Here is a 1,153,433-nt window from a genome sequence, read left to right as displayed (position 1 = left end):
ATATATATATATATATATATATATAGTTGCAAGATATATATATAAATATATATCTTTACAACTATATATATATATATTTACAAGAAGCGGAGTACAGCGTGAAGAATAGAGACAGTGGAAATGTAATGGTTGTGTGCGATGTCAGAGGGGTAGTGGATGGGGGAGGGGGTTGTCACTGTGTGAGGGGTATAAATGATAAATGTCTATTACATTGTTTTGTGCACCTGCAGCTAATTAAAAAAAACTGGAAAAAAAAACTTTGGTAGACATAGTTCCACACCGGAGTAGATAAGTCATCTTTTTGTTTTTGTTGCTTTGGGATGTTTTGTTTTCTTTTTTATAGCTTCCTCAATGTCCTTCTTACATCAAGCTCAGTGATGAGTTTCTGAGGGATTTTCTTTTTAAGATTTTTATTAAAATATAGCTAACATACATATTATATTAGTTTCAGATGTACACAATAGTTGTTCAACATTTATATACCTAAAGAAGTAATTACCGTGATAAATCCAGCAACCACCTGACACCGTACCGTGCTATCACAATATTATTGACTATATTCCCCATACTGTACATTACATCCTCATAACTTTTTTTTTAACTAAAATATATTGGGGTGACAATAGTGAACAAAACTACATAGGTTTCAAGTGTACAGTTCTGTAATACATCATCTATATATTGCATTATGTGCCCAGTATCCAGAGTCAGTTCTTCCATCACCATATATTTGACCCCTTTACCCTCTTCTACCATTCCCCCACACCCTTACCCTCTGGTAACCACTAAACTGTTGTCTGTGTCTGAGTTTTTGTTTCTTTATTTGCTTGTCTTGTTCCTTCGCTGTTTTCAGTTTTATATCCCACAAGAGTGAAGTCATATGGTTCTCAGCTTTTTCTGTCTGACTTATTTCACTTAGCATAATGATCTCAAGATCCATCCATGTTGTTGTGAATGGCAGTATTTCATCTTTTCTTATGGCAGAGTAGTATTCCATTGTGTGTATATACCACATCTTCTTTATCCAATCACCTACTGAAGCACATTTTGGTTGTTTCCATGTCTTGGCCACCATAAATAATGCTGCAATTGAACATCGGAGCACATATATCTTTACGGACAAATGTTTTCAGATGTTTTGTGTAGACACCCAGAAGAGGGATTGCTGGGTCATATAGTAATTCTATTCTTAATTTTTTTGAGGAAACTCCATACTGTTTTCTATAGTGGCTGTACTACATTTCCACCAACAGTATATGAGGGTTCCTTTTTCTCTGCATCCTTTTCAACGCTTGATATTATTTGTCTTGTTGATGATATGCATTCCAGCAGGTGTGATGTCTCATTGTGGTTTTGATTTGCATCTCCCTAATAACTAGTGAAGTTGAACACTTTTTCATATATCTGTTTGTATGTCTTCTTGGGAGAAGTCTGTTCGTGTCCTCTGCCCATTTTTTAATTGGATTGTCTTTTTGTTGTTGAGTTGTATGAGTTCCTTATATATTTTGGATATTAGCCCCTTATCAGAGGCATTGTTTGCATATATCTTCTCCCATTTTGTCGGTTGCCTCTTTGTTTTATTGATAGTTTATTTTGCTGTGCAGAAGCTTTCTTAGTTTGATATAGTCCCATTTATTTATTTTTGCTTTTATTTCCCTTACCTTTGAGGTCAAATTCATAAAATCCTCTTTGAACCCAAGGTCCATAAGTTTAGTACCTATGCTTTCTTCTATGCAGTTGACTTCTATGTTTTATACCTGGAAATTTGAACCTCTTCTTCCTCTTCACCTTCCCCCCCCTTTTTAAATTTTTCAATTATAGGTGACATTCAACATTATTATTTTTTTTTAACTTTTATTTATTTTAAGTGTGTTTTTCCGGGACCCGTCAGCTCCAAGTCACGTAGTTGTTCAATCTAGTTGTGGAGGGCACAGCTCACACTGGCCCTTGCAGAGATCGATCCAGCAACCCCGGTGTTACGTACATCGTGCTCTAACCAACTGAGCTAACCGGCCGCCTCAATATTATTGTATATTAATTTTAGGTGTACAGCATAGTGGTTAGACATTTATATAATTTAAGAAGTAACTCTCCACACACCCCCTACTAGTCTAGTTCTCACTTGGCACTATACATGGTTTTTACCATATTATTGACTATATTCCCTATGCTTTACTTTACATCCCCATGACTATTTTGTAACTACCAGCTTTACTTCTTAAGCCTTCATGTTTTTTATCCAGCCCACCAACCTCCCTCCTATCTATCACCCAGATAAATCTAGTCCCCACCAGCACTATATATAGTTATTAAAATATTATTGACTATATTCCTTATGCTATACCCTACATCCCCATGACTACTGTGTAACAACCAATCCCTTCCTTTTTTTCACCTACCCCTAAATCCCCTTCCATCTATCAAAATGTTCCCTGAATATATCTGTGAGTTTGTTTCTGTCTCATTTGTTTATTTTGTTCTTTAGATTCTACTAAGAAGTGAAATCATATGACATTTGTCTTTCACTATCTGACTTACTACACTCAGCACAATATTCTCCAGATCCATCCATGTTGTCACAGGTGGCAAAATTTCATTCTTTTTTATGGTCAAATAATATTCCATTGTATATATGCGCCACCTCCTCCCCATCGTTTATTCAGGAGCACCCAGGCTGTCTCCACACCTCACCATTGCAAGCATTGTCTCGATGAACATATGGATGCACATGTCCTCTTCAAGTACCCTTTTTGTTTTCTTTGAATAAATACTCAAAAGTGGGATTACTGGGTCCTTTGTCTTGTTATAATTTTTATTTTGAAGTCTATTTTGTCTGGTATAAGTATTGCTACCCCAGCCTTTTTTGTTTCCATTTTTCTGAAATATATTTTTCTACCCCTTTACTTTCAGTCTGTGTGTGTCTTTAGAACTGAAGTGAGTCTCTTCTAGGCAGCCTATGTAAGGGTCTTGTTTTCTTATACATTCAGCCCCCCCCCTCATCTTTTGATTGGAGCATTTAATCCATTTACATTGAAAGGAATTGTTGATAGGTATGCAGTTATTGCCATTTTATTATTCATACTTTTGAGCTTTTCTGTTTTTCTTAAAGAAGTCCCTCTAAGATTCCTTGTAATACTGGCTTGGTGATGATAAACTCCTTTAGCTTTTTCTTATCTGGGAAAGCTCCTTATCTGTCCCTCCATTCTAAATGATAGCTTTGCTGGGTAGTGTAATCTTGTTTGTAGGTCCTTGCTTTTCATCACTTTCACTATTTCATGTCAATCCCTTCTGGCCTGCAAAGTTTCTGATGAGAAATCAGCTGACAGTCTTGTAGGTGACTAAGTGCTTTTCTCTTGCTGCTTTTAAGATTCACTCCTTGATTTTAACCTTTAGCATTTTAATTATGATGTGTCTGGGTTTGGACCTCTTTGGGTTCTCCTTGTTTGGGACTCTGTGCTTCCTAAGCTTGTATATCTATTTTCTTTGCCAGGTTAGGGAAGTTTTCCATCATTATTTCTTCAAATAGGATTTCAATTCCTTGCTCTCTCTTCTCCTTCTGGTACCCCTATGATGCAAATGTTGGAATGCTTGATGTCGTGTCAGAATCCCCTTAAACTTTGCTCATTTTTTTTTTTTTGATTATTTTTTCTTTTTGCTGTTCTGATTGGGTGTTCTCTGCTACCTTATCTTCTAAATTGCTGATTTGAGCCTCTGCTTCATCTAATCTGTTGATTCCCTGTAATGTACTTTTCATTTCAATTATTGTACGTTTTATTTCTGAGTGGTTCTTTTTTATGTTTCCTCCATTTTTATGTTTCCTATCTCTTTGTTGAAGTTCTCCCTTAGGTCATTGAGCATCCTCATAAGCAGTGCTGGAACTCTGCATCTGGTAGATTGTTTGTCTTCATTTTGTTTTTTGTGTTTTTTTTCTTTTTCCCCTTCTTCCACCTCCTCCCAAACCCCCCACTCTGCTTCAAGCCGTTGTTTCTCAGTCTAGTTGTGTAGGACACAGCTCCCTGGCCCATGCTGGTGTTATGAGCCTTGCGTTCCCGCCAGCTAAGACAGTCAGTTGCCAGTCGTCAGTTGGTCACACACAGCGGCCCACAGCCACTCATGCTGGCTGCTGGCCACTCGCACTGGCCACCGGCTGCTCATGGCAGCACACAGCTGCCCATGGCAGCACTTAGCAGCTCACGGCAGCTCATGCTGATCTCCGGCTGCTGACAGCAGCCCAGCTCCAGGGAGACCTGTTGTTCACAAAGGGCGCAGCTCACTGGCCCATGTGGGAATCAAACTGGCGACCTTGGTGTTAGGAGCACAGCACTCCAACCACCAGAGCCACCAGGCTGGCCCTGTTTGTCTCCATTTTGTTTAATTCTTTTTCTGGAGCTTTGATCTGTTCTTTTATTTGGGACATGTTTCTTTGTCTCCCCACTTTGACTGCCTCCCTGTGTTTGTTTCTATGTATTAGGTAGGGCTGCTATGTCTCCCAGTTTTGGTAGGGTGGCCTATTATAGTAGGTGTGCTGTGGGGCTCAGTGGTGTATTCTTCCTAGTCACCCGAGCCATGCAGTCCAGGTGTGTCCCTTGTGAGGGTTGTGTGTGCCCTCTTCTTGTAGTTGAGCTTTGGCTATTATTTGCACATCAATAGAAGGGATTGAACCTTAGGCTTATTGGTAGGACTGGCCTTGACTACAGTGGAGGAACTGTGCAGGGGCTGACCCTACAGAGTGGGATCGCCTCAGAAGGGCTCTGAGTTGATGCTTGCCCAATACACCCTTTGGGTCTGTTGTCCTTGGGGTCAGCTAGATGATGCCCCAGCTTGTTTTGAAGCTGCCCACTGGGTGTGCCATTCCCCAGGGCTACCTGGGAGGGGATCCACTGCAAGTAGTCAAGTTCAGCCAAAGCCCATACCCCACCCAGGGCCACTGGCAGGAGCCACAAAGCAATCTCCAAATGGCCGGTGCCTGTGTTGTGCTTAGAAATGCCTTGAGAGACCAAGCTGCAAACCAAGGCAGGCTGCCACTAGTGCCAGGCTTAGCGCTGCTCAGCCAGAGGTACGGGACATGCTCAAGCCAGATGCTGCTTGTCTGGGTTCCACAAACACCTGAGAGACCCTAGGAAAATCTTTAGCATGAGCTAAGGCAGGCGGTTTGTACAAAAAAGCCACTGGAAGCAGCTTGAGTGCATCCAAAAGTTGGATAGGACACCAGGGCATGGTGAATGAGTAGGTTAGCCAACTAGATGGAGACTCGGATATGGTGGCAGCCTGTGTGCATGCCAGTAAGGGGGAGGGCTCAACAAAGGAACAATGGCTTCTGCCAGCTCCTCCATCCGGGAGAAAGCTGCCCCTCCAACCCCTGGCCTGAAGCCAGGCAACTCAGTTTTCCACCATATGTCCCTGCCGCCTTTCCAGTTGCTGCCCCAGAGCTGGAGTTCAGAGCCAGTGATTCTGTCAGTGAGTAAGTCCATGCACACATGCTTCAAGAGAAGCACCTGGGAATGCAGCCACCCTCCGTCTCACTCAGCCACACTATCCACTAGTTTTCACAACCAGATGTTTCAGAGACTTCTCTCCCTGGCACCAGAACCCTGGGCTGGGGACAGGTTGGGACTCCTTGCTCCTTTAGGGATAGGGGAAACTATGCAGCCAAGATATCCCTCCCAATTTTTAATGATCACACACAGGGACCACCACATTCTGTGTCTGTGCCCCTCATACCAGTCTCAAGGTGGCTTCTTCTGTATATCGTTAGTTGTAGGGTTTCAGTTCATCAAGATTTCAGGAGATTCTCAATGATGGTTATTTTGTAGCTTAGTTATAATTCTGACATGGTCATGAGAGAAAGTAAGCACAGCATTTACCTACTCCGCCCTCTTGACGGTGTCTCATTGAGCGTCTTCATAACCAGTGTTTGGAACTCTGCGTCTGGTAGGTGCTTGTCTTCATTTTGTTTAATTCTTTTTCTGGAGTTTTGTTCTGTTCTTTGATTTGAGAAATATTTCTTTGTCTCCCCACTTTGGCTGCCTCCCTGTGTTTGCTTCTATGTATTAGATAGGGCTGCTAGGTCTCCCGGTCCTAGTAGAGTGGCCTCATGTAGTTGGTGTCCTGTGAGGTCCAGTGGTGCAATCTCCCAGGTCACCTTATCTGAATGCTCCAGGAGTGTCCCTTGTGTAGGCTGTGTGTGCCCCTGTCTTGTAGTTGAGCCTTGGTTGCTGTTTGCACATCAGTGGGAAAGATTGAGTCTCAGGCTGATTGTTTGTGAGGACTGGCCATGACTACAGTGGAGGAGCTGCTGTGCAGAGGCTGACCCTACAGAGCAGGATTCACTTTAGCAGGGCTGTGGTGCCTGCCGAGTGTGCCCTTTGGGTAGGTCATCCCTGGAAGAAACTGGTTGATGCTTTGGCTGGATCTGAAGCTGGCTACTAGCTGCACTAGTCTCAGGGCCTTCTGAGAGGGACCCCAAGTTCAGCTGCAGGATGGGCCTTGCTTGGGACCACCTGGCATGAGCCACAAAGCAATCTGCAGGTGGCCACCACCCACACTGGGCTTGAAGGTGCCTCAAGAGGCCAAGCTGTGAACCAGGCCCTCTGTCACTGGTGCCAGGCTTGGGACTGCTCAGCCAGAGGTACAGGACAGGCCAAAGCCAGATACTTCTTGTTTGGGTTTTGTGAACCTTTCAGGGATTTTAGAAAAGTCTGCAGCATGAACCAAGGCAGGCCGTTTGTACAGAAAAGCCACTGGAAGTGGCTTGGGTGGACCTGAAAGTTGGATGGGGCAGGATCTCAGGGAATAAGGGCAAATGAACAGTGTTAGCCAGGTAGACAGAGATTCAGACATGGCGGCCTCCTGTGTCTGCATGCCAGAAATGGGGAGGGCTCAACAAAAAAACAATGGCTTCAAGCAGCTCCTCTGTCTGGGAGAAAGCTGCTCCTCCAGCTCTCGCTCTAAAGCCAGACAATTCAGTTCCTCCCTGTATGTTCTTGGTGCCTTTCGAGCTGCTGCCTCAGTACGGAGCTCAGAGGTAGTCCATCAGCAAGTAAGTCCGTGTGCAGGCCCTTTAAGAGGAGCACCTGGGACTCCAGTTGCCCTCTGTCTCACTCAGCCACAATCTCTGCTGGTTTTCACAGCCAGAAGTTATGGGGACTTCTCTCCCTAGCACTGAAACTCTGGGTTGGGGAGCCTAGTGTGGGCAGGGGACCCCTCATTCCCCCGGGGGTGGGGGGTTCTTCACAGCCAAGATATCCTTCCCGATTTTTTTTTTTCTTTTTTAAAGAAAGGCGCAGCTCAGAATAGCCTATGGGGGGATCAAACCAGCAGCCTTGGTGTTATTAGCACCACGCTCTAACCAACTGAACTAACCAGCCACCCCTCTTTCCCAGTTTTTAATGGTCACATATGGGTGTGGGACCAGCCTGTTGTTTCTACCCCTCCTACCGGTCTCAAGGTGGCTTCTTCTGTATGTTTGTAATTGTAGGGTTTCAGTTCAGTTAGACTTCATGCAATTTTGAATGATGGTTGTTCTTTTGTTGTACTTTTGTACTTTTGTAAGTTTAGTTGTACTTTTGCCGTGGTCATGAGCGGTCACAGTGTTTACCTACTCAGCCACCTTGATCAGATCTCTAGGCTCTTTCTGATTATGACCTCAGAGGAGGGCATCAGCTATCATTCTCAAGGAGGATTCAATTAAACATGTCAACTGGATATCCAGCTTTGGGCTCATTGAAGCTTTCATAAATTTATTGTATCTATTTTAATACCTGTACATAGTAAACATAACTCCAAAACACCAAAAGCTGTGCAGTGAAAATAATATCTAATTCCCACCCTGGCTCCACAGAGGCCACCATTTGTACCAGCTTATCCTTCTGGACACACTGAGTCTCTGCAAGAACACATACATATGTATGTATGTAGAGATGCATTTTGGAATACAGACCCCTTCCATGCTTTGATGTGTTGGTAAATGGTTCTGGGGAGGAAGATAAATTTAGGATATATTGCAGTCTATGTATCTCACAATGCATATCAGCATATTACATGTTCTGAGTGTTTCTCAAACTTATTTGAACGCAGAACTCTTCTTCTGGGGGAAATTCTTAAAGACTTTTTGTAGTATTGGCATTTTCTGCCAGTACTTTGCATGAATGCTCATGTGGCAGGGTCATACCTGAAAAATTTGCCAGTGTGTCTTCATTCCTGGTCATTTCTGGTCCCTTGTAACCTTTGCCCTATTTGTGTATCAGCTACAGCAGTCTGGGCTCACAGCCTCAGAGAAAGGGGTTACAGCAACACAAAAATATCCTTTTTGGACTTGTGACTTTCAAACTACATCTTTGAGATGAGAAATAAACATTTTGAATCTCAAAAGTCAAAGCCCCAGGGGACTCCGGGCAGGCGATTTATGGCAGAAATAATAGATTTGGATAAATGTAAGAGAAAAATTATTTTCCTGACCTAGGAGGGATTAAGACCCTCTGAATTGAAGAAAGGGAGAGAAAAGTCAGAAGTGAAGAGAGAGATTAGGCACTGGTGACCATCCCTGAGAAAGGGTGTGCATGATAGAATCCCCAAGTTAGCTTGAAGATCTAAAAGCAAAAGGACCTGTGCTAACTTCCTCTTGGTAACTCCAAGGAGAAACCAAACCTTACAGAGAAGCCCCACATCCAGGACTGCACCATGGTAGAAGTTCGTTCTGCTACAAGGGAAAGAGACCCCACAACAAGGGAATTATACACTTGGAAATTTATTTCTCTCTAAAGTAAAAGTCCAGGTTGGTTGTCCAGAGCTGGAAATACATTCCACACTGCATCAAACCCAGGCTCCTCCACATTGTTGCTTCACCTAGTGTGGCTTCAACATCAAAGTCAAAGTTCTGGGCAGCAGGATGGAGGAAGAGACAGAGAGAGATCAAGGGGAGTGCACCAGCTGTTTCCTAAGAAATGTCTATGGAAGCTCCTGCATATTTCTATCACATTCATTTAACCAAAAGTTAGTCAAGTCACCTGCTATTGTGTCCCTCAAAAAGATATGTTGAAGTCCTAACCCCTGCACGTGTGAAGGTGACCTCATTTGGAAATAAGATCTTTGAAGAGGTAATCAGGTTAAGATGAGGTCATTAGGATGGTACCTAATTCAATATGACTGGTATCCTTGTAAGAAGAGAAGAAGAGACACAGACACTAAGAGACACACAGGAGAGGACAGCCATGTGACAAGAGAGGCAGAGATTGGAGTGATAACTTTACAAGCCAAGGAACTCAAGGATTGTTGGCAAACTTTAGAAGCTAGAAGAGGCAAGAAAGGATTCCTCCCCGAGTGCCTTCAGAGAGAGAATGGTCCTGTGACACCTTGATTTGATTTCAGACTTCTAGCCTCCACAACTGTAAGACAATACATTTCTGTTGTTTTAAGCCACCCAGTTTGTGGGACAAAGTAGACAGTACGGAGCCATTAAGGTTTTCAAGTGGGATAATGACATTAGGAAAGTTGTACTCTGAAGAGACCCAGGATGCCATGACAACATCTAGCAGCAGTATAGGGGCCAGCGGGAACCAGATTGTAAAGGACCTTAAATGGCAGTCTTAGGAGTCCTCTGAGGGTGAAAGTTGCCTGTAATGAGATGCCCTCATTTGCTATTTGAGAGGATCCTGAGTCAAGGTCAATGCTAAAGGGAAGGCCATCAGCAGACCTTTCTATCCCTCTTCTGTCCTTGTATTATATAAATGAGCCAAAGATGGCTTCCCTAGGTTATTTCTTCACTGTGGGCTAAGACACATTAGCTCAATAGCCCACCAGGTTGAAACTCAAATTTTTACACATCCAGTTACTTTTAAAATAGCCCTCACACAGATTTTTAGCCATTAGAGCCTTCTGGTCTTGCATGTACCCTGCGAAGAGTGGCTTACGTCATGTCTGCAGCCATAAATAAGATAGAGATTTGTAGTTATAAGACCTCAAGCTCCCCTTTAATCCAGACACCCCCCTCTGTGCTGCTGAGCAACACCTCCCAGACATCTAAGCCCTCTCCAAGTCCCATATCCCCTGGGAATTCCCTTGGCCTCCTCACCTTCTTCATGGTGGCCAGTGCTCTAATGGTCTCATGCTAGAGGAACTTCCACTCCCATGCACCCTTGTTTAAGCACAACCTTGTTAAAGCTTGTGTGTTACTGCCTCTCATGGTCATATCTTTTGCCTTCACCAGGTCCCAAATCCCTTGACCTCGCACCATGTCCCTGTCCATGCCCCATTTACTCCTTCCTTGGGCTACAGCTCAGGACAGAGCTGAGCAGCCTCCTCAAACCCAGACCTGTTCTCCTGGGGGAATCCTTTGATCCATCAGAGACAGCACAAGGGGAGGGAACATACTGAGAAGGGAGGCTGGGATGGATACCTGAAGGCAGCCCTACGCCCTTGGCTCCTGGCACTGGGGAGGGGCAACTTTTGGGAAATGGTCAGGGTGCCACCAAGAAAGGATACCCTCTTAATGAAATAAGCCAGAAAGAGAAAGACAAATACTGTATGGTATCACTTATATGTGGAATCTTTAAAAAAAAAAAAAAAAGATAAAACAAGTCAATCTCATAGAAATAGAGCAGCAGCATGGGTACCAAGAGCTGGAGGGTGGGGGATCTAGGGAGAGTTTGGTAAAAGGGTATAAACTTCAGCTATCAGGTGAATAAGTGCACGCCCCTTGATCTATCTCTGTCTCTTCCTCCATCCTGCTGTCCAGAACTTGGACTCTGATGTTGCGGCCACACAACGTGAAGCAAAACATGGTGACTATAGTTGAAAACACTGTATTATATAATTGAAATTTGCTACGTGAGTTAGAAAAAAACACAAATATGTGAGGTGATAAATGTTTTAATTTGGGGGGCATCCTTTCACAATGCATACCTATGTCAAATCACCATGATACACACTTTATCTTACAATTTTATATGTCAATTATACCTCAGTAAAGCTAAAATTTAAAAATAAAAGATACCTTCTTTTAGGGCCACATCTGGCCTGATCTGTTCACTGCATTCAGCACAGATGATCCCTTTCAGAGCAGAGGCTGCGGTATAGTCTGGAGTTCAGGTTCTAATGCATCCCCGAATGCAGTCTCCTTGAGGGCTGGAACCTTGTTGTCTCCTTCAGTACTGTATTCCCAGTCCTTGGAACAAGGTCTGGCTCATAGGTGGCCCTTAACACAAACTGAGAAAAGAAGGGAAGGCCCTTCCCCAAGCTGGGCTGAGCCGGGCTCTATAGCCACCAGAGGAATAGCATCTAGGCCTTCTGGGCCCCAAGAATCCTTGATAAAGATACTCTGCCCCCCCCTCCCCCAGTGTGTAGATGTCTGCCATATAGGAACGTCCAGCCTGGCTTCTGTGGCTACAAACCCACAGTTGTCACTGTCTGCTGGCCATCTCCAGCAGGATGAAGTGGAGCCAGGCTGGCATTCAGGCTCTCTACAACTTCTCTAGCCCATCCTCCCCTCCTCCAGCTTAGTTGAGTAGACTTCTCTGTTTTCCAGGGTGGCATTTCTCTCCAGTCAGAAGAAGCCCTCCCCACCTTTACCTCTATTGCTGCCTGAACCCCACTCAGACTTCCCAGTCAGAATCAAAAGTCAGCGGCCGGATTCCTCAGCGAGGCCTTCTCTGCTAATACTCCTTTTACACCCCCAATCCCCGCGCCCAGGGCTATCACTCCTGGAGTTGACCACTGTGCCAGCACTGAAACTGAATTCAGGAGGAGGAGAGGGGTAGGGGAGAGGACACGAGAGATGTCTGTGAGACACCCAGAAGGAGAGGAAGCTGTGTCTTTCTGATCCATCGGGTACCATTCTTCTCAACCCCCGTCAGAGGCTCCAGCGTCTGGCTTAGCTCTCGGCTCACACCTACCCAGCTACTGTTGACGTCACGGAAGTTTCGCTATCTCATTGGTCGATATTTCCTCTCCCTTGCGTGAGACCCAGGAGGCGGTTTCCGTGGTGACTACAAGCTGGATGGTTCGAGGGGCCCACGTGGGCCTTCCCCGCCTTGTCTAGGAGACTGGGATCCCCAGCGCAGAGCGGGCTACTTCTATCGTGCCTGGAAACCTGAAACCGGATCCTCCCTGCTCAGGGCTTGCCGGGCAGCACCAGCGCCGAAGGGAAGCGGGCCCCCATCCGCCATCAGGCTGGAGTCCGATGACCTTGTGATGCGACCTTGTGTTCGCATCATGACCTAGGACTAAGTCCTTTTCTGGGTATGTTTTTCTTGTGTAGTTCCAGAGAGAAGCTACTGTCGGCGATGATTGGCAGGTAGCTTCTGCTTCAAAACGTGAGGTTCTTAACCAGAAACCTGGAATCTAGCCCTGGCATTGCCTCTGGCCTGTTTCATCTGTAAAACAGTGATGAGACTTGGAATGGAGGAGCGGGAGTGCAGGGGCATTAGAGCTCCTCTAGGTCTGTGGTTCCAAACCTTGAGGGGTTCAAGATGAAAGGACTTGTTCAAGGTTCCCCAGTTAGGTAGGTGCTGGGCCAGAACTTAGGTCATTTCCAGCGAGTCTAATCAGCAAGACACTGAGTAATCCTTCAGAGCCTCAGTTTCCTTATTTGCAGACTGAGGCCTGAGGACCCCTCTTCAGTAGAGTGCTCCTAGAATATGTGAAATCACATAGACAGGTGCTAAGCACACAGCCTTTAATAAATGGTCATTCTAATGTCTAATTAATTTTTAATAAATAAATTGAATCTTATTAAATGTGTATTTTGTGTTGGGTCCCATGCTTATTCTATTAACTGTTTCCCCCTCTGGCTAGTCTGGCTTCCCTTGCCCTTCCCCTCTGCCTCCCTCCCCCACTTCTGTAATTCCCAGGGACTCAGCTTTCTCCTTTCTCATCCTGGTTGCTTCACTATCCCAGCCTTGAGGTGTGTACCCAAACCTGCTGTAGAACGGGACCATATCTCCTATGTTCCTCCTGTCCTCACTATCCCTAAAGACAAGGCCACAGAACTTTGCCATAGTTTTTATCATTTTTTATCATTTTTACTACAGGAACACAGTTGAGTGCAAGAAAAATAAAGAACCAGGGACAATTATGAAGCTTAAGGAAATGATACCAAGATCTAATGTGACTCCTCTGCTAGGCTCTTAGCTGTTGGCATCCTTCTGGGTACTGGCCTAAGCTCACTTCTCACCTCAAGTGCCATCTCTGCAGATCGTTCCCAAATTTCTGTTGCCAACTCAGATCTCTCCTGACCTGTGGACTCAACTGAATTGTATAACGCCCTCATTCTTTCGTGCAAGAAAATGGGTCTCTCCTCTTCTCTGAGTGGGTCTCAGAAGGCATAAGCCAGTGAAAGACAAGCCCCACTTCTAATGTATCTGCTTGGAGAGGGGGTGGACTCGGCAGGAGCCTGCCTACCTCTTTCAGCAGGAATGGGGCATGCTGTGTGAGAGAACTGAGCCCCCTAAAATACACATTTTACTTGTTCTGATGAAGCTTTGAGAACCACTAGACTATATTTCCCACCTCAGGGAGGAATTGAAAGTGGACCCCAGAGCAGTGAGGCCTTTGCCCAAGAGGAGTCCATGTGGGTGGGCTAGAGAAATCTTGTGATATGCTGCTTTCTCCTTTCTCAGTCCTCTAGTTACTTTAGGCCTTCTGGAACCCGAGGCTCACGAAACTTTTTATGAAAAGGCCACAGTTTACCTCTTCACGATCATCTCTCATAGCTTCCTTTCTCCTCAAAATGTACCTCGAAGTCTTTGCACAGGGTCTTCCTCTGTCTAGAACATAACCTGCTCCTTTTTCCAGCCCTACCACCTACATTTTCACCAGGCTATTTTCTACCTATCCTTCTGATCTCAGTGTAGATGCCACTTCCTCTAGGAAGCCTTCCTGAACCTCAAAAATTCATTAAATTTTATTTACAGATGCATATCAAAGGGTGTAGGGATGAAGTGACACAATGTCTAGGATAAATTTTAAAAGGAAGGAAGGGAGGCAGCCGGCTAGCTCAGTTGGTTAGAGCACGATGCTTGTAACACCAGGGTTGCTGGTTTGATCCCCTCATGGGCCACTGTGAGCTGTGCCCTCCACAACTAGATTGAAACAACCACTTGACTTGGAGCTGATGGGTCCTGGAAAAACACACTTAAATAAATGTAAGTTTAAAAAAAAATACACTTACTCCAAAATACCACAGACTGAGCTTTAAAAAAAACACTTATTTTTTTAAAAAAGGGAGGGAAGGAAGGAGGTAGAGAGAGTGAGAGAGAGAGAGGAATAATTATCAAGGGTGGCCAAATTTGATACTTATTGAAATTAGAAGATTATTATAAGAAGATTCATTATACTATTCTACCTTTGTATATATTCGAAATTTTATCACTTTTTTTAAAAAAGAGGCAAAGCATACATACACATACACAAAATCTTGGGTAGGAGCGACAAGGCCAGACCCAGACACTTCCACTTTTGCCTCTGGCCAATGTCCTGTTCTTTGTCTTTTTGGTGATTAGCTAAAATTAGAACCGTTTGTCCCCTTGAAACCAGCTAGACACAGAGAAAAACATTTCCTGTTTAGCTGACTGCGACTTTCCCTGATTGCAAAACAATCCCGACTGTAAATCCCCACACCTGTGTCCTGTCTCCTCCTCCCTACAAATGTCTGCAGTAAAACCACCCTGCCTATACATTCTGATCTTCGGATCTAGGCGCGCTCCTGAATACAACAGATGGAATAAATCAGTCTGCTTACTTGTCTGAATTTTGTCCTTGACATGAGTCCCTTCTATGGTTTCCACAGAATTCCTGTCCATCATAGATACCACGCTGAACTGTAATTGCCTAGCTGTCTGTCTGTCTGTCTTCCCCCACATCAAGCACAATACCTGGCATAAAGTAGATGCTCAATAAGTATTTGTTAAATTTAAAAAATGGTCAGTCTGTGACTCTTCTTTCTCGTAATGACAATCTAGCAGACAGCATTATTTTTTATCCAGGCCCTCCCATTTTGAAGGAATAATGTATGCCATATGTTTCTTACAAAATGCTTATCTTTCTGTTCTGTGTAACAGGAAAATGGAACACAGCCCATTTAGAAGTTTTATGTTTTAATAAACAAATTGAAAAGAAGGAAGACTAGGTCATAGCCCTGTGTTGGGTTTGCTAAACAGTTCACGTTGAAGCCTCCCCTTTTCCAATGACAGGCAGCTAAGTGTGGTCTTTACCATTAGCTTACCTGGGAGTTAAAAATAATACTGATACTTGGGCCCCACACCTCCCCGAGATTCTGATGTAATTGGTCCAGGGCATGGCCTGGACAATAGATTTGTGAAGTTCTCTGAGTGAGTCCAATGTGCAGCCAAAGTTGAGAATCACCGTTACATCTGAACGGTGGGACAGCATCGGTGGGACAAAGGAATCAGTCTCTACTCGGTGGCACATCAGTGGGACTGGCAATCTGACTGAGAGCGATGCCAGCAATCTTGGCAATGGCAGCTCTAGACAACTGCAGACAACACAACATCACCAATCTGGACCGATGGCAGGAAGCCATCTCTGGGGTGGATCGAGGTCTGGCGGCTCTGATTTCATCACCAAGAGGCCTGGACAGGGGAGACTGGTCTCTAGCCAGAACACAAAAGCAGCTGAACGAGCTGATGATGACAGTGGAGCAGCAAGGATGGTGCTGCCTAGGGCTGACCGATGGCAACCTCAGTTTCCTCATCTGTAAGTGGGAGATAAAGATACTACATGCCTCATAAGTAGTTATAGGGAATACGAGTCAATGTATATGGAGCGTTACTAAGTGGTATGTAAGTCTTAGCTATCATTATCATTGCTTGGAGTGGTGAGGAGCCGGGCAGCTGTCTCAGTGGATAAAATAGGAAGGCTTCACACACACCTCTTCCCTGCCAGTGTGGTTTCTTTATATGAAGGTGTTCACAGTTTACTTTGTTTTCAGTTCCTATCCTAATGAAAACAATTGCAGTGTTTATACGGTCTCAATGTAAATGAACTTCTGTTTCATAAGTCATGTCATTTTCATGTACTAACATGCTTCATGTTCTGGCAAGCTTCGTTGTATTTTCTTCCTTTGGAACATCAGCAAGGCTTTGGGGTTGATACCAGGACTTGTCATGTTGGGGAAGGTATCTCTTAAGATGGTGGGCCATACAGTACATTTGGGAAGGATTCCAGGTCTCTCTACTAACCAAATGCTGTGCATATACCTGTGGCCTGACCTCCTGGTTTAGCTGATTAGAAAAAGAGATGCTTACAAGGCTGAAACTCTAGGGCCAGGGACAGCTGGGTGTGTCATGCCCTGTCTGTATGAAGTCACTGGGTTATCCACCCTGAATAGAGATGTAGTATTGGAGCCCAACTGCTGTTCTCCAGACTTCTGCTGGGTCAGGTCAGCTGTGTCACCAGAGAGCCACCTGGGCCTTTGGGGTGTTGGCCCTTCAGTTATCAAACTTGAGCACAAGAGCAGCAATTCCACCTGGTGACAGACAGGATTAAACAAGAGATGCCCCTGGAAAACTGGGCATCTTTAGAAATGATTTGTTGTATCTGAAATCCAAATTCGGACTTAAGCTCCTTGAACCTATCAAAAGCAGGACAGTGACATTGATTGGGGTCTTTTGTGTGTCAGCTAATGATAAATGCTTTATATAAGTTTAATCATTTAAACCCCTCTTAACAACTATCTTCATTTTTATTGGTCTGGAAAAGGAAACTCTTAAATTGAGGCAACACCTTCGAAGTAGCCTGGTTCTGGCTGGAACACAATTCTGGATCTGTTCCGAGAGTCTAAATTCTTCAGGGAGGCAACTCATCTGTTTACCAATAGCTGGACTGTCTTAATGTGAATAAAATGACTAAATGTCTTTAAAAATATAGGTTTTGCAGAAAAGTTAGAAAATAGATACAAGCAAGTGGAAAAATATCATACATAATCCCCCATCCAGAGTTACAGCAGAAAACATTTTGGTGTTATATTTGAAAACATCAATACATTTACCTGCTTTTATTGTTACAGAATCCAAGACCGGAAAGAACCCAAGCAGCACTCAGAGAGTTAGGAGAGTCAGCTTTATTACGCTGGCGGGCTCAGCGGGATCCTCAGCCCCTAGCAAGGTTTTGAGCAGGTTTTTATGGGTTGGGGACTTTCTTGAGCCGGACTTTCTTGAGGGGTAGGTGTCATCTGGTGATTGGCTCAAGCTGTGATTTGGAGGAAGTTATGCGGAAGTGGGCTGGGGCTTAGGCTGGGGACCTCTCTCTCCACTCGGGCCACCATTTTAGGTCGGTTCCACATGGCAGGGAACCATTTTAAGGTCAGTTTCCCCATCATTATCATCTGAGCCTTTTTAGTGAGCCTTTTTCTAGGTCAGTAAATGTAGATCTATATCATTGACAGTTGGCTGGATAGCATCTCAGTGTATGCATGTCTTTTAAATTATTCATCTGGTTTGCCTATCATTAGACATTTAGGTTGTTTTTAATTTTTATTTATTATAAACAGTACTTCAGTACATATGTTTGTACATCTTTGGATGCTTTTATTATTGTTTCTTTACGAAAAAATCCTAAAAGTGAAATTGCAAAAACAAATGGAATGCACATACTTTTTTAAAAAACAAATATTTAGATTCAAATATACCATGCATATAGAAAGTGTACAAATTTTAAGTAGACAGTTTGGTCAGTTATCACAAAGGGAACACACCTGTGGAATACCACCGGGATCAAGAAATAGAAAAATATGAACACCCAACCTCTCTCATGTCTCCTCCCAACTTTTACTGCTCTCACCTTTCCAGACATAAACACTCTTTTGATGTTTAACATCATCGGTTGATTTTGACTGTCATTTAGCTTTATATAAATGGAATCATACAGTGTGTACTCATTTGTGTCTGATTTCTTTCACTCAATATTATCTTTGTGAACTTAATTCTTTTTGTTGAGCATAGCAGTAGCTCATTTATTTTCTTTGCTGTATTTTCTGGTAAATTGTATTATCATTATTATTATTATTATTATTGGGGAATACTGGGAAACAGTGTGTTTTTCCAGGATGTCAAGTGGTTGTTTTTTCAATCTAATTGTGGAGGGTGCTGCTCACTGGCCCATGTGGGACTTGAACAGGTGACCTTGGTGTTATGAGAACTGCGCTCCAACCACTGAGCCAACCAGCCGTCCACCAGCGACTCCGCTCTAAGCTCAAACTATTGTTTTCAATCAAGTTGTGGAGGGTGCAGTTCACTGGCCCATGTGGGAATCGAACCGGCAACCTTGCTGTTGAGCTCACACTCTAACCAACTGAGCCATCCGGCCACCCTTCTGGTAAATTCTAATACTGAGTTTTTAAAATGTCAGTATTCAAGTGTAACCATCACACCAGAATCCTCTCTTGTACCCCCTCCTAACAGAAAAATCAAAGGCCAAAATGAGAGGCAATAAGCATTGAACTTGAGATCCAAAAGAATAGCTACTTGGGAAGCATTGATTCAGGCAGAAACCTAACTAGCATTTCAAATAGGAGATAAAGGCAAGGGGGTTTATGAGAAAGGCAAGGGGATTAATTACATGAATAAACGGAAGGACTTTCTATGGGTATTAATAAGCTAAGGAAGGAATTTCTATAGGTGCAATTAAGGTAACATAGTGATGCTAACTCTAAAGGAAGTCTTTAATTTTCAGTCCTAGTCATAACAAATGGTTGTTTGGTATACAATGCTGCTTTAGGCCCAGTACAAAGGTTATTTTGCCCAGTTTTAACATTCCAAAGATTTGAGGAGTAATAGGGGCAAGGCAGTTCCTTTAGGATAGCAGCTCTGACTCCATTTTGAAGTGGCTCGGTTTATATTATTTTTTATACCTCTACCTATCATTACTTCCCCCAAAGGTAACTCCTCTTCCAGTTTCTATCACCATTGATTTTTAAACTTTATATATAACTATTTGGTTGGTGCAAAAGTAATTGTGGTGTAAAAAGTTAAAAATAATTGCAAAAACCGCAATTACTTTTGCACCAACCTAATAGCTCATATATTAATAGTATATTAATGTACTCTTTGATGACTGGCTTCATTCATTGCTGTATCAGATTCACCCACATGGTTGGGTGCAGTTGGAGTTCATTCCTCATTGCTGCATCATTCTTCAAATATATAACAACTTATTTATACATTCTTCTGTTGATGGGTGGTTGGGTTTTATCTAATTTTGGGCTACTATTAATAATGCTACTTTATACATTCTTGTGCATGTCTTTGAGTGTTTGGAGGGGGGCAAGTCCCCCCTCATTACTTTCTTTTTCAAAATTTTTGAACTATCCTTGCATGTCCGCCCCTCATTATTTTCTTTTTCAAAATTTTTTATCTATCTTTGCATATAGATGGACCTTAGTATCATTTGGTAAAAATCCCAGGAAGCTTAATGTTGGCATTTTGATTTGGATACTGCAAAACACATAGGTTAATTTAATATCTTAACTTAGAGAATTCTCATTCAGTGTTTAGTAAAATCCTATCTCTGTTAGCAAAGTTTTATAGCTTTTTTATATCATTTTTACAATTTTTACACATTTATTTTTGTTTATTCCTCAGTGGTTTATATGTTTGGTTGCTTTTGTGAATAGGATCTTCTTCCAGGAAGGGCTTTAAATGAGGCTGTGCAATAAATAAATAAATAAACAAACAAACAAATACGGTTTAGAAGTTCAGTATCTTATAGAAATTTTATTTGTCTTTTTTGTTTCTAAGCAATTATTTCGAATGTTCACAGTTACTTAGTAGCATGTCCCTTGGCTTTCAATTTCATGGTGGAACAAAGATAACCTAGAATTCTGGAGAAATCTAACATGGCATGGTGGTGTTGGAAGCTTTCCCAGTTCTGGCATTGCTGCAGATGTTTCTATGTGGGCTGGCAGGGAACACCCTTTAGGTGTTCACGGGTACTTATTATGTGTCAGGTACTGCTAAGTGCCCTGGAGAGAGTTGTAACCAGACAGATGATCTTTAAAAGCATAGACAGTGGTACCTCAGTTTTCGAACGTAATCCGTTCTGGAAGACTGTTCGAGTTCTGAATTGTTCGAAAACAGCCGACAGCTAGGCCTCAGGATCTTGCAATCAATGGAAGTCGTGTGACATGTTCAACTTCTGAGGCGTGTTCGAAAACCTAAGCATTTACTTCCAGGTTTATAGCATTCGTAAACTGAAATGTTCGTCAATGGAGATGTTCAAAAACCAAGGTACTACTGTATAGATCTTTCGGTCTCCTACAGACAGGCTTTCAGCCAATAATTCAATAAGGTTCCCAGGCAGGGGAATCACATGGGGAAAGGTCCTGAGATGGGAAAGAGCTTAGCACATTCTGAGAAAAGATTCGTGTGGCCAGGATGAACTGAGTGAAGGGTGTGTCCTGAGATGAGGTGACGTGCACGCGGGATTACCTGCTGAGACAGTGCTCTTCCAGCTCTGACTTGACTATGGAGAAGCCACATTCGGGATCCTGTAAACTGAGCACTGGAGAGTCATGATCAGATGACATCGTAACACCCTTTTGGGAAGCATTGCTCCTGACTAGGGGAGACCAGGCAAGTGGCCATGGGTGTGTCGGGCTAATGGGTGGAAGTGGGCAGGGGGCAGGTCTGGCTGAGAGGTGGTGTGGGCCTGGGGAGACTGAGTCAGAGGCTCAGGTCTGCCTCTATCTAACTGTGGAAATGAGGACCAGTCACTTACTTCTCCCTGGCTCTAATATTGAGCTGGACATCTGTCATTTTAGCGTCCTGCCTAGGAAAGTAAAAAACATTACTGGAGAAATGACCACTTAAAGATAAATATAGGAAAAATAATTTCTTTAGCATTATAATTTCAGACTAACTTTATTTTCATTTTTAATGACATTTAATAAGCACCAACTTGGAACACTTCAACTTTTGGTTTCTGCCTCTGTTAAGATTTAAGGATCTGATCTGTAAGTCCACATATGAGAAACTGCTTCTTAGAGGGACCTTTTTGTAATATGGGAAATCTTTTTGTTGCAGCAATAACTTCACCCTCTAATTTGACACAGTAAGACAGGAAATGGTAAGCATTCTGTTTAATCATGCCAAAGACTGCCCAGTGCGGTAGAGTATACATTTATACACACAGATTCCTTCTTTTCACATTCTTCTGTGTCCTGTGTTTTTGTGACAGACACCCAGTCATTCCAAGCACTCCCCTCCCGGAAAGCCATTGTGTGGCCCCAAAGAGAAATGCATGTGAAAATGCTTTTTAACCCAAGCGCTAGACAGGCTGGGGGTTATAATTAAGTTGGGTGACTTCCTGGGGTCCCTGTACATCTGGGAAAACAGGAGACAAGAGGTGCTGGGGGGTAGCCCATTGAGAACGTAGAGGAAGTGCCAAAAATGAGGAGGTAACTGAGGCAGCTGGTGGGCAGATCAGACCTTTGAAATTTGATTTTTTTCCCTAAACTGGCCTGCCAACAGTTCAAAATTTGATACTATAGATGCTCCTAAACTTACAGTGGGATTGTGTCCTGATAAACCCATTCTAAGTTGAAAATACTGTAAATAAAAAATGTATTTAATACACATAACCTACTGTGGGGGTTCAGAACAGGCCCCCCAAGATATGCCTCAGTGGTATAGAGATTACTTTGAGCTAAAGGCAATTTTAGCTTCAGGCTCCAGAGAAACTTCTCCTCCTCCCTTTAACTACCAAGAAGAACTTGAATCAGGGGCCTTGCCCGTAAGAGGTTATCAGAGATACCTTCTTTTGAGCTATCTATAGGGAACAGCAAACTTCCATTTACTAAATGTCTGTTCTTATCATCCTGCAATGACCCTTTGAAGCCCCCAAGGCACCGTGCCTCATCCCTAGCTCAGCAGGTCTTATATTCCTCAATCCCCCTTTCTGTCTCTGACTCTCTCATGTATGTGCGGTTCCCATACATACGTATGTATTAAATGTGGTTATTTTCTCTTGCTAATCTGTCTCATGTCTATTTGATTATTAGACCCTCCAAAGGACCTTTGAGGGTAAAGGAAAGTCCGTTCCTCCCTCACACCACCAAACATCAGAGCTGAGTGTAGCCCACCTTAAATGTGCTCAGAACACTTACATCAGCCGACAGTTGGGCAAAACCACCTAACACAATGAACACACTGATGAATATGGGTTGTCTACCCTTGTGACCGCATGGCTGACTGGGAACCGTGGCTGCCACTGCCCAGCACCACAGGACAGCAGTGGACCTAATATCGCTAGCCTGGGAAAAGATCAAAATTCAGAAATCCACGTACAGTTTCTACAAATGCATATCACTTTTGCACCATAATAAAGTCAAAAATGGTAAGTCGAACCATTATAAGTGTGGTACATCTGTAGTTTCCATGGGAAAATGCTGTCTGCCTCAGGCATGAAACCCCTTTCGCTGGCCTGTCCAGCTCCTATGTGGGCCCAGCCTGGCCAAACCCAGCTCCAGAATGGGAGTGGCCCAAGCGGCCATGTAGCTCAGACCTGGGTGACCACGTCTCCTTCCAGATTGCCTGTGCCACTCCCCTTTGATGCCTGTTGTCCTGGTGTCATTACTAATACTGCCCCTTTCACTCCCAAAGATAGGTGCTAAATTACATATTCTCCTTATTGAGAACTGGACTGCAGTCTGTTACCTCAACAGTTAGCAAGACTTGGCAGCCTCAGATTGGAGAACCAGGGTCCAAGGACACTGCGCTGGTTCCCAAAAGGTAAACGGAAGGGAGAGTGCTGGGGGCGGTGGGGAGGGGGGAGGTGGGCAGGAGTTTTGAAATTGTTCAGCCCAATGTAGGAAAGACCCAGGAGGCCAAGATACTTGTACGTGCTCTGGTTCACCTCCACGTCAGGGTCACCGGGCACCGGGTTTGTTGAGCATCTGTACTGCTGCTCCACGTACTAGGAATCCAGATGCATGAAGCACGGTACACGGACAGAGCCTGTGATCAGGGGAAATCAAACATTCATTTCATCTAATGAGCATTTACTGATGCTCTCCTTAGGGCCAGGAACAGACATAGATCCTGGGAATCCAAAAAGGACTTCAGAAGAGTAAATACTTATAAAACAGTGAGGTAAGTGCTGTGAGGTGAGCTCTGAGTGCCCCAGGAGCCCAGAGGAAGAACTGGCTCACTCTTTCTGGAAAAGCTGTCACAAAGGAGCTGTTGGAGCCTGGCTCTGCAGGACAGAGGAGGTATCGGATATCTCCATGTGGGAAGCAGGGAATTCTGTTTTCAAGAGCCAAAGAGCCACAGTTGGAAGTGTGTGTGAACCAGCAGCAGGACCCAGGCGGGTACATGAAGAAAAGGATGGTATAGTCCTGGAGGGTGGGACTTGTGCTCCTTAGAGAGTCTTTTAGGAACAGCTTGCGACAGGACCTGAGCTGAGGCTGGTTCTGAAGGTCAGTGGCCTCCAGGTGGCCTGCAGGAGGGAAGAGTGGGTCTGACAATTGGGCAGGCTCTGATAATGTTTATCTGACGTCAGATAAACTTTATGGGGAGAGGGGTGGAAATATGGACAGAGTGTGGCCATGCAGAGAAGCAGAAAAAACAAGCAGGCTCCAAGGCGCTGGCTGACACATGACTAGAGGGAAAGGTTTAGAAACAGGTCTAGCTCACCCCAGCAACCCCCTCCCCCCTCCCCGATTTCTCCCTGACGTCTCCAACTGCAGGCTGCGCTCAGTACTGTGATCCAAACGCTGGTAGGTTTCAGGGTCTTCTTGAGGAAACCCTGTGGTTCTCAAGCTTCAGCATCACCTGGGGAGGGAGGGCTGTTAAAACACAGACTACGGCCCCACTCCAGGATCTTTGAGTACCCCAAATTGCACTTTTAGCAAGTTCCCAGTGATGTGATTCTCCTGTTTTGAGAACCACTAAAGTAACCTTGTTTTGACTTCGGCCCTGGAGAGGCTGCCTGGGGCTGAGGAGTGGGCATGGGACTTGCCAACAGAAGGCCCTGGGCATGGGCTGGCTTGACTCCTCAGGTTAATTCTGAGTCTCAAATAAAAGGATAAATCTGAGTCTCAAATAAGACCTTAGATGTGAAAGCCCTTTGTAAACTGAGGTAAGATTCAATGTCAGTTATTGTGGTGCTCAAACCTAGAGCTATGAAATGTGCTTGCTGCTCCTGAAATAAGTGTGGCTTTGACCTAAAGACCACAACTACCTCAGGATCCCCTGGGATGCTGCTTATAATGCAGGCTTTGGAGATCTGGATCTTAGGTTGGGGTCCATCATTACCTTTATGTTTTCAACACATCATGGGTGATTCTTGGGCATCCCAAAGAGTCTGAGAGCCAATAACTTATGTTGAGGAGTGAGTGGGAGATGGGAACAAGTCATTCTCCAGGTTTCTGGTGTGCGGTTGGGCCACTAAGACCTTCCCCCTCCCACCTCACCCGCAGCCTCCTTGCTGTCAACATCACTGGGGGACCCTCTGTCCCCCTAAGGCCACGTCCCACCAGCTTCACTTTTCCAGAAGGCTGTTTCTGGGTTGCCAGGCTCCCAGCTGCATACCAGGTGCCACCTCCTGGCAACTCAGTTTTGTCACCCCTTTTCTCCGATTGTGTTAATCAGAGCCTCCCACGTAAGTGTTCAGAACCTTTTTAAAGTCAGAAAGAAACGTGAGTCTCTTGCATTTGAGAAGTTTAAAGTCTTTTTAAATATCTCAATTATTTGCAATTTTACTATTCCAGTGTTTTGGAATGAGCTATCCAGAAATAGACATTCAAGCATTTAATTTTCATAAGTGAACTGCAGATTGGGTGTGTCTCTTCTCCGTAGAGTGGAATCATTTCTTTGAAAGTGCACATCTGGAGGGGTGTGTCTCATAACACAGCAATTGTCTGCGGTCCCTGGAGGATGTTTGAGGTGTGTACCTATATACATCTCATGGATTCTTTCTGTGGCTTAATTCAGCAGGGTGCATCTTTCTGTGTTCACCCAGCATTTCTTGCAGAAGAAATGCATAAGCAAGTGTGAAATTCCCATTATGCTCAGATAGTTCCCTCATGTATCAATAGCACTGAAACAAATTTGTGTTTTCTCATAGCAAAACTGACTGGACTTCTCTAAGAATGTAATTCAGTCATTAGGAATGTGCTGATATGGAAATACCTCTAAAGTAAATTGTAAGGTGAAAGAAACCAAAGTGCGGAAAAAAAAAGAAGAGCCACATCTCTGTAGCTGGCAGGGAACATGCTTGTGGATTCAGAATACCTACCCAACACCCTGAGACTTGCTCGGAGCCTTCTGTTGAATTGTCTGGTCACTGCATCATGCTGTCCTGAAGCTGAAGGATGGATGTATTAAGAGTTCTTCCCGACTGTAATGTACACACCCAGCAAAAGGTGATGATTAAAAGATAAACCAAGGCACATTAAAATTTTGAAGAGTTTATTTGAGCAAACATCAATTTAAATTGGGTAGTACCAAACCCAAATAGTTAAGAGCCCTCCATCTACAGGAGCAAGGAGAAAGACTTTTATAAAGACCATGCAGAAGCAAAGCAATTACATGAATGGCTATATATAGCTTGAGCATTTCCTTATTTGGGAAAGCCTAGTTGGCTGTTTGTTCTTACATTTTGTTTTATGAGATTTGAGTGCATTGACTCTGGCTTAGGTTTTGGTTTGTTTACATTGATAGATATCAAGGCTTTATATGCACCTCAGTCCATAGTTCACATTAGGGCTCACAATTGGTGTTATATATTCTGTGGGTCTGGACAAATTTATGATGACATATATCCATCATTATAGTATCATGCAGAGCAGTTTCACTGCCCTAAAAATGCTCTGGGCTTTACCTATTCATCCCACCCTCCCCCAACCCCTGACAACCACTGACTTTTCACTTGTCTCCATAGTTTTGCCTTTCCCAGAATGTCATATAGGTGGAATTTATGGGGAAACTGACCTTAAAATGGTTCCCTGTCACGTGAAACTGAGCTGAAATGGTGACCAGAGCAGAGAGAGAGGTCCCCAACCTAAGCCCCAGCCCACTTCCGCATAACCCCCTCCAAGCTATACCTTGAGCCAATTACCAGAGGACACCTACCCCTTCCCAAACTCAAGGAAGTCCCCAACCCATAAAACCTGCTCAAAACATTGCTAGGGTCTCAGTCTTTTGAGAAGGATCCCGCTGAGTCCACCAGTGTAATAAAGCTGACTCTCCTAACTTTCTGAGTGCCACTTGGGTTCTTTCCGGTCTTGGATTCTGCAATATTTGGTTCCCTGACCGGGAACCCAACTGCGCTGGCCCCTTGAGCCACCAGTTTGGGCAGAGGCGGTCCGCAGGGTGGCAGGAGAGCAGAGAGGGGGCTAGGCGTGCCCTGCTGATTTCAGCAGGCCCAGGACCAGCGACCTCCCACCGGCTCCGGCCCGTGACTCCCTGCAGGACCCCAGTAGGGAGAAAGGACAGACAGCCAACCAGGACATCAGACACAGTAAGACCCCGGGGCCCGGACCCAGTTAGGCCTGCCTAAGGGCAGAAAGGGAGCCTGATCACTTCCTGCTGAGTTCCACTTCGGACTCCAGTTAGGACCATTCCGGGGGAGGGCATCTCCCCTCCCTGAATGAGTGTGTCTATGCTTGGTCCCGAACGGGATTCTGTGTGGATCCACCGCCTGTCGGCTACGGAACCTGAGTGAGCCCCAACCTGCGTTTCCATGGTAGCGTCGTAAGGCATAATGGTGATTCGCACTCTCAGGGTGCAACCTGCCCAGCGTTTATACGGGCACACCTTAGCCAAGATGCACCCTAAGTTCCCACAAGGGAAACGGCCAGGTAGACGCCTGATTGAAACCCTTCCCTCGTCCGTGCGACACTGAACATCATGGGAGGGAGTCACAGGAAGCCCACGATTCTAGACTGCATGTTAAAGAATTTCAGGAAAGGTTTTGGAGGCAACTATGGGGTCAAAATGACCCCCAGACATCTCCGCACTTTATGTGAGCTGGAGTGGCCAGGTTTTGACGTGGGATGGCCCCCAGAAGGCACTCTTGACCTCCCCACAATTTGCCAAGTCTACTTAGTTGTCACCAGGACCCCAGGACATCCAGACCAGTTCCTTAAGTTGACTCATGGTTGGAAATAGCCCGAACCCTTCCTCCTTGGGTATGGTTCTGCTCCAATAGTAAGGGACAGTCCAGGATCTACGTTGCACGGAACCCACGAGGCCACACTCAGAAAGACATGGCTAAAGCCATTTACCAGGGGGACCCCGACGAAGAGCTGCCATCACTTCCCTACACAACACGGCCAATGGCTGGCATGGACCGCTGCTTCCAGACACTCTGCTTCCAGCGTCGGCCTCCCCGTGGTCCCAACCCAATCAGCCCGGAGCCCGACTTCATAGGATTAGCGGGAATTGAGTCGGACTAAGGAGGACCGGGCTCGTTCAAACTCGGCCCCCACAAGCCCACGGTTGACTTAGATGTAGGGGGCCAAACAGTGACTTTTATGGTAGATACCAGAGCAGAACACTTGGTAGTCACCATGCCGGTGGCACCGCTCGGGGACTGCAGAATCACCATAATGGCAGCCAGCAGGGATCACGCTAAGAGCTGACAGTTCTGACAGGCTCAGACTTGTAAATTGGGAGGACACACCATGTCACATGAGTTCCTCTACTTACCAGACTGCACAATCCTGCTACTGGGACGCGACCTCCTTACCAAGTTAGGGGTGCAGATCTCCTTCAAACCATCAGTTCAGGCCACCATGTCACTGCAGCCCCCGTCAGAGGGACTTATTCTGTCTATCACCACCCCGAGGAAAGAATGGAGGCTTTATGGGACCAGCAGTGTAGAACAGAACCCGGAAGCATACAGGGCCGATTTCCTGGAAGTTTGGGCTGAAGATAACCCGCCTGGGCTAGCAAAACATAAGGCCCTAGTTTTGGTGGAATTGAGACCCGGAGCTCAACCCCAATGGCTACGTCAATAAGCCATCTCCAGGGAAGCTTGGGCAGGAATTCAAAAACACCTCGCCCATCTCAGAGCAGCAGGGATACTCGTAGAGTGCCAGTCGCCATGGAATATGCCCCTCCTGCTGGTAAGGAAACCTAATGGAGAATACCGGCCAGGACAAGATTTAAGTGCGGTGAACCAAGCTAGGGTTTCCCTACACCCTGTAGTCCCAAATCCGTATACTCTCCTCAGTCGGCTGCCCCCAGAGGCCGATGGTTCATCTGCCTGGACCTGAAAGATGCGTTCTTCTGCATTCGGTTGGCGGCCCAGAGCCAATCACTGTTTGCCTTTGAATGGACTGAATCTGATACTGGCCAGCAGCTCCAGCTGACATGGACTCGGCTCCCACAGGGCTTCAAAAACTCCCCAACCCTCTTTGGGGAAGCACTAGCCTCAGATTTAGCCACCTTCCCTCGAGAAGAATACCGCTGCACTCTATTGCAATATGTGGATGATCTGCTCCTAGCCTGTGCCACCAAGACTGAATGCCAAACCGCGACGCGGGCACCCCTGTCCCACTCAGCCGAGACGGGGTATAGAGTCTCCTGGCAGAAAGCCCAGCTCTGCAGAGAACAAGTACAGTACTTGGGCTTTGTCATCTCCAAAGGACAGCGGGCCCTCAGCACTGAGCGAAAGAAAGTCATCACCTCTCTCTCTCGGCTCACCAACCGGAGAGCGCTCTGTGAGTTCCTCGGGGCCGCTGCCTTCTGCCGGATCTGGATCCCTGGCTTTTCGGCAATAGCCCGGCCCTTATATGAGGCTCTAGCTGGTCAAGAAAAGGCCCCCATTATATGGACAGAAGATCAAGAACATGCCTTCCAGCAGCTCAAGAGCTCACTTGGACAGGCCCCAGCCCTCGGGTTACCTGATGCTGAGAGGCCATTCCACTTATTCATCCATGAAAGAGACAAAATAGCCTTAGGACTGCTGGCCCAAACAGTTGGACTGTGGCTCCATCCCATCGCCTACCTCTCAAAGAAACTACACCCGGTAGCAGCGGGTTGGCCACCATGCCTGCGGGCCCTAGCAGCCACTGTGATTCCATCAAAGAGGCAGATAAGCTCACCTTAGGCCAGAGACTCATAGTTAAAGTACCCCACTCGGTCACCACCTTAATGAATAGTCAAGGACACTGATGGCTGTCAAATGCATGGCTGACTCAGTATCAGGGGCTACTCCTGGAAAACCATCGGATCTAGTTAGAAACTGTGTGCGCCCTGAACCCAGCCACTTTCCTGCCAACCAAGGACAGGGATCCAGAACATGACTGTATAGAAGTTTCAACGAGGTCTACGCCACCAGACCTGACCTCCGGGACAGCCCACACCCTAACCTGGACCTTACTCTGTATACTGACGGCAGCAACTTCCTGAGGGATGGAAAACGTCACGCGGGGTATGCGGTAACTACCACAGATGAGGTACTCGAGGCAGGGGCACTTCCATTGGGATGGTCAACCCAACGGGCAGAACTATGGGCACTAATAAGAGCCCTCACTCTATCCGAGGGCCAAAAAGTCAACAGCTACACCAACTCTCAGTATATCCATGGGGCTATATACAAAGAAAGAGGCCTTCTGACCATGGAGGAAACAAACTACTAAAAATAAACAAGAAATCCTTAAGCTCCTACAAGCCATTTGGCTTCCCCAGCAGGTTGCAGTTATCCATTGTCAGGGCCACCAGAGGGGCAACGAGCCCTCAGCAATCGGGAACAGGCTCACTGACACCACGGCCAAATCAGTGGCAATGGGAAGCCCTAGTGAATTACTCTTGGTCACTGACACTACCACCACGTCCCTCCCGCGGTACACAGAAAAAAAACCCAGATGGGCAAGGTCAGAAGGGGCCACCAGTTTGCCACAAGGGTGACGGCAACTGCTCAACGGAAGACTTGTCATCCCAGCCCTGCTGGGTTCTCAAGTAACCACTGAATACCACAAGTTAACCCACTTAGGAAAACTGCTCTTGAAGGCCTCCTAGCCCAAAACTTCTACATTAACCGGCTGTCAGGTCTTTGCAAGTCCATTGGAAAACGCTGCCTCACTTGTGCAAAGAACAATCCAAAGTCTGGCCCTAGGATTCAGAGGCCCTAGGATGCCCGGGATTCAGAGAAGCGGTGCCGCAACTTTTGAGGACCTCGAAGTCGACTTCACTGACATGACAAACTGCCATGGTACTAAGTACTTGCTGGTCCTGGTCTGTACCTACTCTGTCTGGGTGGGTCAAAGCCTTCCCCACTTGGACTGAAAAGAGCCGTGAAGTAGCCAAGATCCTTTTTAGGGAGATTATCCCTCGCTACGGGCTTCCACTTTCTATCCACAGTGACAACAGGCCAGCTTTCATAGCAGAACTCCTCCAGACGGTAACCAGAGCCATGGGCATCAACTGGAGACTCCATACAGCATACTGACCACAAAGCTCAGGGAAAGTTGAACGCATGAACCGTACCCTCAAGGAGACATTGGCTAAACTCCACCAGGAGACCTCCCTAGGGTGGGTGGACCTCCTACCGCTAGCTGTCCTTTGGGCACGCTGCACCCCTGGCAAATCTGGATTCTCTCCCTTCAAAATTAGGTTCAGGAGGCCCCCTCCCCTGCTAACCAGTCTCCCTGGTGACATTCGCCAGCTGGGGTTCTCCAGCCTCCAAAACCAGATGGCCGAGCTAGGCAAGGTCCTCACAGATATACGTGCTTACATTCTGGAAAGGGCCCCCATTTCCCTCGGTACCCCTGTACACCCCTTTACTCCAGGAATCAGGTCTGGGTCAAAGATTGGAAATGCAAACCCCTCCGGCCCAGGTGGAAAGGCCCTCATACTATAATATTCGTTACTCCCACCGCTCTTAAAGTTTCAGGCATTGTCCCGTGGATCCATCACGCCCGGTTAAAGGAGCCCAGCCAGAGACCGACGCCTGGACCACCCGGCCTGACCCAGCCCGTCCACTCCATCTGACCCTCAAGAAACAGCCCAGATGAGCCTCGCCGTCATCTGCCTGGCCTCCGTCTTCACTGTTATTGGACTCCTATTGTTTCTAATCTTTGCTGGTCTCATTGCATCCTCCCCCCCGAGCTGGTCACCACTGGAAAAGGGACTGTTAGGGTTCTACTTCCTGTTCTGGGCTGCTTGCCTCCTCTCCCTAACCTGTCTTAGGGAGCAACCATGATTTGGCTTTTTCTCATACTATCTCTTCCCCGGAAGGAGTCACGACCTTCCCTTCCTGTCCCTCAGGCTGCTGGGGAAAATTAGCTGGCCACCCAACCTTCTCGTACTCCGTCACCCGCCGGGCCACAGCCCAGATCCTCGCCCTGTGGGGTTATAGTCCTCTTAGCTAATATGATGATCTCTAAGTTGTTACCACTTACGATCATCAACAGGGGCATCAAGATGGGGAAACTGACCTTAAAATGGTTTCCTGCCACGTGGAACTGAGCTAAAATGGTGGCCCGAGCAGAGAGAGTCCCCAGCCTAAGCCCCATCCCACTTCCGCATAACCCCCTCCAAGCCATACCTTGAACCAATCACCAGACGACACCTACCCCTTCCCAAACTCAAGGAAGTCCCCAACCCATAAAAACTTGCTCAAAACCTTGCTAGGGGCTCAGTCTTTTGGGAAGGATCCCACTGAGCCCACCGGGGTAATAAAGCTGACTCTTCTAACTCACTGAGTGCCGCTTGGGTTCTTTCCGGTCTTGGATTGTGCAACAGAATCACACAGTATGTAGCCTTTTCAGATTGGCTTCTTTCACTTAGCAATGTGCATTTAAGTTTCCTTCATGTCCTTTAATGGCTTGATAGCTCATTTCTTTTTAGTGGTAAATAATATTCCATTGTCTGATTGTGGGGACAAAGCCAGGAGTGCAGTTTCCAGGCTTTCGGCCTCACGTGGAAAGGTGCTCACTCAGGTAGTAAATGGCCATCAACTGTGATTGGATGGCCATCAGCTGTGGCTAGTTGGCCGTCAGATGTAACCAGTGAGCCATTGGCCACTAATATAACTGCTGTGGCTATGCTAGCAGCAAATGGGGGCTAACAAGAAGATGGCGGCTGAGCTAGCAAGAGTGGATTGCAGTAGCAAATGAAGTTGGTTGGCAGAGAGAAGTGACGGCAGATTGCGGATCGTGTGGCTCCTGCTCCTGTATCTCCAACCCAGCCGCCAGCGAGAATATAGTGCTATGACTCCCCTATCTATGGCTCTGTGGATGTTCCTTTTTGGCCTCACTATAGCCTGCGTTCTTATGTGGGGAGTGGGAGCTGAGACCCCGCCTGTCACCTCGCATGACACAGGTGTAAAGCAAAAAAGAAGTATTTTGAATTATATTTCTGGGCCTGGGTATGACCTACCCCTCCTCCCACCTCGGCCCCCACCTAGTTCATTCTCAGAATTACCTGGAGAGTTTCATACAATGCAGATTCCATCTGCCCACCAGGGAAGTCTCACCCAGGTGTCTTTGGTATGGCTTCAAAATCCATCTTTCTGTTCATGAGCACCTGTGAGCACTCTGGGGCGGGGCTGGAATAGAGTGAGCCCCAGGGCAGCATTAGGGAAGCATGTGGACGGCCTCCTTGGACTCACCCCAGTCAGGGTCCTGCTCGGGTCTCCTAAAATTGCGCAGGGAAAATTGGGTCTCTCCAGGGAGGTGGAGCCAGTGGCCTGGGTCAGAAAAAACAGGTTATACCTATAAGGCCTCAATTACAATGGGTTTTCACTGTTATCTTTTAAAAACTTATCTTCAATTAGTGGTCACAGCCACAGGGCAATGTTTCCAGTGAACATACACCTTCAGGCCTAGAGATGGCTAGGTACTGTTCATAATTTGTGACACTGACTTTTCTCAAACAAGCTTTTAAAGATGCTATATTATTTTCCCAGGGCTGCTGTAACATTAGCATAACTGGGTGGCTTAGAACAATAATTTATTCTCTCCCAATTCTGGAGGTCAGAAGTCAGAAATCAAGGTGTCAGCAGAGCCACGCTCCCTCTGAAACCTGCAGGGGAGACTCCTTCCTTGCTACTAGCTTCTGCCATGTGCTGACAACCCTTGGCGTTCCGCAGCCTCAGCTGTATCCCCCAGTGCCTGCCTCCATGGTCACATGACCTACCCGTCTGTGTCTCTGTACCTCTGTACCTCTGTACCTCTGTACCTCTGTCTCCAGATCTCCCTCTCCTTATGAGGGCACCAATCATTGAATTTAGGGCCTACCCTAAATGCAGTATGACCTCATCTTTACCTGATTACATCTGCAAAGACCCTATTTCCAAATGAGGTCACATTTGTAAGTTATGGATGGTGTGGGGGCAGAGCCCCAGAAAGTAGTTTCCAGGCTCTCAGCCTCACATAGACAGGTGCTGGCTCAGGTAGTAAATGGCCATCAACTGTGATTGGATGGTCATCAGCTGTGGCTAGTTGGCCATCAGCTGTAACCAGTGAGCCATTGGCCACTAATATAACTGCTGTGGCTACGCTAGCAGAAGAGAAGGAGAGGAGGAAGAATGGGGGCTAGCAAGAAGATGGCGGCTGGGCTGGCAAGCGTGGATGGCGGTTTGCGGACAGTGTGGATCCAGCCTCCAGTGAGAGTATAGTGCCGCCAGAGAGAATATAGTGGTATGACTCCCCTACCTATGGCTCCGTGGGTGTTCCTTTTTGGCCTGGCCGTATCCTGCGTTCTTGTATGGGGAGCGGGAGCAGAGACCCCGCAGGCCGTCCCGCACGACAAATGGCGCAGCGAGCAGGGTCTCCCGCACGACAAATGGCGCAGCGAGCAGGGTCTCCCGCATGACAAATGGCGCAGCGAGCAGGGTCTCCCGCATGACAGATGGACATGAATTTTTTGGGGGGGTTGGGTTCGGGACACTATTCAACGGAGTACTGATGGTTTTTCATTTGATTTGGATTCATTCTCTTCACCTAGCTCCAAATAAGCTGGGGTCTTTTGTAAGGATTTTAATGGATGTTGCTAACCATCTAGCACCAATTTAAAAAGAAGAGAAAATGATATTCTTCTCATAGGTGAGCTGGCACACCAAATTATCCATGGGCTCTGCTCCCCTACAGAAATGCACATTTATAGGGGAGCATCCGTTAGGGTTTCACACCGTGTATTCACTTGTACATTTCCAAATGTAGTTTGCCTCAGTTTATAGTCAGTTGAGCCCCAGGGAGGTCAAGTGATTTCCCAAGTTCACCTAGTTCATAGTCACCTAAAAATACTTATTGATTCTCTCCTGCACGTAAACCTCTATGCTGGGTCATGCAGGGGCCAAACTAGAACCCTGGACCCCAGGTTCCTGGTGACCTGCTCTTCCCCATCTAAAATGCAATTTCAGCTACAGCCTCAAATCACCTGCCTGGGAACACCTGACATTAGCTGTCCTTTCACTGCGCTGACTGATGGTGAAAAGTAGTACTGGTAAGTTTGTTGGTGCCTCAGCACCGATCAAGGCAGTGGCACCAGATGGGACCAGTAGTCACTGCTTTCTTCATCCCCATGCATGGGAAGCTTTTTCAAAAGCCAGTAACATTTAAGAACATTTCTGGTAAAGCTATAAAAAGTCATTTTTCTGGATTTGTCTTATTGCCTTAATTTGATAAAATTTCGATCCTTGCTAATCAAATCTCGATTCCTGTTAATATCCTGTGTATGAAATAAGTATGCATGAAGCACTTTGCTACATACTGAAGTACAGTGATTGTCCAAGAAAAGCGCCTGAGCCATGGTTTGAATTGCAAATTGAACTAGTTGCATTTTTCACGGAACACCATTTTTACTTTCTGAAACAACTCCCAACGGACAAACCAGATTTATTCGCACTTGAGTACTTGGCAGGCATTTCCTCAAAAATGAATGGAGTGAGTCACTTTAAGGAAACCAATTATCAGCACCAGGGATAAAATTAGAGCTTTCAAGTAAAAAATCGAATTTTGGAAAACTCGAACCCACCACTATTAGTACGTGGGACTGGAATGAGTGTTTCCTTATGTAGACCGGGTTCTGTGTGGTCTGATTTTTTGTTGGCACCACAGGAGGGAGCTCATGAGCTTTCCTATTGCCTTCTCAGATCTGGGCAAGAGGAAAAGGGGAGGAGTAGGCTGAAGGATGTCCACGCTCAAATATCAGATGGAATCAGACTCACAATTAAAATTCATCCCTGATATTTGATGACTGAAATGTGTCATGCTCCATTTAATTGTTTATTTTTTTGCTTCTTGCCAGGCACATTAAAGCTTGTACCTTTTCATTTTTTATTTTTTTAAATGTATTTTAAATATTTTTGCACTTTATTTATTTATTTATTTTGATATTCAATATTATTTTATACTAATTTTGGGTATACACTATAGTGGTTAGACATTTACATGACGTAAGAAGTGATCCCTCTGACTAGTCTAGTACCCACCTGGTACTATACATAGCTATTACCATACTATTGACTATATTTCCTATACTTTACATTCCGTGACTATTTTGTGTCATTTTCACTTCTTAATCCCTTCACCTTTTTCACCTTGCCCCACCAACACCTTCCTATCTATCACCTCGATCATTCCAGTACCCACCTCATACCACATATAGTCATTACAATATTATTGACTATATTCCTTATGCTATACGCTACATCGCCATGACTACTGTGTAACAACCAATTTGTACTTCTTAATCCCTTTCCTCTTCTCACTCATCCTCCCAACTCCCATCTGGCAACATCAAAATGTTCTCTGTATCTGTGAGTTTGTTTCTGTTTTATTCGTTTATTTATTTTGTGCTTTAGATTCCACATATAAGCGAAATCACATTGCATCTGTCTTTCTCTGTCTGACATACTTCACTCAGCACAACACCGACCAGGTCCATCCATGCCACTGCAGATGGCAAGTACCCATTCCCTTCCATGGCTGAGCAATATTCCATTGTGTATATGTACTACCTACTCTTTATCCATTCTTCCATCAACAGACAACCAGGCTGCCTCCACATCTTGGCCATTGTAATGGCCAATGCTGCAATGAACATATGGGTGCACCCCTTGAGGCAGTTTTTTGGGTTTCTTCAGATAAATACCCAGAAGTGGGATTACTGGGTCCTTCTTTGTATCTTGCTATAGCCTTGGTTTTAAAGTCTATTTGGTATAAGTATTGCTACGTACCTCAGCTTTTTTTTTTTTTCCATGAAATACTTTTTTTCCATCCCTTTACTTTCAGCCTGTGTTTCTTTTGATCTGAAGTGAGTCTCCTATAGGCAGCATATATAAGGGTCTTGTTTTCTTATCCATTCAGCCACCCTATATCTTTTGATTAAAGCATTTAATCCATTTACATTGAAAGTAATTGCTGTTAGGTATGTAGTTATTGCCACTGTATTATTCATGTTTTTTATTATTTTGTCTTAAAGAAGTCCCTCTAACATTCCCTGTAATATTGGTTTGGTGGTGATGAACTCCTTTAGCTTTTTCTTATCTGGGAAGCTTTTTATCTGTCCTTTGATTCTAAATGACAGCCTTGCTGGGTAGAGCAATTCTGGTTATATGTCGTTGCTTTTCATCACTTGGAATATTTCCTGCCCCTCCCTTCTGGCCTGCAAAGTTTCTGTTGAGAAATCAGATGACAGTCTTATGGGAACTCCCTTGTAGGTAACTAACTGCCTTTCTCTTGCCGCTTTTAAGATTCTCTTTGTCTTTAACATTTGGCATTTTAATTATGATGTGTCTTGGTGTGGGCCTCTTTGGGTTCATCTTGTCAGGGATTCTCTATGCTTCCTGGGAGTGTATGTCTATTTCCCTCACTAGGTTATGGAAATTTTCCATCATTGTTTCTTAGACTTTCAATTCCTCACTTTCTCTCTTCTCCTTCTGGTACTCCTATGATGCAAATGTTGATTTGCTTGATGTTGTGCCATTAAACCATTAAACGCTCCTAATATTTTTGGATTCTTTTTTTTTTTTCTGTCCTGATTGGATGTTTTCTGCTACCTTATCTTCCAAATCATTGATTCAATCCTCTGTTTCATCTAACCTGCTGTCAATTCCCTCTAATGTATACTTCACTTCAGTTATTGTATTCTTTATTTCTGACTGGTTCTTTTTCATGTTTTTTTCTTAAATCTCCATTTTAATGTTTCTATCTCTTTGTTGAAGTTTTCCCTCAGATCTGAGCATATTAATAACCAGTGTTTGAAACTCTGCATCTGGTAGATTGCTTATCTCCAGTTTGTTTAGTTCTTTTTCTGGAGCTTTGTTCTACTCTTTTACATGTTTGTCTCCCCATTTTGGCTGCCTCCCTGTGTGTGTTTCTATGTATTAGGTAGGGCTGCTATGCCTCTCGGTCTTAGTAAAGTGTTCTTATATAGTAGGTGTCCTGTGGGACCCAGTGGTGTAGTATCCATGGTCACCAAATCCAGGTACTCCAGGTGTGTACCTTGTATGGGTTGTGTGTGCCCTCCTGTTGTAGTCGAGCCTTGGGTGCTGTTTGCACATCAGTGGGAGGGACTGACCCTCAGGCTGATTGGTTGTGAGGACAGGCCATGACTACAATGGAGGTGCTGTGGTGCAAGGGCTGACCTTACAGAGCAGGGTTTGTTTCAGTGTGGCCCTGGTGCCTGCCCAGTCTTCCCTTTGGGTGTGTCGTGGCCAGGTGATGCTCCAGCTTGATCAGAAGCTGGCCACCAGGTATATTAGCCCTGGGGCCTCCTGGGAGGGAACCCCTTAAGGCTAATGTTAGCCATAGCCTGTGCTCTTCCTGGGGCCACCTGGTATGGCCGCCACCACACTAGGCTTACAGGTGCCTCGAGGGCCCAATCTGCGAATCCAGGCTGGCTATCACTACTGTGGGCTTAGGACTGCTCAGCCAGAGGTATAGGACACACCAAAGACAAATGCTGCTTGTCTGGGTTTTGTGAACCTTTGAAAGTCCACAGCATGAGCTGAGACAGGCCATTTGGAAGGTACTGGAAGATCTTGGGTGGGCTGGAAATTTCAATGGGCCGGGTCTCTGGGAATCACTGTGGTGGAGCACATGAAAGGGGTTAGCCAATTTGATGGAGACTCAGATATGGCATCTGCCTGTGTCTGCATGCAGTGAGAGGGAGGGCTCAACAAAGAAGCAATGGCTTCTGCCAGCTCCTCCGTCAGAAGAAACCTACCCCTCAGCCCTTGTCCTGAAGCCAGACAACTCAGTTCCTCCCCATATGTCCCTAGTGACTTCTGAGCTGCTGTCCCAGTACCGGAGTGCAGAGTGAGTGATTCCATTGGTGAGTAAGCCCACGTGCAAGCCCTTTTAAGAGGAGTGCCTAGAATTGCAGTGGTCCTCCGGCTCACTCACCTACAATCTTTGCTGGTTTTCACAGCCAGAAGTATGGGGACTTCTCTCCCTGGCACTGGAACCCTGAGCTGTGGAGCCTGGTGTGATGCTGAGAGACCTCTCACTCCTCAGGGGGGACCTCCACAGCCAATATATCCCTCCTGATTTTTAATGGTCATATGTGGGTGTGGGACCAGCCTGTTCATGTCTCCACCCCTCTTACCAGTTTCGAGGTGGCTTCTTCTGTATGTCCTTAGTTGTAGGACTTCGGTTCAGCTAGACTTCAGATGATTCTCAATGATGGTTGTTCCGTAGTTTAGTTGTAGTGGATGTGATCCTGAGAGGAGGTGAGCACAGTGTTTAACTACTCTACCATCTTGACCCAAAATCCCCATTTAATTGAATTGCACTTTGCAACAAATCAGCCATTGCAGTACTCTATGAATCCTATAGCCTGAGACTGGTTAGCAAGTTCTGTTGAATGCCTTGTTCAAGAGCCCAGCACTGCATATTTTGCAAAGTGAAATGCGTGTCTTGGTCACTATCAATTATGTTTGGAACTGCAAAGAAGACAAGAAGTGTCTTGGTGAGCCCTCACATTGTGGTTTCAGTATGTGCAGAAATAGGTGTGACCTTGGTATATGTTTTGGGTATCTGTGAGGCAACAGATTTCCGGAGTTCTTTATCCATAAGGATGCAACTTTGGATAAGGAATTGTTGCTGCCATTGGCTGGCCCAGATGGCTGACCACTGGCAATTAATAGTTCAGGTATCTATAAAAACATGCAGATGAGGCTGATGGTTGGCCAGGGGCCAGTGCCTGAAATCCAGCCAATTATGCTGACCTTTGTGTTCCATCCCTAATTAGGGATGTCCCAGTAAAGAGATGAAAAGCAGCAGCTCTCCAGCAAGCTCCATCATGTATAATAATGGCAATGCTGCCTGTAAAGTGTGCAAACTCCCATTCTATTCACTCTATCAGTTCCCAGGGCCTTCCCAGGTCACCAAGGGGTCTGGGGAGGGGTGACTAGCATGGTAGTATCTGGCAAAGGCTGCCACAAATGACCCAGGGCTACTTGAAAGACAGCCTCAGTCCCATTCTCCAAGCTCTAAACACCAATTACTGAAACATTTTATTTAGATTAGTTCCATCTAGAATAGAGGCTTGGTAGGACACAGCAAATGCAGCACAAAGCAAGACAGCTCAGAGTGGAAGCTCCCCAGCAGGTAGCAGCTCAAAATATATGCTTGGCAGCAGGTGACAGAGCCAGTCAGCAAGCCAAAGCAAAAGAAGAAATATCCTTGGTGGTGGTCACCACCTAGATACCCTGCTCATTATGCCAATTGGTGGGTTCACCCTGCCTTCTTGGGGTGACCACCATAGTTAATACAAAAATTAATAAACATATTTTTAAATTCTCAGTTTTAATTTCCAATACAGTAAATTTCAATAGATACATCCCACATAAACAAAAACATTTTGGGGTCCTCTAAATATTTTAAGGGTATGAAGAGATCCTGAAACCAAAGAGTTTAAGAGTCACTGGCATATATATTTATAAAAGTGAAACAAAAGTCTCACAGAACAATGGTTATCCTTATATCGTGTGATGCATCCTGATGTTTTTTCTCTATCTTATTCTATTTCATCCTTTAAAAAGTGCTGGTCATGCCCATGAATGGTTCATAAGTTACAGCTTAAAAACACTGAAGTAATTAAAACATGAGGATAGTATACTGTAAATTTCTGGGGGGCACTTTTTATTTAAATTAAACATGATAATTGTTGGAGAAAGACGTACCTAAGGTTTCACTGCCCTATAGGACCATGTTCTCACTTCAAAGCAGAGTGGCGTTAGTGAACTAGAATCTCATTAAGAATATGGAGCCAAAACTCAGAGTTTGAATGATCAGAATAACTTCTGTGTGCTGAGCTTGAGGCTGACCAGTCCCTTCTAAGGGCTAAGGCCCTGTCTGCAGATTCTGCGGCCTGACCAGCTAAGGACTGTATCTCAAGGCCCTCTTCCCAGGCCCCCAGCTGTGGCTTACTGGCACTTGATCCCATGGTGACTTATTCAGGCTGCCAGCAACCTCTGATGTGGTCTGGCGAGACTGAGCCAACTAGCTGTGAAAACTAAGTAAGGGCTCCCTGTGGGCCACAGGTAAGGTGAGGGTGTGAAGAAGCCCAGCTGTAAAGAGAAGACAGAGTGGACAGAATCACATGAAAGAAGCAGAGAGGCCATGAGTAAGAGTTCATATGGTTGCTAAGGGAGAAAGGGACAGGCATGTTCTGGATGGTTCTCTAGTCCCATTATACATGTGTTCTTAGAGACAACTCTTTTTCTTGAGATATCTAAATCACGTGAGTTTCTTTAAAGGGACCTAATTTCAACAGGAACTGTGTTTCTAATTAGTACCATTGTTTCTAACTAGGAAAGCAAAACTTTCGTCATTTTAAAACATTCCAGCTTACATACTGGAGAAAAAGTGGTTTAGAAGCAGGCATGCATGTAGGTTTTGAGAGGCCTGAAGCTTATACAGACCACGTGGCCATCTTTAAGAAAAAAATATTTTGAAGTGCTACTTCCAGATGTGTGTGTGTGTGTGTGTGTGTTGTTGTTTCCCCTCATTTTTCATCGCTTAATTTTGGAACGCAAAGGAAAATTTTTATTTTTGGTATTTTCTGTTTTAAAAAACATATTTCTTTTAGAGAATATTGATTTTCCAATTGCCTGTCTTCCAGATGTCTTGCTAATCATTGGAAATTTGGTTTAAGTGAATGGTTTCAAAGAAATCTGTGCTACTCAGTTCTGCCTCACTGCCACTCTAAAAGAATGGTTAAGACAAAAGAATCAAGCGTATGCATAAATAGGAAGCTTAATTATGATATTCTTAGCTGCTGGAGAGCTTACATTTAATCTTGGCCTTTAACTTGTGAGAAAGATACACAAATTAACAGTGTGAGTCAATTCAACAATGTCTCCAGTTTCCTTTGTCTTGCTGGTGAAACCCCAGGATTCTCTCTGAATGTTGGCTGTGCTATATGCCATTCCATGTTATTGCTTTGTTTGTTGTGGATGGGAAAACATGTCTTTGACTTTTTTTTTAATCTGGAAGCAGAAGCACCACATGAAACATGTTTACAAATTTTAAACCCTCCTGGATAGTTGTAGGAAACAAGGCAGGAGAGTAAGGGAATTCACACATGAGAAAATCTAGGATGGGCCTGGCACCATTTCACTCTATAGCTGGGCTCAGGTGCCACCCCATGTTGCAGGTGCGGCCATAGGAGATAGCTAGACTCCACCCTGCCTCTGTAGCAGGCAACCATGTAGGGCAGTGGTTTCCCAAGTGGGGTGCTAGGACCAGCAGCAGCAGCATTACCTGGGAACTTAGTAGGAATGCACATTCCAAGGTCCCTCCCCAGACCTACTGTAGCAGAAATCCTAGGTGTGGGGTCTAGCAATTGCTTTTAACAAGCCCTCCAGGTGATTCTAATGCAGACTAGAATTTGAGAACCACTGTTTAGAGGCTTGTATTTCAAGGTATAAGGATATGCAACACACACACACACACACACACACACACACACACTACCTGGAACGGGATCATAAGGACCTGTAATCCATAACATGCATCTCCCACATTCAGGCCTTTATTCATGTTATTCCTCTAACTAGAATATTCTTTCTCCCTCCATGTCCAGGCCCATCTCTTGGAATCGTGTCCATTTTTCAAAGCCAAACCAGTTCAAAACCTACTTCAAGCTCTAACAGATTTCCCCCATCCATCCACCCCTCTGAAATATGGTGTCTGTATTCTAAAGGGAGTCCAGTATAGAACATATTTGGTCTTGAAGATACTTAAAATTAGAAGCTTGACATAACCAGGTAAAAATAATTTGGAATGAGTGTAGGGGGTTCTCCTCCATAATGACTACTAATTGATGCCCTGCATGGCCCTTTCCTTTGCTTTCTATCAAATCATGCATATTCCTGCTTCAGAGTCTAATTGTTCCCTCTTCTGGAATGTATTGACTTAAGATCAGGGGTCAGAGATCATGGGTCAGCAAATGTAGCCCATAACCTATTTGTGTTTGGCTTCTGAGCCAAGAATGTGTTTTACTTTTTTTTAAAAAAATTTTATTTTATTAAATTTATTGGGGTGACAATTGTTAGTAAAATTACATAGATTTCAGGTGTACAATTCTGTATTACATCATCTATAAATCCCATTGTGTGTTCATCACCCAGAGTCAGTTCTCCTTCCATCACCATATATTCGATCCCCCTTACCCTCATCTCCCACGCCACGCCTCCTGCGCCCCTTACCCTCTGGCAACCACTAAACTATTGTCTGTGTCTATGAGTTTCTGTTTCTCATTTGTTTGTCTTGTTCTTTTGTTGTTTTTGGTTTATATACCACATATTAGTGAAATCACATGGTTCTCTGCTTTTTCTGTCTGACTTGTTTCCCTCAGCATTACTCTCTCAAGATCCATCCATGTTGTCACAAATGTTCCTATATCATCTTTTCTTACTGCCGAATAGTATTCCATTGTGTATATATACCACAACTTCTTTATCCATTCATCTATCGAAGGACATTTTGGTTGTTTCCATGTCTTGGCCACCGTAAACAAAGCTGCAATGAACATTGGAGCACACGTGTCTTTATCTCTAAATGTTTTCAGATTTTTTGGGTAGATACCCAGGAGAGGGATTGCTGGGTCATATGGCAATTCTATTCATAATTCTTTGAGGAACCTCCACACGTGCTTTACATTTTTAAATGGTTAGAAACAAAAAAAATCAAAAGAAAAATATTTTGTGACACATGAATAGTACATGAAATTCAAATTTCATTGTCCATAATTAAGAGATTAGTGGAATACAGCCTCACCCATTCATTTATGTTGTCTGTAGCTGCTTTCTTGCCTAAAGGGCAAAGTTGAGTAGTTGCAACAGAGACTGTATGGCATGCAAAGCCAAAAATATTTACTATTTGGTCCCTTACAAAGAAAGTTTGCAAACTCCTGCTCTAGATAACCTCAAGTTTCAATCCCTTACTTCATTCAGATCTATGCTCAAATGTCACCCTATCAGAGCGATCTTCCTGGACCACCCTCCCTAGATGGAACTCATGCCACACCTGCCACACCACCGCCCACCCTTTGCAACCTTATGATGCTTTATTTTTCTTTGCAGCACTTATCTTCAACTGATGTTATATATTTATTTGTTTATTATAGGTGTCTTTTCTTTAGAATTCAGCTTCATGAGCTCAGAACCTTTGTTTTGGTTCATCATTACATGTCCAGATGCTCATGATAAACATTTAAATGAATGAATAAATATTCTCTAATAAGAATCCTTCCTAAGACATTTCCTGATAGTTAAATCATTTTACTTTTATTTTTGGATGGGACATGGGGTCAATTAAGCGTAGTCTCTAGACTAAGTAACAGTAACAGAGAGAAAATTGGAGATATTGTTTGTCTTACAAAAAAAGACTATAAATTGCAAAATAGTTTTAAATTAAAAGACCTGGAGGTAAAGCCTTCAGGCATGGAGGCCATTTATTTAAATAATTTCTCTGGTTTTTAATGAGAACATCCAGAGTTACCTACTGGAATTTTAGAAATTGATTTTGACCACTTAATTTTTAAGAGGTTTTAGGGACTATTTTGTCCCATTCTGTTTCTGTTTCATTTCAAAATTCTTCCACAATTTTAATCCTATTTTACAGACATAGAATATAGACAAAAATGGGTTACAAGACATGAGTACTGTTTACTTTAGGGTAAGGAATTTGCTAGGGAAGTAGCCAGTATCACTCAAGAGCCTCAAATGATCTTCTCATGCCCTCCCAATTCAAAGTCCAATCAGTTGTTTTTAAAGAAATAATTCATTTGCTTTTCCCTCATTTGTCTAAGGCTTGTCTTCCATAGTTCATCTGCTCAAGACTTTTAAAAAAATGACCCCGGGTTTACCTCATGCTAGATGTTCACTAGGAATATGCCTTCTTCCCTTCCCTGCTCAACTAAGATAGAAGTATCTATCTGAAAGGATAGATTTTATCATTATATTAGGGAATATATACAAATGACTTCTGGAAAATCTGAATTATGAGATTATAAGATTTTGGTCGTTCTCACAGGAAGACTCTGTCACTTTTGGGAGAAGTATGACTTTTATATCAAATTCTGAATGACTTTTTCTTGGCTATCATGGTCTAACCCCCAGAAAACAGAAGTGACTTGGCTGTGCTTACACAGCTAGATGAGGACCATGTGTCCTGTCTCCATCTCTGAGGGCCCATTCCTCCTCCCTGCATCTTTCAACACCTCCCTGAAACACTGTCCTGCATTTCCCCCCTTTAAATGCACATGAAGAGAAAGATGAAGGGAGGCTATCACTGTGTAGACAAAAAAGGGATTCTATGAGAAGTAAACTCACAGGGTGATCTGATCATAAACTAACTGGACAGGTCATGGTAGGTAGTCACACCCCAAGCCTATAACTTCTCAGTAAAAGCTTTAAGCCAGCCCTGTCCATTGTTCTTCTGCATCTAGGTTAGAACACCTTTGAAATAACCAGCCTCAAGAGAGTATATAACCTTGCTAACTACCCTGTAATTCAGTCCTTGCCTGCTTTCTCCCACCTCATGTAATCTCCTTAATTTCTTTTTAAAAATAATTTTTTATTTTTCAATTATAATTGACATACAGTATTCTATTAGTTTCAGGTGCATAACATAGTGATTAGACATTTATATAACTTACAAAGTGATCACCCTGATACATTAAGTACCCACCTGACACCATACATAGTATTGCAATATTATTGACTATATTCCCCATGCTTTACTTTACATCCCCATGACTATTTTGTAATTATCAATTTGTACTTCATAATCCCTTCCCTTTTTTCACCCATTCCTCTCAACCTCCCTCCCATCTGGTAACCATCAAAAATGTTCTCTACATCTATGAGTTTGTTTCTGTTTTGTTTGTTCATTTATTTTGTTTTTTTATATTCCACATATAAGTGAAATCATATGGTATTAGTCTATCTCTGTCTGACTTATTTCATTTAGCATAATACCCTCTAGGTCCATCCGTGTTGTCACAAATGTCAAGATTTAATTTTTTTTTTATGGCTGAGTAATATACTATTGTATGTATGTACCACTTCTTCTTCATCCACTCATCTTTTGATAGAGACTTAGGGTGTTTCCATATCTTGACTATTGGCAGAAAGAATAATGAACGCCACTCAGCAAGACACCGCCACACATGGACACGAACACAGCTGTGAGACGCTGATATTCCAAGGTAATGAGACCTTCCTGAGCTGTTTGTACAGTGCTGCCAATGTAAGCGCATGGTGGCAAGTTCGTGAACATAATTGTCTTTCAAAAAGCCTCTAAATGTAAGGAAGTGGGTGTCCCATAGGAAAAGGAAGAGCCCATCACTGTGGAACTAAACACTCACGTGGCCCAGGACTCAGAAGTCAAAAGAGGCTCCACTGGGGGCTGGAGGGGCTGTGAGCCCAGTGGCTGTCCCTGCCAACAAGACAGCGAACAAGTGGATGAGAGCGATAGGAGGACAGTGCCTCAGACCACGCACCAGTCTACCCAGAACTCCTTCTAGCAGCTGTTTCACTTCTGCCTTCCAAATTCCTCACCAGATGTCTCCTGCGGTCCTTGCCAACCCGGAACTGTGCAGGGAAGGGAATTCCGGGAAATGTAGTTCCAGTTTAACCAAATTGCTACAATCCCAAGCCACATACTTGGGATGGGGACATCCTACTTTTGCTGGGGAAGCGCCACCATTCTTTCTCTGGCTTTCAAAAAGCTGAAGGTGAAAAAAAAAATCCCGTCCAGGAAACTTCCTCTGTTTAATATTTACTTTGTGTTTTGTTTTAGAGCAAAGGTGGACTTATTCCCTGCTGCCAGTCTCTAGTCTGGACACCTGGGTGGGCCCTTCAGAACCACCCATACCCTCTGGCCTTGGGCCTCGTCTCCCCAGAAGTGGGTTATCTCAATCATCACTCAGTTATGATGAACAGGGAATCCCTCACAGTCACCAGGGGTTTTAAAGAGTTTGGAAAGTACAACTAACTTTTTTAAGGATCTTAATTATATAAGCATTATGTTCCAAAATCGATTTTTCCTTAAGTCCTGGAAAACGTCTTCTGAATGTGCCATAGTTACACAGAGCAACATAAATGGCAGTGTAATTATTATAGCTCCCATTCTGATCTCCAGGATAGGTCTAGACCCAAAGTTGCTCTTATTTAAATAATCTAACAATTGGAGGTAGCATAGCCTAGGTCAATGATTGTTGAACTTTGGACTGTGGCAGAACCACCTGGAGGACTGGTAAAAACTCTGCTGGTTAGCACCCCCAGAATTTCTCACTCAAAGGTCTGGGGTGGAGCCTGAGAACTTGCATTCACATCAATTTTCCACATCATGGTGGTGCTGGTCTGGGGGCCATACTTTGAGAACCACTGGCCTTGTGGTTAAGATCACAGGCTGTTAGGCCCGACTCCATAGGTTGGGCTTCCGGTTCACCGTGAGTTTGCCATGTCACTTGGGCTAATTACTCAACATACCCATGCCTCAGTTTCTTTATATGTAAAATGGGGATGATAAAGGCACCTACTTTGGGGGGCTACCATGAGGATTAAATAAATTCATCCATATGAAATATGGAAATTGTGTGTTTCCATAAGGTACTTGATCCATAAAATACTTTATCCACGTAAAATATGGATACAGCATATCAACACTGCAACGTTTGCTATTATTTTAATTCAGAATGTTTTGTGAGTCCGTGATTACGTAGCAAATGCATATTATAAAATATTCCAGATCCACAGATATTCACACTTATAAAGGCTGAATCTGCAAGAAACAGAAGTTTTTTATTTAATTTCTCAGTAATTGGTTTTGACATTTTTATGTCTCTTCATACTTGTCTCTTAAATACTTTTCTAATGATGATCACGGAGTTTGGAAATGCCAAGCAAATGCCTTAGGGGAAATGTATTATGATAGAAATACAGCAAGTGCCAATGCCAATTCTTTTACAAAATATTTTAATGGAAAAGCTAACTTTACGGCAAAGTTTGAGTTTAATTTCTTAGTTGAACACGGGGTGGCAGCACTTCACGGAAATTTGCAGGAGAGTTGCTCTGAGCTGTGTCCCTATCCCGCACTCCACCTCCCCGCAAGAGGCTGGCTTTTTCTTGCACTTTGAACCCAGTTTCCTGTATCTCAGACTCTTTCATATCCTTGTTTAGGTTTTAGACTATTCGTGGACCGAGTCCCCTTCCTGTTGGGGACTCTGGCGTCAGTTCGTGGTTTAGAAAAAGCAGTTTCACCACCGCCGCAAGACTAACCTGACGAGTGATCCTACGCAGGCTCCTGTGCCCCTCTGAGCTTCCGTTTCCCTGTGTAAAACGAGGCCAGTGGAATGGAAGTTCTCAGAGGTCATCAGCCTTGACAGCCCCGGGTTCCAAGTTCAGAGTCAGGGCTTGTAGGAGGTGTCACAGCAGGTGGGGCCATTCGAGCTCCCCATCGAGTTCCAAGTTGCGGGCAGGAATCCAGGGCTCTGCGTCGGCGCCAGTGTGTGCCCGAGAACAACATGGCGCCCTTCGGAGCTTCACGTTTACCCAGCGTAAGACATGTAAAACATTGTCTGCGACATTAAAACAAACCAGGACGTATCAAGAGATTCAGTAGAAAGTCACATCAATTTTTAACGCAACACTGATGACATCAACGAAATTGCATGCCTCAGAAGACTTTTTCAGGGGCCACCAGCCCACTGTCTTTTGTCTTTAGGTACTTCCGTGAAAAATGTCGCTTTGGGCAAGTGTTTTATTTAATTAGAGCCTAACAGGTTTTGTTCAACAGAAACTTCTTTTGGAGAAGAGTGCTGTGGCGCCCTCTGGTGACTTATCGCAAGTAAGGCATCACTCGCCTTAGAACGCGTGTTTCAACCTCTCACACCAAATAATCCCATTTTGCCTTTGAATCCTGTTACCTGCTTCTGGATTTTTGCTTTTACAGCTAATTCTGTGTTTCCCAAGTAGCAGTTGTGAGATTCCACGTTGATAATATGGTGGACTTCAGGCAGGCTCAGAGAGGAAGCGTTAATAAACTAACTTGGTGGAACTGCCAAGTCTTTGGTGTTGGTGAAGGTTGTCAGTCTGAGCAGGGAAAGACAGTGTGTGCCAGGAACCTCACATGTTCTGTGCTGGCAGTCCAGGTGTCTGGCTCTCTGGAACCCCCTGCATTTCCTGTACCTCCCGTGTGCACAGCTCACACAGGCGTTCACCTTGTTCCTCACAGGCTGGCTCCTCTTGGGGCCCTGACATGTATCCTAGTGCTCCAGTGAGTGAGGGGCCAGATCCTGATCCTTGTGCCTGGAAACGTTGCCAGAAATACCAATATTTCTCCAGGGACCAACTGCATCAGAATCTTCTAAGACACCGCCTACTTCCAGACTCCTCGGGTCCTGCCCTGGACTTGCCACATTACACTCTCCAAAGGTGGAGATGAGAATTCTGCTTTTTAAACAAGATCCCTAGGTGATTTTTAGGCAAGCGAAGGTTTAGGAATTGATTCATAGATTTGTGACTCATTGCCATGATACCCTCTGTCCATATAATAAGTGTCTGCATTTCCGCTGCCACTGCGCTAACCCAGCACCAAGAGAATTGCACCTTCTCAGATCTGAGCACCAGCCAGGGAGTGGGAATGTGAGCCTCCTGGCTCCCGTCCCAGGAAACACGTCATAGAGTAAATTTCCCAGCTCTTTCCTGGACCCATTTTTGCTTCCATCAGTCTAGTGTTTCTGAGGTTTCAGTGAGACTCTTTGCTGAGCAGTTTTAAATTATGCTCATAACATTAAAATAAAAACCTGAAGGAGCTTGTAAGGTCATAAAAGCATATATAATCTGATATCTATGTATTCTCAGCATCATTTATATTTAGACAAAAGTTACCTACCTAAACAATTGTGAGGTATTTTGGTGGCTTCACTCAGCTGAGACACTCTTTGTCTTTATTTGTGTCTGTCTTGCTGTGTAGGGTAGTCATGGCACACGGCCGTGCACTTGACGTGAATAGGAAAAACGTGAAAGTGAGCATTTGCCATTTCTGTTAGAAACAGTCAGGTCAGGGGCTTGAAACTCACCCCAAGTCAGGGACTGAGGGTTGGGAAGGACAATAAAATCCAGCTTCTTCCCCGTAGGTGTTGACTTTTGCAGCTGTCTGCCCTTGGACCATGTTCAGGTATACTTTTCATCCAAGTCCCCAGGTGCTTCCTTGCCCAGCAAGCCTCACAAAAGAGGCAGAGAACGAAATAGCCTACGAGTTCACTAACGCTGGTCACTGTGTTGTAAGTGCTGACGCTCACAGACTCTAGAGCAGGGCTGCTCAACACAGTAGCCACAAGCCACAGGAGGCCACTGAGTGCTGGAAATGTGGAACACACCAAACGCTGGAAACATGGTAAGAATCTAAAATATTTCATTAGTAATTACATATATATATATATATATATACTGATTGAATGTTGAAATGATAATATTCTGGGCATATTGGGTTACATAAAACATACTATTAAAATGAATTTTACTTGTGTATTTGTCCTTTTCAAATTTGGCCATTAGGCAATTTAAAATTACATAACAGGGCTCAGACCCTATGGGTCTGAACCTGTGGTGTTTGTATCATGGTCTGTACTGTGACTAACCTTTTGGGGCTTAACCACTTCCCCAGGCTATGTGATCTGTCTGCTTCCTGCTAGTTCTTCCCCCCTGGGCCAGCCCTATCCTACTGCCCATGGACGTGTGTGACACATGACACGTTTTGCTAGAATGCCCCAGGTGGCTCATTCCATTGCTGCATAACCCTAGCTGTTAGAAGATGCAATCTCATGATTAAGCCCAAACATGCCTCCCTGGGACAGCTTTCTATGAGAATAAATGAGTCATGGTTAATGACTAGATAGTAACAAATTTATGCCATTTATTTAACCAGTTCCCTATTGCTAGTTATTTAGTCTGCTATCAGGTTTCTAAAAATTATATTATGATAATCATCCTTACACTTAAATCTTTTTACACATGTTAAATGATTTCCTCGGGGTAAATACTTACTAATATCATCTTTAAAACTTTTGACACCATTCTGTATTACATGAACAACTTTGGATATAATTTTTTTAATCTTTGTAATTATCATAAAATGGTAATTTTTATTAAAAATTTTGCATTAAAATGGTTTAAAATGAGTTTAAAATAGTAATTTATTGTTTTCCTTTGTTTTAGTGGTATGATATTTTTTTTTTGTTTTTTTTTTTTTTGTTGTTGTTTATAGCAGCTTTATTCATAATTGTCAAAACTTGGAAGCAACCAAGATGGCCTTCAATATGTGAATAGATATACAAATTATGATACATCCAGACAATGGAGTATTCACGGCTAAAAAAAAAGTGGGCTAAGAGATCAAATATATGGTGATGGAAAGAGAACTGACTCTGGGTGGTGAACACACAATGTGACACAATATGATATATAGACTATGTATTACAGAATTGTACACCTGAAGCCTATGTAACTTTACCAACAATTGTCACCACAATAAACTTTAATTTAAAACAAAAACAAAAAAAGAAGTGGGCTATTGAGCCATGAAAAGATATGAAGGAATCCTAAATTAACATTGCTCTGAAAGAAGTCAATCTGAAAAGGCACTGTATGATTCCAACTGTATGACATTCTGGAAAAGGCAAAGCTATGGATACAGAAAATGTGTCAGGGGTTAAATAGGTGGAGCACATAATTTTTAGGGCAGTGAAGCTATTTTGTTTGACACCATAATGGTGGATATGTCATTATACATTTCTCAAAACCCATAGAATGTAAAACAAAGAGTGGACCCTAATGTAAACTATGGGCTTTCGGTGATAATGATGTGTCAATGTAGGTTCAATAAATGTACCCCTCTGGTGCAGGATGTTGACAGTAGGGAAAATGGGGGAGTGCAGGGAACAGAATTTGGGAACTCTAGATCCTGCTAATTTTTTTCTGAAAATCTAAAACTGCTTAAAAAAATCTATTAATTAAAAGAAAACCAACTTATATTCTATATGTTATAGCTAAATACCTGAAGGAGCAGTGGCAGTCACTTCTTGGCAGACCTCAAGTACAGAATCCAGACATTCCCATCTGTACTGAAGGCATCAGGCAACACTGAGGATGGCCAGGACAGAGCACAGCAATCATTGGGATACAAATCAATCTATCTGTGAGCTATCTATCCACCATTTATTCTTTATTAAGACATGGCCAATCCAAAAGGAATGATGTGGTTGTGTTCAAACCAGGTTGCTTCTACTTCTTCGTTGTAGTTAATTTTTCCATCATCCTCTTATTCCTCTTAACACAATCGGGGCAGAGCATATTATCTTCTAGGTCTGGGTATGGGAAAGTGCAGGCTGGTAACAGGAAGAGAGAGATCATCTTCTTAGGAGGGTCAGGCACCCATGCCTGACCTGCATAGAACTGCAGGCGAACCCAACCCTCTCTGTCTGCCAAGAGAGGTCTGCCATGGACCACACACCACCTGACACCAGAGGTTTGCAGCAGAAAGTTCTCAGCAGAAGAAGGAATGGGACATAAATTCATAGCCTTAGGTTGAACGGCTCTTGCAGCAAGTCTTGCCCATGCTGCCAACATGGCTTCCTGAGCTGAAGTTATCACCTCAACGCTATTGGTCATTTGCTCTCTCTCACTCATCTTACAACTTTTCTTACTCCTTGCTTTCTTGGTCACCATCTTGCATTTCTTTGAACTTGATTCCTGTAGTGTTTCAGGAATATTTTGTTTTTCTTCCGAGTATGCATGTTCCTTGAGCCTCAGATAAACATCTATTTTCTTGCCATCAGTACTCAAATTAAATTGTTGACACCAGTTCTGCAAAGTATCCCAACGCACTTTATTAATTGAAGGCAAAATGGTCGGCAAGGGGAGCATTGGTTTTGGACAAGCTTTGAACTGTTCACTTGTTTGAGGACGATAACCTTCATCATCTGTCCTAGGAATCTTCCGGTTGTCTTCTGAGATTGAAGAAATGCTTGGTTCCATTTGATGTTCTTCATTAGGTTCCTCACTAACTGGAACCAATGTGAGAATCACACTTTCATCCTCTAATTCAACCTTAAAGTAATCCTTTTCGCTGCTATTAAAATTTGAATTTGCCATTCCCAGGAACACTCAGAGAGAACAGCACAGCCAGCACAGTTCAGTGGTATGATATTTTAACTTTCTTAGTTTATTAAGAACTTAATTTCTTCTCAGCTCCCTTTCTGTTAATGGTAGAAATTAAGTAGAATTCAAATGTCAGTTATTACATGCGTGTTCTCTTTGAGAGGTGTTCTATGCATTTTCCACACAAAGATACAACACAATGCACATTTTCCTATGCCTTTTATTTTCTTTTTTTTTTTAAATCCCAGACTGGCTTTTTTTTTACCCTCTTTAACAAATGTCACCTGTTACCTTAATCTTGCAATAACCACTTGGAGCAGTGAGTTCTTTTCCTTTCCTTTGTTTTTAAATTTTATTTTACTTTATTTTCGTTTGTCTTTTCTTCAGGTGGAAAAGTAGGCAGTCACATCCTGAGTGTCCTGGGGACCCACAATGGACAAGTTTGCTCACCCCTGTGTCTTGTGAACTAAAAAGGGTGAACACCAAGGCCCTGGGCCAGTCTGCAGAACCCTCTCCTCTAAGACCTGCTGGTGGAGGCAAAAGGTGAGAAATGAGAGAGTTCTCCTTCTCATAAGGAAGTCCCAATCTTTCCTCCTCTATGCCCCAGATTCTTTTCTTTCTTTTATCTCTATCTCGGTTTAACAATGCTTTGCATATAATTGGCACTATATAAATGCTTGCTTGTTGAATGAATAAATGAAAATATCAATGGGTGAATAGGGAAATACAGAGTTAGGCTTGTTAAAGTAATATTAAAGATTTTCATCCATGTGAATGGCTTACCATGAATGACCAATGGCAGTGTAGCACAAACACTATTGGGGTACCATGGACTCATATACTGTTAGAGCTGGGAGGGACTCTTGAGCTTTTCATGTCCCAAGGTCCCAAAGTGATGAATGTGATTAGAATTCATTTGGAAGTTGTATTTATTTAGCCTGCATAGTTTTGTTACTGCTGATGTTTTTTACTTTTAAATCAGTTACCAACATATAAATATTGGGAGATTTCATAAAAAGTATTTGGGGGCATTTTTTTTAACTGGAAAATCTGGCACCCTGTAAGTTGTTAGTCTATAAATAGCCTAATTAATTAGGTAAGCTGTGGATGATCTAAAATTGAGCACCACGACCAGTGGGAAGCAGCATGACCAGGAATTCTTTAATGATTTGTTTTCTTCTTATCAGTCCTATCCAAGGCTCTTATTTACTGAAAAAGCATGTCTTAGAGATGGCTCACTCCATCGTTAGAGGAGTGAGCCTCATTCCATCGTTCCCTCCATGGGCCACACTCTCAGCCTTTAACCAGCCTTTAGCCATAGTTTTTGCTTCCTAACAGCACCCAGATTTTGTTTACAAGAATGCCATGCCCACTGGAACCCCCAGGTCTAAGAGTAGGCCTAAGTTTTCCATGGATAATCCCACTGCCCCTTGTCAATGACTAGTTAGGAGTGAGACATGAGGGGAAGTCTATTAGAAGGCTTCTGGGAAAACTTCCCTTATTCATAAGAGAGAGCTATAAGAGAGGTCATCCGTATTTCTCTTGACATTTCCTTTTGAGAATGTGGATGCTAGAATTGCTGCTGCTCTCTTATTATGAGCCCAAGAATGAAGTCAATGCCAAGGGCTTCAGGAGAGAAAGAGAGAAATAATTCCGGTCTTTGGTAGCACATTGAGCTCTTGAATTGACCAATCCTGAAGCATTCCCTACCTTAGTTGAGACTTTTAGTAATGCAAGATAGTGCATTTTCTTATTTTTAAACCAAATTGATTTAGACTCCCTGACATTTGCAGCTTAAAACATCCACATGATACATCTCCAAAACATGGAAGCTATCTTGTACTTAACCATTTATCCCTTTCCTCATAGCCCTAAGATATTGTAGTATATTTTGTTTGATGGTTCAAGATCAACTTTTCATGAAGTGCCTAACATGGGGGTGATGTGACCTGAAAAATAAATTTCAGGAATCAACTACTGTTCAGTTATCTTTTCTAACTCCAATCAAATGGTACATAAAATTATACTAGTCAGCATAGGATAGGACAGGATAGGTTAGGATAGGATGCACTAACACCCCTGAAATCTCAGTGACTCAGCACACATTTTAAAAAGTTTGCTTCTCACCATCACAGAATTTGATTTAGGTGAGTGAAAGTGCTCCATCTGGTGACTCAACAATCAGACTTCTTCTATCTAGAAATGCTGCCCTGTCAATTTGGGGCTTCCAAGGTCACCATGACAAAGAAGAGACTACGTGGAGACAAGAGTGATAGGACACTAGCTCTTAAATATCTCCATCCAGAAGTGACACATCACTTACATTCGCATTTCATTGGCAATAACTAGACACATCTCTTGCTTAATGGCAAAGGAGCTAGGACGAATAGTCTCCCCACATGACAGAAAAAGAAAGGAAAACCAGATATGGATAAACCCTTTCAGTCTCTATAACAATGTCATATACGCATATATATTAGTTTTATATAAAAAAGTGACTATTTCATGAAGAGGAACCTGAGAAAGCACTAGTTTTAAAAAATACTACATAGAATTCTTTGTAATAAGATCAATGAAACATTGCTATTCTATTCCATGTATAATTCAAGGAAACAACTCTGCTATACAGAGCCTTCTTAGTAATCTACTGGCAAAGTGGTCTTCTCTGCTCTGAGTAGTAAAAATTATTTTAAAAATTACCTTTAATTACTTCCACTTTCTAAAAACTAAATATGGGAGTTCAGCATTACTGTTGTTTCACACTAAAGTAGCATTCTTTTAAAAAGGGACTGTAAAAGAAAAGAAAGAGGATGTATTCTCCAAAAATATCAATGTCATGATAGACGAAGAAAGGCTGATGAAGAACTGTTCCAGATTAAAGGAGATTAAAGAGACATGACAACTAATACAACATGTGATCCTCATCTGGAACTATACTAGAGGAAACAAATGATATAACATTACCGGGTCAATTGATAAAATTGAGAAACAGACAAGAGATGAGGTAAAAGTATCTATGTAACATATGCTAAAGTGATAACTGTACTATGGAAATATAAGAGGATATTCTTATTCTTAGGAAATAAACACCGAAGAATTTAGGGGTAAAGGATCATGAGGCTATGCAGCTTACTAAAAACATTACGTACCACATTCACGAATCAGAAGATTCAGTATTTTTAAATGTCAATTCCTGCCAAATTGATCTGTAGATTCAATGCAATCCAATAAAAATCCCAGCAAGCTCTTCCGTAGAAAATGCCAAGATGATTCTAAAATTCATCTGGAAATGCATAGGAGATAGAATGCCCAAAACAACTTTGAAAAAGAACAACAAAGTTGGAGGACTTCCACTAGCTGACTTCAGTACTTATTAAAAAGCCACAATAATGTGGTACTGGTATAGGGATATAGACATATAGATCATTGGGGCAGAATAGAGACTTCAGAAATAGACCCACATATATACATATATACAGTCAATTGATTTTCACCAAATAAGGCTGAGACAATTGGATATTCACATACAAAAAGATGAATTAAGACCCTACATTTCATACCATATACACACAAAAAGACAACTTAGAATGGATAATGAACCTAAATGTAAAATAGAAACTATAAAACTTGTAGAAGAAAACATAGGAGAAAATCTTTCTGGTTAGTCTAAATAAGATAAAAAATGCTCTTAGATATGATACCAAAAGCATGATCCATAAAAGAAAAAATTGATTAATAGGACTTCATAAAAATTAAGAACTGCTCTTCAAAAGACACTGTTAAGAGAAATAAAAGGCGAGCCACTTTGGGGAAAATATTTGCAAATCACATTATCTGATAAAAGTCATGTATCCAAAATATATAAAGGACTCTCAAAACTCAATAATAAAACAAGCCAATAAAAAATGGGTGAAAAGACATTTCACCAAAAGACACTTAATGTCAAATAAACACCTGAAAAGGTAATTAACATCTTACTTTTTAGGGAAATGCAAATGATTACCATGAGATACCTCCACACACCTATTAGAATAGCTAAATTCAAATAGACTGACCATAGCAAATATTGGCAAGGATGTAGAGCAAGTGAAACTGTCCTACACTGCTAGTGGGAGTGTAAAATGATAAAACCACTTTGAAAAATAGTTTGGCAGTTTCTTAAAAAGTTAAACATACACATACTATATGATCTAACCTTTCCACAACTAGATGGTTACCCACGAGAAATAAAAGCATGTGTCCATTCAAAGACTTGTACATGAATGTGCTTCACAGCTTTATTTCTAGTAAGTCCAAGCTGGAAAGAACCCCAATGTTCATCAAGGGATGAATAAGAAAACACTATGTGTATCTATACAATGTAATACTACTCAGCAATAAAAAGGAATGAACTAATGATACATGCAATAACACACATTTCAAACTAATTATGTAGATAAAAAAATACATGCTTTGTGATTCCATTATATAGAATTCTAGAAAATATAATCTGTAGAGGCAGGAAGCAGATTAGTGGTTGCCTGGGGACAGGATAGGGAGGGGAGGGGCAAGAGAAAACTTTTAAGGGTGATGGATGGGTTCATTATCCTGATTGGGGTGGTAGTTCCATGGCTATACAGCTATGCTTAAACTCATCTAGTTATACATTTGGAATTTGGACAGTTTATTGTATGTCAATTATACTGCAGTAAAACTATAAAAAAACAAAATCATGTTACTTACTAATGCACAACCAAAATCTAACATCTCTGACATTAGAACTCTCATCTCTTCTTTGTCTCTCTTCCCTCCTTCACTACTTATACAAGGAGTAATAACCAATCTTATTGGGTAGATTGAAGAAATGAACATGTGTGACTGCTCCCCTCTCATTTGAAGCAGCTTGTCTTCAGTACTTGCGATCTAATTACACTTGTATAAACTTCCTAGAATGAGAATTATCCTTGAAGTGGAGGGGATTTAAGTTCAATTCTGGGAGGAGATTTAAAGAACCCAATTGTAGTTATTGATCAAGCTACATTTTTCAATTCAGCCTCATCACCAAAAAAGCTGATATATATATAGATATAGATATAGATATAGATATAGATATAGATATAGATATATAGATATATATATATAGAGAGAGAGATATATATATAATAAAAATAATAAAATACTTAGAAATAATTTAAAAAATAAGGGAAACACTTGTACACTAAAAATGACATAACTATATATATATATTTAACTTTTAACTTTTATTAATTTTTTAAGTGTGTTTTTCCGGGACCCATCAGTTCCAAGTCAAGTAGTTGTTTCAATCTAGTTGTGGAGGGCGCAGCTCACACTGGCCCATGTGGGGATCAAACCGGCAACCCTGGTGTTATGAGCATCACGCTCTAACCAACTGAGCTAACTGGCAGCCCCAAGAAGCTGATATTTTGATCTCTGTATCTCTCAGATTGTTCGTAAGTGAGAACTTTAACTTCTTAAACACCACCTTCTCCTCCCTCATAGACCATTGGGAAAATAGTGGCACAAAGATGAGAATCAGTGATTTGCCCATAAATATTTAACAGTCTGGGAGGAAAACTACCCCAAGATTTGTAATGTATGACCATTTGCACGGTGCAAATATTTCCACAATGAAGTGGCTGAAACTCAAGTTGCTGAATGCAGTGGTGGGAAGAGAGGCACATGGTTGGCTTTTGTCAGCTGATGCAAACGAGCTCCTGCTCAGCAATGAGAGAACTCAGTGCAGAACTTCGACCACAATCCTATGTGTGAGATGCCGCTGGGCAGCCGCAGTGAATAATAATAATAATACCCTATGATGAAGTAATGTTAAGCCATTTTCTCCAAGTAGAATACAGAATTTGGAACCACGTTCAAATCCCTGCTAGACTAGTTATTTAGTCATTCAACAAACTCGGCAACACCTAAGTGTGGTCCTATTCTAGATGCCATGATAGAGTGATAGAGAAAATAGACAAACTTCCTGCATTCATGAAGCTTATTATATTCCAGTGGTGAAGAAAGACTATAAATAAGGACAGTAGTGACAATGCTATAAAGAAGAATAAAGAATAATTCAGGGTAAGAGGAAAAAGTGTGATGGGTGAGTGAGGGTGAGGGGGCTATGGCAGAAGGCTGACCTAGAAGCCTATCAAGGCAGTAAAATTTGAGCATTCAAGAGTGATAGGAGGGAGTGTCCAGGGAGAAGAGTCTGGAAGAGGATTCTAGGCAGAGGGGACAGCAAGAGTAAAGACCCTCAAGTACAAGGCTAAAAAGGTTGGTAGGTTTGTTGATGGGAAGTTGTGGAAATCCACATCTATTCTCAGTGAATTAAGAGTCAAGTGCACAGTAAGAATGGAGCAGAGGAGGGGGGTCTGAAACAGTTGTATGAGAAAGTGGGAGAGTGAATAGACCAGGGGAAGGTAGGATCGTGGGGCAATGAAAGGTCAACTTGAGGTTTGTGATTGCAAATTTAAATGAGAATCATTTCTCTGGTTGTGTATGCTTCTCCAGACACAGTTCTACCAGATGCAGGCATGGAGAAAGTAGAGTCAAGTAGAGTAAAAACTTCTCCAGGATCCCAATAGGAAACAGATGGCACACTCAAATTGAAATCATTTTAGACTGGTTTAATAAAGGTACAGTTTCAAAGATGATGGGGGTGCTTCTGTGCCAATTCCAGGCCTTGAACCTTAAGAAGGTCTGTCAAATTCTACTTTTGCAGTTTTGGGAGCCATTGAGTCACCAGGCCCAGCTACTTTGCTGGACAGACCATGTGGGAAGACCTTATGGAGGAGCCACACAGAGAGGACCAGGCTAGGGGACTACTTGGGGAGAGAGAGAAGTGTCACTTTCCCCACACTCCAGTGGAGCCCAGCCTTCTTGCTGTCCCCACCCAGGTACCAGACACGAGAGTGAAGACATCTTGGACAGTCCAGCCCAGTCATCATGAGACTACAGTTTTATGAGAGACCACTCAAGAGACCAGCAGAAGAACCGTTCAGCTGAGCTTTAGTCAGCTCACAGAATCATGGGAAATAATAAAATGGTGGTGGTTCTAAGTCAGTTAAGTTTTGTGTTAGGTAACTAAAATAGCCACCAGCCAGGCAGCAACCCCCAGAGAGCGAGCCTGGGAATAAACATTTCCACCTCACTCTTCTCCCTCCCTCTGACCTTGTAGGTGCTCCTCATAAGTTGAACATAGTCAGAGCAGAAGGCAGGGGAGCCTTTCACGCTGTCTGTAAAGGTCAGCCTGTAGGACACAGAGCAGGGGAGAGAAGACTGAAGATTGGATCTGGAGAGGCCAATAAAAGGATATTCTGCAGGGTCCACTCCCTTTTCCCCTCAGGATCGACTCTTGCTCTTTGCGCAGGTGAAAATTCATCTCCCTATCACGGGAGATATTCAAAGTCCTTCAGCTTCTGTATTATCACAGGAAAATGTCTATGCAGTCAATGTCTATGCAGTCATAACCTAAAATATTAGCCAACACTAGTGCTCTTCATATCAAATGGCTAGGCTAAGGGGGGAAAGGGAGAAAAAAAATAATTAACTCATAGAAAACATTACCATCCCTTCTTCGTGACTGATCATGAGGTCTAAGCAGGTGGTAATCACATCTGCTTTCTTTCACATTCCCTTCATATTTCTCTTACCCTCTGATAGCACCTCAGCTGGATGGGGTTCTTTACCTCGTAGGGTAACTCAAACCTTGATTCCTATGAGATTTGAGTCCTTAGTAGTCTTCTTTTATTCCACGCTACAGTTTCCCATTGACTAGAACAACTGGCCAAGTGAGTACTAGGAGACACCCAGTGAATTCTTTGGGCTCCAAATATAGATCTCTGCCTTCTTCGTGTGTCAGCAACCCAATGTCTCCCTGGTAATCAGGATCAATGGCCCCAGTCAGCATAGTAGTCTCATTCTCTGCATTGCTTCCTTGGGCACTAGGATCTCTAAATCCAGAGAGGCCAAGGTCACAGGGACAAAAACCAAAAATTCTTCAAGTGTATGTATGGTGTAATAGAAGGACCACAGTTCCAACTCTTGGTTCCCAGGCTCATGCATTCTGGCTAGGAAAAAGAAGACACCGTATATTGGTCACGGGTTAAAAGCATACCTCAATTTATAGATCAGCAGCCCACCCTCACAGGGTGCTGTCTTCCGGCTGATGTCGTGGCCAAGCTTTCAGCAGGCCATCCCACTGTGCTGTCACACCAACCACTTCTATGTAGTGGAGCCTGTGGTGAGATCAGTGAAGTTCACAGATGCTGAGCCTATTGCTCCACTTCTGTTGCCATAAAATGCATCCGCAAGTCTTAGGGATTTGTTGGTGATGGATAAGGTATTTCAAGAGTTCAAAAACTGGTGGAACTGGCAGAAGCACTGAGATCTTGCCACTGATTTTTCCAGAATTAATTTTTCCAAGTCTCTGACCAACAGAGTCACTGTCTGTGTGTCACTATAGTTCTGTACCTCAGGCTGCTGCATCTTCCGTATGAGGCACACAGCTAGATGCAGCACCCAGAGCTCTGCTCATAGAAATTTCTCTTCACTGCCGGCCACTCTTTGGCAGAGTGCTAATGTGGCCGCCACCACTTCCAGCTGTGATCACAAAACTGGTAGACCACCAATAAATGCAGCCTATGTTTTTCCTCTATTAACTGGCCATACGGAATTCCTCATAGGGCACTAGTGCAGACTGAGGAAGAGGTGACATGGCAGAGGACCACGGGAGTCTGTGCCACATTCTTACACTGTCCTTGTGCTTTCCAGATCTGTTTACAAGACTGGCCATAACATTTTTATTTATTGAGAAATCTTCTGTGCATGTCCAATTTTGATGTTTTGGTGGAATAGATAACACCCAGTTCATGATGGCAGTTTGGGTCACAGGTGTCTGTCAGGGCCCAGTAGTAATCCAGGAGCTTTTCTTTTCTCTTTCATTTCTGTTCTCTCTCTCTCTCTCTCTCTCTTTTTTTTTTTTTTTTTTTTTGAATGGAGACTAATTGAAGGGCTTTCAGGAGCTGAGTCCTTCCAACGAGGGATGGAGCCCATAGTGAGTTCTTAAGGAGTAATAAATATCCTAACTTCACTTTCTTCCCTCTCTCTGACCTCCTTCTGGGTTTTCCATGGGCTGAGCTCAAATGGGACCCAGAGAAAAAGGAGTTCATTGATGACCATATAGGTCACCTTCCCAGGGCACAAAGCAGGGTAGAGAAGGATGGAAGGCAGATCTGGAGGCAAATAGAAGATATCATGCACATCAGGTGACTATAGTAAAGGGAGGAGTGAGAGAATTAAGAGTAAAGCAAAAGATCATAAAACACTTAAGTTAGGTAGGAGAAGTGATGAGGACATGGGAGGAAGAGGAAGGCAGTAAAAAAGTGCAGGATCCTGTAACTATTAGTCCAAAGGAGCATTTATGTGGCGGGACCACAGCAAGTTGGAAAGATAGAAGGTGCCCGTAAGAGAAGGGAATTGCTTGAAATAGAAGTTCTGTGTGAAATATTGGTTATGATAAGGTTTAGAGGAGTATGGTCCAATGGAATTTTCTGTGATGATAGAGGTGCTCTATATCTGTGCTGTCCAATGCTACAGCCATGAGCCACATGTGGCTACGGAGCACTTGAAATGTGGCTCGTGTGACTGAGACTGAATTTTAAATTTTATTTAATTGTGATTAATTTAAATAGCCAAATGGGGCTGGTGGCTACTAAATGAAACAGTGAGGTCTAGACTAGAGTATGATCACATCAGCTGCTTTATTGGGGCTTGCAATCCTAAGGCCGCAGAGTGATAGAGAAAAGGAAGGAGAAGAAGCAAATACATTGTGGTGAGTTACTGAGCTGGTCACAGCTTCACAAGGAGACTCACTAGTTGCTTGACTACACAGGATGTCTCTGGAAGTGCTATGTGGCACTGTTTTATATGAGAAGGAAGAAAGATGCACTCAGCTCCTGGCTCCTACCCATCACCTGCCTCCCGTTGTCTGAGCTTGCCCCCGGGGCATTAATTACCCCATACTTCTGGGTTGTACAGGGAAAACAGTGCAGCTAGTTCTTCATCTAATCTGGAAGTCGTGGAAGAGGCCATTCGGTGGGTCAGTTTGGACCTGGAAGTTGAAGCTGCTGCTTCGTGATTTGCATGAAGGAGGTAAGGCCAAAGCCAGGCCCTTACCCTGGGGCAGTATGAGTTAGTTGGGATGTTAGGAGACTAGGTGAGTTCATTGAACAAGAGGCCAAGGTCAGGGGGTGGGGTCCGTGGGACCCTGACCTGGGAGTCTGGACTGGGGCATAAAAGTAGTGTGTTATGTTGTGAGTGACCTTGGGCAAGTCACCTAAGCACTTCAGGCCTTGTCCCCTCTTCTATGCAATGGGTAGCAGTACCTACCTCATATGCTGGCTTGAATTATTCGTATCTATTATATCAATTATTATTACAAGAGTTTTGTAATAATAGGTGAGGCAGTTATCATTCTTGCCATTCCATGGATATGAAAATTGAGGCTAAGAGAGATTAAATAAAAACCCTTATAAATGGCAGAGCCAAAGTTCATCTGACTCATCCTCCTACTTTTTCTACCATATCACACTTCCCCTTAAGATTTCGTCAGAGAACTGGATTTCAAAACTCTTAGAGAAAGATTCAAGCATGAAAGTGAGCAAAAAGTTACATATGGGTACAGGTATTAGAAAGGGTAAAATGTGTGTTCAACAACATGTAATTCTAAAATTTCTTAATTATATACATATTCAACGCAATTCCTATCAAGCTACCAATGACATTTTTCACAGAAATAGAACATATAATCCTAAAATTTATATGGGATAACAAAAGACCCCGGATATCCTCAACAATCTTGAGAAATAAGAACAAAGTGGGAGGTATAACAATACCTGACTTCAAATTATACTACAAGGCTACAGTAATCAAAACAGCATGGTACTGGCATAAAAACAGACCCATAGATCAATGGAACAGAATAGAGAGTCCAGAAATAAATCCATGCCTATATGGCCATTTAATCTATGACAATGGAAGCAAGAATGTACGGTGGGGTAAAGACAGTCTATTCAATAAATGGTGCTGGGAAACTTGGACAGACACATGCAAAAAGATGAAGCTGGATCACCTCCTTACACCACATACAAAAATAAATTCAAAATGGCTTAAAGATTTAAATGTAAGATCTGAAACCATAAAATTCCTAGAAGAAAATATAGGAAGAAACTTCACAGACATTACCCGGAGTAAGATTTTTACTGATATATCCCCTCGCACGAGGGAAGTAAGAGAAAAAATAAACATGTGGGATTACATCAAACTAAAAAGTATTGTTTCACAGCAAAAGAAACCATCAATAAAACAAAAAGGTATCCTACTGAATGGGAAAAGATATTTGCCAATGATATATCTGATAAGGGGTTAATATCACAAATTTATAAAAACTCACTCAACTCAACTCCAAAAAAACAAACAACCCAATTAAAAAATGGGCAGAGGACATGAAGAGACATTTTTCTAAAAAGGACATACAGATGGCAAACAGACATATGAAGAAATGTTCAACCTCACTAACCATCAGAGAAATGCAAATAAAAACCACAATGAGATACCACCTCACCCCAGTCAAGATGGCTATCATCAATAAATCAACAAACAACAAGTGCTGGCGTGGATGTGGAGAAAAGGGAACGCTGGTGCACTGTTGGTGGGAATGCAGATTGGTGCAGCCACTATGGAAAACAGTTTGGAGGTATCTCAAAAATCTGAAAATGGAACTACCTTATGATCCAGCAATCCCACTCCTAGGTATCTATCCGGAGAAATCCAAAACTCCAATTCAAAAATCTTTATGCACTCCTATGTTTATTGCAGCACTATACACAATAGCCAAGACATGGAAACCACCGAAATGCCCATCGGTAGATGACTGGATTAAGAAACTGTGGTACACAGTGTGAGGGATATAAATGATAAACGTCTAAGTTTTGCTTTGTCCTGTGCACCTGAAACTAAAAAAAAAAAAAAAAAGAAACTGTGGTACATTTATACAATGGAGTATTACGCAGCCATAAAGAGGAAAGAAATCTTACCATTTGCAACAACATGGATGGACCTAGAGAACATTATGTTAAGTGAAATAAGTCAGACAGAGAAAGACAAATACCATATGATCTCACTTATATGCAGAATCTAAAGAAAAGAATAAGTGAATGAACTAATCAGAGACAGTTTTGGAAACATGGAGGAAAAGCTGAAGATTGCTAGAGGGGCGGGGGGGTGGGGATAAGGGGAAGGTGAGAGGTTTAGAAAATAGTCGGTAGCCACAAGATGGCCACAGGGTTTTGAAAATTAATTTGGGGAATGTACAGAGGGATAGTGGATGGGGGGAGGGGGGTCCACACAGTGTGAGGGATATAAATGATAAACGTCTAAGTTTTGCTTTGTCTTGTGCACCTGAAACTAATAAAAATATAAAAAATAATAAAATAAAATTTCTTAATTGATTTTGTAAAGTAAAATGGGTTTTGAAAGCAGTTTTTAAGTAGAGTTTTAGAAGTACTCCAAAAAGTGTTTGTTTTGAAATAACTTATTTTGGTTGAATCACAGTGATCTGTTGAAGCATAATATATAGGACCCATTCATCATTCTGAGCAATTTTCAGGGGACCGGACTCATTTGCTAGGCGAGCACAGCAGGAAGGCGGCTATCTTGCGATCACACATGCTCTGACTTGTCAAGACCTACCTTCAAGTTTTGTCCTGCCAAGTAACAGGCTCAGCTATCATGATCTCTAATCCCTTGGATCCAGGTGCCTCACAGACTGTTAGAGCCAAAGCCACACAGCTTCCACTGACAGCGAACCTCTTTTAAATCTGAGTTCCAAGGGAAAGAAAACAAGATGGAAGGAGTCATTAAGCAAAGGCCCTCCAGGCTGCTATGAGTAAAACTCAATAATTAGAAAGAGCCGTGAACTGTTAGTTTTTTGCACTTTATGTAGAGAAAAATCAAGACTTTTAAAAATAGGGTTGTTACTTTCTAGCCTTCAAACTCTCCAAGTAAGGTGATATGGAAATGACGTTAATGTTAATGGAGGTAAACAGAGCTCTTCACACAGCAGAAACGAGCTGTCTTATAACTGAAGGCTTTTCTTGTAAATTGTATGGACTTCATAAGGCTATGGAAATATAACCTGGCACCTGTTAACTGCTGTTATTACCCTGAGAAGCTAATGCTGGAAGGGAGGAGAAGGTCATTCAAATGTTAGGCTGAGTCAGGTGTCCTGGACACCCAGGGCCTCCCCCACATGACAGAAACAAACAGGGGTTCTACATCTCCAAACGTACTCCCCTAGCCCTAAACCAGAAGGTGGTGGCAGGGCCAAAAGGTACAATGATAATGGATATGGTCTCCTTTCATGGGGAGCTGAATGGGGAGCTACTGATGTAAACATTTACATAGACTATCTCTGAGGCCATTTGTAGGGATAAGGAAGAAGAGTTTCAAATATGTTATACTCTAGGATGGTGGAATGCTCTAGAAGCAAATTTCAAATAAAACTTCCACCAAAAGAGAGAGAAACTGTGCTGTCAGAGAAGAAACAAGTCTACCTACATCTTTATGTTCTGGTGCCCAGAAAGACACCTCCACGGACACAGCAGGACTCAACACATCTTTGCTATCGATGCTGATAGGACAAAAGCTTGATTTAAAAAAATAAACTTGTCCTGAGGTTTCCGAAGTAATTGTTTGCTTTTTACTTTCGGAGGTCAGGGGATGAAAACATGTATGCTTTGACTTCACATTATCTCATGAGGCATAACTGGCTGTCATTTCACAAATAGCTGAGAAAACATGTTTTAAAACTACTTGTGTCTTCTTTAGACGAATTTTCATTTAACCCCCTCTCCTTTCTCCAACATTTACAAATATCACTTAAGGTTCTGCTCCTTGCTAGTTGTGTGATGTTGAGAAAATTACATGATTTCTTTGACCCTATATTTCTATATTAATGCCTATGTCGCAGGGATGTTCTGAAAAGTAAGTGAGTTGTTGTCGGTGAATTTCCTTGGCAGGATTCATAGGATTATTGGATTAAAAACTTGCAAAAAAATGACAGTTAAGTTTTACTGATGATATTTACATTTTCTCTTTTGAATCTAATGGAATATCCGAAGAAAAAGGGAAAGAACCAGGAAGTAGTGCATATTTTAGAAAGTACGTTAGAAGAAAGTCAGTGACATATGACCTAAACCTTTTTCTCAGATTTAGGCCAGTTCTACCTTTTCTGAAATATGAGCAGTTTGAATTTTATTTTTTGAAGAATTTTGTTTAAAACAAAGACCTTTATACATCTAGATTTTTCAGAGTAAATACAAAAAATTATCAGGAAAAGAATCCTGCAGCATTTCTGGTTTCATCTGGGTCTATCTTGTAATGGTTTATAAAATGCAGCAAACTGTTTAATTTTCATGAATTCTGTTTTTCTCGATTAAAGTTTTGTGCAAAAGAAACTAATGCAGTAAGTTCCTGCTCATAAATTCAGAGATGAATGGAAATCAAGTCTCTTTAAAAATCATCAGCAGCGATAAATATTTAGTGATTTCCTACTATTTTATGCAGTATGTAAGCAGTGGGGATATAATTCAAGCTTTCAGGAAACTTACATTTATATCATTGAAAAGGAAAGTTAGGAGAGTTGATTATGAGCACATTATTCTATGAGAAAACAATTCTTTTTGTTAGAAATTTTGTCTTTTTTTCTGTTTGATTTTGTGTAAATGTGGTGTTATACTGGGACACCCCTATGGGTAGTGGGAAGAGAGCATTTGAATGTAAAGTGTTCTGGGGTGGGTTAGGAGAACAGGCAGGGGCTTGATTATTCATCTGGCGTGGGATTTGCCTGTTTTATAAGTGAGCTGAGAACTAAAGTCATTCTTTAGAAACAAAAGAAGAAGCTTTCTCATTAAACCCATGAGATTACAAGTTCACTAGTGAAATTAGGTTCAGAAGAGATGAGTGAAGATGCCAAACTACGATGAATTATTCAATAAGATGCTGTGGAAATACCCAAGATAGTATATAACTCAGCTTTGGAGGGAGGGAGGAGGTCCCTCCTTGGAGGAGGGGCAGACCTAAATTGAACTTTAATGGGATAAGTAGGAGTTAGCCATAGGAAAGAAGATTGAGAAAGGAAGAAAACATGCTCAGGAGCTCAGGTTCAAGGACTAGCAAGCACCGCATTTGGAATGGTAGTTGGAGAGCTGAGAGATGAGGCCAGAAAGGTGAGCAGAGTCATATCAAGAAAGACTTTAACTCTGTCATGAGGCAATGAAGATCCATTAAAGGATTTAGGTTAGGGGAAGGCTGGAAGCAGATGTGTCTTTGATTAAGGTCCCTCAGGACTAATATGGGGAATAGACTGAGGGAGATAGTCTAGATATTGGCCCAGTTTTCCCTCAGTGGCTTAGAGGGAAAAAAGTGACATATAATAAACCTGTTTCCCAAATTTAATCCAATTTTAATTTTTTAATGTTGCTTTTAGAAGCAACTCAGAGATCTTGACTAACTACCTAAATAAATAAATTCAACTTTTAAACTTCATGTAAATGTACACTCCTAATGTATTGGTAGGTTTTTATAGAAACAAGAATTTCAAGAAAAACTGGGTGTAGTTCTAGCTATGATTTTTCCCTTGTGCAATCTCTATGGTTTGATTCGTTTGATTTATCATTTAAAATTATTAGTCATGTCAGATACACACAGTTGTATAATTAAGGATCCTTACTCCCTCTTTGAAGGGCACTAATACCTCCATGAAATACAGATGTCGCTTTCAAGGTTTTTCATAGGCGATGTAAAAATAAAATCAGCAGAATATGTTCTTAATTTTTTCAGTTTCTCAATAGTGTAAAACTTAACAGTGTAAAACATTACTCAGTGATTTCCTTTCCAAAACTTAAAGCGTACTCAGGATTAAGGGCTCTGGTGGTTTTCATTGAGATAAATTCTGAGAAACACAGAAGTGTGGAAACATTCATTCTGTCTGTTCTTTCAAAGGTGCTAAGATATAGTTTTCTCCATAGAGAGGCAGTGCCTTTTGCTACTTCTCCAAATTTTTCTCAGCTATTGGCCTCTTCTATTATTACTGGCAGAAACATTTTTAGTTTCTCCCTTCTAAAGCAACTTCCTCCTAATAGTAATGCCTGTCTACCTTTAAAAATCAAAGAATATAAAAGAACTCATAACAAAAAGCAACAGTCACCTGCCCCACCCCCTGTACCATTTTCCAGAGGCAACTGCTTTGAATCATTTTCTTGCTATTGCTTAATCAATTTTAGACATTTTCTTTTTACTTCCTGCTATGACAGATGAGGGTTTAGCACATTTATTCCATATCTCAGTTCATTTACCTTCCTTCTCATTTCTATTAGTCATATTCCGATACTGTATTTAGGTTCTCTATTGCAGAGATTACAAATGGATGGCCTGGAAACTAGATCTGACTACATATGTATTTGGATTTCAGTGAGTTTAAAAAAAAATAAAAATTGAAAAATGGTAAAGTTTCACATTTCAAAAAAATCTAAATATTTAGCTTCTCACAAATGTCAGATGGAGCATGTTTTCATTTCCTAGGGCAGTTATAACAAAGTATCACAAAGCAGATAGCATAAAACAACAGAAATTTATTCTCACACTGTTCCAGAGACTAAAAGTCCAGAATCAAGGTGTTGGCAGGGCCATGTTTCCTCTGAAAGCCAAAAGAAAGAACACTTCCTTGCTTCTTCCAAGCTTCTGGTAGTTTCCAGAAATCCTTGGTGTTCTATGATTTGTAGCTGTATCACTCAAATGTCTGCATCTGTCTTCACGTGGTGTTCTTCCCTCTGTGTCCATGTCTCTTCATCCAAATCTCTTCTTGTAAGAACACCAGTCATTGGATTTAGGGCTCACCCTAATCCAGTATAACTTCATCTTAACTAATTATATGAAAAAAACTTACTTCCAAGTACAATCACATTCTGAGGTTCCAGGTGGGCATGAATTTTGGGGGAACACTAACCCAGTACATGGCAAATATGGCCCCTATCCCAAGAACTGATCAAAGCCAGTCAAGTGGCTGTACTCTCCACTTGAGAGACACCTACTTAGTATGGGTGCCTACTTAGTATGAGTGCCTACTTAGTATGGGTGCCTACTTAGTATGGGTGCCTACTTAGCATGGGTGCCTACTTAGCATGGGTGCCTACTTAGTATGGGTGCCTACTTAGCATGGGTGCCTACTTAGTATGGGTGCCTACTTAGTATGGGTGCCTACTTAGTATGCCAAAGTTCTCATCACATCTACAAGGTAAACACATACACTAACACCTGAGCCCTTCTTTTCATGTATATTACCTGCCTCACTCCTGTAAACATCTCAGTTTGCCAACTGTGTTATTTGTTATTTTATAAAACTTTTAAATAATATACCAAAAACTTCGATTTCACATTTCATAATCTTTTGTCAATATCTCATGGCTCCTTTTCTGTTTTGTAAGATCAGGATATTAGTTTTTTCCTCTTTTCCCCTCTATTTCTTGTGTTCCTTTTCCATCTCACAGATTTTGTCAGCAGCACCTTAATTATTGTTATCAGTTGATTTATGTCCTCCTTCCCAAAATTCATATGTTGAAGTCTTAATTCCCAGTACCTCAAAATGTGATCTTATTAGGAAACAGGGTGACTGCAGGGTGATTGCAGATCGGTTAAGATGAGATCATTCTGAAGTAGGGTGGATACCTAACCCAACATGACTGATATCTTTAAGAGGGGGAAATTCGGAGATAGAGACACACAAGGAGAATGCCATGTCAAGGTGAAGGCAGAGACTGGAGTGATGCAACAGAAGCCAAGGAACACCAAAGATTGCCAGCAAATCACTAGAGATGAAGCATAGAAGAGATTCTCCCTCACAGTCCTCAGAAGGAACCAACTCTGCTGACACCTTGATCTCAGATTTCTAGCCTCCAGAACTGTGAGACAATACATTTCTGTTGTTTTAGTCTCCCAGTAGGTGCAGCTTTGTTATAACAGTCCTAACAAATCAATACTATTACATTATATTATATTATTTATATTATAAAGTTGTAGCATTCATATTCTATTTCAAGTATATCTTAAGTTCTGTGGTCCTCAAATGTTTGTTGATCCTGGGTTATCCGTTCATATTTAAAAAGGAGGCAATAGACTTCTGCTTCTACTCATGAAGGACTTACCAGTATGAGGCTTGCCATCCTGCTGTAAACAATTAGAAAACTAGAGAAAATGTATGAATTAAATGTTTGAAGCCATTTATTTTCAGCCATTGAAGAAAGGAAACCAACAAATTGTGGTTTCTCCCTGGAGACAATTTCCAGACCATGGTATAGGAAGGAGAAATCCAAATATCACTGGGAGATCTCACTGAGTCGATGAGCGAGAGGTAAGGATGTGGGGGAAGCCGAGGTGGCTGCAATTTGTGGGGCAGAATACTGAAAATGAGGGAGATAGGCAGAAAACAAGATCCAAAAATCTGCATAGGGATTACCTTGATTTTTTGTCAGAATATTAATCTGAATCTGTATAAGATGAAACTACATGAGGCTGGGGAAAGAACAAAAGCTGGGAGCTATGAGCTAAGCAAGCCCTGGAGTTCACATGTGGTTAAGAGACATTTGATCTACTAAGCAGAGTAAGGAGAACACACGAAAAACCCAGGGCATTCAATAGAGAACCAAAAAGTGTTATGTCTTAGTAGTGGAACTAAAACAGCATTACAATAAACGTTACTTTATATTTGCTCTAACAAATCTTAAAAGTAGGCCTTGAAATGATCAAGCTGATCTCCAAGTAACTGAATTGCCTGCCGAGCAAATTAACACTCATTAAAAGAATACAAAATCCGAATATTCAACCATATAACATTAATAATGTTCAACTTCTTGTCAAAAATCGCAAGACAAGTGAAGAAGGTGAATATATGACCCCTAACTAGGGGAAAAATTAACCAATATTCCTAAGGGCAATTGTATGTTTCTAGACTCAGAAATCACAGACATGATGGAATTAACAGATAAGGAATTGAAAATAGCTATTATAAATATGTTCAGATATTTAAAGGAAAACAAAATAATAAAGAAAGCAATGGAAGGAATAAAAAAAGAATCAAATGGGACTTCCAGTGATACAAAAATACAGTAATGTAAAATGAAAATTTCACCACATGAACTTAATAGCAGTTTAGATGCCAAGGATAAAAGGATCACCGAACTTGACACAACAATAGAAATCAGCCATATTGAAAAAATAGAGGAAAAAAACCTGAAAAATAAGTAATGGAGCTTCAATGACTCATAAGGCAATTTGAACGGAATATATATATATTCCTCAAGGGATATATCCTTATATATATATCCTTTGGGAACATATATATATATATATATATATATATATATATATGCATATTTATATAAAATTATAGTTGACATTCATTATTATTCAGCTTCTGCTTCAGGTGTACAGTGCAGTGATCAGACATCTACACCATCCCTGAAGTGGACTCTCTAATAAGACAAGTGTCCATCAGATACCATATATATATATATATATATATATATATATATATATATACACACACACAAGAAGTGGAGTACAGCATTAGGAATAGAGACAGTGGAAATGTCACAGCTGTATGCGATGTCAGAGGGGTTAGTAGATTGGGGGAGGCAGGTTATCACTTTGTGAGGGATATAAATGATAACTGTCTAACTAGTACATTGTTTTGTACACCTGAAACTAATTTAAAAAATAACCTTCAAAATAAAGGCAAAATAAAATATTTTTCAGACAAACAAAAGTCGAATCAATTTGTCATCAGCAGACCTGCCCTATAAGGAATGGTAAATGATATTCTTCAGGCTGAAGGAAATGATATCAGAAAATCTTGGAGCTAAACAGAGTAGTGACAAGCTTTAAAAATGATAAATATATAAGTAATTGTAACAAACTTTTATTTAAGTTTTTATTTTTTAAGGATAATTGAGTTTTAAAGCAAAGAAATAACAATGCATTTGAGGTTCTAGAGTATTTGTAGAATTAAAACTATAACAAAACAGCACAAATAATGGGAGAGAGAAAATGGAAGTATAGTGTGGTAAGGTTCTTACACTATACTGAAGTAGTATACTATTATTTGAAGGTAGATTCTGCTAAATTAAAGGTGCATATTGCAAGGCCTAGAGCAAGCACACACATTCAAATACACACAAGACGTATAGCTAATAAGTAAATAGTGGAGAGAAAATAGAATTAAATATAAATAGACTAAGAAGTCCAATTGAAAGGTAGGGATTGTCAAACTAGATGTAAAAAATCAAGACCCGGGGCCGGCCTGGTGGCTAGGGCGGTTAGAGCTCGGTGCTCCTAACTCCGAAGAGAGCCAGTGGGCTCTCAACCACAAGGTTGCCAGTTCAATTCCTCGAGTCCCGCAAGGGATGGTGGACTCTGCCCCCTGCAACTAAGATTGAATACGGCACCTTGAGCTGAGCTGCCTCCTGGATGGCTCAGTTGTTGGTTGGAGCACGGGCTCTCAACCACAAGGTTGCCAGTTCAATTCCTTGACTCCCACAAGGGATGGTGGGCAGCGCCCCCTGCAACTAAAATTGAACAGGGCACCTTGAGCTGAGCTGCCGCTGAGCTCCCGGATGGCTCAGTTGGTTGGAGCATGCCCTCTCAACCACAAGGTTGCCGGTTCGACTCCTGCAAGGGATGGTGGGCTGTGCCCCCTGCAACTAGCAACGGCAACTGGACCTGGAGCTGAGTTGCGCCCTCCACAACTAAGACTGAAAGGACAACAACTTGAAGCTGAACAGAACCCTCCACAACTAAGATCGAAAAGACAACAACTTGACTTGGAAAAAAAAAGTCCTGAAGTATACACTGTTCCCCAATAAAGTCTTGTTCCCCTTCCCCAATAAAATCTTTAAAAAAAAAGAAATCAAGACCCAAATACATGCTATATACAAGAAACTTGCTTTAAACATAAAGACACATATATATTTAAAGGATAGGAAAACATATAATATGCAGACAATAATTATAAGAAAGCTGGAATAGCTCTAGTAAGATCAGACAAAGTAAACATCAGAACAAAAACTATACTAGATATAAAGTGGTACATTTTAGTATTAAAAAACTAGGAGGGGGTTTAAATTTAGCAGGAAGATAAAATTTCCAAATGTGTATGTACCTAATAAGAGCATTTCAGAATATGTGAAGCAAAGTTGATAGAATTAAAAGAGAAATAAAAATATTCAGTTGCAGTCAGAGATTTCACTCAACTCAGTAATAGATTAAGTGGCAAATCTGTAAGAATATACAAGACCTATAAGCCAAATTGACCTATTGACATTAAGAACACTTTTTTATCAGAGAATACATACCCAACAACAGAAGAATGCACATTCTTTTTAATTTACAGTAGAATAATTACTACAATAGGCCTTATATTGGACGACAAAACAAGTTCAATAAAGTTAGAAGTATTGAAATCATAGTGAGCATGTTCTCTGACCATAATGGAATTCAATTCAAAACCAGTGGCTAAAGTTATATTAGAAAAGTCTAATTATCTAGATAATCAACACATTTGTAATTAACTATGGGCTGAAAAAGAAATCACAGAAGGAATTAGAAAATATTTTGAACCAATTGATAATAAAACAACAACACATCAACTTGCAGGGTACAGCTAAAGCAGAGCTTAGAGGGAAATGTGTAGCTTTAAGTACTTATATTAGAAACAAAATGAAGTCTAAAATCAATAATCTATGCTCTCGCCATAAGAGACAGAAGCTAGTTAAAGAAGAGTAAATTAAACCTAAAGAAAGTGAAAAAAAAAGAAATGGTAAAGATAAGAATGAATTCAATGAAATAGAAAATGGACAAACAAAAATTGATAACTAAAAGCAGCTTCTTTGTAAAGATTTGATGAAAATAATAAGCTAGTAGCTAAACAGATAAAAAATGAAGAGAGAGATATAAATTAAAAATAACAGAGTTGAAAGAGGGGAGACTGCAACACACATTGAAAGATGATAAAATAATACTATGAAGATCTTCATGGCTATAAATTCTACAACTCCAATGAAATGGAAAAAATCCTTGAAGAACACAAATAACCAAAATTGATATAAAGCACAATAACTATTAAAGAAATTAATTTGTAATTAAAAACTTTTCCACAGAAAGCTCTAGGCCCAGATGGCTTCACAAGCCAATTCTATGAAGCATTTAAGAAAAAAATAATGAAATTTTTATACAAATTCTTTCCAAAAATACAGAATGAGAGAATAATTCTTCTCATTTTAAGAATCCAGAATACTCTTGATACCAAAACCTGAAAAGACATTTAAAAAAATGTTTATAGACCAATATCCATCATTTACTTAGGTGCAAAAACCCTTGTGCAAATCTAACAATATATAAAAATGATAATATGCTGATAATATGCATGGCTTATTCAAGGAATGCAATGTTGGTTTACCATTTGAAGAGCAATCGATGCAATTCACTATATTAACAGATGAAAAACAAAAACAAAACAAATCTATATGATTATCTCAATCAACGTGTTTCACCATGTTAGTGAAATAAATGATAAAAAACTCATCTTTGGGGCCGGCCTGGGGGCTCAGGCGGTTAGAGCTCCATGATCCTAATTCCGAAGGCTGCTGGTTCGATTCCCACATGGGCCAGTGGGCTCTCACCACAAGGTTGCCCGTTCAACTCCTTGAGTCCTGCAAGAGATGGTGGGCAGTGCCCCCTGCAACTAAGATTGAACACGGCACCTTGAGCTGAGCTGCCGCTGAGCTCCCGGATGGCTCAGTTGGTTGGAATGCGTCCTCTCAACCACAAGGTTGCCGGTTCGACTCCCGCAAGGGATGGTGGGCTGTGCCCCCTGCAACTAGAAAACGGCAACTGGACCTGGAGCTGAGCTGCGTTCTCCACTACTGAGACTGAAAGGACAACAACTTAAAGTTGAATGGCACCCTCCACAACTAAGATTGAAAGGACAACAACTTGACTTGGAAAAAAAAAAAAAGGCCTGGAAGTACATACTGTTCCCCAATAAAGTCCTGTTCCCCTTCTCCAATAAAAAATTAAAAAAAAACGAAAAAACTCATCTTCATGTCAATAGATGCAGTAAAACATTAAGAAAATTTATACTCATTTATGATAAACTACTCAGCAACCAAGGAATAAAATGAAGCTTCATGCAACTTTAAAAGGATATCTATAAAAAATATACACAGAACATCACACTTAATAGTGAAAGACTTAATGTTTTATGCCTAAGATTAGGAACAAAGTAAGGAAATTGTTGGCTCTCAACACTTTTTTTCAACACTCTACTGGAAGACCATGCTTACTAAAAAAGACAAGAAATGGCAATAAAAAGCAATGCAGATTGAAAAGTAAGAAATAATACACCTTATTAGAGATAGCACGATCATATTTATGGAAAATGCTAAAGAATCTGTCAAGAACTTAATGGAACTAATATGTGAATTTACCAAGCTAAAAGTAAAGCAGGCCAAAATACAAAAATCAGTTGTATCTCTAAATACTAGCAATGAAGTGAAAGAAAATGAAATATTACAAAACTCTTATATGAAAATGTAACTAAAATTTCATGAAAATTAACTAAAAATGGATCATGGACATAATATTAAAATGCAAAAGTATAAAACTTCCAGTGGGAACACAGGAGAAAATATATTTGACCTTGGGTTTGGTGATGAATTTTCAGATACACCAAAAACATGGTCCATGAAAGAAAAATTTGATGTTATACTTTATAAAAATTAAAAACATCTGTTCTTTGAAAGAGACTCAAAGACAAGCCTCAGACAGACATTATTTGCAAAACACATATTTGATAATGCACTTGTATCAAAATATACCAAGAACACTTAAAGCTCAACAGTAGGAAACACCCCAATATTTAAAAATGGGCAACAAATCTGAAAAAAAACCAAAAAAACACATCACAAAAGATACACACATGGCAAATACACATATAAAAAATGCTCAATAACATTTGTCATTAGGGATCTTCAAATTCAAACGATGAGATACCACTACACACACATTAGAATTGCTAAAACCAAAAAACTGACAATACCTGTTTCTGGTAAGGATGTGGAGAGCAGGAACTCTCGATCATTGCTTGTGGAAATGAAAAATGGTATAGATAATTTGGCAGTTTCTTACAAAGCTAAAAATAGCTTAATACAACCTTACCACATGATCCAGTAACTACATGCTTAGGTATTTACCAAACTGATATGAAAAATTATGTCTACAGAGAAACCTATTCACAAATGATTATATCAGCTTTCTTCATGATCATTCAAAATTGTAAACAACTAAGATAACCTTCAATTGGCGAATGTATAAACAAATTGTGGTACATCCACACAATGGAATATTTTCCAGTGATAAAAAGAAATGCACTATCGAGCCACGAAAAGACATGGATAATCTTAAATACATATTGCTAAGTGAAAAACAACTGTCTGATAAGATTAATTACCATATAATTACAATTACATTATAGAAAATGTAAAACTATGGCAATGTACGAGTTTCGCGACTTCTGTCAAGATGGCAGAGTAGGTATATGTTGTACTCGCTTCCTCCCATGACCACGTTTAAGTTACAGAATAACCATCAATGAGAACCTCCTGAGACTAGCTAAACAGTACTCCAATAACTAGGTATATAACGAAGAAGCCACATCAAAATGGTAAGGGAGGTGGAGATGTGGATCAGGAAGTTCCTACACCCATGATGTAGCAGTTAAGAATCAGGAAGGATATCTTGGCTGCGGAGGCCCCCTTGAGGAGTGAGGGGTTCCAGTCCCACACCAGGCTCCACAGCCCAGGGCTTCAGTGCTGGCAAGGAAAGTCCCAATAATTTCTGGCTGTGAAAACCAGTGGGATTGTGGCTGAGTGAGACAGAGGGCTGCTGGAGTCCAAGGTGTTCCTCTTAAAGGGCCCAAGCACAGACTTACATGTTGATGGACTCACTCACTTTGACCACCAGTACTGGGCAGCAGCTCCAATAGCACCAGGGACATATGAGGAGAAGATGAATTGACTAGATTCAGGGTGAGGGCTACAGGGGCAGGGGTCAAGACAGCTCACTCTGGGAACAAAAGTGCTGACAGGCACCACTGTTCTTTTGTTGAGCACTCCTCCAACCCAGCCTGCATATGCAGGTGGGTACCAAATTTGAATGCTCCATTAATCTGGCTAACACTGTTCATCTTGCCCTGGTGATTCCATGAGACTCTGCCTCACCCAAGTCAAAGGCCGGGTGTAAAACTCTTATAGAGGCTTTTCCATGCAAACGGCCTGTCTCTGCTCATGCTTTGGACTTTCATAAAAATCTCGCAAAGGTTAGCAAACACCAAACAAACAGTGTCTAGCCTTGGCATGCCCTGTAGCTCTTCCTAAGTGACCCAAAGCTGGGCACTAGTGGCATCAGACTAGTTCACAACTTAGCCTCTGCCAGGCTCCTTCAAGCCCAGCAGAGATTGCAACCATCTTCAGATCATGTTGTAACTCCTGCCATTTGGCTCTGGGCTGGGCACAGGCAGCAGCTGACCTTGACCTGCAATGGAGCCTCTCCCAAGAGGGCTCAAAACCAACACACCTGGTGACCAGCTTCAGACCTCACAAAATACCTCCCAAAACACCATCCAAATTCCTCCAAAAATGGCACACCCAAAGTGTGGACTTGGCAGGCATCAGAGCCCCGCTAAAACGAATCATGCTGCATGGTGAGCTGTTGCATAACAGCTCATCTGCTGTAGTCATGGCCATTCTTTACAGTCGGTCAGCCTAAGGGTAAATTCCTCCCACTGACATGCCAACAGCAACCAAGGATCAACTATACCAGAAAGGCACACATAATGAACACAAGGGCCACACTTGGAGCATTCAGCTCAGGTGACCAGGGAGACTGCACCATTGGGCCCCACAGGACACCTACCACATAAGGCCACTCTACCAAGATGAGGAGATGTAGTATATCTACCCAATACATAGAAACAAACACAGCAAGTCAGCAAAAATAAGGAGATAAAGAAACATGTTCCAAATGAAATAATAAGACAGTACTCCAGAAAAGAACTAAACAAAATCTACACAAGCAATCTATCAGATACAGAGCTTAAAACACTGGTTTAAAACTGCTCAATGAACTTAGGGCAAGGATAGATGAACTCACTGAAAACTTTAACAAAGAGACAAAAACAGAAAAATGGATACAGAAAACAAACAAACAAGAACCAGTAAAAAAAAAATACAATAACTAAAATGAAGAATACATTAGAGGGAATAAACAGTAGATTAGATGAAGCAGAGGATCAAATCAGCGATTTGAAAGACAAAGTTGCAGAAAGCACCCAATCAGAACATCAAAAAGAAAAAAAAAACCCCAAAATTGAGGAGAGTTTAAGGGGCCTCTGGGACAACATCAAGCACACCAACATTCACATCATAGGGGCACCAGAAGGAGAAGAGAGAGAGTAAGGAATTGAAAAACTTATTTGAAGAAATAATGAGAGAAAACTTCCATAACCCGGTGAAGGAAATAGACATATAAGCCCAGGAGGCAAGTTCCAAACAAGATGAACCCAAAGAGGCTCACACCAAGGCACATCAAAGTTAAAATGCCAAAGAAAGACAAAGAAAGAATTTTAAAAGCAGCAAGAAAAAAGCAGATAGTTACCAACAAGGGAGATCCCTTAAGACTGTTAGCTGATTTCTCAACAGAAGCTTTGCAGGCTAGAAGGGATTAGCATGAAGTATTCGAAGTAATGAATAGCAAGGACCCACAACCAAGATTACTCCACCCAACAAAGCTATCATTTAGAATCAATGGAGTGATAAAGAGCTTTCTAGACAAGAAAAACTGAAGGAGTTAAACGCCATGAAATCAGTAACATAAGAAATGATAAAGGGACTTCTTTAAAAAGAAAAAACATATCAAAAATATGTATAATAAAATAGCAACAACTACATACCTATCAATAATTACTTTAATAGAAAATGGATTAAATGATCCAAAAAAAGACATAGGGTGGCTGAATGAATAAGAAAACAATCCCTATATGCTGCCTACAAGAGACCCACTTCTGATCAAAAGACACACACTGATTCAAAGTAAAGGCATGGAAAAAGATATTTAACACAAAATGAAGTGAGGGGGAAAATCTGAAGTAGCAATACTTATATCTGAGAAAACAGACATGGAAACAAATGCTATAACAAGACACAAAGAAGGACATTTTATAATGATAAGGGGATCAATGCAACAAGAGGATATAACTCTTGTAAATATTTATGCACCCTACATAAGAGCACTAAATATGTAAAGGAATGTTGATGGACATAAAGGGAGAGACCAACAGTGTTACAGTAATAGTAAGGGACTTTCACACCCCATTGACATCCATGGATAGATTATCCAGACAGAAAATCAACCAGACAGGTACACAGTGACCTTAAATGACACATTAGGCCAAGTGGACTTAAGTGATATTTTTAGAACATGTCACCCCAAATCAGCAGAATACACACTTTTAAAAAGAGCATTTGGCTCATTTTCCAGGATAGGCCATATGTTAGGTCTCAAAACAAGTCTCCACAAATTTAAGAATATTGAAATCATATCAAGCATCTTCTCTCAACACAATGGTATGTAACTAGAAATCAATAACAAGACAAAAACTGAAAAATACACAAACACATGGAGGCTAAAAAACATGCTACTAAACAATGAATGGGTTAACAATGAGATCAAGGTAAAAATCAAAAGATACCTAAAGACAAATGATAATGAAAACAAAATGACACAAAAATCTATGGGACACAGCCAAAGCAGTTCTAAGAGGGAAATTGATAGCAATGCAAGCTTACCTCAAGAAACAAGAAAAATCTCAAACAAATAATCTAACCTTACACCTAAAGGAATTAGAAAAAAGGAGAGCAAACAAAGTCCAAACTGAGTAGAATCTTGACCAGTGACAAAAAGATGAGATACTACGAGATTACTTCCAAGGGCACTGAGGTGGAATCCCCAAGGGACTTCAGCAGTGCCCTATAACACAGGTGGTTGTGTTCTGCCCAGGCTATTCCTGCTAACATTTTCCAGCTTCCTGGCTTCCTGGAGTTATTTGGGTCTTTACCTATTTTTCAAACTTGTTATTACAGCTTCCTGTCAATTCATGAGCCCTTTACACTGTTCCAATAAACTCCTTTTTCACTTAATATTGTTAGAGTAGCTGTTATTTTATTTATTTGTTTGTTTGTTTGTTTGTTTGTTTCAGGTGTACAAAGCAATGTATAGACATTTAAACCCCTCATAAAGTGATAACCTCCCCCCAATTTATTACCCCTCTGACATCTTATATAGCTGTTACAATTCCATCGACTATCTTCCCTATGCTGTACTCCACATGCCATGACTATATGTACCTATATATTTAGTTACAGTTGACATTCAATATTATTCCACTTCAGCTCTTCAAGTGTATTGCGTATTGGTCAGGCATCTACACAGTCTATGAAGTGATCCCCCTGATAAGTCCAGTGCCCATCTGGCACCTTACATGATCTTTGCAACATTGTTGATTATATTCCCCATACTGTATTAACTACCAATTTGTATTTCTTAACACCTTCACCTTTTTCGCCCTGCTCCCAACCCCATTCCCATCTATCACCCTGATAGATCTAGTATCTATCTGATACCATACCTAGTTATTACAGTATTGTTAACTATAGTCCTTCTGCTATACCTTACATCCCCATGACTACTGTATAACAACCAATTTGTACTTCTTGATCCCTTCCCCTTTCACCCATCCTTAACACCCCTCCCATCTTAAAGAAGTCCCTCTAAGATTCCTTGTAATACTGGTTTGGTTGTGATGAACTCCTTCAGCTTTTTCTTGTCTGGGAAGCTCCTTATCTGTCCTTCAATTCTAAATGACAGCCTTGCTGGGTAGAGCAATCTTTGTTCTATGTCATTGCTTTTCATCATTTGGAATATTTCCTGCAACTCTCTTCTTACCTGCAAAGTTTCTGTTGAGAAATCAGCTGACAGTTAGTTGTATGGGGGCTCCCTTGTAGGTAACTAACTGCTTTTCTCTTGCTGCTTTTAAGATTCCCTTTGTATTGAACCTTTGGCATTTTAATATGATTTGTCTCAGTGTTGGCCTCTTTGAGTTCATCTTGTTTGGGACTCTATGTGTTTCCTGGGCTTGAATGTCTATTTTCATCACCAGGCTAGGGAAGTTTCTATCATTATTTCTTCAAATAGGTTTTCAATTCCTTGCTCTCTTTCTTCTCCTTCTGGTACCCCTATGATGCAAATGTTGGTACACTTGATATTGTCCTGGAGGCCCCTTAAACTCTCCTCAATTTTTTGGATTCTTTTTTCTTTTTGCTGTTCTGGTTGGGTGTTTTCTACTACCTTATCTTCTACATCACTGGTTGGATCCTCTGCTTCATCTAATCTACTATTAATTCCCTGTAATATATTCTTCATTTCCATTATTGTATCCTTTATTTCTAACTTGTTCTTTTTTATGATTTTCATCTCCATTTTTATACTTCCTCTCTGTTGAAGTTCTCCCTGAGATCATTGAGCATTCTTATACCAGTGTTTGGGACTCTGTGTCTGATACATTGCTTATCTCTGTTTCACTTAGTTCTTTTTCTGGAGCTTCATTCTGTTCTTTTATTTGGGAAAAGTTTCTTTGTTTCCCCATTTTGGCTGCTTCCCTGTTTCTGTTTCTATGTATTAGGTAGAACTGCTATGTTTTCCGGTTTTAGTAGAATAGCCTTATGTAGTAGGTGTGCTGTGGGATTCAGTGGTGCAGTCTTTCTGGTCACCTAAGCCATGCACTCTAGGTGTGTCCCTTATGTGGGTTGTGTGTGCCTTCCTCTTGTAATTAATTGAGCCTTGGTTGATAATTGCACATCAATGTGAGGGACTGACCTGTGGGCTCATTTGTTGTGAGGACTGGCTGTGACTATAGTACTCCTATGGATCAGGATCTGCCTCAGCAGGACTCTGGTGTCTGCCCAAGCTGCCTGTTGGGTATGTTGTACTTGGAGGCAGCTGGGTGATGGTCCAGCTCATTTTGAAGCTGGCCACTGGGGGCGCCAGCCCCAGGACTACCTTGCAGGGGATCTACTGTCGGTCAAGTTCAGCCACAGCCCCGTGTTCCAGCCGAGGCTACCCAGTGAGAGCCAGAAAGAAATCCTCAGATGGCTGCCTCCTGTGCCGTGCTTGGAAGTGCCTTGAAAGGCTAAGTCACAATCCAAGGCTGGCTGCGGCTAGTGCTGAGCTTAGGGCTGCTCAGCCAGAGGTACAGGACACACTCAAGCCAGATGCTCCTTGTCTGGGTTCTGTGAACATTTCAGAGTCTAGGAAAGTCTGCAGCTTGAGCCAAGGCAGGTGGTCTGCAGGAAAAAGCCACTGAAAGCAGCCTAGGTGTACCTGAGTTGGGTGGGGCCAGCTCTCCAATCACCAGGGTGGGGCGAAGAACTGCAGCACCTCAGATATGGCAGCCGCCTGTGTCCACAGGCCTGGAAAAGGGGGAGGGCTCAACAATGAAACGATGGCCTCCACCAGCTCCCCAGTCCAGGAGATAGCCGCCTTTCCAGCCCCTGTCCCAAGCCAGACTCAATTCCCCACCATTTGTTCCTGCTGCCTTTCCAGCTGCTGCCCCTGCGCTGGAGCTCAGAGCGAGTGATTCCATTGGTGGGAAAGTCCGTGCATGGTCCTTTTAAGAGGAGTGCCTGGGAGTGCAGCCATGCTCCATCTCACTCAGTCACAATCTCTGCTGGTTTTCACAGCCAAAAATTATGGGGACTTCTCTCCCAGCACTGGAACCTTGGACTAGAGTGGGGCTGGGATCTCTCACCCTTCTAGGGGATGGGAAGGGACCCCCACAACCAAAATACCCCTCCCAATCTCTAATGGTCAAACGCAGGTGTGAGACCAGTCCATTTGCGTCTCTGACCTTTCTACCAGTCTGGAGGTAGCTTCTTCTGCACGTCCTTAGTTGAAAGGCTTCAGTTAAGCTTGATTTTAGGCGATTCTCAATAATCGTTGTTCTGTGTATTAGTTGTAATCTACTGCACCACCTTGGTTCTAAGTTGAGTAGCTCTTACTTTTAATAGAAGTATTTTAATTGATGAATCAGCAAAATCAATTCATTCATTAATTCTCTCAATATTCATTAAGCACCTAGCAGGTACCATACCTTGTGCCAGGCTTAAGAACATGATGGTGAGTAAAGTAGACACTGTCCCTACTGTCTTGAAACCTACAGTCTATCGGAAAATACAGAGGAGGAAAGAGATGACTGTAGTACATGCCTGTTGCGGAAAGACACTATTCATTGGGAACAAAAAGGAGGAGCATTTAATTCAACCTTACTGATGGCAGTGGTGGGGGTTATCAGAGAAAGCTTCAAGCAATATCTACATTGAGATTTGAGTATGTAAAAATTTGACCTAGTTGAGAGGTAGGAGGTGGGGTAAGTATTCCAAATAGCAGGGATCGCCCATGTGAAGGACCAGAGTTGAGAGAGGTTCATGATCTTCAAAGAACTAAAGCAAATTTTTATATGACTGAAGTGCAGAGTTTGAGCAGAGCTAGAAACATGATTCTGGAGCGGTAAGTGGGCCTTGGATCATGCAAAGTAATGTGAGTCCCATAAAGGTGTTAGTACCTTCTCATATAAGGAGTTGGGAACAATGGAAGGGTTTTAAATGGGATCCTCAGCCTGGTGCCTGAGTGCCTGAGGCAACTGTGTTAGAAAAGCACGCAGAATTTAGGAATGGGAGCAAAAATCTCTGCTATTTCATGACTTCAAAATATTTTTTAAAAAAGAACAATGACAATGTGCTTTCCTTTAGTGTGGACATGATCATCCTGAGTTAAAAATTAGCAGACAGGTTTATTGAGAATTTTTTTAGAAAATGGTAATGGATTTACTGTGAGTCATCAATATTCTACAGAGGATTGCCTATGACCGTGGCCTTCAGGTTTTTTTGCTTGTATTTCCTAAAATAATTTTGAAAGCCTATATATTCCTTTGCATCTTTTTATGTTGACATTTAAACTTTTTTCTTTATAAATTTAAATGGTTGCGAAGAATACAATTTTCTGTCATAAATATTAATATTTAAAAATAAAACTATTATATCACTCTTGTGTGTTTCCAAAAGACTCTCAAACAATAGCTATTTGATACCTACTATCATTCTTTTTAAAAAATGCCATCAACGTTTAATTGGCAGAATTTTACACTGTTCTTTTTCTCTTTGAATTTGTATTTCCATTTTATTTCTCTCACATAATTATCTCCAATTGTAATACAATAACACACTTTTTTGCTTTAAAGTCTTTTTATTGATCACCCTATTATACATCCCTCTATAAAAATATGTATGTAAATGGAAATTTATGTTAATTTTTTCTAGATCGAGTCATAATTTCAACTAGCAATCATATACAGTTGATTAAAACAGCAGGCATATTTCATGTTTTGACTAATAATTTTTAGACATTAGTTAATGTGCCCCCTATAAGTTCATGTATCCATAGAAGAATATTACTTAGTATGAGACAGGTTGTAATGATTAAAAATCTTCTTCACACCAGTGTTTTGAATCATGGCTTGGTTTGCCTTTGTTCTTACACTTTTGGGCAATGTGCCATTAACATTAGAGAATGAGTAAGAATTTTGTCTTTGTTTTGTAAAGTTGGAGAAAGAGAGCCAGCAAGATAACTTGATCACAACAACATTCTTAGGAAGATCAATTTTAGAAGTATGGAAGTTAAGGATCTGAAAACTGATTTCTTCAAAACTTTCCAGCCCATGTACCCCTTGGAATGTCTTTGAGTACCACTAGTGAGTTTGAAAACCGTGAGAATAACGTAGAGTACTGAACAGCAGGCAAAATAAACTTGGCTTGTTTGACAAAGTAGGAGTAGGAACTTAGACATTTGGTTTGTGTAATTCTCAGTTTCCATCAATAAAGGATGGGATTGAGCTAATTTGAAGATTCTTTCCAGCTCTAAATTCCTGCGATTTCCAATGGAAATTTTCAGCTATGCCCAGGAAACTGGAAAGAAGGCCAGGCACCAGTACAGAAAGAGAAAAGGAAAGAAGGATAGCATTTGTGTGGTTACTGAGGACACAATAAAGGACAAGAAAAGGATATTGTTTGGCTATAGATCAAGAAACACTTTTTTAAAAAGTGTTTTTATTTTGTTTAGGATACACAGAGGGTGCCAAAAAAATGTATACACATTTTAAGAAAGGAAAAAGCTGTATTAAAATTGTAATACAATGAATGACGCTAACATTCATTTGATTAACACCATCTTTTGAGTGAATGTCATACTACACATTGCTACCGTAATTCAATTCAACTTTATAAAATAATACATAGATAACATCTCTTAAAATGTGTATACATAATTTTGGCACTCCCGGTATATTTGGGTTAAAATCCCAGTTTCACATTATTGTTTTTGTGGCTGTAGACAACTCAGTGTCTTTGAGATTCACATTGCTTGACTGTTAAATGAGAATAATACTGTATACTTTGCACTTTAAGGTAACCATTCAGTGACAGAAACTAAAGTTTATTCCACTTAGGATAATGCTTTCAAAGTTCATCCATGTTGTGGCATATATCATAAATTCACTCCTTTTTATTGCTGAACAAATACTGTATTGTATGGATATGTCACATTTTGTGGATCCATTCATCTGTTGGTGGACATTTGGATTATTTCCACTTTTTGGTTTTTGTGAATTATGCTGCTATAAACATTGATGTACAAATTTTTGCATGGAAATATGTTGTCATATCTTGTGGGTTCATACCTAGCAGGTTTATAATAGCTGCATCATATTGTAATTCTATGTTCAACATTTTCAGGAACTGCCAAAGTGACTGTACCGTTTTTCCATTCCCACCAGCAATGTATGAGGGTTCTAGTTTCTCCTCATCTCTGACAAAACTTGTCTATTAATTATAGCCATCCTGGTGTTTGAAGTGGTATTTCATTGTGGTTTTTATCTGAATTTTCCCAATGGCTAATGATGTCGAGCATATTTTCATGTCTTTTTTAGCCATTTGTATATCTTTTTTGGAGAAATGACTATTCGGATCCTCTAACCATCTTCAAATTGAGTTATTTATCATTTCGTTATTGAGTTGTAGGAGTTTTTTATGTATTCTAGATAAAAGTCCCCTAACAGGTATATAATTTGTAAATAGTTAATGGGCTGTCTTTTTCACTTTCTTAATGGTGTCATTTGAAGCACAAAGCTTTTTAATTTTGAGAAATCCAATTTATCTATTTTTCTTTTTGTCACTTGTGCTTTTGGTGTCTCATCTGAGAAGGTTTTGTGTAACCATATGTTGTATTTATTCCTATGTTTGTGTCTCAGAGTTTCAGAGTTTTAGCTCTTCTATTAGGTCTCTGATCCATTTTGAGTTAATTTTTGTATATAATATAAGGTAAGGGTCCAATTTCATTCTTTTGCATGTAGCTAGCCAGTTGTCCCAGCATAATTTGTTGAAAAGACTATTTTTTCCTATTAAATTATCTTGGCATCCTTGTTAAAAATCATCTGATCATAAATATAAAGGTGAATCAATTTTTGCTAATTCTAATACTTTTATTGTAATGCTCTGGAAACAAAGATTCACATTCTGGTAGAAATTATTTCCTTTGACCTATTACATCAATAGTGTATTTTAATATTATAATGACCTTATTTATGAGAACTTTTAACACAACATAGATGAATTGTTCATGTTGATTTATGCTTTCTCCATCAATTCTGTTAGTTGATGTAATTGGAAATTTAAAGTGTTGTTCTGTAGTTGAACTTCCAAATATTCCTTAATAGCTATCTCCTAAGAGTATATATTCTTATGAAATTAAATATTAACAAAATATTTATTCCAATTAATTATATCTCCTTTACATTCTGACATAATTCAATGTATTGATTTGATTTATCTCTATAAGGCATAACTAGTGTAACCTAACTATAATGTACATATTTTGTGCCAGGGTACGAATCCTAATTTTTAGACCAACCAATTCCCCAAATAATCACAAAAATTGCTCGAGGACAGGCATGAAAAATAATTTCATTAATGGTACCATCTCTGACCTATTGGCAATGGGCCTCTAAATGTGTAAAAGAGGAGTGTGGGGGCGGCATAGCTATCAGTTCAGAGTTTTACTAGTGAAATTGATCTTCAAATTTTATCATAAATTTTACATTATACTTTCTTTTATTCTGGAATATATTACTCTGTGTGTGTGTGTGTGTGTGTGTGTGTGTGTGTGTGTGTCCCAGACTTTAAGAACAAAGTGATCTGTGATTTTGGGTATTAAAATCAAGAGCATCATTGAACTTCACCTTCCCTCCAATCAGTTCTCCAAAACTCTCTGCCCCAATACCTTTTGTGTTCCCAATTCCTTTCTTATTGAAAGAAAAATGTAATCCCAAAAGTGCTGTTATAAATTTAAGGGTCCTCTTTCTGTAATTCTCTCCTTTTTTCTGTCCTCCATTTCTGGGATGTGGAGACATGTCAGTATGAATACATGGAAGAACCCAGAGTGTGACACACACGGAGGGAAAGGCTTCACTCTCGGGAAAAGGGACTGCGTATAACATAGTGAAGTGAGGGCTCCCATAGCCTGGGGTACAAAGGGGGCCCCGGTGCCAGAGGTAAAAATACTGGTCCCCCTGAGAAAGGGGACCCAGCAGCCTCAAAATCTTCTCATTGCAAATAGCCACTGCTTGGTTTTTTGCTCTTCCAGTGATGGCTGCAGAACCACACTCGGACCATGTCCTCCTGAAGCCTGAGCTGCTGGGTGGTGTGGCTGATCTACTACAGTGTGGGAGTCAGGCACTTACGTTGAGATGGAGTCTGAGGCTGTATTTAGGATGAGCAGGAAGGAGTGCTATCATTAATTAATGATCTCTACCATGGAAGTGGGATGGGAACATGGGGTCACCCTTAATAATTAGAAATTTAGCTATGATAAAATTGGAAAAAGCAGTAGCTTAAACATATTACCATTTTTATATGTATTCTTCAGTCCAGAGCTCATTTGGCAGATCTATAATGTCTTCAGGAAGCCAGGCCCTTGTATCTTTTCTTCACCTAGCCATGCTGAGTATGCGCTTGTTCCTTTGTAGTCACAAGATGGTTGGTCAAACTCCAGTATTGCATTTAAGTTCCGGACATAAAGAAAAGTAAGGGTGAAGGGCTAAAGGCACAGGTCAGCTAACTTGGCCTTGCATTTTAAGAAGCATTCCAAGAAGCCTCAACCAAACACTTCCATTCACATTTCATTGTCTGCAACTGCATAATATAATCATGTCCATCTGCAAGGAGTGCTGGGAGATGTAGTTTCTAGTTAGGCACATTTATACCCCAGCAAAACCAGTCTTCTGTTACTTATGATTGGGGAGAATTCATATTAGGAAGACCTCTAGCAGTTTAGTCCACCATTATTACTCTATAGATAGGTATCCTTCAGCTTTATTGAACAAGCAAGAACTTTCTCCCCCGGCCTCGCCATACACAGAAGCAGCATTTTGCTTCTGCAAAAGGTTCACAGCAAGTGTGGGTCTCTGAACTGTGTGAAGATGAGTGTGGGAAAGACACATCTATCATTTCAGCTGTACTAGTAAAATTGATCTTAAAATTTTATCATAAATTTTGCATTTCTTTTATTCTTGAATATATTACTATAGTTGGGTTTAACATAAATTTCAGGAGCACAGTTATCACTGTGAAACATCTTGTAATTCTTAAAAGACTGAACTACAAAGCTGACAGACAGACTTGGTTTAGGATCCCAGATCCACATTTACTAGCAGTGTACTTTGGGCAAGACATTCAACCTCTCTATGCCTCATTTTCCTCATTTGTGAAATATGAATAATAATTTTTACAGGTACGGTGGTCAGATAATTATATATTTAAATTTGGAAACTTATGTGCTAGAAAGGTGATACTATTAATAATTATGCTTGAATAAGAGGCATAAACTAGGCCCACCTCAGGCCAACCTGGGCCCATAGTCGCTCTACTTATAGGCATTGCTGAGAGAATTAAATGAGAAAATAGACATAAAGCACTTAGCACAGAGCCTGACACACAGTGAGTGCTTCAATAAATACTAGTCACTACTTCTTTTCACCACTGAATTGAAATGTTCCATTATTTCAGCTTTGCTTTTCTCTCTTTTAACAATACAAGGTCAGACAATTAAGTTTGTGAACTCATCCTAGAAAAAGTGCTGCATACCTCACTGCTGAATATCCCTACAGTCACCTTTGAAGCACTCCCCTTTGGAAGCTATGCACCATTACCAGTGTCTAGTCCACCCTTCAAAGCAATTTTGGAACTCTTTTTCTGGAATGGTCATCAGAGCTGTCGTCATATTACCCTTGATATCCTGAATGTCATCAAAATGTCTTCCTTCCAATATTTCCTTTATCTTTAGATAAAGAAAGAAGTCAATGGGGGTTAGATCGGGTGAGTAGGGAGAGTATTCCAATACAGTTATTTGTTTACTGGCTAAAAACTCCCTCACAGACAGTGCCGTGTGAGCTGGTGCATTGTCGTGAATCAAGAGCCATAAACTGGCAAAAAGTTCAGACCGTTTTCATCTTTTTCACGCAGCCTTTTCAGCACTTCCAAATAGTAAACTTGGTTAACTGCTCAGTTGGTACAAATACATGATGAATAATCCTTTTGATATCAAAAAAGGTTAGCAACATCATTGCAACAAGTTCACAAAATTAATTGTCAGACCTTGTATAATATGCTTGATTGTTCTTCCTTATGATAAAAGATAGTGGGCTGAAATAAAGATACCTTAAATTTTTGCAAAACAGAAAAACCTAATTTAAAGTCAAACAACCAACCTCTTTAAAGGAGGAACAATGTAGAAAGACACTGCAGAAATTCCTAGTTATAAAGATTCTGGAATGATTGCACATAACCTATCTGTGAACTATATGTACCATTTGGAAGCATGAAGGGGAGAATCAGAATATTACTAATTTTTGTATTTTGCATTTCTCAAAGATTTTGGTCTGGGGAATCCCTTTACAGTCTTAAATTTAGAGGACCACAAAGAAGCTTTTTAAACTTTGACTTATATCTATTGATATAGAAACAAAAATCTACAAAATTTAAAAATATTCATTTAAAATAACAATGATCCCATCCTATATTAACACAACATATTTAAATGAAAGTAATTATCTTTACAAAACAAAACAAAAATTAGAGGATTATTGCTTTACCTTTCTGCAAATCTCTTTATTGCCTGGTTAATAGAATTGAAACTAATGCTCATATCTGCCTTTTTATGCAATTTGTTGCAATATGTTATTTTGCTGAAAATATATGGATGCAATGTGTTGTTGGAAAAGGAGGGGTGACATATTACTAGCCTTTCAAGATAATTCTGTTTACTCTTTGACACGAGATCAAAAGTACACTTTCTTAAAGGTTAATTGTAAAGTAGAATCTGAAATTATATCAATGAACTTTTTGTTCTGTCACATTAAAACCCATCAATCTGTCTTGTACTTAAAAAAAGATTTTTATTAAAATACAGCTAACATACAACATTATATTAGTTTCAGGTGTACACCATAGTTATTCAAAATTTATATACCTAAAGAAGTGATTGCCATAATAAGTCCAGCAACCATCTGACACCATACCATGCTATCACAATGTTATTGACTATGTTCCCTATGCTGTACATTACATCCCCATGACTTATTTGTTTTATACCTGGAAATTCGAACCTCTTATTCCCCTTCACCTTTCCCATCCCTCCTTTTACATTTTTCAATTACAGGTGACAGTCAATATTATTTTATATTAATTTCAGGTGTACAGCACAGTGGTTAGACATTTATACCGGAGGTGTAAAAAAATGTATACACATTTTAAGAGATGTTATCTTATAATGTGTATACATCTTTTTGGCACCCTCTGTGTAATTCAAGAAGTGATCCCACTGACTAGTTCAGTACCCACCTAGCACCATACATAGTTATTACCATATGATTGACTATATTCCCTATGTTTTATTTTATATCCCCATGACTATTTTGCAACTACCAATGTGTACTTCTTAATGCCTTCATCTTTTTTACCCAACCCTCCTTCCATCTATCACCCCAACAAATCTAGTACCCATCTGATACCATAAATATTTATTGCAATATTATTGCAATAAGAAATATTATTGCAATACTCCTTATGCTGTACCCTACATTCCCATGACTACCGTGTAACAACCAATTTGTACTTCTTAATCCCTTCCCTCTTTTCACCCATTCCCACCCCCCTCCCATCTGGCAACTATCAAAATGTTCTCTGTATCTATGAGTTTGTTTCTGTTTTGTTTCTTTATTTTGTTCTTTAGATTCTGCATATAAGTGAAATCACAGTGCATCTGTCTTTCTCTGTCTGACATTCTTCACTCAGCACAACAGCCTCCAGGTCCATTCATACCACCACAGATGGCAAGAACCCATTCTCTTCCAAGGCCAAGCAATATTCCATTGTATGTATGTACCCCCTCCTGTTCATCCATTCATCCATCAGTGGAAACCCAGGCTGCCTCCACATCTTAGCCATTGTAAACAATGCTGCAATGAACATATGGATGCACACATTCCTTCGAAATAGCATTTTGGGTTTCTTTGGATAAATACCCAGAAGTGGGATTACTAGGTCCTTCTTTGTCTCTTGTTATAGCCTCTGTTTTAAAGTCTGTTTTGTCTGGTATGTCTATTATTACTCTAGCTTTTTTGTTGTTGTTTCCATTTGCATGAAATATCTTTTTCTATCCCTTTGCTTTCAGTCTGTGTGTATTTTGATCTGAAGTGGTTCTCTTATAGGCTGCATATGTAAGGGTCTTGTTTTCTTATCCATTCAGCCACCTTATCTTTTGAATGGAGCATTTAATCTATTAATATTGAAAGTAATTGTTGACAGATATATAGTTATTGCCATTTAATATTCATATTTTTTATCTTTTTTTCCTTTCTTCTTCATCTGCAAGAAGTTCCTCTAAGATTCCTCGTAATTCTGATTTGGTGTTGGTGAACTCCTTTAGTTTTTTCTTGTCTGGGAAGCTCTTTATCTCTCCTTCAATTCTAAATAATGTTATGCTTGATGTTGTTCCAGAGGCCCCTTAAACTATCCTCATTTTTTTGTTTTTGATTCCTTTTTCTTTTTGCTCTTCTGTTTGGGTGTTTTCTGCTACCGTATCTTCTAAATTGCTGATTCGAACCTCTTCTTTGTCTAATCTACTGTTGATTCCCTCTAATGTGTTCTTCATTTCAGTTCTGACTGGTTCTCTTTTATGTTTCCTATCTTCATTTTTATGTTTCCTATCTCTTTGTTGAAGTTCTCGTTATCATTGAGCATCCTTATAACTAGTGTTTTGAACTCCATTTTGTTTACTTCTTTTTCTGAAGTTTTGTTCTTTTATTTGGGACATTTTATTTATCTTCCCATTTTGACTGGCTCCCTATATTTGTTTCTATGTATCAGGTAGGGCTGCTATGTCTTCTGGTTTTAGTAGAGTGGCCTTAGTAGGTGTGCTGTGGGGCTCAGTGGCATAACCTTCCTGGTCACCTGAACTGGGCACTCCAGGTGTGTCCTTTGTGTGTGCTATGTGTGCTCTCCTGTTGTAATTGAGCCTTGGTTGCTGTTTGCATGTCAGTGGGAGGGACTGACCCTTGGGCTGATTGGTTGTGAGGACTGGCTGTGACTACAGTGGAGGAGCTGTTGTGCAGGGGTTGAACCTATGGAGCGGGATTTGCTTTAGCAGGACTCTGGTGCCTGCTCAATCTGCCCTTTGGGTGTGTCGTTCCCAGATTTGACCAGGTGATGCTCCGGCTGGGTCCAAAGCTGGCCACCAAGCATGCAAGCCTCAGGGCTTCCTGCATGGGCCCTGTCATGCGGGGTATCAGGCAGGGTCTCAGCTGCCGCTCCCCACATAAGAACACAGGACATGGTGAGGCCAAAAAGGAACACCCACGGAGCCATAGATAGGGTAGTCATAACACTATATTCTCACTGGCAGCTGGGTTGGAGACACAGGAGGCAGGAGCCACACTATCCATAACCCACCATCCACTTGTCTCTGCCAAACAATCTCACTTACTAGCAATCCGCTTCTCTGCAATCTGCAATCCACACTCCACCGCTTGCTAGCTCAGCCACCATCTTCTTGCTAGCCTCCATTTTCTGCTAGCGTAGCCACAGCAGTTATATTAGTGGCCAATGGCTCACTGGTTACAGCTGATGGCCAACTAGCCACAGCTGATAGTCATCCAATCACAGTTGATGGCCATTTACTACCTGAGCCAGTACCTTTCTATGTGAGGCTGAGAGCCTGGAAACTGCACTCCTGGCTCTGTCCCCACAGGCCCCCACCATAAGCTAAGTTCAGCTTCAGCCTGATCCCTGCTCAGGGCCACCCGGCATGAGCCACAAAACAATCCATTGATGGCTGCCACCTGCTCAGGATTTGGTGGTGCCTCAAGACACAAACCTGCAAATGGAGCCACTGGTTGTCAAGAGGGTTGGGCTTGGGATTGCTCAGTCAGAGGTATGGGACATGCTGAAGCCATGCCTCTGACCCATACCTATACCTTGTTTGGGTTTTGTAAACTTTAAGAGATTTTGGGAAACTCTGCAGCATGAGCCAAGACAGGCTGTTTGAATGGAAAAGCCACTGGAAGTGGCTTAGGTGGGCCTGAAAGTTGAGTGGGGTAGGGTCTCAGGAAATCAAGGTGAATCAACAGTTTAGCCAGGTTAATGGAGACTCAGATATAGTGGTCGCCTGTGCCTGCACACCAGGAGTGGGGAGGCCTCAACAAAGAAACAATGGCTTTTGCCAGCTCCTCCGTCTAAGGGAAAGCTGCCCCTCCAGCCCTTACCTTAAAGCCAGATAATTTAGTTCCTCCCCGTATGTCCCTGGCACCTTTCCAGCTGCTACCCCAGTGCCAGAGCTCAGAGTGAGTGAGTCCATCAGCAAGGAAGTTCATGCGTGGTCCCTTTCAGAGGAGCACCTGGGACTCCATCTACCCTCGTCTCACTTAGCCATAATTTCTGCTGGTTTTCACAGCCAGAAGTATGGGGATTTCTCTCCCCATCACTGAAATCCTGGGCTGAGGAGTCCGGTGTGTGGCTGGGACCCTTCATTCATGACCTCCTCAGCCAACATATCCCTCCTGATTTTTAATGGTCATATGTGGGTGTGGGTCCAGCCTGTTCTGCATCTCTGCCCCTCCTACCCGTCTCGAGGTGGCTTCTTCTGTATGTCCTTAGTTGTAGGGCATCGGTTCAGCTAGACTCAGGTGTTCCTCAATGATGGTTATTCTGTAGTTTAGTTGTACTTTTGATGTGGTCATGAAAGGAGGTGAGCTCAGTGTTTACCTACTCTGCCATCTTGACCAGATCTCCACACTGTCTTGCACTTTGAATGAATCTTTTACTCATGTTTTTCTAGTATCATCTATTAGTCATTTGAAAAATATTGGTTCACTGAGTTATGCAGATATTCCAAGTATTTACACATTTCAAAAACCTAATGCCTTAGAACATTCTAGAGAACATGAACACACAACACACATTCCATTAACCATGAGAATAATGATGTCATAACATGTCGTACTGCCTCTGGAAAACTCCACGGTACCTTTGTAAAAGAATGACAGTGAAAAAGACAAATCATGCCCTTATTATTATGAAAATAGTCCTGTGAGCCACTAAAAAGTTTAAGTCTCAGAGCATATGTTAAGAACAGTTGATATTGTATAATATGATCTGTTAGATAAAGCAAAAAACTTACCACTTTTTTTTAAAACCAGGAGACAATAAATTATAACACAAACAACAAAATACTCCAAAGTGGCAATTTCAAATCTCCTTATATGGACAGAAGTAGACAAGCTTATTATCAAAACAGATGGCTTCTAATTTAAAGGTCTTTCTCATTTTTTTTTGGAGTTTGAAAAATAAATTATTAGTATTTCAATGCATGTGGGCAGGTATCTTTGGGGAGCTCAAAATGCTTAATTTCTTCCTGTTTTATTTACACTAAGGTATGAATGATGGATAGATACCAAGTGTTTAAGAACTAAGAACCAACTGATGGTCTGAACAAATAATCGCGCAAAGGGTGACTATACGTAGCCATTGAAGGGACAGCTTAGCTTTTCAATTGAACCGTATTAAAAGCCAATAAGGCGTTTAGATTTTAATGTAATTATCCTAAGGGCCCAATCTATAAATAAAAGAGAGCTTGGTAATGTAAGAAATGAGACATAAAGTTTCTAAATGAAGTTACTAAGTTACTTTTGGCAGCCCTACAGATTTAGATATTAAAACGAAAGTGGGTGAAGTGCTAAGGGGGCAGCCTTTTTTTTTTTTTTTTAATTTTATTTATTTTTAAAACATTTTTATTAAATTTATTGGGGTGATATTGGTTAGTAAAATTATATAGGTTTCAAGTGTACAATTCTGGAATACATCATCTATATAGTGAATTGTGTGTTTACCACCCAGTCAGTTCTCCTTCCATCACCATATATTTGTCCCCCTTTACCCTATTCTACAACCCCCTCCCTCTTTACCCTCTGGTAACCACTAAACTGTTGTCTGTGTCTATGATTTTTCATTTGTCTGTCTTGTTCATTTGTTGCTTTCAGTTTTATATCCCACATATGAGTGAAGAAGTCATATGGTTCTCAAGTTTTTGTCTGACTTATTTCGTTTAGCATGATAATCTCAAGATTCATCCATGTTGTCACAAATGGCAGTATTTCATCTTTTCTTTTGGAAGAATAATATTCCACTGTATATTTGTACCACATCTTCTTTATCCAATAATGTATTGAAGGAAACTTTGGTTCTTCCCATGTCTTGATCACCATGAATAATGCTGCAATGAATATAGGGGTGCCTATCTCTTTATGGATGTTTTCAGATTTTTGGGGTAGATATCCAGAAGAGGGATTACTGGTTGTATGGTAATTCTATTCTTAATTTTTTGAGGAACCTCTGTACTGTTTTTCATAGTGGCTGTACCAATTTACATTGCCACCAGGAGTGTGTGAAGGTTCCTTTCTCTCCATAATGTCTCCAACACTTGTCATTACTTGTTTTGTTGATAATAACCATTCTAACAGGTGTGAGGTGGTATCTCATTGTGGTTTTTATTTGCATTTCCCTAACAGCTAGTGAAGTTGAGCATTGTCTCATGTATCTGTTGGCCATTTATTTGTTTTCTTGGGAGAAGTGTCTGCTTGTGTCCTCTGCCCATGTTAATTGGATTTTTGTTGTTGTTGTTGTTGAGTTGTACTAATTACTTATATATTTTGGATATTAGCCCCTAATCAGACGTGTTGTTTGCAATATCTACTCTCATTTGGTTGGTTGCCTTTTTGTTTTGTTGATTGCTTTTCCTGTGCAAAGCTTTTTAATTTGATATAGTCCCAGTCATTTATTTTTGCTTTTACTTCCCTTGCCTTTGAGGTCAAATTCATAAAAATCCTGTCTAAATCCAAGGTCCACAAGTTTAGTACGTATGTTTTCTTCTATGTAATTTATTGTTTCAGGTCTTATGTTTAGGTCTTTGATCCATTTTGAGTTAATTTTGGAATATGGTGAGATGGCAGTCTAATTTCATTCTTTTTATGCGAGTTTAGCCTTCATTTGAGCAAGATGTTTACACTTCAAGGCCACTGGTAATAATAATTCCAGGATTTTTCAATAGTTCCTTTTGATGGTACACTTAGTCCCCTGATTAATTTATGGCTTTTTTAGAAAAAGTGAACTTCGATGTTATCTAAACTTGGCACAGTGATTCCCAAGGTGTTTTTAAGTTAAGATGGGGCCTTGGAACTTGCATGTACGTGAGACAGTTTAAGCTTAAAGCTACATCTGCCTTCTATTGCAGGGTGACCACGCTTCTGCTCTTGCAGCTCTTTCAACCTCTGGGCTTGGCTTAAAGTAGATGATGGGAGACTGCCAAGTCTAGGAGGCCACTAAGGACATTTTTCTTCTCAGTCTCTAGATTCTTGGCTCTCGCAGTGACCTTTCAACAAGCAGGCGATGCAGCGCCTGCGGGAGAATCGGAGAGGCATTGCGCGCTGGACGCAAGGAACAGGCACAATTGGCGAACCACCGCTGCGAGTCTCAAGCAACAACAGAGGGCGGTGCACGAAGTCTCTCCTTTCTTTAACCCTACTTCACACATAGTCCCACCCCCACCGGAAGAGGTTACTGTTACGCCACTTCCGGTCCAGATGCCCATCGCTGGCGGGAGCGAGCACGCCGGTGCGCGGCAACTTTGTTCCCGCCTCCTTGTCCCCTGACACCGCTCACCCTCGGCTTCTTCGGAGCGTGACGTGCGTGCGCGCTCCTAGCCTTGCGTCTGGGCCTAGGGGAAAAGCCGACAGAGCGAGGAGAGGGAGGGGTTGTGGAGGTTAGGGTCCAACCAGCAAGTCCCGTCGCCGTCCCTCCTGACGAGGAGCGGAGAGGGAAGGGGAGGAGCGAGCCAGGGCCGGTCGCGCACACCAGAAGCCTCCTCGTGGGAGGGGGGAGCGGAGGATAGGGGCAGCTCCGCCACCTCTGCTCCCGGCGGCGAAGGAAGAAGAAAGTCAGGGCCCATACCCTCCGCCACAGACTCAGAAAGGCCCCCCCCCGCCCCCTTCTCCCCGGAAACAGACCCCCGCCCAGCCCCGCACACTCGCTGCCCCAACCGAGAGCCGCAGCCCGGTCGCCCCCGCCTTGCCCCGCCCCGCCGGCCGTCCCAGCGGGCAGCAGAGTGCGCGAGGCCGTAGGCCGGGAGTTGTCAGGCCCAAGCCACTTCTGAGGCGCCCGCCGTGTGTCGCCACCACCCCTGGAGGACGACGTCGACGCGGAGGAGGCGGCGGCAGAGGCGTGTTGTTGTCTCGCCCACTCCCCTCCCCTGAACTCGCACCCAACGTCAGGGCGCGATGGAGTGAAGCGGCGACGAAGGTGGTACTTCCGCGTTGCGCTGCCTGAGCTGAGAGCGCGGCGGAGGCCGCTCCTCCACCCCGGGGGCACTTGGAGGACTCCGGACTCCCCCGCAGGTCAGCGCCCGGCGCATCTGGTGTTTTTGCTGCTGAGGATAGGACGACGGGCACGGTCGGGAGCTCTGCCGCCCGGATTCCTGCTTCCCTCAGGCCTGGAGGCCGCTGCGTATTCCACTGTGACCTGGAACCCAGGGACCTGAGTCCCGACCCGGATTATCGTGGCGTGTCTCCCGGCCGGCCCTGGTGCTCGGTGTACCTCCGTAGCCGCTGCTGTTCCCGTTTCCGGCGCGGGAGATGGCCAGGATCTGACCCGGGGAGAGGCCGCACCCGCGCCGCGCTCTGCGGCGAGCTCTAGGCGATGCCGAGTAGCTCGGACACGGCGCTGGGGGGAGGCGGGGGCCTGAGCTGGGCGGAGAAGAAGTTGGAGGAACGCCGCAAGCGGAGGCGATTCCTGTCCCCTCAGCAGCCGCCACTGCTGTTGCCGCTCCTGCAGCCGCAGCTCCTGCAACCGCCGCCGCCCCCGCCGCCTCTGCTCTTCCTGGCTGCTCCCGGCACGGCCGCCGCCGCCGCAGCCGCCGCCGCCGCGGCCTCCTCCTCTTGCTTCAGCCCGGGCCCCCCTCTGGAGGTCAAGCGGCTGGCGAGAGGCAAGAGGCGCCCAGGAGGGCGGCAGAAGCGGCGCCGCGGGCCCCGCGCCGGGCAGGAGGCGGAGAAGCGTCGGGTCTTCTCGCTGCCCCAGCCGCAGCAGGACGGCGGTGGCGGTGCCAGTAGCGGCGGGGGTGTGACGCCGCTGGTGGAATACGAGGATGTGAGCTCCCAGTCCGAGCAGGGGCTGCTGCTGGGGGGCGCCAGCGCGGCAACGGCGGCGACGGCTGCCGGGGGGACGGGGGGCAGCGGCGGGAGTCCGGCCTCCTCCTCCGGCACCCAGCGGCGCGGGGAGGGGTCGGGGCGCAGGCCCCGCCGGGACCGCCGCCGCAGCAGCGGCCGCAGCAAGGAGCGCCACCGCGAGCACCGGCGGCGGGACGGGCAGCGCGGCGGCAGCGAGGCCTCCAAGTCCCGCAGCCGCCACAGCCACAGCGGCGAGGAGCGGGCGGAGGCAGCCAAGAGCGGCAGCAGCAGCAGCAGCGGCGGCCGCCGGAAAAGCGCTTCGGCCACGTCTAGCAGCAGTAGCAGCCGCAAGGACCGAGACCTGAAGGCTCACCGGAGCCGGACTAAATCGTCCAAGGAGCCGCCTTCGGCCTACAAAGAGCCGCCCAAGGCCTACCGGGAGGACAAGACCGAGCCCAAGGCCTACAGGCGACGGCAGCGGTCCCTGAGCCCCCTAGGAGGCCGGGACGACAGCCCGGTGTCCCACAGGGCCTCGCAGAGCCTGAGGAGCCGCAAGTCCCCCAGCCCGGCAGGAGGTGGCAGCAGCCCTTATTCTCGGCGGCTGCCGCGCTCCCCGAGCCCCTACAGCCGCCGGCGCTCCCCCAGCTACAGCCGCCACAGCTCGTATGAGCGGGGCGGCGACGTGTCTCCCAGTCCCTACAGCAGCAGCAGCTGGCGCCGCTCCCGGAGCCCTTACAGCCCTGTGATCAGGTGAGCCCGCTGTCCCGTGCGTTCGTCTTTAACTGGACTGGCCAGGTCCCGGAGGCAGGGAAAGTGGTGATTGGGGTCTTCCAAACCACCCGAGACTAGAAAACTCAGCTTCGGACGCGTTTCTAGTAGCGAGAGGCGTTTTGGCGCCTCTGACACCTCTTACGGGGTTGGAGGGACAAAGCAACAGGTCCAACAGAGCTTTTCTCTTTGCTCAGGCAGGAAAGATTTCTAAGGAAGAGTTCAGAGTTTTAAACTTGTTGCAGTAGTATACGAACAGGTTTTTCTCAGCTGCTCGTTGTTTTTTCAGAAGCTAATTTTGGTAAACCTAGAGCTTGTTTAATTTGTGATAATTTTGAAAGCTCTCAAGAGATTTCATTGTTGGAGATTTAGGAATGGACTGCAGTTTAGGGCTAAATATTGTAAAGGAGAATTTGAATCATGTGCTTATGTCAGTTAGATATAGATTGCAAATGTGTCATATGATACAACGATGGGAAAAGCAGCCTTTCTGTAAAGTTCGTTCTTTTAATATGTGAGAAAAGCTTATGTGGAAGCTTTTATAGAACTATAAAGTTCCAAATTCTGAAGATAAGGAAGGTAATCCATTTTGCAATATTCCTGTGTGGAATAATTTCTTACACAATCTTTTAAAGTCGTAATTTAAAAAAAAATTAGAAAAATGACAAGATTGTGGTTTCTGTGTTGGTTTGTGATGACACCCAGTTGCTAATAACATATAAATGCAATCTAGTTGGTGTAATCCAGTGTAACCAAGTGAATGGGTTAGTATATTCTTATGCTTTTACACTATTTACTGTTAAGTTACTATTTACACTTACTTTAAAGTTAAGTAGACCTTTAAATATTAGGATCTTTGCTCAGAAATCTTCAAAAGGTGTAATTTAACCTAGTGAAGTTGGAGTAAATTTCTATATCTGTTATGCCTTCTGATGTATTCTCCAAAAAAAAGGGTGAGCATTGATATATACTATGTTAAGCAGTGTGACTTAAAAATAACTTTTGCATGTTATATTCCTTAAGACGTCTGGAAATTCTAGGCCTTTTAGTTTAGGGTATTACAAAATGACGTTTGCGTTGATTGTGGTTTTCGTATTGGTCTAATTTTCATTAGTGCCAAGTGGATGCTAGGTACCTCTAAGTACAAGTTATATTGAATCTCAGAACAATGTATGTACCTGTAAAATTAGCAGATGTTTTTGAAATGTCAGCCAGGTAAATGTTTGTAAAGATGTGATGATGTGAGTAGAGATATAGATGTGAGTTTGTCTTTAAACCAAAACAGCTGTATGAATCTGTTCATTCTTGTTAAGTGTTCAAGCACACTTAAAATCCTAGTTGATTGATGCTTTAAGCAAAGACTGTCAACACTGAAGACTCATTTCACCAAATTTAGCCTTTACATCTTGTAAGACCTTACGTTTTACTTTTAGTTATTTTAGGTTTGCCAAAAGGTTTGCATTTTTTCAATTGAATTTATTTTTGAAAACTGATTAGTTTAAGTTTCAGGACTTGAAATAGCAATTTTAAGTATATGGTGCAATTTTAAGAATGGATTTTGTGTTTATCAGACCTTTTAGTTGCTGGATACTTTTGCGAGGTCCTTTATTATCTACTTGTGCTATGTGTTTTGTTTATATTATGTAGTAGTGGTAATGTATGATTAGGATTATTCATGATTAGCAAATATTTGTTGAGCACGTATTATATGCCAGATACTGTTCTAGGTACCGGGGTATAGCAGTGAAGAAGGCAACATCCTTTCATGAAGCTTGCATTCTAGAGGACGATTCATTACTGAATCTTTTCATGGTGTTTATATTGACCACTAGTATTTCTAAAGGATTGTATTTGGAATAAGCTTTAGAATATTTTGGCCAACACTACTGACAGCTGGCCATTTGGTATGTGCCTGAATACATCTAGAAGTAGAAACACATTGCTTTGAAGACAGCCTGTTCCATTAGATTTGGGACTCGAGTTCTAGTCTTAGTTTGCTCAGGGTCTTAGCAAGACGTTTGCAGACTCAGTTTCCTAAACTGTAACAGGGAAATACTTGTTTTTGGATGATTTTAAGAAGTAAATGAAAGTTTATGTTTCGCAAAGTATAGAAATAGTGTAGATTATTACAGAAATGTGATGTGGTTGAGATATTGTTGAACAGCTTGAATTCGAATTTTCATATTGAAACAGAAACCCTTCTCTGTATAACTTTCACCCACTGCTTTAAGTTTAAACTTTTGGAATGATATAGAGCAAACCTGTATGCTACCTCTTTAGAATTAAAGGCAGTTGCCATGTCTTCTGAGTCTTTTCTTCTCTTGGCCAAAAATCTGATTTTTCATAAGGTACGTTTTTAGATTTTTTGCATTATATCTAGTTTGTCAAATGTCCTTCTTAAAATGTGGGACCCAGAATTTACAGCTAAAATAGTTGATTGAAAAACTTAAGATTTTTAAATATAACAAATGTATAATTACTGTTTAGGAAACAATTAATTGAACTCTCTTATCCACTTTAATACAAAAAGTTTTACTTTTAGAATTTAGTAATTGTGATACCCCATGTTGTGGTAGCCCATGTTGTTTAATGAATATAGACTGCTGGATTGGGAGCTCCATGAGGGCAACTAGCCTGTCTTGCCCACCATTGTGATCCTAGTGCTCAGCATAGTATCCGGCACAAGTATATTTTTAATTGTTAAATGGGTAGATGAAGAGATGATGGAGTTTACTGAGCATATGAGATACTATTGTGGGCCTGGGATTACGTAAGTATTAATACAGACCATGTGTTTCAGGAAGCAGCAATGTGATCGTTTTCCAGCCTACCTGGGGCTTACCATATTTTGCCATGTGTAATGCGCTCCTGTGTATAATGTGCACCCACGTTTTGGGGCCAAATTTTCAGGGGAAAAAAAATCTTTTGTTTTAATTTTTTAATTCAAATTTTGTTTTTTGTATTATAAAGGAATTTTAACATTTATTTTTTAATACATTATGGTACAAAAAATTTTATGTAATAAATAATTACAAAACATAAGAACAGATACAAGATACAAGGATTTTTATGTACCGGTAACAAATTTACAATATTTACACATCACAGAAGGCCAAGAGCTCTTTGTTGTTGCAAGTTTGTCTTAAGTTCAACAAAATCGATGACCGTAGTCCAGGGTATTATTTTGCATATGGATAGCGTTATTAATTTCTAGAGTTACATTTTTAACTCATAAGCATAAATAAAAATATTAAAAACATTTATATAGATACAGAATTAGTGCTGCGCTTGTATAATGCATGTCCTTATTTTTTCCTCACAAATTTGGGCAAAAAGTTATATTATTATGAATTGTCAGTGTAGATATTTTTAAGGAAGTGCGTACACATTCAAAATACTAGTATTGAAACCATGGTATTGCTGATTTTTGTTTTTTGGTGTTAGTCCCTAGAATAAATCCTCTCCATTTTCTTGATACCTGCTTTACAACCTGCTCTTTGCCTTCATCTGAATCTTTGGTCCTTTGCTCATGCTTTTCTTTTCATTAGTTCCTTCTTAGCTTTACTTTTTCCCCTATGAAACCAGTTTACCATATTTTCTTTATTACTTGATTGTTGGGGTGTGGGAAGTCATAATTTTTGCTGATTGGCCCTATAATAAATGTGAGGGTGTACTGAAGAGAGGAACTGTTTAGTGTTTAGGTAGGAAAGGTTGGGAATGGTACTGACATTTAGGTTTTACTATGTGCCAGTATTGATAAATACTTCGTGTACATTCACCCCCAAAACTCATGTGGTAGTTGGAGACATTCCTATTGATAGATTGGGAAATGGAAACTCTAAAAAGTTAAGTGATTTGTTCCAAGGTCAGCTTAGATTCAAATGCAAGGCTGGTTCTAAAGTACGTGCACTTGATACTATGCTGTATTGAACCTCACCTGGCATTCAGGGGAGCTGACCATCTCACATAATGATCTGTTTTGCTAAAATTCAACCCATTTGAGTATTTATGTATTAATTTCTGTTTCCTGGCTATCTTTGCAGCATTTTGAAGTTTTTTTGGGGGGGTGGTTCTGAAGGGTAGTTCTGTCTATATTCTTGGGATGAGGATTTTAAAAAACAAATTCTATAGATTCTTTCAGTTTATTTTGTCTGTACTAATTAATAGCTTTTATGACTATGATGCTAAAATAATTTCTTAAAGACATTAATTACACTTAGTTATTGATGGAATATTGTAATGGAATATCTTGATCTGAAGTCACTCAAGTCTGATCAGTTACAGTTAGTACAGTAAATTGTTGTATATACTCATAGTTGGTTCTCTCTCTGAACCTGTGGAAGTGTTCTATCCCACAAAGAAGCTGTAGAAGCCTCCATTATGGAAAAATATCCACACCCTGAGAATCTAAAGATGGGTGGACCCTAGATGTAAAGAAGTAAATTTGTTAATATTCACTTCAAGTGAATGTGGGGTATCTCTGTCCTGGAATCTTACTGTTTTGTCTTAACAACTGGTGTTCAAAAATATATAAAATAAAGACATTCCAGAATAAAAAAAAAAAAAAAGAAGCTCCTGTCACAAAATGCTGCTGATTTGATGCGTACTTAATAGAAATATCATGAGTGTCCTTAGATGCATGGAATTCTTAAAATGCTTTTAAAAAGTGTCAAAAATATAGGATACTAGAATAAATGCAGAAACAGATGCTTAGAAGGGTTGGAAATTTATGTAAATTGCTTTAAGTCTCCAAACCTGTAATTACTTCTTTCATTCTCAAGATGGCCTTGTGTTTTGCTCCTTCTCTGGCCAAACTTTACCTGACATTTACATCTATTCAGACCGTACCACATTTTTGTTCTAACGCTAATTCCATTTCCCTTTCTAGCACCTTAGTTCAGGCCCTCATTTTATTTATCACACTTCCTGTTATTCTGTTATTCTTTTCTTCCCTGTTCTTCATTCTTTTCTTCCTAGTTCATTTTTTATCAGGAGAGTTTTCTTAAAATGTGGTTAGATTGTATCACTTCCATTATGTAGATTTAAGTCAAAGCTGTCTAATGCATCTTCAGGAAATGCCATTTTTGATCTTGCCCCATTCTATCTTTTAGAGCCACTTTTATTTCTCTATATTTTTACTCTTGCTGTTCTTTCAGCTTGAAATGCTCCTTTTTCTCTTCTGTGCCTCCAGCTTTGTACTCAAAACCCAACTCAAATTCCACCATCTTGAGACCTTCCTCCTTTCATCTAGAAATATTTCATTCCTTTTTTTTATATTCCTAGAGCACTTTGCTTTATCTTTGTTTAGAGCTTTAAAAAAATTATATGTCATATTTTAATTATTTGAACGGCTACATTTGTGTTTACTAGATTATAAGCTTCTAGAGGACAAATTCTGAAGTGTAATTAGTAGTTGAATTAATTGAAATAGCATTATTCTCCACAAATCAACTTTTGCACAGATACTGATTGTGTCTCTAAACTTACTTGCTATTTTTGGTCCGCGTATACTCTAGGATGGGGAAATTAAATGTTTTGATTTAAAAGGAGAGAATTTAAGAATCTGCTCCTTCTAGCTTCTGCTTTACTGGAATGAGTCAGGGATGCGGGGAGTCGGCTTTCAGTGTGAGTCGAACAAAATCAGACGTGGTGTTTATATTTTTACTCTAGTTGTACTGATCAAGATAAGTGATATGGTTTTCTGGTGAAACTTTTCTGAGCAAACTATATGTTTTATTTCCTAATGCTGAAGAATTGTAGCTATTTCTGAAAAACCAGTTTAAAATTAGTGTTGCTTACTATTCATACTTCAGGTTGTTTAAGTCTTTTACTGTGTACTTTTTCTGTGAATATCACTTAAGTTTTTGTTATTTTGTTTTTGGCTGGCTTTCATATGTAGATATTTGTAAGCTTTAAAGTTGGTATTGGAAGCAAAAACATCAAGCTATAATAGGATCAGAAATATTGTTTGCAGTGGTTTTTGTTCGGTGAATTTCCAAACTGTGTACAACTAAATTGGGGGAGAATCTAGTGTTTCTAATATATTTGAAAAATAAAATGAATGCAGATTACAGGGTAAAATTTCGGTTAAAAACTAGAATTTATATAAAATGGAAATGAAAAGCGTAGTGAGAGGAACTGAAAACTGAAAATAGTTAATGGGTGGCATGCCTCCGCACTTTTCTGTTTCTTCGTTTTCAGTTGGATAGGGTCACTTTCACTGAGGTAGTTTATTGACCCTCCAAACTTAATTTATCTAACATTAAATTAATTATTTCACCTCTCTTGGAGTCATTCTTTTTTCCCCAGATACTGCTGTTTGTTATTTTTCACCTGTTTACAAAGATAATAGAGGCTAAGTCCATGGTAGAAATTTTCCGTTAGTATAGAAAAGTGTAAGATTTTAAATAAGGTCCCCTTGAATCCAAGCTCCTGAAATGATTACCTATGACATTTTGATGAACATTATTCTCAACTTCTCTATGCATATATGTATAGGGTCATAAGATTTTACGTAAATGAGAACATACTACCATGCTATTTTGTATCTTGTACTCCATAGCATATTCTTTTTATTGGCTCCTAGTGTTCTCTGTTGTATGGATGTAATATAACTTGTTTGGCCAAGTCTGTTTTGCTAGACTCTTAGTTTTTTATTTTTGTTTTGTGTATGTATTTATTGCAAATTTTTGTGTGTGCATTTGTCCCATAATATCTTCCAGATTGGATTTCCCAGGGGTAAAATTGTTGGGCCAAAAATGATATGCCCAGTAGTTTTGATATACTGGGCATATCAGTATGTGACTATTGCATCTTCAGAAGGCTTTTACCAGTTTGTATTTTCCAATAGTGTGGGAGTGCTCATTTCCTTAGTCTCACCATCAGTTGGCGTTGTCAATTAACCCATTGTTTCATTTGCATTTCTTTAATATCTAATAAGGCTGAATTTATTTTCATTTGTTTATTGGATGTTCTAACTTATTGATTGATTCATTTTTGTATGTTTTCTTATTAATTTATGAGTCCTGTTTGTATTAGTGGTATTAACTTTTTTGGTTAGCATGAGCAAGTATTTTTCATGAGTTTGTCTTTTGTTTTTTAACCTTGTTTATGTTTTAAGTTTTTGGTGTGCACGCATGTGTTTTAAGTGGTGGTAGTTTCTCCCAGTGCCCAAACTTTAGTAATATTTATCTTTTCTTCCTCCCCACTTCCAATAAATTGCTTGTTCTGTTGGTCCTTTTGCAGTGGTCTTTAGCCCACTCTTAGTTTGAAACTCCTTAGTTTATGTGCTTATTGTTGGGTCTGCTTGCTTTTGGGCTGTTACTCTTTGAGCCCCTCCAGTTTTCTGCATTCAAATTAATCTTAAAATGCCATTTTTTATAAAACATATTTACTGAATCAAATTCCTTTTTTTTCTTTTTTTTAGGTTTTATTGGGGAAAGGGAACAGGACTTTATTGGGGAACAGTGTGTACTTCCAGGATTTTTTCTTTCAATTGTAGTTGTGGAGGGCACAGCTCAGCTCCAGGTCCAGTGGCCGTTGGCTAGTTACAGGGGGCACAGCCCACCATCCCTTGTGGGAGATGAACCGGCAACCTTGTGGTTGAGAGGATGCGCTCCAACCAACTGAGCCATCTGGGAGCTCAGTGGCAGCTCAGCTCAAGGGGTGCCGTGTTCAATCTTAGTTGCAGGGGGAGGCAACCCGGTGGTTGAGAGCCCACTGGCCCGTGTGGGAATCGAACTGGCAGCCTTCAGCGTTTAGGAGCACGGAGCTCCAACCGCCTGAGCCACTGGGCTGGCCCAGAATCAAATTCTTGAACTGGGCATTTAAGATCCCCCACCCCAGACTCATTTAAACTACCCTATTTCCTACTATATATGCTGATCATGATATAAACTGGACTCCTTACTATTTTTTTTTTTTTTTAGAAGGGGGAGATGATAAAGGTTCACTCCATGTGGGTGAATAGAATTTTCCCCTTGCCCTTTATTATATGCCACTCTCATACCTGTTCAGTGTTGCTTTTTGTAAATACAAGCAAATATGAATATATGTTCTTATTTCCCTCCCTACTCTTTTATACAAAAGGCTGCATATTATATAACCTGTTTTGTAATTTTCTGTCCTTAGCAGTATCTCCTGAGGGTCTTTCCATGTTGGTACTGCGAGAGCTCCCTCCTCCTTTTATCAGAGTTGCATAGTTTTCCATTGTGTGGCTGGTTGTCTCTTAGTTTATTGAACCGGACCCTTACAGATGGACATTTGAGTTGTTTCTAGTATTTGCTGTTACAAGCAATACCTCAGTGAACAAAGGCAGTTTTTTAAAAGGTTGCACAGCACTGCATATGCTACTTATAATGAGATTATTTATTCTTAGAATGCTGGTTGTATTTATTGGTTGATAAGTTCCCAGTTACTGCTGTTCATGACTGAAACATTGATGATGGGACTGACGTCCCTTCATAATTCAAGAGTCATTAGTATGACTGCCCCATGGAGGCCTACTGCCCTGTCTCAGGCTTACTTTAATAATAAAAACTTTGGAGATTTTAATAATGAATGCAACCTACTTAAGGCCCTTTGCTGAATAAGTCTGAATCACTGATCACTGCAATTACTGTTATGGCAGCTGTAGAGCAATTTAACAGGGATAAGAATGAAAAGATAAATTACACCTCAGATTCTTTTTTTGCTTTTTATTTTCACTCTCCACCTACTCTCCTCCACCCTTTTGATAACCAACAGCTTGTTCTCTGAATCTGTGGGTCTGCGGGTCTATTTTAAATTGTAAGCCCCCTGTACCTTAGTTTATGCCATTCCCTCCATTGGCCAATCCTATTGCCCATTCTTCTGACCATAGTTCAGGTGTCACCTATGAAGCTGTCATTAATTTCATCCAGAGTGATTAATTTCTTTAGCACTGAGATTATTTTTATGGATACTTCCTACATCCAGGGTTGTATTAGCGTTGTCTCTCCCTCCCACCCTCCTTAGGTATATTGGACCTGTTTTAGACATTCAGTTAAAAAAAAATCAGTTTTATTGAGGCATAATTTACATACAGTATAATTCACCAATTTTAATTGTACAGTTGAATGGGTTTTGACAAGTAGTTACATTTGTGTAACCACCACCACAATCATGGTAAAGAACATTTCCATGGCCCCCAAAAGTTCCCTGTATTCGTTTGCAGTCGGTCCCCTATTCCTACCTGTGGCAGTCTTTGGCAACCACTAACCTGCTTTCTGTCATATTACTTTTACCTTTCTTGAACTTTATACAAATGGGATTATATGGTATGTAGTCTTTGGTGTCTGCGTTCACTTAGCATGGTTTTGAGGTTCATTGATATTGTTGAATGTTCAAGTGGTTTCCTTTTTATTTTTGAGTAGTATTCCATTTATGGTTATGCCATTAATTTGCCTATCCATTTACCCAGTTGAGGAACATCTGAATTGTTTTCAGTTTTTGGCTATTAAGAACAAAGCTTCTGTGAACATTTGAGTCTCTTGTTTTTATTACTTGAGCCTTACAGGTGCTTCACATCCTAAGACTTCTGTTTTTGTCAGTCTTTGATTTTAGCTGTTCCAGTGGATGTGTAGTGGCATATTGTGGTTTTAGTTGCACTTCCCTAATGACTAATGTTGAGTGTCTTTCCATGTACTTATCTGTTCTTCATATCTTTTGTTAAGCGTTTTAAAATATTTTGTCCATATTCTTTATAAACTGGGTTGTCTTACTAAATTGTAAGAATTCTGTACATATTCCCTATACAAGCTCCTTGTCAGATACGTGTTTTGCAAATGGTTTTTCTCAGTCTGTGGCTTGCATTTCCTTAACAATAATTTCAAACAGCAGAAGTTTTAAATTTTGATGAAATCCAATTTTGCATTTTTTTCTTCTATAATTTGTGCTTTTTGTCCACACCTCCCCCGCTCAAAAAACAAAACAAAAACAAATAAAAACCAAAACTTTGCTAACTCACGGTCACAAAGATTTTCTCCATGGTTTAAAATATACATCTTCAATTAATCAGTCTACCTTCATGTATAGTGTAACATTACAAGAGTATACTTCCATTTTCTTCCTCTTTTGCCATGTTCTATTTCTACATATGTATGACTTACGTATGTTATATATAGACATGAAATTTTAAAATGGGAGAAGTCACTTGTATCTACATTAATATGTACCTTTGCAAAAACTTTATCCCTTTGTGGACATCCAGGCTTCTATGTAGTATTTTCTTCTGGCCAAAGGAATGACTGTGAACATTTCTTACAATGCAGGTCTGCTATTTTGTTTGTCTGAAAGCCTCTATTTTGAAAGATATTTTTGCTGGGTATGGAATTCTACATGGACTACTTTTTAGCCTTTAGTACTTTGACTTATTCCGCTTCTGGCTTGGCGCAGTTTGGCAAGGTTTTCCATAGTATTTTGTCCATTGGATTGTAAGTCCCATGTGGTTCTTTTTAACTCTTAGTGTCTCTTAAGCACCCACCACAGCATATGGTATGTAATAGGCACCCAGCAAATGATAAAGTGATTTGGATAAGAAAATATCCAAGACCTCAGAATTAAAAAAAAAAAAATCCTGTTGATACTAACAGGGTCTAATATTGGCCTATGAATAGATTTGTAATGACTAGTGCTAGACTAATCAAAAGTATCTGCCTTTGGACAAATCAAATATTAAGCTCTCCCTCTACTCACCATCTTTTTCCCTCTTCAGCGAAACATGAAGACGAACATGGACTTTATGCTCAGTGAACTGGAACTTATTTGCCTGAGCCAATCTGTAAAAAGTCTGCCATGTGTCTTATTTTTTTTTAACTTTTAGTGTTACATGAGGAACATAAAGGAAGTATACTTTTAGAACAAACAAAACATTTCAGTTTTATGTTACCTTTTTCTAGTTTTAAAAATTACATCTCTTTTGAGACATAATTCACACACACCACGTGATTGACTAATTTTCAATAGTACAATCAGTGGTTTTTAGACTATTCCCAGAGTTGTGCAACCATTACCACTAATTTTGGAACATTTTAATCACTCATTCTTACCTCCCTCAGCTTCTGGGAACCACTGATGTACTTTCTGTCTATGGATTTGCCTATTCTGGATATTTTATACAAATGAAATATAATTCATGGTCCTTTTTTAACCTAAGCATAATATTTTTAAGATTCACCTATGTTGTGCTATACTTCATTTCTTTTCAGGGCAAAATATTTCATTGTATGCATATATCACATTTTATTGTCAGTTTCTGGGCATTTGGGTTTCCATATATTGGCTATTAAGAATTATGCTTCTGTGAACATTTATATACAGTTTTTGCATAGAATTATATATTTTTTTCTCTTAGGTATATACCTGGGAGTGGAATTTTTGGGTCGTATTTCTATTTTTAACATTTTAAGGAATTGCTGTTTTCTAAGGTGTCCGCATTATTTTTATATTCACACCAGCTATACATGAGGGTCATCCATGGCAATAGTTGTCTTTTTGATTATTGCCATCTTGGTGTTTAAAATGGTATCTCATTGTGACTAATGATGTTGAGCATTGTAAGTGTTTATTGGCCATTTGTATGTCTTTTTTTGGAAATGTTTATTCAGATCCTTTACCCATTTTAAAATCGGGTTGTCTTATTACTGAATCTTAAGAATTCTTAAAGTATTCTGGATACAAGTCCCTTGATGTGACTTGTGATATTTCTCCGTCTAGACAGGAATTCTATTCAGGAGAGTCAGTATTAATTTAACACAAAGAAATGGAGTTTTCCTTAAGTGACGTGTTCATAACCACTTTGGCCATTCTAACAGTGTAATTTTGTACAAGTCTCTTAGTTTCTGAGTCATTGTGGTCTCAAAAGGAGAAGAAGAAAAGAATTCCTAGTGCGAAGTGTCAACAGAACAACCACAATACCCACTTAATAGATCTTATACCTTGGTTTAGCTGGGTAAATATCCAGTATAAAGGAAAAAACAAGGACTTAGAAATTATACAGATGTGGATTTAGGTACTTTTGTAGCAGAGCAATATCAAGCAATCAAGCAGTTCCATTTATTTATCGTTTTTGATCCCTGGTCTTTATACTTGTAAAGTGGGATGCATAATGCCTACCTAATAAAAAATCGCTTGAAACAGCCCAAGTACTATGAATAGGGGAGCTGTTAAATTATGGTACAGATATGTGATTTGCAAATATTTTCTCCCGTTGTATCCCTTTTGTTGATATGTCCATTAAAGCACAAAAGTTTTTAATTTTGATGAGGTCCAGTTTATTTTTTCTTTTGTTGCTTGTCCTTTGGTGTCGTAGCTGAGGTTTTGCCTAATCGAAAGTCAGAAAGCTCTTACAGCTTGGTCTTTGATCTGTTTTCAGTTTATTTTTGTGTATGGTGAGATAAAGAGGTCCAACTTCATTCCTCTGCGTGTGGATATCCAGTTGTCCCAATTGTTTCTCTCCATTATATTGTATTGACATTCTTGTTGAAAATCCACTGACCATAAATGTGAGGGTTTATTTCTGAACTCTCAACTCTATTCCATTTATTTATATGCCCATCCTTGTGCCAAGTACCACACGGTCTCGATTGTTATATAACTTTGCAGTAATTTTTGAAACAGGAAGTGTGAGTCCTCCAATTCTGTTCTTTTAGATTGCTTTGACTTTGTTTTTCTTTTGGGGGTGGGAGTGGGGCTTTTCCACGTGAATTTTAGGATCAGCTTGCCCGTTTGTGCAAAAAAGGTAGCTGGGACTTTCATAGAGATTGCACTGAATCTGTAGATGAAGTTGGGAGTATTGTCATAATAATAACGTTAAGTCATCTAATGCATGAACATGAAATGTCTTTGCATTTATTTAGGTTTTCCTTAATATTTTCAGTTGTGTTATGAAGTTTTCGTGGTACAATCCTTGCACTTCTTTTGTTAAATTTATTCCTAGCTATTCTTTTTAAGGCTTTTGTAATGGGCGTGTTTTTTTTTTTTCCATAATTTCATTTTGCTTGTTCATTATTAGTGCATAGAAGTGCAATATATTTTTCTATATTGATCATTTTTCCTGCCATCTTGCTGACTTGTTTCTTAGTTCTAATATTTTTCAGTGGATTCCTTAGGATTTTCTATATGCAAGATTATGTTATATACTACAGTTAGTTTTACTTTTTTTCAGGCTGAATTCCTTTTATTTCTTTTTCTTGCCTAATTGAAATGGCTAGAATCTCAAGTACAATGTTGATTAGAAGTGGTGAGATTGGACTTGCTTTTCTTGTTCCTGATCATATGGGGAAAGTATTTAGTGTTTGTCTACAAAATGATGCTGTGAATTTTTCATAAATGTCTAATTTTATTTTTTGATTAAAATTGTTTCCCTCAGAGTCTAATTTTTGGTGTCAGAAAAAAATTCTGGATGCTTTGGTTGATTCTTAAACATGAGCCTGTGTAATACCCATTATTGTTCTAGGGGCTAGGAGAAGAAGAAATCTATTCATTATGAAAAATTATGTATTAATGTTGATAGCATTTTCTTTATGTAATTAGTGTTACTTAAAGCACTCATGATTTTCTAGATTTAATTCTTGGAAGTTAAGCAGTTGGTGTAGTGAAATAGGAATAAATCTGCACAACCTTTTTCATTTTTATTAAAGAATGTAACATTGATTTTTCATAGTATTCATTTTGGTTTATAGTAATTTCTGATGGTGTTTATCTTTAAACTTTTCTGTATATTTCAGTTTTCTGTAATAAAATTATTTTACTACTTTTAACCTGTACACTCTGTTTAAAACTTACATATGAAATGCTTGAAAGCAGTACAGAGGCATGCAGAACAATATGTGAAAGAAACCCTTTAATGTTTTTTTCATTTCCATTTTCTTCTAAATATATAACCATGTAAGGAGATTGGTATACATACCTTTTCTGTGTATACTCGTATACTTACATACAAGCGTATGTACACATAAACATTAAGAATGTTATGCCATAAATGTTGTTATCTACATGGTTTTTTTTTTCAGTGGTATGATTTGAAGATCTTTCCAGATGGCTACATATAATTCCATAATGAAGTTTATCAAGCTTTAGTTAACCATCAATTGTTGGGCACTAAGCTATTTTTTTCTATATTACAAACAACCCTTTAAAGGATATTGTGTAATAACTTTTTGACAGAAATGGAATTGTTCTTATGAGTGAAATTGCAGATCAAAAACATTTGATAAATACTGCCAAATTGCCTTTTTAAAAAGGCTTAGCAATTTTATATTCTCTGATAATTTATGTGTGACCATTTCTCTGCATTATCAAGAATACTTGATAATTTCAAAATTCCACTTTTTGCCATTCTGATGGATGCAAATTTATTACCATTATTTTATTTTACCTTTTCTGGTTACTAAAGAGAAGGGAGCATTTTAATTTTTTTATTGGTGATTTGTATTTCTAGCGTGACTATTATTTTTCTTATCACGAAGACCCTCTAGTTATTAAAAATAAGGGCTGTTTTACGTTAGAAAAATTAGTTTTGCTCATTAAATCCTAATTGATAATGGATGTCAAATGTTTGATTGTTAATAAAAATAAATTCAGCTCAATGTTTATATGAAGAAGCTAATTAACTAAATGTAATTGTCTCCTAACTTTTTAGTTTAAGTAGAATTTTATCAGTGGACCTATAATCATTAGTTAACTAGATGGATATCAGTTATGCAAAGCGTTCTGCTAGTATTTGTAGCCATTGAGAAAAGTATATAACTTGTTGTTTGCTCTTGTATTCATCAAATCAATAAATGCCTTTTGATCCTTTACTGCATGCGAGACACAGTTTTAGGCATTGGGGATATAATGATAAACAAGACAGTGATGGAGGAGGGGTTATATATGTGCTAATTTATCTTTCTAGTGAAGGAAATGCTCATTGTGGAGTTGATAAATGGAGACCTGAATGACGAGAAAGAGCCAGCAATGTGATGATCTCAGCATCCCACGAGAAAACACTGTGTGCTGAGATACCAAGTCAGGGAGAAAGGTGACCTTTTGAAGAATCAGAAAAGAGCCTCATGAGTGAAGGAGGATGTAATAAAGATGAGAGACAATTTGGGTCTTGTGGATCACAGTAAAGATTTTTACTTTTATTCTAAATGCAGTGAGAAGCCATTGGAGAGTTTTAGGCAAAGGCTTGACATAATGCAGTTTATGTTTTTAAAAGATAAAGATATAAAATACAAGGCAGTGTGTAACAAGTGGATGTGATTTCAGCAAATGGGGAGGTTACAGAGGAAATGGGACTTGAGCTTGATCCATGAAGATAGATAAGAATTGAATAAATTGAAAGGAAGGGTGTAGAATAATAGTGCCTGGATTTAAATTGGAAGACTTGGTCTTAAATATTGACTCTACCCCTTCGTAGCTCCTGGCCTGTAAATAAATGTCTTAACACTTTTTATTTTAGTTCTCCCATCTGCTTTCTCTATACCTTGCTTGCTGTGAAGAGTAAGTCAAATGAAAAATGCTTATAAAAGTGTTTTGTAAACTGAAGTTCAATGGGGTATGTTTGTTCATTCAATATAAGATGACTGCTTGTGTAGTATTATGCTAAGGGCTGTGGAATGATAAAATTAATTAGACCTGGTTTCCACTTCTCAAAGAGGATATAGTCTAGTAGACAATGTGGTAGATAAAATACAAAGTTAAGAGTGATAAAGATCATAAGAAGAATGCAGATAAAGTGCTATGGGGATTCAAAGAAAGAAGAGCATGCTTCTTGGAGTTGGTGGTAAGGCTTTGTGAATAAGGAAGGACTTTTGATCTAGGCCTTGAAAGATGAATAGGACTGAAGTAGAAAAGGGAGGGAAGAGAATTTCTCAGGAGGTGAATCTGGGAGTCAAGGCATGGATGGAAGCATTAGGCAAATTCAGAACTTGATAAGCAACGGTAGATTAGGACCAGCAGACCATGTAGCCCCTTACTACTAGGCTAACGAAGGTGAAGTACATTCAGTAGGAGCACTGTCAGCCGTGTACTTAATTCTGGAAATATTTATTGAGCGTCTGTCATTGCCATGTCTCTGCTAGTTAGGGCTATGAAGATACAGTGATCTCAGTTTAGTTGGGGAGGACAGATTAATTATGATTCTAATGAGGTGGTCAAAGGATGGTAGTAGGATCATGAGACCAGGAACATCTTCAGCTGCCTGGCTTGATAAGGGAAGGCATATGGAGGTGTGGTAGACCTGGTGCTCTGGTATGAAGTATCCCTTTGCTTGGCAAATAAAAGAGGTGAAGAGAGGAATGTGAGAGAAACATTCTAGGCCTGGCACTTTGTGTTTTGCAAAGACTGGACAAGGTCTCTGGGATGGCTGGACAGGGTCTTTATATGCAGTGCAAGCCTGACGTTTTGGTAGAGGGATAACTACTGAAAGATTCAGGTGGTGGTATGGAGAGTAAATTGGAAAAGGCAGAGACTAGAGGTGGGCAACCTGGTAAACGTATATTTTAGAAATGATGTTTTATGTTATTTGGTCTCTATACCAATTGGGCCAAGTGGGAGATGATGTTGGACCTAATGTGAAATAGTAGCTATGGGGATAAAAGAGACGGGAAAATGGGAGAGATGCTTAAATATAGAATTGGCAGGACTTGGAGATCAACTGGATATGGAAGAAGGGAGGAGGGGACCGTGTGGAATATAGAATGACTTCTGCATTTCTGCTATTTCAGTGGACACCACTGCCTGAGAATAGGGTATATTTAAGGAGAAATAGGTAAAGGGGGTGGGTTTGGAGAGGAAGCTTAGTAGTTTTAGCTGTATTTTGTTGAGGTTGCGTGTAGGATAGTTGGGAGTAGGGAGGATGACTTGGGGGTGTAATCAGTATTTAGGTGATGATTTAAGCCATACATAAGCATAAATTAAGTTACTGTAGGAGAATGAGTATAGTGAAGAAGAACCTTAAGGAACACTGAGAAACAGCCAGAGAAGTAAGAAAATAATCGGGGGCAAAGGTAGTGGAAGTGGTTAGGAAGTGTTTTTAAGGGTGTGTCAACATGGTCGTCACAGATAATGATATTTTTAGTTTTTCTTCCCTTCTCCACCTCCCTCCACCCCCAAGAAAAAGTATATGGGCCACTGGTCACCTCAGTCTTTGCGGTGAGGAAGGTATGAGCCAGAATTTGGCTGTATCTGGAAGCAGAGGTAAAAATACAACATCAAGTTACCATCATTTGCTTGGTTTTTTTTCTGGTCTGTTTTTAAATATCTGAGAGACTTGAATTATTTATTCCATGAGGGGAAATAGCAATTGGACAGCAAAGGTTGAAGTCACCAGTAATAGAGTTGCAGTAGAGGAGCCTGGCCTAATGCATCTCAGACTTTAATGGGGATCTAGTGAAACGCAGGTTCGAAATCAGAAGGACTGGGTTGGGGCCTGAGATACAGTGTTTTTGACAAGCTCTGTGTTGATGCTGATGCTGCAGGGCTGTGGGCCACACTCTGTGAAGTGAGGATCTAGAGAGCACGGGACCCATAGCCTGCTTGAGGGCTCAGCCTGGGGTGGGAAGAGAAGCGCCTCTACTCAGGTGGGATGTAAGCTGGATGGAGATGCAGATTCAGTTTGCAGGTAGGAGACATGCCTGATAATCTTTGTTGTTGTTTTTTCTGTGAAATAGAAAAGTAAGGTAATGTTAAGAAAAAGACTGGGAATGGTGGTGTGAGCATGAAGAAAGTTGCAAAGGTTTGGAATAGCTACTAAAAAAGAAGGACAGTGAGTGAATTGGGGACATGTGATAATCACTGAACAGTGGGGATTAGTGTGGTTATGGTGTCTAGAAATAAATGGAGCAGGAAGCTGAGGTTGGATTGTTTCGGGACCGTGAACCAAAGCATGGAAAGTCTTTAGAAGTTGGAAAAGGCAAGGAAACAGGTTTTCCCAAGAGATTGCAGAAGGAATAAAACTCTGGTGACATGTTGATTTTAGCCCTCTGAGACTGATTTTGGACCTCTGACTTCCAGAACTGTAAGATAATAAATTTGTGTTGTTTAAGCCACTAAATCTGTTGTAATTTATTACGGTAGCAGTAGGAAACATGCAGAGATGTATGTATGTAAGGGAATGTAGAATTAGAATCAGTAAAATGAGACAATTGATGGTATGTGGTATGGGCACAAGGGAATTGGGTAGATTTCTAGCCTGGGTAAATGGGTGGAGGAGAGTAGTGAAAGTAAAAATACAGACTGGCAAGGAACTGATGTCAGAGGGAGGTGTTCACTTTGCGTGCAAGTATGGATTAGTTAGGGTGAAGGAAGATTTGAAACAGGAGATAAATTTAAGATGCTGCCATAGTACTGTTATAGTTAATAGATCTCTTATAATCCCAATACACGACATGCTATTTTGATTACTATAGCTTTGTAATACAGTTTGAAATCAGGAAATGTGTTGTCTCCAGCTGTGTTCTTTTTCAAGATTGCTTTGACTGTTCAAGGTCTTTTGTGGTTCCATATGAATCTTAGGATTGTTTTGTCTATTTCTGTGAAAAATGCCATTGGAATTTTGATAGGGATTGCATTGAATCTGTAGAAATCTTTGAGTAGTGTGGACATTTTAACAATAATAATTCTTTCAGTCCATGAGCATGGAGCATTTTTCCACTTATTTGTGTCTTCAGTTTCTTTAATCTCCTGGGTTAAATTTATTTATAAGCATTTTGTTCTTTTTGATGCTATTGTAAATGGGATTGTTCTCTTAATTTTTTTTTTTACAGTAGTTTGTTGTTAGTGTATAGAAACAGAACTGATTTTTGTATATTGATCTTGTATCCTGCAACTTGACTGAATTATTATTCCTAATAACTTTTTGGTAGAGTCTTTAAGGGTTTTCTATCTAAGATCATGTCACCTGCAAATAAAATTTTAGTTCTTCCTTTCTGATTTTGATGCCTCTTATTTCTTTTTCTTGCTTAATTGCTTTGGCTAGGGCTTCCAGTGCTGTGTTGAATAAAAGTGGTGAGAATTGGGCATCATTATCTTGTTCCTGATGTTAGAGGAAAAGCTTTCAGCTTGTCACTGTTGAGTATGATGTTAGCTGTGGGCTTGTCATATACGGCCTTTATTATGTTGAGGCATGTTCTTTTTATACCCAGTTTATTTAGTGTTTATCATGAACAGGTGTTGAATTTTGTCAAATGTTTTTCTCTGTATCTATTGAGATAATAATAGGATTTTCATCCTTCGTTTTGTCAAGGTAATGTATCCCATTTATTGATTTGCATATGTTGAACTATCCTTGCATGGGAAGTGTTTTATACCTTTTTTTGAGGGGTTGTCAACAAGTTTTAGAAATGAACTCAGCTGCTATTAGCATGTGAAATAAGCAGGGTAGAAAAATTAAGCTAAAAAAGTACTGTGAATAGTGGCTACTATATTGGATATCCCACGTATAGAACATTTCTGTCATCCCAGAAAGTTTTATTGGATAGCTGTTCTATATTGTTTTATGCAATGAGGGATTGGATATTATAGTAAAATTTTTGAGAATCAGTGTTTGCTATTTGGGCACAATTTCAGAAGACCTGGACTCAGAGAGATTGTGTGATTTGATCAGGTGAACAGTATACTGTGCTGTGTCTCTCTGTGAGGGACACTAACCTAATTAACAATGAGCATTAAGCAGTTGGGTTTCAGGATGCTGGATTTTTATCCTGGTTCTGCTTTGTGTTGTATGAATTTGGGAAACCTTGTTACAAACATCAAAAGGTATCTTCACTTCTTAAAGAGATCCTATAACCTTAAAAACATTTAACAACAAACAGGAAACAGCTAATACATATTCACTGCAAAATCTATAGTATAAAAGTACTAGAGAAAACATGTTTAAAAAGAAGAAAAGTCTTATCTATAAAACAAGAACTTGCTGTCTATACGATCCTTTTCAGTTCTTTTAGTAAGACATCATGCTGCGATTCGTTATACAGTCTTAGAGATCTACTTCTCTTACCCTCATAACTTTGTATGGCTGAAGTATTAGATCATTAGTAAAAATGACCTAAACTTGAATTTTATATTTATGTTTCATGTTCCCAAATTATGTGTTATAACAGTAAATATAGAATTGAAATTTATTAGCAGATGTGCAGTACCTGAGAGAATGCAAGTTTACTAGGACATGAAATTAAAAAGTTAAGGAACTTTTGAAGGAAATAGAGCAATTGCAGAGGAATGGAGGATGTGTCTAGGAGAATTCAGTTGATAATATACCATAATACGTCATTCCCAAGATATCTTAAGAAAAAAACAAATCCCTTTTATGGAGCAGAACTTTTTAAAAGTCTTTACTGATAGCTCTCTTATTTAGATTCTATCCAGAAAAGAATAATTTAATATGCCAGAGGAGTTAATTGTGTTGGGATTTTTAGCCAATATCTTTGTAGCTCTTAGTAAAATTCACTGATCATAAATTTCCCAGTTAAATAAAATGTATGTGTCTATATGCTAGTGTAGGAAAGTTTATTTGAGAAAAGGTCTGTGCTGTTACCCCTGATGAGATGACAGTCTCTCTGCTTTCTCCTGCTGTGTGCTTTTCTGCTGCTCATCAGTATCTGATCAGGGTGTGGAAACACCACTTATATCAATCAGGCCTGTTTTGAGGTCCAAGACTCTTAATTCTTACTGGGGAGAAAATTAAAAAGGGGCTGATTGTTTCATAATACGACACTTTTGGTTACTATATTAAAGTTATCCAAAATACGTTACAGCCAACTTATCACTTTATATTTAGCCAAACATCGCCTCTCATTTCCATGAATAACTATAAGCTCATTGGTGATTTTAAGGATTAGTGTATACATAGATATCTAATGATACACAAGTGTTAGACTATTTTCTCAATCACTGTCCTTACTAATCGAAAATAATGTGATGAATACTTTATATGAAGTTTGTATGAAGCAGTAGCTCAGTGCTGAATACTAGTTGGCCCTTGGTACATTTTGAAATGTTTTTGAAAGAGTGAATGAGGGAGAAGTTGAATTTATATTATTTGCGTTTATTCTAAACCTAATCATTTTGTTTTTCATACTAGAATTGTGGAATATTTCTACACTTTTCTCTCCATACTATACTAATGTCAGGTAAACAAAAATGTCCAGTTCTTCCTTTTCTACACTTTTCTCTCCATACTATACTAATGTCAGGTAAACAAAAATGTCCAGTTCTTCCTTTTCTTTCACCCATCTTAATTATGGGTTTCTAGAAGTTTATTTGCTTTCTCCCCATTTACGCTCTCTCTATAACTTCCACAAAATGTTAGCAAGAACTTTCTCTTAGGGAGTGTGTTAATGTGTTCATTGTGTTAACTTACCTACTTCAGAGTCAAAAGGTCTGGATTTAAGACCTGGTTTGCAACTAGATCAGGCAAGATTCTAGAAGGAAACTGAATCCAACTCAGATGGTTCAAGAGGCTTTAATGAAGGGCCATAGACATAGGGGTGGATTAAGGAACCTACAAGGAGTGTTTTCACTAGTTACAGTGGGCAGCTCAAAGGGGCAAGGAAAATAATGGTGTTACTGGACGCTGGTGACAGCTGTGGAGAAGGAGGTGCCTGTCAGGTGCCATGGTAGTAGAGGGACACAGCTTCTGTCAGAAAATGTGGCCAGAGAAGGGAGGGAGCTGGGAAGAAATAATCCAGCCTTTCTCTGCCTTCTGATCTTCTGCCACTGACAGATGGCACGAGGACCTAGAAGATGGGTGTATTGAGGGCAGCCTCCCTGATCACAACATAAAGCATATTGGAGGGAGAGGGTAGCGGCGATATGATAATAACCAATGCGACTACTACGCAGCGAGTGCGGAATTGACTTTGGTAACCTAATATTTTAAATTCAGTTTTTTATCTGTAAGCTGTAGATACCTGGGTTGGTATGAGTGCTTTGTCTCGTATTTTGTTTAAGTTTTGATATGGATTTGAAAAGCTCACTGGATTCTGTGCTGCATTTGTTTTAGAGGAGCTTTGGTTGCCACCATGGTTTTAAATGTTAGTTTTATGTTTTCCAATAATTTTTGAGAAGCGAATTACACAGTAAGTATTAAGTATTTTCCAAGATTTAGAGACTTTTACTTATTGCCTAATGACAGGTTTTGTGTTTTTCACTCTTGCTGTAGACAGAGCAGTACTTCTGAGCTTACTGGTGAGGGTGCTTCTGAAATGTAGAGATTGTCTCCCTCGTAGAAGATTGGTCAGAGTTCACCCTACTGCTGCTCTCCTTGTTGCCGGCTTCTGTTTTTTGAGACAGCGTTGATGCCTTGTCACACTTTTTTCCTCCTAATTCTTAACAGTATTTCTACTCACAGAGATCTACCTTTATCCAGCTCCGCCTGAACATTCGTAGGCTAGACCAAGGTTAAGACAGTCACCCTGTTTTAAAGAAAACTATAGCTACCAGATCATCAGATAATATTCATACTTTTTTAAAAAAAAACATACAAACTATATTATGATTTTTAAATTAAATCTCTAAATCGCTTTCATTTCATGGCTCGAATTAGAAGTTTTCATAAATTTCAAACTGAACTTTTCTGAATTCTAACTCTTAATTATTTTCCACCAGACGGTCTGCTAAATCCCGAAGCAGAAGCCCATATTCATCTAGGCATTCAAGATCACGTAGCAGGCACAGATTGTCTAGATCCAGAAGTCGTCATTCTAGCATTTCTCCTAGCACACTAACTCTGAAGAGTAGCCTGGCAGCTGAATTGAACAAGAATAAAAAAGCCCGGGCCGCAGAGGCAGCACGAGCTGCAGAAGCAGCGAAAGCTGCAGAAGCGGCTAAGGCTGCTGAGGCTGCCGCCAAAGCTGCCAAAGCCTCGAACACTTCAACACCAACCAAGGGGCACACAGAAGCTGGTGCCGGTGCCTCACAGACCAACCATGTGAAGGATGCGAAGAAACTGAAGGCTGAGCATGCACCTTCTCCCTCCAGTGGTGGAGCTGTAAAAAACGACAAGGCAAAAACAAAGCCACCTCTTCAGGTAACAAAGGTGGACAATAATTTGATTGTAGATAAAGCCGTCAAGAAAGCAACTATAGTTGGGAAGGAGAGTAAATCTACTGCTGCTACAAAGGAGGAACCAGCATCTCTTAAAGAGAAAAGTAAACCACTGACGCCGAGCATAGGCACCAAGGAGAAGGAACAGCATGTGGCTCTAGTGACCTCTACGTTACCACCTTTACCTTTGCCTCCCATGCTGCCCGAAGATAAAGATGCTGATAATAGGTAAGCACCAAAATTTGGTCAATAACTGTTTAAAGAAAAAAATACAAGTTTTTTTTTTCTTTAAAAAACTTTACAGACTATAAGTAAGTGAATTAATTCTCTTTATTATATATGTCTTAAAATGAAGCACATGGCTTGTAGAATGGCAAAATTATAGTTTAGGCTAAGAATTCCAGGAATGCAATGTATAAATATCAGTTTGAGTTTGGGAATTAGAAATGCCAGTATTTATTTTGGTTTAGTATTTCTCGATGATACTGTCAGAGACAGGACATTTTATGAAAGAGTCTGTTCTGGGTGGTATAAAGCATGTATCTTGGTTATTTCTAAGTTTCTTCAGAAGCCTTTTAATCACTTTTGGTAGCTTTTTGAATTCATCACTTGTTAGTAGTTTTTTCTTGACTTTCAAAAACTTTTTGCAATTAGAGATTAATTACATATTACAGAAAACCCATAATGCTTTCCTTTAACATGTTTACAGATTTCTATTATGAATATTGGGGATGTGGCTTGTTTTTTATTTTGAAACATTTTATTTTTAAGAGAATGAAGGTAAGTTTGTCTAAAGTAAATGCAATTCTAAGAATGTTTCTTAAATGTATGCTAGGATGGAAGCATTATGCTATTGTGTGATATTTGCCTATTATACTACTTAATTTTTTTCATTTTTATTTTTATGAAGAAATTAGAGCTGTTTTCCCCGCTATTTTTTGTTAAAAAGCAGCTATATGGGCAATTTTCCTAGATGACATCTTTATAGAATTTGAAAACAAGTGGATAAAAATGCCATGTGGGCAGGTCTTTCAAGTGCTCACTTTGGTTAGCATTATGAAAATTTTATAACAGAACAAATAAAAAATAAATAACAATTCATGCCTTCTGAGGTGTCCTTTAACTACAAGCAAAAATGTTGCTGGGAGACCCCCATCCAGTTTAATGAAGTGTTACCCCACTGTACGACTCTAACTGTGGTATTTCCAGGTTTGCCTGTTAGGAGCACTGGAGATTCATAATGATAGTGATTTGTAGTTTTGATGAGTGCTGGAATGGACTCTCCAGCACAGGGAGGCATGAGGACAGAATTGAGTCACTTCATTAGTGAGAGAAGAACCCAGTTGCTGAGAATCCAGTGATTCTGGACTAGTGGGACTGCTTGTTCGCTACTTTATTCTTATATGCTTTAGGGATACATTTTTACTGATTATATTTTCAGGAACTCAGGACTGTACCCATGTAAATACTTAAGAAGGACATTCTTTATGCGTTTGTTTTTAAAGAGATGGTGGCACATTTTATACTTGGTCATTCAAAAATTTTTTTTACCCACCTTCTTTTCTGTCTTTTCTGCTTTTCTTTTTTGTTGCATCTTTGCTCTTTTTTAGAATGTATTTGTATGTTTCAGGATATAGAAGCTTCTTTAAGACTCCTGAGTACTACTGCTAATATGTGTGTGACCAAAGATTAATTCAACACCAGTTAGTCACTCTTCCTTTTGATGTTCCAGGTCTGAAATTTGGCCAGTGGGAACTCTTTAAGCTGATTCTGTCCTTTTGACACGACCCTGTTGGTTTTTGAGTGCTTCCTTGTTTCCTAGCCAAGTAATAACTTTTAGGCTCACTTTGAACTTTGCTTGTCTCCCAGACCTGGAATCCATTGCTTTCCAAAAATCATAAGATAGACTGGTATTTATGTTTTCATATAATGTTTTTTAAAAAATATTAGGATCATACTATGTGTAATATTCTTTGACTTGTGTTTTTCATTTACTGTGTTGGATGGAGATTTTTCCATGTTGATATAGATAGGTTCAGTATTCCTATCTATAGGAATGGATGCTTCATGCTCTTAGTAACTCTTTTGCTTAGATTTGTAATTGTTAGCTATTAAACTCCTTATATCAATATTTCATACACATGTGAGAAGTTTTTGTAGTATAGCTGTGAGCAAAATATGCACATTTAAAAATTTGATAGAAACTGGCAAATTGTTTCTCAGTAAGACTGTGTACCAGTTTATGTACCAAAATGTATGAAATTACTTCAGTAACACTGAATATTGTCAATTTTGAATTTTTGACAATCTTTAAAATATGTAATGATTTAATATTACATCTTTCTAATTATTGAGAGATAGCATCTTTTTGAACATTCATTGGCTGTTTATTTTTCCTAGTGAATTGCTTGTTCATATTTTACGCTGGACTTTCCTTAAAATTATTTTCCCTTTTCTCATCGATTTGTAGGTGCTCCTTATGTGAGGGATCTTAACTTAGCCTCTCAGAGTCTGTTGATTTATTCATTTTGTTTTTGGCTATATATTTTTCCTTTTTAAAGTGTAGTTAGATCTTTTAAAACTTCTGAGTTTATAAATTTAAAAAAGGTTAACTCAAATCTCACAGAAATTTGGTTTTGGATTTTATATGAAGAAGAAAGATGAGGCTCTCCTCTATCACCTTGTAGATTAATAGATCCAATTACTAACATTATTTATTGAATAATCCATCTCACTGACTTGTAGTGCCATATATAAACATTCTTACAGATTCCTGTATGTTTCTGCACTCTCTTTTCTATTAACATGCTTTATTATTTATTTGCCAGTACCTTTTGTTTCAACTTCTTTAGATGCATGGTATATTGGCTCTCAAACTCAAATTTCTGTTATAGGGGTAGGCAGGTAATGTAAAAGTGAGGGGATGGGATAAATGACTGACTAGTGAACAGCCCAGATATTCAACCTCAACCTCAGTGTTGCTGTTGCTGTACATGAATTTGGGCCCACTGTTGCTAGAGTTTTCTTTTTTTTTTTAAGAAGCCTGGAATTTGAATGTTTATGTAAGTCTTCTGATTTAAAAATATTGACAAATCATAGTGTTTTATAAACTTTGGGTAGACAATATATGTTCTTTGACTTCAACCAGCCTTTGGCTTCTAGTTTGAGATCTTTTTAGACAGGCTGACCATATGACAGGGCAAATCCCACTTCATTATTCTTTTTTAGAAATTTCGTGGCAGTAGTTTGCTTTTATTCTTAGACAAATTGTAATGTCAGTCAGCTTGTCAGGTTGTATTTAAAAAACTCTTCCTTGGGTTTTGTTTGGGACTCTGTTAATGTAATAGATTAATTTGGAGACTGACAGCTTTACAGCATTATAGTTTCCTATACAAAAACATGTTCTCTTTTCATTCATTCAGATCTAGTTTTATGTTCATCAGTCAAATGTTTTTTAATTTTCTTCTGTTGGCCTAGTAAATTTCTTGTTAAGGCATTGTATTGTTTTTGTTGCAGTGTATGGAAACTTTTTAAAAATCACATTTCCTATTTGGTTATTGCAAGTATTCAGTGAAAATACAATGTTTTTAATTATATAACGTTATTCTTGGAAAGCAATATTTCATTTCTCTTAAGTCGGGGAATCTTGCTGAATTTGATAGTTCATATAATGATATATTTGAATACAGGCAGTCTTTTAAATTTCAAATTATAAGTAAAATTAAGACTTTAGTTTAGTTTTTCCCCCCAAAAAAATGTTGATTTGAATCCTCAGATAAATGAGAATTTTTGAGTAAAGCCTAAATACAGGTTAACGACTACAGTTTTCTAAATAAATTATTTTAAATAGGCTTATTTTCAGATAGAGTTCAAACAGAGTCTTTTCTAGAAAGAAGTTTTTACTGTCTTGGAATCCTGATTTAGTTACCCTTTAGTCACTACATTACTTTGGGTAACTGTTTGTATAGGACTTTATCCTACTGCTTAACTGATGGTGTCTTCCAAAAATCTGTGAGCTTTTTTCTGAGAGGAACAATATTTTAATGCATTTGTTATTGTTTTTGTTGTTACCTCTTCAGTGCCTTATGTAATACCAGGCACATAGGGGTGTGCAATCTGGATTTGTTGAATGGGACAATAAAATTGAAAAGTGGGCTCTGTGATACTATTAGTTTAAAAATAAAACTGCAAACCAATTTTCTTTTGAGCATGTTTTCTCTGTTAAAGAACCTTCTAGGGAGTAACACAGGGTTATGAAGAACAGGTACAATTTTATTATGATTATTGATAGTTTTTATCAGATGGTATTAAAGGAACCATTTGTTCTACAATAATACTAATGTTCAAAACTAATAGAAGGTAGAATTAAAATTAAATGATATGTTGATAACTTTATTAGTAACTTATGACCACAGCAGTGTAGTCTCACTAAACCTTTTCATTACGGGACTCGTAACTGCCATGTAAGTATGTGAAGTCCAAATGTTACTGTCCTTTTACGATTCTCTTTCAACATGTTCTATTATTAGATAACAGATTTTGTAATATCTGGGAGGTTTAAAATCAGTTACCAAGTTCAGATATACTTTAAAAGTCAGAGCTGTTTATTCAGTCATAATAAGTACATAACTAAGCTGAAAGTTTCACTTGCAATTCTAGTAAGCTAGAGCCTTAAAAAAATTTAGAAGAATCAGTGTCCAGTTTAGAAAAATTAACCTGAAAAGAGGTGCAGCTAAATTAGTTGTTTGTGGTTATTTAAATGGGAAAGATGAATAACAGCATGTAGTTTTGTTTATTTCTTACAAGACAACTTTTGTCCCTTCACTGAATCAAACCAGTGCTATTACAAAATTAATAAATTTTCTTGTAAAACATGACCAGTTGACTTTCGATTTTAATGTAGTTTTATAGTAATTATATATAATTTTTAAAAATACACAATTTTTTAAAAACAGTTTTAAAATTACAATGATGCTCTAGGAAGTCCCCGTATACCCTACACTGAGTTTCCTCATTATTAATATATTAGTATGGTGCGTTTGTTACAGTTAAGGGACCATTATTGCTAGTTCATACTTTGTTCACATTTCCTTAGTTTTGCTCTAGTTCTGTATCGTTTTTACCCCCACATTTAATATTTTGCAGTGGATATAGTATATTATTTTAGCTGGAAAGTAAAGAAACTCAGTTTAGTATTTTGCCATTGCATGCTACTTAAGTGTAAAACATGGCTGCATTTTAATTTTTCAACGAAATATTTTTTTGTGTTTTGTTATTTATCTGACTCCTTTCTTTTTTTAGTTTACGAGGAAATATTTCAGTAAAAGCAGTTAAAAAAGAAGTAGAAAAGAAACTCCGATGTCTACTTGCTGATTTACCACTGCCCCCTGAGCTACCAGGAGGAGATGATCTGTCCAAGAGTCCCGAGGAAAAGAAAACGGCAACACAGTTACATAGTAAAAGGAGGCCTAAGTATGTGCTTGCTTTCTACCTGCTCTTAAATTGATCAGAGATGATTCTGGATCATCATAAAATCATAAAACAAAATTAAGATTTAAAATAATAAAAAGTGTATTTATTCCTTAATTTAAGTATATGAATAAATTCTATTAGCGTTTTGAAAAAAAATTTTCATAATTGCCTGCATACCTATTCAAAATGACTAATAAAATCACATTTAATTTTCTGTCACAATTTGTAATGTATTAATTTCTTGGTCTATTGCATGTGTTCAATACAATAACTTCTATAATTAAGATATTTAAATAACACAGAATCACCGAAATTGGACAATGTGGAAGTTGGCATTCAGTGAGCTCAAACAAAATTAGTAATGGGCAAGCTGCTCTGCTTTCCTTTGGTTTTAGCTCCATTTTTTCCCATAAGTGAATTCATTCTTCATTTTGCAAGAGGTGGAATCGAAGAAGGTTTGAAATTTGTGTTATAAATTAGCTTCGTGGAGATAAGTAAGTAAGTACGTGGAGATAACTCTTTCCCTTGAAACCTATTCCTCAGTTAAGGGGGAGAATGTTGATTCCGTTTTTACTTTTATTTAACCAATTGAAAATGTGAGTAAGATTGAGTTAGATCCAATTAAGCATTGCTGTTCAGGTAACAACCCTGAGGAGTATGAGGTGATTTTCTAGTATGGAGCAGAAAGCTAGAAAACTTTTAAGATAGTATCTCCTTGAGTATTAATAGCTTTATTCCTTTTTTTGAATTTGTTATCTACAGAATATTAAAATACTACAGCATTATGTATCTCTTTGAAGAATGTCAGGTATTTATCATATAACACACACGCACACGCACACACTTAAAGTGTGGATTCCTGAGAGTTGATTTTAATACTTCTGTACTCTCTTAGACTAAAAGTCTTTCTGGTGTTTCCATTTTTAAGATAATTTTATCTAGCCGTAAGTCTACATTTGTCTGTAAGCCTTATAGTTAGATTTTTGGTAATGTTCATTATCCAAATTTTATCTTTTGAAAGCTAATACATGTAGTCAAAGAATGAAAAAATTTTCTGGAGGTTGGTTAGAGAACTTTGACTCTTCATACTAGTATCAGTTTTGGCCACTCACTGAAAAATTACGTTTTATTTCTGAAAGTCCTTCATACAAGCTTTACGTCTCTTTCCCAGTTTAAGTGCTAGTCTACAGAAGAAGGGTTAGTGTGGTGAATGATACCTTGACTTTCAAGATAATTTATAATACCAGTCCCAGAGTTGCTTGTCTTAGATCACAAATATGGAATGGTAGGGGAAATAAAGTATATGATTGGGTGGAGGTTGGATATTGAGTATTAAATACTATTCAATTTGCTTGATTGTATATAAAAACTTCAGAACTATATTTGATAGAATATGTGGGCCTCGCTATGGTGAAATCAAAGAGAAAGATATTGACTGGGGAAAACGCTGCGTGGATAAATTTGATATCATCGGAATTATTGGAGAAGGTACCTATGGACAAGTTTACAAAGCCAGGGATAAAGACACTGGTAAGAATGCCAAATGCTGTGGATTTTTGGGCCAATGGAATATCATTTGTATTTCTCTTCTAATTTATCATGTTTTTGTTTCATCTTGTTTTTTATTTTATATGTGCACTTATGTAAGATGAGTACATGTAAATGGGTTTATATATATTTATATATTTTTAAAGTGTTCCTTTAGTATTTGTGAGGTGTAGAACGATGGGTTTTGGTTTCTTTTATGGTGAATAAATTCTTACATTGTTAGTAATCAGAGGAAAAAAGTATCTTGACCTTATTTCTTAGTAGTCAATTTTGTTCTAGTAAGCCTTATTCAACACTTTTATTTTGGCCAAAATATATATATATATATATATATTTTTTCTGTAGAAATTACTCTTTATTTGGAGGCCAGATTTAGCAGCTTAATCTTTCAGAACATAATCAGGAAATTGAGAGACAGTTTTAGTTTTAAAAGTCCTTGCAGAAGAGGAAAAAGTAACTGTCAGATGCTATGTATTTTACTAAGTAATGCACAGAGCCAGTGTATAATCTTATAATTTCTTGTTGAAATAAACCAGTAGATTAAAATCACATAGCTGTTTCAGGCCTTTCAATACAGGGGAGATTACCTTATACTTAGAAACTCCTGAAGGCAATTATAGCATGGAGTAATAATATGATAATGATGCATTATCAGAAAGAGATTAAATTATAACTTTTAAAGCTGTTTATTAAAACAAGGAATCACCCTCATTTTAGAATTCCATAAAAAAGAATCAAATACATTTTAATGATTAAAAGGATAAACATTCTTCTTTTGGAAAATTTGTAAGTACGGAATTCCTTTTCTTCTCCAAAGTAGATTGAACAAAACTTTATTATGATGAATAGTTTCTTATAATAGAAGCTGTGTGTGTTTAATTTAATGTTTAGATTTTATCCAGTACAAACTCACTCATACCTAAATTATGAGGCTATGTAGTATAGGGAGAAAAGTGCATACTTTTGAGACAACTAAACCAGATTTTGAATCCCACTTTCACTAGAGCGTAAATGGGCAACTTTGGGCAAATTACTGTGTCTGAGCATCTGTTCTTACCTGTACAATCTACAAAATTTTCTCATCTGTTCAGAGAGATTTTATGCATATATTAGCATATTATATATGCTATTATATATATTTATCCTCCTGTCCTTTACTTTTTAAAAATGAGACAGTGTAATGTGTCCACTCTTCATCATCCTGCTTTTTTTCATTTAATATATATTGGAGAGCATAAAATAACAATACATATGGATCTACCCTATCTTTGTATACACTTGTATAGTATTCCACAGTTTGGATAAATATCCCATAATTTACTTAACCAGAATGTTAATTTCTTAAACTGTCAACATTATAATTTGGTATATTGCAAACTAAAATATATTTTGTGGGTTGTAATTTCAAGAGGTAGGAACAGAAATTATGAATTAAAATATATTTAAAATTAAGAAAAATGTCATGTGGTAACCTGGTTTTATTTAATTTTCTAATAGGAGAAATGGTAGCCTTAAAAAAAGTACGTCTAGATAATGAAAAGGAAGGCTTTCCGATTACAGCAATTCGAGAAATTAAAATACTCCGGCAGCTTACTCACCAGAGTATTATCAATATGAAGGAGATAGTTACTGATAAAGAAGATGCTTTGGATTTTAAGAAGGATAAAGGTATGTGTGCATACTTACGTAACCAGTTCTGTGTCTCATGATTTTGCTATCTTGCAGCTTTTGTTATAGATATTTGAGTAATTACTAATACATTTCAGTGAGTATTAGATACATAAAACTATATTACCTTAATGTCAAACTTCATTTTTAAATGTAGTTATGTTGAAGAATTATTTTATTTACTTTAGTGGTTTTTGAGTCACCTACATAAACATCAAAGCATGTTTACTGGTATCACACATAAAGTATTTGTTAGTAGTATTTGTCTTTTTGAGCATCAATATAGTATTTAGTCTTCATTTTAGTGATTGAGAAACAGTTTGTAGTACTATTAGAATATATTTACCTTACATTTTTAATGTTATAATGCCTTAATATATAAAGAAACTTTATAGTAGGCTTATATGTTATTTCTAAAAGTGTGGAGGCAGAAATCTTAACCTAAAATAGAACTTAATAAACTGCAATGTTATATGGTTGGCTTTTAACAGAAAACCTGAAAAAAAACAACGATTGGTGTGTTTATTGAAGTAGTTATAATTAGGGCAGCATATGATGGGTGAAAGAAAGTCTCTACTGCCAGTAGGTTTTAGATCTTCAGAGTAAGATTTTGGAGCCAAGGTTAACTTATTTATAATCTGTGGTTTTCGAAGAGCAGAATCCTTTTTTCAAATTAACTCTAACTATAAAAGATTAAAGTAAGTATGTTCTGATTGAACATGGAACTTAGCCTCTTCCTGTCCCTAACTACTCTCTCTCTCTCTCTCTTTCTGTTTCTCTCTCTCTCTCTCTCTCTCTCTCTCTCTCTCTCTCTCTCTCTTTCTCATTCTGGGGAATGCATTGTAAAATGATTGATATAATATATAGTAATTGTTCTGCATAAAGGAACTTCTGCTTGAATGTATTCTGTGTGCGCTGTGGAGCTCATCAGACTCATGCATTGATGTCACTTCCATTTGTTTTTGTCCATAATAAAGCCCATATTCTGTAGCCTGACTTTATAACCCGGTTTGTATTTTTAACCTTATTTTTCATTACTAGTGGTTGAAAGGATACTGGTTTTACTTGGGCTAGTATGTCTGGGATTTGTGACTTAGCTTATTAGCAGTGCAACCTTATTATTAGCAAGGCTTTTAGCCCTTTTGAGCCGGTTACTCCTTCATCCCTTTAAGGGAAACATTTCTCTTACTGTGACGTAAGAATTAAATTAAAATTTTATACTTGAGGGCAAATGTTTTTTATTAACCTCATACTTTAGTCAAATTGATATATTTGTTATTTCTCCCACATACGCTCCACCTCCTGTTTCTTTGATCTGTGGGATCACACCCCTGCCTGTTTTTCCAACTCCATGCCATTTTTCTGATTGCTCACCAAACTTCGGTTACATTGGTCTTTTGAGTCATCAGATAGTCCATTGCAGTTCTCTGCCTTAAAGTCTTTCAACATGCTGCTTCCCTGGGTTTAAACTTCTCTAACCACGCATGCATGCACACACACAAACACACCACACATAAACATGTGCACTCACAATTTGAAAGGCTGACTTCTCATCAACTAGGTCTCTGCCTGGATGTTGCTTTGTTCATTAGTGAGGCCTTACCGGACCAGTCGTCCCACTTTCTACTGCATATAGACACATACAAGTTAAAAGCCCTAGCTAGTCTTTTTCTTCATAACCTTTTCCAGAATAACCTTATTGATTTGTTACTTGTTTCTCCACATGAGGATAGGAACCATACTGTTTTATTCACTGTTACACCCCATTCCTAGCTCAGTGACTAGGCTACAGAAGGTACTGAATGACTAATTGCTGAATCGGTCAATCAATGCTCTCTACTTATAATCCTATCCATCCTTTTTGAAAGACTACTACCTCTGAACATGTATTCATAGTTTCTTTGTATTTGTGGTCATGATTTACTTTCTTTACCAGATTATAAATTCCATGAAGCCTTTGTTTATTATTTTGTTTTATTTTAATTGCTCCACAGTTCCTAGCACTGTATTTTATAAATCATAGCTTTTCATGTATTTGTTCCCTCATCTGTTTTTCCCCACCATAATTCTGTTTGTAATTATGAGTCATGATAAATAAGAAAGTGTGTTTTATTACGTAAAAAGTTAAATTTAGGTGCCAGTTATTAGTTAAATATATTCGAGTATGTGAGGGAGTATAAAATTTAAAACATTATCCCTTTTCAAAATTATTTTATTGAGATATAATTGACATATTAGTTTCAACAACATAATTCAATATTTGTATATGTTGTGAAATGATCACAGTAAATCCAGTTAACATCAGTTACCACAGTTACAGGTTTTTTTTTCTTGTGATAAGAACTTTTAAGATTTGCTCTCAGCAACTTTCAAACATACAGTGTAGCATTATTAACTACAGTCACTATTCTGCGCATTACATCCCTGTGACTTATTTATTTTATAGCTGGAAGTTTGTGCCTTTTGACTACCTTCACACATTTCACCTACCCCACATCTCCTGCCTCTGGCAACCAATTTAGCCTAATGCCCTCAAGATCCATCCATTTGGTAGCAAATGTCAAGATTTTCTCCTTCTTTAAGGCTAAATAATATTTCATTTTATGTATACATACCACATTTTCTTTATTCATTCATCCTCTAATAGACACTTAGGTTGCTTCCATGTCTTGGTTATTGCAATAATGCTCCTGTGAACATGGGGTGCATATGTCTTTTCAAATTAATGTATTTGTTTCCTTTGGATAAATATCCAGAAGTGGAATTTGTAGATCATATGATAGTTCTATTTTTAATTTTTTGAGGAACTGCCATAGTGTTTTCAATAGTGGTTGCACCAATTTGCAGTCCCACCAAATGTGCCCGAGGGTTTGTTCTCTTTTCTCTATATCCTCACCAACACCTGTTATTTCTTTCCTTTTTGAGAATAGCTGTGTGAGGTGATACATATTCCTTGTAATGAATCTATTAATTTTGATGGGAACCATGTGAGGCAGCATGGAAATGGGAAATAGATTTGGAATTTCTCCCAGTTTCATCGAGAAATAACTGACATACATCACTGTATAAATTTAACATTTTCGCTGCGATGTTCATCTGTAGTTGAATGATATTTCCATGCCGCTGACTGCGGCATTCGACTTTACCCCAGGAGCTCAGTGCTCCAGAAAGGAAGTTTAGGAAAGTAGATGTACATTTTTCTATATTTTTGTGTTTTTCAAGAATGAATAACAATAGGAAATTTTAATACTTTAAAGTAATCATTTATTTTAATAAAATGTAGCACCTTAACTGAATTTACTTTAAAATATAAATACTGTAATTATTTTCTGTGGATTTTTGACACCTTTTAGAGAACAAACTTGAAATCAATTAATGCAGTGAAAAGGTTAAGGTGTACAGCCTGATGGTTTGATTTACATATACTGTAAAATGATTACAGCAGTAGGTTTAGCTAACATCAATCTTCTCATGCAGATAAAACAAAAAGAAAGAAAATATTAAAGGAAAAAATTTTCTCCTTGAGATGAGAACTCAGGATTTACTCTCTTAGCAACTTGCCTATGTATCATACAGCAGTGTTAGCTCTAGTCGTCATGTTATACATCATGTCCCCAGTACTTATTTATCTTGTAAGTGGAAGTTTGTATCTTTTGACCACCTTCCTCCAATTCGCTTCTCCCTACCCCCTGCCTCTGTTAACCACAAGTCTGATCTTTTTTTCTAAGAGTTTGGTTTTCTTTCTTTTCTTTTTTAGATTCCACATATAAGTGATACCATATAGCATTTGTCTTTTTCTGTTAGACTTATTTCACTTAGCATAAGGCCTTCAAGTGCATCCATGTGGGTGCAAATGGTAGGATTTCCTTGTTTTTTTATGGTTGAATAATATTCCATTGTCTATATTTACCACATTTTCTTTATTCATTCATCCAAGAACACTTAGGTTGTTTCCACGTCTTGGCCACCGTAAATAATGCTGCTATGAACATGGGGTGCAGATTCTTTTCAAGCTAATGTTTTTATTTCCTTTGGATATATTCCCAGAAGTGGAATTGCTGGGTCATATGGTAGTTCTGTTTTTAATTATTTTGAGGAACCTCCATACTGTTTCCCATGTCGACTGCACCAACTTGCATTCCCACCAACAGTGCACAAGGGTTCCTTTTCCTCCACAATCCTCAACACCTGTTATTTCTTGTCTTTTTGATAATAGCCATTCTAACAGGTATGAGGTGATACATAATACTTTTTTAATGAATATTAATTTTGATGGGAACCATGATGAGGCGGCATGATTTGGTGTAAAGGGAACTAAATTTGGAGTCCTTGAGTTCTAATCTTGACCATTCTGTTTGACATTATACATCAGCCATGCTGGAGCAGAAAGTATGGGAATTTTGATTTAATATTGCATGTTAGAATTCATAAAATTTTAAAAAGTGGAACTAAATACATAAAACAGGTTTAATATGAAAATTACAAACCACAGCAATCAAGTAAAATATGAACTTATACACATTTGCATTATCATAACAAGCCATTGGCTATATAAAAATGGTAGCATAATTTTTTTTAAAAACTTGGCTGTACATAAAAATGGAAAAAAAAAGTCATGAAAACTTGTGAAAATGAAATGTTATTTGGTTTTAAATCATTGTCCTTATGAAAACAGAGTTAAATGGTATCACCAAGTCATGGGTGTATTTTTGTGCAAAAACTTAGAGGTGCTGAAGGAATTTTTTCTGAAATAATTGGGGGAATGAAGGAGAGATAAACTTATTAGGAAGGAGGAGTTTTTGTTTCACAAAGTATTTGTACCTCTAGATCTGTATTTTCTTCAAGTATGGAAGGAGAGTGAGATGCATATACTTGTATTAATTTCAGTACTCTCATGTTCATATTTCACTGTTTTTGAACTAGTATGTGAATTATTTTGCAATAGAAGCTTTGCTTTATTTTCTTACACTGAGGACTGTGAATTTATAGAAAAGTACTTTCTGAATGAGTATAATATTTAATTTAAAATTTTAATGCAGCTTGTAATTCCCTAGAGAATACCTTTTGTTTTGCAGTTACATGCAGTATGAAATAAAAATGCCATCATTAATCTCCATCTCGAGATGTAAATATTTCAGTATTCAGATTTAAAAAACGAAATAATGATGTCACTCCAATAAATTAGTATTTTGATTCTTAAAATTAACAGAATGTCCTGGAAAACCAAAAACCAGTATTTACTATGCACAAATTAAGTTAGCTGTAATACTTTCAATATTAGTATTTGTTTAATGAGGGAATTTGAATGATCTAACTTTGAATTTTTCCTAAAAATCAAGAAAACAGTGTTCTGATAAGTGCTTGTGACAGAGTGTCAATGTATGGTCAGAGAAAGAATTCTCAAATGTCACTTCCTCTGTAGTTTCTGATTCCCACACGGTGCTCTGCTACATTTGCGTTTCATGTTCTACACAGTTCTGTTATAGTATTTTCTATTTTAGTTTGTCATTATGTTTTCATATTGTATTCCTGTCCTTGAGAGCAGGGACTGAATTTTATTTTATTTTGTACTTATAAGTGTGTAGCACATACAGTAGATTATCACTAAATTTTGAGTAAATGAATGAATGAAATACAAAAGTGGTCAGGTTCTGTGGAATAAGTAGAATGTTAAACGTGGGTGCGATTTGGATAGGTAAAGCGGAGTGCATTCTAATTCATAACTGTCATAATTTGTTTTATGAAGCAATGGAAGATTGGCATATCCCCCACAAAATATCTTGCTTTAAAATTACCTACCCTGTGTCATTTTCTTAAAAATGTGAACTCATTCCCTCTATGTAGAACTGCTAATATCTTGTAAGCTTTGTGAAGGAAGCATTACGGTGTGATTGACTTGTTCATTCTTTGACTACACAGATGTTTATTATACTAGGTTCTAGACCTGGGCAAGTTCAGTTCCTTAGTGACATTAGCCACCCCTCAAGTGCTCTGTAGTTACACTTGGCTACATTTCAATAGTGCAGCTAGAGAACATTTCTATCAAATTAGCAAGTTCTATGGAATGGTTCTGAGATTAAAGAAAATAACATCCCTGATTCAGGCTAGTTTCTGGGAACCAGAAGGATTAATACTTGCTAGATCTATATCAGACTAATATATGAATGACAAAATTATTTCTGTCCAGAAGTTTTTCCTTATTGTTAACTCAGTTAATACATAATTATTGGATTTTTAGTTGTAGGTGTTGAGTTTCAAAAGAAGTGGAAAAAAATTAAATATAGGTTGGTGCAAAAGTAATTGCATTTTAAAAGGTTAAAAATAATTGCAAAAACTGCAATTACTTTGGACCAACCTAATACTGTAGGCTGTGGAATCTACCAAATAAACAAGAGAACTTTGTTAATAAAAGGAGTCTGTTCCTACCAACTATAAACTATGTCTTCTTTTTTTTTTTTCCACCTTAAAAAAGAAAGAACTTGCAGGTTATTTTATTAAAAATACAGTTTTCTGTTACTTTGGGCCTCCAGCAGCATATTGAGGCAGGACTGAAAGTCACATGGAAGTTTAAATTTTTTATGTACTGGAGGATCCTACTCGTGTATTGTATTCATTATGTCATATAAAAGATAAAACTTATAGTCTCAGTGTTTCATTTGTATCTGGAATTTTATGTGAAATTTCCAATTAAGGCTCTCAGGCCAGGGATTTATAGTTTTAAGATCCTACTACCCTCTTTTTATGTAGCACTGTTAGTATGTACAGTTTGTAACTTTTTGAGTGGGGCAGAGGAGAAGAAAGGCGAATATTAATGTATAGGCTTTCTGTACTTGATTATAAAAGTAATAAGTTTATTTTTGCAAGTTTGGAAAATAAAGGTGAAATTAAAATGACCCAGGTATTATCACTATTATTTTTCTGTATTTTTCCCCATGTATCTTTTCTCACATATCTGTGATTATTTATTCCCAAACTGAGAATCTGCTTCTTTCATTAATGCAACATGCATTTTTTATTGGCATAATTTATCACATGAATGAACCATATTTCTTGCCGTTATTGTTGCGTATTTAGGTTCTTTCAAGCACTTCAGTACTGTTTCCTATATTGAAATTTTACACTGGGAAATTCTAGCAGTGGTGTGCAACTATTCATATACCTTTACTCAAATAAGGGACTTTATCTGCTAGGAAAAGTCCTGACCAACTCTGAATTACACATTTGGTTAGAAATCAGGTAATGACAGCATTTCTGGAATTAATGAATAGATGTCCCATTAGTCTTAGCAGTTAGTCCATAGACGTTAGAACCAGATTCTTTTCATTCTGTTGTTCTTGTGCATAAAACTCTTACTCACGTCTGATTATTCCCTTAAATACATTAATAGAAATAGGATTACTAGGTCAAAGGATTTAAACTTTGAACTTTCTTGACACATATCACCAAGTTGTTTTCCGGAAAGGTTGTGGCAATTTACACTCTGAAATACAGGGCGGGAATAGAACAATCTAGGAATAGAAGGGAACTGCCTCAACCTGATAAAGGGCATCTATGAAGAAAAAAGAGCCACAAGTGGCTTTTGCCCCTTGTGTTCAACATTTCCAGGGCAATTAGGCAAGAAAATGAAATAAAAGGTAACCTGATTGGAAAAGAGGAAATAAAATTACTATGAGATGTGATCAAAAAATATGGTGAATGTTTAAATAAAAACATTTATTACAGCAAAAGACATAATAGCATTAAACCCCCTCAGAATACTTCCCCTCGTTTCAAACTCACTTATCCCATCATTCTTGCTGCTTTTCTGAAGCAGTTCTGGAAGTAAGTCCGGTTTCGTGAATGTCTTCAGTTGCTCTATTGTGGCTGCTTCGATGTCCTGAATCATTTTGACTTTGGGGAAGAGCCAGAAATGGCATGGTGCCACATCTGGTTAATAAGGTGGATGGGGACACACCGTAATGTTTTTTTTTGACAGAAATTGCCGTACCAGAAGCAATGTGTGACACGGAGCATTGTCATGATGGAGGATGAACTGTTTGATGATTTAATGGCGTTGTTCATGATCCGTGATTTACAGCACACTTTAAAACACACCTCCTCTCAACCATAACTCCCATCTGACTGACTGCACTGAACAAGTAGAAACTTGTCACACACTGTTATTTAGGTTCGACGTACCGCTTCCTGTGTTAAAGATCCCTGCCTTTCCTTTGAATGGCACTCGGCAGCAGCATTCACTGTAGTTTTTGATCACACCCCATATTTCTAATTTGTGTGTGTGTGTGTACAATATAAAAAAAACTCTATGGAATCCATTAAAAAACTCTTTGAACTAATAATAAACAAGTTCAGCAGGATAGAAGATCAGTATACAAAAATCTATCGTAGATCTGTATACCAGCAGTGAACAACTCAAAGCAAAATTAAGAAGAGTTTAGTTTATAGTAGTTCTAAAAAGAATAAAATATCTAGGAATAAACTGACAAAAGAAGTATAAGGACTGGTACCTCGAAAACTACAAAACATCATCGAAAGAAATTAAAGAAGGCCTGAATAAATGGAAAGACATTTCATGTTAATGGATTTAGCTGACTAGGAGTAGAAGGAAAGTCCACAGTTAACATCATATTCAGTGGTGAAGACTGAAAGTTTTTCTTCTAAAATCAAAAAGATACCTGCTTTTGTTACTTCTGTTCAACATAGTGGTGGAAGTCCTACTCAGAACAATTAAGCATGAAAAAGAAGTAAAGATATTCAAATGGAAAGGAAGAAATAAAATTATCACTGTTCATAGAAAACATGATTTATATGTAGACAATCCTAAAGAGTCCATGCAAAAAATATGAGAATAAGTGAATTCAGCAAAGTAGCAGGGCACATAATTAACATGCAAAAATTAGTTGTGTTTCTATACTCTTTAACAGTGAACAGTTTGAAGAGGAAATGAAGATAGTTCCATTTACAGTAGCATTGAAAAAAATAAAATTCTCAGGCGTATATTAACCATGGAGATGAAAGACTTGTACACTGGAAACTGCAAAACATTGCTGAAAGAAGACACCAATAAGTGAAAGACATCTGTGTTCATGGATTAGAAGACTTAATACTGTTAGGATGTCAATACTACCCAAAGCAATCTACAAGTTCAGTGCAATTCTTATAAAAATCTCAACAGTGGTTGTTTCAGAAATAGAAAAATTCATATAGAATCTCAAAAGGACTCCCAATTGCCAAAGAAATCTTGAAAAAGAAGAACAAAGTTGGAGGTCTCCCACTTTCTGATTTGAAAACATACTACAAAGCTACACTATCAGTGTAGTACTGGAATAAAAATAGCTGTATAGACTAATGGAACAGAATAGAGAGCCCAGAAATAACCTCTTGTGTATATGGTCAAGTGATTTTTGATAAGAGTGCTAAGACAGTCAACAGGAAAAATGCAGTCTTTTCAAAAAAGGTGTTGGAAAACGTGATCTCCACATGCAAAACAATGAAGTTAGACCCTTACATAACACCATATATGTGAGGTAGTTGAGGTAGTCAAGTTCATAGAAAGTAGAGTGGTGGTTACCAAGGGATGGAGGGAGGGTGGGAAGAATGGGGAGTTATTGTTTAATAGGTACAGAATTTCATTTGTGCAAGATGAAAAGCGTTCCAGAAATACATGGTGATGGTTGCACAACAATGTGAATATACTTAATGCCACTAAACTGCACATTTAAAAATAGTTAAGATGGTAAATGTTACATATATTTCACCACAGTTTAAAACGAACAAAAAAGGAACCATATATGCTGCAGCATGGATGAACCTTAAAAGCGTTAATGCTACGTGAAAGCAGCCAGTTACAAAAGACTGCATTGTATGGTTGCTTTTATAGATATCCAGAATAGACAAATCCATAGAGACAGAAAATAGATTGGTGATTGCCAGGGACTTGGGGAAGGGGTGGAAAGGGGGGAGTGAATGCTAACGGGTACAGGGTACTTTCTGAGGTGATGAAATGTTGTAAAATTCAGGGTGGTGATGGTTGCACAACTCTGCAAATAAGTAAAACCAATTGAATTATATACTTTAAATGGGTGAATATATGGTATATGAATTAGATCTAATAAAGCTGTTACTTAAGACAAAAATAGCCCAGCTAGCTCCCAAGAATTCTGTGTTCTGATGAAAATACTGTGTAAACTGAGAGGGGTAGCTGTTAGAGGAAATGGTGGGTATGTTATAGAAAAATGAAGCTGGAAAGGTAGGTTAGGACCAAAAATGGTACTTGACCTTAAATACTGTGCCAAGGAATCAAAATACCAACTTTTATTTTTTTCAAAAAAAAGAAAAAATAGCGCAGTGCTTATTGTGTATTTTGACCAGCGTTTATAATTTTATTTGATCTTTGGCAGTTTGATAGGTAAGTCATATATCTTATTAAAAATTATTTATTATATTATGTAGATTAGATAGTTTCTTGTGCAGAGGCCATTTATATTTCTTTACCCATATATTCCCTGTTTACGTCCTTTGCCTATTTTTAAAATGAGGGCATTATTGTTTTTCTTAATTGATTTTAAATACGTTTTTTAAATAGTAAGAATGTTCATCTTTTGAGTGATTTACACTAAAATATCCAGCCATCTGGTTTCCTTGCTCTCCATGTGTTTCTTATGTTAGTGCTCAGTAAATGTCGAGTTGAATTGAGGAGGAAATTATTTATGAAATAGACTGTAGTCCGTTCTAAAATAACCAAATGAACCTTTCATGATTGTGAATTTTGCATAATCAGTAACTAAGATATAGGAAGGTACTTTAGTTATATTCAGTGAAATATAACAAATAATGCTTTTAAAGGAAGAAAAATAAAATCTTAGGAATGACTTCCTTCTCTGGGTCACAAGAAAATGTAGAGTTAGCATCATGTGTTGAAATGTGGAGTTTCAAGAACAGAGAAATCAGTATATATAGGTGCCCACCAGGACATGACCTATGGCAAAAGGATTGTCAGGAGTGTAAGGGAAAAGGAATCTATGGGAAAGTAGGAAAGGGGTTGTGGGAATGGGAAGGGGGTGGGGTGGGGAATACTGCCAGTGTCTTTTCAACCTGGCTGTATTTCCTGAAAAGCTAAACATGAAATATGTTCTTTGGGGGCAGATGTTATAAAGTAATAGTAATGGGAAATATGTGCAGGGCTTAAGAAAGAGTATAGTTTGAATTCTTGCTTCTTCCATCATTATATAATCTGTTTTCCTCATCTGGAAAATGGGGTAATAGTACCTAACTCATAGGTTTATTGTATTAAATGAAATAATGCATGTGAAACAGTCTAGAATATTGCCCATAGTAAGTATGCAGTAAAATTTGCTGTTATTGTAGCTTGGTGGTAGTTTGTGAGGGTAGAAATAAATCAATAATATAATTGTTTATTGTTAAACAGAGCATGGAAATGTGGGAAAAATTAATATTTTAGTTTTAGTTCTCTGGTGAAATTTCATTATGTGGAGATCAGACATCAGGAATGGTGCTGACCCAGAAGTTGGAAAAAAAACAAAAACAACTTGCTGAAAGCTTGCAGTCGTCTCTAATTATTAATAGTAAAAGTTGTCAAGAAGAGTGCAAAACTTTTGCCACCTTTGACTAGCTGTGATTGATTGGTTAACCCACGAGAAGTTAAAAATTGCATTGGATCCCAGATTCCTTCTGAGAAAGATGTCAGAAGAGTGAAACTGAGCAGCAGACGGTAAGACAGATGCTGATTGCAGAAGCCATGGTTTGGGTTTGGAATGGAGAATAGAAGGGGGAAGTTAAGAAGCAGGTGGTCTGACATTGAGAATGTTATGGCTGTCAATAAAGAGAAAGAATTCTGCATTCAATTCTGCAGTGGGGAAAGGCAGTGGGGAGAGGTGGCAATGACAGAGCACCATTTAGGCCTCATCACCATGTAGGGCGGTACCTAAAAGATAGCTGTTATATTGCTCTGGGGTTTTTGTCCTCTCTTAGCAAACCAGTAACTCCTCATCGTTTCTTCATGGTGAAAAGAGGAATGAGGCAGTCAGGCTGGGGATTGTATGTAGTAATAGTGATAATGGCCAAGTTATTTAGTCTCTGTGCCTCATGTGTACAAGGAGATAATACTTTTATAGGTTATTGTAAAGCTTAAATGGACAATATATGAAATATTTTCATCTCTTTAATAGTTTACGGTTCTTTCTTTGTGCTTACCACAGAGTCAGCCGACTTACGAGGATGCCACTCGTACTATGATGTGTTACAGAGGAGACTTAATATAATAGTTGATCTGTTTTGCAATTAATACATAAGACTTTTGGATTTCTTGTTTTTTTTTTAGCTTGTGTGTAGAATTTCGATGAAAGTCAGATGTTAGAATTTGGAGGGTATTATGCCAGGTGGCATTATCTTGAGAGGTATATCATCTAAGGTTTAAAAAAATGTGAACTGTGGCATGAATGCTCTTTAGGCAAAGTTCTCCTTTATAGCTTATAAAAAGTTTAAGAGAAAAAAATAAACAGGCAATAAGACAACAATAGTTTCCAGTAAATATTAGTAAAAATATTCAGCCTTACTATAATAAAGGAAATGTACTATAAATATATTTTTTTCTATGAAACACTGGTAGTGTTTTTAAAATAGCTTTTCTTCCTTATTCTTTTTAGAATTATAAAAATAACATCTGGTTGAATTAAAACACTGAAAATATGAAATAAAAAACATAAATGAGTAGAAGGGAGATGCATGCAAAGATGCTGTGACATTTGGCCAACAGTGAAAGAGACACTAGAGGTTCCCCTCCTTTTCAGTTTCTTTCCAAACTTTTTGTGCAAAACAGGTATACACAGTATTCATGAATTTTTACAAAATTGAGAACGTAGTATGCAGTATTCTGCAAAATAGACATCTCTGCTTATCATTCAGCCATTAAAAAACAAGTTAGGGTTCTGTAGTTTTGTAATTTGTACATGTTTTATTGCACTGGGCTTTTTCCTATAGATGGATTTTTGGTTTTTAGCTTTTACTAAAGCACTGTTAGTAAAAGCTGAAAAGCTAACTATCTTTTATAATTCTAAAAAGAATCAAATACATTAAATATAAATCTGTGCATGTTTGTTTGGGTCTTTCTGTAGAATACTTTTCTAAAAGTGAAATTGTTATGTTAAATGATACAATTTTTTTATGTTAATAGAGAGCCAAATTAACTGATAAGAAAGCTTATACCAGTTTACATTCTCATTAAAATTTTGTATGAGTGCCTAGTTTACTGAAACACATTACATTATTGATTTTACATTTTTTGTCCATCTGATAAGATAAATTAATATTTTTATTACTTGTGAGGTTAAAGTTTTTTCATGTTTCTTCTATTCTGTGAATTGCCTGTTCTGTTTATATTTTCTTACTGACTTGAGAGATTTATTACAATATAGATATTAATGCTTCATGTGTTTCACATATCATAGATAATTTTTCCCGTTTCTGTTACTTGCCCTTACTTTGCTTTTCTGTGTTCCTTTTATTCTAAATCTCGTATGTGGTCATGTCTGTTAGTTTTGGGGTATTCTTTTTGGAGGGAAGGTGGTTTGTCTCATTCTTAGGAAAGCTCAGCCCTCTGGAAAATTATGAGACCTTTTCTGTATATTTTTTTCAACCTCTATTTTCGTTTTAAAAAATATTTAGATATTTACATCTTTTTTTGTCTTACTCTGTTCTGCCATTTTTATCCTATTTAAAGTTCTCCTGTGTTCTGGGTGCTCCTGTTTTATTGATCCTTGTGTATGTCCTGCTACTATACCACATTGTCATAATTATTGCAGCCTTATATTACATTTTAATCTCTGGTTGATAAAGGTCTTCTCATCCCCTTAAAAAAAGATCTTACTTATTTTCATGCATTTAGATGGATATGAAGTGGGAAAACTTATTAATAAAGATTTGACTGAAATGACCTTGAAAATATTTGAGGAAGGGCAAAGATTTTTTAAAAACTTGGTTAGTGTATGGGATCATAAACAGGTATTACTCATGTAATGATTGAGAGTGAAAATTGGTATAACTTTCAGAGTGTATTTAAGGGCATGATATGGTGCCTGGCACATACTAAATGATGTATAAATTCAATGCTGATTAATAATGATTTCTTAAAAATGTAATAAGTTTTAATTCAGCAATTTTATTTTTAGAAACATAAGGAAATATTGACTAAACAAAGGTATAGCTTTGAGAATGTTCTTCATAGTTTGCTTATAATAGCAGAACGTTAAAATAAACATCTAGCAATAGAAAATTATTGAACAGAACTATGCCATATTACTGCGGAATACTATATAGCCATTAAAATTATATAAAAGTTCAATAAGGAAAATTGTTTACCCTATATATTGTGAACTAGGAAAAGTTTACAAAGGAATATGTAAAGCTTAATCCAATTTTTGTATTAAAAATTATTCCAGGAGGACAAAGAAATCTTAGTGGGTGATGGAAATTACCTTAATTGTAGCCACAGTGTCACAGGTGTGTACTTTGTGAAAACTGCTTTAATTGTACCTTCTAAATATGTGCAGTTTATTATTGTCAGCGTATCAAAGCTGTAAACATTTTTCTGTTAAATGTAATAAACGTAAAGGAAACTGTTGAGTTTATTACTTCAAGAAGTAAAACTAGTAGTATAATAGTATGTATACATATAGAGAGAGACTTATTTTAAGGAATTGGGTCATGCAGTTGTGGAGGCGGCACTTCTGAAATTGGTGAAGCTGACTGATGGCTGGGCAGCCTGGCAGGAGTCATTGTTGCAGTCTGGAGTCCACAGGCAATTCTGAAGGCAGAGTTCCTTCTTTAAGGAACCTTAGTTTTTTTTTCTTTTAAGGCATTCAACATTATTGAGGGTAGTCTTCTCTCCTCAGAGTCTACAGATTGAAATGTTAGGCATATCTAAAAATACCTTCATAGCAATTTGTAGCCTGGTTTTGACTGCACAGCTGAGCACAATAGCCTCAGCAAGTAGGCACAAAATTAACCACCGTGCTGGCAGAGTGATTTCAGAAGAGTATTGGAAAATCCAGTTGAAATGGTTTAAAACATATGGGAATCTGTTAGCTTATATATAAAGAGATCTAGAGAGTGGGCAGGCTTTAGGGTTAGTTGATTCATTGGCTTAAGGATGTCATCAGATGCCCAAGTTATGCCATCCATGCGTGTTTCCTTCTCACTGGAGTATGGCTTGGAGTGTGGCAGTTGTTCTTATCTGGTGAGAGGGAGCTTTGGCTTCCCATGGCTTTCTGAAGTCCCAGAAGGGTACTCTTTCAGGGCCCTCCTCAGGCCTCATCGGCCCAAATCTACTTATGAACCAGTCACAGCTGTGAACGAGCCACCAGGAGGAGGGTTACCAAGAACCTATGTAACATAAAATGTACCCAAGTTAGAATATGATATTAATAAAATGAAAAAAGAAACACAGAAAAGTACCGTTTTCCAAACTCAGGAGCTTGGTAGGAGGGAGGGAGATAACTGAGTTGTTCATGGGCCAATTCAGTGACTTTACCTGAAATCTGAAGACACTCAAGTATTATGGAAGAAGACTGAGAAGTTATCTCCTCTGCTAGGCGAAGTAAAAGATATGTACATTTTTTCCATTTAAGTTATTCTATCTCTAGGAGGGAATTGGCAGCCAAATATGCTGAGTAATCAAGTTAATGGAATTACCGACCATTTCTAACTTAGGATGTGGAAAGTTGCATTGATATCTTCTTTAATGTTCTGACTTTAGTGTTTTATTTTAGTGAATGTAATAATTATTTCCCAACTAGTCTTTCATCACTGGGCTTGTTCATTAGGGTTTAACTTCATTTTACTTTGGGTTTTCAGGTACCAAACTTTTAATTTGGGGATTTTGTGTCATTTTAATGTAATGTGATTTTCTAACAAATGTTATACAGTCGTAATATTTGTCCATTTTTACAGATACTTGGTGTAACAGGAATTGAATGATTTTTCACCTTAGCGCTTTTTGTTGTTTCTGGCTTTAAATGATTTTTCTGAAAGTGAATTGAAGTTTTACAGTATGTTCTAGATTTAATATAACCAATAAGCTTTTCAATGTCCGTAAGTTCAGGTTTACTCTTCATTTTTAAACCTCTCCACTCCCCCAGGATATTTCGTTGCATAAGAAAGACTGGACTGGCATGCTCCCTATGCAACGTGAAGTGATTATGTTCGTCCCAGAATGTGACTGAGGTTGCACATGCATCTCATTGTATATTCAGCTCTTACAGCATAAGTTACATTAAATGATGGCAGTTTAATAGGGTGCTCATGATTAAGCTAAATAAAAGTTGTTTAAACATAACAAATATGCTTTAGGTGGAGACAATATAGCTATGGGTAAAACAAGGTATAAGTATAGTTTTTTAAATGCAAGATAAGTTTGAATGATAAGATTGCTTTAAACGTTGATGTTATGAATCATGAAGTTATAAATTAAATGAATCTGAAATTCCCAAAGATCAGTTCATATGCTAGTTTTTAGAAATAATATTTTTGCTCTTTTAACTCTATACAATTCTTTTTGAGGTAGACCAAAAAAATTATGAAAACACCACTAAATAAGTAGACCCAAATATACTCTTTTGAAAATTAATTAGAAAAACTTATAACAAATCTGAAATATGAATTAGTGTGTTATATAACATTAAAAAATGCTTACTGCGGGCCAGGCACTGTCCTAACCTCTTTACATATATTAACTCATTTAATCCTTATTTGAAAAAAAATCCATGAGAAGTGGAGAAGGAAATGAGGTACAGGAAAAATCAGAACCACTCTTTGATACACAAAATACCTGATATATGAAAAATAATCACTAGAAATATTCTTTGTCAAGCAGATTGGTTTTAATAGGATATGGAAAATCTAACTTTGATGTATCACAGTATATTTATGGGAGACAGCATTGGAAATAAAATGTTGAGGCCAGGTACACACCTATGCCCTCCTGCTCCCAGTTTGGTAGCATTAATGGATTTCTACTCTTTCTAGTCTTACCACCTTTCTCGTAGTGGGAGCACGTTTACTTACCCAGCTCACTTTCTCTGGAACTGTGACTAAGTTAGGAATGGAGACCCTGATGGGAAGAGGCAGGAGCTCTCAGGTTTTCTCAGAGTTTGAAACTTAGAGGACTAGGGTTTTCCTTGGACCTCTTTGTGGTGTAAACCCACCCTATGGAACTTACATTCTAGTGAGTATGCTTCTATCAGAAGAGCTGAGGATTGGGGCTGGGATGGGGTTAAGGGAATAGGGAAAAGAAGTTCTTTTCTCTCTGCTCCAACTTGAACAGAACACAGGGTCAGAGGAGAGTGGAGGAATGTCCCCCATCCACCCTCTGTGATAATATATGGCTTGAAACTCCTAGTGTTAGGTCAATTCACTTCTTCCTGTTACAGCTAAAAATATTTTCTGGCAGTTACAGATTAAAGGCAAAGATGGCCACAGGAAGAAGGGTTTTGCTTTCTTTTCCTTTCTTTACAGATTTCAGGCAGAAATGTTTTTGAATTTCACATAAATGTCTTGAAATTTTACACATTACAAATAGTTAGTCTTTGATTCTTTTGCTTGTTTTCTCAAGTAAAGAAAAGTACATTTTTTGCGGCCCTTACTTTTATGGTTAGAACTGTTAACTCATGTCCATTAACTTCCTTGATTATTTCTGATGTTGAATTCGAGAAAGCAGAGTTCCAGTACAACTTACACCTTCCATTTTCATAGAGATATGTGGAGTCGTAATTCTAATATCACTGATACTTGTCTTGCCATACCTGTCCTAACCTTCAGTCTTGGATCGATCACTTTGTTAAATATTAAAGCTGCTAGAGAAAAATCGTACAACTATGTGGGTTATTTTCTTCTCAGATTTGTGGTCTACAGAGCTGGCACTTCAGGGCTGCTGGACAGTCCGTAGTCAGCTTCTTCATTCTACAAAGCAGAATCCTGTTCTCTTAAGAGAAGACATTGCTTCATTCTCTACAAAGAAACTCACTCTGTATCCATTTGACTCTTTTATCTCAGAGCAAGTAGTATTCTTCCTGCTTCAAGGTGGTTCTTTGAAGTTCCTAGGAACCTTGTTGTGTGTTACCTCTTGTGTATTTTCAGACTCTTCCCTCCTCACTGGCTTCTTACTTTCAGCACCAAACCTACTCATCTGTCTCCTATTTTCAACAAAACAAAAAATCTTTCTCTGATTTGAATTGGCCAATGACTCCATTACTCTCTCGTTCCTTTCTTTGTTGCCAGACATTTTGAAAGAGTAATCAGCACTTACTGTCTGTAGTTTCTCACTTTTTCATTCATTAATTGGTCTGAATTACCCTACCGCTTATAGAAATAAGGTCACTAATGATTTCTTGTCAAACCAGTGGTAATTTCTCAGTTTTTTCTTACTTTACTTGGGCAACATTTACTATACTGACTTGCTTCTTTAATGTCTTCTTGGCTCTTCTGGAAAAGCTCTGGTCAGACTTGTTTTCTCTCTGTCCGATTGTTGCTTCATAGCCTCAGTCACTGGCCCTTTCTTTGCCTTTTCCTTAAATGTTGATGTTCCTTAGGGTTATGTCTTTGGTGATCTCTCTTTTTCCCAGATACTCGCATAGCTCTAAGGTGATTGTCATCATGAGCTCTGTGCCATTGTCTCATAAAAGTATTTCTAGGCCTGAGCTCCCGATGGCTACCGCTATTCCCAGATCTCTGTGCTCGCTTTACAAAGAGATCTCAGACTGAGCATGCCCCGTCGCCCCATCCGTCTGCTTGCTCCTAGCCCTGCCTTAAATCTCTCTCCTTGATTCCCTTTCATCTTTCAGGGTACTGTTGCATTTTTTAAAAAAAATTTTATTGGGGACTATTGGGGAGCAGTGTGTTTTTCCAGGGCCCATCAGCTCCAAGTCAAGTTGTCCTTCAATCTAGTTGTGGAGGGCGCAGCTCAGCTCCAAGTCCAGTCGCTGTTTTCAATCTAGTTGTGGGGGGCGCAGCCCACCATCCCATGTGGGAATTGAACCGTCAACCTTTTTGTTAAGAGCTCACCCTCTAAGCAACTGAGCCATCCGACCACCCCCCACTGCATTTTTCAGCCTATCAGTTAAAGCATTATAATACAATTATTTAGTTATCTATCTGCAATGTTACTTTATTAGGCTATTGATATCAGTGTTTCTTATTCATCTGTGTACTTATAAAAAATAAATTACTGTTGGCTGTTTTGTTGAATAGTCTCACTAAGGTAAAATTCTAAAATAACTGATACAGTATAAAGACTTATGTAAAATATAGGTTCCGAAAAATAGGATTTTCAAATGGAAACTTATAGTTTTTTAGTCCACATTCACCATTCTTATTCTTTGTGTCTGCTTCTAGCCATTACTGATTTATTATCTTTAAACAAGTAGGATCTAGGTTAATACAGATCATTTACGGAATGGATAATTGAAAGTAGATTGGTGTCTCACATCCTTTTCTTGAAATGGTTTTTCCATTAGGAATAACCTTCTGTAAGAATTTTGAAACACATTTTTATAAGTTGTGCTAGCTATGATTTCACCTTACCTTTCAAAATGTTTTGGTCATAGTGTAAAATACTGTTTTGGATTAGTAATAAGTGAACAATTTTCTTTCATCTTACTTGAATTGGTGTGCCAGTGAATTTGTTTACTTTCTTGGTGTATTCCCCCCATTTGTTGCCATATAGTTTAATAATATAACAATGTTTCTTGCTAATTATTTTTAGTAACATATTTTACCCAAAATAGCCACAAATATTTTTTCAACATGTAATAAACATTAACATTTTTAGGTGGTGGTTTACATAGTTTTGTACTAAGTTTTCATAGCCACCGCACATCTCGTCTCAGTAGGTCTAGCCACATTTCAGGTGCCCCATAGGTAGTTGTAACTAACGCTTCTGAATAGACAGTGTAGTCATAGACAGAACATAGCTTGATATTGGCCCTTCTTTGGAGTTGACATTGTGTTTGACCTATTTTGGTGTCTCCTACCAATATCTTTCTCTACTTCCTATTTACCTTACTTCCTGTAACAGCCTGGGGCTTTTTGTGGAGGATCCACCTTTTATCTCTTCTAAATCCGTGGAGCTGACTCCACTTCCAGTTCCCTAGGGCTGTGTCACTCAGATCTGGCCACTTAGAGCCTTACAGTTTTCCTGTCCCTGGGTCGGAGACTTTCCCTAAGATTGCTGTATAGAGTGATGTCTTCTTAACTGAGATGTGAGCCTGAGAGCAAGAAGGGGCTGTTGCTGCAGCAAGTGCCTGAGGCCATATGGGTTCTGAGGTGAGAGAGCCAGCGCTGAAGAATGGAGAGAGGGAAACTTAGACTCTTGCCACAGGATTTTTGAAAGTTCTATTTCATTTCATATCCAAAACAAAGGAAAATATTTAGAAGATCGATAAATTAACTCTTTTGGTTTTTTTTGTTCAAGCCAGTGTGCATTGGCTTGTAGAAAGTCCAAGGCTGACTAAAACTTGGATTAGAGGTATGGATTAGGGAATAGCACAGAATTCTTCTGGGGCTGATGGGAGGGTTTCCACCAATTAGAAGTCAGGTCCAAATTGTGATTGCTACGCCTCAAATGCTTGACTTGACTTCTTATCAAGTTGTTCAGACTTTTTGGTGGGGCATATAATGAAGGATTCAACCTAATTATAGTGAACAATAATGATTGTACTATCTTAATAAAGGGGATCAGAAATACAAGCAACACAATAATTTATCCCCCAGGATGTTCTCTTCATTTCATTTTATTGCTTTGCCTATGAGTACAGAGCTTACTGTGATCAGCTTTTACTGAATTTAAAATCTCTTGTATTTTAAGGAGTTTTAACTAAATATTCTTTAATCTTTTCCTCTTGAAAATAAAGTTCCTCTGTAAGAAGTATAAAAGTAAAATGAGTCTTCCATAGTCATTGAAATAATGCCATTATACATGAAAAAATAATTAATTTCCCATTTTCTCTTTGTACATTGTGCCCCACTCAGTGTTAACGGCCTGTTATGTATCCTTCTAGACCTGCTATGCTCAAAAATGGAACTAGAAATAATAGAAGTGTATATTTAAATATATATATTGAGGGAGAGCAAGAGAATCGGTCAATCAGTAAAGCAGAGACACAGTTCAACAGAGAGAGTTCGATGGAGTCTGAGAGAGACCCACAGACAGGGACACAACGAAACAGAGACAGAGACAGAGAGCCACAAGAAATCCCGCAGACCCAGACACACACACACACACACACACACACACACACAAACACACACACGCACACCTTTCACTGTTTGAAAAATCCTCTGTGTTCCACCTATTCATTCCCACCCTCAAAACCTTGGCAGCCACTGACTTTTTACTTGTCCCCTTAGTTTTACCTTTTCCAGAATGTCATCTAGGTGGAAACATACAGTATGTAGCCTTTCCAAATTGGTTTCTTTCACTTAGTAATATGCATTTAAGTTTGCTTTGTAGATTTTCATGGCTTCATACCTCATTTCTTTTTAGTGCTGATTAATGTTCCATTGCCTGGATGTACCCGTTTATCCATTCACCTACTGAAGGACATTTTGGTTGCTTTCGAATTTTGACAATTACGAGTAAAGCTACTATATACATTCGCGTGCAGGTTTCTCTGTGGACCACTCTTGGGTAAACACCAAGGAGCGTGATTGCTGGATCAAATGGTTAGAGTATGTTTGCTTTTGTAAGAAACTTCCACACTGTCTTCAGAAGTGGCTGTATCATTTTGTATTCCCACAAGCAATGAATGATGGTCCAAATCTTCACCAGCATTTGGTGTTATCGGTGTTACAGGTGGGATTTTTGCCATCCGAATAGGTGTGTATGGTATCCCATTGTTGTTTTAATTTGTCATTAGTTTGTTTAATGGCATCTGTTGAAAATGTTTACAAATGCTTATGTGCCATCTGTGTTTTTTCTTTGGGAAGGTGTCTCTTCGTATCTTTTGCCCACTTTTTAATTGGGCTGCTTGTTTACTTATTGTTGATTTTTAAAACCAGTCTTTTATCAGATATATGTTTTGTAAAGATTTTCTCCCAGTCTGTGGCTTGTTTTTTCATTTTCCTAATGGTGGCTTTCTCAGAGCTGAAGTTTTTAATTTTAATGAAGTCCAACTTCTTTCTCAAGAAGACCATTTCTACTTTACAGATTGTGAATTTGGTGTTTCTACCAAGTCATCACCAAGTCTATGTTCACCTGGGGTTTTCTTCTATGTTATGTCTAGGAGTTTTATAGTTTTGCATTTTACCCTTAGGTTTATGATCCATTTTGAGTTAATTTTTGTGAAGCATGTAAGGTCTATATCTGGATTCATTTTTGTTGTCGCATGTCTGTGTTTACCTATTCCAGAGGCATTTGTTGAAAAGACTATCCTTTTGCCACTGAAGTGTCTTTGTTAGGTTGTTGTAGATCAGTTGACTTTTTTAAAGGGTCTATTTATGGGCTTTCTGTTCAGTTCCATTGATCTACTTGTCTGTTCCTTTGCTCATACTACATTGTATTACTGTATTGATTATTGCAGTTTTATAATAAGTCTTGAAGTCCAATAGTATCAGCCCTGTAACTTCATTTTCCTTTAATACTGTATTCACTATTGTGTTGCCTATTCTATATGAACTTTTGCATTTCCATATGAACTTTTTCATTTTGTCAATATCCACAAAATAATTTGCTGGGATTTTGATTGGGATTGTGTTAAATCTATACATCTGTTTGGGGAAGAACTGGCATCTTGACAGTATTGAGTATTCTTATCCATGTACATGGAACATTTCCATTGATTTAGATCTTTGGTTTCTTTCATCAGAATTTTGTCGTTGTTCTCATATAGCTCTTGTACATATTTTGTTAGATTTATACTAAAGTTGTTGGGTATTTTTTTTTTCTGCTAATGCAAATGGTGTAATGTTTTTAATTTCAGATTCCAATTGTTCATTGCTGATATATAAGAAAGCAGTTACCTTTTTGTATACTGTGTTTCCCCGAAAATAAGACCTAGCTGGACAGTCAGCTCTAATGTGTCTTTTGGAGCAAAAATTAATATAAGACCCGTTCTTATTTTACTATAAGACCGGGTCTTTATAATGTAATATGATATAATTAATATAATATAATATAATATAATATAATATAATATAATATAATATAATATAATATACTGGGTCTTATATTAATTTTTGCTCCAAAAGACGCGTTAGAACTGATTGTCTGGCTAGGTCTTATTTTCGGGGAAACATGGTATTAACTTTGTACCTTGCAACCTTGTTAGGAACTAATTGTTTATTAGTTCCAGGACTTTTTTTCTTGACCTTGGGATATCTACATACACAGTTGTGTCATTTGTGAACAAGGCATTTTATTTCTTCTTTCCTAATCTGAATACTTCTTATTTCATTTTCTTGTCTTGCTGCCTTAGCTAGGTCTTACAGTATCATGATGAATAGAACTGGTGAGAGGGGGTATCCTTAGCTTGTTGATGTTAGTGGGAGATCTCTCACCATTATTAAATATGATGTTAGCCACAGGTTTTTGTAGATATTGTTTATCAAGCTGTGGATGTTCTCTATTCCTAGTATGTGAGTTTTGTTGTTGTTTTTTAATCATGAATAGTTGCTGGATTTTGCCAAAAGCTTTTTCTGCATCTATTGCTATGATCGTATGTTTTTTCTTTGTTAGCCTGTTGATGTCATAGCTTATATTAATTTTGATTTTTGCCTTGCATACCTGGAATAAACCCCATTTGATCACGTATATAATTCTTTTTTATACATTGTTGGATTTAGTTTGCTTATTTTGTTGAGAATTTTTACATATATGTTCATGAAACGCATTGGTCTTTAGTTTTCCTTTCTTGTAGTATCTGTCTGATTTTGGTGAGAGTAATTCTGACCTCATAGAATGAAGCTGGGAGGTAGTCTGTCTTTTTGTATTTTCTGGAAGAATTTGTTGAGATTTGGTGTAATTTCTTCCTTAAATTTTTGGTAGAATTCACCAGTATATCCATCTAAGCCTGGTGCTGTCTGTTTTGGGAGGTTATTAAGTATTGATTCATTTTCTGCAGTATGTAAAGGCCTATTCAGATGATTAATATCTTGTGTTAGTTTTGGTAGATTGTGTTTTTTAAGGTATTGATCTATTCCATCTAGATTATCAAAGAGGGCATCGAGATGTTAATATAGTCCTTTACCATCCTTTTAATGTTCTTGGGAGCAATAGTGATGACTTGATATTAGTGATTTCATTTCTGATAATAGTAGTTTGCACCTTTTCTCTTTTTTTCCTTTAGTTAACCTGGTTAGAGGTTTACCAGTTTCTTGATCTTTTCAAAGAATCATTGGCTTTTAGTTTTGTTGATTTTTCTGTTGATTTCCTGTTTTCAATTTTATTGATGTGTTCTAATTTTTATTATTTCTATTTTTCTTTTTTTTTTTTGGAATACTATTTTTTATTAGTTTCAGGTGCACAAGACAAAGCAATACTTAGACGTTTATCATTTATATCCCTCACACTGTGTGAACCTCCCTCCCCCCATCCACTATACCTCTGACATTGCACAGAACCGTTACATTTCCACTGTCTCTATTCCTAATGCTGTACTCCGCTTCCTGTAACCATATACATATATATATATATATATATATATATATATATATATATATATATATATATATAAATTATAGTTGACATTCATTATTGTTCAGCTCCAGGTGTACAGTGCAGAGATGCAGAGATCAGGCATCTACATCATCCCTGAGGTGGTCTCCCAAATGGGACACGTGTCCATCGGATACCCTACATATTTCTATTTTTCTGCGTACTTGGAATTTAATTTGCTTCTTTTCTAGTTTTCTAAACTGGATAATTAGACTGTTGATTTTAGATCTTCTTTTCTAATACATTCATTCAGTGCTGTAATTTCTCTCCAAGCAATAGCTCTGCTGCATCCCACATAATTTGGTAAGTTGTGTTTTCATTTTAATTTACTTCAGAATATTTTAAAATTTCTTTCTAGACTTGTTCTTTGACCTATATGTTTTTAAAAGTTTTTCTTTAAGCATTAGGGTGAAATTTCTTAGTTTTATTATTGTTAGTTGCAGGTATAAAGAACAACAATGATTAGACATTTACACCCCTCACAAAGTGATAACCCTCCCCCTAAGTCTATTACTCCTCTGACATCATACATAGCTATTACAATACCAATGACTATATTCCCTATGCTGTACTTTACATTCCGTGTGTCTCTGTATCTGTTTGTCTATCTATCTATCTATCTTATCTGTCTGTCTACACACACACACACACACACACACACACACACACACACACACGGTGCCAAAAAATGTATACACATAAGAAAGGAAAACTGTATTAAAATTGTAATACTCAATATATATAAAGTGGTTACCATCAATGTCCAGACACTTGTGATGATGGCGAACTACTGCTTGAGCAACGTTGACCAAAGTGTCCACTTGTATACATTTTTTGGCACCCCCCCCACCCGGTACATATATAATTATAGTTGACATTCAATATTATTTTATATTAGTTTCAGGTGTACGGTGCAGTGGACAGGCGTTTAAATAATCTACAAAGAGATTCCCCTAATAAGTCCAGTATCCATCTGACACCCTACATCGTCTTTACAACATTATTGATTATATTCCCCACACTGTATTTTACATCCTCATGACTATTTTGTGACTACCAGTTTGTACTTCCTAATCCCTTTACCTTTTTTTACCCATCCCACAATTCCCCTCCTGTCTAGCAACCATCAGTTTGTTCTGTGTATCTATGAGTCTATTTCTGTTTGCTCGTTTATTCTGTTCTTTAGATTCCACATATAAGTGAGATCATATGGTATTTGTCTTTCTCAGTCTGACTTACTTCACTTACCGTAATATCCTCGAGGTCCAACCATGTTGTTGCAGATGGTAAGATTTTGTTTTTTTATGGCAGAATAATACTCCATTGTATAAATGTACCACAAGTTCTTTATCCAGTGGTCTATTGATGGACATTTTGGTTGTTTCCATATCTTGGCTATTGTTAATAGCACTGCAGTAAACATAGGGATGCATGTATATTTTCATATTAGTGTTTTAGATTTCTTTGGATAAATATACCAAGGAGTAGAATAGCTGGATCATAAGGTAGTTCTATTTTTAAATTTTTGAGGCATCTCCATTCTGTTTCCCATAGTGGCTGTACCAGTGTGCAATCCCACCAACAGTGCTCGAGGGTTCCCTTTTCTCCGTATCCTCCTCAACACTTATTGTCTGTTGATTTATTCATGATAGCCTTTCTGACAGGAGTGAGGTTGGTATCTCATTGTGGTTTTTATTTGCATTTCTTAGATGGTTAGTGACATTGAGCATTTCATATGTCTGTTGGCCATGCATGTGTCCTCTGTAGAGAAATGTCTGTTAAGGTCCTCAACCCACTTTTTAATTGGATTTTTTTTTTTTTTTATGTTGAATAGTATGAGTTTTATATATATATATATATATATATATATATATATATATAAATTTTGGATATTAACCCCTTATCAGATATATCATTGGCAAATATTAAAAGTTTTTTATTTTTTTAAACTAAGTATTTTACGGTTTTCCTGCTATCGTCCTGTTAATGATTTTTAGTTTAATTTCACTGTGGTCTGGTAGCATACTTTGTATGATTTCTGTTCTTTTAAATTTGTTTAGGTATGTTTTAAGGCCCTGAATGTGCTTCATGTTGGTGAATGTTTCATGTGAATTTGAGAAGAATATGTGTTTTGCTATTGTTGGATGAAGTATTATATAGACATCATTTAGATCCACATCATTGATTATTGTGCTGTTCAGCTCAAATATGTCCTTACTGATTTACTTTTTTTTTTTTGCATCTATCAATGAATGTTAGAGAAGTCGTGAAGTCTCTAGCTATAATAGTTTGTGTACTTTTAAAAATTTGTGTGCTTCTATCAGTTTTTGTTTTTTGTTTTTTTCCCCTGATTTTGTCAATAAGGAGTGAAAACCTTAAGGGTTGTTGTGTCTTAGCGAATTGACCCCTTTATCGTTATGCAATTGCCCTTTATTCCTGATAACTTTTCCTTGCTCTTATGTTTGCTCTTTCTGAAATTAATATAGTTATTCCTGCTTTCTTTTGATTAGCAGTAGTAGCATGGTAAAGCTTTCTCCATTTTACTTTTAATCTATCTGTCTGTATTTAAAGTGGAGTTTTTGTGGACAACAGACAGTTGGGTCTTAATTTTTTTAAACACTCTAACAGTCTGTGTGTTTCAATTGGTAATTTAGATGATCGGCATTTAGGGTAATTATTGAGATAGTTGGATTAATACCTACCATATTAGTTATGTGTCCTATTTGTCCTCTTTTTCTTTTACTCTTTTTCTGCCTTCTGTCATCTTAATTAAGCTTTTTATATGATTTCATTTTTTCTCTCCTTTCTTAGCATATCAACAATGCTTCTTTTTAAAATTTCTTTAGTGGTTGTCTTTGTGTTTCCAGTACATTCACAATTTGTCCAAGTCCTCTTTAAAATAACATTATATTCCTTGATAGGTAGTATAGATATCTCATAACAATATTCCCAGTTCCTCCCTCCCATTCCTTATAACGTTATTGTTATTCATTTCACTTACCTACAAGCTGTAATCACTGAAAACATTATTGCTGTTATTTTAACAAACTGTTAACAGTTAGATGAATTAATAAGAAAAATAAAAGATTTTGTTTCACTTTTATTTATTCTTTTCTAATGTTCTTCCTTTCTTTATGTAGATCTGAGTTTCTTTCATATGTCACTTTCCTTCTTTCTGAAGAATTTCTTTGGCCTTTGGCAAGACAAAGCTACTGGGCACTAATTTCTTCACTTTTTGTTTGTTACAGATTGTTTTTATTTCTCCGTCACTTTTGAAGGATAATTTTGCTCGATATGGATTTTTAGTTGACAATTTTTTTCAGTTTTTGTTTGTTTGAGAATGTTTTTATTTCTCTGTCACTTTTGAAGAATAATTTTGCTGGATATAGAATTTTAGGTTGGTGGGTTTTTTCTTTCAACACTTTAAATATTTCGTTCCACTGTCTTTCTACTTGTATGGTTTCTTAAGAGAAATCAGATGTAATTTGTTATCTTTGATACTATATAGGTAAGGTGTTTTTCCCTCTGGCTTCTATCAAGATTTTCTTTTTGTTTTGATTCTCAGCAGTTTTAATGTGATATACCTAGGTGTGGGTGTTTTAGTATTTATTTTCTTTGGTGTCCTCCAAGTTTCCTGGATCTGTAGTTTTCATATCTACTATTAATTGGGGGAAATTTCAAACATTTTTTTACTTCAGATATTTCTTGTGTTCATTCTCTTTACTGTTGTTTCTGATATTCCCATTGTACATTATGTTAACACATTTTGTAATTGTCCCACAGTTTGGGAGTATTCTGTCCCTTTTTTTTCTTTACATATTTTGGTTTTGGAAGTTTCCATTGATATACCTTCAAACTCACTAATTCTCTGCTTGGCCATGTCCTGTGTACTATTACACTGTTTTTGGTTTTGAGCATTTACTTTTGATGCTATCTTAGAATTTCTATTTTTGTCCACTGACTTAAATTGGAGATTGTAATAATTATTAGATATATATTTGGGACTTGTTTTCTAGTGTATATTATATTACAGTGTTCTGTCTATTCCTATATTATGCTGCGTCATATTAATTTCTGGTAGTACAAGTGTTTATTTTCAGAAATGTTTTGGCTGGTACTCTGGTTTTCATTTTCTTCAAGGTGAATTTTGAAATTATTTTGTCAACTTGAGTTCGTAGAGCAAAAGAAAACAAACCAAATTGTTGGTGGTTTTATTGAAATTGTCTTAAAATACAGAATTTCATAGTTTGGTATTTCTTAATGAATTTGTATAATTCTTTTTAAACTTTATTCCTAATCATTTGTAGTATATATTTTTTTCTATTGTGGAGTCATTTAAATTTTATTTTCTAATTGTTGCTGGCATATATGAAGTCTTTTGCTTTTTGTATATGGCTTTCTCTAATCAAACTACTCTCTGTTTATTCTTTTGGATTTTCAGGACGTTCATCTTATCTACCAATAATTATATTTTTGTCTCTTTTAATATTTATACTTTGTCTTTAATTTTACTTCCTAACTCCTAGAACAGTTAGTAATAATAAATTTTTTTGTTTTGTGTACAACACCTGGCATTTTACTAGTAAATATGTTATTAGTTTTGGTTTCAGAGAGATAACCATTATGAACTTTTAAGAAAGAATCCTTCTATTAGAAGTTTACTACGAGATCTTTGCTCTCTTTAATTAGAAACTGTGAACTTTCCTCAGAGTTTCTGACATATTGATAGTTTTCGTTTTTTGACATAGATGTATTGAATTTTATTAGCTTTTCCATTCTTGATTTGCTAAACTAAACTGCTTGATTGAGATATTTTTTGGTATATAGCTTTTGGTTCAATTTGTGCAAGCTTCATGTAAGATTTTTGAATCTCTCATGTACAGTTGTGTATATGCTATGTTATTTTATGTTTTGGTAGCAGGGTTAAGCTGTTTTTATAACTTAAAGTTGTAATTTGTGTGCTTTCAAATGCTCTGGAGCTGTATAGACAGAATTCAATTATATGTTTGTTGAAGGCTTTAAGGAAGTCATTTAAAGTCCAACTGGGCCCAGATATTGTTTTTTTTTAATTAAAAAGAATTCTTTTACCACCTTTAAATTTTCTTTGATGAGCTACACTGATTTTATTCAGCTTCTGCTGAGAGACAATTTGTTCGATATGTAAGACAGTTAAGAATTTATTTTATATTAATCACACCCAGAAACTATGAAATGTGGAAATCAGCAGGGTTGATTTTATGTCATAAGAATTTTGTTGATGAGAAGCAAACTGGGTTAAGATGTGTCCTTGGGGTGTATTAAACTAATATTACATTCAGATAGAAAGAAAGACGTTATTAAAGTGACAAAGTAGCACCTCTTTTCAGGGATTGATTTTCACTCCAGAATTTTATTTAAAAAATTTTGAACCTACAGGAAAGTCGTAAGAATAAAAATTTTTAATGTTGTAATTATTCTTGTTTGTAGGTGCATTTTATCTGGTATTTGAATATATGGACCATGATCTGATGGGACTACTGGAATCAGGCTTGGTTCATTTTAATGAAAATCACATAAAGTCATTTATGAGACAGCTCATGGAAGGTCTGGATTACTGTCATAAGAAGAACTTTTTGCATAGAGATATTAAATGTTCAAATATTCTTCTAAACAATAGGTATGATATATGTGTTCAAAATGAGTGTTATAAAATATATGCCTTGATTTTGTTAAAAGGATTTATAATTTAGGTTACAGATGACCCTTGAATAACTCTGGGGATAGTGGTGCCAAACTTCTGACACACACACACACACACACACACACACACACACAATTGAAAATCAGCGTGTAACTTTTGACTCTCCAAAACCTTAACTACTAATAGCTTCCTGTTGACCGGAAGCCTTACTGACAATTTAAGTAGTTAAGTAATATATATTTTATATGTTATATGTATTATATACTCTATTCTTAGAATAAAGTAAGCTAGAGAAAAGAAAATGTTATTAAGAAAATAATAAGAAAGAGAAAATACATTTACAGTATTTATTAAAAAAAAAATATCTGCATATAAGTGGACCCATGCAGTTCAAAGCCATGTGGTTCAAGGGTCAATTGTACAAGGTGTGATAAAAAAATATGGTGAATGTTTTAATAAAAATTTATTACAGTTAAAGACACATCGCCATTAATCCCCCTCAAAAAATACCCCCTCGCGTCGAACACACTTATTCCATCCTTCTTGTCACTTTATGAAGCAGTTCTGGGAGTCCTCTTTCATGTCTGTAGATAACACTGTTGTGACTGCCTCCATGTCCTGAATTGATTCAAAACGTTTACCTTTTGTGGTCATTTTGACTTTGGGGGAGAGCCAGAAGTCATACTGTGCCAGATCGAATGAATAAGGTGGATGAGGACACACCGTAATGTTTTTATTTGACAGAAATTGCCGGAAGCCACATGTGACATGGAGTGTTGTCATGATGGAGGATGATTTATAGCACACTTTAAAACACACCTTCTCTCAACTGTAGTTCACACCTGACTGAATGCACTGAACAAGTTGAAACTTGTCACACACTGTTACTAAGGTTCGACGCACCGCTTTCTGTATTGAAGGTCCCTGCCTTTCCGTTGGATGGCACTCGGCAGCTGCATTCACTGTAGTTTTTGATCACCCCTTGTATTTATTGCTCAAACTGTTTTAACATAGTCAGCAATATTACAGCTTGGGGTATTTCTGAAATTGTGTTAAATATACTTTAGTTAATTAACTTCCAGTAATAGTTGGTCATATACATAAAATACTTAGTAGTTGACTTCCTTGTTATTTCAAATAATGTGAATGTATCTTCTAATAATTAGTATGATTTTAGCTTTAGTGTAAGAATAGATTTTAGAATTTTTTTATTTAGGTTTTTAAAAACAGTCATTACAGTTTTAAAGTGAACTTTTATTGAAGTGTGTACAGACATACATACACACATATACCTACATACATACATACAAACATACAAAGCTTATGTTGAATATTTTACTGAGAGCATAACCTGAAGTCTGATAATTCCATTGTAATTGGTATTATTTGTTAGTTTAAGTGAAGTATGCCTGGTCCTGATTTTAGTTGATATAAAGTGTTCTATGCACCTAGCCCCTCTGAGAAATGGAAAATTAAACATAAATTTAAAACAGTGGTTTAGTTCTTGAGTATTATTGACTTGAACAGATAATTTGTCTTATTAAGTAGTAGACATCTCATTTTATTTTATTTTATTTTCATTGAAGTACTTTTATAGATAGGAACTAAACAGTACTGAAATATTGTTACAGTAGTACTACTGTAATAATTGTAATAATAGTAAAAATAACACTAGTATTATAGTAGCTGAAATTACTCAAAGAGAAGTACTGATTTTTTACCTTATTTTATCCTGACTTTTTTCTACTTGCCTTTACCTATAGTACCTGAGGTACTGCAGTGTGATCAAAGTTCAAGTTTATATGGGTGTATTTTTGATTAGCTCTGGGAATAGAATATGAATGTGTATGATCAATTCAAAGGAGACTAATAACCTTTTGTTCATTTTACTTCCACCAGAGGGCAGATAAAACTTGCAGATTTTGGACTTGCTCGGTTATATAGCTCAGAAGAAAGGTAAGAGTACTTTCAAATAAATATTATAGACACAGGAGACCAGTTTTAGAAGCTATAGTAAGAAAACCTTATTGATAGTCTATTTGTGTAAGGAAAGGGAAATCTACTTTCATGGTTAAATGCATGGAGTAATAAAATTTTATACCATAATTGGATTGACAGAATTTTACACATTTATCTCAATTTTAAAATAATTTTTTTTTAACACTTAGAGGTAAATATAATTTCTTTTAAAATGTGCCATTTTAACTGTAACTTAAGTGAACTTAAGGATTTTTTTTTTTTTTTAGAAATTTATACTTAAATTTCTATTGCATGTTGAGACATTAAGATATTGGTAATTTTTGTATTTAGTGAAAAACCTTAGTATATACTTTTTATATTGCATGTTTAAAGTTATAAACTTCGTTTTAATTATTATTTTGGACTTCCTTTTTAAAAAATTAGTTATATCTACAGCTTGTTTTAAGCTCCCTAGGACTTTTTATTTAAACAAATTATTGTGAGGAAGTTCAGTATATAGCTTCTCTTTGTGGCGCTTCTCTGGCTCAAGTTGGCATGTTTCCCACTTCGGCGCATTTTGTGCCTGGTGGTAGTGAAATATGACTTGTCTTGTTAGAACTAATACGTAATTTCAAAATAATTGTTTTGTGAAGTAGTGGATTATATGTAATAAAGCTCTAGTTTAGCCAATTCCTTTCCTATCAGACACCATTGTTTCTTCATTTTTAGATACATATTTAATTCTGACATTTTTTATGTATGACAACACTGATTTCTTTAGTGTAATTATATCTAATATATTGAAATATCACTTATTTGGAATTCTTAGAAATAGGTATGACTCTTTGCCAGTTCCTGGTTAGTTGAAAAAAATCCTCTTTTGTTGAATTTTTTTAGAGTGAAAAAAATCTGTTTATTTTGAAACTTTCAGTGCCTGTGACATCATTCTGAAAATTATTTTCATTGTTTGGTGTGTAGAGGTTTTTAAATGGTGTGCTTTGGATCTATTTGAGGTCCATGAAACCCCTCAGAAACTGTGGTATGGATGGATTGTTAATGGGCAGGGCTAATGTCCCTCTACCTACGTTAGCCAGAGCTTTTTTGGTTTTGTTTTACCTACTGCGCTTCTAATTAATATTTTAAGAAAGAGTCGTATAGTTGGTTTTTTTTATTTAAACTTTAAAACTATTCTAGAGCTTAAAAGCTACAACCTTCATTTCACATTTGAGAAAACAGACCCAGAAAGGATTGAGTGAGTTTAAAAATAAAAATATTTGTTGCCAGAGTCAAGAGAGTATATAGTTCAAGGTTTCCACCTCCCAATTTTTTATTCTTTCCATCCTATATAATAGTGCCTCATGGTAGAAATTGAAGGAAAAAAATGAATTGGTCCAAATGTTTACTTAATCCGAAATTTGACTCGAAGTTGTTTTTTTTTTTCTTTTAATTTTTTATTGGGGAATATTGCGTTGGGGAACAGTGTGTTTCTCCAGGGATCATTAGCTCCAAGTCGTTGTCCTTCAATCTAGTTGTGGAGGGCGCAGCTGAGCTCCAAGTCCAGTCGCAGGGGGCGCAGCCCGCCATCCCATGTGGGAATTGAACCGGCAACCTTGTTGAGAGCTCACGCTCTACATCCGGTCGCCCCTCTGGAAGCTCAGCGACAGCTCGTTGTTTTCAATCTGGTTGTGGAGGGCACAGCTCACTGGCCCGTGTGGGAATCCAACGGGCAACCCTGTTGTTCAGAGCTTGCGTTCTAACCAACTGGGCCATCCGGCTGCCCCTGTAAAGCCAAATTTTATCTATCAAATATTTTTAAATGGAATATTGGGTTTTAATTAAGTGTCAGGTTGTGATACGGTCCTTGTCCTGCTGAATTGATACAAGAGTTTTGAGCTTAAAGAAGTAGGAAATTTAAAATCTTGTAACTTTGCATTTTCAGATAGTGTATATTAGATTTTTCTGCTTAATCAAATTTGTAAGGTAAAATTTGGTGTATAAGTTTTTTTTTATAAGCTAATATCCTATCCTTCAGGGGTTTATGTACTCCTTTAAAGCTTTTCTTTTTTCAGATTTGGATAATTCCAATTTCTTTAAAATCAGAAAAGTAGGCTTACTTTAATGGAACTACTTTAAAATACATCTATTGTTCCAGTAAACTTTAATAACATAGTGATTTCTAGCATACTGAAATCTGCCTTTAACAGATTTACTGTATTGTCCCAAATTTTCTAGATATTCCTTCAAATAAACACACAGCAAATGATTTTTCATTCACATTTCTTTGTTACAAGCAGAAAGATAGGGGTTTACCATAATACATTCATCAAAATGTTGTCACTTTGAAGTATTTTCTAAGTAATTAGCTAGAGACAGAATAACTGAAGTGGTCAAGAAATTATTTCAGGGCTTTTATCTGTTTTGAAATAGAGCAGATGTCATCTTACCATTTTGTAGCATCATCCACATTCCCACTCATTTGATTTGGAAAGTCTTTCTTTGAATTTGAGAAAAATTGATGGAGTTACAGCTAGTAGGTAGGAATTGAACATTGAGGGAGTGTTACCAATATGGATCTCCTCTGTCAGGTGTGCTACAATGTAAGAAAGAAGGAAAACCACTGGGTTAAAATTAGAGGGAAAATGATTCCTTTAAACTTGAAGAAGCATTTTCTCATTTTGAATGTCAGGATTCATACTTCGTTCCATTTGGTGTTGGGAAATACAGAACTTGAGAACAGAGGTTTTTGCCCCAGTTTTTCATTGCCCAGTTCATTTTTTTCGGTAGCTATTTTAAGTCCAACTTTTCCTGAGACTTTAGTCACAGTGATATACCCTCTTTGAAGTTTTTATTTTATTTTACTTATTTATTTAACTAAATTAATTAATTAATTAATTAATTTTTTTGCAGTTTATTCCTCAGGGACAGAATGAGGGGGTGGAGGAGGCCCTTGGTTCGTTCCCAAGCAGCTTTCAGGGCTTTTCATTTACTATTTCCTGGACTCTCATAACATCCTTGAAATCCTCCCCAAGCATTACTTTAGCTATAAAACTTTCTTAACCCTTCAGGCACGGCTCCCTAGGCCCCACGCCAAGCCTGTCAGCCCACCCTCGTGGCCAGGTTGCTGAACTTCCCACTCTGATCGCTGACTCCTCTGAGCTTCATTGTTTATCCTCTGGAATGATGATTCCATGTCTCCTGTCTGTGAGTCTCATCTTCTCTCCTGGAAGCTGAGGCCTGTGGCTTATACCCGTGTTATATAGGAGGCAATCCATAGGTGGACACTCACCGGGCTAGCCAGTCACTGGCCCCAGCCCAGCCTTTGTTCTCTGGTCATCAATGGAGGACTATCTACTCCTCCATTGAATTCTCAGAACATTGCCTCTTTTCCCATCCACCTGTCAGTCTGGAGGACATTTTACTCACGGCTAGCCCCTCCAGTGTTGCTGGAGCTGGGGACAGAAAAGATTCTGAAACCAAGAAAATCTCATCGGAGAGAAAGGGTGAAATTTCTGGGCTAACTGGATTTCTGATATTCATGCTTTGCTAGGCTGATGCATGGTCTTCCAGAAGATACCCACATTCTAATACTGGACTTTTTATTTTAACAAATGGTTGCTCCAATGCTTTTCCAAATGATGGGAGTAAATTCTCTTTATGTTACTGTGCCATATGAAAAGTATGTGCCTTCCACATAAGCTGAAATTAATTTCATTTTCTAGAGAAGAAACTATAACTTACCACAATTTACTTTTTCAATGCAAGGAACATAAAGCCCTTAGGCCTGAGTTGGGAAACTTTGGCTTTAGTCCTGACATTGCCATTTAACTAGTTGTACAATATCGGGCAAGTGACTTAATCTCTGTAGACCTCATTATTCTCAACTTTAAGATGAATGACTTAAAGTCTCTAAAAATCCTTATTTATAAGGTATTGAAAAACATCTTTCATGGTTCTAAAAATTAATGTGATCAAAATAAGTCTTTAGAACATTTTGAAGGCAGTATTGCCATCTAGTGGCTTTTCATAAAATTGCCATTAAAAGCAAAACTAAATGTTCCCAAAGCTATGTGTATTGGTATTAATGGGGGAGGAAGAGAGGTATTATTACCTCTTCCTACTTGCCCAAGGACTAGGTGAGATTATATTCAGGATAAAATTACCTCCTTGACGCTGGTCTTTACTTGTGTTCTTGTCTTTTCACTCAAGCTAGAATTGTAATTACTTTAAAGACGGGACTGTCTTTTAAACTTTTGTATTTTATATGCCCTGAAACATAAAATACATTCCTAGTAACTGTTTCATTGATTTTGATCTGGATAAAGGTCATCCTGATTTGGCGGACGCTGCTGGTATAGATTAGTGCAGAGGGCTTTGGGAATTATCTAGGTCACACAGAGGATCTTCTAGGAGACCCTGGGCAATATTGGAATCTTGGAATATAAAGATCACTCAGAACATGAATAACAATAAAGAAGGTGACTAAACAAGGACTGGAAATCTCATTTAGATCACTGTTAACTGTAAGATCAAGGTTAAATTGTATTTCCTTTGGCCCTAATGGAGTAGATTACATTTCGAGGGTATAAAATGGGAAAGGCAATTCAATTCTTTAGGGTACTGTGACCCCTCCTCATATAGGGGGAATCTCATTAATTCCCGTAATGCTGAAAGCTTACAAATCTGAATTTCAAGCCGTGATCTTTTTTCTGATCTCTAAACCTGTGTGTTTACTGGACCCCTCTGGATGATCCAGGTACCTTAAATTTAAAACATACTGTTACAAACCCTGTCTTCACATTTCCCAGAAAAACGCCTATTCCTTTTCCTTTATTCCCCACTTTAGTTAAAGGCATCCAGTCACACACATATATAGATATGTCTCACATAGACCATTGCAAATAAAATTTAATTGATTTTCTTGCCTTTGATCTTTCTCCCTAACAGTCTTTTCCCTTGGCATTCTGACCAACTACCATCCCCTGCCCCCTGGATAATAGTAATGTTGAACTATTTGCAGTTCAGTAAACAAGCTGAGCTCTTGACTACCTTGTGAATCTGTATAAGTTGTTTCCTTTTGTATGAAATTATACTTCGAGTTACCTCCATCTGACAGGTTTGTGTTTTTCCTTCAATGTGCAGTTGGCAATACTTCCTTCGAAATCTGCCTTGAATCCCACAGGCTACACTAGGCACATCTTCGTTTATCTTCTCTTCAGAGAAAAGTATTCATTATTTTATGTAGTACTTGTAGTATATTATTATAATTTATATTGCTTCCAGAACTTTAAGGCTCTGTCTAAATAGCTACAACCATAGTCAGTTGGTTCTTTGGTCCAAGCATCTGTTAGTGCTTACTTAGTACAGTGCCTAGCTCAGAGTTTCAGTCAGTATTTGTTTATAAAGAAAGGAACAAACTTAACTAGCATTTGTGCATGGTGCTTTATTTTATATAGTTCCCCTTCACAAGAATTATTTTAAGAGAAAGCAGTCCTCTGAGATGGGTAGTGTCGATATCATTATTCTTATGCACATTTTAAAGATAAACTGAAATTTAGAAAACTTAAGTGTATTTCCAAGATCACACAGTTAGTAAGTGGCAGAGCTAAGTAAGAATTAAACTTGGATCTTTTGTCAGAAAAGCTGTTTACTTTCATTATACTGGAGTAGTACCCTGTTAAGACTCTGGATCTAACCCGGGCTACCTAAAAGTATCTTCCAGGTGGAGAGCTTTAGGGGCCTCTAAAGTCAGCTTTGGAGATACCATTAGGCTGATGGCAAATAGTCTTTTGTGGCAAATCATCTGCTCAATTTCACGGTCGGTGTTATCTTGTCCTTCAAATATTGTATTTTATTTGTGCCAAATGATGTATGCTCATTTAGTCTTCAGCAGGTTAGCAAGTATGTGATGCTTTCATTTCTGAATCTCCCTTAAAGCTTCTTGAATATCTAATAAAAGGTCTTACAAATGAGAAATATTTTGATACCATCAAATATTTAAAATTAATTGAGATTTCACATGAAAGTTTTATTAATAAAAGTCTAATGACTTTACGTTTTAATATTTTGTTAGCCACATTAAGGTGATGGTTTTTAAAAAAGATGAAGGAAGTGGGGTTTTTTTAGGTGTTACGTCCCAAACTATTCCCAAGAAATAGTTTCTGCTTTCTTTTCAAAAATTGCCAATGAGATTTACGGATGACGATATATAGTAGAAATTGCAATTCAGAATGTTAAACGTTGAGACCATTATTTCTGGATCATTACAAAGTTTAGTTTCTAGACATCCAAGAATAGCAGTTTATTGGCATTTCGTTTCGTTTTTCTCATCTAATGGCAGAGGGATTTTGTGTGTGTGTGTATGCTAGGTTATGGATGTTGTTGCTTGGAATTTAACTTTAATTATGGGAATAAATTGGAGTGGTTCATTTTCTTTCTCCCCCAGCTGCATAACATTCCACTGTATAGTTGTACTAAATAGGTTTCGCTTTTTAAAGTGTATTAATTTATTCTGTAACCTAAGAACCTGACCATATGTTTTTCAGTCCTGTTTCTTTTTCAGTAGGAGTGAATTTGTTTTTTGTGAAAACATTGAGTAGCCATCTCTCAAGAATGTAATTTTTTAAAAATCCATAAGAAAAAAATAAAGCATCGTGCATGTGGTGTCACATCGGTTTGCATTTTCTCTTTGTGATCTAAACAGGACCATTGTTAGAATGTTGGCAATGGGTAGCCAAACCTGGCAGACCAAGTTTGAAATGTTCATTCTGGGGATTCTGGATTTTCATTTATATGTTAAATTTTAGATGGTGTGTTTTCATATTACAATAATAGTACTTTAATTTTCTGGGCTTTAAATGTCCTTGTAAAAAGTGCCTTTTCCTTTTGTCTTTACGTTTGTAAAGACAGCATCCTAATCGTGACATGGAATGTTTTCTTGATAATACTGTGAACAGTTATTAATTGGGTGATTCAAAACTGGCTTTAGTCTCTGCTGACTCCACCCACATTGGAATTTGCTCATATGATTAAGGGCCTTTTGTCTGCAAACTTTCTTGAAGCTTACTTCTTTCTCATTCAACACTAAGGTGGAAAGTGAGGTATGGCACCTAGTTTGCAAAATTTTGGAATAAATCACCAAAAGTATTTTCTTGACTTGGAAACAATCATTTTCATTGTCTCTTGTGAATGTTAACTTCTAAAAGTTTATTAAAGACTAGCTTAATAAAAATCTTATTTAAATTGTTTATTAAAAACATTTAAAGCATAATTATAGCACCACTGTCTTCTTGAAAGTTTTCTTGCTGGCTCTGCTCTCTCCCTGGCTTTATCTCCTTGCTCTCAAAAATGAGCATTTGCTCAGTCTTCTCAGGGAACCGGTGGTTCTGTGTGATTGGAGCAAGAACCAAGTAATAAAGAATTCTGTAAGCCTTTTATGGATATTCTCTAGAAGGCAACAATGTGAGTTAAAAGTGTAACACATTGACATTTTATTTTATACTATCACTTTGACTACACTTCAGAAAATGGACTGACCTTGTAAGTCTGGGAGCAGGGGCAATCAGGAAATGGTTGCAGTAAACCTAGGTAGTATGATTACGGCTAAAACTGCGGAATGGACTTAGGTGTTGGGAAGATGGAGATGAATTATATCTAAGATGTAGAATTGTTAGAACTTCATGGTTGAATGTATTGTTAGCCTCCATTCCTATTATAAAATTTCTGTTTAAGCAACTGGATAAATGGTTTATTACTTAGGATAAGGTAAATTGCTATAACAAAGAGAACCTCAAAATTTAGTAGCTTAAAGAATAAGAAGTTTATATATATTTCTCATTTCATAATTTGAGTGTTTTTGTTTACCTTGGTGTATAATTAAGAATATTTAACCATATCATTAGAACAAGTGGTGATTCTACTTCATACAGTCATTCAAGGATACCGGTGGGAAGACCTGCCATCTTTGTCACATGCCTTCCAAGGCTGTCACCATCTCTGTCAGCCCAAAGCTAGAAAAGAGGGAGGAGTGTTATGAGCCAGACAAGAAATGGCGCCAATCACATATGTTCATGTTCTATTGTGAGAATTTGGTCATGTGACCACACCTAACTGCAGTGAGGATGGGAAATGTAGTGTAGGTGGGCAACTACTATCGAAGAAAGGAAGAACAGATTTTAGAAGACAGCAGGCAATCTCTGCCATAAACAGTAATGCTGTTTGTGGAGGCAGGAAGCAGGTTTACGCCGAAAGATAATAAATTTCTTTTTGGATGTGTTAAGATACAGGTACATAAAGGACTTCTAAGTTTGCATGTATAATATGAACAGACAAATGATTGTAAGATGACATCAATTGAAAAAAATTACTTTTGTTTCTGTGTAACAATGTTATGATACAGAAATTTAAAAGTTATTGTTCTTGGAAAATATCAAAAGGAGGAAAGTGGGAGTGAAAATCGGAAGGAAGAGGGAAAGGACATGAGAACAAGGATTGTGTTTATTGTTATGTAGTTATGGCATTAAGTCAATCAATTAAAAATATTAAGTGCTTACTCTCTGCCAAACACTGACCTAGGTAATACCTGTGGTTTAGGTATTAGAGATACAGCTATGAAAGATAGACCAATTCCATTGTCTCATTTACATGGTGATGAGAAAAAGTAGACAGTGAACCTGGTTAGGTATTATCCTTCTACATGATTCTTTTTTCATTTCTTAGAAGGTTTTTAAACAAAGTTAGCAACTCTAATTTGTAAATTTTAACTGGGATTATCCAGAACCCCCAAATACTTGAAGGGCCTCGGATTTCGCTCTGAGCATCTACTCTGCGTTTTATCTATCTAGACCAGATAGGAGGCTGAGTCACCTGCTGTCCTGGGAATACACCCGTAAGGCAGTGCTGGGTTCTTGGGGGAATACAGTACTGTTTGTCAGGCCCTAAGGTAGGGAAGACCATAGCCATATTTCATCTCTCCTTATCGCCTCAATCGTTTGAATTCCTGGGATGTCTAAGGGCAAAGTGATGGAATCTGTCACTGAACAGATCTCTGATCTCTGATCAGAGTCTCTGATCTCTGCTCTTGATATTTCAGTGACCGTAAAGAAAAATGGCAGGATGGTACTTTGTTTTATTGAAATTATTTCTCAGCCTTTACTTAGTTCTTATTTTTATTCTGACAGAAACTAAGCATTTGGAAATATTTTGAAAAGCTATTAATTTGATACTGTAAGAGTTAAAAAAATTAGTCTAATTTTAACTGCTAGAGATGACTATATTCTAAATGTTGCCTGAAACTTAATACATAGTATATAAAGTAATCTTATTTAAGTACTCCTTTTTCAGTAGAATTTAGTAACCTTAATTTGTGTAATTTCTCCACATAATTCAACATGCTTTTTAAAAATACATATTTCGAAACCTTTTTTAAACATAAAAGGATTTAAAAATTAACTATTTACAAATAGATTTGTGTTAATTTAAACATTTTCTTGAGACTAAATATATAGTTGCACTTTAGTAACAAGATCATAGGTTTCATATGCTTATAGACCCTTGAAATGTTTTAGAAAACTAGTCATCATAATTTCACAAACTTTCTCCTCCCCCCCCGCTAGCTAATTCATGTGTGTCACCTCAAGTTGCAGGACCATGCACACTAAGGCATTGATGTGGGCTTTGTGTGTGGGGTTCATAATAAAGATGGTCTCTGGGCTCTTTTGACTTTTTGGGAAGATAGAAAACAAAATAGAGTGTTCAATACAGTGGTAAGTATGATACAAATTTAAGGATGTGCAAATAAATCTATTGTAAATAGAGATTATACTTTATGGAGATGAGTCTTTCACTATGTCTTGAAGAAGGTATAGAATTGAATAAAAAATAAGGAATTTCAAATTTAAAAGGAGTTAAGCATAAAGAGATGAACATATTTTTAAAAGCTAATTAAGTCCAGTTTAATTAGAATAGCTAGAGTTTAAAAGATCTTACTATATGAAGATAAATGATGCCGGTAAACAAACAAAATCACTTTAATATTATTAGAAAATTCGAATCCTAATTTGCTGTTGAAAATATACATCTTATACTATCCTCCTTATTTCCACAGTTTATACCAAGGTCCCTTACCCTTTTTTCCTTGAGTTTGGCACACTGTTAACTGTAGTTCTATCTGTGGTAATGCTGTGATGTCCAGAGTTTAAATTATTTGGAGAACTTTGGCTGGGTGGGGGCAGAGCACATAGGCCGCTGAGCTCTTACGCTAACTGGATTTTCAGACCTACAATTGGCAAGAGGAAATTGTTTTATAAATAAGTTACGTGCGCCTTTTCCTTCTTCCCCAAACTATTCCAGATCTAAGCCAAAATAAGTGAATGTCTTGGAATACAGCCTTCCTGGGGAATTTCCTATGACATGGCCTTTGCGTCCATATTATTTGGAGGATATCCAGAAAGAGAGGTTTAGCATTTAAAGACATAAATCATCACTCTGAACTATGTAATCCTAACCACAGATCAGTTGAAGAACCACCTCTCACTTCTTAGTGAATCAGCTAGAACATGATCATTCTCTGAAGATTGAAAACACTTTGCCAGAGAATTTATACTGTGGTGGTCCACCTAGTCCCTAATACAACTCCCTAGATAATCTCTTCTGTTGATGAATAAAGAGGTAACCATGTGTGTATGTCCTCTCTGTTAGTTAGACGGTGACAAAGGAAACATCTGGTAAAGTAACATACCTATTGCTAGTGGTTCTTTGCATCATGGACCTCAACTACTACGATCTGCATTTCTGTACTTACTATTCACATACTAAAATGGGTTGAAATCATAGATTACAAAAGATAAGCCCAGTTGAAAACTTGTTAGTTGGTTCCAGTTTGAACTATATCTTGCTACACGTTAGTAGTTTGTCAGAATTGGTCAAAATCAACTCCCTTTAAAAGTTATGGAAAGCTGAACAGTTGAGTTGATTAAAAAGACCTTTCTTTGACCAGATTACAGTTAAAACCAGCCAACTGCTTTTTTTATAGTATATTAAGGGAATTTTTTTCAGTCAATCACATTGCTCTCAGATTTATTTTATGACCACATACTTGCTGTCATAGCATGTCTGTATTTGGTAGGCATATGAAAGTGGTTTTAGTTAGGGTTGGAGGAATGCTTTGATTAGCCAAAATAATATTTCCTAAGAGACTCTCTCTTATTCTGACAGATACTAACTCCAAAGTTGGTTTTGTTTTTTCAGTCGGCCATATACTAACAAGGTCATCACTTTATGGTACCGTCCACCTGAATTGCTGTTGGGAGAAGAACGATATACACCAGCTATTGATGTATGGAGCTGTGGGTAAGATAGGGTTATTGACTGGTTTAATTTGCTTGAAACTTCTGTTAGTAAAGTAAAATATCCTTTGGTAATGGTGGATATTTTTTTTTTTTTTTTCATTAGATGTATCCTTGGTGAACTCTTCACTAAAAAACCTATATTTCAAGCAAATCAGGAACTTGCACAACTGGAATTAATAAGGTAAGCTCATGATTGTAATATTTGCTGGGTGGGGATTATTATACTCTTACAGGAACTTTTAAATCTTTTAGACTGTTTTCAGGAAGAGAACAGCATGGGTCAGACTAATGATTGCTGAATGCAGAAGAAACTGGAGTGCAGGCACTTTGATACTTGATTTAGTAAAATTAAGGATATTAAAGGGCTTGAGGCTGAAAAGATAAGGCTGGAAAGGAGTGAATATCAGAGAGAATGAATGGTAGATAATTTTTTGTTAAGTATGACAGGATGGAAGAATGAATGTTTTGGGATATTGTAAAGAAATAACGTTTATATACATCTATGCGTACATATTTATGTGTATCTATATATATGTGTACACAGCAAAGTATATGCATATATCCACTAGCATAGGTCTTCATTATTTAGAGCCCATCGTTGGACTTAGGTTGTAAGTCACCTTTCTCTTCATCTACTATTTTAAAACAAATTTCTTTTTTTAAAAAAAGAGCTTTGGTTTTCATGTGTAATAATGTTAATTTGCAACTTGTAAGATTTGCATGACTGTTTCAAAATATGGTTGAAAACTTTTAGAAAAAATATTACTATGAGGGACAGATAACCAATATACTATGAATTTTCTCTTCAACAGACTTATTGTATTAATAGATATTTTCCATTCCTTCTGTAAATAGTACTAGCTTAATAACATGGCAAGCTGAATGTCTGCAGCTAGTAGGCTACCACTCTTAGTAAGACTATATAATTATCCCACCAGTTGAAGGGTATGATGACCAAGAGGTAGTTGTTTCCAGTTTTTTATGCCAACTTTTTATTGTATGTTTGTCATTAATTAAATATAGACAGATGCAATGCTTTACAAAGACAACAAAGTTGCTGTCAAATTAATTAGGGATGGACAAGTAACTATAAGTTAGAAAGAAAATGTAAAAGACTTTATACTCAGATTGCTTTTAAATCCTTGATGATATGTTATGGGTATTGTTTGTGCAAGAAAGCTAATGCAGAATCCCATCCAGTGACTCCTCTGTTCAAAGAGAAGGCCTTGGCTCTCTGTCAGAAGATTGAAGAGTAAATGTACATTTATAAATTTTCAGTTAAAATAAAATATTTGCATTATGTATCTGTGTATCCTTTTTTTAAGTGACTACCTTTAACCTATTTTTTCACTTAACCATTTGTCCTTATTGTATCAGATACTAGGGCATCTATTAATGTTAGCATTTATTTAGTTTATATATGATGCTAACATTACTCTAAGACTTTCACCTGAATTGGCCTCAGTAAAGCTTCATAACAACTCTATGTCTTCTTTTTAAAGTTAAGAAAACTGAACCTTACAGAGGTAAAGAATTTGTCCAGAGTCAAAACACTATCATGGTGGTAAAACTGAAATTTAAATGTAGACAGTTTACTTTAGCATCTTTAGCCAATTCTCAGTACTAGGAAATAAAACTTTCTGGAACTTTTTACAAAATCAATGACATAAACACCAAATTGACAAAGACAACATGAAACATTTCTACAGAGTGTTACTCCAAAAATTCTAAAGACGATTAGCCAGTAGTGTCCAGCTTTTCATTAGAAAATTAACTTGTATAGTCAAGTAGATTTTACCCCAATAATACAAGGATGTTTCAATTTAAGAAGTCTATTGTTGTAATTCATCATTTTAATAGAAATAAAATAATATGTTTGTCTTGGTAGGTGTTCAATAGGCACTTGCTAGAAAATATAAACTGCTCATTAAGGAAGTGTAGAGGGATGATTCTTTAACATTGATAAAAATATATATCACAAGCTGATAACCTGAATAATTATTGGTAAATTATTAGAAATAAAGACAAGAATGAAAAAACGTTGTCTTGTATCATTATTTAAGAGTATTTTAGAAGTACTAACCAGGTATCTGGTAGGGTTAGAAAAGGGATCCAATAAGAGGTAATTAGTGGAAAGATGAAGGCAGTATTGTCATACATTGCATATATACAAGGGAATCACCTGAAATGTCTTAAATAAAAAGTTTGGTAAAATGACGTGTGTTAAGAAAATTGTGTGTGTGCATGCACTAGAAAGCAATAGCTTAAAACAAAAATAATACAAGCAATAGCTTAAAACAAAAGCAATAGCTTAAAACAAAATAAAAGCAATAGCTTAAAACAAAAGCAATAGCTTAAAACAAAATAAAAACCAACAATGACCAGTTAGAAACATAGTGGGTGGGAAAGATGCTTTTTAAAAAACCACTACCATATATACCCCAGGAATATTGAAAACTGTAATGTCCCACTTAAAATTGTAAAGATTTAAATAACTAATGGTGAGGCATATCTTGTTTTTTGGCTAGGAAGCCTTAATTATTTTTAAAGATTATCCTGTATCATTATAGTTCTATAGATTGATTTTAATGTTCATTTGGCGGGATAAAAATGAAAATAATGAGGAAAATCTTAAAAAGGAGGAAATTTTGGCATATCATATGTTAAAACAAAATTATAGTCACTAAAACCATTTTGTACTGGCACAAGATATGTAGATAAACCAGTGGAATTATATGGGAAGTCCAGAAATAAAGCAAGCTTATATGGACCTTAGAATATAACACAGAGGACATTTCAAGTTGGGGATTAATTGAACGGTGTTTGTTGATTGCTGGTTGTGTGCCAGTTACTAGGTTCTCAGGATACAACAGAGGGTCAAGGCGGTATATCCTCAGTGCCTGGTAACTGGCACCCAGCTTTTTCTACTTTCTGGTTGGGGTGACAGGCAAAACAAATAAATTAATAAAATATGTCGTGTTTTCCCGAAAATAAGACCTAGCCAGACAATCAGCTCTAATGCATCTTATAGTAAAATAAGACTGGGTCTTATATAATTCATATAATATAGGCCCGGGTCTTATATTAATTTTTGCTCCAAAAGACGCATTAGAGCTCATTGTCCGGCTACGTCTTATTTTTGGGGAAACAGTATAAGTGTGAGGGGATAGAAAGTGTTAGGAGGTAGTGTTGTAGATAGAGTCACGGAATGTCTGCCCCACAAAGTATCATTTGAGCAGAGATCTGAAAGAAGTGAGGGAACAGCAAAGTAATGAAAATCCTGAGGCACAAATATATTTGAGTTATTTTATGAGCATGTCAAGTCAGTAACTGAACCATATGGCAAAAGAAAGAAAGCTCAGTCGATCCACTTAGTGTACAGTTATTAAAAAGGAAATGGTAGATCTGGAGATACTGACTTGGAAAAAAGCAACGTAGTTACAAGACCAATTTTCCAGAAGGCTATGTTCGATTTGATCCCATTTAAGTAAATCAAATTGAATACCTCAAGAGTCTGGAATTGTTCATCTCAACATGGACATTTGAGAGGGCTAAGGAAGGTTATATATTTCAAATTGTTTTTGTGTTGTTGGTAAGATAGCACATATTTATTAAACAGAAAAAGATGCTTCAGCTTTGATTCTGTAGCATTAATTATTTTGAAAACATGAGAAATAAAGGAAGTTTCTGATAAAAGAAACAAGTCTCCCTGATTTGAAGGAGGCAGCAGAGTATATTGAAAGGGGTGGGCTTTGGATTCTCTCAGACCTCGGTTCTAATGACCGCTCAGCTACTTCCTGCTCTTGTGAGTAAGTTTTTTTTTTCCCCACAAGTAAAACAGGACTAATAGTATGTTGAGGGTTGTAAGAATGAAATAAATGTAAGTTTCCTAATATATACTTCTCCCCCTCATCTTATTTGTAGTGCTGCTGGGATATTGGATATTTCTCCCATCTAAAGTCTCAGGAATGATGAGGTCTAGAGTTTGTATTGTACAATTATGTGCAAACTGATCAAGGGTAGGATTACTAATCAGAATCTGTCTTAAAGCGGTTTATATTACTACACTGGTCAAGTTATTTGTATTTTGCTTTGTTCCAGAAAGTATCTTAGGCAGATTATAAAAGTTTTGCTATGGAAGTAACATGGATTAAAAAGTGATGGCTAAAGAGAGTGAAAAATTAAAGGTGAGGACAAATTGGATGAATGAAGGCAAAAATAATTTTACACAGTCACCACTTTTAACTATAAACCTTCCTTATGAAATAAAAGACACAATAATGGAGGAAATTAAAAGCGGATTGGAATAAAAAGAATCCTGCTTCTCTCTATCTAGCCTTCCTTTACTTCCCCTGTTACCCCCCTCTTCCCAAAAGCCTCAGCCTGGATGGTCATACAGGTGAAATTTTAAAAACTTTAAAGGCATCGGCTTTGGTTGTTCCAGAGTATATGAAAAGAAGGAAAGTGCCTATATTTTTAAAAATGAAGCATGTATACCTTCATAAATCAATGGCATAAAAAATTCTGTAGACTTGTGCTTCTTAATTGTTTTGGCCTCAGGACTTCTTTACCCTCTTAGAAATTATGAAACATCTCAGGCGCTTTTGTTTGTGTTATTTGTCTCTATTGATATGTACCACATTAGAAATTAAAACAAATTTAAAATATTCATTTTAAAATGTTAAAAATAACATCTTTAATTGTAAGAAGTCAATATTTTCCAAATAGAAATAAATGTTGGTTAAATGAATAGCATTATTTTACATTTTTAGAAATCTTTTAATATTTGGCTTAATAAAGTACATCTGGGATCCTCACATCTGTGGTATGCCTGCTGTTCTCAATAGTCTTTTCAGATAATTGTGCATATTTTTTTTTGAAACTGCACTAAATAAGTGGTAATTTTCTACAGGTTAGTTGTAATGTGCAGTCTTGAACCATATGAAAGAATATTTTGTACTCTAATATACTGAAATCCACTGGTCTCTCTTGCACTCTTGAATGGATATTTTACAACTGTGATGATTTTGTAACATGTATTGAACATTTGGAAAACACTGTGTCACTGAATTGAGCAGATCTTCCAAATATAACATTTCATCATATTTTTGTTATCACCACTCATCAGAAAAGCCTTTAGGTATTAGTTGTGAAGCTGTCAATTTCGTGGTGTAGAGAATAAGTTTTTTAGTATTCTAATTTTCTTCTGAATGCTCAAATTGTGTAATTGACAGCTGTCTTCCTCGGAGTTGTCTTTCATGGAGTAACAACCTAACTTTGTTCCTTTTCGAGAAATTGGCTGTTAGATACCCGGGTCTGAATTACCATAGTTTGTTAGTTCTTCTCACAGGTAAAAATGTTGATCCATGAGAAAAGCAGCTACTTTAGCTTGCAACTCATATAATTGCACAGGTGCTTTTCAAGATAGCTGTCAGACTTTGTTGTGCAGCAGAACTGCTTTGTTGAGTATTTTATACTTCAGCACTGAGAATATTAAAAAGATGTATATACTCAAGCATTAGGGTTTAATAACATTAATAATTTTGACTGCTTCATTAAGTGTATTCTTAAGTGAAACTGGCTTCCTCCCTGCCCTGAGGTTGTGTGGTCGTGATGGGAACTTAATTGCTCTTGGTTTGGTGCCACTGCCTTGACTCATGCGAGGGAGCTGGTAGGTGTGCCCACATTGGCTTTGCATCATGAGGGCAAAGTCAGCACATGGAAAAAGGCAAATCATGTCTCCATAATGCCTTTAAATGTCCAGACCCTTCTAGGGGGTTCCCGGGGTCTTTGGACTATTTGTGAGGACTGCTGGATACCAATCTCACATGATTATTGATGCAAAACAACAGCATTATACTACAATAAGAGTAGTTTTAATAGGACCAGTTGTATTCCTCATTTGAATGTAAGGATGAATAAACATTAGGAAATCTCAATATAATTCACTACATTAGTGGCCCAGGGAAGAAAATGCAGATAATGATTATAGTAATAGGGTTTCTAAAAATCAAACTGATAAAACTAAAGTATCTTTTAAAAATTTATAAGGCACAAAAATAAAACCCCTAGTAAAAAGAAATAAATGAATGTCTCCTTCACAGGATTTATTTGTGATTTGTGTCTGTAAATATTTTTAAGTATTGTGCTTGTCAAACCAAAGTCGTCATCCTTCCTAGTGGTAAACAATGAAAGTACTCCCATTAAAATCAGAAACCCCAATATTGTGTTGCATCATTACCATTCTGACATTGTTTAGGAAAAGTAAAAGAGAAAACCTATTAAAAAAAATACAGGATCTAATTGAAGGAATGTATATAAAAATGAAGGAAATATAAAAATTGAATATTTCTGGGATAGAAATAGTAAGTTGTGTAAAGACAGCAATTCTTTCTAAATCTATAAATTCAGAGCAGCAGTTGAATCCCAGGAGGATTCTCCTACTTTTGGAGTGTGACAGTATTGATTCTACATTTCATCTGCAAGGAAATTCTGAGAGTAGTAATTAGAGGAATGAGTAGACCAAGGAATTTGTCCTGTCAACCTTAAGAAAAGTATAAAGCTACCATACGGTATTGACACCAGAATAGATAAATCAGTAGATCAGAATACATTTGCAAAATAGACCTTAAATATTTGGGGTTTTGGCATATAAGTCATTTTAAGAAATCTTCAGTAACTGGGTTTGGGATAGCTGGTTGGCCATCAGGCACAGATTTTGCTACTATGCTGTTATCATCAATTACTGTGCTTCCGTGTTTCTACCGTGTTTCCCTAAAAATAGGACCCAGCCGGACAATCGGCTCTAATGTGTGTTTTGGAGCAAAAATTAATGTAAGACTCGGTCTTATTTTACTATAATATAAGACTGGGTCTAATATAATTTGATATGATATGATATATAAACTGGGTATAATATAATACCAGGTCTTATATTAATTTTTGCTCCAAAAGATGCATTAGAGCTGATTGTCCAGCTAGGTCTTATTTTCGGAGAAACAGGGTAGTAATTTTCCCTGCCTCAGTATAAATAGTCCATCCTGCATGCTGCTACCAATTAGATAACTTCAGTACTCAAATGTCTTCCCACAACACATACAATAAAATAATTTAAACTCTTTAGCTAAGAAACTGATTTTTATTATAAGACTATTAATGGACCAGACGCTAGCTCATTTAGTTTCACAGCTTTGAAGTAAAATTAATCTCCATTTTACAAAAGAAGAGACAGATTCTTATGCAATGCAATTTGACCAATATCACACAGACAGGATTCTGTTCTAAACGTTGTTTTTGGAGTTTGTCTTTATTGTACAGTTGGCCCTTGAACAACATGGGGTGGGGCAGCAATCCCCTGTGCATTGGAGCATCTGAGTATAACTTCTGCCCCCGCTGCCCCCTAGAACTTCACTACTAAGAGCCTGCCGTTGACCAGAAGCTTCACGTATAACAGAAACAGTCAATTAACGCAGATTTTGTATATCACATGTATTATACATGGTATTCTTAGAATAATGTAAGCTAGAAAAAAGAAAATGTTACTAAGGAAATCATAAGGAAGAGAAAATACATTTATAGTATTTATTGGAAAAAATCCACATGTAGGTGGACCTGTGCAGTTCCAACCTGTGTTGTTCAAGGGTCAACTATATTTAGGCAAACTGCTTCTTAAACTGTATCGTGTGGCCCTGTCTATGCTTCCAGCTAAACCTGCCTGAGCCCTAAATTCCTCCTATACAGATTTCCTCACTCCTCCTCCCAAAAGTGTGTACGTGGCTACTGCCATGCCTTTGCCTGTGTACTTACTTCTCTTACTTCCTTCCCCACTTGTCTATTGTTTGAGGGACATGATTCCCAAACTGTAATTTAGAGAGAGAAATGTACATGTAAACAACTAAAATACAAAGTAGGATGAAATAGTGTCAAGAGAAACAAGTATCATGCAAAGAGTGACCATTCTGAGTAGTATTGGGGGTACAGAAAACTTCTATGCATAGGTTACTTTTGATCTGAATCTTGAGAAATGACAAGAATTCAGCCAGGTAGAATCTACGGAGAAGGAATATGAGCATAGCTATGGACTTGTGGGGAGAGATGAATTGGGAGATGAGACTAGGAAGGTAATTTGGGACCAGATCATACTAGAAAGCCATGCTCCCAAGCTTGGCCTTCTTTCCTAAGAGAGCCACTATGTTTTTCAGGAGGTTCTGAAAATTGGCTTGTAAGAAACAAGAGATTGGGAATGTACAAAGAAGAAGATCTTATATCTTTTAAAAAGCTTGGGCGTAGGAAAATCCTAAACTACAGTAGTCCCTCCCTTATCTGAGATTTCAATTTCAGTTAACCGTAGTCAACTGCGGTCTGAAAATATTAAATGGAACATTCCAGAAAAACCATAAGTTTTAAATTGCATGTTGTGCTGAATAGTGTGATGAAATCTTATATCGTCCCACCTGGGACATGAATCATCCCTTTGTCCAGCGTGTCCATGCTATATAAGGGTGAATCTAGTCCAATAAGATAACTTTGAGAAAGATAGACCATACATTTTATTAAAGAATATTGTTATAATTGTTCTGTTTCACTATCAGTTATTGTTGTTAATCTCTTACTGTGCCTAATTTATAAATTAAACTTTACAGTACATAGAGAACAACATAGCAGATGTATGGTTGGGTACTGTCTGTGGTTTCAGGCATCCACTGAGGGTCTTGGAACCTACCCCTGCAGGTAGGGGAATTACTGTATATTGAAACAAATAACACAATTTGAGTGACGTAAAGCTTAAAAAACGTGAGAGGTCGTCTCGTCTCGTAATAAGTACATGTTTCTGAGGTAGCATTCTAAAGCTCAGCTAAAGAATATCTGGCAACTTTAGTTTTCATGCTTATTTACATTGGTGCATGCATTTATATGTACGTATGAAATATTTTTACTTTTAGTCAGTGATACATGGACCTTTTCTTTTAACATTTGAAGACCAGTTGACAATTTTATATACAATGTACATTTATCCTTGAGATTCAGTATACTCAAGCATATTTAACCAATTTTTTATCTACATATTACCAACTTCAGTTAGTATTTAACTGTTTACCAGCTGGAGTTACCAATTTGTTACAGCATTCTACAAATTATCAAACAAGGGCTTACTAATTGATACAAAAATAATGAGTGTTTTCAAGATGTAGATAAGTAGAGAGTAAAACAGTTAAAATTTTCCTATACCTTGAAATCAGTGGCACAAATTTGAAGAACTTGTTTGTTTCAGGGATGTTACTTTCAGGGTCCTTCTGCTGATGGGATTCAGCAGTCTTTACAATATACTTACCTTCCTGATGGTAGGATATCTGTTTCTGCTATTATTGCTAACTTTATTATATCCATGAGAAGAGGTAATGACAAGTACCTATAAAAACAGAGAAAGACATATGTTAAACTCGAGTTAATTTATTGGCATAAAATTCTCCATTTTGGTTCAGAATATGTTCAGTATATTTTGAGTGTTATTTGTGCTTTTAGATTTGATTTTGTAAACATTGGAATGTTTGGAGTGTTAGAAGTATTCACTGAAAATAAGTTTATTTCTTAAAACAAGTAATTAAGTTGGATGACTACAATATTTAATGAGACTTATACTCGTATCAGGACTTCAGCTTTTGTGTATTTAAAAATGAGTTGATGTTTTGTATAGCAGTTGTATGTGTTATTTTTTCTGTGTAGTTTATAGTGATGTACTTCTCTTTGTGTGTTTAGCCGTATATGTGGGAGTCCATGTCCTGCAGTGTGGCCCGATGTAATCAAACTACCATATTTCAACACCATGAAACCAAAGAAGCAATATCGTCGAAAGTTAAGAGAAGAATTTGTTTTGTAAGAAGGGGGCGCTTAAACATCCATATTACACTGAGTGATTTTTGTTGTTGTTATTGCTTCTGAATTCTAAATGTCACTCTATCCTCTATTGACCCAAGGTAGACTTAGCACAGTTCTTCTGTGTCATATAATTTTGAGTTTCCCTTTGCTACATGCAAATTACCATGTCACCACCATTATGAAATCAGTGGTTTGGGTTTGTGTGTTTGATTTGGTGCGTATATGAAAGAACTTTAATAATATTTAAAATTTTAATGAAGCAGCTTCTAAGTTACTTGAGCTCAGGTTTTTATTTTGTTGTAGGAAACTGTTTTGTTCAGTTCTTAATTTATGTTACAGATTGCCCATAGGGTAATAAAATGTACTGTTGTTGGCCAAATTTAAAGTTATTTAGAATAATAGTTATAAAATTATGTAAAAATATTTCTTCAAAAACAAATTGGAATTTAGTGGAATAAAGTATTGCAAATGTTATAAAATGCTAGTCTTTGAAAATAGCTGCTAAAGAAACATTAAACGGTGTGAAGAACATGTCTGACCTCTGTAACTCTCCCCGCCAGCATTCCTGCAGCCGCGCTAGACTTGTTTGACTACATGCTTGCCTTGGACCCCAGTAAGCGCTGCACTGCAGAACAGGCCCTTCAGTGTGAGTTCCTGCGGGACGTGGAACCCTCAAAAATGCCTCCCCCAGAGTAAGTGACCTTTTATTATTGTTAGATCCCATATGTAAAGAATCTGGACAGTTTTAATAACACCTGTATATAAACAATCAAAAGCTATTCCATGATTAGTTAAAAGAAATAGAACAAATCAAAATAAATAGAATAATAGTAAAACACATAATTTGCACATTTAGAATACAGAACCTTGTTTAATGTTCAGCTAACCATATAGGACTAGCAAAAGTAGCCTTCCTCTAGCTAATTTCACTAATATATTTTAACTCTAAGAAAATATTACTGCTGTAACTTATTATTCTAGAACTACTTATACCAGTACAACTGCTTATACTCCCAGTTGCTATAGCTAAAATTTTGAGTGCTGTGCTAAACATTTTTCATGCCTACATTAATCTTTATAGTCCTCTCAGGTGGGTATTAGTATTATTATCATCATTTTACAGAGGAGGAAGCAGGCTCAAAGAGGTTAAGAAACTTGCCCAAGAATATAAATCTAGTAAAGGGTGGAGCCAGCTCTTAAATTCAAGTTAGTCCAATAAGAAACAGGAGTTCTGAAATACTTTTTGGCAAACTATGCAATAGAAAATTTTTATCATTGAATAACAATATTAGTATCAAAAGCCTGATTGTATACAATTATATACTGTATACAATCAGTATATAAACTGATTGTAACAATCAGTTTATTGTCCAATGTGGGAAGGGGGTGGAATGCATAGAGTTTGGGAGTGAGAATAGCTGGGTTCTTGAAATGCCCCTCTCTTGTGGCTCCTGTAATTTCTCTAGGATTGATTTGGGGAAAGGGGAGGGGACAAAGCAGTCCATTTGGTTCTTCTTGGTAGGATCTGGAAACTTTGTAGGGATTTTCTTAGTAATTTTTAAAATGATGTTGAGCGTCCTAAAAGCAAGCCTATCCCAATAATAATAAAATGTTTCCATGTAATTCAGTTATCATATTGTAAATGAACAAACGTGGGCTTTGGAGTTCAAATCCTGGCTCTTCCACTTAGATTGGGCTTACTATAATTCAGTGAGACTATCATATTCAACTTAATGAAGTTTTTGCTGTATTTGAATAGCCTTTGTGGGGTTATGTGAAAGGCATAAAGGATCTATCATCTGACACGTTGAGGGACCTGAATCATTCATTGTTAAATTGTTTCATGGGTTTTTTTGTTACCAGTATATATCAGCAGTCTTGAAACTTTGGCTCTAGTATCCCTTCAAATATTTTTAAACTTTTGATTTGGAAAACTTTCAACTTTATGGAAAAATTAGGAAGAATAATACAATGAGCATTCATAGATCCTGAACCTGCAATCAACAGTTTTTAATGTGTGGGCACATTTGCTTTATCACTCTATATAAACTTCTTTTCTGAACTATCTGAATATTACATATTGTGTGACACTTCATTTATAAATAATTCACATGTATCCATAAGAACTAGGACTTAATTCTATATAACTACAGTACCATTATAAAGTATCAGAAATTTAACATTGCAATATCTAATAGTCCATTGTCAGATTTCTTCACAATAATATTTGTAGCCTGTTTTTTGCGGTTGTGCGATGAAGAATTCATTCAGAACTCACACATTTCATTTAGTTGTCATGTCTCCAGTCTTGAATCACTTTTTGGGGAGGGCTTCTATGACACTGACATTTTTTAAAAGTCCGAGCCAGCTGTTTTGTAAAACATTCTACAGTCTGGCTTTAAAATTGCTTTCTAGTAATTAGAATTAGAGTAACTTTTTATTTATTTATTGTTTTTGGCAAAAAGTACTATGTAGGTAGTGATGTGTACTTCCTTCTTTTATCATATCAAGAGGAACATAATGTCATTTTTCTCCCATTATTGGTAACACTAAGTTGATCTCTTGGTTTAACTGGTCCACATGAAAGAATTCGGGTAAAACTGTATCAAAGCACATTTTTAATTGACATCTAAACTTTTTTTAATCGAGGGTTTGAATAGCACAAAAGATGTGATTTTTAGTGTATCATAAGTGTTGACACCTAAATCAAGTAGTTACATCACTTTTAAAAATACATTCAGTGGAATCAGAATATCTTAGTATCTTTATATTCAGCAATATTCACTTAGAAAATGTATGAAGAAACTCTTCAACAATTGAACATTGTTAGTTTTTCATCTTGAACTTACATTGGTTTTGCAGGTTTTTAATTGCAGCATATATTTTTGCTTGAAAGTATTTTATTGATTACCCTATTATACTTCCTTAAAACAATGTGTATATAAATGAAAATTCAGTTAAAAAAATTTCTTCTTACTGGTATAAAGGTCTTGTCATTGCAAATAGTAGTAGTACATATTTCAATTAAAAAAGAAAGATTTAGTTGAAAATTCAATGTAATGAAATAAATAGTGCTGAGATTTCCCCCCCGTGTAATTTGCCTATCTATCAATTAATAGTACTTATTTTAGAATGGCACATAGTTCCACATTAATTGTAATTTTATTTTTATTATTTTAAGTACCCTTATAAACAAGCATTTGAGAAGGCTAGAGTTTTGTCAGTTATATCACTGAGTTCTTTGAACTCATTCCATATATGTCCCCAAAATCACAATGATCGGTCATCAAAAATTATTTTAATGACCTTTAAAATAACAAAGGTCATTTTTTTTTAATGACATTTAAGGGTTTTTTTCCTCCTTTAATTTTTTTTTTGACAGTAAAGAATTGGAAACAGCATGACTGCCAAAAGACACGTATTTTATCTAGTCATTGATCATTTAGTTTTTCAAATTTTGGTGAAATTACTTCAGTTACTGCATTACTGCAGTACATCTGAATTCAGAATATCCCAGCAAAGAAGCTTTACCAATACTTATTAAATGACTTCTTATACTTGTTACTTTTTCTTTTGCTAGGACTTCTTTAATCCAGTATACTTAATAAAGGTTAGAAAGTCAGCATGTAATTTCAGTGCTACTTTGCCAATCAAGTTTATTAAATTGTGTTTCTTACTACATTTTTAAAATATGTTTTTGTCAAAACCTTGAAACTATAGAGATATCCCATTCAATTTATGAAAAATGCCTGCTATATAACCTAATTGGAAACGCTATTCATATTGTCAAAAGCATCACATCACCTAAATTCACTAAAGTTTTTATTAGAACATACTGACTGCATTTTTTCCATTAAAAATAAACGTTAATACGCATCTCGGTGAAAATTCTGTAAACAAGTAATAAATTATTGGATACATCTTGTTAGATAACATCACTAAAGCATTCAGGTCATAATTATGATACTAAACTAATATTTAGATTAAGAGTTATCAATAAAGAACATAACCTCTCAGTATTTTGTAATATATAATATGTACTTAAAATTATAAGTTATTTATGAGGTAAGGACTATGAAGAAAGCCCTTGGTATTCCTTTGGGAACTGTGTATGTACTAAACTCCTCTGATCAGTTTCTTTTAGGAATAATCAAATGAGAGTGGGGCATAAAAAAAAAACCAAACACTCCATTAACTGGATGTCCTGTCAAACTTTTCTGATGTATTTAATGAAAATAGAAAAAGTATATATTGCTAAAAAGTGAATTAGAATGATAGCTAGCCTATAATTTTATTTTTTCTTAATAGCAAATATAAAGCATTAAACAGTTTATAAGATAGAATATGATCAACTGTAATCAGCATAAATATTTCATGATGTGACTTGATAAAAATAGTTTTAAATTACCTTATTGAATGATGATAAGTGGTCTCAAACATGAACATAGGGCCTCCTATGTGAGAGGCGCTGAGTACTTACAGCTGTTAACATACATTACCACTGCCCCATAAGGCATTATTAATCCCAATTTTAAAGATAAGGAAACTGAGGCACAGAGGTCATTACTTGCCTAATAAGATACAGTAAGTGTCTGAGCCAGTATTTGAACCTTCAGAAAAGTACGTAATAATTTGGTCATCCTAGTAGAAAACATTCCTGGTACATACATCTGTGAGTCAGCATTTCTAAATCTATATACTGTTTGAGCTATTTGTTGGGTAATGTTTATCTTTCCTAGAGGTGAGTGTTGAGATCATCCAGAAAGAACCTCACCTTTACATCATGGGAGGGAGAAAAAGCCCTTTTCAGTGGCTTTCTTTGCTTTACTCACGGAATTCTCCTGCAATAGCAATGCATTCATTCCCTGAACATCAGGCTGAAGGAGGTGAAATTACTTCAGTTACTGCATTACTGCAGTACATCTGAATTCAGAATATCCCAGCAGAGGCTAATGCCACATATCTTGTAATACACACAGAGAGAGAGAGGGAAGGGAGGGAGAGGGAAAGCGGGAGAGGGAGAGAAAGGGAAGTCTTTGGCGGGATTATGATGCCTTATAGCTTCCCAATATCAATATTTCAAATTGTCCCTTTGTTTGTTACTCCAGGAGGTTTTTACACGCTGAGGCAATGCACCATAGTAAGATGGCTGAGAGGTATGCCTTTGTTTTGTTTTTGGACCTCAGGTGCATAGACTTGGTTTAATCATAATCCTTGTGTCACTCATCATTGGTCCATGCATGGCTCTCTTTTTTCTTTTAGTTACTTAATTTAGTTATTTTAAATGATGTTGATAAGCAGCCATGAGCCTACCAAATTAAAGCTAGAAGCTTGAAAATAACCTACTTTAATCATATCATACCGTCTCCCCCCCCACCCCCCACAACCTATCCCCTTGCCTTCCTCCACCTGAGGTAATTGTCATTCCTGTTCTCTTTTGTATATATTTTTGTTGCCATCTATATGTACTCATAAAAAGTTATATTTTAAACTTTTAGTTGTTTTTAGTTTTATAAAAGAGTGTCATGCTGTTTGTAATCTTTTGGGAATGACCTTTTTTTTTTTTTTTTTTTTTTTACTTAATATATTACATTGCTAAGATTCGACCATATTGTTGCATATGCCTTTATTTTATAACATTAGATAAGAGTAAATGTGAAAGAGGAGGTATGAAAGAATTTGCTGAATGCGTAGCTCATTCTCAAAGATCAATTTTAGGAAAGAGGACATATGGATATGGAAATACTTTTAAAAACAATTCTAGGTTTACTCCCTAGAAGGTCTTCATGATCCTTAGAAGAAAACATATAGGTTGAAGACTGCAGATATGTATCACCAGGTTGGGGCTGCTTAAAGGAATTTGTAGTTATTCTGGGCAAGTTTATTAACCTTTCCAAGCCTCAATTTTCTCATCTTTAAATAGATATAACAGTAACTTCCCATTAGGTTGTTAGGTTAAGAAGAAAACATTTATAAATCAAATATTTATGTCTTTATTTAAACAAAAGTTATTCTGCAGTGTTGTCAGGTTTATGAAATTACATTCAGGTAGAATTGTTTCAGAATTGTGGGTAATTTTGATAGCTGCTAGTTACTCAGAACTCTTTGTTGATGAGTAATGAGCCTGGATTACCAGTTTTTGAAACTCCTCTATTGCATCAGTTTAATTCTGCAACATTGCTTATAGAGGCAAATACGAGGGTATTAAAAAGTTAAAAGCTCTTACTAGAAAGTTTTGCACAAACATCTAGGCTTACTCCTTCTAATCCTATGTCTACTTTTAGCAAATCGGATATTTTTTGCCTTTTTTTTCATGTCATATTCAGTGTATGATGTATAAAAATTGGCTTTAAAAAATTTCACCAAGGATAATTGTGACCTATTTTTATGACATGTTCTTCATTTATAGTTTTAATAAGTTATTATTTATTGATTATTTAGAAGCCACAGAATAATAGTCTGTCTATGAAAGTGAAGTCCTGAAAGGAGGTGGGGCATCATGGCTGATTTTTAGCGGAAGAGTTTACAAAGCCGATGTATGAAGTCTTCAAGGACAACTTTGGTGTGATGGGGGAGGTGTTGTTAAAAATACTAGCATTTTGTTGTTAAGAAATGTCACTGCAATTACGAACAACTTAATTTTTGTTTTTTCAGTCTGCCTTTATGGCAAGATTGTCATGAGTTATGGAGTAAAAAGCGAAGAAGACAGAAGCAGATGGGCATGACTGATGATGTTTCCACAATTAAAGCCCCCAGAAAGGACTTGTCTCTGGGCTTGGATGACAGCAGAACCAACACACCCCAGGGTGTGCTGCCGACTTCACAACTGAAATCTCAGGGCAACTCGAATATGGCATCTGGTCAGTAATGCTTCCATGGGTTGGTTTTCTTCATATTGTTTTGTGGCTGCTGTTGATTACATTGCTGGAGTGTTAAAGCATTTGTGGTTAAAGTTGAACATTAAGGTTTATTCACCAAACTTGACGTTTCCTTGATACTTGCTTATGCCAGTATAGACATTTCACTGCTACTAGCACCACAATGTTAAAGAATCTCAAGGTAAGATTAATTTATAAAGGAGGTATCAAATTATATGACTAGTGATTAGTCAGATTTCTCGGTTTCCTTTCCCCCCCTAGTGGCGGAACGGGTGTAAGTCTTTTACTCAACACTATTCTCACAGGCTCAGCATCAATGTGTGTGAATGCTTAAGGAGTAAGTCAAAAATTATAATAGAAGCTCTTTTCATACTGTTTATCATATCCTCAGATTATTCTTAATATATTTCCCATAGTACTATAGAATCTCAAAGGTTGGAATCAGATTTTGTGCCAAAAATGACTTGAAGTATGACAGAGAAGAATGTTTTGGGGAAACTTAAATTTCTTCCTCTGACTCAATCTGTTATAAGTGTAAGCATCTTCATGAGAAACCAATCTCTTCAGTGTTGGAAATATTGTTAAACTTATCCTCTCATTTAATTAACTTTTAAAAATATAGAATCTACTCCCTCATTTTGCCTCAGGAATCCAGAAAGCATGCAGCTTCAGTTTTTTTTGTTTTTTTTTTAATGAAGACAGAGACTGATATGAAATAAGTAGAAGCAACTTTGTGTAATTGTGCTACGCTTCATTGCACTTCACAGACACTGCAATTTTTACAAATTGGAAGTTTGTGGCAACTCTGCATTGAGCAAATATATTGGCACCCTTTTTCCAATAGCATTTGCTCACTTCGTGTGTCTGTTACATTTTGATAATTCTCACAAGATTTCAAATTTTTCCATGATTATTATATTTGTTATGGTGATCTGTGGTCAGTGATCTTTGATGTTACTATTGTAGTTTTGGGGCTCCACGATGGTGCCCACATAAGAGAGCATACTTAATTGATAAATATTGTATGTATTCTGACTGCTCCACTGACCATTCCCCCATCTCTCTTCCTCTCCTTGAGCCTCCCTATTCCCTGAGACACAATAATACTGAAATTAAGCTAATTAATAACCTATTATAATGTCCTCTAAGTGTTCAAGTGAATGGAAGAGTTACATGTCTCACTTTAAATCAAAAGCTAGGAAAGATTAAGCTTAGTGAAGAAGGCGTGTCGAAAGCAGAGATAGGCTGAAAGCTGGGCCTCTTGCGCCAGTTACCCAAGTGGTGAATGCAAAGGAAAAGTTCTTGAAGGAAATTAAAAGTGCTACTCCAGTGGACACCTGAATGATAAGAAAGTGAGATAGGCTTAATTGCCGATTTGGAGAACAGTTTAGTGGTCTGGACAGAAGATCAATCCAGCTACAACATTCCCTTAAGCCAAAGCCTAATCCAGAGCAAGGCCCTAACGCTCTTCAATTCTATGAAGGCTGAGAGAGGGTGAGGAGGCTGCAGAAGAAATATTTGAAGTTAGCAGAGGCTGGTTCATGAAGTTGAAGGAAAGAAGCTGCCTTTATAACATAAAAATGCCAGGTGAAGCAGCAAGTGCTGATGGAGAAGCTGCAGGAAGTTACACAGAAGATCTAGCTAAGATAATTAATGAAGGTGGCTACATTAAACCACAGATTTTCAGTGTAGACAAAACAGCCTTATATTGGAACAGGAGGCTGTCTAAGACTTTCAAAGCTATAAAGGAGAAGTCAGTGCCTGGCTTCAAAGGACAGGCTGACTCTCTTAGGGGCTAATGCAGCTAGCAATGGGAAGCTCATGCTCATTTACCATTCTGAAAATCCTAGAGTCCTTAAGAATTATGCTAAATCTACTTGCCTGTGCTTTATAAATGTGACAACAAAGCCTGGATGACAGCACATCTGATTACAATATGGTTTCCTAAATATTTTAAGCCCACTGTTGAGACCTACTGCTTAGCAAAAAAGATTCCTTTCAGAATATTACTGCTCACTGACAATGCACCTGGTCACCCAAGAGCTCTGATGGAGAAGTACAATGAGATTAAGGCTGTTTTCATGCTTTAACACAACACTCATTCTACAGCCCATGGATCAAGGAGTAATTTCAACTTGAAAGTCTTCCTGTTTAAGAAATGCATTTCATAAGGTTATAGCTGCCACAGGTAGTGGTTCCTCTGATGGATGTGGGCAACGTAAATGGAACACCTTCTGGAAAGGACTCACTATTCTGTGTGCTATTAAGAGCGTTTTGTTATTCATGGGAAAATATCAAAATATCGAATTTAACAAGAGTTTGGAAGAAGATGATTCCAATCCTCATGGATGACTTTGAGAGGTTCATGACTTCAGTGAAGGAAGTCACTGTAGAAGATTTGGTAGAAAGAATAAGAGAACTAGAAGTAGAAGTGGAGCCTGAAGGTAGGACTGACTTGCTGCAATCTCATGATAAAACTAATGGATGAGGAGTTGTTTCTTACGGATCAACAAAGAAAGTGCTTTTTGAGATGGAATCTACTCCTGGTGAAGATGCTATGAAGATTGTTGAAAAGACAACAAAGGCTTTAGAACATTATATATACTTAGTTGATAAAGCAGCATCAGGATTTGAGAGGACTGACTCCAATTTTGAAAGAAGTTCTGTGGTAGAGTGTTATCAAACAGCATTGCATGCTGCAGAGAATTCATTTGTGAAAAGAAGAGTCAATTGATGTGGCAAATGTCATTGTCTTATTTTAAGAAATTGTCACAGCCACCCCAGCCTTCAGCAACCACCACCCTGATGAGTCAGCAGCTATCAACATCTAGGCAAGACCCTCTACCAGCAAAAAGTTTACCAACTCACTGAAGGTTAGCATTTTTTAGCAATAAAATATTTTTAATTAAGGTATGTAAAGTGTATTTTTAGACATGATGCTGTTGAGCACTTAATAGACTACAGTCTAGTGTAAACATAATATGTATACGTACTGGGAAACCAGAAATTTTTTTTTTTTAATTTTATTTTATTAAATTTATTGGGGTGACAATTGTTAGTAAAATTACATAGATTTCAGCTGTACAATTCTGTATTACATCATCTATAAATCCCATTGTGTGTTCATCACCCAGAGTCAGTTCTCCTTCCATCACCATATATTTGATCCCCCTTACCCTCATCTCCCACCCCCCACCCCCCACCCCCCTCCCCCCTTACCCTCTGGCAACCACCAAACCATTGTGTCTATGAGTTTCTGTTTCTCATTTGTTTGTCTTGTTCTTTTGTTGCTTTTGGTTTATATACCACATATCAGTGAAATCACATGGTTCTCTGCTTTTTCTATCTGACTTATTTCACTCAGCATTACACTCTCAAGATCCATCCATGTTGTCACAAATGTTCCTATATCATCTTTTCTTACCGCCATATAGTATTCCATTGTGTATATATACCACAACTTCTTTATCCATTCCTCTATCAAAGGACATTTTGGTTGTTTCCATGTCTTGGCCACCGTAAACAAAGCTGCAATGAACATTGGAGCACACGTGTCTTTATCTCTAAATGTTTTCAGATTTTTTGGGTAGATACCCAGGAGAGGGATTGCTGGGTCATATGGCAATTCTATTCGTAATTTTTTGAGGAACCTCCACACTGCCTTCCATAACGGCTGCACCAGTCTGCATTCCCACCAACAGTGTATGAGGGTTCCTTTTTCTCCACAGCCTCTCCAACATTTGTTACTATTTGTCTTGTTGATGATAGCCATTCTGACTGGGGTGAGGTGATATCTCATTGTGGGAAACCAGAAAATTTGTACTGACTTGCTTTATTGCGATATTCACTTTATTTTTGTGGAACCAAACCAGCAGTATTTCCAAGGTATGCCTCTGTGTGTGTGTGTGTAGAGGTGGTAGTTTATTAAACATGAAAAAGTAACCTATATATATTAAGAGATGAGTAAATATTGATTGGTTAGTTGATTGTAACAGATCTGTGAATCAGATTGAGCTATTGGTGGCTGAGTCTAAATGTAGAGTAGATGAGCTGAGAAAGCTTTAGGAAGATTACCATTAATGCTTTCCCATGTAGTCCACAAGCTCATACTTGACCTTGGACAGACTACATTAAAGTGCTGATACACATTACTTTAAAAACCAGAAGCAATTGTTATTTGTTGTAGAAAAGTAGTCTTCAGAGTTTCTTGAAATAGAGAATTCCCCTTATACATGAAAATATTTGATCCACGTAGCTTTGGAAAACACAGCTGTTGTATGCCATGAGGGCTGTCTACGTTAAGTTCAATATTATTTCTTTTCATATTAAAAATGTGTGAAATATAGAGAAAGGCAAAAGAGAAGCAACAGGAAGTTTTCTTAATTTGTATTTAAGTTACATGTTTTACATACCATCTGCTGAAATAGGATTTGAGTGACAAGAAGTTTGAGTGACAAGAAGTTTGGGTGGCAGTCAGTTGTCCTAGGTGACTGTCAGGTCTCCATTTCTCCTCTTCATGGAACTGATGTCCTTTCTATTCTACTGGTAAAGCTGGTAGAATAAAGGGTGGTTACTTGACCCTATTTTAGCTGGTAAGAAATGAGTTGCCCTTTTTGGGCTCATTTCGTTATTGTTTCTTACCTACTACATATTTAACAACCTTATTAATGGAGTGTTTCATATCATATATTGTTTTCCTTTTTTTAAAAAAAAACACTCATTATTAAGTGAGAATTCTGGTTTTTTGAAATAGAAATGTATCCTCTACTCCATTTTCTTCATTAATCAGTTAAGTGTCTTGAAATAAGGAAATGCTGCTTCTGTAAAGGAGACACCATAGTTGAAAAAGAGTAGTTCTCTGAGCTCACACAGAGATTGCCTCTGTTAATAGAGAAAAGAAAGGGAAAATGAGAAAAACTGGCTCTTGGGGTGTAGTAAACAAGCTTGATTGCTTATTAATGTGGCAGGTTACAAGAAGAACTTGCCAAAGTTTGTTTTAATTAATCTAAAAATAACATGAAATAACAAAATGTATCTCAAAATATATAAAGGGAATATAAAAAGATCGCATTAATAATCAGTTTTTCATCTTTTTGGAGTTGCTTTTCTATTATGTGGCTATGGAAATTGCTTATCAGTGTCTGTATTATCACTTAACATATATGACATTATATGCCTTTGAGCCGTGTTGTTATATGTGACTAAGATAAGTTTGCATAAACCTGTATAAACCATCACAAGTCTAAACTGAAAATTGGAAAAACAACTGAATCTGTTTTGCTGATGATCAGTGAATATCATCTTATATGTACATTATAAGAATGCTTCTGTAGGAGGTCCTAACTTACCCAACAGGACTTAAAGTTAATTTGAATAAAACACTTTATCAAAGAGTCTGCCACATCCATGAATTTAACTGCAAGTATAAGGTTAGGTTCTTAGATAATAAACATTATTTTAGATAAGCAATACTGTGAATAGTTAAGAGCTCAGACTCTGGAATCAGAATACTGGGTTCAAATCTCAACTCTACCACTTACAGAGTTTGTGACCTTGGGTGAGTTATTAATATTTAGTCTGTCTGGATGTCAATTTCTTCTTCAGTAAAAGAAAAAATGCAGCTAATAAGAGAGCAGGCCTTTTAAGGTTGTTGTAATACAGGATAGAACCTGCTTAGAAAGCTCCTGACACTGTATCCCTCATCTTCATTATTCCGTTCACATTCCCAGGTGGTATTTCCTGGTTAGAGCCATAGTCGTGGTAGTCTTGATTTTCCTTTTCAAGTATTTGCCCCTAGGGATAATTTATTCAAAATGGACCACAGTTCTATCTTTTGTTGTTGTTATTTTAATTTACGTGCAGTGAAATCTTTACATGAAATTGAACTGAGATTCCCTTTTCACAGTGTTTCTTAAACACTGTCCTAGATGTATATATTCATGTGATAATAATACAGAGCCATTTTGGGTGGTGGGAGGAGATGTGAGTTGTGGCAATTCTAATTAATACAAATTTTGTCTTTAGTAAAAACAGGCCCTGGACAGCAGTTAAACCACAGTGAATTGGCAATTCTACTAAACCTACTACAGTCTAAAACAAGTGTTAATATGGCTGATTTTGTCCAAGTGTTGAACATTAAGGTAAACTCTGAGGCTCAACAGCAGCTAAATAAAATAAACCTTCCTGCTGGAATTTTGGCAACAGGTGAAAAACAGACAGATCCATCCACACCACAACAAGAGTCTTCGAAACCGCTGGGAGGAATTCAGCCTTCTTCTCAGAGCGTGCCGCCTAAAGTGGAGACAGACGCTGCCCAGGCGGCTGTACAAAGCGCCTTTGCAGTTCTGCTGACTCAGATAATAAAGGCTCAGCAGTCAAAGCAGAAGGATGTGCCGCTGGAAGAGAGGGAAAATGGGTCAGGACATGAAGCAGCATTACAGCTGCGGCCGCCTCCGGAACCCAGCACGCCGGTATCGGGTGAGTGGCAGGCTGCAGAGCGCCCACATGGCCCTTCCCCACCGCGGGCCTGCTGTGGGCGGGCGACCATCAGTGTGTACTGTTCAGTGCTTTGCAGATGTCACTGGTCTTAGGGTGGTTTTGTAGTCTGTTTACTCCTAGCAGTTGATTCTTCAGCCAGTTACTCATGTGCGAAATGACTCGATGAATACCATAGATTCTTCTCTTGTGTAGACCTATGGTTACGAAATCATATTTTACTCCAAGAACAGCATGATGACCGGCCAAGGCAGAAACTTGATGTGTACAGTAGCTTTTATTCAAGCAGTGTAAACAGGCATAGATGAGATCGCTTTGAAAAGGCAGATACAATACAGTTTTTGTCACCATAGACTTAAATGGTAGAAGGCAACATTAGTCCTTTTCATTTTCCTTTTTTGTTGTTGTTGTTGTTGGGGGTGGGGGAGGACAGAGATAGAACTTCTGATGCTTTTTAGGATCACCCGTAGGAAATATGAGCTATATTGAACATTTAGTTCTCCAGGTTTTGACTCTCCATTTCGCTTTGTTTCACTTAGGGCAAGATGAGCTCATCCAGCACCAGGATAGGAGGATACTGGAGCTCACACCAGAGCCAGACCGGCCTCGTATTCTGCCCCCCGATCAGCGACCTCCCGAACCACCTGAGCCACCACCAGTCACCGAAGAAGACCTGGATTATCGGACAGAAAACCAGCATGTCCCCACCACTAGTTCTTCACTAGCAGACCCTCATGCCGGAGTGAAAGCAGCCCTCCTCCAGCTGCTTGCCCAGCATCAGCCCCAGGACGATCCCAAAAGAGAAGGGGGTATTGATTACCAGGCAGGAGACACTTACGTGCCCACCTCAGACTACAAGGACAATTTCGGGTCCTCTTTCTCTTCTGCTCCGTATGTTAGCAGCGATGGGCTGGGGGGTAGCTCTGCTCCCCCATTGGAACGACGGAGCTTCATTGGAAACTCAGATATTCAGTCTTTGGATAACTACAGTACTACTTCATCTCATTCTGGCGGCCCAACTCAGCCTTCTGCCTTTGCCGAGTCATTTCCCAGTTCCGTAGCTGGGTATGGAGACATTTACCTCAATCCCGGTCCTATGTTGTTCAGTGGAGACAAGGACCATAGATTCGAGTACAGCCACGGCCCCATCGCGGTCCTGGCTAACAGTAGTGACCCTTCCACAGGGCCCGAGAGTACTCACCCTTTGCCAGCCAAGATGCACAACTATAGCTACGGCGGCAACTTACAGGAAAACCCGGGTGGCCCCAGCCTCCTGCATGGACAGACCTGGACTTCTCCTGCCCAAGGGCCTGGGTATTCACAAGGATTTAGGGGACACATTAGCACGTCAGCTGGCAGAGGTCGCGGCAGAGGGCTACCGTACTGAGTATCTGTTTTTCCTCAGGCACATCATTTTTATCTGGAAAGACTTTTCTAGCTGCAATTTAAGGCAGCAATCCAAGAGACTTGAATAATATTAATTCAACAACAGCTTTATTTTTATGTGGAAAGGGTCTTGCATACAATAGTTTAAAAAAAGACCAAAAAAAAAAAACACCTTTGCTTAAATTCATGCTGTTCTAAAAACTAGATCTATCGATTGTACATCTTCACAAATTCTAGTTAACAATTTTATTTTGTATTCTTGCAGTTTTAAGTGGATGCTAATCTTAGGGACATAAAAGTCTTTTATGGCCCTCTTGCAGATCTTCTGAACTATGCACATTTGTGCTTTTTTTGTAAGTTTGGACCAACTTTTATGTAACAACCAACCAACCCCTCGTTCCCCTTCAGTTTTACAACAATCAGAAAGGGCACTGATTTATTTGGTATTTTTCTTTTTACAAAGCTACCTTTAGTCAAAGGTCACTGTCAGTCTTTGCACCTGCTTTCAGTGTTATTGTGAAAGGTGTACTTTGTGCTCATTTCAGAAAATAAAACACAACCTTTCTCTTGATGCAACAGTTTTATAAAAAAAAATGGTCAATGTTATTTTTGTTTTATTTTGCAGATTATCATAACCTGGCAAAATGCATTCGAATAAAATAGTGGGTTTTATATGAGAAATATGGGTGGGGTGGGAAGGGTAAGTAAGTGCCTTAACAGGTAAGCTTAAAGTCTGAAAAAGTAGTTAACCTTTACACCCAGTTGTCTTCTCAAGGGAATCAGTACATTGTATTGAAGAGGCAGGGAGCTCTGGGGTGTTTAGGGTCTGCTTGTTCAGTTCCTGCTAGATCATTCTCTGCCCATCACACCGTTCTCCTTTTCTGCCTGTCTTTGGGCTGTATTACCTTCCACTCCACCTTCTCTGGATGGGGGACTAGAACTCCATCAGTACCTTTTGTTACTTCTGAGAAATTCTGAAAAGTTTTGTCATTTAAATGGTTGAAAGTAATAACTAAATGGGAATTTTAGAGTACCGTTTCCGTTCAGGCTGCCGTATTGTTCCTGTTTCCTTTTGCCTTGCGTAATTGCAAGACAGGAGCAAAGCATAGTAACAGAATTTGCATAATTCTTTTCAAGTTCGTGGGGAAGGGTGGCAAACACCATATTTGAAGTTACACAATTGCCATTTTAAGAAAAAAATTAACTCTGTTCACTTGTTAACTAGAAACATTGCCTAGATTGAATTTACTGAAGCAAAGAAAAAGTAGTAAGAGAAAAACCTCTTATCTTCCCTCCTCTCATCTTTTGTGAGGTTTATTAGGACTTCTTTTGCCAGACTTAGAGCAACTTTAGTTTATTTTAACATTTTTTTCTTCATTAAAAGCAGCAAAGAATGATGGGCAAATCCTTATTTAAACTAATGGTGTCAAGTTTAACTTTTTGTGCCCACTCACACACACACATATAATAGTTCAAGAAAGGAACCAAAGGTAGATAACCAATGTTTCCATATCAAAAAATGGAAAAATAGATTATGGAAATGAGAGTTGTGCCAATTAACCATTTGTTTTGACTATCCTCCTGGTAACTTATGTTTTTTATTAGAATCTTAAATTGAATCAACTGTTACAGAATGGATATTGCTCTAGTTCTAAAGTCAGTCTTTTAACCCTGTGCCCTCTATCTGACTTGTGAACCTTCATTTAAAACAGTATATGGGAAGCATTCTAGTTTGGTGAGAGTGAGACTATTTTAAAAGTGGATAATTTACCATTTTACTGCTATGAATTGATGTCCGTTGACCGTTTTGTTTTTTGATGGAATTTTTTTGTTGGGGAGAAATGAATGGAAGAAAAATTTATTTTGCTTTTATTTGAATATTAAGTACTAACGACTTACGAAGCTACGTTGCAGGAAGTGAAGAGATATTTTGAAATTTAGCAAAATAGCTACAGTATTCAAGTATCTGAAATTTTAATATGGTGAGTCTTAGAGCTTTAGACTTTCCTGTAAGTGACAGTATCTAAGTTATTCTTAGTAGTCACACTTGTTAATTCTGCTGACCATAGCAGCTAACATAAAATTGACGATATTTATGTGACATGAATAGCCTGTGTTTTAAAAATTAAATATTTTATATAAAATTGAACTGTGTTTGAATAGTTTTTCTAATCAAACATTCTAGTCATGTATCTATGTTACAAGAGTGGCTCAGAGGACAGGGAAATTGTTGCTTGAAATTGAAAATTTGAACTGCAACTTCTAATATTACCCTAAGAGAGTATTGATTGAGAGACATACCAATATTTATGCATCACTTAGAAAAAATGTTGCCAATTAAACCACAACACAATTCTAAATAAGCTGCATCAATTTTAAGATATTTCCCAAATTTGTTAAGTGAAAGAAGCTGTCTTAAAATTGATGAAATATGGTAGTGAAAATCTTAATGCATCCTTCCAGATCATTTAATATTTTAGTGAATTTGGATTAATAAAAAGAGTAGTGGAATCGGGAAACTGCTAATTCTATAGGTTATAGTAATTGCAGTAATTACTGAGTATTTTTGAGTGAAATCTAAGGAACATAAAATCATTGCTCAAGTTTTTTAAGACAGAAACAGGTAAGTCAGGTTGGAAATAAAATGACGAAAACATAAGAGGTTGAACTACCAAAGAAGAAAATATTTGTCTCCATGTGAAATTCCCCTTTGTATTTCCTGACACAGCAAGCTTTCCTACATGCAACTTGTGTTTCTCATCTTCACTATTTGTTGGAAAGGTGCCGTCTCCTGTGTAATTTTAAATAACTCACTTTAAGGGGTTTATTGATTAAAATAGTTTGTGGAATGTGAATTAATATAAACCTTAGCTGTGGTTCAGAGCTTCAAATTCATTCTGTCAGTAGATGTATATCCAGTGCCTACCAAGTGCCAGGTACTAGTCTAGTATGAGCAGGCAGCACTAAACGGGAAAGGCTTTATTAACTCATGCTTCTAGTGGGCTGACTGAGCGGGAGGATTTAAGAAGTGTCTGGAAAAAGTGAGTGGTGTTTGCTACTCTCAGCTGTATTTACACTTAAGTGAATGTAAGAAATGAAAATGTGAATGTATGTAAAATTTTAAAGTCATATTTGAACAGAAGGTGCTGGAAAGCAATAGAACAATTGAAAACTCAGTGATGAAAAAAATTTAAGTTGCATCTAGCCAGTTTGCAGTAAGCCAATCCGTAGGAAATACCAAGATTTCTTGAGAGAAAATAGAAGGTAATTGGGTTAAATGCTTCCAAATTAATCTAACTGGTACTTCTGAGTTCAAGTTTTGCTCTATTTGCTTTGAGCTGAATCCAGTTTTCACCCTAAGTCCTTTTTTTTTTTTTTTTTTTGGAATAAAGATCTATTGATTCCCTGGCATACTGGTTCTGGTATTTTAAAAGTCTGAACAGGACACCCCAATAATATTAAAGCATCTGGTCCATGTCCTCGCTTTACAGCTAAGAAAAGTGAGACTTAGGTGTATTGCCAGTGCTTGTTCCTCTAAGTCATGTCTAAATTCTGTAGTGAATACTTAACTTTTCAATAAGAAAATGGACTAAAAATACCAGTGTTATAGTAAAATAAAATCATTAAATTTAGAATATTGAACAGCTAGTTTAATACAGATGGCTTTAAAAAGTCAACTTAAACAATTCAGAAAAAATAGGAAAATAAACAATTTTAGGAAACTTATTTAATGAGGAGCCTATGGAGACTGTCACATATAAATAGTCTTTTAAAAAGCAGTTCCTTTTCTTTTGAAGACACTAGTAACTTTTCAACAATTAGATAAGACTGAATCTTTTATTAAAGCATTTTCTGTTCTTAGGAGGAAGATTAATATCAGCAGGACTGCAAACACATTCTTTCAAGTTTTTATAATTAAGTTGTTTTACAAGGGGAGCAAAGATTTGCCATGTACCAGAGGTCTCTGCAGATAATTTCTTGAATGTTTCCAGTTTATTTAAAAATAAAACTATTAACAAATTAAGCTATGGAGGGATCCAGTTGAAGATGGAGAAAATAAAATTTTGATCATGATGGTAAAACTTTCCTTTTGAATTATGTAGACTAATAAATTTTGTGGGTCTTACTCCTTTCACCATATCAAATGTCCCATTTATAAAAGAATTTTCTGCTTCTAATTGTTTAATTCAAAATGAGGCTGTGTAGGGGTGGTCCATTAGCTTAGTTGGTTAGAGCGTGGTGCTAATAACCAACATTTCTGGGTTCAATCCCTGCATGGGCCACTGAGCCGCGCCCTCAAAAAGAACAATGAGGCTGTGTAGTGAATCACCCTTTAAATTCTTTCTTCACAATTAAGTTTATTGTAAAGGTGTTCTTTTTCTGCAAGAACTTTTGGTAATGTTTTGTAACTGTTAAACCTAATGTGTTTAATATAAGCCATTTTTTTTAAAGGCTGTATTTGATAGTCTGTAAATTATCTGCCATGAGAATTCCAGCCCATTTTTAGCCTTGTTTTCTTCTTGCTTATCTGCAGAACAGAATTAGGATAATGTCATCTGATAAAGATGACCACTTGTTAGCCACTATGGTATGTTTTATTGACAAACTTAAAACTAGCCCTTATTTTTTCCTTTTTATATTTGTACGTATTTGAAAACATAGGAACAAATACAAAGCTAACCACCATTAATATTTTGCCTTTGAGGAATGTATGTGAATGCATGTCTACTTTTTTTCTTCAAGCCATGGGATTAGATTGCCAATAGCTTTGTAATTAATTTTTCTCAATAATATATTGTGAACATTCTTCTATGTCAATAATTCTACCCTCTTTAATGGTTCTAAATTATTTCTTATAGAACCATAATTTAAAAATTCCTTATTGCTGGACAAAACATATTTCTAATTTTGTTATAAATAATAATTGATGAAAATTCACATAAATATATACATACATACAAGCATACATAATTTCCTTGCAATTACTGGTCTACAGAATGCACTTCTAACATTTTGGTGCATTCTAATTGCCTTCAAGAATAGTGCAAATTTTGTGTTCCTATTACTTCCTGTTTTCATTTAGCTATGTGGTGTATTTAAAATTTTTCAATCTTTGCCAGTTTGACAAGTTAACTCGTTTTAATTAATATTTCTTTGCTTACTAGTGAAAGTCATTATTTCATGTTAGCCAGGTGTCTTTTTTATTAACTATGCTTAATTTTTATTCCTATGCTTAATTTTTAGGTGTTTGTTGCTTTGAAGAGCAGTTTATATAAGGAAGGTAGCCCTTTTTAAACTATAATCTTGAACATACAGAGATGTGTTTTGATAGGGGGTCTCTACATTGAAAGCATAGAATTGTGCGTGTATATGTGTGTGTGTTTATTCCCCTCATTAAAAGTTCAAAATTTTCTTTATAGTTCTGATATGTTGGGTTTTCTAAAACTTCTAAAAATATTTTTGTTCCTTTTAGAAATGGACTCTTCACATGATTATAAGTATTGCAATAATTTAAATGTCACTGCTTATATAGGAAAGCTGTCATGTGATTTTAAAAAAAGTCACATTTTAAATTTTCAGTTGGTTATGATAATGGGAATTCTTGTTTTTGATTTTATTAATTTTTAGTGTTTATAATTTAAACTATAGATTCGAATACTTCATTATGTTAAGAAAAAAGCTTTAGGAAGTCCATTTATTAGGATCAGATGTTAAATGTTTTTATCAGATGCTTTTCAGTGTCTACCACTTGGGGATTTTCTCCTTTGATCTGTTGATGGTAGACACCAGTTGCATTAATAGAATCTAACATTGAGCTTTTTGTTTAAAATGCTGCTCTATTGTATTGACTAACCCTGTATTTAGGATTTTGTATTTATATTTATTCCTAAGAGATGTCTAGTTTTGATAGCTTTCTGGAGTAAACTGGAAAACTATTTCATGTTTTATTTGCTTTATAATAGTTTATATGTCCCACGGATTATCTGTTTACTGAAGTGATGCTGTTTTATTTATGTGCAGATCTACCTGACTCTTTTCTTGAAGGTAATTCTTTCACAATTTTTCTATTTCCTCATGTGTTCTTGCTCTGTTCAAGGTTATGGTTTCTTGACTAAATCTTGGTAATTATCCTTTTTCTGGAAATTCGTCATACAGTCTACCTTGTATTTAAAATGCTTTTAGCATATAGGTGCACTTAATACTTTCCATGTTTTAAATACACATATCATGTATTATTAAATATCTTTTAAGTGTCTTTTCTCATGACTAGACAACTACAATTTGCGCCTTTCTACCTTCATCCACTTTCTTACCACCAGGGAATAATAATCTATCATTTATTTCTAATTTATTTCAGCATTTTGGCTTTGATTCCTTCCTTCTACTTCCCTTATTTATTTCTACGTCTTGAGTTGAATAATTAGTCCATTTATTTTTCTTCCAATTCTAAAAGAAACCATTTTAATGTTATGAATTCTGTGATAATTTCTTTGGCTCCATCTTGTAGGTTAGGAATGTTGTATTTAATTTCATTATTTTCTAAATATTTGGTGGCTGCAAATTTGATTGCTTGTTTGACCCAAGAATTATTTAGGATAGTGTGTTTCCACTTCCAGGTGGTTGGCTTTATTTTAATTTTTAGTTTAGTTTTTGTTAATAACTTATAATTTGTATTACATGTAGTTTGCTTTGCGAATTTATTAAGGATTTCTTTTTAGGTTGCTAATCAAACAACTTTTGTAAATATTTCCCGGATGCTAGAATGGGTATGTCCTTTGGTACAATTTTCATACAACCATTAAATCAATATTATGAATTAAACACTGGTGAGATTCTCTGTATCTCCAAGGAGTAAGACATGTAAAATAAGTTCTTACACTGCTTTGTGTATTTTCATATATATATATATATATGGGTTACCAAAAAAAAAATATGCAAATGGACACTTTGGTCAATGCTCAAGCAGTAGTTCTCCATAATCAGAAGTGTCTGGATGCTGATGGTAACCACTTTGAGCACCTCTTGTAATTGCAGAAGTGACTTGTATTCATCTTTTATTATTGGTATATATTGAATATTACAATTTTAATAGGTTTTCCTTTTTTAAAATATGTATACATATTTTTGGCACCTTCTGTATTTTGCTTTATATGTTCAGTGCTATATTCAGCATATACCAGTTCATAAATGCTTATTCTTTTTTCCATTTATTGAAGTTTCTTTTAACATTTCAAGTTCTGCTAAGGCCGATTTTAATATTAGCACCATTACGTGGGCTTCTGTCAGTTTATGTTATACTCTCTGCTTCCCTTTAAAAATTTGTTTTTAATACTACATTGCTGGCTTTGCGTTTAATCTTTTGGTAAACTGATTTTCATTTCTTTTTTTGTTCTTTGGGGTCTTTTGTTGATTTGTAATGTATACGGACTGTTTCTATTTAGCTTTAAATATTTCAAAGATATTTAAATCTATTTCTTGAATGAATAACTTCAGGAATGAGTTGCTACAGGCTGTTCCCTATATAAAATGAAATTTGCACTTTCACTTTATTCTGAACACCTACTTCCTCTTTTTGGTACTAAAATTCACGATTTTAGACACAGTTAAATAATGATGTTTCTGTCCTGTTATATAACCATTATAAACATTTCCAAAACTTATTGCTAAAAACAGTCTTGGGTAGAATGTTGGACACATTCAAAGATTAGGAATGGATGAGGATGCCCATTATTACGTGTATTAAACATTTTGTGGCTGATCTTTGTTACACAGTTAAGAAAGAGAGGGGCAGATGGAGGGAGAAAGGAAGAAAAAGAAAAACTAGGTTTGGAAAAGAAAAAATTGTTGATGGCAGACTATATGACTGTGTAGAACATCCAAGAGAACCTACAGATAAATTATTAGCATTAATACGAAATTTGAGCAAGTTGCTAGAAACATTTACATAGAAGAACAAAGAGCCAAGAATAGCTAATTTTGAAAAAAAACAAGAATTTGGACTTGCTTTACCAGATATTGAGATTCCTGGAACAGTTTGTTATACACAAGTAAAATAAAGTGAAGAAAAGACAAATGTTGAAAATACGCATTTTCATGGGTCTGAATGACAAAAATTAAAAATACTGAGGAGGTGAAAATATACTTTGACCTAGCAATTCCATTTCTGAGAATCTGTTAATCAGAAATAACCCATGTATCATTTATATAAAGTAATAAGTAAATATCTTAAATATTTATCGGAGAAAAGTATAGTATGACTCCATTTGGTTAAAAAAATATGTCTATATATAGTGCATAGAAAAAGAATTTGAAAACTCAAGCTGGTTATGGGTTATTATAGAGCATATTGGTTTGAAAAGCAGGCGTACAAGCCAGTTCAAATCCTAGCTTTTACCATTATTAGTCTATATAACTTTAGACAAGTTATTGAAACACTGATTCTCAGTTTTTACTTTTGCAAAATGGGTACAATACCTAAAATTTTCAGGAGTGAGTAACTTCATAGTGCCTGGTCTATAGTAATTGCCTTATGAATATTTGATGCTATTAGATTGGGATGGTGTCGTGAAGGGGAAAATTATGTTTCATCACTGAGGCTTATTTTTTATCTCAATAAAAATATGTCTTTGTAATAAATGTTTATGTTGGAAGGTATTGGTTTCAGTCAACAAATAGCAATATTCACCATTAACGTTTTCCACAGAATATAAAATATTTGAACTATCTTCTATCTAGTTCCATCTTAAATATCGGAAAGAAGTGATTACAGGAGAACTGAAGAAAGTTCAGACAGTTCTGAACTGTCTGAAGTATATGTAGTTCATCTGTTCTTTTTCTTTTAAACATTAGATTTTGTTTTCAAATTTAGAGAAATGATTTCTCTGTCTCCATGGGAAGGGATGATGGTAAGCTAATTCTACAGTTGCTAGGAGGAAATGGTATGTCTTCTAGCATTGGAACCATTCACTCGGATATTTTGGTCTCTATCAAGCGTTCAGATTGGCTCTCAGGCCGCACCTGCACAGTCTCATGTGGGCATCAGAATCACATGTTAAGCTTTATTTTTGATTTAAAGCTTTTATGTAAGTATAATGTATTAATTAAGGTAATATTAAGTTCACCTAATAAATTTTTAATTATGTTTGTACACATGTAACCACCTCCTAGATCACGATGGAGAGCATGTCTGTTACTTCAGATGGTCGTGCTCCTTCCCAATCTTTTCTCCTCGAAGGAACTACTTTTCCAACTTTTATCACCTTAGGGTACTTTTCCCTGTTCTAAGCTTTATAGTAAGGGAACCAGACAGTACATACTCTTATTAACAACTTTGAGATAGCATCATCTCAGTAAGGGCAAAAAACTATAAGATTAAACATCCATTTATGATAAAAGTTCTCAGCAGACTTGAAATAGAAGGGAACTTTCTTATTTGATAATAAAATACCTACAGTAACAAAGCTAATGGGGAAATATTGAACACTCTCTCCCTGAGGTCCAGACAAGACAAGGATGTTTACTATCATTACTTCCTGTCAATATTTTACTAGTGGCCTGAGCCATAAAACGTGTAAAGATTGAAAAGGAAAAAATCTGTTTATTCGTGGATGACATGATTTTGTATATAGAAAATATGGAAGAATATCCACAAATAATTCAGCAAGAAAACTGAATGAAAGATCAATATACAAAAATCATTATCATATATATTAGCAAAATTGGAAAATGAAATTCATTAAACCACTTACATTAGCATAAAAAATCAAATACTTAGGAATAAATTCTACAAAAGATGCACTTCTATACTAAAAACTACAAAACTTTGTTGAGAGTAGTTAAAGATCTAAAGCTATGGAGGATGAGAGAGAGCAGAGCGCGAGACAGCGCACTAGCTCACAGGTTGGAAGTCTCAATATTATGTCAATTCTGCTCACATGGGGCTATCAGAAACTCGGCAGATTGGTGTGTGTGCCCGTACTCACGCTAATGTGTAAATTGACATGTTGACATTAAAGTGCAAATGCAAAGGAACTAGTATAGCCAAGGCAACCATGAGGAAGAACAAAGTTGAATTTTTTCTAACCAATGCTTAATATAAAGTAACAGCTATTAAGATAGTGAGGTATTGGCACAAGTATGAACAGAGAGCAATAGAACAGAATATAGGTTGTTGAAGGTCTTTGAAAATGTGACCACCGGCTGACACTGAGCTCCATCTGGGCAGTCGGAGACTCCACACCCCCTGTGCTTGGAATGTAGGTTCTGCCCATTGTTCCCACAGTGGGAGTTTTTAAGGACACAGACTTGAGAGAAATGTTTTGTTGAGCTTAACTGGGCGGTATAGGTGACTGAACTCATTAAGTACTCTATATAAACTTTTAAGATTCCACTGAGAGGGTGGAAATCGACTCCTCTTGCAGAGCCCAAGACAGGCCTCGTACTACGTGTTTCCCCGAAAATAAGATCTAGCCAGACAATCAGCTCTAATGCGTCTTGGAGCAAAAATTAATAGGAGACCTGGTCTTATTTTAGTAGAAGACCGGGAATATAATATAACATAATATAGTGTAATAATAATATCTGGTCTTAATTTACTATAAGACCAGGTCTAATATAATATATAATATAAAAACACTGGGTCTTATATTAATTTTTGCTCTAAAAGGCGCATTAGAACTGGTTGTCCAGCTAGGTCTTATTTTCGGAGAAACACGGTAAGTTCCCTTGCTTTTTACATCTGTTGTCTGCCGATCTGCAGTGGTCTGCTCTTTCTTCAGTCTCTCTTTGCCCTCTGTGTATGGGGGCCTGTGTCAGATTTCACCTGGGAAGCTCCCAAGATTTTGAACTAATACAAGTTCAGAAACAGACCCCTACATACACTTTCAACTACATGAAATTCAGGGGAGATAAGGCAATCTTTGCTAAAAATGTTGCTGGGGTAATTGGTATCCACGTGGGGGGGAGAATGAAGCTTGAGCCCTATATCACATCATATTCAAAAAATTAATTTGGGATAAATCATAGGCCTAAATGCAAAAGGGATAAAAACAAAGCTTGTAGAAAAAAATTGATTTTTTATGACGTTGAACAAAACACAAAAGCACTAACATTCATTAAATTCAGGAAGAAGTTCATGATTCTTGCACTTACTCTAAGTAGTACAAGATCAAGTAGTGAAGATCAAGCTAGATCTTCAGAATTTCCGTCATCATCCTGATAGTTAGTAAAATTGCCTTAACTAAAATATTTCTCTTCAGCTTTCAGCTTTTTATCAAAGGGCACTATAGGAAATCTGAAATTACTACTGCATTTGCTATAGTTGATTCTTTAACCAACACTTTGTGGTGTTTATTGTGGGTTGGGCAGTGTTCTAAACACTTTATAAATATTAGCTTATTTAATCCTCGTAACTCTACTGAGATAGATACTATTCAAAACTACATTTTACAGGGGTGGCCAGATGGCTCAGTTGGCTAGAGCCATCAAGGTTGCTGGTTCAATTCCACATGGGATGGTGGGCTGCACCCCCTGCAACTAAATATTGAAAATGGAGACAGGACTTGGAGCTGAGCTGCACCCTCCACAACTAATTTGAAGGACAATGACTTGGAGCTGATGGATCCTGGAGAAAAACACTGTTTCCCAATATTCCCCAATAAAAAAATATAAAAAATATATAAACAGAAACAAGACAAAAAACTACATTTTGCAGAAGAAGATACAGTAGTCCTCCCTTATCCACGATTTCACTTTCCACAGTTTCCATTACCTACAGTCAACAGTGGTTGGAAAATATCAAATGGGAAATTCCAGAAATAAACAATTCATAAATTTAAAATATCCCACCTGAGTAGTGTGATGAAATCTCACACTGACCTGCTCCATCCCTCCCAGCATATGATTCATCTCTGTGTCCAGTGTATCTACCCTTTATTTAATTATTTATTTTATTATTAGTTTCAGGTTACAAAACAACATGATTAGACATTTACACCCCTCAGAAAGTGATAGTGCCCCCAAGTCTATTACCCATCTGACATCGTACATAGCTATTAAAAAACCATTGACTATATTCATTATACTGTTCTTTACATCATGTGACTATATATATACAGAGGATGCCAAAAAAATGTATACACATTTTAAGAAAGGAAAAAACTATTAAAATTGTAATACTCAATATATACTGATAACGAAAGATAAATACAAGTCACGTTTGACTTCTGCAATTACAGGAGATGTTCAAAGTGGTTACCATCAGCGTCCAGTCACTTCTGATTACGGAGACCTATTGCTTGAGCAATGTTGACCAAAGTGTCCACTTGTATACATGTTTTGGCACTTGCATACATTTTTTACACATTATAGTTGACATTCAGTATTATTTTATATTAGTTTCAGATGTACAGTGCAGTGATTAGGCACTTACATAATTGATGAAGTAATCCCCCTGATAAGTCCAATACCCATCTGACATGCTACATAGTCTTTATAACTTATTGCTCATATTCCCCATACTGGGTTTCACATCCCCATGACTATTTTGTGACTACCAATTTACTTTCTAATCCCTTCACTTTCTACCCATCTCCAAACCCCCTCCCATTCAGCAACCATCAGTTTTTTTTCTCTATGAGTCCATTTCTGTTTTGTTTGCTTGTTTATTCTGTTCTTTAGGTTCCACATATAAGTGAGATCACATGGTATTTGTCTTTCTCAGTCTGACTTATTTCACTTAGCATAATACCCTCTAAGTTCATCCATATTGTTGCAAATGGTAAGATTTTATTTTATTTTTTTAATGGCAGAGTAATATTCCATTGTATAAAATGTACCACCATTAATTTATCCAATGGTCTATTGAGGCATTTGTGTTGTTGCCTTATCTTGGCTATTGTCAATAGCACTGCAGTAAACATAGAGGTGTATATATTTTTTTGAATTAGTGTTTTGGATTTTGTTGAATAAATACCAAGGAGTGGAACTGCTGGGTCATAAGGTAAATGTATTTTTAATTTTTCAAAGAACCTCCATACTGTTTTCCATAGTGGCTCCACCAATTTGCAATCCCATCAACAGTGCACAAGGGTTCCCTTTTCTTCACATCCTTGCCAGCACTTATTTGCTGATTTACTGATGATGGCCATTCTGATAGGTGTGAGGTGATATCTCATTGTGGTTTTAATTTGCATTTCTCCAATGATTAATGACGTTGAGCATCTTTTCATATGTCTATTGGCCATCTGTATATCCTCTTTGGAGAAATGTCTATTCATGTCCTCTGTCCATTTTCAAATTGCATTGTTTGTTTTTTTGGTGTTGAGTTTGTTATCAATTTTGGATATTAACCCCTTATCAGATGTATTATTGGCAAATATCTTCTCCCATTCAGTAGGATGTCCTTTTGTTTTGTTGATGGTCTCCTTTGATGTGAAAAAACTTTTTAGTTTGATGTAGTCCCACATGTTTTTCTTTTGCTTGTCTTGCCCAATATCAGTAAAAATATTACTAAGGGTAATGTCTAACAGTTTACTTCCTACATATATTTTTAGGAGTTTTACGGTTTCGAGTCTTACATTTAAGTCTTTAATCCATTTTTAGTTATTCTTCTTTATGGCATAAGAAGGTGGTCCAGTTTCATTGTTTTGCATATATCTGTACAGTTTCCCCAGCACCATTTATTAAATAGATTGTCTTTACCCCAATGTAAATTCTTGCTTCCTTTGTCATAGATTAAATCACCATATAGACATGGATTTATTTCTGGGCTTCCTATTCTGTTCCATTGATCTATATGCCTGTTTTTATGCCAATACCATGCTGTTTTGATTACTATAGTCTTGTAGTGTAATTTGATATTAGGTAGCATGATACCTTGAGCTTTGCTCTTCTTTCTGACGATTGCCTTGGCTATTCGGGGTCTTTTATGGTTCCGTATAAATTTTAGAATGATTTGTTCTAGTTCTGTGAAAAATGCCATTGATATTTTGATAGGGATTGTGTGGAATCTACATATTGCTTTGGGTAGAATGACATTTTAACTATATTAATCCTTCCTACCCATACGCGTGGTATATGTTTCCATGTATTTGTATCTTCTTTAATTTTTATCTTCAATGCTTATAATTTTCTGAGTACAGGTATTTTACTTTCTTGGTGAAATTTATTCTTAAGTATTTTAAAATATAATTGTAATTGGGATTGTTTTCTTAATTCCTCTTTCTGATAGTTCATTATTGGTGTTTAAAAATACAACAAATTTCTGAACTTTTATTTTGTATCCTGCTTCTTTACTAAATTTATTTATCAGTTCTACCGCATTTCCCCAAAAATAAGACCTCGCCGGACAATCAGCTGTAATGCACCTTTTGGAGCAAAAATTAATGTAAGACCTGGTTTTATTTTACCATAATATAAGACTGGGTATAATATAATATAATATAATATAATATAATATAATATAATATAATATAATATAATATAATATAGTAATGTAATGTAATATAATAATATAATGTAATGTAATGTAATATAATATAATATAATAGTAATAATATAATGCTGGGTCTTATATTAATTTTTGCTCCAAAAGACACATTTGAGCGGATTGTTTGGTTAGGTCTTATTTTCAGGGACACATGGTAATAGTTGTTTGGCAGAATCTTTGGGGTTCTCTATATATAGTATCATGTCATCTGCAAATAATGACAATGTTACTTCTTCCTTTCCCATTTGGATGCCTTTTATTTCTTTTTCTTGTATGATTGCTGTGGCTAGAACTTCCAGTGCTATGTTGAGTAAAAGAGGTGAAAGTGGGCAACATTTTCTTGTTCCTGATCTTAAGGGGAATGCTTATAGCTTTTTCCCATTGAGTGATGTTTGCTGTTGGTTTATCATATATGGCCTTTATTATGTTGAAATATGTTCCCTCCATTCCCACTTTGCTGAAAGATTTTATCATAAATTAGTGCTGGATTTTGTCAAATGCTTTTTCTGCATCTATTGATATGGCCATATGATTTTTATTTTTCATTTTGTTAATGTGGTGTATCATGTTAATTGATTTGTGGATATTGCACCAACCGTGCATACCAGGAATGAATCCTACTTGTGCATGGTGTTTGATCACTTTAATGTATTGCTGAATTCAGTTCACTAATATATTGTTGAGGATTTTTGCATGTATGTTCATTAGGGATATCATCTATAGCTTTCTATTTTTGTAATGTGTTTGTCTGTTTTTCAAATCTGAGTAATGGTAGTCTTGTAAAATGAGCTTAGGAGCCTTCCGTCTTTCTGGATTTTTTTGAACAGTTTGAGGAGAATAGGTGTTAATTCTTTTTTGAATGTTTGGTAAAATTCACCTGTGAAGCCATCTGGTCCAGGACTTTTGTTTGTTGAGAGGTTCCTGATTACTGATTCAATTTTGTTGGTAGTAATCAATGTATTCAGATTTTCTGTTTCTTCTTGATTCAGCTTTGGAAGATTGAATGCTTCTAAGAATTTATCCATTTCTTCCAGATTCTCTAATTTGTTGGCATATAGTTGCTCGTAGTATTTTCTTAAAATGTTTTGTATGTCTGTTGTTACTTCTCTTTCATTTCTGATTTTATTTATTTGGGTCCTTTCTTTTTTTCTTGATGAGTCTGGTTAAAGCTTTGTCAATTTTGTTTATCTTTTCAAAAAACCAGCTCTTGGTTTCATTGATCATTTTTTGGGGGGGGTTGGGGGGAGGTCTCTATTTTGTTTATTTCCACTCTGATCTTTATTATTTTCTTCCTTGCACTCATTTTGGGCTTTGTTTGCTATTCTTTTTCCAGTTCCCCTAGGTTTAAAGATAGGCTGTTGATTTGTGAATTTTCTTGCTTCTTTAGGTAGGCCTGCATTGCTATGAATTTCCCTTTTAGGACTGCTTTTGCCATGTCCCATAAATTTTAGGTTGTTGAGTTTTCATTTTTGTTTGTCTCAAGGTATCTTTTGATTTCTTCCTTTACCTCATTATTGACCCATTCATTAGAATGTTATTTAGCCTCCATGTGTTTGTGTGTTCTTAAGTATTTTTCTTATAATTGATTTCTTGTTTTATATCAGTATGATCATAGAAGATACTTGATATGATTTCAATCTTCTTAAATGTATTGAGATTTGTTCTGTGGCCTAACATGTGGTCTATCTTGGAAAATGTTCCATGTGCCCTTGTAAAGAATATATATTCTGCTGCTTTGAGGTCAAATGCTCTAAAAATATTAAAGTCATCTGGTCCAGTGTGTCATTTAAGGCTGTTGTGTCCCTGTTGGTTTCCTGTCTGGAAGATCTGTCCATTGGTGTCAGGTGGGGTATTAAAGTCTCCTACTATGATTGTGTTACTGTTGACCTCTGCCTTTATGTGTATCAATGTTTATTTTATATATCTATGTGCTCCTATGTTGGGTGCATAAATGTTTACTAGATGATGTCCTCTTGTTGGATTGATCCTTTTATTATGTAATGTCCTTCTTTGTCTTTTATTACAGTCCTTATTTGAAAGTCTATTTTGTCCAATATAAGTATTGTTACCTCCGTTTTTTTCTTGTTTCCATTTGCGTGAAATATCTTTTTCCATTCATTTACTTTCTTTTTTCCCCCCCATTCATTTACTTTCAATCTGTGTGTGTCTTTTGATCTGAGATGGGTCTCTTGTAGACAGCATATGTATGGGTCTTGTTTTCTTATCCACAGCTACCCTGTCTTTTGACTGCAGCATTTAATCTATTTACATTTAAAGTGATTATTTATAGATATATAGTTATTGCCATTTTATTATTTACATTTTTGATCTTTGTTTGTTTTTCCTTTCTTCTGCTTAAAGAAGTCCTTTTAACATTTCTTGTAATACTGGCTTGGTGGTAATGAATTCCTTTAGCTTTCTCTTGTCTGGGAAGCTCTGTATCTCTCCTTCAATTTTAAATGACAACCTCGTGGGTGGTCTTGGTTGTAGGCCCTTGTTTTTCATTACTTTGAATATTTCCTTCCATTCCCTCTGGCCTGCAAAGTTTCTGTTGAGAAACCAGCTGATAGTCTTATAGGAGCTCCCTTGTGAGTAACTAGTTGGGTTTCTCTTGCTGCTTTTAGGATTCTCTCTTTGTCTTTAACCTTTGCCATTTTAATTACAATGTATCTTGGTGTGGGTCTGTTTGGGTTCATCTTGTTTAGGACTCTGTGCTTCCTGGGCTTATATGTCTATTTCCTTCACCAGGTTAGGAAAGTTTTCAGTTATTATTTCTTCCAATAGATTCTATATCCCTTCCTCCCACTCTTCTGATACTCCTATGATACAAATGTGGTTAAGCTTGGTGTTGTCCCATAGGTCCCTTAAACTTTCTTCATTGTTTTAATTCTTTTTTACTTTTGTTGTTCCAATTGGGTGTATTCTCCTACCTTGTCTTCTAAATCACTGATTCGATTCTCTGCTTCATCTAGTCTGTTGTTGTTTCTTTCTAATATATTCTTTATTTGAGTTACTGTTTTCTTTATTTATGACTGTTTCTTTTTTTGTGGTTTCTATGTCCTTTATACCTGCTATTTCTTAGTTGAAATTCTCACTAAGATCCTTAAGCATTCTTATAAGCGGTGTTTTAAACTCTGTCTCTGGTAGGTTGGTTGCCTCCATTTCATTTAGTTCTATTTCTGTAGGTTTTCCCTGTTCTTTCATTTGAGACATTTTTTGTTCCCTCATTCTGGCTGCCAGAATGTATTTGCTTCTGTGTATTTGGTAGATATCCTATGTCTCTCAGTTTTTGCTATTTGGCCTTATGCAGTTATGTGTCCTCTGTGGTCCAATGAAGCAGTTTCCCTGACTCTTGTGCATTGTTCTACAGTGTGTTGCGTGTGTTCTCCTGTTGTAGTTGAGCCTTGATTGCTTTTGGCCCATTAGTGGGTGGGATTGACTCCCAGGTTGACTGACTGTGAGGACTGGCTACGCCCACAGTGTATGAGCTGCTGTGTGGGGGCTGACTTCTCAGAGGAGGCTTCACCTTTGCAGGCTCTTGTGCCTGTTTAGACCCCCCTTTGGGTGTGTCACTTGTGGGACTAACCAGGTAGTGCTCTGGTGGTCTGAAGCTGGCCTTTGGGTGTGTTGTTTCTGGTATCTCTTGGGAGGGTCTTCTGTGCAGGGCAATTTCAGTCTTGCTTGTGACTAGCCCATGGCTACCTGGTAGGACCACAAAGCTATATGTGGTTGGCTGCTGCTTGTGCTGGACCTGGAGGCGTGTGGAGGCAGCCTCACTGTGAACTGAGGCTAGCTACCACCAATAGTGGGCCTGAGGCAGCTTAGCAAAAGGCTCAGAGGCCCCTAGGCCTATTGGTACCTGCTGGCTGCCTATAAGGCCCATCCATTAAAAGAGCCTCCTTAGATGTGCATGCTGGTCTAGTTGATCTGGTGTTGAGAGTGCCCTTGGTGATGCAGCACTAGCTGGGTGGGGTGGAGCCCTATGGAGTCACAATACGTGGCTGGTGGTTGTTTTACAAAGTTCATGCAGATTCAGTTCTTACACCAGTGCCCAGCCTGTGACCACTTTGCACAGTGCCCCAAGAACACTGCAGCCAGCTGCCACATGCCTCAGGCCAGCAAATCCCCAAAAGCTGCCCAAGAATGGCTGTGGTGCAGGTTTGGGTCACTGTCCACCACTAAAATCTCTCCAGGCTGTCACTGACTGATTGCTGCTGTAAAAGTCCTCTGATGATTGTGGGGCAGAGCCAGCCAACCAGGCACCCAGAGTGCGGGCCCCGGCAATGCAGCTCTAGGTGGGTCGGTGGCGGGGGGGGGGGGGGGGGAGCGTCCAGGTTGCTAAGGGTTGTGGTTGGTGGTTTCTACAAAGTCAATGCAGTTTCGGCTCCCGCACTGGTGCTGGGCATGTAACCACCCTGCAAAAATGACCTGAGAACATCACAGCCAGCCACTGCCTTTCTCAGGCCCTCAGGTTCTCAAGAGCTGCACAAGAGATGTGCTCGTCTTGGGTTACTACCCACAAGTAAATGTTTCGCAGGCCATCACAGGCTATCTGCCCACTTCAAACACACTTCTGCCAGCAGCCCAGCAGTCAAGAGTCTCCCAGGTGATGTAGTAACTGCTATACGGATTCAGGGACTCAGGGCATCTCCAAGGTGGTGCGCATGCGTGGATTCCACCAGACAATTGCAATCCCTGACTTGGCCCTTTGCGGGAGGGCTCAGCACTGAAAAGATGGCACCCTCCTGTAGGCCACACGTGTGCAGGCTCCACACAGGGACAACAATGGCTCCTGTCACTCCAGCTCCCACATTGATGCCACACAACTCAGTCCTTCCCTGCACATCCCTGGGCCCAAGCTCTTGCCCCTCCTCCAGAGACCAGGTGAGTGCCCACCAGCGAGTCCACGTGCCAGCTCTGGGTTTCCAGTTGCTCTCTGCTCCACTGGGAAGGGCAGACAGAGTCCTTGCTGATTTTCACTGCCAGATGCCATGGGGACTCATCTTCCTGGCACAGGACGCCTGGGCTGGGGAGCCTGGTATGGGGCTGGGACCCCACCCTCTTCTGGGGGGAACCTCTGCCACTGAGGTGTCCCTCCCGGTGTTCAACCTCTCTCTGAGGGTTTGGGGCCAGCCCGTTTCACATCTCTGTCCCTCCTACCAGTCTCGATGTGGCCTTTTCTTTATATCCTTAGTTATAATGGTTCTGTTCAGCTAGTCTTCAGATGATTCTTGAGGTTGATTGTTCTGTAATTTATTTGTAATTTTGGTGTGATCCTGGGATGCAGTAGGCATAACGTTTACCTAATACACCATCTTGGACTACTTTCAGTATCTACCTTTTATACACTACCCGTCGGTAAGTTGCTTAGTAGCTGTCTATGCCTCAGTTATCATACAGCGTTCGGTACTATCTGCAGTTTCAGGAATCCTCTGCGGGGCACAGTACATATCCTACAAGGATAAGGGGGACTACTGTACTGATAAAGAGACATTATACAAATTGACCACAGTCCCAGGGTTGGGATTTGAATATAGCCATAACAAAATACTACAGCCTGGGTGGCTTAAACAGAAATTTATTTCTCATAGTTCTGGAGGCTGGAAGTCCGAGATCAAGGACCAGCAGGGTTCAGTTTCTGGTGAGAACTTCCTCCCAGCTTGTACATGGCTGCCTTCTTGCTGGGTCCTCACATGGCCTTTTCTTGGAGTTCATGGAGAGAAAGCCAGATCTCTGGTATCTTCTTTTTTCACAAGGACACTAATCCTTTTGGATCAGGTCCCTACTCTTATGACCTCATTTAACCTTCCTTACTTCCTTACTGCATATATAGCTACACTGGGGGTTAGTGCTTCAGTATATGAATTTGTGGGGGGACACTCAATTCATAACAGTCAGTCTGGCTTCAGAGTCCATACAGAACCACTTATTTTAAGGCCCACATGAAAACTTTAAGAAATTGGTGCAAGGACAGACTAGCATATGAGCACACTCTCCTCTCAAAATGTGTGTATGTGTTTGTAACAATTCAATAATAGCACTGGGACATAGGCCTCTGCATCCCAGAAGTTTTTGAAAATTCTTGATAGAGAGCAAATGAAGTTGGAGGAACTAGTATAGTAAACAACTAAAAACTTAGGAGCAAACTACCACATTGTGAAATACTCCAGAGTATTCAAGTTCAGGGACACTAAATATAGGAGGTCTTTCTTATGCCAGTATAATTAGTGAAGCAAAAACCTAGTTACAGAGAATCACTTACAGTGGGGGGAGGAGGAGGGAGAGGGGAAGGGCAGAGGAGAATTCCATAATGGGGAAAAAGTCTGGTTGGTACTTGATCTTCAACGATTATGAAAGCTATGAAAATGAGTATTACATTTATAGTTAATAAAATTCTGGTTATAATTGCAACTATGCTAATGGTTAAAAGGATACTAACTGAATCACCCCTTTTCCTTTTTTGGTATAATCTTTCTGATGAAACAGTGTGATAGCGTAATACAATAGCCTTCATTCCATACTTCGGTTTTGTAACCTATTCATCCCTCTGACCTTCTATTTAATGATATCTGGCCTTAAGGCAATTTGAAACAACGGCCTCGGGTAGGGTAGGAAGGAATGATGTCATAGTCCTATAGATCTGAGAAAGGAGTAACAAAGTTTATCTTTTCTCCCTCAATCTTATCTCCTGCTGTCTTCTATTTCCTGGGGCAGAGAATCAGATTGCAGGCCACAGCTGGAGGGGATGTCTACTTTCAGCTAGGCCTCCTTTAGCTGGATGCATGTTACAAGAAATAACCAACATATTTCAACAGCTTGAATTTTTCCCCTACCATTTTCCATAATACTACACTTCCGTAGGTACCTGGTTAGTGTCTCAATGTGCAAGGTAACAATTTATCATATTTTAAGGGTCATCTGAACCCAATTCTCTATCTCTTTCACCTTGCCAATTCCACATTCTAGGATGTGCTACTTGAAGCACCCCACTTCCTTTAATTACACTCTGTACAAAGTCAGCATGTGTTTGGCTGCAAATAACAGAAAATCCAGCTAAAAGTTGCATAATGAATAGGGAAATTTATTTTCTCACATAAATCCAGAATAGGTTAGGCTTCAGACATGGTCTATCAGGACTGCAGGCTTACTTCTTTGTAGTTCTCTTGGTTCTGTCTTTCTCTGAGTGTCAGTTTCATCTTCAGCACAGTGGCAAGATTGTTGTGGCAATTCCAGGCATCCCAGTCAGACAAAGTTCTCTAGAGCAAGAAGCATTATCTCTTCAGAAGTACATCTCATAAGCCAAAATTGAGCTACATACACACTGCCAAGTCAATCACCGAAAAGAGAACGAAATGACCAGCGTGACTTAGACCAGGGAAGATGAAATGTTGGAGTGTTACCTATAATCATTAGTAAGCATTAATTAAAAAACAAAAATGTGGACAAAAGGATGAATCAGAGTTATTGTATTTAAAAACAGATTGCAAACAAAAAAGTGGACAGGCTGTAAAATAGAATATCCACAGCTGAAGATCAAATTAGTGAGCCTGAATATCAGGCTGAGAGACGCTAGGATGATCCTGTCTAAAATTCACCACTAAAAATTTAAATGAAGAAAAGTGTAAAAGGAAAATTAAGAAACGGAGGATAGATCTAGATATCCCACTGTTCATCTGATAAGAGTTCCAAAAGTAGAGAATGGAGAGAAATAAATAAAGAAATATTGGAAGACAATTTTCCTAGGGTTGAAAGAGACATCAGTTTTCTAATTGAAGAGTTTCATGGAATGCAAAACAAGATGTAAAAAATTTACAGTTGAACTACATCAAAGTAATATCTTGGAATTTTAAATTTAATGGAACTTTAGCTTTATTTCTATTGAGGAATGAGGAACTAGCAAAAACAGATTATCTACAAAAGAAAGAGAATCAGACTGGCATCCGATCTGTCACACTAACACTGGATGCTAAAAGTTTCTGCAACATCTCAGGGAAATAATTTTGACCTTAGAATGCCATACTCAGTGTGTTAAAGTAGAGTTGTGTTCCCTTGGCCTTCTTGCTTTGACTGAAATGTGGCTCTTTCCCGGGGTAAATATGATTGCCCTGCAGCCCTCTCAAGTGATGCCTATTTTCTCCCCATGTACCACGGCCTGGGGTTTATTAGGTGTCATTCTTGATTTTCATTTTCACTTTCAGACCATTCTTGTTGCCTCCTTAATACTACACAGCTTTGACTGTCATGTCGTCAGACTCTATCACTCACTTCTCCCTGTTGCTGTTATTTACTGATCTCTGAGTTATTCTTTTCCTTTCACCCTCCTCAGCATACTCTACTTCCTACCCCTTCTTGTAAGATTTTAGTTCATGGCTCACTATCACTCTCCTATTTCTATCTTGATTTCAACATCCTTGTGGATGATTCTTCAGATCTTGGCTTCTTTGTTTCTTGACCACTTTTCCCACGATCTCATTCTCCACCTCATCTCAGCTACTGATGCTCTTGCCAAACCCTGGACTTTATCAACCACAATTCCATAATCCCCCTTTAAGCCCCAATTTAAAGCAGATTACTTATACTACTCCTTGAAACCCCTCCCCATAAGTTTGCAGCTCACTCCCTCCAACTACCTTTTTCATTATAATCACTCCCTCACTCCCTTATATACATGTTTAACTGCTGTGTCAGCTTCTTGCTTTCTTTTACTCACTTGAAAAAACCAACACTCTGTTTCGACTCAAACTCCCAAAACACTAAATCCACTCTATGCCTACATCCATAGAACTGAACACTACTGCCACATGCAATTTCCCTGCACTTCATGACCACTTATCTCTTGTGGGCCCTTAAGGCTGCCCAACAATTACACTGCCATATTTCACCAAATCTAAAACATACACATTTCACACTTAGTAGCTCTGAAACGAGGATGTGTCTTCCACGTGCCACTGTGGCATGTCCTATTTAATTTGCAGGGTTTTCCCTTTGTTAGTGGAACCTGGAATAACGGTGTGTCTCACAATCACTGGCATCTTAGATTTGATCAAGTATAGCGCAATTCTCGAGTCATTTTCATTCTCTAACACGGTCATCTAATACTGTCCTCCTCTCAGACCTCCCTTCCTGTATTAGTCGCTGGAGCTACCAACGCTGCCATCATGCTGTGTCCTCACATGGTCTTTCCTGTGTGCTCGCATATCTCCTTGTGTATCCAAGTTTCCTCTTCTCACAAGGACATCCGTTATACTGAATTAGAGCCCACACTAAAGGTTTCACAGTTACTTAATTATCTCTTTAAAGACCTTACTCCAAAAATACTCACATCCTGAGGTACTGGGGTCTAGAACTTCAACATATGAATTCTGAGGGGACACAACTCAGCCCATAACGCTATCTCATCCTAAATTTCAGTTGATGACTTTTCCCCATTTCACAGATGGAGAAATAAGAGAAATTCCAAAGCTCTTACCTTTCACTAACCGTCTCCATTTCATGAACATTTTTCCTGTTACTATGGATAAACTATCTGTACTCTTAGAAAATCCCTTCTTGCCAAACAAAGAGCCTCCCTCCAGCTCATACCTCTCTCCTGCATTAATTTTTTCCAATATAAGCTCCAAGGGGTCCAGAGTTTTTTATTTTGTTCTTCTCTACTCCCAGCATCTAGAATTGTGTCTGGTATGTTGTTCAAACTCAATATTTAGTGAACAAAGGCTGATTTTATATATACATAGATATTTTATATATACATTTATATTCTCTATATACATATATATCATAAATATATCCATTTGTATATAACATGAATGGATGTACTAGAAGGGAAACCCTTCACTGGAAGTAGAATTATAACAGTATATTAAGATAATAAAATGGAACAAAATTAAGTCAATCATTCCAAGAAAGGCAGAACCTTCATAAAAACAAGAAGTAGGTAGTTAAAGAGATGCAGTTGCCTGAAGAGAAAAGTCTCATTGCTCATCTCCATCGTCATGTAAGAATGACAAAAGAGATTCAGATAGAACCATGGCTGAGCAAAAAACTCACTTACTGGCAAGATAGGGAGTCTCTGCTATCCTCTTCAGTTAGCGTACGTTATATGAATATGGTGACCATTGTATGTTTCCGTTTCTCTCCCACCCTTGTGGAAGTGTCTTTTTTTTTTCTCGCTTCTTTTCTTTTTTCTTTATCCTCCTTCCCTCTCTCCCTCTCTCCTCCTTCTCCTGTTCCTTTCAATTCTAATTACACTGTCTTCTTTATACCACTGCATATTGAGTATGGTGGAATTGTTTAACTGTGTAATTTAGCTATAATTTGCCATAAGGCGTTGTATTGTATCTAGACTAGAAAACAGAAATCTATATCATCCAGAACTTTTTTGAACTTCAATATGAATGAATAATGAGACTAAAGATGCATACAAGGACTAAGAAATTAGATCAAGAAGCTGGAGACATCTAAAACGCTGGCAAGTGAAAACTCGAATCTCAGGAAAACTACAGTCTTCCTAACCAGTGGTGGCAGCCAGAAGCCATATTGAAGATGGTCTCTGACTCACTTCTGCCTCCCAAATCTTGGGCAAGTGCATCTAACTGGCAAAATGGAATTTATGTTCAGAACTCTGGGTGCAAGGGAACTAGGACAATTAAAAGAAACAAACCCAGTTTTCTAACCTTTCCGAAGAGAAGAAAGGTGAATGAAATAAAAGTTGAGGGCCAATAGAAATATTTACTATATACATGATTTTTATATAATTTGTGTTGATTTTTATAAATGTACACTTTAAGGCATATAAAATTAACTGTTATAGTGACAATTTAATTCTAGGCATTGGCGTATACAAACATTTAACACAGATCATACACAAGGTAATAGCAGGACTGAGAAAACCAAGGAAGGAATCATACTTTTCCCTCACACAGAGATCAGCTGGAGGTCTAACACCTTCCGATTCTTACACCTGGAACCTGCTCATTCCCAGCTCCATGCTCACTATTTTAATGCACGACAGTCTTTAACCATGACTATTTCTGTGGTGTTACTAAATGTCCTCTGGGAATCCACTGTCAACTCTCTATTCTGTTTTCCACACAGAATCCAGAGCAAACCAAAATTAATAGTAATAACAATTAACAGACTTTTTTTTTGAGCAGTTTAGGTATACAGAAAAAGAGCAGAATATACAAAGAATTCCCATATATCCTCCCACCCCCCACCTTCCCTATTATTGGCATCTTGCATTACTGTGGTAACATCTGTTATAATTGATGAGCCATTATTGATACATTCCTAAGTAAAGGCACAGATAAGAGTTCACTGTGTTGTACATTCTATGCATTTCCGCAAATGTAGAAGAACATGTACCTACCATTATAGTAGTTTCAGTGCTGTAAAAATCCTCTGTGCTCCACCCTCCCTCCACTCATCCACCCCTCCGAACTCCTGGCACCACTGATCTTTTCACTGTCTCCACAGTTTTGCCTTTTCCATAATGTCACATTGTTAGAATCATATGGGTATTTCGCCTTTTCAGATTGGTTTCCTTAAGTTAGTAATATGCATTTAAGGTTTCTCCATGACTTTCTGTGACTTGATAACTCATTTCGTTTCATTGGTGAATAACATTCCATTTTACAGATGTACCAGTTTGCTTACCCATTTACTTACCGAAGGGCATGTTGGTTGTTATAAACATTCGTGTGCAGGTTTTTGTGTGGACGTAAATTTTCAACTCATTTGGGTAACAACCAAAGAGTGGGATTGCTAGATCATTTGGAAAGAGCACATTTAGGTTTTTAAGAAACTTCCAAACTGTCCTCCAAATTGGCATTTCCACCAGCAACGAATGAGTTTCTGTGGCTCCACGTCTTTGCCAGCATTTGGTGTTGTCAGTGTTTTAGATTTTTGCCATTGGATTTAACCATTGTAACAGTGGTGTTTCATTGTTTTGCAAATATATTCTCCCCATCTGTGGCTTGTTTTTTCATTCTCATAACAGTGTCTTTTGGTGAAGTTTGAGGAGAAGTTTCAATTTTAATGAAATCCACCTTTTTCTTTTATGGATCATGCTTTTAATGTTGTATCTAAAAATGTCATTGCCAGGGGCGGATGGGTGGCTCAGCTGGTTAGAGCACGAGCTCTGGGCAATGGGGCTGCCGGTTCGATTCCCACATGGACCAGCGAGCTGCGCCCTCTGCAACTAGAATGAAGTCAATGAGCTGCTGCTAGCTCTAAGTGGCCTGATGGCTCAGTTGGTTGGAGCACGGGCTCTCAACCACAAGGTTGCCGGTTGGATTCCTCGACTACTGCAAGGGATGGTGGGCTCCGCCCCCTGCAACTAACTATGGCAACTGGACCTGGAGTTGAGCTGCGCCCTCCACAACTAAGATTGAAAGGACAACAACTTGACTTGGAAAAGTCCCGGAAGTACACACTGTTCCCCAATAAAGTCCTGTTCCCCTTAAAACAAAAAAAGTCATTGCCAAACCAAAGGTCACCTAGATCTTCTCCTGTGTTATCTTCTTTCTAGGTCTGTGTTTTACATTTAGGTCTATGACTCATTTTGATCTAATTTTTGTAAAATCTGTTTCTAGATTCACTGTTTTGTTTTTGCATGTGGAAGTCCAGTTGTTCCAGCACCATTTGCAGAAAAGACTATTATTTCCCTATTGAATTGCCTTTGCTCCTTTGTCAAAGATCAATTTGTGTGGGTCTATTTCTGGTCTCTGTAGTCCGTTCCATTGACCTAGTTGTTTTTATTCTTTCACCAATACCACATGGTCTTGTTTATGGTAGCTTTATAGTAAATCTTGAAGTCAGGTAGTGTCAGTCCTGCAGCTGCGTTCTTCTTCAATATTGTATTGGTTATTTTTGGTCTTTTGCCTTTACAATTAAACTTTATATTAAATTGGTTAATATCCACAAAATAACTTCCAGGGGTTTTGATTGGGATTGCATTGAATCTATAAATCAAGTTGGGAAGAACTGATATCTTGACAACATTGAGTCTTCCAATCCATGTACACGGAATATCTCCATGTATTTAAAATTTTTTATTTCTTTTGCTAGGTTTGTAGTTGTCCTCATATATATCTTGTGTATATTTTGTTAGATTTATACCTAATTAACTTTCTTGGTGCTAATATAAGTGGTATTGGATTTTTAAATTTCAAATTCAAATTGTTCATGACTAGTATATAAGAAAGCAATTAACTTTCGTGTATTAACTGTTTATACTGCAACCTTGCTATAATTGCTTATTACCGTGTTTCCCAGAAAATAAGACCTAGCCAGACAATCAGCTCTAATGTGTCTTTTGGAGCAAAAATTAATATAAGGCCCGGTATTTTATATTATTATTATATTATACCTGGTCTTATATTATGGTAAAATAGACCGGGTCTTATATTAATTTTTGCTCCAAAAGATGCATTAGAGCTGATTGTGCGGCTAGGTCTTATTTTTGGGGAAACACGGTAGTTCCAGCACTTTTTTCTTTTTATTTGTGATTTTCTATATAGATAATCATGTCATCTGCAAATAGAGTTTTATTTCTTCCTCCCCAATTTGTATACCATTTTCCCCTTTTCTTGTCTTACTGATTAGCTAGGGCTTCCAGTATGACGTTGGAAAGTAGTGGTAAGAGGGGGCATCTTTGCCTTGCTCCCAATCCTGGTGGGAAGCATTTGGTTTTTCACCATTTAGCATATTAGCTGTAGGTTTTGTGTAGATGTTCTTTATCCAGTTTTGGAAGTTCCCGTCTAGTCCTAGTTTGCTGAGAGTTTTAATTATGAATGGATGTTGGATTTTGTCAAAAGCCTTTTCTGCATCTATTGATATGATCGTATGACTTTTCTTCTTTAGTCTGGTGATACATGATGGATTACATTGATTGATTTTTGAACAGTGAATCAGCCTTGCATACCTGGAATCCTACTCGTTCATGGTACATTTCTTTTAAAACATTGTCAAATTTAATTTGCTGCTATTTTGTTGAGGATTTTTGCATCTATATTCATGAGAGATACTGGTGTAGTTTGCCCTTGTAAGGTCTTTGTCTGGTTTTGGTATTAGCGTTAATTCTGGCATTATAGAACGTGTTAAGAGATCAGAGTTATATTTCTAAGAAATGAGAAAAGCATATGTGTACCCCATAACCAGCCTTAATAAATCGTAATATTTTTGAAACTTGGATTGGAACACACACCCACCTACCCAAATTTATTTGAAGCCTTCAACTCCCCACCACATCTCCAAATAATTACTGTTATGAATATAGTATTTGTTACTTTTATTCATGTTTTCATACTATTATTTTACACTTATACATCTATAAATAATACAAAATATTGTTTTGCAGGCTTTTACATTTTATGTGAAGACTATCATATAGGCTTGTTTTTTCTTTTCTTTGCTCAAAATTATTTGGATTTAATTAATATTATATCATGAAATTCTAATTAATTAAATTGTTGAATTTTATTACATTTTGCAAATATACAACTTATTCACCCTTTCTCCTATTGGTGGCCAGACTGTTGCTAATCTTTTGATTACTGTAAAGAACATTCTTGAATATGTCTCTTCACAAATTCAAATGCAAGGATTTCTCTAGGTTACATATTGTAAAGGAAAAGAATTCACTTTGTGTCTTACTTCCCTATTTGCAAGAATCATTTCTGCTAGGAAGAGTGCTTTCATATACTTTCATTCAGTAAGAAAATTAACAATATTTTTATGCTGAGTTAATATGAAAACGATGAGGTCATGTTCAGCAGGCTGTTATACAAAGTTTGTGAGCAAATTCAACCTACTATTCCAACTCTAATAAACAAATTTTATGCAAAAATATTTTTAAAAGTTTACTTTTCTATAATCTCATATTGACAGGTAACAATTCTTGGAGGATATTAAATATGAATCTAAGAACGTATAGGAATGAGTCTTTGTCCTTCTGAGTCAACACTTAACAAGTACATCTAACCTAGATTTTATGGTTTCTGCTACATAGTCTCTGACCTTACAAAAAAATCTTTCTAAACATATTTTCATTCCCCAAAGTACTTTTGACAATGTTAGAAAGCTTTCTCATTCTACACTATTCTAACTTGTGGCTGTTTCCAGCTACAATTTTAGGAAAGGCTGAATTATGTTAATTGGGGTTTATAATAATTTTACTCCACAATATCTAGATATGGATTTTCTTGGTTTCAGGATATTGAGCATCTTTGGCTTTACTATATTGCCAAATGCTCTCTAAAGTGATTCTTCCTACCAGTTTATATTCCCATGAGTTGTGTAGGATGCTCCACATCTTCAACACATTGTGTTGTCAGACTTTTACAGTTTTATCAATCTGATGAATGTGATGTGAGGTCATTGTGACTTAAATTTCTTTTTGATTATTAGGGATTCACATGCTTATTGCCCATCTAGGTTTTTGTCTCCTATAATTATATTTCTTGGCCCATTGGGTTGCTTGCCTTTCTAATAGATTTGTAGAAATTGTTTACATATTCTAGATATGAATAATTTATTAGTCATCTGTATTGTAAATAGCATATCCTTTAACTTTATGCTATTTGTTGTGTTTTTAATATTGATAGTCAAGTTTGTCAACCTTTTATGTGCTCTTTGTATATTGTATAAGAAATCCTTCCCTATTCAAGGTATAAAAAATGTTGCCTACATTTTCTTCTAAACATTTTAAAAAATTCTTTTTAGTTTTACTTTTCACATTCAGGCCTTTATTCTACTTGGAATTTCGTTTTTAAATGGTATGAGGTAGGGATATACTATTATTTTTTTCAAAACCATAAACAATCGACCTATTACCACTTACTGTCTGTTCTTGTCCCATTGATCTAGTGCTATCTTAACCATATATCAAGTTTTTATATTTGTGTGAATTTGTTTCTGAAGTCTCTATTTTTTGTTTCTTTAGTCTGTTTATTCTTGCACCAATCAGTGATTAGTTTTACAAGTTTATCTGGTTGAGCAAGCCTGCTTACATTTTTCTTGTTCAACATTTTTTATGGTGAAACTTGACCCTTCCTTCTTTCATATAAATATTGGAATCATTTTTTAAGGTCCACAAAAATTATTTTGAGATTTTGAATGGAATTGGATTGACTTTATAGATTAATTTAAGAAGAATGGACACACATGCAATATTGTATCTTTCCATCCATGAATAATCTACTTAGTCATGCTTTTTAAAAAGTTCTTTAGAAATGCCTTACAATTTTCTGTTGTCTTCCCCTTCTCCACATGCCAGAATTTATTGCAGCTTGCTTTGGAGAGTGGGGCATTTTATTGCATTTTTTTGAGAGCTGTGTGGGAATGTTGTTAATTGTATCATTCTTTGATCCACAGTAGTTCAAAAACATTTGCCTCTCTTGGAGTCATATGCTGACAATATTATCTGGAAACAAGATCAGTTTCATCTCTCCATTTACAAGTCTCAGATCTCTTCTTTTCCCATTTCCTGACAACTTTAGTGTATTTGATTTTAAGCAATTTTTTTCATGTACTGTTATTATAGATCCTCTCATTTAACCAATTAATGAGGTGTATTATAGAAATAAATTTCCAGATGCCGAAATACCATTGTGATTACTGAGATAAACCCCATTAGTTCCTTTTTTGTTTGTAATTGCTTAATTGTGAGGTCTTATTTAGGATTCTTAACAAATATGTTCATAAATGAAATGATCTACAATTTCCATTTTTAGGGTCCTTTGCCAGGTTTGAGATCAAATTAATTCCATAGGTATAAAGTGTGTTGGATTCTTTTTTTTTTACTAAAAATTATTATAATACAGAATTATGTATCCTATGAACGCTTGGTAAATCTGATGTTATTTGTGGGGAGACGACATGATTATCAACTCAGTATCTGTGATGCTTATTGGTTTATTCTTTCTATTTAAGCTGATTATGATAATGTATTTTCTAAAATATTACTTATTTCATCTATGTTTTTAAATGCTTTGGTATAGAGACGGTCATCCTGTTTGTATGATTTTCAAAGCCTTTATTGGTAGTAATAGAATTTCTTCATCTTACTCCTCAGCATACCAGGAAAACAAGTCATCATTTGTCATCTGGGTCCAATGGACCCTTTAATTTTAAAAAATATTTTGTTCTTTAATGAAAATGTAGAGAGTAAAGAGATAGTTAGAAACAACTTTATTAGAAATTTTAATAAGAATGTAAACATAAAAACACAAATTTTTATTTAATATTTTTCTGCTTTTGAAGGTATTTAATACAAAAATGGGTAACATTCCTTAAACACAGCTAGGTGTTCATCAACTGTCATGAACCTAGTATATATTCATCTTATGAATCTTGACTCCAGATTTCAAATGTTTCTCTAATGGGCTCTTGTTTATTATCACTTTGATTCTTTTTGCACTTTCATCTTCAAAATGCAATGTATTTAAGAACTCCGATGTCACATTTTTGTTGAAGAGAGGATGGCGATCTTTTTTGCTTCATAATTGCAGAATATTTTCACTTTCTGATTTCTAAACACCAATTAAAATGGAAAATCCAATTGATTTTTCACTTACATCACCTATTTTTTCAATCACCTGCCTTTAATATTTGTCTACTTACAAACCCTATCAAGTAAATTTATGATGAACAAACACAAAAGATGTTCTTGTCACAAATTATTGTGTGATAAAATCCTTCCTTTTGGATGACTGACTGGATGAGAGTATCATATTTCCTTTTGTCCTTAGAAACATATTGTTTGCTCATTGAATCTTGAGTTTGAGAAAATTTTTTGTCTTGAGATTTTGCTTATGAGTCCAGAGTGCTGATCTTTTTAATAATCATGAAACATCTGTTAATTTTCTTTGCCATTATGGACGAAAAATAAAAAGTGTTAAATTCCTAGTTGGGCCCAAATAAAAGCTTAAAAAATATTTACATAAATTGTGTTGCTAGACTTCTTTTATACCTTCTTTTAAGATGATGCAATATTTGAGGCCATGAAATAAGAAAACTGAAGGGTAATGCAAGTGATAATTTATTTCACTGTTGCATTATTCTTCTAAGTGATCCATCACTTGTTTTCTTACTGCAGTCATTTTTTTTTTTCAGCATAGTTCCTGATGTTACACTCAAGGTTAATATTACTTATATTTTTTCCTCTTGTTCTTTTTTTCATTAGTCTTGGTCTACTTTAACCCAAAGAATAGGCTTTTACTTTTGTTGACAGCTCTATAGTTTGTCTTGTTTCACTGACTTATTTTCTGAGGGAGGGTACTTTTTATTCTTAAATTTATTGAACATTTTGGTCAGAAAACATGATCTGCATATCTATCAAATCTTTGAAATTTGCAGAAACTCTTTGTGATTTAGAACATTAAAAATTTATTCTATACTGTGTATATTTGAAAAGAATACATATATACAGAGGGTGCCAAAAAAAGTATACATTTTAAAAGATTTTTAGGATTCATTTGATTCACACCATCTTTCGAGTGAACATCATACTACACATTGCTACTGTAATTCAACTTTAAAAAGTAACACTACATAGATAACATCTCTTAAAATGTGTACATTTTTGGGCATCCCTGGTATTACATATAATGTCTACTTTATATACCAGTTCTCTGTATCCTTACAAATTCTACATCACTTTTCTAAACTAGCAAACAGATTGATTCCATTTCTCTAATCCAATCTGATAATGTCTTTTAAATTTTTTTTACGTTTTAAAGATTGTTATTACTGAAATATTTGGACTTATTGCTGTCATTTTTTACTTTTTTTCTTCCTTCTCTGACTTCTCTTGGATTTATACAGTTTACTACAGTCCTCTTTCTACCCCCTCTGCTGTGTTGAGATCCTTAAAAATTTTGGTCATCTATTCTTTAAAGTAATTTTGAAAAGTGATGTACTGTTTTATGTATTTTCAAGTCAATATAAAAACACTTTTATCATTAGTTCAAGAAATTGCAAAGGAAGTCATTTCTGTAGTAGTGATATTTTAAGCTAAATCCATTACATTAACCCAATTTAAGTATCACTGCAATTTGATATCAACCATCACTCCTTAAATTAGTAAAAATTTTACACTACTTTATTTGCAATTCATTTCCATTTTACTGCCTCATGTAATTTTTATCTCATTGCAAAATACTGTGATTCGTGAAATCTTTTACTGCTACCCTGTCATATAGCTGCTTTTCAAAATACATAAAAATATATTTATTGAAATAAAAAATATTTTTGGAAATTAAAAAATTCCATTTCTCATGACTGTAAACCTCCAAATGTTAAAGACTGTTGTCTGGATCATCATTAGTATTCAAATGATAAAAACAACAAATATATCAATTTTAATAAGTTATTAAAACACAAAATAAAGTTTAATTGGAAATGTATCTATTAATGAAATGGATAGTGCTGTATTTTTCTATATTCAAGGGTAAATACTGCTCATTGCTAGAATGAGACATCAATTTTATTCCTATTTTTAAAGTATAGATATAAATGCTGAGAACTCATTCACACATATAAATAAAAAGCGAATTTTATTATAGTAATGCCACTTAGTTCTTGGATGCTTTTTATGTAATATACCACAAATCATAAAACTGATCATTATATTATTTTTAATGATCATTAATTGACAATTTGATTAAGGTTTCTTCAATTTTGCTGAAAGCAAAGAATTAAAAACCACTCTTACTAAAGACCTTGTTCAGGCCATTTTCCTTCTCAGCTTTTTGGAGTGTTAACCAAAAGGATTTACTAAGACTTACCTACAACTCTTACACTTAGAGTCACCTTGCTTATTGATCGTTAATACAAACTGAGTAAAAACACCCCCATAAAAACTGGAAGTTGCATAGGTTTTTTTAAGGGTGATTATATTATATATAGATTAGAAATTTTGTTTGAAAACCATTTATGCTTTTTATAGAATTAGAACAGAATTTAAGAATCTGAGAAGAGTTAATCCTAATTGAGTAAAGCTAGTTTTTTAAAGTTAAATGCATTGTATCCTAAAACAGTGTTTTACGGACATTTATGCCTATACCTACCTATATGTAAGTATATGCTCTGCTTTTAAGAGTATTGTTTATGCTATTTCATCAAACTAAGACACACATTTTAACATCTCTGAAATTGGATGGCATATCATAGTTTAGTTGACAGTGTTTTTACTAAGTGGTATATAATGGTGAATCATATAATAATTGTGTCTTAGATTAGAAGAAAAATTAGATTAGACTGTGGAAATTCAGAGCAAAAAGATACTGGGTCACTAATAAATTCAGGGCTTATGCAAGGTATACTGATAGTGATCACATTTTATGACTACTACTGATGACTACTATTTTATTTACCGTAAAACCCACAATATATTTGTTAATTTAAACCTAAATACACAGGAATGAAAAAAGCATAGAAATGGCTTGGAGACAAAGAGCAGGAAATTTTGGCTAGATAAAAAATTAATACGAATTTGCAGAATCTAATAATGAACCTGGGAAACGTTAATGAAAATGTTTCTCCTAGGAATCTGAAAAATGCTCTAGAAAATATAAAACCATGAACTTACCTCTGAAATGATCTTTCAACTTTAAGATGTAGTTATTGTCAGAAATAAACATAAAACTTAACTTCCTCCTCCTTGGAATCATGCAAATTATGCTACTGAGACAGGTTTGAGACATATTCACTGTGCTCTTTACCATTATTGATCGTGGTCCATTTGCCTGACAGCAGATCTACCAAAACCCATCATGCTTTTATACCAATCTTGAATATTCTAAGCTAGATGAGGCAAGCAACCTTATGACTTGTTACCTAAAAATAAGGTGACTTTCCCTCGTGCTCTTTTACTTTCACACTATTCACCCCCAAGAAAAGTGTTTTTTCGAAGTCATGAGAAAAAAGGCAAGGTCATTAAACAAAAACTGTCACCACTCTCTACTTGACAACACATCTAAATTCTGAACATCTCCACATGGGCCAATATAACTCATTTCTAAGATCACACTCCACCCATGATGAAAATACATTAATTTTCACCACACTTCCTTGTTGGAAAGGAAGAAAGGTCTGCTTAGGATCAAAGGGAAGGGACATACTCCACATCTTGATGGGGTAGTGGCAAGGTACTGGAGAGTATGTGGGACCTAAAATATTGTTGGGGTCATTTGAGAAATACAGGTTTCTCTTGTAAAGTGAGGAAGTGTGACTATGAAAAGGCAGAAGGGAAAATGAGCAATTGATCATGGGAATGCTCCTTAGGTAGATCAGTTTTCAGAGAGTACATATGGGAATTGAGGATCTGGCTCTGGATCCCCAAAGCTATCTATGCTTGCACACCCCTTGGAAAGTTGACTACTTCCAGGAGTATACATACCGTTGTTTGAAGACCCAGCTATAGATTATTTTTCCATTCTTTAATTATATGAATATTTAAGATGCTTACTTAACTATAAATTTTTTTTCTAACAAAATTATTTAGTATTTCTGTAGAGGTAACAATGGGTATTCTAGAACACTAAGAAAAATCATTTAAAGAATAATCCATTTTTTTCACTCAGCTAAACAAAAATAGGCTAATAATACAAACAACCCAAAATATCAATGTGAAAAGAACTTGGACAACTGAACACATGACTGACTAGAGCAATACAGCAATGTACCTTTGCTGAAATAAAAATATATTCCTCTAAAGAAAATTAGAAAAGATCAGACCTCTGGAAGTAGATGTTGGTAACGTGGCAGGAAAAAAACTTTAGAATTAGTTGTTTAAAATTACACTTATAAAGTAGTACAATAAAATGCACATAAACCATTACAACAGTTACAGTTTGAAAGTCTTCCAAATATGAAAAACTTTAGCACAAAATCCTTCCTGCCTCCTTTTTTCTTTGCCAATAACCCAGTGATCTCTAAGAGATGGCTTAACAATTATTTCCAAAAGCCATTTCCTACAGATTTAAGCACCTACTATTTTTTCCAGGCATCATTCTAAGAGCTGAGGAGATAGGGGTGAATGAGAAATAGCTTACAATTTATTGAGTGCTTACTATGTGCCAGGCTCTGGCTTAAGAGTTTCACACATGTAAACCCATTTAATCCTCAAACACAACACCTCTATGATATGGGTACTATTAATTTCTTCATTATACATATGAGAAAACTGAGGCATAGAGAAGTTAAATAACTCATCCAGCTCGTAATCAGTGGTAGTAGTCCTGGGTTTTCACGGAGATTTTATTAATCTAAAATCCTTCCCTTTTCATTTTCTTCTTTGCCTCTATGAAAGACCTAGCAAACAAATAGTACTGGGGATGGCTCAAATAGGTGTGGCCATTTCATTTTTAGACATTTATTCTGGGACTGTTTAAGCGAAATTTTAACTAGCTCTATTTTCATGTATTATAACCTCAAAATATCTAAAAAGCCTGGTTAAAAATTTTTTTGGAAAAATCTCTTTATATTTTTCTCTCCATTACTGTAGGTAAACATACATAGCATTCCTTCCTGTGGAAAACCATTTCTCCAACCCAGGTAGGCCTAGCGGGGCTGAGGATCACAGGACCCTATCTCATTGTTGGGGTAGGTCCACTGTTCAAACTAATTAGGCCACACTGCCTTGGTCATAGTTATTGGATCAGGACTACCGAAACATGAGCTAAGCAAGGCTAATCTGTCATCCCTGGGAAATGTCCTCTTCACAATGGAAGTGAGATGGCTGGTAGCCAGTCATCAAGAGAAAATGACTCTACAATACTGAGAGATGTGGAGAAATTCAGACACAAAATACTTTGATCTAGCTATGCAAGAAATAAATATATCCTTGCCCTTTCCAGCTAAATGAATATGAAGGGTTTAAAATTTTTTTTTTTACTTAAGTGAGTGCCTGCGACTTCCAATCAAGTTTCAATGCATTTTTACAAAAGCATTACATAAAACATGCACATAGAACAATTGTTATAATAGGAATAGAAATCTCCTTTATTCACTTCCTTTACCCCACTTTTACTTATGAACAAACATAGAACTGTCTACAGCTCAAAGGATCGTTTATCTCTTCTATTTTCAAACGTAGTAGGCAAAATATTTACTTATGAATTCTAACTAAGTGATTACAAAGCATTACTTTAATATTTCTACTTCTTTAGCATATGACAAAACCACAATATAGCTAGAAAGACAAAATGTTTTATTTTAAAACACTGGAAAAACATTAAAAGACAAATGTCCATTATATTACCAAGAATGTTAACTATTTGGAAACTATAAATTTTCTAATTTGTGGTAGGCACTTCCAAAAGAGCTAAATTTGCAATTTATTCTACCATATGTCTTCTCTAACACCAACAATATTTGATAAGATGAAAAATACCAAGAAGCCCTAACTAATTATTCAATCAAAGTCACCATGTTAGGGTTCAACTTAATTACACAAGTAAAAGTTTTGTCCAAGATGTTCCTGACACATGAGGCTTCCAGTTGAATTTCAGAAATGTTAACAAAAGTATCTTCCTTTTTTGCCTGTGAATGTTTGAGTATTGCTGTATCGTTGGCTTATATCCACTACAGATACTGGTTCTAGGCCAGCCCAAGGGTCTTCAAGCATTGAAGGCTTGAAATAACTTTCCAACTCATTAGATATTCTTTTTTCTCTACCACGCCCTGATCCAAAAGGTGTAGATGTCCTTGGAGAACCCTTTAGAAAAAAAATCAGTTAAAAATAACATTTAGTAACGATAACTGGTACTTTTTCTTTAAAAGCTAGTTGGGATCACATTGCTAGTTAAAAGTTGTGCCCTGAATTCAAATATGTTCAACTTCAAAGTCTTCCTTCAATCTAGTGTTTTTGTTTTTAAAAAGCATTTAAACTAATTTGATATGCTCATTTATTAATAATTCCATGCCCATTGTCACCTCACTTTTGGGTTTCTAATGTAGTAACTTTGCAGAACTATCAAATGGTGAAGTAAGAAATAACTATATTTCATTTCTTCCTCAAAATTTCCAGTGTCTTCTGAAGAAAAATTAAAACTTTTTAACCCTATAGCTTCAAAATTTCTAGAACCTTTCCATCTGATTAGCTCCAGACTCAAAGGGGTGGAGTTGGTTTAGCATAAGGAAAGTTGGAAAAGCACCGAGTACATGCAAATTATAAACCACAGAAATCCTACACACCACAAATACTCTCTCTAATCGTCCCGTATTCACTCTCACTGAGAGAAATGGGAAACTTACAACCATCACCGATTTTCCCTTGAGAGGACTGGTAGCAGAAGCCAGCTTGGTTCGAAAACAAAGGCCGGAAAAAAGTGCCAGCAAATAGAAGGATGGTACTAGCCTATAAACAACGCTCTAAACTAGATGAAGTCTATGTGGGAATTCATTTGCTTTTTTCCCTCTAGAAGACCCGGGCTCAGAATAATTAACTGGGAACAGTCGGCAAAGCCCCTGACAAAGGAGATGGAATTAGGGAAATCTGTGAATGAGTGGCAGTGTAGCGGCTAAAAGCAAGAGGGCTCTAGAAAGTAGGGCTCTGCCACTTTCTAGGGTAATCTAAGAAAGTTACTTAACTTCTCTGAGCCTCAGTTTATTCATCTAAAAAGCAGGGCTAACAATAGTGTCTCACTTCATAGAGGATTAAACAAAATAATCCACCTAAAGGGATTATTAGTCCAATGCCTGCCATACAGTAAGAGCTCAGCAAACGCTGGCTATTTATTACCTGGGGGTGGGTCAGCTGCTGCCCTGGGGAGTAGCCGAATTGCTGCTGGGACCCCGCGGGAGACCTGGAGTAGGAGCCAGGGTAACCGCCAGGGGACGGAGACCCGAACCGGCCCCCCGGGAAGCTGCCGCCGTGTCGCGGAGAGTGGCTGCTCCCGTAGGGTCTAGACCGGGGCCCGTAAGGCGACGTGTGGTGCTGGCTCCCGTACCCGTCCCGAGGGGAGGGCGGCCGTGGTCCGCCTCCGCCAGGGGTACCCCGGAAGCTGCTCCCGCTACCCCAACCTCCTACACCCGGGCCGGGGTAAGGAGGGGTAGGGGGTCGAAAATTCTGTCGGTGCATATCAGGAGACGAAAACCTCACTGCCGTGTTCTCTCCCCGGAACTGCCCCGATCAACCCTTCACAGAGCATTGGTGGTCCTTTACCAAAACAGTCCTCCGGCTGCTAGCACCGTACAACACATTGGTTCCGGACTCACAAAAGGTTCCGCTAGGGGCAGAGGGTTAAGTGGATTATTGAATTGGGTATCGAATGACCGAATTTAAGTGAACAGAGTCGTGGGAGAAGAATTCTCTTCTTTTTCAGGAAAGCCGAACACACCCAGCTCCAGCACGGTCTTCGCAGTCTCGCGGTCTTTGGTCAGGACCCATTAACTAGACGCGTGCCCAGCGAGCGATGCGGCACGGGAGCGCTCCGCCCAGCGCGGCTCCGCCCGGCGTGGCCAGGCCCCGCTAGCTCGGGGCGGGGTGTGAGGTGGCCGTGGGCGCCCCCAGCGGCTGTGGGCGGCGCGCGCACTGGGTTCTCTCCTCACCGCTGGGACCGAGGGTATCTGAGAGGCGCGAGATGCTGGCAACACTGGCGAGGGTCGCGACTCTGCGGAGAACCGGCTTTCTCTCCGGCCCGGGCAGCAGGAGGGAGCTGTGGACGGGCCGCCCGCAGTCAGGTACCCTCCAAGATTCGGTTGGTGCGGCGAAGGGGATCCCAGCCCCAGACCCCTACCTCAGGCGGCATCCTGAGTAGAGCGCCCATGCTATCCTGAAGTTTCTGCTGCCCCCGCAGCCCGCCTTTTGGCCGTTGCCTCCCCGCGCACTGGCTCCGTCGTCCCGCGGCGGGCCTTGCACCGCTCTCCGGCCGCCCCGGGGTCACCCTGGCCCGCACCCGGGGTCGGGAGCTCGCTGCAGCGGCTCGCCCCGCGCGCGGTCCTACTGGCGGACGTCTCCCCTCTCTGGGGTACCCCTACCCTCTCTTCCCCCAAGTGTAGGTAACTAAACATGTACACCCGACCGCGTTTCAGGAGGGAGTTCAGAGTGCCTCTTTAATTTGAGGGAGAAGCTGTGCTAACAAATGCCGGACTTTACTCCCTTCCTTGGATTAGCAGGTTAGGGAGGTGGGTAGGAAGCAGGGATACTCATTTTCAAAGAGCAAAATTTGGCCAAAGCTCTTAAAATCTTGATTCTTTCACAGACTTTTAGTTATAAAGAAAAATGTGATAATTCAAGAATGATACCTAATGTATAATAAAACGCCTTTGTACCAGGCAACTGTCCTAGAATTTGTTTAGAATTTGAAATTTGGATTTACTACAGCTTGATAGAACTTTCTTTAGTCCCTCAGAATGTGGAATGATAATCACTGAGTCCTGAAATAAGCTTGTATGAAACATAAAGAACTTTAGGACTGATTCTTGCAGCTGCCACTCCTCACTGTCTCTTTTACATGTTTTGTGACATGCCTAGCTGGAGTGTGCCTTCTCAGGTTCCATACTCTTTGATGGATGGAGATCCACAATTTTCTTTTGTTGTTCATTCTGAGGGAATTTGGTTCACCAAATTTCTCGTTTGAAGCAAATTGTAGAATCAATCAAGGCAGTAGAGTGTCATCAAGGCTTTCGAAGCAATTAAGGCCCGAGGAACCCAGATTATGTACTTTACTATATACTTATGTTCTGGCCCAAAATTCTCCTTTCTGGGCATTGTCTTTGGTGCTTAGTTTAGTACTTGGTAATTGGGCACTCAGTTCTTAAATGAATGAATGAGTCACATCATACTGGTCAGTGATTCCCACCTGATGTCCTTTTTATATCATCAACCAATCTACTTTTCCTGGGTGGAGGGAGCAGGAAAATGAGGGTGACAGGAATCAGAATGCCTTTATTAATTATTTTATAACTGGCAAATGATTTCCAGAATTGCGTAAAATACTGTAAGTGGTCTTTTTACTTGGCTTATACTTCCAAATACTCTTCCCTATAGTGATATCTTGCTATCTTCTGCACGTATGAATTTGCATTAGAAAAGGGGGAGGGAAAGAAATACAGAGAAAACTTTTTGACAGGTAGGTTATGCATGACAGTGTGCCCTTCATCACCTTTGCAGATATATATGAGGATTGAGGGAGAATAAATTATTAATAATTATCTTGTAGAACAAACAAAAAGAGTCTCGAGGCTTTGGCTAGAAATAAATGATAAAGATTTGTTTAAGGGTCTTAGGGTTTGCAAACAGGAAACACAACTAGGCAATACCCAGAAGAAGACACAAAAGCTGAGTTCTTAAAGTACATTTTTGAGAAGTATTAACCCTGCATTCTTAGCCTCTGGATTGGTTCGAGATAGTAATCCCCTAGATGACTGGTGATCTGGATAATGGATGTCAGGTGGTCTGAACATTCTTTCCTTAGCCCTTCAGGGAATAATCAGAGGGTTATCTGAATAGAATAGTTTCCTCATACTTCAACTTATTTGATTTTAGTAATTTAGCAGCTTGACTATAGTGACTATTTTATTTCTTCACTTTATTCCTGAATATGAAAACTCCATATTCCACTTGGATTACTTCTGAGAATAGGCCACTTCTCAGGTGAGAAACTGGCCTAGAGAAGTTAAGTGACTTGCTTTAATTCACATTGCAAGTAGAGGTGGGACCAGAACTCAGTCTTCTCGCATCTGTTAAACTAAAAGGGGTTCGTTTTGCCTGCACGCATCAAAGCCAAACAAGATATCAGGGGTTTGTAGCAAAAAAAGTAAAGCTTTATTTAAGGAAGTGGTTCCAAGCCGGAGACACAGGTGGGCTAGTGCTTAAAGACCTGGCTCCCCATGACCCCTAGGGGTTAGGTTATATAGGGGAAAGATTATTAGTCATGGTGGCTAAGGGAGTTGGTGTGGTAGGCTCTACTTGTTGGTCAGGGCTAGGGTAGGAGGCAGTTGATATTGCATCAGATCCTGATGTCAGTCATGGCATCATTCTTCCTGGTCTCGAGGGGATGCGGCTGGTCGGGTCCAGTCACCATGGGTCTGGAATCAAAACACAACTGCTTTCGAGATGTTACCTTTAGTTTGACAGAAACTCTGTTTCTGTGGTCAGTAGACCTGAGGCTTTGTTCCTAAGACTGTTTGAGGGTAACCTAAGGGCTTAACGAGTAAGAGAGGGGTCACAAAGGTGGAAGGATAAGGAAAGAACAGAAGCAAGTGAGCCATGGTGCTATTAGACTTTTTGAAGGCCAGTTTGAATCAAGGGGAAAGAAAAGAGAAAAAGTAGTTTTTAAGGAAGTGAAGTTTTTGAAGTGGCTGCTGGATTTTATCAAATGCTTTTTCTGCATTTATTGATATGACCATATGAATTTTATTTTTCATTTTGTTAATGTGGTGTATCCTGTTAATTGATTTGTGGATATTGAACCAACCTTGCATACTAGGAATGAATCCCACTTGATCATAGTATATGATCTTTTTAATGTATTGCTGAATTCGGTTTGCTAATACATTGTTGAGGATTTTTATGTCTGTCTTCATTAGGGATATCAGCCTATAGTTTTTTTTTTTTTTGTAAAGTGTTTGTCTGGTTTTGGAATCAGGGTAATGGTGGCCTTGTAAAATGAGTTTGGGAGCCTTCCGTTCTTCTGGGTTTTTTGGAATAGTTTGAGGAGCATAGGTGATATTTCTTTTTTAAAAATGTTTGGTAAAATTCACCTGTGAAGCCATCTGGTCCAGGACTTTTGTTTGTTTGGAACTTTTTGATTACTGATTCAATTTCATTGGTAGTAATCAGTCTGTTCAGTTTTTCTGTTTCTTCTTGATTCTGCCTTGGAAGATTATATGCTTCTAGGAATTTATCCATTTCTTCCAGTTGTCTGATTTGTTGGTATATAGTTGCTCGTAGTATTTTCTTAAAATGTTTTGTATTTCTGTGGTGTGTGTTGTCACTTTTCCTTTTTCATTTCTGATTTTATTCATTTGGTTCCTCTCTGTGTCTTGATGAGTCTGGCTAACGGTTAACTAAGATTTTTTGGTGTTTCTTTTTTCAGTGGATTTAAATATACATATATTTTGTAGAATCTTGTCTTCAAAAAAAAAAAAACAACACAAAAAAAACCACACCATACTTGGAAGCCCAAAATATGAGCACAGATGGGCTGTGTTTGAAGCAGGAATTGGGATCCTAGAGCCCAGCTCTAACTCAGTATCTCTACTTTAATTGCCCTACTGAAAATGGGCTTCTGGGGCACCTCTGAGGAATTCCCAGGGATTTTTAGTAAGGGTTTGAAAGCGAGTTTTGTAGGAGTTGTCAAGTATTAACGAGTGCTGCAAATATAAATACTTTGGTTAATTTTACTATCTATTATCAAGAAGTGAATATTTTCATGTTTCTGCATGGTCAGGGCTTTCTAAACTAGAAACTAGAACCTGGGTTAAAGGACAAGCCTTGGAAGTTAAAAGATGACTGAATAGATGGTTAAGGAACTCCCAGGAAGTTTATGTTTATATTTCAAAGGGGTATAAAACTCAGAGCCTTGGAGATATTTCCACAGAGTTAGGTTGTAAAACCAGTGAAGTTTATCTTCCCCCTGGAGATATTCCAGAGGGTAAGAACCCAGAAACCTTTCCCTTTTCTTCCCAAGGAAACTTTGCTTACCTTAGGGAGATTAACTTTTTCTGCCTTTTCCAGGGAAGGTGGCAACCAGGCAGCTATCCTATACAGATTGCCAGAGTCATAATTTTGGGGACTTTTCCTGTATGTGTAGGCTGAACAGTTGGCTCTCATTACAATGGCTGTGGCAAATTAGATGTGGGAAATGGTGCGTTTCTTGATATAAGTAACAATAGCTGATCTCTGATCTAGATACCTGTTTACTTTGAAATATTACGAATAAACATAGATATTAAAAACATTTTTGATGTGAAACTTTTTTTAGGACAGGAGAATGAATTAATAATTTCTGTGTATAGAAATATTTGTGTGTATACTTAGAGCATACTTAATATTTATTTCCTGAAACTTTTTAGATTATCTCAGTTTTCCTTATAGAGGTCCTATTGTTTCATGATAAAGCCTGACACTAGTAGAAATGGAAATGCATCTTTAGGAGATGATTGGCTCACTTATTGATAGGGTTAGGCATGCACTGAACACATTAGACCACTTAACTGTCACTTAAGCAATGTTCTCCTTGGTAAATCCAGTATTAGAAACAGTTTGTTCAAGAGTCTGAGTGCCAAACTCTTTGTTGATCCTTTTAATTCTAAGCACATATCCATTGTCCATGGTAATGAAGCACTGGTGAAATGTTTTATACATATTTACTTCTTTGTAGACTAATATTCTTCACCCAGGTGTAACACAGGTATTAATACATTAATTCACACTTAAAAGTTTTCATTGAAAATAATAAAATTGCTGACAGAATACTTCGATATGAAGAAAAATGTAGGAGTATGAATATTGTGTTTCAGACATAAATTTTTGTTTTAAAATGAGTACATAAAATTTTAATGTCACTAGAATTTGTATCTTTCTATTTTTACAGTTATAAAAACAATACATGTTTTTTTGTAGAAAACCTGAAATGTTTGGAAAAATAAGAAGCAAGAAAAAATGTTAATCTCTTATCCAAACAGCAACTACTAATACCGTGTTTTCACGAAAATAAGACCTAGCCGGACAATCAGCTCTAATGTGTCTTTTGGAGCAAAAATTAATATAAGACCCAGTATTATATTATATTATATTATGTTATTTTATATAATACTGGGTCTTATAGTAAAGTAAAACTGGGTCTTATATTAATTTTTGCTCCAAAAGATGCATTAGAGTTGGTTGTCTGGCTAGGTCTTATTTTTGGGGAAACATGGTATTTAAGTAGAGAAAATATACCTCAGTTAGTTTAAATCTTTAAAAAGGAAAATAAAAGCTTTTAAATGGGAAAACCAACTATACATGAATATTTTATATAATCTGGACTTGGAAAAACATGATACCTGTGCAGAAAAGGGTTAATATAGCAGGCTTTAGGCTATTATTTAGAAGGACCCTCTAATAAGTTTGGCTCTTGGTTAGCATCTGAAAACTTGACAATTGAACTGCTTCCTAATTAAAAGGGTGCCCAGATGGTTTGTACAATAAATATAATTTATGATGAACACTTTCTTTTCTTCTGGGAGTCTGGGATTTTGGTACATGGAAAGCAGAGTGCCTGTGAAAAGCCCTTAACAAAAACCTTGGATTCTGAGTCTGTAATAGATTTCCCTGAGCAGAAACATTGCACGTTACCATATTTTTTGTTGTTGGAGAAAGAAGCATGCTTGGAGTGGCGCCTCCGGGGAGGGAGAAGACAAGATGTCTATTCATGGATTTTCCTAGAATCTGCCTGTCTTTTCCCCTTGGTGATCCTATCATGTATCATTTTGCTATAATAATCCTTAGTTTACTTATGAATACATTTATATGCTGAGTCCTGTGAATCCTTTTAGCAAATCACTAGAAGTCTGGGTAGTCTTGAGGAACTCTGGAACAATACCAAAGGCAGAAAGTAGAACAATTGATTTTTTGAAAGTGAAATTCCAAAACAATTCAAAAAGCAAATAGCAGATAGGGGAAAAATACTTTTGTTACTGGAGAACAAACTCTTCTCTGCATGGTATCCAGGATTTTGGTATCCCGAACAAAGAATTGAGCAGGACACCAAAAGGCTGTGGTGAAAGAGCAGTTTATTAAAAGCCAAAGTACACTCTAAAGGATAGGAGTGGGCCTGAGCAAAAGTGTGGCTCAAAAGGTGACGACTGGCGAGGACTTGGAATTTTTATTTCCTTTTCTTCTAGAATGGGCTACTCCTCTCTGAGTGTGGGGTCTCTTGCTGGCACTTATGACTGACAGGAGACCATTACCTCATCTTTTCAGACTGCGCATGTTCCTTCCCAGAATTCAGTCTGTTATAATGATATTAATGAACTTCTGAGCATATGCATGATACTATAATGATGGTATAAAGAGTCCAAGGTGAGATGAAGGTCATTGTGGCCTTTACTGTGCAGATGTGAATGACTCGTCTAACCTAGTTAGGTAGTTTGTGTCTTCTGTCTTCATAGTGGTTAATGGTTATGGTAGATAACGGAAAAATTTGGATGTAGGGGGAGGTTTCTGGGAGGTCTCTGGGCGGTCGCTCTCCATAGGCCATGTAAACACGCAGGAATGTTTGGAGACCCCTTTCCTACCTCTAACTGCCTGCCTCATTTCCCCCTGAGAAACATGGTCCCCATAAATCTCTATGGAAAGTTAAGGGACAGGAGGTCTCTTGTTCTGTATCTGCTTCCTGCTGAATGTGGTCATTGTCCCTACCTATCAGGGATTCATGGAGCTCTCGCCCTATCTGATCTTAGCTGAGAGGAAGAAGGTCTGGGGATCCGCCTGGAAGACCGTGTTGACCTCTTCGGTAAGGATATATGATGGCCCCTAGACGAGGAGAGATAGATTTTAGTTAATAGTCTAAAAGCGCTGGCCCAAGGAGCAGGACTCAAAGTTACTGACGCAGGGTGAAAGTCCAGTTAGCTTCATGGGGCCTATGGCCTTTTCCTCTGGTTTTAACTAGTTATTCAGTTGGCATTGTTTACCCAGGAGTTGGGCCTGGAATGGCCTGGAAAGAATGCTTTTCCACAGTGGTTACAATCATCAAGCATAAATTGCAAGCTTCTGTGTAAGTATCTGAAGCAGGGGGCAGGAGACATTCTATGATTCAGGTTAGGAACAATCTTTTGTTTAAGATTAAAAAACTAATTTAAAAAGTGATTAGGATCAGGGACTGGGAAGCTAAGAAACTAGGGAAAAGGAGACTTAAAATTCCTATAGTGAGGGGGCTCTCCCGTATCACCTTTACTAAATATTGCTTATAAAAGGTTAATGTTTATACTACATAAGGAATCCATACAAACCAATAAGAAAAAGAAAAATGTGCCTTTAAAAATATGGGCCAACAATACCGGTAAGAACAGGTAATTTATAAGAAGATATGAAACAAAGCAGTTAAGAAAAACAACGTTTAATTTCAGAAGTTATTAGATAAATGCAAAGTAAAGTGGAGGTGACATGCAAACATTTTTTTTTTTTTAATTTTTTAAAAAGATTTTATTGGGAAAGGGGAACAGGACTTTATTGGCGAACAGTGCGTCCTTCCAGGACTTTTTTCCAAGTCAAGTTGCTGTCCTTTCAGTCTTAGTTGTGGAGGGCACAGCTCAGCTCCAGGTCCAGTTGCCGTTGCTAGTTGCAGGGGGCGCAGCCCACCATTCATTGCAGGACTCGAGGAATCGAACTGGCAACCTTGTGGTTGAGAGGATGCGCTCCAACCAACTGAGCCATCCAGGAGGCAGCTCAGCTCAAGTTGCGGTGTTCAATCTTAGTTGCAGGTGGCGGAGCCCACCATCCCTTGCGGGACTCGAGGAATTGAACTGGCAACCTTGTGGATGACAGCCCACTGGCCCATGTGGGAATCGAACTGGCAGCCTTCGGAGTTAGGAGCACGGAGCTCTAACTGCCTGAGCCACCAGGCTGGCCCCGACATGCAAACTTTTAACTTCCAAATTTGCAACAAACAATACCCTACGAAACTAAGAGATCATATTCAGGGTTATAAAAGTTGGTGGAGAATACCATTTTCATACACTGCTGGTGCCAGTATATACACATATATATACATATACATATATATATATGTGTATATATATGTATATGTATATATGTATATACTGGCATATACTGGCATGCATATATATGTGTGTGTGTGTGTGTGTGTGTGTGTGTATACACATACATATACTGGCCTGCCTCTGTTCTGTTCTTGGAAACATTCTCGTTTCCCCCTCTCCATTTCCCAAAACTCTAAAAGCCTTAAAGAATAATTTATTTATTTTTATACACACACACACACACACACACACACACACACACACACACATTTTTATTTTTTTATTTTTTTTAATTGGGGAATATTGGGGAACAGTGTGTTTTTCCAGGACTCATCAGCCCCATGTCAAGTCGTTTTTTTTCCGTCTAGTTGTGGAGGGTGCAGCTCACTAGCCCATGTGGGAATTGCACCGGTGACCTTGGTGTTATGAGCACTGTGCTCCAACCATGGAGCCAACCGGCCTTCTGCCAGTATATATTAATGTGACTTTCTGGTGAACAATTGGTATGTATTAAAAGTTTTAAAGCGTTTGGAACATGGACATGGCCTGCCTCTGTCCTTGGAAACATGCTCCTCATTTCCCCCTCTCCATTTACCAAAACTCTAAAAGCCTTAAAGAATAATTTTTTGTCTTTACTTCTTGAAGTGAAGTCTCTGGGAGTGTTCCATAGTCTTTCACACAGAAAGCATCTTAAATTCTCTCTAGGCATCGCTCCTGTTCTTCAGAATTACCCTTGGGATCTTTAAAAAACAAATGAAATCATGAAGTATATGTATCCACCTCACACACTTCTTCCAGGCTTCTCTTCCCCTCCCTTCCCTTCTGTTTCTCCTAGTTAAGTATCTGCAGTGTTCTGCAAAATAGGGCCCACAATTTATTTTGGGTTGAAAGAGCCTGATTGCATTCAGTTTAACGTTGCACCCCTCACCGACGCATGCCACATTTTCTTCCTTGCTGTGATACTTTTAATTCCACCTCAAGTACCTAGGACAGTATTTCATCAACCTAGAGTGGGTGCTGTTTTTTCAGTTGTCCCCTGGAGGGGCTGCCTTTTTCTAAATTGCGCAGAGGACTTGCCTTTAGTCAGTTTTCTCCCATCGGAGAGCCATATTGCCAACACTGAGACATTCAAGGGGCCTCTTGCGTTTGTGAGCACTCACATTCAGGAATTCGTAACTACCATTTACTCCACCAGTTCCTGGTCCAGCCATGTCTGATCCTTTGAGTAGTTGCTTCAGGATGGCCCATTAAAGACGCCTGAACACTGAAGGAGTTTTTTCCTTTGGCTTGCTGACTCTTGGTTATGAATTCTGTAACTATTAGGTTGGTGCAAAAGTACTTGTGGTTTTGCCATTTTTTTTAACATTTGAAACCGCAATAACTTTTGCACCAACTTAATATAAATTGATTTATAAATTGGTACTGTTTTCCACCCTTCCACATACTAATTGATAGCAGTGTTCTAGTTCCTAAATCACTTGAAAAACAATCCGTTGCATACATCAAGTTAATATTTAAAAGTTTTTATCACTTAAGTAAATTTTATATGAACTAAAGTGAGAGTAAGATCTGGGAATTTGCTTCCCTTTTGTCTAGTGGGAGTATGCTTGTTGTGAAAGATTTATTCGTAGCCCGATTGATTTTAGGAAAGAATACGTATGGAAGTTGAATACCTGTATATTGACTTCTTTAAAATGATTCAATATCTCTTGGGAAGGTCTTCTCATATCTCAGTTGGAGGACTGCTGCCAAAGGGACAGTAAAAGAGTCTCCCCGTGAAATGGACTTCCCAGGTGTTGGTTTTGATGCTGTGAAATTGCATAGAGGCTACCATTTCTTTTCCTCCAGTGCTTGGCATCTTTGTTGGTCAGGATAGGCTAGGCTGTGCCGTGGCGCAAATTAGCCCACAGTCTCAGTGGCTTTATACTGTTGATGGTAAATGGGCCACAATGTTAAACCTGACAAACTCAGGAGACTGAAAATAACCACATAGGATGGCGTGAACATAAAAATTACTAATTAAGGTGGGCCATGGCGGGAAGTCACATCTTTAGCCTGAAGCTTCCTTGGTAAAGTCAATCTTTACCTTAAGTGAGCCTGTCTGTTGTCTTTTTGCATCATCTGGGATAACATCCTTGGAATGTCAGTAATCCCTTTCTGGACCAGAGCAGGAAACTACAGAATCCCTCATTATTATTCTTGTCCCCTGATTACCATCTCTACGTGCTGTAAAAAGTGAACTATTAACTATCCTGTACCCACCTATGTAGAAGAAGTAACTGTCTCCAATGTATTTTTACCCAATCCCAGAAGTTTCCCTGCTTTGCTTTCTCCCACCCCCTTAATCTACAACCACTGGATTTCATGTAACCATCCTCCTTTGATTCTACATATCAAATAAGTTGCAAACTGCCATTTTTGGGAACATTTTCTCAATCCATTGAGATTTTGCTTCCTGGCGATCGTTGTCAGTTTGGCTCAAATAAACTCTTACAAGCTTCTTCTTAGGCTGGATGTTTTTTCATTGACAATACAAACAGTGAAAACATTGTTCCGACACATAAAGCTTCACAATTTGAAGCATGTAGCCTGTAAAGTCACTGCAGCAGAATAGAGGCCTAGAGGATTTCAAGGGACATTTTTGAGGGTTAGGCCTAGATTGACTTATATTGCTTCTGCTTATGTTTCATTGGCTGGATTCCAGGTATTTGGCCCCAACCTAACTGCAAAAGAAGCTGGAAATTGCAGAAGAGCAGAGGAATTTGGGATTAGCACTGATTTGTTCTTTGGTTGTGGCATGCTTTACCCATAACTCAAAAGCCTTCTTCTGTTCTTTTTTGCATCATTCATACTGTAAATTTCTCAAGTTTTTATCAAAATGGTAGCAGCTAACATTTCCAAAACCTGTCTGATAGCAAATTCCACAGTAATAATCGAATTCTTGGAGTGAAAGGGCAGTTCTGAAGAAATTGGGTGTCAACAGATGGTGAATCATAAGTTACTATAAATTATTATCCATTTAACTTGTTCTCTGGTTGTCTCTAGATGGTATAATTGCCTTATAACATTAGCATCACTTCCATACTACCTTTTTATAACTCAAAAATTTTAATTTTCCTGGAATGTCTTCCAGTATATACTAATTTTCCAAGTACCCTAAACTCCTAAAATTACCTGCCAAGCTATACAATTAGGAATAGAGCTTTTGTCAAGACTTCTAACGTGTTCTAGAATGAAAACATCCTGCTAACTACTATAAATAAAGCTTCAGTAGATTAAGAGAGCATGCTTTGAAGAGATGTCCATCTTCTGCTTTCTCACTACTAAGTTCTGGTAGTCAGATTCTCTGTAAAATAACAAATAATTCTTTCGGTGTATATCACAAGGTCTGTTTGCTACTGATATTCGATCAGCTTGTTTTTTTGACCTGGCGCTTTTTTTTCTTAATTTTTAATGCCTCAGTAGTTAGCTCGTGTGGTGGGAATCCAGATGCCATGATTGCTGTCACACAAATGAGCCACTTGTGTGTGCACCTGTCAGTTACCTCCACTTTGGTGCTGCTCAAGTTTATTTGTGACCTGAAACCTTAGAGCCCAATACCAGGAAAGTCCTAGAAGCAGCTCTGGCAAGTATAGAGTTGATGGCAGCTTCATTATAATTGTACTTGTTTACATGGTTGCTCAGCTGTACCATCATAACTGGTTTCCATCATACAGGCCAAATAAGATAGAGTGATATACAAGCTGCTCAATGTATCTCAACAAATTATAATGGATGCCCTTTCCTACTGTTTTTCCCCTGTAGTAACCCCTCACTCCCATCCAGCCTATTGTGGTCTTTCACAAACAGGCAAAATATTGGCCGTAGATGTCCTTTTTAAGTATAGAGTATTCAATCATGTTTTTTTCCTATCCTTAAAATAATCATGTATTTTTCTTGTTTTCAAATCTGGATTAAGGTTTTAATAGGTGATGTGACTGTATAATACATATAGATGATGATAATGATGCTGCTGATGACAATAACAGTTGTCAACTTTTAGTAGCATTTACTACATGCCAGAAAGTGCACTAAGCACTTTGCATACATTTCATTTAATCTTTGCAAACTCTTGATATAGAGATATAGATGTTTCAGATGAGGAAACTGAAGCCCTGAGAAGGTAAGCTACCTTGCCCAACGTTGCTTGGGTAGTAAGTAGTGGAGTCGGGAATTAAATCCAGTTTCCAAAGTTTATGCTGTTAAGTGTTCAACTCATTCATTGATTTTGACTTACGTGTGCTCTAGAAGTCCTTTCTGGATGTCTTCTTAGATAGTAAAGGAAACTCTCTTAACTGATGTCAAATGAATTCAGTTGAAAAGTTTTTGCTTCACTGAACAAAAATTTCCTAATTTATTATCACTGTGAGACGACATTAGTAGTGAAATTTAGACTTCTCTTCATAGATTTGTAATAAGATTTATGGGATGGAAAGACCCCTAAACATAGTTCCTGTGTCACTTGAAATAAAATAAAGGCCTTAAAAGAGATCTGAGTACAGAAGACCAGTTATTTTAGAGACTTATGTAACATAAAGAATTACTTGCCTATTCATTCTTAATGATGTCAAAATATCTTTTTATATTTGAGGTCTTTTCTGTTTTATTTTCTCTAAAATATTTTGTTTTCTCTCCCATTTTGTTTATTTTTTATGTCTTCACTTTTTTGCTTTTTGTCTTTTTTTGTGTGCTGATTATACACACAATTACAATTAAGCAATATTACAGAAATATGTAACTTAGCTAGTGAAAGTTCTCCATAAATTGTTTCCCTAAGAGTTGAATACTGATAACATTTTATGAATGCTTCTGCAACTACCAACATATATTATTAATGTTATTTTTTTACAAAAATAAGATCATATACATTCTGTTCTATAATTTTATTTTATTTTTAAACTTAGAAATATATATACAGAGGGTGCCAAAAAATGTATCACATTTTAAGAAAGGAAATAACTGTATTAAAATTATAATACTCAATATATACTGATAACAAAAGATGAATACAAGTCATGTGTATAAAATTTTTGGCACCCCTGGTATGTGTGTGTGTTTGTGTTTGTTCCTTTTTTTTTTTTTTTGAGACTTTTATAAGAGTCTATTTGAGCCAAACTGACAACATACACCAAGAAGCAAGATCTCAAATGTTCCTGAGAATAACTGTTTTGCAGCTTCTTTTATGCATTTGAAATCAAGGAGGATATCTTGGCCAACATTCCATGTCAGGGTTTGTAAATCTCTAGTGTTTCTTAATATCTGCGTGGTATTCTGTTATATGGATTTGCAAGTGCTTATTGAACATTTCACCTGTTGGTGGATTTTTGCATTGTTTTGAATATTTTGCTTCAGTATTAACATTGGGGCAATTCACCAAAGAAGATACATGAATGGCCAATTATTAGATGAAAAGATGTTCAACATCATTAGTCAGGGAAATCCTAATTAAAACCATGAGAAAACATTATATATGTATGAGAATAACTAACATTAAAAAGATTACCAATTCCTGGTGTTGAAAAGATGTGGAGCATCTAGAATTCTCATGCACTGTGATACAACCACATTGGAAACCTGTTTTGCAGTTTCTTAGAAAGGTAAACATACACTTAACCATATCACCCAGTCATTCCACTAGGTATTTACTCAATAGAAATGAAAACATGTCCATACAAACACTTGTACATGAATATTCATAGCAGTTTGATTCACCATACTGAAACTGGAATCAACTCAATGTCCATCAGCAGCTGAATGGATAAACAAATATGGTATATTTCATGTAGCAGAACACTACTCACTTATAAAAATGCAACAGTATGGATGAATCTCAAAGTCATTATGCTGAATGAAAGAAGCCCGACACAAAAGAATACATACTGTATGATTTCATTAATACAAAATTCTAGAGAATGCAAACTAAATTATAGTGACAAAGCCAATCACTGATTGCCTGAGGCGGGGAATGAAGGGAGAGGTGGTTTGCACAGGGACTGAGGAAACTTTCAGGTGATGGAAAGTTCTGTTTCTTGATTGTAGAGGTGACATGACAGGCATGCATCTGTCAAAACTGATTTAAATGTATACCTTATATGTAAATTATTCTCCAACAAAGTTGATTAAAAGACATCTAAAGTATAGCAGAAAATTTATAAAAAAGTTCTGCAATGACATATTTTTATACCTGTGTCTTAGTATACATGTGGAAGTGTGCCATAAATCATCCTCCATCATGACAATGTTCTGTATCACACATTGTTTCTGGGACAGCAATTTCTGTCAAATAAAAACATTATGGCCTGTCCTCATCCACCTTATTCATGGGATCTGGCACCGTGCGACTTCTGGCTCTTCCCTAAAGTCAGAATGATTGAGGACATCAAGGCAGCTGCGACAGTGCAACTAAAGACACTGACGAAAGAGGACTTCCAGAACTGCTTCAGAAAGTGGGATAAGTGTGTTTGAAACAAAGGGGAGTATTTTGAGGGGGATTAGTGGCAATGTGTCTTTTACTGTAATACATTTTTTAAATTTAAACATTCACCATATTGTTTGATCACACCTCGTTTATGAAAGTACCCATTTCACCACACCCTTGCCAATAATGGAGATATAAATGTTTGCCAGTCTGGTGAGAAAAAAATTCTTATTGCTATACATTTAGTTTTCATCTTTTTGATTATAAATGTAATTTCTATGAATATCTTTTGCTATGCATACTGGAAATTTTTATTTATCTGTGAATCAATTGTTCATGTCCTTTTCCTGTTTTCCACTGGGCTTCTTACTGAGTTGTCAAAGTTCCTTATGTGTTATAGAAACCTTTTGATGTTTATAGCAGCTTTCTTCATAATTGCTAAATCTTAGAAGCAGCCAAGAAGTCCTTCAGTAGTAGGTGATGGATAAATAAACTGTGGTATATCCAGGTAATGGAATATTATTCAGCACTAAAAAATGAAGTGATCTATCAGACCATGAAGGAAACTTAAATGCATATTACTAAATGAAATAAGCCAATCTGAAAAGGCTACATACTGTATAATTCCAATGTATGATATTCTGGAAAAGGCAAACTATGGTTACAGTAAAAAGATTGGTTTCCAGGAGTTAGAGGAAAGGAAGTGATAAATAGGTGGAGCACAGAGGATTCTTAGGGCAGTTAGACTATTTTGTATGATGTACTGATAAATACATGTCATTATGCTTTTTTCCAAACATTCAAGTGTAATGGATTTTGGGTGATTATGATGTGTCAGTGTAGGTTTGTCGACTGTAAAAGTGGACTGCTCTGGTGGGGATGTTGAAAGAGGGGGAAGTTTGTGCATGTGTGGGGGAAAAGGGCACATAGGAATTCTCTGTACTTACTGCTTGATTTTGCTGTGAACCTAAAACTAAATCCAAAAAAATGAAGCCTATTGTTAAAAAAATGTGTCGAACCAGTAGTTTCATCATTTTTCTCCAAAAGTTCAATCTGATCTCAGTCATCATGATGTAAATTTTGTAAGGCATTTGACTAGAATTTGATTTTGTGATTTGATGTTAAATATGTTTAGTGAAGTAGTGATATAATTACTGACCTATCGACTTATTTTTAAAGCTGATGGGTGAAGAGAAAAAGGAAATACACATATGATTGTATATTGTTTAAATGTACTATGTAGACTATGCAGAGGCCTTTGTTGTTAGTACTTTTTCTTATTTAGTTTACTTTTTAAAATTAATTAATTAATTAATTTAAGATGGTAAATTTTTACAGCAGTTTTAGGTTCACAGCAAAATTGAGAGGACGGTACAGAGATTTCCTGTATATTCCCTCCCACCCCCTCCATGCACAGCCTCCCCCATTATCAACATCCTGCACCAGAGAGTACTTTTGTTACAACTGATGAACCTGCACTGACATGCACTGACATAGTCACCCAAAGTCCATACTTCACACTGGGGCTCACTCCTGGTGGTGTACATTCCTTGGGTTTGGAAAAATGTATAATGACATATCTAGCATTATAGTATCACGCAGAGTATTTTCAGTGCCCTAAAAATCCTCTTCACTCAGCCTATCCATCTCTCCTCTCACTTTTTATTTTTCACTAGACAAACTATCTTAACTCTAGCTGGGGACTTAATTAATTGGGAATAATCTGGAATTGGAGGCTTTAATTTTTAGTGATTGACTTAATTGGATCAGGTCAATTAATATAAATATTTCTGTATTTATAAAGCAGAAATATTGTAAAGAAAAAACACTTTTTTGGTAGTAATAGAAATTACTTAAAACATAGTATAAAGAATTCTGCAATCTTTTTCTAAATTAGTAATCGATACCCTTCAAATATTTTCTGTTTTGCCAGATACTGACAATGTGAAGCCATTGGAGGGTGTAAAAATTCTGGATCTAACAAGGTTTGTATTGGCTTATCTGTGTTTTGGCTGTTGAGTTTTTACCTTCTCTCAAAAAACATTTACATTTTAGATTATAAAAGGATGCTTATTATCAAAAGTTTGGAAAGAAACAAAAAAAACCTCCTGTAGTTTTATCATTCTAAAGGACAATTAATATAATATTTATTCATTTCTTTCCAATTTGCATATTTATAGTGTATAATTTTTAAATACAAAAATTTGAACCATATTGAAATTACAGTTTTACCCACAAAAATGTAAGATTATTTTATTATATAGTTGTCACAAAATTACTTAGTCATCCCCCAATATTTCACTATTATAAATTAGTCTTCCTTTTACAAAAGTCGTCTCAGGAAATCTTTTAATCTTTTTCCTTAGGATAGAATTCTGGAAGTAGAATTACTGCACCAAAAGGAATAAATATACTTTTTAAAGCTCTCTATACATATGACCAAATTAGTTTTTTGAACAGTTCTAACGATTTTAATTCTTACTAGCATTATATGAGCTGTCTGTATTGACTATTAAGAAAATGATATAAAAATCTTCAAGATGGTAATTTTTCATTGTTTACATTGTAGAGTACTGGCGGGACCTTTTGCTACTATGAATTTAGGAGATCTTGGAGCAGAAGTTATAAAAGTGGAAAGACCAGGTAAAGCTATTGCTCCCTTTAAAACATAGAAACAAGCTAATAAATGTTTTTAATAGTTTTAAAAATATCCATGCACTTATATGTGGGATGAGGAAATAATTGAAATGCAATGATTATTTTCTGTTCTCCATTCCTTACTGTATTTCTCCGAAAATAAGACTGGGTCTTATATTAATTTTTGCTCCAAAAGCCGCATTAAGGCTTATTTTCAGGGGATGTCTTATTTTTTCATGTACAACAATCTACATTTATTCATTTATTCATGTACAAAAATCTACATTTATTCAAATATAGTCATGTTGTCTTCTGGAACTTCATCATAACTCTCCAAACCCTGAATTCCAGTTTGAATTTCTTACGACTCCATTTCCTGTAGAGCCATTGGCCCCAATCTCTCATGTCCAGCAACAGAGCTCTCCTTAAATGAGCACTTCTTGTCCATGTAGCCTGCTCATAGTGCGTTGGCAACACAGCTGACAGTGATTTTATCCCATGAATTCTTCACCCAAGTCACGACCTCTTGCAGGTTAGGCTTCACAAAGTTTCCACACTGATTTCTCTCCATTCTATTTTCAGTGTAGTCATTGAGTTCCATGCTAAAATGGTCCTTGAATGGCTCGTTTATTGCAATATCAAGAGTCTGCAAATAGGCAGTCATTCCTGCGGGAATCATTATTTGATCTTCTCTCTGTGAGGGAGTTCTTCATGTCTTTAGCACGATGAGTGCTGGCTGAATCCCAGACTAGCAGACCTCTTTGGCAACCTCACAAAACTAGTGGCAGCATTAAATCGACCCACTTCCTTATAACTGCTTGTGCGCACCAGACTTTTTTGGTTTCAAGAACATAAATGCCTGGAACATGTTTCACCTTATCTTTCTTGCCCTTAGTGATGATTAGAAGTGGGACTTTCTTTCCATCCAGACGAATTGCCAAAATACAGGTAACGTGCGCTTTTATAACCAGTGGAGGGAATATAGATTGACGAGGCACCCCTCTGATCAATTGTCATTTGAGATCCTTGGCCCATAAACACTGCAGTTTCATTCATAGCAATCATGTTGGAGAGTTGGCATTTAGAAAAGTCAATGCCATCAACAAAGGACTTGAGTGCAAGTGCACGTTTAATAACTTCAGTATCTTCCAGCTTGAACAGTGTTGTCGATCTTAGAGACAGTTCATAACGCTTGAAGGAAGCCATCCAGCCAATGTTGTGATGTTTTGAATTCTTCTGGGGATATTTCTAACTGTGGTGCCATTGCAAGGGCAAATGCTTGAATATTAGCCCTGCGCACAACCAAAGCCTTTGCTCTCCTGTCAGTAGTCCATTCAAAGATGATGTCTTCCAGCTCAGGAAATAATGGTTGCCGACCTGATCCACACTTGCGCTTCTTAGCATTTCCCTCGTCTACCTGTTAACTGAGGTTATCGTACTCTGCTCGCCATTTTCGGACCACTCGGAGATCCAACTTCTTCTCTTTGCAGAAAGCCCTAAGATACTTGCCCCGGGAGTCCTCCACATTTCCTTTCTTGTACTCGATGGAAAAGCTCTTTCTTTTTGCACTCATCTTGTCTGGGGATCAAAATATTATTCCCTTTAAATCTGCCATTAAATCAAGTGTGAATTGAAGACTTACGAGACAGGAGTGGCAACAAAAATGATGACAGTTAAGAATGATGGTCCACACAAAAGCGATGAAAAATTGCAGGCACCAAAATTCAGAAAACGTTTCTTTATTTCACACGAGTGCATTAAGTATGTCTGTTACAACACATGATATGTTGAATTATGAAGATTTATATTAGACACAACCACGTCTGTTCGTTATCAAGTGCACACATTTTTCGTGCATTGTGTCTGTACTCTGTCATTTGGCAATAAGTCTCGAGTTCATCTGTTTACATAGGCGTTTATTTCTTGTCCAAAGGCGCCTGCTTGGGTATTTACAAGTACTTAATTATAATTTATATTATCACTTATTTTAAGTATTAATGTTAATAATATTATTTATAATAATTAAATATCAATATTATTATTTTTAAATTCAATATGTCCATCGTGTGTTGCAATGGATGTACTAAATGCGTCCATCTGGCTGACGATCTTAACTCGGGCTTATTTTTGGGGTAGGGCTTATCAGCATCCTGAAAAATCATGCTAGGGCTTATTTTCCAGTTAGGTCTTACTTTTGGGGAAATACGGTAGTTGCCTCTGAACCTATGCTAATGATCTCGTTTTACTCTTTATAGGTTCCTAGTGCTCAGACTTAAGCCAGTTTCTTCACATGCACCTGGAAGCCCCTGGTAGAAACTGAGATGCAACATGTAACGATGCTAACAACCCTTATCATAGTGCCAGGCACATTTCTGAGCAGTTGCCTATGTTAATTTAATCTGTACATCAACCTTATGGGCTGATGTTATTATTCCTAAATTACAAATGAGAAGACAGAGACAGAGAGAGAAAGCAATTTATCCAAGGTCACACAGCTAATAAGGAATATCCAAGCACTTAGCTCTGATTCTGGCCCTCCTTAGCCCCACACAAGCTTTACACTGAGACAGATTGGAGTGGGCCTGATCATAGTCCCTCACTGTGCGATGAAGTAATGGCAAGGATAAGGGGAAGGTAAAAGGAAGAAACAGGACATAGAGGAAGGAGAGAAGCAAAAGGAGTCAAAGTCCTTCAACAAGGAACCCAAGAGCGGGTTGGGTCCTCTCTGCTCATTCAATGTCAGAAGGTAGCTTGCACCACACATGTCACCCCAGCTAGTTTAAGTAGGGCGCTGTAAAGCCCAGGGTTTGATCATTTTGAGCTGAGGCTTGGGTAGCCCCAGGGCAGTTAGCTTTGGTTCTCAGAGTGGGCGGCATCGTATCACGGATGGGGGCAGCATGTGGGCACTGGGTTGGCTCTCACACCACTGGCTGGTCCAAGCCACTGGAGAGAGTGGGCAGACATTTCTCAGATTCGACTCCAGACTCTGAAACTCAGGTTCAGAACAGGATTAACTTGGATGGTCACACACACTTTGTGTGGCATCCCTGGCCTCCCACCACGTTCAGGCCATGGGTGCCTCTTACTAATTGCTGACTGGCAGTGCATCCTTTGCTCTGAGAGTCAGCTGTTGGTTTAAGACAATTGCTTCTTTGTCCATTTCCTAACTGACATTTTCTAAATGAGATGTAAACAACACTGTAATGTGTTCCTTCCAGCTCTTCCCCTAGTTAAATGACAGTTTCCTTTTGAAGAGCCACCTTTACAAAGCAGTAGTAGCTCAACAATATTAACACCAAGAGATCCCAGGAAAGAGTGAGCAAGAGAGAGAGAGAAAGCTTGCAAGTGAAGGCACAGATGGTGGGTGGGGACGCAGGGTGCTCTCAGCAGGCTTCAGTGGAGATGCATTCACTCCATTGAGGGATGAGGGCACCCCACCAGTACTGTCATGAATTATAACTGAGTATGGGAGTGAGGTCTTAGTGCCTGGCTCACAGCAAATAGACTGCTCTATTTTCCTGAACAATCACCTTTCACCCTTATAAACTCAGAGCACAGCAAAGCAACTGCTGATATTTAATGGTATCACAGTAACCTTTTATGTGTCTAGAAGGCACAGAAACTTTGCAGATGTGCCCAGTGGTGTAAGTCAGATAATTATGAAATTAAATTTTGGCAATGTAAAAAAGGAAACCTTTTACAAGTGATTTGGGGTTCCAGTGAGATAGTTAAAAAAAAAGAAAAAGAAAAAGGAACCCACGCACCCCAACCTAGGTCATTCTTTTCTATTTCTAATAAAGAAACATTTTCCCATTTTATAATTTTAGAGATTTTGAGGGAAAAACACCTAAACTTATATCAGTTCTTTGTTTTTATGTTTTTCATCTAACATCTTTCCCATTCATTCTTCCCCCTTTGTTCACCAAATAAAATTATTCTATGTACACAATCTCACTTTTATTTGGTGCCTTCTTAGCATTTTGGTGTTCAGTTCATGCTAGTATTGGTCAGGTGGCTTAGAAAAGTGTCATGTTGTGTGCCCCTTTCCTCCAACAAGCACTCAAAGGGCAGAGTCTGTGTTCTGTATATCCCTACATCATCCTACAAGCAGTTTTTTGGGGAAGGTTTCAAAAATTAGCATCATTATTTATTCTTGACTATCTAATCCTTGTGGATTTGGAACAGAGTTCCCAAGTCAGTGAAAATGGTCTAGCCTTGAAGAGTGTGCCTGTATTTGTAAGACTCACAAGAGACTATCATGACATCAACTTCTTAATTTACCATATTGATTAAACCTTTAATGTAGAAGGCTTGATTTGAAAGATTCAGCTTTCTGCCTAGTAGCTCTTCTTAGGAGGCCAAAGCAGTTAGCAGAAGATCCTCTGATCAGCATGGGGGATATATATTATATATTTATCTGACTCTGTTTATCAGGTTCCAGGTGGTAGAAGAACCTGATGAATCCTGCTTCCCAGAGATAATGCTTCATTTATCCAGTCAGTTTTGTTTGCTGCTTTTAGTTGTTGCTGGATACATGCTGAATAACTTTCTGGCCGAACATCTTCTTTTTCAGGTTCCAGAAAACTTCTAATTTCAATGTTGTTATCCAGTTTCAGTACCACAGCATGTTCTAATTTCAATCACTGGGTCTTTCATTCCTAGGTAGAGCATCCAATCTAATTTTTCACTATTTCAGGTGATCACTAGGTCAAATATTTGTATTTATGTTAATTTGAGAAATTATTTCCTATTTACTTAGGCCTATTTTTCCTTTGTATTCTTTTGTTTCTATGGAGGGCCACTCTCCTTCGTCTAGGGCTTCATTATGTCCCATAGCTGTACACTTGGTATGAAGCTTTGTTCCCAGCAGGTGTTCATCACTCTTTCCACAGATTCCTCTCTTTTCCTTGACTCTCCTGCCCAATACATTTTAGTGTTCCTATTATACATTGAATTATTTTGGGTTTTGAGGTAGTTATTCAACACAAATATAAGGAAAAGTGACTTGGCAGTATTTTCAAATTTCAGTAGAGAACTAGTCACTTTTTGTGTCCACTTCTCGAGTTCTATAATTAAATAAAATTTGGTTGTAGTTTTCTGACTTAGGACTTAAATTATTATTATTTGTGTATTCAAAGAGCATATCAAGCTTAAGTATGTTCTTCTATTTTTAGATTTAGTCATTGGGTGATAACTCCATGCCTCCAGGGCCAGGTAGGTTACATGAATGAGTGAAGTAGACTGGGTATTTCAGGGTTGTCCCTAGTAGGCAGGGATATGAGAATAGGCATGTTGGTCTTTTGTTCACTGCCGTGTCTGCTCTGCATAGAACAGTGTCTGTGACCTTGGAGATGCCCAATAAATATTTGCTGAATGAGTGAATGTGCTAAAATATCAATTAAGAAAGGCAGTCTGAATTTTTATATGAGATCTCCAGATTTTGAAATCATGGCAGCTAGTTAAAAACTTTAAATTTTGTGTGGGTCAAATGAGATATGTCTCTCCATTTGCCCATTTTACCAGTTTGTGACCTTTAATGTTTATTTCCTGTCATGTGCCGTTGGCATCGATCCTGTGCCTCTCTAAAACCCTGGTTGTATACCAAGGACAGGTCGGGCAGGAAAGCCGAACAGCCCTCTAATTTTGATTTCTGACATTATCTCTCCCTGAGATATGAACACTTACATTGAAAATAAACTGTTTGATTTTAACTTTATCTTGGCATTGCTTCATTAAATTTTTTTTTTTAATGTGTTGGGAACTGCAAAATAATGGAAGTGTCTGGACTTTCTCTTGACTGTGAGAGGTCCTGTTTAATCTTGAAGATCCAGATTCACACATACATTTTCCATGAGGCCTCTGCTGGTTTCCTGCTGGAAGATTCCCTGTGTGGGCTCTTGGAGTTTTTTTTTCCCCCAGATGTTTTGAACATGCTATTTTGTTTGATACTTACCATTTATTGCTTTGTGTTGTTATGGGTTCATCTCCCATTAGAATTAATGCTTCTTTTTCCTCTGTCCTGTGTCTTCTTTCTCTTGTGAGTTTTTTTTTTTCTTAAATAAATGAGTCCATTTTAGTCACTGGTTGTGTTTTCCAAAAGGCTGCATCTATTTTTCTTTGTCTATTTCAGAGGGCTAATAGATTAGGTACTGTGTTTCCCTCAAAATAAGACCTAGCTGGACCATCAGCTCTAATGCGTCTTTGGAGCAAAAATTAATATAAGACCCGGTATTATATTATATTATATTATATTATATTATATTATATTATATTATATTATATTATATTATATTATAGACCTAGTCTTATATTAAAATAAGACCAGGTCTTATATAAATTTTTGCTCCAAAAGACGCAGTAGAGCTGGTGGTCTGGCTAGGTCTTATTTTTGGGGAAACACGGTATATCATTAAAATGAGATTGAAATTTAGGCTTTAACTTACATTCACAAATTCTCTTTTGGGGGGCTAGTGATAGATTCTTCAAGTGTAATCACATATATAGTGATTAGTTTCTTACCTCAATATTTAATCTGAACTTAGGAAATTCTTAAGTGATGCATTTAATTATTGATTCATTTTCTGAGTTCTATCTGTTTTTTGCCAGTTGTTTATTGTGCAAGAAAACTTTTTTCTGTAATTCTTTCTGTCTTTGAATCAAATACAAATACATTTCAGAATTACTTGAAGTAGATGTCTAGATTAAAATACCCTATTTTTTGATGTTTTTAAACTTTTATTTTGAAGCAAGACCTGGAAAACTGAAATTTTATTCTAAGATAGTATTCCAAATTAACTGAATTTGCTAATCAGTAACTTATTTTGCCTTTTCTGATTTTTTGTTGCTACAGACCTTTTTTATTTTATTGAATTTATTGGGGTGAAATTGATTAATAAGATTATGTAAGTTTCAAATGGACAATTCTGTAATACATCCTCTGTAAATTGCATTGTGTATTCAACACCAAAGTCCAGTCTCCTTCTGTCACCGTATATTTGACTCTCTTGACCTTCTTCTACCTCCCCACTACCCATTTTCCCTCTGGTAACCACCATACTGCTGTCTGTGTCTATGAGTTTTTGTTTGTTTGTCTTGTTTGTTTGTTGCTTTCTGTTTTATATCCCACATGTGAGCGAAGTCATATTCTTGACCTTTTCTGTCTGACTTACGTCGTTTAGTGTGATATTCTCAAGATCCATCCATGTTATTGCAAATGGCAGTATTTCATCTTTTCTTATGGATGAGTAGTATTCTGTTGTATATATGTACCACATGTTCTTTATCCAGTCATCCATTGAAGGACAGGTTGTTTCCATGTCTTGGCTACGATGAGTAATGCTGCAATGAACATAGGGGTACATATACCTTTATGGTAAATATTCTCAAAAATTTCAAGTAGATACCCAGAAGTAGGATTGCTGGCTGATAAAATAGTTCTGTTCTTAATTTTTTTAAGGAACTTCCATACTGTTGTCCATAGTGGCTGTACCAATTTACATTCCCACCAGCAGTGTATCAGGGTTCCATTTTATCTACAATCTTTCCAATGCTTGTTATTTCTTATCTTGTTGATAATAACCATTGTAACAGGTGCGAGAGGTGGTATCTCATTGTGGTTTTGATTTGCATTTCTCTAATAGCTAGTGAAGTTGAGCATCTTTTCATATATCTGTTGGCCTTCTTGGGAGAACTGTCTGACAGTTCTTGGGAGAACTGTCTGTTCGTGTCCTCTGCCCATTTTTAAATTGGATTTTGTTGTTGTTGTTGTTGTTGATTTGTTTGAGTTCTTTATATATTTTAGATATTAGACCCTTATTGGAGGTGTAGTTTGCAAATATCTTCTCCCATTCAGTTGGTTGCCTCTTTGTTTCGTTGATGGTTTCTTTTCCTGTGCAGAAGCTTTTTTAGTTTTATGTAGTCCCATTCATTTATTTTTGCTTTTATTTCCCTTGCCTTTGAGGTCAAATTCATAAATTCCTCTTTAAGACCACAGTTCATAAATTTAGTACCTGTGTTTTCTTCTATATATTTTGTTGTTTCAGGTCTTATATTTAGGTCTTTGATCCATGTTGAGTTAATTTTTATGTATGGTGAGAAATAGTAGTCTATTTTCATTCTTTTGCATGTGGCTTTCCAATTTTCCCAGCACCATTTATTTAGAGGCTCTCTTTTTTATTGTATGTTTTTGGCTTCTTTGTCAAAAATTATATGCCCATACATATATGGTTATATCTGATAAAATAGATTTCAAGGTAAAAAAGGTAACGAGATAAAGCTGGACATTTTATAATGATAAAGGGGACAATATATCAAGAAAATATAATACTTGTCAATATATATGCAACCATTCTAGGAGCACCAAAATATATAAAGCAATTACTAACAGAACTAAAGGGAGAAACTTTTTTTATTGTGACAAAAGTCACAATTATATGAGGGAACCTAAATATCCCATTGATAGCTTTGGATAGATTATTCACACTGACGAAAGTGCAAATAGTGGACCTAAATATCCCATTGGCAGCTATGGATAGATCATCTACACAGAAAATCAATATGGAAATATCAGCCTTAAATGATTTATTAGACTAAATAGACATAATCAATGTTTACATAACCATTCATCCCAGAACACCAGATTATACATTCTTCTCTAGTGCACATAGAACATTCTCAACGATAAACCATATGCTGGAACATAAAACTAACCTCATCAAATTTAAGAAGACTGAAATCATATCAATCATATTCTCCAACCACAGTGCTTTGAAATTTGAAATCAACTGCAAAAAGAAAGAGGGAAAAACCACAAATAGATAGAGCTTAAACAACATGCTACTAAACAATGACTCAGTCAAAGAAGAAATAAAAGAAGAGATCAAAAGATACATAAAGAATGAGAATAACAATACGACATGTCAAAATTTTTTGGATACAACAAGATTGGTAATAAGAGGGAAGTTATATCATTACAGACCTATTTCAAGAAAGAAGAAAAAGCTCAAATAAACTAACATTTCATCTTAATGAACTAGAAAAAGAACAAATGAGGCCCAGAATCAGTAGAAGGAAGGAAATAATAAAAGGTAGAGCAGAATTAAACAATAGAAAACAAAAAGCCAATAGAAAACATTAAAGCAACAAAGAGCTAGTTCTTTGAAAAGATTAATAAACTTGATAAACGTGTGGTTAGTCTCACTAAGGAAAAAAGAAAAGACTCAAATAAAATCAGAAATGAGAGGAGAAGTTATGATGGACACCACAGAAATACAAAGGACTGTACAAGAATACTATGAAATACTATATGCCACCAAATTCAACAACCTAGAAGAAATGGACAAGTTCTTAGAAATATATAATCTTCGTAGACTGAATCACAAAGAACTGGAAAATCTAAATAGACTGATCAACAATCAGGAAATTGAAACAATCATCCAAAACCTCCCCAAAAGCAAAAATCCAGGACCAGATGGCTTCACTAGTGAATTCCACCAAACATTCAAAGAAGATTTAATAGCTCTCCTTTTCAAACTCTTCCAAAAATTGAAGAAGTGGCATTATTTTCTAACTCATTTTATGAGGCCAAGATTACTCTGATATCAAAAACTTGCAAGGATAACACAAAAAAGAAAATTGCAGACCAATATCTCTGATGAACACATAAAAATCCTAAACAGAATTTTTTTTACAATTTGTGTATCATTGTTCTATACCTAGGCTCAGATGCCATTTTATTATGAAGCCTAACTGATCATTATTCTGATTTAAATAGTATTTAACAAGCATCTTCTGTAGACTCAACATTTTCTTTGCATATTTAATACCAAGAAACACTTAGAAAGGGCTGACTGACTTGCTTGCCAAAAACAGAGTAATTCCCCCTCCCACCCCAAACTTGCCATTAATGAAATCTGAAGATTGCCAGTAGGACATTACTTTCTGAATTTTGATTTTCAGGGATGGATTTCAGTGAAGGAGGATTTAGGAGGGATTTAGTGATTAACGTGAACAGGTTAAGATTTTGGACAGTCGACTCGCTCCTATGGCCTCCTCTAGGTTTTTAATTCCACTGAATTGAGTAGATTTTGTTCAGGCATCTGTGAATGTACATATATGATGAGTGAGCCTGTTGGTTTGAAATGTCTCATGATGTTTTAGAATTAAAAATTAATAGCTCATATTATTTTCAGGAGCTGGTGATGATACACGAACTTGGGGGCCACCTTTTGTGGGGACAGAAAGTACTTATTTTCTCAGTGTAAACAGAAATAAAAAAGTAAGACTATCATTCCTTTTGTTTCTTTTGCTTTCTTTATGTAATTTTCTTGTAATGATGAAACTTTTGATATCATCCTTGTTTGTTTGCACACTTTTTGTAGATGTAACTAATATTTCACATAAGGTGAAATTTTATTCTTTCACCAGTTACCAAATAGAAACAACAGAGCTTTTACTAATCTTCCTTCTCTACTAACTTAAAACATTTCATGAGACTTTATAATGGTTTTATAATGGAAATAGTTTTATTAAAATCGTTAAATGGTGTTTTACGTTTGTCATTATTTTGGAGAATGGTAGTAATTGCCTAATATTTGGTATTATTATTTGAAGAATTTTTACTATAATCCTTGCTACAGTGTAACATCTAAATTGCAAATAAAATCAGTAAAGATGATTTAAATGTTCCTTTGGGAGGAAAATACATTTGCTTTTAGGGGAGAATCTATGATATGAATGGCTCCCTTGTTGAACTGTCAGTAATAAAGAAAAAACTTTATGATACCATTTTAACATATATATTTTAATTTTTAGAGTATAGCTGTTAATATCAAGGATCCAAATGGGGTGAAAATCATCAAAGAGGTACAGTATGCTCGATGGAGGGCCTCTTACCACCTGGGTTGTAATTACGGATTTGAACCTCGCAGTAAAAGTGTTATAAATTTTATTTCATTGACAATCTGTAATTTTGCTGTAAATGCCATTGTAGAATTTAAGTTTACTTTTACAGTAAGTATAATTTTCTTTATAATTTCTTGTATATTGTGTATCATGTTTCTCCATGAGGGTGTCCAATTGTAGTACTAGCTACCATTTACTGGGTGCCTACACTATATCCAATCATAGGCTTGGGCACGTTAGTTAGATTATCTCCTCAAATCTTCAGAATTTGACTTGTGAATGAGGTATTAGAATCCTCATTTTCACAGCAGGGAAATGAGTCTTATGGGGCTTAAGTTATGCTCTAAAGATCACATATCTAGTAAAGGGAAGGAAGAGCTGGAATTTGGACCCTGGGTAACACATCATGTGAGAACCCAAAGCTTTTTTTAACATTCAGATGGCCGGTATGTCCAGACCTGATCTATCATCTTTCCTTCAGGGGCAGGATTACACAATGGTTTGGGGCATACCTTGCATTCCACTGCTCAGATTCAAGTCCCTTCTCTATTTATTAGCTATGTGACTTCAGGCAGGTTACTTAAGTTCTTTATGACTCTGTTTCCTTTTCAGTAAAATGGGGATAATAATAGTACCTACTTACGGTTGTTGTTAGAATTGAATTAATATGTGTAGGAGAGTGCCTGCCATAGTCAACACTCATTAAATAGTCATTATTGTTATTGTTTCTGATGCACATGAAGTCGGATTCATCAAGTGAGATAAAACTTATTTGCCATCCTTGTTAAAGTTTAAAATGTAATCTAATGTATATATGTCTATTTGATTAGAGAACCAAATCCCAAAATTTGTTTTATACCAAATCATTAACTTTGATATCATTATTCTGTTGCTACTTTCCTTTCTGTTTGGCTGATTGAAAGATAACTTATTAAGATGAGAATCCATGACCATCCATTTTGGTTCTGTTGGATCAATCCAGCAAATTTAGAATTTTTGTTTACTAGATATGTTTTGAACCCAAAGCTTGATGATTGTCCTGATCTTACTGTGTTTTTTCCTATCTCTTTTCTATAGCATAATTTAGTATTTTTTTTTCTTTTTCAGTTGAAACTTAGCTTGATTTTTCTAAATTGTTCTTCATTTTATTGTACCCCTGCTCTGTTTTTCTATAGTGGCTACTCTCACCTCAACCCAACTCCCACTGTCTTCATTTTCAGGTCCTTTTTTTTATCTTCTCAGTAGTTATTATTATTATTAGTAGTAGTCGTAATAGTAGTAGTAGTAGTCGTAGTGTTTTATCTAAGAGATTGTTCTTTTCTTAATTCTTCTCTTTCTGTTCTCAATTTCATCTTCAATGTTCACAGTTTCTGCTTCTTCGCTTTCTTTTCAGGACATTCTGATACTTTATCCTGAATAGTCAAGGTTTCAGATTTGATTGAGCAAATACTTTACAATTTCAGTAGGGCTTTTTGATGAGGCAGTGTTAGGTGGAATTCATAACTCTTATTACTACTGTGTTTCCCCGAAAATAAGACCTAGCTGGACCATCAGCTCTAATGTGTCTTTTGGAACAAAAATTAATATAAGACCTGGTGTTATATTATGTTATGTTATGTTATGTTATGTTATGTTATGTTATGTTATGTTATATTATACTATATTATATTATACCAGGTCTTATATTAAAATAAGACTGGGTCTTATATTAATGTTTGCTCCAAAAGACGCATTAGAACTGATGGTCTGGCTAGGTCTTATTTTTGGGGAAACATGGTAAGATATCAGTGTACATTTGAATATTTTAGGCCTACAGGTATAATTATGACCAAAATAAATAAATTGCTGGGACTTCCTTTTCACTCTCCTTGGATCCTGCCAGTGTCCTCCACCAGACTATAACAATTTTAAATCAAGTTTCATTGTGGGCTTGCTTTCTCCTCATGTCTGATTGATAACAGTAAAGTACGTTTCAACTCATATTAAACTTAGATTGTCTGGAGACATTATTCATGTCTATGATTTTTAGTTGGTTATTTTATTCCTAAGTTATATATCTTACTGCCCAGAAGAAAAATTACTTTTGCCTAGTCTTTTTATTCTTTATGGCGTGTATTTCTTTTTTGGCCTTAAGAATAGCAAAACAACCTCTGCATTCAGACCTTGGTGGCTATGATTGCTAATAAAATGAGTCTAGTTTATAGAAACCGTTCCAAAGTGTTATACAAAGCAATCAGCTGGATGCATGAGGGTTCCAAAAAATATGACTCCTTTGTCAACTAGGTTAACCAAAAATATGTTGTCTGAAAAATAAAATTTAGCTTAGAAAATCTGTGTGGAGCCTGGTATTTTCATGACAATATGATTTGATAACTTTGCAACATGTTGTCTGTATTTTAAATATTTCTCCATGTTAATTAGTTGACACAAAATATCCATACTGTGTGCATGTATAATGGTCCACAGAGCAATGTCATAGGTTTTACTTTCCTCCAACATTTTATTATGAAAAATTCAAATATAAAAAAGTTGAAAGACAGTATAATAATCAGCTCTCATTTACCCTATCCCTAGATGCAACAATTTTAACATTTTCCTATATTTGCTTATTTACATATGTATATATATATATATATATATATTTGTGTTTATGTGTGTATTTTGAACTACTCAAAAGTAAGTGGGAAGTGTTATGAAACTTTGCTCTTAAATCCTTCAGAATACATCTCCTATGAGTAAGGATATTCTTCGATATAACATTTAAAAATTATTTTATGATTTTTTTCACTCATAAATGTTAAATTATTATCATATCTTTCACCTCTATTTCTTACCTTGCTCATCCATTCTGTTCCTAAATTATATTCTGAAGAGAACTCAGAATCAGGTACTCTATATTTCAAATTGATTCTAGTTCTTATTTACTCTGTCACTGGAAGGAAGATTTATTTTTTTTTACTCCCTTTTAGAAAGAAAAAGATGGTGCATTCTGTAACTCATGCAAAATTGTGCTTGTTTTTATTCTGGGCAAAATTCTAGAATAGATTATTAGGTAATTTGTGACCTCCTAGGTGAAGGAGAGGTGATGACCAGTAAAACTGGAAACCAGCATTTTTTTTACTTTTTTATTTAAGATTTTATTGGGGAAGGGGAACAGGACTTTATTGGGGAACAGTGTGTACGTCCAGGACTTTTTTTCCAAGTCAAGTTGTTGTCCTTTCAGTCTTAGTTGTGGAGGGTGCTGTTCAGTTTAAAGTTGTTGTCCTTTCAGTCTTAGTTGTGGAGGCGCACAGCTCAGCTCCAGGTCCAGTTGCCATTGCTAGTTGCAGCGGGCGCAGCCCACCATCCCTTGCGGGAGTCGAACCAGCAACCTTGTGGTTGAGAGCCCACTGGCCCATGTGGGAATCGAACTGGCAGCCTTCGGAGTTAGGAGCACGGAGCTCCAACCGCCTGAGCCACCGGGCCGGCCCGAAACCAGTATTTTTTTTCTCAGTTTATTTCCTAGTAGCTTATTGTGTCAGGGGAATGCAATAAACTTTTGGTCTCCGCTGAAGCAGTTGAGTTGTATAAGACTTAGAGATAGCGTAGAGATCAGTATAACTCAGAGAAAGTTTTCTGATGACTCTGAATTTAGCACTGTTTTGAATTTTTATGAATGACTTTACTAAAGCTATAGGGGACATACAAGTACATGATCTTGAAATGGGCGAATGTCCTGAAACAGAGAGGAAGAGAGAATATGTTGAATGACAAACTCACGAAGAATCAGAATCTATTAAGTGGCTAGTTTTTACTTATTTAAAATAAATATTTATAAATTGGAAAATAGAATAATTTCTTCCCTATATGCTTTTCCAGGAATATTTTATCAATAAATATTAATGCATGCATATTCAGTTCTTGGGTATCATAAATAACTACTGGGCATCTTTATCAGTAGAAATCTTTAGCTCTTAAACTCAACTTTTCCATATTTTTTTAAATAACGTTGTAGAGTCAGACTACATGGAACTCTGAACACATTTTTAATTAAAATTTTTTCTTGTTGCACAAGCAATGTCTGTTCATGGGCAAAAAGATTAATATTTTAGTGTATCATATCACATCTCTTTATACCCTTGTGTACCAATTTCCCCCCCAAAACATGAGATAATACCATGTATATTATTTTTTAATCTTTTTTTTGGTTAATTGAGATATTTAGAATACTTTCTGTTAGCATAGGTTATTCATTATATCTATATTTTTGTCTTATTGAAACAGTGATTTTGTTTGTGGTCCATCTGAATACTTTATGAGGATTGAGATGTGTTGTAAGATTCCATAGAAGTCTAAATATACAAATGCCCTATGTAGTTAAAAAATTCGTTTTTGTTGTGGTAAAATGTATATAATATGACACTTTCCATTTTAACTATTTTTAAGTTTACAATTTAATGGCATTACATTCATAATGTTGTACAACCCATCACTACTATTTCTAAAGTGTTTCATCACCCCAGGTAGAAACTCTTATCCATTATGTAGTAACTCTCTAATAACTCCATTTCCCTCTCCCCAAGCCCCTGATAATATCTAATCTACTTTCTGTCTCTGAATTTGCCTATTCTGGATATTTCATGAGTGAAATCATACAACATTTCTAGTTTTCTGTCTGATTAATTTCACTTAGCATAATAATCTTTTCAAGTTTCATCTATTATGTTTTTACTTTTTATGGCTGAACAATATTCCACTTTATGGATACATCTGTCTGTTGATGGACACAGGTTGTGCCCACCTTTTGGCTCTTGTGAATAATGCTGCTATGAACATTTACATACAAGTATCTCTTTGAGTCGCTGTTTTTGATTATAGCCAGGAGTGAAATTGCTGGGTCATATGACCAGTGTAGAAGCCTAGATGTGTCTGATGTAGTTTGTTTTCTTTAGTGCTTGAAGGAGTGCCCTATAAGTAGTAAATAGAGGTACAAAGAAATTTGTAGAATAAAGTGATGTGTAACTGTAGCTTTGTGTTTTAGTAATACTAAAATCTGCCCTCTGTCCAAACCCCCAAGCAATACTTGGTAGAATCATTAATAAGTGCACCTTTATTGGGACTCTCCCATAGCATACTGCCATGGAGTTTGCCCATAGGAGAAGCAGCTCAATGTTAATTGGCACCTGAAATTTGGAAAGGATACCTATATGGCTTGAGATTTGGGGTGCATACTTAAACTTTTCTGTCTCTGTCTGTATCTTAATACATTTATCATTCCTCTTCTGCAGGTGGTCACCTGGTTCTGGTGCCTCAGTTTCAGGTGATCTTGAGGATGACAGCTTATTTCTTTATTTCCTTGAAATGTCTCCTAAGATTTCCCCCTTTCATCCCAAACTTGGTTAAGTCAGGAAATTCCATATACACACTCCAAATTTGGTGACACAGTAATACACCAGCACTCAAGCTATTTATGTGTTTCCATTTAAAGTTTATGTTACTTCAACCTTTTCCATTTAGAGCAGAGGTTGGCAAACTGTGTGGGCCAAATCAGGTTTATTTTTGTATGGCTCATGGAGTAAGAGTGGATTTTATATTTTCAAAGATTGTTGAAGGAAAATAAAGAAGAATGTGTGATAGGTGATCTGTGTGGCCTGCAAAGGCTGAACTATTTACTATTTTACCTTTTATGGAAAGAATTTGCCCACCCCTGATCTAGAGTCTGATTCTTTTGCATTAGTTGCATGTTTGTGAATGTATCTACACCTATGTCAATATGGCTATTAAAATTTTTGATAAATAATTATTAGGTACTTGGATGTGTTCAAGAATTACTGTAATGAATTTCTCTGGGTGACCTAGAATAATTTATGTGATGACTTAAAAAGACTATAAAAGACACGTAGTCACAATTGAAATTTTGAAAAGAATTTTAAGATTAAGGTTTTCAATGGTTCATTGTCCTCTAATTCCTATGGCAGTGATCTCGGAATCAAAATCTATGTCTTGTTTCAGACAGTTACTGATTCACTGGGTTATAGTTTAATAGTTTTTCAAAAATGGTTTGTTAGATTTAAAACTTTTTGGAAAGAAAGCATCTGAAAAGTATGAAAACATTTCAGAATCACGTTTACATGTGTTAAGTGCCTATATGTGCATGTTGTAATGAGTAACATCAGTTAATAAGGATGAAGAGTAGTAAAAACATTATATTTAGTTTTTTATAAAGGGTTTAAAAAGATGTTTTTCATATATTTTATTATATACTTATATTCTAATTTTTCTACCTAACCTTCTGAAAATATATTTGGACCATGTAACCTAGATATTTCTTACATTTCAGATAATCAAAATCCATTTAATACCATGGTATTTACTGAAAATTTTAATAGCCATGGTTTTATTGGCAGTAATACCTCAAGTAGTTGACCAGCACCTTTATGTTGATCTAATTCTACTTTGTAATTTTACTTTTCCTGTGATTTTTATGGACTATTACAAAAGTGAGTGTCAGTTGTGTTTACTGAAATTAGAATTCTAGAATGTGGGGATTTGTTGAAAGTTTGGAGGTCCTTTGTGGAGTCTGACTCATCTTTACCTCTTCCTTCAGCTTGCAGCTATTTGCGATGTATTTGTGGAAAACTATGTCCCGGGCAAACTGTCCGCCCTGGGCCTGGGGTATGCAGACATAGACAGGATCGCCCCACACGTCGTGTACTGCTCCATCACAGGTATGGCAGTCCCACTCTCAGAGGGCGGGTTTCCAGTTTCTGGTTTTCTTGGTCTATAAGAAACCTCTTACTAGTGTTGGTTTTCTTGAAGCTGTTCTGCTCTCCCTCTCCTCCAAAGGCATTTTAGGTTGCTGAAAATTAACCATTAAAGAACATTAACCTAAATGAATATTTTTCATGTATTTATTGGTAAATTATATTTTTGTGAGTTATCGGCCTATAATTTTTGCCAACTGTTTAAATTGCTATTTTGCAAACATATGCAAAATACTGTTATTAACTCATATATAGAATTGCAGTTGAAATGTTAGCGAACTTATGATAACATAGGAACTCAGCATATTCCTTCAATATATTCAAAAGTGCTAAGCCACATGAAGGAAGAAAGTGCTACAACATCTTCCAGATTGTTCAGCCCTTATATTGAACCTCATATATGTGTGTTTGTGTATGTGTTTAGGCCAAAGGGAAAAAACAGTCATCATATTCATTAGTTTTACATATTTTATAAGCACATAACTATTAGTTAGGGATGTGATGAGGTGGCTCTGAAAATTGAAAGTTACCTTAATAGTTTTTGTCAGAAAAATTCATAATATTTTCAGTCTTCATTCATTCATTCACCAAATACTTACTGCAGGCCTGTTATCTGCCGGGCATTGTTCTAAGGTTCTGGGATACAGCAATGAGCAAACCATATCCGTGCTCGCAAGGAGTTTTACATTCTAGAGTAGGGAGACAGGTAATCAATCAATAAATAAATACACATTTTTTTTGTTTTTGAACTTGAGTTTGGTAGTTTTAAAGACTAATGAGAGAAATAAAACAGGGCAAGGGGATGGGGTGAAGAGGATCTATTTTTTACTGGGAGGTGAGAAAAGCCTTCATTGATAAGGTGGCATCTGAGCAGAGACCTGAATGAAGTAAAGGAGTGAGTCGTATAGATATTGACAGAGGAGGAGCAGTAAGTGCAAAGGACCTGAGGTAGGAATGTGTGGGGCATGTTTGAGAACAAGCAGGAATGACAAGCAGCCTGGGTGAGGGGGAATCTAAGGGGAGAAAGTTAGGCGATGTTGGTTAGCAAGATCTTAAAGGGCCTTTTCAGGAATTTGACTGTTACTCTGAGTAAGATTGGAAGCTACCAGAGGGTTTGAGTAGAGGAGTGATGTGACCTGACATATTGTTAAAAGGATCACTCTAGCTACCGTGTTGAGAACAAACTGTAGAGAACAAGGCTGCAGACGGAAGAACTACGTGTTACGAAGCGATTGAAATGTTCTAGACGAGCAGTGATGGTTGCTTGAATTAGGGTGATCGTGGTGGAAGTAGTTGAAGGGTGACTGGATTCTGAATATGTTTCCAAGGTAAAGGGGATAGGATTTGCAGAAAGATTAGATGTGGTAGCAGAGAAAGAGTACACATGGCCTGAGCAATCAGAAGAATGGAATTGCTATTTGCTGAGTTGAGTAAGACTGTAGAAAGAAGTTTTGGTAGGGAAAATGTTAAAAGTTTGGTTTTGAAAGTTTAGAAGTCCCTTAAGAAGTGTGACTCACCTTGTGATGCCTGTTAGATATGCAGGTGGAGATGTAAAGTAAGGGATATGGCTTGAGAGTTGAAGGGAGATGTAAAGTTTGGTAGCTGTGAGCAGCTAGATGGTATTTGAAGCCTGGCTGAAACCATTTAGAGAGCGAATGTAGACCGAGAAAGGAGAGTCCGAGCGGTGCAGCCTGATACCCTCCAATGACTAGGTGTTTGGGAGCTGACAAGAAAACAGTGAAGACTGAGAAGGAATTGTCAGTGAGGTGGGAGGAGAACCTCCTGGAAGCCAAGTGAAGAAAGTGTCTATTTTTACAGACAGTTTAAGCTTTAAAGTGTAGACGTTTAAGCAGAAGGGCCTGGAATATAAAGCGTGTATAGACCGTAATGACTTGCAGCTCCTGAATTCACCGTGCTGCCTTTCACTTCAGAGCTTTTCCACGTCACGTTCCATTACTTGGAACTCTATTCTCCAATCACACCTGCTGACTCTTTGTCCTTTAGCTCTCGCCGTGGAGGTCATTCTGTGCAGCCTTTGTTGGTCCTTGAAGATTGGGTGGGGTGTTCTCTGTCACATTTTGTATTTGCCTCTCTATTTGCCTGTCTTCTCCACTACCCTGTTTATTCTCAGTTCTACACACAGTGCAGAGCACATGGTAGGGACTCAATGGGAGTTTCTTGAATCAGTGAATAAATAAGCAGAACTTGATTAAAGAGTTTTTAATAGCTGCTATTTTTGTGTGCAGTCCACTTTTTGGAGATAATACCGAGCTGTAAATATTATGTTCACATTTTCCAAATAAACTTTCAGAGGATAGCCTGGGGTTAGTGCATAGGTGGCCTAATCTGTTATTTCTTCTACAGTTTGTCCATGGCTCTATACAGTGATCATTACTGTAAGGTATCAAAAGAGCCTGCACCATGAAGTAAATATTCAGGTATTGTCGTTATGCGTTAGGTTTTTTCCTAAGGCAAGAAGGGGAATTAGTACATTTAAAAAGGTTTTAAAAAGGAACTAAGCAAACATTTTCCTCCTTATAGTTCAATAAATTTATCTTAAAATACATAGCTATGTATAAATCTTGTTATACTATAAAAGCCACAAAAACATGTTATCTTAAAGTATTTATTACTCATAAAATAATAACTATCAAAATACTGTTTCTGTGCATTCAGGTTGAGATATTTTGATACTTTGACTATGACATACTATGTTAGTATAAATGGTGCTTTTCACAATGTAATTATCGTGTAGTGGTATTTTAAAGCTGGAACTGCAAAGTGTCACTGCTTGTTGTTATTTTAGATGATGAGGAGCCTAGCGATTGTTAACTTCTCTACTGAGTGAGCACGAGACACAGGCTCTGTACATAGCAGATGCCTTGGGCACTAGATTTGACTCTTTCTGTATGTACTATTTGATAGATCTGTAATCACACTTTCATTTTTGTGTCACTATCAATATGTGAGACAGGGAGTTTTCCTTAAAATCTTGCAGTCCAATGGAAATTCTGAGGTCTAAAATATTAAAATAGGTAAAATATTACCTTCTGAATTGCCCTCTTACCATAAAAATACTGCATATATGACAAATGCAAAATCATATATGACAATAAATATTCTCATTCCCATGACTGTGGGTTTGCTGGGTTTCTGTGGATCTAGACTGATCAGGTTTGGCTCCGAGTTGTAGGCTGGGGCCTGGTCTGCTCTGTGTCTCATGCCCCTCAGATCAGTGGCTGCCCAATGCCCATTCTCCTCCTAGTGAAAGGCAGGAGCACAAGAGAAGAAGCCCGTTCTCACAAGCAAGGGTAAAGCCTCTGCTTACATCACATCTGCTAATGGAGGAAAGTCACATGACCAAGCCCAATACCACTGGGTGATGAAATATATTCTACTCTAGTGGCAGGAACTACAAAGTCGCATGGCAAAGGACATGGATTCTGAGAAGAGTGAAGATTGGGAATGACAATGCATTTTATCACATCACCAAGCCAAGTAGAATGGGAAGTCTCACACTTCCCAAAGTTCTACATCTGTACCTAACTGTGGTTAGAGTCCAAAGCTCCTCTGGGCCATGGCTTGTGATGGGAGAATCTCTCTTTTCTTTCAGTTCTCAAATCCTGCATTAACATTTTAGTGTGGCAAAGAGCCTAGGAGATAGATTATATAATTCAGAAGTTCTCAGCTAAGGGGAAAATGGGGGTATCATATGCTTTTAAATGATAGGACTGGGGGAATAAAGGGGTGATGGAGAGAGGCATGTGTAGTCTGAAAAAGCAACTCTCATAATTCTATAATCTTCTGCATCTACACACAATCATTAGAAAAACACCCATATAGTAAATACCGTCTCCTTTATTTCCTGATTAGGAAACAGGTCTAGAATAGCTACAGTACCTAAAGTGACACAGCTATGTAATAGCAGATGGGTTTAAAATTTAGGCTTCTTGACTTAATATTAAGTGCCTCTGTGCTTTCCATTCTTAGACATATATCACTGTTAAGTGATGACATGGACTTTGTGATTACAAGACACTGAACAATTTTAGTTGAGAAAAATATATTTTTGCTATTCTCTTTCATTTGTTGTTAATCATATTTGCAATGGTGGGAGTCACCAAAAAATTTGCTCATCAGGGAGTCTAAATTTCAACAGATTCTTTTGGAAGCAAAGGTCATTTATGAGTCATGAGTTTGTGTGTATATAAAGCAAGGGCCATCTCTTTTTTAAAAGTTTGATATTCTTGGTAATCAATGTTTTATTTTTTTATTTTTTAGTAAGACTGATTAGATCAGTCTAAAGTTGCACATGTTGTTATTGGGACCCTAGACTTTCCTGATGTTTCCAGTGCTGTTGCTGTCTTGTCAGTGCTGTCCAAGCCCAGATAGTCTGTTTTCACTCCCGTGTTGGCCTTATTGCTGATGAGAGTAATCTTAGAATGGTTAGGAGATTTACTTTAATGCACTCTGACAGTTGTGTGGTTGAGATTGCCTCAGGCTGTGAAATCTGGTCTGGGAGACAAAAATGCTAGACTGATCACAAGGGAGGAAGGGCCTGATTATTTTTATTAGCACCATCCTTTTATCATCTCAGAGGAAGCTGAGTATGAACAACAGGGGGCAGTGTTTAAAAAGCTATTTCACTAGGAATTTGTTTTTGAGAAAACTGAAGGGTTTCCTGTGTACAACTGGCTACAGAGAATCTCTGAAAGGACCTATTTATATTTTGTAAAAAGTCTTTTTTAAGAGTGACCATTCTCTATCTCTCTATGCTTTTAGAATTATATAAATATTTTCCACAACAACTTAATTTTAAGTTGTGCCTTCTTTTCCTTGTATCTTCTGAGCATGTTACTAATTATAAAGTTTAGCAGTAAGAATTCTTTCTACCACATGTTAAAATATTTATTTTTTTTCTTGTTAACTTCATTATTCTTTTCTTTCTAAAAGGATAAGCATGGCATTTTGATTAGACTAATTTTGTGGTAGGAACATTGCGTATGCTTTTTAATAAAATTTCCTTTTTTTTTCTTTAAGGAAGGGGTTTGCAAAGTACCTTTTTGAGTTTTGTGACTCCCCAATGGCTCCAAGATTCCACTTGGGCCTCATGAGGGACTTTAGGACTCAATTTAGAGAGAACAGTCCAGAGAGTTAGACCCATTCTTTAGTTTTAAATAGAAAAAGTCAGAGAGCTTCACTTATAAAACAAAGGAATAGCGCATATAAAAACAAAGGAATAGCACGTATAAAAACAAATAGCCAAGACAGTTTTAAGGAAGAACATGGGAGGCAGGTTTGCCCTGTTAGGTGTGAAGACCTATTATACAACCATAATAATAAGATTATGTGATATTGGCCGAAGAATAAAGAAATAGATCAGTGGCACTAAATGGAGAGCTCAGAAACATACTGGCACATATATGGAAACTTTTTTTTTTAGGGCTTATACTACAGATCATTAAAGGATGAAATATGCAGTAATTGATGGTAGAACAATTGGTTGTCCTTTTGGAAAATGATAAAATTGAATTTAGGGTTTATTCTGTATAGTGAAATAATGTTTTTGGTCGACTTAAGCCCTATATATAAAAAAGTAAAACTTTTAGAAAATATAGGAAAATGCACTTATTGCTGTAGGGCAACATGCAAAAAGTACAAACTACAAAGGAAAAGGTTGATAAACTGGAGTATATTTTAAAATGAAAACTTTCGTGTATCAAAAGCACTATAAAAAATCAAGAAGACAAGTCACAGACATGAATCTACCCTATGACCTGGAGTTTCACTTCTATGCCTGTCCCCATAGACACTCTGGAACATGCGCAAGGGGAGACATAAAGAAGAATGTTTGTAGCAGCATTGTCTGTAATAGCAAAAAGTTGAAAATAGCAAGCATATTTCAATATGAAAATGGATATATGTGTAATACAATGTGAGACTAGTTAGCAGTGGAAAGCATGAACTGGAATTACATAACATCAGTGTACATGAATTATACAAAGATAATTGTGAAGAAAGCAAATTACAAAAGATGATATAGAATATGCTAGTATTTATATAGTGTTAAAATTATACAAAATATTATGTATTTTTGAGTAATTCACTCATATGTGTTTAAAATATAAAGACATACATGGTAATGAAAAGTTCTAAATTTAAGAGAATGATTACCCCGGGGGGTGTGGGGAGGCAGGGACATAGGGCAGGGAAGGGATATTCACAGGACTTCAGTTATATTTGACAAATAAACATGAGTATTGTTATATTATTTCACCCTCTTATGTGAAGTAAGAAGAGAAGGTTCAGAAATGCTCACATCATTTCCTCTTCCCTCCGTCAGTCCCCTCCCACCCACTCCGACAAATATTTCTCGAGCGTCTGTGTATTCCTGGCTGTGCTGCATGTAGAGGGTGAACATGGTAACATGTACAGGCAGACATGGTTCCTGCCTTTATGGAGTTTACAGCCTAGTGTTGGAGACATTTTATAAAAAGTTGAAAATATAGTTTGGCATGTTCTAACAAATTGTGCTGTTATGAAAGAATCGAACGATACTGTGATGGAGATTAATGGAGGAGGGGATGCATACTGTAAATGGGGTGGTCTGGGAAGGCCTTTCTGGGGAGGTAACATTGAGTAGACCTAAAGTATGAGAAGGAGCCAGCCATTCAGAGAGCAAGGGGAGGAGTGATTTGGGCAGAGAGAGTGTCAGGTGCAAAGGTCTGAAGGTGGGAAGACTCTAGATCCCTCTAATGGCCTAAGTTGGCCCGGACTGCCAGACTGGAGCAGGTGTGAGAAGACACTGCATGGGTGTGTAAGTGCCCTAGCATACGGGAAGGGGTTAAAGGAGTAGAGGGGTTTGATGCAAGTTACATTAAAAATCATCTTTAGAAGAGACAGGAATTAAATACTGGTTGACTCACTGAAGAACCTCCTCATAAACACTGGACATTGAAATAAAGTTCCTATTTCAGAGAGCAGCTACTAAGATAAAATATCTTTAGATTACTAAAGAAATCACTGCACTCACAGAGTCCCAGAGTCAGTAGCAGAGAATTTTGAGCTAGCAGCTTACCCAGCATTCATATCACGGCAGTGACAATACGAAACAGAACACACTGCAGTTGATCGGAGTGAGTTATATTCATCATTTTCTGTGTATTTACCATGTAATCAATCTTCTAAAGAATAATTAGAAGTCTGCTTGCACTGTAAATCCATTAAAATTTTGAAGGGGAGAAAAAGAAGGAAGGGAGGGAGAGAGGAAGGGATCGCGTGTGGGGAAGAAGAAAGAAAAGGGAAAGAATTAGAATTAAGTCTAATGGAGTAACAAGGTCAAGTTTTTTTTAACCTCTAAAAATGGTAATCCAGGTTAGTGCACAGGACATTCACATGGCATTACGCATCATTTCTAGATTGAATAATCGATATTGATATGACATTAAAATGGGTCCTCATAGTCAAAATAATTGGAACTACTGGTCTGAATTATGAGTGTCTCTTCTATCAGGAAATAGTTTTTCCCCAGAATTTCATGGTGTTATGGCCATCTGTCCCACTTTTAAAGTCAGTGATCCTGGACAGAAGGGTGGTTTGACGTATTTACCACTGCATACCAAACTCATTATTTAAACAAACAATGACACCGTCTCTGCAGAGGAAAAGAATATTAGCACATAAATATAAGATTTCAAAACAGAGCCCATAAAGCTAGAGATATAGATTATATTTTGTCTGTAGACATGGACTGGCTCCAGAAAGTGACTTTATGCCTTCATTTTATCCCCCAAGAGCATACCGTTTTTATCTTTAAATACTTTTTACCCTTACACATATAACAGATGTGTCACATGAGCTACACTCAGTGGCGTGTAAGCAGGAACTTCATTCTTTCCCACCCTACCTCTGCAAACCTGCACTCTTGACTCATTTTCCTTGCTCATGGATGAAATCCCAGGCAAGTCCTACAGATTTTTTCCCCACTTATTTCATTTAAAGTATTAAAAAGTCCAGTCCAATCTAAAATAAAGACTTCAGACTCTTGTACAATTTGTGACTTTTCCTTTCCCCAACTTGAGTCTGCCTACTTGGAAACCTGAAGAGGAGGGAGGGCAAAAAGGGGAAGAGGGAGGTGGGTGGGAGAGAGAAAGAGAGAAAAGAAAAGAGAGGAGAGGAGAGGAGAAGAGACGAGAGGAGAGTCAGAGTCAGTTTCTTCATTCTTCCATGATCTGTCTCTTCCTTATTGCTAGTTGCTGTTTGTGATTCCTTTAGAGTCAGGCCCTCTTAGGGAATTGCAAGTGAACTGGTACACAAACCCCATTATCTGACTGGTGTAGTTGGAGCCCTACATTGGAGCCTTCTGCATGCCTGAAGATCAGTTGATGGCTGTTTGTCTTATGGGGCGCTTTGTAGGATTGTCAGAGAGCTCAGACTGTACTCGTTCCCCTCTGGTCCCTGGGTTTTGGTAGTCCTCTATGCGGAGTCTATGTGTTCAGGGAGTCTTGTCCTATAGGCTGCCCTCCTGGGTACAGTTCCTTTTAAATGAACTAGGTCTGCTCTCCTGATGTTCTACTTGGCCCCCAGGGAAAGCTTCCTCTTCTTCACCATTTTAAGAAGTGCAGTTTACTCTCAAATCTGTTAGTTTTGCTGCTTTGAACTGATGTAACCGTAACCTCTTGCTTTGGTATAATTTTCAGCACATGTCAAGTTCTGAGGTAATTTCACATTCTCAGAACACAGGCCAAAACCTCGGATGCTCCTGTTGAAGTCATCCTCATGTGGCCTGAAGTAAAGGGGAGGCTGCTTGCCCTCCACTGTGGCACACAGCACGCTGCTAACTCTTTCTAAGGAAAGCCTTGCTAAAAAAGGTCTTCCTTTTCCACTTTTGCTTGCGTACCCTCAAATGGGTGATAATAAGATAAACAAAAATGGTTTTATAAGTTTTTAGCATGGCCTGCATTGTGTTCTGGCACTTAAGAGATTTTTTTCTGGGTTTGAAGCCTCAGCTGAAATTGAGACAAGAGTCCTGTTTGAACATTCTTAAACTCAAATTTTGTTGAAGAAATATGTTGTTCAGGTGGGAAAGAATAACATTAAGTAGAGCAAACCAGAGATATCTGTCTTCAAAGTTTTTAAATATGAAGAGATAATATTTAATAAAAGTGTTTTAACTAATTTCATGCACACTTTCAATTATTTAAACAGAAATGAAAAGGTCAAGTTTTTCCATATACATAATTTCTAAATAAATGTATTTTTCCAATAGCAAATAACACTTTAAAACTGAAAATGAGTTGTTACTGGGATAAGGACCATTATTACAGTTTTTCTTGGGAACTCTTTATGAAACTATGGGATTAAGAAAATAAAAAAAATAAAAGAAAATCTGTTGGACAGGAACATGGACAAAATGATACTCCATTATGTTAAAAGAGACAGAATCGCTCTTAAAAGAGCTTTGCTGGGTGTCATTATGGATATGCAGTAAGTACCATCTCATGACAAGACTTTATACATAAATGTATGTTTGACCTACTCCAGTTCCCAGATACTTTTATTTTTCTTAACAGTAGTGATCCATAAAAGAGAAGCCCAAGACTTAGAAAGGAGGTTGAGCTATCTTCTCAATGCTTTAAAACTCCAGAAACAAAGACATAGCTTGGGCTTAGAAATATGGTATAAATCTAGAATCAGTTGGTTTTACCTTTGGTCTCTGATTTCTAATATTCGCATATAATGGTTCCCAATTTAAATAACCTCTTGGGGACCAGAGACCAGCAAGAGGGAAAAAGATGACAATGTTAGTTAATGTCAAAGCAGTAGTAATTTCAAAACCTTCACAAGTTGAATGTTTCATAGATCGTGCCAGATAACCATGCCAAGACTTAGCCACTCTCCAAAAATCCTGTCGTCAGAACTGAATTGTTTCCCCTTGTGGTAATAGGCCTGGTAAATAAGTCCATAAATTTAAAGAAGCGACACTAGATAAGAAGAAATGTTATACTTAAAAGGATGAAAAAAATGTTAGATAAAATTTAGATGGCATTTATTTCATGAACGCTAATATTTTCCGTTTTTTGGATAGCTTTCCAAGCATTCATTACTTCAGTATAACAGCTTTCAGTCTTTTATTTAAACCATAGTATCTTTAATCACAAAGGTCAAATGTATGTTGAGTAAGTGATAGTCATGTACCCTGAAAGATCAGGCAGGTCGATAAAATATCAGATTGTGGGATCAGCAAATCTGATTTGTGAAGAACGTAAAACCCACAAAAGTTTATCAAATGAGAAATACCAAAGTTTAAAAACTTTGGCAGACATGTTTGGTTATAAGAAAGAATAGTCTAACAAACAACCCTATTAAAAAAGTGGGCCAAGAACTTGAGTAGACATTTATCCAAAGAGGATATACAAATGCCAATGGGCACAAGAAAAGATGCTCAACATTACTGTTCATTAGGGAAATACACGTCAAAACCGCAATGAGATACCACTTCACACGCATTAGGGGGACTGTTATAAAACAAACAAACAAACAAACAAACACCGAAAGTGTTGGTGAGGATGTGGAGAAATTGGAACTCTTATGTGTACTGATTGTGGGTATGTGAAATGGTGTAAACCACAATTTTCTGTTCCTCAGAAAATTAAACATAGAATTACCACATGATCCAGCAATTCCACTTCTGAATATATTTCCAAAAGAGCTGAAAGCAGGACTTCAACAGATATTTGCACATATATGTTCATAGAGCATTAATAAAATGGTCAAAAGTTGGAAGCAATCTGGTATCTATTGATAGATGGAGAAATAAAATGTAGCACACACATAAAATGGGGTATTATTTCTCTTATTAAGGGAATTCTGATACGAGGTGTGATCAAGCAATACAGTGAATGTTTAAATAAAAAGAAATTTATTATAGTAAAAGACACATTGCCATTAAATCCCCCTCAAAATACTCCCCCTCGCTTCGAACACACTTATCCAGTCATTTTTGCCACTTTCTGAAGCATTTCTGGAAGTCCTCTTTTGTGAGTATCTTTAGTAGCACTGTCATGGTTGCCTCGATGTCCTGAATTATTTTGACTTTGGGGAAGAGCCAGAAGTTTCACAGTGCCAGATCTGGTGAATAAGGTGGATGAGGACACACTGTGATGTTTTTATTTGACAGAAATTGCCGTATACCAGAAGTGATGTGTGACACGGAGCATTGTCATGATGGAGGATGATTTATGGCACACTTTAAAACACACCTCCTCTCAACTGTAGCTCACACCCAACTGACTGCACCAAACAAGTTGAAGCTAGTCACACACTGTTACTAAGGTTTGAGCGCCGCTTCCCGTATTGAAGTTCCCTGCCTTTCCGTTGGATGGCACTTGGAAACAGCAGCATTCACTGTATTTTGTGATCACGATGGAGAGGCTCTGTGTCACCCATTGCTTCTGGTACAGCAATTTCTGTAAAATAAAAACATTATGGTTTGTCCTCATCCACCTTATCTCTGGATCTGGCACTATGTGACTTCTGGCTCTTCCCCAAAATTAAAATGATTTAGGACATAGAGGCAGCCATGACAGTACAACCAAAGACACAAAAGAGGACTTCCAGAACTGCTTCAGAAAGTGTCAAGAATGATGGGATATGTGTGTTTGAAGTGAGCGAGAGTATTTTGAGGGGGATTAATGGCAATGTGTCTTACTGTAATATATTTTTTAAATTTAAACATTCACCATATTTTTTGACCACACCCCATACATGCTACACAATGAATGAACCTTGAAGAAATTGTGCTAAGTGAAATAATCTCACAAAAGGACAACTACTGTATGAGTTCACTTATACCTAAAGTAGTCAAATTCTTTCTGTAGCATGCCAGGGACTGGAGGGAGGGCAGTATGGGGAGTTATTGTTTAATAGATACCGAGATTCAGTTTGGGAAGATGAAAAAGTTTTAGAGATCGATGGTGGTGATGTTTACACAACAATGTAAATGCCACTGCACTGTACGCTTAAAACTGGTTGACATGGTAAATTTTATGTTATGTGTACTTTATCAAAATTAAAAAATAGAAAGCTAAAAAAAGATTTAAAAAGTAAAACAAAAAAAGACAGTCTAAGTCACAAGGTTTACTATGGAAGAACATAACATAATGGTAACATAGTTACAACCACATGGAAATGTTTTACTGTGTCATGAATAGTGGCCTACAAATACAAATATTTGATGACTAGGTATTAAATATGTAAAACACTCCTTTGTTCAAGAATAAATTATTTCAAGGATTTTAGTTTGTATTTCTTTTTAATCTGATGGGATTAGTCTATATGTATTAGCACATAGTTGTCATTTGCTTTGTCAAATGAATTCAAAATGAGTCTGGAGGCTCTGGCTAGAAATAAATGATAAAGACTTATTTGAGGGTCTTAGCATTTGCAAACTGGGAGCACAGCTAGGCAAAAACCCAGAAGTGTTCCAAAGAAGAAAGAAAAGTTAAGCATTCTCTTAGTGAAAAATACATTCTTGAGAAGAATCAGTCCTGTATGCTTAGCCTCTGGATTGGCTGGGATGAAAGTAATCCTCAGATGATTGGTGGTCTGGAAAATGGATGTCAGGTGGTCTTGATATGTAAACATTCTTTCCTTTGTCCTTCAGGGGATAATCAGAGGGTTATCTAGAGATTTGATGTATATCCCAGCATTGATACAGGACTGGAAAGTTCAAATGTTTAATTTTCCAGGCTAGTTAAAGCAAGAATAGAATAATTTCCTCGTACCTCAACCTACTTGATTTTAGTAATTTAGCAGCTTGGCTATAGTGACTCCATGTCACTTCTTCAGTGTATTCCTCAGCTTCATACTAAACACTGACCAATATTCTATGTTTGTTTTTCTTTTTTTTTGGTCAAAATTGTAACCCATATGCTAATTTTACATCTTTAGATTCTATCTTTATCATGCTGTTGAAAATTTATCACTCTAATATTGTCTAAGAAATACTTAAAGGTTTGAGGAAAGTATTTATTCATTTAAATGACTACTTTCTGAAGAGAAGACTTGCCTGTTAGGATAAATAGTTATAATCATGAGAGTTCTATGAGAATTGCTGATTTTACTTCAAGATAAAGATATTATAATTATTTAAAAATTTTCAATTTGACAAAATTTTATGGTCCCAAGTATTTCTAGGAAGGCACATTTCCCCTATTCCAGCTAGAAATTTCAGTCATGTTTCTTGCAGCTCTCCAAGGACAGCCAAAATGGTAGTATGGGGATATGCTGTCACCTCAGTTAGCAAAAAAAAAAATCCAGAATTTTATTTATTCTGTTACCATCCTTGTGTTTTGAATTCTCTGTTCTTTACCCACAATACTTTGGGCTCTTACCTCCCACACACCCTCAGTTCTGTTTCTAACCCAGCATATGGGTGCAGTGATTCCACCTAGCTGTACATGTACATGTCCACAAAAATAGCTCATTTAGATCTTTTACCTGTGAGAGGTTAGTTGAAGGTGCACAGGATCAGTTATCAGCAACAAAGTCTTCAGTCTTTATCTCTCATTGTTTCCTTTGGTTTTCTGTTTCTTTGGATGGTATACTATATGCTTCTGCCCTCTAATCTCTTCACCATTTCAGATCTGGTCTGTCACTTGGATTTGAACTTTTTTCTTACATCTGGAGGCCATGGACATTACTGCACATAAGCCATTTCGTCCATCTTTTTTACTGTCTTGAGTCATGCAGTATCGAAAACAACCAAAGCTAATGTGAAAAGCATAGAACCAGAGACTATGTGGCTCAAACACTTTTCAGGTGAAAGACAGGAAGGAAAAAGAGGAAGATGGCATAGGGGGAATCTCACATTTTGAGATACAGGCATGGAGAGGCCAATGTTACGTACAGTGTATTTTCTTTCAGGCCCCCTCCCCGACCTGTCTTACCACTGCACCCCCAGTGTTTCATTGCATTTGTGCAGGTCCCCAACTCACTTATCCAGACCAGGGGCCTTGAGGGGCCTGTGGGCCAAATCTAAGCAGCTGTCTCCTTTTGAGAATAAAGTTTTATAGGTGCACAGCCATGCCATTGGTTTACATATTGTCTGTGGCTACTTCTGCATTGCAACAGCAGACCCCACAAAGCCTGAAATATTTACTATCTGGCACTTAACAGAAGTTTGCAGGCCCCAGATCTAGAGCATGTGGTGTTTATGGCCAGAAGGCAGGGATGACACCACAAGATGGAGAGAAAAAAGTATTTGTTCCTTTTGAGCCCAGGCCCTGCGGACACTGAGGATAGAAAACGCATTCTGATGTAAAAGCCAGATATCTGAGTCCTGTGCCCACATTCCCAAGAATTAAAACAATTCTCTACAATTAAAATGATTCAAGATGTAGTGAGAAATGGAAGCAGGACAAAAATTACATTTGGTTTGGCTTTATAACAATATCTAATTTATTGAGTGTTTATTATGTGTTAGGTATTGTGCTAAGCATTTATTAGGGATTACCTCATAAAAGAGAATACATAATTGGCATAATTTACGTATGTAGAGGCAAGTCTTGTGTTATCAATTTAATTGTTTATTATGCAAATATGCAGCATAATTTAAAGGTCTCAACAAGGATTTGTGTACTGTGTGACCTTGGGGAAGTCATTATACTGACCTGAACTTAAATGTCCTCGTCTTTAAAATGGGAATAAATCTGCCTCTGCTAGTGAGTCTGAGATATAATTCATAAAAGTTCCACCAAAATTGTAGTCTATAGATATTAAAGACATCGAGTAATTAAATATGTTTCAGACTGTGTTATGTAAATTTTACATTTGGTATGATGCTAATTATACCTGGAACTCTTTTTCATGAGACTGTTAGAATGGAGAGCAAAGAGTCAGTAGTCAGAAGAGTTGAATTCCCAGTTCTATCATTATTGGTTGTGTAACTTTTGTCAAGTTACTTATCTCGTTTAACCTCTGTTTCCTGGTTATAAAATGGGAAGTGGTACAGCTGCTTCCCCTGCAGTGTTATTGTAAGGATTAAATGAGTGCAAATAGAATAATGCATACAAGTGATACATTCTTAACATGCAGTGTATTTTCATACCTGAGTCTTCTACTTTCCTTCCTCCACAGTATTCTGGCCTTTCGCCTTCTTCATTCCATCAGCTCCAGCAAGTACACAGTGAACTCAGACGGAGAGGACACTGCCCTTGAGCAACCTAAACTCAGGGCAACCTTATCTGAACTGTCAGTCCTCATGTTCTAGTATTTCCCACATTCTCTGGCTCATTCTCAGATGCTGTCTACGCTCACTTTGTTGTATGTTGTGGTTAAGTACAGTTATTTTTGCTTTGTAACTGAGCCCCCCCCCCAGAAAAAATACAAATGGAGGAATGTTTTCGAAGTTAAAAAAGAAAGGATTTGTGGAACCTATGCTGAGAGGATAGAATAGCTAACCATTGAAGAAATAGTAATTGACATAGATACTTTGTTAGGTACCTGGAGCATAAAGATTACTAAAATGTGGGCAGCCCACAGCCCCCCGGGAAGGAGACAGTTCCTATGGAACCAAATGGTTACACATCAGTTTCAGGAATGGACAAAAGTGCAATGAAGCACAGATTAGGAGGTGATGAATGCTGTGATAATGGTGGTGTGTAGGCAGGACTTAACAATGGAACAGTTAAGTTGGCTTTTGAAATATGATTAGTTTTGTTCCCAGGCAGAGAATGGAGGGAAAAAGTACTTTAGACAGTGAAATCAATCAAGCAAAGGAATTGAGGCATGTATGACAAAGTATGTTCAAAGAACAGTGCAAAGTCCTTATATGGATAAAGTGTGAGGCGGAAGATGAGGCTGGGAAAGTAGATTGAGGCCCCACAGAAGAACTTTATATGCCAGATTTTAAGCTTCGTCTCCATCTTGTTATCAATAGGAAATCATGAAATATTTTAAACGGGGAAATGTGATGGTCAAATCCATTTTAGGAAGATAATTAACTGCAGGTAGAGAATTGCATTTAATAAGAGAATATCCTGATGGCAGTTGACCAGTTATAGATATATTAAAATAGTATTGGAGAGGAACAGAGAGTCTAAACAAAGCCGACTCAGTGGAGACAGTGGAAACGATGGATTGAAGAATGACTTAGCACATGAACTGAGTGATCAAAAGAAAGGAATTGAGATGACTTAAAATTGTTTAGCTTGAGCCATTGGAGAAGCATCTGGGGATCTGGGAGAAATGAAAAGTGTTAAATAAGTTCGATATCGGGGGCCATGCAGGAGAGAATTTCAAGGGGAAGATAAAATGATTAGTGTGGGTCAGATACTATGCAGAGGGCATTTCTGTCCTTGTACTCCCATAGCCCCTTTTATAGTATCTTAATTTTAACATTGATTAGATTGTATTCATCTATCTAAGTATGCATGCACGCATGCATGCATATATCCACCCATCCATTTATTCATTCAGCAAATAAGTATTGTATCCACTCCATACCAAGCATTGTAATGTAATTATTTAACTGACTTCCTTCTTCCCTCAAGTAAGTCTGTGATCACCTTGAAAGCAGTACCGCAGTACCGTGTCTTTTTCCTTTATGTCCCAGTACGAGTATGATGTCTATAATGCAGTAGTTACTCAACAGATGTTTATTGAGTTAATTATTGAGCCAAATTGGATATGGACTGGAGAAAGAAACCATGAAATTAAATAATTAAGAGGTTAGTGTTAATCCCCCAAGAGCCATTTGGTAGAATGCTGGGAGAAGAAGTAAATTATATGGATGTTTAGGAGTGAATTGGAGGTGGTAAAATAGAGATAATAAGCTTTCAATTCTTCAAGAATTTTTAGGTTAAACGAAAGATGAGTTTGGATGGCAGCTTCCAGGGAAGTGAGGATTGGAAGGCTTTAATAATACATACACAGTCGGACAATTAAGTTCGCAAACTTGTTGCAATGATGTTGTTAACCTTTTTTAATATCAGAGGGAGTCTTCATTATGAATTTGTACCAACTGGACAAGTAGTTAACCAAGTTTACTATTTGGAAGTGCTGAAAAGGCTGTGTGAAAAAGTTAGATGACCTGAACTTTTTGCCAACAAGTCATGGCTCTTGCGTCACGACAATGCACCAGCTCACACGGCACTGTCTGTGAGGGAGTTTTTAGCCTGTAAACAAATAACTATTGGAACACCCTCCCTAATCACCTGATCTGGCCCCCAATGACTTCTTTCTTTACCCAAAGATAAAGGAAATATTGAAAGGAATACATTTTGATGACATTTAAGACATCAAGCGTAATACAATAGCTCTGATTCCTGAAAAAGAGTTCCAAAATTGCTTTGAGGGGTGGACTAGGCGCTGGCATTGGTACATAGCTTCCCAAGGGGAGTACTTAAAAGGTGACCGTAGTGATATTCAGCAATAAAGTATGTAGCACTTTTTCTAGGATGAGTTCGCAAATTTAATTGTTAGACCTCGTATGTTTTCTTGAATGCAAAAATTGTGTCATATATAAATTTTAGAGAATGGCCCCCTCGTGCAGCATTTAAACTGTATACAAGTTTTTAAAAAGTCAGCCTTCTGCTTTGCTATATAGAAAGGACAGTAACTTTGCTGACTGAATGCCCTCTAAGCTGAGGCTGTCTAACGTTCTGCTGACTTCTTCTGGTTATTCAGCAGTCCTTCCCACCCCTAGTCAAGTCCTCATTAAATTCAAGGCAAATGCTTTTCATATTTCCTCCTGTCTCTTTAAGAACCATTCCCCCAGTTTCTCTCAGTTCCATACTCCCAATTCAGCAGATGTCTTTGCTATCAAATGCCAATTTATATGTTCTGTAAGTCAGGGTTCTCCAGAGAAACAGAATCATTAGACTATATACAGATATATGAGGAGATTTATAGGAATTGACTCCTATGGTTATGGAAGCTGAGGAATCCCTCAGCTGAGTCTGCCATCTCCAAGGTGGAGATCCAGGAAAGCCAGTGGTGTAATTCAGTCCAAGTCTGAAGGCCCGAGTATTGGGGGGATGAGAGTAGGAGAGGGGCAGTTGTGTAAACCCCAGTCTGAGTCTGAAAGCTCGAGAACCAGGAGTGCTGTCAGAGGGCAGGAGAAGATGGATGTGTCAGTTTAAGCAGAGAGATAATTGCCCTTCCTTCACATTTTTGTTCTATTCAGGTCTCAACAGGTTGGATGATGCCCACCCACATTGGCGAGGTGATCTTTACTTAGTCTAGTGTTTCAAATGCTAATCTCGTCCTGAGATACCCTCATAGACACACCCAGAAATAATATGTTACCAACTATCTGTGCATCTCTTAGCACAATCAAGTTGACACATAAATTGAATACATGTATTGCCTCAATTTCAAGAATGTCTACCTTAACAAATAACAGCTAATATTTATTCAGCCTTACTGTGGAATCAAAGTGTTGCAGAAAAGCTGTTGTAGGAGGAGGGTTCTTGGCTACACCAAGAAAGAATTTGAGAGCGAGCCAGATGGTAAAACGAAAGTGATTTATTGAGTAAAGATCTACTCTATAGGCAGAGCACAGGTTGCCTCCGAGTGAGAGACAACCTTTACTCGATGTATAGCAGTAATTTTTATTTGGTACGTATTTTATATGGAAATGAAGGGGAGGAATATTCTATTAGTTCTAGGAAATGGGTGGGTTTTTCACAGAATTGGGAATACACCCATTTTTTGTGCTTATGTGGTCTTCAGAAGTTTCATGGCGCTGGTGGGTATGTTATTTAGTGTGGAAATGTATTTTAATGAGGGTGTAATGAGGCTGGAGGTTACTTGGAGGTGAATTGCGTTGCCATCTTGGTCTTGGCCAGTTCTGGCCGGTTTATGCCACATCCTGGTTTACTGTTGCTTTTCACCCTTAGTTGACCTTCTATTGTTTTCTGTCCTTGGGTGTCCTGCTGTGTCCTATCTCAAAAACTTTATGTACATTACCTCTTTAGTCCTCATACAGATTCATGTGGTAATACTAATTATCCTTACTTGCAGTGATGAAACTGAGGCCTAGAATCTTGGCCAGAATCCTAAGTCTAGTGCCAAGACTCAATCCTTAACAATAAAGATAAATTACCTCAATTTTTTGTAGAAAACTGCCATAATAAACTACTCCAAAATCTCAATGACTTTATACAGTGGAGTTTATTTCTTATGTCACAGTCTAGAATGAGTCACTGGGGGCTTTGCTCCATGCAGTCATTCAGGTATCCAGCCTTCTTACCCATTATGATAAATTAAAAAAAAAACGAAAATAAAGTTTTCTTTGGAAACCACCAGTTGTGATGAGGAGGTTAGGAAAGACCCCATAAATGAAGGGGCATTTAAGCAATGGTCTAAAGGAAGTGAGGGAATGAGTCATATAAAATCATATCTAGGAGAAGAGTATTCTAAACAGATTATTAGTAAGTGCAGAGGTCCTCAGGTAGAAGTGAGCTTGCCTTGTTCAAGAAACATTGAGGAGTTGATCTAGTTGGAGTAGAGTGAGTGAGAGGAAAATTAATGAAGATTTGATTAGATGGGTAGTTGGGGACCAGATCCCATGGGGCCTTGTGGGCAGCTTTAAGGATTTTGGCTTTTACTCTGAGTGACATGGCAAGCCCATGAGGGATTTTGGAGCAGAGGAGTGATATAATATGATCTATATTTTGAAAGAGTTAAGCAAGGAAACCAGTAAAGAGTCTATGTGTAAAGAGAGGCTGATGGTGCCTTGAACCAAGAAGATAATAGTGGAGCTGGTGAGACGTGGACATATTTTAAAGTTAGAACTGACAGAATTTGCTGAAGGCTTGATGTAGAATTCAAGAAAAGGAAAGAAATCAAAGATGACTCTAAAGATTTTTGCCTGAACAGCTGGAATGGTAGTATGTTGATTAGGGGTAAACTGCTCTAATAAACAAGTCCCACATCTCCATGATTTAATAGTTTATGTCTTTCTTATGTTTCAGATAGTATGAGTCAGAAGGGGCTTTGTGCTATTTAATCGTTCCAGAATCTAGGTTCTTTCATTTAGTAGCTCACCTATTACGTAGAACATTTGAGTCCTGCATCACATCATCTGAAACCAGCTGTCAGATGAAGAAATAGTGTGTGTAGGATTACTCTAAATCAAAACAAGATAAATAGGAAGAAATCCTCATCTATGCATATCATAATGAAACTATGTAAAATCAAAGACAGAGAAAACATTAACAGTAGGTAAAGGGGGAGGGGAAGACAGATTATTCTCAAAGGAATGAGCTATCTTACAGCTGAGTACTTAATAGCAGCACTGGAAGCTAGAATATAGTGGACAAATATCTTTACCAAGGTGCTGAAATAAAACAACTAACAGTTCTCTAACCATGAAAATATTCTTCAAAAATGATGAAGTCAAAGACGTTTTCCAATAACAATATACTGAGAAAATTCATTTAGTAGCAAGCCTCTACTAAAAACAATTCTAAAGGCTGTTCTTCAGGCAGAAGGAAAATGAACTTAGATGGGTAAATCTAAATGAATGTTAACTGTATAAAGCATAACATCATGTGGGTATTAAGGATATATATGTATACACATATTACATATGCATTAATATATAATATGAATAACACAAATATGACAGCAATAGCAAATAAGTCAGGAGGGGGTGAAAGGGTTGTAATAATGCTTTTGCGTTGTCCAGGAGGAGGATAGAGGTAAAGATTGATAGAGTGATAATTCCAAGGATATATGGTATACTTTGTAGGCCAACAACTGGAAAAATAGAAAAGAGCATAACTTTTATTAAACTAATGCAAGGGACAAAGAATGATAACAGATATGGAAGCAATCCAAAAGAAGACAGGAAAGACAAGGAAACAATAGTTGGAACAAATATAAAGGATCTTAGAAGATGACTGAGGAGTTAAACCCAAATATATGACGCAATTACTTTAAATATAAAAGGATTAAAATTCCCAGTTAATAGCAAAGATTGTCAGACTAGATTAAAAAAAACCCAGAACCCAACTGAATGTTATTTACGAGACACATCTAGAACAAAATAATTCACAAAAATTGAGAAGAAAAAGATGGAAAATGACATAGCATGTAAATAGTAGCCAAAGAGAGCTGGTGAAGCTTTATTAATACTAAACAATAGACATTAAAGGAGAAAACAATATGAAGCAAAAGGGATACTTGATAATGATTTATGGCTCATGATTCACATGATTTATAATGATCAATTCCCCAGAAGTTTGACAATTCTAAAGATATATGTCCCTGATATGACCTCATAATATATAAATCAAAAATTGAAAAAAGCTATTAGGGAAAAAACATAAATTCACAATTATAGATGAGGATTTTAATACATCTTTTTCAATAATTGATAGGACAAATGACCAAAAAAATCATTAAAGTTTGAAAGATTTGGATAATTGGGTAATGATCTTGACCTATTGGAAGGAAGCCTTCAGAATTTTAAAGCAAAATATTTAACCTTGAATTCCATATCTAGACAAATCAAGTGTAAGAGTAGAATAAAGATTTTCAGACATAAAAGTTTTATTCAAATTCAGAAGTTTTACTTCCTTTGCATATGTTCTCAGGAAGATACTGAAGGATGTTTTCCACCAAAATAAATGAATAATAATAATAATAATAATAATAGTAATAATAATAGAGGACTTCAGATCCAGGAAACAAAGCATTCAATAAAGGAGAGAGATGAAGGAAAACCCTTGATGACAAGGTGTAGAGCAGACCTAGAGAGCATCTGGTTCAGCTTGGGCAAGAGGGCACAGGACTCCAGGAAGTTGTCTCCAATGTAAAAAAAATGGAACTGAGAGAGTAGCAGATGTGTTCTGTCATCATATGGGCAAATCAATTCTATTGATTAGAAAGGTAGGGGGAAGATTTAGGGATAAGAACATGGTAAACTAAGCACGCCAAAAAGTGAGAAAGAGGAAGATAATGGAGCTCAGAAATCGCCAATATTTCCATAGTTCTAATAATATAAGTACTGGTCAAAATCTGTCATATAAGTATATGTGGGAAATGATGTGTGATAGCAAAAGCCACACCTTCCATATTAGAAAGCTAATATTTGATGTCTGAAGTTGAAATTCAAGAAATAGTAATATGTGTATCATTTAATGTATTGCGGTAAATACACTGGAGGAAACAGCTAAAAGGGATGGAAGTGGTTGTCTTAGGGTAGTGGGATTTAAATGTAGGGAAATGTGACTATGGTGTTTTGTTATTAATCCTGGAATACTATTTAGCTTACAAACTAAGTATATATATTACTTATATGAAATAAAAATTAGAGCAAACCTGAGGTTAGCAAGCGGCATTAGTGATGTCTGCATTAAATGTATATCAAAGCACTTCTTGCTGGAATTGGGGTTCACATTGTAGTGGGATAATATCAGTTAGTGAACACATTAGATGTTAGGCATTGTTCATCACTTTGCATATATTAATTGATACAATTTTACAACAGCGCATCAGGGTAACTTCTGTAATCATTCATAGTTTTTGAGCAGGAGAACTGCAACACATACAGGTTAAGTCACTTGTCCCGGATTGCTCTGTTGTAAGTGGTAGGTAGAGTCAGACCTTGACCAGGCAGCCTCGCTCAGTCCTGCCTTTATCACGACATAGTCTCCATTGTTTGTTTTCCTGGGAGGAAGTGCAGCTGAAAGAGGTGAGTTACATGTCTATACACCTTTGACCAAACTAATCCCATTGAATTGTATTTAGTAAAAATTCCTGAACTTTAGGCATTTGGAAGGCACAGATGTAGGTTTTCCCCATTTTTATATTTCCTTGGTTATTTCTGTCATAATTGGGAGAAAGGATTGTGATTCCTGAGCTCACTCTCTGGTTGGAAACCCATTGCAAATTTTTAAGGTTGTGATTTATCCCTCTCTCTATGTCAGAACTATGGACTGGGAGCAGGTAGTTGGGATTATGGTGACATTTTTCATTTCATTGTGGGTTTAAACTGAGATTTAGTTAAAGTAGAAAGACTGTATAGAGAGGAGGCAATATGTATATATATGAGCTAATTCAGAGGTAAAATTCATAGGTCTTGATGATGTGGGATATGAGTCAAAGGACTGAGAAAGATCCCCAAAACTTTTGGCATAGGTATGTATTTTTAGGGTCTATCAGAATTAGTGATGTCTCTTTTTTTCTGGGCCATATTATACTTTGATATTTTTAATGACAATGATGAATTTTTAGGATACCAACAAACAATGACTAATTAAAGAGTTTCATATATCATTTCTTATCAAATGCAAATAATATTTAGAGATAGCTGAAGGTTTTTAACATATATGCTATGGATGGTTCTGGATTTTGGAAATACTCCATTACTAAGTAGAAATAGAGGACGACATCTCATAGTCCAGACCTTTTAGGAAATACCTGGCTATAATTACCTTTTGTAGGACAGAGATTATGGAACAAAAATGAAGGCTTCTTACTGCTTTCATCCACAGGAATGCCTGTTCTAATTTGTTTACTTGTTTTGGGAAACAAAAGTGTTTAAAAAGTATTTTAATGTTTTTATTGTTTTTTTCCTTTCCTTTTGTCTTGGTTCAGATATACAGATAGATCACAAGAAAGCATGAAGGAACATGACTGGCTAGTACCCTCTTTACGTAAGAAGGAAAAAGGGATTACAGGGCAGCCAGGAGGTTCAGGCCACGTAAGGATGTTCCTGGTGGAGTTTTCTTTTCCACTCTTAACTGTCCACGGAAATGCTATATTTCCCCTCTCTCAATATTAAATTGAATGGCAAGTTTATAGAATCCACAGCTGAATAGACCAGAGGTTTGCTGCATCGAGGTTTTTAGTCTCTTCTTTAACTGCCCGATACTATGATTAAGCCAGGGCCGCAGATACTGTGAGGTCGGCCCCCTTCCCTGAATTGTTTCCGAATTACTCTTCTCTCCATCTCTGCTCACAGTGCTTTTTCTAGTTATCAAAGCACACCAGCATGCTGTGCGTGTCTACCGATCCTCATCTAATTTCTCCTCTGTTGTGTAGTCTCTGAATGGCCGTAGAAACAGAAAACGAAATGTGGCTGATGGAGGACCCAAATTCTGGTTCTGGAAAATTGGTCTTTTTTTACATGCAGTTTATGGATTCTAGAATTAATGACTGTGCCAGGCTACTATTGGAAAATCTTCCATTTGTGTGCACAGATGTTTGGCTATTTGCCATGTGCTAATCCTTCTGGAAAAAGATGAGTTTGAGAAACCATTGCTAATGTCACACAAGGTTAGGGAGTTCCATTCCAAGAAAACAATTTACACAATTTAAAAGAAAGGGATGAAAGAATGAAAGGAGATTCTGTGAAAAATTATTTTATTTTACTCTTTGGGGAACTAAGCAAATATGCTACTTTGTAGTAGTAATGTTTCTATTAAAGAATAGAAGAAGCTTCGCTCTGAGTGCTCCAAATGAGAAAAAAGAAGGGGTTAATTGGATGTCATCATGATCAATCACCTCAATTATAAGTCAGGTCACTTTGTCTCTGAGAGGTAGTGACCTGGCCAGGTCTGTGGAGATTTTCCATGGATGAACCTCTCTTCACCAGGCGTGCTGGTAGTAGGGATGGTGATTCTGTTGTTTGTACCTTTAAAACAAATGTCAATCAGACACAATAAAACAAAACAAAACAAACAAACAAAAAACTGTATCAGCAAGAACAACAACAAAAAGAAGACAACAACAACAAAAAACAGTGCAGATAATACCTTAACATAGACATTAAAAGGGACCTTGTTAAAAAAAAATCTCTTTAACCCAACTTCTTTCCTTAAAATTCCAAATATTTTGTTTATTACCATATAAAAAGCATCAATTAATTAGGACCTTGTGAAGATAAAGAAATCTATCCTCATCTCTGGCTGGTTTTCCTTAGAATAGGAACATGTGGAAAAAGTCTTTTTTTTCCACTCATTTGAAGGTGGCCTGTGTGATTCTGGTTCAGAATAGAACACACAGGATTTATCATTCAAGAATGTGCTTCTTAAGGCTTTGCACCAACCATACTTTTAGTAGACATTCTCCACTAAAAATGGAATGTGATGTTTTCCTCCCTTTTAAGTTTTTTTCCTTTTTTCCTCCACTTTTGATCTTTATTGTATCTCTTCGTAGGTATTTTAAAAATATTTTTTTAAAAATTGGTTTCAGGTGTACAAAACAACAGAGTTATTAGACAATTATATACCTCACAGAGGGATAACCCCAATAATTCTGTTACCCATCTGACACTGTACAAAGCTATTAAAATATTATTGACTGTATTCCCTATGTTGTACTATATGACCTTGTGACTCTTTTAAAAATTATAGTTGGCATTCAATATTATTTTTTATTAGTTTCAGGTGTATAGCATCGTGCTTAGAAATTCATATAATTTATGAAGTGATCCCCCTATAAGTCTAGTACCCACCTGGCACTAAACATAGTTTTAAAAATATTATTGACTATATTTCCCATAGTGCACTTTACATCCCTGTGACTCTCTTTTAACTACTAATTTGTGCTTCTTAATCGCTTCATCTTTCTCACCCAGTCCCTCAAATCCCCTCCCTACTAACCATCAGTTTGTTCTCTGTACCTGTAGGTCTGTTTCTGTTTCTTTTGCTTATTTAGTTCTTCAGATTCCACATATAAGTGAAATCATACTGTATTTGTCTTTCTCAGTCTGACTTATTTCACTTAGCATAATACCCTCTAGGTCCATCCATGTTGTTGAAAATGCTTAAGGTTTCATTCTTTTTTATGGCAGAGTAATATTCCATTGTATATATGTATGATTTCTTTATCCAGTTGTCTATTGATGGGCATTTCGGTTGTTTTCATATTTTGGCTATTCTAAGTACCACTGCAGTGAACATAGGGTGCACATATCTTTTTGAATTAGTGTTTTGTGTTTATTTGGATAAATACTCTAGAGTAGAATTGCTGGGTCATAAGGTAGCTCTATTTTTAATTTTTTGAGGAACCTCCATATTCCATAGTGGCTGCACCAATTGCAATCCCACCAACAGTGCACAAGGGTTACCTTTTCACCACATTCTCGCCAACACTTGTTTGTTGATTTATTGTTGATGGCCATTCTGACAGGTGTGAGGTGATTTCTCATTTCGGTTTTTATTTGCATTTCTCTGATGATTAATGACGTTGAGTGTCTTTTTATATGTCTATTAGCCATCTCTGTGTCTTCTTTGGAGAAATGTCTATTCAGGTCCTTCGCCCATTTTTTTAATAGGAATTTTTTTTTTTTTTTTTTTTTTGGTTTTGAGTTGTATGAGTTTTTATTTATTTATAAATTTTGGATATTAATCCCTTATCAGATGTATCATTGGGGAATATCTTCTCCCATTCAGTAGGGTGTCTTTTTGTTTTGCTGATGGTTTCTATCGCTGTGCAAAAACTCTTTTAGTTTGATGTAGTGCCATTTGTTTATTTTTTTCTTTGTTTTCCTTGCCTGAGTAGATATATCAGTAAAAATATTACTAAGGGTAATGGCTGAGAATTTACTGCCTATGTTTTCTTCTAGGAGTTCTATAGTTTCGGGTCTTACATTTAAGTCTTTAATCCATTTTACGTTTATTCTTGTAGATGGTGTAAGAAAGTGATTTGGTTTCATTTTTTTTTTGCATGTGTCTGTCCGGTTTTCTCCACATCATTTATTTAATAGACTGTTTTTACTCTACTGTATTTTCTTGCCTCCTTTGTCATAGATTAATTGACCATATAGGTGTGGGGTTATTTCTGGGCTCTCTATTCTGTTCCATTGATCTATGTGTTTTTTTTTTTATGTCAGTACCATGTTGTTTCGATTACTATAGCCTTGTAGTATAATTTGGTATTAGGTAGTGTTATACCTCCAGATTTGTTCTTCTTTTTCAAGATTGCTGTGACTATTTAGGGTCTTTTGTGGTTCCATATAAATTTTAGTATTATTTGTTCTAGTTCTGTGAAAAATGCCATTGCTGTTTTGATAGGGATTGCATTGAATCTGTAGATTGCTTTGCATAGTATGGACATTTTAACTATATTAATATTTTCTATCCATGAGCATAATATATGCTTCCATTGATTTGTATCTTCTTTAATTTCTTTGTAGACTGTCTCATAATTTTCTGGGTATAGCTCTTTTACTTTTTTGGTTAAATTTATTCTTTGGTGTTTTATTTATTTATTTTTGATGCAACTGTAAATGGGATTTTTTTCTTAATTTATCTTTCTGATAGTTCATTATTGGTATATAAAATGCAACTGATTTCTTAATATTAATTTTGTATCTTGCTACGTTATTGAATTGATTTATCAGTTCAAATAAGTTTTGGTGGAATCATTGGGGTTCTCTATAGTATCATGTCGTCTGCAAATAATGACAGTTTCACTTCCTCCTTTCCCATTTGGATGCCTTTTATTTCTTTTTCTTGTCTGATTACTGTGGCTAGGACTTCCACTACTATGTTGAGTAAAAGTGGTGAAAGTGGGCATTCTTGTCTTGTTCCTGATCTTAAGGAGAACACGTTTAGCTTTTCCCCATTGAGTATGATGTTAGCTATGGGTTTGTCATATGGGATCTGACAATTAAGTTCAAGAACTTGCCACCATGTGCTTACATTGGCAGTGCTGTATAAACAGCTCAGTAAGGTTTCATAACCTTGGTATATCAGTGTCTCACAGCTGTGTTCCTGTTAATGTGTGGCAGTGTCTTGCTGAGTGGCCTTCATTATTGTTGCTTGTTTTTGTGTGCTCTTGTGAGAATGTCTGAGCTTGAATTGGAGCAACGAACAATGTATTTCTTGTTAAACTTGGCAAGAGTGGAAGTGAAATCAGGGACATGTTAGTTCAAGTTTATGGTAGTAATGCCATGAAGAAGCGGCAATGTACAAATGGATTAACCATTTTTCTGAGGGGAGAGAACGTGTCACTGATGAAGAGAGGTCAGGGTGGCCAGTAACTAGCAGAACTGATGAAAAGATTGCAAAAATTCATCGAATTGTGCGTCAAAATCATCTGCTGACTGAGAAGCATAGCAGACCAAGTAAACATCAATAGAGAAACAGGAAAATCTTAACTAAAAATCTTGGCATGAGAAAGGTGTGTACAAAAATGGTCCCAAAGGAGCTCACTGATGAAGAAAAGTAAAGGAGAAGAAGTTTGCCAAGACCTTTTGGAGAGAGGCAAGGCAATAGTTTGGGCCATGTTATCACTGCTGATAAAACATGGGTGTACCAATATGACCCTGAAACAAAGTGTCAAAGTGTACGATGGAAGTTAGCCAATTGTCTATGGCCAAAAAAGTTCTGTCAGTCCAAATAGAGTCAAAACGATGTTGCTAATGTTATTTTGATATCAGAGGGATTATTCATTATGAATTTGTACCAACTGGAAAACAGTTAATCAAATTTACTATTTGAAAGCGCTGAAAAGGCTGTGTGAAAAAGTTAGATGAAAATGACCTGAACTTTTCGCCAACAATTCGTGGCTCTTGCATCACGACAATGCACATGGCACTGTCTGTGAGGGAGATTTTAGCCAGTAAACAAATAACTGTTTTGGAACATCCTCCCTAATCACCTGATCTGGCCCCCAATGATTTCTTTGTTTACCTGAAGATAAAGGAAATATTGAAAGAAAGACATTTTGATGACATTCAGGACATCAAGGGTAATATGACGACAATTCTGATGGCTGTTCCAGAAAAAGAGTTCCAAAATTGCTTTGAAGGGTGGACTAGACTTTAGCATCAGGGCATAGCTTCCCAAGGGGAGTACTTTGAAGGTGACTGTAGTGATATTCAATGAAGTATGTAGCACTTTTTCTAGGATGAATTTGTGAACTTAATTGTCCTTATATGTATGAGTCTTATATTCTTATCCATTGCGCTACCCTATGTCTTTTGATTGGAGCATTTACTCCATTTACATTTAAAGTACTTAGTGATAGGTACTAGTTATTGCCACTTTATTATTCATATATGTGATCTTCTTTTGTGTGTTTGTTTTCTTGCTTCTTCTTAAATAACTCCCTTTAACATTTTTAGCAATACTGGCTTGGTGGTAATGAATTCCTTTAGCTTTTTCTCGTTTGGGAAGTACTTTATCTCTCCTTCAATTTTAAATGATAGCATTGCTGGGTACAGTTGTCTTGGTTGTGGGCCCCTGCTCTTCATCACTTGGAATATCTCCTGCCACTCCCGTCTGGCCTGCAAAGTTTCTGTTGAGAAATTAGCTGATAGTCTTGCGGGAGCTCCCTTGTAAGTAACAAATTGTCTTTTTCTTGCTGCTTTTGAGATTCTTTCTTTGTGTTTAACCTTTGGCATTGTAATTATCACGTGTTTTGGTGTGGGCCTGTTTGGGTTCATCTTTTTTGGGACTCTCTGTACTGCTTAGGCTTTTATGTCTATTTCCTTTGCCAAGTTAGGGAACTTTTCAGTCATTATTTCTTCAAATAGGCTCTTGATTGCTTGCTCCCTCATTTTTCCTTCTGGTAACCCTATGATGTAAATATTGTTATGCTTGATGTCCCAGAGGTCCCTTAAACAATCTTTGTTTTTTAAAATTATTTTTTCTTGTTGTTGTGATTGGGTGTTTCCTGCTTCCTTGTCTTCTAAGTTGTTGATTCGATCCTCTGCTTCATCTGGGCTGCTCTTGATTCTTTTTAGTATAGTCTTTATTGCAGTTATTGTATTTTCTATTTCTGACTGGTTCTTTTTTATGGTTTCTATGTCCTTCCTTATCTTTACTCTCTCTTTGTTGAAGTTCTCACTAAGTTCCTTAAGCATTTTTATAATCAGTGTTTTAAACTCTGTTTCTGGTCGGTTGGTTACCTCTATTTCTTTTAGTTATTCTGGAGTATTCTCCTGTTCTTTTATTTGGGACATGTCTTTGCTTATTCATTTTGGCTGCCTCTCTGTGTTTGCTTCTATGTATTAGGTAGATCTTTTAGGTCTCTCAGTTTTTACCAGGTGGCTTTATGTAGTAGGTGTCCTGTGTGGGCAAGTGGTGCAGTCTGCCTGACCACCTGTATATTCTAGGAGTATCCCTTGTATGTGCTGTGTGTATTTTCCTGTTGTAGTTGAACCTTTATTGCTTTTGACACGTCAGGGTTGGGATTGACTCTCAGGCTGACTGGCTGTGAGGGTTGCCTATGCCCACAGTGTATGAACTACTGTGTGGGGCTGACCCCTCAGAGGAGAATTTGTGCCTGTTGAGACCACCATTCGGGTGTGTCACTTTGCGGCTAATCAGGTAGTGCTCTGGAGTGATCTGAGGCCAGCCTCTGAGTGTGTTGTTTCCAGTTCGTCTTGAGTGGGACTCCCATGCAGGCCAATTTCAGCCCTGCCTGTTACCAGCCCATGGCTACCTTTTTGGAGCCTCAAAGCTATATGTGGTTGGCTGCTGCCTGTGTTGAACTTGGAGGCATGTTGATGTGGCCTTACTGTCAACTGAGGCTGGCTGCCACCAATATCAGGCTGGGGCAACTGAGCAAATGGCCCAGGGCCCGTTAGGTCTATTGCACCTGCTGACTGCTGAAAGAGCCTCCTTAGGTGCGCTGGCCGGGCTGGTTGAGCTGGTGTTGACAGCACCCCTGGTGATGCCACCAGATTGGGCTAGGTGGGGTCCTAGGGTGTCATGCGGTGTGGCTGGTGGTTTTCATGAAGTTAATGCAGATTCAGTTCTTGCGCTAGTGCTGAGACTATGGCCACTCCACAAAATGCCCTGAGTATACTCTGAGAATACTGCAGCCAGCCACCACTTGCCTTGGCTGCACAGATCCCTGAGAGCCACCCAAGAAAGGCTGCTGTACAAGGTTGGGATGATCACCCGCCACTGAAAGTTTCTCAGGCTGCCGCGGGGTGTCCACTGCTGTAGAAGCTTCCTGCAGCTTGTGGGGTGGAGATGGCTGCCCAGGAGCTGAGTATGATCTGGGCAGTGACACACTGGCTAGGCAGGGCAGGGTCCAAGGGAGTCACCAAGGTGGTGTGTGTGTGCAAATTTTACCAGACCAAAGGGTTCTCAGTTTTGACCCTTTGGGGGTGGATTCAACACAGGAAATATTGCACCCTCTTGTAGTCTGCATGTGAAGCGGGCTCCACACAGGGACACTGGTTCCTATCTCTCTGGCCCTCTCATTGCAGCCACACAACTCAGTTTTCCCCCATATAACTCTGGTGCCTCTAGAGTTGCGGGCCTTCCTCCAGAGCCCAGGGTGAGTGCTTGCAATTGAGTGATTCTCTGCATGGGTCCTTTAAATGTATGTCTGGGTTTCTGGCTGCCTTCCGTCTCACTGGGACAGACCTCTGGGATTCTTGCTGGTTTTCACTGCCAGATGTTGTGGGGAGTCCTCTTCCTGGCACAGGGCCCCTGGGTTAGGAAGCCTGGTGTGGGTTGGGAACCCTCACTCTCAGGGTACACCTCCATCGTCAAAGTGTCCCTTTGGGGTTTGGGGTCAGCCTGTTTTGTGTCTCCACTCCTCCTTCCAGTCTGAATGTGGCCTCTTCTTTATGTCGTTGGTTATAGACGTTCTGTTCAGCCAGTCTTCCGATGATTCTTGAGGTTGATTGTTGTATAATTTGCTTACAATTTTAATGATATGATGGGAAGCAGAAGACACAGCGTTTATCTATTCCGCCATGTTGGACCCTCCCCTCTCCGCAAGTATTTTGATGGGATGTTGAGGGAAAGCACATGGGATGTCTTTCTCCTGTCATGTTAACCCATAAATTGAAGAACCAGTTTTGATGCATTCCCTGATATTTTATCTGGCTTTAATGATATTCTCAGAGTGTTCCAGATATTTATTTACCTCTGGTGCAAATTTAGTATTAATTAAAAGCGTACAGCTGGCTTTGGAACTACCCTGTCAGGAGGAAACTTGGTATTGGTTCATGACTTTGTGATAAAAGTTTTGCCACGTATTTCAGGCTATCAGACCATCAGGCCAAGTAATGGTCTCTGAGTGATAATGGAGGACATACTGCTTAGCCTGAGTTGTATGTGGAGATGACAGAATCCAAAGGTCTCTAATCATTTCGTCAAGTCCATTTAACTTAGGGCTGCAACAGAAACTACTCTTTGTGCAATAGTTTTTCATATAATATAGGAAGTTTTCTATTCCTGGTAAAATTTCACAAATATATAGATATCAATTTTCTGTGAATCAATGCCAGCCTCACCTTAGTTTGTTATTCTATATTGGTAAATTCAAAATTGTTTTTGGATTAGCCACAGAACAATTCTGAACCTGAGCTGACTCTCTCTGATGCGGAATGTTTTGAATCATCTTTCTTTGCCATTGTTTGGATTATTGAAAGAAAATGTAAATTCATCTTAATATTAATTTAGCTGAAATAATTAGGAAGACAACTTTATTGAAATAAGACTATATTTTTGTATTGAAGATGCACTTAACTGATCACTGTACTGTACACCTGAAGCTGAAGTTGAACAATAATGAATGTCAACTACAATTATATATATATATACACATATTATATCTGTATATTTTATTATATATATATAAAATTACATATATATTTTATTGTATATATATTTTATATATATACATATCATATATATAACATATATTATATATAATGTATATATTTAAATATACATTATATATAAACATATCACATATATACATAAACATCATATATATATCATATATATATATATTTACAAGAAGCGGAGTACAGCATTCGGAATAGAGACAGTGGAAATGTAATGACTGTGTGTGATGTCAGATGGGTAGTGGGTGGGGGGAGGGGAGTGGTCACTGTGTGAGGGATATAAATGATAAATGTCTAACTATTACATTGTTTTTTTAAATTTTTTTTTTATTCAGTGTCTTCACCATCAGGGGCGATACCAAAGATATGAGTGTGGTCAGGTCTCCTCTTAATATTTGCCATGCTTTTATCAAAGCAAGCAAACAAACAAAAATCAGTTTTCATCATTTAGTATTGGGAAATAGACTTTGTAATTATCATTTATTAGAAATCTAATTATAGAATAAACCACATTAACTATGTTTTTTTGGTTTTAATTTTTAATTTTTCAATTACAGTTGACATACAATATTATATGAGTTCCAGGTGTACAAATAAGTGATTAGACATTTATATCACTTACAAAGTGATCACCCCAATAAATCTAGTACTCATTTGACACCATACATAGTTATTACAATACTACTGACTATATTCCCGATGCTATATCCTATATCCCCATGGCTATTTTGTAACTACCAATTTGTATCCCTTAATTCCATCCTCCACTTCACTCATTCCTCCAATCTGGCAACCATCAAAATGCTCTCTGTATCTATGACCTTGTTTCTGTTTTGTTTGTTCATTTACTTTGTTCTTTAGATTCCACTTATAAGTGAAATCATATGGTATTTGTTTTTCTCTAACTGACTTATTTTACTTAGCACAACACCCTCTAGGTCCATCCATGTTGCAGATGTCAAGATTTCCTTCTTTTTTATGCCTGATTAGTATTCCATTTTATATATATGTGTCACTTATTCTTTATCCATTCATCTATTGATGGACACTTAGGTTGCTCCCATATTTTGCCTATTATAAATTATGCTGCAATGAACATATGGATGCATATGTCTTTACAAATTAGTGTTTTGGGTTTCTTTGGATAAATACCCAGAAGTGTAATTACTGGGTCTTTCTTTGTTGCTTATTATAGCCTTTATTTTAAAGTCTGTTTTGTCTAGTATAAGGATTGCTACCCAAGTTGTTTTTTTTTTTTCCCATTTCCATTTTCATGAAATATGTTTTTCTATCCCTTTATGTTTTCCATCCCTTTCCATCTCTATGTATCTTTTGATCTGAAGTGAGTCTCTTGTAGGCAACATATGTAAGGGTAGTTTTTTCATATCTATTCAGCCAGGTTATGTCTTTTGATTGGAGCATTTAATCCATTTACAACAATTAAAGTATTTGTTGATAGATATGTAGTTATTGCCATTTTATTATTCGTGTATTTTATCTCTTTCTTTTTTTTCTTCTCCTTAAAGAAGTACCTTTAACAGTCCTTGTAATACTGGTTTGGTGTTGATGAACTTCTTTAGGTTTTTCTTGTTGGGAGCTTTTTATCTGTCCTTTGATTCTAAATGATAGCTTTGCTAGGTAGAGTAATCTTGGTTGTAAGCACTGGCTTTTCATCACTTTGGATATTTCCTGCCAATCCCGTCTGGCCTGCAAAGTTTCTGTTGTGAAGTCAACTGACAGTCTTATGGGAGCAATCTTGTACATAAATAACTGATTTTTTTCTTGCTGCTTTTAAGATTCTCTCTTTGTCTTTAATCTTTGGCATTTTAATTATGATGTTGTTACCATAGAATCAAAGGGTCTGTTGCCTGTGTGCACTCAAGCTAAATAAGATATGAACAGGAAATTGTAGCAAAGAAAGTAAAGATTTATGTAAGAAGTTTTTGCCAAGCCCAGAGACACAGGTGAGCTAGTGTTCTCAAAAACCTGGCCTCCTCATGGCCTCTAGTAGGGTTTCCAGGCAGGCATTCCCACCTGTTCTCAGGAATTTTTTTCACTTTCCCATTCCCGAATCCCGAGAAAAGTTGGTCGGTAAATCAGGAAAATCGACTCCTTGAACCCAGTAATACCCACAATGGGAAATAAACGTACTACTCACAATGTATTTCTTAGACATTTTTCCTATTTATCGCTAGGGTTTCTGGACGGGAATTCCCGCCTGTTCTCGGGAATGTTTTTTGCTTTTCCATTCCTGAATCCTGAGAAAAGTTGGTCAGGAAATTGGGAAAATTGGCTCCTTGAACCCAGGTGGTTGGTAGTATTGGCCATCACTTTGTGGAAACAATTCATCGTGGAGAACAGAAAACAGCTTATATCTCGGGATTTGGGAATGGGAAAGCGAAAAAAATTCCTGAGAACAGGCGGGAATTCCCGCCTGGAAACCCTAGCCTCTCATGACTACATTATATGAGGGAAAAATCATTAATCATGGTTACTATGGGAGTTGAGGCTGGGGACTCTACTGATTGGTCGGGGCTAAGGCAGGGAGCAGTTGATCACGGCTTCAGGTCCTGGTGTCCGTCATGGCATTGTTTGGTCTGGTTCCAGTGGATGTGGTTTCTGGGGCCGTTCTGCTTTTATTAGTCAGGAGCTGAAAAACAACTGAGGCCAAGGTGTTATCTTTATGTTGTTAAAGCCTTATTCTAGTTTGAGGTTTAGCTATTACATCCTGTCACAGTTTATAGACCTGAAGCTTCATTCTTAAGTGACTTTGATGCTGATCAGAACATAAAGTCCTAAGGGCTTAATGATGAAAAGGAGTGAACATACTGTATATGTACAGGTAGGAGGATTTGAGGAAAGAATGCAAGGGAGTCATAGTTCTATCAGGCTAAACAAAGCTAGCTTGGATTAAGGAAAAATGCATACGAAAGAAATGAAGTTCATGTGCGGTTACAATGTGTCTTAGTATGGGCATCTTTTGGTTCATTTTGTTTGGGACTCTGCGCTTCCTGGGCTTGTATGTCTATTTCCTTTACCAGATTAGGGAGGTTTTCCATCATTATTTCTTCAAAAGTTGAAAAAGATTTCCAATTCGTTGCTCTCTCTCTTCTCCTTTTGGAGCCCATATTATGTGAATGTTGATACGCTTGATGCTGTCCCAGAGGCCCCTTAAAACTATCCTTATTTTCTTGGATTCTTTTTTCTTTTTGCTGTTCTGATTGGGTGCTTTCTGGTACCTTATCTTTTACATGGCTGGTTTCATCTAATCTACTGTTGATTCCCTCTAATGTATTCCTCATTTCAGTTATTGTATTTTTCATTTCTGGCTGGTTCTTTTTTATGTTTTCTATCTCTATTTTTACATTTCCTACCTCTTTGTTGAATTTCTCACTGAGATCATTGAGCATCCTTATAACCAGTGTTTTGAGCACTGTGTGTGGTAGGTTGCTTGTCTTCATTTTATTTAGTTCTTTTTCTGGAGTTTTTTCTGTTCTTTTATTTGAGACATGTTTCTTTGTCTCCTCACTTTGGCTGCCCCCCTGTGTTTGTTTCTGTGTATTAGATAGAGCTGCTGCTATGTGTTCTGGTCTTGGTAGAGTAGCCTTATGTAGTAGGTGTACTGTGGGGCTCAGAGGCACAGTTTCCCTGGTCACCTGATCTGGGTGTTGCTGTGTGGGTTGTTTGTGTCCTTATGTTGTAGTTGAGCCTTGGCTGCTGTTTGCACGTCTATGGGAAGGATTAACCCTTAGGCTGATTAGTTGTGAGGACTGGCCCAGACCCTGCAGTGGAGGGTCTGACCCTAAGAAACAGAATTCACTTTAGCAGGGCTCTGGTGCCTGCAGAGTCTTCCATTTGGATGTGTCATTTGTGGAGGTGGTTGGGTGGTGCGCTCGTGTGGTCTGAAGCTGGCGACTGAGTGTGTTGGTTCTGGGGACTCTTGGAAGGGTCTCTGGTATAGATCAGCCACTGCTTGTGCACTGGCTGGAGCCACTTGGCATGATGTACAAAAATCTGCAGATGGTTGCCACTTTTGCTGGGCTTGGAGTTACCTGGGAGAGTCTAAGCTGTGAACTGAGGCCAGCTGCTGCTAGTGCTGGGCTTAGGGTTGTTGAGCAAAAAGTACAGGGCATGCCGAGGCCAGTTGCTACTTGTTTTGGGTTTGTGAATCTTTGAGAGGTTTTTAGGAAAGTCTGCAGCATGAGCCAAAACAGGCTTTTTGTATGGAAAAGTCAGTGGAAGGGGCTTGGGTGAGTCCGCAAGTTAGGTGGGGTGTGGTATCAGGAAATAACCAGGATGGGGAGAATGTTAGCCAGGTTGATGGAATCTCAGATATGGCAACTGCCTGTGTCTGCATGCTGAGAGGGGCAGGGCTCAACAAACGAACAATGGTTTCTGTCTGTGAGAAAGCTGTCTTTCCAGCCCTTAGAGAAGCCAGACAAATCAATTCCTCCCTGTGTGTTCCTGGGACTTTTACTGATGTTGTCCCAGGGCTGGAGCTCAGAGTGAGTGAAGTCCATGCACAGGCCCTTTCAGAGGAGGGACTGGGACTCCAGCCACCCTTTGTCTCACTCAGCCACAATCTTCTGGTTTTTACAGCCAAAAGTTGTGGAGACTTTTCTTCCTGGCACTGGAATCCTGGGCTGAGGAGGTAGGTGTGGGCCTGGGAACCTTCGCTCCTTAGAGGGGACCTCTGCCCCTGAGATATTTGTCCGTGTTTTAACCACCACATGTGGGTGTGGGACCAGCCTGTTCTGCATCTTCACTCCTACCAGTCTCGGCATGGCTTCTTCTGTATGTCCTTAGTTATAGGACTTCTGTTCAGCTACATTTCAGGTGATTCTCAGTGATGGTTGTTTTGTAGGTTTGTTGTAAGTTTGTTGTGATTGTGGGAGGAGGTGAGCACAGCATTTACCTACTGTGCCATCTTGACTGTAAGTCTAATGTTAGCTATGTTTTTAAATTTAAAACGGTATTGTTCTTTTGTTAATCATAAAAGTAATAAATGTTCATTTTGAAAAACTTTGAAAATAGAGGACTATTAAAAAGAAAAGAATAAGAGTTACAAGCCATCACTCTGAGATAACTACATCAGATTTTGGTACATTTACATAATTTTTAAATGAAAAAACAGTTTCAAAAGAAATAGTTCTACAAAATTAATAATCTCAAGCCAAAGGAAAGGGCCTTCAATGGGACCTCTGGGAGGATTTGGTTTTTGTTCCCTGGAGGTTGGTAGATAAATGGATTGATGTTTGATTTATGCCTTAAATATTTAGAGAGCCAGAGGATGTCTGCGGGGCTGTGGTTTGGGAAGCCATTACAGTCCTGCCAATATTTCCTGTGGATCAGGATGAGAAAGAGGAAAACATTGTGTGGTGGTTTTAGATCCTGTCCATGAGGGCAGAAAGAAGCTCATGGTGTATTGATGACGTCTGGGGCTGAGGAAGGATTCAGAAGTCATCAGCTGGAAAAAACATCAATTCACCAGTGTAAAGAAACCCTAGAGCTGAGATCCCTACCGATGGGTGGGGAAATCTTTGAAGAACCTATTAAATTGCCCATGTGATAAGTAAGCTTTAAACCCCTTCCAAGCCTAGAGAGCACCAACACTAGATCATCACGGTAGATAAAATTAATTAAGACCTTCCTTGCTGACCTCTTCTTCTCTTCCAGCCCCCTCCAGCCTATGCCCAACCATGGAGGCATTAGAAACTATGCTTAGTGGGGGGCTACATAGAGTTGTGTTCTGTCACTATTGGACACTATGGTTTTTCTGAAGTGCTGCTAATTTTCTTGAAAACAATATTTGCGCATTGTAGGTGTTCAGTAGGTATTTTTCAGATTAACATTAGTGGAATAAAATATTGCAACTAGAAATGAAATGACTGTTGAGTTCCTACTTTGGGTTTGAACAGTGTGGTAGGTGTTATTTTCCTTTCCCAAGTTTTGCTTTAAGTCACTGGACTTGGTAAGTGGTTTTAATTAGCTTGTGCTGCCCTCTTTGTAGGCTTAATTTTGTGTCTTTCTGTGTGACACTTTCATTACAGTTTATGGAAAAGTCTTGGAACATTGTGAGGGAGGATAGTGTAATATATGTTGACCCTTGAACAATGTGGGTTTGAACTGCACGAGTCCTCTTCTACATGTATTTAGCATTATTTTAAACATTATTGAAACTTTTCTTCAAGTATCTTACACAGAAGCCTAACACAGATAAAGGTGGAACTGCTCAGATTAAAGTAGAGTGAAGAGAGGAGGGGGCATTTTTCCCCTATAGACTGGTTGAGACATTGGCTCTGCCACTTACAACTTATGTGACTTTGGAAATTTACTTAACCTTTCAAGTGCAATTTTCTCATCTGCCAGTGATAGGGTTATTGTAAGGATTAAATAAGATAATGTGTGTGAAGTGTTTGGCATTTAGAAAGTGTCAGCTATTCCTAACCTTCAGTGCTGCTGCCTCCCCCTCCTGTTCTTCCTCCTCCTCCTTCCTAAAGCACCGGGGCAAGTTAAATGGTTTTCAGGTTTGAGTTAGAACTCATTACTTATAGTCTCTTATTCCATGGATGGGGATATATAAATACTGTTGCTTTATCCTTCTTTCAGCATCCATCCATCCATCCATCCATCCATCCATCCATCCATCCATCCATCATCAATCTGTCTATCATCATCATCCATCTCCTATATCATTTATCTAAATCTATCTACATATTTTATGAACCATATAAAGTAAGCTACAGACTTGTGATGCCCTTTTACCCCTAAATTTCTCAGTTTGTGTTTCATAAAAACATGGAATTCTGTATGTAACCAGAGTACAGTTACCAAAATCAGGAAATTAATATTGAAATAATACTATTATATAATTTAAAGACCTTATTGATAATTTGTCACTTGTTCCAGTAGTGTCCTTTATAGCATAAGAAAATCCAAAAGCTGTATTGCATTTGATTGCCATGTCTCTTTAATCTGGGTCTTTGTAGTTTTTGGGTCTTTTTGTGTAGTTCATGGAGAACATTTTGAAGAGTGCAGGTCAATTATTTAGTAGAATGTCCCTCAACCTGGAATTGTCTGTTGTTGCCTCATGAATAGATTCAATTTAAGTACTTTTGACAATCACACCATAGAAGTGATGCTGCATTCTTCTCAGTGCTTCATATCAGAGACACATACTGTCGATTGTCCATTACTAGCAATGTAACTTTGATCAGTGGGTTAAGATCGTATCCGATAGGTGTCTCCTGGGTAAAGTTATTGTTTTACCCTTTATAGTTAAAAGGGTATATTGTGTGTGTGGGGTATACTTTGTGACTATGTCAGTATTCTGATACTTGCTGAAACTGTCATCCATTATTTTTATCATACATGGATGATTCTTGCCTGAATTTACTATTATGATGATGTTATTAAATGCTGATTTTCTAATTCTACCATTCCTTTACCTCTATTATTTGTCTTTTTATTAAAGGGAGAGCTTTCCATTTCCTTTATTTATTTATATCAGTGTGGACTATTGTATTCATATTTTATTCAATCAGTTACAATCCTTTATTATTATTTATTTTGATGATCAAATTGCCCCAGATTTGGCCAGTGGGAACACCTTCAGGATGTCTCCTGTATCTTTTTAATATGTCCTCATCATCCTTTGTGCATTTTCTTAATTTTTGGCACGAGATGTTCCAAGTTTATCCTGTTTCAGCCCCCATCCCCTCCATTCCTGGAATTGACCATTTCTCCAAGTAGCCCTGGTTCTGTTCAGTGGAACGTTATTTAAGAACCAAGATCTGACCATTAGATGTAGTTAAAACTGCACATTTTAAAACCTCTTATTAGTTTATTCTACAAGTGATTATTAACCAGTGCCATTACATGTTATACTATTTCTCCTGATTTCATGTTATTTCTCTGCCTTTGGATTTGATGTTACTATGTATATTTGCTTATTTAGGAAGCATTGCTTACCCGGAAGTCTGCACTTCAGAAAGGCTTTAATTGCTCCCAACTTTGGGTAGTTCAAATCTTACTGGATTTTATTTGATATCTTCTTTACTTGGATTGCTTTTATCCTTTTGTTTCATTGATCTCTATTAAATAAAGATGTAGACTGTACTTAACTGAATATTTTTCTCTTGGCAATTGAACAAGGCTAAAGGGGATACTTGTTAATTTGTTACCCGACCAAGTTATTCGTTTATCTGGATTTAATTTGAGACAATGTTTAGTCTCTATAAAGAGGTCAGTACTGAACATTTTTGTGTTCTTTGCCTAAAATGTCCTCTCACAGGCTGACGTAGTGCTGCTATTTGGAGTGTGGGAATCTTGCTATAGGAATCTTGCTATTGGTTTTATGTGAGAGTCTGGCTGGATTTTTATTTTCTTTTCTACTTGTTGAGTTTTGTTTTTATATTTCTGTCATTTAAAATTTGATTTTGCTCCTAAATGAAAAATATGTAGCAATGATAATGATCTTTATTCTTTAGTGATTTTTAAGGGGCATCTCTCAGAATGTGAGCTACATTCCTCTTGTCGAAAATGTTGGGGTACAGATGTAACTACTGGTATATTTTCTTTTGAATGTATTCCATGAAAATATATTTGAATTCTTAATTTGAGGGCAAATTCTGCAATTTATTTTTATCATATCAATATGGTTTATAATAGTTTTTTTCCCTCCCTACTTGATTAAGTCTTCTGGAATTTAGGATCTCTCTCTTTCTGTATGTACATCATTGTGGATGTTGTTAAAGGCACTCTTAGCATGATGCACTGGCATGAGCATCAGAGCCTTTGTAATTGTAGACTCCATTTGGATGTTGATGGTTTTGAAGACTTTTTATTATGTTTCCGTAAAAAATAGTGTACATTATAGACAAGATGGTGTCTTGATACCCAGTAATCCCGAACTCCTGTCAATCCTGTAAAAACATTTGTTTTGATAGTTTATGTGAAGCATATCACAGGCATACGTGAAGTAGTATAAAATACAAAAATATGCAGTAGGCAAGTAACAAGTGTTTATTCAGTTCCTACTGTGTTTTTAGTGTTATGCTAAGTAGTTGGAGAAAATGAAACATGCATAAGAAACAATTGTCAAACAAAACATACTTTTATATACTTGTATCATCAAATTGAATATCATAGAATAATGAATTCTGTGATAAGGACATATCAGTGTAAAATTTTCTTTTCTTTCTTTTTTTTTTGGCCTAGTAAGCTTTTGCTGCATCACAGAATACTTCTTAACTTACAAATTTAATTACCTTCTCCGACTAGGACTATGTACCTAATAGTATTATATTTCAGATGTTTTAGGTGCTGTGCAATTAATCAACCAATTTTGCTGCCTCTCCATGATAGAGATTTAAGGGATCTAATTTCAAAGGTTATGGATAACAAACCATATTAATCACATTTTTGGTCTTTGAACAATGTATGAACTGTTGATATTCATGGAAATATTTTATAAAAGTGGTTACATATTAATGAGTGCCAACACTTCAATAATTACTTTTAGAATCCCAGTAAGTAGATGTGTGACTTTAGGTAAGCACTTAGTTTCTCAAAACCTCATTTTTCTCAGTAGTAATTAAAATAGGATTATAAAATTGACCTCTTATAGTTCTTGTAGAGGTAACACACACAAAGCACCAGCATGGTTCCTGGAACATAGCAAGTGCTCTGTACATGTTAACTATTATTATTATTATTATTATTATTACCCTAAATTACCTCTATTAATTGACTGTATAGAGTCCTTGGGTTAAGTACTAGTTGTGATTGGTTAGCAGGTATGCAGGGAGATCTCTTGCTACATTGAAATGTATAGGAATCTCACTGGAATCCCACTGAGGTATGTTATCTTGCACGTAGAAAGGTATTTACCTTACAGCTTGTAAGTGCTGTATCTGTACCCTGAGGGAAAAAGAAAAAAAAAATCCAAATGACGTGTGACTGTGAGAATCTAAATCATTGTACATATGACAGAAGGACAAATCCTATGAAATGGAAGGGATGATTGTGGGAAAACTTTCACAATAGGAAGGTTTTACACAATGCCAATAGAAAAAGTTGAGTGACAAGCCATTAAGAATATGAAACTTGGGCCCATTTACTGAACACATCTCATTTAGTTGTCACAGTGGAAGAAAGAGGCATAAGGGGAATGTCCACAAAACACAGCACACAAATGGAAAAATCCAAAACACTTATAGAGAACTGGCTCTTGAATTTGTTTCTGAATTAATCCTATAAAGTAGAAAGAGGCTAAGAAGGTTCTTCAGAAGAGAATAGAACTCTCCTGTTCAGATGAAGGAGAACCAGATTGGGAAACTGAGAACTTGAATGTTCTAGTTTTGCTATTGATTTGCTTTATGACCTTGGACAAGTCCTTTAACCTATCTAGGCCTTAGTTTTCTGGTCTCATGAGCAAGAATTTTTGTCCAGGCCCATTCAGCTCTGATGTTCCTTACTGTACTTACAGACATTCAAAATGAAATTTACAGGTCGTTCTGAAATTTATTTATTTTTTTGACATTTTGTTGTAGAAAATTTTGAAGCTACATAAAGTAGAGAGGATAGTCTGATGGCTCTTGAGGCACACATATCCAGCTCCATAATGACCATGGCCAATTGTATTTGTCTTTATCGTTGTGAGTGCTTTGGAGAAAATGAAAATATGGTCAAATGTGAGAGAGTGTCTAGACTGGTCAGGGAAGACACCTTTTAGCAGGATATCTTTAAGACCACATAATCAGCAGTAGGCAGCCATGTGCAGGTTGGAGGAAGAAACGTGCTAGGTGGTACCAAGTCCTCGGGATGGGAATAAGCCGTGGCGTGTATTCAGAGAACAGTGAGAAGACCAGAGGGCCTCAAGGTAGAAGGCAGTGGGAAAACTGATGAGAGTTGGCCAGACAGCGGGCGGTGACCAGGTTGTAAAGGACTCTCAGCCAGATTCACTCGGGGTGACTTGGGAAGCCCCTGAAAGCATTAGGCAGGGGCACAGTGCACTCTGGTGGACATTTTAGAAAGATCACTGGGCTCACAAGAGGCAAGCAGGAGGTAGAGAAACAGGAGGCTAATGAAATAGTCTGGATAAGAAACACTGGAGTTAGATGTCTCTGCCTTTTATCATTGGGCCAAAGATCCATTCTGAAGCTCTTAGTTGCTTGGAAGCTAGAAAGGTGTTCTTGATCGGTGCCCTCAGAACTGCCCCGATAACCTGGAGCCTGTGGATGAGCAGCTGTGATTACCGCCAGGCTCCTGAACCTATGGGGGGGGGGGGGGCGTGAATGGGGTGCTGGGAGTACCAGCATATGTTCACTTACTTTCTTCTGGGGAGAGTTCATAGCTTCTTATCAGTCTGTCAGAGGGACCTTTGACCTCCGCAAGATTAACCTAGGACAGAGTGTTGAGTGCTGTGGTGGGTGTCATAGGAGTTACAGAAAAAAGCACCAGTGGGAGCTCCTGCTTTCCAGGAACTCCTAAGTTAGTGGAAAAAGAAAACACTAAATTAGACACAAGAAGAAAAATGAGTGAGATAAGGAGTGGGCAGGCCAGGTCATCTGGTTTTCAGGGCAAATTAAAAGATAAAAAAATCTTTTCGCTTTAGTTTCCTTCCCTTGCATTTTTACTGACAAGTTTGGATATGCGTTTTGTTTGTAGTGAATGTTCATGAAAGCCACAAGATGGAGCAGTCGCTCCTTAAAATTAATGTGAGTCGGTGAGGGGGTGGGGTGGGAGAGGGGAGAGCTAGAGGGAGGGATAGAAAGAGGGAGAGGGAGAGAGAGGGAGAGAGGGAGAGGTGGGGGGAGAGGAAAGGAGAGAGAGGGAAAGCAAGAGACGGAAGAGAGGGAAGGGGAGAGAGGGAGAGAGAGAGAGAGAGAGAGAGAGAGAGAGAGAGAGAGAAGGTGAGGCATAGAGAGGAAGGGAGGGAGAGAGAATGAATCAAGGAATGAGGGAGAGAAAGGGGTTGGGGAGGGAGAGAGAAAGAGAAAGAAAGAGAATGAAGGGTGTTTCTGATTGTTCATAACCTCCTTAATTTTCCTTACCTCCTTATTTGAATATAAAATAGAACCGATATGCTTAAATTTTTGCTCTTTAATTTGGATTTTGATCATAGTTGTTTTTGGAATTGTAAAGTTAAAAATAAAATTAAAAAGAACTATCTAGATCCCATGCTTACCATTTTTCAACTCTTTATTAAATTATTAATGAATAATTCAGTCTTCACATTGCCAACAGAGTGATCTTTGCAAAATACTGTTTTGATAATGTTAGTTTTCTGCTTTAAAATATTCTATTTATTGTCATAAATGTTTGTTGATAGTACTGGTAGTCAGTATTCAAATAGTTAAGGTAAATGTATGTGAAAAGGTAATCTTTGACTCATACTACAAAAATATATATATATATGTACATATATATTTATTATTATAGACAGCTTTTCTAAAATGAACAAGCCCAAGGTTCAAAGTACAACAATTTTCAATTTTAATGGGTTATTAAAGAACATAATTACAATGCTTAGAACATTTATTCTCATCATTTCAACATATCTCAAGGCAGTTTTTGTTATTCTCAATATTTTATGGAAATGGCAAGCTACTATATTATTAGTATATTAATCCATGAACATTTATTAACTAAGTATATTTGGTTCTCGATGTAAAATGCATTTTGTCTATACTTTCGTATCAAGTTGGATCCTCAGATCTTTGAGATAAATGAGTATCGTGGACACTGAGGCTCTGGGAGGGTAAATGAATTGTCAAAGACACAGTAGTTGGCAGAGCTATAATTTGAATCCAGAGTTTTTCATTCCTAAAACACATCCTCTTATTTATTCACCATGCCATACTGCCTCCACGAGAGTAACTATTTATATTTTTCTTTAATAGAAATACTTGGAAGTTGTAATTTGTGTAATAAGACATGTATGATGGTACACTTTTATTTAGCAAGCTGTTTGTTTTCCTGCAGACCTTCATTTGGAAAACTCTGTTTAGAGTTGTGCTGATGGTAGGGACATCTTGTACGTCCCATTTGATGGATTTGGGCTCCAGGCCAGAAGCCTGAGCACCCGAATTTGCCTACGTGGAGCAGACTGAAACTTAATTCCTTCTCTTGCCTTACTGTTGAGATAGCAGGTGTTTTGTGGGCACACAGTGTTCCTGCCTTATGGTGGAGTTTCTCTCTGCTCCTGGAAGGCTGTTTTATGCTGGAGATACCTGTGCTGTAAAACCCATTGTGTTTGGGACTAGAAGCCTGGTCTAGGGTGCCCTTTACAGCTGTAAACTGGCTGCTCTGAAATACAAATTCTCTCATAAGCTTGGCACTAATTTCTGTATTTCTGCATGGAGAATGTTGACTTGTACTTCATTTCCCTTTATATTTCTATCATATCCCAGTTTTGCTTTTCTAAAGATTTAAAAAGTAATAGTTCAGAATTTATGTGATTTGTTTTTGGAAATGGGAGACAGACATGGCAGAGCCTATACTTTTTTTTTTTTAAATATAAGTGGAAGCATTGTATACATTTTAAGTGTGTTTTTTTTTTTTTTTTTTTTTTTTAATGTCATTGGGGAGTATTGGGGAACAGTGTGTTTCTCTATGGCCCATCAGCTCCAAGTCGTTGTCCTTCAATCTAGCTGTAGAGGGCGCAGCTCAGCTCCAAGTCCCGTCGCCGTTTTCAATCTTTAGTTGCAGGGGGCGCAGCTCCCCTATGGGAATTGAACCAGCAACCTTGTTGTTGAGAGCTCGTGCTCTAACCAACTGGGCCATTCGCCCACCCCACAACCTATACTTTAGTGTGATTAGTTTCTACATGAATGAATACATTTTGGTATTTTTTTCCCCCCTTTCTTCCTCCTCCTCCCCTCACTCCGGTTCAAGCCGTTGTTTCTCAGTCTAGGACTGAGCTCCCTGGCCCATGCTGGTATTATGAGCTTTACACTCCCCCTGGCTGAGGCAGTCGGTCACCGGTCATCAGTTGGCTGCTCACAGCAGCTCACAGCAGCTCACGGCAGCTCTTGCTGGCTGCCGGCGGCTCACGCTGGGCACCCGCCACTCCTGGCAGCACACTGTAGCCCATGACAGCACAGCAGCCCGTGGCAGCACACAGCAGCCCATGCCGACCTCAGGCTGTTCACGGCAGCCCAGCTCCAGGGAGAGCTGTTGTTCACAATGTTAGCTGTAGAGGGCGCAGCTCACTGGCCCGTGTGGGAATCAAACCGTCAACCTTGTTGTTAGGCGCACAGCGCTCCAACCACTTGGGCCACCAGGCTGGCTCCCATTTTGGTATTTTTTAAAAAAATGATTTTATTTTTTTATTCATTCAATAGTTTTAATTGAAACAAGCATAATAAGTTTAAGTATAGTGGAAAGAATACTAGCTATGAATAAATATTGAAGTTGGCTGATGGATTTATTATACTATTCTCTACATTTGTGTGAAATTTTCCATAATAAAACATAAAGGAGAGACATGTTGTGACACCTTTTCTGCTGTCAATAATGATAAATATAATTTAATCTTGAACTATTTTAATCTCTTAATATTGAGTGATAATTTTATCTGGGGACTTTGTTTTATATACTCACATTTTGTTTCTTTTTCCCCCCAGACTTATTGAGGGTTAATTGACAAAACTATGTATGTTTAAAGGGTACAATGTGATGATCTGATATACATATACACTGTAAAATGATCATCACAATCAAGTTAACGCATCTATCACCTCACATATTTAACTTTTATCTTTTTTTTGGTGCTGAGAATGATTAAGATCTACTCTTAGCAAAATTCAAGCCTATAACACCATATTATTAAGCATATTTGCCATGCTGTACATTAGCTCCAATTCATTTTATAACTGAAAGTTTATAGGGTTTACTCTTTGACCAACATCTCCCTGTTTCCCCAGCATCTCTCAAACACCATTCTACTGTCTGTTACTATGAGATTGGTTTTTTAAATTTTTTTATTTTTTAGATTCCACATATAAGTGAAACCACACAGTGTGTGTCTTTCTCAGTTCAGTTTATTTCACTTATTATAATGCCTTCCAATTTCATCCATGTTGTTGCAAATGGCAGGATTTCCTCCTTTTTTATGGCCAAATATTTCATTATATACAGGGAGTGCCAAAAAAATGTATATACATGACTTGTATTCATCTTTTGTTATCAATATATATTATTAACAAAAATTTCTTTTTTTAAAGGAGGGTGCAGCTCACAGTGGCCCATGAGGGGTCAAACTGGCAATCTTAGTGTTGTTAGCACCATGCTTTAACCAACTGAGCTAACTGGTCACCCCCAGAGTATTACAATTTTAATACAGTTTTTTCCTTTCTTAAAATGTGTATACTTTTTTTTGGCACCCTCTGTCTATAACATTTTCTGTATCCATTCATCCATTGACAGATACTTAGGTTGTTTCCATATCTTTGCTATTGTGAATAATCCTTCAATGAACACAAAAGTGCAGATATCATTTTTAGATATTGATTTCGTTTCATTTTGACATATATGCAAAAATAAGATTGCTGGATCATATCATAGTTCTATTTTTAATTTTTTGAGGAACTGCTGTATTGTTTTCCATAATAGCTATACCTATTTACATTCCCTCCAACAATGTTCAAGGGTTCCCTTTATTCCCACAACCTTGCCAAGTTTTGTTCTCTCTTGTTTTTGATAATAACCATCTTAACGGGTGTGAGGTGATACCTCATTGTGGTTTTGGTTTGCATTTCTCTGATGATTAGTGAAGTTGAGCACCTTTCATGTACTATTGGTCATTTTTACATCTTTAAAAAATTGTCTATTCAGGTTCTTTGCCCATGTTTAAAATCAGATTATTATTATTATTATTTGCTATTGAATTGTGGAAGTTCCTTTATACATTTTAGCTATTAATCCTTTATTGGATATATGCTTTGCAAATATTTTCTCCCATTCCGTAGAATTGCCTTTTCATTTTGTTGATTGTTCCCTTTGTGGTGCAGAAGCGTTTTAGTTTGATGTAATGTCATTTGTCTATTTTTGCTTTTGTTGCCTATGCTTTGATGTTATATCCAAGAAATTATTGGCAAGGCCAATGTGAAGAAGGTTTTTCCCTATGTTTTCTTCTAGGAATTTTACCGTTTCATATATTACCTTTATGTCTTTAATTCATTTTGAGTTGAGTTTTATATATGGTGTAAGATAGGGATCTAATTTCATTCCTTTGTATGTGGATATCTAGTTTTCCCAACACCATTTATTGAAGAGACTATCCATTCTCCATTGTGTGTTCTTGGCATTCTTGTGCCAAGAATTGATTGATCATATATGTGTGGGTTAATTTCTGGGCTCTATACTGTTCCATTGGTCTATATATTTGTTTTTATGCCTTCACCACCTACTGTTTTGATTACTGTAGCTTTGTAATGTATGTTGAAATCAGGAAGTGTGATGTCTCCTTGCTCTCAATAGCTTTGGCTATTTTCGGTCTTCTGTGGTTCCATGTGAATTTAGGATTATTTTTCTATTTCTCTAAAAGTGCCATTGGGATGTTGATAGAGATTGCATTGAATCTATAGGTCACTTTGGGTAGTATGAACATTTTAACAATGTTAATTCTTCCAATCCAAGAGTATGGGATATCTTTCCATTTATTTGTGTCTTTTTCAATTTCTCTCATCAATGTACTATAGTTTTCAGTGTACAAGTCTTTCATCTCCTTTATTAATATATTTCTAAGTATTTTATTGTTTTTGATATATTGTAAATAGGATTGCTTTCTTAATTTCTCTTTTAGATAGTTCATTGGTAGTGTATAGAAATGCAATTGACTTTTATGTGTTGATTTTATATCCTGAAACTTTACTGAATTTGTTTATAGGTTCTAAAGGTTTTTTTGGTGGAGTCTTTAGGGTTTTCTCTATATAAGATCATGTCTTCTGCAAACAGAGACAATTTTACTTCTTTTTTTTTCATTTATTTGATCTTGCCTCATTTCTTGGGCAAGTATTTTCAGTACTATGTTGAGTAGAAATGTGAGAATGGACACTGTTTCCTTGTTCCTGATCTTAGAGGAAAAGCTTTTAATCTTTCACCACTGAGGATGATGTTAGCTGTGGGTTTGTCACGTATGGCTGAGGTACATTCCCTCTATGTCCAATTTGTTGAGAGTTTTCTTTTTTTTCTTGTTGAGTGTTTTTATCTCAAAATGGTGTTGGATTTTGTCAGATGTTTTTTCTGCATCTATTGAGATGATCGTATGATTTTTTTATACTTCATTTTGTTAATGTGGTGTATTGCATTGATTGATTTGTGCATGTTGAACCATCCTTGCATCACTGGAATAAATCCCATTTGATCATGCTCTTTGATCCTTTATATATACTGTTGAATTCAGTTTACTAATATTTTGAGGATTTTTATGTCCATGTTTATCAGGGATACTGGCCTATAATTTTCTTGTAGTGCCCTTGTTTGGTTCTGGTGTCAGGAGAATGCTGGCTTCCTAAAATGAGGTTAGTGTTCCCTCTTCTTCTATTTATTGAATTTAAAAAGTATTGATATTCTTTTAAAAATATTTGGTAAAATTCACCAGTAAAGCTACCTGTTCCTGGACTTTTGTTTGATGGTTCTTTTGATTCTTGATTCAATCTCCTTATTAGAATTTGGTCTGTTCAGATTTTCTATTTCTTTATGATTCTGTCTTGGGAGGTTATATGTTTCTAGGAATTTATTTCTTCTAGGGTGTCCAATTTATTGGCGTGTAATTGTTCATACTAATCAATTATCGTTTGTATTTCTGTGGCATCAGTCGTAATATCTCCTCTTATATTTCTGATTTTATTTTTTTGAATCCTCTCTCTTTTCTTGATGAGTTTAGCTACAGGTTTACCTATTTTATTTGTCTTTTCAAAGAACCAGCTTAGTTTCATTGATCTTTTCTATTGTCTTTTTAATCTCTAGTTCACTTATTTCCACTCTGATCTTTGCTCTTTCCTTCTTTCTGCCAACTTTGGGCCTCATTTGTTCTTCTTTTTCTGGTTCCTTGACATGTAGAGTTAACCTGTTTATTTGAGATTCCTTGTTTCATGATGTAGGAATTTATTGCAATGAACTTCCCCTTTAGAACTGCCTTTGCTGCACTCCATAAGTGTTGGTATGTTGTATTTCCATTTTCATCTGTCTCAAAGTATTTTTTGATTCCTGTTTTGACCCATTGGTTGTTCAGTAGCATGTTGTTTAATCTCCACATATTTGTGAATTTTTTAGGTTTTTTGTAATTCATTTCTAGTTTCATACCATCATGGTCAGAAAAGATGCTTGATGTGATTTTAGTCTTCTTAAATTTATTAAGACTTGTTTTGTGGCCTAACATGATTTAGCCTAGAGAATGTTACATGTGTGCTTGAGAAGAATGTGTATTTTGCTGCTGTTGGATGGTATGTTCTATAAATGTTTGTTGAATCCATCTGGTTAAGCGTGTAGTTTAAGTCCAATATATTCTTATGATTTTCTGTCTGGATGATCTAACCATTATTGAAAGTAGGATATTATACTCCCCTACTGTTACTATATTGCTGCCTCTTTCTCTCTTCAAGTCTGTTAATATTTGCTTTACATATTTAGGTGCTTCTACGTTGGGTGCATAAATATTTATGAGTATTACATCCTCTTGTTGGATTGACCCTTTTATTATTATATAATGACTGTCTTTGTCTCTTATTACAGTCTTTGTCCTAAAGTATATTTTATCTGATATAAATACAGCTACTCCTGCTTCCTTTTAGTTGCCATTTGCATGGAATATATTTTTTCATCCCTCACATTTAGTCTGTGTTCTTAAAACTGAAGTGAGTCTCTTGTCTCACTTCAGCATATAGTTGAATCTTGTTTGTTTTATCCATTCAGCCATTCAGTGTCTTTTGATTGGACAATTTAGTCCATTTACATTTAAAGTAATTATTGATAGGTATAGACTTATTATTGCCATTTTGTTAGTTATTTCCTGGTTTGCTCCTTTCTCTCTTGTTTTCTTCCTTTGTGATTTGCTGATTTCTGTAGTGGCATGCTTAGATTGCTGTCTCTTGATGTTCTGTGTATTTACTACAGGGTTTTGCTTTGAGTTGTTACTATGAGTTGGCATAAAGTATACTTACAACAATCTATCTTAAGGTGGTAACAGCGTAACTTCAAATGTATACAACAGTTCTACATTTTTATACCCTCGACATTTTATGTTTTTGATGTCACAATTTACATCTTTTTATATTGTGTATCCATTAACAAATTGTTGTAGTTATAGGCAGTCTTAATACTTTTGTATGTTAACCTCTATGCTAGAGTTATAAGTGATTTACCCATCACTATTATAACATTAGAGTATTCTGAATTTAACCATATATTATGTTTACCAGTAAGTTTTGTACTTTCACATGTTTTAATGTTACAATTAGCATCCTTTCATTTAAGCTTGAAGAACTCCCTTTTACATATCTTGTAAGGCTGGTCTAGTGGTGATAAACTCCTTCAACTATTGTTTATCTGGATAACTCTTTATCTTTTCTTCAATTCTGAAGACATTTTGTTAGGTATAGTACTCTTGGCTTGTAGTTTTTTTCTTTTTCTTTCACCACTTTGAATATCTTATCCCATTATCTTCTGGCCGGCAAGGTTATTGTAAAATCTGCTGATAGTCTTATGAGGGTTCTCTTGTATGTAACAGGTTGCTTTTCTCTTGCTGCTCTTAAGGTTCTCTCTTTGTCTTTAACTTTTGAAAATTGAATTATAATGTCTATGTATGACTCTCTTTAGATTCATCATATTTGGCACTCTTTGGGTTACCTAGATACAGATGTCTGTTTTTTTGCCCCCAGGTCAGAGAAATTTTCAGCCATTGTTTTTTTGAATAAGCTTTTGCCTGTTTCTCTCTTTTTTCTTCTTCTGGGACCCTTATAGTGCATATATTGGTCTATTTGATATTCCATAAGTCCCCTAAGCTATCTTCACATTTTCTCAGGTTTTTTTTTCTTTTTGCTCTTCTGGATGTGTGTACTCCACTGTCCTGTCTTCTAATTTTTTTTTAAGATTTTATTGGGGAAGGGGAACAGGACTTTATTGGGGAACATGTGTACTTCCAGGATTTTTTCCAAGTCAGGTTGTTGTCCTTTCAATCGTAGTTGTGGAGGGTGCAATTCAGCTCCAGGTCCAGTTGCTGTTGTTAGTTGCAGGGGCGCAGCCCACCATCCCTTGTGGGAGTCGAACCGGCAACCTTGTGGTTGAGAGGACACGCTCCAACTGACTGAGCCATCGGGAGCTCAGCGGCAGCTCAGCTCAAGGTGCAATGTTCAATTTTAGTTGCAGGGGCAGAGCCCACCATCTCTTGTGGTTGAGAGCCCACTGGCCCATGTGGGAATTGAACCGGCAGCCTTCAGCGTTAGGAGCACAGAGCTCTGACCACCTGAGCCACTGGGCCAGCCCCCTGTCTTCTAATTTGCTGCTCCTTTCTTCCATTTGATCTAGAGTGCTCTTGAACCCCTCTACTGAATTTTTCAGTTCAGTTATTTTACTTTTCAGCTCTTTGCTTTCTGCTTGGTACTTTAAATATTTTCTATCTCTTTATTGCAGTTCTCACTTTGTTCAGGCATTGCTTTCCTGGCCTTGGTGAGCATCTTTATTATTAAGTTTTATTTTTAACTATCAGGTAAATCACTTATCTCTATTTCACTATGATCATTTTCTGAGATTTGTCTTGTTCTTTTATTTAGAACATACTGCCTTGATTTCTTCATTTTCCTTGACTTCCTGTGTTGGCTTTGTGCATTGGCTAAAATAGCCATCTCTCCCAGTCTTGACAGACTGGTCTCTGGTCTTGTGTGGGAGATGAATCTTGTCGATGAGCCCAACCAGAGCTCCTGGTTGCCTCTCAAACCTTTGTAATTGTCCAAGCCACTGTCTTTGCTCTTCATGCCTCTCAGTAGTGACGATGTGAGAAGACCCATCAGTGTCCCAAAGAGGGTGCTTGTGGTCAGCACCTAGATGCAGGCTGATTAGAAGCTGGGTCTGTAGGCAACAATTACCGAAGCTTGCAGTCACACTCCTTCTGGAGGGAAACTGGGAGACAGGCATTTTTGCCATCTCTCTCTGCACTGAGACTGGGTGTATAGCTGTGGGGGTGCTCCCGAGCCTGTTAAAAACTGCCTGTTTGTTTGCTGTAGTCCTGTGGGACTTGTGAATGCATGCCAGGTTGGCAGTCAGAGCTAGGTGATGCAGGAGCTTATCCCTCAGGCAGTAGCTGTAAAAGTTGAGGAACAAGAGACACGTGTAGAAGTTCTTTCCAGAGACACGCTGGTGATGTGGTTTTATTGTTGGCATTGCTGGAGGGGTAAGGTGGGAGAAGTGCCGGTTGCTTCTTTCTGGTTCCTGGTAGGATCACAGTCAGCACGTAGAAGTGTGTTAATTAGCGTCAGGCCCTCAGGTAGCAGCGTATGAAGTACACTATCAAACGCTTACCAGGGAGAGACTGAGAGGATGATGGTTGGCCTACCCCTTGTGTTCTGAGCCCTGGGGCCTAGCTGTGGTTCCAGCTCCAGCGCCCATTAACAACTTCTTTGTTTGTGACAGTTTTGTCACCCAAACTGCTGGCTGTCAGAGCTAGTAGTTTTGGGGGCCTGTCCCTTAGGTGGGAGCCTAAAAACTGGAACACTAAATGTGCTGTTGAAACCATTTGCTCCTAAGAGAAAGTGGGAGTTGGGGGTTCGTCCCAATTGTCTGGCACTGTGGAGAGGGGTTAATGGCGAGAGTGTCTCTGAGCCTTTCCTCCCAATTTTGATGTGGGTATTTTCTCTTGCCCAGTATGTAGGAGTCATTCAACTAGTTTCTGGATTTCTCTTAGACAGAATTCCTCCATGTGTAGCTGTAAGTTCAGTGTGGCCATTGCAGGAGGGAAAGGGCCGTCTGTGTTGCCATTTTGGTCAAGAACAGAGCAAAACGAAATAGAAAAAATCCTCTTTGGTTTCTTTATTAATTTACTTTCTACAGATTACTTGTTTTTTTAAAAATTGTTTTTTATATAACAAGTATTTATTTATTCATTCATTCATGCAATAAATGTTATTGGATTCTATTCTAGATGGTGGGGATACAACAGTGAATTGAATAGAAAAAGAATTCTTGGAGTGTGTATTTTCATAGGGAGGAAGCAAAATAAATTAATAAAAACTACGTTATGTATCTTGTGATAAGGGCTATGAAGACAAGTATAATCAGATAAAGGGAATAAGAATGAGAGTGCTCTTTTCTAAGAGTTCTTTAGGGAAGGTCCCTCTAGTAAGGAAACAGGTGAGTGCAGCCGTGCAGGACGGAGGGAGTGAGGTATGTGGACAGATGGAGCCGATGGCGGGACGGTGCTCCAGGTGGCTGGAGAAGTGAGCAGAGGCCTTGAGGCACCCACCCCTTTCCTGATGGTTCTAAAGCAGAGTATGGGGAATTTTGGCAACTAGCTGATGGGCATGAGAGGCTTTCAGCTGGCCACTCTCTGATTGACACATGGTGTTTAGAAACAGATTCATGTAGCTCATGATGTAACTAACCTTGTTATTCAACAATAAGTGCCAGGGCTGAGGAAAGCAGGAGAAAATACTTTTTGTGTTCTCTTGATTTTTGCTGATGCCAAAAAAAAAAAAAAAAAGGTATACTTTCACTGTCTCTGTAATCTAAAAAGCACTGTTAGGAGATGTAATCTTTTATTTATGTTCAAGATTTTAATCATTGTTTATATTTTCTTTGTATACTTGAGATAACATGCAAACAGAACCTGGGGAGACATTGTTTTGTTTTACTTTGTATATTGTTTGGTATAGAACAATAAATACCCGCAGGAGTCGCGAAGGTAAGTGAAATGAGAAGTGAGGATGAGGCAGAAAAGAGTGAGTGGTGGAGACCTTGCAGCCTTGGAGAATTTATGCCCTGTGTAAAGGGAGAGCTGTTATTAAACTCTGATTGTTGCCGTGTAAGAATGTGAACCTAGTTTGAATTTACTTTCTGATTTTTCAAGAAAAGCCATAAATTTTCATTTTTTGGTGCCATCTCCTGGTTTTCAAATGTTAGAAACTAAATAAAAATATTTCAAGACACTTCAGGCCAGACAAAACATTCGTGCAGGTGTTTTGCGAAGCTTCTGGGGTACACACTGTAATGTTTACTGCCTCCTTCAGGGGATGTGTAGATATAACAGTAACCAAATGCTGCAGGATTTCTGGATACAGATGGTTGTAACACACTGTTCTATTGCTGCTCTCCTGCATGGTGCTGAGTATGTCTGTTCTCGTTTTAGGCTATGGCCAGACAGGTCCACTGTGTCAGCGAGCTGGTTATGATGCGGTGGCTTCCGCTGTTTCTGGCCTGATGCACATCACAGGACCTGAGGTACATACCCTTCTTCAGACTACTCATAATTGTTTTCCGCAGGCGTTCTAAAGGGAGTCACATCTTTACTAACCCATAGGCTTATAGTTGAGTTACTTTTAGAAAGAAGCCAGGGAAAGTGAATGACTTGTTAAAAGTGGAAGTATTCATTATGAATGTGCTTGAGCCTAAGTATCAATTTGGCCCCATGGAAAATAACACTCTTTTTATTTAGCAAGAAGCAATAAAGTGTTAAACACAGTAGGTATTATGTGTATTGTATTATTCCTGCTTAAATAGGCACATCCATGTGATTTAGGCATACTGCTTTTGTAGAATGACCCCCTGGACTAGTCCACAGATGTCCATTCTACCAGAGTGCCTTCATGTGGCCTGTGGAGAGTTTCCTTTTCCTTCTTCTATATTTTAAGAGGTTATGTATTTAAAAATTTCTTACTTAATGCCTTAGGTGTGGTTGTGTGTGATGTTATATGCATTAGATTCTGACAATGAAAGAATTATTTGCTTTTATAATAATCTCTCTCCAATGATGATAGGTTGGGAAGTTCCCAAAAAGTATTTAAGCAACCAAAATGTGGTTGGTTAAATCAAAGACTTAGAAAATGCACTCTGGGAGAAAATAGTAAGAATGTCCTTAAATTAAAAAGAAAAAAATGTGTGAAAACCCAGTAAATAAAAATACTAAGAGACATCCATTTCTAAAACAAGTTAGATTGGTAGGCTTAAATATTTTTTTACCCAGTAGGTGTTTCTTCCCTGAATCACTTTCTTCAGTTAATTCTTCAGAAAATATTGCTGCAGTATTAGGGTAAATAGGTAAAGTGACCCCAAGTGTTCTTTTTTAAAGCCTTTACTTCTTTTTTATGAATTTTAAAGCAGGCGTTCGGATTTCAGTGACTTGAAATATAAAGTCTTTTGTACTTCCTTTCTCTGCTGTTTCATTTTCACAAGTCTTAGAAACAGATGTGTGTGGCCTTCCCTTAAAATGTTCAAGGGCACTGCTCTTCATTCTATCCATTGAGAGAATGGAGCATGGATCTATTTCCCTTTGCTCTATCCCACTGAAGTTATTGTATGTACAAGTCATTATTGTGGGTGGTTTTATTTCAGAGCACTGAATTACATTGTGAATATATGAAAGGATCTGAGGCTTTTACATTTGTGTATTCAAACGTGAAAATGAATGAACACACAAAAGACTGAGCTGAAGGGTTGCTGTAGCTCCTACTGCACTGCACTCTGTCCTCTGACCGGGTGACCACACTGTGTGCTCGCCATGCCTCCTACCAGTCAGTAACTTTATCTCTTGTGTTATCCTGCCTGGGTGAGTTGTGTCCTACCTCACCATAGATTGGGCGCTTACTAGGTGCCAAACATTATTTCATATACTTTACATGTATTAAATTATATAAACTGTGTTTGTTTCACATGGGACACATCTCCCAGTTCTTAATTCATCGATTGAATGAGTGGTAGGGGACATGAGTTCCCTCTGTATGCTGGGAGCTCTGGCAGATGACAGGGTGGGCACAGTCCTTACTGGGGAAAACAAACATTAGCAGCAAATAAGCATTAAGTACAAGTAAAAAGAGCTCTGAAATACAGGGTGCTATTAATATATATCACAGCATGCCTCAGACCATTGTAATACTTCCAAAAATCTCTGCAAAGTGTGGTTCAATAGCAAAGGATAAAAGCAGATTGAAGAGAATCAGGTCGTGCTTCAAGTCGCCCCTGAAGGAGTTGTTTTTCTGTTATCAGCGATAGATCACAATGTCCCAACCCTCTGCAGAGGGCGCGCAGGAGGGGTCAGCTCTGAAAACCCTGGCATATATTTTCACTAGCCAGTGCAGACACACTACTGCCAACTACCTCATGTGACATAGAAACGTTTATCTGGCTACACAGCTGTTCATTTGTGCTGTAGCTTAACTCCATGTTGTCATGTGACTGGTGGGAACCCAGGCTTCTGTACCTCTAGGAGGCCTTCGCCACATCACCTTGTACGGTGTACCTAGTGGTTTCTGGATGGTCGGTCGGGGAAGGCTTCCCTGAGGACCAGATAGTTAAGGGGGGATGCAGTTGGACATTAGCCTGGTGACGAGAGGGCAACACCATGCATGACATCGAAATGCTGGAGAGTCTGGGAGGCTTAAGGAGCCCAAGGAATGCCAGTGTCATCTGATGGTTGTGAGGTAGCAGAGTAGGGCAAAATGAAGTTGGAGAGGTAAGGAGTGGTGGCTGAACTTAGTGTTTATGAACTTATCATATCAAGAGTTTGACGAGATGAGAAGATACATTATTGTATAGACATATTTTTAGTGATGATCTAATATATTTCTGCTTGGAAAAATGGGTGATGTTCCCAAAGTATAGACAAGTATTATGATGAAAAAAACACAAATTGCATATATTTTCTATAACAGAGTATTAATACCATTTTCTCCCAAAGGGGCATCACCTAAATATATAATATAGGATAAAATTTATGATGAGATTGAAGCAAACTAGTTACAGTTGACTTCTATTACATCTAAAGTCTAACCTTTTAGGTGTGCTGTGGTGTTGTCAGGTAAGATTTGTGTTTGATTAGGGAGGAAAAGGGAACTGATATTGAGGACCTGTGTTGGCTAGCCCATTGCTTGGTGTTTTACACATGCTGTTACATTTTGATCCTCATGTTGATCCTTCCAGGTAGGTGTTGATAAATTCTGTAACTGAAGCTTAAAGCCTTAGGTCACTTGCCCATAGTGCCAGATGCATAAAGCACTGAAGCCAGACGTGGAACCCAGGTCTGCTTTACTCCTTCTAGCTATACCATATCCACTCTTCATGCTGCCTGAAGAGCGAGTCCTGACTTCTGCTGTACCTGCATCTTGCTTCTGCGCACTACTGACACGACAGGGTACAGGGGAGTGAGCAGGCCATTGGGTGTCGTGAGAAAAGACTGACCTAAGTCCGGAGGCCTGGCTCTATTTAATTCACTCCTATGTGATGTTTACTGGCTGCTGAAAATGGACCCCAGGAGAATATGAGCCTCAGAAGACCATGGTCTTTGCTTGGTCAAAGCTGTATCTGTGCCTAGAACAGAGCCTGGCACTTAGTAAGCACTTAATATATGTGCTGAGTGAAAGGAAAAGTGAATACCTGGTACTGTGCTCTGTGATCTTGAACATCTCATACAGCTTCTCTGTGTTTCAGTAAAGTAAGTGTATGAGCATCACTTCCGAGTATGTACTACCAATGTAAGGTAGGACACTAAAAATCAGCACTTGCTTGGCATATCTGCAGGTTCCTCAGCTGCACCCTTGTAGATACTGATCTGTGGGTGGAGTCCATGGTATGTATATTTAATGCTGGAGATGGTTTGTGGGTCACACTTGGAAGCTTTATGAGAGGTGTTATTATTAAAAACACCTTTGCATTGGAAGTAGACAGCAGGTATTTTTTCAGAGACTCTTGACAGAAGTTAATGACTTATTAAGGTCTGTATATTTAAAGTATAATATGTGTTTCAAACAAAATTATGTTCATGGCTCTATGCTAACCATTTATTACTCTTAAAGGATATCTATCTATCTATCTATCTATCAACTTTTTAAAATGCATAGTGGTTGGGAATGAAATCAATGAGTGAATATGAGAGATTCTGGAAAGTAAGTGACTCAGACATATGTCATACAAGTACATGCTCTAAGTAACAATTTATCTATAACATCAAGAAGAGTTATATTGGTCAATCAATGAACAAAGATGGATTGACCATATGTATGTAGTATTGTATTAGATACTATAAGGGATTTAATAAATTGCTCTATAAGTAACAATTTATTTGACTAGTTTAGATTTATACTCATGGAAAAATTAGAAAATAATAGAAAACCGTATAAAGTTAAGTACTTGTAGATCATTATGTAGCAAACAATATAGAAAAGTGTAAGGTAGAAAAGACCTCTAACAGGGATCAACAACCTTTGAAAGCCTTTGAGTTTTATTATCCTAGAAGCCTGGGGTTGGGGAGTGTGTGTGTGTGTGTGTGTGTCTACACATGTGATGTTTGCAATGAAGTAAGTTCTTCGCAAGCAGATGAGAGGGTTAGATATATGAGGGCAAATTGGTATGGTGGCAGTTGTCAGCTGTTTCAGTGAGAACTTCCAGGGTGGGGACAATGTCTTAGTCAACTTTATGTCTTCATGTCCAGTACAACAAATGCACTTAAAATGTTTTTTAACAAAATTTAATTAATAAAATCTTTAAAATCTAATTTATGGCTCACATGGGATCTGTTGGAGAGAACTTATTATAACTTGAATAAATAAAATATAAATGTGGCTAAGTGATGGGATTTGAGTTGAATGGTACCTGGAAGGATCAATGGGATTCAGATGGCTTGAGACATTCCCTAGTGGAGATCGCACTGTGAGCAAAGACGGAAGCAGGAAAGAATGAGGCATACTTAGGGAAAAGCAATAGGCCAGTTACGGAAGAGCTGAGTTAAGTTTTCAGAGTAGTGGGGAAAGTTGGTTGAAGCCATACTTGGGAAAGTCTTCAAGGTCAAATAAACAAGTTGGGATGTTGTTTGCTCACAGTGAAGTTAGGGAAATTCCTCCAGGGGAATGACATGATGAAAGCTGTTCTTCATAAAATTAGTTTGGCTCATGTGTGCAGGATGAATTAAATCAAGTTTACAAGCAAGACTTCTTAGATATTTATCTCCCCTTTTAAAAACTGAGGAAACACAAATAACTATACAAAAAGAAAATGCTCTTACATTGTTGTCCAAGGATACTGCATTATATTTAATTTATATTTTATTTGTTTTTGAAGAGGTAATACATTAGCATAATACTAAATCTATAAGAAACACACATATGTTCACCATATGCTTAATCATACAAACCAGGACTCTTAAGAGTGAAAGGGCTCTCTATATGATAGCATTGAGTCATAAACCAGGCTTGTTTTTGTCACCCTATCTAAGAGTCGACAATGTTAATCTTCTTTCCTCTTCCCCCACCCCATCTTCTTCTCTTCTTAGAGACAATCAGTGCTATCACTTTTCTTTTGCATCCTTTTTGAAATATTCATTAAAAAAACAAGCAAAATAGTCCTTTCTCATTAAAAAAAAAATACAATTGGTAATATACTTTCTCAATTTTTAAAAAGTCTGATTAAAATGAGGTATAATTTCTATACAATAAAGTGAAAAATCTTAAGGGTGTGGTTCAATAATATTTTAAAGATATATACATCTGGATAAACACCACCAAGTTCAAGATATAGCATATTTCCAATACTCCAGAGAGTTCCCTCATACCCTTCCCAAGAATTACCACCTCCTCTTAGAGATAACTACTATTTTGATTTCTACTACTATAGTCTAATTTTACCTATTCTTGAACTTCTATAGTTAGAATTCTACAGTATGTACTTTTTTATGTCTGGCTTCTTTTGCTCAACATAATGTTTTTGAAGTTCATCCTATTTTTGTGTGTATCAATGGTGTGTTTTATTGCTGTAGACTGTATTAATATACCACAATTTAATGAACGAGCTGTTTCCAGCTTTTCTCTTTTATGAATAAAATATCTACAAACATTCTTTTGAATGTTTTTGGGTGGTCATGCACAGAGCAGAAGGGTCACAGGTTAGATGCATATTTAGTTTTAGTATACTGTCGGTTTTTCAAAATGGTACCAGGTTATACTCTACTAGCAATGCATGGGAGTTTTAATTATCTTCCGACTCTTGACAATGCCAGTGTTTTTAATTTCGGTCATTTTGGTAGGTTGGTTTTTGTTGGTCGGCGGCTCACAACAGCTCTCGCTGGCTGCCGGCCAGTTACGGTGGCTTGGCAGCCCACGGCAGCCCAGCTCCAGGGAGAGTTGTTGTTCACAATTTTAGCTGTAGAGGGCGCAGCTCACTGGCCCATGTGGGAATCGAATCGGCAACTTTGGCGTTAGGAGCACGGTGCTCCAACCACTTGAGCCACCGGGCTAGCCCAGCTTTAGAGTTTTAATATTCACATTTAGGATTACATAATATTTTATATTATAAACTAAATATTTTATATTGTATTTTATTTCATTTCTTATATCTTGGAGCTTTTTCTTTATCAGTATACTTGCTCTTATTGTGTCTATATCTATGGATGTACCATAATTTATTTAACCATCCTCTTTTTTTTTTTTCTTTTTTTTTTGAGGGGGGAAGGGGAACAGGACTTTATTGGGGAACAGTGTGCACTTCCAGGACTTTTTCTCCAAGTCAAGTTGTTGTCCTTTCAGTCTTAGTTGTGGAGGGCGCAGCTCAACTTTTAGTTGTGGAGGGTTCTGTTCAGCTTCAAGTTGTTGTTCTTTCAGTCTTAGTTGTGGAGGGCGCAGCTCAACTCCAGGTCCAGTTGCCGTTGCTAGTTGCAGGGGGCACAGCCCACTATCCCTTGCGGGAGTCGAACCGGCAACCTTGTGGTTGAGAGGATACGCTCCAACAAACAGCCATATGTGAGCTCAGCGGCAGCTCAGCTCAAGGTGCCGTATTCAATTTTACCATCCCTTGCAGGAGTCGAGGAATTGAACTTGCAACCTTGTGGTTGAGAGCCCACGCTCTAACCAACAACTGAGCCTTGTGGTTGAGAGGATACACTCCAACCAACTGAGCCATCCGGGAGCTCAGCTCAAGGTGCCGTATTCAATTTTACCATCCCTTGCAGGAGTCGAGGAATTGAACTGGCAACCTTGTGGTTGAGAGCCCACGCTCTAACCAACAACTGAGCCATCTGGAGGCAGCTCAGCTCAAGGTGCCGTGTTCAATCTTAGATGCAGGGGGCAGAGCCCACCATCCCTTGTGGGACTTGAGGAACCAAACTGGCAACCTTGTGGTTGAGAGCCCACTGGCCCATGTGGGAATCGAACCGTCAGCCTTCGGAGTCAGGAGCACGGAGCTCTAACCGCCTGAGCCACTGGGCCGGCCCCAACCATCCTCTTCTTGATGGGCCTTTTCTTGATGAGCATTTAGTTTCTTTTTTATTATTTTGCTATTAGCATAAGACTACAGGGAATATTTGCATACCTGTGTTATTTCTCACGTGTCATTATATCTATAGGAAAAAAGTCCCTAGAAGAGGAATGCTGGGTTCATTTGTACTTTCGATAGATACTGATATTCCTGAGATTGAACCAACTTACATTCCTATCAGCAATGTCTGAGAATAAAGACCTATTTTAAATATGAAATATAGTAGAGTTGACCCTTGAACAACACAGGTTTGAACTGTATGGGTCCACTTATAGGTGGATTAATAGGTGAGAAAGTGGAGGCACCTAGGAGTAGAATCTACAACTCTGAGTTCAGAATTTCAGCCATTAAATGGAATTTCCTTCACATAAGGAAATATTACTTTGTGAAATTAATATGTGAATGTCGCTATAAGCACAATTTTAGCATCAGTGAGTGGTTTGATTAGAGTGTGTGTTTAGAAGGTTCATATACTGTGTAGTTCCAGAGTCTGTGCCCATAAATGTGAAAGGAGTGGCTGTGGTGACTGTGTTCTTGAGCATTAAAATCCTCTTTTGATCTGAATATACCAGTCTTTGTTCTCTCTGATGTCCTTTGCACTTCTACCATTTTCCTACCAATTAGGGCTGAAGCCACCTACTTAGAAAGTTTTAACATTTTTGTTCTTTTATAAGTAATTAGGTTGAGTAATATAACTAAAGAAAAAAATGCTTAGTGAGTTTTCAAATTCATACCTCTTTATTGAATATCTGTCCAAATTGATTAATTTCTTATATACTTTTTTATTTTTAACCAAAGGAAGGTTTTAAATAATAACTTAGAAAAACAAATAATTTTTTTCTTCCTCCCATCCTCCCTCCCTTCCTTCCTGTTTTACAGTATATTTCATTTGGCAGAGTCTGAAAGTAGTGGGAATAGATATGGAAAAATGAATGAAAATGTTAAATAGTCTTAAATCGTGTCTGGGAAATAATCCTTGGTAATTTTTTCATTTTATAATATAGGATACTGTGATGTAACAGAAACACCTTTACAGGTGATTTTCCCCCCTCTAGTTTTTGTTTTCTTTTTATCTAGATTGCATTATTTAAAAAAAAATAAAAGGCACTAAAACATTTCTGCCATTAGAAATTGTCATTTTATTTTTTAAAAGAAATAATTTAGGTTTTACTTTATACTTTTTATTTTTAAAAATACTTTATACTTACAGAAAATTTGTAAAAATAGTACACAAGGTTGCTATACTCTTCATTTATACTCTTCTGCATTACCCTGTACTCAATACCCTTCACCACTTTGTAATGTTAACACTTTATAAAACTGGAGTACAATCATCAAAACTAAGAGATTAACACTGGTACAATACTATTAACTAAACTCCATATGTACTTTATTCACATTTCAGTAGTGTTTTCATGAATATTCAGGGTTTACCTTTACTGAGTATGTGAATACATGAGTGAATATTGGGGAATGAAAGAATATAAGAAAACATCATTGATAACAATGACAGTGAAGAAATACATGAATGTATATGGAAAGTGAATAATTGGGAAAACTCTAGTACTCTCATTTTATACTTTGTTCTCCCACTATAACTGTATGTTTTCAGTCTTAAGTAGAATCTTCCTTTTCTTATATCTTTGTTGATGAGAAGTATACCTATTTTAGTTTTACAGGAAAACCATCACAATTTGTTCTTATAAAAGGGTTTTATTAATTTATTAAAAGAGCTAAACGCATTTAAAGTGGTTCGTAAGTGACTATGACAAAAATAAAAAAAATTCTACTCTTAATTTCTAGAACTAAAATTTAGTAAAATAAAAATATTACTGAATTTCTAAAAGTCTACATGGCAGTTTCAATCCATTTCTTTCAGTAAATTAGGATGGGATTCTACAGCATACTGGTTAACAAATTTAGTTAATTACCCATTTTTCCTGAAATGGAAGTTTACTAAATATTCTGAGTGATGAATTCCTATATCTATTGACATAAAGAGACAGTGCCACTCAATTTCTCCCAGATTTGAGAAGGGACACATTGTTTTGTATTGTCATGGCGGTAGGACTCCATCAGAGCTTCAGCTATGAAAGGGGAGTTTCATTCCTTGTGTACACACAGCTGCTTCTCGGATTGTGTCTGGTTGTATAGTACCTGGGAATACTTAGTCACTTCCAAGCCACAATGTGGTTCTCTGTGGTTTCCTGCTGGCTAAATGGTAATTTATTTTCATTTCCTTTTTCCTCTGGCATGCTGCCAATTCTTCGATGACAGGAATATGATTATGAGGGATTTCCAAAGTATGAGCATAGCTACCTCTGAATTATACTAGAAAATGAATGATACGTCTTTAGTTATTGGTACCAAATAGCCTTGAGTGAAATATAACTTCGACAGTTTCTACCAAATACAAATTCTTTAGCAGGCCTTTAAAAAAGACTTTTTATTAACTTTATTTTTATTTATTTCTATTTTTCTGTTTTGTTTAATTACCAGCATTATAATGGTATTTAAAAAAAGAAAAGTTTCATGAAGATGTAGTTCATGTGCCATGCCAGTTACTCATTTAAAGTACACAATTTAATGGTTTTTAGCATAGTTACATAGTTGTGCAACCATCAATCACCACAGTCAATTTGAGAACATTTTATAACCTCCCCCCCCAAAAAAAAAACACAAAAACACCCTGCCCATTAACAGTACTTCCTATTTCCACTTCCTCCCAGCCTCTGGCTTTACTTTCTGTCTCTAGGGTTTGCCTTTTCTGGACATTTCATATAATATGTGGCCTTTGATGACTGGCTTCTCTTACTCAGCATAATGTTTTCAAAGTTTTTCCATGTTGTAGCCGTATCAGTACTTCCTTTCTTTTTATTACCTAAAATAGCCCATTGTATGGCTATTCCACACTTCATTTATCCATTTATCAGTTGATGGACATTTAGGTTACTTCCACTCTTAGGCTTTTGTGAATAATGCTTATATGAAAATTTGTGTGTGTTTTTTGTGAGGACATATGTTTTCATTCTCTTGGGTGTATACCTAGAAGTGGAATTGTTGGGTCATATGGTAACTCTATGTTTAACATTTTGAGGACCCGACAGACTGTTTTCCACAGTGAGTACACTGTTTTACAACCCCACCAGCTACGTGTAACAGTGTTGATTTCTCCACATCCTTGCTAACACTTGTTATTATCTTTTGTCTTCATGACAGCCATTCTGGTGGATGTGATATGGCATCTCATTGTGGTTTTGACTTGCATTTCCCTAATGACTAATGAAGTTGAGCACCTTTCATGTGCTTAGTGGTTATTTATGTATCTTATTTGGACAAATGTGTATTTAAACCCTCTGCTTATTTTTAAATTGGGTTATTTGTCTTTTTATTGTTGAATTTTAAGCTCATTGTGGTTTTGATTTGCATTTCCATGATGGCTAATGATGGTGAACACCTTTTCATGTGCATTATGGCCATTTGTGTATCTTCTTTGGAGAAATGTCTGTTCAAATCCTTTGCCCATTTAAAAAATGGGTTATTTGTGTTCTTATGATAGAGTTGCAAATATACTTTCTAAATTCTGGTTATAAGTTCCTTATCAGATATGTGATTTGAAAAAAGTTTCTCCATTCTTTGGATTGTCTATTTTCTTGAAGCCCACATTTTTAACTTTAATGATGTCCCATTTATCTATTTTTTTCTTTTGTTGCTATTTGATTTCATATCTAAGAAATCATTGCCAAATTCCAGATCATGAGGAATTTCTCCTTTCTTTTCTTTTTTTATTTTCATAGTCTTAGCTCTTATGTTTAGGTCTGAGGTCCATTTAGAGTTAATTTTTATAGAGTGAGGAGGTGGGGTCCAACTTAATTCATTTGCGTTCTTTTCCCCGTTTCTTTTTGGAAGAGACTATTCTTTCCCCATTGAATTGTCTTGGTATGCTTGTCAAAACAAATTGAAAGTAAATCTGAGAGTTTCCATTGTCTGTATATTTGTTTTATACCATGCTGCCTTATTTACAGTAGCTTTATAGCAAGGTTTTTTTTTTTAGATTTTTTTTATTTTTTTATTGGGGAAGGGGAACAGGACTTTATTGGGGAACAGTGTGTACTTCCAGGACTTTTTTCTAAGTCAAGTTGTTGTCCTTTTAATCTTAGTTGTGGAGGGTGTCATTCAGCTTCAAGTTGTTGTCCTTTCTGTCTTAGTTGCGGAGGGCGCAGTTCAGCTCCAGGTCCAGTTGCCATTGCTAGTTGCAGGGGGCGCTGCCCACCATCCCTTGCGGGACTGGTAGAGTTGAACCGGCAACCTTGTGGTTGAGAGCCCACTGGCCCATGTGGGAATCGAACCGGCAGTCTTTGGAGTTAGGAGCACGTAGCTCCAACCACCTGAACCACCGGGCCGGGCCCTATAGCAAGTATTCAAATTGGGAAGTGCAAGTCTTCCAACTTTGCTCTTCTTTTTTCTAGATTGTTTTGGCTATTCTTTGTCCCTAGTATTTCCATATGAATTTTAGGATTAAATTTTGTTTCTGCAAAAAAACGCGCCTAGGATTTTGGTAGGTGAAATTGCATTGAATCTATAGATCAATTTGGGGACTATTGCCATATTAACAATGCTAAGTCTTCTGATTCAGGACAGCTGGATGTCTTTCCATTTATTTAGGCCTTTAATTTCTTTCTTTTCTTTCTTTCTTTCTTTTTTAAATAGTTTTCAGAGTATAAGTTTGTACTTCTTATGTTAAATTTATTTCTATATATTTATTACTTTTGATGCTATTATAATTGGAATTGTTTACTTAATTTCATGTTTGGTTTGTTTATTGTCACTAAGTAGAAGTACAACTTACTTTTATATATTGCCTTGTATCTTGCAAACTTGCTGAACTCATTTTTTAGTTCTAGGAGGTTTTTAGTGAATTACTTAGGATTTTTTATATATACGATTATGTCATCTGCAAGCAGAGATAGTTTTCCTTCTTTCTTTCCAGTTTTACTTCTTTTTCTTCCCTAATTACATTAGCTAAAGCCTCCAGTACAATGTTGAGTTGAAATGATAAGAGCAGTAATCCTTGTCTTATTCCTGATATTAGGGGAAAAGCATTTAGTTTTTCACCTTTCTGATGTTAGCTGTATTTTTTTCACATATGGCCTTGTGAAGCTGAAGTTCATTTCTAATTCTAGTGTACTGTGTATTTTATCATGAAGGATGTTGAGTTTCATTAAGTACTTTTTCTGCATCTGTTGATCATGTTGCACTTCACTTGTCCTGTATTCTAATGAGATGGTAGTGTTACACTAACGGATTTTCAAATATTAAAGAAAGCTTACGTTCCTGAGAAAATTCCAATTGTTCATGTTGTATAATCTTTTTTATATATGGCTGGATGCTGTTTGCTAGTATGTTGTTAAGGATTGTTTTGTGTTCACATTCCTAAGAGATACTGGTCTGTAGTTCTATTTTTTTTATTTTTTTATGCTTGATGTGGCTTGAACTCAGTATATTACTGGCTTCATAGAATGAGTTGAGAAGCATTTCCTTGTCTTCCAGTTTTTGGAAGCATTTGTGAAGAATTAATATTAATTCTTCTTTAAATGCTTGGTAGATTTCACCAGTGAAACTGAAAACAACAGCCTAAGCTTTTATTACTCTGTTGGAACCTTTGGGATCACTAATTCTGTTTCTCTACTGGTCATGTTTATTCATTTTTTTCTATTTATTCTTTATCAGTTTTTGTAGTTTGTGTCTTTCTAGGAATTTGTCTCATCTAGGTGATCTAATTCGTTGGCATATTCCTATAATTCGTATGATTCGTAGTATTTCCCTATAATCCTTTTTATTTATGTTAGGTTGTTTAGTGATGTTCCTTCTTTCATTTCTTATTTTAGTAATTTGATTTTTCTCTTTGTTTTGCTTAGACAATTCAGGTAAAGATTTGTCAATTTTGTTAATCTTTTCAGGGAGCCAACTTTGTGTTTTGTTGACTCTCTCTATTGGACTTCTATTCTCTATTTTTTTTTTTTTTCCTGCTCTAATCTGTATTATTTCCTTTCTTTTGCTTGCTTTGGGTTTAGTTTTTTTCTTTCTTTCCCAATGTCTTAGGGTGAAAGGCTAGGTTATTGATATTAGGTCTTTCTTCTTTTTAAATATAGGTATTTCCAGCTATAAATTTCCCTTAAATACTGCTTTAACTACATCCATAAATTTTGTTATGTTATGCCTTTATTTGCATTCATCTTAAAATGTTTTCTAATTTCTTATGTGATTTTTCTCTGTTACTTTTTGGTGTCTGGGAGTATCTTATTTACTGTCTACATATTTTTTTCCAAAATATGCCTTTGTTGTTGATTTTAATTTCATTGCATTGAGATCTGAGGACATATTTTATATGAACTCCTTTTAAATTTATTTCTGCTTGGTTTGTGGCCTATGATATGGTCGGTACTAGCGAATGTTCCATATGCACTTAAGAAGAATGTACATTTTGTTGTTGTTGGATGGAGTGTTTTATAGATATCTATTAGATATACTTGGTTTATGGTGTTGTTAAAACCTTTTATTTCTTTTTTTAAATCTTTTATCTAGTTCTTCTGTTCACTAGTCATATGTGAGTATTTAAGTCTCCTATTATTCCTGAGGTGTCTATTTCTCTCTTTAAACCTGTCACTTTTTGCTTTTTGTGTTTTGGAGGCTCTATTGTTGGGTGTGTATTTGCTTGTAATTGTTATACCTTCCTATTGCATTGACCCCTTTTTCATTACAAATATTTTTCCCTCTAGTGACATTCTTTTTTTGTCGTATTTTTCCTGACATTAGTAACAGCTACTCCAGCATTCTTATAGCTGCTGTTTGCGTGATACATCTTTTCCCATGATTTTATTTTAACTTATTTGTATCTTTGAATCTAAAGTGTGTTAGTACCTAGTAAAACAAGACCGGGTCTTATATTAATTTTTGCTCGAAAAGACAGTAAGGCGGGTGGGGGGTGGGAGATGAGGGTAAGGGGGATCAAATATATGGTGATGGAAGGAGAACTGATTCTGGGTAGTGAACACACAATGGGATTTACAGATGATGTAATACACAATTGTACACCTGCAATCTATGTAATTTTACTAACAATTGTCATCCCAATAAATTAAAAAAAAAAAGACACATTAGAGCTGATTGTCCAACTAGGTCTATTTTCAGGGAAACACGGTAAGCCTGTTTCAATTAGCGTTTCACTAAAATTATTTAGCAAAAATGGTCATTTTTAACAGTGACAATATTATCTCTAATATATGGGTGACTTAATGTTTGTTTAATGTTCATACAGCTCACATTGTTATTCTGCATAATGTAATAATGTTTTTAGAATATTTATCAGTTATAGTCTCCCCTTTCAGGAAATTGAAGTAAAATACAAAGGATTTATTATCCTATTTATTCCTCTTGGTCTGAGAAGTAGAGCAGATATGATTGTATTCATTTTTGTAGTGAGAAAGCAGATGTCCAAAACCTTAAATTTGAGTTTGTTTCTCACTGTTTGTTTGTTTTTTTTTTTGGCATTCAAGGTGAAATTTTTTTTTTATGTTTATTGGGGTGACAGTTGTTAGTAAAATTACATAGATTTCAGGTGTACAATTCTGTATTACATCATCTATAAATCGCATTGTGTGTTCACCACCCAGAGTCAGTTCTCCTTCCATCACCATATATTTGATCCCCCTTACCCTCATCTCCCACCTCCAACCCCCTTACCCTCTGGTAACCACTAAACTATTGTCTATGTCTATGAGTTTTTGTTTCTTCATTTGTTTGTCTTGTTCTTTTGTTGTTTTTGGTTTATATACCACATATCAGTGAAATCATATGGTTGTCTGCTTTTTCTTTCTGACTTATTTCGCTTAGCATTATACTCTCAAGATCCATCCATGTTGTCACAATGGTCTTATTTCATCTTTTCTTAACTGCCGAATAGTATTCCATTGTGTATATATACCACAACTTCTTTATCCATTCATCTATCGAAGGACATTTTGGTTGTTTCCATGTCTTGGCCATGGTAAATAAAGCTGCAATGAACATTGGAGCACACGTGTCTTTATGTATAAATATTTTCAGATTTTTTGGGTAGATATCCAGGAGAGGGATTGCTGGGTCATATGGTAATTCTATTCGTAATTTTTTGAGGAACCTCCACACTGCCTTCCATAGCGGCTGCACCAGTCTGCATTCCCACCAACAGTGTATGAGGGTTCCTTTTTCTCCACAGCCCCTCCAACACTTGTTACTATTTGTCTTGTTGATGATAGCCATTCTGACTGGGGTGAGGTGATATCTCATTGTGGTTTTTATTTGCATTTCTCTGATGATTAGTGATGTTGAGCATTTTTTCATATGTCTATTTGCCATTTGTATGTCCTCTTTGGAGAAATGTCTCTTCAGGTCCTCTGCCCATTTTTCAATTGGGTTGTTTGTTCTTTTGTTGTTGAGTTGCATGAGTTCCATGTATACTTTGGATATTAGCTCCTTATCGGAGACACTGTTTGCAAAAATCTTCTTCCATTTAGTTGGTTGCCTCTTTATTTTGTCGATGGTTTCTTTTGCTGTGCAGAAGCTTTTAAGTTTCATATAGTCCCATTCGTTTATTTTAGCTTTTACTTCCCTTGCCTTTGGAGTCAAATTCATAAAATGCTCTTTAAACCCAAGGTCCGTAATTTTAGGACCTATGTTTTCTTCTATGCAGTTTATTGTTTCAGGTCTTATGCTTAAGTCTTTGATCCATTTTGAATTAACTTTGGTACATGGTGACAGGTAGCAGTCCAGTTTCATTCTTTTGCACATGGCTTTTCAATTCTGCCAGCACCATTTATTGAAGAGGCTGTCTTTTCTCCATTGTATGTTTTTTGCTGCTTTGTCAAAAACTATCTGTCCATATTTATGTGGTTTTATTTCTGGGTTCTCAATTCTATTCCATTGGTCTATGTGTCTGTTTTTCCGCAAATACCATGCTGTTTTGATTATTGTAGCCCTGTAGTACAAGCTAAAGTCAGGGAGTGTAATACCTCCAGTATTGTTCTTTTTTCTTAAGATTGCTTTGGCTATTCGGGGTCTTTGTGGTTCCAAACAAATCTGATGACTTTCTGTTCTATTTCTTTAAAAAATGCCATTGGGATTTTGATGGGGATTGCATTAAATCTGTATATTGCTTTGGGTAATATGGCCATTTTAACTATGTTGATTCTTCCAATCCATGAGCATGGAATGTCTTTCCATTTCTTTGTGTCTTCTTCAATTTCTTTCAAAAATGTCTTATAGTTTTCAGCATATAGGTCTTTCACATCCTTGGTTAAGTTTATTCCTAGGTATTTTATTCTTTTTGCTGCAATTGCAAAAGGAATTGTTTTTTGTATTTCTTTTTCTGAGATTTCATTGTTAGTATATAGGAATGCAATGGACTTTTGTACGTTGATTTTATAGCCAGCAACTTTACTGTATTCGTTGATTGTTTCTAATAGCTTTTTGGTGGAGTCTTTAGGGTTTTCTATATATAGCATCATGTCATCTGCAAAGAGTGATAATTTAACTTCTTCATTCCCAATTTGGATGCCTTTTATTTCTTTCTCTTGCCTGATTGCTCTGGCAAGGACTTCCAGCACTGTGTTGAAAAGCAGAGGTGATAGGGGACAGCCCTGTCGTGTTCCTAAATGTAGAGCAAAGGGCTTCAGTTTTTCACCATTAATTATGAGATTAGCTGTGGGCTTGTCATATGTGGCCTTTATTATGTTAAGGTTTTTTTCCTTCTATACCTATTTTATTAAGTGTTTTAATCATAAATGGATGTTGTATCTTGTCAGATGCTTTTTCTGCATCAATTGATATAATCATATGATTTTTGTCCTTTTTTTTGTTTATGTGATGTATCACATTGATGGATTTGTAGATGTTGAACCATCCTTGTGCTCCGGGATGAACCCCACTTGGTTGTGATGAATAATCTTTTGAATGCATTGTTCTATTCGATTTGCTGGAATTTTGTTTAGGATATTTGCATCTGTATTCATCAGAGATATTGGTCTGTAGTTTTCTTTTTTTGTGTTGTCCTTGCCAGGTTTTGGTATCAGGGTAAATTTTGCCTCATAAAATGAATTGGGGAGTACTGTCTCTTCTTCAATTTTTTGGAAGAGTTTGTGCAGGATTGGTATTAGATCCTCTTTGAAGGTTTGGTAGAATTCACTAGTGAAGCCATCTGGTCCCGGACTTTTGCTTTTTGGAAGGTTTTGTGTGATTGATTCAATATCGTTACCGGTTATTGGTCTGTTTAGATTCTCCAGTTCTTCATGGTTCAGCCTAGGAAGGCTATATGTTTCTAAGAACTTGTCCATTTCTTCTATGTTATTGAATTTGGTGGCCTATAATCCTTCATAGTAGTCTTGGATGATCCTTTATATTTCTGTGGCATCTGTGATAACTTCCCCTTTTTCATTTCTGATTTTGTTAATTAGTATCTTCTCTCTTTTTATCTTAGTGAGTCTAGCCAAGGGTTTGTCAATTTTGTTAATCTTTTCAAAGAACCAGCTCTTTGTCACATTAATTTTTCCTATTGTCTTTTGTTCTCTATTTCATTTACTTCTGCTTTGATTTTTGTTATTTCCTTTCTTCTGCTGACCTTGGGTTTCATTTGTGCTTCTTTTTCTAGTTCTTTATGGTATAACGTGAGGTTATTTATTTGAGATTTTTCTTGTTTCTTGAGATATGCCTGTAATGATATATAAATTTCCCTCTTAAAACTGCTTTCATTGCATCCCAAAAATTTTGGTAGGATGTATTTTCATTGTCATTTGTTTCTATGTATCTTTTGATCTCGCCTCTAATTTTTAAGAAAAAAGATGACCCGGTCGTTCTTTAAAAGTATGTTGTTTAATCTCCATGAATTTGTGTCTTTTCCTCCTTTCTTTTTGCAGTTGATATCCAATTTCAAAGCCTTGTGATCAGAGAATATGCTTGGTATGATTTCAATCTTCTTAAATTTGCTGAGGCTGATTTTATGTCCCAATATATGGTCTATCCTTGAGAATGTTCCATGTACACTAGAAAAAAATGTATAGTCTGATGTTTTAGGATGAAGTGCTCTATAAATGTCAATTATGTCCATTTCATCTAATGTGTCATTTAGGGCTGCTATTTCGTTATTTATTTTCTGTTTGGATGATCTGTCCATAGCTGTCAATGATGTATTTAAGTCCCCTAGTATAATTGTGCTTTGGTCAATTTCTCCCTTTAGTTCTGTTAGTAGTTGCTTGGTATGTTTCGGTGCTCCCTGATTGGGGGCATAAATATTGATGACTGTTATGTCTTCTTGTTGTTAGTCACCTTTACCATTGTGAAATGTCCATCTTTGTCTCTTGTTACCTTTTTCACACTGAAGTCTGTTTCATCTGATATCATTATGTCTACACCTGATTTTCTCTGGATACCATTTGCTTGGAGTGTCAATTTCCACCCTTTCACTTTGAGTCTATGGTTGTCCTTGTAGCTGAGATGCGTCTCTTGTAGACAGCATATGGTTGGGTTTAGTTTTTTGATCCAATCTGCTACTCTGTGCCTTTTTATTGGTGAGTTCAGTCCATTTACATTTAGGGTGATTATTGATATTTGAGGATTTCCTGTCATTCCATCTTTAGTTTTCTGGTAAGGCTGTGTCTCCATTGTATCTTTGCCTTTTTGTTGTTGTCTATTATTTCTGTGTGGTGGTATTCTATGATGTTTCCCTCTGTTTCTCTTTTATTACAGTATATATTTCAGTTCTGGTTTATTTTAGTGGTTACCCTTAAGTTTATATAAAAGAAAGTTTGATATTTAGAGTAGTCCGTTTTCTTCAGCACGCTTACTTTCTCTGTTCCCATATTTCGGTTCAGGCCTTTACTCTCCCCCTTGTTATGTTTTGGTTGCCACTAATTGTCCCTGTTGATGGTGGTCGAATAGCCTCCTTTAGTATTTCTTGTAGTGCAGGTCGTGTATTAGAAAATTCCCTCAGCTTCTGTATGTCTGAAAAGGTCTTTATTCCTCCTTCATATCTAAAGGATATCTTTGCTGGATATATTATTCTTGGCTCGTAATTTCTCTCTTTCAATAGTTTGAATATTTGGTTCCACTACCTCCTGGCTTGTAGAGTTTCTGCTGAAAAATCTGCTGATAGTCTAATGGGCTTTCCTTTGTAGGTGACCGTCTTTTTTCCCCTGGCTTCCTTGAGGATTCTTTCTTTGTCATTGATTTTAGACAGCTTCAATTCAATGTGCTTTGGAGAAGGCCTGTTGGGATTGAGGTAATTAGGTGTTCTATTTGCTTCTTGGATTCAAGGATCCAGTTCTGTCCACAAGTTTGGGAAGTTCTCATCGACAATTTGTTTGAATATATTCTCTGTTCCCTTCTCTCTTTCTTCTCCTTCTGATATGCCCATTATTCTTATATTGCTCTTTCTGATGGAGTCAGAAAGTTCTTGTAGAGTTCTTTCATTTCTTTTAAGTCTCAAGTCTCTTTCTTCTTCCATCCGTGTCATTTCCAGGTTTCTATCTTTGATGTCACTGATTCTTTCCTCCATCTGGTCAACTCTACTACCTAAGCTGGCTATTTCATTCTTAATTTCTTCTATTGAGTTCTTAATCTCCAGAAATTCTATTTGGTTCTTTTTTAAAATTTCAATCTCTTTCATAAAATGCTCATGTTGTTCTTTGATTGTGTTTCTGAGTTCTTTAAACTGCCTTTCTGTGTTTTCTTGTATCTCGTTGAGTTTTTTCAGAACTGCAATCTTGAATTCTCTGTCATTTAAGTCACATATTTCCCTATCTTTAAGTTCCTTTTCAGGAGACTTTTCACTTTGTTTCTGAGCTATCTTGTTGCTTTAGTATTCATGGCAATTACTGATTTATTATTTCTCTTCCCAGATATCTACAGGAGTGGCTTCTGCAACGGGTTGACAGGAAGAGGTCTTTCTTTTGTTTTCCAGTACTTGTTGGTAGAATGTTTTATTTTCTCTCCGACTGTAGCCTTTTTTTCTCTCTCACACGGTAGTGCTATGTTTTCTCTGCACTATTCCAGCTTCTCATACAATGGGGGGATTCCCTCGGAGATGGGCTTCTCCTCTGTTAATAGTTCGCCTGGGTCACAGGGCGCAGTGTCCGTGTGGGGATGTGGAGAGCTTTTGAAGTTCTAAAGCTCTTCTTGCACCACATTCAGAGTCTGTGTGTTTACGCAGTTCTGTTTACCCCTGCAGGGATCTGCCCAGATAGGTGGGGACAGGGGCGGGGTGAGTTGTGAGAGGTGGCACAAAGTATGGCGGCGACCACCACCACAGCTGGTCCCGTTTACACAGCTCCCTTCCCTTTGCTGGAGCTAGTTGGGCTGCAAATCTGTGTCTGTGGTCCACAGTTCTCAGAACAGCAAATATTCTGTTCTTTTGATCTGACACTGCTACTGTTCTGTTTCTAGTATTGGGCAGTTGGGTCGGGGCGAGCTCTGGGAGGGTAGGGAGGCGGCGGGTAGTCTCAGTGTCTAAGGCTTCTGTTCTCTGCTCGGCAGTGAGGGCTTAAGCCACCATATTCAGCCTTCTTCCCTCAGTCTTTGCTCTGAGGTCTCTGCCGTGAGCATTGGGTTCAGCCATGTTATATGCTGTGCCCTCAGCCCTGTGGGCCATAAGCGGAGCCCTAGCAGTCCGAGTTCTTCTCTCTCCTGCAGCTGCGGTAGCTCCGGGATGCGGCGAGCTCGGAGCACTGAGCTAGATCTGCGTCCTGCGCCCGCACAGCTCCGTCTCTGCACTTCTCCCTTCCCTCCTCCCCTGTTTGCTCAATTTGCCTACCTTTAGGTGAATTAAGTAGTGGGCCTCTTCGTGTTGCCTGTCTGCTGTGCAGGGTGTCCTTTTTGGAGTTATAGCTGTTCCATTTGTTGTAAATTCCAGGGGAGATTTCCAGAGGCTCACCTCACGCCCCCATTTTGATCACGTCTGTGTGTCTCACTGTTAACACATTAAATAATCGTAAATCCCAATGACATTAAATTCTAAATTTACTGATTCAAACTACTACAATACATGTTTTGCCAATAATGATAGTTAGAAAGCTGCCAGAAGTTTCCAATTTTCATAGCATTGTTTTCCTTGCAGTTACTTGCTTTTAACATTATTTAGTAGTGTTGTAAAATGGTTAATATAGTTTATGTGTGGGCTTCAGAAAAGGAAAAATTAGCTTCTGTAAATGAATGGCATAATGAGTCAGGAAGTGAATGAATGAATGTATCAATGAGATGAAGTGTTAAATGTAAGTTTTTTAGGTATTTGGTACAGTGAGAGCCTTAGCAGAATTCAAGGTAGTGGAAAATAGGAACTGTCAGATGTAACTGTGACTGATAATGATGCTGATGATAATTTCGATAGCTAATTTTTAATGGGTACTTATCGTTTGCTGGGTACTGTTCTAGTATCTTTACATATATGGGTCAAGGATTGGATTGTCAAATCAGACTGACATGAATTGTGGATGTTAATCATCATTAAGGTTTACTTGTAATTTCAAGGATACAGCAATGAAAAGACACAGGAGAAGCAGAAAGAAGTCCTGGAAATTGAGAGAGGTCCCCAGATCCTTTCTTCCCACAACAGACAAAACTTTCAATCACAGAGCAGTAGCTAAGATTTCTAATGACATACATGGGTTACTTCATACAAAAGAGAAGAATGCTGCAGGCTGTGAAACATCTCCATTTTATACTCAGATAATTGCATAGCTTATTCCCCATACCCATAAATAATATCTGCTATACTTCTTAGACCAATAAGAATTCTAGGTTTGTTTGCCATAGTAATTTAGTAATTCTAACTCAGGAGTATCCTGATAAAAGCCTTATGTGGGTAAGTGCTTTCTTTTTTTTTTTTTTAAAGCAAATATCATTAGTATATTTGCCAGTTATTAGCATGCTTATAAGGAGATTACACCTTCTCTCCACCCCAGCCTCCTCCCCAACATGGGAAAAATATACTACTTTAACTCTTTCCTCACCAACAGATTGACTCGTTTAAATTCAAGTTCAATTATTTACTATTTTAGTATAAACAAGATAAAATATATTAAGAAGGAACTTCAGACATGTTTAAAAAAATCTTTTATTTCATTTGCTTTGGTTTAGTTTGGTTGGTAGAGGGTGGGGTGAGAAATACAGTAAATATACAGTAAATATAAATATATCCTTACCACCAACAGATATCTATAATAGTAGTTTGTTGTATTTCTTGCATGTTTGTGTGCGTGTGTGCATGTGCACGTCATATGTAGTTCTTTCCTCTATTTGACCTTGGAATATTTGAGAAATCATAGATGGTTTTAATTTTAAATTTTCTCTGTCTTTTTCCAACCCAAATCTTAAATTAGGATGGCGATCCAGTTCGTCCAGGAGTGGCCATGACTGATCTTGCCACTGGCCTGTATGCATGTGGAGCCATTATGGCTGGATTGATACAAAGATATAAAACTGGAAAAGGACTGTTCATTGATTGTAACCTACTGTCATCTCAGGTACCAATCCAAATAACATTTTAGATGGTGGTGTAAAAACATGTATCTGGGTTATATTCTTTCATATCAAATTCAATGGGTGCATCTGCAAAAATAAAAACAAAACAGAAAACACCAAAAAACTGTTTTGTTTTGGTGTACTTAATTGTTGTCATATTAAAATAAATGGACCATGAAGATTTTGTTGTATGTAGATATTGCTGTTGAACTAGATTTTAAGGACTGTAATTAAATAGGTCTATTACTACTTGTAAAATGAGAATACGGTTGTTTCTATTTTATTGTAACATGAATTTGTAACTTCTTTACTTTTTGTGTGCCATGGACCTTTTGGGTATTCTGGTGAAGTCTGTAGACCTTTTCTCAGAATTATGTTTTTAAATGTATAAAATGGTATACTTAGGATTACAAAGGAAGCTAATTATATTGAAATGTAGTTATTTCAGTGTAAAAACCAATTTTGTGTTATACCACATATAATTTTTTATAAACACATCAAACCGCAAGTTCTCTCAGTGGGTCCAATAACTGTTGCAGTTTTGAGGTAGTGTTGAATATTAACGACATTTAAGATACATGCAATAACTGTAATATACAAAAACGTATATGACGTTTATTGGTGATGAAGTCATAGGTACTGCTAATACTCATGTGGTTTGTTGCCTACATTTGTAATTGAAGAAAATGCTAAACTTTATTTAGATGTTGATGAAAATAAAGATATATATATTTTTCCATTCAAGTCAATTAGTTCCCAGAATTCTTTCCATGGACTCCAGGTTACCTGGTTTAGGTAGTTATCAATTATGTTATGCTAAATTCTAAGCTAGTGGAATAAAAAGGTTAACTCACTCTCAAATGGACATTTTACCTCTTTTTTACTGGAGCAAAACCAGCTGCTATACCATATATGGAAGTTGATTCTGACTAGGTAATTTTTCAGGGATAGAAAAAAAGAAAATGTCTAATTTGTAAAAGGAGACATTTTACTGTGGGAAAAGTCACTTTATAGAGAGAGAACTCTGTTGGGAATTAAAGATTTAAATGGTATACATGGGAAAATAGTAAACTTAGAGCAGTACTTTGGAGATTTTTTTCTCTTAGATAAAATTAAGGAGGTATACACAGGGCTAAAGACATCAATATGAATGAAGGTGAAATACTGTGTATATGTTTTCAACACTAGTTTTGAGACAGTCAGAATTTTAATGGTTATATAAAAGGGCAAAGGAATCTCTCCAAATGAATGATCTCTCTCCTTAACAGAGAAACACAAATGTTAGTTGTGGGAATAAGCTGAAGTTTTTTTCTTACTTCCACTAGTTTTGTAGCTGTAAGGAACCTGACATAGGTTAAGTGACTGGTTGAAGGTTGCATGTGCAGTTAATGCCATGAAAATTTCACGGGTGTGTAACCTGTGCAGTCACAGAGGGCCTGAGGCTTAGTTTAATTGTTCTGTTTACATTGCCTTGAAATTCTTAATAACTTTGAACAAGAGGCCCTACATACATTATTCATTTTGTACCAGTATTTGCAAATTTTGTAGCTGGACCTGGATTTGGGACTCTACTAGGTCTGCAGATCTCTACCTAGACTGCTTTACTTCTATGTCAATGATGAATTAGCTTTGGAAAAATTACCTTTTTAGCGTATTGTTGAGTTTAATTCTCTTCTAGCACCTAACACAGTAATTCACAGAATGGAAGTCTATGGTTCCCTGGGAGTTGTTGGTTCAGGTAGGTGTTTCAGAGTGAGGGTATAGTAAGTGCAAACATATGCATACATACGCATACAGACATACATGCCAGCCGTTTTTATTTTTACATTCTAGCCATTTTGGGTGTGTGTCTATAATTGTTGTTTATGTTGCTCCTTGAGACTGTCAGTTTCATAAGTGCAGGAATAGTATTTGTTCTTGCTTACAGTGGTATCCTCAAAGCCCAGCCCAGTATTTGTCAAATAGCAGGCTCACCCAATCTTTTGAGATCAGATGGAGAACTGTATTACCAATGGGTAGGTCTCATTAGCCACTAGGTTTGCTAGGGAAGATTAGAAAAAGGTAGAAAACCATTGACTTAGGATACGTACTTGAGATGATTTGCTTTTGGAAAACATCGTAGCAGTGATTTAGCCTGTTGTGCTTCAGCTAACCTAGTTGGAGGTTGCTAAGATTATTAGTGTATCTAAGACTCATTAACTACCTTTTTAAAAATTGAGGTATAATTGACATGTTACATTAAATTAATTTGAGGTGTACACCATAGTGATTTGATATTTGTTTGTACTGTGAAATGATCAAAAGTTCTAATTAACATCCATTACCATACATGTTACAATTTCTTTTTTTGTGTGATGAGAACTTTTAAGATCTATTCTCTTAGCGACTTTCAAATATACAATTCATTAATAATAACTATAGTCACCATGCTGCACATTACATCCTTATGATTTATTTATTTTATAACTGGAAGTTTGTACCTTTTGATCCCTTTTACCCATTTTGCCTATACTCACTGCCACCTCTGGCAACCTCCAATCTGTTCTCTGCATCTGTGAGCTTGGTATTTTTTAAAAACTTAAAAAAAGTTTTTTTGTATAGATGTTCCCCTACGTTAAGTAGATAACATTTGAACTTAATTTTAGCTGCCTGGAAAATGATTGTGATTTCATACAGTGGTAAAAAACATACCTTTCCAGTCCTTTTGATTGCATTACATAGGATGACAAATGAATGATTGTAACATTTAATATCAGTTGCTAAAAATGAAATTTTGTACTCCCTCTCTTAAAAGCAGTCTAGTGTACAATGGACAAACTACACTTGATTTGAATAGTAGCTAATTATTAACTCAGAGATGATTGCCTCAACCACAATAAAAGTTACATTATATACACATGACAGTTGCCGGGATGTGGTTTTTAGTGGGCACCAAATTTTTTGTAGTTTCATGGCTATAAACTTTTAACCCTTGTCATAAAATTCTTTGGTTTAAAAAAATTTTTTTTAGTCTTTATATGATTTAAAGTTGTCAACTGAAGATTGTCTAACGTCAGCATCTAAACAGTATTCTTTAGATGATATTGGTAAATAACAAGGAAGTGGGTTTGGATATGGTTCCAATTATTCTGTTGCTCTTATTCTTCTGTTGTGGCTTACAGAAATATCTTTGGAAGCCTTAATATCCTTCCTGTACTTAATTGCAACCAGGTTCCCATAATTACTACTACAATGAGTTAGTTTTTTTTTAACACCAAACTTCAGTAATTATTTTCACGTTCTTTCTCCATGTTTATAATATTGTTCATATTTAGAGTAGATAAAATTTTAACTCTCATTATTATAGCACATCTTTATTTGAATTTCAAACAAATATAGTAATCTGAATTTTATCTTTTTTTGTGTTTTTAGATACACCTCTGTTTCTGCTTTTCTTTTTTTATTCTATATATATTTTATTACAATTTCAATGAGTTATATTTTACATATCATAAAATTCACCCTTTTTCAAGTGACTATTTAATAGTTTTCAGTAATAATTGTTAATTACTAGTGGGAGAATATCTGAAAGGAGAAAAGAATAAAATGAGAGAATAAATTTCACAGTAATCTAATTTAATTCTCTTGTTAGATAGTTGGAAATAATTTGGTGCTTTTAAAATGTTTTGAAAAATAGAAATATAATTAACATCAAGATATAAAATAAATTGGAGGAGAAAGATCCATTGGTATTGACAAATATTCACTGAAATTAGATTTTGACCTTGTAGAATCCTATAGAATAATGGATTTAAGTGACTGTTCCTAAAGGTGAGTTTAAGTAGAGTTAGAACAATTTGTTTTCATTGCTAAGTTAATGGATTTCACCTTCATCTTTGTATTTTCTAGAGTCGGAAAATTTTATGTAGAATAAAAGGTAGTAATCGTATCCTTCTGTATTGGCTAGTTAATGGTGGCTCTTTGTCTGCCATAAGTTATGAACCAACTGATCCTAGTGGAATGTGTCCATTTGGCCCTAACTCTTAAACCATCATTGTAGCTGAAGGATAAGTAGCCACTAACATTGAGCATGGGGGCTTAGATTTAATTTCTAGGAAATCACTTCTTCACAGAAGCTGTATGAGGTATAATGGCGAGTAATTTTAAAATATTTTTTAGCCTAGAGTCATTACATGCCAGCAATGTATAATAAGATCTTGATTAGTTGGAGTGCTTAGCAATTTGGGCATTCTGGTTGATTTCATTTTCTAGGTGACTAAGGGCTAGAGGGAAAATGCTTTGGTTTCAACCATTTTCCATATAAAATGTTCTAAAATGCTTTAATTTACTTTTCTATTGTGGTAAATGCCATATACTAAAAATATTTTCACGTGAAGTGTTATTCTGATCTCCATTTTTTTTTAACCTATTGATATTCACTTTAGGGAGTAAGAAATTAAATCAGATCTGCTCCACCCATCTATCCAGCCATCCATTCATCCCTGTTCCTCTATACCAGAGGATACAGTAAATGATAAATAATCACGCAAGTGTCCTGCCCCATGGAATCTACATTGTAGTTGGAGATACACTCGTAGGCAGCAAACAAGTAATAAGTGATAAATTTGCAGAAGGAAATAAACATTTTGATAAAGAAAACAGAGTCACTTCTGTTAGCCAGGGCAAGATTATTCCAGAAAGAGGGAACAGTGCATGCAAAGGACTGAAGCAGGACAAAACGTGGCGTGTTCCAGGAACCGACAGAAAGCAGCCGTGACTGACTGGAAGATGTCCCCTAGAAGGTGACGTTGGCACTGACCATTCATACTTATCTGAAGAATAAACATGGAGTGTAACATTTAAACAATAACTCAATATTGTACAGTTAGTGGGCCCATTAAAAGCTAGGAGTGGTTAACAGACTGTTCTTTCTTGGGGGGAGGGAATTTCTTGGCAGGGTATGAGGTCAAGCCGGTTGAGCAAGAGTTGAGTTCTGGTGCAGTTTTGGTAGAATGAAAATAGAAACAGCACAGGACCGCAGACAGCTGTCATGTTTTCTGCCACTTGGGCAGAGTGGACACGGGTACTGAGAGGGCTGAGACAGGTTCTGGAAGAAGAGTGCTGTAATTATAGCAGAATCTTCCAAGGTGCAGTGTTGGGAGAAAGCTGTAAACATGCTGACTTTGGAGAAGGTGCTGCATTCTACAGGCTGTTTATATTCTCCACAGTTGAATTTTTGAGAGTGACTTGAATAACATAGTAAAATTTACATCACATTTACTTTATGCTAGACCCTGCTCTGAGCACATTGCATATATTTACTAATTCATTTCCCCAGCAGCTCTGTCATTCCCATTTTATTCGGTGAGTGTGTGTCTCAGAGCCAGTGAGGCGCAGAGCTGGGACCCGAGCTGTCTTGGTCCAGAGGCTGTGCTGCTCTTCTACTATCCCTAAGAGTGTAAGGCCCTCCTAGGACTTCTCCATTTATTGAGTGCCCAGTGCCAGGAATGCTGTTATTCCTGGCAATGTTCTGGTGGATAAGGATGTCTGGGAATATGTTTTAGCTCTTAAAAGGGATGTACGAAGATAATACGTCTTGGCTTGTCTTTGGGAGAATGATTTTAATAAGTAACGTGATCAACACTGAGCAATAGAATTTAACATGATGAGTGTACATTGATCTTGTATCTTGCAACCTTGCTGGGCCTAGCTTTTTTAGTTCTAAGAGTATTTTAGTGGATACGACAGGATTTTCATGTCATCTGCGAACAGAGATAGCGTTACTTCTTCCTTTCCAACACCAATGTCTTTTGTCTCTTTTTCTTGCCTCATTGCCATAGGTAGAAAGGACCCCAGTGTACTGTGGAACAGAAGTGGAAAGAACAGACATACTTTTCTTTTTCCTGATTTCAAGGCAAAAAGTTAAGTTTTTTACCAGCATGTATGATGCTAGCTGGGTTTTTTTCATGTACTTTAATCAGGTTGAAGAAGATCCCTTTACTCCTGGCTTACTGAATGTTTTTATCATGAAAAGGTGTAGATTTTGGCAAATGCAATTCCTGCTATTATCTTATTACTTTCCTTGTTTTGCTAGATTTTGGCAAATGCTATTGAGATCATTATTTGGTTTGCTCTTAATTCCTATTAATATGTTTTTGATTACTGGCTAACATTGATTGATTAACAGTTCACATTGATTAGTTTTTGTACATGTACCAATTTTGCAATCCTGGGAAAAAATCTCACTTTGTCATATTATACAATACTTTGTATGTGTTACTGTATTTGGTTTGCTAGGATGTTGCTGATCATTTTGGGGTCTGGATTCAAAAGGGGGAATTTATCTGAAGTTTACTTCTGATGTGTTTCTCAGTTTTTGGTTTTGGTGATACTCATCTCATAAAATAAGTTGTTTCCTTATCTCCTAGTTTTTGAGAGTTTGTGAAGAATCATTACTAATTCTTTAATTGTTTGATAGAATTCATCAGTGAAGCTATAAAAAGCCTGGGCTTATTATTTGTTGTGAGTTTTGTGATTACTAATTCATTTTCTCTTCATGTTATATGTTCATTCAATTTTTTCTATTTATTTTTTGTTCAGTTTTAGTAATTTGTGTCTTTGCAGGATTTTGTGCACATCCTTTAGGTTATTTAATTTATTATTAATACACTGGCATCATGTTCATATATAATTCTTTTCATTTTTATAAGGCCAGTAGAGATGTTCCCTCTTTTCTTCCTCTTTTTCTTAGAACTTGAATCTTTCTTTCTTTCTTGGTCAGTGTAGCTTAAGGTTTGTTAATTTTGTTGATCTTACCCACAAACCTACTCTGATTTTCACTGATTTTCTCTGTTGGTGTCTATATTCTCTTTCATTTATTTCTGCAATTTATTATTTTTTTTCTTGTGCTAGTTTTGGGTTTAGTTTGCTCATCTTTTTCTGATGTCATAAGGTGGAATGTTAAGTTATTGATTTGGGCCTTTTTCTTTTTTAATATAGGCATTTTCAGGTATAAATTTTTCTGTAGGAATTATTTTAGCTTCATCTCCTAAGTTCTAGTTATTATGTTTTCATTTTTAATCATCTCAAATTACTTTCTAATTTACTTTGTGATTTCTCCTTTGTTCCATTGGTTTTTAGGACTATGTTGTTTAAGTTTCACCTGTTTGTGAATTTCCCACATACCCTTCTGTTATTAAAATCCCACTTCATTTCGTTGTAGTTAGAGAACATTCTTTATGTGATTTCAGTCCTTTTAAATTTACTGAGGATTGTTTTTGGCCTAATGTATGGTCCATCTTGCAAGACGTTCCAGGTGTGCTTGAGAAGATTGTATATTCTGCTGTTGTTGTGAAGTGTCATATAGATGTCTCTTAGGTCTGATTGGTTTATATGGTAATGTTATGTGTAACATTTGAGGAATTTTTTCTAAAACAGAGGCACTATTTTACAATCCCACCAGCAATTTATGAGGTTTCCAATTTCTGTACATCCTTGCCAGAACTTTCTATTCTCTGTAATTTTTACTTTAGCTATTAAAGTGTGCAAAGTGGTTTTGATTTGCATTTTTGCATTTCAAATCTTCTGTTTCTTAGTTGATTTTCTGCCTAGTTGTTTTAGCCATTATTGAAAGTGGGGCATTTAAGTTTCATTGTTGGATTGTCTCTTCCTTTGGTTCTGTGAGTTTTGCTTTATGTTTTTGGTGCTTATATGTAAATAATTATGTATGTTTATAATTGTTATTTCTTCCTGATAAATTGACCATTTTAGCGTTATGAAATGTATTAATTTGCTTCTAGTAACAATTTTTATCTTAAAGTCTGTTTTGTCTGATATTTGTATGTACTCCATGTGTTTTTTGGTTACTATTTTCATGATGTATTATTTGCTAAGGCAGCCATAAAAAGACCATAGACTGGATGATTTAAACAACAAGATTTATTTTTCTCACAATTCTACAGGATTGAACTTTAAGATCAAGGTGTTGTCAGGGTTGATTTCTTCTGTGGGGTGTGAGGGAAGGATCTGTTCCAGGCCTCTCCTTGATGGCCATCTTTCCTTGTGTTTTCACATCATCTTCCTTCTGCACGTATCTGTGTCCAAATTTTCTCTTTTTATAAAGACATCAGTTATATTGGATTAAGGCACATCCTAATGACCTCATTTTAACTTGTTTACCTCTCAAAAGACCCTCTCTTCAAATTGGGTCAAAGTCTGAGGTGAGGTTATAACTTCAGTGTACGAAGTTTTGGGGAGAAACAGTTCAGCCTATAACACATGGTATATCTTTTTTAATTTTTTTACTTTTGCTCCTTTTGAGTCTTTGGATCTAAAGTATATCTCTTATAGACAGAATATAGCTGGATTAATTTGTTGTATGCATTTTGCCAACCTCTGCTTTTTAAAAAAATTTGCCATTTTGCTACTGTTTTCTATATGTCTTATATCTTCTTTGTTTCTCTCTTCCTACATTAATGCCCTTTTTTGTTGAATAGATATTTTCTAGTGTACTATTTTAATTCTCATTCTCTCTCTCCATGTATATGTATAATTTTCTGTGTTGCCCCGGGAATTCCAATTAGCATCTTAATCTAAGACAATCTAATTTAGATTAATACCAATTTAATTTGAATAGTATATAAAAACTTTGCTCCAATATAACTTTGCTTTCTCCACTCTTCTTTGTGCTGTTATTGTTATAGAAATTGCATCTTTATGCATTGTATACCCGTCAGCACAGATTTATCACTATAGCTATGCTCAGTTCTCTTTAAATCAGGTAGGAGAAGAAAAAAATTATAAACAAAATACATTTATACTGTCTTTTATGTTTAATTATTTTAGTTAGCTTTACTGGTGCTCTTTATTTCTTTTTGTGGATTTGTGTATTCTCTAGTGTTTTTTTCATTTCAGCCTGAAGAGACTGCTTTTGTTATTTCTTGGGGGGCAGGTTTGCTAGCAACAAATTCTTTCATTTTTTGTTTATCTAGGACTGTTAATTTCTCCTTTATTTTTGAAGGGTAATTTTGCCAGATATAGAATTCTTAGTTGACAGTGTTCCTGATCTCCGCCCCCGCTGCCCCAGCACTTTGAATATGTTATTCCATTGCTGTCTGGCATATATGATTTCTAATGAGAAATCAGGTATTAATCTATGAAGAATCTGTTGCATGTGGTGAGTTGATTCTGTCTTGCGACTTTCAAGATTCTCTCTTTGTCTCTGTCTTTTGCCAGTTTGTTTTAGATGTGTCTAGATTTGGATCTCTTTGAGTGTACCCTGCTTGGAATTAATTGAGCTTCTTGGATGTGTAAGTTAATGTTTTCCAAAAATTCAGGATGTTTGGGCGGCCGATGGCTCAGTTAGTTAGAGTGTGAGCTCTGAACAACAGGGTTGCTGGTTTCATTCCCACATGGGCCAATGAGCTGCGCCCTCCACAGCTAGATTGAAGACAATGAGCTGCCACTGAGCTTCTGGAGAGACGGCCTGATGGCTCAGTTGGTTAGAGCGGGAGCTCTCAACAAGGTTGCTGGCTCAATTCCCGCATGGGATGGTGGGCTGTGCCCCCTGCAATTAAAGATTGAAAACAGCGACTGGACTTGGAGCTGAGCTGCGCTCTCCACAACTAGATTGAAGGACAATGACTTGGAGCTGATGGGCCCTGGAGAAACACACTGTTCCCCATTATTCCCCAATACAATTAAAAATATTGGGGATGTTTTTGACCATTACTTTTTCAAATGTTTATTCTTCCCCTTTTATTCTTTCCTCTCCTCTGGGACTTCAATCTCATGGTTACTCTCACACTTTCCTTTAATTCTTTGGACAGTGGTTCTTTTAGGTCATTGTACAAATTTATGGTAGCTGATTTAAAGTCTTTATCTAGTAAGTACAACACTGGTGCTTCCTCAGAGAGTTTCTATAGACTGCCTTCTCCTCCCGCCCCCCCCCCCCCCCAACTCTGCATGGCCATAGTTTCCTATTTCTTTGAATGTTTCAGATTTTTTTTTTGGTTGAAAACTGGATATTTTAAATAATAGAATGTAGAAACTGTGGAATTCAGATCTCTCCCCTGCCCAAGGGTTTGTTGGTGTTGCTATTTGTTGTTGTTTGTTTGTGACTTTTATGAATGAATTCTATAAAGTTTTTATCCTTTGTCTTGTATACCCACTGAAGTCTGTGTTTAGTTTAGCAAAAAGCTGCTGATTAGGCAGAGAATTACTTAACTGCCTTGATACTTACCAGCATTTGGACACTCTGTGTGTGTTGAGGCAGAGTTTACAACTCTATCTTAGACTGCACTTCATGCTTGTGCAAAATCTTGAGGTTGGCTATAAGTGAAACATTAGACCTTCTCAGGTCTTTCTTGTGTATGCACACAGCGTTGCACGTGCATCTAGCCTTCTAGATGCCAGAGATATGTTGGAACTTTCTAACGTTCCCTATGGACATCTCTTTACCCATCTCTTTTAAGTTTTTGGTCAGCATCCTGTCTGCTCCAGTTGGTATTGCCTCCTTGACTAGCTGTGATACTAAACAGTTACTGCTGATTTTTTTTCACAAATGTTCTCAGATAGCATTCTGCACTAAGTTCTGGGGCAAGTCAAATAAAGCAAACCTGAAAATGGGGCTTTTCTAGGGCGCTGCCAGACAGGTTAATTAGTGACAATTTTCTGGTGATGGTGCTTTTTCATAAGCTAAATTCATTCTACTCACTTCTGTGGCTTCCAGGTTGGTAGTATTCATAACTACCTGTGAGTCTGTTGGTTTTCATGGCTACCAAAAAGTTAGGAGAGGTGGATGGTAATATGGCAACATAAGACATCATAAAGTTTGTTGTTGCTACTTAAATTGAGTTATTTTTCTGAGTTAAAATTTCTGAGTTAATTTGCTGAGTTATAAAAAAGTTGATTTAGAGAATTTTGCCAGTGTTATAATTGCTTTTATGGCACAGATACTTATTTTACCTTTTTTGGAAATTCTGTTTTTATATATACATATCTGCTATTTGTCTGTTTCCCTGGAGAACCCCAAGGTGTGTATACACACACACAGAGGGTGTCAAAAAAATGTTAAGAAAGAAAAAATTTAAGAAAGAGAAAAACATTCTAAGAAAGAAAAAAACTGTTTTAAAATTGTAACGCTCAATATACAGCGGTACCTTGGATTTCAAACGTAATCCATTTTGTAAGACCGTAAGACTGTTCGAATTCTGAAACGTTTGAAAACAGCCGACAGCTAGGCCTCAGGATCTTGCACTCAGCGGAAGCCACATGACGTGTTTGACTTCCGAGGTGTGTTCAAAAACTGAAGTATTTATTTCTTGGTTTATGGCGTTGTAAACCAAAATACTCGTCAACGGAGATGTTTGAAAACTGAAGTACTACTGTATACCGATAACAAAAGATAAATAAAGTCACATTTGACTTCTGTAATTACAAGAGGTGCTCAAAGTAGTTGCCATCAGTGTAATTTTAGTACAGTTTTTTCCTTTCATAAAATGTGTATGCATGTTTTTGGCACTCTGTATACACATACACACACACATACATACACACATATACATATGTGTGTGTGTGTGTTTGTGTGTGTATAAAATATATCTCATATCTAGTATATATATCTCATATATCATGTGTGATATGGGAAAGCCAATGGTGTACTTCATTCTGAGTCTGAAGGCCTGTGAACCAACAGAGCTGATATTCAAGGTCTAGAACACATTTGCCTTTCTTCCACGCTTTTGTTTTATTCAGGCTCTCATTGGATTGGGTGATGCCTGCTCAAATCAGTGAGGGCAGTCTTCACTTACTCTTTATTTAAATGCTGAGTTATTCTGGAAACAATCTCAGAGACACACCCAGAAATAATATTTTACCAGATATCTGGGCACCCTTTATTCTAAGCAAGTTGACACAAAATTAACTATCACAGAAATTCTACATCCATACAGTGTAATTAAAATTTTAGTAATAGCCACATTAAAAAAGGAAAAGGAACAAATTGCATTAATTTTCATTATATATTTTATTTAACAAAATATACCCAGAAGATTTTTATTTCTAAATGTGAAATTGATATGAAAATAAAAAATTAAAAAAACTTTAATTACAGTTGACATTCAATATAATATTAGTTTCAGGTGTACGCATAGTGGTTAGACATTTATATAATTTATGCAGCGACCCCCTAATTAGTACCCACTTGGCACCATATATAGTTATTAGACTATTATTGACTATATTCCCTATGCTGTACTTTACTTCACCATGACTATTTTGTTACTGCCAATTTGTACTTCTTAAAACCTTCACCATTTTCACAAGTCCTCCAGTCCCCATCTCATCTGGCAACCATCACTTTGTTCTCTGTATCTGAGAGTTTGTTTCTATTTTGTTTATTTTATTTTTTAGATTCTCTATATAAGTGAAATTAAATGGCATTTGTCTTTCTCTGTCTGACTTATTCTGCTTATAATACCCTTGAGGTCCATCTAGGTTGTTATAAATGGTAAGATTTCATTCTTTTTTATGATCAACTAATAGTCCATTGTTTGTTTATACATACACACACACACATACACACACACACACATATTTATATATAACTGCTTCTTTAGCCAATCACCTATTCATGGACACAAGGTTGCTTCCATATCTTGGCTATTGTAAATAATGCTGCAATGAACATAGGGGTGCATGTATCTTTTTAAATTCATGTTTTGGATTTCTTCAGATAAATACACAGAAGTGGAATTGCTGGGTTATAAGGTAGTTTTATTTTTAATTTTTTGAGAAACCTCCGAACTGTTTTCCATAGTGGCTGCACCAATTTGCTATTGTACCATCAGAACATGAGGGTTCCCTTTTCTCCACAACTTCGCCAACATTTATTGTCTATTGATTTATTGATGATAGCCATTCTGACAGGAGTAAGGTGATACCTCATTGTGGTTTTAATTTGCATTTCTCTGATTATTATTGACGTTAAGCATCTTTTCATATGTCTATTGGCCATCTTTCCTATTTGGAGAAATGTCTATTCAGGTCCTCTGCCCATTTTTTAATCGAATTGTTTTTTGTGTTGCGTGTGTGTGTGTGTGTGTGTGTGTGTGTGTGTGTGTGTTTGTGTGTGTGTGATGAGTGGTATGGGTTCTTTATGTATTTTGGATATTAATTCCTTATTAGAGTTATTATTGGCAAGTATCTTCTTCCATTTGGTAGGTTGTCTTTTTGTTTGCTGATGGTTTCCATCACTGTGCAAAAACTCTTCAGTTTGTTCGTTTTTTCTTTTCTTTCCCTTGCTTGGGAAGACATATCCAAGATAAATATTGTTAAGAATGATATCAAAGAGTTTACTGCCTATGTTTTATTCTAGGACTTTTATGGTTTGGGGTCTTACATTTAAGTCTTTAATCCTTTTTGAGATTATTCTTGTATATGGTGTAAGAAGGTGATCCATTTTCATTTTTTTGCAGGTGTCTGCCCAGTTTTCCCAGCACCATTTATTAAATAGACTGTCTTAACCCCATTGCATATTCTTGCCTCCTTTGTCATAAATGACCATATAGGCATGGAGTTTATTTCTGGGCTCTCTATTGTGTTCCATTGATCTATGTGCCTGTTTTTATGCCAGTACCATGTTGTTTTGAATACTATAGCCTTGTAGTATAGTTTGAGATCAGGTAGTTGATACCTCCAACTTTGTTCTTGTTTCCCAAGATTGCTGTGACCGTTTGGAGTCTTGTGGTTCCATATAAATTTTAGGATTATTTGTTCTAGTTCTGTGAAAAATGCTGTTGGTATTTTGACAGGGATTGCATTGAAAGTGTAGATTGCTTTGGATAGTATGGACATTTTTTAACTGTTTTAATACTTCCTATTCAACAGCATGATATATGCTTCCATTTATTTGTGTGTTTGTCAATTTCTTCAATGTCTTACAGTTTTCTGAGTACAGGTGTTTTAATTCCGTGCTTAAATTTATTCCTAGGTACTTAATTTTTCTGATGCAATTGTAAATGGGATTGTTTTCTTAATTTCTCTTCTGATAGTTCGAGATTCATGTATAAAAATTCAACTAATTTCTGAATATTAATTTTTTATCCTGTTTTCAGAAATTCATTTATGAGTTGTAATAGTTTTGGTGGACTCTTTAGGTTTCTTCATATATAGTATCATGACATCTGCACTTAATGACACTTTTCTTTCTTCTTTTTCAATTTTGATGCCTTTTATTTCTTTTTCTTGTCTGATTGCTGTGGCCAGGATTTCCAATACTATGTTGAATAAAAGTGGTGAAAGTGGACATTCTTGTCTTGTTCCTGATCTTAAGGAAAACACTTTTAGCTTTTCCCTGATGACTATGATGTTAGCTGTATGTTTGTCATATATGACCTTTAACATGTTGAAATATGTTTCCTCTGTTCCCACTTTGCTGAGAGTTTTTATCAAAAATGGATGCTGGATTTTGTCAAATGCTTTTTCTGCATTATTGAACAATTGTATGATTTTTATTCTTCATTTTATTTATGTGGTGTATCACATTAATTGACTTGCAGTTATTCAACCAATCTTGGATCCCTGGAATGAGTCCTACTTGATCATGGAGTATGCTCTTTTTAATGTATTGTTGAATTCAGTTTGCTAATAATCTGTTGTGACTTTCTCCATTTTTGTTCATGAGGGATGTTGGATTGCCATTTTTTATTTTTGTAATGTTTTGTCTGGTTTTGGAGTCAGGGTAATGTTGGCCTTGTAAAATGAACTTGGGAGCCTTCCTTCCTCTTTAATTTTTGATAATAGTTTGAGAAGGATTGGTGTTAATTCTTCTTTGAATGGTAAAATTCACTTATGAAACCATCTGGTCCAGGTCTTTTGGTTGTAGTGAGTTTTTTGATTAGTGATTTGATTTCTTATGTAGTAATCTGTTCAGATTTTCTGTTTCTTATTGATTCAGTCTTGGAAGATTGTAAGTTTCTAGGAATCGATCCATTTCTTCCAGATTGTTCTATTTCTTGACATATTATTGTTAGTAGTATTTTCTTATAATCCTTTGTATTTCTGAGATGTCAGTTTTTATTTTATTTCATTTCTGATTTTACTTATTTGGATTCTCTCTCTCTCTCTCTCTCTCTCTCTCTTGCTTCAAGAGTCTGGTCAAAGGTTTATCAGTTTTGTTTATCTTTTGAATGAACTAGCTCTTGGTTTCATTGATCTTTTGTATTGTGTTTTTAGGCTCTATTTCATTTATTTTCACTCTGATCTTTATTGTTTTCTTCTTCCACTCACTTTTGGCTTTGTTTGTTCTTTTTTTTTCTAGTTCCTTTAAGTGTAAGGTTATATTGTTTATTGGAGATGTTTTGTTGTTGTTTTTTGTGGTAGGCCTGTATTGCAATCAATGTCCCTCCTAGGACTGCTTTTGCTGTGTCTCATAGATTTGGGGTCATTGTGTTTTCATTTTCATTTGTCTCAATGTATCTTTTGATTTCTTCCTTTATCTCATTGTTAACCCATTCCTTGATTAATAGCATGTTATTTAGCCTCCATGTGTTTGTGTGTTTTTCAGTTTTCTTCTTGTAATGTTTTGTAGTTTCATACTTTTGTGGTTGGAGAAGATACTTGATAGGATTTCAGTCTTTTTAAATTTATTAAGATTTGTTTTGTGGCCTAATGTGGTCTACTCTGGAAAATGTTCCATGTGCTCTTGCAAGGAGTAAATATTCTGCTGTTTTTGGGTGAAATGCCCTAAAAAATATCAGCTAAATCAATCTGGCCTAATGTGCCATTTAAGGCCCCTGTTTGTTTGTTGATTTTTCTGTCTGGATAATCTGTGCATTGATTTCAATGAGGTGTTAACGTCCCCTACTATGAGTGTATTACTGCGGATCTCTCCCTTTTTAACCTTATCAATATTTGCTTTATATACTTAGGTGCTCCTACATTGGGTGTGTAAATGTTTTAGAAGGGTTACAGCCTCTTATTGGATTGATTCATTTATCATTATGAAATGTCCTTCTTTCTCTTTTGTTTTAAAATTTATTTCGGGGTCGGTCTGGTGGCTCAGGTGGTTGGAGCGCCATGCTCCTAACGCTGAGGTTGCAGGTTAGATTCCCATGTGGGCCAGTGAGCTGCACCGTCTACAGCTAAGATTGTGAACAACAGCTCTCCTGGGAGCTGGGCTGCTGTGAGCAACCGGAGGTTGGCGTGAGCTGCTGCGGGCTTCAGAGTGCTACCATGGGCTGCTGTGTGGTGCCATGGGCTACTGTGAGCGGCCGGAGACCAGCGTGAGTGGTTGGCAGCCAGCATGAGTGGCTGTGGGCTGCTCTGTGGTGCCGTGGGCTACTGTGTGCCACCATGAGCGGCCAGCGGCCAGCATGAGTGGCCGGCAGCCATCGTGAGCGGCCCGCAGCCAGTGAGAGCTGCTGTGAGCTGCTGTGAGCAGCCGACCTACAACCAGTGACTGACTGCCTCAGCTCGGGGGGAGAGCAAGGCTCATAATACCAGCAGGGCCAGGGAGCTGTGTCCTACACAACTAGACTGAGAAATAATGGCTTGAACCGGAGTGGGGTGGGGAGGCGGAAGAAAGGGGGAAAAAAAGTCTATTTTGTCTGACATAAGTATTGCTACTCCATCTTTTTTTTGGTTTCCATTTGCATGAAATATCTTTTTCCATCCCTTTACTTTCAGTTTGTGGGTATCTTTTGATCTGATGTGGGTCTCTTATAGGCAGCCTATGTATCTTTTTTCCGCTTATCCATTCATCTACCCTGTGTCTTTTGATTGAAGGAGCATTAATTCATTACCCATTTACATTTGAAGTAATTATTGATAACTATGTTGTTATTTTTAATTTATTCATAGTTTTTCTTCCTCCTCTTCTTCTCCTTTTTCTCTTCCTCCTCCTCTTCTTCCTCCTCCTCCTCCCTTTAACATTTCTTGTAATACTGACTTTTGGTAGTGGTGAACTCCTTTTAACCTTTTCTTGTCTGGGAAGTTGTTTATCTCCCATTTGATTCTAAATAATGGCCTTGTGGGTAATCTTGGTTGTAGGTCCTTGCTTTTCATTACTTAGAATATTTTGTACCAATCCCTTCTGGCCTGCAAAGTTTCTGTTGAGAAATCAGCTGACAGTCTTATGGGAGCTTCCTTTTAAGTAACTAACTGGTTTTCTCTTGCTGCTTTTGAGATTCTTTGTTTTTAACTTTCAATATTTTAATTATGATGTGTCTTGGTGTGGGCCTCTTTGGGATCATCTTGCATGGAACTCTGGGTTTCCTGGGCTTGTATGACTATTTCCTTTGTCAGGTTAGGGGAAATTTTCTTTCGTTCTTTCTTCAAATAGATTTTCAATCTGTTGCTCTCTATTTTCTCCTTCTGGTACCCCTGTGATGCACATGTTGTTACATTTGATGTTTTCCCAGAGTTCCCTTAAACTATCCTCATTTCTTTTCTTTTCTTTTTTTTATTTTTATTTTTTTATGCTGTTCTGGTTGGGTGTTTTCAGCTACCTGTCTTCCAAATCTCTTATTTGATCCTGTGCTTCATCTACTATGGTGTTGATTCCATGTAATCTATTCTTCATTTGTGATTGGTTCTTTTTTATGGCTTCTATGTCTTTGTGTAAGTTGTCAGTGAGTTTATTTATCCTTTCTCTAAGTTCACTGAGCACCCTTATAACCAGTGTTTTGATCTCTGTATTGAGTACCTTGCTTGCCTATATTTTGGTTAGTTGTTTTTCTTGAGTTTTATCCTATTTTTTTTCATTTAGGACATATTTCTTCATGTCCTCATTTTGACTGTCTCCCTATGTTTGTTTCTATGTATTAGGTAGATCTGCTATGTCTTCCAGTCTTGGCATGGTCAGCTTATGTAGTAGGTGTCCTGTAGGATCACTGATATAATCTCCCTGGTCACCTGAACCAGGTGCTCCAGGTCTGTCCCTTGTTTATCCCTTGTGTATGCCCTTCTGTTGTAGATGGGGTTTGATTTCTGTTGGCATGTCAATGGATGGGATTGACCTTCAAGTTGTCTGGCTGTGAGGACTGGCCATGACTGTAGCAGATGGCTGTTGTTTGGTGACTAACTCCACGGAGCAGGATTTGCTTTTGTTGTGTTATGGTGCCTGCTGAATCTACCCTGTGTATGTCATTTGTGGAGCTAATTAAGTGGTGCTCTGGTATGGTCTTAACCTGGCCACTGGGTGTGTTGATTCTGGGGCCTTGTTGGTGGGTCTCTGGGACAGGACAAGGTCAGTCGCTGCCTGTGCCTGGCCACCCTGTAGCAGCTAGAAAGTGATCTGTGGTTGCCCATGCTAGGCTTGGAGGTGCTTAGGAGCGGCAATGCTGGTAACCAAGTCCAGCTGCCACTAGTGCCAGCTTTGTGGCTACTTAGCACAAGGTATAGGGCATGCTCCTTGTTTGGTGTTAGTGGACCTTTGAGAGATTTTGAGAAAGTGTGCAGGGTGGGCTGAGGCCATCTGTTTGTGACAAAGAGTTGCTGAAAGTGGTTTGACCTGTGAGTGAGTTGGGTGGAGTGGGGTCTTAGGGAATCAGCAGGGTGAGGCGAGCAGTGTTAGCCAGGTTGGTGAAGAGTCAGATTTGGTGCCCTCCTGTGCAGGCTGGCTAGATAGGAATAGGGCTCAACGAAGGAAGAATGGCGCTTATCAGCACTTCTGCCTGTGCCTGCTGGTTGTGAGCAGGAAGCGATCAACAAAGGAACAGTGGTTCCTACCAGCACTTCAATCACGAGTGAACCGCCCTTCTAGCCCTTGCCCTGAGACAGTCAATTCGGTTCTTCCCCATATGTCCCTCACATTTTTTTAGCTGCTTTCCCTTTGTGGAGCTTAGAGTGACTGTGAGTGTGAGTCTGTGCTTGGGTCTTTTAAGAGGTCACCTGGGTCTACAGCTGCCCTCTGTCTCACCTGGGGAGGGAATCCCCACTGATTTTTCACAGCCAATGTTTTGGGGACTCCTCCTTCCTGCACTGATGCTCAGGGCTGGAGAGGCTGGTGTTGGGCTAAGACCCCTCGCTCCCCAAGGGGGAATCTCCACAGCCAAGATTTCCCTCCTGATTTGTAGCCGCCAACTATGGTGTGAGGCCTACCCATTGTGCATCTCTGACCCTCCTACCAGTTTCAACATGGTCTCTGTATATTGTTAGTTACAGGAATTCTGTTCAGCTAGTCTTCAGTTTGTTTTCAAGGGTGGTTCGATAATTTATTTGTGTTTTTGATGTGGTTATGGGAGGAGGTGAGCCATAGTGTTTACCTACTCTGCTATCTCAAGCAGAATTCAGAAAATTAATATAAAATTAATAAGGAGATATTTTATATTTTTTTATGTGGTGTCTTTCACCTTTGACATGTATTGTATACCTTTTGTGCATCTTAATTTGGCATATGTTCATCAAGGGCTCAATAGACATATGTGGTTAGTTGCTATTGCAATGTCTGTAACAGTCTTAGAGCACAGAAGTATGGGTAGGTGCATCGAAATTCCAGTATTTCCTTTCTTCCTTCTCCACTTGTGTTGAGAGTGAAAAGTAATGTTTGATCATGCCTATGTCCACTGTCTAACCCTTTCCGGTTACTCCCTATACCAGAGTAAATGATGGCCCTGAAAGATGTCAATGTCCTAATCCTCAGAACACGAGTTATCTTCTATGGTAAAGCAAACATTATTAAAGAGTTTCAGATGGGGAGATTGTCCTAGGTTATTTGGGTGAGTCCAATGTAAGCTCAAGTGTCCTTTTGTGAGAGAGGCAGGAAGGTCAAAGTTGTTAGTTTGAGATGTGACAGTGGCAGCAAGAAGAAAAATGCATCCCATTGGGAGCTGGAAGGGGATGGAAGCAGGTCCTCACCTGAGAGTCCCCAGAAGGAACCAGCCTTGCTGACCCCTAGCCATTAGCCCAGTGGGAGTGATTTCAGACTTCTGACCTCCAGGACTGTAAAATAACACATTGGCGTTTTTTTTGAGCCACTGAATTTGGGGGTAACACATGACAGCAACAACAGGAAACTGCTTCACCACCTTAGCAGGCAGAAGTGGCAACAGAAAGTTTGGTTTTATATATAAACTGTGTCAATGGTGAAGAACTCGCATTCTATACAAGTGAAGGTCTATTGGTTCTGCTTCAATCTTTACATCACTATTAAGGTATTCATTTTAGAGTTACCAATTTTATCTTTTAAGATAGATTTTCTTAGGGGCAGAGGGCTAAAACATTACTGAGAGACAATTGCTAGAAATTTCAGGGTAGCTGTAGAATCCATGTATTTAGCTCTAAAATTCCAGGACTACTGTGTCTTGTTGGTGGAATGGTTTGTTTTCAGTTCAATCAGTTCTTCCTGAAACTGAACCACACTTACGGAATTAGAGAATAATATAGATACATTCTGAAGTTTTCTGTAAAGAAAGCTGTAGAATCTTAAAGCATGATTTGAAATCGTGTAAATCATTGAGTCTTGAAATAATGACTTCCTTTCCACCAAATAGCTCTGTAATTTTTGATTCTGTTGAACTCAAGCCAGGCCGCAAATGAGTAAAATGAGTACATTTTCCTTCTGTCTTCTGTTCAATCTGTAGTCCCAGTTTGTGTCTGACATTTTCGCTTCTTTGAGTAAAGACATGCTTTTTAAATTCTGTAACTGTAGTTTCAGATCCACTGTATTCACATAGGTTGTTTTTCAAGTTTAATAACGTACTGTGTTGTAAGCCACTGAGGGAAAACCAAAAGACTTGACTTAAGAAAGCATCTCACTGAATCATTTTATTTCTTTAATATTGGTGCTTTGTTGAAAATCTAGTTTGTTTTGATACATATTCTGCTTGAACAACTTCTCAATATCCCCAAGCTATTGCAGAATGATTTGTAACAGTATGAAAAAGTGTACAATATCAATTATTGCCTCCATCATATTACGTAGTGAAACTGATTTAGAGCTGATTTAGAGCGTAAATTTTCTGTCAGTGAAGGTTAGACTCAATAAGTTTCCTTTTGTTTGACTCATACTGTTGGAAACCTTTTCTACACCTTTTTTGTGTGTTGTTATTTTGGTAATAAGAATTTTTCCATGTTTAAACCGTACTTAATTCTTTTTATGGCAGTTTGGTAGGTCTCATTTGTTGCCATCACGACCAACTGGGTGTGAAATGTCTTTGTTGTCCTTGTAAAAATCTCAGGTGGAGTATGCCTTGACACCCAGGAAGACTGAATTTGGTCTCTGAGTGGTACCGTGAGTCTTTATAACCAATACTCACACTTGGCTGCACATTGATATCACCTGGGAAATTTCAGGAACTGCTGCCTATGTCCCACCCCAGGGCCTGTGGTGTAATTGGTAATAGGGTGTGGGGTGGGCATTGGAATTGTTAAAAGCTCTCCAGAGGATTCTAATATGCAGCAGTGTTTGAGAGCCACTGTTCCATGAAATGATTCCCAAACTTATGATGTATGAAAATCACCAGGGAGTTATGTTTTTTTAAACTTATTTTTTTCAGAGCAGTTTTAGGTTTACAACAACATTTCCCATATACTACCTGCTCTTACCCCCTTATCAGTATCACTCATCAGAATGGTACATTTTTACCAAGGGTGAACCTACACTGACACATCATAATCCCCCAAAGGCCATAGTTTAATTTAGGGTTCACGCGTGGTATTATGCATTTGGTAGGTTTGGATAAAAGTGTAATGATATATATCCATCATTATGACATCATACAGAGTATGTTCACTGCCCTAAAATTCCTCTGGGCTGCACCTGTTCATCCCACCCACCCTCTACCCCTGGCAACCAGTGATCCTTTTACTGTCTCCATAGTTTTGCCTCTTCCAGAATGTCATATAGTTGGACTCATACAGTGTGTAACCTTTTCAGATTGGTTGCTTTCACTTAGTAATATGTATTTAAGGTTTCTTCATGTCTTTTCATGACTTGAGAGCACATTTCTTTTTAGTACTATCTGGATGTGTCACAGTTTTATAATTATGAATATTCAACGTTTTGGTAATTATGAATAAAGCTATTATAAACATCCCGTGCAGGTTTTGTGTGGATGTAAGTTTTCAACTCTTTTGGGAAAATGCCAATGAGCGCAATTGCTGGCTCATACAGTAACATTATATTTAGTTTGGTAAGAAACCGCCAAACTGTCCTCCAAAGTGGCCGCACCGTTTTGCACTCCCAGCAGCAGTGAGTGAGAGCTCCTGCTGCTCCACAGCCTCACTAGCATTTGGTGTTGTCAGTGTTCCAGATTTTGGTTATTCTAATAGGTGTGTAGCGGTCTAGGGAGCTATTTAAAAAAAATAAATAAACAACAGATTCCCTAACTTCATGTTGTCATGTGTCAGATTCAGTGGGTCTGGGGTAGCACTCAGCAGCCGGCATTTTGAAGCAGCACCCAGGAATCTGACGCAGTAGACCTTTGGGTCACAACTGAAAAAGAAAGTGTGTCTCAGAGTGAACTTGCAAGGTCGCTCTTCCATGCATCATCTTGACACTCTTAAAATTATATTAAAGTTCCCCCAAATCATTTTTAATCAAGACTCCAGTCATACATGTAGCATTTTTTTTGGCTGTCCTGTGGATTTTGTCATGGACATCACTGTGTACTTCAGGTCTTTTTTCTATGAGCTCCATGGGACTTTAGCTAGACAGGGAACTGAAACAACACAGAGTGGTTAGAAAGAATCCTTAGGCTTTCTGACTGGATGGCCCACTGAGCACAACTGCAGGCTGTGATGAGATGGACCCACCGATGGGCCAGCCAGCAGCTGGCTGGTCAATGTGCCTTGCAGTCGTAAGGAGTGTGGGAATTCTTCAGAATGAACCCCTGACTTGAACGGAAATGGCTGCAGAGGGGACATTCCCTGGGGCCACACACACAAACCTCATTAGATTCTACTTCTCACATGCTGATGACCAGAGTTCACATATTTATCTTTTTAATTGTATTTACTCCCATGGGCATGTTATCAATCATGGCATGTTAAAAATGAAAGAATTTAAAAGCTTAGGTGCTAATTGGAAAATATACTTTACAAAATATTTAGATTTGTAAGTAGTTCTGTGGTGAAAGGCATTTGTTAATTTAAGGGAAAGTTATGTTTTATTAGTGTATGTTAAAAATGTCACTTGCATAACAATTGAAATGTATAAGGGATACATAGGAAACAGAAACAAACATGTTACCGTTCTATGTTCCCTCCTGATGAATTTACAGAGCAGAGCACAGGACTTTTCCACACTTTTAACAAAAGAAATACATGTCCAGGAAAAAGATGCCAAAAATATACAAATGTGTAATTTAGTACCGTGTTTCCCTGAAAATAAGACCTAGCCAGACCATCAGCTCTAATGTGCCTTTTGGAGCAAAAGTTAATATTTTACTGTAATAAAAGACTGGGTATAATGTAATGTAATATAATATAATATAATGTAATATAATATAATATAATATAGTATAATATAGTATAATATAATATAATGTAATATAATATATATATAATACAATACCAGGTCTTATATTAATTTTTGCTCCAAAAGGCGCATTAGAGCTGATTGTCTGGCTAGATCTTATTTTCTGGGAAACATGGTAACTAAAAGTTTTTTGTAATTCTACTCGTTAGCAATAACTACTATTACAAGTTTGGTGAATATTTCAGAAAAAAATCTTATTTAAAGGAACTCATTAATGGATCTTTTTTGAATTCCTTCCAGGGAGATATCCAGCTATCTATCTATCTATCTATCTATCTATCTATCTATCTATCTATCTATCTATCTAAATTATTTTGTCTTAGTGGTATAATCAGTCATAATAGTACGGTTTTGGATGAAAACTAAACTTTAGAATTCTGTTCAGTCACAATATACTATTCCGTGTATGAGAATTTTGAAAAAGTAATTACCTTTCTTTTTAGGTGTATAGGTAAATTTTGCCTGTTTGATGCTTGGTCATCTGTGCTCCCTACACCCCCAGGTGTCGCCAGCACATGCTTAAGGTGGCATCTGGTTCCCTCTGGGGGTTCCACCTGCAGGCGCTGCTGATGGGGTGCTACCTACAGTTTGCTTTGCTGTTTGGAGCAGGCATTCCAGCCCTCTGTTACTGACTGCTTCTGAACTCCATAAGTTTTACTGGGCAGCACTGCAGTCCCCTGGACGGTGACAACATTGTGTCCTCACTGGTGACCAATGCTTCCTGAATAGTTGGAATGATTTCTTGAGGAAAACGAAGTACTCTAGCCAATTATCAGCAACCTCTCTTACCCCTCAAATTAATGGTTTGGGTTGGTCTTATCAAAGTCATGTTTAATTAAGAAATAGTAGGGGGAAATTTAAATGTATGGGTAATTTGACGAAAGTCCCAGTAAAGTCAAAGTTAGGTTATTACTAATGTTAGTTTCCCTTTTTATGGAAACATTCTGGAGTAGTTATAGGAAAGATGGTGATAACTTGCAGGAGGATGTGCACGTGATTCTCCTACTTTGTCACCGGATGGCACTGTGGGCCCAGGAGCTGACTGGAGGTAGGGCCTCCGGTGCTTCCCGCATTGTTCCACAGCGCTGGAGGGCTTTTTGTAGTCACTTCTAATATCTAATTGCACTTGTTGCCTCTTTCCTAGTACATATTGAAATTGATGTGTTTATTAGGTAGAACATTTTAATCTGCGTGCAAAATATATATTTTTCCCTATAAAGTAAAACCTCGTTTGTTTTTTTTTAAACTTAATTTTAAAGTTACTGTTGATTTACGTCTTTGCGTTTGGTAATCTTATTCAGGCCTGCGGAGTGGTGGTCAGGCAGGTAACGCAGATTTCAATCTTTAGTTTGCTACTAAGTAGCTGAGGTCCTTGGGCAAGCCTTGAAATGGCTGTCTGCCTCAGTCTTCTCATTTATTAAACAGGGACAATAGCAGTGTTTGCCTAATACTGTGTGAGGATTAAAATGCGTTTCTATGTGTGAAGTGTTTACGGCAGTGCCCATTACATTGTAATCACTACATGTTAGCTTTCATTATATCATTATTGCCATCGTCTCCTCTTAATGCCTCCTTTTTCATTCCCTTTACTTACCTCTTCAGCACACGGGTCACCTTATTCCTACATCCCCTTCGCCCTGGCGTGTACTGATATTGGGAGCATATTGGTCGCAGCAATAGTATATAAACATTAAAAAGGAATCTTTGCTACTGCTTTTTTTAAGTTGAGGGAATGTGCATGTTAACATGCCTCAACCAAAATTAAGTTAAAAATACCGATGACATACTTACTGCTTATTGTAAATATGTATGTGAAGCCCATGGATGCTAGCTGGTACTTAGACTAGGCAGAGAACCGCAATAACTTGTTATAAGTCTTGGAAATACTCTCTAGTCAGCTGCACCAAAGATGTGAGAATTTTGAGTAAAAGTACTTGGGCTCACCTGGAGCTCTCTTACTATGGGAACTCAGTTACTCTTGAGGTAACAGGTCCAGGCCTTTAGCACTGAATTGGTGAAAATCAATGCACTGAACCACAGTTTGACAGAAATTAGTGTAGCTAGTACATATTGCTGAATACAGGTAAACCCTTGTACTTTTTGCTCTTGCTTTTCTTTGCTTTGGTTTTGGTACTATCAGCAAACTCCTACTGACTTTAGTGGGATCACTTCCTGAGCTTCCCATGTACACTCTAGAATATCCCATGATGGGAGCATGTTGAAAATCAGAAGCAAAATTTTTTCACGGTGATCAATAATAACAATATTTGGATTCTACCCCTGCCCAAAATTTACATTAAGAGCAGTCTAAAAGGACACATGACAGTTGCTTTTCTCCTCTTTTTTAACCATAGTCCCTTTCTCTCATGCTTTCTCTCAAAACATGCTCTCCCTCGCTCCCTCTCTGCGTCCCTCTCTCCCTCCTTCCTTCCTGTTTCTTTAAACTCCCTGTTTTCTTGGTACAGTAAAATTGACCTTATTATAATTTTTGGGTTGTGACAGAATTACAAATTCTTGTTATTTTTGAGCATTGTGAAAAAAAGAAAAGACCAGTAACCTTGCTAAAGTTGATCTGAGACTGAAAACAAATCTTGTGGGAGGTAGGGAGGGAAGATGGAATTTCGAAGTGGTGCGTTGAGGTAGACTCCTGACACATGCCCCTGTGGCCCCTTCCTGTGACATGGTGGTGATTACTGCCAGGACAGTCTCCAGAAATATCAACCACTGATGGGAACTGTTTTAGGAACTTCCATGGGTCTGTGTCCTTCCAAAATTTTGTCCTGTGTTTTTGTTCTTGGGACCTTGGAAGCGGTTTCTGGAAAATGCTTTTCTTCTAGCCGGTAGGAGTATGACACTCATGCCCCAAGGGCAGGGAGTGGTAAATAAAGTGTTGCCTTGGGCAGCAGAGACGTGTGTGTATGTGTGTGTGTGTGTGTGTTAGGGCGGGCTGGGCAACAGTCATCTGGGTGTGAACATACGCAATGTGACACGAAAGGGATTTTGCCTGACTACAGTCATACCTGGTTTCGTGTCCAGATATCCTTATTGGTAAAATCATTTAATCAGAGGTTTGTCTTGTGTAGGAATTTTTCTACTCAGGTTTGTAAGGTCTCCATCAAATCTCTGTAAGATCTTCAAACGAACCAAAAGCCTTCATAGTTTTGAGACGCAATCATGACTGCCACCAAGAAATAAAAACTCTCAGTTTTTCATATTTTGTTTCTTAAGCATATACAATTAAATAATACTCTTAATTTTAAAAAAATATCAATTTTTGCTAACTGCTGAATTTATAACTTAAAATCTGTTACAATGTCCTTTTTTTTTTTTGCTTAAATAGCACAATGGTTAGAAAAGGGAGAAGAATGATCCAAAGATGGTGTTTCAGTTTGTCTAACACTGTTGAATTTTAGCCAGTTTTTGTTTTTATGTTTTTAAGTGTCAAGCAAGCACAGTGGCTTGGTTTTTTTCTTTGTTATCATCTAAGAGTTTGTTGTTGTTGTTGTTTTCTTTTTGAATAGAGTATGACTATAAACTAGGACTTGCAAAATTGAATGCTTAAATATTACTGGCAGGTAATTAAAATGAGTGGACTGAGCCAGACAGTAGGGACTAGTGGGGGCTACGGGCTAAGAAGGCACATTCTATCTGAGGGCATCGTCATTACTCAGCCTAGCCCACCGCCACCCTGTGAGAGTGTGGGCCTGTGGAGGGTGTGCTTGTAAATATTTAACTAGCCTTCTTAAAAGAAAAAAAGCTGTGATTTGCATCATTTGCAATTCTAATGGTGTAAATATTCCCACATAGCTTGTGTCAGCCTCTAATGTGATTGTCACTGAACATGTTTGGGAGAGTTATTAACAGTAGGCTCTTGCACAGCAGGCTTCCCATACCACCAGCCCACTGTGGCCAGAGGTGCAATTTTGAAGCAAGAAACCTGAATTTTCATACAAAATTTTTCAGGTTTTGAAGAACTATGTAGGCCGAACAAAACCCGTTAATGAAACGCATCATGCTCACAAGCTGCCAGGTTACAAGCTCTGGAGGTAAACTGGCTATACTTGTCTTAGAAATCTTATTGGAAATCGATTTTTCCTACTTTATAGTCAAACTGCAGATGTTTAATCAGTAGTTCCACTGGTATTTTTCTGAACCAACTGTGTTTTAATGTGTGTTTAATATTTGTAAAAGGTAAAAAATTTACAGTTCAGAAATTCTTCCTTGATTAATAAAAACAAATATACTTGGAATTTCTAAAACTGATTAACCAGGTTTGCCATCTGTAGGAGGTGTTTTTCCTAGATGGATTGTTTGTATCAATGAAAGATGGAAAACACTAATCTAATTAATACAAGTTACTGAATTGTATAATAAAACCCTATGTTAGCTGTTTGGTCTGTATTGGCTTGAATAATATGTTTTTTTAAATGATAAATTTTCATTATTCTTACTTTGGAGTATTTTCAAAGCACTGTTATAATGTTATTCTGTAGCCACACAGACAGCGCTCTGAGGAGGCTGCAGATGTTTTCAAACTTGACTCAGAGCTCAGGATGTTGTACGAGGGGCCTGTCTGAGACTGGGGCCCAGGCCTGTTGACTCAGGCTCCAAATTTCTTTCCACCAAACTGCTTAGGATGTCAAAAAGATTCAAAGGCTGTGCTCTCTTCAGAACTGTCTAGCCCTCCAATTGTGGTTACGGAGTAGGAGGAGGATGTGGCTGAGAGAATGATCGAGTCTGATGAGATGAGAACTGACACTACAAAGCAGTGGCTGCTAGGGTTCTATCACATTACAGTCTTCTGGCGTATAAAACATATCTGTGGACATGTTAGAATACAGGTCATATGCAAATGTGCTGAATTAAGAACATCTGAGAATATGGATACATGATACAATGCATCATCAAAGGCGGATTATGTTGCTGTACCTTTGAGGTCTGTCAGAGGTGATGTTGAAAAGCCCCACACATCTACAATTTGCAGCTTAGATCTTAAAAGCCAATTGACTTGTGCTATGTGGCCTGTTGTTGCTGAGTTCTTACTGTGATCAAACTTAGTGATGTTCTGAAATCAGTTTACTTGATTTTAATCTCTGATGAGATGTGTTCGAACACGGGAGAGATTGGCCAGGCATTTGTATATATAGTGGAATATTCTCATTGTTTCTGTTCCTGTGTAGTGGCTCCCAAATTAATAAAGATGGCCGTTATGTTTGCCAAATGCATTTTGTGTGTGTTGGGAGGTGGGCACAGGGAGGTATGAAAAGAATGTGCTTGTCACTCAAACTCAGCTTTAAGCTGAGTTCCTTAGGCCAGCTTCCAGTCAGATTGCTGCCCCCAAACTACTCATGTCACTGGGCTTCAGGCACGTTAAATGCGTCTTCTCATGAGACTGTGTGTCATGAGGGCAGAGAGTGCAGCTCTTTTTGCCATTGTCTTCCCAGCACCTCACGTACTGCCTAAACAGAGCAGTCAATCAGGAAATATTTGCTGGATGAAAACGTGAAATGTGAATGGAAATTTTTTAAAACTTTCAGATAAAACAGAATTAGTATATAAAATAGAGAATGTGTTTTCTCTGTCTTGGTGTTCTCAGAGTTGGTTTTTTCCACCACTTAGTTGGTTTTTGCTAATTAACACAGCAATCCTTGGCACTGGGTACCTGTATTCATTGTCTGAATTTTTGCTTGAAGTTTAATGACATAACACATATTTTACCTGCTGAATCATATGATCACTGACATCATGTTTTCTTGTCCTAATCCACACCTGGCTTTGCGCCTTTCCCCAGAACTCCCATGAGTTCACTTTAAAGAGTCACCACTAAAGAACTCAGTCCTGTACTGCATTCCAGCGAGTCTGCCCTGTTATTCTGGGAACTGTTCCATGGAAGCTCAGAGGGCAGTGTGACATGGCGAGAGAAGAGTCATCATCAGGCACCTCTGCTTTCTTAGATGTTAGTCAGAACGATAGATTAGGCAGAGTGTAAGTAAATATAGTTTGTTCTCATGCTGGGGCTTGATTTATAAGCTGTTGTGATGCACAGGGTTGTTTTATATAGTTTTGTGACTTAAAGGTTCTAGGCAAATGCCATGAATTTTCTCCCTTCAACCTGGGAAAATGCCTGAAATTCCTCGAAGAGAGATTCTTTCCTTTAGTTCCAAGGCTTTTGAGGCTTCATTAATTTTCTATTAAAATCTCTGTATCTTGGAAAAGGTAACATCATGATCAATCTTTACTTGACACCATTTTTGGTGATTTGGCTATGCATTCCAGCTATTGTTCTCTTTCCTGCTTTTACTGCCAAACTTAAACTATGTGTATTTGAGGTTTCTGCTGCCTACCTACTTTCCTTAACCCCTTATGTTACGATGTCCACTCCAGTTCCTCCTTCAATGGCTAATTTCCTTTTGTTGATTCCAAGATATTCACCCTCATTGCCCTGGACCTTACTTGGCTATTGGACGTACATTCAGCACGATCCTTTTCGCATGCCCATCCTCTGGTCTCCAGATACCACATCTTTCTGTTCCTCTTCCTACCTTTACACCCTGTCCTTCTTTTATCCCCTCCTCATTGGTCTCCAGTGCCTGCCCTTCTCCTCTGCTTTCCCTCTAATTACCCCAGCCTCGTCTTCCACTTCAGTGGTTTCAGAAATGTGTGAGTTTACTATTGCTACATTATAAATTAACACAGATGTAGCTTAAAATAACAAAAAGTTATTATCTCATAGTTTCCATGGGTGAGAAGTCTCGGAAAGACTGGATCCTCGGCTCAGGTCTTAAAAGGCTACAGCCAGTGTCCACCCGACTGCAGTTCTTTCTTGGGGCTCAGAGTCCTGTTCCAGACTCGCTCAGGTTGATGGCAGAATACAGTTCCTTGTGGCTGTGGAATTCATGGAAGCTGTGTCTTCAGGGCCAACATGAACATGTCTCTCTGAGCTTCACCTTTTAAAGGTTCTTCTGATTCCATCAGCCCCACCCAACACAGTCTCCCTTTTGATTAAAGGTTGCCAGGGCCTAAAGGTAGAGGTGATCAGAAGCAGAGGAAAAATGTGACAAATAGAGAGAATTGGAGAAATATCCTGAACTAGCACGACTGAACCAAGTGTATATAGTTCTTCCCCAAATGCACCACACCTTTCTGTCAAAGCAGCAGGCTCCAGGGCTCCGTGCAACAATGGGGAGACCTGCAGGCGTCGGGTGTCAGTCTTTGTTCAGCTCCTTAGCCTCTGACCTGCCTCATGCTCCTTCAGAGGTCCCCCGTTACAGACCCACCACCTCAGTTATGACTTAGGGGGAGACTTGTTATTGTATCTCTCTCCTCCTCCATGAACTTTTCACTTCGGTCATACACTCGCTTTTAGCCCACTGAGGTCTTGACCCCTGAGTATTCCCTTCTTGCTGCCTACACTGCTGTTGTTGCTTTTCTCTCCCTGAGCACAAGGCCTCAGGGCCTGCCATTCCTCTCTATCTCGGCCTCTGTCTATGTTTACCCTCTTGGTCTGTGGTAAAAGCATGGGTGTGCTTGTTCTGTGTGACTCTGCTCGCCAGAACCAGGGTTAGAGGGACAGAGAGGCAAATTTCAGCCTGTCTCCTGTGTATCTGCTTTTCTGTGGGGTTTGCATCTAAGTTTCCTCTTTTTTACTTGAAATATTTCTTCTTCATTAAGATTCTCCTCCCAAATTATACTGTCACTCAGTCATTTATTCACTAGTTTAATAATTACTGAGTGCCTGCAATATGTCTCAGGTAGTTTTCCTGGTGCTGGGGAGAGAACAGTAAACGAATCGTTCTTCCCTCTCGAAGCTTCCATTCTACTGGCCAGAGAGACCAAAAAGTGATTCCATCTAATGCTAAGACTCCACACTTTCAACTATTCATTTTTCTAGCATATTTAAATGAACTTCAGTTTTTTTTTTCGTCCCCCAAAATAAAACTTTTATCTTCCTGCTCAGCTGCTGAGCTGCTGACCAGTCTCTAAGAGCCCATTTGCACAGCCTCTAGATGCTCCTGTGCCCCCACATTCTTTTCATTCATTCCTTAGCCCCCTTTAATCTGGCTTCTATCCCTACTGCTTTATTGATACTGCATCTTAGTGATCAAATATAATCTGGTCATCAAATCTAATGCCTTGTTTCAGTTTTTATATTCATTCATTCATTCATTCATTCATTGAGAAAGATCCAGTACTTTTCCATCTCTGCTATGACTTGGCCTATACTGTTTCTTTACATTGAAGGCTCTTTTCCTTGTTTTATGACTGACTTCCCTTTACCAAAGGGTCAACTCAGATGTCACTCCTTATCCCTACTTGATTTTTTAAAACATGTCCTTTGTGGCACTGATTATTTCTATTTTGGAGTATAGATTTTAACGTTCTTGAGAGATGAAACTCTGTTTAATTCCTTGTGGGGTCGCCAATCACCCCTGACAGCATGCTTTGCATATAGTGCTTATTAAGTATGAGGGGTGCCAAAAAAATGTATGCACATGACTTGTATTCATCATGTGTATACATTTTTTGGGCAACCTCTGTATCTGCTAAATGCATGAAGGAAAGAGCAAAGTAAAGTAACTTTCATTTCCTTCTTAGAATTTCTTTTTAAAACTAGTGTTGCGGAACAATGTACTATTTTATTCTAAAAACAGACATATTTTAAAGAACTAAGTTATTTAAAATATAAAACCCTAGGTTTCCAGTGTACAACTCTGTAATTAAAGAAAATAATTCAAAAAAAAAATTCAAATCATAAAAAAAATATAAAATCATATTTGAAGAAAACTTTTGAAACTGAAGCTGTGGCATCACAGATATAAATAAATAAATCATGTCATTAAAAGTTGCTTTTCTACATTTGCACTTACTCATCACATTTTTTTTTCCAGTTGTTAACCACTTTTTGAGTATAGTGATTGACTGGGTCAGTGGTTTATGTATGGTAAAAAATGTGTTTGATGTATTATCCTAAACATGTTTTTGATATTCTGTCTCTGCTGTCTGGTCTTACCTTCTAGCATTTGATACTCACTTTCCTCATATGTCTGATTTTGATTCAGATGGATTGGCAAAGTTATTCTGAGTATAACACAACTATATCTTTATGTAATAATTAAAGTCAAACTTATCTGTGGAGGTTTACCTTATTGAAAAGGATGCTTAATCACTGTTTTTTTCTTTACCAGGTAGGACAGTCCAATAAAATTTTTCCAGGATCAAGTCCCTTCAGAATCTTAAATAGTCCGATTTAGTATATAATTTAGTATAGAATGCCAGAATCTGGACTCGTTGAGTTCAGGTCCTGCTGACCATTTACTAGGTATGTAACCATGGGCAGATTTCTAAACTGCTCTGTGCCTCAGTTTTCTCATTTGTAAAATGGGTTCATGAAAAACCTCTCTCGTACAGTTGTCATAAAAATTAAATGAGGTAATTCACATAAAATGCTTAGAACAGTGCACGATAAGTGTTTAATAAGTTTTAGCTTTTTAGCTTTAATCCTTAGTAAATACAGACACTTAAAATGACAACTGTGATACGAATAGGTAGAATTCTTATTCTTCTTTCAATATGGGTAGCCAGAATACCTTCTCTACTTCTGAATGTTTTTCTCCTTGGCCCTAGTGGTTCTTAAGGAATTAGTTTACTTTAAGGTGTGAAGGACAAAGTGTAGCAGATTAAATTGCATAGGAAGTTTGACATGCAAAGTAATGGTGTTAGGATGAAAAAGATAGATGTTAGGATCTCAGAAACTCTTTCTGACGTGAGGCTCAGTTTCCCTTCTTCAAGGTGCATTCTCCATGAATGCCAACCTCTTCCTTTCTGTTCTGGCGTGTTTGTCTCAGAAAATCTTATAGTTAGGAAATGAGAGAGGCTGAGCAGACAGAATGTGAGGAGCACCGTCAGTGCAGGTCATGGTGTCTCTCTGAGCAAATGCAGACAGCTGAGTGGTCATGGAGGGGTTGCAGTCCACTCCAGTGATAGGGGGAGGGGTGAGGCTGCAGGGATATCACACGTGGAGCCAAGGATATAACCTACGATGCAGATGTGAAGTCAAGTGCTGCTGCGGCGAGGGGCTGGGAGCAGAGTGGTCAGACAGAGGAGGTGGTGGTGTAGGGGTGGCTTAGAGAGTACAGTGACCTGAGTGCTAGTCATAGTTTTTCCAGTCACCAGCTGTGAGATTGAGATGAGATACTTACCCTCCCTAGGCCTAGTTTTCTCATCTGTAAAATGGAAGTTGTAATGCTTACCTCATGTGAGATATTTGGGTTGCATTCATTGCCCCTTTGTACTCCATATAATGGCCAGGTGATCTAATTATATAAATCAATGGCTTCCCATGATCCTTAGAATAATGCCTCAGGTCCTTACCCAAGCCTACAGGAACCCATGTGATATGGCCTTCGCATACCTCCCTGACCTCACTTTACTACGTCTTTTACTTACTATGGTCCAGTGGCAGTGACCTTCTTTCTGTAACTATATATGGTAAGCTTTTTACCACAATAAAGTCTTTTAATGAGTTGATCTTGTTGCCTGGAAAGATCTCCCTTAGATTTTCACATGCCTTCTCCAGGCCTCACATTAAATGTATTAATAACATCTTCAGAGAGGTCCTTGCTAACCTACGAGTCTAGAAGATCCCTCTGTGTGATTCTGTTTCAATTTCTTCATATCTCTTATCATTTCTTGATGTTTTCCCATTTATTTATGTCTGAATGAACCTCACACTAGGAGTGCGACCCTATCTGTCTGCTATAGCCCCTGGGCCTAGAACAGTTCCTGGCACATAGTAGGTGTGACTTTTGAATAAATGAGTGGATGAAAGAGGTACTGGTTGACACTAAAGTATCAGTTTCCTTTCTTTCTCTGTGACTCCTCTTCCTTTTCTGCTTTCCTGTGAGATGAGAGTAGGACATATAAAAATGAGCCTGGAGCATCTTGTACTGCCATGCAGGACGGAAATGCGGAAAGTACACTCACAATGATGGAGAATATGTCAGGGACACAGGAGCCAGTGTCCTCATAAGGAATGCTGTGAGCAATAAAATAAAGTAGCAGTGGGTTATAATGCAAGTGTGAAGGAAATATCCCTCAGTCTGTGCTGATACGTAACAAATACATGATTGAATAAATATACAAATAGGGGAGAAAGACAGATTTCCTGTGCAGAATTCAAAATAATTTATGTGAACTGTTGAGAAGGAGGATCGTAACTGCGCACCTCTTAAGTGTGGGCTGTGTCAGGTGACTTCCTTCTAAAGAGTACAGTGTGTAAGGGGGAGGAGAAAAGAGCGGTTTTCCAGTGGAGTGGCCTGATAAGCACGACCTCTTCCAGGTGATCGAGTTCAACACCACAAGTGATAAATCATGTTGATAGTAGGTACCTTTGATATGATGTGTTGAAAATGGTACTTACTTTTGTGGTCTTCCTTCCAAAACCCCATAATCCCAGTGTAAGGATCAGAAAAACATTTAAAAAACCCCAGTTGAAGAACATACTACAAAATACTTCATCAGTATCCTCAAATCTGTCAAGGTCATCAAAACCAGGAACGTATGACAAAGCTGTGATGGTGAAGAGGGGCCTACGGCGCCGATGACAGACGAGCTATCAGGTGGCGGTTAATGGGGATGGGACCGTGAAGCAGATGAAGGGCGTGGAGTCAAAGGAAAGCTCAGCATTAACAGTTTATCCAGATTGGTTTTCTCATGGAAAATAGGTATCACACTAATGGGAGATGTTAATAATAGGGAACTGAGGGTGGGGATACTTGGGAACTCTACTCTCTTGGTAACTTTGCTGTAAATCTGAAACTGTTCTAAAATAAAAAGTTTTAAAAAACAGAGTAGTGAACATTTTCTTACATGATGCTGTATCCTTCTGTTGCATCATTTTGAGTGCCTACTTTGTCTTCTATTGTATATATTAATATATTGATATCATATCTTATTTACCCTACCCCCTATTTTGGGGCGTTTAATTTGATGCTAGTAGTGCGTACCTACACCATTGACCATACTTGGGATTAGAGGAAAGTCTATTTTTGACATGGAGGCTTTTCTCCTTTTGTTTTATGTTATTTCTGAGTTCTTATCTATCTTTCTAAATTTCCCCTTGGGAATGACTATAAGTACATTCTATATGTTGATGACTACAGCTCAGGTGATTGTCTTGCAGGCATCTCCAATTTAACACATTCGAAGGTGCACTCTTACTTTCCTTTCCCTTCGACTTGTTCCTCTCTCTGACTTCTTATTTTTGTTAGTGCCTTGGTATTTTACCCGATATTCAGCCAGAAATCTGGGAGCCATGTTTGGCTCCTTCCTCTCCCTCACATCTTCTGTCCATTCTGTCCCTAGAATATACCTTAAAGTCACTAATTTTTCCATATCCACTGCCAGCATCCTAGTTTGAGTATCATCGACTTATGCCTGGACTCTTGGAATCCCCATAACTCATCCATTTTCTCTCTTGCCTTTTTTCAGTTTATTCTTTGGATTGAATTGCACATGCAGTGGGAAGCCCTGTGAGTTTTAAGTAGAAGGGCAGTATGATAAGGTGTGTGATTTTAAAATGAGCATCATGAAAGATGTGCAAAGAATGCCTCCTTACCGTGACCTGCAAGGCTGGCATGACCTGGCTTCTGTCACGCTCTCCCATTTCATCTCCAGGTCTCTTCCTTGCCACCCTTCAGCTACATTGGTCTATTTTCAGTTTTCTGTCCCCCATCTGCCAATCTCCTTCATGCCTTAGGGCTTTAACATGTGTTACTCTCTGTGTTCTGAAAGTTCTCCTCCATCTCCTCTCCCCATGCCAGTTCCTATACCTGTTTGCTTAGCTGACTTCTCCGCTATTCTTAAGTCCAAAGGGGGCAGACTATGCCTTTTCACTTACTTAGGTATATCCAGTACCTAGCATGATGCCTCACACAGAGCAGCCCTTAGCATTTGTTGAACAAGTAAACAGCTAGTAATTACTATTGTCATTCATGCATTAAAAAAATTAGTGTGCAAGCTCTGTGTTAGGTGCTGTGAGAACATAGAAAGGGTTTATAATATAGAATTTTTACCCTGAAATAGTTCCCAATTTAAGAGGAGTGATAAGATGCTAAATAATAGTGCAACATGGAAAAGGGCACTGTAGTTAGTTTGAAGTTCTGCTAGTAGACAGGTGTGTGACCGCAGATAAATTACCTCCCTTCTCTGTTCCTTTATTTATCCATCTGTGATATTAGAGTTTGACTAGATTTTCCTAAGCCTCTGGTTTTATATCTGGTGTGCAGTTAATGTACATTGGTTGAATTATTTACTACCAAGCAGCATCCTTGGAGAGTCTGATGCAGTAGGTCTGGGAATTCCCCAGATGGTTGTGATCACATCTGGGTTTAAGAACTATTGACCTAGGTCTTTCTAGCTTTGCCATCTTATAATTCTAATTGTAGTACAAGGTAGACTGTGACAGTGCAGCAGGAATCAGGCAAATTAAGGTCTTGTATTTGTTAAGAAGCAGAGAAAATATATATATATTTTTTTCTTGGGTGATGGGGAACTTCATGGAAAAGGAATGGACTTTGAAGAATGGATGGAGCTATGGGCAGGTGCAGAAGTGAAACATAATAGGTGTTTCGTCTTAATTAGAGGCCAGAATATATGCAAAGAAGCAGGGGAGAAATGACCCATTTTGATGTAATGGACCATAGTTCTAGCCTTGTTTTCCCTACTTTGTCTGTCATACTTGGTTGTCCTTTTGGAAGTAAAAGATTCTGTTATTGCAGCTGGATCCTCATTTAGTGGAAGTGAACTATATGGTGATAGATCCCATGGGGCTGCTTTGGGAAATAATGGGGCATTTTTATACTTAAGCCTTTTGGGGCTGTGCCCTTTGAGATCCACTTTGACCACCCTGTTGGTTCTCTGGTTACACACAAAGACTATCAGGACCCACTGTGTTATCTAAAATAATAGTTTTGCTGTCAGAATGATTATTATTCAACCAAAGTTGGCTTTTTTATTTAGATGAAACCATATAAAGGCAACATTCTGAGTAAATTATATAGCATCCACATGACGAAATAATGAGCCTAAGTTTAGGGGATGAAAGTAATGATCTAATGCAACATTTAGAATGGATATACACTATGTAGTTATTAACCGAAAAGTCACATCCTGCATTCTTTTGATTTGTGGAAAATTTGTCATTAATTGCCAGGAAGCTTCTGATTTTTTCATACATAATCACATCATAGCTGTTGGCTTTCTCCCCCTTCTCCTGCCTTAAAATACATCCTTGTAAATAGTAGATTACTTTCAGATCTGTAATACCCCTTTTAAACATTGGGTTACTAAGTTTAGTTCAGTTGCGCCCTTTTTAAAAATAAAATTCTTTGTTACCCCCAGCTTTGCCTCTGAGTAGTTACTGACAAATCACGCTTTGTTTTGGGATGACAACTGACTTAAAATCTGATTTAATCTTTTTTCCCAGTGAGAGCCTGCTAGTTGTGAAATGCTTTTTGTTTTCATGAGTTAGCACTGTGTGGAGAAAATGGTATGGTATTCCATTTAGAAACAGTCTGCGAGATGAGTTCTGACCCTTCATTTAAACTCATTCTAAATGTGACTACTTTTATTAATAGTTGTCACAGATAGCTTATCAAGGCAGGGTTAGAAACACAGAAATTAAAATTCAGAAGCAAGAATGAGGTAGTGGGCAAGAAGTGAGGCAGCCAGGTGGGATTCAGTCCATGCCTAACCCCCGGCAGCCGTCTCAGATGCGTGGAGGACTCACAGGTTACCCTGTGGGACCAGTCAGCCCGTATGTCAGGCACCCTTTGCCGATGCTGGTGTACTGACATCAGTTGCCTTCGAAATTCAAGAAGTGGAAACACTAAGCCTGTTGTGATGAATTGCTTGCAAAGAATTACTTCTATTAATGTGAATTCATTGCCTCCAGTAGCACTAGAGCACCTTAGAGAGTGCTTTAACCAGGATGTATTTCAAAAGAACAAACCGCCCCACAACATAGCTAGATGAAAGAAGGACATTTCCTGTAGATAAGAAAATAGAAAACAAAACAGAAAAACCTTAGACTAGAGAAAATATCCCCAAATTCAGGAAGAGCCTTCCTGGGAAAATTGCTACTGTGGCAACCCTGCTATCTGTTATCTACCAGGCTGTTCAGTAGAATAATAGTCAGAAGTTAGAACTTGGAAGCACATTTAAGACCATTTACTGTTTTGCACGTTGCGTTCTGTGTTTATGTTGCCTCTGGTGACATTGTAGGTCAGCCTCTGCTTCATCCAGAGCGCTGGGGGGTGTTATCTGCTTACACAGCAGGATTTCACGTGTTAGGGGATTGGATATGGGAGTTCTGCTCTTTTATAAAGTCTGAAAACCATTATTTTAGGTCGAATGCCCAAGATTTTATAGAGAATGTATCTGATGGTCAAAGTAGTTAAATTATATACCTACAGTTGCACAACTAATTAGAGGTTGACAGAAATTAGAAACCATGAATCTGGACTTCCCATCCAGTGCATTTTTACTACAAAATGTTGATTTGATTTTCCATTTTGAAAGACACAGAAGTGATCTGTGAAATGGTGATTAACACTAGGCAGCCCCAGGCAGCCCTGGAATGCTCCATGGTTCAAATGCGCAAGACCAGATGGAGGTCCAGAAGTGGATGACTCAGAGTTTATTAGTTTTGCCACCTGGGTGCGACAGCCGAACCAGCTGCCATGAGGCAGTTCCAATTTCAACAGAGCAGTAAATGAACATAAAAGTCAGTGTAAATCCCGAGAATACAGGAAAGGAGAATGGCTGCTGTTGCAAGGAGATGCACCCAGGCCGAGCCCTATTTATAGCCCTTGTAGGAGGTGCAGGTGCCATGCCAGGTAGAGGGCAACAACAGGTTGTGTCACCACGCCCTGAAAAATCAGCACTGCGTGTTCTAGGAGGCAGTCTCAGTGAGGTATGTTTGCCTTGCTGGCTTGGTAGATGCCCAGTCACTTCTGATGATCTAGAATGGGACAGGCAAGCCCATGCTCTATCTCGATTATGTTATGAGGCCAGAAGCTTTTTTTCTGGAAATTGGAAAGTTGTTGTTAGGTCACCTCCTTTCCACGTTTCTAGGCCCTTGGAGCCATGGATATTCACTGGAACATAAGCTGCTTATGGTAGATTACCCAGAATCAATCCGTTATCTTCCTGTTCTCATATGGAATTGAATTATTGTGGGTTTTCAAGATCTGTATTAGGAAATATTGTAAGAGTCATAAGTTGACCCTAAGGTTTTAGATGACCTCTTTACTAGAACTATGGTTCTTGAAAATTGAAATGAGTATAGTGAGGACATGAGGCCAGAAGCAAGTTGGGGAAGGTGCAGTAATTTTTGTTTAAATGAGGATGATTCACTAATGAATGAAAAAAGGCAAATAATCTTGATCTGCTGTGTGTGAATGCCTTGGACAGCAAGTAACAGAAACTTGACTAAACTGACTTAAACAAAATAGAGGTTTCTTATTGTTTTATGTAATGAGAAGTGTAGAGGACTGTGGCTCTTTGGTTCAGCTGCTCAGTGATGACACAGCTCTTTTATCTTGGTGGAAGGTCAGAGGACAGGTGGGTGGGGATAGGCCTGTGCTGGTGGCTGGCGTATTTTCCTGTGGCTCTGACGTTCAAGGCTGGGCCAGGTTCATCTGCTGGGTCACCGTCTGCCTTCAGGTGATCTTCTCAGGAGCTCACTGATGTTGGGTTTGTATTTCTCGGTTGACGATTACTCAGGACTTAGTCTCATGCAGTGATGTAATACTGCTTTTCCTTTCTTGATGTCTGCGTATTTTCTAACCTGTTGGGAGTTTTGTCTCTCTCTTTTTTCTTTTACAATGACGTAAATTGAAATCAAATGAGAACTCTCATAATTTTCTGCTTATGAGTATCCATAAACTAACTTTTTCTTTTTTTTTCCCTTTCTGATAGGTGGCATGTTTGACCCAGGTAGCTGCTAATTACTTGATTGCCCGAAAGGAAGCGAAACGGTGGGGCACAGCTCATGGCAGTATTGTTCCTTACCAGGTAAGAACCCAACAGTGCAGCATCGGGCTGCTATAATCTGCAGTTCTGTGCGGTATGAGTTTGAGAAATGATTTCCTTTACAAAGGCTTCCAGGGTATTCTGTCATGTATCTTTGTCTGACTATAACAAGGTTCTGTTGTTCACTTTAAATGCTGTGTTTTACACATTTCTTCATCAGAAGATTAGTAACAGGACACTTAAATGGATCAAAGAAACTCACTGAAAGTGAGTAACTTTTGAACTCATGATGGTTTGCTGTTTTTTTCTTTTTTCACCTAAAAGAGGCACTGATTGTAACCATTTTATAAAGCATGGTTTGTTCACATGTCAATTATAAATCAAATGCTACCTACCCCAGCTGACAGTGATATTCTCACAGGGTTGGAATAAAGTGAAAATTTGTGTGTGATGGATATTCATTGTTGAGCAAAGCACAGGGTTTAGGAACTACTGTTCTTTATTAAGTGTCTAAACTTAGAAATTCTTGACTTCGGTAGTGTAAATGAATATGTGAAGGAATTGTGATCTTCCAAAAATAAAACAAAATAAAAAACTTTAACTCTTCTCCCAAAACTCTAACCTTTGCTTAGCCCAATTGCATCATATCTCTTTATATTTACCAATGTATTTGTCATATTTTCTGTGCTGTGTTGTTACTTTAAGAGTAGAAGTGTCTTTCCCATCATGGTGTCCCTTCTAACATGCAGTAGAAGCACACACTAAATACTATATAAATATCTGTTGAATAAAGAGTAAATTTTATGATAGTCATTTCAATGCTAGTGCTCTTGACAGAACGTTTTCCATTTGCTAGGAAATCCATTAACACTGCTAATCATCCTTTTAGTTTTAAGAACATTATTTCCTTGTGAAAAACTAGTTTCATTTTCATTTTTAATACAGATTTGAGGAAAGACTGGCCCAATGTGAATCTAGACTTCCTTCTTTCTATTTCTGTCTATGGTCCCTCTACACCTGAGACATTGCTGTGATTTCTCTGGAGAATTATGATTTCTCTTTTTCACACATTTAGTTAATCTTTTGGTATAATTACAGTTGTGGCGACATTTTCTTTAGTGCCTTCTGTGTTTTCTTCCACAGTGGTTTTATGGCCACCATTTTGTTCCCCACTACTTTGCCCTCTGTGTTTGCCCCTACACTTCTAGTCAGACCTACTTCAGTTCACAGAAGTGGTATTTTTCAACTAGTTATAAACCATCAAATTCAGCCTTCTCATTTTTCAGGTGAGAAATCTGACACCTAGATTGATTAGGTGGACTCCCAGTGTGATCTCCTGCCTCCTTGTGGAACGTTCTTTCAGATCCTGGTACTTTCGACAGGGGAGTGTAGGATTCCAGTCCCCTCCTTCTTCTCCACCCCATACCCACTCCATCAAACTTTCTCCTAGCTGAGGGGTGGATCACATGAACTAATTAATCTTGCTCATCATTGATAAGGGAGATCCCTCTCAAGGGCATTTTAACAGAGGACAGGACAGTGTTAGAACCCATGGGAATTCATCTCAGATAATGGGAGTCCAGGCTTCAGTTTTTTGATATGCATGGAGAGAACATGTGTAAATGGAAGGCTTTGCAGTGTAATTCCAGATCACATTGCATAGGGAGGTGTTCACGTATATGTTCAAATATAAGATTCATAGTTTATTTTTTGCTTATTTGAAAGAGAATGTCCTTTTAAATAATCTTTTTTTCTTTTTCAATTGCAGTTGACATACAATATGATATTTAGAATGTATTTTTTGAAAGTTTTGTGTAGACCGCAGTTATCCACCTGGGTGTTTGCACCAGAACTGTGGCATCTTGGGTGTGGTGTCAGTTATTTCATTGTGATGTGAAAGAAATGTATACTCTTTGGCTTTTATTACTGTAGGTAAAATACATGAGAACCTCTGTGTGTGCGTATTTGTGTGTGTATTTCTGTTCTTTGAAGAGAGAAATGTATATTTTCTGCTTAAATTGTCCCAGTCACACAAGATGGATAGTGTGCTTATTTGATCTAGTTGATTGCAGCTTTAGTATTGGTAAGAAATAAGAAGATATGCTAGGGTTTTTCCTCAGGAGCCTAGAATTAAATTGTTTTCTCTTGATAGAGAACTGGTTCTGTGATTCAGCGCTGTGATTAAGGAACAAATGCAAATTTAGCCCGAATGAAACTAACATACCAAGATTGGGCCCTAGATACGCTTGTAGGCCCTGATCTGTTTTCAATTTTTAAAATAGACTTGGGAAATATTTTTATGGGTGAATGCCAGGATAATTATAATTCAGTTTTCTATAATAATTATAGCTTTGCATCTAATTTGAGTTGTCTTGAATTTTGAGCTGAAGTCTATAATGGAAGACCCTGATGGTCTCAGGAATTAGTTACAGGGCCCAGCCCACTTTCCTCAATTCTTGTTGAACCCTATCCGCAAGATCACAGACCTTGAATGCATGGAATGTAAATTTTTGAAGAATAGTGATCCTTGATTTGTTATTTTATATACATGCAATTCTTAATTTCTCGGGTTGATTATCCACTTTTGCTCTTTCTTCCCTATTCTTTGCCTGCCCACTTTTTGAGAATGAGTAAGCTAAACAAAAGTAGACAGAACTCTGGTAATCATTTGTTACTTGTTAAACACCTTGGTGGATACTTTTCTGAGAGTTCAGATTTTAAAAAGAATTTTTGGATTTCAATGACTTTTTTGTTCCCGTTATCATTGTATTTTGCCCCTGAGAAGCACCCAGCTCAAGGGATTAATAATTATATAATGTTCATGTTAATATTTTTAATGCACTGGCTTTTGTCCAATACTTGTCAGTGTTTCAAACAATTATATGAGTATTTATAAAGACCGGATGGTTTTGTGGATGGGAGAGGAGAGTGCAGAGAAAGCAGTTAGCTGGTCTTCAGAAAGAATGTGTTTTATTAGGTAACAAAGGTATCAGTGGGGCCATTGCCCTTTAGATTTATGACTAACATGATAATCCCCCTAATTTCATAGACTGTGTATATCTAAAACTCTCTCCCAAGTTTCTTCAACATTCTAAAACCGGTATGTGTATGTCCTCCTCTGCTTTCTAGTCTTGTGACCCACACTGACTTCTGCCTTTCTGCAATGTCACAGGAGATCCATTCACAAATATACTCATGAGGACAGGAGACTATACTGAATATTTTGAAGAAAAACGGGGAAGTTTTTACAGATGAAATTTATAGTCTGCCATGGGAGGCCTCACCTTTCTTAATCAGAGCCTTTGGCTGCTACTGGGGAGTGTCACTGTTGTGAATAGCATAAGACTCTCCTCACCTTCTGTTCCTTTCTTTCCCTTCTCCTTTTTGGCTTCTCTTCAAGAGCAATTAATTCATTTTGTAGGGTATCCGATGGACATGTGTCCCATTTGGGAGACCACCTCAGGGATGATGTAGATGCCTGATCTCTGCACGGTACACCTGAAGCTGAACAATAATGAATGCCAACTATAATTATATATATATATATATATATATATATATATATATATATATATATATATATATATATGGTTACAGGAAGTGGAATACAGCATTAGGAATAGAGACAATGGAAATGTAATGGCTCTGTGCGATGTCAGAGGGATAGTGGATGGGGGAGGGGGGTTCACACAGCGTGAGGGATATAAATGATTAAACGTCTAAGTATTGCTTTGTCTTGTGCACGTGAAACTAATAAAATTATATATATATAAAAAAAGAGCAATGAATTCCTCTGGTCTTATACAGAGTTGTTACACTCTCTAGTGTAGGCACAGATCTTTGGGCGGCTACCTAACTGCTTAACAATTTACTATTTATTTGAAGTGAATCCCTTCCTAAGGGACAAGCTAGTGGATCTAATAGAAGCCTGCTGAGCTCTCTGTGTATCCTGATAAGCATTTCTCTCTGAGTCCAGACCACTTGAGAGAGCTCAGAGCTTCACGTACTCCTTCAGCTACGGTGTTGCTACCATGATCAGCATAAACTGTCGAAGAGACCAATCCAGAGAGTGAGACCACACCAGAACTCTGTCCTCCCCTTAGAAGACTACCAGAATGAATCCCATCATCCCTTACACATTTGCCCCAATTCCTAGCAGGACTCCAAGACTTTCAGACATCTGTTACCACCTGGACGATCATTCTCACATGGCTCTTTCACCTCTTCCTTTGATCCAGCCGTTCCTTCTGTCATCAGTCTTGGTGGCTCTGAAATCCACTTAGGGGACCCAAGCAACAGCCTGGCTTCTTATTTTTTAATCCTCACTTTGTTCTTAATGGTCTTTTCCTGTTTCACTCAGATCCCACTTAGGTATTTCTCAAACTTTAACAGGCACACGAATCATTTAGAAGCCCTGTTAAGATGCGGCTTCTAATTCCAGATGATGCCAGTGCTGCACTATGAGTCATAAGGTTCAGGATCTAGACTTTGTTGTTATTGATGACAGTGCCACCTCCTTTGTATTCAGCTGGCAAATCCCAGTGTTGATTAGACTTCACACTCCATGTGTTCCAGGCCTGCACTCAAGCAGTGAATGTGGGTAGAGGAAAACATAGCTGCCCCATTGACTATCCTGCTCTCAGTTTATGGCTGCCTTTCTCAAGTGTCTCTCTCAGCCTTACCCAATGATCCTGTCACATTTAGCTACACGTTTACCTCTGAGAGGACTTTTTCACATAGGTCTCTCTTCAAGTTTCCCCCCTCTCTACGCATCCTGTGCTAAAGACTTCACCTCTTATTTCACTCAAAAGTGATGCAATCAGAGGAGAACTGCTATATCTTTTCTCTGCTGTACCTCCCAAACTTCTACATGTATATCTGTACGTAGTTCATTTTATTTCCTCCATAATGGCTGAATCGTCTCTTTCCACATTCTGCCTACTTAGTGGCATTGCTTCTGCACGTTATCTCTGCAATCGTTTATGTTATCTGCCAGGGGATAAACATACGATCACGTCCTTCATCTTAAAAGAAACCCAGCAACCTTCCTTACCCCCATGTCTTGTCTTTTTCCATCTTTCATCCCATTTCTCCATGTTCCTGTATTACAAAACTCAAGAGTTTCGGGTGATGTCTGCTTGAAGGAATCACTCCACCATCTCTTTACCAATCCATTTGTGCCTCACAGGCAGAGATTTTATAGCGCTCTGAGGCCTCAGGAGTGTGGGTGCTGGGATAGCTAGGGGAAGTTGACTTTCTGAGCAGTTCATTAATAAGAATATTCTTTTTATGCTTTTTCTTGAGGCTTTCAAATATAGGGTCTTCAAAGGGAATTTTTCCCAATGGCCTGATAATTCACACGGCAATTTCTTTTAAACTTTTTTTTTCTTCCCTGGAGTAGCTTCTAATTCAAGAGACTGAAGAAAACAATTATTCATATGATTACATAAAATCATGTCTCCCTTTCTTCAGTTGGTCTCATTCAACCAAAGAGTACAGCAGGAAGCTGTGCTATTATTTCTGGTATGGACATTATACTGTATATTTAACTTGGCACAGAGACTCAGACTGGCGGTAAATTTCAAGTACGAAGAGATGTAGTACTTTGTTATCATTTCTGAGAAAACATCAGAATGCTTCTAAATCATAGCAGATAGGTAACCTTGGAAACCTTTTTTTAACCTGTGTTAAGGATTTTTTAATAAGTCAAAGTGTAAACAATATACATTTGTCTTTTCTTGGGTGATTTTTTTTTTTTACCATATACTAAAGCATTCACTGAAGTTTGAAAGTACAGTTTAAACAAGTATATGATGGTATTGCATATTTAATTTAATTGGTGCATTGGTAGTAACAGTAATAATATCATACTGGCTTCCACTGAACACACTGTGTAAATGATACGTGTGTGTGTGTGTGTGTGTGTATAAACACACATACACACATATTTTTTTCTCATTTTATTGTGATGAAAGGGACACCTACAGAGATGAAGAAACTTTCTTATGGCCATAACTAGAAAGTCAAAGAACCTGGATTGGAACAATGGTTTTAAGATTTCAAAGCTTATTTCCTTTCTCTCTATATCCAAACTAGTAGGGTTTTTCTTTGTTGTTGTTGTTGTTGTTTTGTGTGTACGCACTTGATACATCATGGACACCTGTCTTAATTTTTTTGGCAGATGATAGAATTCTTCTAATCTGTGTCCATCATCTCTTTGACAAATGACCTACTTGTCATGATTTTAGAAGTTACCAAGCCTACCAAGTGACCTTATGATAGAAGTGTATTTGAATTCTGAGCTATGGGTAGTTATAGGTTTCCCTCTACCATGTTTTCAATTTATGCTTTCACAGGACTCAATAAATCAAATAACAGTTTGTTGAGCCCCCATGGGGTTTTAGTTCCTGAAGGCTTCCAGTTGAGGAAGAACTGGGCCCCTCATTTGAAGACACTGGGAGGCTATCTAGCAGGCACAGCTGGGACAATTTGAGCTGTGGGGTCGGACAGACCTGGACCCATCACTTGACTTACCTCTAATTGACTGTGAAATCTTGAACAAGTCTTTTAGTATCTCTAATGTTAGCTGCTTCCCATCCAAAAAGGTAATAATGATAGTCATTTTCCTGTTTATTGAAGGAATTAAATGAGATAGTGTGTCTAAGTGTTTTGTGTAGTACCTGACTCTTGTAAGTGTTTAATAAAAGGTGGCTCCTATAATTATTTCTGTCGTTGAACTAATAATTATAACTTTGTAAAATAGTTTCTAGGAAACTACGGAATAGTCTTTATGGAAACTATTCATGGCAGCTTAGGGGCAGAGTAAATAAAGATATAATGTACTGTACTTTTCTATTTAAAAAATCTGTTCTCAGATGATTTTTAGAAATTGTAGTATTGAGCCTTTGCCCAAATGTAGTGTTACTGAAGAAAATACAGTTTGAGGAGAATCATATGTAGCAGTACCACTCAATTGTCAGAGGGAATAGGGATTCTAGTTTTACTGAGGTGTCTAGTTAATTGAGGTTTAGTATAAATTCGTACTTAACCAAATGAATCATGACAGAAATGATTTTCAGAAATGATCTCTGAGAAGCCACAAGATGGGAACCTGACTCTATAAAAGATACATACCCACCATTTTGTCACCAGGAGTTGTGGAGATTTCTCCTTTAGTTTTAAAAAGTGAGAGAACTACAGAGCATTTTCAATATCTGTTCTTATAATCTTAAGATTGCAATGAACTTTGATAATGTATACCCAGTAAAAACATACTTGGTGATTTATTGGGAACAAAAGTGTGGGTGATAGCAAATAGATTAAATTACATCTCAGAGGTTTCTGCAAACTTTTGGATTACTCAGTACTGACAAGTTAGAATGTTCAAAGTATGTATGTATGTATGTATGTATGTATGTATGTATGTATTTTACGTTAAGGTATGAATTGTCTGAATTTCCCCAGTCCCTTTTGTTCTAAAGGTTTTGGTGAGGTCACTTTTAAATATTTGCTTTGAAGCTATGTGTGCCTTGAGCCTTATGAATTTGGGATTCTTGTTAAAACAAAACAAAACTGTTTATTTAAAGATCCAGGTTGAAACCATTGACCAGGCTTTGCCACAGTCCTGAGAATATATCATTGGGCAGTCCAACAGGAGATAAAATTAGGGCAGGTGTGCCAGCTACTGACACAATAAGCCTTCTAGGCTTCTCCTTAGAGAAGGTTCAGGTTTCTTTGATTTAAAATAAAATCCCTAAATCTAAAATAAATTAGGCAATATGACGTTTAAGGAGAGCATATTGTCTGAAGAATAAACATATTTATGACTGTTCAAAAACTACTGTGGTTTTTAAAAATCAGAATTGCCTCCAATTGACAAATATGGTATTTTTAATGCATTTCACTAGTAGGTAAAAAAGAAAGAGGCACAAAGAAAGGCAATGTATCTTAAAGAATAAATCTGGAATTTCTTTAGGATCTTAGCAGCTTTTCTTGCATTCTCAATTTTCTCAATATATAGGCAGAATTCATGGAATAGTATGTTGTTTATGCCTATCAAATTTGGCTAAAATTATCCAAAAGAATCAAATGCCATTATGAATATTCAGTTGAATAATATTACTTTTAATATTATATTAATAATAATCATTATAATCATCATTAGAAATAACATTTATTGAATCATTATGTGTCGGTTATTAAGTACATTAAAAATATTAATTCATTCCTCACAGCAATGCTGTGAAATACCTGAGATGCCAAAATTTGTATGCACATGACTTGTATTCATCTTTTGTTATCAATATGTATTGAGTATTACAATTTTAATAGTTTTTTTCCTTTCTTAAAATATGTGTATGTTTTTTTGGCACACTCTGTAGGCATGCTGTTGCCCTCACTTTCAGGTGAGTAAGCTGAGGTATGGAGGGGTTAGGTGACTTGGTAAAGGTCACATGTAAGTGGTGTAGCTGGGTTTCTAACTGAGGCGGGGGGACTATACCCCAAAGGCAGATGATGCAATGCTACTTACTTAAACTGGCATGGTTAGTGTCATTTTCCATCTTCATCCCACGTTTGAGGAAGAATTCTGTGACATTTCCCTCTACATAATTTTCCCTTTAGGACTGCCAAGAGCAACTGAAGAGGTATAAGCAATTCTGTTGTTTACTCATTACAGAGATCCTTAATTATGACTTAAAAGCAAATTTCCTTCAGGAAGTCAGGTTGTACATCTTTTGAATAAACCCTTTGATTGCATGTGCTGAAATTGTATTAGGATCATAATCAAGTCAAGTTACAGGGAAATTGCTGTCTCTCGCTCAATCTGTGTAACGAGAACGGTCCATCCTTGAGCAGCATAGAAGCTTCGTGTGGTTTTAGCTGTTGGGAGACTCATAGTTTCTGGTTTTTAGACTGTATTTTTGTGAGGCTGGTAGGCTGGGGCAGGAGTTGGGGTGGGAAGGGGTATTTTGGGCACGAAGAAGTGTATTCAGGGGAATAGGGTGGGGGGCAGTCTTGGAAGAAACCCAGTAGGCAGATCTCGAGAATTCCAACCCCATTTCAATGAGAACAGCTCTCCTCTTTGTTTGTTCATTTGAAATAGGGGTTCCACTGCTTAAAAATGATTGTTTGTCCAAGATCCATTGACTTGTACTAAAGGATTCTACTGGACTAGAAGTGGGTTTTGTGTGTGTGTGTGTGTGTGTGTGTTTGGGAAAAGAGATTGGTTTTCTTCACTGTCAATGGCTCCTAGAACTGTGACCCAGAACCAAAGAAGGGGTTCTGATTGAGCTGAAATGGAGGCTTTGACAGGAGAGATTTGCGTGGGGCCTGGCACTGGCAGAGCTCCTCTGTGGAGGGGCCCGCACCTTACTTTACAGCCAAGGTCTGGCCTGCTGGCTCTGCACGGAGGCCAAGGCTCTTTGGCACAGATGGATGACCCAGGACTGGATTCTGGGCACAGTGGATTTGGATGTATTGACACATCCTGTTCTGTCTTAGGGGTGTCCCGGAGAAATGCTGAGCTGCTGAGGAGCTGTGCTTAGCACTGCTATAATCCCCCCACCCCGATGGCTCCCTGTCCAGGTGCAGGCTTCCTGGGAGAAAGGAAGGAAACGAGTTCTGATATGGTACAAATTACTGTTATAATTCAATATCCAGAAAATCAAATAATGAAAGGAAACCTGTAAGGTGTTATGTTCTGAGGTTAACCTGCATTGGAGACTTGAACAAATCGTGTCCACATATAAGTGTGTTCTTTTCTTCCTTAGTTTTGTTTCTGGCAGTTAGTTTCCTGAAGGAGTACTGGTGCAGGGACTCTGGTAATGGTAATGCAATGTGCATGCCGAGTGGGCTAGTGAAATACGGTAGTGACATTGAAAAATCATAGTATTAATCCATTTAATCTAATTTTGACCCAGAAATGATTCTCGTGTCCTTTCCTTCTTTTCTTTCCTGAGGGTCAAAGCAGGTGTGGAATGCTCTAGGTCCTCCCCACTCAAAGTGGTTCAGGGAGCAGTGACATTGCATTACATGGAAAAATGTTAGAAATAATAGATTCTAGTTTATTCTGCTGAACCAGAATCTGCATTTTAACAAGATCCCTAGGATCCTTTTTTTTTTTTGTATTTTTATTATTTTTTTTAAATGCTTGATTTTGAGAAGCCTGGCTCTGAAGTGTTTGTGAAATCCTTTCGGTCATTATATTATGAGTCCACTAGATGTCACTCTTGTAACTTGGTAATGGATGGCATTTTTCACTGGGGACTTGGAAGAATCTGTGAACATGATCACATTATTAGGTGATTTCCTCACTATCCTTAGAGCTGCTGATATACACGTTGATTATTTAAGGTAAAACAACCTTTTTCTCTGGTTCAACATCTTGGAGAGAGGTTCCTGGGAATGATTTTCATTTTGTTGAATCAGCACTCTTGCCTTATGTCTTTTCCGCCTTCAGGTCCCCTGTAGCTGGGTTAGTCTGTCATTATATAACCTTAGCACAGAATATGCTGCAGTTGCTCTGACTGCCTGGCTTAGCGAGACAACAGCATGCTCAGCACAGGGACTCAGAATGAACGTACAAGTTTGACCTCTGTGGAAATGATGGAGAGCAGAAAGGAAACAAGACTGTCCTGAAATTAGCATCAACCTCTGTGTGATTGCTGGAGGAAATGCAGATCTTTTCCTGAATTCTTGGAGTGTCTCAATGGTGGTTTTACAAAGAAGATGGAGTCCACTTCTGCTTAGAAAGAAATGTCCCCAGTGTAATCTTGTAGGGTGTTAGTTTCAGCCATGAAGATGAAGGAGCGTTTATAAGTAAAGTAAGATCCAGAGGGAGGTGATATACTTTCAGAGATATATGAGTCCCCTAGGAAAAATCCTGTAACAACTGGTTAGGTCTGCATATTAGGAAAGAGGGCTGAAAACGTTAAGGAAGGACTGTGCTTTAGAATGTCCCTTTTTTTTTTTTTTTGCCAGATGCCCAGCTTGAGAAGATCTTGAAATAAATCAATTCTTTCAAAACACAACTTTCTCTGAGTCTGATGTGGTTTTTCATCTGTTCCAGTTAACAAGGTGGCCAACAAGTCATAGAGTAGCAGTTGTGTGTGTATGTACACCTGGGTATGTTTTGTGAGTGTGTCTTTCCTCTTCTTGGTGTATGTGGGGGCGTTTCACTAAACGAATGAAATGTTTACTTTGATTTCAGTCAAGTAAATGTACTTATTGATATGAAAACAATACGGTTTTAGCATAAATACAATTTTTTGTTAAAAATAATTAAGGTGGCCATAACATTTCCTTCTAAGCTTCAGAGCCCTTTTTGTAACATCATTTGCTATGATGTGATTCTAATGATCAGGAGCATAATTAATTTTAAAGCACTTTACTGAAAATCAATTTTATTTGTGAAAAGCAATTTTTAAGTTGTGGAAAACAAGCCTGAAATTCCCATTCCTAGCTACGGCCTAAATTTCTGCTCCTGCACTGATAGGGATTTACACTACCATCGCCTTACTGTTGAATTTCCTTTTCTCCTTTTTTGTTGTTTGTTTTTTGTTTTAACTGTTGCTGCTGATACTCCAGATGCTGCCAGATATAGGAGCATACTTACTGTATCATTTAAGAGCAAATTGCTTCATTCCACTGAGCCTCCTTTTTCATTTGTAAAACAGAGATAATACTACCTACCCCATGAATGGCAGTGATGATTTATCAAGACAGTGCATATAAAGCGTGTGGCACAGAGTTAGGCACACAGTGTGTGCTCACTAGGTGACAGCTGTTACCGCCCTATGGCACCCACCCCATAGACCCACATCTGGTACTCTTTTCCTTGTCTCTCAGTGTTATGGCTCAGTCCACCAAGTGCTGCAGGAGCCCTTGTTCCTATACTTCTTCCCCACCAGAGGACAGCTCCAAGTCAAGGAGGCGTCTGCCTTTCTTACTGCCTGGCAATGTGTGTGCTGAGGAGGTGAGTCAGTGAGGAGCAGATAGAGTGGTAGGGAGAACGTTGATTCTAGAACTGCAACAAGGAGAGAAGTTCTTACAGGCCCCATTGGAATTGTCAATGAGGATTTCCCTCAGTGTTATAAAGCAACAGAATTGTTAGCACTGTTAGTGTTGTCACAACAGCGACCTCGCAGGCTGGCTCGTGATCCTGTTTAAACATGGTTTCTGAAGAGAAACAAGCCCAGAGACGGAAACTGCCAAATCCCAATTGAATTTTTGCACCGTAAGTTCCAGATTTCCTGATCTTTATTATCTCTACTGCTCTGGACGACCTCTAGGGTTTGAATAGCTGTAATTCATACCTTGGGGTCACTGGGACATTACCTGGTTAGCAGCAGCCTCGGAAAGATACTGTGAGCGAGTCTGAAGAGATCTTCCACGCTGAAGACACCCTTGGAAGAGTCTCTGTAGTTCTGTCATAAGCCCTCTTTTTCATTCGGTAATAACCTATGGATAAAGAACAATGGAGATTCTGGTGTACCCACAACTCTATTAGTGTACAGAAGACGAGGAAAACTATTAAAGAATTATGAGCACTGTGTATCTTCAAAATATACTCATTTTTCTTGCTAGACTTTTGGAAGCTGCTTTGGATTTTTTGCCATATATATATATATATATATATGATTGTTTAAAATACATTCTCAAAAAACCTTAAAAAGGGTGTGGGCTATCCTTTGTTTCTACCACATCGTTCTTGTTTCCATTGCAAGGAGTCAAGTCAGTAAGTTCAGTCCTAGTTCACAGAAGCTGGGGGTAGGGAACAAAACTTATAATGGTGTTACTGTGTAGATTGCAAAAGAATCTGAGGTTTGTTCAGCAAATATAATGGTGCATTGAGGTGTTGTGTTAATGTGGGGGGCCAGAAAATGAGCTCTGTGTGTAGCAAATCTGTTAAGTGGAAGTTTGGTGATTAACCTAAAAATTGGGAGAAAGTTGATAAGTGCATGAGACCCAATTTGAGATTTTGCTAGGGTGATTGTGGTGGGGTGTGGAAGGAGGAGTGAAAGGAGAAGGGGGTTCTGTGATGTGTTGGATGACGATAGGGATGGCAAAATTATCCATCCATATAAACAGGCAATTGACAACTTTGTAGAAAAGCTAAGCCCCAAGTATTTAAATGTGTATTGGATGTATAAACTCTGGAAGTATAAAAAAGAGTGGATAGGATGGTTGGTAGCAAGCAAGGAGCCTGATTCCATTTTCTTTTTGTAGGCTTGATAGAAGGAGGAAGTCTGTAAACTAATGAAAACTGGTACTGCTGCGTTAGAAAATCTATGGGAGTATTAGGGATAGATGGACTGATGTGATTGTAATAACATTTTATATGTAGAAATGAGGAAAACAATAAGCATAATAAAAACAGTGAAACCATGTGCAAAATAATACTGGAGAAGTAAATTCTCTGTGGATGAGAAGTTCATGCTCAGTAACGAATATATTTAGGGATGCTATGGACCAGTGGCTTTTAAACTTTTATTTTCCTCCTAATTCCCTTGAGAAATTAGTAAAAATTATGGAATTTTTTCTCAGAAAAATATACATATACCTGTATAATCTTGCCTGTGATTCCAGGAGCTTCTCATACTTCCTGAGATCCATCCCTGGACCCTAGGTTAAGATTTCCCATCAAAGACCAACTGAATTGGGTAATAATATTGAAATTCGATTGATAACGCTGGAAAATTAGACTAAAGTAGTTATGAGGAAAATCCTATCCTGAGATGGAAAGATGTCACACAAATGTCTGTTTCATAGGTCAATTTTTAGAATTAAGGAAAGAATGAAATTACGCTGGATTTGGACCTAAGATTAGACTGGGATTGGTGCAGGAAATTATCTGTGACTATTGTAATAATGCTCACAAGTCAATTACATGCAACCTTTTGAAGGGTAGTGAGAAACCAAAAAGAAAAAAATAATTCCTATCAGTTTATTACTGAGTTTTGCAGAATGGAACTATGATCAAATCAACATGTGCATGAAGTTAAAATTGAAAGACAGTAATATTTTAAAAAGTCTGTAACTTGTAGGAAACCTGGAAATGCTTTAAACACATTAATGGAAAGGCAGGGAACTATGTCACATACTAGAGATTAGGAGCTCATATAAAAACTTTTGCGTCCATCTCATAAAGTAAAAAGAAGCAAAAATCGGGGGGAAAAGTTGGCAAAAGATGGTTCAAGTGAGAACAGGGAAGGTGTCAAAGTGTGACAGGTCAGGTGTAAATAAGAAACCAGTCAGACACTAAAGGAATTCAAGAAACAGCACATAAAGGACTGCAATCCAGAAAGAAAAGCTTTTTTATACATGAAAGGCAGAAGGTCAACAGGAGAATCAATGGGACCTCTTGATGATCAGGGTGCAAAAGATGTACTCATGGGGAAGAAAGAAGATCTAAGAGGCTCAGTGAATTCTCTGCTTTGATCTGTGTTGAAACATAGAAATTTCCACTGTCATCATGTCTTTTGAAGCAAAGAGGTAAGAGATGTAGTATTAGATCAAACAGTGGTAGGGGACCAGGATGTTCTGTCTGATTGACATGCTTGGTATAAGTCAATTGATGAAACTTTATGGTATTCATTGTAAGGGTGTGAAGAAACTCAAGGGAATAAACTGTGACCAAAATGTGAAATAAGTCATTGCAATTCACTATTAGTGAGTTGCACTCTTGTTTCCATTCTAATGAGGAGACCCTACAGTTTATTGATGGGTGAATCGTATTCATATTGGAGACTCCAAAAGTTGTGGGATCATCAACGACTTAGCCATATACTGATGGAGAAAAGTATTCTATTTTCTATCACATGCTTGAAGAGCTTGAAGAGGTAAATAAGCACTAGGAAAAAGCAACCAATGTAATTGGTTTAGACTTCAAGGAGTTAGTTACAAAGTTTCACAACAAAGCTATTATTCCAAATTGTGTTACCATGGAATTAGAAGGAATATTTTATCCCACATAGGTGTTAACAGAGGAAACAAAAAGTGGGATGTGTGAGCCTGCTGTTGATGGAAACATGTAAACACTGAGGCTCCTCTCGGGATTTCTGCTGGACCTCTTTATTAAACATATTTCTAGATAATCTGGAAGAGTAAGTACACAATGAAATTTCTGAGAGTGCAGGACTGAGCTCTTTGGCTGGTGAAGTTATAAATCAACAGGAATAAGCTTTTGAAAGACTGTATAAGTGCACAAGAAAATGGCGGGGAGGTTCCGGTACTGTCAGAAGCGCTACCCATGTAGAGAACAAGAAATCAGACTAAAAGTGTAGAACTGTGGGCTTTTAATCATGTAGAAACCTGCTTTCATTTAGGAACCAGGAGTGAAATTTGGAGGCACTGTAGTTGCATCCTTCTGAATAGGCCAGCAGAATGCTGGAAGGTTCTGAAACAAAGGTGCACTTGAAACAAACCATTGTGCTCGCTGTGGTTTTAACTGTCGTATCTCAGAAAGGGGTCTGAGAAAGACCTGGTTTTGAATTCTTGCTCAATCTTTAAAGGGTCGTTATGAGGACCAAGTTAAGTGTGTGTAAAAAATTGCCTGGTATGGTGAACCGTGGCAAGCTTTGAATGCAGGGTCTCAGAGGGGACATGATGAAATTAGACTGTCCTAGTTGGCGGAAATCATTTAGTCTCTCACCCGATGCCGGAAAGTCCATTCCAAATGCTGATCCAGACTCTCTCCAACTCAGCTGTAACAAAATCATTTCTTTTGAGGGAGACAATTTACATTTTGAATGGCTCTCATTGTCACTAAGGGCTTCATATTTAGTTGAAAGCTGCCTTTATGTCATTTATAGGACAGTAAACTAATAGGGCAGAAATAACTTAGAGAGATAACTTAGAGAGAACCTCTTACTTTGTGGCTGAGGATGAGGAATATAAGGTGAAGGCACATGAGAGACACATTGCTGTTTGTGAACTCTGATTTTTCAAATGAGTAGTAAATCATAAAGATGGCTACACACAAACCTACACAGCTCTGTTTAGTTAACAGTTACTAGATGTTTAACTCAGAGTGGTAGGCTGTGTGCCAGGTGTGAAGAGTAGTTGGCATTCCATTTTCCAGAGTCTTTAAAAAAAATATTTGGGAGATCTCTTTACCCATATTGACACTTTCAAATCCCAGGATAACAGAAGGTCCTAATATCTTAAAAGTTGGTCTTTCTCAGCCTTGAAAGAATCTAGTCTGCACTGTTTTGCTTTTTTTTAGAAGCATGGCATATAAGAAGCTTTCTATGTGAAGTAATGACTTTTGATAAACATCTTTGCTTGCTTGTTCATTCATTCATTCATTCATTCATTCATTCAATAAATCCTAAGACGGAGCTATGGAATAAGTTCCATAGTTATATGCCAGTACACATGTCTTCATCAGCCTTTCACTCTTAAGTTTATTTCAAAATTTTATCCTAATTCATCTGTTAATTCTGAAGATTATTGTTAGAAATCCCCATTAGCTCATTAACTCGTAGCTATAATAATTACTTGCATAATGTAAATAAATCTGTGTACTAATAATTCGTGACATTCACCTATGATAATTACCAGCATGCCATCCCACAGAATGTAATGGCCAAGGCTATAGAGCAAATTAGAGAGACTTAAGAGTTGGAGCCAGATCTTTCCAAGGCTGAGGGATCAGAAACTCCTTTGGTGTTCCAGTCATGGACTCTCAGGAAAAAAGATAGATAGATGAGGGCACTTCACAAAACTATCAAAAGCGGAATCCCTTGAGCTGACCCCAAACTTGAAAATATATTTTTTCTTCCCACCACCCGAGGCCCCTTCTTTCCACATAAACATTTCTGTTAGTAGAAAGTCTGACCACCTTTCCTCCCTGTCTTCCATGCAAACCTACGCCTGTTCCCAGGAGGCTGAGTAGTGGTCATTCAACCTACTCGCTTCATCTCCAAGTAAATGTGGTGGCTCCAACCCGTGAGATACATTCCGGTTCAATGATGGCATTTTGTTCTCTTTCTTCCTAAAACTTGGAAAATTATAAAATTAAAATGCCAGGTTGGGATGTATTTCCACCCACATGAGTTCATAAAACATTGCCTCATTGATATTTCTGTTTGCATTATTAGTATGTTTATTTTATCTTGATATTTGTAAGACCCCCAATATCCAGGCCCACCTTGATCTTCCATTTGGTTTACATTTTTTACTGCTTTTTTTTTACCTACCCTCGGGCTGATATTTCATTTTCTGTAGTGCAACTGGCAGTCCTTTGGAGCAGGGGTTAGGGGATGGCAAACTATGGCCCATGGGCCAAATCTAGCCTATGCCTGATTTTATGTGCTCTATGAGCTAGGAATAGTGTTTACATTTTTAAATAGTTTTAAAAAGTCAAATGAAGAATAATATTTTGTAACGCATGAAAATTATGTGAAATTTAAATATTGGTATTCATAAATAAAGTTTTATTGAATCACAGTCATGCTCATTTGATTAGGTATTATGTATGGCTGCTGTTGTGCAGTAATAGAAGACATAGACTGTATGGCCTGCAAAGCTGAAAGTATTTATAATGAGTCCTTTACAGAAAAATTTTCTGACCTTTGCTGTAAAGTATCTCCAAAGACCCAATCAACATCACTCTATGTTCTCCCTTGGGCCTTTTCCTCTCTCAGGACTTTTACACCTATTTTCGTAAGGAAGCAGGCCCAGAACTTTCTTTTCTCATATTGTTCTTGTTTTGTTTTGATTTTTGTGTTATTATGTAAGTCTCATAAAATGAGATGGGGAATATTCATTTCTTTTCTGTTCTAAGAAGATTACTTCTAAGAGAATTATCTGTATATTAAACATTAGGTAGAAACAGACTGTTAGACGATATGGGCCTAGTAGTTTTTTTTTTAATTAAAGTTTATTGGGGTGACAATTATTAGTAAAGTTACACAGGTTTCAGGTGTATAATTCTGTAATACATCATCTATGTATCACATTGTTTGTTCACCTTCCAGAGTCAGTTCTCCTTCTATCACCATATATTTGATCCCTTTTACCCTCATTTACCGCTCCCCTCCCTCCTTACCCTCTGGTAATCACTAAACTATTGTCTGTGTCTATGAGTTTTTGTTTTTTCATTTGTTTGTCTTGTTCCTTTGTTGTTTTCAGTTTTACATACCACATATCAGTGAAATGATATGGTTCTCGACTTTTTCTGTTTGACTTATTTCGTTTAGCATAATAATTTCAAGATCCATCCATGTTGTCGCAAATGCAGCAATGCATTAAAAATATTATACATCATTACCAAGGGGGGTTCACCCCAGGAGCACAAGGATGGTTCAACATATGCAAATCCATCAATGTGGTACATCACATAAACAAAATAAAGAACAAAAATCATATGATTATATCAATAGCTGCAGAAAAAGCGTTTGACAAGATACAACATCCATTTATGATTAAAACACTTAATAAAATGGGTATAGAGGGAAAATACCTTAACATAATAAAGGCCATTTATGACAAACCCTCAGCTAATATCATAACGGTGAAAAGCTGAAGCCCTTCACTCTATGTTCAGCAACACGATGGGTCTGTCCCCTATGACCTGTGCTTTTCAACATCGTATTGGAAGTCCTAGCCAGAGCAGTCAGGTAAGAGAAAGAAATAAAAGGCATCCGAATTGGGAATGAAGAAATTAAATTGTCACTTTTTGCAGATGACATGATACTATATATACAAAGGCCTAGTGGTTTTTACATGGCTAGATTTTAAATTACAGACTTGGTTAAAGATCTATATAGCCTTTCTATTTACTTTTAAGTCTATTTTATTGAGTTATAGTTTTTCTAGAACTTTGCCCTTGTAATCTAAGTATTCTAATTTATTGTCATACAGTTAAACGTATTCTTCTATAATTATAAAGAATGCTCTTATGCCCATTGGTTTCTGTTTTCATTCCTAACATAGAGAAAAGAATGATAAGGTATTAGACAAAAGCACAGCCTGTATAACCAGATTGTCTAGGTTTGAATCCAGTTTCCACAGTTTTCTGGTTGTGTGACAGTGAGAAAGTTGTATAACTTTTCTGTGCCTCAGGTCCTCAACTGTAAAAATGATAGTAAAATGGCATCTACCTCATAGGCTGTACTTAGAAGTTAATAAATTTTTGATTATATTTTACAGACTTTTAATAACTTAATATTAATTTTTATAGACAATAAAAATTATATGTATGTAAAGAAGAAAAATTAGCTGAAATCCACCATTCAAGAGAGAACTACAATAAAATATGTGTGCATTTTTTTCGGTCAGTTCTTTCTTTTTATGTGTGTGCATGCATGTTTTTGTGTATATATGTGTATCTGTGTGTTTATTTGTATTTCTAGATTTGGATACACACACACACACACACACACACACACACACAGCCGTATAATACATATCAGTATCTCCAATTTTTTCTTTGTCCTGTGCATCTACCATATCATTATAGATCCTTCAAAAACATGATTTTTTAATAGCACATGGGGTAAAAATGATGCTGTGATGAATAGGCATGTATATAACTTTATCAAAGATTTTTAGAAAAGGAACGATGGACGTTTCCCAGTTTTCCTAAAGTTTGTATGGATTTAATTATTTTTTTTTCACTTGTGTTATTAAAAAGTATAAATAGCACATTTTTATCACTTGAATTTAAGTGTAAATTCCTTAACATATCCTAGAAGGGATCTATCCTCTGCTTGTCTTTCCTGTTTCAAGTCTTGGTATTCTGTTACATTCCCCCACCATTGTTAGCACTTGTTGTTTGTGACTGTGCCATGTGCCAGCTCAACCCTACAGATTTCCTTGCTCTTCTTTCTCTGCAGACACTGCCATTTTTCTATTTGTTACTGGCTACTGAGTTTATTTGCTTGTTTTGTTTATTCTCTTTCTTATTGATTCGTAAAACTTTTCAGATATTGAAGGTAGTAATCTTTTGGTATATAGTTGTAATATTTTTTCTGTTATTTGTATGTGAATTTTATATGTGGTAGTTTTATTTATGTAGAATATGTTGATTTTTTTAAAGTAATGAAATCCATCAATCTTTCTTTTAAAATTTAAATTTTTGGAGTAGTTTATGTTTTCCTATTAATTTTATAATTTTGTTTTCCCACTTTTGAATTTTAAATTCATTTGTAATTTATTGGTATGTAATATGAAGTAAATTTTAACAATTTTTTTCTCTTAATAATATCCTAATTATTCCTGAATATTTGGTTAAACAACCCATTCTTTGTCCACTGTTTAAAGTGTTAATTTTGTCATATATTAAATTTATATATGTTGGGCTTTCTCATCCCTCTATTCTATTTATTCTACTAATGTTTCCTCTTAAACCTGTGTCACGCTGTGACTCAATAATATGCTTTGCTATTCTGTGGTGACTATCTACCACTTGTTTTTCCTTTTCATCATTTACTTAGATATTTTTGTTGGTGATTTTTTTTTAAATAGGTAAAATTATTTTTTTCAAGTTAAAAAAATCTGTTTGAGGTTTTATTAGGAACTGCAGTAAACATATGCTGTGTTTCCCTGAAAATAAGACTGGGTCTTACACTGTTTTTCCCCGAAAATAAGACTGGGTCTTATATTAATTTTTGCTCCAAAAGACGCATTAGGGTGTATTTTCAGGGGATGTCTTATTTTTTTCATGAACAACAATCTACATTTATTCACATACAGTCATGTCATCTTCTTCTGGAACATAGTCATCACGTACTAAATGCGTCCATCTGGCTGACGATCTTAACTGGGACTTATTTTCAGGGTAGGTTTTATTTTCAGGGAAACACGGTAAATTGTTCGGTAAGAATTTTCCCTTTCACTTGCTGATTAATGTATTAATATAATAGATTTTTTAATATTGAGTTAATTAAATATTTCTGTGACCAATTGTCTTTAATCCTAGTTTATTTTTGTTTTTAAATGTTGCCGATCTAATTTGGTAGTATTGTACATCTATTTTTCTAAGTGTGTTGAATCATTACTTTTCTTTGTGTTTTAGGTTGTAGTATGAGGGCAAATTTTGGGATCAAATTAGGCAGTTTTCTAGTTTTATTAAGATTGAACTTTTTAATCTTTTTTATTATTGAGATATAGTTGAAATATAACATTATGTAAGTTTAGGGTGTACAATTGTTGATTTGATGAATTTGTATATTGCAATATGATTGCCATTGTAGTGTTAGCTAGCATCTATTATGTCACGTCATTATCATTTCATTTTTTTCATGTGGTAAGAACTTTTTTTTTGAACATTTAAGAGCTAGTCTCTTAGCAAATTTGAGGTTGAACTTTTTTATGTATCAGGAGAAGTGTATTTTCTTTGAATATTTGATAAAAAAACTTCTAAAACTATCTGCTTCCAGTGCCTTTTCATAGGGGATAATTATTAATTCATAATAGTTGTTTATTTATTCAGCTATTCAGCTTAATTAATGATCATTGCTCTAAATTATGTAATATTGTTTCATAGTTTTATTAATCACCTCTATTTGTCACCAGGTCTCTTTCTAATTTTTTTGTGTTTTATTATGGACCTTTATTCTTTTTTTAATTAAAAAAAAAAATTTTTTTTTTTTAATTGGGGAAGGGGAACAGTGTGTGTTTCCAGGACTTTACTGGGGAACAGTGTGTTTTTCCCGGGACCCATCAGCTCCACATCAAGTTGTCCTTCAGTCTTAGTTGTGGAGGGCACAGTTCAGCTCCAAGTTCAGTCGCAATTTTCAATCTAGCTGCAGGGGGTGCAGCCCACCATCCCATGCGGGAGTCGAACTGGCAACCTTGTTGTTGAGAGCATACACTCTAACCAACTGAGCCATCCGGCCACCCGACGCTCGTATTCTTATGTCAGTTTAACTCATGTAGTTTTTGTTTTATTTTAAGAAATTAATTTTTGATTAGTCAAAGTGATAGCTTCTTTTTCTTTAAATTAAAATTTGCAGCAAGATTGTAAAGTTGGTCTTCATTTAGTAATTTTTTGAGTCTTAAATTTACAAACGTGTCTTCTTTTAATTAGGAAGATGTACTTCCATTATCTTCAGATTATCTTTATTTTGGGTCTCTGTCTGCCCTCCATATTTATTATGTCTCCTCAATTTCATTCTTAGTTTTCTTTCTGGAAGAACTTTTCAAATTTGCCCCCCACATAACTTATTCCAATCTCTGCAGTGCTGAAATTTACTCTTTTTGCTTTTAATACATTTGTGTCATAGTATTCTTATCTGCCTCTATTGTAATTTCTTCTGACCTCTCAGCTAGTGCTGTTGTGTCATTATCTCATGTTTTATCTTATATGTCCTTGGATTTTATTAAGTCGATAAAACAGATGTCATATATAATTTACTTCTTTTCCCTACATAAATGGTTTTGAAATTCTTCTTTTCATAGATTTGAAGTGCTATGTTCTCTTTCTTTTATGTTGTAGAATATTTTATAGGGCTTCTTCATCCCTTCTCTGTATAACTGAACAAGTTCTCATCTCTAGTGTCTGGTGTTTGCTGGCAAACTGGATAGGTGGCCTCACTTCTGTTTAGTACTCATCACTGTCTGGTTGCTGTTCAAAATTCTTCTTTTAACTGCATAAATTATATAAATGTCTAACCACTATGCTGTACACCTGAAAATAATACAAAATAATATTGAATGTCAACAGTAACTGAAAGAAATAATAAAAAAAAAAAATCTTAATGTGAAATGCTCATTGACATAAATTTAGATTCAGGAGGAATTAGAGGAGTGGGCAGTCTCATCAGGGGAATGATATCCCTTTTCCTCCCCTGTGCATTTCATTTAGCTGTTTCCCTAGTGACTAACTTCCTGAAGCTGACTTTATAGTAGTCTGTTTTTTTCAGTTGTAAACGGGTCTCCTGTCTGGAATATTTGAGTCTAGCGCTTATCATTTTGCTTTCTTTTTGGTGATATCAGTGTAGCAATTCTGCTTTCAAATATTGCTTCTTCCTCAGTTGCAAAATGGAGGCTGTGCCACTTGCTCCCCATCTATTGTATCGTCACCTCATACCTTTGACAAGGGCTTCTTATATTTATGTTAGTGTTGTCTTTTAGTTGTATAAGTTATCAGTGGATCCCTGGTGATTTCATTTTTGTTTTTCGGTTCATTTACAATATACCTAACAGAAAATCTTCAAAATTACTATTCCAGTGTTCTTTATTCTAGTACTGTTATTTTTTCTCTTTAAAATTATTTCTAATATAAATAAATAAATCCATTTAAATGGATAGCTAGAAAGAGTAATATGAGTAGGTAATATTTTTCATGTCAACTTCTTACTTATAAGTTACACCTTGTTTAAAAACAAATCTTCGCCTGTTTGATAGGTGGACATACTCATTGCTTTTCTTTTCATTTGTTATATTATTGATTTTGAATGTTTTTTCTCATTTATTATATATATATAATGAATTATATATTTATATTCTTTATCTATTGTGGTATAAGTTTTCTTTTGAGCATTTTACAGATTGACAATATTATGCCTCCCTGATAATTGTTATAACTATTCCTTCTAAGCTTTTCTTTTTTTAATGTATAAAATGTTATGTTAGGCATTAAATTTAATAACTTTTCTTTTTAATGCTGAAAAAGCATTTTCCATTCTGAAATGTGACAATAATTGATCTCTTTTGGTCAAATTTTTATGATTTCACATTTAACAAATTATATATGCTTATTTCCCCCTATTAAAAATAAACACATTATGTTCCTATTTTCTTGAATGGATTATTAGATTTATTTGGGTATTCAGCATATTGTGCTAATAATAATGTGATTGTATTTTATTTTTTTTCACTACTCTTCCAAGATTCTCCAAGCCTTTACCTCATTATCTCATTAATTCACATAACACCTTTGTGGGTTAGGTAATAACTGTGATCAGAGTTCCACAACCTGTTTTTAGAAAATTTGTAGAATAAATAAGGCTTTATTTTGGTAACAAAGCATTTGTAAGCAGCCATTAATCATTAGCTAACATCACACTTCGAGTTAGGATAAAAATGTAGTTCCATTAATGGCAACTTTGCCAACTTTTGTTTTCTGTCTTCATTTTTCAGTCAATGGAAAATTTGCTACTCTTATACCTCTTTCGTAAATGAAGTAGGTTGAGTATGATTGAAGAAATGGATATTTAAAATTTTAGATTAGTGGTTCTCAATTTTGTCTTCATAGTAGAATTATTTGAGAAGATTTTAAAAATATTAATACTCAATGTTTATCTCCAGAAATTACTATTTCATTGTTCTGTGGTGGGACTGGGCATTAAGAGTTTTTCAAAAGCTCCCAGGTTATTTTAATGTGCAGCTAAAGAAGAAAACCATTATTTGACATCAGTGGTTCTCAAAGTGTGGTCCCCAGACTGCTCTCTCTTCTTGGAGCTTGTGAGGAATGTACATTATCAGGCTGCATACTGATCTGCCGAATCAGGAACTCTGGTGATAGAGCCCAGCAGTCTGTGCGTGTGCGTGCGTGTGTGTGTGTTTAACTGTAATTTAGATCATTACAGATTCACATATTATTGGAAGAAATAGTACAGAGACCCAGGTTCACCAGTTGTACGTGCACTCGTGTGTGTCTGTTCTGTGCAGTTTTATCACATGTGTGCTATCACCACAGTCCAGACACAACAGGAATCTGTGTTTTCCGGAGGCTTCAGGGGATTCTAATGCAGCTAAGGCTTGAGAATCATCTTTTAAAATGAAACTACAAGGGCAGGAACGGACAGTTTTTTCATAAGGATTTGTCTATGTACTCAAAATGTGCTAACAGATAAGCGGCAGTCTTACCTGGGAGCTTGACAGAAATGCACGATCTCAGGTCTCCTCTCAGATCTAACGAATCAGAGTCTGCACTGTATACAAGATTCCCCAGGTAATTTGTGTATACATTGAAGTTGAAGGATACCTGAGGAATAGGTTAAAAAAAAAGAAAAAACAAACTCAAGCAAATGAAAAAACCAAATTGGGTTTTTGAAATTTTGTTTAGATATTTATTCTTCCAATCAATAACTCTTGTAGTAAAGCTAAAATCAGTTGTTAAGCAAACTGATATCAATTTTTCTGCTTTTATATCTTAGTCATTTTAAGATTCATTATACTATTATTTTTGTCTGAAGAGGTGTTGTTGTTTTTTTACCACATATGTAAAATTTGATATTTTCTATTAGTCTTAATATTACAACATCTTAAGTGCAAGAATATGACACCCATCATCAGCTTCATCGGTATCAAACTTGAATGTGCCCGAACCCATTTTCTCCATCTCTTTTTTTCACTTCAGTCATTTACTTCTGATAAAACTGGAGATACTGGGTTTGTTTCTGGCTCCTCTTGCAGCAACTTTGATGACTATCATTATTTTCTGCTTTCATTTTATGGTATTTGTTTTTGAGAGTCTGAGAAAGAATTTTAAGGAAAAAGTGCTACAGTGAGGAAAACAAATGAGACCAGGGTGGGTAGCGCTATTAATCAATTTCTGTTTTGTCCATTTTTTAAACTCTCTTCTGCCTGGATCCCCACCAAAGAATAAGTGAGCACATTTACAGTTTTGTCCTCTACACTCTGTAAGGTGTCAGAGAGTAATCAGTGAGACTGGGGATATTTAAAACCACGACAAAATGATGAAGAATGTGTGAGAGGGCCATAAACAAGGGAGGACACAGCTCAACCTAGGGAAGGTGTTGTCAAATAGGCTTTCATAGAGGTGCATCTATTCACACTGCATGTAGAAATCTGAGTAGGATTTTGCCAGACAGATACATCAGTCAGGGTGTCAGCAGAAAACAAATTCAGCTCTGATAGTGCAAATGAAGGCACTACATACACCAGTGTAGGCGGGGGGCAGGGAAGGGAGGAAAGGTGGGAAAAGGGGTGGGGGGGAGCGCAGGCAGGCCTCATTTGATTGCACTATGCTTTATTGCACTTCACAGATATTGCAATATTTACAAATTGAAGGTTTGTAGCAGCCCTGCACTGAGCAAGTCTAGGTGGCATTTTCACAACAGCATCTGCTTATTTCATGTCTCTATGTCACATTTTGGTAATTTTCATAATATTTCAGTTTTTAATTATGTTTGTTATGGTGATCTGTGATCAGTGATCTTTGATGTTACTATTATAATTGTTTTGGGGCGCCATGACCACACCCATATAAGATGGTAAACTTAATCAATAAATATTGTGTGTTTTCTGACTGTTTCACCAACTCACCGCTCTTCCATGTCTCTACGTCTCCTCGAGCCTCCCTATTCCTGGAGACACAACAATATTAAAATTAGGCCAGTTAATAACCCTGCAATGGCCTCTAAGTTTCAAATGAAAGGGAGAGTTGTATGTCTCTCACTTTAAATCAAAAGTTAGAAATGATTAAGCTAGTGAGGAAGGCATGTTGAAAGCCAAGATAGGCTGAAAGCTGGGCCTCTTGCACCAAACAGTTAGCCAAGTCTTGAATGCAAAGGAGCAGTTCTTGGAAGACATTAAAAGTGCCACTCCAGTGAGCACACAAATGATAAGAAAGCAAAACAGCTTTATTAATAATACAGAGAAAGTTTTAGTGGTCTGGACAGAAGATCAAACCAGCCACAATATTCCCTTAAGCCAAAGCCTAATCCAGAGCAAGGCCCTAACGCTCTTCAATTCTGTGAAGGCTGAGAGAGGGAGGAGGCTGCAGAAGAAATATTTGAAGCTAGCAGAGGCTGATTCATTAGATTTAAGGAAAGAAGCTGCATTCATAACATAAAAGTGCCAGGCGAAGCATCAAGTGCACATGTACAAGCTACAGCAAGATTTCCAGACGATCTAGCTAAGATAATTAATGAAGCTGATGGGGCTCCAAAGATAAGTTTTCCTCCCACCTTCTAAGTTCTTCTAGCTGGGCTAATAATTACACTTAACAGAGACAGATTAATAGGAGAAAATGTCCAAAGTTTATTTTACAGATATATATTTGGGGGTCCATAAGAATATGAGACCCATGACAGATCAGGCAGTTGAGGCTTATATGCCATTCTGGAGCTAAGGATCAGGGGGGTTTGCAGTTTGGGACTTTGAAGGGCAGGAATGAAATTTACGTGGAGATGGAAAAGCAAATGTTTGGTAAATAAATGGTTGCTGGGCTATCTCTAACCATGGGACACAGAGAAGACTTTGATCGAATGGGCCTTGCTGGGTTCCTTTCTATCACACCCTAGTTTATATTAAAGTATAGTAATCTGCGATGCTATCTCCCTTCCTACAGCATGTTCTCTAAATTCCTTTTAGGCAGTTAGGGAGAAAGTCAAAGGTTTTTCCTGAGTCTTTTGTTTGTTAAAAACCAGCTTAAAATCAATATCCAAAAGAGGTGGCAAAACTTTGCTTCCCTTCCGTACAGAACACTAAACAACAGATTTTCAACATAGATGAAACAGGCTTTTATTGGAAGAAGAGCCCATCTAGGACATTCATAACTAGAGAGGAGAAATCAGTGGCTGGTTTCAGAGGACAGGCTGACTCTCTTGTTAGGGGCTAATGTAGCTAGCAATGTTTAAGTTAAAATCAATGCTTATTTACCATTCTGAAAATCCTAGAGTCCTTAAGAATTATGCTAAATCTACTCTACCTGTGCTTTATAAATGTGACAGCAAAGCCTGGATGACAACACACCTGTTTACAATATGGTTTCCTAAACATTTTAAGCCTACTGTTGAGACCTACTGCTAAGTAAAAAAGATTCCTTTCAGAATATTACTGCTCATTGACAATGCACCTGGTCACCCAAGAGCTCTGATGGAGAAGTACAATGAGATTAAGGCTGTTTTCATGCTTTAACACAACACTCATTCTACAGCCCGTGGATCAAGGAGTAATTTCAAACTTGAAAGTCTTCCTGTTTAAGAAATGCATTTCATAAGGTTATAGCTGCCACAGGTAGTGGTTCCTCTAATGGATCTGGGCAAAGTAAATTGAAAACCTTCTGGAAAGGACTCACCATTCTAGATGTCATTAAGAACATTTGTGATTCATGGGAAGAGGTCAAAATATCAATATTAACAGGCATTTGAGGAAGTTGATTCCAACCCTCATGGATGACTTTGAGGGGTCAAAACTTCAATGGAGAATGTAACTACAGATGTGGTGGAAGTAGCAAAAAAGCTAGAATTAGAAGTGGATCCTGAAGATGTGCTTGAATCACTGCAGTCTCCAATGTGGAGTCCACCCTGTACGTGGGTTCTTTCTTTATTATTTCTAAAGTCTGATTCTGTGTCAGAACCTTTTGGTAAGAGTCTTAGGAGGTATATTGTATGTATCTTGTTCCTCTTCTGACAGTGTTAGAGTTTTAAATTTATATCAATCATAATCTATACCAATTTTTATACTTTTGTAACCTGTTGTACTTTTGGGATCTATAAACAGTTTGTGCTCCCTGGAGACTGAAATGCTCCATTTTACCATCAACCTTCTTGAGCAGGGGTTGGCAAACCTTTTTGGTAAAGGGCTAGATAGTAAATAATTTACACTTTGCAGGTCAAGAGGCAAGCTAGAGGATATTATGCAAGTACTTGTACAATAAGAGAAAAAGCAAACAAACAAAATTTTGATTGATTAAATTAAAAATATAACAATTGAGTATAATTTTTTTTGTAATACAGATTTGCTAATGAGAAGAATGGAATTCTTTTTGTTTTGGGAGGATAACATTTCACTTAATTTGTGTATAAAGTTAGTGTTCTCTATCATCAGTAGTGTTGCAAATATTTATCTCTTAATACTGATCTGTAATAAGAATTTACGTATTTCATCTTTGAAAATGTCTTTTCACATAGAAAGGGGCTGCCAAATAGTGATATCAGTTCACAACTATCTGATTTTAATTGAGCATATTCATTGCCTGGAAGGCATTCATAGAATTTATTAGAATTTCTCCTGACATTTTCTTTCTACATATCATTATATTGCCAATTAATCACTTACAATTGAGAGTTAGGTGGAAGCTCCTCAAATGCACAGTAAAATGGATTTTGAAATACGGAAATTTCTTTTGCACTTGCATCAAAGTCTGAGTAACACTGCTGTGTTTTAAGCTCAGAAAATGTATCTGCTGCAAATTTGTGTGGGAATGGAAATCTCACTTTTTGTTTTAACTTTTGCCAGCATGGGAAGTACATAAAGTAGCCTGACATTATTTGTGATTCAAACGTTAGTTGTCATTGAAATGACTTTACTGCCATAAAGTTTTGCATGTACTTGCTGTTTTGCCTTGTAATTTCAGGTGGAATTAATTAAAAACATTATCAAGTCCACAGGAAAAGCTAATCTCCAAAGTTATTCAGTGTTCGGTAATAGTGGTTAAGAGTGTGATTCTCCTCATTCAGAAAAGTCTCATTCTTGACCAGGAGTCAGGATATTCAGCTTCTGTTTCTGAGAAAACTTTGTGGGGCTATCAGAGCAAATGAAGATCAGCATTAATACTACTGGTTTAATGTCACATGACAGATCCATATATTTTCCTCAACGTTCCTGCTGATGAATAATACAATGAATAGCCATAGGCTTTAAACACCCTACATTTTTACAAGCTCTGTAAACTAAGTCTCTTTTTGCTCCACACATAATTTTTACCATCCTGTTATAACATATCTTAGCAGATTTTACTTACGTTGTATTGAATTAGTGTTTTTTTCATCTTCTTTGGAAATATTTTTGTTTATAGTTGTTCCCTGCAGCCTAGTCACAGAGGCTGATTCTTCAGTCACTTCAAAATCAGTGTTGACTCCTTGTATAAAGAACAACTGAGCAGTATCCATAACATCTGTCAACTCATCAAAGCCAAGGAAACCACTCAAAATAATGTGTCTCATTTTAAAATTGACTATTGATATTGCTTCCAATGTCTTAAACTCTTTGAACAACTGTTCTTACCAAAAGACTAATAGTCCTAAACAAGTTTGTTTTCTCTGGACATATTGCTTCAGCTGCTGCAATCAAACATGACTTAATTAACTCACCATTGGTAAATGGCTTTCCTTGTTTGGCTAACAAATGAGCCACTCATGAATTCACTTTGGTTACAATCTCATTTTCATTTGTTTACTTTTGTGAAGAAATTCTGCTGTGATGAGATACTCTGTTTTAAATGTTGTAATTTTTCTGATTCCTGCTTTCCCTGTGAGTTGGGAATATTGTGAAGCTTAATCAGGCATGTATTGTATTCTTTTAGTACAGATAGAATGTCATGGAATAATAAACAAAATGCTTTGTCATCTAATTCAATAACTAGATAGTCTATCTTCAGTGTGTGCTAAAAGTATGTCATATTTTCCTCTTTTCTTATTTTGATGTGATAGGTTTGCAGCGGTAATAAAAAAATCGTGGTAAAATAATACGCATGACATTTGAAATGCTGTTGAGTTATAACTGTCACTGATTTGTAGTGCACCAAGCAGGTGTGCAAAGCAGTGAGTGTGAGAATGCCGTATGTGGTCTCTGTCACAACCACTAAACTTTTGTAGTGCAAAAGCAGACATAGATGTCAACAGATGAGCATGGCTGTGTTCTAATACAAGTTTATCTATGGACACTGAAATTTGAATTTAATAGAATTTTTGTCTATCATGAAATATTTTTCTGTTCATTTTTAAAAAACCACTTACGTATGTAAAGTTAATTTTTAGTTTGTGTGTCATATAAAAATGGTCAGCTGGCTGTATTTGGCCTGCGGGCTGTTGTCTGCTGACACTTGCTACTGAGCGAGTGTAGGATCTCAGAGACACTGAAGAACACAGCCAGCAGGTCTTGCTTTCAGACTTGGTATAAAAGTCAGGAAACCTCTGCTGTCTCATTCAGCGTCAGATCCCCATTCAGCAGATAGATGCTCAGTAAGTAGTTTTTGAGTAAGTAAATGATAGACAATTCTGGCATATGATAAGCCTATAAACATCTGTGGGATGAATGAAATGAATGAATGACTTAATATATATCTTATACAATATATGGGATTCTAAAAACAATGAGATTAAAATGGATTGTTTAATTTAGGTTAAAAATAGGGTGGCTAGCCCTGAGAAATACGAAAAAGTGTTCAGTAGCTGGGAATCCTTTAGGCTGGGTTACTCATTTAAGTAATAATAACTGGAGAGCGTATTATTTTGGATAATTCAGGTGTGAGGGAAGTTGTAGCAGATAAATGATACACTCTATGGGCTTTTTCAATAAGACTCTTTACGGTTATGTTTTATAATTAAATTCCTTGGAAAAAGGTATGCAGAAAAAATGAAAATAAAACTAGGAGCTAATAGTGTCTTCCGGGGGGTGAACTCAGTGTAGTTTAGTTATTCAATGTACTGGACTATTTAAATGAAGTCCACCCTCCCAAATTAATGTGTGCTTTCAGGAATCCGGTGTGTCTCTAGGATATGGTAACTCTGGGACATAAGACTGATAGCCAAAGGTACATTCTCCACTACATTTTCAAACTCATTTAGATTGCATGCAGATGAAGTACTCAGTGAGCTTTTAATCATCCCCTTGGGCGTGGGGCTGCACTCTTCGATCAACTCAGAGGCGTTTCTTACTCCAGCAGTCTTAACGTCGTATAGTCACTTACTAGAGCAAGATTGGATGTGACGTGGCGTCAGTCCAAGTTTTTTGTTTGGTTATGTTCAAGAAGGGTTGGCATTCTGGCTTTTTTACATCCTAACTGTGTCATCACAGGCAAGGTGCTTCCCCTTCCAGAGCCTTGGTTTCTTCCTCTGAGGAAAGTTCTAACATGATCTGCTTCAGAGTTTGAATGTAGAGATTAAATGAGACAATATGTGTCAACTGCTCAGCACAGTGCTTGGAGAAAGGTAACGGTAGATATTTATATTCAATGACAGATTTCGTACTTTAATATTTCTTTGTTTAAGATGACTAGGTGACTGTTGACACTGCATAATGTAAGCTTATTATGGACAGAGTTAACAGTAACTACTTACAAATGTTGGGTGAATGAACTACAGCCTTTTCATACCCACAGGATAGCCCATGGGTCTGCTGTGCATGTGTGTACAAGACGTTTTTAACTACTATTTTGTTAACTAGTATTTTTCTTGTTTTCTTACTTTGCTTGAAAGAGGTTAAAGCAAATTTCGTTAATGAGATTTGCGAGAAGGAATACAAGGGCTATTAATCATTCATTAATTTATCCATTCTTTGTTTATTTCAACAAATGCTGATCACTGTGTGCAAGCACTGGGGACAGTGAAGGACAAGATGGGGATCCTGCTCCTAAGGTGCTCACTTAGAGTTGGGAGACCGTCACTCAGTGAGTGAAGCAGTAATAGAGTTAGAGCATGGGATACTGGGAGGAATGGAAGGGGCGCCTATGCTGGCTGTGGGAGACCAGAGATTTCCCAGAGGAAGGAAATCTCTGCTGAAGCTGGTGAAGTAGTGATGAGGGGATCGGACTGGCAGCAGAGGGAGCAGTGAAAGTGCCCGGAGAAGGTGTTATGGGGTAAGCCATCTGATGAAATGCAAGCGCTCGCTAAAGGCAGGAAGGAGCCTGTGAAAGGTTTTAAGCACACAAAAACGTTTGTGTTTGAAATGTGATTTTGGTAGGTGTGCAGGACAAGTGAAGGCTGTGAGCAGGGAGACCACTGCAGAGGCTGTTGCAGTGTGCCACGAGAGAGGAGATTGTGGCTGTGGGGCTAGAGAGAAAGTGAACAGATTCGAGATCTACTAAAGAGTTAGAGTTGATTTTAGTTGGTCCTAATTGAGGGTGGGGATGTGAAAGATGGAGGATTAAATAATGATTCCCAAGGTTTTTACTTCAGCCTCTGGGTGGATGTTAGTGCTATTCACTGAGATAGCTAACCTGAGAGGAAGAGCAGGTTTTGTCGGGAGAAATGAGGAAATGCTGAGTTCTTTTCTAGTCATATTGATTTTTCAGTGATTATGGGACCTTTGGATGGAGATTCCCCTAAACGTCTGCAGTTTAGGAAAGGCATTCTAGCATGTGTTCGATCTCCCAGGAGGCAGTCTAGTCATTTTTTTGGGGGACACCAACAAAGTATAGGCACCTTACCCCTCAAAAAAGAGAGAACATTAGGAAAATCTATAAAGAAGTGACTTAAACTTTAAAATGCTTTTAAGTTTTGTGTCAATTTAGAAAGTATAATTTTAGTTTGTGGTTTAATGTTGCTTTTATTTTGAATGACGAAGGCAGTGAGAACTAGAAGTACAGATTTGTGAGTCACTGCCATAAAGATGATAATGAAAGTGACTGAGCAGATGAGGTTATTCAGTGAGGGAATGAAGAGCAGCAGTTTTCTTTCCTGACTGCACACTGGAATCACTTGGGGACTTTAATAAAATTCTATCACCTAGACCCGTCTCGAGAGGTCCTGACTTAATTGCTCCAGGGTGACCTGGGCCAAGATTTCAGAAGCACTGGCCTGGAGTGGGAAGAGGTCCCAGTAAAGAATATGGAAAATCACAGCAATTAAGGGTCAGGTAAGACAGATAGACTGCCACAGAGTTTAAGGAAACAGCACTCTTCAGGAGCAGGCATATCTGCATCATATGTGCTGGATTCAGATAATTGAGAAGTTCAAAACCAACCAACCAACCAAGCGACCAACCAATCAACCAACCATCATAATCCTCCAAAGTCCCCATCACTACCAACTAAAGTATCCTGCCTGGGATGTATAAAGATGAAAATGACTGCTATGGTTAAAGATTCCATTATAAACCTACATGCTAGAGAAGGGAGCTTGGGAAAGGAATTCATATGCATTGGCCTCAGTATGTATGTATGTATGTGTAATTTTTCTCTGTTGTAGTGTTATATAGCTATAAGTCTTAACAATGATTCAGTCCAACATAGGAGGAAACTTGAAAGTGGAAGCTTAAGTCTGGAAGCAATAATGTTTTTTTAAATTGTGATATGATTCATATATGATAAAACTCATCCTTTTAAAAGTGGTGTCCATTTCTCCATCTGGAAGGACGTTGGTATTAAGGGAGAAAATAGCTACCATGTCTTCCAGTGCTTTGGCGAAACCTCAGATGCATGGCCTTCTGGCCAAGCGCCTGTAATTTCATATTTTTGGAGCAGTCACTGTTTCTCTGGGGGTTGCAGCTTTCTATAAGTTTGCTGTGGCTGAACCAAGGAAGAAGGCGTATGCAGAGTTCTACAGAAATTATGATTCCATGAAAGATTTTGAGGAGATGAGGAAGGCTGGTATCTTTCAGAGTGCAAAGTGATTTCGGAGTGTAAAGAATTTCTTTGAGTTGACTTCCAAGGTAGTTTGTCACTGACCTGTGTTCCAGAACTATGAAACATGGATATTTGGGCTAAGGGATAGTTTCTCTTCATAAATAAACAAATGTTGTAGACAGTAAAAAATAAATAAATAAATAAGATGAAAAAGTCATCCTTTTAAAATGTATCATTCAGTGGTTTTAAGTATATTCACAAGGTTGTACAACTACCACTACTAATTCCAGAAAAAATGCAGTTTTATCCTATGTGATAGGATAAAAATTTGCTTTTAGTCGTCTTATTTGTAAAATATAATTTTGTCTAATAGCATATTATATAAGACCCAGTATTATTTTATATTATATTACATTATGTTATATTATACCCGGTATTATATTATATTATATTAGACCCAGTCTTATATTATATTAAAATAAGACCAGGTTCTTATATTAATTTTTGCTCCAAAAGACGCATTAGAGCTGATGGTCCAGCTAGGTCTTATTTTCAGGGAAACACAGTATCAACTTACTCAACACCACCGAAAACAACCTCTTATTTAAAAAAAGTTATTTTACTTCTATACAGTGAAAACCAGCATCACGTGCCATAAATAGTAGGTAACAGTAAAAATAAATATAATGGAAATTAATAATGTAAGATTCAACTAAAGCAAATATTTATCTTTAATATATGTTGAATCTGTCCTCTCATGTCCACTTACTACCATCACCACTGCCCCCACTTTGGACCACGGTCTCTGTCTCTCTCACAACACTGCAATCCTCATTCTTGTTTCCCTGCTTCCACTCTTGCCTCCCAAGCATTAGAGACTCAATCCTTCACTTGGCCTTCATGTCTGGCATGATCTGGCCTTGGTACCGGCCTGTCCTCATCTCCCACCATTCTCTTCCTCCTTTACTGCACTCCAGGTAAACTGCCTGCTTTCATTTCCTCAGATGAGTCACTTTCCTTTCAGCCTCTAAGGCTTTGTTCCTGCAATTACTTTAATCTTCCTGGAACACTCTCCGCCTCTTCTCTTCACCTAGTAAACTCCTACTCATCCTTCAGATTTCATGTCTGATGTCACCTTCTCAGGAGCTCTTCATGACCACACCCCCATGCTTCCTGCTCTTGCCTCCTGAGTCAAATCACCCATTATAAAACTTAAGTCTAGGGGGCGGCCAGGTGGTTCAGTTGGTTAGAGCGTGAGCTCTGAACAACAGGGTTGCCAGTTCGATTCCCACGTAGACCAGTGAGGACTATACTGAAGGACGACGACTTATATTTCTAGTAAGTTCTCTAGGTAGGTCACATCCAATGAGGTCAGCACTAGACTGCATAGTGGTGTTGGGGGATCAATACTCTAGAAAACTCGACAAAATGTTTTTTGTAACTGTCTTTCCTCTTTGTTTTGGATGTGAAGTGGAGGATAGGGAGGGAGTACAGTACTGTTATATATTTCTCTGGCTTTTCTGGAAAGAAAACGACTTCTAAGTTGACTTCTTCCTGAAGAAACTAATTCCCAGTTATACCTGTAACAATTTCCCTATAATTTCTTCCCCTTTCACACTATCATCGATTCTGTTCTAATCCTGACTCCCCATATCCGTTTGCAGCAGCTTGGTATATAACTGTTTAACCATTTTATATACATTTGTGTATGGCAACTCATGGAATGTTACAGTAGGCCACTGAGAGAAAGAAGGAAGTTGAGATGAGGTAGGTCCACTCAGGGAATGACTGCAGAAGCTTTGGTCACAAGAAGGGGGATGGAGTGGGCGTTAGCCCCAATTATATTCTTCAAGTGGCATAGAAAAGTTGAATCCAATCTGGTTTTAATATCAGAGATTCCAGTTATCATGGTGCCGTGGGCAGGAAATAGCAGTATTGGATAGAGGCCACAGGGAGTCAGGTGGGCCTGAGGATTTCCATCCCAAGGATCAATTGCCATAGACCCGGCTTCTGTGGGTTGTGTGGGTATTCATGTCGGGAGTGGACCAGGTTGTGGAAAGGGAGAGGGAAACTGGTGACATTAAGCATCCTTTCAGAGCAATGGCTAGATGAGGGGATGTTGGCGGCCAGCTGTGGTCCTGGTGGGGACTGGAGGGTGATACTAGGCAGGTGATGGAAATTCAGCCGAGGATACATGGTTCATGCAGCACTTCCCCTGTCATTCCATGCTACTGATTCTACCTCCTAATCTCTGAAGTCTGTCCCCTCAGCTCTTCTCTCCGCCTCCATTATCTCCTTGCCCTACTGCCTCCTCTAAGAAAATCCGAGTGTCACCATCCAGCTCAGAAGGCTTCTTTGGTGGTTCCTGCTGGCCAGTACTTACTGAATATTTCTTAGTGTTTCTATACAGTTGATCCTCATCCTGTGTGGACTGTGAATTTGCCTTTCATGCCATTTGCAGCAGTGTCACCTGTAATGCACGTTCCCAGCTCAGGGTGAACAAAGCAGTGCTCTGCTTGCTGGTTTCAGCTCTCATACTGTAAACTGGTGTCCTTTTGTGGTCTGTTTAATGCCATGGTTTTCACATTTTTGGTCGTTTTTCTTGTGATTTTGCTGTTTAAAATGGACCCAAATTGTGGTGCTGGAATGCTGTCCAGTGTTTCTACAGTGTAAGGAGGCTGTAATGTACCTTACGAAGAAAATATATATGTTAGGTAAGCTTCATTCATATATGAGTTATAGTGCTGTTGGCTGTGAGTTCAACATTCATGAATCAACAACATATATTAAGCAGGGTGTCCTTAAACAGACACACAAAAAACAAGGCTATGTATTAGTGCGTCCGTGGACGTGTCAGGCCAGAGGCTCCCGGAACCTAGCCCTGTGTTTGGACTAATTCAGTGCTCACTGTGAGTTCATAGAAAAAAACTACTGCAAATAACTAGAATTGAGTGAACAGTGACTCAGTTCTTATACACACACTGCTATTATGCCTGTTTTACAAAAGTGGAAACCAAAGCTTAGGGAAGTTAAATAATTTCCTCAAGGTCCAGTGAGTGGTGTACCTGGAACTAAAACTCAGGACAGTTTGACACCAAGGTTCATGCCCGTAACCCATAGGCAGTGTGGTCTCAAAACCTTAGCAGGGCAGATGAGTTCCCTTGGTATGGCTCTAGCCTAGGGACTCTGCAACAGAGAGGGGGGTATGGGAGAAGGGGACCTAGAAGGGAGGCAGGCCCAGATAGCAAGGGGACTCACCTGCCATGCTAGGGTTTTTAGACAACACAGTCCAGTGGTCAAAAGAGAAAAAAGCGAAAATCATCTCACCATATCCTAAAATTGAGAAAACTATAGTTAACACAGTTAGGTGTATCCCCACCTTTCTCTCTGCCACACTTTCTCTCTCTCTCTCTCTCTCTCTCTCTCTCTCTCTCTCTCTCTCTCAACCCTTCACACCCATCCTAAGCATAGTGAAAAGAACCTGAAAGTGAGGATCCCTAGGTATGGTTCTTCCTGCGGCCCCAGCTACATATAAAGCAACCCACTTCATGTAGAGGGGCTCAGCAATGATCCCTCATGGGGGAAAATCACTCCTGATTCTCCAGATTGGACAGTTAGAAGGATTTGTGTGCAGGGAGAAGCAGTTAAAGCTCGGAATCCTATACATCTCCCCTGAAGACTCATTATCCTCTCAGGGATTTCTCAGGAGCCAGTCAGCACCACCACGTCATGCAGAGCCCAGGGGCATCACTCTGTACGTGCTTTTGTAACCTGCTTTATGTTGTTCATATTGATGTAGACTTTAAAATTAGCACTGAAATGCAAGAAGGATAAATATGGATTTATGTAGAATAAGAAGAAAGTAAGATATACGAAGAAAATAGCATGACCAAAAGCAGAGGCCAGAGGGAGGGTGGCATTTTCAAATGAGACCCAGGGTTGTGTTTGTGTATGTTTGACATGATCTTACTGGCTTGATGTCTTTTTTTTTTTTTTTTTTTTAAGATTTGTTGTTGGATTATTATTTCTTTTCCCCGATGGTCTTCCTGTTTTCTTATAAGTGCAGTAATGGAATAACAGTTGAAGAGCTGACAGGTTCACATGAAGACAGTTTTTGTAACATCATCTGTCAGGTGTCTCTCTCTTTCTTAGTAGTCATCTGGGATTTTGAAGACTGACGGTAGCCATTGCACAAATGTATTGCTGACCTTAGACCCTGCATCTTTTTTAAACAATTAATGTTCGCAAAGCAGTTTGCGGTTGATGAAGAAAACTGTCTGTTAAAATGTACTGAATGGTTAACTCTTTTTATATTTTTTCTTATTTACACACCAAATGCATTAATCTGATTTTTAAACTAAAGTGTGTCATGGCTGCTCTTAAGCACGTTTTTCTTTTGAGCTCTTATATGTTATTCACCCTTTGTATATGGGTATCCTCCATAGTTTTGCTTCTTCTGATTTTCCTGGTAAATATATATTCCTGAAGGCTATATATTTTTTTCTCAGCTGGAAAATAGCATCCAAATGTTTTAATTCTTAATAGAATTAATTTTTTTATATCAATGGAAAAATCTTTAAAATTGTTCAGACAAATCATATACAAATATATACATATACATATGTGTGTGTATGTGTATATGTACATATACAGAGGGTGCCAAAAATGTATACACATTTTAAGAAAGAAAAAAATGTATTCATATATACCGATAACAAAAGATGAATACAAGTCACGTTTGATGTCTGCAGTTACAAGAGGTGCTCAAAGTGGTTACCATCAGTGTCCAGACACTTTTGATTACGGCGAACTGCTTGAGCAACGTTGACCTAAGTGTTAACATCTCTTAAAATGTGTGTATACATTTTTTTGGCACCGCCGATATATATAAACTTTGAATGAGAAACCTGTAAAAATCACAGAGAATGCTTTCTAAGAGAACATTATTCCATGAAGTATGCTTGTTTACAAGAAAAGGTAATGTTTGTCTGAAACACAGGAACAAAAGTGACTGTAAGGAGCAGGTCTATTCTTAATCAAATAACTGCAAAGTTTCAATGTGAGTAACCTAGATACACTGTCCTCTAAGAATTCATAATCTCAAATCCATATTTGTTTTCATAAAAAAGTTGTAAAAATATATAAAGACAGAGGATTATTATGTTGCAAGACCGAACTCTAAAATCAATACTTAATACTGTGTATAAAAATTGTATCACGTGCTTTAATTGTGTATCATAACAGTAAGTATTAAACGATTTCAGACAATTCATAGGTGAAAATTACTACCAGTGAAACCTAGAGGAGAAAAACTGTGACAGTATAAATTCCCAGATAGGTGTTTTAAAGTTAGAAAGCTACACTTTTTTTCTCCTTTTACTTTGTATGGACATGTTAAATGATTCTAGAAATAATAGGTATTTAATTTTGTGGTTTTTCATTTAACTGTAATAGAATAAGATGTATATCAAATTGATATCTGTAAATTAACCCTAAAAGTAACCCTAAAGCTTTATAGATTTTAACCATGGAGAGCATTATGAGATTTTAAAATGACTTTTAAGTTAATAATTCCCTCATAATTTGAGGATATTGGTTTTGATGTGTGAGAATTTTCAGCGGGAGAGTATGTACTTCTGAAGAAGGAATATAATACAAGGAAGTTCTCAAATTCAAATTGGAAGATACTGAGTGTCTCCGGACTGGATTCTGTCTATATATGTGTATTTCTGATTGTTCTTGATATTGGAATTTCTAGTATAAGTTTATTTTTATAAGTAACAGCAGAGATAAACAGGTGATTTATCTATGACTCATTCTGTTGGTGGCGAATCAATTTTAGAAAATATCTTTAGGGGTTTTGATGAGATAACTCAGTTTTAGTAGAAATGAGTCAATGACAGGAGTAATAGAAATCTGTTATGATGTTTCAGATATTCTGTAGCTAAAAAGTACTTGCAAGTTGAATTCATTATCATAGAGTTTACTCAGGCAGGTACAAAATAGCTACCATGTTTCCCCGAAAATAAGACGTAGCCGGACCATCAGCTCTAATGCGTCTTTTGGAGCAAAAATTAATATAAAACCCAGTCGTATTTTAATATAAGACCGAGTCTTATATCATATATCATATCATACCATATCATATCATATCGTATATACTGGGTCTTATGTTAATTTTTGCTCCAAAAGACTCATTAGAGCTGATGGTCTGGCTAGGTTTTATTTTTGGGGAAACATGGTATATTAATTTTTTCTTTTTATGTATGTAATTTATTGGCATATACCTAGGACCCCTTCTGCATCTGGTCATATACCACAATGTTTTGGTTAATTATTTTTGTTTTTTAATTTTTTGCTGTGAAGTAAGACTTGAAGTTCTTAGTGAAGTAACTGAGTTGCATGGCACATACTTGGCAGTGCAGGATACTATTGTATAGACGCGGATGGCAGCACGTTAATACAGTGTGTCGGGTACGTAGCTGGGCACGTGCTCATGGAGGATCGAGGAACAAGGAATATTAATCTGGCTGTGGAGCAAGAGCTGTTTCTGGAATGGAGGTGAGGAGAATCTGCAAGTACAGTTTGAATTAACATTTATCTGGTGCTTTTCGCATGTATTTTCTGTATTAACCTTCAAACAAACCTTGTGAAGTAGATGTTATCTTCATTTTACAAATGAGGAAATTGAGGTTCAGAGATATCAATTGCCTTAGTCGTAGGTTAGCAAGTAGATTTAGCCCATGTCTTCTGGCTGCATATTCTTTCCCTTTTCTTTCTATCAAGTTGAGATAGAGGCAAAATATTGATTCAAATTAAGGGGAGCAGCACAAACTTTGTGAGAGAAGTAGTGCCTGAAGGCCTTAAAGGAAAGGTAACATCTGTATGTATGGAGTTGGGATGTCAGAAACTGGATGAGTGGCTTCTGGACTGAATTTAGCCTGCAGATGAGTTTGGTGTGATTAGCCTGGTGTTTTTTTTTATAAAGTCTGAATTTGAATGGCTTAGGGAGAAAACTCATTTTCTAGTTTTATCATTCCCCACTATATTATTTTCATCTGATTGCACTCACTGGTCTGTTGGGACTCTGCCGTTCCTTTAACATGCAATCCAGAACTGAATGAAGCATATGTGCAAGACATGGAAGAAGATGTGAGGGGAGTGTAAAGAGCAATGTCATCTGGCCTGAGCATAGGTTGTTTTCATCAAGGGTGCAATGGTGGAGAGTTGTTAGGGACCAAATTGTAGATGCCATCCATCCACCTTCATCCCCAGTTCCCCTACCTCTCCCATAGAATCTGGATTGGATGGGTTGGCCACATCCAAGGGAGTAGGATTAAAAAGTGTGATTTATGGGGCTGAGTACTTAGACGGGAGGGCCTGGAATTTCAAACTTAATTGAGGTAGGTCCAATTTCTGTGAGAGTACTGGTGCACACAGGGTCACAAACCTCAGTCTTCTGAGTTTGGAGAAGGAATTATGGTGTAGTTGTGGGTAAATGAGGAAAGGTCTGGAGTTTTGCTGTGAACACTGGATGATGTTTGTGTAGTAGTCCCCCTGTATCTGGGGGTGGTGGTAGAGACATTGCAAGACACCTAGTAAATGCCTGAAACCACAGATAGTATTGAACCCTCTATATGATCCGTGTCACACATTGCTTCTGGTATATGGCAATTTCTGTCCAATAAAAACATTACGGTGTGTCCTCATCCACCTTATTCACTGAATCTGACACGATATGACTTCTGGCTCTTCCCCAAAGTCAAAATGACAATGAAAGGTTAACATTTGAATAGATTCAGGACATCGAGGCAGCCATGACAGCACAACTAAAGACACTCATGAAAGAGGACTCCCAGAACTGCTTCAGAAAGTGGCAAGAACGATGGGATAAGTGTGTTCGAAGTGAGGGGGTGTATTTTGAGGGGAATTAATGACAATGTGTCTTTTACTGTAGTACATTCTTTTTAAAATTTAAACATCCACCGTAGTTTATGATCACACCTCATATACTGTGTTTTTGTCTTTACATCCATACCCATGATAAAGTTTAATTTATAAATTAGGCACAGTAAGAGGTCAATAACAATAATAACAAAACAGAACAATTAGAACAATATTCTGTATGTAATAAAAGTTATGTGAATGTGGCATTAAGTACAATAAGTGTTACTTGAATTTAAGCAGTGTGGTGCCATGACATCTGACAACCGGGATGGCTGCTAAGTGACTAATGTGTGCAGAGAGTAGGGAGATAGCATAGATACTCTAGACAAAGGGATGATCCATGTTCCTGGCAGGACAGAGCAGGATGGTGCGAGATTTCATCACATACCTCAGAATGGCACCCAATTTGAAACTTATGAATTGTTTATTTTTTGGAATTTTCCATTTAATATTTTGAGACCATGGTTGATCAGTGTAACTGAAACTATGGAAATTGAAACTGCAGATAAGGGGGAACTACTGTAGTACACTTTTATGGGACAATGGAAGCATGGTGTTTTTTCAATAAAAAATTTTTAAGAGTCAGGGAGAGAGTGGAAAGGTGCAATCATTTTTGTTTGGGTATGTATAAGTTTGTTTCTTGGGATACCTAATTAAGGCAAGTCCCTCTGACTAGCCACTTTTGGAGTAGGAGTTCTTTCTTTTCTTCCAATGGACTTTGAGTTTTTGGAGGAGAAATTACCATATTTTGCTGTGTGTAATGCGCACTTTTTTGCCCAAATTTGTGAAGGAAAAATAGGATGAGATTGTACATGGGTAGTACTAATTCTGTATCTATATAAATGTTTTTAATTCTTTTATTTATGCTTATGAGTTAAAAACACTTTAGAAATATAAAAATGATATCCATATGCAAAATAATACCCTGGAATACGATTATCGGTTTTGTTGAATTTAGGATGAACTTGCAACGGTGAAGAGTTCTTGGCCTCCTATGATGCGTAAATATCGTAAATTTGTTACTGGTACATAAAATTTCTTGTACCTTGTATCTGTTCTTATGTTTTGTAATTATTTGTTACATAAAATTTCTTGTATCATAATATATTAAAAAATAAATGCTAAAATTCCTTTATAATACAAAAAAACAAGTACCTAAATACAAACAAATAAAAATTTGAATTAAAAAATTAAAATGGGGTCTGAACACACAATGTGATATGTAGATGATGTATTACAGAATTGTACACTTGAAATCTATGTATTTTTACTATTCATTGTCACCCCAATAAGTTTAAATTAAAGAAAAAGTTAAAACAAAAATTGTTTTTTCCCTGACAGTTTGGGCCAAAACCATGGGTGTGCGTTATACACAGGAGTGCCTTATACACAGCAAAATACAGTACCCATCTGTGTCTGAATCCATATCCGTATCTGTATCTGGATTTTGAAATCACAGGCTTCTTTTCCACCTCAGTGCCTTTGCACATGTTTTATTTCCTGTATGTTATGTTCTTCCTCCACTCTTAATGGAGCTGATTAGTTCTTATTCTTATGCTTTACCTGTCAGCATAAATATCCCTCCTTTGAAAGTTTGTTTCTGACCGCGCTATCTAAAAAGTAAGTTATACTGCTACCTTTGTTATTTAATCTTTTGTTAATTTTTACCACAACTTTCATCAATTTATAATTATTTTGTCTAGTTATGTGTCTGTAGCTGTGTACCCTCATAGTAATGTATCCCATAGTACTCTCAGGGAATGTCAATTCTGTGAGAGCAGAGACTATGAATTCAGAATCTAGTTCATCGACAGAATGGATGTTCAAATAAGTATTTGTGAATCAATGAATAAATAGCTAGGATACAACTGAAGAAAAAGATACCATGAGTATTGATGAGAGAGCGTACCATAGATTCCTATGTCAGCTGGAAGATGTGAAGATGTTTTTCTAATGTGTATTATAACTGAAATTCAATGTGTAATAACAGCAGGGGATGCCATATAGATATAGATTAGATATATAGATATAGATTATATAGTTTTATACAGTTAAAATAGGACATTGCTTAATTCTTTTAAAAATTATGTAATCAACACATTTGAAAGTAGAAAGTTTAAATCACAGAGAAGGCTGTAAAGGGAAAGTAAAACTTTTCCTTTCCTCTAATTCCAGTTTTAGTTAATTACTATTAATATGTTCTTATATCTTTTGAGAAATTTTATATATGTATCTCTCTATCATTGCTCCATTTATCTTTCTCTAGCAAGTTAACTAGTAGTTATCTACTTGTTATTTAAACCATTGACAGATTATAAAATTAATATGGTTTGGCTATTTGTTATTTTCGTTTAATATATCTTGGGTATCTTTTCATGTCAACACATAAATATATAATTACTCTTTCTTTAACAGTTTGATACTACTCTATTTTTGAAGTGTCATTCTATTATTTTCCTTCTGTCTTAAAAACTTCCTTTAGCAATTCTTTTAGAGCAAGTCTTCTGGATACAGATTTTCTTAGTTTCCATTCATCTGAGAATGTCATTATTTCATCTTCATTGCTGAAGTGTGTTTTCACTGGATGTAGATTCTGAGTTATAGTATTTTTTTTTTTTCTGTCAGAATTTTAAAAATGTTGTGCTAATTCCTTCTGGCTGCTGTGGTTTTTGATAAGAAATCCATAGTCATTTGAATTATTGCCCCCTTAGAGGTAATGCATCATTTTTCTTTGGCAACTTTCAAGATATTTTTTCTTTGTCTTTAATTTTCAACTGTTTGACTCTGTACCTGGTGTGGATTTCCTTAGCTTTTTCATATGTGGGATTCATTCAGCTTGTTCAATCTGTGTTTATGTCTTTCACCTGGGATGTTTTCAGTTATTATAAAAGAATTTTCTCAGCACTGAACCTATTCCCATCCTTTCTTTCTGTTATTCTTATGATATGAATGTTAAACCTATTGTTATTATTACTGTTCATTTTAAAAATCTTCCCCCCCCCTTTTTTTTTAAAGATTGGATGGTTTCTGTTGATCTGTATTCAGGTCACTTACTCTTTCCTCTGTCATTTATAGTCTGCTATTGAGTCCATTTAGTGAATTTAAAAATTTTGGTTATTGTATTTTTCAGTTCTCTAATTTCCATTTGATACATATATAATTTTCATTTATCAAATTCCCACTTGATTGTATATCTGATACTATAATTTTAATATTTGTTTCAAGAGTATTTGTTATTGTTATTTGAAAATTTTTATAACAACTGCTTTGAAGACTTTGTAAGATAATTTTAACATGTGCTATTTCATCTGTGTCTGTTGAATGTCTTCCTTTGTAAGTTGAGGTTTTTTGTGACTCTTCATATGCTGAGTAATTTTTAATTTTATCCTGGATATTTTGAATGTAATGTTATGGAACCCATGGTTATTTAAATACCATGGAGAATGCTGATGTTTTCTTTTAGCAGACATTTGACCCAGTTAGGTTTAGGCTGTAAGTTCAAACTGCCTTCTGTTGACTCTGGTTCTAATGGCAATATATTTTGAAAGTTTTTGCAGTGCCATTTGAATCTGTCCTACATGCACACCACTCAGTGGTCAATCTGGGACCAGGGCTGAGGTCTCTGTTAGTTTAATTTTCAAAGTCTCTGACGTACTAATGAAGGTCAGATCCACACATGTAAAGATAGGGGGTGAGCCCTGAGTTCATAAACAATTTTATGGGGTCAGTTTCCAGACCTTTTTCTTTTCTACTGCCTCTTCAGTTCTTTCTGTTTTCCTGGGCTCTTTTTTATGATCTTCAGACCAGGAACTGGTGGGTCATCCAACCAAGAGAGAGGAAATAAAAACAAGGGGTTGGTGCCACACCATTGCAGCTGCACCAATCAGAGATAAAGTCTCTCTTTCCTTATAGTTCTGACTTTTATGTTACTGGCCACTTTCAATGCCACCACTCTACCCCTCCGACCCCTCTTGGGCAGTATTGCCTCTGGACTAAGGCATGAGAGAATAACAACAACAACAACAACAACAACAACATGAGAGAAAACAAACGCATGGAAATTTTCCCCATAGGTTTTGAACTTTAGGAGTTTCCTTTTCTGCTCTTTGAGCAAGAAAGGAAGGTTCACTCCTACCTCTCTCTCTGTCTGCACCACAGTGCTCACTTTTAGGTTTTGGCTGTCCTGAGTACAGACCAGTGGCATTGGAAGAAAACAAAATGGCAATCTCACTAACAGTTTGATTACACTTTACATTTTGGTGTTCCTTCCTGATTTACCTGCTGTTACTTACTTTTCTGAGTCAAGTAGCTGCACCACGCATCCTGTCCAGGTTTATAGTTGTAGTCATTGGGAAAGAAAGTTGGCTTGTGCTTACTTCACCTTATGAGGTGCTGGAACTCCATCCTATTCTTCATTGTTTGTAGTTGTCTATTTGATATGAAAAGTTTATTCTCAATTTGTTTTCTTAGTTTTTCTTACACCCTTATCATCTTGCTTTTCTTTTAAGAGTAAATAGTAACCCTGAATTCACTACCCATTACTTTTAGCCTAAGCTTTACTTTTGGAATATTCTCATTAAATCTTGTTCTTAGTGAACTATCATAAAAAATCCAAGGAACTTCTCAAATTATATTTTGAAAGAAAACAGTATTGTAAAATTTATAGCTGACTATTGCCTTATATTTTCAGCAGATTGTATAGTGTCCTGTGTACTGTATGATGCCTAATAAAATGTATCATGACCCCTAAAACACATTCACGTTTGTAGTCTGTGCATGTGTGTGCATGTGAAAGAGAGGATTATTTTGCTAACATCTAGGAATAAAAAGGTATAGGATATAATAAAAATAAAAAAGTAGAATACAACTATTTTAGAGTTTGTATATTGTTTGGTTTGTGTGGATAGAAGGATAGCAGAAGGAGGGGGAATACAGATATATAAATAAAGGTTTATAATAAAAATTGGAAAGGGGATTTTCCAGTCAAGATGGCAGACTAGGTAAACTCTGTGCTTACCTCCTCTCATGATCACGTCAGAATTACAACTGAAATGCAGGTCAACCATCATTGAGAATCGCCTCAAGTCTAGCTGAACCGAAGCCCTACAATTACAGACATACAGAAGAGGGGCAGAGATGCGAAACTGGCTGGTCTCACAACCATGTATGACCATCAAAAATTAGGAGGGCTATCTCTACTGTGGAGGTTCCTCCTACCCTGAGGAGTGATGTGTCCCAGCCCCACACTAGGCTCCCCAGCCCAGGGTTCCAGAGCTGGGAAGAAAAGTTCCTATAACTTCTGGCTGTGAAAACCAGTGGAGATTGTGGCTGAGTGAGACAAGGGCAGCTGCAGTCCCAGGTGCTCCTCTTAAAGGGTCTTCTAGATTGGTCATATAATGACAATTCTTTGTTATTGGAGCTATGAAAGATTATCAACCCCATTCTGTATCCACTAGTAGCTGCTAGACTGCTGGTTTACAGTGTGATTGCATACTGTTGTTTTTCAAAGCTACTGTGGAGTTGAGGATAAGGGGATGGGAACAGATCAAGTTAAAATGTTATAAAGTTCACTGTTTTTACTGTAATTCAGGTTTTCTTCTTTTCTTTTTTTCTGAAATAAATGGTCTCTGGATTGCTGCAAGCCTTTGATTAATTTCCAGAGTTCTGAAATAGTTATTGACTATTTTTTGCCAATGTTCTTATTGTTTTATGTAGGAGATGATTTTTGGCGTCCTTACTCTGCCATTTTTGCTGATGTCACCCCAACATGTGGCTTTTGGGCAAAGTGTTACTAACAGATGTCTTTGCCTCACAACTTCTCTTTAAGTTTAGCTTTATTTTTTCCTTCCATTTTGGTAAATCCCTGTTATTATTTATTTGATTATTTATTGATTTATTTTTAATTAAATTTTATTGGGGTAACAATGGTCAGTAAAGTTACGTATGTTTCAGGTATACAATTCTGTATTACATCATCTAAATATCACATCGTGTGCTCACCACCCAGTCAGTTCTCCTTCCATCACCATATATGTGATCCCGTTAACCCTGTTTATTTTTTTGAGGTGATAAAGAGTGTGTAGCCTGCCTCCTAACAAGGGCATAGCCACATGGCAAGTCCTTTGAATCACTGCTTGCTCTGTTTATGGTTTACCTCAGAAATGTCAAGATGCTCAGCTTTTGAGTGGCATTATTTGCCTTTTCTTTGGGTTGATCTCATCCCAGAGATTCTACTTCCTTCCTACCTGGGGGTTATCAGTAAGAATTTTCTGGATTCACTTTTTCCCATGTCCACAATGCTTCTTAATAGCCATGAAAGGAGCTGAAGGTTGATATCAAAAATCTTGTCTCTTGTCTCTGGATGGCACTTATGAAAATTTGTAGTATCAATTGTTGCCTTATTTTTTTTTTTACTGCCTTTTCCTGAAATGATACAGAATTATTTACTTCAAAATAAATAGGTAATGTCCATCAAATGAGATATTTGGTTTTTAAAACAATGAGCATGTAGCCCTTTCTTTCTGGTTGTAATTAGTAAGGCCAGATGCTTACTGTGATCATACCTAGTTTGTGCTACTGAAACAATACCATCTACATGTAAGATGTATTAATACCTATTCTCAATAGGTGGAGTAGAGTAGGCTGTGTTGAGAACAATGAGAGATAGAATCTGTTTTGTTTTCACTCTTTAGATTCATTGAGTCATTTGAGTCTTACAATAATATTGTGCTACAAGTCTATATGACCTTGAATGTTGCTAGCTATAATATATAATAATATATAAGTAACAAATAGTAGTAGTATTAATAGTAGTAATAATAAGAAACTTTTAATAATATGAGTGTGTGTAAATTGTATATTTAGCTCACATATGCAGGAATATTATAAGGCAGTTGTATTATTGAGATTTTATTTTTTTGGCCAGGTCTTATAATACTTTGCTCTTTTGTTCACATGGGTAAAATATTAAAATATGATTATGAAATCTTCACAGTTTTATGTTCTTTAAAACTTCAGTTCTTTTAAAAACTGTCTACAAAGCATTACCATTTTAGCTTTTGTGCCAAAACAAAAAAACAAAAAACCCTAATCTAAATTTGTTGACTTCAGAAAAAAATTGTAAAATTCAGTAATTTTCAAATCAGTGTGATGATGTCTCAGGAGACACCCTAGACTCAGTGGCGTAGTGCTAGTATGAATGTAATGAAACTTAATACATTAATAAGTAATATATTGGTGAATTCATACCATCTTTCCCTGTTCCCCAACCTGCAATATTTCTCCCACTGTACCAAGAATTCTAATTAACAAAAAAATCACAAACACATACACACACAAATCCCATCAAACCAAATAACTATATAACATTTGGAAAAATGTTAGTTTTGGTTAATTAACCGAAGGATGAGTGGTCTTTCTTCATATCAATCATTTGTGCTTAAATTTATTTATTTATTTATTTTTCACTACAAGTAGTTGATTGATTTCACTTACTCATCCTATACATCATGCCAAGTACTGCTGATTACATAGAAGTGGAGTAAACATAGTTCTTACCATCAAGGGAGGGATGCTTGTCGGTTTAACTCTAGAAATTTCTTGAGTGTGGTAATTAAGACACGGATTCTTACTTAATAATGCTGTTTCTATTTTTCAAAAACTGTCTAAGGTATTTGAAAATAGAAGCACTACCCTTTAGTATATTTGTTTCCATATGTCCTTGTATAGCCTGTCTGTTTTAAGAGTTTTATGGGCATATTGCTTTTCTGATAGACTGAGGACGTTTTTCAGAATCTTGCATAATCTAGTGACACTCAGAAATATGTTTTTAGGAATAGAATTTTACTGCTTGTATGTTTACTGTTTATACATTTGTACATGTGATTAAAAAAGTGGAGATCTATTTTAAGGTGGAAGTGAGCTTGGCTTAGTTTACGTCATCCCTTGATAGATCATTACTTGCAAGGATTTGCTACCTCTGCTCTACTTTATTGGATCAGAGGAGGTCATGGGTAACTAGTCTCAGTCAATTTTTCTCTTTTTATGGAAAGGAATATTTCCTAAGTATACAGAAAAGAGCCTGTGAAAGAACATATAAAGCTTTGGATTTGTGGTCTAAGATTATACCTTTAACTCATAATTATATTGCTAACTATAATGGTTTAAGTGAGCTTAGAGAGGAATACAATATTACAGGTTATTAAATCAAATGTATTTACATTAATTTAAATGTGATAAAGAAATAAAGAAACAAATAAGCTTCACATGTTTATATCAAGTTAAACATTTCAAGTTTTTTTTTTTTTTAAAGATTTTATTGGGGAAGGGGAACAGGACTTTATTGAGGAACAGTGTGTATTTCCAGGACTTTTTCCAAGTCAAGTTGTTGTCCTTTTGATCTTAGTTGTGGAGGGTGCAGCTTAGCTCCAGATCCAGTTGCCGTTGTTAGTTGCAGGGGGCGTAGCCCACCATCCCTTGTGGGAGTCGAGGAATCGAACCGGCAACCTTGTGGTTGAGAACTGGCGCTTTAACCAACTGAGCCATCCAGGAGCTCATGGGCAGCTCAGTTTAAGGTGCTGTGTTCAATCTTAGTTGCAGGGGGCTGAGCCCACCATCCCTTGTGAGAGTCGAGGAGTTGAGGAGTCAAACTGGCAACCTTGCGGTTGAGAGCCTACTGGCCCATGTGGGAATTGAATTGGCACCCTTCAGCGTTAGGAGCAGGGAGCTCCAACCGCCTGAGCCACCGGGCCGGCCCAAGCATTTCAAGTTTTATTTCCTACTATGTTGATTAGCTCTATCATTAAGATAAGGTTTAGCCTTTACTTATTTTTACACCAAAGATTTGCAGTTGCAAAAATGATTTCATTGATATTTCATTTATTAAATCATTAAATCTGTTTAATTTATATTTGTTGATTTACAAAATCAAGTATTAAATTGTGACCATTTACAAAGAAACAGTCTTCTTTTTTCCTCTGCTCATAGTAGGGGGCTTACTTTCTACATCCTAAAAAGAATCTCGAAATTTCTATTTTTACCTAATTAATGATCCAAGAAAACACATATGAGGAGTTGTTTAATAGATAAGTTTCTTTCTAGTAAAGAAAAAAGTACAGATAAAAATATCAAAGAGCAGAAATGAAATAAAAGAGAATATTTAATTTAGATTGTATGCTTAGAAATAAATCTATCAGAGAGCATGTTCCTTGAATATATAAACTGATGAAATGACAAGTTAGATGCTTTGAAAATTATGCTAACTCTAGCTTGTGAGAAAAATTGAACTAAGATTTATGATTAATGCCATTTCCATTAAGCCATGGTCAAGACCTAAGAGCAACAGAACAAAAACCCATTAAGCTTTTATGCATTCTTGTATTTACTCAGTGTGTAGTTATAACGTCCTGCTGTGTGGACAACCCTGTGCTGCTTGCGGTGGGAGACACAGAGGTGGGTGTATGTGGACTTCGTCTATGGGTGCTCACCATCTAGTAGGGATTATGAAGCCGTATCTGAATTTATAAAATTATGTTATTTATGCCAACCGAAAGATATAGATAAAATGTGGGAATTGAGATGAGGAAGGGATTATGTCCATTTAGAATGAATTTATGAAAGCTTCTTGGAGGAAATGGTAATTGAGCTGGGTTCAAGCATTAGAACAAAGGCCATTTGGTGCAAAATAAAGTGTAAGATCAAAGGCAAGAAAGCTGTCAGGGTAGCTCCCTGTAGATGACATGTAAATGGTTGAAGGGAGGGATGGGGGAAACCAATTGGGAATATGGATTGAAGCTTGATTGGGGATAAGTACTATAGATAAAGGAGAACGATTATTAAAAAGACATAAACGAGTAGTAGCTGTAGGTCAATGCTAAGTGCACTAGGTAGAAGATGAAGGTTGAATGTGTAGGTGCTTTATAGTATTCAGGGATACAAAGATGAATATATGCAATTTCGGGACAAAAATAAATGTGATGGTATGACACACGGAGAAAGCCATTTGATAGTTTCATGTGTAGTTTTGGGGGATAGCCGTTAGTTCTGTGGAGTCCTCAAAGGCTTTGTAGAAAGGTGGAGTTTTAGTTGCTGTTTATCTCTTGTCTTGGTATTATCTTCTTGAATCATAGGTTTTCTACCAGTCAGTCATAACCCAGCTGTTGACCATGAAGTCTTTTTCTTCCGGGTGCCACCACTATGCCATGCTTCCCTTAGCTCACAAGACTGCCCTAGCTCTTTTGATCATTCATTCAACGAAGGGTTATTGAGAGCCTACTATGTGCCAGGCACTGTGCTTACCTGTGGAGACTAGTGGTAGATGAAGATAGGCATTTTTCCTGTCTTCATGGGTCTTCTTGGCTGGCAGGGAGGACATGTTCAACAAGTAATTAAAATAAGGTATGATCTATATTAAAGATGGAGGGTGTTGGATAGTATGGAAGATAAAGTCAGGACTCTTTTCAATGGTCGTAATATTTCAAGGAAATTGAAAGTAGTCCTATTAGTTCATAGATTGTCACTGTCAGAGTCTTTGATAACCACTAGGAATAATCTATATTAATTCTGAAATGCAATGAAATCTCTTCATTGTGTGAGGCGTGAACAAAGCAGGAGGACTTGTGGCTGGGACGCACGGCGTTGAGTCCAACAGTCCCGACGGATTCAGTCAATACTTCCTTGCTGTGTGATCTTGTGTAAGCTGCCTAATGTCATTGCCTTCCGTTTCTTCAACTGTAAAATGGGGGAAATTATATCCATCAACTAGGGTTGTAAGATTTTAAGTGAGAAGAGTATTTAAAGTATCCTTTCTTGTCTTAGTAAGTGTTCAATGAATGATATCTTTTAAAAAAGGTATAGTGCTTGTAAAAGAATAGGAATAACTAGTGTCTTAATCTCCATGTAGGATTTTTACTCCATCTCCACTAATTACTGTCCTGAGGCAAAAAATCCGAACTTGTGCTGCTGCTCCCTATAAAAGAGGGATCACGTTGCCCCCACCCTTTCTACCAAAGAGGTATAAAGATTAATTATATGATGCACCATATAATTCTTTATTCACTTTGACAGGTGCTACATAGTGTTTTATTCCTTCTCAAGTTAGTTTTTCTACAAAAGTTGAAAATACTTCACGTCTTTTTCTAATTCTGTTTTTTCCCCCCCTTAATGCATGTGGCTGTTTACTTAGCTTTTAAGGTGATGTGTGGACATTGCTCATTAAACCAACAATTTATGTCACTTTATATAGCACTGCCAAAGTCCTTTCTTGACAGTCTTGTGACATGTAACAATTGTTAGGTGGGTTGGATACATATACAGATGCTTAACCAGATTTTATTGATTATAAATAAAATAGCTTAAAAATAAAATTTTAAAAATATAATCACTGCTGCCATTTTCACAAAAAAACTCAGAATAAAGAAATATGGGGTGTTCTCTTAGGGACAGAGGATGGCTTGGTGTTTTCTTCTTTGTACTAGGATACAGGTGCAATCTGGAAAGCCACTTTCAGAACTGTCGCAAGTACAAAATATAGTGTGTCCTCAGGAGTGTGTGGAAAACAGGACGAGAGCTGATCATGACTTTAGGAAGCCCCCTGACTCTGAAAAATGAAGTATTTGTAGGGTGTATGAATCTTCTCAGTAAGGTCCAGTGTATAAGAAACATTGCATTATGGTTTTTGTTGTTGTTGTTGTTGTTGTTTTTTTAGTTTTTTTTAAAAATCAACCTAGATCCAACTCTGAGCTCCCATCCCACCACCTGAAGGGAATTCAGTCTCGGTCCTAGTGGGACTCCCTCTCTCATTCACAAAACTGTGTGGCTGAGGGGCTGTGGCACAGAACAGAGTGTAAGAGTGATCCTTGGTCTTTTAGTCCAAATTAGTTTCTACTTTGATGCTTATTGTCTACCAGTTTCTCTTAACAGAGTGTACTGGCATTTTGGGGGAAACACTTTTGTGGTATAGGACTGTCTTGTACATTGTAGGGTATTTTTAGAGTCCATGATTCTCACTCATTATGATAACCCAAAAAAACAAAGCCTTCCCCTCCTTTCCAAAGCCTTTTGGTTGAGCCCCAAAGCCCTTTGGTTGAGCCCCCTAATGGATGGACCTACTTTTATCTCTGCAGCCAATCCCTTGCAATCTGATGGTGTTGGGGCTCTCATGTCCTCCATTACATAGGGACCTAGTGGGCTCAGGTACTCTGAATAGAGCCTTGTATGACCACATTGCTGTCATTTCCTATGGAATGACATAGGAAACTCTTGGAACTCTGCAAGGGGGAAGCTGTGGGTCCCTTCAATGGAGGTTCCATAGATCTCCAGCCCTTCCTTTTACTTTTTTACATTCTCTTTTCTATTTATTTTTTACAGATAAAAAATACTGGAATAAATTTTTTGATGTATTTAAGGTAACACTATCACTTTCTTTTTATATATTTTATTTATATATTATTATTGAAAATATAGCTGACATACAATATTATATCTGTTTCAGGTGTACACCATATCAATGTTATTCAGCATTTATATATCTAAAGAAGTGATCACCATAAGTCCAGCAACCATCTGACACCGTACCACACTATCAAAATATTATTGACTGTATTCCCCGTGCTGTACATTATATCCTCATGACTTATTTGTTTTTTACCTGGAAATTTGAACCTCTTATTCCCCTTCACCTCTACCTCCCCTTTTTAAAAAGTTTTTTACTTACAGTTAACATTCAATATTATTTTGAATTAATTTCAGGTGTACTGCATACTGGCTAGACATTTGTGTAATTTAAGAAGTGAGCCCCCTGACTAGTCTAGTGCCCACCTGGCACTGTATGTAGTTATTACCAGGTTATTGACTATATTCCCTATGTTTTACTTCACATCCCCATGACTATTTTGTAACTGCCAATTTGTATTTCTTAATCCCTTCATCTTTTTTACCCTGTCCCCCAACCTCCCTCTCATCTGTCACTGTGATAAATCTAGTACCCATCTGACACCAAACATAGTTATTACAGTATTACTGATTATATTTCTTCTGCTATACCCTACATCTCCAAGACTACTTTGTAACAACCAATTTGTACTGCTTAATCCCTTCCCATTTTTCACCCACTCCCTCAAGCCCCTCCCATCTGGCAACCATCAAAATGTTCTCTGTATCTATGAGTTTGTTTTTTCGTTTTGTTTGTTTATTTTGTTCTTTAGATTCCATATATAAGTGAAATCACATCTTTGTCTAATATACTTCACTAAGCACAATACCCTCCAGGTCCATTTATGCCACTGCAGATGGCAAGATCCCATTCCTTTCTCTGGCTGAGCAATATTTCACTGTATGTATGTACCACCTTCTTTTTATCCATTCTTCCATTGATGGACACCTAGGCTGCATCCACATTATGGCCATTGTAAATAGTGCTGCAATGAACATATGGGTGCACATGTCCCCTTGAAGTAGCATTTGGGTTTCTTCAGATAACTACCCAGAAATGGGATTACTGGGTCCTCCTTTGTCCCTTGTTATAGCCTTTTTTTTAAAGTCTGTTTTGTCTGGTATAGGTATTGCTACTCCAGCTTATTTTTATTTTATTTTTTCTTTTCCATTTTCATGAAATATCTTTTTCCATCCCTTTACTTTCAGTCTCTGTGTGTCTTTCAATCTAAAGTGAGTCCCTTCTGGCAGCATAGGTAAGGGTCCTATTTTCTTATCCATTCAGCCCTCCTATGTCTTTTGAGTGGAGCATTTAATCCATTCACATTGAAAGTTATATATATATATGGATGGATATATGTATATAATGGATATATCAAAATTATGAATAATAAAATGGCAATGGATAGCCATTGCCATTTTATTATTCATGATTTTGATCCTTTTCCTTCCCCCCATGATAAAGAAGTCTCTCTAATATTCCTTGTAATACTGGTGATGAACTTCTTTACCTTTTTCTTGTCTGGGAAGCTCTTAATCAGTCCTTCGATTCTAAATAATAGCTACACTGGGTAGAATAATGTGATTGTAGGTCCTTGATTTTCATCACGTTGAACATTTTGTGCTAATCCCCTCTGGTCTGCAAAATTTCTGTTGCGAAATCAGCTGATAGTGTTATGGGAGCTCCCGTATAAGTTACTAGTTACCTTTCTCTTGCTGCTTTTAGGATTCTCTCGTCTTTAACTTTTGCCATTCTAATTATGATGTGTTTTGGTGTGGGCCTGTTTGGGTTCATTTTGTTTGGGACTCTGCACTTCCTGGTCTTGTGTGTCTATTTCCTTTACCAGGTTAAGAAAATTTTCAGTCATTATTTCTTCAAATAGGTTCTTGATCCCTTGCTTTCTCTCTTCCCCTTCTGGCACCTCTATGATGCGAATGTCATTAAACTTGATGTTGTCCCAGAGGTCTCTCAAACTATCCTAATCTTTTTAGATTCGTGTTTCTCTTTGGTGTTCTGATTGGGTGTTTTCTGGTACCGTATCTTCCAAATTGCTGATTTGATCATCTGCTTCATCTAGTCTGCTGGTGATTCCTTCTAGTACAGTCTTCATTTCAGTTATTGTATTCTTCACTTCTGTTTTTTGGTTTTTTTTTTGGTTTCTATGTCCTTTTCTATGCTTCCTATCTCTTTGTTGAAGTTCTCACTAAGTTCCTTGAGCATCTTATAACCATTGTTTTGAACTCTGTCTCTCATAGGTTGCTTGCCTCCATTTTGTTTAGTTCTGTTTCTGGAGGTTTCCCCTGTTCTTTCATTTGGTATGTATTTCTTTGTTTCTATGTATTAGGTAGATCTGCTACATCCCCCAGTCTTGGCCAGGTGGCCTTATGTAGTAGGTGCCCTTGGAGCTCAGTGGCTCAATCTCCCTGGTCACCTTCACCTGGTGCTCCAGGAGTGTCCCTTGTGTGAGCTGTGTGTACCCACCTGTTATAGTTGAGCCTTGGTTGCTATTGGCACATCAGTGGATGGGATTGACCCTCAGGCTGATTGGCTGTGGGGTTTTGCCACGTCCACAGCTTACAGGCTGCTATGCAGGGGGTGTACTCCTTTGAGATGGATTTGCCCCAGTGGACTCTGGTGACTGTTGTGATTGCCCTTTGCGTGTGCCACTTGTGGGGCTAATTGGGAGGTTCTCTGCTGTGGTATGAAGGCAACCTCCAAGTGTGTTCATTCTGGGGCCTCTTTTAAGGGGCTCTGGAGCAGGTGCAGGTTATCCACTGCCTGTGACCAGCCTGGGACTACCTGGTAGGAGCTATAGTGCCGTTGTTCACTACCTGGAGGAGCATGGGAGAGGCCACACTGTGAACTGAGGATTTCTGCTGTCAGTACCAGGCCTGGGGTAGCTCTGCAAAATACCAGGACACCCCGAGGCCTGTTGCCCCCTTTCAGCTCCATTAAGGTTCATCCACTGATAAAGCCTTGTGTGGTGGGAAAGTTAGGTGATGCAGGGTTTCAGAGAATCTCCAGAGTCGGAAGAGTTGTGGTCACCAGGTTAATGTAGACTCTGGTTTGGTGTCAGTGCTGAACCTGAAGCTGCTCAGCAGAAGTGTCACAGCGCACGGAGGCCAGTCGCTGCCCACCTCAGGTCTGTTGGACTCTAATAGTGTTCCAAGAAAGCGTGCAATGCATGCGGTGTTAGCTGCTTGCCAGAGAGGTATTGTGGGAATTGGGTGAGGTGGTGTCCCAGTGAGTTAGCAGGGCGCAGAGCTGTGGAACTCACAGACCAAAAAGATTCAGATTTGGTCATAAATGTAGGGGGCGGGCTCAACACAGGAAAGATGGTGCCTGCCTGCCGGCTGCTGGCTACATGGGAAGCAGGACCCCACACAGGGTAAATGGAGACTGTCCTCCAGCCATTGCACCGAGGCCACACATCTCAATCTGCTCCCTTGATGCCTCTGACGTTCCTTGAATCACCGTCCCTCCTCTGGAGCCCAAGGTGAGTGCCTGCTAGTGAGTCTGTGCGTGGGCTCTTTAAGAGGACACCTGGGTTTCCTGCAGCCTTCCGTCCCACCTGGATGGTTAGAATCCCCATTGTTTTTCACAGCCAGTTATTGTGGGGGCTCCTCACCTGGTCACCAGTACTCTTGGCTGGGTGAGACCGGTGTGGGGCTGGTGTCCCTCACTCCTCTGGGGGGAGCTTCACGGCCGAGATACCCCTCCTGATTCTCAACCACCACATGCAGGTGTGGGGACAGTTCAGCGTCTTTTCCCCTCCTACCAGTCTTGACGTGGCTTCTTTATATCCTTAGTTATATAACTTCTGTTCCGCCAGTCTTCAGATGGTTCTCCAGATTGATTGGTGTGGGGCAGAGTCCCAGAGAGCAGTTTCCAGGCTCTCGGACTCACATGGAAAGGTGCTGGCTTGGTTATTAGATGGCCATCAGCTGTAATCAGATGGCCACCTGCTGTGGCTGGGTGGCCATCCATCGGCTGTTACCAGTTAGCCATTAGCCACTAATATAACTGCCGTGGCTAGGCTAGGGGGTTGGTTGGTTGGCAGAGAAGCGGACGGCAGCTTGCAGCTAGCAAGTGCAGTTAGCAAGCAGATTGTGGGTCGTGGATCGTGTGGATACTACTGTCTGTGTCTTGCTCTGCTGCCAGCGAGATGGGGGTGCAGGAAGACCCCTTGTTGGGGTACTGGCGGATGTTTGCTTTTGTGTCTCAACCATCTGCCAGCGAGAATATAGTGGTATGACTCCCTGTCATGCAGGGTGGCAGGCGGGGAGGCCTTCGTGGTCTCTGCTCCCGCTCCCCAAATAAGAATGCAGGACACGGTGAGGCCAAAAAGGAACACCCATGGAGCCATAGGCAGGGGGAGTCATACCACTATATTCTCGCTGGTGGCTGGGTTGGAGAAACAGGAAACAGGAGCCATACAATTCTCAACCCTCATTGCTCTGCTTGCAGGCTCAGCCACCATCTTCTTGCTAGCCCCCATTTTTCTCCTCTTCTCTGCTAACATAGCCACAGCAGTTATATTAGTGGCCAATGGCTCACTGGTTACAGCTGACGGCCAACTAGCCACAGCTGATGGCCATGCAATCACAGTTGATGGCCATTTACTACCTGAGCCAGCACCTGTCTATGTGAGGCCGAGAGCCTGGAAACTGCTTTTTGGGGTTCTGTCCCCACACTCCCCTACCTATGGCTCCGTGGGTGTTCCTTTTTGGCCTCACCATATCCTGCATTCTTATGTGGGGAGCGGGAGCAGAGACCCCGCCGGATGCCCCCCACGACAAATGGCGCAGCGAGCAGGGTATGGTGCCAGCCAAAGCTCCCCGAAGGGTGGTGGAGCAGTTTGTGTGTATGATCACTCAGTCTCAGGAAGACCAGGAGAAGCAGCTGCCGGAGAGCTGGACCCCTGTGGAGGGGTGGGAGGACGTGGACGGTTCTCCCACCAGCACAGGAAAAGCCATGCAGCTGCTGGAGAGATGGAGCCCCGTGGAGAGGTGGAAAGATGTGGACGGTTCCCCAACCAGCACAGGCTGGAGAAAGCAAAGGTCGTTGCGGCCCTGTGGGCCGGGAAGTTTCTGCTCAGGCAGCCCGGATGCGGGACTTGTCCCAGGAGGTAACGCTTGCTGAGTCCTCCGTGGGAGATGCGGGTGAGGTCAAAGTCGTCCCTCACCCCCAGGACAGCCTTGGTGAATGACTATGGATTATGGGGAACTGCTTTCCATCCCTAATTTAATGGACAGCTTGACTGTTTGTTTGGGAACATACCACCATGTAGTGGAACTGGGGGATGTTTGCTTTTGTGTCTTGACTGGCCACCATTGAGAATATGTAAGCACCTTGATTGTGAGTCGCTGTTGTTCCAGCACAGTACCCTGAGAGGCCCAGAGAGAGTGGCAGTGCCCTGAGAGCCCTGGCTGTGTCCAGGAAGTGTGGCTGTGCCCAGAGAGAGTGGCAGTGCCCTGAGAGCCCTGGCTAAGTCCAGGAAGTCTGGCTGAGCCCTGAGATGCCCTGGCTGTGCCCAGGAGGTTGGGCTGTGCCCAGAGAGAGTGGCAGTGCCCTGAGAAACCCTGGCTGTGTCTGGGAAGACAGGTGGTACCGTAAGAAGTCCAGGAAGTCTGGCTGTGCCCAGAAGCACTGGTGGTGCCCTGAGAAACCCTGGCTGTGTCCGGGAAGACAGGTGGTACCGTAAGAAGCCCAGGAAGTGTCTGGCTGTGCCCAGAAGCACTGGTGGTGCCCTGAGAAACCCTGGCTATGTCCGGGAAGACAGGTGGTACCCTAAGAAGTCCAGGAAGTCTGGCTGTGCCCAGAAGTACTGGTGGTGTCCTGAGAAACCCTGGCTGTGCCCAGAGAGCCTGGCTGTGTCCAGGATATTGCATTCACCTCCAGGCTCCTCGCACAGGGCCCCTCGCGGAAGACGCTTGTCGCGTAGATTGTGAGGCGAGAGCCTGTAGGGGTGGAGTGTGGGGGCAGAGCCCCAGAAAGTAGTTTCCAGGCTCTCGGCCTCACATAGAGAGGTGCTGGCTCAGGTAGTAAATGGCCATCAACTGTGATTGCATGGCCATCAGCTGTGGCTAGTTGGCCGTCAGCTGTAACCAGTGAGCCATTGGCCACTAATAGAACTGCTGTGGCTACGCCAGCAAGAAAAATGGGGGCTAGCAAGAAGAAGGTGGCTGAGCTAGCAAGCGTGGATTGCAGAGAGGCGGATGCCGCCAGCGAGAATATAGTGGTATGACTCCCCTACCTATGGCTCCATGGGTGTTCCTTTTTGGCCTCACCGTATCCTGCGTTCTTACGTGGGGCGCGGGAGCAGAGACCCCGCTGGACGCCCCCCACGACAATCGTTTAATCTCCAGCCATTCCTTATGCTTAGGACAATCTTTTTCTTCCTTTTGCTGCTTGTGCCACGCCTGTCACCTTTTTTTGTCCTCCACTGTCACACCAAATGCAGTGGCTTCTTTTTGTCTCCATAACACAAGGGTTTTGGAACACTATAGCCAGGAAGGGAGGTTTTCTCTAGGTCTCTTATGCTTTAGCCCTGCTGCTTACCCTGTGCAAGGAAGTGCAGAAAGTTTGGCCATCTTCTCAGAAGGTGGGGTGGAGGCAAAATAAAAAAATACAGATCATTTCACTCTTTTGGGCTATTCAATAGCAGCAAAACCAAAGAGCTAATATCTCAGTAAATGATCCTGCTATGTTCCCCACAATAGATTTTGTGTCATATTCCCTTCCAAAATGAATGTTTCTGCCCTACCACTATGGTCTGATTTCTTTACCACAGAGAATCAGAACTCTTTAACTTGGGCAAATGGGACACATGGCTGTCAGTAATGAGGCCAAGGCAAAGAATAATGTGACAGGGTGGAGGGCTGCACTTAGCTTTTTTCTATTGGGGTTCCTCAACTGAACAATGGAACACAGAAAACGATTTGAGCTACTATTTTTCTCAGTTCTCCTATGGCTGGCACTTTCTAGTTTGCTAGGAGAGTAGCTAGTTCATTCCCTGCAGTGGATGCCTTAGGGTATTAGAGTTTATTTCTCTAGCTGAGCTCTGTAAAGTGGTTATGCTAATCCCTGATTATCTGGTCCTGTTATCCTGTGAAATAATCAGAACGGGTTTACAGATGGCTTCTCATCTGTTAAAAGAGGAGGGTAATAGTACCTACCAGATGGGGCTGTTAAAGTATTGACAGAGTTAATGTATGTTAAGTGCCTAGAACACTGCATGCTGGTGGTACGTGCTATTGGAGGGTTTCATGTCCTGCGTCCAGGCACTGCTGAGTACCCTACACCTTCGTGCATGCTCACTTAAGCTCTCTAATCCCTCCTGAGACAGAGACTAATACCCCATTTCAGAGGAGGAATACAAGGCTTCAAGAGGTTTTTACTCGTCCAAGGAAACATCACCAGTGAGTGGATGGGTTGAAACAGGTTGCAAGTACAGAAGGAAGTCACCTCGCACAGGTGGCGCTGAGGGGCTTGGTCTCACCTGTGGGAAAGCCTGCAGCAGCACTGTGCTGAGTTCTGTCCCCTGCATGCCTGTCCACGGCTTTTGACTGAAAGAGGAAATCTAATGAAAATTACTACAATGTTAAGACTGAAAAATCAATCTGGTAAAGCCTGTTGAGTATGGAGCTCACACCTGGAATATGTTTGGTCCTCCTTCCACACTACTGAAAACTATGCTATCATTGCAGGTTTTAATGAAGTGCAGGAGGGCACTTTGGTAATTAATAGATTGCATTGTATTTTCTTTAGGGTAGTGAACAGGTTTATAATATAACGAGGAAACGGGTTTTAGAATTGAACTCAATTTTAATACAAATCATTGGAAAAATACAATTTAGAATGTACAATTTAACATTTTAAAAATTAGCAGATATTCTTGTAGAACTTCACATTTTGTATTTTCACATCATCATACTCTGAAGTAAACTAAAAGCAGGATCTCCTATTATTTTGTGTGTGGATAATTCATAATAATTTAGTATAAGGGATCTTTTTCCCCCCCAGAAAAAGTCATTCATGGTTCTTAGTATTCATGTTTTTATCAGTTAAGAACTTTAAAAATATGTTTGAGATAATTTATTTATTGTGAGAAAAACTGCTCCCCTATCTTTTCATTGGCATTTTAACCAGATTCTCGGGTGACTCAGATGCAGATTCAAGTCTGTGAGGCATTAATCTGCTGTAGGCCGTGCTACCCCCATTCCCACCCAGCTCAGAAAATAAGGGAGCCTCTTCACCCCTCCACGTGTTTCTGACCTATTCATGGAAGCTGGAGAGCATTCCAGAAGAACTCTGTGGGAAGAGGCTATCGTCCATAGGTTCTGAATTGCTTACCAATTCAGATAGTTTGGTTTTAGGTTAAGTACAAGTTGAAAGTTGACATCCTGGTACTGAAATGAGGAGTTCATTTTATATTCTAGCACCTACGGAGGGTCTGTCTTCATACAGAACAGGGTCTTGGAGGCAGGGCCAAACTTTTCTTTAAGAAACACCTTGAATTTACTCAACAGCCTCTAACAAGGACTTTTTTTGAAACTCTGGAGAACTACAGCGAAGAGCATGTAAGAGGTCATCTTAGCTTAGCTTTGTGGGAGGAAAACCATGTAAATCATGAAAGAATATTAAATGTTTAAAAACTACCTTATCTTAAATGACCTCCTCCTTTTTTTTTTTATTGCACAGATTCAAGAAGTGAATTATTTAGCAAATAATACTTACTTGCTTCTAAGACTAATTTCAGGTAAATTGGAAAGAACATTAAAGTGGGACTCAAAAGACCATATTACAACTTGGACATGGGGAAGCCATTTAACTTTTTTTGAACTTTACTTTTTCAATTTGTAAATGAAGATAATGTGTTTTTCAACCAGTTTTCTTTCCAGAATTATTCTAAAGAATAAATACTTGGAATGTGCTCTGAGAAGTATTAATTGATATTCTGATGTAGATTAACCCATGCTATTGTGTGTTTACAAGAGCTAGACTAAGACTGAGTATTTGAGGGCTGACAAAACAACGGTTAGGACTCTCTGAAACACTCCTTGGGCTGAAATGAAGTATTTGTTCTGTAAGAAACAATTGCCTTTCAGCTTCAGTTATTGCTTGTTAGCAGATTTAATTCCCTTTTGACTCTGGTAAGAATAAGATTAATAATGGAATTGAAGCAAGACAAAAATGTTAACTCCCCCAGGATGTGGAGAAAAACCACATGCGTACAAATGTGTTTAACATTGATTTTCCACATTATTTACTTTGGCTGATTTCCTTTTAAACTCACATATATGTGTAAAATTAGGTACCTGTTGAAGAGTATTAAGCATTGACTTATTTTGTTCATTCATCTTTTTTTTATTACCTCATTCCACGTCTTTTGTAAAATACAAACTATTCTTTTTTTAAGCAGTGTTTGGACAAAGAAAGACAAAATGATCACAGGCTCCTAAATTTTTGTGCTATCCTTATTTGACCATAAGGGAATGACTCCCTTCTGACTTTCTACATTCCTTTTCAACAAGTTTGATCTTGTAAAAATTTTAAAATATGAGTACTAACCTGGTGTTAGAACGTGATATGCAGCTGACGGGCCTCACCACCAGACGCGTTCACGTCATGCCACTTGGAAGAGTTGAGAGCCCTGATGATCCATCACTGAAGTGGTTAAAATGCTCGCAGAGTGGTCCTGTCCCGCTGTATCTCCCAGCACACCTCTGTGATGTGTACTTTAGCTTCAGCCAAACCAGACTGCTTCTCAAAAGAGCATGCATTCTTCTGTGGTTGGGACTTTGCTTATAGTGCTCTCTATATTTAGAAAGCCCGTAGCCAGCCAGCCAGCTTTTACTGACCAAATCCCATACATCCTTCAGAGCTCATTTCACAAGCCCCTTATTCACATACTCTTCTAGTCCTACCAACTGGTTGTGATATTTATGTCCGTTGAGCCCCCAAAGCACTTTGTACGTACCTCTCTGATGGCACTTAGTTCATTCCGCCTTATGCTTTGGTTATTTGTGACCTTGACTTCTTTCCTTTGCTAGGCAGCTGGAGAGCAGGGACTACATCTTTCTTCTTGAAACTTTGAAAGTTAATGCTCTTCTTTCCTCAAGATCATGCTTGAGGAATCTAAAGACAGACTGGTCAGAAAAGGGGCAGATTATATCAAAGATAAGTTTCTTTTGTCTTTTAGACAATATTGATCAAAGGGGAATATATTCTATTTAATAAGGGAGTCAAATCAGTGTTAGAAATAGAATATGTAGAGTAGTGAATGAAGAGGCATGTAAAGACTAGAGAAATCCATGAGCTAATGAGGAGACAGAAGAATGTTGGTATCTGCGTGATCACAAGAGGAGGTGACTGAGAGCTCAGCTGGACTGTTGGCGTCCCGCCCATCGCGCTTTTATCCACTTCTGAGCTCTCCCACAGTGGGCAGACAGTTCCTGTGGCCACTGACAGGTCCCATGTCAAGCACCTGTGTCTCTCTGATTCTCTGCCTGAGGGCTTCACCCATAGACGGCTGCTCAGAAGTGCCAGGGATTTCATGCCCCCAAGGACAACCCTCAACCAGTGAGGATGACAGTCTGGTTACATAGTCCACCTTCTCTGTTCCTTGGTGAGGTAATTTTGGGGTATATTGCATGTGATTTTCCAGGAAGTACCCAGTGGGACTGAGTCTTCCTTGGCCACAACAGTAACCTGATCATTACCATGTTATTCATTGGCTTTTCTCCCTTCCTGATCTCACTTTCATTTCTCCCTAACTTAAGCTTCCTAGGATCACATAACAAATAGAGTCTTCTTTTGGGTTAGCCCATCCCAAGACATTCTGACGAAGCAGGGCTGAGGTCTTAGCTAAGAACAAATTACTTCAATTATGAGGTCCCATCTTCATATTAATAATGTGATAATGACAGTGGCCACAGATAAAAAACGACCATGTGGTAATTAGAGTGGGAAAAATGTGGTTAACTTAGGATCGTTTTGGAGAGGATTTTTGGAGAGATTTGGGAAGAATTTGTACAGTGAACAAAGGATGGACTTATAAAGGGATGATCTTGGGTTGTAGAGAAAAGTAATTGTGTTGAGCCTTCCAGTTGAAAATGTAATATATGTTATATACGTCTCCTATCTTCTGATGAATTTGGCCATAATCAGTATAAATAAAACATGTTTTGTACCTCTACATTGCACAAATCTGCCACATCTGATGGCCGTCCTAATCCTATTGCAGTATGGAAAGTGAATCTAGAAGGAGTCCAACAGGTGACTCTGCACTGTCACCCTCTTACATTTGGTGAAGGGGTTTACAGGAGATTCACTTTGATTTGCTAGCTGGGAATTAAAGTTTTTTTAAATCATATTACACTTATTTATCATACATGTATCAGGGTAATATTTACATATACTAATTTCTATGTTGTTATTTACCTATTCAAGGTAGATTTAGAGTCAGTTTTCAGGGAAAAAAGAAAGCAACAGCAAAATAATTCAAAAGTCTGAGCCCTGAGGGGATTTAAGGCATGAAAGAAGTTACCATGTTTTCCCGAAAATAAGACCTAGCCGGACCATCAGCTCTAATGCATCTTTTGGAGCAAAAATTAATATAAGACCTGGTCTTATATAAAACCCGATATTATATTATGTTATATTACATTACATTACATTACATTATATAAGACCTGGTCTTATGTTAATATTTGCTCCAAAAGACACATGAGAGCTGATGGTCCGGCTAGGTTTTATTTTCGGGGAAACACGGTATGAGAAAACATTAGAACTCTTAGGTGATACCCCAAATTGCCTTAAAGTAAAAAGAGAATTTATATAACTCAGTGGCCCCCAGGTGGAACTACTCTCAAGCCAGCTTGATTCGTGGCTCAACCTCACTGGGATCATTTTTTAGGCCCTGCACCAAATGGAGCGATTCTTTTCTCTGACTGTATTGTTGCCCCAGACGCTTGAGGTTCTCTCACCACCACGGGAGACAGCACAGTGGGCCAGAGTTCACACTCAAATTCAGGAGTTGGAGCCTGTTGGCCCAACTTGGGTCAGGTGTCCATCTCTACACCGAAGCAGACTGAAATGAACACATTACTTTCCACTTTCCAATCATATGTCATTAGTTTCTTTTTCTTGATTTACTGCACTGGTTAGGTCCTCCAGTACAATGTTGAGTAGAAAGATTAAGAGCAGGCATCCTAGCTTTTTCTTGATATTAGAGAAAAATAGCATAGTGTTTCATCATACAGTGAGATGTTAGTTGTAGGTTTTTCGTAGATTTCATCTATCAGATTGAGGAAGTTCCATTCTATTCCTAGTTCGCTGAGGATTTCTTTAAAATCATAAATTTGTGTTGAATTTTGTTGTTTTTTTCTGCATTAATTGAGATGATTATGTGGATTTTCTTCTTTATTCTGTTAATATAGTGAATTGTGTTAATGAATTTCACCTTGATTCCTGGTCTAAATCATCCCTACAAGGTCATGATGTATTGGATAAGTTTTATAAATTGCTGAATTCAATTTTTGTGTGCTTAATTTTTATGTCCATGTTCTTTTTAAAATATTATTTTTCAGTTAAGTTGACATGCAATATTATTTCACATCAGTTTTAGGTGTACAGCATATGGTTAGACATGTATATAATTTATGCAGTGATCCCTGGATTAGTCTAGTGCCCACCTGTCACCATACTTAGTTGTTACTGACTACATCTCTATGCTGTACTTTACAGCCCCATGACTATTTTGTAACTACCAATTTGTATTTATTGCTCCCTTCCCCTTTTTCACCCAGCTTCCTAACCCCTCTCCCTTCTAACAACCATCATTTTGTTCTCTGTCTCTATGAGTCTGTTTCTGTTTTGTTTGTTTATTTTGTACTTTAGATTCCACATGTCAGAGATATATATCTATTTGTCTTTCTCAGTCTGACTTATTTCACTCAGCATAATAACCTCTAGGTCCATCCATGTCGTCGCAATTGGTAAGATTTCATTTTTTATAGCTGAGTAATAAATATTCCATTGTATATATGTACCTACTTCTTCATCTAATTGTCTGTTAATGGGTGCATGGGTTGCTTCCATATCTTGGCTATTGTAAATAATGTGTGTCCATGTTTTTGAGTGATATTGATTCATTATGTTATTATTTTTTAAATATCTTTGTCTGGTTTTGGTATCAGGGTAATGCTGGCCTCATAAAACAAGTTAGAAAGTGTTCTGTCTTCCTCTATTTTCTGAAAGAGTTTGAGTAGGAAGATTACTTTAATTCATGATCTTGCTCTGATTCTCAAGGGATACAGTCAGTTTTACCCAAGTGATGATGGGAGAAGGATAATTCCCCTGCAAAAAAAAAAAAAAAAAAAAAAAAAAAAAAAAAGAGGTAGTGTTGCCAGAAGAGAGAAGAGTGGAAGCTAGATGGCACACACAACAGATGACCAGAACAGGACTAGATAAGACTAGATTACCAAAACTAGGTAAGATTCCCTGGGTTGGTAGGGCAGGAGAAATGGAGAGGGCTGGAATGGGGAGGTCGGGCTCTTCACGAGAGGCCAGGAGCGGGAGCAGAGTTTGTATCCAGAGGTTGCCCAGTGTTCACTCTCCTGGGAAGCTCTTGGGACCTACCTTTGTTTCTATCTGAGCAGAGTTTATCAGTGTCACCTGTGGCTAGGGGTTTGCATGCATCACTCTTCTGATTGGCATTTGGTCAGGACTTAGCCCCCTGCCAGCATGTCTTCCACTGACTTCCAGCTGGTGTGGCATGATCCATTTCTGTGCATCCACATTTGACTTACTTCCTATTCTATTTACATAAGTGGCAACCCACCTTTCAATGTCTTTTGATACTCGCTTCAACCCTGTCCCCAGGGGAGTGGTTGGGGTGTGAGGGAGGGCACAGCTACCCTCACCTGTACTTGGATGGTGTGAATAGAGCCAAATGGAACTCTCCAGTGCAGGTGGTCATCAAAAAAGCGACCTAATTCATCCCTTTGAAGTTGCTAAAATGCTTTTGTTTTACACCCTTCTTTCACCTTAATGTTAATCTTTAACTGTGATTTGCTCCTTTCTTGTCAATCTTGAATTACGAATTATTCGTTTTAACTTCTGAGATTAAGGAAAGATAATGGGCTGATTCTTTTGCCTTCTGGACTAGTCTGTATCTCACAAAGCCTCAGATAACATTTAAAAAACAACAACAGTGTTTGGTCTTAAAAAGGACATTTTTTTTTTCATGATCATTTGGCAAAAAATATCTACTTGGGCTTTTTTACCCCAAACCTACAAAATCAGTGTATGACAAGATAGGACCCTGTACGGTGTAGGACACTTTGCTCTCCTCATTCACGCTTTCAAAGGGTCTGTTATACTCGAGGTTAACGACTAGGAAGGGCTGGATGTTGAGGTGGTTTAGACAAGCTCTGCTCTCGGGGGGACCTGCAGCCCTGTAGACTGGAAGTGGTGGGCACTGAGGAGGCAGGGGACAGGACACACAGGAGTGTCACCAATGGGAGACGTTGCTAATGTATTCACTTACGCAGCACACTGGTAAGGCCCACGCAGAGAACAGTCAATGAAACTTGAGAGGTTCTGAAAACGTACGTTAAGGACTCTTTATTATCTGGTATTTGTTCTTCCAATGTTGCAGTCTGGGAGTTGGCTGTTCAGTTAATCTAAGGAGTGATTAAGCCCTAGGGAAAATGGACTCACAATGACTAAACTCTGATTTTAACTATACACTAGTTTAATAACTTAAGTAGCAAATCCTTCTTCCTGGAAGGGAAATTTCCATAAGACCAGAAATATCAAGAGCTATAAATCAAGAAGAGAAATCAGCATGGTGGGGATACAGGATTTGAATAAAGTGCTGCCTCAGGACAAGCCTGTCCTGACTATTGGGGTCCTCTACCCCATTCAGGCAGGCTCCTCTCTCCCAAACCAGGGTCCTGTTTCTTCCTGGTGCTCTTTCAAAATGGCTCCAAGTGGCTCCCTTTAATATTTTTGGTTGAAAGAACTTTTATTTTTAACCACACATTCCAAATGGCTTAATAAAAAACACATTTAGTGAGCACTCAGAACTATAATAGCTAATATTAATTGAGCATTTACTGTGTGCTAGGTACTGTTCTGAATGTTTCATATAGATTGTCTTCTTGATCTCTTACACCCACTCTATGAAATAAGTATTATTACTACCTGCTTTTTGTTCCCAAATGAAGAAACTGAGGCATGTGGAGGTTGAGTTTATTAACCGAGGTCATACCGTTAGGAAGGGTGTTTCTAGAACCTGTGTGAGTAAGCGTTTTGTGATTCTGCCTCAGTATTTCTTTTGAGCTGGTTGGACCTTAGAGATGATTTGGTATAATCTGTTTTCATTTTTAAGATGAGTGACAGAGAATGTTATGGGAGCTCAGTTTATGGCTGACATAGAAAACCAAGCTGCTAGCTGTTCCTGTGCTTTCTGACATCCGATGTCCTGGGAATCAGCAACTTCAATTAAGAAAGGGCTACTTGTATTATAAGAAGCAAACATTTCATTTTTATAAACTTCCATGGAGTAAAATTGATGGTAAGATAGAAAAATAAAGCCCAATAACAATATACTAACAATATACTAATGCAAGGACAATGAAATTTTTGTTTTGGAGATATTATTTATATAAATAAATAAATATTATTTATATGTACCTACTTTCTTTCTGTTCTTTTTTTTTTTTTTCTGTTCCACTTTTGAAAATGTATCTAGCTTTTTTATTTTTGGCCCAGATGTGTTGGGATGGGAATCCATATATATAGTTTATTAAAAAGTTACATTAAATGGTTCTCGAAATAAAATTAATCCCCCCGTCAGATTTCAGAAAGGCCTCTCATTGCTTCATTTTGATCGGGTGGGATCCACCCTGTTTAGGGTGAGAGGAAGTTCAATCTCCAAACAGCTTAAGCTTTGGACTCTCGAGAGGAAGCACTGCGTGCTGATTTATGTATGGTTTTCGCGATGAGGACTACTGTCTTCCGTGGATTTAGGTGAGGACACCAGAGACATTTATTGGAAACTTCATGTTGCATTCACTTAATTTCCAATAGGTTAGAGGCAGCCTGGTATGTGATTTTATGTGCAGAGGCATTATCTGGTCTCGATATCTGTGTTACTTACTACATTTTAAACTGTAACCTTATTCCTTGTGTCCTATGTTCGTTCTTACATGTATTTTTCCATATTCCTTCTTTTGCCTTTGGGGAGTGTATGACTATAAACTATATGTTAAGCACAAATAATTTTCTTTTTGCTGTCAGTTTCCATAATTTTAATAGGTTTTGTGCAGAAATGTAAGTGTTTTTGCCGATGACCTGGCACAAAAATAAAGAAGTTGATAAGCCAAACAATATAAAAATCCTTCTGTCAATAAATAAAGTGTCCCATACAAGTTTTGCTCACTAATAAAATAAGGCTTGTTGTGACGAATGAAGCTGGATAGTGTTCTATCCACTGCACATTTGAATGTGGTACAAATTATATCTCATTGTATTAAAAACAATGATAAGACTTTCAGGAACGCTGACTTTTGCCAGAGGTACTGCAAGCCTAAAGGAACAGAGGAATAGCATTTGCAAAGAAGGAATATTAACTATATTTTAACAGTTAGTATGTTGGGCCAAAGGGGAAAGTTACACGGCATAACAGTGGAGGAGCCATTCTGAAAATCAGGAGGAATGTGTGTATAACCCATACAGGTCACTATGACCTGAAAACCCATCAGAGTAGCTAAAACTTTTAATCTCTGAGTCTGCCCTGTCTCTGGTTTTGATGTACTTAGATGACTCAGAACTGTTTCTACTCAATTTCTTCACAAGAGAATGGAACTAATTTAATGCAGTTTGATGGCAGCATGTTTTTGTTTTCTTGGTCTATATAGCAAACAGGTTGAGTTTATAGTGTGAACATGCCCTTTTAATCGCTTTGAAGGTTAATTTTGGAAGCAGCATCTGCTCCTGGGGATTCTTTTTGACTAGCTTGCTGGCTGATGAAATGTAATCAATCTAGATGGAATCATACATTGCACTCTTGGCCACTTCTTTTGTGAGTTTTCTTTTCCACAGTTAGCAACACAGGAAAAGGAGCTGGGGTGGGATGACTAGCTAAGGTGGGATCAGGAGCGCACAAGGGAAATGCCGCGCGTGTGGCTAGGTCACGATGGAGCTGACACAGCCTTGGGAGCATTGCGCTGTGCGCTTGCTCCCAGGGCCCTGCCTGCCTCTCAGGAAGCGCTGCTTCTGATGGGGTCATCTTGGGCAAGCTGCCGAATTTTACTGGGCTTGAACTTTCTCATCAGAAAGAGGAAACATTAGAGCTGATGAGGTTCTGTGCAGTCACTGTTCCACGACTATAATTAAAAGAGGGAAAGTGACGTTGGTTTTACTCCTTAGGAAGCTGGCCAAGGCTCTTGGCACTTTGTGAAGGACGGGCACCTCGGCAGTGACCATTGTCCTTTGTCCTCCTTGGTCTGAGGAGGACATGCCTTCGGGAGACACCTCTAGTTGCATGTGTTGTTGCTCTCTTTGCACACGGAGGAGATTCTGATGTCTGATGCCTGTACACAGCTTCTTGTACAGAAAAATACTTTTCAGGCCACCAGAGGCTCTGCAGTCTGATCCCATGCTCTGCCAGGTCTGAGCTGCTAACAGAAGTGTGCCCCTGTGGTGCTGGGACTGCAAGGTTTCTGATCCTAATTCTGGGATCTTGATAGAATCAGCTGGGCTTTTTCACCTGAAATACCACACGAAACTCTGTGGTCTTCTGAGCTGGGGTATGTGGTTTAATTTCTAGGCCTCTTCATCACCTAAAACCGAGAACTAAACCTCATCACCTTCTTGCACACTGCACAGGAAATCAAAGAGGTGAGGCCCCCACAGGTCCCAAGAGCAAGAGGAGCTTAAGCAGATAGGCTGCCTTCTGGGCGGTTAGCAAGGCTGTGGCGTCAGCTTACTTCTACGTATCCAGTTGCGTGGCTGGAAGGAGGAAGTTTCAGTTATGAGGCTTCAGTGACCTCATCCCAGGTAACAATCTAGTCTGTGTTTTATGCTGATTTTAAAATGATAGCACATATAAGTGTAATAGGTTGTGTGTCAGACGAATATGGACCTCAGTCTCTCCATTTCTATAATTAGGATAATGCCTTTTCTTTTTCCATTACCATTAAGATAATATGTTTCCTGCTTTTAAATTAGCATTTGGATATGTCATCTTTTAAGTATCACAAAGCACATTTACTTTGCTTCTTACAATATCAATTTTTCTTATTATAGAAAAAATTTTATAAAATTAGCATTTTTAACAATTAGGCAATGTCCCTTTTAATTTAGGAAATCCTATAATGCTATCACAGCAGGTTTTAATCGTGATACCATTAGGCAAGTAAAGTGCTTATTTAGGTTAATTAGAGAGCGAATGGGATCAGGGTTTGTTCGGTTCTGAGTTAATTTAGACAAATCTCTTTTATTCAGAAAGTTGTAACTTTTCATAAAAATATAGCTCAGGGATAAACATGCCTAAAATCTGTTCTAGTCTTTTGAGAAGTTTTTAAAAGAGTAAGTAATATTGCACAATATTTTTGGTGCTCATTCATATTCGGCGTCAGTTTAGAGAATTCTGAATTTTTCCATTGATCATTTGGCTTGGGAGTAGAAACAAAGGACCCCTCTTTTGTTTTCTATTTTTGCTGAGCTTTAAATTATACATAAGGATGGAAAACTGGGAAATATAGTGATAATCTAGGTTCTTGGTTTAAAACAAATGTCGAAATAAAGTTTACCTTACAAAAATAAAACTTAAATACATTTTTTGAAAAAAAAAAAAAAAAGAACGAACAGAGCTTTGAGGCCTTCTTTTAAAAGACGGCAACAAAGAAAACAGAAAATATGAATGGAAATGAGAATTCAAATGTACAAGCTTATACAAAAATACTTACAATTTACCTTATTGTCATAAGATGAATGAATGAAATATGAATGAAAATGAGAATTCGAATGCACAAGCTTATAGAAAAATACTTACAACTTACCTTGTTGTCATAAGATACCATTTTGCATTGACACCTCTTTGCTGATTCAAGAAAAAATTTTCCTGACTTACTGGGCTTTCTGAATAAAAATATAATAAACGTTGCTATATGATATTTCAGGAGCTGGATGAAGTAGCTTTTAAAATTTAAGAACTATTCCAGTTATTTTGTTTTATTAAGATAATAAAAGCCAGAAAGCATTTGTCAGAATGTTATCTGAAATGAAGGTAAAAATTTGTTTAATTGTATATTTTATCTTTTAAGTTGATGAAAACAAAACATGTTTACTACTACTGTGGCAAAAATGAAAAAATAAACTAAATTTCATATATTTTTGGGTGATATACTCCTATATATCTTAAAAGTGGTCCAATTTAAGTTGTAAAAGGATGGAAATAGTTAGCTTCAATACTTAAGAAGATCATGCCAAAATGAATGAAAAAGTTACATTGAACTCTGTAAGTACTGAAGAATGAACAACATTGCCAATACTTTGCTTTTGATCTTCCCTCATTCAGTTTTGGCCATCCTCAGCAAAAGGATTTGGTAGGTCTGAGCATTTAGAAGGCTTTTTAAGGAGTACAGGTAATATGAGTACCCTTTTTACACCACCGCCAGGTTATTTTTGAGTGCACACAGGAGAATTGGCAACAGACTAGGAGAGCATTTTCATTTATATTCTAAACTAGACGATCTTAGCTTCAAACAGGACACATTCTCTGAAACAAGAGACATTCCCTAGTGAGGCTGGGACAGTTTTCTATTACCGTTAACTCACTAACCTACCCTTGAGTTCAGATGTTTGCTTTAGTCTGTTTTACCTATTTCCCTTGGAAGGGTATTAATGATTTGCTGATTTTGAGGCCAGCAAGCTTTTCTAAGTCATTCAAACTAAAGGTACTTTTCTGTAATCTTTTGGTGGTCACTATGTAAAAAAAAATCAGATTGAAGAGCTGCTGGTTAGCTCAGTTGGTTAGAGCGTGGTGATCTTAACAACAAGGTTGCCGGTTCGATTCCCACATGGGCCACTGTGAGCTGTGCGTTCCACAACTAAATTGAAACAACTACTTGACTTGGAGCTGATTGGTCCTAGAAAAACACACGTAAAATAAATAAACGTTAAAAATAAATTTAGATGGAAGGTGATACTTTTTTAAAAAAACTTTATTAGTTTCAGGTGCACAAGACAAAGCAATACTTAGACATTTATCATTTATATCCCTCACACTGTGTGAACCCCCCTCCCCCCATCCACTATCCCTCTGACATCACACAGAGCCATTACATTTCCACTGTCTCTATTCTTAATGCTGTACTCTGCTTCCTGTAACCATACATATATATATATATATATACATATACATATACATATACATATACATATACATATATATATACATATACATATACATATACATATATATATATATATATATAATCACAGTTGGCATTCATTATTGTTCAGCTTCAGGTGTACAGTGCAGAGATCAGGCATCTACATCATCCCTGAGGTGGTCTCCCAAATGGGACATGTGTCCATCGGATATCCTACAAAATCTTTACATTATTGATTATGTTCCCCAAATTAATTTTCAATACCCCATGGCCATCTTGTGGTTACCGACTATTTTCTAAACCCCTCACCTTCCCCCTTATCCCCACCCTCCTGCCCATCTAGCAACCCTCAGTTTTGCCTCTATGTCTCCAAAACTGTTTCTGATTAGTTCATTCACTTACTCTTTTCTTTAGATTCCGCATATAAGTGAGATCATATGGTATTTGTCTTTCTCTGATTGACTTATTTCACTTAGCATCATGTTCTCTAGGTCCATCCATGTTGTTGCAAATGGTAAGATTTCTTTCTTATTTATGGCTGCGTAATACTCCATTGTATAAATGTACCATAGTTTCTTAATCCAGTCATCTACCGAGGGGCATTTCGGTTGTTTCCATGTCTTGGCTATTGTGTATAGTGCTGCAATAAACATAGGAGTGCATAAAGATTTTTGAATTGGAGTTTTGGATTTCTCCGGATAGATACCTAGGAGTGGGATTGCTGGATCATAAGGTAGTTCCATTTTCAGATTTTTGAGATACCTCCATACTGTTTTCCATAGTGGCTGCACCAATCTGCATTCCCACCAACAGTGCACAAGTGTTCCCTTTTCTCCACATCCGCGCCAGCACTTGTTGTTTGTTGATTTATTGATGATAGCCATTTTGACTGGGGTGAGGTGGTATCTCATTGTGGTTTTTATTTGCATTTCTCTGATGGTTAGTGAGGTTGAGCATTTCTTCATATGTCTGTTTGCCATCTGTATGTCCTTTTTAGAAAAATGTCTCTTCATGTCCTCTGCCCATTTTTTAATTGGGTTTTTTGTTTTTTTGGAGTTGAGTTGAGTGAGTTTTTTAATAAATTTGTGATATTAACCCCTTATCAGTTATATCATTGGCAAATATCTTTTCCCATTCAGTAGGATCCCTTTTTGTTTTATTGATGGTTTCCTTTGCTGTGAAAAACTTTTTAGTTTGATGTAATCCCACATGTTTATTTTTTCTCTTACTTCCCTTGCGCGAGGTGATATATCAGTAAAAATCTTACTCTGGGTAATGTCTGTGAAGTTTCTTCCTATATTTTCTTCTAGGAATTTTATGGTTTCAGGTCTTACATTTAAGTCTTTAAGCCATTTTGAATTTATTTTTGTATATGGTGTAAGGAGGTGGTCCAGCTTCATTTTTTGCATGTGTCTGTCCAGGTTTCCCAGCACCATTTATTGAATAGACTGTCTTTACCCCACCGTACATTCTTGCTTCCATTGTCGAAGATTAAATGGCCATATAGGCATGGATTTATTTCTGGACTCTCTATTGTGTTCCATTGATCTATATGTCTGTTTTTATGCCAGTACCATGCTGTTTTGATTACTGTAGCCTTGTAGTATAATTTGATGTCAGGTATCGTTATACCTCCTACTTTGTTCTTATTTCTCAAGATTGATGAGGCTATCCAGGGTCTTTTATGGTCCCGTATAAATTTTAGGATTATATGTTCTATTTCTGTGAAAAACGTTGTTGGTAGTTTGATAGGAATTGCACTGAATATGTATATTGCCTTAGGCAGTATGGACATTTTAACTATATTAATTCTTCCTATCCATGAACATGGTATGTGTTTCCATCTATTTGTATCTTCTTTCATTTCTTTCTTCAGTGTCTTATAATTTTTTGAGTACAGATCTTTTACTTTGGTTAAATTTATTCCCAGGTATTTTATAGTCTTTGGAGCAATTGTAAATGGGACTGCTTTTTTAATTTCTCCTTCTGATGTTTTATTTTTAGTATATACAAATGCAACTGATTTTTGAATATTAATTTTGTATCCTGCTACTTTACTAAATTCATCTATCAGCTCTAATAGTTTCTTGGTGGAGTCTTTAGGGTTCTCTATGTATAGTATATCATCTGCATATAATGACAATTTTACTTCCTCCTTACTGATTTGGATGCCTTTTATTTCTTTTTCTTGTCTGATTGCTGTGGCTAGAACTTCCAGCACTATGTTGAATAGAAGTGGAGAAAGTGGACAACCTTGCCTTGTTCCTGATCTTAAGGGGAATAGTTTTAGCTTTTCCCCATTGAGTATGATGTTAGCTGTGGGTTTATCATATATGGCCTTTATTATGTTGAGATATGATCCCTCTATTCCCACTTTCTTAAGGGTTTTTATCATAAATGGCTGCTGGATTTTATCAAATGCTTTTTCTGCATCTATTGATATGATCATGTGATTTTTGTTTTTCATTTTATTAATGTGGTGTATCACATTAATTGATTTGCGGATGTTGAACCACCCTTGCATACCAGGGATGAATCCCACTTGATCATGGTGTATGATCTTTTTAATGTATTGCTGAATTCTGTTCGCTAATATTTTGTTGAGGATTTTTGCATCTATGTTCATTAGCGATATCGGCCTGTAGTTTTCTTTTTTTTGTGGTGTCTTTGTCTGATTTTGGGATCAAGGTGATAGTGGCTTCGTACAAAGTGTTTGGGAGCTTTCCCTCCTTCTGGATTTTTTGGAAGAGCTTGAGGAGAATAGGTGATAATTCTTTTTTGAACGTTTTGTAAAATTCACCTGTAAAGCCATCTGGTCCAGGGCTTTTGTTTGTTGGGAGATTGTTGATTACTGATTCAATTTCCCTGGTGGTAATCAGTCTATTCAGGTTTTCTGTTTCTTCTTGAGTTAGCCTTGGAAGGTTGTATGCCTCTAGAAAATTGTCCATTTCTTCCAGATTGTCAAATTTGTTGGCATATAGTTGCTCATAGTAATTTCTTAAAATTTTTTGTATTTCTGCAGTGTCTGTTGTCACTTCTCCTCTTTCATTTCTGATTTTATTAATTTGGGTCCTCTTTCTCTTTTTTTTAATGAGTCTGGCTAAAGGTTTGTCAATTTTGTTTATCTTCTCTTAGAACCAACTCTTGGATTCATTGATCTTTTGTATTGTTTTTCTGGTTTCTATTTCATTGATTTCCGCTCTGATCTCTATTATCTCCTTCCTTGCACTCCCTTTGGGCTTATTTTGTTGTTCTTTTTGCAGATCCCTTAAGTGTGAAGATAAACTGTTGATTAGTGATGTTTCTTGTTTCTTTAGGTAGGCCTGCAATGCTATGAATTTCCCTCTTAGGACTGCTTTCGCGGCATCCCATAGATTTTGGGACGTCGTGTTTTCATTTTCATTTTTCTCGAGATATCTTTTGATTTCTTCCTTGATCTCCTGCTTGACCCATTCATTATTTAGTAACGTGTTATTCAGCCTCCATGAATTTGTGTGTCTTCCAGTTTTTTTCCTGTAGTTCATTTCTTATTTCATAGCACTGTGGTCAGAGAAGACAATTGGTATCATTTCAATTTTCTTAAATTTATCAAGACTTGTTTTGTGCCCTAACATATGGTCTATCTTGGAAAATGTTCCATGTGCGCTTGAGAAGAACGTGTTTTCTGCAGCATTGGGGTGAAATGCTCTGAAAATGTCGATTATATCCAAGTGGTCCAATGTATCCTTTAAGGCTGTTGTTTCCATATTGATTTTCTGTCTGGAAGACCTGTTCCTTGTTGTCAGTGGTGTGTTGAAGTCCCCTACTATGATAGTGTTACTGTTGATCTCTGTCTTTATATCAGTCAATGTCTGTTTTATATATTTAGGTGCTCCTATGTTGGGTGCATAGATGTTTACTAGGGTTATGTCCTCTTGTCGGATCGATCCCTTTATTATATAGTGCCCATCTTTGTCTTTTAATATTTTCTTCGTTTTAAAGTCTATTTTGTCAGAGATAAGTATTGCAACTCCAGCTTTTTTCTCATTTCCATTTGCATGAAATATCTTACTCCAACCCTTCACTTTTAGCCTGTGTGTGTCTTTTGATCTGAGGTGAGTCTCTTGTATACAGCATATACAAGGGTCTTGCTTTCTTATCCACTCAGCCACCCTATGTCTCTTGATTGGAGCGTTTAATCCATTTACATTTAAAGTGATTATTGATAGGTACATAGTTATTGCCATTTTTAAATTTGTAGTTAGATTGTTTTCATCTTTCTTCTATTTACAGAAGTCCTTTTAGTATTTCTTGCAATGCTGGCTTGGTGGTAATAAATTCCTTTAGCTTATTCTTTTCTGGGAAGCTCTTTATCTCTCCATCAACTTTAAATGATAGCCTTGCTGGATAAAGCAATCTAGGTTGTAGGCCTTTGTTTTCCATCACTTTGAGTATCTCCTGCCACTCCCTCCTGGCCTTCAATGTTTCTGCAGAAAAGTCATTTGATAGTCTTATGGGAGTTCCCTTGTATGTAACCCTCTGTCTTTCTCTTGCTGCTTTTAGGATTCTCTCTTTGTCTTTAACCTTTGCCATTTTAACTATAATGTGTCTTGGTGTGGACCTGTTTGGGTTTATCCTGGTTGGAACTCTCTGCACTTCCTGGGCTTGTATGTTGGTTTCCTTCATCAGGTTAGGGAAGTTTTCGGACATTATTACTTCAAATATGTTCTCAATCCCTTGCTTCCTCTCTTCACCTTCTGGTATTCCTATGATGCACATGTTGTTGCGCTTGATGTTATCCCATAGGTCTCTTAAACCATCTTCATTGTTTTTTATTCTTTTTTCTTTCTGTTGTTCTGTTTGGGTGATCTCTGCTAACTTGTCTTCTAAGTCGCTGATTCGATCCTCTGCTTCATCTAACCTGCTGTTAATTCCTTCAAGTGAGTTCTTTATTTCAGTAATTGTGTTCTTTAGTTCTAACTGGTTGTTCGTTATGATTTCTACATCCTTCTTGATGTCGTCTCTAAGCTCCTTAAACATTCTTATCATCAGTGTTCTGAACTCTGTCTCTGATAAGTTTGTTACCTCTGTTTCATTCGGTTCCATTTCTGGAGGTTTCTTCTGTTCTTTTATTTGGCACATGTTTTTTTGTTTCCCCATTCTGGCTGACTCTCTGTGTTTGCTTTGATGTATTAGGTAGATCCCCTGGAGTTCTTAGTTCTTCCTGTGTTATTTTATGTAGTATGTGTCCTTTATATTTGATTTGCACTACTTCGCTCTTCTCCTCTGCGTGTGCTCCAAAGGTGACTCTTGTGTTGTGTATATTGTCCTGTTAAAGAAGATCTTTAATTGCTTTTCGCTTGTGAGTAGGTGGGGTTAACTCCTAGGCTGACTAGTTGTGAGATTTGGCCCTGCCCACTGCAGGGTGTTCTGCAGTGTGAGGATTGACCGCTTAAATGTGGTTTGGCCTCTATGGGCTCTTGTGCCTGTAAAGAATTCCCTCTGGGTGTGTCTCTTGTAGGTCAAACCCGGTAGTACTCTGGTTTGGTCTGGAATTTGCCTCTGGGTATGTTGAATCTTGTGCCTCTTAAGCTGGGCCCTGGTAGGGCAGTTTCAGAACAAAGCAAATCACCGAGCACAACAACAACAACAACAAAGAAAAAATCAAATACCTTCACGTGTAAAAACAACCGACAATCCCCACTTAACACAGTCAAATATATCAAAGATATAAAGACAAAGCAAAACAAAACAAAAAGCAGTGCCAGTCTTGGCTTAAGCCCACCAAGTAATCTCCAGGTTGTCCTCTGCTGTACCAAAGAGTCCCCTGCGTATTGTGCAGGCAGAGCCGGTCACCTGGTGCCCAGAGTGACGTTGGGACTGCAGATTTAGATGCGTGGGGCTGAGGGGTCTGGACAGTAGTTTTTAGAAAGCTAGTGTAGTTTCTGCCCTTGCCTGCACATATGCACACTGAGAGTAGCACCACCAGCTCTGTGTCCAGTTCTCCTGAGTCTTAGGGCACTTCTTCCCTGTGTGTGTGTGTGTGGCGGGCGGGAGATTTCTGAGCTGCTGAAAGCTGGGAGCTGTGTCTGCCACTCACTGCTGATCCCTGGGAGTGCCTCCGCAGATGTAATTGCCCTGCTCTAGGCAGGCCAGAAAGGGTGGAGGCTAGGGATGGAGGGGTCTTCTCTTTCCCAGCCCAGCTGTGTCACACTCTTCCTGCAGGCCAGAAACGGTGATGGTTGGGTGCGGAGGAGTCTCTTCTCTCCTAGCCCAGCAAAAACCACACTCCTCTCAGCCTCCTCCCTGGGCCAGGGCCGCCCCCCAGTCTTCCCAGAGCCCGAGCACCAAGGCTCCTCTGCAATCTGACACCACTCCTCAGTTCAGGGGCCAGTTCAAGTCTCTGGAAGGGTGGGGGGAGGATTGGAAGAGTGGGGGGAGGGGCCCAGGTATGGAGTTTGTGTCCTTTTTCCGGCCTAAGGCTTAACTGGAGGTATCAGCTGAGGTTATTGCCTCAAATGCTAGATATGCTGCCCCCTTGGTGGAAGAGATCAGCTGTGGGACACAGGGAAAGAGCCCACCTCCTGGCTTTTGTGTTCTCTCCTGTCCTGGCATCCCCTGCGTCTCTGCAGCTGCGGACGTCGGCCGGGATTCCACCACAGCAGATGCCGGCCGCGTCTCCACAGCTGAAGGGCGAAGGTACGGGCCGTGTTTCCACAGCCGCAGAAATGGGCCACACCTCCACAGCCACAGGTGCGGACCGCGTCCCCACAGCCGCAGATGCGGGCCGCGTCTCCACTCTGCTCCCTTCCTTCTTCCCTCGCTCACCCAATTTTCCCCACCTGCAAGTAATCCTTGCACGAGTCTCTTAGCTGTTCTGCGTGATGAGCAGAGAGTCCTTTGATGGGTTATAAATGTCCCGTTTCTGATAAGATCCGGAGAACTCAAAAAGTGCGCCCCGCTGCCGCCATTCCTATGACGTCACTCCGCTTTTTTCTTTTTTACATGACAGTATTCCTAGACCATTCCTCAAACTTGAAAGTGACTTCCTTATAGTTACCTCCTTTCTTTAAATGACAGATGCTCCTGGTTATCAGTATATAATGAGTATAGTTGCACATTCTGTTTATCATATATGTTGGCGCTTGTATTGAGAACATATTCTTTAGTCATTTTTCTAGACATGTGTGGGGACAGAGCCCCAGAAAGCAGTTACCAGGCTCTCGGCCTTACATAGACAGGTGCTGGCTCAGGTAGTAAATGGCCATCAACTGTGATTGGATGGCCATCAGCTGTGGCTACTTGGTCGTCAGCTGTAACCAGTGAGCCATTGGCCACTAATAGAACTGCCGTGGCTACACTAGCAGAAAAATGGGGGCTAGCAAGAAGATGGTGGCTGGCAAGAGCGGATTGCAGAGAGGAGGATGCTGCCAGCGAGAATATAGTGGTATGACTCCCCATCTGTGGCTCCATGGGGGTTCCTTTTTGGCCTCACCATCTCCTGTGTTCTTATGTGGGGAGCGGGAGCAGAGACCCCGCAGGCCGCCCCGCATGACACATGCTCATCTACCTTAGTAGTATTAATAATTTAGAAGAACTAGTCCTTTTCATTTGAATGTTTTTGTTCCATTTAGAAACAGGCTTATGCAAACTGAGGAGGACTGACTTTTTTTTATTATTCCTATTCTTCCTAGGATGCCTCCCCTTCCTACCTGTGGGGGCAGAGCCCCAGAAAGTAGTTTCTAGGCTCTCAGCCTCACATAGAAAGGTGTTGGCTCAGGTAGTAAATGGCCATCAACTGTGATTGGATGGCCATCAGCTGTGGCTAGTTGGACGTCAGCTGTAACCAGTGAGCCATTGGCCACTAATATAACTGCTGTGGCTAGGCCAGCAGAAAAATGGGGGCTAGCAAGAAGAAGGTGGCTGAGCTAGCAAGAGCGGATTGCAGAGAGGCGGATGCCGCCAGCGAGAGTATAGTGGTATGACTCCCCTATCTATGGCTCCGTGGGTGTTCCTTTTTGGCCTCACCATGTCCTGCGTTCTTATGTGGGGAGCAGGAGCAGAGACCCCGCCTGGATGACTCCCCGCACGACACTACCTGCGAAGGTGACCTCATGGAATACCTTTCTGAGTAGTTCTCATTATAACTTCTCACCAAGCCCTACTTTTCCAAGGCAGTACTCAACCTTTAAGATGATTTTCACCCATTTTTTCTTTCACAGTTTACCAAAGCAATTTTTTTCTCAGATGGTTTTCACTGTGGAATGAATCTCACATTTATAGAATTAAAACAACATATTTTTCTTTGCTAATTACAGCTTTAATTGAATCCACATCATTAAAATAACATTTATGAGGTTTTTCTAATTACAAAATTAAAACATTCTCTTAGGAAAAATACCAAAATGCTAAGGAAAGACCAAACAAACAGAAACAAAACAAAATAAAAATAATTTGTAATTTTACTGCTTAGTAAAAAGCACAGTTTATATTTTTTGTGTGGATTCTACAAATAGTTATTCCATTAACTTATAACCATTTATTAATTTAATCTCTTAATTATGAAAACTAATTTTATAAACACATACACAGAGGCCCACATGATCTGTTTTCCATTGTCTCGGTTAAACGCTATTATCATTATTTTAACTTCAAAACATGTTTAGACATCTGTTTTTATAAACTCTCATGCATTCTTCTTTTTAAATATTTTCTTGCTTATGATTATCTGTGTATACTTTCAGAGAAATTTTGAGGCATAATGTCAAGTTAAAAACATCCTTTCAGATTTTGATTGGAATTGGTTTAAATACAAAAATTTATTTGGTTAGTTGACCTGTAAACCATTACTGAATCTTCTAATCCAGGAAGATGGCACTAATCAACCCTCATAGTATGCCTCTCAGCTAATTTTTATAGGTTTCTTCATACAGATCATATATATTTTTTTGTTTATTCCTAGATATTTTACTTGTCTTGGGAGCTGTAGTAGGTAGGATCTTTTCCCATTATGTTTTCTAACCAGTAACTGTTTATGATATATAAGGCTCATAACTGGCCACATCAACCAATATCCTTTTTATTTTTTATTTTTATTTATTTATTTATTTTTAATTAAATTTATTGGGGTGACAATTGTTAGTAAAATTACATAGATTTCAGGTGTACAATTCTGTATTACATCATCTATAAATCCCATTGTGTGTTCACCACCCAGAGTCAGTTCTCCTTCCATCACCATATATTCGATCCCCCTTACCCTCATCTCCCACCCCCCACCCCCCGCCCCCGTTATCCTTTTTATTTTTAATTAATTCTAATCAGATTTTGGGCTGTATTTTAACCTCTAATTTTACTTAGTTATTTTTAATGATTTTTAAAAATTCAATTTCATATTTTTGCCCTGAATTCTATATTTGTTTGTATGACAAATATTTGTTTGATACAACTTTGACCATAACTGAAGGCAATGGAGAGACATGATAGATCTGCAGGGGCTAAGAGTGTGTATCACCCACATCTGAGCACCAGTAGTCATGGGCCACTTGACCATAGGGACGCGCCAGCCAATTTCATTGTGCAATTATCATAGAGTGCACTTTCGTAAGCCTAGACAATACAGCCTATGACACACCCAGGCTGCATGGTGCAGCCTGTTGCTCCGAGGCTGCAAGCCTGTACAGCATGGTGCTGTACAGCACAACGTGAGATTAAATCAAGTACAAGATGAAATGATGCAATCAAGAGACACAGTAAATTCGAGGTGTACAGGGTGGATGCCAATGTAACAGGGCATCCTGTTTTACCGCCAACTTTTTTTATAGGTAGAAAGAGTACACTCTGAGGATAAAAAGTTTAGTGTAGTAAATACATAAACCAGTAACAGTTATTTATTATCATTATTAACTATTATGTACTGTACATAATTGGATGTGCTGTACTTTCATATGACTGGCAGTGCAGTAGGTTTGTTTGTACCAGCATCACCACAGACTTGTGAGTACTGCCTTGTGCTATGATGTTATGACAGGTACGATGTCACGGGTGATAGGATTTTTCAGCTGTTATACTCTTTTGGGAGCACCATCGTTTATGCAGGTCATTATTGACCTAAACATTGTAATACGGTGCCTGACTACATTGTGGTTAAAACCCGGCCATCCACTTTCGTAACCCTGGCTGGGTTTGTGCCACTTATTGCCTGATTGGCCTTCAGCAAGTTAGTTAACCAAATTGCACCTCAGTTTTATCATCTATAAAATGGGGATGTTTTGAGGAGTTAAGTAAGTAGATATAAAATGCCTGTGGTAGTGCCTACAGTATACTATGCACTATGCAAGTATTTGCTGTTATCATTATTCTTTATTGTAAACTTTTCGGAATAATTTTGATTTAGATATGTCTTTTAAAATATAGTGTTGTCTTTAGTGCTCATTTGTATATTACTGATCTATTTGGTTCTCCTTCTGACATATGTGATTTGAATTTTTCAAAATCGTTTTTACTGTTCCCTTTGTTTTATGTCTTTTGAAACCTTGCTGTGTTGCTTATTTGTTCCTTGTAGTATTTTGGAGGCTATACATTTGCTTTAATTTTTACTAAAAAATTTTTCCTGTTAAAAAAATTTACTTGAAAATATATTTTTCCAGTAACCCACAGGAAGAAACAAACCATGTTGATTGTTTCCCTTGATAAATGGAAGGAATTTGCACCCTTTCACTTTCTTCGCTTTACAACTTCCAGACTTCTGTTTGCATATTTTGTTATTTTTGATCTCAGTTACTAAATTGTTATTTGTAACTCATGTATATTTTCTTTCAATTATTATACTATTTTATATTCATATTTTAGCAGCTATTGGGGTATAATTCTGAGACTAAGGGGTGGCAGTATTCCTTCCCATTTCTTTCATAACTCAATTTGCATGTTCATGAGTTTTTCTTTTTTTTCTCGTTCTTTCTTCCTTCCTTCTTTCCTTCCTTCCTTCCTTCCTTCCTTCCTTCCTTCCTTCCTTCCTTCCTTCCTTTCTTTTTTTTGCCTTACTTAACCTCTCAGTGACTGAAATATTCCTCCAAACATTTTATTTTTCCTCTAGTATACATCGTGGGTATATTTTATAAGCCCTTACATATCTGATAATATATTTCTGTTGTCTTTACAAGTGAGTGACATTTTGTCTGGATATAGAATTCTTGAGAAGCAATCTTTCTCCATATATATATATATATATATATAATTTCACATGTAATATTGTGAAGTGACCTAGGTCAATCTGCCATTTAAAAATACAGACTTTTAAAGGACTATTTCTTTGTCTTTGAAAAATATTCATCAGGGTTTGTCTAGGTTTAATTACTTGTGTCCTGTATAGGGTGAAGATTTTTGTTTGGAAAATTTAGATTTTTATTCAGCTCAGTAATTTTGTTACTGAGAAAACTGATTAAGCTAAAATAATACAGACTAGGAAAAATGACTCATCTCACTCCTCCGTGACCCACTGACATAGGCCAATGAATCAGGCATTTAAAATAAAGAAATTTATTGAGTGCGGTGGGAAAAAAAGTGGCAGGGCATCCTTCCCACCCCTTCACCCTAACCCCATCCACTTTCGTAACCCTGTTCCAGTGATCAAATACTCTTCCTCTTGTTGGGCATTGTTGATGGCAGATATGATGTAAGTGACGTCTTACTCAAAGATGGAAGTCAGAGGCACCAGGAGGGTTTCATATCTGATCATTCCTTTCATGGTGTTCCCAATCCATACATTCTTGTCCATTTTGACCAGAGACTCTGTTAGTGGTTCAGTGTCCTCATGACTGTCACTTCAGAAGCCTCTCCCCTCATTGGCTTATTTCCTCCTAAGTTTGATGCACACATAGAGTGCTTACTTCTTATTGGTGCATCTCCTTATCTTGCTAGGAAGGCAAAGGTTAACTAGGAAGTAACCATTTTTAGTGGTGAAATGTGCTGACCAAGACAAAATTCTTAATTACTGCTTAGAGTAATTGTAATTTGTAAAACTAGCTGATGCTTGTTCTCTTTTCATCATTCTTCCAAGATAAGATTAAACAATACCAACAAGAAGAGCTATTCTTTTAAGGAAAGTTTCTTGTGTAATATTAGATGCTTTTGTCTCATTAAGATTTCTTTTTTAGTAAAATATGTTATTTATATGTCGAAGCTCCGTTTTATATCTTACATAATTTTTTATTTTTTGACCAATTTAATATTTTTGTCCCTTTTTTCTTCAGTCTTGGCCAGGTTTATAAGTTTGTCTGCCATATGACTTATTACATTTTGTGCAATATAGATTCTAACCTTTACATAAAGTTTTAGTTCAATTTTAGATTCTATTAAGGCATTCTGTCATTCCTCTCTGCATTCTTTTGTGAGTCCATCAATTTTCTCTTCCTGTAAGAGTTTTTCATAGATAATCTTTACTCTTTGTTTTGAGGGTCCAGAGTGTTTTCTTTAATTTCCTTCAGAGCATAAATAAATGCTTTCTAAAATTTACTTATGTTTTCTGTTGTATTTACATTAAAAATATGCTCTTCACCTCTTACATGCTGTATTTATTTTCTTTTCTAGGGCATACTGTCTTTATGGGTATCATTTCATCTGTATATTTATACATTCTTAAATGAAAAAGATTTATTTTGAACATGTATTTGCCAGTAAGTAGCATGGATGGAGTTTTTGGGGGTACTGTCAATAGTCTGTTGTGTGATGTTAGGATCCTTCTGTAAGATCTACAGTTAAAGGGCTGGATGGTATAAGTTTATATTAGTGACCCAGAAATCTGAAAGAAGTTGGAGACATGGACATCCAAGCAGGGACATTTCCTCTCTGCTTGGTTTATTTTCTATACGTGGGGAAACTGCTATTCTGTAAGCCAGCTTTCCATAGCTAGTTTCTTTTTCTTCTGGCTTCCCCTCAAAAATACTGTTTGGCTACATTTGACATCCTTCCTGGAGCTCCTGACTGTTGTTTCAGGCAAAAACTCTACTTCAATGGGAGAGTCAGATTCCTAATTCATTTCATTCATCCAAATAAACTCCAGATGGGTTAAAGATTGATATGTAAAAAATTAAAACTTTAGGAGTACTTGTAGAAACAGTGGGAAAACATTCATATACTGTTTGGGCAGCAATGTACATTTTAAGTCCAAATACAAGGGCAAATTAAATGACTGGTAGGTTTAACAATTTAAAAATGTATCACATCTGTATGTAAGAAGGCTCACTCCATGTACACTATTATATAGTAAATAAAAATATAACATGATTTGATGGTCAAGGAGTGAGTCCTCTGTATGAAGAATTTTACAAACTAATAAGGAAAATATGAAAATATGAATAGAAAAATGAGGAACATTAAGAGCTAATTTATAGAAAATAAATACATATGACCCATAAGGGCATGGAAGAAGTCTTTCTATGTCATTATTAATCAAGTAAGTGTAAATCACAGCAATGAATTATAATTTTCTGTGTTATATTGATAAATGTAAAGAAAAGGTAATAATAATTACCCAGTACATCATGGAAATTTCTCTTTCCAAGACCTCATTCTTTGGAATAGTTGTGTAATATTTCATGGCTTAGATGTAACATGATTTATTCCCCTTTTGATGGACAGTATTTTGTTTCCATTTTTTTGGCATTGTAAAAAATTCTGCAGTAAGCATTCTTCTAAATGTTAATAAACTATCGCTATTACCACCAGAGGATAGCTGATCAGGAATGGGATTGCTATAATTTAAGATAATGAAGAAGCAATTCACAAATTTACCAACAATATATGAAAATGTTTTTGTCCTCCTCTAATTTTCTCTAATACTGGGTATCATCATCCTTTAAAATTTTCCCCAACCTAATGGGTAATAAATTGAATAGCAGTGCTATTTTAATATTGTATATTTGCATTTTCTATTCATATTATATTTTTCTTGTTTTAATATTTTTCTTATCAATATGTAGGAACTCTTTATATTAATGATATTTTCCCAATCCATTTTTCATCTTTGACTATGGTTTTATTTTTTTATCTAGCCATGCCTGACTTTTATTCTGGAAACTGGGTTTTCTACCTTTGGTTAAAAAGGCTTGATTAAAAGGTTTCCCCAACATTTATTTTCCTAAATTATTTTACTTTTGTTTTATTTTTACATTTGTCTTTACTCCAATTTGAAATGTTTCTTTATATGATGGGAAGTAATAGCCAACTTAATTTACTTACAGATGGATAGCTTGTTTTGACAGCATTTTGAATAAATATTTTTTTATTATTAAAATAAAGTTCTACCTTTGTCATATTAAGTTCTTGTATATATTGGGATCTAAACTGACTCTTTTCATTATTTCTTGTTTGATTAAGATGATGTTATGGGAAGTTTTAGTAGATGGCTGGTAAGTTCCCAACTTACTTTTTTTCTTTCATTTTTTTCTCTTTTTAGACATTTATTCTTCCATATGAATATTAAAATCATTTTAACCTAATTCCAAATGATTTTGATTCTCATTAGATTGCTTTCAAAATTTATACTTTTTGGAGGATATGTATTCATAATATTTTGGCATCAAATCTTGCTTTCTAAAGACATAGTTTGCTTATGTAATTGTTGAAATCTTATTTTGTATTAAAGAATAAAATTTTATGCCTACGTAGATAGTTTTCACTGTTGTGAAGAGCAGTTTTTTTTCTATTTTAATTTCTAAATGATGTTTGTTTGGACATAAAATTTGGCCTGCATATAACATATCTAGTCACCTTATCAAATTACCTAGTGAATTATAGTAGTTTTATTTTTAGGGTCTTTTGAATTTCTACGTATAAAATATATGTCTAGAATATAGCTTTGTGTCATCTACTATGTATGCCAATTATTTCATTTTTCAATCTTCATATACTAGAATCTCAAAATCCAGTTTTGGATAACAGTGGTGATAAAAGATAATTGTGATTTTTATGATGTTGGTCTTTCTATGTAGTATTTACTATATTTATTTCCTTCCAGTCTTACTTGGAGTTCTTATTAGAAATTACTACTAATTTTTATCAAGTAACTTTTCATACTATTTATAGAATTGTACATAAATGTAAATTTTTCTTCAAGTTTGGATGCAAGAATTTGTTATATTTCTTGACATATTTGGCTTCATACCGTGTTTCCCCGAAAATAAGACCTAACCGGACAATCAGCTCTAATGCGGCGTTTGGAGCAAAAATTAATATAAGACCTGGTCTTATTTTACTATAATATAAGACTGTGTATAATATAATGTAATATAATATAGTATAGTATAATATAATATAATATAATATAATATAATATAATATAATATACCAGGTCTTGTATTAATTTTTGCTGTAAAGGATGCATTAGAGCTGGTTGCCCTGCTAGGTCTTATTTTTGGGTAAACACAGCAAAATAAGCCTTGCATTTTGATTATATTGCATCATTCTTTCGAAATATTGCAAATATTGATAGATTCAATTTGATAATTTATTGACATTATCTGCATATTATCTGCTCAAATGAAATTGGACTATTATTTTCTGTTTTAAAACTTAATTGTTGCTAGTTTAAAATTTAAGAAATTAGGAAGCTTACTATCTTTTACTCCAATCTGGAATAATTTAAATAGCATTGGAATTGTGTTTGAGTCTTTTGAAACTTGGAAAGGGTTCAGTTGTAAATCTATCTGGGCCTAGTGCCTGTAAAATTATTTTTTAAGTGATTGATAATCATGATAATCTTCATCATTAGTGATTTGTTCTTTCTACTCTTTTCATTAAGTTTTGGTAACTTGTATTTTTTAGAAAATTACTCATTTATTTTTTAGAAAATTACTCATTTGAAAGCTAGGCTTTCAAACATGTTTTCATTGAATTACGTATAATATTTTCATAATTTTTTTCCTAATTTCCTCTGTATCAGTTATATCTCTGTTTTCATTTCTTCTTGCCTACTTCAACTATTTATTTTTCTTTCTGTATCAGAGCTGTTAGAATTTATGTATTTTATTCGTTTTAGCAAAGTCAATTTTTGATATTTTTTAATTATATATTTCAGCTTTTTCCTTAGTTAATTTCTACATATTATTTTCTTTTGGTTTATTTTGTGGCTTCTTTTTACATATTTGAAATGTACTTGGTTCCATTATTTTCAGTTTTTTGTTTAAAAAAAGATATTTAATCCTGTACATTTTTCTGTAAGACTTTGTATCTGAAAGGTTTTGATATGAAGTAGACTCTCCTTTTCATTGTATTGTAGATAATTAGTAATTGCTGTTTTTATTTTATTTTTCTAATCTAGGTATTATTTGGGAAAATATTTATCAATTTCCAAAGAAATTTATTTTTTATAAATTTTTATTATGTTTTTCTAATTTATTGGTTTATAATCAGAAAATGTGACCATACAATTTGTCAGGTTTTATATATGTTAGGCATGTTTTTGTGTTCAAGTGTGTGAATTATTTAAAAACTTGTTATAGGGACATTCAGAAATAAAATGTTCTCCATTTATAGTATGTGAATTTGTATTTTTATGTATTTATGAAAAATCTTAGTGGCTGATTATCTTATTCTGTTTTTCTATTAAATATATTATTTGATTTTTCTATGTGATTACACATTTTTAATGTATTAGCTCTGTGGTATTTTAAAAGATGTATATTAATATCTCTATGATTGTGTTATCAGTTACTTGCATTTCTACTAGCTTTTGCTTTATTTTGCTTTGTTTATTTTCTAAGTTATGTTACTTTGTTTAACATCCTCAGTATTTAAATTTTATGTTTTTGGAATTAAACGTTCCTTATAAATCATGGTTTTATTATTGCATACTGCCTTTCATTATCATGTTTTATACTTTTAATTTAAATTCAGCCTTGTTGAATATTACTATTACTACTTTTGCATTCTTTTTGTTTACACTTGAATTGTAGTTGTGTTTTTCTTTTAATTTCACTTTTCTATGTCTATCATTTTAAAAATATATAAATATGTACTTGGGTGTTATTTTTAATTCAGTCTGTTGTATCTGTCTTTATGGAGGCATTCAGCCCATTCACCTAGTGCAGCAACTAATTTGATTTCCTTCTTTCCTGTTTACTAACTCCTTTTCCTTAGGTAACCACTGCACTCCTTCCCATGCCTGGTTTTCCTCTGGCTAGTTTGGAAGTTCTGTGCTTCCTCATTGCATTGGTAGTTATTAGACTATTCCTAACACTCATCAGAAAACATTTTGTTAGTATTATATCAAAATGAGCCAGTAACTTTCCTCTCTTCCCCAATGTGACCTGTTTCCTTCCCTATAGACATATCCATCACCCTTACTCTGGGCCCCTCTTCCAAGTTCCTACTCTTGGCATGCTCTAACCTGTTCTCTATTTGTATAATTTTGTTATATGAATAGAATCATACAGTATGTGACTTTTGGAATTGGCTTTTTTCACTTGCTGTATTTCCCCAAAAATAAGACCTAGCCGGACAATCAGCTCTAATGAGTCTTTTGGAGCAAAAATTAATACAAGACCCGGTATTATATTATATTATATTATATTATATTATATTATATTATATTATATTATATTATATTATATTTATTATATTATATTATATGAATTATACCAGATCTTATAGTAAAATAAGAATGGGTTTTATATTAATTTTTGCTCCAAAAGATGCATTAGAGCGGATTGTCCTGCTAGGTCTTATTATCAGGGGAACACAGTAGTATAATTCCCCAGAGATTTATTCAAGTTATGCATCCATCAATACTTTACTACTTTTTATTTCTGTGTAGTATTCTGTAGGGTAAATATACCTCACTATTTTTAACCATTCACCTAATGAAGGACATCTGGATTGTATTCAGTTTTGGGCTTGGGAATAAAGCTTCTAAAAACATTCATGAGCAGATTTCTGTGCATACCTAATTGTTCATTTGTCTTGAGCAAATGTCGAGGAGTGCAGTTCTTAGGTTGTATGGTAGTTGCATGTTTGGCTTTATAAGAAATGGCCAAACTATTTTCCCGAGGACTGTACCACTTTACATTCCCACGAACAATGCTTGAGTGATCCACTTTCCTTCCTGTTTCCCAGCATTGGTGTCATCACCATTAAAAAAAAAAATTTAGCCATTCTGATATGCATGTAGGTATACCGCCACAATTGTGGGGATTTTTTTGTTGTTGATTTATTGGGGTGACAATTGTTAGTAAAATTACATAGATTTCAGGTGTACAATTCTGTATTACATCATCTAGAAATCCAATTGTGTGTTCACCACCCAGAGTCAGTTCTCCTTCTATCACCATATATTTGATCCCCTTTACCCTCATCTTCCATCCCCCACCCCCCTTACCTTCTGGTAACCACTAAACTATTGTCTGTGTCTATGAGTTTTTGTTTCTCATTTGTTAGTCTTGTTCTTTTGTTGTTTTTGGTTTATATACCACATGTCAGTGAAATCATATCGTTCTCTGCTTTTTCTGTCTGACTTATTTTGCTCAGCATTACACTCTCAAGATCCATCCATGTTGTCACAAATGTTCCTATACCATCTTTTCTTACTGCCGAATAGTATTCCATTGTGTATATATACCACAACTTCTTTATCCATTCATCTATCGAAGGACATTTTGGTTGTTTCCATGTCTTGGCCACCATAAATAAAGCTGCAGTGAACATTGGAGCACATGTGTCTTTATGTATAAATGTTTTCAGATTTTTTGGGTAGATACCCAGGAGAGGGATTGCTGGGTCATATGGTAATTCTATTCGTAATTTTTTGAGGAACCTCCACACTGCCTTCCATAACGGCTGCACCAGTCTGCATTCCCACCAACAGTGTATGAGGGTTCCTTTTTCTCCACAGCCTCTCCAACACTTGTTACTATTTGTCTTGTTGATGATAGCCATTCTGACTGGGGTGAGGTGATATCTCATTGTGGTTTTGATTTGCATTTCTCTGATGATTAGTGATGTTGAGCATTTTTTCATATGTCTATTTGCCATTTGTATGTCCTCTTTGGAGAAATGTCTCTTCAGGTCCTCTGCCCATTTTACAATTGGGTTGTTTGTTTTTTTTTGTTGTTGAGTTGCATGAGTTCCTTGTAGATTTTGGATATTAGCTCCTTATCGGAGGCACTGTTTGCAAAAATCTTCTCCCATTCAGTTGGTGGCCTCTTTATTTTGTCGATCGTTTCTTTTGCTGTGCAGAAGCTTTTAAGTTTCATACAGTCCCATTCGTTTATTTTAGCTTTTACTTCCATTGCCTTTGGAGTCAAATTCATAAAATGCTCTTTGAACCCAAGGTCCATAAGTTTAGTACCTATGTTTTCTTCTATGCAGTTTATTGTGTCAGGTCTTATGCTTAAGTCTTTGATCCATTTTGAATTAATTTTGGTACATGGTGACAAATAGCAGTCCAGTTTCATTCTTTTGCACGTGGCTATCCAATTCTCCCAGCACCATTTATTGAAGAGGCTGTCTTTGCTCCATTGTATGTTTTTAGCTTCTTTGTCAAAAATTATCTGTCCATATTTATGTGGTTTTATTTCTGGGTTCTCAATTCTATTCCATTGGTCTATGTGTCTGTTTTTCTGCCAATACCATGCTGTTTTGATTATTGTAGCCCTGTAGTACAAGCTAAAGTCAGGGAGTGTGATACCTCCAGTATTGTTCTTTTTTCTTAAGATTGCTTTGGCTATTCGGGGTCTTTTGTGGTTCCAAACAAATCTGATGATTTTTGTTCTATTTCTTTAAAAAATGCCATTGGGATTTTGATGGGGATTGCATTAAATCTGTATATTGCTTTGGGTAATATGGCCATTTTAACTATGTTGATTCTTCCAATCCATGAGCACGGAATGTCTTTCCATTTCTTTGTGTCTTCTTCAATTTCTTTCAAAAATGTCTTATAGTTTTCAGCATATAGGTGCTTCACATCCTTGGTTAAGTTTATTCCTAGGTATTTTATTCTTTTTGCTGCCATTGTAAAAGGAATTGTTTTTTGTATTTCTTTTTCTGAGATTTCATTCTTAGTATATAGGAATGCAATGGACTTTTGTACGTTGATTTTATAGCCAGCAACTTTTCTGTATTCGTTGATTGTTTCTAATAGCTTTTTGGTGGAGTCTTTAGGGTTTTCTATATATAGCATCATGTCATCTGCAAAGAGTGATGATTTAGCTTCTTCATTCCCAATTTGGATGTCTTTTATTTCCTTCTCTTGCCTGATTGCTCTGGCAAGGACTTCCAGCGCTATGTTGAAAAGCAGAGGTGATAGGGGACAGCCCTGTCGTGTTCCTAAATGTAGAGCAAAGGGCTTCAGTTTTTCACCAATAATTATGAGATTAGGTGACGGCTTGTCATATATGGCCTTTATTATGTTAAGGTATTTTCCTTCTATACCTATTTTATTAAGTGTTTTAATCATAAATGGATGTTGTATCTTGTCAGATGCTTTTTCTGCATCAATTGATATAATCATATGATTTTTGTCCTTTATTTTGTTTATGTGATGTATCACATTGATGGATTTGCCTATGTTGAACCATCCTTGTGCCCCGGGGATGAACCTCACTTAGTCGTGATGAACAATCTTTTGAATGCATTGTTCTATTCGATTTGCTAGAATTTTGTTTAGGATTTTTGCATCTGTATTTATCAGAGATATTGGTCTGTAGTTTTCTTTTTTTGTGTTGTCCTTACCAGGTTTTGGTATCAGGGTACTGTTGGCCTCATAGAATGAGTTAGGGAGTACTGTTTCTTCTTTAATTATTTGGAAGAGTTTGAGCAGGATTGGTATTAGATCCTCTTTGAAGGTTTGGTAGAATTCACTAGTGAAGCCATCTGGTCCCGGACTTTTGCTTTTGGGAAGGTTTTGGATGACTGATTCAATTTTGTTACTGGTGATCTGTCTGTTTAGATTTTCCAGTTCTTTTTGGTTCAGCCTTGGAAGGCTATATGTTTCTAAGAACTTGCCCATTTCTTCTAGGTTATTTGGTGGCATATAGTCCTTCATAGTATTCTTGGATGATCCTTTGTATTTCTGTGGTGTCCGTGATAACTTCCCCTTTTTCATTTCTGATTTTGTTAATTAGTGTCTTCTCTCTTTTTATCTTAGTGAGTCTAGCCAAGGGTTTGTCAATTTTGTTAATCTTTTCAAAGAACCAGCTCTTTGTCACATTAATTTTTTCTATTGTCTTTTTGTTCTCTATTTCATTTAGTTCTGCTCTGATTTTTGTTATTTCCTTTCTTCTGCTGACCTTGGGTTTCACTTGTTCTTCTTTTTCTAGTTCTTTAAGGTGTAACATGAGGTTATTTATTTGGGAGTTTTCTTGTTTCTTGAGATAGGCCTGTAATGAGATAAATTTCCCCCTTAAAACTGCTTTTGCTGCATTCCCAAAATTTTGGTAGGATGTATTTTCATTCTCATTTGTTTCTATGTATCTTTTGATCTCTCCTCTAATTTTTTCTTTGACCCGGTTGTTCTTTAAAAGTATGTTGTTTAATCTCCATGTATTTGTGTTTTTTTCTGCTTTATTTTTGCAGTTGATATCCAATTTCAAATTCTTGTGATCAGAGAATATGCTTGGTATGATTTCAGTCTTCTTAAATTTGTTGAGGCTGATTTTATGTCCCAGTATATGGTCTATCCTTGAGAATGTTCCATGTACACTAGAAAACAATGTATAGTCTGATGTTTTAGGATGAAGTGCTCTATATATGTCAATTATGTCCATTTCATCTAATGTGTCATTTAGGGCTGCTATTTTGCTATTCATTTTCTGTTTGGATGATCTATCCATAGCTGTCAATGATGTACTTAAGTCCCCTAGTATAATTGTGTTTTGGTCAATTTCTCCCTTTAGTTCTGTTAGTAGTTGCTTGGTATATTTCAGTGCTCCCTGATTGGGGGCATAAATATTGATGACTGTTATGTCTTCTTTTTGTATAGTTTCCTTTACCATTATGAAATGTCCATCTTTGTCTCTTGTTGTTTTTTTTCACCCTGATTTCTGTTTCATCTGATATCATTATGGCTACACCTGATTTTCTCTGGGTACCATTTGCTTCTGTCAATTTCCACCCTTTCACTTTGAGTCTATGCTTGTCCTTGTAGCTGAAATGTGTCTCTTGGAGACAGCATATGGTTGGGTTTAGTTTTTTGATCCAGTCTGCTACTCTGCCTTTTTATTGGTGATTTCAGTCCAGTTACATTTACGGTGATTATTGATATGTGAGTATTTCCTGTCATTCTATCTTTAATTTTCTGGTAAGGCTGTGTCTCCATTGTTTCTTTGCCTTTATGTTGTTGTCTATTATTTCTGTATGGTGGTATTCTGTGATGTTTCCCTCTGTTTCTTCTTTTATTACAGCATATGTTTCAGTTCTGGATTTTTTTTGTTTGTTTGTTTTTTGAGTGGTTACCCTTAAGTTTATGTAAAAGAAAATTTGATATTTAGAGTATTCAATTTTCTTCAGCACGGTTACTTTCTCCATTCCCATATTCCAGTTCAGGCCTTTACTCTCCCCCTTTTTATGTTTTGGTTGCCACAAATTGTCCCTGTTGATGGTGGTCGAATAGCCTCCTTTAGTATTTCTTGTAGTGCAGGGCGTGTATTAGAAAATTCCCTCAGCTTCTGTATGTCTGAAAAGGTCTTTATTTCTCCTTCATATCTAAAGGATATCTTTGCTCGGTATATTTTTCTTGGCTCTAAATTTCTCTTTCAATAGTTTGAATATTTGATTCCACTCCCTCCTGGCTTGTAGAGTTTCTGTTGAATAATCTGATGATAATCTAATGGGCTTTCCTTTGTAGGTTACCGTCTTCTTTTCCTTGGCTGCCTTGAGGATTCTTTCTTTGTTGTTGATTTTAGACATCTTCAATACAGTGTGCCTTGGAGAAGGCCTGTTGAGATTGAGGTAACTATGTGTTCTATTTGCTTCTTGGATTCGAGGATCCCTTTGTGTCCACAAGTTTGGGAAGTTTTCATCCACAATTTGTTTGAATATATTCTCTGTTCAGTTCTCTCTTTCTTCTCCTTCTGGTATGCCCATTATTTTTATATTGCTCTTTCTGATGGAGTCAGAAAGTTCTTGTAGAGTTCTTTCATTTCTTTTAAATCTCAAGTCTCTGTGTTCTTCCATCTATGTAATTTCCAGGTTGCTATCTTCGATGTCACTGATTCTTTCTTCCATCTGGTCGACTCTACTACGTAAGCTGGTTATTTCATTCTTCGTTTCTTCTGTTGAGTTCTCAGTCTCCAGAAATTCTATTTGGTTGTTTTTAAAATTTCAATTTCTTTCATAAAATGCTCGTGTTGTTCTTTGATTGTGTTTCTGAGTTCATTAAACTGCCTTTCTGTTATTTCTAGCATCTCGTTGAGTTTTTCAGAACTGCAATCTTTAGTTCACTGTCATTTAAGTCATATATTTCCATTAAGTTCCTTTTCTGGAGACTTTTCAGTTTGTTTCTGAGCTGTCTTCTTGCCTTGGTTGTTCATGGCCATTACTGATTTATTATTTTTCTTCCCAGACATCTACAGGAGTGGTTCTGGAACAGGTTGATAGGAAGAGGTCTTTCTTTTGTTTTCCAGTACTTGTTGATCGAGTGTTTTATTTTCTCTCCGTCTGCAGTCTTTTTTTCCTCTCTCACACGGTAGTGCTATGTTTCCTCTGCACTATTCCAGCTTCTCACACAATGGGGGGATTCCCTGGGAGATGGGCTTCTCCTCTGTTAATAGTTTGCCTGGGTCACAGGGCGCAGTGTCCCAGTGGGTGTGCAGAGAGCTTTTGAAGTTCCAAAGCTCTTCCTGCATTAGATTCAGAGCCCGTATGTTTCAGCAGTTCTGTTTACTGCTGCAGGGATCTGCCCAGATAGGTGGGGAGAGGGGCAGGGTGAGTTATGAGAATTGGCCCAGAGCAATAGTGGTGACCACCACCACAGCCGGTCCTGCTTCCACAGCTACCTCCCCTTTGCTGGAACTAGTTGGGCTGCAAGTCTATGTCTTTGGTCCACAGTTCTCAGAACAGCAAATATTCTATTCTTTTGATCTGACACTGCTACTGTTCCGCTTCTAGCACCAGGCAGTTGGGATCGGGCAAGCTATGGGAGGGTGGGGGGGGGTGGCTAGTCTCAGTGCCCAAGGCTTCCGTTCTCTGCTTGGCAGTGAGGGCTTAAACCACCGTTTTCAGCCTTCCTCCCTCAGTCTTTTCTCCGAGGTCTCTGCTGTGAGCCTTGGGTTTAGCCGTGTTATATGCTGCTCCCTCAGCCCTGTGGGCCATAAGCGGAGCCCTAGCAGTCCGAGTTGTTCCCTCTCCCGCAGCTGCGGTAGTTCCGGGAAGCAGCGAGCTCGGAGCACTGAGCTATGTCTGCGTCCTGAGCCCGCGCAGCTCCGTCTCCACACTTCTCCCTTCCCTCCTTCCCAGCTTGCGCGATTTGCCCACCTTTAGGTGAATTCAGTAGTGGGCCTGTTCTTCTTGCCTGTGTGCTGTGCAGGGAGTCCTTTGTGGAGTTATTGTTGTTCGATTAGTTGTAAATTCCAGGGGAGTTTTACAGAGGCTCACCTCACGCCGCCATTTTGATGACTTTCTTATCCACAATTGTGGTTTTAATTTGCTTTCTGTAGTCACTAATTATGTTGAACATCTTTTCATATGCATATTTACCATCAGGTAGTGAAATGTCTCTTTATGTCTTTTGTCCATTTTCTCATTGGATTTTTTAATTTTTTTTACTTTTGAATTTTGGAATTCTTTATGTGTTTTAGTCTTTTTTATATTCTACTAATCCTTGGTCAGATATGTAGTCTGCAAATGTTTTTTCCCACTTTGCAGTTCGTCCTTTCATTCTCTTAAAATGGTCTTTCTTAGAGAAAAATCTTTTAATTTTGATGAGGTCCAATTTATCATTTTTTTCTTTTATAGATTATGATATTTTGTCAAGATTAACAACTCTGCCTAACCTAGATCCTGAAAGTTTTCATTCTCTTTCTTCTACAAGTTTTATGTTTTACATTTAAGTCCATGATCCCTTTTTAGTTATTTTTTATATTAGGTATGAGGTTCATTTATCATTCTGCCATTGAGTTGCCACGGCCTGGCCTGTGGATGAGCTGCCAGTGGTGAGGTGCCACTGTCTAACCCCCACCAACTATGGCTAGAGAAGGGTTCTGTGCTAGAAGACCAAGCCACATAGAGTACAGGGGTTATAGGTAGGCAGATTATACAGTACGTGGTAATTGAGGTGTGGTTTGGATGGGCAGTTCAGCTTTACAATCTGTCAGTTACCCAGAGGTTCTTTATGTTTGTAAAAGAGGAGAAGTGATATTTTTTCCATTTGCACTCTGAGTGTTAGACAACTTAATTCTGAAAAGAAATTAAAATGTCTTTTTAAGCATCAGAATTCATAAACTGTAATACATTTCTAACGAGAATTTTAGTATTCATCACGGCCCTGAAATGATGCTTTATTCTTTTCCTTACTCCTTGCCTACAGCAGAGTGCTGTAAATATATTTGGAAGTTATTATGACAAGAGATGTAATTTAAAAGAAGGACACCAGTGTAAAGTATGTTAACTAAGTTTTTTTGGTGTAATGAGATACAGCAGAATCAGAAAGGAATGTGTTCATTTATATAGCAGTGAATTCCTGTTGTAAGGAGCAAAAGGCAAAGTTCATATTACATATTGTAAATGGATAATTTGTCATAGATTTTATTGATTAAGTTTCTTTGGCCAATGATAAAATTACTCAAAAGTAATGTAAAGAGAGATCTGATAGCAGGAATTCATTTTTTTCTTTTACTTAATTAACCACACTTTTGTATCTTGTTAGCCAATACTAAACCCAGATGGAATTCCCAATATACTCATAAATCGCTTGATTCATTACTGGAAAGGGAAAGTAATTTTGTCTTGGATTAGAAGGAAAAGGAGGAGAGTTATAATTATTAATCAATTAAAAGCTACTTTCTCCAAATTTTCTGTTCACAAAGACATACTAAGTACAGTTTGTACTTTGGGTAGGTCTCTCTTCACATTTGGTTTTCTTTGATAAATTTGATATGTTACATTTTGTAAATTTAAGATATATAGTGTGTTATCTTGATACATTTATAAACTGTAATACAATTGCCATTTAAGCAATATTTATATCACTACAACATTATAATGCAATATTATTTTCTCTGTGCATTATGCTGTTCATTAGCTCTCTATTGCTTATTTACTATTCCTTACAAGTTTGTACCCTTAAACACCATCAGTCTCATTCCCCCGCCCCTATCCTCTGGTAACCATCATTTTCTCTGTTTTTTTTTCCCCCAGGTTTGACTTTTTTGATTCCACATAAGTTATATCATATAGTATTTGTCTTTCTCTGACTTATCTCACTTAGCATAATGTGCTCAAGGTCCATCCATGTTGTCTTGAATGGCAGGATATCCTCCTTTCTCATGGCTGAATTGTGTATATATACCACACCTTTTTTTATCTTTTCATCTGCTGACTGGCATTTGGATTGTTTCCGTATCTTGGCTATTGTGAATAATGCTGAGGTAAACACGGTTTGCATATATCTTGTCAAAATCCCGTTTTCATTTTTTTGTGAGGAGGCTATATACCCAGAAGTGGAATTGCTTGATCATGTGGTAGTTCTATTTCTAATTTTTAAAGGAAACTCCATATTGTTTTCTAGATTGGTTGGACTAATTTGCTTTCCCATTATCAGTGTATATCAGTGGGTTCCCTTTTCACCACACCCTTGCTGACACTTGTCTCTTTTCTTTGTGATAGCTTTCTTTGTGATAGCCCTTGTAACAGGCGTGAGGTTTTAGAATCTCACTGTGGTTTTGATTTGCCTCTCCCTGATGATTACTGATGTTGACCGTCTTTTCAAGTACCTGTTGGCCATTTTGATAGCCTCTTTGGAAAGATGTCTATTAATCAGATTGTTTGTATTTTGTTATTTGGTTGTGTTAATTCTTTATTTTTTGTTTTATTTTTTATTGGGGAAGGGGAACAAGACTTTATTGGGGAACAGTGTTTACTTCCAGGATTTTTTTCCAAGTCAAGTTATTGTCCTTTCAGTCTTAGTTGTGGAGGGCGCAGGTCAGCTCCAGGTCCAATTGCCATTGCTAGTTGCAGGGGGCGCAGCTCACCATCCCTTGCGGGAGTTGAACCGGCAACCTTGTGGTTGAGAGGACTTGTTCCAACCAACTGAGCCATCTGGGAACTCAGCTCAAGGTGCCATGTTCAATTTTAGTTGCAGGGGGCGCTGCCCACCATCCCTTGTGGGAGTCGAGGAATCGAACTGGCAACCTTGTGGTTGAGAGTGCACTTGGCCATGTGGGAATCGAACCGGCAGCCTTTGGAGTTAGGAGCATGGAGCCCTAACTGCCTGAGCCACCGGGCCGGCCGGTTGTGTTAATTCTTTATATATTTTGGATATTAACCCCTTATCTAATACATGTTTTGCAAAATTTTTCTCCCATTCTGTGCACTTTGTTTCATTTTCTTACTTATTTATTTTGCTGTGCAGAAGCTTTTGAGTTTGATGTAGTTCCATATGTTGATTTGTGCTTTTGTTTGTGCTTTTGGCGTCATTTCCAAAAAATTATTGCCGAGACCAATATTGATGAGCTTTTCCCTGTGTTTTTTTTTTTTTTTTCTTATTAAGATTTATTGGGGTGACAATAGTTAGTAAAGTTACATAGGTTTCAGGTGTACAATTCTGTATTACATCATCTATATATCACATAGTGTGTTCACCACCCAGAGTCTGTTCTCCTTCCATCACCTTTACCCTCACATATATTTGCTCCCTTTACCCTCATCTACCACACCCCTCCCCGCTTACCCTCGGGTAACCACTAAACTAGTGTCTATTAGTTTTTGTTTCTTCATTTGTTTGTCTTGTTGCTTTGTTGTTTTCAGTTTTATATACCACTTATCAGTGAAATCATATGGTTTCGACTTTTTCTGTCTGACTTATTTATCTTAGCATTATAACCTCAAGATCCATCCATATTGTCGCAAATGGCATTATTTCATCTTTTGTTATGGCAAGTAGCATTGCATTGTGTATATATACCACAACTTCTTTATCTAATTATCTAGCGAAGGACACTTTGGTTGTTTCCATGTCTTGGCCACCATAAATAAAGCTGCAGTGATCATCAGAGCAGCCACTATGGAAGGCAGTGTGGAGGGGAAAAAAAAAATTAAGAATAGAATTCCCATATGACCCAGCAATCCTTCTCCTGGGAAGCTACCCAAAAAATCTGAAAACATTTATCCATAAAAATATGTGTTCCCTGTGCTTTCTTCAAGGCATTTTATGTTATCAGGTCTTGCATTTGAATCTTTGATCCACTTCAAGTTAATTTTGTGAATGGTATAAGATAAGGGTCTGATTTCATTGTTCTGCATGTGTTTCTCCAGTTTACCCAACGCCATTTGGTAAAGAGACTCTTTCCCCCATTGGGTGTTCTGGACTCCCTTGTTGAATATTAAGTTGATTGTATAGGCTGGGATTTAATTCCTGGTTCTCTAATTGTCTCATTGGTCTGTGTGTCTAGTACTGTATTGTTTCTATAACTATGTCATAGTGGTATAGTTTGAAATCAGGAAGTGTGATACCTCCAGTTTTGTGCTTTTCTTCTCAGGATTGCTTTGGCTATTTGGGATCTTGGTTCCATGCAAATTTTAGGATTGTTTCTTCTATATCTGTCAAGAATGCTTTTGGTATTTTGATGGGAATTACATTGATCTGTTAGATGGCTTTGGGTGGTATGACCATTTTCACAATAATTATTCTTCCCATCCATGAATACAGGATATCTTTCCATTTGTTTGTGTCTTCTTCAGTTTCTTTCCTCAAAGTCTTGTAGTTTTCATTGTGCAGATCTTTCACTTCCTTGGTTAAATTTATTCCTAAGTATTTTATTGTTTTTTTATGCTATTGTAATTGAGACAGTTTTATTTATTTCTTTCTCTGATGCTTCATCATTAGTGTAAAAGAGTGCCACTGATTTTTGTAAGTTCATTTTGTAACTTGCCACTTTACTGAAATTATTGATTAATTCCAACAGTTTTTGAGGTTTTCTATATATAAGATCATATGGTCAGCAAATAGTGACAATTTTACTTCTTCTCTCTTGATTTGGATGCCATTGATTGATTGATTGATTGTCTAATTGCTCTAGCTACCATGTTTCCCCGAAAATAAGACCTAACTGTAAAATAAGCCCTACCATGATTTTTCAGGATTACATTCCCTGAACATAAGCCCAAATGTGTCTTTTGGAGCAAAAATTAACATAAGACCCTGTCTTATTTTCGGGGAAACACGGTATGACATCCAGTACTATATCGAATGGAAGTGGTGACAGTGAGCAACCTTGTCATGTTCCTGATCTCAGAGGAAACCCTTTTCATTCTCTCTATTGAGTGTAATGAGAGCTGTGGCTTTGTTGTACATGGCCTTTATTATGTTGAAGCATGTTCCTTCTATACCCAATCTGTTAAGGGTTTTTATAATGAAAGCATATTGCATTTTGTTGAATGTTAGTGTATAATCCTTTTAATGTATTCTTGAATTTGATTTGCTAATACAGTAGTTCACTCTTATCCATGGGAAATATGTTCCAAGAACCCCAGTAAATGCCTGAAACAAAAGATAGTACCAAATCATATATATGCTGTTTTTCTTATACATACATGCCTATGATGAAGTTTAATTTATAAATCAGTCATACTAAGAGATTAACAACAATAACTAATAATAAAATAGAACAATTATAACAATATATTTTAATAAAAGTTCTGTGAATATGGTCTCTATCTCTCAAAATATCTTACTATACCTTACATACAGTGTGGATATGCTGGACAAGAGGATGATTCATGTCCTGGTGGGGAGAGAGCAGGATAGCACGAGATTTCATCACACTACTTAGAACAGTACACAATTTAAAACTTATGAATGTTTATCTGTAGTTTTCCATCTACTATTTTCAAACTGCCATTGACTGGGTAACTGAAACTGTGGAAAGTGAAACCATGGATAAAGGGGGGACTAGAGTATTGTGTTGAGAATTTTTGCATCTATATTCATCAGTGATATTGGTGTTAGCTTTCTTTTCTTGTGGTATTCTGATCTGATTTTGGTATCAAGGTAATGCTGGCTTCATAGAATTAGTTTGGAAGTGTTCCCTCTTCTTCGATATTTTGGAAGAGTTTGAGGAGGACTGGCATTAATTGTTCTTTAAATGTCTGGTAGAATTTACCAGGGAAGCCATCTGACTCTGGACTTTTCTATCTTGGGCGTTTCTTTACTCATTATTGGTCTGCTCAGATTTTCTATTTTTTCCTGATTCAGTCTCGGTAGGTTGGTACTGTTTCTATAAATGTGTTCATTTCTTATAAGTTACATAATTTGTTGGCTTATAATTGTTCATAGTAGTCTCTTATAATTTTCTGTATTTCTGTAGTATCAGTTGTGATGTCTCCTTTTTCATTTATAATTTTATTTATTTGAATCTTGTTTTTTTTCTAATTAGTCTAGCCAAAGGTTTGTCAGTTTTGTTTATCTTTTTGAAGAACCAGCTTTTACTTTTGCTGATCCTTTCTGTTGTCTTTCTGGTCTCTATTTCTGCTCTGATTTTTATCATTTCCTTTTTTTCTGCTAACTTTGGACTGAATTTGTTCCTCTTTTTCTAATTCCTTGAGGTTTAAAGTTAGATTGTTTATTTGAGATCTTTGTAATTTCTTAATGTGTGCACTTTTTTTACTATAAACTTTCAGAACTTCTTTTGCTGTAACCCACAAAAGTTGGTATGTTGTATTTTCATCTTTATGTGTTTTGAGATAATTTGTTCATATCCCTTCAATTTCTTCTTTGGCCTATTGGTTGTTTAGATGTGTGTTTTTTCTGGGTGGCCGGTTAACTGAGTTGGTTAGAGCATGGTGCTGATAACACCATGGTTGCCGCTTTGATTCCCACGTGGGCCACTGTGAGCTGCGCCATCCTTAACTTAATGCCATTTTGATCGGAGAAGATAGTTGATATGATTTCAATCTTAATTTTGCTAAGATTACTTTTGTGGCCTAATGTTCTGTATACATCAAGTCCATTTGTTCCAAATTGGTCTCAGTTCTAAATTGTTCTCAATCCCAACGTTTCCTGTTCATTTTTCTGTTCTGATGATCTATCCATTGCTGGTTATTAAAGTCCCCTTGTATTGTGTAGTTCTATTTTTCCCTTAAGATCTCTTAGTAACTGATATATTTTGGTGCTCAGATATTTGGAGCATATATATGATTGTTATGTCTTCTTTACTTATTAACCTCTTTGACATTATAGAGTGACGATTTTGTCCCTTTTTTGTTATATTTGGCTTGCATTTGTCTGAAATAAGTATGGCTACACCTATTTTCCTTTGGTTACCATTTGCTTGGAGTATCGTCTTCCACACTTTCACGTTGCGTCTGTGTTTATCTTTGGAGCTGAGATGAGTCTCCTGAAGACAGCATGTAGTTGGGTCTTGTTCTTTATCCATCCAGCCACTCTGTGTCTTTTGATTGGCAAGATTAATCCATTTACATTTAGGATGATTATTTGATATGTGAGGACTGACTGTTGCCATTTTATCTTTTGTTTTCTGGTTGTTTTGTATCCATTTTTTCTTTGTATTTCTGTTTACCTTTTTAGGTTGCTGGTTTTCTATGGTGATTTGTTCAGTTTCCCCTTGTTAAACGTTTTGTATCCTTGCTCTCATTTTTTGTTTTGTGGTTACCATGAGGTTTACATAGATAGTCATAGATAAAATCGTCCTTTTTTTTTTTGCTGATAGCATCATCATATGCCTATACAAATTCTGTCATTTTCATTCTTCCCTTTTTCATTTCTGTTGTCACAAATTATTCCTTTTTAATGCTGTGTTTGTTACCAACTTGTAGTAGCTGTATTTTTAATGCTTTTTCCCCTTGAATCTTTATGCTATGATTGTTTAACACTGCATCCTAAAATAGTTACAATTTTCTGATTTTGATTTGTTTATTACCTTACTAAAAGTTTTGTGTACTTCTGTCTTTATTTCAGGTAGAAGAGAGTCTTTCAACGTTTCTTGTAAGGCAGGTCTAATTGTGGTGAATGCTTTTAGCTTTTGTTTGTCTTGAAAAGCCTTTATTTCTCCTTTGTATCTGAAGGATAACTTTGCTGGATAGAGTATTCTTGGCTGGCAATTTTTACCTTTTAATGCTTTGAATATGTCATTCCATTCTCTCCTGGCCTATAGAGTTTCTGCTGAGAAACTGCTGATAGTCTAATGGGGGTGGAGTGTGGTTCCTTTGTGAATTACTTCCCCTCTGTACTCCCCCTGCCCCCACCAAATACCTTTAAGATTCTTTATCACTGACTTTTGACAGTTTCATTACAATGTGTCTTGGAGAGGGTCTTTTTGCATTGAGATAGTAAGGTGATCTATTAGTTTTATGGACTTGTATGTCTAATTATTTCACTTGGTTTGCAAAGTTCTCAGTTATTATTTCTTTAAGTAACCTTTTTGCCCCCTTCTTCTTCTTCTGGTATACCCATTAGTCTTATGCTGGAAGATAAGAGGACGATTTTATCTATGATGTGATATGCTAGCTCTCATAGTATCCTTCACAGTTTAAAAATCTTCGTTCTCTTCCACATGAATCATTTCTAGATTTCTACCTTCCAGATTGCTTATTCTCTCTTCTATACGATTTGCTTTATTTCCGTTGCTTTCTAATGCAGTCTTCATCTCATTTACTTTCTTCAGCTTCAGAATTTTTGTTTAATTCTTTTTTAGGATTTCAATCCCTTTGGTAAAATATTTCTTCTGTTCATTAATTTTATTCTTGTGTTCATTGAATTGTCTTTTTGAGTTTTCTTGTAGCTTGTTGGATTTCTTTATAACAGCTCTTTTGAATTCTCTATCATTTAGATCCTAATCTTCTATGGCTTTGAGATTGGTTGCTGGAGAATTGTCATTTTTGTTCATATTACTGTGATTTTTCCGTGGTGTTTGGTGAGATATGCTTCTGCCGGTGTATTTGAAGTAGCAAACACCTTTCTTATTTAGTGAAACAAACCTTTGTTTATTTTGATTTTTAGCAGTTCAACAGGTTAGGAATTAGAGGCCTTTCTTTTGTTATCCAGTAGGTGGCACTATAGGACAAGTTTTTGGTTACTCTTACCTGGGCTGCTTCATGGCTATATTTGGAAGTGTATACTTTTCACTCTCTGCCGAGGGGTGGTGGGCACCGATGCCAGGTTGGCCAGGGTCACTGAGGTTGTTGGAGTCACGAGGGTTGTGGGTGCCACTGTTGGGGTCACGGTCACCACATCCGCTGCAAAGGGGTTGGTGTTGGTGAGTGTCGCCACAACTCCTGGAACTACTGGGTTTGAGGGCACCACCACTGCTGCTCCCCTGGTTTTGCTGCTGCTCTCCTGGTTCACCACTTCCAGAGGTCCAATTCACCCACCTTCAGACATATAGATGTGTAGATCTTTCAGGCATCTTGTGTGCTGTGCAGAGAAACCTTTGTTAAGTTATGGATTGTATGGCTGTAAATTGAAGGGGAGACACAAAGTGAATGACATGCTGCCATGATGATGCTGTCACTCTTTTCTTCACATCTTCATGTTTGCTATCGGTGGGAAGACATGAAGAATTGGCTCTCTCTCCAGCATGAGACTAATGGGTATACCAGAAGAAGAAGGGCATGGATAGCTCTGTGAATTTACAGTCCGGGTCCACTGTTGAGGAGGGTCACTGCCAAGCGGCATGTCTGGATGGAAGGGGGTGCATGAGGGACAGATATCTTGGTCAAAAGTCTGGTAGTAGTCATTGAACTTGGTGGTTACCTGGGGATGTTTAGTCTGTAACATCACAAGAAGAGTTAATGGAGGAGCTGTATTAGTCAATACTTCTGCCATGTCAGTCACTGCAGTAATTAGTTTCTGTGTATTGTCTTACATATTTCTTAAAGTAGTCCAGTGAGGTAGATATTAGCTGCATTTTGCAGAAGAGGGTAAGGCCCAAAGATGTTATCTAGGTGGTAAATTGCTGAAAAAGGAGCCTGGGCTCTCCTAACCTCTGCATTTGACTTTATTTTCCCCATAAATGGTTATAGTTTTAGGCGAGAGAACAGGAAACCTGAGTTAGCACTTGGTATATGGTGAGCACCTTGGCTGAGACTTAGAAGGCTGCTGTGGGAGTACTCGGACACAGGGAGGTCAAATAACTTCAGGAAAATCAGATGCTGGGGGGAATTTTAAAGCATGAGAAAGAATTGATGAATGAAGAAGGTGGGGAAAGAACGTCTTGGTGATAAGGAATATAGTTCTATGAAGTTATGCGGATGGGTAACTATATGGGGCGTTGACTGCTTCTAACTGCAGTGGAAGTTTCTTTAGAGTAGTGATGGGAAACGAAGCTATGAAGTGGGCAGGAGTCAGATCAGATTGTGTAAATTACTTTTTGCAGAATTATGTCTGCACATTTCATTTGAAATTTCTAAGTGCTATGAGGCGGATTCTCTTACAGGCTCTTTGTGCTGCTGTGGTTTGCATCCCATTGCCATGGAATAGCCCTAGCTCAGTATCTCGTCTTCACTGGCCTGGTGTGCTGTACAAGCTGCACCTCCTCCTCTCGTTTATCTAATATATACTCTCTTGAACCTGGAAGCAAAGCTTTGATCAGGTCTCTCCCCTGACCGCAAACTTATAGAGCCTCTCTAAGGTTTATTGATTAAAATCCAGCTCCTTTGACATGGAAGCTATTGCGGCTCCAACCCATTTTTCCAGCTGTACTCGAGTATCCTCTGCCTAACATGTTCTTATCAGGAGCATCTGTTTACGTTCCCACTCAGTGCTGTCTCGTGGAGCCTGATCAAGCTCAGGGCGGGCTGCCTTCCCACGGCTCTGGGTTTGCAGTCCATCTTGTCTAGCCAGGGAGGTAGAAAGCTGTAACAGGTGCTTTTTAACCCAGTCCTGAGACCTATAGGAGCTACCCTCTGCAGCTCTGGGAAGTTTTATAGCATTTACCTTCTACTTTTCACTTTCATCTTCTTTTCTGAGTTTCCAACTTACTGTCAAATTCCCGGAGATCTGTTGCCTTCCTGTTTCTTTGTTTTCTCCTCATTACCTCACCTCTTGCATCATTAACATTCACACTGAGAAGCCCTAAGGCAAGTGACCCCCTACCCCTAGTCCTGACCGGATGGGACTCCAGGATACTTCACCAGAACCCAGCTCAGCGTTCCTCCTGCCCTCTGGCCTGGAAGGATGATTGACCCTCACTCCATGGCACTGTTCATTTGTTTTGTAATCTATTCCTTCAACGAATATTTACTGATGCCTGCTGTTTGCTAGCACTGGAGACATCCTGTTGAGCCAAATGATAGAGATGGCCCCTGTTCTCTAAGGAGGTTAGGAAATGTTTCCTCAGGAATTCCTCAAGGCTCAAGGCTGAAACTTGTCACCATCCCTAAGACTATGCACTAACCCTGAGCTGTGGCTCATCCACACAAAATGGCAGGTCTTTCTGAAGCGTTGTCAGAGGAGCGTTCTCAGCTTCCATCTCTGAGGTTTTTATCTTGCCCCAACTCTCTCCCTTATGTAGTAAAATATTGACCATGTTTTTGTGATCTTGTGTCTAACATTTGAATTCCAGTATCTTCCACTTGTGTTATCTGCTCCCAGATCAAGACCAGGTGTAGGTGACTCAAGGAACTGTTTGTACCTTGTTTTTGCTCTCTGGAACACAATCAAAATGGATTTAAATGCTTCTAAATTAGTCTTAAATTTATAATATACATGTAATATGGTGGAAGCAAGTGGTCAGTAGAAATATGGTGTGTACTTCTGTGTTTATGTTGGTAATATTCTACTAGTATTTAGAATGGGGTGTGATTAAATTTTTAATAGATAATTTATTGGCTAGAATTTTTGAGCGATTAGTATGTGGCAGGCACTGTACTAAAAGTTACCATATGTATTATTTCATTTAATCCTTCAGAAAAATCAACACATCTTTCACTGAATTATGTATAAATGCTTTCTTGGGCTTTTCACAATTTGGCCTACACCTTCTTGTCCAGACCCATTTTCCACTATCTTGGAACCCCTTATGACAACTAAACATGCTCCTGGCTATTTTGTGTACTGTATTGGCAGCATGTGTTTTCTTCCTCCACCTAGAATACATTCTTTTTTCTTCACATCGAAATCTTTGGAGTTGTTACCTCTTCAAGACACTCCACTCACTAGTGTTGGATGTGATCTTTGGCATCTTCCTTAAATGAAGTAGATGCTCGGGGAAGATTTGTTGAATTAAACATCAGGTCCTTTGGGTAGCTTTGCTAATTTATCACATTTAAACCCAGCAGATGTTCTATAATAGCTGAGTGATTAATATGATTCGAGATGGGTTGCTGCTCTTCATCTCTGCCGTCTTAGAGAACTAACCAGCTATCAAAACAAATAGCCTCTCGAAAGCATATAATCACTAAGAATCACTAGTACTTCATTTTGAGAAATTTCCATGATTTAAGAATAATTTATATTATATTTAAATGAAGCAAGTTCCAAGAAGTACAGTTTATAGCTCTTTCTCCCAGTAGGTGCTCAGTTGTTTTGAATGAATGGATCCTATGATATAGGTACTGTTATTATTATCAGATTAAAAATGGGGTGCCTGTGTAGTACAGAGCAGTTAGATTCCTTGCCTTGGTCACACACAGTAATAAGCAGCAGAGCTAACACCTTTACTTATGTGTTCCTGTCGCCTGGTCCATATTCCCAACTGTTTCAACAGTTTATCAGAGGTATAATTTTAAACTGAGTATCATTTCACATTTAATTCCATTATTACTTTTTGGCATACCACCCTTTCAGGAATACCCAGACTCCCAGATGTTGTGACTAGTGACTAGAAAAATATTAATCTTACTGCTGATGTATTTCATATCCAGTAAGAAAATGCATGTCAAAATTTCTGAAATCACAGATTATTTTATAGAAAACGGTAGGACTGAATTTATTTGGCAACAAACTTCCAAAATATATTTATAAATATGATTGCCAAACTCTTTTGTATGACTTTCCTTTACAGTACCTGTTCTTCAAAATAATTGAAAAAAATCTTCCAAATGGTCAACAGTTGCTTTTATTTTCCTTTTACTTTTTAAAAATGTTACTTACAAAGAACACACATGCCAGATTTCATTTAATTGCATTTTTATGGTCCAGTCATTAACCCACTAAAAAAAAAAAAAGTAGCTTAAATGGAAACAATGACATAAACCTCATTACACTGGCTCCAATGTGTTGCTATCATAAAGTATTCATCTTCTATATGTGTATGTTTTCATAGGATACTATTGAAAAGGTAATGGAAAATTAACGTTGCAATGGAGAATTTGATTCTGTGTATACATTTTTTAAACACTCCAGCACAGTGTATGTTTATAACATCAAGGCCTTTATTTGGAATTAGGTTTATCATAAACTTTATGATATTTAAAACATATTTTACAACTGGTCATGTATTATTTCTGTTCCCCATTTTCAAGTTTTTTCTTATTTCTTTGACAAAATATTTGTTATGTATCTCTCTGGCCTAGTAACAGTCTACTTATAATCAGTTTTTAATAAGAAAGAACAAGTCTTAGGATTTCAAAGTGATCAATTACACTTTCCCTCATAAATTATTTTTTTGACATTTAAATTTTAAAGCATGCCTTGCTGTGGTGGGGTAGTGTGTCAAATGGTAGAAATGGTTGAGCCTGAAATAATCATTTTAAAGATATCACTGTTATTGTCATCATCATCATTATTATAGCTACCTTACCGTCATCTTTGGTCTTACTGGTATGGACAGAGAAACTTGTCAAAGGAAGCCAGGCATGGGGAACTGACGACAACTGAGGTTGTGACAGGGACGTGGGAATGTGTGCAAGCCTGGAGGCAATTTCTTTCCATACGTAGTACTTGATATATGTGTAGATATGTGGAAATAGTAGATGTGGAAGATTTTCATGATTGATTTGAGACTCTGTGGTCATTGCCTTATCAATCCAGTCATCTCCATATCAATTTGTGAAACTTGAGAAGAAATTCATACTTTTCTCCAGATCTAGAGCTTCTGCCACGTTGTAGGTACTTTGCAGGAAGAGGTTTGATGTTTTTTAACAGTGTAACCATAGACAAGTTACTTAACTTCACTAAGGTATGCTTCAGTTTTCCTACCTGCAAGTGGAGATACGCATAAGACTGTCAAGCTGATAGGTTGCTGGGAGGCCTAAGAGGGTTTTTACATAACAAGAATTCAATAAATTGTACTACTATTACTTAGATACTGAGCAGTTTTATTTTAAGTTATTTTGAGACAGAATGGCAGAACAGAGCTTGGTAGACGTGGGTTCTCATCTTGGTTTCTTATTTAATGGTGTTCAGCTAAGCTACTGTAAACTCGGAGGCCTGATTTTCTTATGAGTAAAGTGGGATAATAATATAGACTTGCTAGAAAAATGAGATTATGTATGTAAATTGCTGAGCGTAGAGCCAGACCCAGTAGTGGGTGCTCAATGAATGGGAGCCATTATAATTATTTACAAAAAACACAGTAATAATTAGATTGAGTGCCTAAGGACACTATGTTTTTACAAAACAGCTTTACTTTACCCAACAACATAAAGAACAAAAGTCAGTGTTCTTAGGCACTCATGTAGTTGAACATTACCTCTCAGCCAAAAGAAATATATTACAGAGTAAGTGGTTGTAAATGCTATGTTCTATTTATACGTGATGAGGGTGTTGTGAACTCTGGAGCCACATTTTAAATATCATGTGTGTGAGGGCTTTCTTGTTTTTTACCTCATAAAATATCCTCATTTTAAATGTCTCTAAGTGCATGTAAACATGTATAAAATAGCCCCAAACACTCATATTAAAATAAGCGAGATCTCCTAGACCAGACCATTTTCTTTCTTTTCCATTGTTTTATTGCAGTACTCCTATCAGGATTTCATGTTTGATGTTAAAATCACAGAATTTTATGGTTGGAAGGAACCAGTCCAAAACCCTAAATTTGTAAATGAAGAAACTCTGACCTGACAAGTTTAAGTGATTTGCCTAAGGCTGGATAGTGAGTTAGTGGGAGAATCCTAGTCTCTTGTCTGAGCCAGAGCATTTAGGGATGAGAAATGACAACTGGATCCAGATAAAGTTGAAACTTTTCTAACTCAGGAGAGGTAGTTTTGGAGTCCGACAGCGTGACCCTCAGCATACACATGTATGACGTAAGTCTTACAGCTGAAGAAAGGATTAGGTGAAGCTGGTGCTGGGGACCCTTATCCTGTGGCGAAGGCTGGCTGCTGTGAGGTTATCTGATGGAGTAACATACTGGTTATAAAGGGTATTGTGACCTCAGGTATGTTACGTAGCAATTATGTAGGGCTGTCAGCGCATACCAGAAAGGCAAGTACCACGGAGTGTCTAAATGGGGGCAGTCTGCTAACTAGCAACTGGAGGAAGTTACTTATCTTTAGTGTTTCAATTTCCTCAACAGTACATTTATAATAATGCCTACATATCACGGTTGTGCTGACAATCAAACAAGGTCATTCATGAAATGAATTTATCATAGTGTCTGGCACGTATTGTAACCACTTAGTAAATAATAGCTATCACTATAATTCCAAGTGATCAGTCTCTTTGTGGTGGGAGATCTGTTACAGGGAGATGAAGTCTATCCCTTAACAAAGTACTTGGAGAATTTATTAGGTTCTCAGAGTCTTAGCAAAGTCAGCCACAATTTAGGATTCCATTCTAGTTTGGACAGATAAAAGGGGTGCTTAGTAGAGAAATGGAGGCAGAAACCTGTTCCCTGAGCTTGCCAATCAGGTGGGTATTTAGTATTCTTAGAGAGTACAGCATAGAGAATATTATGTTTCCCAGTGGATACAAGGGAGCTGACTATGCCTTAGACTCAAGTGGCTGTGAGTCTAAGACAAGTTTCAGTGACTTCATCCTGACTGGACTCAAGGGTCACTGGTGGGCTTCCCTCCTGGGTGCTTGTAGAGAGATGCTTTTAAATAACACCAGGTTACTATTTATTGTAATGAGCTACTTTAAAACTTACTGATATTCAGTAAACATCTTTCAGGTATGACATTTCCTGAAGATGTGTGTGTGTGTGTGTGTGTGTGTGCACGCGCGCGCGCGCGTACTGCTGGTCCATAGTGAGTTTTTAACTGTGATGATGACTGGATACAGTTGTATTTAAGGTTTAAGTTCTAAGATGTTGCTCTAGGTTTCAATAATGCCAAATACAAATCCACCTGAACTTCAAAATTCTAAGCAACAAATTTGTCCCCAAGAGATATGAAAATATATAGCTTTTCTTAGCTCTTTATATGGCTTAATTTCTGTTTTGATCATGGATTTTCATGGGAAATCTGTGCAGCCGGAATGAGTGAGTAAATCTTGTCAGCATGACGTGTTGCTAAGCCTGTACACTAAAGATGAACACAATAGGCAAATAAATCCACAAATAATAAGAGACATTTATTTATACATGTTTTTTATCCCATTAGGTCTTCCCAAGTTCTCCTTGGAATGTAGATGTAAACATTGAAAACTAAAGCCAAAGTGCAACCGTAAAAATAAAATTTTGAACCAAAGTGAGACAGAAAACATTTTGTTTTTATTGGCCTTCCAGAATTGTCAGAAATAAATTTCTGTTGTTCATAAGCAACTCAGGTTGTGATATTTTGTTATTGCAGCCTGAATGGTTTTGGAATAATCTGCACAATATCCTATAAGGTGGATGTTACTGTTATTTTATAGAAGAGGTAACTGAAGTTTTGTGACTTGACTGGGTCACACTGCTAAGTAAGTGGTAGAACTGAGGTTCAGACTCAGCTGTCTGATTTCAAAGTCAATGCATTCCCCCTTAACATCTCGTATGATTACGTTATACTATTGAAGAATAACCTCCCACAATTCCGCAGTCTGCCCAGGCCCTGGCAGTCACCTTTGTACTTTCTACTTATATGAGTTGGCTATTTTAGATACCTCATATGTGGGATCATACAGTATTTGTCTTTCTCTGACTGTTTTTTTCCACTTAGTATAATGGCCTCAGGGTTCATTCATGTTGTCGCATATGACAGGACTTCCTTTTTTTTTAAAGGCTAAATAACATTCCATTGTTTGTCATCCATTTTTCATTATCTACTCATCAGTGTGTATTCAGGTTATTTGCACCTCTTGGCTATTGTGAATAATACTGCAATCAATGTGGGAGTGCAAATCTCTCTTTGAGATCCTGTTTTCAGCTCTTCTAAATAGATACCCAGAAATGGGATTCCTGGGTCATAAGGTAGTTCTATTTTTATGGAACCTCCATACTATTTTCCATTGTGACTGCATCATTTTGTGTTCCTACCTCCAGTGTTCAGGAGTTTCATTATCTACATCCTTGCCAATATGTGTTGTCTTTGTTTTTTGATAATAGCTATCATTACAGATGTGAGGTGATACTGTATTTTGATTTACATTTCCCTGATGATAAGTGATGTTGAATATATTTTCATATATCTGTTAGCAATTTGTATGTCTTCTTTGGAGAAATTGTTTCTATGTCAATTCAAGTCTTTCTATGTCTATTCAAGTCTTGAGCTGATTTTTAAATTGGATTATTAATTTTTTACTGCTGAATTATAGGAGTTCCTTTGGATGTTAACCCCTTATCAGACATACGGTTGGCAAATATCTCCTTCCATTCTATAGGTTGCCTTTTCACTGTGTCACTATTCCCTTTGCTGTGCAGAAACTTTTTAGTTTGATCTAATCCTACTTGTTTTCATTTTTGTTGCCTGTGCTTTAGGTGTAATATCCATGACATCATTGCCAAGACCAGTGTCATGAAGCTTTTCCCCAATGTTTTCTCTAAGAATTTTACAGTTTTGGGTCTTACGTTTAGGTCTTTAATCCATTTTGAGTTGATTTATTTTGGTATGATGTAAGACAGATAGATGTCCATGTTGACATCCGGTTTTCCCAACACCATTTGTTAAGGAGACTGTCCTTTTTTAATTGTGTATTCTTGGCAATTTTGTTAAAGATCAGTTGACTGCATGTGCATGGATTTATTTCTGGGCTCTCCATTCTGTTCCATTAGTCTGTATGTCTGTCTTTATGCCAGAACCATACAGGTTTGATTACTGTAGCTTTGTAATATATTTTGAAATTAGGAGGTGTTATGTATCTAGTTTTGTTCTTCTTTCTCAAAATTTCTTTGTCTATTTGTGGTCCTTTGTAGTTCCCATATGAATTTTAGAATTGTTTTTTCTATATCTGTAAAAAAATACCATTGAGATTTTAATGGGGAGAGCAATGAATTTGTAGATCACTTTGGTTAGTGTGAACATTTAAAAAATAGTGAGTCTTCCAGTCCATGAACATGGGATGTAGTTTCTTTTTGTCTTGTTTAATTTTTTGTCATCAATGTTTTGTAGTTTTCTGTATACATGTGTGTTTTTTTTACCTCCTTAGTTAAGTTTATTGCTAGGTATTTTATTCTTTTGATCCTATTCTAAATGGGATTGTTTTCCTAATTTGCTTTTCAGATATTTTGTTGGTGGTCTATTGAAACAAAATTGATTTTTGTTATGTAGATTTTGTAACCTGCAACTTTACTGAATTTGTTTAGTAATTCTAATAGTTTTTTAAATGGTATTTTAAAGATTTTCTATATATTAGTGAAAGATCACATCACCTGAAATAGGGACAATTTTACTTCTCTTTCCTATTAGAAAAGAAGGTGCCCTTTAGTTCTTTTTCTTGCCTAATTTCTCTGGTTAAGATCTCCAGTACTCTAGTAAATAGAAGTGGTAAGTAAGTATGGACATCCTTGCCTTATTCCTGATCTTTCGGGGAAATTTTCCACTGTTGAGTATATTGTTAGCTGTGGGCTGTTCAAATATGTCCTTTATTATGTGAAGACAATTTCATTCTGTTCCTAGTTTGTTGAGAGTTTTTATCATGAAAGGGTGTTGAATTTTGTCAAATGCTTCCTCTGCATCTATTGAGATTATCATGTAATTTTTATTCTTCATTCTGTTAATGTAGTGATTAACAGACATTAATTGATTTTCATATGTTGAATCATTCTTGCATCCCAGAATAAACCCTCTTGGTCATTGTATATGATCCTTTTCATGTGCTGTTGAATTCAGTTTGCTAGTATTTTGTTGAAGAATTTTGCATTTATATTCATCAAGGATATTGGTTTGTTATTTATGTTTCTTGTGGTATGTTTGTCTGGCTTAGTATCATGGTAATGCTGGCCTCATAAAATAAGTTTGGAAGGGTTTTTTCCTCCTCAATCTTTTTTGTAAGAGTTTGAGAAGGAATGGTATTAATTCTTTTTTAAACATTTGGTAGAATTCACCAGTGAAGCCATCTGGTTCCTCTATGAGGGTATTCTTGGATGCAGTTTCCCAACTTGTCCTGGTCCTGATAGTTAATGAATTCAATTTTGATTACTGATTTTGAAGAATTTAGTATAAGAGCTTAGAAGTAGGTCAGTGTTACAAAGCAGATTCCTGTAGAAGTCATGGTTGAATCTCTGGAAGCGAGTGAGGTGACAGAACTGAAAGATAAGGAGAAGAAAGAAGACAGGTGAGGAGAAAAACTCAGGAAATCCCACAGAGTAGGAGAAATTGGAATTAATAGGAAGTAAGATTGTGTAGTTTCTCCCCAGGGTAAAACAGGAGAGTATTGTTACTGGGGGCAAGGAGATCAACCAAGGTGAGGACTTTGAGAAAAACAATTGTGATAAAGATGCCATTTGAGAATAGTTTTGGTGGAGTACTGGGATGGAAGCCATATTACAAGGAGGGCAGGAAGGAAGAAGTGAACGGTAGGGAAATGGAAGCAGAGAGGGACTACTACCTGAGAAGCAAAATAATTTACTATATGTAGTTAAGTAATTAAAAACTGAATTTTAATTTAGTAACATGTGGAGAGAAGTGCCTGAAGAACTTTGCAAGTGTCATTCTCTGCTCAGACCACCTGATTAACAAGATTTCATGGTCATTCACAATTTTATTTTGTTTTAAACTTGACCTTATTAGATGGAAAATACGGATTAAGGTAAAATAAGTCGCAACATTTTTCTTTTGGAATTTAGCTAAATCCTTTATTAGGGACTTGTATAAAATTGCAAACATAGTTTATCCTTTAGGGTATAATAGTAAATCAAACTTTAAATAAATCAGTTAATTTGTGAAATAAACACTGGAGAAAATGAAAGCTCATACTCTGTGGAGTCTTCTGGCTGTCAGCAGGGTCCTCGCTCCTGTACGGCCTGATGGGTTTCTGGCCTTTTCTGTGGAAAAGTCTTCTGGGAGAAATTAATTGGTATGCCTTCAAAAAAGGGCTTCATGATCAAATTAATCTGAGAAACTCCTTTTAAAAAATTCTAGGCCTCTTTTGGAGATTCATAAATTTACTAGCACATTAAAGTTTGAAAAGTAGAGTAAAAAATGCTGTTCAATTGCCTCAAACTTAGTGAAGAAAAGATGTGTGAGTGTGCACACATGTGTGCGTGTGTGTGTGTGTGTGTGTGTGTGTGTGTCTGTGTGTGGTGGAAAGAAGGAAGATTGTAATTAGTACTTTATAGAACAGTGTTCTATGGAACTAGTTTGGGAAATGTCAGTTTAAAATCTCTAGTAAAAAAAAATATATTCAAATACATGTAAGGACTCCTTATATGTCAGGCTCTGTGCTAAGCAAATTGACAATGAGCCCATAAGATATAGACCCAGCCTTCTGGCTCACTGCTTCCCCAAAACTCCACCGTGCAAAGAACTCCAATCATATATTGACCCTGAATTTGCATTATATAACAGTTTAGGAAATCTATATTGAGGTCTTTTTTGGTTCTAACAAACAGAAATGGAGTCAAACCAACTCTGATAAATAGGGGTGGAGTGGATAAGGGGAAGGTTATTGGAAGGCTACAGCGATTTTGCAGAAACAAAAGTGTAGCTGTGTGGTGAGAATCAGGGTGACATCGTGCACGTGCAGTGGCTTAGTCCATATTGTTTCCTTTGCATAGTCTGAGTTTCAGTCTTTCTGAGACTTTCTTTCTTACGTACACCTTGATGGCCATCCCAGCCCCACCTCCACATGACTTTTTGAACTCTCAAGCTGATGTAACTGGTTCCTGGCCAGTGGATCTATTGGCTGGCTTGAGAGTGGTATCCACGCTGTTTTAGTCAACTAGAGGTGAGGAATGGTTGGTCACATGATGCATGAAGCTGCTTCTTCAGGGGGTTTGGGGGGGAGTGGAATAGAAATTAGACACATTTAATGAAATTGGGATGAAGAATTATAGTGCTTGAGGAAATAGGCAGTGATAAATTATTTCCAGAATATTCTGTTAGTATGCATAAAATTTTTTAATTCATTCCCACCTTTATTTATCGAGCATGAATCCCAGAGGAATTAAGATGTAGCAATTACTTAAACAGATAAATAAAGTCTAAAACAGAATCTCCTGCTACCCTTGGCCTTTTAGCTAATATGACCATTGCTAGCAGGGGGGCACAGAAATACCAAATATCTTCTCTGAAGTGGTTATGGAGACCAGAAAGAATGACTGCTTTCTTCACCTTCCGACCTACTGGAAGGACTTATTGAAAATTCTTTTCAGCTTGTTTTGGAAGAATGGTTGTAATGGCTCTGCTGTTAAGTAACTTTGGAAGGAACAACTTCCTAGTTGGTCTAAATTTTGATGCAAAAGAACCTCACTTAACAGCCCCCGGACATCCGTCCTGGTGTATGTGCCTGTGTGAGTCTGCCTTTCTCGGGTAGCCTGTGACAGACACGAATGTGCAGAAAAAGATTTGGAGTGCATCTTGTTTTTTCTTGAGTATTTCATGAAATGGAAATGGTTGAGGTACGTTTTGAGACCTTGATCCTCTAGCAATTCAGCATGACTCCTTCTGTTGAACAAGCCTGGGCTCATTTTTTGCTGCTTCTCATAGCCACACATAGAAGGGTCAATTGATCTTTCCATCATCAGATTCAGGCTTGACTCAGTATCCAGATTCATGAGCACTTGAGACCAGAAGTAATTAATCCATGCTCAACTCTGATAATTTGGCCTTCTGATTATTAATTTCCCAGGGAGAGAATTCATTGATCATATAGTCTTCAAGGGTTCTGGCTGTTAATATAATTCTTTCTCACTATACAGTAGCAATTCATCACTCTGGCATCTACCTTAATCTCACATGCATGTTAGATGGCCTGAGTTAGGCTCCCAGGTCCTAATCACCTAGGTAAAGGAGTGAGTTCTCTAAAGAACCAGTCCAGTCCCTGGAATATGGCAATCTCATCAAAGTCCTGCTAGCTGCTTGCAGCCTACCACCTTTTCCATCACTTGTCTCGTTAGAAAGATCTGTAAATATTTAAGGTGGAGACTTCCCTGAGCTTTTCCTGACCCTGGAGTTGATTTGTGTTAGAGAACGTGGTTATCCCATAAGGACTACATTTCACCTGCTCCTGTGAGATAGCAGGGCCATCCCATAAGCACTCATTCTCTACTGAATAAGCCAAATAGCCATTGGCACTTCCCATGATCTTTGGGCCAAGCCCAATGATGTTTTCAGAATCTGTGTACTTTAGATTCTAAAGCTTCTATACAGGAACCCATTTTATATTTGGATGGAAAATAAATTTTACTTCCAATTCATGTTAGTTACTTGTAGTAGCTATCTGGAGTGATTTCTGGGAAGAATACTAAGGCTGATCCTATATGCTTCAAGACAGTACCAGTTACAGCAACATCTGCCATTGGTGCTGGGTTGGTGTGATGATAGTGTAATTGATGGTTGGAAGTGGTGGCGTATGAGTGGATCTTTGTTGGTCCTGCTCCATGGCAAGCTGCTAGGAGATTTCTTCTGGCCATCCTACAGGATAACAACTTCCAAACACTGTGGCAGGTTGAGAGATCCTTGGCTCTGAGTATTAGGGAGATAAGAGAAGAGATCTTTTGGAAAATTAAATGCCCTCTGAAAATAGAAGAGCTGTCTTGTGAATGGGCTAAATTTTGACCATGGTAGAAAGAATGAGAAGTGCTTAATTAGAGGGATTGAGTTCCTCATTGTTCCAACTACAGGGCACATTTGTCCATCTCCCATGACATTTATGTTCACCCTTACATGTAGTAAGGAAGGAAGTCAGGTGGGAATTGATTCTTAGGGTGTTTGTCATTCCCCTGGGTCCTCATCTTTGGTTCCCTTACAGTGCCTCATATTTTTTACTTCATGCTTACCAGTTTTGCCAACAACTTTTTTGTATATTTCTTGAATTTCCTAGTTTGCTGTGATCCATCATTAATACATTGGACTAGACTGAACAGCATGTGTTAAGCTCCTATTATGCCAAATATTGTCCTAGATATTAGGTGTGACTACAGTAGGTAGCATGTTGGCTCTAAGTTGTCTTGATCTGGTAGCCAGGCTATGATCACCAGAGGTCATTCTCATTGCTTCATGTACCTTTGTTCAAGGTCTTGGGCTTCTGCTTTTGCCTGTATTCCCTGGACTACTCATGTAGTTAACTGCTTGGTTTCAGTCCCTCTACCCTTTGCCTTACTTTCACAGTTCCTCTTGTAGACATTTGGCAAGTCTCTGGGCCTCCTTTCGTAAGTGGGACCTTGAAGCCTCTGCCTGTATGTCTCAGGGACCAGCTTCCTACTGTAGGGCTTTCAAGGATTATTCTTTTGAAATTTCTCACATCATTTTCTTCCCGTACCCCCATAGTTTTTCTTACTGACTGCTTTCCTGAACCATGCTTATTCCACCTTTACATATTCTCCTGTCAGCTGGGCCTATACCCCAGTGCTGCTTCACATCTAATGGGCAGGCCTAATGTCAGCTCCGCTCCCCCCCTACAATCTCAATCTTACTGTGTGTGCTCTATGTCTTGTCATTGATAAATCTTGAGATATAATAGAATTAAGATATGTTTGGGAAACCTTATTGGCAATCCACTTTGTAGTCCACTTTAGAATATTCTTATTTTAACTTTAGTTAATATTATTTTCTAGCTTGATTCTTTGCTTAAAGGTAAAACGTTACAACTTGAATAAAGCGCTGGCCTATGAAGGCTTTTAACTAGTCTGAGATAAATGTAGGCTCATTGTGAGAAATAAGGTTTTATTGTATGATACATTACTAGTATGCTAATGTGATTGAGGTAACATGGTTGAGATAAAATCAAGAGCACTTAAAAAATGCTTACCACATTCAAGGGGTTTTTACCTTGAAGTGCTCCTGGATAATCAATATGGACTTTGCAGTAGAATTTTTTTGTTACTTTTCCATTAAATAGTAGATGCTTTTGGCAGCCTATTCCAAATAATCTGGTTTAAGATTTTTTATAATGCAATTAATTTAGGATTATCAAAACCAGTTTCTGGCTCATACTTTCCAGGAAAAATAACTCCATGTGCCCTTTTACATTGTGTCTGAGATACATGGTGACTGTTTCCTTGAACGACTACAGGCTTCCCTCAAAAAGGACTTCTTCTATAAGAAAAATAATATCCATTGACAATTTGGGAAGAATATAAAAAATTTAAGACAGTTTCCATTTCCTTCCTTGCCATTGTTTCCACACAGAGTATCAGAAACTGAGTGACTGAAAAACCTAGATACATTTGATTTGAAATGAGATTTAATTGGTTTTGAAGAACCTCGAGCAAATCTTTGAACATTCAAACTTCCTATGGAATTTGTAAATCCTGGCTTGTGGGGGGACCGGAAATCAGTACATGATATTGCTTTCAAGGCTACTCTAGAATTCAAGAAAAGGGTTAATATATAGAAATGGGTCCTCAAAATTGCCATTTCCTATGAAAATGTGCAAAGTGAAATAGGTAGTAGGTGGAATTAGAGACTCCCGGGCTCGCTTTCCACTTATCACTCAGTTCCATCCCATAGATGACGCTGTGCTTGAGTGGTAAGCAGTCTGTGCCTCATTGCCATCTGGCTCATCCAGCTTCAGCACCATAAGGTGAACTGAACTGTTAATGGTAGGAAACAGTGCTCTATATTTGTCACAATGTGCTAGCACAGACCCAAAGTCAAGAACTGCTTGACATTCCAGAAATAATTCTCATGGCCGTGAGTTAAACTTCATGGAATGTCTTTTTCCAGTGGATGATGAAATCATTTAGCAATGGTTACCTTTTGTGGAAGAAAATCTTGTTAAAAATTAAGTAGCTCCAAGAAGGCTTGACGTTTGTGCCTTTGTTTCTGAAGTAGACACACTACCAATTGTATGCACTTTACTTAGACCAGAGAAAATACTGATAAATCAATATATTAGCTGAAGGGGGTGACACAGAAAATTTCTGTTTTCCTTTTTTCCATTTGATGAGCTGATGCAGAACTTCTAGAGATCTTCCTGTGGTTTTATATTTAGTCAGCTCAATAATTAGGACACAATTAAAGCAGGTTAACATGCCTAGAAGCTCAGAAAGCAGAGTATCTGGGAAGAAATAGAAACTTCCAAGAACAATGAAAATTCCAGATTGATCCTCCTATTTCTTTGCCTTCAAGTCTGCTCAATATTCTCTGCTCCTGAATCTTACATCTTTACCCCTGTCTTTCAGGTGTGGTCCCATTTTATATCTGAAATTGCTCTGACAAGAGGAACCAAACTGAACCTCCATGTCCTCTTGACTTTTACATGTCACCTGATTTGCTAAGTTGTGCTGTTTCCTTGGGGCATTTCCTAGACACAATATTTCCTCAGCCTGAAAAACACCTCTCTCCCAAGAAAAGAGGTTTATCATGACGAGAATGTGAAAAAATTCATATAATTTCTGTGTGGTTTCCCTACCAATGAAACTTGTCACCCTTGATCGAAGAAGCATAGCTCATAGTAAGAAGCATTTCTTTCCTCAGAAATAATAAAATCTAGTCTTCCATGAGCAAAGGCTTGGTGGTTTTGGCTTTGCCTTTTAAAACTATAGACATTTGAAGTGACATCAGGAGCATGGTGGCATGAAGGGTCCCCGTGAGCTCTCCCCTTGAAGTGGCATGAGTTGAACAGCTGTAATTCAACAAAGGATTCCTTGCACAACATACAAACATGCCTGAGAGATTCATGCATCGAGACATCTGAAGGTGGGCAAATAGGGGCAGGACGAACAGGGGAGGAGGGAAGGGAGAAGCAGAGATGGTGCCATGGATGTAGCCCGGAGCTCACTGCGGTCCCAGGTGGTGGGGAGGATACAGGCTGCAGGTGCACTCTTGTTGGCCCTGAACATTCCTGCCTGAGTGATCAGCATATAACATGACTGAACCCAATGATCAGGGCAGAGACTGAATACAGGACTATGACAGCTATGTTCTAGCAGCTGCTAGAACATTGGAACTTCCTATAGCAGAAAACAAATCCACAGAGCCTGGCCACCTCCCCTAACCCTCCCAGAACTCACCTCCCTGTACCCTTCCAGAGCTAGCTGGAGCCCCAGAAGAAACTACCAGTGAGTTTTGTGATTAAAGAGAGATCATCTCCAGAGCTGGAGAGACAGTTCCTTAGTGGCAGATGCATACTGCGACTAATCTGAGTGGTAAGGGTGGAGATAGAGAGGCAGTGGTGGTCTGGCAGTTGCCGTTACTTGGAGGAGAACAAAGCCACAAACACACCAGCTGGCCTCTTCCAGCCCACCTTTCACTACTGAGCCCAGAAGGGCACCCAAGGCTGCTGAGGCACACAGCTCTGGATCTGGTTGCAGGGGCAGCACTGGGATTTCAGGGGCTCAGAAACCCTGCCCACCACATTCTCCCATGACGGTTGGGCCCTGAGACCAAGGTGACCTGGTCACAAAGGAGACACTCACCTCCCCAGGGAATCTTCCACAGTGAGAAATCAGAGCAGGGCAAGAGAAAATAAAACACTCCAGTACTACCTAGTGGAAAACAAAACAAAGACTCTTTCATATCAATTTGCTGCTGAGCTCATTCCCATAAATATCTAGGAGGAGAAATAACTCATCAAATGCCATGAACAACCAACGTAACAAGGCAGTTCAGAACGAAATTAAAAAATCTCCAGAAAATAAAGACATGGAAGTATGGACTTAAATGACAGGGAATTCAAGATTGCTGTCCTGAAAAAACTCAACGAGATGCAAGGAAACTCAGATAGGAAGTTTAATGAACTCACAAATAAAATCAATAAACAAATATTTTACCAAAGAGATTGAAACTTTCAAAAAGAGCCAAGTAGAAATTTTGGAGCTGAAGAACTCAATAAAAGAGATGAAGAATGCAATAGCGAGCTTAGGAAATACAGCAGACTGGATGGAGGAAAGAATTCGTGATATAAGAGATGGAAATCTGGAAATGATACAGATAGAAGGAGAGACCTGAGAGTTAAAAGAAATGAAAGAACTCTACAAGGCCTATCTCACAGAGCAATATAAGAATAATGGGCATACCAAAATGAGAAGAGAGGGAGAAGGGAACAGAGAGCCTATTAAAACATAGTCAGTGAGAACTTCCCAAAATTGTGGAAAGAACTGAATCCTCGAATCCAAGAAGCAAACAGAATACCTAATTATCTCAGCCTAAGAAAACCTTCCCCAAGGCACACTATATTAAAACTATCAAAAATTAATGACAAAGAAAGAATTCTCAAGGCAGCCAGGGAAAAGAAGATGGTAACTTATAAAGGAAATCCCATTTGATTATCATCAGATTTTTAGCAGAAACCATAAGCTAGGAAGTAGTGGAATCAAATATTCAGACTATTGAAAGGGAAAAATTGCCAGCCAAGAGTAATGTATCAGCAAAGTTACCCTAGAGATATGAAGGAGTAATAAAGACCTTTCCAGACATACAGAAGCTGAGGGAATTTTCTACCACAAGGCCTGCATTACAGGAAATACTGGAGGGGGTTATTCAACCTGAAACAAAAAGCCCCCAAGAACACAAAACTGTGAGTGAGATGACTGACAGACAGAGAGAAGCAGAACATGGCAGCCCCTATTCAGAATAGGGCCCTATACACTTACATATAACATGAAGGTGGAAGGAGGTAAAAACATGAAAAAGAAGAAGAAGACAATGGCTACTGCAACTCAGAAATGAACTCACAGCATAAATAAGGATAATTTGTGACAACAAAAACATATAAGAGGACGGGGTAAAGGTCTGAATTTGAAAAGGGAAATGGAGGTAAGATGCATGCATAAGAAAAAGCACTACTGTATATATGAAACTTTCTTTTACATAAACTCAGTGGTAACCACTCAATAAAAAAATCTAGAACTGAGACACATACATATAAAAAAAGAGGAAACTGGAAAAAAAAAATCACAGAAGCCCAACAAACTACAATAACAGACAGAAAACACAAGGGCAAAGAAACAGTGGGGACACTGAGCTACCAGAAAACAAAAGATAAAATGGTTATAGGAAATCCTCACATATCAATAATCACTCTAAGTGTGAATGGTCTGAACTCACCAATAAAAAGGCACAGAGTAGCAGATTGGATCAAAAAACAAAGCTTAACCATATATTGCCTCCAAGAGTCATATCTCAGCTGCAAGAACAAATACAGGGTCAAAGTGAAAGGTTGGAAAAGGATACTCCAACCACATGACATACAGAGAGAAGCGAATGTATCCATACTTATATCTGAGGAAACAGACTTCAGGATAAACAGGTAACAAGAGACAAAGATAGACATCTCATAATGATAAAGGGGACAAATACAACAAAAGACATAACACTTATCAATATATGTATGCTCCCAGTCAGGGAGCACCAAAATGTACAAAGCAACTACTAACAGAACTAAAGGGAGAAACTGACGAAAACACAGTTATACTAGGGAACCTAAATACTCACATTGACAGCTATGGATAGCTCATCCAACAGAAAATCAATAGGGAAATATCAGCCTTAAATGACACTTAAACCAAATGGACACAATTGACATTTACCGAGCTTTTTAACCCAGAACACCAGATTATACATTTTTTAGTGCACATGGAACATTTCCAAGGATAGACCTCATGTTGGGATCAAAACTAGACTCCACAAGTTTAATAAGATTGAAATCATACCAAGCATATTCTCCAACCACAATGTTTTGAAAGTGGAAATCAACTGCAAAAAGAAAGCGAGAAAAACCACAAATATGTGGAGATTAAACAACATGCTACTAAAGAATGAATAAAAAGGAGCAATAAAAGGACAGGTCAAGAGATACATACAAATAAATGAGAGTGAAAATAAAACATCAAAACTTTTGGGATGCTGCAAAAGTGGCAATTAGATGGAAATTTGTATCATTACAGGCCTATCTCAAGAAACAAGAAGTATCCCATATACACAACCTCACATTACATCTTAAAGAACTAGAAAAAGAAGAACAAATGAAACCCAAAGTCAGTAGAAGGAAGGAAATAGTAAATATTAGAGCAGAATTAAGTGAAGTAAAGAACAAAAAGGCAATAGGAAAAATTAACACAACAAAAAGCTGGTTCTTTGAAAAGACTAATAAAATTGACAAATCCTTGGCTGGTCTCATTATGGAAAAGTGAAAAAAGACACAAATAAAATCAGAAATGAAAGAGGAGTAGTTATGGCAGATACCACAGAAATACAAAGGATCATACAAGAATATTATGAAGGACTATATGCCACCAGATTCAATAACTTAGAGGAAATGGACAAGTTCTTAGAAACATATAGCCTTCCTAGACTGAATCACAAAGAACTGGAAAACTTAAATAGACCATTCAACAATAAGGAAATTGAAAATCATCCAAAACTTCCCCAAAAGCAAAAGTGCAGGACCAGATGGCTTTACCAGTGAATTCTAGCAAACATTCAAAGATGAGTAAATGCCTGTCCTCAAATTTTTACAAAAAAAACTGAAGAAGAGGCAATATTTCCTAACTCATTTTATGAGGCCACCATTACCCTGATACCAAAACCTGGTAAGGATAACACACACACAAAAAGAAAACTACAGACCAATTTCTCTCATGAATACAGATGCAAAAATCCTAAACAAAATTCTAGCAAATCGAATACAACAATACATCACTATCAAGTAGGGTTCATTCCATGGGCACAAGGTTCAACATACGCAAATTGATCAGTGTGATACACCACATAAACAAAATAAAGTTTAAAAATCATATGATCATATCAATAGATGCAGAAAAAGCATTTGACAAGATACAACATCCGTTTATGATTAAAATACTTAATAAAATGGGTATAGAAGGAAATTACCTCATTGTAATAAAGACCATGTATGACAAATCCTCAGCTAATATACTTAATAGTGAAAAACTAAAAGCTTTTCCTCTAAGATCAGGAACAAGACAGGGATGTCCCCCTGACCCCCACTGTTATGCACCATAGTATTGGATGTCCTAGCCAGAGCAATCAGGCAAGAGAAAGAAATAAAAGGCACCCAAATTGGGAATGAAGAAGTTAAATTGTCACGTTTTGCGGAAGACATGATTCTTTACATATACTCACAAAATCCTAAAGACCCCACCAAAACCCTCTTGGAAACAATAAACAAATACAGTAAAGTTGCAGAATAAAAAAATCAATGTCTAAAAAGCCATCTCATTCCTATATTAACAATGGAAATTTCAGGAAAAGAAAAAAAAAATCCTTTTGCAATTTCAACAACAAAAAATACCTAGGAATAAATTTAACAAAGAATGTGAAGGAATTATACACTGAAAATTATAAGACGTTATTAAAAGGTATTGAAGGAGACACAAATTAATGGAAAAATATTCCATGTTCATGCATTGGAAGAATGAACATAGTTAAAATGGCCATATTACCCAAAGCAATCTACAGCTTTAATGCAATCCCCATCAAAATTTCAATGGCATTTTAAAAAAGAAATAGAGCAAAAAAATCATCAGATTTGTATGGAATCACAGAAGACCTCAAATATGCAAAGCAATCCTGAGTAAAAAGAACAAGGCCGGAGGTATTAAAATTATATTGGAAAGCAACAATAATCAAACCAGCATGGTATTGGCAGAGAAACAGACACACAGAGCTATGGAACACAATTGGGAACTTAGAAATAAACCCACGTATGTATGGGCAAATAATTTTCGACAAAGGAGCCAAAAACCTACAATGGAGAAAAGAAAGCCTCTTCAATAAATGGTGCTGGGAAAATTGGAAAGTCACATGCTAAAGAATGAAACTAGACTGCTATCTGTTACCATGTAGCAAAATTAACTCAAAATGGATCAAACACCTAAATATAAAACCTGTAGCAATATAAGCTGCATAGAAGAAAGCATAGGTACTAAAATTAGGCACCTTGGGTTGAAAGAGGATTTTATAAATTTGACCTCAAAGGCAAGGGAAGTAAAAGCCAAAATAAATGAATGGGACTATATCAAACTAAAAAGCTTCTGCACAGCAAAAGAAACCATCAACAAAACAAAGAGGCAACGAACCAAATGGGAGAAGATATTTGCAAACAACACCTCTGATTAGGGACTAATATCCAAAATACATAAAGAGCTCATACAACTCAACAGCAAAAAAACCCTAACAATCCAATTAAAAAGTGGGCCACGGACCTGTACAGACTCTTCTCCCAAAAAGACATACAAACAGCCTACAGATACATGTAAAAATGCTCACCTTCACTAGCCGTTAGGGAAATGCAAATCAAAACCATAATGCGATACCACCTCACACCTGTTAGAATGATTATTATCAACAAGACAAATAATAAGTGTTGTAGAGGCTGTGGAGAAAAAGGAAACCTCATACACTGTTGGTGGGAATGTACATTGGTATAGCTGCTATGAAAACAGTATGGAGGTTCCTCAAAAAATTAAGAATAGAATTACCATGTGACCCAGCAATTCCTCTTCTGGGTGTCTATCCCAAAAATCTGAAAACATTTATCCATAAAGATATATGTTCTCCTATGTTCATTACAGAATTTATCACAGTGGCCAAGGCATGGAAACAACTGAAGTATCCTTCGATAGGTGATTGATTAGATAACGATGGAATACTACTCTGCCATAAGAAAGATGAAATAGTGCCATTTGCGACAACATGGATGGATCTTGAGATTATAATGCTAAGTGAAATAAGTCAAGACAGAAAAAGTCGACAACCATATGACTTCACTCATATGTGGGATATAAAACTGAAAGCAACAAACGAACAAGACAAACTAACAAAGTAACAAAAACAACAGTTTAGTGGTTACCAGAAAGTAAGGGGTTGGGGATTAGTAGAAGAGGGTAAAGGGGGTCAAATATATGGTGACGGAAGGAAATTCACTTTGGGTAGTTAACACACAATGCAGTATATAGGTGATGTATTATAGAATTGTATATCTGAAACCTACATAGTTTTATTAACCAATGTCACCCCAATAAATTCAATAAAAACAAAATTAAAAAACTATAGATATTTGCCCCTGCTCTTTTCATGTAGAAGCAATTGTATTTTCCTCCTGAAGCTTGACTTCCTTATATAAGAGACACCCAAGTGGTGAGTGTTTGCAGCCCAATTCAGTGCTTTTGATTTTAATTATCCCAAAGATGGAAATCCTGCCAGTGGGGTGAGAGCATGGCATGTTGTCACTTACCTTGCCTGATATGGAGAGTGAGGCAATCAAGGGAGTGAGGAGAGAAAGATGGGTGATTTGCAGAGTGGATGAGGGCCCAGGCATCAGGATCTAAAGGGTTAAAATGCACTATGTAGAGCTCAGTATATTAGTAATTATTTAATAGTAATGATATTTATTGAGTCCCAACCTCTTATCAGCAACTATTCTATGCACCTTACACTGTGGCTCAATTCCCTTGAAATTGTTTCATTTCAATAATCACTGAGTGAAGCATTTTACCTTCTGACCATCTGTAGTTTCCTGTTCTACCGTGCTCTTACTATGACTGTTTTTTGACTTCATCAGGATTTATCCACTGACACGTCTCCCTTTGCCCTATCCATACCACCTCCTGTTTTCACCACCTTCCATATCCAGATTGTCCATGGCTCATTGTTCAATAACATCCTGGGTATTTTTCTAATTTTCCTAAATCTGTATCTTTTTTTCATATTATTCTGGCAAAACCCTAAACCTAGTGAATATAAATATTCATTTATTGTGTGTAACTGGGAGATAATGGAGAAAGGCATTCAGTTGGGTTCTCAAATCTTCAGCGTTCCAGTTGTGTTTATCTGGTGACTCTGTTCTACCACTCTCTTCCATGATACATCGGAACGTCTCTGTTCAGTCTTCTAGTCTCATATCTCCCAGCCCTACTCAGTTGATGGCCTCCACCCTTCTTTTATCAGCAAGTACATAGACCCAGTTGGAACTTCCTCAGCTTCCTGCCACCATACTGACATGGGGACCTGCCTCTGCATTGTAGTCAACCTGTATTCTCAGTCCCTTGCTCATTTTCCCCTTTCACAGCCACACTTCTCAAACAGATATTTGCATGTGCTCTCTCCATTTCCTTAACTGTTACTTAGTCCTTGATTCCCTTCAAACTGCATTCTGTCTGCATTGTGACACCAGGGAATCATTTACCGAGATCACGAAAGACCACCTGTGGGCATTCTTTTGCCCCACCTCACTGTCTGGCTAACTCCTCTTCTCCCAGGTCTTCCAGTGGGGATGGTCTTCAGACTCATCCTTAGCTCCTTTTTCCTTTACTCTACAGTTTGAACTCTGTTTCTAAATGGCCCCATCTATGTGATGGCTTTAGTAATAGGTTAGAATCAAATGACTCCCAAGTGTTATCTACAGTTCCGACTTTCATCTGGTCCTCAACTCCTACTCATTTGAAATTTCTCCTGGAATATCTCAAAATATCCTCAGAAACCTAAACACCATACACTCCACCTTCTTCTCCCTTAACCTTCAACTCTCAACCATCATATTCAAGTCATTACCAACTCCAGTCAATTTTACCACTTAGTACTTCTTGACCCTATTTCCTTCCATCTTTGTTGTCAGGGCCCTAATATAATACACCAGCATCTTAAAAAAAAACTTAAAAATATTGAGATAATTTTAGATTTACATGTATTTTAAGAAATAATAGAGACAGATCCTGTGTACTTTTTATCCCGTTTACTCCAATGGCAATATCTTGCAACACTGTAGTACAATATCACAACCAGGATGTTACCACTGATACAGCCAAGATACAGAACATCATCATCATGATAAGGATGCTTCCTGTTGTCTTTTTTTTTTAAAAAAAAACAAAAAGTCTTTTGAGCAGTTTTAGGTTCACAGACAAATTGAACAAAAGGTACAGAGATTTTCAATATATCCCCTCCCTTACACATGTAAAGACTCCCCCACTCCCCTCACCCCAGAGTATGTTTGTTACATCTGATGAACCTACAGTGACACATAATAGTCATCCAAAGTCCATAGTTTACATTAGCGTTCCCTCTTGGTGTTGTACATTCTATCGGTTTGGACAAATACATAATGACATGTATCCATCATAATGGATAGGATCACACAGAGTATTTTCACTGCCCTAAAAATCCTCTGTGCTCTGCTTATTCATCCCTCTCTCTCACCCTGCTCCAGAAACTACTGATCTTTTTACTGTATCCATAGTTTTGCCTTTTCCAAAATGTCATACTCGTATATTTGGGATCATACAACATGGAGCTTTTTCAGATTGACCTCTTTCACTTAGTAATATTCATGTAAGATTCTTCCATGTCTTTTTATGGCTCGATAGCTCATTTCTTCTTAATGCTGAATAATAGTTGTCTGGATGTGTCACAGTTTATTTATTCATTTGTCTGCTGAAGGACATCTCCTTATCAAATGGTCACTTGGCCACACCTTCAATGTTTTCTTCTGACCACATTTTCTCATTTTTCACAGTATAGATAGGCTGTGAGCTTTCCAAATCCTTAATTTCTGTTTTCTTTTTGCTTAACAATTCTGTCTTTTAGTCATTTCTCTTTTTTTTACATCATACTATAACAGTCAGGAGGAGCCAAGTTGTACTTCAGTACTTTGCTTAGGAAGAGCTTTAGCTAAATATCCAATTTCATCACTTGCCAAGTTCTACCTTCCACAAAACACTAGAACATGAACATAGTTCAGCTAAGTTTTTGCCATTTTATAACAAGGATCACCTTTCCTCCAGTTTCCAATAACATGGTCCTCATTTTCATCCTAGACCTCATCAAAATGATCCTTATTTCCACCAGCATTCTATTTAGGATGGCATAGGTATTCTCTAAGAAGTCTAAGGCTCTCTCTACAGTTTTCCTCTTTCTTTCTGAGCTCTCACCAGAATTCTCCTTAAAGTTTTGTTCAAGGCAATGTAGATTTTGTTCCATCATGTACCTCAGAACTCTTCTAGTCTCTACCAATTACCTAGTTCTAAAGATGCTTCCATATTTTTATTTTTTATTTTTGAACTGCAGCACTCAACTTCTCAGTATCAATGTCTTAGTTCATTAGGGCTGCTATAACAATATGTAGACTGCGTGGCTTAAACAACAAGCATTTATTTCTCACAGTTGTTGAGGCTAGGGGGTTCAAGATCAAGGCAGTGACAGATTTGGTGCCTGGTGAGGACCTATTTCCTGGTGCATAGGTGGTCATGTTCTTGCTCCTTATACCATCATATTGGGTTAGGATTTCTTTTTTTTTTTTTTTTTAATTAAATTTATTGGGGTGACAATTGTTAGTAAAATTACATAGATTTCAGGTGTACAATTCTGTATTACATCATCTATAAATCCCATTGTGTGTTCATCACCCAGAGTCAGTTCTCCTTCCATCACCATATATTTTATCCCCCTTACCCTCATCTCCCACCCCCCACCCCCCGCCCCTGTTACCCTCTGGCAACCACTAAACTATTGTCTGTGTCTATGAGTTTCTGTTTCTCATTTGTTTGTCTTGTTCTTTTGTTGTTTTTGGTTTATATACCACATATCAGTGAAATCACATGGTTCTCTGCTTTTCTGTCTGACTTGTTTCGCTCAGCATTACTCTCTCAAGATCCATCCATGTTGTCACAAATGTTCCTATATCATCTTTTCTTACTGCGAATAGTATTCCATTGTGTATATATACCACAACTTCTTTATCCATTCATCTATCGAAGGACATTTTGGTTGTTTCCATGTCTTGGCCACCGTAAACAAAGCTGCAATGAACATTGGAGCACACGTGTCTTTATCTCTAAATGTTTTCAGATTTTTTGGGTAGATACCCAGAAGAGGGATTGCTGGGTCATATGGCAATTCTATTCGTAATTCTTTGAGAAACCTCCACACTGCCTTTCATAACGGCTGCACCAGTCTGCATTCCCACCAACAGTGTATGAGGGTTCCTTTTTCTCCACAGCCTCTCCAACATTTGTTATTATTTGTCTTGTTGATGATAGCCATTCTGACTGGGGTGAGGTGATATCTCATTGTGGTTTTGATTTGCATTTCTCTGATGATTAGTGATGTTGAGCGATTTTTCATATGTCTATTTGCCATTTGTATGTCCTCTTTGGAGAAATGTCTCTTCAAGTCCTCTGCCCATTTTTCAATTGGGTTGTTTGTTTTTTTGTTGTTGAGTTGCATGAGTTCCTTGTATATTCTGGATACTAGCCCCTTATCGGAGGCACTGTTTGCAAAAATCTTCTCCCATTCAGTTGGTGGCCTCTTTATTTTGTCAATGGTTTCTTTTGCTGTGCAGAAGCTTTTAAGTTTCATATAGTCCCATTTGTTTATTTTAGCTTTTACTTCCATTGCCTTTGGAGTCAAGTTCATAAAATGCTCTTTGAACCCAAGGTCCATAAGTTTAGTACCTATGTTTTCTTCTATGCAGTTTATTGTGTCAGGTCTTATGCTTAAGTCTTTGATCCATTTTGAATTAACTTTGGTACATGGTGACAAATAGCAGTCCAGTTTCATTCTTTTGCACGTGGCTATCCAATTCTCCCAGCACCATTTATTGAAGAGGCTGTCTTTGCTCCATTGTATGTTTTTAGCTTCTTTGTCAAAAATTATCTGTCCATATTTATGTGGTTTTATTTCTGGGTTCTCAATTCTATTCCATTGGTCTATGTGTCTGTTTTTCTGCCAATACCATGCTGTTTTGATTATTGTAGCCCTGTAGTACAAGCCAAAGTCAGGAAGTGTGATACCTCCATTATTGTCCTTTTTTTCTTAAGATTGCTTTGGCTATTCGGGGTCTTTTGTGGTTCCAAACAAATCTGATGATTTTTTGTTCTATTTCTTTAAAATATGCCATTGGGATTTTGATGGGGATTGCATTGAATCTGTATATTGCTTTGGGTAATATGGCCATTTTAACTATGTTGATTCTTCCAATCCATGAGCACGGAATGTCTTTCCATTTCTTTGTGTCTTCTTCAATTTCTTTCAAAAATGTCTTATAGTTTTCAGCATATAGGTCTTTCACATCCTTGGTTAAGTTTATTCCTAGGTATTTTATTCTTTTTGCTGCAATTGCAAAAGGAATTGTTTTTTGTATTTCTTTTTCTGAGATTTCATTGTTAGTATATAGGAAGGCAATGGACTTTTGTGCGTTGATTTTGTAGCCGCAACTTTACTGTATTCGTTGATTGTTTCTAATAGCTTTTTGGTGGAGTCTTTAGGGTTTTCTATATATAGCATCATGTCATCTGCAAAGAGTGATAATTTAACTTCTTCATTCCCAATTTGGATGCCTTTTATTTCTTTCTCTTGCCTGATTGCTCTGGCAAGGACTTCCAACACTATGTTGAAAAGCAGAGGTGATAGGGGACATCCCTGTCGTGTTCCTGAACGTAGAGCAAAGGGCTTCAGTTTTCTCTCATTAATTATGAGATTAGCAGAGGGCTTGTCATATATGGCCTTTATTATGTTAAGGTATTTTCCTTCTATACCCATTTTATTAAGTGTTTTAATCATAAATGGATGTTGTATCTTGTCAAATGCTTTTCTGCATCAATTGATATAATCATATGATTTTTGTCCTTTATTTTGTTTATGTGATGTATCACATTGATGGATTTGTGATGTTGAACCATCCTTGTGCCCGGGATGAACCCCACTTGGTCGTGATGAATAATCTTTTTAATGCATTGTTGTATTCGATTTGCTAGAATTTTATTTAGGATTTTTGCATCGGTATTCATTAGAGATATTGGTCTGTAGTTTTCTTTTTTGTGCTGTCCTTACCAGGTTTTGGTATCAGGGTAATGTTGGCCTCATAAAATGAGTTAGGGAGTACTGTCTCTTCTTCAATTTTTTGGAAGAGTTTGTGCAGAATTGGTATTAGATCCTCTTTGAAGGTTTGGTAGAATTCACTAGTGAAGCCATCTGGTCCCGGACTTTTGCTTTTGGGAAGGTTTTGGATGACTGATTCAATTTCGTTACTGGTGATCGGTCTGTTTAGATTTTCCAGTTCTTCATGGTTCAGCCTTGGAAGGCTATATGTTTCTAAGAACTTGTCCATTTCTTCTAGGTTGTTGAATTTGGTGGCATATAGTCCTTCATAGTATTCTTGGATGATCCTTTGTATTTCTGTGGTGTCCGTGATAACTTCCCCTTTTACGTTTCTGATTTTGTTAATCAGTGTCTTCTCTTTTTATCTTAGTAAGTCTAGCCAAGGGTTTGTCAATTTTGTTAATCTTTTCAAAGAACCAGCTCTTTGTCATATTAATTTTTTCTATTGTCTTTTTGTTCTCTATTTCATTTAGTTCTGCTCTAATTTTTGTTATTTCCTTTCTTCTGCTGACCTTGGGTTTTACTTGTTCTTCTTTTTCTAGTTCTTTAAGGTGTAACATGAGGTTATTTATTTGGGAGTTTTCTTGTTTCTTGAGATAGGCCTGTAATGAGATAAATTTCCCTCTTAAAACTGCTTTCGCTGCATCCCAAAAATTTTGGTAGGATGTATTTTCATTGTCATTTGTTTCTATGTATCTTTTGATCTCTCCTCTAATTTCTTCTTTGACCCAGTCCTTCTTTAAAAGTATGTTGTTTAATCTCCATGTATTTGTGTTTTTTCCACTTTCTTTTTATAGTTGATATCCAATTTCAAAGCCTTGTGATCAGAGAATATGCATGGTATGATTTCAATCTTCTTAAATTTGTTGAGACTGATTTTATGTCCCAATATATGGTCTATCCTTGAGAATGTTCCATGTACACTAGAAAAGAATGTATAGTCTGATGTTTTAGGATGAAGTGCTCTATAAATGTCAATTATGTCCATTTCATCTAATGTGTCATTTAGGGCTACTATTTCGTTATTTATTTTCTGTTTGGATGATCTATCCATAGCTGTCAATGATGTATTTAAGTCCCCTAGTATAATTGTGTTTTGGTCAATTTCTCCCTTTAGTTCTGTTAGTAGTTGCTTGGTGTATTTGGTGCTCCCTGATTGGGGGCATAAATATTGATGACTGTTATGTCTTCTTGTTGTACAGTCCCTTCACCATTATGAAATGTCCATCTTTGTCTCTTGTTATCTTTTTCACCTTGAAGTCTGTTTCATCTGATATCATTATGGCTACACCTGATTTTCTCTGGGTACCATTTGCTTGGAGTGTCAATTTCCACCCTTTCACTTTGAGTCTATGCTTGTCCTTGTAGCTGAGATGTGTCTCTTGGAGACAGCATATGGTTGGGTTTAGTTTTTTGATCCAATCTGCTACTCTGTGCCTTTTTATTGGTGAGTTCAGTCCATTTACATTTAGGGTGATTATTGATATGTGAGGATTTCCTGTCATTCTATCCTTAGTTTTCTGGTAAGGTTGTGTCTCCATTGTTTCTTTGCCTTTTTGTTGTCTATTATTTCTGTGTGGTGGTATTCTATGATGTTTCCCTCTGTTTCTTCTTTTATTTCAGTATATATTTCAATTCTGGATTTATTTTGAGTGGTTACCCTTAAGTTTATGTAAAAGAAAGTTTGATATTTAGAGTATTCCATTTTCTTCAGCACACTTTCTCCATTCCCATATTCCGGTTCAGGCCTTTACTCTCCCCCTTTTTGAGTTGTGGTTGCCACAAATTGTCCCTGTTGATGGTGGTCGAATAGCCTCCTTTAGTATTTCTTGTAGTGCAGGTCGTGTATTAGAAAATTCCCTCAGCTTCTGTATGTCTGGAAAGGTCTTTATTCCTCCTTCATATCTAAAGGATATCTTTGCTGGATATATTATTCTTGGCTCATGGTTTCTCTCTTTCAATAGTTTGAATATTTGGTTCCACTCCCTCCTGGCTTGTAGAGTTTCTGCTGAAAAATCTGATGATAATCTAATGGGCTTTCCTTTGTAAGTTACCGTCTTCTTTTCCCTGGCTGCCTTGAGGATTCTTTCTTTGTCGTTGATTTTAGACAGCTTCAATACAATGTGCCTTGGAGAAGGTCTGTTGGGATTGAGGTAACTAGGTGTTCTATTTGCTTCTTGGATTCGAGGGTCCAGTTCTGTCCACAAATTTGGGAAGTTCTCATCGACAATTTGTTTGAATATATTCTCTGTTCCTTCTCTCTTTCTTCTCCTTCTGGTATGCCCATTATTCTTATATTGCTCTTTCTGATGGAGTCAGAAAGTTCTTGTAAGTTCTTTCATTTCTTTTAAGTCTCAAGTCTCTTTCTTCTTCTATTTGTGTCATTTCCAGGTTTCTATCTTCGATGTCACTGATTCTTTGCTCCATCTGGTCAACTCTACTACCTAAGCTGGTTATTTCATTCTTAATTTCTTCTATTGAGTTCTTAATCTCCAGAAATTCTATTTGGTTCTTTTTAAAATTTCAATCTCTTTCGTAAAATGCTCATGCTGTTCTTTGATTGAGTTTCTGAGTTCCTTTAACTGCCTATCTGTGTTTTCTTGTATCTCGTTGAGTTTTTCAGAACTGCAATCTTGAATTCTCTGTCATTTAAGTCACATATTTCTGTATCTTTAAGTGCCTTCTCTGGAGATTTTTCACTTTCTTTCTGAGCTATCTTGTTGCCTTGGTTATTCATGGCGATTACTGGTTTACTATTTCTCTTCCTAGACATCTACAGGAGTGACTTCTGCAACAGGTTGATAGAAAGCGGTCTTTCTTTTGTTTGCCAGTACTTGTTGGTAGAATGTTTTATTATTTCTCCAACTGCAACTTATTTTCTTCTCCCACACAGTAGTGCTATGTTTTCTCTGCACTATTCCAACTTCTCACGCAAGGGGATTCCCTGGGAGACGGGCTTCTCCTCTGTTAATAGTTCGTCTAGGTCACAGGGCGCAGTGTCCCGGTGGGTATCGGAGAGCTTTTGATGTTGGAAAGCTCTTCCAGCTGCTGATTCAGAGCCCGTATATTTCAGCAGTTCTGTTTACTCCTGCAGGGATCCGCCCAGATAGGTGGGGCCAGGGGTGGGGTGAGCTGTGAGAGGTGGCCCAGAGCAATGGCGGCGACCCCCACCACAGCCGGTCCTGCTTCCACTGGTCTCTCCCCTTTGCTGGAACTAGTTGGGCTGTGAATTTGTGTCTGCGGTCCACAGATCTCAAAACAGCAAATTTTCTGTTGTTTTGATCTGACACCGCCACTGTTTCGCTTCTAGCACCGGGCAGGTGGGGGCGGGGCGAGCTCTGGGAGGGTAGGGAGGGGGCGGCTAGTCTCAGTGCCCAAGGCTCCACTCTCCGCTTGGCAGTGTGGGCCCAAACCACCGTCTTCAGCCCCCCTCCCCCAGTCTTCTCTCCAAGGTCCCTGCCGCGAGCGTTGGGCCCAGCCGTGCTACATGCTGTCCCCTCAGCCCTGTGGAGCCCTGGCGGAGCCCTAGCAGTCCGATTTCTCCCTCACTCGCAGCTGCAGTAGTTCCGGGAAGCAGCGAGCTCGGCGCACTGAGCTAGGTCTGCGTCCTGCGCCCGCGCGGCTCCGTCTCCGCGCACTTCTCCCTTTCCTCCTCCTCCCTCCACTCGCGCGAATCTCCCACCTGTAGGTGATTTCAGTCGGTAGTGGGCCTCTTCATGTTGCCTGTCTGCTGTGCAGGGAGTCCTTTGTGGAGTTTTTGTTGTTCGATTCTTTGTAAATTCCGGGGGAGCTTTACAGAGGCTCACCTCACGCCGCCATTTTTCCGGAAGTCTACCTGGGTTAGGATTTCAACATACCAATTGGCGTTGGGGGACATAAACATTCAGTCTACAGTACAATGTAATATTTTTAGAGAAATTTATTTAAAATATATTTATTAAACCACAGTGTAGCAACAAAAACAAGGAACAAATAAGTATTTAAAGCTTTCAGAATCTTACCTTCATTCCCACAAATCTATGTGGTGGTCTTCAGTCTAATTGTATTCTGGTGGCCTAGTTGCTATTAAGTCTTCACTTTCCTGTGATCATTAACTAGTTATCTCTGCCTAAAATGAAAAAAAGTTGGATTTGGAAAAGATGTATTTTATGGTATGGTTTAGGATTACAGGTATTTGTTCATTCATTTAAAGGAAATGAACACACCCCAAAATGTAAACTTGTTGAATATGTCACTAAAATTTTGAAAATCTTTCTGTGCATTATACTTGGCAACACACATTGTTACTTCACATCACTTATCTACTCCCTGACTCACTCTTTCTCTGCAAAAAAAGAGAGCAAACAGCCTGTGTACCTTCATAGTCATCAGTGGTTTGTTGAGACATCTCTGCTCAGAATCTTTTGTCCCTCACTCACAGTTTTATTTCAGATTCCTTTTCAATAGTTTGAGAACACTAATGCATTATTTATAACACTAACTTTGTTTTGTCCTGTGGACAAGGAAAATAAACATTTAAAATAGTGCATGTGATACCTTCTTAGTCATATTATTACCAAATCAAGCAAAAATGTAAATAAAATAAAACTCTGTTAAAGTGTTTTTCTTGATCCATTTTAGCCACAGTTCTTTTACATGGAAGCAGTCATTTGATTCACTCATTAACATTTTACAAGCATTTATTAATTGCCTAATATTCTTCAGATATCATGTTAGGCCTAGTAGGAACAATAAAAGAAAAACTACAGTCTGCCAGCTGCAGTCTAACAGCACTGTGCAACTGTCCAATTTTCTGCAATGACGGAAGTGTTCTCTTTCTGTGCTAATATGGTGGCCACTGGCCACATGTGGCTATTGACTGCTTGACACGAAACTAGTGTATCTGTGGAATCGAAATGTTAATTTAATTTTTCTTAATAACAGCTTTATTGAGAATTCACATACATTTCACCCATTCAAAGTATAGAATTCAGTGGTTCTTAGTGTATTCTGAGTTGTGCAGTCATTACCACAATCAATTTTGAATATTTTCATCACCGACAAAAAAAAACCTCGATATTAGTTAGCAGTAACTCCCAAATTCCCACAATTTCCTCAGCCCTAGGCAGCCACTAATCTTTCTGTCTCCATAGATTTGTCTATTTTGTACTTTTCATATAAGTGGAATCACAATGTATAATCTTTTTTGACTAATTTAATTTTAGTTTATTTAAATTCAATAGCCACATGTGGCTAGTGGTTACCATAAGAAGCAAGTGAACTAAAAGGCCAAATGCAGATGCTTAAGGAATCCTGAAGGCTGAGGAGGAGATAATTCTGAGAAAGAGGCATGAAACAGGTCAGAGAGATTGGAGGTGAACCCAGACAGAGCTTAAGAGATAAGACAGTTCCTGAAGGATAGGATGGGTAATAGTACTAAGTAGTACAGAGGGGTCAAGGAAAGAATCTCAGTGTACTGATAGCATATGAATCCTGATGACAGAGGGCATTGGAATATCACTGGTGGTTGATGAAGAAGTGTAGGCAGCTGGCACTTACATATCATTTAGAGATGGGGGGAAGGAAAAAAATTTCAAGATAGCTTGAGAGGGGTGTCAGGATTGATGGAGATTTTGTTTTGTTGTGGTTAATAGTTTTAATGTAGGCACGAGCCTATATGTAGACAGAAGACAACGATCCAGTGGACGTGAAGAGATTCAAGGTGATTGAGTAGGGTTCTGGAGGATGTGAGTCAAGGTAGGACCGAGGTCATTAGCATAGGAGTAAGCCCTGCCAAGAAAGACGGACATCGTGTTTCTCAGAGGCAGGAGTATGTGGAGAAAAGCAGGCGAAGATCCAGAGCAGTTGCTACATAGAAAGGAAGGAAACTAAAGGAATTCATTTACGTTAAGGACAGTAGGAACAAGTCTTTCTGAGGGTAAAGTTTGGTTCCTCCAACCTGTACTGTGATCACATGTGGAAAGGGAGTGCTGAGTTATCCAGAGGGGCTAGGACTATGGGAGGTGGGAGTGGCCATTGCTTATAGGTGTTGCTGTCCAAATGAATGTGTTTCCGAAAAGGGCAGACATTTTCAGGTACATAAAGCCACATGTGGTCCAGAGATCCAGATGTGTCAATTTTCACTTACTAAAAAGTTAAAATTGCCCAAAGGTTTACATCTGAGATTTTCAAAGATGAAATGTAGCTCTATCAGCTCACTCATCCATCCTTCCTCCTTCCCTTCTTTCTTTCCTTCCTTCCTGCTTTCTTTCCCCCCCACCAATTCTTCTTACACTTTGTAGAAAACAACGTACCCTCTTTCTTTGCCCTAGAAGGAAAAATGGAAACAAAACACAAAACTTTGGGAAAATCCAATATTAATCTATACCGTAATGAATACAGAATTTCATGTTATGAGTTGTAGTAAAACTCCAAAATTCCAGTATTTTCTCTCCCCGCCCCCCCAATGTTATAACATTGGAAGAGCCAGGAAGTGCTTTGAAAATCCCAAATGAAAGTAACTATGCAAATATAAGTGGAAAATATACTGATTAGTTGGTACTGAATTAATAACATTGCTTTAGAACAGGCTTTCTGTATAAGTTTTAGAAATTAAAGCCAACTTTTGTGGTATTCTCAATATATAAAAATATGTATTTATGTGTGTATTTATTTATTTTAGGCTTTTAAAACCAAGGATGGATATCTTGTAGTTGGAGCAGGAAATAACCTGCAGTTTGCTACCCTGTGCAAGGTAATTTGTAGCCATTGGGATGGGTGGATGATACATATAACAACTCATTTAGTTTAAAGCCGGAAGGTTAAATTTTGCCTAGAAAGGTGTTGCTAAGTCTATAACCAACTCAGGACCCCCTGTTAGCACTTAAATGAATGCCATTGTCATACTTAAAAATGCTAAGTACAGGGTTTGAATCAGCACTCTGACTGTATTTTCTTTTTTTTTTGAGGTATCTGTATTTTGAAATGAAGAATCAGAGTAACTTAAATTATCCTAAAACTTGACCTGTCTACCAGTTCAGACAAAAAGGAAATGAAAATAAATAAATAAATAAATAAATAAATAAATAAATAAAAAGGAATTTTTACAGCAGGCTCTTTTTCCTTCTCTCCCTTCCTTTCACAACATGAGATCTAATTAGGCCCACATATAGTTAATCTACTACCAAATTTAATGTATTTAGCACTAGAAATTTTTAAAAAATTTTAAATTAGCTTTTGTTTAATGAGTACCTTTCTGCAAAATGCATGTTTTAAGATTTTAGCAAATAGGTATATCAGAAATATTGCTCCTCAACAAGGCCTTAAAAAAGGCCTTGGAATCATTTGAAATAATTTTATGTTGAATATACTCTAATTTTTAGTATTGCTTAGACATTTCTGAAAATGTTGATGTTTTTGCATTTATCTAGACGTTTTTGGCCTTTTCTTTTAAATTAAGGCCTTAGGTTTCAGTTCACTTTTTCCAGTTGTAACGCCAGGAATATAATCTAGTTTTTAAAAAAATATTGTTTTTGTTTTTCTTACCTGTAGGATAAGGCCTCACCTACGAAGGATGTTTTCTCTGATTGCGAGAGGTTTATTTTTTTGTACTAATCATACTATTATACCATGAGCTTTCAGTTTTATTCAGGATGCTTGTGAGTTCCTTATACAAACCTTGTTTATTGCAGTTAACTTATTATGTACAAAAATTATTTATTACCATGCCTGTTTTGTGTGAGAGTAGAACTGAAAACCACAGCAAAGGGGTGGGAAGTACCATGGAGAAGGTGACAAATGGAGATAGTTCCGATTGCGGGAAGGGCTGTAACATCTGAGGTGGGAAAGAGGGGAACTTTTATAATGGTGACTCTGAGTAAGTGTAGAGAAAATTGATTCAAACATTTGATCTGGGATCAAAGAATCCGTATTATGAACGGTCAATGTTAAAAATATGAAACATACGGAAGCTGTTGCCTATGAAGTCATTTGCGTACTCTAGCTGCAGAGATGCTATAAACGGGTACAGATTTTCTTCCTGGGCCATATGTTTTGGAGTTTGCTCTCTCCAGAAGATGGGGGGAGGAGGGAAGAGAAATCACTGGTTGACATATTCTTCTTCACTTTTGAAAATAACTGTACTGATTTCTTTTTATTTTTGATTCATTACTGCTGATTAATTTGAAACTTTTGAACTTCCTCATAAATATCCACAAGAACATTTTTTGAAAAAAGATTTTCTGAAAGCAGAATATTTGCCATAAGTTTTCGTACTAAAATGTGACTTATTGTCATGATGCATTCTGACACATTGTTTAAAAAGTAAACTATCAGAAGGCGGTAGAGAATGGCATACTTGACCTTGTTTTTTCCATATGTGAGTTAGGAATGATAATCCCTATTATGAACCGTTAAGACAATATCTATAAAACTCCTTAGGATCCTCAGAAGAAAAGTTTTATGAGTATAGGATTTTAATATTATTTACATCATTTGCTAGGCATGTTGAGCAATATTGCAATCTGATTGATTTTTTCAACCTTCATAATTATATCCTTACATGTAAACTTGTCCTAAAACCTTTTTACCTAAGAGAAATCATCTGTGTCCTTATTTTGATGCAAACTTCTCCCCACTCCCATATATAGCTAGTGGGTTTCTTATCTCATTCTGAGATGCTTGTCATTCATTCATGAGGTCCCCAGTTTTTTTTACAGCCCATCAAAATTGTTCTTTTGCCAAATCGGGTCCATCATGAAAGATAGGGCCACTCTACCTCCTGTGAAGAAATGTAGCAGATTGTCTGCCACGAATGAATAGAATTCACTTAAGTCTAATCTCCACCCCAAATAGAATTTGATACACTCTTAACTAACAGTTCTTGGGGAGGCGTCCTCTTAGGGGGCTCTTACTGTCAGGGATTAGAGTGACAGCAAGAGCATTGTGTTCAAGGCTTAGGGTTCAGAAAATCTTCCTGCATATAAAGTGAACCTTGGTTTATAACAAATCCTATTTTATGGCCCTTAACATGATACAGAAGAGTGGGGAATGTGAGCACATGTAAGCTATTTTAAACTGATTGATGCCAACACTAATGGGTATTCCTATTTGAAGTACATTGACATCCTTTTAAAAGTCATTTAGACTGAAAGTTTCTTTTATTGGAGGCAATATGCATTGGTTCTCAACTTCAGCATGCATAGGAAATCCCTGTGAGTTCCATTCCCAAAGATTTTGACTTAGTATATCTGAGATAGGGTACAGGAAACTTCAATTGTAATATGCATTGTAGTTGATTTCGGAGCAGGTGGTCTGAGGATATTATAATAATTCCATGGTATTCTGTAAGTCTCGAAACTAGTCCGATGACCTCTGGTAAAGTACTTAATCTTTGCTAAGCATTTGTGTCTTCACGATAAGATGAAGATTATAACATGTAAGTTTTGTAAGAGATTAGATAAGTAAAATACTCAGTACAGCCCTGGCTCACAGTATGCACTTACAAATAGCCTTTATGAAAATTAGGTGTGGAGATTCTGGTTCTGGGTGAGATGGAATGGGGTAAACACACTTCTCCTTGTCTCTTCCATGGAACACAGAGATAAAACCTGGACAGAATGCATGGAGCATCTATAAGAGGTCTCTGAAAAGTAGAAAATTGGGGAAGAACCCCAGAATTTGAAGTACCTCTAAATAGGCAGGAAGTTTTCCAGTCTTTCCCTCCAGTGTGAACATGGCCACCGTGGAACTTGAAACCTGGCAGTGGGTACCAGGGAACAGAGTTGAGCTTCAGGAAACGCCCTTCATTCTTGGGCGAGGAGCATGAAAGTGAACTCTGAGGTCAGAGAGCTTGTGAAAAATCTCCATTTTTCCTTCCCCATTTCCTCACGGCCCAGCTCCCAAGAAACCCTATAAGGGCAGCAACAGGTGAGCAGGAGCCAAACCTTTTTTCTTTATTGCTGAGCTGGAATCCCAGGAAAGAGGAGTGAATCCTCATTGTTTTATTCACTGTCCTCCCATGGCCTCTGCCCCAAAAGTATGCTGGGCAGTGAGGTAACTAAAGGGGGAGCTGCAAGAAACTGAAAAGAGATTGCAGAGAGGGAAGAGCTTCAGAAAGCGATCGTTAAAGTTGTTTGTGAACTGCTGTGCTCACCCCGGAGCTGCTCATACACTAGTCCAATCCTAATCAACACACCAAAGATGTTGAGAACTGAGTTAACAAATAGATGACTGTCCAGGCTGCTGGATGACCATTAAATGGGGGCACATGTGGGACAGATTTGAATAGTACTGCAAAGACTTTGAAAACTGAACCAATGCTAGAACCGAAACACCCAGAAGCGTGATTGGAATTTGCAGCCTGGACCTAACCAGGTCAACTGCTTGCTAAAAACAATAACAACAAAAAATATCTGTAGGATTTAAACAGACCCAGAGACTCATAATGTAATATTCAAAATGTCCAGGACACAAGCCAAAATTACTCAGTATATGAAGAACTAGAACTTGCATGAGAAAAGACAATCAATAAATGTCAATGCCAAGATGACACAGATGTTGGAATTAATTTGCAAAAAATTTAAAACAGCTATTATAAAAATGCTCCAACAAGCATCACAGACACAGTTGAAATAAATGGGAACATAGGGGATCTGGTCCCAGATGACAGTGTAGGAATATCCTGAACTTACCTCTCCCACAAACACATTGCATCCATACTTATAGGCAGAGAAGTACCTTTGAAAGAAGAATGTTGGGCTGACTGAACACCTTCCGCACATGAGAGAGAACACATAGACATCGATGGTAGAGATGCAGGGTATCTGGGAACCCCAAATGCACTAACGTTAAGTAGGGAGGGATCACTGAAGGGCCCATGCACAGACTCATCCACCCTGAGGCACAGCAAAAAAAAAATTGGTAGTTTAAAAGGCACCTAGACTATATGGGAAGGAAATCCATTTACTAACCATAGAACATTTTCTAAACAGGAAGGGGACTGTGGGAATTCTTTCCAATATCAGAGACCCTAGAGGGTACCATTTGTCATGCTCTCACATTTGTCATGCTCCCATTCCATGGGTGGGAGCATGACATGGGCAGGAACACAATCCAGGTGATCTGGGCACCTGGCAAAGGTCATCCCAGTGTGCTCTAGGCCCCAGTCCCACACCAGGTCTGTGACTTGCCCTCAGGACTCCCTGCAGCCCACACCCCCTCCAACTATAGTTCCCACCCCTGTGAAGCTTGTCTCCTGAACTTCCCACAGTCTAAATCAGCTCCAACTCGCTTACCAATGCGGCTCTGGCACGGCTTGCCCCCAGGACTCCTCGCAGCCTGAGCCGTCTCCAACAACAGACCCAGCCAGTCCGTCAAGGCAGCCTGGGTGAGGCTTGCCCCTGGGACTCCCTATGGCCCGTGCTTTCTGCATCTCCACCTCTAGCTGGCCTGTTACAGATACCTCGTACATGCAGTCTACAAAGGGGAAGCTCCAAAGAAGGCTCTTCCTCAAGACCAGGAGAGGTTGCTGTTTTACCTAATTCAAAGAAACAAACACAGAAAAACAGCAAAAATGAGGAGACAAACTTGTTCCAAGTGAAAGAACAACACAAAACCCCAGAAAAAGAACTAAATGAAATGGAGACAAGCAATGTACCTGATAAAGAGTTCAAAAATAAGGGGGATCGAATATATGGTGATGGAAGGAGAACTGACTCTGGGTGATGAACACACAATGGGATTTATAGATGATGTAATACAGAATTGTACACCTGAAATCTATGTAATTTTACTAACAATTGTCACCCCAATAAATTTAATAAAATAAAATTAAAAAAAAAAAGAGTTCAAAACATAGTTATAAAAATGCTCAACAAACTCAGGAGAAGAATAGATGAACTCAGAACTTCAACAAAGAGACAGAAACTGTAAAAAAAGAACCAGTCAGAACTGAAGAATACAACAAGTGAAATGAAAAAGAAAAACAAACAAACAAACAAACAAAAAAAACACTGTAGGGAATCAGTAGTAGATGAGATGATGTGGAAGACTGAATCAGCAACCTGGAAGACAAGGTAGTGGAAAAATCACCCAATTGGAACAACAAAAAGAAAAAAAAAAACTTATTTTAAATGAAGATAGGTTAAAGGACCTCTGGGAGAACATCAAGCATACCAACATTCATATCATAGGGATCTCAGAAGAAGAGAGAAAGGAACAAAGTCTACTTGAAATAATAATGCCTGAACACTTTATTAACCTGGTAAAAGAAACAAACATTCAGGTCCAGGAAGCACAGTCCCAAACAAGATGAACCCAAAGAGACCCACACCAAGTCACATCATAATTAAAATGCCAGAGAGTAAAGATAAAGAGAGAATCTTAAAAGAAGCAAGAGGAAAGCAGTTAGTTACCTTCAAGGGAGCTCCCATAAGACTGTCAGCTGATTTTTCAGCAGAAATACTGCAGACCAAAAGGGAATGGCATAATGTATTCAAAGTGATGAAAGGGGGAAGCACAGCCTATAACCAAGGATACTCTACCCAGCAAGGTTATCATTCAGAATTGAAAGAGAGACAGAGAGTTGTCCAGATAAGCAAAAGCTAAAGGAGTTAATCACCACTAAACTGGCATTATAAGAAATGTTAAAGGGACTCCTTCTAGTGGAAAAGAAAAGGCTAAAACTAAGAAAATATAGGAATGAAAAAATATCACAGACAAAGGCCACTTAGTATAGGCAGTGGAACAACCAATTATAAATCTTGTATGAAGGTTAAAAGACAGAACTAAGAGCATGTGTATGTACCACAATAAATTAAGGGATACACACACACAAGCTGTAAAATATGATGTTAAAAAAACACAAACATAGGGGTGTGTAAAAAGTGTAATGCTTTTGGGATGCATTTGAATTTAAGCTACCATCAATGTAAAAAATAGATTGTTTTAAACATAGCATGATATATCTAAATCTCATGGTAACCACAAACCAAAAACCTATAATAGAGACACACAAAAATAAAGACAAAGGTCCCAAACGCATCATTAAAAAAAAGTCATTAATATACAAGAAAAGACAGAAAGAGAAGGAGAAAGGAACAGAGAAGAACTATAGAGACACCTTGAGAACAATTAATAAAATAGCAATAAGTACATACCTAACCACAATTACTCTAAATGTAGAAGGACTAAATTCTCCAATCAAAGGCACAGGGTGGCTGAATCAATTAAAAAGAATAAGACCCGTGCATATGCTGCCCACAAGATACTGACTTCAGACCGGAAGTCACACAGAGTTAAAGTGAAGGGATGAAAAAGGATATTTCATGCAAAAAAAAGTGAAAAGAAAACTAGGGTAGCAATCCTTATTTCATACAAAATAGACTTTAAAACAGACTGACAAGAGACAAAGAAGGACATTGGATAAATACAAAAGATTGTAAAACACATGTATACATGTATGCACCCAACATAGGATCACCTACATACATAACACAAATAATTACAGATATAAAAAGAGATTGATAGTAATACAATCATAGTAAGAAACTTTACCATCTCACTTATATCAATGGATAGATCACCCAGGCAGAAAATCAATGGGAAATAGTGTCTTTAAATGACACATTAGATTAGATAGAATTAATATATAGCTGCAGGACATTTCACCCCAAAATAGCAGAACACATTCTTTTCAAGTGCACATGGAACATTTTCCAGGATAGACTGTATGTTAGGCCACAAAACAAGTATCAGTAAATTTAAGAAGATTGAAATCATATCAAGTATCTTCTCTGATTACAACAGTATGAAAAGAGAAATCAATTACAAAAAGAAAACTGGAAAACTCACACACAAGTGGAAGCTAAACAACCTGCTGCTAAACAATCAATGGGTTAATGAAATCAAGGAGCAAATTAAAAAATATCGTGAGACAAATGAAAATGGAAACAGAATGATCCAAAATCTTTGGAACACGGCAAAAGCAGTTCTAAGAGGGAAATTTATAGCGATACAGGCCTACTTCAAGAAACTTACAAGAAAAATATCAAACAATCTAACATTACACCTAAGGGAACTAAAAAAGAACAAACAAAGCCCAAAGTGAGTAGAAGGGAAGAAATAATAAAGATTAGACTAGAAATAAATAAAATAGAGACTTATAAAAATAGAAAAGATCAATGAAACTAAGACCTGGTTCTTTGAAACATAAACATAAACAAAATAAATAAACTTTTAGCCAGACTCATCAAGAAAAAAAACAGGGCCTAAATTAAGTAAAATCAGAAATGAAAGAAGAGAGTCACAACTGATACCACAGAAATACAAAGGATTATGAGAATACAATGAATAATTGCACCCCAACAAATTGGACAACTAGTAGAAATGGATAAGTTCTTAGAAACATAAAATTCCAAAATTGAATAAAAAAGAAACAGAAAATCTGAACAGATCGATTATTAGAAACGAAATTAAATCAGTAATCAAAAAACTTCTAACAAAAGTCCAAGATCAGATGGCTTCACAGGTGAATTCTACCAAACCTTCAAAGATAAATTAATATCTATTCTTGTCAAACTAATCCAAAAAACTGAAGAGGAGGGAAAGCTTCCAAACCCATTCTACAGGGCCAATGTTATCCTGATACCAAAACAAACTATAAAAAAGAAAATTACAGGCCAATACCCTCATGAACACAGATATAAAAATCCTATTAAAATATTAGCAAACTGAATTCAGCAATACACTAAAGAGATCATACAATATGATCAAGTGGGATTCATTCCTGGGATGCAAGTTTGGTTCTATATCTGCAAATCAATTAACGTGGTACACCACATAAACAAAATGAAAGATAAAAATCATATATCATCTCAATTGATGCAGAAAAAGCATTTGACAAAGTTCATTCATTTATGATAAAAACTCTCAACAAGTGGGTCTAGAAGGAACATACCTCAGCATAATAAAGGTCATATATGACAAACCCACAGCTAACATCATACTCAATGGTGAAAAGCTGAAATCTTTTTATCTAAGATCAGGAACAAGACAAGGATGCCCATTCTCACCATTCTTATTCAGCATAGTGGAAGTCCTAGCCACAGTAATTAGGAAAAAGAAATAAAAGGTATCCAAATCAGAATGGAAAAAGTAAAATTGTCAGTTTTTCCAGATGACATGATACTATGTATGGAGAATCCTAAAGGTTCCACCTAAAACCTATTAGAACTGATGAATGAATTCAGTAAAGTTGCAGGATACAAAATTCATATACAGAAATCAGGTGCATTTCTATACACAAATATCAAGCTGTCAGAAAGAGAAATTACATAAAAGAAAAATCTCATTTACCATTGCATTAAAAAGAGTAAAATACCTAGAAAGAAATTTAAATAAGGAGGTGAAACACCTGCACTCTGAAAACTATAAGACATTGAAAAAGAAATTGAAGGAGACACAAGGAAATGGAAGGCTATACCATGGTCATGGATTGGAAGGACTAATATTGTTAAAATGTATATAGTACCCAAAACAACCTCCATATTCAATGCAATCCCTATCCAAATACCAGTGGCAGTTTTCACAAAACTAGAATAATCCTAATATTTACATGGAACCACAAAAATCCTGAATTGCTAAAGTAATCTTGAAAATGAACAAAGTTGAAGGTATCACACTACCTGATTTCAAACTATACTACAAAGCTATAGTAATCAAAACGGCATCATTCTGGCACAAAAACAGACACTTATATCAATGTAACATATTAGAGAGCCTAAAAATAAATCCACACTTACATGGTCAATGAATATTGAGAAAATAGGAAAAATGTATAATGGGGAAAAGACAGTTTTCTTCAATAAATGGTTTTGGGAAAACCTGACAGGTACATGTAAAAAAATGAAACTAGACCACTTTCTTATACCATATACAAAAAAACCCCTCAAAATTCATTAAAGACTTAAATATAAGACCTGAAACCATAAAACTCCTAGAAGAAAACATAGGCAGTAAACTCTTTGACATTGGTCTTAATGATCTTTTTTTATTTTTTTTATTTTTTTTTAAATTTGGCTCCTTGGGCAGAGGCAACAAAATAAAAAATAAACAAATGGGACTACATTAAAAAGCTATTGCACAACAAAGGAAATTATCAACAAGATGAAAAGTGGGAGCTATCGAGTGGAAGATATTTGCAAGTGATATATCTGATAAGGGGTCAATATCCAAAACTTACAAAGTATTCATATAGCTCAACATCAAAAAAAAAAAAAAAAAAAAAAAAGCCCCAAACAAAAATCCATCCAATGAAAAAATGGGCACAGGTCCTGAGTAGACATCTCTTTAAAGAAGACATACAAATGGCCAACAGACACATGAAAAGATGCTCAGCATCACTAATCATTTGACTTACAGGGAAATGCAAATCAAAACCACAATGAGATATTACCTCACACCTGTCAAAATGGCTATTAATAAAAAAGACAACCTATGACAATTACTGGCAAAGATGTGGAAAAAAGGAACAGTTGGGAACTGTTGCTGAGATTGTAAATTGGTGCAGCCACTATGGAAAACAGTATGGAGATTCCTAAAAAAATTAAAAATGGAACTGTTGCATGACACAGCAATTTCTCTTCTGGGTATTTATCTGAAGAAAATGAAAACAGTCTTAAAAAAGATGTATGCACACAAATATTAACTGCAGCATTGTTTACAAGAGCCAAGCTATCTAAGCAATCCAGGTGTCCATCAATAGAGGAATAGATAAAAAAGATGTGGTATAAATGTATACAATGGAATATTATTCACCCACCAAAAGAAAGAGGTATTGTCATTTGTGGCTACATGGATGGCCTAGAGAGTATTTTGTTAGGTGAAATAAGTTGGACAGAAAAAACAAATAGTATAAGATTCTCCTTATATGTGGAATCTAAAAACCAAAACGTGAACAAACAAAATGAAACAGAAGCAAACTCATTGATGCAGAGAACCAATTGATGGTCGCCAGTGGTGAGGGGATTGGGAGATAGGCAATAAAAAGGAAGGGATTTACGTAGTACAAAGTTCCAAGTATAAAACAAATAAGTCATGGAGATGTAATGTACAGCATGGGGAATATAGTCAATAATATCATAATAACTGTATGATGACAGATAATTACTAGACTTATTACGGTGATCTCTCTGTAAGGTATATAAATGTTGAATAAGTATGTTTTCACTTGATATTAATATAATATTATATGTCAACTATAATTAAAAAGCAATAAATGGAAAAGTAGAAGTGTTCAGTAAAGAAATAGAAGATATGAAGAACAAAATAGAAATTTTATAACTGAAAAAATACAGCAACTAAATAAAAAAGAAGCTTTCACTAGGTGAGCTTAATAGCACAATGGAGATGCAGAGGAAACATTTAAAAAACCTGAAAATAGATAAGAAATTATTCAAGCTGAGCTATAGCAAGAAAAACACAATGGTCCCTGTCCCTAAAAATAAAAGAAGGAAAGAACAGATCTTTAGGGACAATAACAAAAATATTTATGTTATTGTAGTTCCAGAAGGAGAGGTGAAAGAACACATGTTGAAAAAAAATATTTGAAGAAATAATGGCTGAAAACTTCCCAAATTTGGTGGAAGATAAAAACCTACAGATTTAATAATTTCAGCCAACCTCAAATTGGATAAAACCCAAATACATCCATGCCCAAAACATCAAAATCTTACTGCTGAAAACTAAAGACCACAATAAAAATTTTGAAATCACCTACAGAAAAATGATCTGTTAGCCATGGGGGAACACTGCCTCAACTGACTGCAGATTTTTCAGAAGCTACCAGCCCAGAGAGAAGTGGCACAATGTTTAAAGAGTTGAAAGGGAAGAACTTCTACCCAGATTTCTACACTCAGTGGAAACATCCCTAAGAAATGAAGGTTAAGTAAAGACATTCTCTATTCTTTTCTCCTTACCTTCCTCTTTGCCATCCTTCTTTTTTGAATAAACACATGCTTTGTTATTTCTTTGGGGGAAAATAGGACCTAGTTGGAATACTTCACATTTATTTAGTGCCTGATATATGAAGCACTTTCCATTTACATTGTTTCATTTTGTCTCAGGCAGCATTATTTATTTTATTTTATTTTATTTTATTTTATTTTATTATTTTTATGTTAGTTTCAGGTGTGCATAACAACATAATGATTAGCCATTTATACCCCTTACAAAATGATAAGCGCCTCCCCCAAGTCTACTACCGATCTGACATCGTACATAGCTGTTACAATACCATTGACCATATTCCCTATGCTGTACTTTATATCCCATGAATATGAATATATATATGTGTGTGTGTATATATATATATATATATATATATATATATATATTTATATATTTATATATTTTTATAGTTGACATTCAATATTATTCTACATCAACTTCAGTTGTACAACACAGTGGTCAGGGATCTACTCAGTCTATGAAGTGATGCCCCCAGAAGTCCAGTGTCCATCTGGCACCCTACATAGTCCTTACAACATTATTGATTGTATTCCCCATGCTGTATTTCACATCCCCATGACTATTTTGTGACTACTAATTTGTACTTTCTAATCCCTTTACCTTCTCCCCCATCCCCCAACCCCCTCCCATCTAGCAACCATCATTTATACAATGGAATATTACTTAGCCATAAAAGAGTGAAATCTTACCATTTACAACAATATGGATGGACGTAGAGGATATTATGCTAAGTGAAGTAAGTCAGACTGAGAAAGACAGATACCATATGATCTCACTTATATGTAGAATCTAAAGGACTGAATAAACGAGCAAACAAAGCAGAAATAGAGTCACAGGCAGCACTCTTTAAAGCACGTAAAAAATGTTTATGATCACAACATGTGAGGCGGAGTCCAGAATATTCTGAATGTGTGCATAGCTGAAGACAGACTTTGACCCATTACTTCACACTGTCAAAGAGAAAAGAGGTCCAATTAGTCAAATTCAAAGCAGAACACACAAGGGCATCTCAGTTACCCTTAAGTGCAGTCACTGAATAGTCGTTTATGTAGCGTATGGTGTATTCCAGGTGAGACCAGATTTATAAATTTCACCTGTGAATCGGTGACGGCACTTGCTTTTTCTTGAAGTGACTTATTTACTCTAAGGCAACGAGGCTGGGTTTGGATTCCTTGACAAGCCTTGAGGCCAATTCTGGGCTCAGGTGTGACAGGGCAGTGTTTAGAAAGGGCACTGTACATGATGTCGCTTTGTAAAATGTGAGAGAGTAATGCTGTGTTTATATTCCTGAAGGAAATGAACTGGTGAAACATGTGAAAGAGAAATCACACCACTGACATGCTCTCTTCACTTCAGGGAGTAGTCTTCACTTCTCTCTGCTGTGTAAGATGATGAATGGATTGATTTTATTTAACCTGTGGGAAACAAATGAAACCATTAAATGTTTATATTTAAAGTAAATACTTAATAGAGGTAGTGAAGCTTTAGGTAGGCTGCAGGCCGTACCCCTAGCCCATAAATACTCCTTCTGACTTTCCAACACAACTGCCAAACTCTGCTTCCACAGATTCTTTTTAAAACTTCTTTTCAATTCCAAAGCCACTGGGTACTTCCACTGTGGTCTTTTTTGAAAACCGCAGGATGTCCAAAGGGACTTGCAAGATAGATTTTGCCTTTGTTGAGGAGGAACAAAAGAGGAAGTATATATATAAAAGCATTTCTATTTGTTATTCCTTCAGGGAGAGATATTAAAGAAAAATAGTGACACTTCTATGGGAAGAATATTTTTTAATTTGACATTGTTTTAATGGTGAGCATTTGGGGCAACTGTACATACTTTCCCTTTATTTTAGCACCTTGTACAACAGCCTGGATAGGACTGCTGGGACAGATAATATTATTTACATGTGGAACAAATAAGTGAATGCACCTCGAAGATATATGTTGATTATGGGCTTCATGTAAGTTCAGACGTGCACTTAAGATACTGGTTCTCAGAATTAGGTCAGTTTTATCCAGTTTTGTACCTCTCTTCATACTCCCTCTAGATGAGAGTTTATGGTGAGAATCTGATAACTCTTTTCCTATATTGTCATATATGAATCCAAGACTTATTACAAGGGTCTGATGACTCCTTTCCTGTGCTCCCACATGTAAAAGCTGTAGTAAGAACTTCTTATAAATGACCAGCCCAGTCACAGCATTACAGCCTAATTGCATGATCCTTCCTGCTGCTTCCCTCTGTTGCTATATACCCCTGTTGAGAGAAGATTAAAGACCAGCTAGGAATGGTCTTGGGACGCGAGTGGTAGACCTTGGACACTAGTACCCATAGGCAGGTACATGAAAAACTTGTGAATTAGACAGTAAATTTTTTTCCCCTTTTAGATCTTGAATGTGCCTGAACTGATTGATGACTGCAAGTATAAGACTAACCACCTTCGGGTACAGAACAGGAAAGAGCTTATCAGAATACTGTCTGCACGGTAAGCTTGGATCTACTGTTTGTACATTTAAGAATTATGTCATTAGCATTTTACTACTGATGTTTTGCGCTGTTCTTTTTTGGCTTATTTAGATCAACTTGTAATTCTCTTCCATTTCCCTAAATTGGTTAGTGGAAAGATATTTTAAAGCTAAGTATTTTCTTCATTTGAAAGCATTTTATATGTCTTCTTAAGTACTGAGTATAACAATGATATAAACAAGAAAGTCACAATGTCTTGAATGTCTGTGGCATGTTGTTTGTGTTTCGTCTGTCATAAATACCAACAACAAAAATAACAATTTAACATTATTTTTTACTTTTACTGTGTTAAAAACTCCACTCCTGATCTCACTTAACCCTTACCATCATCCTGTGAGGTAAGTTTTGTGTTATTTCCCTTTTTACAGATAAGGAAAATGAGACAAAGGGAGGTTAAGTCAAGAGTGTGTTGGCTTTCCTGAGCCTCTCCTGTGAAGTTTGTCATGATGTTTTAAAAACGTCTGAGTGATTTATGGGTCACAAAGGATTAATGTTAATCAATTAGAGTATTGGATTTCCAAATTACTCCATTAATGTCAGGTTGTGCTTTTGTTAAAACCTGTACCAATTTTTCAAGTTTGCCTCAGAAAAGGGTAGTAATTCTTAATATTTTTTATCAGTCTCACTTGTTTTATTTCTACATTTCTCAGTGTATAAAATAGGCTTTGTGGTTTTTGTGTATCTGGATGTCAGCTTGAGCTATTCATCAGGGTGGAACATTTTATTTGTTCTTATGCCAATAAATTAAGTACTTTTATTCGAATACCATACTTTTCTTTTGAAAAGGCCCTTGTATTTCTATGCAGTATATATCAAAGTTCTTAGAAAATAAAATTCTGCAAATGTAATTTTATTTCTGTCGCCTTTATATCTGGGGATCTGTACACGAGTCACTGGTCATTACCTGTTTTCTCCCTCCTGGATTTTAAGCACTTCTCCACACTGCCCGTATCTCCTCCGTGTGCCAAATGCTCTTCCCTCAATGGGGCTCTGCGGGTGGGATTGATTCACAGAGAACAGGCAGTGGGAACCCGGCTCCCTTTCCTGGTCATGGAGTAGAACTCTGACTCTCCTGCAAAGCCTGAGAGCCCGCAGTCATTAACCTTTCCCCACATAAGAACTGGCCATTTATTCCTGCTTTTTGCCTCTTTGCCTATCAAGCAGTTTTTAATTCATTTAATTCATTGATATGACCTTTTCCTTTCACACCGTGGTTACCAAGTTTCAATAATAGGCACTTGTGAGAACTTTATAAAAGCTCTTTGATAGTCTAAATAAATCATATCCATGCTGTAAGAAGAGTGGACCCAAGAAAAATAGAAAACTTAGGCAGACACAAGTTTCATCTTATTATTTAGCTGCCAACACTTGCATAACTTCAAGAACCTCTAAGTTATGTTAATTGGTTTCCTAAGTCCTAAAACTTCTATTCCTTGCTAAATTCTGTTACAGAATTCTGCTGTGAAAAGGCTGTTAGTAGTACCTATAATAGATTAATTTCTGTTTTCCCTCTTTGGGGTGAATTAAATAATCTGTCACCTTCTTTTTTCTACTCATATATACAGAAGGGGAATTCCAGCATTTTGGAACCCATAGGTTTGTACGTCTTCATTTAGACTGAATAAGGGACAAGGAATCAAAGTACAAAGAAGAGAGCAGAGGATGGTCTTAGGACAAGGAATTTCATGGGAGACGTCACATCATAGGACCTGCTGTTACACAAAGTCCCAGGAGAGCCCGTGCTGCTTGCAGCCTAGATTTCCGGCTCCCTTGTGCCAGTGTGCTGACGTTTTTTGGTGCCCTCATGCTACGCAGTTCTTCAGTCCCTTCCAGCTCAAGTCTCCTCTCTTATGGTTGATCAAACAGTGGAGACCAGGGAAAGTTAGGATGGGATACATTCCCACTTATAACCTTGTCCTTTGTTTTTCTGAACAGATGTCACTGGGTTCATTAGTATGGTCTACTCCTCGGCTTTCCAAAGTCTCTGAACATTTTAAAATTTACCATTCTCATTATGTGATTCTGTGTTTTTCTAATATTCAAAGTGTTTAGTGGCTCTCTCCTAACTGTAGTATTAAATCTGGTGTCTTTAGTCTGTTTAATCTGACATCATGGTCTTCCACACCCTGACACGATCTTTTCTTTTCCCCTTTCTCAATATAAAGTGCCTGCTCCAACCACACTCCCCTTCGGTTTCTTTCATTCTCTCCTGGAATGCTTCCCAGACTGACCATTATTCTGAAACAGTCGTGCTTTCAGGTCAGTTCTACAGCTTCATGAAACCATCCTCAAATGTCTCTACATTGGTTTAGAAGACAAGGTGTCCTTTTGTGCCTTGTATCCAGCCCATCAGTTATTAAACACAAACAGAATCCACATGAGTTGTTGTTGGGAATATTATTAAAGGTCTGCTCAACACATTGTTCCTTTCATTTCACAGCAATCTCAGAACTTGTGAATCATAGACATATTAGCTCTCAACCACAAAAAGGAGGTAAGCAGAAAGCAAGGATAGGACCCAGCATTTTTTCAATGCCAAGTAGTTACCAGAAAAGTATTATTAGTATTCCCACTTTACAGATGAAAATTCCAAAGTGTGGGAAGGTTAGTCTCAAGGTCAGGCACATGGTGAATAGTTAAGAATGGGATTCAAAAGGCAATACTTTTTACATGTATCATATTGCCTCCCTGAAGTGGTACATGAAACGTTGCTGTGTCCTTGTTTGTTCAATCACTGAATAAATATTTGTTGAGCACTGGGGATAGAGAAGTAAATGAAACACAGTGAGTTGGTGAAAATGCAGGGAAGGGAAACTAGCAGTGCCAAAAGTTGGGTGTCCGGCTGGCTGGCTAGGGCCTCTCTGATAAAGTGACACTTGAGCAGAATCCTATAGGAGAAGAGAGAGGGAGACCAGCAGACATCTCGGAGAAGGTTCCCCCGGGCGGCTGGTGCATAGTTGGGAGTTTAAGGAGAAGCGAAGAGGACAGTGTGTGGAGATCAGTGATCAAGAGGCAGAGTGGACGTAGGTGGGTCCAGAGAGAGCAGGGGAAGGTGGCAGGCCCATCATGTTGTAAGAGTTATGACTCTAGGATGGGTGGTTTCTTAAACTTGTGAAACAAAGGATTTTGTTTGGTCATAAAATGAGTTTGCTTATCAATGACTTATTTTCTAATTAACCTAATAGGGCATCTTTTTCCCCCCAGTTTTATTGAGTTATAATTGACATATAACATGTATTAGTTTAAGGTGTTCAACATGATTCTATATATATAATATATGTATATATTATATATATATATATTATATATATATATATATATATATATATATATATATATATATATATATCAGGTGTGATCGAAGAACAAGGTGAATCCTGCTGCCGAGTGCCATCCAACGGAAAGGCAGGGACCTTTAATACAGGAAGCAGCGTTCAAACCTTGGTAACAGTGTGTGACAAGTTTCAGCTTGTTTGGTGCAGTCAGTTGGGTGTGAGCTATGGTTGAGAGAAGGTGTGTTTTAAAGTGTGCCATAAATCATGGATCATGAAAAACGCATTAACATGAAATTTTGTTTCAAACTGCAAAATAGTGCTAAAGAAGCACATACAATGTTAAAATTAGTTTGTGATGATGCTGTAGTGACCATGAAGACAGTTTACAAGTGGTTTGAGTGATTTCATGATGGTTGTAAATCCATTGAAGACGATGAGTGATCAGGATGTCCTGAAACATCAAAAACCCAAGAGAATGTTGAAAGAGTAAGTGAAATGATTCTATCAAACAGGCAATTGACTATTAGGGAAATTTCTGTGGATCTGAACATCTTTTATGGTTCCACTCAAAGCATTTTAACAACAGATTTGAACATTAGGCGAGTGAGTGGGAAATTTCTTCCACGCATTTTGACTGTCGAACAAAACCAACAGCATTTGTTAATTTCATCGGCGTTGCATGATCATGCCACTTCAGATTCCAGTTTTTTAAGACATGTCATCACAGGAGATGAAACTTGGGTCTATGGTTATGATTCTGAGACTAAGGTTCAGAGTTCTCAGTGGAAATTACCCAGCTCTCCTTGTGCAAAAAGAGTGCATCAATCAAGATCTACGAGTAACATCAAGGTGATGTTAATTGTGTTTTTTGACTTTGATGGAATTGTGTGGGCTGAGTTTGTACCCAGGAGCACTACAGTGAACTCTGAATATTATAAGGGCTTATTAGAGTGTTTAAGAAACAATGTGCATGGAAAATGGCCTGAGAAATGAGCAAACGGTTTCATCCTCCATCATGACAACGCTCTGTATCACACATCGCTTCTGGTATATGGCAATTTCTGTTAAACAAAAATATTACGGTGTGTCCTCATCCACCTTATTCACTGGCTCTGGAACCGTGTGACTTCTGGCTCTTCTCTAAAGTCAAGCTGACCATGAAAGACAAATGTTTTGAACCAATTCAGGACATCGAGGCAGCCACAATAGCACAACTAAAAACACTCATGAAAGAGAACTTCATAACTGCTTCAGAAAGTGGCAAGAACGATGGGATAAGTGTGTTCCAAGTGAGGGGGTGTATTCTGAGGGGGATAAATGGCAGTGTGTCTTTTACTGTAATAATTGTTTTAATTTAAACATTCACCTTATGTTTTGATCACACCTCATATACATATATATATATATATATATATATAACATGTAATATGTCATATATATATATATATGTATATATATATATATATATATATATCGAAATGATCACCACAATAAGTTTAGTTAACATTCATCACCTTACATTGTTACAGTTTTTTTGTTGTGATGAGAAATTTTAAGATCTACTCTCTTAGCAACTTTTAAGTATATAATACAGTATGATTAACTGCTGTCACCATGATGTATATTACATCCCAGAACTTATTCATTTTATAACTGCAAGTTTTTACCTTTTAATTACCTTCACCCATTTGGCCCACCCTGAAGAGATGTCTTGAAGGGAATACTCTACCTGGTAGAATTCAGTTTTCCAGTAGCTTAGAGGCAGCAACACCTCCTTCCTCTCCTGAGGGACCCAAGAGTTTCAATGGTATATGCTTCTCTTTTATTCATTCTCTCACTCATTAATTCAACAAATAGTTACTTAACATCTACTATGTGCTGGCGACTGTATTGAGCACTAGGGATATAGCATAAAAAAACAAAACAAAAGCTCTGCCCTCCCATCCAGACTTTAATTAGAGTAACTCTTGCAGACTTTCTAGAAGACTAAAAACAAAAACAAACTCTTTCATAAAATCATTTGTTTTGATATGTCTACAAAGTTAGAATTCCATATTTTTCATATAACTGTTTTTAAAATGTTGGTTGACTAAAGTACTGCAGCTATAGGCTGTATAGGTTAGTATTTTATTGTCTTCGTGTCTTTTTGAGCATGTTGATACACATGCTACAATTTTTTTAGTGTGGTTTTCCAATCATTCCTATAGTGAAAGCATTATTTTGGTGACAGTAGCTATATTACCATGTTTTTGCCTGTTGTCTGCTATTAAACATGTTGTAAATATTATGTTATAAATGCTTTCCTTTAATGCTCATAGACACTTTCCTCAGCCTACATTTTTATTTTAGAAAGTTGTTAAAATATGTAAAAATGTAGAGATTTGTGAGAGTGAATTTGCACTGCAGACAACTTTTAAACAAAAAAATCTAGGAATGATGCACTCATGGTTTTCTTGAAACAAACAAACAAACAAACAAACAAACAAACAAAAAACCAACTCATCCTTTTCACCCAATTTGATAGCCACATGTGAAACAGAAGCATTTATGGATTTTTACAAAATTACTTTCCTAAATATACATAAAAAGTTTCCGCTCCTGTTTCAAAATCTTCGTTTCAAAGTGCTTTTATGGAGTAAGTTTTGATTCACTTCCTGAGTAATTTTCCAAGATAACTTCCCCGCCCATGGTAAGCATTTATTTAAATGTTTTAGAATCTGGTGATTCCTTTTGTGTTCTCCTATGAAAGTCACAGACTCTTTTGAAAGTGCCTACTAGAAATGTCAGTCACTTACCTCACTTTTCTGTTATTCTTGCTAAATATATTTGATGCTACTCGCCGGAGCTGTGGGTCTCATTCAGGAAGGCAGCTGCATGGTTTTGTCGTCAAGCGAGTTTTCCTTCCCCCACCAGCCCACGCACATTCCCTCAGCTCTCAGATGTCCCTACTCCCCATCCACGCCATAAGCAAGGGTTTTGTTTTTTGTTTTTTGTTTTTTTTTTAAATTTAAAGGCTGAAGACTTTCCCCTGAGCTTGCCATCTGATCCAGGGTGTTGCAGAAAGTTTGTTTACCCAGCTGCTGATCTTGAAAACTAGGCAGAGCTAAAGCACGTTAAAAGTTCTGACTGAAGCACAGAAGAGGAGATATAATAGAGACCCGTCCAGGGCCTGTTAAAGCAAACCCCTTCTCTGCGACGCCGAGGAATAACAAACTGCTAAAGCAGCAGCGCTCACGACGCATCAGCGTTTTTACCATAGTTAGGACCTCACAAAGGGTGAAGATCATGATGTGCATTGGAACTAAAGAGAAGGATGAAGATGACATATTAGCACTTGGGGAGAAATAATTGGAAAACATGAATGAGGATGAAGGAAGAGAGAAATGATAGAGACAGTAAACCACAATTCATTTTATTTCTCCCCTTTCTCTCCTCACCAACATTGTTGGCCAGGGACTTGGGGCTCTGGTGCTGCAGATGCAGAGGAGACAGATAAGATCTGAGCCCTTGATGGGCTCCAAGGTCTAATTAGGAAATAAAGGAGTACAGCGATGGTTGAGCAGTGTGTGCACAGTGCCAGGCCAGCACATGTGCAGGTGCTGGAGCCCTGAGAAGTGGCAACCACCTCCATCTGGGCAAATCAGGGAAGGCTTCCTAGAGACAGATGCCTCCTGAAGGACAAATAGAATTAGATAGGTGAAGAAAGATAGTTCAACAGGTGAAATAGCAAACTGAGTGTCATTTTATCGGGCAGAAAAAATAATCATAGAAAAATAATCATAGAAAAATAAATGTAGCTTGGAAAGAAACTGCTGACAACTTTAAATTGCTTTTTAAAAAATGCTGTCTATGAGTATACATGTTGAACAAGTCATGTCTGTATAGCCCTAGTGAGGCATTTCTAAACAGTTGGTTACACTACACTGTGATGAATAAAACGAACAGCATTAGATAAATTTAGCTTTTACAGTACTGTGGCAATCCCTTTAGTGAAATGTTATTTTGGGTTTTGAATGATCTGAATTTTCTTCAGTTAAGTTTCTAATATATAATTGAATATTTATGTGTTTTCAGAACTTACTATATCATAGTACCGTAAAATTAAATGCCATAGATCAGGGCCTTCTAACAGAGGCGCTAAACAAATATTTGTTGAATCAAGGGCTTATTAAAGAGCTTCATCTAATCTGATCATTTCCAAAATTAGCGTCAAATTAATGTTAATAGATGTATAGAATGTTGGATAGTTGGACCTGCAGATGTTAGTTTTTAAAAACTGGCATCTTGGTAAATGTGGTCCCTCATGTGCTTTCCTGCGCAGGTCCTTCAGAGACTCTGCACAGGTAAAGTTTAAACCTTAACACATGTAATTACATTTTCCACCTTGTCACCTTACAAGCACTTGCAATTCCTGATAATGTGGCCTGGACTTTTAATCCTCTGTGGCTTCCCACTAGCTCGCTGCTATTCCTTAAACGATGTAGCTTCTTTGTCTCACTGGTTGCTACCACCAGTCCTTTAAAATGAACACGGGTTTCAGGAGCTTTCGTGCCTCACTTGTCTGTTTTAAGGAGTCCCTCCCTCCCTTGCTGCTGTATCAAAGCATCTACGAGGTTAGACACTGAAGTGCGTGAACTCATTGTAGAAAAAGTGCTACATACTGGTTCCTCATTACTGAATATCACTATGGTCACCTTCAAAGTACTCCCCTTGGGAAGCTATGCACCGATGCCAGCCCCTAGTCCACCCTTCAAAGCAATTTTGGAATTCTTTTTCTGGAATGGCCATCAGAGCTATCATCGTATTACCCTTGATGTCCTGAATGTCATCAAAATGTCTTCCTTTCAATATTTCATTTATCTTCTGGTAAAGAAAGAAGTCATTGGGGGCCAGATCAGGTGGGTAGGGAAGGTGTTCCAATACAGTTATTTGTTCACTGGCTAAAAATCCCTCACAGGCAGTGCCATGCGAGCTGGTGCATTGTCGTGATGCAAGAGCCATGAATTGTTGGTGAAAAGTTCAGGTCGTCTAACTTTTTCATGCAGCCTTTTCAGTACTTCCAAAGAGTAAACTTGGTTAACTGTCCAGTTGGTACAAATTCATAATGAATAATCTCTCTGATGTTAGAAAAGGTTAGCAACATCATTGCAACAAGTTTGGGAACTTAATCGTCAGGTCTCGCATTGCACTCAGCTGTCATCATTTACTTCTCTTTCTCCTTTACAAGACTGTAATTTTTTAAGGTAGAGACTATGTCTTTTTTTTTTTTTTTTTTTTTGTAAGACATGTTTTTTTTTTTAGAGCAGGTTCAGGTTCACAGCAAAATTAAGAGGGAAGTACAGAGAGTTTCCCTACTCTATGTCCACACAGGCGCAGCCTCCCCCCTCTCACCATCCCCGCCAGAGTAGTGCTTTTGTTACTATTGAGGAACCTACTGTGACACGTCATAAGAGACAATGTCGTTTTGATTTTTATTTCTAGTGCCTATTTGGGTTTCTGGCACTCAATGAATGTATGAACCAATGAGGGGCAAAGTTATCCAAGTTTGGTGGAACTGGCTAAAGGGAGATGAGAGAAGACCCCCTCCCCCCCAGTGTCAGATGAAAATAAAAAAAGAAGAGCAGTGGTGGTCGGAAATGACAACTTTGTCTGAACTAACCTGAGCTGTCTCTGCTATGATCACAGAATGTCAGAAGCCTGAATTCGTGACCAGAGTCTCCCACTACTAACTCTTGGTCTCGAGCATGTCCCCTGACTCTGCTGAGCCTCAGCTTCTCGTGTACGGAACACAGGCCAATACTTACATCCTAGTGAGCACTGAGAAACAGAAGGGCGTGAAATGGCTAGCACGGTGCTCGGCTCCCAACGGTGCTCAGTCTATTTTAGGAGACTCAGCCCTCAAGAATCAGAAATTACACTTCTGAATCCTTTTACCATCAAAGTTCTCCTATATCATTTTTTAAATTCATAAATTCCATGTTTTTGAGAGATTCTTCTCTACCAAACTGTAATTATGATATTAATTAACTTCCATATTTTTGATTTAATTGTTATTTTAAATGCCAATCAAATCCTAATTAGGATGATTTGTAACTAGTATTATTGTACTGATTTAATTTAATTCTAGCAAAAGTAAAGCATGCCATTCTCGCCGGCCTGTCTAGTCTTATGGTAACTAAATACATGATTTTTCTTCAACTTAAACCAATTTTTTAAAAATAGCTCATGACTGAGGTCCACATGACTGAGGACTGCATTTAACTTTGTATAGCGCTCTTCATAAAGCCTGTTAATAGTGCTTAGTTGTTTTTAAAGCAGAAGTGGACCCTGATAGCTCATACTCTATTCCCTTTCAAGAAATACTTGTTTCTCAGTGTGAGCAATGAATTGGGAACTTGTGAATATTCCGCTGCATTTGTGGTTGTAGCTCATAAAGAAGGAAACACTTTTGTGTGTTCTGTGGTGGCTGTGCTGTGTTCTGTGGTGGCTGTGCTGTGTTAATAGCCTATATGAACAGTTTCAGTCTGGGCCTTTGGACTAAGTGAGTGTGTCATTATGATGGTTACAGTTTTCAAAGTTTTGGTGGCTATCTTTGACCTTCCTGAAAGCTGAAGTCTTACTTTTCTGTTAAACGACATCTATAATATCCTGCATTTTTATTTTTGGTAGAAAATCAAACTCCGACCTGCACGGAACCTCCCGGGAGCCCCATTGGCTGTCAGACCTGGGACATGCATCAGCGTTGACTATGCGTCTGAAGGTGGGAGCCAGACCCTGGCTCCTCCCTGAAGCAATTTGTGCCTGAAGAGGGTTCACTTCGCGTCTCTGGGGTGCCCCCTGTTGGCTGTTCCCAGCCGTGCTCGCTTTTACCTTCTGACCTGACTTTTCCCAGCTCGGTTCTTCAGTGCCCAAGCTCTCTGTCGTATTCGCTCCTCTGCAGCTTCCCGGTTCCACCGAGACCTACTTCCTGCAGCTGCCCGGCCGCCTGCTCCAACCGGACGCAGCAGAGCTGTGGTCCTGGACAGCTCTCTCTCCTGCACTGGCTCTCTTTCCTACATCTCAAATCTTCCTCTTTCTTGGCCAGTTCTTTCATTTTCTGATATGGCTGCTAAGAATTGGTTAATGGATGGTAAATTTTCCAGAAAAAAAAAAGTAAAGCTACCTCATATTTCATTTCTAATAGCTATGTATCTCTTGCCTCTTCCTCTTCCCCCTTTCTTAAATAATCCCCATTTCAATCCTCCCTCCTGCCTTCCTTCCCTGGCCCCATCTTTTGTCCTTACCCGTCTTTCACAATTTAAACAGTTTTAAAATTAAACATAGATATTATGTATCAACTTGCTAGTTGAGTTTTACTTATTTTCGTAAAGGTTTCATTGAACAAGTGGTTTTACTTAGAGAACAGGGAGGATTTTATCAGTGGTCACCATTGTGATATAATTTAGAAGTACTGGAAGTTACCGCTAGTACACAGAATATTTTGTTCATTTCACAGATTCTGCAGTTAGAGATTCTTTTGTTTTGGCTTAAAAGTTTGTCTATTCTTCAGCTTTAGACAGCACAGGGAGAGTAAAAGCAAGAACTCTTATTCTTTAGTGTAAATAAATTTTCCCGAACCTTTTCCTCAGATTCGATTTAAATGTTGAGAAAGTAGAGAAGTCATGACAGCCCTGTCTGCCTAAGGCGGGTGAAGAGCAGAATGAGAAATGAGAGCATTCAGGAGCCCAGAGGTTCAGGTCCCCCTGCCAACACTGGTGCCAGGGCCAGAAGGCCATGGAGTCTCTTAATGCTGGTTAATTGCTCCCCTCTCGAAGCCTCACAACAGTCCACTCTCCATGTCTACATGTTTTTAGTACTCATAGAGAAATTTATTGTTTTCTCCCTCTGAAACTTTTTGGTCGGTCTAATATTGTCTTTCCCATATGATCACATTTTAAAATCTCTTCTGCCAGCCTTTACCCGCTGATTTCTATTAGTATCTTATGAGGCCGTATTTCATGTGATTTATATATATCCTCAACCTACATATTTAGTTTATTGTAACCTCCTCCCAGCCTTTCATAATGCTTTGAATCATATCATTGTAGGTTTATCTGGCATCCACTGCAAAGAGCTGATTTGGGTGAATAGACCTGACATTTGGAGTGGGTCACATTTGTTTTCTTATGCATTCCATGGCAGCTCTGCCATTATCAGCTCATAGATGGTCCCTTGTAAAATCTCTGTATTTTATGTGGTACATTTTCTGAATGTTGGTTATTTGGAGATAGATTTAAGTGGCTATGTGTTGTTACTATAAAATCAGCCTGGAGGGAAAAAGAATGAAACACAGCCCTGGAATCCATGCTTTTGGCTTACAGAATGCAGAGGGAACCACTGCAACTGCAAACAAGCTGCTCCGGACCAGGGCTCTTTCCAACCTGTTAGGAGAACTCTCTGTGACTGAGAATAAAATGATGTCTTTAAGTGAGTCAGGATGGAATGGAATGTCATCCCACTCCTCTGCAGCCCCAGTCCCCATTTTTTTTCCAGGAGGGCTGTAAACCATTCCACACTGCCTTTTAGTGGAAAGAATTAGGTGGTAGTGGTGGGATATTTATGTGTATGGGTAGAGGGGGATGATGATGGTGGGAGGGAGTCCAGCAAACTGTTTCCCTGGATAAAACATTTAATACCCTCGTTTCTCCATTGGAACTTAATGCATAGTTTTAGATTTATAGAATGTTAGAGTTCTAAACTTGGTGAGCTGGATAGAACTTTGGATATCATTGAACTTAACCCATTCTGAAGTGTAAGAACTTAGAATTTAACAGCATCATGGCCAGAGACCCCTCAGAACCAACTCTAGAGGCCTTCCTGTTGGGAGGGTGTAGGTGCAGCTCTCCAGACTTTTCTGGCTGACGTTGTTTTGCTCCTGACTTTTGAATTGGATAGAGAACCTGGAGTTTGACACAGTCCCCAGACACTCTGGTTTACACCCAGACTCCTTTCTGCCTTGCCCGATTTCCTGCCTGTCTTTGACCCAGACTGAATTCTGTGCTACAACTTCTTTGCCCCCACTTGGGTTCTATTCTTATCTCCTCTTAGCTTTGGCTTGCCAGCATAGGCCTTCCTTTGGCCTTTGAGCTTACACCAGCTGATGTTTCTAGTAAGAGCTGGTTCTACCTCTCTTCCAGTGTTGACAGCTGACATCCTTGCTGAGTCTTGATGTCTACCAGCTGTCCAGCATCCTGGACCATTCCCACGTTACCAGCTGCTCCTGACCATCTTCACCTGGACAATGCACAGTAGTTTTGGCAAGCTACTCACTGCTTCCAATGCCAGACTGGACCTACCTTGATTCTACTTTAACATGTTTTCCCCAGTATCACATAGCTCATTGGTGACGCTCAAATTGGAATCTGATTCAATGCCATTTCTACAGTACTTACAGAATAATTGCTTATTTTCCTTTTCTGTAACTATAAATTTTATGTTTAGAATATTGTAGCTAGGAAAAGAGCGTAAGTGATCATTCTGTCCCTCCCCACTTAACACACACACACACACACACACACACACACACACACACACCACATTTAATCATTCAATTTCTATTTTCCTTTCTTAATGATTTTTCTTTCCTCTGTTGTGAATTGTTTTTTTTTCCTCATTTGCTAACTTTGGAAAAAGAAAAATCCAGACATTGGAATGTCTGAGTTTATTTAAGTCTCAGTATGCTGTTCAATTTAATGAAGGGAAACAAAAAAGGAAAATTAGAATGCTGGCCTTGACTTTCCTGGCTGTGGGATTGGTCCTCTTTGGTGGCCACTGATACATACTGTATTTGGAGAATACGAGTAATCGATGGTGCCAAGCTCTTTCTAAACACATCAAAATATAGAAGTTAATTCTAAAATAAATTTAGAACTATTAGAAAGTTAGAAATTGTGGGAAACTTAATTGTTTTATAATAATTTAACATTTTCTAAAATAGATTAAGGAAAGAAAAGGGGACCTATTTAGTTTACTTAATGAGGCATACAAAGTATGATAAAAAGATATGGTGAATGTTTAAATAAAAAAAATTATTACAGTAAAAAACACATTGCCATTAATCTCCCTCAAAATATTCCCCCTCGCTTTGGACATACTTATCCCATCGTTCTTGCCACTTTCTGAAGCAGTTCTGGAAGTTCTCCTTCATGAGTGTCTTTACTTCATCCTCCATCCTGACAATGCTCTGTGTCACACATCACTTCTGGTATCTGGCAATCTCTATTAAATAGAAACATTACCGTGTCTCATTATCCACCTTATTCACTGGATCTGGCACTGTGTGATGCCATGAGGGGTAAACATTTTTAATCGATTCAGGACGTCAAGGCAGCCATGACAGGACAACAAAAGACACTCATGAAAGAGGACTTCCAGAACTGCTTCAGAAAGTGGCAAGAACAATAGGATAAGTGTGTTTGAAGCAAGGAGGGGTGGTATTTTGAGGGGGATTAATGGCAGTGTGTCTTTTACTGTAATTTTTTTTAATTAAAGTTTATTGGGGTGACAATTTTTAGTAAAGTTACATAGGTTTCAGGTGTACAATTCTGTAGTATATTGTCTATACATCACATTGTGTGTTCATCACCCAGAGTCAGTTCTCCTTCCATCACCATATATTTGATCCCTTTTACCCTCATCTGCTAAGTGAAAGTTTTTAAAATTTAAATATTCACTGTATGTTTTGATCACACCTCATATGTCATACTTGGATACCCGGCTAATAGAGAGCATATAGTCTTTTCTAGTGTCTATGAAACATTTACAAACTCTGATGACAGACTAGGTTAACACAATATATCTTAGTAAGCTTCAGAAAAGAATAACCAACTACAATGAAATACTCCAAAAATTAATAACTAATTTAAATATATAAGCCTAGCTATAACTATAAAACAGTACTGTAAGTAAAAAAAAAAAATTAGTGGGATGAAAATCTTAAAACCTTAGATAACTATTGTGCTACAGCAAATGATCCTAAAACCTCTTGCTTTAAAATGGGTTGGCAAACTTTTTCCATCAAGGGCTAGATAGGAAGTATTCTAGGCTTTGCTGACTGTATGGTCTCTCTCCCAGCACCTCTCTCAACTACTGTAGCAGGATAGTAACCACAGACAATACTTAAGTGAGTGAGACTGACTGTTTTCCAATAGAACATGAGTTATGGACACTGAGATTTGAATTTTATATAATTTTCATGTCTTATGAAATATTCTTTAAAAAAAACTGGGCCATTTGAATGTTTTTTATGGTAGAATAAATAGTTCTCTTGATGACTTCAGAAACGTAAGCTGTTTGGTAGTACTCAGAAACATCACACTAAAGGTGGTTTTCCTGACTGGTGTATAGTCTTCAGTAATTATAAGGAGTTTCTTGTAGGAACCTGCTGTCAAACCAATGAGATGGCGTTTATGCATTCATCATTTTCAGGACTGGGCATCTTTGGTAACCTGGGCATATTTCCCCCAAATAACCTTGCTTCCCGTGTCACAACGCCCAACTTGCCCACGTTCACCTCAGTGAGCATACCTTTGGTAATAACACCCAAAGCTGTATAAAGTGAGGATGAGGGACTCTACTTAACACCCGGTACTGGCAGGCAGAAGGTGGCTCTCAGTGAGGAGTGTTACATGGAGCTTACGGAAACAGAAGTCCATCGGCCTGCTGAATCTTTCACATTTAGGTGGCTTTCGAGTAAAGCCATCTCCAGCAAAGCATACTTCAGTAACCATCCTCTTCCATGTTTTCTCTTTCTCTTTTCTGTTCTAATAACTTTTCACACCTCTGTTTCTCCCTGGGCACAAACTTTGGGCAGAGGGACTTACCATTTTCCCCACTTTCTCTTTTTGGTTTTGTTTAATCATACTGGAAAGTAGCTCGGCCCTGTCCCCTCTCTGCCCAGAATATATGCAGGTACCGCTCCTTGTGGAGTCTTTTAATCATTTTTTTGTTTGGTGTTTCTCTTTTCATGCACCTTGATTGTCTTTTTCACGTGCATTTTCTCAGCATAGCGCTGTTTATGGTAGAACTTAGCTTTGAGGCCAGTCATTGTTTTTGCCTTCTTTGAACGTTCATGAGCCTCTTTACCTCCCACCTTCCTTCTTTCTCTTTGTCTCATGGTAATCCAAATGATATCATAGCGCTTATGGTGTGACTCAATATATTAGTTTTGTGACATGGTTACAGCCGCTGAGTCGCTGGGCACAGATCCATCCCCCGCGCAAGAAGCTCTCAGCTCTCGGGTCTCAGAAACTTCACGAGCGAGATAGTCTTTTGATTTCTGTCAACCACTTAAAAATGTAACATCCATTTTTAGCTTAAGGGTTCTACAAAAACACACTAAATGTGGTCCATAGTTTTTGAGTCCCCATTTTGAAACAGCAGTGGTTTTTTATTTTTCCTGTTTCTGAGCATTGTCTTGATGGTTCTGCTGGATTTGGAGTACCCACTTATATATTTGGGGATCCATCTAGGTTTCAGCTAGGTGATCATGTAGGCTGGAACGTCCAGGATAGCTGCACTCACGTGTCTGGTTGGTACTGGCTCTTGGCTGCATGGAGTGGCTTGGATCTCTTCCTCATCTTTTTTGTCCTTCAGGCTGGAGAGCCTGACATGGTAGTAGTTGAACACGTGTTCAAAGAGGAAGGCAGAAGCTAGGAAGCCTCTTGAGGTCTGGGCTCTGGAACTTGCACAACGTCTCTTCTATCCCGTTTTGCTTGTTAAAATGAGTCATGAGGCCAGCCCAGATTCAAACCAAAAGCAATCGTTTATTTTTTTAGAGAATTTCTTACAATCTTAATATTCTAATATATATCACGAATCCCTATGGCGAAATGTAGCAAGCAGTGATTTCCAAACTATGTGACCAGAGAAACTTGCTTTTCTCCTTCCTATTCCATTATCCCCTACTTCGTTAACATATTGAGGGACATTAGTGTGCCTTGGAACACAGTTAGGGAAATCAGAGTATATCATCTAATATAATTTAGGAAAATAAATACTGAAATAATACCAGATAGGATAATAATATATGATTATAATTATATATAAGTATATAATTATAATAGAATAATAATCTATCAAAAGAATAAACCACCACAATTAAGCAGAGCTTATCCCAGATATTAAAGTTATAGAAAACCTTGGAATTGAATTTTCATAGGAGTTCTGAACTTTGCTGTTATATTGCACTACAATAGAGTTATGTAATTCTTGGACTAGTTTGGATTATTTTAATACCAGAACAAAAGGACTGTGCATTCATGCTCTAGTTTAGCTCATAACATAAAACAATCAAAGAATGTATAATTAATGCCACAGTTATCTGTGGTATGCTTAAAGATAAATTATTTAAATTCTTAAAGTAATTAAATTCAGTAATTACTTCAAGCTAGTAGAAGATTTAAGAATGATTCAAAAATAGCATACGGTAGTGTCTTAGTTTGATCCAGGGACTTGGGTACAGGTAATTTATTAGGAAAATGACCTCAAGAAATACAAATAAACAAGGGGCACAGTGAGGCAAGGAAGGGTGCGTTGATGAGCAGGTTGTCATTGTGGGCACCTGTCATGCTGGGGACACTGAAAGCTACATGGGACATGCTTCAGAATCATCTCTGCAGAGGATGGGTATGCTGGGGCATTTGTCCACAGCTCCTACCTCCCAGTGTTGGAAGGCTGCCCCTGGAGGTGCAGGCCAACCAACTCCACGGCTTTAGAGAAAGCCCACCTACAAATCGGAGGTGCGGGCATTGGAGATAGGAGGCTGTCAGCAGGCTGGGACTGTCCCTGTGTAACTGCAGTAGAGCCCTGTTGGTTAGGGCACATGGAATGGGGCATCGATAGCCTGCAGCTGTCGGTCTCAGAGGACAGGAAAGGATGAAGGAATCACGGTTAACAGCAACTGAAGCTCGAATCAGAGAGCTCAGCTTTCAGTATTTGTCTTATTAGTTGTAAGATATTTGGAAAACTGTGACTTCTGTGTTTCAGATTTTTTGTAATTGGGGAATAATAATACAGTAGTACCTCGGTTTTCAAACGTCTCCGTTGATGAACATTTCAGTTTGCGAACACCATAAATCTGGAAGTAAATGCTTTAGTTTTCGGACACACCTCGGAACTCGAACATGTCAAGCAGCTTTCGCTGAGAGCAAGATCCTGAGGCCTCGGCTGTTTTCGGATGTTTCAGAATTCAAATGGTCTTATGGAATGGATTATGTTCGAAAACTGAGGTACCACTGTAACCCTTATGTCTAGAATTGTTGGAGAATTGAAAGGTAAGACTCTCAGAAGAGTGCCTGGCTTAGGGCAAGCACTTGGTAGGGATCCGGCTGGGCAGCAGTATAGTGAGATGCTGCTCAGTGTGTGGGTAACAGATCTGTTAATGAGGTCTAAGCTTTCTGCCCCATTTGGCAGACATGGGGCACGCTGACCTCCATTAAGTACTTACCCCAAAACACTTGCTTTTTTAGACCCTCACTACTACTAAGCTTCATTTGTCTTTGTGCATTTATTATTTTTGGACTTAAATACGTTTTTCATTACTTTTGTTTCAAACAAATTAATTGTTCAAACAACCTGACTGCTGTCTCTACCCATTTCTTGTTATTCATGAATCTGACCAACATGACATCATCTAAATCCTCACTTCGGTTCAACAGCAGAAACCATCCTTTCTCTCCGAGATTGACACTGAACTCTGGGTGTATCCTTGCCTTACTTCAAATTCACACAGTTATGGCATCACGCTAACTACATTTCTCCACCTCACCCACAGAGGTATTCTGAACGACCTTGTTAGTAGTGGTGGTGAAATCCAGCATCCCTTTGCCCATAGTATTTCCCTCACATACCTGTTTAGAACCCAATCAGAACAGAAAATGAGACTGGCTTGGTATTACTTGCCTCTAAGAAAACCATATTAGCTACTAATTCTTACTATTTACTTTTCTAAGAATTAAAAATGTGCTTCAAAGTCCTTCACTCAACAAATACATATTGAGCTCCCACTCTGCCTATCATTATTTTGAGTCCTAGAGTTACTTTCCACAATTCAACATCAAATGAATAAAGCCCAGTTTCCTCATATTAAAAACAGCACAATAATCATGCCTCCTTGCAAAGTCGTTACTATGATTTAGTGAGATAATGGATGAAAGCACCTAGCACAGTGCCAGAGTGGAAAAGGTAGTCCATATGTCCGTTTCCAGAGAGAGTAAACTCAAAAATCTTACACATACGTTTATTGATTGATGATTTATCCATTAGTGCATATGTTCAAGCACCTTTTTGTTGCTCACCACATTTATTGAGGTGTGTAGCATGAGGGGAGGTGGAAAGACCATGGATTCTGGAGCTCATACTACCTGGGTTCTAATCCTGGCTCTATCTCCTACTAACTCTGTGACCTTGGCAAATCACTTAAACCTCTGTAGGCTTTAGGCTCCTCATCTATCAAATGGGGACAATCTAGTATTTATGTTATAGGGTTGTTGTGAGTAATAGATGTGTAATCTATGTAAAGTGCTTACAACAGTGTCTGGCACATAATATATGCCATATAAATGTCAGCGATCAAATGTCAGGCTCTGTCCTGATTTAAGGGCTACACCAGAGACAAGCCAGACTCATTTCCTGCGCTCAGTACTTACGGTTAGTGGGGATCCCCATATTCTGTGTGAAGCCATGAGACTGCTTCAATCGTCCTTTTTTAAAAAGAATTGGAAAAATTTTGAAGCAAAAAGAATATGATGAACACTTAGTTCTATTTATATATTGCCAAATTGTTTTGGAGTTTTGTTAATGTACATACATAATTATATGCACATATAATTATGAGTTCTGTTTTTGAATTTCTTAAGTATTTTTGTGTATGTTGTGTAAAGTATGTAGTGTATAATGGTTATATATTTACTTTAAATTGCTTATGTAATAACCTGTTGTATACATATTCTGCAGTATATGAAGGCATTTTGTTGTTTCCTAGGCATTTAGGGTATTTTTACTATTTTACTGCTATTAGAAGCTTTTGATTTGAATATCACTGTACAAAGGGAATCATTTAAACTGAACGAACAGATTTATAATTCTTATTATTTAATAACAGTTTGTTTTCAAGAAAATTTGAGTTAATTTGTAGCACCTCAGTAATGTGTTATCATTCATTTTTCCCACTTTGTACAGTAAATAGTGATACCTCAAATAGTTTAATTTGCTTTTCTTAAATTATAAGTGGGGCTGAGCATGTTTCTTTGTAATTATTTTCATCTCTTCCCTTTACATAAAATATTTTTCTCCACTGATGAGTAGGCTCTGAATTGTTTAAATCCTTATTATATGCCATATTGAGGAGTAAGTAAAGGATGCAGTAGTGTTTAGCTCATGGAAGAGAAGACTTGTTAGAAGAGCATGACTGTTGTTTTAAAATATTAAAGGGCTGAGAAGAACATGGTATGAGCCTGCTTAGGATTCAACAAGGATGAATGGGAGGAAATTTCCAGATGCAAATTCCAGGATGAATGTGAATGGTTGTATTCTAACATTTACAGCATTGGTTCTCGCCAGAAAGGATCCTTAGAATCTCCATCAGGGAAAGGAGGCTGGTGTGGGTGAGGCGAGGGAGAATGGAGAAAGAACAGAAAGATTGGGAAGCTGGAGTCCTTACTGAGAGATTTCTAAGTGTGTGCTGAGTTACTTCTGAAAGCACTGTTTCCCCCAGCAGAGCGCATCCTATACTGTACATACGTAAGTGCAGCTGGGGGACCACTATTCTGGGTTTCATGTGTTGGAGGAAACTGCCAGTAAAATTCATTCCACCTCTGGCATCCTTTGAAATAAAAAATAGCATTTTACAGCTTATAACTCTCTATACCATTTTCATGTTAGTGTATTGTGTGCTACAACAATATAACGTTCCTTTTCCTGAGACTATTCATTCATGGAAGACACCAGATGAGCACATGGGTAAATTTGTGAAGCCGTAGGTTTTCATGCTTTATTTGAAAATTTCTTTTTTTTAATGGATTTAAATTAAATTCAGTAGAGCTATATTAAAAACAGGATTTTGAAACAAAAAAATTAAGGGGAAGTTGCAGGCTTGCATTTCATGATGTGTTGCTTTCCATTACCACATATATGGATTTAGAGTATGTTTGATATGATGCTGATGGCCTAAATGTGAATTTTAAAGTGGCTTTGGGGACTATGCATGGGCCTCATAAATCCTAGGTGATGTATTTTAATCTAATGAAGGACTGGATTAAAGGAAGCATGAAAAAAATAGAAACTGAATAACAAATGAGTGTCTTTTGACCTTAAAATGGCACCTGAATCGCAGTTTATTAGGAAGCTTCTCCAAATATCTTAAAAATAAAACCAGATGGTGGGGCAGAGGCAGAATACTATTTGGATATTCCCAAATCTCCATATAAAAACAGAGCTACTAGAGAACAAAATGAGAAAAATCATGCAAAACATTTACAACAAAATGACAAGGAACCCACTTGGTCCCCTAAGTATGAGTGGGAACAAACTATCAAAAAACCATATGATGTGAAAAATGTGAATATTTGTAAGGGAGAAAGTGGGGAAAGCACTGGGGTCTCTGATGGACCTGAGAGCAGGTCCAAAATAGCCTACAGGTAATCTTTGGAAGCACAGGGCAAATATGAGAACAGCAACTAGAACTAGGAGGTGAGTAGAAGGGGTCCCTGGTAAGATCTGAAGAGACTAGGGCAGTGTAGCCTTTATGAATTCTTGAAAATCAACCTCCAGAAGAGGGCTCCACACAGAGAAACTGCAGGGAGTGAAATAAAAATTAAACAGGATATGGACAAGAGAGATAAAGACAGAGAAGATACACATAAAAGTGATAGAGGAGAATAGACTCAGGAAATTTTGAAAAGCAAGCTACCATATATAGTTTTTAATACTACACAAAAAAACTAAAGACGGATTTCTATGATAGTAGAAGGGCTATTTGAACGAAGCCACTTTATAAAAGTTCAGGAAAACTAATTTGACATAAAAACTGCAGAGATCACATCGTACAGTGATCACATCCTACACAAGGTTATTATAAGATTTTAAAAAAGGAATAAGCAGAATAATATCCCGATAGGCAATGAAAACATTGCATAAAGACATGTTCATACAACAGATAAAAATGAACTAAAAGACATTAAAAATGATATAAGACATGATAGAACAACTTGACAAAGAATTAGAATCAGGAAAGTATTAGGCAGAAAAGTGAAAAATTAAGATTAAATTAGAAGGCACGCACATGAATCAACAACAGATAATTTTCCAGGAAAACAATGAAAATAAAGAAAAGTTTTTAAAAAGCAATGGAAAAGGATATTACAAGCAAGAATTTGAGAAAGTGTCAAATGTTGAAGATAGTGAAAGACAGTCTAACACACGAATAATAGGTGTCTCCTAGAAACAAAATCAAAGCATGGGAACAGAACAAATACAAGAAGCAAGAGGGTGTCCATAACCTCTGAAAACATAATGTCATTAAAGATATTTTCAATATATAAAACTAAAATAATATCTATGTTTCCAGAATTTTAAGGTCGTTTCTATAATCAAAGAAAACTTACGGGAATTAAAAACTAAAAGAATTTGGAGTTACATAGTATCGAAACAGCCCACCATACGTCATCAAAATGGCAGCGTGAGGTGAGCCTCTGGAAATCTCCACTGGAATTTATAACAAACTGAACAACTATAACTCCACAAAGGACTCCCTGCACAGCAGACAGGCAAGACGAAGAGTCTCACTACTGAATTCACCTAAAAGTGGGCAAATTGCATGTGCAGGGGAGGAGGGAAGAGAGAAGTGCGGAACAGAGCCTTGCGGGCGCAGGACGCAGTCCTACCTCAGTGCTCCGAGCTCGCTGCATCCCGGAACTACCACAGCTGTGGGAGAGGGAAGAACTTGGACTGCTAGGGCTCAGCTTATGGCCCACAGGGCTGTGGGAACAGTATATAACACGGCTGAACCCTATGCTCACAGCAGAGACTCGGAGAAAAGACTGAGGGAAGAAGGCTGAAAACGGCGGTTTAAGCCCTCACTGCCGAGCAGAGAACAGAAGGCTTAGGCACTGAGACTAGCGCCTCCTCCCTACCCTCCCAGAGCTCACCCCGCCCCCACCTGCCCAGTGCTAGAAGCGAAACAGTAGCAGTGTCAGATCAAAAGAATAGAATATTTGCTGTTCTGAGAACTATGGACCGCAGACACAGATTTGAAGCCCAACTAGTTCTGGCAAAGAGGAGGGAGCTGTGGAAGCAGGACTGGCTGTGGTGGTGGTTGCCGCCATTGCTCTGGGCCACCTCTCACAACTCACTCCGCCTCTGTCCCCACCTATCTGGGTGGATCCCTGCAGGAATAAAAAGAACTGAAACATATGGGCTCTGAATCTGGTGCAGGAAGAGCTTTGACTTCAAAAGCATACCCACATGGACACTGCGCCCTGTGACCCAGGCAAACTATTAACAGAGGAGAAGCCCATCTCCCAGGGGAACCCCAATGTGTGAGAAGCTGGAATAGTGCAGAGAAAACATAGCACTACCGTGTGAGAGAGAAAAAAAGGCTGCAGTCGGAAAGAAAATAAAACATCCTACACACACATACTGGAAAACAAAAGAAAGACATCTTCCTATCAACCTGTTGCAGAACCCAGTCCTGTAGATGACTAGAAAGAGAAATAATAAATCATTAACTGCCATGAATAACCAAGGCAACGAGACAGCTCAGAAAGAAAGTGAAAAGTCTCCAGAAAATGAACTTAAAGATATGGAAATATGTGACTTAAATGACAGACAATTCAGGATTGCAGTTCTGAAAAAACTCAATGAGATGCAAGAAAACACAGAAAGGCAGTTTAATGAACTCAGAAACACAATCAAAGAACAACATGAACATTTTACCAAAGAGATGGAAAATTTAAAAAAAGTACCAAATAGAATTTCTGGAGATTGAGAACACAATAGAAGAAATTAAGAATGAAATAGCCAGCTTAGGTAGTAGAGTTGACTAGATGGAGGAAAGACTCAGTGACATCGAAGATAGAAACCTGGAAATGACATGGATGGAAGAAGAAAGAGACTTAAAATAAATGAAAGAACTCTACAAGAACTTTCTGACTCCATTATAAAGAGCAATGTAAGAATAATGGGCATACCAGAAGGAGAAGAAAGAGAGAAGGGTACAGAGAGTATATTCAAACAAATAGTTGATGAGAACTTCCCAAACTTGTGGACAGAACTGGATCCTTGAATCCAAGAAGCAAATAGAACACCTAATTACTTCAGTCCCAACAGGCCTTCTCCAAGGCACATTGTATTGAAGCTGTCAAAAATCAACGACAAAGAAAGAATCCTCAAGGCAGCCAAGGAAAAGAAGACGGTAAACTACAAAGGAAAGCCCATTAGATTATCATCAGATTTCTCAGCAGAAACTCTACAAGCCAGGACGGAGTGGAACCAAATATTCAAACTATTGAAAGAGAGAAATTATGAGCCAAGAATAATACACCCAGCAAAGATATCCTTTAGATATGAAGGAGGAATACAGACCTTTCCAGATATACAGAAGCTGAGGGAATTTTCTAATACATGACCTGCACTACAAGAAATACTAAAGGAGGCTATTCGACCACCATCAACAGGGACAATTTGTGGCAACCAAAACATAAAAAGGAGGAAAGTAAAGGCCTGAACTGGAATATGGGAATGGAGAAAGTAAGCGTGCTGAAGAAAATGGAATACTCTAAATATCAAACTTTCTTTTACATAAACTTAAGGGTAACCACTCAAAAAAAATCCAGAACTGAAATATATACTGTAATAAAAGAAGAAAAGGAAACATCATAGAATACTACCACACAGAAATAATAGACAACAACAAAAAGGCAAAGAAACAATGGAGTCTTACAAGAAAACTAAAGATAGAATTATAGGAAATCCTCACATATCAATAATCACCCTAAATGTAAATTTACTGAACTCAACAATAAAAAGGCACAGAGTAGCAGATTGGATCAAAAACTAAACCCAACCATATGCTGTCTCCAAGAGACACATCTCAGCTACCAGGACATGCATAGTCTCAAAGTGAAAGGGTGCACGTTGACATTCCCAGCAAATGGTATCCAGAGAAAATCAGGTGTAGCTATACTGATATCAGATGAAACAGACTTCAGGGTGAAAAGGGTAACAAGGGGCAAAGGTGGATATTTCATAATGGTAAAGGGGACTATACAACAACAAGTCATCAATATTTATGCCCCCAATCAGGGAGCACCGAAATATACCAAGCAACACCTAACAGAACTAAAGGGAGAAATTGACCAAAACACAGTTATACTAGGGAACCTAAATACATCATTGACAGCTATGGATAGATCATCCAAACAGAAAATAAATAATGAAATAGCAGCCCTAAATGACACATTAGATGAAATGGACATAATTGACATATATAGAGCGCTTCATCCTAAAACATCAGACTATACGTTTTTTTCTAGTGTACATGGAACATTCTCAAGGATAGACCATATAATGGGACATAAAACTAACCTCAACAAATTTAAGAAGATTGAAATCATACCAAGCATATTCTCTGATCACAAGGCTTTGAAATTGGATATCAACTGCAAAAAGAAAGCAGGAAATAGCCCACCATGTATCTGAGAATATAAGTCCCCCAATATCAATCCTAAGACATAGTAAAATTATTGGACTTTAAAGAAAAATCCCTTTGAGCATCGAGGCAAAGAAGAAAACATAATTTATAAAGGAAAGAATATTAAAATCATCACATTTTTTTCAGAAACAATACTTAATGCCACAAAAACACGAGTTGCATTTTTAAGATACTCAAAATAAGAAAACAAAGACTTTTACATCTGCCAAACCTGACCTTAAAGTATAAAATACACAAATTGTTAATAATATACAAACACTTAGTAATGTTCTAAAGAATGAGCTTCAGTTAACAGAAGCACTTGGGACGATAGTCACTTGACCTAAAGACTGATGGTGAGTCTAATTTACATATATATATTTATATATGTATGACTAAATGGAGTCAAAGGGAAAGAATATAATATATAATATGTGATGACTACATAGTCTGACTGTAGATAGAGAGATATAGTACATTAAACATGGTGGTAGAATTGGGGCAGCATAATTAAATTTTTAAAAAACATCCCAACAGGTTTTGGTAGCATTAAGATAGTTATGTTGAGAAGATGTGTATATGATGTAGGATAAAGCAAATGAGTAGTTATATGCTATTCTAATTCTATCATCACCTATGTCCTTGAGAACCAGAATTATTCTAAAAATTCAGTACATTAAAAACCTGGAAATGTTTCATAAACCATAGATAAAAGTTTATGGTAAATGCAAGGCTGGTCTAACATAATGTAAAAAGACTTTTCACACATTAATAAGAGAAAGGAAAACTCGATAGAAAATTGTTGAAAGATTATAGTTATGCAGTTTTGTAAAACAAGATACACAAATAACCAAAAACATCAGGAATTATTGATGCCTTTTCTACTACCAAATTGGGAAAAATCAAATCACATGATAAAAATGATAATACAGAGTTTCTATGAGAGAAACTGCTTATACAATTCATTTGTCAACATTTATTCTTCTCACTGAGACCTTCTCAAGTCACCCTATTAAAAGGTGCAACCCCATCATGGAAGGGGTTTATTTTTCTGCTTTATTTTTCTTGATAGCATTTCCAAAAATATATACATTTTCTTCATTTATCCTCTCCTATAGGCAAGCTCCAAGGTGAGGATTTTTCTTTGTTTTGTTCACTGTTGCAGCCCTAGACAGCATTAGCACTTAGTAGGAACTCAGTAAATAATTTTTCAATGAATGAATATAAAAATGTTTTTAAGTTATATTTTAAAGGATTTCCGTTTCTAAGAATAAAATTATGTATAGAGATTTAGCTACAAAGAGGTTTATTAAAACAGTATTCACATACTTTAGGAAAATAAAACATAAAAATTCAAATAGTAGGTAACTGTTTCTCGACATGGACATATGATTGCCAAATTTGAATGGTTACAAAACATTATGATCTGTTCATCTGTCAGTGGACACTTGGGTTGTTTCAATGTTTTAGCTATTGTGAATAATGCTGCTATGGACATGGGTGTGCAAATACTGTGCTATGTATTTTATAGTCAGAATATATAGCCATTGTATATCTTATATTATTTCCCTTTAACTTCATTTAGTCATATATATGTATATGGTTCAGCACCAGTATTTAAGTCATTATTTCTCAGTTACTTTGTTATCTGAAGTTCATTCTTTAGAAGATTACGTGAAGCCCTGCTTTCAGTTTTTCTGGGTGTACACCTACAAATGGAATTGCTGGCTCATATGATAATTCTATTTTTAATTTTTTGAAGAATCACCATGTTGTTTTTCACAGTGGCTGTATCACTTTACATTCCCACCAGCAATACACAAGGCTTCCAATCTCTCCACATCCTTGTTAACACTTGTTTTCTGGTTGTTGTTGTTTTCCCCATAAGCAGCCTTCTAATGGGTATGAGGTGGTATCTCATTGTGTTTTTTTTTTTTATGTATCATTTTATTTGTACACTTAAAAAGTTGTGCATAGAAACTTATAATACAGTTCTGTAAAACTGGAAGAACTGTCAGAGAAAAGGGAGGATGTTACCTTTCATTGAGTGATCATTAAGGAAGTTAAGAGAAATAAAAACACAGTCAAATATTAAAACTAGAACATTTTCCAGGTACAAATTTTATAAATACAAAAGAAATTCACAAATTACTTTGAAGGCTAAATAAATACCTAGTTAATAAACTCAGACTTTATACCTCTAACCAGCACTGGTACAGCACTTCAGGGATATAAAATTAGTTTAACTCGTGTAGTGTTGAAAGAATGTGCTCATTAAACAATTCTTAAACATATACACTTTTTTCTAAACTGTGCTATAAGAGAAGATTTATCTACGCAGATAAATCTCCCTTAATACTACACTTCTAAGAAAAATCATCAGTGACAAAATGAATCATAGGTGAAAAAATATATTCCAAAATATGGGGCCGCATGAATGTATAAAATGTATAAAAACCTTGGTAAATCAGTATTGTATCCAATACATGTATCAAACTTATTAGATACTGTATTCTCAAATTTAATATTAACCAACACGAGAATGTAGGAAAGATTTCCTTTGCTACAGTTTTGTTCAGTATCGTTGTAGTTTTGATTTGCATTTCCCTAATGATTGGAAATGTTGAACATCTTTTCATGTGCTTTGGAGAAATGTTTATTTAAGTCCTATGCCCATTTTTGAATTGAGTTTTTGTTGTTGAGTTTTCTGAGTTCCTTATATACTCTGGTATTAATTCCTCATCAGATATATTATTTACAAATATATTCTCCCATTATGTAGGTTGCCTTTTTACTCTACGGATAGTGTCTTTTTATCTACAATTTAAAAATGTTTTATGAAGTCTAATTTGTCTATTTTTTCTTTTGTTACTTTTGCTTTTGGTGTCATATCCAATAAATTATTGCCAAAACCAATGTTGTGAAGCTTTTGTCTTATGTTTTCTTCTAAGAGTTGCATTGTTTTAGGACATCTTACATTTAAGTCCTTGATTCTTTTGAGTTAATTTTTGTATATGATGTAAGGTAAGTGTCAACTTCATTCTTTTGCATTTACATATCCAGTTTTACCAGCACCATTTGTTGAAAAAAACTATCCTTTCCCCCATTGAAAGGTCTTGGCACCCTTGTCAGAATTCACTTGTGAGGGTTTATTTCTGGGCTCTCTATTCTGTCTCATTGGTCTGTTTTTATGCCCGTACCGCACTATCTTGATTACTGTTTCTGAACTGTGAATGATCGTTTGTATGGATGTAAATTATTAATATGATAATAATTAGTGTGAGTTGCAAGACATAAAGGCTATTTAGCCTTGTAAGTATCTCAATGTGTTTAAGAGCTAGTTGTATGAAAAGTCCTGAGTGACCTTGAACTAGAAGGCAGTGACTGGATTCCCTGCATGGACTCTTACTTCATATTTTGTGTGGCCTGTGAGTTGACAGAGAGAGCTAGTGAATGCTAGGGGGAAAAAGATACTTTAACCATAATTTATCAGTAATAGGAGTATGGAGAGATAAATTCCCAAGATGAAATAAGGTCTATGGAAATTACAGGAAATATTAAATCTGTGATTCTCTTTATGGTAGAAACACCAACAAATTCCAACTGTTTCTCTGTAGGTTATGGAAGTGTCACAGTCCTGTTTATAGTTACTGCATTGTGGACTCCAGCCTGGATCTTGTGGAATCTCATTGGTTTGCTTTGGGTTTATTCAGATTTGTCCAAGAGACATTTCCTATGGGCAATACATTTATGGAATGTAGCCCTGTGCCTAATTTTTGTTTCCAAAACTTCTGTTTAAGTTTCTTTTACCTCCTGGCCAACACTTTGCCTGCCTAGAAATGTTAGTGTGGTTTTGTTTATTTACCACTAATGTAACACTTAATTGAACTATGCACTGTTCTAAACACCTTCAATGTATTAATTCATTTAATTCCTCATGACAAGCTTATGAGCTAGATACTATTTCTTAAACCAACATGAAAAGCAATAACCCTAAAGGACAAAGAATAACAATATGTCTACATTAAAATTCATAGTTTCTGTATGAAAAAGAAAATAAACCTAAAGACAAGCTATAGTCTAGGAGAAGAAATTTGAGATGCATATGACTAATAAAGTATTTGCATCTAGACTATGTCCACCCAGAGAATGAATGTACCTGTTGAGAAGGGCTCCTGGTGGCTAATTGGACCCAAATTTAAAAACAGAACCTAGCAGCCATTGCTGAACAGAGACCTCTCACACATGCCACACTTCAGGAAGCAGTTGCACTGAACTGCCTGCCTCATGCACTAAGCTGCCTGCCTCCTGAACAGAACTGCCTGCCTGCCTGCATTGTGTTCCTGCCTTGTGAGCCAACCCTTATAAAGGATCTCCTAGGATCCTACATCAACCAATGGGCTGAAGACCTGCCCCCTCCAATCAGAGCTGCACAGCTATAACCTCATTTGCGTCTTCACCAACCAATCAGATAGGCCCCATTCGAACCAATTAGGACAGTGCTTTTTGGACCAATCAAAGTGTGAGGATTTGGAGTCCTTGTTTGCATGAGAATGGACCTATCAGATATCAGGGCTGGGGACTTCTCTCTTCTTAGGCAGAAGAGACCTGACTTATAGGTCTCGGTCAGTTTCCACCAAAGATTGTTTCCCTGGCTGGAGCTGTAAAATGGGAGCTGTCTTGCCTGAGTGGAGCAGAGCAGAGTTGAGGTGCAACACCAGGGGGGCCAAGTTGCAACACCAAAGCCACCTGCCCCAGGGCCACCTCACTCCAGGGTCACCTCACAGCTGTGCTGTTCATAGCCATGCTGTATAATTGAGCTGTATCATAATTGAGCTGTTGCACAGCCACAGTTGAGCAGTTTGCACTGCATAAAGTCTCCCCCTTCAGTGCACCCCAAATTGGGACTCCTTTTGTGGTTGAACAGGCACCAACAACCATTGGTTGGCAATTTTGCAAATATTTCTATAAGTCAATAAGAAAAGAAAAACAGTCCAGCTGAAAAATGGGCAACAGATATGAAGAGGAAAGAAACAATAGGAAAATAACCCATCTTATAGCCATTAAGATTATGAAAAGAAGCTTAATTTCTCTAGTTGTGAGAAATGCAACTTAGTTTAGAGTAACCATGAGATGTTATGTTACTTCTATCAGATTGGCCAACCTTTCATCTAACAATAACGAGTTGGTGAGAATACAGAGTATGGTAGAATCAGAAAGTGGCATCAGCCACTTTGAAGAGCAGTTTGCAAAATCTGAGACAGCTAAAGATGTGCCTGCTGTATGACTCAGTAATTCCACCTCTGTATCTATATGTACCTTAGAGAATCAGTCCCATATGAACAGAGAAAGTATAAGTTTCCAGTGAAACATGGTGTGTGATATTAACAAACTGGAACTAATGGACCATTGGTAGGAGAAAAGATAAATTTTAGAATATTTGTACAGGAATGTGCCCAGTGGATAAAAATGAATGAGCCAAATCTACATGTATGAATATGGATAGATCCTGAAATTAAAATGCTCAATAAGAAATGCAAGTGTAAACTTTAAAGACACACGTGATATTTGCATTGCTTATGGACTCATCCAAACAGATACATGAATAAGTGATACAAATAAAATAACATGAACAGAGAGATGCACATGAACTTTAGGACAGTGGTTACTTCTGAGAAGGAAAAGATTAAGGTTGAGGAAAGGTAAGAAAGGGGCTTTGCCTGTGTGTAACATTTTATTTCTTAAAGATATGAAACAAATATCCTAAGATTTTAACATTTTAATAGTGTGGGTAGGTGAGAGGACATCGGTATTTATGTTCCTTTATTTTCTGTAGTTTTCTGTTCCTACACTTTTTGGCTTGTGTGAAATAGCAAACTAAAAAAATATATTTAATAACTTAAAAAGTAGCTCTAGTGGATAATATTCCTGAATTTTCTTTTAAAAATCTTTGGGAAGCATTGCTGTGATACTCAGATAAACTTCCAAAAACTTTAAAATTATATGGACAGGATGTTTCCCCAAGTTTATATTCAGTTCTTACTGGTTTATAGTGTAAGGTGTTTTGCAATTCTGCATCGTTTATGTTAAGTCTCTGTAAAATGTTTACTTAGTTTTGTTTTTTTCACAAAATTATTTGGAGTTTAAAGGCACAGCTTTCTGAATGTAGTCTTCTGTATATCACGAAGGTGGTGTGCTAAGAGATCTCTGTCTACTATCTTGGAGAGCCACCCTTAGAGTCTAAAAAGGAAATCCACAATTGTAAGTACATTTATTTGTGTAAGGTGATGAAACTGGGCAAATTTTAAAAGATTATGGGTTTAGGTTATACAAATATCAAGACGTACTTTCAGAAAACTTAGGTTGGCAAATCTACAACTCTAGAGATGGTAGAACAAAAATACAGGTAAACCTTTCTGCTTACACATAAATATATGAAAATTTTTTTGTAAATTCATATTTCCAGTTATATGAATAAATCATTGTATGAGTTATAGAGTGCCTTTGTAACATAAAGTCATATGTTAATATTTGGATTTTCATATAAAAACTCTGAAAAGATAACTAACTAGACCTCTCCAAATAACTTACATTTTTAGAGCCTGAATTTTTATGTGGAAAAATAATTGACAGGATTCAAAATTTAGTCTTACTACAGAGTCTCCATGTAAATTTGTCCTTGAAATACTTTTCTGTTGTGACCAAAAGTGGTGAAAAATTCATGAAACCAAGAGGAATTTGATTTCACTATTGCCATAAACTTCATTCTATTTTCTGATCAAAGGACTGAAAATCATGGAAAGAAGTATCTTTGAGAACCTCATAAAGTGTAGCAGGAGATAAGATTAAAGGAAACCTTTCATTTGCTCCAAGTTGCTGTCATTGACTTTTTCTTTTAATTGAGGTAACATTAATTAGTAATAACATTACGTAAATTTCAGCTGTACAATATTATAATTACATATCTGTATGCTCTATTGCGTGCCCACCACCAAAAGTCTAGTTTCTTTCTGTTACCATATATTTGCCCCCCTTTACCCAATTTGCTCTCCCCCATCCTCCTTCCCCTTCATAACCATTATTCTGTTGTCTGTATTATGAATTTGTCTTTCTTTTGTTTGTTTGTTACTATTTTTTATATTCTATATATGAATGAAATCATGTTTTTTTGTGTTTTTTTTCCATTTGTTTATTTCACTTAGCATGGATGGACCTCAAGATCCATCCACGTTGTCACAAATGTCACTGACTTTTAAGTCACCAGGTTTTGGCCAGGGGCACTCCAGGCCTGTTAGGGAAATGAGGCCTCCTCTGGATATGGACACAACATCAGTCCCAGTAGGCATTTTTTCATTACTGACAGGAGTTAAGGCTTTGGACTTGTCTTAACCATTAGGATGAGACAAAAAGACAAGATCTTTAAACCTCTGAGGCCTCTCCACAAACTATATTGATTTTTGTACCCTTTCTAAAATATAATTTTTAGTTTTCAATGACAGTTGACATACAATATTACATTAGTTTCAGATGTACAACAGTGATTACACATTTGAATAACTTACGAAGTGATCACCCTGACCAATCTAGTACCTATCTAACACCATACATAGTTATTGCAATACTACTGACTATAATCCCCATGCTGTATCCTACATCCCCATGACTACGTTGTAATAACCGATTTGTACTTCTTAATTCCCTCCTCCCTTTCACTCATCCATCCCCAATATGGCAACCATCAAAATGCTCTCTATATCTATGAACTTGTTTCTGTTTTGATTGTTCATTTATCCCATTCTCTGGATTCTGTATGTAAGTCAAATCATATGACATTTGTCTTTCTCTGTCTGACTTACTTTTTTTTTTAGCACAATACTCTCTAGGTCCATCCAGGTTATTGTAGATGGCAAGATTTCATTGTATTTTTTTTTTTTTTTTTTTTTTTTTATGGCTGAGCAGTATTCCATTGTATATATGTACCACTTCTTTACCATCCATCTGCAGACACCCAGGCTGCCTCCACATCTTGGCAATTGTAAACAATGCTGCAGTGAACATATGGATGCACTCGACCCCTCGAAGTAGTGTTTTGTGTTTCTTCAGAAAAATACCTAGAAGTGGGATTACAGTATTCTTCTTTGTCTCTTGTTATAGCCTTTGTTTTAAAATGTATTTTGTCAGTATAAGTATTGCTACCCCAGTTTTTTGTTTCCATTTTCATGAAATATTTTTTTCCATTTCTTTACTTTCAATCTGTGTGTATCTTTTGATCTGAAGTTAGTTTCTCGTAGGTAGCATATGTGAGGGTCCTGTTTTCTTATTCGTTCAGCCATGCTATGTCTTTTGATGGAAGCCTTTAATCCTTTACAACAATAAAAGGTAATTGTTGATAGATATGTAGTTAGTTATTGCCATTTTATTATTAATATTTTTGATCTCTCTCTCTCTCTCTCTCTCTCTCTCTCTCTCTCTCTCTCTCTCTCATCTTAAAGAAGTCCCTCTACAATTCCTTGTAATATTGGTTTGGTGGTGATGAGCTCCTTTAGCTTTTTCTTGTCTGGGAAGCTTTTTATCTGACCTTTGATTCTAAATGAAAGCTTTGCTGGGTAATCTTGGTTGTAGGTCCTTGCTTTTCAGAATATTTCCTGCCACTCCCTTCTGGTTGTGAAGTTTCTGTTGAGAAATCAGCTCACACTCTTATGGGAACTCCCTTGTAGGTAACTAATTGCTTTTCTTTTGTTGCTTTAAGATTCTTTCTTTGCCTTTGACCTTTGGCATTTTACTTATAGTGTGTCTTGGTGTGGGCCTCTTTGGGTTCATCTTATTTGGGACTTTCTGAGCTTCCTGGGTTTGAATATCCATTTCCTTCACTAGGTTAGGAAAGTTTTCTGTCATTTCTTCAAATAGGTTTTCAATTCCTTGTTCTCTCTCTTCTTCTGGTTCCCCAATAATGTGAATGTTTGTACACTTGATGTCCCAGAGGCCCTTCAACTGTCCTAATTTTTTTGGATTGTTTTTTCTTTTTGTTATTCTATTTGGGTGTTTTCAGCTACCTTATCTTTTACATCGCTGGCTGGGTCCTCTGCTTCATGTAATCTACTATTTGATCCTCTGTTTCATGCAATCTACTACTAGATTCCCTCTGATGTAGTCGTCATTTTAGTTATTGTATTCTTTATTTCTGACTGATTCTTTTTTATGTGTTCTGTCTCCATTTTTACATTTCCTGTCTCTCTGTTAAAGTTCTCCCTGAGATCATTGAGCATCCTTACAACCAGTGTTTGCAACTCTGCATCTGGTAGATTGCCTGTCTCCATTTTGTTTAGTTCTTTTTCTTGAGCTTTGTTCTGTTCTTTTATTTGGGACGTATTTCTTTGTCTCCCCATTTTGGCTGCCTCCTTGTGTTTGTTTCTATGTATTAGGTAGGGCTGCTATGCCCCACCCCCCATCTTACTAAAGTGTCCTTATGTAGTAGGTATGCTGTGGGGCTCAGTGGCACAGTATTTCTAGTCACCTGAGCCACACACTCCAGGTGTGTCCCTTGTGTGGATTGTATGTGCCCTCCTGTTGTAGTTGAGCCTTGGTTGCTATTTGCATGTCAAGGGGAGGGATTAACCTTTAGCCTGATTGGTTGTGAGGACTGGCTATGACTGTAGTGGAGGAGCTGTTGTGCAGGGGCTGACCCTATGGAGCAGGATTTGCTTTAGCAGGGCTGTGGTGCCTGCTGAGTCTTGCCTTTTGGGTGTGTCATTTGTGGAGGTGGTTAGGCAGTCTCTGGTATGGTCTGAAGCTGGCCACTAGTTCTTTTGAATCTGGGGCCTCTTAGGAGGTGCTCTGGTGAAGGCGAAGTTTAGCTGTAGTCTATGCCTTGTCTGGGCCCACTTGGTATGAGCTGCAAAGTGAACTGCAGATGGTTGCCACTCGTATTGAGTTTGGAGGTTCCTGTAGAAGCTCAGCTGAAACCGAGTCTGGCTCCCTCTAGTGCTGGGGTTGGGGGTACTTAACAAAAGATATAGGGCATGCCAAGGCTAGATACTGCCTATTTGCGGTTTGTGAACTTTTGAGAGATTTTAGGAAAGTCCATAGCATGAACCAAGACAGGTTGTTTGTATGGATAAGACAATAGAAGCAGCTTGGGTGGGCCCACAAGTTGGGTGGGGTGGGGTTTCAGGTAATCACCAGGGCTGGGCAAATGGTGTTATGTTAGCTAGGTTGATGAAGACTCAGATATAGTGGTTTCCTGTGAGTGCAGACTAGTTGTGGGGAGAGTAGAACAAAGGAAGAATGGCTTCTGCCAGCACTTCTGTCTGGGAGAAAGCTGCCTCTACTGCCTCACCTTGAAGCCAGAGAATTCAGTTTCTCTCTATATGTCCCTGAAGCCTTTCAAGGTGCTGCCCCTTGAGCAGAATGAGTGAGTCCATCAGCAAGGAAGTCCATTCACAGTCCCTTTAAGAGGAGCACCTGGGACTGCAGCCACCCTACAGCTGACTCAGTCACAAACTCCGCTGGTTTTCACAGCCTGAAGTTGTGGGAACTTTTTTCCTGGTATTGGAACCCTGGGCTGGGGAGCCTAGTCTGGGCAGGGATCCCTTAGTCCTCAGGTGGATCTCCACAGCTGAGATATCTCTCCCTGGTGGATGTGGGACCAGCCCTTTCTGCATCTCCGCTCCTCCTACCCGTGTTGAGGTATCTTCTTCTTTAGTTGTAGGACTCCTGTTCAGTTAGACTTCAGGCAATTCTCAGTGATGGTTGTTGTGTAGTTGTAATTTTGATGGGTTTGTGAGAGGAGGCAAGCGCAGCATTTACCTACCCCACCATCTTGATTGGAACTCTGATGTTGGTACCTTTTTAAATTGTTTCAACTATCCTCATTGCTATTACTCCCTGCCTGGCTTGAATTTTCTGCATTGTCACACCCTACTACGGGATCGCCAAGTGTAATGAAGGCAGCTTGGGATTCCTGACACTGGTGTCATCACCAATCCCCAGAGGCTTCAGTACAAACACTGATGTTTTTCAGAAAAAGAAATGAATAACAATGAAGTAATATATATATTTTAGAATTCCTAGAAGCTTGGACTTTTTGTCTTTAAAATTTTTTAAATTAGTTTTCCAAGTTGAAATATAATTGACATATAACATTAGTTTTAGGTGTACAACATAATGATTTTATATATATCCTTTCATAACTACTAAATATCTGAGAGATAATTCACAATAAACAGGACTTGGTATAAAATTATTAAAATCCTGTCATTGGATTTACAATTATAGACATATTATTTATATTTTACATGACATTACTACTAAGTATGCACCATTTATTGAGTGCTTAGTATATGTTAAGTGCTGTGCTAAGCAATTTATAGCTACTTACAATTTTCTTAGATGAGAAAATTGTAGCTCAGAGAAGTTAAACAATTTACCCATGGTCTCAGAGCTAGGTCAGGTTAGGATTAAAATTCGGGCTTGTCTTCTCAATAAATTTTATTAAATGATTTCTTATTATCTTTTATAAATGGCAGCAGTGTATAGTGAGATGTATTCTGAGTCTGAATTGTAAAGACTTGGGTGTGAGTCCCAATAATGCTTCAGTTTTTTCATCTTCAAAATCAGAATGATTTTCCCTTTCTCATAGAATTCTTAAAAGGGTCAGATTAGAAAATGGTGACCAATTTTGTGAGATGTTATGGGACGATAGGGTTGATCTGTGGTCAGTGGTCAACAAATCCGGAATAGCTGGAGTTGAGACAAGTCACCCTGTACAGAGGTAATGTCCATCTTTCCCCAAACAGTAGCTCAACTGCCAAAGGCCTAAGTCTGGCACTGTGTGCTAAAATTGATTGGGCTGGTGTGCTGGCATCTAGCCCATCTACTCTACTGAAGCAGCACAGAGAAAGACTATTTCAAGACCCCACCAGCTGAGAAGATTGAGCCTTCTGATCCATATACTTCTACTTGACTTCTCTATGCTTTAGTTTCCTCAATCGTGAGGATCATCACACTCACCTCATGGGCTTATGAGGACTAGAAATAATATATACAAAGTATTTCTGATGGTACCTGGTACATAAAAGCCTCTCAGTTAAGAGTAGTTTCAAGATGCTGTGCTTCCTTTTTTAGGCCTCTGTGGGACTGGCCTTCAGCAGCATGTCACTCACAGAGCTTTGTCTGGTCTGCTGTCCTAGACCTTGCTGCCCACAGAGTTGGGGTAAAAAGTGGTGATTAACTCATGAGCTTTGGACCCAGGTAGACTTCCAGCTTTTCTACTTGATGCTGATATGAGTTTAAAAGGTTACTTAAACTTTCTAAAGCTTGGTTTGCTCATCTTTAAAATGAGCATGATGATGGTGCCTACCTCACAAAATTTTTGTTAGAATTAAACAAAATAATTTATATAAACTTTTTAGCACAGAACCTTGCACTTGATAAATATTTAGTTTCTTTGAGTTGAAAAATTGTGAATGTCATGAATTGATATTTCTATTAAGGTCATATAGATAGGTGCTGGAACTGTGATCAAAACCAAATCTATCCACATCTCATACATTTTCTAGTGTACCTCACTTCCTGTGTATATTTGAATACTTAGAATAGCATTGTTCCCTATTACTAGAAATATTTCAGTATACATAATATGATGATTTAGAAAACAACAGATGATTTTTAAGGTCCTTTGAACTTTGGAGATCATATGATTCTCTGGGTAATGTAGGCATACCCTAAATCGAAACATTATATTTTAAGCATTTATTTGTAAGATGATGCAAACTTGAAATTTATTTTTTGTAAGACATACTTCTATACAGAATTTAGAGATCAGTGTAGAAGAACAAGGAAGAAGAGGAGATGCTGTCATAATTAGAAGGTGTGATTGAAAAACATGGTGAATGTTTAAATAAAAAAATTACAGTAAAAGACACATTGCCTTTAATCCGCCTCAAAATATTCCTCCTCACTTCAAACACACTTATCCCTTCATTCTTGCCCCTTTGTGAAGCAGTTCTGGAAGTCCTCTTTCGTGAGAGTCTTTACTTGTCTTTACTTCATCTTCCATCATGACAACGCTCCATGTCACACAGCACTTCTGGTGTATGGCAATTTCTGTCAAATAAAAACATTATGGCCTGTCATCATCCATCTTATTTACTGGGTCTGGCATTGTGTGACTTCTGGTTCTTCCCTAAAGTCAAAATGATTCAGGACATCGAGGTAGCCACAACTAAAGACACGCATGAAAGAGGACTTCCAAAACTGCTCCAGAAGGTGGCAAGAACTGTGGGGTAAGTGTACTTGAAGCAAGGGGGACTATTTTGAGGTGGATTAATGAGTATGTGTCTTTTATTGTAATAATTTTTTTAATTTAAACATTCACCATATTTTTCTCTCACACTTTGTACATATAAACTAAGAGGCTCCAGTTGTCTTCCTTCTTCCAATCTCTGTATCTAAATAAACCTTTGTATGTGTTGCTTTCTCTCAGCAACATTTTAGGAGAAAATAATCCATCCCACTAATTCAAGCTAATGTGATTGAGAACCTCTCATTCTTCCCAAATAGTCATATATTTATTCATTCAGCAAATACTGAGTGCCAGCTATGTTCTAAGTTCTGGGAGTATAACAGTCAAGAAATACACCTTTTTTCTAGGTTAAGAGAAGATAGTGATCCTGGGGAGGGAGATAGCTGGACTGATTTGAGGCATATCTAAAATTTGTGTTTTGTTAAAGGAGAAAGATTGGAAGGCAATACGTTTTTAATGAACTACTGCCACAGCCCAAGTGTAAAGGATCAAGGGCCTGGATTGTGATAGTAACAGTGGGAATAGAGGAATAAAACTTAACTTTTGAAAAGTTGTTTCTACAGGGCAATTATGTATAAATTATATGTAGTGATGAAAAGTTCCAGATTTAGCCAAGGGTGCGAGTTTCAGCAAGTGTGGGATACTAACTTTATAAGGGAATCAAAAATTGTAGCCATCCACAGACATGTATTTATGGGGATAGGGCGTGTGAGTGGAAATAGCCCATGATAATTAGGAAAAGGGAACTGGGGAAAAGCCAGGGCTAGAAATACTGATTTGGGTGTCTTTTGCGTAGAGATGACAGGATTACTTAGGTGAGTAAAAGAGAACAAAGAATATTGGGATTGGATGTAAAAGGTAAATTAATAAAAGAAACAGAAATGGTCACAGAAGTATTAAAAATCCAAGAAGTTATAGTGGCATAGGATCTAAAGATCAGAGCACCAAATACTGCACAGAGAGCAAGTAGGATGAGGACTGTGAGTGAATATTGGATTTCAGACGTGCTCGCTGGAGACACTTGGGGACTGGGTAAGAAAAGACGTTGGTGACCGAGTCAGATTTCAGAAGCTCAAGCAGTGATGATAGATTCGAAACTGATAAATAAGATAGTAACAAAAGGAGTAAGAATGTCAAGAAAACTTTTTCAAATGGAAAGTTGTTTATGGTTGACAATAATATGGAAGATAATGATAGATTGAAGATGCTTCAGAAGGAGAGAGTATGTTGCCTCCTGTGAAGTTTCTTTATCTCTAGTCTCACCTGTATCCTTCCATTGTCTATAACGATGATGATTATGTCAATCCCCTGCTGAAAGACCCCTCTGGATTCCTCAGTGCCAGTGCAAATCCAGTATCTTTAGCATAACCGACAGGGTGCCTGTGCTCTGGTTCTAGCCTTCTTTTTGCCATTTAGGGCACAGATTTCAGATTATTTCTAGGTGGGGCCTTTGTATACATTGTTCTCTCTCTGTCTCAAAGATCCTCCCTCCCATCTTTCACATGGAAGACTCTAACTCATCCTTTTAACAGCTGGCTGAAATATCACCTTGTTTTTGAACCCTTTCCTGACTCCGAAGTCCAGTTCAGGCTTCCTTTTTGGTGCATCAACTGTAAGTTGTCCATTTATATTTTTGTCTTAGCATTCTGCATCAGTTTCCATAGTTGTGTTCTCCATTAGACGGTATGATCTCTGAATGCAGAAACTTTTTAATTGTTGTCATCCCCATGACTGGCACAAAACAAACTCTTACTAAGGTATATAGATAGGATGGACATGTAGAAGCATCGTAGTACGAAGTGACATAAAACACAGAACGACAAATACTGCATGATCTCTTTTATGTAAAGAATCTTAAAAAAAGGTGAACTCACAGAGCTAGAATGTAGAATGGGGGTTGCCAGAGGTTAGAATGTAGAGGAAAAGATATTCATCGAAGGGTACAAACTTTCAGTTATAAAATGAATAAATTCTGAGAATCTGTTGTGCAGCATTGTGATTATAGAAAATACTGTATTTTACACTTAAAATTTGCTAAGATAGTAGATCTTAAGTGTTCTCACCACATGACACACACAAAAATGGATGTGTTATTTAACTTGATTGTAGTAATCATTTCACAGTGTTATGCAGATTAAATAATCATGTTGCTCTCCTTAAAAATCATATTGTGCAAAGTAAATATATATAATTTTTATTTGTTAATCATATTTAAAAAATTGAGGGAGGGAGCTATATTAGTTTGAGTAAGTTAATTCTCTGAACCTGAGTTTCCTATTGGTCAACCGAGGATAATGCCATGTAGTCTAAATTATTTCCAACTCTCACCTTCATGGCCTGATCTCTTAGTGGTTTCTCTCAGGTCTTTGATTTGGTTGCAACTTTAATCCATTCTCTAAAGAGTTTTTTGTTTGTTGTTTAAGTTAAAATTTGATGTTAAGAAATTTAAACTCAAGTCCATCTTTATGTAGCAGTATTTATTTCATCTACCTAAATGATACAGTCTGATTAATAACACCTAATTGGGCATTAAGTGAATTCAATAAAAATCTAAAATTAAATATAGGGGTCGATTTAGTAATTTCATGATCATGAATTGTTTTATGAGTCTCCAGGAGGAGGCTCTGGCTTTGAGGCTCACTGAACTGGATCTGAGGCCACCCTTCTTGTCTTATCTTCAGGGTAATATTGCTCTGAGTGATTTAGATCAGCTCTTTACATGTTTTTTGCAGATTTTTTGTGGCTAATGAAAACATGAGCTTACAGCTCTTTTGCATAGATAAAGGAAAAGATTCCATATCGGATTTAGATCAAGAGATAGACTTTCAGAAGAAAATGATGGATGTGTCCTCTGGGAGCAGAGGAATGCGGAGATGTTCTGTCTCTGGCTGATGGAGTCTACAGCATTTAAGAAAACTTCCACGCCCACACCCACGCAAATACACAAACAGTGGTCACAACTGCAGCTCCAGACGCTGCCTCCCTCCCCAGTCTCATTTCTAAAGTGCATCTGTTGTTTTCCATAACATGAAATAAATCCCTCTCTTTTGCCCAGTGGTGAAAAGCTTATATAAATACTAAAACTTCAACTATTCCTCCGAGTTTTCTGTTGGCAAGCCTGTAGCTATGGGTCTGTTTGGATATTGACATGCATTTTCTGTGTAGATTTTTCAGGCCACTTGGGTGAGTCCAGTGGTGATAAATTCACTTGTCTGGAAAATTTATCAGACTAAGCCTTCTAACACTCTGTTTATAAAAACTTAAATAATTGACACTGTGATTAAAAAGGCTTTGGTTTTGAAGTATCTCTTATTTTTTCAGCATGTATTATTCTGGTGATATATATCTGTATGTATCTTAGGGAGTCTTGGCCCGGAGATGACTTAACAGTCATTGAAAAGAGAATATGGATGTGAAGAATCGATTAATGCAAGACATTTAATCTTGCATTGTAGTGTTCCCATAAAGGGAATATTTTTCAACATTTAGAAATGAAGTATTGTGTACTAAGTGGAGATAATTAACATTACTGGGCTACAATTAAAATGTATAATGAAAAAACTGTATTCGTCATAATGGAGAGAAAAGGGAAGGCAGTATATTTAAAGACAACGATGCCTGGTGTGTAATAGGCATCTCTAGATGGTAGTAGAATAAGTGGATGCATGATAGGATTAATTACATTCCTAGTGAAAGTTAATACTACCTTCATTAAAAAATGATCAGGGGGCCGGCCCGGTGGCTCAGGCAGTTAGAGCTCCATGCTCCTAACTCCGAAGAATGCTGGTTCGATTCCCACATGGGCCAGTGGGCTCTCAACCACAAGGTTGCAAGTTCAATGCCTCGACTCCTGCAAGGGCTGGCACGCAGCACCCCCTGCAACTAAGATTGAACACGGCACCTTGCGTTGAGCTGCCGCTGAGCTCCCAGATGGCTCAGTTGGTTGGAGAGCGTCCTCTCAACCACAAGGTTGCCGGTTCGACTCCTGCAAGGGATGGTGGGCTGCACCCCCTGCAACTAGAAATGGCAGCTGGACCTGGAGCTGAGCTGCGCCCTTCACAACTAAGACTGAAAGGCCAACAACTAGAAGCTAAACGGCACCCTCCACAACTAAGGTTGAAAGGACAACAACTTGACTTGGAAAAAAAAGGCCTGGAAGTACACACTCTTCCCCCAATAAAGTCCTGTTCCCCTTCCCCAATAAAATCTTTTTTTTAAAAAAAAAAGATTAGATCCTTATTTATATGGACATTTTTATGTAAAAGTATATAAATAATTATCTAAATATTTTATATAAAATATATATGAACATTATTAGATGGCAATCAGAGAAGTATCGTCAAAGTATTGATGCTGTTTTTACACTTTTTATTCAATAATAGAAGTACATTTCTCTAGTATAATTTCCAGTGGAATCTGCAGATCTGAGATTAATTCTAGCTATGCATAAGAGAGTTGAATTAGAAATCCATGAATACTAAATATTTCTATTATATGTGCCCTAGTCCTTCCATATTAATAAAACAGTTTACTTGCTGCCAGTAATCTACTTTAGCTAATACTTTAAAAAAATCTCTTTTCACCTAGATTGTTACTTTAAAAATAGTTTGCTGTTTTAACAATTAGCAATTCTAAAATTCTTCATATGTTACAAACTGTAAGCGTTGAGTTGTCTTTGAGGATCCAAGATTTTGTTCACTGCCTTAACAGAGAAGAAATATAAAACAGTAAATCTCATAAATGAATTATGTCCCCTTTCCTTCCTAATAGAGAAAATAAAGGAAATCAAATAAGCTTTTATGTTTGTGAAATCCAATTTTAAATTGCAGTCAAAACAAAACAGAAGTAAAGGACTTTAAAGAATTTGAGCGTTGTTGCCTAAACTGAGATATCAGTCTTTACATGTCTAGATTTGTTCTGCTTAGTAAGTCACTGTCCAAATAAATAAGTAGCTAAGATTGTTTTTAGGCTACTGGTTGTGGCTGTTAGTTCTGATGTTCTTTAAATGTAATGGTGATACATAGCTTTCTTTTAAAATAGCCATATTAGTTTAGTTTTTGTTTTGAGGAATCATTTAGTATATCAGGGTCTTTCTTCACCTGATATACTACGCCCGAGAGCTAAATAATGCTTTGCACAGTAACATCATGCTCAAAATTGGAATATTATTATTATTATTTTCCTAAAGAGCTCAATGACACATTGAAATTCAATTAATACCATTTTCCATAGAATCTCTCTTCTCCAAGGGTCTCTCTGTCAAAAAGTACATAAGGACAGAAATAGAAGGACTTACATCTGTGAGGGTGGATTTTCAACCATGGGATCTGGGTGGCTATTCTTACCACTACGGTGCAGCTCAAGTCAGTTCGTATCAGCAACATTCTCTCAAAACTAGGAGCAAAGGAAGCCTTGGAAACAGTGTCGGTATTGGTTGCTTCCAAAGAGGGCCACATGAGCAAAATGGTGTTACATTCTTTAGAGTATAAAAATGCATGCTTTTTGTATCTGTTTCTAGGTTTGAGGAAGCAATCACCAGCGAGTGGTTACACCGCTTTGAAGGCAGCGGCATCCCATACGGCCCAATCAACAATATGAAGAATGTATTTGCAGAACCACAGGTTTGGTTTTTGAAACTTTTAGTACACCGCAGTTAAAACACAAATATTTGCCTTTGTTTTCTATCCAGATTGATTCATATAAATGTACATTAGCCATTGGCCTAGCACTTTAGTCATGTAACATGATTTTTTACTATTAAACTGTGGGTCTGAAATATAAAGAATGAGAATTTAGAACTGTGATCATACTTTTATGTTGATCAGATCTAACATATTTTTTCAGCAGCGTACATAAAATTTCCAAGGTCAGGACATTTATTTTTCCTGAAAAACAGAAATACAGACACTGAAAGGTTGGGGTCAAACACTCAGAGATCATTCTCTGTAGAAAGAAATATGAGAACTTTCACAGTTACAGCCCACCTCATAGGTACAATGCAAGTCATAGTTCATTCTGCAAATGAGAGGCTTTTATATGCTCTGATTAATGTGCATTATTCATGAAGAATAAATTGTACTTGAATAGAGATTCATGCTGTACATTGATAACAAGCTCCTTTGTGATGTCCAGAAATAAGGATCAACTGAAAAAAATGTTTCTTGTAAATCATTGTTGAAATGATTATTTTTAGATGATGTCAAAATAACAAGTTTTGATTTTATTAATTTAATACCACTGCAAACATTTTAACATTTCTGAGATTCACATAATCCCAAAAGGTAGAAGAACTCCATTTTTCTGTGAAGCTTTCACTATGATTATTCACATATCTTGTTAATCTCCAACATATACAAATTATAGGGTTTTTGACAGATACTCTTCATTTATAAAGTGGCAGATTTTTCTTTGAAATGAATTACTGAAAATGGAATACATTTTTTAAGGGAGGAGAACTTTACTGAAAACTGATTTAACCCTTTAACTCTGGTAACTTTGTCTTACGTGAATATCTATTTGAAAGAGAATTGGAATATATTTAATATTTACAATATTTGCTGGAGAAAAAAGCGAATGAATTCAGGAATTCTGCTTTGTGCTGTTTTTTTCTGCTAAGATTGTGACTATGGCAAAGATTTGTTCATAATAAAATAATGGTCAATGAGTATTTGAGATGAGGGAGCCCACTTGATATGTACTGAGTTTGTGTGAAAGGGTCCCCACCACATCAGTGGATTTAATGCCTGGTGATTCCTTGCTATGACATAGCAGTGTACACACTCTGAAAGTAGTAGACCAGAAGGCCAGTTTTCTCATTTCCTAACTTTGAGCCAGTGCTTTGGCGTTAAGCTGTTGTGGGGGAACGGATGAGTTTTATTATTACTTTTCTGCTTTAAACGGTACTGAGGTATGTAGGGCTTCACATTTAACTCAGTTTGAGAGCACAGTTGTCTAGAGCTATTTCCTAAGAGTTTTTCCATTAGCATTTCTGTTGCTCCACCTGTGTTTTGTCAGGGATTAAAGTCATCAAAGTAAAGGATGTTATTGCACAAATTATTAGATATTTTCTAACAATACCTATTGTTTAGGCTTTGATGAACCAGGGTCCAAGTTCCCACTGAACACCTTAAAATTGTTCACTTTATGGGCTGGTTCAGAATGAAGATAGGATAATTAGAATTTCCATTCCCAATTTTCTCCTGTAGTTCAGTTTAATTACTTTCACCTGCATATCTCATCTCTTTTCGATCTTCAAGGAATTTCTATTACTGGTCTATGGCGTGTTCCCAGTGCTTAGCCCATCTTCCAAATGGAGAACATTGATATTACCTAAGCCGGGATACCAAGTTTTCTTTCTACCACATCTCTGAAAATTGCCTTCTTAGACTTCAAAATAATAGATTCTAATTGTTACAATTCTAACCTCAAAAATTCTTAATCATGCAGTGATAGTAGTTGACAATTTCACTCTATTTACAAGAGAAGAGTTGGATATATATATATATATATATATATATATATAATTTTATTCTTTCATTCTTTGGAATTTAAACGCTAAAATGTATTTAGAAATTTATCTGATTTTTAGTAAGACTAGAGAGCAATGTAATAGTATTATATTTTAAATTAGCAAAGATGACTATGACAATTGTAAGTAGGACTTTTCCTGCAAAAGAGGCAAGGATACCGTCTCCCCTGTGTTTGGGAATGTTTGGCCCCTTTAGGAAGAAGTCCATATAATTTTGAATTTTGAAAGGAATGTAGAATGTGAAAAATCAGGGAGTTTTTTAAAAAAAATTGTGTAAATTAAATTATTAAAAAAACACCTTAAGATGATACCTAACAGATCACAACTTTGAAAGTGCATTGAACAAATCTTGACTGTACTTACTATGTTCTACTTGCTAGATATTTAGCATGGATTTAGTAATTCTCTTCCTTTCTGAAAAATAAATTCAAAATTGACTTAAGCAGCAGGTGTACAATAAATATTTGTCGCTACACGAATCAACACATGAATGAGTTGCTTCTCTGCAAAATATAGATTTTTCTCAACGCTTAAGTAGCTACTGTGCACCCTTAGTGGGGCTGACAAGCTCTGTGTCTGTAGGCCTGACTGGAAAGCCTTTGGTTGAAAATCTCAGGGACCAAGCATAGCATAATGGTTAAGACCATGGAGTCAAAATTACCGGGCTGTTTTATAAACTTTCTAGGCTTCAGCTTCCTCAGGTATAAAGTGGTGAGATGGGATCTTTTCTCTATATTTTTGTAAGTGTTAAAGGAGGTAATGTTTATTAAGGACACATAGTAGGGATTGCCAAGTGGTAAATGCTCAATGAATGGTAGTAGCTCTGGTTTTGATGGTGCCTTTTATGGTTAGATTTTTGCTTAAAAAAACATTTGCTTTTACTTACCACTGTTTAGTAGATCAAGGCAAATCCAGTGTAGTGTGGGGATAGGGAACATCAGCTTAAAATTGAGCTCTAACACATATCCTTTTAAGAAAATACATCTACAGACTCTGTGCCAAGTTCTCAACCCTTCGTCATTTCTGATTACTGAAAATTCTTTTATTTTTCATTTTCCATAAAAGTATAATTTCCGTTTAAGGTGGACTCCCTTGTTTTCCCCCTGATGAGCTGTGCAGTTTCTTGGCCCTGGGTGCGTGGAGCCGGCCACTTGTGTTCAGATGTGGGGCCGCGTTGCTGGCGCCCACGGCCGGCTCTCCATGTGTGCGTGCTGCGCCAGCACAGCTGCTATTTCAGCTGAAAATTGATTTAGGTGAAGTACAAGGCCTGGAACATGGCGCAGGAAGTGAAACTTTGATGAAATGCAAGGGGGTATGTCTAATAAAAAAAAATTAAAAAAGGATTACAAACATCAAAAAATACGAGAGTGTTTCCTGTGGGCCTACTTACCAAGTGGACCATTGGCATGTCATTTGTGGTCTACATTTCATCTTGGTAGACAACAGAAATTTACTGATGGTAGTAACTATTTCTAAACTAAATAATTTCATCAATGTCTGGAGAAAACTGGATTTTTTGACTCAGTTGAAATGGCAGATGATTTCTCTTTCTTAGATAGATGCAAGTTTCTCTACATTCCATCCTCTGATTTCGTGTGGTAGACCTTTGCACAGTTAAAATGATCCTGCAGTCATCCACTTTTAAGTCAGTCAAGAATACTGTGGGGGTTTGGTCTGTATTTACTGATAACTCTGAGATGTTTGGATCCCAAATTCTTCCAGTGGTAGTGTTGTTTTTGTCTCCCAGTGATAAATTATCTGTTGAAAACTCTTTGCATTGTAGAAGGGTAATATAGATTGTCTGCATATAGATTTTCATGGTCATTTTTCCAAATGGTTTCTTAAAATATTTTCTTTTAATTAGGCCAAAATTGTGTAGTACAATAAGTGAATTCTTAAAAAGCTTAAAAAACATATTAGATGACCTCAGTATGGTCTATTTAACAGACCCTTGGGAACGTGTGCATGAAATACATTGTGGTTTGAGGTTTTCCAACCCAAACAGCTTAAAAGAAAATGCAGCTTTTAATAGAAACTATTCAATTTCCTGCAAAAATAGGTATGGATCTCACCATTGAGAGGATTTAAAAGGATCATTATCTACGATGAGAATCAAAAGAGAATGTGTTATCCTGCCTTTTGTGTTTTGTATGTTTGGCGATTCTAGTGTATCACTGTCTTTGAATGAACTGCTCAATTAAAAAATATATCTAACATATATGTGTGTGTGTAAATATATACGTGTGTGTGTGTGTGTGTGTATGATTAAACCTCTGATTAATGTTTTTCTTTCTCCTTGATGCTGTGACCTTTGGGTGGGGAGGAGAGGGCAAAGGGTGTCACAGAATTGGTGTTATTTAAGTCTTCACATTTGTACCACACAAGTTGAATACATCAGGTGTGAGACATCACCCTGGAGCATCACTTCTGAGAACTATTGGGAGGGAAATATCAGAACTGAAATATGGCAGCTGGCCCTGATTTTAACTGGTGCCAAACACCTGCAGACTCTAAGAGGATACCAAAACAAAACCCCACCCAGTGGCAGCCAGCCAGCCCTTAACAACCCTTCCTTAACTTTGCATCACCATCAAAATTAATTTAACATTTTCTACGGAAAACTTATTCTTCCTGTCCCAGTAGGCCATTACATCTCCTTCAGCAAATCTTTCATGTGGGATAAATATGTCATAGAAACAAACCAAGTGAAGTATTGAAATATTTGATAGCTTAAAATTATCTGTTGTCTTCATATCATAATTTGTGGAAGCCTGTGAAGTTTGAGGTTTTATTAATCTCTAGGCTAGCTCATATTCCCTAAGTGATTTTGTTTTAGCACATTTTGGCAAAATATCTGAGTATCTGGGAAAAAAAGAAGCCTTCAATATTCATATAGTAAGCGCCAGAAGCACCCCAAAACATAGACCAGCTTTTCAAGCCCTTCTAATACACACACACACACACACACACACACACACAATTGATTACTTTCAAAGATTAGCATTTAAATGGCATTAGTTAATATTTATTGAAATTCAGTTGTATAGTCCTGGCAGGGTTATACAAGTCAAGCAAAATTATATCCTTGTCTCTAGTACTGCTGGGAAATATATACATACTATCTCTCAGCAACTGGAAAACAGTTGATGAACATCTGAGGTATAACAGTATGTCTGAAAAATAATTTGTAGTAGACCAAGGAGGTAAAAAATAAATTTTAAGTGTATCTCTGAATACACGTGGCACATTTTAAATGATGAACAAATTCAGATATATTACGTATGTCTGTTTTATGATACCTGGGTATATAATATTTTCAGTTTTTGAAAAAAAATGTATTTTAGACTTCAGTAATTAAATGAAATACAAATTGAGGCTTTAAGGCTTTAATTTCATACTAAAATATAAAGTATAAGGCAATAATTTCCAATTTTATTTTGTTGAGTTGAAAGGAATCTTAATGTAACAGCACCTTGTGTATTATTATGTAAGAGGAAACTCATTGAAATGTCAAATAAAAATTACTGGTATTTTATGTTCATTTTTTTAATATAACCTAAGAAATTTGGATGCACCAGTTTTTCCGAACTATTACACTTCTTCATATTTAGCTATCGAACTGGAATGCCTTGGAATCCAACTGGAATTACCTGATTGACATTGATGGAAATAAGATTGTTAAATTTATGTTAAATAATAAAAGCTTTCTTTAGTTTTTATCTTTTCATAAAAATATGGAAGACATGGTTTAGGGCAAAGGAAACCGTAATCACTTATTCATTCATTCATTCATTCATTCATTCATGTGCTATATGTATATGGCCTTGTATTGGGTATTCTGCCAAGGGGGAGGGATGATGGAAAACAGTGAATCAATAGCACAAAGATGAAGCTATTAAACATTCAAGAAGGATGCATGGTCCATTTCAAAGTAGAAAATGTCCAGCGTCACAGAAAATTACACATAAATGCTCTGAGTATTTTTAGTAGTGAGAAATAAAAGGCATAAAATAGCATTAGATTCTCCCATTGAATGAATTAACAAAAGCTTAAAATCTGATAAAAACTTATAAAATAACTTAATCCTGAAACTTACCAGAGAACTCATTATTCCTTTAAATACTTTTTGTAATTATTTTATCATATTGCTAAGAAATTCCTTCTCAATGATTAAGAGGGCTCTATCTAATGGAAGGTTTCAACTTTTGCTATTCAGCTGTTTTGAAATTATTTGTGACCTGAGAACATCCTAAGGGTTTTTGGTTTTTATAAAGGTTTTTTTCTGTCTGTTTCTCTTTCTCTCACACACACATCTTATTCATCAAATTCCATGTATGTATCTCATATTTAACTAGTATTTCCAAAATATTTCAGAGTAGAGATACATAGTATAATCACTGACTTTTACCAAGGCTTGAACTCTCAAACTAGGTAAAAAATGAAAACCAAGAAAGGGTAACCTCAGGGAAGTGAAATCGGAACCACAATGAGGACCCTTCATACTGTTTTCCACAGTGGCTGTACCAATTTCATTTTCTCCAACAGTGCTCAAGAGTTCCCTTTTCTCCACATCCTCACCAGCACTTGTTACCTCTTATCTTTATGATGATAGACAGCCTAACAGGTGTGAGGTGATATCTTGTGGTTTTGATTTGCATTTCCCCAATGATTAGTGACATCAAGCACCTTTGTATGTACTTACTGACCATTTATATGTCTTTTTTTGAAAAATGTCTATTCAAGTCCTTTACCCATTTTAAAACAGAAATATAGATTAAGTAATTTGAAATTTATCAATACAGTGGAACAATGTATTGCTTCTATCAGGTTTTTGAGGAATGATATGGAAAGAGTTCATTTATAAAGATGGGGAAAAAAAAGCAGCGTACAAAATAATATAGAATGTGATCTCAACTTTGCAAAAATATATGTTCTTTAAAAAAATTATATATTACCTTTTTAATCAGAAAAAAATGGTTAAAATATTCCCATAGCTTAAATAGTTTCTTAAGTGGAAATTTTAAATAAATACTGATTATTTTTGAATAGTTAAAACAGATGCTAATACTGAATGTTATGATTTAAGAGATTTATTCTAGTGAAAATACTTTTTATTATCACTTAATTGTACTTATTTTCATGCATAAAACATTCTAGTTGCATGATTGGTAGTACCGATCATAAATAATGATTGACGGGACTGAGTGCCATTGATATTTTAATAACTTTTCTAAACTGGTTAATGATGAAGGAGGAATAGATACAAAATGGTATACTCGTAGTCTAAGGGGACCATGGAATGGAGTTCTATGTTTTTTGAGAACTCACAGTTAAAAATGGATTCTGGATTTGCAATTTATTTCTTTTATTTTTGCACTTGTGCTTTAGGTGTCATACTAAGAAACCACTTTCAAATTGTAGGGATGTGAATATTTTCACTTATACATTTTTTTTCTAAGAGTTTTATAGTTTTTAAGTCTTACATTCAGGTCTATGATCCATTTTGAGTGTGTGTGCACATGCATTTCTGCATGGTGTGAAGTAGAGAGTCCCAGGTTATTATTTTGCATGTGAATATGACTACATCCAGTTGTCCCAACATCATTTGTCGAAAAAACTGTTCTTTTCCCAGTGAATTTTCTTTGTACTTTGTAAAAAATCATTTCACAATTAATGTAAGGGTTAATTTCAGAACTGTGATTATTTAGGGGTGTCTTATTTTATTTCCATGTTTGTATGTATTTCTCAAACTTGTTAATGTTGATTTCTAATTCCATTTGTTGTATTTGAAAAACAAACTTTGAATGATTTAAGCTTCTTCAGATTTATTGAGGCTTATGTTATGTCCTAACATAGGATCTATTCTGCTGAATGTTCCATGTGTTCTTCAGAGGAATGCATATTCTTTGGAGTATTTCATAAGTGCCTGTGAGGTCTTGTTTGTGTATCCCATTGTTAACTCTTGTATTTCCTTGTTGATCTTCTGCCTAACCATTATGCCCATTATTGAAAGGTGGGTGTTGAAGTCCCCAACTATTATTGTTGAATTGTCTATCTCTCCTGACAATCAGTTTTTGCTTCATGTATTTTGATATCTGCTATGTGCATATATGCTTATCATTGTTTTAGCTTCCTGATAGATTGTCCCTTTTATCACCATGAAATGTCTTTTTTCTCGTAACATTTCTTTTGTTTTAATATCTATTTTCTGTTATTAGTACAGCTACCCCATTTTCATTTCTGGTTGCTGTTTGTATTGTACATCTTTTCCATTCTTTCATTTTCAGCCAATTTGCATGATTGAATCTAAAGTATCTCTTACAGGGATAGTATATAGTTGGATCCTGTTTTTTTCTTAAGCCAATCTGAAAATATCTGCCATTTGATTGAATTGTTTAAGCCATTCTCACTCAATGTTATTATTGATATAACTGGATTTACATTTGACATTTGCTTTTTGTTTTCTGTGTCTTATGTCTTTTTCATTACTCTGTTCTTCCTTCATTGTCTTCTTTTGCATTAAGTGGATATTTTCTACTGTAATATCTTAATTCCTTTAATTATTTAAAAAATATTTTTAGTTATTTTCTTACTATCTTTTCTAGGGCTTATAATGCACAGCTTAATTTCTCAGAGTTGACTTTGGTTTTATACTGACTTAGTTACAGTGAAATATGGAAACTACTATATAGTTCATTTTTTGTGTATAAAGATATAAAACATCTATGTATTACAAACTCAGCAATACACTGTTATAATTATTACTCTATGTAACTTGTTATATAATATTAAGTCTTTCAAGGAAGCTGATAGAAGAAACGAGTGAAAGCCTATACTTACATGAGGTGTGGTCAGAAAATACAATGAATGTTTAAATTAAAAATTATTACAATAAAAGACACATTGTTATTAATCCCCCTCCAAATACTCCCCCTCGCTTCAAACACACTTATCCCATCATTCTTGCCACTTTCGGAAGCAGTTCTGGAAGTCATCTTTCGTGAGTGTCTTTAGTTGTGATGTATTGGCTGCCTTGATGTCCTGAATCATTTTGACTTTGGGGAAGAACCAGAAGTCGCACGGTGCCAGATCCAGTGCGTATGGTGGACAAGGACACACCGTAATGTTTTTTATTTGACAAAAATTGTTACATACCAGAAATGATGTGTGACACTGTGCATTATCATGATGGAGGATTATTTATGGCACACTTTAAAACACACCTTCTCTCAACCATAGCTCACACCCGACTGACTGCACCGAACAAGAACAAGTTGAAACTTGTCACACTCTGTTACTAAGTGTCATGCGGGAGACCCTGCTCGCTGCGCCATTTGTCGTGCTGGGTGGCCTGCAGGGTCTCTTCTCCCGCTCCCCATACAAGAACGCAGGACATGGTGAGGCCAAAAAGGAACACCCACGGAGCCATAGGTAGGGGAGTCATACCACTTTATTCTCTCTGGCGGCACTATACTCTCACTGGAGGCTGGATACACACTGTCCGCAAACCGCCATCCACACTTGCCAGCCCAGCCGCCATCTTCTTGCTAGCCCCATCCTTCTTCTCTTTCTCTTCCTCAAACCGCCATCTTTCTTCTCCTCTCCACCTATATTGTGGCCAATGGCTCACTGGTTACAGCTGACGGCCAACTAGCCACAGCTGATGGCCATGCAATCACAGTTGGCCATTTACTACCTGAGCCAGCACCTGTCTATGTGAGGCCGAGAGCCTGGAAACTACTTTCTGGGGCTCCGCCCCACACTCCACCCCTACAGGCTCTCGCCTCACAATCTCGCGACAAGCGTCTTCCATGAGGGGACCTGTGCGAGGAGCCTGGGGGTGAATGCAATATCCTGGACACAGCCAGGCTCTCTGGGCACAGCCAGGGTTTCTCAGGGCACCACCAGTGCTTCTGGGCACAGCCAGACTTCCTGGACTTCTTAGGGTACCACCTGTCTTCCCGGACACAGCCAGGGTTTCTCAGGGCACCACCAGTACTCCTGGGCACTGCCAGACTTCCTGGACTTCTTAGGGTACCACCTGTCTTCCCGGACACAGCCAGGGTTTCTCAGGGCACCACCAGTACTCCTGGGCACAGCCAGACTTCCTGGACTTCTTAGGGTACCACTAGTTTCCCCGGGCACAGCTAGGATTTCTCAGGGCACTGCCACTTTCTCTGGGAACAGCCACACTTCCTGGACACAGCCAGGGCTCTCAGGGCACTGCCACTCTCTCTGGGAACAGCCCGACTTCCTGGGCACAGCCAGGGTACCTTCAGGGCTCTACTACTCTCTCTGGGAACAGCCCGACTTCCTGGGCACAGCCAGGGTACCTTCAGGGCTCTACTACTCTCTCTGGGAACAGCCCGACTTCCTGGGCACAGCCAGGGTATCTTCAGGGCTCAGCCAGACTTCCTGGACTCAGCCAGGGCTCTACTCTCTCTGGGAACAGCCCGACTTCCTGGGCACAGCCAGGGTACCTTCAGGGCTCTACTATTCTCTCTGGGAACAGCCCGACTTCCTGGGCACAGCCAGGGTATCTTCAGGGCTCAGCCAGACCTCTCAGCGCACTGCCACTCTCTCTGTGCCTCTCAGGGTACCCTGCTGGAACAACAGCGACTCACAATCAAGGTGCTTACATATTCTCAATGGCGGCCAGTCAAGAGACAAAAGCAAATATCCCCCAGTTCCACTAACAACAGTTCCCAAACAAACAGTCAAGCGGTCCATTAACTTAGGAATGGAAGGCAATTCGCCATAGTCCATAGTCATTCGCCAGGGCTGTCCTGGGGGTGAGGGATGACCTTGACCTCACCCTCATCTCCCACGGAGGACTCAGCAAGCGTTACCTCCTGGGACTATAAGTCCTGCATCCGGGCTGCCTGAGCAGGAACTTCCCCGGCCCACAGGGCCGCAACGACCTCGCTCTCTCCGGCCTGTGCTGGTTGGGGAACCGTCCACATCTTTCCACTTTTCCACGGGGCTCCATCTCTGCAGCAGCTGAATGGCTTTTCCTGTGCTGGTGGGAGAACCATCCATGTCCTCCCACCCCTCCACGGGGGTCCAGCTCTCCGGCAGCTGCTCCTCCTGGTCTTCCTCAGACTGGGTGTTCACACGCACAAACTGCTCCACCGTCCTTTGGAGAGCTTTGGCCGGCACCATATCCTGCCGACTACGCCATGTGTCATGCGGGAGACCCTGCTCGCTGCGCCATTTGTCGTGCGGGGAGGCCTGCAGGGTCTCTGCTCCCGCTCCCCATACAAGAACGCAGGACATGGTGAGGCCAAAAGGAACACACAAGGAGCCATAGGTAGGGAGTCATACCACTTTATTCTCTCACATTTCTTTTGTTTTAATATCTATTTTCTGTTATTAGTACAGCTACCCCATTTTCATTTCTGGTTGCTGTTTGTATTGTACATCTTTTCCATTCTTTCATTTTCAGCCAATTTGCATGATTGAATCTAAAGTATCTCTTACAGGGATAGTATATAGTTGGATCCTGTTTTTTTCTTAAGCCAATCTGAAAATATCTGCCTTTTGATTGAATTGTTTAAGCCATTCTCACTCAATGTTATTATTGATATAACTGGATTTACATTTGACATTTGCTTTTTGTTTTCTGTGTCTTATGTCTTTTTCATTACTCTGTTCTTCCTTCATTGTCTTCTTTTGCATTAAGTGGATATTTTCTACTGTAATATCTTAATTCCTTTAATTATTTAAAAAATATTTTTAGTTATTTTCTTACTATCTTTTCTAGGGCTTATAATGCACAGCTTAATTTCTCAGAGTTGACTTTGGTTTTATACTGACTTAGTTACAGTGAAATATGGAAACTACTATATAGTTCATTTTTTGTGTATAAAGATATAAAACATCTATGTATTACAAACTCAGCAATACACTGTTATAATTATTACTCTATGTAACTTGTTATATAATATTAAGTCTTTCAAGGAAGCTGATAGAAGAAACGAGTGAAAGCCTATACTTACATGAGGTGTGGTCAGAAAATACAATGAATGTTTAAATTAAAAATTATTACAATAAAAGACACATTGTTATTAATCCCCCTCCAAATACTCCCCCTCGCTTCAAACACACTTATCCCATCATTCTTGCCACTTTCGGAAGCAGTTCTGGAAGTCATCTTTCGTGAGTGTCTTTAGTTGTGATGTATTGGCTGCCTTGATGTCCTGAATCATTTTGACTTTGGGGAAGAACCAGAAGTCGCACGGTGCCAGATCCAGTGCGTATGGTGGACAAGGACACACCGTAATGTTTTTTATTTGACAAAAATTGTTACATACCAGAAATGATGTGTGACACTGTGCATTATCATGATGGAGGATTATTTATGGCACACTTTAAAACACACCTTCTCTCAACCATAGCTCACACCCGACTGACTGCACCGAACAAGAACAAGTTGAAACTTGTCACACTCTGTTACTAAGGTTCGATGCACTGCTTCCCGTATTAAAGGTCCCTCCCTTTCTGTTGGATGGCACTTGATAGCAGCATTCACCTTTTACCATATTTTGTTATCACAACGGAAAGGCTCTGTGTCACACATTGCTTCTGGTATGCGGCAATTTCTGTCAAATAAAAACATTATGATGTGTCCTCATCCACCTTATTCACTGAATCTGGCACCATGTGACTTCTGGCTCTTCCCCAAAGTCAAAATGACCAGAAAAGGTAAACATTTTGAATCTATTCAGGACATCGAGGCAGCCGCGACAGCGTGACTAAAGACACTCACGAAAGAGGACTTCCAGAACTGCTTCAGAAAGTGGCAAGAACGATGGGATGAGTGTGTTCGAAGTGAGGGGGAGTATTTTGAAGGGGATTCATGGCAATGTGTCTTTTACTGTAACAATTTTTTTAAAATTTAAACATTCATCGTATTGTTTGATCACACCTCGTAGACTTTTTAATATTAATTTTATTTATGATATCTTCTCTTAATTTCTTTCTGTGGCTTTGGGTTATAGATTTGAGTTGGACCTGATGTCCCTTTCTTATTCCAATTGAGCTTTTTGCTCTTATCATCCTACCTTGTGTATTATTGACAAATATATTGTGATAGGCCCAACAGTGCACTTATATACATATTATTTTTGTTTGTTTGTTTATTTATTTATTTATTTTTAAGTTTATAGGGGTGACAATTGTAAGTAAAGTTACATATATTTCAGGTACAATTCTATATTACATTATCTATAAATCACATTGTGTGTTCACCACCCAGGGTCAGTTCTCCTTCTATCACCATATATTTGATCCCCCTTACCCTCATCTACCACCCCCCAACCCCCTTACCCTCTGGTAACCACTAAACTATTGTCTGTGTCTATGAGTTTCTGTTTCTCATTTGTTTGTCTTGTTCTTTTGTTGTTTTTGGTTTATATACCACATATCAGTGAAATCATATGGTTCTCTGCTGTCTGACTTATTTCGCTTAGCACTATAATCTCAAGATCCATCCATGGTGTCACAAATGGTCCTATTTCATCTTTTCTTACTGCCGAATAGTATTCCATCGTGTATGTATATCACTTCTTTATTCATTCATCTGTCGAAGGACATTTTGGTTGTTTCCATGTCTTGGCCACTGTAAATAAAGCTGCAATGAACATTGGAGCACACTTGTCTTTATGGATAAATGTTTTCAGATTTTTTGGGTAGATACCCAGGAGAGGGATTGCTGGGTCATATGGTAATTCTAGTCGTAATTTTTTGAGGAACCTCCACACTGCCTTCCATAGTGGCTGCACCAATCTGCATTCCCACCAACAGTGTATGAGGGTTCCTTTTTCTCCACAGCCTCTCCAGCACTTGTTACTATTTGTCTTGTTGATGATAGCCATTCTGACTGGGGTGAGGTGATATCTCATTGTGGTTTTTATTTGCATTTCTCTGATATACATATTCTTTATTTCAATATCTTTTTAAATCAGTCAAGAGACAAAAGAAGTGTGTAATTATACTGTTTTTTTATAATTGCCTACATTATTATTTTGTTGCTATTTTTTGTGTGTCTCTCTGTGTGGATTCATCGTGCTATATGATATAATTTACTTTCAGCCTAAAGAACTTTCTTTGGTATTCATTATAATGTAAGTCTGCTACTAACAAATTCTATGCTTTGGTTTATCTGGAATTATAGTTTAGTTTGGCTTCACTTGTGAAAGGTAGTTTTACTGGATATAATGTTCTTGTTTGGCAGTTGTTTACTTTCAACATTTTGAACATGTTGCTCCACTGCCTTCTGACTTTCATGGTGTGTGATGAGATGTCAACTATTAATCTTACTGGGTTTTCTTGTATGTAATGAGTCATTTTTATTTTGCTCCTCTCAGAATGTCATGCAGGGTCTCAGCTCCCGCTCCCATATAGAAAAGCAGGATATGGTGAGGCCAAAAAGGAACACCCACGGAGCCATAGATAGGGGAGTCATACCACTGTATTCTCACTGGCAGCTGGGTTGGAGACATAGGGAGCAAATATCTGCCAGTACCCAAACAAGGGGTCTTCCTGCACCCCAGTATAGCTGGCGGCTGGGCGAGACGCACGAAGTAGGACCCACATCATTCTCAGTATGCCGCCTGCTTCTCTGCCAACCAACCAACGCCCCGGTGTAGCCACGGCAGTTATGTCAGTGGCTAATGGCTGATCGGTAACAGCTGATGGCCAACCAGTCACACCTGGTAACCATCTACTACCCGAGCCAGCACCTTTCCATGTGACGTCGAGAGCCTGGAAACTGATTTCTGGGACTCTGTCCCCACACAGGATTTCCTTTTTGTCTTTAAACATCGTGACAATGGTGTGTCTGGATGTCGTTATATTTATCCTGCTTAGAGTTTATTGAACTTCTTGAATATGTAAATTAATGTTTTTGATGAGTTTGCAAAGTTTCAGCCATTATTTTTTTGATATTTTTCATTCCTTCCTCATATCTCCTTCTGGTACTCCCATTATGTGTATGTTGGTGTACTTAATAGTATCTCACATTTCTCTGAGACTCTTCATTTTTTTCTCTGTTTTAGGATTGCATAATCTCTTTGGGACTCTTTAAGTTTGCTGATTCTTTCTTCTGTTAATTCAAATACATGGTCCCTCTAGTGAATTTTTCATTTCAGTTGTATGTTTTGACTGGATTTTCCATTTGGTTCTTTTTAATAATTTGAATATTTCTATCTTTTTATTGATATTATCTGTTTGATGAGATGTTGTCCTCATCTCTTCCTTTAATTCTTTAATCATGGTTTCCTTTTGTTCTTTGAACATATTTATAATAGCTGCTTTGAAGTTTTTTCTTTTTCCCTTAGTCCACCATGTGAGCCTCTTCAAAGGCAGTTTGTATTGCGAGCTTTTTCTTTCTGTGTATTGGTAACACTTTACTTTTTTCTTGCATGTCTCATTATTTCTTGTTCATGTCTGGGCATTTTAGAATCGGGGTTGTTTTGCTTATTGCTTACTAAGTCAAACGTCAGTGACTCGGCTGCACTCGTTCTGTGAAGTCTATTTTCCCTGCAACACAGTCTCTAATATCCCAGCTCAGATTGTTTCCATTTGTTTTTATCTTTAAGTTAAGGGTCACTCGTGGGAGGGCATAAGGCTCTTACTGGTCAATGTTTGTTCTTAGCCAGTTAAGATTTTTATCCTTTACAGTAGGGTGAATGTGAGTTGGAGGCTGCTATCACAGGCCAGGCGGTTTGCTTTTTTCCCCCCCTTCTTTCATCTGGGGACTAGTACTAGTAGCTTGGGGATTCCCTCTGTGTTTGTGTGGGGACAGAGCCCCAGAAAGTAGTTTACAGGCTCTCGGCCTCACGTGGAAAGGTGCTGGCTCGGGTAGTAGATGGCCGTTAGCCAATTAGCCGCTAATATAAGTGCTGCGACTACGGAGGAGAGCCGAGGAGAGTAGAGGAGCAGAGTCGAGGACAGTGAAAGAGAGTCGTCAGTTGGTTGGCAGAAAAACGGACAGCAGGTCGCACGTCCGGTGAACCCAGCCTCCAGTGAGACCATAGTGGTATGACTCCCCTACCTATGGCTCCGTGGGTGTTGGTTTTTGGCCTCACCATATCCTGCGTTCTTATGTGGGGAGCGGGAGCAGAGACCCCGCAGGCCGCCCCGCATGACAAATGGCGCACCGAGCAGGGTCTCCCGCACGACAGTTTGCTTCTCAGAAAACACACCTTCGGGCGTGCACACTGTTGCCCAGACTTTTGGGGATAAGTGCAAATTTATTTTTAAGTATTGCTTCTGTCGTGCGGGGCGGCCTGCGGGGTCTCTGCTCCCGCTCCCCACATAAGAACGCAGGATATGGTGAGGCCAAAAAGGAACACCCACGGAGCCATAGATGGAGGAGTCATATCACTATATTCTCGCTGGCGGCTGGGTTGGAGAAACAGGAAACAGGAGCCACACAATTCTCAACCCTCACTGCGCCTCTTGCAGGCTCAGCCTCCATCTTCTTGTTAGCCCCCATTTTTCCTGCTAGCCCCCACAGCAGTTATATTAGTGGCCAATGGCTCACTGGTTACAGCTCACGGCCAACTAGCCACAGCTGATGGCCATCCAATCACAGTTGATGGCCATTACTACCTGAGCCAGCACCTGTCTATGTGAGGCCGAGAGCCTGGAAACTGCACTCCTCGCTCTGTCCCCACAGCTTCCTAGGCATCGTCCTTGGGTCTGAGTAGCTTACTATTAAGTCAGTGTTTGGTCAGAGGTTGTTTGTGCCCCCATGATAGTAAGGCTTCTGCTATGTTGGTGGATCAGGTTGCAGCCTGGTGAATGTTTTCAGGTCTGCCACCACATCTTGCTCTGATTCTTCTTCGTGGGTGCTGCCAAGCACATGTGCCCTCTTCCCTGACATGCAGGATTGACTGTGATCCCAGGAGGGCTCTCCTGGCTGTCTCTTTCCCCGGTTCTGCTAAACTTCTGGTTGGTCTGCTATTTTGTTTGTATTTTGGAGCTACCAGCTTTCTATTAGTTGCTCTCCACCAAGATCTCTATTGTTTTCAACCTCCTGAGATGCTAGACATGGAGTTCTCCATTCTGTCTTCCAAATAAAGTGAGTTGCCTCAGGAAGAGCTTGGGAGCTCTTCATTCTCATGACCTACTATGTCCTCTTGGCTATGCCTGCCTGGAATGTAGCTTCTGCAGTACAGACTAAGAAGAGTGACAAACACAGCAGCCTGACCCTCATGGGATAAAATCATAGTCCCAGAGTATGAGCTGGGTAGAAAGGAAGCTCCCATCACCTTGGCCTCACCTGCTTGAAATAGAGCACTCAGGTTAAAGCTTTTATAACATGGAGCTATGGAACTTGGTGGTGATGGTGGTGGGGGATGTCAATTGAGTGAGCCATGGCTGAAATGTCATAGACTCTGACAATTATTTCTAAGATTGAGTAGATTTTTTTGAGTGAATATTTTTTTCATTTGCTTTATACCCTTGCATTAATTTCAAGGGAGTTGAAATGATTTTTTAAAATAATTTACTCCATCATTTCAGAAGACTTGCCCCTGTGTGCTTGATCCTGCTTCTTTCCAGGATACACTGAAGTTGTCTCTACCCTATCAGAATATCCATGTGCTAAATTTCTCTTACTTTGTGCTTGGTGCTCACCCTCTTTCCAGTTATATTTGCACCCTTAAGAAAGTCTGACTGTGCCCTGCTAGGGTCCTCATCTCCTTGTGCTTACCCTGCTAGGTTTGATCTCCCACTTATTACTTTTTGACTCCTACTCGTGAAAGTCAAAGTAAATGATTATGGTACTAGAGGGTATTATGCTAAGTGAAATAAGTCAGACAGAAAAAGACTAATATTGTATGGTTTCACTTATATGGACAATCTAAAAACATAACAAACAAACAAACAAAACAAAAACAGGCTTGTAGAACACAGAGACCAAAGGAGAGGGTAGGGGTATGGGTGAAAAATGTGAAAGGGAATGTAGTCAATAATATGGTGATAAGTTTACATGGTGACAGATGATTATTAGAATTAGTGGGGTGATCACATTGTAAGGTATAAAAATGTCAAATCACTATATTGTACACCTGAAACTAATATAACTAATATAATATTGTATACCAACTATACTTAAATAAAAAATTCATAAAGAAAACAAAATTTGTGGTAGTGTTCTTAGGGTAGTCTCCAAAAGAACATCTGGGTCAGAATCATCCAGGGGCCTTTTTTTTTTTTTTTCCAATAATTGTTTTATTTCTAAATTACAGTTGACATACAATATTATATTTGTTTCAGGTGTGCAACATAGTGATTACACATTGCTATAACTTATAAAGTGATCACCCCAATAAATCCAGTACCCATCTGACACATATATAGTTATCACTATATTAGTGACTGTATTCCTTATGCAGTCCTTAACATCTCCAGGATTATTTTGTCACTACCAATTTATACTTCTTAATCCCTTCCCCTCTTTAACCCACCTACCAACCCTCTTCCAGCTGGCAGTCATCAAAATGCTCTCTGTATCTATGAGCTTGTTTCTGTTTTGTTTGTTTATTTATTCTGCTTTCTAGGTTCCACATGTAAGTTAAATCATATGGCATTGTCTTTGATTTACTCCACTCAGCATAATGCTCTCAATGTCTATCCATGTTGTTGCACATGACAAGATTTCATTCTTTTTTATAGCTGAGTAATATTCCATTGTGTATATGTACCACCTCTTCTTCATCCATTCATCCATTGATGGGCACCTAGGTTGCCTCCATGTCTTAGCCATTGTAAACAATGCTGCAATGAACATAGGGATGCACATGTCCCTTGAAAGTAGTGTTTTGGGTTTCTTCAGATAAATACCCAGAAGTGGGATTACTGGGTTCTTCTTTGTCTCTTATAGCCTTTGTTTTAAAGTCTGTTTGGCTGGTATAAGTCTTGCTACCCCAGATTTTTGTGTGTGTATTTTTCTGTTTCCATTTTCATGAACTATCTTTTTCTACCCTTTTACTTTCAGTGTGTGTGTGTGTGTGTGTGTGTGTGTGTGTGTGTGTGTTTCAATCTGAAGTGAGTCTCCGTTAGGCCGCATATGTAAAGGTTTGGTTTTCTTATCCATTCAGCCACACTATGTCTTTTGATTGGAGCATTTAATCCATTTACATTGAGAGTAATTGTTGATAGAGATGAAGTTATTGCTATTTTATTATTCATACTTCTGATCTTTATTTTTATTTTATTGTCTTTTTCTTCTTAAATAAGTCCTTCTAACATTTCTTGTAATGCTGGTTTGGAGGTGATGAACTCCTTTAGCTTTTTCTTGTCTTGGAAGCTCTTTAGCTGTCCTTTCATTCTAAATGATAGCTTTGCTGGGTAGAATAATCTTGGTTGTAGGTCCTTGCTTTTCATCACTTTGAATATTTCAGGCAACCCCCTTCTGGCCTGCAAAGTTTCTGTTGAGAAATCAGCTCACAGTCTTATGGGAGCTCCCTTGTAGGTAACTGGCTGCTTTTCTCTTGCTGCTTTTAGGATTCTCTCTTAGTCTTTAATCATTGCCATTTTAATTATGATGTGTCTTAGTGTAGGCATCTTTGGGTTCATCTTGTTTGGGACTCTCTGTGCTTCCTGACTTGAATATCCATTTTCTTCATCAGGTTAGGGAATTTTTCAGTCATTTCTTCAAATAGGGTTTTAATCCCTTGCTGTGTCTCCTCCTTCTGGTACTCCTGTGATGTGAATGTTGGTATGCTTGATGTTTCCCAGAGGCCCATCAAACTCTCATCATTTTTTGGATTCTTTTTTTTTTTTCTTTTCTGTTTGGGTGTTTTTGGCTACCTTAACTTATGAATTGCTGATTTGATCCTCTGCTTCACCTAATCTACTGTTGTTGTTTTTTTAAAGATTTTATTGGGGAAGGGGTACAGGACTTTATTGGGGAGCAGTGTGCACTTCCAGGACTTTTCTCCAAGTCAAGTTGTTGTCCTTTCAATCTTAATTGTGGAGGGTTCTGTTCAGCTTCAAGTTGTTGTTCTTTCAGTCTTAGTTGTGGAAGGCGCAGCTCAGCTCCAGGTCCAGTTGCCATTGCTAGTTGCAGGGGGCACAGCCCACCATCCCGGCAACCTTGCGGTTGAGAGGACGTGCTCCAACCAACTGAGCCATCTGGGAGCTCAGCGGCAGCTCAGCTCAAGGTGCCGTGTTCAATTTTAGTTGCAGGGGGCGCTGCCCACCATCCTTTGTGGGAGTCGAGGAATTGAACTGACAACCTTGTGGTTGATAGCCCACTGGCCCATGTGGGAATGGAACCGGCAGCCTTCAGAGTCAGGAGCATGGAGCTCTAACCGCCTGAGCCACCGGGCCGGCTCACACCTAATCTACTGTTGATTCCTTCTAATGTATTCTTCATTTTAATTGTTGAATTCTTCATTTCTTTCTTTCTTTTTTTTTTTTTAAGATGTTTTTATTGGGGAAGGGGTACAGGACTTTATTGGGGAGCAGTGTGCACTTCCAGGACTTTTCTCCAAGTCAAGTTGTTGTCCTTTCAATCTCAGTTGTGGAGGGTGCTGTTCAGCTTCAAGTTGTTGTTCTTTCAGTCTTAGTTGTGGAGGGCACAGATCAGCTCCAGGTCCAGTTGCCATTGCTAGTTGCAGGGGGCACAGCCCACCATCCCGGCAACCTTGTGGTTGAGAGGACGTGCTCCAACCAACTGAGCCATCCGGGAGCTCAGCGGCAACTCAGCTCAAGGTGCTGTGTTCAATCTTAGTTGCAGGGGGCACTGTCCACCATCCCTTGCGGGACTCGAGGAATTGAACTGGCAACCTTGTGGTTGAGAGCCCGCACTCCAACCAACTGAGCTATCTGGGAGGTAGCTCAGCTCAAGGTGCCGTGTTCAACCTTAGTTGCAGGGGGCAGAGCCCACCATCCCTTGTGGGACTCGAGGAGATGAACTGGCAACCTTGTGTTTGAGAGCCCACTGGGCCATGTGGGAATCGAACCGGCAGCCTTCGGAGTTAGGAGCATGGAGCTCTAACCGCCTGAGCCACCGGGCCGGCCCCCATTTCTTTTTTTTTAAATTAAACTTTTTTGGGGTGACAATTGTTAGTAAAGTTACATAGGTTTCAGGTTTACAATTCTGTAATACATCATCTATATATCACATTGTGTGTTCACCACTCAAGTCAGTAGATGAGGGATCAAATATATGGTGATGGAAGGAGAACTGTATTCAGCATTTCTGACTGGTTCATTTTATGTTTTTCAATTTCTGTTTTTATGTTTTCTATTTTTTTGTTGCAGTTCTCCCTGAGGTCAGTGAACATCCTTGTAACCAGTGTTTTTGAACTCTGCAACTGGTAGATTGCTTATCTCCATTTTGTTTAGTTCTTTTTCTGGGACATGTTTCTTTGTCTCCCTATTTTGCCTGCCTCCAGCTGTTTGTTTCTATGTATTAGGTAGGACTGTTATACCACCCTATGTCCATAGAGTGGCCTTATGTATTAGGTGTGCTGTGGGGCCCAGTGGCACCATCTCCCTCGTCACCTGAGCCAGTTGCTCCAGTTGTGTCCTTTGTGTAGGCTGCGTGTGCCCTCTAGTTGTAGTTGAGCCTTGGTTGCTGTTAGCACATAAGTGGGAGGAAATGACCCTCAGGCTGATTGGTTGTGATAACTGGCTGTGACTACAGTGGAGGAGCAGTTGTTCATGGGCTGACCCTGTGGGACAGGATTCACTTTAACAGGGCTCTGGTGCCTGCCCAGTCACCCCTTTGGGTGTTATATCTGTGGAGGCAGCTGGGTGGTGCTCTGACTTGTTCCCAAGCTGGCCACTTGGCATGCTGGACCTCAGGACTCTTGGGAGGGTTTTGGCCACAGGTCAATTTCAGCTGCATCTTGTGCCTTGCCCAGGGCCATCTGGCATGAGCCACAAGGCTATCCACTGATGGCCGCCACCTGTGCTGGGCTTGCAGGTACCTAGGAGAGGCTAGGACATGATCTGAGGCTGGCTGCTATTAGTGCCGGGCTTGGGGCTTTTCACCATGAGGTATGGAGTACACTGAGGCCAGATACTTCTTGTTTCGTGTTTGTGAACTTTTGAGAGGTTTTAGGAACGTCTGCGACATGAGCCAAGGACAGCTCATTTGTATGGAAAAGCCACTGGAAGTGGGTGGGCCCACAAGTTCTGTGGGGGCAGTGTCTTAAAATTATCAGGGAGGGATGAAGAATCATATTGAAATTGATGGAGACTAAGATATGGCAGCTGCCTTCCTCTGCATTTTTGGGGGGGGGGGAAGGCTCAACAAAGAAACAGTAGCTTCCAATAACTCCTCTGTCCTGGAGAAAGCTGCCCCTCCTGCCCTCACTCTGAAGCCAGACAATTCAGTTACTCCCTGTAGCCACTAGCAACCCTCAAGCTGCTGCCCCAGAGCTCAAAGCGAATGAGTCCGTCAATGAGTAAGTCTGTGCATGGTTCCTTTAAGAGGAGCACCTGGGACTGCAGCTGCCCTTTTCTCACTCAGCCACAATCTCTGCTGGTTTTCCAGCTAGAAGTTGTGGGGATTTCTCTTCCTGCCATTGGAACCCTGGGCTGGTGAGCCTAATGTGGGGCTGGGTCCCCTCGCTTTTAAGGGGGAAACCTCCACAGCTGGGATATCCTATTTTTAACTGCTATATGTGAGTGTGGGACCAGCTCTTTCCATGTCTCCACTTCTCCTACCAGTCTCCAGGCGGCTTCTTCTGTATAACATTAGTTATAGGGCTTTTGTTTGGCTAGACTTCAGACAATTCTCAATAATGGTTGTTCTGTAGTTTAGCTGTTTTCTGATGTGGTCGTGAGAGAAGGTGAGCACAACGTTTACCTATTCCAACTTCTTGACCAGCCAGGGGCCTTGTTCAAATTCATATTTCTGGGCTTAACAAAGCCCAGTGCTTTCTAATGTCTTTGGATGAGACTCAATTGGCATGATGATTTCCCCAAATTTTTCTGGTACAAACTGCATTTTAAGAACCATTACTGGGAATTGTAGAAGATTAAATTGAAAGTGTAGTTTGGGCCCTAAATGTGAAGCACTTAAAATGTTACTCTAAAGGATTTGGATTTTGTCAGTGGGACCCAGAGTGATTTTAGACAACAACAACAACAACAAAAAACCCCCAAAAAAAGCACTGAGTATCTTTTCATGTCTTCTCTCCTTCCTTGATCTACTTCTGTTTGTGTTCTAGGCAACTTGTGTGCTCCTTGCCCACTCACTAAAGACTTGTCATCTGCAATACTCTCCCCACATGCTAGAAAAAAAGGGACAATAATTTTATACCTCAATTTGAAATATTATTAACCCCCAAAATTCTGAAAGGTGTCAACCTAATATAGACATTGATTTAAAAAAAAGGGAAGACTCTTCTAACAAGGCCACATATATCAAGACATTGATATGTAGAAAATATTAATTTTGATGCTAAATGAAAGGTGATTTGAGGGGTGCTTTTAAAACCTTAGTAAAGAAGACGTCATAAAAAGCTGTTTTCATAGATCAATTAGAAGATTATTTTGCTTAATGATTAATCTAGGCATTAGGTGCTAAAGACTTGAGCTAAATTGAAATTTGGGGTTTTGGAAATAAGAGATATATGCTCATTAAAAAGAACTGATTGGAGTCTGTGACTATTTGAATATTGGGAACTGCAAGTTAGAATAAAAATACCGTAAGTGTCTAGTATCCAGAATATATAAGCAACTCCTTCAACTCAACAATCAAAAGACAATCCAAGTAAAAGTGGACAAAGAATTTAAATAGACATTTGTCCAAAGAAGATATACAGATGGCCAATAAACACATTAAAATACGCTCAGCATCAGAAGTTATTTTAGAAATACAGATCAAAACCACAATATGATGGTTTTCAGGATGACTATAATGAAAAACATAGACAATAACAAGTATTGTTAAGTACAGATGAATTGGAACCCTCACATATTGCTGGTGGTGACATGAAATGGTGGAGCTGCTTTGGAAAACAGTTTGGCAGTTTCATAAATTTTTAAACATGGAGTTATTATCAGACCCAGCAATTCCACTCCTAGGTATGAGAATTGAAAACATAAAAATGTGTCCATGTGTGTGCATAGAAGCTTTTTTTGTATAATAAAAAAAATGAGGAAAAACCAATTTTTTTTCAAGTGATGAACAGATATCAAAATGTGGTTTATTCATACAGTGGAGTTTTTTTTTCTTCAAAAAAAAAATGTAGTACAGGTTCATGCTGTCACCCAAAAAAAAATTATGCTAAGTAGGAGCTAGACATAAAAAAGCACCTATTGTAGGATTCCTTTTTTGTGAAATGTCCAGAATAGACAAAATCATAGAGACAGAAAGTAAATTTGTGGTTTCCAGGGGCTTCGGAAAGGAGGAGGGATGGGAGTGGTTGATAATGAGTATGGGGTTTCTTTTGGGAGTGTGAAAATGTTCTAGATAGTTGTATTGTGCAAATTTGAGAATATTTAAAGTCACTCAAGTGTACATTTTAAAAGAATGAGTTTTATGGTATATAAATTATAGCTCAAAAGAAAAAAAAAGGATACCATAAGGGGTTAGAAAGTCAAAAACAGAAATTAGTCTTGGGAGGGTTTAATATGATGTATGTGGAGGAACATGGAAAATAGACTGAATTAGGTCTTGAGTTTTAGAAAAGAGTAGGATATCTCATATACTCCCTTAAAGCTGATTTCTGTGTATTTGTTGGACTTTGTATCCTCAATTCCAGGCACATTATAGATCTACAGTATAATTGGAAACAGGATTAATAGAACACCCACACATTCTTGAAAATGTGGTATTGTATTTTGATTTGGACTAAATCTTTTGTATATTATTTTAGTAATTACTCCAAGGATTATAATGTACCTAATTAACTTTTCACAATTTACAATAAAATCAGTATTCTAAGTTCACTTCAAGTGGAATATAGAAACTTTACCATGGTATAGGTCTCTACACTCTACTTTTGTGTTATATTTGTCTTATAGATTACATGTACATACATTGAAAAGTCTATCAGACAATATTATAATGTTTGCTTTTAACCATGAAATACATTTTAACGACTTCAGTAGGAAAATAGTCTTATATTTACAAATATATTTACTATTTTTCTTGTTCTTCTTTCATTCCTGATGTTCCCAGTTTCCTTCTAGCATCATTTCTCTCCTGTATGAAGAACCTCTTTAACAGTTCTTTTAGGATTGATCAGCTGGCTACAAATTACCTTAGTTTTCCTTCATCTGAAAACATCTTTATTTCACTTCCCTTCCTGAAGGACATTTCTACTCAGTATAGAATTGTTGGTTGACAGTTCTTTTGCACACCTTAAAAATATGGTGCCATTGCCTCTGGCCTCTGTCTCTGATGAAAAATCCATAATCATTCAAATTGTTGTTCCATTATAGGTAGCATGCCATTGTTTTACTGCTTGATCTGGAAAAAAAAAAAAAAAAAAAAAAAAAAAAAAATATATATATATATATATATATATATATATATATATATATATATTTAATCTTTAAGTTTTAGCAATTCTGAGATGTCTGGGCACAGATTTTTTTGGCTTTATCCTAGTTGAGATTTCCTGAGCTTCTTGAATCTTTAGGTTTTTGTTTCTGCCAAATTTAAGACCTTTTTGGATATTAATTCTTCAAATATTTTTACTGCATTACACTCTTTCTCCTCTACTCCTGAAACTCCAATATGAATGTTAGACCTTTTGTTATTGTCCCACAAATTCGTGAGACCTGTTCATTTTTATTCAATCTTTTTTCCTTCCCTGTTATTCACATGAGATTGTTTCTCTTGATTTACCTTCCACGTCACTTGGTCTTTGGGTTCCTGGAGCAAATTCCAACATGTGTGTGAGGACTTCCCTATACAAACAAGTAATTCTTATACACCAGCAGGGTGTCCAAAAATTCAATTCAATTCTTACATTGTCTACCCAGAGATAGCATCAGATTCCACAGGTTAATGGTTCAGTCCCAGAAGACTGCAAAGGCCAATCACAAGCCCAAGGTGTTATCTATTTTTACTGACTGACAGGCTAAACACTGGATGTTCCAAGGATGCCCTCCAACTCAGGATGACAATTGCAAGTCCAGGTTGTTGTTGGTACTTCTGACCGACTGGCTATAAGTTAGAGGTTCCGATGACCCCCTCTTTGGGTTTCATTAATTTGCTAGAGCGGCTCATAGAACTCAGGAAACCCATTTACTCACTAGATTACTGATTTGTTACAAGGGATATTAAAGGATATGAATCAACAGCCAGATTAAATTCATAGGGCAAGGTTTTAACAAAGGAGCTTCTGTGCTTGTGCAATTTGGGGCCTGGCATGCTGGTATATGGAAGTGTTCTGGCTTCCCAACCTGGACACTCTCTGAACCCCTTCCCTTTGGGTTTTTATGGAGGCTTCATTACATAGGCATGATTGATTAAATCATTGGCCATTGGTGATTGAGTCAACCTCGGCCCCTCTCCCCTTTCCAGGAAATCAGGGTGTGCGATTGAAAGCTCTAGCCCTCTATTATTCATACAACAAGCTCATCCTTAAGTGCCTTCCAACCTCATTATCATAAACTCAGTTGGGGTGGTAGGGGACTTGTTATGAATAACAAGAAACCCATTTCACCTTTATGGCTCTGAAGCATTTTCAAGAACTCAGGACAGAGACCAAATATTGTAACAAAAGATACTCCCATTACTCTTATTGCTCAGGAAATTCTAGGGTTTGGGGGACTGTGAGCCAGGAGCCATGGGAAAAAAAAACATATATATATATATATATATATATATGTATATATGTATATGTGTATATATATATATATATATGTATAGATACACACATATATATGTGTATATATATATATATATATATATATATATATATATATATATATATATGCATTTCTTCTGAATCACAATATTGGACTCTCATTTCAAGGTGATTGGGTTCAAGCCACAAGTTCTGGTTAGCCTCCTGTGAGCAGGGTGAATATCACTTCAATTTTCCAGCCTTTTGTATAGCTGTCTGAATCTGTATGGTGTATACGCCACCTAATAACCAGTCTGGGACCTGGGTGGTGTTGTATCTGTTAGTTCAGTTCTCAAAGTGTGGCTTGTCGAATTCTATATGTGCTTGCACCCAGGAGTTCATGAGCAACTTTACGCGGTCACATTCCCAAGTTCCTCTCAAGATCTCCTCGGTAATTTCCCATTTCCTGGGGAGCCCCTTTGGGCCCTCTGGCCTGCATGTTATCCTCCTGTGCACTTCCACAACTGCGTCTGTCTTTGGGGCCAGGTGGCAGCAGGACAGAGCGAGAAAAAGAGCAACTGGATTTGACGCCAACTTTTGGAATCTGCGGTTGCATAGAACTTAGAGTTCCCTTTTTCTGAGGATTTTGGCTTTTGCTGGTTCCCATTGCCTCTGCTTGTCAAAGCTGCTGCTACCACTGTCACTACAGCATAACCTGAAAGCTAGGGTAGGGGAATGGATAAAAGAAAGAAAAAAATGAAGTCCATACTCTCTTTGATCTAGAACTAAATGGCTTCTCCTAGAGCTTTCCCTATCTATATCTGTCTTACTCCGTTTGGGCTACTTGAACAAAACTACCATCACTGACTGGGTGGCTAATAAACAATAGACACTTATTGGTGGCACTTCTTCTGGAGACTGAGAAATCGAAGATCAAGGTGCTAGCAGATTCAGTGTGTGGTGAGGGCCCCTTTCTGGTTTATAGATGGCCGACTTTTTGGTGGCAGGGGTAAGGGTGTTCTCAATGGCTTCTTTTATAAGGGTGTCCATCCCATTCATGAGGGCTCCACACTCGTGACCGCTTCCCAAAGACTCCACCTCCAAATGCCATTATATTGGGTTTCAACAAATGAATTTGGGGGTGGAGGGGAGAAACATGCATCATTGTTTTCTATGTGATGAGTTCAAACTAGGGGATACAGCAGTAAAAAATAAAAAAATAAAAAATAAAAAATTGGTAAACTTACCTCTGGTGTATATGGTAGTATTTGAATTCTGTTCTTTCCCAGTACATCTGTTGCTGTTTAGTTTTGAATCCTCAAATAGCTGTTCCATGTATTCTGTCCAGGTTTTATAGCCACATTCAGTGGGAGATAATGTAGAGTATACTTGTTTCTCTATAGTACCTGGAACCCAAATGTTTCAACTTTTAGGCAAAAATTTCTTATGATTTAAAAAAAAAATTTCTAGATCATTTTCCTTGAAGAGAACATAGTTGTCAAGTTGAAGCGATCAAAAAGCTCATGTACTTTACAACTACTTATTCATGCAAATTAGAAATTTCATGAAATTTGTAATAAAAACAAAATGTAGAAGCAAATGTTGCAATTTTGAACATCTATATTAATATATTTGTACTAATACCATACACTATTGCTTTTGAATGCTTTATATATTGAGGTTTCGTTTACTTTTTTAATTAAAATGAAGGATTCCTGATGAAAAGAAAGAAAATCTTCTGACATAGGAATGAATAATTACCTTGTTCTTAAACTGCTTTCCTTAAATATCAGTTTTCTGTGTCAGTCATTTGACAATTATCTATCACTATTCAGCATTCTCTGATAGATGCAACATTCTGGAGTATGAGGGAAAACAGGAGTTTGCAGAAAGATGAGTAAGATATCAGAGCCTGCAGTGGTCAAGGAGACTGAGAACAAAAATCTATTTTCTTATTTCTGAGCAGTACTATATCATTCATCCAATTTTTCACAGCAAATATGACATAAACCTGGAACATCTTGTGCCAGTAAGTGAGGAAGTGCCCACAAAACGATGGGAACATGGTGAAAGTACAAAGGAGCCAATGTCAAAGAATTCTCAATGACTATAATGGGACAATTTGAGTAACAAATAAATATAATTATGAATATAATCCATAGAATACAATAAATATACATGAGTCCATACTAACATAAAAAATAATCGAATGAATAAATAAATAAATAAATAAATAAATAAATAAATAAATAAATAAATAAATATGAAAGAATGGAAAGAGCTCTTCATATTGTAGAATTTCAACTAATAAACATAGAAGGAATGAGAGACATAGAAAATAACCTTTAGGTAAACATCATAGTAATGATTGTTGCAGGTAAGAGCCATTGATAGATGCTAAAATTATGATGAAATAGAGGATATTTGTATAATCTCAAAGTATCTCCCCTTCTTAGTTACAAAGTAAAAATTAATAACTTTACAGTGGGGGAATCTTACTGTCACCAGTTTATTTAAGTGACCAAAATTAGTATCACCAGTAATAAGATCTATCAACATCATGAACCCTTTGATATGACACATAACATCGTGCCCAAAATACATAACTTTAATTAAGGGAAAATAGCTCACCAACTCAAATTGAGAGACATTCTATAAAATAGCTGACCAGTACTCTTCAAAAGTATCAAGGTCATGCAAGATAGAGATTGAGGAACTGCCCCAACTGTAGGATGCAGAAAAGACATGACAGTTACACACAGTGTGGGACCCTAGATTGTATCCTAGTCCAGTGAGAAGGACATTCATGTGATAACTGTCAAAATTCAAACCAAGTCTTTAAATTAGTTACTAATATTATATCAACTTTACTGTTTGGTTCTGATAATTTTACCATGGTTCGGTAAGATGTTCATAGTAAAAGCTGGGTGAGGAGTGTGTGAGAACTTATTACCGTCCTAAGGTCTGTGTGCCTTGAAAAGCCAAAACTCACAACATCAGAGTTTGGTGTAAGGAAAGGTTTATTGACTAAGAAGGCGCCAACTGAGAAGATGGGATCCCCCGTGGTACCTCAAATCCATGGTAAGAAAGTACAGAGTTTAGCCCTCTTTTATGTCAGGGGAGGGGGGAATAGGAGGGACAAGAGGTGATTGACACAGACTCCCGGGTACCAGCAGGGGTCCGAGGACTATTATGAAACTTCTTTGTTCTTAGTCTGTTGACTCTAGTTGAAGTGAGTCCAGTCACGAGGTTCCTGCAAATCTTTGATAAACAGTCTTTATTTTTGTATGTATTTCCCTTATCTCCTGGGAGAGGCACCTTCTGGTAACGGACTGTTTTGTAAAACTCAAGTCGCAAGCAGAATTCCTCTAATGATTAGCATGTCTACATGCAAGAAGCTATTAACCCGAAGGCCATAAGAACAAAGCAGGCTTGAGCAAGATGGAGTCAGGAGGCCAAGTATTTAACTCTGTTATAAACTGTGCTTTGCAACTTTGCTGTATGTCTAAAATTTTTTCAAAATGAAAAGTAAAAGATAAAACACACAAAAAAAATCATTTCAAATACCTCACGTTATATAAATGCAAAGACAAAGAACCTTGCACTTAAAAATAAATTTAAAGTGTAAAGTGGTAGGGGGGACGTCCTCTACAGAACATTCAAAAGAAAATTCCATATTTCATTGTCTTTTTCTTATGTTTCTGTCATTTAAAAACAACGCTTATCAAAAATCAGAGGATTCTCATATGTCATTGTTTTTGTTTTCTCACATTTCAAATTTACTGATTACAATTATTCTCCCTTTGCTGTTTCAGGGACATGAAATACTGAGTAGTATGAAGCCTGAACTATTATTAGTATTTCTGCATTATAGTTGAGATTTTATTTCTGATGACTGAAGACCACTAAGACAGCCACACACTCAATCAAATGTTCAGATCTTCTCCACATAATTTTAGTTGATCCCTTGTCAAGAATTTAAATGAAAGATAATTTAAATTCATTTTTCCTTACCAAACAGATTTTTGCTAATTTATAAAATGTAATTAAAATGTTACCAGAATGCAGTTACTCTTGGAAATACTTCTCTACAGATTCTCATTTTTGCAAAATAGATATGTCTCATTTAACTTTTATGAAAAATGGTTAAATTTTCAAAATTGGTTCAGATGTTATCTAATTTCTTGGTTGCACACTGAAGTGTCAATAGTTGTTGTAAGCCCTTCTATATCATCAGCAATGGTTCTCAAGCAGGATATGCATTCAAGTCACCTAGGGAACTTTCTAAAACGCAGACCCCAGAGCTCCAGCCTCAGGGATTCCGCTAGCACAGGTCTAGTATGGATTTGGGGATATTTAGAAGATTCCGCAAGGATTCTATTGTAGAACCATAGAATGTTTAGGAGAGAGGGGAGTGTGGTGATTATGAATGTGGTCTTTATAGTGGAGCAGACCTGGCTTTCATTTGGGCTCTGCTGTTAACTCACTGGGTGACTGGGTAACTACTCAACTTCCCTATGCCTCCGTTTCCTCCTCTGTAATATGGAGGCTTTATGATTTGTACCTCATTGGAATTTTTTTTGAAAAATTTCAATGAGATAATGCATGTAGTGCACTTAAAATGAAGACAATTTTATTGATTAGCTTTTTAAGCTGATTAGGTGTTTTCTGGAAAATGTGATGGGGGAAGGGAAGGTACTTCAGGCAGAAGCAGTAACCAAGCAAAGAAATGGGAGATGTCAGACCCTCAGGTCGTGTGCTATGGCCAGAGCACAGAGTATGGGTGAGACATGGTAAGAGATTCAGGACAGAGGATAAATAAGCCCTCAGGTCCAAGCTACATTTAACACAGCCTCCCAGAAACATGCGTTGTGAGTTACTGGGAACTCAGCTATTCATTCTTCGTTTTCGACCCTGTTAGCCAGAACTCTGGGCCTGAGCCTCCATTAACCTCAAATTCTGGGAGTAATCAAACTATAGATGACCAACAGACAAGCACTGTGCAAAAGTATGCTCCAGGTTACAGGAAATCAGCTACTTTAATATATAGACATGTGTGGGCATCTTGGGGAACAGTGTTTACTGAGATGCAAGTGGATTAACATTTCCCATTCTGAGCCCCATTCCTAACCATCTTGGGTTGTAAAATCTGTTTTAGAGAGCTCTTCCCAGGATAAGATTTACTTTCTAGTCCCAAGGAACTCTATTTTACTTATCCTCAGGTTGTCACTAGAGAGAAGGCAGAACCTAAGTGTGTTGGGACATGCACATGCAGGGGCAGACCCAGGCTAAACAGCATGATCTGTGCTCTGGAGTCCTGTCACAAGGCACGCAGTGACATCAGGCCGTTGAGAATGTCACCTTCATCCAGAAAGTGTTTAGGAATGCAACTGGGGCTTATTTAAATTAGGTGGTTCTCATACAGATAGTGGTGATTTCATGGTATTTGGGCTCAGAGAAGTGTTTTTCTGCAAACTATAGTAGAAGTACGGTTAAATAAGGACTGGATTTTTTCCGAGACTGAGAAACGTGGAAAAGATGCAGCCTTGGATGCCTTGACATGTCATTGTTCTTCACTTGTAACAGTATAACTGGTGTGGAATGTTGACAATAGAGGAGGCTGTGCATGTGTAGCCTGGGGGGGATGTGGGAACTCAAGGTACCGTCCTCTCCAGTTAGCTCTGAACCTAAAACTGCTCTAAAAAACTGAAGTCTTTCAATTACAACAAAGGAAATGCTCTAAATAGAGTCTGAGGCTCCCTTTAGACTGGGCTTCACAGCACTGAGATGCCGCCCCCCCCCAGCTCAGTGCCAGCTGTGTGCAGAGTGAGTGCTCAGCCCTGGGGAGGAAGAATCCCAGTCCTTGGTTGACTCTAAGCAAATATTGAGATTAACGAATAAACAAATCCCAAATTCATTCTTGGCAACGAGAGACATTGCCCCAAAGCCTGAAATACATTATACCGTTTCCCCGAAAACAAGTTCTAGCCAGACAATCAGCTCTAATGCATCTTTTGGAGCAAAAATTAATATAAAACCCAGTCGTTATATTATTATATTATATTATATTATATTATATATTATTATATTATATTATATTATATTATATTATATTATATATTATTATATTATATTATATTATATTTATCATATATTATATTATATAAGACCCGGTCTTATTTTACTATAAGACCGGGTCTTATGTTAATTTTTGCTCCAAAAGACACATTAGAGTTGATTGTCCAGTTAGTTCTTATTGTTGGGGAAACACGGTATCTATCTGCCAGGTATTGAAGAACTCATAGAGAGCCAAGTTAGTCATTAGGACATTGCTGGTAAAGATGAGATTTGAAGACTATTCGAGCTTTCTTGTTTTAATGTTCTAAAACTTTTTGCTTTGAAATAGATTCACAGTGCACTGCAGAGGTGGTACAGAGAAGTCGTGTGGGTCCCTCCCTCAGTCCCCTTAGTGGCTGCATCTTACTTAGTTATAGTGGAGTAGCAAAACAAGGAATCTGGTATTGGTACAATGTGTATGTAGTTCTAGGTCATTGTATTACACCAGCGTGCAGAGTTGTGTCATCATGACCCTAATGAAGATGCAGATCTGTCCCATAACCGCAAAGCTCTCCCTTATGCTACACCTTTGTGGTCACACCCATCACTGCCTCACTCCTAATCCGTAGCAACCATTCATTTGTCTTCCATCTCTGTAATTGTCATGTCAAGAATGTTGTGTGACTTAAAAAAAATAACAGCTTTACTGAGATATTATTTACATACCATAAAGTTATTCTTTAAAGTATACAATCTATTGTTTTTGGCGCATTCACAGAATTATACAACCATCACTACTATCTAATTTCAGAACATTTTCATGACCACTACAAGAAACCCTAGCAGCATTCACTCCTATTTTCTCTCCTCTTGGCCTCTGTTTGTATGTATTTGCCTATTCTGCACATTTCATATAAATATGTGTCCTTTTGTGAGTGGCTTCTTTCACTTAGAATGTTTTCAAGGTTTTTCCATGCTGTAGTATGTATCAGTATTTCATTCCTTTATATGGCAGAATACTATTTCATTGTGTAGCTATACTACATTTTACTTAGCTGTTCATCAGTTGGTGGATGTTGGGGTTATAGCCATGTTTTGACTATTACGAATAGTGCTTTTATATAAGTTCATGTACAGCTTTGTGTAGACATATGTTTTTGTATCTCTTAGGTGTATACCCAGGAGTGGAATAGCTGGGTCATATGGTAACTCTTATATTTAACTTTTTGAGGAACTGCCAAATTGTTTTCCAAAGTGGCTGCTCCATTTTACAATCCCATGAACAATGTGTGAGAGTTCCAATTTCTCCACATCCTTGCCAACACTTATTATCTCCCTCCCTCCCTCCATTCTTCCCTCCCTCCCTCCCTCTCTCTCTTCCTTCCTCCCTTCCTTTCTTTCTTCCTTACTGAAGGGACTGTTCTTTCCCCCATTGCATTATTGGGTACCCTGTTGAGAATCAATTCACAGTAAATGTGAGGGCTAATTTCTGTTCCATTGATCTGCATGTCAATCCTTTTGCCAGTACCACACTGTCTTGAACTATAGATTTGTCAGTTTTGAAATGAAGAAATGTGAGTGCTCTGAGATTGTTTTTCTTTTTCGAAATTTTTTTTTCAGATCCCTTGCATTTCCCTATGAATTTTAGAGGTAGCTTGTTAATTTCTGCTAAGAAGTTGGTTGGGATTTTGATAGGAATTGTGTTGAATCTGCAGGTCAATTTGGTCATGTGCCATTTTAGCACTATTAAATCTTTTGATCTGCAAAGATGGTATGTCTTTCAAGTTTTTTAGTCCTCTTTAATTTATTTCAAAAATATTTTATGAAATACAAGAATACAAGTCTTGTATTCTTTTTGGTCAATTTTATACCTGACTATTTTATTCTTTGTGATAATATTATAAATGAAATTGATTTCTTAATTTTACATTTTAAATTACTATTGCATGAAAATAAAACAGATTTTTGTATATTAATCTTGTATCCTTCACTCTTACTGAACTCATTTATTAGTCCCAATAGTATTTTTGGAAGCAGGACGTGGATTCCTTGGGATTTTTCTATCTGTCCAGTCTGGAAGACTTTCATTTCAATTTTTGACTAATTTCCCTGGGTAGAGCCTCCGGTATAATGTTGAATAGAAGTAGCAAGAGCAGACATCCTTGTCTTGTTCATGATCTGTGGCACAAAGCATTCAATCCTTTACAATTAACGTTTACTGTGGTTTTTTCATAGGTGTCTTTTATCAGGATGAGGAAGTTACTTTGAATTTGTTGTTTATTGAATGCTTTTATCATAAAAGGGTGTTGTATTTCTTATCTGTTGAAATGATGTGTTCTTTTATTTTTTTATTGATATGGTTTATTACATTAATTGATTTTAAGATGTCAAACCAAACTTCCATTCCTGGGATAAATTGCATTTAGTCATGGTGTATATTCCTGTTTTTCGTTTGCTAGTATTTTATTGAGGATTTTTGTTTTGTTTTGTTTTCGCACATAAGAGATATTGGCCTATAGTATTCTTGTTATGTCTTGTCTGGTTTTGCTTTCAGGGTAATACTGGTTTCATATAGCAAATTGAAAATTCACAATAATGAGTTTGCCTTATATATGTATGTGTATATTTTTTTTTTTTAAAAAATTAGTTAATAGGAGAAAGAAGAAGAAGTATGTTTTATTATATCCCCTATATTTTCATATTTGTTTTTACTGGTGTTATTTTTAATTTTTTAAAAAAAAAATATGGACTTGAAGAACTTCCTTTAATATGTCTTATAAGCCAGGTCTGTTAGCAACAAATTCTCTCAGTTTTGTTTACTTGGGAATGTTTATCTAGATATTTTGAAAGATAATTTTGCTGTATATAAGACTTTTGATTGACATTTTTAACTTTCAAAATTTTTCAAAACTTTCAATACACCATCCACTGCCTACTGGTTCATATGGTTTCTGATGAGAAGTTAGCTGCCATTCTTGTTGGTGTTTCCTTTTTGTTTTAACTAATTTTTCTCTTGATTTCAAGATTTTATTTTTCTTTCTTTTTTTTCTTTTTCGCTTTTAACATTTTGGTTGTGATATGTCTCGGTGTAGATCTGTCTACATGTAACCTACTTGGAGTCATTGAGCTTCTTGGATGTGTAGATTAATGTTTTCATCACATTAGGGAATTCTTTAGCCATTATTTATTTATTTACTTATTTATTTTTCTTCTTCTTCTTTCTTTCTCTCCTCTTCCCTGGTACTCTTATTATGCCTATGTTGGTGTACTTAATGGTATCACATTTTTTCTCTGAGTCTCTTTTTTTTAATTCATTTTCTTTTCTCTCTGCTTTTCAGATTGCATAATTGCTATTAATCTATCTTCAAGTTTACTGATTCTTTCTTCTCCTAGTTCAAATTTACTTTTTAGCCTCTCTAGTGAATATTTCATTTTACTTATTGTACTTTTCGATTCCAAAATTTTTATTTGTTCTTTTAAAAATAATTTATCTCCCTTTATTGATAGTCTCCATTTGGCAAGACATTTGCATCATTCCTTCTTGTAATTCACTAAGTATACTTTTCTTCTTCTTCTTCTCCTCCTCCTTCTTTTTTTTCTTCTTTTCCTTCTCCTTTTCCTCCTTCTCCTTCTCCTTTGTTTTTGTTTTCTGAACATACTCATAAGGTTATTTTGAAGTCTTTATCCATTAGGCCTGACATCTGGATACTCTCACAAGCAGGTTCTGTTGTCTATTCTTTTTCTTGTGTATGATTCACATTTTTAATGTTTCTTTGCATGTCTCATCATTTTTGTTGAAAATTGGACAATTTAGATAATGTACTGTAGCAACCTTGCATAAGGATTCCCCCACCACTCCTCTGCAATGTTTGTGTTTATTTTCTTGTTTATTTGTTTAATGGCTTTTCTGGACAGATTTAGTGAAATATTTCCCTCCCCCCCCAATATTTGACACCTCTAACGTTTCCCTTCAGAGTGTGCAGCCTCAGGCATGTGTAGAGTCACTATGGGGTTACAGTAGTTTTAGCAGAGCTCTCTTTGACTTATCCAAATCTCTTTGTTAAATTGTCTGCCTCTGTTGATATCACATCCAGCTGTTAGGCTCCATTAATTGCCAGGTTATTTCTGTATTGTTTTTAGCAATGCCCTTGAGCATCAATAGCTCCACATTCTTATCCTAAATTAGCTCTCATTTGCAGGGATAGATTTGGAGGCCAATCTTTGTGGTTTCTTCTGACCTCAGGAGGGGTCTGTTTAGCTTTCCTGTTCCCTGGCTTTCTCTGGTAAATAAGCTGGCTTCCAGTTTCCTTTTTTTCTTTTTTCTTTTTTTGCTTTTATGTAGCTACTAGCCTCTTATTAATTGCCTTCCAGTAAATCTCCAGTTATTTATTTATTTATTTTTGAGAGGATCTTTATTCATGAACTTCCCCTTGTCTCCCTGGGGAAAATCGCTGAGGCATTGCTCTGGAGCTATAGGCGGGGACAATGGTGGCTTCTCTCAGAGTAACACTCCTTCTTTATGAGCAGGGCAGTAGATAGGAGTGGCAGCTTCTGGTATTTTAGTTTTGCCTTTCCCAGTATGGAACCTCCGTTCTATGAGCAATCTGGGACAAGAGTAACTGGGATCTCAATATTTTTGGCCTGTGTTACCTAGGGTAGAGCCTTGGTTCTATTAGTTGGAGTTTGGTGTAAGAAGACAGCGCTAAACCTGTAATAGATCTTGCCTGAAATAAAGACTGTGTAATACTGAGCTGGGGATTGGGGGCGGAGATGAGAAATGCTGTTGGCATGCACCTTCTGGAGAGATACTGTAGCCTTAGGCTGGGAGCTGGGTGGATAGGGAGCCCTGTGTTCTTGGATGTACCAACTTGGAGTATAGCTTCTATCCTGCCGTTCTCAGGGGCCACTAAGAGAGGTAGGGGGAGTGGGTTGTGGCTCAAGTACCATAGATTTTTGCTGTTCTTATTGAGATTTAGTAAAAATGTGTTTCTTTGCTGTATACCCTTAGGATAACTTAAAGACTTTAAATGGTTGTTTTTAATCTTAATTTTCACCAGCTATGGGTCTTTCACTGAGGAATGGGTCCATGGAGCTTCTCATGTCATAATTCTGGAAGTCTCCAAATGCCCCCCAGAGCCTCCTTCCCTCCCATACATACCTCTGGTAAATTTTAAGTGCATTTTGATATGTGAAAGAAGCCAGGAACAAAGGCTGCATATTATATAATTTCATTTATATAAGACATTCCAGGAAAGGTAAAAATATAGAAAAACCAATTCGTGGAGTAGCAAAACAAAGGCTATAACAAGAGACAAAGAAGGACCCAGTAATGTTACTTCTGGGTATTTATCTGAAGAAACCCAAAACACTACTTTGAAGGGACATGTACATCTATGTGTTCATTTCACCATATTCATTGTAGCCAAGGTATGAAAGCAAACTGGATGTTCATCAAAGGATGAATGGATAAAGAAGAGGTGGTATACATATACAATGGAATATTACTCAGCCATAAAAAAGAATGAAATCTTGCCATCTGTGACAACATGGATGGACCTAGAGGATCCTGTTCTGAGTGGAGTAAGTCAGACAGAAAAAGACAAATGTCATATGATTTCACTTATATGTGGAGTCTAAGGAAGAAAACAAACAAAACAGAAACAAACTTGGAGATATAGAGAACAATTTGATCTTTTATCTGGGGGTGGGGGTGGGGGATGAGTGGAAAAGAGAAAGGGATTAAAAAGTACAAATTGGTAGTTACAAAATAATCACAGGGATGTAAAGGATAGCATAAGGAATATAGTCAATAATGTAATAACTATGTATGGTGTCAGATGGGTACTAGATTTATTGGGTTGATCACTTTGAAAGTTATATAAATGTCTAATCACTGTGTTGTACACTTGAAACTAATATAATATTGTATGTCAACTGTAATTGAGAAATAAAACAATTATTAATACAAGAAAATTACCATAGAACATCACAGTAATAATTCCTATATCCACCAGTGAATGCTTGAATTAGTGTGTGAATGTTTAATGAGAAACAGGATATTTGCGACATAGTACATCCTCTCTCCAAATACGTATTAATTTTAATAGGAGGAATAATAACTTTCAGCAGAGAAAATGTGCAGACAAACTTTAACTCTGTAGTCCTAGCAACATCATAATAATTATAATAAATTTATTATAATAATATAATTAATATTATTATATATTTAAGATACAATTAGCTGTAGTCTATGGTTTAATTAATAGTGTTATATCAATATTAGTTTCTTAGTTTTGATAATTATACCTGAGTATGTAACAGGTTAGAATTAGAAGTGAGGTAAAGAGTGCATAGGAACTGTTTGTAACTGTTTTTTCAACTCTTCTGTATGTCTCAAATTATTTTTTAAAAATTTAAATAATTAAAAAAATACAACAAAACAACCTTGAATAAGAGATGTTGCAAGATGCTATATGTATAGTAGATACAAAATGTTTTTTGAGCTGAGAATAGGGAAATGTTGAGAAAATTCTGACAGCATCTGTCTGAATTAAATCTCTGAAGTAAATTTTCAGAAGAGTAGAATTTATAATAGAAAGGATTGTAATGGGGCCAATTGATAAAAGATAAGACAGGCTATTGATAAATTTTATTAACTTATAATAGCAAACAAACAGACAAAGCTTATTTTTGCTTAATAATACATGTAGGTTTTTCTTCCAGTAGAGGACATATCTTGCCAGGACAGATTCAGTGTGAATTTGATGAAACCTTAAGGCAGAATTAGGATAATTTATAAAAGTGTCCAACAAACTTCAGCTTTTTTGAGAAGGTCATTCAACTACTCATGTATTCCACATAGTGAGTAAATGACAGAGTCACCAATACCATGTGACTTGTTATACTATATGATGCTTTGGTCTTTGGACTATTTTTACAAAAAGGAAGCTCAATAGGTTCTGATTTTAAAGTTTGGAAGACTATGGGATAACCAATGGGAAATTAGCTTAATTAATGCAGACAGAAAGAATAATCAAAAGGAAATAATATGGAATTTTTATATAGGGCTAGAAGAAAAAGAAAAGTCCAAGTAAGGGTTGGCACCCAATTCATACTTAGGGGATACTAATAGCAAGTTTCCTAGACATGTGGAATAGAAAAACAGAAACGAAAACTAAAAGATATATGATACCTTACAATACTAAGAATATCCATAATCTTCAAAATAAAGCATTAAATATAACTAGAAAAGCTAGAGATGAGATAGATCGAAGACATTTTGGTGGCATTAAGGTAAGCTTTCTAGGGGCTTTCATGATTTAGAAAAAAATTGGGTGAGAAAATCTGGGTTTCAATCCTGTATCCTTGAATAAGTCTACCTCTGGGAACCTCAGCTTCATGATTTGTCAAATGGCGATAATATCGATCTCCCAAGGTTATCCTGAAATCAAATGAAGTAATGGATATGAAAGGACTTTGGTAAAATATTAGTCATTATATTTTAAAGGAAATGTGTTGCAAAACAAACAACTAGGACTCTTTCAAGTCATTTGCTCAGTTAGAAAGGAGAATAGAATGAATTCTTCATCTGGACAAACCAAGAGATGAGGCATTGCCACTACAGCTGTGCTCTCACTCTGTAATACTTCCTGTTTGTGGAAAGTCTCCCATCTGATATAACTTGACTCAGGGCTTCATTTTTCCCTTATTAATTGGCAGCACACTCACGTGCCACTGCAGAGTCCCCAAAGGAGGTGTTTATTGCTGCAGTTTAGATGGCAGGAGAAAGGACGGAAACGTTTAAAAGGGACACATTCTCTTTAGTGGTCTTCCAGATTGGCAGGTATAATTTCGACTACTTTGGTTCTAAAACAAGATTTCAACCCCAGGGTAGTAAATAATTTTGTAGCAAGATTGGCCAAAGGATTTGCAATGCCTAGAATTGTCATGTACTGGGAAATACAGGTGAAAAACCTAGATTATGGGACATATGATGAAAGTAAAACTGGATGCAGTCAGATTAGAAGCAAAACTCTCCTTTAACTCGTTTTACATTCGAATGGGGTATGTGTGAGTTTATTGCTGCAGAGTATGTAAGAAGTACTACCATTACTAATTGAAGTATTTCATTTCAAGGACTTCCTTCTCTTGTTTTCTCCTTCCCTCCCTTTTATCTCTTTGCTTAGTAGTCACACACGTGGCTTTTGGAATCAGACAGATAACTGTCTCTGTCACTAGTTATGTGACCTTGGACAAGTCACTTGTCTTTAAACCTTGGCTTCTTTATTTGTAAAATGGTGACTATAATATTGGCAATCGTAGGGTTATTGTGATGATTAAATGAGGTAATCTAAATATTGCTTAGGAAGTACAGTATATGGTACTTAATAAGGCTTCAATAAATATAAGCTACATATTATAATTACTATGACTGTCACTGTTAATTACTATTTGTTGAGTGCCTCCTATGTACCACTCACTGTCGCTGGGTCAATTCACATATCTTTTAATAATCCCAGCAGTTCTGTAGGTAGGTACCATTATAAACTCTCCTTTATTGGGGAACTTGGAGAATAAACTGGACCTACTATTTGTTTGCTTTGCTCCTGCAGTGTTGGCACACGCCTTTCATACACACATCACATTAACATGTTCACCTTCACTCTTCTATGCCTCTGTTTTGTTCACCCTTTTCTGATCTTCTTTTATTGCCATGCACTATCTGTCATGTCTTTCATCTTTGTCTACCCTGCCAATCTCCTTTCAACTCCAAACAGGACTCTGAAATTTTATTACTATCTTCATTTTTTTAAATCAAAACTTCTCTATTACAGGTGAAAAATGACTTCCAATTAGTTCATTTTTTTTACCTCATACCTTCTGACTCTTTGCAGCATTGACCTTGGTGAAAAGACTCACCTTTAAAAGCTCTTTAAAAACAAACAAACAAACCAAACTTTGTTCATAGTGTAATCATATCCCTCCTCTGGTTCCTTCTTTTAGAGACACTGTAGAATAGTGAGAGATGTGTAGGCCAGCATCAAATGCATTTAGGGCAGGGTCCTTGCTCTTTCTGTTTCTGTTCTGTTAAATTGAGGGTAAGTTCCTGAACTTCCTTAAAATTGCCAAACCTTCCTAGGCACCGTTGTCTTATTTGTAACATACTCCATCCCTCTGACTAGGAATTGAGGGAAGATATTTGTGTCCCATGTTCATATTCATTAATGGCTCTCAATAATCAGACAGAGAAAATGACACATTTTTAATGGGTGTCAGTCAGCCCTTTTTCCTCACCACTTTCGTACCTGTTCAATGGGCCTGTGTCCCAAGTAGCCGGTGGTGCAGGGACAGAGATCTCTGCTCACCGAGGCTCCTGTGTAACTTCTGTCTGACCAAGAGCAGAGACTAGTACTGAGCTATTGATATGGCTCCATTTCCCAGGGGCACCAGTCAGCCACTTCATTGTAGGTTGATTATATTGGACCCCTTCTGCCCTGGAGGGGGCGTGATTCATCTACCCTGGAATTGACATGTAATCCTGACACAGATGTACCTTCTCTGCACACAATGCTTTTGCCAGCATCAGCATCCATGGACTCCCCTGAAGCATTATCCACTCTGAAGATGTTCTGTACAACACTGTTTCTGATAACCTCATTTCACAACAGAGGTGTGCTGCAGTGGCCTTATGCCTATGGAATTAATTTGTCTGACCGTATGTGTCCTCACCAAGAAGCGGCTTTCCTAATGGGCAGGTTGAAGGATGGTGCTCTGTGTTACAGGATGCAGAGCCCAATATGTGGTGCTTCTCTCCTGTGGTCAAAATATACGGATCTGGAAATCAAGGAGTTAGGAGTGGCTCCTTTTAAAACCAGAACATTAGATAACCCACTCTCAGATGTTTTACTTTTCTCTGCAGAGCTTTAAGCTCCTAAGAAAGAAAGCATCTACCAGCTGGCACCATCATGACTCAGTGAACTGAAGACGAGACTACCACCTGACTGTTCTGGGATTCTCATGCTGCTAAAGCAACAGACAACAACGGTGGTCACAGCTGGCTGGGGAAAGCGATCCTGATTACCACAGAGGACCAGGGTTGGTGCTACACAGCTGGGGCAGGCAGGGCCGTTTTTGAAACGTAGGGCATTCCCTTGGGAGTGTCTTACTACTTCCCTGTTTAGTAGTAAAAATTAATGGAAAACTACACCAACACAGGATTCAGACACTTCAGGAATGAAGGTTTAGGTTACCTCAGCAGGTAAGAAAAGCACAGTTACCTGCTGAAGTCTCTGCTGAGGGCAGAAGAAATTTAGAATAGATAGTGAAAGGAGGGAGTCGTAAACATCAGTGACAACCTCATGACCAGTTGCACAAATAAAGACTGTAGCAGCTATGTATATTTCACTCTTTGTTTGTTCTGTTTGTATGAATATACATATGTATTTGTATATGTTAACTTTCTTCTATCTAGTCCTTCTTTTTCTTATTTTATAGATGTTTAGAGATTAATTTCCATTTAGTGCGAGGTAAGAGAAAATGCAAATCGACTGACTGAATTTGGGGAGTAGCATTGCATAAGGATGGATACCATGTTTGTTGCAATTTTGTCTCTGAAGAGAGCGTGTCTTCATTTCTCCTAATAGCTGTATTTTGTTAATGGAAACATAGGGTTGTGTTGTTGTTTATGACAGACTGTATGTGGGTGTGGGTTGTGCAGTTTGTGACCAGCGGCTGAGTGTTTCTTACTTGCATATCCATGGTTTTCTATCCTGCTTTGTGGTGTTGGAATGGAATTCTGAACCACACTTCTGCTTTGCGACCTTATTTCCTGTTTGAACCTTACACAGAGGAGGCGCTAGAGGGAGTCAGCAAGGTGGGAGAGGAAGAAAAGACTTCCCTGGTTTTCTGCTCTCTTCCAGGGGGCTCCATTTCCTTTGTGGCTCCCATGATCATCGCCCCAGCAACACTCTTCACCCGACGACAGCACTTCTGCCGTGTGGCAGCAGCTGAATCAAGTCTGAAGTTTTTCTCACACTTGAAGGATTGGCTTCAAACAGGCCTGTCTCAGAGAAACCAGATATAACTGGCCGGCACCTTTTCCTCAGAGGTCTGGCGGTTAGCTCCACAGCTTGGTCCTCTAAGGTTGCAGTTTAATAATTCTCACATTTTCTCCTGTGTCCCCTATCCTAGGAGTGGTGACTGCTTCCTGTGGTTGCTACCTTTGTGATAGGACTTTAGAGTCCTCCTTTTATCTGTGCAGTTGACCACCTAGCTAACAACTTTAGTGGATAATTCTTTTTATTAGATTATCTCTGAAGAGACAAATGGTGTGATTTTTCTCTCCTGACTTGACCCTGAATGGTACTGAAAGTCTCAGAAAAAAGACTATTTAATTGGGAGAAACTTTTGTACAGGGAATAAATAAAATGTACCACAAAGGAAAATATCTCATAAATACTTGAAAATTTCCATCAAGGAGTACCTAAACTGAGCTGTCGGTTTACCTCTTAGTTTGACTGATGAGTAGAATTACTAGCAGTTGCTATAGGAATAACCCCCAAATTACAAGCGAAGTTCTCCCATTTGCATATTTACAAGTTATTTTCAGTCTGCTGCTGAGGGTTTCACACCACTGTTGTGGGCAAGGCTCTAAGCACCTGTGGGCAACACTAACCACTCTGTTCCCCAGTAGTAAATTACATGCAGTTTATTATCAAACCCCAGGTAAGAAATCCCAACTGACACAAACATTTTGCTTACTTTCTAAAAATTTCAGAGTTCAAAATCTATTACGTAAAATTTGTTTTATGCCTGAATGCTCAATGATGCCTAGATCACTAATGTCTGCCAAATACTAAGTGAAGCTAACAACGAAATATAGAAAGTCCGTGTCCCTTTGTATTCCTGTGTTAATAATAATTTTATAACATTAGCTATAGAATTTAGAAAGGTGTGAAGAGTGTGTTAATAGCAAAGACTGAGATATTTAGGACAAAGTTGTGAGTGTTATTTCTTCAAATCGATAATATAAAATCTCCAAAATATTTTTTCCCAACATGGAGACATCTAAAACATCTACAAATTTTAAAGTAGGAATTTCAACAGATATAATGAAATTATGCATAATTAAAAAGAATCAGAAAGTCTTATACCTCGACATTTAATATCTGTTTTAAGAATTGTAATTTGTATCTATCTATTTCCTCCCCTGGAAGGACTGATCTCAAAAGGCAAAAGGATATCATAGTATTTTTATAACCTAATACAATGTCATTGTATTGATAGTCTATTATTGCTGAAACAATTTTCTACATAGTAGTTTAAAATAATGCAACTTTGTTATCCTTTAATTCTGGAGATCTGAAGTCTAAAATGGGTCTCACTGGGCAAAAATCAAGGCATCTGCAGGGTTAGGCTCCTCTTGGAGGCTCCAGGGGAAAATCCATTTCCTTGCGTTTCCAGCTTCTAGAAACTGCCCACAGTGTTTGGCTCATGGCCTGCTTCCATCTGTAAAACCTGCAGTGGCCATAGGATGTTACTTTCTCATAGGATGTTACTTTGAAACTGCCTCCCTTTTGCTTTTATAAGAACCCTTGTGATAACACTGGGCCCACCCCCATGATTCCGGATAATCTCCACACCTCAAACTCCTTGGCTTAATCACATTTGGAAAGTCCCTTTTGCTATGTAAATTAACACATTCACAGGTTCTTGGATTAGGATGTCTGTCTTTGAGGAGTTAGTATTCTGCCAAGTGCACTGATCTATGGCAGGGAACAGATATTACTGACTCAATGGACACAGTAAAGTTGCACCTTGTACCCAAAAATAGGGACAAAAAGTTTCCATGTAAATATTATGCAGTGGTTAAGGGTATTGTGCAATGGTAGGCAGTGCTGTGGTGAGCATTATTTTTAAAGAATCATCTTAATAGTTTTAAAATCATTAATCATTAATTATTTATGTTATGTTATACTTAATTACGTAAATGTCTAATTATTTTTAAAGAATGCCCATGGTATATGGGAATGACAAATTTCTTTAGATGATACAATTGTGACTCAATACACATCGATGAACATCTTCATATTTATCTGGACTTACTTGTGCAAGTGTTTCTATAATAAATTCTTTGAAGTATTATTTCTGGTCGAGTGGGTAAACACAACTTAAAAATTTTAGTAAAAACTACCAAAATGCTTCTCAAAGGTGGTGCTAATTTATATTCTAGTCAAAACTGAATGGAGAATGCTTGTTTACCCAAATCATCACCAAGACTAGATATTATCAGTCTTCACGACTCTCACTAATTTCACTGACAAAAAGATGTGCCATTTGCATTTCATAAACACTACCACTAGCACTTTCAGTTCCTACATGAAAAATGAGAATGAGACTTTTTTATGTCTATTTGTCTTAACTATTAAAATCCTTTGCCTGTTTTCCTATTAGATTTAAGAAGTTTCTACTCTTGTATATTATGGATTATGCCCCCCCCTTCTATATATAAACAGTAACTTTTTTCCCTGCAGGCTGCGTGTCTTTTAACTTTATGTGTGCTTTTCTTATTGTTTTATTTTGTTTGATTTATTTTTGCCAAACAGAACATTCTAGTTTCTAATCAAATAAGTCAGTTTTTTCCTTTATGGCACCTGAACTTTGTGTCTTGCATAAATGGAAGCGCACTTGCTTAAAGTGATTAAAGTAGTCATATTTGTTTTTCCTTTGGTATTCTTATAGTTTTATTTTTAGTTCTTTATTATTTCAAGAATTTTTGACTATGATGTGATTTTCTTTTTTAACTTTATTTTTTTAACAGGGCGAAAAGCTACAGATCCCAATGCCATTTATTGTAGTCTTCCTTTATCTGCTGGTTTGTTATCTTACCATTTTCACAATAAATTTTCTGTATGTTTTTCTGTATTCTCTATTCTGCTTACTGTTCAGTCTATATATACCTGGGTTAGTTTCTTGCTGTTTTTTAATTATTGTATTTGCATAGTACGTTAGGCCAAATTTTCTTTTTAAAAAATGTTGTTGCTCATTTCATGAATCTACTTTACATAGATTTTAGAAAGACATGTGGGATTTTCTTAACTTATAGATTAATTTGGGGGCAAATTTACACTTTTACAATATTGAATCTTCCCATTCAGAAGCATGGTGTTTCTCTAGGATTTAAGGCTTATTTATGTTCATAGCAAGATTGACAGGTTGACAGTATTTCTAAAAATATGTTTTACACATTTTCTTTATCTTTATTCGTAGTTATCATATGAGTATTTTAATTCTGAATGAAATCTTTAAGGGTTTCACCCTCTAATCTGTGATTGCCAGCATGTAAGATAGCTACTGATTTTATGTTGATATTGTTTCCACCTAGCTTAGTAAACTCATATTTATTTTGATAATTTTCTAAATGTTTCACTGGGCATCAAATTGTTGTTAAAGAACGCTAATTTTGTTTCTTACATTACATGCTTAATTCTGTATGTTTTTTTCTGTTCATAGTATATTTGTTATAACCTACTTTTTATCCCTTTTACTATATCCTGGGAGATTTCTTATGATCTTCTAAATCACTAATTGAATTTTTATCCATATCTATCTTAATATTTACTCATCTATTGATTTATTTTGACCACAGTGTTTTTAATTTCCAAAATATGCTGATTATTTCTCTCCTTCCTTCTTTTCCTGTTCTTCCTTCTCTTCCTCTTGTTTTCTTTCTTCTGAACAGCTCTTTTTATTTATTTATTATTTTAATTTTTTAAATAAATTTTTATTCAATTACAGTTGACGTACAATATTCTATTTGTTCAGGTGTACAAAATAATGATTAGACATTTATATCACTTATGAAGTGATTGCCCCGATAACTCGAATATCCAACACCATAAATCTTTATTACAATATTATTGACTATATTCCTTATGATACAGTTTACAGCCCCATGACTATTTTGTCACTACCAATTTGTACTCCCTTCCCCTTTTTCACCCATCCTCCCACCCCCACCTCCCCATCTGGCATCAATACGTTCTCTGCATCTATGAGTTTGTTTGTTTTGTTTGTTTGTTTTGTTTTTTAGATTCTACATATAAGGGAAATTATAAGGTATTTGTCTTTCTCTATCTAAGTTATTTCACTTAGCATAATACCCTATAGGTCCATCCATGTCGTTGCAGGAGGCAAGATTTCATTCTTTTTTTTATGGCTGAGTAATAATCCATTGTATTGAGTATATGAGTACTTGAGTAAATCCGTATGTACCATTTCTTTATCCGTTCATCTATTGTTGGACATTGAGGTAACTTTCATTATCTTGCCTGGTGTAAATAATGCTGTAATGAACATATGGATGCATATGTCCTTTCGAATTAGTGTTTTGGGTTTCTTCTGATAAATACCCAGCAATGAGATTACTGGGTCCTTTTTTGTCTCTGTTTATAGCCTTTGTTTTAAAGTGTATTTTGTCTGGTATAAGTATTGCTACTCTAGATTTTTGTTTTGTTTTTTTTGTGTTTGTTTCCTTGAAATAGCTTTTCCATCCCTTTACTTTCAGTCTGTGTGTGTCTTTTGATCTGAAGTAAATCTCTTATAGGCAGCATATGTGAGGGTCTTGTTTTCTTTTCCATTCAGCCATCCTGTGTCTTTCACCTGGAGCATTTAATCCATTTACACTTAAAATAAGTGTTGATAGATGTGTAGATATTGTCATTTTATTATTCATATTTTATATGTATATTTTTCTTTTTAAAGAAGTCCGTCTAACATTCCTTGTAATACTAGTTTGGTGGTGATGAACTCCTTTAGCTTTTTCTTGTCTGGGAAGCTCTTTATCTGTCCTTTGATTCTAAATGATAGCTTTTTGGGGTACAGTAATCTTGGTTGTAGGTCCTTTTCATCCAATTGAATATTTTGTGCCTATCCCTATGGCCTGAAAAATTTCTGTTGAGACATCAGCTGACAGTTGTATGAGAGCTCCTTTGTAGGTAACTAACTGCTTTTTTCTTGCTGCTTTTATGATTCTCTCTTTGACTTTAAGCTTTGGCATTTTAATTATGATGTGTCTTGGTGTGGGCCTCTTTGGGTTCATCTTTTTTGGTACTCTGCACTAACTGGGCTTGTATGTCTATTTCCTTCGCCAGGTTAGGGAAGTTTTCTATCATTATTTTTTCACATTCGTTTTCAAGTCCTTGTGCTCTCAATGATGGTTGCTTTGTAGTTTAGTTGTAATTTTGATGTGGTCATAGCAGGAGGCAAGCAGTGTTTACCCACCCCACCATCTTGACTGAAACTGAATGGTGCTTTTTAAAAGAATACGATATATTCTTTAGTCTTGTCAATTATAATGATTATAATCCTTTCAAATGTCTGTTTCAGAAATTCATATTTCTTAGGGATTAGTTCTGTTTTGAACATTTTTAACACTTTGTTGGTTTCTCCTAAATGTTGGTGATTCTTGTTAGTTTTTTAATAGTTTTTTTTTTTTTTTGAGGGACTCAGTTGAATGTTTTTGGTAATTAGAGGGCTATTTCATAAGGAAAAATAGGCTTTCTTATTCCTTCAGCAGTTAATTTGGTCGAATCTCAGGAACCTGGGCTCTGGTTCCTGGAGAGAGGAAGAAGCCTCTCTACTTCACGTCTAGAATAGAAGCCCTCTTCCTTTATAAAACTGTTTACTCTTGCTATTTGGAATAGCACTAGCTTAATATTTAATTCAAATGCTGCTATATAGATTAACCAGAGACCAATGTTAAACTTTTAGACACATTATTTTCTCCTAGCAGTTGTAAATTCAGCATAGCATAATAATGAAATTGGAAGCACTGATGTACAATGAAATCTAGGATAAATAGGCTTTAATTTATTTTCTTCCATAATGCCTGTTCTCAAATTGGTATTTTACATCTATTATCTTTTTTCTGAAGCTGTAGAGAGGGATGGAAAAGAGTTGCTAGAACATTCATGACATGTTTGGAGACACTGAATATAGAACTGTGATTCAAGTCTAGGATTCACATAAAGAAATAATTGGAGGTAAAGGTGGAGCCAGACAGTGAAGGTGTTTATATTTTTGTTTAAGGACATTGGACTTTACCCTGTCAGAAATGAAGTATTTTTGATGGGTGTGACCAAGGAAGCATAATAAAAGTGGTTTCATTTGGCAGTGGTCTCCATGTAAGTATGAGGGAACAGGAGATTAAGATACCATTGCGGTAATGTAAGTTGTGGTGCAAAGAAAGTGACATATAGAAGAGTCTGAATGAAATAATTTTAACCTTTGATGATTTCTTGGATGAAGATCGAGGAAAGCTTGAGAAGGTATCAAAGTTTCAAGCCTGGATTACTGAAAAAGATGTAATAAAACTACATAAGGAAACAGCGGTTGCTATTTATTTCCCGATTTTAGCTGTCATTTACACAGACACAATCATGTTTTATATCTTGAATTCTTTTATATATTTTGTCCATTAGTGCTAAGACTATCCATTGATTACCTAAGGCTGTGTGATGGAAGCAAGGATGAAAGTGAGTTTTTGAGCTATGTGCTGGTCAGACTTGAGTATTTAGTTGCAGTATCTGCCGTCTTGTCATCAAAACGATTCAATGCATCCAGCCACCTGGACTCAGTCCTGCTCCCATTCTGGATCATAATGAGGGATATCAGAATGGAGCTGATTGAAGAAGTGATTCATGAAAAAACTAGACCTTGACCTGTTTGACTTTCAAAGAAATTTCAAAAATTTATGGAGATTTTTTCCAGGTAAAGTTGGTGTAAAGGTCCATGAAAATCCTCGTTTCAGGCCACCTAGTAGTGTTCGTTTATGCCTCTATTACTATTGGTAGATATACATTCAAGAAAATACACTTCTCATAATTGCACTGTTTTTTTAGTAACTTAGTTTCACTGTGTCCTGTCTAGCCAATAGAGTTGCATGGTTGTAGTAGTTATGGGATTGCCATAAGGTTTAAATGAGCAAATAAAAGTAATATGTCACAAATGTGCTTAGTGAGCCCTCAGTAACTCTTGACTATTATTGCTATTAGGATTCACAGACTGAAGAAAGTCATCTCTAGTTTTTACTGATCATGTTGTGATGTTTAAGGCAGTGGATCTTAAACTTTTGTGTGCATTGGTATAATCTTTAGGGTTTATTAAAACACAGGTCACTGGACCTCATCCCCAGAATTTTTGATTCAATTGGTCTTAGGTGGGACCTGAGAATTTGTATCTCTAGCAAGTTTCCAAATGATATTGATGCTGCTGGTTGGGGACTCAATTTTTGAGAACCAGTGGTTTGGGGGTGGGGAAGGGGGGATGAAATTTATATTCATAGTGGAGTAAGTTATTTTGTAGTTAGCAATTCCATTCTCTTCTGGCTGTACATTCTGAACCCTAGTCTGCTGTACTCTTTGTTTTCTGAAGCAGCAGTAACCAATCAGCAGGTGACAAATTTCATTACTCCTCTTTCTTTGAATTTTCCCAGGGATTACTAAGTATACCACTGTTAGTGCTGGCACTTTTCTGTTATTTTAAGGATTTCTTGTTTTTTCCAGGGTGGTTTTCCCTTGATGCCAGAAGATGTGAATAGGAACATTATGATGATGCTTGGGTCTATCTTAGTATTTGATATCCTGTAAAGTTTATATTTTCCATTTAATATTAATTTGAATCCATGCTTTTCTTTCTCACATCCTTTTTAATTATCATGTAATTAGTCAGAGTTACAAATGGCATCACTTATTAGCACGGCAATGTGGTTTTCGGCATCTCTGCAATAAAAATTTAAACTACTTGGAACTCTAGCTTACATTCCTTTAAGTCTCTATGAGCTAAATATTCTTTTCCGTGATGCCAAAAGGTTCTGTGTGATCATCTAAAGTTTGAAATTCTTTTTCAAATCAAAGGCACTGCCAAACTCAGAAGCAACTGTGTGAAGAAAATGTGTGGAAACACCAGTCATTACAGGTTGGTTTATAAAAAGAGTTGCAGATTGATAGGTCTTTGAAAAATGTTTGGTGACACAAAACTCTTTCAATCAGTTCCAAATCTGGCAACTCTCTTGTTGCATTAGATTTTCTTTCCTTCACTTTTCTTCTCTCTCTAACAGAGACAGACACATCCCTTTTCCTGCGTCCCATTTTAGATGACTGATGGAAAAGTAAACACCGAATATGAGCATGTGGGGATGGTTTATTTCTTTTTACATTGACTGGATGGCAGTGTTGAAAGGGAGACACTGCTGTCATTTCACAATGTAGGAAATTTAGAAAAGGTGTTAGAGCTGTTTTAAATAATTTCTATTTTTGGATTATGCCATTCATGAGGGTATGTAGTCTTTCCTTTATAGAAGGCATTTGTTTAAAGTATATCTGAGGTCTCTTGGTGACAAATAAACAATGTGTTCAAAAGAAAGCCCTGTAATTTTTTCATTAGATGATTCATGCTTAAAAATGTCAAATGATCAGAAATGAAAGACCCAATGATCGGGTCATTTGAAACATATGGTTCTGGGAATTATTATGCAGGCCAGCTCTAAATATGGAATCTCTGTCCCTTCTTTTGTCCTTGCAAAGAGAACAGAATCTTTGTGCCTACTTCTTTTCTTTTTGTACCGTAAATTCAGTGTCCTCACTTCTCCTCTATTTGTAAGGCTGTACAGGATAGCAGTTAGAGGTAAAGACTAGGGAGTGAGTTTCCCTGGATTTAAATTCTGACTCTACTGCTAATTCATGAGTAATGTGGAGAAAGCCAGCTAGCCTTTCTGGGCCTCCATTTTCTAATTTGTAATATCCAAGATAATGAGTATACTGACCTTGAAATATTGCAGTGAAGATTACGTAAAATAATCCATGTGATGCCCTTAGATCAGTTCTTGACACTTACGAGGCACACTCAATCCATGTTAGTTTTTATTGTATCCTTTGATTGGACTACCTGGTTTGATATTTCCCCCAGAGAGGGAAGATTATGACAACCTCAGTGTAAATTGCTATTTAGGATTTCATTTGGGAATGGTTCAGACTTAAATTACCTTGAATATTATAAATTTAGATGCATCTTTGTGAAAATTGAACATGTGACATTTGGGTCATGGGTTATCTTTCTACAAGAAACCATATTCTATTACAGTAATTTCACCATACATTAACAATGGAAAATTCTTTTGGGCCAGTAGATTTTGGATTCTTTCATTTTGTGAGAAAGGATCTGTGGTCTTTATTTCTATTCTGTTTTCTCTGATGAATGAAACCATTAAGAATGGCTTGAGTTCAATCTTGATATAATATAAATAAATACATTCATTGAAAAGAATTCTTTGGACATGACATGCACACTGACGATATTTGGGGCATATTAAAATGATGTATCTAGATTCCTTATAGCCCCAAGTTCCTATTTGTTCCTTGATTCTCCCAAATCATTAAATCAATATCATTCATTACTTCTTGGGAAGGACAGACTCAGCTGAGAACAATAGAGTCATCATTTGGCATTGAATAGAACAGAATTTGTCACATCTATAGTAAGATGATAATCTTGAAGTAAGCACCTTTTGTTTGCAAAACAAACAAACATTATTTTTTGAGAAACAAAAGAGGGGCATATGTTCTGATTTCTTATAAATCAAAACTTGGAGTGGAGATCAAGCAGTAGAACAGAGAAGAGCAGAGCAGAGCACAAGCCAGAACATACAGGAAGTTCCCACAATGTGGGAAGGAGCGGACCTCCCAGGACTGGAGAGGATACTGAAAGAGTAGTGTCATGCGGGGCGGCCTGCGGGGTCTCAGCTCTCGCTCCCCACACAAGAACGCAGGATATGGTGAGGCCAAAAAGGAACACCCACGGAGCCATAGATAGGGGAGTCATACCACTATAGTCTCACTGAAGGCTGGATTCACACAACCCGCAACCTGCTGTCCGCTCCTCTGCCCGCCAACCCACCAGCTGACCAACCAGCGCAGCCACGGCAGTTATATTAGTGGCTAATTGGCTCACTGGTTACAGCTGACGGCCAACTAGCCACAGCTGACGGCCATCTACTACCCGCGTCAGCACCTCTCCACATGAGGCCGAGAGCCTGGAAACTGCTCTCTGGGGCTCTGTCCCCACAAGCAGAAGGTCAGAATACCTTCACTTCCACACCCTGCCACCTTGGAACTGGGAGAGGAGAATAAAATACCTGATTTGTCTGAATTCAAGAGCACTGACAGTCAATACCCCCAATTATTTGGGAAAAGCCTGGTGAGGTTACAGATCCTTTATCATGGCAAAATGCCCAACCTAACAGGGGGAGGGCCACTGGCTCACGGGGAGGCTAAGGGTCCCTGGGCAGAGCCCCGCATACTGCACTATGCAGCAGAGACAGCAGCTGAAAGTCTCCTTCCCCTTTCCCTCCCCACTGTCCCCATTCTGGAAGGACCACTGGACCTAAAGGTGGGGTGCTGGAAGGTGCCGAGTGCGGGGATTGCCCCACCAAGCACAAGGGCAGGCTCCATGGCCATCAGCAGTGGGTGCCAGCCTGGCACATGAATACCAGGCCAGAGTGATCAGTGTCACTTGTAAAGGATCCCCGTAGAGTGGGCAGACTGAAGGACATCTCAGCAGAAGTCAGAGAGGACACAGAGGATAAAGGAACCAGAGGTGCCTCTTCACCCAGACCGTATGATCGTGGGAAGAAGAAAGAGGAAATAGAAAGTTTTCCTGTAATTGTCAAGTTAAAAGATTTTTTATTCGTTTGTTTTGCCATCAGTAAGAATGAGGCCTGTAAGGAAAACAATATCAGTGATACTAAATCCAGTTGTAGAATATAAATTTCACCCTCGCTACAGCAATTATTAGTTAAGATAATCATTCTGTGTTCAAAAGCATGAATGGTTGAGTTTTCCAAGGTCTGGAAATGTGGCAGTATAAACACAGCTCACTCAGCCCCATCATGGAACCCATGCCCCCACAACCCCGGTGTCTGGAGAGTTTTAACCTAATTGCTCACCTGACTCTAATTTCTCTTTAAATTCTATCCAGCATAGTTCTGCCGACATATCATCTGCCTGCAGTCTGCCTCTGGTGTCTAGTAGTTGCCTGACTCAGGAACCTCAATGATGTGTTTGTTTATACCTAGAAGTCCTGTGATTCACTCTTAAGGTTTATTTGTTTCTTGCTTTATTGCTATTTTTTATTCCTTTGAACGGTTCTAATTATAACTTATGGTGAGATGAGAGCAGTGTTCTGTAATTTTTAGCTACAGAAAATGACTATTTGGAATCAGTTTTCTTTCTTTGTCTTTGCTGTTATTTGAAACATGTACTTTTTGGCATGAAGATATCATTGTTTTAATAAAGAATCAAGCTGACCTACAGCAGGAAGTGTATATAACTCTTCAAATACTGCTCCTAAGCAACTGGAGTCAATGAGAACACTGAAACTTGAGAAAAGCATGCTTACAATTTAGCTTTGTGGGATGGGATATCGAGTCTTGTGTATCAGTTTGCCCATTTCATGGGATTTGTAAGCTGCAAGACCTTGATGCTAACTTAATACAAACAAGACAAAATATTCTTAACAGAATGTGCTGGCCATATGTGGGGTTCATTTGATGACGGTTTTCATTTTCTTTATAAAACACATCTCAGGACCACTAGCAGTGATATCATGGAGAGCAAAGGATCCATCATCTCTAAGGGTTTAAATTTCAGATCCAGTTAACCTGGCCTGAATCCCCACTATACTATAAATGACTAAGCCCGATTTTTCTGTGTATGTCATGTATGCATTTTATCACTCATTCAGGTTTTTTCTTCTGCTGTGGGTTAGGCCTGTGCTAGGTACACATGATGAGCTGGAAGGCATAGTTTAGGAGCTCGAATGTATAGAGTGTGGTTGGGAGTTGGACCAATAAACAGGTAAATGTTAAATATTTGTACAGGTTGAAGTTGGAGCCTAAAGGGTGAGCTGATTTAACTTGGAGGTGGTCAGGGAGGGGTTCCTTGATTGTTTTTTAATTAATCCTTATTATCCAAGTACACAGAGGAAGATGGCATTCAAAAGAAAAAGGACATGAAGGTGGCACCTTTAGGGAAACTTGAGGAGTTTGGTGCGAGCAGAACATAGGATGCACGTCGAGAAAGTGGTTAGATATTGGGGTTGAAAGGCAGGGTCAATCACTTACTTTAAATCTCTTAAGGACTCTGTCAGTGAGGTGGTGTTATGCCTTTTTACAGGTGAGGAAATAGACATCGGAGCTTAAAGAACTTGCTCTGGCCACAGGTGAGCAGCAGAGTTGGCTCTTCTGATCCAGTGCTCATCTCAACAGAACTATCACAACAGAAAAGTTACTGGGTGTTTTAGTTTCTTAATGGCCACTTTTATTTTTAACCATATGATCAGTCATAAAATGTGAGAAAGTGTTGAATTAGAATTGCTTTCTGGTTATGAACAATGCTATTTAGATAACTGGACTACTCAAAAATGTATTAATAATAATTCTTGCTCTTGTTATAGCAGGTGAGAAGTTGCTATCCACTTCCACACTGTATGGTTACAGTTTGTGTTGAGCATGAGAAATTTTAAAATATGTTTCTGCCACATGCATAGGACAGTCGTTTAGTTTAGTTATTCCAAATACCCACCTGTCGGGAAGCCTGGGAGATAAGCTCACATAGCTGAGGAAACAGACCTAAGGGACAGAGCAGGCTAGAAGCGTGGCCTCATGTGCATTTTTATGTAAGTTTGGCCAGTATCATTGCATGAAGTTTTCAGGAATTAGGATCTAACACTGGTGAATGGTTTGATGTCTTAGAGTGGCTTTGCAACAGCAGCAATATTAAAAGAATTTCAGAACCCTAACAAAACAAAATGAAACAAAACAAAATAAGACAAAAAACTTAGCCATGTCTTATGCTCTTTTGAGGACCACAGAGAGAAAATAATTTTTTTTAAAGAGAAAATTGATTAACCTGGGGCTTATTCCTCCTAGGAGAGGTCCAGTATTAGACTTTATCCAGGTGTATGTGTTTGTATAATTTATCTGGAATGAATGGAAGGAACCTGTAGTATTCCTTATTTTCTTAAATGGACTCAGTAAATCATGAAATATTTAGCATTTCAAGTGTGGCATCCCAAACTGAACGTGTGTGTGTGTGTGTATGAGTGTGTATTTTATATGTTTGTGGGTGGCCTCAGATTACTTTTAACTTGTATTGTTGAATTCTCCAAAGTTGATCCAAAGTAAGCAAGCAAGAGGTTTTAGAAGACATTTCATGTTAACATTTGACAAAAAAGATTTTTTTAATATTAAGAGAGGATTTTCATATACTCACGTACTGATTCCATTATGTCATACAAACAATAGTATCAGCATAATGTTCCACAACAATAAAGCTTTTGAACCTATAAGTTAATGTTTAATATGTGAATTATAAACACAATATTTTAATTATAAATCAATACCACATCATCTGTATCTTAGCTTGTGTGACTGAATAGAACTGTAGTCTTTAAATTCAGTTGAGTAGGTTAACAATTTCTACTATTTGTGACAGGCTACTAAATCTCTCAATAGACCCTCTCTTTCACCCCCAAAGTATTTTAAAATAATGCAGAATAGAACATGAGTTGCTATAATAACTGTACAAACTAAAGTAATATACCATGTAATAGCCATGAAATGCAAGGAGCATTATTATGAAGTTTGTAGTAAATAAAGAGCAAAAGTGTATAAAGGTGATTTAACCATAAAACAAATTTAATTTTACGGTTTAACTAAAATCAAAATCTGAGAATCATGTTTGCATCATCTATACAATTTATGCACATCCTCAATTGTTTCTTTTAAATGTTTGTTTCTTTTCAAGATAATGCTGAAGTTTTTTTCATTTTGTTCAAATTATTGGTTTCAAAGTGTAAATTTAAGTTTAATGATATTACATCTAATCTAACTAATACACATTTTAGAATAGTAATTGTATATCAATCTTTCTATAAGAACCATGGAGAAGTATGTAAATAAAAAAACCATAATCTTGTCTTCTCTGAGAATTCAGGCTTTGTTGATTTTTACTTATTCAGAGAATATCTTTTCATATGCTTTCAACTCTTTTGCAAATAAAATAAAATAAAATGAAATAAAATTTGAAATTTAGCTGAAGTTTCTACTTTTGAAGGTGAAGAAAATATCTATGTTTAAGTTCTTTAGAAAGAGTTCTTATAACTTAACATATGATAAAGAAATTTTAAACCAAAGGTAAGTTCAGATTTGAAAAACAATATCACCAAATCCCTTGATTTACCAGTCACCTATTTGTTTGATTGAAAAATCATTTTTTACAACATCAGTGGTTTAATAACTTTTGGAAATGTTTCAGTCACACCTAATAATGCACTATGGTTGTTTCCATGTCTTGGCCAAAATGTCCTTCGATAGATGAATGGATAAAGAAGTTGTGGTATATATACACAATGGAATACTATTCGGCAGTAAGAAAAGATGATATAGGAACATTTGTGACAACATGGATGGATCTTGAGAGAGTAATGCTGAGCGAAACAAGTCAGACAGAAAAATCAGAGAACCATGTGATTTCACTGATATGTGGTATATAAACCAAAAACAACAAAAGAACAAGACAAACAAATGAGAAACAGAAACTCATAGACACAGACAATAGTTTAGTGGTTGCCAGAGGGTAAGGGGGGCGGGGGGTGGGGGGTGGGAGATGAGGGTAAGGGGGATCGAATATATGGTGATGGAAGGAGAACTGACTCTGGGTGATGAACACACAATGGGATTTATAGATGATGTAATACAGAATTGTACACCTGAAATCTATGTAATTTTACTAACAATTGTCACCCCAATAAATTTAATAAAATAAAATTAAAAAAAAAATAATGCACTATGGTGCAAGCCCAGCATGTTTTTAAAAATTGTATAACTTCTTGCACATTATTAATCTCTACTTGTTAATATTTTGAGAAATGGTCAATCTTTTTGCAGATGCATACAAAGAATTGATAGTATTAGGGGCAGTTTGCAGTTCTTTAATTGCCATTTCCTCTGAAAACTTTCTCACTTCTAAATCTAGAAGACATGTATGACAGTATATACACCGAAATTTTGCAACAAAATGTCTACATGTGTTAATGGCATGATGTTAGGCCTGGTTTAAATTTTTAGGAAAATAATTTTGAATTGGTGCAATAAAAAAATAACCTATGTAAGATGATCCCACTATTCATAATGTTTTAAGATGGTTTCTGATGTCAACTGCATGTATCCTACACAAACAAATGGTGTTTTTGTGATATACTACCTATTGTTACATCTGATATTATTGAATAAACTGAAGGATATTGATCTCATTAACAGTATTCAATAAGAAATTGCTATTTGTTTATCAATGATTTCATATTGAACTTGGGCATACTTGTAAGAATCAAATCATGAATTCTTAAGTTAAAATTATTTTTTAAAATCTTTCATTCTGATTTCCAATAATTTCCAAAAACCTTTAGTCCCCGTTGAAAATTTATTTGTGCCATGTTAATGGTAAACATGTTTTTAAGAACTAAGATGTTTTCAACCATACGTTCTGCTGACTTTCTGGTTTTCTTAACATTTTTATAATTTATTCGTGACAGTTGATCACGAAGGGCTTTACTCCAAAACTGCAATGATTTTTATACTTCATAAATATTTTCAGTGTTTTGTAAGTAACTTTTTTTATAAATTATATTTTGATGACAGAACAAATTTATATCCATTTAAGTGTACTATCCCAGTTACCATTTATCTAAATATTAATATACTTTAAAATATATTTTGTCTTAAAATTATTATAATTTGGAGATACAGTTTTGTACATAATATCACTTCCTTTTATGAGTTTCCCACAGTGTACAGAATCCAGGCGTAAAGCACACTGTTCTCTGCCCGTGCGCTGATGCCAGATCTGCAGTCACAGAATCCGCAGCTGTTTCACCTGATGCCATAGCACCATGACTTGGCTCTTCCATTTTTTGTAAAACATTATAACATTGACTTTTATTTTAACATATTGCCAAGTAACTTAAGTTAATAAGAACCCCAAATCATTGAGCATATGTTGTTTGTGCAGAGAGATTTCTGTGGCATGGGGGTGGCAGAGCCCTGGGAGAAGAGGTTTAAGTGTTCACAAAAATGAGGAAACCAGTTGGATTGATCTTCTCAGAAGCTTGGCTGTGAATGGAAGGTCAAAGGGATAATTAAAGAGTGATATTGGGTCAAGGATGGGAGAGACTGACACACTTCAGAAAAGGCACTAACAGCTGGGAGGCAGAGATTGCTTATTCTAGAGAAAGAAGGAGCATACCAAATGGACTAATAGCATGACCATGAAGGAAATGGGAAGGGATCAATTCAGAACCTGGGAGAAAGGGTATTGTATGCTCTGACATTGGCAGAAAGAAGCTGGATGTGGGGGGGTGGATTGAAGGTAAAGGGCCAGGAAATCGAATGAGTTCATACTTTGTTCATTTTCTCAATTAAGTAGGAGGCAAAATTATTTCTGAATGGTAAGAGGAGAAAGCAATGCAGTGTGATGGGTGTGTGAATGGAAAGTTTTGAAATGGCTATTCTCAGAATTGGAGGTGAGTTAGTCAACTGGGGCCAGGCAAGTAGTTAGCCATGGGATGCAAAGACTTGGTTTAACAAGCATTTCCCGAAGGCATGCTCCATGTTAAGCGCTTGGTTAGGCTCTGGGGATACAAAGATGAAAGAGCTGGTTCTGGTCCTCAAGAGTTTGTAGACATGTAAATCACTGGGTACCCGGAGATGCTGCTCTGGGAACTGAGAGGAGGGTATCTTTCTCAGTGTGGGGAGAAAAGGGAAGCTGATACATTTTTCTTAAAGGATAACATCTTAGACCCTTTATATGTTTGGTTAGCTTTCCTTTATGTATTTCAAACAAGATTATCTAGTTTTTAAGCAAATTAGCAGCAGAAAATTCTAACGGTCTAAGTAATGCACTAAATGACATCTGATAGAACAATAGGAAATAAACCACAAAACCGAAAAGAAAAAAAAAATGAGCACTGACATCTTAGTCAGACTTTTTCAGTTGTTAGTGACCAAAATCCAATTCATAGTGGATTAAAGAGAAAACAAAGAACAGGGGTGCAGATTCATACCATTGTAAAAGTCTGGGAGTCACTCCTTGGTTTCAGGAATGGCCACATTTAGGGGTTCAAATAATATCATCAGGTCTTGGTCTTTCTACATTTTTTGAGAAAGGATCCTCTTCTTTACTCCAGCAGTTTCACACTGTGGCACCTCTAAGCCTGTGCATTTCCTTTTGGGAAGTAAAGGTTCCCTTTTTGCCAAAGCAGTGTTGCAGACCCCTGAGCCTTGGGTGTAGGAAAGTAGCATTCCTTGTCACATCTGGTCACAGGACTGGGTGGCTAAGGTTTGCCTTACCATTCCAGACAGGACAGAGAAATGCAGTTATTCATGTTTGGTGTTTCAACTTTGGGTGAAAGTACAAAATCTACAGTTAAAGCTTATCATGAACTTTTTCCTATGGATTAGTTAAGTGTTTTTAAGGCTTTATTCATTACTTCTGACAGCTTCATCTTTATTAACAGTGTAGCCACTGATTACTTCAATATAATTCTGAATACATACCATGTGCAACCCTGGATTTTAGAGTGAATAATTTAAACAGTAGAAAACAGAAATACACATCAGAATCATAGACGTTGTAGACTAAATCATATGTGCTTGTTTGAGAAATAAGTTTTGTGGTTATATAGCTCTGAATAGACGAAGCATTATAAAATCTTCATTGTGGGGTCCCCTTAATATACAAATATACTGGCCTCTTAACAGAGGTCTTGAAGCTTTTGAAGTTAATATAATCCAAATGACTATTAAACACTTTCTAATAATGTTTAATATAGATAGGAATAGTACAAATTGAATATTCCTAAAGAGATTAAAAAACAGTCAAAATGTAGTAGCATATGGCTAATTTTAGACTATATTATAAGCAAGGGAGTTACTATTTGGGGAAGTTGAGAAAATAATGCATATATGTTTTATATCATTATGAGTTATTTTTAGTGTGCCTTATGACCTGTATCTGAATTTCTATACTCTTTCCTTTTTGTTGTTAGAATAATGACCAAGGATATCTACAAAACACATTGTTTTCTTTACCTGATTTACTTTAACCCTTAACACCTCAAGGGCATTCACCTGTAGGAGATTAATTTAACTTTATTATTGATGCTGCTCTTACAATAAGCCAGGTAAGAAAGTACATCTATGGTGAAGCATGCCATATTGTGTTTTGGTGGTTCAATTTTATTACTATGATTAATGACAATAATAACTATTACTACTTTTGCATAATTTAGCATTGGTGTTTTTGACATAAGAAACCATCAGCATGATCAAGGTAATGAACATATTCATCCATTTAGCGTTAATAATTTTTAATGTTTGGATTTTGAAACTATGCTTGAGAGCAGTTTGAACACAGTTTGAATGCAAGCATTAGGATTATTACTGAGAACCAGATCAGTGTCCTTGCATGGAAGATGTGAAACAATGTAAAAAGTTTAATTTAAAGTTTGTATATAACCTATAGAAAATGAAGGCTTATGACTTGATCTTTGCAGTCAAAATATCCTCTTCCCCCCGTCCTAAAATATACCAAACCAGATAAGGTTACTGTCAAGGTCACCAACTTTATTTACTTATTGGAGGGCATTCTGCCCTCTAAGTTTGTGCTCATGGTTGAAACTTCCTAAAACAAAATAAGCACCATTGTTATATAAGCACTACATGTAGGCAAGGTACGTTTAGCTTTAACAGTAGTTTGGAATATTAAAGATTAGAATACGAAAGCTAATAATCTGGGTAATTTTTTCAAGAAGTGCTTCTCAATCAAACAAATAAACAAACAATTAAACAAAAACAAAACAAAAAAGCAAACCCGAAAGGGAAGATTAAGGCTCTGTGCTGACAATACAAAGAAATGATAAGACGAGAGGGATTGAAGTTTCACTGGAGACATCTTCTTGGGTAAAGACAGAACATGCAAGACCCCTGACTCTATGAAGTGGGTGTGCAGATGAAGGAAGGCTGAACGAGATGCTTGGTACTGCCCAGGGGCAGGGGAAAGCTGGCTGTCCTTTAAAAGGCTCTAAAGTGAAGCTTGAGCGCACTCCTCCCTACTCACTGAGATGGTTCTGTTTCCTTATTTTTAACTTCTTTACTCAAGAAGATAAAAGAGCAAGTAGGGAAATCTGGGCAAAGAGAACTATGTGTAAGGAATACTAAAGTAAGCCTGGAAGAGGTGAGAACATGAAAGACAAGATGCTGTGTAGTCCAGCACATTCAGAAGTGACCTCAGCTTTGATTCTGAGGTTTCTAGCAGCCAACAAAAAGAAGGAAACCAGGTCACTTACAAGCATCATGATTTTCATAAGATTACAATAAACAATTGTTCTAGAGAAGCAAAATTCCTCAGTGGAGCTAGAGAGAGAGACTACTTTGGGTAGTCCTAACAGAGTTAGGGATATTGGTGTGCCTTTTCGTTTATCTCAAATGTTACACAGAATCTTCTGATCTCCAAACTTCTAAATAAAAGTTGGACCTCTCTCAATGATAATATAAAAGGTAAAAATTTTGCAGGCATTTTTTCATCCTAGAAAAATGTTTCTGATTTTTTTTTTTAATTAAAGTTTATTGGGGTGACAGTTGTTAGTAAAGTTACATAGATTTCAGGTGTACAATTCTGTAATACATCATCTATAAATCCCATTGTGTGTTCACCACCCAGAGTCAGTTCTCCCTCTATCACCATATATTTGATCCCCCTTACCCTCATCTCCCACCCCCCAACCCCCTTACCCTCTGGTAACCACTAAACTATTGTCTGTGTCTATGAGTTTTTGTTTCTCATTTGTTTGTCTTGTTTGTTGTTTTTGGTTCATATACCACACATCAATGAAATCATATGGTTCTCTGCTTTTTCTGTCTGACTTATTTCACTTAGCATTATAATCTCAAGATCCATCCATGGTGTCACAAATGGTCCTATTTCATCTTTTCTTACCGCCGAATAGTATTCCATGGTGTATATATGCCACAACTTCTTTATCCATTCATCTATCGAAGGACATTTTGGTTGTTTCCATGTCTTGGCCACCGTAAACAAAGCTGCAATGAACATTGGAGCACACGTGTCTTTATGGATAAATGTTTTCAGATTTTTTGGGTAGATACCATGGAGAGGGGCTTCTGATGTTTTGAATCATGGAATAGGTTATTGTTTTCAGCATTAACTAAATGAAAATGATAAACAAGGTGCTGTCAAGCTTTAGAACTCAATGATATTTAGCATGTTTTATGCTATTTTTCAGGTTGCAAAGTGCTCTCACATTTATTATCACATCAAACTTTTACAGTGTCTCTACGCAGTAGATAATATTATCCCTGTAATACTATCCCTTGATAAATGGTAGCTATTTTATTATGCCTATTATTTCTCCACATTATCAAGATTAAAACAATAGATGAAAGTATGCTCTTCATGAGTAAAATAAGTATTAGAGAAAAACATCTATAACTACGGTTTGAGGTCCAGGGAATGGCTCGTGTGAGCTCACACAGCAAGGAAGTGGTGGGGCCAGGACTCATGCTAGCACCAGATCTTTCTTTCTTAAAATGGTATGTTTTTCCCACTATAACAATTACAATGAATTTTCCAAGGAAAAACTTCCCACTGAATCATTTACCGTAGTTATAGATGTTTCTTTCTAACACTTATTTTATATATGAACAGCATACTTTCATCTATTGCTTTAATCTTGATAATGTGGAGAAATAATAGGCATAATAAAATAGCTACCATTTATCAAGTACCATACCATTATTTTATTTGACTATTACAATAGCCCTACAAACCAGTATTGTTTCCACATTTCACATATGAGGAAACCAATGTCGTCAGAAGAAATAAAAAGTAGCATAGCTGGTATGTGGCAGAGAAACAATTCTAACCAGGTCTGTTTCACTCCAAGACCTTGTTTCGGATCACCACACTGTGTGGCTTGGCAGCTTTCATGATAAACGTCATGATGGTCGGGTGAATTGAGTTTGAGACCATTGTTATTTTGCCGTTGTCAGGAAGTTATAGAAAGTACAGCTGTCTGCCCTGGCTGCTGGGGAAATGCCTGCTCACTCTCTAGGGCTCAGTAATGTCGGCCCCCGGGCATGTTCCCAACCAAGCTTTGCAACTGTATTTAGGAGCAGGGCTTCGGAGTTCCAAGATGGAGCTGCCAGCCTAGTTTCCATCAGGTCTTAAAGTGAGTAGTGAGGAGAATGAACTTGCACTTCTGACTTGGGCACCACGTCTGTGTCACAGTAGAACCTGCACTTTAGAATTCAGCACATGGGCACCTTCCTCCTTCCCTTCACTGTGGTATTTGAGGCAGTAACTGGGTGTTGCCATTTTCAGTTCACTTGCTCAAGGGAAGTCGTGGTTTTAGCAAGAAGAGGATGAACCATATCCAACTTATTTTAGAATTCAAAGCACTCATTTTTTTTTTTTCTGTAACAATTCCTATCCGCTCATATTCCCATGCTTTCAATTTATTTTTGTGCACATGGTTTATGTTTTTCCTCAGGAGTTGTAGTAGGCACTGTAGTGAGTGCAAAAATGAGCAAAAAAAATAAGCCCCTACCTTAAAGGAATTTAGGATTTTGCGAAGAGTGAAAAGGACAAGCAAGTATTTTAATTAAAAAATCTCCAGGCGATGTAAGCTAAATGCCCAAGGAAAATAGAACCATGTAGAATTAAATGCATTAGTAAGCAGAGAGATGCAAATGAAAAGAATAAGATGTCAGTTTATACTGAATAAATAGCAAGCATAAGAAGGCTGGATAGAGCCAAGTGTTGGCTGAGATGTGGGGAAACGAGGCCAATGTGCACCTCTGGTGAGAGTACACTGGTGCAGACATTCTGTTGAACAGTTTGGCATTACTTAGTCAATGAACTTACCTATTTCTGTGACCCTGCAATTCTGTGACCCCTGCAAAACTCTTTGATATACGTGGTCAGACAATTAAGTGCGAACTTGTTGCAACAACGTTGCTAAACTTTTTTGATATCAGAGGGATTATTCATTATGAATTTGTACCAACTGGACAAACAGTTAACCATTTGGAAGTGCTGAAAAGGCTGCGTGAAAAAGTTAGGTGACCTGAAATTCTCGTCAACAATTCATGGCTCTTGCATCACAACAATGCACCAGCTCACACAGCACTGTCTGTGAGGGAGATTTTAGCCAATAAACAAATAACTGCATTGGAACACCCTCCCTACTCACCTGATCTGGGCTCCAAGACTTCTTTCTTTACCCGAAAGTAAAGGAAATATTGAAAGGAAGACATTTTGATGACATTCAGGACATCAAGGGTAATACGATGACAGCTCTGATGACCATTTCAGAAAAAGAGTTCCAAAATTGCTTTGAAGGGTGGACTAGGTGCTGGCGTCAGTGCATAGCTTCCCAAGGGGAGTACTTCGAAGGTGACTGTAGTGATATTCAGCAATGAGGCATGTAGCACTTTTTCTAGGATAAGTTCGCAAACTTAATTGTCCGACCTCGTACATCCTAGTAAAATTCCTAAACAGGTCCATAAGGGGCCTTATGTAAAGATATTCATCTGGGGTCCAGGAGTTCATTGTCGGAAGTGTAGATAAAATGTGTGCAGTACGCTCATGGGGTACTGTGCACAGTTAGGAATCCCCATGACAACACGAGGGATCATACAGTGTGGAACAGTAAAAGAAGCAGAACGCAATCTAGCTCAGTATCCATTTAAATGAACTAACATACATGCATAAAAACAGTACATATTTTCCAAGAATCCTTACTAATTAAAAGATTCATATTCATTATATTAGAATGGCTTCGTATGGGAAGCGGAGAATGGGAATGTGGGTTGGGAATGAAAGGGAAAATATGAACAACACAGGGCGTATCCATAAACCAATAATTATAATGGGACATTAAAAGAGGGGTAAATATGTTTAAATCAACCTTAGATAGCAGGAAAAAATACAAACCATGGAGATTCAAGGTAGTAAGAAGTCACAATTGGGGAGTTCAGGAAATACTATATTGAGAAAGAGGCATGTGAGTTGTGTTTTGAAGGATGGATAAAATTTGATAAGAAATTGGAGAGGATAGGAAGCTGGTACAGGTACTAGATACTGGATCTATGAAGACAGCGTTCCCGGGAAAAGCGTCAGGACCAAAAAGTGCTTGGCAGCCTGGTGGCAAGGGCCTGGGTTCAGTGAACAGAAAGGGATTTGCTTTGGTCCAGGTGGGGCACTAATGTTTAGCGCTGAGTGTCAGGCGCCATGCTGAGTCCTTCACCCCTTATCCTCGTAATTAATCCTCATAGTGACCATATGTCATCACTAATCTCATAACCATCATCACTGTCATCATCATCCACTTTGCAAATGGGGAAACCATGTCTCAGAGAGGTAAGGAACTTTCCAGGCACACATCTTGTGCTGGAGTCGGGACAAAAGCCGGGTGAACCTGACTCCAAAGCCTGTGCCCTTGGTCCCATACTGGACTCCCTTCAAGTCCATGTTCTCTGTCCCTCTGGCAGGGAAGTGGTTAAAGTAGTCAGAAGCAGCCCTGTGCTATGCATGGCTTTAATTATCCCATATGCTGATTAGTTTGATAGCAAAGGATATTCTAGAAGGAAGCTGCCCGTATTATAAAGGCCTGCTATATTAGAAAGCCTTTCTGCTCATGTGTCTCTCATTGAAATGATGGAGGAGCTCTGCCAACATCAAGCTAAATAAGGAGAAAACATTTATAAGCACCTCTTTAACCCTGTTAGAGCTATATATTGTGAAATCCCTTCAAGTAACAAATGGTAAGAACAAAAGGGGCAAAACTGGCCTTTCAACTACAGACTGAGATTTAAACTTTAGGGGACCTGGTTTATCATGCTGTCTTGACACAATTAATCTCCAAGCTTCTATGCAGTGAAAGATGGGAGAAATGACATCTCTGAGACAGGGTTCTGAGTCTCAGCATATTGAACTGTAATGTAGCACACCTATTTTGGTCAATGCAGGAATATAATATAATAGTTGGGAATGAATAAGCAGGCGAACATTTAGGCCAATGATTAAATGTTGTCATGTTTTGGAAAGTGACATTTGCAACATGAGAAATGGTTATATATGGAAGCCCATCAATGGAAACCAAACACCAAAATGTTGGGAAAGGGCTTTTAGTGATAGATCCATGTGAACTGAAGTTTTAACCGTCTGTTTTTTATTTATTCCTTCCTCTTTCTTGCCTCTCTACCCATTTCTCAAATTCTTTCTTTGCTATTTACACATCAAAACATCTGGGATTGGGTTTTCAGCACCTGCTATAGGAAGCAGAGATTTTCCTGCTGCAGACATGTTTTTAAGTGGCAAAATAAATGAATATTCCCTATTTAGTTCAAAAAGGGCATGTTTTAAAATCTGATTCTGGACAAATACACAGCTTAAGAAATAATAACAACAACAAAATAATATTAACAAAAGAAATACCCAAACCTGAAAATCTTGATAAAAGAATAAAACAAATGAAGGATTCGACACGCAGACTGAAAACACCCTCCCTAGTTTAGGCCTGGAAGACTCAGCAGTACATCTGGTTAACATCTTGCAGTTTGAAGAACTCTGCCTTGCAAAACCTTCTGTACCAATGGCACACAGAATAAAAGGTTGTGTTATGACTTTCAGATGGAAACCTGCAAAAGTTTATCTGCTGGACTGGGCTCTTAACTCTTACTACTTCTGGTTCCAACTGTTAAAAAGATTTTGTGTGTGAATTATAATTAACTTTTTCAGTTTACATCAGAAACACCAGAAAGAATTTTTACTTGGAGAGATTGCACATGCTGTGGAATGAATAGAATGTTTTGGTTGTGATGTCCAAATGGAACGGAAATCTCCCTAATAAGGATTTATAGGGCGCATTTTGATAATCATGTATGTCTATATATTGAATTGGGAACATAAGCACTGTATTTGAAATATGAGCAGGTTAGAAAACCTCCGTAACTGGCCACGTTCATTGAAAGTTTTGTTGAGATAACTGGAGTCTTCCAAGTATGTACAGAAAAATGCCCTTATATTGATGTGGCAAAAATCACACTTGGTAAGGAGGTACTGTAATCTGGAATAAGTTGTTGACACATTAGAAAACCCTTTTGAGATTAGTTTGCTACCAGAATTTCACTCTATTTGTTTATAGTTTGCATGGCTCTGGGGGTAAAAATAAAAAAGCGCAGTTTCCACACACACAGGTTCTTTGTTTAGCTGCCATGTGGACGTGCGTTTTCTTGATCTGTGGGAAGGAGATACTTCCTTCTTTCCCGGCTGCCCAGGAGGCTCGCTGCCAGCCTCTTGCCTCTGTGTCCCTAGCATCCAGCAGACACCTCTCAGAAAAGCTATTTGAAGCTCCCTGTGCAGCGAGTGGGTGTGTGAGCACAGGAGAGAGATCATTTCCTTCAGAGACATCCACAACCTCCGAGCCGGACTGAAGGAGAATCCGCTGTGGGTGCGGGGGGCTTCCTGCGAGGGGTTTCCATGTGCGTTTTATGCTGAAGCGGACCGTGGTGACAAGTTTCACATTAAATAGCTATCTGTCTTTTCTGAAATTTCACGTTCTCTTGTCTTTGTAAGGAAAGTGATGTCGTACTCTACTGCTCCTGTAAACAGCGTCATTTAATTAGTGTCCGTTTTTCCTTGCGCACCGTGCAGGCTGCATTCTCCTCGCTGGGACGCCTTCACAGACTGGTTACCTGTGCTCTCGGGGACTGCGAGGTGTGTATTCATACACTGTTAGTAGCCAGAAGTTTTCACTAGGGAAATAAGTTTAGTATACTGCTATTATTTTGGTTTAGAAAATAGCTGCAGACTTCTCAGACGAATAAGACATAGCAGAACACATGGTCTTCGTTATTCAATAACTCTCCCTCTGTAAAGGAAACATGGTCTATTTCCCATTTGAGAAGGAGCTTACAACAAACTAGTAAATATGGAAAGAGGGCTACACATGTCCTATAATTTTATTGAATAGTTCTCCCCATGCACTTATATAGCCCTCCCTCACCCCAACACACACACAGCATGTCCAGGGAGACGTTTTCCCAGCTGGTATTAGCATAATCATTACCACATTATAAACAAGCCTGTGGAAAAATAGCCGGAGAGATTTAGATGGCTTGTTTTATAAATGAAGGCAGGTGGGGATGGAGAACCAGATATTTTGGAACAAATTCTTCTTTTTTTCCCATTCTTTAGAAATAATAGGTTAGCTCTCGTAAACCTCAATGAATAGCATGGACTGAGGACATCAAGTTGAAAGGAGTCATGACATATTCAGTATTCCTGGATAAAAGTCAGCGAGAGGTTTACCATGGAGCCCCTCTGCGGGAAACATCGGCCTCTCTTTTTTCTCTCCTCTTGAAGCACAAGTGGAATACTTCTCCTCTGGTTTCATGCAATTCCTGTTGGTCAGGCCGCTGGCTCTTTCCTCCTTTCTCTCTTTTACTTTTTCCTGGAGTGAGTAGATGAGAAATCCGGCCTTACTAGCTAATTCCAAGTTTACTGCCAAGACCAGAAATAAAATATGATGTAAAATATGGCCTTACCTGAAAGCTTCAGGACGTTAAATGCTGTTAGATCCAGGTTTAGTTGGAAAAAGAACCCAAGACGAAGGAAAGAAATTTTATGAAAGTAAGAGCTAGTCCATGTGTCCAAGTTCTAAGAGATCAGACAACAGGCTAAAAAGAGATTTAGTGTGCTGTCCTCTTTTCTTCCTTTCTTTCTTTCTTTCTTTCTTTCTTTCTTTCTTTCTTTCTTTCTTTCTTTCTTTCTTTCTTTCTTTCTTTCCTTCTTTCTTTCTTTCTTTCTTTCTTTCTTTCTTTCTTTCTTTCTTTCTTTCTTTCTTTCTTTCTTTCTTTCTTTTTTCCTATTGATTTTTATAGGCATACAGAGAATAACTATGTGTGCTAGCCACGGAAGAATCATGGGTGTGTTCTTTTCAACTTCTGACTGGGGAAATACCCAGAGAACTGTACGGTTCCGATGATGAAGGCTTTGGTGAATGTGGGTGTGTCAGCACACTCCCTATGGGCTTATGACATCTTCTGTTGCCCAGTGATTGGTTTGTAAGATTGCCTTCATTTGATCAGAAGGACTTAGCTGTGAGTGTATCTATAAAACCAGAATCATATGTAATGTGGATCACATGAATTGGAACATCCAGGAAGTTAATCTTCAAGTACAGTATTCAAGTGTCTCTTGACTTTCTATTCGGAATAGGTTAATACGGCTCCTTTCTCCTAGCCCAGCTTTGGCTCAGATGTAGGTAACTGTTACCTACACAGACCGATGGGAAGGGAATGTGCACGTATCAAACTGGCATCACTGCCTGGCCTACTGGAACCTCACCTAACCCCTGTGCAGTGTCCTTAAAAGGCATTAAGTGCTAACGTTACTTAATGCTTCATTATAAATAAATTATCTGATATGAAATGTGTTATTCTCATAAGTTGGCATTTTCCATGATTAAGAGAATTAGATTAAAACAGGCTTATATCAAAGTAATGTGCTTATTTTTCCATTATATGTTTGTAAAGTTAATAAAATAATTGATAGTGCGAAGACTACCAAGCTTGACAATTAAGCCGTGATGTCCAAAAACCTTGCTTGATGCATTATTTATTGAGCACTGATGGAATATTCATTGTAGTATAAGAACAAAGTTAAGGCAATGTATTCACAGCTTGAATAAAAGCAGCTAAGTATTGTTTCCTATTGATAATAGATCTTAGGTTTATAGAACAAAGAAGGAGGCTGGAGGATTTCTGGTCTAAACAGCTTCTCTTGTAGATGAAGAACTGGAGAGGCTTAGAGAAGGGAAGTGCCTTTCTTACTCCAGGGCATAGTTGCTCAGCTGGAATTAGAACTCAGTTCTGTTCATTCTCTAAGCAGCGGATGCTACCCTTTCCACTTGCCGTACCCTAGGCCATCCCCTCATCCTTGGTGCCAATTTCTGCAGCATCTTTCAGGCTGTATGCTTAGTTTCTGGCCTTCCCCAACTTCAGTCTATCCTGCATAGCACTGTAAGATTAACCTTCTTTTAAACATATTTCTTAGCAAGAATCCCTCCTGTATTAGAGTTCTCCAGAGAAACAGAACCAGTGGGCACGCGCCCGTGCGTACACACACACACACACACACACACACACACACACACACACACCCCGGGAGAGCCAGTGGTATAGTCTGAGTCTGAAGGACTGACAACCAGGGGAGCCAGAGGTGTAAGTTTCAGTTTGAGGACAAGAGAAGACCAGCTGAGTCTGCCAGAAGTTCCCACTTCCTCTGCCTTTTTGTTCTATTCAGGTCTTCAGTTGATAGGCTGAGAGCCACCCACACTGGGGAGGGTGACCTTCTTTATTGGTCTTTGGATTCAAATGTTAATATCATCCTAAAGCACCCTCACAGACACACTCAGATTCACATTTGACAAATATCTAGTACCTCATGGCCCAGTAAAGTTGACACATAAAATTAACTATCATACCTTCCTTAAGAAGTTACAATGGCCATGTCTTCTTATTTTTTCTCTTTTTAGAACAGCATTTTATTCATTTCAAAACTCTTCCATGAACTTGACCTGCTTGGACCTCTTGGTTACAGAGAAAAGGGAAGCGAATGCTGGCTTGGAGTGCCAGATTGCTCTGAGGTACTGAGAAAAGCTTTTACTGATGATTTTTCTTGTTTTAAAAGAAATACGTGTTTATCATAAAGTGCAAGTAATGGAGATAAGCAAAAAAAGGAAATAAATGGTTTCCTTAATTCAAGGATCAGAGGTAACCTCTCTTTATAGCTGTTTAGACTTTTATGTATGTGATTAGTTTTATACAGATCATATATAATACTCATTCTGATAGGTTTTCATTTTTCATTCACACATATCTATGAAAGAGTTATTTTTAATCATCTCATATTATTTGCTTTGTGGGTATCTTTTAATTTATAAACTAATGCACTGTTGGATACCAGGTTATTTCATTTTATACTGAGATATACAGCTTTGTACATACAGCTTTGTGCACACATCTAATTTTTCTTTTAGAAAAAAACTTAGAGATGTAAATTTTATTTTCATTATCACATCAACTCATCTTCTAATCCTAACTATGTTTTTTACATCTTTCTAAAACAAATCTTCTAACTAGTGACCTTCGTCTTATACTGTCTTATAGTCTTTACTTTCTCACAAGTGTTAATTTTAGTTCTCCAAATCAGCTTGTCACAGGGAAGAATCATATTTTATATTTCTGTGTATAGATATAAACAAATATAAAGTAACTGATTTGAGTTGTTAGTAAAACTTACTGTGGGTGGTTAAGCTATTTTCAGTTTAATAGTCTAAAACCTAAAGAAATTATCTAGTACAGTTTCTATCAGCTTTGAAAATCTAATAGCTCACTAAACAATTTAAATATAAATAATGTTTCCCAATCTTTCCATCATTTGACACGTTATTGAACACTTTTTTTTTGAGTACATTGTTGCAATGGTGATGTTTGAGAGTGCAGTGAAACACAAGACACTAGCAGCGATCTAGCTGTGTTTAGACTTAGCGATCTAGGTCATACATCATACATACCAAATCATTTTGGGTACTTCTGTGCTTTCCATGGTATGATGTTCTGTGGAGAAATTGTTTCATTTAATTAATGACATGGATGCTACCCTTTGTGAAAATGACATCCACTGTCACTTTATTGTTTGGACTTTTACTTGATATTTGGTCTAATGATCTAGACTTTCTATAGGTTTGCTTAAGTTACAGATAGAAAACACTGCATACTAAAACTAGCGCTATCTGTGTGATAACTAAGATGAACCACTAATGAGCCTTGAGATGATCATTGATTTACATTGAGTATGAAATTAGAACAAGCATAAAAGTAGTGCAAGTGTTCGCTGGAACTTTTTCAGAAGGAAAACACAAAGATGACAACAGTTCCTCTGCCTAAGGACTGGCTCACTCCGTTGGGAATTTGGACACACAACTCATTCATGTGTCAATTTCAAGTGGTGATTCAGTTTGGCGTTAACAGTGTGATTTGAATGCAGAGGCAAGAACAATTATTGTGACTCAGAGGACTAAGGAAGCTTCATTGAAAAAACGACATTTGAGCCGGGCCTTAAAAGATAAGTGGAATTTTGGTGTGTGAGTTGTGAAAAGTGAATTATACATGTGGGGATAGCATGAAGAGGCAGTTTAAACATCTGACCATACATATTTGTCACTGGAATGTTGAACGGTCCAGTCTAATGGAAGAAAAGGATGAGGGAGGAGGAAAGTGGTAGAAGACAAAGTGGAAAAGTAGATTGGGGTCAGAGTCTGAGGAATATTTAGTGCCATCCTAAGCAGTTCAGGATTCATTCTGTAGGCATTGGGAGGCAATGAGGAGAAGCTTTGAAGCGGAGGATGGCACAATTGGGTTTAACTGTTAGGATCATTACTCTGACTTTGTCACAGAAGATAGAGGGCAAGGGCTAAATACTGGAAATGAGGGCACAGTTGGGAGTCTTTACACACAGTAGTTCAGGATGACTATCCACAATCATAAATTGTTAGTTATAATAGTGACTCTACTACGTGATAAAGAGACACGTTAATTGAGTTAAACTGATGTCCTGGGTCTTATCTTTGACTTTGGGTCTCCCAGTACTTTTATGGGATATCAATATGTTATATAGTCTCTTCTGCTATTGGTTGTATTTCTTTCTATAAGAGGAGGGAGTGTTAGTATCGTCATAGGTATTGCCAGTGGTACTAAGTATTCCTGATATTCCAGAATTCATCTTCTCTTAAAGACTTAGACTTTCAAGAGGTGGCATTTGCTTTCTGGTACAGATTCTGCACCATTCCACCTCTTTCTTCCCTCCTCAGAAGGCAAGAACAGAGGCAGATCCAATTAAGAATGATTTATTCCTGCTTGGGTGGAAGACAGTTATTATTCCCCTCACATTGTGGCAGTTGTTATAATAACAATTTCCTTACAGATAAGTCTTATCCTGAGACTTATAACTAGCAAAGATTTATTTGAGAACCATGTAATCATACACGATGGAGAAAACCTTAACTACATTTATTAAGTGATTATTTGAACATTAAAAAACAAGTATACAAATCTATTTCTCCTTGGTACCCAATTTCAGTTCACTTAGAAGTTTCCCCCAGCCCAACAGTCATTGTTCTTGTCTCTGTCCGTTACTCTCATGCTCTATTTTGCTGCCTTGCAAGGTGCTCTGGATGTTTTGCAAAGTTCACATTCATTTCACCTTTTTTTTCCCTTTTTCTTCAGGACCCATTTATTACATTACAGAGCTCTCCTGATCTGGCTAGAAAGTCTTACCAGAGCACTTTCCCTTCTTCTTGCTTTATCTTTTCCTCTTTTTTTCTGTTTCTTTTTCTTGTGTCTTCTATGTCTGCCCCCGACCCCCCACACCCCATGGCAGCTTGCTCCGTGTTTCATCAGGCTGCAATGTTCTGTTGTCCCAATGACTCCTTGCTCAGCAGCCCTCACTCAGCTGTTCTCAGGCCCTCTGTACTCAAGTGCGCGGACTCTTTAGCTAATGGGTGCCCCTAGGATGCCTCCTGATTGTCTTCTTGGGCCCCTTTGGTTTTTGTGGAGCAGGACTGTGGGGACATAGTCAGGAGTGCAGTTTCCAGGCTCTCGTCCTCATGTGGAAAGGTGCTCACTCAGGTAATAAATGGCCATCAACTGTGATTGGATGGCCATCAGCTGTGGCTGGTTGGCCATCAGCTGTAACCAGTGGGCATTAGCCACTAGTATAACTGCCATGGCTATGCTAGCAGCAAATGGGGGCTAGCAAGAAGATGGTGGCTGAGCTAGCGAGAGCGGATTGCAGCTAGCAAGTGGGGTTGGTTGGCAGAGAGAAGTGGACGGCAGGTTGCGGATAGTGTGGCTCCTGCTTCCTGTGTCTCCAACCCAGCCGCCAGCGAGAATATAGTGGTGTGACTCCCCTATCTGTGGCTCCGTGGGTGTTCGTTTTTGACCTCACCATATTCTGCTTTCTTATGTGGGCAGCGGGAGCAGAGACCCTGCATGACACCCTGCGTGACAAGCACTCTCCTGCTCCCTTGCTCCCCTCTCTGCACAGCCCCCTGCCCCCACTCCTGGCCTGCCTTGGTTACCTCCTTAGTGAGCGAGTGTTCTCTCCTTTGCACTGAAATGCTGCTTTCGGTGTAAAAGACAACTCAGTTTCTGCATAATATAAACTTCTGTTTATTTTCCCTCAGAATAGTCTGTCTCTTTGGAGGGAAAGAATTGGACTTCCAGGCTGAATGCTCTCAGAAATACTATCACTTCTATGGACACATTTAATGTAAACTTCCATTTAACTTTAAAACATGTTTAAACTGTCTCGCAAAGTTTGTAAACAGAGAAGTGGTTTAAATCACGAGGAAATACACAATGTAAGGGAGAAAGAGAAGTAAATATATAGTGCTAGGTTATAACCAATACTGATAATTCATGCGGCAGGACACACATTCATTCACAGAACATACCCCAGTGGAGCACCAAGTGTGTGGGGCTCTGTTGTGGTGGGGAGGGTCTAGTTGGGGAGACAAAGGTAAATTCGGATGATGACAGTGTGGTAGGAGGAGGGCCACAATACAGACATGTGACAGTCATCTTGAGCACACGGGTCAGACAGTGAATAATTGTGCCCCAGCCCAGGAAGCTGCTCCATGGTACTGGTGCTCAGTCAGCCAGCCTGAGAACAACCGAGAGGCTGGAATAAAGGAGCCTCCACAGGCCGGCATCACACCTGTGCTGCAGGCCGTGACAGGGCACTTTCAGCTCACGTGTAGGTTGGTCAGAATCATTACACATGAGCTACCCGTCCTGGGAGACTTGAAGGATCAAACGCGAATCATTCAGATTGTCTAAAGAACTAAAGCACCTCTGAGGAGCTGCAGGCTTGTTCCTGAGAGGTTCTTGGTCGCCATTGTCATGTCACACTGACCCTTAACAGCACAGCAGTAACATCTGTTTCTGTGTGAGTACATGGAAGTGGACAGGCAGGCATGGTTTAGTGCAGCCTGCGTGCGACCTGTAAGAAATTTCATCTGGAGAGAATTCTACTCTGTGGTTCTGAAATTAGGGAAAAGAGGAAGTTGCTTTTATTACTGTGGCAAAGGAGGCCCCTCTGTCCTGGATTCCTCTTTCTTTTTCTAATTTGTAACCATTTCCTGACTGACGTTCATGTTGCATGCTTTTCATGAGCTCCCCATGCTTAAATCAGTGAATGGCTGGGGCTGCGCGTGGAGCCTGGGCCAGTCCCACACCTGGGCTCCCACCGCTGCTGGATCGCAGAGCGCCTGGTGCGTCCTACGAGGCGAGGCCGGATGGAACTGCTCGGCCAGCTTCATCCGGCACGTGACCATGTGCGTTACCATGTGCGGGGGCTCGCTCGCCTGGCTCCTCTCATTTTCTTTGTCAGCATGACCAAGATCAAAGTGCAAGAAGGATACATGAATGATAACCTAGAACTTTGCCCAAACACAGAGGCTACTATCTGGGCAACATCTTCCATCACACTTTCCCCAAAGGCACGAAGGAAAAGGGCCAATTATGTTTAAGTGCAGCCTCTCTCGCACAGCCACTTCCAGCCACCCCCCTGCTGTGTTTCCTGAACCATCATAGTCATATTAATCAATTGGTTCAGGGATTTGAGATTTCCTGACCTAATCACAGGATTTGGGAAACGCTGATTTCTGTTTATATGAGGCTGCCTCTCTGATTGCCGGCTTTGTACCTGGCTGAGCTCACATCTCATTCCATATTCAGGGCCTGAGATGGTTCTGGCCATTTCCCTGAAGAGTGGGTATGAATTATCTCTGCTTGTGCTGTGAGCCGAAGACAATTCACTTCTAGAATGTGTTCCATTTAAAATAGTATTGACAGACCATGTTCATAGTGGCAGCAAGAGTCTGTGGAAGTAACTGGACAGGTAATAATTGCCTTTGGGCTTGTGTTCCAGTTTTAAAAAAAGCACTTCTCAGTGTTTCTAAGTTTACTTCTGTCCTGCTATATATATTTCCTCTTGTCAAAATGAATATTGCTGCCTTAAACAAGGGGAGAGATGAATGGGGGTATGGCCACAAGTTAGGGAGTAACTAGGAAGTAACGAAGGGGAATAATTCTTTTGGAAAAATACCATTTAGATGACACAAAAGGTCTTTATTTGTTTCGCAGAATTTATGTGATTATTCTCTAGATTGGTGTGGTCCCTGAGATGCTGCCTCATATAGAATAGCCCTAGAACGCTGAGGTTGGGTGACGCAGCCCTTGTGTGCTAGCACTGTAAATTCTATTTTCTTTATCAAGACGATTATGTTTTACACAGCACACAAATGGTAATTCCTCCATGGATTTCCAGAAATCACAGCTAGTCCATGTGATCACTCTCATTCCTTTCTGGAAACATATTTATAGATAGATAGATAGATAGATAGATAGATAGATAGATAGATAGATAGATAGATAGATAGATAGAGGTAGATAGACAGATAGATATAGATAGATAGGTATCTACACACACGCACAGTCTGACATCATTAGCTGATAGTGTAGATGCTTCTCACACCACTATCATCTTTACTAAAGCTGTCACATTGTATTTGTGTGGGTGCGTGTATGCACGCGCACACACATGCATCTTCAGTGCTGTCAGCTGTTCTGTATTTCCAATGTTACATTTTCTTTCCCAGAAATATTGGCATGTTTTGGAAATACTGAGAGTGCCCCAGTCAGAGTAACCCTCGTGCTGGACAGTGGAGCAGCACTGCTCTAGGACTCAGACAGTTCCGGTCAGCTCTTTCCAGTGGGCTCATTGCAATTGACACTTAACTCCTCTGGTTCTCATATTCCTCCCCTGTAAAATGGTGATAATAATGACTACCACAAAGGATTTTGAAGAGGATTAAATTAAAAGAGATAATGTATGAAGAGATACTGTTCAGTGCTTTCAACTCTATCTTTTGAGTCTGCAGATGTGGATTTGAATCTTGGCTTTGCTATTTAAAAGCTCTGTAACATCAGGCAATTCATTTAATTTTCTGTGTCTCAGAAAAAAATAGTATAAGGTGTGTAAACAGCATAGTGCTTGGCACAAAGTAAGCACTCAATAAATATTTGCTATTATTATTAAATTATAAAAACTATGTAAATGTTAGCTTTTTATGATGAGCTGATAGTAAGACAATAGCTCTGAGAGTGAATGATTTCCTTAACCTATGCTAACAACAAATCTGGAGAGTTTAGTTCAGTTAGCGTTTTGTTGATTTATAACCTGACAACTTTGTGAGGGAATGAATGTACGTGTATCTGTAAGTTTAAGCTAAAAGTTCAACCGTGTGCATTTGTCTTAAAGACACCTGGAATCATTTAGTTTGTTCATGTTTCGGAACTCTTCTGGGGTAAATATGAAAGTTAAACAGCATTTGTATGGTTGTAGCTTCTCTGAACTATGTTTTGCTGTGGGGATCATTTTAATGACTGTTGTTTTGAGGGTAAGAATGAGTTTACTGTTTCAGCTAAAAAAAAAAAAATCAGACTTTCGTAGAAGTGTATCATATCTATTGATACATGCAGTTTGCCGGAAAATATTCCCCTGTCTTTCCTTAGCCAGATAGTTAATTTTATTTCCAGAATTTCTTGTATATTTTTCTACCTTCCCAGAGTTCTACTTCCAAGCCCCCTACAAGATTTCTCTTCTACCAGGGTCTCTTCTCATTCGTTTTGCACACCTTACCAGAGACACTTACCTAAAGCTCAGGCTCCATTCATTTCACTCTCAGGCCTAATGGTTCCTCATCCTGAACTAGGATGCCTGGCCCCCATATCATATTTCCATGACCCCTTTCTGCATATCCTGTCCCGCTAAACTATGCTAGTTTTTCATAAAGCATACATTTCTGTATTATGTATTCATAGTCACTTCTAAGCCACTTATCTGTAGGAATTATCTGGTCTTCTAGACATTATTTATGATTCCAAGCTATGGTAGTGCCGCCTGTCTTCATCTTCGGTTGGTATAAACCAATTCTGAGGCAGTGTGGGTATCTATGAGCCCCTGGACCTGGCCCAGACCCCAAGGAAGGAGGAAGGGGAAGAACTTCCAGGAGATGGATGGGGAGGATGGCTCCGATGGGGGTTCAGGCCCTCCTTCTGACCAGTACAATTGTTCTCCTCTGTCATTTTGTTCTCACTGAATTGGCCTCGTGGAACTGCATCACCTGAGCCTCAAGCTTGTTGGTTACCAAGGCTGCTCTCCATGTGGCTGTCCCTTCATCTAGTCCAAGTTCCCCTTTCATTCCTATTGTTACTTGCTCACAAGAGGGAGTGGGAGAGTGTGGGGCTGGGCAGGCAGCAGGGTCACAGGTGGCCTTGTGCATGTGCCGTTGAGCTTCCATAGGGCTGTCGTCCAGGTAGTGACAGAAGTGTCTCTCCAGCTACAGCTTGCATCGTTCACCTGCAGGGCTGTTAGAACAGACTGCTGGACCCCATCCTCGAGGATCTGATTCAGCGGGTCTGGGTGGGGACTGAGATTTTACATTTCTAGCTTTTTGGGGAACTCGTTACATTTGGAAATACAATGTTGCTGAGCACCAGGTCCAATGCACCTGTGTAGTGATCTTTATGATTCCCTCAGCCAGGGCCTAAAATAGTAGTTGTATGGTCTCTTCTCTCCAATTTCTTAGCAATTTATTTGCCCCTCATAGTATCTACTACTATCTACTCTATATAAAGTATGCATGTCTTGGCTTTGCTACCAACGTATAGAGTCTAAAGTTGAGTGTATTCGTGGCATTTATCTCACTTCTTCGAATGTTCAATAACTATACTTACACCACATGTTCTGTTGGCACGCTACCCAGATCCCCTCGGAACCACTTTACTATCTCTGTATATCTACCCTCCAGCTTCTGCATAATTTGTTTCTACCAAGTTGAACTTGTAACTTTCTTCAGAGGTCTAAACTTGAACTGCTAGAGGCACTTATCTCAGACACATGGAGAGTTAGAATTGTCTGGAATCTTCCATCAGTACAAAAGCCCAACTTTCTTGCCTTGAACTGGAAATGCACACTCCACAGCTCTCACACGGTCAGGTTGAGCAGGAGCCTCACCTGAAGGTAAGCCCCATTTGGCTTCTTCCACTTTCCTCTCCTGCTTTCTTTACTTCCTTAATGGGTTTCTCCCAGGAACACTTCCTTAAGAAATCACTTGCACACTAACTCGTATTTCAGGGCCTGCTTCTGGCGAACTGACAGGTGTTCTGTAAATGCTTGAAGAAAAGAGTGCATGAAAGGAGTACAGTATCATAGGCACATGGACTCTGGATCTAGGCTGCCTGGGTTTAAATCCCAGTTCTACCAGCTGTGTGACTTGGGCAAATTATTTAACCTCTTTGTGCTTCAGTTTCTTTATTCATAAAATGGAGTTAAAATAGTACTTCATCGGGTTGTTAAGAGGATTAGATAAATTGATATTTGTAAAGCACTTAGAATGGTTCCTGGCACAGAGTAAACGCCAATTAACAGTTTGTAAAAACAAATTTAAAATGCATTGAAAGAAATTAAGAAAACAAATAATTGCAATGACATACTGTATTCATTGATAGGAAGACGCTATTGTTGACAATACCAACCACAGTGACCTATAGATTCAGTGTAATCCCTATCAAAATCCCAATGGCATTTTTTGCAGAAATAAAAACCCCATTCTTTTCTCTTTTTTTAAATATTTTTATTGGGGAAGGGGAACAGGACTTTATTGGGGAACAGTGTGTACTTCCAGGATTTTTTTTCCCAAGTCAAGTTGTTGTCCTTTCAGTCTTAGTTGTGGAGGGCGCAGCTCAGCTCCAGGTCCAGTTGCCCTTGTTAGTTGCAGGGGGCGCTGCCCACCATCCTTTGCGGGAGTCGAGGAATCAAACTGGCAACCTTGTGGTTGAGAGCCTGCACTCCAACCAGCTGAGCCATCCAGGAGCTCAGCAGCAGCTCAGCTCAAGGTGCCGTGTTCAATCTTAGTTGCAGGGAGCGGAGCCCACCATCCCTTGCGGAACTCGAGGAGTTGAACTGACAACCTTATGGTTGAGAGCCCACTGACCCATGTGGGAATAGAACCGGCACAGCCTTCGGAGTTAGGAGTACGGAGCTCCAACCGCCTGAGCTACCAGGCCAGCCCAAAAACCCCATTCTTAATGGACTCTGAATAGCCAAAATTATCTTGAAAAGGGATAAAAAGTTGGAGGGCTCACACTTTCTAATCTCAAAATTTACTACAGAACTATAGTAATCAAAACAGTGTGGTACAAGCATAAGGACAGACACATAGACCAATGGAATAGAACAGAGAGCCAGGAAATAAATCCTCACATATCTGATCAATTGATTTTCACAAAGGTGCCAAGATCATTGTATGGGGAACAGTCTTTTCAACAAAAGTGCTGAATATCCACATGCAAAAGGATGAAGTTGGACCCTTACCTTATATCATATACAAAAATTCACTCAAAGTGGATCAAAATCCTAAATGTGAGACCTAAAACTATCAAACTCTTTGAAAGAAAACAACAACAACAACAAAAACACTGGAAAATCTTCATAACTGGGTTTGGCGATGATTTCTTGGATATAATTCCAAAAGCCCAGGAAGCAAAAGAAAAGACAGATAAAATGGACTTCATTAAAATTAAAAACAAAACAAAACAAAACAAAAACATCTGGACATTGAAAAACACTATTAAAAAAAGTGAAAAGACAACCCATAGAATGGGAGAATATATTTGAAAATCATATACCTGAAAAGAGATTAATATCCAGAATATATAAAGAACTATAACTCAACAACAAACAAATAACCCCATTCAAAAAACGGGCAAAAAACTTGAATAAACATTTCTTCGAAGAAGATAAATAAGTGGTCAATGAACAGAGGAAAAGATGCTCAACATTTTTAGCCATTAGGGAACCCAAATCAAAACCACAATGAGAAACCACTTCACACCCATTAGGATGGCAGTTACAAACAAACAAACAAAACAGAAAATAAGTGTCAGCAAACGTGGAGAAATTGGAACCCTCATGCAATGTGGGGATGTAAAATGGTGCAGCAGCTAAGGAAAACAGTTTAGTAATTATTCAAAAAAGATAGAATTATAATATGATCCAGTAATTCCATTCTTACGTATATATCCCAAAGAATTGAATGCAGATACTCAAACCGATTCTTGTACACCAATGATCATAGCAGCATTTTTCACAATAGCTAAAAGATAGAAACAATCCAAGTGTCCATTACACAGTTGAATGTCTGAACCAAATGGTGAAATATCATTCAGCCATGAAAAGGAATGAAATTCTGATACATGCTACAATATGGATGAATTTTGAAAACGTTCTAAGTGAAATAAGTCAGACACACAATGACAAATATTGTATGATTACACTTATATGAGGTGCCTAGAATAGGGACTTCATAGAAAAAGAAAGTAGAATAGAAGTTACCAGAGATAAAAGAAGAGTGGGGATTTATTATTTAATGGGTACAGAGTTATTGTTTACTGGGTAGAGTTTCTGTTTAGGAAGATAAAAAAAAATTTTGGAAATAGATAGTGGTGATAATTGGACATTATTGTAAATGTACTTAATGTAATTGTATACTTAAAATGGTTACAGTGGTACATTTTATGTTACGTTTATTTTGTCAGATTAAAAAAAGTGCATTAATTCTCGTCTTTCATTTTGCTGTTCCTATTCTGTATCTGGAACTTTGATATCTGTCTCATTAATGTTTCTTTTCTCTCTCCCGAAAGAAGTACATAAAAGTTGTCTGTGGGCATTTAAACAAAGTGGCTGAATAGTGTGAAGTTGTAAACATCCAATTAAAAGCAGAGAAACAAAAAAACACTGTGAATAAACATGAATAAATAAAGGAATAATTAGATTATTTGAAAATTCTTTACGTTTAGTCAGAATTTGCAATAACCCCATGAGTGCAGTGAGTCGGGTTTAATTATCGATGCCATAAAGCAGTCTGAGCCTAGAGTTTTCTTCAGCTTTACCATTTATGATTTTATAAAAGCTATCCATATGGGTCCACTTGGTTTGGGCTTATAGGCAAATTGGTCTCCAGCCAGAAGCTCCATCTTCTTATGTATCACGCCTCTCCATAGAGCTGAAATGTTCCCCTGAAGAAAAACTTTAAAAAATCCCACAAACTCTAATTTAGATTTGGCAGTCACTGTGCTGTGGTGTTTGAGTGTTTTAGACTTAGCAATAAATAATGTTTTAAAACTTCCAATGTCTTAGTTGCTGCGCTCTCTGTAACTGTAGGCAAAAATCTGAGACAAAAGAGTAAATTACATCTGATAGAGTCACTTTGGTTAAGATTGTCCTTCCCACCCCATAGCCTCGGATTCTCCTCATGTTTATCATGAATAGTGAAGGAAAGTGAAAGCAGGGAGGAGAGGAGGTGCGTTTGTTTATGAGCTAGTGTTCCTCAAGGAATCAGCTGACAACTTTGACTAATCTTCATGACGTTTACTCTGACATACTTTTGCTTTTGCTTCTCATACTTTTACATCTTTATCTTAAGACTTTCTGGTCTTCATCTGGGCAGCCCAGTGCCAGGGGTCTGTGAGACAGAGGACTGAACCATTTAAATATGTTACTTAATATCCAATTTCATCAAAAGGGAGACAATGGGAACACAAGGCCAAATTGCATTTGACAGGTTTCCAAACTTCAGCCAGTCTCACACTCATTTTATACAAAACTAAGTCATTTCTGGAAGAAGACAAGACATAAAGAGACAAAACGATATGTCAAACTATTTAATACAAAAAGATTTGGTCTTGGATATGTAATAGGATGTTTTTTAATCTTTATTATTTAGATGCAAATCAGCTTATTTTCCGTTGTTGGTCTCGGATTCTTAGGTGAAATGGTAGTTGGTTATAAACTATCCTGTTTAAAACATCATGATGTTCCTGGAGGATCTGTTCTTAAAGCATGCAGATATGATACATCCCCCACCCTTCATGCATGGAGTTAACTGTAACAGGTGAGTGGCCCTGAGCATATAGCGAGGTTCTCCATGTGAGTACTTAGTCAGTACCCACTGATTGAAAATGTGAGCATTTGGAAAGTCACACACACACACACACACACACACGTGTGTGTCTATACATACATACATACATACATACATACATATGCATATTCCCCCTTCCTTTGGTGCAGAGCGACCTCAGAAGCAATGACATGGCCAATGCACAGACAAAAAGGAATGGCCTCAGGGCAGAGAGCAGCATTGCAGTATAACTTATAGGGGGGGTTACAGGCAATCCCACTATAACACGGCTCTTCTATAACACGGTTTCACTCTAACACGTTTTGAGAATGAGAGAAATCACCGAACAACACGGAGGGTAATAAGAGCTTTTAAGAGCAAAAGGTATCTCATTTGAAAATTTTCATTTGAGTGTGGATGTCGTATCAAATTTGACTGCAGAATTTCCTAAATGAAGATCCTTCCTGAAAGAAGCTGAGTTTGAGAGAGAACTTCACAAGTGCTTAGAACTATATAATGAAATTTATAAAGATCTCTCAGCTAAAAGCAAGCAATCTAAAATAACAGATTTTTTGCAAAAAGTACAGAAGTCAAGATAATGCTGAAGAAAGTTCAGAGGATGAAAATATCTTGTCAAAAAGAAAACACCCTTGGTTAATGGTGCTTAGTAGTGATGTTGAAGAAAACATTATTTAATACATATTAATATGTTCTACTTTTGGTGAAAATTGCTTTAATAAAGATATTTGTCTTAATTATAAAAATATCATAGTATGTTTTTAAAAAAATTTTGGAACCTAACCCCCTTTTTTGTACTAGTTCTTTGTTTCATATAACCCTGATTCACATAACATCGCATTTTTAAGGAATCTAACAACCGTGTTATACAGGGATTACCTGTATAACTTTTAAAACTGGTGTGTAAGGGTTGCTGTTTCTACACAGAGCAGAATCATTCTCACACAGTTAACAGTGTCAGGCATACTCCATCACAGCAAGCTCAGAACTCCTGGGAACTCTCTGAGAAGTGATGTGTCTCAAGTGGAAATCCTATACACCAACAATCTTAAATTCCTGAGTAGAGATTATACAAATAGAGACAAGTTGGTTATTTCCATCCAACCCTCCAAACCTCACTGTTTGGCCCTGTATTGAAATGAATGTATTTATTTATTTACTTTTATTGCAAAATTTGCGTAGTGAAAATTTGTTGATGTGCAGTGAATCCCTAGTGGGAAATTACTAGAACTGACAAAACTAGGAATATTTGTTTTCAAATAAATTTTTAAATTGACCTTGATAGTTTTCAGTGTTTCTTAATGTTTGCAAATCTGCTGATTTTACTAAAAGTCTGTTTCTTGCTGTATTAGAGTATAGCATCACAACAAAATTAGCATTCCATATGTTGTTTTGTTAAACATACTTGGTGACTTTCTTTAAAATCCCTTGGGAAATGTTTTGAAATTTGCTGAAACAAATATGCGACAGTGGAAATTAAATGGTGATCATCACCACATTGTTTTTCTGTAAAGCATAGCCTGTGCTTGGACTCGGGAATGCTATCACTGAACACACACCCTTCAGGAATTACTCACGGTGGGTAAGACCTAGAGAAAAGCATGTTTACAGAGGTGGGTAAAAGCAGCTTGCACAGAATCCCAGCACTGCCATGAAGCACATCAACTTTACCAATGGCTGTGGTGGCAAAAACCATCTAGAAACGCTTTTATTGGGGTTTGCTCTTTCCTAAACTAACAAGAGAAACCAGCTGCCCTTCCCTAAAGTCCCCTTTAGGATCTTAAATAGAAACAAAAGAACATGTTTCGTCTGAAATTGGAGAGCTGGGTTGTGTCCCATTGGTGATCACTTTGACATTTAATCATTTATTGAAACTGAGATGTGGAGAAAGTTGTCATGTCTATGTCTTCATTTCCAACTTAAAATTTAGTCCGCAGACATATTGAACATCTGCTGTGCTCTAGGGGATGGAGTGACTGATAGGAATAAGTCACAGGCCACCAGTACCTCTGCTTTGCAGGCTCACAGCTTAGCAGGGCATCAGTGGGCAGCATGTCAGGGCGCTGGGAGGTACTCGGGGTGATTTCACAGATCAGACGCTTAAGCTGAATCTTAAAAGGTGAATGCGAGTTTACCAGGTAGAAAAGGTGGGAGAGAACATACTAGGATGAGCGGCTGACCGCATAGCGCACTGAGGTGGGAAAAGCTGCAGGATGTTGGTGTGATGGCTGATCGTTCAGGGTCACTGGGGCATGGGGTTCACGCGTGGAGGGACACGCATTTGGAAAGATAGGTGGGCGTGTTTTCTGCCCTTGCGGAGGACCTCGGGCTTTATCTTGTAGAATATGGAGCCTTTGAAGAATTTTAAGAAAGGACAGAAATTGATCAATGTGATACGAGGGGAAGGCAAAGAGACTGAAGACACCGGTGTTTATTAGGAAGCTAGTGTAGTACGCTTGGAGAGGATGACGAGGGCCTGAACTAAAGCATAACAGTGCGAATTAAAAGGCTCTTTTATTAGATCTGAGAAATATCTAGGAAGAACTAATTTCACTTTCAGGAATGAATGTCAGATAGAAGGAGTCACGAGGAACTGCAGAGTTTGTGGTGTGCACGGCGTCGTTCTGTTAGGTAATACGAGGGAGGCGTCCAGAGGAAGAGACGAGAGCTGTTTGCGACACGTGGAATTTGAGGTTACAGTGAAACGTGCTGGAAGGATGGATCTTTGCCTTGGTTCTGATAGGTGAAGCATTTCCTGCCCCCTTAGGGGCTCAAGGCTCTCCTTCCTCGGAGAGAAGGGTCCAGGGAAGTGAGTGGGTTTAACGCTGCCCCCTTACATGTGTGTGCCACCTAGGGGCCCTCTCCCGTCTCCTGGTCGTCCTCAGCCTTTCTAATGAGCACTGGGTAGGTCTGCGTGGAGAAGGGCTCGCTGTCAGTGCAGGCTCCCCTGTCATCTGTGGCTTCTAGTTATTACAATGCTATGCCCTCCTCATACTTTAAGAATTTGTGAAGGTTTTAGCGGTTTCCTTCTTAGCTGCTTTTAGGGCAGTTACCGCTTCCTCCCACGCTCTGCCCAAGGTGACGTAGTTCTGCATCCGGTCTGCCTTCAGAGGGCTGGTCACTTCTTTGGTCCTGGTTCACCTGGCTGCCTTGCTACATTTGCTCTAGGATGAGCTCAAGAAGAGTCACTGTTTGTGATCACTTGGCTTTTTCTCACTGGCAGGGAAAGAACCTCTTGTGGCTTTCTCCATTCTCATCGGAAGAGGTACTCCCTCTATAGAATCAATTTGGATAATTAAAAGAACTGGCAGTTACTTTAGAACATGATCTGAAAGGCAGACTTTGACCAGCTGCTGGCAGGTAGTTAGAGCCAATAAAAAGTGGTTCCTTGAAGATGCTGAGGTTAGAGGTATCTGTCCTCAAATATTCTCAGCAAGAACCTGGATAGACTCTTCTAGATTATTATCCAAATCAAAACTGTTTCCATTACACTGCCTTTACCTACTGCCCTTCTGACACTTCGACACCTTACAGACCTACCTTGCAACTGAGGATAAATAAGCAAAATGCAAAACAAAAACCTAGAGTGTCCCTAAACCTCTCATCCTTCAACGGGGACATAGTGCTTTGGAAACTCATACTATGACCATTGAAAACCTGAGCAAGTTAAGGTGAGTGTGAAAGAGGGAACAGTTAGACACGGGCACAGTATTTTTCTTCTGTGAATTAGATTGGGGGTGGGAGGGGTCAGCAAACTTTTTCTGTAAAGGGCCAGCGGGCTGTAAGTATTTTAGGCTTTGCAGGACTTGCAGCCTCTGTTGCAGTCATTCTGTTGCAACTTAATGCTGCCTTGTAGAACAAAAGCAGCTATAGACAGTACAAAGACAAATAGGCATGTCTGTGTTCCAGTAAAGCTGTATTTACAAAAACGGGTGAAAGGTGGATTTGATTCCACCTGAGTTACAGGATTGATACAGAAAAGAAGGTATACCACCCCTCCATTTTGGTCATGTGGCATCTACATCACAGAGTTTGCAGAGAAACTCATAGAATTCAGGCCTAATCTAATGTAATGAATCCGAATATTTGCCAATGAGATAAGGATCCTACTCTGACATTTAAAATCAATAATAAATGTTCACTGTATGGTCACCCCAAGTGCTTTATGGAACAAGGCAGAGAATCAGTGATTACATAAATATCAGTAGATACATGTAACAAATATGTACATGATGAGAGAAATAACTAAAAATAAAAATACCAAAATATTAATATTTTTTATAACTGAGTTGTGGAATTACTGTTAAAATATGCTAAGTCTCAAACAAAAAGCTTTTATACCTGTATAACTTTCACAATCAACCAAAAATTATTTTAAAATAAAAGAACACTGATATGTATCATAGGGGAAAGGGATGTCCTTAAAATTGTTCTATATAGGAATTAATTTCAATTCATTCTATTTACTTGCTTTAAGTCATGAATCAGAATCTCAGTTTCCTTTCCTGCTAGAGATATGTCCATTCCTTTAGATCACCATTTAACGTCTTGAGAATGAAGATAATGGCATCATGTTAAAAGGGCTTAATATTACTCATATTTACTAATATTAATATCACATGGCCCCTCATAGGAGGAACTGGGTCTAACATTCTGTATCCAAGGATGGAAGGAACCAGATCCCCCCGATGGTCTGTTTTCTTTTCTGTTGGTGAACTGGACACTCCGAGAGACACATTTCTTAATTCAGAGCAGCCTTTTGGTATATTGAGAATGAAGGCACTTTTCCAACCTCCAAAAGGCCCAATATTTGTCTGGTCTCGATAAAAAGCACTTGCTAACTATGTTCTCCTAGAAGTAGAACCACATCCATCTTCTTGTACCCTGGGAAGAAGGTAATCCAGGATGGATAGCCAGGCCTTTCAGCCAGTAAAACTGGGTTCTGGAGAGGTAGGGTGGGCCCTAGACGTAGGCTGTAGAGGTGGCCGTGTGTCATTATCAGGGCTGGCTGAAAAATAGGCAGAATTCATCATTATTATCTTTCCATTCCCCCTATTAGTGACTTGCTCTCAATTCTTTATTTTTACTCATTCATTCTCAAGAATCTAATGCACAGTTCTCATCCCCTAGATCTCTTTGTATTCCAGACATTTATGAAACCGGCTTTCTGCTTGTAGTCACACTAGGCAGAAACTGTTAGCTAATTTATGAAACTCACTGATGACATAAAGTGACTAAATTGTGATTCTGCACAGGTATATTCTGCAGTATAAAAGGGAACATGATTTTGAGGAAAGGAATAAAGGTCTAATGGTGAGTAAGTTTTTACTGGGGCGTAGGCTATCACCATTGCATCTTACACAGTATATGTAAGGTCCATAGTATATATTCAATGCATGTTTGTAGATTGTTGAATGATTCTGCTTCACTTGGTACATCTGCAATTCAGTCTTCTCAATCTTGGGTTCCTGTCTTCTGCCCAGCACATGATCAACTAAACGAAGAAGGAGTAGAATTACTACACTGAAAATATTTATTAAGGGAATTCAATCACAAGTCTCAGTTACTTACCAAAGATATCACGAATGTTAGACCCACAAGTTCCTTTCGTCGAGCCCTGTTTTCAGGACATTTGGCCATTGTGACTTTGTCTTGGCTCTGCTGTTATTTTTCCGTGGTGTTAATGTATTCCTGACATATTTCAGAGACCAGCTTTGTCAGTTACTTTGAGGGGTCCCATGAATTTCTCTCTTACACTTTTGAAATGAAATTTCAGAATTGAATCAAATTTATTGTTTCAGTCAAAATGGATATGATTTACAGATGTCTGATCCCTTAAATACAGGTCTAAAAAAGAAAGCTTTTCTATCAACTTCGGTTTTTGTTTTCTTGTCTCCTCTAAACAAGAACTAACTCTAAGACATTTTCTATAAGACTATATTGTGTTAAAAACATCAGTGCAAGTTAAACTAAGTACATTCTATTTGCTTATGTTTTAAGGTTTGTTCATCGGGGAAGTTGTATAATCCACTAGCAAGTTGTGTGTGCCTTTTCAGAATGTGATTATTGCTCATAAAAGTGGTTTTAATTGAAAATTTTATGTCATGGATAGCCTGTAGCAATCTTAGATCCACATACCTATATTTATGTGTCTATAATTTATTTTTTAAGATTCCCTATACAACAGTATTTTGAAATTACTAAAGCGGTTTTCTTTCTTTTTTTTGTTACTCATAGGGTAACTTAGAAAAGTATTGCTGTTATGTTCAACTGTTGGCACTATTGCAGGCAACTAAAAGCTTAGGAAAATTATCCCCCGCCTTTCCCCTCCAAAAGCCACATCTAAAAAGGTCACAAAAGGAAACACACAATTCAAATAATCTCCATGCTGTATCTGAGATTAACTTGGACACAGATGTTTTAACTTACAGTTTGATCTGGCGTAATATATACATTTAACAAAATCCTGTTTTGTATTGCTTCTATAAACACTGAAGTCCGATAAAAGTATATTGATTTTTCTGCTATTTAAGAGCTTTTGAACCAGTGCTTAAAGCGGGTATTCTCTAAGGCTTAAATTAACTCTTTCAGCTTTGACTATGGTTTTTGTGTAGGGGTATGTGTGTGCATGCAAATATGTGTTGGTTTATGCTTGAAATGGATTAGAATGGCAAACCATTTTGTGGTCTGCAATATTTTACTTGCTAAGGATAATCATTAGACTTTGTTCTTGATTTTTTTCTTAGAAGATGAAATGATTCAACACTGTTCATTACTGCTCATTTCCTAACCACACTGTACTCATTATAGGCCTAGATATTATCTAAAAAGTTTCTGAAAATATTAATGCAACATGAATAGGGTTTTCCTCCCCTACCCTGGGCATTTCAATATGGACATCATACTTCCTCCTCCTGGCCTTCAGGCTTTCTGTCCAACTGACCTTAATGTGAGGGCCCTCCCAGAAGTGGCTCGGTACACACCATTCTTGCTTTCAAAGTCATGCTCACACTCTGTGCTTTCTTGGCAAATATTTAACACCACCAGATTAACTTCTCTCCTTGTGCAGGAGCACGGCAGCCTCCACAACTGTGAACAGCCTTCCCCCACTTACTTGTGTCTTCACACCAGAATTGTAACCTTGGTAACTCCTCGGGGAAAAGACCTCTCCAAATTTAAAACATAAAAAAGAAATGTACATTCAGCAACACCACGACCTTTTGCAGCTACAGAAACTCTTGCTAAGTGGAGTCTGTTATGATGGCATAAGATAGGTTCTGAGATAGACAAGACACTGGCTATTCTGAGGGCTTCTGGGGCGTTGTCATTTACAAAAGGTCATTCACACAAATGATTTCATTTGAGCTTCAGTGTAAGTTTCTGAACTTGGTGTTTCAGGTATCTCTACTTTGCAAATGACCACACAGTCTCTGAGAGATGATAAGTGTAGAGGCAGGAACCTAAATTCTGCATTTCTTTTATTTCACTATGCATAAAGACCATGTGTCTTTGGATATAATGGACAAACAAGCATTTAATTCAGTGCAAAGTTAGTCAAATGGCTATTTTGTGATGTTGGACCACATTTCTTAATTTTTAAATTCATCATCCAGGTATACAGTAAGTATAATGTGTAAGAAATGTATTCCTCCATAGAATATTTATCTACTAATCAGACAAACTCGGGCACACAGACACACACACACACACACACACACACACACACACACACACACACACACACCTTTCAAGGTCAGGGGATAAAAACATAAGCAAAAACAAAAGTTAGAAATCTATAAGGTATTTTGCAAAGGCTTCTTACCTTAAAGAGCTTTCTTGAATGAAACTTATAGAAAATACAAATCTATTTCAGTGTTTGCATAAAAACCACTTGAAAAAGAATTTGCTTCTCAGCTCACAGCGTGGCTGCTTCACTGATCCACAGCGGTCACTGCCAGCTACTCCCCTTTGCAGATCGTCAACACGAGGCAGGGCTTGGCCAGACGTCTGGCTGGAAAATGACACTTGTAGACATGTTTGGCTCAGGAAACCCAGGACATAGTCTCAGGTACAGTTATTATTTGTTGGTGTCAGCATTATAGGATTATTCTGTATATGCTTTTTGAGATTTTCTTTAATTTGTACTTTATAAAAGTAAAATATCTTCTGTTAGCAGAAAATACCTAATAAGTTCCTCAACAAGAATGGGGATTCTATCAGCAATGGTAGAAGGCAAGGAAGTAGTGTAATTATAAAGAAGGTGGGTTTAAATCCTCACTCTCCTACTTACCAGTTGTGCAGTCTTGGATAAATTAATTTTCTTTGAGCCTTGGTTTTTCTCATCTGCAAAACATAAATAATAACATCTATCTTGAAGTGTTGTTTAAAAGATTGTAGAGAATATGTGTATTGGCCCAAGATGACATTTGAAGAACTCAGGTATTTAATTTACGTGAGGAATGGCACTTGGATCGTGAAAAGCCTCACTCGAGGACATATACACTGCCAAGGCCCTGTAACTCCATTACTTGAAACACCAAGTAAGGCAGACGGTGTTCAGGGAGCAGGCCCATTAGACTGGAAGCGGCAGGAACCGTAACCGCAGGGCAGTAAGCCCTCCTCTCCTCTAGGGGCTGCCGAACCTTCGGCCAATGCACCGGCGCCGGATCAGTCACGTGTGAAACGTCATGCTTTTGCACAGTATCTCTTCCCACATGGTTTTGATTTATACTTATTTTATCCACCAAATTCGCTTTTATGATCTTCAGCTCTGTTGAGCCAGCACATCACTGCAGGAACAGGCTGGCTCTGATTCCGCTTCTCACGGCCCTGACAGAACAGTCAGCTTAATTTCCGTCACAAAATCTTGGTGGCTCTTAAGGGTGTCAAAGCTCAGTGCTTCCCATTCCAGGTTAATCGGCAACACAGTGGGGCCCAGAGGAACCTCCTTTAGACTTGCGAACTCAGCAACGTGGATTGACAAATCATTGAGAAGACACAAATGTGGGTTTGAATTTCTACTGTAAAATCTCAGTTATCTGAGTGTCTAAGGATCATAAAAATGAACTTGTAATTAATTCATTGGTAGTTGAGAGTTACATTATAAAAACAATCATACCATCTGATCCCTTTGACCTGTGGTCTATTCTATACATAAAATTGCATTAAAGAACTTTTAATCTTATTAAAACTCCAATCCTAACCTTAATGATAAGGTTGGTATTGCCTTTAATGTAATTAATTGGAAATTAATAGGCCGTTATTCTCTCACTAAAATATGAACTCAGGTACCCAAAGTTGATGGCTTGTAGCTTCCATAAAAATAAAGGCTGCACAGGAACACTGTTATCAAACCTTACATGGAAAATGTGTGTTTCCAGAGAAATGACTACATTGGGCTAGTAGTTCAGTGGTGATCGTATTACATTCCAGAAAATAAGAATTGTTTCAATTACCAGAAGTTGCTGCTGCTTTTAGTAAGACTGACTGATTCTAAACATTTTTGGTGGACATGTTGTATGTATTTCACTCTTTACTTTTTAAACAGAATATATTAAAGATAGTTTTTTCTGAAAGACATGGGGATAACATTATAGATATTTATTCTTTCATTTGTTTAGTCAGCAACTATTGGCTGAATGCCCGTCCAGTAACAGTTACTGTATAAATGGAATTTTGGAGAAAGAGAATGTAGCTATGTGAAGAATGGGGACAAGAGTTCCAAGCAGAGAGAACAGCATGAGCAAAGCCCTGAGGTGGGAAAGAACGAGAGAGGTTGCAGAACTGACCGAATGGGGCAGAGAGTTGGGGAGGGAATGAGAACGATAGATAGGAATGCAGTTAAAGCTGAGGGGTTATTAGTGTGCATAGTAATTGCCCATAATTTAAACATCACCAGGATGCTGTAGATTCTGTGATGCGGGCGATGTCTTTATTTTGGGATGTTTTTAATGTTGTTTTCTCCGGTTTCTTCCTTTACTAATTCTTTGACTTTGTAGCAATTATTGCATCTGATTCTTATAACGAACTCTTCTTTCCAATTTCAGATAAGGAAACTAATTAGAATTATGTCTACAGAGTAAAAAAGTCATGAATTTGGAACACAGACTCCTCTGGGCACAATATGTAAGCTTTCACCAATGGACCACTTTCCTTCTACAGCTCAGTTTCCTCATCTACAAAACAGGCTCATGATAAAAATAACACGTAAACGCTCTTTCAGTGTGTAATTTGACCTACAATGGTTTGGTAAAAGATCTTTAAAAATCAGTTGCATGGTTAATCTTGCTACATTTCAGTTATCTGAAAGTGATAACTACTTCTTTAAATAACAGCACCCCTAAACATTAATATTTCTGCATTTTGGAAATGCATGTAATTATTTCTATTCCAAAAGTCTAGACACTAAACGTTCCATGCATGGACACACAACTATTAACTCTTTGAGGGGAGGAGCTGTCTCTTCTATTTTTATATCAACTGCACTGTTTGCCACAGTATTTTGAGCAAAATAGATGCTCCAGAAAATGTTTCTTGAATGGATCCATAAATGAGTAAAATTTGTTGGCATGAATATGACTTAAATTTTTGCTAAATGCATCAGAAGTCATCACCCTGCTGCTTTTCTGTCTTCAGAAAAGCTTTTGTCTGGCACCAGTTTCTTAAAAATAAAGTGTGTGTATATGGTATTCTAGAATTCTCCGGGAGTATGTAGGGATGTGTAAGATGTTCTTCAATGATCTCAAGAGAAAAGGGCTAGAAAGCAATGCTTTAAATAGAAATAAAACCGTTTCAGACAGTGGCCAACCTCCACAAAGTATCTGCAAAGCAGCAGTTAAATGACAAGTGACTTTTCTCCTTGGTTGTTGTGGTCCGAAGCTGTCCACTTACCTCCAAACCTCACTCCTGGACAACTGCAGGGAAGAGCTGAGTGGAAGGGCAGGGGTGGACGAGTGCTGACAGCTGTCCTGAATGTGGCATCTCATTCCCCGTGGGCCCAGGTCTGCTTAGCATTACACAGCTTAGCTCTGGTCAGGATGTGGTCAGTGTTTGTGGGAAGGTGTATGAGAAATTGGCTTTCCTGGAGGAATGCTCCCGAAAATTTACACCGTGCATGTGAATTTTAGTCTAGAAAATTGCCTACAGAAATTCAGAGGGGAAAAGAAAACTTACTGGTTTGGCAGCAGGGAAAATATTTCTTTGCCTCCCCTAAGACAAAGTCCACAGAGCTCATAGTCTATATGTGAAAAGAGAAAAATTCATTCTTGGAAATATTTTGGGATCACCAGCTCTCAGATGGCTCGGGGTCAATTCATTAGGGGTCCAATGATTCTGGAGAGTTTTATGGGGGTCAAGGAAAGAAAGATGAAGAGTTGGGGTGGGGACCTTGTAAAGATGACGAGTACACTTGTGATAGAGCTTTCCTTGAAGATCATGAGGAAGTCGTGAAAATTACTGATCTGTGCCTCAGCTTAAGGGGGATTTCCTTTAGTTTGAAGAGCCATGGTGGAAGAAGGCATTTGGGGGAAAACCTTCACACTTCTGAAAGAAATTTATGATTTTAATCTTGTGCTATTGCTGTGGTGTTTAACTCTTCCTTAAGCATAAGCAGCTAAGTCGGTGATGTGTGAGTCCTGATGGCTGGAGATTGCGGTGATGCAGGGGTTAATCCAGAGCAAAGGGTGTGTCTGATAAGGACCAGGGGTGTCTCCTTATTTCTACATGGGGTGGTGTCATTGGTAACATCCATTGTGGCATCAGACTTCTGTGGGACCTGAGCAGACGAGATGTTAGCCATGTGAGTAAGTGATTATCCGTGATGGAGAGACCTGTCCTCTGCATTGGGCTGAGAAACTCCTAACTGAGGAAGGATGTTAGAAATGCATCCCATCAGAATGTGTGAGCACAAAGGTTCACTTTTTGTTTCAGCTTCAGCTGTGACCTCTCAAAACTGCTTGCTCAGCCTTTTTTTAACACCAGAGCAACTTAACAACAAATCCCGTCTTTTACCGACGCTGTGTAAAGCAGCTCCTCTGGGCCTCTGGCTTTGACAGGATTGATTCTGAAATGGTCCTGTGTCATCCAACCCCGAGCCATCTGAGAGCTGATGTTCTGTTCTGTTACCCTTAGAACAGAATAATCAGACAAGGTTTTCCAGAGTCCAGCTGTGACTCTTTAGATTGTTGTCATGTTACAACAGAACGACTGTTTGAATGGAAGCCAAAGATGTCCTTGAATCATTTGGTGTCAGGGCACTGATGAGCTCTGCAGACATTTCAAATTCCTCTTCCTTTCCTTCTCTCCATCCCCTTCCACCTTAACCAGGTGTGCCTTAATCCAGTGTCCTTTTCCCCTAAGTAATAAGCTCATGCATGCGTGTATATGTACATACATAAAATTTAGGTATATATAATTGTTTGTATTGTGAAGTGAGTTTTCAAAAAAGTGGGTTTTTTGTTTGTTTGTTTGTTTGTTTGTTTGGTAAGAGCTGGATACTCTCCTGGTCTGTTTTAGTAATAGGTATGTGGAAGTGGAGCTCCAGTTTTCATTGCATCCTATGGCTCTCAGAGCTAACAGATACCCTAGTGATCTGCTAAGCCAACTCTTGGTTATTAGAGATGAGAAAACTGAGGCTCAGAGTGTGAAGAGCTTTACTTAAGATCACACAGGTAGTGAGTGGCTGGCAGAAGTAGACCTGACCCAGGCCGTGGAATTCTGATTCTCTTTCCTCTGGAGCACATGATTTGAGAGCTTTATTCATATATTTTACTTATCACATTTTTCTCCACTTAAAATTATCTATTACAAATGGGCTAGTTTTATTCATCTATGATGTGTCCCTTGTTTTTCATGGTAAATGTATGAAACTATTTTATTCTGAAGTTACGTTACGTGAATACATATAATTTTTGTCTGTCTGGTATGCTCACTGCTGTCTCTCCTTCCTCTCAACACATCTGTCTGAGGAACTCCCACTTATAACCGAGGCCCAAGTCCTCTGTGAGTCTGTTGAAAGTAAGACCTTCTCTGGACAATACTCTCCCCTCACCCCACAGCTTGTCCTGTCTGGCAACCCTTTGGGTATATGACTGAGCAATTTCACATTGTGATCGATCGATCGATTGATTGATTGATTGATTGATTGATTCTCTTATCTCTTTTTATCTCCAGTTCTATAATATAGAAAGTGGATTTTGTGTAGACCAACCTCTAAATAATTTAAAACCCCTTTCCCTTTATTTTTAATTTTGTTTCTAAACATGTACGTCATCTTGAAGGGGATCCTATTAGTTCACTCTCCCCACAGATTATTGGTAAATCAGTTTTTAGTTTCAATTAACTGACATTTATTGAGCACCTAGTATTGCAAATAACCATAGGACTTGATCCTGAAGACATCATCATATTAAATCCTCACTACAGTCCTGCGGAGTGAAGTTGTCCTGTGTGATGTGTGGGTGTGGAAACGGACTTGCAGAGAGTGCACATCTCCCTGAAGGTGTAGTGAGTCTCTGAATCTGAAATTCAAACTCAGCTATTGAAGTCCTTATTCAAGATTTTTCCACGTTACATCCATTCTTGTCTCATTAAGCACTTTGTTTAGTATGCCTATTTTTCATCAAGATACAAGAGTGGCAGGGGGTAGAGATTTTGGAAGTTTTGGTGTAAATTCTTTGGATTATCTGCCATACGCATATCTGTTCAAAAATCACCACCACCAACATAAAAAAATGTTTAAAATGTTAAACTTTTGAAAGAAGTGGATCCTTTGATCTTTTGTTGTTATTGTTATTGTTGCTTTTATTTCTGTTTATATCTGCTCTGATTTAATTTCTTACCAATACTTTTTTTTTTTTTTTTTTACTAGGAACGAGTATTCTAACCAGTAGAAGTTCAGTATTCTAACCATTGGAAAATAGTTAATTATCTAAGGATAATGGACAAGAGAGGATGACAGTTAATTTACTCATTGGTTCAAAATGTGGAATTTGTTGTCTAGAAGCTTCCACTAAATTCTTTGTCAGAACTAATCAATAGCAAATATGAAATTAAGCTACTTGTTTTTTTTTTTTTCTTTTTTCATTTTTTTAAACTCAGAAGTCCTATTGGTTCATTAAGTAGCCATATATAAAATGGCAAAAGGGAAGAGAAGTTAGAACTCTCTCAGGTTTCCTCAAACCAAAGCACCTGCACCTGAAAAGTCGTGAGTCATGTGTAATGCTCTCTGGTGTTGGGAAAACTAGACAGCACTGCTGAGTTGTGATAAATCAGTCTTTTTTAATTCACTGTTGCTCATTTTGGGCATTTATCAATTAGAATTGAACAGTAAAAGATGGGTTATTTTTCTTACATAAACTTACAAAATAAGGGTCGTAAAGCTTATTTAGCTTTTGGAACAACTCAGCTCTCATGGCAAAGCAGAAATGTGTTTGAAACAATTAAAATAATGAAAAGTGTTTCTCTGCTGGTAGAGCAGCAGCATGAAAATTTCATGTGCGCTGTAGCTTTGCAGCGTTTGGATATTAACTCTATTTTGTCTTCTGTCTCACAGCTGTCCACTAAGGGCAGCACGTTTTGAAAAGCAAAAGGGACAGAAAGTAGTGCCTGCTGTCACTGGAGGAAAATACTCCTTAGATGTGGTTTGCTGAGAAGCTATTTCATCCCACCAAAAAGATAAAAATATCTCAAATCTGGTGAGAGCAAAGGACATGTGAATCAGAGAAATCAGAAGGCTCTTGGAGATCTGAGTATTTTCACAGACCTAATGTATGAAAGTTGGAATGAGGTGGGAGGGGAAGGCTGGTTAACATCGTTGCTGGTCAGTATTGTTCAGGTGGTCAGCCATACCAGAACGGAGGAGTTGCCAGAATTGTCCTTAATTTTATAGACAAAGGCTTGGCTGAATTTTGTTAGAGCCATTGTTTTCAACTATTTTTTTTATATTAATATTGATACTTTTACCCTCTTTTTTGCAATTGCCTATCTTTTTGTTCATCTATTAATACTAAATCTTTATTACTTTCTTTTAATTAAAAATAAATCTGATCTGTCAACCTCTTTTTAAATGGGAGAATCATGGCTATTCACATTCATTTGACCACTGATATATTTAGTAGTTTTCTTTCCATTTTATCGTATATTTAATATCTATTTCCTTCTTTTCCCTTTGTGAAAAATGTATACCTATTTTTTGAAATTATAATTTATTTACTTTATTCCCCTTGCTGAATTAGTTTTCTCTTCTAGTAATGGTTATCTTCACTTTCCAGTACTCATGCTCTCACACATGTTTCTGTATTATCACATAGAATCAAGATACCAAAGTTTCTTTTACCAACATACTGTATTTGTCCAGGAAGATAAATGAAACCTATAGAAAACCTTTGCTATCTAATCATCTTTTCCTATATCCTTACCCCAAACTCCTAAGTTTTACTGAGATAGTGTAATATTAGCACAATATGTTTATTAAAATTTCCCTCATGGTAGATCTCTCTTATCTCAGCAGTCCTTATATAACATGTATTTTATACATTTCTAGACAGTCTGTGAGTGTATCATTATCTATAAATGTAATTATATGTTTATAAGATGTGCATATATGTGTATGTATTTATTTCTCATTAATGTTTCCTCTTAATCTCTCTTCTCTTGGGGCTCCTGTTCATGCATATTGTTTCAATAGATTTTTAAAAATACTTTCTTTAGTTGGATGTGTGGATCATTTGTTACTTGAATATCTGCATATCCAAAGATGTGTTTGTTTTTTTCAAGCCTAATAATGAGTGGACATTCTTTGGGTTGTAGTTCTTTAGATAATCGGTAGTTATCATTTTGCTGTCTTCTAATGTCCAAGTGTGCAAATGAGAAATCTGATCCATATAGGATTCTTCTTTTCTTTTTGCAAAGTAACTGTCATTTCAATCTGGAAGACTGTAAAATTTGGTTTTAAATCCTTGTATTTAAAGAATTTTTTATCATATGTGCCTAAATGTATTTTATCATCATTCTATTTAAAACTCCATGGGTTCTGTCAAGTCTTTCTTTTGGAGGATTTTAAAAAATTATTTGTTTAACAATTATTTTTTCTCTATCAGTTACTTCTCCTCACCCCTTCTCCCCACAATTTCCATTCTTCAGATGTTAAGGACCCTTGGGTTTATCTTGAGTTGACTTCTCTTTCTCTCATGATTTCTATCTCTTTGAATGTTTTCGCTTTCATTTCCTAGGCTATTAATTTGACCCTTGACAGAAACCATTCTCTCCTTCAGTGTATGTAACAAATTTTTTCGTTGAAAGATTATGGTGGTTTTGGTTTTGGTTTTTTAAATCCTTGGGTAAGGTGCCACAAGTGGTTGTGGTTGGCGAATGGCAGAAGGGCTGTTGTCTCTGACCTCAGTGCAGTAACGAGCAGGTGGTGAGTTTTATGTCCAGATACCAGAAAGCTTCTCTGACCCCTGGTCTCTACATGCAGTCTGGAATGTTCTTCCTCTTCAGTGGTTCTCATTCCGGGCTGTCCGTTAGCATTGGCTTGGTAACATTTGAACAATACCAGTGCCCAGGCTGCACCACCTTAGCCCAGTGACATCAATCTCTGATTCCTTACTCCCCCAGGGATTCTCACGGGAGCCACAGTTGAGGGGTGTGGTGATCTCACAGCCGGCTCCAGCCACTTAGTGGAAAAGACCCAACCTGTCCACTTAATTTAAATGGGCTCGTCAACACCTCACCCTGACACTTTCTAGTAGCATTGATATTTTCTTTTTTATTTAATTCTCTATTTGTGTATTGTCTGCTTCCTCTTCCCAAATAGAATGTAAGCTCCATGAAGCAAGAGCTTTGTCTAGTTTATCACTGTATCCCCAAATCTCAGAACAGTATCTAGAACATGTAAGCACTCAATAAATATTAATTCACACCTGCAATACAAAATCACAAAATTGTGACTTTATCCCAAACACTGTGTTTGGCCCCAAGGACAGTACAATAATAAACAACAACAAGAGTAGCAACAACAGACAAAAAATTTACTAGCAGACCTCGTTGTATTGTGCTTTGCTGTTTTGTGCTTCACAGATGTTGCGTGTTTTACAAACTGAAGGCAAGACCCTCCACCAGCAAAAAGATCCCCACTTGCTTTGTTGCTGTGGTCTGAACAGAACCCGCAATGCCCCCAGGGGTAGGCCTATAGTGCTCTCTGCCCTCATAGAGCTCACAATCAACTAGATTATGTTTTTTAAACATAGTATCTTGTTAGAACCACCCAGAAAAATAAATGGTTAAACAAATAAAGGAGAAACATTTTCCAGTTTAAAGACGGCCACTAGCATCTTGTCTTTTTATTACAGTTATCATCAACACTCATTTACACAGTTTGATGGACTATGTGGTTTATGGAAACTGAAGTGGTTTGGGGGCTCTGATTCCTTCTGCCCTCCCTTGCAGCTCAGTGCTGTCGGAGCTGGGAGACAGCACAGTCTCCTCCCCCACACAGCCTGTCCTTTTGGGGGGGGGTCCTCTTGGTGGTCCAGGGCCAGCACCAGCCTTCCTGCTGTGGTTGGGCTGCAGGAAGTACTCTGCAGTCCCTCAGTTCAGCCGGACAGACACATGAAAGGGCCCAAGAACACACACAGAGAAAACACATAAACAACAGTACACTCATCCATTTTTATGGAACGGACAGAAATGGTGTGGGGGTGCTTTAGCACATGGGGTGTCTAGATGCCAGAGGGTTTAGTCAGGAGACAGTGGCTAACTCTTGACAGCAGAATTTCAGTGGAGGGAGCTCAGTGGGGGAGAGCAGGACCACAGGCGACAGGCCAAGGGAATGCTATGCAGAGTCCTGGAGACTAGCTACTACATCCTATGAGGCCACAGCAAAGTGTCCTCTTACTGCTCTTAGGGAATCCTGCCTGGACAGAGCGTGCTCACTCGCTCGTTAGGGATTGGGCAGAGGAAGCATTTCCTCATGCTCTCCTTCCTTCTGAGGTCACTTACCAACCTGATCAGATATATTAGAGGACAAAAGAGACAATTTTAGAGCAACTAATTCAACCATTTGAAACAATCTGCATAGCCAGTGTAGAAATTGTAAGAAAACTAACCTCAGCGTTAACTAGCTTATCTAGATTTATTATGTCTTTAATTGTTAAGCCATTAGAAAAGCGTAACTCTAGAGCTTGTTTTTGCAATGCAAACTTACAAAGAGAAATTAATTAGTTGATTGAAACATGAGTATGAACAAGATATATTTTTTCATATATAGTACATATGGTGTATATATAATATAGATTATGTATATATTATATGTGTATATGGCTGTTTGTCTAAATGAGATGACAAAAACCTGCTGTCTGTTTTGCTGCTTATTTAATCATTAATTCAATACCTATTTATTGAGTGTGATGGGCATGGGGTATATAATGGTTAGATTTTTAAAACGTTTACAATTAAGTGAAGGAGGCAGGGCATTAGAACTCTAATTCCAGGTGTGGTCTTACTTGAATAAAAATGGTGCTACGAGAGACTGGTGTCGGGGAGACCACCTAAATGGGGGGTGGGGGTGTTAAGGAACATTTAAGCCTAGAAGGAGTTAACCAGCCAGAAACTACTTTCCATTTAAGGGTTCCTAGAAAATCTGCAAACTTGACATACTTCATAGTTGACTTTCAAAACTAAAGGAAGAAGAGGGACAGTAACTTGTTTTGGTTTTTATTGTATTCTTGGAGAAAGATATGGAAATTAATTTTCCCCCTAAAGTATATTCATTGTGGAGGAAGCCTAAAAATGGACTACTTTTTTTGTTTCAAAATTGTGATTTTATCCCATACATTTAATATCCTACCTCCCAAATGATGTGTGTGTATGTGTGTGTATAATCTCTTCCCTGATACATATTGGGTAAAACACTGTATTTGTACAGGAAATAAGAAATAGGAACACCCACGGGCTAGAATATTTGAATAATTTCCGCAAGATGTAGTACAAATAGAACATAATCTAGGAGGTTCTGCCATGTACAGCAGGGGAGGGAAAAGTTGCCTGGAAAGTAACCAGAGAGAATCTCAGAGTCCCAAATCACCTCCATGTTTGTAAAGACTAGCCTATGAAACTAAAGACAGGAAACCATCGAACACAGAGGTAAATGTACCTTCTCTTGCATGACTAACTTGGGAAAACAAAACTCACGAAGCATCATCATCCTTCTTTCCACTTTCGTACTGGAAGTATTTAACAGGGACACACAAAATCACTCACAGAACCTATTGTAAACTCCAATACTGGACAGACACACACCACTTTTATGAGGATGAAAAGGGAAAAGTCACTAGGAGAGACTGCTTCCAGAAATAACAAGCAAACATAAAAATATCCTCATTTTCCTTACATGGAGTCATCGCAGATTATAAACCTGCACGTATAATGGGGTCTCAAAATGGACTCATTCCTTTGAAAATGGCCTCACTGGCAGGACTGTGAAGTCTGCGTTTTATGATATAATTTATGTTATTTTCAAATTGAGGACATATTAACAAATTGTGTAATGGTTTTGGTGTCTCTCAACAATAATGTATTTGAATTCCATTATTACATTTCACAACCAGAACTAAAGTTCAGTCACTATTTGCCACTAAACAATTATAGTCAAGGCATAGGGTCTTAAGGATATTTTTCATTAATAAAAGTAACATAATTCATAATTTAGGTATTTGATAGTCTTCTGGTGGACACTGGTTTTTATCTGTCCTGAAGATATACTGTGGCCCAAAGTTACAGTGTTCCTACTGCTACTATAACAAAGGCCTTTCATTGAAGGCCTGCTCCTCCTGCCAGTTACTGATGCAAACACAGAATTAGGTTGCTGAGTAAGAGCAATTGCATGGAGTCAGGTGACTCCAATTCTCTGTAACCACTTTGCCCCAATTTCCTCACCTGTACATTGGGGAACTAAGACTGGTTCTTGCATTCGGTGAGCCCTTAGGTTCATGTCTGCACAGAGCATGTGCTCAGTACATATTAGCTCTATATCCAGAAAGGTTAGGAAAGCGATGGTTTAATAATGTCAATATATGGCATTTTCATAATAATAATCATCTTGATTTTATTCTTATATCCTAGATATTGGCATCTTTTTATTCACAAAGAACTTAGGTATCTCTATTTCATGTATAGGTATACCTTCCTTAAAAACTAAACCAACACAATAACAAAAAACTGGCTCACTATGAAGATATGATTTATTGAACACAAAAATTGGCAGCTCTGTAATGGGCTTTACAACATAATACCCTTAAATAACAATTAACTGGTTATCTGAAGCTTTTGAAAACAAACAATTCATTGAATGAGGAGGTACATCAGTAAGGAAGATATACTTTTTAAAAAACCTAAAACTAAGTAAAAAGCAAAGGTGAAAAAATAGCCTTTGAATTCCTGCTATAATATAATAATCTGAACCTTAACGGTTATTTGTTTTCTTGAATATAGAAGGAGACAGATATTTTTGGTAGTCTATAAACTCTTCTGTCCTACATGGATACAGCTTTCCTTGGTTCTTTTAACAAATACATTTTAGCATTACATATTTGTCTTAAAGTGATCATTAAACATCAACTATCCTTACTATCAATAATTCAATGTATATTTTCCAAAAGACACCTTTCTTGGAATTATCTGATGATCTTTAATTGAGTCAGTGATTTTATCTTCACATTCAGATAATTAAACTTAAAATCAAATCTTTTTTCAATTTAAGACTTTTATTAAAATGTAGCTAACATACAATATTATATTAATTTAAGGTGTACCCCATAGTTGTTCAACATTTATACACCTAAAGAAGTGCTCACCATATGTCCAGCACCCATCTGACACTGTACCATATTATCACAATATTATTGACTATATTCCCCATGCTATATATTACACCCCCATGACTTATTTGTTTTATACCTGGAAATTTGAACTCTTATTCCCCTTCCCCTTTTAATTTATCAATTACAGGTGACATTCAATATTATTTTATATTAATTTCAGGTGTACAGCATAGTGGTTAAACATTTATGTAATTTAAGAAATAATTCCCCTGCCTAGTCTAGTGGCTACCTGACACTGTACATAGATATTAACATGCTATTGACTATGTTCCCTATGCTTTACTTTACATCTCCATGACTATTTTGTAACTACCAGTTTGTGCTTCTTAATCCTGTCCCCTTTTTCACTCACCCCCAAACCCCCTCCCATCTGGTAACCATCAATATATTCTCTGTATCTATGAGTTTGTTATGAATTTGTTTCTGGTTTTTGTTTGTTTGTTTCTTAAATTTTGTTCTTTAGATTCCACATTTAAGTGAAATCACATTGCATCTGTCTTTCTCTGTCTTACACTCCACTCAGCATATTACCCTCCAGGTCCATCCATGCCACCGCAGATAGAAGAACCCATTCCCTTCCCTGGCTGAGCAATATTCATTGTATATATGTACCACCTACTCTTTATCCATTTGTCCATTGACAGACATCCAGGCTTCTTCCACATCTTGGCCATTGTAAACAATGCTGCAATGAACACATGTCCCCTTGAAGTAGCATTTGGGTTAATTCAGATAAACACCCTGAAGTGGGATTACTGGGTCCTTCTTAGTCTCTTCTTATAGCCTTTGTTTTAAAATCTATTTTGTCTGTCTGATATAACTATTGATACTTCAGCTATTTTTGTTGTTATTTCCATTTTTGTGAAATAACTTTTTCCATCCCTTTACTTTCCGTTTGTGTGTCTTTCAGTCTTTTGATCTGAAGTGTGTCTCTTGTGGGCTGCATATGTAAGGGTTTTGTTTTCTTATCCATTCAGCCATCCTATGTCTTTAGAGTGGAGCATTTACTCCATTTACATTTAAAATAATGTTGATAGATATGTAGCGATTGCTTTCATTATTCATAATTTTAATCTTTTTTTTTCCATGTAAAGAAGTTCCTCTAACATTCCTTGTAATACTGGTTTGGTGGTGGTGATGAACTCCTTTAGCTTTTTCTTGTCTGGAAAGCTCTTTATGTGTTCTTCAATTCTAAATGATAGCCTTGCTGGGTAGAGTCGTCTTGGTTGTAGGTCCTTGCTTTGTATCACATTGAAAATTTGGTACCAATCCTTTCTGGCCTGCAAAGTTTCTGTTGAGAAATCAGCTGAGAATCTTATGGGAACTCCCTTATAAATTACTAGTTGTCTTTCTCTTGCTGCTTTTAGGATTCTCTCTTTGTTTTTAACCTTTGCATTTTAATTATAATGTGTCTTGGTGTTTGGATTCATCTTGTTTGAGACTCTCTGCGCTTCCTGGGCTTGTATGTTTCCTTCACCAGGTTAGGAAAGTTTTCAGTCATTATCTTTGCAAATAGGTTCTCAATCCCTTGCTTTCTCTTTTCTACTTCTGGTACGCCTAGAATGAGAATGATGTTATGCCTGATGTTGTCCCAGAAGTTTCTTAAACAATCCTACTTTTTGGATTCTTTTTTCTTTTTGCTGTTCTGATTGGGTGTTTTCTGCTTCCTTGTCCAAATCACTGATTCAATCCTCTGCTTTATGCAGTCTGCTGGTGATTTCTTCTAATGCATTCTTCATTTCAGTTATTTTTTTCTTCACTTCTGACTGGTTAGTTTTTATGGTTTCTCTGTCCTTTTTTATGCTTGCTGTCTCCTTGTTGAAGTTCTCACTAAGTTCCTTGAGCATCCTTATAATGATTGTTTTGAACTGTCTCTGGTAGGTTGCTTGCTTCCATTTTGTTTAGTTCTGTTTCTGGAGTTTCTCCTATTCATTCATTTGGGACATATTTCTTCATTTCCTCATTTTGGCTGCCTCTCTGTTTGTTTCTATGCATTAGGTAGATCTGCTGTGTCTCCCAATCTTGTCCAGCTGGCCTGTGTGTCCCTGGTACAGTCTCCTTGGTCACCTACTCTATGTGCTCCAGGAGTGTCCCTTCTGTGGGTTGTGTGTGCCCTGCTGTTATGATTGAGCCTTGATTGCTACTGGCATGTCAGTGAGTGGGACTGATCCTCAGGCTGATTGGCTGTGGGATTTTGCCATGTCCACAGCTTACAGGCTGCTGTGTGGGAGGATTACCTCACTGAGTGGGATTTGCCCCAGTGGGCTCTGGTGCCTATTGAGACTGCCCTTTGGGCGTGCCATTTGTGGGGCTAATTGGCCTGTGCTCTGCTGTGGTCGGAAGCCAACCTCCAAGTATGTTGGTTCTGAAGCCTCTTGCAAAGGGCTATGGTCTTGCGAAGGCCCAGGTCACCCACTGCCTGTGACTAGCTGAGGAGTACCTGGCAAGAGCTACAAAATGATCCATGTTTATTCGCTGCCTGTGCTAACCCTGGAGACATGTGGAGGAGGCTACGCTGCAAACCAAGGACATCTGCCACCTGTACCAGGCCTGGGGTAGCTTCACAAAAAGCCAGGACACTCTGTAGCCTCTTGCCACCTGCCGGCTTCCGTAAGGTTCAGCCCCTGATAAAGCCTCATGAGATACATACGTTGGGTGAGGTAGGATCTCAGGGAGTCACTTGAGTGGGAAGAATTGTGGGCAAGAGGTTATGTAGACTCCAGTTTGGTGCCATTGCTAAGCCTGGAGTGACTCAGCAAAAGTCTCAGAGCACACTGAGGCCAGCTGACACCCATGTGTGTCCTGTGGACTCTGATCGTTTTTCAAGAAAGAATCCAATGAGGTTAAGGCTGGGAAAGTGCCTCTGGTGTTGGGAGAGTTGGGTGGGATGGGGTCTCAGTCAGCCAGCAGGGTGGAGCTCTGGAGCTCAGTAGACCAGTCAGATTTGATTTGGCCATGGTGGGGGCGGTCTCAACACAGGAAAGATGGCAGCAGCCTGCCAGCTGCATGGGAGGAGGACTTCCTCACAAGGAAGTCCTTACTTTGAAGGCACACACCTCAATTTGCCCCTTTTATGCCTCCGACACCCCCCAAGTTACCATCTCTCTGCCGGAGCCCAAGGTGAGTGCCTGCACATGAAAGAGTCTGTGTGTGGGCCCTTTAAGAGGACATCTTGGTTTCCTGCAGCCTTCCATCCCAACTGGGTGGTCTGAATCCCCATTGTTTTTCACAGCCAGATATTATAGGGGCTCTTCTTCCCGGCGCCAGTACTCTGGGCTGGGGCGGCCAGTGTGGGACTGGGATCTCTCACTTCTTTGGTGGGAGCCTCTATGGCCGAGATATCCCTTCCTTCTGGTTCTCAACCACTACATGGACACTTGGGGCTAGCCTGTTTCATGTCTCCACCTCTCCTACCAGTCTCAATGGGACTTCTTCTTTATATCCTTAGTTATAAAACTTCTGTTCACCCTGACTTCAGATGGTTCTCCAGTTTAATTGTTCTATAAGGGTAATTTTAATGTGTTCACAGAAGGAAGCAGACACAGTGTTTATCTACTCTGCCATTTTGGATTTCTCCCTAAAATCATTCTTAAACATATAAAATATAAAGAATGTTTTCATACTGAACCAATGGTTCTTTTCATATCGGTAGCATGCTTTTATTTCTATCACAAATACATAAATTGGCAAAGTACCCTATGGGTTACAATAATCCTGATGACTTAGAACCAATATTTTGTCATAATTGAACAAGTCCTGAGCCCATCTACCCTGAATCTTTGGATGAAGACAAAACTCATCCTGCTGTGCACCTGGTCAGTTGTGCAATGCTGACCAATGAACAGCTGTTAACAATAAGGGTATTGTGCATATGTAACACAGTTCATGATCCGGTAGTTAGTCTCTTGATAAATGGTGAAACACTAGGGAATATCCTCTTGCCAGGATGCCTGCTTCATAGAAAATACTATGTCTATATTGAACTGTACGCTTAAATCTTCTCTCTATATATCTTGATGGACTCAGGCTCTAGAAGGTCACATTAGCCTTCCCAGTTGGCTTTGAGGGGTTAAGCCTCTGTCAGCCAAGAAATGGCCATAGAATGTGGCAGGGAATGTAATTTTAGGAACCATTTTCTGTTGACTTATTTTACCACTTGAACAAAAGTCCGTATCATGTTTCTTCCCATTGATGTGGGTGTGTCCTTTTGTGTGTATTCAGGAAAGGCTTCCGTTTGTTGAGTGATCTTCATGCAAACATCTTGGAGTGCTTTACAAAAGAATTTTAAAAATTAAACCAAACAGGATATGAAACTGTGCTGCCAAACAAGTAAGTTTTTAGGCATGATTTAAATTTAGTTAATGACATAAAGAGCTAAATCTGTGAAAGGAAGCACGTTCCTTGGAGCAGAGAAAAAGAAGCAGAAAACAGATATGAATATTTTGTGTAAATCTTCCTTTGAGTAGCTCCAAAAATGTTCTTTTAGAAGTGTAACTGGAAAACCCCAGGTTAAGCAAGTTCCAAGGAACACTGTTTTATGGGAAAAGACTAGATAATATCTTCCATGTGTGTAGTGATCTACAGATTACAAAGTGTTTTCCCAGCCATTATCTAATTTGATTGTCACATCATCCCATCAAAGTATTTAAGGAATGTGTTATCCCATTTTACAGATGAATAAATTGATGACAGGAGATATTAAGGTATTAAAATCACTTAACTAGAAAGTGTTAGAGCTAGGATTCGAATATGGATCTTGACCTAAATCTGGTGTGCTATTTATGGTATCATGAGTCTGTGTCATATCATTTATGCTGGATATTTTTCTCCTGCCCTTATGGTTCTCTGTCTCTGAGGTAATAGTGATGGCTCTGGCTTCCCAGGGTAACCTGGCATTCTGCTCCCTCTCTGGAAGAACTTTTGCCATTGTTGTGTAAGTGGGAAATTAGAAAACAGGGTCTTCTAATGCAAACACATTGCAGATGATAATGTCAGGACTTAATCCTTTAAGAACATTTAAACTGACTTTGGTGCTTTCTCTTTCAAGCCACCATCCAGGTGTTCCCAGAATCCTCCCCAAGTAGATGTGATTGGATTGATCTGGGCATCAGCTCCTGTGATTGTGGGTAGATTCTCATGGTAAGAGACTATAGTAGGGAAAATGGAGACATTTTAATGAGTGTCCTATCCATTGCTGGCTCAGACCAAGGGTGGTTATTCTAGGACCTCTGAGGATTCTGTGAGCATTGTGGCTTCAGACAGTGAGCCATGGCCTTGTGGCCGAGGGGCAGGTAATGTAGCACTTGAACTGGTTCTTGAGACATACAGTATCTATCTCTTTAAGGCAGATCACTCAGAAGTGACTGCTACTGCTGTCAAGTTTTGTGGTTTTGCCTTTTCTTCTGAAAACACATTTGATTTCTTATCCAAAGGGATCCATTTTCTTTGATACTACTTTAGCCTTAGACATAGCTGGGAAGGACATGGTTTTGTGACCTATAGATCTTCGGCAAATAACATGTGGTGGGGCCAACAGCAAGCAGCTGAAACCACATCTCTGTGAACAGCTTCCTGAACAGGTCACTCAAGCCAAATATCAGCCCAAATAAGGCAATGGGAAATAGAGGGACACCACCTGGGCAGGTGGGGCTTTCCAGAAAGCAAGCAAACTTACGGATGTTATTTCTAATCTTACATTTTAATGTACTATTAAGTTGTTCCAAAAGTAATTGTGGTTTTTGCAATTATTTTTAACCTGTTAAACCTCAATTACTTTTGCACAAACCCTAATAGTTTTTGTGGAGTTTTACCTTTATATTTAATAAATTAATATAAATACTTCAGCCATGTTGCCTTTAGCCAAATAACACAGCCTATCCAAAAGATTTATGTGACTTCCACATGCCAGCTGAGTATGTGAGACAGGAAGACAGACCATCCATGAGGAACTATCAGGGATGAAAGATATGGGCTGAAACGGTTGTTCCAAATGGCTGTATTCCCCTGCTGGCCTCCTAGATGGGGACCCTTCTCTCACCTTCAGTCTCTCTGGTGATGAGTTATTTCTGGCTGCATTGTGCTCATCTTTGGATGCTGCCTTCCCCCTTGAGCCTGTGTTTAGCTCAGAGTCACTTTGATTGCCTGTTCTGTATTCATTCCTTTCAGCCTGACTCAACTTTACTTGTTAGCCCCTTCGTCTGGATTTGTTCTACACTTACTTTGCCGGTCTGCCCTTAGTTTGATGTGTTTCGATCTACATCCTCATCATGTGATTGTTACATGTCACCCTCTGTCTGACTCTATCTGACTCTGTTCCTGATTATTTAGTTCCTCCATGTCTCAGTATGTTAGTTATGACCCTCTGTATCTAGCACTGTGCTTGATGCTCTGGAAGGAATAGAAAAAAGTGTAAGATAAGATTGTGCCCACTTTTCTACCTATGTGGAATACTCCTTTTCCTATATGGCCTAAGCATTTCATGCCCCACTTCTTTACTAGCCTGACTTTGATAGTCATTTCTTCTTTTCTACCGTCTGAAAATTAGACCTAACTGGCCCATCAACTGTAATACATCTTTTGGAGCAAAAATTAATGTAAGATAAGACTTAATTTTTGCTCCAAAAGACTCATTAGAGCTGATGCTCTGAATAGGTCTTATTTTCGGGGAAACACGGTATTCCTCCAGCATTTGTGATCCAGGTGGCTCACATAAACGATGCTGCATCATTGCTTAATGTTTGTATTAGGATAAGCTCTTGGAAGGCAGGTTTTCACATCCTCAGGCCCTGCCAGAGTGTCTTGCACAGAACAGATGCTTAGTTAGTGTCTGCTACTTACTGTACTAGTTTTGTATGAATTGTAAGATTATATGCACAGAAAAACTGATAATATGACTGTGTCATGTAAGCTAGTTCTACATGGAACTATATGTATAGTTTTAAGTATTAAGTAGTGTTGTTCAGTAGACGTTTATGTGAGGATTGAAATATTCTATGTCTTCATTGCCCAATATGGCAGCCACTAGCAGTTTTTTCTGTGGAGCACTTGAAATGTGGCTGGCTACTATGACTAAGGAGTTCAACTTAAGTTTGATTTAATTGTAATTAATTTAAAATTTAAAAAGCCACATGTGGGTAGTAGCTAACAAATTGGATAATATGTGCTACAGGAATGTGGAGAACGGAAAGATAAATGTGGACCATGAGTTGGAAGAGTCCTCATAGAGGAACATGACCTTGGGTCTTGAAGATGGGAAGCAGAAAGAAGGAGTGGCATATTTTAAGTGAAGGGATGTAGCAGAAGCTCTGAGGTAATTGCATAGCTTACATTTGGGATCCGTTTGAAGATGAAGTTAGGAGAATATGAGAACTAGAGGTAATAGGAATAATAATGGCAACCATTTACTGATACTACAAGTCACATACTAATTTAATTTTTATAATAATACTATGACTCAGAAAATAGAAGTAATTTGCTTAAAGGTAAAAATGAATATATTGCACACCTGAGATTTGAACTAAAGTCTGTCTAGCTCAAAAACCGTAATTCTTAATCACCATACAATACTATGCTATGACGTGTAAAGAAAGACTTACACAGTAAGTCTTTCTTTACACGTCATAGCATAGTCATCTGGTAAATGGGTAAACAAGTAATGAACATATCCAACCAATGAATGCTACTTAAAATATAACAAATAACAGACTACAAATAAATGGAACAATATGAATAAATGAATTTCAAATGCATCATGCTAAGTGAAAGAAGCCAGGTGTAAAAGGCTACATACTGTATGATTCTGTTTGTATGACATTCTAGAATAAGTAAAATTATAGGAACAGAAAACAGATCAGTGATTGCACATAGACTGGGAGTGGGGGAGGGATTGCCTACTGAGAAGCAAGACAATTTGGGGTGGTGCGTAATGCAAATACTCTGTACTTTGTAGTGGTGGTTACATGATTATGCATTTGTCAAAGCTCACAGAACTGTGAACTAAAAAGAGTGAATTTTACTGTATGTAAATTGCACTTCAGTAAACTTGACTGAAAAAGAAAAACTTACAAGTAGATCCAAGTTTATTTTCACAAAGGCAGGTGGGAATATGGTTGGTTATTCTAACTCGGGCTCTTTTGAAAAATAAATAATTCTAAATTTCTTGTGTCTAAACATATCTTCATATTTATGATATATATACGCACATAACAGAAAAAGGATGTAGGAATTGAATACCTTTAAAAGAGATGTGTGTGTGTATGTGTGTAGCAGTTAAATTTGTATTTAACAGGAGTTGACACAGTAAATGTTTATTCAACTTGGTGTTTATTTGCCATTGGCATGGGAAAGAGGGTGGAGGTGCAAAAGGAAGAGATATTTTAATTAAACCTGAATGGTAAGATGTCGTATGATTTATCCCATTTTCCTTTTATTTTGTTAAAGTGAAAAATAACTACCATATGAGGTCATCAGCCCTTTTGAAAGCTTGCTTTAAAATTTCCCAATACATAATGAAATTCTTGCTTTTACAGCAAACTACTATATGAGACAATAGTACAATGGATATCTTTTTGCATATACTGATTTACTCCTTTTATATTTCCAAAAAAACTGTCCTGCAGAATTATCTAAAAGGCTTACATGATTTTGTCTTCACTCATTTTGTTGTGTGTTCATAAAACCATACATACTTCCAATTCTTAGGCAGAGGGGACGTCAAAATATTATACGGCCCAGGCTGGTGTCTGTGAGCAGGTAAGGGGTTATCTCTGTGTTAAAATTGAAGTGGTAATATACAGAGTTATTAAATAACTTTCCCAGGGTTGCATGGGTTTTATGCTTGAAAAATGATTAATCTTAATAAAGAACTAAAAACAAGATTAATGACTGTGATAGAAGCATTTTTCTTGGTTTTCTGCTTTAAGCTTTTCTCCAGGTTCAAGCTTTATTATCATCATATATAATAATACTTCAATAATCCTTGTTTATTTTAAAATATTCTTATTAGGGAAAGTCTAAATTACAGGATATGTTATTCTTTGAATAGATTGCATTCATCAATGTGGAATTTGAGGTAATGAATATGAAAACACTTTGCTGGCCATAAAGTACTAAACAAATGTTATTTTTTTCTTTTAGTTTTAGCTTTGACATTTTTCCTAGACTCCCGAATGGTATAATGCTTACATTTGCAGAGAAAAGTGTTATCTGATATTTTTTTTCTGGCTAGAAAGTAATTCTATCGTGATACAAGTAAATATATAATTAAATATCTATATCTACATATAACAAAGTTTCAAAGAGTGAGCTAATTAAAATAATCTAAATAAAATTGCTTTTTGAGCTGACATAAAAGCAGTAATTGGTGTCATAGTGACTTGTTCAGTGACCTCGGAGTATTATTTAAATATATAATACATGACTGTGTGTTTGTGTGTATGTATCCTTAACACTGATCCTAGGCAACATTTCCATATTTACCTGTTTTAATTTTTCTTCTTGTAATTTTACTTTAAAGATATTTAGGAACAGATTAGATATAAATAGAGCCAGAATTTACCAACTTAATTGTGTTGAGGTAATATTAATATTTCCATAAATATATTTCGTTTGACACCTCATGAAAACTTAAAACCAAAGAAAAAATGGTAACTTTGTTGATTTTATTATTATTTTTTAGATATTCTAATATTCTAATATCATCTCCATAATCATGGGATGGACAACTTTACATTGGTAGCTGATAGCTCGTGACATAAGCATCTGGTCCCATTGCCTCCCTCATGACCTGTCACAGAGATCACATAAAATTATGATGGCTGCTACTCCTGGATTTGCAGACTACACACTGAGAAGTCCTACAATCGCTAATTATCTGGAAGAGAGGTGCATCTTCTCATGTTATCTGTCTGAGCCTGTAGGCTCTGGGCAGAGGGAAGGTGGGCAGAGGGCTAAGGAAATCAGAGGGCAAAGAAAGGAGGTGGGCCTGTGTACATTGTAAAATGCTCGGTTGCTAATCTGGGGAGATGCATATGGAATGGGGGACTGTGTGATTTTTGGAAAACATGGAGTAAACTCAGAAGGCAAGTCATGCCTGGGGATTTCCAATTTGATTTTAGATTCTGTATTGGGTTCTGCCAAGAGTCTGTTGGTTGAGGGGCTTACCTCAAGTTAGTCAACATTTTGAATACAGTTTTGACTGAGATGTTTTGATGTTTACCATGAAAAAATTTTGAAAAAAGCAAGGTAGTGGTAATTTAATATATTTTCTCCCAAGAACTCATTTTGTTCCCATCTCTAGGTCTTGGGAATGGAGAGTGACGTTCAGAGATGTCAGCTGCACACATTTCTCAGTTATAAACAATGATTTTTCCTTTGACACATTTGAATCAAAAAGCGCTCCGAAGAGCTAGATGAAATATGCTGCTTGGAATTAAGGTCACAGATAAGATAGCCAGGTGATCAATCTAGATCAGAGCCTATTGGAAAAGCATAATTGTGGGTCAGACTCTAAGTGAGTGAGTGACAGAGAGAGGAAGAGGACACAGATGGGGAAGGACATGGCCAGGTAAGAAGGCAGCAGGCTTGCGGGGCTGTTAGGGGTGCAGCACACGCAGGTGGAGTGACCTTGGAGTACAGACCAGGGAAGGAGCCGAATGACGCTGCCTGCCCTGGCCTCCACTTCATGCGCTCCTGGCAGGAGCCTGTCTCCTTTTCTTTCTTGTTTCTCTCCTTGCTTCTGGGAAGGTCTGGATGAGTAAATGATCGTAAAGCACTCAGTGCTTGGCACATAATCTGTATCAGTGTTAGCTTATTATTTCTCTTTGTTCCTCATGCATGCCCCCGAATAAGCACCTCCTTCTCCCTCATCCCCTGTTGACCCAACTCAGACTCCAAGTCACCAAGTGGTTGCTTCGGGAGAGCATGCTGGGCTAGGTGTCTCCTCCCAGCATTGGTCACTGCCACTCCACACTTTGGTTTCCACAGAAGGACCTTGTACCGACTGCTTTTCTCCCAGGGTGGACACAGGTCCTTACCTAAATCACCACAGTCCATCACTTTGTGTGAGACATAAATGAGATTTGGGGGTAACCGAGGGAGAAGGCAACACTGGGAATGAGTCTCAATAGCAGCACACGTCCAGATTCAGCTCAGACTCATTTTAGGCCAACTGCTGACTCTCTCTCTCTCTCTCTCTCTCTCTCTCTCTCTGTCTCTCTCTCTCTGTCTCTCTCTCTCTCTGTCTCTCTCTCTCTCTCTGTCTCTCTCTCTCTCTCTCTGTCTCTCTCTCTCTCTCTCTCTCTCTCTCTCTCTCTCTCTCTCTCTCTCTCTCTCTCTCACACACACACACACACACACACACACAGCAGAGTTAGCTCAGCTTCCCCCAGCGGAACCACCCAGGCCTTCAGGCTGCTAATCTGGGCTAAACATTAGCCCAGATTCACCTTTCCTACCATGAGACTTTCCCAGGGTTATGCAGAGCAAGAGTACCTGTCCCTTCTGGGCAAACTCCTTTTCTCTTCACAGGACTACAGCCTGGTCCTGTGTGGCACCAACAAGAACATCATCACAGGTCGTCACTGGTGCATTTCCCAACCCTGTGTTTACACACAGCCATTATAAAACAGAACAGAGCACAACTGCTTTGACAGTTGCTTCAACAAAGCACTGCTGAAGTGGGATGAGAAACCCGAATCCCCTCTGCTGGGGCTTCCCCACCCTCATGGCAGTCCGTCAGGCCACTCCTGAGGGTTTCCAATGAACAGCAGGTCTTTAAAGCATCTTGACTCCTAGGAGTAGCTTATTGACTTTTTCTGTATGATCATTGAATCATTTTCACTTTACAGTAGCTGCTGGCATTGATAATGAAAAAGACAAGGAGGGGGGGAATTTTCACCAGATATCAGGAAAAAAAATGTCCTTCATATATTTAATGTTCTAAGGAAGAAACATAAAATTTTAAAGCTTACAATCTTCCAGATACTTTTAAATATATATTATTTGCCACAGCTCTGTGGTGAAACCATTATCCTCCATGTTGCAGTTGATGAAAATGGGCACCTAAAAAAGGTGAAGTTATTTGGCCTGGGTCATAATGCTATACAGTGATGGATCTGTGTGACGCTAAAGGCTGCATTCTTTCCATTCCCCTTTCCATCTGTGGAGGCTTCCGGAAATATACTATGCTTGTTTAATTTCTGCTATAATACATTCTTATAATCCATTAATACCTTGAGCAGAGAAGCAAGTGGAGTAGAGCCTCTGAACCTTGAAAAGCATTTCGTAGAAAGTGGGAGTAGTTAATTGGCAAGTTGAAGTTCCTAAGACTGACAGTATTTTAGAGGCAGAAGACAAGTCCTCACGTTACTTCTCATACAGGGGCATGGAGAAAGGAAAGCTTGAGGAATTTCAGCAACTCCCTTTGTATTGTGTTATCTCAATGGGCTACTAGCTACATCACCTCCTTTTTATTCTTTTTCGCCACAAAAAGAAGAATACAGTAAATTTTCAATATAATGTTAGGAACTAGATACAACTATATCACCAATTCTCTTCTTCAAAATCACTCAGCTATTAACAACCATTAAAAGTGAAATGTGGTAACCAGAATAAATATAGAGATGGTCTTTGCTAAGAAAGTATACATAGTCTATTTATACCTGTGAACTAGGTAGGATTTAGAATTTGTACCAGTGGTTGATAGCCTATGATCTTAAACTTAGTAGATTAAATAATTTATATTGATCAAAAGCAGTTACTGGTACCTTTCCCCTGCCTAAAGTTGATGGAAAAATTATCCTAAATAGGACAAATAATTGGAAGGAAAAACATCTCAAAATGACACTAAGTAGTCACATTCCCACGTAGTGTGAAGTTTTCATTTTATTAAGAACATGGCTGACGTGTTTATAAGTTAAGCTTCTTTTCAGGCCAGAGAAGCCCACAGATGTCTCATCTGGGAGGACTTATTTGCTGTGTGAGTTGCTTTATTGTTATTGTTAATAATAAAACAAACTGTTCAATTCAGAAATCATTCCTTATCCTTTCCATTGCTCTTTGCACATTTCCTTTGTAGCTTTAAAATGATCCTTTGTATTTTAATAGTCTTCTCGCTCCTTCCAATAAAAAGAGCTAAAAAATTAAACTGCAGTAGGCGTTGGGGGTACACTGTGTCCTGGGAAGCCATGTTGGTATACCAATATTAACAGTATCACAGACTCACAGACAAGATGCTACAACTGCTTTTGCAAATGGATAGGGAACATTTTGATAATGTTGCATGTTGCTGCTGCAATGTAAATTTTTATGTTCTTTAGGAAATTGGGTTCTTTAGACATGCACAAATTATTCTAAGTTGAACCCTTAGAAAGTCAAAGAAGAGCGCTTTAAGGCCCTGTGAGCAGGAAAACCTAACGCTTCAGCTCCATGAGTGGGCCGCACACTGGGAGGCTTGACTTTCCGTATCTTTCACTACTTGGGCATATGTCTCACTGTGTGCTGGAGGGCCAGCAGTTGGAGATAGTAGGAGGTCTTCTTTCATCTATTACCTTTGGGTATTAAAGTGTTAATTTGCCTTTCGTATTCCTTTTCTCCCCTATCACTTATCTTCCCTATTACCTCCCTTTAGGGGCTCATATACTAGTGCATTTAACAGGTCAGTAAGAGTTTTAGTAATTTTCATATTATGGTTCTCCATATCTGTATTACCACATTCTATTATTTAGAACCAAGTGATTTCGATCACTAGTGGTAAATAGATTATAAGATTTATGAGGTCAAGGATCATGCATTTCCCCTCCTTATTCTCTGTGTTACCAATGTAGCCAAGTACTGTATCCAGTGGATGATAAATGAATATCTGGTAATTTGATGAAATAATGTTCCCCATTTCTGGATATAAATGCTGAAGCACATGAGCTCACGATACTCTTTAGATAAGTTACACAGCAGACAGAAGAGGAGGAACTTGATCTCCTATATTTTTGCTATTCTAATCAATCTTTGTTTTCCATCAGACATTAAAAGGAAATTCTTATAAAAATTTGATTGCTAATAGTTGAATTAATTTTTTCCAACGTATTTATGAAACAAGGAACTGATTTGTCCTGGCTTCCTTAGCAAATGCTCTTAGAGATATAATTGTGTAGTTGTTGTGCTACTTCAGGTTCAAACAGGTTTTTCTAGAGTCTTTCAGACTGGACAGAGACTCACAATACCTGGGAACAATGTGTATTTTATTCATTTAAACTAAATCAATAGAAAATCCTGTTTCAGTAAAACACAATTCAATTTACTGTAGCAAGCGTGATCTACTTTACAAGCCTGGGGTAGGTACAAATAAGGTCAGGTGGTACATAGTCGTCAGTGCTGTTTACCAGATATTTCCAGCTTTCTGCCATCTTGCAACATGGTAGCATTGCGCTTCCTGGCTTTCTTATAGTGCGATGGGAATATGTGAGTAGATCTGGCCAAAGTATTGTGAACAGAGAGTGTATGTCATTTCCAGGCAAGAGCATTTACGATCCGGTCTCATTCCCTTTGGCATGGTGGACTGGTAAATTTCTGAGATGGTAGCTTCTCTGTCAGCCTGGGCCCTTGAGTTATTAAAAGGACCAGGGTCCACCGCTGACCCAAAGTTGTCATATAGCACAGGAGAGAATGAATCTGTTGTTTTAAGCCATTGAGGATTGGGTGTTTTACCGTAGCATAATCTAGCCTATTCTCATTGCTGTAGGTAATATTTCTCTTATTTTGCAGCTAATCTATAGAACACTCAAAGATTATCATCTGCCTTCTCCATCAATCTGTCCCCCAAAACCCAGTGTTTTTGTATTCAGTAAGGTCAGAAAAAAGACTGCAAAGTCTTCTCGGTCCACTGCTGCCTTTTCTTCATCTCTGCCACCTGGTGTGCCTGTGGTTTCTCACAGACAAGTGGTGTTTGTCCACCAGAGTGGTAATACTTTGCTGGTCCAGATCTCTGCTAGGCCTAAGTAGTGTCACATGCCCAGATGTCCGCTATATCCTTGACCATTCCCCAGCGCGTATCAGTGTGAACAGATCTGGACCACAGCATCACTCTACTGAAACCACAACTCTCTCTTGAGTGTTGGGCCATGGCGGGTCCCTCTCTGGGTACTTGATGCCCTCGTCTGTCACTAGATCATAGACTCGTGATTCATCAGGGATATTCTAATAATCTTGGACACCGTCAGGAAAGAAAGCAGTGCCTTGCCCCTTGCTCAGGGAGACAGATACATACACAGTAAATTCTAGTATATCAACATGCCCTGTCCTTATTACAGAGGCAGAAACTCTGTGAAAGGAAAGGCTTTGCAGAGTGGTAACTGATTGGAAAATCAAAGTATCTGATTTTTTTCCTAGTAGAAAACTAGAGAATAAAAATTGAACAGAAACAAACAAACAAACAAAAAATGAAAGAAAGAGAGAAAGAAAGAAAGAAAGAAAGAAAAAAAAGAAAGAGAGAAAGAAAGAAAGAAAGAAAAAAAGAAAGAAAGAAAGAAAGAAAGAAAGAAAGAAAGAAAGAAAGAAAGAAAGAAAGAAAGAAAGAAAGGAAAGATAAAAGAAAGAAAAGAAAACTGGAGAAAGGACTACAGGGAGAGGGACTTTTCACGTAGATCTGAAAACGTTAAGGAAACTGACTCCAGAATGGTTGGAGCAGGTGGGGACGTGATGAGACATACACTGGAAAGGGAGTCTGTTGGAATGCATGGGGAGTGAGAAATAGCTGTAGGATATTATTCAGGAAATCAGGTGGTGACATTGATAGAAGATAGTAGCTTTCACGGTGATGACAGCCTCGTCCCAAACAGAGTGCCAGTTTCTAAAGCTTTCGTATCTGATGCTTGACTTCTAGAATTGAGAGTATTCTCTTTAAACTGAGTTGAGACAGGGAGCATGTTGGTCTTTCAAAATACTGGGAAAGGAATAGTGCTTCCTAAAGAGGTCATCTCCAAGTCCATCATATCCTTGTCTAGCCAGGATGCTAAACGTGGTGGCTGTAGAGTTGGAATTGCAAGGGAAACTTAACGTGGCTCACCTTGCTCCTCACTTCCTTCTGAATAAAAGGCTCTCTAGTTCCTGCTGCCCATTTCAGATGCCACAGGAAGCAGCTCTGCTTTGTGGTCAGATGCAAGAAAGGGCGGTTGAAACCAGCCTTTTAAGGGAAGCCTCAGAAGCCGGTGCTTGGATTCAATTGCCACTCCCGTTAGCCTTGCCACAGGATACCACAGTGTTAGGGGTGTTTCTGAGAAGTATGTGGGAAGCTTGTGCATTCTCATTAATTAGGAAATTAGACTGTGGACTACAAATTGAAGAGTTAGGAATGTCTTTATTTAAAGTTGAGGAAATGAAGCGTGGGAGGTTAGATGATAGCTATGCTTGTTACACCAAATTGCGGTAGGTGGCTTGCTTTTACTTTGGGGGTCATATTAACTTCAGCACCAAAGCTGGTCAGTCCTCCTACGTGTGGGTTTCTTTTACAAGATTTCCTGTATGAGCATGATTCTGAGTAATATAAGTAACCTTACTGATTACAAGCCTTCTTTCTCCTCCCTCAAACTGCCCATCTGATTTTTTTCTTTAAAACTCTGACTCCTAGAAACAAACTTAAAATATAATTGTTTTTCATTTCTAAGCCAAGTTTCTCTAGGCTTACCAACTTGTGCATAATACACGTGAACTGTAATCTCATCCCCATTCACAAGTATAATTCCAGGTCTCTAGTCCCCCTCTTAAGTGGTCCTTTCTTCTGTTCTCCTCTCTAGTCCCTGACCCCTTGCTGGGGGCCAGGCCCCAGGAAGTCAGTGGGGGCAGTGCTTCCCCGACTGGCAGAGGCTGCCATCCGGACACTGGCATGTGCATCAGCAGAGCTGGCAACAGGCGTTCTTCTAGTTCAGCTCTTTCAGGGTCTCCATGTGGTGCCAGCATATCTCGTTGTGAGGAAACTGCACTGGGCTCCTCACAGATGAGGAGGATGCCTCTCTTCCTCTTTGCAGTTCACTTTGTCTGTGGGCCCTGGAGCAACATTCCTTGTGCCCATCAAGGAAAGCCGTGTCAGCTGTACCCACAGTCCGTTCTACAGACTGGTCCTGGGCCCTGCACCCATGTGAGACGGCAGATTACTCTGCCTGGTGCAGTCTCTACCCGCATGTATACACAAAAACATTTTATTATTCATTTTCGGGAACCTGCCCCCTACTCCCCAAACAATCAAAAGCAAAAATTCCAGTAATGAAAGCCTAAAAGCCAGAGTTCTTATCCACCCATTCATCAGGTGTGTATAAATCCCAATTTAAACTCAAGTTGGATCCCTGCGCATCTAAAACAAATCACTTCATGTAAGTCTTGTTTTAACCAAACTGAAGCGGGCGTGCTGAAAATCTGTCCGGCAGCATCCGACGTGCTGTTGCTGTTAGATTAACGGGTTCTGATGCTGGTGGTGACCACATCATTTGCAGAATGTCGCCCACGGTATTCATTTTGTAAATATCACAAGTCTTATGAGAGAACTTCTGTGTGTCAGCTCCATCCCCAGGGCTTTCGCATCAGTTTAGGGTGAAAAGTCCTAACAGTCCTTGTTCCTTTTTCCCTGGCGGGAGTCACAGGAGACTTAGTACTGACTTCCTACGTGATTCGAAAAATCAAGCCTCAAATACTTTGGGGGAAAAAATGGAATTCATTAAAATCAGAGTAAACCACTTTTCATGGTCAAGGGCACATAGAAATTCAGAATTTCTAAAGAATCAAGGTAGAGCTGTTTTTCCTCAGGAGTCTTCTGGAGTAGATTCAATTGAACAAGCACTTGTTGTGTGTAAAGGAAGCAGATAATTCCATGAAGTGAGAATAGTGCTCAGACTTCTCTAGTTAGAGACAGCTTTTTGTTGTTTTATAAAGCCATCTTTACTTTGAAATAGGTCAAATTCAAGTACACGTTTAGGTACCTATATTCTACACTCTCTTGCAATATTTTTTGGTTGAAACATGACATGAACATAAATGGAATATAGTAACATAAACGTAATTCTATGAATCTGGTGCCAATTTTAAAAAGAAAGAGAAGAAAGGAGCTGTGTTTTTCAGGTCACATATTTACATGAAATTCGGAACTGTTCGTAGCCGGGAAATAAACGCATCAAAGCCGCGCCTGGGGTCCTGCACACAGATGATCTTAAAAGGAAGCCGATAGCCCCCACGGCAACAATTGCACACATCGGAGACATGGAGAGTCGGACATCTTGTTGTGCACTCTAAAAATTCCTTGTTATTCAAGATTATCTTTTGTCTTGTTGTGTTGACCTGAAGCACCTACCTCATTTGGTCATGACCCAAAGGGAGAGACTGTGGGCCTGCAGACATCACGTTCTGTGGGCAGTAACCACCAAACACATATGTCTTTGCCACAAATCCATGTGCTGCTAGTGTAATGGATTTCCGAGTGGTAAAATAATACCACTTAGAATATTTTGATTTCTGAAACAAATTTCCCTAGGCTTACCAGCTTGTGGATAATACATAATAAAGTGTGATATCCTCTCTACGCACTAGTATAATTCCAGTCTCTAGTCCCACTCTTAAGCAGTCTTATTTTCCCCGACCCTCTTGCTGGGGTCCCAAGCCCCAGGATCCCTTGAAGTTTGAACCCCAGAATAATGGGGTCCAGGACCCAAGCTGATCCAAGTTAATGCTTATAGAAGCTTTTTATGAAGGTTTCTAGTCTGTTACAAAAATAATTATGTGAACTACAGAATGCCCTGGCTTCACATTGTGGTTCATTAACGCAAAATTCCGTGGTGAGGAGTATCACAGGAACCTCACTCATCTCTCTTCCACTATGGGAGGATAGCTGCTCTGCTGTAGGAAGCCCAAGCCTGTAATATATAACACAAAATAAGATCCCAACATTTAAATGGCCAAATTTGAAGTGTATTTAAAAATCCATAATTGCCCTTTGCCTGAGAGTTTTCATATTAAAGCACCTAACATATCCAAATTAGAAATAGTTTCTTTGGCCTTTTATAGACATAGTATTTCAATTTTGTACTGAAACTAAAATGTAAATTTATGTCATTATTTTGAAGGCTTCAGTCTTTCAAATTTAGGATTTTAAATATCGTTTTGCATTAAATAATCTCAGTTCAACTTTGCTGAGTGAAATTCATTCTTTTCTCTCCCAATCTTGTCTGCTATAATATAGGATTAGATTATACGTCTACCTTCAAGATATGGCTGTGTATTTGCTCCAGACATAGGGAAAAAACAAACAAACAAACAAACCCAAAACCTGAGTTACTGAAGCAGTAGGAAGTCATAGTGGCATCAGGAGAACCGTTTCCTTTCCTTCTGGGATCTTCCCTTCTTTTCATCCTGAACTCCAGTTACTTCTAGGTGCACTCTCTCTCCCTTCCAGGGTGTTAGCAGTCCCCCTCCTCCCACAGACCATGTTCAGTAGCCCCAGCATCCTTCACAGCACAGTGATGCCCGGAGGACTCGCCCCCTTGCTTCCTCAAGATGGCTGGAGTCTCCCTAACATTCTGCTTTTCAGACCTGGAATAACGATGGGATTTTGGAGCACATGGGCTGGCATAGTCATTTTAAACATAAAAAGGTCTAAGGGAAAAGAACTTCCTCTGAGCTTCTGGAGAACTGAAATCCTAGGAGGAATTAGATAATTGTCTCATTTAGAGTTATTCTCTATTTGGTGCTAATGTGTTTTTAAGAATATCTAGCCTCTATTTTTAGGAGTAAGATAACCTAAGAATATAGAAAATATGTTGATTTAAATTTGATTTTCCTAAATTCAAACTACATGCTTAGAGAATTGGGTGTTAGAGACTAAAAGGGGTTAGATACATATGAATATATATTATAAATACATAATGATAACAAAACGTGCTTTCATTGGTATTTTTATTTGCCCAAAATAACACATTTAAAAAAGTGTTTTTCTCTCTACTTAGTCTGTGAGTTTCTAGAAGACAGATATTACATTTTATTAATCTTAGAATTCCCAACAGAATTTAGTACAATGGTTTCAACATAGTAGCTGCTCCATAAGTATTTGTGAAATTAAATTAAGTCCCTTTATAATAAATAATACTTTTATGATTGGCAAGTAGGATTGCAAGTCAGGTCACTTGAGATTTTATTCTGAGTTTAGAAGGTTCTAGGCTTTGTGGTGTGCATACATGGTGGCCTTTGGAGTTGTGTAAGACATGGGGCCCAGGTCTAGGGCAAATGGTCTAGAAATGGAAGGAACTTCCATCCTTATTTGGTGTGCTCTGTTTTTCAAAAATAAACTCATGCTATTACTATGCCTTATTATAATAGGTAAGCATGAAATTTAATCAACATTGCATATTTGATATGCATAAGCTTGCCCCACTATCTTCTACATCTAGAGTGATCTTCCCAACATGCAAATCTGATCATGTCACTCCCTGTTTAAAATTCTTCAGTGGCTTCTTATGGCATCAGGGTGAAATCATACCAGTTAGTGTGATTCACAGGTCACACCCAGCTTCATGGTCCTCTGCTCCCTTGCTCCCCACTCATCTCCAGGCAGCTGGAAACACCTGCAGCCTCCCAGTAATCATCCCCCATTCTGCTTCCGGACCCTTGCACAGGAGGGGAGGGAGGTTTCTCAATTTGAGGATAAAATTCCACCTTTTATCTCTGCTCAAAGATGGATGTATCTTGAAAGAAAAAGACAATATTTTATGTGCTCTTTCTGCGTGTTCACAAGAGGCCCTTGCTACCTGCTCCCTCTCGACAGGTTTTGGGGTGAACAGAGCAGACAGCCTCCCTGTTCTTTTGCTTTTCTCAGACAAAGTAGAGAGAGGGAACATGGAACATTTTTTGAGAGTTACATGAATCTGTTAGGTTTTTTATTTTGCTTTTCTATATTAGTGGCCCTTACTCTTAAGACAACAGAAACATCTGTCTTTAGAGAGTGAGAGGATGCCACTCTTCTACTTACTTACCCCTCCTAAAGTATAAATATGGATTTAGCGGAAGTTTACCCCTATTCAGCCTTTTAATAGCGTGGTGACCTTAAGGCTATGCTGCTGATGCCTAAATGCCTAAATGGAATAATTAAGAACGCTAAATCATTTTCCTTCACATTTGGGGAGGGCACATGGAAAACCTCCACTTCCGCATTCCTTTATTTACTCTGAGGAGGCAGGATTCAGAAGATATGCTGTTGCCCGTTTGGGATGCTGTTCTGTAGCTGTCATATCATTAGAAGTGAGAAAGGTGTCCTTTCCTAGGAAACTAGCACGCTCCTAAGTGAACAGCCTCCCCGAGGCCCCCTCTCCCCACTGGCTCCCACACTGGTGTGCCTGAGATCTGGGAGTTCACTACCCCTCATGGTGAGTGGGGAGAACAGAACAGAGCGCCCGGAGCAGGCGAGGACAGCAGGTCAGCGTGCTGACCCGGGTTCTGGTTCTGGTTTGGTGAACAACTCCGCCCCAGCCCAATAGCGCACGGCGTTGGCGGCTGTGCGCCCTCTGCTGGGCAGAGCAACACAGGCGGCCTCCCGCAACACGTAGCGGAAGGAATTTCAAGCTTCTGCTTTGCACAGGGGCAAGTTTCCTTCGCATCATCTTAAGATGACGGTCCTGAAAACAGAACCTTGAGTTATTTACGGTAATTTTAAGTCTAATCTGAGCAAACAAACCAGAACTCATTTTATGTTCTACCCAGTCAACTTCCTCTCTATGGGGCATGTGGCTTTAATCTTGTGCTTATGGCATGCAATTCATTGAGAGGATACACCAAACTGGGTGTGTCTGTGTTCTGAGAAGATGGAACACAAGAGGAACCTACTAACTCATATATTTTACTTGACCTGTGTCACATTTTCAGGGGAGTGGAAGATTTTGGTGTTTGAATGCTTTTCCTTATGTTTAATATAGATCCTGCTCATTAATATTTCCATTTCAGAGCTTAAAATTTTATTTGAATTCCATACATTCATTTATATTTTAGTCATTCAACAAGCATTAATGGGCCCCTGCTATATACCAGGCATGGTGTAGGGTTGTGTAGAGTGCTAGGAGAAGGAGGAGAACAGCGATACCCGGAATCTTGAGAAGCTCAGTTTAGAGGAGGACTTTTAGGCTCGCCATATAAAAAGGCATTAACAAAGGAAGCGACACGTTGTTTGGAAAACACAGAAGTCAGAATAACAACACCACGAAGGGACAGAAGTTAGGATAGACGTCATGGCATGGGCTGTAAGTACTGAGAGATGTTTGTGTGTCTTCTGGTTGGACAAAGTGGGACAGGGCAGATTGGAGATGGCAGTGGGAAGAGATGTATGTGTGTGTCTCACGGAAGGCTGGGTCTTCTGAGAGGCTAGAGTCCAAGAAGTGGAGAGTGGAGAGGGCTGAGGCTAGAGGAAGTGTAGAGCCAGTTGTGAAGGGCCTTGCAGCATAGTAAACTGATTATATCCAACTGGATTATGTCTGTATTATGTCTAACCGGAGATGGGGAGTCAAGGGATTGTAACCAGGAAAGGAAAGGCAGCTTCTCAGCGTAGAAATGTCGCAGGAAAGTAGAGGGGGAATAGGGGGCAGGGGAATGTCAGAATATCAACAGGAGGCTAGGTAAGAAACTGTTGGAGTCAAAAAGAAAAAAAAAAGAATGAGAGTGGGGATTCTGGAAAAAGGATTAACTGGAAAACTGCTTGAGAGGTGGAAACTGATTGTCTGAGGAGGACTTGACAGGTTGCTGATGATGAGACCAGGTGAACAGAAAAAGGTGTGGTGTGTCGATAATGACTTTGAGCATTTGACTTTGAGGTAACTACATGTAAGGATATCTACTAAATAGATGGAAATAAGGGTCTTGAGCTCAGAGAGAGGAAGTGGCTAAAGCGGGAGATTTGGGTTCACCGGCTGGAGGAATCAGTGACTGTCCAGGAAGAGTCTCCATGTGGAGAGAGGGCAAGAGGCAAAAATGGAGCATCTCACACTTCCCTGTTACTTAGTAAGGACATAATTTCATGACCTGCTTTTTAAATATTAAATGTTGTCGAGGATGTGGATTTGGGTAACATTTTACCTTGATGAGAAACCCATGCAAAAGTAAGTTTTTCAAAAAAATGTTTGTGCTCCTTCATGATCAGCTTTCATTGTGGAGTCTGTTAGCTTTAGCATGTTGGGTTTAATGGCAATGTATCTTTTCAAAAACTCATTAAACCAGAAATGACTTAAACATAAAATCTCAATGAAGTTGATCTATTCAAGTTAAAAAGTTAAAAGCAGAATTAAGTTTTATATATATGATAAAGCATCAAAGATTGAGTTCTTTAGGGGTGAGCTTTGGAGTGGGAAAATAGAAAAAGATCCAATTTGTCCTGATCTCAAGGGGGAATCAACATTCATTTTTATCTATATTTGTATGTATAACTAGTTCTGAAAAACGCCTAGAATTCTAGCCTCTGAATGAGGAAGGAGGAATTTAGAGTACATCTAAAAGTTTTGTTGATGAGGAGGCTGCACAATAAATTTAAGAAACACTGCAGACTGTATTTATGCCTCTTTAGAGATTCATAATACACATTGTCACATTAAAGGCTCTGAGAAGTTCTGCAAGAAAGAAAATTGTTTAACCTAGATTTTTCCCAGTTTTATTTGATGACCAACCCAATATTTCCCAAAATTTGAATAATTGTACTTCAAAGGTTTCTTTTATAATTAAGTGGAAGAATGTAAGATTTCAAGCTATTAGTCACAAAGCTCAGCTCAGTTAGCAAACATTTATTGGTCCCTTAATATTTATAGGAACTGTGTTTAATAGTAAGGACACAAAGTTTATTCATAAAACAACAGTAATAATAGTAGCTAAAACTTACTGAGCACTTTCCAGGTACTAGAATATTTACTAAGTATTTTATATACATGTATACCATCTCATTGAATCCTCTCAGTTCTGGGAGGGAAGTAGATCTATTTTAGAGATGAGGAAATTCAGGCTCAGAGAGGTGAAGTGATTTTCCTAAGGTCATGGACCTAATGAATTACAGAACTGGTTCCAATGTAGTTTCTATCTGATCTCGCTGCTCATATTCTTATCCACCTTAGAGCATTCATAGCCTAAATCATGTCCATAAACAGTCCCAAGATGGGCTTCAGAAGGTCTTTGGACTTAAGAATTTCCCACCTGTGCTAACAACCCCTGACATGACCTTGACATGACCCTGACAAGTCTTCCTCACATAGCATCCAGGGTAGCCTCTTTCTCTCTGAACCTGAAGCTCTTGGTATCAAACAGCCCTTTGTTGGAGTGCAGTATCTCATTTCTCCCACATTACATAATGTAACATATATGAAGTAGATCAGGATATAGCTAATTTACAACTTTCCTGTATGGTTCCTGAATGTTCTTTTTTCATTATTTTTTAAGTGGGAAAAATGAGCACTATATTTTAAACCTTCTTTATACACTCTAGGCAATACTTAAACACTTAACTCTTAGCAATTTGTGTTTTTAATGAAATAGGGTTTTCCTTTTGGGTCATTTTCATAGAGTAACTTTGGTTGTCCAAACATACTCTGAAATATGGGGATTATGGTTTCAACACATGTAAGCCTAAGGCCAAAGTATGAGTAACACATGATATTTTGTTACATTTCATGAACAAACCACTGTTTTGTGGTATAATACAAAACACAGCTAAGTAGTTTAGATCACTATCAGGCATTACAAGGTTAGGTTTTCAATTTATGTGATTACTCAAAGCTCATTAGAAGTATATTCTCTAGCTCTAGGGAATGCAGCCTAGAAAATTGTGGTTTCCCTTGTGAAAATGGTATATTTTTAGTCCATTTATTATGTTTTTAGTTTATCTCAATTATAGCCCTTTGTACTTTTAGTACAATAGTTGAATTCACAAATAAACTTACAAAGTCTATTTACCAACAGGCTAAAAGGAGAAAAGAAAAGAAAAGACATTATTTTTATTTATTAACTTAAGCTCTGTCTTCAGAATGTCACAGACTTTCTATGAGTGAAACCACTATTACAGATTACTCTCTTTAGATCACACCAACTGGAATGTGGTGGGAGCACTAAGTCCTAGTTCTGGCTCTAGGGTGCACTAGAAAATCAGTTGGCTTTCTAATTTTTTGGTTTCCTCACTTAGAAAATGGGCCTACTTTTGTGCTCCCTGGAATGTGAAAGTTCTTTGGCGGTATATTAGGAATAACATAAGCTTCAAAGTGACTACTCATATGCATAGGGTCATAGTCTCTTGCTGGCTCTGTGATCTTGAATGAATTCTCTAACCTCTGAGCCTCAGTTCCTCATTGTATTAACCTTGTGATACTTTAGCATGGGTCTTATTTTACATGGCCCTGAAATTTATATTTATGTTTAATTAGTGATCTCATAAACTTTGTTGAGTAAGGGGGAGTATTAATATAATAAACAAACAAATAAATAAATAAGAGAAAAATAATTAAACCTTTTGTTAGAAAACAGCTAGTTCCCAAATGAGCCTGACATTTGACTTGTAACGGGGTAAGAAAAACATGGGTCAACTTACACCTTATTTGCTCCCTCTTGGAAAATACGTTTGTTTTGGCAAACCCCGAATTGAATGTTTGGAAATGCAGTGTTGCTAGAAGACACCAGCAAATCCCCATGATTCTGGGCTGCTCTTGGGCCCACACTGCTGGTTTGAACAATCATCCTGATTTTAATAGCTTATTTTGTTGTGGCTTATTTTGGGCCAGGGGGATTTATTCATGCTGATGACTTCAGATCCCATCCTGAACCTCCCGTATTGCCCCATGTCAGTTTAAGATTAATTATGGTAATTCTCACAGCAGCTGAGTGTGCCTTGGAGTTTCTATCTGGACAGACACGCCTCATCTGATCCAGAACCCAGGGCTGGGGGCTGGGAAAAAAGGATGAGGGTTTGGGGAAGGTCGTGTGTTTTGATGTTTCCCTGAGCACGCTGGGTCTCAGCTAACAGCACCAGTAGGCACTTCCTGTAGACTCGCTGTACATTTCCTGGCTCTCATGCATTTTCATAGTCAGGGTTCATCAGATTTAGTAATAAAACTCCAGAATGACCATATGCCTTGAGGTGTAATTCCTTTTCCAACATTGAAAATGAAAAGGCTATTAGATTGTGAATCTGTAAATAATCAGTCATTCCCTTGTTCAAGTAAAACAAGTTAGCATAATTTATCAGTAAATTCAATTTACTTTCAAGTGCCATTTATATCCCCATGCTGTATCATGATGGTTAGTAATGACTTATTAAGAATAATGCCTTAGGAGGTTTTCCATTTTAGATGACCCGGGGTGAGATGTGGTTGAAAGAGGACCAAAATGTACTGGATGTCCTTTGGCAAATAGAGTTATTGGAGCTTCACGTGGAGTGTTGGTTTTACTTTAAATCAAATGTGTTTCTTATATCACATGTACCCCATTGGGGCAATAATCCTAGGAGGAAAAAAGTCACAAAATATACTGAGTTATATAGTAGAATTGCACAGTGGTAGTAGTAGGAGTAATGGTAGTAACAAAGCTACCTTTTTTGAGTATCTGCCAAGATTTGTTTCTAAGTACATGGCATATGTTATCTCATGTAAGCTTCATACTCCTAGAAAGCAAACATTAATAATAATATCTCTACTTTACAACCTTCTAAGGACAGGCATTCTTTTTGTCTTCCTTTTATAGGTAAAGAAACTGAGGCACAGGCAGGGAAAGACACTTGTCCAAGGTCACACGGCTATTAAGTAGGAAGGCTGATCTTTTGACCTGGGCAGCTGGTGTGCAGTTGTTGCTTTAACCACTATCACGGAGCTGCCTCCTTAGTCATTTTTTATTGTTAATAGTTTATAAATTTATACTTCATTAAAGCATTGCTAGATTATTCCCCCACCCCCCTTTAATAACATGGCACTGCTTTGTAGCAGCCTTCCTTCGATGTGGTTATAATGATTATTATGGTCATAATGCGTTATGAAGTTTAAGGGTATGCACGTGATTGTCTGACAGCTACCATTTATTGACATGTTATATCAGGCATTGTTCAAAGTTCTTTACATGCATTACAACATTTAATCCTATTAATTACGTATCAAAAAGGATAATAGCAATACTTATTCCACAGACTTAAAACTATCAATATATACCAAGTATAGGTTGTATGGCACAGAGTAAATCCTCGATAAATGCTAGTTATTATTATCCGTGTTACAGATGAGGAGCCTGAGACTTTAGTGAGGTTAAATACTTGCTCACTGGTGCACAGCTGTTCAGAGGCAGCAGAGGGCTTTGAACTGAGGCAGTCAGAGCCCACACTCAACCACCACACAAGCAAGGAAAATCAGAACATGCGTGTATTATCTTTTGTTTTTACTTGGTTTGATTGCCAATCAGAACTGAAGCTTTTGTTTTACTTATGAAAAGCAGCATGGTATTAGATAAGAGACAGGATTTGGAGTCAGTCTGCTTTGATTAGAATCTCATTTCTACCCCTTGATGGTTGTGCAACCTTGGAAAATTTACCTAAGCACTCTGTGCTTTGGGTTCCTCATATGTGCAATGGGGATAATTATATCTCACAGAGTTGTTTGGGGGATTAAATGGGAAAAACCCATTTAAAACTCTTAGTATAGTGCCTGACATATGACAGCATTCAAATAAGGTTAGCTATCATTATTATGATTATTAGGAATAAAATTACACGTGTATACTTTGAATTTTAAAGTCACAGATTTAATCCTGGGAGCCAAATTCAATGAATACTCCTACAAACCATACCAGACTCAGAGTGGCGCAGGACTGAGTGGCGTAGATATAACAGGGCATTAGAGGGAACACGATGAGGCTGCTTGCACAGCTGGAGAAGCTGGTGGGGCACTGGGTAAAAATGCCAGAGTGAGCCACATTGTTACATTTATTTGGGACACTTAGAAACTGTTTAGGCAGTTAATTCTCTAGTTATGCAGGGAATCAGAATTCACTTAGCTCAAGCACCACTGTTCTCCGGACCTGGGATACCTGGAGGGGGTGGAGAGAGAGAGAGAGAGAGAGAGAGAGAGAGAGAGAGAGAGAGAGAGAGAGAGAACTCACAATGACGTTTTGACATTGTGTCTTCCTCATCTTTGATTCTTTTATTCTTGGAAGATAAGCCAAATGGTGTAGTCTTCTTGCCGCAGCCGACACGCAAGCTTCTGTTCCCTCCAGTTTTACTATACTCCCAGTATTTCTAAATAACACAGTAGTGAGTGCTATGAGTTACAGTTTTGATTTTATTAACTTATGGTTTTGTTGGGTTTTGGATATCTTATTTGTGTTAATTCATATGTCTAAGATTTTCACAGTCCCCCTGTCTAAAAGTCTATAGTTTCCTTCAAGGAATAACTAGGGATGAAAAGATCAGCAAATACCATAAAAAAACCCCAATACTTTGTTTGTTTCAAAACCCAGTCTATTGTCCAGTTGGCTTTGATGTTACTTCATTTTTCTTGCTTCGCCTTAATTTTGTTGAGTTCTGCGTTCAAGAAGACAACACATTCCCATGTGGCTCCCACCTACTTTTCCAGTCTGTTCTGTTCAGTGGTGCTTAGTGGATGTTAATAGATGCTCTGCTAAAGAAGTGTACTGTTTTCCATTAGTTTTGGAATCACTGGCTTATGCAACATAACCAGGCTTCTTTTCAGCTGCACTTCAAAGAGGCTGTGTGAACCCAACGTACATGTCAGTCTCCCAGCGGGGCGTGATCATAGCTCTGTATACTTAATGGTGGCATCTTTATTTCTTCTGATGTCTTGAAGTTAGTGTTTGGGAGCCACGCTGTGGGAAGTGCTAGTTTATATGGCAGCCATTTTTATACATGGGAATAGTTAGGGAAAAGTGCCGCAGCTTAATGGTAATTGTGCTGTTATTTTTTTAAGATTAAATAAATGCCATTCCATAGCTTATTAAAAACATGAAAATCTTGAATTCAGAACTTACTAGAGTGTTTTTGCCTTGTATCCAACTTAAAAAAGAGGGAGGTGACAAAAAAAATAATTTATTTGAAAACACACTCTCATTCTATACTTGAATCCTGAATCCACCATAAATTTAATTTAATAGTATACTTATTCTATCTACAGTCAGATTGTTGAAAGACACCTGGGGTACAGCGAGCTCCTCAGGCATGAGATGTTGTTATTTTACAAATGCAAGACAGTACAATATAGATTAATACACAACTAACAACTTTTTATAACAGAGACTAAAACAAAAATATTTCTGTTCTCGGTTCATCCCCAGCTACCCAGAAAACTACATTTCTAGAACCTCCCAATCCCACTACAGTAAATGGGTGACTTATTGTGGTGATATTTTAATTCTTAGATGGGAAGAAATTTAACTTTTGCTATCAAGACGTGAGACTCTAGAAGAATACTGGATAGAAAGTCAGGAGGTCTTGGTGACCTTGGTTGAGTTCCGACCCCAGTGGGCACCGGGCCTGGTACACAGCAGGTGCCCCGCACATGTTTGTGGAATGAACTTCAGCTGGATGCCTTTTATTTCTCATCTGTTCAGAGAGATTGGGAAGAATACATTACCTCTTAGGTTCCTTAGAGCATGGAAATGTAGGTTCTATGGTACTCAGTAGTTCTTAGATCATTTAGGGAACACACAAGGATCATTTGGGAACAAATGCAAACACTTTAAGTTTCCTATATATAACAATAAGACCCACTATAAGCTATCTTTTAAAAATTGAGTCTTCCTCCTCACTTCAGCTTTATCCTATTGATTATACATGACATACTTTCAAATGTGAAGAGTGAGTCCCTTCTCTGCACAGATATAAAGGAAATTATTACTGTATTGCTGATGCTATAGGAGAGTTTGCAATCTTGGAAATCACACACACCATTTAATGTTTTTAATATCCTTACAGTTTAATTAATGTACTTAATTAACTCTTAGAGACATGAGCAATTTCTTTTCCCTCAAAGATCTCTTTATGTTTTGAATTCCAGGACCACTATGTCAAAAATATAATAAATATGGGACTGGAGAATGGAGTTAATATTGACTGCCTATTATGTGCCAGATACTATATGTTTACATATTTACATACACCACCTCCTTTATTCTTTAAAGAAACCTAAGTACGATAAATTAGTTTGAAAAAATCAAGGCTAAAGTTCAAGTGATTCGCACAAGATGCGAGACCTAGTAAATGATGAAATAGTTATACAAACCTAGTTATCCTCAGAGAAAAAGAAAAAACTATTTCAGGGGTAAGTAGTCCATTTCAAGTAGGTGGTGTCTGTATAACTGTGGAATTAGTAGGGAGAAGAGAGGCCCTGAAGGTGGAGTGGGCTAGGGCCCTCGCGGACCCTGAGCAAGGGTCTTCAGTAGAAGTGGGGTGTGACCTATCCTTTCCACCTTGTACTCCAAGGGGAGCTGAAAGCCTCAGTTGGCATTCCATTCTGAGTAGCCTGTGTTTGTGGACAATACACTTAGCAGGATATTTTTATTTCATTAATGTTGGTTGCCATGACAAAGTCTAGATTTTCCATTTACATATAAATGAACTCAGATATTCAATAAATGTTTCTACCTCAAATATTCATAAGATATCTTTAGTTGATTAAAGGTCTGGAGTAGTCATGACTTTTTCATACCATGATGTAAAGCAAATGAATATTATGTCTTTTTTAAAAAACTCATACTTTATTTTTCAACTTCTTATTTCTTGCTTAATATTTAGAAAAAAATAATTCTAAGACGTTTGCTTCTACTTCTCACTGTTTTGAAGAAATCATTCTTAAAGACTGGAATTATGTCTTTAAAAGATGGATGAACATCGTTTTAATATCTAGAAGAACACCTTTGTGATACAGGGATTTAATGAATACTCTAAGATGATCAAGGTTAGATGGACACATTGAGAGGTCATCTAGTCCTGGGCTTTGAATAAGACCTCCTCCAAGGTTTCTATCAAGCTTTGATGCTATCTGAAGTTTGCCTGTGAAATCTGTGCTTTTGACATATTTTTTAAAGAAGAAGTTTTTATTGTCACTGTAAAAGAGCTCAGATGTTCAGTAAAATTGGGATGTAAATTCAACTGGTTATATTTCTGGTTTTTAAAATAAGTTGCTATTATTATTAACTGACCTGCTCTTCAAGAAAAAAAGAAACTTAGCTACTTTAAAAAAGTCACTGTAGATCCTCACTAACTTAGTGGGATTAAAGAGTTGTTTTAAAAATCTCAGAAGACTTAAGTCACACATCTCAGAAATTCCATAACCTTCGGAGTTTGCCTATAAAGTAGTTCTAAATATTGAAAACCAATAACTACATATACATTTTTCAGTAAAGAACTGACTGTATTTGCTTCTTGATGGTTTCAGTGATATGCCTCCTGTGCTATTTAAAAAAAAAAAAAAGCCAAGTAAATTCTTATTTCTTACATCGTACCAATTGTTCAAAATCATGTCTTACTTCAGGTTTTTCATATTTACTCCATCAGACTTTCTCAAAAAATGTTTTTTTTTCTGTTTTTAGTTGCCATTCTTTTATATGCTTGAGAGAAAAATACATTTTTACTTTAACTTTGCTCCTTAATCACACTGTGTATTTCTTATAATCTATTTCATTCTTTTTCTAAAAGGCATTGCTCTTGGAGATTTCCTATTTTAATTTTGACTGATTGTTTTCTAGTCCTGTTGCAAAACTAACATCCTGAAACTTATTTTCAAAGGACTCTGGAGTTGATTCAACATTAGGTACCACTGATATCTTTCTTTTTTGGTCTTTTTATTGCTATGTTGTCAGAGTACTATTTGACATCTCTACTTGGATACCTAATAAGCAGCTGAAATTTAGTTGATCTTCCCACTAGACCTGCTCTATCCAGGGTCTTCCTCACCTCTGCTCATGGCAACTCCATCTTTCCCGTTGCTCAGGCCAAAAATCTTGAAACCACGCTTGACTCTTCGTCTCACACTCCACATCTAACCCAACAGGAAATGCTGAAGCTTTACTGTCAAAGTATATTGGAACCTAACAAGACCTCTACGATGACCATGTGCAACACTGAAGTGGTAGCCATACTATGGTCGCAAAATTGGGCATGACCAAATGACTTTATTATCATTACCAAACTGGAATACTCAAGAGCTGCAGCCAGGCTAAAAGAATGTCTTGATACATTTTGAATGAAATTTCCCCCCCTCAAAAACGCTTGATGGCATTTGGTAGCTATTTTTAAATAACTTAGGGACTATCAAATAGATGGAAATAGTAAGAAGTATTTGTTGGAATTTACATTGTCTGTTTTTTGTAGAGCAACTTACAGTTTATAAAGCACTTTATATAATTATCTCATTTGATCTTCACGAACTTTCTAGGTGATGAAGAAACAGAGACTCAGAATCTAAATTATTTGACCTAAGCTTGCTAACTGTGATGACATCAGAATTTAAATCTGACTTTTCTGTCTCTAAACTTTATACAGTTTCTGTTGCTTTTCTTATCTTCCAGGAGGCATAATTAGGACCAGTATTCTGAACTGAGAGACTGCGATTCTCATTGAACAAAAACGGACAGTCCCATAACTAGAGGTTTCCAAATTAGAATGTTCCCAAATTAGAATGTATCCCTGACGAGGGATACCCTGGGATCTCACGTTGGTTAGCTTGGATTTTGGGATGCTTCCACATACCTTTTGACAGATGAAACTCTGTTATTTATAAATGCCTGTGGGCATGTCTGCTTCTGTAAGAACTCACATGTCAGACATACTGCTGGACTTCTTGCAGTCTCATTTTAATAGACCTACTACATTTTTATTAAATTATTGAATCTGCTAAATTATTAGTCATGACTACCTCTTCCTTGTCCATTAATTCTTTAATATTTGTATTATTTTCTTCCATCCTATAGTAGGCCAGTGTATTTAAAATGAAAGCTAATGAGAATTCCTGACAAATAGTTGGAAAATATATTCTGTATTTCACATTGCCAAATGATATTAATCTATTAATTTTTTTCATTCAGAGTACTTAAACACTTTATGTTAAAATCTAGATGAAGTGAATCATTTCTGATAATTTTATGATTTATTGTTTTTGTGTTTGCCAGTCTTTATACATTAATAATAAGTGGCCTTTCTATCAGGTTTACAATTTTTTTGAATTTTTAATATATATGAGAACATATTTTCATGACATAGTTTTTAAAATCTGATATAGAAGATTTATTTTAGTTTTATAACCATATATAATATAATTCTTACCTTTTATATCACAAATCTTGTCAGTCAAGCAAAGCCATTTTAAGGTGTCTTTCTCTCAAATCATTAGTGATGTATCAGCAGGGTTATGATTGATTTTGAAGTAAATGCTGGGACCTTACCTTTTCATCTGCCCCTCTCTCTTCTTTTTGGGCAAAGGTACTTATGGATGACTTAGGCTCATCATTCAAAATGTAGATATGCTTTTCTCCTTTTCCTTTCATTAGCAGACATGAGTTAGACAGGTATTGATTTATAACTTTTGTCCTAGAAGATGAATTCTAAGATATTTTGGAAAGTAACCAGTCAAAGACATTTGAATGATTTTAGCACAAGGTGGTGCGCAGATGAATGAAAGAAAGATAAAAACCCTGGATGTTATAGTGAGGACAAGGTAGTATGGCTTTTCTTTATTGGATTATAACATTTGGTTTTGAAAAAAATCTGAAGTAGAAAGAAGCTAGGCCTCATGTCGAGGGCTGATATTTTCCATTAGTAGAGTATCAAACTTCATAGACTCTTTTACTTCCAATTCAGCTTTCAAAGTTATTCACAGAGTTTTCATTTTTGATTCTGACTTTACACAATAATAGCAGGAAAATTTGGTGGCTTTCCTCTGTATTTTACCTTTTCAATCAGTGAAAAAAGAAGCTGATTTTTATAAATTTTTCAGTACTGCTAGGATAGAGGCGTGGCCAGTGTCCAATCCCATATCACAGGATTGCAGGAGTGCTACAGGGGATGAATAGTCCATGTTTCCATGAGGCTGGCCTACATCCCAGCCATCATGTACTGGAGTCGGCGCCCCAGCTGACAAGACGTGACACATTTTCCCAGCTTGAAATCCGTAGATGGGAGTATTTACACCATGGGAATCGACAAATAGTATAAATCAAAACTCCTGCCTGACCTCAAAGAGCTGGTTGGTAAACATTTCCCGGCATATAGTAGCTGACTCAAACACACTTAATTTCTGTGACTTTGCTAAAGATATTTAACCGCTCTGAGCCTCATTTTACATCTCTGTAAAATGTGGGAAGCTAGTACTTCGCAAACCTTTTGGAAAAAAAATAAATGAGATAGCACAGATAATAACATGTAATATAACACTTAATGAATGGCTGTAATAATAGCAATAATGATAAAAATAATTATCTCAAACACAAATAGATTGTGAGTGTTAATTTATATGACCGCTTTACTCACTGTTAGGTACGTGGCAGGAGGAACAAGGTTGCAAAACACTGGGAGAAACTTCTGCTTTTCAGTGGACACAGTCTTGGTGAGCTCTTTCTCCTGTCAGTCTTTTCCCAGTTTTGGTTTCATTCAGCATTTATTTTCCGGATTTGTCATATGGCAAACCACTATGTAAGTATAGCGAGGACTGTCTTTTATGTTTTGTAGCCTGTTCCATTTTGCTTCTGAAATAAGGAGGAAACCAGTTCTAGCAGTGAGCACCAACAATTTACCATGTGCTTTCACTCATGCTGTCTTCTAAAGCATTTTTATTATACTTGTTTATGTATGTTTATGTGTGTAATATTTATTGTATATATGTAATACTATTATATTATTGTAGCAGGTTGAGGAATAAATGGGAAGCAAAAAATTGAAGGTACAGAAAGACATCAGCAGTTATAGCCCAGCAAAAATGCATCAGAAGGAACCCTGTGAATGAGGGAGCTTTTCCATGAATTTTTGCTTTTCCCTGTCTTTCTCCTTGCAGCAATCAGTGATATAAATGGGCCAGTGTGGTTACTCCTGGAGTCAGCTGGAGATGCTGAGCTGTATATTACTCTTTGGCTTGTAGCTTGAGGGGACAGAGTCGCAGATGTAGAGTGGATGGAAGTAGCTGCCTAAGGAGAAAGACCTAGATGAAATCTCTGGGGCTTTTGCTGATAAAGCAAAGGAGACTAGGAGAACAGGGGAAGGGGTCTCGGGCCACAAATCAGCCCCGGAACTGATCAGAAGAGGCTACAGTGAGGTTTTCTGACATATGGAGCAGTTGCAGAAATCTGGTGATAAAAGGAAGACGGGTGTTCCAATAGTTTGAGGAGAAGGTAACAGGCAAAAGAAAATTAGAGTTGCAGGATGTGAAATCAAATGATGGAACTTCCCTCTTAATGTGGACCATCTGGTCATCTTATCTTTAAAGCAGTGATTTCTCAGTCATTTTTCATCTTATATCATGATGACCATATGTCCCAGATTTCCTAGGATGGGGCAGATTTCAAATTTGTTTGCCATTGTGAGACCACTGGTTCCAAGTCAGGACTGGAAAATATAATCACTATTCTTACACCTCCCTCTACCGGCTTGTATTACCTTTGTCGCCTTCCGTTTCCAAGTGGTTAACAGCATCAGGAAGCAGCTGTCCAAAGCAGTGGTTCCCAAACCTGGCTGTGTATCAGAATCACTGGGACACTGGTTAAAATACTGGTTCCTATGGCACTTGCTCCCTCCTGTTGTCCCCCAAATTCAGGTTCATTAGGACCTAGAAGGTTGTATTTTTTAACAAGTGTCCCCTGTGATCATGAGGTAGCTGGCTGGTAGTCAAATTTTGGAAACCAGTAGACCAAACAATGCCATTCACAGCTACCTCCAAGCATGGCGGAGCTTCTTACAACAGGACTTCTCATATGGGTGGGGGGTCTTTGAATTCCTGGAGTTTTATTATGAAGTGTGTGAGGATGGGTCCATAGGCAGTTCCCTAGGAGAGGACTGTAGCTTTAATCAGGTTCTCAATGGAGTTAGTGGCCCAGGAAAAGTATACCCAAGGCTTAGCAGCCGAGAGTCTGCAATGCTGTTCAGAAAGTGCCAGGCATGTGTTTTAAGGATCTTAGACTTCAATGCCCTCGTGCTTTTTTGTATTTTTTGTTTTCCATCTCAGAACTAATTACTGATCAATCTAATAGGAATTTCTTTCCTGGGTTTAAGGAAAACACACACACACACACACACACACACACACACACACTCCTATAAACACCCAACTAATTCTAAAATGATGACTTCTCTCTCACACAAGTATTTTCAATTTTGTCAGCCAGTAATGTTTAATAGGGGTGTGTGTGTGCACGTGTGTGTATGCTTGAAGGGTGATGGTTTGCTGGGGTTGATGATCTGATTACCTGAGTAAGCCTCCCTGTACCCTCCCCTCCTTGCTCTCCACCTTTCCCTGAATGTCCACCCAAACAGGTTCTGGACCTGTGGTCCAGTGAAATCCTGTTTTAAACCTTGGGGTTGATATTCTCCAGCTGTGTTTCCTCAGCTCTAGGGAGCCGTTTTCTCTAACAAACATTTGTGGTTTAGGGAGCCAAGCAATAGATTGAAAACTTCAGGGTTGCGAGTTCTAACTCTGGGTCTGCCCTGACACAGTGTGTGACCTTGGGCAATTCATTTGATCTCTTTCCAAACTCTCTGATGCTTGATAACAGGATTTTCTGGAAATCTTCCTGCCAATAAAGGCATATGGAACCACTCCTTGGTTCCACAAGGGAAGGCTACACTTTGTTATCCTCAGGCTTTTAACTCTCTCCCCCCGTTTGCCCGTGTCCTTATACGGGCCTTACTGTGGCTGCTTGTCCAAATCTTAGAAATACTTTCTTACTTTTCTTTCCAAAAGCACATCAGTAGTGCTACTCTGCTTCAGCCCTCCCCAGGATTCCACACTTTGTCCCCAAATCCATACCCCATGAGACTAAACTGCCCAGGCTGCCTAGGAACAGTGACAACTGTGCAGAACCGTCTGCCCCGGGGTTCACATGGCTACTGGAAACAGAAGAAAGTTAAATGTCGCTCTCATTTTTTTTACATTCTACAAAGTACAATTTATTGTTTTATGAGCGTCCCCAAATCATTTTTATACTTCCTCTACTTTTTAACATCTCCTTTTATAGAAAATGATTAAGTTAATAAATTTTATTAAAAGCAATACAATTCCAAGAATTTTTTTTTTTTGGTAGAAAATATGCACTATTTCAGTTTTTGTACTTTGTTAGAAGATCATTTACTCAGATAAAATGTATCTTTTAAGTTGCCGGAACACACACACACATACCCCAGTGTGTTACCAAAAATTTTGTGAGGTGGCATGGGAGAAAATCATGTTTTGTAAGGAGCTTTTACATTCTTGAAAATTGCTGCTTCCTCGTTTAAGAGTAAGGCTGGAGCAGTAGAGTTGTGACTCTTCCATTCTTATTCATATTTTCTTCTGCCTCAAAATACCATGCACCTCTGGAAATTATAGTCACTTTATTTTTGCTAATGATAATTAAGGGTTCTTGGCCCAAACTATAAGAGTCAGCATATAGTTCAAGCAAATGGACTTAGGAGTTAAACAGTGGAGTACCTTTGCTTGTGTGTTGTACGTCTGACACCTTTTGACTTATAGTGGTGTCAGTGGTCACTCGTCTGGGATGGGGAACCTTCCTTCAGCTGGGTGACCCTCTCACTGTCCTCTCAGCCTGAGGCTGCCCAGAGCACCTCACCCCTGGCCTGTCTCCCCAGTGGACCATTCTCTCTCTTCTATCTTCACCAAGACCTCTTTTGGGTAATTGTCAACCTGGAAATTGTTTGATAATCTAATATCTACATATTATTCCTCTAAAAAGGAAGTATTTTAAAGTAACAATAATAGTTAACATTTATTATTTTACTCTGTGCTAGTACTTTTTACAATACTGTATATGTAATTTTGTATTTACTCATCACAATAATTCTGTGAGGTCTTTTCCTCTTACATACCTACCATGTAGATGAAGAACAAAAATGTGTTTAGGTAATTTGCCTAAACTCACATAGTGAATAAAGGTAATCTGACTTGAGATCTTGTGTACTAAATTAATGTGCTCCATCTGTGAAAAATAGCCAGATGCACCTTTAATGTGGTTTAAAAACAGTGATGGGAAGACCTCATTCACAGGTAGAGCTGCTCTCTGGGTGAGAGGAGAGTGGTGGTGTGTGGAGGTTCTCTGTTCTCTTCTCTTCTCTTCTCTTCTCTTCTCTTCTCTTCTCTTCTCTTCTCTTCTCTTCTCTCCTCTCCTCTCCTCCCTCCCTCCCTCCCTCCCTCCTCCCTCCCTCCCTCCCTCCCTCCCTCTCTACATATGCACAGACAGACCAAGCTGAGCAGATATTCTTTTATCTGTTTCCATACTGGATTTCCTAGTAATGTTTCATCTAAAGAAAGCGTTTCTCTGTAAAATACAATACAAAATAATTAGAAAATTATTGCTCCCTACAATTCTACTTATCATAGTGCATTCTTATCTTTCCCCCCTGATCTGGAAATGCTAATGGAAGTCAGATGTTAGCTGAGGTCACCCTTGTCTCTGAGGTCACCCTGTCCTTTGAGATTTAAATAAAATTGTCTCAATCTTCCATTTCATATCTCCTGGAAGGTTCCAATGCCATCCCCCACATTTCTGCACATTCTCGAAGTGATTACCGTGGGCAGTTTTTCCTGGTAAACTCTTGACCTCAACTGTGTCTTACCTCCCCCAGCTGCCTTTTCCTCTGGGTTCCATGCTGACCTTGAGGGGAACTAAATTCTTTGTTTCTTAACTTGTATCCCCCCCCCCCACTCCCCGATTCACTCCCACAAGGAACAGTTCATAATGAAGACCTGCAGGCAACAGGAAAAGGTTTATATTTCAGCAGAATATTCCAATAGAATAGTGGGCTTCCTTCCTCTTCAACATTCTTAACACCAGGAAGTTCTTAATGACTGTACTCCTCTGCCACACCAGGCCCAGACTGCACACTCCTCAGGGCCTGGTCCTCCTCCTGGCCTTCCTCTCGCTCCCCTGCTCCCTGCCCCCTTCTCCCCTCCTTCTTCCATTCCCCCCTCCCCCTCCCCGCTTCCCTCCTCCCCCGCTCCCCTCCCAGTTCTTTCCTCCCCCTCCCCCCTTGGCCTCTTCCCCCTCCTCTGGCTCCTAATCCTCCTTTTCCTTCTCCTCCTCCTCCTTCTTGCCATCTCATTTTAAAATCCCTCGGTATTTCTTCAGTTAGTCTTTGTTGCATCCTTCAGAACCATGTCTCTCAGAACCTCACCTTTTCTATGCCGAGCAATTTATTAGGGTATTTTTCTAAATGAAGACACTTTTCTGACCAGGAGAAACTCTGGTGCGAGCTCCTGAGATGAGTTTTGTCCCAGCCACAAGAGCACAGTGTGGCCCTGTTGGAGGGGTGTAACCAGCTGACTAGCAAACCCACTGGAGGCTAGCTTCACTCTGGCTGGGTGACAGTCAAGAGTCTGTGAGAAGAGTGGGTAAACAACTCATCTTTTCCCTCGAACAATTAATATTAAGAGGGACAAAAGCCACTTAGTAAGCAGATGCTCAGCATTGGGCACTGCGCTGAGCACTTTACATTTTTTACTTAATTGAAATTTCACACTCTTTGAAGACCGTATTTATACTTTCTGTCAACTAGTGAGACCAGTTAAGTGACTTGCCCCGAAGTCACAGGTTAGAAAGTGGAGCAACCTGCTTCAGGCCCTCACTGACATTCCATGCTCTTACTGCATTACTAAGCTGTTCAACCACCTAGTGGTCAAAATAATATTCTTTTCCTAAATGCTCCAGTCCACCTCCAGCATCCCTCGCTCTCCTCCAGAGGTTCCTCAGACCCATGTCCTGCTCCAGCCTCCTGAGACGCTATCATAGAATTTGAGGAAGGTGCCTATTTTTGGTTCCCTTTGGAGAATATGCACTTTTTCTAATATACAGCAGAGAACTGAGCTTAATCTGTACGTCATGTTAACTGTGTGTTTAGATATCTGTATTTCTAAATGAAATGTGCTAAGTAAACTTTTGTTTTAAAAGCAATTATGAGACAGCTTGTGAGGAAAGGCTCCAGACAGTCATGAACCTAAATTGCAGTTCCACATCTTCTTGTGTGCCCTGTGGCACGCTGCTTATCTTCCCTGAGCCTCTGTTTCTGTATAACATCGCAATAATACCTACTGCCGTAGCGTAGTACTTGGCACTCAGAAAATGTCCAATAAATATTAGTCTCTTTCCATTTATATTTCTGGCTGAAATGCTCAAGTCAGCATATTTACTCAGTATTTGTTCAAAATATCAAGTGGGTCCAACACTGGAAGTTGAGGAACGTGTTATCCATCTCCTGCTTTGGGGGAAGTTTCAAAGGCATGTAGATGAAGAAGCTGTAGTGGATATAAGACCCTTGGGGTGAAACTGCTCTGCAAGTGCTTGATTGCAGGCCAGCTCTAAATGTGTGAAGGAGTTCAGTATGGTTCTCATATCCTCAAGTTGAAACGTGTCTCCTGTGCTCATTTGAATGACTTTTGTTTATTGACTTTTGTATTTTGAATTTTTATGTTATCAACTTTTACTATATTGAGTGATTTTATATCCAAGTTTACTGTAAATGTTTTGTTATGGTGGTTAGCACCAATCCAATGATTTGACAAATATCTTCTCTCAATAGTCATAACTATAAAATATCTACATTGTACTTGTCTAGAACCACTGCTCAGGCAGGTATGATTCAATCACCAGCGTATACTATTTAATTTCTCCTTAAATCGGTGGTTCCTGTCAGGTGAGACACCTATGTCCAGAAACCTGGCTGTGCAGAGGCACACACAAGGATTCCTGTTGTCCTGAATGGAGAGATTTCACCTAACAGCAAATCCTGCTCCTTCTTAATATCAGTAACTGCAGCTGAATGGAAATGTGTGTCCAAGAAAAGTGATCTTTCTCTTTCCAGGTTCTAAATTATTTCTGAAGGTGAATAGTAGTAAAAACCTTGAAATTTTCTGTCTGTTTAAGCATATTTATTGTATAACATTGGTTCTCAAATTTCACTACCCATCACAATTATCAGATTTGTGGGTGCCACCCCTCCTAGGTTCTGACTGAGTTAACGTGGGATGGAATCCAAGAATCTTGACTTTTCAAACGCTTTTTCTTAAGTATTTCTGTACAGATAGTGCCTGTCTTTCCGATGGCTACATTCAGACAACCAATACATACAAATAGCTGTTTCTGTTCCTTTTCAACCTCTGACATATCTGTTCTCCCACCTTCTCCTCTCCACCCAATCCCATGTTATTCTTCATAGAAAGTTGTTTTGTAAATATCCTTGGGTTTCCATGGACTCTGAAGTGGAAGGAGTTCAAACAATGGTAATTAGCATAGGTAATGCTTATGCAGGGATCTCAGCAACTTTGATTTGCCTGAGCAGTGACTGGGCCCCTGTCCGCAGCCGTGTTTACTCTATTTGCTTCCAGTAGTCAGGGAGGGTGCCGCTGCAGGCAGCAGAACTGATTATAGCTAGTTAAGTAGACAAAGATTTCAAATAGGAGATTAGATACTTCAAAATTGTCGGAAGACCTGGAATAGAAGGCTGACCTCTCAGAACCTTTCTGCTGTGTTCAACCAAGAAAGTTGCACTGTCTCTGTAGGAAGACGATGGCAGGCAGCTGTTGCTACCAGAATTCTGCTTTCTCTGCTGCCCTCAGGAAAGTGACAGTGGCTGCTAAGCCAGGAAAACCTAAGTCAGGAACCACACAGTCTCTGGCAGGAAGTGGGGTGCTCCACACTCTGCTTCTCTCTCCACATGACTCATTATTCAAAACCAAAATTTCATGTAAATTCATTTGATTGGTGGAAACAGTCTTGCCTGAAACCCTTGTTACAAGAGTGTGTTGGATTTTCCCCCGCAATTTTTAACTCTCCAGTCTCTTGCTAACTAGAAGGGAGCTAAAATAGATCCTGGACCAAAATATTCCCGGTATCTGCTAATTCCCTTGCAGGTTGCATGTTTTCACTTCATTTTATTACATTTTCAGAAGTGTCATCATTTAAAAGTTAATTTGCATCCTAGAATTCTGTGAATACTTTATTATAGTCATTGTTTCTATTGGGGGGGGGAACATTTCTGAGCTCAAAGAACTCTCTTATCAATATATTTTTAAATCGAAGCTCTTTGTAGTATCAAGACTGCCTCATTGGAGCAGCTATCTTGTTACGTATATGTATATGCATGTGTATAGGTGTCTGTGTCTATGTGTGCTATAGTAACACAAATGATTTTGAAGTCATACAAGTACCTGTGCTATCATTATTATTGCAGCTCATAACGTAGAGTCGGAAGTCCTGCCAGATTCTGAAGTGCCACAATGATTACAACAGTAACATTGACTGAGTCCTTGCTTTGCACCAGGAATCATGCTGTATGAGTTCTTGTATTTAATTCTTCCAATGATATGAGTTAGGTATCATTTTTATCATCCCATTTTACCAAAAAGGAAACTGAAACCAAGAGAGATTAAGTAACTTCATCTCTTACATAGATCCATAGCAGGTAAATGGCACAGCCAGGACTTGAATCTAAGACTCAGATCATCCAACAAAATGAATATGAACGTAACTTTAGTGTCAATACTTTATTTTAATCTAATACCAGATGGTGTCATTTGTTCTTTCTGTCTCTTTCTGCTGCTTTGCTGGTGCATGTGTATGTGTGTGAGTTCAGTTTTGGACATGTTGAGTTTGAGGTCCTGTGGAACATTCTTTTATCTTCCTGTCTTTGTTTAGAATAAAATTTAAGATACAAAGTTTATTCATCTGTAGCTCCAAAAGAAATACTAACCCACATTTGTCCAAATGGTAAGCAGGAAGGAGAATGTATGGGTTCACAGCTCATCAAAAGCTACAACACTCTTGTGATACTTCACCATCTGGTGGTCAGAAACTCAAGTCAGCCATCTGGGCACTAACTAAGCAAAGACCATGTTATAGAGGTACCTTCTTACTTAGCTGAGAATTCTGTTATAATCTGGCCATTTGCCAGTTCCAAGGACTGCTAGCTAGCTGTCATGTAAAAGTGGAATTCTCAATTTATACTCTAACCCATGCAAATCTTAGCATACATAAGAACTGTGTGCATTTCTGCACCCACCCTCAGAGGTTCTGGTTCTGTACGACTCCACTGAAAACCATTTTCTCTGAGGTCGTTTGTGACCCTTCTAGTTGTCATATGTGATAGCATTTTGCACTCTTGACTACTTGCTCTGTCTAAACTCTATCCTCCCGTGACTTCTCAAAATGAATACTCTCTCCTAGCTTTGTTTTCTTTTTCTTTTTTTCCTGTTCTTTTAGTCTCTCTTCTCAGGCACCTCCTCAAAAGTTTCTAAAATTGTCAGTCCCTAAAATTTAGATATTTATCAAGGTCCTGTGTTTGTTCTTTTGGGTCCAATGGGGAGCTCTTGGGAACTCTTCTAACTCTGACTCCTAACTTCATCCCCAAGGAAGAGGGATGATTAAGGGGGATCAAGGGCAATGGCATTTATTAGATCCAGGTGCATGGGATTCTCTCTCTGTCTGTCTCTCACTTGATTATGACCCTTATACAATCTCTCTCTTCCTCCCATGAAACTGAGAGTAATATGGATTTGGGGCCATTACTGCCAGGGAAATACCTTATTCTGATAATACCCTGGTGCTTGAATTAGGCAATCTTTACTCTAGAGCATCCGTCGTTTACCTCAGCTTACCTCTTCTTTGACATGGTTTTTCTTGACATGGAAGTGGTCAGATACAGAGGACTGAGCCGTGTGTTTCCGTTTAGGGCAAATGGACTAAGCAGCCTTTTCAGCTTGCTGTAAGTGTTGTAGATCCTTTATATTTGCCTCTGGTGTTAGAACATGGATGGTCCAGTCTCACTCCCCAAGGGATTTTCTGTAACGGTGAAGGTACGGGGGTGAAGTGTTGCAATGGTAACACATACACTTTGATCTGGTCTTACTAGTTTTGACCTGTAGGCATGTATTTCCTTGGAAATTTGTGATGGGAGCTTGAGGGTCAAGGGTAGAGCCTGGGAATTCTGGGGCAAGATAAAACTTAGGATTCTGGTTTCTGAATCTCTCTTACTAGACTTCCATCATAATCATAACTTACAAGACCGACTTCTCGTTGTATATCCTTCCTTTGTTTCTAAATAGAATTCAGCTACGACATATACATGTGTAGGCATTTCCAATATTCTTGTCTTCAGCTAATTGTCTGTACTATATGTCAGACACGTATAATCATTTGTCATCTGGAAGTTTTTCCTTGGGTGCTCCACAGGATCTCAAACGTGTCCCAAACTAAGCGCATGATCTTTCTTTTCCTCACCCTCTGAATCTGCCCTTCCCTACCCACCTCAATATAACAGGCACTCATGTCAGAAATAAAGAGATCACCCTTGACCTGACTCTCTCTTAGCCCCCACATTCAACCTGTCAATTTATACACTGGTAACTTTTAAAAGTAGCTTTCTGGAATCTCTCTTCTTCACTCTCACTGCCACTGCCTTGCTTAGACCTTCATGATTTCTGACACGTTTCTTAAAAAGAGCATCCTAAGAGGTTTCTCCACCTGCAATCACCCCCTTACAGTTTCCAGGTGTACATAAGATGGCATCACCTGCTTTCAGTTTCTCAGAACAAAACCCAGAGCCCTCATCTTGCTCCTCTGTGATTAGCTCTGTCCTCTCTCTGCATGTACTGTCCACAATGGACAGCATCTGCTCCCAAAGTCTATGCTCCCTGTCCACTCCACAGTGATGCCGGCCCGCTGCTCCCTCCCACTGTGCAGGTGTCCTCACCTGGAGGACACTGCCCACGAGCCACTCCTGCCTCGCTTTCCAACCCCTCTGTGTGGGACTTGCTCCTTCCAGATCCTCTCTTTTAGCACTTCTTCGCTTCTCTCTGTCATGGTACTTGCCTCATCCTATTATACTTTTCAATTTACTCATCTGTTTATTCATCTTCTACTACACTGTGATCTCTATAAGATCAGGATCTAGGTCTTTTTTATCTTTACATAAGCCCAGCCAAGCACACAACCTGACACTTATGAAGCATAGGTTCTGTAGTTTACATCAGTAAATGAAATATCTATCCAGAAAGAACGAACCTGTGTGCCACCCTTTAGGACATGTAAGATCTAAACAATTTAGCCAATCATTTGAAATCAGAGAATCTCTCCTATAGAAAGTAAGTAATAAACTCAGGGCAGAGAAAATGTTCTCTCTCCTTGGGGGTCATTAGAGTGGTCAGGCAGGCTTCACAGAGGAAGACCTGTAAGGACAGCCTTGAAAGTAGACTCTGAATTGCCAGAGAGACAAGAGGCAGAGGGACTTTCAAGCTACAGCTATGAAAATAATGTTTGGACCTCCATTAATTCTCTATGGCTGGAATGGGGGTGGGTGTGTGGCAGAAGGAGGGCATCAAGTTTGAAGGAACTTGAGAGGGAGAGTGTGTTGCCCAAGGTCACATAGTTTATTAGTTGCTAAGTTGAGAATCAAGATTTTTCAGTTGAGAATGAGCCAGGAAAGTTATTGTTGAGAATTAGCCATCCGAGTTAAAGACTGCCTCACCTGTCAGAGTATGTACCATAAAATATCAATCTTGTGAATCTGTATTATATATTTTATCCACGTGTAAAGTTGATATTGCATGTAAAATATCAAGGGAAGAAAATATTCATGACCCTTTAAAAGATTCGTCAATCCACAAGAGGAGCTAAATTTGTGAACTAAAGAGTTAGAATGAAAAGCTACATAGTTTGAGAAGAAACATCTCGACATTTTTGAGACCAATTTCAGTGGGGGCAATGAAACCCCAGCACTTTAGAAGAGAAAGTCCCAGGTGTTGCCTGCTTACATCCCCTGACTTCTGGCTTCCTGCTTGTTGATTTCAGTGTGCTCAGGCACAGACACCCCGCACCTCCTCTTCAGTCAGCTGGCTCAGTCCTACCCTCTGTGCTCCCGGTACTTCTTCTGCCTCCTTCCCCTGTGCTGCCCGGCAAACTGCTGCTCTGTCAACAGCTCCCTCACTGCATCTGCTGTTCCCAGTCTGCTCCTTCAGGGGCCACTCAGCCCACACCTGGAGGCCTTCACAGAGGAAGGAGGCAGAAGCATATCGAGCATACCAGCTGCATATCGAGTCACACCAGAGAAGGAAGCCCCTCTTTGGCTCCATGTGGGCTCTTGGGAAGTACAGAAGCTCTTTTTCTTCCTCTTCTACTGCTTCTTCAGTTCACATTATAAAATACCTGCTATCTGTTCACAGCTGCTTCACTCAGTATCTCAGAACCTAGATACTATTCCTTAGGAAAGAGTAACCACAAAACAAGGATCAGCGGAAACGAGAAATAACAATCATCATGTTATAATGCCATTAGTGGTAAAAAGACTTTTCATGTGCACAGTTGTAATATTGGAACTTAGGTGCTGTCATTCTTTTGTTCTCATTTCCTATCTCAAATGGAGAGGAGGGCTCTTGTGACATGAGCACTGTAAATGTTAGAAAAACAAAGACATAAAATCACTTTTTTTTGAGTACCTACTCTATGCCAAGAACTTTCTGAATCCTCATGACAGAAAGATAATAAGATGTATGTTCTGTCCCCAAAGAATAGAGAAGGTAAATTTATAACAAATGCTTCAAGCTTAGTAGAGAAGGTAAATTTATAACAAATGCTTACACAGTTGTATAATAGAATACATACAAGATTCAGAGCTAACAGACCGGGAATTGACTAACTGGTGTGGTGTGTTTCTGTGTGTGAGAGAGAGAAAGAAAAAGTGCAAGAGAGAGAACCTTGTTTGTTTCATATGAAAATTTTATGAAATACCGGGAATGCCAAAAAATGTATACACATAGTTTATATTCATCTTTTGTTATTGGTATATATTATTATAATTTTAATACAGTTGTTTCCTTTCTTAAAATATGTATACTTTTTTTTGTACCCTCTGTAGTCACTAGGTTGGTGCAAAAGTACTTGCAGTCTAAAAGGTTAAAAATAATTGCAAAAACCGCAATTACTTTTGCACCAACCTAATATTACTATCTCTGCTTTATAGATTAGAAAATTGAGGCTCAAAGTGGTTGTGTGATTTGACTCAGGTCATCTAGTAAGTGGTCAATGTGACATTCATACCTAAGTTTGTCTGACTCCAAACACCACATTTGTTTTATTTGACTCCATTGTCTTCTGTCTCCATAACCCTGTATTCTAGAATGATAGAAAAAACAGCTGAATGAAAACAGGAAATAATGTTTGTTATCCGGAGCCTTCTGTTGTAACACAGATGTACTGTGCAGCTTAACTTTGAATCAGTCTTGGTTTCTCGCAGCATTATTTCTATGTGACGGGAAACCATTTAACTTTCGGCATACATTCCTGATTTATGTTCAGTAACACCTTTTCTTCCTAACTTCGGCTGTATTGTATGATTATGGAGTTTGAACATGATATGCATATGGGACGAGAGTTAAATTGCCATGTGGCATTTGTTGTTCCTGTCACCAGCTGTTTAGATTTCATTTTACAAATCAACATTCAAGAGGCTGTTTTTACTCATCAACAAAGTAAATCAGCAATTGCCCTATAAGGTGGCAAAAGAACCCTTTCGTGATATGCTAGGGATGAAGTGGCTCGTTTTGAGGCTGTTTCTTTTGTAATCAGGATGGCAATACCCCAGATTTCTTCGGTCAGACCCTTCTGGTACATGCTCATCTCTTCTGAGACGTAAGACCGCCTCCATGTGAAAAGCCTGGGTGCAGTATGGCGCACATAGCTGGAAGGCTTGAGTTGAGATTCCCTTGATCACGGACTGACTCTTTTCTAGGAAAATAGAGGTCTACCTTTGCTACATGGACTTGAACTTTGTCTTTTGAGAACCTGGAGTCCCCCCTACCTTTGCACCCACGTTTGGCTTTTAACCCATCTTGGATTTTGAAGATCCTTGAGTCTTTCTCTGGACTCTGACCGTACCCCCTGTAGATGCTTCTCAGCCCAGAACCCTTTCTGACTATTTGACTGGGATGCTGGCCTCATGGAATTGGGACCTCCAGCTCCCTGGCCTAGAACAGTGCCTTGTACACATTGTGCCCCTGTAAGTGTGTGTGGACTGAATTCGCGATTATACACACTCAGGCTGACCCATTGTTACCTGACATTGTTTTCCTCCTAGAATGGAAGTCCTGGCCTATGTTAGCATCACAGCGAAACATTTTTTATTTTTTTTTAAGATCCCCCACTTTTACTGAGGTGTATTGACATATACCATTGCATAAGTTTAAGGTATAGCACATAATGATTTGATACATGTATATATTGTGAAATGATGAAAAAATGTTTAGTTAACATCTACACCTCACGTAGTTACAAATAATTTTCCCTGGGATTAGAAATTTTAAGGTCTACTCTTTTAGCAACTTTCAAATACACCATACAGTATTAACTATAGTCACCGTGCTATACATTATATCCCCAGAACTGATTTATCTTATAACTGGAAGCTTGTAACTTTTGACCACCTTCACCCATTTCCTCTACCCCCTAATAATCCTGCCTCCGGCAACCACAAGCCTGATCTCTGTTTCTACAGGTTTGGGTTTTTTTCGATTTCACCTTTAGGTGAAATCATACAGTGCTTATCTTTCTCTGTCTGGCTTATTTCTCTTAGCATAATGCCCTCAAGTTTCATCTATATTTTTGCAAGTGGCAGGATTTCCTTATTTTTTATAGCTGAATAGTATTCCACTATACTATTCATCTTCTCCACTATAGCATCTTCTCCATCCATTCATCTGTCGATGGATGATTAGATTGTTTCCATGTCTTGACTATTGCAAGTAATGACGCAGTGAACACGGGGATGCAGATATCTCTTTGGGATAGTGATTTTCTTATCTTCAGATATATACCCAGAAGTGGAATTGCTGGATCATATAATAGTTGTTTTCAATTTTCTGAGGAACCGCTATACTGTTTTCCATAGTTGCTGCACCAATTTACAATCCCACCTACAGTGCACCAGGTTTCCCACTTCTCCACATCCTCACCAACACTTGTTGCTTGTGTTGATTTATTGAGATGGCCATTCTGACTGATTGATGTGATAGCTCACTGTGGTTTTGACTTGTATTTCCCTGATGATTAGTGATGTTGAGCATCTTTTCGTGTACCTGTAAGCCATTTAAATATCTCCTTTGGAAAAATATCTGCCTGTGAAACCCAGATGTACTCCTTCCCTTGTCTTTTGCTGGAAAATGAGAATTATGTCCTTGTATCTAGACCTGGCATAAAGCTTCTGGCTAGTAGATGCCAGACTTTCTCATCTGAGTCTCCTCCTAACTGTCCTGAGATTGCCATAGGTGTGCTAGTCAATCATCTGTCCCTTCCACACTTCACTTTCCATTTCCTAGTCAGTATCACTCAGCATGAAAGTAAACTAGACAGCCATGAAAAAGGAATATGGAGCCATCCCAACAGTTCCTTTCTTCTGACCTTTTTGCCCTTCTATGCCTGAGCAAGAAGAAAAAGAATCAGTAATTTAGCTGTTTTCGTATGTGTTGTGTAAAATCATATTTATTCATGCAAAAAACAATTAATTGGTGTTAACTATATGTCAGTCACACAAATTTGTGAAAATATTATTTATTTTTCTCTGTGTCTTCAAATAGAAATTTAGAATCTCCCATTTAGAAATATTAAACCAAAAATGATGAGTTTACAACTTCCTTTGATATTTCAGGACAATTATATTCTTAAATGCTACTAAGGTTACCTTTAATAACCTGTACATTTCATAAGTCTAGTTACAAACTCCATGAGCTAAATAAAAATAATATGCTAAGAAAATATCTTCAAAAACCACAAGAGGAGAGAGAGACAGAGAGAGAGACAGAGAGAGGGAGAGAGAGAGGCTGATTTACAAGGGTTTCATCACATATCACAACACAAATGCTGTAAAATTGGCTAGAGGAATAATCATGTGTCTTACACATTCTTTGTATCACCCAACGAAGGTACTCAGAAACTTTGCCTCTGTCATTTACTGACATTTAAAAAATAAAATCAGAAGCGTCTGTATTGTTTTTTCTTTTCAATCTATTTAATACTAATAGTAAGGGTTGAAAGAGCATCTGTCTTTTTTAAATAAAAGAAACTTTTGATAAACGATATAACATATGCAGAAACTGACTTCTCTGCAGAAAGACACTGAGATGGGCTGACTCAGCACAGTGTTTTGGGGCATATTAAAGCTTTCTCACAATGAACTGACATGTAGGCCAGTGTTTCTATGAAGTCTGCGGTCAGTGCATGTGTCAAGTCACCTGCCCCTTCAGACAGGAAAATGATACCTTTTAGCAGCTGCTTGTACAAAGTCAGGTAATCAGAGCTTGTCTTTGAAAATTAGAAGACCCAAAGAACTAGTTCTCACTGGACTAGGAGCTTGTTTGTGCTTTGAATCTAAAGCAAAATCCTGTAATTCAAATATTTAAAGGCTACTAAACAGCCGTGGAAATGTGCAAATGGTTCATTTTCCATGTGAGGAATGGAACTAGTGATATCTGCGTGTCTTCTGCTTTTGCATAAATATACACACATATTTAAAAGTTGTATTCTTTTGGTAGTACTAGCGGTGAGTCAAATAGTCATCAGACCCTTCTGTTAACTACAACAGTTGCTTCATTGTATTAATTTCAATTTTTTATTAGAGCAAGTATATCATTTCATGCAGTGATAGAATGACTTTACCTTCTTTTCATCATGATAAAGATGAAAATTTTAGCTATGAACGTAATAGAGATTTTCATGCAAAATAGAGAAAAAATTATTTTTACTCTAATGTTTGTCTCTGTGGTCAAGATGGCTGACTGGGTACACATGGGGTACAAAGTGGAGAGTATCTCCCTATCTATTTGAAACACAAAATTGAAAAAAACTTTTAAAAATGTAGAGTTTCGCTAACAAAGCAGTATTATAATAAAAAAAAAATATCCGGTGAATAAAAACAGAAGGAAAATTCACATAGAGAGCAGGGGCTGAAGTACCCAGGCACTGAGACTGGGAAGAAGGAGCAAGCCAACTAGCCCACCCCATGGAGTACTCACGATGCCCCCATAGTGCACCAGGGGCCCCTGGCCTCTGTGAGGTCGGGGCTGTGTCAGAAACAGCCCAGCAGGCAGCGGGGAAGCAGAGCCCCTTGCTCAAACAGGCATGTTTCCGGTACTGCCTCCGTTTGCTTCCAAGGGGTCTAGAACGCTGGCTTCCCGCTTCTGGCTGGCGACACCCCAGTCTTCTGGTGTAAGACCTAATTCTGAGCTGCAGACTCCCAGGTCAGGCTGCGGCTATAGTGAAACCTCCCACCGTATGGAAGTGAGTTTAGGAAGATATAAGGACAAAGAAAAAAAACAGAAAAAATACTTTTATTCCAATTTTTACAGCAAAACAAACAAAATTTCCTTTGCAAGAAAGAACTCAAAAGTCCAAATTTAAAAACACAGATGGTAATTCAAGACAATGAAAGATAGCCAGTATTCCTCCCCAATGAGAGGAATTACGCTTGTGGGATTGGAATCCAGCATTCATCAAATCTTTGAAAGGATAAAAAGGAACTAATATCCAAATTAAAAGGTAGTAGGAGACTGAAAATAAAAATCAAAAATTTTGAAACTAGTATAGAGGAATGAGGCTAAGAATCCATTAGAAATCTTGCAAGTATATTTTTCATATAGATTAAAAATTGACAAAAAAGACTCTCATAAAGAGGATGAATAATAGATTAGACACAGTTGAAACAATAGTTAATGAAAGAAAAATAGAACTGACTAAATTATACAAAATGTTGCCAAAAGGGAGGAAGGAAGGAAAGAAAGAAAGAGATGAAAATATGAAAGAGAAAAGTTAGAGGATGAATTGAGACATTAAAATATATTTCTAATAGAATTTCCAGAAGGAGAGAATGAAGACAATATATAACAGATGATAACAGCTAAGAATTTTCTAGAACTGAAGAAAGCCATGAGTTCTCAGCCAGAAAAAAGCACAAAGTACCAATCAGATTAAATTAACACAAAACAAAACAAAACAAAACAAAACAAAATCTACTTGTAAACACATTTTGTTCAAACTTCAAAGTAAGGTAATATTTTGAAACATTAATTTTTTTCTTGTAGTCATATTGTTGCCTAAACAGAATCTGTCTGCATTATTGTTTCTTTTTCTATCAAGATCACCTATTAACTTATTTTTATCACCATTATTTATTAAGTGAAGGACTAAGTGATTAAAATAGCCAAAATGTGAATTTCGTTTTCTTATTAAGGAGAAACACACTTTGGTTTTGTTAGTGGATTAGACATATTTTCTTTCATAATTGGTTTTGCATGTATCTGTCAATACTATTAACATATGTAACACCCAAGTAAGTATTTTCTAATTTTCTTCCAAGGTATGAATATTACTCACTATTGTGCAGATATTCAGGTATAACTACCGTGTTTCCCCGAAAATAAGACCTAGCCGGACCATCAGCTCTAGTGCGTCTTTTGGAGCAAAAATTACTTTAAGACCCGGTCTTATATTATATAAGGTCTTATAGTAAAATAAGACCCGGTATATTATATTATATTATATTATATTATATTATATTATATTATATTAATTATATTACATTATATTATACAAGACCCGGTCTTATAGTAAAATAAGACTGGGTCTTACATTAATGTTTGCTCCAAAAGACACATTAGAGCTGATGGTCTGGCTAGGTCTTATTTTCGGGGCAACACGGTAGTTGATTCAAGACTATTGTTCCCTTCCTGCCTTAACTTTGGTCTTAAGTTACTATGAACTTACTTAATTGAACATTCCAAAGCCATCTTATGCCCAGGATTCCTTGGAGTGGGTTTCTGATTTTTTTTTTTTTGCTTATCTGTTTTACGGGGTACATCAATCAGCTGGATACACTTGTGTAATATACTGACCAGCACTCATCCAGATTAGTTGAAATTCCAATGATCAACTGGTGCAAGATTTAGTGATATAAAACTACCTCAAGATTCAGTGATATAAAACAGTGACAACATTTATCTTGCTCATGAATCTGAAACTTGGGGAGGGCTCAATGAGGCCACCTTGTCTCTGTTTCACTTGGCATCAACTGTGATGGCTCCAGAGCTGGGGGCTGGAATTATCTGATGGCTCACTCAGATGGGCTGGTTGATGCTAGTTACTGGCTGGATCCTCTGCTGGGGCTGTGGCCAGAATACCTACACTTGACCTTTCTATGTGGCTGCTTGGCTTCCTCACAGTATGGTGGCCGGGTTCCAAAGGTGAGAGAGGGAGGAAGCCAGGTAGAAGCTATGTCTATCTATCATCTTTGTCACCTAGTCTTGAAGTCACCCAGGGCCACTTTTACCTCATTCTAGTCATTGGAAATAAATCACTAAGGCAGACAGACTCACAATCAGGGAAAGAGGAATTGGACCCATCTTTTGATGAACGGAAGTATCAAAGAATTACAGACATTAAGACAACCGTAGTCTTTATATGAGTTACAGAGAATAGACAAATTCACAGAAACAAAAAATAAAGTAGAGGCTACCAGGGGCTGGGGTAGAAGGGCATAGGGAGCTGTTTAATGGGTACAGAGTTTCTGTTTGGAAACATGAAAAAGTTCTGGAAGTAGTTAGTGGTGATATTGTACAACATTGTGAATGTACTTAATGCTACTGAATTGCACGCTTGTAATTGTTAAAAAGGTAGATTTATGTTATGCATATTTTGTCACAGTTAAAAAAATAAAAACACATAGTCTGCACTTGTTCTAATTAATCAGTGCCTGACCATTTTGGTCTTAAAATATTTTAAATACTCCTTTTGGATACATATGTATCCCAAAAGTATTCATGAAAGGTATGGACTCCAAACTCCTCCCTTTCCTGGAAGAATTTCGTAAAGGTAGAGGTGAATATTGCTAATGAAAGGAGTGGTAACATTTGCTAGCTATGTGCTCCTGGGGCCATAAGATCTGGAAAAATTAGGGAATAAGCTATTTCCAATTTTAGTTGGTGAGCAACCCAACCAGGGAGCAACTTTTAATATGTGGGGATGACTGAGGAAACACGTTTTCCACTTATTTTTGGTGACCTCGTAATTTTGTTTCACTTCAGGGAAAACTCACTAAAAGAGAAATTATAATGGAGATTTTCAACTTCTAAACGCAGCTTCCTCTTTCTGTTCATCAAGGGCAAGAAAAGCCAATATCCTCAGTGACTCACAGTTATGTTGGGACTTGGTGAGAGGTTATTAGACTGATCACCTAGTCAGCAGCACTCCCAGAACCTGTGCAGTCTTGTCACACCTGTCACTTCCCCGAAAACATTTGATTTTAGTATCTGGTATCAAGGAGAAGTACGGCTGAGACGTGGGAACGTGGGAACGAGCATCTCCAAAAGGCAGCAGTGTTTACTACCAAACAGGGTGTGTCAGCCCTGGGCCATTTCGTGTGGCACCCTCAGCCAGTCCTGTGAATAGAGTTGTTTTGGTATATTTGCTAGTTCTTTCACATCAGACTTTAGTTATCACACCACCACAGACAGCACATGGCTCACTCACCTTAGAAAATTGGCTGTCTCCATTTCTGTGTGCTGGTCCTTTAGTAGGAATGTCAGAGCTTGGTCTCTTCATATTTTGCCACTATGTGAGGATCCCAACAGAGGTTCTAAATATTTACCTCTATGGTTTCTCAGTTTTATAACAGTGATAACATCTTCATAGTAACTTAATGATTATGCCAACAATGTAAAATCTACTCCTTTGAGGATGTAATGTGGTGATTGGAAGATTCTTTAGAAGCAAAGTGTTAGTACGCATAACATTTAACACAATCAACTAATGTGGAAGGAGAGTTTTGGGCTTGGTATCATAGTGTTTCTCCTTTTGGGGGGGTGTTTGGAAGTATTTGGTAACATTACTATTATTTGGGGTGACGCTGCTTGAATTTTTCAGAAAATGCAATGGGGCATATACTTGCACATTTGTGGTGAATTTTATCAGGTCTACTCAGACAGTGTGCCCTAAAGAAGCTCATGAAGGTCTCTGTTTCTATAGCTTCCATCTCTTGAACAGTAAGTTGCCTTCAAAGTGAGAGTCAGCTGCCTTTCGATGGGTATGAGCCATTGTCTTCCAACTTGCAGAGGTTTTCAGTGGCAGGTTTGTGGGTACAATGCCTTGGTTGTGAGGTGTAGTGCAAAGCAAAGGTGATTCCTTATTACTAGTTAAGTTAAATTTTTGAATGGTTTATTTAAAAAAATAAATTAGAGCAGATTCAAGGTTTTCCCTTTAATCATATTGGCTTGCATTCTGACTTGCTTTCGTGGTGGAAGAGAGTAAGTGAAGCGATGACTGACCACTCCCAGGTGAGTGTATTTAGCAGGCAAAGGTCATTCATCAGGTACATATTGAAGAATTCCGGTTAATTTGGCACTTTGTGTTAATCTTGGCAGTTTACTTGTGTCTGTTTTTGAAACATTTCAAGAACAAAATGACTGAACACATCCCAAAGTGGTGAAAACTGCCTTAGACTGCTTCCAGAACAGTTCTTGCTTTACTGTGTAAAGTGAGGAGAGGACCTGGTACCTGAGAAGGATGTGAATTTGTCCTTTCTGTCTTTGGGAGATGTTCAATCCGAGTGTATGTGTGTGCTGTAGAGTTCTGCAGGGGACGAGGGGAGGAGACATGTGTCAGGAAGAGAGTGTGGGAGGGACACAGAGCCTGGGCTGTGAGGACCTGGGGACGTGCGATGGAGATCCAGTGAAGTGGGAGAGAGGAACAGATAGCTCCAGAGATATGCTGGAGCATGTGCTAGAGAGGGGGGCTTGTAAAACTTGAAATCCAAGGGAACAAAAGTCGATTATTCTTTGCTTTGCATGTAAGAGCCCTTCTAGTACCTCTTATTTCATTACTCTGTCTGGCCCTGCTGAAATCACAGTCTACCAAGGAAAATGGATTGGATGGTCACCAACTTAAATAGAAATATCAAGATGTCAAGATTGAACTGAATGAACAGTGAGATGATTTAAAGTTTGGGGCATGAATGTGACTGCTCAGCAGGTGTGTTTCTTTAGCTTCTTGTGCAGAATTTATACCATTGGCCAGCCCAGCTTGTATCCTTAGCCCACTCTGCTGCCTGTTGATAGCCCAGATTTCACTCACTACTCCTCTTTGTATGTCTGTCTTACTGGGTAGACTGCAAACTGTGAGGGAAGGACCACATGTACCCCATTAATTACTACATCACCTGTGCAGGGCAAAGCCAGAGTCAGTGCTAACTAAATGTTGGCAAAAGACGAAGCATCACATCTCAAACCAGGTGAATCTGAATTTGAATTCTACTTACTTAACAGATATCTAACTTGAGCCAGTTACATTATTACTCTAATTTTCAGTTTCTTTGCCTGCAAAATGAGGGTAATAATATGTGCATATGTAAAAGTTAAAGACAATGTTTGTAAATGACTTTATTCAGTTTCTGGCTCTTAGAAGGGTCTCAATCATTTTTTTTTAAATTTGTAATGATAATATTAAAGTCATCTTTCTCTGGTTTTTGCTGGATTGGTTAGAAGAAACAGCTGCAGCAAAAAAGCCAGGAAGATTCAGCCTCACTGTTTGAATATGTATGTGAGAATGTGTAAACTATCCTTAAGATCTTGCTAGAAACTCTTCATTTCAGAAGAATATAAAACAATGCTTGTACCTTCTTCATGAACCCTTCCTTCAAACTTCTGTTGGCTGTCATTTTCCATTAAACCCAGTAAGTCAGAAAAGCAAACAACGAAACTAAAAAGCTAAAACTAACCATGGGAAGTGAAGTAAATATTTACACATGGCTTCCATAAGCATGGTATATGTTTATACCTTTAGTATGTTTTGATTTGTGTATCCTACCACCTCGAGATGTAAGCTTCTTGCAGCTGGGATCCTTACCCCGGACATATTTTGTTTGCTCTTATTGTATCTAATGACTGTCAGAGTCCACCAATAAATATCCTAGGCTTAGTGTAGATGAAGGCATGGATAATTCAGCAAGCGTTCTTATCGACCATTCTGTGTCTTTGCTTGGCTGCTGTATCAGTAGACTCAAAGACTCAGCCCCAGCTGTCCTTAGAGGCCGTCTATAAAAAGTGCAGGTGTTCAGCATTAGCAAATAGTTCTTATTATATAGATCGACTTTTGGCAGCTAGTAACGATGTTTCCTGAGATTGAAAAATGATTTTCAACCTTAAACAGTGGTTTCACATTACTGGAATGTCGAATTAAAAAAACACACAAAACACACACACACACACACACACACACACACACACACACACACACAGAATTCCTTTCATCAAGTAGTACTGAAACGGTTTTTGTTAGCTGTATACATTGCGTGATTTGTATATTTTATAGTAGAATGTAAGCCTTTCTTTTTCACTGTTGTGGTTAGGTTTAGGTCCTCTGCCAAATGAAGCAGACTATGAAGAATTAAGGAAGGGTAATGCGTCCTGAGGTTCTGTTCTTGGTAAAAGGGACCAGGGGCTGGCCAGACGCCCCAGAAGGACCTAGGCTGGAGATGTTTCCAAGGCTTTAAAAATACTAGGGCATTTTGTGTTCTACTAATGAAGACTTGTTTTTGCTTCATCAGATTTAGCAGATCACCTTTTATCCCTGTTTACAGGAAGTGCAAATGCCCTTTGTGATGTAACTCTTAATTCTGTTGAATCCTTTCTCCACCTTAGCCTGAAGTCACCACTGGCAGAATTGGAGGACCTTGTTTAAAATGATTATGAGGAATTGAGAAATGCCCTCTCTGCAGTCTCCATTCCATATATATATATATATATATATATATATATATATATATATATTCTCGATTAATCCAGAGGAGGAGCTACATGGCTTGGTAAAAAACACAGGACTAAAAATTTGAAGCACAGGGCAGAAGAGTGCAGAGGTACAACAAGCTTGCAGCTACCATTTGAGCCCTTCACTGCTTACTTGGGAGTTTGCTAAGGCAGCAGAGAAATCAGTTTAGCTAAAATAAGGACAAGACAGTGCCATTGGATGGGGTGGTGTTGGGGGACTATACCTGAATTTATCTTAAGGAAGGCCGGTTCTGTTAAATGAATACTTTGGCAACACATCACTGACTTTTTGGAATCTTTGCTGAGGCAGGTTAAGCCTTGATACCAGGGAAAACCAAACAAACCAATGTCAATTATCTCAACTGAGCCCTACTTTAGCAAACTTGAATTACGGCCCATGGCAGGAGAACTCAAATGTCCCATGTGTTAATGTCCTCTCTATCATCTTACCTTCTCTGTCCTTCAGGTCTTTGCAGCAGAGTGCATTTCAGGTTTTTGTTCACATATGAAAGGCTCAGTTTCAAAGGCTTGGGTTTTCACATCCATGTCAGTATCACAGATTGAAATGTGACACAGGTACCTGGCCCTGGCTGCATACTTTCTTTAAACCTGAGCCAATAATACTGCAAAATGTTAGGGTAGGCACTCTTTCATCTCACACTTTAAAGTGAAAGGTTTGTTGATATAACCCAATTTCCAGTCTGCAGAGGTCACCCTATAATGTATCACAATGATGATAAGCTCATCAGTGTTGTTTGATGTTCCAATTTCCCTTCCTTGGTTTTTAGCCTCACTTTGTTTTGTGAAGCAAGTTTAGTAATAGTGATATTTTGGCTTGCCAACATGTGACAATATGATTTTCCCTGACACATCGAGTGGCTTTAAACCATGCATAAGCTTTGTAGGGATTATACCTGGATATAATTTGGAGAGGGAGAATAGAAGTGAGTATGTTCTTAGATACGTTTGGTAGTGTTCTTGGAAAGGATAAGGGATAAGATGCAGAGATCCTAAGCTCTAGTTCCTGGCTCTCCCGTGACCTCGGCATCAGTGAAAGTGTTCTGTATGATATCATTCAGCAGTCAACATGAAGTCAGCTGGTCTCAGTGCAGTGTCTGCACCATGTGGGTGTGTGGGCATGGACTGACTGTGGGGAAGGAGGAGACATATAGGAACCAGTGTCACCGGAGGGAGGGCATGAGCTAGTGTCTGTGAGATGCTCAGTTGCCCTTTGCAGACCTACGAACCTCAAGTCTAAGGCCACATCATTGTTTCTAGTCTCTGTCCCAAGTTCAGAAGCAGAATCGAGGACGGACATGGAACAAAGCCTGTTACCTGGAATACTGGAAGGTGCCAGTTGGTTAGGGATCAATCCATTAGGCAAGTGAAATACAGGTAGAAACATCTAAAAGAGCCAATATCTGGCCTTTTATGATTTATAAAAACATATGACTCAATATTTTCACTTGATTTGATTTCATATTATGCAGCCTGATTCTGTCTTTAAAAGGCAAGTCAGCTTTATCCTTCTGGTGTAGAAACACCCCCACACCAGCCCAAGGTCAGGGTTACAGCGAGGGCAATACATGCTAACTAGCAGCTGCCTGTTGTGATGGAATCTGTTATATTTGTTGACAGAAAGGCGCCTTATTCAAATTATTGTGCGGGACGTCATCTTGGAAGCTCTACTAGTTTATTTCTTTTCCTTCAGTTAAACCATCCTGACAATAATTCTTTACTCTTTTATAAATATCTGTTTCAGCCGTCAAGGGTATTCACAGATCTTCTGGTGGCACTTTTCAGTGTGAGCTCCCGGCCACCTACGGCTTCCTCTAAGACCTGTGGACATTATTAGATGGGGTGTATGGTAGCAGAAAATGGAATGAGACCAGTATTGATACTGCTCCCTTCCAAGTGAGTTGAAACTGGATGTGTTGTTTTCCAGCCCTTGACTTGAGGGGGCCACTGTGATAGATGCTGGTCTCCCCGTCTCCACAACTGACTCAGCAGCACAATGGGGGCCCTCGCGTAACTCCTCTGGTTAGCATGGTTCCAGCCCAGTAGGACCATTGCACAGGTTTAGACTCAATAGTGCGAAGCCCTGAGGTTCCTCTGAGTTGCCTTTGGGTGGCTGCCGGGAGGAGAGGGGCATCCTCCAGGGTCAGGCCTGGGCTTTTCACACCTCTTACTTTTTGCTCCTTTCAGCCAGAACAGCTCTGTCTTTTGTGTTTTATATTTGAAGAAAGAGTTCAACAACTAAAAGAAAAAAAATAAAATAAACACCACTGGGCCAAATGCTCTTTAGGCCTCTTCTAGCTTGTTGAGAAACTAGAATTCTTCCTCTAAATATCAAAATGTACAATCTGACAGTAGATACTGGTACAAAGGAGAATAACTTTTTTTCCTTTTTCAGGCATCCCTACGGAGGCCCATAAAATAGAAACATCTGTCCTTCTGGAGACACTGGGAAGGGAGGAAGCTTTCAGCCTTCCTTCCAGCCCCCACCCAAAGGACAGGGGGGCTTATTTGATTGCCTAATTGTAGGAAAGTAATGAACTTGGCCAGCTTGGTCCCGTCAAGATTATGTCACCTGCCAGTTTGCGGGCAGGCAGGGCGTGTCCTTCCCTCTCGTGGTGATGGGATGGGCAAGCTGTGGTTTCTGCCTCAGGGACAACTTGCATTTTGGTGTGGTGTGGGCAAGTAGGGAGCCTGGGTGTGACCTCATGTACTAGCCACATTCTCTGACCAGCTTCACTAGTGATAAAGCTGATAGGCTGATCCTATGTGACTCCCGCATCCATTTCTCAGTAAATCCTGAAACTGTAGGAGTGGGAGATATGGAGGAAGTTTCTTTGGAGAAACTCCAGCAAACTAAATCCTTATTCCTTGGCTGTTACTTCCTGATTTGCAGTGTAGAGAGACCCTCTGCTGACCTCCTGACCTGCGCCTTCCTTGTCTAGACTAAGAAGTCCTCTTGTGTGGCTCTCGCGTGCTCACTGCCCCCCTGAGGCTGGGCTGTGCACGCAGCGGGCGGTGATGGCTCGCTGGGCGCCGGCTCAGTACTGCGCCCCCTTGGTGCTGGGGCCTTGCCTCTCCTCACATCGCAGCTACAGTTCGGTTTAATTCACAGCCCTGTGAACTACCACAGGTAGGTCTGTTTTTCATAAGAACGCTATCATGCTTGTTTGTTTTTAACTCCTTAGAGCCATGTGTGTTGATCTCAAGAAAGCATGCAGGGAATTCAGCCTGGCTGACAGGAGCAGGCGCTCAAGCACGCCTGAGCTTTCATCTCAGGACGTTTCCCTCTGTGTCATGGCGAGCAGAGGTGCCCCGGGTCGCCCGCCAAAAGTCCGGGAGCCTTGCAGTCAGTCTGTCATGTCCTTTGCAGATCCCGGAGGAAGCCCTGTCGTTCCTTCGTCTCTTCGTGTCCCTATCGGGCAGACCTCGTGCAGCATGTGCCCTCCTCAGACTGGTTCAGGCGTCCACCGGAGGCCCTTTCTGGCTCCATTCACATCTCTGCACCTGGGTCCAGGGCAAGGCAGATCTTAACGCTTTTCCTCAGCTGCGTGGCTGCTGTGTTTCTGTCTTAACTTTTCTCTAGTGCTTACAGCATGATACATTTTGAAAAGCTCCCCCTCCCCTTTCCCTCCTCCTACCCCTCTGGCCTGTCCCATTGGCATGGGAAACATGCTCCAGCCTCTTGCATCAGTGGACAGGGCTTCCGGTCCCCTTCCAGTGTGAGTCAGCCGTGCTCTGAGAAGCAGGGGCTGCTGTTCTGCACTGTCAGGCCCTGTGTCCCGTCCCTTTCCATCATTAGTCAGAGCCTAGCTTAGTGCAGAGGGGCACTTAGAGCAGAGGGACTCCCCACACAGGCTGTAGCCAGGACTCCGCCTTCCCTCCTATGGCTGCTTTCCCCAGGCAGGGAGCTGGAGAAGAGCAAGGAGGTTTTAACCTACAGGGCACGTGAGAGGACCATCTAGAGGCCCTCCATGGCTTGGAGATGTTGTCTGTGGCTCTCTGCTCTCCACTGGGTTGGTGCATGGGGCAGGAGGGCCCACCGTGCACAAAGGGCCAGAGATGAAGTGGACATAAGAGGAAGCTCTTGGGGCTGCCTTTCTTGTGATACTTCAGCTCACACTACACGGGCAAACACCTGTTCAGGGGCACGCAAACAAAGCTGCTTATCCCAAGATTTTCCCACCCCACCTCCCCGAAACACTGATGTGTCTTCCATGGAGAGCACTTCCCACTAAGACGCTTTTAAAATACAAGTACATGGTCAAGTGCAGGCAGGATTCTGATCACAGGAGACAGGTTGGGGGATAAAAACCTTAGGTTATTTCAGTCGGGATGTCAGACAGATGAGCTCTTGGTGGGATCCAAGGATAGATGTCATTCTCCTGCAGGGCCCCCACCCCCAGTGGGAGGAGATGGAGGTCAGCCTTCAGCCAGTCAGGCTGGGGTTCAAGCCAAGGCTCTAACCTGAGTGGGAACTGCCTCTCCAGGTCCCAGCATCTCGGACCCTGATTAACTAAATACACTTTCATCTCAAGTTCAGACTCCACATCTCAGTTCCAGGTGTGTGTATCCAACTGCCTCCTTTTATCTCCATTTGTATGCTAGATGTCTAGATATTTCAAATATTACCTTTGGAAAATTGAACTCTCATCTGCATGCTTGACTTCACCACCACTAGCCTCCCCGCAATATTTTCTCCAAGTCCATCCTCATCTCAGTCAGTGGCTCTGCCACTGAGCCATTTGCTCATGCGAGAATCCTGGCAATGGCCCTCAGTCCCTTCCTCTTCCCTACACACGATGTAGTAGCAAGCTCTGGCATCTCTTGCAACAGACAACTCAAATGCCTCTAATTCTCCACCACCCACTAGTTTAGGGCCCCATTACTCTTCACCCGAACTCGTCTTATAGCCTCTTTTCTACTCTCCCTATTTCCACTCCTTTCTATCTATTTTCCGGAAAACAACCAATCTTATAAAAAACAAAATTTGAATAACTGTTGTTCCTTTGCTTAAAACCTATCAGTGCCTTCTCAGTACAGTTAACCAGAATGACAATGTATGTCTTGCCGTATCCTCTGAGGCCAAGCTCTGCAACGTCTGGCCTCTGTTTAGCTAACCCATACTTCCCCGTCCTCTACCACACTATACTGGCTCCATTTCTGTTGTTTAAATTTGTCTAGTGCCTCTGCCTTCAGGACTTTAGCTCACCTGGGCCACTCTTCTAGCCCCTGCCTCCCGCCCAACCTTTGTCTACCCTGTTCCTCTTATCCTTGAGGTATTTAACTAATTGTCACCTCCTCCAAGAGGCTTTCCCTGACTACCCAATCTAACTAGGTCACCTCTTACTATTTTTCTCCATCTGTAGACCCTGTTAGTTCCTTCATGCTGCATATCACAATGTATGATTCTGTGTTTCTTTAGTGCTTTAATTCCCTAAGCTCCAGGAGGGAATGTGCTATTTTGTTCATCATCTGGTACAGGGCTTTTTATCAATGAATACTTGTTACTTGACTGAATTATTTAACCCAGTGTGGGTCAGGGTGGGAAGGATGGCAACACTGAGTCAGAAATTGGGCACACCTACCAGTAGAGTCAGTGCCGTGGGCAAACTGCAGATTCCTTGATCTTGGGGCACTGCTCTGAAGGCACTGCCCAGGGCCCACTGGGCTGGGCTGGGCTGGGTGCCCTTGGAGGTTTCAGGCCTCCAGCACCTGCAGCGTTACAGGGCAGGGCGGGCACAGAGAGTAACTAATGGTATCAGGGACCTCAGCACCCACTCTGGCCTGTTTCACTGGGGGCTGGACAAGCAACTGAAATCCATAACATGAAATCATTACAAATCAAGGCACTTGAAGGATATCGAATAATACCTGGAAATATATCAGAATTACCGGTGTGTTTGGGAGGGGCGGAGCAGGAACAACTGTCCAATCCCCATTTGATCACTTTATGACCTTTGTGCCTTGTGTATCATTAAAGTTATCATACTGTATTTCAGGGGTATGCACTCAGTCAGAATACACATGTGGAATATTTAGAAGGTACAATTATTACTACCACCACTTCTGTTTCTACTAATACAATCAGGCATACCATATGAAATTGCGGCCAAATTACAGGTAAAACGCAGCTGACCTGTTGTTTTTGTTGAGTAGATGAGCAAAAAGTTTGTTAAAACAATGTTCTGAGGCAGACCCTATTGTACTTCCAGCTTACAGATTAGGACACTGAAACACACAGAAGTTAGGTCATTTGCCCCATGCAGCTGGAAAGTAACAGGTCCTGATTATAAACCCAGGTTATTGGTGTGTGGTCTCAGCATCCCATGTAAATTTACCACTACCCCCATCCCATGCAGTCCTTGAGCTTTGTTAAATTCCTTCGAAAAGCATACAGGCATATCCACAACTATCAAAAGGTGGGTATGAAAAATACACTTTACTTTTATTGTTAGCAAGCAAACAGACTAAGAAAGTCTAAAAAAATTCATTTTAACTGTAAGAAAATCTTGAAAGCACAGCAAATTATGATGAAAATATGAATTGCCTCTTATCATACCAACCAATGTTAACTACTATTACTATTTTAATGTATTTCCTCTAAGATTTTTTCTATGTATATTTATGTGCATAGATTATTTGAGGTCATTATATTGTTTTATATATTTAACTGTTTATATGACAATATTTTTACTTTATATCATGTCACCAATATTTTATCACATATTAATTATTCATTCACAATCTGATTTTCAGTAGATGTTTAATATTTGATTGTATAGATGTATGCTAATTTGACTGTTTCCTTATTGTCACATATTTAAATTGTTTCAGATTATTTTATGTGTGCCTTTTGTAAATATCACATCTCTGTTATCGGTGGAACAGTGTCCCTTGTGTGATATGTTGAAATTGTAACCCATGAGAACTGTGAAGGTGACTCTGGAAATAGGGTCTTTGCAGATGTAATGGAGTAAGTGGAAGCCACACAGGATTAGGGTGGGCCCTGAATGCAATGACTGGTGTCCTTATAAGTAGAGAGAGAGTTAGAAGCAGTCACTCACACAGGGGGAAGATGGCTTGTGAGGAAGGTGCAGGATTAGAGTGATACAGCTACAGGCAAGGGAACTCCTGGGATTGCAGGCAACCACCAGAAGCCAGAAAGAGGCAAGGAAGAGTTCTTTCCCAGAGAGCTGACATCTCGCCGGCTTCCAGAACTGTGAGAATCAATTTCTGTTGTTTTCAAATACCGAGTTTGTGGCAATTTGTTACAGCAGCCCCTAGGAAACTAATTCAATAGTAATATTTTGGGTTTTAATCAAATTTGAGTTTCCTTGAAAAAGGTTTCAGTTGTTACTCTCACTAATGTATTTATCTAATGCCTTTGACTTCTTTAACGTTTTTTTATTAAATTTATTGGGGCGACAGTGGTTAGTAAAATTACATAGGTGTCAAGCATACAATTCTGTAATACATCGTCTGTATATCACGTTGTGTGTTCACCACCAAAAGTCAGATCTTCCATCACCATATATTTGACCCCTTTAATGTTTTTTATATGCGTCCTCCTGTTACTTTTTTGTTATCTTTTCAGTTGCTTATATTTTCTTCAGTGTTTTGAAACATGTTTATTTTATTGCCTTTACATTTTTGAAAACCATCTTTGACATATATTTTTCTAATTGTCAGAATTAAGATTGAAACAGAAATATTTAAGTTGCCTACACTTGAGGTTATGAGTTGAGTAAGTTTACTTTTCCCTCCTTTCTACTTTTAGGTCTTAAAATATAGTAGTGATAATACCTCACATTTACTGAGTAAGTGCCATGCTACTGTGTCAGTGTTTACATGTACTTGTAATAGCGTATCTCATTTTACAGAGAAGACCAAAACATTGAGAGATTGTGGAACTTGCCCAAGCTTACTAGGGAACTGCACTATTGGGCCTTCCAAATAAATTCTGGCATTTTAGACTTAATTAGTATTAGACTATGATGTTTTACATTAATTATATCTTTTACTTTAAGAATTTTTCAGACATTTTATTTTAGTATTCAAGATAGATGGGTTGATGGATTAACTGATTGATTAGATATTTTCTATGTTTGTGTAGTTTATGATCAGAGACTTGATGAAGTTTAGTACGTGTATAAAATGATTGCAATTCTTTTTTTTTTTATCAAGTGCTTTCTCAGATCAGATCTCAAGACCAAAACTAATTTTCAGTTATTTAAAAATAGGCCATATGGTAGAAATTTCAGTACACCAAGTGACACAGAGGCCAAAGAATACATTTTTCCCCTTTATTTATTTATTTTTTCAGTTACAGTTGATATTCAGTATTATTTTATATTAGTTTCAGGTATACAGCATATGGTTATACATTTATATAATTTATGCAGTAATCCCCCAACTAGTCTAGTACCCACCTGGCACTATACATAGTTGTTGCAACATTATTAATTATATTATCTATGCTGTACTTTACATCCCCCTGACTATTTTGTAATATCCCTTTATTCTTTACTTAGTATTAAAATGTTATATATTGGTTATCTATTGCTGCATAACAAATTATCCCAACACTTAGCAGCTTAAAACAACAAACATTTATTGCTTCAAAGTTTTTGTGTCAGGAATCTAAGCATAGCTCAATTGAGAGCCTCTGGCTCAAGACTGCAATTTACGTGCTGGCCTGGACTGCATTCTCACCTGAAGGCTCAAGTGGGGGGATGGATTTTTGGTAGGGTTCAGTTCCTCCTAAGTTGTTGGACTGAGGGCCTCACTCAGTTCCTCACAGGCTCTTGGTTGATGGACTCCCTCAGTTCCTTGTCACTTGGGCCTCTCAACTGGGCAGGTTATAATGGCAGCAGGGCAAGGGAGAGAATGAGAGTGCCCAAGACAGAAGCCACAGTCTTTTTGTAACCTAATCTTGGAGTATCATTCTGTTACCTTTGCTACGTTCTGTTTGCTAGAAGGGAATAACTAAATTCAATCCACACTCAAGGAGCAGGGATTACATAACAATATGAATACCAGGAGATGGGAATCATTGGAGGCCATCTTACAGGCTACCTGCCATATTTTGGTTTTAGCTCTTTGATGAGATAACATTTTAAATCCCACTTCTGAGCAAGTCTGAATCACCTGAGATCTTTTAGAGGAAAGTGACCTGAGGGTTTAGACTACAACTAGGCACATGCTTCTAAGGGGAAATGTTCTGCTTCCTCTTATAATCTGTTTTAGGCAGAAATGACTAGCAGGGATCACATGGGCACCTTTAACCAAATTTCAGCAATAAATTAGATATTCCTTCATTGCCATTTGGTATTTAGTGTTGGAAAGGATCTTGCTAAAAGTGACCAAAATTTGTTGCTTTGCATTGCTGAACTTGGAAATTTGTTACACTTAATTTTGTACTTTAAAAATGTTATCAGGATGTGCCTAGGAATACATTTTTTTCATTGGTTTTCCTGTGAATTATAATATGCTGTCAACCATTGCAATCTGCTTACTAGGCCTTTCTTCATCTCAAGAAAACCTTTTCCTCTTATATCTTTGATTATTGCTACTTTTATTTCATTCTTTTCTTTAGGAATACCTTTCAGCCTCAGCTTAGTAGCTCTCATTTCCTTCTTCCTGCTTAGCTTTTTTTCTTTGTTTCAAGAGAACTTCTATGCCCACCACTACATGATTGGAGTTTTTGTGTTGTTGATTCATCTGTTCCTTCAATGCAGATTTTAATGATTTTAAATCTAACAATGTGATTTTAGTGTCCTTGCAATTCTTTTTTCATTTTATCATTACCCTTTTAATTTCATCATTTCATCTTTTCACTGTTGTTTCCTTAAGATGATTTGTTTCTAGTCATAGTTGTCTTGTCTTCTTGTCCTTTATTGAGGAAACCAAACATTTCCTTAAAATTCTTCTCAGTCCTGAACTAGATAATGTTATGAAGTGTTTTATTCTTCCCTGTCTCCAGAATGTTTTTTTTTTCCTTCTCTTTTTCAGCAAATTATTTTTAATTTTCTTTTTACTCACCTTCAAACAAGGGTCCAGACTCAGTATTTTTCTTTTTCTTTTTTTTAAATTTTTATTCTGGAACATGAAGCTCTTTTTAATTAAAGTATAGTTGACATACAATCTTATATTAGTTTCAGGTGTACAATAATGACTTGACATTTATATACTTTATGAATTGATCACGAGAAGTCTAGTACCCATCTGTCACTATACAGGGTCATTGCAATATTGACTATATTCCCCATGCTGTATATTATACCCCCATGATTTATTACATTATAAATTTGCACTTCTTAATCTCCTTCAACTTTTTTGTCCATTCCACTCACTGCCCTGCCCTCTGGCAACTATCAGTTTGTTCTCTGTATCTATGAGTCTGTTTATTTTGTTTTGTTTGTTCATTTGTTTAGTTTAGATTCCACATATAAGTGAAATGGTACAGTATTTGTCTTTCTCTGACTTATTTCTCATAACATAATACCCTCTAGGTCCATCCATGTTGTCGCAAATAGCAAGATATCATTTTTATGGCTGAGTAATATTCCAGTGTTTTTTGTTGTTGGTTTTTTTTTTGTTTTGTTTTGTTTTTTTTTTTTGTGTGTGTGTGTGTGTATTCTTTATCCATTCATCTATCAATGGACACTAAAGTTGCTTCCACATCACAGCTATTGTAAATAATACTGCAATGAACATAAGGGTGCATATATCTTTTTGAATTCGTTTTTTGTTTATTTTCTTAGTATAAGTGTCCAGAACTGAAATTGCTGGATTGTAAGGTGGTTCTATTTATAATTTTTTGAGGAACCACCGTACTATTTCCATACTAGCTACATCAGTTTACTTTCCCACCAAAAAAAAAAGGGGGGGGTTCCTTTTTCTCTACATCATCGCCAACACTTGTTTTTTGTCTTTTTGATGATAGTCATTTTGACAGATATCAAAGTACAATATAGTTGTCTTGTTTTGTGAGGTGATATCATTGTGGTGTTTACCTGTATTTCCCTGATGATTAGTGGAGTTGAGCACCTTTTCATGTCAGACTCAGTATTTTTCAATAAACAAGACAACTATATTGTACTTTATATAAACTGAGACTGAATTGCTTTTTTAAAATGAAATTTATTGGGGGTAACACTGGTTATTAAAATTATATAATTTTCAGATGTACAATTTTATAGTACATCATGTGTATATTGCATTGTGTACTCACCACCCAAAGTTTAGTCTCCTTTTGTCACTGTATATTTGACCCCCTTTAGTGTCTTCATCTCCCCCACCCATATGCTTTCTCTCTGATAATCATCATACTGTTGTCTGTGTCTATGAGTTTGTTTGATTCTTGCTTTCAGTTTAGTATTCCACATATGAGTGAAATCATATGATTCTTGTCCTTTTTTGCTCGAGTTGTTTAAGTTAGCATGCTACTTTCAGGATCCATTCATTTTGTCACAAATGGCAATATTTCATCATTTTTTATGGCCAGGTATTATTCCACTGTATATGAGTATATGTACTACCTCTTCTTTATTCAATCATCAGTTGAAGGACTGTTAAGTTGTTTCTGTCTTGGCTATTGTGAATAATGCTACATTGAACACAGGGGTACATATATCTTTACAATCAGTGTTTTCAAATTTTTCAGGTAGATACCCAGAAGAGGGATTATGGGTCACATGGTATTTCTAGTGTTAATTTTTTGAGGAATCTCCATACTGTTTTCCATAGAGGCTGAACCAGTTAACATTCCCACCAGCAGTGAATGAGGGTTCTCTTTTCTTTATATGCTCTCCAACACTTGTTGTTTCTTGTTTTATTGATAATAGCCATTCTAACAGGTATGAGGTGATGTCTCATTGTGGTTTTGATTTGTGTTTCCCTTACTGCTAGTGAAGTTGAGCATTTTTACATATATCTTTTGGCCGTTTGTATGTCTTCTTGGGAAAATATGTGTTCAGGTCCTCTGTCCATTTTTTTTTTAATTGAATTGTTTTGTTGTTGTTGTTGAGTTGTATGAGTTCTTTATATATTTTGGATATTAGCCCCTTATCGGTGGTATCATTTGCAAATATCTTCTCCCATTCTTTCGGGTGCCATTTTGTTTTGTTGATGGTTTCTTTTGCTGTACAGAAACTTTTCAGTTTGATATAGTCCCATTCATTAATTTTTGCTTTTACTTCCCTTGCCTTTGCGGTCAAGTTCACAAAATCATCTTTGAGACCAAGATCCAAGGTCCATTTGTTTTTTTCTATATATTTTATTGTTTCAGGTCTTATATTCAAGTCTTTAATCCATTTTGAGTTAATTTTTATGTATGGTGACAGCATCTAATTTCATTCTTTTACATGTGGCTTTCCAGTTTTCCCAGCACCATTTATTGAAGAGGCTTAAGATGGTAGCTGACTCTTGAATGGACATTGTCTGAGTATATTTAAAAAGCTGAAATCAATCACCCAGCTCCTTTCCCTCTCTTTATGGCTTGAACAACCAGAATAATCTGTGAGTTGTCTGATTAGCAGCATAGAGTCCTATTTCTGGCCCAGGTAGGCTATAAATCTCTGAGGAAAACATTTACCCATTTGGCTGTCTCACCTTTAACCTCTGAAAAACAGGTTGACCAGGTTCACTGAGTTATTTCACAGGACCTCTGTCTGTTAAGTAGCAGAAAAGTTGGGTTGTTTTCCCTTCCTGAATTCTAAAATTAGTGTCTATGGAAATGATTTAGTTGTCACTAACAGTATTATGGGCTCCTGTGTGACATGGCAGTGAGTACACATCAGCTGTTAAGAAACAAAGATCTTGCTTTCCTACTGGAGACATATGGTTAAAACCACAACAACAACAATTACAAAAAAGTACCAAAAGGATATTTTGTACACACAGAAAAAAAACTTAAAGAGAATTAGTTTTAAGTAGTATATCACTGACTTTTCCTTGATATCTCATAAACACTGAATAATATTGAGCTGAGTTTTAAAAATTTGATGTTAAATTAAGGTACTAGTTACTTTAGCAGCAGGGAGATGGGTAGAGTACATTAGGGAGTGAGAAGTAATCTTTTGCTGTTGTCACTTCTGAGAATGAAAAGTATAAGAGCTCCAGAAAAAAAAAAAAAATTTCTAATTGCAGTGCAACCCACAAGCTTGCACATCCTATAATGAGAAAGCTCCTTGTTTGCTGCCAAAATCTGCCATCCAATCTGTCTGGTAGTTGATTTCGTTATTACATTTTGATGTGCCCTTGACAAGCTTTAGCACACAAAAATTCAACACTTCCTCCTGAACCCCTCCAGTACCAGAAAGATCAGGGAGGGCTGACAAAGGCCTGTGCTTGACTCTGTTATTTACATAGCTGGAATGTTTATAAACAGAACGAGTGTGAGGGGAGCAAAGCCTTAATCACACCAAGCAGCTCTCTGCCCTGCATGTGTTAAAATAGCAACTCTATCTTGTCCTGCACTTCGTGCTTCACACAAAGACCCAAACTCAGTGCCTGAAAACTGTCCTGAGGGGTTTAAAAATGAGGGAAAACAGCTCTCTTTGCCTTTGATAATTCTGATGCATTGTTCCCCCACTTTGGGTCTGTAGCATCTGGTGTTGTTGCAATCATCTTTCCATGTCACCTTGATCCCCTTGGTCCCCACGACAGCACCAGGCCCCTCCCATTTCCCTGACCCATCCTCACAGATTTATTCCCACACCCAGACTCAAGTGGGAAAATAGAAAGGATTCAGTATTACAATAATTTCATGAAATATGTTATAAACCTCAGAAAAACTTAAGGGAAAGGCAATAAAAACAAACAATGCCACTGAACCTTTGCAAATATAACTCTATTTTCCTGCTCTTGTTTTTTTTTCCATCCACAGGTGTTAATGTGATGTAAATGTTCTGGATGAGTTTTATTTGAAAGGTCCTAACCTGCTCCTGGGAGTGAAATGTTGCTTTCAGCATTATTCTCAGCTACACTAAATGTCTTCCACGTAAACAGGTTTCTCTGGTCTAGGCAAAGTGTTAGTCTGTGAACTTGCCTGTTGGTAACCCTAAATGTTAGAAAGGGCTCTTACAAAGGTGAAGACACGCAGTGGTCCAGGATTGGCTCTAACTCCAGGGCTTGTGATTGCTCTGATTTGGATGAACTAAGATGATCATAATATATTACTATGGACTATTTTTGTGGGGCTACTGGGGGCAGGGGGGGTGCAGTGGTGAAATCATAAAGGTACAATTTGCTACAATCATAAAAATATATATCAAGAGATACATTTCATAAAATGCCTTTAACTATAATGATAAACTTTTCTGAGATATCCAGAGAAGAATACTTTCAAATATATATATATATACATATGTGTATATATATATATATATGTTTAATTTCCTGTATTCTCTTGTGCTATGCCACTGACATGTTAAGTTGTAGTGTACATATAGCTTCCTGTTTACCAAAAATATCTTGCTCTTAGAAAAATAAATTAACAAAGAATAGACTGAAGAGAGAAAGGGAGAGTCGAGAGAGTTGTTAGCATTTGCTGAATGCTTTCTATACCAACATAGTCTCCTAATCATTAGGTATTTTATGTAGATTATAAAATTTAATGCAATAATCAGAACACTGATTTCTTCAAGATAAGAATTATTCCCATTTCCCAGATAAGGAAAAGATAAAGGAAGATTAAGTAACATTCCTAAAATTACACAGCTAGTAAATTAAAATCTATATCAGACTGATGCCAAAACCGTGCTTCTCACAGCACCTTTTCTTTTTTTAAAGACACAGGATGTCTGAACACGTAGATTTGACCCTAACCCACAAAATCTCCCAGGTAAAATGTGTATTCAGAAATTTGCTTTAGTTGATCAACAACTGATAGAAACTACTCATGCATATAGTACTAATGACTCTGGTGGAAATAAGAAGCAAATATACCCACTAGGCAGAGGTAGCTCTTTCTTGTTTTCCAAAGGTAATTAAGCCAACTGTCCTAAGAAAACTCTTCCTTCTGTTTCACATATAACCAATTCCAGATGTGAAACTGCTTCCCTACAATAATTGGTTAGTGTTTTACTTTGACTGGCCTGACATTTCTTAAAACCTACTCCTCTCTCAAACTCATTTAGATGCTGGTTTCCAGACTGAAGTCAAATGTGGACCCTAAAGTGAGGAATGTCTGCAAACTGAAAATTCCAATTTAATTTGCACACTCCTCTTGAAACCTTAGAAGGGAAAGGGAAAGGAGGAGTGATGATCTTCCAAGGACCAAAGATCCAGTCCCACTCTGGTGTGTTCCTGTGGCTTAGTCCCTCTTCCAGGCCAGACCCTCGACTGGGGCCTTCTTGGCTTGGAGTCGTTTTGCTGCAGTTAACATTTAGTTCACACATCATTAGGTGAACCCAGGTTACAAAGATACACTGCTCTTGTCATAGCAGAAGTATGCTGCGTGCACCTGCAGTCTGAAGTTTTTGTGGAGGGAATAGACTAAAATGAATGAAAAGATTGAAACCATTTACTTTTTTTGTGACTCCACCTGCTGTGGTATATTTTTGTTGGAAGGGATAACTAGAGGTGTGTTTATGGCTTTAGGGAAAGGATACTTTAGGGGTTACATAGTTTTAAGGCTATTTTTTTCTTTAAAGCTATAAATCAAATTTCCATGAAAACAGTTATATGTATATAACTGTTACAGATTTTGTGTATGTGTATATGTATGTGTTATCCTTGGTGAGTCAGGAAGGGATAATTTCCTTTGTTGTTAGCCCAGGAGTAATTTGCTCATGGCAATACCATATCTATGCTATATTTGACATTGACAACCAGGTCAGAATAAAAATGAGCCTACCATCCTTATAAACTTACAGTCATCCGAGTCTGCTTTAAGTGTCTTTCAGGAGAGCATATTCTGTAGCAAGTGTTCAGTTAGGCCCTGTTACGTTTAATTAGTAATCTCATGAAGTAGATTTCATGATCCTCACTTTCCAAATGAAGAACCTAAGGTTAAAGATGGTAAGTGACTTGAGAAGCTCTGGTAGCTCTTCAGTGATGGAGTTGGGATGAGATAGCCATCTAATGATAAGAAGTCCAGAGATCGACCGCACACCACCATTAACTGAAAGCTCCAAAGCCCCAGATGGCAGTCAAACACATTCTCCCTCTATGAATATGTATCAAATCTTCAGTTAATCCATTTGTTTCTATTTATGACTTCTAGGAATTTCTTCTATGTAGCATTTCTGTTTTTAACCTCAGAATACTTGCAGGTCAGAATGACCATATGAAGTCTAATCTCTGTCTCGAGGAGCCTCAGCTTACTGAGATAGGAACATGAAACGGTCTTGATTTTTACCCTTCAATGTTTTCAGCTGTGTTATGTTGAACGATTCCCACACCACCCTCATCTCTTAATGTCATATTGGGGTGACTCCATAAATTTCCAGTTCTTTTAATAATATTAGACCTAATATTCGTTTAACCCTATACTCAATTTAAAGCCCTCTCTTTGTCCTACCAAAGGATACTTTCTTCCTTAGAGTTATGAGGTGTGTGGCCTGGCAATGACTTGCCTGCTTGCCATGCTCTTGGAGACTTAGATACGTATCTGTCAGGGTCAGCAGGAGGAATAGCAGGGACAGATATTTCCTTTTTTTCTCAGCCTCACTGAGGTATAATAGACAAATGAAACGTAATGTATTTAAAGTGTACAATGTGATGATTTGACATATGTATCCACTGTGAAAGGATTCTCAACACTGAGTTCATTCACACCTTTTTCTCACTTGGCTTTGTGTGGAGCCACCAGCATTCTCTCTTTCTCCTTAGATACATGTATACTACTCATGAAACCAACTCCTCACATCCCACTCCTTAGTCCTCTCCTTACATGAGCCGCAGAGGGGGTGTGGGGTAATGGTTGGTGGGTAGAAGTGTCGCCGGGGGCTCACGGCAATGTCTAAGAGAGGGCTCATCCGTGAGCAGCAGTGATCAGGTTCTTGTGTCCACGCCAGAATTCAAGAGCGAGACAGATGCAGGAAAGCACAGGGAGTTTATTGAAACGGAAGTATTCACTTGAGAGGGAAGTGTGGGTGAACTCAGAGAACAAGTAGTAAAAAAAAAAATAAAAATGAGAAAGTCCTAACTAGGGTATTTATCCCCTCCGGGGACAGGATTTGGTGACTTCCCATTGACTTGGCTCTTCAGTTTCCTCCCAGTAGGTGGCATCCTCAGTTTCCCTCTCTTTCCTCCTTATTGGCTCCTCTGGAACTTTCATGGAGTCAGATGCATGCTGGGAGTCATAGTAACCACAGTACAAATGAGATTATAATGATATAATTAGCTAAAGGTCAGGTCCCAGTCACGGGAATTAGCCTTGCTGGATGAAACTGGTTCTTGTTCTTCAGCTGCAGGTGCCAGATACAGTCACTTGTTACCTGTGTAACCAGTGAGGCACCTCACGTTGTACCTTGCAAGGGGTTGTCAATTTCCTAGGCTACCTATCCTGCCTCAGTAGGGACACTACAGTTAGTAATTTTTTTTGAAGAGCTCTCTGGCTCCATTTATGAGACATGATAGATGATATTGTTTAAAGTAATTTTAGCTGCTATAATAAATAAACCCTGAAATTTTAGTGCCTTATTCAACACAAGTTTGTATTGTTCTCATATAAAGCCTCCTAATCGGGACAGTTGCTCTGTGTAGTCATTCAGGCTGAGAGAGGCTCTGGCATGTTCCATATGAGACTTATGATATCACCTTGACCTAGACACCTAGCCAGCGATAGGTGTATGAGAGAAAGCATGGGAATGTCTGTGGGTTAGGCCTGACCTGGCATTCGTCACTCCTATTCACATGTCACTGGCCAGAACTTAGTCAAACCTAATTGTACGAGGAGGGGGAGAGAGGAAGTGGCTGGGAAATGCAGTCCCTGCTTGGGAAGCTGCTTCTCATTCTGCATTAAGGAAGAGGAGCATGAACTTTTGGTAAGCAGCTGGTCATGGCTGTCATAGGACGGCTATGACAAGTGTAATGGGCACACGTGTGAGGTGTGACACATGCAGCAAGCACAGCCACGTGCTCTGAGAGTGAGCCCCTCCTTGTCGGGACTGCACCTCACTCCGTGGGCTCTATTGCCTCTGCAGCTGCCAGCCCTCCCGAGCTTGCCAGTTCCTGAGCGCACAAAGTGAAGGCCAGCCCATCTGGCCTTGGGACAGTTTACATCCCTCAGGGCCCATCAGAGCTCTTCACCTCCCACATCTGCGTACTAACAACCTTGGTCATATCCCATTTGCCACCCTCCACTCCCTCACTCTTTAAATCTCCCATCAAGGTCTCTCATAATCAACTTCCCTACAGGCTCAGCCTTTTCTTGGAAAGTTCCCTTCACTTTCTTGCTCTAATGACAGCCCAACCTGCTCTCACCTGAGAACACTTCCTGTCCTGCAATCTGCTCAAATGATAAATAGGTTTTCTTCCTGCTGCATACATCTCAGGGCTGGAAGGCCAGATACTTATCACTTTTCTCTGCTTTCTGCTTCTAAATTGTCTTTTCTTCTATCTTTGGTATGCATGTCATCAGATTTTATTACCCTTAGCCCTTCTTATTGTCATCTGTTGGCCCCCTGCCTCTCTTATTTATGGAAGATGTCAGCATTTAGATCATCGTCTCACTATTGTCTGTTTTTTCTTTCATTCTTAGCAATTTCTGCATCTAAGCAGACAATTCAGATAATGCCCGGGGTCCTAGGTCTCTGACCTTTTGGCTTCCGTGAACTTCTCCACATGTTGACAACTCACTCAGGCAGTAATATCTTAGATGTCATAATCAGTAATAATTGCGCCACCTCAGAAAACTTGGTTTGATAAAAGCAACCCAGAATGACCATCACTTTCTATATTACTAACTCATTTAGTCTGGTTCTACCTTTCCAAGAACTCTCCCACTAATCATTTGCTTTTCAACCATTCATCCTTCTCCTGTGCCCTCACTTCCTTGCTTGCTGACCTGCATTTCATTGCCCAGCCCTGTAACTTTCCTTACAATCTCGTGTTCCTTGTTGCTCCCTCCTTTTATTGTATTTGACTGGCAAAACCTGAGTCTGATTAAAACCACCATCTCCTTCTGCCACATCGGCATCTGTGCAGCTGAACATTGCCAATGAAAAAACATACACCTTTACTGACTGGACTCAGGTCAGATTTATGACCAAAAATCTCAAATGGGAAGTAGTCTTGGTTCCCATATGTAGAAAATAACTTTTGTACTTTAGCTGACATCAATAAAAATTTCAGCATAATGTCCAAATAATGTCCAAAAAATTACTAGCATACTAGTGTATCTTCATTAAATAGTAAATAATTACTGCCCTCAGTAAATAATTACTTCCCTCTTTCATTAAATGAAAATAAAACAAACAGGTCAATGTTATTGCTTTTATTTGTTCAATTTTTAATTAAGGACAATTCTTTTAAAAATAACATTTTTTTCTATTTCCTGCTTGTTTGTGTAATACATAGACATTTCAAAAAATTGGAAAATTTGTGAATAAAAAGAAAGTTATGTAAAAGTATGACTTACTTTTAAAGCCATCAAGAGAAAATTATTTCTGACTTTTTGGTGTAATATTTATATGTGTTTAGTTACTTAACGGTCCCTCCCCCAACACCTCTCTTGGAGATCCTCTCTGAGTGGATGGTCTCTTGTACATGTGTTCTTAAATTAATCCATATCATAGTTATGACTGGTAACCTATTCCCAGCACTCTGCCCACCAGCCTGCTGTTCCTCAGGTAGTTTCAAGGCTATTCCTCTTGGACTATGAAGGCTTCAATCTCACCTGGTCTTATGTATAGGAAACATAGCAGGTAGAACCTCGCTGTTCAACGTGTGATCCATGGACCAGCAGTATCAGCATCACTTGGAGGTTTGTTGAAAATGCAAAGTATCGATCCCCGCGTGTTTTGGGTTGAAATATATCTTATTAAAGTTCATACATTATGTTCACCCTCCCAGCACCGGAGAATGTGACTTTACTTGGACATAGAGTCTTTACAGAGGTCATCAAGTTAAAATGAGGTCGTTAGGGTGGACTGTAGTCCAATATGACTGGTATCCTCATAGAAAGGGGAAATTTGGACACAGAGAAAATGCATAGAGGGAAGATGTTTACAAGCCAGTAGAGAGGCTGGAACAGATCCCTCACCATCCTCAGAAAGCACCAACCCAGCCAGCACCTTTATTTTGGACTTCTACACTCCAAAATTTTGAATACATATCTTCTTTTTAAGTCATCCCACTTATGTTACTTTGTTACAGTAGCCTTAGCAAACTAATACCCACTGTAGAGCTATGAATCAGAACCTACATTTTAAAAAAATCCTCAAGTGATTTTTATGCATGTTAAACTTTGGAAACCTGGAGTTAGAATGCTTCAAGAGCAAATAAGGGAAAACCTAACTCAAATAGTAGTCAACAATCAAGAGGATTGATTGCAGTGGTTCTCAACTCTGGAGGCAGGTTTAGAGTCACTTGGAGAGCTTTTAAAAAATACCAATGCCAGGAGCCTAGCTCAGAACACTTAAATAAAGACCCTTTGGGATGAGACCCAGGTATCAGTAAGCTTCCCAGAAGGATCTAATGGAGAGTCAGGGATGAGAACTACTGATTTATTGCCTTAAGTAACTGAAAAGTCCTGCATGGTGTGGGCCCTGGGTGTGGTGAACTAGGGCTTTGGTTTTGATTCTCTGCTCTCCATATGCTTGTTTTGTCCTCGGGTGACTTCATTCAAGGTCGCAGAGACGCTGCTGACAGCATTTATGACTTACTGCTTTGTCAGTCACCACCAGAGGGGAGGGAGGGTGCTTTGCTTTATTCTGACTGTGCCTACTTATCACATTGGTTGTCCCTGAGCTATATGTAGCTAAGGCCCAGGGAACACAAGGTTCTGAAAGGTTTGAACCTGGTTTCTGTGCCCTTTCCCAAGTCAATAATGATGCTGAGGGCAGAAGGGCAACTCTGATTGGCTCAGACCAAAGGAGGCTAACCTCTGAAGTCAAAGGTAGGTTATTCCCCTTCAAACTTCTGGGCTGTTATAGAGCAGGAGAGGGTTAGATGAAATCACTTGGTTTTAATTTATCAATTTTAATGTTACATGTGCCAATAGACATATAAATAAAGTAAATAGGAAGGAAGGGAGAGGGGAGGGAGGGAGGGAGCGGTTGGCTTTGTGAGGCAGAGTTAAGTAAAGCCAGCTAAAACAGAAGGTATAAATGAGATCCAGAGTCTTACAATACTCAAATTACAGGTTTCGATCACTCATCATACCAAGAACTAGCACTATCTCAAATTTAATGAAAAAAGACAATCAGATGATGCCAAAACTGAGATGACACAGATGCTAGAATTATCTGACTATTTTTTTTTTTAATTAAAGTTTGTTGGGGTGACAATTGTTAGTAAAGTTACATAGATTTCAGGCATACAATTCAGTATTACATCATCTATAAATCCAATTGTGTGTTCACCATCCAGAGTCAGTTCTCCTTCAGTCACCATATGTTTGAGCCCCCTTACCCTCATCTACCAGCCACCCAACCCCCTTACCCTCTGGTAACCACTAAACTATTGTCTGTGTCTATGAGTTTCCGTTTCTCATTTGTTTGTCTTGTTCTTTTGTTGTTTTTGGTTCATGTACCACATATCAGTGAAATCATACTGTTCTCTGCTTTTTCTGTCTGACTCATTTCGCTTAGCATTATAATCTCAAGATCCATCCATGTTGTCACAAATGGTCCTATTTCATCTTTTCTTCCCGCCAAATAGTATTCCATTGTGTATATATAACACAACTTCTTTATCCATTCATCTATCGAAGGACATTTTGGTTGTTTCCATGTCTAGGCCACTGTAAATAAAGCTGCAATGAACATAAAGCACACGTGTCTTGATGCATAAATGTTTTCGGATTTTTTTGGTAGATACCCAGGAGAGGGATTCCTGGGTCATACGGTAATTCTATTCGTAATTTTTTGAGGCACCTCCACACTGCCTTCCATAGTGGCAGCACCAACCTGCATTCCCACCAATAGTGTATGAGGGTTCCTTTTTCTCCACAGCCTCTCCAACACTTGTTACTATTTGTCTTGTTGATGATAGCCATTCTAACTGGGGTGAGGTGATATCTCATTGTGGTTTTTATTTGCATTTCTCTGATGATTAGTGATGTTGAGCATTTTTTCATATGTCTATTTGCAATTTGTATGTCCTCTTTGGAGAAATGTCTCTTCAGGTCCTCTGCCTATTTTTCAATTGGGTTGTTCGTTTTTTTTGTTGTTGAGTTGCATGAGTTCCTTGTATATTTTGGATATTAGCCCCTTATCGGAGGCAGTTTGCAAAAATCTTCTCCCATTCAGTTTGTTGCCTCTTTATTTTGCCGATGGTTTCTTTTGCTGTGCAGAAGCTTTTAAGTTTGATATAGTCCCATTCATTTATTTTAGGTTTTACTTCCCTTGCCTTTGGAGTCAAATTCATAAAATGCTCTTTGAACCCAAGGTCCATAAATTTAGTACCTATGTTTTCGTCTTTGCAGTTTATTGTTTCAGGTCTTATGCTTAAGTCTTTGATCCATTTTGAATTAATTTTGGTACATGGTGACAGGTAGTAGTCCAGTTTCATTCTTTTGCACGTGGCTTTCCAATTCTGCCAGCACCATTTACTGAAGAGGCTGTCTTTACTCCATTGTATGTTTTTTGCTTCTATGTCAAAAATTGTCTGTCCATATTTATGTGGTTTTATTTCTGAGTTCTCAATTCTATTCCATTGGTCTATGTGTGTTTTTCTGCCAATACCATGCTGTTTTGATTATTGTTGCCCTGTAGTACAAGTTAAAGTCAGGAAGTGTGATACCTCCAGCATTGTTCTTTTTTCTTAAGATTGCTTTGGCTATTCGGGGTCTTTTGTGATTCCAAACAAATCTGATGATTTTTTGTTCTATTTCTTTAAAAAATGCCATTGGGATTTTGATGGGGATTGCATTAAATCTGTATATTGCTTTGGGTAATATGGCCATTTTAACTATCTTGATTCTTCCAATCCGTGAACACGGAATGTTTTTCCATCTCTTTGTGTCTTCTTCAATTTCTTTTAAAAATGTCTTATAGTTTTCAGCATATAGGTCCTTCACATCCTTGGTTAAGTTTATTCCTAGGTATTTTATTCTTTTTGCTGCAATTGCAAAAGGAATTATTTTTTCTATTTCTTTTTCGGAGATTTCATTGTTAGTATATAGGAATGCAATGGACTTTTCTACGTTGATTTTTTAGCCGGCAACTTTACTGTATTCATTGATTGCTTCTAGTAGCTTTTTGGTGGAGTCTTTAGAGTTTTCTATATATAGCATCATGTCATCTGCAAAGAGTGACAATTTAACTTCTTCATTCCCAATTTGGATGCCTTTTATTTCTTTCTCTTGCCGGATTGCTCTGACGCGGACTTCCAACACTATGTTGAAAAGCAGAGGTGATAGGGGACAGCCCTGTCGTGTTCCTGAACGTAGAGCAAAGGGCTTCAATTTTTCACCATTAATTATGAGATTAGCTGAGGGTTTGTCATATAAGGCTTTTATTGTGTTAAGGTATTTTCCTTCTATACCTATTTTATTAACTGTTTTAATCAGAAATGGATGTTGTATCTTGTCAAATGCTTTTTCTGCATCAATTGATATAATCATATAATTTTTGTCCTTTATTTTGTTTATGTGATGTATCACATTGATGGATTTGCGTATGTAGAACCATCCCTGTGCCCCTGGGATGAACCCCACTTGGTCGTGATGAATAATCTTTTTAATGCATTGTTATATTCGATTTGCTAGAATTTTGTTTAGGATTTTTGCATCTGTATTTATCAGAGATATTGGTCTGTGGTTTTGTTTTTTTGTGTTGTCCTTACCAGGTTTTGGTATCAGGGTAATGTTGGCCTCATAAAATGAGTTGGGGAGTACTGTCTTTTCTTCAATTTTTTGGAAGAGTTTGAGCAGGATTGGTATTAGATCCTCTTTGAAGGTTTGGTAGAATTCATTAGTGAAGCCCATCTGGTCCGGGACTTTTGCTTTTGGGAAAGTTTTGGATGGCTGATTCAATTTCGTTACTGGTGATCGGTCTGTTTAGATTTTCCAATTCTTCGTGATTCAGCCTAGGAAGGCTATAAGTTTCTAAGAACTTGTCCATTTCTTCTAGGTTATTGAATTTGGTGGCATATAGTCCTTCATAGTATTCTTGGATGATCCTTTGTATTTCTGTGTCATCCATGATCACTTCCCCTCTTTCATTTCTGATTTTATTAGTGTCTTTTCTCTTTTTATCTTGGTAAGTCTAGCCAAGGGTTTGTCAATTTTGTTAATCTTTTCAAAGAACCAGCTCTTTGTCACATTAATTTTTTCTATTGTCTTTTTGTTCTCTATTTCATTTAGTTCTGCTCTGATGTTTATTAGTTCCTTTCTTATGCTGTCCTTGGGTTTCATTTGTTCTTCTTTTTCTAGTTCTTTAAGGTGTAACATGAGGTTATTTATCTGGGATTTTTCTTGTTTAATCCTATAATGATAATCCTATAATGATATAAATTTCCCTCTTAAAACTGCTTTCACTGCATCCCCAAAATTTTGGATATATTTTCATTCTCATTTGTTTCTATGTATCTTTTGATCTCTCCTCTAAGTTCTTCTTTGACCCGGTCATTCTTTCAAAGTATGTTGTTTAATCTCCACATATTTGCGGGTTTTCCAGCTTTCTTTTTGCAGTTGATATCCAATTTTAAAGCCTTGTGATCAGAGAACACGCTCGGTATGAATTCAGTCTTCTTAAATTTGCTGACGCTAGTGTTATGTCCCAATATATGGTCAATCCTTGAGAATGTTCCATGTACACTAGAAAAAGATATATAGTCTGATGTTCTAGGATGAAGTGCTCTGTAAGTGTCAATTATGTCCATTTCACCCAATGTGTCATTTGGGGCTGCTATTTCTTTATTTATTTTCTGTTCGGATGATCTATCCGTAGCTGTCAATGATGTATTTAGGTTCCCTACTATAATTGTGTTTTGGTCAATTTCTCCCTTTAGTTCTGTTAGTAGTTGCTTGGTATATTTCGGTGCTCCCTGATTGGGGGCATAAATATCGATGACTGTTTTGTCTTCTTGTTGTATAGTCCCCTTTATCAATATGAAATGTTCATCTTTGTCTCTTGTTACCTTTTTTATCCTGAAGTCTGTTTCATCTGATATCAGTATGGATACACCTGATTTTCTCTGGATAGCATTTGCTTGGCGTATCAATTTCCACCCTTTCACTTTGAGTCTACGTTTGTCCTTGTAGCTGAGATGTGCCTCTTGGAGGCAGATATGATTTGGTTTAGTTTTTTGATCCAATCAGCTGCTCTGTGCCTTTCTGTTGGTGAGTTCAGTCCATTTACATTTAGGGTGATTATTGATATGTGAGGATTTCCTATCATTCTATCTCTACTTTTCTGGTAAGACTGTGTCTCCATTGTTTCTTTGCCTTTTTGTTGTTGTCTGTTATTTCGTGTGGTAGTATTCTATGATTTTTTCCTCTGTTTCTTCTTTTATTACGTTATATATTTCAGTTCTGGATTTTTTATTTTTTTTTGAGTGGTTACCATTAAGTTTATGTAAAAGAAAGTTTCATATTTAGAATATCCCATTTTCTTTAGCATGCTTACTTTCTCCATTCCCATATTCCAGTTCAGGCTTTTACTCTCCTCCCTTTTATGTTTCAGTTGTCACAAATTATCCCTTTTTGTCCTGGGCGAATAGCCTCCTTCAGTATTTTTTGTATGCAGATCGTGTGTGTGAAAATTCCTTCAGCTTCTGTATGTCTAGAAGACCTGTATTCCTCCTTCATATCTAAAGGATATCTTTGCTGGATATATTATTCTTGGTTCATAATTTGTCTCTTTAAATCAGTTGAATATTTGATTCCATTTCCTCCTGGCTTATAGAGTTTCTGCTGAGAAATCTGATTATAATATAATGGGCTTTTCTGGTAGGTTACCATCTTCTTTTCCCAGGCTGCCTTGAGGATTCTTTCCTTGTTGTTATTTTTTGACAGCTTCAATATAATGTGCCTTGGAGAAGGCCTATTGGGGTTGAGGTAATTAGGTGTTCTATTTATTTCTTGGATTTGAGGGTCCAGTTCTTTCCATAAGTTTGGGAAGTTCTCATTGACTATTTGTTTGAATATACTCTCTGTTCCCTTCTCTCTTTCTTCTCCTTCTGGTATGCCCATTATTCTTGTATTGATCTTTCTGATGGAGTCAGAAATTCTTGTAGAGTTCTTTCGTTTCTTTTAAGTCTCAAGTCTCTTACTTCTTCCGTCTGTGTAATTTCCAGGTTTCACTATCTTCGATGTCACTGATTCTTTCCTCCATCTGGTCAAATCTACTACCCAAGCTGGCAATTTCTTTATTTTATTGAGTTCTTAATCTCCTGAAATTGTATTTAGTGCCTTTTTAAAATTTAATCTCGTTGGTAAAATTTTCACTTTGTTCTTTGATTGTGTTTCTGAGTTCATTAAACTACCTGTGTTTTCTCGCATCTCGCATGAGTTTTTTCAGAACTGCAATCTTGAATTCTCTGTCATTTAAGTCATATATTTCCATGCCTTTAAGTTCATTTTCTGGAGACTTTTCATTTTCTTCTTGAGCTGTCTTGTTACCTTGGTTATTCATGGCAATTAATTATTTATTATTTCTCTTTCTAGACATCTACAGGAGTGGGTTCTGCAACAGGTTGGTAGAAAGAGGTCTTTCATTTTACAGTTGGTATTGGTAGAATGTTTTATTTTCTCTCTGACTGCAGCCTTTTAGTCTCTCTCACACTGTAGTGTTATATTTTCTCTGTACTATTCCACTTCTCACACAATGGCGGGATTCCCTGGAAGGCAGGCTTCCCCTTTGTGAACAGTTTACCTGGGTCATAGGGTGCTGCCTCCTTGTGGGGAAGCGGAGAGCTTCTGAAGTTCCAAGGCTCTTCCTGCACCAGATTCAGAGCCCATTTGTTTCAGCTGCTCTGTTTACTCCTGCAGGGATTCACCCAAATAGGTGGCAACAGGGGCAGGGTGAGTTGTGAGAGGTAGCCCAGAGCAATGGCGGTAACCACCACCATAGCCAGTCCTGCTTCTACAGCTCTCTACCCTTTGCCGGAACTAATTGGGCTGTGAGTCCCTGTCTATGGACCACAATTCTCAGAACTGCAAATATTCTGTTCTTTTGATCTGACACTGCTACTGTTCCGCTCTAGCAGTGGCCATATGGGAGTGGGGTGAGCTCTGGGAGGGTTGGGAGGGGGCGGCTCGTCTCAGTGCCTAAGGCTCCGTTCTCTGCTCGGCAGTGAGGGCTTAAACCACCGTTTTCAGCCTTCTTCCCTCAGTCTTTTCTCCGCGGTCTCTGCCGTGAGCGTTGGGTTCAGCCGTGTTATATGCTGCCCCCTCAGCCCTGTGGGCCATAAGCGGAGCCCTAGCAGTCCGAGTTCTTCTCTCTCCCGCAGCTGCGGTAGCTCCGGGAAGCAGCGAGCCCGGAGCACTGAGCTGGGTCTGAGTCCTGCGCCCACGCGGCTCCGTCTCCGCACTTCTCTCTTCCCTCCTGCCCCGCTCGTGCAGTTTGTCCAACTTTTGGTGATTTTAGTAGTGTGCCCCTTAGTCTTACCTGTCTGTTGTGCAGGGAGTCCTTTGTGGTTATAGTTCAATTTGTTGTAAAATCCAGGGGGAGATTTCAAGAGGCTCACCTCACATGGTCATTTTTATGACGTCAGTTAAGATAATTTTCTAATATAATTATATGCATTATATAATATGTATATATATAAAATATACATTGCCTATGTGCACATACATTCATATGTGTAGAGAATGTGGTGTATTTTATGAAAAAAATGAGTAGTTAAATGCGCACACTTAGTCACATCATGTGCCTGGGTTCTCTGTTGTACCTGTGAAACTGGCAGAATGGTGCCATCTTGGAGGCTGGCCACCACAGCAGCAAAGAGCTAGGTCAAGGTCCTATTTTATCTCCTGCCTCACAGTATTTTGTTGGCAGCCACGGTGACATTTTTACAGCTTTCTATGCTCCCTATCCATGAGCAGGAATGAATAAATGTGTGCTGAAGTTAGGAAGAGGCTTGATGTAGAGTTACACTTAGCTGTCAAGATATAATTATGCATACCTTCTCACTCCACTAGAAAAATTCATCTGAACTACCAGTCACCAAAAGAAAGAAAATAGGCATGACTAGGGCATGAATGACATTTCCTGCTCCCTTCCTGAACACATTCACTGAAAAAAAAAAAGCCAGGCATCAGTGAGCAATTTTTAACAAAATCGTAAGAAAAGCTCCATGACAATAACATAGAGTGAGTGGTGTGAATTATTTTTCCAGGGATGGTCTACTCATGTATTATAGCTACCATAAGTACTATGACATTTTGAATAAAGTTTTGGACATTAGGACATATTTTTTTTTCCATGAAGAAAATACAGGTAATTTGATCCAATTAACTTAACCCCACACTGTAACCAGTTTGGTTTACTTGCCCCAGGTTTTTAGGAAGGTCTCTTGACCACTAATGCAATAGGACCTTAGGCAGTTAGGTTATTCATAGTTTCAGATTCTTTCTGGTTGACTTCGGCAGCCACATATAGTTTAAGGTATTGGTGATCAACAATTCCTCACATCAGAGGCTGGACACAGATTGCTTCAGAGAGCCCAGGCGGCCATTATGAAGGGCTCTGGCTATTGGGCTTACCAGGTTTCTCAACCCCATTTATGCAAGGATAGAAATGCCTTTACAATATTTCGATCACATGTTTTGCCATTAATTTCACTGATTAAAGAGTATTTCCAATATCCGTTATGCTACTGAACAAAGACCCTGGTATATGTCAGATCTGAAGATAGCTGAAGACTGTCTTGTGATAACTGTATCTGGAATTGGCCTTTTGATTAAGATTTTTCTCATGCTGACTCACCACCCCTGAGATATGCACTCCTGATTAACACAGATAAGCAGCCCAATGGTGTAGATGAAAACTAAAGCACTTGCACCGTCTATGCTGGAGTATTTTAAAGAAAGTTAGAGTCTCATAAAAACCATTCATTGGGGAGCTGACCAAGGTTGCGTCTGCCCCACCACACACCGCTGCCCTTTATGATGCAAGACCCTTCAATGGAGTCAGAATCCTTTTTCCACTTTGCTCCTCTTTTGATAGTTTGGCCCCTGTTTTGATGGCTGAAGGCAGGGAACACTTTGTCTGGCATGGACAACAGAAGATAATTAGTTGATAAAATAGCAATAACATTGGAAAATTTATAATAAAACAGCCCAGATGTTAGGGTAGAGTCCTGAGTCTACCGCCAAGCCCCTCATGAATTAAAATTTAGTTTGTCTTTGTTAAAATTTTCCTCCTTTTTTTCAAATCTCATTTGCTGTCTTGTAATTGATCTCTTCATACTCATGCCAGTATTCTTTCATGATGGGAATTTCATATCTAGTCTAGACAATGCCTTAACATAAAGCCATTTGCTGTACCATAGGATTTTGTGCCATGAATAGATCTATTTTGTTTTTTAAGCCAGTAATGCTAACATGTATCCCTCCATCCTAAATTAAATGGTTAGTGAAAAGAAAATGTAATGTCACATTTTGGACCCTTAGCTTTTTAAGGAACACGTCTACATGAGGTCATGTCTTAATCTTCACAGAAAGTTTATTTTTACAGAGAAATGCAACCCTTTTCCTAGAACAGAATAAAGAGGAAGGATAAAATTGTTAAAATAACGTAAATAAATAGAGATAATTTTTGGGGGGGGAGTTGGCAATAGATGGATTTGGTTCTTTAAAAAATTAAAGTCAGTTGTTTAACACCTGCAAAAGATTCAGGATGTAACTTTTTAAAAGGGGGAAAATCAGAGAGAAAAAAAAATTCTTAGTACAGTAAATGTTAGCATCTGAAACTCTCCCTTTGGCTTATTCATGAGTGTTACTTAGAAGTCTGTCCGAGACTCATTAGGTTATTTAAAATCACAGGTCTATCCATATGCAGACCAAATGTTTAAAAAAGGACTGCACACCCACAAAAGAAGTAAAAGAAAAATAAAAGGCCTAACAGTTTGCCTTGAAAGGCCCAGGGTACATTCTATTGTCAAAGGTAATTATATTGCCCATCCCCCACCCAAAGATGTAACTACTCCTTGTTTCATGAGGTTTTATACGGGAGAAAAATTCCATGTTTCACAATGGTAAAGTTCCAATCTGGAGGGAATTTTGACATAATTTATAATCGGGAGTCACATATTTCCCATTCTGCATTTTCTGTGTTCTCTTTGATTATAGTGACTATAGTTCCAAGATTCAAATCTGGGATGTGTTGCCAGTGTAGCCGTGGTCATTCTACCTGTGGGTGGTGATCTATTAAAGTCGTACAGTAAGTGAGAGCCTAGGGAAGGTCATGACTAACAAGATGAAACACCATGTCCAGCTTATTACCGTGACCCATTCAACATCAGGTTTTATCCACACTTACATCAGGAAAGTCCATGCATTTTCTTTAAACTTAAGCACAGTATTAAGTGGAAGCAACTTTCCACTAGCAAAGGACAACCGAAGACTTGCTATGAGACATTAACTCAAAACATGCTGTGTAAATACAGCTCAGGTAATGGCGACCTCAAGGAGGTTTCATAGAAAACTCAGGCTAAAGACAAAAAAAATCCCCTTACTCTTCCTGGGAAGAGGGAGGGAAGTTAGTATTTTGTTTGGTTTTATCTAGCTTGATAATAGCTTTTATTCTGTATTTTGCAACCGTAGGCCTAAGTTATATTCATCTTATTCTCTTCAAAGTTTTTGATGTCTCCAAAAATAAAGGATTTGAAAATGAACAATGTGTAGTGTCAAATTGAAAGGGTCAGTTCCATTTCTATTATTGTTATTTTTTTCAAGAGGTTTTGGAGATTGTATCATGTCAGTAGCAGAAAAAGGATTCCTTTGTATTTTGTAGTTTGTCAATTGACTTTCCTTGCTTTATATCAACAATTTATTCTTTTTTAAAATTTAGATTACTTTTCTGCTTGAAAAAAAACAAACACCTAGACCTTTTCTGTGAATAGGAATTTTAATAAAAACAATTATCCAATTATTCTGTGTAAATTAAAAAAGGCTTTATATAGTGAACAAAGGGATCATGGGAAGGTGCTCAGCATCACTAAGCATCGAGGAAATTAACATCAAAACCACCATGAGATACCACCTTACACCTGTCAGAAACACAGTCATCAAGAAGACAAGCAATAACAAGTGTTGGCGAGGATGCAGAGAAAAGGGAACCCTCGTGCACTATTGATGGGAATGCAGATTGGTGCAGCCACTATAGAAAACAGTATGGAGGTTCCTCAAAAAATAGAACTACCTTATGACTCAGCAATTCCACTCCTAGGCATTTATCCAAAGGAAATGAAAAGAGGATATCAAAAAAATACCTGCATTCCGTGTTTATTGCAGCATTTACAATAGCTAAGATATGTGGTATCTATCTATCTATCTATCTATCTATCTATCTATCTATCTATCTATCATCTATCTATCTACCTGTCATCTATCTATCATCTATCTATGTTATATATAAACACACACACACATATATATATATATATATATTTACTTAAGATATTTATTAAAATACAGCTAACATACAATATTATATTAGTTTTAGGTGTACACAATAGTTATTCAACATTTATATACCTAAAGAAGTGATCACCATAAGTCCAGCAACCATCAGACACTGTACCAGCTATCACAATATTATTGACTATATTCCCCATTCTGTACATTACATCCTCATGACCATCTTGTAACTACCAATTTGTAGTCTAATCCCTTCACCTTTTTCATCCTGTCCCCCAAACTCCCTCCCATCTATCACCCTGATAAATCTACTACCTAGTACCCATATGGCACCACACATAGTAATTACAATATTATTGACTATATTCCTTTTGCTATACCCCACATCCCCATGGCTACTGTGTAGCAACCTATTAGTACTTAATCCCTTTTCCTTTTTCACCCATTCCCAACACCCCCCTCCTGTCTGGCAACCATCAAAGTTTTCTCTGTATCTATGAGTTTATTTCTGGTTTGTTTGTTTGTTGTTTGTTTGTTTTGTGTTTTAGATTCCACATATAAGCAAAATCACATTGCATCTGTCTTTCTCTGTCTGACATACTCCACTCAGCATAATACCCTCCAGGTTCATTCATGCCACCGCAGATGGCGAAAACCCATTCCCTTCCATGGCTGAGCAATATTCCATTGTGTATATGTACCACCTCCTCTTTATCCATTTATCCATCGATAGACACCCAGGCTGCTTCCACATCTTGGCCATTGTAAACAATGCTTCAATGAACATGTGGATGCAATCCTTGAAGTAGTTTTTTTGGTTTCTTCAGATAATTACCCAGAAGAGGGATTACTGGGTCCTTCTTTGTGACTTGCTATAGCCTTTCTTTTAAAGTCTATTTTGTCTGGCATAACAACTGCTACCTCAGTTTTTTGTTTGTTTATTTTCCATTTTCATGAAATATATTTTTCCACCCCTTTACTTTAAGTCTCTGTGTGTCTTTCAATCTAAAGTGAGTCTCTTGTAGGCAGCATAGGTAAGGGTCTTGTTTTCTTATACATTCAGCACCCCTGTCTTTTGATAGGAGCATTTAATCCATTTACATTGAAAGTAATTGTTGACAAATATGTAGTTATTGCTATTTTATTTTATTTTTTTGTCTTAAAGAAGTCCCTCTAACATTTCTTGTAATACTGGTTTGGTGGTGAGTGGCTCCTTTAGCTTTTTCTTGTCTGGGAAGCTCTTTATCTTACCTTCAATTCTAAATGATAGCTTTGCTGGGTAGAATAATCTTGGTTGTAGGGCCTTGCTTTTCATCACTTTGAATATTTCCTGCTAATCCCTTCTGCCCTGTAAGGCTTCTGTTGAGAAATCAGCTAACAATCTTATGGGAGTTCCCTTGTAGGTAACTAATTGCTTTTCTCTTGTTGCTTTTAAGATCCTCTTTTTTTCTTTAACATTTGGCATTTTAATTATTATATGTCGTGTTGTGGGCCTCCTTGGATTAATCTTGTTTGAGACTCTGGTACAGATTGCTTGTCTCCATTTTGTTTAGTTCATTTTCTGGAGCTTTATTTTGTTCCTTTATTTGGGATATGTTTCTTTGTTTCCCCATTTTGACTGCCTCCCTGAGTTTGTTTTTCTGTATTAGGTAGGGCTGCTATGTCTCTCGGTTTTAGTAGAGTGGTCTTATGCAGTAGGTGTGCTGTGGGCCTCAGTGGTGCTGTCTTCTTGGTCACCTGAATTGGGTACTCCAGGTGTGTCCCTTGTGTGGGTTCTGTATGCTCTCCTGTTGTAGTTGAGACTTGATTGCTGTTTGCACGTCAGTGGGAAGAATTGACCCTCAGGCTGATTGGTTGTGAAGACTGGCTGGGACTACAGTGGAGGAACTGTTGTGCACGGGCTGACTCTACAGAGCAGGGTTTGCTTTAGCAGGGCTCTGGTGCCTGCTGAGTCTACTCTTTGGGTGTGTCAACCTTGGAGGTGGCCAGATGATGCTCCTGCCTAGTCCAAAGCTGGCCACTGGGCATGCCAGTCCTGGGGACTCCTGGGAGGGCCCCCCGTGCAGGCCAAGTTCAGTTTCAGTCTGTGCCAGGCCTGAGGACACTAGACATGAGCCAGAAAACAATCTAGAGTGTCTGTCATGTGCACTGTACTTCGAGGTGCCTGGAGAGGCCAAGCAGTGAACCAAGGCTGGCTGCTGCTAGTGTCGGGCATAGCGCTGCTCAGCCAGTGGTACAGGACATGCTGAAGTCAGATTCTGCTTATTTAGGTTTTGTGAGCCTTTGAGAGATTTTAGGAAAGTCCACAACATGAGCTAAGACAGGCCATTTATACAGAAAAGCCACTCAAAGTGGCTTTGGTGTGCCCAAAAGTTGGGTGGGGTGTGGTCTCTGGGAATCACTAGGGAGCGGTAGATGAAAGGTATTAGACAGTTTGATAGAGACTCGAATAGGGCCTTTGCCTGTGTCTGCACGCAGGTAGTGGAGGTCTTAATAAAGAAACAATAGCTTCTGCCAGCTCCTCCATCTGGGAAAAAGGTGCCCTTCCAGTCCTCACTCCGAAGCCAGACAAATCAGTTCTTCCTGGTATGTCCCTGGCACGTTTCTAGCTGCTACCCCAGTGCTGGAGTTCAGAGCCGGTGAGTTCGTCTCTGAGTAAGTCTCTGCACGGTTCCTTTAAAAGGAGTGCCTGGGACTGTAGCTGCCCTCCATCTCCCTCAGCCACAGTCTGTGCTGGTTTTCACAGCCAGATATTATGGGGACTTCTTTCCCTGGCACTGAAACCCTGGGCTGGAACCCCTTGCTCCTCTGCTCCTTGGAGGGGTGGGGGACCTCCACAGCTTTGAGATATCTTTCCCAATTTTTAATGGACACACGTGGGTGTGGACCAGCCCATTCTTCATCTTTGCCTCTCCTTGAAGTGGCTTCTTCTGTATGTCCTTAGTTGTAGGACTTTCATTCAACTAGACTTCAGATGATTCTCAATAATAGTTGCTCTGTGGTTTAGTTGTAATTGATGTGGTCTTGAGAGAAAATGAGAACAGTATTTACGTATTCCATCATCTTGACCAGAAAAAAAAAAAAAGATATTATTCATCCATAAGAAAGAAAGAAGGAAATTCTGTCATTTGTGACAACCTTGAGGGCATTATGCTAAGTGAGATAAATCAGTCACAGACAGACAAATATTGTATAATATTATCTCACTTATACATAATTTAAAAAAGTCAAACTCATAGAAAAAGAGTAGAATGGTTGTTACAAAGGGCTGGGGTAGGGGAATTGGGGAGGTGTACAATTAAGTTCATGGACTTGTTGCAGGGATGTTGCTAATGTTTTTTGATATCAGAGGGATTATTCATTATGAATTTGTACCAACTGGACAAACAGTCAACCAAGTTTACTATTTGGAAGTGCTGAAAAGGCAGCGTGAAAAAGTTAGATGACCTGAACTTTTCGCCAACAATTCATGGCTGTTGCATCACGACAATGCACCAGCTTACACAGTACTGTCTGTGAGGGAGTTTGTAGCCAGTAAACAAATAACTGTATTGGAACACACTCCCTACTCACCTGATCTGCCCCCCCCCCATGACTTCTTTCTTTACCTGAAGATAAAGGAAATATTGAAAGGAAGACATTTTGATGACATTCAGGCCATCCATGTTAATACAATGACATCTCTGATGGCCATTCCAGAAAAAGAATTCCAAAATTACTTTGAAGGGTGGACTAGGCACTGGTGTCAGTGCATAGCTTCCCAAGGGGAGTACTTGGAAGATGACTATTAGTATTATTTCAGCAATGAGGTATGAAGGACTTTTTCTAGGATGAGTTCGCGAACTTAATTGGCAGACCTCTTGGCTAAAGGTCACACACTTACAATTAGAAGATGAATAAATTTTGGAGATCTAATGCACAGCATTGTGATTATAGTCAACAATACTGTATTATAAAGTTCAAAGTAGCTAAAAGACTAGGTCTTAAATGTTCTCACTACAAAAAAAGAAGAGATGATTATGCTATTAGATTGGTGCAAAAGTAAATGTGGTTTTTGCAATTATTTTTAACCCTTTACACCACAATTACTTTTGCGCCAACCTAATACATGATGAAGGTAGTAGCTAACACCATGGTGTTAATCATATTACAATATATAAATATATGAAAACAGCATTTGTACACCTTAAACTTATACAGTATTATATGTCAATTACATCTGAATTTTTCAAAAGTTTCCCATATTAGAAAAAAAGATCTGAGCTATTTTCCTCATTTGCTGCCTGTCAGGTCAAAGTAAATGTCAGTTTACATCTTTAGTTAAACTTCATTTAGCCCTGAAACTTCTCATATTGTTGTAGAAATGGCTGTTTGAGTAGGTCAGTTATTTTATACTCTCACATGTACTCCTTTTTGCAGGACTTACTCATGAAGTCAGAGCCTGTGCTTTTATCTTGGGTGTTTACAAATATCTATATTTCATCATTAGCACATCCCACTGGCTTTGACAGAATTGATAGGAATGGCTCTAATAGAAGAGTGTGGGAGACATTTGGATGTTTGAAGTTCTCTTTTCCACTGTGGGGAACTTCAGACCTCTTGGTTATGCTCAAAATTATTGATCAGTGTGTGATGAGTAGGTGGGTCCTCCATTGTTGACACAGAGTTGACCCTTGACAATTGTATTGAGAAGATAAGACAGTCTAGTCTCTCTGGTGAATTTTAAATTTATGTATTTATCAAGCCTAGTGAGTGTCCACTTTCACTCTCAGGCTTTCTTACTTATAGTTCTCCCATTTACAGTACCTGGATGAGTTGGTTTAGAAGTTGGTAATCTATATTAATTTACTATTGTTGCCATAACAAATTACCACAAACAGAGTGGATTAAAACAACACACATGTATTATCTAACAATTCTGTTGGTCAGAAATCTGACATGGGTCTCACCAGGCTAAAACCAAGACGTCATCAGGCTTCATTCCTCTGTGGAGTCTTCACAGGACAATCCATTTACTTGCTCATGTGGACGGTTGACAGAATTCAGTTCCTGGTGGTTGGAAGATTGAGGACCCTACATTTCTGCTGATTGTCACCTGAGGGTTATTCTCAGCTTCTAAAGGCTGCTGTACTCTTTGTTTCATAGCCCCTGTACTTCATCTTCAAAGCCCAACAATGGTGTGTTGAGCCCTTCTCATGTTGCATCTCTCTTGCTGCAGCCAGGAAAGGTTCTCCAGTGTTAAGGCCTCATGTGGTTAAATTGGATCACAGGATAATCCCCTCACATGAAGGTTTGTAACCTTAATTACATCTATACTTTTCCCATGTAAGGTAACATCACAGGTTCCAGGGATTAGGGTATGGCATCTTTGGGGACCCATTAGTCTGCCTGTCACACAGTCTCTGTGTGACTGGCAGGTAGAGATGCCAGAGAAGTATTACATTTTATTTGGGGCCTAGTTATGAGGCTCTATCCCACACTATTAAAATCCTTCCTTGTAATTAAAAAAAAATTATTGTATCAAAATAGTATACATACATGGTTTGAAGATACAAGTAGAACTCAGGTTTATAATGAAATGCAGCGTCCTCTTGCCCTACCAATCTCGTCTCTAGATTCTTGTTTTCTGGAAACTCTTAAAGTTGTTTCTTCTGCTAATTACCTCCACATTTCTAAATAACATGATACTGCTGTTTCCTAATTGTTTAGAATTATAGACATTATGTATTTTTTATGTCCCATGGACAGTGAGGATTTAGCTCTTTGGTATCATCTCCCACACAACTCACAACCTGTTTTGCACCCATCCCTTTCCAGTGTAATTGGTTATTGTTTTTGGTTAAATCAGGAGCCAGTGTTTACATTACTGTGGATATGCAAATATTTCTCACAATTGAGAAACATAGTGTTTTATGAGTATATTTTTTCTGAATGTAACAGTTGCCTTTATTTATCCATCCCTTAGTTTTCTATGTTTATAGTAGTATTTCATACCTAAATTTTCCAATGGAGCTGTAATACTCCACTATAAGATAAAAAATAAAACATCATCTCTCAGATCGTGTTTACCTACACATACTTCCTGACACCTTTATCCTGTTGCTCTGATTTCGATTAATTCTCTACAGTCCTGATGTTCAAATGACTTACTGACGCTTCCCTTCATCGTCACCTTGAGGCTATTTTCTAGAACCCTGTTTTTCTATTAAAAAAAGACATGTAGGACATAATTTTATTAAGACTTTGCATGTTGGAAAAGCTCTTTATTTTCACCTTTGATTGATATTGGTTAGATGCCACTTATTGTCTTCTGTCTTTCAGAGTTGCTTTTGAGATGCCTATTGTCATTCTAATTCTTTATCTTCTGATTGTGTTTTCTTTCCTCTCCAGTAACTTTCAAAATAATCTTTTTATATCTGCTGGCTGAATATTTATCATTGATGTATCTTAGTATGAATATTTTGTCATTCATTATGCTACTTGGATATTCATTGACTCCTTCAAATCTGGAAGTTTTCTTGCATTATTTCTTTGATGATTTCACAATCACACTTTAATCTGTTCTTACTTTCTAGATGGATCATCTTAGTCTTCTCTCCTGCTTTCTATATTTTTAGTTCTACAATTCTATTTCATAATTCACCTATTTAATTTCTCTTTCTATATTCTCCTCTGTTTTGAATGAGGAAGGCACCTTTCACCCAAACCCCTAATGGATGTAATGAGTAAATGAGTAAATTAAGTGTGTTATACTTGATTTATACTGTTCTTCTGGTCCCTGGTTGCCTGTTTCCATTTTTTCCCTTTTTCCTTTTCTTCTTCTTCTTTTTGTCCCCCTTAACTTTGCCTCTACTTTTCTTTTGAAATAGTAGGAGTTAGAGATTAGAAACATAGGCTCTGGATCCAAATTGAAATATTATGAAAGTTGCCATACTACTTTGTAGCTTGTGACCTTGAGCAAGTTACTTTAGTCTTTATGGAGCTCAGTTTCTTTATTGGAAAATGAGGATAATAATGGTACTTACCTTATAAAGTTGTTATGCTGATTAAATACATTTATGTGTATATGTGTGAAACATCAATATGTGTAAAGGATTAAGTGGATTTATTTGTGTAAAAAATTAAAATGTGCTTGGATTGATGCTTGGCCCATAAAAGACAGCATTCACTGCCCATTAATATTGAAGAATGTGACTAAAAAGATGACTAGAAGCTTATATGTGAGGACATGGTTTGTTTCCTAGTAGCTTTCTTTTTTTAATTTTTTATTGGGAATTTTTTATTGGGGAATATTGGGGAACAGTATGTTTCTCCAGGGGCCATCAGCTCCTAGTCGTTGTCCTTCAGTCTAGTTGTGTAGGGCACAGATCGGCTCCAAGTCCCATCACTGTTTTCAATCTTAGTTGCAGGGGTGTAGCCCACCATCCCATGCAGGAATTGAACCGGCAACCTTGTTGTTGAGAGCTCGCGCTCTAACCAACTGAGCCATCCAGCTGCCCCTCCAGAAGCCCAGCGGCAGCTCGTTGCCTTCAATCTAGTTGTGGGCACAGCTCACTGGCCCATGTGGGAATCGAACCAGCAGCCCTTTTGTTCAGATTTTGCAATCCAACCAACTGAGCCATCCGGCCGCCCCTCCTGGTAGCATTAGCTGATAAAAAGTTTTGTTTTGTTTTTCATTGGGGAACACCAAATACCAGCATTTACAGATCTATTCTCTTGGTCTGTTCAATTCTTTAGAGAGAAATCCTACAAATCTCTGCCTGTGGGGTTTAAGCCTTGTTGTCTGTGTTCTAGGAGCCAAGTGGGGGAAGGAAACTAAGGAATCTCATGATTGCTATGCAGATGTTTACTTAATTGTCCAGTTTCCTTCATGGAATATGACTTCTGTCCTCATCTAGAGATGGTATTCAACCTTCCCAGAAAGTATGGGGAAGGGCAGTCAACACTCAGATACAAATGCTCTTGTTTTTGGCTTTACCTTAAACTCCCACCTTTCTGAGGTTGCTGGTGCTTCCAGCTCCAGGATTTTTCACTTAAACTAGCTTGTTTCTCACAGCTCTCCCACCCTCCAATCCACAGTTTGTTTTTCCCATCCGCTACATTTTCAGTTTATAAAATGTTGCTACCATCTCTCATCTTCTGTCACTTCCTATCCTATTTTCTTTGTCTTTGTATGTCTAATCTTTTTTCAAAATTTCCTTTACTATCATTTTTGTGGAGAATTTGTAGGGAGTAATAATAAACATTTCTGTTCAACCACCATATCTAATTGTCTGTCTCCAAGCAAGGTCTAGCTTTACTGCCAGAGGAGGGCGGATGGGAAAGCAGAGATCTGACATAAGTGGACACTTGGTTGTGAGCAGGTATTCTTGTTTCTGGTTCTATCTTATTTTCTCCAACTCTGCTGATGTTGTAGTTGTGATTTCTTGTGGTGACTTTCAACTTGACTCCAACTCTCTCTCAGAGTGGAAGATTAATTGCCCTTTGCTGTACCAGTAGTGGATGATGCTCCAATCCTTTTTCACCTGTAGTGCCCCCTAGGTGTATCTGTTGGCCCCTTGGTAGCCCCACCACTCACATACCTCCTCTAATCTCTGTGTTCCTTCTTGAGGAGCTCAGAAACAACTGAGTTTCTCTTCCATACCTCAAAGTTTCCAGGAGGAACTGGAATGGGGTGCCTATACTTTTCTCTTGCCACAAACACCATACTATAACTGCTTCATCCTTTGTTGTCCTGGGCTGCTGCGACAGACCTCTGTCCTGCAGCAATCTCTAGATGAGAAGCAAACACTAGCCTCTACTTTTGTCCACACATACCTCGTAAGACTCATGTCAAACTCCCTAGGAACTCTCTTATGATGATCAAAATCCTCTGAGGGCATTTCCAGAGGATCTTTCAGATTCTACAAGTCAGCAAGTCTCAAGCAGAGGAGAGGAGACTATACTTGGACATGGCGAAGATGAGTTATTCTTGTCTTTCAGTGTATTTGGAATTACAAGCTCAGAAATGTTGTTTTGTCCATCAACTTATTTACCAAGGAAGTAACTTGGTAATATAGAGCTATTCATTCTTCAGTAAAAGTTATTGAACATTCAAGATGTTAAGACAACCTGGAAAGTGTCATAGAAATGTAAAATCTTAGTAACATTCTTAACGCTATGTGAGTAAATATCAGTGCTATGTAAGTAAATACCTTTGGATTCCCATGGCACTAGACTGAACCTTCTTGCTCATGTCCATTTTGCAATGGATGCCATTAGAGACTTAATTTCCCTCTCCTACCAACATTCCAGCTGGATCTACAGGGTCCAAAGAAGGCCTCTGTTGTCAGAGATCTAAAGGGAGATGATTTAAGAACAGCTAGCCATCGTGCTCCTGAGTTCCAATTTATCCTCAAAATCAAAAGCCAGGTATTGTTCCCAATCACTGGAATAGTTGTTATGGTGCTTTTATTTGTCTTGAAATTTTTTGTTCCCAAGATACAATTAATAATAAAAAATTAAAAACAACTCCTAGAGCCCTAAAGTAGTTGTATCTAAAGAATAGCTTATCATCAAATCATTGAAATGTATATAATATTAAAGAAGAGATAGAAAGATACAAAATTTTTTACACAGTTTGATTGTAATTATAGTAAAAGCAACATGCAAAATAAAAAGTGTGGAGGGAAATATACTCGAATATTAATACTAATTGTGTTTGGAAATGAGATTATGGGTAATTTTCCCCTTAAAAATGTTTTTCTGCATTTTCCAAATTTTCTATAATGAAAATTTATTTGAGTTACTCTTTTGTATATAAATAATTTTATGTAATACATATAATAAAAATAACTTTCAATTAAAATTGGCATACTTGTGTATGAGATTAAGTATTTAAATTTTATATTCATATTTTAACATCCTAAAGTCCCACTATGGAGTTCTACACTGGAATGGGTTTATTTCAAGGCTAACTTAAAGGACTGTGGGACCAGAGTGAAGGAAAGAAAGGAAGAAACTTATTTAATTCCATGAGGCAAAGACCCAACTTTACATTTCTTTAAAAACTTATCATAAGTAAGACTTGCTCACAAAGCTACAACTCGAGATTGGTATGTATTCCAATTCCCATCGTCCTGAATTTTTCCCTCTCTATTTGTTCATTCTAAGCCTATCAAGTAATTGAAAAAGTGGACATCTCATGGTTCTAGAGAAGATTTAAGTTTCCAGTTGATGGCAAGTGATGAGTCCCAATTTCAGGGGAAAATAAAAATCATAGGAAGGCAGTATCTTTTATCTTTTTACATGTGAATTAAAAAAAAAAAATCACAGATTTCCAAGCAAAGAGTATAGTTTGTTTAGAATGTTGTTCTCAAAGGGTAAGGAAGATTCTTATCAGTGATTTTCCTAATGAAAGAAGTTGACAACCTTAGTGGGATAGCTATCCTCTGAGATTTCAGATGGAGTCTTTCTGCCGCTGACCTGTGAGCCTTCCATAAAGACCAAAGATTTCCTTAATCCATAGTTCTTTCTCATTGTGTGAAAGGAATCATACAGCAAAAGCAGGGAGTCTTCTTGGAATCCTGGTATGAATGAGATGAAACCACAGCAAAAGGCTCATTTCTTGTAAATAGACCAAGTCTGTTTGCTGAAATTTAAATTCTTGTAGCAAATTCTGCTGGACATTTCTTATTTAGTTGAGTAGCTGGGGGATGTGGTGGATAGATTGGAAGGTGAAGAAGTAACTGGGGATTTGGAAGGGGTCAACGATACAGAGTTAATGATGAGGACTAGCTGTGGGTATATTATTTTACCCAGGATACTCTCTTCCTTAATTCCCATGATCTACCCCTATGGATTTTCCACATTTAAGCAATAAGTAGCCACTGTAAATTACCACTTAATAGGATCAGTTCCTCATGTCAGAAACCAGAAGTGTTCCAACAGAAAGGGAAATTAATATTTTGGTTTTACTTTCTGAGGATTGCTGCATATGGTCACCATACTCCAAAGAGTTTTAAATTCATATTTAGATAGATGGATTTGTTCTCTCATGCATTTGGAATAGGACTAAAAAGAATCTTCATAGTTGAGCCTTTCTTGTTGAATCAAAAAACGATGCCAGAAACATGTGGAGCTTGGGACATGGGCCAAGATGGTAAACATAATGGTTACAATTTGGTTGTCTGTGACTATTGCCTTAAAGCCCTTTTTAAAACTTGTATTTACAGTATCATTATCCATATGAACAAGAATATTTTTGTGATGTGAGTTGACTTCTGTTCAAAAGAGGGTTTAAAACAAGAAAATGCTTTAGACTTTCTATCCAGTCACCTTTAGATGTGCTTTGTAAGTCAAATATTATTTTCTTAAGTGCTGACTTCTTCTCCATGGCTAATTAAGTTACGTATTAATTATTGAAAAGCTACATTTTCATAGGTTTTGCTGTAAGTCACATTAATGGACCAGTTAGAGAGAATCATCCATAGAATCATTTAAGCTGGAATAGGAGGACCTAAAGATTGTGACCTAGAAAGTCACTGACAAGGTCTATTTCTCCTCCAGTAGTAAAGGGAAGAGTTCCTCCAGACCAAATATACTTGAGCCATTTGCATTGGGCTCTCTGACTTTTTGTCTTGGAGGCAGAGAGGAAGATCTAGGAAAAACTGAGGTGTTGGGGTCCCTACTATTGGAAAAATAAGTATTTCAAGGAGTGCACATGGCGGCTATGGAAACAAGAGGAAGAAAAGGAAGTTGAATGAAGTCCTGGGGTGATTTGGCTCTTTCATTGAAGATGCAGGACATTACTTCCTGTGTGTGTTTAAGGTCAGTCAATATTGTCTCATGCTAAGAAAAAAATGCATATGAGTATAGTGGGCTCCAGAAAACTGATTAATGTACGTGAGAGACTTTTTTTTTTGTCTCTAGGACCCGAGTAAGACCAGAGATTTTCTCCTCACAGCCAGATCATAATCAAAAGCCATACCATTTTCTGACTGTGAAATATCAGGCATAGAGGTCTGGAAACAGTCAAAGTCAGCGTGATCCATAATTCTTCCCAGAAGGCAGGCACAGTTTTCTGGTGAATGTGGAATCAAAGTAACCATGTTAGATGTATTAAAAATTTAATAGAGCCAAACCAAAATAGCCTGCTATACCTACTCCACAATGGTGATAACTGTGTCAGTGGGGCCAGGAATCCTTAAAGTCCATTGGCTTAAGAATCCTACATTCATCTGCATCTGAAGGCCATCCTTGATATCAGGGGTGTAGTATTCCACTCAAAGGAATGTCTCCCTCTCTTAGACTATTCCTGGAGGGATGCTTCTAAAACCTGTTATTATAATTTTCCTTTATCCAAGCTTTCAACAGCTACATTCCTCTGTTCTATAAAGAATACATGGTGTGGGGGTGGGAGAGGGGAGAAGGAGTATACAGACAAGAAAACATGCACAAAATTCAAGAAAGACACAAAAATTTGTTAAATGTGGACCATGTAGCAAAAAGTGTTTATATTCCTTTCTCATTTAATTTCTCATTTAATTATTATAATAATACTATTTATTTCGTAGATGTAGAAATGAAGGTTCATAGAGGTCTTGCCCGTGATCACATAGCTAGGAGGTGGTAGAACCAAAATTTGTTATCCTTTAATGATTTTTCTCAATAAACCCTATTGAGTGTCTCTTACATGTCAAGACTATACTGGGTGCTGAACAGAGAAAGCTCATGATACAGTGTGCTGTAGGATGATGAGAGACTGAAGAATGCAAAGAAGGTAACCGTTTTGCCTTGCAAGGAACACAGACGTTCCTGTGGTTTAGGGAAGCTACAGTGAAAGCATTGCATTTGTCGTTCCTTAGAGCAGAGGTAGGAGTTTGCCAGGTTAAGAGGACAGAGGTGTTGGAGATAGAATAGGGAAAAGAAGGTATTTCAGCTAGGAAGTAAGAATAACAAAAGCAAAAATTTGAAAGCTCGAAGGTCTTGATTTTATGGACTTTCATTTTAGTCACTGAAAATGCATGTTAGTCACTGAAAATGCATTAAAAGATGTTTTAATATGTAAGAAAATAATGGAGACTTCATTAGGGGAATCTGGATGAGAAAAATAGAACTGCAGAACTTTTTGATGATTAGAATATGCTACCACAATGGACACTTTCATTAATGCAACCAAGAACATTTCACAGAGCTTGGATTTTGGGGTGGAGAGGGCTCGGGGGTAGGGTGAGGGCAGGGACATTGGTAGAGGAGAGAGGATTTCATCTAATTCAGAAGAAAGACAGGTACAGATAGGGCTCAGGCACCAAGATTAATCTTCATTTTAAAAGTTCGCAAGAGCCTGCTAGGCCTCTGCCTTCACCCAGATGTCAGCTGAACTTGACTCACAGTCAGCAAAATTCTACCAATGACAGACTGACTTCTGATGAGAGGGGCATATTCTTGAGAAGTTTGTTGGGGAAGGAGAAGGCGATGGCTTTCAGATATCCATGCTTTGTTTTAAGTGTTAAGAAAGGGACCTGATTAAATGGAGGGAAGAAGAGTGTTGATAGGTGTCATCTTTGTAATCATGCCCATTCACTCCTAAGTGCTTAGGGCGGAGAAAAGGAGGTGTAGATGCCTCTTGGAGGGTTATGGAGAGCTCCTCTCTGGTCTAAGAATGTTCCTAATCTCTGCCCTAGCAGCCATTATTTCCTTTAGTAGAAAAGCCCAAGCCTTCGTTTTCACAGTCCTCTTCCAAAATACTTACATAGTGAGTGCTTATGAGTTTGGGCTTTGGCCTGAGAGAGAGGTTGTGTCCCGTACTGGCTCCACGACTAACGAGCTGTAGGACCTTGGGCAAGTTAATCTACCTATTACATCCCCACTTTCCTCATCTGTGAGAGAAGAATGATGGATAGCACTTACCTCACAAGGTCTGTGCGAAGATGAAATTAGATAAGGAGAGCTACAATTGATGGAAATCTTAAAGAAACTCAGGTGCTGTTTTTCCAAAGTGCTTATATGCATTCACTCATCTAATTTTTAAAACAGTGACCTTATTATCCCCATTTAACAGGTAAGAAAGCTGAGGACTGGAAAGGATAAATAACTTTCCCAAAGTCACACAAGTATCAGAGCCGGCATTTGAAACCAGGCTTTGGACTTCAGAGGTCACACTGTTTGGCTACCATACTATACTGACTCTGAAGACCTGTAACATATTTGGGTACATTAGCTGGAAGACATAATCATGTAACAAAGATTTATTACATAAGCCTGATGCTCGACATATCCCTCAGTAGGAGAATTTTGAAATCCTCATCTTACCTTGATGCCACTTTAAGTGATATTCACTTCTTCACAAATCTCAGTGACATGTCTGCAGTTAAAAATAGTTACTCTTTCCATGACCTGGAAAGTTTTAATGAGTGGTACACCTTTCAGTCACTATTTTAAAACATTTCATTCCAAACTGTGGAAAATAGAAGCCAACATATCAAGCCCTCACAAAAACATTGTCCTGCCATGTTTTCAACCATATTTTTGAAAACATTCCCACAGCTCAAACAAAGTAAAGATGTCAGTATCAATTGTATAATCAACATGTACCTGGATATTTCTTGGGTTGAATATTCACATAAATTTAAGTTGATTCTGGTTTTATCAACCATTGCCCTCAAAAGGGATCTCCAGATGTTGCAAAAGTTAAAGTTGTGATTTTGCCTGGCTACCATTTTTGTTTTCCGTCTTGACAGTTTTTGTCCAAGGCCTGAAATGTTAACAAGGAAGACTGTCTTTAGTCCAAAACCTACCACCTTGTTTCCATGCTCAAAAGCTGACATGGAGAAAGTCCAGCAAGAATGTCAGGTCTGCCCTAACATATCTATCATGGTTTGAAAGTGTGTGATCAGAGTCTTGGCAAAACCCCGAGGAGGGGAACTTCTCCAGCTGTAGTTCCAGCCTGCCATCCCTCTCTTGAACTTGGCACTTAATGAATTGGTCTTTGGTGTGTTTGCATCTCAGAGTCAGGCTGGAATAAGCTTCATTCTCAATGTAGGGCTTTTCAGTTTTGTCTCTAGTATTTCCTTTGCAATAGAAATTTTATTAACATTCATAAATAAAGTTTTCCACATACTGTCATCTATCTCTCTTCCACCTAACTTTTCCCAGATTTTCTGGGGCTTGTCTGAAAATGATTCACATTGTTAAGTGAACAATTTCCACATTGTTCTTGTTGGTCTCTATATAGAACCTTCCCCTTGGTTAAGTCAATGAGAAAGATATGAATGTGTCCTCTTTTGGTCTTGTTAAACAAACAAACCAAAGAAGACATAAAACAGTTCTTGCCATCAGTGGCCAGATTTCTCCTTTTGGAAGATAACACTGCTGAGGAAATGGTGCTGCATTTTCTGAAATAAAATTAGTGTCTTGCCTCAAGAAATAGTGGGATGAATCTGGACCACACACCTACGGGCTTTTTGGGGGATTAGATAGCCCAATGCCACTGGGTCACATGGTTAGTTCTAGTGGCTTCAGCTTGAAAATCAGACACACTTGTGTTTACCCCTTTGTTATGTGGGTCTTGGTTTTAGGAAAGATTAAGGTCAGCATTGGGCATAAAATGAGTACTTACAAGGTATTACTGAGGGGGATTAAAATTGCCACCTGCACTCAAATAGCCAACACACAATTGCACCCAGTTAAGAACTGCTGCGTTAAGGAGATGATGAAACTAGGGCCTGGAGAGGTTGAGCAGAGTCCTACGGCCATACAGCTAGTAAGTGGCAGAGCTAAGACTACAGAACTTTTCTGAGTGCAAAGTGCTTATCCACTCCCCTAGCCATACTCCACCCAACCTTCCTCTTTCTTCTTTTCCTTTTGTGCCTAATATCATGCGTCTCATAGACATTTGCTTAACGTACTGTGTGTGCACGCACCCATGTCCAGCAGATGTCTGCTAATATTTCAGAGCACTCTTAAACTAACTGTGCATTAATCTTCAGACACCCTCAGAAAGAAATAGTGGAAAGGAAACCTATACTTGCATCATTACGATAGCTGTCTCTGGACCAGCAGGTCATTTGAGTGGAGGCCTGAGGTCAGAGGTTTGGGTATGTGTTCAGACTAGGAGTCCCCATTGCCGGCAATCTCTCATTTCCCAGTGGGACTTACACTGCCCAGGCTGTATCTTATGTTTGGGGTACATAGACCATCCCAGTCTCCAAGAGATAAATTAGATAATACAAAACGCTTTTTACCCATGTGCTGTTGTAACACAGAAATGACACCCAGAGCTGTAACTAGCCAACTGTATCTTTGGTTTTCCTTCTCATTCTGTAGACATCATGTAAACCTCTAAACTCCAAGTTTCAGCTGTGTTGTCTGAAGAAACTGAGCCTCTAGGAAGGTGTGACAATGCTAATAGATTTAATGCTGTGATTTATTCACTCCTGACTATTGCCATCAGCTCTTCATGCTCAGCAACCTTTTCTTCATTACTCCATAAATGCATGGGTGTTTATTCCTATGGGGAAACACTACTGTTCACAATGACTGCAGCTGAAAAACAGGATGATAAACATGAGAGGTTAGCAGGACTCAGGAGAGGAAGCTGTTCAGGGATGGTCAGCCAGGGTCTGTGGAATGTTAAAGCAACTGTCATCCGAAGAACAGTTAATATCTTAGAGACATGCAAAAGGACATTGTGTTGGCAGAAAATAACCGAGGGGAGTTTTAGAGTATAATGTATAATCAGTGTGCAGTTCACAATTGCACAAATACTCACACCAGGGCACTCTGCAGATAGTGGCAGCAGATAACCCAAACACACTCGTGAGTATACGTGGACTCACATTTGAAGACCTGCTTCAGAACTCATGCCCATAGCTGAATCTTCCCTGTCTCCCCGACAAAGACTCGTTGGCATTTCACTCCGCTTTCTATGGCTCTTCTCTGTGTATAAATCTGTTAACTCCCTAGACTCGAGACCCCTCTAGGCCCTGGGCTGACCTGGTCGTTGTTTCCTCATCGCCTAGTGAAATGTGCATATGTAGCAATGATCGATAATGATGGCTGAATGAATACAGGTGGTCAAGGCAATAAGCAGGTGGTTCAAGTCATTTAACTAACTGATAAGGTGCGCCAGGCATGGTGTGAGGTGCCGAGCAATAGGAACATCTCACAGAACTATTGGCTTTTTTCCCCCAGTGGTCTAAGTTGATGTATCAATATGACTGCACCTTACTGCAGTCAACTCATTGAATTTGTCAGTCAGCCAAGAAGTTTTTGCCTCAGTTCTCACAGCGTGCCAGATGTTTGCAGGACCTTTGAGAACACAAGGTAGAGAAGTTAACAGGAATTACTCTTTGGTGTCATAAATTCTGTGCTTCATATATGTCCAGGATTTTGGGAAAGCAGAGGAAGGGATTCTAACTTTCTAGCTGGATGGAATCAGTAAAGACTTCCCAGCTAGTGTGAGCTGAGTTTGAAGGCTGAGTGGGAGTTCCTTGGATAGGACTTTGCGGTAAGGTACAGGATGAATAAGTCCTGGGGATGCAGAGAGAGCCGTGAGGGGAAGCCTGCCACTTGTTGGCGTGAATGGGGCAGGGGTGACAGTGGCTTAGAGGCCACCAGGGAAGGAATAGGTGGTATCTATCAAAGGTGGCCTGAGCCATGGCTGTTAGAGCTGCCAGGGAGGAGGAGGCAGGAGGAGGTGACAGGGACAGAACTTAGTGACTCAAAGTGTAAACTGAAAAGGCTGAGGCTAGGAGTGTATTTGCCCTGGATCTGAGTCTCAGGAATTTTCAAGGATGGAATGTAGACACCTTTGCATATATACATTTGTAACAGGAGTACAAGGTCAAGGCTGAGCTATTATAGCTCAGGATTCTTCTCCTTAAGAGTTAGGCCTCCTTACGTGGTCCACATCAGAGCCAGAAATGATTACGTTGTTATTTGCGTGGAAAGTTCACAGACGCTTTGAGTTACTTATTTCAGGTTATCAACATAATCTTCTTAAATAGCTTACTCTTTTTCTCTTGGGCTTTTACTTTGATTTTTTTTTTTTTTCACTTTGTCTAATTGGTTGCTAAGATTGGCCTTAGCATTGAGTTAGGGTTGAAACATTACATTTTACTATCTAAATAATTGGTGAGTTAAAAATACTTCCAACAGTTTATGACTCATACTTTTCAGCTTGTATATGAGAAAAGAAGGTGGGCGACTGTGCATGGTTGTACTGCAGCACAGACTTCAGCACCACTGAGTTCTAAATGTCATTTCTGGCCTGCTGGGAAGGCTCTGACGTTCCCAAGTCACCCCAGACCTGCAGGGTATGCCTGAAATGAGTTAGAACCACAGTCATTTAGATTCAAGTTCATTACCTACAGTGATGTATATAACACTTTAAGTTCCCATCAATCATACAGTTTTTTATGTGTTTAAAAGACCTGGGAGGAAATTTTGATAGGTGGGAGTTGAGGTTGAGAACAAGAGGTTGGTTACAGGATGGGAGAGGCACAAAATTTACCTGTTTTGTAATTTTGTCAGATTGATTCAGTTTGGTTCAATTTGCCAGATATTTACAGAGCATGTGCTGTATCAGGATGCTGTGCCACACCCTCTGGCTGTCAGACCTGGGCCTCATGTGCCCCTTGCCCTCAGTGAGGGTCCTAACCTTTCCCAAAGCTAAGGTGAGCATACAAATAACTGAGATGACAACTCATCGTGTGATGAGACCAGCTGCTACGGGGCACTGAGGGTTGAGAGTGAGTCAGCATGTGTGTGCAGTGTCAGGGGTGGCGACTTGGGGAGGCAGGGAGCTCAGGCCACGTGGTGGATACTGAACAAGAAGGCTGTGTGACAACTGCCCCACCAATACAGCCAAGTGACCTTTGGTAAGTTATGCAGACCTCAGAGCTGGCTTTTGCTCATCTGTAAAGTAAGGATGACAAAGGCTCCCCTTCTCACTCAGAAGTTTGTTACCAAGGTCAAATGAGTTACTTAATGTTAAAGAATGTGAAATATATACAGGGTGCTTCAGTGCTTTTCATTATTTAATTGTTACCAGAATTAGAATCAGAATCCAGGCTATTTGAGTTAATCCCTGAACCACTAAACTCTGTGAGCATTTCGAAACTCTTTTTTTCTTTCCTTTTTGCTGGAATTTACTTTATTACAGAAATCTTTGTGGTTGCTGTAGGCAGCTGCATGTGTCTCTTGATTTCTAGAGGAGGGTGGAACAAGGACAAGGAAAAAGATGACATTGATAAGTGTGGGCAGAGAATTCTAAATTTTATGAGTCACATACAATTCCTGGGACTCTGAAGATGCTTGAAACTTCTCGAAAGACTGCCTCACATGCTGTGTTTTAAACTGCACGGTGTACACGCACTAGCCAAGTGGACCTGCTCTCACATCTTTAGCCCCACCTTAGGACTAGAGACCCAAAGCATTCAGGAGAACTTATCTTTTTCTTCAGAGACGGGTCTTCAGGCCTTGCTTGAGTGGAATCCTACATTGTAGGATTTAAGTGATCACGAAATGAAAGACCTGAGCATTGAATCCTTGAATCCATTCAGGGAAGCCAGCAAAGGAAATCTCGACCTACTATGGTTGTTTGAGTAACTTGGAAAACTGAAGGAAATACGCCAATCATGCTGTCTGTGTTTTGGACAATTTTCCATTAGCTCTGCTTCAAATCGATTATTCATATTTTTGTTGGGACTGAAAATTGACAGATGTCAGAGGGAATGCTCCACGACTTCCTTTGTCCTGAAAGTCAGATGAAAGAAACGTATTTATTGACTATGTTGATGGTTTTATATCTGAGTTATGGCCCCAGTTGAATCCGTTCTTTTTCTGAGTTTAGACAGCGAGGATTCAGATCGCAAGGGAGACTTTCTGAGCAGTAGTATGTTGTGTTAGTGACCACCAGGAGGTGTGTGATGCAAAAAGAAGCCACTGATTCTTGTTTAACTTCCTAAATAGATCATAGTGGGAGCATGAGAAGACTAGATGCCATTATAGTCATGCACTGAAGACAAAAGAACCAACACGGAAACAAAACCAAACATCACATCCTTTCTGAGGAGCTTCCTACAGCAAACCCAGTCGGAAAATTACAAGCAAGGGTTGGGGCTGACAAGGACACTTCTCTTCCCCTCTTTGGTTTGGTTGGTAGTGGCCCTTCTAAAACCCTGGCTCCTGTTATCATTCTTTCCTTCTATAGTTTCTTCAAGAAAGCCCCCGGCCTCTGAGGCTGGCTCCCAGCCCCACAGGAGATTTTCAATAGGAGGACAGGACAGCGAGCTAGCTCGGCTCTGTCATTTTATGACACTGTTGCCCATTCCCCCACCCACACTCCCTCATTTGGTGTCTCCTAAAAAGTTCTGCCAACATTAAGCAACCCCTTTTAATGTTGCTTTGGCTGAACTTGTCTTCTAGGAAGTGAGGATGGCAGAGCACCCCCTATCTCAGCTATTCCAGCCACTTCCGAAAGCCAAGTTCATGGGCCACTCCAGTACTCTGGGGCCCTGCAGATGTGGGCCATCTGTGAACCATGCTGGGTGGCCTCAGCAGGACAGGCTGGCAGCACCTGCGAATAACACTACTTTCAAAGGTGCTGCTACCTGCTTTATCAAAGACAGAGTCGTGAGAAACAATAATTGTACACTGGCTACATTCATAGTATTTTCCTGATGCTCATCTGGAAAATGACAGAATTATTTAAGGAAGTAGAGAAATACGTAGCAACTAAAAGAACTGTTCAAAGTCCACAAGCCATTCGGGCACCAACAGAAGGTGAATTTCCAGATGCTTTCTACCACATTTCGTCTCGTAAGCCGTGTTCTGTGTCTGTGTTGAGAATTTCTAGAGCAATTCTAAAAATGGAACATGCTCTGCCATCTCAATTTGTTAAAACTCCACTGAGAAGCTCTGTGAAGTAGGTAAGTGGGGGCTTCCCCTCACTTTCAACGGAGGAAATTGAGTTGTAGAGGGAGTTTCTGTGTGGCCTGCAGCCAGACAGCGAGTCTGTGGGAGATCTGTTCTAAACGCCCAGCCTCAGACTGGGAGTCCTGGGTGTACCCAGGCCACAGCTGCGACCCTTTGCTGACACAGGCTGCCAAGGGGAAGCAGTAGAAATGTGTAAGAAACTCCAAGATTAGTGTGAGGTCCACCTGGGCTACGTCATCACAGGACACAAACTTCCCCTTGGTCATCAAACCTTTCTGTAAACCCAGCCAAAAACTAACTTCCCAAAATAACCGTCACCGCTACTAAAAGCCTGGCTGGCTGGTGCTACTCTCAGGGCGACTTGGAAGCAGCCAGCTCTTCCTCAGATTTTCCAGGTGACAATAAAGATAATTACCAATGACCAGATTTCTTCTGCGTGTAACTGTTTGTACTGGCTGTGCAGGCAGGCTGCAAGAACAAGTTCAGAAGAAATTTTCAAATCCAGCTCCTAATCTTTCATTCTGTTGAGATACTTTTTCCTAATGTGAAAGAAACTTGGCACTGTTTCAGATGAGGACAATAATGGAGTGGAAAATGGACATTTTCATGTGACTTGTTCTGCAAATACATCAAAGTCAAGGAAACCAAGTTAAATCATTATTCATTACCTCTAAGAGCCACAAATTACCTTCTCAACTTCTCGGACTCTGGGCATCTGTCTGCCTTTTCACCCCCCACGCCCCCTCCCGCCGCCCGTGTGCTCAGCAGTGACATCTGCAGCAGATGGAGGCATTGGTACATTCAGTTTATGTGCATCAGGAAGGCTCTGAGCCCCCCTCACTTAACCCTCTCTGCTGTAGGGGCCAACCTACTGGAAAGCTACTTTCAGTGTCCTAGTGATCCATCACCGTGAATCCACTCCATGTTTTCAGGGATTGAGAGAGCTGCAGAATAAGGTGTTGTCCTTAACGCCCTGCAAGCACCAGGTGGCATTTCCAGCTCAACCAAACATCACTGAAATGCATTTTTCTGGGCTGTGTCTTATCCTGTGGATCTCTCACATAAATCAGAGCTAAACATGAACTACTTTGATAGGAAAAACGATGCTCCTTTCAAATCAGCCCACACAGTGTGCAAGATTTTGAGTAGAAGCAGTCGTGTTCTGTATGCATAATGAAGCCATTCTACTATCTCTGCCTGCCTTTTGTTATTCTAAGGAAAAGCATCTTAGTGATATCCACATAGAGTATCCTAACAGGAGAGCTATGTATTCTGATGCATTCTGTGTGTGTGTGTGTGTGTGTGAGAGAGAGAGAGAGAGAGAGAGAGAGAGAGAGAGAGAGAGAGAATGTGTACGCATACCTGAGTCTCTGTATTCTGTATGGATGTTGGTTGTTGCTGGACCCACCTGACATGGTTCTTTCTAATAGTTCTGCCCGGAGAGCTCAGTCGGCACAGGTGAAGCTCCACACTGGCCCACAGCATTCCCTCAGAGTGTGTTTTTTGAGCCCTCTCCTCTTCCCACCTTCCTCCATCTCTGTATAGGTACTCAGATTTCTTTGGAGATTGGAAGAGTTAGAGATTATCTTGCAGAGTAGATTTCCTGAAAAGGGTAAATTCCTTTCTCAATGTAGGAAAAACAGATCCAGTAAAGTTTAGTCACTGGCCCAAGGTCAAACTAACTAGCGATTTTAAGAAAATTCTATTCTTGACTCCAAGAGCAAGCAATAAAGCAAATACCTTTCACTTCATTGGTTTCAGGGTAACTGATACTGAACTTTCCATACTTATAATCCCAGGTGGTCATGCATGTACACAAGAGATTCTCAAACAGAAACCTGGATCATCTCTTTCTTTTTCAAGCATTGTTCCTGATTTGGGAGCCAACAATCTGAAGTTACAGACCACTGTACTAATTGCTTTGAGTGGATACCAGATAATGGTGACACGTGGTCCCTGTGTTGTATGAGCCTCCAGTCCACCCAGGGAGGCAGCGCTCCACAGCGTCTTTCAGAGCCTAGGGAGCGATGTGTGCTCCACAGAGAGTGTGACCTAATGATAGGAGCAGCCAACCTGCCAGGGGGAGACTTCGATGGCGAGTGCTCCTTTCTGGAACACTGATATGAGTCAGGAAGAAAAAAGTAAAACCTGTCAGGAGTCAACAAGCTTGTCCAAAAGCCCTCGCTAGGAAAAGTGGAGCTCCACAGATCCTTATTGGGAATCTTAGTGCAGGCACGATGCTTATCATGTGTGCTAGATGGTTTCTATCACTATTCCAGGCTTTTGATTCAGAAGAACTGGTCTTGAGATCAGGTGTTATTACTTGCTGGCTGTGTGACCTTCAGAAGTCACTGACTTCTCTGTGTTTCCATGTCTTCTCTAAACAGAGATGGTAGTATCTACTGGACAAAGATAACATGAGGATTAACAGAGGTGACGTATGGGAGAGTGAGGAGGGTAACACTGGACAGGGGCACGCGGGAGCTCCTACACCTGTCCTGTAACCTAATTGCAGTGAACTAGAAGCACCAGAGTAGAAGAGAGACAGGGACAAAAGGCTGCAGAGTGAAACTCATTAAGGAGAGCAAGGACTTCCAGCTCACAGGTGACCACTAGGGTCACTTTACATAACACAGATCATCAGCTGTCAGGATAAATGTCCAGGCTTCACTCACCATGAGGATATCATTATATCAGTGCCATCTGTCCATTTATTAAGAATGAGTGTACTCCAGCCAGATCCAGAATAGCGGAGAGCCTGGCCTCACACAAGCATTTATCTTTTTGAGTATGGAATTGCAGTAATTATAACACCAACAACTAACTCAGCTAATATTGCATGTGTTACTATGTTTCAGATACTATTCTGAGGACTTTGCATTGTATTAACTTACTTAATCCTTGCAACAGCTCACTGAGAAAGGCACTATTCTCCCTATTTCACAGATGGTCAAGTTGAAGCTCAGAGAGGGTAACTTTTTCCAAGTGTTAGAGCCAGGATGTTAACCAAGTAGTCTGGTTCCAGAGTCCACACCTTTAACCACTACACAAATGATATTAAACTAACTAAGTGCTCACTTGTCAGATATGCAGAAAATATCTGAATATTTGCCTGTCAGTTTTGTATTTTGGATATTCAGAAAACCACATTTTATTCAAATTTATCAGTTGAAAAAATTGGATTCTTTCTTGCCCACACTAAGTTTAGCTATTGTTTTGTTCTGTTTGTTTTATGATTACATTTAAAAATTTTTTTGACTTTTTATTTTGACATAATTATAGGTTTACAGTAAGTTGAAAAAATAGTACAGAGACGTCCTGTGTATCTTTCCCCCAGTTTGCCCCAATGGTTGCATCTTACATAGTTGCTGTACACTATCACTATCAGGAAATTCGTATTGGTACAATGTGAATACATAATTCTTTGCCATTTTATCACATGTATAGATTCATGTAATGATCACTGCAATCAAAATGCAGAACTATTCCATAACCATGAAAATATTCATGCTTTCATTTTCATTCAGAATTTATTGGTTCATCTGGAATTTATTTCAATGTGCTATTGAGAAGTAGGGAATCTATTTCTAAATTCCAACTTTCTCAGCACCATTTATTTTACAAATCATTGTTTTGACATTAATTAGAAATTCCACCCTTCTGTTCCAGCACTACATGATTACAAACCCAGATCTTTCAGATCTCACAGCCATTGTTTCTTCCAGTTTACTATATCACCTCCTGAAATTTGGGATGTGGCAGAAATAGGCTTTGATTTTTTACGCCGTCAGAAACAACAGAGCTTACATCACAGTCTTAGGGCACTAACCTGTGCTGTTCATGTGAAATTTTTGCCTTTTTTGGGGGGGTCTTGAAATTTATCTCTGGGTCTCATTGGAACAGTGGGGAGAGCTGGACCATCTGCCAGAACCACTGGTAACTTCCTTCCAGGGCAGTCCATCTCAGAAACTCAGAGGTGACTGGGCATGAGATCACAAAACTCCATATTCCATCACAGTTTTAATTTCCTTAATTGTTTTTCAGCCTTAGTTTCTTCATCTGTAAAATGCAAAAAGTTATATCTACCTCAAAGGGTCATGATTTTTATGTGGATTAAATGAGGTAATATATTTAAATGTATAGCCTAGGAATGGCTCAACATAATATATGTACTATTTTATGATCATTATTATTTCTAATAACATATTTCCTTTATTCTATGGCAGATATATTTTTACAATTTGTATCAGTGTGTGCTTTCAGTCATGATGGTATTTTTATTCCCTCTTGAAAAGTTGGCATGATAGGGTCTTAGAAATGAAGAAATGTAGTTATTATAAGATTTGAATATGAAGTTGATGATCAATGTCTTATTCTGTTCAGGTTGCTATAACAAAATGCCATATATTCGGTGGCTTATCAACAACAGAAATGTATTTCTCACAGTTCTGGAAGCTGGGAAGTCCAAGATTAAGGTACCGGCAGATTCAGTGTCTGGTGAGAGCCCACTTCTTGGTTCATAGGTGGCCACCTGTTTGCTGTGTCCTCACACAGCAGAAGGGGACAGGGAGCTCTCCGGGGTCCCTTTTATGAAAGCACTGATCCCATTCATGAGGGCTCCACCCTCATGTCCTTATCACCTCCCAATGACCCCACCTTCAAGTACCATCACGTTGGGAGTTAGGTTTTGACATATGAATGTGAGAGACCCAAACATTCAGTCTGTAGAAGTCAACAAGTAGGAACATTGTCTTTGCTCCCCTGGATGGTGTCTGTCATGGCAGTGGCCTCTTCTGTTGGCTCTCACATCCATTCCGCACCTTCCTAGAGGTGGCTCTGACATAGGAACAACTCTCCTTGCTCCCAGGACACCTTCAGTGGGTAGCTGCCTCTCACGATCTTGCTAAATCTTAATCTAGAGGCAAATACAGCATCATCAAGGGTTTGCAAGTTAGCTTTGTGTGATAGCTTTGTGTTTAGGAAGTTGGGCTACATGATCCAGCTGCTCCTCCTTCTTCCTCTTGTGGACACAGCCCCACAAATCCTCCCATAGGTCAGATGAGCAGCCCTAGTCCTTAAGGGAGACGTCACAGATCTAGTGGTCATGACACAGCTCTGACAACTGGAGAGCTACTCACCGTCATTGTCCAGCTTCACCTTGGGACACAAGAACACCGGTCCCAACAGCAGCCCTGGGTATACGATAATTGTCCAAGGTAGAACTGCTTTGAACTAAACTTTAATAGTGACTCAGATTACCTGAATCTATATCTGACACTAAATGAAAGAATGTACCTTCAGATGAGGGGTATAGATTTGAAATCCCAGTGTAAGCTGTGAAAATACTGCAACAGTTACTATTGCAAAACAGGAGAGGTGAAACAGACCATTTTTCAATGGTCTTGGGGAAAACAGATCATTTCTTCACACTCTTTCCTCTGCATCACCCTCAGTTTGCTTTGGGGGGTGTATATGGGTGTTTTGTTCCTTAGTTGTCACTAGAAGACACAAGAATTATGCTGTGATTATCATTTATGAAAGAGACACCTCTGCAGGAAATTGGGCTGCAAGAGAGGAAAAGTGTGTCTTTTCCTGAAGGAAGTGCTTGTAGAAAGCTACGTCTGGGAAACAAATCAGGGAGAGTGTATAAATAAACTTCTGGCATTTTGCTTGAATGGTGAGATAGTACCTTTGGTCCCAAGGAGAGTAATTTCTTTTTGGACATGATCCTTAAGGCATGTGAAAGATTCAGGTTTAATTTTAAAACCTGTACCTTCATTCTTTCCATTTTCCATAAACCACCTGACCACAGGCACATACACCACAACCACCAACACTGGGAAACACACAAATGGGAAAATTGAATTCCACTTAGAAAAGGAGTATTAGAAATCTCCACAGATTTAAGCCTTAAATATTGTTTCTAAATAAGCTCTGGTGGGTTTTTTGTTCCTTTCAAAAGAATTCAATTCTTATGTTAAAACTTGCTTGGGTTATAAATTGTAATTGAAATCTCTTTTCCATTAATTTAAAAACTTACTGACAGTAAAATTTTAGCAAAAAAATAGATTTTATTGGGAGCAAAAAATGAAATAGAAAATTTTAGTTAGCATAGATAGTATCAAATGTCTTCTTGTATGGTATTGCTTAATACCATGTTTATACACTTTGAATAAAATGAAATGGAATTAAAGTATTCCTTACATTGTAGCTTTAGAGAATAGAACTTGGTCTCAGTGAAACTTCACAGATCTCCACAGTACTGTATAAAACGACAGGAAGCAGGGAGCTATTTCATAAAATGCAATAGTTCTAGTGTCAACCAAGATTGAAACATTCCTTGAGTACTCTGTGCCATAATGATGTCCTATACTCGGTGCCTTTGTAAATTCTTCCTTCCCATTCCAGGTTGTGATAAAGCAAAATGGAAGGAGAATTGCACAGAATGTGCACATCTTGTAGGGCCATTCAGAACGCTCAATGAATTAAAGAAGTAAATGAGTAGATAAGTAACTTTCCTGACAGCCATTTGTCTTCATCTCATTCTTGCCCAGTCTATAGTAATACCCTTTTACCTGTGGTCTCTGATTCTCTTGCCCCACCTACAGTCTATTCTCTATAAGGATAAACTTTAAAAATGTAAGTCCAATTCTGCCACCACCTGCTGAGAACCTCTGAGAGCTTCCCATGACATCATGGGTGCACTATGCCCTACAAGCCTCTCAACTCCTGCCACTGTCTCCTGGCTATGCAAGCACCTGCACAGTGTCATTACACTTGCTGCTGCTTCTGTCTGGAACACTCTAGTTATTCCCAGAACTTCACTCACTGCATTTAAATGCAGATATCGCCTCCTCAATGAGCGCCCTGCCCCCACCCCAAGGTGCCACTCTCTATCCACTTTCCCTGCTTTACTTTTCTTCATACTATATATATATATATATATATATATATATATATATATATATATATATATATATATCAAAGAATGAATATATATATATATATATATATATATATATATATATTCATTCTTTGATATCGGGGTACATGTACTTACCTGCTTTTTGCCTGTCTTCCTCATCAGAGTGGGAGCTCCCTGAGGGCAGGCTTTTACCTGTGGCCTTTGCTATGGAAGCCAAGATGCACGACACAGAAGGACTCAGTAAACATTTGTTGAATTAACTGTTTTATGTTAGTGACCATGAGCACCAGCCCTTTTTGGTTCTTCTTGTCCTTTCTCTTCATATCGTTGAACATAAATAAAATTGTACAAGAAGAATCTCTTATTCACTACCAGGGATTGTCATACATGTACAGTTTAGAACTTAAATGGTTAGTAGAGATGATCTGGTCCATCAGTTGTCAACCTTTTGTTTTTACTGTGCTGAAACAGAGTATAGTCTGATATGCCCTATGGGTATTCCCATATGTATTTGGGAACTTCTTTCCTCACCAAACAATAATGATTCCTACTCATCATTGCTTATAGAAAAGCTTTATAATCATTACAACTATTAAAGTCTTAGGCTGGTTCTTTAGAAGCAGAATGTGAGAAAGGGGTTTGGGTGCACAGATTTAGGAAAAACCTGTAGAGACTGAGGATAGCAGGATGAGGAAGGAGAAGGAGTGCCTAAGGGTGCAGTCTGAGGTGAATTCTAGCCTTGGCCTGACGCACGTGGCTCACAGAGCAGAGCTGTCTGACCTTCAAGGGGTCCAGGCTTAAGTACCTGATGTAAGTCAGTCACTGGCTGCCCTGGGGTCGGGGGTGCTAGGTGGGTAGATTCCCAGGCATCTCCTCTCGTTCTGTCAGGCAAGGAAAGGTCTGTGGAGAAGGCTGCAGGAGTGAATCCTTAGCTTTATTGCTCAGAGCAGCCTGAGGATGGATGTACTGGCTGGCCAAGCGGATCTCAATGTCCGGGCACAGCAGCCTCCACTACAGATGGTTTTCAGTGGTGACTGCTCACTAAAGGCCATAGTAATAGTGCTCAAACTTCAGTATGCGTCAGAATCACTTGGAGGGTTACGTAAAACACATATGGCTGGGCCCCACTTCCAGAATTTCTGACACAATTGGGGTGGGGCTCAAAGATTTATTCTAACAAGTTCCCAGGTGGTGCTGATGCTCGTCAGGGGTGGGGGAACAACTTTGAGAACCACTCCTCTGGGTTGAATCATGCAGAAGATTTCCTTGAGGCCATTCTCAGACAACAGAAACGCAGACCTTACTCCAAAAAGCTTGGAAATTAATATAGATCTTTACTGGAATTTTCTTGAAGAAGGGACAGAGTGTGTGCACACTACACCATACTTAGCAAGGTGTCTAAGAAATAGTTTTAGATATTGTTCCTCTCTTCAGAATTTCACTCCTGTCTGTAACTACCACATCTCCCTAAGTTACCAAGCATTCTCTGCATGTCAGCTGTACAATGAGCCACATCTTTCCATTCCAGAAAGTGTTGTAGAATTCAAGACAGAAATTCGTTACTATAACTATAACCTTGAATTTGCTTTTATTAACGTAGAAACAAGCCATTTGTAATATTTTATTCTACAGGTCTTAGGAACAAATTATTTGCGAACCTTCTCATCATTTACAGAAAGAATACAGATACAGTCTCAGTCTCTGCTTTATAGATAGTGAGTAGGGGGTACAAAGTGGGGGTAAGGCTTTTAATGTTCTACCACAGAGTCCTTATCTTTGGAAGTTTTTTTGCACTTCATGCCTCCTCCATTCTCATTCCTCTAATATTGATAAAAGGAATGTTTTTAGTGATTAGGGTGTGTGAGTGTGAGAGAGAGAGACGAAAGAGAGATTTCTAAAATCATGCCTAAGGAAAAAGAGATGAGAAAATACTTTCTAGTCACATTAAGAACTAGCCTGGGGGGGGGGGGGGGGGCGGGTAGGCCAAAAATAGATAATTTTATTTGAGTAGAGAAGCCTAGCGAATAATCATCAATTTATTGAAAGATCAGCCCCAAGGGCTCACCAGAGGTTTTCTTATTGTTTATTTTTTTCCCTGGGATTTTCATTTAAGAGAATTTCCTTTAGGAATTTATTTGAAAAGATGCCATCTAAAATACACTCAAAGTTTCACTGTGTTTAGAGTGTGGAATGCAGCCCTGAAGGTGTGAGAAGACGAGCCCTTGCCAGTGGAATGAGGTAGAGAAAGGAACAGGAAGTAACTGGTTGCCTGAGCAGGCCGATGCTCACTTAGGTTTGGGTCACTGTTTCATAAATTCAGTGAAACTCCTAACTTCGAGTTTAGCAATCCCAAATACCTACGAGGGCCAGTCAGGGAACATTGGTAAGGAGGCCGAAGAGCGTAAGAAAGGCCGGGTGGAGACTGCGGCGGCGACGGGAGGGCAGCGTGCATGCGTTTCCGGGGGCCACGCAGGCAGCCCCATACTTGGAAGAGAAGCTAGAAATCAGGATTCTGTTGTGAAATCTTATAATTGGGCCACCAGTTTGCAAGTCTGTATTAAATGCGGTCACACCTATTCGTCTTCTGCTGTCTGAGCCCCCTCCCCCAGCTCCCTTCCCCCACCCTTCTGAAATTCCAACACTGAACCCTGCTTCTCATCTACTGCACTGCCTCCTGTGGGAGCCCCCAGACTCGGAGCCACTCATTTGACTTCATACTGTTCGGAGACCTCTGTTTTTATTGAATGTTTGAATTATTATTAAAATATCTTCTGTATCCCCAACTAGATTTTAAGTGTGCAAAGTCTCTGAGCACAATATCCACTTTCATGTCTTGGCTTCCCCTGCAGTGACTCATCCTTTGCCCTATACAGAGCAGGGTGACTGGCTTACACTGATTTAGTCCTCCCCGCAGGGCAGGGGCTTCATATCCCCACCTGCATCTGGTCCTTATTATGGCGGGCAAGTGAGGCCTGCACGGAAGCTGAGGAAACCAGGCTCAGGAAGCCCACCTGACCTGCAAGGTGGCCCAGGCTGTGAGCTGAGGAGCTGGCGCTTGACACTGACTTGGGCTTCCTTGCCCTTTACCTTACTGTCTTCCTTAGCTTGGGTTGCTCTAACAAAAACACCACAGACTGGGTGGCTGAAACAACAGACATTTGTTTCTCATAGTTCTGGAGGCTGGAAGTCCTAGCTCCAGGTGCCAGCACATCCTGTGTCTGGTGAGTGCTACTTGCTGGTTTGCAGATGTCCATCTCATGACTCCTCTTATGAGGGCACTAATCCCATTCATGAAGCCTCCAGTCTCATGACCTAAACACCTCCCAAAGGCCCCACCTCTAATGCCATCATCTATTGGAGGTTAGGATTTCAACAAGAACCTTGTGGGGACACAGTCATTTAGTTCTTAATTATACTGACCACAGCTTCTTTGACTGGTAAATAAGGATTTTAAATGGTTAATCAATGATTGAGTATTCAAGTTATTTTATACTGATTGTTAGGCCATCATCTTGTAACCTCTAGGATATGTTATTTGTTAAAGGGGGAATACTATTAACAGAGGAGGTTAGCGAGGTTGGATCAAAATATAGCCTACCTCCTTTTAGCCACAAGTAATTTTGTAAGAACAGATCTGCTGTATTTTCTGGACAAATAAAACATGTTGTGTTTTATCAACAGAGCTGCAGATATGTATGATATAGTGTAAGTATATAAGTTGACTTTTTCCCCCATACTTTGTAATAGGTTGTTGAACAAACCTCCCATAGCATGTACAGTGTAGAAGGGAAACTACTGACTGCGTCTAGAAAGAAAAAGAGTTTAAGATCATATAAAACTTGGTTTGAGTATGCATTTCTTACTTGTAAAGAAATGCTGGCCACATGAAATGGAAATACAGTGCATTTATTTCTTTTCTTATATTTATTAGAACCCCTAGTTATATGCTATCCTTGCAAAAAAGGATGTTGAATCAAACATTTCAATATTCAGCCTCTGAATGTGCCTCAGAGAAGGGTGGAGTCTCTGAGCTGGGTTGGTGGGTTTCCTGCAAGGCCGGTGATACATGCAGGCCTCACAACTCCCAGAGTTCAATTTAGGAGCAGACTTCAGAGGATGTTGCCACACCTTTGTTCTTTTTAAACCCTTGGGTTTTCCTGCTGCTGGATCTTGGGAAGTTCCTATAACTTTTTCAGTGATCCGATAAAAGTCTCCCATATCTCTTTCAATACAAGATTTATCTAAAATGTAATTCATATGTCAATTACAGTAGAATCATAAAATCTCTGAACTTATTTTAAAATGAAAATGACTATTTCCCCTCAGCCCACTTCAATTCAGAAGTCTGTTGTAAGGGTCAGAGGTGGGACACACGACTGGCTTCTGTTCTATTTCCTCACCTGTTGTTTGTCCCCCACCCGTCACTCCAACTACATGCTGGGAGAGGGCTCCAAGAGAGTTGGGCAGATCTAGTGTTGACTGTCCGGGTTTGCAGGCTGCTCAAAGCTGACCCTCTCATGATATGCTGCCATGGATGACTGAGTATCTCCCACTCAGAAACCCCACTGCAGCTCTGTGGCTTAGAGAGTGCTTCCCTTGCTCCTGGCCAGTTAGCATTTCCTCAGCCCCAGCCTCGGAACCCTGCAGATACGATAAACCTCCAAACTTTTCTTTGTTGTCTTCTTCAAGCCTCTCTCGTTAAACTTGAGGGGTGGAGGAGTCTGACATGGCCAGAAGCTGTTATTACAGCAAATGCCACCATTCTCCACCATTTTCATGGTCAAGTGCTGGATGGTGAGTTAAGGGTTACAAACCAATTTTCACTGCCTCCTTGCAAGCCTTACAAAGGTGGTCTAAAACCACAGCCACCTCTTATTTTGTGTTTAACCTTTGTGCTTTAACCAAAACAGTGGTGGAAGTAATTCTGTTTTAACATTCTATAGCACATGTAAATCCTACTCTGGATTTAGGTATCTAGCAGTAGTCAATTTGAGTGTTTGTCTGGGAAATAGCAGTTGTGTATAGGATTGTTTGAGTTATTCTTTCAACAATTATTCCTTCAGACTCCAGCCCCCCATCTTCTCCAGCCCCGACCCCCACCCCCAACCCCTTGCATCATGCTTTACATTTTTCTTCTATTCTCTTCCCCCTTTTGGAAAGGAGGTATTTTGACTACATCAGGGGTATCATTTGGCACCTACCTCCCTTTTGCCATGTAGAAAACTACCCCAAATTATTAAATTAAGAGATATTTAAACTTTATGATACTTTCCATGGTGATATTATTTATCTGATATTAGTTATTGAAAACAAAAACAAAAGAAATACAACTACTTATTCTCCCTCCCCCACCCCAAGAAAATCAAGATTTCCTGAGATTTGCTGTGTACTGAGTTAATTGCCTCTAAAAACTGAGAACTATGGCTCTGCTGTAGTTTCCGTTTAATCTCCCAGTTTTGCCCGAAGCCACGTAGTCGGCCTCAGAGCCTCTTTTCAGCCCTTACTCCCAAAATGAAAACCATGTGTTTATGTGGGATTTTTTGTTTTTCTCTTAAAAGTTCTTCTCCATTATTTAATGAAACTATTTAGTAATGCAAAGGTCTTAAATAATAGGGTTCACATTGACTGTTGTAAATTAAGTCACATTAACACAAACACTTGTTCTCAGAAGCAAATTTAACTCGGGACATGGTTAAAACCAACCATAAGACCCTGGAGGAAGCTAGAAACTCTGAATTTTTATAGCCAATCTATATAGGACAATACATAAAAATAATATGTAATGAAATATTTAATACTTACACAGCTCCCATCCTTCTTTTCCTCCTTTCATGAAGGCAATTTATCAATCTAAACTCCCACCCTGGATAATGTTAGGTCTGAACCTGGTTTAATGGTAGAAAAGTCTAATTCACACTACAGTTGTATCACACTCCAGAAAGAGGGACGCAAGTCATAGGTCTGCCCTGAGTGAGTCATGAAGATGTCTCCTCCTTCCACCTGCCAGGAGTTAAGATTGTCTGGAAAGTAAGAATTGCAAGGTTATGACTTGGATTATGAAAAATCACATTTTTAATTCTACTGAAACAGTATTTTAAAAAATAAGATCTCTCTTTTGTTTTTAAAACAAACCAACCTAGTACAGATTCTTGAGTATTTATTCATTCCATTTGTGTAGCAAACAATCAGCAGCTTATGGCCAGTGCAGCAAACAGAACAGATGTTAATGTAGGAGGTGGGGTGGGGAAATTTTGCCATTGTGACCTTATCTGCACAACTGTAAAGAATACTTGGCCTGCTTCTGCTGCCTTCTTAAAACCCCTTCTCCTGGCATGTCCTCTCCTACCATTTTGGAACCCAGTGTCTGACTGTAAGATGAAAGGAATATCACCGTACTCCAACAATGAACTCTCCTTATTTCCCACAAAACAGACAGACGAGGAAAAACGCTCAGCTCTCATTCGCCAGCAACGGTGCTCTCACTGGGAAAGCAAGTAAACTAAAGTAGTTTATAGCTGGATGTGACTGACTCTCCTCCGAGCTCCGGATTGTATATGCATATCTACTGCGAGCTGTGCGTATCACTAGGATGTATCCACGTACAACAGCTCAAACTCAGCTTGTCCAAAACTGAGCTTTTCTTGGCCCCTCTGCTGTGTTTTCTCTCAATGGGTGGGCACAAGCATATCATCCAGCGTACAAGCTGCTAAAGGGACAATCTGCCAAGACTTCTCTCTGTCCCTCCCTCTCTGTATTCAGTTGTCAGGTGCTAATTCCACTCCTCACTGTATCTTCTATCTGATTCTTTTTCAGTTCCCCCAGACTTGTCATTTGACATTCTTATTGTCATTTCAGTCCCTGAGCCCAGGTCCACTTGCAGTTTCCTCAACCAGACAGGCTGTTGGTACACACCCTCCATGTTGTTAAGCGGTTCCCACCTTCACTTCTCCACTCTGCTCTTAGATTCCTATGATTCACCAGATACCCCTCCCTGTGGTTTTTCTGTCCTCCTCCCTTCCTCTGGACCACTGTTTACTTTTTTGTTCTCCGTTTCTCTCCCAGTGTACATTAGTAAACTAAAGATTAAATTTTGTAGCACTTTTTATTGACATCTCTCCCCCCACCCCCACCCTCCCGGCTGGTTCTCTTAGAGCAGAAACATCCTCTTACCTACCTGCCTGTCACATGTGCCAGGCACAGAACAGCTGCTCATCAAGTGTCTGCAGAGCACGCTGACTGGATGTGGGCATTATAAGGATGAACTTGTGAACTCAGTTACTGAGCTGGGGATGTGGGGGAAGGGTGGGGGCGGGGCTGATGTTCCTGACTTGAGCTAGTTGCCCTGCTGGGCTCTCAGTAAATTCTTCTGGAGTTTTGTTGACTACTGAAAGCAGAGACGTTCCAGCCCTGCACAACAAACCCTCCTCCCTGACTCCAGTGGGCCAGATGCGTGGTCGCAGGCAGTGAGGAACAGTAGTTTTTAGTTTGCTGGGTCCTGTTCTTTATTATGTGACTGAAGTAGTGATAATTCAGGAGCCAAACTGCTGACGGGGGTGTTTCACACCTACAACTAGAATCCCTTCCGAAGCTCTAAACATTGACTTCACAACCTTCAGTTAGGCCAAAGTCTACAAACTGTTTCTGTAAATAGAATTAATCAATCAATGAAAATCTATTAAATGCTTGTTGTGTTTAAGATGCTGAAATAATAAGAATTACTAATGTTTAAATAAATAAGCTTTAAATATGATATGTGATCAAAAAGGAATTATTCAATAAATATTATTAGAGTAATTGGCTAATCCATTTGTGCAAAACTAAGTTTCAAGTTTGTTAAAGATTTAAATGTAAAATATAATAATAGAAGAAAACACAGGTAAATATTTATTACATAAAATTAGAGAAATCATGAGCATGAGAGCTAAAGAAGAGATCATTTGACTACATAAAAACTAAAATCTTCTGCATATCTACAAAATACAGCCAGACATATAAAGCCATGATATCTTTTATGGCGTGCCAGATGGATTATATAACACAACCCTATATTATAAGTATTACTAAGAAAGGGGAAAATAACCCCCAGTTGTACTATGATACACCCTCAGTTGTAAAATGTGATTTGATTTTAAGGACGTTACAATGTGTGTGGATCCCATGTGCCTCTTGGGATCAAGGAAGTATGGCAGCAACTAGCAAAATCAACATGACAGAGAAGTGTCAGCAACTCAGCTGTAGTGGGAATTTTACTTAGTACCATCTTTCTGGGTGCAATTGAGCAGTTATGAGCCAATGTTTACAAAACACTCATCCTTTTGACCCACAGATTTTACTTCTTGGAATTCATGCTGAGGAAATAATCAAGAATGTGTAGAAAGATTAAGCTACATATTTGTTCACTGCCATAATATTTATAAAGCCAAAACACTGGAATAATTTAAATGTTCAGAAACCAGCGATTAGTTAAATAAGTTATAGCAGATTCATCTCAGGACCCTGTCTTTAGTCATTAAAAATGATGCTGAAGATGAAGATGAATTGGCAGGAAAGATTTTCACTGCGTGTTGCGATTCTATTTCTCCAAGACAGTATCTGTAGATATGGTTTTATACACACACACACACATATGTATGTATGTATATACATACATACATGCATATATATATAGGAAAAAAAGCTGAAACTAAATTTATATTAGAGGTGGTTTTACTGAGGGTGTGCCCTAATGACAATTTTATTTTCTTTGTTAATTCATATATTTTGGTTTTTAAAATATATGTAATCTATAATAGCACAACACTTAGTTATTTTCTATTTAAAATGAAAGACATGCCTTTAGTAGATTTAAAAGATTACTTGACATATGAAAGGGAGAATAAAAACAAAACTTATTGTTTCATTTGTTTAAAATCGTGTTTCATGTAAAGTAATGAGCATGCTAGTCTAAAAACTAGTTTCTCCCTCTTTTATTGCTACTTTGATTAATAACAAGTCAAGTGTGTCTCATGCATGTATTAAGACTCTAACCCCTACAACCAAGTCCAACAAAATCTTGTGAAAAATTTCAGAAAGAATTCTTGAGAAGTAACCAGGCACTTAAAAATTAACAAGTATTCAGTGTAAGCTGACCTTGAGTGTCACATGTTAACATCTGTTTTTCATGTTGTGATACTTATTTGAGATCTGGTATTATTAAGTAATGAGGAAAATATCTCACTGTTAATTATAGGTAACAGGGCAGTAACTTGGGGCTGGTGGAGCAGCACGCTTTGTCTGCGTAATGCAATTCAAATAAAATCATACCATTATGGCTATGACCTTCATCCGTCAAGCATTTATACATTTTTTTTCTCTGATAAATGAACTGCTAGGCTTTCTGACTGCTTAATAATAGTCCAATAAAAAGAGAGAGAAACAGCTTTTGGCCTTCCATTTAAAATTGCTATCAGCAATGTGGCGATTTAGGTATATATCTAAACATTTTTAAGTGATTCTGCAGTGACATTTTTTTTTTTCAGTGAAAGAATGTTGAATATTTTAAATAATACTTATTGAAATGGATTCCACATACTTGTTTCTGAGCCAGTGTCTACACTATTGCCACAAACTCTGGGAACAAGTTCTTATAATATTAGAGACTATAAAATATTTATTGATAGTCTTTCTTCCCAAAGACTATATAATATACAATTTTGTAAAACCCACAGATATGAAAGGAGACCACTTTGAAAAAGTGATTGAATATAGTTCTTTCAGCTACTAACGATAATCTGTACATTGCCTTTGCAGCATTCCTAAAATGCAAATTTCACCATGTTACTGCATGTTTAAACTTTGTAGTGTCTCTCACTGTCCTTAGGATAAAGTCCAAGCCCCTAGCATAACTTACAAGCCATCCATGGTCTGACACTAGCCAGCCTCCTGAAGCTCCTCCTTTCCTGCCATCCCTTCCCATACTGCCCTGCACCAGGTAGCGCTCCCTTTAGGGCACTGGCTGTCCCCTGCTCTCCGGCATATGGTCCTTTGCTCGTGCTGTTCTTTCTGAAGCTGTCTGGACATTCTTTCTCTTCCTTGATATTCAGTCCTCTGTATCCCAATATGTTTCTCCTTCTGTTCCAGGCTCTTAACTTTACCCCTTATTTATCATCATCATTGTTACTGCTACTACCATTATTATTTAACTCTACTGCTGTTCTAGCTGTCAGGTAATTGCATTAGGTTAGTTTCTCCATTCCTGACTCTGATCTTTCTCAGGAGCTTTTGGTTCTCCTTCTTTTTCCCACTTTGGTTCCTTTGGCAACCTACTGAGCTGTGGCCAGCCCTCAAGAGCTACATGTCAGGGAACCTCAAAATGTATGGGAGGGACCTCTGCAAGCCACCAACTCAAGAACAGCAAAACTGAAAAGTGGGTCAGGCAAAGACTTACCAAAGCCCATAACAGAAAACTCAAAGGCAGAATGATGTTGATCATTGGTTGAACACAGGGAAAATTGGAATAAATAATTGGCAGGGTTTCACAAAGCTATAGGATAAAAATGTCACCTCTTCTTGGAGCATCAATTTTATATAATGGAGTAATGTTAAGTGTCATTTTTAAAAAATCATGGCAGAATGGATATGCTGTGGATAAAGCATGAAATTACAAAGAAATTTTATCCATGGTCAGGCCTCTGTAAGCTTTCCCCCCAAATCTCTGAGGAATCCCTCTTCAGTTCTGTGTTCTATTTGGGTCCTTTCGGTGGACATGGCTGAGAAGTAGAGACTACAGTATTACTCAGGCTTCTTCCAGATAAAACAAGAAGGGTGTTTGTTTGTTTGTTTGTTTGTTTTGTTTTTAATAAAAAGATTAGTGTGTCATGTTAGATATGAACTCTGTTAACAGTGGTATTCTGCCTCTTTTATATAAGCAAAATAGTAACCTTAATGTGACCAAATACCACTTATCTATATCATGCTTTTGCTCCTTGCATGTGTATGTCTTGTATCAAAACACATCTTTTACACATCATCTTTGAAATAGGACAAGCAGCTACATGGAGTTTTGAAAACATGAAGGAAGACCCACCACATGTTACATAAAAGGTTTTAAAACAGACCTATATTTTCTCTCTGTCTGTCTATGTTCTACTTGGATTTATAATAGTAGGATGTTTTTCCTGGTCTGTATGAGCCTGAGCTTCTGAAAGCACAGCTAAGGTTAAGTTTTCCCAAATATTCAAACAATGAGTCTGGTGACAGTAATTGAGGCTTTTGATGTGCTCACTCCAGTGACCTGTTTATGCAAGAGCCCTACATAGGCAGGTAGGTCCTGGAGCCAACCTGTAGCAGCTCCCTTTACTCTGAGGATGTGTTGATGGATGAAAGCAGAACCTAGTCACTGCCTGTCAGTTGCTCTGTAGATGAGAACACCCTGATTTTAAAAAGTGAAGGGTAAATCTTGGTGCTGGGAGGTAACACACCAGATTAGCACAATACAGAGCTCCCATTTGATCCTATGCCCCAATTAAGTGACACTTATGCAAGTTGCATTTTTATTTCAGCTCTGAGAGGTATTGTGGACTTTCTTTAGTGAGTGTTATGTTTAAGCCCTTTGAATAATTTTCTTTCTGCAACTGGGGTGGCAGACAAGGAGTGCTATCAGTGCATCTTGCTGGGAGACATAATGGTGAAATGCTGCAATGCATGGAATTTTATTTGGGGCTGCAATTTAATAAATGATGGACTATCTCTAGGTCAAATCTAGTCCAGATCAGTCACTACCATCTGTCACCAAGCTACAGCCAACTGGCAGCTGGTTGCTGGCCGTTATGAAATCCATTAGTAATTTCAGTTCATTTCTTAATTAATGGACATACTTATGCACAGAACATTCCATAATTGACCATTTTCTTAAACAGCTTCATTCCGTTCCTATAACCTGGATGTTCTTTGCCTCTGCGGAGTGTCTCCTGGTTTGCAGTTGCTACAGTGGGGACAAAGTTTCTTCTATCCCTGTTTATGCAGATGTGTACAATCTGTGAAGGGATGGCAGGTTTGGACATTTTGTTTTTCATAGCTTGAAGTAGAAAATGTGATTCCCAGTGAGACTCCTAGAGTTGGAAGCACGTCGAGACTGCCCTTTCGGGAGGGATGTGAGTACTGCATGGATAGTCTGGACCCAGATGAAAGCAGGTCTTGTAGAAGTCTATGACCAAGAAAACCTATCCATTTACATATGAAGAAAGCTGGCCTGTGTTTGGGGCCATTTTCCCCATTGGTTTTTATTTCATCGGAACGATTCCATCCACCACAAACTGACAGAGTAGAGGACTTCCTCTTTTTGGATTGCCAACAAGCACATTTTGCTACTGGTAAATTCTCCTAAATAATAAGCACCGTGAATAACACCAATAGAGAAAAAAAACAATGTATAAAAAAGGCTGACAGCTGTGAAAACAAAACAAGCATACACTCTTCAATTTAAAGAAATCCTAGATCGCTCTTATGCTGTAATATAGGAAAGTCTCTTGGCTGAGTCATAGCTTCGCTCTGTGTTTGTGTAATAAACACACATATAATCAAGTGAAAGTAGGGCTTGATGCAGTGCTCAGCCATTCCCATGTTGAGACAATATAGCTCATTTAAATGCTCCTTGAGAATGTTGGCTCATCCAACGAGAAACAGTCAGCTTCAGACCAAATAAAGTAATTCCAAAAAGCAGTCAAACCAGTTGCATGAAAATGAATTTTTCACTTCTCTACTGGTTGTTTTGGAATCACACTGACACAGAGAGAAGGTGGAATGAGCATTCTAAAACCACATTGTTTATCCACTCTACATACAGTGGCCCTCAAGAACCACTGATGAATCTGCATTTTCTTCACATGCTTGTGGTCCTGGAGCAGGACCTTTCAGAGGTGGGAGCAGACGGGGTGCTCTCTGGATCTGATCAGCTGGAGGACTGATGCTGTGAGGATCTCAGGCTGGGGTGGTGGCAAAGGGCCAGAGAGTGCTCTGTCCCCCACCACCCGTGCACAGAATTTTCACCCCTTGTGCAGTCGATGAGTCTGGAATGCAGACTATGTGCAGTTGTGCCAAAGTAAGAGTTTCTCCTTACAAGGAATCAACTTCATGAGGACATTAAGTCTGATTCAGGGGCTAAGCCTGTATTTTATACATAAAGTTGCTGATGGCTCCATGTCAGCCAGTAGCATTCGAGGAGACAACTGCCGTCAGTGACTAACCACATAGAGCTGCTGCTTCCTGGATTGGCAGTCAATGAGTACTGGGCAGGATTTAGTGATTTATTCATTGGTTCTTGCATTCAATTCAATTCGACGAGTAGAAAGTTAAAGAAAACTCGCACTCAAGTCTTTATGCTGTTTTCAGTCTGTCAGAACTCATGGGTAAGGGCATGAGAAGAGAGCACCCAAGTGAGTGCCAGTCTGAATGGGATGTGTATGAGAGCAGACGCCTCCTGAGGCTGAGGTCTGTTTCTGAGTGATTTGGTGTTAGCCTTGCTTAAACCAATTAGGTTGGCTCTCAAAACACAAGACAAAACACAACAACCAAAAATCCTTTTAGTGTTGTGAAATCCTCCTCAAGCCAACCTAAAACAGATCACAAATGCCTGAAAGGTACTACTTTACCTCTAGCATGCAGGAAACTGGTCAAAACAGGTCATTTAATCCTCTTTCTTAGAAAGTGAACATTTTGAACTTTATTGGCTCAGAGAGAAAATAAATTATGAAAATCATAGTAATATGCATTTTATTAGCCTTGTATACTTTACAAAACAGTTGCTCATCCATGATCTATCACGCCAGTGGAGTTCAAGAAAAGAAGGTGTTCCCAGAAGATGCTTGGTTTCTAGTTCCAAAAAGCTCACATGTGGAGGTCTACATTTATTTGATTGTATCCATTCAGACAAATAATATAGTAACTAGTGTTCCTTATATTGGAAGAGGATATCAAAATTCTAGTCTGCTGATTCCCCTGTATTTGAATGTAACCTGAAATTAGAAAAGTTATAGGGAGTAAGTGGAGAATTCCCACTAAATTACACTGCAATGTAAATCTTGCCCAAAGGTAGTTTTTGAAGAAGGGTAGCCAAATATTATCATTTACGAGTTTTATTCTTAAGCATTCAAATTTCTTAGAAGGGGATGTGTATAAATAAATTAATATGTAGGTTTAGAAACCCATTTCTAGGAAATATGGGTTGGTAATGCTACTTCAGAGACAAAGAGAGCTGTCCAAAGGAGATGGCTGACTGATACATCATTAAGCATCATACATGTGTACAAGATTTTCTCTTAGTTTGAATACAGAAGCAATCAGTAAATAACTCTTGACTGAAGGAATGAGTACAATACATTTCTATATAATGTTCTCTCTCTCTCTCTCTCTCTCTCTCTCTCTCTCTCTGTTTCTTCCCTACGCTGAATTACTACATTCCTACTTTTCCTACCACATCTTTTTAATGTGCCCCTTTGAGGTAAAGCATCCCACCCTCTTTTCCTGGTCAATAAAATGTTCATGTGACACACTGAAGTGTTATCTTTCAATCTGATAGTTAGTTATAAACAGTACATGTCATAAATAGCCTCTATGCGCTCCAGTAATGTCAGCCATCTGAAATGAATCTGTCAGTAGTGCTATGGAAGTCATTTGCTTCCAAGATCAGTTGGCTTGGGGTCCAAATACAGAAAGCAAACTAGCAGAGTTTTCTGTGAACTTTCTGTAGGACTATTGAAATTTCTCAACAATCAAAATGGTCAAATGCTTCTGAGGCATTGTGTGAAAACTGGGAGTCACCACTTCATCAGGTACTTTTCCATGGGGTTGGACTTTGGGCCCTCACCTAACATGGGATACAGCAAGATCAATTGTAGGTGGGCTGGAATCTTTGCCCTATGGCTTCTTTGTGACTTTTGAAAAGACTTAACTCTCTGAGTTTCGGTCCCCTTCGCAGTGGACACTTAGTGAGCAGGTCTGAAAGGAAAGGCTGGCCTGGGAGTGACGGGCACGGTTCCAGGGGTTAGCAAGGGTATTCTCTGCCTCTCTGCCTCTGCCCTTCCCAGCATGTGCAGGGGCTGCCACCTTTTCTTTTTGCTTCTATTTGCAGAAAAATACAAAAAGCACAGATACTTCACCTGATCATTGGGCAGGTGCGCACTTACCTTCTGGGATGTCCTGTCTCCTTGAAGTTATAGTTCTCTGAAAGAGAATGAGGTTTGTTTTGATTTAACAAGAACATTTTCTGATACTAATGTTCAGAAATGGACTCTTACTGCTGATTCTGACTTTTCAATTAAATCATAAAATCACAGGAAATTACTGACTGATTTTTAAGACCTCCTTTTTGGTGAAAAACACTAACCTGTGACTTTCCAGGAAACATTAGTTACTTATCTCACATACTACATCCTCTTAATTCAGGCACACAGTGGGGGTGTCGAGCCTTTAACCGCTCACATTGCGATTGTCTGCTTGCTATCTATACTTCAGGACAGGGGATCTTACTCCCTGCCACCCCCAGTACCTTCCATGTAATAGACACTTGGCAACTGTTGTTGGATCGACAAATGGATCAATATTTATGTATTCCTGTCTAGAGAGTAACAAAACACATGTGAACCAGAGCAATCAAATTATGATAAGAAAAAGACCAGACGTTAAGAAAATGAAAAGATATTTATGCCAAGGGCCAGGGCCTGGGATGAGATCATTGAAACACTAAACTTAACTCTAAATGAAGGCAAAAAATGAGCACATGATTGACTATATGGTTCTCTTAATCTGGGAAAACAAAACAAACAAGGGGATTTCCTCACACAGAGGCACTAGAAAGTGGGAGCATTTTCAAATGACAGTTGCTACATCTGATCCTGTTTGTGCTTACCTAACCTACTTGGTTGTTCCCTTCTCCTGTGGCGTTCTGAGATGGAACGCAATGGAATCTGAGATCTGGTGCAGCATTTGGTTTACTGAGCTCTCCCCTGAAGTCAGTGCAATGCGATTTGAAAATGTATTACACGTATACATAATGTATATGTTTATTATGTATATGATGTATTATACAGAATATGTATATATAGTTATACATGTAACTTACACATGTGTGTTTATCTCATGTGCATGAAAGCCAAATATCTATTGGAATCAACTCTATATCCTTTATTTAAAAAGAGAAAAATTTGGCTGAATTTGCCTATAGACCATCTTTATAGCCATGGAAAACTCTAGGAGGCTCCACATAGTTGAGGGAAATGCTTGACTAGAGGAGCGCCCTCAGCTGGGAGCTGTTGTGCGCCCCTTGCAGTTCCTGTTCCCCACGTCTTACTGTAGCCTGGCCTTGTTCATCCCCAGGGTGTATGCCTCTGGGGGTCTCATGCAGTTATATAGAGTCTTGCCGCTGAAGGTGTGCTCAGGCACCAGCAGCGTTACTTGGGAACTCGTTGGAAATGCAGTCTCTGATTTGCAAGCCTCCTACACCAGCTCCCCACACGCTCTTAATCATGCTAGAGTCTGAAGCAGTGATATTGAAGACACTTAATTTTGAATGAATGAGTGAATGAATGCAAGAAAAACACGAGGCCTTCTTTCTTTAGAGTATTCTTTCATAGAAATGTGTTATCTGAAACTTTCTTCTTAGAATCCTAATATCCAAATGACACAATGCATTTTCTATTTTGATAGAGAGGGACCAACTTAGAATCTTCACCCAGTTTTAATCTTTTAAGTTCCTGCTTACTTTTCTTTTTTAAAATGTAATCTTATTTTATTGTTTATTTGTCTTAATTAAAAGTTAATTTAAATTTATTTGCCATATAATATTGTGTAAGCTTAAGGTGTATACAACATGTTGATTTGACAATTTGAATATTGCAGTATGGTTGGCATTGTAGCCTTAGCTAACACCTCTGTCAAGCCACATCATTATCATTTGTGTGTGTGTCTTTGCAAAAGTGTTTCCTTCCAGATGAAACCCCACCTACTAAGGAGGTGGCCAGCAGGACCCCTTAAGGGTCTTAGAACACAATAGGCAGTAGGAACTTCTGCTCCCCTTCCCGACATGCTTCCCAAGCTGCCCCTTTGTTCTTTTCTCTCTCTTTTAACCATTGGAATCCCCAGCACTTTCTCTCCTCTGACTTGACTCACAGGCTCCCTCCTGGGGATAATCTTTTGAATCCTATAATCAGTCATGTGTACCTGCCTTACAATCCTATTTCTCAGCAGACAATCCAGGTCTCTAATGCTCAGAATCGCTGTGCTGTTGAGGAAAGTCCCAGACAGTTTCTAGGGAGAAATTGGAGTTTTCCTTGCTTTTCCTGCCTTAAATCCTTTGGCAGTCTTGATATATGAGGATACATTTTTTAGACAAGGAACTTGCCAGAGGGAGTAAGGAGAATGTAGAACTTTACAGAGAGGTAGCAAGCAACTCCTGGTGAAAAATAATAGATAACTTCATAATCAGGAAGACAGTAATTAGGCATAGAGAATGGGGCGGTGGGGGGGCGAGGCAGCTTTGGTCCTGGCACCAGGCAGTCCTGATTGAGATCCCAGTTCTTTAAACTGGCTGGTGACCTTGAAAATTACATAGACCTCTGTACTTCAGTTTCTTTTTTGTAAAATGGGACTAATGGACAAAGAAAAGAAATAACCCACACAAAATGCTTGGCACATAGTAAGCACTCATTAAATCTAGGCAATTACTACCTAGTATATACTAATCTGTATGGCCCGGGCACTCAACTCTTCTTAGATGTCTATAAGGGTCATAATAACTCATGGAGACAGATTACATGTGGAGCGGGGTGAAGAAGAGCTGAGGTTTCACAGCAGTGCAGTAATCTACCAGCCAAGTTGCCAGGTTTTATTTTGACGGACACAGACATTGGGTTGACTCCCCACCCCCATAAGGTGCACACTGTAACTGACCACACAGGTGCTGCATGAAATAGGCATTTCAAGGAACAAGCTTGATCAGCAGGGGAGAGATTAGTGCTTACAGCTCAAGGGCTTTGCAGAAAGAAAACAAAGAATGATATATAAACAAGGTGCAACACTTGTGTGGCAGGTGGAAGATGAATGGCGTCCTCAGCAAGGCTCTTGAGACAATGTGTGATTGAAAGGCTGCACACACTATGTATATTGTGTTTGGAGAAACAGGTGAGGCCTGTGGGCTGTCAGATAACGAATAATATATTAGTAGGAATGCTATCGTGTTACTATTGCTGACTCCTTTGGTCACTATTAGCTACATTGTAACTTTTTCTCTATCCCAAGATGTCAGTGATCTTTGAGATTTCGTTGTTTTGCCTTGTACTAGTATGCTTTTCCACACAGAATACAAAGCTGTCATGGTTTCTTTAGTAGGAAATCTATTACTATTGTCTCCTGTAAGTTATTTTTTAGCTTATCCAAGAGATACGAATTCATTTTTGCATTTCCCAGTCACAATTGTTGGTTAGCTAGTCTCACTGGATATAAAGCTGCAACATTTTGGAAACTATTTGCTGAGCATTCTTCTTCATTTTCACCAATAGAATCTAGCCCACTGGACTATTCTCCTCTTTTGTAAGCACTTTTTTATTTAGGTGAGTCCCAAGGGCCTTAATAGTCCTTTTTTATCACACACCCATATTTATTGACAAATGTAGACTATTCCACTGAAAACACTCAGGTATGCCCTTCACGCCTGATAGCTGTGCTAAGGCTCAGCAAGAAATATCCTGTCTTTCCATGGAGGAGTCATTTCTTCCAAGTTAGCCATCCTGGTCAGATTAGATTTTTTCAAAGCTTTGATTCTTGACAATGTCACTATCAATTTAATAGAAATTTTTTGTCTAGTATTGAATGCATGAGTCATAACGATGAAATGTTTAGTTACTGTGAGCAGAGAGAAAATTGTGCCTACCCTAGTTATGCTGTGGTTCTAGATGTTAAAATTTAAAACATGGAGATTTCACATAAAAATCTGGATTTAGGAATTGTCATGAAAAACTGCAGGGTCTGGGAAGCCTGGATCTAACCTACAGGAGCTGAGAGGCAGCTGTTGCCCTCAGCTGTGGCACATGCTTTCCTGTTTTCCCTGCCACTCACTGGTCACTCATTCAGATCCCCTCACCGGCCTTACCTGCCTGACACTTATAGGTATTCCAGCTGTGACGTCTAGTCTACAGGATAAAGTCCAAACTTTAGCCTACAATAGAAAGCCGTACTCTTGCCCCGGGCTCGTTTTCCAGCCTGTCTCATACTTGCAGGTTCCTGCAGGTCACACTCTTTCAAGCCCCTTAACCTTTAATATGCTTCCATGCCCCACAGACATCCCAGTGTTACCCTTTTTGCAAACTGTGTCCTGTAAGACTCTACTTAAATGGCATTTCTTTTGTCAAGAAATGGCCTTCTCAGAACAACTTCCGTGCTTCCTCTTCTAATCCTACACTATTAAAGCATTTATCACATTGGTTTCTAATGATCTGTGACATGTAGTCCCTGAGGAAAGTGACCAAACCTACTTACCTTCACACCTCTTGAGTGGTACCTGCTATAGATAGTTGTGAATAAGTGTTAGTTAAAAAAAAAAAAAAATCAGTATGTTGAAGTGCTCATCTACCATTTGGCACGTACCATGTTTCCCTGAAAATAAGACCTAGCCGGACAATCAGCTCTAATGCATCTTTTGGAGCAAAAATTAACATCAGACCTGGTCTTATTTTACTGTAAGACCAGGTATAATATAATATATAATATAAGAACGGGTCTTGTGTTAATTTTTGCTCCAAAAGACACATTAAAGCTGATTGTCCGGCTAGGTCTTATTTTCGGGGAAACACTGTAGCAAGTACTTAATAAATTTGATCTGAATTGGAGCAAATAGAACTAGTATCGGAGACTGGAGTTTTACATGAATGAGTTCTGCTTTGGATCCTATGAGAAGATAAAGTCATAGTGTAGTGGCTAAAGGTATGGGCTCTGGAATCAGGCTTTCTAGATTTAAATTCTATTATAGCCCTTCCCTTGCCAACTGCTCAATGTTTGGCGAGTCTCCTTCCTAAGTTAGCTTAACAATCTGTGAGTCGGCATTCTAATAGTATCTGCTTCAAAGGCTATAGACACAGGACTCAGCTCTCAGGAAAGTCTTCATGGTGAGCAGAAGCATAATGTCCAAATCAGAGGAGTAGTGTCAAGTGTCAGGTCCAAAAGGTAAAGCATGGTCAAGCATAGCTATAAATAGGAAGACAGGTCACACAGCCAGAACTCAGAAGGCGGTGTTTCCCATGATACTCAAGTTAAGCAAACCAGAGGCAATAAGTGCTTTTCTGCCTGCTCCATTGAGACATGACAGTGCCCTGAACATCCAGGCTAAAAAATGTGTCAGACAGGTTGATAATATGTGATGGAAATTATGAGCCACTGGACACAAAAAGTTGGCTGGGACTTTACTGTGTGGAAAGGGGGCTCAGGCCCCGCTCTGGCTAAATTCACATCTCTCTGTTTTCCTTATGTCTCTCTGTTTTCCTTTCTACAGATTATGGTGCCTACCCCTCAATCCACAGCCCAACTGACTCAGGCCACAATTATATGTGTAGGACTCAGCATTTTTGACTGATAAAATCTCTTGGTGCATCCAAAGGATTATTTGCCCACAAAGTTATCACTGACTTTGCTCACACATCAATGTTATCTCCCCCAGCCCTAGTTATACAGACTCTTTCCTAAAATAGTTCTGCTTATCTCTTGCCCTGGAGCAAACACACATCTGTCTGCAACAAGTGAAGTATTCCCCCACCAACACAAATTCCCATGAAAACCAAACCAAAATGTAAATTGAAAACACAGAATTTATTGAGTTTTGAAACTACCACCTTAGTGTTTTTGTTTTAGCAACATACTAATTATCATAACAGTTTTGGGTTGTTTTTTGTTTGTTTTGAACCTGAGCAGATTTGGTGAATGATGAATCAGGTGGAAGGGGAATGGGTGTACAGCATCCATGACCTTCCTACAGCCACAGGACTGCAGCTTAATTGCCTCTTGGGTGGTTATGGTTCTCTAGAATGGCTAACAAAGCAAACAAGTGACATTACTATCTCATGGCAGACAACTGAGTACTCACCACATATATCACTCGTGTTCTGCTCTGTGGCCGCTGAGGTATTGTGTGTGCCCCACACCATTTCCTCTGTGGTTTCCTGATACTGAAAATCTTTCCTGGTGAAACTGACATACTGACTCCCGAGTGATAAGAGTCTTAAACGTATTTGGCATACATGACTTTATTAAAGAAGAAACTGTTAAGGAAGCAGGCGCTGATGCTTTGTTACTTCCTGCTGTCCTTCGTATCCCTGTGGACTCGCCGAGGAAAAGCTTTGCTTTGCCAAACACAGAGATGCCTTATTGTAATTGGATCCCAAAGGAGATTTAATCTCAATAAAGTTTACAACACACCCATTGGGGAGACAGAAAGGACGCTCTCAATAAAGTATTCCTGGCATCTTACCACGCTCGAGCTTCAAGGCAGCACTCGAGCAACAGCAACAGAAGCAACGACAAGCTGCCAAACATTTGCAAGGTTTGGTTTCCACCATTCCTTCTCCTATGTCTGTGTGGCCTCCAGGTCAGGAACGCTGGAAGCTGTTACAGTGGGAAGTGATACTGAACACTTCAGAAACAGCATGTGTGGAAATAGTACAGGCTGTGCCATCAGGGAAGTGTGAGTATGCCACTTTCCCCCTCTTTTTACTGTATTAGTCAAGTCATTTTACCTCCCGAAGTCTGCTTCTTCATCTATAAGACGGAAAGAATAACTCCTATTTCACCTGTCTCCGTATGGATGAAAGGAGCCAAGGCATGCACATGGCCCCTATGTGGTGGGCAGGTCCTCGGCCCTCACACTCACCTTCGTCCTTTCTTTGCATTCCTGCCAGTTACACTGTCTAACCCTGACACATCACTCAGAAAACTGCCCACTCACAGAGTCCACATGAAATTTTTTTTGGTCATGCTATATTTTTATCCAACTAACTTTTTTTCCTTCTCACACTGTTTTGCTACTTTGGTCCCTGAAAGAGAAGAGTGGTTTGCAGTGATTTACTTTCAGGTGACAATTTCTTGATCAACAAATGAACATTAATGAGGAAAATGTTTACTTCCATGACTTCTGATTAGGATCAAGAACTGCTTCATTAAATGAAGTACGTCAGTTATGCCTCTTAGACTGGGCACCCAAGTCTGCCTAGCATCTTCAGAGTCTCCAGGGAGAAGAGGACTAAATCCAGTAAGAAAGATGCTACATTTCCAACCTTCTGATTTTTTCTTAGACCTGATCAAAATTCAATTTTCCCACTGGGCAGTTGGAAAATTCCTAAGAGGGAAGAAATTATTTGGTTCTTGCTATGTGAAGACAGCACACACCATCACCCTGCTGATCACCTTTTAAAATGGTTCCTTTCACAGGCCTGTGCTGGAGGGGAAACAATGTTTTCTCAATTGTCACTGAAGTTTGTAGCAAAGGGTTTTGGGATAATTTTATTAATGGCTCCAATGCCAAGGAGGATTGGGTTAAAGATATAATAAATCTGGGCTTCTGATATCCTGACTTTAAAGTTCATAAATCACCTTTGTATTTCACTGGATTCTATTGTATTTCCTCTTCCATTTAATGTTTTTTTTTGTTGTTGTTGCTGCTGCTGTTGTTGTTGTTTTTCGTTTTTTTTTTTAATTCCTTGAGCTAATTAATCTTGGGAAAAGTTGGAACACCCAATTAAGTCAGAAATAAATGCATGTTAGTATTTCTAGAGGAAAAGAATTGTAAAGGTATCTATATCTTCCAAACTAGTAAGTTTGGTAAAAATTGAGTGTGGGAAAATTATCTCAATCAATACCAAACAAGGCACTATTTTTAAAAAATAGTGGGACAAAAAGAAGGCACTAAATAAAATGCTAGAAATGAACTCAAACATACTAATAATCCCAGTTTATGTAAATATACTAAATCCTGCCGTTAAAAGACAAAGATGTAATAGAATAAATCCTGTGATGTTCTACTTTCAAGAGACACACCTAAATCTTAGAAAGGTTGACTGCATAGGCACAAAATGATATGTGAAAAAAATGCAAACCACAATTAAGCTAATGTAACTTGACTAATGTTAGACACTACAGACTTTAAAACAAAATTCATTACTATACAAATCATGGAATGATGATAAAAATTTCAGTTCACTGGAAGGGTAAACTAACTCTTAAACTGTGTGATATGTAATAAACAATTTTAAGACAATAAGTTTGACAACTTAGTGGAGTGGTGAAATTCTTAGAAAATATGTGCTATGGAAATTTACTCACAAAAAAAGAAAACCTGAATTGTTCTATATTGATTAAAAGAATACATTGATAACTTAAAAACTTCTCACTAATAAAAAACACCAGTATCAGTTCCAGGTAGTTTGCTGGCAAGTTTCTACCAGGTATTGAAAGACCAGATAATTCCAATCTTTTACTAATAATTTCAATCTTTTACACAATTATTTAAAAAAATAGGAAAAGTAGCATTACTCTAGTTCATTTTATGAAGTAAAGTTGTTCTTAATACTAAAACTAAGCAAGGGAAATATAATAATAATAATAATAATAATAATAATAATAATAATAATTGCAGGCAATCTCATTCATGAAAATACGAGAAAATTGAAAACAAACCAGAACTCAAAGATTAGTTGATTTTTGAAATATAAGGTTGGTTTAATATTAGAAAATTAGTTCCCCATGTTAACAGATTAATGGAGAAAACTATATAATCCTTCTAATAAATGGATAAAAAGCATTTAATGAAAATCAACATGTATGGTAAAACTTCTCTAAATAATTGGAATAGATCTCCTAACCTAATAAAATATGCCTGTTAATGTCCTGATGCAAACATACTCAATGATGAAACATTAACCACATTTCCTTTAAAATTGAGAAATAAAAAGATAAAAATGTTTTCTACTAACCCTTCACCAATGTATCAGTAGTCCTAGCCAGCAATATAGCATAAGAAAACAAAATGAAAGGTATAAGAATTGGAAAGGAAAAACAAAACTGTAATCATTCAGAGATGGCATAAATAACTATAGAAATCTCAACAGAATCTACAAATGAGTTATTAATAAGTATTTGCCATGTACAAAATACAAAATTTTAAATTAATTTTATTTCTATATGCTAGCAATCAACAGAAAGTTTTATTTAAAAATATCCATTTTACTAACAGCTAAAATGGGCTGCTTTTGTTAGGGATAAATTTAATGAAAAATGTGCAAAACCTTTATGAAAAATGCTAACACCTTATAAAAATATTAAAATGACTTAAATAAATGGAAATTATTAAAGTAAATTTTTAATGGGTAGTAAGATAATATTGTACAGATATTGTTCCTGCCCAACAGGGTTTTCCTGGAAGTTGACAGGCTGTTTTTAAAATTTATAGAGAGAAGTAAAGGGCCAAGAACCCCTGAAGACAAAAGACAAGGCAGGGTGGGGTGGGGTGGGGATCTTGCCAAATGAAACACTGATACTTATAAAACCCAGTGATTTAGTCAGGGTGGTATCAGCATTGGGGTAAACAGACCCACTATACAGAACTAACAGCACAGAAACAAACCCAATGTGTTTAGAAATGATCTACAACAGAGCTGGTATCGCAGATTCATGAGGAAAGGAAGGACTGCTCAAAAACTCAAAAACCGTCTGAGGGGAAAATGAAATTGAATTCCCTTTCACATCATACATAAAATTCAATTCCAACTTTCAAAAAACAAAATATGGAAGACCAAAATTAAAAAATATATAAAACTTTTCTTTTGCGATAATTACAGAATCTCATGCACTTGTAAGAAATAACACAGAGAGCTCCCACCACCCTTTGGCCAGTTCCCCACGGTGACCCCTTGCAAACCTACCTCAGAGTTCACAGCCAGGCTAGTGACTGATACACTCAGGATGCAGAACAGCTCCATCACTAAAACCCCTCCTTCAGCCCCTTTATAGCTGCACACATTGTTCTCTCCTCCACGCGCATTCCTCCTCTAACCTGTTGTCTATTTCTGGAGTTTTATCATTTTAAATATGCTATGTAAGTGGACTCATACACGTGTAACCTTCTGGAATTGGCTTTCTTTTTCACTCAGCATAAGTCTCTTAAGATTCATCCAAGTTGTCACATGAATCAATAGTGTGTTCCTTTCATTTGCCTAAGAGTGTCCCACAATGTGGATGTGCTGCCAATGGCTTATGGATGCTTGGTTCTAGGACAGCATTGTTGTTTCCAATTTGGGGCTGTTACAAATAAAGCTGCTATGAGCATTCATATGCAGGTTTTTGTAGGAACACAACTTCTCATTTATCTGGAATAAGTGCTCAGCAGTACAACTGCTGGGTTGTATGCAGCTGCATGTTTGTTTGTTTATTTATTTATTTAATTGTAAACTGCCAAACTATTTTCCACAGTGCCTGTATCATTTTATATTCTCACCAGAATGCATGAGTGATCTAGTTTCTCTTTGCCATTATTTTCTGTCACTTTAAAAAATTGCAGCCATTCTGATAGTGTATATAATATCTTGTGCTTTTAATTTGCATCTCCCTAATGGTTAATGATATTGAATGGTGCTTATTTTCCATCTTTATACCTTTTTGGTGAAACATCTGTTTATGTCTTTTGCATATTTTTTAATTAGGCTGTTTGTAGTTTTACTGTTAAGTTGTAAGAGTTCTTTACATCTATACCACATAGTAGTCTTTTGTCAGATATATTCCTTGAATATTTTTTCTAGTCTGTAGCTTTTTATCTCCTTAACAAGAGGTTTTGCAGAGCAATCCTCAAGATTGCTCCTAAGATTTTATAATTTTAAATTTATACATTGAAATCCATGATCCATTTTGAGTTAATTTTTGTATAAGATACGAGATTGAGCTTGATGTTCATTTTTACTTTTTTCCTTCAATTGTTCCAGTTCCATTTGTTGAACAGGTTATCCTTCCTCCACTGCATTTACATCTTTCTCAGAAATTATTTGGGCATCTTTGTGTGCATCTGTTTCCGAGTTCTCTATCCTGTTCCACTGATCTGTGCAGCCAAGCCTCTGCCAATATCACATTCTCTTAGAGGCTATGGGGTATACCTTAATATCAGGTAGACAGATTCTCTTTCACTGTATTCTACTTTCTAGATTGTTTAAGCTATTTTGAGGCTTGTATCTGCCCATATACATTTTAGAATAAGCTTTTTTATTTCTACAAAATAAAAAATAAAAAATCTTTGCTGGGATTTTGTTAAGAATTGCACTAAACCCATGGATAAATTTGAGGAGAACTGACTTCTCTACTATGCTGACCCTTCAAATCTAAGAACATGGCATGCTTCTTCATATACGCAGGTCCTCTTTGGCTGCTTTCACCAGTATTTTGGAATTTCCAGCATATAGTCTCTACATGTTTTGTTAAGTGTGTATCTAAGTTTTTCATTTTCTTTTGAGTGATTGTTAATGATATTGTGTTTTTAATTTTGGGTTCCTCATGTTCATTGTTGGTAAACAGAAATGTGACTTATTTTTATGTGTTGATCTTGTGACCTTGTAAACTCATTAGTTCTAGGAGTGAACATTCCTTGGAATTTTCTATGTAGACAGTCCTGTCATTTGTATGATTTCTTCCTTTTTTTAATATTAGTTGCAGGTGTACAAAACAACATAATGATTAGACATTTACACCCCTACAAAGTGATAACCCCCCCCAAGTCTACTACCCATCTGACATCATATATAGCTGTTATAATACCATTGACTATATTCTCTATGTTGTACTTTACATCCTGTGATTAATATATACATTTCTATATTTAAATATAGTTGACATTCAATATTATTTTGTATTAGTTTCAGGTATACAGTGCAGTGGTTAGGCACTTATATAATTGATGAAGTCATCCCCGCGTAAGTCCAGTACCTATCTGACACCCTATGTAGTCTTTATAACATTATTGATTATATTCCACAAACTGTCTTTCACATCTCTGTCACTATTTTGTGACTACCCATTTATGCGGCCTAATCCTTTCTATCTTTCAAATCCACTTCCATCTAGCAACCATCACTTTATTCCCTGTATCTATGGGTCTATTTCTGTTTTGTTTGTTCATTTATTCTGTTCTTTAGATTCCACATATAAGTGAGGTCATATGGTATTTGTCTTTGTTAGTCTGACTTATTTCACTTAGCATAGTATCCTCTAGGTCCATCCATGTTGTCACAAATGGTAAGATTTCATTCTCTTTTATTGCAGAGTAATACTCCACTGTATAAATATTCCACAATTTCTTTATCTAATTGTCTATTGATGAGCATTTTGTTTGTTTCCATATCTTGGTTATTGTGAATAGTGCTGCAGTAAACATAGGGGTGCATATATTTTTTCGAATTAGTGTTTTGGGTTTCTTTAGATAAATACCCAGGAGAGGGGTTGTTGGGTCATAAGGTAGCTCTATTTTTAATTTTTTGAGGAACCTCCATACTGTTTTCCTAGTAGCTGTACCAATTTACAATCCCATCAACAGTGCATGAGGATTCCCTTTTCTCCACAGCCTCGACAACACTTACTGTCTGTTGATTTATTGATGATAGCCATTCTGACAGGAGTAAGGTGGTATCTCATTGTGGTTTTTATTTGCATTTCTCTGATGATTAGTGATGTTGAGCATCTTTTCATATGTCTATTGGCCATCTGAGTGTCCTATTTGGAGAAATGTCTGTTCAGGTCATCTGCCCATTTTTTAATTGACTTGTTTGTTTTTTTTTGGTGTTGAGTTGTATGAGTTTATATGTATATAAAAACTCAACAATATAAACTCAACACCAAAAAAACAAACAATTCATATGTATATGTCTTATATAGTAACCCCTTATCAGGTGCATCTTTGGCAAATATTTTCTCCCATTCAGTAGGATGGCTTTATATTTTGTTGATGGATTCATCTTGTGAAAAAACTCCTTAGTTTGATGTAGTCCCATTTATTTATTTTTTTCTTTTGTTTCTTTTGCCCGGGAGATACCAAGTTCTGACAATTATGTTCATGAACTTGTTGCAACGATGTTGCTAACCGTTTTTCATATCAGAGGGATTATTCATTATGAATTTGTACCAACTGGGTAAACAGTTAACCAAGTTTACTATCTGGAAGTGCTGAAAAAGCTGCATGAAAAAGCTAGGTGAACTGAACTTTTTGCCAACAATGCATGGCTCTTGCATCACGACAATGCACCAGCTCACATACCACTGTCTGTGAGGGAGTTTTTAGCCAGTAAACAAATAACTGTATTGGAACACACTCCCTATTCACCTGATCTGGCGCCCAGTGACTTCTTTTATTACCTGAAGGTAAAGGAAATATTGAAAGGAAGACATTTTGATGACATTCAGGCCATCAATGGTAATACAATGACAGCTCTGATGGCCATTCCAGAAAAAGAGTTCCAGAATTGCTTTGAAATGTAGACTAGTTGCTGGCATCAGTGCATAGCTTCCCAAGGTGAGTACTCGAAGGTGACCATAGTGATATTCAGCAGTGAGGTATGTAGCACTTTTTCTAGGATGAGTTCGTGAACTTAATTGTCAGACCTCTGTATATAAGTAAAAATATTACTAAGGGGGTCTTACCTTTAAGTTTTTAGTCCATTTTGAGTTTATTCTTGTATATGGCATAAGAAGATAGTCCAGTTTCATTTTTTTTATGTGTATCTGTTCAGTTTTCCCAGCACCATTTATTAAATAGACTGTCTTTACCCTAATGTAAATTCTTGTTTCCATTGTCATAGATTAAATGACCATATAGGCCTAAATTTATTGCTGGGCACTCTATTCTTTTCCATTGATCTATGTATCTGTTTTTATGCCAGTACCATACTGTTTTGATTACTATAGCCTTGTAGTATAATTTGATATCAAATAGCATGATACCTCCAGCTTTGTTCTTCATTCTCAGGATTGCTGTGGCTATTTGGAGTCTTGTATGGTTCCATATAAATTTTAGGATTATTTGTTCTAGTTCTGTGAAAAATGCCATTGGTGTTTTGCTAGGGATTGCATTGAATCTATTTATCGCTTTGGGTAGAATGGACATTTTAATTATCTTAATTCTTCCTATCCATGAGCATGGTCTATGTTTCCATTTATTTGTATCTTCTTTAATTTCTGTCTTCAATGTTTTGTGACTTTCTGAGCACAGGTCTTTTACTTCCTTGGTTAAATGTATTCCTATGTTTTTGTGTTTTTTTTTTGATACAATTGTAAATGGGATTTTTTTCTTAATGTCTCTTCCTGATAATTTGGTATCTGTTTATAAAAATGCAACTGATTTCTGAATATTAATTTTTTATCCTGCTACTTTACTAAATTCATTTATCAGTTTTAATAGTTTTTGATGGAATCTTTGGGGTTCTGTCTATATAATACATGTCATCTGCAAATAATGACAATTTTACTTCTTCCTTTTCCATTTGGATGCCTTTTATTTCTTTTTCTTGTCTTATTGCTATGGCTAGAACTTCCAGTACTATGTTGAATAAAAGTGGTGAAAGTGGGCATCCCTGTCCTGTTCCTGATCTTCAGGGGAATGCTTTTAGCTTTTCGCTATTAACTATGATATTATCTGTGGGTTTGTTGTATATAACCTTTATTATGTTGAGCTATGGTCACTCTATTCCCATTTTGCTGAGAGTTTTTATCATAAATGATGCTGGATCTTGTCAAATGCTTTTTCTGTATCTATTGATATGACCGTCTGATTTTTTTGTTTTGTTTGTGTGGTATATCACATTAGCTAATTTATGTATATTGAATGAAATTTGCATATTAGGAATGAATCCCACTTGATCATGGTATATGATTTTTTTAATGTATTGCTGAATTCTGTTTGCTAATATTTTGTTGAGGATTTTAGCATCTATTAATATGTTCATTAGGGATATCAGCCTATAGTTCTCTTTTTCTCTAATGTCTTTGGTTTTGGTATCTGGGTAATGGTGGCCTTGTAGTGAGCTTTGGAGCCTTCCCTCCTTCTGGATTTTTTGGAATAGTTTGAGGAGAATTGGTGTAAATTATCTTTTGAATGTTTGCTAAAGTTCAGCTGTGAAGCCATCTGGTCCAGGACTTTCGTTTGTTGGTAGCTTCTTGATTAATTATTCAATTTTGTTGATAGTAATCGTTTTTTTCAGATTTTCTGTTTCATCTTGATTCAGCCTTGAAAGATCCTATGCTACTAGGAATTTATCTATTTCTTCCCAATTGTCCAATTTCTTGGCATATAATTACTCATAGTATTTTCTTAAATTTTTTGTTTCTGTTGGTCAGTTGTCACTTCTCTTTCATTTATGATTTTATTTATTTAGGTCTTCTTCTTTTTCTTGATGATTCTGGTTAAATGTCAATTTTTTTCATCTTTTTACAAAAACAGCTCTTTGTTTCATTGATCTCTTGTATTTTTTTGTCTCTATTTCCTTTATTTCCACTCTGACCTTTATTATTCCCTTCCTTGCACTAACTTTGGGTTTATTTTGCTATTGTTTTTCCAGTCCCTTATGTGTAAAGATAGGCTGTTTATTTCGGATTTTTCTTGTTTTTTGAGGTAGGCCTGCATTGCTATGAATTTCCCTCTTTGGACAGTTTTTGCTGTGTCCCATAGATTTTGCATTGGTTTGTTTTCATTTGCATTTGTCTCAAAATAGCTTTTGATTTCTTCCTTGATCTCATTATTGACTCATTCCTTATTTAGTAGCATGTTATTTAGTCTCCAAGTATTTGTGTGTTTTTCAGTTTTTTTCTTGTAATTGAGTTCTAGTTTCATATTATTGTGGTCAGGGAAGATACTTGACATGTTTTCAGTCTTCTTAAATTTATTGAGACTTGTTTTATGGCCTAATATGTGGTCTATCTTGGGAAATGTTCCATGTGCCCTTGAATAGAATGTATATTCTGCTGCTTTGAGGGGAAATGCACTACAAATATCAATTAAATCCATCTGGTCTAGTGTGTAATATAAGTGTGCTGTTTGCATGCTGATTTTCTTGCTGAAAGATCTGTCCACTTGTGTCAGTGGGGTATTAAAGTCCCCAACTATGATTGTGTTATTGTTGACCTCTGCTTTTATTTTGGTCAATATTTACTTTATATATTTAGGTGCTCCTATGTTGGATGCTAAATATTTACTAGGGTGTTGTACAATTGTTAGAGTGTTCCCTTTATGATTATGTAATGTCCTTTTTTGTCTATTGTAGTTTTCATTTTAAAGTCTAATTTTTCTGATATAATTATTGCTACTCCAGCTTTTTTCTCTTTTCCATCTGTGTGAAAAAATATCTTTTTTGATCCCTTTGATTTCAGTCTGTGTGTCTTTCGATCTGAGGTCTGTCTCTCATTAGGTGGTATGACAATTACTTTTTCAAACTTGCCACCATGCACTTACATTGGCAGCACTGTGCAAACAGCTTGGTAAGGTTTCATAACCTTGGTATATCAGTGTCTCACAGCTGTGTTCGTGTGGACATGTGGTGGTCTTGCTGAGTGGCGTTCATTATTGTTGTTGTGTGTTTTTGTGTGCCGTTGTGAGAATGTCTAAGCTTGAATTAGAGCAACAAACATTAAATTTCTTGTTAAACTTGGCAAGAGTGAAAGTGAAATCAGAGACATGTTAGTCTAAGTTTATGGGATAATGCCATGAAGAAAATGGCAGTGTACAAATGGATTAAACGTTTTGCTGAAGGGAGAGAATGTATCACTGATGAAGAGAGGTCAGGGTGACCAGTAACGAGCAGAACTACTAAAACACTGCAAAAATTCGTCAAATTGTGTGTCAAAATTGTCAGCCGACTGTGAGAATCATAGTAGACCAAGTAAACATCAATAGAGAAACAGTTAGGAAAATCTGGACTGAAAATTTTGGCATAAGAAAGACGTGTGCAAAAATGGTCCCAAAGGAGCTCACTGATGAACAAAAGCAAGAGAGAGTTGAAGTTTGCCAAGACCTTTTGGAGAAGCAAGACGATGTTTTGGGCTGTGTTATCACGGGTCATAAAACATGGGTGCACCAATGGGACCCTGAAACAAAGCATCAAAGTGCACAATGGAAGTGAGCCAATTCTCCATGACCAAAAAAGTTCCGTCAGTTCAAATCAAAGAGCCAAAACAATGTTGATAACCTTTTTTGATATCAGAGGGATTATTCGTTATGAATTGGTACCAACTGGATAAACAGTTAACCAAATTTACTATTTGGAGGTGCTGAATAGGCTGCACTGTGAAAAAGACGAAAATGACCTGAACTTTTTGGCAACAATTCATGGCTCTTGCATCATGACAATGCACCAGCTAAAATGGCACTGTCTGTAAGGGAATTTTTATCCAGTAAACAAATAACTGTATTGGAACACACTCCCTATTCACCTGATCTGGCCCCCAGTGACTTCTTTCTTTACCTGAATATAAAGGAAATATTGAAATGAAGACATTTTGATGACATTCAGGCCATCAATGGTAATACAATGACAGCGCTGATGGCCATTTCAGAAAAAGAGTTCCAGAATTTCTTTGAAGGGTGGACTAGGTGCTGGCGTCAATGATAGCTTCCCAAAGGGAGTACTTCGAAGGTAACCATAGTGATATTCAGCAGTGAGGTATGTAGCACTTTTTCCAGGCTGAGTTCGTGAACTGAATTGTCAAACTTCGTATGCATGGGTCTTATTTTCTTATCCATTCAGCTACCCTTTGTCTTTGAATGGAGAATTCCATCCATTTACATTTAAAGTGGTTTTTGATAGACACATAGTTATTGCCATTTTATTCTTTATATTCTTTATCTTTGTTTTTTCCTGTCTTCTGTTTAAAGCAGTCCTTTTAACATTTCTTGTAATACTGACATGGTGGTAATTAATTTCTTTAGCTTTTTCTTGTCTGGGAATACCTGTGTCTCTCCTTCTATTTTCAGTGATAAGCTTGCTGAGTAGAGTAGTCTTGGTTGTAGGCCCTTTTTTTCATTATTTTGAAATTTCCTGCCACTCCCATCTGGCCTACAAATTTTCTATTGAAAAATCAGCTGATATTCTTATGGGAGCACCATTGTAAGTAACTAGTTGTCTTTCTCTTGCTGCTTTTAGGATTCTCTCTTTGTCTTTAAACTTTGCCATTTTAATTATGATGTGTCTTGGTGTAAACCTGTTTAGGTTCATCTTGTTTGGGTCTCGCTGCTCTTCCTGGACTATTTCCTTCACTAGGTTAGGGAAGTTTTCTGTCATTATTTCTTCACATAGGTTCTCGATCTCTTGCTCCCTCTCTTCTCCTTCTGGTACTCCTGTGATATGAATGTTGTTATGCTTGATGTTGTCCCACAGGTCCCTTAAACTATCTTTTTTTTTTTTTTTTTTTCCATTCTTTTTTCTTTTTGCTGTTGCACGGGTATTTTATGCTACCTTGTCTTCTAAATCACTGATTTGATCCTCTGCTTCATCTAAGCTGCTGTCAATTCCTTCTAATGTCTTCTTCATTTCAGTTATTGTATTCTTTATTTCTTACTGGTTCTTTTTTATGGTTTCTATGTCTTTCTTTATGCTTGCTATCTCTGTTAAAATTCTCACTAAGTTTCTTAACCATTCTTATAACCAGTGTTTTAAACTCTATTTCTGGTAGGTTGGTTGCCTCCATTTCATTTCATTTCATTCTATTTCTGGAGGTTTCTCCTGTTCTTTTACTTTGGACATGTTTTTTTTGTTTCCTCATTCTGGTTGTCTCTCTGTTTGCTTCTACATGTTAGATATACCAGTCTTTGCTGAGTGGCCTTATGTAATATGTGTCCTGTGTGGTCCAATGATGCAGTCTTCCTGATCTCCTGTGTGTGTGTAATGGTAGTGTCTCTTGAATATGTTGTGTGTGTTCTCCTGTTGTAGTTGAGCCTTGGTTGCTTTTGGCACATCAGTGGGTGGGATTGACTTCCAGGCTGACTGACTATGAGGTTTGGCCATGCTCACAGCGTATGAGCTGCTGTATGGGGGCAGACCTCTCAGAAGAAATTTCACCCCCATGGGCTCTTATGTCTGTTGAGACCCATCTTTGGGTGTGACACTTGTGTGGCTACTCAGATAATGCTCTGCTGTCATCTGAAGCTGGCCTCTGAGTGTTTGTTTCTGGTGTCTCTTGGGGGGGACTCTTATGCAGACCAATTTTTGCCTTGCCTGTTCCTGGCCTGCAGCTACCTGGTGAGCGCCAGAAAGCTATATGTGGTTGACTGGTGCCTGTGCTGAACCTGGAGGCATGTGGGAGTGGCCTCGCCACAAACCAAGGCTGGCTGCCCCCAGTATTTTGCCCATGGCACCTCATCAAAAGGCCCAGGACTCCCCATGCCTATTGCCACCCACCAGCTGTCCGTAAGGCATAGCTGTTGAAAGAGCCTCCTTAGTTGTGTGGATTGGGCTGGTTAACCCAGTGTTGAGAGTGCCCTTGGTGATGCAGCATTAGCTGGGGGGGGGGGTGGGTAGCGAGGGGCAGAATCCCAGGGAGTCACAAGACATGGCTAGTGGTTTTTAAAAAGTTAATGCAGATTCAGTTCTTGTACGAGTGCTGACCTATGACCACATTGCACAGCACCCTGAGAACACCGCAGCCAGCCACCGCTTGCCTCGGGCTCACAAATCCCCAAGAGCTGCCCAACAGTGGTTGCAGTGCAGGTTTTGGGTTACTGTCCACCACCAAAAGCTCTTTGGTCTGTTGCATGCCTTCTGCTGCTGTAACACTTGTGTGGCCAGCCACTGCCCGTCTCAGGCCTACAGGTCCCTGAGAACTGCCCAAGAGACTCTGTGGCACATGTCTTGGGTCACTGCCCACCACCCAATATTTCCTGGCCCCTCATGGTTTGTCTGCTGCTACAGAAAGCCTTCCACAGCCTGTGGGGCCAGGAGCAGCCCAGCCGTCAATAATTTCCCAAGCAATGTGGCACCAATGATTCGGGGGTGAGGATCCAGTGAGTCACCACGGCAGGGTGCATGCAGATTCCACCAGACTAACGCATTCCAGACTTGGCCCTTTGGGGAAGGGCTCAGAACAGAAAAGATGGTGTCCTCCTGTGGGCCACATATGTGCAGTCTCCACACGGGGACAATAATGTCTCCTGTCCCTCCAGCCCTCTCCCCAAAGCCACCCCCCCAGTCTCACCTCCCTTATCTCTGGGCCTCTCGAGTTGCCACCCTTCCACCAGATACCAGGTGAGTGGTTTCAAGTGAGTGAGTCTGTGTGTGGGCTCTGTAAGAGGGTGTATGTGTTTCCAGCTGCCTTCTGTCTCATCCAGATGGGCAGACAGAGTCCTCACTGATTTTCACTTCCAGAGCCCTGGGCTGGAGAGCTCAGAGTGGGGCTGGGACTCTCCCTCTTCTAGGGTGACTTTCACTATGAAGGTATTCCCTCCCGGTGTTTAATCACTATTTGTAGGTTTGGGACCAGCCTGTTTTGCATCTCTGCTCCTCCTACCAGTCTCGGTGTGATCTCTTCTTTATATCCTTAGTTATAGGGTTTCTGTTCAGCTAGACTTCAGGTGATTCTTGAGGTTGATTGTTCTATAATTTATTCATAATTTTGGTATGATCCTGGGATGCAGTATGCATATAATTTACCTAATCTATCATCTTGCACCTGTCTCTGAGTTTTTCCTTTTAATTTTTTCTTCCTTTTATTTTTTTTGTATTTCTTTTGATATTTCTTCCTTTTATTTTTATTTATTTATTATTTTACTTCATCCTTTCCCATCTGTATGCCTTTATGTAAATTATGTCTTTATTTCTCAATGTATTACAGTAGCTAAAACTTCTAGTAATACGTTGAATACAGTGGTGAAATCAGACATTTTTGCATTGTTCTCAATATTTGAGCAAAAGCATTTCATCTTTCACCATTAAGTATGATGTTACCTTTAGGGTTTTCATAGATCCTCTTTATCAAACTAAGGTAATTCCTCTCAATTCCTAACTTGCTGTGAACTTTTATTATAAATGGCTGATGTTAAAACTCTTATAAGATAATTTAGGAGAGTAGGGAAGAAATTTTAAAATATGTCATAAAAACTGTAGAACATAAAAGAAAAATTCAATAATTTTGAGAATGCTGAAATTAAAAACTTATGTTCATCAAAACACCACAAAGTGAGAAATGAAGCCATAGTAACTCAATTTATGTTTCAATGAAGATTTTGTAACCAGAATATGTAAGGAACACTTATGAATCAATAATAAAAAGGTAATTTAGCTAATAGACATGCAAATACCTTGAACAAGCATTTCACTGAAGAGGAAATATGAATGGCTATTGTAAGCAGGGAAAATATACTTAACTCATTGGTAATCAAGAAAATGCAAGTTAAAGCTTCAATAAGATACCACCTTGCAGAGATTAGATTGGAAAAACCTAAAAACTCTGGTAAATATATATACACACACACACACACACACACACACACACACACACACACACACAGAGGGTGCCAAAGAATGTATACACATTTTAAGAAAGGAAAAATCTAGGGCCAGCCCTATGGCTCAGCTGGTTGGAGCACTGTGCTCCTAACGCGAGGTCACTGGTCTGATTCCCACATGGGCCAGTGAGCTGCGCCCTCTACAGCTAAGATTGTGAACAATGGCTCTCCCTGAAGCTGGGCTGCGGTGGGCTACCGTGTGCTGCCAGGAGCAGCTGGTGGCCAGCATGAGTAGCCAGCAGCCAGTGTGAGCGGCCAGCAGCCGGCAAGAGTTGCCGTGAGCTGCTGTGAGCAGCCGACCCATGACCGGCAACCGACTGCCTCAGGCCAGGGGTAGCGCAAGGCTCATAATACCAACATGGGCCAGGGAGCTGTGTCCTACACAACTAGACTGAGAAACAACGGCTTGAACCGGAGTGGTGAGGGGAGGAAGAAGAAGGGGGAAAAATTGTATTAAAATTATAATAATATATACCAGTAACAAAAGATGAATACAAGTCATGTTTGACTTCTGCAATACAGAGGTGCTCAAAATGGTTAGCATCAGTGTGATTTTAATACAGTTTTTTCCTTTCTTAAAATGTGTATACATTTTTTTGGCACCCTCTGTGTGTGTGTGTGTGTGTGTGTGTGTGTGTGTGTGTGTGTGTATATCAATAAAGTTTTGCTAAGGATGTAATGCAACTGAAAATAATACTCACTGTTGGTGAGAATGGTTGGTACGCCATTAAAAAAATAATTTGCCATTACCTAACATGTATCCTGTGTCTTAGTTGTTCGAGCTCTAGGTATATGCCATAGAGAAATTGTTGCCCAAGAGATAGGTTAATAGCAGCATTGCTTGTCATAGTAAAATAATGGAAATAATATAAGAACAAAGTGGATTAATAAATTGGTATATTTATATAATGGTATACTTTACATTAACAGCCAAAATTGACCCATGGTCACGAGCTCTAAAATGGAAGAATTGCACAAGTAATGTAAGAGAAAAGCAACTCAGAGAAGAAATACACACTTATTATTTTATTGATATAAATGTTGTAAATGGGTGAAAGCAATCACTAAATTATAAGAGATACACACTTTTGGTGTGTAAATATGTAAAAAGTAAGGAAATGATAAAAAATTGAGGAGAGTGATAATTTGAGGATGGAAAGGGGAGTTATTGGGGCAAACTTGGAGTTTTAAACATTTTGATAATATTCTATTTCTCAAGCCAGATGTTGGATAGGATTTTATTAGTATTCGTTAAGCTTTGTATTTATATTATAGTACATCTTTGAATGATTAATATTCACATTTTTTAATTAGAGAAAAGAGGGAAAACGCTGTGTTGTGTGCATTAGCAGAAGAATAGGTTGTTACAGTAATTGTTTAAAAAGAAATAAGAAACCCCAAAATGTAGTGTTTAAATCTGATCTTTATTATCTAAGTAAAGCTAAGAGTTTACATGTCTAGTTTTTCATGAATTTATGTTTTTGCATTTTTATGGCCATTGTTTTAAGACACAGTTGAATTAACTTTTAATGTATTAATTGTAAGTCATGCCTTCAGTTATGTCACTTTCCAACTATTACTCCAAGGTTGTTGTCCTCTTAAGCTAAAGAAATGACTAAATTGATAAAATGGACAATACAATAAATGATGTTACACCAATAGTTTTTTGCTTTCAAAAGTATTATTTCATGTTTTGGAAATAGTTTTCTGAGTTTTCCCAGTGAAGAAGAATGCTATCATCATTTTCTTCAAGTGTAGTAGATTCACTTTACGTGTATAGTATATGTGCCCATTGTTTCTGTGAAATCATAGGTCACCCTTTCTGACTTTTAATAACGGTAAGTGACCATGCAGAGCCTCTCAGCATGGCCTCTGGATGGTCTTCAGATGTGCAATATCTAGGACAGATTCAATATCACCTGGAAGATGCATTAGGAAACTGAGGGAATTGCCAAGCGACACTGGATCTTGATAACTAAGTTTATAAAAGTGAATACATTTTGGAAGCCCAGTAACACAGTTCTGTGTCTAGATAACTATTAGATAGTAGTACTTCCTTTTTACTGATGAGAGTTCTGAGCCTAAATACTAAGTGCCTAGCCCAAGGTCACCTGCTGGGTTTGTCTCCTCCAAATCTGTGCCCGGGTGGGGCCCAAATCCTTCCTCTTTTCACAGCGTTTGTATCTGTGGTATCCAGGATATCCTTGGCTACCTATGAAGGAGCAGTTCCATTTATTAACTAATTGGGCTGCATGGTGCCAAGCAGTGCAGACAGTTCGTTTGGCTGATTTTCTTTCCTCAATGAATTGACTAATTTGTTTTACAGAATTGACCACATCAGCTAGTTATTTTAATGGTAAATCAAATTATGCTCATTCATTTTTTTCTTTTACTAAGTCTCCAACTGCCGGGTACCTGGCTGAGAGTTTAGGGTCAGACATATGTACATTATCATCCAAGGTCAGCCACTCATTGATTATGAAATCTTGGGCAAGTACTTGACCTCTTTAGACTTCCATCACTTTATCAGTGGACATGCAGATGATAGTAATACCTAGTTTAGTTAATGAGAGGGTTAAATGGACACAACCCATTAGCTCCTAACTCCATGCCTGACCCTAGGAGTTTTGTTGAGAAATAGCTGCTGTTATTTTGTTCATTATTGTAATTGTTAACCTTAATGTTTTATTTCAATATCACTTTTGTTCCAAGACTTTTACTTGCCTCCTTGTCCTATATCCTTCAGCTTCCTTCCAGAGGGAGCAGAGGCACTTTCTTGTTCCTTATTGGACATTGCTCTGTCATTATGGAGTTTAAACTGTGTTATACAAATAGGCTCAGGTCTCTAATTCCCTACCCTTTCTTCTAATTATAGGCACTTTGAATGAAGTTCAGTCATCTTTTTATCACCAGCCCCTTCATATAAGCTAGTACATAGATCTTCTGTGATGTTTGTTAAATTGAATTGACTAGGTCATGCCTCTATTCACAGTGAATGGATAGATCAGTTCTCTTTTGTGAATCATTGTTAATAATATTGATAGTGTTCCATTGATTTTTGATGTGCTCTTTACATGTGTCATTTGTATAGGTCATTTAATATTGACGCTCTATCAATTTCTTTTTGTTTTAATACGGCTTGCTACTTCTACTCTCGAGTTTGAATATGCCTTGCTACTTCTACTCATGACCGAGATCTCTTGCTTTCTGTAAAGATTTTCACTGACTATATAATGGATAGCATTTTTTATTTTACAGAATTTTTTTTCCAGTCATTCCTGCCATAGGATTTTATAAAAAGATTTTCTTACTTTCACTTAAACTTTTATTTCCCACATCAATTTAAGGTATACATTTTACTCTTTCCCCCATCATTAATACATTACCATTTGACTCTGTCATTAGGCTGTCAATCTGTAAATCTCTTGAAGAAGAAAGAGAGGACTTATTTTTAAATAGGCCTGATACTTTTCTAAAGAGGTTGGTGCACTGTCTACAATTTTATTCTTGTCAAGAAAATGCTTTTGAAATTTCAAGAAGAAGAAATGAAATTTAGAAAAGCTACTGAACCAGGAAAGATGTAGGGGGGATAAAATAAATTTAAAAAGGACAAAATCCACTACAAAGTTCTAGGGAAGGTCCTTTCCATATTTCAGAATAACTAAATATGTAATGAAGAATATCCTGAATGGCCAGAGTGAGGTTCTAGGCAGGAAATTCTCCCTAAAGGAAAATGCTGGTTGAACCAAGGTCTGTATTCCATGGTTGGTGGTCAGAAAATGAAACACTATTAAATTTGAATTTCTAAGTTGAAGGTACTAGAGATTGGGATGTTGAGCCTGAATGAGAAAAAGAAAAGGGAACATTTACTCTCCATTCTCAAAGAAATGTGGTAAGTGGCAGTTCCTCCCTCTCCAATGAAGTTAAGATGAGACAATACGCCTGACATGCAGCAGGAGAGATTTATGCTAAAATCCAGACAGACTGCCTGGGCTCAGAGATCATTGAATACGTTACTAAGCAGAGCAGGACTCGTCCCACAAACAAGTCTGGAGAGTTTTCCAGCATTCCGAATCATTAGGCAGGGTTTCCAAGGACAGCACTACCACAGCCTCAATTGTTCTCTGAGATAATCTGACCTGATTCACGAAGAAAGCCTATGGAAGTCTATCAACTTCAAACTTTATGTAAAAAAGTGGATGGAGACCAAACAGGGGGATAAGGCAGTTCTTTCTCAAGACTGGGACTCAGACTATCCCATTTGCCTCATAACTGTACAAATGCTCCAACAAATGAGAAACTGCAGTGAGCTTTCTTTGCCAGACATCGGGAGAAGTTATATTTCTGCTTAAAACAGAATCATTTTCAATGCAAAGAAATTGATAGGTAAGATGACAAAGTTTCATATCGGGAATCACATCTATAGACAGCATTGGGGGGAGGGCTGGAGGAAGCACGCTCCTGAAGCTGCTGGCACGGAAAACTTCAATCAGCTGCTCGCTTTTGCTTCACAAAACTTTGACATATGTCCCTTGACCTTTACCAACTATACCCTTTCACGTTTGATACTTCACGTTTGCTGCATGATTACAATGCAGCGCTAATTGATTTCGACACTATCGGTTGAGTTATATTTAGCTAAGAACACTCACTTTTGTCTTTTGTGAGTAGCACCGCAGTGTTATTACAAAGAGGTAGTCAGGAGGGCAAGAGAGATACGAGAAGAATGATTCAGTGTGCAGATAATTGTTTCGAGTGAAATTTAGCTCGGTATTTTTGTTCCTGTCCTCAGAGAACTGAGATTTAGCACCGCGGTGGCATTTAGCCCCCACCCCCACACAGACGGGGGCTGTGCTGGGCGGGCGCTAAGAACGAGCCACTCCAGAATTAAATTATAGCACAGTTCCAACACCGGCAAAAATTTTCTCTGTCCAGCTTTGGGTGCCAAACTGGTGATTCCAAAAGAGAAGCAAGGGATCCCTAGAAAGGATCTCCATATGGTGTGACGTCACCCTCAATGACGGGGGTTGACATGGTTGTTTAAAGAGCATGTCACCCAAAAAGTGGTAACCATTTCCAAAGAAAACAGTAAGCATATTTAGCCACAGCAGAGTTATAGTTCTAACCTTAAAAAAGTCACCTAGGAGGTTGTCTTTTTGATGGTTTATTCCATAATGGGACCAAAAAGCTCACTGGAAATGAATAAAACCTGACACTTGAGCTCTTTCCCTGAGTTTTCCAAGTGAGAAAACATTTTTACTAGTTTATTTATTCTATGCTCTTTTGCTCTGTGAGAAGATTATATAAGACTATGAATATGCAAATTTTGCTTTCACTCCAGGCTCAAAATGCTATAGAACCCTTACAACTTGCCATTCTTTGAGATGTTGGCATGAAATTGTGCTTCATGAGTGACCTGTACTACTGGAATACTTCTGTCCTTTAGATCCACATACGGAACAGGAAGAGAGAAGCTCTCCATTTGTTAGGTAGTGCCGGTGAAACACAATTCATGTGTAAGCCATGCATATGTCTCACTGAATAGACAGTAATAGTAATAGTACATTGAATTTTGGGGATTCTTTGAGACAGTATCCCCAGATAGCCTCCAGTTGTTAAAAAACAAAGAGCTAAAAGAAAAAAAGGAAATATCTTAGTAGCATTTTCATTTGTGGGATTATAAAACATTTTGCATCCAATAATTCGGCTTTTGTGTCTGGTGTCTAATTCCATGTCCTCTCATCTCATCCTCTTCCAACAGCTGGAGGGTACTTGATCCCTGGCAGACTTTGTTTTCCTGCCCACCCCATAGGAAAAGCTACACCCCCTGTATGCCAAGGATTTCAGTAGCTCTGATTCAGTAGTCAAGCAATTCAGCAGCGGGTCCCATTTCTGCTGGCTGGGCACTGAAACATTGCCCCTGTCCCAGTAACTGGCTTTGAGTCTTAACCCCGAGACCAAGACTACCTTGCGTTATTGATGGGACACCAAATACCTCTCTTGGTCCCAGTGCAAAAGAATCTAGTCAGCCCTCTAAGATGAGGTTACTGGCTTTTTTTTTCTTAGTTGTCTCCCCCACCCTGCCCGCCCTCCACTGACTGCAAAATAGTGGAGTCCTAGTTGTGAAACCTAGTCTTACGAGTAAGGTCCTACTACCACTGAAAACATCTCTGGTTTCAATCTCCTGCTCAGGCCTCTGACCTGTCCCTCCTCTGGGGTATCTGTCAGTGGGCCCTGCTCATTGCTTCTCATAGCAGCCCTGAATCTGCCCACTGCCAGAAGTCACTGGGCTTTCTGATACTCGGATTCACCTTTCACACTGGACTGACGCCCCACACCTTCCACCGAGTAAACTGACAGGAGCACATCTGCCACCCCAGATCTGGTTCCTTCAGTCTTGTTCTGCAGTTGAGCTTGGCCAAATCTTGCTATGAAGTAATGCAGGAAGAGGCTGAGCTTTAATAGTTAAAGGATCATACATACATGAAAGGGGGGAAATCATACCCTATATTTAGGAGCAATTAACGTTTTTAAGAGTGGGAAGACGATAAAAATGTAGTTTGCTAATCATTGAGTCTTCTATTTTTTTTTTTTTTGGCTTCACTTAGTGTAATATAAAATGAAACATGATTTTCATCTCAAATATTTGCTTTCAAATGAAAATTTCAAGCATCTCTGTGTTTTTCAATATCTGTATTCTATGGTCTCAACAGCTGGCTTTCCATCTACCTTGAGATTGAAGATAATTTCATTTTGTAATGTATTTTTCTCTCTGTTTTTACATTTTAAGGTGTTACACAATGGCCTCGTTATGGAAATGAAACATCCGACTGTGGGGAAGATATCAGTCCCAGGTTTGAAATTTTTTATTTTTCTTAACACCTACCTTAATTAATTGTTCCCTATGCTGATCACACAGGTAGCTGATGATCCCCCAAACAAATTGTCAAGACATTCTCCAAACTTTTCATTTTGGATAAAAGAATCACATCTACAAGAATGCATGCTGAAGCTATAGAACTGTCTTTGCTCTAAGGAACACCCGATCAGCTTGGTGCCAACAAAATGCTCGTATTACCTAACTCCATTTTGTGTAGTTATGTACTCACAAGAGTACATTACATAGTTGCCAACAGAATGATAATGATAGATATGGCAAATATTATGAAGTTACGCATGGTTCATATGAGAATGTGAAAGGAAGCCTTAATAGAGGTGGTATCCAATGAAGGCTATTGGCTGGTCAGGCCGGGGCATTTTCTTTCCAAACTATGGTTCAGGGCATTGATTTTAGTTTTGCAGATCAAGAAACTAAATGTTTTCAGTAAACTCAGAATATATTGAAATTTTGTAACTTGACTCATACCAAACTCACCAAAAACATTTTGGCCTGAGCCAAAATGCCAACTTTTTTACTTCCAGGGGGAGTTCTCTTTCCTTGTAGCCAGAAACCTCATGCCTACTCTCAGAGTGTTCAAACTGTACTGAGAGCGTATGACCAACATGTTACTACCCACACACTTCTCTAGTGATCATAATATGACCATCCCTCAGATCTGTTGCCTCCGCTCTGGGCATTGCTGGAAAAACACTCCACATTCTTCCTCACTGTGTCCCCATTTTCCAGACTATATACAAACCATACACTTATTTTTTTCTTTTCTTCTGACAGAACATAGTGAAATTAGTTAGGATGTAACTTTGGTCATTGTTGTCCTGAAACTATATCCTTGTCACCTTGCTTGAAATTTGGGTATTTCCCGAAGTCCTCAATCACGGCAGTTAACTGGCATTGAGCATTTACCTCTACAAGTTTTGGGTCTCATTTATTGAATAATTGCATTGTTAATTTCATTCTAGATGTGATCTAATTTTAAGATTTGGGATCAGCCTGACAATAATGTCCCAGAACAGATCAGGTAATGACTATTGTCATGTAAAAAAATAATAATAAGAGGGAACTATGAAGAATAAATCAAGTTGAATAGAAAATTCTAATGCATAGGAGTATAAGGAACATTATAGCTGAATTAAGGAAGGTAACTAAGAGAGAGAGCAGGTGTGGCATGTCAGAGATTGGGATCACATGTTAACATGGAAATACTATATCGTGCAGAATGTGGTGAAGAAAACATGCTAATAAAGGGTAAGGAAGTTGTTTATTAATTCATATTATTGAGCATATAGTATGTACCAGGCAATGCTTTGGGTCCTGGGAATGCAAAAATAAACCAGACTACTTGGCCCCTCACCACATGGATTGCATACTCAATGGAAAGTCTGATGATAAAAGCAAGCAACAAATGTTCCCATAACTGTAAGTTATGATAAGTGCAAAGAAGGGGAATTAATATTGTGCTGTCATAGTGAATAATGGCAACAGAAGTGACCTATGTTAATTTGGTTGATCAGAGAAAGACTCTCTGATAGGATGTTTTGTAAACTGGGAATTGATGGATAAAAAGAAGTCGACATTTGGAGAGTCGGGGAAGAGCATTCCAAGCAGAGGGACCAGCATGTGAGAAGACCCCAAGGTGGGAAAGAGCTGGGTGGTTTTAAACCAGTATGAAAGGTGAGGAAAGAGGACAGGAAATGAGACTGAAGAGAGAGGCAGAGCCTTGAAGCCCCACTGAATTTGGTTTCACTCTATTTTTAAGCAGGAGAGTGAAATGACAATTTACAACTTGAAGCAGGGAGTCGGGTTAGGAAGTTATTATAGGAATTCAAGTGATGATATCTTAAATTTGGATAATGGTAATAGCAATAAAAACAATGGCCTTGTCAAAAAAATGTAATCACAGTTCTTTCAGTATAAAAAGACTTCAAGAAAAATTTTGTCCAGTAGTTTTTAATTTTAATTTTTAAACAGTGGAACTCATTTTCCAAATGAAGTCTCAATACCTAACACAGATCAAAACAGTTTTACTGATTGATAGGTTAGCATTCCAACTGTTTAGCTTTCTCCCCCTGCTTCCATCATTCTAGTATCCTCCAAATGCCTCCTTAGAACCATGGGCCTGGAAAAACAATTCCAGAACCTAATTTAATTCCACACATTTACAAATGAGGTAATGTAGTCATTGATATCCCCAACACAAGAGAAGAAAGGGTAAACATTTGAAAGTTAATACAACTGTTAGCATGATAGTAAGGAATAAAGTAACTCAGTGGCCAACCTAGAATGAACTCATTGGATGCAATACTCTCTCAATAAATCAGATGTGAATTTGCTCTTTCCTGGTAAATAAATGAACAATCAGTCTCAGGAAGAGGAAAATATTTTTTCAGATTCCTAAAGAGGAAAGCATACCCCTTTGGTTCACTTTAATTTATAAGTGTATCTGTTAGCTATTGTCACAACAATGCTGTGTAACAAATAACCACAATAATCTCAGTGGCACTAGAACAGAAGCATTTATTTGTTCCTTGGATGTGGATCTGCGTGGAGGATGGCCAATCTGGGCTGGGTTTGCCTGGGTCTCACAGGCGCAGGTCTGGCACCTGGTGAGGCTGGCTTCTCACTGTGAGTTAGGCTCAATTCTGCTCTGTGTCTCCCATGTGATTCTCATGGCAGTGGCAGTGGTAGAAGAGCAAAAAGCCAAACAGAAACTATGATGCCACTTAAGACCTTCTGCAGAACTAGCAGAATCCTTCTGCCCGTATTGTATTGGCCAAAACAAGTTCTAAGCTGTATCCCAAGAGGTGGGGAAATATATTTTTCTTTTTAAGTGAAACTGCAAAGTTACATGGCAAAGGCATAGGGAGGGGTAAACTACTGGGGCCAAAAATTCAACTCACCACCATAAAATTCTTAGATCTATAACAACATTTTCTTATCCTTTATTTTTATCTTTATTTCTCTTTGGAAAATTCTATTTTTGTTTCTTTAATTTCTGTAGGACTTAAGCATATTTTCTGTGTCTATCTTATTGACTTACCGTATATTGTTTCTATAGAATTATCAACATAGGCAGTCTCAGACTTGAGATGAAATGGATGTGTTTAGGTTATTTTTGGAATTAGTGTCTGATTTATCTCAAGGGCAGCACATCTGGACTGTCCATGAAATAGGAAAGACAATTCTTCTTGTAGACATCAGGTAAGATGGTGCTATTGTTTCTTCTAATTCAGTGTATCCCAGTAAGAGGTCAGTCAGATAGGATAGGAGTTGTTAAATTCAAAGGGAATTTATCAGTAAATAATTAACAATTTTCCCATGCATTGCTCTTTTCACTGATTTTATTTACCTATAAAACTTCAAGGGATGTCCCCTTTGGACACCTCATGAATGCTGGAGAAATAACTCAGATTCTCCCACAATGCTTCAGTGAGGTGACTCTGCCAAAACACCTGAAAAGTGGGTAGACTTAAAAGCGATTTTATGCTACACTGTTTGCTGCTTAGCCAGTGGAGATACATTTTTGAATTCATTAAATGTAGGTCTACAGATTTACATATATATCTGCATCTTTACATTTACAGTAAAAATCCTGTTAACATTACTTAAAACTACTTACCTCTATTTCTTCTGTTATTAGTGAACTTCTTGTAACTTCTTGTGATATACTGAATTTTCTGTATGTTGTACTAATTTGCCTGAAGCATTTTTCTTCATAGTTACTAGAAACATCTCTTGAAGAACAGTGATAATTCTTATGTAAGGCTGATTACACCTTTTTCAGAGATGTAGAAATCCACAGCATTCCCTCAGATTCTCAAATTAGAGTTCCTATATACTCCTAATCAATTAATACTTAAATGTTCTGATCAACCAATGTTTAATATGCTTTGAACAGGGATGGGAAATTATTTACCCATTTACTCCAGAATTCTTACTGGCTACTTAAATAATTATTGAAAGCATTTAATACATTGTTACTATATTTGCAATCATTACCAATATTAAAATACAACAAGTAGTATTATCTAAATTATCTCCTTTATTAATTAATATCTATTTCCGTATGATATGAGAAATACTCCCTTTTCATATCATTTTCCTACCACCTTGAATCTACAGTAAATAATTAAGAAAAACATTTCATTTGCATATGTATATGTCATCATTAAAGCATGCAAACTAGTTAGTGCTCATGAATTATCTCTGAATATGATTTGTGGTTATACTAGTGCTGTTGTTTTTTATTTCAGATATTTTTCATGAGACTAGTCTTTCACCTGAGCTTTAAAGCCTACTTTACAATTAAAGGTGGAGAGAAACTAATAAAAATTTATTATTAATGGGAGTATAAATAAGAAAATATATCATCCTTTTCTTTGCCAGGCTTAAGTATTCTAGTGTTCTAAGAATCCCCAATAAGGGGAATAGTCATTCATTTTAGCTCGCCATTAGTGACAGAAGTGTCAGCACACTGGGCACAATGTACTAATATGCTCATATTTAATTAACACAACCTAATTGAGTGCCAAAACTTCAAACACACACTCACTCACAGCCACACCCACAGAACTGAACTCATTAAACCTATTGTCTTCCACATGTTACACGAAGCTCTGGTGACAGAGCCAGATCCGAACAGGTCCGGTCACTCACAGAGCTTACGCTACCACTGAAAGGCAGTGTACAATAAATACACAAGGTGGGTGAGTATTTCCATGGAAAACCAGAGTCTACAGTGTGATGCTCTGGAAGCACCAACCAGGGAGACCTCACCTAGTGTGTGGGACCAGGAAAGGTTTTCCTGAGAAGTGAAATGCAAACAGACGCGCAAACAATGACCAGGTATCAGCTGGGCCAAACAGGTGTGGGCTGAGGGAGCACTGTGGAGCCCTGAGTTCTGGTGCACTGGAGGAGCTGCGAGGGGCTCAGATGGAGAGAGCAGGAGGGGCGGGCTCTCAGTTACTCTAGGCAGGTAGCCAGAGGCCAGAAGAATGGGACCTAAAATAGAGCTAATGACCAAATTAAATGCAAATCAAAATGTAACGGAAACTGATGCTCGGGTCTCCGAGCTCTCTCCGATCTAGAGGCAAAGGTGGGACTTGGAAGAGGAGGTTGGCCAGGAACCTCAAACCCAGTTGGGCAGAAGTTTCACTGATTGCTTTTAGGGGTCATTTCTACAAAGCTGCTGAGTTGGTTGAAAATTTTCGTGAAACTCATAATGTTCTGCATTTTAAATTGAAAGTGATAAAAATTTGTCATTGCTAATTACTGAAATGGAGAGATACTTTAAAGTTCATACCACAACATTTCTTCAGCAAGAGATTGGCCATTCTATAAACATCACCTTATTTGTGACTTTACTGGAAAGATCTTACATTAGTTGCTACATTCCACAGGATGGCCAGTTTCCATCGAGCCGGCCACCGTTTGCATCTCTTTGTGATGCTGCTGGACAGGGTGAAGAGTGCTGTCCTTTCACGGCCGGTGCAGAGAGCTGCAGCAGCGCTCTGGGAAGTCCTGTAGTGACGAGTGTGTCAGCGCTATGAAACAGAAGCGGTCTCTATGCATGCAAAACGATTTCAAATTGTGTTCCCCTCGCCTGCTGGTCCCCTGATGTGTGTTTTTCAGAAAGCAACTCTAAGTTCTATTAAATAAAACTTTTCCTAAGTCTTTTCCTACAGGATTTTAATATTCATACTTGGAGCCTGCTCCAGTTTTTCCCTAGTGGGTGTTGGATGCAGGAAGACAGTCACCACTGTGAATTAATGTAGCTCAAACCAAATTATTAGAATATTGATGTCTGGATTGTATAGTGAATTTTTAAAAACTTGAATGTTCTTTATTTTATTATTCGACACATTTTATTTCTGAATGTTTTGCAACTTTATTGAAATGATCTAAGACATCTTTCTTTTGTAAGCTCCTGGAGGGCAAAGATGCTGTCATGTTTTTGTGATTGTTGTATTGATATTATTTTTATTCCATAAAATTGATCATCTTTTACAGAAATTTAACATCTCAGCATTAAAATGCCTTTAATATTTGCTGACGTATTATACTCTGTTTTATCCCTACAGTTTTCTCTGTTATCATGCAGTCCAGAATCGTCTTTGAATATTTCTTGGATACATGCCAGTTATCTGGCAATAAATCTTTCAGCATTTAATGTCACCGAAAATATCTTTACATCACATTTGTTTTGAGATGATGATTGCTAGGTATAGATATGAGCTTAACAATTGATGGCCTGAAAAACCAGGAGGCTTATACTGAGTACAAGGCAAAAGCTGCCTGCAGAAGAGTGAAGTGGAGGAATGCTGGGAAAGACCCACATCCCAAGGTGTCTGTGCCAGGCTGCTAATGCTGAGGACAGGCCAGGAGAACCGAGGCCAGCCTCCTGGTTACTGAGATGCTGTCATTTTAAATCTCACCAGCATCCTCTGTACTACGTACTTAATAGATATTTTCTGGATGATGATTAGAATAAAAAACTATTAGATGAAAATCACTGAAAAGATGATTTGTGACAATTTTAAGCAATATGCGTTTTTTTAATGAACAGACTGGCTACCTGTGGAAGTTATGTGCGATTTAGTTTACTCCTTTAGTTTGTTTCTTCTCCTTTAGTCTCTTGTGTGGTTACAAATCTTCCTCTTCTGGGCTACACAAGACTTCACCTTCACCTTTACTTTTAGTTTTTCTGTTTGTTTGTTTTTTTGTTTTTTTTCCCCTTACCTAGAAAGTTAGACAGTGTTTCTGAAATCTCATGTCCTCAAAGTGCAGGTACATTTCTACAATGGATAACAACAATGGGGAAAGTTGTCAAAAATCTCAATGGAGAAAAAGAAAAATTAAGAGGAACCAAAGTTTCAGCTTATATCCCTCCATAAAGTTTAAATATATTAGTCCTGAGAAGGAATTCTAAGTAAAACCAATCTGAGAGTAAAAGGTGGGATAAGTTCCAGGTAGAAAAATCTTTCAGTTGACAACAGGAAGAGTGTAAAGTTTTCATGTAGTGTGTAGTGCATAATCTGTCTTCTAGAAAGAGCATACCCCTTCAGGGAGCAGGGTAAGCTGTAAATAGAGAAAAGGGATGAAAGGAAGATTCTATGGTGTCAACAGAATAGAGAAAGCTGGCAGGGAAGTGAATTTTCAAATAGACTAGCCATGGCACTTCCCAAAGTCCTCAATTATTTTTACCTTTATGAAACCCTTAATGCACGGCAATGTACTGAGAGGTAAAGAAGTCAGTGTATCCTCAGCTGACTTGACCCTGAGTGCCTGCAGACTTCTCTGGAAGCTGCATGGCCATGAGGTGGGTGGTACACATTGCTGCCTTTCAGTGACAAATGAATAGCATAGTTACTCTGCTTCCTAGGAGAGCCGGGAGGAAACAGGAGGAGTGACTTGCATCCCCAGGAATGTCTTTCCATTAGGAACCAGAGAAGCCCTAAGAGCCAGGTGACTATCGCTGACATGACTCAGGAACCTCCATCAACTAGGCTTATTGGTGCCACGACGAAGACATAATTTGTTAGACCTGGGCTTTCATGCTTAGGAAATTCACATTCCTGTTAGTTGGAACCGGGGACGTGGTCAAGAACTCAGTTGTTCCTCTTCAACTTGTCCTCTTCAACCTAAGATGCTAAGCCAATCTAATAGACAAGAGATTCTTCACTCATTAAGAAAGTGACATTTAAGCTAAAGAATTTTCCTGGATGAATATTTAATTGGACTCACACATTATTTGGTGTGTTTTCTCAAGTATCACTATACTGAATGATCCTTGAGGTTAGAAGTGTGTTTGAAATCACCAGAGAGGACCACTGAATGTCAAACCAAATCTAGAAATCAAAACGATGAAAACAAAAATGAAAAGCCACAGGAAGAGTGGAAGCCTCAGTGATGTAAAACATTTTTGTTGTTGTTGTTATTTTTTCTTAGAAGGTGGATCAGAAATCTTCTGGGATGAATTCTTGAGTTCTTGTATTTTTTGCAGCCAACTTTCATTGGGTACCCAGAGAAGTCTTTTTCTGGATCAAACCTAAGTGCTGACTTGATGATAGATCTTTAGAGAATAAATTAATTCAATGTCATTAAGCAAGTAGACTGGCTGGAGAAGTGAAATCATATACCATGTAATAGCTAAATGTAAAAAAAATTAAATTATCTTCCAGTTTGGACTTCCATGCTATGGAATTAACTTGGATAATCAAGAAGGGACTTTATGTTTGCCTCCAAGTGGGCTTCAGCTTAGAGTGTGTTGCTTGGCTTCCTAGCTCGGTTTATTCATGGCTGGAGGTGGGGGTCATTCAATTCCTCTCTGAAATAGGAATGGCTTTGCTGTTCTCCAGTATTACCAGGTCGGTATTCTTTGGTTCGTGAAGATATGACAGTTGGGCTGAATCCCATAGGAATTTCTTTTTTCTTAACATGGATCCTTAAAATACCAAGACATATCCCTGTTAAGAAATGTTAGCCAGAAAAAAATATCAACGAGTAAGCCATCTTAATGGGATTATAGTTTAATTTTGGCTAGGTACATAGTGTTATGTTAATATAGTAAGTGTTGGTGGAGGTGAAGAAATGGTGGTTAAAGGGTTAAATAAGAACCTCCAGATATTTTCACATAACCAGTGGGTCATGTTCAATATCCCATTTATCACATCACTTCCAAACCTTAAGGATTTATTTGACACTGAGCTGGTCTGTGGGGCTCATTGCATATCTCAGCAGGAGCGAATGCTGTCTTGTGTGTGTGAGTTCTGTATCAGGCTTTATGGAACCACATCTCCATGTTGTCATCTCTTTATCTGTTATGGCACTAGCAGTCAGTGTGTCTCTAGGTTCAACCTTTGAGTGAGGTTAGGATACCGCATAGCAGGGAAGGGGTGAGGGACCTTGAAATGCTTCCCCAACTTGCCTTTCGTTGGAACATCATCTAAGTCACAGCAGCCATGTGACTCTCAGAGTGGGTAACCCATTAGTCTAACTTACCTGAAACCCTGTATCTGTTGAAAGTGTTCCTATGAACCCTCTACTTCAGGTTATTGCAAGAAGCTATATGCTTTTCAAAACAATTAAGGAAAAACCTAATTTTAATTAGATGAAAAATGAAAAAGAAATAAAAGACATTTTGGGAATTTGAGGATAGTATGTGGTGAAATAAAAGTACTAACAAGATGCTGCAGCCACAAAATGCTAGAGAAGCGCTACCCCACTGGAATTGAAAGCACATCCTCAATACAGTTTGCTTCCCATAAATTCCTCAAAGACATCCTGCTTTCTTTTTGTTGCTGGGCCTTCAAATGCGTGTGTGATCTTAAGTGACTCACTTCACATTTTAGTGCCTTGTATTCTGTTCTAATTGGACTAATTTTTTCATTCTTTCAATTTAAAAGAAAAATGCAATTCACTGTACTGCGTATAAATATATTTTGTGAATAGATTTTAATGGCATCATTGCCATGGAACATTCAAATTTGAAATGAGGGAATGTAAGCAAACATCTTTTGAGTACTTCTCTATGTAAAGTGTGTATGTGAGCCCATTATTATACACAATTTGTTTCATCTCCAGGACAAATCAGTAAACATCACATTATTATGTCCATTTTACAGATGGGAAAATTGAGACTTGTGGAGTGTTGCAGCACCAAACCCAGGTTTAGGTCTCCCCGAAATCTGTCTTCTTTTCCCTATTTACTATGGTCTCAGAAGGTGGAACCAGCTCTTGTGTTTTTAACCTTCCAACTTCTGTCTCTCATTTAAAGGCTGCTTAATGTATTTTACATGTTTTGTTTAAAGGTAAGCTTGGAAATTTGTGTAAAGAATATTTAAATTTCAAGAATTTGAACTTAGATCGAGCCTACCTCCTCTGGGAGTTAAGTTTGTTTTTTTATAAAGTCTGTAATTGTATATATATATCATATATCTCCCTTGGAAAATGCATTGTTAGGCTATTTCAATATTCTCAAAAGCATGTAAGTGTAAATGCACCAAACATGTGGATTGCATTCCCCTCCAGTTGTACTGTTTTCACACATTAACAGAAAGGCAGTTGGAACGGGGGGAAAAAGAGAAATGTTGGGATATATACATGCTCGTAAGCAGATTTTAATCATCAAAAGGCCCAAGATGCCGAGCTTCCCCTGACTTTCCTAGACTTCTCACCTTTCCCGCGATCTGCCCTCGGCCCGCATGCTGTGTTGCCGAATTTCCTCTTGCTCACTTGGGGCTGGCTGTGTTTTAAGTCAGAGCTAGCTTTTCCTTGAGCAACATTAAATTGCAAACAATGTTGTATTGGTATATGAAAGTTAAGATGAGTGGTCAATACTATGGCCAGAGTAAGAATTTAAAGATTAATTAGTGTAATTCTATATGATTTCACTCATATGAGGTACCTGAGTGGTCAAATGCATAGGAACAGAAAGTAGAATGGTGGTTGCCAGAGACTGGGGGAGGGAGAAGAGGGCAGTTAGTGTTTAACAGGCACAGAGTTTCAACTGCGAAGATGAAAATGTTCTGGAGAGGGCAGTGGTGATGATTACACAACGATGTGAATGTACTTAATGCCACTGAACTGTCCACTTGAAAAAGGCTAAAAACATACATTTTCTGTTGTATATATCTTACCACAATAAAGAAATAAACTTACTAAAAGCTAATTAGCTCAGTTCTAGGTTGTTTTCCTGTGTACTGTGGTATATAAATGTGGTGTGCACAAAGGACAGGGTGGAGTGGGGTGCGGACAGGCTCGCTCAGGGGGCCCGAGGGCAGAGCTTGGCTCCGCAGTTTGTATTGGAGATGACACACAGTCTTGCTAAGCTGCCTTAGTGGCATCTGTCATAGGAAGAGCAAACACTTACCTCACTGTGACTCCTGGAACTTAAAACATAGGTACCAAGTGCTCAGCCCAGAAGAGTTCAGTGGAAGCACATTACAGATCATTAATAAACTCTTAACAGTATCTACAGTAGCAACAAGTCTTGGGAGAAAATAAAATGAGTCACATTATTAGTTATTTTCCAAACATTAGAAACTAAAGACTCTTGCATATTTCTCTAAGAAATACAGTCACATAACAATTCTTTTGTTTAACAGATATTTATCTAGTATAGTATCTACTCTGGGCCAGTGTTGGCTGACAAGGAACTCAGCCTAGAGAGCATCTGGTAGTGACCCATCAAATAAAATGCAGCAGGGACAGGGAAACCCCGGACTGGTGCTACCAGACATGTGTTAGGCAAAACCATCTTCTACTCTTTAACCATCTTCTACCTAGGAGCTCCTGCACAGATATGTTCTGCATGAAGCTAGTGGGGACCATGCAGTGTGAAAGCATCCTTGAAAGCCAGCATCATTCTCTGACAGAGAATGCAGGTGAAAATAATATTCGGAGATCACAGATGAGAATGTAACAACTTATGTAGGGGAAATTAGAGAAGGACCATGATACAGTGCAGCATTTTCCAAAAGACACTCTGCAGACCCTACAGTTTCTTGAAGCCCTAATAGTTGTCCCACCAAGAAATGACCCTGTTGTTAAACAACTTTGGGAAACCTGCCTTAAACAAAGACCAGTGCATTCTGTTTACCTTGACAGTTCTGAGAACTGTTAATTTACATTCTGAGATAGGTCTGAGTCTCTAAGGAGATACTGAAAACGGTGTTTTCCTGTTAGTTGACAGTGGCGCCCCCTTTCCCCTAGAGCTCTTACTAAGAACCCATGGAAAAGCATTTTGTGGGTCACCGCCCTGGGAACATGTGTCTTGGAACCATATGTGATGAGCTGTAACGGCCATTTACTGGAGAAACTACTAGTTTACACTCAAAGGGAAGAGACACCAAATAAGAAAACTGACCATCGTCCGTCCCAGGGTTAGAATTTTCTCTTGTTTCTTAGCTCAAGGGACCAAGGGTCTTGAGAAGTATTAGAAGGGGTTTTTCCTTTTTACTATGGGGTTGGACACCTATGAACACTGGGCAGGAGAGGGTCAGCCAGGAGCACAGCCAGGGGGGTGTCTGGGTGGCTGAGGGGCTGTAGTGTGGGGGCACTTTCACCCCTAGCTGACTGGGCCCCCACCCAGGAGGGCCTCACTGACAATGAAAAGCATTAATAATGGAAATGGTTGAGGGCAGCACCAAAGTGCAGATCAGAAATAGCTCACACGGTGATGCTCTTGCACTAGAAGCAAAAACCATCCTGGGATCTAAATAAATCACTTAAGAAAACACTTTCTCTTCATTGAGCCTCAGTAAAGCTGCATTAGGAGAATTCTGCACAATTGTTCCTACTCTGGCTTAGAAAATGGAGCTGATTAAGTGGAAGGAAATTTTTAAAATGTGACAAAGATGATGAGGTGATTAAAGGGTAGGATTTAAGTAGCAAGATGTGGAGAATTTAAGATGTATGAGTGAGTAGCAATGACAGTGAAGTGTATGATAGCTGCCTATAAATACCCAATTAATTGCCTAATGTGGCAAATGAGAAGAAACAGGCTTTAAACACCAAAAGGGAAACTTGAATTGAATTCATTTAGGGAAGCAGTATTTACCAGAAAGGGTGACTTGACTGCCATTGCACGGAAGCCAGCTGAGTTATTTGGGTAAAGACTCTGGATGATACTTTCCTTTCTTAAAATAGCCTGGTACCAACAAAGATTGTTTCTTTTAAAAAGATGCATACGTTTTCATGTTTCTTAGGAGGAGAAATTGAAGAATGAAAAAAATGATTAATTTACGACAGGGTATTGTGAACTGGTGACAACACATAGGGTTGCTTCAACCCTTTAGATGTGTTTTCCTTTAAGTTGAATTATAGTAATATGTGTAAGAACCATAGAGAATCTGTGCGTTATGCTCCATTGTGTACAGACATTCACCCTGTAATGTGAAGCATAAGAAGAACTGTTACTCTAGGAAGCACTTGGCAAAACCAGCTAACCCTTAGTGAGTATGCTTACACATTAGGTGCATCACATATATCGTTTCTAATCATGTTGACACACTGAGGGAAACACTAGTATCCCCATTTTACAGATGAGCAAACTGAGCCTCAGAGAAATTAAATAATCTGGTTGCATAACCAGTAAGTTGCAGAGCCAGATCTGCATTCAGTTCTGAGTTTCTCAAAAATCCCTGCCCATTTATTGCGTCGCTATGCTGCCTCCTGAAGGCATTTTCATCATCATTTTTATAAACTTTAGACCAATGACTTAGTATATATGAAGAACTCTGAGTGAAATGGTTTGCTTGTGTTTGAGCGGGTGGTCACTAAGATGTTACCACACTTATCCTGATGACATCACGGCCCAGAGGAAGCAAACAGCCTACCTATGGCTGCATGTGGAACGAGCTAGGCGAGGCTAGATGGAGGCAAGGGCAGCTGGCTCCACCTCTCTGTGCATGCAGAGCGGATGTATGCGGAGGTCTGTCAGATCTCAAAACCAGCATCCAGATTTGATTATAACTCCTCTTTGTGGGCTTTGGAGCTTTTTGTTATTTCTTCCCTTGCCTCACAGAGTTCATATCTGTTTTCACATAAACAGAAATGATTCCTTTCTGAGCACTTCATTGTTGGTGGCATTATGGAATGTCCCAGGAAGGGGGAAATGAGGCCAATTATAAAGAAATTCCTCTTAAGCTTGCATGTTTATATGAAAATGCCAAAGCCACCAGCTGTTACAATAGCAGACTTTGGTAAAGCCCTCGTTCCCAACTGTCCTACAGCATACATACAGCAGGGGGAGATCATTCCAGTAGACTTGATTAGAAGATGAAAAGAAAGTTCCCCTCGTGTCATCCTACATTCATGAATTTTATGGGAAATTTAGGAAATCTGCACTTTGGTACACTTTTTATTTCAGTAAGAAGTTCCCAAATTGTAAGCATGCAAGTGACAACTCAGGTTCTAAGCATTCTCTTAAATACCTTACCTCAACTTACCACTGAGATATTTCTTTGAATAGAGAGTATAGATTGAAAAAATTCATTTCACATCCAATTTATAAAACATTTGAGACAAACAGCCCATCAGTGTTCCCGTTACCTCATTCGCCTTTTTTAGTCATCAGGAATGACTGCATATGTCTTTTACATTCATGGAACGCATTTCAAATCTAAGGAATTCAGTTCCATAGCAGGCCCTTAGCAGAGATGATATATATCATCTTGTTTGGCTATCTTTATAATGATTTCTTCTTTTCTTAAAAAAATATATAAATGGTATATTAGGACTAATGGAAAAAACAGATCTGACAGGAAGGTCAAAAAATAAGTTATTTAAACAATTCTTCTGGAATTATTCAAAACAGTAGGGTGGAGTATACTCCAAGAACAAAATAATATAATACTGAAGATTAGATTTTTTAAGTGAAGCTTAATTGGAGCAGCTTTACCATATTGACATGGTTAATGCATCTTTCCTGTTAGCACGTCCAGTAGAGGTAAGCCCAGCTCCATTTCCCTCCTCTGCCACCAGGTACCAAGGTGAGCTGTCAGTTTCCGGGATGTGACCAGTAGGACAGCTTGGACTCACAGCCAGCTCGCCCATGCAGGCCACAGATTGGAGCAGCATGCTCTTCCTGGGAGAGAAGCTCTCCCTGGTGGTGTTGGAGGCTCATCCTTCTCTGTTATTCCAATTTTAGAGGCTCTTTGTGTTTATATGGTAGCTCAAGGTATAATCGCAATGACATCAGGGTGTTTCTTCGTCTCCTCTGTCTGGGTGTAGCAATATGGCCCATAAGTCCTCAGAAAGTATAAGTTACAGCTTACAACATATTTGACAAATTTTAGGTCTAACAGTAGTTTTCATTAGTTGCCTTCCCTTCATTTGCAGTGAATTACAGACAATTTTCTCTCTGGTCTATTTTTGTACATTTTAATTGTGAAAATTTCCATTAAGATAAAAAAGAAGAAGGAGGAGAAGGAGAAGGAGAGGAAGAGGAAGAGAAAGGGGAGGGGGAGGGGGAGGAGAAAGAGAAGTGGTGAAGGAGAAGAGGAAAGAAGAAGAAAAGTCATTTAAACACATTTGGTCTTAAATCAAATGATAACTATAGGAACTGCAAACCAAAGCCTACCATTTTGGTTGAAATAACAAAATGGTTTCTGTGGAAATGAATTCTTTGCATTAAAAAACAAAACAAAACAAAAACAAACTTTACTGGAAGATGCATCTTGGACTCTTTAAATTCAGTCCTCTCCCCAACTTCCTGCCTGCAGTCCAGAGTCTGATACAAATACTTTAGGGGGCATGTCATTTTGAAAAAGGAAATAAAAGCCGTGTGTTTCCCCTGAAATAAAAAATAACCAACTAACTTTTAGGCCTTCACGTCATCTATTTAAGTATTTGAGCCAAAAGAAAAGTTAACTGTTTAGAATCAGAGGTTTCTAAACCAACATAAAGAGCAAATTTAATTCCTTCTAATCATTTGTTTCCTTTGTCTTTATTTTGAAGGGCATAAGAGGTAATATCAAAGAACACTAAAGGAAGGCAAGTTAAAGGGGAAAAAACAGAATTCATGAGTGAAAAAAATAGAGGGAATGCTCATATTTGAACAGTTTCTGAAATGGTCTAAATCAATCTTTCACTGCGACCAGCGAGTGCGCCTTCTCTTATGAGCAGGGAAACTCTCTGACAACACGCCTCTTCCTGTACTTTTCTTGAATATCAAGCATCACCCTCTAATTTGCACCCAGGTATTCTTTGGACTGCTCTTTTTACCCTGATTAAATTAATTCACATATCCGAAAGAAAATGTCAACGTGGAACCTTTCGTGTGAGGTGGGAAAAGGAAAAGTTTATTTCAGTGTTCTTCTATTTAAACACAATGGAATCCTGCTATAACTTTTTATTCTTGCTTTCCAATATAATATGTTTGAAATCGTATTATGATTTAAAAAAAGTGCACAAAAAGCAATACATAGCACTCATACGCAAATCCTGGTATCAGTCCTGATGTTACAACAAAATTTAACCTTATATTTTTATATGTGGCTATTACACCTATTGGTTATTTTTCCTCTCCCAAATTTAAATCTCAATGTCAATTTATTGTTGTTTTCAAATAAAATGTAAATATCAATATGTTAGTGAGAACTAAGCTTTTGAAATAAATATTTTTCCCTACAGTACTCTATTAGGGTAGATAGAGCTGCTGGATAATTTGAAAATTAGTCAGTTTTAGAGTTTAGGAGATACACATATTTTTAATATAAGCAGCCAAATTTTATTTTTCTGGCTTATATATGCATTTCGATGTGTATGTGTGTTTGTATGATATATTTTAAAATGTCATGTCAAATATTTTAAGTGTTATATAAATGTCACTGTTTTGCTATTATTATATATGTGACATCTACTTTGTGCCATGGGAAATTGAGTATGTTGAATGGAGGTGATGGATTGGAGGTAGTAATGCAGGCATGAAAACCGGAGTTCATACTTAAGGAGACCTTATTTTAGTGATGCTGATTATGTAATAGCAATAGCTCTACATCTAGCATAAGATGTGTTTGGAAATGTTTAGCTTATTTACTTATGAGGTGCTTTTGAAAAGTCTGTATTTTGCAAAGAAAAAGTTTACCTAACCCACGAGACTAAAAACAAAATAAACTAGTAGGAATTAACCTACTATTTTTTTCCTTTTTAATAACACAGGTTAATAGAATTCGTCATAGAATTTTCTAATATTAATTCCTGTACTGAAAAAAAATACCCTCTTTTATATTTTCACACACAAACGGTATGCTATAGAATGTAAATCATGCAATATAAAAGTAAACTGTATGGTATTCCTACGCCTAACACTCCAAAAACTATCTTAATGGGGCATTTTTCAAAATACCATTAGTCCACAGGATCTCTTATGGGATCCTTGGGTCTTACATCAAACCACAAAGGAGAGAGGCAGAGTTTGTCACCCTAGCAGAATGGAGCCAGGGATGTGAGAATTTGGAGCTGGACAGACAGACCGGTGTAGGTCAAAGGATAGCAGAGGACAACCTACCTGTGGGCAACAGAGAATGCCAACCCATCAGATGGGGCAAAATAACTGGTACATATGGTGTCATATTTACCAAGAGATAGCAAGTGCCTTGATAGGCAGTGGACAAAACACACAGAGATCGTAGGTTCAAGGGACATCATGGAGTCCTAGCAAATAGTGTGCCGTGGGCCTCAGGTAAATCCTTCTGCTTAGCAAGGCCTCAGCCTAAGGACTGATATTTAGGAGCAAATCTCAAGTCCTGGCATGAGAAAGAAAATGGCAAGAGCAATATAGAATCATGCATTTTCTTAGTCCTGGAAGGACAAAGCTGCCAGAATAGTTTGAAGGACAGAAATGAGCTCCAGGGAAAGAGGCAGAACTTACTTTTCAAAACTTGAGCAAAAGGCAAGAATTTGTTTCAGGGCAAAGCTGAGCATGCAGTGAAGACCACCCAACTCCGTGTCTTCCAAACACAGTCCCCAAGGCCCTCATGCTCTTTGGAAGTGGAGGAAAAGTATCAAGAGGCAGGAAGCCAGGCAGAATATCGACAAGAGAATGTTTCCCACTCAAGTGTTGGGGTTGTCCCTCTCTGTTCAGCAAGTGACAGTCCAGGGGCAGTGGTCTCAAGCTACTTAACAGACTATTTGTCAGAAATTTCCACAACATCAGTGGAAGAGGCAGTAACTGCTCCTGGAGGGATCACAGCAGTCAGTCATCAGGAATCAAGGCCATTTCTACACCCTGGACAACTCGTAGGAGTTTCCTGGGGTCCCTGATGGCCCCATGGACTCTAGATCTCTAACAAGGACCCTGGGGTGAAGTTTTAGCTTCTCTAGGCCACTTTGTGGGAGTTACCTTTTGACCATGGGGCAAAGCCACCCTAGAATCTGTTCAGTTTATTGGGACAGCTGGATGCCAACAGCCAATCTGTGTTAAAGAGCCCAGACCCACCCCATCTTTCTATCACGATTTCTAGGAAGCAGGTATGTTGAACATGACCAAGACCAAATGGTGCTTTTTAGAAGAATCTTTGCTGTGAAGACCATGCTGACACTTCAAAACCGAGCCCAATAATCAGTTCATTTACTTTCAAATAATGTTCTCTTTTCCGTGTTACCATCTAGATACCTTCACGTTATGGTTGGTGCTGTTGGTGACACATTCATAACACACGAAATATGTTTATGCCTTTCCCTTTCTATGTAAACACCTAAGCAGGCATCCAAACAAACATAATCACCTGCACTATCAACTGCTGCACAGCATATCTTGATGGGGGTGGTGTGTGTGACAAATTGTCTTTACGGAGAGAGCAACTCGCAGAGCGAGGTATTAGAAGTCTTGGATATTATAGTTGACTTAGAGAGGGATGTGCCATCCTAGGACAGAGCAAAGACTATTTAATAATGTTATAGAGAAGGGAATTGGGCTCAAAATGTAGACAAACTTTCTTACCTGTGAAGCACTAAAGAAAAACAAGGGGGTGCAGAAAGTGTTAATCTTCCTGCAAGATAGTGAGCATTACAGTGACTGTCGAGTCAAAGTAGACAGTGGGTGGGCACTTAGCAGGGATGTTATATTTAAGTGTATAGTAGGGAATTGGCCTAAATGGCCTTTAAAATGACTGACAACACCAAAACTTGACACACCAATGAAGGCAATAAAGCTGTTTCACTTCCCTCCCCAACACTGGTTGTACATTCTTGGATTGAGCCTATATGTGCAATCACTCCTTTCTAATGGAATTTTTCCTTCTTCATTTACATATGTGTTGGAATTCCTTCTACGTATGTGTAATTAAATCCAAACTTCTTAGCAAGACATTCAAGCTTCTTGGTGATGAAGCTTGCTACTGCTCTCCCATCTATTTTCTCCCTGAAGCCCTGTCATGTTGAACTTGTCAAGTTCCCTGAAAAGACCAGGCTATTTTAACTCATGTTGTTTCTTCTGTAGTGAGTGGCTTTTATTTTCTGTTTTGCCTACATAACCTATTCAGCTGTATCAGGGTGATGTATAGCCAAAAAATAGACCACAAATAACACAGTCTTAAACAGAGCTATAATTCTTTCTTCCACAACTGTGAGAAAGTGGGCAGTTCAGCACTGGTATGGCATCTCTTCTCTGGGACATCCACAGTATACCAGGCTCCTTCTAGCTCATTGCTGTGCTACCCCAGGAGTATGGTCTTTGTGTTTTTAGTACAATATGGTGTTTAGAGCTCTGGCCATCACATCTATATTCTGGACAGAGGGATGGAGGAGGGAACAAAGAGGAAAAGGAGCAAAGGGCACATCCCAGCTATCTATTTGGGAAGGTTCCTGAGTGTGGTCAAATTATAACTCTGTTCACATACATTAACAAGTACTTAATCACTGGAAAGAGTCTTGGAAGTGTATCCATCTTAGGGATGAGGGGTGACATTGGCCTTACTAAAAACTGGATGTTCTATTTCTGTGGAAGAAGAGAAGGAATATTAATAGACAAGAAACCATGTATATTACATTATCACTTAAAATCAAAGGATATGGTTCTTGTTATGGGAAGATGTTCTTATCCCCTGATTGAATTAGTTGTCCCTCTGCTGTGTTCTCAGACATCCTGTGAATATGTTCCCTAAGTGGGTTAAATGCCTTTATTTCCTCAGCTATCTCTAATTAGACTGCGAACAATTTGAGGCAGAAGCTCTGATTTTATCACTGTATTGCCTAGAACACTAGCTATAAAAATTTACTGATATTGAATAAATGAATGAATTAACCCTGAAAAGTTTCCTGATGTCAGTATCTGATAAATTTTGTGATTTAAGTCAATATTTTAATTTAAGGTGTATTGTGTTTTGTGCTCTTAAAATAATTTTGTAGAAATCTCTAGAAAATTAATAGAGCATATACCAATTATATAGCAAATGTTGCATGTATGTGTGTGTGTGTGCATGTGTATATTATAGTTCAGAAAGTGAGAATTCTGCTCAAAGTAAGATATACATAGATTTTCTCCACATTCCCACCATATCTTTCCCTGTAAAGATAGTTTAGAAAAATATAATCAAGGAGAGTTTATGTTAGTTTAAGCCATTAAAATGCAGCAGATTTCATGTGGACCACAATCGGTATCAATGCAACCAAATGATGTAGGTAACTATAATGCTTTATAGTTAATAGCTAAACTCATAAATTTGTTGAGTAAAAATCTATTGAGTAATAAAAACACATAACCTTTTTCAGCAATTGTTTTTTCTGATATGCATTGTTTTCTGTAACATATTTTAACAGTGCCATTAAGTTATCAGTCCTAGAAAAATAGTTATGGTGGTCTGGAGAAATACAGAATCCTATAGCACTCTTAAAGTTTAAGCAATTGATTTTACCTAGTAAGTTTAATTTATGATTAATGGGAAAATAAAAGTGCAATTGTTATTTTCAATATATAGGTCTTCATTTTTTTTAAGGATACTCATTTGATAATTAACAAATATTTATCATCTAATGAAGAAATAAAATACGTAAGACTTAAAAGGAAATATAATATTAAAAAAAGACATGATACCTGCTCTTAAAAACTTATAAATAGGGAAGAGATATTATATTAAAAATTGTAATGTGTTGAATTCTGGTCAAGATGGCAGCATAGGTAAATGCTGTGTTCACCTCTTCCCATGACTACTTCAAAATTACAACTAAACTACAGAATAACTGTTATGGAGAATCACCTGAAGTCTAGCTGAACATAAGTCCTACAACTAAGGACATACAGAAGAAGCCATATCGTAGGAGACTGGTAGGAGGGGCAGAGACACAAAACGAGCCAGCCCCATACCCATGTGTGATGGTTAAAACGTGGGTGGGATATCTCAGCTGTGGAGGTCCCCCTGGGGGAGCAAGTGGTCCCAGCCCAACACCAGGCTCCCCAGCCCAGAGTTCTAGTGCTAGGAAGAGAAGTCCCCATAACTACTGGTTGTGAAAACCAGCAGAGATTGTGGTTGGGTGGGACAGAGGGTGGCAGAAGTCCCAGGCATTCCTTTTAAAGGGTCTGCAAATGGACTCACTCTCTCTGAGCTCCAACATTGGGGCAGCAGCTCAAAAGGCATCTGAGACATACGAGGAGGAACTCAATTGTCTGGCTTCATGGCAAGGGCTGAAGGGGCAGCTTTCTTTCAGACAGAAGTACTGGCAGAAGTTATTGTTCCTTTGTTGAACCCTCCCCCCACCCAGCCTGTAAGCACAGATGGGTGACATACATGAGTCTCCATCAACCTAGCTAACAACATTTGCCCCACCCTGATGATTTTCTGATACCCCACACAAATTGAGTGTCCATCCAAGCCGCTTCCAGTGACTTTTCTATACAAGTGGCCTGTCTTGTCTCATGCTGCAGACTTTCCTAAGGCATATCCCAGGTGTCTCCAAACCCAGCACAAGTAGCAACCATCTTCAGATCACCAAGTGGCCCAGGGCAGGGCATAGGCAGCAGCTGACCTTGGCCTCCACCAGAGACATTCCTAAGAGGTTTCAGACCACACCAGAGCACCACCCAACCACCTCCACAAACAACACACCCAAAGGGCAAACTCAGCAAGACCCAGAGCCCTGAGAAGAAAGAGCCCTGCTAAAGTCAATTTTACTCCATAGGGTCAGCCCCTACACAATAGGCAGTAGTCACAGCCAGTCTTGTAGTCACAGCCTCCCCTGTAGTCACAGCCAGTCCTCACAACAAATCAGCCTGAGGGTCAGTCTCTCCCATTGATGTGCCAACAGCAATCAAGGCTCAACTACAACAGGAGGGTACACACAACCCACACAAGGGACACACTTGGACTATCTGGCTCAGGTGACCCGGTAAACTGCACCACTGGACCCAAAGGACACCTACTATACAAGGCCACTCTACCTACATCGGTAGACACATAGAAACACACAGAGGGAGGGAACCAAAATAAGGACACAAAGAAACATGCCCCAAAGGAAAGAACAGAAACAAAGCTCCAGAAAAAGAACTAAATAAAACAGAGACAAGAAATATACCAGATGCAGAGTAAAAAACACTGGTTATAAGGACACTCAATGATCTCAGGGAGAACTTCAACAAAGAGGTAGAAAACACAAAAATGGAGATAGAAAACATAAGAAAGCACCAGTTATAAAGAAGAGAATACAATAACTGAAATAAAGAATACATTAGAGGGAAACAACAGGAAATTAGATGAAGCAGTGATTTAAAAGTTAAGACAGCAGAAAACACCCAATCAGAAGAGTAAAAATAATTTTTAAAAATGAGGATAGCTTAATGGGCCTCTGGGACAATGTCAAGAGTACCAACAGTTGCATCATAGGGGTATCAGAAGAAGAGAGAGAAAACAAGGAATTGAAAACCTATTTGAAGAAATAATGACAGAAAACTTCCCTAACCTTGTAAAGGCAGTAGACATACAAACCCAGGAATCACAAAGTCCCAAAAAAGATGAACCCAAAGAGGCCCACACCAGGACACATCATAATGAAAATGCCAAAGATAAAGAGAGATACTTAAAAGCAGCAAGAGAAAAGCAGTTAGTTACCTGCAAGGGAGCTCCCATAAGATTGTCAGCTGGTTTCTCAACAAAAACTTCTCAGGCCAGAAGAGATTGGCAGGAAATATTCAAAGTAATGAAAAGCAAGGCCCTACAACCAAGATTGCTCTATCCAGCAAAGCTATCATTTAGAATCAAAGCACAGATAAAGAGCTTCCCTGACAAGAAAAAGTTGAAGGAGTTCATCACCATCAAACCAGAATTACAAGGAATCTTAGAGGGACTTCTTTGAGATGAAAAAAAAAAAAAGATAAAAATATGAACAATAAAATGTCAATAACTATTAATACATATGTATGAACAATTACTTTAAATGTAAATCAATTAAATGCTCCAATCAAAAAACATACGTGGCTGAATGGAAAAGCAAACAAGATTCTTATATATGCTGCCTATGAGAGACTCACTTCAGCTCAAAAGACACACACAGCCTGAAAATGAAGGGATGGAAAAAGATATTTCATGAAAATGGAATTAAAAAAAAAAAAAGCTGGGGTAAGAATACGTACACCAGACAAAATAGACTTTGAAACAAAGGCTATAACAAGAGACAAAGAAGGACCTAGTAATTCCACTTCTGGGTATTTATCCAAAGAGACCCAAAACACTAATTTGAAAAGACGTATGCATAGGTATGTTCATTGCAGAATTATTTAAAGCAGCCAAGATATGGAAGCAACATAAATGTCCATCAATAGATGAATGGGTAGAGAAGTGGTACATATATGAAGTGGGGTCTTACTCAGTCATAAAAAAAATAAAAATGAAATCTTGCCATTTTTGCAACAACATGGATGGACCCTGAGGGTATTGTACTGAGTGAAATAAGTTCAGACAAAGACAAATACAATATGATTTCACTTATATAGAATCTAAAAAACAAAATAAATGAACAAACAAAACAGATACAAACTCATAGATACAGAGAACATTTTGATGGTTACAAGGTGAGAGGGGGATTGTGAGGTAGGTGAAAAAGGTGAAGGGATTAAGAAGTACAAATTGGTAGTTACAAAATGTTCACAGGGATGTAAAGTATATCATAGGAAATATAGTCAATCACGTCATAACTATGTATGGTTCAGATGGGTACTAGATTTATCAGAGTGATCACTTTGTGAGTTATATAAATGTCTAGTTACTATGTTGTACACCTGAAACTAACGTAATATTGTATGTCAACTGTAATTGAAAAACAAAAAATTATTTTTAAAAAATTATACTGCGTTATAGTGGCTGAGGTTAATTGAGAGAATGAATGAATAACCATAAGAATTGGGGAGACCATTTCTTCAGAGTATTCTAAGGAATTCTTTTGTGAATTTCCTGTTCCTGTTGTCCACTATCTTCTACTTCAAGAATTATTAGAGGATTATTAATTAGCATGGCATTTTTCACTTTGCTCCTTACAACTAGGGTGACCATATTTCCAGTTTGCCTGGGACTGTCTCAATCTATGCCTGTGGTCCAGTAAAATTATTAATAGTGTCCCTTTCACTCCCTGGAGGAGTCAGCCAACTTACAGCCTGCTTCTCCATCCTCAGCAGTATGTACTTACTCTCACTTCTTCCTTCTTTCTCACTTTCCACACCAAAAGCATGTACCTATCCTGAAAAACTCAGTTTTTGGCTCTGATTCCCACATTCCTATTACACCTGCTGAATATCAGGTCATACTAAAGTCTTGCAGATTGTTTCAAGTTCCTGTGGTTTAAAAGCCTGTATTCTTTGGAGGGGAACATACTTCTAATTTAAAGGAAAAAAAAGACATTTCCATGATTGAGCTCACAAACATTGTTTTAAATAACTGTAGATCACCTAGCATTGGGTATATATACTTTCTCAAATTAAATAATTTGATTTCCTGTAATTAATTTAGCTTTTGACATTTAAAATTATTTTCTTCTGAAGGAATCAGTTGTTCCATTGGAGTGAACATACTGTATAGAATGATCAATCAATTGATAGATGGATAGATGGTAGATAGGTCACTAGTACTTATCCTTTTAAGTGGTAATCCTTTTTAACAGTTTTCCTTATTTTATAAAATGGCTTTCTTAATCTGGATCTAAAAAAATGAAACATTTTGTGTTTTTATAATCATTAGGAATTTTTACTATTTTTTATATAAGTGATGTTTTTTTCATAGACTACTGATGCATATGAGGTTGTTTGTCCTTTTTCTATAATTTTTGAATCTGTGTCTTTTTTATTTCATACTGTTCTCAGTTTATTGCTTCTATTAGTTCTTCTTCCTCACGTATGATTTGTTTCTGCTCGTCTACTGTAGGCTCAAAAAAAGCAACATCAGTATAATGATCATAATTGTTAATAAGATCAAGGTAAATTGGCTCTGAATGATTAGCAACTCTCCGATGGGGAAAATCTATGGGTTTTTATGCCACCACTTTTGGCTGCACAGATCCTTTTTGCTTGCTTGTTGTCTGTGTTCCAAGTCGTCGAGTTTGTAGAATAGTTGACCTCTAGATAAGTAAAGTGTTTTTGTAATTCTATTTGAAAGTTAGTGTGGAAAATTAAGGCGTGCACCCCTATGGAGAAAGCTGAGGTCAGGTAATTCATTCCTGAGGTTGTGCAGTCATAAAGATTCACATACTGGGCTCCAAACTGGTGTTAACCAATCAAATTGTTCCCGGAGGGGTGTTCACTTCCTAGGCCAACTCTTAACACACTCCACACAGCCATTTGAGGCTTCCAAATACTTGCTTGGTGCATGGACAGAGAAACAGGAAATCAGAGTGAAATGGGTGCTATAAATCTGTTTTGTACAGAAATGTAGTGAACACATTTTAGTGAGGGCAAATGCACTACATCAGACTTTAGGATTCCACAATACAGCCTAATTCATCTGGGAAACTAAGTCTTTCTTTTGTTGCACTTCTCTTTTTTCCTAATTTAAGACTTGCCAAAATTATGTAGAGCTTATGTTTGTTTCCAAGTTTTAGAAGTCAGTCTTCCTTCCCCTTTATCGAGTGTTTTAAACAATCTTTCTACAAGTCACAGAAAAGGTGAGCAATTCTATAAAGGAGATTTAACTTGTCTAGTGAGAGCCCAAAAGTTATGATTGCCAAAAGAATGCCTTCAAAATTAGCAGGTGGAACTGAAATTAAAAGATCTACTCTAATTTACATAAAAGAGAGCTCAATACGGACAATGATACACATGTATGTGTCACTTTTCTTTAGGGAATAGATGTTAAAAGTTAACACTGAAAAGTTCCCAGGCAGAGTGTCCCAAGAAATTAATCTGTCATTTTCAGATTACTCATTGTGGAGGCGGGGAGATAGTTGATTGTGTGGCTTTTTGCTAGCTTTTGTTTTTTAGATTCTATGGTAAAATTTGTAGGCCAACGGCACAACTATGTCTTGCCTAAATGCAATTACATTTCCTAACATTTATTTCTGGTGCTGATATTTGTGTGCAGGTTATTCTAAAGCCTTGAAAAGACTTATGGGTTTTGATTCTATGTTGGCTTTTTCCACAATTTACATATTTCAATCTGCCCTAAACAGTACAACTGTGAAATATAATGACTAAGGCATTTTGGCAAAAAACACAAATTAGATCTGAACGTCAATATATAATTAATGAGTTTTTATGGCCATCAGTGCTCGTCCACTAGTAACGTTTAGAAAAAATGGGGGAGAAGTTTTAAAATGATTCAGATCTTTTTAAATTGTGAAACAACAACAACAAAAACTAAATGGGCCAAATGCTTGTTATCAAAAAATGTATATTAACAGTGGTATTTAATACTTACTTTTGGTAACTGCAATTTCCACTGTGATATTACTGGGATTTCTTTCTGCACAGAAGAGATACCAAAAATAAAAAGCAAACAAATCACCCAAAAAACAAACTTACAGTTGAAAGCCATAATAGTTAGTTGCCTGAGAGTATCTCTGAAGGTTTTGAATGATAAACCTGCTTTCCCATCTGTAGCCATTAATGTAGCTTGTGCTGAAAAGAGGTGATCTCGCAGGCCAGCACTCACTAATGAGTCCTGCTCTAACAAGTGGGATGTCCGTGGTCCAGTTACGTCCCCTGATTTACAAGTAGATGTATTTTATTTCTGGACTCAGCCATTGACTTATACCTGAGGTCTTTGGCAGGACACAGAGTCCCACTTTCTCTTCTGGAAAAGTAAACGCCCACAGCATGCTCAGTTAGCCACACTAAAAGGTACATCTGTACATCCACTAATACTTACGTGGGTACTGACTCCACTCAGACACTAGGTCAGGTGCCTAACACATACTATTCTAAACATATTCTGTATTGTAAGGTAGATCCTATTTTCTCTGCTTTCCAGATTAGAAACCAAAATTTAGATTGATTAAGGACATGTTTAAGGTCACACAGCCAGTGAGAGGAAGGACCAGTGTTTCAGCTGACATGAGTCTGAGTCTAAAATCATTGCACCCTATGTATCTTTGTTTGGCTTTACTTCTCCAGGGGAGAGAATCTAGTCTGATTTTAGATGGACACACTTTATCATTTTTAGAGGGCAAGCCCAGATATTAAGCTGTCTCTGGCTTAAGTGTAAAGTGAGTGGATTATTTCTGCACATTATCTCCTCTCATGGAAGTATAAATAAGTCACCATAGGTGCAGTCTTCCAAATTCCTTTAAAGAAGCAGCAACATAAAATCAAGTCTGCATGTAATGTCAGAGGGAGGCGCTCAGTACATAGTCTGAATACAAATGAACTTTCGGAAATGGTTCGTTTCTGGATTTGTCAGAGCATTTCTTTTCCTGTTTCCCAAGTTCCTAAAGAATCTCTTCAGATGAGATATAGTGTCCTTCCATGTCAGCTCATCTCCTGACCAGCCCTCTGAGCCCTGCCTGTGTGAACCTCTGCCAGTCTCCTGCTGGGCCATGTTGCAGTTTGTAGTTTGCCACCCAGCAGTTGCCTCCATCATGCCTCTGTGAAAGTCAGCCAGGGAATCCAGATGTCTGAGGTGTAAAACAAGTCAGCCCTAAATCAACTCTTTTATTTTTCTAAGCTCAGAATCTGCTATTGATTCACACTGGGGTCTTTGAATCAGTTTTTCCTTTCTACTCTGCCTCAGTTTCTCAACCTATGAAAGTAAAGAAAAAAAGCCACATGTGTTCTGAAAGGAGAATCCAGTCCTGTTTAGATTAAATGGATTTTTAGGGTTTTTTTTAGGATTCAAGCCCAAGTTTATGGCATTATTTCTTTTTATTTTTTAATTTTTTAAATTTTTATTGTTAGTTCTCTTTGACTGGCATATGGTTCTTTCACATCATGAGAAAAATTCTATTTCCTGGATTTGAGTTTTCATATTCTTCTGGACATTTTAGTTATTAATTACTTACTGTTATTTTTCCAGAACCTAGAGGCAACAATTTTCATATCAGTGTTATTTTCTGTATATTATTTTAATTTTCAGTGTCAACACCTCTATCTGAAAGGGGTATTTGATGCTGAATAGTTTTGTGCTAGGCTCAAAAATGCAGTTTGCTAAGTCAAACACTTGCTTTTACATTGAAGGTGTAAACTAAGGTTGGCCAGTGCCTATCATGCAGGCTATTTCTCCTCCCAGGCCTGTGGCAGACATTGCTAATCAATCCTGGGCTCTTTCCCACTGAGCATGGAGGCCACTTGGCTTTAAAGAACTTTTCTTGGCACAGGGCTCAAACAGTCATTTGGGGTTGGCATGAAGATCAAATCTGTTTGCCATCCATGGAACAATGCCCCCTGTGATAACACTAACACAGAGTTTTCTCATCAGTGAGTACTTGGAAAACCTTAACGAAACGACACTTTGTAGTGGAGTAGTGCCTCATGGAAGAGGCCCTAAAATTCTTATAATCTCTATAATGGTTTAACGGGGATCTCGTCTATGAAAAATGCTTTGTGAAGAAATGAAATCTTGACTTAAAAATCCCACTGCCAGAGACAGGGATGAGAGAGTATGTTCTTGTCTTCTGTAGACAGCATTTCATTATACTTAATCTGGAGAGAACGCTCAGATTCGTGTTCACCAAACATTATGGAACTATTTCTGTGCCTGAACTCAGACACTAGAGTCCAGGGACAGTCCCTACTGACGTTCTCCTGAGCCTGAGCACACAGGTACATTATGGCGATGTGCATCAGATGGGGCACTCTTCCCTTTCCAGGGAACATCAGGATAAACTCCTCACAACAGGTAGTAAGGTGACACCTTCCTATTATTGAAGTGCTAGAGTAAAAAGATATCGGATCCAAATTGAATAGCCATATTCCTATTTATGTTTCTTTCATGAGATTTCTTTTTTTCAATCAGTTCACTTTATTTTTGTCATTTTTAAGTCTAAAAGTGAACAGTATAAAATTTCAGTGATACTTCATATTAATTTTGGAGGAAGAATGACCAATGGCTTGAAGAACGCTAATCGACCAGGAGCTGCCCTAGGGTGACCCTCTTTCGGGAGTGCTGACACTGCTGGGGGTTTGGGGAGAGCTGTGAGTGCCTGGGGCTGGACAGCACAGTGGTGAGACTAGCCACAGGTCTCCCGTCATTTCCTGGGAGGTCTTTGTTCTTCTCAAGGCTCTTTCGGTTATAAGAAACAGATACACACTTAAGTTGCTTCACGCAGAGGAGGATTTATTGAAAGGTTGTGCATGGGAGAAGCTGAAGGACTAGCTTCAGAAGTGCAAAGGCCAAGCCGTGCCACCCTCCCATCTCCGTCTCCCTGAATCACAGTGCTCTTGCCTCAGTCTCCTTTCACTTTCCCACCTGGCTTCCTCAGAACATTCATAGTCAATTATCCCCCGAGCCCCCATTAAACTAGCATATACTTGAGTCATAATGGCCAACCCAGCGCTACCTACCACTACTTGTTGGCTGTAGTGGTCGCAGATAACTAAGCTCAGTGACTTAGCTTCCCAGTTCTTAATTCCACAGAGAGGACTTGGGCACCGCTTATCTTTGCAAGCCAGCCCATTGGTCACAATGTCACATCAACTGAAATCCAGGTTAGTTGCGCTTGAGTTAGGGCCCTATTGGTTTAGTCATCTATGACCCAAGCTTGCAGAATCACACTGTACGTATCACAGTTGCCTTCTCCAGCCTCTGTAGCATGCCTGTATTTCAGCACCTCTGGATGTATGAGAATATAATGATCAAGCCTGGAATTAGAATCAGAAGAATCAACTGGACTTACGTGGGGAACAGTGTAACAGTGTAGTAGCCACTTCTAAAGCTGGTTCCAGAGAGTTGACTATAGGTTTAAAGTTACATTTTAGAAATTTAACTATGACATTTATTCCATATCAAATTTGCATCCATCTTCACTTTTTTTTTTCTGGCTGAGGTAGAATCATTTCAGAGTCACTCATCTTTCCTGTAATTATTGCCATTGGTTTATTTCATAATTTAAAGATCTAGGAATGTTCTCTGTCACCCAAAGGTGACATAAGACTACAAAGAAAGGACTCTTTACATTTTCCATTCTGGAAGCTATCAGAAAATCATCAGAACGGATCATAGTTTTGGAGTCTGAGGAGCTGGGTTAATTTGTGGACCTATTTGGTATAAAGCTTGTGATTTTCTTACCCTGAGCTTTCCAATTAATGAAATATGATGTTAGTAGTATCCTGGGATCAGACCTGAGAGCCTTGAAGTGGATGTTTTTTAGGAACATATTTTTGTGGTAGGGAAGACAAGGCCAGAGGTCTTGGATAAGAGGAGATTTTCCACTCCAGCGCTATTTTCTAGATGGCTTTTACCAAGTGCAAATGAAGCCATGATCAGAAGCCATTTATCCAATTTCCTTCCAACCTTGTAAGGAATGTTAGCATGGACTTGACCAGCACACATCCATCCCCTCACCTTGTGAAGAGGAAGCAGATAGCAAGCTGAGCTGTGAACTTGGAGAAAAACTCAAGCAGAGTGGTTCAGGGGTCTGGGATCCCGCCAGATCCTTTCTGCTTGTTCTGTCTCTATTGACATCTTTGCCCTTGAAAAATTCACCCAATCTCTTTCCAGGTCTGAGTTTCCTTATCTGCAAAATGTTAGTCAATCCTCCTCCATGATCTTTAAGGACCATTGTGAAGTTTGCTTATTAATGATGATAAGAATGTTTGGAACCTATAAATATTTTGTAGGGAGAGCCGGTATCTTTCCTCTTGCTATAAGATTGGAGGAAGTATGCTGCATCTCTTCTGTTCATCTGTAATTTAGTCAGCTTGTGTACAGACTGCATTGCATTAAACGCTGAACTCCGATCCTAGTGTTTAAACATATTAAATACAAAATATGAGTAGTATAAATTGTGTGAAACTCTTTGGTCTCCTACTTGGAGGCCTAACAAGATTTTGATACAGGGTCACCAGAAACATTATACAGACACTGCTAAGAATAAGTGGAAGTCTTTTAGAGGGTGGCTGGAAAATAGTCTCACCACAAAAGTAGTAGAAACCCATCACTCCGGGATTTATAAGTGGGCCAGGAAAAATTGAGGAGAACCAGCCCTCAGTGCTCATGGGTGGGCAAGGATTAGAAGTATTTGTTTATTTTATTTGCACATTAACTTTTATAATGCTACTCCTTTAAAGAACACACAAAAAAAGCTTTACAGATAACAGATTCCAAGTTTTAAACTCTTCAGTCCCCCAACAGCTCTGAAGGGGGTCGCTGCCATAATTAATCCAAAAGAACATCCACCTATTTCTCCCTTGAGAAAAATAAAACTTTAGGATGAGGTAGTTTTCCATTAGTGTTTGTGGCTGGAGGACACAGCACATGTCTTCTGTTTCTGAGATCTTGGTTCTGGGATTTCATTAATAAAAATACAGCATAATGGATATGTAAGTAGGAGCATACTGCCATAGGGGAACTATGGAGACACCAATGAGGATTATTCTCTCCTTTCATTGTTGAATTGCAGCTCTACTTGTTTTTGTTATCCCCAGATTCTTTAAGTTGTGCACTTTCCTTCCTTTTTCCACAAGAAGTGGTCATTTATGTCCTCCCTTTGCTTTTGTGTGTGAGGAGTGAGCTGCAGCCCCTACCTCGCTGCAATTGTATCTCCCTGAAGTCACATTGCATATGGATCAGGCACTGGTGAGTGCGGATGCTCTGAAAGAAACCGAAGCTCTTTGGCCTTTTCCTCCTGGCATCATGCTGATTTTTGTTTTCTCCTGGCCTGTGTTTTTCAATTTTACTGTAATAATCTACAGTCTTTAATATTTTCCCCTGGGGCACAGCTCAAGAAGAAAAAGAACTCTGTGAAGAGTGGTAGAAACTGTTGACAAGGAAAGTTTGAAAATGAGGTTTTGTTGCAGTTTTCACAAACTGTGAGCTGACACAGAGGAACCTCAGCAGTTACACATATCGGCTGATCCCTCTGTTCTCTGAGAAGAAGGGAGAGATTTATGGAATCCTCAGGGGCCAGGGCCACATAACCCAGTTTGAGCTTAGAAGGCGCTAGCTCCTTAATGCCAAGTAAATTTTGGAAATGACTTTCCTTTGCTGACAGTACCCTCATTACTGATTGTGTAGAGTAATTTATCAGGCATTTCTTAAAATAAACCGTTCATTTATACTAATAGGACTTGGCAGGAAGGAAAAATTGGCAGGACTTGGAGTTCCTAGTGTGGGTTTTTTCTTTTCTTCTTCTTCTTCTTTTTTTTTTTTTTTTTTCAATTTTGTCTTTAAAAAATTTAAAAACACCAACATTGAAAAGTTTTAAACATTTTGAGGAAACAATTTTTAGGACCCGCTTGAAGTTCATTAAAACATAAAGTACTGCATTATAAATCTTCAAAATGGAAGAAAGGAAATATTTCCAATGATGGAAGTTCACCAAAAGAAAAAAGTACAATGTCACTGATTTTATCTTTCTGCATTCTTCAGACATTGGTTCCTCATGTTGATGCCTTTGTTACTTATTTTATATAACATGGGCTTTTGAAGAGCGCTCATTTCACTTTTTCTCCTCCATGTCCAGTTATAGCCTCCTTCTTCTTGAAGTCTAGGTTAGTTAGCTGTTTCTCTTTGGTTATGCACATAAGGTATCAGTATTGTTTATATATACCCAAGATAGCTATTCTCAACGCTTTCTGCTTATCTGCATAGTCTTAGCCTTGGCTTCTGAAAATACATTTTCATCTTACATTCCTTTGTAATTAAAAGCACATCACCAGGATTGATAACTTTTCCTCTTGAATAAAATGATAGCCGTGTAAATCATAATAAAATAAATAACAATGAAATCTTCAGGCTCAGGAAACGCAGTTCAGCCCTCTACCAGCACTGGGAATAAACAAGGCTTAAGAGCCAAACTCTTGACAAAATGCTCTAGTACAGGAGCTATATCCATATACATACATACATACATATATATATGTATATATATACACATAAATATACATATACTCCTATATACATATATTATACAGATACACATATACATATTACATAGACACAGACATATTCTACATGCATGTAAAATAATATATAAACATCTGTACACACACATATCTTTTTAATAATGGAGTACATAGTTACAAAGTGTGTTGAGACTCAGGCATGCCAGTAGGTTGCATGACTTCAGATCAAAACAGAAAGAATAAATGTGGTTTTCTGAGAAAGAATGAAATTCTTAAAAAAAAATCAGGGGTCTATTGATGATTGAATTAAACTAAAAGGGTAATATGGGCCAAGTGGAGCTTATAGTAATGTGTTGGCAATTGTTTTCTTACCATTGAATTAGCAGCTCTACCAGCTTCTCGGCAAGACAACTTCCTTAGGTGACTTTTTAACATCAAGTGGAAGTTATCTCTTTGTTTTCATCTTCTTTTCTATCATGACAGTACAGCTTACTATTTGTCTGAAATTCAACTTTTAAATTGTCTTGTAATGTTCAAACTTTTGCATAATTGATATAATCAGGTTTATGTCTATTCCCAAAAATATTTGGATGTAAATACATCAAAATAATGTTATAATGTTAAGAATAATAATTTTTCTGTGTATTGAGATTATAGGTAATTTTTCTCTATTTTATTTAGTATTTTTCTAAATGTTTACAATGCTACTTTAATATTTGGAAAAAATATTTCCAGAAAAATAAGGGGAAGAAGCATATACCTTATTTTTTAGAGGTACAGTATAAATAAATAGAATATTGTTTTTCACAGAAAGTTTAAAGTATGTTTAGTATTTTTTATCAATATGCATTATTGGGCCTTTACATAGTCATATTATGTCCTATATATACTTATTTTTTATATTCACATTGAAAAAAATGCACCTGACCAATCCACAGGTGACTTCTAATTCTCTAGTTTTCTCACACGTTTATTGACAAATAAGTATTTTTGCTGTTTACTTTCTTTTCACTTTTAGACTATAAAACAAACATATGCAAAATTTGGAGATATCTTCACCAATTTATTTTGACTATTGTCTGTGGTCTATGATATTAAAAAGCTGAGTAGTAAATACTTGGGCTTTGTAAGTTTCCTTTTTTCCCTAACCAAAGATATCAAACAAAATCTTTAGCAGAATTGCCCCCGGGAGTCACCAAATTTATATCACTGCCTTGAATTCCAAGCTGAAGAGCTGTCTAGAAAAGTTTGAGGGCAACATGTATTTGGATTGGCACACAGATTCACTGAATCTGAAAATAATGAGAGGATCCAGAAAAAAAATTCATTGCTGTCAAGTTTGAAAGTAGTGCCGTGGGACTCATTTCTCGCCATTTTTCAGATTAAATCCATACCATGAAATTACCATGTTCTTCAGCACAAGCTACAGAAGAACGGAAGAACACAGTTGTTTCTTCATGAAAATTCTTCTTATCACAGTAGCTTGGGTTGTCTGACAGACTTAGGAGATTTCAGCCCCCTCCTTTACTTAACCTGTTTAACCCAGGCTGCCTTTTCCTTCCCTGCTCTGCTTTTGTGTGAGGGGGCTCAGATTCCACAGGCCTGAGTGAGGGAAACTTCCCACGTCCCACTCTGCCCAGAGCAGTGTTGTGCGGTTATGACGTTGGGGTAAAATGTTGGAGTTCAGCAGATTCTGTGCTGAGGCAAGTTCATCTTGGGCATGGGGTTTCTTCTGATATCAATGATTAGTCAGACCTCCAGCAAATATTGGAATGGAACTTGTGTCTGGTTAATAACTCTGGGTGGAGACAACATTCTAAAGCTTGCCCTGTGGAGGCCAGCTGGTGCTAGAAAGAGGACACCAGGCTACCTTGCTGGGAGTGCTATTTCAGTCCTTGGGAATTCCATATAGAATGAGATAGGGCTGGGAATTCCATATAGAATGAGATAGGGCTTTCAAGCCCCACAGAGGCCAAATAGCTTTAACAGGGTCAGAAAGCTTTTCCTAATTAGCTTGCCTGTGTGTGTAATAGTCTTATTTCCCTTTTGTTCTTCTTTAATATTTAGTAGAGAAACTTTTCTGAAAGTTTCAGCCAATTTCAGCTGAAATTAATGAACAGAGCCAATTGGTTCAAGTCTGTTTCAGGGCACCAAAGGAAGAGGCCCATACGGGGTTCATTCTCTAGAGGGGGAGTAAGAGTCAGAGGGAGAACTCAAAAAGGGAAGTAAAATTCAGGAGGAAAGACCTGGAGTGTTTGTTCATATCCCCCTTCCAGAAGTAGATTCTAGGTCCGGTGCTAAACTCTGAGGGTCCCTCACTATGTCTTATGAAAGAAAAAAGCCCACTGGTGAATTATTGAGAAGATGCACCAATGTTGATGTGGATATAACTGAATGTCGGTATGGTGAGGCTGGGATGCTAGATTTGCTCTCCCCTCTGAACCTCTCAGAGATTTCTCAGTTATTCCAACTGGATCTAATTTACTCACCCAAAAGGTTTTAGGCCCTGATAAAATTGATCCGTGCCCTTTAAATTCACATAAAAGGAATTTGTACCAAAAATGCCAATTCGATTCAGAGCTTGTAAAGGGCCATTGTATCTTTATCATTTTTGATCTTCAGTGGTGAGCATGGGTGTATGACTCAATCAGTGCTTGTTGAATAAATATGTATTAAGTTAGTGTGTGGGGAAAGCCTTTTACAATATCTGGATATTTCTATCCTTGCCTACAGTACCTCTTTCTTAGTTTAAAAAGCATAGTATGGTAAGTTGGTATTCTCCGTATGGTTTGAGCCTGGTTTCAAAGCAAACAGAGGCAGCTAGTTTAGAGCAGCTGTGTGGGAAGCATAATCTCAGAACTTTGTGAAAGATTATTTCTGCTCCACTCATCAGTATGTCTGTTGTTATCTGAGACTTGAGCTCCTCTGAGGGTGCCTCCCTTGGAGAGGGCTAACAGCATTCTTTTCATTCTCATTTTCAGTGTTTCAAGTGGACCACTCAGAACTGCTTAAGTCATCCTCTTCTCATAGCTATTTCTAACACTTTCGTATCATTAAAATCCTACATTACTGGGGATTACATTCAGAGGACTAGGTTCACTTGCTTCTGGGCAGAACTTATCCCTTATTAATTCCCTGTGGATTCCTGATCTCTTGGACCAGACAATGCCCCTTCTTTGACCTCTGTTTAGTTCATTTTTCTGTAAGAAGGACTGGGGAAGAAAATAAATTTAAAACAATTATAAGCATAATGCTAAAATGCCTTAAAAATTCCTTCATAATTATCTGAACAATGTTATTAGACATAATTGGAATATATGCAAATAGTACTTAGACAGGTTAAGTGGAAAGGACATTGAAATAAGAGTTAGACTCAACTTTTCTACTTAGATGTTTCATTATCTTGAGGAAGTCAATTAATCACATGAGCCTCTATCTCCTCACGTTGAAATATATAAATACTTACAGTCAGAAATAAATAATACTAACATATATCTATAGGATCCCATGAATGCAATGTAATTTGGCATATAACATCTTGACAACAAAATATTCATGTAAAGCCATTCTCAGTTGTAATCATGGCCAACAGCTAGATGGTTTTAGTCCATCAATCACTGTCACCACTATTCTCCCCTAGACCTCCTGACATTTATAAATTTTGCATTTTCTACACAAATTTTTACCATCGAAAACTGCCTTTTAAAGTGAATCAGAATGTATATAAAATTGACATCATCTGTTTCTTCTCTAAGGAGGCATGAACTATTGGATTGTCCATTGCTGCAAAAAAGAGCTGTTCTCAGATTGAATTGGTTTAACTACTTGTTTTTCACTAATTCTTTAGGGGTAGGAACCATGACTAAATTAGCTCAATGAAATGAATTCTGACTGTCTGGCAGTCTTCCTGTATCTAGGAACCATTTCCTGACAGTAGCTTTAGATTTGTCAGTCTCACAAATCCCTTTAAAAGAAGCTTAGTCCTAGTTAGGCAGTATAAATTTGATAATGAAATTTCTTTGGGCCCAGTTAGTAACCAGCAATTTGATGTAGACGCAAGAAAAGCCTCCAAGGCTTGGTCACCATAGCTGGGAAATAGCAACACATCTACACGCACTTTTACTTGCAGCACACCGCACCATTTTCAAAGTAGTGTATGAAGAAAAAAATGTTACGATAAAAAATTGCATGCCGTATGCTCCAAATAGGTCTGTTTCAGAGTGAAAAAAATATTAGCAAGCAGAGATTTTGCCACTACATTACCATTAGCAAAATCATTCATTATATTTCTACTTGTAATTTAGTTCAAAGAAAAATAATCTTAGCTTAATTGATGCCTTAAATCTCCCTATAGAAAGTTAGTAAGTGAAATATATTGATTAAGGCTGGTAGTAAACACAAAACATAAAATTCTCATGTGTTCTTATGCAATTTGAGTACATTATTTCAGACAAACTTAATGGCAAAATATACTGAGACCACAGTTCAAGAAATAAATGATTACAGAGAATAAAAGCAAAATAAAGATGGCCACTATTAATGAATTTGCAATGATTATTTTCTTTAAGACATGTGTTATAGAGTGTTCTTAGTTTCATGTATTCAGCATCACATTTTTGATTAGCAGGAGAAAATTACTATTTCAGCTGTGAGGTTGGCCTTCTCAGAAGTCATTTGGCTTAACCTGGCAATTATGTCTGGCCAATTGAAAGTAAAGATATTCCTAGATGAAATTAAAATAGGGTTCATTAGCAGAAACAATTCTGAATATTTTTGCTAATTACATTGTTGCATATTATCCAAATAAATAAAAGAACAATGCCTAACAATTCTCTATGGAAATAACCAAGAGGAAAATTTAATTAATTCCTATAATAAAAGCAAAACCAAACTGGGATATATATGACTCAGGTATACACAGAAATGGTATTCAAAATACTTAACAGCTAAGCTTGGGCCCTCACCGAAAATGATAGGGTGCTAGCCATGGTATCAGAGCAGTCCCTCTGAGGGTTCAGCCTCACCAAGTGTTAGCCCTTTGTTTCAGTGGGGTCCCAGGGAGGGCACGGGGGTGGAGGACAGCATGATTTAGTAATCACTATCTCAATATTTCAGTAACCAGTATGGATACACCACTGCACACCAACTGAGTATCAGCCATGGGAAATACATAATAATCCATTAATAAGTATTTGATTTATTTCCCATTAAACTTTACACATGGAATCTGTCCTGAGTCTGTGGTCGTCATTGTCACAATTAATGTATAAGCCTAGTGCAGGTATGAAAGAAGAGGATGCCAGGTAAAATGCTGCATAAAAATCATTAGGAGATATCTGAGAGTTCCATTTCTGGTAATGGGATAACTAGCTTGTAGCATACAACCCTCCCAGCAAGGACAATAAGAAAAAAAAGGATAATAAAAAAAAAAATAAAAAAAAAAAACCTGTTTGAAAGCACAGAGCAACTACCAAGAAAGCTAGAAATTTCTTTTTTGAGAAAGGAAACAAATTGCGGTGAGACCTATTCTCCTTCACTTTCTCCCCATATTGAAACACTACATGTTTTAATGCATGCCACGGAGACCTACCAGAACGTGGGGTCTTAAAGCATGCACCAGTTTTCTCTGTGTTTGGGTGTAGGGATACTTAAGGCAGCCAGTTCCCAAGGAAAAGTGGATATTAGAGATAAACATAAGAAGACTATGAAAGATGGAGAAAATAATCAGACCAGCTAAGAATCTTAGGAACCAGGGATAAACATGGCAGTGAGTTCCCTGGGTTTCTTTTTGCCTCGTGTATCCCAAATTGGGTATTGAAGAAGCTGGTAACCAAGAAATTCCAAGACCAAAAAAAAAAAAGCTCCAAGAAATGCCTGTTCTCTCTTGCTGAGGGACCAAGGACAGTGGGAAGGTGCAGGCTAGGATGACAGACAACTTCTTGGCGATGACTTCCCTTCTTTAGTCAAACATCACAGACAAAAACTGTGGTCCCACTTCACCTCTGTCAGCAGACAGTGTGGGGAGCCTAGACTTTTGCCCTTGCTCAGATTTTAAAGCAGCCAGGATAAAAATGCTTCAACATGCAACTACTGTGCTCCCCCGAAAATAAGACCTAGCTGGACAATCAGCTCTAATGCGTGTTTTGAAGCAAAAAATTAATATAAGACCCGGTCTTATTTTACTATAAGACCCGGTCTTATATAATATAATATATAATATAATATAAGACCCGGTCTTATATTAATTTTTGCTTCAAAAGATGCATTAGAGCTGATTATCCAGCTAGGTCTTATTTTCAGGGAAACGGTACAAACACACTTGAAACAAAGGAAAAAGTAGAAAACCTCATCAATGAAATAGAACGTCTCTGCAAAGCAATAGAACAAATAAAGAAGGGCCAAATGGAAATGATAGGACATGTTGACCCTATAAAGTTTTCATTCTCTTTATGTAGATCTCTGTGTAGGCTGGGGTATACATTCAACATTCAGATATTTCTCGTCTGTCTCAGCTTTTACTTGGCACTTGGCCCTTTTATGTCCTCCTCCTCACCCCGGTTCAAGTAGGGTTGCTACCACCTCCCTTGGTCAATGAGGGTACACGAGTCTATTGCATTCTCTTGCAATTCAGGATTAGGCACATAACCTTGATCTGTGAGAAATGTCTAGAATTCTTGCTGGAATTATTGGGGAAGATACCGCTTTTCAGCTAGATTTGCTCAACGGTTAGGATATAAGTACAGGCTCTAGCTGTCATATTTGCCACTACTGGCTGGGAGTCTGATTGAGGTAGGCCAACGGACAAAAAGAAAACATGAGACTTAGGGTCCTGGAAACCTGCCTTGATCACCTGCATCTACCTGGACTTTGCTGAGTTAGGTCACTTGCTCCTTAAAGGACCCCAAGAAATAGAGAATCCTAAAGAGAAAAAGCCTATTTGTGTCATAATTCTATGGATTAAAATATAGAAATAAGCTGATTTTTGCTGTGTACTTACTTTGTTTTAAAAGAACTGTGCTAGGCTTTCTATTCATCAAGTTATCTAATCTCATAAAACCCAATATGGTGAGTGTAATTTCCACATTTAACAAATGAATAAAGAAGGAGTCTGGAAAGGTTAGGAAAGGTGTTCAAGGCCCTTAACTAGTAAATAAATGCCAGAGACAAAATTCAAAGTCTGACATGTCTGATCCCAAAGACTGCCTTCAAATTACAATTTATCTTACACATATGAGGAATAGAAAATGTGTTACAAATAATAATTTCTCCATCACTGAATTTTCACTTCCCTAGTACAACTTTTAGATACATACTGAATATGAAAAACCAAATACTTACTTAGTAGTGAGCCGACATACAAAGAGTAGAATTTTAGTAAAATACCTTATCTCTGAAAGCCTAATTAAGGTTTAAAGAATGATACCAATAGATATTAGAATAACAGGATGGGTTATAGAAATTATTTGCAGGTGAATAAAATTAACTTCAATGTAATAGTGAAATAATTCAAGAATATTATGTCATCCCACGTTTACTTTCTACACATAATCGTTTAAACTTTGATCACTTTACCTTGGAAAAATATAAATTTGAGGTATTACTTGTAATTTTGTTTTAGAAACACTCTTTAACTTACAGAGTGATGAATAAATATTTGAGTGTGATCTGTTTTGGATATCCGTATTGTATTCATTACTTAGACAATGACTCATGTTCATTATTTCCATCTGTAAACAATGAGTTAAATTGCTTTTTTGATGCAGTCCTTTTATTTGCTAGTCAAAGAATATTATGAATGATTGAAAGGATTTATAAAATGAGGTGGCTGAGATTTGTTCTTATTTGCTTCCAGCTGAAAGCATAATATACTTAATGCTTCCAGGATATGGAGGAGCTAACAGATGTCAAAAGAGCAGAGAAGGCTATTTTGCTAAGATCTCTCAAAAGCCAAACAAAAATCTTTCCTTTTACAAAATTCGTAAACTTTATTTATCAGACATTAATTACGTTTGACAGAAAATGCATTTACTGTTTACATAAAATGTATCTTTTTCCTTTTCAAATAAGAAAATAAAAGTTGTTATGATAAAGGTAAAACCACTGGATTAAAATTAGTGTCTTCATAACCATTACTGTAAACTTTATCTTTGTAACTTTTCATTGTCTATACAATGTAGACAAATAATTTTGCTCAAAATTGGAAACAAAATAATTAAAAATCAGAGATAGTTTTTACTCACTATTTTGAGTAACCAGCTTTCTAACTGATCTGAGTTTCCAGGAGCTGCATTTAATGTTGGATATTTTATCTGTGGATTTACTTCAGTGATTGAGGTCAACCTGGAATTCTTGAAAGAATAACCATAATGTTGTGCATTCAAATTTTGAGAGCAAGATGGTAGTTTGAAGGAATAAATTGCTTAATTCTGTTTCCATAGGTCCCATGTAAACAAACAGTAGAATGTTGGCAAGTTTTTGCAATCAAGGCCAGAATTTAATAAAGTCAGGACCTCTGGCTACACTTGATAGGTGAAGGATAGACCTAAGATGGGTAAATATGAGATGTCACCACAGACATTTTGCAATTATAATAGCAGAGTTCCTATTGGGTGGCAGGAGCTGCGTTGATTTACTTTTTTAAAAAGTCACATTAAAACTATACATCTGTCTTAAGATACATCTTGACTTTAGAAATATGAACCTGTGCTTGTTTCTTAGAATAGAAAGGAACAGTGTATATTTTAAAAAGTTTTAATCTAAAGCAGGGCTAGGGTGGTTAGCTAAGGAATTCTACAGAAGCAATGTCATCTGTACACATCCCATTCTATCCAAGTACTGTCATCCCCATCATCGGCCCCTGAGGTGGACGACCTCATCTACAGGGCTGGTCGTTGTCAACAGACTTGCGTATTCTAATCTCGTGTTGAAAACCATCGCTTTGCCGGGAAGGATATTTCAAGGGATCTTCAATTTATGTAATGCCTGTTGTTCTGATTCCACACTCATCAGCAACCTATTAACTCCCAAGAAGAAAATATACTGATGAAACGTACGGGACTTATGTAGCTATCTGGTCCATGAGACAATGGTTGCTGATATAAACTGTTAGTCTCTTCTCGTGATTATGATTCCATGTAGTTGACTAGAGGTGGAGAAGGGCCCATCATGGAAACATGAATATTTGTGCTTCGCATGACAGCTATATACATTAAGGAGAGGTGTTCTGGTGTCTATTTCAGTCCTAAAGGCATTTTGATTTTGGGTGTATCAGCTTTCATGAGACTGAGAGCTGATAAGAACCAGGCTGTGGGTCTTTGAAGCACAAGGTTTGATCTAGCTGGATTTCCCTTCGACCAGTAGTTAGTTCCCAAAGCTTGTCAGTGTATCAAAATCACCTAGAGAGCTTTGTTAAAGTAAAGATCCTGTGTTTGAGATGCTGTTTCGGTAGATCAGGTATAGCCTAGCTATTCACATTAAAACAAAACACAAACAAACGAAAAAAAGAACAGTCCCCAGATGGTTCTAATGCATAGCCTATGTTTGGTTACCACTGCTTTAGAATATCTCCATATGACATTCAGATGTGCCTTCCTTTAACTTATATTTTAAGCCACAATTAGATTTAGTGAGCTGCTAGATTTGCTTGTGTTATACTCATAAATTTGGCCTTAGTGGAATTTCTGGCTGAGTAACCGTGATGCGCATTCTGAGTTTGTAGAAAAGGGGATAGCCACAAATATGGGAAGTGGTTAGGGCAGCTTTGATGTGGTAAACAGGCAGCCACACTCACTGCTCTCTTCTCTAGAGAATTCAGTTCAGAAATGATTGGCGATGGCTCTCCCCTTATCACTGCTGTCCTTTCTCCAGTTAGTCATTTAATTGATCAGCATCTGATCCTTTTTACTTTGTTTCCATAATTATAGAACATTAATGAGACCATTTGCACTGACTAGTAGAACCTATACTTCTGGCTTCATTTTTGCTGTTGAGATGTCAGCTGTCTATCTAATTATGTCCCTTTGTAGGTACTCTTCTCTCTCGATCTATGAGTATTACTCAACTTAAGCTTTTCTCTTAGACCTCCTTTATTTTTTCAGTGTTACTGAGATGTGTTTGGGTATGGATTTAATGATATTTTTATTATCTTGCTTGGAATTTGTTAGGCTTCTTGAATCTAAGAAGTTATATCTTTTATCAATGCTGGAAAATTCTTCAAATATTGACTTTATTTTCCCCTTCTGGAACTCCACTTAGATGTGTGTTAAACCTTACAAACTGTATCTTTCATGCCTTTAACTTCTCTTTTATATTTTTCAAATCTTTGTTCTTTCTATTACATACTGAGTAGTACCTTTACTTCTGGTTTGCAAATGACTAAATATCTCTTTGATTGTGTCTAATATGACATTTAATCTTGTCATCAAATTTTTTTATTTAATTATTTCATTTTTGTCTTTTCATCAATTTTTATTTATTTAGTGATTTCATTTTTCACTTCTAGAAGCTATGTTTCCAAATATTTCTGATTATTCTTATAGACTTGTTTTTTTCATATAACTTTGTTTCTTCTTTTATTTTTTAAACATATTTATGTACTAGATCTGATAATCTAACTTCTGAAATATTTGAATATCTGATTGTTTGTTTGTTTGTTTTTCTCTGTCTAGTTCACGGTGAGTTATTTCCAATTTCCAGGTATGTTATGTGTGTTACGTTTATGGAAACTTTATCTGTCAGAATTCTTTCAGGCCTAGATTGAGAACACATTCCTTTATGTTGGCTTTTGGTAGACATCTCTGACACTTTAAACCTACTGACTCTTTAAACTATATTCCACCTTATAGTTTTTGTGCCCACCCTAAGTGGTATGAATAAAGCTCCAAACTTGTATGAGGATTGACCTGTGGTGTGTTACACATTTTCAGGAACATTATTTTATCAATCTTCATCAAAATCAAAGTAGGACATAAAATTTTTCTTGCCACTGTGCCATATGAGGTGGGTTTTATTTCCAGTTTACCATTTCACTGAGGTTATACTATTTTGGGGGGTGTCTAACCTTTATGCAGAGTCTCAAATATGACTTCTCACCTTGTACAACCCTTAGGCTATGTCTTCTGTTTTCCATGTGGTCATTTATGCCAAAGCTGTAAGTCAATGAGAATTGGTATTACTAGATGCTCTTGGGGAAGCTGCTAGCTTCAGAACTGAATTAACTTTTTATGGTTTTCCCTGTCTGTTGGGTCCTCCCCACCTCCCTTCACCCCTTGCCACCACACAGAGATTTCTTTTACTTTTTTGTTAATTCAGCCATACATTTAAAATATTTTTTAAAATATATGCTAACATTTTAAAATTTCTTGGATCAAGAGGGGTTTTCATGATAGTTAATCCACCATATTTCCATAAATAGTTCTTTTAAAAATTTAATTAAGAAGAAAATTTTTACTTCCCAATTCTTATTTCATGCTATAGACAGTTTGAGCAATCAAGCAATACAAAAGTTTACAGGAATTTTAATATACATCTTTCCCAATATCCTCATTTTATTTTTCCTGATGAGTACGTGTATACCTGGAGCAGCACTTCCCAAAGTGAGCGCCATTGAACACTAATCTAATTATGTAGGCAAATAGGCTCAGGAAACACTGGCTTACCCAAAGTAACAGATTTCCTGATTGAAGAAGTTGTATGGTGTGTGATGTGCGTGTGCGTTTCTGAGAGTGGGATAACTCAGAATTGTCTCCCTGAGGCGCATGTGAGGAAAGCTGGCCTAGAAAAATGCCTTCCCAAAGACCACAGGATAGTTATTAACAGAGCCAAGACTAGAACCCCGTTCTTCTAACCCTCTTTTCCTTTTTGTCATCACAATGAAACATTTTTGTAAATAGCTGGTTGTGAAACTATTTTCAGTAGTGCCCCATCCTTAAATTGAAATGCATTTGGAGCTCATCTTCTTTCACTAAATGAAAGAAATATTGGCTTCTCTCCTCAAAACAGTTAAATAGGCATGGTCCAGAAGTTCTTCAAGGAAAATAAAATTTGAGGTAGAAAAGCGGGGGTTCCAGATCTTGACCTGAAGTAGAAAAATCATTGTTTTCATAGGGCTTCAATCCAAATTAATGTAGAGATATAGTAATCTTGTCTCATTTTTAAGAGGGTTTTATGTTCTCCTGAAAATCATAGTTTTTAGTTGGCAGGGAACAAATTCCCAAGAACAAGTTGTGACAGAAAACTTTTTTAAAAACTACTTTTGGATTTCAACCAGCAGCATGTGCAGTTTCCGATGGTTAGTGTATTCTTCCCCCTATTACCCAGAAAATGGACTGTGGGAACTTTGGAAGGTGAAATACAATGTTATTTACATTTTTGTGCCAAAACATTATGAAGTGAAATAGTCAAACATGCTGAGTGACTGCAGCATATGAAAATTAATAGGAACATTTTGAATATGTGATATTCTACTTAAAACAACATAAATGCAAAGGGTTCTGTCGAGCCACTTTTTGACGTCTTTTAAATGTCTCTCTCTCTCTCTCTCTCTCTCTCTCTTTCTTCTTCTTTTTTTTTTGACACCCTCAGTTGTTTATAATAACATCTTTGGATCCTTGACCTTAAAGTTCTTTCCTTTCAGAATTTCGTTTTCTTTGTGTGCAACAAATACTTTTCAGGGAGAAAAACACAGTGCCTTGAGTCCACTAAATAGTCAGCTAATGATGCCTGATAGCACTGAAATAGATCAATGAGGATTAGTATTGGGTTTGAAATCCAAGTGATGGTGTTCCATTTAGTTATGAAGTCAAATGGTTACAGACAGACATATGCTAAGGGAATGAGAATATTATATATATTTTAAGGAGAGAACATCTCTTTGAAGGCTAAGCATTTCTGAAATGGCAACTTGGTGGAATTATTATTAACAAGAAGTATGTCATGAAGAATTGATAATAATGAGAAAACAGAAGAGAAAGAGAAGAAATATTCAACTTTCACTCTCTCTTAGGTACCAGGTTAATGTGCTGGACACATATTCTTGTATTACTACATTTGTATCGCAAAAGCTAAGAGGCAACTTCTATGATTATCCCTGTTTTACAGATAAGGCTTAGAGAGCTAGCAAGCTAAAGTAACTTGATCAATCTCTTAACATTATAAATGGCAGATCAGGAATTTGAACCCAGTTTTTTCTGATACCATACTCCTGGTCTTAATTACCCAGCTATATTGCTTTTTATTGAGCAGGGGTGGCTATAGGTTATGTTTTGTTTTTGTTCCACATATATATATTTTGTTCCATATATATATATATTTTTTCCATACATGTTTTGTTCCATATATATATATATATATATATATATATATATATATATATATATATATATATATATATCTTTGCCATTTGGAAAAAGGGTTTGACCTTATGCAGTGAATCTAAAGCAGTGAAGGTCTGGAGCCAACTGGTAACCCCAGAAGTTTGGCGTAAGGCAAGTGCTGAAAAGAAAGGACGACAGTGAGTGGAGGTCAGCAATGGATGAGCCTATAGCTGGTCCTTGGGGACAAGCCAGAGGCGATCTGGAAGCTGAACGTCCAAAGAGCAAGGCAGGCTAGATCCAGGGTTGGCTGGGATATGAGAGATGCTGTAAGTGGATCAAGACATTTCTGAAAAAACATTTTCTAGTTGTCATGACCAAATTTCCTCAATCTGTAGCCTAGAGGGCATACTGAGGGGGCTCATTTAAATGTTGGGATAACTTTGCAAAGATCTAATAGAATAGAGAAGAGAGTAGGTGATGCACAGTTTAATTCCATGCATTTTCGGTTAGTGTTTATGAAATAGCACATGAACTGTTTTTAGTTTTTTTATTTCAACTATAAAACTGACCTTTGATATCAGTGTTTTACTTAAAGTATACAACATCTCATAGTTATAATAATAGCTTAGTTGAAATACCTGCCTTATTTTCTCACAAAAAAATGCATATTGAGTGGGTCCTTATAAACCAATTTTTCATTTGAAAAATATGACTACTCCCTTCATAATACACAGCTCAGTTATTTCAGCTTTCTAATTCAAGATTTCTCAGTCTGCACTGGCTTTCTGTCCTCTGAAATCCCCTCTTCCTCTTGCATTTTACTCTCTGAATTATTCTTTCCATCAGTCACTGTAGCTAGAAATTTTGCCATCATTCCTAAGCCACTTCTTCTCCCTCATCCCCCATATCCACCTGGTCATCAGAACCCTCAGTTCCAAATTACATATACCTCTCAAATTCATGGCTTCCTCTCCAGTCTTAATTCTTCATCCTACTTACCTTATAGGCCAATGGGCACTGATTCTCAGCCCAGTTTATTGTCAAGCTACAGGGCTCATATGAGCAAAAGTATGGAACTCAAAAGGAAAAGAGAGGGGCTGCTCTGCTTAGAAGGTATAATGCAAGTGGTGGATACTTTCAGGGTTCTGAGACTCAATATTAGATTCATACTATGTATGGCCTTTGCGTACAGGTCAGAATTCAAATTCCATAGTCTGTAATATAAAGACTTTACAGCTGGAACCCATCCGCCTTTCCTGCCTGCCGTGCCCCACTCTAACTCCCAAACTCATCCGTGTGTTAGCCGCTCAGACATACTGCAGCATTATTTGGTTCCGTGGGTTCATGTCATTTCCTCTGCTTGAGGGGTGCATCCCTGTCAGTGCCACCAGAACTCTACGCCCTCTTTAGAATTCAACGCATCCGAAACTCTGGTGGAATTCCCAGTCACAGACAGATTCTCCAAGCTGCTTTACACCCCCATCCCTATGCAGGTGCATTTTCTCACATTTATCAAACTGTGTTATGCTCATAATTTGGTATTATGTCTTCCCCTCTACCCAGTAGCCTTCTTGCATGTAGACTTATATTTTATTGGTTTTTTTATCCCTAGACTGTTGCATAAAGTCTTGATCAATAAATGCATGTGTTGAATGAATGATTGTGCTAAGATTAATTAGTTATGACAAAGAAATGGCTTCTGGCCCTTGTGATACATATTCTGTTGTTTTCTATGGTGCATTCCTTTTTGTGAGATATTCTGACACCTGTAGAGATGAATACATGTAAATAAAAGACAAGATGTGTCAAGGATTGCTAAGTTAGAGCATTAAGATATTGAACAGGCATAGGAAATGTTTTTAAGTTAGCGCAGTAAAAGACAAACTCAGAATTCATTGCTTGCTGGCCTAGCTTTAACCAAAAAAAAAAAAAAAAGAAGAAGTGAATTTTAACTCATTTTAGAGACTAATATAGCCTAGTGCTAGTGAATAGTATTACAAAGTATATTGATGGCTTGGACTTTAAATACAAATAACTTGTTTTCTTTAATGCTATAAGGTCCCAATACCACCACCTTTTTTCTGTCCTTCATGCCTTGTGTATGCTGCTTAACTTCTTTGAGCATCATAATTCTTAAGTGTAGGAAATTCCTATTTCATAGAATTATCATAAGGATTCAAGGAAGTAAAATGTCTAAGACCCTGAAATACGGGCTGATATAATTAGCACTTACTAATAAATGTTGACATCTTTCTCTCTTGTTCTGTGTTTTAAAAAAAATATTTTCATTAAATGGACTCTACCCGCTAAGTACGTAGTAACTTGGCATTCCTCATTATGAGCTGAACTACCCTAGCCCGCCATAAGTCCCTGCAGACCTTTGCTTTAGTAAGATTCCATAGGCTCCATGGATGAACAGCATAGCTTTGCTGGAGGCCAGTCCTGTGGGCTGGACTTCTGTGAGGCAGAGTGGATCCTGGGCCCAGACACATCTCCAATGGCACCTAAGAGGTCCTAAACGACCACCAGAGCTACCCCCCTCCCCACTGAAGGGAGCCTGGAGCCCAGTTCTCTTTGTGTGCGGTGAGGCCTTTGGGATCCTCTAGAATTGGCCCTCTCATGTACCCAAACACTCAAACCAAAACTTCGTTTTTAACTAACATCCAAGTTATTGCAATTTTTGACAGCTTTGCTTAGGAGTAGCATGCTACTTTTGAAAATTTCTAAAGAAAACATATTAAAAATACTCTGTGTATTTTGTTTGAAAAATTGGCAGAAGTCTGTTATTTTGAATTGACAGAAGTGTGTTACGATGATATATCCTCACAGCTCTATAAAGAAAATTACCCAAACAACCAGAAGAAAGCACAGAGTGAAGGGATAGAAAAGGAATGGTTAGTTGATGGCTGACATGTGAAACCCTTTACCATTCATAAAACATTAAGTTATTTGAGCTAAGGAGGAAATTGCTGAGGATTAGTTTTATAGCACTTGATCATGTCTCAGAAGTGCTACCCTGGAAAACTTGTCAAAGACACACACACACACATACACACACACACACACAGAACAGGCAATCCCATGAGGAACTTAGGCTTTGTATCTTGACATTTGTTAAATTTGTCAGTTGAAGCAGTAAGGATTATGGCAGGAGATTTATAAATTTTTCAGAAAGCCTGGCATGGAGAAGCCTTACCCTTTGCAGTAGTCTGGGAAATGTGGCGAAGGAAGTTTGTGGAACAAGCAGAACGCTGACTACCTGCTGTGAAAAAGTCATTACCATAGGGAACCTGTCACACATGAAGCCAGGAAGCAAATTCAGGAAGGGCTCTCTTCCTGAAACTCAGCAAGGTTTTATTCAGAATCTTTTGTATAAAGGGCAATTCTTTTATAGCACAAATACTATGTTGGATCCAGCCACCGCGGGCCTGGAAAATAACACTGTGCTCCAGGCAAACATTTGTTTTCATTTCTGACATTCAGGAGTCACTGTCATGAATGTCCAAAGATTCATTCTTGCTGACCCAGCCCCAAGTAAGAATTACTGCTTTCCCTTCACATAATGATGGGTGCTGCAGGGCTCTGGGGTCCTCTCGCCCTGAACAGTGTGTGTGTGTGTGTGTGTGTGTGTGTGTGTGTGTGTGTGTGTGTGTGTGGCGGGGGGGGGCTTGTTCAAGTGTGATGTGGTCTGAGGCAGGCCTAGGGGTGGGCTGAGGGGTTGTACCCATGGCCTTTTAAGGTCTTCATTATGCATGCTGAATACCACAGAAACGAAGTCTTCTGTTTTTTTTCTGCCACTGCTTACCATAAATGCGAGTTTCTTTATTTCTGTGTTTTCTACCCAGGGAGGTGTATAGGTTATACAGAGAGTTCTATATTGTGTACTGAAATTGAAGCTACAGTGACCTAAATTTACAGTGTCCACATTTATAGAGTGTTGGTTACTATGTTTCAGGCATTATTTTAAGCACTTCACTAATATTAATTAGTTGAATCATATAGTTTTTACACTAGTCTATGATGTAGGTGCTATTGTTACAATTATTTGATAGATTAAAAAATTGAGACAGAAGCAATGAGGCAGCTTAGCCAAAGTCACCAAGTCAATGAGTGGTAGCTTCTTCAGGTGCAGTAAGTGGGGGCTGGTTTCACGGCCACGCTCACCCACCTCATTACGCTGATGTACAGCCATTGTGTAGTGGTGGCAGCCAGTGGGCTTCAAGTGTACTGCTCACCCTGTTCACGTGGAGGAATGGTTCCACTGTGAGTACAAATAGGTGAAAAAGGAAGACAGCGCATGTAAGGAAGTGGATAAGTCCTGAAGTTTATGAACACTCCTGGAGACAGCCCAAAGGACTAAAGCTTCTGATCTTCCTACTTCAACATGCAGATCTCCAGGGCATTTGTTAATTTCTGCAGGAATTGTTGATCCAGCAACAATTGGAGTTTGGAGTTTACGTTAATGTTAGTGCTCCCAAACAATTCAGAGCATCTGTAGGGGGTCTGAGATGTATTTATCAGACATTTGTAGCTTAAACCCATAGGCTTGGGGTTATTTCATGGAGGATGGAAAGTAACTAAATATTTTAGAAGATTTTTATTAAAATATAGCAAACATACAACATTATATTAGTTTCAGGTGTACACCGTAGTTATTCAACATTTATATTCCTAAAGAAGTGAGCACCAGAAGTCCAGCAACACCTGACACCATACCGCACTACCACAATATTATTGACTATATTCCGTATGCTTTACTTTACATCCCCATGACTATTTTGCAACTACCAATGTGTACTTCTTAATGCCTTCAGCTTTTTCACCCTGTCCCCACCCCTTCCCATCTATCACCCCCAAAAATCTAGTCCCATCTGACACCATACATAGTTATTACAATATTATTGACTATAATCCTTATGCTATATCCTACATCCCCATGACTACCGTGTAACAACCAACTTGTGCTTCTTAATCTCTTCCCCTTTTCCAGTCATCCCCAACACCCCTCCTATCTGGCAACCATCAAAATGTTCTCTGTATCTATGAATTTTTGTTTTGCTTTGTTTGTTTATTTTGTTCTTTAGATTCCACTTATAAGTGAAATCATATGACATTTACAGTTGACAAGATTTCATTCTTCATAATGGCTGAGTAATATTCCATTGTATATATGTATCACCTCTTCTTTATCCATTCATCAATTCAGAGAAACATAGGTTGCCTTCATATGTTGGCCATTGTAAACAATGCTGCACTGAACATATGGATGCACAGGTCCCCTCAAAGTAGCGTTTTGTGTTTCTTCAGCTAAATACCCAGAAGTGGGATTACTAAATCCTTAATTGTCTCTTGTTGTAGCCTTTGTTTTAAAGTCTATTTTGTCTTATATCAGTATTGTTACCGCAGCCTTTTGTTTGTTTGTTTCCATGTTCATGAAATAACTTTTTTCCATACTTTCACTTGCAGTCAGGTGTGTGTCTGTTGATCTGAAGTGAGTGTCTTGTAGGCAGCATATATAAGGGACTTGTTTTCTTATCCATTCAGCCACCCTATGTCTTTTGATTGGAGTATTTAATCCATTTACATTTAAAAAGTAATTGTTGATAGATATGTGGTTATTGCAATTTTACTATTTATATTTTTGATCTTTTTTTCTTTTCCTTCTTCATCTTAAAGAATTCCCTTTAAGATTCCTTACAATACTGGTTGGTGGTAATGAATTCCTTTAGCTTTTTCTTGTTTGGGAAGCTCTTTATCTGTCCTTCAACTCTAAATGATAGCTTTGCTGAATAGAATAATCTTGGTTGTAGGTCCTTGGTTTTCATCACTTTGAATATTTTCTGCCAATCCCTTTGGCCTGAAAAGTTTCTGTTGAGAAACCAGCTGACAGTCTTATGGGAGCTCCCTTGTAAGTAACTAATTCTTTTTCTCTTTCTGATTTTAAGATTATCTCTTTGTCTTTAACCTTTAGCATTTTAATTATGATGTGTCTTATTGTGGGACTCTTTGCATCCATATTATTTGGGACTCTCTGCACTTCCTGGGCTTGAATATCCATTTCCTTTGCCAGGCTAGGGAGTTTTCTGTCATTTCCTCAAATAGGTTTTCAATTCCTTGCTCTCTTTCTTCTCCTTCTGGTACCCCTGTGATGTGAATATTGGTATGCTAGATATTGTTTTAGAAGCCCATTAAACTGTCCTCATTTTTTTTGACTATTTTTTTCTTTTTGCTGTTCTGTTTGGGTGTTTTCCACTATTTTCTAAATTGGTGATTTGAGCCTCTGCTTTATCTAATCTACTGTTGATTGCCTCTAATGTAGTCTTCATTTCGGTTATTGTAGTCTTTATTTCTGACTGGTTCTTTTTTATGTTTTCCATCTCCATTTTTATGTTTCCTATCTCTTTGTTGAAGTTCTCCCTGAGATCACTGAGTGGTGTTTGGAACTCTGCGTCTGGTAGATTTCTTGTCTCCAATTTATTTAGTTCTTTTTCTGAGCTTTGTTTTGTTCTTTTATTTGGGACATGTTTCTTTGTATCCCCATTTTTAGTGCCTCCCTGTGTCCGTTTTTATATGTTAGGTAGGGCTGCTATGTCTCCCGGTCTTAGTAGAATGGCCTTATATAGTAGGTGTCCTGTGGGGCCCAGTGGCAGTCTCCCTGGTCACTAGAGATGGGTTCTCCAGGTGTATCCCTTGTATGGGTTGTGTGTGCCCTCCTCTTGTAGTTGAGACTTGACTGCTATTTGCACATCAATGGGAAGGATTGACCCTCAGGCTCATTGATTGTGAAAACTGGCTATTGACTGCAATGAAGCATCTATTGTGCAGGGGCTGACCCTGTGGAGTAGGATTTGCTTTAGCAGGGTTCTGGTGCTGGCCCAGTCTGCCCTTTGGGTGTATCATCCTTGGAGGTGGCTACTCAAGCTAATTTAAAACCTGGCCACTGGGCACACCAGCCCCAGGGCAACCTGGGAGGGAACACACTCCAGGTCAAGTTCAGCCACAGCCCATGCCACACCCAGGGCCACCTAACATAAGCCACAAAGCAATCCAGAGATGGCTGCCACCCATGCTGTGCTTGGAAGTGCATTGAGAGGCCAAGCCACGAACCAAGGCAGCTGTTGCTAGTGCTTGGCTTAGGGCTGCTCAGCCTGAGGTATGGGACATGCTCAAGCTAGACACAGCTTGTTTGGGTTTTGTGAACCTTTGAGTGACCTTACAAAAGTCCACAGCATGAGCCAAGGCAGGTGGTTTGTGTGAAACAAAACCACTGGAAGTGACTTGGATGGGCCTGAAAGTTGGTTGGGGTGGGGTCTCAGAATCACCAGGCCTGGGCATATAAACCATGTTAGCCAGGCTAATGGAGACTCAGATATGGCAGCTGCCTGTGTCTGCACACAGGGAGAGGGGAGCTCAACAAAGAAACAAAGGCTTCTGACAGCTCCTCCACCTGAGAGATAGCTGCCCCTCCAGCCCTCACCTTGAAACCAGACAACTTACTTCCTCCATGCATGTCCCTTGTGCCTTTCGAGCTGCTGCCCCTGTGCTGGAGCTCAGAGTGAGTGAGTCAGTCAGTGAGTAAGTCCATGCGTGATCTCTCCAACAGGAGTGCCTCAGAGTATAGCTGCCCCTGTCCCATTCAGCCACAATCTCTGCTGGTTTTCATCAACAGAAATTATGGGGACTTCTCTCCCTGGCACTGGAACTCTGGGCTAGGGAACCTGATGTAGGGCTGGGGTCCCTTGCTCCTTTTAGAGGGACCTCTGCAGCCGGGATATCCCTCCCAATTTTTAATGGTCATGCATGGGTGTGGGACCAGCCCGTTCAGCCACTCTATCTCTCCTATCAGTCTCAAGGTGGCTTCTTCTGTGTGTACGTAGTTGCAGGGCTTTGGCTGAGCTAGACTTCAGGTGATTCTCAATAATAATTATTCTGCAGTTTAGTTGTAATTTTGTGTGGTCTTGAGACAAGGTAAGCACAGTGTTTACCTACTTTGCCATCTTGACTGGGAAATTGGTAACTAAAATTTTGTCCTAAACATCTTTCCTATGCTGTGGATCTGTCCTGGATGAGAAACTCTGTAGAACTCAAATTCATCTTTGTGGGTAGGTTTCACTTGGGCAATGAAGAAGTGGGTTGGAAAAACTGGCAATAGTGAGATAATCTAAGACTTTAATCATGAACATAAAGACTTGTTTTCAGGAGAGGATGACCCTTCTTCTGGGAGGTACAGCAGATGGCAGTGTACTCCTCTGAGGAAGTAAGTTTAGAAATGAAAGCTCTGGGACATTTCAAATTGGGCTGAACTTAGAACTCATATTTATGTACCTTGGACATGGGAATGAGGAGAAAGACAACATCCCTAAAGGTTGATATAGGGTTTATTAGCTGTGTTTCAGGCCCCTGTTGGAAAAGCCCTCACAGTTGCCTTTGGGGAGCAGCCATTATAGCTCTTTTGAACAAAAAAGAATCTGCGTATAGTCTTGCATCCCTTCTAACAAATATTAAGCATAGACACAGAGATACTCAATCATTAAATGAAAAGAAAACAGAAATTGTTTCCTGTGACATGAATTTAAAGAACAGACTTATTTTTATTTTTTTTTTTGTCTCTTGAATAGAAATAGGGAATTGAAGTGGAATAAAATTAAGCTAAATAAGAGGAAACAGTGAAATTTTGTAGACTGTAGAATAGTCTCACTGGGAACATTTTGGAAGCCCCATCACTTAGTCATTTCAAACTAGACCAGACAAATTACTTGAAGATATGCTGCAAGAGGCAGGGATGTAGAGAATAGACGAATGAATTTTTTTTCTCCATCCCCTATGGAAATTTCCTCAGTGGTTTCAGCACACACACACACACACACACACACACACACACACACACACACACAGTCACTTACTTTAAAATCGTCTCCTTTCTGACTTTTCAATTTGATCATCACCAAATGGCATTTTCAAATCTCAGAAGCTTCTTTCTATCGCTGAGTCTACATTTACTGTCTATTCTGATCTTCCTTTTCCTTCATTGTGGACAAGATTTTCTATTTAGACTATCAAATCCTTACAAGTTCCCCTTTGTCATATTTAGAGCCTTGTAAACACCTTCCCCACTGAGTCCTAGTGATTGCAAGTAGTGAGCAGTAGAGCTTCCTCTCCCTGAGAGTTGATGGGGCACAAAGAGGAAACCCAGTTCCCAACAAATGGGGATGTACAGAAGCTGTGCATTTCATCAGGCTCATTCAAAATACCCAAACAGAAAACCAATGAGCATTCCTTTCGTCCCTTGCGCAACACACACTTTTCTTGGATAGCTGGTAGAAATCGCAACATTGAAGAGCCAACTTTGGAGCTGATAGTGGGGCTATTAAGTGTAACCATCCCCCCCTCTTTCCTATTCTTCAGAGTACAGCACATTTTGCACTAGAACTTAAATAAATGACCGAATTTTATTTACTCTTTTGTTTCCATTTTGTGTTCATTACAATACGGAACTTGAATGAAATTTTAAAGATTACTTAATGTTTTCCATTTAAACATGCTAACTTTTGTTCCTTGATTATGGAAAATTAGAAACTGGTCACATGTTTGCTTTAAAAAGATATTTAACTATTTGAAGTGGTTGATCATAATGTGATATAATAAGAATATCAGTTTTTTAATTTTCAGTTGTACGTTTTTTGGAAAACGAAACTTTTCTGTAATACTTCATTCTTTTTCTTCTCTGCCATTCATGGTCAAGATCAAGCAAGATTCTCCACCTGGCCTTGTGACATAAAACAGTAAAATAAAATACTAACAATGATAGTAATAATAAAAAACAGCAGCCACTTATGGAGTACTCACAGCTATGCCAGACCTCACACTAAGCCCTTCATAAGTACTATTTTATTTTATCCTCACAACTCTGTAAGTAAAATGTTCCTTTTTTACTTATGGTAAGATCAATATTAGAGAGGTTCAACTATGCTTAAAATCATACAATTAGTGTATAATAGGATTCAAACCAATTTTTTTTCTGACTCGAAAGCCCATGTCTTTAGCTACCTGCCTTAAGCCTCAGAAAGATACATTTTCATTTAAATCTTAAGGAAATTATTGTATTTGATGTGATCTTCCCTTCCCTCACATTGTATTTTCTTATTCCATTCTCAAGAAGGAAATAAGAGTACATCTTATTTAATAATTATTTAAAATAATATGTATGAACCATTAAGAGTAGTGGACACTATTATTATTGATTTTGCCAGCTATTAAAATAGTCACACAATATGATTATGCACCCAGGGATGGATTCTTTGAGTAACCTGAAGAAATCAAGCAGAGATTCTAAAGAAAATAATATAGTAAATTGAAATCCATTTAAAAGCAGCATATTCATGCTGTTGTTTTGGGGATTTTTTTCAAACACTAATTTTATTTAAAAGTATAAAACACATTGTTACAATCCCTAGTGGAAAGGGTAGTACATTGGATACATTTAATTTTGCAAGATGAGGAAAAGCGTGATTTATATTATTTTTTCTACCTAGTATCTAGAAAGATCAACTTCACGACATGACGTTCACTCACTTTCCACAGGAAAAAGTCATCTATTATAGTAGGGTGACTAAATGGAACATGGGATTTTGAGAGAATAGTATTTTAATCATCTAAGAATTGATGATTGCACCAGAAAGAAAAGTCTGTAGACCTCATCCTGCCTTCCCAAAGCTTACAAATTTGGGAGGCATTATACTCATACATCTCATGCATAAATACAACATCGGACATAAAACTAGAGAAGAGATGCTTGCCAAAAATGTAAGCAACTGCTTAATTGAAAAATCAAATATTGGTATATTCTTTTATTTTCCCCACTCCATATAGGATGCAGGCTTCATGAGGACAGATATTTGGTATTTCTTAATTAATCTCTCTCTCTCTAGCACCTAGTAAAGTTCTCGGCACATAATAGGCACTTAGTAGTATGTCTTAGACAACATGAACTTTAAGAGAGGTAATCAAGGGGACAGCCTGCCCCCTCTCCCCCGCATGTATTCCTGTATCTATGAGGAGGAAGATGGGTTGTCCGCCTTCTTCTTCCTGAGAACACCACTAAGGACACTGCCCTTCTCAGACAGAAAACATTCATTCAGCGTAATTAAACTTGTGGGTGATTCAAGGACTGAATATCTTAAATGAAAGCATCTGCTAGAAAACATGGTAAGGTACTCAAGGACGGTCTTTGTCATTTATGTGTTCTGAGTGATGCCCAGTTTCCCACGGGTAAACACCACATCCTAAACTGCCATAATAAGAGATCAGTGCCATTGTCATGGCAGTGCTTGTTTCTCCCGGCTTGAGTGCAGAAAACAAATGTTGGCATCCTGGGGCTCATTCTGCACCCATGTGGAATAATTCAATTTCATTAATAATGCTAGAAGTGTTAAGAAAACATTTTTAGGAAAAAAAAGAGGCAGAATATGGGAGCATGCAAAACCAGTCTTTTTCATCTGAGCTCCAGGATCCATTTGTTTTCCATTGTTTGCTGTGCTTATTCTAGATCTATTTTCACCTTTATTTGTGGTCAGCTTCGATATGTCTACACGAAAGCACACATCAGAAGTACAATGACTCTGTCTTTTTATGGTATGACTACAGACAGTTGGACATTTTTAGGGTCCACTGGCTCCTGGGTCAGTTTTCCCAAGCCTGCTTGAAACATGCTGGTTAATATACTGCCAAAGAACAGGCATTACTTTTAAAGGCACATAAATCCAGGCCACTGAACTAGGCTCTGGGCTGGAACTCTGCCCTTACATCCTCATACATAGGATCTCATTCCCCCAGCTGCATTCTGCCCCTTTGGAATTCTCACGTAGCTTTCATTGACTACAGTGGCACTCATCCAGGTGTGTCCAAGGGTAGGGTCTGGCTGGCTGCCCTGTAATATACTGTTTGGGTTGGGGCACAAAACCAAAAAAGCCCTGCTTACTGTTTACATGAGCCTTCACCAATTTCTGGATGCCAAAAGAGATGAACTTGCTGCTTCTGAATAACTCATTCATCAAAACAGACATGAATGTTTTTAGTCCTTGGGTTTACTTAGAAAGAAAATAATTTGCCTTGTTCACTGTCTGAAAGCCACAGTATGGTTGGGGTTCTTCACTTCAACCCATGCTGACAACCCACAAGCTGACAGCACCTTAAAACAAGATGCCCTGCTTTTTGGCAGAGAGCCATATGTGTGGGCCGTTGTGGCTATGAGGGTGTGACAAAGACACTGAGACTGGCTTGAACCTTCTTGAAACTTTCTTACAAAGTTCAAGTTCTTGTAAACCACTTGGGGAGCACTCTGGCACCATTCAAACATGAATCCAGCCTAGGCAACTGTTAATGCCTCCCCTGTCAGGAATCAGTAGTTTTTGTGTGTACTTGACTTAATGGCAGTTGTCATTTGTTTTATGTTCTTGTGAAAAGAGCCCATATTCCTTTGGGGTACTTTTTCAATATAAGAATGCTAGTGCTGTGCTTTTGAACATATTAAATGGTTCCATGTGTATTATCAAGCTATTGTAGTAGCAGAAAATGAGGGTGTTGCTCAGACTTGGTCTAAAATCATTGTGTGTTTGTGAAATGTCATCTAAGGAGCCCCAGAGACTAACACCAGAAACGTGGAACAGGAAAGAAAAGGCTCCTTAGAGTAGGGCATGCATCATGGAACACTTGGGGGAGCCTTCTGAGAAGCAATGCATAGATATGCTTCCAAACCCGCAAATATCAAGCATCCCAATGAAAACCATTAAGTTTGATGACATCTTTGTCTGCAAAAGAAAACGAAACGCTTAAAAAAATTTCAAGTTTACAAGTACCTAGGGCTAGATATTTTGGATTACATTCCAATTTTTAAGATAGGGTTTGTCCAAAACCTACAGTATTGATGGGTTTTTGTTCTCAAAGGGTTCCAGTTGGTCCTGAATAGCCAGTTTCAGAGTTTCATCAAACTTATGGTCAAGACTTGCGTATTTCCAACCACAAATCTGCTCTGTTCCCCAAATGGTTTAAATCTAGTTTATCCTGTCCATGCTTCTATGACTGTTGAGAATAATTTTCTCCTAAGGAATTATTTGAACACAGATTCTATTCAAGACAGGCTTGCCTTCTCTTCTCAACCATCATCATTGTCACTGCCCTCTTCAACCTCTCTTTGCTTCTTTTGTTACTATTTTCTCTTAATTTTATAAAATTAAGGAAACTATGGTGGTTCTGATTAATCTCGCTCTCTTGTACCCATCCTTGGGGGATTTTATGCTGATTCTGTTACTCCCTCTCCTTTTATTTGTTTTGTTATGAAAAGCATCGTTATGAATGTTTCTTTTGAGATCAGGATCTGATTTCCACAGATTTGAATTCAGAGAAGCTCCACCATTTAACCAAGTTGCTTGAACTAGTGCTTCACAGCATTTTTAATGTTGTGGAATAAATTTAAATTGATAACATTTGTACAAGTGCTGGGGTAAGAACCCTGGAGAAAACAAATGGGGCTCCTTGAACCAGAGGCCAGAGAGTTTGGCTCAGCTGCTCTGAGGGGTGAGATGATGTATATCTCAGAAGACTCATAACCTATTTGGAGCAGTGCCATGGAATAGCATGTGACAATCTCTGGCCTCAACTCTTTATAGATCAATTTCCTGATCTACAAAATGGAAATAAGAGGGATACCCACTACCCATGTCTTAAAGTTGTAACGATTAAATTAATTCATACACATAAAGTACTCAGCACAATTCCCACTGCCCAAAAGGTGCTAATTGGTAGTAGCAGTAGTAGAAGCAGTGGTCATTTAGCAGGAGTTGCAGTAACCTTGTTTTTTATAATCTCACAAGTTGGAGAGAATCATCGAGAAGCCATAGGCCAATTCTATTGACATGTTCGAAGAACAATTATATTATTTGATGCTTAATATGATAGAATAGGAAATCTTGATGTGAGACCTCACCTGATAGGTCTTCAATAAACCAAGGCCAGTGAAGAGGGGGAATCGGAAGGCAAAGTCTGAAGGAAATTACTCAGTTTCTCATTAGAAACAAGCAAACTGCTCAAGAACTGGGTCATATAACTAAAACAGTCCGTGAGCTGAGATTTAGGAAAGGACGATGGCCCTTGAGGAAGGGTCTACAGGAGGGAGCTGAGTACCCAGACAGAAGCCCAGTATCATGACAAGGTTCACTTGGGGTAGTGTTAATCATGATGGAAGGTCCATCTGGCCTCACCAGACATGTCCCTGGGCCACCTGTCCTGATACTGTTTGCCATCAAGGGAAGCACTAGAGTGAGTGGGGACAATGCAGGAGTTTCGCAGTGGGCTGCAGGCCTGAGAGAGCTGCTTAGTTCCCAGGTGCCTCCCTCTTGAGACTGGCCCCTGGCCTCGCCTGCAGGTAGAGGTCGTCAGACCCCCAGCAGAAGCTCGGGCAGCCTGAACAAGTGGGAATGGCCATCTGGAAAACTAAGAAGCCTCAGCTGTGTAGGAACTGTGTTCAGCTAAGTCTGGGTTGTCTGCACAGAGGCATCCAATGTGCTGGGCGTCTTCCTACCTCGCCGCCCAAGGGGTCTCCTTTCAGCCTGCTCTTTGGGACCACAGCCTCCATTTCCCAAGCCCCACTCTCTGCAGTTTCAAAAAACTCAGTTGGTTGAACAACTTTGTCCTTCCATTGTCCAAGCCTAATAAGGAATTCAATCAGCTGTGGGTTGGGATAAGGAGCTGCTGGCGAATGCCCCAACTCCCTGCTTTTATGCAAAAACGTCTCCTGTATGTGTCATTCGAGCAAACTGTTTTCCTTCCCATGAAATTAATTGTTGTCTCTTAGGGATTTTAGATGAGACAGAATGCAGGCCATCCCAATGTCAGGCAGGAGAGGACTTTGGACAATCTCTTTCACACTTTTGGGTCTCAGTTTTCTTCTCTGGAAACTTAGCAAACTGGACTTGATAAGGTAAATTTGATTGGCAATGGTTATTGCTGTTGAAAATATGATTTTGAAGAGGAATGTACCTGAATTTAAAATCTGGCTCTGTTCCTTTACAAAGGTGACTCAACTAGACTAGTCTCAGTTTTCTTATCTACCAACAAGGTCATTATAAAGATTATATAAAATAATGCTGTCAAGTACTTTCTAGTGCCCAAATATTGTAAGTGCTAAAGAATTCTAACCCATATTATTGTTTTCATCTAGGACTAAACTTTATACACATCTATTATTCTCTACCACATATGCCAATACTCTTTTCTATTAGTGGACAAATTAAAATGGGCAATGGGGACACTATATTTTATTTTATGTATATGTACATTTTTGTATGTGAATGTATTCTTTCTTCTTCTCCTTCTCCTTCTTCTTCCCCTTCCTCTTCACCTTCCCCTCTTCCTCCTCCTTCTCCTCCTACTCCTCCTTCTTCTCCTCTCTCTCTCTCTTTCTCTCTCCCTCTCTCGCTCTCTCTCTCAAAAGAAAAAGGTAACTGGATTTCCTACCATCAACAAAATCTATGATTAACTTAGTTAAAGAGGTATCATACCAGCATTTAGTTCCTCAGGCTCTTTCACAATCCTCCCTTTGAGTCAATGGGCCATGGAGACAGCAGGTTGTTTTAATGCCGAGGAGGCTGCTAAGACCAACCTTCAGCACCTCCACATGCAGAGGTAAAGGTCCTCTCTAACACAGAACGAACAGAATCTTGATGCATGAGGTATTCAAACCCTGCAGTATTCACTGTGGGCCTTCACCATGGAGCCAGAGCCTGGTTTCTTAGGAGCACACATGTAAGAAGTCAAATCAGAGCTGCATGAATTTCTTGTAAAGAAAGAGACTGAGACAGGGAGAAATGTTTGTTTGTAGCGTCTTTTGAGAAGAGAGGTTTGGAGAATATGAACCAATGCCTCTGTTGTTCAACATCACATTTCTCATTCTAGTTGAGTGGGTTTTGATGTAATTAAGAGGCTAGAGCATCTTTGGTTTTGTGTAGTGTGAAGGCAAGTCTGACCTTTTATTTATTTATTTATTCATTTATTTATTATTTTCTCAAAAAAATTAATCTATGCCTGTAGTCTGCCAGCATTGTGCTAGGTGATATAAGTACAAATGTGAATAAAACTGGATCTCTACCCACAAGGAACCTAGAGTCTTGGAGGAGACAGATAAGGAAACCACCACTCTCAGTATAATGGGTGGGTACTATGAAAGAGATATACAGAAGGTGCTGTGTGGACACAGAGAAGGACCCCTGAAATCAGTGGGGAGTCAGAGGAGGAGGACTCGCGTGAAGCAGCAGGAGGAGTTTAGTGGTGAAGCTGTATTGGAGAGAAGTTAAAGCGTGTAGTCAGTGAAAGCAGAGAGATTAGATTTAGATTCAGATTATTGACTGGAGCTATTAGGACAATAACATCATCCATTGATATCAGGAACTTAAGACAAAGAGCTGTTTTGGTAAAATAATGATGACTTTGGTTTTAACCTTGTGAAATTGATTAACTTGTGGGACATCCAAACAAAGATGAGGTGTCCAGCAAATAATTGTCATTAGGATTTAAATGGAGGTTGAAGCCATGAGTATGTATGCACTTCTTCAAAGAGAGATTATATAGATATAAGAAAAGTAGGTCATGATACGCCTGAGGAATACCTGTTTTTAAGGGTTGAGATGAGGAAATAGAGATGGTGGAGAAGAGAGAAAAGAAATAGCCATGTAAATAGGAGGAATACCAAGAGGAGTTATATCAACAGGCCAAGAGAGTAAGACCTTTTAGAAGGAGATAGTTATCAGCAAAGTCCAACATCACAGATATAAGGTAATACATAATTGTTAGGTGTCTCTATTACGCATGCGAGTTTTTTGTCAGTAAAGACTTTGTTAATTCAAAATTTCTTAAGCACTAGTGACTTTATTATAAGTACACACTCAGAAAATGAAGTAGATGTGAACACTATTTATGAAACCAGGTTTGGGGAGACTAGGAACTATAGAAAATTCAAGTCTGGTAGAGAATGGAATACTGCTCAGAAACTAGAAGTTTGTTCAGGATGCATTGCAATTCTTGTAATTAGTGTACCTTGTTGCCTGCGGAAGATACTATGGGACTACACAGGAGGTTCCACAGTCCCTCCATGTAAGAGGTGCTATATCGCCCCTTTTCAGGCTGCCTGCCTTCAACCTAACTCTTTGTTTCTCTAAGGAGGTCTCCATGCTTTGGTTCCACTGCATATTACCATCTCTAACCAGCCTTTCAAAGAGGTAATCCCCATGTTTCTAAGTAGAGAGGGACCTCATAGTCCATAGATTGGTAGTGCTGGGTCACTTGTATACCACCACCCTCTGGGGTCCAGTCAGCTTAGCCAGGGAGCCAAGGCAGTGTGGTACCCAGGCCATGACTACTTCTTCGTAAAGAATGACCAAGACTGTTCTCCTCAACAGGGGCAGTGGCCCTGGAAGGTGCTTCCTCTTTTAAAGTCTCTTCTTTAGTACCATGGATTCTGTGGATGTGGAAGTATTGGTGTACAGGGGGAGTGGTTTCAATGGAACAGTGGAGACAGAAGCCAGAGTTTGGATTCTAGTAAACCAAGGAGTAAATGGGAAGTGAGCCAGTGGAGACAGGGAAACAGATGAGTCTTAGTGGGAAGGAAGATAGGAGGTACAGTTCCAGCGCTAATAAGACATATGCTTGCAAGACAAGACAGAAGATACTTCAGCATCTTTATATAGTACTAAAAAAGATAGAGCAGAGAGAAACAAAGAGTGTCTGTGCAGGAAGAAGACGATTGATAGACTGAAGCCCCTAACGAGCTGAGAGAATCTTGGCAGGGCACCATCACTCACTTTATCCATATTTACAGTCATCAGTGGACTCCTTTATCTGAGGCAGCCTGATAATTTTGGGTGTGGAAGAATTCTAAGAGAGATTGGAGAAGAACTCAAATGAAAGTGAGAGTGTTAAAGAAATGAGAAATGCCATGTGAGTGGGCAGCTAGAAAGACCAATGGGAACAGGAAAAACAGAAGGAGGGAAGGTCAGAAGGTGAGAGAAAGTAAAAAATCAGTAAGCAAAAGGTTGGCCAAATATCCCCAAGGGACAGGTTGTGTATCCTCTTGGATATCCTGATGAATTTAAGGGTCTTGTTTACTTCTCTGGGAGCAAGGAGAAAGACAAAAGCAGACCTGGGTTGTGAGGTCTCTCCTAACTCACTACCACAGCGGGCAAGACTCCAGATATTCTAGAGCTGCTTATTTTTATCAATAAATGTTTACTGCTGTTCTATTAACTTAGTGATGATTTTTAACCATACATCTGTCTGAATTTCTTGGAACAATCTCTTTTTAAAATTTTTAATACCGGAAATAATCCCAGTGGATAAACCAATTAGGTCTTAAAAATAGAACCTTTGTTAAAAAACCATTATAATTTCTCTTCTGGCATTGAGCTCTGTCATTGATAAATTGCCCCCAGTCTCCTCTCTTAACTTCTTAGGTTAAGATTGTCTCTAGTAGATACATACACCAGAAGCACTAAGATTTTTTTCATTTAAAAATAGATCCAAAGGCAAACATATTTCAAGTGGATTTCCTACTATGGGGATTTCAAAAACTAACACTGGAGGATGAAAGTGGAAACTATAGTTTTATATTTGTACTCAGCAAATGCAGTTTCTACTCCCATAATTTTCCATTTCCTTTACCTGATATTACTACATTGCTTATTATAAATATGAGTTGTAAGGGGCAGCTTTTTTGTAAGCATTTGAGACCTCTATTTTCTGCTTTGAGAAGAAAATGGGCCTCTTATTAATACAAGTTTTCCTTTTCTTTTTTCCTTTCTCTCTTCCTTCTTATCCTCCTCTTCCTCCTTTTTCTTCTGAGAGAAGGAAAAAAGAAAGAAGTTATTTAAAGGTTAATTAAAAGATGTTATTTATATTTAAGTTTTCATTTCCTTTAAGTGTCAGATCTGGGATTCAAATAACTATGGACTAAGAGATAGGCAGCTGTTCTAGTCCCATGAAATTGCCTTAATTCCTCTTGACAGAGTCAAAGCCAATTTGCTTTCTGGTTTATAATCTTATCACTAAATAATAGCCAACATACTGAGTGCCTAGTAGGTGCCAAACGCTAAGGATGAAAAGAGAATCAGGATTGGGGGCCCTCACACTACAGTGGTGATCACTGAGCAGTTGCTAGATTAATGCCATAATTCAGGGGAAGTGGAACTCAGAAATGGGGAAAATGACAGTGAACAAAGATAGAAAATTTCTTCCTCTAATGAGAAGTAGCTAGCTATATTATCAACTTCACTCTGAGTGGAGACAGCAAAATATATTTCTTGCTCAAAAAAAATGTTCCCTAAGGAATGGACTTTTCCTATCGCTATGAAGCTGATTAATGTCCTTAAACCCACGGAATCTTTGCTGACAGGCCTGCTTGCTTTCAAAACTGAAAGGGGTGTGTAAAGGTAAAAAGGTGTGTGTGTGTGTGTGTGTGTGTGTGTGTGTGTGTTGGGGAGGTGGAGACAAAGGAAAGGGCAAGGGGAAAAACATCAGGTAGGGGGATGAAAGATGTACTTGTGCAGATGAAGTCATTTTCCTAATTTTTTATCTTAAAATGATCACTATGGGTGAAACAGGAAATATGCAACACAGAGAACACCCATGATATAGTATGGTGTGCATTAGTTGGGCTAAGTAATGCTAGCTGCTATAATAAGCTACCCCTAAATTTCAAATAATTATTTCTTGTTTGCCTCTGTCACACTTCAATATGGTCATGAGGGAGAGAACATCATCTCATGCCGTCTTTCGGGACTCCAAGCTCTTTCTATATTATAATGCCACCATCTTCAATATATGGTTCCAAAATTTCTATAAAAGGGACAGAAACATGTTAAAGATTGTGCAGGAGAAGGGAGGGTTGTGGCCAGGCCTGGAAGTAGCATACAAAACTATCACTGCATTCCTCTGGATAGAATTCACTCATGGACCAAAATTTATTGCAAAAGAAACTGGGAAATGTATTGATGCTATATGTCCAGAAGGAAAATAAATTGGTTTTGGTGAACATATGGTGTTGTCTCTGACATGTGGTAGTACTTTCATCAAGCTAAAATTGACAGTGATGAGAGTTCTAAATGTCCGAAAAGAGTCTGTACAAGTAAGGTCTTGCCCTTATTGGAACACTGGCTTCCTTGTTTTTGCATTACTTAGAAGAGTTTTAAGTTGTATAGTTATTATTTATATTTCTGTATTACTTGAGTGAAGAACATTTTTAAGGTTTCAAGTTTTTGAGGAAACCAAATTTAAAGTACATGGTGTAGGCTAAGCTTCCTTCCTTCCTTCCTTCCTTCCTTCCTTCCTTCCTTCCTTCCTTCCTGCCTTCCTTCCTTCCTTCCATCCTTCCTTCTCATACTAGATATAATCACTGTCTCAATTACATGCAAAAATTGAAAAAGAAAAAAGAAAAACCTGACTTTTTAAAAATATTAAAACTCCACTTAAGTAAGGGGAAATGGAGGGTAGAATCGTTTATGTGTTTACTTTGCAGGAGATACTTCCTCTGGGCTCTGACTGTCAGAGTTGACTCAGCTAATTAAGTGGGTTAGGCAGGTGCCCCATCCTACCCAGCTGTGTGATGGGAAGTTGGAAAAACCATTTTCTTGGATTAAGATTCCATGGGTCCTTGCATTCCCAGCTAGAACTTCCAACAAGCCCCCATGGCATAAGAACCTGCCTTTCAAATTTACCATTGCTATAGCGATAAGTAAGTGACTATAGTAGCAAAAAATAAAGAAAAATAAATCACTAAAAATCCCAGCATTGTTTATATATTTCCCTTTTTCCCCCTAAAACCTTTTTTAAGTGCTGCAGACAATATAATTAAAGAGGCTTAAACTCAAAATGTGAAACCATAATAAAAAATCTGAATGCTGTACATTTTTAAATACACAGATTGCATCGCTAGTTGTCTCTTTAAGTATTAAATGGTAGCTGCAAAAGTATACCATCAAGGATTACTTTTAGCAAAAATCACAGCTGGCTTCGAAATTAATTTGAAAATGAATATAATCTATAACAGGTACATATCCATGAGGTGAAGTAATTCTTGGCATCCTTCAATTGATACACTATCTTAAAGTTTAGGGCAAAGCATTTAGTATTCAGGAAAATTACACATAAGATTGCATTTTATGTATTTTTTCCTGGAAGTGTATGAACAAGCATTGCAAACATTCTATACACCTGTAAGGCCTAGCATGATGGCAGGTAACGAGGGAATATCTGCTACACCAGAAAGAAATCTGCACAATGAATCAGGCAGAAAGCAGCTGGTGAAGAAATCAGATGCCGAGTCGGGGTCATCTGTGGAAGGTATTTGAGTTCGCTATAAATATTTTGCAAGTGTTAGGTGAAGAAGCTAGACTCTGGGCTTCAGAACCAGACTCTAGGCTTGCTGCAGCGCAGAGAAATGGCTTTCAGAAAGCACACAGCTCAAGACAAAGAATTACCATTTAAACAGTATGTGGGGAATGTTGTTGATTTGAATTTGGCTTGCTTTTGAATCACCCAGAAAGTATCAGTCTTCAGAAGAATTGGCCCCGGGTTTCTAGAGAGTGTGGCCTCTTGGGTGCCCTGTCTTTCCACTGATAGCAACAAGTGCCTCACTACAGAAAACAGGGGTGTTTCTTTTAAGTCCTGTATTAAGTACGTGCTGAGCAGGAAAGAGCCTTTGCTTGTCCCTGAAGGCACAACATAAGGGCATTGTGGTGAGTAATTGAGAACTTGGCCAAGACAAAAATATGTCTGAGGTTTGGGAAAGTGGGATGCAAGTTTGCTTTCCTTCACCCCCAAATTTGGCACTTCTTACCTCAAATCTTTGTGTCATGCATAGTTAAAAAAATGAACTGAAAGGAGTCCCCCAGAGTGAGATGGGGGCATAGGAAAAAGGAGGGTTGGGCCGGGAAAGGGAAGCATAGGAAAGAAAAACACAAAAACAGATTCTGGAGCAAACTCAGGCACAAGGTCAAGTGAAAACCCCAAGTGCAAATGGCCAAGGATCAAAGGTGATGATATGTGGGTGCAAGGTGCTGCCCTGCTCTGAGAATTTCTGCAAGCGAGTAATTCCACTGGACTCAGGCACCTGCTCCTTTAAGATCAAGCCTCAGAAAGTGGAGAGAAGCCTTAAGGGAAAAGGGAGGGAGCAAACAGGCTGCTAGGGGTCAGAAGTGGGAGACACACTAAGCTGACCCCATGTAGAGGCCAAATGGTTGCTTCTCTGCTCACCAGCTGCAAGCTGATTCTGATTTGGGGGCCCCAAGCTGTTCTACAGTCAACTGAAATGTGAAGAGTTCTCAATTCCAGTGAAAGGTTAGGCAGAGGAAGCTTGGATCTGGTACTAGCCGCAAAGCTCATTCCCCCTCCAGGGTGTGTCTGGCCTGAAGCTTTGGGTCTGATGTTGTGGCCGGGGAGCTTGATCTCTGAGGCTTTTGCCCACCCTCAGGGAGTCTTTACCATCCAGCTCTCCTTCAGTCCTAAGCAAGGCTGGCAAAAGGGAAAAAGCCACAAGAACTTAAAGTTCACAAGAGCAACAACAACAAAACTTCCCTACATGGAAATCATCTCCTGGTGGTGTTGCTTAGGTGCTGCCAGCACAGAGGTTGCCATTCTGTGACACACTGGCAGCAGGGTCCTGAAAATCAGTTCTGTCCTCCAGCGCAAGCTCCGTAATGACATTGGTCAAACTGCCACTTCAAAACTCATGCCTAGATCCTTGTGTGGAATGTGCCCTCTGTCTTCCCTCATCTCTTTGGAGCTGAAATCCAAACATTGCCTGTTCTTTTAGGACTCTGAAATAAAAATAAAACAGATGATTGGAATACGAGTGAGCAGGAAAAGAACGGGAACCGGCAAGTATAGCTTCTATGTTCAGTTTTACGTTGCTTGTAGAAGTGAATGTGTCAATTCATGGATAAAATGAGGCTGCCCCAGGGGTAGAAACTTGGGGTGAGAACTCTCTCCCACTTTATGGCTCCATTTTAGGGGACCAAGCAGTGGAATGAGTTGGGGGTGCTATAGGCCGAGATGGCTTCCTTCTTTACTTGATGTCCGGAAAGCTAGCATTTAATATTTCCATAACCTTGAACAAGCCTCCCCTTCCTCTCTAATAGCTTCACAGTCAAGGAGGAATGAAAAGGATGTGTGGATGGAGAAAGGTTGCTGGAGGGAGAGCTGGTATGTAGGGACTTTCAAAGCTCCCTCACTTACCGTCTTTGCAGAGAGTTTGTTTCCTTCTCCTATTTTCTAAAATGTGTCTGACTCAGATAAAAAACATCTCAAAAACACAATGTTAAGTGAAAAAATCCAGGTACATAAGAATATAGTACAAAAATTAACCATTGATGTTAATTAAAAAGCTATACAGAATTGTAGTGTACATTATTATGAAGATGTGTTTATGTAATAAAAGCTGGGAAACATCAGCAGGGTATACATGAGCAAAATAACGAGCACCACCACCGTGCTCACTTCGACAGTGGCTGGCTGTTACTGAGCGCTTTCTACATGGCACGCACTGTTCTTCTAATTGGCTCACTGAAGTCTCTGCAAAGGAAAGAAGGGTTTGGGCTGGAGGGGCTGGGACTTTCACTGTACTTGAAATGAATATAGCAAAACGCCCAAATGTTCACAAATTACGAATTTTTGTGGAGTGTCAGTTACTTTATTTTTGGTGTACAGTGTGTTTGAAACATTTCATAGTTTTTTAATTAAAAGAAAACAAAAGCAATAACCAAAAGAAACATGAAGACTCTTAGTTAGTGAGGGCCCCTTTTGCCAAGGGACACAATTCAGTTTCCACTGATGGAGTGTGTCCCCCCCCAGACCTTTAAATGCTGCCCTGGCCGTGGTTCAGTCCTCTTCCCTTTTCTCTATTCCCACTCCCCAGACAACTGACTGCATCTGGTCCTGTGCCTTTCAGACCATCATTCTGCTGAGGACTCTACAGTGTCTGTTCCAGGCCTGCACCCTTTCCCACACTCCAGGGCCCACCTGCCATCTCCACACAGACACCCAATGGGAATATGAAACTCAACCTTCTTGAAAGAGAACCCCAAGCAATTTCTCCAACAGTGAATTCCCCATCATGGTGTCAGCCGATGGTCATTTGAGCCAATTCGGTGCCAAATGGGGTGCAGTGAAGAAATAAACGTCATTCAGTTCAAACAGCTCAGTTGTGATACAGCACAGTTATGAGAATAGCACAGCTGTGGGATAGCTCAATAGGGTTACAGCTCAATTATGAAGCAGCATGGCCATGAAACAGCATGGCTGCAAGGCACCCCTGGAGCCGAGCCCCTCTCCAGCTACACACCTCTGCTCTGCCTACTCTCTTCCACTCTGCTTTGTACAGGTCTCCTCTGCTCAGCTCTGGCAAGATGCTCCAGCCATGAAACACAGAATTCATTCCTCAATGGAAAGGGAAAGTGCGCTGTCTGAGCAGAGGGGAGCTGACTTATATAGCAGAAGTTCCTGCCAGTGGTCCCAAATCAGTCCATCCTCATGCAACCGAGGGCTCAAACTCCTTGCAGTTTGATTGGCTTAAACGGCACTGTCCTGATTGGTCAGAATGGAGCCATTCTGATTGGTCAGTGAAGATGCTGATGGGGATATAGCCACACAGCTTTGATTGGATGAGGAAAGCCTCAGTCCTATTGGTTGAACTACAATTCCAGAACTCCTTTGTAAGGGCTGTCTCAAGAACGCAGTGCAGGAAGGCAGTTCAGTGCAGGCTTCTCCATGAAGTGCAATTTGCATGAGAGGCCTCTGTGTAGAAATGGCTGCTAGGCTCTGCTTTTAAACTTGAACCCAGTCAGCTACCAGGAGCCCTTCTTAGTAGGTATCTTCTTTCTTGAGGTTCACAACATTAAATAGCATCACCTTTGGTGTGAAAACTATAATTTGATTCTTTCTCAGCTACTTTCTCTCACTTTCCACAACCAAGCCACAGCAAATCTTATTGGCTCTAATTTCAAAATATGCATTAAATCAGAGCCCATCTTGGCCTCCCACTGCTTCCAGCCTGGCCCCAGCACCATCGTCTCTAGCACACCCACTGACTGGAGTCACCTCCCAGTGCTTGCTGTCTTCCACCCTTGTGCCACTCCAATCTCTTCTCCATATGGCTCCTTTAAAACCTCCCCAGGGCTCTCCTGTCCTTGGGACTTAGTAGAAAGTCCTTTTGGTGGTGTGCAGAGTGCACACCAATGGGTCACCAGTCCCCTCAGTGCCCATCCTTTCCTTGCTCCCTCCACCACAATCATTACAACCTTATGGGAACTTCATGTGTCTCAGGCCCATGTAGGCCTGCCCCTTAGCTTGCCCTTCCCCTGCCTGGATACCCTTTTACCTAGATATTTTGATGGCTCTCTCTCCCTCTCTTCATTCAGATCTCTACTGAAATCTCATCTATTCAGAGAAACTTCCCTGACCACCCCACCCAACGTAACAGCTCTCTGGCTTTCTTTCTCCTTGCCTGGATTTATTTCCCTAGAACAGCACCTGGCCCATACTAAGCACTCAACACACATTTGTTGAAATATTGACTTAATAACACATCTTGAGGATGAGTTGGTTGCAGGCATTCCAATATACATTATTTCACTTACTTCTCACAAAAGTGCTCTGAGGAAGTCATAGCCAGGCAGTGCAGATGACTGAAACTCAGAGAATGTGCCCAGTCTCTCATCGGTGCTGACTCTGAGAGCAGAATTCAAACCTGTTCCTTTTTACTCTTATCTTCCCTTGTATCACACTGCATCTCTCAAAGGGAAAAGCCACCTTCCACTGTCTGCTGTATGCTGTCAGGGATTGTGCTGGTCACATTTATAAAATTATTTTGATTTCACTCTGAGAAGTAAACATTGTCTCCATTTTAGAGATGAGAAAATTGAATCTTCTGAGAGGTTAAATATTTTGCTTAAAATCAGCATTTCTACTCAGTGACAGGATGGTTTCCAGGCCTGTCTCACCCAGAGGGAATTCTCTTTGAATTCCAGTAAAAGGCTTACTTCCCTGTAGCCTGTCAACAGCATAAGTTTACCAATCCTTCCCATTGTGTGAATGATTCCAACTCTGTCTTCTTCCCTCTCCTCACTCCCCCCTCTGTGGCTGGGACCTCTCCCCAGAACTTTCACCTTCTACTCATTGCTTACACCTGCTGGAATCTCAGAAGAGCAATCGTTTCCATGGGCCACCCAGAAGCTGGACATGAGAAGACAGATTAGGTCAAAGAGAGCGAGTAAGAGAACAGCCAGTGCTGGAAGACAGACGGTGCCCAATTTGCAAATGGGTTTGTTTGCTAGAATTTTTTTGGAGGGCTGTCATGAAACACATCTCCCCATAGAAACAATATTATCAGTGATGGATCGGGTCTTAGGCTCATTCATGAAACCCTGTATAATGTAAATGTCAAACCAAGATGCTGCTAGATACTCCTGGAATGTTTGAACCTCACTAGCAAGTCAGCATTAGTCACATGGATTCTGTGGGAAAATAGATTTTGAGTTCTAGTTGGGAACACCAAGAGCACTTCTGTTCACATTACTCACCTGATACTTCTGTCTCTGTGTGACATTGTCCTTACCTCGTCCTCCCACCCTAGCTGGAATTCAACAGGGCTGGTTGTCAGCTTTGGGAAGTGGAGGGTACTGGGTGTTTGAAGGAGGGAAGAGTGAAGGACTCTGAGAGCACAAGAGGGCCCTTGAGTAGGGGTCCCCTGACAGGGCAATAGCCTATGCTTAGAACCTGTATGTAATAGGGACTCCTTTTCAGGGCTCAGCACCTATTGGGGGATGGTGGGGTCTTCTGTGATGTGGTCAGTGACCTGAGCAGGTGGAGAATGACAGAATATGAGCAGTCGGGAGGCAGTCACTGTTCCAAAGGGGCCACACATGCAGATGTATGGCTGCTCTCTGTGCTTGTGCTGACGTCTTTGGAGAGTACTGATGAAATAGGTGGCACTGCAGAGCTGTGGAAGCTACCCAGAGAGGGAATCAGAAGGCCCTATCATTGCTCTGCTTCTTCGACTGGGGGCTCTAGGCAATATGTAGCATCTCAGAGCCTTATTTTGTTTTCATGTTAAGTGGGAAATTACTACCTCCACTCCACAAGGTCATTGTGGGTAGCTATTGTGTTATGATTGTGACAATACTTTCTATCCCAGTCAATGCTTTATTAGTGTCATACTTAGCATTATACAATAGGCCATGTGTTACCCAATAATAAATGTTCTTTGGTGTTCTGGCACAAAACAACTGACAGAGACACAGACAAACTTTCATCCATCCACTATGGTGGGTTTTTTCTTTTATTTGTTTTAGTTTTTTTTCCACTCCTAGCAAAGGAGAATTATACTATAAAGAGGCAGCCCCGACAACCCCCTTGTTCTAGCCTTCTCCATTCCTGGCCATTCCCACTTCTGGTCCTGCATGTCTGCCTGCCACCCTGCATCAGACCACAGAACTCGTGCTCTGCTGGGCTGCATGCTCTTCCTTTAGGTGAATCTACCTTTCCAGTCACCAATTTTTGTTGTTCTGCTGGAGAATAATCTAATAAATAATTCTTTTAAAAAAACTTAATAATAAGTAAATAGATCACTTTCTAGTTGCAGATTCCTAGAGGAGAAAAAAATCTTTATCTAAACTCCAAATGTAGGGATGTTGAGCTGAGATGGTTCATATTCCGAGACCCTGCATGTAATGAGAAAAATTAACAACCCAAAGAGGTTCCTTATCTGGAAAGCATTTCCTCCCCTGGTGAATTATTTCCCCCCAGTTTGTGACATAAAGTTCCTATATGGAAAGCAAATTTTGACCTGAATGACTCCTTTTACTTTTATTTTTTTTAGCGGGAAATAATTTTTATTTTTATTTTTGTTTTCTTCTTTTTTTATTACATTAGTTTCAGGCATACAAAACAACATAATGTGGCAGTGGTCAGGCAAGACAAGGATGCCCACTTCACCACTTTTATTGAACATAGTTCTGGAAGTCCTAGCCACAGCAATCAGACAAGAAGAAGAAATAAAAGGCATCTAAATTGGAAAGGAGGAAGTAAAATTTTCATTATTTGCAGATGACATGATACTATATATAGAGAACCCCAAAGATTCCACGAAAAAACTATTAGAACTGATAAATGAATTTAGTAAAGTAGCAGGATACAAAATTAATATTCGAAAATCAGTTGCATTTGTATACACCAATAACTAACTATCAGAAAGAGAAATTAAGAAAACAATCCCATTTACAATTACATTAAAAAAATGCTTAGAAATAAATTTAACCAAGGAAGTAAAAAACTTGTACTCAGAAAATTATAAGACATTGAAGAAAGAAATGAAAGAAGATACAAATAAATGGAAGCTGACTGACTCCTTTCAAATGACTATTTTCTGTAGGAGAAGAGAACTTATTTAGAGCTTTGCCATTTCAGTGTGTTCATAAACATGTTAATTAATTGGCCACATTCTATTTTAAGTCTCAGACTGCATTGTGTCTGTCGAAAATTGAAGTCATGGACACAATCATTTTCAACTTGGAGAGACATAAAAATAATGATGTCTTGCAACGTTTCTCTAGAACTTTGCCTTTCAGGATGTTGGCTTATGCTGCATCATTACTGTATAGCCAGTGGCTTTGAGATCAGATGCTGTGAATGTTCCTCTATTTGTCTCTAGACTGAATGAGTCAATAGGAGATTTGGTTCTAAAACATCCCAGCTGGGCATTGGTTAAGGCAGCATTTAGAATGCTGAGTTCCGTCCCATAGCCAGTTCACTTAGTTTTGTACAAGAGGTGCATTGGTGGAGGACTGTGGGAAACACCAAACTCATTAGAATTCAGTTAAGCAGGACCTCACGTTTATTATTGTTTGAAAATCAATAGTATCATTAGACATTTTTCTCAGCATTGTTTCACTATGACGTGCTAGAGTTGCCCCCTGTGGGGTGTCAAAACACAGTTCTCCAGGTTGATGAGTTTCCTCATATGCTGTAAAAAGCCTTTCTAGTCATCTTAAAATAAAGCATTTCTGCTTTTAGCTTTCTGGGAACGGGGAAGTATGTTGTAGGAAGTCCAATAAAATCTCTATTACAGATATGCTTTTGTGGAACTGGATACTGCTACAGTCAAACTGATCTGAGAATGGTTGAATCCAAACTGTGATGATTTGGGGGATAAGGGTGGATGAAAGTGAGAGTTTTTCAAGTGCATATCCTCGGCCCCTATTGTCAACATTTATATCAGTTACATCAGAAAAGATGCATATGAGACAAAACCAACAGCATCAATGAATTTGCTGCCTGAAGTATTCAAAAGTACAGGGTGGTCACCATGGTGCCCTTAGAATGAGGGTCCAATCCGTGTCAGTTCACTGGAGCAATGTCACATTCGCCACAATGCAGGATCTTATTTGAGCACTCACTGCAAATAAAATGATTGGTGGGGTTCCTAAAACGCACCTTGCGAGTTTGGGCTGTTGAAACAGAGGTGTAGTATCTAGAATAAAGGAAAAGAAAAATCTTTGATACTGTGAGCACCCAAAGTGTCACTTAATTTTTGTACACAGTTATTTGGTTAAAAATGTAAATGAATTGGAATCCACACTGGGATCCAGCAGTGAACAGCTAGAATGATGAAAGACTTACAGCCGTAAAACACTTTTGAAGAACAGAAATGTTTTTTAACTTGAAAAAGAATGAAGGAAACAATAATTATTCGTTATAGAAAAAAATGTTTAAACATAGACTGGGTAACCAGAAAGATTCAAGCATATGACAAGTGTTTTGACCCAAGGATAGCAGGGTCCTTTGCAACTGCTGTTCTAGGAGGCCGTGGGTGTGCTTCTTTAGATGTATCATTTGTAAAATGATGTCTTTTTAAAAAATGTTTTGGAGCTTTGCACTATTTTCCTTATTGTCTAATTTTTGGCTTCCCGATGCTCATGCTTTATTGAGATGATGAAAATATTTTCTGTACAGTCTGTTATGATAGCCACTAGCACATGTGGCTATTGAATGCTAGAAATTTGCTACTTCAACTGAGGAACTGGATTTTAAATTCATTTAATTTTAATACTCACACACATAGTGTCGGTGCGTATGACACTGGGCAGTGCAGGGCAAGGCCTTATCTCTCTTCCCTTTCACCTTGCTCACAGCTTCAGAACTTCATCTTTTGTCTCTTTCAGGTTCACCTAAATGCTTAACAGCAAATGTGTAACAGAATTAAAATCTAATTTTCAGATTACTAAACATGGACTATTAGTTTTTAGAGTCCTTCTAGATATTTTCGGAGCTCCATATCCATGTTCTTCAAATTCCTTCTTATCTAATGACATGTTCTAGAGAACACCTTCTCCCATTTTTTGCATGTTGAAATATTGATGGCAGATATTAAATTCTGTTAGTGCTCTCCTTCTGACAGCACCCACATTCTATTGCCAAACCTCCAGAAACAGTGTTTTCCATAAAGGACCTGCATTCGCTATCCCCCAACCCAGTGTAAACTGATTTATGTGACATGGTAGGTTATCCCCAAAGCTTGCCAACAATTTGGCAAGAGAACATATTTAATGGTTGTATTTATATTCTCAAAACTTTAGAAAAGATTTAAAAAAAAAACAAAACCTTTTGGGATTCAAAGAAGTTTGTTCTTGGTTTGATGTAAATCTTCATTAACCCATTATTAAACCCTCTGGTCCACAAAAATCACGTTTTCATACCCCAAATTTCAAGATCCTTCCACTTAGGTTAGGGAAATATCCAGTATCTTCTATTTGGAGGAAATCATTAGTATCTTCCAGTTTCTTGAGATAAGGTGTTGGATATGAGATGATTTGTAGTAAAAGATGAAAAGCACTAATCAAATGTAAGATACTGCTTTTGTTGTCTTTCTATAGCTCTTTAGAAACTTTTCATTTTGAGATAATTGTAGATGTATGTGCAGTAGCAAGAAATAATTCCTTCCCCAAGTTTCCTCCAATGGTAACACCTTACATAAATGTAATACAGTAGCACAGACAGGAAATTCACATTAGTACAATCCACTGATCTTATAGAGATTTCACCAGTTTACATGACTCCTTCGTGTGTGTGTGTTTACTTCGATGTGGTTTTATTACATATATAGATCCATGTGAACACCGTAATGACCAATACCCAGAACCCTTCCATCACAAGGATCCCTCATGCCACCCTTCACAGGCACTGCCACTTCCCACCCTCCCCTTCTATAATCCGTATCAAACACTGGTTTTCATCTCTATAATATTTTCATTTCAAGAATGTTATATAAACAGATTCAGATAGTACGCAACTTTTTGATTTGGGCTCTTTTTTTTTTCCACTCAGCATAATTTCCTTGAGATACATCCAAGTCATGCTTATCAATAGTTCATTTATTTTATTGCTGAGTAGTAGTTCATGGTATGAATGTGACGAGGTTGGTTTAACTATTCACCTGTTGAAAGATATTTGGGTTGTTTCCAGCTTTGTGAACAGAGTTCAGTGTGAACATCAATTTTAATTTTTCTACGATAGATCTCCAGGAGTACAATTGCTGGATCATATGGTAAATATATGTATAGTTTGGAAAGAAAATGCCATACTTTTTCAGAGTGTGACTGTAACATTTTGCATTCCCATCAGCAGTGTATCAGTGATTCATTTTCTCTGCATCATCACCAGGATTTGGTGCTATTATGGTACTATTGTTTATTTCAGTCATTCTGATGTGGTTTTAATTTACATCTCCGTGATAGCTAGTAATGGTGAGCATCTTTGCATGTACATGTTAGTCACCTGTGTATTTCCTTCAGTGAAATGTCTGTTTATGTCTTTTGCTCATTTTCTAATTGAATCGTTTGATATTTCCTTTTTTATTTCATCGAATATATAGTTTGCAAATATTTACTCAAAGTCTATAGTTTGTCTTTTCTATATTCTTTCAACATGGTCTTTCATGGAAAAAAATGTTTTTAATTTTGATGAGGTCCAATTTATCAATTTTCCCTTTCATGTATCTTGCTTTTGGTGTTAAGTTGAGGAACTATTCACCTAGTTCTCGGTCCCAAAGATTTTCCTCCTCGAGGTTTTAGTCTGAGTTTTATAGTTTTACATGTTAATTTATTTCTGTGATCCATTTTGAATTAATTTTTTTATAGGATATGAGACTTAAGTTGAGGTTAGGCTGCCTATTATGATGGCCAGTTGCTCCAACACCATTTGTTGAAAAGGCCTTCTTTCCTGTATTTAATTGATTTTGCATGTTTGTCAATCACCAGTTGGTCGTATTTGTGTACGTCTATTTCTGGATTTTCTGTTTCCATTGACTGATGTTTCTGTCTCTGATACCACACTGTTCTGATTACCATAGCTACATAGTGATACTTCACATTGGGTAGAGTGATTCCTTTTACTTCATTCTTCTTTTTCAAAATTGTTTTATCTAGTCTAGACATTGTACCTTTCCATATAAAATTTAGAATAAGCTTGTCTGTGTCTACCAAAAGAACCTTTCTTGGATTTTGATAGGAATTGTATGGAACACAAATATCAATTTAAGAACTGACATCTTTACTATATTGAGTTTTCCAGTTCATGAACATAGTATGTCTCTCCATTTACTTCCATGATTTTTTTCATCAGCATTTCGTAATTTTCAAAATACTTATTCTGTACAAGTTTTGTTAAGTTTATTTTCTTTGGAGCAATTGGAAACAGTATTACATTTTTAATTTCAGTTTCCACATTTTCTTTGTTAGTATATAGATATGTGATTACTTTTTTGTGTGTTTATATTGTATCCTACATCCTTGCTGAACTCACTTATTAGTTCTAGAAAGTTTTTTTTGTTTGTTTGTTTGTAGATTACTTGGCATTTTTCACATAAATAATCATGTCATCTGCAGAAAGGGAGTTACATTTCTTTCTTTCTCATTCATATGCCTTTTATTTCTTTTTCTTACCTTATTATAGTGGCTACAATATATTTATGGAGAAAATATTAGTCTTTTACCATTAATATGATAGTAGCTGTTGGGTTTTGTGAAGGCTCGTTATCAAGTTGAGAAATTACCCTCTATTCCTATTTTGCTGAGCGTTCTTTTCATTTTTTCCCAAAAATAGGTGTTGGATTTTGTTTAATGCTTTTTCTACATCAATTGATATTATCATAAAATTTTTCTTCTTTAGCATGGTGATACGGTGGATTGAATTAATTAACTTACAAATGCTGAACCAGCTTTGTATAACTGGAAAAATCCTACTTTGTCATGGTATTACTTTCTTTTTAACACATTACTAGATTTGATTTGCTAATATGTTGAGGACTTTTATACTTAAGTTTGTGAAATATATTTGTCCCTAGTTTTCTTTTTATGCACTATCTTTATCAAGTTTTGGGATAAGAGTAGTACTAATCTCAGAAAGTAAACTGTGAAGCATTTTCTACTCTTTTATATGTTGGAAGAGATTTTGTAAAATTAGTCTTAATTCTTCTTTAAATGTTTGACAGAATTCTCCAATGAAATCATCTGGGCCTACATGATTTCATCTGGAAGATTTAAAATTTGAATTCAATTACTTTAATGATTATAGGACATTCAGATTGTCTGTTTAATATTTTTTGTGGTTTCTCAGGAATTGGTCCATTTTCTAAGTTATTGAATTTACGAGTAAATAAACATATTGTCTCTTTAATGGCTGCAGGATCTATAGTGATATTTCTTGTTTTGTTCTTGATATTTGTGATTTGTGTTTTCTCTATATTCATTTTTCTCAGTCTTGGTGTAGGTTTATCAATATTGTTGATTTTTTTTTGAAGAACCAGCTTTTTGTTTCATTGATTCTATTTTCATATTTTCAATGTTATTGATGTCTGATTCTATTTTTATCAATACCTTTCTTTTGCTTGCTTGAGTTTATTATTCTCTCCTTTTTTTCTAGTTTATTTTGGGAGATGCAGTTCAGTCCATAACGAAACCCCAAGCCAGTCTCCTTTCCCTGCTCTCTCACGCCATTTTCTGATCTTCTTGGGAGTCACCATGCTCTTCCCAGAAAGCCTCATTATATGAATAATAAAGCTTTCATGTGTTTTTGGTATGTGTTTGTCATCATAATTCTCAACATTTGAACCAAATTCAGCAAAATCACACATGTAAAGGGTGGCTATTCAACATACTGTTGAATTCTTAACCCCTAGGACCTAACAATGTGACTGTATTTGGAGATAGAGTCTTTAAAGAGGTAATTATGTTAAAATGAGATCATTAGTATTGGCATTACTCCAATATGACTGGTAGCCTTATAAAAAATAGGAAATTAGGACACAGACAAATACAGAAGGAAGACCAAGTGAAGACACAAGGAGAACATTGCCTTCAATAACTCAAGGAGGAGGTCTCAGAAGAGTTCAACCATGCCAGCACCTTGATCTTGGACATCTAGCCTTCATAAGTATCAGAGAGTAAAGTTCTGTTGTTTAAGCTACCCAGTCTATGTTACTTTGTTATGGCAGGCCTAACAAACTAATACAGGTTTTTATGGAAATTAGGAGGTTGGCCTGGGATGAACTTTCTGTGCATGTACATGGGCTGGGGCTTGTGTACCTTCCCACAGGCACCAAAGGAGGTAGCACCTATACTTTCTTTTCAGTTTTCCCAGATGTGGAGAAGAAAGGCAAGGGGAAGCTTAAATACTGTCAGCAGTCAAACATCGAAAAATGGAGTCAGACTCTATTACAGATTTTAGTTTTTTGAAACTCATTGAGGTTTTACTATATGGCTCAGAATATGGCCAACCTGGGTGAATTTTACATGGGCACTTGAAAAAAATGTATATTCTGATCTTAATGGGTGGAATGTTCCATATATGTTGATGAAAGTAGATTGGTTGATTGAGTTGTTCAGATTTTCTATATCCTTGCTGATTTTTTCTCTAGCAGTTCTAACAATTACTGAGAGTGGGATGTTGAAGTTGTGTATTCTAATTGTGTATATTTCCATTTCTCTTTTCAGGGTTATCAGTTTTTGCTTCATGTAAAGGGGGCTCTGTTTTTTGGTGTGTACACATTTAGGATTATGTATTTCTGTTGAATTGATCCTTCCATCATTATGTTATTTCCCTTTTTGTCTTTAGTAATTTTCTTTGTTCTGATGTCTACTTTATCTGATGTTAATATAGTCACCTGCTTTTTCTAAATGAATATTTGATGGTATATCTTTGTTCAACCTTTTACTTTCAACTTACCTTTGTCATTAAATTTGAAACGGGTTTCTTATAATCGGCACATTTTTTATCCTTTTTGCCAATTTCTGTCTTTAAAAAAATTTTTTTTATTGGGAAATATTGGGGAACAGTGTGCTTCTCCAGGGCCCATCAGCTCCAAGTCATTGTCCTTCAATCTAGCTGTGGAGGGCGCAGCTCAGCTCCAAGTACAGTTGCCATTTTCAATCTTTAGTTGCAGGGGGCGCAGCCTACCATCCCATGCAGGGAATTGAACCTGCAACCTTGTTGTTGAGAGCTCGCGCTCTAACCAACTGAGCCATCCGGCCGCCCCCCAATCTCTGTCTTTTAATTGATTAATTTAGGCCATTTATATTTAAGTATTATATTTCCCCTATTTTTACCCATTCTGATATTCTTTCCTTTCTGAAACTCAACGTTGTCTTCTTTTAACATTTCCTTTCTGCTGAGAGAATTTCCTTTAGTCATTACTTTAAGGGTGGGTTTGCTATCATCAAATTCTTTTAGTTTTCTTTTATCTGAGAATGTCTTTATTTCCTCTTCATTCCTGAAGGATATTTTTGGCTAGAAATAGAATTCGCAGTTGACAGTTCTTCTCTTTCAGTAATTTTAAAAAATGCTATTTCCTTCTTTTCTCCATTGTTTCTGATGAGAAATCCTCTGTCATTTGAATTGTTTTTCCTTCATAGGTAAGGTGTTATTCTTTTCTGACTGCTTTCAGGATTTTTCTTAGGTTTTTTGTTTTCAGAAGTTTAACTGCAATGTGTCTTGACATGGATTTCTATGGGTTTATCCTATTGGGAGTTTGTTCAAATTCTTACAACTGTACGTTTATGTCTTTCATCAAGTTTGGAAAGTTTTTAGCCATTATTTTATTTAAATACTTTTTCAAAAAGTCCCACCCTCTCCCTCTTTTCTTCTGAGACTCCAATAATAGAAATGTTAGCTCTTTTGTTATTGTCCTGATTTTTAAAAATTTATAATTATTTTTTAAAATTTATAATCAAATCTCTCTCTGTTGTTAGATTGGTAAATTCTATTGGTTTGTTCTCAAATTCACTGACTTTATCCTCTGTCATCTCTTCTCTGCTGTTGAGCCTATCAATAATTTTTTTTTCGCTGTCATATTTGTCAAGTCTACAATTTGTAGTTGCTTCTTTTTAATAATTTATATTTTTGCTGAGGTTTTATATTTAATTTGTTTTAAGAAAATTCATTATTACTTATGAAGGATTTTTATGATGTCTGTTTTATAATTTTTGTCAGATAATTCCACATCTGATTTATCTTGGCATTGACATCTATTGATTTGAATGAGATGAAACTGCTCTCATTCAAGTTGTGATTTTCCTGGTTGTTATTATAATGAGTGATTTTCAGTTATATCCATGACATTTTGCATATTATGTGATGAGATTCTATATCCTATTCAAGCTTCATTTTATTAAACAGGCAATCTCCCTGTTGAGGTGTGGCATGAAGGCTGAGTAGGTGTGTACGGTCAGCTTCTCTCTGGGCTCCCTACGACACTTAGCTCACTGCCAGATTTCTATGACACTATCTTGGCAGGGTAATTAGAGTACCATATGCTCCTTCGGATGGCGACTGAGAGACTTGCTCACCCTGGATCCTGCTGAACCTACAGGTCTGGGAAATCAGAGTGTTGCTGCCTGCTTATGTGGGATTGGGGTAGGTAGAGGTTGTAAGATAGAAGATCAGCTCTCAGCATGGCCCCTCCAGAAGCATCAATCAGTGATGGTGGAGGAGTTTCCCCTCTTGGTGTTTTGCCAGAGTACGGCAGATATTAATAAAAAGTTTTAGGGTTCTATTAGGCCACACTTATCCATTTTTTTTCTCTCATTTTTTTTTTTGGCTGGAAGAAACAGGCCTTGCTTAGCTTTAATTTGTCTGGAGACTTCTGTAGTGCCCTGTCCAGGGTGTATGGGAGGCCACAAGGAAACCCAAGAAAACTCTTCTCATTGTTGTTCCTCAAGTCCCAAGATCCCTTGGCAGTCACCTTCTTGTTTCCATTGCTCAGAATTTTCCTATGCATTTTTTTGCCCTATGTCCAGAGTTTTCTTAATTGTAAGAGGGAAGACTTGGAAGAATGGGATTGTGCCATTTTGTCCAAAACTGGAAATCCAATAAAAATTGCATTTTTATGTACTGCTTTTTAAATATTTTATCATCTGTTTCCTAATGGTAAAATAAACATCATCCCTTGAAAAAGTGTCTCTCTGTAGAGATTTCAGACTAGATTCTCAGCATGAATTTGAATCACGGCTGGTCATCATAAAGTTGAAACTCAACTCTCATTGCCCCGCCCCTCAGACCCTGCAGTGTTAATTACAATAAGAAGAACAAGAAGTAACAATTTGCAAGTGCTTAATATGTGCTACATCCTGAGTTAAGTACTTGGCAGGTGTTTTCTCATTTAATCCTCCAAACTAGCCTGTGAACTAGATACAGATATCACCCTATAATATAGATAAGGATACTGAGACTAAGGGGGGTTAAGTAATCTGCCCAAATGCACATAGCTAAGAAGTGGCATGACTTCTCTAATTTAATGATTCAAGAGACTTCTGATGTGCTTATTCAAAATTCAGATAACACACTCTACTCCCAAAGATTTAGTAGGTGTAAGGTCAGGCCCAGCAACATGCATTTTAGACTTGGCAAGCTGGGAAATTGAGTTAGGAAGCCATTATTCACACTTTCATAAACACCCAAGGCACTGAGGCATCCGTTTTGTCTTTGGTAAGATAGCTCTCACCAACAAAGGATGGAGACAACAAGTAAACCTCTTCTTTTTAAAGAAAAGAAGAATTTGGGGATGCTCTTCTAGATTTTGTCCAATAGGATAACCATGACTTTCCCAAACATGATCTGTGGGGTTTACTGCACATTCACTATTATACCACTGGGCTGGGCAATTGGAAGCACTCCAAGAAAGGCCACTGGATTTTTCTCGAATGTTCTGTTTCATCAGAAACAAAATTATAGCTATCCTTAAAATATATATCATGTATTTGGATGTTTTAGACTTTATAACACTTTTTATAGTTTGCCAACTGCCAAATCTTTTCATAGTGTATTAAAATTGTCACTTTCTTCACATAAATTGTTTTATACCTCTTCATGTAATTTTAAGGTACAAAAACTTTCAGAGAAAGTTTAATACAGGAAGGACTCTTAAATTTATAACCCATTATTCTTATAGTATCTGGACTTTTTCTTTCATGAGATTCAAATACCATGTGAAAATCTTCTAATTAGAGTATTCCTTATTTACCTTTTTTAAGGACAGAGATGGCAAATTATCCCTGTATCACTGCTCATCGAAGACTTTTTTGCTCATGGTAACCTACAAATCATTATCTAGGACAAAGTCTTCTGGTTCTTTGGACCTTGTGAACCTAGCGACCTAAGAACAGTAACATTTTAAATTTGGTTCTTATTAATTTGGGATTCATGATCACTTAGATGTTTAGATGATCATTTTGAGGTTTATCTTTGTGCTATCTTGTTAAAAAAATACAAATTATGAACAAGTTACTGGTTTAATTATGATTACACAGAAAATGTTTCCACTGTTTATCAACTCTTTGTGGGCAAAGAATTAATTTACTAATTATAATCCACATGTATATTATTTAGTAAGTTTTCTTATGATTTACAGGACATCTCCGGCCCAGTTTAATTTATTTGTAAGGAATGATATGTTTCATGTTTTTCATTTACTTAAGCAAGATTGTTACTCAGGCAAAATTAATGAAGTTCCAATGTGGAAATGTCTTCCCAGTCAGCATGGACTGAGGATATCCTAACATTTTATACACAACTGCTAACTCTACCTTTAGCGGATGAAGAGAACTGAGTTTGTGTTCTTGGAAACTGTGCAAAGAGCTCCACGTGAGGAGAGAATATTAGTCGTTCACTTGATATATAAACAAGTAAATAACCATATTCAAATTTACAACGAAACTGGGAAAATGAAAACAACACTTTTGATATTCAGTAGTTATTAGCTCATTATATCTTGTGTGTTAAATACTTTCAAGTAATTCAAAAGATACTAGGAAAGAATAACCACAGAATTAACATGCAAGAGTGTCTGCAGGGCATTTTGTAAGCACCAATCTAAATAGCTAATAAGGAGAATGTGGGAAAAGCGAGAAACAATACATTAGAAAATGTTTGTGTACCACAAAACACTTATTATTATTATTACTACTACTATTATTATTATTATTATTATTGTGTGAAATTCACAACACCCACTAGCAAAGAGAAACTTAGGAAACAAGAATAAATTAATATGCAATTGTAAAAATTAGAGTTCGTATAAGTAAAAACCAATACTTATGTTCTCCAAGTAGAAAAAAAGCCATTAAAATTCAGAAGAACTTATATCCTTCTATGAATGAATAATACACATTTTTAAAAGGCCAGCGATGTTTTCTTGAGCTATTTTACATTGTTCAGAATTCCATGTATTATTGTTATAATAAAAAATTAATTTCTAAGCAAGTTTCATTAAGGTAAAATTTGGTCTCATTGTACTAACATCCAAGTGGTAAAACGTTTCTTTGTGTGAATAGTAAAATTACCTTACACTACCTTGTTTATTTCCAAAAATATAGGGGTCTTTTCTCTTCATTTATATATTCATTTAACAAATATGTATTGAGCATACCAATTTACTGGCTTCTGGACATACAGTGCACACAAAATAAATATGATTCCTGCCCTCATGGAGCTTATAAATTCTCCTGAACTCCTGTTTTTATCCAACCTATAAAGCAAATCTCTATACTCAAAAATTCCACCTAGATGTTGGAACTGTTTCATCTTTGGAATGTTTTAGGTGCCCGTCCTCATGGGCAGCAAAAGACCAAGGTACATAGCTGGATAAACCAGATGCAGTGAGAAAAAAGACACTGCATTGGGACTTTCTGTTTACATATGACTCTCTTGGATTATAATTAGTAATAGTGCTTCATCTTGCTTTTTAGGTCAGTTAGACAACATTTATTTTCCTAGAATCTTGAGGTCTGCGAGTATAAACACTTTGAGCTTCATGGTTTTAGAAACCGCAAACTAAATTCAAAGCTTAGTTGAGCTAATTCATTCATTCATTCATGCATGCATATTTAGCAAATATGAGGTGTGATCAAATAATATGGTGAAAGTTTAAATAACAATATTTATTACAGTAAAAGACACATTGCCATTAATCATTAATCCCTCTTAAAATACCCCCCCTCACTTTGAACACGCTTATCCCATCATTCTTGCCACTTTCTGAAGCAGTTCTGGAAACCCTCTTTAGTGAGTGTCTTTAGCTGTGTTGTCATGGCTGCCTCAGTGTCCTGAATCATTTTTACACTGGGGAAGAGCCAGAAGTTGCCCAGTGTCAGATCCAGTGAATAAGGTGGATGAGGACACACCGTAATGTTTTTATTGGACAGAAATTGCTATATACCAGAAGCAATGTGTGACATGGAGCCAGTAAATTGTGTCGTCATGATGGAGGATGATTTATGACACACTTTAAAACACACCTTCTCTCAACTGTAGTTCACACCTGATTGACTGCACTGAACAGGTGAAACTTGTCACACACTGTTACTAAGGTTCAACACATTGCTTCCTGTATTGAAGATCCCTGCCTTTCCATTGGGTGGCACTAGGCAGCTGCATTGACCGTATTTTGTGATCACAACAAAAAGGCTCCGTGTCACACATCACTTCTGGTACAGCAATTTCTGTCAAATAAAAACATTACAGTGTGCCTCATCCACCTTATTCACCGGATCTGGCACTGTGCGACTTCTGGCTCTTCCCCAAAGTCAAAAAGACCCTGAAAGGAAAACATTTTGTATCAATTCAGGGAATGGAGGCAGCCACAGCAGCACAACTGAAGACATTCACGAAAGAGGACTTCAGAACTACTTCAGAAAGTGGCAAGAATTACAGGATACATGTGTTTGAAATGAGGGGAAGTATTTTGAGGGGGATTAAAGGCAATGTGTCTTTTACTGTAATATTTTCTTTTTATTTAAACATTCACTGTATTGTTTGATCACATCTCATATTTGTTGAGGAAAACAGACACAGCTCCCTGCCATTGTAAAGCTTACATTCTATCAGAGAGAGACAGACAAAAAATGGTAGACATACATGAAAAGTATGGAAGAAAGAGAAAGTAGAGCAGAGTAAGCAGATTGGAAATAACAGAGTCAGAATGGCAGGTTGAAAGGTTAAATGTGGTAGGAAGTTAGGGGAGACCTCATTGAACAAAATCTTGAAGGATTTGAGGGAATGATCTGTGTAGATTTCAGAAAGAAGGATGTTCCAAGCAGAGAGAAGAAGTGGAGCAAAGCCTCTGAGGATGAGCATGCTTGGTAAAAAGCACGAAGGCCAGCAGAGCTGGAGCAAAGTGAGTAAGAGGTGGAAAGGCAGGGGGGAAGCTCACAGGGGCCACCACTTAGTGGGAAGGTTGGTGAATTATGTAGAATTTCCTATCCCACTCTCAAGAGTGAAACAGGGAAAGCTTTGCAGAATTCCGAGCAGAGGAGTGGCATGACCTGACAGTTTTTAAAGCTGCCTTGTTGAGAATATATGGCAATGAAACATGAAGGAAGGGAGATGTGGTAGGAGGTTCTCATAGAAATTCAGGCAAGAGGTGATGGTGGCTAAGACCAGGCTGGTTGTAAAATGTGGTTAAATTCTGTATACATTTTGAAGGTAGAGCCAATAGGATTTACTGATGGGTTGGATATGTGGTGTGAGATAAACAGAAAAGTCAAGAAGACTCCATTTAGAAACCTGCTGCAAATGTATTAATTTGGAAGCCTTAACTTCTCTTTACTTCTATATTTTACATATTTCTAGTAGGCTTATTTCCAAATCTAGGCATTTAGTTAGTTTTTTTCTTTTTGTCTAATTCTTTTAGCAATTATTTATTAAACACTCACCATGTGGTAGGTAGGGGATGCAAAATAACTAAAACATTAATTTTGGTCCCCCCAAAAAAATCACAAGAGGTAAAACAGTTAGAAATTGAGATATATCACAGAGGGAAAGCCAATCACATGTCATAGGGAGTCCGAGAAGGGAGATTTTCCTTTGCTCTGTCATGAAAAGGGAAGGCTCAGCATCAAGTTAGTTTGAATAGAACTTTAAGAATAATGTGGCCTTGTGGGTTGCCAAGCTGAGGTACATTCTGAACACAGGGACCTGAATGGCATCAGGTCCAGAGGAGAATGAGTGGAGTTTGGCTGGAGGGATCAGCTGCAGGAAGAGATTGGATAACTTATCCTCCTATTTGAGGGTTCTTTGAATGAAGGAAGTGGCCAAGGAAATCAGGAGTGTGGGTACATATGAAAGACATTTCAGAAAGAGGACTCCTGTGATAGTACGGTATCAGTGGCAGGACTGAGGATTAGGGCACTATAATTGAGAAGGTGGTCGTGCCAAAACAAAAACAGGGGCATGGAGGGAAAGGGTCTTCTAAAATCTTCCATCTGGACCACAGAGGCAACGTGAAAGGAAAACAACTACAATCAATTCTTGTGACAAATAATTAACACATCCCCATTTTCCCAGCAGCAACTTTGGGAAACTAATTTTCTTGATCCTCTATTTGCTTGGGATGTGATTGTAGTTTCTCTGATCTCAGAGACTCCTGGACAAGAAAAAAAAGATGATAGATATAATGCTCATTCCTTTAACATAGACATTAAAAAGTGCAGAAAATTTTTATTAAATTACCCCGAACCTTCAAAGTTTACAGAAGAACTTTTTAGAGCTATGTGAGGTAAGAATCACAAATAACCACCTGCTCCAACTGTGTTCACTTCCTCCTCTCAAAACTGAATCGAAATGCAATCTGGCTTCTCTAACTGGAAACCTCTTCCGGTATTTTCCTTAATGGAGCATAGAAACAGAGGAGGTGAGGAGAAGGTCACTACTTTGAAGGTCTATGAAGCTTAAAATGTTCTGGCTACGGACTCCAGCTGAACCAATTTTGTTTTCCATGGTGAAGTCTAACCAAACAAAATCTTGGGAATGAGCCCAAAGAATTTGTATTGAATATAAGAATTTTAGAAGGGAAAGAAGCGGGAAAATTGATTATTTTGGCAAAGAACATATTGTCAGCAAGGTGTTTCTTCATCCTTCCTAGCGTTTTTAGAAGTGTTGAAAATAATTAGCAGCAAACACAAATGTTGGAAAGAAGCATTCAGGGGAGCGCTTCTTCCAGCCCAACATTTTTCGGAGACCTCAGCTGAAAAGTTTGGGTAGCTCACTTTGAGGGGAGTTGGCGTGTTTGCTGATGAATATGAATAGCATTTCCTTATGGGCCATATATTTTTCCAGCAGGAAATAGGTAATCTACTATGACATTTCAGTGGTTTGGAACAAGATAGATAAATCAAATACAAGTTGCCCCGTTTCTTTTTAAATGATAGATAAATGCCTTAATGGATTAGCAATCATAAAATATATACGTATGTATAATACAGTACTGCTTTATAACACCATCTGCCAAAGAATGGTATTTATTCAGCCACTGATATGAGAACAGATTTTCTTTCACATTATGCAGGGAGGAAATAATCCTAGTGTTAACGAGCATGCACTTTGTATTTAGCCAGCCTAAGTTCTAACGAAATTCTTTAGTTGACTGGTTGTATAATTTTGATAATGTTACTTAACTCCACTTTCCCTGTCAATAAAATGGTACATTAATAATCCTCCTTTTAAAAGTCATTGAGTCTATCAAACAAGATAATATATGGAAAGCATTTCACCAAATGCCTAACACATGTAAGTACTCAATAAGTAATAGCTGTTATCATCATTTCACTGGTCAAAATTGGCTACACAGAAAATGAGTGTTTCAAAGTATTTGGAACATTTGAACTGAATGCTTTTTAAAGGAATGTTGAGGGATTAGATTAATGAATCTTTCCTCTGGTCCAAGCAAATCAGTCTCTGTATTTAAATCGACGATACAATCAGTATCCATAGGCTAGGTTAGTTATACTGTAGTAACAAAAAATTCCCAAATAACATTGGCGTGAAACAATACAAATATATTACTTACTCACACTATATGTTCATCATGGGTTGAAAGGGCTCCAGGCTGGTGGAGCAGTCACCATCTCACATGATGTCAAGTTGACATACCAGAGACCAAGAGGGGCTTAAATCAGCAAGTGAGTGTTCTGACCTGGAGGAGGCATACACATCCCTTCCATTTACAGTTTATCGGCCAGTCAAATGGCCTCACCCAACATCACAGGGGTCAAGACATGTAATACCCCATGTTCCTGGAAGGTAGAAACTGGAAATTTGATGGACAATACTGACTACTACCATAGGACAATAGACATAGCTGAAAATCTACGTTTAATTTAAAGGTAGTGACACTTGAGGTACTCTTTTTCTGAATTAAAAGTTGCAACAGTAGTAGTGATGAATGGTGCCTCTGAACTCTGAGTGAGACTGGAGGGTATAACACCTATCAAAGTTGGTGGTACACACCTTATGTTGCCTCCAGTTTCAGGGATGCCTGACCACATAAGCAATCCTATAGATTGAGCTCTTCTGGTAAAGATCTCCACAGCCATTTTTATTCTCTATGGCCTTTTCCCACCATTCCACGCTTGTTTAAATGGCTTTATCTGTTTTGATCTGACATCTAATGGGTTTAATGTGTTCTAACTGTATGACTGCATTTGGTGCCTTGGATGCTATGGCTGAGAGGCGCCATATAAAAAATATTGTTATTGTTATCATGATGAGTTCAAGCACTAGAGGGGAAATTGTGAAATAACTTGGTACTGGAGCTATCCTTATTTTCAGGAAAATGAAGTTTGGCTTCTAATTTCATTAGTAAGCCTTGAAGATTAAATGGTATCGACAGCATGTATCTTAGCAATGGACCAAAGAAGTCAAAATAAAAATGTTTGATATAGCATTTCATGTATTATAGAACAGATGTTTGCTTTTAAGTATTCTTGATATTTTTAAAAGTTGACACTCATATCTACTATTGAAAAACAACAACAGATGAAAAGACCCACACACTTACTTTGAATATTATTCATTTTTGCTTCCATTGTGATTGGATAGGCCAGCTATATTAATTCATTTAAACCTTAGTATTGATCATTTGCCAGTATGCTGTGAGGTTGAGCATTAGATTGTTTCATTGCTTTAGAAATGCGTCATCAAGATGGGAGGTGCATAGAGTTCTGGAAGAAAAGGACAGTTTAGGTCTCTTCCCTCATGATGATGTGATATTATGTTCCCATTACTTGAGTATTCTTTATGGTTTCCCACATGTTTTTGGCTGCAACTGTTTACATTATTAATTTGGTCTGGATTATAGAAATGTTGCTTGAACTCTGTATATAGTTATTATAGCTTGAGATGTTTGCATAGATTGGGTAGAGTCCCTTTTCAGCCTAAGAGAATCATGGAAGGTTTCTAAAAAGTAGATGAGACAAAATAGTCAGGTTGTTGTTACTGAAGGGCCCCAAACCACAGATGGAAAACACTACAGGGCTAGTCTGAGCAATTTTCTGGCACACCAGGAACTGGGCTCTCCTTGTGCCGTAAACCAGATAATTTTCCACAGAGAGCACAGCACAGGCTTCATTTCTGTTTGGCTGAGTAGAGAGAGGAAGGCTTTGGAGAGCATCGCCTAACTCAGAAACATGAGAAATCAGAATGTATTTCTGGTCCTGTGATTTTAGGACTTTCTATAAGGAAATAGGTGGCATATGACTAATTTGAAACGGTGAGCTAGTAATGTGTACATATTGCATAAGAATTCTAGTAGAACTGTGATCTAGAAAGACAGAGAACAGACTCGTCAGAACATGAAACCTGATGCTGTTCTTGGCTTGTTCTACTCTGATACCCCTCAATTCAGTTTCAGACTTAAATAATTCTCTCTGCTTTTGCTCTTCCGCTTTCAATGGGATGCAGTGTGGCCCATCGGCAAAGATTCAGGATTTGGAGCAAGACTATGAATCCTGGCTCTGCTCCTTACCAGCTGTTACCCTGGGCAAGTGACTTCCCCTTTATGTCTCTCAGTTTCCCCCATTTGTAAAATGGGGATGATAACAGTAGCTTTTAACCTTATCCTAAAGGCTGAAGGAGCCAAATGTGTAAAACACATATAATAGTGTCTGGCACAGAGTAAGTTTTTGTTAAGTAAGTAAAATAAGTCCCATGTTTTCAAAGTTTTTTCTAATGTAATAGTTAAAATTCAAGACAGTATAAAATTAATTAAAATGAATTGGTGTATGTTCTGATGCTTTTGGAGACAATAAGTATGCACTTATCAAATGGGTGACTTGGGTAATCATCTAGCTTCCCTTATCATCCCTTTTGTTATCTGTAGGAAGAGGAAAAAAATACCTATCTAGAGGAGTTATAATGAGGAATAAACAGTGAAAAGTTCTTGCTATGTAATATGTGCTTAAGAAATGGTTGATTCCTTCCTCCCTTTTCCTTTTCCTTTAAACAGTCTTATCCTTGACCATTAAGAATTTTTAAAAGTTCAAACTTTTACTCCCAACTTGCTATCACAAATCTAAAATGCATGTTCTTGGTGTCTAAGGCTCTACTCAGGGAATCTGCTTGAGGAATCTAGGTTGATCATAGCAGCTTACATGTATTGAGTGCTTACTCTGTGGGTGGTACTATTCTAAGAATTTTTTTAAAATCTTCACAACTTTATATGGTAGTTACCATTATTATCCCTATTTTACAGAGAAAGATACTGAGGCACAGTTTAAGTAATTACTCAAGGAGATAGTCAACAAATGGCACAGCTAGAATGTGAACTAGACACTGTGGTTATGGAGTCCACACTCTTAACCACCTTGCCATATCATTTCTCAAAAATAATGAATATGAAGTCAGCAGATATATATATGCATCTGCTGTATGTTCTTGTACACCTCAGAGAGGTTAAGAAATGTTCTCTTTTGTGATATAAGAATAAAACACCTTAGTGAATGCAAAACTTGTCTAAGTTTATTGTGAGGATTGAATTAAATTACAAATAGAAAGTACCCAGCCACAGGTCTGATATACAGTAAGAACTCACTAAGTACTGATTTCACATGTAATCATATATGACCTAGATACTGGGACAAGATTCCTCCTCACCTCTCTTTACATTTTGTCAGCTTCCTGCTCTTGAACTCTAGGTTCCATGAAGTTTATTGGTTCATCCTCCCTTGGTGGGCATGTGCAGACATTAAAGTAAAAGGCATTGGTACTTTTCTAGAATCATACACATCATCCCTGAGGGGACCACAGGCAGTTCGCACACTGTCCTCACTTAGAGATGTGTGTAGCCTACAATGGCACTAAATTCCCTTCCTGTAATGGGAGAAGAGAAACCCATGGCTTTGACCACCAATCATTAGACTAGGTAGGCCCCTCACAAGGACAGCGCTTGGGGTTCCAGTTGATGTGCATATGTTTCAATGTTTTTCAGTTTGATGATCTTTATTATAGAATAGGAAAAACACCCAATCTTCATTTATCCCTAAGTGTCTATGACTTAGTATAAGAGAACTGAGTTTCTTTCTGTGAGACACAAAGGCCACAATTATTTCAAAAGTAAAACTGTCTTAATTTCTACCCTCAAGTCAGTAGAAATTTGTTTGTTTTAAGCCAAGAATATGGAACTTCTTTTAAAGAAATACATTTATATCCAAAATTATGAGTTATAAAGATTAATTTTTCATTCATTTAATTTGCTACCTGTAGACAGTAAACTTTTAATGCAATACATTTTAGTATAAAGCTTAGACAGTAGACAAAAGGCTGCATAAAAAATTTATTTAAGATCTTAGTATCAGGAAGATGGTGGGGTAGGTAAGTGCTGTGCTTACCTCCTCCCATGACTATGTCAAAACTACAACTAAATTAAAGAGCAATTAACCAGGAGAACTACCTAAAAACTAGCTGAACAAAACTCCTATAACTAAGAGACCACATCGAGTCTGGTAGGAGGGGCAGGTACATGAAACAGGCTGGTCCCACACTCACATGTGGTGGTTGAAAATTGGGAGAGATATCTCAGCTCCACATGTCCCCACTGAGGAGTGAGGAGTCCTAGCCCCACACCAGGCTCCCCAACCCAGGGATCCAGTGCCAGGAAAAGTAGTCCCCACACCAGCTGGCTGTGAAGATCAACAGCAATCCTGTCCTGTCCCAGTGAAATGTTGACTGCTGGAAACCCAGGTGTCCTCTTAAAGGGCCCACACACAGACTCAGTGGCTCACAGGCACTCACCCTGAGCTCCAGCGAAGGGACAGAGGCTCAAAAGGTGCCAGAGACCTATGAAGAGAAAGTGAATTGCATGGCTTTGGAGTGAGGGCTTCCATTGTCCCTGTGTTGAGCCCTCCCCTCTTGTAGCCTGCAGGGGCAGGTAGGCACCAAACCTGAACCTGCATTAACCTGGCGAACACCACTCACCCCACCCTGGTGACTCCCTGAGATGCCACTCCACTCAACTTGCACCCTGCCCTTGGCTCTTTCAGTGGCTGTGCTTCATCAGCAGACTCAGCTCATGCTGCAAGCTTTCTTAAAACTCCCCAAGGTCGGCAGACCTTGGGCAAGTGACGGCTGATCTCACTGTGCCCTGTGCATTTTGCTGAGTGGACCCAGGCTGAGCATGGCTGGCAGCCAAACTTGAGTCTCAATGTGGCCTCTCCCAAACAACTCTGGGCCCAGAACAAGCAGCTGCCAACTGCAGATCACTTTGTAGTTCCTACCAGGTGGCATCAGGCTGCGCAAAGGCAACAGTTGACCCTGGCCTGCACATAGCCCTTCCCAGGAGGCCCCAGAACAAACATACCCAGTATGTTTGCTCACCTGATTAGCTCCATAAATGCCACACCCAAAGGGTGGTCTCAGGAGGCACCAGAGCCCCACTAGGTTGACTCCCACTCCATGGGGTCAGCCCATGCTGTGGTCATAACAATTCCTCCCAGCCAACAAGCCTGAGGTTCAACCCCAATGACTGATGAGCAAACAGCAATCAAGGCTCAATTACACAAATTACACAAAATTCACCCAAGAGACACTCCTGGAATTCCTGGCTCAGGTAACTGGAGAGACTGTGCCACTGGGCATCACAGAACACCTACTACATAAGACCACTCTGTCAAGACTGGAAGACATAACAGAGCTACCAAATACATAGAAAAAAAACCACATGAGAAGGAGTCAAAATGAGAGGACAAAAAACATGTCCCAAATAACAGAAAACAAAAAAACAAACATACAAAAAAACAAACAAACAAACAAATAGTAGAAAGCTCCAGAAAAAGAACTAAATGAAATGGAGTCAAGTATTTTACCAGATAGAGTTCAAAACACTGGTTATAAGGATGGTAAGTGAACTCAGGAGAAGAATAGATCAACCCAGTGAGAACTTCAATGAAGAGATAGTAAAAATAAAAAAGACATAGAAACCAGAGAGAGAGAGAGAGAGAGAGAGAGAGAGAGAGAGAGAACCAATCAGAAATGAGAAATACAAAAACTGAAATGAAGAATACACTAGTAGGAATCAACAGCAGATTAGATAAGCAGAGGATCGAATCAGTGATTCGGAAGACAAGGTAGCAGAAAACACCCATTCAGAAAAGCAAAGATTCGATCAAAATGGCGGCATGAGGTGAGCCTCTGTAAAGCTCCCCTGGAATTTACAAATAATCGAAAAACAATTACTCCACAAAGGACTCCCTGCACAGCAGACAGGCAAGACGAAGAGGCCCACTACTGAATTCACCTAAAGGTGGGCGAATCGCATGAGCAGGGGAGGAGAGAAGGGAGAAGTGTGGAGACGGAGCCACGCGGGCGCAAGACGCAGACCTACCTCAGTGCTCCGAGCTCACTGCACCCTGGAACAACCGCAGATGCGGGAAAGGGAAGAACTCGGACTGCTAGGGCTCCGCTTAAGTCCCACAGGGCTGAGGGGGCAGCATATAACACAGCTGAACCCACCACTCACGGCAGAGACCGCGGAGAAAAGACTGAGGGAAGAAGGCTAAAAAGAGTGGTGGTGGTTTAAGCCCTCACTGCTGAGCAAAGAACAGAAGCCTTAGGCACTGAGACTAGCCGCCCACTCCCTACCCTCCCAGAGCTCGCCCTGCTCCCAACTGTCCGGTGCTAGAAGTGGAACAGTAGCAGTGTCAGATCAAAAGAACAGAATATTTGCTGTTCTGAGAACTGTGGACCGCAGACACAGATTCGCAGCCCAACTAGTTCCAGCAAAGGGGAGGGAGATGTGGAAGCAGGACTGGCTGTGGTGGTGGTCGATGTCATTGCTCTGGGCCACCTCTCACAACTCACCCCACCCCCGACCCCACCTATCTGGGCAGATCCCTGCAGGACTAAACAGAACTGCTGAAACACAGGGGCTCTGAAACTGGTGCAGGAAGAGCTTTGGAACTTCAAAAGCTCTCTGCATACCCACAGGGTCACTGCGCCCTGCGACCCAGGCAAACTATTAACAGAGGAGAAGCCCGTCTCCCAGGAAATCCGCCCATTGTGCGAGAAGCTGGAATAGTGCAGAGAAAACATAACACTACCATGTGAGAGAGAGAGAAAAAAAAAAAAAGCCTGCAGTTGGAGAGAAAATAAAACATTCTACAAACAAGTACTGGAAAACAAAAGAAATACCTCTTCCTATTAACCTGTTGCAGAAGCCACTCCTGTAGAAGTCTAGGAAGAGAAATAATAAATCAGAAATTGCCATGAATAACAAAGGCAACAAGACAGCTCAGAAAGAAAGTGAAAAGTCTCCAGAAAAGGAACTTAAAGATATGGAAATATGTGACTTAAATGACAGAGAATTCAAGATTGCAGTTCTGAAAAAACTCAACGAGATGCAAGAAAACACAGAAAGGCAGTTTAATGAACTCAAAAACGCAATCAAAGAACAACATGAGCATTATACCAAAGAAATTGAAATTTTTAAAAAGAACCAAATAGAATTTCTGGAGATTAAGATCCCAATAGAAAAAATTAAGATTGAAATAACCAGCTTAGGTAGTAGAGTTGATCAGATGGTGGAAACTATCAGTGACATTGAAGATAGAAACCTGGAAATTACACAGATGGAAGGAGAAAGAGACTTAAAAGAAATGAAAGAACTCTATAAGAACTTTCTGACTCCATCAGAAAGAGCAATATAACAATAATGGGCATACCAGAAGGAGAAGAAAGAGAGAAGGGAACAGAGAATATATTCAAACAAATTGTCGATGAGAACTTCCCAAACTTGTGGACAGAACTGGACCCTTGAATCCAAGAAGCAAATAGAACACCTAATTACCTCAATCCCAACAGGCCTTCTCCAAGGCACATTGTATTGAAGCTGTCTAAAATCAACGACAAAGAAATAATCCTCAAGGCAGCCAGGGAAAAGAAGACGGTAACTTTCAAAGGAAAGCCCATTAGCTTATCATGAGATTTTTCAGCAGAAACTCTACAAGCCAGGAGAGAGTGGAACCAAATATTCAAACTATTGAAAGAGAGAAATTATGAGCCAGAATAATATATCCAGCAAAGATATCCTTTAGATATGAAGGAGCAATAAAGACCTTTCCAGACATAAAGAAGCTGAGGGAATTTTCTAATACACAACCTGCACTACAAGAAATACTAAAGGAGGCTATTCGACCACCATCAACAGGGACAATTTGTGGCAACCAAAACTCAAAAAGGGGGAGAGTAAAGGCCTGAACCGGAATATGGGAATGGAGAAAATAAGCGTGCTGAAGATAATGGAATACTCTAAATATCAAACTTTCTTTTACATAAACTTAAGGGTAACCACTCAAAAAAATCCAGAACTGAAATATATACTGTAATAAAAGAAGAAACAGAGGAAAAATCATAGAATACCACCACACAGAAATAACAGACAACAACAAAAGGGAAAGAAACAATGGAGACACAGCCTTACCAGAAAACTAAAGATAGAATGACAGGAAATCCTCACATATCAATAATCACCCTAAATGTAAATGGACTGAACTCACCAATAAAAAGGCACAGAGTAGCAGATTGGATCAAAAAACTAAACCCAACCATATGCTGTCTCCAAGAGACACATCTCAGCTACAAGGACAAACATAGACTCAAAGTGAAAGGGTGGAAATTGACACTCCAAGCAAATGGTACCCAGAGAAAATCAGGTGTAGCCATAATGATATCAGATGAAACAGACTTCAGGGTGAAAAAGATAACAAGAGACAAAGATGGACATTTCATAATGGTAAAGGGGACTATACAACAAGAAGACATAACAGTCATCAATATTTATGCCCCCAATCAGGGAGCACCGAAATATACCAAGCAACTACTAACAGAACTAAAGGGAGAAATTGACCAAAACACAATTATACTAGGGGACTTAAATACATCATTGACAGCTATGGATAGATCATCCAAACAGAAAATAAATAATGAAATAGCAGCCCTAAATGACACATTAGATGAAATGGACATAATTGACATATATAGAGCACTTCATCCTAAAACATCAGACTATACATTCTTTTCTAGTGTACATGGAACATTCTCAAGGATAGACCATATATTGGGACATAAAATCAGCCTCAGCAAATTTAAGAAGATTGAAATCATACCAAGCATATTCTCTGATCACAAGGCTTTGAAATTGGATATCAACTGCAAAAAGAAAGCAGGAAAAACACAAATACATGGAGATTAAACAACATACTTTTAAAGAACGACTGGGTCAAAGAAGAAATTAGAGGAGAGATCAAAAGATACATAGAAACAAATGACAATGAAAATACATCCTACCAAAATTTTGGGATGAAGCGAAAGCAGTTTTAAGAGGGAAAATTATGTCAGTACAGGCCTATCTCAAGAAACAAGAAAACTCCCAAATAAATAACCTCATGTTACACCTTAAAGAACTAGAAAAAGAAGAACAAGTGAAACCCAAGGGCAGCAGAAGAAAGGAAATAACAATAATCAGAGCAGAACTACATGAAATAGAGAACAAAAAGACAATAGAAAAAATTAATGTGAGAAAGACCTAGTTGTTTGAAAAGATTAACAAAATTGACGAAACCTTGGCTAGTCTCACTAAGATAAAAAGAGAGAAGACACTGATTAACAAAATCAGAAATGTAAAAGGGGAAGTTATCACGGACACCACAGAAATACAAAGGATCATTCAAGAATACTATGAAGGAGTATATGCCACCAAATTCAATAACCTACAAGAAATGGACAAGTTCTTAGAAACAAATAGCCTTCCAAGGCTGAACCATGAAGAACTGGAAAATCTAAACAGACCGATCACCAGTAACAAAATTGAATCAGTCATCCAAAACCTTCCCAAAAGCAAAAGTCTGGGACCAGATGGCTTCACTAGTGAATTCTACCAAACCTTCAAAGGGGAACTAATACGAATCCTGCACAAATTCTTCCAAAAATTTGAAGAAGAGACAGTACTCCCTAACTCATTTTATGAGGCTAACATCACCCTGATACCAAAACGTGGTAAGGACAACACAATAAAAGAAAACTAGACACCAATATCTCTGATGAATACAGATGGAAAAATCCTGACCAAAATTCTAGCAAATCGAATACAACAATGCATTAAAATGATTATTCATCATGACCAAGTGGGGTTCATCCCAGGGGCACAAGAATGGTTCAACATCCGCAAATCCATCAATGAGATTATCACCTCACCCCAGTCAGAATGACTATTATCAACAAGACAAATAGTAACAAGTGTTGGAGAGGCTGTGGAGAAAAAGGAACCCTTATAAACTGTTGGTGGGAGCGCAGACTGGTGCAGCTGTTATGGAAGGCAGTGTGGAGGTTCCTCAAAAAATTACAAATAGAATTACCGTATGACCCAGCAGTCCCTCTCCTGGGTATCTACCCCAAAAATCTGAAAACATTTATCCATAAAGACACATGTGCTCCAATGTTCATTGCAGCTTTATTTACGGTGGCCAAGACATGGAAACAACCAAAATGTCCTTCGATAGATGAATGGATAAAGAAGTTGTGGTATATATACACAATGGAATACTATTCAGAGGTAAGAAAAGATGAAATAGGACCATTTGTGACAACATGGATGGATCTTGAGAGTATAATGCTAAGTGAAATCAGTCAGACAGAAAAAGCAGAGAACCATATGATTTCACTGATATGTGGTATATAAACCTAAAACAACAAAAGAACAAGACAAACAAATGAGAAACAAAAACTCATAGACACAGATAATAGTTTAGTGGTTACCAGAGGGCAAGGGGGTGGGTGGTGGGAGATGAGGGTAAGGGGGATCCAATATATAGTAATGGAAGGAAAACTGACTCTGGGTGTTGAACACACAATGGAATTTATAGATGATGTAATACAGAATTGTACACCTGAAATCTATGTAATTTTACTAACAATTGTCACCCCAATAAAAAAAAAAAGAAAAGCAAAAAGAATTTTAAAAATGAGAATAGTTTTAAGAAACTCTGGGGCAACATCAAGGGTACCAACATTTGCATCATAAGAGTACCAGAAGAAGAAGAGAGGTAACAACAGTTTTAAAAACCTATTTGATGAAATAATGACTGAAAACTTCCCTAACCTGGCGAAGGAAGCAGACATACAAGTCCAATAAGTGCAGAGACTCCCAAACCAGATGAACCCAAAGAGACCCAAACTGAGACACATCATAATTAAAATACCAATGCTTAAAGACAAAGAGAGAATCTTAAGAGCAGCAGGAGAAATGCAGGTAGTTACCTGCAAGTGGGCTCCCATAACACTGTCAGCTGATTTGTCAACAGAAACTTTCCAGGCCAGCAAGGACAGGCACAAAATACTCAAAGTGATGAAAACAAAGGACCTACAACCAAGATTACTCTACTCAGAAAGGCTATAATTTAAAATCAGAAGAGCTTCCAGACAGGAAAAAAACTGAAAGAATTCATCACAACCAAACTAGTATTACAATAAATGCTAAAGGGACTTCTTTAAGAAAAAGAAACAAACAACATTAATACAAATTTAAAAACGGCAATAACTACATACCTAGCAATAATTACATTAAATGTAAGTGGGCTAAATGCTCCAATCAAAAGACATAAAGTGGTTGAATGAATAAGAAAGCAACACCAATACATATGCTGTCTATAAAAGGACTGTTTCATATTGAAAGACACAGATTGAAATTAAAGGGATGGAAAAAGATATTTTAGGAAAATGGAAATTAAGGAAAAGCTGGGATAGCAATAGTTATACCAGACAAAAATAGACTTTAAATAAAGGCTATAAGAAGAGACAAAGAAGGACACTTTATAATGATAAAGGAATCAATCTAACAAGAGGATAGAACCCTTTAAATATTTACACATCCAACATAGGAGCATCTAAATTCATAAAGCAAATGTTGACTGAAATAAAGGGAGATATTGACAGTATCACAGTACTTGTAGAGAATTTTAACACCCCATTCACATCTATGGATGGATTGTCCAGACAGAAAATCAAGAAAACAGCAACCTTAAATGACATATTAGACCAGATGAATTTATTTATATTTTCACAGCATTTTACCCCAAAGTAGGAAACTATACATTATTTTCAATCACCCACAGAATATTTTCCAGCATAGACTACATGTTAGGCCACAAAACAAATCCCCGTACATTTAAGAAGATTGAAATCATACCAAGCATCTTCTCTGGCCCCAATTATATGAAACTAGAAATCAATTAAAAGAAAAAAACTGAATTACACACAAACACATGGAGGCTAAATGACATGCTACTAAACAATGAATTGGTTAACAATGAAATCAAAAAAGAAATCAAAGTATACCTTGAGACATAAGAAAATGAAAACACAATGACTCAAAATTTATGGGACACAGAGAAAGGAATCTGAGAGAGAAATTCATAGCAAGTCAGGCATCAATAAAAAAGAAAAATCTCAAATAAACAATGTAGCCTTACACTTAGAGGAACTAGAGAAAGAAGAACAAATAAAGCCCAAAGTGAGTAGAAGGAAGGAAATAATAAAGATCAGAGTGGAAATAGACGAAATAGAGTCTAAAAAATTATATAAAAGATCAATGAGACCAAGAGCTGTTTCTTTGAAAAGACAATCAAAATTGATAAATTTTTAACTAGATTCATCAAGAACAAAAGAGAGAGGACTCAAATAAATAAAATCAGAAATGAAAGAGGGGAAGTAAAAATTGACACCACAGCAATTCAAAGGATATAAGAACATACTATGAACAATTATATGCCAACAAACTGGACATTCTGGAAGAAATCGATACATTCCTAGAAACATACAAGGCTTCGAAAGCTGAATCAAGAAGAAATAGAAAATCTGAACAGATTGAGTACGACTAACAGAATTGAATAAGTAGTAAAAAAAACTCCCAACAAACAAAAGTCCTGGGCCAGATTTTACCAAACATTCAAAGAAGAATTAACACCTATCCTTCTTAAAGTAGTCCACAAAATTCAAGAGGAGCAAAGGCTCCCAAGCTCATTTTGTGAAGCCAGCATTATCCTGATTCCAAAACCAGACAAAGGCACTACAAGAAAAGAAAATTATGGCCAATATCCCTGATGAACACAGATGCAAAAATCCTCAGCAAAATATTAGCAAGGTGAATTCAGCAATATGTTAAAAAGATTATACCCCATGACCAAATGGGACTTATTCATGGGAGGCAAGTTTGTTTCAATATACACAAAACAATTAACATGACACACTACATAAACAAAATGAAAGATAAAAATCATATGATCATATCAATAGATGCAGAAAAAGCATTTGAAAAAATTCAACATCATATATATATATTCTCAGCAAAGTGGGAATACAGGAAACACCTCAACATAATAAAGGCCATATATGACAAATACACAGTTAACATCATACTCAACAGTGACAACCTAAAAACACTTCCCTTAAGATCAGGAACAAGACAAGAATGTCCACTTTCATCCTTTTTACTCAACATAGTAGTGGAAGTCCTAGCCACAGTAATCAGACAAGAAAAAAATAATAATAAAAGCCATCCAAATTGGAAAGGAGGAAGTAAAACGGTCATTATTTACAGATGACATGATGCTACACATAAAGAACCTTAAAGATTCAATCAAAAAACTATTAGAACTGATAAATAAATTCAGTAAAGTAGCAGAATACAAAATTAATATTTAGAAATTGGTTGCATTTGTATATACCAATAATGAACTATCAGAAAGAGAAATTAAGAAAACAATCCCATTTACAATTGCACCAAGAAAAATAAAATACCTAGGAAGAAATTTAACCAAGGAGGTAGAAGACATGTACTCAGAAAACTGTAAGATATTGAATAAAGAAATTGAGGAAGATACAAGTACATAAAAGGCTATATAGTGCTCATGGATAGGAAGAGTTAACATTGTTAAAATGTCCATACTAACCAAAGCAATCTATAGATTCAATGCAATCCCTATCAAAATACCAATGTCATTTTTCACAGATCTAGAACCCTAAAATAACCCTAGAAAATAACCCTAAATTTATATGGAACCGTAAAACACCCCAAATAGCCACCACAATTTTGAAAAACAAGAAGAAAGTTGGAGGTATCGTGCTACCATATATGAAGCTATGCTATAAGGATATAGTAATCAAAACAGCGTGGTATTGGCATAAAAAAAACAGACAAATAGATCAATGGAACAGAATGGAAAGCCCAGAAATAAATCCGTGCATAATCTATGTCAATTAATCTAGGACAAAGGAAACAGAATATACAATGGATTAAAGACAGTGTTTTGAATAAATTATTGGGAAAACTGGGCAGGAACATGCAAAAAGAATGAAATTGGATAACTTTTTCATACCATATACAAGAATAAACTCAAAATGGGTTAAAGACTTAAATATAAGACTCTAAACCATAAAACTTCTAGAAAGAAACATAGGCAGTAAACTTTCTGACATTACTTTTAGTAATAATTTTGGTGATATATCTCCTTGGGTGAAGGAAACAAAAACTAAAAAGGAAAAAATAAACAAATGTGACTACGTCAAATTAAAAAGTATTTGCACAGGAGAGGAAAACATCAACAAAATGAAAAGACAACATGCCAATTGGGAGAAAATATTTGCCAATGATACATCTAATAAGGGTTTAATATCAAAAATTATAAAGCCTTCATATAACTTTAATATAAAAAACATACAATCCCATTAAAAAATGTGCAGAGGAATTGAATTGACATTTCTCCAAAGAGGACATTCCGATGGCCAATAGACTTAAGAAAAAGTACTCAACATCACTAATCATCAGAGAAATGCAAATTAAAGCTGCAATGAGATGCCACCTCACTCCTGTCAGAATGGCCATCATCAATAAATCAACAAACAAGTGTTGATGAGAATATGAAGGAAAGGGAACCCTCGTGCACTGTTGGTGGGATTGCAAATTGGTGCAGCCACTGTGGAAAACAGTATGGAGGTTGCTCAAAAAATTGAAACTAGAACTACCTTATGATCCAGCAATTCCACTTCTGGGTGTTCATCAGAAGAAATCCAAAACACTAATTGAAAAGAAACATGTATCCCTATTTTCACTGCAGTGTTATTTACAATAGCCAAGTAATGGAATCAACTGAAGTGTCCATCAATTGACTATTGGATAAAGAAAAAATGTTACATACGTGCAATAGAATATTACTCAGCCATAAAAAAGAATGAAATCTTATATTTACGACAACATGGATAGACCTAGAGGGTATTATGCTAAGTGAAATAAGTCATGGGGAAAAAAGGAAATAAGTCAGACAGAGAAAGACATACCATATGACTTTACTTATACAGTATGTGAAATCTAAAGAACTTTATAAATGAACAAACAAAACAGAAACAGATTCATACATACAGAGAACAAACTGATGGTTGGCAGGTGGGGGGGCATGGGACTGAGTGAAAAGGTGAAGGGAGTAGGACATACAAATTGTTAGTTACAAAATAGTCGTGGAGATGTAAAGTACAGCATAGGGAATATAGTCTATAATATTATAACTCTGTATAGTGCCAGGTGGTGTTAGACTTATCAAGGGGAATCACTTGATAAATTACATAAATGTCTAACCACTATGCTATACATCTGAAACTAATATAAAATAATATTGAATGTTAGGTATAATTTTTAAAAATTAAAATGTGGTTCTAAAAAAACCCTCAGTATCAGGGATGTTGGAATAAATATAAGTGTGATGGAAATATATTGTTTTGGGATAAGGACATTTAGATGCTAAATGACTTAAATTTACATGTCCTGGCCAAAACTCTTCCCTGAATTCCAGACTTGCATAGGTAAAATCCCACTGACATCTCTGCAGGCATATCTCATAGGCACCTCATACAGCATATACAAACAAGAATTTGATTACTGCTTCCACCCAAACTTGACCATGCAATTCATTCAATCTTATCCATGTGGGTAAATGGCCCCACCAGTTGTTCAATGTAGAAACACAGGATTCTCTTTTTGATCCTTCTCTTTCCTTCCCCAACTGCCTTGGTCTGTGTAATCCATCAGTGAGCCCTCTCAATCTATTGCCAGAATAGCCCTCAAATATGTCCACTTTTCCCAAACTCTAAAGGGACCTTCTTAGGCCAGGCCACCATCATCTTTTCTGATCTATGCACAACAGCCTTCAAACTCGTCCCGAAGTATTCTCTGCCTAGCAACAAGAGTATTCTGTTATAAGTCTTGTCATTGCTCTTAAAGCTCCGGTAATTTCCCACTGAACTCAGAATAAGACCCAACTTCACTATTATAGCATCTAAAACTTTGTGTGTTCTCTTCTCTGCCTCTCCCTCCAACCTCATCTAGAAACTTCTCCTACCAAAATATGTTCTATCCACACTGGATCTGTTTTCAGTTCCTTGAACATCAAGCCTATTCACACTGCCAGGAATCTTCTTTCCTCCACCAGTGTATTGATAGCTCAGGTTCAGGCTCAGCTTAAAGACCATTTGTGGGGACAGAGCCCCAGAAAGCAGTTTCCAGGCTCTCAGCCTCACATAGAAAGATGCTGGTTCAGGTAGTAAATGGCCATCAACTGAGATTGGATGGCCATCAGCTGTGGCTAGTTGGCCGTCAGCTGTAACCAGTGAGCCATTGGCAACTAATAGAACTGCTGTGGCTACGCTAGCAGAAAACTGGGGGGCTAGCTAGAAGATGGTGGCTGAGCTGGCAAGCGCGGATTGCAGTTAGGATGGCGGGTTGTGGACAATGTGGCAATGTGGATCCAGCCTCCAGTGAGACTATAGTGCTGCCCGCGAGAATATAGTAGTATGACTCCCCTACTTATGGCGCCGTGGGTGTTCCTTTTTGGCCTCACCATATCCTGCGTTTTTATGTGGGGAGTGGCAGCAGAGACCCCACAGGCCACCCCACACGACACCTGTGTTCTTGTGCAGGGAGCCGGAGCAGAGACCCTGCATGACACCCTGCATGACAACTGGCGCAGCGAGCAGGGTCTCCCCCATGACTCCCCACATGACAAATGGCACAGTGAGCAGGGCATGGTGTTGGCCAAAGCTCTCTGAAGGGCAGTGGAGCAGTTTGTGCCTATGATCACTCAGTCTCTGGAAGACCAGGAGGAGTAGCTGCCGGAGACCTGGACCCCCGTGGAGGGGTGGGAGGACGTGGACAGTTCTCCCACTAGCACAGGAAAAGCTGTGCAGCTACTGGAGAACTGCACCCCCATGGAGGGGTGGAAAGACGTGGATGGTTCCCCAACCAGCATAAGACGGAGAAAGTGAAGGACATTGCCGCCCTGTGGGCTGGGAAGTGCTTGCTGAGGCAGCCCGGATGCGGAACTTGTAGTAACAGGAGGAAACGCTTGCTGAGTCCTCCATGGGAGATGAGGGTGAGGTCAAGGTCGTCCCTCACCCCCAGGACAGCCCTGGTGAATGACTATGGACTATGGGGAATTGCCTTCCAACCCTAATTTAATGGACCTTTTGACTGTTTGCTTGGGAACACACCACCATGTAGTGGAACTGTTGGATGTTTGCTTTTGTGTCTTGACCAACCGCCATCGACAATATTAAGCACCTTGACTGTGAGCTGCTGTTGTTCCAGCACAGTGCCCTGAGAGGCCCAGAGAGAGTGGCAATGCCCTGAGACCCCTGGATTTGTCCAGGAAGTCTGGCTGTGCCTGGAGAGAGTGGCAGTGCCCTGAGAACCCTGGCTGAGTCCAGGAAGTCTGGCTGTGCCCAGAGAGAGAGTGGCAGTGCCCTGAGAAACCCTGGCTGTGCCCGGGGAAACTAGTGGTACCCTAAGAAGCCCAGGAAGTCTGGCCATCCCAGAAGTACTGGTGGTGCCCTGAGAAACCCTGGCTGTACCCAGGGAAACTAGTGGTACCCTAAGAAGCGCAGGAAGTCTGGCTGTGCCCAGAAGTACTGGTGGCGCCCTGAGAAACCCTGGCTGTGCCCAGAGAGCCTAGCTGTGCCCAGGATATTGCATTCACCTCCAGGCTTCTCGCACAGGGCCCCTCGCGGAAGACGCTTGTCGCATAGATTGTGAGGTGAGAGCCTGTAGGGATGGAGTGTGGGGACAGAACCCCAGAAAGCAGTTTCCAGGCTCTCGGCCTCACATAGAAAGGTGCTGGCTCAGGTAGTAAATGGCCATTAACTGTGATTGGATGGCCATCAGCTGTGGCTAGTTGGCCGTCAGCTGTAACCAGTGAGCCATTGGCCACTAATATAACTGCTGTGGCTACGCTAGCAGGAAAATGGGGGCTAGCAAGAAGATGGTGGCTGAGCTAGCAAGCGTGGATTGCAGTTAGGATGGCGGGTTGCGGACAGTGTGGATCCAGCCTCCAGTGAGACTATAGTGCTGCCAGTGAGAATATAGTAGTATGACCCCCCCTACTTATGGCTCCGTGGGTGTTCCTTTTTGGCCTAGCCATGTCCTGCATTCTTATGTGGGAAGCGGGAGCAGAGACCCCGCCAGACGACCCCCAAGACACCATCTAATCCGTTTGGTCTTATTACACATCCCACTTACAATAGTCCTTTACTATCGCAATGGCCCCTTCCCACTGTGCCTACAATATTCTCCTCTTTTTTTTAATTAAAGTTTATTGGGGTGACAATTGTTAGTAAAATTACATAGATTGCAGGTGTACAATTCTGTAATACATCAATTATAAACCACATTGTGTGTTCATCACCTAGAGTCAGTTCTCCTTCCATCACCATATATTTGATCCCATTTACCCTCATCTACCACCCCCCCACCCCTTACGCTCTGGTAACCACTAAACTATTGTCTGTGTCTATGAGTTTTTGTTTCTCATTTGCTTGTCTTGTTCTTTTGTTGGTTTTGGTTTATATACCACATATCAGTGAAATCATATGGTTGTCTACTTTTTCTGTCTGACTTATTTCGCTTAGCATTATAATCTCAAGATCCATCCATGTTGTCACAAATGGTCCTATTTCATCTTTTCTTACCTCTGAATAGTATTCCATTGTGTATATATATACCACAACTTCTTTATCCATTCATCTGTCGAAGGACGTTTTGGTTGTTTCCATGTCTTGGCCACCGTAAATAAAGCTGCAATGAACATTGGAGCACACGTGTCTTTATGGATAAATGTTTTCAGATTTTTTGGGTAGATACCCAAGAGAGGGATTGCTGGGTCATATGGTAATTCTATTCTTAATTTTTTGAGGAGCTTCCACACTACCTTCCATAGTGGCTGCACCCATCTGCATTCCCACCAAAAGTGTATGAGGGTTCCTTTTTCTCCACAACCTCTCCAACATTTGTTACTATTTGTCTTGTTGATGATAGCCATTCTGACTGAAGTGAGGTTATATCTCATTGTGGTTTTTATTTGCATTTCTCTGATGATTAGTGATGTTAAGCATTTTTTCATATATCTATTTGCCATTTGTATGTCCTCTTTGGAGAAATGTCTCTTCAGGTCCTCTGCCCATTTTTCAATTGGGTTGTTTGGTTTTTGTTGTTCAGTTGTATGAGTTCCTTGTATATTTTGGATATTAGCCCCTTATCAGAGGCACTGTTTACAAAAATCTCCCATTCACTTGGTTGCCTCTTTATTTTGTTAGTGGTTTCTTTTGCTGTGCAGAAGCTTTTAAGTTTGATATAGTCCCATTCATTTATTTTAGCTTTTACTTCCCTAGCCTTTGGAGTCAAATTCATAAAATGCTCCATGAACCCAAGGTCCATAAGTTTAGTACCTATGTTTTCTTCTATGCAGTTTATTGTTTCAGGTCTTATGCTTAAGTCTTTGATCCATTTTGAATTGATTTTGGTACATGGTGACAGATAGCAGTCCAGTTTCATTCTTTTGCACGTGGCTTTCCAATTCTCCCAGCACCATTTTTTGAAGAGGCTGCCTTTCTCCATTGTATGTTTTTCATTTCTTTGTCAAAAATTATCTGTCCATATATATGTGGCTTTATTTCTGGGTTCTCAATTCTATTCCATTGGTATATGTCTGTTTTTCTGCCAATGCCATGCTGTTTTGATTATTGTTGCCCTGTAGTACAAGCTAAAGTCAGGGAGTGTGATATCTCCAGCATTGTTCTTTTTTCTTAAGATTGCTTTGGCTATTTGGGGTCTTTTGTGGTTCCAAACAAATCTGATGATTTTTTGTTCTATCTCTTTAAAAAATGCTATTGGGATTTTGATTGCGTTGCATTAAATCTGTATATTGCTTTGGGTAATATGGCCATTTTAACTATGTTGTTTTTTCCAGTCCATGAGCATGGAACGTCTTTCCATTTCTTTGTGTTTTCTTCAGTTTCTTTCAAAAATGTCTTATAGTTTTGGGCATATAGGTCTTTCACATCTTTGGTTAAGTTTATTCCTAGGTATTTTATTCTTTTTGTTGCAATTGCAAAAGGAATTGTGTTTATTTAATTTGTTTTTCTGAGATTTCTTTGTTAGTATATAGGAATGCAATGGACTTTTGTACGTTGATTTTGTAGCCGGCAACTTTACTGTATTCATTTATTGTTTTTAATATCTTTTTGGTGGAATCTTTAAGGTTTTCTATATATAGCATTATGTCATCTGCAAAGAGTGATAATTTAACTTCTTCATTTCCAATTTGGATGCCTTTTATTTCTTTCTCTTGCCTGATTGCTCTGGCAAGGACTTCCAACACGATGTTGAAAAGCAGAGGTGATAGGGGCAGCCCTGTCGTGTTCCTGAATGTAAAGCAAAGGGCTTCAGGTTTTCACCGTTAATTATGATTCTCCTCTTTTCAGCTAAGTTTTTAATAATTTTATAATTTCTATCAAATTTTAACTATTTATGTATTTGTTTGCTTATTTATTTATTGTCTAGCTCCCAAATCAGAATATAAATTCCATGAGAATAGGATGCAGGTGTGTTTTGTTTGCTGATAGATCACACTGCCTAGACAGGGATAGATACTCAAAAATTATGTATAGAATAAGTTAGTGGATAATTAATTAATTAAAATGACTTAAACAGTATTTATTCAAATATCTTTAAGTGTTAGCAATCATGAGGTCAACAAATTTGCACTGAATGACAGAGCATGGATCATGGAGCCTGATGCATAGGAGATCTTCTCCTGATTCTATTACTTATTTAGCTGTAGAATCTTAGATAAACTAACCAACCCTTTGAAGAGCCTCAGAGTTCTGATCTGTAAAATGAACATTGTAACAGTCTCTATTTGATAAAGTCTCATGAGATAATGCAATAAAAAGCACAGTCTACAGTCATTACAGGTGCTAAAGAAAGGATGCTTGCCATTGTCTTTATTTTGTGGGACTGTGAAAGGCATTAAAGATCCATCAGCAAACACAACTGGCATTTTTTTGTCCACATAGAGCGTAGACAACTAAACAGACAATTTAATGCACAATGCTTAGTGCTGTTTAGAGGATGCACAGGCAATAGATGCTACTTGAATGTTCTTGGTATCAAGGTCAAGTGGATTTTCTTTGTTTATAGTCCATCAATTACTTAAATCTTGCCACATTGTAATTTGCTTCATATTTGAGTTTTGATTTTCTTAATGCAAATTTTGGTTTTCTAGAGTTTGTAATTATTAATGTAATTTTATCTCATGATTATATGTTTCCTACATTTCAGTTATACTAGCTGTACAATTTAGGCTCTTTTTGCCGTCTTAAACTCCCTTTTTGAAGGCCTCGGTCCACTCCCATCTACACCTTATTGACTCTCCAGGTCTGAGTTGTAGTCCTAGGGTCTTCCTTCCCTCACTCCTTGGTTGGTTCTCACTGTGTACCAAAATTTTATTCTATTATTCACACCCATGTTTTACTGGAGTCAACATAAAGAAAATTTCTCAGTAAACTTACTTAATCTTTATGAGTTTGAAAATGCATTCCTTTTTGATTAATCATTTGACTAGATATAGAATTCTAGGTTTAGCATCATTTTTGTTTAGAAATTTGAAAGCAAGCTTTACTTTCTTCTAGTTTCTAAAACAAACTAGTGAGATTAGTCCATATTGAGACGTTCAATCTTTCTGCTTTCAGTCCTACTTCTGTTCTAAGATCTCTCTCATAATTAATGGTTTCAAAATCAGAGGATTTTGAGGAGTGAAATGGACCAATTGACATCTATTTCCTCTCAGTCTCCTTGTAGACTATTCTGGGCTTCAGTGCTCTCTACCTCTTTGCAACCATGACTATTATCCCATCCATGACATTCTTAAAATTGTTGAAATAACTAGTAATGCTCCTTCCCATTCTCTTCACTCACATGAAGTATTAGTTTGTTTGTTGAACTTCTATGCTTTCATTTCAGTGGTATTTCAGAAGAGAGTGGAGGTAATCTTTGTGTTCAAATTCCCCCCCTCCCCAAGTAAAACTTGAAATTATTGTACAGTTTGCCATCAGTGTATGCACTATAATGTATTTAACCAGTACCCAAGTTTTGGGCATATTTTCCAATTTTTTTCTATATTATAACTATTTGACTTTTTAATCTGGAAGGAAGAGGTTGGAGATAGGCTTAAGGGGGAAATAAGTGAAAGAATGAAGAACTAAATACCTAGTTCTAACAAAGGGTACCTTTGGAAGCAATTAGCAAATGGAAAAGTAAAAGGAAGGTACAGAATCCCACCCCAAGAACCATCACAGGCTATAGGGTAGAAATCCATGTGGGAAGGATAGAGATGTTAAGAGTGTTAAGTATATTTAGAGATTTGTATAGATTCTTGCCTATAAAATTTATTCAACATTTCACATTTTTTATTATAACCATAGAAAAACATTTTTAAAGCAAAATTTCTCCATCCAAGTGTGTAAACTCTTACATTTATTTGACAAATTTCCCTCTGGAAGGATTGCATGAATTTGCACTCCTATCACTCACCAACTTTTTAAAAACAAGAAATATCCACAAGATTTTCTAACTTTATAAACAAAATTATATCTTGCTATGTTCATATGCATTTTCTTGATTATTACTGATATTAAATATTACCCACATTATATTATTGAAATGCTCAAAACAACTCTCAAAAGGTATTTTTAATCTCATTTTAGAACTTTGTAGACTGAGGCTCATAGAATTAAAAATTCTCAATATCACACAGCTTACAAATGTTTGAAAGCATACATGAACATAGATATTACCTTGCCAAAAATGAATTTAAGAATATACGACTTATCTGCTCAGCCTTTGGTACAGTGGCTAACACATCAGAAGTTCTTAGGAAATGGTAGCTGCTATACTATCAACAGCAGCAGCAGCAATAGTGGTAGGAGCTGTATATTCAAGTGACTGCTTTCCAATTGGAAGTCTCACTTCAGGTCATTAATTTAGGAAAAAGTCACATAACACTAACTTCAGACAGGTATTCTCTCAGTGGAGTCCTTTTGAAAGGCAAGTTTTAAAGGGAAACTATTATTAGTTAATGTCAAAATAGAACCAAGTTTGAGAGAACAAGGAGTAAGGGCTGCATCCCTAAAACACCAAAACACCAGCTTTCTCAGAAGAGCAGTGTCATGCGGGAGACCCTGCTCGCTGCGCCATTTGTCATGCAGGGAGGCCTGCGGGGTCTCTGCTCCCGCTCCCCATACAAGAACGCAGGATATGGTGAGGCCAAAAAGGAACACCCACGGAGCCATAGGTAGGGGAGTCATACCACTATATTCTCTCTGGCGGCACTATACTCTCACTGGAGGCTGGATCCACACTGTCCGCAAACCGCCATCCACACTTGCCAGCCCAGCCACCATCTTCTTGCTAGCCCCCATTCTTTCTCTCTTCTCTCTCCTCCACTCTCCTCCTAGCGTAGCCACAGCAGTTATATTAGTGGCCAATGGCTCACTGGTTACAGCTGACGGCCAACTAGCCACAGCTGATGGCCATGCAATCACAGTTGGCCATTTACTACCTGAGCCAGCACCTGTCTATGTGAGGCTGAGAGCCTGGAAACTACTTTCTGGGGCTCTGCCCCCACACTCCACCCCTACAGGCTCTCGCCTCACAATCTACGTGACAAGCATCTTCCGCGAGGGGACCTGTGCGAGGAGCCTGGGGGTGAATGCAATATCCTGGACATAGCCAGGCTCTCTGGGCACAGCCAGGGTTTCTCAGGGCACCACCAGTGCTTCTGGGCACAGCCAGACTTCCTGGACTTCTTAGGGTACCACCTGTCTTCCCGGACACAGCCAGGGTTTCTCAGGGCACCACCAGTGCTTCTGGGCACGGCCAGACTTCCTGGACTTCTTAGGGTACCACCTGTCTTCCCGGACACAGCCAGGGTTTCTCAGGGCACCACCAGTGCTTCTGGGCACGGCCAGACTTCCTGGACTTCTTAGGGTACCACCTGTCTTCCCGGACACAGCCAGGGTTTCTCAGGGCACCACCAGTGCTTCTGGGCACAGCCAGACTTCCTGGACTTCTTAGGGTACCACTAGTTTCCCTGGGCACAGCTAGGATTTCTCAGGGCACTGCCACTCTCTGTGGGCACAGCCACACTTCCTGGACACAGCCAGGGCTCTCAGGGCACTGCCACTCTCTGTGGGCACAGCCACACTTCCTGGACACAGCCAGGGCTCTCAGGGCACTGCCACTCTCTGGGAACAGCCCGACTTCCTGGGCACAGCCAGGGTATCTTCAGGGCTCAGCCAGACTTCCTGGACTCAGCCAGGGCTCTCAGGGCACTGCCACTCTCTCTGTGCCTCTCAGGGTACCCTGCTGGAACAACAGCGACTCACAATCAAGGTGCTTACATATTCTCAATGGCGGCCAGTCAAGAGACAAAAGCAAATATCCCCCAGTTCCACTAACAACAGTTCCCAAACAAACAGTCAAGCGGTCCATTAAATTAGGGATGGAAGGCAATTCCCCATAGTCCATAGTCATTCACCAGGGCTGTCCTGGGGGTGAGGGACGACCTTGACCTCACCATCATCTCCCATGGAGGACTCAGCAAGCCTTTCCTCCTGGGACAAGTCCCGCATCCGGGCTGCCTGAGCAGGAACTTCCCGGCCCACAGGGCTGCAACGACCTTCGATTTCTCCGGCCTGTGCTGGTTGGGGAACTGTCCACATCTTTCCACCTCTCCACGGGGCTCCATCTCTCCAGCAGCTGCATGGCTTTTCCTGTGCTGGTGGGAGAACCGTCCACGTCCTCCCACCCCTCCACGGGGGTCCAGCTCTCAGTCAGCTGCTCCTCCTGGTCTTCCTGAGACTCAGTGTTCATACACACAAACTGCTCCACCACTCTTGGGAGAGCCTTGGCCGGCACCATACCCTGCTCGCTGCGTGCGCCATGTGTCGTGCAGGAAGGCCTGCGGGGTCTCTGCTCCCGCTCCCCATACAAGAACGCAGGATATGGTGAGGCCAAAAAGGAACACCCACGGAGCCATAGGTAGGGGAGTCATACCACTATATTCTCTCTGGCGGCACTATACTCTCAATGGAGGCTGGATCCACACTGTCCGCAAACCACCATCCACACTTGCCAGCCCAGCCACCATCTTCTTGCTAGCCCCCATTCTTTCTCTCTTCTCTCTCCTCCACTCTCCTCCTAGCGTAGCCACAGCAGTTATATTAGTGGCCAATGGCTCACTGGTTACAGCTGACGGCCAACTAGCCACAGCTGATGGCCATGCAATCACAGTTGGCCATTTACTACCTGAGCCAGCACCTGTCTATGTGAGGCCGAGAGCCTGGAAACTACTTTCTGGGGCTCTGCCCCCACAGCAGCAATGTGTGCTCCTTTACTGAAAAGTGACCAACCCATGAAAAAAGTCACACAATGGTCTCAAAAGGAAGTGTGAGAAAAAAAGGAGCCTCAGAGAAGGACAACTTTGGCAATCAGTTGAAATTTGCCATTTACCTGCAGTGGGGGGAATGTGTTAGGCAGAGGTGTGGCCTGATGCTTTTAGGAGGCCTGGGTCCTCTAGCACTGTCAGTACCTTTTTTGGATGGGATTCTCAAAGAGCTTGAAGCATATTTGCTGCTTTCTTGACTGACATTCTGTCACCCACACATGTTTTGGTTTCATTTGTTCTTCCTATGAGCTTCCCAAATCAAGAGGAGGCCTGAAAAATTGTTATGAGATAGAAATGCACAGTTTTGGAGTCTTCATGTGACTACCTAACTTGTTTTCCTGAAGGCTAATCAAATGAGATATAAAGGAAAGCCAACATTAATACTATTTACTGAATGAGGCAGCAAAGGCAAAATGTGCCCCCCCAATGTCAGTCCAGCTTCTCCATGAAAGAGTGGGGAGTGAAAATAGGCTGCTACAGTTGTGGAAAGTACACACTTTCAACAGGAGACAGTTCAAAGGGACATGGATTTGCATTCCTGTGCTATTAATTATTAGCCATGTGACCTTGAGTAAAACCTTGGCTTTGGGAGCTTTAGTGGCCTTGTATGAAGAATGGGAACAATAAAATCTATTTCCAACACTTGTTGAAAGTATTGTTTGCAGTGCTCAGTAGTCAGCAAGTAGTTGTCACTGCATATCCCTTTCCTTCGCACCGCGAGCTTCAAGAGAGATGAGGTGGCAGCTTTTGTCATAGAGAAACCAGAGGGTTCTGTGGGTTAAGGAATACTTGCTTAGTGCTTTCTATCCATTATCTCAGTTAAATCCTCCCATCAGGTGTGTGTAGTAAACATCATACCCAGTTTACAGCTGTGGGACATAAGGCTCAGAGAAGTTACCTAGGTTTCCAAGATGGCTGCTAGAAACCGTAGGAGCTAATGACATCCAAACTTAGTTCTTCCTGACAATGGGTATCATGCAGGGAGTCATGCGGGGTCTCAGTTCCTGCTCCCCACATAAGAACGCAGGACATGGTGAGGCTAAAAAGGAACACCCACGGAGCCATAGATAGGGGAGTCATATCACTATATTCTCACTGGCAGCTGGGGTGGAGACACAGGAGGCAGGAGCCACACTATCTGCAACCCACCGTCCACTTGTCTCTGCCAAACAATCTCACTTGCTAGCAATCCACTTCTCTGCAATCTGCAATCCACACTCCACCGCTTGCTAGCTCAGCCACCATCTTCTGGCTAGCCCCTATTTTCTGCTAGCATAGCCACGGCAATTATATTATTGGCCACGGCAATTATATTATTGGCTCACTGGTTACAGCTGACAGCCAACTAGCCACAGCTGATGGCCATCCAATCTCAGTTGATGGCCATTTACTACCCGAGTGAGCACCTTTCCACGTGAGGCCGAGAGCCTGGAAACTGCACTCCTGGCTCTGTCCCCACAATGGGGCTTCCACATGTAACTTGTACCACCAAAAGGCTTCAGCCAGGGTCTGGCTGGTGTTTTGTTGATCCAGTTGTTGAATTCAATCTTGGAACTATCGAGTAGACACTGAATAGTAAAATTTTGGGTTGTCTTCACCTGGGCTCAGAGTCCAGCTTCAGGAAGACACTATGTATCTGTGGTCATTGTTCTCTTTAACCCAGAGAGCCCACTCAGTTGATCGCCCTCCCCCTCATGAGTTCCTTTGACAGGACTGGCAGCTTCTGAACAGGCTGGGCACATACCGGGCATGTACACACAGGCCCCTTCAGGGTGGTGGGCAGGCCTGATGGCCACTGGACATCTGGATAACATGGAGTCAAGAAAAGCCACATGTGAAAATGCATTTCTTCCAAAATGATGGAGCATCTGCCAGGGTGTAACGGGCAGTGACAGTCTTGGCATTCACTGGAAACCCCCCAGGCTGCGTGGGTAATTAATCTCCTAGGGTTAGTCAGTAACAGGTTTCCTGTGTTCCACCTCTTTTGACAGGCCCAGCTGTGAGATACAGTAAGTTCAAGATGTCAGAGGCCAGGCCGCCTCCCCTGCTCGGGCAGCACACAACATACATCCTGAAGGAAGTCCTCCGATACGATGACAGAGCCATCAGTGAGCTGCTCAGCACTGGAGTGGTATTAAATAATGTATAAATAATGAAAATAGAGAATGAAATTAAAATTTTTCATGGTGTTATGGGTATCTACTGTAGAAGAATGCATCATGCTTTGATATTAAATATTTGTGTTTAAGCACTTAAGTGTCAGTCAATTAATTCAAGTATAGAAAGCATCTTCTGTCCAGAAGATGATAACTGCATTGTATATATATTCCAGAATAAACTGTCAGTCAGACTGCCAATCACCCACTCTCAGGAGCCCAAGGAATCAGATGACTCTCACAATCAATGGCCTGATATGATGGATCTCAGTCCATGGCTATTACACACACATATTTTAAAGTCGTGTCATTCCATACCAAATGGTAATGGAAAGTTCAATTACAGATAGTTCTTTCAAACTATGATTTACAGCTAGTTTCCTTTCTGTGTTATTTTTTATGGGAATGATTTGAGACATTTATCCATGCTGTAAGCCCAAAATGTGTCTAGAATCAAGGATTCCAAATAAAAAGGAGATGTCTTCTCACAAGGCCTCGCGGGAATTTTTAGAAGAATGCCTCCTAACTCTTGAAGCAGTTATTGTCCTCCCTGTTTTGTTCTTTGTGCACATCTTATTCTGAAGAACTCCTGCTGTGATTCCACTCGTTTGGATTTCATCATACAAGGCTAATTGATGCCTTCTGCAGGACTTTTCCCCCATGGATAATTCACAGATATATATTTAGAGACATTCACTTCAGGCCAGACATCTAAATAAAATTCTTTCATGTATATAAAACTAGTAATGAAAACGGTAAAAGGCTGGATGACAGAGAATTAGCAAAACTGTGTATCTTGAAAGAGCAATCCACCATTTTTCGTACTGATCCAAGTAGACATCCTGAAATGCAAATTACTTGGTTACTGAGCAGTGACCCTAAATATCTGGGTAGTCATATGTAGGAGGATACTGATCATTCAGAGAGGGTCACAAAATGCCTCTAAAACCTTGAAATCAATCAAAAGTGCAGTATTCCTACGTACCGGAGTCACCATTGAGACTGTCTCCAGTGTAATCATGTGTGTAGCTATCCAGATTTCCACCTATACAACTTACAATGATTCAGGAGCACTTTGAACCCGTTCATCATCCAGCAGAAAGCATTTACTCTCATGATTTAGTGAGAGATATGATTCAGAATATGTTTGAAATTCAGATAGATAATTAGTCCTGAAAGAAACATGGTGCTTGCTAAAATTTCTAGCAACATGCCCCAGGTCAGGTCATGCTTATAAACAAATGTGCTGTTTTAATTGTCATAGCCGATTATCTCACACATTCCTTAAGCTGAACACACTACTAAGACACCATATGCTTAAGTTCAGTTTGTGTCAAGGCTTGCCTTCTGGCAGGTTTGTGTCTGAGACTGGCCTAGAAAGGTCTTTGAGACTTAGTGGGCTAATTATTGTGGAAATGAGAGTGTGTCCACAGCAAGTAGGCTTCCTTCCATTGACTTTTTCTGAAACTTTTTCTTCCATAATTTTCTGGTTAATCAAGCATGATAGCTTCCAACATGCAGTCTGATATGCTGAATGTTTTCCTAGAAGAAGAGAAATGAATATTAACCAACTTTGTGTGCTACCCCAGTATTCGTTTGTCTTCCATCCATGTACTAGGGGTAGAAGTACAATCATGATTTTACAAAGCAAAGGAAGGCTCACGTAGGCTATTTCAGCCTGGGTCCTTCAGCTACTGAACCTTGACAGCCCCACCAGGAGATCTTCTGCATGAAGACTTCGTCATCCCTGTCTTCAGCCTTCTTCAAGGAACTTTCCGTCCACTCCTATGTCACCTGAATTTGATGTTTCACCACTGACTCTTTGTCCTGTGATGTTGGCATGTTGTCTACTTAAAAAGCTTTATAGATGTGAGTCTTGCTTGTCACTCTCCCACATGGCTCAATGCTGCCTTCATCCATAGGACTCATTCTCCAGATAATGGTCCTAAAGGCGCTAAGAGAGAACCCCAGCTCGAGGCTGAACATACTGTCCAGATCTTCTGTCTTTCCTCTGACTGCTCACCATTGATTCCCAATTGGCAAAGGAGGTAAGTGGAAAAAGGGCACATTCCTCACCATATATACCGTGAACCTGGGATATTCATTGTCAAACTCATCTCCCAAGATTATGATATTCTTCTTGCATTTACTTCTGTCTTAGGAGGCTGCCTGCTGTAGGGAGCCCTCATCATTGGTGAGATTTCTGAGACACGATGGGCCTACAAAATAGTTGTTAACCTTGATCGTAGTATCAATGATCCTGAAGAGGACAGACTACCAAGCTCTCTTCTCTTCCCTCTTGATTTTGTGGTACAGTATTGTTTGAAAAGGAGGATGAAAAGATTCAGAAAAAAGAATGCATTTCCATTCCAAATAGCAATTGGGAAAACAACAACAACAAAAACACAACAGAGTCTCTTATATTGAGGTGTAGAAGTTTTTTCAGACATCAGGATAATTTTATCTCTTTTTACAAACCTAGTATAGCAATACCAGGTTTAAATGTTTTGTACATTACCGCTCTCACATGATGCTTAGTTTCTTCATGTAAACATACCGAGCTATCTTCTGAACCCAGAGGGCCCTGAACTTTTAAACCAGCCTGGCTGTATGCAGGACAGGTTTATGTGGTGTGATTAGTGGGGTATAAGCAACTCCAACAGACATGTTTCCCCCACTACCCATTCAAAAACATGTGTTCCATTGTCACTCTAGGAAGTTAAAGTATTATAAACAAATTAATGCAAATGCTTTGTGCTCATACATTTAATTCCATACACTAGGGAGAAGAAGTACAAAACAAGAAAGTTGTGAAGATATGAGAGTTGAAATAGGTACATTTGATTAGCAGGAGATGAAAAGAAAGAACACGGCCAGGTCAGGAAGGCCCATGGGTGCATTTGCTCTGGAGACTGCAACACCATGGCAGTGTGAGTCCAGCCGGACGTGTCAGTGCCAAGAGTGGGAGTAGGCACTGGAAGCAGCTCAAACAGGAGACAGATTTCAGTCGCCGCAAAATTTTTCCTGAGAAATAGCTTTTTTCCTGTTCCTTAAGACTTTAGAATCAAAGGGACTATCCAACCACCTGACCCTTTGCAACATTCTTAAGAGGCTGTGGTAGCAGAATAATGGCCCATCGAAGATGCCCATGTTGTAATTCCAGAATTTGTGAATATGTTACCTTATATGGCAAGAGGGAATTAAGGTTGCTAATCAGTTTACCTTAAAATAAAGATTATCCTGGATTATGTAGGTGAGCCCAATAAAAACCGAGGGGTTCTTTAAGTGTGGAAAAATAAATGTCAGAGTTATGTCATCTGAGAAAGCCAACCATTGCTGGCTTTGACAATGGAAGTGAAGCAAGAAATGTAGGCACCTTCTAGAACATGGAAAAGGCAAGACAAATGGCCTCTCCCAAAGAGCCTCCAGAAGGAACGCAGCCCTGCTTGATTTTAGGCTGATGAAACCTGTTTTGCAATATGTTTTTGACTTCTGACCACCAGAACTTTAAGATAATATATTTTTGTTGTTTTAAGCCACTAAATTTGTGATAATTTGTTACGGCACCAAAAGGAAACTAATAATAATACAAAGGCTGCTCTGCCATCAAAAGTCTAAAGTGACAGGAGAATTACTACTTTTCAAAGTCACCATTTGACACCTCCTTTCTTTTTTTCTTTTTTCCTTCTCTTTTGTTAGCCTACTTCCTACCATACCTTCGCCCCCTCCCAATTCTTTGAACCTCCTTCCCTCCTCTCTTTCTCAGTGATAATATTTTTCCTCCCTCTCCTTTTATCTTCCTCTCTCTTTTCTTCCACTTTTATCTCGTCTTTCTCTCCTCTCTACATAGGCACACACAGTTATATATTCATTTGACACAAACGTGGATACCAAAGCCTGCCACTGACCTTCCAAGAAATAAGACTTGCCCAGTAATTTGGAAGATAACTAGTGGTGAGTCTGGCCATGACTTCACCTCCACAAGCAATCTTGAATTAATCTCTGTGTGGAGTGGTTAAATAAATAGCTGCCCCTTCTTCTCCACTGAAACTCGGGGAAGTTGTGAAAGAATACTCCCAACGCTGCTGGGGCAGAGGTAGAGCCCTCAGGCTTATTGCCTCTCTGTCATTTGCCCCCATATTTTCTTAGTTTCTAAGAAAAAAACTGACTCTGGGTGGTGAACACACAATGTGATATAGATGATGTATAACAGAATTGTACACCTGAAATGTATGTAACTTTGCTAACGATTGTCTCCCCAATAAACTTCCCAAAATCAAAAACAAAAACAAAAAACTAAAATAAATAAAATACAATGCAGAGCACAGTCCGGAATCTAATGGCCAGGGCTTTGCTGCTGTGATTACAGGGCTTTCATTAGAGAAAGGGGGTGGGGGTGGGCATGATGGTCAATGGGTCTGCCCCAGCCCTAGGCTTTGGCCTCTGTTTCTTGTTCTTTCTTAGAGAAGGCAGGCTTACTCGGCCTTCAGTGGTGATTACTAGTTTGTCCCTAAGCCATGTTAGTCAAATGGCCTCCAGAAGGATGGGGCCTTCTCCTCTTCACTGGTTTTGCCATCTGTTAAAAAGGGTGACTGGGTGACTAGGTCCTCACAGCTCTCTCTGCTTTCTTCTTTCAACAGGATGAAAAACACTGACAAATTCTTCCCCCTACCCACACACACATTCTTTTTCTTGCAAATTAACCACATGACAGTCTGTTCAACTCAACTTGGTTTCTTTGGCTCCTGACCACATAGATTGGAGACACAGTGCTTTCCTGTTCCTCATCCTGCCACCCCGTACCTTTCCTCTCACCCAGAAGTTTTGCACAAGTGCTCACCAGGAAGGAAGACACTCTGCTTCAGAACACACACCCGAGATGTTGGGATGAAAGAAAGTAATGCAAAACAGCCACAGGAAAAGATCTTTCTTTCCGCCCCTTTACCTCTTTGTGAACCCTAAGGAAATGTTCGGACTTCCATAGCACCTCTTGGTATGAGATGTGGCAACATGTGTAACACACATTCGCCCTGACAGTCTTGAATTTATCTTAGATTTTACAAAGAACTTCCTGGCTGTTCTTGATAGAAGCTTTGAAATATACTACTAATGGACATTACCGTATTTCTTTGGAGAGGGTAAAGAAAATTGTAGCATCCATTTGGGGTGGGGGGGATCCAGTTAAAAATCACTATTTCGGGGGATAGAAAAATGAACTATATTTCCCTGTCTAGGATTGCCCTTATATATAGCCAAACATGGTTGCAATGGCATTGCCACAGACAAAAGGGAAGGCCAGAAAGGCAATGACCCACAGGCTACCTCTGACAACAGTACCCAGTTATCTAGGACCCTGAGAATCTTTTCAGCCTGATGGGCTGAACCGTGTAAGGGAAAAGGTCTGAAGCAACAGCAAACTAAGGTGTCCCATTCTTAAAAACGTGACTGGAAATATCAAGTCACTAGGGCTTCCTTCCACCTCTGGGCCCATGATTCCCATCTTCTGAATCCAAAACATTTTGTCTGGTTCTCCACCTTTACTTTCTGGAAAAACCTAAGTGAAAGCATGTGGATGTCGTACTCAGGCAGAGGTAGCGCTCAGGACTTGTTAGGCGAATCCGTGAGCTTAACTCACTGACAAACTCATGGACAGATGACAGTGATCAAACCTCAGTGTTTCATGCAGCTACTCTCGTATGACTCAGGTGACGTGAGGTGCAGTGAGTAGCTTGGTGGGTCTCTCTGTGGGTGCATTTCTGGGGCAAGTTTTATTAACTTGGGAGAAAGAACCCTCAGATCTAGAATAGTCTGGGGGAGAAAGCGGCCTTTGCCAGTCGTCAGAGTTAAAACTTAATTTCCTGTGCAAAATGAAAGTAGATTTACTCTATTTATCCCTGTGAAATAAGAACTCTTACTGAATTCTTGTTTTCTTTCTCTTAGGACACACAATAGAGTTCAGCAACACTGGAAGATCTTTTCATGACTTTTGTGCCAGGTTAAATTTGATGCTAAATAATCATAAAAATTATTATAGGTAATGTCTAGTCAGCTCTTACATGTGAACCACTATTCCCAGTAGAGTTACGTGCACTAACTCAGGGATAAATGTACCTGGGAGGCCTAACGAACCTGCTACCTGTCAGTGTGCACACACTCAATGTGTCCTCCAGCCTACCATGCTCAGTGTCACTCAGTGCCACCATGCCATTGTTACCACAACACGACTTTCAGATCATGGCCCTAAAACTCATGGGCCTTATGACTTTTGAGATCCTCCAAGAGGTACAGGGGCAGAAAAAAAGGCCCTAGTCCCATCATTTCAACCTTTGCACATGCTCTAGAAATAACAGGCTTCCCAAAGGGATTAGCTCAGTTTAGAGGTGGTCAGCACTCGCCTCCTGGAAAGTCTCCTCAGGCTGCCATGTCAGCAAGAGCAGTTTTCATCTGTTAAAAGTCCTAAGAATATATACTTCTACAAAAGAGGACCTTAACCCCAGCAGATATTTCTGTGTGTAAATGTACAGATATTTCTGTGTGCAAATGTACAGATACAAACTGCCATTCCAGTTTGCACAGAGACAAACTGCCATCAAAGGATAGATGGAGTCCTGAAGTTATTGATGAAGTAGGTCAAAAGCAACTGTCCCCAAAACCACAGCTGAGGAAAATGGCAGCACTGAAAGGGCTTGGATTTAACCACTTAGGGGAGCAGCCAGCACACTGCTGTTGAGACCTAAAGGACACTGGGAGAGAGAAAAGTCCCCCTGTAAATAAACTATGGTTGGTTAGAGATACTGAAAAATGTTGGAAAATGAGTGACACCATTTCCATTTAAATTTAAGATCGTCCTTGGACAAATGAAAGAAGTATGAGAGATGTCCTGGGTGATTTATATGACTCCAGCAGGAGTTAAAAACTATATTAGTAGGAAAATATTCAGTTGTGTAAAAACCTATCTTATAAACAAATTCAGTGAAAAATGTAATTCCTCCAAATGAGAAGATATAAGAGTGAACCATACAGATCACTTGTTTTGGTTTATTTGGAGCATTTTCAAAGTTTTGGAGTAGAGAGGAGAGGAAAGTACATCTTCGTATTTGTCTGTTAACCCATGAATGAAGTTTTTTCAGATCCCCACAATTGGAGGTTACCTCTGCATCTCATTTGCTCACTCAGTCCTCTGCATTTACCTGACCATAACGGTTATCCCACACTGAGTTATGATTGCTGGTCACCCATTGTTCTCTCCCCTAAAACTGTAACATCCTTGTGGGTGTCTTAGTCACCACTGTATCTCCAGTGCTTATGATGATGACTACTCTACAGGAGATACACAATAAATATCCGATGGATAGACATTCTCTCACCCACCACATTACATGTTCTGTGGGAGGGGAATGTTCTGTTACTCCTGGTGCCCGCAACAGTCTTCTAAGATGGTCACCATCAATTCCTCCTTCCCTACATATATGGACCTTTCTTCCCATCAGGACATGTACTTGTTTTCCCTTTCCCTGAAATCTGAGCTGGCCAGGTGACTTGCTCTTTTTTTTTTAAACTTTTTATTTTAAATAATTTTAGATTTGCAAAAAATTACAGAAAATGTATATAGAATTATCATACACTATTCATTCAGTTTCCACTAATGTTAACATTTTATATGACCAATATATAATTATCTAAGTCAGATAACTAACATTTATATGATGCTATTAGTTAATCTACAAACATTATTCAAATATTACTAGTTATATCACTTTGGTAGACAGACTTCTAAGATAGACCCCAGGATTCCCAGCTCCTGATGTACACACAGTCTCTCCCAGTTACTCAATCAAACACAAATCTAAGTGCTATTATGGGAGGATTTTGCAGTTGTAATTAAGGTCCAAAACCAGTTGACTTTAAAATAAGGAATATTATCTGAGTGGACCTGACCTAATCACATGAGTCCCTTAAATCTAGGTCTAAAACAAACAAAGAAACATAAACTCATAGACAATAGTCAAGTGGTTACCAGAGGGAAAGGGGTAAAGGGGTTGGTAGATGAGGGTAAATGGGATCAAATATATGGTGATGGAAGGAGAACTGACTCTGGGTGATGAACACACAATGTAATATATAGATGATGTAATACAGAATTGTACACCTGAAATCTATGTAACTTTACTAACTATTGTCACCCAATAAATTTAATAAGTAAATAAAATAAATAAATAAATCTGGGTCTAGAGGTCAAAGATTTTAGTTCAGAGCTTTGAAGCACAAAGGGAATTTGACATGAGAGAACTTTCCAAAAAGATATGCTGTCCAAAAAATGATACACTTTGACCAACAAACAGAATGTGGTAGAAGTTATGCTGTGTCAGTGTAGGCCAAGCCTTGAAGAGGTTTGACATCTTCTACTTTTGCTTTTGGAAATCAACCACCATGAAAGAAGTCTGGCCACTACCCTCAGAGAAAGAAGGGCCCCTTGGAGAAGCACAAAGACACCTGGCATGTGAGTGAAGCTCCTTGGACCTCCAGCTCACTTCTGCAACTGCGTGAATACAGCTGAGTAAGTGCCCCCAGACACTGCCACAGGGAGCCGAACTGCCCAGCTGAACATCACCCAAATTCTGATCCACATAAACTGATGGCGTTTTAATCCACTGCTTTGAGGTGGTTTGTTATATAGCAAGCAATATGTAAGTAAATGTCTAACTCAGAGAAGGAGTTCAGTAAATATTTAATGAATGTAGTTTGATGAATAGTGTTTGTGAAATCTTGGCTGATTGAAATGGGGAATAATATGTTCTGGTTTATTAATTATTTTTTCTATTGAAATAAGGCAACTCAAAACCTGCTTTTGTTGAAAGTTCTTCTGAAATGAATCCCACTGTTGTCACTTAAGAAATGGAACATGTTGAATCATTTGGATGATGTGGTGCCTCAGGGTCATTATTCTGACCAGAGGCAAATCCTTTCCCATCCTCAGATGAAACCGCGGACACTTGACCAGTAATTGCCATGTTTTTGATCTTGGAAGAGGTTAAGCTTAGGAAAGGTTACTGAGGGGTTTCCATGGTAGGCAGCCTCTAAGGTAGCCCTGCTTCACAGCTTTGTGCTGTCCATTCTTCCGACATTGTGCCAAGGTTGGTCTGTGGGAACCATAACATATAGCACAAGTGATTAGGTTTGGTGATTAGGTTTTGAAAAACCAAAGCTTTGCTTCGGTTCTCTCTCTCTCTCTCTCTCTCTCTCTTTCTCTCTCTCTCTCACACACTCTAGGGAAGCCAATTGCCATGGAGTAAACAACCCAGACAGGGGACCACATGACAAGGAACTGAAGCCTCTGGCTAACTGCCAGTGAGGAGCTCAAGCCTGCTGGTGTGTCAAAACATGAGTGGGTTTCAAAGCAGATTCCCTCAGTGTAGACTGAAGAAGACTGTAGGTCCCCAACCAAGTTATTGACATCTCAGAATTCCCAGATCCCTGACCCTCAGGAACTGTGTGACATAACAAATATTTGTTGTTTCAACTTTAATTTTAATAAAATTAGGTTAGCTTTGGTTTGGGGCAACTCGTTACAGAGCACTAGATAATTAATATAGTTCTCCATTAGATTATGGTAAAAAGTCATTTTTAGTGTATGACTTTCTGTTTTGACTTTCAATGTTTACATTTTTGTCAGTGATCAGCACTCTTTGTTAAGTGTGATACACCTTTACAGCCAGTGTGGAGGCCTTATAGGAATAAGGGATAGTGTTGCCTGCTGTATGTTAACCATTTGTGAGAGTGCTGGGTAGAAATCACAGCTGCAACAGAGTCAGTGAGGGGGCAGGAGCATGCAGAACCTGTGAGGGCCCCTCAGAACAGGCGCCATGTCACAGTGCTTCTCAAGGCGGAGGACAGCATTTCCCCACCCCCAGCCCTCTCACCCTCATCCCCCCCCACCCCCCCACCCCCCGCTGTGGGACATTTGGCTGTATCTAGAGAAAGTTTTGGTTTTCATAACCAGAGCCACATGGGGGACAGTTAGCAGCTGACATCTGATGCGTAGAGGCCAGGGCTGCTGCTGAACAAGAGCAACGCCCAGGTTGGCCCCACAGCACAGAACTGTTCAGCCTGAAGTGTCAAGAGAGCTCATGCTGAGAAGCCCTGTTCTAAAGGAAGCTGATCCATGAGACAGAAGAGCAGGTGCCTGACTTGTCACCTCTCTGTCCTTTTTAATTTTTTTTTAAATTTTTACATTATATAAGTTTAAGGGAAGAGGGAGATGGGCTTTTTGATCCTCAAAAAGCCTACAATTTTTTTTTTAATGGAAATGTGAAATCCTTGTTAAGATTTCTTGCGATACATGTGTTTCTAAAGTGGAGGGAGCCAAATATTCTAGTTGATGGTGGGAACTCATAAGCTATTCTTCACAGGTGCAGTTACATTAAAGACATAAATCAAATTTCAGGAAAAATCTTAGTCCTTAGTATAATCAGAGTACTGTGGCATACCCAAGGGACACGGGCCAAGCCATAATCCCTCCTGGGCCATCGTTTACTCTGTGGAGTAAGGGGCTTTAATGAGATAACTTCTGACATCTTTATTTCAGGTTCACACATTCTATGGTTCTTTCATTTAGGGTCACACTGTGGATGTACAGACACTGCCAGAAGTATAGACAGAACTGACAGTTTTGAACAATATAGTTGAAAGGAAAACACACTTTAAATGAGGAATTAGAAGTACTCTTTTGGGTATCTGGTTTTCCAGAACTGTAGGGAAGTAGAGCATTTACAAAAGTTAACAAATGTACTGTGGGATAATCCACACATTCCTTCGCACATCTTCCTGTGCCTTTGATGTGTGCCCTCTGCAGATGTCTACTCTGGGGATGAGTTGAGATATGATTGAGGCAGAGAGAAAGAACTCAGGTTGCAGCCTCAGCAGAACCCAGATGACCCCTTGACTACATGCCCAGAAATCTCCCCTGTACCCCTGAAAACCTGCAGATCTGGATGTCATAGGCTGTACAACATGGAGCTTTTGAAGGGGACCTGAGGACCTGAAAAGGAGAATAAGGCTGTGTGCAAAACATTAATCAGCACTTGCAATTCTCCAATTGTTCTGACAAGGTTAAAGTGAGGACCAAAAAACTCACCAACAGACTTCCCATTGGAAAAAGTAACCTCACCAGAGGAAATGATATTTCAAAGAATTGAGTGGAAGAAGAACATTTAAAGGTCATAAGATAGAACTTAAGCCTAAATGATGACTTTTTCTTGGCTGTAATTCTCAACTCTGTAGACCTAAGTAAGTTACACCTAGAAGATATGCAAAGGGAGGGCCATCTGGCAACCAGACTCCTGTACCAGTGTGACGATATTACTCAACTATCAGAAAACAGCCAGGTTCCCGGATCCACCCATCCCTTTCCAGGTCCAGAGTCACTGTTTTAACCCTGCCCTTCTTGCTTCCTGTCCTTCTTGCCTTCTGCCATTTCTGTCCTTTCTTCTAAATCCAATTTAAAAAGTCACTTATCTACTAAGACTTTTAAAAATCTGTTCTAGTCCATTCTGATTATAATGGATTACTCCTTTACTCTGCTCAGTACTTATGCCTGATTTTATTTTGCCATCAATGACATTGGTGAAGAGCTTGTGTTTGGTAAGCTTTGGTCATATAGAGAGGAATGATTGGGACATGGTGCTCAACATCAAGAAACTGGAAATTGAACTGGAAGGCAAGACAATTATACTAACTTGATGCAGACTACTGATACTTCCTGGTACTACATGAGAAATGCCAGCACTATTGGAGTTCAGAAGGGAAAATAATCTCTGTAACCTGGTGAGTTTAGGAAAGTTATTATGTAGGAAACAAACCTTCATCTTCAAAGAAGAGTGAGATTTAAATAAGTGGAGGCAGGAAGGGTATTACATGCAGAGGTGAGCAAGCCATGCAGGCAGGAAAACCATGAAATAGTTGGAAATAGAGATCTTGAGTGAACAAATTTAAAGAGAGCATTTGAGTAGTTAAACAAGGCCACCATGATGGCAATAGATTGGAAGATGGGAGAGGAGCAGATTTTAGAGGGTAGTTGGAGGCCTTGAAAGTCAAGAGTAATTTTTCTGTGGACATTGGGATGCCGGTGTGGATTTTCCAACAAGAAATTGACCTGCCCAATGTTGTAAGGGCCTGGACCAAAGCTAGCAGTCTTTTATGTGCTCTATACATTTTGTTCCATCGATCTATGTTGTATTAGCTTAACCAGATTATAAATGATGAGTAAACCAGTAATATTTTCCCTAGTTTTATAGCATGTTTCTTCTTGCCTGCGGCGTGCTCAGGATTATGCATTTGTTGGTGAGTAAATGTCAATGTTATTATCCCTCTATAAATTTTTATCAGGCTTAGATGCTCCAAATGGGTTATAAACACCTAGCATTGGTATGGGCAATTGTGTAAGAATTTGTGGTACACAGTATAGTCTCTATATAATATAGTCTCTAGGGCCAAGGGTGCAGAGCCACCTAGATCAGATTAATCATGTTTGAGCAGTGAATCCTGAGGGTTGTGTTGGAAGATGGAGTCTTAAGAAGCCACTGCCACACTTTCAGAGATCTAGAAACTTACCACCTCATTGGGCTTCAAAATTCATTCTTCTCTGGAAGAAGATGTATTTATACAAGGTCATGGTAGTGGTTACAGTCAACACATGGGAGAAATTGACACTAAGTCTGAAAAACTCTGAGGCCATCTGTCTGCCTGCTCCATGGAAAGTATCAACCCCTAGTACAGATTTAGGCTGAGCCCATATGCCAATATACAAAATGGCACTGCAGTTAATTATGGGATTCTCCCTGGTCAGTTCAGTCACGACCAATTAAAATGGCTGTAGCAATTTCCTTAAGCCCTGAATTCTAGGTTGCCTTGCTCTGTCTACTATTTGACACTTTACTGTCCATACACATGCTTTAGTTTCCAAGATAGATTGGAAGTTTCTTAAACATAGACTTTGCGTCCTACACTTCTTTTGTATTCTGCTAAGCACCTGGCACAAAACAAGAAAATGAGTTAGTGCTCAGAAAATAGTTGTCGAATTGGTCTGTTGAGAAAACTCACTCTCTCAAAAATGTGAAAGACTAGCATTTCTGTCAAAATCATTGTTCAGCAGTGAAGATGCACTCCTGGCTGTCGTCTGGAAGACTTGCAGAAGTGCTAAAGGTAGTTCTATGTACCTAAAGTTTACAAAGTGGCCGAAAGGAAGAGTACAAATGGAATAATGCCGCTCTTCAGTTCTGTCTATGACATTGATGGAGCCGTGCCCATGCCCTTGGCCAATTTCTATAAATGATCATTTTACCTTCCCCTTCCCAGCACAAGTGGAGTCCCAGAATCCTTTCAAAGTACCACTATAGACCATCACTAGAAATAAATCTTACATGACACAAAAAATAAAATCCATGTGCCATTTCAAGACTTTGAAGTGATAGCCAGTTGCATCTTTGGAAAAACTCTGTAAGACTAAGGGTAACGTAATATGGACAAAAATGCAAATAAGAGGTGACCTTTAAGGGATATTTAAATAGTCTTTCCCTATGTCCATTTCTCCTCCAAAGATGAATCCATGCCAGTCACAGTGGCTCTCTTCTGCTTGCAGTGGTAATTTTAGAATGAACTTGTGACCCAATTCTGGCCAATGGGATGAGAAAAGTCTACTGGAATGTTTCTGGAAAGTTTGCTTTGCCTTTTCTTATTGAATATGAACAAGAAATACTGTAGTCTTAGTTGTCATAGGAAGCCAAAATGTGACCAGGAGAAGAAGCAGCTTTGGGATAAATCACTGCCAAGAATAGCATATGAGAGGGGAGAAAGAACCTGGATTTTTGACAACCCATCAAATTGTCAATCATTTTGTGCTGGAAGCCTACTTTTCTGGATTCCAGCCTGTATGAAACACACATTTACTTCTTGTGTTAGCCAGTTTGAGTTACTGTTTTTGTTGTTTCAACCACAGTATCTCTGGGCAGGGGAATATCTTAACTTTACAGAGATTATCTCAATTAATCTTCATAGAAACTCTGTAAGGTTGACACTATCTTCAGCCCCATTTACCAGGGCACTTTACCAGGAAATTGGGAATTAAATTGCTCACATAGCTTTCCTCAGGTCACAGAGCACTTATGCTTTGGAGCTGTCATGTGTACTCAGGAACTCACATTCTTAAGCGTTATGCTAGAGTCAAGCTGTCAATTTATTTCATGGAAAAAAAACAAGAAAGATAATAAAGTAGGAAATGTACAGTCTGTGCATGTTGAAGTTTCTAGAAAGTTGTTTTAACACATTAAAGGAAAGATTATTTGTCTCTACCAAGTTGAAGAAGCTAATGCCATCCATGACTTAGAAGTCTATTTATGAAAAGTATTTAATTTGGCTTCTTTCCTTTTAGCAGGCCACAGCTATGTTTTAGAAGAAAGGAAAGCTTCCATCCACCATAAATCAGAGGTTCTTTTTCCAACGCCTCATAGGTTGTGTCTGTCCCATGGAAGGTGGAATTGGCACTATGGGTGGGTAAAGCCCTTTAGGGTGGGTTAGGGAATCATTAACACTGAATGTGCGTGTGTGTGTGTGTGTGTGCGCGCGCCCTGCGCACGCTCCTTCCTTCCAGAGCTGCCACACTTGACAAATGCTGCTCAGAGCCACAGTTCCCACTGTGAACAGACACTGTCTGCAACCATTTCTCCTGGAGGGGCCTGTGAAACCTGGAGCCATTCCAGGATTCCACGTCGTCAGCGTTCTCATTTCCCTGGGATCAGCCATCCTTCTTCTTCTTCTTCTTCTTCTTCTTCTTCTTCTTCTTCTTCTTCTTCTTCTTCTTCTTCTTCTTCTTCTTCTTCTTCTTCTTCTTCTTCTTCTTTCCTTCTCCTTCTTCTTCTCCTTCCCTTTCCCCTCCCCTTCTCCTTCTCCTTCTTCTTCTTTTTTTGATAGTACCCTTCCCCAGAATTCATAAAAGCTTTTCTCGTCTTCAATATATATGTGGATTTCCCCCACTTTTTTACTTAGAGCCTGAATTGAGTTAAAAAAACATTTAAAGTTGAGGCCTACTTATTATTTTTTTGAAGGAATATCTTCCTTTTGTGTATTGATCCCTTTAACCCATTTGAAGTCTCCTTAGGCCAAAGGATATTCTCAGATAAACAAAGTTTCTCTTGAATTATGGCTTGTAATCAACAGTTTAAATGATTTTTAGATAAAATATAATAAAAAAATTAGCAAGAGCTTCCTAAAAACATCCCAAATGTGTGTCTGTGTCTGTTTACTGGAAATCACATGTGATTTCAAGTTCATCATTGGATATTTCCCCCCAAATCATTACCAAATGGTTTCTAAGTACATTGATAAGCATTTTTAGACATAGCCTGTATGAAAGCAATTTTGACATATTGTATGGATTTTCAATAATGTACTGTAGGCACTAATGAGTACTCAGTGAATGGTGTGTGTGTGTGTGTGTGTGTGTGTGTGTGTGTGTGAAAACTCTTCTCAGTATACAAACCTTTTCTTTTTACAAAAATTTCAAACAACTCTCATCTGAAAACCATGAGCTTTCAAAACTAGTATGGCGGGAACTTCTCTAGGGAATTGACTAAAGAGATCTTTAGGTTTTTTCATTTGTTTGTTTGTTTTTTTGTTTTGTTTTGTTTGTTTTTTGGAAGCTTAACCTTTCTACACCAAGTGCTAACAATTAATATAAAGACTAGAATTTGAGATTTTCAGTTCTAGAAATGAAAGCCTGGCTGAGTTATTGGATACATGAGGATTTACTTCTCATGATGCTGAACCTTCTTTGGTCTTACATTTCTAAAATATGCTCATCGCATTGAATTGTTTCTGCATGTGTTCTCACATGTCATATACTCTGAAAATGCCTGGTGACAAAACCAGGCATGATGAAACACTGCAGATCTAAACAAAGCTCTTCTGTGCCCTCTTCTCTCAGATCAATGATGATTCCACCCTCCACTTGTTCACTTAGTTTTATTTCTCTTCTGTGTGCCCCGAATACTTCCTTCACCTTCCCAGTGATGAAAAGTATTATTTTCATCTTTCTTTTCAACTGGGGCCTATATTATCTTGTTTTATCTTTTTTCTTTGTTTGGTTGGGACAGAGTGGGGGTTAGGATTGAATTTTAATTTCTACAGTACTTTCTGTATCTTTCCTTTTTCCTTTTTCATAGAATCCTATTCTTGTTTTCTGGATACCATCTTGTTTCAAATCTCTCTGAGACTGTTAATCAAAAGTATTTCCTTTTTCAAAAAATATTATCCTCTATTTCCTTATTATTCCTGTTTTCTCTGGTATCATTTTCCCACTGTGTTTGTCTCTGTTATGGGACAGGTTTTCCTGGTTTTATGGTGATACTTAGCAGTTTATTCACATTTACAAATGGAGCAATGGTGACCCGGTTGACATCCCTCTATGGGCAGGGCAGATTGTTTTGTAGGCTTCATTTTAGGGTGAACATGTGGGGAGTTGGTCATTACATTGAAATGCCTGATTTGGGAGTGTATTGCTCTTCGGCATTGGCTGTCCTAGTTTTCCCAAACAGGTTTGTTTTGTTTTGTTTTACAAAAAGTAAGCCTGTTATAGCTTACCTGGAAGGTACAAATTGGGTATAATTTTATGTGTAAGTGTGTAGTTGGGTGGGTGGTGCAAAGTCAACTGTTGCTTGTACAGACTTTTACTTATACCCCTGTTGTCAGCTCTGTGCTGTTCCCTACTGGGCAGATGAACAATCTTTTCCAGCCTACTGTCCCCCACCTCCACTCCCCCCCGCCCCCCCCACACACCTTACTTTCTAAATTACTACTCACCCAAACACTTTACATCTTCCAGAAATGTTGGAATTTTCTTGTTTACTGGTGACTCACATCATGTCCTATCTGTCATTGTTTGTCGATGCCTTTTATCTTATTTGATACGATCAAAAATTATTTATAGGGAAAAATTTAAAACACACATAACATTAGAGATAAACAGTATAACTATTTCCTGTGTGCTCATTATCCAGCTTCAACAATTATCAATATTTTGTGAAAAAATTTCCCATCTCCTTCCATCTTTTTTCTTAGAATATTCAAAAGCACACCCAGATAGCATGTCATTTAACCCATAAATACCTCAGTATCCATTTTTTAAATATTTGCAAAGATACAATTTATTTAAGATGTTATTTCAACTATTATTTTATTTATTTTTATTTTTGTATTATTAGTTTCAAGTGTTTAAAACAACATAATGATTAGATTTTACACCCCTCACAAAATTATAACCTCCCCATCCACTACCCCTCTGACATTGTATATAGCTGTTACTATACCATTGATTCTATTCTCTGTGCTATACTTTACATCCCGTGACGATATATATATATATAATTATAGTTGACATTCAACATTATTCTACATTTTTAACTGAGATATACATGCATATAGGATCATTTTCACATTGAACAAAATAAACAATTCCTTAATATTACATTATATACAAATAAAACATTATGCAAATTGTTTCAGTTATCCCAAAAGTGAGATTTTATACTTTGAATTGTTTGAATTGAGATCTAATCATGGCCCACAACATGTCTTAAATGGTTACATTTCTTAAGTTTCTTTTATTCTATAATAGGATTTTTTAAATGTATTTTTTATATTAAATTAACCAGCTTTGCTATGGTAATAAACGACCTCCAAATCCCAACTGCTATAGCAAAAAAGGTTTAAAGTTGTTATGTCCGGCTCACATTGCACGTCATCTGCAGCTGAGCAGTGGTTCAGCCTCTCTCCGTGTGTCTTTTTATTCTGGAACCCAGGCTACTTGTGTTAATATATTCTCGTGGCAGAAGTGAAAGGGCCACAAAGCCAGCAATGACATGACCAGCAAAACTTTGCTTAGACATGGCATAGTCTCCTTTACTCACCTGCCATTGGTCAAAGCAAGTCACGAGGCCAAGTCAACATCAGGGTGGCAGAAATGTGTACAGTTCCTCCAGGAAAATGGCCATTCAAAATGCAGTGGGCACAAAGGTATGAACCTTTTCCAAGCATATAATCCTTATTCTTATAGGAAGGGGAAATGAATAATTGCACAATAATAAAATCCACTGCACATGCCTTTGATCAATTAGAGAACCTAGGTCATTTATTCTGTGGACTGTCCCACATTGTGGATTTGGCTAATTAACTCCTCATGCTATTATTTGATTTATTCTTTTATATCCTAAAAACTGATATTTAAATATAGAGGATTGATTGGATTTGGGTTTGATATTTCTTTAGGCAAAAGTACTTCATAGATGTTCTTCACATGTACTTCCTATTGTACCACCTCTGAGGCCACAATATAGTTGATTAACCCATTTTACTAATAATGCTAAGTTTGATCAATGGGCTCATTGGTATGAGCCTGATGTTTTAATTAAAAAGTTCCTCATCAACATTTCATCTTATGGTTTCAGCATCTATTCATGATTATTCTCCAGATTCATTGTTTCATTAAAGATTGCAAAATGATGATTTTTCCCTCTAAGTCAATCAATCTATCTTTATTAGCAAAAGTAATAAAATGTTATGACAAACCTGCCATATTGAATCATACCTACTGTATTTATTTTATATTTTGGGGTCTGAGTAAAATTTCAACTGAATTTTTTTTTTTATTATTAAAAACAGTTTATAAATCTGTGTTAGAGGATCTCTTGGATACCTTCCAGCTCTAATGGTTTGTGATTCATGACAAAACAAAAAGTACAGCTGATAGAAGTTCTGTTGTGAGTGTACACAGTAGGCAGTTAGATTCTCCCTCTGGCCTAGAGGATTATGATGAAACCACGGAGGGTCCCCCTGAACAACAGCTTCTTGTAGGGTGGAAAGAGAGTGACCCTCCAGCCTTCAGTCTTAGAAGCCATGCAGAATGATTATGATGCCATATTGTGCAAGTATACCCCAATGAAGGATATAAAACAGGTATTACAAAGCAGAACAAAAATAACCTCTACCCTTCTCTTCCCCCATGCTCCACTATGGTGCCTTTAACTTCCTCTAAAGTATCCTGCATCTATCCCGTGTTCTCATGGGATAACATGTTCTCCCCTGTTCTCAGAAACATGAAGGCATCCATCAATAACCTCTTCTCATGACCCATCATGCAAAACTGTGAAACTCTCACCTGCCACTATTGAAAAACACAGCTCTGCTCTGTTCTCAGTGCCCCCTGATGTGCTGCTCTGATTTCCTTTAAAGTGGGAAGAGCTCCTCCATATTTATGTTCCATTTCATTACATGAATTGAAAAGCAATTCTCTTGGGCACGCAATGATTTATAGAGATTTTAGTGGAACAACTCTGAAGTTGAATCCACTGCCTCCTCTTTTGTGACTCAGGCCCATGTTTATGGAACTTAGGAGAACAATCGGAATGACAGCACTTTATTGCATATTAAATGCTCCTTCTCTTGCTTTGACTAGGACATGCATGTGGCCCCATATCCTGATATAAAACAGGACAGTGTTGGGCCCTTTTTTAACATCAGAAATGCAATGACTCCAGCCATGCCAAGTAAGGCAGCAGGCTGGGACATAACCTCAGGTCTCTTCCCGGTCTTAAAGGCAGTGGCATCCTTCCTTCTGTGGGAGTAGACACTGGCTTCTATCACATAAGCTGGTCCTGAAGAGAGTTAAGATGGAACCTTGCTGATGGACTGTATTTATTCTGAGGTCCTCACTCACACCTCAGGAAACACAGACTGCAGAAGAGCAAGTAAATGGGAAAACAAAAGGAGAAACTGAAGGGGGAGTCTTGGAAAGTGGCGTAATTTAAGGCAACATTAAAGGGCTAGTGTAGAAACAAATGCACAATTAAATTCTAGCAGAAAAAGAGGGTTACTTGGTTTGCTAAGTAAATCAACACTGGCTCTAATGGTTGTCAAAATCCCCGATAAAGGTTCCTATTCTCACACCATGTTTGCTTCTAAGTTCGTCTAAGACAAAGTCTTGGAAGCTAGAGGGGAAAACAATAGAGGGGAAAACAACTCAGTAGATCTGCCACAAACAAGAAGGTTACCTGTTACCCTCCAGGCGTCAAAGGAGGATCCACCAGGCTGAAAATTACAGGGGGAAAAATTAATTTATGAAGGTTAGGAAATAGCAAACACTAAAGTTTAAGTTCTGAAGTCTGGCCAGTATAAACAATTTCACACAAATCTCTATTTACTCCTATTTGGAAGCAGACAATATGACCCAGTTGTTCTTTAGCACATGTGATCCTGTTGTCTATCATCAACCAATTGGATTTCTTTATGGTCATTACAGAGAGGACCATCTTAACCATCTGAGCCACTTCTTCTGGTACAGATTTGTCCTCTTTTCCTTTATGGAAGTCACCACCCAATGATCACTGTAGAATGTATATGTATTTGTGTGTGTTCTTGTGTGTCTGAGTGAGCTCTCAAGAGTCCCTGTATCATTAACAGGAGGAGAACAAAGATGTGCTCACTACTACAACAGACAATAAGGCTCCTAGCGTGATGCTCACACTACGTGCATGGGAAGTCTGCTTCCCAAGAATTCTCTTTAAAGTTGACTTAAAAATTATAAAGATGCTATAGGTGAACGTTGATCATTTTGAAATTGTATGAATTTAATGGCTTAACAGAAAAATAAAATAAGATATTGAATTCTTGGTCCAATTTTAAAGTAAAGAGGAGAAAATGGTGTGATCAGAATTGGAATTTTATCAGGTAAAACCAGATTCATCTTATTTCATTTACTCTGGAATCAATTATTTGTCCTTGACTCTTTCTTAGAATAATTACCTGTGGCTTGAGGTCTCAAAAAATTGTACCCATGTCTACCTGTCCTTTTTTCACATTCTTAGTATATATGTGGATCTGCGTGCTTTTCTTCTTTGTAGAGCTCTTTCACTGCCCTAATCCTTGGCTCTGACACAGAGTTCCCAGTGTTTGATAGAGAATTATCGTCACAGTTCACTTTCCAGTAATTTTCCTGATGGCTCAGTGGCTCTGTCTAACTGAAAGCAAAAGATTACACCAAGGCAATCAGAACTTGGCATTCCTGACTTCAGTTTGTGTGGTCAGTTCATCAGGCCTCTCTGTGCTTTCTTTTCAAAACTACAGGCTTGTGAACTAAGTGTCTGTCCAGCTCATGAGCTGCAGGAGGTGAAGATTTTCTCATGTGTGTTTGGAATAAAAAACAGTGTGCTGCTGGAGGTTGGGAACGTTGGCCACAGTGACTCAGCTGCTATTTATCCCATAGTCAACTCCAGGTGTGACTGTGATGACCCTGAGTGTTGGAGGATGTGGGACTCAGTTTCTTTTATTTGATCCATAGGTACCATTATATGGAAATTAGTAGCATGATCCCTGGAGTCCAACAGCATTAAGGACACATCTTTATACTGACATATATTCTATACGAACTTAAAAAAATCTCTGAATCTCTCTGTGTCAGTTTCATTTATAAGCTACACATAATATGTGTATTTATATCATAGAATTGTTGTGAGGATTAAGAGAGATAATGCATATAGAATGCATAGAACAGAGTAAGGTCTCCTTATAAGTTAGCTACTATAATTGTTATAAATAGTATAAGATTGGCCATCTAGAAGTTAAGGGTGGGGCTTTCTAGGATGTACTTTATCTGTTTTAATGTATCAAAATGGAGATGTCTCACATGGATTATTTTAACACAAAGTTTGGTTCAGCTTCACAAACATTTTACAATAAGCGGTTGGTGTAGCTCTACCTCAGTCCTGAAGGAACAGACATACCTTATCTGCCTACTCCAGGGACTGTTCCACTGAATTGGCACTGATTGTGGGAGCAGGATATACAACCACAGACAGGGGATCCAGCCAATTCAGTTTCCAGGAACTTAAATAACAGAGAAGTTCTGCAATGGAAAGTTTGTTCCAGAAAGAGAAATAGTATTACAATCATGGCTCATCAAATCACACTGGGCTTTCCTTTCACATGCTTTGTCTTGTAACCCTAGTGAAAAAAAAACTGACTGTTGAGGAACCCTTACCTTAGACAAGATTTATGTTCAGCTTTCCTGACATTTGGTTCTTCTACTGAGATCAGGCTCATTCCAAGATGTTTATATTTGAAGAGCCCCCTGGAAAATTTTCTGAGCCAGCAACAGGAGACCGCTACCTGGCTGATCGTGCCCTCTTTTGCTGGCATAGGCAGAGAAAAGACCCAGGGAATTGTTGATCTCCCTGTCAGGGTCAGCATCAGCATTAGCTCTTTGGAGTTCATGATGGAAAGAGATATTTTAGGCTTCCTGACTCATCTGTGTTTCCCTTGTCTGTCATCTTCTGGTGAGGAAACAAATGCTTTGGGATTCCTGGATAGATGGATCTTCCCTATGGCTATGTGCCCCGAACTCAGTGGATGGTTGAGCCTGGCAGACACCCCATGGCTTGGTTCATCCTCACATGTTAAGATTTGGCCCACATCTCCTGCTGTGCCACATGTTGGGGTGCATTTGTGAAAGGAATTTTTTTTTCCTAAAATTTTCCAGCAGAAGTCACAGTGACCTGCTGAGAATGCAAGAAGGCCTTGGCAATTTAAATTAGACAAAACATCTCTTACTTGGTAGAAATGAGCAAGTGAGTGATGGCCCCAAGAGAGAAGAAAGAGAATCAATTATTCTAAGGAGTATGTATTTTGGAGTCACTGAAGGTATGAGTGAGCAGAAGGAGAGGAGTAGTTGGGCATATAAGAGATGTGCAGTAGGACTAGTCTTTGCTTTATGGTTTTGTTGTTGTTGTTGTTAATCTGAACTCTTATTTTCTACCCCAAAGGGAACTTTCCATCTGGCACAATAGTTGAGAGCCTAGCCTTGGTGCTAGACACACTTGAGTGAGAATTTCAGCTCTGCCACTTACAAGATATATACCTTGGTCAGGTTGCCTGATCTCTCTAAACCTTTGTTTCCTCATTATTAAAGAAAATAACTTCTGTTACATAAATTAAATAAAAAGTAAACATAAAGTATATAGAATGGTACCTGCCAAATAATTCAATGGCACAAAGAGTAGCTAGTGGTTGTAGTGGTGGTGGTGGTGGTGATGGTGTTGAGATGGTGGTGGTGGTATTGAGATGGTGGTGGTGGTATTGAGGTGGTGGTGGTGGTGTTGAGATGGTTGTGGTGGTGTTGAGGTAGTGGTGCTGGTGTTGAGGTGGTTGTGCTGGTGTTAGCATAAGTGGAAGAAGAAGCAGTGATATCTGCAGGCTCTAGCTTTTTCATCACAGGGTTCAGTGATCCTCCAAGTGTGCCATAGCAGATGTACTGGCTTGGAGAGAAAACAAAGATTTTTGGCCTTACCCACTGCCTTCTCCATAGAACATGTTCCCACAATTTCTGCCTGCTTTTAATTGAACCAGACTTACAAATGGAAAAAATAATTATAAAGGTCAATATTTCTAACACCTGCCTCACCTGAGCTCCTCAGAGACCTGACTATGAAGATTTCCTAAGAGTCCTGGTTAGAGACCTGCCTTTGAGTCTTCCTCTCTGGGGACTCCTGTTCCCCTTCCTGCCTCCCCAGCCAGACAGGCCAGGTGGTTTTCCATGCCATCAGACTGAGGTCAGATTCAACTTCAGTCCTCTAAGGAAAAGGTACCATTTCCTTTGACCAATCCCCTGGAGCCAACCTTCATCCTGTGATTGGCCTTCTCCCAGAGTGATTCATAACCTAGAATCTGGCCTTGTGCTGACCCCTGACGTCTTCCTGAGACAGGGTGAGACCTGCTGTGAAGAAAGGCAATCATTATATCATCCCTAAGCCAAGGCCACATAAACACTTCCCTTCTCTAATGAATAGGCTCCAAAGGAAAGGCTGACTAGTGTGGTGTGGCCCTCCCAGGCCAAGGGTGTGGATGAGAACTTAAGCTAATGTTGGTGTTGGGAACATTTAAATATCAATTTTCTGACTTTTTCTCATTATAGCATAATGTTAATGCTGTTGTAAAAGGACCTTCACCTTTTTTTTCCCTTTTAAAACTTTACAGAAGCAGAATAAGAAACCACCCTATTAACAGTGCATTGTCCAAAAAGTGTCAGTGTATCATATGCTGTGGAGGCCTAGAATATATGAAGATGAGTCTCAAGGGACGTGGAGAGATGGGCATCCCTGTAAATGAGGAAAAACAGTGCAATAATGAAGACAACGTATGCTAGAGTTTGGCAGAGGTAGGCTGGAATTGTTTCTGTGAACATGCTACTGCATTTCCTCATGGGTAAAATGAGGAAGAGATTGATGGTATCGACCTTGTAGGTAGCATGTTAGGTATGTTAGATAAAGTTTGTGAACTCCTCAGTACTGCACCTGGTGCAGAGCGCATGCTCAGTCTATGGTAAGATGTGGTATGGTAAGGGACATTAGAGCCCTGAGGGTAAACACTATGCTCTAGTTGGAATGAACACCTGAATTTAGGATATTTGAGAGCTAGGGTTTGGTCTAGGCCTTGAAGCAAAGTGTGATTTCCACAGTGGCTAAAGTAAAGAAGTGGCATGGATAGAGAATAAACATTGAGCTGTGGAAGGTAAATTCACCAGACAATGGGTGGTTTAATAGAGCAGAATGAAGGGTATGTGGGGCGGGGTGGGGAGGGAGAGGAGTAGTGAATGGAAAAATAAGCTGGGCTACAATGTTGGTGGGCTTGACTAACATACTAAGAAATTCTTCCAGAATGGGAGGCTTCCGGTCTCCCAGCACTCCTCTAACAAGCCAACTCCCAGAACTATTAACCCCAAGAGACAAGGGAATTCAGAGATACAAAAATTGGTATACAGTGGCTATCCCAGGCTTGTTTCCACTACTGGGATTCTAACCTACTGACAGATCTGAATGATTGGAAGGACAGGCCCAGAAAAGTCTATTTGTATGAGAAATTGAGAGGCCATCAGGGAAAATAACCATTCCAAGAAGTTGACTTTTGTTCAAAGTCTTCAGCTTAATAGAAAGTAAGAGTAATTCTGAATTCATGGCATCTCTTACTTCGTTCAGTCTCCTATGTTCTAGTCTACCCTGAAGTTCTATGTTGGATAAAGGTCCTGTAAATAAGAGATGGGAGAAAGTTCTAGGCCAATGGAATAGCACTGGCAGCCACCTCGAGGTCAAGTTAGAAAAACCACACTTGTTTAGAGAATGTGTTGGGTGGGAGCAGGACAGGAAGCTGGAAACCAGTTAGGAAGCTACCGCAGTAGTCAGAGGAAGAGGTGGTAATGATCAAGGGTGGTAGCGGGGATCACGGAGAAAAGGCTAGATCCAAATTCATTTTAGAGGTAGAACCACAGAGTTCAATAATGAATTAGAAGAGAGGTGGAATCAAGAAAATCTGTTATGATGTCAGAGGGGTAGAAGCTTGGGGGAGAGGGGTTATCACTTTGTGAGGGGTATAAATGTCTAACTATTACATTGTTTTGTACACTTGAAACTAATAAAAAAATTAAAAAATTTTAAAAAATAAAGAAAATCTGTTAAGTTTCTGGCTGCAGCCACCAGGATGAGAGTTGGAACTATCAACTGAAATGGAATATACAGGGATAAGACACTTTGTTGGCAGGAAGAATCAAGAGTTCTGTTTTTGAGAAATTCAAACGGAGTCTCAAGGAGGCATTTGTTTATCCAAGACATTTTTGTGTTGCAGAAGTGGCACAGGCTGGAGACACAAAGGTGAGCTTCCAGAGAGAGGAAAGGGGCAGTTCTGTAGGATTAATGCCCAGAACCTCCAAAATTTAGTGCTTGGGGGGAGGAGGCAGAGACCACAAAGGACACTGGAAAGAACTGGCCAATGGGTTACGATAAAAAGCAAAGGGGTATGGCATCTGGAAGTGGGGAGTGGAGAGTGGTTTCTATCAAGGTGACACTCGCTCAGGTGCCACTGACGGCCTCACTATGCTAGCCATGGTGCTAAGAATTGTACACACAGAGCTCTTATTTGATCCTAGCAGTGGCAACACTCGGGTTGAAAACTAGGTGTCTGATTCCAAAGCTGATGCCCTTCCTACTACACTATGCTCCTTAGACGTGAGCATCCTCATTTTGCAAATAAAGAACTGAGCATGAAAGGATGAGGCGGCTCCACAGACCAGCGGGGACCCACAGGAACCTGCCACCCAGCGCTTCTTGCTCCTAAACCTCTGTGTCCCTTCACCCACAGCAGGCTGCCTCTCCTACTCTGCTCCCAGCATGATTGAGAGACTCAGAATTTATGGCAATGCTCTCCATGAAGACCTAAACACAGTAGAGATACACCCACCATCAGGGTTCCAGCAGTGTGTTTGAGGAATCCAAGTAAATTGATTTTCATAAGAGGCAACAACCAATGACATTCTTAGCTTTGTGCTTTATGGAAAGAACACAGGTTTTTCTGATGCCCATGTCACAGAATATATAAGGCCAGGTATACTTTGGGGGCAGTGGCCAGGGACATCTAAGCAGGAACCCTGGTGGATGGGGCGCACCTGCATATTTTCAGCCCTCAGTGGGGAGAATTTATGACCAACCAGAGTCAGGCACTGCTCACTGCCTCAGGTCAGGCCAGAAAGGAACATGTGGAGGGGGATGCCAAGCAGGAAGCCGGGCAGACCCAGGTGTCTGCCCCTGTATGTGGACGGGAGGGAACTCAGATGCAGCTGGGTGTGGCAGCTTCTACTGCTGTTCCTGGAATCCCAGCCACGACTGCTGCTCAAAGGCCCTCTCTGCTGATTTCCCTGAGCTGTCAGAGTCACTTAGGCTGAGACAAACAGCCTGTGGCCTGATGCCGCATGATTGTGTTTTATTTGACTGATTTTATTTTGGCACAAAGACAGCAGAAAAATGCAGACGTGCTGGAGCTTGACTGTGGCAGATGGAGCAGGGGGATCCAGGAGTTAGGCTGTGCCCTGAGGCAGGTCCAGGGGCCAAGCAGGCGTCAGCGGAAACATGGGCCCTGGCGGGCCTGTGGGTTGCCTGGACACTGGGGCTCCAGGAGGACATCTGGAAAGTAGGGGACATTAGTCTGTGGCTTACAGCTGACCTGAGCAGTCTGGAAGCACCTGACCCTGCAATGCTCCCTGGGAGGACAGCTACTTCCAAAGCCTGAGGCCTGCGTGCTCTGTGGGACCACTGCCTTACTGGGAGGAAGGTGCCTCACAGTGGGCTTGGAGGCAGGGCCCTGGGAAGCTCATGCCTGATCTCTGAGCACCTGAATCCCAACAAGAGTGGCTCCCATGGGCCTGTCTGACCACGGACCCTCACTGTGTTCAGGATCAACAGCAGAGCACATGGTCTCTGAGGGCCTGAGGCCCCGGGGTGGATTCATTTCCTCCCACACCAAGACCCCTCGCGGTGGAATCCCACATGTACACAAAGTAAATTCCTCCATCACCAACGTCTCCTCCAACCAAAAATAAGTGAACTAACCTCCTTTGACTATATTATTACTACCAGCCACAGTCCTAGTTCACTGGGCCTTTTCTTAGCAAGACTCCAGAAAAGGGCTGTCCCCTCTTCACTCCTCCTTGCTTGCTGTTTCTCCCGGAACCCAAACTCATCTGAAATCACCAATGGGCAGGAGTGAGAAGGAGGGTGCCCTGTGGAGGTTCTTCCCTGAGTCTCCCTCCAGGGAAGGGACAGTTTCCTCTCCTGTGGGGACTGCCTGGGGCCATGAATAGGCAGTCTCCTCATTACCACCACTCTCCACACAGCCACTAAGGAGGTCTTTCACAAAAGGAAATTAGGTCACGCCCAGCAGGTGCTCCCACCCTTCTGATTCCACCAGTTTCCCATCACAATCAAAAGAAAGCTTAACCCTCCAGCACCCTGGCTCTGACCTCCCTGCTTCCCTGACCTCAGCTCTTGCTCCTCTGCCCTCCCTGAAATGCTGCTTCCTCAGATGCTGTCCCAGATGTTCACCTTTCAGGTCTCTGCTCAAGGTTACCTGCCAGACAGTCCTAGCCTCGCACCCTATACAAAATAGGCCTGCAATGACCTTGCTTTCTGTAAAACACCTGTGTGTTTGTGCTTATGCCCCTTTTCTCCTGCAGAATGCAACCTCCATGAGGGCAATCATTTTGCATCTCATATTCTGCACTGACAGCATGTTTGACACACAATAGTTGCTCAACAAATACTTATTCAATCATTGAGTGAATAAAGGGTCCATGTGCTTGCCAGATGGGCATGATGGGGAGACAGGGTAGCAGTGGAGAATAAATTGGGCTCAGAGTGTGCAGGCCCCTGAGTGTTGTGTTAACATATTTAGATTTCACCTTCCAGGAGGTGGGCAAACCACAAAAGAGCTTTAAGTAGTTCAGGAACAGGATCAAAGTTGTGTTGTAGAATGATCATTGCTAGCTGGGAAGAATGGGTTGCAGCAGCCAGTAGCAGAGATCTCACTAGAGGGGCCAGTGAGGCGCCACCGACAGCCTCCAGCTGAGCCCAAACAATTTCCAAAGGCAGGGAGAAAGGAAAGGTATGGGGTTGTAGAAGGGCAGAAAACAAGCTCCCTGAGGTCTGGAGAGGCCATGGGATGATCCACTTGATAGAAGTGGAGAGTTCCTATAGATCAGGGCAGTCAACCTTTTAGCTAAATGAAGAAATTTGCCTCTAAACAAAATCGTATTTAGAACCTCCACAATAAATCAGACGAAAGTGGCTGTCACTAGGGCTGGGGAAGGAGCCCAGAGCCAAGTCCTGCCCCATCCACCCTCACTTCTATTCCTCCCCACCAGTGGCCTCCAAGCCACTCCTGCAGAACTGCAGGGCTGTGAAGGGCACTGAGGGCTTCTGATGTGGGGGCAATAAGAGCTAGAGCACCCTGAGGTTCTTGCCTCGGCTGACGTGTGCAGTGTGCAGCTGTCGACCTTCTCTCTCTTTGCACACAGACTGGCACCTCTCCCCCCAACCCTCCTCCCCAGCGACCTGACTGGACAGAGGTCTCTGCCGGACCCAGCAGTGCAACCAAGCCGCAGGCACGGCCTGTCATTCACCTCATTCCCCCCTACCTTTGCCACCTCTGTTGCTATAACACATCCTGTGAAAGTAATTGCATGATGGAACACAAGTGGCTCCAAAGCCTACTGGCTCCAGGCTATTGTGTCAAAAGTGTGCCTCTGAAATGCATATAAAAAGACAAGCGACTCAGGAGGTAATGCGCATGCTCCAAAGCAAAAAAAAACAAAAAAAAAAAAACAACAAAAAACCCGAAGGGGAAAACACAAGAAACACAACTCCTAAGACCACGTTATGAGTGTTCCCAGGAGAATGAAAAGGCTCCACAAAGGTAATCCCAGTCCCCTGAACACACAATATGGCTTTTATAAACTTCCTTGACTCCTTTCTGTTTTTTTGTTTTGTTTCGTTTTGTTTTTTACCATTTCACCCCCACAATACACTTTTTTCTTAAGGAAATTAAACACAAAACACTTACTGTATATTTAACTTAAAGACAGGGAGGCGGGACCGCTCTCATTTTTGAAATGTCATTAAGGAGGGTGACGCAAAGCTGAAAGGCCAGGAAATTATGTCCTTAATCTGCCATTCCATTCCTGACACAGCGTTGTGTTCAGCGCTGCACATCACTGGGCTTCAAAGTAGAAATTCAGTTGATTCTAAAGACAAAGGGGCCGCCCCCTCAGGGGGAGAGGCTGAGGCTGTGCCCAGGTCATGGTAACAGCAATGCAGGGACTATATAGCTCCCATTACTGTGGGAACTGCCGCCAGACCTCTGAGAGGAAGCTGTGGCCTGGCTGGGGGAAGAGCCCACACAGGACAGACTGTGCTTTCCAGTTCTGGGAAGTTGGCTCTGGCTCCTCTTTTAAATGTGGCTCCCCCCTCCCCCCCGCGGTGTCTGCTCCTTTAATTGCTCCCCCACACACACCCCTGTCTCTGCACCTCTCAAATCTGGCTGCCCTCCAAGGCCCATGGCAAGCACCCTGGTTTCTGTGCCATCATCTCCAAGCCTCAGCCTTTCCTTCCTTTGGCCCCTCTCCGCCCCGCTGCAGATTTGGAACTCTGAGTTTCTGGTGATGTTCTACCCTGTTGGCCAGATTGCTAAGCCTCTTGACGTCTCCCTGTCTGTAGGTGAACTAGGCAGTGGTGTGGAATCCATGAGATCATGCCCATGAAACACTTTGAATGGGGCCTGGCCCATGGTAAGCATCAACGCACACTACCTATTATCGCAGCCAGTTAGACCTGCATGAGTTCCTACTGCATTCTGGTGTTCTGTCAGGCACTGGGGGTAGGGGTGGGGAGTAAGTGGTGAGGGGGCAGAAATGAACAACATAATCAAGGGCTGGAGCCTCATGGCTCATAGTCTCTTGGGGGGCTTATCATTCACTTGCATTTTTTTCATGCACTAGTAACCTCTCTTCCTCATATTGTGATTGTGTTTATCACTCCCCTCACTACTTCCAAAAGGGCTGGGTGTATCACTCCCATTTTGCAGGTAAGAAAAGTAAGGCCCCTGACAGGTTAAGTAGCTTGCAAAGGTTCCTAGTGAGGAAAAGGTGGAGCTGGGATCACCCAGGGTCCATCTGTCTCCAAAGCCTTGCTATTCTGTTGTGCTGCCGGCTCTCCCTCTTAGTGACTTTCAGACTTAAGAGTTTGGATCCGTGCAAACATCAGGTGGTGCCGGACTATTGACCAGTATGCATTTAGTCAGCATCATCTTTGGAATTAGAGTTAATAATGCTCCTTTGTGTTTTCATCATTCCTGGGTTTCAGCAATGTGTTTTCAAAGTAAAAGGGATATTTTGGTTTTCATGAATAAAATATTTACTAAGTTTTTCTACGTGCCTGGCCTTATGGGTGCCGTGCTGGAGGTTAATGTGGACCATCGGTTTGCTCATCTTACAGCTGTGAAGGGGAAGTCACTGAGACAAGCTCACACAGGTCTGGCAATGTACTTGGTGTCAGCACCCTGCCTCCTCCATAGCTTTGAGGGCCTAAGGCTTGGGGTGGAAGGGTCCTCTTCCCAGGAGGGCCAGACCTTCCAGGCTGCTCTTTATCCTTCAGTGCTGCTAGGGCAACTCAGCTGGACAACTTGTGAATCATGAGGAATCCTGAACCCAGGCCGGCTTTCTGCCTGAGGGCCACGTTTAACCCGTAGTTGGGAAGGAGAGAGGGGCGGGGACGGTGAACACTGGCTTTCTCCAGGAATGTGGCCTTTGGGAACCATGCTGCCCAGCCTGTGCTGACATCTTACTCATCACCACCTGCTTCAAGACGTTTACTTAGTCATTCAACAACTATTACTTAAGCTTTGGCTGTTGGCATAATAGATGTAAAGGAAAACTAGTGTTTGCCCTTGTTGATCTGCACAGGTAATTCCACAGATCTGGCTGGCTAAAATAGCACTTGTTTGTTATCAAAAGTATGTTCCTGGGCTAAGTGGGTGCCAATGGACTCTTGAGAAGAATGCTGAAAAAGTATGAGAATCCTTGTCTATGAAGGGCATGGGATAGTCTCAGCAAACTGTGCTCGAGAAACCACAAATCGGCATAGGAGCTGTGATTCCACAGGGAGATAAAGGGACTCCACACAGAGTGAGAATCACTGGGCTGGAGTGAGGGGGTTGTCACAAGAAAAATAACACCTCATTTGTTTTTCATTTATGAAGTGATTGATCTATACATGATTTTTCCTCAAAGGATTTTAGGTATTTTCAAAAGCACATAAAATTCAAAATATAAGGTAAATGAGAACATACATATTTATACATATATGTGTGTTTGGATATATATACGTGTGTGTGTGCGTGTGTGTGTGTGTGTGTGTGTGTGTGTGTGTGATAGTAAGTCCAAGGATTATATTTGGCCTATTGATCGTAAAGAAATAAATCAGTTTGGCTGGATGTATGTGTGTTGCCGGGGTGGGAATGGGAAAGGTGTCCTGACTCTGAGCTGACTGTTTTATGTTTCCTCTTGTGATTCATATTCTCTCTGGCTTCAGGAAGTTTTAAGTCCATTACATAGTAGATATATCGGATGACTTCTAGCTCTAACATGGATTCCAAGAGAACTTCCATTACAAAGGATTAGGAGGGTCATCCAAAGACCTTAGTGACGAGTGGCTGGTGAAGAAGTAACTTGGGGAGATGGCTAGTGAGGAGGAAGGGGATGAGTCTCTTGGCTGGTTCTAAGTCTCCTGCTTCCTTATCAAGATCCTTTGGTTGTCTCTTTAACAGGCAACGATGTCCTTACTGTTTGTTTCAGCTTATTGGTAATTGTTCAGGAGCCTGGTCCCTGTATCTCCATCTCACGAGGATAGCTGTTTAATTCTATGAATCTGTAATATACACTGAGAAGCAACCATCGCCTCAGAGTGCTAGACAGTGAACTTGGTGTCTACTCATTTGGAGGGTTGCCCTGAGGTGTTCTGGAAGCTCGGACTCCAATCTGCCGTGATTTACAGTCCTCTTCAGACAGAGGCTCGCAGAGCACTCTGCACGTCCACGTTAGCTGTGTAGTTTTCTTGACAAATATACATCAAAGCAAAGGATGCCAGGGAATAAATCGAGAAGCAGAAATGATAAATAAACACAAAGTAGAGTAAGGGAAATGAAAAATATATCTGGTTTCTGATGGGAATGAGTTGGGTTACAGTCTTAAAAATCCCTTAAAATAGTTCAGAAATGCTAAACGTGAAAAAACTTGTTACATTCTTTTAAGGTTTTGTTTTTTTAGAGCCGTTTTAGGTTCATAGCAAAATTGAGAGGAAGGTACAGAGCTTTCCCATATACCTCCTGCCCCCACGCATGCACAGCCTCCCCACTGTCAATACCACTCACCAGAAAGTAAATTTGTTAAAATTGATGAACCTCTATTGACACATTATAATCACCCAAAGTTTATAGTTTACATTAGGGTTCCCTCTTGATGTTGTACATTCTATGGATTTGGACAAATATCCACCATTATGGGATCATACAGAATGTTTTCACTGAATATTTTCTTCGCTCTGCCTATCTTCTGCTCCCCCAGTAATCCCTGGCAACCACTGATCTTTTTACTGTCATAACTTTGCTGTTTCCAGAATGTCATATGGTTGGAATCGTACAGTATGTAGCCTTTTCATAGTGTTTTTTTTTTCACTTAATAATATGCATTTAAGTTTTCTCCCTGTCTTTTCATGGCTTGATAGCTTATAACATTTTAGCACTAAACAATATTTCATTTTGTGCATGTACAACAGTTATTTATCCACTCACCTACTGAAGGGAGACATCTTGGTTGCATCCCAGTTTTGGCAATTATGAACAAAGTGTTGAATATTTTTTTAAATTATACAATCTCAGAGCCAATATCGTGATTCAGTAGTGATTCACTGATCATTTTGTACAGTAATGTCAGAAATAAGGAGTACGGTAATGCATATCAAGTGAAATCTAGGCAGATGGTAGTGGACAAATGAATAGAGCTTGGGCTAAAATGAAATATTATCCTGCCCCATCAGGATTTATTGCAGTCCTCACAGGGGCCCAGGACTCCGTAGCACATACAGAGGCATGAACTACCCTTCAACTCTAAGTTTACTGTCTAGGAATCGTTCTATAAAGAAATAGGAATCTGTGTTTTTCTTCAGAGACCATGAGATGAATGTTCAGGCAAGATTTTCCTGCAAATCCAGGCATTGTAGATAAACTTGTGGCCAGAATGATGTTTGTGTTTAATATATTTTTCTTTTTTCAAAAAAGATGAAACCACAGAGAATTAATAAAAGGCTGTGTTGTTTGTCTATAAAGTCATCTTGTATTTTTAAAAATAATTTAATTCTTATAAAATCTCAATTTAAATGATATTTTCAAGTTGACTTCTAGGATCTGTGTGTCTCTCTTTATCTATATAAGTCTAAGGAAGGACTATGACTGAAAGAAATATGCTCGTATCCAGTTTTTCTCTGGCCTCATCTTTCTGAAAGGGTAGAGAACCAGTAGCTCCAGGAGATATTCTTTAGGTCAAAAATCAGAACTGTTAGAGTTAAAAAACAACAACAACAACAACAACAATAAAAAAACCTCAGAAAATGTGTTTAATCCCTTCATATTACAAAGAAGAATACAAGCCCAGGAAGATAAAATTATTTTCCCCACTTCAGATCTCCTGACTCCAAATCAAGGCACTTTCTATTGTCCTGGGTCCTGGACTGCTAGCAAAGTCTAGGTTCGGCAGCCTTTTTATTTAGTCAAACTCTTCCTCTGAAAGGCTGCAAAGGGTGAGAAGTAAATCTAAATGGGAATCATCCAGAACAAGTACCCCTGAGAGACAGTTCCCTGTGCAGTGGACCCCACCCTATAGTCTTGATAGAGAATTATGGAAAGTAACCAGCAGATGAGTTGAGAAAGGGAGAAAAGAGTGCCAGGGGGCAGGAAGAGAAGGGTGGTGGGCTCTATGAGACCACATCTTTGCTCAGACTCTAGTCATTGAGCCAGAGGTTCAATATAAGAACTTCCTTGGGTACCTCTGGAAGCCCCAAGAGCAGATCACAAATCTGATACCAGGTCACTTCTGACTGTGAGGTCACTTCTGATACATCCTACTTTTTGCTTATATTCCCACCACCTCAGAATGAATAAAGATAACCTTCTCCTACTTGGCTAACCTTCTTCTATCAATCTTCTTTCTCAGTGGAGAAAGGATAAGTACTCTTTTGTCACATACAAGACAAGTGATGGTGCACAAGACTCCCAATGGGAACTGTGTTTAGCATCTCTAACCTTCATTTCCAAATGTTGCTCCACATCCTCCTGCCATAAAGAAAGATCAGTGGTTTTGATGTATGGTATGGTGACAGATAGCACTGTAGTTTCATTCTTTTGCACGTGGCTTTCCAACTTTCCCAGCACCATTTAATGAAGAGGGTTTCTTTTCTCCATTGTACGTTTTTGGCTCCTTTGTTGAAAAGTATTTACCCATATATATGGGTTATTGATCCATAAACGTGTCATATATATATATATATATATATATATATATATATATATATATATATATACTTATTTCTGGGTTTTCAATTCTGTTCCATTGGTCTGTGTGTCTGTTTTTCTGCCCATTTGATTATTCTCGTTTTTTAAGTATAATTTGAAGTCAGGGAGTGTGATACCTCTTTCCTTATTCTTTTTTCTCAGGATTGTTTTGGCTATTTGGGGTCTTTTGTGATTCCATGCAAATTGGATGATTTTTTGTTCTATTTCTTTTTAAAAATGCCATTGTGATTTTGATGAGGATTTCATTAAATCTGTATATTGCTTTGGGTAAAATGGCCATTTTATCTATGTTGATTCTTTCAATTCATGAACAGGGATCTTTCCATTTTTTGGTGTCTTTTTCACTTTCTTTTAATAATGTCTTACAGTTTTCAGTGTATAGGTCCTTCACATCCTGTGTTAAATTTTTTCCTAGGTATTTTATTCTTTTTGTTGCAATTGTGAGAAGGAATTTTTGTTTTCACTTCTTTTTCTGAAATTTCTTTGTTAGTATATAGGAATGCAATAGATTTTTGTACATCAAAATGGATCAAAGCCCTAGTTATAAGATCTGAAACAATAAATTGCATAGAAGAAAACATAGGTACTAAACTTATGGACCTTGGTCTTTGAGAGGATTTTATGAAATTGACCTTAAAGGCAAGGGAAGTAAAAGCAAAAATAAATGAATGGGAGTACGTCAAACTAAAAAGCTTCTGCACAGCAAAGGAAACCAACAACAAAACAAAGAGGTAACAAACCAAATGGGAGTAGATATGTGCAAACAACACCTCCAATAAGGGGCTAATATCCAAAATGTATAAAGAACTCATATAGCTTAAAACAAAAACAAACAAACAATCCAATTGAAAAATGGGCAGAGGACTTGAACAGACACTTCTCTTAAGAAGACATACAAATGGCCAACAGATATATGAAAAGATGCTCAACTTCACTAGCCATTAGGGAAATGCAAATCAAAACCACAGTGATATACCACCTCACACCTGTTAGAATGGTTATCATCAACAAAACAAATAATAACAAGTGTTGGAGAGGCTGTGGAGAGAAAGGAACCCTCATACACTGTTGGTGGGAATGTGAATTGGTACAGCCACTGTGGAAAACAATATGGAGGTTCATCAAAAAATTACGAATAGAATTACCATATGACCCAGCAATCTCTCTTCTGGGTATCTACCCAAAATACCTGAAAATATCTATCTGTAAAAATATATGTACCCCTATGTTCATTGCAGCATTATTCACCATGACTAAGATATAGAAACAACTGAAGTGCCTTTGATAGATGATTGGATAAAGATGTAGTATATATATACAATGGAATATTATTTCTTATGACTATAAGAGAAGATGAAATACTGCCATTTGCAACGACATGGATGGATCTTGAGATTATCATTTTAAGTGAAATAAGTCCAACAGAAAACAGGCAAGAACCATATGATTTCAGTCATATGTGGGATATAAAACTGAAAGCAACAAATGAACAAGAAAAACAAACTAACAAAAACTCATAGAGACAGACAGCAGTGTAGTGGTTACCAGAGGATAACAGGGGAGAGGGAGGTAGAAAAAGGTAAAGGGGGGCAAGTATATGGTGATGGAAAGAGATTTGTCTTTGGGTGGTGAACATACAATTTGATATACAGATGATGTATTATAGAATTGTACAGTTGAAACCTACATAATTTTATTAACCAATGTCACCCCAATAAATTTAATTTAAAAAAAGAAAGATCAGGGATGTTTAAGGGACTAGAGGGTCTTGAAAGGTGCTCCTGTGTCCCCTGTAAGGCTGAGATTGACATTAAGTCATTTGCTTAACAACCATGAACCCATCAGCACGTGGTATATTTGGACATTGAAGATCACAAGAAAGATGATCTGTGGGCAATATCAATGGCAATAGCCCAAGCTTTGCCCACCTTACATTATCCATACCAGCTTTCATGGACAGCCAACCATCCTTGGCCTCTCTGATGGTTTTTGCACCAGCAATCGTTATGACTGTATTATAACCCCTTTCAGCAAGTCATGAATTTTTACAGCCAAATTACAAGTCTGTTTACAGTTAAGTGGCAGCAAGTACTTTTAAAGCAAGTACTGTAGATATTTTTACAAGTGAGTTTGCACCATCAGAAGCACACAAAGTATATAGGCAGAACCCAGAACACCAGTGAGACTGTTTAAGGTTCAACTAAATAGGGTAAATAAAGGAGCTTTATTTGGCTGTTGGAGGCAGGTCCCCATTAGGCCCAGGCTTGGACTCCATTGTGAAACCATGAGGTCTTTGTATATGCTCTAATGATAGGCTGATCCTATAGTTAAAGAAACATAATTTTCTTGATTAACTGTACTAAAATTAGGATAATTATATTGCAATTTAAAAATTATTTGCTATTGTATGATTTCATTTATGCAAGCTACATAGAATAGTCAGATTCATAGAGATTGAAAGTAAGATGGCAGTTGCCAGGGGTTCGGGGAGAGGTACATAGGGAGTTGTTTAAAGGATATGTGGTGTCAGTGTGGGAAGATGAAAAAATTCTGGAGATGGATGGTGATGATGGTTGCACAACAATGCTAATGCCACTGAACTATACTCTTAAAAATGGTTAAATGATAAAATTTAAAATTATGTATATTTTACCACAATAATTTATTTGGAAGCTGAAGACATATATTATTATCTTCAGGTAGAGGATGTGGTTTGGGATTGGATAAATGACAACCCCTTTTTAAAAACTCATATGTAACTTCCTATTCTATACTTTGATAACACTGATATCCCAGGTTGTATGAAATTATTAAAACATTTTAGCTTTATCATTTCAGCCACGTTTGCCTGTTTGCCTGAGTAACAGTGGATGATGGTATTTTTATTTATTTTATTTCTCAATATTCAATGATTTTTATTATCAAACAAAAATAATAAACCAAGGTGAACTTGACCTTAGATTAAAGAGTTATAATTAAATAAATGTAATTAAAGTAGTATTGTGCAATGTTAAATTATATATGTAGATAGACAGATATAGATATAACTGTTTAATAAAAAAGGAATAAAAGTAGGAACATTAAATTTAGCATTTATGATTTTATTATATCTATAATATATTATATATAAAATATATTTTATTATATATAAATATTATATATAACATATATTTTTATTTTTATTATATATATAAAATATATATACATATATAATATATATATGGCTTGCTGATATATATATATATATATATATATATATCAATGTATATCAGAAGATATATATATCAGCAAGCTTAATCAGAAAACAAAAATGTGCATGTTTAAAAGGACTAAATATTTTAACTATGAATATAAATAATTTAAAATGTAAAAATAAAATGCAATGTTCATTATCATCTTGAAAACTAATTTAAAAAAAGAGCAAAATTAAAATTTTAGGCATATATTTATAATTTCCCCATAAATGTTAAACATTAAACAGAAAAACAAATATGGAAAACATTGAAGACATTGAAAGACAAGTATATTATCATATTAACTCTCCCACTGATAACCTCTGTTTAACTCTCCAATAAACGTAAGACTCACAAGTGTTTCCCTTCTTGACATCTCCATTTTAGCGATTCATTGGCATTCTGAATATAAAATCCTCAAAACTGAACTCTTGATTTCCATCCTGTAGATCTGTTCCTCTGCCAGTAGACAGAATAACAGCTTTCTCGTTCTATTTCTGGAAGTGGTGAATATATATGTTATGTGGCAAAAGGTACCATGCAGATATATTTTGGGCATGTAGGAAAAGACAATATGAAATAGAAGAGGATTAAAATCTATGAAGAATGACAGAGAGAAGTATGGAGAGAAAAAAGGAAGGGAGAGGAATAAGATACAGAGGAAAAGAGAAAGACAAAGAGACAGAAATGGTTGAGCACCTTGATTGGATGTCTTAGTTATATAAACAGATGCATTTCCTTATTTTGCTTATGAAAGATTGAAATGAACTTCTTTCACAGGACTCTAAAAACATAGTCAAGTGAAAAATTGAAATTTGGATGTGGGGAATTTAAAGTCATAGACTAATTGGAGATATGATTAATGCAAGTGATAGTTACATAAAATTAAGTTCATGAACTTGTTGCAACGATGTTGCTAAACTTTTTTGATATCAGAGGGATTATTCAATATTAATTTTTACAACTGGGCAAACAGTTAACCAAGTTTACTATTTAGAAGTGCTGAAAATGCTGCGTGAAAAAGTTAGACGAAAATGACCTGAACTTTTCATCAACAATTCATGGCTCTTGTATCATAACAATGCACCAGATCACAGGGCAGTGTCTGTGGGGAGTTTTTAGCCAGCAAACAAATAACTGTATTGGAATAGCCTCCCTACTCACCTGATCTGGTCCCCAATGACTTCTTTCTTTACCCAAAGGAAAGGAAATATTGGAAGGAAGACATTTTGATGGCATTCAGAACATCAAGAGTAATATTACGACAGCTCTGATGGCCATTCCAGAAAAAGAGTTCCAAAATTGCTTTGAAGGGTGGACTAGGTGCTGGCATCAGTGCATAGCTTCCCAAAGGGAGTACTTCAAAGGTGGCTGTAGTGATGATATTCAGCAATGAGGTAGGTAGCAGTTTTTCTAGGATGAGTTCACAAACACAATTTTCAGACTTTGTGTTCTGGGTATTAATCCCTTATCAGGAATGTGATTTGTAAATATTTTATCCCATGCCATGGGATATCCCACTCTGTTGATAGTGTCCTTTGATGCACAAAAGTTTTCAATTTTGCTAAAGTCGAATTTATCTATTTTTTCTTTTGTTGCCTGTACTTTTGATGTCATACCCAAAAAATTATTACCAAGTTCAATGTCATGAAGCTTCCCCTTTACATTTAATTCTAAAAATTTTATACTTGTAGCTCCTAAGTTTAGGTTTCTGTGTAATTTGTTTTTAATCTGATCAACAGAGAAGGTGTAATTTCTAGAAAGGCCTAAATATTAATGAGATGATGGTCTGAATTGATGATAGTAAACATTGCCCTCATTTTGGAAGACTTCTAAAGAATGCTTGGTACTCACTGTCTTTACTTTTCAAGACTTTTTATTATTTAATTTCACTTTCAGAAGGTTCTTATACAATGTCCATACTAAATTCATTCAGCCAACCCATCAAAGCACAACTCCTGTTATTATTTCATGAAGAAAACAAGAAGTTGATGAAACTTCTCACTACTGTCTTCCAGAGGCTTGAAGGAATAATATGTTTGCTGAGGGAATGAACTTTAAAGTATGCCCTCCTGATCAGAAGGTTGGAGTGGCATATAGCCGAGCAATGAGTATATCTGGGTGAGAAAAAAAAAAAAAATTTTTTCTCCACCAGGAGAATGTAGGTTTTTTGGCTCTGGTTGGGACCAAAAGCTGGTTGACCAGTAGCTGGGCCAAGGCAGCAAACTCTTTGACTGGTTAGCACCTTGAGAGTCCCTATAGGTTATGCCTTATGTGAAATACAGATATTGAAGAAATTGGCTTACTATAACTATTTGAATTTATGTGTCATTTATGCTTAACTGAGTATATTTCTCTAAGGTTCTTATTTATTACCTTGTTTGTTAACAAGTCAGATTCCATAAATGGGAACATTCTGTCCTATATAGGTCACATATGATAACTGACAGGTGTCAACTAGGAGAGAAATACTGGGGAAGCTTATTTAATAGCATAGATCTTGGTCCCTGCCCTAAAATACAGAACATAATTTTGGGGGAATGGTGTTCAACAATGTGGTTATTCTGATGTCCTATACACTTTGAGAACCAGCATCCTCACTTTGCCAGAACACTTATTACTCATTTGATTGGGTTAACAAAAAACACATTGCCTATATGATATTAGCAGGTGCCTAAATCTGAATTTCTCCACACCCCCTCCAAAACCTTACAGATTAAAACAGAATATAAATAAAATCATCCATAGACCACACTTAGCATACTATGAGACTGAGATTACTACAGATTTTAATTTGTATATACAAGGGGAAAAAAAACATGCCAAACTAGAAAGCTTGACTCCAAAGCCCACACTAACATTGAAAGCAAGTGGACACTACACAGGAAAAGGAGAGGGCAGTGATGCCTAGTGTTGGTGGTTGTATTATTTTCCTAGAGCTTCTGTAACATGTTCCTACAAAGTAGGTGGCTTAAAGCAACATAAATTTGTTCTCTCACAACTCTGGAGGCTAGAAGTCTGAAATCAAAGTGTCAGCTGGTTTGACTGCTTCTGGAGGCTCTGAGAAAGAATCTGTTCCATGTCATTCTCCTAGCTTCTTTCTGGTGGTTGTCAGCAATCCTTGTGTCCTGTGGTTTATAGCTTCATCACTCCAATCTCTTGCTTCATGGTCATATGATCTTTTTCTAGGTGCAATTGCATGCTCTTCATCCTTCTGTGTATATCTGTGCCTCTGTGTCTCTAAATCTCCCTTTCATTATGAGGACACCAATCACTGGATTCAGGGTCCACCCTAATCCAGCATGACCTCATCTTGACTTGATTACATCTGCAAAGCTCCTATTTCTAAATATGGTCACATTTACTGGATTTGGATGGATGTTATTCAGAGGGAACACTGTTCAACCACATACGAAGTCAGACAATTAAGTTGGCAAAATTTCCACCGTGCACTTACATGTACAGTGCAATTACATGGATAAAATCACCTCCAGAGGGGGTGGTCTCACCCTGAGTGAGAAAACACTGAGAATGGGTCTGAGATCTGGTAGGTGAGAGTATTGGCTATTGAGAACATTATAAAAGGAAAGTGGCATGAGAACTGGAAGGAGCAAATGTGGCCTCTTTGGGAAAGCACTAGTTCATGGAGAGACTGGCAGTTTGGAGGGGCAAGTAGTTTTTGGAAGCTTGGTAGTAAAAGGTTAAAAATAAAGGGAATATAGAAGTAAAATAAAACCAGAAAATCAGAAGACATGGTTACCCCTTTTACACCCCCTAAAAGTGCCACCTATTGAACAAACTGCACCTCACATGCTATCGTAAGAGAGGCCTGTTGAACCCAGTGAGCCATTCTTATCTGCATAGGGTCTCCTATTACTGCTGATGTATGAAATATAAGACATTCCAAAATGAATAGAAAATGGCAGGCAACACTGGAACACAATTACTATAAGAAGCAAACCTAAAAAGAAATCAGACATTTCAGCTCATGAAAAGTTTTGCCCTAAATTAAAACCACAAAGCAGAAGAAAATTGTAACACCCCAACCAGACTTAAACATCTGTAAATGAACATTTGTAGATATGAGGAAAAACTCATTGAAACAGAAATTCAAAAACTCAGAACAAAAAGAAAGGAAAAATCAAAATGACGTGAAACCAAGCTCACAAAAGAAATTGAAGGAAAAGGTAGCATCAACTTAGAAATAAAAATAAAATTCCAAGATGCCCTAAGGGAAATAGATTTGACTGAAAATATAATAAAGAGTATCAAGTAGAGGAAAGAAAAGAAACAAGGTAATGAAAACACTATAAAAAAATTAAAAAGAATCAAGAAACATGACAAATAAGTAAAGAAGAGCTAATATACAATATATATAGTATATATGTACCAGGAGTGCCAAAAAATGTATACAAGTAGATACCTTGGTCAGCGTTGCTCAAGCAGTAGTTCACCATAATCAGAACTGTCTGGACGCTGATGGTCACCACTTTGAGCGCCTCTTGTAATTGCAGAAGTCAAACGTGATTTGTATTCATCTTGTGTTATTGGTATATAACAATACACAATTTTAATACAGTTTTTCTTTCTTAAAATGTGTATGCATATTTTTGGCACTGTGTGTGTGTCTGTGTATTTATACATATTTATATATATTTATATGTAGTTGAAGTCCCCTAAAGAAGAAAAACAAAACAAAGGTAAGAACCAACAATAAAATTATAATTCAAGAAAACTCTCCAGAAATAAAGGCTTGAATTTACAAGTTCTAAGACCTTGTCATATAGATGAGAAACTATGGAGTAAGCAACTCTGATACATAAACCAAAAACCTTTCATAAAGATAAAATTTTTAAAAACCCTCTGGGCCTCAAAACAATGAAAAAACACAAAGAAAATTAGGTTTTGCATTGAACTTCTCAACAATAGACAAGACCATATTGAAGAACATTTTCAAGAAACTCAAGAATGTGATCCAAGGATTATATCCAGCCAACCTATCCTTCAACAGCTTTGGATATGCAAAAGTCCAGCCTTCCTGTACTCCGAGCCCTTCCTGAGGGATGTCCAAAGAGGCAGGCTTCATCCACGTCATAGAGAGCTGGGTAAACTCTGGCAAGAGAACTAATGGTGAGACATGGATGTATTTAATTGTAGATCTAAGACTAAAATAAATGTTGGAACATGAGTGGAAAAATAGTGTAATTTTTTATTGTTCTGACAAAGTACAACAACACAACTGAAAAACTGGGAGAAGTGAAAAAGGAGAAAATAGAATAAGCGCATTGATTGATGCATAAGAAATTTAAAAATCAAATTTTAAAAATTGTTACACAATTTCGAGTTGATAAACCAAATAAAATTTTGCTGGAGAGGGAGCTATTTTTCCAGTGGTCTCAGAAAGACTCAAGATGGTTCTCTTTTTCCATCATGAAGGTGCTTTTGCTGCAGCCATAGATTTACCTAGATGCTTCTTTGTTTCCTTAATTGGATGGGGCTTCGGTACACGGCAAGAAGGTGGAAGTAAGAATCTGGTACTCAGGAGACATATTTGCGTGTGTGTGTGTGTGTGTGTTTGCAGACTTGTGAGAGTGGGGACTTCTTTCTGAATTATAATCATGAGCTTTCCTGGTTTCTGCACTCCTTGCTGAGCCCACTAATGATTAAACATTTTCTCAGCCCGGAAATGCAGTACCTACATCCTGACTTAGCCTACTTGCTATTGTGTTATATGTTACATTCCCAGATAGAAATTCACACTACTGAGACAAATTTCTAGAAGGGGTTGTGCTTAATGTCACTTTTTCCTCCCTGGGATCTGAATTCCTCATTCTAATTGTTAGAGCCTATGAAGAACAGGTGTAATAATACTCATGTAATATAACCAACACTTATTAAATTATCGTTGTATGTCAGGTGTTATGCTTATAAAGCAGTACCTAATGTAGTTAACATTGAACTCTTATTATTTTTATATGGTTACGTCATATAATGCTCGCAAAAAGACCCTGTGAAGTAGACGTTATTACTCTTCCCATTTCACAGCTGAAAAAACTGAAACTGAGATTAACTATATTATATTTCCAATGTCACATGGCTAGTGGGTTGCAGAAAGAACTTGAATCCAGATTTGTTTAACATCACAGCCTATTCACTTAACCACAATGTTATTTCTGGATGGGATCTTTGACTGAGAATTGTGTAAAGATGGGAAGAGTGTGTTGACAATGCCTGAGACACATGGCATCTTACAGCTGTAACATAACATAGAAGTCTGACATCATCCTCACCAAAACTGAAATAGTCAAACAAGACAAGTTTGTTCACTTACCTTAAGATGGAGAGTCAATCCTTACTTTTTAATTCTTAACACTAGTAAGTAGAGGTCTGGTCTCATTACTTGATAGTTTCAAAATGTTCAAAACTAACTTGTTTTAGGTACATTATGTATACAAATCAGTAACAAAAAGACTCATACTCAACATAATAGCCAAATGGCAAAGGCATCACCAGGAAGGTCACTTAAAAATATGGACCATAAGTTGGTTAAGTAAATTTTGGAAAATCCCTACAATGAAGTGGCTGTTAAAATACAGCGAGCTATTTGTAGCTGCAGAAAGCCACCATAAATTATTAAAGAAAGAAGAATTTACAACATAATATGAATTTTATTGAGTTGTACGTTTATGGGTGCACTTTTCTATAAAAATTATAAATGGTATAGTTCCATTTTTGAAGTATATGTATGGATACATCATATACAGAAGGAAATCTTTGGAATAGAAGGCCTTAAAATACCCACAAAACTATCTCTGGGTTGTCATTTATGTTTTTCCCCCTTTATTCCCATGTGCTTTTTTCTAAAATGGACATAAACTTCAAGCATAGTAATAAAATTTTATTAAGTAAAACAGAGTAGAGACCCAGTCATCTGTTGTGGCAGAAATACAGCCCCAGCCACTTCCAAAGTCAACAGTTCCTGCTCGGGTCACCTGGGCCGGAGCGCCGCCAAGGGGAGGCCAAGGTTTGGAAAGCAGCAGATCACTGGGGAGCAATGCCGCTGGAAACTCACTGTTTGGGTTCCCAGCGTGACTTGTACAAACAGCGTGTGCTTCCACCTGCCTCTATGACTTACTGCCCTGCTGTGTGGCTGCATGTCACCCAGGTTCCCTCAGCTCCTGCTCACGGGCTGGGGGCCAGTGCTCACTTGCTGAGTGGTGTATTATTTTATGACAGTCGCAGTGAAACATGAAGACAACTGAGGTGTGTGCTGCTGATCTTGTGACATCTTAGGGAGGGGAGTAAGAGAGGAGATCTATCTTTACACATCACAATCTCCTCACTAATGGCTGCCTTCGCATGACTTTTCTTTCTGTGCAACTTCATCTGGAATTCAGTTTTCTCATTATTACCTGATTCCAGATATTTCATGAGAGATTTCAATTAGGCCACTTGTCTGGTTATTCTGGCACCTTCCAGACAGGCTGGCTACAAGGTTATGAGATAGTTGGGACTCATCTAGTGGCTTTATCAGGAAGGTTTTCAGAAGAGTGAAGTCTGTACAAAATTCCTACAGAGGGGCGGCTTTTAGAGCTAACATGTCTGAGTCTAAAAACAGCATCTTGGTTAGCTGGGGTCCATCCAGGGGTGTCTTCCAGGGACGTGCTCACATTACCAGCTGACTCCTTGAGTCGGGGTTCAACAGGCTAACTCACTTCTCATTTTCCTTGTTGGAACCTGGTGTCAAGAGGGAGAGCATTCAGAATTGGAAATTTTCAATCCAATCCAGCTGCTCCCATATTAACCTGGACGTAGGGTTTTGTGTTTTTTTTTAAAATTTAATTTAATTTTATGTGTTCAGTATGGAGAGTACTTTTCCAAAGCCCATCAGCCTACAAGGAAGGATTCTGTAAAGGGCCCATTGAATAGATGAAGCTTTTGAGATAGGAAGCAATTAAACGCTTAACAAGAAATGTATATTAAGCTGTATGCAAAAGACTAAGAGCAAAGGTGATGGATGTTAGGCCAAAATGTGAGAAAGATGGCAAAATGCCCAGTCTGTGAAGATTAACTTTTAATGGAGGGTAGCAAGAATTGTAAACATAGGTTGGTACTTGCTATCTGCAGAAAATAACTTATATTTTGTATTTAAGAGACATCAAGATGTCTGCCTCTAGGTGGTTGTAAAAATATGGACCATTTTTATAATGAGATATGAACTGGACAGTTGATCCATGTTTATAAAGTGTTGTTTGCCTGCAAACTGAAAGGACATAATGGCATTTAGAAGTGATGGGAAGTAAGAATGTTTAACTGTGTGCCTAATATTGACCAAGGATGTTTATACCTTATCTGACTAGTGCCATTGTTTTGCTGAGTTTGGCAGATAAAATCAACCTTTGCAGTATTTGGCTTCCTATTTCCCCATCTGCTCTTCCAGCTCATTGATCAGTGCTTACTGTTTATGGTAATCCCATGTTTCTCAGAAGCAGGGAGAATACTTCATCTCTCTACGTCCAATACCCAAGATAGCCAATGATACACAGTAGATCCCAAATACAGTCACTAATTTAGCATTTATTTCATGATTGACTCTTATGTGTAGAAAGTATGGTAGGCCCTGGGAAAAGTCAAATGCCATTAGAGAGAAATTTGCAGGATTTTGTTTTATTGGTTTTGTTTTGTTTTTTGTAATAAAGACCAGGATGACATTGGATTGTGATTTAGGGGGGAAAAAACGGGGGAGATTCTGATAAAAATGCTAAAAATTAACTTGGGCTTTTTTATATATATGTCATTGTCTCCTCACCCCTCCAGCCCCTTCTCTGGGACCGGGGTGAAGGCCTAACTTCCATTCTTCCTGAACACTTCCCTCACAGAAGCCTGAGTGACCCTTCTGCCTCAGAATATTTCTTAGGGGTGGGGCAAGACCAGAAACCAAAGAGGAAAAACTGCAGACAAAGAAAAACAATGCAAAGCAAGCAAATAGGCAATACAACCCACCACAAACTTTAGTGAAGTCCTAAGTTATTTAGATGTTGTGATTGCTGGTTTGAAAATAATCTACATTTTGAGTTCCTTTGAAAATCAATGACATTATTATTATTATTATTTTAATTTATTTTTAAAAATTATTGGGGTGACAATTGTTCGTAAAATTACATAGATTTCAGGTGTACAATTCTGTATTACATCATCTATAAATCCCTTTGTGTGTTCACCACCCAGAGTCAGTTCTCCTTCCATCACCATATATTCGATCCCCCTTACCCTCATCTCCCACCCCCCCACCCCCCTTACCCTCTGGTAACCACTAAACTATTGTCTGTGTCTATGAGTTTCTGTTTCTCATTTGTTTGTCTTGTTCTTTTGTTGTTTTTGGTTTATATACCACATATCAGTGAAATCACATGGTTCTCTGCTTTTTCTGTCTGACTGATTTCACTCAGCATTACACTCTCAAGATCCATCCATGTTGTCACAAATGTTCCTATATCATCTTTTCTTACTGCCGAATAGTATTCCATTGTGTATATATACCACAACTTCTTTATCCATTCATCTATCGAAGGACATTTTGGTTGTTTCCATGTCTTGGCCACTGTAAACACAGCTGCAATGAACATTGCAGCACACATGTCTTTATCTATAAATGTTTTCAGATTTTTTGGGTAGATACCCAGGAGAGGGATTGCTGGGTCATATGGTAATTCTATTCATAATTTTTTGAGGAACCTCCACACTGCCTTCCATAACGGCTGCACCAGTCTGCATTCCCATCAACAGTGTATGAGGGTTCCTTTTTCTCCACAGCCTCTCCAACACTTGTTACTATTTGTCTTGTTGATGCTAGCCATTCTGGCTGGGGTGAGGTGATATCTCTCAATGACATTATTTTAAAATCTTCAATTGTGAGCTGCTACAAGAACAATTGTATAATGATTGTTAATAACACTTTAAGTTCTTTAATTATACAATAACTTAAATACAAGAAACAATTAATGAAAATAAGTAGTAAACAATAAATGTTAGCTGAACTTTTGCCTACTGATTTTCTGGAAGACAGTAAATGAAAGGAAAGCAAGTTCACCAAAATCAAACAAACTTTGTCTCTACTGCCATCCACTTTCTTTTTCCCCTTCCTCCTTTCTTTCTTAGTCTTTCTTCCTCTTTCCATCTATTTATTCATTTATTTAACCAATATTCATTAAACCACCTTGATGTTCCCAGCATTGGACTGAGATCTTGGTGATAAACAAAATAAGTTTCCTGCTTGTTTTGCAGGTTGTGATTGGGCTACTGATGAGTGGTACTTCCTGTTGAGAAATAAAATAGATTCTCAAGAATTATTCAAAGGAGCTGAATGGCTAAATCAATGTCTGTTTTTTCTGAATATAAACCTTTGTGTGAAGCAGGCTCTCTCAACTTTGGCACCATTGACACTGAGAGCCAGAAAATTCTTCATCGTAGGGGTCTTATGTATGGTAAGATACTTAGCAGCATCCTTGGTCTGTGCCAACTAGATGCCAGTAATACCACTCAGTTTGAACAGCCAAAAATATCTCCAGACATTGTCAAATGTCAAGTAGTTAAAAACCACTGGTGTTAAGACACCATGGAAAGGGGTCCTCTTGGTTTCACTTCTCAAATCCCTATGTTCAAGGGTGGACACTAAAGGAATTGTACTATGAAGTCATGCAGGAGGGAGGCGTGGGTGTATGTGTACGTACGCCTAACTGTCAGCTAGTTATATACGGTGATAGATGGAAATGTTGACAATTTTAATTTAAGTTCTATTGCTGTTTTTTCCTAAACACTCTTCCCCAAAGTCTTGCATTTAAATAAACAATATTTGCTTTTATTTAACACATTTACAGCAGTTAAATTTATTGAGGAATAAAGAATGCATCAGCTAAACTTACTGTGACAGCTTGCTTTTCTCTTCTTGAAGACCTAGGCCATACTCACTGTCCTACAAAATTTCTTAATTCAATGTTTACAATAGCTATCTTTCTATTAGTTTTAGGTTGGCCAAATTTATGACATATTAGGCCTGTATTTTATGTGTTACTTCTACATTCTTACCCATTTTATGGGACTGGGATCATAATTTTAGCATTTCAAATTATTTTGGAGGTTTGTGGTGGTTGTATCTTATTTATATGACATATTGTTGGTTATATCAATGATTTATTTGCTGCTTGGCCCTTGGTCAGGATCATAACTCCCAATTATCCAACCAATTATAATATTGTTCTGTGGGAAAACTTCAGCAGCTGAAACTGTTGACTAATTATAATTAAAAAAGAGCAGCTTAATATCAGATGAACTAAAACTAAAATTTTGTTTTGGTCAACAATCACCAGTGTTCACAAGACAAGTCCTAAGTCACTCCGTCTATCACGGATTTATATTGTACTGTTTCCCATGATGGATTGGACTATGCTTATAGCTTTTACTGTGAAGATGTTCCATTGATAAGAATTGTTTTGAACAATTTCCAATTTAAAAATAATTGCTTTGTTACTACATGGTACAGTAATCTGGGTTCTGAAAGACTACACATTCAGGCAGTTAAGTGTACGCCAAAAGAGCTGACTTTACCATACTACAATGTGGAACTCACTACTTAGTTTTCAAAACAGAATGCTACTTTGCTTTCAGCTAAGTTCTGTTCTTACAATATTTAATAATGCTGTTTAGACACTTGATGCACAGGTTAGAGGGCACACCCCTGGTCTGTTCCAGCCCTGCCAAATCCTACTGTATTTCCTGACTACTGAATTGTTGGACTGCAAGACACACATAGTCTATCTTTAAAGGACACCCCTGGGGGGAAGTTTGCAGGTTGAAATGGAGAAACACTGCCATCTGCCACTAGGCCACGTGCACATCGATTTTGTCACACATCCTGGTATAGAAATGTTAGAGTGGGAAACAACGTACCTCTTAAACTGAAAACATCACATCTCCCAAATCTCTATTAGCCCTTCCAAAGGAAACATACAGTCTAAATAAAAAGTGTCCTTGCTCTGTAAATGCAACTGCTAGATCATTTCCCTTGTCTCATATTCTAATTGGATGTCTGCTTTTAGAAAGAAATTCTGGAGCATCCACTACAAGAAATGCTTTAATGAGCTATTGCTAAAATAATGCTGCATATCAATCTCCAAGTTTGGTAGCTTAAATCACAAGTGCCTATTCTCTCACACAAGCGTTTGTGGCTCTGCAGGCTCATCTGGGTGGCTTTGCTTCCAGCTGTGGTTTGGATTCAGGTCCACTGTAGGTGTGTTCATTCTGGGACCCAAATGGAAGGGGCAGCTCTATCTGCAGCATTCTCTTCTCATGGCAGATTATGGAAGCACAAGAGCCAAGCCAAAATGTACATGCTCATTTAAAATCTCTTCCTATCATGTCCACTAACATTCCATTGGCTATAGAAAATCATATGGTCAAGCTGAGCATCGACTTCACCCACACCAGAAATGGAAATAAATAAATATTTGCTGAACAATAATCCAACTATCACAAAAATTATAACATTTCAAGAAGAGACTAAAGAGCTGTTAAACAGATTTATTTTAACACTTATTCTTGAGTTAAGACAAGCATTGCTTCTTCTACATATCCAAGTTTTGTCTAAGGGTTCTCCCCTCCTCTTTTAGTTCCAAATGTCTGGGTAGGATTCCACCCTCATGCCAAAAATGCAGCATGTAGCCCCAAGAGCAAGTTGTATACCCTTAGTCTCAGAGACTAGTATATCTTAGGACAAGGCTGATAATGCTGGGGCAAGTACTCTCACTTTTTCTTTTTTTAAGTCATATGCAAAGCAATATCTACTTCTGGACTCTTAAGTTTTGTGAGTCAATTAATTTCTGTGCTTGATGCCTTATATTTAGGAACTTAACCACAGATAAGATCTTGACTGATACAAATCATTACCAGGAGTGGTATATGTAAGAGACCCCAAAATATAATAATACTAAGCTGTGCAAGAAGAGTGGAAGGTATTAAGAACTTGCTATTCACAGCATAGAATTTGGTGAGCTGAGTTACTCAGTGGTATAGCCTTATCTTATACTGCTGTATATCAGACTCTAGACCATATGCCCTCAGATTCTGCTGCATGAAGGAATGAGGTAGGAGAAATTCAAGATATTGGAACATCTGAACCACTTTTTTGTGGCCTTTAAAAAAGAGACAATAAAAGTTTTACTAGAATTAGATAATCATATGTTGAAACTGGCATATCTGGAATCAGAGAGGAAGGAAAGTACAATTTTGCTGAAAGATGACCTTCTGCATGAAATCTGTAGAATAAAAAAGCTAAGATTGGTAGTCTGGATGCTTGCAGTGTTAGAAAAGTTTATTCTCTACCCCAACCAAAGGTCAGTGCAAACTAAATCAGGAGGGTAGGAGCCATACCAGAAGGTATCTTCAGAATATGGGGCAAACTTATTTTCCTATCAGTGCCAAGCACTTTCTGTTTGTGTTTCTTATACGATTAACAGAGGATTACTCGCTCTGTGAAGGCACATATGCTTGATACCTGAGTGCCAGGTTAGGTTTCTTTCCTTAACCCTTGTTTCTCATTGCTCTGGGCAGGGCAAAGGTGAAGGTCAGTGAAGGAAGGACTTTAGGGATGACAGTGAACCGATCCCATAACTGCTAAACAAAAATTCTCAGGCTGGATTCCAATTTGGAGGACCATGACCAAACAAGATGTAAGGCTTTTGATACTAGTCTGTGGAGTTCTGTTTGGAACTAGATAAAAACTAAGCCATTTCTAAAGGAGAAGTCAGAACAATTGTCTATGAATGATTACTCTCTAAGAAAGCACTCAGACGTGAGAAATGTTAATGAAAAATATGGGCTAATAATGGGGACAGTTCCCACACTGTCTTTCTAAGATATGACCACGTAAGACAGGAGATTATGAAGAGTCTACCAAAGAGCAAAAAGTGGTCATGAAGGCAAAGTCTAGGAACCATTCTCAGCAAGACAAGCTGAGCAAGGACTCATTCCCCACTGGGACAGGAAGTCCTCACCATTCCTGCCCAGCTCTGTACCCATTCATTCCTTGAACAAATGCTAGGTACTTGCCACACCCCAGACAATGTTACAGAGATACACCTGTAACAACAACAGTTTGTATGTGCAATGCCGTACCCACTACAAATGTGTCCATTCCACCTGGTTTTTTGTTCTCTCTGCCATTGTGAACTGAGTGTGTGGGTGCCTAGTTATAAGGACTGTGGGTCACTCAATAATCCCAAACCTGAAGTGGGGTGCAGCCATGGAATGAGATTTTCCTCTCTTTTTCTGGGGATTGAGAATGTTATATGTAGATGTGGACATTAAAGAAAGAAAAAAGAAATACATATTATTAAGTACTAGCAAGTATTAGTAGTAGTTCTAAGATTTGCTATGAACATTGGCCAGCCAAGAGGTGTGTTGTCATGGATGGTTGTTGTTTGTTTCTCTGTCATCTGTTTCCTCTTCTTTCAGGAACAGACCTAATATTTTGTTGAGTCTACTCCTTCCTCTCTCCCGGTCTACGTAGTCTGGGTGTGCATCCATTTACAGCCCTAGGAGTGAAGGCCTAAGCCAATCACTGAATTGCATTCTGCTCACAGTGGTTGATTCAGGGATGGATATGACCAAAGCTAGTCCAATTAAAGTGAATCCCAAGACTTTGAGAATGCCAGGAAAGACTCATTAGTTATCATTGGATTTGAATCTAGGATTATGTAGCCCAGATATCTTGTGATGATGAGAGAAGTGTTTCTTTGAGAATTGAGCCAATACAGATGAAGAGAAATTAACTGAATCTTGATAGCATTGTGTGATTTACAGCATGCTATTATAATTGGAACGATGTCTACCCTTGAATAGTTCTGTTATTGAGCCAGTGAGCTGCCATTTTTGTTATATTCCACTATTTGGTGTTTGTGTATATGTATGTGGATATGCTGATGGCACTTTTTCAGTGTGAGACTGTATAGATTTTAAACATTTATTACTTGTTTGTTTCTTTATATACACAGATATTATACTCTTAAAAATATCCATGTATGAAGCTACTGATAAAACCACAAGGAATCCAGAATAGTTGTAGAATATAAAAGACATTGTTGATTGACCATCACTTAGAGTGCAAAAAGACAGAAGCTGTTTACTTATTCAAGTAAATAAAGAGTCAGAAAAGACACTGTAGATAAAAGAGGGCTTCAGAGACTAAATTTGTTAGGTACTGAAAGCAGCCTGGGAATACCTGACACAACAATAAGCTATAGTTCAAAGGATCCAATGAGGACCATTGAGAGTTCCTCCATCATACAATCTTGATTTTTTTTCTCTGAGTTGAGAAGCATTAACCCCTCCATGGAAAGACTTTGGAAAACTTGCATGGCTGTCAAATATCTAATAAATTTTCTTTATATCTTTGACTCTTCCAATCATTATTAAATGACCTTCCAATGTTCTCTTTAATTTCTTTTAACTATCAATCTCCTTTGAGACAAAGTTGCAGATCTTAGTTTTATTACCCCTCTTACCCACTATTTCTGTCTTGCATTGGTTGGGGTGGGGCACGTGGCTCTTACAAAAATACCACTTCCCCAAATTTAGAGGCTCAAAGAACAAAATTTTATTTTTCTTTAAAAGTTCAAAGTTGGTGGGACCCAAGCAGCCACACAGATTCCTGTCATCTTGTGACTACACCATCCCTTAGGGTCTCTCCATCATCTGCTTTGTGGTGTCTGAGTTGTAGCCATGCCCCGGCTCTAGCCTGAAAGCAGGTGGAATAAGCTTTTCTACAGCCTGGAAGGTCAATGTAAAGGAGTGGAAGGTCTATGTACAGAAAGTGCCTACTTTACATTGGAGAGAAATTAGTCAGATCATCATGGCAAAGGAAGTGGGAAATGGTGACTAGCCATGAGCCTAAAGAGAGGAGAATTAAATTGTGTGGAAAATAAAAGTCTTCACCATATATCCCCACCCTCCTGAAACATTTAGTAAGGAGAGGAAAACTATAGAAACTCTATTAGCCTATTAAATCATCAAGGCTATGCTTACAAGAGGAGACACAAATTAGCATAGAAACAATTCATTTATTTATTTTTTTGGAGATATTTTCCTTCCTTGGTCAGAAATTTCAGCCACTCTCCAGGGTGAAATGCATGGCATTCACTGAATGAAACCATAATCCTGGAAGTGCAATGCTTGGAATAAACGGATGGAGCAAGAATAGAGACAAAAGAGACTGTACTCCTTGATGCCTATCCTGGCTTCAAAAATCTTTGTTTATGCCTGAAATTCCTTGGTATTGAAACACTCAAACTGCCCGAATTCCTTAAAGTCTAAATTTCACAAGGAGGGGTAATGCTTTTTATCTCTTATACCCTTGTTTGATATAAATATGTTTATTTATCATTGTCAGAAAGGTCTGGTGCTTGAGAGACTCTGAACAGATAAAAAAGTCTCCACAAAAGTCATGATGAGAGAAAAATTACCCCAAACTCTCTGATTTCCTTCACAGGCATGGAGAGCCATCCATTTAACTGTTGGTGTTTTCCCCTCTCTTCATTCCCGGGTGAGCTCATTGAACCACACTCCTTTAACCACCTTTTAGTAATAGGTGACTCACACATGTATTTCTGTAACCATGACCTCTTTTCACACTCTACACTCACATGCTCAATATCTACCAGGCATTTCCACCTGGATATCCTACAGGCACTTCAAACTCAACCTGTCTACCACTCTTATTTCCCTCAAAATAAGCTTTCTCCTGGATTCTCCATGTTATTTGTTGGTACCCTCATCTACCCAGTCACTCCAGTCAGACACATGGGAGTTATTTTTGAATTTTCCATCTCTTTAATTTTCTATTTAATCACTCAGAAAGTTCTATTAATTTTGCCTCATAAATAACGCCACCCATAGGTTTTTATTTTATTTTATTAGTTTCAGGTGTACAACACAATGTAATACACATTTATACTCATCACTAAGTGATAACCACCCCCCACCAATCTACTACCCCTGTGACATCTTATATAGCTGTTACAATTCCATTGACTCTATTCCCTATGCTGTACTTTACATCCCATGACTATATATAAATTATAATTAACATTCAATATTATTCAGCTTTAGCATCAGGTGTATAGTGTAGTGATCAGGCATCTACACCGTCCATGAAGTGGTTTACCTAAAAGACAAGTGCCCACATGACACCTAATTCAGTTTTTATTATCTCTTAGCCATAAATATTGTGATAACTGATTGACAGAACTTCTTGTCTCAGTTTTCTCTTCTCCACCCCCTACTCCACCCCCCACCTCCATTTCACTTTCCAGATTGCTGCTAAAAGGATACATCTGACCATCTCACTCCCTCCTGCAAAATTTTTCAGTGAGTCCTTGTTACTTAACTAGGTCCTACACCTCCAGAATGCATTCAGGCCCTCCACAATTTGTCTTTCCTTGATTCTCTGAGCTCGTCTCCCATAGCTCCTCTATCAGTCCTTCTGCACCTTTTGTTCTAGCATCACCTCAAAATCCCTGAACACATTTTGCTGACCAGTTGTTTTTGCTCATGCTTTTCTCTTCTCCCATGTTTTTGCTCACAGTGTTCCCTACTTGTTCTTTACAACTCAGCCTCAGAGCACCTTCTCTGGTATTAACTCTCCTGTCCTTGAATACCTCCTCCCACCTTCTCTACTGGGGTAAATTTTCCTTCTGTCTCCTATACAGTCTAGAATTCATCCATTGAAATTGCTTATATGTCTAGCATACCTGCTAGACTGTTATTTTCTCAAGGGGAGGAACCACGTCTTGCTCACTCTTGTTTCCTAACTGCCCAGATTTGGCATATACCATACTATTTTTTATATTCACCTACGTGCTTATCTTTACTAGTGCTCTTTATTTTTTGCGTGTGTTTGACTTACTCTCTAGTGTACTTTTATTTTATCATAAAGGGCTCTAGTTAGTATTTTTTTGTAGGGCAGATTTGCTAGTCACACATTCTCTCAGTTTTGTTTATCTTGGAATGTCTTCATTTCTTTTTTTTTTTCAGTTTTTTTTTTTTTCCAATTACAGTTGACATTCAACATTATTTTATATTAGTTTCAGGTGTACAACACAGTGGTTAGACATTTATATAATTTAAGAAATGATTCCCCTGACTAGTCTAGGACCTACATGGCATAATACATAGTTTCTTCATTTTTTCTTTAATCTTATTTTGAAGAACATATTTGTTGGATACAGAATTCTTGGTTGATAATTGTTTATTTTGTGTACTTTGCATATGTTAGTCCAATGTCTTCTGGTCTCCATGGTTTTTGATGAGAAATCAGCTATTAATATGATTGATGATCCTTTGTGTGATAAATTGCTTTTCTCTTTGCCTTTTGACAGTTTAGTTATGATGTGCTTTGGTTGGATCTCTTGGAGTTTATCCTATTTGGAATGTGTTGAGCTGTTGGGTGTGTAGATTAATATATTTTTAGTCAAATTTGGAAAGTTTTCATACATTATATCTTCAAATATTATTTGTCCCCTTTCTCTCTCTTCTCTCCTCCTGAAACTCTCATTTATACATATGTTGGTGCTCTTGATAATATCTCACAAAGGATGGTATCCTCTGAGGCTGTACTCATTTTTCTTTCTGTTTGTCCGACTTAATATTTCAATTAGCCTTTGTTAATTCTTCTGTCTGTCCGCTCAAATTTGATACTGCTCTTTTTCAGTAAAGTTTTTCTTTCAGTTATTGTACTTTTCAACTCCAGAATTTCTATTTGGTTCTTTTTATAATTTCTATCTCCATTGATATCCTATAATTAATGAGACATCATTCTCATACTTTCTTTTATTTCTTTAGACATAGTTTCCTTTAATTGGGTAGACATATTGAAACTACCTGATTTAAAGAATTTTTCTAGTAAGTCCAATGTTTGGACTTCTTCAGACACAAGTTCAATTGACTGGTTTTGTTCCTGTGTATAGGCCATACTTTCTTATTTCTTTATATTTCTCCCAATTTTTTGTTAAAAACTGGACTTTTTAAATAACATAATGTAGCAACTCTGGAAATCAGACTTTACTCATTGCATAGAACTTGCTATTGTTCCTGATGTTGCTTGTTTAATGACTTTCCTAAACTAATTACATAAAGTCTGTATTTGTCATATGTGGCCACTAAATTCTCTGCTCAATTAGCTTAGAAGTCCACTAATTGTTGGAAAGAGATTTCCTTAAGTGCCTTCTTTACAGCCTTTGCCAACAGGCTCTGTATGCACTGAGGGGTTCCATCAGTGCTCATGCAGGAAGTTTACAGCTCTGCCTCAGCCTTCACTGACTGCTTGTGCAGAGCACCAAGTTCGGTCAGCAGTGTCTTGGTGCAATCCCAAAGAATACAGCAGGAATGCTTGAGCTCTATCCTGTCCAGTGTGCAGAGGACAGCGACTTCTCCTTTAGCTGGTGAAGACTCCATTGGCATTGTGAAGGCTGCAAAGAAGTAACTATTGCTCTCGCATTCTGTGTTTGGCAAAACACAGACATACCTCTAGGCTTGTTTGCTTCTACACAGAAACCCCATGGATGTCTTGGAGGTTATCCTCATGTACTGTGACATTGTATAAATAGATGAATATCTAACATAAAATATTTTTTTTCCAGTTTAATTATCAATTTGTTATAATCATGCCATTCCTACCATGCATGAAAATATCAGCACTGATATCTATTTAAAAGAATTACCACCCATGATTATGTTCCAAGATAGATCATTAAGCAACATTTACCATCCACTTTCTTCATCATTTGGTAATTCAGATAAGTTGCACTGGTATGTAATTCACAAATAGATTTGGTGTCAAACCTGGCAGTAACCCTGCTCCCCATAAAATTTTGATGCTACACTGCCAGAGATGACCATCAGATTCTGAGCTTTTGTAATGTGGGTAAGGCAACCACACACAGAAGGGCATGGCAGCTCACTGACACTCCTTGCTCAAAGGTTTTTGCTCATAGTGGTCTCAGCAATGATTTTTGGAATATAGGACTTGAAATATATAGATCTTGTGCTCATGTCAGCCTTTTGTTTCCATACAAGTTTATCCTTGCATCAGTCATTATACATACATGACATCAATATTTGCAAGGAGAGACCCATTAGTGCCACCAGAAGGATGATCCATTTGGCTTCCTGGTCCAAACAACAATGTGTGAAACCAAAGAAGGTCTTGCACAATGCACAGCAGTCCAGATGCTGTAGATATCCCATGAATCTAGAAGATTTGGAAATTCAGAGGCCTGTACTTTAGTGGCACTAAAAATATATTTTTAAAGAGAAACATTACAGATATATGACACATCACTTTGGAGAAGTTTGGAGTATCTTCTTCCATTTGTTTTTCCTGCCAATCTTTCTCACGCTCCTAGATATTTTCTCTTTTTCAAAATAAAATCTTCAGGAAAGGAGTGAATATGGCAGAATAGGCAGGCGCTGTGCCAACTGCCTACAGGCAAAAGAGCCCACAGGGGCCAAGCCTCCTCTGAGGAGTCAACCTCCACACAACAGCTCATACACTGCGAGCAGAGCTAATTCACACAGCTAGTCAGCCTGAGGGTCAATCCCACCCTCTGACAAACCAAAAGCAATTAAAGACCAACTTCAACAGTGACACCTCTGGAACACATGGGACAGGAGAATAGGGAGACCGTTCAATTCAAATATAAAGGACACATACTACACAAGACCACGCAGCAAAGACTGAGAGACATAGGTGATCTATCTAATACATTGAAGAAATCACAGAGCGACAACCAGAATGAGGAAACAAAGAAACATGTCCCAAATAAAAGATCAGAAGAAAACTCTAGAAATGGAACTAAACAAAACAGAGACAACTAACCTATCAGAGACAGAGTTTAGAACACTGATGATAAGAATGTTTAAGGAACTTAGTGAGAATCTCAACAAAGAAATAGCATACATAAAGAAGGATACAGAAATCATAAAAAATAACCAGTCAGAAGTAAAGAATATAATAACTGAAATGAAGAACACACTTGAAGGAATCACCAGTAGTTTAGATGAAGCAGAGGATCAGATCAGAGATTTAGAAGACAAGATAACAGAAATCACCCAATTGGAACAACAAAAAGAAAATAGAATTTAAAAAAAGCAATAAAAATACTTTAAGAGATCTGTGGGACAACATCAAATACAACATTAGCATTAGCATCATAGGAATACCAGAAGGAGAAGAAAGGGAGCAAGGTATAGCGAACATATTTGAAAATATAATGACCAAAAACTTCCTTAACCTGGTGAAGGAAATTGACATACAAGCTCAGAAGCACAGAGAGTTCTAAACAAGATGAACCCAAACAGGCCCACACCAAGACACATCATAGTTAAAATGGCAAAGTTTACAGACAAAGAGAGAATCCTAAGAGCAGCAAGAGAAAGACAGCGGGTTACATACAAGGGTTACATACATATAACACTATCAGCTGACTTTTCTACAGAAATTCTGCAGGCCAGAAAGGAGTGGCACGAAATATTCAAAGTGATGAAAAACAAAGGCCTACAACCAAGATTGCTCTATCCAGCAAGGATATCATTTACAATTAAAGGAGAGATAAAGAGCTTCCCAGAAAAGAATAAGCTAAAAGAATTCATTACCACCCAGCCAGCATTGTAGGAAATGTTAAAAGGGCTTTCTTAAGCAAGAAGAAAGGGGAAAACAAACTAACAAAGGAAGACCAGAAATACGAATTACAAAATAGCAATAAATATGTACCTATCAATAATCACTTTAAATGTGAATGGACTAAATGCTCCAATCAAAAGATATAGGGTGGCTGAGTGGATAAGAAAACAGGACCCATGCATAGGTTGTTTACAAGAGACTCATCTCAGATGAAAACACACACAGATTGAAAGCAAAGGGATGGAATAAGATATTTCACGCAAATAGAAATGAGAAAAAAGCTGGGGTAGCAATACTTACTTCAGACAAAATAGACTTTAAAAAGAAGACTACAATAAAAAACAAAGAAGAGCACTACATAATAATAGGGTTTCCAGGCGGGAATTCCCGCCCGTTCTCAGGAATATTTTTCGCTTTCCCATTCCCGAATCCCAAAATATAAACTGTTTTCTGGTCTCCAAGGCCGATACTACCAACCACCTGGATTCAAGGAGCTGATTTTCCCAATTTCCTGACCAACTTTTCTCGGGATTCAGGAACTGAAAAGTGAAAAAAATCCCCAAGAACAGGCGGGAGTTCCCTCCTGGAAACCCTAGCGATAAACAGGAAAAATGTCTAAGAAATACATTGTGAGTAGTACATTTATTTCCCATTGTGGGTATTACTGGGTTCAAGGAGCCAATTTTCCCGATTTCCCGAACAACTTTTTTTGGGATTTGGGAATGGGAAAGTGAAAAAATTCCTGAGAATGGGCGGGAATTCCCACCTGGAAACTCTACTATAATAATAGTAGGGATTAATATAATAATAAAGGGATTGGTCCAACAAGAGGATATAACCCTAGTACCCAACATAGGAGCTCCTAAATGTATAAAACAGATTATGACTGTCATAAAGTCAGAGAACAAGAGTAGCACTATTGTAGTAGGAGACTTCAACACCCCATTGTCACCAATGGACAGATCCTCCAGACAGAAAATAAACATGGAAACAGTGGCCTTAAATGACTCTTTAGACCAGCTGGGTTTAATCAATATTTTTAGAGTATTTCACCCCAAAGCAGCAGAATATACATTCTTTTTCAAGTGCATATGGGACATTTTCCAAGATAGACCAAATGCTTTGCCACAAAACAAGTCTCAATACATTTAAGAAGATTGAAATCATATGAAGTGTCTTCTCTGATCACAGTGCTATGAAACTAGAAATCAATTACAAGAAGAAATATAGAAAACACACAAATACATGGAGGCTGAATAACCTGTTACTAAATAGTCAGTGGGTCAGTAATGAGATCAAGGAAGAAATCAAAAGATACCTCGAGACAAAGAAAATGAAAACACAACAACCCCAAATCTATGGGCTGCAGTGAAAGCAGTCCTAAAAGGGAAATTCATAGCAATGCAGGCCTACCTAAAGAAATCTGAACAATCTCAAGTCAACAGTCTATCTTTACACCTAAGGGAACTGGTAAAAGAACAGCAAAATAAGCCCAAAGGGAGTACAAGGAAGGAAATAATAAAGATCAGAATGGAAATCAATGAAATAGAGACCAACAACAACAACAAAAACAGTACAAAATATCAATGAAACCAAGAGCTGTTGTTGTTTTTTTGAAAAGATAAAGAAAATCGACAAGCCTTTAGCTAGATTCACCAAGAAAAAGAGAGAGACAGGACCCAAATTAATAAAATCAGAAATGAAAGAGAAGTGACAACAGATACCACAGAAACACAGAAATTTTAAAGAAAATACTACAAGCAACTATATGCCAGCAAATTAGACACTCTGGAAAAATGGATAAATTTTGAGAAGCGTACAATCTTCCAAGACTGAATCAAGAAGAAACAGAAGTTCTGAATAGACCAACTACTACCAAAGAAATAGAATCAGTAATCAACAGACTCCCAACAAACAAAAGTCTTGGACCAGATGACTACACAGGTGAATTTTACAAAACATTCAAAAAAGAATTGACACCTATTCTCCTCAAACTATTCAAAAAAATCCAGAAGGAGAAAAGACCCTCATGCACATTTTATGAGGCCACTATTACTCTGATCCCCAAACCAGACAAAGACATTACAAAAAAAGAAAACTACAGACTGATATCCCTAATGAACATAGATGCAAAAATCTTCAGCAAAATACTAGCAAATCAGATTCAGTAATACATTAAAAAGATCATACAGCACAATCAAGTGGAATTCATTCCTGGTATGCAAGGTTGTTTTACTATCTACAAATCAATTAATGTGATATCACCACATTAACAAAATAAAAAATCAAAAATCATATGGTCATACCAATAGATGCAGAAAAAACATTTGACAAAATCCATCAGCCATTTATATTAAAAAACTCTTAGCAAAGTGGGAATAGAGGGGTCATATCTCAACATAGCAAAGGCCATATATGATAAACCTACAGCTATTAGGGTGTTGCAAAAGTAATTGTGCTTTAAAAGGTTAAAAATAATTGCAAAAAATTCTTCTTCTTCTTTTTTTTTTTTTTTAGCCATCCTTCCTTGTATATTAATTTTGGTGCAAAATTACTTTTGCACCAACCTAATAACATCATACTCAAGGGGGAAAGGCTAAAACCTTTTCCCTTAAGATCAGGGACAAGACAAGTTTGCCCACTTTCACCAGTTTTATTCAACATAATTCTGGAAGTTCTAGCCAGAGCAATCAGACAAGAAAAAAAATAATAAAAGGCATCTAAATTGGAAAAGAGGAAGTAAAATTGTCATTATATGCAGATGACATGATTCTATATAGAGAGAACCCCAAAGATTCCACCAAAAAACTATTAGAACTGATAAATGAATTTAGTAAAGTAGCAGGGTACAAAATTAATATTCAGAAATCAGTTGCATTTGTATACACCAAAAACAAACTACCAGAAAGAGAAATCAAGAAAACAATCCCATTTACAATTGCTTCAAAAACAATAAAATACTTAGGAATAAATTTAACCAAAGAAATAAAAGACCTGTACTCAGAAAATTATAAGACACTGAAGAGAGAAATAAAAAAAGATACAAATAAATGGAAACACATACCATGCTCATGGATAGAAAGAATTAATATAGTTAAAATGTCAATACTACCTAAGGCAATACTGTATATAGATTCAACACAATTCCTATCAAACTACCAATGGCATTTTTCTCAGAAATAGAAGATAGAATCTTAAAATTTATATGGAACCACAGAAGGCCCCGAATAGCCATGGCAATCTTGGGAAATAAGAACAAAGTGGAGGTATCATGCTACCCGATATCAAATCATACTGCAAGGCTACAAAAATCAAAACAGCATGGTACTGGCATAAAAAGAAACACATAGATCAATGGAACAGAATAGAGAGCTCAGAAATAAATCCATTCCTATTTGGTAATTTAATCTATGACAGTAGAAGCAAGAATTTACGTTGGGGTAAAGACAGTCTATTTAATAAATGGTGCTGGGAAAACTGGACTGACACATGCAAAAAAACGAAACTGGACCACCTCCTTATGCCATATATGAGAACAAATTCAAAATGGATTAAAACTTAAATGTAAAACCCCAAACCACAAAACTTCTAGAAGAAAATATAGGGAGTAAATTTGCAGATATTACCCTGAGTAATAGTTTTACTGATATATCCCCTCGGGCAAGGGAAGTAAAAGAAAAAATACACATATAGGATTACATCAAACTAAACAGTTTTTTCACAGCAAAGGAAACCATTAATAAAACCAAAAGGCATCCTACTGAAGGAATAGAGACAGTGGAAATGTAATGGCTGTGTGCGATGTCAGAGGGATAGTGGATGGAGGGAAGGGGGTTGACACAGTGTGAGGGATATAAATGATAAATGTCTAACTATTACATTGTTTTGTGCACCAGAAACTAATAATAATAATAATAAAAAGGCATCCTACTGAATTGGAGAAGATATTTGTTAATGATACATCAGATAAAGGGTTAATATCCAAAATTTATAAAACACTAATTTAACTCAACACCAAAGAAACAAACAACCCAATTAAAAAATGGGCAGAGGACATGAAGAAACATTTCTCTACGAAAAAATGCTCAACCTCACCAATCATTAGAGAAATGCAAATAAAAACCACAGTGAGATACCACTTCACTCCTGTCAGAATGGCTATTATCTATAAATCAACAAATAACAAGTGCTGGCGAGGTTGTGGAGAAAAGGGAACCTTGGTGCACTGTTGGTGGGATTGCAGATTGGAGCAGCCACTATGGAAATCAGTATGGAGGTGTCTCAAAACGCTGGAAATGGAACTACCTTATGACCCAGCCATTCCATTCTTAGGTATCTATCCAGAGAAATCCAAGATGCTAATTCGAAAAAATATATGCACCCCTATGTTTATTGCAGTGCTATTCACAATAGCCAAGGTGTGGAAACAACAAAATGCCCATCAGTAGACGACTGGATTAAGAAATTGTGGTACATTTATATGATGGAGTATTACTCGACTATAAAGAAGAATGAAATTTTACCATTTGCAATAATATGGATGGATCTAGAGAACATTATGCTAAGTGAAATAAATCAGATGGAGAAAGACAAATATCATATGATCTTACTAACATGTGGAATCTAAAGAACTGAATAAATGAGCAAAGTAAACAGAAATTGTCTCAGAGATATAGAGAAAAAACTGATGGTTGCTGGATGGAAGGGGGTGGGGATGGGAGAAGGGGAGGGGATTAGAAAGTACAAATTGGCAATTACAATATTGCCACAGGATATGAAAGACAGTTTGGGGAATATAATCAATAATGTTGTAAAGATTTTGTAGGCTGTCAGATGGGCACACATCTTATTAGGGAGAGCACTTCATGGATGGTGTAGATGCCTGACCACTGCACTATACACCTGAAGCTGAAGCTGAATAGTATTGTATGTCAACTATAATTTAACATATATGTAGTCACGAGATATGGAGTACCGCATAGGGAATAGAGTCAATGGAATTGTAATAGATATATACGATGTCAGAGGGGTAATAGATTGGGGGAGGAGGGTTATCACTTTGTGAGGGGTGAAATGTCTAATTATTACATTGTTTTGTATACCTGAAATGGATAAAAAAAATAGTATCAAAAAGAACCCAGAAAAAAACTAATATACCCTAGTACATTTAACATACCCTAGCAGCACATTGCTTCTCTCCCCGTATTTTAACACTTCAGTCCGCAAACATGTATATGTGTTTCAGTGAGTGGTCCACAGCATCACACACTTACATCACTGGTGATATGACAACTCGTCTGAGCAAACAGAGCTGAAAAATATGAAGTTACCATAAGGATTTTTGAAGTTGACTGTTTATTCTTTGAAGATTGGGATGCTCTTTTAAGAACGGAAATACTGTGTACACACAGATGAAATTAGGAAATAACAACATCAGGGTTTACTGTAACTGGATGTGAACTTCCTTGTCCAATCAGGTCACTTTAACTTACATAGTGGATTCAAAATATTTAGAAATACTTAAAGAATCTTGAATGGTTTCAAACTGAAGTAAAGTTTACCAAGTTCAAGTCGACTGTCCTTTGAAGACTGAACTTCTTGTCCAAACATGGGTGCTCTCTAAGTGAAGCCTCTGGGAGCAGATGGGTTCACACACAGCACCCCACCCTGCCCTCCAACGACAGTGAGGGAGTGTGATTGCCCAAAGATGCCCAGTTCAATAGACAGTTTTCCGCAAGAACCTCCAGCCCCTACTGAGTGGATCCCTTTAATCACACACACACGCACGCACGCATCACACACGCATGCACGCGCGCGCACACACACACACACACACACACACACCCCACCAACAACAACAAACTCAAGAAAAGACTGAGTTTTGCCTGGAGTGGGGACAGAGTCCCAGAGAGCAGTTTCCAGGCTCTCGACGTCACTTGGAAAGGTGCTGGCTCAGGTAGTAGATGGCCGTCAGCTGTGACTAGTAGTCCATCAGCTGTAACCAGTTAGCCATTAGCCACTGATATAACTGCTGTGGCTAAGCCACCAAGTGCAGATTGCAGCTAGCAAGAGGTTGGGTTGGTTGGTTGGTGGGTTGGTTGGCAGAGAGGCGGACGGCAGGTTGCCGATCATGTGGCTTCTGCTTCCTGTTTCTCCAACCCAGTCACCAGCAAGAATACAGTGGTATGACTCCCCTATCTATGGCTCCATGGGTGTTTCTTTTTGGCCTCACCATGTCCTGCGTTATTATGTGGGGAGCGGGAGCTGAGACCCCACATGACACCTGGGCAGGCAGCACACTTGAATTACTAGTGAGGAATTCTAAGTTGAAAAGTCCATCATCAATATCATGAAAATAGTATGCAGTTCAATGGGAAATAGGTGGGTTATTTGGCCCTGTCTGAGCTGATCAAACCACAGTCCCAGGCTGACTTTTGATAAGGAACACAGTGCCTGTTAGATAGAAGTGTCGGTTGTCAGTGCCTGGAAACTTTTCTGCCCCAGTTGGCCTGTTTATTTTCAAATCTAAGCATCATTTTTTCAGTTAGGTTTCCAGGTGGAGCATCTGGAGAGGAATACATTTCCAGCTCCCTACCCTTATAATAATGAGCAAGAAGCCGACCAAACCAAAGTGATTGCATTTGAAGCATCAACTGCACCTGTGTTGGAAATTTTATCTAAACAAAGAAACATTAATGTGCTGCCCCAGCCTGTGCTTTCACAAGGTCTTTCTTCCAAGTCGTACCATTTCAAAATTTACCTAATTATTAATTATATGAATTATTCTCACATATATGTATTATGCTTATTTTATTTTCAAGTAGTTTGATTTTGTACCCAGAAGTAAAAGACATGTTGGCAGATGTAAAGGTACTATCAGCTTCCCGAGGGAGACTGTCACCAACTCCTCTCCAAACAAGAACACATCTCATCCCAAATCAGCTTCCTGATGGGCAGAGAGGTTCTCCATTGATTTTTACTCCTTCCAATGCAACTCACGCATTGTCTGCTTGGATATTAGACTCCAATTAGGTAGCTTTTTGACATAATGTTTTCCTCTGCTTTTAGGAATGAAAACGTCTCTGGAAACCTGAACAGAAGGATATGCTTTCATGCATTACCTGGAGCCAACTCATACTGGGAAGAATGTGCTTGTGTTGCTCTCTTGCAGGACAGCTCTGTTAAATTAAGTGGAATATTCCTTTCCAAATTTATTTGCATACAAAATGTAATCATGTTAAATGGGAATCTATGGAATAACTATGGAGAGCTATTACTTACATATATCAATATCCTAATCCAAGGCATCAGGTTCTACACGACCAGAGGTGTGTTATCAAGCTCTGCATTCTTCCTGGCAGGGCACACACATCTAGATAAACTAGAAGCAATTCCAAATCATCAAGACAGAAGTTCAATAAAGGCCAAACACAGCAGTTTATACTGTTCACATTTTGATCCTCTGAAAGATGTCAAATGCAGGTTTGAACTGTACGTTTACACACAGCTGACTTATTCCCGCACTCTGATTAGGGCAGGCATCAGGAGGGGTTTCCTGGACTTGTCCAGAGCAATTGTTTTTCCTTCACTATAGTCCTTGAAGTGATGTCTCCCAGACTGATTGCCAAACTGAACAAGTGGTATTAGGAGTTTTCAGAAAAGTTTTTATATTCTATGTAGTATTTCTTGTTGTATTGAAGATATTGAAAAACCTTCTTTCAAGAAAGACTTCTGTAGTCATTTCCTATCAATGAATCATTCATAAATTCAAAAAGATTTGTGTCAGTATATTTGAACAAACGTAGATCTTGCCTATCTAGTTCTTGGTTGGGAAAGTCTTTTGGGGTGTAAAGAAACCCCATTTAGGTCAGAAGGACAGTATACTCATACAAAAGGACACAGAAAAGAACTTGCTAAAATGTAAACTTCATTTTAAATATCTTATTACTACCTAAAATCAAGGTACACCCAATCTTCATGGGGATGCCAGGCAGTGTGAGTGGAAGTTCTGAGACCCAGATTCCGGAGAGGGCCTCAGGAAAGCACAGACCCAGCACTTGTCACAGGCACTTGGTGCCATCTGGTTGGGACCTAGTCAGCCTAGTCACAAAGCTCACATTATGAAAAATAGTCAATGGTATGCGGCACTGAGTGAGGGTGCTTTGCTCTCCAGAGCTGTTCCAATCTCCCTGTGAGATTCCATGGGCTTGATCCTAGTTGGGTAGACCCCAAGTGTATACTCTTCTTTGCAGAAGGTGCAGACTCAATTCTTTATGTGCTGGAAATAACTTTCTATGTGAACTTGTGTCTGTAGTTACCCAGGGCCTAACTCTGGAGGGAGATGACAAAACCATCAATGAGGAAGGTGAGAGTTGCTCACCTGTGGCTTGGTTGTGATAGACCCACGTGTTGTGATTGTGTTTCTCTGGTCTAGATAACGAATCTGTTTTCAATGACCTCATCACACCACTGGCCTTTCACACCCCCACTGACAAAGCAATATTAAACCATCTGTTATCTAACCTCAGCAAAAGGGTTGTCTAAAGGCTAGCACTACACTCATGCCTCCACTCAAGGTCGACTGACAGAAAGCTTCAGACTTGGGCTTAAACATGGCTTAGATGAGGTTGTGTTTCAATGTTATGCCTTTGATTTTCTAAGGGGGACTCTGTGGTGTCCTTGCCTGTGGAACTCCGGCTGAGTATACTGCGTGTGACATCACTCAGTGCTTCCGATATGAGTCCCCATCGGCACTATGTCCTCGAGAAATTAACAGAAGAAAAATACACTTGCTTCCCTGAGGAACTAGTATGTTTCTCCTTACCTAATAATAAAAACTGTGTAACAGACCATATCTCCCTTTTTTTTGCTTTGGCTGTCTTATAGCCAAATTTAACTGGCTTTATAACCAAATTTAACTGTGGTTGCAACTATGTAAGCCCCACACTCTGTGTATTTACTTTCTTTTATCATCATCCCTTCGTTTCTTTTTTCTTTACTTTTCTTAATTAATTAATTTGTTTTAATCTTACCCTCATCAATTACTCTGAGAAAAGAGACAGAGTATAAATTAATAATAATAATAAAAATGAACAATGGTAATTTTCAGAATAAAGATTGCTTCATTTCAGCATGATTATTGGCCAATTTCTAATGGCAATGCTGTAAAGCATATTAATTGAGTGGCATATGGTATTTTATTTAAATTATTATATATTCACACTAAAACAAATTTAACAAAATCAAAAATACTTTGGTGTTTTGGTTGATTAAAGTTTCAAGAATTTGTCAATTCTATTTCCACAAGAGAAATTAGACTCTTAAAGAAACTGTTACAGAATCAATATATGCAGTTACTATCAGAGATTGACTTCATTTTAAAATGGGACACAAAAATGAATTTAGTCATGGTAATGGCGTAGTTTCAAATACCACAAAACCAAGTTTTTTTTCCTTCCATTGTTTTCACTCTTTTCTCTCCTAACCCACTCTTACTCAGTAATCAGAGAAGACAGATCAGGGTTCCTATTTTCAATGACCATCAAGGTTATGCAATAAGAAGTGGGCCGTATTGCTGGTGGGATATCAAAATGGAGCCTCTGTAAATCTCCCCTGGAATTTGCAACACATGGAACAACTATAATTTCACAAAGGACTCCCTGCACACCAGACAGGCAAGACAAAGAGGCCCACTACTGAATTCACCTAAAGGTGGGAGAATCACACGAGCGGGGAGGAGGGAAGGGAGCAGTGCGGAGAAGGAGCCATGTGGGTGCAGGACGCAGACCTAGCTCAGTTCTCCAAGCTCGCTGCTTCCCGGAACTACCGCAGCTATGGGAGAGGGAAGAACTTGGACCGCTAGGGCTCCGTTTATGGCCCAAAGGGCTGAGGGGACAGCACATAACAGAGCTGAATCCAACACTCACGGCAGAGACCACGGAGAAAAGACTGAGGGATGAATGCTGAAAATGGTGGTTTAAGCCCTCACTGCCCAGCAGAGAATGGAAGCCTTGGGCACTGAGAATAGCCGCCCCTCCCTACCCTCCCAGAGCTCGACCTGCCCCCACCTGCCCGGTGCTAGAAGCGGAACAGTAACAGTGTCATATCAAAAGAACAGAATATTTGCTGTTCTGAGAACTGTGGACCACAGACACAGATTTGCAGCCCAACTAGTTCCAGCAAAGGGAAGGGAGCTATGGAAGCAGGACCGTCTGTGGTGGTGGTCGCTGCCATTGCTCTGGGCCACCTCTCACAACTCACCCCACCCCTGGCCCCACCTATCTGGGCATATCCCTGCAGGACTAAACAGAACTGCTGAAACATACAGGCTCTGAATCTGGTTCAGGAAGAGTTTTGGAACTTCAAAAGCTCTCAGCATACCCACACGGACACTGTGCACTGTGACCCAGACGAACTATTAACAGAGGAGAAACCTGTCTCCCAGGGAATCCACCCCATTGTGTGAGAAGCTTGAATAGTGCAGAGAAAACCTAGCACTGCTGTGTGAGAGAGAAAAAAAGGCTGCAGTCAGAGAGATGATAAAACATTCTACCAACAAGTACTGGAAAACAAAAGAAAGACCTCTTCCTATCAACCGGTTGCAGAACCCACTCCTGTAGATGTCTAGGAAGAGAAATAATAAATAAATAATTGCCATGAATAACCAAGGCAACAAGACAGCTCAGAAAGAAAGTGAAAAGTCCCCAGAAAAGGAACTTAAACATAGGGAAATATGTGACTTAAATGACAGAGAATTCAAGATTGCAGTTCTGAAAAAACTCAATGAGATGCAAGAAAACACAGAAAAGCCGTTTAGAGAACTCAGAAACACAATCAAAGAACCACATGAGCAATTTACCAAAGAGATTGAAAATTTTAAAAAGAACCAAATAGAATTTCTGGAGATTAAGAACTCCATAAAAGAAATTAAGAATGAAATAGCCAGCTTAGGTAGTAGACTTGACCAGATGGAGGAAAGAATCAGTGACATCGAAGATAGAAACCTGGAAATTACACAGATGGAAGAAGAAAGAAACTTGAGACTTCAAAGAAATGAAAGAACTCTACAAGAACTTTCTCACTCCATCAGAAAGAGCAACATAAGAATAATGGGCATACCAGAAGGAGAAGAAAGAGAGAAGGGAACAGAGAATATATTCAAACAAATCGTCGATGAGAACTTCCCAAACTTGTGGACAGAACTGGACCCTCGAATCCAAGAAGCAAATAGAACACCTAATTACCTCAATCCCAACAGGCCTTCTCCAAGGCACTTTGTATTGAAGCTGTCTAAAATCAACGACAAAGAAAGAATCCTCTGGGCAGCCAGGGAAAAGAAGATGGTAACTTTCAAAGGAAAGATCATAAGATTATCATCAGATTTTTCAGCAGAAACTCTACAAGCCAGGAGGGATTGGAACCAAATATTCAAACTATTGAAAGAGACAAATTATGAGCCAAGAATAATATATCCAGCAAAGATATCCTTTAAATATGAAGGAGGAATTAAGACCTTTCCAGACATACAGAAGCTACAAGAAATACTAAAGGAGGCTATTCGACCACCATCAACAGGGACAATTTGTGGCAACCAAAACATAAAAAAGGGGAGAGTAAAGGCCTGAACCGGAATACGGGAATAGAGAAAGTAAGCGTGCTGAAGAAAACGAAATACTCTAAATATCAAGCTTTCTTTTACATAAACTTAAGGGTAACCACTCAAAAAAAATCCAGAACTGAAATATATACTGTAATAAAAGAAGAAACAGAGGGAAACATCATAGAATACCACCACACAGAAATAATAGACAACAACAAAAAGGCAAAGAAACAATGGAGACACAGCCTTACCAGAAAACTAAAGATAGAATGACAGGAAATCCTCACATATCAATAATCACCCTAAATGTAAATGGACTGAACTCACCAATAAAAAGGCACAGAGTAGCAGATTGGATCAAAAAACTAAACCCAACCATATGTTGTCTCCAAGAGACACATCTCAGCTACAAGGACAAGCATAGACTCAAAGTGAAAGGGTGGAAATTGACACTCCAAGCAAATGGTACCCAGAGAAAATCAGGTGTAGCCATAATGATATCAGATGAAACAGACTTCAAGGTGAAAAAGATAACAAGAGACAAAGATGGACATTTCATAATGGTGAAGGGGACTATACAACAAGAAGACATAACAGTCATCAATATTTATGCCCCCAATCAGGGAGCACCGAAATATACCAAGCAACTACTAACAGAACTAAAGGGAGAAATTGACCAAAACACAATTATACTAGGGGACTTAAATACATCATTGACAGCTATGGATAGATCATCCAAACAGAAAATAAATAACGAAATAGTAGCCCTAAATGACACATTAGATGAAATGGACATAATTGACATTTATAGAGCACTTCATCCTAAAACATCAGACTACACATTCTTTTCTAGTGTACATGGAACATTCTCAAGGATAGACCATATATTGGGACATAAAATCAGCCTCAGCAAATTTAAGAAGATTGAAATCATACCAAGCATATTCTCTGATCACAAGGCTTTGAAATTGGATATCAACTGCAAAAAGAAAGCAGGAAAAAACACAAATACATGGAGATTAAACAACATACTTTTAAAGAACTACTGGGTCAAAGAAGAAGTTAGAGGAGAGATCAAAACACACATAGAAACAAATGACAATGAAAATACATCCTACCAAAATTTTTGGGATGCAGCGAAAGCAGTTTTAAGAGGGAAATTTATCTCATTACAGGCCTATCTCAAGAAACAAGAAAGCTCCTAAATAAATAGCCTCATGTTACACTTTAAAGAACTAGAAAAAGAAGAACAAGTGAAACCCAAGGTCAGCAGAAGAAAGGATATAACAAAAATTAGAGCAGAACTAAATGAAATAGAGAACAAAAAGACAATAGAAAAAATTAATGTGACAAAGAGCTGGTTCTTTGAAAAGATTAACAAAATTGACGAACACTTGGCTAGAGTCACTAAGATAAAAAGAGAGAAGACACTAATTTTCAAAATCAGAAATGAAAAAGAGGAAGTAATCACGGACACCACAGAAATACAAAGCATCATCGAAGAATACTATGAAGGACTATATGCCACCAAATTCAATAACCTAGAAGAAATGGACAAGTTCTTAGAAACATATAGCCTTCCAAGGCTGAACCATGAAGAACTGGAAAATCTAAACAGACCGATCACCAGTAACGAAATTGAATCAGTCATCCAAAACCTTCCCAAAAGCAAAAGTCTGGGACCAGATGGCTTCACTAGTGAATTCTACCAAACCTTCAAAGAGGATCTAATACCAATCCTGCTCAAACTCTTCCAAAAAATTGAAGAAGAGACAGTACTCCCTAACTCATTTTATGAGGCCAACATTACCCTGATACCAAAACCTGGTAAGGACAGCACAAAAAAGAAAACTGCAGACCAATATCTCTGATGAATACCGATGCAAAAATCCTAAATAAAATTCTAGCAAATCGAATACAACAACGCATTAAAAAGATTATTCATCACGACCAAGCGGGGTTCATCCCCAGGGCACAAGGATGCTTCAACTTCCGCAAATCCATCAATGTGATACATCACATAAGCTAAATAAAAGACAAAAATCATATGATTATATCAATTGATGCAGAAAAAGCATTTTCCAAGACACAACATCCATTTATGATTAAAACACTTAATAAAATAGGTATGGAAGGAAAATACCTTAACATAATAAAGGCCATATATGACAAGCCCTCTGCTAATCTCATAATTAATGGTGAAAAACTGAAGCCCTTTGCTTTACGTTCAGGAACACGACAGGGCTGTTCCCTATCACCTCTGCTTTTGAACATAGTGTTGGAAGTCCTTGCCAGAGAAATCAGGCAAGAGAAAGAAATAAAAGGCATCCAAATTGGGAATGAAGAAGTTAAATTGTCACTCTTCGCAGATGACATGATGCTATATAGAAAACCCTAAAGACTTCACCAAAAAGCTATTAGAAACAATCACGAATACAGTAAAGTTGCTGGCTACAAAATCAACGTACAAAAGTCCATTTCTTTCCTATATACTAACAATGAAATCTCAGAAAAAGAAATACAAAACACAATTCCTTTTGCAATTGCAGCAAAAAGAATAAAATACCTAGGAATAAACTTAACCAAGAATGTGAAAGACCTATATGCTGTAAACTATAAGATATTTTTGAAAGAAATTGAAGAATACAAAAAGAAATGGAAAGACATTCCGTGCTCATGGATTGGAAGAATCAACATAGTTAAATGGCCATATTACCCAAAGCAATATACAGATTCAATGCAATCCCCATCAAAATCTCAATGGCATTTTTTAAAGAAATAGAACCAAAAATCATCAGATTTGTTTGGAACCACAAAAGACCCCGAATAGCCAAAGCAATCTTAAGAAAAAGGAACAATAATGGAGGTATCACACTTCCTGACTTTGGCTTGTACTACAGGGCTACAATAATCAAAACAGCATGGTATTGGCAGAAAAACAGACACATAGACCAATGGCATAGAATTGAGAACCCAGAAATAAAACCACATAAATACGAACAGATAATTTTTGACAAAGAAGCAAAAAACATACAATGGAGGAAAGACAGCCTCTTCAGTAAATGGTGCTGGGAGAACTGGATAACCACGTGCAAAAGAATGAAACTGGACTGCTATCTGTCACCTGTACCAAAATCAATTCAAAATGGATCAAAGACCTAAGCATAAGACCTGACACAATAAACTGCATAGAAGAAAACATAGGTACTAAACTGATGGACCTTGGGTTCAAAGAGCATTTTATGAATTTGTCTCCAAAGGCAAGGGAAGTAAAAGCTAAAATAAACTAATGGGACTATATGAAACTTAAAAGCTTCTGCACAGCAAAAGAAGCCATCGACAAAATAAAGAGGCCACCAACTGAATGGGAGAAGATTTTTGCAAGCAGTGCCTCCGATGAGGGGTAATATCCAGAATATACAAGGAACTCATGCAACTCAACAACTAAAAAACAAACAACCCAACTGAAAAATGGGCAGAGGACTTGAAGAGACATTTCTCCAAAGAGGACATAGAAATGGAAAATAGACATATGAAAAAATGCTCAACATCACTAATCATCAGAGAAATGCAAATCAAACCACATTGAGATATCACCTCACCCCAGTCAGAATGGCTATTATCAACAAGACAAATAGTAACAAGTGTTGGAGAGTCTGTGGAGAAAAAGGAACCCTCACACACTGTTGGTGGTAATGTAGACTGGTGCAGCCGCTACGGAAGGCGGAGTGGTGGTTCCTCAAAAAATTACGAATAGAATTACTGTATGACCCAGCAGTCCCTCTCCTGGGTATGTACCCAAAAAATCTGAAAACATTTATACATAAAGACATGTGTGCTCCAATGTTCATTTCAGCTTTATTTACGGTGGCCAAGACATGGAAACAACCAAAATGCGCTTTGATAGACGAATAGATAAAGAAGTTGTGGTATATATACACAATGGAATACTATTCAGCGGTAAGAAAAGATGAAATAGGATCATTTGTGACAACATGGATGGATCTTGAAATTATAATGCTGAGTGAAATAAGTCAGACAGAAAAAGAAGAGAACCATACGATTTCACTGATATGTGGTGTATAAACCATAAACAACAAAAGAACAAGACAAACAAACGAGAAACAGAATCTCGTAGACACAGACAATAGTTTAATGGTTACCAGAGGAAAAGGTGAGAGGGACATGGGAGATGAGGGTAAGGGGGATCAACTATATGGTGATGGAAGGAGAACTGACTCTGGGTGGTGAACACACAATAGGATTTATAGATGATGTAATACAGAACTGTACACCTGAAATCTATGCAATTGTCACCCCAATAAACTTTAAAAAAAAAAAAAAGAAGTGGGCAGTATTATCAAGAGAAAGGTTTATCATGTGCATTTTAATTAAGAACTAAAAGCTACTTCCAAGACAAACAAGCCTCTAGAGATCTGACAGAGCTTTGACTGTGGTGGAAGTAAATGGGACAACTGGTTGGGAGCCAGGGTTCTTAGGAGAGGGAAGCAGGACACAAAGACTGAAGGGAGACCAGGAGAAAGAGGGCTCCTGAGGAGGATTCGGTATTGATGGATGAATTGAAAACAAACTAGTCAGCAAACAAACCTGTTTTGCATCATCCTTTGAACACACATATGATATCAATATTGTCTTCCTGGTAATGAGTTGTCCTCTTTTACCCCTTCAGAAGTTAAGGTCTTCATTAAAGGATGATTAAAATCTTGACTTAATCATAGAACAATAGACTGCCATGTTGAAAAAGATTCATGATTTGGTTGAAAGAACTTTTGAAGGAAAGACTGGAGAGGAAATGTGTGTCATGCGTGGTGTCGTGTGGGGTCTCTTCTGGGGTCTCTAGTCCTGCTCCCCACATAAGAACGTAGGATATGGTGAGGCCAAAAAGCAACACCCACGGAGCCATAGATAGGGGAGTCATACTACTATAGTCTCGCTGGTGGCTGGATTGGAGACACAGGAAGCAGGATCCACATGATCTGCAACCTTGCCGCCCACTTCTCTGCCAACCAACCTCACTTGCTAACTGCAATCCACCGTGCGAACTGCAATCCGCTCTTGCTAGCTCAGCCACCATCTTCTTGCTAGCCCCCATTTGCTGCTAGCGTAGCCATGACAGTTATATTAGTGGCCAGTGGTTCACTGGTTACAGCTGATGGCCAACTAGCCACAGCTGATGGCCATTTACTACCCGAGTGAGCACCTTTCCATGTGAGGGCGAGAGCCTGGAAACTGCTCTCCTGGCTCTGTCTCCACAATGTGAAACTGTTCTAGAGTCTGTTTCAAACAATCCAGAGACATTTAATTGTGGCTTCATCAGACCTCATATTTCTTCCCTTCTATCTTTTGGAAAATTTGATGCTTACCATCACATAACCTTGAATGTGACCAAACACATGCTTCTCTGAGCTCTGTGTCTGCGAAGCACAAGTTAGGAGTCACTCACAGTCTGTTTTGTTGCACAGGTGGGGTGAGAACTGACATGCCCTGGGCTCTCTCTCCCACTCCTACAGTGTCCTGCGCAGCTGCCTAATAGCTGCTTCTTCCCCATAGACCAAAGCACAATTGCACCATTGAGGAAAATATGCTGCCCAGCTCACAGAGGAAGGGATATTATCCTTGTCCCAGCTGGCAAAGAGAAAGGTGAGATTGGATCATGAAGTGTTATTGTAAGTCACCAAGTTCATGTGTAAGTAATGAGAGAATCACAGAATCTCCATTTAATGACTAAGACAAGCACAGAGCCCCTCAGAATGGGGACTATTTCATAGGAAACTGATAACCAGATTCTCCCACATCCAAGCAATTAAAATAAAATAATCTCCTTCCCATTTCCCAACACACACACTCCCACCCTCAATCAAAATGAAGTGAAGGATGTACTTCTATAAATCCTGGCTATACAGCTTTGAATGTTTTTTTTTGTTTTGTTTTTTTTCCCCAAATGATAGAAATTTCTGGAAATGAACCATAGTGATTTTTCATATAGAAATATATGCAATAATCACAAAAAGCCACTCCCCCACTGTTTCTTCTCTAATATAAAGCCTAAGACCGAAATTAAATGAAGAAAAACTAGAAGTGATGTATATTTCTAATCTGTGGAACATCATTTTAGTAATAGATAAAGTTTAATAGGTTTCTATGTAACCCACCCATTTTTCCTTTCTACTTTCATGGACTTAAGGAAGTTTTCAAATGAAAAATACACTCCTGTGAACAATGGACCTGATAAGAGTTGGAACAAATCCTCTTTTTGTCCACATCTTTGAGTCTTATTTACATACTTTTGTAAAAGTAGAATGAATGAAATAGGACAAGACAATCTCGATCTATCTGAAATATTTATGAAATAAACCCTTTCCAGTAAGTCACTTACAACACCCCTAAACTGAACCCTCCTCTTCATGTGCCGGTAACTTTGAATTGAACAATGGAACTGCATTTGCCGATTCAGCAGTGAAGAGAACTGCTTTAAGTTCAAACTCATTTTGCTGTCAGCGCTAAACTCAAACGTGGGGCGGGCATATCAATCATGACCAGTTGATTACTCTACCTCTGCATATATAATTTGGTGGGTGTTATGGCTCTGGGGAGTTGAGAAACTGAAGCAGTGTTGTGTCCATATATTATTAGTTTTCAACTTCAATGAGACCACCTCAGAGGCCAGAGGGACATCAAATATCAGAATAAAGCTCTTCTGGGATTATGGGGGGAAAATGTTGTGCTGATCAAAAGACAGGCTGGGCTGCCTAAGGGTGTGAAGACGGTGAAGAGAGCGGAAGAGCTCCCTGAAGCAGAACCTCACGCCACAAGGGAGCTGTTCTCCATCTGTAGTGGGCTCCAGGGGACCCCCGCGGAACCGGAGCTGACTCGTACACTCCGAGTGCTGCCGTAATCAATGGACCTGAGAGAGTGGAAAGCCCTCAGGAGCCCTGAGGTGGGAGTGTCAGAGGGCCTGCTCAAAGCCCTGTGGACGCTGGGCTGTCCGAGACCCAGGCCCTTCCAGCCGCTCCTCACCTACGCTTTTGTTCCGACTCCTGCTCCAACCAGCTGAGACCAGCTCGAGGTGCTGTGTATGTCAGGAGAAAACCATTTAATGATAAGGCTACTTTGTCCTGATCCTGAATTAAGAGATAGCTCTGTAAACTCTACTGCTACTACTTGTTCCAGAGCCTTTCTTGGCAAAAATCCTTGTGTTAGAAATGCCTTTTCAAGACCTCTGATGTCACAGGATCTGTCTTGACATTTCAAAATCTTTCAGGAAACATTAGGTTATGCTCTGCTTAGTATAAGGGATGATACTAAAGAAGTAAAGAATATTTAGAACTTACATGTGGTCCTTCTTTTAGAGCCTATCCCAACTGATCCATTGTAAAGAAAATACAGAATTCTGATGTCTTGTTTCAGGCTCCTTTTGGATTATTCATTATGTCTAAAAGCTTTTACTTTGTTTTCTAGATCTGCTTTGATTTGCCCGAGATAATCTTCATTTTTTAAGTGTTTTATTAATAAATTATAGAAAAGTTTTCAGGTATGCTTAGCTCTATAAGAGAATCTTATAAAGCAGATCATGCTGTTACATGTTAGTTTTTCCTGTTGGCTTTTGTCCCAGGACATTGACATCCCCTAGGTGTTCTGTCTTTAGTGGCAGCAGAGAGGGGCTGCCCTGTGTCAGACAGAAACAGATAGTTCCAAAGCAACATTCTTTGCAAGTAGGAATCACCCAATTTACTCCTTTCTGCGCAGCAAAATATTGATGGCAACACATTCAGAGTCCATCAGGAAGAGTTCTTAATTTGGAACTTTCAGAATCAAGATTTGTTGAACCTGTTTGAACTTCAACTCTGAAGTTTTAACTGTATTTAAAAAAAAATAAAAAATAGAGGACTTCCGGAAAAATGGCGGCGTGAGGAGAGCCTCTGTAAAGCTCCCCTGGAATTTACAACGAATCGAACAACAAAAACTCCACAAAGGACTCCCTGCACAGCACACAGGCAACACGAAGAGGCCCACTACCGACTGAAATCACCTACAGGTGGGAGATTCGCGCGAGTGGAGGGAGGAGGAAAGGGAGAAGTGCGGAGACGGAGACGCTGGGCGGAGGACGAGACCTGGCTCAGTGCGCCGAGCTCGCTGCTTCCCGGAACTACCGCAGCTGCGGGAGAGGGAAGAACTCGGACTGCTAGGGCTCCGCCAGGGCTCCACAGGGCTGAGGGGACAGCATATAACACGGCTGAACCCAACGCTCACGGCAGAGACCTCGGAGAAAAGACTGAGGGAAAAAGGCTGAAAACGGTGGTTTAAGCCCGCACTGCCGAGCAGAGAACGGAGCCTTAGGCACTGAGACTAGCCGCCCCCTCCCTCCCCTCCCAGAGCTCGTCCGGCCCCCACCTGCCCGGTGCTAAAAGCGAAACAGTAGCAGTGTCAGATCAAAACAACAGAAAATTTGCTGTTTTGAGAACTGTGGACTGCAAACACAATTTCACAGCCCAACTAGTTCCAGCAAAGGGGAGAGAGCTGTGGAAGCAGGACGGGCTGTGGTGGTTGCCGCCATTGCTCTGGGCCACCTCTCACAACTCACCCCGCCTCTGACCCCACCTATCTGGGCGGATCCCTGCAGGAGTAAACAGAACTGCTGAAACCTACGGGCTCTGAATCAGGAGCTGGAAGAGCTTTGGAACATCAAAAGCTCTCCGCATACCCACCGGGACACTGCGCCCTGTGATCTAGACGAACTATTAACAGAGGAGAAGCCCGTCTCCCAGGGAATCCCCCATTGTGTGAGAAGTTGGAATAGTGCAGAGAAAACATAGCACTACTGTGTGGGAGAAGAAAAATAAGTTGCAGTTGGAGAAATAATAAAACATTCTACCAACAAGTACTGGCAAACAAAAGAAAGAACGCTTTCTATCAACCTGTTGCAGAAGCCACTCCTGTAGATGTCTAGGAAGAGAAATAGTAAACCAGTAATCACCATGAATAACCAAGGCAACAAGATAGCTCAGAAAGAAAGTGAAAAATCTCCAGAGAAGGCACTTAAAGATACAGAAATATGTGACTTAAATGACAGAGAATTCAAGATTGCAGTTCTGAAAAAACTCAACGAGATACAAGAAAACACAGATAGGCAGTTAAAGGAACTCAGAAACTCAATCAAAGAACAGCATGAGCATTTTACGAAAGAGATTGAAATCTTAAAAAAGAACCAAATAGAATTTCTGGAGATTAAGAACTCAATAGAAGAAATTAAGAATGAAATAACCAGCTTAGGTAGTAGAGTTGACCAGATGGAGGAAAGAGTCAGTGACATCGAAGATAGAAACCTGGAAATGACACAGAGAGAAGAAGAAAGAGACTTGAGACTTAAAAGAAATGAAAGAACTCTACAAGAACTTTCTGACTCCATCAGAAAGAGCAATATAAGAATAATGGGCATACCAGAAGGAGAAGAAAGAGAGAAGGCAACAGAGAATATATTCAAACAAATTGTCGATGAGAACTTCCCAAATTTGTGGACAGAACTGGACCCTCGAATCCAAGAAGCAAATAGAACACCTAGTTACCTCAATCCCAACAGACCTTCTCCAAGGCACATTGTATTGAAGCTGTCTAAAATCAACGACAAAGAAAGAATCCTCAAGGCAGCCAGGGAAAAGAAGACGGTAACTTACAAAGGAAAGCCCATTAGATTATCATCAGATTTTTCAGCAGAAACTCTACAAGCCAGGAGGGATGGAACCAAATATTCAAACTATTGAAAGAGAGAAATCATGAGCCAAGAATAATATATCCAGCAAAGATATCCTTTAGATATGAAGGAGGAATAAAGACCTTTCCAGACATACAGAAGCTGAGGGAATTTTCTAATACACGACCTGCACTACAAGAAATACTAAAGGAGGCTATTCGACCACCATCAACAGGGACAATTTGTGGCAACCAAAACTCAAAAAGGGGGAGAGTAAAGGCCTGAACCGGAATATGGGAATGGAGAGAGTAAGCGTGCTGAAGATAATGGAATACTCTAAATATCAAACTTTCTTTTACATAAACTTAAGGGTAACCACTCAAAAAAAAATCCAGAACTGAAATATATACTGAAATAAGAGAAGAAACAGAGGGAAACATCATAGAATACCACCACACAGAAATAATAGACAACAACAAAAAGGCAAAGAAACAATGGAGACACAGCCTTACCAGAAAACTAAAGATAGAATGACAGGAAATCCTCACATATCAATAATCACCCTAAATGTAAATGGACTGAACTCACCAATAAAAAGGCACAGAGTAGCGGATTGGATCAAAAAACTAAACCCAACCATATGCTGTCTCCAAGAGACACATCTCAGTTACAAGGACAAGCATAGACTCAAAGTGAAAGGGTGGAAATTGACACTCCAAGCGAATGTACCCAGCGAAAATCAGGTGTAGCCATAATGATATCAGATGAAACAGACTTCAAGGTGAAAAAGATAACAAGAGACAAAGATGGACATTTCATAATGGTAAAGGGGATTGTACAACAAGAAGACATAACAGTCATCAATATTTATGCCCCCAATCAGGGAGCACCAAATACACCAAGCAACTACTAACAGAACTAAAGGGAGAAATTGACCAAAACACAATTATACTAGGGGACTTAAATACATCATTGACAGCTATGGATAGATCATCCAAACAGAAAATAAATAACGAAATAGTAGCCCTAAATGACACATTAGATGAAATGGACATAATTGACATTTATAGAGCACTTCATCCTAAAACATCAGACTATACATTCTTTTCTAGTGTACATGGAACATTCTCAAGGATAGACCATATATTGGGACATAAAATCAGTCTCAACAAATTTAAGAAGATTGAAATCATACCATGCATATTCTCTGATCACAAGGCTTTGAAATTGGATATCAACTGTAAAAAGAAAGCGGGGAAAAACACAAATACATGGAGATTAAACAACATACTTTTAAAGAAGGACTGGGTCAAAGAAGAAATTAGAGGAGAGATCAAAAGATACATAGAAACAAATGACAATGAAAATACATCCTACCAAAATTTCTGGGATGCAGCGAAAGCAGTTTTAAGAGGGAAATTTATCTCATTACAGGCCTATCTCAAGAAACAAGAAAACTCCCAAATAAATAACCTCATGTTACACCTTAAAGAACTAGAAAAAGAAGAACAAGTAAAACCCAAGGTCAGCAGAAGAAAGGAAATAATAAAAATTAGAGCAGAACTAAATGAAATAGAGAACAAAAAGACAATAGAAAAAATTAATGTGACAAAGAGCTGGTTCTTTGAAAAGATTAACAAAATTGACAAACCCTTGGCTAGACTTACTAAGATAAAAAGAGAGAAGACACTGATTAACAAAATCAGAAACGTAAAAGGGGAAGTTATCACGGACACCACAGAAATACAAAGGATCATCCAAGAATACTATGAAGGACTATATGCCACCAAATTCAACAACCTAGAAGAAATGGACAAGTTCTTAGAAACATATAGCCTTCCAAGGCTGAACCATGAAGAACTCGAAAATCTAAACAGACCGATCACCAGTAACAAAATTGAATCACTCATCCAAAACCTTCCCAAAAGCAAAAGTCCGGGACCAGATGGCTTCACTAGTGAATTCTACCAAACCTTCAAAGAGGATCTAATACCAATTCTGCAAAAACTCTTCCAAAAAAATGAAGAAGAGACAGTACTCCTTAACTCATTTTATGAGGCCAACATTACCTTGATACCAAAACCTGGTAAGGACAGCACAGAAAAAGAAAACTACAGACCAATATCTCTAATGAATACCGATACAAAAATCCTAAATAAAATTCTAGCCAATCAAATACAACAATGCATTAAAAAGATTATTCATCACGACCAAGTGGGGTTCATCCCCGGGGCACAAGGATGGTTCAACATACGCAAATCCATCAATGTGATACATCACATAAACAAAATAAAGGACAAAAATCATATGATTATATCAATTGATGCAGAAAAGGCATTTGACAAGATACAACATCCATTTATGATTAAAACACTTAATAAAATGGGTATAGAAGGAAAATACCTTAACATAATAAAGGCCATATATGACAAGCCCTCTGCTAATCTCATAATTAATGGAGAAAACTGAAGCCCTTTGCTCTACGTTCAGGAACACGACAGGGATGTCCCCTATCACCTCTGCTTTTCAACATAGTGTTAAAGTCCTTGCCAGAGCAATCAGGCAAGAGAAAGAAATAAAAGGCATCCAAATTGGGAATGAAGAAGTTAAATTATCACTCTTTGCAGATGACATGATGCTATATATAGAAAACCCTAAAGACTCCACCAAAAAGCTATTAGAAACAATCAACGAATACAGTAAAGTTGCGGCTACAAAATCAACGCACAAAAGTCCATTGCCTTCCTATATACTAACAATGAAATCTCAGAAAAGAAATACAAAAACAATTCCTTTTGCAATTGCAGCAAAAAGAATAAAATACCTAGGAATAAACTTAACCAAGGATGTGAAAGACCTATATGCTGAAAACTATAAGACATTTTTGAAAGAAATTGAAGAAGACACAAAGAAATGGAAAGACATTCCATGCTCATGGATTGGAAGAATCAACATAGTTAAAATGGCCATATTACCCAAAGCAATATACAGATTCAATGCAATCCCCATCAAAATCCCAATGGCATATTTTAAAGAAATAGAACAAAAATCATCAGATTTGTTTGGAACCACAAAAGACCCCGAATAGCCAAAGCAATCTTAAGAAAAAGAACTATAATGGAGGTATCACACTTCCTGACTTTGGCCTGTACTACAGGGCCACAATAATCAAAACAGCATGGTATTGGCAGAAAAACAGACACATAGACCAATGGAATAGAATTGAGAACCCAGAAATAAAACCACATAAATATGGACAGATAATTTTTGACAAAGAAGCTAAAACATACAATGGAGCAAAGACAGCCTCTTCAATAAATGGTGCTGGGAGAATTGGATAGCCACGTGCAAAAGAATGAAACTGGACTGCTATTTGTCACCATGTACCAAAGTTAATTCAAAATGGATCAAAGACTTAAGCATAAGACCTGACACAATAAACTGCATAGAAGAAAACATAGGTACTAAACTTATGGACCTTGGGTTCAAAGAGCATTTTATGAACTTGACTCCAAAGGCAATGGAAGTAAAAGCTAAAATAAACGAATGGGACTATATGAAACTTAAAAGCTTCTGCACAGCAAAAGAAACCATTGACAAAATAAAGAGGCCACCAACTGAATGGGAGAAGATTTTTGCTAACAGTGCCTCCGATAAGGGGCTAGTATCCAGAATATACAAGGAACTCATGCAACTCAACAACAAAAAAGCAAACAACCCAATTGATAAATGGGCAGAGGACTTGAAGAGACATTTCTCCAAAGAGGACATACAAATGGCAAATAAACATATGAAAAAATGCTCAACATCACTAATCATCAGAGAAATGCAAATCAAAACCACAATGAGATATCACCTCACCCCAGTCAGAATGGCTATCATCAACAAGACAAATAGTAACAAATGTTGGAGAGGTTGTGGAGAAAAAGGAACCCTCATACACTGTTGGTGGGAATGCAGACTGGTGCAGCCGTTATGGAAGGCAGTGTGGAGGTTCCTCAAAGAATTACGAATAGAATTGCCGTTTGACCCAGCAATCCCTCTCCTGGGTATCTACCCAAAAAATCTGAAAACATTTAGAGATAAAGACACGTGTGCTCCAATGTTCATTGCAGCTTTGTTTACGGTGGCCAAGACATGGAAACAACCAAAATGTCCTTCGATAGATGAATGGATAAAGAAGTTGTGGTACATATACACAATGGAATACTATTCGGCAGTGAGAAAAGATGATATAGGAACATTTGTGACAACATGGATGGATCTTGAGAGAGTAATGCTGAGCGAAACAAGTCAGACAGAAAAAGCAGAGAACCATGTGATTTCACTGATATGTGGTATATAAACCAAAAACAACAAAAGAACAAGACAAACAAATGAGAAACAGAAACTCATAGACACGGACAATAGTTTAGTGGTTGCCAGAGGGTAAGGGGGGTGAGGGGTGGGGAGGTGAGGGTAAGGGGGATCGAATATATGGTGATGGAAGAACTGACTCTGGGTGATGAACATACAATGGGATTTATAGATGATGTAATACAGAATTGTACACCTGAAATCTATGTAATTTTACTAACAATTGTCACCCCAATAAATTTAATTTAAAAAAAAAAAAAAATAAATAAAAAATAAAAAATAAAAAATAAAAAATAAAAAAATAAAAATATATATATAGTGTATAGGTACTCTCTTTTTTGACAAGTATAGCACAGATGTTGATAATACAAGTATAAATAAGGTATGGTTTTTGTCCTCCAAGAGCTCAGAAGCTAATAGAAGAGTACGTTTTGAAACAAAGAAAAGCAAAGAATGGTAGGTGTTTTGAGGAATTTGTGTGTGATCTCATTGGGACTCCAAGAAGGGCATTCAACTTGGAATGGCAGTTATGATGCACTTCCTCAAAGGGCTGAGTCTCGAAATAAGCATCTGATAAGGAGGGGGTGGGGCACTCATAGGGAAAGGGCAAAACATCAAAAGAAATGAGTCTGGAGAGCAGGGCAAGGAGAAAAAGGCAGCAGGAGCAGATTAGGGTGGAGCCTTACCTGCCGAAGCATTGACGTAAAAGAGTGACATACTCTGATTTGTGGTTGGTTTTTTTTTTTTTTCTTTTAAACATGTGACAGCAGAAATGTGTTAGAAAGATGTGAAATGAAGACTGAGAAACTAATTCAAAGATAATTGCAACATCCAGCAAAGTGATGAGGAGGCCATTAGATGGGGCTGGAGTGAGATGAACTGAAGGAATGGATTGAAGAGATTTAAAAGGGTGACTACAGAGATGAGTCAGTGAGATTGAGGGCTGGGCTCAGACTGTGTGGATGGATTATGGTACAGCTCCTGGAGATGACAAATTGTCTTTTTCAAAAAAAATAGCTTTACTGAGGTATATTTGACGTATAAAGTCATAAGATATTTAAAGTATATATCATAGTGACTTGATATACAATGTGAAAGGATTCCCATACAATGTGTCATTAATTAACACATCTATCACCTCACATTTATTTATTTACATTATTATTATTATTATTTTTTGGTGAGAACATTTAAGTTCTAGTCTTTTAGCAAATTTCAATTACACAATACTGTGTTATCAAAAATAGTCACATCTTTTACATTTGTTCTTCAGACTGTTTCATCTTATAACTGAAAGTTTGTACCATTTTACCAACTTCTCTCTATTTCCCCTACATTACAGCCCCTGGGAACCTCTTTCTTACTCTGTTTCTATGAGTTTGATTTTTTTTTTTAAAGATCCTACATATAAATTATACTATATATTACTTGTTTTTCTCTGTCTGGATTATTTCACTGAGCATAATGTTCTCAATCTCCATCCACATTGTGCAAATGGCAGGATTTCCTTCTTTCTCATGGCTGAATATATATATATATATATATATATATATATATATATATATATATATATATAATATAAAACCTGGTATAATATAATATAATATAATATAATATAATATAATATAATATAATATAATAATATACCAGGTCTTAAGACCAGGTCTTGTATTAATTTTTGCTCCAAAAGATGCATTAGAGCTGAATGTCAGGCTAGGTCTAATTTTGGGGGAAACACCATATATGCTACAATTTCCTTCTCTATTCATCCACTGATGGACAATTAGGTTGTTTCCATATTTTAATTATTGTGAGTAATGCTGCAATAAACATCAAAGTTTCTGCATAGCAAAGGAAACCGTCAACAAAATGAAAAGGAAAGGTACTGAATGGAAGAAAATATTTGCTAATCATGTATCTGATAAAGGGTTACTATCCAAAATCTATAAAGAACTCATACACTCAATATAAAAAAAAAATCTGATTTAAAAATGGGTAAAGGGACTGAATTTTTTTTCCAAAGAAGACATACAAATCGCCAACAGGCACATGAAAAGATGTTCAACATCACTAATCATCAGGGAAATGCAAATCAAAACCACAAAGTGAACCACCTCACATCCATTAGAATGTCTATCATCAAAAAAGACAAGAGATAGATAAGTGTTGGCGAAGATGTGGAGAAAAAGGAACCCTGCTGCACAATTGGAGGGATTGTAAATTGATGTTCTCACCATGGAAAATAGTATGGATATTTCTCCATAGAACTACCATATGACCCTGATATTTCACCTCTGGATATATATATCCAAAGGAAATGAAAACAGGATATCAAAAAAAAAATACTTGCATTACCATCTTCATTACAACATTACAGTCAGTCCTCACTTAACGTTGTTGATAGTTTCTTAGAAACTGATTTTAAGCAAAAGATGTGTAACAATACAAATTTTACCATAGGCTAATTTATATGAAGAAGAATAAGTTCCTACAGCATATTTCTGGTTACAAAGTCACTAATCTTCTACGTAAAGATCCAAAACACTTCTAATACTAAATGTTGACATTAATGTCAGCTATACATATGCTTAAGAAAGATTAATACAAACAAGATAAATCTTTTCCAACCTGTTTATTCCAGTTCAGGGTCATGGGTGGCTGGAACCTCTCCCTGCAACTCAGGGCACCAGGTGGGCACCCACCCTGGACAGGACACCCTTCCATCTCAGGGCCACTCACAGCTACACTCACACTCACTCAGACTGGGATAATTTAGACACTCTAGTTCACCTTATGTGCACATCTTCGAGATGAGGGAGGAAACAAGTGCCTGGGGAAAACCCGTGCAGACATGGGAAGAATGTGCAAACCACACAGACAGTGGCCCCTGTGGGAATCGATTTCTTTTTCTCATCAACGTGACAACAAAACATTGAATGAAGAAACGACATTACTTGAGGACCTGCTCTATTCACAGTAACTAATACAGATTGTCTTAATAGCCATTAAAACACCAGTGTATTTAGCGTCTAAGATTCTAAAAATTATATTCTGATACTCATCTTCAGTGTTCTAAGAAGACTGTGTCTAACAAAGGACTTTCCCATTATTTATTTTCTTTTAGGTTCATGAGTCATCATCTGTAGTACATGAAAAGCTGTATCCTATCAGGAACTTTACTTCTTTTTGCAATTTTCTTCTGTATATGGGTATCCGTTCATATGTTGTTTCAAGTACAAATATTTTGTCACATTCTTTTTTCTAGTAATTCTTTCTCAATTATTATTATTATTATTATTATTATTTTGTTATTCATGTTTACTATAGGAAAGAGGAGACCATACAAATGGGAAAATAAATGAATAAAACTCTTTTCTAAGTCTATCACCTAGAGAAAGCTCCAGCTGACACTTCTTCTAAAAATTTTATACATGTACATCTGTGAAATATTTATGTGTTTATATAAAGGTACATCTTCTATACACATTTCTTTGTACCTGCTTTTGTCACTGAAAAATATAGTTTTATTATTTCCACGTCAATAAAAATGCATCCCAAATTCCTTTTAAATGTCTATACTATGCTTTGTGTATGTATGCATCATAATTAATTCAATCACTTTCTCCTTGGAGACCATTTAGCTTCGTTGTTTTTACTAAACAATGCCATCTTAAGTTTCAAGTTTGGAATTTGATTTTATCTTACTTGCCGGCTCAGCAGTTAACCTGTTACTGGGTTGTGATGCTGGCAGAAGACACAACACTCCCGGGTCAGAGACAAGGGACTTTGCTGCCTGAGGCACAATAGGCAGCATGAGCATCAGCATGTGCATCAGATCCCCTTGCCCCAAAGCCCGCAGCGGTGATTCCATGGGCCCAAGTGGATGTGGTACACATGGTGAGTTTGCATTGCTGCTGAGGGATACTGAATTTAGGGAATCTGGTTCTTCTAAGTGAGTAGTAAGCAACCCCGTTCTTTGCTTCAGAAGGAGATATTAACCTCATCCTTCAAGGTCACTTGTTTGAAGCACAAGCCTGAAAAATGGCCTGGGTAAAGGCTGGGAAGGATGTTGCATTCTTGGGATATCCAGCAAGATGTGTAGGAGCATCAGAGACCCAGGTAGGACTATCTCCCAACAATAACCATTCTTACTTATACATTTTAAAATATCCTGAGGGCAAATTCCTAAGAACGAAATTATCCAAGCAAAGAGTTTGCACTGCTGTAGACTTTCTGTGCATGTTACCAAATTACCTTCCAGAAACTCACTCTCGCTTGTTTGCTCTCTCAGTTGTGCTCTGTGAGGTGACTGTGGCTGCTTGCTCCCTTGCCAGCCCAGGAATGACCTTGCTCATCTGAGTACTCAGGCCCAGACTGGCATTCTCTGCTTCTCCAGGGATATATCTTATTTGTATTAACAGGAAGGGGATTGTAGCAGAGCCATTTCCTGATTGTTGTCAAGCTGAAAACAGATTGCTTGCCTCAGGTTGGTGGGAACAGGAATGTGAAGATAAGCAAGAACACGGCCTCTCCCCCACAGCAGCAGGTCAAGTCTCTTCCTATTCCTGAGGCCTGGCCCCTGTTTTCTTATTTGATCTAACATTATGGACAGGGGGTATGTTGTGTTTGTGTGCTTCTAGGTGAATTTTAATATTTCAAGGCAGTCTCAAAAAACAAAGCAATTCTTTGGATTACTTTTGCCAAATAATAAAGTTATTTGACATAAGTATCATTAAAAACAGATGTGGAAATAAACAATTCTTACTCTTTTACTGCCCTTCCCTGAGGGTGCTTGGCTCATGCCAATTTGAATTTTGATGTTGAAAGTTTCAGTGTCTGTCTTTTCCAGGTGTGTTGTCTTTAATATATAGGAAGGAGAGGACCCTTGAGCAGTAGCTAACACTGTTAAAAGCAAGACTGAACCATCAGAGAACTAAGTGAATAGGAATGGTTTGTCCTTGGATCCAGACCTCCCATGTGATAAGATTCTGGTACATATATCCTGGTTGTATAGCTAGAGCCTGCAGTTTGGGGCATGGAAAATCCAGACTCTTCCCATGTCTTTGGTGTTTTCACTTATTTTTGGTTTCCTCTTCTATTAAATGAGAATGTAAATATCTGACTCTGATCTCAGTGAGAGAATCAGTTGAAAAGTCCTTGATTTTATTTATGTGTACGAGACCCAAATATAGATGGCCAGACAGCATTTTGTATTCTACCTGGAGCCCCTTCTCCTTTATCCCCTAGCAATGGCTCTCAATGGTTTACCCATACGTTTCCTGGCATTGGCAGCAGATCGATGGAAACAGATTACCTGTTGGTCAGGTATGGTATCTTCTGGAAGTGAATGAGCTGAGTGTCCTGCAGACAGACATTGCCTACCGCTCTCTGGGTGGCTTGTTTTTGTCTCAGTACCAGGGAAGCACATCCTTTTCTATTGGAAGGTTTGAAGGAAAAATCCATAGTGCCTAAAGAGCTACATTAAAAGAAAAGTGGTCCAGTGTTTCTTCCACATCTTGTGGTTCTGTTCATACCGAGTGCCCTTTGAGTGTCATCCCACTACTGCTCAGGCAGGCAGAATCAGTCATTGTTATAGATTGAATGCTTTTGTGCTCACTTAAGCTCCCTACCGTGTTTCCCAGAAAATAAGACCTAGCCAGACAATCAGCTCTAATGCGTCTTTTGGAGCAAAAATTAATATAAGACCTGGTCTTATTTTACTATAATATAAGACCAGGTCTTATATACTATAATATAAGATAAGAGCAGGTTTTATGTTAATTTTTGCTTCAAAAGATGCATTAGAGCTGATTGTCTGGCTAGGTCTTATTTTCAGAGAAACATGGTATTATAAATTCATATATTGAAGTGCTAATCCCCAGCGTGGCTATATTTGGATATAGGGACTGAGAAGTGATAAAGGTTAAGTGAGGTCATAAGGGTGGGGCCTAATCTAATAGGGTTGGTGCCTTTATAAGTAAAGGAAGAATCCCAGCAAGAAGGTGTCTGTTTGAAAGCCAGAAAGGGAGCTCTCATCAGAAACTTAACTGGCCAGACCTTGATCTATAACTTCTAACTTTCAGAACTGTGAGAAAATAAATTTCTGTTGTTGAAGCCATATAGTCTGTGATATTTTGATATGGCAGCCAGAGTAGACTAACAAAGTCATATAAACTTTCCAGAGATTGCCACTATGATGGGCAGGAGGGAATCCCATCACCTTTCAGATGACTTGTCAGATGTGCCCAAGAAGGGCATTACACCCTGACTTATTCCAAACCAACCCTCTCAGATCTCTTCTTGAGAAAGCACAAATTCTAGGTAAAAAAAAAAGCAGATCATGTGAGCTCCGATTTTTTATTCTTAGCTATGCTGAGCCATTTTTCCATTTTTCTGTGAAACGTATGCAGATCACAACTAGCCAGATACTCATCCAACTTTAACAGGAAATAGTTGCTGAATTTTCTGCCTTGAGATCTACATTACAATTTTCTGAAAGAAGCTAAATCATATTTACCACGGCATCCATGCACCTCATTACTATAGGTGGTCAATACATATTTGTGGCATGATGAATGAATGAATGAATGAATGAATGAATGAATGGTAAGTGAAATCTAAACTTACTATAGTGTCGCTCAGTTTTCCAGATCATTGCTTCTATCTTTGAAATAACTTTCTTCACTCAAGGCTTTCTATACATATCCCCTAAAATAACTTAAAGAAACCTGTCCAAGTTACCTTTATCCAGTTCCACTCTGTAAAGGATGGAAGATTTGGAAGTGGTCATCTCAAGGACCATCTTCCTCATATGTACAGTGTGTCCCTCTGGATCTCTATATGTGCATGGCTTCCTCAAAACCCATGTCACAGTTGAGATGTTAAAATCATTTAGGTCCATTTTATGATGCTTAAAAAGGAGATCAAGATTGTATTAGTTATAAGAAACTGCCTCTTCTGTTTGCAAATATCAGAATACCCAACTCACAAGGCCTTAAACCAATTGTTGTATTTTCTCTCCATATATGTTACAAAGTCTAGAGGTAGGCCACCCAGTGCTGATGTCCTGATTCAATGATATTTCAGGTGAGTAGCCTTTTTATTAATGGTTTACATATGGATTCTGTCCCTCTGGTCATAACATCTGCTTTCCAGTCAGCAAGAAATGGGAAGGGCACCCTTTTGTCTTTTTATTTCAGAGCCATAATCCAGCCCAGGGGACTGTACTTATACCTCCTTGGCCAGAACTACATGTGCAGCCACCCTCAGATGTGGGGCGGTGGGAGGACAAGGAAGAATTCGTGTTACTGAACAACTCTCCCAAATCTTCACGTTATCTTAAGTAAGAAGAGGAAGATTTTGGGAAATTCGAAATAAGACTTGAAGGCATGGACCTAAGAGTGGCTTCTGAGAGTTCGGTAAAAAGGGATTATGGATGTTCCTTTTACAGATAGCTTAAATGATCTCCATGGAGGCACAAGTCTGTGTTAGCTTGCTCTAGTCTGAATGGCCAACCCAGGATCAAGTGTCCCTCCCACCCTATGTGAATCCATCATGACTAGGGGACTTGTTGGCTGAGGGTCAAGGTTGGATGATTCATCAGTAGGAGTAACCCAATGCACCTGTGGCCATTCTCAGAGAAGGGAGGTCATTTTGAGCCAGGGAACCTGAGGTGGGTCTACCTAACCTTGAAGGAATGAATGGAAATGGCAGGCAGATTCGTCCAAGATTGTGTCCTGCTGCCCTCAGTGGACTCTAGATGTGGTTCTAGAAACTGTGGCGAACAGAGCTCTGGTCTTAGCATCCAAAGATGGCCTTGAATCCCAGCTCTGGGCTATGACTTTGGGCGAATCATTCATCAGACCTCCATTACCTCATCTGTGAAGTAAGACTAGAAATATCCATGGATTAAGTTAGAAAATGCAGTAAGCACACTCTGATAGGTCCAAAGCCTGTGTACATAGAAGGTGTTGCTATTATTTTTAGAACAGTGCCAAGCTGTTTCTACTTTTCCTGGTCATTGATATGTTTCATGTCACTCAACTCAATCTCGTGAACATAGGCCATTTATACTTAAAAGAAGAACATTTTCCTTATGAGCTATGCTTTGTTTTTTTCCAGGCTTTCTGTCACCTCTCACCAGCCATGTTTTCTGTCACGAGTGGTAGGGGAGAGACATGTATGTGCCTAGGGCAAGTGTCTGCTCGAACCAAGAGCTGGGTCTCATGATCCCATTTGCAGTGGATGTGAATAGAGAATGAAAGCCCTGATTCTCCCCTGCTCATTGAGATCACACAGAACCCAAAGGGTTAAAGCAACATTCAAATGAGCCACATACTACAGTCTCTAACAGGCTGTCCAATGAGATGGTCACTTAACCACACTACATTCAGTGAGGTAATGGTCCCACATGCATCCTCTTCTCCTTGGTAGAAGGTGCATAAAATATAAATAAGTGATCAGGTTACAGAATGAACTCTGAATGACCAATTTTGGTTCAAATAAAGGCCTTCTCCTACCCCACAGTTCCCTGACAATAAATCTTTCAGCAACAAGTTGATCCCTCTCAGAAGCAGACTGTCTAGCAATGTTTTAACCGTCTGTGCTTGTCAAAATGGAGTAAGTGCAAGCTGGAAGCCCAAACACACATGTAACTGCAGACTAATGGCCTTGAATAAGTTTTCTCTTTTGAGAGCCTTTTGGTCAATACTCTGGCTGCTGCTGGGAGAGAATAATAATAGCAAATGCAATAGGCCATCTGTAAAAGAGAGCTGCTGATCTGACTTCCAGAGTATGCTAGCTGCAAGTTAAAGGGAGAGGACACAGCTCCCACTACTAAAAAGAACGACGGCAATGTCATTTTCAATTTATCCATCCTCTTAGTTTTCCTTTGGGGTAGATTATTTAAAGTTTATCACGAGTCTGTGCAAATTCATTAAGGAACTTGCATGTGCTATCTCATTTTCTCAGGTCTATCTGTATCCATGGAAAAGAGATATGAAGGAATTAGGGCTTCAACATTTCTGAAGGTACTCTTTGGTGACAAGTTGCATGATGAGGTTGATGGGGTGGAGGTATCCAAAGTTACGAAGTTGCTGCTTTGACCAGAAATGGAAACTGCCCCCTCCCATGGGGACGTTGTTTTTGATAAAGAAATAAGACAAGGTTATTCTCCTTTGTCTTGTTTCCCTGATTCCCCTGGTATTTGCTTCTCCCTCCAAATTAAATAGGACCAAACTGCATCAAAGAGACCAGTGCATGCCTGCTTAGGCACATATTGTCAAAGTGCCATCAGCTCCTGCTCATGGGGGAAGCTTTAGTGTTGGATTTGGCTCATGTCCTTCTGTGAACCAGAGGCTGCCTCTATGGCCTGATGGGCTGTCCACTTGACCCACAAACCTCCGCCATCCTGGGCCCGACACTCATTCTTTCTGGTCACCACTGGCTTGCTGATTTGCACTTCCTTGAGTCATTGACAGGGTCCTGGATAGCCCCTACTGTCCTTGTGTGACTTACCAAAGGCTCCCTGCTCTTGACAGACCAACTAGAAAGCACCCTTCTGCAGACTGAGGCAACGGAGTCAGGCAGGTGCACCCCTCCACTCATCACACAATGCACGCCATGGGCCTGGTTGGTGGCAACACCTTTCATCTTTCTCTTTGCCTCTAGCCAAAGTGTCACAGAGAGGTTAGCTGTAGGGCAAGGCACGCAGCACTCATTCTCCAATCTCCTTGCATCAGGCTACTGCAACATCTGTGTATGAACAGGGACAGCTTGGCACTTGCCATGGAGATTTTCCATTTATTCATTCATTTATTCAATGAATGCTTACTGAACACTTCCCAAGTGCCAGGCACATGTAAGGTGCTGGGGACATTGAGGAGATGCCATGACAGATTCGGTCCTGGTGCTCATGGGTCCCATGGCTAAGGTAGGTGACAGGCAGAGTCATTTCATAATGTATGTATGCTAAGGAAATCATGGCTGGGGTTCAGAGAAAGAAAGTAACAGCAAGACAGGAAGAAAGATGGATTGGGGTATTTATAGTGAGATCAGAAGAATAAGACAAAGCCAAGGTCAAGACAAGAAGCAGTCCAATCTGAGAAAAGACCAGCCTATGTCAAGGCTGAAGGCAGAAAAAGACAGGCATGCCCAAGAACCAAGAGGAGTCCAGTGTGAAGGGGATGAAGCTAGAAAAGGAGAGAAGGCACGAGATGAAGTTATTGCAATGTATGTGAGACAGATGATTAGGCCAGGTCGAAGCTTTCCGACTGTATTCATCACGTAGTGGGAGGCATTGAAAGGCTTTATGCAGGAAAAGGGCATGGTTTGGTTTAGGATTTGTGATGCTTACTTGGCTGACAGTTCTAGTTGCTATGACTGGTGTTCTCTGCCTTGCTTGTTCCTATGATGAACCTCCCTGACTGGGAAGAGTAGAAGAGTGATACACCCCACATATCCAGGCTCCTTTGTCCACCGTGACTTCGCCAGCATGGCCCTTGGCCTATGTCGCCACAAAATACTAACCCACACATCTGCAAGAGGACATTCTTGACTTGGTTTCCCCCTTGGCATTTACCATTTTCAAGCTTCAAGACATCCACAAGCAAGCATCCTTGGGAGCTTTTTTCCCTCCCGTGTGAAGGAAGTATGGTTCCTGTCACTCTGCTCTATAACCAATTACTAACTCTACCAGAATTCAAACCTGACCCAAAACTACCTGTGAACCTGACATATTGCGTGTGTTACTTTAAAGACCAGAAGTACTGTTGTAAAAATGTTTTACCTTTATGTAGGTACTAAATATGTATTTGTGTTTTCTCCAAGTGCGTTGGTTCTCAACAGACCACAGAAGGTCAGTGTATGGTGGTCTGACGAGCCACTCAGAGCATCTGTCATCAATGTGCCCTCCTGTACAGTGGTTATGTAGACCCCTCGGAAACCATGCTGCATCTGGTGAAACTTAATTCCGATAAAATTGTCGGTGATATGATCAAGTCATCTAGAAAAGACAGAGTCAGTTGTCCCTACCCTTGGTGGCCTCCATACAGCTTCATGAGATGACGAGTGGGGGGCATTTCTGCCTACCACTCAGAGATACTTTAGAAGGAAGAATAAATTTAAGCACCCAGGAACTTCAACCAAGTCACACTTCTCTCTATCCATTGGTGTAAGGGGAACACGGGAGAGTGAAATACACTATAAGAAAGCATTCAAAACTTACTCTCTAGAGATCTTTTTGGGGAGAAAAAAGACTACTAGAAGTATAGTGCAGTTGGTCCAGGAAAAGTCGTTAAATCAGACTTTGGGGTTCAAATCTCAACCCCACCATTTCCTAGGTGTATGTCTTAGTCTGGTTGGGCTGCCATATAAAAATATCACAGATTAGGTGGCAATTTATAGTAAATAATAAATATTTATTTGTCATAGTTCTGGAGGCTGGAAGTCTGAGATCAGGGTGCCAGTGTGGTCAAGTACTGGTGAGAGCTTTCTTCCTGGTTTGCAGATGGTCACCTCCTCACAGTGTCCTCCCATGCTTCTGTGGGAGAAGGAGAGGGAGAGAGGGGTGGGGGAGAGAGAGAGAGAGAGAGAGAGAGAGAGAGACAGAGAGAGACAGAGAGACAGACAGAGAGACAGAGAGACAGAGAGACAGAGAGAGATTGTGGTGTTTCTTCTTTAAGGGCATGAATCCCGTCATGAAGACCCCACTTTCACTTTCAGTACCTCATCTAACCCTAATTACCTCCCAAGGGTCCCTCCACCAAATACCATTATATTGGGGTTAAGGCTTTAAACACGTGAATTTTGGGGAGACAGTCCATAGCATTCTGCCTCTGACCCCTCAAAATAATATCCTTATCACATGCAAAATATACCCCAACAACTCCAAAAGTCTTAACCCGGTTCAGTATCAACTCTGAAATCTAATGTCCAAAGTCTCATCTAAATATCATCTAAATCAGATATGGGTGAGCCTCAAGGTATGATTCATCTTGAGGGAAGATTTTTCTCCATTGTGACCCTGCGACTTCAGACAAGTCGTATGCTTCCAAAATACAATGGTGGGAGAGGCAGACGGTAGACATTCCCATTCCAAAAGAAAGAAATAAGAAGGAAAAAAAGAGGTGACAGGTCCAAAGCAAGTTCAAAACCTATCAAGGCAAATTCCATTAGATCTTAAGTCTTGAAAATAATCCTCTTTGGTTTGATGCTCTGCCCTCCAGACCCACTTGGGTGGCAGCAGCATCTCCATGGCTCATCAGGGTGTCTCCACCCATGTGGCTCTCTGCAATGACTCCACTGGGTGGCAGTCCTAACCTTTACAATCAGGTAGTGGCAGTCTTGCCCCCAGGCCTGTGCATTCTGGTCCAGTTGATGGAGTGGCAGCTGTGTTGATCTCTGAATTGTCTTTGGAGTACTTCTTCCCTTTTCTTGAAAGATACTGCAAGTTTGCAGCCAAATAGCTCTATGTTTCCATCCTGTGAAATCCAAGAAGTCTAATAGCTTCCCTTCATTCTGTCCCACCTCTGTCTCCTTTAGTTCAAACTGGCAGTGTCTCTGATTGTATAATAGCACCTCTATTCTTGGCTTCTGTTGAGGTGGCTGATTAAGTTCATGAGTCAAACCCACAATCTCTTATCAAGTGGTGATTCAGCCACACCCTAGTGTTCGCTTCAAAACAAGCTTGCTCAGTTTTTTTCATTGTGGCTGAGAACTTTCCAAACCTTCAAATTCTGGTTCCCTTTTTTTCTTTTTAAACATTTTTTTAAAAATTAATTTCAGGTACAAAAAAATGTAATAGTTAGACATTTATCATTTATATCCCTCACACAGTGATAACCCGCCTTATCACTGGTTCCTTTTTGCTTAACAATTGTTTCTTCAGTTTATCTCTTTCTTCTCTCATTTTACTTTCAGCAATAGGAAGGAATGAAGTCATCCTACACTTTGCTTAGAAATCTCCTCAGCTAAATATCCCATTTCATCACTCACAAGGTCTACTTTCCACAAAACCCTAGAACACAAACATAGTGCAGCCAAGATTTTTGCTACTTTACAACAAAGATCGCCATTCCTCCAGTTTGCAATAACATGTTCCTCATTTCCATGAGACCTCACCGGAATTGCCTTAGTGTCCATATTTCTACTAGTATGCAGCTCAAAACTCTTCTATCCTCTCTACCATTACCCAGTTTCAAACCCTCTTCTACATGTTAGGTGTTTGTTACAGCAACACCTCACTTCTTAGTACCAAAATCTGTCTTACTTGCTCAGGTTTCCATAATAAAATACCATAGACTGGGTGACTTAAAAAAACAGAAGTTAATTTTTCAGTTTTGGAGGCTGGACGTCCCAAGATTTGCAGTTAGCAAGCTGGAGACCTAGGAGAGGAGAGCTGATAGTGGAAGGTCCAGTCTGAGTCCAAAGGCCTGAGAACCAGGACGGCCTAAGTAGTAAGTTCTAGTCCAAAGCCGGGAGAAGAGCAATGTCCCAGCTCAAAAGTCAGGCAGGCTGATTCCTCTTACTAGCTTTTTGTTCTCTTCAGGTTTTTGTCATTGGCTGAGGCCCATCCACAGTAGGCAGGGCAATCTGCTTTACTCAGTCTACAATTTCAAAGGTTAATATCATCCAGAAACATCCTCACAGTCCTACCTAGAATAATGTTTGACAAATGTCTGAGTGCCTCGTGGCCCAGTCAAGTTAACACAAAATTAACCATCACAGTAGGTGATGCCCATGATTCTCATCCTCTCTGTTTATCAGTTTATTCATCTGTAAAATGGGAAGAATAACAAAACCAACCTCACAAAGTTGCCTTGAACAAACTTTTCAATGTATGTGAAACACTGAACAGTGTCTAGCCCACAACCGGGGCTCAGTTCTGGCCATTATTATCACCACCAGTTGTACACATCACCTGATAACAAGTCTATCTTGAAAATCAGAATTTTCATAAATGATATCAGCTCACCCTGATTACTCATAATGCTGTAATTTCAGGTGTCATAGTCTTAAGCATATTATCTCCAGATGACATGACCTGGTATCATACCTATTGAACCTAAAAAATCTAATTGAACTCTTCTGCAATGTAATAAGAAGCACGACCTGCATTAGAAGCACCTTCGACCTATTAAAAGAGCACATCTCAGGCTCCACACAAAAAGCTATGACAGCACCTACTGGGCAGGAGGCCCAAGGGTCTGCGTTGTTGATGAGAGCCTCTCATGATTCTGAAGCACACTGACTGTGAGAACCCCTGCCATGGGCCTTGGCACAGGCTACGGATTCTTGTTTCCCTCCCTCAGTTTTATTAAATCGATGTGTATGTACTCGAATGTCCTTGCTCCATTGGAGTTTCTGTTTGCATTTATCTCTGTTGTTCCTCCAGTTGTATATCATCTTCCTTTGGGGTGGGGCTGTGTGCTTGGTTGATGCTTGTGGTCCAAGGCCTGCTCACCCCTGGCTTGTTTACTGCTACTGAACACATCATCCCCTTGCTACCCTCAACCATAACGGACAGTCCTGCCCACTCCTTCCTGACTTATTCTGTATTGTATTACCTTCTCCCCCCACCTCCTTCTTGGTGACTTAAGGAGCTGTTTTTATTGTTTCTAGAGCCAACACATCTGTCATATATTCTCATCCAACTTAAAAACATCGGAAAATCACTGGTTACTTAGTACAAAGTCATGCCTGCACCAGAGGATCCCTTCTTCTGTGACTGGCTCTCACTTAGTGAGACTGGATTTTTCCAGGCGTCTGCTCCCCCACAATTCCTTGCTACTGAGGCCCTTAAACTTGGTAGACAGAGATGCCTCTCAGCCTAGCTTTGTGTACATAGTTGCTTAATCTCATGAATTAAAGTAAACTTGTGGTTCATGCACAGTTTCCCATTTTGGTAGACTCCTTGTTCTCCATGAGCACAAAAACTTAAGGCATAGTTATAACTGAGGAGGCGATACAGCACAAAACGTGTTAGTGACATACTGTGAATCGATTGGAAAACATTGGTCTACCTCTATTAGAATTATACTTATAATGACTGTCTTACTAGACAGAAATAGCAGAAATCAATTTATTTAATCTCAACAAATAAGGAATTTGCTGGAGCATGTCAGAGAGCTCTGGGACACATCAGGCACAGAGCACATGTAAGGACTACCAGAGCCCGTGCAGGCGGGGGCATCTTGGAGAAGGCATGCAGGCAGGAGCAGAGTGGACGCTGAGAGGTGGCCCTGCAGCCTGCTTCTCCAGAGTCAGAGTCCAGGTGGAGATTCTGATAGATGAGTTCAACCAGGTGTCCCCTCCCCATGGATAAGGACCTTCCCCTAGAACTTCCATAGTGAAAAGCGAGCCTTTTCCTTCCTCCAAAGCTTCCTTCCAAGTACTAAGATTTGGATGTTGTACAGCCATAAATGACAATAAGTCCACCCCAAACGTGATTCACGTCCCCCTATTTCTACTGCAATATCCATTGGTTAATGACGACTCCTGTCTTTTCATGCACAGGGCTAAATGCTCCCTATGTAGAATCTTGAATCCTTACCATGCCCTCCAAAAAGGATGGTAGTAATGTGTGTTTTTTCAACTTGAAAAACAGTCTCAAAGAAGTTAAATAACTTGTCTATGGCCACTCAGATGGTAAGCGATGGACCCAGGCTTATCTGACCCCAGAACGGATGGCCTGTCCACTTTTTCACACTGTTGCCTCTATATTTTATGTTCACCTGAAATTTTCCCCTGAACCCCAAATAGGTTAGGTAAGTATGGCTTGTTTCTTAGCTATTGCATTCACATCTGAATAATAAAGGGAATTGACAAAATTATCTCTAAGGCTCCTCCCAACTGTGTCATTTTCTTTCTATGGCTATATTCCAATGGCTACCATTTAAAATGGTACTAAGTGTATAACTGCAGAGCAACTTTGGATGATGTTGGTGGAACCATTAGCACTATCAAGTGCGGTGCTGTTGTTTTCTTTGGTCTTATGCAACCTTCCCTGTAAGATTGTACTTCTCCCACCAAGTCAGTTCCATGAAATCTGGAAACTAAACTCAGGCCTGTCTCCCTGTGGAACTGGCTGCTGCCAAACATACAATTCCTGCTTTCTGGTTGGTGACATGCTAATTACCCTTTGTTCTTCTAAATGAATCCATCTTAGCAAAGACTCAAAAGAACATTTTTAAAGAAGAAAGTGTATGTGTTCACCATTTTTATGGGGACTAAGTGAAGGGCGGGTTTTCAAGTAATCACTCCTGATGTTATCTTGGGCATCCGTGGTTTGAACAAGAAACAAAAAGCCACTTGGACGCTGTTGCAGAACCATACCGCTGGCTTCAGTCTGGAGCTCCTGTTCGAAACCGCACCTCATCAGGGCATTAAAAGGCGCAGACTCTGGGCATGTTCCTTCTCCATGAAGAGAAGTGTATGATTCATTTATTCAATTGTTTTGTAAGTGGACATTTATGGAGTACGTCCTTGGGGCTAGGGGTTGGATCAGTGTTGAGCTTTTACTTACAAAAAAGACAAATTCCTCAGAAGGGGTAAGTGGCCATTAAAGCATAATGAAAACGTAGGGTGGTAGAAATGTCACATTATGAATGCCTGGAGACTGTACTAGAGGAGCACAGAGAAGGGAATTACTACGTGCTTTGGGGAGAAATTGAAAAAATCTAGAAAAAGTTATATTTGAGTGGAGTCGTAATGAAAACAATTTTACTCAGAAGATAAGGGGTGCTGAAGGACAAAAGCCTGCAAGTTTCAGGACCTAAGAAGTTCAGTTTGATTATGACTTACATAGGAGGGGAGTAATAAAGGAGAGAAAGGAAAATTTAAAAAGGAGCCAAAATAGGCCATGATATGAATAATCATACATTTTATGTATTTGGATTATGTTTATAGAGAAACATTCAAGATTTTCAAACGGGAGAGTAATGTCATCAGATTGCCTTAGAAAATCACTCTATTGACACAAGAATGGATTAGACCAAAAGTAGGTATAAGCTTCTATAGACAGTCAAATCACAGGTACAGTTTTATAATTTTGGTAAGAATTTATGCAAGACTCATTATTTTTCATAGTCTCTTTTAAAATATGAAAGCTATGAGGATCTGATATGAAAATGTGTGGTCTTTTCATTAGGAAATAATTACTGTGCTGATTTTCTTTTTCTGGCCTGAAATCTTAAACAAACAACAAAAAGCAAACAACCAGAAAAAAGACAGTAGGCCAGAACAGTACACCTTTGACTTTTTGTAACATAAATCTTATATAGAATGGATCAAAATTTGTCCTCTAATCCATAGAATGATTACCAACAATATCCTCAATTATGGTGAATTCATAAGTTATTTAAAATACTGTTTTTTATTTGAAAGATTTCGCACTAGTTGTCTAGCCACTGAAAACACCTATTTAACATTCAGTGCTATATTTAAGAACCATTTTCAAACATCTATCATGTATCATTGAACTAGATCAGAAGATGTGAATGTGGACTGCTTTAAGACATGTCAAAATGAGTAAGTGTTTTAGCAAGCTGTTCTATTTCTAATACAAGCCAGTGAATAAAACAATGAGCGAGTCTGCAGTGTTGAGATGGGAAAATATGAAAACCATCCCAGCTTACTCCACTCATCGCCATGGTTTCATCATGTATTACACAGTAAAACAAACATAGCCACTGACTATAACCCTTAATGAGCATATGTGACTCTGATAATATTTATCAGGTTTGTTTGTTTGAGGCCAACTAAAACGAAAAGAAAACAGTGAAGCATGGGGTCATTAGTCTCTTCTGACGTGTGCTGTAGTTATTAGGAAAACATTGTAGTCTATTTTTAGGAAGTACCTTCATCCTCTGAAACGATAATGGCCCACGGAATAATCCCTGGGATGGAAAACAGAAATTCCCAGAATTAAACTTTCTTGCTCATCTGTTCTATGGTCATAGGAAACCTATCAGCACCGTCATTTCTCATCAACATCATCGAGAAATGCTTTACTTCAGGGCATTATGCAATTCTTCCCAACTAGACTGCCTTTCATCTTCATCTCTGCTAAGTAAGGGTTCTTCTAGGCAAAAGAAATGAAAAATATCACCTCCTCCAGGGAGCCTCTCTTTTCTGCAAACGTGAGCACTTGTACTTTTATATTATTTTCACTTATATAATCTGTTTATTCTAATGTTAAAAAACGTTATTAAATTATGGTTGCCATTCAATATTATTCAGCTTCAGCTTCAAGTGTACAGCGCAGTGGTCAGGCATCTACACCACCCATGAAATGGTCTTGGGGGAGGAGGGTTATCACTATGTGAGGGGTGTGAATGTCTAACTGTTACTTTGTTTTGTATCCCTGAAACTAATAAAATAAATTAAAAAGTTATTAGAAAAATCATACAAAAATGATAGGAGCAAGACATTGTTTTACGTTCCACGGTGATGGTGTATGGAGGAGATGGCAGATAAATGAAAAAGGTAGTTTCTTCCCTATAGAAGTGCAATACCCAACAAAAGAGATAAGGCAGGTAAATAGGATCAAAAAGTGGTACTCAATATCATTTCATCTCTGCGTTTCAGAGGGATGAGGCCCCCTGCTCCAATTCTGAGACTCACCACTGATTGTCAAGAGTGTATGGACATGATGAGGTGGCCAGAATGCAGGCTGGTGGGATGGAAGAAGAGAAAGATATGGGGAGTAGTTAGAAAAATTTCAGGAGTCATTTCAGTGATTCAAAGCGAGATCTTAGGAATAAAACAGGTATGGGTTAAAACGCAGGGGGTCTCCTACTATTTGTGTGATTTTGATGAGTTTCATAGTCATTTTGAAGTTCAAAAGATTTGTATTAACACTAAATGAGATACTGCAAAACCACATATTGCCCAGCTTATCAGTTCTCAATAAAGGGCATTTGCTGTTTCTGTTGCTGTCATATTATGCTTCTCAGAGGGTATTCTTCCCACCCTTTACCCCAGTTGGAGAATCATTGCTTTAAATTGTGAAATGTCTCCCAACAGAAGCACAGTATATGCTGGGAGCTCAGAAGAAAAGGAATCCTATGACTTTGGAGGAGGGGATCAGAGAAGGCTTCGTGAAAGAGATGCCATTACAGTTGGTTCATAAGAACTGATTATGATTTAAGGAAGCAGTGATGAAGGATCCATCTGCGAGTCAAATGATAAATGGACAGCATTTACACATTTCTTTCTTGGTGTTCCAACATGAATTCCAGACATTTGTTGGGTATTCCCACCAGAAATGGTTAGCTCCTTAGAGTAGGAACCATGACTTCACATTTTATTTATTATCTCTACAGAGAAGCCAATCGAAATAAAATAAACACTTTTGTTTATGGCCTGTGGCCTGTGTGGCAGTCATTCTTATAACTGAGAGGTTGGTTAATTCACTGTGGAGCACCCCCTCCCACCCCCACTTCTGTCTATCTTTCTCAGAGAAAAGGAGGCTTGGAGAAAGCTGAGGTAGATCTGGGGAATAGGATGCAGCCCTCTTGTTTCTAGATAGCTCCATCTGTGTGAGCTCCCATTTATACTGCAAAGAGCATGGTACATGTGATAGAATCATGGTGCTTTAGGTTTATTCATTTTTTGGAATTCCTCTTTCATTGGTAAATTCTTTTATTTTATTTGTAAAATTTCCAACATCCTTTCAGCTATGCAATGAGCAACTAGGTGAAGATGTTTAGTTAGAATGTGTGCAGAAGCATTATATGCCAAGAACACCCATGGAACTGGGGTGGGGGGAAGACCTATAACGAGGGCAACTCCCAGGGAAAGAAGGTGGGCATACTGCCTCATCATTCCTCCCCATGAGAAGAGCCTTGTTTTAGTGCTACCAGGTTTTGGGTTTTGTTTTTCTTAAGGAAGATGTGATTTCCTTGAAGGGATCTTTTGTAGTATGGCATAAGCTCCTAAGATAGTAATACCACAAGGAACTGTTTTCACACAACTAATTTTATACAATGCTGAGTGGCTAGGTCCTGAAACATGGATAGTCATGTTGAAGAACATAATGATGCTAAAGAAGAAAGTGGATGTTTAAAACATGTTTTAAATATGTATTCCACTGTAACATATGTTTATTATAGAGAGAAGAAAAACAAAAGATTGAGATAAGCATCAAGAATAAAACAAAAACCTCCCATAAGCCTGTTATTCTTAGCATTCATTTATATACCCTGTTTTATAGATAGGTAATTTTTAAAAAGACAGAAGCATGCTGAAACTCCTGTTTATGATTTAATTTTTTTTCAGTTAATACATGAGCTTGTCAACAAATATACTTTTAGCACAATCTTAATTTTTATAAAAGTTTTTTGGTTTCCTCCTCAGCATACAGTCTCACTTCACCTATTGTATCATGATTGGTTTTGGTTGGGGTGCTGGGTGGGGGGTGGGGAGAAGGTATTTACTTCTTTCTGTTTAGCCATGAGATTGAATGGAAAGAACCCACCCACCAACCCACCAGTGCCCCCAGACTTGTTTAAATCTATCAGTGTTTCCATCTTCAACCCTGGTGATCAGTACAAGAAAGGGACCCCAACAGTTTGGGCCACGGAGGGACGACAAGGCCTAAGGTCAGCAGACAGAGAGCCTTTCTCTCTTCTGACTGTCTTTGATGCTGTAAAACTGGCAGTTCCTTCATTTTGTGACCACAGAAGGGGAGCTCTGAACTGCCTGAGCAACGCTTTCTACTCTGGGCCTACGGGATGGGTAAGAACTGCTTTTCCTTTGTTCTGAAAAGACTTCCCCTGGAAAGAGTGGGCCATAAAGACTTTGTATGGACTAGTTCTGGGTATAATGGGAGGAGATTTGTCTTTGGAGTGAAACCAAACCTAAGTTAAAGTCCTATGGTCACAGCCACTTTTAACAGCAGTTTTACCCCAGGTGAATTTCTCTCTCTTTGCAGCTGTTTAAGTGCCTGTAAAGTGGGGAAAGAAAACATATCTACAAGTTGAGAGAATTCAAGAAGTATATTTAAGAGCAAGATTGTTGTGAGATTTGGGTCTTCTGAGAGAGACAGACAGACAAAGATACAGAGGAGGGGGGAGAGAGAGAAACTGAGGGAACAGAAGGACAGGTTAGAAGGAGTCAAGGTCTGGGGATCTTGGTAAAATGCAGATGCTGATTTGCGAGGCCTTGGATAAGGCTGCAGTTTCTGTGTTTCTCACTAGGCCCCGCCTCCGGTGGTACAATCTGCTGGCTTGTGCACCACTTGAGTAGAAAGGTTCTAGATCTCAAATGAAGATGGACCTCCTCATTCTATTTTTGTTCCCCAGAAGCCCTCCCTAGCACCCATTAAATGGCAATCCTGGCTGTGTTCTGTGTTCTGTGTGCTGTGTTTGCTCACTCTAGAGAGGAACATGCTTAGTTATAGCAGGCAAAGGGAATGCCTCATCACCTCTGCTTATCCTTAACTTGAAACACCATTACAAATGGAGCTGAGCTCCTAAGTCAGAAAGCACTGGTGGAATTATGGCCAAGGCCTGGGTGGAGGGCATCTAAGGAGGGAACGTGGGAAGCAAAGGGCTCTGGGTGTCACCAATTCTTACTATTGTTGGATGTTCATATCTCATGGCACAGGAAACAGCTCCATCTGCAGTTTCCTTCATGAGTCCAGGGAGATAAAAGTACTCTTTCAGTAGAAGCTAGGTAAGAAGGTGACTTGTTTCCCATTGGCAAGAATTTTACATGTGGCCAGAATCCAATCCCCACGTTCTGTATGTTTGAGATTTAATTGAACAGCAATAGATTTGGAGGCAAAAGAACTGGATGTCATTCAGAGCTCTGAAGTTACCTGCTCAGGTCCTTGAACGTGCTACTCAACCTCCCTGAAACTCAGATTTTTCATCTGTAAAATGAAAATGATCAAATAGCACAAGCTTTCTAACAACCCTATTATGATGAACAAGTGAATAAATATATGAAAGAATTTTGAAAAGCAAACAAAGAAAACATTACACAATTATAAAGGATTATAGTGACAAGAGTTTTAAGGCAACTTGGTAATTGCCCAATTGTAAAATGATGTCTAAGTCTCTAAAACTCAATTAGGTGGGACCTAAATAGACCTGGAGAAGGAGCAATGTAGAGAGAAAGGTCTACAAGCTGCCCAGGAAATCTGTCACGTATCATGATGTTTCTCATGGTGTGGTCACCTCTGCTCCCAAGGTTATAAAGCTGGTCAGGTTAGGGCCAGCCATAGCCAGACTCCAAATGGTAGACTGGATGTACGTTTAGCTTGATAGTGAGCAAATCTCCTTGATTTAATAAAGCACATTTGAGTAAGAGGATGGAATCCAATTTCTTCCATATTGTTGATACTAGAATGAAAATACCCCAAAATCCAATGTAAGGAGGAAAGAAAAACAAAGAAAGCATCCACTCCCCTCCTCCCCCAAAGAGTTACACCCAATTGGGGAGGCCTGCCAGCTTCCTAATACTTTCCTTTTTTAATTCCTTGATCTGAATGAACAAATCCCATGTCTTTGTTCTAAAGAGATTGGAGCACATGTTCTGGATAGGTTTCTTGATGGTTTTAGAAGATGTGGGAATCACTCAGAAACCACCTGGCAAACAGAGCAAGAGATCTGGAACCTGGCCAGAGGAGGACCCAGAAGGTAGGCACTGGTCATCAGCTCTTTTTGTGTCTTAGTCCTTATGGTCCAATAATCAGACGTTCCCGTACGTTTCATCAACAGTACGATTCTGACGGTAATGAAACTGGAGATACTGAAAGTGAAGGGTACACCAACACATCTCTTAGACTAGGAATAGAAACGATGAGAAAGTCAAGGAATCAACTCTGTTTTCCCAAGGAATGACTCTTCCAGTTAACCACTGAATTTTGCCTAAATGTTATCTTCTAAGTGTATCTTCTAGGTATTAAGCAAATTAACACCCACCCCAAGGCAGGTGCACACATTGCGTCCTCCTTACCTCCTCCTCTGTCTCAGCACTTACAATCTTATTGACTTTTCTTTAGTTTTCTCTCTTCCATCACTATAATGAAAGTTTCATGAAAGTATGATTTGTTGTTTACTATTATATCCCTAGCACCTAGCTTGGTCTGAAAAGCAAGTGCTCAATAAATGTCTCTGAATGAATGATACCCTGATATCTATGCCCCTGAAAACTTCCTTCACTTATAGTTTTAGGTTATTCTTCTGCTTTTTTCCTTCTTCTTCCCTCCTTCAATGTCTTCCTTAGTCTATTTCTGTCTCACCATCATCATCATTAAAGTCTTCACATAAAACAATTTGCGTTCCTATTCATGGAAAATTTGAAAACCTATGACCCTCCCTGACAGTACGCTACTGGCAATATAATCATTGGGCAGAGGAGGAACCAGCAACTGACTTCAAGTTAAACACACCCAACCTCCTGCAGACAGGCGGCTTCCTTTGTGAACAACATTTCTCAGGCTATATTTCTCTCTAGGGTATTTATGAAAAAGGACTAGGTTAGTTAGATAAAAAGAAAGACATGAAATCATTTTCTTGGTGATATATATTAGGGGCAAGTGGTATGTCGATGTTCTCACAACTTGAATTGTATAGTGAGTTCTAAGTTGCAAGAGACATGTTTCTCTCGTGTGAGCAATTTTGTCACAGACAGGAAAATATCTTTGGGAAATGTCTGACTTATAGTAAGCACTCAAAATTACTGGAAAGAATGCGTGGATGAAATTCCCCTGGATGCTTCCTTCTCCCTCCTATGTTGGTGGCTCAATACGGGGGTTTGAGATAGAGTTAGCTGCATGTCCATGCTTTTCTTCTCCAAAGCCCAGCTGTCCCTGTGTAGCCTCTGTCTTCCTGTACATAAAACATCCCCTGTGCATCTGGAGACTCAAAAAAAGGGCCCCACCAGTCTGCACATGAAATCTGCACAGCTTGTCTTCTGCACCTGTGGGCTGAGTGATCTGGAATATATTTGTGTTTCCCGGTCACACTTGGAGCAGTGAGATTTGACCTTTAGAAAGCAGTGGTTTGTTGAGAGCCTGTTCTTAGTTGTATTTAAATCATATACGGTGCAAGAGCCATTCACCTCTGCCTACTGAAGGCTGAAGGAATGTGCCTTGAAGCCAAGTCTAGACAGAATTCCAAGGCCAGGGAGTCAGCAAGGCAAGGAAATCACCACAGAGTCCATGCCAACTTTCTGTCCTGAATTTTACCATTTTTGTGTTTCTGAAGTTTAGCCAATACGGGAGGTCTTCTGTGCCAAGAATGACCAGAACAAGTGGGTTGGGGTTTCCACTGGAGCTTAATTTAAGTGTCCCACCTTCCTTCACCTCCTCATTTAGAGCACTTGTGATGTTTCCCGAGGCAGCCCAAAGGTTTTCCAGGCCTCTGGTTTACTGAGAGAAGGAGCAAGGGGAGGCCAAGCTATTCTCTGTCATGTCTCAGTTTATAGCCACCTGTAATCAATCATCAGATGAATGGGGATTTACAAAAAACAATTGAATTAGGAAAGTAGTAATCCCATCTGTCAATGTGATGAATAAAATACAGAATGAAAGTGAACAAGACAGGCAAGGTCTCTGCCTGCCTCACATGCTGCAGACACCCAATCCAGCTCAACAACTCACGGTTGCACCATCCCTGAGCCACACAGCTGGCATCCCAAGGCTTCATGTGGTTCATGGCCTTTCTGTCCCCACCCATTTCAAACTCCATGTCCTAAGGGCAACATTCTCCCAGCCTCTGACTCTTCTTGTTAGGAGTCAACTCTCTTTCTCTCTCCCTCATCCCACACATCCAATCTGTCCTGAAGTCCTGCTTCTACTCCCACTGCCATGTGCTAGGGCAGGTCCCCCTCTCTCGCCTGGACCATTGTAGTAGTCTCTGCTCACCCTCCTAAAACCCTGCTCTCTACCCCAGCCCCACCCTCAGCCCTATTCTTTCTAATGCAGCCAGCCCCGTGGACTTACCCTATGAATCTGATCTTGCTCTTTCCTGCCCACCATTCTAATCGTTGATCACACCAGATAGTTTCTGGTCTACCCAACTCCACCCTCCACACACACCTTGCTGTGTCACGACTGCCTTTGTACTCACTGGCCAGCTTCCTTCAGTGACATTCACTCCTCAAGAGTTGGATAAGGTGGTATTTTCTAGAAGTCTGCTGCTCCAATGCATCATCTTGGACCACATACCCTTTCTCAATTTGCTCATAACTTCCCATGTAATTTTGAAATTATTTGATGGCTTCTCCTCCCTAAACTCTCATCTCCTAGAGAGTAGAATTGTACCTATAATGCCTGGCCAAGTACCTGGAACATAATAGGTCCGGAAACCAGTTTTCTTGGCATTCATCTCTTGACTTTCATTATTTCCTGTCTTGACACTGGTGTAGACTGTCCCTGTAGTGATGCTGGCCCTGGGGTCTTGTGAACAACCCGTCCAACACTGACCAGTCACTCCTAGGGGATATCTCTCCGAAGTCCTGGAATCCAGCCTCAGTGGTCTCTCTGCAGTTCTAAGTTTTTTCAATGAGGATTTAATTCCTGAATGACTTTGAAACTAGGTCTGGTGAGTTGAGTATATAATCATGATTAAATTAAAAAGTTGTCCCAGAACAAAGACAGAGAGGAATGTAGGGTTAAGTGGAAGGAGTCACAACTGTATAGCACCCTGTAGGTGCAAAGGGCTGGTCATCTTTTTTGGAAATGTTAGTCGCCTGAGTACCCAGTTGGTACTAAAATTAGCATTTTCTTCTGAATTCTTGCTGCATATCAATATCACCTTAGGAGCTTTAAGAAAAGCTGAGGCCCAGGTACAATCCCAGAGATTGTGATTTAATTGGTCTGGGTAGAGCCTGAGTATTGGTATCTTCTAGAAAGCCTCCCTACCCAACTGACTTTTTGAGCATCCAGAATTGAGAAGGATTGCTTTACAAGGAGCTTAGGCTCTTCCCAGCCAGAGCAAGTCTTGTCCATGTGTCTCGCATGTCAGTGGACTTTACAAATGCTTAGAAGATCTCTCTGTAGTTCACTTTCAAAGGATTCTTCAGCTTGGAATTTTATAATGAGAGGAATTTGTTGAAAAGAAAAAAAAGAACGCAACAAAAAGATTACATTTATGTTTTTGTAACAGTTCATTTAAGCACTGGGCACTTACACATGTAAATATATACCCCAAACAAGTGTATTACGTGTACACCTCCACAGAGTATGGGATGACAGGCGTTCCTATGCTGTGACCTGTTCAAGTGACACAGTTTTAACTTTGCCTCAGATTTGGGAAAAGCCTAGAGATTGATCTTCATCCTGGGAGGACATCTTCCAGGGTGAGGGTGTTGCCTGAAAGGCAGACTCTCCCATTGCTCAGTGTTGTTTGTGCTTTTTTTTTTTTTTAAAGCATTCTTCCTATTTTCCTGAACTAAATCCCACCATTACTGAGATTAAAGGCTATGATAACCCTGTTACTATAATTTAAGCTTTTAAATTTTTGTTGTTGTTTTCAGCTATTTCATGCCTGCTACATTGGAACTGCAAGTTCAAAAATTCTGTTCTCACTTTCCTTTGGTCCTTCAAAAACATCCGTCTGAAGAAAGAGGTCGGCTAACAGAGATTAACAAACGCGCTCTATACTCGCCTCATATTCATCTAGGAGACTGCAGATTATATAATTTAATAATTGTGAAGCAACGAGGAGAGTGCCTCACGCCTAGGTAGCCCTGTGTAAATGTTTGCGTAACAAACAGCTGAAGGTAGTGGAAAGCTGTTATTTTTGTTTCCCTATGACACTTCTTTCGGGTAACAGCCCCTTGCCCAATCAATGAAATTCTAGTGGACCAGAAATCCCAAAGCCCCCTTTCCCAAACAGTGGAGAAGAAAGCTTCCAGTAGTAGGGTCATATTAAGATTTGTCTGGGTGCGTTTCTAGCACATTCACCTTCGTTGACCTCTTCCTCCATAAAATAAAAACATATTAAAAATTACATGTTATGACTGCTTCAGTATAAAGATGAATATAACAGAAGTTGGATTCACTATTATCTATGAACTATTATTAGATTAACTTTTTTCTTCTGATTTTAAATGAAACGATTTAAACTTTTTTTGTGGGCCTATAAAAGTTTCATGGGTCTTTGGCACTATAAAGAAGTTGGGGAGCTTGTCCAATGGTCCTATAGCAAAGGACTTTTTAAAAAAGTTTTTATTGGGGAATATTGGGGAACAGTGTATTTCTCCAGGGCCCGTCAGCTCCAAGTCGTTGACCTTCAATCTAGTTGTGAAGGGCACAGCTCAGCTCCAAGTCTAGTCGCTGTTTTCAATCTTTAGTTACAGGCGGCGCAGCCCACCATCCCATGCGGGAATTGAACCTGCAGCCTTGTTGTTGAGAGCTCCCGCTCTAACCAACTGAGCCATCTGGCTGCCCCTCTGGCAACTCAGCCGCAGCTGGTTGTCTTCAATCTAGTTGTGGAGGGTGCAGCTCACTGGCCCATGTGGGAATCGAACTGGCAATTGTGTTGTTAAGAGCTTGTGCTCTAACCAACTGAGCCATCTGGCCACCCGCAAAGGCCTTTACTTTGTCAGTTCTTTTCCTCTCCAGGACAAGATGGGAGTGTTTTGCTTTGATTTTGAGATTTGGGAGAAGGCAGAATTAATAGAGAAATTGTAAGGGAAATTTAAAGCAGCTCAACAAAGTCCTTATTAAGTATCACTATGTGTGTGCATATGTATTTCTCATTATACTTCTCACATACACACAACCAATTGGTCTTTGACGGAAGGAGTTTGCAATCTGCTTATTACGCCCATAATTTATCCCTATCCCAAATGTTTTCCTATGAAGAGCCAGACATTAAATAGGATTCTAATCCTAGGCTATGTAATTACGGTTCTTCAACTATAAGCAACTAAGTTAGACTCTGGCTAACTTAGGGTAAAAGAAGAAATTTGTTGGAAAGTTACTGGTGAACTCTAAGAATTTATAACCTTTTTTCTTTAAGATGCTATGCTGTATTGCATTATCCAAGCCAGGGTGAGAAATGTGGACTTAATTACCGCGTGAAAAGGAAGTCATCAGCTGGATTTAAAGAAGAGAAGCAATCTGTTTTATATTTTCAGATACTGTCTCTATCTGCTGCATGGCAAATGGATCGTAGATGTCTAGTGTTGAGTCAAGATAATATGTTAGGACATGCATTCATGGGCCAGGTGAGAAATGATGGGGCTTCTGCTGGTGGGGAATGTCTACATGGAGAGGAATGGACAGAGGCAAAGCATATTTTCAAGATTAAGGAACAGAAAGAGGCACCAAAACTTTCTAATCAGAGGCTTCGAGGCTCTTGATGTGATGAACTAGGTGAATATTCATGCTATTTACTGACAAGAAAAAAAAAAAAGAATTGGACAAGGAAAATGCTTGAGCATGGTATCAAAATTATTGTGGAAATTGGAGGTGCTTATTATCTATCCACAGATAAGTGGTAAGTCGGGAGTTTCAGGGAAAGGCGAGAGATGGGGTATCTCTTTTCAACCGGAACGTATGTGAGTTTCAGGTGAGGAGTCTGGAAGAGTTTTCTAAGTTAAAGATTCAGGTAGAGAACAGAAAGAGGCTACAATAGAGCACCTCAACATGTATAGGTCAATCAGAGGAGTGGGTGAGGGAGGGTTGGAAGCAGAACACAGTGTCCTAGAAACTCAGAGAAAAAGCACTAAGCCCATCTGAGAATAAAGCAAGGAGAGAGAGGCTGCCAGTGGATTTGGTGGCATGGAGGTCATAGGTGACCCTGAAAAAGGCAGACTCAAGGGTATAGTGGAAATAGAGGTTTGTTGAAATGAGTTATCTCCCCCCCATTCTACCTAGAACAATAGGGAATAGAGAATGGGATATTAACTGGAGGAGCTGTGTAGCCACAGACAGAATATTTTATGGTTACATGTTGGTATGCTGATGACAGTGATCCATTAGAAAGGGAGAATTTGGTGATTTAGCAAAGACAGGAGCCAATATTTCAAAAAGACAAGGCACGAGATCCAGGTGTGTAATTGGAACAGTTACCATTTGGCGGGAATGGGAACTTTATCCCTCATCAGAAGACAGAAGGCAGAGAACCAGTATGCCAGCAAATATGGTAGAAGAGAGACAAAAAAAGCTCCCAGGTAATTGCTTGTTTTCTCCGTAATGAGGCAAGGTCATGAGCTGAGGGTGAGAGTGGTTGTGACGTAGAAGATATGAGAACAGAGTGTGGGGAACAGTTGTTTGGGGAAATGTAAAAGTGAACATGAAAGGAAGATACATCTAGGGCTGCTTGGTACTACTGAGTGTCCATTTGAGATTTATGGACACAAAATTTATGAGACCAGTCAGTATAGTGGGTGTTTTGTCCAGCAACGTTTAGCTGCATCAGGGCAGGAGCTGTGGCTGCTATTATTAATAATAATACTAGCTGGCATATATTGAATGCTGACTATGCATCAGACACTTTAAACAACAATTTACAAGTGTGTACTTTATGACGTATGTGCTATTATTGTGAGGCAACTGAGGCACAGAGAGGTTAAATAATTTGTTCAAGGTCACACAGCAAGTAAGTGGGATCTTAGCAATTCAACTCAAAAGACCACATATTCACATCTCACAGTGTCGTTACTAGGAAAATAAGCCAGTCGTCTGTAAAGCATCTGGCATAGCGCTCTGCTCATAGAAACATTCAATGAATTTTAGCTAATATGCATAACAGCATCTAGAGAATGATATCTATCTACCTCCTAGAGTTTTTGTAGTTTAGAAGTGCTGACATGTATGAATTCTGAGCCTAGCACCTACACCTTATAAATATTGGTACACTTCTACTCTATCGTGATCCTCCCCCCAGCAACAGTCTTTTGATTGCTGTGAACTGTGTTTCCATGTGAGACCACTAGGTGGCGGCACGAAAGAGCAAGGCCGTTTCATCTACCTTCAGATCTTAGCCCAGATACAGGTGGGCAAGCAGAAGATGCATATTGACAACCATAATACGAGTTATCATAAGTAAATAAGTAGATGGATAGAGAGAAGGATAGAGTTTCATTTAAAGCATATATTTGGACGAGCAAATAAAGCAAAGAGTATGTAAATCCAAAGAGACTGATCTTTGATAGGCAGACAAGAAGGGCCAATGCAAATTTCTTGTGCTTTAAAGCCAAAGACGACAGAAATCTTGCCTGTTTTCTCAAAACCAAGCTATACTCCTGAACGGTTAAATGTATGGGTCAGACACAATTTCCAACAGCGGCATGGACACAGGCATACTTCCTTCTCGTGCCTCCAGTACAGGTAATGGAGATGCAGAACTGTAACTCAGTAAGGTCTGTGTTCCTGCCCCCACCTTCAGCTCCGCCGGCCTAGAATTTGATAGTTATCGCTCTAGCTGCCAACTCCATCCAAGGTCAACAAATGAAAACACCTAGTGTTCCAAGGAATGTTGCCTCATAAGAAGAGTATCCCAGGTATCTTCCTTTGTGCAACACCTACATTCCAACCCTTTCTCTCTGAATGGCAACAGTCAGCTACAGAAACAGCACAGCATGCTTTTCTTATCTTTATTTCCCTTTGAGCAGTGATGTAATGCAATTGAAATCTCTGCCTGTTTATTGTATCATCACCAGTAGCTCCCTCTATAACTAAATTGTATTCTGAAAAAGACAAAGATGCAATGGAAATAGAAGTAAAATAAAAACCCACCTGCCACTTCCCATGGCCTTTGGGCACATTTTCCGAGTTCCATCCTCCCCACCCTGGCCATCTTCATGTCTTTCTATTGTTTTCTGGATCGCCCCACTCAGGCCATGTGTATCTGCTTGTAGCCAGTACAAGTGAGCTCCCCAAACACAGATTCCCATGAAAACTGAACAAAAGAGGGGGAGAGGCAGAGCACGTTAATGTCTCGTTAGGCCTTCTGTCTGATTCCCATTAGGTTCACTGACTGCTTCTCATTAGGCCCGTTGCCTCAGCTTCTTCCAGGCCCTGCATATGTAGGCCAGGGCCTATTGTCATGGCTGGTCGAGAAGATCCATTCCATTTACTCATAAATTGAATGTGGCTTCTGAAAAGTCCCAGGCAATTTCTTTTGGCAAAGTTAAGACAGACTTATTGTTGTTATTTGCTCTTTTTTGAGCAATCCTAAGCAGGGTGGGCAGAAGAAATAATTGAAAAGCCCCAGTGCGAGACCTTCCAAGTCGGCTGCAGAAGCAGGACACTGAGAGGTGACTCTTCAGCCAAGAGGCTGCTGTGCAGACATCAGCAACGGGTGACATTGTGGCAGTCACAAACACCGTGGGGTCAGATAGTAGCCATTGTGGATGTAACTGGACACACAGCAGGCACTCTGTGGGAGAGGACAGCTGTCAGGGCATATCAGGGCACCCGGCAGCTATACCTCCTGTCCTCCCTGATCTCTGGGAACGTTTTCCTAGGGTGTGGAACTAAGAGCCAGATAATAACATGGAAATGTTAGCGGATAGTTGAACATCATATAAATTATGTGTGTAGTGCACTACCCTGGGGAAAAGAAATCACAGATCTCAATATTCTTCTGAGTAAAACAAGTGCCTGATCCCTTCCACCAGGAAGAAAGCTCGGAGGATAAGGCAGGCCAGTTCACTTAGGGATGACTTGCTATTGATGACATCAGTGGACATGACCCTGAGTTATAACACGAAACACATATTTCCAGTTGTAGAAGCAGATATTGATAAACATTTGCTCAAAAAGCGGCAAACAAATGCTTACTTTCTATGTCTCTCTCTGCTCTTGTGTTTTGTCTTGTTGGAGTTTCTCATTTGGTGAACATCATGTGGGCTCAAAATGGTTTTAACCTCATCTGGTGCCTAAAACCAGAGAAATAATACTCATAAGGAAATACTTAATTTTTTTTGTTTTCCTGGACAGTAAAGCTTGAAGGAAAAGATTTGGTAACCTTTAGAAAGCAAATGTTTTCCCCTCAACTAAGTGTGTAATCTAGGTCTGACATAGACTGATAGAGGAACATCAAGCTGCCCAAGAGAAACATTTATACAATTAGATATGAATATAAGATTTGACACTTTCTGCCTGCCCCGTGCCCCTGCACAGAGGGAGAGAAGAGCTGCCTCCATGTAAACCTTCTCCATCAGGATGGAAGTGGGTATCCCCCAAGGAAGGAGGAGCGAGATGACTCATGAGGGTGTGGGCCCTTCAGACACAATCCAGCTGCTACAAAGGCTGGAAAGACGTGGTCACTTCTCTTTTGTGGGTTTTGCCCAAGTTCTCAACGGCCCATTTTTTACACGACCATATCAATGAAGTCACATATCTTTAAGGTTATTGCAGTGACATCCAGCAATGTGGTCAATCTTAAAAGGATTTACATGGAGATTAGAGACTAGAACTTGCTGGTGTAAAAGGTCATGGTCATTCCAAAGAGGTTTCTGTGAAAGTGCTTTTTTTTTTTCTTCTTTCTTTCTTTCTTTTCGTATTGGCTTCTCAGTAAGTTCCAGCATCTTCGGTGAGCTGCCCTCATCCTTTTGTAAGTTCTTTCACTTTGGAGGACTAGACCTCTCAGCCTTCCAAGAAATCTGGATCCCAAACTGTAACCTTCATTTACAACATTCCCAAACACGCAATGTTGATTTGTGGAGCACACTGCTGATTCCACAGTTGATTTGTGGAGCACACTGTTTTATGAAACCCTTCTAAGATAGCAGGTCTCTGTGCATTAATATCCAAAAGAGTCGTTTTCATTGGTGCCTGTGGGCCATGATTGTGGGGATGACATAAAAATTTTGGCTCCAAAGCTCTTTCACAGAAAGCCCAGTTCAGAGACAGGCTAGGACAATGGGCTGAAAATGATCTTGGCCTTTCAAGGGCTTTATCCTCTCCAAAGTTCCAGTGTGAGAACCTGATCTCCCAGAAAGTATTACTTTTATTGCCAACCTTAGAGAATCACTGGCAAAACTAATTAAAGAATTTGAACCTCATTCTGTCTTTCATTAGCTGACCTTCAACCAGGGGCTGGACTCAAAACAAAGCCGCTCTCAGCCAACAAGATATAGAATGCGAGGCTCTCACCAGGGTAAAGGGGGCTACACGCTCTCATTCTCCTCTTTGAAAGAGCTACTTGAACGCAAAATACCTTGCTTTTTTTTTTCTTTTTACAATGGAAAAAGCGTTGGGTTGCCATCAGAAATAATGAAGTTTGAAGTTCCTGAAAGTTATTCATTTATTGGACCCGACTTTATACCCTTTCCTTGAATTCCAGGAGCCAGGTCAAGACAGTGAGCTCTCATGGAAAAGTAAGCACTTTTGCAAAGGTGCTTAAAAAAAACAAAACACTTGTTTCAGGTTTCAGACTCTTAATGGGATGATGGTCATTGATTTCCAGGCTGAAGACAACGATGAAGACTTCCAGGTATGAAGAGACTGATGTGGAATCTGACCAGTGTACCTGAGAGGCCTTCTGCCATCAGATATTTGGTCCCATCCTCAATATTCATGCTTCTTGTTCTTTATTTTCCCTACATGTTAAGATTGCATAGTTTGGCAGTCATATAATGATCCTGCGGAATGATATTATTGATTGAATATCTTGGCTTGATTGAAGAATAACTATTTTAAGATTGTGAAATGATTTCTGAAAGTTACATCATTATCCACTGAAGTGAAGGAATCTATTATAGCACACATCTTTATTAGTTTGTTATACAGCTGACATAAATTTAAGGAAGAGGGGACGTGAGGAGGCTCCTGGAAAAAAAGTTTATTTTATTGATATGGAAAAATATTAGGCTTAAAGATTCATATATATTTTTTAAAACCAAAGAACAGAAACACAAATGCTATTTTATTTTTAAATGCTTTTTTCCCCCCTGTTTTAACTTTGGTAACAATGAAACAAAGGTTTGCGTGAGAGTCATCCTATGAAAATAAAGGGTGGATCTCCTTTCTCTATTTGTTCACTTGCCTTGCTAACCTGATTTATTGTTATCCGACTGATTAGTCTGTATAATCCTGTTAGAATGTTCAGTCGAGATTGCCTCTCTGAACAAGCTTTTCCAAATGCATTTTACATTGAGTCAAAACCTCAATTCAGAGCAAAGCTAAGTATAAGAGTGGCTAAACGTAAACAAGGGTAGACTGAAGCATGGACTCAGAATCGGAGCTCATGCACTCCTCCCTCAGTCTGGCTGGAGCATTGTTCTTGCTGTGGCTTGCCTTAGGATGTCACCCAGGGAACCGGATGCAGTGCTTTGACATGTCATCTAAACCCCTCATTCTGGAGACCTAATCTTCAATGTGCCAGAAAGAGTCTCTTGCAAATTACCAAATAGTTGACTTTGAAAATTTGGTGAAATATTTATGTGGGGTGATCAATGAGTGAAACTACACTATGCAATCCCAGAAAGATGCAAAAAGTAAGAAAAATAAAACGGAAATTAACATTCTTGGATTATTTGACCGTGAGAGCACAAAAATTGCTTTAAATAAAGGCTTATGTGACAATGGGATCTTGAAAGAATTGCAACTGAGATCCAATGAAAAATGAAAGAGAATGTAGTTTTCAAAAAAATCTCTGTATTCAATTGTGCTATGTAGAATATACACTATTTTTTATGTCCCTAAACAAAATCTTGGGTGTATTCCATAACTTCCTGGTCACATTTGGTAATTAAAACTTAGTGCGGCTTAATTTAAACCCTTAATTGCATATCCAATTTACATCTAGATCTGTGACTCTGGCTGCTTAGAAAGAGGGTGGGGGCAAGATCTGGATCTGGATCAATGCTATTCTCTCCCTCCTCCAGGCCCAGCTCCTCAGGAGCCAGAAGGGCTAGGGGACTCAGAGAAATCCCTCTTTTAATGTCCTCTTGCCCTCAGAAGGGAGGCACCTCTGGGCATCATCCTGTTTTTCCATAACCTATAGTGGTTTCCACATAGTTGGTGTATGTGACATTAGCCATCCCCTCACTGTCCCAATGCATCCTTGTCTGCCATGAGCCCTGTATGGATATCCCAGGTCTTGACTTGGTGGCTTCTGGAGGAATCCCATGGCTCCAGCACCACCACTAATGCTTGGGCTCCTTCATGTGGAGCTGGGGTCCTTTTTCGTCACCGAAACATGGAAGAAAACTAGGTGGGTTGAGTTATTTTCCCATGTATTTCTGCTATAGTCCCTCCAAGTTTTTGATACTCATATATTCAGAAATTTCTAGGCTGAAGGAAGGACACACATTGCATATTCCTCTGTGCCTTGCCACACCTCAGGGTTGTGTGTCAAGCTTGGCAGCAGTGGAACAATCCTCTGTCACCCTAAGGGGTAGTGTCTGGTCCTTATGCATTATGGCTTTTTGATGGGTCTTGTTAGAATATAACCATATCTTTATTTCCAGTGGTATTAAGTATCCTGTTATACTAGAAAAAATGGATTAGACTTAAAAGTGACTTATTTGGGGGAAAATGTGGTTCTAAAAATTGTAATTTATGTGGTAATGGTCAATTGGATGAAAGATTACATTTCACACAGAGTATCTGAATTATTCCTTTTCAAATTGATTTTTATACATAGGACTCAAAACATAAACTTTTTCTTGATGAAAATTAGAGGAAGGAAACTGAACTGAGCTTATCTTCCCAAATCACAGGCACAGTGTCACAGGTCAGATAAAGTCAGAGTCATGGAACATATGTTACATCATATGCCCATTTGATCAGAACCCTCTTGAGAATTCAGCTGCTGACTTAGAGCCGGAAACTGTTGGGTCCACTCATGTGTACATCCTTCCTCCCACCCACTCACCCATCTATCTATCTGTCCATCTCAGTGTCTTGATTGTTATCAAAGTGTTATTACACAGTGTTTTATTATGTGGTCCAGAGATCAACTGCATCTGGGGTATGCATTTTTAACAAGTACCCCACATAAGTCCCATTAAAGTTTGAAGACCTAATGAGAAATTAGGTTCTGAAGACTATAGAAGGGTACTTTCTTACCAGTAAAATCAGTTGTTAGTCACCTCAGTGAGCTTTTCCAGGCATGACTGCCTCATGAAGAAACTTCCCTTGAAACATGTCCAATATGTTTCATTCCCATGCAAACTTTAACGTGCATGTGAATAAAGTGAGTCTCCAGTGCTTGCTCAGTATGTGGAAGGTTTTGTAAAGTGCATTCAGAGAGAGTTCAAATCATAAAGCAAGCTGACTCCCTTCCCTCTAGCTTCATACCACACAATGGTAAGTACTTCTTTGCCATCCGAAATTATTATTTATTTACTGCTCATTACTTCCCAAACCTGAGTGTAAACTCTAGTGTTAAGTACCACCCCCTTGCTCGCTCTGATCCCAGCAACTGCATCAGCAGCCGACACATAAGAAGCATCAGTTAGTGTCTGTTAATGTCAACAAGCCACATAAATTTTCATGAGTAAAACACAAATTTTGTCAAAATAACCAGAAGACACTGAAGTGAATTAGAGATCACAGTGGATTGAAGAATGGTTATGGTTAACTTTGGAAATATTCCTAGAGGTATCCATCTTGAGCTGAAATCAAAAAACCCTTCTGAATGGTGCAGAGAATGAAATGTAGGAACTGGTTCCTCTTCTGTAGACTAGTTTAGGCAAAGGCCGTGAGGTAGAAATTAAGAAAAGGGTTTTGAAAAACAAGAAGATCAGCTTAGCTGGAGCAGAGAGAAGTCAGAGTGAGAGGGGCATGAGGGTGGGGTAGGTGGAGGAGAGTCGGAATCAATGGTCAGAAGTTTATATTTGGTCCAGATGGTAATAGGAAGCCACTGGAGGGCCTTGTTTACACATTTTCAAAATCCAATTAGGATACCACATGTTTTTATGGTCTAATCACCCATTTTGGACCCATTAAATAAATTAGTTGAAAGAGAAAAACAAAGGAAAAAATAAAACTATGTGTCATTTGATAGCATTAGGAAATCATGGAATAAATGTGTGAAATTGGAATGTTTGACCTGGAACCAAATTAATCCAAATATGGTCTTGATGACTGAGTCTTGAACTGAACCAGGCCCACACTAATATTTGAAAATATGAACAGTTAAGAATAAAAAAAATAAAAAAAAAAAGGAAATGATGGTGATTTGGGTGAGGAAAATAGGCATCTCTGTCCTTTTGAATGGTTTAAACATTGCTTTCTGAGGGCGGAAGGCTCAGCCAGCTGATTTCTCATGCTCAAGTCCAAGCTCTAGAGTCAAACAGCTCTATAAGAACACTGGTTGATACACATGAGGAGGAAGCAGCTGTTTCAGTGCAATTCCCTCTGGAGAAGAAGGAAGTCCAGCCATCCAGATGGGATCAGGCAAAGGGAAGAGGCGAGGAGAGAAAGCAGGCATGGGAAAGAGGGCCTGGGATTTGGTGTGACACCTACTGTCTATCCTTTCTTCAGCCTTAGCCACGTTATTTTTTAGAACCTTGTAACTCAGTATGGTTCCCCGACTGCGTCATCTACAACCCGTGGGGGCTTATTAGAGATACAGAAATTTAGACCTTACCCCATACGTCCTAAAGAAGAATCTGCACTATAGTGATATTTCCCAAGTGATTCATAAGACATTAAAGATTGAGAAGCAGTGTGTTAGAGGATTTGGAGACAACGTGATAAGATAAAATGAGAATTGAGAAAAGTGAGAGAATTGTAGTTGCACGGGCGAGGAAACAGTATACATAGTCCTCCCTGGTCCCCAACAATTGAACCTGGATAGATTACAAGAATTGCTACAGACCCAGCCACATATATCCAGCCATGGAGCTTCAGACTCACAGGTGTACATTTGTGTGAACAAATAGAAGTGTTTGGGAATGCATCGGTGGGAGAATGGCCTCTATTGAAACCTCAAATCAGCTTCTTTTTATCTCTTTACAATGTGACTTTGGAGCTACTATCTATCTATTCCCCGAATTATATCCAGTTCCTTTCATCAACTACATTTTATGTTCTTTCCCTGTTTCACTTTGTATTCCACCCTTGTACCTTTCTTGAGTAGAGTCTCAGGTCAACCAATAAGAGCGGACACCAAATCGAGACAGATCTGAAACCAATTACCATTCAGTTGGAAAAAGTAATAATTCCCCAGTTTCTCAAGTGTGGAAATTTCCCAGAACCAGCCTCTTTCCAGGGCCTGGGGACCCTCCCTCATTAGGTCTAGAGAACTTTCCCTCACTCTTAAGCATTTATTTATACTCCTATGAGGTTCCAGACTTGAAACGCTCACACTCCACTCTGACACTTCTGGTCAGCTCTCCAACTCCTTATTGCCTTTCTTTGTAGTTGTTTGTTTGTTTTGTTTTGTTTTGTTTTGTCTCTGTAAAGGGCAGTGCACTATAATACTGAAGGGCAACGGCTCGTATCTGACAGATCTGGGTTCAGTCCAGTTCCACTGCTCTGTGATCCTGTCAACTTATTCAGACTCTAGGATAGACACTGAATTTCTTTACCTGTAAAACAGAAGTCATAATACCAGCTGCATAGATATTTGTCAGTATTGAAGAGACAATGTTACTTACCTAAATTTGTCAGCGTGACACCTGCACATAGCAAGTGTTCAAAAAATAGTAAATGGCTGCTCCCTGGGGCTTTCAATGGTAAATTCATTAGGTAACCTTGACTTAGAAGAAATGTTAGTACATCCAATGCCTCATTTATATTTTGATCACTTCAATTCTCTCTAGACAGGGCTGCCCTAAGATTCACATAGATTTTTAAGTAAGGAGACTGCCACCCACACACTCAATTACATTAATCTTATATCCAGAGAAACTAAAAGAAAAACTAAAATAAAGCAGAAGAATGAAATATCAGGAAATGTATTGTGATAAAGCTCTGGGTGTACTTTTTGGACTCTCAGGACCTGTGTTGAAAATTCTAAATGGAAGTTCTAAATGAAATGGAAATTCTAAATTCTCAAAAGAGATTGACCTTGTTTAGATATTTCCACATTCAGAACTCTTATGAATTTCTGTGTAAGTGAATTACATGGTTGCCAACACACTCACACCATCTGCAAGTCACCATTGATAATCCATGTAAACAACCCCTGATAAAGTCTTGTATTGTTATTTTATTTTTAACTAAGTCACTTATGTGATTGCAAAAAGTTTTGTCCCACGCAATGATAAATGCAAATGGCATTTCACTTCAAACTGCGGAAATAATTCATGATTTCTCCTCCTTTGGCTGACCAGTCGTTTATCACAGGTCATTTACATAGAACTGGATGGCTTGGTAAACTAATCACTAAGCTCTTTCATGTGGTACTGTGTTCTTAGTACATCATGTGAAATTAGGCTGATGATTTCAGTTCCTTCCCTTGGGATCCATAAAGCAGTTCATAGATGAACCAAAAACAATTTGGCTGAACCCACCAGCCTGGGTCCACATCGGGGGACAGTTGTGTCTTGATGTTGGATTCATCGATGGCCTGTGAGTCAGTTCTGACTTCTGAGACGGAAGCTTTGGCTGAGGATGTAGATAGAAATATAGTAATAAAAAGGTGGTGATTTGTGTGTGCATGTGTGCATAGGTGTTGTGTATGTATGCACGTACGTGTATATGTATGTGACTGTACTGATGAGCTGATTTAGGAGGGCAAATATTCTGACAGAATTTCAAGTGCTCTTTAATACAATTTTGATCATGATTTATTTTAGTTGCTGTTTTAAAAAAGAAACATTAACTTTAGATTTTTTTCCCTCTAATTTATTTATCTTCCTAATCTATCACAATATTTCTGGCCCCACATACTTTTCCAAAACTTTCCTACTCTTCTGTCAAAAGATGAGGTCTGAGGCCCCTCTCCTGGAAAATTATGTAGGCGTTAGTGACTGCCCCAATGAATTAAATATTGAAATATTGGGAATGTGAGACTGCATGACTTCCAAGACCAGTCCGTAAAGAGTTTATAGCTTTTCTCTCTCTCTGTCTCAGACTCTCGCCACATGTGCCTTGGGAACCCTGAGCTGACATGTAAGAAGAGCAGGATCCTTAAGGCTGCCGTGCTGGAGGCGTCCTGGGGAGAGACCACAGCACAGAGAGAGAAGTGCCTGGGAGGCCCAGGGGTCCAGCCCCCAGCTGCTCCCGGCTCTTAACTGTGGCGTTAACATGCGTGTGTCTCAGGGAGCTTTCAGATGATTCCAGGCTCCAACCTCACACTGCCCTAATCCACGCCAAGTAGACCCAGCCTTTAAGACATCTGAGTGAGCCAGTGGAACAGAGATAAGTGACCCCCACCAAACTTTGTCTAAATTGCAGATTTATGAGCAAAGTAAGTGTTATGATTGTTTTAAGTTAGTACATTTTGGGTGGTTTTTTATACAATAATAGATAACCGGAGCATACATCATGTGAAATTAACTTGATGATTTCTTTTTTTTTTTTTTTCCTTTAGGGAATTATTTTGGAGGGAGCCATAACCCAAGTCAAAGACAAACCAGAACATTTGACTGAATCCACCAACTTCTGTTCACACAGGGGGACAGTTGTGACTTGCTATTGATGTTGTGAAAGTCAGTGAGCCAATTTTGGCTTCTGAGAAGGAGGCTTTGCCTGGAGAAGCAGATAATAACATTTTGTTGAAAAGTGTGTAACACATTGTACCAGTACTGATTTCCTGGTTTAATGCTGAACTAGAGTTACGTAAGACAAAACCACAGGGGAAACTGGCAAAGGGTCTTGGGACCTCCCTGTGCTATCTTACAACTGCACAGAAATCAAATTATTTCAAAAAAATTTTTGAGTGGTTATGTATGAGTGTGTGTGTGTGTGTGTGTGTGTGTGTGTGTGTGTGTCTATGGCGAATGGACTGATTTGGTATGGCAGATATTAAGGGACTCCTTAATAAAAGTTTGATCATTACATAGAATAGTTACTTAAAAACAACAACAAAAAAAATCAAATTCAGATATTTTTATTAATTCAGTCACCTCCTTCACCTCATGTCAAATTTAAGAATTGAGAAGGGGCATTTTACTTTCATCTTTTCAGTCAATCAGCACAATTTTGGAAAGCCATGATAAATATTGATTAAGGGAAACTGAAAACTAAACAAATGCCAGCCTCTCCAGAGAGTCCCAATTCTTCCAGGTATTGTGAGGATGTGGGGACGTGAGTGTCAGACTGGAGATGGTGGTCACTGAAGAAGAAAGCTACCAAGCTTGATGTTAATCCTAGGATCAGTCTGAAATGATTACTAACAAGATGGATTTTTAAACAAGGGCCAACAAAACTGGGGAGAATTGCACAGCGACACCGGATTTTTGCTAAATTTTTACAAAACTTTCTGAATTCCCCTTCTGTTGTTATTATTAGATTTATTTTACTAACAGATGGAGGAATATGGAAGACCCCTAAAAACACATTAGGGATCTGACACAGCATTTGTAGCACCTATATGAACAGGCTGGAGAAATTGGGGATGACCAAATGGAACTGTAGAGTATATGATTTGTCCATATGTAGCATGGACATGTATGCTGAAAATCCATTCAGTTCCCAATAAAGTGCCTGAGAACTGTGATGTTTTTAAACAAAATGACAAGTATTACTCCAGACAGAACTTTTTAATTAAATGAGAGATACAATTTTAGGCAGGAAATAGTGGTATGAATCGTTGACACTGAGAAGATTTTTTTCTCCCCAATAGTCTCATGGTCATTGAAGGAGTCAGGAGTGAAAAGAGGGACAATGAAACAGAGATGGAGTTCAAATAAGAGCCTCTTGTCTCAGTAAGAAGGCTGATTAATTAATAGTGGCGTGAACAGAAGCTTTTTGCTTTGCATTAGTTTGATGGTGTGTGTGTGTGTGTGTGTGTGTGTGTGTGTGTGCGCGCGCACACTACTTTTAAGCAATCGATTTAGTGAAATAAATTAGTGTAGAGTATTACTGAAATTTATTGTGATCAGGGATTTTCAAATTCAGCTGATCAATACCTCCTGTATCATTTTGGAAATGTATATTCCCAGGCCCTACTCCAAACCTTGTGAGTCAGAATCTCTGAAAGTAGAGCCCTACATTCCACATTTTTAAGTGCCCTACAGGTTATTCTTAATATTACCCAGGTTTGGAGAGCTTGGTAGAAATGAATGGATGTTTCAGTTTTCCATCCTTCTAGTGACACTGGCACAAGGCTATTTCTATTCAACTGCATTGAGATAACAAGACTGTCCATGGCAGGTTCCTGGTAGAGACTTTCAGACAATAAACTCCCAGAGACAGGCAGATCCAGCATGACAAAATATATTCCCTGCTTCCTCCCTTTGATGCCAACAGTTCACTACACAAATGTCCCCTGATTGGGCATTGAGTGAAAGTAGGAGTGAGGGTGTGCCAGGAGGGACAAACTCAGAAAAGACCCTTTATCAGCATGGTTTCTGTATTCAGTTAGAACTGCAGATCACAGTGGTTTTCAAGGTCTAGTGTTTCAAGGAATTCCTCTAAACTGGAAGGACTTGGGTGCTCATAAAATTGGTTCTCTTTTTGAAAACACCCTGATTGGGCAGATAGACAAAGGGAAATAGGCTCTTACTCAAAAATGGGTTCTACTTAGTTTTGTGACCAGCACAGAGTTTCACCCTGATCTTTGTTGTATTATTCGGGGAATAGCAAGCAGCAGTGGCTTAAGATTAACTTCTCATTCACATCACAGTACATTGCAGGCAACTTGGGGCTGAGTTCCACAGGGTCATTCAGGGAACCAGGATCCTTTCTTCTAGCTTTTCTGCCATTTCCTAGGGTCTCAGACTCCTTCACTGAAGTCTTTGCATTTGACAAGCAGGTGAGGAATGAGAAAAATAGCATGGAAAATCTATGGGAGGTTTGTTATGGGCAAAGCTTGGGAATTCTGTTAGCCAGAACACAGTTTCATGGCCTCACCAACTGCAAGGGAGGCTAAGAAATGTAGTCTAGCTATGTGCGTAGGTAAACATAGAAACAGGCTTTGGTGAACATATGGTAGTCTTTGCCACCATCTCTTTAGCAGATTTAAATATATGATGTGATGAGAATGGTACTTTATCTCTGTGGTTTTCCACCCCAAACCCATAACCCCCATCCAATCGTGAGGAAAACAGTACACAATCCCAGTTGAGGAATATTCTACAAAATGCCTGACCAGTACTTGGCAAAGCTGTAAAGGTCATCAAAAGCAAGGAAAGTCAGGAACTGTCACAGCCAACAGGAGTCCCAGAAGATGTGACAAGTAAATGTAATGTGGTGTCCTGGATGGAATCCTGGAACAGAAAAAGAACATTAAGTAGAAACTAAAGAAATTCTAATATAGTATGGACCCTGGTTAATAATAATGTATCAGTTTTTGTTTGTTAATTGTGACAAATGCACCATACTAGTTCAAGATGCTAATGATGGTGGAAGCTAGGTCTGGGACACATGGGAACTCTCATTCATAACTACATTTATATGTGAATTTCATTCATAACTTTTCAAGAAATCAAAAACTATTTTAAAATAAAAATTTTGTTTAAAATTTTTAAAAATATGAGTACCAAGAAAACTTACAACTCCCGATTTCTCACTATAGCCATGAAAGACCACTTTTCCTACTAAGGTATGACTACTTTAGTCTGCCCCTTATACTAATTTCCCCGCTTATATCTGTTCCCTTTACTTTTCCTCATCTCAAAGTGATTATTTTTCAAAAATAATCCTGTATCACCTTTTTAGTAGCATGCTTCACGCTCCACTAAGAGAATGGACAAAACCAAGAGAAAACATAATGCAAAATTTAAAAGCCATTATGCCCCTGTATTGAAACATACACACATGTCCTTAGATACACACACACACACACACACACACACACACACACACTCATCCAGGAAGCTTCTCACCCAGTTTTCACTAGGATCACTACTTTTAGACTTTCATGTCACAAAACTTATTAACATCAATAACTTATACAAGAACTTATTTTTATCATATTTTGCCCTTTTTCTATATCATCCCCAAATGTTTTGCACAGAGTCTAAAAATACATATTTGGAATTTTCACCAAATTGTAATAGAGTAGAACTTTAAAGTAATATTAATTCAGAAAGATTCCCATTAAATTTTATTTTTCCATTAGAAACTCTCCCAGCTTAGTTTGGAAAATACAGTACTCCATAACACAGTTCTGGAGACCTGAATAGGTCTGGAGAAGAGTCTCAGAACTCCCACACAAAAAAATACATTGACCCGGGGCTGGCCTGGTGGCTCAGGCCATTGGAGCTCCGTGCTCCTAATGCCAAAGGCTGCTGGTTTGATTTCCACATGAGCCAGTGGGCTATCAACCACAAGGTTGCCGGTTTGATTCCTCCCGCAAGGGATGGTGGGCTGAACCCCCTGCCACTAACAATGGCGGCTGGAGCTGAGCTGCGCCCTCCACAACTAAGATTGAAAGGACAACAACTTGACTTGGAAAAAACAACAACACACTGACCTCATTTGGTTTAATCCAAAGTTATCCAAACTTCTTTGGTATGGAGCTTTTGTTTTAATTTTCTTTCTTTTTTTCCCTTTCTTGTCTATTGTCCATTAAATTTCTTGTGGAACTAGTGATTCTTCAAATATATTTTAGATAATGTTACACTCAACATGTTAAGTTAAATAAGTTTTGGTTTCTTTCACACAATTGTAGAGAAGAGACGAGGACCTTCTTTCTTTTCTCTGGTCTTATTTTAAAAAATTAGGCACTCATCATGAAATTAGGGAAAAAAAGTTTGTGTTGCTTTTCGTGCATGTGTTTGGGTAAGTTATTCTAGCTGAGCCTTGGTTTATACATTTTATAAAAGTAGGCTAATAAAAATCCCTGTTTGGGGAGTGTGCTGGGTAGATTTAATGACAAACTTAGCCTGTGCAATTATCTCTCTTCCTGGCTGGTGGAGAACAGGGCAAAATTTCTGGGTGACCTGGCAGCTCAGTGTTGACTAAACAGGCTAATCCTGATGAATTTTATTAAATCAAGAACTCCAGTCTTGGACAAGAAGCAGTGAAATTGGTTCCTGGTGGTCAATAAGTGAGGGCCCAGGAAAATCAGCAAGTTAGGACCTGGGATCAGGGTAGTGGGTGCAGATAGAGATTCATGCTAGCACAGCACATACTTTCACACCAGCCCTTAGCACTGACATTTATTGATCATTTGCTCCATGCTGATACTGTGCTAAGCACTTAACACGCATTAGCTTATCTCATGTCAACAACAACCCATGAGACAGATCCTTTGAGGACCCTCATTTTACAAATGGGAGTGGTCAAGAAACCTGTTCCTGGTTAGTAAGTGGCCATGCCATGACTCAAATTCACTCAGGCTCCAGGACCCCTCTTACCACTATATCGTCTGGATATCATCTCTCTCAATCCACATTTTTTATTAGACTGAAACAGTGACAGCTCTCTATTGTTTTTTTCCCATTACCTCTCCTTTTCTTCTCATCTGTTAGGTTACTGTGGTGTCTTGTGTTTTTTTTTTTTTTCAAATAGTTACTTTCCCCACCCAACTCCATTTTCCAGGAAAAGTCAGGGCACTTTTCCTGGAAAATGCACATCCCTTCCTAAGCCTGTGTTTCTGATCAAGGCAGAAGGTAAGGCCTTTCCATATACAAGGCAACGTCTCCTCATCTCTCCAAGTGTGGTTATCTGGGACCCACTCTTGTTGACAAGCAGCATCTGCTACCAGCTGCCGTTTAGCACTGGAAGTACTCCCCTCCATGAAGTCACCCTCCACTGCTGCCACCGCACCGCTGCAGAAATGCTAGACACTGTGACATGGAAGAAGGTTCTGTGAAAAGCAGAGGGCAGTTGCCAGGCTGGAATAAGAGGACAAGACCCACCACTATGTCCAGTGTCATTTTTAGGGGACTAAATATCCTCACATCTCAAACATCAACAAAGACGTATCTTGCCAAAGGTGGCTTGCTATACAAAGCCTCAAAAGGGAACATTCTCCTTATTGAAGTCACTACAGTTTAATTTTTGATCCTTAGCTTTTTTAGATCTTTAGGGAAATAAATGATTGAAATCTATTATTTATTTATTTATTTATTTATTTATTTTTATTGTTCTGCAAGTACATTCAGGGTGTACACATGTTAACTAATCTTAGAGACTGATGTGCATATTTTTAAAAATAGAAATATGTTGTTTTATGTTTAAATATGTTACAGCCAACAAGACAGCACATTTTACCTAGGATGGACTTGCCAAGGCAGAACCCATGGATTCTTGTCTCCCTGACTCATCTGATTCTTATTCATATTTTTTCTGTTGTTTTTCTTTTAAACTCAAATTTGCTTTTTCTAATTATAAAAACATGGTAGAAAATCTGTGAAACATATATTAGTAAAAAGAAAATGAAGAAGAAAGAAAATAATGATATCTTGTAATCCCACCATCTAGCAATAACCACAGTTAACATCTTCCAGAAATTTTAATATGAACACTTATGTGTATAAGCCAGATGTCAACTGGGTCTCTCTGCTCCTTATTATCTAGAAAAGATGGCTTAATCTTTCATTTCATTGCTCTCCTCAAGATTTTGGCAACTTCCAGGATCTCAATTCTAATGATCACCTGTGACTCCTACTGCCTGCTTCTTCTGAATTCCATTCTCCACTCTTCTGACTACCGCTGTTCCTTTATTTTGCTTTGGCCATAGACCCAAATGTGGAAATAAGGTTCTTTCCTTGACTCAGTAGTAACAACAAACCATCCATATAAGAATTTTCGACATGTAGCAGACTTCACTTCAGGATGTGAAGACTATTACATTTGAATGTTACACATTCTTTTTCTGAGAATTCTTTGGTCTTAAGTCATGTTATTCAGCCATGCACTTTTTCCCTTCTTCCCATTCTGTCTCTGCTTTTACTCTTTCAGAAACGGAAATTATATTCTTCACTTTCTTTCTAACAAAGCAATTCAGTTGTTTAATGACCTTGCCCACAAATTTAACATCAAGAACGTTTCCTTTCTATACATAAAGTCTCTCCCAAAGGATTGACACTGTCATTGTCAACAGGGTTGGAGTTATTGGATGAGGTTCACTCATATCCCCACATGTGGCATGACACTTCCACTGAGACCTAAAAAAGCAGTACATGACACAGACAAAGGGAGTTGAAAACAAGGCATTCAACATGGTAGGAATCTTAAAAGACATGTGAAAAAAATTGGTTTCATAGTTCTTAGGCTCCCCCTTCACATTAAGGATATAAAAGGGACAAGAACGGAGATTAGAACAATTTTAGAAAGATTTCATTGAATAGAGCCGTTAGTGGGCTGTAGGAATCCCTATCCCAACCAGAAAGATGGGGAGTAGGATGCTTTTCATTTTACATGAAGTTCTTGGTTAAAAGAGAGAAGTTTCAAGGACCACTCAGAATTGATTTGATATGTGTTCTCCTCTCCACTGGACTCATGTGATTGCATTTCCTGTGACTTTGTCCTGGGTTATTTCCAATCATTCACTTTCCTCACAGCAAGTTAGACATCTCTCCTTACCGAGGAGACACGGTAGATTGATGTCTAACTTTTTGCTTAGAAAACCTAAAAGCTGAGATGGGTTAGATGCACCAGACTGGGCCTGCCTGCCCTCAGGGACAAGGATGGTGAATGTTTCCTATGGACCATATATGGCTGCACAGTCAGGGAGAGCTGGTCAGACCATCTTCAATTCAGCCCCCAAGGAATTCCTTGGTACTTACAGAGTCACTGTCTGGTGGGATGCTGTGAGGAAAGTGAATGATTGGAAATAACTCAGGACAAAGTCACGGGAAATGCAATCACATGAGTCCAGTGAGGTCTCCAGAAAGCCCAGCAAAGGGTCTACCAGGGAAAGACAGTTATGACCTCCAGCCAGTCCCCCAAAACATGGCACCTTTCATTATAGAAGCAGTCAAAAACTTCCTGCTCCCTTACCTCTCCCCTGTCCCACTGAAGCCCTGAAAGTATCAGAAGCCACAGTTAAAAAAAAAAAAAAAAAAGGAAAAACAAAGAACCACTAGCCCTTCCAGACTTTTCAACTACAGAAGGCCCAAGTTAGATAAGGGAGAAATTTTATTTTTAAAACTAGGTTCTAAGTTTTGAGAATCACATGCTAAGAATGGTTAAACAATGGAACAAAACAAAATATAGGCATCCCTAAGCGTCTATCTAGAGGAATTCCCCCTACCTAATAAAGTCTGAAGAAGCAGTAGAAGACAAAACTAAAGATCCTAACTAATGAATTTCTCTCTATTACATTTACTCTTATGTAACACTATTTTTCAATTATTAACAATTAAAAATATTTGTTAATAAGTGTTAACAATTCTTTAACCAACTTCACTGAACTTTGGTTATTTTTAATTTTTCTCCATATGCGAGACTGACATAATTACTTCATACATCTTTAAGTATTTCTTTAGGACACTGTGAGGTTGCTGGATCAAGGTTTAGATTCAAGATTAAAACTTTAGTGATGAATTGCCAAATTCACACCAATTTACATGTCATCCATGCATGAACTTACCATTAATACATTAGAACTTTCAAGTTCTGTCATCTTCAACTGACTTTGCTCTCCTGACCCTGATCCCTTGTGGGCTGATTTATAATGTAACTCTCAAAGGACACAATTATTTCTCAGCTCTTGAGGGGGTGTATCACCTCATTCTTGTTCCTATACATATGAATGCATTTCAGAAATCTAACCTGTTCCCATATCAGCAGCTGCCTTTATATTGTTTGTACAGTTTTTATGGTTACAAGGTAGAACCAAAAATACACCATTATTTGTGTATCTTCGCTAGGTTACCTATACTTGGGCTGGGAAAAAATATTTAGCAGATCCATTTTTTTTCCAGTAGATAAAATCAAATGTCATATTTTCTTTCTGAGAAAGCTGCGACTGCTTCCCCTGACCTCACCACCTCAGCTAAAGCTGAAGTTAGGTTAATTCAATGAATACAGCTTCTGCCTGAGGACTCTGTATGGGTAGCAGCAGTTCTGGTCCTGACCAGGGTGGGGAAGAGCACTGCTATGGGCTTTCTGGGACTTTGGCTACAGGGGAAACAGACCCATTTTTAAACAATCTTAAGAAATATTTGAAAACACGATTTCAATGAGCGGCTGTCTCCTCTGTCTCTATTTGCTAGGAAATACCTTCCTATGAAATATAATTCCTAGCTGGCTATCACTTATCATGTTCCCTGTGTTTGATATTCACCAACATAAAAGTCTTATTTTGCCAATTCCCTGCACTTAATTTTCATTCCCCTTCATTTTACCATTTCTCTTAGAGTGAAACTAACACTCAATTGTCAAAGGGATTGAATGAATTGTAATTGTAAATAACAAATGTTATCTTATTTCCTGAAATTTATCTCATGTTATGTCATGGATTTACCAGGCCCCACAAAATATGAACTATATGAGCCTTAAAGGGAAAGTGTCCTTGCAAGTATATGAAAAAAGTCTTAAATTCCAGAAGGGCGAATGAACAGATGGACACTTTGGGGACATGTGTGTGTGTGTCATTTTTGTTTTACATTTCTTTGGCTCTGCAAGAGACTGCATTTTCTATGAAGTATGGTAGTTGAAGTGAAGGATAATATTAAACTAAACCTGGAAATAAAAAATGAGAAGTAAAGAATTTAGCAAAAATGCAGTTCCTTATGCCAATTTTGAAAATTTTAATCATTGAAACACAGATTTAAAACAATGTGGACATGGACTAAGACACAAAAGGTAAATATTGACTGATGTAATGGAGACTATTTTTCTTGGAGTGTAGATGCCATTCTAACACATTTATATATGTATTTCTGCATTTTATTCATTAATGAAATGCATTATTTTAATAAATTTTCATAAAAATAATTGGAGATTGGTGATTTTTTCCCTTAGTAATGATTTATTACATAGACAGCAAAGCACTGAGTAGATGTAGCACTGTAGAGCACTGAACCTCTTGACATAACATGAAATTTCTGCATAAGCTATCATAACACAACAGTTTATAAAACATCTGTGGGAAAAAATAAATAAAAGGAATCCCCAGTTTCCAGAAATAGTGAACTCCTTGCCACTGCAGAGCTCACTGAGCCACAGCCTGGTGTTGTGATGGGGTAATTTAGATTTTGATAGGTGTCCTACAATCAGTGGGCCAAAGTATTAATGTTCATACGTTGGCAAGAAATGTGGATTTTGGCCCCATGAAGCAAGGTGCCTAAACTGAGGCTGGCATCGAACCCTAGAAGTGTTACCCATTCTGTGAAAAGAGCCCCCAAGGAAAACCACCATGACCAGACTGGCAGGCTGCATGAAGCTTGCTCTGTCCAGGACTCGGGGAAGAGTAGAAAAAGAAACAAGTGTTTAGCCAGCCATGTGCACAGGGTGACAGTCAAATTTACACTACCAGCTATTGCAGAATCTCAAGTCAGAAATGAACATGAAGCTGGTGTTGGACAGAAAATCCTTGGGTACCCTCAGAAAACACACAAGAAAGGACTTACATAGGAAAAAAGTGATTCCCTTTATTTTCCCCCCCTCAGGTATGTTTTTAAAATTGTTCAGTTGTTATCATTTATTTTTCCTATGTTTGTAGTTGGAAGTGAGTCTGCAATAGTCCAGTTTACATGTTGCTGAAATCAGACAATGAGTTACTTTTTATATAAGAAATCACCATTCAGGGGAAAAAAGAATGCCAATCTGAAAAAATGTTAAGATGTGTTTGCAAGAAAAGCATTGCAAATAATGTAAATAATTATTCACCATAAGGGAAAGTCAACAGATACAGTCGATAAGAGGATTAATGCCCCCACTAAGAACTAGAAATAATAGAATAATCTGAAAGAAAACAGAGAACAAAAGTTTCTAAAATTATTAAATATTTTAAAGGAATAAAAAACATAATGAAATGCATAACACAATGTAAATGCGCAATCTAAACAAAAGAATTAAATTGAGCTTCTTTGTACAAAAAAAATTAAAATTAAAAATATGAAGGATAGACTAAATGCTGTATTAAACACAGAAGAAGAGAGAATCAACAAACAAAAATATAAGCTCTTAGGTTTTACCAGATATATAGAATCTGGAATTACCTCAACTGTGAAAGAGAAATTAACAATATGCAAGATAAATTTAGGCAGTCTAAAATATGTAAAATTAAAATTCAGAAAGAAAAAAATAGAGTGAAAAGAAAGAGGCAACATTAAAAAAGATAACGGTGGAGTATTTTCCAGAATGGATTAAAAACATCAGTTTTCAGATGTAGGAATCCCAATAGATCCTAAGTAGGATAGATTAAAACAAAATCCTCACTTAGATACATTGTAGTGAAACAATGGAATACCAAAAGATAAGAAGGTCTTGAGAACAGCTAGGAAAAAAAAATATTTAAATAAAAGAATAATAATTAGACTGATAATGAACTTCTCACCAAACATAGAGATCTGAAGACAATGGAATATTATCTTCAAATAACTTTATATTCATAACTATCAGTGTAGGATTCTATAAGTAGCTAAACTATACAAGACAGAAGGTAAAATAAAGACATTTTCAGACAAACAATGAGTGGGAGTTATTTCTTTAAAAATGTTTGATGAAAGGACAACTTCAGAGTACAATCAAATGAGAAGAAAACTAACTCTGGAATGATGAGTAGAATAAAAAAATCAGTGGTGCGCAAAGGATTGTTAAAATGGGGGATAAGTCTAAAGACCATTGACTGTTAAAAATATTTTTAAAAACTCTTTTAAGACTTAAAAGTAAGGTGGAACTAAAATGCTAGAAAATATCACCATGCAAGATGGGAGATCCTCCAAAGAACGAATGTATTTTGAGTTCCTTCTAATGTTTGAGACATAAGTAGAAATATTGATTTGCTACATTAAATATACATATTAAATTTTTAAGATAAGCATGCTAAAATAGAATACATATTTTTACCCCAATAGATGAAAGGAAAGGATATATATATATATATATATATATATATATATATATATATGAAAAATAAAAGTAAGGTAAATAGAAAATACAGATCAGTCCATGTAAATATAAACTTATTAATTAATACAGCCTCTCAAATTGAGTTTTATTTTAATAATTCAAATATCTGTTGTAGGTATTAATGCTGTTCACTAAATGATTATGTTCATTCTGGACCCATGGTTTGGATTTCCCTTGCCTGCCCCCTAGGAGTGAGGTGTGGCTATGTAACAATTTTGCAGAAGCTGAAGTCAACGTGCCCAGTGGGGTGGATGGTATATCAAGTTTCCCTTTCTTCTACTCCAACCACTGGCCATGCTGCAGACAGCGGCTGCTCTGGGCCTGAGGGAAGCAGGAAGATGAGCAGAGCCTTCCAGGGCAACTTGAGGGACATGCAGCTCGAGAAGAAATAAATCTTTGTTGTTAGAGCTTTTTATTACCACAGCATAACATAGCCCATCCTCACTGATATATACAACAGAAATATATAAAATGTAAAGAAATATACTTTGAAAGTAAAAAGGATGAGAAAAAAATAGGAAAGCATTGATAAAAAAAAAATCAGCATATTAATGTTAGGAAAACAATTCTCGAGACAACAAAGAATTACTACAGGTAAAGAAATAAAAATATTCTTGTATAAGAATAAAAAGAATAATCTATCTGCCAGGAAAATAACTATCCTAAATCTAACATCATAGCTCCAAAATAATGCAGTCAGAATTAACAACAGAATTACAAGGCAAGATAGACAAATTCACAATAATAAGCTAACCCTGCAATCCCATTTCCCTCTGCCGGCAGTGGTGGATTGCTGTCTGTGTCACCTGTGACTGGGGAATGGCATCCGAAGAGCTATCTCTAGCAGGGCTTCTTGGGAAAGGAATTTTTTGTTTTGTTTTTCCTAATACAAAACCAGGGATGCCCTTCAAGCCTCTGCCTTTTGTTCTGTGTTTGAATGGGATTTCATGAAAAAGTGATGGTTGAAGTAGCAACAGCAATTTTCCTTCAGAGTTCTTGTTAGATGATATTTTATGAAACCCCACTTTCTATGCCAGTGTTAATTGCAGCCCGAAGCATCCTAACGACACAAAGGTGAACTTCCTTATTAGGTATCAATAATCCTGATCAAGATATGGTAATTAAAATAGCATGGTATTAGTGAAGAAACAGACAAACTGGCCAATGGAAGATAACATACAGATATGTGAACTTGATATATAATAGAAGTGGCATTACAAGTAAGTGCTATTAAATAAATGATTCTGAGAAAATTCCATTTGGAAAAAAATTAAGTTAGCATTCTAACTCAGAAATATTAGCTTCCTTCTTGATAGAATTATACTTATTTTTGTAATATAGAAAATTATATTCCAGGAGGAATAAGACATAAATATGGAGAGAAAAATTTTTAAATATTTAGAAGAATATATTGGAGAAATGTTAAATTTTATGTTATGTGCATTTCACACAATTTTTATAAAACAATACATGCTTATGGACAAAGACTTAATAATCAATACAAAATTATAAAATTAAGTTTGAAACAAGAATATACTGCAGAGTATCTTTAAAAGAGCTTAGATTAGAGAAGGATTTCCCAAACATGCAAACCACAGACTGTAAAAACAAAGAATGATAAATTTAACGATACTAAAATTAAAATCTTCTGTATAACAAAAGACAATCCAAAGTTAAAAAACAAATCACAGACAGGAAAGGTATTTCCTACATTTATAACTAACAGAATCCATATTCAGAATGTGTAAAGAACTCCCTCAGAGCAATAAACGAAAGGCAAACAACCTATTGTGGTTTTTTTTTAATAGTTAGACTTTCATCATTTATATCCCTCACACAGTGACATCCCCCATCCCCAGCCATAAAGAAGAAGGAAATCTTACCATTTGCAACAATATGGATGGACCTAGAGAACATTATGTTAATTGAAATAAGTCAGACAGAGAAGGGCAACTACCATATGATCTCACTTATATGTGGAATCTAACGAAAAGAATAAATGAACGAACTAATCAGAAACAGTCTCAGAGACATAGAGCGAAAACTGAGGGTTACAACCTGTTGTTTTTAAAGGTGAAGGATAAGTGTTCAGCAGAAGAGAAAAACTTAATGGCAAATAAACACGTGGAAAGACACTCAATCCACCACAATGACAGGGAAATGTGGATTAGAGCAGCAAGAAATGCCTCTTCGCACTCATCAGTTTGGAAACAATAATGTCTCATCATAATAAGTGTGGGAAGGCTGTGTGTGGGGTTTGGGGACTCAGGCACTGAATGTGAGGAGCAGATTGATATGGCCCCTGAATGGATATTGCCAAGCTGCTCTCCACTTGCAGATTTCAGACTCTACAAACCAGGTACATGTCCTGAAAATATACCAACGTGCACAAGGAACTGTGTACAAGAGTCTTCACTGTATATTGTTTACAATAACAAACAATCAGGTAGAAACAGAAAGACTCATGCATGAGTCACGGAGAAATTCTCCTACATGCATTCAGCGGCTTACTACACAGCAGTTAAAACAAATGTCCGAGATCTACTGTATCAATATAGATCTGTTCTGAAAGTGTTCAGGGTTGAGTAAAAATAAAAGTTGCGATTGTAATATATAATTTGAGTAAATTAAAAAGCAAATAATACTATATATTTGCCTAAGTGTCAAAATATAAAAGCATTGATGGGACACTTATAAAAATTCCCAAGACTGTGGTTAATTCTGGGATAAATGGGAAAGGAGTACATGGAGCATTTCAAATATGTCTGTCATATTTCCTTTTTCAAATAAAAAAAACAGATCTGAAAGAAATAAATGCCAACCTTTATTAAGTCTAACATTAGATATACTTGGATGGCTGTATATTATGTTTAAAATGTAATTAATTATTTTACATGTTTGAAATATTGTCAATATATAAATATTTTCAAATAAAACATGAATAGTACATTACAAAATAAACAAAAAGTTAAATAAAATAAGTTATGAATGAAGGTGAAAAAATTTTAAATATTATGGTTAGAAGGAAGACATCCATTCTCTTTTAGAGTGGAAAGAAGAGAAAGGAAGATGTGCTAGATCTCTGCCCTGCATCTGGCTGTGTGCCCACAGCTTTGGGAAAAGCACCTTCCAGGTGATCAGAATCAGATGCAGCTGCGTTCAGGTACTCTGCACAGGATCGCATTTGTAAGTCTGGGAACAGGTGGGAGAGGTGGGGTGTGAACTCAGAAGAGGTAGCAGAGGGTGGAGCCTCTGAGAGCTGACCCCTCAGCCGGCCAGGCCACCTCCTACAACCTCCGTGAGGGGATTTGCTCTGGGTTTAAAGATCTAAAGAAGAAAACAAGCTCCAGTGTCTTGTACGGCTGCTGCCCAATTGGTGTGATGTCCCCTCATGGCCAGGACCTGAGTCATGGGCCCCATATTCAGAAGGGTCTCATGCTCGGTATGGTGTCCTGCGGCTGCTGCCACGGAACACTGGGAAACCCTGGGTGTTTAGGGCAGAAAGCCGCGTTCATCTTCATATTGACATCTTGGTGCTAATTCTATTTATATTCAGTGAAATAAACAGCAACGACTTAAAATAAATGTGCAATACGGAATTCAGTTATGGTATCTCAGAAATGATTATTTAGGCTGTATTTAGGTAAACACAATCTGATCATACGCACATAGCATTAACATACACACCTAGGTGGGAAGTCTTATACAGTCTTTATCCAGATCAAAGACACCTGCCTAATGCAGGCTTTCATTAGGTGCTGGTTATATGATTCTTAGGTTTTCATGCATAAAAAAGTTTTTTGAAAAAATCAGCTGTATTCCTAGAACCCAGACAGAGAGGGTGTATTCATACATTTACTTTTGAAAGCTGAAACAACCCTGGAAAAAAGAAGTTCAGGCCTTTTGCCTAGGACCTTAAGAGCTGCCCCTGCCCCCAGTGGCTCTGTGGGGTCCATGAGCAGAGAAATGATAAGTTTGCCATGTCACTGACTAGTTTGAAGCTTATATTATATTGGGGTGGGGGAAAATCCCCTTTTAGAAGCCCCATTAACTCCTGGATATACATTTCCTTCTGTGGTGTAAGAAGAATGTCTGGAATGGAAGGAACAAATATGCAGGAAGTTTGTATGTCCATTTTATACATACTACGATCTGTGGTTGTGAGAGAACCGAAGGTATTTAGCACAATGACATTCTCAGTCATGGCATTCCACTGGGTTCCTGGGGAACATAAACCAGTCGTCTCCAGTGGAAAAGTCTCAAGCTCCCACTGGGAAAACATCAGGAGAAAATAGACATAACAGAAACATATTTGATTTTTAAATGTCATCTAAAGACCGCAGAGAGTCTGTGATATGAAAGACACAAATTCCTCTTTGGTCTACTTAAGCCGAGTAGTCACCACATTATCACAACATGCTGGGACTTGAAGAGTCAGAAACAGTGCAGCTGGCATTTCAGTGCAGCCACGCCTTCTGCCTCTGTGCAAGTCAGTTAACCCTCCAAGTCTCACTTTCCTCATCTGTAAAATGGGGGTGATAGTGGGACCGTTTTCATAAGGTAGGGGATTAGGTGAGCTCATGCATGAAAAATGATTAGTGCGGTATTGGTGCTCTGGGAGCTCTGGTGGTGGTGGTGGTGATAAGGATGGTTATTAATGCGCGCCGTCAGGTACTCAGGGCCTCTGGTGTCTGGACCCTGTCTCCTTTCCCTAATTTCAGTGCAGAGGGAACCTGTATGATGGCAAAAGATCTAGAAGCCAAGAGAAAGAAGGGGTGCTTCAGTTCTGGATATGATGGAAAACTAGCATGGAATAAAGAAGACAGAGTAGATTTAACTGACACCTCAAGAAATAAAAGCATGGGACTTACTATTTCTGTTGACCGCTAAATACTCCCAGAGAGGACTAAAGGCATTACTGGCCGTGCTGAGTTATTAATGTGGAAAGCAATATACCTACATGGTTCAGCTCTCCAGCTGTGAGATGGGCAAACCCAGTATATTCTAGTTGGGTGATTGAGGCTTGGCCTTTCACCTCTGTAAGCCCACACGGCTCCTTAAGGCATGCTCCTTCACCTCTGGAAGTCCAGGTCTCTCACCTGTAAAATTGGGCTATCAGTCATGCCTCCCTGTGGGCTTGTTGAAGTGTTAAATGTTTAGCCCTCAGTTGTGTTAGCTAGTATTCTTTTTAATGTGTCTCCAGAGAAGAGCTATGTTTAGAGGATAAAGTGGCACCACAAATCACATTTTTGGCATGCCTTCCAGACAATGGATCAAAGGTTTAGCATTTCTGAATGTTCTCAGCCCAGCTCAGTCAGCCTTTCCTCTTGCCCCCCTCCCCTGTGTCCCCAGTATTTAGGGAGCCCTCATGAGGATTTCTCAGCCAGCCAGCCTACATATCATGTTGTGACCTGAAAACTCAGTCATCTGAAGGCTCTCTGACGTGAGCATGAGTCACCTCACCCTAAATGTTACTAGCTATGAGGCCAGTGCTACTTGTTTACACAGACTATGGGGCCTCAGCTATACAGCATCATGTCTCCTTGAAAATTCCTAGTCATGTATTAGTCAGACCACCGCTAGACCAGAGAGGAGAGCCTGCCTCCAGATTTTGCACGTAACTTATGGAACCTTTTGAGTAAGCAGTGGTAGGCCACATGCCTCGACCTGTGTGGCCAGGGCCAGGCACATGACTGAATGGAAGGATCTCCATGAGATAGTCCCCTCCACCCTATGAATCCCCTGTGTCTACTAGGCCCACTGGCAGCATCTAAAACTCCTGGGTCTTCTTTGAAGAAAAAATCATGCCAGAGGCTTTTTAAAAATAGACTTTATTTTTCATAGCAGTTTGAGGTTTTCAGAAAAAGTGTGCCAAAATTTTAGAGTTCCTGTATATGCTCTCTCCCCACTCCCAGTTTCTCCTGTTATTAACATGTTGCGTTAGTGTGGTATGTTTGTCATAATTGATGGGCCAAGATTGATACACTATTATTAACTGAAATCCATAATTACATTAGCGGTCACTCTTGGTGTTGTACATTTTATGGGACTTGACAAATTCATAATGTCATATATTCACCATTACAGTATTGCACAGAATATTTTCAATGCCCTAAAAATCCCTCGTGTGCCACCCTCTTCCCAACCCCTAACCACCACTGATCTTTTTACTGTTTCTATCATTTTGCCTTTTCCAGAATATCGTCTGGTTAGAATCGTATACAATGTAGTCTTTTGAGTTTGGCTTCTTTCACTTAGCAATAGGTATTTAAGTTTCTCCCTATTAAGGGACATTTGGTTGCTAGCAATTTTTGGCAATTATGAATATAGCTGCTAGAAACATTTGTGTGCAGGTTTTGTGTGGATGAAAGTTCTACATGAACTGTTTTTTTCATTATCAAGATCTTCAGGCTGCTGGCTGAACTGCTGAGAGCTGCTGTCATGGTGACTGCTCTGTGGGGCTTCTTCTCTGCCCTGCTGCTGCTGCGAGCAGGGGATGCCCAGAGCTCGTAGGTGCCCAGGGCTTCTGCCCAGGGGTTGGGAGGGATTGGGGGTGGGCATAGGAGATCGCTTCAAGACTGAAGGTCATACGGTTGTTCCAGGGGTAAAGCCTAGGACTGGGTCTCGGCGGCCCAAGTGCTGGTACACGGAGAACATATCAGCTTCCTTAAGACAGATGGGAGTTTTGTGGTTCATGATATACCTTCTGGATCTTCTGGAGTGGAACTTATATCTCCAGCTTACAGGTTTGATTGCATCTGAGTAGATATCACTTCAAAAGGTAAAACAAGAGCAAGATATGTGAAATATATCAAAACATCAGAAGGGGTCTGGCTGCCCTACCCTCTCTAAATGAAATCTTCAGGCCCACCTTCTTACTATGAAAGGGGAGTCATGGGCCTGGACAGACTGATGAACTCAATGGTTATGATGATGCTACTTCCATTGTTGCCATCTGTGCTCCTGCCCAAAGTGGTCAACACAAGTGATGCTGACATGACACAGGAAATGGAACAGTCACTGAATATGCTGAATTCCAGCCACGAATGGCCTGACGTTTCTGAGTTCATGACAAAATCTCTTCAAAATCATCTGTCAAGTCCTGTAGGGGCAGCAGCAAAACAGGCAAAAGTGGGGCTGGCAAAGGGAGATAGTTGTGTGGTACAGAGCTGGCATTTGCACAAACACGGCAACACTGGGTGGCACCTAAGTCTTGAGGGAACACCATGTGAAGCAACAACTACTCTAAACTTGAGTCATCCTTAAAGTTGATCTCTTACAACCATTGAGTGTGATAATTCTTCCGTACATGTTTTGTACTTTGTTACACAAGAAAACCCAGCTTTCATCCTGTGTCTATATGATGTCACTGAATTAATTACAGTGTACTATAGAAAATGAAATTAATAAACTATATAAAGTACTATACATTACGTATATTGAAATGTCTTAATCCAGAAAAAAATAAAAAGATCTTGAGATTGATTCTAGCTCTTCTGCTTCTACTTGTTTTTTCTTAGAGTATACACAAAATGGGGTTTTCATTTTAAAGCTTTCTCATTAGAAAGGCGGGCTGGTGAAGTGGGAAGCATGGGCTTTTGTCCTGTAGGAGAGCATTTGACCTCTCTGATCTTCGGCTTACTCATCTACTGGAGGAGTGGTAACAAAGGGTGGGAAATATGTGTGAAGATAACAGTTAAACGAGAAGTGGTCAATAAATATATTTTTTATTTCCCTCTACTCTTTACTCCCTCTTCCCATCTCTCTTATCTTGTCCTGCTGAAAAATTCAGAAAAGTAGATTTCCAGATGATCTTTTGCTTTAATTTTCACACATTCTCATTCAGTATCTGAGGATTTTCAATACAACCCTGACTTTCATCCTTGATCAATCAATCACACATTATAAATTCTGAATGCATGCTGACATTTCTGTGTGGGCTCTGCATTTACAATGAGGGAGAAAGTTCCAAGGTGAGTCTTCATTGGCTGGTAGTAACCAGCTGCCTACTGAATGGTGGGAGGGACTTGGGAGTGGCCAGCGAGGGGGATGGGAAGATAGTAGTGAGGGAATGCTGTCATACTCACTCATAATTGGGGGTTCATTAGTGCATCATAATGATCATGCAGTAGGTTATATGCTAACAGTTTATGCCAAGTCTTGATAGCTCATTGAGATGACTTTAGATGTCACAGGTCAGTAAGCACACTAGTAGCATGGTCTGGTCACTCTGATTAAAAAATTTTAGAAGTTGTGTATACACAGTCACTACAATGAAAGACTGAAAATAGGATCATCTGTTTTCTACTCAATTGCCTCATCAAATAAAAGGAAAACAATTTGGAATGGAGTTATCTGAACTGATCCATCAAAGGTGGTGAGAATATTCTACCTAGACAGGCCACCAGAGTTGAGAGAGGCTTCAGTGTGACCTTCTGTAACCATCTGTGATTCCTGTTTCAGGTCCTGCATTGGATCCCTGTGCTGTTCTGACAAGGTCATCATGACTTGACTCTTGCCTACCTCTCTCCTGCTTGCTTGTCCTTGTTTCACGGTCTATAGTTCAGACATTCTGAACTTTAAAAGTCTCCAGAAGCCCAGTAGTCTTCTCCCAGATCCTTTATAAGATGCTGACCATCCCTCCTAGAAGGGCCCACCCATTGCTCTCCATCACCCTCTTTCTTTGCTACTCTGAGCAGCCTCCCTAACTCCCACTGGGCTGGGTGTGCTGCCATATTGTACACCCCCATTACACCATTTACTTCCCTTATCTTGGCACTCCTTCTTTGTGTTACACTCACCTGTTCATGTGTCTCCATCCCTCTGCTGGAATGCAAGCCTCATGAGAGCAGAAATCAGCTTCACTCCGTGGTGCTCATAGGGTGCAGCTTTTGCCTGACTCTGAGTAGGGTTTCAACACATGAGTGAATGAATGACTGCACCTAAAATTAGATTCAAGAAGCTTGAAGCACATGTAAAATTCTGAGGGACTGTGTGAAGAGGGAAGGAGCTTAGTGTCACTGTTTCTCACACCACAGCTGTAAGGACAAGCAAATACATACAACAAAAGAATCCCCAGATGAGCCTGGGCGCACACGCTGGTTACCTACCCAGCATCCAGGTGTCTCTTCTTCGCTACTAATACCATCCCGATTTTGTTCAAGGGGACAGTGTTGCAGATTTTAAAAATAAAAAGCTCCATTTATAGTATTCCATTGCAATTGGAGGTACCGTTTCAGATAGGTCTCACCAGTGAGAAGCAGAAGCTTTCTGGGGATTCAGGGAAAGTTTGATTTTCCTGATAAAGTGGCATCTTTCCTTCCCTTTTCCTCACTTTGCCTGGGATGCAAAGGGAAGGTGAGGTACAACAACCATAAAGATGAGGCTGTATTCTAAAGAAGGCAGATCAGAAAGAGCCTCAGATGTTAAGAATTTGGAGGCACGTATCCTCAGGTATATCATTGAATGAGGATAACAAACTGTGTAAGCCACCATAGATTGATTTGTGTCCCATGGAGAATCCCATTTCTAAATGACACAGGGATCCTGAAGTGAGTGCATTTGAGTTTGCGGGTGTAGGGGTAGGCTCTTATTTTGTAAGGCCTAATGTGTATGGAGCAAGGGAAACTAGCAGGGCCTGAATGTCTGAGCATTTAATACTCAACCTGTAGGTGGCTCAGACACCATTAGTCCTGCCACTGTGCAGACATCTGATTAATAAATGTTCAGAAGTTGCAGGAAATCAGATCAAGTACAAGCACTCCCCCCATCCTTCCTATGGCGTCTCCCTCCCAGTACCCCTTCCACCGTCTACTCTTTTACCATACTGGTTTCCTTTTTTGGTGTTCGTATGATGAAGTACGGCTATTTGAACTTCTCACGTCTCTATTCTATTGGTTTTTTGTTGAGGACTGGATCTGAGAAGTTCACATATACAGTAGAAACTGTGTTATCCAAACATGTTTATACACCGCCCACCCAAGACCAACTCTTAGAGTGTTGTCCTGGACTCTCCAAGTCTTTAAGGTTTGCAAACTTCTCTTATAGCCCTGGGACGCCAAACTCACCTTAGTGGTTTTTCAGTGTGTGTGTGTGTGTGTGTGTGTGTGTGTGTGTGTATAAAGTTACATTCTTTATTTCAGTTTTCCACTCCTACAAATTGTGATTCAGTTGGTAGAACCCAGGAATTTGAATTGTTAACAAGCACCTACGTATGACATCTGCAGGCATTCTCTGGATTAGATTGAAGAAATACTGACATACGATAGACCTCAGGTAGCCCTGTGTGAATTAACTGGTCCCCATCTAAGAATAAAGTTTTGAGAAAGACAAAACTGGATTCAGGCCTGGGGAGCGAAGTAGTGGATAAAAGATATGGGAAAAGAAACTTGACATGAGGGAGAGGAAATTATATTAAAAAAACAGGATAAAATTGTCAAAAGACAAAATTTCCATCTCCAAGTTTGGACCTCTCAGTGCTGTCCTTGTACTTCACAGTGAGAGAATGTCAGTATCAGATTGTCTGCCGAGCTTAACGATTGCATGCTTATTTTAATAGGTTAAACCAATACAACATGAGAGGCATACACAATCTAATTACACTACTCATTATGTTTAAAGATTTAAATTAGGCTATGTTGACATGATCCAAGCTCTTAGTGACACTCAGGTCATTTGAATTCAGAAGACTGTGTGTAAGCATGTGCAAGGTCAATGGGGTGTGGTGTGTCATGATTCATGTAATATCTGTGTGGTCAAAAGGATTCTTGTTTTAGAGAAAAATAAGACAGGTTTAGAAAGGAGAGCTCATACCTCTGGGCCATGCTCTCTTTTTTCTTGGGTAAAAGCAGCAAGCGTTTAAGGTTGAGTCTGAGCCTTGAGCAAACAAGGTTCACAGTGGGGTGTTTGGACTAGGGACACCTCGAACTGGAGCTGGAACAGCCAGAGAGGCTCCCACATCGTTGCACCGAAGCTGAAGCCAAGCTAATAAGAATTAATTGGTCCTTCCTGTGCACCAGGCTGAGGGTAATTGGGTCCCTGGACACGCTGACCTTTTCATTTACTCACCATTTGACATGAGCTCTTGGCTACTGTGTTTGGAGCTTAAACAGTCCAAACAGTAGCCACATTCTTCTGCGTGTGCATCCATCCTTCTTTGCTTCTTTTCTTTCTTCCTTCCTTCCGTCTACCCTTCTTCTGGCCTTCTAAGGAAGGCGGAGCAGCCTCGGAGTGGAGTTGTTCTGCCAACAGAAGACAGACATTACTTGTTGTCTGGCCCTCTCTCTAGGGGTGACAAGAGGCACGGCTTAATGAGGCCCCAACCTCAACAGTGGAGCTGAGGACGCAAACACTAAGGCACTGACCCTGGTAGGTGGCTCCGGTGGCCCCCTGCAAACCCTCTCAGCATGGGCCGGATGCACCCTGCCCCCCAGGTCCCACAGGCCAGCTGACGGGGCACTTGTGCTATGGGGCAGGACCCTGCCTCTGCAGCTCAGCAGTTCAGTGGCGTTTTTTTGTTGTTGTTGTTTTTTTTTTTTTTTTTTTTTTGCCAAGAGCTGCCTGTTGGGTTAACTCAATCTATTTCTTCACCCAGTAGAAGACTAAAGTACCCAGTCAATACAGGCTAAGGCTGGTTTGCATTTTGCAGGGACTTCGTATAGATGCTGTCTTCCTATTGCTAAGATAATAAGGTTCCTGAAATGATATCTCTGGCTATTTAGTGCAATAAGGTGGCCTCCTGGGATCCAAATAAGATGAATAGCAGATGGGCTCGCATTTGTTTTCTATGTTTTAAAATGACCACTCACTGTGCAACCCACCTACTCCCACAGCAGGGTGGCATAACCTCTCATCTCCAAACCTGTGTCCTCCCATTCTGAAATCATGTGCCAATGCCACACGTAAGGGTATATGCTCATGCACACATGGGTATCCAGAGACACTCCACTGTTTCCATTATTCTCTCTACGTGGTCACCGATCCAGACTCTCACTTCTATGCTCTGGCCCAGGGTATTCACATGAACACATGACAGATGGATAAGATACACAGATGAGTTTTTTTTGTTTTATTTTAGTGTCTTAGAAAAAATAAACTACCGATCAAAAACAGCAATTCTGTGGATTTTTAAATTTGAAGCTAGGTTATTTTTAAATAGTTGACTTAAATAAATGTGTCACCCCAATAATTATGCAGGTGGCATGCTGAAATATCAAAAAGTCAGGAAAAAGGCAACTTCTTGACATTCAGGAAATCATTTTAGCCACTTGGGCTTGTTTGTGATTCCAGCTACTCTGCCTCTCCCCAAAGGCCACTTTGCCTCCCATGTTTCAGACCCTAACCCCACAGGTAGCTCCCCTAGCTCTAACTCATCGTCTAGCCTCAGATCTGGCCCCTTCCTCTTGGAATCTTTTCTGACTTCCCAGAAAACACCCCTCACCCTTGGTTCCCCTTGGTATAGTCTGCTCTCACGACACCCTCGGCAGAGACCTGAATGTTTTTGTCTGGGTTCCTGTTTCCTCCGAGGCTGAAAGCTCCTTCAAGAAGGAATCAGGTCTCTTTCATATGTGGGTCCTTGCTGACTTGCCTGGGGCTGAGCTCATTGTACAATACATGCTCAAAAAGAAATGTTTGTGGAATGAATGAATAGAAGGTTGAGTGCGTGAATGAACAAACCAGTGATGGGCGAATAGCTCATATGGCCACCTCATCAGGAGAGTAATCTATTTAAGGGCCCTTTCTAGAAAATGTTTATACATATCAAAACACTTGTGACAATGTTTTTTTTTTTTTTTGTTTTGTTTTTTTTAATTGAAGTTTGTTGGGGTGACAATGGTTAGTAAAGTTACACAAGTTTCACGTGTACAATTCTGTAATACATCATCTATAAATCCCATTGTGTGTTCACCACCCAGACTCAGTTCTCTTTCCATCACCATATATTTGATCCCTTTTACACTCATCCTCCACCCTCCTTCCCCCTTACCCTCTGGTAACCACTAAACTATTGTCTATGTCTATGAGTTTTTGTTTCTTCATTTGTTTGTCTTGTTCCTTTGTTGCTTTCAGTTTTATATCCCACATATCAGTGAAATCATATGGTTCTCGACTTCTTCTGTTTGACTTATTTCAATGTATGTTAGAAATTTTTCTGTGTCAGGAAAACATAATATTAATATTTAGCAGCATATTATTACAAGACAGACCTGGGTGCAAAATCTGGTTCTGACAAAAATTACTTTGGTAACCTCAGGAAAGTTGCTTAACTAACCCTCCATTTTCTTATGTGTAAACTGGATGGCACAATAAGTTATACAGGAAAACTATTAAAAACCCATATATATATAACTATTAGGATAGACTGGGCTAAGGGAAAGGCCCACACTGAAGCCCACTTTACATAGAAGTGCTTGATGAAATGATCCACATATTCTTTTTTCTATCAGCACGCACATCCCTGTCTTCACCACAGAAGATTCTGGGTGTAATGAACATGTGCAGACTAGTCAGTGTGCCTGATGGGAACACCACATACTGACCTGCAAGGTACCCACTTCTTGGTCTATGTTGGTGGTTTGCTGTCTCCTGCATTGATATCAGGCCACTGTGTGTTATTTTTCCTCTGATCATATATAATAGCCTAGCCTCCCACCACCTTTCTTCATTCATGCAAACACCTTTCTGCTGGTTTCCTATTTTTCTCAGCTGCTACACATCTCACTCCCCCTATAAGCTGCTTCACTCTCAACGTAGACTTGTAGCACTGGTTTCACAGAGAAAATGGAGGATGACAGGAGGTGTTGTTCCTGGTCCCCTGAGTGTCCTCCAAATGTGTCTGCACCATCTACTGTCTCTCCAAGGCTGACTTCTACACCTTTCCCTGTGGGGTTCTGTTTCTTCTCAAAACTTCTGCCTCTTCTTTACCCCAGAATCTTTTCTTTTTGATGAACATCCTGCCTTTTGCACACAAACTTTTAAAAAAAATCCTACATCCTGAAATAGACCAACAAAAAAGCAAAACAATCTTTTCTTTGACCCTTAAAAGCTAAAGGATTAACTCTCCCTGCCTCCATAGTCAGCTTTCCTGACCAATTTTGCCTTTTTATCCCCACTTTACTCTTGGTCAAGCTCTCACCTATCTTTCCATTTCAGTATTCTACTAAAAGTCCTTTCTCTAAGGCAGGGGTATCCAAACTGCGGCTTGTGGGCCAATTGTGGCCCGCAATCCATTTTTTATTGGCCCGCAGCAAATTCCAAAAATATATTTAGTTTGCTTAAATAAACCAGGTGAGGCAATACGTACTTCACCTTGAGTGAGTGGCCCGGCTGTTTGTGTATTTTACCGCATATGGCCCTTGGTAAAAAATGTTGAAAAAAGTATGGACACCCTTGGTCTAAGGTCTCTGACAGCCTTCTAATTGCCAGATCAAATGGCTCTTCTTGTCCTGTGTAAGCTTTCAGCATTTGTAGCACTTACTAACTCTCTTCATTCCTTAGAATTCTCCTTTCTCTTGGTTTCCATGGTTTTATCTCCCTTTTTGTTGTTTCGGGCACTCTCCTCATTTCCTCTTCCATCTTCTCACTCTTTCCATTACCCCAGGATTCTTTGTACACTTACTTTTCTCACCACATACCTGCCCAGGACAATCTCACTCACTCTCACCTGTAACTCAACTACTAGCCATCTGCCTGTACTCCCAAATCTCTCTCCAAACTCTCTTCTTATCCCAGACCCTCATTTCTAGCTGATGTACTCCCAAATGTACGTCTAGCTTGCCATATTCAGAGCAGAACTCATCCTAGTTCACGCTAGGACACAGCCCACGTGTCTCACTCTAGAGTACACCTGGAATCTATAGACCATGAGTTGGATGCCTGACCGAACCGTGTGTTACTGTCTTGTAACCTTGGACAAGTAACATTGTCTCCCCTTGTCTCAGCATCCTCGTCTGTAGTACTGTATGTGTGTGGATTAACCAAGATGAAGTTCATAAAATCTGGAGCACAAAAGAGTCCCTTTGCTCTGTATTGCCTCATCACCTTACCAATCAAGGGCTTTTATCTCCATCATTCTTCACTATTCTGTCCTGACCCTCTGAAGCAGAATCATTTTCCTCACGCAGACGCTCTCTCCTTTGAAGCATCGATTATATACTTCCATAGATATCTGTCAGTGTGCTATCTTCCCCTCTACATCGTGAGCTCCTGAGTTCATGCTGAATCTCTGAATTCTCACACTCAGGCATTCAACAAACATTAGGCGAATTTCATTAAGTTGAACAAGATTTTTAAAAATGATATAATACATATACTGAATAAGATTCTAGAAACAAGACAATAAAGTCCATGTCCTTAGACATTTTTACTTCAAAGCCCCGAGTTCCAAAAATTGAGTTTACTGACAAGGGTGCAAATCTCTTAACTAACCTGGGAAAATTCACAACTTAAAAGGGCTTTTCCACTGCAATCCCAGGAAGACTTCTGGAGTCAGCTTTGGTGTTCTTGGCAACCCTGGGCAGGCCCTCCCACCCAACGTGTACACTATGGAAAGGCCTTGGTTATCAGTTCACTGCCATTTGTGTGCTTTTCTCCTTTATTTGGAAAGGTAGGTTAGAACCTCCCTCCAACTTTTCTTGAGAAAAGCTGAAAAAATGGAAACTTCTTAAGTAATTGATTTAGCTTCCCTGAAGCTCCTGGTTCTTGGCAGTTCAAATATTGGAAACTGCAGTAAGATTCCTTTTTCTGTTATGTTTTCAACATTTGGTTCTTAATCCATATAAAAGTGCAGTTGCTATGAGGGAATGTTGTTGGGTCACTCAGAACACAGGAAAGGAAAATAATTATAACACATACACACCCTGCAAAGGGGGCGAATTGTTCTTCTTATCCTTTTTCTATTTTCCTCCCCGAGAAACCTTGACTTGGGGGATGGGAAATGAGTTGTCAGAAGCCCAGGTCACTGGGATGCTTTCCTGTTGCTGAGACAGGAGGAAGGTAGTAGGTGCCCCTCTTCCTCTCCCTCCCCTGCCCCCTTCTGTTAATCCTGGGTGTGAGCAGAAGGTGCTGCATGGTTGTGTGGGGATGCTCTCAAGAACTCCTGCTGATGCCTTCTGTGTATTGGCTTTTCCTATTCTTTCCTCTCCCCCATCATTCTGTGAGCAGCAAACTGAGGTCCTGAGAAGTTAACCCTCAAAAATGGAACCACGGCTGAAAGCCCAAGTGAGGTTTCTCGTCTCTGACATGCCTATTCACACACTGGATACAGTGCTGCTCTGAACAGACAAAGTGTCATGCTTTACACACTAATAATGTACCCAATTCTTCTGTGACCAATGCAGGTTTCAGAGAAGGGTGGGATGTGAGCCACCTCTCTCTACAGTAGAGGGACACAGTGGTTATCAGAATTGACCGAGGCAGTACAAGTGACATGCCGAGTGATGCTGGGTGAGTAGAAAGTGCTCTGCAATTCATAATTACTGCTTTATTTCTTTTACCTATCTTTTATTGTTTTATTTTACCTCTATCATTTTACTAACTTCTCTGTTGGCAGCTCTTTTCCATCAAAGACCCCTACTCTAATCTGAAGTCCCCTATGACTCTGTTCTATCAAGTGAAAGCATCATGAAGCCACCTCTCTAACAAGTGTTTGTCACTGAAAACCAGTCTCTCAACCTCCCCTGTTTGAAGGACACCAAGCTCTCTTGTGAAACCAGTCTCAAGGCAGGAAAAGAGGATAGTCCAGTGTGTGTGTCTGTGAGTTTGGTGTATGTGTGTGCACACGCGTCTAGGGTTTCTTAAGGGTTGAGGAGGGAGGAGCTAGGGGTTTGGACAGAGAGGGTTAATGTAGAACCCATGAATTTGTTGGAAGGAGATACCGCAGTGATGATGATCAGGGAAGATTCGAGGAGAACACTCCCAAGGATGTGAGAGTTATGGAGAGAAGTAATAAGAAAGAAGGTCCCTTTTCTACTCCCTACTGTTTGCCTCAGACCACCTTGGGAAGCCTGGTTGGGGCCTCTGAGCAATCTTTAGGGTTAGTGATATGGCCCTGAGACAATCCCTGCAGTCACCACTTGGGTTCCCCACCCCCACCCCCATCACTCATATTCTTGTCTTTTTCTTCATATTTCCTTGGCTTTGACCTTATGACCAGTGTCTAGGCTACCATGGACCTCTCACCACTTTCTTCCAATGTGCTAACAATATTGTCATTTCTCATATTTCTTGTCGATTGTATTTTTTTCAAGGAAAGAAAAATGGTTTCCATATTTACTACACAAATCCAGTCACAGTGTCTTGGATTAAAAGAGGTATTGTTTACAGAATTTGGTGTTTTTGTTCTGCCAGGCTCTAACTCTCCACCACTAAACTGAGAGTTGGAAAGGAAACTCCCCTTTCTGATTGCCCCCAACACTCTCTGGGGCTCACATGAAGCTCATGCTGTATACTACAGATCTGCTCTGCCCTGCTGCTCTTGGACCCTCAACATTAAGGAAAGGAATACAGCATAGCTACCCATCTACAGCAGCCCATCTCACCCTGAGATCTGGCCAGGATCATGAGTGGCAAGAGTAGGGAGAAAACGGGACAGTGCAGGACTAATTAAGGTCAGTTGACCTAACTTATGAAGAAAGAGACAATGTTTTCAAATTCTTACAGACACTGATTTCCTCAAACTGGAGGACTGTTGTGGCATCCTTGCTCATTTCTAGGTAAGTCAAATTGCTTCTACATTTAAGAACTTCACTCCATTTCTGGACTTTAAGAGTCTTTTTTTTTTTTTTTCCTTCTTTTCAAAACAGGTCTTTTGATAGCCAAAGCAATCCTGACAAAGAAGAACAAAATTGGAGGTCTTACTTCCTGACTTTAAAACTTATTACAAAGTTGCAGTGATCAAAATACTGTGGTACTGGCATAAAGACAGACATACAGACCAACAGAATAGCGAGCCCAGAAATAAATCCTTCCATATATGTTCAAACAATTTTCTATAAGGGTGCCAAAACCATGTACAAAAATTAACCAAAAATGGATCAAAGATCTAAACATAAGACCTAAAACTACAAAATTCTTAGAAGAAAGCATAGGTAAAATCTTCATGATATTGGATCTGACAATGGTTTCTTGGATATGACACCAAAAATACAAGTAATAAAAGAAAATAAAGATGAACTGGACTATATCAAAGTTAAAAACGTCCATGAATGAAAGGACACAATTAATAATGTGCAAAGGCAACCTACAGAATGGGAAGAAATATATGTGAATCATACACTGATAAGGGATTAATATCCAGAATATACAAAGAACTCTTACAACGAAACAAAAAAAAATAAAAACAACCCACAAATAACCTTTAAAAATGGGCAATGGATTTGAATAAACATTTCTCCAAAGAGGCTATACAACAACCATATGAAAAGATGCTTAGCATACTAATCATTAGGAAAATGCAAATAAAAACCATAATAACACCTCAAACTCATTAGGACGGCTACTATCACAAAAACAGAAAATAGAAGTGTTGGCAAAGATGTGGAGAAATTGGAACTTTCGTGTACTCTTGGTGAAAATAGGAAATAGTGCAGCCTCTACGGAGAACAGTATTGTGGTTCTAAAAAATTTAAAAATAGAATTACCATGTGATCCAGCAATTTTACTTCTGGACATGTATCTAGAAAAACTGAGAGCAGGATGTTTAAGAAATATTTGCATGCCCATGTTTACAGCAGCATTCTGCATGACAGCCAAAGGAGGAAGAAACTCAAGTGTGCATCAATAGATGACTGGGTAAACAAAATCTGATATATACTTATAATGAAATATTATTCAGCCTTAAAAAGAGGGACATCCTCACCCATGCTACAACATAATGTCCTCCTGGAGGACATTATGCTAAGTGAAATAAGCCAGTCACAAAACGACATTTACTGTATTATTCCACTTATATGAGGTACATAAAGTAGTCAAAATCATAGAGAGTAGAATGGTGGCTGCCAGGTGCTGGGGGGATGGAGAATCAGGAATTATTGTTTAATGGGTATAAAGCTTCAGTTTTGCAAGATGAAAAAGTTTTGGAGATTGGTTGCCCAACAATGTGAATATACTTAACACTAGTGAAGTGTACTTTCAAAAATGGTTAAGATGGTAAAGTCTAATTTATGTGCATTTTACCACAATTTTAAAAATCAATAACAATAACAACAACAACAACAACAAACCAGAGCTTTTGATGTGGTTTCTGTTGTGCCTCAAACATGTCCAGGATTGAGTCCCATTATGTCACCAATGTCAGATAGGTGGCTTGACCTGGGTTAAGCTTCTGTTTCCTCATCTGTTAATGGAGGGTGTACATTTCCTCACAGGGTTACAGTGAGGATTGAATGAGATACTATCACTTGTAAAATACTTAGCACAAAGTCTAGCACATAGAAGGTGCTCAATAAATGTTGGTTCCCTTTACCTAATATTTGTCTACCCTAAACAAAAAGACAGTCAATCTGTCAGCAAAAAGGATTTACTAGGGGAAAAGAAAGGATTGCAATGGGTATGTGAGGCCATGGTGAGCTACATGCAAACCCCAAGACAAAAAAAGAAGGAAGTTCTCTTTTGAGGGAAAGAAGAAGTCAAGGGAAAGGGCTGTAATAACCATAGAGTTCCTTTTACTGTAGGCCTTTTGCAACAGACATAAGGTATGAGAGCTCCTCCTACAGGCCCTCCCAATTCTTGTCTTGGTTAAGGTCTGTCATCAATTTTGACAAATTCATGAGCACAAGTGAGTGAGGGCCAGTTGGATTGAGGTCTACATGGAAGGTCTCTTGTCAAGAAGAAGTGTGTGCCTTGTGGACAGTCCCTGCAAGTTGCTGTGCAGGAGAGAAGGGGTTGGGGTACTGTTCACCCCAGATTTGTAGGCCAATGATGTTTTGAAGCTATGTTTCTGGTGCTTCAACAGGACTCTCCTAACTGACTTGGCTTCTGACTTGTGCTGACAGGGAGGCAGAAATTCTGCCACTCAGAATTGGTTATTTTCTACTGGGGATGAAGGTTGAATAGGGGGAAGGAAATTATTTACACATATGGCCAACACACTACCATTTCTTTCCATAACTAGTATTTCCCAGTTCCCCTCAGAAGTTCTTACTATCCTGTGGCTTTTGCTGGAATACTGGTGGTTTCCCAGAAAATTTTAGCTTCTTTCCTAAACCTCTGCTCAACGATCTTAGGATCCTTGAGTGACAGACTTGGTTTAAGGGTTTCTGTCCTTGAACTTTAACATTTAGACATTCAAGAGGAAACATCAAAGTTTGAGGAATGTATTTGACCTCTCCCCAGTGCCCACTTGACTGTGTCTGGTTGGATGTCCAAGTAAGGCATGCTCTATCTATTGCAGAAAAGTTGGTCAAAGCTGTCTTGGGGTGCCCCCACTCTCCTAGGCAATGAGGTGAGGAAGTTTGGGGGTAGGGAGGAGGAAGAACAGATGACAAGGGAACTTGAATTCTGTGGTATTCATGGGTCAAGTAAAGGCAGTGGAATTTTAGCTATATAGAAATATTAATTACATTTATTAGCCAAGACATTCTCAGATTCCCAAAAGTCACCTCATTAATTGGAGAGGTATGATTTCAAAAAAATGGTGAAGCATTTTTTCCTTTAAATCTTTTTCCCTTCAAGACTGAAAGTGCCTGAAATGATTACTACTATTCCATTTTTTCCTCATTTATATTAATAGGTATTAAAGTAATGGGTTGTGTAAAATTTTTCTCAGGATGAGTTTATCAACTCCCTCTCTTAGTCTACAGTTATTGATGGCCCCTGGCAGGAGGAAGTAAAGTCTCAGAGTGGGTGTGTCACATGAAATAGCAGAGAAAGGTAGTGCGGCCTAGTTTAAAGCTCCCCATAAGTGGTCCTTGGACCAGCAGCATCACTTGAGGTTGCCAATGCTCAGGCCGTCCCCAGACCTGCAGAATCAGACACTCTTGTTTTAAGAAGCCTCCAGGAGAACCTGATGCATGGGCAAGGTTAGAAACACTCCTTTACCATCCACAATCCATAATTCCTGTGTGTCGAGTTCATACTTTGTGCTAGACTCTTATATATTTTATCTACTAATTATAGCAATCCCTTGAGGTTGAGAAGTCTCCATGCTGAGCCAGTGGTTTGAACTTTTCTCCCAGAGCCAATTGGAGATAATGAAAGAGCTCTTAACAGACACGACTTTCACAATCTCTGTTTCCCAAAAATTTCACTTATTTTTCTTAAGGCGCCAAAGTATGAAAACGAGCATACTGTCTGCTTGACCCTTGTACTGACTGACACCACATGTGATTAAGACAGGATTCACTTAATTAATGCCCAGGATGCACTTAGCATAGTGCATATTATAGACAAATTAAACTCGTCACTGTAATTCCCCCCCTTTCCCAAATTTCTATTACTAGCATTTTTTTTTTTTTTAATTTCAGGTTACTTTTTCTTCCCTAAAATGTCATTTCTATTCGAATTCCTTCATTTATATATATTATCCATGTTTTTGAGTCCAGCTCAATTCCACATCCTCTAGAGCCTTCTTAAATGCTCACTTGGGAGGTCCTCATCCTTCCTTCTGCATCCCCATAGGCCTTAATCTCTACAATTCAACAAACCTCAAAATACCCTCGGAGACTCCAGCACATCACAAACAACCAAAATTGTTAGTTAAATGTAGAAACAAACACAACACTGAAAAAATGTATAGGTGTTCTAGAAATATTTTTTCCTAGCATTGTTACCGTACAAGATGTGACCAATATGCAGACATTCCATCTCATATTCTTTCTTCAGTACATTCAAAGACTCTATGGAGAAATTATTCTCCTCTCTAGTATTTTGTAGGCATTGATTTTACTCTTCATTGTCAAATTCCTCATATGAATAGTCTGCAAATGCAAATGGCAAATGGATTCCACTCAATGTGCCAGTTGAGCACTGTGCTGTGGAGAGCTGTAAATTCTCTGCCATCTAAACTCATCTGCAAAGACTTTGGGGTCCTTTCCGATGTCCTCCGTGGACAAGTATCCAGGGGCAGCCATTCCCACGCCATGTAGTCTGCAGTTGCCTCCATTTTCTTGGACTTAGTGACTCTTTACCTCCTTCTTTCCATTAACTACTCATTATCATTAATCTATTCATAAGTAGGTGCATACTGTGTGCCAGAAGTCTCTTTAATGCTGTGTTTGGGGATTCCAGGCAGAAAAAGCCCTACGGGTAAAGGCAGAGGCATGGAGCAACCCAAAGGAATCCCATTCCCCCTTGTGCCTTAGCCCGCTTATAGGCCCAGAAATACCTGCTCGTCCAGTCTCAGAACCCTCCCTGATGCCTGCAGGTGGCACTGACCACCCACAGTATGTCTCTGCACTGAGCTCCCTAAGACCTAGATGATGGCGTCCTGTAATTGTGTACATTTCCTCGCCAGTCTCTCTCCTACCATCTGGCCGCCCCTCAGGAACTGTTTTATTCCCTGGGTCGCACTGTGTCTGGCAGATAGGGCACTTACATATTTTTGAATGAATGGATAGATTGTTAGACAGATGAGTGAGTAAATAAATGTAAGTTTTGGCCTATGAGGGATAATGCATCAAGTTTATACAATTCCAACTTAATTTACCATTTCACTTGAAAACAACAGAGCTGGAGAAAATGTGTGATTCTTATTTACGCTGTTTCTGTCAACTCTTCATCTAATGCAAGAATGGCCCGTTGCATAGACACATGTCATTAGGGCACGGTCTCCCTCTGGAAGGTGGTGCTTTTGGGGGTAGGACTTGATTTCAGGTAGCAACTGAACCTCAGATCTGGTCCCTGGCTCTCTGTGCTGGGAGAAAGTCTAAGGAATTATAAGAGAGCGATGGGCCCGGAAAGTGAGTCATTTCCTCTCCTGGCCCTCTACAGGGTTGGCCTGTGAGACTCTGAAATGGATTTGGAGTGACCCCTGATGTGTTCTTACCCCCCACAAAGTAGCCTTAAAAAATATCTTTATGCCTAACAGGACGTGAGTTAAACTGAGAAATGACTGCTAGCCAGCAACGTAAGTCATCAAGCTAAGCAGTGGGGTGCAGCTGGTGAATGATGTTTGTATTGTCTCACCAAAAGTGCCTCTGGGGGGTGCAGAGAAATGTCAGGGAGGACATCCTAGGAAGAGGGGCAAGCTGAGTGTCTCCAAACAGCCACTGACTGAGGCTGTGTCACTGATTACTGCACTAGTGAGACCCAGGGGGAATGTGAGAGCTGGCAGGTGAGTCAGATACACACTCACATGCATGGACACCCCAGGGTGGGTGCATTTTGCAAAGGGATTCCTTTGCTGTCAGCACCTGACAAGTGCTGACCTGAAGATTAGCAGGGTTAGCATGGCTGGGTGTGTGTGGGGGCAGGGGATGAAAAGAACTGGCCTGAACACATTTCCTTGGTGACAACAGGCCTGGGTGACAATGCACAGACTTCCTAATCAGCTGAATGTATCTGTGGGCTAGGCACTGAGAGCACACTGGGGAGAAAAAGTCAGAGGAAGAGAGGGAGCCAGCTCTACTTTGCTAAAAGAGAGATTAAATTTCAACCCCTGGAGGAAAACAAAAAGTGAAAATGAAAAATGAAAAACGCTAAACTCCAGGTTTATTTTGTGGACTTATGTTGTGTTTTGAAACACTGACCTGTCTTTGAACATTTGTGGAATGACAGATCCCTGCATTTGTACCACGGCTGCCTAGCTGCTGGCTGGCTTAGTAGGCATCTCCCTGGCAGTGCTTTCTGGACAGAGTGGTGAAGGGAAGAGCGAAGCCTGACCCTCCATATTCTGTCTGATCCAGCACAGCTGCATTTTCCCATTCCTGAGAACCGGACGAGTTTCTTGAGCCCTGGGCTGATATTCTGTACCATCGTTGGTGCAGCTGTGATTTTCACAGGGGGAGCCGACTTGAACCTCTAATCCTTACTCCAGACACCTTGCACTCCTGAGACTGGTGTGTATGCATGTGTGCGTTTTTTGTTTCTTTTTAAGGGTTTTTCAGCTGTGCTTTTGGGAGAGTGCCTCTGTCCAAAATTTTAAAAAAGGAAAAGGAAAAATAGCTGGGAGGGGGTTAGTGTCACAACTGCCTGATTCTGACAGCAAAGTTTTAACATTTACAACAGCAAAAATAATGTTATTGTCCTATGCTCACCTACTTATGTCTGTCATTTCCTGTTTCCTTTTCTGGAGTCGAATGATGGATACCATGCCCCTCTTTTTGCTTTGAACCATGGAAGCATTAACCCAGAATTAAAAGTATGAGAGGCGGGTGGGGGTGGGTGCGGGGAGCTTGGAAACCCATTACATCTAGTCCCAGACTTGCTTAACCAACTTTAGATATTTTTCTCAAGACTTATATTTTGGGTAGGAGCTATTTTATGAATGGATAAGGCCTGACACACAAAACGCGTTGGATCTGTCTGAGTGCCTCATCTGGGTCAGCTGTGACATCTGGCTCTTATGAATCTGGCATATTGTGACTCATGGATACACAAATAATAATCCTTGATAGCGACCACTTGTGACTGCCGGCAAACAATGTCAAATGCCAGGGAACTGCTGTGGCCGTTTTGGCTGAGCTGCTCAGACCACTGCTGTCCGGGCTGCTGTCAGGGCCGCTCACCAGGCTGCAGGGCTTCTCACCCCACTAGGACCCCAGGCAGCTAGCCCAGCACATGGCAGATGGTCTGAATTTGAACCCTGGCACAGCCACGCCTCAGCGGAGAATGTGGCCAGTTAGTTAACTTCTCTGAGTCTGTTTCTTTACCTGTTAAAAAGAAGTGAAACAACGTAATTAAAATAGCTAACATTTATTGAAACTGCCCATGAGTGGTTCTGAGAATGATACAGGAATTATTTCACTTAAAAATATAAAATATGATGTGTTTGGTACCTTTGCCTATGAGGAAACTGGCACACAGCCACAGTGGCAGCAAGTGTTTGGGCTAAAATTCCCTGTGCTTTTCTGAGACACCAGAGCAGTGGTTTTCAACCAGGGGTAATTTTGCTCCCCAGGAGATATTTAGAAATGTCTGGGGACATTTTTAGCTGTCACAGCTGGGGCTGGGGGAGGATGCTACTGGTATTGGTATTGCCAGGGTTGAGGACAGGGCTGCTTCCTAATATCCTACAGTGTACAGGATGGTCTCCACAACCAAGAAGTTTCCAGCCCCAAATGTCCATAGTGCTAAGGTTGAGAGCCCTGCCTTAAAGCCTGTCCTCTTAGCCACCGCACTAACTCCCTAGATGATACTGATGAGGATGGGTTTTGGAGGATAAAGTGGGAGGATACATGTAAAACACTGAGCACAATGCCCGGCACATAGTAAGTGCTCAGTAAACTCAAGCTTCCATCACTGCTGCTGCTTTGCATCTGCAACCTCTTTTCTCCATTATTAGCAATGTCTTGACCTTGGTGTCTTTCTCCTCTATCAGAACAGCCCGTGAAATATAGTAAGAAAAGACAGATTTCCTTTTTCTGCCTAGTGCTTGCTTATGTTGGTTTTTTGTTTTCCCCCATAGAATGCCTTCTGTGCTCAGACCTCCATGGGGACATATGTGTGGCTTTACCTGGGAACTGCATCATTGTATCTTTGTTGGAGAGGTGGCTCTCCATCGTGCTTCTTATGAACATCACCTGGGTCGGCAGGGCTTGATCCTCTAGCACAGCGGTGTCCAAACTTTTTTCAACGTTTTTTACCAAGGGCCATATGCAGTAAAATACACAAACAGCTGGACCACTCACTCGAGGTGAAGTACGTATTGCCTCACCTGGTTTATTTAAGTAAACTAAATATATTTTTGGAATTTGCTACGGGCCAATTAAAAATGGATTGCGGGCCGCAGTTGGCCCATGGGCCGCAGTTTGGACACCCCTGCTCTAGCAGGTTCATCAATGATCAGGCAATGCCAATTGTCCAAGCATTAGGAGACTGGTTTCATCAATGAAGAAAGTTTCATAAATGAAAACTCATAAATGAAGGATGCTTATGGCTTCCTGTTATGTATCTAGCCCATGTTTAACTCTAGAATATCCCCACAATTCCTTTCTTCCCTGGAAGTTGAGTGGGTTAGAACATAGTAAGGAAAAAGTAAAGACTTGCAGGGTCAACAATTGCTATACAATAAAAGGGAATTGGTGGTGGGGGGAACAATGACTTGACTTTTCTCTTCTCTGTACCTCCTCCCAGTTGGGAGCAAATTTTGAGCCCCAAGTGGGTATTGGTCATTGCTGAGAGCTACCTGAGAACCTGTGCTAAAGTGTGCCATTTTCTGACGGCTGGTCCCATGTTTCTCAGAGCCACTCTATTGTTTCTGAGTATGGGACACTGTAGGCCACAATGCTTAGGCAAGTAGGTGATAACAACCACAACTTTGCAACTATAGTACATTTGGTGAATGTTTGCCAGGCGTTCAGCCCTCACTGTTCTAGCCACATAACATGTATTAACTCATCTTCATAATAACCAGACAAGAGAGGTTCCATTTTACCCCCAGTTCAGATATGGGAAAAACCAAGGCACAGAGAGGCTAAGTGATTTATTTGCCCCAAGTACAAAGATAGGGGATGGTGGAGATAAGAAGTTAACCCAGGCAGTGCAATGCCAGCGGCCACACTACTGACCACAAGGACAAGCTGCCTCTACATAGAAGGGATTAGAGGTCATCTAGTCAGGTGAGCAAAGATTCCAAAACTTAGAATCAAGGAGGTCAAGAGATGACATGAATATCTGAAACACACACTTAAGTTGCCAGCATTCTTTGTGAGCTATTTTGTACTTCTCACAAAGATCAGGGATTGATGAGCGGGTACATGCAGCCGTGGGTGAAGGGGCCTCACGTGAGTGTGGTTTCAGGTGAGAACCAACCAGAAGCTGTCATTCTGATAAAGGTATGGGGAGGGAATTTGGGATTACAGAGAAGGTATGAAATGTTGATCTATAGCTGTGAACTGCATCTAACCATAATGAGGTATTCACAAATGCACACCTTCCATGAACCATCCAGCAAACATCTTCTAAGTGCCTGCTGTGTGCCACAGGAACCAGTCAGTACCCGTGGATATATCAGCACAGAGGCACTATACTTCTAAAGGAAAACTTTACGGCATGTGAGTATTCTTTGAATATAGATGTCAGCCTATTCAGAGAGATGGTTTTAAATATAGACTCATTCTATCATTCTGTCATGTTAGAACTGTTTAGTCTATACTTTAAAGATTCAAGGATTGGACACACTGTAGAAATTGAGTTTGGTAGAGAAACTGAGTTGAATCAATATCCCTAAAAAAATACCTTACACACAGGGGAGGTCTGAGAGTTTTGGCCTTCTCTAAATATCACCTCTAATTGAACTTCTAATGCCTACTAAACTGTAATTATATAATTCAATTATATATATGAACATTCAATTATATCATTTGTCAACTGAAAATGCTGGTATCTACCAACCTGTTACCCAATAGCCAGAAAAAGTTGGTGGACTATAATCAATAATGTAAAGATTTTGTAGGGTATCTGACAGATGCTTGTCTTATTAGGGAGACCATTTCAGGGACAGTACAGAGGCCTTATCACTGCGCTGTACACCTGAAGCTGAATAATAATGAATGTGAACTATAATTTATATATATAGTCACAAGAAGTGGAGTACAGCATTAGGAATAGAGACAGTGGAAATGTAACAGCTGTATGCGATGTCAGAAGCGTAGTAGATTGGAGGAGGAAGGTTATCATTTTGTGAAGGGTGTAAATGTCTAAATATTACATTGTTTTGTACACATGAAACTAATAATAATAAAAACAAGGTTGTTGATGGACCTTGGTAAATGCATTGATAGTCTTAGGGTCATCATGATTACCTATCCATCAATGTGCATAAATCCTTACAATTCTTACCTTTATATGTTGAAATAAATCTGAGTCCTTTCACGTTCGTGGACACACATACCTAGATACATGCTTCGTGTCTTAGAGGAGAGTGAGACTAGAGACCAGAATGACACCCTGTATTCCATGCATTTCCGAGGATTGCACATGGATTTGCCTTGACACAACCTCACACGCTTTTCTAATCATTTTTGTAACTAAAGGCCATGCAGTTGCAGACCAAATACCAGGATTAATGTAATGATCTGTGTGGTTGTACTCACTGTCATTTTTGCCTAAAAGCTTTCCACCAACTCCCAAACCCTCCACTGCTGTCTTCTTCCCCATATGTCACTGCAGCTGTCTGGGAAAAATCACCATTTTGACAAATCTGGTGGACAAGTGCCAATTCTTCTTTTACTGGACATTCACACTATTGCCAGTTGCCTGATGATGCCTTAACCCTCTCTCTGTCTTTGACTTACATGATTTACCCACCTCTCTAGCTGCTCATCCTATTGCTGTACCTTACGCTTTCCAGCAACGGCTTTTCTTCTCAGCTTCAGACTTCTCTACATATGCAACTGCTAGTTGGACATATACACTTAGATTTCCCACAGTAATCTCAAACTTAATTTGTCCCAAACTTAATTCGTTCAGTTTCCATTCCATACCTGCTCCTGTCCATGAATTCTGTTCATCTTAATGAACATGAATGCAATCTTCCTAATAACCTGGCCAGATCCCAGGGAGTGAACTGAGTCTCCAAACTTTCCTTATTTCCCCCAATCCAGGAAACTAGCACATCCTACAGATTTACCTTGGAGTATATCTTGACTCCATTCCCTTCCCACAATCATTTTCTTGTTCAGCTCATTGTCATTTCTCTCCTGCACAACTGCAATAATAGTGTTATTTGTTATTCTTCTTGACTTCAGTATCTCTCCCTTTTGAAACCATCCTCACAATGGTCAGTCACATATGGGCTACATATGGTTTTTAGGTCAAAGGAGCTTTCATTCTAGGTTCAAGAAAATGTCATATTGTTTAAAGTAAAGCATGGTCACAACATAGAATGGTATTGGCATAAAAACAGACACATAGATCAATAGAACAGAATAAAGAGCCCAGAAATAAACCCACGCAGACATGATCAATTAATTTATGACAAAGGAGCCAAGAATACACAATGGGTAAAGATAGTCTCTTTTTAAAAATGGTGTTTGGAGAACTGGACAGCTACATGCAAAACAATGAAACTCAACTACTGTCTTACACCATACACAAAAATTAACTTAAAATAAATTAACAATTTGAACATAAAACCTGAAAGTATACAACTCCTAGAAGAAAACATAGAGGGTAAGCTCCTTGACATAAGCCTTAGTGATGCTTTTTGAGTCTGACACCAAAAGCAAAAGCAACAAAAGAAAAAATAAGTAAGTGGGACTACTTTATATTAAAATGCTTCTGCACAGCAAAGAAAACCACCAACAGAATGGAAAGGCAACCTACTGAATGGGACAAAATATTTGCAAACCATATATCTGATAAGGGGCTAATATCCAAAATATATAAACAAAGTCATATAACTCAATAGCATCACAAAACAATCATTAAAAAATGGGCAGAAGATCTAAATACACACTTTTCCAAAAAAGATTTACAAATGGCCAACAGGTACATGAAAAGATGCTCAACATCACTAATCATCAGGGAAATGCAAGTCAAAACCACAATGAGATATCACCTCACACCTGTTGAAATGGCTATCACCAAAAGACAAGACAAGCTATAACAAGTATTGCTGGGGATGTAGAGAAAAGGAAAACTTTGAGCACTCTTCTTGGGGATATAAATTCATACACCCACTATGAAAAAACAGTATGGAGGTGCCTCCAAAAAGTAAAGCTACCATATGATCCAGATCTCACTTTTGGGTATTTTCCCAAAGAAAATGAAAACACTAACTTGAAAAGATATCTGCACCCCCATGTTCATAGCAGCATTATTTACAATAGCCAAGAAACAGAAACAACCTAAGTGCCCATCAATGGATGAATAAATTGAAAATTGTGATGTATATAGTGAAATCTTGCCATTTGCAACAACGTGGATGAAATTTGAGTGCATTACACTAAGTGAAATAAGTCAGAGAAAGACAAATACCATATGATCGCTCTTATGTGTGAAATCTAAAAAACAAACAAACAAACAAAATAACAACAACAAAAAACAACACAGATACAGAGAACAGATTGGTGGTTGCTAGAGACGGGGAATGGGTAAAGAGGGTATAAAAAAAGACAATCTATAAAATGCCATTCACTCAGTTGATTAACTATTATTTCAAGTGGAGTCTTGCTCAGAATTTTCTAGCTAATTCTTTTTAAATAAATAAAGCATGGTAACAAGTTAGAATCTGAGGTAGTTATTTTGAATGTCTTTGCATCTCTCTCTCTCTCTCTCTCTCTCTCTCTCTCTCTGTGTGTGTGTGTACATATACACATGCATTCCCCACCTCAACTATACAGGATACAAAGTGTCAGTTTGCAAGTTTCTAAAAGCATTTTTTTTTTTGAGGGGTTACTGTACAGTAGAATTTGAGGAAATTCGACAGGCAGTTACATGGAAATTGAATTAAAGGTAAATTACATCAAATTAAAATGTAAGCTCCTTTAAGACAGCTGTTCATGATCCCTTGTCACGCCTCACAACACTTAGCAAAGTGCCTTATATGATTGGGTTCAGACCCAGGAAAGAGGGAACTTGCAATAATCAAAAGCATATGGAGGCAGTTAATCCTTTACAGGTTAAAATATGCCAGTCTTTAAGGAGAAAATGGAGTGGATTTCAGAAGCAAAATATTTGTGTATGATGAGTTGGAGTTTTTATTTTTTTTTGAATGGAAAAAAGAAGACTAAAGGAGCCAAGAAGATGCTAATGGATGAAATGCTTTGCACATATGGGATGGAAAATTGTGCTCGGTTAAGTCAAAAAGCAGCTTCTGAAGAGTGTCTTGTGGCTGCGGCTTCACAGGTGCCTGACCCGCTGGCCCCGCTACATCATTGCGCCATGTGTTTGGCCCTGGTCCTCCACTCCAGCCGCCATGCGGGAAGATCGTATTCAGTGAGGCAGAAACTTCTAGAACTTCTTGGAACCGCTGGTTGTGCCAAAGAAGATCCCCTCCTTCTCACCCTTTTATCCGCACACAGGAGCATTAAAGAGCTAAACAGCTCTCATCTCAACTTCCTCCCAACCTCAGCCTTTTGGCTTAGCCTTCTCTGAGGAGCAGCTGTTTTTCAGCTGATGTTAAAGCTCACACACTCTAAGTTAAATTACTCGATTTCTTCATAAAGGAAAAGCTCCTTTTATCTGGTTTGTTTTAATTTCTTCTAAATATCATTCCTACAGGAGTACCTCACTTTACACATTTTTAACTCTCCTCAGGAATATGTGGTTTATGCACTGCAGTATAAACCCGATATTTGCAAATTGAATCAGGGTTGAAATTCACTAAGAAAGGATACCATTTAAAGAGACCATGTGGGGAATCCTTTTAATTTTTTTGTTTTACGTTTTTCCTCTTCTTTCTTTGTGTTTTTTTTTTTTTCTCCTGAAACAAAGAATCCTTTGATGATACAAATGACTGATTTTCTTCATTCTTTTGCCAGAAAACTATACTCCATTTTTATAAGCTTAGTAGATTTTGATTGATGTGGATTGGGATTTCTTAAACCGGAACACCCACTTGTTCCCAGGCAAGCGGTTAGATCACATATCGCTCCTCATTTTTCCAGCTTGTTCTTACACTTCAAAAAGAGGTGACTGTGTAAGAATGTCATATTTGATAAACATATCTGAATTCCTGCATCCAAACAAATGCCGTCCCTATGAAGTCATCATGTTGGGACAACCTACGTGGAACTTGGAGAGCTGTTTATGTTCCAGTTTGGAAATGACACTAGAAGGACAGTCTATAAAACCTACAGTCACAGCATGCCAGTTCCACAGATGGTGTGATCCTGCTGTGTGCTCAGGTCCTGGTCATCAGAAAAGTCGGTCTTCAGGACCAATGGCAACTTCCCTCTTACCAGTTCCCATGTCTCTCTACCTTTCCTCTACTTTATGAATATCAGCAGCTACTTTGAAATAGTACCTATTGTAACACCAGGCACTATTTACATAAACCAGCTCATTTCATCTGCACAGTAACTGGATGCAGTAGGTACAAGGTCAGCATCTTCATTTTGCAAAAGGGAAGTTCAGGCAGGAGAGAGTAGGCCATATTGTGGCAGAGCTGGTATTCTAAGACCTAAGCAGTTCACTCAGTGGGTTGGGGTGGAAGGAGCACCCTGACTGTGAGTATGGTCAGCACTGATGTCCTTCCTCAACAACAATTTATGTTCACTTAGCCGATACGAAGCTCTGCTCTCTTATTTTCTGGAATCCTTCCAGTACTCCTTACCGTCGTATAGTCCTCCTTATGGTCTTACAGTTCTTCTTACAATCCTTGCAGTCCTCCTTACAATCCTTGCAGTACTTCTTATGAACCTACAGTACTCTGACGATCCACACAGTCCTCCTTAGGAACCTTGCAGCGCTCCTATAATCCTTATGGTGCTCTTGATGATCCTTGCTAATATCACCATCTATAAGTGCAAAGGGTTAGTAACTCACTCTAGTTCACAGATCTATCTGGTTGGGAGGGGAAGGGTTCACCCACAAACTACCCATTGTGATGTGCATAGTTAAACTGAGCACAAAGAATCTGTCTCCATTCAAGGAATTTCAAAATAGTGGGATGGGTAAGAGGTTTTTGAGGACAGGTTAGCAGTCTCTGAAATTTTATCATTCAAATTTTACTCTACTTATTGGATCTACCACCTCCCCCACCCTCTCTCTACATACACACACTCACACACACACACAGACACATACACACTCACACACACACTCACACACATGCACACATGCATGCATGCATATATACCAAAGAAAGCTGCTTCACGAAATAAGACTTTTCATTATAAAATGCAGAACTCTTACAGCAAGTTAGAATAAGCTGAATAAAATTTTATGCCCAGGAAGAGCTTGTTGAGATCCCTTCTCTCTGTGAGGCTGTGATTGGCTGGCTGGAGGTGAGGTAGATGAACTGTCAGGGCTTAGACCTGCTGCTGGAGAAGTAGCTTGTTCAGCACCAATGAAGGAAATGCTATCTGGATGACATACTTCTTCTCCCCGCACCTGAGGTTGGCACCTCAGGAATCCCTAAAGGGACAGAACCAAATCAACTCCTGAGGGAATCCTGTGGTTCCTGCATGTACTCCTGTGTTCTCTGTGCCAGCAAAGGGGTCCCCTCCTCCCATGCATCTGGAACCTGAGCCTCACTTGTCCTTCGATTTGAACTTCTCGGTTACCTACACAGCCACCAGTCACTCCCTCTGTCCACTCCCCACACTTTTGTCACTTCTTCAATAATCGGAATTGCCTGCTCCTAGAATTTTTTTTTTTTTTAATATGGATTTGTTTAGGTTATTTTGTTACTTAGAAAATTCCCAAGGTTTTCCATTCCTCATGAGAACACATCCTAATTCCTTGGTTTATCCTTGGAGTTAATTCCTTGGAGTCTTTCCTAACCTTCCAAATGTAACTCCCCTGCTCTGCCACTCATCCTTTCCTGCCCCCACTCACCCTGCACTCGTGTTCCCTGGAGGACTCAATTAACTTTGACATGCCAAGAACTTGTATTCCTTCATCACTTTGTCCTTGCTATCCCTTCAGCCTCCAGTTCCTCTCCAGTGATTGAGTTAGTTTGCCCAAGACATGATTTCCATGTGCTTCTTCTCGGAGGCCGTTCTTGGTTCTCTACCCCAGATGTTATCCCACAGAAGCCCTTAAAAATAGAGGAGAATACAATACCAACACTTACACTCCACTTAGTGTGTACCAGGGCCTGTTCTAAACACTTTATATCTCTTAACTCTTTTAATCCTCTCAACAACCCTACTCTCATTTTATAACAGAGGAAACTGAGGCACAGGCAGTTCATGGACCTCTCTGAAGATCACATGTGTGGTAAGTGGTCGAGCCAAGAAATGGGCAAACCGATTATTCCTCCTCCTGTTTTCTTAAGGGCTTACCCCAGTATCATCCAGCATGAAGTCTGAAGAGGGCGGACAATGTTTCATCGTAAGGCTTGGAGCCAGCTGCTCATACAAGGTACAGTGGTGCGCGCTTATGACTGAGGGAAGGTGTGCTGATATAACACAAGGTAATAAAACAATGGAAGGAACTTTCCTGAGGAGTTAGATCGTTCCAGTGCCTGCTGCCTCAAGATGGTAGAGAAAAAACAGAGAAGGAAACATCCTTGATGATAGCTTCTGACATTTGCTTTAAATCAAAGAATGCTGATGAAAGACATTATTTTGACTCTCAGAGTCTATCAAAACAGACCTAAGAGTCAGCCTGAGGTCCCTGGGCATATTCGCATATTCAAGCT

The 1,153,433-nt window shown here is 38.5% G+C and overlaps 3 protein-coding genes, 1 long non-coding RNA gene and 4 pseudogenes across 8 annotated transcripts; 4 read left to right on the top strand and 4 right to left on the bottom strand.

Moving 5' to 3' along the window:
* Nucleotides 1-51,702: 51,702 nt before the first annotated feature.
* Nucleotides 51,703-52,572, bottom strand: LOC109455478 (developmental pluripotency-associated protein 2; annotated as a pseudogene).
* Nucleotides 52,573-98,291: 45,719 nt separating this feature from the next.
* On the top strand, nucleotides 98,292-201,092 carry CDK13 (cyclin dependent kinase 13). Of its 4 annotated transcripts, none has more exons than XM_019710219.2 (15): nucleotides 98,292-100,426; nucleotides 123,056-123,721; nucleotides 128,795-128,965; nucleotides 130,356-130,495; nucleotides 132,011-132,181; nucleotides 162,369-162,558; nucleotides 164,482-164,538; nucleotides 175,786-175,887; nucleotides 175,990-176,067; nucleotides 185,643-185,759; nucleotides 186,323-186,454; nucleotides 190,871-190,918; nucleotides 192,417-192,622; nucleotides 198,665-199,117; nucleotides 199,675-201,092. In XM_019710219.2, the coding sequence occupies exons 1-15, from the start codon at nucleotides 99,210-99,212 to the stop codon at nucleotides 200,520-200,522; spliced, it is 4,596 nt and encodes a 1,531-aa protein (XP_019565778.1). In that variant the 5' UTR covers nucleotides 98,292-99,209; the 3' UTR covers nucleotides 200,523-201,092. The 4 variants fall into 4 exon arrangements, with proteins under 4 accessions (XP_019565778.1, XP_019565781.1, XP_019565780.1 ...); XM_019710222.2 differs by having other exon boundaries at nucleotides 98,293-100,426; nucleotides 198,845-199,117; XM_019710221.2 differs by lacking the exon at nucleotides 190,871-190,918 and having other exon boundaries at nucleotides 98,293-100,426.
* Nucleotides 201,093-222,069: 20,977 nt separating this feature from the next.
* MPLKIP (M-phase specific PLK1 interacting protein) lies at nucleotides 222,070-240,248 on the bottom strand. Of its 2 annotated transcripts, none has more exons than XM_019710236.2 (2): nucleotides 239,755-240,248; nucleotides 222,070-222,265 (listed from the first exon to the last, which is right to left on the bottom strand). In XM_019710236.2, the coding sequence occupies exons 1-2, from the start codon at nucleotides 240,091-240,093 to the stop codon at nucleotides 222,140-222,142; spliced, it is 465 nt and encodes a 154-aa protein (XP_019565795.1). In that variant the 5' UTR covers nucleotides 240,094-240,248; the 3' UTR covers nucleotides 222,070-222,139. The 2 variants fall into 2 exon arrangements, with proteins under 2 accessions (XP_019565795.1, XP_019565793.1); XM_019710234.2 differs by lacking the exon at nucleotides 222,070-222,265 and adding an exon at nucleotides 238,066-238,728.
* A 128-nt stretch (nucleotides 240,249-240,376) lies between these two features.
* On the top strand, nucleotides 240,377-1,107,123 carry SUGCT (succinyl-CoA:glutarate-CoA transferase). The gene is made up of 18 exons (XM_019710224.2): nucleotides 240,377-240,695; nucleotides 257,093-257,144; nucleotides 257,729-257,802; nucleotides 267,987-268,072; nucleotides 268,609-268,659; nucleotides 275,285-275,405; nucleotides 331,346-331,437; nucleotides 353,856-353,999; nucleotides 394,436-394,531; nucleotides 538,531-538,602; nucleotides 552,264-552,361; nucleotides 596,226-596,328; nucleotides 665,914-665,976; nucleotides 668,798-668,908; nucleotides 863,143-863,206; nucleotides 981,194-981,333; nucleotides 1,089,545-1,089,665; nucleotides 1,106,963-1,107,123. Exons 1-18 carry the CDS (start codon nucleotides 240,596-240,598, stop codon nucleotides 1,107,121-1,107,123), a joined length of 1,749 nt encoding a protein of 582 aa, XP_019565783.2. The 5' UTR covers nucleotides 240,377-240,595.
* On the top strand, nucleotides 428,467-428,879 carry LOC109433743 (cytochrome c oxidase subunit 6C; annotated as a pseudogene).
* On the bottom strand, nucleotides 567,202-568,329 carry LOC109433740 (ribosome biogenesis protein NSA2 homolog; annotated as a pseudogene).
* On the bottom strand, nucleotides 683,985-689,434 carry LOC141573182 (uncharacterized). The gene is made up of 3 exons (XR_012498849.1): nucleotides 689,193-689,434; nucleotides 686,731-686,864; nucleotides 683,985-686,378 (listed from the first exon to the last, which is right to left on the bottom strand). It is a non-coding gene; the product is annotated as an uncharacterized LOC141573182 (long non-coding RNA).
* An 18,343-nt stretch (nucleotides 1,107,124-1,125,466) lies between the features above and the next one.
* LOC109433733 (endoplasmic reticulum membrane protein complex subunit 7) lies at nucleotides 1,125,467-1,126,179 on the top strand (annotated as a pseudogene).
* Nucleotides 1,126,180-1,153,433: the final 27,254 nt, after the last annotated feature.

The sequence above is a fragment of the Rhinolophus sinicus genome, linkage group LG09 (assembly GCF_036562045.2).
Source record: "Rhinolophus sinicus isolate RSC01 linkage group LG09, ASM3656204v1, whole genome shotgun sequence".
Taxonomy (NCBI): domain Eukaryota; kingdom Metazoa; phylum Chordata; class Mammalia; order Chiroptera; family Rhinolophidae; genus Rhinolophus; species Rhinolophus sinicus.
Note: the sequence above shows the minus strand (reverse complement) of the source record. Positions and strands in the feature narration are given on the sequence as shown.

What these genes read in the sequence shown, in the direction of transcription:
- SUGCT (XM_019710224.2), top strand. Translation starts at nt 240,596, where the DNA reads ATGCTGGCAACACTGGCGAGGGTCGCGACTCTGCGGAGAACCGGCTTT. An exon ending in ATCAGAATACTGTCTGCACG is followed by an intron (nt 552,362 to 596,225) that starts GTAAGCTTGGAT and finishes ATCTGTTTCTAG; the next exon opens with GTTTGAGGAAGCAATCACCA. An exon ending in GTGCTCTCGGGGACTGCGAG is followed by an intron (nt 665,977 to 668,797) that starts GTGTGTATTCAT and finishes TTCTCTTTTTAG; the next exon opens with AACAGCATTTTATTCATTTC.
- CDK13 (XM_019710219.2), top strand. Translation starts at nt 99,210, where the DNA reads ATGCCGAGTAGCTCGGACACGGCGCTGGGGGGAGGCGGGGGCCTGAGC. An exon ending in CCTTACAGCCCTGTGATCAG is followed by an intron (nt 100,427 to 123,055) that starts GTGAGCCCGCTG and finishes ATTTTCCACCAG; the next exon opens with ACGGTCTGCTAAATCCCGAA. An exon ending in TTATATAGCTCAGAAGAAAG is followed by an intron (nt 164,539 to 175,785) that starts GTAAGAGTACTT and finishes TTGTTTTTTCAG; the next exon opens with TCGGCCATATACTAACAAGG.
- MPLKIP (XM_019710234.2), bottom strand. Translation starts at nt 240,093, where the DNA reads ATGCACCGACAGAATTTTCGACCCCCTACCCCTCCTTACCCCGGCCCG. An exon ending in AGCAGCTGACCCACCCCCAG is followed by an intron (nt 238,729 to 239,754) that starts GTAATAAATAGC and finishes TTTTTTCTAAAG; the next exon opens with GGTTCTCCAAGGACATCTAC.